The sequence below is a fragment of the Lissotriton vulgaris genome, chromosome 1_1, assembly GCF_964263255.1.
Source record: "Lissotriton vulgaris chromosome 1_1, aLisVul1.2, whole genome shotgun sequence".
NCBI lineage: Eukaryota > Metazoa > Chordata > Amphibia > Caudata > Salamandridae > Lissotriton > Lissotriton vulgaris.
Window position 1 is genome coordinate 1,668,320,009 of NC_141685.1, and position 830,482 is coordinate 1,669,150,490.

Genomic DNA, 830,482 nt, shown 5'->3' on the forward strand with positions numbered 1-830,482 from the left:
AAGCTTTCACAGACTATAGGATGGGCATGCATGTCTCAAAAGACTTATTACCCTCTTGGAAACACGCTTATCAGTCGGAGCAATGTCGACTCTGTGGGTATAAATACGAATCTCTAGCCCATCTTCTCTGTGTATGTCCGGCACTGATAGGTCAGAGACGACTATATTTGAAATCTATTTTTAAAGAGATGAACATTCGCTCATGCAGACATGCAGTCACAAGCTGGTTGGGAGGTTCCTCCTCAATTTTGATTTGCCGGGGAGTTAAATTTATGGCGGAGGCCAGCAAACGCTTAAGAGAATGTGAGCAGGGGGAACATCGTGACGAAGGTCTATCAGGGAAACCTTAACTCCAGGGTCTCATACTGGGAAAAGAAAAAGAGACCCGGAGACAGACTGATTAATGTCAGAGGAAGTTCCTTCTATTGCTTTTTAATTTCGTAGCTTTTTTAAGGTCAGTTTAAGCTTGTGAAGTAGCAAATTAAGAAATGTTAGCAACTAGGGGGCGTGGCTACGACGCCACGCAAGATGGCCGCGTTGTGCTGAACCTCCGCCTCACCGGACCTCTTCTTCATGGCTTCTGGTGTTTCCACGTCGTCTCCGTGAGCCTGCATGCATCGGAAAAGCTCCGGAATGTGAGCTGCCTCTAACGCGCCCACCTAATTGATTTTCTGACAGCGCGTTATTTATTGCCAGCCCTTTCCGACATTGGAGCTTCCTGTGGCGCCATTTCACGGTGTTATCTTCCCTCACAGAACGAGCGCTTCACTTCACTGCGCAGAAAGAGGTTTGCCTATGTTTTTCTTCCCTTGAAATGCAAACTTCAGCAGGGGACTGCTTTTACTTTAAGACCTGAATATTCCTGTGCCTCTTTTTTATCTGTGCAATTTCTATCAGGGAATTTGGAGGTCTGTCATCACAGCATTATTTATGGCAATACCTTTGCTCCCTCGTTTAACAATACCAGCATGTGAATTCTTGCTGCGTCATCCCTAGTAAACGAGTGGCAATTAACCCATGAATATTGGCAGACTGCTGTTGGTGTAATTTTTCATCTGACTTATGCCTTCTGTGAGAGCTCCAGACCAGCGTTTTTTCTCATGATTCTTCATACTGCAGAGCTCTAATGCCTATGAATTTCCTCTAATGCAGATTATTGCTTTAAAATAATATTCTGACTGTGCCTCATTTCCAACTGTGCAGTTCATTTCATGGAATATGGAGGACTGTCATATCACCATTGTTTATGGCTACATTACTGTGCCCTCCTACTGCACCGTTCCCAGTGAATGTAATCCCTGAATATTGGCAGACTGCTCTTGCTGTAATTTTCATCTGTTTTATGCATTCTGTTAGAGCGCCAGACCAGCGTTATTTCTCATGAATCTTCATACTGCAGAGCTCTAATACCTGTGAACTTCCTCTAATGCAGTTCATTGCTTCAAAATAATCTTCTGCCAACGCATTGTCAATTTGCTACCAATGATGACCATCTTTCAGCTTGTCATCTCAACCCTTTACTGAATGTCTTATCCTCACGGAAGCGAATATGTAACTCATTGTTTGGCACTGGCTTCTACCTTCTGATGCTCCAGGATTCTAACTTCTCTTACATCCTCAAAGTCAAGTGACTATTTTGCGACCACTATAGTCTAGTGCGCATGCTAAATGTCATTCTGAGATGTGTGTTCCTCTCCTCATCATCAGCAGCAATTCCTCTGTGTAAATTGCATTTACTACCCAACGGAGCTTTCTTCAAACGCTTTGCCACCTCAGCTCTACTCACTGACAGTGCACCAGTGCTGTTCTTCATAGTTTTTTACTGACTTTCTGTTTATTTCATTACGCCTCAGGTGCCTCATGATACGCTTTCCCTAACTGCCATGTTCAGCGCCCTCTCTCTTCAACATTGCCAGCGTATACTACATGTGCAAGTGAATTATCAAACTTAGCTTTGCCTGTCTGATGTACGTTTTTGGATGTCTAGTCTCAACCAGGAAATTCTCCACAGATATAGACTAGTTTACCTGCTGGCACAAGAATCATTTCTATGGTAAGGCTACGTAAGCCTCAATTTGTCTTCACACCCTCTGTGAAAACTCTGGTGGGTTCTCCATCTGGTGCACCTAAGTCGAATTCCTCCGTCAAAATGTCGACTCAAAAATCATCCTTGGCTCACTCATCTGTTGGTAAGCCCTCTTCACCGGCTACACCAGGCAAGCGCCTCAAACAAAATTCTCCTACACCAGAGGATAACCCCCCTGCCTCGCCTATTGATCAGATTTTGGAGGAACTACGAGCAATGCGTCCCTTTATTGAGAAGACGAGTACAGATATGCAGCTTCTGAAAGATAAGTGGGAATCCATGGATGCCCGAATTTCTACTGTTGAGCTCCATATTCCTGAACTTCAATCCAACACGCAACGTATTGGGGCGTTGGAGAAGACTGTCCTCTCCCTACAAAAGCATACAGAAGATTTGGAAAATCGCAATAGGAGAAACAACCTCCGTATTTACAATTTGCCGGAAAATCTTGAGGGGGACAATCCAGTGACTTTCTTTACCACCTTCTTACCGAAACTCTTGGACTTGCCTCCTTCTACATCCATCAGTATACAGAGGGCCCATAGATTGGGTGCGAGAACTGACTCTTCTTCCAAACCTCGTGGAGTAATCATCCTCTTCTTGAAGTACACAGATCTCCTTTTGATTCTTTCAGCAGCAAGGAACAAAAAACAAGTGACTTGGCAAGGTCAACGAGTCTACTTATCTCAAGATGTCTCCAATGTTACTGCCTCCAGACGTAAAGAATTTCTGGCTATGCGTCCTTCTCTACGTTCTATGGGAGCAAGATATGGCCTTTTTCACCCTTGTACTCTCAGAGTCACCTATCGGAACAAGACTTGGTCATTTCAGGAACCTGGAGAACTACGGAACTTTCTCCTATTGCAAAATGAAGAAGGAATGGATGCCTCCTCCTCTGCTTCGACCAGTGGCTGAACTTTGGCTTTTGTTGTCTCCATGTCTTGTTCTCTAGTAATCTCTCTCTGATTTCATGTTCCTCTCCGCATCACTTCTCTTATCCCTAAATATTCTCATTTTCCCTATCTCCTCTTTTATTGTCTCTCTCTTGCACCTCTTCCATTTACTTATTGTTCCTCTCTATATTCTAGTTCTATCTTTATGTCAAATGTCCCGTATGTATGTCAATAATTTCTCTTTTTTCCCCAGATGGATATATGTCGGACGCTTCCTTCACGATTTTATCCCATCCTGTATTCCTTTTTGTCCGGTCTTGGCGTGGTCCTGCTCCTGACCCTGGTTCGTCCGTCTTGTAACGCATCACCACCTCCCCACCTTCCCCTTTGTGTACTTCCCCCTCCAGGTATGTTTAATACAGTCATCCTTTTGGATTTGTACTGTCTTCTATGCCTTCTCTCTTTTCTTCCTTCTCCTTCCTTTGCTGCTCTTCTCTCCCTTTTCCTATCCCTCTCCCTTTCTCCCTTTCTTTTTCTTTTTCATCTTCTACCTATCCTTCCTTCTACCTTTTTGATGATCTACATGGTTCTTATTTACCTACAGTTTGAATTACTAAATATACAGTATGTTATTGCATTTTTCACTTTTGATAAATTTAATACTCTTTCACCTTCAAAGTTGTTTCATGGAATGTGAAAGGATTTAATCACCCTATCAAAAGGCAAAGAGTACTCTCACACTTATCTTCTTACAATCCAGATATTGCTCTTATTCAAGAAACCCATCTCTCAGATATTGAATCCTTAAAACTAAAACGATTGTGGGTTGGAACTGTTTTATTTTCTCCTGCTTCTCAAAAAAAGAACGGGGTGGCTATTTTGATTCATAAACGCCTCCAGTGTAAAGTATTGTTAGAAGAAAAAGACGATGAGGGGCGTTGGATTTTGGCTAAACTACTCATTAATGCTATCCCAATTACTGTGTTCAATGTTTACGGTCCCACATGTTTTGACTCGTCCTTTTGGCCCTCCATTACAGTGAAATGTATTCAATATAAAGAAGATTCTTTCCTACTAGGTGGAGATTGTAACCAGATCATTGACCCCTTTTTAGACCGTAAATCTTCTGTTCGTTTTTCCCCTCACAAACCACATAAACAGTTCCTTGACACTATCACTCAGACGCATCTTGTAGATTCATGGAGACTCACTCACCCAGATGTTATGGATTTCTCCTTCTTCTCTCCTCCTCATGCTTCTTTCTCTCGTTTGGACTACATTTTTCTATCTTCATCTCTATCTCAACACCTTATCTCCTCTTCTATTGAACCTATTGTTATCTCTGACCATGCTCCTATTATTACTGTCTTTGACCTTCTTCCTCCTACTCCTAAATCTTCTCGTTGGCGTTTCAACCCTTCTCTTCTTACTGATCCTCTCTTTTCCTCCTCTTTTCGTTCTTTCACTTCTGAATTTTTTCAACTTAACTCTACACCTGATACCCCTCCTCATATCCTTTGGGATTCCTTCAAGGCCACAGCCCGGGGTTTTATTATTGATTTTGTCTCTAAGAAGAAGAAAAAATTCCTTCAAAAACGTAAAGTTACCCTTGCACACATTAAATCACTGGAACATCAATTCTATACTTCCTCTAATAAACATATGTCTCCTGAACTTCTTAAAGCTAAGATCGCTTTTAACAAGCTTACTACAGATTCAGCCTCATCTTTTCTCCTCAGGAGCAGCGCACGATACTATGGAGGCCGAAATAAATCTGGCAAACTATTAGCTAATTATCTTAAATCACGTAAGGAACGAACTAACATAGATTCTATCTACTCCCCCTCTAATGTGCTTTTACATACAAATGCAGAAATCCTGGAACAATTTCATTCTTTTTATGAATCTTTATATACACCTGAGAACCCTCCCACCCCAGACCTCCTTCAATCTTATTTTGATAACCTACCTCAACCAGATACCTCCCACCTTAATTTTTCGGCCATTGATACTGATCTCACTATTTCGGAGCTGTCCACTGCTTTATCCTCCCTCACTAAAGGCAAGACTCCAGGACCTGACGGCTTTCCAGTTGAATTTTACCTACATTTTTCGGATCTCCTTTTACCTAAACTTCTATTTCTTTTTCAATCTTTTTGCTCTACTGGGTCGGCCCAAGGCTCATTTCAGGACGCTACCATATGCCTTATCCCTAAAGACGGTAGGGACCCTAAGTTTTGTAAAAATCATCGACCTATATCTTTAGTTAATGTGGACTATAAGATTTTTGCAAAATTATTAGCTCTCCGCCTTGACCCGCTCTTACCACATCTCATAGGGAAAGAACAATGTGGATTTGTTAAAGGCCGCCTTACTTCAGATAATTCCAGACTCTTCCTTAATGTGTTAAGTAAAGCCCCCTCACTATCAATTCCCATTGCCGCCATCTCAGTCGATGCTGAGAAAGCCTTTGATCGGGTTGACTGGTCCTTTCTCATGGCTTCCTTAAAATGGCATGGCTTCCACCCTAAATTTATATCTTATATTTCTTTGCTATACTCTTCGCCCAAAGCCTCTGTTCTCGTTAATGGTCAACTCACTTCCCCATTCACGCTTCAACGTGGAGTCCGTCAAGGTTGTCCTTTGTCACCTCTTTTATTTATTCTGGCGCTTGAACCCTTCCTCACCTCTATACGTAACAATCCCTCCATTTCCGGATTCCCTTATGGTGCTCATCATCTTAAATTATCTGCATATGCTGACGATATCCTTTTATTTATTTCAGATCCGGCCACCTCTATTCCCTCTTTATTAAGTGAATTTCAGAAATTCTCTTTGGTCTCAGGTTATAAAATAAATTCTGACAAAACAGAAATTCTTCCGTTAACCAAATTTTGCCTTCCCCACTTCTTTACGGCTACCGGCTTTGCTTGGAATTCTAAGAAAATTAAATATCTTGGTGTTCTTTTTTCTAACTCTATTTCCTCTTCTATTCAACTTAACATGAATGCAGTCATCTCTAGAATAGAATCACTACTCGCTTCTTGGAATCCTCTGTTTCTCTCCTGGTGGGGTCGTCTTGACTCCATTAGGATGATGATTGCCCCAATTTTGATCTATTTATTATCCATGCTTCCAATTCGTATCCCTATTTCATATTTCCGCCGCATTGATTCGGTTTTGTCCAAATTTCTCTGGAAACAGAAAAAGGCTCGTATTTCTCTCTTACGCCTCCGCAAATCTAAACTCAATGGTGGAACCAACTTTCCAGACTTTCGCCTTTATCACAAGTCTTTCTCACTTCGACAAGCTTCCCGCTGGCTTTCTCAGGAAACCTCACCCTTTTCTCCCCTTTGGCTTTCTGCCGAACAGGAGTTATTACTTCCTTACTCTTTACAAGAGGTTATCCGCTTCACTTCTAAAGCCCCATGTCTTAACCCCCTTTTATTCAAACATACCTCTTCTCTTCTACGGCCTTTAGTCTCCTCTACTCCGGTCACTCAGGAATCCTTCCTACTATTACCTATATGGTATAACTCACTCATATTAATAAATAACAGACCTATCGCATGGCCCTCATGGAGAGCGAAAGGTATCATCTGGGTACGTCATCTGTTTGATGGCTCATCCCCCTGTTCGTTTCCTCAACTCCAATCTCAATTCCGCTGCCCTTCTTCTTTTGCAAAGAAATTCCTCATCCTTATGGAAACCATTTTAGATCGTTATTATTCTCTTCCGTCTGAGAGCCTACCAGCCTCACCTCCCGCTCTACTTACCGTCCTCTCTACTGTTCCTAAAGCTTCCCTTATTTATCGCTATTTTTCAGCCCCTGACCCAGACCGTCTTAAATCGAAATTAGAATTGTCTTGGGAGGAGGATTTGGGTTCTTTATGGTCAACTTCTCTTTGGGACAAAATATGGGCCAGATCTTTGAAGATTTCCCGCACTGCCTCTCTTACTCAATCCCTATTTTTCTTCTATCACAGACTCTACCTTTCTCCTCTTTCTATATCTCGCTTTCACTCCAATTCTATTCCTACTTGCTGGACCTGTAATGCTCCCAATGCAGATCTTTTACATCTTTTCTTCCTCTGTCCATCAGTTCGCATTTTTTGGACTCAGATATTCTCTCGCCTTTCCCGTATTTTCACCATTTCTACTCATTTTTCCACTTCCATTGTGTTTCTGGGTAGCCTTTCAGATGATCTGGATCTCCCTCCACACTCTCACGGCCTTTTTGACCTTATGTTAGCCCTTGCATTACAACACATTGTCTCTAACTGGAAATCCTTGAACAATTTGTCTCTAAATTGTTGGTGGAATCTAGTATGTCAATCACATAGACTTGATGTTGCCTTTGCTTCTTCCTGCAAACCCTCCCGAAATGTTGAACTTTACTGGTTACCTCTCACTTTATATTTAGATCAATCTGCCAAAAAGACATATTCTCCAGTTTCCTCGGATAATTTCAAACCCCCTTGAACACATGTACTCTTGCCTGTAGTTTATGATATTTCAATTTCACTGTTGTGATTTTTCTTTTTAGTTTTATACTTGTTTCCTTTTCGCTAAAGGTTCTTATTTCAAATAGTCGCTAAATATTGTGTATTTTACTGTACTCTTTTGACTGACATTTATTGAATTCTCTAGTTTTTACTCATTCCTTTCCTATTACCATGTTTTTATTTACCTCCCCCTCCTCCCCCCCGTAAAATACTTCAAAATGCTTGGTTTTTTTTCACTGTGATATTGGTTACCTATGTTTATTTTATTCCAATCTTTAACTTTTTCTTATATTTTACTGATGTCACCTTATTGTAATATCTGATTTTACTCTAATAAAGCTTTCAAACTTAAAAAAAAAGAGAAATGTTAGCAACTTCCTTGTTATTTTATTATGCGAATTTGTAATAATTTTAATTAATTATGCAATAAAATTTTGACTTGACACTTACAATTTCTCGAGTTGGATGAGAACGCCTAATTGGAAGTGAGGGAGAGATGAGGTTGGCTACAAGCCAGAATTATGATCTGCTGCCCTAATCTCCACCCCCTTCCAATATGCCCCATCACTCTTGTGCCAGGGAATACACATATATGTCTTAAGCCCTGCCCCTGTTATTTCCTGACAACCAAGAAACTATTTCATTAGAACTTGAATATTGTGCACAGAGTGATGGTGGATCAGTCACTGTAGAGCAGGTGGCTTTTCCTCCACCCTTTTTGGTAGATATGCCTCCAACACCTTGGCAGAACTATTGGTGGACTAGGAGTAGTCTTACAGGGAAGATTCTCATCACAAAAAGGAACACTGAATAAGGCGGCACCACAGCAGAAGTTCAGGTAGGGAAATTTCTATAGGGAATTTTTGTGCATTTTCCATTAAATCAGAACTATGGGTTTAACTCGGAGTTTGCCAGATGTGTTACTCAGTCACAAAGGTAGCGGATGCCCTGTCTGCTTTATTGTAGGTGCATTATTTTCTGTGTCACCTTTAATAAGGTATGCGGGATATCCTTCACGTTGGTGATGCTGATTACCAAACAACACTCCATAGACTAATCCTGATTACTGCCACTCTTCAACTCTTGGCTGAGGGTAGTGGATCAAGGGAAGATCTTCTGGTGCACCATCAATTATAAAGCTGTTATTTTTTTACAGATGTTTTACAGAAATGGATTAATGCACAATTGCCCGTTATCGCAATGCCCGCATGTAGCAGAATATAAAATTCTCAGTAATTTGACCAATAAATGGAATATAAGGCAAAACCATGTTGACCTTTAGCATACAGCTTTGTGCCTCACCACCTCAGGCAGTACATGTTACTCAATGCTATGAGTGGAGTCCAGGGGTGCTCAGCTCTGCTGCCTTAAAACGGGGCTCTTATGCAAAAAGGCTCCACAGTGGCTCCGCTGGCTCAACACAGATCAGCACCTTACATTCCCTTCTCTTCCAGGATCAAAGGCTTGAGTCATGATCTTAGCATTAAGTTATTTTGGGTCCAAGATTAATGGCATCAGCTCAAAACCAGCCACGATATTGTGGATGGAATATTTGTGCAGAGCAATCATTTTGACCTTGATATTGTGACATAAAACCACCTGAGAAGGTAAGAAGTGCTGTAGGGGAGGTTTCTAGAATCAACTTATAGTACTTTTCTTGAGCAGACCCTGTCCTTTATAAGCATCTTCAGAGGTAGGCAGGGCAGACACTAGCAGAATTTAGCAATTGCCACCTAGATTGCTAAAATATTGTGCTGGACCCACAGGTGGAGGTTATTGGTTCTCGAGCCACTCTAGTCTGTGTCAAGGTCTAATCTTCAGCAACGTCTTTGGGTCCCTCACTTCTCTAAAAGCAGGATTGGTGGCAGAGCTTTTTCAGTGAGAACCGCAACCATGTGGAACTCCATGCCGGTTCACCTTCGGAAGACAGAGACTGAACAAGCATTTCAGAAAGCGCTGAAGACCTGGCTATTTGCCTGACCCTAATATGCAGCCCTTCTCTCTCCCCCACCTCTGCTGGATCCACATTAGCGCCGGGACACCTTGGTTGGAGGTAGCTGTGCGCTTTACAAATGCCCCTTAATTGAATGGTCTGTGGTTGCTCAAATTTTCACCAAGTGACTTTACACCTGCTCCTCACAGTGTTTCTGATCTTGCATGCCAGGGGGAGAGGTTTGGGGGGATGTTTCATCAGCTAAACTGGAAAGTTTCTGGAGGCCGGTCACAGTCTGTAATCTGCAGATAGCCTTGAAGTGCTCTTTGCACAAAAGCGTGTGGGAACGGACCAACTGGAGAGCAAGTCGCAGCTGCCTCCAAAGGCAAAGTTCCTGCGCACCTCCCTATAAGTACAGGTTGGCAGAGCGACAGGTTCTGTTACACCTGAATCCTGCCACCATGAAGGCCTTGCTTTTTTGGGCAGCCATCCTTGGGGCTGTCTTCTGCGAGGAGACTTTTGTTGGGTGAGAATTAACAAAATGCCTCTCCGATAAAAAAATATATATTTTGCAAATTTTTTGTTTTTGTTTCTGACATCAAAGTCCATAGGGACTGGGAGATGTAAAACATTGTAGCTAGTGAGATGTTGGAGGAACAGGCATGTCGAGTTATTTTCTGGAGACAAGCCTGTTGGTTTGTTTGGGGAGACTTCTTCAGAGTGAGCTGCAGCTGACTTGGAGTAGGTACCTGAAACTGTGACCTTCCCTTGATGAAATTAAGAAACAATGCATTTTAAGAGGGGTCTGAGTGTTTAAGTAAATGTCGGTTTTTGTGCTGCTGCACCAAGTTCTGTCCTGAATACTTTTGGACGCCTCTACAAATACCTTTATGTGTGATGGTGAACGGTGAGAAGGAAGCTCGTGGTTGGTCTTGTATATGCATAAGAAGGTGATGCTTGCTTAATGACTAGCCGAAAAAGTGAGCAATTATTCTGATTAATGTCAGCTCTTGAGAAGTAACCTATTACATATACAGTGAAATACATTTTCGATGCTTAATAATCCTATGAAATCACCAGTTGTTATATTTAGTTTTAGAACAGTCAGATGAAGTTTACACGAGTTTGATTCTACATTGGTAGTAACATCGGCACAGCCTCATGCTGATGCTAAGCGTGACTGCAAGTTTAATGCAGACAGGAAGTAACGTCAGAAGGCGGAAATAGGCTGTCAGAAAGATAAAGATTTTCCCTGACAGGCCAGTAGCTTTGAAAGGCTGGTGAATATCACTGAAGCAAAAATCCAAGCTCCTATTTTAATCTGTAAAATTTCAAATGCACAATCTTTAAACTCATCAAATAAACTCTGCCACTCTAAAAAAGCATAACATAATGCATGCAAAGCGTACACAATATCTCCGTGTCCAGCTGGAGTGGACTGGAAATCCCTCATGGACAGGAGCCAATCAGTGTTCAGCCCTAATCATGGACTGAATTGCTCCTGTGCAAGTCAGGGAAGAGCTCATGTCATCAATTGGAAGCTGTATCTTGATAATTTCAGATCTTTCTGCGTCTTTCAGTATGCAAGAATGTGATGTACATCTCAAATTGCATGCAGGATAAACTGGAAACTGAGTTCATCCTTAATCCTTAGGTTAAATCACTCCGAACAGCCCAATGCACGAGACTAGATATAAACTAAATGCATTTACAATACAATACAATCTCCAGTGTCAATAATGGATCCAAGCCCTGTTTTTGTCCTTGAGTTAGTTAGCTGATATCTCCTGGCATCATGCAGATCCCAGAGGCTAAGGAATATACTCTGCTAGAATAGCAGTAGGCTTAAGAAACTATAATGTTACAGATAAAAAAAAATCCATATCTTAAGTACAGAACAGACGTGGGAAGGCTTGATAAGGTGCAGTGTGTTATATGCAATGCTTGTCAGATTGACACATTTAGACAAAAAAAAAGGCTAATAATCAATGGAACCAAAAATGTAGACACAATCATCGATCACCTGTGCTCTCTATGACATAACTTTAATGTCTGCACCATTAGATGAGGCCCTCACTCTGATGACTCCTGACTTGAGCCACTTCCAATCCGCTTTCTTCTTAACCTCCAAGTTAACTAAGTAAATAAGCAAGTTAGCCAAAATTACGATTGGGAAGAAACTTGCCAACATTTTCTCCATATTCTACGAAACTACCTTAACCCCTTCGATGCTGATGACGAGCTCAGCTCGTCATCAGCCACGGTGAGCGTGTGCGGATGACGAGCTCAGCTCGTCATCTAACGCGGCTTTTCGAAAAAAGCCGCGTAGCGCAAAAATCGCCGCAGCAGCGATGCGGTTAATTAGGGTTATTGCCGTTCCCAGAGTTATAGATTAAGAAAATGCATCACACTGAAGTCTTCCCAAAATGGTATACCTGCATTTACAACAGTTAAAGTGGCTCCTCTGATTTTCCACATCCCTAGTCAGATCATACCAAGATACTTCAAACTTCATGAGGTTCTTGTGTTCCAACAAGAGATATGTCTTTTTCCACATACATTTTGCCACATAACAAGAATGAATGACGTTACAATGCAAACAATTACAACGCATGCCTTTACAACTCGGTTTTTACATCGCAACTACAATTACAACTCATGATTTTACAACGCATGCCATTACAATGCATTTTTAGAAACTACCATTACAATGCAAACTATTACAACGCATAATACTTGTGGGGCAACTCTGGGGTAAGTGTTGGATAGTGCATGCGTTGTAATGGTATGGGTTGTACTGGCATGCGTTGTAGTGACATGTGCTGTAATGGCGTGCGTTGTAGTGGCATGTGATGTAAAGGCAGTTGCGTTGTAACAGCTGCGTTGTAAAGGTAGTGTGTTGTAATGATGGCGTTGTAATGGTTGTTGCCCCATAACAAAGGAGACCTTGAAGAAACTGAAATAGAAGTTACTCTCTCTTACACCAAAGCACCCTATATGGAACCCCCTGGGTTTCTGAACTTAACTGCACCACAACCGCAAAAGGTTCATTAAAGTGTAAACATCTGTTAGCATAGCTTTGTTAGCACAAAACTGTGGACCTGGGTATTTCTTGGCCTGCAATTATTAAGTCTTGCTCAGCCAATTCTATGGTCTTCTATGGGGTCGTTGAATGTTAAGAGCTTTCTGGCTTGATGTTTTAAGGTGCACAATACTCCTGGCTAAAATGCCTTCAATAATATCTTCTTGTTTATTCCAAGAGATATGGGCAAAACTTCTGTTAGATTTTTGAACTCTTCATCTCCTTAGTGCTCATACTAAAGGTTTGGTGATTTTAGTGTGCAACCCTTGTGGAGAGCAGATGGGATGATCTAGGGGTAACTGGATCATGAACTCTGAGTGTCTACTACTATAGTCCAGAAAGGGATTGTTGTGCACCAACAAACATTAATCAAGTATACTAAATTTAACATAGTGCCAGGACAGGAAAAAGCAATGAAAAGTTTACATGCGCCTTCTAATCACTGTAAAGACATATACAGTAACTATGAAGTCTGGTCTGTTGTTTTTCATCATATAGTGTCAGTCAGTCAGCAACTGGGCCAGAAAGAAACTATGCCTGCTCCTTTAAGAGTCAACAGTTTTGCTAAAAATATCTGGTCCAGTGGAGTACTTTCTTTTGGTTAATTACTAACTGCTACCTCATTGGGTAAATATCCAGTTCCTAGTCTACACTACATCTGTGTAATGTCTCACACACCTAGTCACAGACCCATACCGCTACTCACACATTCACTGACCTATACAGCCACTCAAACACACACTCTCAAAGGTTACCGATTACAATTAGTAAATAAAATTGTTTAAAAACCTTTGAAATTCACTGAAAAAAACAAAGGTTACAGGGATGTTATAGTTAGTAAACAGAAGAAAAAAACCTTAGAAATTCACTAGAAAAACCAAATGTTACAGGGACGTTATAGTTAGGCTCAGATTTCACTCGTACAAAACCATAGAAATTCAGCAGTGATAGTTACCTGAGCTAACTATAATTTACGCCCCCCCTCAATGCACTGCTTATGACCTCACATATTACATCACTCATGACATGGTCAGTGACATCACTGATGACATCTCAAATTACATTACTGATGACATCACCAGTGAGTAAAAGTGTTTTGTAAATGTTTGTGAGACTTAACAATATATATCTCACATAACTATAACTGCCAAATTTCTATAGTTCTGTATGAGTGAAATCTGAGCCTAACTATAACGTCCCTGTAACCTTTGGATTCTTCAGTGAATATATATATACATACATACAGAAGCATGGGCAGACAGACATCAGCTCTGCCCCATAAGTGTTTTGCTGGTGGATTAAGGAGGCACCGCCACTAGTATGTTTTGTGATGAGGATGCTTTCCAGGTCTCTGGATCAGGAAAGGCCATGCTGGAATGCACAGCAGCCCCCTCATGGTGACTGAAAAGGAAAGCTATGGCTGCCAGTGTTGATGGTGCAAAACGAAAATTATATTTCTTTCTAGGTACTCATCTAGGTATCGCATAATATTTCCAGGCTTGTAGTGAGCATATGATTTAATGTCACGTAGACCTCACTCTTCCAGGTGCAGACTCCATTTAACAGCTCACTGAGCTAGACACGTTTTAGTCTTGGTATTCCTAAGCTGAAGCAAATAGAACTACAGATATGATAACATTAGTTTGTAAAAGGTAATTCCAGGATTGTGATTGTGTTTTCAAATAGTCAAGGCCCCCTACGACAACTTGAGCGAACAGAAACCAGACATCATCCCCTCCCATCAACCGACAATGAGCCAAACATCACAACTTGGCATCCGGCCACCGTTAAACAGAACACTGTGACCATGGAGAACACCCACTCAGGAGCCCTCATGGACCCCTGCCCACTGCACATCTACCACAGGGCTGCCACCGCCATTGCACCCGAACTAGGATGGACCATCAACGCCTCCTTCAAATCCGGCATCTTCCCAGATGACTCAAAGTGGGCGGAGGTTAAACCCCTCCTCAAGAAACCCACAGCCGACCCAATGGACCTGAAAAACTACTGGCCCATCTCGCTCCTCCCCTTCGCGTCCAAGGTCACCGAAAGACTCGTAAAAGCCCCGCTGACCGTATACATCGAAGAAAACTCCATTCTAAACTCCTCACTGTTCAGATTCCGCAGCAACCACATCACCGAGACTGCCCTCCTCGGGCCACTGATGACATCCATATGCTACTCGACCAGGGCCACACCGCGGCCCTCATCCTACTTCAACACCGTCTCACACCGCACTCACGCAACCAGACTTCACAACGCTGGGATACGAGGAACCACCCTCAACTGGGTCTAATCCTTTTTTCTGGCAGAACCCAGATGATCAGACTCCCTCCCTTTCTCTCAGAGCCCACAGAGATCATCTGGGGAGTATCCCAGGGATCATCGTTCAGCCCCACGCTATTCAACATCTACATGGCCCCCCTCGCCACCATCGTCAGGGAGCATGGGCTCAGCATAGTATCATATGCCAACGATACCCAGCTCATCCTTTTCCTCACGAAGAACCCCAAAAACACCAGACTCTGCTTCCAGGAAGGAATGAAGGACGTCGCAGCCTGGATGAAAAGTAGCTGCCTGAAGTTCAACTCGGACAAGACTGAAGTCCTCATCCTCAGACCCTTCCCCTCCGCCTGGGACAGCACCTGGTGGCCCTCGGCCCTCGGGAGCCCACCTAACACAACAGACCACGCACGGAACCTCTGCATCATCCTCAACTCCTCCCTCACAGACCGGCCAGATCAACTCCGTCGCCTCCATCAGTTTCAACTGCCTCCGCATCCTCCGCAAGACCTTCAAATGGATACCTCCCGAATGCCGAAAGACCGTCACCCATGCACTCATAACCTTGCAGACTGGACTACGGCAACGCCCTCTACGCCGGTATCAACATAACTCTCCCTCACAAGCTCCACACCATCCAGAAATCCGCAGCTAGACTCATCCTCGTGATTCCACGGCACGAACACATGGCCCAACACCTATGAGTTCTCCACCGGCTGCCTGTCGAGAAGAGAGTATCCTTCAAACTACTCACCCACGCCTACAAATCCCTCCACAACATCAGACCCAAATACCTCAACGGGAGAGTCTCCTTCCAAGTACCCAAAAGGAACCTCCGCTCCGCCGACCTTGCCAAGGCAGAGACCCTCAGCATACGCAGAAACAGAGGAGGCAGAAGAGCCTTCTCCTACATCGCAGCCAAGACCTTGAACGAGCTCCCAGTCAACATCAGACGCTACCCTACCCTGGACACCTTCAGGAAAAACCTCAAGACCTGGCTCGGAACCTCTGTAGTGTTCACTGTAAGATTTTGTTTATGTTATATATATATATCGCCCACTAGAGGGCAGTACAGAAGGTATACAAAACATGTATAACAATGGCAGGCATATCAGCGACCAGCCCACCGGAGGGCGGCGACCTAATTATAATTACAATTTTAATTTAATTTGATTGCATTTAATTCCATTTTGAAAATGACAAATTGCATTATAATTTAGGACAACTGCACACCTCTTAAATTGATCAAGTCAATTGTATAAATCATTGTACTTGTTGGTGTTAAAAAACTATGATGTTTAAGAAACTACTGGTCCCAGAATGCTCAGCAAATGTGGGAGGGCCCAGGTAAACATGGAGGTGTAGCTAGGCATGGGCGGAAAATCCGTTCCGCTCGCGGATTTTGCGGATTTTCGGGAAATCCGCAATCCGCGAGATTTGCGAATTTCCCGCAAAATCCGCAAATCCGCGAGCAGCGGATTTTGCTCGCACTGCTCGCACTGTTCGCGTGAGTTCGCGCCCCGCGAATAAGTGCAAAATTGCAGAAATACGATCTTAGCAAAACTGAAAGTAACTACTTACCAGGTTCAAAAGTTCAGGCTCATCATTAGTAGCCATTTCCTGGAGTGCTTCCTGAGGGGCCCCTCCAGAGTTCAGTTGCCAGTTGAAACTATTATGTGACCCTGCTCTGAACCTCAGAATAGTTACACATATGCCACAAAGGTCCTGAATTACAGCTAAGGGAGACAAGCAGGAGCCAGGCTGGAAGTTAAAATCCATTAATCAGCCCCTAATTCATTATTGTCAGTTGGGGCAGGGCAGGTGTTGTAACTAATTTTGCAACAATGAAAGCACTTAGCAAGTGCAAAAGATCACTAATCAGGGCGCACTAAGGAAGCAGGTGCCAGCTAAAAAAATATTCTGTGACACATGAATCAGCCCCAAATTAATTCAGGTCACTTGAGGCAGGGAAGGTGTGCTTTGCTTTGCCGAAAATAATGTACACTGGACAACCAGAGGGTGTGGTGATGAAACAGAGGGTGGCATGGGTGGGCCAGAGGGTGGCATGAGTAGTCAGAGAGTGGCAGTGGTGACAGAGAGTGGCAGTGATGAAGAAGAGTGTCCCAAACAGGCTGGACACGTAGAAACAACAAGTTCGCGAAACTTGCGACCCGACAGGTAAGTTCGCAATTTGCGAAAGTGTACAAAACCCTCGCGAACTGGCAGAAACACGGGCGAACACAAAAAAAAAAAAAATCCGCAAATTCGCGGGAATTCGCGGATTTTGCGGATTGCGAATCCGCAAATCCGCAAAATTCGCGAACGCGAGATCCGCAAAATTCGCTCATGCTTAGGTGTAGCCCAAATTTTGTTTTGTCCTTTTAAACTTGTGAGCTCCATTCACTAAACTGACCGTGACCAAGACAGCGGACGCTGTCGAAACGCGTTGGTTGTTTTTTGTTTGACCCCCCAATGGATTTGTGAAATAAACACGAAAATTAACTGAAACAAGCGATTGATCACCGTTTTTGTCTGCGACTCCACCCATCCCCGGGACCGGGGAAACCTGTTGTAAATATACCTACCTCGGATGACGACGCCAGCAGCACCTGGGAAGCAAGCTCAGTCATTTTGGACCTAGGGGAAGAAGTGGATTTTTTATCCCTAGAAAGACTTCAGTCACTGAGGCCCCGGAACAAACAACAGACAAAGGTGCAGCAACAGCAGCAAAGCGCGCCAGGAACAACAGAAGACGGGGCCAGCGCCGGAAAAAGCACAAAAGCGCCCAAAAAACCAAAGCGGCAGTATTGGCGCAAAAACAAGTAAGTGACAACACGATAGTCAATTTGTCTTCCATTGACCTAACCTTGGCTGAAAAACAACTTTTAAGTCTTGGACTTTCATACTGTCCAACAACTGACTTTAACTATGCCAAGACTCGTATAGACGTATACATGTACATCAGGAAACTTAAGCTCAAAAAATTCTTTGATATTAAGGAGGGTCTTAGTAACAAGACACCACAAGGAATTGGAGCTACCATAAACATTCTTCCCAATGTGCCCACACTTCCGGCCAGTGACACCAGAACGGTATTAACAGTTCTGAATCTTTTGGCGAATGATGCACCAACTTATGACCTTGCATCCACACAGGATGAATTAAGAGCAGCAGGCATTCCCCAAATAGGAGCATATTACAGTCCTTTCAAACAAGCGTCCAAATTCAATCCTACCATGCCTAGAGACTCTATAGATGTCTTCCAGGACGTGGTAGTGGAAGACCTAAAGCATTTGCATCATCGGATTAAACACAAAAAGCGATACAGGAGCAAACAGGAAATTGATTACTATTCTTTGGTCAAAAAACTGGGCAATGATCACAATATTATTGTAACAACGGCTGACAAGGGGGGCAATGTGGTCATCTGGCCCCAGGATGACTACATTAAGGAAGCCAAGAGACAGCTAAGTGATAATACATGCTACTCTATTACCAACATGAGACATTTTGAAACCTCCAAGGATGCGCTTAAGAAATTACTTTTTAAGTACAAAAGGGAGGGCATGATTTCCTTACAGGAGTTTGAGTTCCTCCATGTTGAATTTCCTGTCTTGCCCAAACTTTATTTACTCCCTAAAATTCACAAGCTGACTAGACCGGTACCTGGCCGACCGATCATTTCGGCTATTGCAGGTGTGGCAGAACATGTCACAGAGTACATAGATTATTTCCTGCAAGGCCTTGTCCAGGACCTGCCAACATATGTGAGAGACACAGGCGATTTTCTTGCCAAAATTCAGAATACCCAGTGGAATGATGGAATGCTCATGATTACTTTAGACATTGAATCGCTCTACACGAGCATAGAGCATATGTCGGGCTTAAAAGCATTAGAATTCTTTCTTGGTAAAAGGTCTATGAACTGTTACCATCATAACAAAGTATTAATTGAGCTAACATCATGGTGTCTTAATAACAATTTCTTTCTTTTTGGGAGTGATTTGTATCTGCAAAAGCGTGGGGTCGCGATGGGGGCCTGTTTCTCTCCCAGCTACGCGTGCTTGCACGTGGGCTGGTGGGAGAAGCAGGTCCTCAGGCGGCAACACGCCCAAGTTTTTTCCAGACATGTTTTGCTTTGGCTTCGTTATATTGATGACGTTTTTTTGTTATGGCAAGGTGATAGGAACAGTGCACAAATGTTTATTGACTCCATTAATAACAACAATGAAAACCTGAAATTCACGAGTTCCATCAGTGATTGTGAGGCTGACTTTTTAGATGTAAAAATCCTTATCCGCAACGGCCAGCTAACAACTAAGCTACATCGGAAAAGCACTGCTGGCAACAGCATTCTTCACGCCAGTAGTGCACATCCGCGTCATGTAGTTGATAATATCCCTCTGGGTGAACTCTTAAGAATTAAGAGAATTTGCAGTACAGATTCTGATCTTGAATCATGTACCAACGAAGCCCTGGCCAGGTTTCGGGCAAGAGGTTACCGTGAATCGGTGTTAAAAACAGCAGTGGAAAAAACCAAGAGTAGATCCCGTGCCTCTCTATTAGAGACCAAAAACACTGCTGACACTTCAACTATGACCGATGACAACACCACTAATCCTAGGTTCATAACCTCTTACAGTAGACAGGCCAGACAAATAAGATCGATTCTGTCCAAAAGATGGCCGGTCCTTATAACGGATCCTGTACTGAAACCCCAACTCGCTGAAGCTCCCATTGTCACTTTTAGAAAAGGTCCCTCACTCAGGTCCCATATTTGCCATGACTTTCCTGAACTCAGAAAAAAGCAGGAATGGATGAAAACTAGGTCAGGTTTTATACGCTGTACCTCTTGCAGGGCCTGCAAATTTGGCAAAAGTACCCGGCAGTACCACACGCCTTTCAGTCCTGACCCAATTCAGATCAAGGGTCAATACAATTGTAAAACTGAATTTGCCATTTATGTTTTAACTTGCACATGTGCATTAAGGTATGTCGGCAGCACACGACAGCCTGTGCATGTTAGGATCCTCCAGCATTTACGAGCCATTGTCAACAATGACCCAGCCTATCCGGTGGCCAGGCACTTCAAGGCGGTACATAACAACAACTTGGAGTGCCTATCCTATTTTGTTATCTCTGCAATTGACAAGCCTAGAAGAGGCGGAGATAGGGTCAAGATGCTCAGAAGAATGGAGTCCCATTTTATCCTTGAGCTGGACAGTAGATCCCCCAATGGCCTTAACAACACGGAGGACCTACATGTGTTTCTGTAATCTAGTTTTGCACAGGCCCCCCTTTCTGTATTGCTTTGGTTATGTGAGTCCTGGTAGGCTGCCGCCCTCCCCCATGTGATTAATATAATATCTCCTTGTTGGGTTTATGCACGCAAATCTTTCAATTTTCTTTTATAAATGTTTCACGGTGATTCACAATTTAAGTTCACGTATTAATTTTTTTTTGGTTAACACCTATCTTTTGAGGACATAGACAATAGGCATTCTCTGTTTTTTCCTGATGAGTATGCTTTTCTAACAATCGGATATGTGACAATGACATTCCTGTGGTATTTATATCAAATAGTCCTTGCCCTACAAACATGCTGCTACAGTCGTATGTTTACATATTGCGCTGATTTGCACAGAAATATGTATAGATGCAACATTACTATGTTTACAATATGCTTATTTTGCACAAATAATTAGTATTACTAATTTTTTATTGCATCTATTCTGACATTCATTTTTAATGATGCACTTTGCACTTTTCTACGCATTTTTGCACTATTAATATGTTGTGTATGCGAGGGCTTTGATTACCAATGTTTGGTATTACATTTATAGGCATTCTATGCATTTTATGTCTTTTGTACTACTTTTCTATATATCACATGTTTTAATATTGTCACAATAATGTGTGGATTCTAACCAGAAATTCAATTCTATTTCCGATCGTTTTTAAATTGAAATGTTTGGAAAACAGACTACTCCATGCAGTACCAGTAGTTTGTCCTCTCTTTCCATTACCACGTGGTGTATGACAAAAAAATGAAAAAAATGTACTTTTCACTGTCAAGCATTTGGTATTTAAACGCAAGCATTTCCAACTCTGATTGTCTGTGAGCAAGGGCGGATGCCCGAAACGCGTCAGATTGCTTGTTTCAGCTTTTAATAAAATCTGTGCTTGAAGTAAGTCACTGGATCTGCGTGATTTCCTGGGTCGCTGTGGTCGGAGCCTGAGAGGTTACACTTGCTTGATATATATATATATATATATATATGTGTATATATATATATTTTTTTGTTGTTTTTTTTGTTGATGGGACACCATTTTGAATACATTAAATATAAGTCGTGCTTAGCTTGGATGATATACATAAAAGAGACATGTGGTCACCTGTTTCTGACGGATATAAAAGCATGGAATTTACAATATATTTAAGGGAACGACCACAATTGTAAATAAGTATTTAAAACATTTGAATAGATATTTTAAATAAATATTCCAAATAGATTTATATCCGGCGATGCTATTCAATAAAATCTTTTTCTCAACTAATAAAAACACCCCACTGAAGTGCTTTTCTTGGGAACCATAACTCATTGTTTCCCTATACACACAAATGCATTGATAAATAAAAGCACATTAAATACACTTTAGGATCAACTCTGCACTCACGAGCATAGTTTATTTTTGGTTATTAAAACAATTATCAGGCACTTTGCTTTTTACTTAACTCACTTTATCGACTACTTAATAATAGACCTATGTAGTCCATTGTGTTGTGCTGAAATTGCTCCCCAGTGGGCTAGCACTACACAAACATTTAAAAGATATAAATATCCAATTCATCTATCTAAATTTGCTACCTTATAGCCAATATTCTAGATATATATATACCTCGTAGGTCGTTTTTGTCTCCATTTGCGCTAATTGCACTTTGCAAGCTACAAATCTGTTGTGAGACCGCTGATTCAAGTCTGCCTTTCTGTGTCCTTCGATGATATTGGTGGGATGACTTTGAACTCGTCGTGAAAAGGGACAGCACCTCCCCTCCCTTCCAACTCTCTGATTCGTTTGGTCATCACTTGAATCCTTCTCTGTGACCTCAGACTCAGAGGTTTCCACCTGTTGCTCCGGTGTTTGTTGCATTCTCCGATGCAATTCTTTCTTGGGGGCATTGAACTTCCTGGCAAACGTTAGAACCTGCCCCTGCAGGTAATCGTTTTCATCACGGATATATTTTTCTTGTTTTCTGACTTTAATCTTCTGCTCATACTTAGATAGCCTTATTTTCATTAGCCCTCTGAGTTCCTTCACTCGGCTTGTGTCTTCCTCTTTGCTCAGGTCCTCATCTAAAACCTTGATTTCAGCCAATGCCTTGTCCCGATCACTCCAGGCATATTTAACAAGGATTTTGAAGGTGCCTTCACAATAGTGAGCCATGTGCTCCGCCCAATCAGTCAGGAGTTGGGGGTCAGGATTTTCATATGAGGGCACAGTATATACCCTCAACCCCCTTGGGATGCGTTGTTCCTCTATGTATTTCTGCAAGCTGGTGGCCTCTCACTACTTGCGAATCTCGCGTTCATGGAGTCTTTCCAATTTTGTTAGAATATCATTTAATCTATTGCCCTGATGTTGTGTGACTGGTGCTGCAGATGATGCTGTCGCACGCTGCCTTTTAAACATATCTTTATTAACATGTCGTCTTCGAGGTGTCATGAACACCGAAGAAGGCTCAACGCCGAAACGCGTTTGTTCTGAAGCCAAAAATAAAGAAGTTTGCAAACGCCCCCCCGTGAGTGCGGTAATTCTTTTAAAATATGAAGGATTGGAGCGTGTGTGTATGTATGTATATATATATATATATATATATATATATATATATATATATATATATATATATATATATATATATATATATATATATATATATCCTCTACAAGTGAGTCCCTTCCTCACTACAACGAGAGCACCCGCCTGGAGTTCGAAAAGTCTGCCACAAAGGAACTTGGAGCGTTAAAACTACACAGACGCTGAACCGTCTCTTCATGGAAGGGCCCGTGACCATATGTCAAGAATTATCCTAATTCAAGGTACAACTTTAATTATTGTTGCCTGCGGTCCCGACCTGTCACAAGAGGCCTGGCGAGGAAAAGTGCACACACCGTTTGGGGAATTGACTTTTGAAGCGGACATATCGCAAACGCCACACACAGCAAATAAACATCATCCAAGTGTGCTGTGAATTAACAAACTTTATTTAAACCTGCAAACATTACCTTCAAGCACGGCGTAGCCCAGCTTCAACTGCCACACCCTGAGATCCAACCAATCAAGAGAGATGTGCTTCTCTTTAAAAAACGGAACGCCTGTGTGCGAGTGACTGACACCCTGACACCCTGAACACCTTGCGCACTGATGAAAGCTCACTGCTGAATGCGTCTGCGAAAATAAAGGTGTTTTTAAAACTTTCCGGAGTGCCCGTGTGTGCGGTACCTTGCATACGTTGGAGCCTATATATATATGTATATATAGATATCAACCACACAAATCCAGCTCCCACAAAAACTTCATGGGAGAAGGCACGGACTCGAGGTGTTAAAATTCAGCATAGATTTATTGAGAAAGGTTGCCCTCAATCCCAAAGGTAAAAGATACGCGTTTCGGCTTTCAGGAAGCCTTCGTCAGTATATATATATATATATATATATATATATATATATATATATATATTATATATATATATATATATATATATATATATATATATATATATATATATATATATATATATATATATATATATATATATATATACGTCATTTGGAGGTAGTCAGGGGTCGCAGCGGTGACCTCTAGCTTGCTCACTGCTACTCCTGGCACTTCCTTTGCGACCCCCCATCCTCAGAAGGGGCAAAACATTTGCCTCCTCTGAGTCCAGAGGTAGACAAAGGAAGTGCCAGGATTAGCAGGGAGCAAGCTAGAGGTCACAGCTGCGACCTCTGACTACTTCCATATTACGTCCATGATATTATGTGTTATTAACCAATAGACATTTGCCTGGCAACAGATGTGAATTAAAAAATATATATATTAATTCTGCCACAATGTTTCTATAGAGTCTAGAACTAAAAATCATGGTATGTTTACAGAAAAAGCAGTCGCAAAACATTTTCCCAAGCAGTAACTAGAACCATTTACCAGCCGCTGCCAAGGGCCAAGGGAATCAACTCATCATTCAGTTTATGACCAAACAAGCCACCTATACATTAGGGATCGTTTCCATTTGCTGCATGGGCCTATGTACCCTTCTTTTTATACTCCCCCTGCCACAATTTGCTTGTGTTGGCTCACAGCTTGAAGTGGTCTAGCCTGAGACCAAAAACTGAAGAACTAGTAGTCTTTTTTGAATTGTGCATGCTGCTGTTTATTGGTCTGATAGTTAGTAGTAAGTTTGTCATTTTATTTATTACAGTTGTAAATTATGTAACCAACGTGTTCCTTATTAAACATGTCATATATGATAACTTTGAAGAGCTTTACAGATGTGCACAGATAAATCAAACAAATATAGGAAAGGAGTTTAGAGCAGTGGGTAAGCCTAAAACACTGAGCATTTTGAGAAATCATTATTTAAGGCTCCACTGGAAATGTGAGGATTGATTCTGTATTTTCTCTTGTGACTTGATCTACAAGAAAGATGCTATGGCTATGTTATGGCACACATATACCATTGTTTTGTTGGTGTCCACAAGAGTTGCTTGAATGCATGGGTCTATGGCCCTGGGTGACAACTGATATACATGCAAACATAACTGTACACAGGTGAGGCAATTTGGAGGTTTGGAGATTTTAGGGCTCTAAACTACCAAAGGCATGCCTTAAAAATAACAGGAAGGTGATCCTTCATGCTCCTCATTGATGTCACAATATTTTTATAGAGTTGTGTGAGAGACCTAACAAATATGCCTAACAAATAGAAGCACAAATACCTTGTTCCAACTTCAGTAGTTTTATGGATTCTATGGGAGGCCTATTTACGTGTTCTTATGGTAGTCCACCAATGCGCCAGCAATGTTTACTTCGCCTTTACTAGATGTGTCGTTTACTTGCTATCGGAAAGTACGGATTCCTGTAGTAAATAGAATTATTATTTGGGGTGAGTGACTGCTGAATTCAAGGAATAATCACAACATTTGTCAGGGTCAACCCATCAAGTCACTAAATTCACCTGAGTGCAACCCCTTGGTAGCTATGACACAGAGCTTAACTTACAACAATGTTTAAAGTGGTTATGCAGTACTGAAACAGTAATAAAGTAAAAATGCTTAACAATAAAAATACCAAACTGAATCAGAAAACTAGAGTAAGATTTAATAAACAAAATATTGGAAAACAAAAGGAATGCTTGGTGGTGCCACATATATGCCTCACACCAGGTATTAAGTGGGGATGACTCCTTGGCACTCCTTAACCAATGGAGTCAAAGTTCACCGGAGCCAACCATACCCATTTTTTCAAAAGTTCCTGTTTGCCTTACTGCAAACAGTACTATAATGCAATGTGCTGGTCATTTTCAAGATGGTGAAAGTCTTCAGCCACAATGAATTTGGACTCTGAGGGCTGGGTGTATAGTGTCATTGCAATATCATCAGTGTTGTCACAAATCGAACTCTAAAATACAGTTTGAGGCAAAAACTACCCATCACAAACTCAGTGACAGATGTCTGGTAGGGCAAAAGCAAGATCCTTAAGCAACAAGACAGTGAATCTACAAGATATGCCTCGTTATCCAGTTCCCTTTCTTGCAAGTGTCACACCATACCTGTCAAGCAGGATTTGACAGTGTGGTGTCAGAGGATACCCAGAGCCCCTAGACTGAATATTCTGTGGAGTTCAGAGGCGTAATCTCTGCCCATTAACTTCAGCCTATTGTTTGCTCCAATGAGGCATTTTACACATCTTTCACATCTATTCAAGGCTGAGCACAGGCTGAGAGAAGTTGGCGAGCTGATTCAAATTAGTCTCCAGGAACGTAAGGCGGCAAAAAGGTAACATCTGTCAAAGTTACTTCTTCTTAATAGTTATTACAAATCCCACTTCACCATTGAATTGGATTTTAATAACTATCAAAATAGTAATTTAATTATTTTTCCAGCTGGTCCCATTCCCAAGTTAGCATTGTTAGTATTTTAATTTGCAGTCTTGTTTTCATCATAACACAGCTAGGCCTGCCACAGTGACAATAGCTTTTTGACCTTGTCACTGTAGGGAGGTCTTTGGATGTTAAAAAGGATTATTTAATAGGCTACACTGCCGGTATTAAATTGCAACAGAAAGTCCACACAGGCTATGCCTGTAGCCAGATTTGCTCTGCCTGCAGTGGATGGCACAATAGGTGCTGTAGTCCACATATGGCATGTAACTTCCAGGCTGTGGGTGCACTTTCTACAACATACACTAAGGACTTTCAGGCACTTGAACTTCAAAGTAGTGAGGCGGAACAGTTTAAGGTTTACAAGGAGACGCAGTGGGCTAGAGACTCAGGATTTAGGAATGTAACAAATAACATGTATTAGAAGATCGGAATGTTGAGATTTCCATTGAAGACAATGGATTAGCTTGTGGCTTATAATGGCTGGTCTAAGCCAGGAGCTCCAACATTCCAATGTTTGTCTTCATGTTTTTCCTTATTTATTTTACAACATTCTAGCCTTGGAATGTTCTATTAGACTTATAGCCCTTCTGCGCCAGGCTATACCACTTGTAAATGCCCTCTCCTTCGTTGTATGTCTTCGCCTGCGGCTCAGGCCTGTAACTTGGGTTCAGGTCCTTCAACAACTGGTATAGTCCTCCACAGTGGGCTATACAACTATGATAAATGAATGTCCAGCCAGTACTTTTTCTTTTTTAAATGACAAGTACTTTATTACATACAGCAAATGTAGATTTTTACAGGCCCAGTTGTCAGAAAATCTAATATTATTGCAGTCTCCTTTAATGCCACCACACCGCAACTCCTTTAAGAACAAGAACATAGAACACAGACAATTCCAACACTATAAAACAGTAGAACTTCCAATCCTCATCCTTTTTTTTGCAATCTGAATTCACCAACTAATAAATCAGTCTATTTAATCAAAACAATAAGTCCACCATAATAAAATCTTGGATGTATGACGGTACAACGCGTGCTTTAACAACGCGTTCCGCTACGACGCAAGTTTTACAACGCAAGTCGTTCCAACGACTTGCGTTGGGGGGCGCTGGATAGTGAATAGTTTAATTTACTATTCCAACTCCAGTCCCCATGGATAGTAGGGAAGGTGTTGGAAAGTAAATTAAACTATTACCTATCCTAGAGCGCCCTCCAGCGAAAGTCGTTGTAATGACTTTCGTTGTTAAACCTGCAACGTAACGGTACTTCGTTGTAAAAGTTCCATTGTAAAGGACGTTCCCCTAAAATCTTCAAAGTCGTTTAATTCCAAGAAATCCTCCTGGATAATCATAGTGCATCTTCAACAAAAACAACACCTTTGAAGCTACTCATCTTCTTTCTGCTGAGCTCGAGCTGTAACATAAAGAACACCATTAAGTCTGGGCTGGGACCCAGAAAGGGATAATATTAGCCTCTGTGTCTTTAATAAAATCCAGATTTTTTTACCACCATGGTTGATGAAAATCTACATTTTACGCAAGAACGGAGGCTAATATTATTGCAAGTTCAAAGCTTCCTGAATCTGAATAAACAAGAAGTTGCAGTTTCCACAGGTTTAAAAGAACATTTCCTGTAAAACTGCATCCTTCGACCAATCTGCACACCGTAAAATGCCTTGTAAAGCACACCCAAGCATAAAAGCTTTTGAAGCAGATGCACCTCTCACAGAATGAGCCCCAAACACGCTTACATACTCACCAGACTTCTTCAACACTTCTTTCACACAACGCGCACGGGTGGGGAAAGTCACTGCTTTATTAGGATTTTTAAAAGAAATAAGCAACTGTTTCTCAGAACCCACTCTCAAAAGAGCCCTCCTATTCTTTAAGTACAAATTACACAGGATGTCCTGCGAGTTTCTGTAGGATGTTGCTAGGAGATTGAATATCCCCTTCAGATGTGGGGGATGGTGTATCCATACTGGGATTCTTGGACTGGTTTCCCACAAAGAACACTGCATACAGTTATAGTTGATAAGTGGAACTTGATTGGGGGTTGGGTTTTTCATGAAATCCTGTAATTGGGATTATGTTGCAGCTCCTTCTGTGAATTATCCTTTGTGATTAATGGTGAGGGCTGGTTTGACTACTGAAAGTCGACAGAGATCCTCATAACTATAGCTGTAAAATGTGGAACATTATCCTGATATAAATATATTAGTGGCTTTGCTTTTCCAACAAAAAACATTTCTCACTGAACTCCAGTGTCATTGCCTTTTTATCTGGTGGAGGTGTCTACTGTGTTAACAGTGTTACATCCTGTACTTCATAATCCATCTCAACCAATCCAAGGGTATTTTATTAAGTGCTATAGCTATATACTTCTGTGGGCCAGGTTTTGGGAGAAAGCTAAAGGAATATTCCTGCATTTCCCTTGATCCTTGAATGTATGTGGGTAGCTGCTATTGGCCAAGGGAAGAAAAAGTATATAGGCTAGCACAGCACGCCATCCACAGTTCATATGTATACAAGTTCGCCTGGAAGCTTTATCAAATCATGTGTCCGACAAGTGTTGTGTCAACATCTCTTTTGTGTGTTGTCAGTGACCAAGTCCTGAGGATCCGAGCCAGCAACGATGAGCAGATCCAGCAATTGCTGTCCTTAGAATCGCTGACGTCCCTCCAGGTATGTTCTGTTCCTTTCCTTGGCAATAGCAACACATCCCTGTATCCATATGACCAGTCTGGTACAAAACTACAAATGCATGGAATTTGCAGAGCAGAGTAGGGCACTGGTCTAGAGCTGCTGCCAGTCGCCAAGAAGAGACTATACTCAGTAAAAGGGCACACGAAAGGTGTGACAGTGTGGACACATACAACATACAAAGCCTGATTGTGGTTCGTGGAGGCAGAGGTGATTTTATATATATATATATATATATATATATATATATATATATATATATATATATATATATATATATATATATATATATATATATATATATATATATATATATATATATATATATATATATATATATATATATATATTTGGGGACATATGTGGGAGCAATGGCCCACCATCATAGAAAAGAGAGGTACGCAGCACACACGGATTCGAGTTTAGGGCTAGAGTTTGATAGTATACAAAAGAGAATACTCTATATAGTGTAACTATAGAACCCCTATAACTTATTTAAATTAAAGGTTGGGGTTAGATATTGACTTAAGGTAATAGGAGTTTAGATTATGGTTGAGGGCGGATGCTAAGGGTTAACCATTGAGGTCGGGGCTATATTTATTGTTAGGAAGAATATGGTTAATGTTAGAATTAGAGCTCATTACAATGATACTTACTAATCTTCAGAAATCGTGTAAACGTTTGAGAGGGGACTACTACTGGCAGAAGGAAGGCTCTTATAGACACAGCTGCGAAGGACTACCTGGCAGGCTTGAAACCAGTTGCTAAGATGATGGACGGGAGATGCCCAGGACCAGAGAAATAGACCTGGATCAATGCAGGACTCAGAGTTGTGGGGTCCTGAGGCTATATGATCCTCACACAACACTTGGGCCCTGATACTAAAATGAGACCGAGGAGGGGCCACAAAGTAGTCAGGTTGACGGAGATCGCGACCAACTGGAATCTACAGTTAAAGGGTGAAGGGAAGGCCAGGATCCTCTACAGTGTACTTAATTGAACACACCGGACACTAGTGAGGCATGATATGCTAGATAGTATTGTTTGCGATAGATGCTGGAGCAGGCATACAGAAGAAGGCTCCTATCAGTAGTTGAGATGGCATTAAAGTATGGGACCAGACTGTAACTTCTTATTCCAGCTTGCAAGTGAAGTACTGAGGGTGAGTCTGTGTTAGGCCGCCGGGACCAGCAGGGCTAGGACTTCCTTTTTTTATTTTTTTTTTGTCAAAAGGGAGTACATCAAGATATTCTAATCCACAATAACCGAAATAACTGATTAGGACTTTCCACGAGGTTGATAGGAATGATTGCTTTTCAAGTGGTGGGCTGTGCGTGGGATGAGGAAAGCACAAGGGCCTCCTAGAGATCCTAACACCTATTGCACTGGTTGAGGAGGCGATAGCAGCAGCGAAGCGGGTGACACCACCGTCCCTGGAGAAAGTGGAAGTAGCCGAGCTACCTATGCTTTGGGATTCCAGTAGAGCTGTAATGGCAGATGCAATGGAACATGTGAGTATCAGGTCCTACATCAAAACATGTCTGCGTGGGAAGAACACAACGCTGTTGAGCTGTGCGATTGCATACAGTACAACTGTAACACCCTAGGGTTGAGAAGACACTATTCGTGTGAGGGGGCGCGGGGTTGTAGCATAACGTTTAGGGCATGGTGGAGAGGGTTATTGCAAAGCTTACAGTCAGAAAGATTTCTTTCCACAGTTGCCCAAGAAGATGAATTGGTGGAAGAAAACTTAAGCCTCGCTCTGATGGTTGTTTCATTTTATTGTTCATTGATCTTTTAATATCACAGAATAATTCTCAAGCTCTGAATATGTATACATCACATGCGTTAGACATAAGACCTAAACACAGCTTCCTATAAAGGATTTAACATATACGTTTTAAGGACAAACTTTACAGAAAATTATCATAAAGAACTTTAAGAAATACAGTGACACTGAATTACATTTAATAATGAGATATGCATGGTCAATAGAGTTTCAAGTCCAAGATTGAAAGTAAAATGAAAGAGAAGATAAATGTATCTCGTTTGCTTATATAAACTTCCGGAGATGCCTCAAAGCTCCTATCAAATGTTAATGTCAATAAAGCAATTCACAACAGCCACCAGAAATGGAAACACACCAAACCGTTTAAAAATATATAGGTCTGAGAAAATAACATGCTAATCACACTAACGACCACCTGGAAACCTGAATGAAAAAGAAAGTTGGTTTAAATACCAGTTTACTAGTTGCAAAATATTCGTACTGCTTCAAATTTAACTATGTGGGGTTTTTGGACATCAGGCAATGCATGCCTAATGAAAAAGGGAACATTCTACTGATTAAATAAACATATCGACCTGTATTAAATCAGTACCCATTTGCTGCAGGCAACCGCAATGAACTAGAATTTTCTCCATTGCAACTCACAGAATATACAAACCATATCCCCCAGCGGGATCAGTAGAACTGTAGAAGCCATATTTATAATTGGTATCTCCTGCAGGCTGCCGGTCATTTTTAAAGTAAAAGTTGAAGTTCGTGCCTCCTGTCTCTAGAATGATGTGTGTGTTCACATGTAACGTCGGCTGATGAGAGTTTGGTTTGAAAGTCTTGGTATTGGTTTCGACTGCTCTTCATAAGACCTTTCTCTGTTCCTCCTTCCATAAAGGTTGACTTCTGGAAAGCCCCGAGAAGCGTGGAGTCGCCGGTGGACATCCGGGTGCCCTTCCCGCATGTGCAGAATGTCAAAGCCTTCTTGGAACACCATGGCATCGACTATGAAATCATGATTGACGACCTGCAGGTATGTGAGCCGAGGACGGTCCTCGAGGTATCCTCCCTGGTCTGACCAAGCAGGAGGACACTTGTCCATCTGCGATAATCAGCAGTGACCATCAATGGCAGACAGTCCTGTAGAGGAGCCGGGTATTCTCTAGAGCCACCTTCTTACCTCCTGCCACCCAACCCAACACTCGCATTCTCCCATCCTTACATCTATTTACTCTCCTACCCACCTGCACACTGGACCATTCATGTCTATCCTTGCAGTCCTTCATAAAGCGGCTCACGGGCTCACTCATCCATTCATCTTTATCGAGGCCATCCCTCTTGCTTTATGAAAAAAACTCTTGAAATACCTTCTTTGATGCCCACCAGCACCTTCCCCCATTCTGGAAAAGGAGAGTCGAGGAGATTCACTTTGCAGTCATATACTATAGGTGTCTCATTTATTTATTCATTGACTCTACCATCCGTACTTAAGGCCGATTTCATTCTTGGCGTAAGGATAATCCATTGACGGAGAATCGGATCACCCACCCCATTTAGAAGCGGGCAGACCTTCGTGCTAATGATTGCATAGACTACTCTGTCTCTGCCGTGATTAACACCCTCCGAGGGCCCTAGGGAGCCAGGGCTGCCAGAGAAATTACTACATGTTCGCCCACCTAATTTTTATGGGTGGACATGTTGTCATTTTTTATTTTATCTCCCATGTTGAGGGCAGTATTATTTTTTTTCTTTACAAAAACAAAATCCAGTTTCGGGATTTTCTTTTTTATTATGAAAAAAAAGATTACTGTTTGTTACAGGGCTGCATCCTTCCCAGGTAGGCCTGTAACAAATAGTAAAATGCATTGAAATGACCTACTACTGTGATGGCGGTTCCTGCCAATGCCTTTATAAATGACCACTTGCTATGCAACAACCACCAGCGCACCTGCCTAAAGCGACAACTTATCTTATCAGTCCACTTTGCACACCTGTAGCAATAAAACTTGCCCGAAAATAAAAAAAGAAACTGTTACGCCAAGACATAAGACCCAGGAAAAGGGACTGGATGGTGGAGGAAAAACTGCCCTGCCAGTCACCGTGACACCCAACAAAATGGTGGCGGGCATACAAAATGCCCGGTTTTATACACTTGGGCTACAAAAGTAGATTTGGTCTACTTTTGTTTGATGTGTAGGTGTATGATTAGCCCTCTTTTCCTCTCAAGGCTGAGGTGCTGTGATGCTGTGCTGATGCTGAGGATTCGGAGGTGCGGTGAGTAAAGAGGGCTCATCATGGCCAGACTGTCTCTGCTCCCACTCACTGTAACCGCCTGGGAGGTGAGAAGGATATCACATATCGCCTCTGTAAAGTCGACTAGTGCTCACTGCTTGACATCATTTGTATCTGCAATGGGTTGGTGGCCTGAAGTGGAAACTCTTTAAGGCAATCCTTTCTGCGATTGCTGAAGCAGTGAAAGCAAGCAGTCACAGCATGCAGTCACAACATGCAGTGACATCATGCAGTGAAAGCAAGCAGTGAAAGCTTACAGTGACAGCTTGCCTCAGAGGGACTGATCCCCGATTACCTGGTAGCTTTTTTAAATTTGTGGACGTAGTTTTAAACATGGTTAGTTTATCTAAGTTTCCTAAACCTCATAATATTTGTTTTTAATAAGGAACTGTTGGTTTGTATCTCAAATATGTAATGATTTTATTGACAGGGTTTCTTCGAGACTGGTGGATGAGCCTATGGGTTTTTAGACATTGAGCAATATATGCATGCAGCGAAGAAAGTCAAACTCTACAGTAAAATACTGAGACTGTGCAGAATGGTTGTATTGCTAGTGGAGGTGGCAAAAGTTCAGTTTCAGAGAGATGCAATGTTTGTAGGCTGTACACAACTTAACGGAGATTGGGAGGGGGGGTGGGTGAGTTTCCCACAAAAAAGGATTTGCCCTCCGAAACCTTTATTTTGATGAATTTTTATGATAAAACTTGTTCTAGGAGAGATCATTCTACCTCTGAATCCACTTCTCAGAGTGGGTGTAAATGAACTTCTCCAGTTTCCTAAATTGTGTAAAAATACCAATTAGTTTCCTGACCCAAAAGTAATGATCTAGAATGTTCTCCAAGCAGGTGATGAAATGTGTAGAAGGCCATTTTCCACCGGGGCTGGAACAGAACGAGAGGTTTCTCACAGGTCTGTCACTCTTTTCATTTTTAGACTTTGTTGGATGAAGAAAAGGAAGAGATGACTTTCACCCAAACACTGGAAAGCCGTTCAGGGACCTTCAACTTTGGGACATACCACACCCTGGATAATGTAAGTACATTAACCTTCAGATACATTCACAGGAAGACTGGCTGGCAGGGAGGATGGGATATTTCTTGAATACTGGTTCTTTGAAAAAACCTGTAGGGCTGCAGTAGCAACATTTGTGTTTTAGATGGACATAGATTATTCTGAGCCTATAAAAAATTGATATAAATTCGAAGATTATGTTAGACTTCCATTGAAACCAAATTCTGGCCCCTGGTGTGATCAAGCAAAGGAACATTATATCCTTTCTGTATCTATAGCTCTCTGTGTTTGCACAAGCATTTTGCTTTCGAGCTCACTACATGGCTATGGTGATTCGAATGTTGGGATCATCTTTGATAAGTAGCACATACAAAACAGAATTTTTGGTGGGTGATATTCTGAAGTATGGACAAACCAGTGTTAATCAATTCAGGAATGAATCTGATCCTCAGTTAAATGTGATAGTTTTTTTTTTAAAATCCTAGCAACATTAATTAGTAGTCACCTCTCATCCATACGTATGGAACCTCCACGTAAAAACTGTCAAGAAGACCAATATGTATCAGTATTTTCTGCGTGCTAATTTTGGCAATGATAAAGATAGATTTAGATATTGCTAAGAAATCAAAAAAATTATTTAAAATCATGAATAACTATGACGATGTGACTCCCTTTAAGTAACTAAATAATGTATTTTCTATGGCTATAAGTCCAATATTGGGGCCCCCTCCCATGGATTCAGCTTTATCCCCTTCATTTCAGTGCTGCATAAAAATACAACTAAAATGTAAAACGTGTGAAGCAAGTAACATTCTGTGTCTTTTTCCAACACTTAGATATACAAAGCCATCGAAGGGCTGACAGCAGCTTACTCTGGCTTGATCACCACACAGCAGATTGGAACTTCATACGAAGGCCGTCCCCTCATCGTGGTGAAGGTTGGTTTAATGTTTCTTCAAGACGGTGTGGTTTTAGGAACTAATCCATGTGAGGGTTGTAGGTGCTCCTCTGGCGGAAGCAGGGGCAGAGAATATTGCTGAAACGCTTCACGCTTTATGCATCATCACACCTCCTTAGATCATTAGAAGGCACCTTTGTTCCAAATTTAGTCTAATTTCGTCCCATCTTTTTCATTAACTACTCTCTTCTGCTTTGAATGTTATGTATTTGTGATATGCATCGCTACCTCATCTTATTAATTGCTTATGTTATATGCTGGTGCTCAGCGTACGCTATGATTCTATCCTTTGCTTATGCCTTGCCTGTGAGTGGGAACACAGATATCCTGTCCCTCATGGGCCAACCCCTATGCATCTTCCTGTGCCCTTCTTATATCAAGACCGTTTACTTTGCTGATCTCCTCTTTGGGCCTCGTTTATGCCAGTCACTCCATCTATGGCCAATATTTACTTTTCAAGTAAAGAACTAGACTTCGCAATTCTTTGGTCACACTGTTGCCAGTTATGGTGCTTCAGCTGCTATTTGTTGTCCCTACCCCCTCTTTCAGAGGCTGTTTTTTAACCCCTGTCTTGTAAGTGCAGGGAAGCTGAGCCCGAGATAAAAGAAGGTCAGTCACAAAGAGCCGGCTCTGAAGCTTCACCGGCATCCCTTGAAGGTGATGGAGTCCACTCCCTCTTAAGGCTTCGCCCTTTTGCTATGTGAGCAGATACCAATGCTTTTGTTTGGGGTACAAATGCTCCTTTTGAAGCAGGCAAGAAACAGTGCACCCCTTCTGGAGTACTTCGTTTTACTGTTTTCTCATCACCCAACCCAGTCTTTCCACTACTTCTGTTTCCTCTTCCTTTGATTTGGTGCTGTGGTCCTGGGTTAGTCATGTTAGTTTAGGTTTGGGAAGCAAGCCCCCTTCCTGCAAACAAACCATAGAGTTCAGATACAGAAGAGGATCTGGCCAGAGCGGAGCCTTCTCTATGTTCTGATTGGATGGGTGTGTCAATAACAGAATCAGTCCGTCACTGAGCTTTTCAAAAAGAAAATATATTTGTTAGTGTTGGTGATGTCGATCAAAACCTTCTTCTGAAAGTCATTTGGTATAAGGAAGCAGTTAGTAAATTAATAGAATTCCTTCCCATGGGAAAAGGGATGGGGTGAACGGAAGGGAGAGGATAGCGGGTTGCTCCGCTTCTTATACAGTTTGAATCCATAAAGTTTGAGATGGAAGAAAAAGGTACTCCCTAATTGGCACATTTTCCCAAGCCCTGCTTCCTGATTTAAATCCAACCGACACAGACAAACAATCCTCAGTTCTCCTGTAGGAATCATCCATTTAACCTCCGGGGGCTCTGGAGCTCGCCAAGTCTAGTTCCAGAATCAAAAGCATATGTAACTCCTGAAACGACTTCAACGCATTAAGAACGCCTCTGCACACCTGATCCTCGACATCCCACACTGCAGCCTCATCACACCCCACCTGAGAGACCTGCACTGGCTCCCTGTCAACAAGAGGATAACCTTCAAGCTCCAAACCCACTCACACAAGGCACTCCACAACACCGGACCAGCATACCTCAACAGACGTACCTCAACAGACGACTCAGCTTCTACACCCCGACCCGGCAGCTTCGCTCCGCTGACCTTGCCCTCGCCACAGTCCCCCACATCCGAAGAGCGACCTCCGGCAGCAGATCGTTCAGATATATCAAATGGCACTGGCCTACTGAGGGAACCTAGGTGGTACTGTGTACTTTCACTTACAGCCAATGCAATTATTTCAAGACAGGAGTCATGTGCAACCTTCTTGAGGTGGCGGTGATATGATTTGCAGCCCTTGTGTAGGCGATGTACCAATCCCTAACCATGCATAAACACAAGATATAACAGTAATTATGCTTAGCCCCAACAAAAGCTGGCGCAATCATATACAGCTGGGTAGAATATGGAAATAGGTCCACTCTACCAAATAGTTTGCAATATTTTAGGGAGCTGATGACAGCACATGCCTGGGATGTTGGGGCTAACGTGGAATAATCAAAAAAAGTATTTACTTTGGATATAGTAGGGATTCCATATCCCTCATATGACTCAAAGGAAATCGAATACAGGCGGGTTCCAAGTTGGAGGATGTCACACAGAGTAGGAACTTTATCTGTGTATCTTTGAGGTTGAGGCAGTTTGGTTCCATGCAAGCCTGAAAATCATTCTAGAATACCTGAAGCTGGCCGATGTTAAATTTGACTTAACATGTAAGTTTCATCGCCACTTGTATACCTCCAATTTAGTTATGACTGTGGAACTAGGTGTAACAACAGCTTTATAAAGGGGTACAGATGACCATTGGACATCATAAATGACAAGCATCATCCTTGAGGTTCACCAAAGGTGAGTGGGCATATCTCAGATTTTGTACATAAATCTGATCCAACCCCATACACCTGCCATGCTAGCAGTGTTTAATTTGAGCTGGGGCTTTCCGGTGCTAAAAACCGGCACTTAATTGGTTTCCTTTTTTCAAACTCCTTTTTCATTATTTTATTCCTCGTGTACAATGAGAATAACCGACAAAGAGGATCCGACTCTGGACCCCCAGACGCAACTACCAAGCATTTTTGGGGGAGTCACTTCCTTCTCCCCCTTCCCGAAGCTACGCCCCTGTGCATTTATTTCATTTCGTCTGTAAGAGCTTGCAGAGTGGGAATTGCTGCTGTGATCCCTCTGTGCCTGCCCCAGTTGTAAAACCAGACGTTGAACCTATTTACCACTGACCCTTGACTGTGTCAGGGAGACCCTAACATTTCACATATAGACGCCTTTTGCAGGCTTACACAAAGGGCGCGGACTTAGAGTAAGTCTATTAGGTGATACTACCTCGCCAAGGATGCAATACACCAGTCCTGTGCTTTGTTCTGGTGTTTTAATGCAATTGGATCAACTGAAGGAACCCAGGACAACAATCCCCAGAATGCACTGGGCTGTGAAACGAAAGTCCAGGGTTAAGGGCATGAAATTCTTGATGAACCGGAGTCCTCTAAAAACCGTAACTAAGAGAGGCCTAGTAAGGAGTGTGGCCTCCTTCTACCACCCACCACTATAGTGGAGTATGTTATGTTAGGTGAGATTTGTAAAGCGCGCTGACACCATGGGTTTCCTGTACCAGGAGTTAATGATTCCACCAAGCAGAGCAGTGCTGTGCGGTATTTTCCTTAATCCTGCATAGTCCTGAAGGCTCTTCCCCACCACGGGGGATTATTTCTAAATACAAAACATATCCCGGGTGAGTCACCCTAGCATGCGTTTTCACCAGAATGCTCTTACTTTTTGGTCTCATATAACACCCTTGGTAAAAATGATCTGTCAGTGCAGTTGGCAACTATGAATGAATGAATATTGAATTTATAAAGTGCTAACTTAGCCCAAGGGCATCAAGGCGCTACATAGAACTGGTGTACTAAATAGAACTAAATAGAACGTAGGCTGGTGGAGGCGGGGCCTCTGCTACCTCAGCCGGCCCACCTCCCACACTACGTCTATGTGTATCCTGTTGCCAACCTCGCCCGCCCCGAATGCTAAATGCTGTGATGCTATGCAGGACATGGTGTTGTGTGGTGTTAGTTCACGTGAGGTTGCAATGCTCTGCAAACTATGTGACTTTGGTTCCATTTGTGCATAGAAGAATATCTAATATGTGTTGTTGGCAGTGGCGTAGCAAGGTCAGGTGGTACCCGGTGCGGAAAATTTCTTGTCAACCCACCCCAGATTGAAATTATTAAAGAAAGTAAGAAAAATAAGATACTTAGCGTTGCAAGTGTAATTTTTTTATTTTAAAAACACATATTTTTGCTATATTGTCACCCCCCTCACTGATGACATCCGGGGCGGTCCGCACCCACAGCACCCCCCTCCCTACGCCGCTGGCTGTTGGGTGTCAAATGAATTATAGATATGATCGGTCGGTAGTGAATAGGCGGAATTGTTGCTAAGTGACAGGTTGTGTTTCGAGTCCCTAATCATGGCGTTCCCCCATAACTCGCAGTATAACACTGTCTACGTCTGTTTTCCAGTTCAGCACAGGGGGTAGCAACCGCCCTGCCATCTGGCTAGATGCTGGCATCCACTCCCGGGAGTGGGTCACCCAGGCCACAGCTCTCTGGACCGTCAACCAGGTAATGTCACATGATGCAGGGGTGCCACATGATACTGATGATATGGGGGTGAACCTTGTGATATGTAAAAATCAATGCTTGTGATGTGAAGCTTGGAAATGGGAGATGTGAATCGAATGATACAGGGGAGTGACGCTGGGAATGGAGAGCCGTGAGGCAGGATGTGGAGGAGAGGAGAGGAGTGGAGCTTTCCATGGGGAGAAGTGTAACTGGTGATGCAGTGAAGCAACACATGCAGAGGAGTGAAGGGGAGTCATCTGACTATCGAACAGAAGGAATCTGTCGATAGAGTAGGGTGAAGACAAGATGGCTGGTACTGGAGCCTGGAAGTGGAGGCAGGCGGGTGTTGGTGGAGTGGTGTTGGTACTGCAGTTTGGTGTAGATGGGAGAGAGAATGGTAATAGAGTTTGTGAGGCTGGTAGTAGGGTGAAGTGAGGCTGCCGATGGAGTATGGTGGTGCTGGTGGTAGAGTGGTGTGAGGCTGGTGATGGAGTGTGGAAGTGCTGGTGGTAGATTGGTGTGAGGCTGGTGATGGAGTGTGGAGGTGCTGGTGGTAGATTGGTGTGAGATTGGTAGTAGAGGAGTGAGGCTGGTCGTAGAGTGGAGTGAGACTGATGATGGAGTGTGGTGGTGCTGGTGGTAGAGTGCTGTGAGGCTAGTAGGAGAGGAGTGAGGCTGGTGATGGACTGCGGTGGTGTTGGTGGTAGAGTGGTGTGAGTCTTGTGGAGTGCAGTGGTGCTGGTAGTTGAGAGGAGTGAGGCTGGTGATGGAGTGCAGTGGTGCTGGTGGTAGAGCAGTGTGAGGCTGGTGAATGAGTGCAGTGGTGCTGGTGATAGAGTAGGGAGATGCTGGTGATTGAGTGTGGTGGTGCTGGTGGTAGAGTGGGGTGAGGCTAGTGATGGAGTGTGGTGGTGCTGGTGGTAGAGTGGTATGAGACTGGTGAATGAGTGCGGGGTTCTGGTGATAGAGTAGGGAGATGCTGGTGATTGAGTGTGGTGGTGCTGGTGGTAGAGTGGGGTGAGGCTGGTGATGGAGTGTGGTGGTGCTGGTGGTAGAGTGGGGTGAGGCTGGTGATGGAGTGTGGAGGTGCTGGTGGTAGATTGGTGTGAGCGTGGTAGTAGAGGAGTGAGGCTGATAGTAGAATGGAGTGAGATTGATGATGGAGTGTGTTGGTGCTGGTGGTAGAGTGATGTGAGGCTAGTAGTAGAGGAGTGAGGCTGGTGATGGACTGCGGTGGTGTTGGTGGTAGAGTGGTGTGAGTCTTGTGGAGTGCAGTGGTGCTGGTAGTAGAGAGGAGTGAGGCTAGTGATGGAGTGCAGTGGTGCTGGTGGTAGAGTGGTGTGAGGCTGGTGAATGAGTGCGGTGGTGCTGGTGATAGAGTAGGGAGATGCTGGTGATTGAGTGTGGTGGTGCTGGTGGTAGAGTGGGGTGAGGCTGGTGATGGAGTGTGGTGGTGCTGGTGGTAGAGTGGGGTGAGGCTGGTGATGGAGTGTGGGGGTGCTATTGGAGTTAAGCTGGTCATATCACCATAGAAGCTGGTGATGTGGGGAAGAAGTGATGCTTGTGAGGTGGGAAGGAAGTGACACTAGAGTTGTGTAGAGGGTTCCTTATACTATATCGCAGACTTCTGTGTAAACGAGACTGTTTTTGTGCTGGAAGGTAACAAGCTGCTCAAACCTCACTGCTCTTGTTCCCTTGTTGCCTGTGCAGCTCGCCGCTCAGTACAAAAGAGATGCGTCCGTCACTGCGCTACTGGACCAAATGGATGTCTACATTCTGATCGTCACCAATCCTGACGGCTACGTCTACACTCATCAGTCTGTAAGTACTGCCAGAGTTCTAACTTTAGATGTTCCCTTGTATGTTTAGGAATCCCTGGAGCTGCTGTATTCCCATGCCCCCCCCCCCCCACACACACACAAGCGGATGAGAGGCTCAGAAGTACTCCAATATTTGGGAACAGAATAATTTAATAGTCACAAACCATCATTTCAGCTCGACAAAGCTTTAACTGCACAAAATCTTAAGAATAATTTCTCTTACAAATTAATTAAATATACATATATCGCTTATTTTTCAAAACTCATCTCCACAACCTTCCAATTAAATGAACTGCACAGTGCCACTTAATTTGCTCCACAGCAATATAGCCTGTTTCTCTTCCTCAGGGCTTCACTGGAGTGAAATGGGCAAACAAAGTAACAAACACCAGCAAAGCTTTCCACTCTAGAATCCGGGACCTTTATTTAATTGGCCCCAGTGATCTCTTTAAGCAAATCAATTAGTTTACAACCAATCAACAAACGATATACAACCTTTCTCTTTCATCGACCAATCTGTGTTCCTAATCTGGCATTTCAAATCAAATGATCAATTAAAACCGTTAGAACATATCTGTAAAAGTTTTACAAAGAGCACAGCAAAAGAGCATTTTAGCCTAATTTTCACCATCTTACAGTTCCTGTATGGAACTTGGTAATGTAATACCGATAGGCTCTGATCTCTAGTGAAACTTGTGGTTGCATCCTTTTCAGAGCAATATAGGATTTGTCTGAGAGCATGTTCCGTGCCACCAAAGCGAATGTCCCAAGGTTTATATTTAAGTGCTATGGATGTTATTTCCAAAACATCACCATTGTGATGAGAATAGATATGGGCACGAACTTCGTATTTGAAGTCTCGAGTTTCAATGGCTCTAAAATATTCCGTTATTTGGGTTTTCAATTGATAAATCACTACCGACAAGTCTGGAGGAAGTACTGACTGATATTACATAAACCAAGTTAAGTAACAGTTACATAAAAAGTTAAGAAATGATTGAATTAAAAAATCTCTTAACGTGACCATTATCAAACCAGTTAAGAGTTTTAAATACATATTCACAATATTTGGAACGTCCACAGGTAAAAAAGCCTCTCGGCAGTGATACTTTTTTCATTTTCCTCCAGTGAAACCTAGAGGAATGGAGATGGTTTCTCCCAAAACACACTTTGTTTGGGTAAACCAAATTCTGTAGCACTGAGCATCTCAAAGAACTGGAATGGCGAGGAGGTCTATTTGTAAACTTTCATTATTTGGCGAGCAATGTTTTTACAGTGTTAGTTTTGGCCAACGGGAATATTGGCGCGTGACAGCTACATTTTGCGAGGCCTCCATTACAATGCCTTTCACCCGCACAGCATTTTGACTATGAAGACGCTGATGGCTGCCGCGTGGCTTCTTAGTAGCACAGATTTTCTTTTTTATTTTGTTTTTATTTTATTTTATGCGTTTTTATATAGCGCGGACTTTACCCGAAGGTGGCAGAGTGCGTCACATAGGAACAGTAGCGTTACATGAGGAGAAATTTACAAATGGGCATGTTACAACAGCCAATGTTACGGTACATGAGGTAAAAGTGACAATTGTGCATGAATGAAAAGCAAACAAAATACAAGAAGAGGTAGCAAACGATACGTTACAAGAGGAAAAATTGACATGTGTGCAAGTTACATAGACATACAAGATACAAGTAAAGGAATAATTCTGCAATCAATGAAAGACACTCAAAACATAAGAACACACTGGAAAGGCACTTCAAAAGGCATGGAGTACAGAATTTCCTATAGTGGAAGAACTTCCTTCAGGGAATAGAGAAGGCATGAATTAGATTTGGAAGTGGCTTTGAAGGAGGAGAACTTTGAGGTCAGTTTTTGAAGGACCGGGAAGAGGTGGTGGTCCGGAGCTGAGGCGGAAGTGAGTTCCAGATTCTCACTGCGTTGCCTGAAAAGGATTGGGTCATTGATCTTTCCTTTTTGAAAGTGGGAGGTTCAAACAATACATTTTCTGTATTACGTGATGGTCTAGAGTCTCCAGAGAGTTTCAGTTTATTCACCAGGTAGCGAGGAGAGGAGGAGTGCAAGGCTTTGTGGGTGATACAGACAGTCTTGTAGATAGATCTTGCCACGATGGGAAGCCAACGAAGGGTGGATAAAATGGGTGTGATGTGGTCGGTTCTTTTGGCCTCATATATGAAACGTGCTGCTGAATGGAGAACAGATTTAAGGGGGGACAGGTGGGATTTGGGGAGACCAGTAAGAAGAGAATTGCAGTAGTCTAATCTAGAGAGAACCAGCGATTGGACCAGGGTTTTAAGGCCTTGCTCCGGGAAGAAGCGACTAATCCCCCAAAGAAGGCGCAGTTGGTATTGAGCAGACTTTGCAATGGAATTGATGTGGGAGAGTAGATTGAGTTTTTTGTCGAGTATGACACCAAGGGATTTTGCGCTGTCGACAATGATGGGTTTATTGTTAAGTAGATTCATCTGATCCATCCATGATTGAACCGGCTGAGGAAAAAGTGAGGAGGAGAGGAGGAGGAATTCAGTTTTGGAGGGATTCAGAATCAGTTGATGAGTTAACATCCAGTTTTGAATGGAGTCAAGAGTAGAGTTTAGGATGGAGAGATCATGAGAGGAGGCCATCTTAAGGTAGATTTGAGTGTTGTCCGCATAGAGATGATAGCGGATCCGGATTTACTTAGGAGATTTCCCAATGGTTCCAAATAGAGGTTGAACACAGCGGGTGCAAGTATAGAGCCTTGAGGAACACCTTTACCTACCGCCAAAGGAGAATAGAGAAGGCATGAATTAGATTTGGAAGTGGCTTTGAAGGAGGAGAACTTTGAGGTCAGTTTTGAAGGACCGGGAAGAGGTGGTGGTCCGGAGCTGAGGCGGAAGTGAGTTCCAGATTCTCACTGCGTTGCCTGAAAAGGATTGGGTCATTGATCTTTCCTTTTTGAAAGTGGGAGGTTCAAACAATACATTTTCTGTATTACGTGATGGTCTAGAGTCTCCAGAGAGTTTCAGTTTATTCACCAGGTAGCGAGGAGAGGAGGAGTGCAAGGCTTTGTGGGTGATACAGGCAGTCTTGTAGATAGATCTTGCCACGATGGGAAGCCAACGAAGGGTGGATAAAATGGGTGTGATGTGGTCGGTTCTTTTGGCCTCATATATGAAACGTGCTGCTGAATGGAGAACAGATTTAAGGGGGGACAGGTGGGATTTGGGGAGACCAGTAAGAAGAGAATTGCAGTAGTCTAATCTAGAGAGAACCAGCGATTGGACCAGGGTTTTAAGGCCTTGCTCCGGGAAGAAGCGACTAATCCCCCAAAGAAGGCGCAGTTGGTATTGAGCAGACTTTGCAATGGAATTGATGTGGGAGAGTAGATTGAGTTTTTTGTCGAGTATGACACCAAGGGATTTTGCGCTGTCGACAATGATAGGTTTATTGTTAAGTAGATTCATCTGATCCATCCATGATTGAACCGGCTGAGGAAAAAGTGAGGAGGAGAGGAGGAGGAATTCAGTTTTGGAGGGATTCAGAATCAGTTGATGAGTTAACATCCAGTTTTGAATGGAGTCAAGAGTAGAGTTTAGGATGGAGAGATCATGAGAGGAGGCCACCTTAAGGTAGATTTGAGTGTTGTCCGCATAGAGATGATAGCGGATCCGGATTTACTTAGGAGATTTCCCAATGGTTCCAAATAGAGGTTGAACACAGCGGGTGCAAGTATAGAGCCTTGAGGAACACCTTTACCTACCGCCAAAGGAGATGAAAGACTGTTCGCTATTTTGATCATTTGGGATCTATCAGAGAGGAAGGAAGCAAACCATTTAAGCACAGTGCCCCCCAAGCCCATTCTCGGTTGAAGTGTTAAGGAGAGTGTTGTGGTTGACAGTGTTAAAGGCTGCAGAAAGGTGAAGGAGAATTAGAAGACAAGACTGCCCCGAATCGAGTATCCGCAGCGCGTCATCAATCACTTGCAGCAGGGCTATTTCATGCTGCAGTTTTGAATGAAGCCAGACTGGAAATTGTCAAGAAGATCATTGACCAGATTGATGGACCAGACTTTTTGTGTTGTTTTGTTTTTTGTTGCATATTTATATAGCACAAACTCGACTTGAAGGTATAGGAGCCCTTTACATGAGCACCGGTTACGTTACACTTTCAGGCACCGAGAAATTAAGCGATTTGCCCAGAATCACAGGATGTGGACGCGACCCGAGGCTCGAACCCTGATTACGAGCACCAAAGTCGGCAGTGTAGCTGACGGACCACATCTTCTCCCCCTTTAATGTTCTAATAACAGGCTTCGAATATCTGGGTAAAGTGTATTTTCGAGACTCCCTGCCAGAGCCAAGGGCTCCCGAAATATACTTTCCCCAAATACTCTTGTTCACATGCCCATGTTAGAGCATGCACGACCCCTGTGTCCGCGCGCTTGGCGTAGGTTACGTGGGACTCAAAGACGAGTTTGAAATATGGACCACCGGCGGTCAGCCGAGTATTTGTGTCCCGATTAGAGAGGAATGGCAGAATTCTCTGTGGGAAAGGAATGTGTCAGTGACTCGTCAGCTGAAAGTTGTCCCCTACCCGGGTCATTGCCTCTATCTTCTGTCTTTCAGAACCGCATGTGGCGCAAGACCCGCTCTAAGAAGTCCGGCAGTCTGTGTGTCGGCGCAGACCCCAATCGGAACTGGGATGCCGGATTCGGAGGTAGAAGCTGGTGCCGTCTTTTTTGATGTGGTCATTTTACATATAGTGTTACTTTGGGGCATAACCCCATAAACAAACAATTACTTGGACCTCATTAACTGCGCCCCTCCATTGGTCTTCCAACATCTCTTCATTCATTCCTAAGCCCCACCCCATCCTTTCTGTCGTTCTTTCTTTCTTCCCTTCTTCTTTATCCCTGTCCCACATCATTGCTTTCTTACTTCCCCTTTACTTTCTTTAGTTCCCAATGCCTCTCCACTGCCTTTGCTCCATTTACCCTGCTTCCTTCCTCTCCTACATCGCTTCCATCCTCCTTCTGCCTCCATCCTGCAATACTCACCACCCTTCCTTTCTTCCCTGCTCTCTCTTAACTCCCTTGCTTTCTTCCTCCCACAATCCTACTCATACCTCCTGCCTTACTTTCCTTAATGGCTTACTGTCATTATGTAATGTAATGTAATAGCACATTTATCGAGCACAACTGTCAATCTGAGGAGCACCATGGCGCTAAACGGAACCCAGAGATGGAAGCAAAAGGCCTGGTTAACTACTGAACGGTAAGAAACAGGGAATCAGATCAGAGTTTTGCAGAGTGTCCGATGCACTGAAGATCCAGGTTTTTAGGGCCTTTCTTCCTTCCACTTTCTCTTGCTACTTGCATTGCTCTCTCCCTTCCTCCCTTCATTTCTTTCTTCCTGTCACCCCCTTCCTTTTTCACTCTCTCGCTCTGCCGTTCTTTCCTTCAACCCATCCTTACTTCGTGCCTTAATTTCTTTCTCGCTTTCATTTTTCCTTACTTCTTCTTCCCCCCTTTCCTTTCTTCCTTAATCCGTGGATCCCTCCCTCTGCCCCTTCTTTTCTTCTTCCCTTCCTCTGCTGCTCCTTCTTCCTTCCTTCCATTTTCTTTTCTTTTTCTCTTACTCCTCCATCTTTCCTTCTACTCTGTTTCCCTCGCTTCCATTGTTCCTTCTTCATTCATCCTTCCTTCCTTACTCATGCTCCTCCTACTTCAGTCTTTTTATACTTCTTTCTTTCCTTCTTTCTTTACATAGATCCTCCTCCTTTTCCTACCTCTCTTCCTATGATAATATCACTTCTTTCCCTGTCACTAGGGCCCGGCACCAGTGCGGAACCTTGCTCGGACACATACCACGGGCCCAGTGCTGAGTCTGAAGTCGAGGTGAAGTCTGTCGCAAACTTCATAAGGAGTCACGGAAACTTCAAGGCCTTCCTCACCATCCACAGCTACTCCCAGCTCCTCATGTACCCCTTTGGATACAAATGCACCAACCCAGCAGACAAGTCCGAGCTGGTGAGTGACCCCCAATCCTGTTATTGTTGTTTCACCTACTGTTAGACCTGTTTGTTATTCTCTGTTTGGTTGGCTTTACAGAGGGTTATGTATTGAGAACACGCCAGAGGGTCTTTATTCTGAAACTCTTCGACCTCTCCAGTCAATCAGACCCCATTTTTGTATTTCCTTTCAGGCAGCTGCATTATTGGAGTTTAAAGCAATAGACTGGTTACAGCTGTGCAAGATGACAATTTTGTAGGTTTCATGCTGGTCTGGTCTCCCAAGGCCAGCCTCTGGGAGGCATGTTGTATTACGGACCAGGGCTACATTGTGCCCCAAGTCTCCCAGGAATAGGCCCTTGAATTAGTGTCTGGAGGCCAATGTATGCTGCAGCCTTCCACAATGTGAATCTCAACTATTTTGTTCAGAATATTGGACTTTCATCTGTTTTTTTCCCTGTTAATTTTCAAGATGTTATTGATTTGCTTTCTAGAAATATACTGTCTTTTTTCAACTCAGGTTTAGGTGTCTGGATGTTTAGAACTCTTTCTTAAAAACATACATTGAATTAAATCACCCTGAGTAGTCGCCATCTTTCTGTTCTGCTGCTGTACAATATTAACAGCTGGTAGATGCGGGCTAGATGCCACTGTCTCACTGCTGTGCTCATTTTACACCATTATTTTTTAATAACTTTATTTCGCTAGAATCTCCTATTTTTAGCTTGAACTCAAAATAAAGAAGAACTTCAGATGGACAGTTTTCTCCAACAATCCCCTCTTCACCCTCTCGGTTCACTCTTCCCCCGAAGGGTGGATACTCCAGCAACTGACTGCCCATCCCCCCAAAGCGCCTCTCAATTGCTACAACCTGTTCTATCATGGCAGAAAGTGTTACTATCATGAAGGTTATATCAAAGAAAAAGATAGAAAATGATCTAGGGTGGGTTGGTGGGCCTAACAATGCACTGCCCTACCGCTCCCTTACTTATTAGCTACCTCAACAAGGCTTCCCCTAATACACAGCAAAATCTAATATATACTTATCACTGCGCCCTGCCTCCACCTCCCTCCTAACCTATCCATGACTACTATTGCATGAACTGATTACTTGAAGTCACCTGGGGGGACAGGCTGCAGCTTTTGCTCCCCCCCCCAAAGACCCGTATTTTGAAGCAGGCTGTTCTTTAGGGAACACCACCATTCCTCTTAACCGCCATTAAGACTGACTTGAGGGGGTTCACCATATTTATGGTGGTCATTTCTGATGTCATTTCCATCAGTGTTTTTTATGCTGATGGGAATGTTCAAATTCCGTCCATGCATTGAGAGAAAGGTCCCAGCGCTTCAGGGACATTGCTTTTGTCCATGAAAATGAAAAGTCTGACGGGTCCACCAGACATCCATCACATAATGGGTCGATCTGCAATCTATTTTGATGAAAGTGCCCCCGTTGTGGTCAAAAGAAGCATTTTTGGCATCGGTCGCTCAGCAGGCAAGAAGCCTCTGGATTTTACAGTGAGAAAGACTTTACTCTGAAGAAAGCAGAGTAGATTTCAATTGCAAGTCCTTTTTGTAAGATTTGAACATTGGCAACAATTAAATTTCCATCCAAAATGGCGATGGTGAACATTCACTCCAATCTCTTCCATTAATGTAATTATAGAGGTCTTTGCAATACTGTAGAGGGAGAGGCAAAAATGGAGAAAGCACATGCACTGTATAAAACAGAATCTTAGTCAATAACAGAGGTAGTCTCAGCTGAAGCTGAGCAGATTACTGTCTAGTTAAGTACAGATTGTCCTTTTGTATGAAGACTTTCCCATTTTTATCTAGCCGGTGTCCAGGATAGAACCCAAATGTTACTCCTCCTCATTGTCAATGTATTAGGCAACATTTATCTCAAAGAATGGGGGACCTGCACATATGTTTTAATAAATCTGCAGTATAACACACGCTATGTACGTAGGTGGGGTAAGAAGGAATGGACACAGTAAAATGGAGCACTGCGCTGTTAGGACGAGAACCCTCACTCACCCGAAGGTGACATGCTTCATCATTGGGTTCCCTCCTCACACTGCGAACGCAGAGAACCCAGTGTGGGCTACAGCTCCCAAGGGGAGGAGCGGAGGTGTTTTGTTATAAGGATGAGCAATGTCAATGTATAGGAGTGAGGGGCAGAGTGCAAGAGTAGGGAAAGAAGTGTAATCTAAAACTTTCTCATGGTCTGTGAAAATTGTCCTTTATTCTGGTGCCCCCGTTGGATAGAGTTAAAAATGAGTGGATAGGGGTTATTATAATCGCCCTATCTTATGTGGTCAACATGTTTCTACTAAGGAAGACTTGAAAAAGTTCAAAAGGCATTCCACATGTCAGAGGTATATATTTCACTCTACTCTTGTGTTAAAAAAATTATAAATACTAGACATACAGTCGACTTGGTGGCTATTCTTGTGGACTCGTCACAGCAGTAGGGTCCACTTAAAAATACTGACAAACAAGCAGTCACTTGTGCAACAGCTTAAACTCTAGTGTCAAAAAAACAATAGGAGGGAGGTAGAGTACAGGGGTAGGATTCTTACTCCACGGGCACTGTTACATAAACAAAAGGAATCCTACTTACAGTGGAAAGGGAAATGTGTCTACCATAAGTGTGGGGACACACAGTGTTTTGTAAAATACCCCTCACACACCAACAGGCCCCTTGGTGTCATGCTTCATCATAGGGGTCTTCGCACCCCTCTAACGGGATGCTGCGTGCTGCGACCTACGACTACGTGGGAGCACTGAAAGTTAGACTATGTGTGGTGTGTGTGATGCAAGTGGTAGGGGTACTTAAATGTGAGTGGTGGGATATAGTGAAGGTTTAAAAAGTACCTGGCTCGTGGGTGTACAGAAAAAAACTTTATTCATAACCCCGGGCTGGTACTGTTAAAAGAAGTGCAGTGTGAGGTAATTAGCTGTCGTGACTATGGACAGTACCTCTGGTGTGCGTCGACATGTTTCGGAGCATGTGCTCCTTCTTCAGGACGGGGGCACAACTTCCCCACCTTACTCACGTATTTCTATGATTCGTGTAAATAACCAAAAGTGCAGGACTATTTACAGTGTCTTAATACTAAATAAAGGCTATAATGTGCCTACAGGGGTATTCAGACCATGCATTTGCATGACTCATTGTATAAAGATGGCTTGCTTCATGAGCATTCAAGTACGTCTGGGGTTGATTGCTAACTTTGCAATAGACTCAGGACAAGTTTGCCTCCGTGCTACCCCACACGCTGCTCCGCGGAGCAGCGTGTGGGGTAGCACGGAGGCAAATCGACAAATCGACAAATTTCCTAATAGAGCATTCTGCAGCATTTCTCTGCCCGTTTCTATCACAACTATAAATATGGTACACATTTGTGTTTATTTACAAATCTAGTAGTTGTGCCTTTTTACATTTGTTACAAAGTTTACAGAGACAACACAGAGGGAGATTTATTGAAGAGTTTGTGCCAGCACAACTTCTAATTTTGTGAATCACGCAAAGTTATTGTGCCCTGTAGACAATGAAGGCACGACTATCAAGATAATGAGACGTATTGGGCTGCATAGTGAGTTTGCTATGCACACCGTAAGCCCTTGAGCAGCTGGTTTATCTGGAGTGGGTGCCTGGCCCATGTCTAGAATAAGGTCCTGCTCTTTGATGAGCTTTGACAAGAGCGAAACATGTGCCAGGATTTGATCTATTCCACCATTTTGTACTGGACAAAATACTTATTTTCTGGCTAGTTAAGGCTCACATTATATTTATTGATGTGTGACTCATCCAGAAAAAAAGGCATTTTAAGAGGTAATTAAGAGTGTCTAGAAGGATTATTGTTTTTTTTTACTCAATCTGAAGTGAAGATATCCCAGAGCCTTTATGCAGCATAATTTATTTTACACCCTAAGCTTGTGAGGAGTAGGTTTGACATAAGATGCTCTATTGGTACCGAACCCAATCTGGTCAGCCCTTCCCAATGAGAAAGGGGTCTATGTTTGCCACATCACAAATGCTCCATTCTGTCCATGCCAAATAGTCAGGTCCTAGACAAGACCACTGACGTCACTCTTGCATGCTTGCCCACAGCCTCACTTTCAAATTGTGTTTGCTGTTCTATCAAGAACAGGAGTCAAGCCCCTGGCTACGCTTCAAGACTCCATCCTTAGAGACACCATCCCGAACACAAAACTTGCCTCTTTGTTTATCACTTAGACTGGAACAATAGATCAGGCCCTGGGCCAAATTCAATGGTGCAGCACACCATTGTGTTTATTTTGATGATGTTGTCCCCACAGCACACCCATGCCTGCTTTGTGAAATGGCCTGAATTGTACACTTTGGAGGATTAACTATACCACCGTCTTCTTGAGCTGTTGCCGAGTAGATCTTGGTAAGTAAAGGGTTTGACTTCTGGCATTTTCTTCATAATTCGAGGTCATGCTCATCCAGGTGAAATGATGTAGATAGTTCAGTGGGTTAATGTGCTCTTTTCTGATGTTTCTGTGTGAGCTGAAGGCCACAAGTTAAAAGCCCTACCATGAGTTTACCATTTGCTTTGAACACACTCAAAAACTGCAAGACCCAGTGCCAACAAGTTACAACTATTATTTCCGCAGGATGCTGTGGCAAGATCTGCTGCCAATGCCATTACTTCCCTGTACGGCACCAGGTACAAAGTGGGAACCATCTGCTCGACCATCTGTGAGTGATTTACTTTTACATCAGTAGTCTGTTTATTCGCTTTGATTTTGTATGAAGCAACCTCGCTCCATTTGGGATATGATTATTTTATGGTAAATGTTGATGTCCTGTTGAGGGTGCATCAGTAGAACACAAAGTGGTGTAGCACGCTAGTGTTGGGTACCCATTTTCCTAGCAAAATATTGCATTCTTTATAGAACAAGCATTTACAATGCAACGGTCTCGCCTTTGCAAAAGTTAGCGCTTTTGGCATTGTAAATGACAAATGTTTTATTTATGTGTTGGTTTTGGAAACAGATAAATAAATGGCATTGTCATGAGCAGTAGAGAGTGAGTAGTAGAGAGTGAGTAGTAGAGAGAGTAGTAGAGTGAGTAGTAGTGAGTAGTATAGAGTGAGTAGAGAGTAGTAAGTGAGTAGTAGAGTGTGTAGTAGAGAGTAGTGAGTGTGTAGTAGAGAGTAGTGAGTGTGTAGTAGAGAGTAGTGAGTGTGTAGTAGAGTAGTGAGTGTGTAGTAGTGAGTGTAGTAGAGAGTAGTGACTGTAGTAGAGAGTGAGTAGTAGAGAGTGAGTAGAGAGAGTAGTGAGTAGTAGAGTGTGTAGTAGAGTAGTGAGTGTGTACTAGAGTGTGTACTAGAGTGTGTACTAGAGAGTGTGTAGTAGAGAGTGTGTAGTAGAGAGTGTGTAGTAGAGAGTGTGTAGTAGAGAGTGTGTAGTAGAGAGTGAGCAGTAGAGACTAGTGAGTGTGTAGTAGAGTGGTGAGTGTGTAGTAGAGTGTGTAGTAGAGTGTGTAGGAGAATGTGTAGTAGGGAGTGTAGTAGAGTGTGTAGTAGAGAGTGTGTAGTAGAGAGTAGTGAGTGTGTAGTAGAGAGTGTGTAATACAGAATGTGAAGTAGAGAGATTGAAGTAGAGAGATTGAGGTAGAGAGATTGAGATAGAGAGATTGAGGTAGAGAGATTGAAGTAGAGAGTGTGGAGTAGAGAGTGGAGAGTCTGTAGTAGAGTGTAGTACAAAGTAGTGAGTGTGTAGTAGAGTAGTAGAGAATGTGTAGTAGAGTAGTAGAGAGTATTAGAGGGTGTGTAGTAGAGTGTGTAGTAGAGCGTGTGTGTAGCAGAGTGTGTAGTAGAGTGTAGTAGAGTGTGTAGTGTAGAGTGTGTAGTGTAGAGTGTGTAGTAGAGAGTGTGTAATGTAGAGTGTGTAATGTAGAGTGTGTAATGTAGAGTGTGTAATGTAGAGTGTGTAGTAGAGTGTGTAGTAGAGTGTGTAGTAGAGTGTGTAGTAGAGAGTGTAGTAAGTAGTGACTGTAGTAGATAGTGTGTAGTAGAGAGTGTCTAGTATAGAGTGTGTCGAAGAGAGTAGTGGCTGTAGTAGTGAGTGTGTAGTGAGTGTGTAGTAGAGTGTGTAGTAGAGAGTAGTGACTGTAGTAGAGAGTGTGTAGTAGTGTGTAGTAGAGAGTAGTGACTGTAGTAGAGTGTGTAGTACAGTGTGTAGTAGAGAGTAGTGACTGTAGTAGATAGTGTGTAGTAGAGAGTGTCTAGTATAGAGTGTGTCGAAGAGAGTAGTGGCTGTAGTAGTGAGTGTGTAGTGAGTGTGTAGTAGAGAGTAGTGACTGTAGTAGAGAGTGTGTAGTAGTGTGTAGTAGAGAGTAGTGACTGTAGTAGAGTGTGTAGTACAGTGTGTAGTAGAGAGTAGCGACTGTAGTAGAGAGTGTGTAGTAGAGTGTGTAGTAGAGAGTGTGTAGTAGAGTGTGTAGTAGAGTGTGTAGTAGAGTGTGTAGTAGAGAGTAGAGCGCGTAGCAGAGAGTAGTGACTGTAGTAGAGAGTGTGTAGTAGAGTGTGTAGTAGAGAGTGTGTAGTAGAGTGTGTAGTAGAGAGTAGAGTGCGTAGCAGAGAGTAGTGACTGTAGTAGAGAGTGTGTAGCAGAATGTGTAGTAGAGAGTAGTGACTGTAGTAGGGAGTGTGTAGTAGAGAGTAGTGACTGTAGTAGAGAGTGTGTAGTAGAGAGTGTGCAGTGATTTGAGTTTTACATCAAATTAAAAACGGGAACGGAACAAACTCATCCTATACATTATTGTGGTAGGTGCCCACGCATATAGGGTTAAATGATGCGTTAGATGCCACAGGTCCCACCAACACGCTTCCTTTATGATAGGAGAATGCCCAACATCGCGGAGATTTGCTCTCTGCTCTTCCCGGATATTTGTATTTTCAAATGTATAATGTTATCCTGCTAAACGAAGACGATGCTCAAACTATAAAAGAAGAGGGTTTCACAGATATGTTAGTCCTTCCGGGCAAACGAAATGACCCAAAGAAAGATCAAGTGACAGTTTAGAGCTCCAAGTGAGTCTTAATAAAATCAGTGTCTGGAACGCATAGCATCAAAAAACGAGCGGGGCATCAAACTGCAGTGTCATTCAATCAAAGCTTCAAGGCTTCTGAGCGCTAGCCGAGAATTATTTTTTGTGAAGCACTAATCACTGTGGAAGGTGCCCCTGCTATCCCAGATGTGAGAAGTCAGTCTGATATGAAAATAAGCAGTATTTGGAATGAATGTATTTGGCAGGGGGAAGGTGGGGCGGCGCAAGACCGTACTGACGAGTGAACAGGAGCCATTTTGTACCGAGTGATTCTGCCTGTGTGCATGTAGACAAACCAGGCAGCAGCATGAGCATGTGATTCGGTAAAATAAAAACGGGGCTTGATGTTAGGAGGGGGGAGCTGGAAGCTGCAGGTCCCCGGAACAGAAGGAGGAAGGGTAGCTGCATCCCCTGTGTGACAACAGGAGCCAGGCATTACCGGGGGTACAGGATAAAAAAATTGAAGAACCACACCTCTTAGTCCAGAAGTTGTGATATACCACTTCATGTGATTTCATTTGGGGCAGTGGGCGCCTTACATCATATCTGCCACGCCAATCATTTGCTTAAAATTATACCACATGTAACAGGAGGAAATAAACGGTCAGACTCCAAAAATCGGCCCTAATCACAATAGTATTATTTCACCTGCGTGAATATAAGTCTTTGAAATTCTGGCCAGTGGTAATACACACAAGTAATATAAAATTGTTGTTCCAAAGAGCATTAAATGGAAATAAAACAAGTACCAGACCCATTGACGCCTGCACCTTAAAAGTGAAACTGACTGAAGCAAGCGCCCGGGCCACGTTGAAAAAAAAAGCCACACACATTAGATGCAGTCAAGGCGCGCTCACGAGGTCAGAAGGCACTCCACATGAACAACTACCAGACACATTGACGCCTGCACTTTCAAAGTGAAATGAAACAAAGTGAAACTGACTAAAGGAAGCGCACGGCCCATTAGATGCAGTCAAGGCGCGCTCACGAGGTCAAATCTCCAAAGGAGAAGCTCGTGACAGCCTGACTACAGCAGAAAAAGCTCGTAACAGTCTGATGTCCACACCATTCCCAGAAAAGTGGCAACATAAGTTGTCTCGCATAGACAGCAAAAGCTTCGCTTTTGCTTTCGTCTAGGCGAGACCTAATAAATGGGACGATTAGTATGTTGGCAGAAAGGATACTCCATCGCAATGGCAAAAGAGTTTTTCTGCCAACATAATAGTCTGCCTGGTTTAACGACATTGGATACTACTCAGTCTCCACTGTGCTTGCACCCCTCCTATGGCCTGATGAAGTGAGGGCCATCAGAGGTTGACTTTTATGACTGCCCAACTAATTTAGATGGGGGGACATACAGATCAGTTTTTACTGCCTGTCACTACCAGGAAAACCCGGGTGGCAAGGGGCAGTGAAACCTGCAAAATGCTTCCCTCGCCATGGGAATTAACTTCGAAGATGAAGGAGGCACTGTTTCTTTGATTTTCAAAAACAAAACCCCGCTATGGGGTTTTCTTTTGAAAATAAAAAAGAAATTGTTACTTGCTGTATGGTTCCGTCATGTTTGACTGACCTGTAGAGCAAAGTTACAACAGATTGGAAAGAACTGCCTTGATGGCAGTTCCTGTCAAGGCTTGAAATGTCCGTCGGCCTGACAGACAATGCAAAAATTGGTTGTCGGGACCTCCACCAGGGCAACAGAGTCATTTATTCCATTGCCCTGGTGGGGTAGGACCTACTGCCAACTTTAAATCATGCCCAAAATACTGAACATGACAGTGTGATGAATGAGTGTATTTCCAGTTGTAAAAAAGACTCTCATGCATTCCATTAGAGGCACCCCCTAGTGGGAGGAATGATATGCCAAACAGCATGAGGTGACAGAGTAGTGCTCCTCTAGCTGGAGCCAAAGATTACTCTACATACACTTTAAAAAACTGGTAACAATACTTCTGGCTGTGACTTGTGCTGTCAGCCCAGACCTAAAAAACATCTGTTGATCTGTAAAAAATATTAATAGTAAATAAAACTGCTTCACTTTAAAGTCCGCTGAAAAGACAACAGCCAATAAGTGGAATGAGTATTGTTTAAAGTAAAAAGGCGGTTATTTTGCAAAAATAGAGAAATATATGGAAACTTTGGTTTATAAATACCTTTTAACAAACTTTACTCCGTGTGGAGGAATAGGCTAATATCCGTAAGAGTGATCCTCTGCTCGAGAGGTAACACCTGTCCGTGCTACGGAATATCATATTTATTCAGCTCTTCATAGATGTAATAGATGTCGAAAATGTCGTCCGCGTTGATCCTTCAGTTTGGCCCATAATGGAAGAACAAGGATTACACAGAATATTAGGATTTGTGTCCACACAGGTCCAGTCGTCACATCCATGTCATCTGGAAAGGCAGTAGTCTACTCGATACCATAGTTGCGTTTTCATAGTTGGGCTCATAACCAGTATCAATCACAAAACAAAACAGAAAGTGGCTGGGTAACTTTTGCGCAACAATAACTAATTTAGTATTCTCCTAATAAGATGGCTCAAGGGAACAGGGGAAAGCGGCCACCTGCGTCCCCAAAAAGACTCCTCTGTAAACGGAGAATTCAATGACAAAAGATAGATTGTCCCCGAGCACATATATGCAACTTCTTATATTGTCTCAAGAGAAAAGATAACCACGGTCAAATCAATGTTCTTTCAAAGTCCATTGAGTCAAATTCCTTTAATTTCCATTTCTTTTCTCTTCATACATCAGAATATTCTTCATAGTCTTCATCAAGTTCATACAGAATGTAGCCAATAGATCAAAAAAGACCAATGCCAACACGTGTTTCGTCAAAGGGTACAATCACCCAAAAGACTTCTTCAGGGCAGAAAATTCAATCCGTTACGAAATCATACGGGCCAATTCCAGAAGACAGTTATTCCTCAATTATTAATTAGAAATCAATCCATTTTCCTATGAAGAGAAAAGAAATGGAAATTATAGGATTTTGACTCAATGGACTTTGAAAGAACATTGATTTGACTGTGGTTATCTTTTCTCTTGAGACAATATAAGAAGTTGCATATATGTGCTCGGGGACAATCTATCTTTTGTCAGTATCAATCACATCCTGCAGAATTATTTCTTGAACCAACACTACGCGAATAACTAGCTTGTTATCCATATATTGATATTGGTCATGAGTTCATTCAAAGTTATCCTGGTACCAAGACTAATCAAATCACCTTTAAGGCCTCATTTAAAAATAAAAAAAACATTTTCTGTGCAGTCTGCAATCGTAGCGCAAATACAAGCCTATTCGTTCTATCCCTACCATTTGTTCCCAAAGCAGGTCATTTCACTCTCAGGCAACTAAAAAGATCATGTTGTTTTTCAGTTTCTGAATTTTCCGAAGTCAGGACTTTCTTGTATTTGGGAGGTTAAAATACTTTAATACATAACAATTGCAATATTTTGTAAAGTCAGGAAATAAAATACCCTCGATTGCGTCCACCCTGACCATGCAAAGCCTCTACATCAAAATTTTGAAACATAGGTTCACATTGGATTGGATCCAACCCTATAACCATGGATGCAATGTACATACTTGTACGTTTGTCTTTCTGTGTTTAAAGAATTTTGAAGTTTATGCAGCCTGACAACCAAAAAAAATGAATTTTCACTATTTGCGAGCAAGCAGGAATGAGCTGGGGGAGTAGTTATTTGGAATGAATTACTAGAGGTTGTTTGATGAGGTGAGGTAGAAACACAGATAATGTTTAATTTGGACTTTGACTCAAGGACTCTCTACGACAGAGGCCTGTTTGCGTTGGACTTGATTGGGTGGAGTGGCAGAGCTCACTCCCTGATGAGTAGCTTCATCTTTCTTACGCCCTATCCCCTTGACGTTGCATGGGGTGAATAAGTGCCATGCAAGCGACCGTCTATGTTTCTTAATATCACCCTGAGTCTGTCAGTGAGCATCATTGGTCATTGTCAACTCCCTGTGCGCTCTTGTAACAGCAGCTAGGTCAGTTTACAACTTATTCCAAATATCCACAAAGAAAGACATTTGTTTGGCATTTTTGACCCTGAGAAACAAATGACTGATTTGACTTTCACCAAAGAGAGATAACGTTTCACACTGTCTAGCATGTTAGTCATGGGAGAGAACCTCTGCAAATCTATAGGTTACAAAATCCGGCTTCACTATTAACACAGAGGTTTCTCTTAATCCACAAAGCTAAATTTCTAGGTGATGTTTGTCTTATTCCAGTTGAAATAGTTCTTCAAACTGCCTCTTTCATTTAGAAGCTGTCACTAATCCTTGTTGAACCCGCAGCAAAAATTTCTCCTTCAAGTAAATTGCTTCTGTGTTGCTTTGCTTTCATTCTGAGAATGGCTGTCCGCTTGTTTTTGCCAGAGCTTCTTCCCTTGACGTGTTGATGGTTGATGGAGCTTTTGTCTATTAGGCACCTAGGTTGGGCAAAGACCATACGACAGTTCAGAGCTCTGATGCTCTCTTCTTCTTCCTCAGATCAAGCCAGCGGAGGCAGCATCGACTGGTCCTATGATTACGGCATCAAGTACTCCTTCGCCTTCGAGCTGAGGGACACCGGGCGCTATGGATTCGTGCTGCCCGCCTCACAAATCATCCCAACGGCTGAGGAAACCTGGCTGGGCTTGAAGAAGATTTTTGAACATGTGCGTGACAACCCTTATTAGAAGAAGATGGCCACAACATCGAAAAAATTGATAATTCATTTGCAATGCATGATGTCTTGCCCAAATATGTGCCTGTGTAGGTGACTGGCTTTGCACAGTCATTTTGTTGGGGTCGCACATACATTAACATTATCCAGTGTTGTGTTGGCCCCTAGTGGAAATTAAAGCAAAGAGATACTTGTAAATCACCATCATGTCTGCTTCTGTTTCTACTTTTGGGATCTCATTAGGTGTCAACCCTGGAAAGAGCAAAGCTGGAGTAAGTGTATTTCAATGCTAAACTTTAAAAATTGGCTGCTTTCTTTTTTACAGTAAACCTGGTTCACTTCATGGGGTAATATGCCTAAGTGTGGGGGAATGGCAATCTGGTGAACAGCAATACATCCATGGTCAAGGATGAAGGCGCGACTTCCTTTACAAATCTTGCTCTTACCATCAGCTATTCAGACAGCAGCATTCCCCAGGCACAGCCTTCATCATGTTAGGTCGACTATTGGCAGCTGAAGTGCCACTGTGGTGCCTGCAATTTGTAGGAAAAGCTGCATTGATTTGAATGATCCATCTTAACTGCAGATGGGTCCTTCAAGGGGTCACAAAACGTAGTTAATAATTGTTTTTTAAATTTCTGATATTAAATACAAACAAGCAGACCACCATTAATATGAAGACCACCATTAATACGCCATCCAATTTGGTAAAAGTGTACACTACCTGCACTTCGTATTGTAGGATCTAACTAAGTGGCGCGCCAGCAAGGCCCGAGGCCTGAAACCTGAAGGTGATTTGGGCATAATGATGGATTTTTCTAATCTTATACGCCCGGTGTGGTCTCTTTCTCAGCTTAGCTCAGTAATCTAAAGATCTACTCCAGAACTGCTCTGCATGGTATCCTTACCAAACTGGTAAGAAGCCTGTTCTTAAAGCAGCCATGTGCATGGCCACATTGCCACACGAACTGAGAGAAGCAGTTTTCCTCAGCAGCAAATCTACAGATTACACCTGCAGAGATGCTCCTCTTACAGGCAGTGCCCTTTGTGCTGCATGTAGACATTTGAACAACATGATCCTGTATCTTATGTTAAAGTGAATTAGTCAAAACACTTCCTAACCAGGATTTCATTAACAAGTCCTGACTTTGTGACCTGAGCTTTTCTCCCATTTCATATCAGGGGACTGCTGCTGTCCCGGTTTACATGCCTGTATATATCTGTTATTAGGACCCAGCTTAGAACATGACAACCAGGGGCAGTATTACACATGACTGCGTTGTCGCTAGTTGTCGATGTGCGCCAGAGTATGCACCCGATCGCATTACAGAGGATCGGTTTGTAATGTGCCATGATATTGGCGCAGATTTTGAGCTCTGTATTTACATGGTCGGTGACTGGCTGCCGCCCCCTCCCTATGACCACACCAACCCCCGGACACATGAACATGAACATGGTTATCTTTGGAAGGCGGAAGGTCGCAAGACCCCCCGGCCGTATTTATTAAGATATAAAACAATAAATTTTTAATATCACGATAATCAGTTTATACAAAAATCAGCAGGACATTAGATACAATATTGTCAACAGGTGTGAGAGACTATCCTTAACAAAACTCTAATACAGATTGTTTCCTAACCGAATGAAACATCCTCATCTGCATTTTTGTATACTAACATTTCTGGCCATATGGCAAGGTCGCTAACCGGTGTCCGGTCCTACTAGCTGCGCCTCACATAAAGATGTGCGCATGCGCAGCCGGGTCCGGTAATTACCCGGTCCACACCGTAAACTTCATTTACCCACTAAAGGAAGGCCCTTACTCTGCGCCATTCGCTGACGTCATGAGTATGCGCGCGCGGGGTGGCTACCAGCCTAAGGAAAGCGTGACTACTCCCCAACCCGCGCCCCTTTGAAGCACCAGTTACCTTGCCCCTGAAGTTCTAGGAGGGGCGAATGGCCCCTCCCTCTGGGCGGGAACCTCCATAGGATGATGCCCGCCCCCTCAGACCTTAAAATAGCTGCTCACCGGTCATGACCTTACCGCATGCCCCATTTCTAATAAATACGACGACCTATGGGAAAAAATTCTAAAAGGACAACTACACTGACTAAGTCATACATCACGCGTAATACCATAGAGCTACAAAGGGAGAAAAGGCCTAAACACAGTAGCAACACCAATAACATATTACAGTACCAGTCCCTAAAAGGGGAGAAAAATTGTAAGAGAAAGCATCATCAGCAAAATACACAAACCAAATACAGTTTCTTATGAATGGAAAATTAAGCTAACAGACATCCTAGCAAATTACACACTACATCGGACAGTAAAGCATCAACCGCGTTGTTCTAGGGATGGTGGGTGGGAAAACAAGAAGCCCCTGAGCGCGGGGCACGACCGGTGTGGGGGAGCGTCCAGGCAACAAGGGGGTCACCTGGGCGCTCCCCGCTTCTTTATCCTCGAGGGGCCGGGGGGGGGGGTTACACCCCACCCAGCCCCTCCTGCAGCCCGCCCCCCTGGCCTGGATGTCATTTAATCCCATCCGGGTCAGGGAGGGCGCCAACCAATCGGTGGTAGGGCGCACCCCAGAGGACACGCCCCACCACCGAGAGGCACAGGGGAGGGGGCGGTCGCCGCACCGCCATGCGTGCGGGGGGGCCAAAAGCCCCCCCTTTTCACATGGTCAGTGACTGGCTGCCGCCCCCTCCCTATGACCACACCAAGCCCCGGACACATGAACATGGTTATCTTTGGAAGGCGGGAGGTCGCAAGACCCCCCGGCCGTATTTATTAAGATATAAAACAATAAATGTTTAATTGCACGATAATCAGTTTATACAAAAATCAGCAGGACATTAGATACAATATTGTCAACAGGTGTGAGAGACTATCCTTAACAAAACTCTAATACAGATTGTTTCCTAACCGAATCTAACATCCTCATCTGCATTTTTGTATACTAACATTTCTGGCCATATGGCAAGGTCGCTAACCGGTGTCAGGTCCTACTAGCTGCGCCTCACCTAAAGATGTGCGCATGCGCAGCCAGGCCCGGTAATTACCCGGTCCACGCCGTGAACTTCATTTACCCACTAAAGGAGGACCCTTACTCTGCGCTATTCGCTGACGTCATGAGTATGCGCGCGCGGGGTGGCTACCAGCCTAAGGAAAGCGTGACTACTCCCCAACCCGCGCCCCTTTGAAGCACCAGTTACCTTGCCCCTGAAGTTCTAGGAGGGGCCAATGGCCCCTCCCCCTGGGCGGGAACCTCCATAGGAAGATGCCCGCCCCCTCAGACCTTAAAATAGCTGCTCACCGGTCATGACCTTACCGCCACAGGCCAGCATTGTTAACCGACGATCTGGCCCCCCCCAACCTAGACCTAAACCAGGAGTGCGCTTACTTTGCAAATCCCTCCAACCAGGCCCAGAGATTATTAGACCACAGGACGTTCCCTGCCTCAGTCAAGTGTACCCCGTCCCCCAGGTAGAATTGCTTGCCCCAGATACACCCATATGGAATCGTCTGCAACCGAACCGGGGGGCTCGAAATAGTTTGTCCAACTGTGTGTTGATCCTCTTTACCGAGTGATTCAACGCCCTGACCGAGTCCCCTCCTCGCCACTGCCTCCGAGGGATAAGTTGCGACCATACTACTGTGCAACCCGGGCAAGTCCTGGCCACCCACCCCGCAGTGGAGATGATCTCCTCGATAAGGATGCGCCTCCCCAGTTTGGCCAAGTCATTCTCCCCCAGGTGAAGTATCACCACTGACGGGGAGGCGGGCTGCTGACCTAAGAGTCCCTGGAAGAAGTTCCTAAACTGGCAGAGGCATAAGCCCCCTCTCCAAAGAATGAGATATCCAACCCCTTTTGCGCCGCCCTTTCCTTACGGTCTCCTGAAAGAAAAACATGTTTAGCACGCCTCACATAAGAGTGACCCACAATCCAAGTCACCAGTGTCCTTTGTTCTTCCTGTCGCTTGTGCTGTGATGGTGTAGACCGTTGACGCCCGGTGGCGAGTTCCTCCCCTGCGTCACAGGTTTGAGAAACTGCATAAAAACAGAAACATACCAGGCGTGAGCACTATCTTGTCACAACATGTCAATTCGTACATATCGTTTGTAACACTCTGACGACCATCTCCCAATTTCCTTCACGTTCTCAACTGGGAGACCCCTTAATGCTGCTTCAGTTGCTGCCCCAATCCTAAAGGAGTGAGTGCCGAATTCCTTGGGATCAAAGCCTGCCTGTCTGACCGTCATCTACAAGACCCGCCTAAACTGGTACCTGGTCAATGGTGTACCATCGGCGTGACACAACAGTACACCCCCCCGCCGTGCCCCTTTCGCTGCCTGTGGAAGACCTCCATGTGAGAAACCGGGCAGCAAGGGTTGGCCCGGGCCCGGTGGAGCACTGTGGTGTGACCCCGAGATTCCTGGTCAGTTTTTGATCGCTGAATTGTCACCCACATAGTATCCTCTCTGATCTTAATACAGGTCCACTGTAGGCCGCCCAACTTATCTCCTTTTGACCCTGCCACCACCTCACCAATTCGCAGAGCCCCATAGAAAGCCAGGGAAATGCAGCCTTGAACAGAAGTACCTCCCACTCTGAGCTACAGATATTGTGAAGTGCCCCCAGTAAGGCTGTCAGCCGTGCTAGCCCTATGGGCCTTCTTGTATCCGCAGAGTGACCCTGTAAGCGGCACCAACCCCTCAAAGCCTTGCGCACCACAAAGGTGTTAGTGGGGTCTCGCATGCCCTTAGCCTGCGCAAAGAAGGAGACCGCCGCCCTATGCCTGCTCGCAGTTGCCACTGAGCGCCCCTCCTTGTGCATCAATTCTAGGTAGGCCGCAAAGCTGTTCTCCTGCGCCCACCTAACCTCCCATTCCTGCCCCAAGAAAGCACGGTAAGACAAAAACGCCCCTTCGTAAGCTGTCTTGGTCCTGGGGGCTAAGCTAGCAACCACGAGGTCCTGTAATCTGGGGCACCAATCTGCCAAAGTACTGCCGGGAAGTGCGCTGGCGAGGGGTCTGCTGCAGGAAGATGTTCCCTGAAAACCTGCATTTTAAAGCGGGAAAGGGAGTCAGCTGCATTGTTGGGAATGCCTGGGACATGCTTGGCTCTGAAAACCACATTCCATTTTAAGCACTGCAACACAATCTCCTTCATCAGGCGCAATATGAACGGACAGCGTGCCCCATGCTGGTTTATACATTCCACAACTGTCATGTTATCCGACCAGAACACCACTGATTGATTACATAGGTGTTCCGGCCAGACCTTCAATGCCACCCATATTGGGAAGATTTCCAGAAAGCCAATGTTGGTGGTCAGACCCCATGTTCTCCATTCTTCCAGCCACCGCTGGGCGACCCACTTAGTCCCTAGGATGGCGCCAAAGCCCACACTACCAGCAGCATCTGTCCATAAACCCAACTCTGCTGATGTGGCGGGGGAACCGGGCCACACTACCCTGCCATTAAAGTCCTCCAGAAATGCCATCCATATATGCACATCCTGGCGAACCTCAGATGACAGACTAGTGTGGTGATGTTTCTCTCGTAGTCCTTTCATAGCTTGTGCAATAGAGCGTGAGAATGGGTGCGCCATTGGAATGACCCGCAGTGCGAAGTTCAGTTGCCCCACCACTTCCTGCAGCTGCTGCAAGGAAACCTTGTCTTTGCGTAGGCATTGACGTAGAGCTGACCTAAATCAAGACACTTTGTCCTTGGGCAACCTGAAGCATCCCTCCACTGAGTCAATCTCGAAACCAAGGAATTCCAGGCAAGTGGACGGGCCGACCGTCTTCCCTGGCGCCAGCGGGACCCCAAAAGCCCGCATGAGCACGCAAAATTCCTGCAATGCCCAAGCACACTCATGAGAGCCCGCAGCACCTAAGAAAAGGAAATCATCCAGATAGCTGGTTGCGAGAGTGCTCTTTTTAACATCTCAGTGAATCCCCATTTCACCTTCACGGGACTTCTAATCTATAGACCACCTGGGCCTGACGCCGCTTTTCGTCAAAGCCTTCCGGAGGTGATCTCCTCCTTGGCTTTAAAAACTGCCAACTTCACGATTATCGGCGACCTCAACCTGCATATGGACGCTCCTCTTTCAAACTCGATCCATAGCTTGCTGGCTGATTTAGAGGCGTTCCAACTGACCCAAATGGTACAATTTTCAACTAACACAGGCGGCCATCTACTAGATCCCGTTTTGATGAATCTTTCTACGAATATTTCCGTGCTCCATCCCAGACCCATGGCATGGACTGACCACCATCTCATTGAATTTCGTATCACAACCTCCTTTTCCCTTCCAAAGAATAATTCTTCTGCTAGTCTTAGACGCCCCTGGAGAAACTTAAATTTAGAGCATTTCCATCAGCTCCTGTTGAAATTTCATCCCTCACCCCCTACTGAAGTTTCCAGCGGCTACGACAGTTTCTGTGAGTGGCTAAATCACTCATTAGATTTACTTATTCCGGCTAAGTGGAGCAAGACTAGATCTAGTCCTTCCAACCCCTGGTACAACGATTCCCTTAAAACACTCAAAATCTCCTGTAAAAAGGCAGAACGCGCGTGGCGCAAAACTTACGATACTGACCTCAAGGCAGCCTATAGGGCTTGCACTAGAGTTTATCATCGGGCTATATGCACGGCCAGGGCTGCGTTTTACTCCCTGGAGATAAAGAACAGCACCAACCCCACCAAGGTCATCTTCAGGGTGTGTAAGGACCTTACTAGTAAAAGGACTGATACTGCTGCTCTTCAACCTTCTATGACACACTGTGAGGACGTAGCCTCATTTTTTGCCGAAAAGGTGGAGGCTATCTACAAGTCATTCGCTCAGCTTCCTATTGCGGAGACTAGCCCTACGTCACTGGTTCATAAACCATTATTGATTATTCCTAGCCCGACCTTGGATGAATTCATTGCCCTGACGACTAAAGTTAAATCCGGCTCCCCGGACGACCCCATGAGACCCAATCAATTTCGGGAATTTGCTGAAGGCTGCTATCCTGCTCTGCATGGCCTTATTAATTTGTCCTTCAGCACGGGTAGTGTTCCTAAAGCTTGGAAACAGGCGACGGTTATTCCAATTCTTAAAAAACCCGCCCTCGACCCTGCCAAGCCTGAACACTACCGACCTATATCTCTTCTTCCTTGGCCAGCTAAACTGGCAGAAGCTCATGCTAATGCTATTTTATCTTCTCATCTGCAGGAAGCAAATATATTGGATAATTCCCAAAATGGGTTTCGTGCAGGCCACAGCACAGAAACTGCCCTTCTGGCTGTGGTGGAACACATCAGGCATTTGTTAGATCTGGGTCAGACGGCGGCACTGATCCTTCTGGATCTTAGTGCCGCATTCGATACTGTGTCTCACCAGATTCTGCTACATCGCCTGATGGAAGCGGGAGTCGGAGAGGTGGCACTCGAGTGGTTTCGCTCCTTTCTTAAGGATCGTGCCTTTAAGGTTTCCACTCCCCCTTTTGTTTCTGCTTCTCGCCCCATACTCCAGGGTGTCCCCCAAGGGTCGGCCCTAAGCCCTACCTTGTTTAATTTATATGTTCAGCCATTAGCGGAGGTAGTCCACAGTTTTGGTCTCTCCTTAGTGTCATACGCCGATGACACGCAGCTGGCGGTGGCACTTAATGGCGACTCCAACATGGATGCCCCCACCTTTCAGTCAGCTCTAGAAGCTGTGGCAGGCTGGATGGCGAACAATCGGCTCCAACTTAATGCCTCTAAGACCGAGGTCATTATTTTTGGTAGGGAAAGTGAATTATGGGGAGATCAGTGGTGGCCTTCTGATCTTGGCCCTGTCCCCTCCCCTGTGACAGAGGTTAGAAACCTCGGGGTGTAGTTTGACAATAAGCTTTCTTTCACTTCCCACACAAAACGTGTGGCCGGCACTTGTTTTGGTACTCTGCAGTGTCTCCGACCAATCTTTAAGTTCTTCGATGCGGAGACCAGACAGATTATTGTTCAAGCCCTGGTTCTTACCAGACTGGATTATGCTAGCTCCCTGTTTCTGGGCCTAAACCAGGCTGAGCTATCTCGCCTTCAGAGGGTTCAGAATGCGGCGGCTAGGATGCTTGTTGGCCTTTCAAAGTTTGTCTCGGCCCGTTGGACCATTCAGGATCTCCATTGGCTGCCGGTGGGGCAGAGAATTAAGTTTAAAGCTCTGTGCTTAACTTTTAAAATTCTCAAAGCAGCCTCCCCTCCTATCCTTGCACAGACTATCCAGCACTATGTCCCTGCCAGAGCTCTTCGCTCTGCCGGATCTAATTTGGCTATTGTGCCACGTTTTAAAAAATCTAGGATGGGCGGTCGCTCCTTTTCAGTGTTGGCAGCATCCCTTTGGAACTCTCTGCCTGCTTCATTGCGCTCCATTCCTGAGTTGCTTCCTTTTAGGAAGGCACCTAAAACCTTCCTTTTTGCCACAATGTAGGCCCATTTTTTCTCCACTGTTTATCCTTACCTTTTTTCTGTTGTGTTGTGTTATTATTCTCCAAAGCGCCGGGACGCCACTTTGCTGCGGCATCCGTGCGCTATACAAAAACCATATAACATAACATAACATAACATAGTGCATGACCTGCTGGTGGCCCGTCGCCTGTCTCATGACCCATTCTAGAAATGAGCTAAACGTCTCAAAGTAAGCACATGATATGGAACAGCCCATGGGCATGCTTTTATCCATGTAAAACTTGCCTTCGAAAGTGAAACCTAGGAGGTGGTGATCCAAGGAATGGACTGGGAGGAGCCGGAACGCAGATTCAATATCTGATTTCGCCATCAGTGCCCCTGGCCCCAGAGCACGCAATAGGTCAACAGCCTGGTCAAATGAGGCATACTTTACACTACAAATCCCCTCATCAATTGAATTGTTCAAGGACGCTCCTCTTGGGGCCGACAGGTTGTGGATCAGTCTAAACTTGCCTTTCTCTTTCTTGGGAACTACTCCTAGCGGTGAACACACAAAATTGGGGACAGGCACATTCTGGAAAGGGCCAGCTATCCTGCCCAGAGACAGTTCCTTGCTAATCTTAGCAGCCACCACTGCAGGATTATGTTTTACTGACAATTGGTTCCTACAATGTGCGCTACCTGTGTATCCCTCCGCCGGGATCCTAAAACCCTGTGAGAAACCTTCCTGAAGTAAAGTGGCCACTGTGTGGTCAGGGTATCTGTTCAACCATGGGATCATTGCCAAGACGTCTATTGGTGTGGGACCACCCAACTTATGCCCACTACTCTGGCTTCCCCCTCCCCCTCTGGCCGTGATTTCCGTTCTTGGACCTGCAAGTTGACTCAGGGTGAGAGGGGTGACCACAGAATGTACAGGCATGTCGAAATCTGCAGGTGCCAGGCGCCCTTGTGCAGGAGCGCTTATTGAAGTCCCAGCATACCCTTTTCCTCTTGGGCCCCCCACCCTATTCTTCCCCGGGACCTCATTCCCCTGAGCTGGCCGAAAGGGCTGTTGGGGTCTGGACGAAAACACCTTGACTGCGCTGGTGGACTGGGAAGGGGCTGTGTTCCCTGAGAACTGCTTGTGCCAAGACATAGAGTCAACCCTGTCCCATGTCAGTGATGTGTCAAACTCCTTGGCTTTCCTGAAATTGACATCATACTCCTTCCATGCATCCCCAGAGTACTGTTCACTCCATCCTACAATCCTGCTCTGGTAACAAGCCATTGATGCCTGCACATTAGGGGGGCGTTCGGCCGTGATAGCCGAAAGGACGGAAAAGGCCCTGACCCAATTATTTAACGTCTCCTCTACCCTGAACTTGGAGCACTGTGCCCTCCATTCACTCGGATGCATCCATTCCTTCTATATCTTGGCATGCTCCATTTCCCTATTGTCCAGTAACAACGAAAAAATGTAGACATACTTTCCCGCCCAAATCAGCTCCTTCACTGCCTGGGACACATGTTGTGCTAAATTTTCACTCCTGGATGGCACTCAGCCGTCCCCCAAGAGAGGTATCGCTACCTCCTTACCATTTCCGGGCACCTGGGCCGATATACCAGCATCTCCGATCGGTTGGGCGGGACTGGGACCTGTAAGTGAAGAAGATGAGGGCACTGCGGCACTGTCAGCCGCCGTTGCAGCTTTAATCTTTTCTACCAACGTTGCCGCTTCTGCAGCATGATCTGATGAGCAGGCAACACACCCCCCTTTTGTAGCCAAGGCACTAAGGCCGCTATCTGCGATAACAATTCGACAGGGACCGGGTCCAGGTTATCTGCTGGGACCACAGGCACCCCCGGGGGCCCAGGAGGCACTGGTGTGGTAGGCAAGGGGGCGGCCGGCGGCGGCAGACCGGGAACCGGTATCGGTAGCACGGGTGGGGGGGGCAGTCCCCGCTGGAGGGGGCGCCGCCGGCATGGGAGGCGCCGGTGCAGCAGGCGCCGGAACTACTGGGACAGGTGTAAGAGGGGCCGGGACCGCAGGTACTGGTGTAAGAGGGACCGGGACTACCGGTACAGGGGCTGGGGCACTGTACCTGGGCTTGTTGGCCTTAGACCTCTTCGGCGGGGTAACGAAATCCCCCCTTGGCAAGGGTGCCGTCCTCTTCCGGGTGGGCTTACCTGATGGGCCTGGTGGGTCCCCAAACCTCTCATTCATGCGGACCTCAAATTCATCAAATTTCCCCAACCTCTTATTAATGTCGCTCATCTCACGCATCATGGCCTGCATCATAACCTCCATCCTGGACCCCCCTTTACCACCCTTTGGCCCCGGCATGTTAGCGGACCACTGCCCTACACTCCTAGTGTTACAACTCAGGTGACCGTGTGCTTTGTACCTTTACCAGATGGAGGATGTACAGGGGGCTATGAGCACCATGCAACCGCAACCGCAACGTCCCGGCTTCTCCGGTTTGCCAGGAGTGAGTAAACTCTAACGTAGACCCACCCGGCGGCTACCAGAAGCAATGAAATGCAAGCCCCCCGCTCTCCTCTTACCGATCAATCCTGCGCCTTTCCACAGCCGGTATCGGGTTTGTGACAACATCTGCCGTTCACCACTGGGCTCACCGTGCGCGATATGCTGAAACACTGTACTGTATTGCCTGCAATAGAAAAATTATTAATGACTGGGAGTTTACAGGTTCAAGCAGCTCCACAAAATTGGAACTAAAATTCCCCTTGATAATGCGCTGAAGGAAAAAACACAGTCACAGATGCCGTAGATGATTGGCAAAAAGGCAAAACACAATGTTATTTATTGAAAATCTCCCCTCTACAAATCCCCTCAGCCTCCCAGGCCCCATGCAGAACCAACCGGAAATTCCCCAGCTGCTAAACCCAGCACAACTTGCAATTAAAACAATTGCTAACACAATGGATTCCAAGTCAGGTCTCCCATCCAAGCCCTGCCCTGTCAACCCTGCTTTGCCCCCACCAAAACACTGATCCCAAGTGCTGCCTGAACCGTTTACAGCAGCGGGTCCTTAATTATTCATGCCGACCCTGTCGACTGGCTGAAACTCGGGCGGCAGCAGCACGCAAACCAAGTAGTGCTGTTCGTCACCGCCCGTACCCGCCCCGACAAATACCTTGTTTAGGAACCTCCACCCGCCGGGAAGCGCACGCTTGCGACGCTTTAAGAACTCCCTTCTCCTTTGAGAGTTAGGCGAAGATCACCGATAGGGTCCGGATACAGCAACAGCACACCGACTTGCTCCGCGCCCGCTCCAGAACCGCACCTGCAAAATAAAGAAAAACAGTGAATAAAACAAGAAGCCCCCAAGCACGGGGCACGACCGGTGTGGGGGAGCGTCCAGGCAACAAGGGGGTCACCTGGGCGCTTCCCGCTTCTTTATCCTCGAGGGGCCTGGGGGGGGGGGTGGCTACGCCCCCCCACCCAGCCCCTCCTGCAGCCCGCCCCCCTGACCCGGATGTCATTTAATCCCATCCAGGTCAGGGAGGGCGCCAACCAATCGGTGGTAGGGCGCGCCCCAGAGGACACACCCCACCACCGAGAGGCACAGGGGAGGGGGCGGTCGCCGCACCGCCATGCGGGCGGGGGGCCAAAAGCCCCCCCTTTTCAGTTGTGTTTGTGTCTGTGCACATATTGTATTAGCGCACAGACGAAAGCGAAAAAAACAGAAACATACTCTGGTGCACATCGACAACTAGCGCCGGCACAGTCATGTGTAACTCGGCCCCAGGAGGAGCACTATTTGCGTTTGACGTATCTGGAAAAGTGACTTGGAGAGACTCCAAAACATCTCAACAGACCATCTCAGAACACTTTGAGGTATCACAACGAAAAGCTGGGTTAAGTTCAGCAACAAAGCCCATTCCAAGTTGCCAGACAAATGAAGCCATTTTGTGGTCAGGGAACTTTTACAGATGTTCTGGAGACTTTAGCTCTTGGCTTTTCGCTGTGTGTCCTTGATCCGGTGCCAGCTCACGTTCTGCTATCAGACCACCCTGCCTCATGCTGAGACTATAGATTCAGAGTCGGGGGTGAGGCATCTGCACAGGGGACTCATTTGGGCAACATGTAGAGAACTGATCGAGGATCTTCAAAAATCTACAATATGTATGTTTGCTGGCCTGAAAAGTGAGCCATTGTGATGAGTACCTCCACACCATTTTACTGTTTGACGCTCTCTCACATACCCTTAGTGTGGAACCTCTTTCCTAAGCCAGACCTCAGCTCTTCCTCCTAGAGGTATAATGTGCCCAAGAGAACCAAGTGGGGGTTGCATAGAGGGGGATGCTGAGCACAGGGAGAGAGCATAGCCTGTTGTGCTCTGAACATTGAAAACCCTGAGAAAGGAATACAATTGGAAAAGCTGACAGCAATTCGGGTAAGGAGGCCATGGGCAAGTGGGTATGCAGACTATGCCCAGTGTTAATTATGCTTTATATGGAAAACAGCGGTTCCAGTGGGGTGATATAATTACTTGGTCTAGTAAAAATAAAGCATAATAGCAAAATGTACTAAAAGGGTTATACAGGATGTCAGAGAGAGAAAGGCTACTCACAGCGAAGGATTTTTGACAATGCAATTGTATTTGAAAACACAGATCAAAATATGTATATTTACAAAATTCTGTACAGTGCATAGGTGTCCCCAATGTGTTGTGAAGAATCAAAAAAAACAATTGAGTGATTACTGGTGACAGTATTTACAAGGTTTCTAAGCAATAGTTTTTTCAAGGAAAACGACCATTATTAGTTAAGAGCAAGAGAGATACATAGACACTCTGATGTCTGCAAGGTTCGTTTCCTTTAATCGTCGACGGCGTTAATTATGCAGCCCGACATTTCCCCGCCTTCGTTGCAGCACTTAATTAAACATCGCTGCAGTTATAAGTAGAACAATGTCAATGGGCTGAGTAAGGAGAGCAGCGCGTAAGTGCATAATTTGCAAAACAGTAAGTGCCAGGGCCCTCGTAAGGAGGCCACTTTTCTTATGCCACCCAGGCCCCTGCCAGTGCGGTGAATGACAGGACTAAAACAACCACTAACCATTGCACTCCTACAAGTGTGATAATTCAGACTATTCCAGGCCCTCAAAGCTATAGGAATGGTTTGCGTGGCAGGTATGAGCCATTTCTAATGAATATTGATTTAATAAACTGTTGATGTATTTATATCTAAATTAAACAAACAGCACCACCATGTGTCATAAGGGCAAGTGTTGATAATTAAGTGCCGGTGCCAAGCACCAGAAACCACAGGTTCATAGTAAGCCCTTGCATGGGTATGGGAGGTACAGAGGGTGGGTTCCTGTAAAATAAAACAGCAATTGCCGCGGGGCAAACACCAGCATCCAGAGTATGTCAGAGTTTCGCCTACTGTGAAATGTCTGTAAATTGCAAGAGGGAATTCCCTTCAGTGATGCCCAAGGTTGAGTCCAAGATGTGTGCACCCCCGAAGAGCCCAATGTCCATGCCTAGAGCCGTAGTAACCAAGGCTCATAAACATATTCAGACGATTTTCTTGAAGGGGAGTTTATTAACAATATTACTAATTCTAATAATATCAACACTTTATTTTTATATAACACTTAGGGCCTTCTTACAACTTTGGCGGTGTGGCAACGGGCCACCACGCCAGCGCCCCGGCACCAATGGCAGGTCAACTGTTATCTCATCCCTTCTTTCTTCCCCTTCTCAATCAAAGTTCATTAAGGCTCCTCTATAGACTGGTGTTTCTCATGGTCTTGAGCTATATGGTTTTTAAGTGGGATTTTGCCATCCCTTTTGGCCCATCCAATGCACAGACCTCCAAGATGGGACCTCTTGTGTCCTCCTTCATTCTGCACAACCAGTTAACCAATTTATTTGGTAATACTCTAATCACCTCAATAAAGTTCTCAGTCCATAAGTGTAAGAAATGTTTTGAGCACATCAGGAAAAATGGTACTTCCACAAATCTTCATTCATTCTCCTTGAGAAACTGCCATGTGCTTTGAGGTCCGCAAAGACATTTTCAAAACCTATTAAGAAGCCATAGGTGGAAACAAAGAGGTATGTGTTCCAAAAGGAAGTTGGCGTTATTAAGACACAACCTAGGATATTAAGTGAGAAAGGTGCTGAGACAATTGCCTATTCCAGAAAGAGAATATGATTATATCAGATTTGGTAGAAGATTGTGATGATGAGTGTGAGAGAGAAATGTGCGCACTTGAGGATGGTTACAAAGGTAAAGTTAATGTAATAGTAGAAAGGCACACGTTCATTTCAAGAGAGCAATTGCCTGGTGAAAACATCGGCCAATGTGTGAATGTTCTACGGTCCTTAGCTGTGACCTGGATGTTCAGAGACCTCCATGAGGAGACAATAAGGGATCAAATGATAAATAGGAGAAGTTATTAAGCATCTTAATCCGTCACAAGATAAAGCTAAATAGATAACTAAGAGAATTGAAAATATGTTTTAAGTATGTATGTGAGCTGGATCACAAGGATAAATTAAGAATGAATGGTGAAGTGCCAAATACTAGCGTTGTGAGTGTGGTGAAGGGTGCGTGAAGAACAGAAGAACTGAACAAGCGCTTAAGAAGGGTAGTGAGAATGGCACAAGGTATGATGATAAAGTGAAATGATACAAGTGTGGTACCATGAGACACATTGCTACTTCAGACAGTTGTCCTGCGATGAAAGTTTGTTGCTATAAGTGCGAAAATATACAGCACTTTTCAATAGTTTGCAAGGCTGTTTCTGGCAGAAGAAAAGTGAGGAAAGTACTTTCGAAAGGAGGGTAAGTGTGAAGTTATGTAGTACAAGAGTTAGTGCAGAAGGGTAGTGCGGAGTGAAGTTGCCAATGCTGAGCTGTTTTGAAACCAAGTTAACATTTAAGGTGAGAAAGCCGAAGGTGCAGTATATGTAGGGAAAAAAGGGAGAGGCTTGTTGGTCTCGAGGGAGCAACGAAATTAAGGATGAATCCATTCCAAACAAGTTTTGGGAACAAATGAAGATGATATTAAATAATGAACGAATTCATTTTCTGAATTCTTTAGGAAGAATTTCAGTTACCTGAAAGGATTGTCTCATTGAGTGGTGTTGAGTGAAGGAGCTATACCTTACGTGCATAACATGTGGATCCGGCGTATGGCATTGAGGAGTGCATTGAGGAGGAGCTGAAGAAATCGCGTGAGAGTGGTATAATATAAGCTGCTGAAATGTTGCATATAAGCAAGCTGTTGGCCACAGGGAATGATGCTAAACTGTTCACCACATTAGTTTTATCTAAGAGGTATCACCTAGTCAGATTGCATCATCAGCCAAAACATCTTACATCTTTTATCACTTGAGATGGTGCATACCTACGTTTTAAGATGCCTTTTGATCTGGTTTCTGCTTCAGCAGTTTTAGGCACATACCACAAAGATTGTTCGAAATAATGTCACATGTTAAGTACTTCCATAATGAAAGTTTGGTATGGTGAAAGGCGTGTGAGGTGGTTTTGAGAAAGGTTCTAAATATCTTTCAGAGAGCAGGTTTAACGGTAAGTTTGTAATAGTACAAATGGATGCGATGGAATATCTAGGTCACTACTGGTGAATGCTCCTGATAGCACCCCAAGCTCAGGTAACAAGGAACAGCTATATTAGTTTTTTGAAATTGGTGTAATATCATGCCAGGTTTGTGGATCATGTTTCGAATAAGACCTGGGAGATGTGCGAGCTACTGAAGAAGAATGCCAATTCTGTCCGGACAGAGATATAAAGAAGAATTAAAAAAGATAAAAAGTTGTTCATGACAAATGTTGGTTCCCAAACCCTCCAAATCAAAGGACACGCCTGTAATAGTTATGGAACAAGTGTGCATGGTCTGGGACCTGTGTTGATGCAGAAGAATGAGGAAACGTAAAGAGTGGTGGTGTTTGCGTCCTGCGCAAGAGTATTGTGAGTTCATATTCTGTAATAGAAAAGGAAGCTCTTGTCTGTTTATATGGGGAACGACATTTGAAATGTGAAAAGACCATAAACTCCTAGACGAAATATTCTCTACTGAAGGGGGTAGTAAATCTACCCCCAGAGTTGCAAAGTAATTTTACTATTTGCATGATTTCTTTTTAGCTGAACTGCATTCAAGGAGGCCATTATGTCATTATGTTACTGTGGATCGCTTGTTCTGTTTGCCAGTCAAGAGCCAGGATACTGTGGAAAATGAGGAGGGTTGGCTGGTGGCAGCCACCACTGCTTCCAGGCAACCCTAAATCACACATTGTCTTTCTTTTCATCGAGGTCATGCCCTGCCCACATGACCCTCATATATAAGGAAACATATATATATATATGTCTCATACTGCGTCCAACAGCAGAAAACGACAGCCTCCCTGCCGCAAAGACACCTCGCACACGGACCATCCAGTTAGTGCAATTTTATTCAATTGTTGCAGATATATGCCGCATGACGTTTCGGCTCGGTGGAGCCTTGCTCACATGACAACGCCAATCTTGAAAGCGCTCATTTTTAAAGTGATAGTGCCAATTTGAATTACACCACGTGACAATAGCATTAATAGATATAGAAGAAAGGTTACACTTTAACATCACAACACGATTGAAATGTGTGTTTAGTTGTTTGACAATCCATCACATTTCTGGGTATTTCTGGGTATTTGTCTACAATGAATGGAGGAGAATTATCTGTCCCAAAACATTAATGATCATGTTTTGTACATATTATAAAGTAGTTACAGTAAAATACAAATTAATACTTCTGCAGCTGGTTCAAAATGACACAATATGATCCTTGGCATATTGATTATTGTAGCAACTGATATACAAGATTGGCCTTGGCAGCATTGTTGACATACAAAAGGCTTGTGACATTTAATTGTGTATGTCACTCGAAGTACTAGCCCCAATATATTAATACAAGAGCCTATGTGGTATGTTTGTAAAATACTGAACGCAAGCCTAAAATAATCCAAAGTGCATTTATATAAAAATTCAATTGAGACATATCAGCACGGTATGCATAACAACAAATATCCGTTAAAATAGCACCAAGTGCATATTTTTTATATTTCAATGAGTTTCATATAAAGTGCAAAAAGTGCAATAAAGTGCAAATTCGCAATGTAATCATGACATCTCAATAACCTTGATATTAATAAGTAAATGATATACAGGCATAATGCTTTACTTGATTCAGCTCATGTAGATATCCTCCTACCTAGGTATATTGGATTGGATATCAGTTATGTTATATGGATATTTATTGCGCGCACAACTACTCAAGAGTATCCTGGCGCGAAGCATAACCACAGAGAGGTCGAGAACTGAACAGTAGAACCAAGCAGCTTTAATAGGCTATGTTAAAAAGATGGGTCTTAAGGAGCTTCTTAAAGCATCCGAGGTCTCTGGTGTCCCTGAGAGTGAATGGGAGGGAGTTCCAGAGGGTGGCGGCTTTGACCGAAAAAGATTGCCCGCCCAATCTGGTTCGCCGGAAGCGGGGAACTACCATCCTTCGTTGGGAGGCTGACCTTAGGTGGCGACTAGGAACATGGAAAGTCACTCTTTTCCTGAGATAGACAGGACCTGTATCATGAAGGGCTCGATGCGTAAGTACCAGAGCTTTGAATTGGACTCTTTGGGCCACCGGCAGCCAGTGAAGAGTAGCCAATTGATGTCTTATGCTGTTTCGTCTGGAGATGCCCAGCAGGAGTCTTGCGGCAGCATTCTGGATAAGCTGAAGTTTATTAACCAGAAAGGAAGGGGAACCCAGATACAAAGCGTTGGCATAATCCAGGCGGGATAGTATGAGGGCCCTAGCGACCGTTTCTTTAGCTGGCTGGGGTAAGAGAGGAAAGAATCTGCTCAGAGATCTGAGGGTCCCGAAGCAGGCACCCGTCAGTCGCTTGATCTGCTCTGCGAACCTCAGATCTTCGTTGAACCATATGCCTAGGTTCTTGGCTGGGCCACCTTCAGTGAGGGGACGGGGAAAATCAGGGGGCCAAATTAATTCAGTGAATTGGCTTGGAAATTGACCGTATAGTAAAATCTCTGATTTTCCCTCATTGCATTTGAGTTTGGCATGAGCTAACCAGGTGAAAACGGCTGCCAGGCATTTTTGTGCTACATCAGTTTCAACTGTCGAGTTGCTCCATGTGAACGGGAGCTGGGTGTCATCGGCGTAGGCCATAATTTTTGCACCCAGCTCCTCGGCCAGGTAGATCAGCGGGGTCATGTAGATGTTAAAAAGAAGTGGGCTCAATGTAGAGCCCTGTGGGACCCCGGTCTGAACGAGCCTGGCCGAAGAAGAGTACGGCGGCATCCAGACTTGCTGATAGCGGGAGTCCAGAAAAGATTCCAGCCAGGACCACACAGCCCCGGTGATGCCAATCTCAGAGAGGCGAGCCAGGAGGAGCTGGTGAGGAACCGTATCAAAGGCGGCAGAGAGGTCCAATAAAATTAGCGCCGCTCTGCCACCCTTGTCCGTGCACTCCCTAATGGCTTCCACCACCTCCACCAGAGCTGTCTCAGTACTGAAGGAAGATCTAAAGCCCGACTGGGCTGGATGTAGCGCACCAGACTCCTCCACGAAGGCATTCAGCTGCCGAAAGGCAACCTTTTCGCAGACTTTCGCCAGTGCCGGGAGCAGGGAGATGGGGCGGTAGTTGGCTGCCGTAGTGGGGTCTGCTGAGGGTTTCTTCAGGAGAGGCAAGAGTTTGGCTTGCTTCCACTGTTTAGGTACCACTGCCGATTGTAGAGACCAATTAATCAGAGTAGTGACCTCCGAGCCTACACAGTCTGCTACTCCCGCCAGAACTCTTGCCGGGCAAGGATCCGAGGGGGAACCTGATTTTAAGGATTTTAAAAGTGTTAGAATGTCCAATTGTTCCACCATAGTGAATTTGGAAAGGCAGCTGCTAGCGGGGGCGCTATGTGCCGGCTCCGGGGGGTGTGAGGCAGCAGTACTCATAACTAATCCCTCTTCAATAAGCCTGATTTTATTGATAAAGAAGGAGGAGAGCTCCTCACACCATTCTGCGGAAACCGGGATCTTTTTATGCTCCGCTATAGGTGAAAGAAAGCTTTGGACTATAGCAAAGATTTCCTTATCATTGTTATCTGCTTTTAGGATCCTAGCCGTAAAGTAAGCACCTTTCGCAGTCTTGACTGCTGTGTAATACTCTCTTTGGGCTGCACTGAGGTCTGCTTTAGTTTGCGGGGAGTATGCAACCCTCCAAAGCCGCTCAAATTTTTTGCAGGACCTTTTTAGTTCTTTTAATGCTGGCGTATACCAGGGTTGGGAAGGTAGCACGCGTTGGGAAATGTTCCGAGCCGGTTTGGAAGCAGTCTCGACCCCCCGACTGACCCAGCTATTAAAAAGATCCACTTGGCTTTCTAAGTTGGTGGACTGGTCGATTTGTGAGTGCATGAGGGCTTCCACCAAACCAGGAACATTAATTTTTCGTGCTAAGGGGCCTGACTGGGTGGGAGGGTGGTGGGATGACGGTGTCACATACCAGGAGAAAATAATCACAGCATGGTCGGACCAGGTAACTGGCTGGGGATCTTTAAGGACCAAGGCAAAGTTGGAGCAAACCAAATCCAACACGTGTCCTAGTGAGTGCGTCGGTTTAGAGACCCACTGGGTTAGGTGCGTTATAGCCAAAAGGTCTAGAAGACCCAATGTGTCCGAGGAGCTAGAGGAATCCAAGTGAATGTTAAAATCTCCTACAAGGAGAAACTTTGGGAACCGTAGTGCACGGTCCGTCAAAGTGTCACCCAAGGAGTTCAGGAAGGAGCCAATCGGCCCCGGCGGTCTGTAAATCAAGGTCCCTCCCAGGGTAAAGTGGGGAGAGAGTGTGAGGGCAAAGTCAAGGGCTTCACCATCCAGCACACTTGGTGATTTATCGCAGGAAAAGGCCCATGTTTCTCTGAATATAACAGCAGTGCCGCCCCCTCTGCCTGAGGAGCGATCGGCTCTGACCAGGCGATATCCACGTGGGACTGCTAGTGCAACCACTGGGGCACATGAATCGCTTAGCCACGTTTCTGTGATGAACAGAATGTCTAAATTATTGTCTATAATGAGCTCGAATACATTCTCTGCATGTTTCACCATAGAACGGGTATTTATGAGAGCTGCCTTGATAGGATGCTCTCTCTGGTTTTTGGGAGATGAATGAGATAGGCCAGAGGGGATCTGAAAGTTACAGACCTTACAGTCCCATAAGGTTTCGGCGCTCAGCGAGCACCTTTGCAGGTTCACATGAGAACCAGGGTTCAGGGAGATCAAGGTGTCACGACTGTAGGACAGGGGACTCAAGATGTCTAAGGGAGAAGGGGCAGCCGGACCAGCACTAGGCACGGTCCAGGCGCGGACGGGCGCAGACGGGCTTGACTTTTGCGCGACTTCGGCGCGCATTCGGCGCGCCCGCTGCGCCCGCCCGCTGTGCCCCCACCAGCACATGCTGATAAATAGAGAAAATAAGGGTAGCGGGAGGCGCGGTCACCTGTCTCCGCCCTCCGGCTAGCTGTAATGTCCCTGATTGGTCCGCCTACCTCCCCATGAGCTCTCCACTCAATCAGCACCCAGCCGTGGTGGAACGGAGCTCGGGATTCGGCGACCAAAGTGAGAGATGAATCAGAGGATCAGCCTCACTCGCTGACTTCCTCGTGAATGTGAGCCAGTAAGCAGCGCGGGAGACAAGAAAACAATATTAGTCTAAAAGTAGGAGGAGCAGCCTAACTCGCTGTCGTCCTCTGTGCAAAAGATACAATTGTGCAAACAAGCAAGGGCAGGTTAAAAATCTTGTCACGCTACTAACGTACACATCATGTTTTAAAATTAGCCTCGATAAGCATGCGCTCGCACAGTGGCAGCAGCGACTTCTAGGTGGTAGGCAGCGCACTTAGTGAAGTTGGCTTGAAATAGCGGGAGGCGCGGTCACCTGTCTCCGCCCTCCGGCTAGCTGTAATGTCCCTGATTGGTCCGCCTACCTCCCCATGAGCTCTCCACTCAATCGGCACCCAGCCGTGGTGGAACGGAGCTCGGGATTCGGCGACCAAAGTGAGAGATGAATCAGAGGATCAGCCTCACTCGCTGACTTCCTCGTGAATGTGAGCCAGTAAGCAGCGCGGGAGACAAGAAAACAATATTAGTCTAAAAGTAGGAGGAGCAGCCTAACTCGCTGTCGTCCTCTGTGCAAAAGATACAATTGTGCAAACAAGCAATGGCAGGTTAAAAATCTTGTCACGCTACTAACGTACACAGCAGGTTTTAAAATTAGCCTCGATAAGCATGCGCTCGCACAGTGGCAGCAGCGACTTCTAGGTGGTAGGTCATCAGGTTATCAGTCATAAATATAAACTCAATAAGCTGCCAATTCATTTGCAAAAATGCAAATTAGTGCAAATTATCAAAGAATGTACGTATATATTGTTCAGATTTCATACTTGCTCCTTGTTGCAAACAATTTCAGAGTACCCTAAGATGGAGAAAATGCCAAGGATTCCAAAATCAATACACCAATGATTCATATATTTTTCATCTCAACATCTGACATGACATGTAATTCCAATTGTTAATAGGGTGCCCCTTTGAGAGTAGCAGCATGGATTAATTCCATATATAATAAGTACGGGTGAATTTTGCGAATCAGCGGTTCGCGAATTCGCGCGAAATCGCAAAAAAATCAGTTTTCCCGAATTTCCCCGCAAAATCGCTGATTTTTTTGCGATTTTGCACTATACTTAACTGGAGTACTTCCTACTGGCTAATCAGTAAGTGCTACCTCGTTGGGTAAATGTATAGTGCTTTTCCTGCACTACAGCGGCGTAGGGCCAGAAGAGTTGCCTCCAGTGACCATGTGTGTGTAACTTTGCCATCGCACCAAAGGGCGCCGGGGTCCCTCGAGTGAGCTGTCCATCATAGTGTGTAAAGGGTAGGAAGACGGTGCACACCGCTAGTGTTTGTGGGGGGGCGAACGGGGGGGGCTTCTTTGCGAGTTCACATGCCTCGTGTGTGTATAAAAGGGCAGGCACAGATCAGAGCAGCAAATGAGGAGAAAGAAGCTACTGGTTACAGGAACTGCACGGGGATTGCACTCGTGAAAGTCAAGGATGCAAAGGCCTCCATCAAGCATCATAGCTAATTTGCGACTGTAGATATGGGGAGAAAGCACACCTGCCCAGCCTCAACAAAGCACACAATTTTTTGGGGCTGATTAACTTTGCCATCGCGCCGAAGGGCGCCGGGGTCCCTCGAGTGAGCTGTCCATCATAGTGGGTAAAGGGCGGGAAGACGGTGCACACCGCTAGTGTGTGAGGGGGGCTTCTTTGCGAGTTCACATGCCTCTTGTGTGTATAAAAGGTCAGGCACCGATCAGAGCAGCAGATGGGGAGAAAGAAGCTACTGGTTACAGGAACTGCACGGGGATTGCACTCGTGAAAGTCAAGGATGCAAAGGCCTCCATCAAGCATCATAGCTAATTTTCGACTGTAGATATGGGGAGAAAGCACACCTGCCCAGCCTCGACAAAGCACACAATTTTTTGGGGCTGATTAAGGAGTTACTGAATTTGACCTTCAACTCGGGCACCTGCTTTATCTATATCTGTAAGTGCTTCCTGTTCACGGAGCCTTGTTGTCTACTTGTAACTATTCTCTGACCCTGCTTCGAGGGTCAGAGCAGGGTCAGATAATAGTTGCAAGTAGGCAACGGGGCGCCGCTCAGGAAGCACTTACAGGGTTACAGCAGGTGCCCAAGTTGAAGTTATTTTCTTTGTAACCATTTTGTAAACGGTTACAAAGAAATTAGCTTCAACTTGGGCACCTGCTGTAACCCTGTAAGTGCTTCCTGAGCAAAATTCGTCCGCTCGTGAATTTGCGGATTTTTCCGCGATTTTGCGCGATTCGCGAAATCGCGGAAAATCCGCAAATTCCACGAGCGGAATGAATTTTCCACCCATACTTAATATATAATAGGCTTGTGTAGAGTGCATATGTGCCTCCAGTTCTACAGCTACTGTAAGAATGGACATGATGTAAACTTCAACTAATGTCATGTTACAGTTATGTAAAAATGATCATCATTTAAAGTGCTCAACACCGGTGTGAGAATATATACATGAGATTAAAACACATCCCACCTGGTATACTCAAGAATTAATGAAAAACAAGGAGGAAACTAATATGCTTAAAATTGTAAAATCTCATCACATAGCAGCAACAGTAATTGAATCCTACATTTGAGAGGTTTTCTAGAATAATTTCGGTTTCAATTTATCAACGTGTGCAAACATGTCAAGGGATCCACTGTCTCCTGCTGTTATCACTGTACTAGATCATAGGGGAACTCATTTCAGATGATGATACCCCCCAGCCGGGGATACCAATCACTAGCAAGAGGATGGACTGGAAATTAACTCATAGGTAGCTCAGACTACATTATTTAAAACTCTAAATAAAGATCACTAAGGACAGGCCGTCCGGCCGCCTTACTAAACCTAAAAATCAGATAATGTCCAACACCTACCAGAGGATACTGTGATCTAGGGTAAACAAGTGTACATGTCTTCAGTAACATTGAGACCTCCCGGAGACTTTGTATCAAGTTGTAATATATATCTGGTCTCCAACCTGCGAAGTTTAGCCTCCCTGTCTAAATATGTATATATATATATATATATACATATATATATATATATATATATATGTATATATATATATATACATATATATATATATGTATATATATATATATATATATATATATATATATATGTATATATGCCTGGAGGAAGCCCAAGGGTAGAAGAGACTTCAAGGACACCGTGGGGGTACAGAAGGGATTTCTTTATTCTTTATAAGTTGCTCAGCGTAATGCATTTCGGCTTCTCTGCCTTCATCGGACGCTTGCTCACAACAGAATGGTGCCGTTTCCCTCCATGAAGATACTCCGGTGCTCCTAGTGGTAGGAGATCAGCTGACCCCGCCTGATTTGGAACAGCTGTAGTAGATTTCGAGACTGCAGTTCCCAGAATGCAACAACTTGGTAAGTTTCAGCGTGGGGTTTGATGGCTTGTATACCGAGTCACGGGGGGGCCGTGTAGTGGCAGGCAGCATTCTCAATTAAAAAGTCAGAAGTCCCTTGGGTCCCCAACGCCCCAACCACGTTTGCAGGGAGAACAGAGGCAGAGCTGTGGAGAGCGCTTGGTTAACCCTATCCTCTGTGTAGTTCACAGACTGCAGCCTGGCAGCAGCCCCATCTCTGACCTGTTCCCGTGGCGGCCCTGGGTGATTCGATACCTCGAACAGGAGAAGCAGCAAAGCTGATTGCCAGTAGCTCCCAGGGCTCTTTGTAGGGCGGGTCCTTGTGCCGCGTTTCTGGCTTTACGCGGAAAATATGCCTGGAGGAAGCCCAAGGGTAGAAGAGACTTCAAGGACACCGTGGGGGTACAGAAGGGATTTCTTTATTCTTTATAAGTTGCTCAGCGTAATGCATTTCGGCTTCTCTGCCTTCATCGGACGCTTGCTCACAACAGAATGGTGCCGTTTCCCTCCATGAAGATACTCCGGTGCTCCTAGTGGTAGGAGATCAGCTGACCCCGCCTGATTTGGAACAGCTGTAGTAGATTTCGAGACTGCAGTTCCCAGAATGCAACAACTTGGTAAGTTTCAGCGCGGGGTTTGATGGCTTGTATACCGAGTCATGGGGGGGCCGTGTAGTGGCAGGCAGCATTCTCAATTAAAAAGTCAGAAGTCCCTTGGGTCCCCAACGCCCCAACCACGTTTGCAGGGAGAACAGAGGCAGAGCTGTGGAGAGCGCTTGGTTAACCCTATCCTCTGTGTAGTTCACAGACTGCAGCCTGGCAGCAGCCCCATCTCTGACCTGTTCCCGTGGCGGCCCTGGGTGATTCGATACCTCGAACAGGAGAAGCAGCAAAGCTGATTGCCAGTAGCTCCCAGGGCTCTTTGTAGGGCGGGTCCTTGTGCCGCGTTTCTGGCTTTACGCGGAAAATATGCCTGGAGGAAGCCCAAGGGTAGAAGAGACTTCAAGGACACTGTGGGGGTACAGAAGGGATTTCTTTATTCTTTATAAGTTGCTCAGCGTAATGCATTTCGGCTTCTCTGCCTTCATCGGACGCTTGCTCACAACAGAATGGTGCCGTTTCCCTCCATGAAGATACTCCGGTGCTCCTAGTGGTAGGAGATCAGCTGACCCCGCCTGATTTGGAACAGCTGTAGTAGATTTCGAGACTGCAGTTCCCAGAATGCAACAACTTGGTAAGTTTCAGCGCGGGGTTTGATGGCTTGTATACCGAGTCACGGGGGGGCCGTGTAGTGGCAGGCAGCATTCTCAATTAATATATATATATATATATATACACTTATTAAATTAGGAAAAGAAGTAGAAGAAATAGACACTTACCTTCCTGCACTCTTGTTTTATTCATCTCAGCTCTGACTCCATCCAGGGACCCTCAACAACTCCACTAGCCAATCCTGGTGCTGCTCTCATGCTGTTAACCAGCTTGAGAGAAGTGCCAGGATTGGAAGGAGTGACCCCTCTCAGCACTCTCAAGAGCACTGAAGGCCTGTGCTTTCTCTAACCCAGATGTCTAACACAGCTGAGTTAGAGAGGTTTAAAATGTGCATGACTGTCTGGCCGAGGCAAGGCAGCCAGCCAAAGAGAGATGCACACTTTAAACTCTCTGCTGCCCCACCCCCTCTTGACACTCAGTTTGGAATGGGTTGATGAAAAATAAAATGGTAATAAATTAGCTTTATTACTATTTTATTTTTCATCTCTAGGGGTTTTCTGGGTGCATTTTTAGTGGGGCGAAGCTCCTCCGTTATAATGGAGCGGCTGTTCCAGCTTGAAGAGGAATAGGTATACAGATTGAGACATACATTATCAATTGTATGCCTTGCTCTCTGAGTGATAGATCACACGCATTTTGGGAATCTCATGTGGTGCAACGTGAATTCCCAAACAAGGCATGGCAGAAGAATGACATGGACATTTGCGTGCTGTTTGTGGGGAAAGGGTTATCAGGATGATATGCTATAGTAATGGCTGATCTTTACTCAAAGTAGCCAGAGGTAAAGATGGCGAGGAGTACTCAGTACTGTGGTAGTGAAGGAGTTTTTGTTAGAGGTCTTTTTGAGAGAAGGAATCCTGAATGCTGTGTGACAGACAGTGGCCCCTCAGTTTGTGTCAGAGCAGATTGAGAATTTCCTAGAAATGTATAGGACAGCCCTAAATCACCTTAGGATGAATAGAGTTGTAGAACGCTTTAATTTGTTTAGGATGAGAGTGTGCTGTTGACTGTTAGATATAACCTAGAATAAATGATTGAGGTGAGAGGCTTGTAATAGAGTTCTAGAATGACAACACAATCACAACAGCGCAATCTACTTTTGCCATATTAAGAGGGAGGATCACTCACCCTATGGCTTGTCCAGGTTGGATGAAAAGTTTTTTTTTATGAAAGGACTGAGTTAAAAAGGGTATTAGACTATTGTGTGGAAAATAAGAGAAGATACAAATAAGGCATGAGGCAAGATCGGAGCACAAATCCAAGAGTTTTAAGGAGAATCAGAGAGTGTATTTGAAATTGGGAACTGCAGGAACATCTAAATATTCAAATATGTATATCTAAAGAGAGTAATTAAACCTTATAAGCCTTCTATGGTATTAGCATGTGGGGAGAAACAGAACATGAGAAGGCTGTCCCGCTGTAATCACTTGAAGGCCATGAGGGACCCACCACCTAGAACTGATGTGGAGAGGTCATCTAGAACTGTTACAAAGAGAATTTCTACTGATGCATCACCAAAAGATTTCAAGGAGGTGAAATGTTAGACCAAGTAAATCAACCGCCAAATATCACAGTGTACTTCTCTGTGTCCGCAGAAATCTAATGCTTGAGTTGTATAGACAGTATTGTAAATATTATGGTGGGTGTCTCAGGATCTATGGAAATGTCAAAACAATTAGCTCTATTGACTGGATTGTAAAGATGTTATGTTAGTGTTTTTTTATAAGAAAGGGGGATATGCTGGACTGTGTCTGGAAATGGTAATGTGGATTCAGGTGTGATGTGAAATTTAGAAAGGCACGTGAGGATTGAAGGAATGTTCCAACAGTTGGCAGTTGCTACCCGACATAGGAACTGAACTGTGCCATGCCTGTTGAACTGGTGTCTGCAATAAATTGAACCTTAAAATGCAGTAAGGACCAGCCTCTTCAGGTAATATATCTATATTGAAATTTGAAGAGCAGTATATGAGACATAAGGTGTTCCGTGAACAGCCTTTGACAAAACTGTCCCTCTAAAAGCATCAAAATGCACAAAAAAGGAAAAGAAAGTCCCTTGAATGGATGAAGACTTAAAAAAGATAAAAAATACACACCTGGCAGAAATCAAGGGAACGCTCTTGGCAAAATGCACCTACACAGACACAACAAATATATTTGTCAAGGATTGTAAATAGGAAAACCTCACCAACATCAATCATTCATGAAAGAGGACCCTGTGGAGTGCTGATAAGGATAAAACTAAGAACAAAATGGTGGCCACACTTTTGAATCAGCATTCTAATTTTCAAGTGCCAATGAGCGAGAGAGCAGTATCTTGCAACGGAGCACGCATCTTTCATTTGTAATGGAAGATGCAAATGCTAATTTTTGCTGTTATATAAAAACATTCTCTGCTACGAAGTAACACTTTGCATCTGCTTCTTTTGAGTCTGAAGCTCCAGTCATGGTCAGTTCCAGTATCACTTCAAAGTTCTGCCTGATAGATGCTAGTATTCTGCTTGTACTGTCTCTTCCTCCTGCCTCTACACTGCTGTCAATTGCAGTCAGTTCTTATTCCTGCCCTTTTCTCTGTTGGGTGTTAGTTGTCACTTTCACTCTTTCAATTGGCTGCCCCAGCCTTCAATAGAATTCAAAATTCCACAAAATCTTTACAGTTGGTGTCACCTGTTTTCTGAATGTAGTAACCAATCCTTCTGCAGTCAGTCAGACCAGCCAAACTCGGTTCCTGGATTAATTTCCGATTCTTCAGTTAGTTAATTTGCGACTCTAGACACTGGTTCTGTGCAGCACTGTGTTAGATATATATTTCCACAGACTAGCACTGAATTGCGACCTAAGATTTGCCATTCACATCTGTCGTGTTTCTGACAGTAATAAGCAAAAATCATAAAGGGCAAGAAAATACACTGCGTAACCAGGATCTACAATGCCAAATTCCCAGCCAAGGAACTCCATCAGAATACCAAAATCCATAAAGTACTGAAACCTTTCTTGTCAAACGCTTAGAAAGAGCAGCATTTCTACAGATCTCCTAATTCCAAGTACATAAACACTTACTTTTAGACTACCAAACATGTTTTCACCCAAGAAGAGGCACATAATCTGCTATAATAGACATTTGGGGTGATTGATTGAGCAAACACAGTTGCACTACTTCGTCTGGATCGCTGTGACTTTCAACAAGGAGTGGGCAATAAATTCCGCTCCGCAGGCGGAAATGGTGGAGTTTTGGCCACTCTGCCTTACGCAAGTTCCGCTAACCGTTGTGTGGTGGAGTTTTTTCTCAAGTGCAACCCACCAACAGTAGGGGGGGCAAGCGAGATTTGGCATCCTCTAACATGATTTTTGGTCGTTAGGAGGGCACTTGGCGAGATTTCCCTAACACGAGTTAGTCACAGGCGGTCACATTAGTGTGTGGACAGAAAGCCGCCACTCGGGGTGGTAGCAAAATGAATTCAAGAAGAAACAGCACTCTCTGGCACGCTGCGTGGTGTCGTTCAGGCAGATGTTTCAGCGCAGAACCAGCTCCTGGCACTACAAATCAGCGTGGACAGCAAGACATGCCTAAATCCACCTGTTTGCGAACCCTGCAGAATCTTGTGGAGTTTTCATGTAACTCTGCGGAATTCAGTGGAGTGAAACTTCATGAGTTCTGCCCACCCCTACTTTCAACAAAGGGCACCATCAAACCTCAATTCTCAGACTGCAACAAATTGGTACTGATCATGCTTGAATTTCTTTCCTAAGGAATAGGTTCTTCAAGGATCCATGATCTCTCCTTTCCTCTTTAACGCATTTTGGAATCCATTAATACTCTGGCTGGACAATGTAGAACCACTACCAAAAGTAACTAAAAGGAGTAAAATACCTTGTCATTGTCATGGACCCTGCACTCTCACTGAATGCCTAAATGGATAAACTAAACAAGTCGGCCTTCTACACTCTGAATACCTCTGCCACATTTTCCCAATCTTGGATTTCAACAAAAGGTTCAAGCAACAACATTTCATCCTCTCATATGTTGATAACACAAATGGTTTGTATCATGGTATTCCTCACTCAACCATGAGAATGTTCAAAATAGTTCAGAACGCAGCTTCAAGATTTCTTTTATTTTTATTGACATGCACACACATTCCTGTGCCTCGAAGGCTCTCCTCTTTTTGCTGAGTGTAATAAGATTCTTATTCAAACTATTACATATTATTCCTCACAATGTAATACACAATAAAGATCACTAATTCCTTCAGATGAAAAGTAACAAATGCTCCCAATTTGGGAATTCGCTATCAACACTAGCATCATGATTAATCATCCTACATTACACAATAAAACAAACAGCAGCACTTCTTTCTTCATACATGCTGCCAAATTATGGCATTCTCTCCCAGTAAAAATGAGATCCAAGGCTAATCATTTTTAATTTAGAATAGAATAGTTAAAAGGGCCTACAAAACGGGACCTACAACAAGATTAAAACCTGTTCTGGGACCTAAAACCAGATTAAAACCTGTTCTGGGACCTACAACAAGATTAAAACCTGTTCTGTCCACACAGAAGCTCTGACCAATTAATCAAGATTTTATGCAAGAACTCAATCAATCTTACCTGCCGACGGATCTTATTTTCACCAAGTCTTGTGTAATTAAATTCAAGATAAGAATACTAATAAAAACAAAAATAAAGAATATTGTTTCTACTATGACCTGGTGAAGATTGAATGAACTCTGACAAACTTCCTCCCACAATATTACATAATCTCTGAACAAAACAAAATGTATTTTGATTGATGACCATCAAATACCTACCCTCCTTTCCATGGCTTGCCCCCATTGTGCGACTCCCATTCAAAGTTAAATGCCCCATGTGACTCCTACACATAACTGTATGCCCCTGCCCCTGCTTACTCTGCTACATGTATTTGTCAGAATTGCTCATGTCTTGACCCCGAGCTCAAACCCTTACCTGCAATCTATCAATCCTCTAAGCTTTCTCTCCACCCTCTAGCCACACCACTAATCATTGCCACAAACTAACATACCCCAACTCATTGCTAGACTTGACATCTAACTCTCTTGTGGGGGCTTCCTGTACCCTACCTCTTGACCCCACCGGTCATTTGCAGGAACTGACACACCTGTCTACTCGCTAATGATGACATGTAACTCCCTCTGATTCCGTCACAGACAAACTTTTGTAACACATGTAGGTGTTTCTTCTGAGAATTCAAGTCTAAACTCACTAACCAAAAGCAACTAAATTATCCACTAACCTTGGGTTCCGGGTGGCATGCTGTGGTATCCTTAGAAGCCTTGGCTAAGGTTTTGGCACTCAGGCTTGGATGGATGCTATCATTCAGACTGTGTGAGGGAGTTAAAGAGGGAAGACCCCCTGTGAAGGGTGAAAATGAGGTTGTTCTACTGATCCTGACTCAAGCTTTTGATACGGTTCTTAAGTTGGACTCATCTTCTGGGCTTATTACACGTGCTACCTACCATAAAGGGCTTCAACACCTCATCAAGGATAATAAGCGCTATATAAATGCAATGAAAATACAATACATCTTTACTCCCTGACTTTACATCTGTTTTATAAGCCCATCTGTGCAACATCGAGGAACAACATTGATAACAACTAACACCCTCAAACCTATTGCACATGCAGCCTCCAGTCACTTAGGCTGCTCCTCCGCCCGTTGTGTGAATATATAATATATGGCATGTGCTCTATCCAAGTAATATTTCCATTTCATTTCCTTTAATATCTATCATCACCCACACGTACCTCCAAATCTATCCACTCAGCCTACCATTTGTAGTTGGTACAATGTCCTTGATCATGAAGGCGCGTCTGTTTGAAATGTTTATGAACCCTGTAATAAATTAGAAATGTCAAAGATTTCAGAAATATTACACTGACTCACAATATCAGTTATCTTCCTAAGATTACTTTCACTACCACATTGAATATTGCAAAATGTTCCATGCAAGCAAATAAGATGAAAATCTAACTAGCTTCTTTATTTCACATTTTATGGCAAGCCTAAAAGTTCTTCAGATATAGAAAATGAAATTCAGATGCAAATTGCGAAGTACCAACATTTCATCAACATTCTCCATCTTTCTAAAGCGGGGAGGGTAATTTACCATTAAGTACAAACCTGCTTATTCTGTGTTTCTAGTAAACTGAGAGGGAGAGGCAGTCAACAAATCCAGAGCCTAGTTCTCTGAAATTTAACTCTTCTTTGGGGCTCACAGTAAAGTATTTAAATTCCCATTTAATACTGTCACAGAATACAGTGCTTAATGGCACAATAAATACGATCAAACACTTTGAAAATGATCCTGAATACAATAAAGACTATATTGCATGATCAGAAGCTGAATTTGAGTACATTTTCCATATGATGACGCTCGGGAGTAACGATTAATAGATTTTCACATCATAAAAAATATTTCATTTAATATTTTCAATTTCAATAAAGATTTATTCTATAATCAACCTTAGTAGACAAAAACTTAGGCTTTCTAAATTGGATGAACACTTGACCTGTGAAATTCAAGTTTTATCTTTCCGCAAGTTTTGAAACATGTTGCAAATTTTACCATTTAACCCCTTTTGGAATTTTTATTTGAAGAAGAGATATTTCTTTCTTCCAGCATCTCTTTCAGACAAACAATAATTCAAAATGTATCATATGTAAAACTAAATATGAAAATATAGTGAGCCGTCATATAAAGAAGGGGTAAATATTAAATTTCACAAAGATACTAATCTTACAAAAAATTGCCATACTATACCCTAAAGCTTTACAATGAAAAGAAGGAAGGAAAGAGGTGGAAGCGATATGGTAATTGAGTAACTATTCACAACAAATGTATCCTTAGATAACTATTAATCCAAATATTACTGTTGAACAAACATATTAAAAGTTGTTCAAAACAGGTGTTATGTTAAGGCAAATTATAGAGCGAAATTATTTAACCTCTGACGGTATCCAGGTTCTTGAGCAGGTGAGTTGGCATATGTTCCCCGTGGAGGTATTCGAAATTCCATATCTTCAGCTTCTTGCAGAATTGAAGAAGTGAGGAGGAGGCTCTAATGTGCTAGGCGAGGTTGACATGTTTTGGGTGCAATGTAGGAGAACAAGCGACCTCCTGCTCTGTTTTTGTGAATGTGGGGTGTATGCGAACAGAGTGGGGTAGAGCACAGTTGTCGAGTCAGCTGGTGAATGTGTATGATTCTGTCGAGGTATGTTGGTCCAATGTTGTGTAGGGCTTTGTATGTGTGAGTGAGGAGTTTGAATTGGCTGCATTTGTGAATGGAGAGCCAGTAGAGAGCCTTGATGTGCAGTGAAATGTGGATGCGGTGTGGGAGGGCTTGTATGAGTCGGGCAGTGACATTCTGGATGGTTTAAAGTCTTTGTAGGAGTTGCTTGGAGCTTCCGGCGTACAGTGCATTGCAGTGCTTGAGTGATAATCTCTCTGGTGGTCTGTGGCAGCCACTTGAAGATCTTGCATAGCATGCGTAGGATGTGAAAGCAGGAGGTGCTCACTGCATTGACTTGTGCCATCATGGAGTTTGTCATCTAAGATGAGGCCTAGATTTTATGTGTGGTCGGTGGGTGTTGGTCCTAGCACAGTCCAAATATTATGACAGTGAGATGAATTACTTTTGCCAGTTATTTATGGTGAGTTCCTCTTTAGGAGTTTGTTTCTGAAAACCAAAAAGAGTTAAAGGTTTGGTGAACTGCCATCAAAACTAACGGTGGCCGTCCACTAAACGTTTCATACATTGAAGAGAACCACTATGATGGTGGTTCCTTTCAAGGTACTGAGATGACCGCTTGGCCAGCAGTCATCTCTAAATTTGATAGATGGAGTACCATCAGGATGGCCGACTTAATGTCCTACTTCATCCCAATTGATGGTACTCTGTCTGTCAAACCATAAATCAGATCCTAAATCTCAAAAATAGTTCATATTTATGCAGCTGTCTATAAAGTGTATTCTAGGCTAAGTTCAAAGTGAGCGGAGACTAGTTGGAACTGAGTTCCACTAAGTTTATTTTTATTGTGAAATAATTCCACTATAATTTACATTTATTTTGACTATTCTGTTACACAAAATATGCAAAGAGTTGAGGACTCATTTTTTAAGTCCATTATCTTCCCTCTAGGACGTCAAACTACTTAGCTCATGCGGAACTGGGTATGTAATTTATTGCCAACAGATTTAAGATAGCCCCTATAATGCTCCGGCACTCAATCTGGTCTCATGAGGACACGGGCCTGAATAAATTGATACTTAGTGACGCCACAAACCTAAATTACATGCTGAAAATTCCATGGCTGGGATATATTAAATCCACATTCGAGCTGATCGGTCTAACACAACTCTATCTCAGCCCTGAAACCAGCAAATTGATCGAGAAAGATCAGCTGAAACAACGTTTTCAGTATAAGTTAATAGAAAAGAGAGAACTGGTAGAAGAAATAAAACCATCTATGTTGATTTATAAAATTCTGATTCCCCAAGAAGGCTTGAAATCCTATTTAACAGTGATTTGTAACAATCAGCAGAGATTCTTTTTAACACGATTTAGGGTAAATAAGCTCCTGTTGATGATGGGCATTCCTGATAATTATCATTCTGTATCCGAGCTATCTTTATGCCGATGTGATAATATGTCCTCAATAACTAATTTGCACATTATATTCTTTTGTAACCTTTATATAATACCAAGGAAGAGATATATTTTATCGATTTTTAAAACTCTAAATTTTAGACAATGTAGGCCAGCTCTTTTATTCTTATTACAATTACACACCCCGCTTGTAAGCTGTGCAATATCTTCCAATTTGTGGCAAGTTTTGAAGATCAGGAAAAGTATGTGGGGCGTTACAATTTCTGAAAATTCACTGTAGAGATTAAATCTGGGAGATATAATCTGTTTTTTATATTTATATATATGAACTGTGTTTTAGAAGGTCTATGTTTAGAAGGTGTTGTAGAAGGTCTCCCTGTACCCGTATTCCCCAGCCATGTGAATCATGTCACCTGCTTTGAATACGTCTGTGGCACGCCTCACGTATGAGTGGCCGACGACCCACACCACTCTTCCCTCAGCCGGTGATCTTTGACCGCTGGTCCCCAGGTGTCGGGTCAACTGCACAGTCCGCCCCGCAAAGCCTGCTCGCGAAACTGAAAACCAAACAGAAAACAAGAAGCGTGAGTGCATGACATTAGCTTCACAACATGTGCAACCGCACATACTTCTTATAACAATTCGAGGACCAACGCCCCAACTGTTTCACTTTATCCACACTCAAACCCCTGGCTGTAGCCTCTGTAGCAGCACCTATCCGGAATGAGTGGGTCCCAAAATCGCCCGGGTTCAAGCCCGCTGCCGCGATTGCCATTGTTAACACCCGCTGAAACTGAAACCTGGTCAGTGGGGTGGCGTCGGTATGTCTCAGCAAGCTCCCCCCCCATGATGCCGCCCTCTGCGCTAAATACTCCTCTACGCATTTCACTGGGCACATGTGGGACCCTAGCATGCGCTGAACAACCACACTGTCTCCGATCGCTCCCTGATCGGTTTTGGACTTGGCTATAGTGACTACCATCGTGTCACCTTTAATCTGGATGTGTTCTCGACACAGACCTCCCCCCGTATCCTGCTTGTTCCTTGCTACCAGTTCGCTTATCCGCATAGCCCCATGGAACGCTAATGCAAAGGCGGCCCGGAACAGCACTGTCTCCGACTGAGATGAACATGTCGCAGGGAGTACGGACATTAACTGGGACAACCTTGCTAGCCCTATCGGGCGCCTCTCGTCCCCTCTACGACCCTCAAGGCGTTGCCACCCGCGCAACGCCTTCTTTACTAGAAAGGACGCTGTGGGGTCCTGAATGCCATGAGCCTGCGCCATGAATGCAATGGCGGCTCGGTGTCTATTGGCTGTTGCCACTGATCGGCCTGCCTGATGCAATGAAACTAGAAATTTCAGGACATACTCTTCCTGCCCCCAATGCTCCCCCCTAGCTGGACCCAAAAATGCCCAATAGGAACGGAACGCCCCTTCATATGCCTTCCTTGTCCTGGGGGCTAGACTCTCTCCCACAAGGTTTTGTAATCCGGGGCACCGAGAGACCAGAGAACTTCGGGAAATGGTGCCGCCACCAAGTCCGCAGAGGGCAGATGGCCCCGGAAGGCCTGCATGTGGGAACGAGAGAGTGCATCAGCCGCCTGGTTCAGTACCCCAGGCACATATTTTGCTCTAAAGTGGACGTTTAATTTCATACATAGCAGGACAATTTCTTTCATCAGTCTCAAGATCAATTTGCAGCGTGCTGCCTGATTATTGACACATTCTACCACGGTCATATTATCCGACCAGAACACCACAGTGCGATCACGAAACCCCTCCGGCCATGTCTTCAAGGCCACTAGAATAGGGAACAGTTCAAGAAACCCAATGTTACCTGTGAGCCCACTCTCGTGCCACCATGCCGGCCATGTTTGTGCCGACCAATGGTTACCGAAGATGGCGCCAAAACCCACACTCCCTGCCGAGTCGGTCCACAAACCCAGCTCCTCGGAGGAAACCGCTGGTTTGTTCCACAGGACACGACCGTTGAAATCCGCCAGGAATGCCAACCATATGCGCATGTCCTGGCGAACCTCTGCCGAGAGTCTTGTGCGGTGATGCCCTTCCCTAAGGCCAACCATGGCTTGAGCAATAGAGCGAGAAAAGGGGTGAGCCATTGGTATCACTCTAAGGGCAAAATTAAGCTGACCCACAGCCTGCTGCAACTGATGCAATGTTACTTTCGTCTCGTTAATACATGCCTCGAGTGAGGCCATAAATTTCAATACCTTCTCCTTAGGCAAACGGAAGCACCCCTCTTCAGAATCGAGCTCAATTCCTAGAAACTCGAGTGAAGTAGACGGCCCCACTGTTTTGCCCGGTGCTAGTGGCACGCCAAATATTGTCATGAGATCACAAAATTTACTCAAAGCCTGCGCACATTCCGTGTCCCCAGCTGCCCCCAGAAACAGAAAATCATCCATGTAATGCATAACCTGCGTAAAGCCTGTGGCTCTGGTGAACGCCCATTGTAAAAAACTACTGAATTTTTCAAAATACGCACAAGAGATGGAGCAACCCATTGGCATACATTTATCCATGTAATAGCGTCCCTGGAACACAAAACCTAGCAGACGCTGATTCTGTGGGTGTACCGGGAGCAACCGGAACGCTGACTCGATATCCGATTTTGCCATCAGCGCTCCGGGCCCCAGGCGATTCAACATGGCGACAGCCTCATCAAATGAAGCATACCGCACCGAACAAACTCCCGGGTCAATCGCATAATTCACGGAAAGACCCTTAGGAGCGGACAGATTATGTATTAACCGAAACTCACCTGGGTCCTTCTTGGGGACTACTCCCAACGGTGAACAAACAAAATTATGAACAAGCGGGTTCGCATATGGACCCGCAACCCGACCTCGGGCCACCTCCTTTGCAATCTTTGCCTGTACTACAACCGCATTCTGTTGAACCGACAGTTGGTTTTTACACAGTGCTTCCCCCCGAAAATCCCCCGCCGGGATGCGGAAACCACATGAGAAACCGTCCCTCAACACCCCAGCGGAGACATGATCAGGGTATTCGTTCAGCCAGGGGATCATTGATGTCGATGGGAGTAGGTAGCAGCGCCCCTCGGCCGTCATTAGACCTGTTTGGCGCCGCCTCTGCCCCCTGTATCGCCATTCTTGGCTCTGCATGAACTCTCGGGGTGTGAAGACTGTCCGCACCCTGCACACTCATGCCTGAACTTGCACGTCCCCTGTGGTCTAGTGCACTTGCCCCTGTTGAAGCTCCAACAGACCTCTTTCTTGCCAGAGTTCCCATTACTCCTTGCGTGCTGGTCACTACCGGCGCCCGCTCGAAAGGGGACCGCCGGGAAATGGCGGGAAGGCTCTGCCCCATTCCCGCTAAACGAAGACGGCTTTGTCGAGTTTGACCTGACCTGTTTCTGCCAGGAAATGGAGTCGAAACAATCCCACGTCAGGGATGAGTCGTGCTCCTTGGCCTTACGAAATTTGTTATCATAACCCAACCATTGATCACCATCGTACGATTCATAAAACTCCATTATTCGTGTCTGGTAACAAGCCAACTCAGTCAATACCTCAGGCCTACGTTCCCCCATGATTGCAGTGAACATCCCAAAAGCCCTGGCCCAATTAGCGATTGTCTCATCAACTCTGAAACCCGCCATTTTTGCTCGCCATACACTTGGATGCAACAATTCCTTCTGATTTTTAACGTGTTCTATTTCATAATGATCAGTCAATAGCGAAAATATGTTCACGTATTTATCCGCCCATATCATTTCCTTTGTGGCCAACGGTATATGTTGTACCACCTTTTCCCTTCTTGAGGGTACCGACCCCTCCCCAGCCATTGGCAACGGCTTCTTACCCGAATCAGTAGCTGAACTTGCTGCTGCCGCTGTTCCAACGCCTGAAGACGGTTGTTCCGCGGGAACCTGAGGGGGAACAAAAGGACAAGGTGCCTTCGCAGCATCTCGCGACTGCCGCAACTGCTTCATTATTAGTTTGGCCTCTTCGGCCGTATCCCCTGGAGCTATGGCACCCTCACTATTCTTGCCCAACCACGCCGCCAACTGGGCGGCCAACTCGGGTGGCATATCCCCCTCGTTCACCGGTGTAACTACGACAGGGATCGGCTGTCCTGCATCCGGAATCGGAACTGGGGCCTCCACTGGCCTGACCGGGCTCGCCGGAGGTGACTCTGGAACCGGAGCCTCACCCCCTGCCGCCCTGTTCCTGGCCCTTTTACCTCTCCCGGCAGGGACTATCCCCGGCAATGCTGGTCCGATGACTTTCTTAGGCCGGCCCGTACCATTCATGGCCGCCATCTGCTTCTTCATATTCGCCATGTCCTTCACCAGCATACGAAGCATTTGGTCGGTGCTAACCTTCTTTCCGACCCTTTTGCCCGGCATTTTCTTATGATAGTCGACCGAAAGATCTTGGAACCAAAGTTCGGAGCGCTAGAAGAGAAAACACAAGGATTACAAATTCTCAAAATTGGCTCCTTGTTCCGTCTCGAGCTCACGTGCAACGGAGAGGTGCAGCTTCTGAGCACAGGAACAAGAGGATGCTTCCTTGGATTGTCGCTCCTCTTATCCTCCTTCGGGCGGGCGTGGACCCTCCTCCAATCCGCCTACAGGGCGTGGCCAACGGTGTAGGTGTCTAGGACAACCCCTCTTTGGGCGGGAAAAGGCGCGCCCCGGCTACGCCGCTTCGGGCATACCAGCCGAGACTCGCCTCCCGCCCAAAAATGGCTTCCCGGGGGGATCGGGGTACTCCACCATACGTTCGGGGGGACCGAGCGGTCGCCCCTTTCCATTTCTTTTTGTGTTAAAACAGAGAGTTTCTTGAAAGTAAGAGGGCAGGCAGCCAAGAAAGTTCAGATAGCATAATGGTTAGTGGCAAGAGTGCTTGTGTGTATAAAATTCACATCCTCTACAATGTCTGAAGTAATCAGTGTATTTCTGTTTCCTTATGTAATCAACCCTTGACTAAAGTGAACTACTGGATACGATATCTCTTCCCATCCCTTTTTCCCGCAGCCTTCTTTACTGAAGTCTTGCATTGGGTGGGAGTCTCAGAGGGACGAGGAGTGAAATATTCCAGTCATCCATGATCTCCCTGCGGTGGAGCTCAGGTATTTGTTTGGATTTGTGACAGGTTATCTCACATTTGTGTACTATCAATCGTAATGAACACATCCCCGATGAGCTCACACAAAAGCCACAGAGTCTTCTGAGAAAGGTGGTCTGGCACATCATAGCAGCAAGTTCACCAATCAGGTGAGAAGAAATGTCTACTACCAAGACTGCCACCCTCAGGGTCAGAAATATGTCCACTGAGAAAAAAACCTGAGAAGGATGAACCTTCTGAGCCTGAAGAGCCAGGGGCAAATCTCAGTGAGGAGCAAGAGGAAGATGTTAGCGTCATCTGGCAAATTATTGCACCAAAGTGAGCATCTTCAGCAGGCTTTCCTGCTTTATAGTGGGGGTCATCTCATGAGTAATGACTGGGACATGGTCGAGATATATGGAGGCATGTAAGCAGCAATATATACATTACATGCACAGCTTTTCATCACTTAAATTCATTTATTAATTACCCTATTGACATTTACTCAAAGTAACACTTTTGTCCAATGAAGCTTGGCTATAATCTCTGCAAACCCACGTCTCTTCTGTAGCGTTAAAGAACTCTAAATTGTCTTAAAACACAGAAAGACCAAGCCTCAATCAATATCGTAGGCAAAGCTTTTGAGCTTTGACAGCTTGGAAAGTTTAGTTGACTTCTTTAGGGTGAGAAGTGACTATTTAGTATTCTAACTTCTGGATCACTGAAATAATATCGACCTCAAAAATATCGAGTTGCCAAAATATTGTTGACAAAATATCGATGGACAAAATATCGAATGGCTATCTTTAAACAGGTAAGTACAAAAATATCGACTCTAAAATATCGAGTTACTAAAATATAGACTGTAAAAAATATAGTTTTTTTAAAATGTCTTTAAATTAAGTTAATACTAATGTAGTAATAAATATATTTAGTCTAAACTTACTTTAAATTATTAAAATATTGTTATATTAATAAATATTTATTTTAAATTAAAAATAAATCTAAAAAAATAATACATATATATTTATATAATTTTTTTATATTAAATAAACATATATAATAATTTTACCGTAGCATAGCAAAATAGTTAACAATTATTGTAACAACTGTAGTGAATTCTACAATAGCTAAATCGTTGGATAGCGTAGGGGTAAAATTTACTATTCCCACTCTAGTGGGTGCAACAGTAGGGAAAGCGTTGGATAGCGTAGGGGTAAAATTTACTATTCCCACTCCAGTGGGTGCAACAGTAGGGAAAGCGCTGGATAGCGTAGGGGTAAAATTTACTATTCCCACTCCAGTGGGTGCAACAGTAGGGAAAGCGCTGGATAGCGTAGGGGTAAAAATTACTATTCCCACTCCAGTGGGTGCAACAGTAGGGAAAGCGTTGGATAGCCTAGGGGTTAAAATTACTATTCCCACTCTAGTGGGTGCTACAGTAGGGAAAGCGTTGGATAGCATAGGGGTTAAAATTACTATTCCCACTCCAGTGGGTGCAACAGTAGGGAAAGCGTTGGACAGCGTAGGGGTTAAAATTACTATTCCCTCTCCAGTGGGTGCAACAGTAGGGAAAGCGTTGGATAGCGTAGGGGTTAAAATTACTATTCCCACTCCAAAGTGTGCAACAGTAGGGAAAGCGTTGGATAGCGTAGGGGTTACAATTACTATTCCCACTCCAAAGAGTGCAAAAGTAGGGAAAGCGTTGGATAGCGTAGGGGTTAAAATTACTATTCCCACTCCAGTGGGTGCAACAGTAGGGAAAGCGTTGGATAGCGTAGGGGTTAAAATGACTATTCCCACTCCAAAGAGTGCAAAAGTAGGGAAAGCGTTGGATAGCGTAGGGGTTACAATTACTATTCCCACTCCAAAGAGTGCAACAGTAGGGAAAGTGTTGGATAGCGTAGGGGTTAAAATTACTATTCCCACTCTCGTGGGTGCAACAGTAGGGAAAGCGTTGGATAGCGTAGGGGTTAAAATTACTATTCCCACTCCAGTGGGTGCAACAGTAGGGAAAGCGTTGGATAGCGTAGGGGTTAAAATTACTATTCCCCCTCCAGTGGGTGCAACAGTAAGGAAAGCGTTGGAAAGCGTAGGGGTAAAAATTACAATTCACACTCCAGAGAATACAACATTAGGGAAAGTAAATCTTTCATATATAAATCAAAAATCTAACAAGAAATATCTAATAATAATTAATAAAAAGTAAATAAAAATGTTATGTAATAGAATAAATAATAATTGACATTTAATAATTAACAATAATTCTTTTAATTATTCACCTATTAATACAAATTAATTAAACATAAACAATTAATTATTTAATAATTAAAAATTATTTCACTATTATTTCCAAATAAATAACGTGTATTTTTTTATTTAATTAATTATTAATATATTACTTTCCACCCTATGCCCCTATAAACTCACAACCCGCTACAGAAATTAAATTAGTAAAATTCACATAATAACCAATTAATCAATTATTATAAAATAATTAACAATTATTATTAAATTAATTAACACATATAAATTAATTAACAAATAATTACTAATTACTATCAATTAATAAATTTACATATTTAATTAATTATAATTAAATTACTTCCCACCCTATTCCCCTATAAACCCACAACCCGCTACAGAATTACATTACGCAATAATTATAAAAACAAAAATCATTTATTAAAATATTTATAACATAAATACACACTTTTCACAAATATTATTACATAAAAATACACTATAAAATATTGTATATTATTAAAAAATCGATATTTTTGCTATCTATATTTTATACAGTCGATATTACTTCACTTACCTTAAAAACAATATTTTTGTAGTCTATATTCTGTCCGGTCGATATTTTGTCCAGTCTATATTATTTACTCGATATTATGTCCAAACGATATTTTGGACTCGATATTATGTCTGTGCACCCTAACTTCTACACCAAGCTGCCCAAAAGCTGTGGGTTAGCAATCCACACAACTCAAAATCACTTTAAATTCCGTTAATGAGAACCATTTAATCTTACTTTGTCTCGGATGAAGATTTTATTGCTCAATTAATTACATTTAGTGCATTTACATCAGTCAAACTTTAAAACTAATAAAAATGTAAAACTGAACCTTTGTAGCAATGATCAGGCTGATGACTCAGTGGCATCATCATTTATTTGTGATTTCTAATATGTCCAATTGTAACCTGCATAAAACTAGTCTACATAATTATCACATGATTTATTTATTATTTCTGCATGTGAATTACATGTTATTTTTTCATGCTGTTTTATGTTTAGATTTATTAAACATAATGAATCATATATTTTGATTCACTTTAGTTAGACCTTATGCAAAAAACGTTGACAGAAGTGGACGTAGGTGTCTTACTCAATTTTGAAGTAAATGGGTATGTCTGCTTGCTGTGCATAATACGTTTTCTGTTTCAGATACCAGCGTCCTTGTGCGCTCATTTGGAAATGTTATTATTTGTTAGCCTACAATTCGAAGGTCGCAGAGTAACAATTAGTTGGCTTCGACAGTATCAACACCTGCCTGGGATGAGAAACTGAGGAGGTGAATACTCCTTTGTGACATATCGTGAAGGTAGCAATGAGGCATTGTATTATCCGTAAGAAAAAAAACTGACAACAAATTCAAAGAGAACACTCAATTTTAATTGGTACCTGCCCACAGGGTGTCTGAAGAATGCATCATTTGGATTCCTGCCTCTTGAGACCAATATTACTTATTTTTCTGCTCATAGAGATACTCTCAAGGGCAAGTGCATTTCTCCTCATTCTAATTGCAACCTTTACCTGCTTCTTCTTTCGATTCCATGTTTGCAAACACCTGCAGCTTCCTAATTGTCTTAACCTTCCCACAACCATGGCTTAGTTTTAGGAAGTTTCTTTTGTGAAAACGAGTCTTTGTCTTGATTTACATGTGTTTCCTTTGTAACACAATAGTCGCTTTACCTACTGGACTACTTGAAATATATTCATGTATGATGTATTCAGGTGAATCTCGATTTCTGCCTAATTGATTTGACTGAGATTGTAACTTTACTAATTTGCTAATAAACATGTATTGTTTGGAATCTACTCCTATCTGTTGTTACTGTGGGGTAATGTCTGCTTCACTGTCAATGAAATGTTGATGAATTTGTGACTTCAGCCTCAGTTCGACATTAAGGTCCATCCTCGTGGGCATAGCAGAGGTCTGAGTGTGCGGCGAGTTAGGGTGGTGCAAATACCATCCTTGTCAAATCTGCTATCAAATATGGTAGCAGAGGAGGGTTCTCACTGCGGTGTAGGTTGTTAGAATTTGCCCCAAAATCCATCTGAATCTGCTAAAGGCTCATCCGCGTCCCTGAGTTTCCAATGGTCCATTTTGGAGAATTGATGTTTTCCAGCAGCCCTGAACTTTTGCAGAGTCATAAGATTATGTTAGCATAGAAAGGTTATGCACCTTTGAGAGTGTTGTTGAAAGTTGTGGTGTTTTTGGGCTTTGATGAGTTAGTATATTACATGGTGAAGCGTCCTTCTGAGTCCAGAAGGGTTCTGTTTTGTTGTTAGATCTGTGATGCTGGCTGTTGTATTTTGCTCATGAAGATAGATTTACTTGTTGCAGAATTGGAGTTTTTGTTATTGGATTTGTCGAAGTCTAAGATATTAAGGGGCAGATTTACAAACCCCTAGTGACACTTTGTGCTGCTGTTTCGTCACTTTTGTGACGCAGCAGCAGCTTAAAGAATGCGGCCCATTTACAACGTGACGCATCTAGCGAGATGCGTCACGTTGTAAAGCCCTGCGTCACATTTTTGCAGTTCCCATGCAGGAAAGCCTTGTAAAAGTGACGCAGTGAAATCTACAAGATTTCACTGTGCCGCTTCTAGGATGCCACTGCGTCAAAACCTTATGCCTGCTTGAAGCAGGCATGAGGAGTGACGCACTACAAGCCTAAACATGCATTGCTGGAGTTGCGTTGTGCTTGCAACATGACTCCATCAATGCGTGACTTTTGGGCCAACAGTTGCATCAGAATTTCTGACTCATCTATCAATCCTTGCGCCATGGTGCGCTGTATTGTGAATATGGCGCATCCATGGTGGTGCAAGGGTATTGCAGGCTGGCGCAGGAAAACTGACGCATCTCTACAGATGTGTCGGTTTCTTGTAAATTTGTCCCTAAGTATATTATATTGTTACTTATCTGTTAAGGTTTGTGGTGTTCGGCAGTGAAGCGCTACTGGCCGAACAATAAGGATAGGGACTGAATTTCTATTATGAGAATGTACTAATAGAGATTAGTGTTTGGTTAGTTCTTTTGCTCAGAGAAAAAGACAGCACTAGTCAGGGCGATTTCCAGCAGTTCGAGGTTTCACTTCGTGTTCAAGGTCTACCAGGCTTTTTCCCTGTGAGTCTACATAATATGGTGATTTTCCACATGGAATGGGAAGTTTAATTGAGTGTATGCTGTTAGGGTAAAGTAAATGTAAAGAATGTCCCTTCAGAATGCCACCTGACCCGTTTGGGCACCCGGATGCGTGAAACTTGTAGCCTGGGTTAGAGGGACCACGAAACAACTAAGGTTCTGCTGGTCCTCTTCTTCGTGTTTTTAATCTTGGCATGGATCCCCACCTAATAAAGCAAATTCATGGGAATGTCCGAGTCAATTTTAAAATTCACTATTTATTCACCTTTACACATAATCACCCACCAAATGACTAATACACCGTTCACAGACATGGGCGGTGTAAAAATCTCCCATTGAAAGTGCCCCCCTTTGTTTGGGGTGAGGGGCCCGCTTGGCATTGCAGTGCCCGCCTAGCGTGGAGCTGAACCCAATGATGAAGCATGCCATCTAGGTGTTTGAGGGTTCAAAATCCTAATTATTGGATACCCCTAATTAAATAAAAATGGTACACATCAGGACACCTCTTACATGAACCTCACCAGATTTTTAAGCTGTGAGTAATGCTATGGAACATCACTTTTTTTTATTTCTTTTATTATTGAGAGGAGGGATGTGTTGGATCAATCTAAAATCTCCCCAACCTCTTTTGTTATTTAAGATATGGAGAAGTACTTTCAAGTGATTACATTTTTGAAAACTAAGGTCTTCCAGAAAGAGGATGATTAATTGAAAATCTTGACGATCACCCAGGAGTCTAAAGAGTCAGTGCATGCTCACTATGAAAATCTCATGCAGGTTTTCAGCCAGCATAATGGTGTCAAAAATCCTGAATGGGGGGAGGGATCTTGAAAATGTTGTGTCCCTTTTCGTTCTTGGTTTGTGCCCAGAGATTTGTTCATATATCAAGTAGAATGTGATTAGCTGGAAATCCAAGGTGTTAGATGAAATCCTGCAATAGGCAAAATATTGTAGTGATGATTTGAAATCCAGACAAAAGAAAATTAAGGAGAAATTGATATAGGCTCAGAAACAATTTGTCCAGAAAGGATTTCAGAATGGTTCGTATCCGGCAAATTCTGGCTATCTTGCTAGTGGTGGAAATTGAGTGCAGGAAGTTGGATACAAAGAGAGGCACACACCCAAGGCCATCCTGTCAAGGGAGGAGACTCCCTACCTGCTCCCATGGCCCTTTGTCCACTCTCTGGGAGCAATAAACTTCTCACCTCTGGGGAGTCACAGAGCTGCACACCCAGCCTGCATAGCCAGGCCTGCAGAAATATTTTATAGTCCTACTTTAGTTAGTGGTATAACGATTGCTCACTACTAGTACTCAATCTACAGATTCTGGCACATTTAGTACCATATGCAAGGGACTTATAGGTCAATTAAATATGTCATTAGGTATATGCCAATCTTTACCTTATTTAAAAGAGAGAACACAAGCACATTACCATTGGTTAGCAGGAGTACAGTGTGAAGAGTCCTGTGGTCAACAAAAACAGGCTCTGCAAAAGAAAGCAAACAAATATGGGGTAATGCCCTCGAAATATGAGTGTTTCCTAATCAACTGAATATAATCAACATTAGCCCCTTAGCCTACCAAGCTAGAGGCAAAAAGTGAAGGTAGAGTGTACCCCGCAAGCCCCCAAGGGCTGTTGATTGTATTATTGTATTGACTTGTAGATAGAATTATTATCCCTGGGGTTCTTCTACATAATATTTGACGCCTGCATACGGTTCAGAGTTGAGACTGGCTAAGAGATGGAAGCAGCTGCAGAAGAACATCACTAAAATGTAGGTAGCAGTGCAGGAAATGCGAGGATCCAGTTGGACCCAAAATCTGGCAGATATTATTGTGCCGTCGCTGGGATCCAGGCTGGACCAAGTGAAATATGCTGAATTTGTCCCTGTGTAAGTTGCCAACTTCAGGACACATTCAGCAGAACCCGCAAGTTGCCTCCTTTCCATTCTGAGCAGCAGCGTGCAGGCTATGAAGGGACTTTCTTACTTTCAATTCCAACTGATCACAAAACAAATACCGAATGTAAGGGCCATCAATCCTCTGTTTGTTTGAGTATGATCCCGGCTGGGAGCTATCTGGAGCCTAACACCTGGATACCAATGCAACTGTGAGAGATAAGGGCACATAGCTTGTTATCACTTCAGAAGTACTTAAGAGAAATATTGGAGGCAGGTTTTTTACTTTGTTCAACCCCAGTATATAAGCGATGTGCGTGCACTGAAAGAATGTCAAATGTATTGGTCAGTCTGAGTAATTATGCAAATAATTTAAATAATATTTACAAACCGATTTTTTTATTCAATGCTTCAATAACGCTACTCATCCTGATGTAGGGTGTTCGAATGCTTACATGAGACATAAACATTATACACTGACATGAAAGTAAACGTGTGCAAATCAATGTACAAGATGTGTTGTTACAGAGGACAATGAGGGACACAAGGTCTAGGAGTCACATATTGTCTTCATTGGTAGCATTATATGGTAAGAGTACATGGCCTGGAAAAACATAAACTCAGCATTTAAAATGTAACCCAGTGGCTGGGGTGTCTGCAGAAATAAGACTTTATGACTGGCTAAAGGAACCCTTTTTATAGTAACAACAGATTGACACAAAACAAATAGTAAGTTTCTACACCCATGCTTTGCAGTTTGCCTGCAGCTCCTTGATGCTGGTTCATAGCTCACTGTGCTACATTAGAAGGAGTGCAATTTCTGAACTTCATGTAACAAAAGAATCTCTGTGTCAAAAGCAATGACACTTTTACTATTGAAATATGCGATCTGCATGTTACACAATGTTCTGGGCAGAAGACATATTAACCCTCTATGCTACTTTATGAGTCAAAACTGTGATTGGATAAAACACAGATTTCTCCAGCAACCGCATTAACCATCAGAGTTCTCTTATCAATATTATTATCCACTGAGATTTGCTGACCACATAAAGCTCTCCGCAGCAGGTGCCTTAACACCATGAGATATTTTAGAATACAGCCTTTGTAATCAGGTGAGGCACAAAAGATTTACTATCATGGTTGTTCTTGTTGCTATTTTCTTTGCAGTGGAGTTAAAAAAATATATATACGTTGACTGTGAGACTCCCCCGTCATGACTCCACCTCTCGTGACTCCACCCCCTTTCCATCGCCACACCCCGATCCCTAATTTATGAGCTCCCAGAGTATTTTGCTTTTCTATTCCAGCACGGATTGGCTGAATCAAAGTAAGTGGACAAAGATTTAAACCAAATTCTTGAAAGGGTAGTGATTTAGACAGTTGCAGCTAAATGAATGGCAGGATGGAGAGCAGCAGGGCGTCTGGAGCAAGACAAACTTGCAAATGCCAGAAACTCTGCCCCTCATTTAGTTAACACAGAAAAGCGATGGCTGCGCACACACTAAAATGCCAGGAGAGACTGACACATGTCTGGGCGGTCAAATAATAGCAGATGCCCATTCTAATGGGATAGCAGCAAGTGCAGACCTTCTGGGTCCCACCTCCAATGGCTTCATATGTGACACAGGGGAGTAAGGCAGGCCCATGCAGCCCTTCGGCAAACCTCCAGGGGACCCCAAACCCTTCACAACTTGCCCTTTCAGGCCAAGGTCAATGAATATCTGTCAGATATGGGAGACTCAGAGACCTCTAATCACATTCTGCTGGGGCCCCCCATCGTTTTGATGTACGCCACTGATGTGAAAGTGCTTTAAGTTGCAAGACAGAAGGAGAGGTTAGAATGGGAGAGACCCTTGTTTTTGGAAATAGGATTAAAAATTACACTCTTTAGATTCTCTCATTCCCACATGTATAATCCAGAAGGCACTAAATAAAGCCCTGAGATGTTTTCAGGTACCACAAGCACAGAAAAATGTTACTCAAGGACCACCGACCATTCGGGCATCATGGCACAGACCAATGCCCACAAGAACTGTACCAAAAACAGGCATCCCTGAGTTTCCAGGGAGTTCTCCCCTGGTTCTTTGACCCCAGTCAATATAGTGCCTGCGAGCTAACCTACACTCCTGAGCAACAGGCCACCAAACAACATCGTAAAGAAACTGCAAAGTAAATGGATAACACAAGCGGAGAAAAGAAACGCCTTCCGAGTGCCCCCAAGCCTCTAGTGCAACACAGGCACAGTTAATGCCTAAAAGAGTGCCTATACTCCGAATCAATACAAGCACCAAACAGAACATATATCTAGGAGAAATATGGGCCTCACACCACCACTGGAGCCAGGCACAAACGAATTAATTGACTGAAGGTAATGCCATCACCACTCAATGTCCTAGAGAGGCTCTAGTCCGTGGGCATCAACCGCACCAAACAGTGTCCCCAAGAGATCATACACCCTTGGAAATACAGGCAGTAGATGTGCAACGCAGGCTCCAACACACAAAACCCTGGGAGACCACGTTGGCTCAAGTGTCCCTAAATAACAAATGCAACACAGGCACTGTACAAAAATCCCTCTGAGACCACGTTGGCTCAAGAGTCCCTAAGTAACAGGTGCAACACAGGCACTGTACAAAAAACCCTCTGAGACCACGTTGGCTCAAGAGTCCCTAAGTAACAAGTGCAACACAGGCACTGTACAAAAAACCCTCTGAGACCACGTTGGCTCAAGAGTCCCTAAGTAACAAGTTCGATCCAGGCACCAAACAAAAACCCTGAGAGACTTTGTTGGCTCAAGTGTCCCAAAATAACAAGTGCAACAAAGGCACCGTAGAAAAAAACCCTGGGAGACCATCTTGGCTCAAGAGTTCCTAAGTAACAAAGAGACTGATTTGCCACCAAGAAACTCCAGAAATCAAGTGTGCTACAGGCACCAAACAGCAACCTCATGGACCATAGACTGCTGGCGCAAGACAGCTAAAGTGCAACATCCCCCACAGGACTATAGTCCCTCCATGATGATGCAACATGAGCACAGAACATTAGCCCAGAGAGGTCGTAAACTACCCTTGAAACAAAGACACAATGTTCCCACAAACCGGGACATGAAAGGGACAGAACAGAAGCACATCAGACACGCCAAATTATAAGGTGGTTGAAAAGCCAATTCGTTATTTGTTTAAACTTTGACCGGTTTTTCTAGGGTGCCAACTCCTTCACTCCGACAGGAGCAGCCTTTAGTTGTATAAGAAGGTTCTTCGTTAATGAGTGAACGAGCAAGTCCTACTTGGTGGTCACACAAGCAAGAACATGAGTAATGAGTCTGATAAGGTCGTCCTTGATGAAACCAAGCTATAAGTATGGAGTACGCCTGAGTTCGCCCACGCACTCTTCAACATGAGGGCTCTGGTGGTATTCGCTGCTCTTCTGATGGGGGCCTTTGGCCAAAAGCTCTTCATGGGGTGAGTAATCTACGGATTGTGTCCAGAACATTTATAAAATGTCATATCCATTGACAATAACATTGTAGATTTTGCATTGAGTAGTATAATAGGATTGAAAGAGCAGTACATATATTACGCTTGTGCTGCAAATATCTGGCGGGTGGCCTTGGATTGGGTGGACCATTCACTCACATTTGACTGTTTGTGTATCACAGAGCCATGAGAGAATCTGGTAGTGGCGCCTTCTGGCCCTAATTAAAAATCAATAACTTTCTTTGAGTGATCGCGCCAGTCTGACGCACATGTAACTCGCCAGCAATCCACAACACGCCTTGAGACAAACAGGCTTGGCTGAAAATCAATGTGCCCCAGTCTGGGACATGGGTGAGAGATACAAGGCTTGATCTCAATGAAAGGTTGCTCTGGGACTCTAAAAGGCTATAACACAACAGAAAAAGAAACCAAAATAGTCTTCCGTGCACCCTGTTGGGGTTTCATATGGTTGAGTTATTGGGAAAGGTAGGGGTAATGTGGAGTGAATATTTAGAAGAAGGGTTCTTCAGGGAGAACAAGCAATGGGCATCTCCACACAAGCTTTGACGGTCATCTCCTGTGTGACTGAATGAGTTCCCCTCTGTCGGTGTATCCTGTTGTCTGATGGGTTGCTGGCTCGAACAGGGTGTGTGTGTGTGTTGGTTTATGTCAAAGGAAGAAGATGGCAGCTTGTTGCTTTTATCTTCGCCCACCACTAGTACATTCACCCACATCAGACCTTTGATGGCCTGAGTTTCCATGGAGCTTTTGAAGACCTCTAGTTGGCTTCGAATCGAGAAGCCCCGGTCCTTTCCAGGGACCCACCCGTGTGTGTGGCAGCATCGAGATGTGCAGCACTGTCTGTGCTACACTGGAGGCACTGGAGCGGAATGCACATCAAAGGAGAAAGCACAAATAAAAATGGGAAACAGATTATCATTGTTCTGAAACGACATTTAGGAACTTCAGGTAACAGATCACATTCTGTGTTGCACATAATATTTAGGTGAAAATGTGCGAAAATACCTGCTCTCTGATAGCAGCACAACGTTCAGTCAATATCCGAAGTAGAAGCCTTTAAACGAGAATAGAATCCAGATAAGGGGAGGGGATGGGGGGCTGAGAAGAGGTTAATGATTAATCCTTTCTTTTAGCCGTTCTCATTGTAATGATAAATTAATAGATTCAATCACCCAGCAGCGTGTAAAAGCTGCATTGTGGGAGAAGTAAATGGGCGGAAGTAAGCAATGTAAGTGAAAGCTGCACAATTACAAACATACATTCAGACATTCATAATTTACATGCAATTTATAACGCAATCCGAGGCCTGTGTGCTCATAGAAGTATTGATGGGAGAAAACCCATGCAGACATGTTTTACTGGGCGCTCCTACAGGGTTAAGGATGGAGTGGAGCTGTGGCTAATACCGACTCTGTCAAAGCAATATTATAATGCAGTAAATGTTGAAGGCGGAAGATATCACAGACACTCATAAAGAGACCGTACTTAATTGATGATCGAATAACTGTTTTCCAAGCTTTTGTTTAATAAAAAGAATTCGAAAAGATAAATAAATTGGCCCATAGATGCATGGATATTTGAGGCAGGACTGCAAGGTCGACTACCAGTCTCCCATCCTGTGGCCACGCCAATGACTCTAAATAGCCCTTGATTGCCATGCACGACAAGTACCAGTTGCGATAAAGTCCTCAACCCTGCTATTTTCCCCAGGTAGACAGTAGCTGGTCAACCCTGCCAATATTCACAAGACGAAAATGGTTAAAAAAAAATACAGACATGCAGAAAAAACTAAAATTCGAATATTATATTTCATTTTGGATGTCTCTGCTTGTACTAAGCGATAATCACCTAACCTGTGGCAGGGGCACTCATAATCAAGGTTTAAGATGACAACCCTGTGCCTCCCCTCAGAGTTATGTTCGTTAATGACATTTGGTGACACTGTCTACTCCACAGAGATCAGGTTCTTCGCATAAGAGCCGATGATGAGCAGCAGCTCGCCAAGATCAAGGAGTTGGAAGATCTGGAGAACCTTCAGGTGATAATCCACATCCCACTCACTTTTATCTCAGTTTTTTCTATCGCTGAAGAGCATTGTTTACTTGTGGAATGACCAGTCTAAGTCGAAGAGGGCAGATTTATGCCAGATTTTCATGAAGTTTACATAAGATAATTTTACATCCAATTAATCTAAATTAAATTAATTGAGATTTCACTTGTTGTCCTGATGTGTTGTTGAGGATCCACCTGTTCTGGTCCTTACTCTGACACACCTGGTGTAGATCAATCTGACAAGATCCTTTGCTTTTGTTCAATTAGATCGACTTCTGGCGTGAGCCGGCTAAACCCAGTCTTCCTGTGGACATTCGGGTCCCATTCCGCAGCCTCCAGGCCGTCAAAGTCTTCCTAGAATCCAACAACATTGCGTACACCATCATGATCGAAGACGTGCAGGTAGCATTGGCTTTTCATGGATCTTATAAAACAGGGATTGTCAGGTTGGACAACTACAAGATATCAAGTGTTGAGATTACTTTAAATTAGTTTGGGACCTTCTGCTTGATTCTTCACTGTCTGCACCGTGTCTGTTTGAAATTGTCCTTCCAGTCTCCGTCAAGGAAATTCTGCTGTAGAATAGTGTTGTTATTAAACATCCCAAGATTTAATTTCAAAGGAGGTCACTACATCTCTGTGCTTGATCCAAGTTGGTGGATTTCCCTACCCCTTGGTATAAAGTGCTCTTCATCTCTGCTGGACTACACAAAGAAACTTAAATCTTGGTTGTTTGTTTAGTGCTCTTTAAGATCAGCGCCAAAAGATCCCTTGGGATAGTGGGCACAATACAACTATCAATCAGTGGACCACATGCCAGGCATTCAAGTGCATCTGGCCTGATCACTGTTTTTTTAGAAAGGGTATTTTTAGTTGCACAGAAGGAGACTGGAGTGTGGGCAAAGAAGAAGATATTGTGACATGTCTATAACACCGGCAAGGATTGCTGTTGAGTCGTCCACATGTTAGGTGCAGGCCGGGTATGATGTTCCCAGATTTCCATACAGGTCTCTCTACCTTCTGTATTGTGAACTATCTATTATCTACATTTGAGACAATAAAAAAAAGTTTTTTTTATCAGCAAGGTATATGCCTATTTATGTATGGGAGGAAGTACCCCCGCTGTATAAAAGAGTTCCTTGACCAATAGAAAAACAACCTACAAGGCTAAGTTCCTTTTTAAGATCATAAAACTCTGAGATAACTTGGAATTTCCTAATGCATGTAAATCCTTCCCACAAACTACTTAAATGCTTGATGTCTTGCTGTTTCCTGTAGAAGAAATGTTTGCAGACATGAAGAATAGAAGTAGAATCTATTGTGTGAAATATAACGCACCAACAAACAGTTAGTAATTCATTACAAACAATAATATCATCTTTTTAATGTATGTCAGGTTTAAAAAAAAATCTAGTTCAGAATGTATACAACCATGCAGAGCAGGTAACACAAAACGACCGGGCAGCCCTGCAGAATGTTACAAGGATACCCAGAGTCTCCCACATCTCACAGATATTCATTTACTTAGGGCTGAATGGAGCTCCCTTGAAGGGTTTGGGGCCCCCTGGAGGGTGGGTGCCCCTTACATCAAGTGGCTGTAGGGGCATATATTATTTCTTTTCTATAATGACGACAGCATGCAATAATAAATATGTTTATAAATATCTACTTTCTATGGACAATTGCCCATTAAAAAAGACACAGATTAGAAGAAAGAAAAGCAGGTTCTCCTTTTCCTGGTTTAAACAGCAGCTGTAATGACCATCTACGATGATACCAGCACTGCGTACCTGTAATGATGTATTACAAATGAGCAGCTGCCTCATTTCATTATTGCAGGTGACTAGAGACATCACAACTCAACTAGAAAAAGGAAATTAGAGATGGGCTTTTATAATGGGATTGCAGGCTGCCATGCATTATAGCGTCTAATTAAACAAGAAAACTTTTACCTTACCTCCTTCTCAGGCACTGGTGGATCAGGAGCAAGAAGAAATGAAGATTTCAGACAAGTACGAGCAAAGCACCAAGAACTTTGACTTTGCCTCTTACCACACCCTCGACGAGGTAAAACTCCGGTATTCTGCATGAGAAATGCACCCCCTTTTCCCTCGGGTTCCCTCGGGTTCCCCCGTTTCCTCTTCATTCCTTCACCTTTCCTTTCTTCCTTTCTTCTTGTCTTAGCTTCTTTATCACCAATTACTTTCAATTCTTCCTCCATATTTCGTGTTGGAATTTGAAAAGAAATTGTTACAGGCTGAGCCAAAGATCATACCATAGCACCAATTTGCAAGGTTTGGTGTGTACTTTTATGTTGAAATTCAAATTCTGTTGATTGCTGCAAACCCTACTCAGTGTGTTCGACACTTAAGTAGGAAAGATTTAGGCTTTGAACTTCTGGGGGCTGAAGGCGTGCAGTGGCTAAGGTTTTGAAGTTCATATTGTGTGACAGGGCTCGTAGGTGGTGGGCCGCAGCACTCCTTTTTGGGGGCTGGAGCTTATTTTCCATCAGCAGACTTTGAGCCAGAGCAAGAGAGAGAATGAAGAAAGAGAGAGAAAATGAAGAAGAGAAAGAGGGGGAAATACTGAGAAAGAGGGGAAATATTGACAAAGAGAGAACGCAGAGATATAGAAGAACCTCCAATTGTGGGACTCAGTCACAGCTTTGGAAGAAAGTTAATGATGCGACATTCAGATTTTTTCTTATTAACAAACTAAAAGTTATTTTCGATAAATGATCGAACTAGAAAATATTTACTCTGGCAACCCATATAAAATAAGGATAAAAGGGTGGGGCAGAAAGGGGTGGAGTAGTGAAAGGGAAGTCATCAGTCATGTGAAGAGTAGGTTTCATGTAAGCTAATTCATACATTCCTTTGTGACTGCCCCTAGAGAAATTGGCAGCAAGGACAAAAGTGATTGAAGATCTGTGCGGGCCTACTGAATCGGGCACCAACAACCTCCATTTAAGATATCTTCCAGGGTAAGGCAGGGCCTTAAAAAGATCTTTGAGCATCAGCAGGATTCAGACTATAACATTGACAAGATAACCCTGAGGGCAAATGCAATTACTGGAGCGGGAATGTGTGCAATCCGGTCACAGGTTTGACATCATAAAACGGCACAGATTTTGATAAATTTGCCATTATTGGTTTTTGCAATTAAAATAAACCACTTACATCATTGCAGACTAATCACAACATCAATCTCTACAGATTCTGGTTAATAAAGCATTGGACACAAAAATCAAAAACGAGTTTCAGTGAAACAATAACACCAACAGAACACAAACTCAATCCCAGTCAATAGGAAAGCCCCATGCCCCTATTCCCTATCAGCCACCGAATGCACTTCATTTTAATCACAAAAATACTGTGCTAACTCAATTCAATCTATTTAATCAAAAAGCAAATAGCTAACCAGTCAATGTGTTTTCTGTGCTTTAGGCCAAACCACACCTTGCCCTAAAATGAACTGCGGTCCACATGATCCACAGTGTTATTCATCAATACCCTATTTGAATCTTCCCGTCCCTAATTTCCAAATTGCACACATGGTTAATTTGCCTGCATGCTGCACAGTAGTGCATGTTACATGCCGGTCACACATTGTTAAGTTATGTAAGATAGCGGAGTAGGTTAATGCTTTTGCTTTAGAGATCCCTGTGCCACCTGCAAGTCAAAAGTTATAATCTCTGTAATATTACTCACTGAGCTGTGCACCCACATTAATGCGGTGTAACCTGCAAGAAATAATAGTAGAACTTTGCATATTTCTTTCTTTCATTTTTAGGTCTCGCCTAGCGATGCAGCGCATGCGCTGATCGCCTTGGTAAGATCTATTGGTGTCGGTTTTGCTAGCGAAGGGGTACAGGAGATGTGCACACGCCCGGACTGGCGATGTGCACATCTCCTCGTGTACGGCTCGCTGATTTCAGAACGCTTGCGCGTATGGCACGCGTCTCCTGTTCGCATCCTGTTAATATTTCACAGGGGAGCGCGGCTGGCTGTGATGTCAGGCTGTGCATGTGTTTTATCCCGTGCAGTCATTTCGGTGCTGTTTCCTTTAGGAATATGCCTTCTCTCACCCCTAGTCAGTGTGCGGTTTCCCACTGTCCCTGATTTATGGCAGGGAGTCTGTCACTGCCAGGCTGCCATTGTTGTGTGTTTGTGAGGGTGTTGTGTTGTTTATGCAACAGTTTAGTTTTTCTATGCCTGATAGTTTCAAATGTTGGTGTCACGTATCTGCTGAGGCATCAAGATGTAAGCATACACTTCAGTTTCTTATGCAGCAAGGGTAGTGGCGCTTCCCAGTTATTCTAAGTACTCTTGACTTGGCAGTTTGTGTGTGCACACAGTACCAGCTTGCAGATATTGTGTTGGATGGCTTAGCATTGCTTTTACTGGGTGACTGACGTATACTGTTTGACATAAAGGGCACGGAGTGCTCGACAAAGTGCTTTCCTTGCCAGTTTAAAGATGCAATATGCACTTAATTTGATATTGGGTGCTATTTTGTCCTCGACCTGTATTCTACTTTATTTTGAACTTTCTCCTTTTTTTCTGGAAGAACGTTATTTTAAAGAACTTCCAGGGTTCATATTTGACTGTAAACTTACAGGAAATTTACATTTTGCTGAAGACCTTCTATTATGGCAGCTACACTAACTGCATCATCTTGTTACAAGAAGTACTTTATTTAAAAACTTTTCAGTCTGGTGCACAGTACTTGAGCTTTGACCGCATCAACAAAGTGGTTCACCTCTGTTCGATTTGCATTTTTACACAGAGCACTCCACTTGTCATGTCCGTGATGAGCGTGACAATGTGAAGTTCTTTCGCCTGATTTCAGCATCCTCTCCAAACCTACTTTATGCACCTTCAGCTCACCTTTAGTTATTCCCATGCAATTACTTCTCTCCATGCCACCAACTAACCTCATTTCGCCCTGTTCTTCACCCTCAATAACACTATGTCCCTCTGTATTTCTCACACCCTTCTTTGTAAGCCCTGTTGCCTTCCATCACTTTACCAGAAACCAAGAGGGGTGCCCTTAAACATCAAAACTCCCATTGGGCCCCTTTCTCAGACCTTTTTGCCCAACATGGCCCGATTCCTGCTCCTCCTTTTTGGATCATTCCTTCCTAATATACTCTGCATGCATCTACCTGTAACCTATCTCCTTGTTTTCTTTCAGCAATCCCAGAAATGCACTCCTTTTCATGTAAGAATCCTGTCCAAACACTCATCCATTTACCGCTCACTAAAAAGCAGTCTGATTGGTTGTTCTTCACTCAGGCATGATTGGCAGATATCCGTTCCGTGTTTCCCAGAAAGTATTTCTTCCAACTCACTAAGAGCTGGAAGTGTAACCAAGGTGCACAAAAACACCTTTAATTATTTCCCCACTATTGATTGACTCCCTCCTTGCCTAGAGCAACTCGCTCCATCTATTCACATTCTGCTCTCCTGGCATTCAGATCTCCTTTGCTGAAACTTGCAATTCCACTACAAACCCTTGCTTAGAAGTCTGCCAGACTGTCATTGTTGGCTTCTTCTTTGACAGGCCTTATATCACTTGATTAAATCCTTAATCTATACTTTTGAACTGCAGCAGCTTTATTTGCGCGTCATTGGTTCAAAGCATTCAGGAACATGACATTTTTTACAGATTACATGATAATAGATATTTTAAAGCCTTCACTAGTTTTTGGAGTGTCCACGTTGCTATCTTGGTCTTCATTGCTACCTCAGCCTTGACCAAACACACCCTATTAGAGTCCTGATAAGACTCCACCACATCACTGAGGGACACCACCACATCACTCAGGGGCACCACCACATCACTCGGGGACACCACCACATCACTGAGGGACACCACCACATCACTCAGGAACACCACCACATCCCTCAGTGACACCACCACATCACTCAGGAACACCACCACATCACTCAGGAACACCACCACATCACTCAGGGGCACCACCACATCACTCGGGGACACCACCACATCACTCAGGGACACCACCACATCATTCAGGGACACCACCACATCACTCAGGAACACCATCACATCACTCAGGGACACCACCACAACACTCAGGGACACCACCACATCAATCAGGAACACTACCACATCACTCAAGGACACCACCGCATCCCCCAGGGACACCACTACATCACTCAGGGACACCGCCACATCACTCAGGGACACCGCCACATCACTCGGGGACACCACCACATCTCTCAGGAACACCACCACATCACTCAGAGACACCACAACATCAGTCAGGGGCACCACCACATAACTCTGAGACACCACCACATCACTCTGGGACACCACCACATCACTCTAATACACCACCACATTACTCTAATACACCACCACATTACTCTAATACACCACCACATCACTCAGCCCAACCACATCATCACTCAGCACCACAACAGCACTGTCCTTGCTTGCTACCAATAAGCATTTCCATAGCCAATAGGACTCGCATTAGGAAAGTGTAAGCTATTGGCTTTGTGAATAACAATGCTATTAATTTATATATTTTCCAAAGCCAACACATATTTTAAAAAATTGTCATTTACAATACCAATAGCTCACACTTTCCTAATGCGAGACCTATTGCATTGCAAATGCTTGTTATATCTAGAAATTGACAAAATGTTATAAGGTGGTGAAAATGTCATGCAGTTTTCAATGAGTGTTATTGGGTCGGGATATAGACGCAACAACCAAAAAATGATACGAAGATTTGTATGTCGCACTTTTTGGCTGAAAAACATCATCTGTTCCTACTGGTGTCTGTATTTTATTTGTGTCTTACCTCTCCTGTTCTTTCTATCAGATTTATGCCTGGATGGACACACTGGTAGCTAAACACCCATCTCTAATCACCAAACGTTTACTCGGGCACAGCTTCGAAGGTCGTCCTCTGTATGTGCTACAGGTAGGTGTAAGACAGTGATGTTTCTGTTTTCACTGCTTAATCATGGAAGGTCAAAGGTGAGGCTAAATAACCAGCTCGTCTGCTATAAATTGGAGGAACCTGAATTAATAATTGAAAGATAAAAGCTGGACATAATAAAACCTTGCGGAGAATACCTTGTGGGTTCAATGTTACATTGTCCTATCCTGTCATTTACTGGAGGGCAGGGGCTGCCTGAAGCAAGATTCAATCATATATTGTAGTCTCCATGTAACAGATTTGTGATGATGGGCTAGAAACCCATGCGAAGCCCCCAAGCAATATTACATACGGCTTCTACCTAATGATAATAGTAAAAGACAGGATGTCCAAGCAATATGACATAGTATTTTGAAGAAAAAGTGTCTAGAAACTATAAGAAATGTTGCAGAGCATCTTTAAACAAAACTATTGAGGCACTCCAGTTAATGTGATTTAGAATCTTAAGGTCCTACTGAGGTGACCTGTGTCCACAAAAGAGCACAGTGCTGCAGGTCAAGTGGAACAGTGCAACAGTTGCTGGTGGCCATGAAGATCTGATCTATGAAGTGCTTCATGGATCCGCCGTGGTTAGAAAACAAAAATTAAAAGACATGTCTCGCTTCGTGGAACTACAGCTACGCCCATATAAAGCTCCTGTGAAGTTCCTGAGGTAAAGATATCTGTAGTCGAGAAAGGAGACCTATACATGCCCCCTATGCTCTGGAAGCCTTGTTGAGATGAAAAAATCCATCATTTCCAGTTCAGAACAAACCTCAGGGAGGAATTTGACCCACTTGTATTGACCTCCCCGATTCTTTCTTCTTCTTTCTGTGGCTGTCTTCCTACCTCTGTCCTTTAACTTCATGATTTTAGCATGCCAAGACGATCATCTCCTGCCCATATGCAATTCTCGTCTAAGGCCTGTAAAGTGAAGACTGCCTTTGTTTCTGATCCTCACAAACCCCTGAACATATCTCTGCTCTGCGCGGTATCTAGCTTAGGAATCTACACATAGAGGTTTGTTGGGTCAGAGATCTGTGGTACCCATTTTGTAGAGCCCTTTCCTTTCTACAACGAAGCCTGTAGGAAGTGCTATCAAGTTGGAGGGTCTGTACAGTGCTCCAGGAGATATTAACTCGTTCAATGACACCAAGGAAGGCTGCATAGACCTTCGGAGACCTGGCTTCATGGGTGGACACATTTCCTTTCAGTGTGATGCTGATCATGGCTTTCTCTTTTGATGTTTCTTGCAGTTCAGCCGAGATGGATCTGTCAAACGCCCTGCAATTTGGCTGGACATGGGCATCCATGCCCGAGAGTGGATCACGCACGCGACTGGTATCTGGACCGCCAACAAGGTATATGAGCTTAAATGAATCAAGTGAGTGAGTTGTCTGGGTCGTGAGCCCACCATGAATTGAATTGTTTTTCAGCCTTTCATAGAAGTTAAAGTGTGGCATCAGTCACATGATGTATTCAGCTGGAACCATACATTTACCTTGCTTAGGTAACTATCAAACCCAGCCTAGAACAGGGCCATCTGTCGAAAGCTTTGCCCATATGAGGTACTAGTGCTTAGTTTGTGAAATAATGCCGGTGCTCCAAGCTGTGCTCAGAAGATGGTGGTGGTGCAATTAAAAGTTGGTGAGCTGAAACCAAAGCCATTTGTCTTAAATCCACCTCGTGCCTCTTTATTTCACTGCCAGACAGTCCTTGTCCCTTTTTCTCGCACCTGCAGGGTCCTGCTTTCTCCTTTTGTGATGGTTTCGCTGTCTTTTTCTTCCTCCATCTTTCCGATCTGTGTGTTTTTCCCTCTCTTGCTATGTGTAAATAAGTGCTGTTCCCCTAAAATAAGTGCATGTGACCCCCCCATCGGCACCCACCGGCTCAAATTAAGTACTGGTTCCGGAGCCACGGACTCTGTAGCATACACTAGAACTGTGGCGCAATATTACAAACCCACCCCCACATGCAATTGCTAAATATGAGTACTTCTTTATTTTGTCACCTCTACCACTAGAGTGCTGGTAATTATTGCAGTCACACCACATGTCTGGGCCCCATTCTTTGGAGAGACCGGGTCCCTCTGAGGGACTTATTTTGAAACCCTTTTTTGAGACCCCTTGCTATAATTAGGACCACTGGAACTATGTGATACTACAGCTGCAGAGTTTTTCATGCACTGAAATTGTATTTTTATGGCGCTTCCTACCCCTTACGAGATGTTGAAGCACTTTACTTTGCTCTACTACCACATCATTTGCACATTTAAACCCAAAATGATTTCCAGTTCCCACAGATCAAAACTTGCTAAAAACGCTGCCTCGTGGTTTGCCGCACAGTGTCAGGCCTTTTGCAAAGATTATCTGGTCACTTTGCAGTTGCTGGTCGCCGTAGTTAGGCGTTAAACTGATACTAATGAGGTGAAACCTTTGCCCAGAATGTATTAACTTGTCAAAAGAACAAAATAATGAAGTAATAACTGCCACAAAAGGTGCTGCATTATGTTGAATAATTTTCCATATCTTCTCAAACAAATTTTTTTTGGCCAAATAATTTAGTCAACTCTGATTCATAATGTTGTCCTTCCCTGCTGTCTAATTACAGTGGCCCTGCCTATAGCTCAAGCAAGGGCGTTCCATAAAGGCTCTGTGTACCAACAAGTCCCCAGATTCATCCTTGGCAATATTCCCCATAAATGGTAATTCCAGCAAGCCCTGGCTCACATGCTTCATCATTAGGTTCCCACCCTGGTCGCCGAATGCTCCCGGGGTGTGCTGCGACGCCTGATTACAGGGAAGCAGTTTTTTTTTCTTTTGGGAGGGAAGAACAGTGATGGTGAGTTAATTAGTGAAAAGTGCTGTTTTAGAATTGTCTCAAGATTTCCAGTCAATTAGACATACATTTTAATGAGGGAAGTCTTGGTCAATGTTAAAAAATAGTGGAGGATATATGTGGGATATAAAATTGATCCAACTTTGTCACGTCGCCTCGCCTGACCTTCGAGACAGGACAGGCGAGCAGGAAAGAGGAAAAGGAAGTGAGGACACAGGAAGCAGCACTCCTAGTCTGTAAGGCAGTCTGAGGCTGCCAGGGAATAAAGTAAGACGTAGAACGTAGCCTCTGCCTCGGTGTATTCATTTATCCAAGGGTGAATTAGACAATGGCGACGAGGATGGGATATCCCTAACACCCACAACCCTAACATCACCCAGCCGAATGAAGCGGCCGACCACCGAGCTCAGCAGCCTGCCTGCCGGTAGCGCGGAGAGCGCGAAAATCTAAACTGACGCCGGCGCTGCCAACATCCACATAACGCCAGAGGCGCGGATCTGAACACCCGCCGAGTGGCCCAAGCGATCCCTGCCTGCTGCAGTGAAAGCGGAATATCACCCACGGAGGAAAGGGAGCGCGTATGCCAGAGCGCTACCCACGTGGTCTCGATTCGAGCACCAGCCGACTCGACTTACCCAAAGATCCTGACGCGAGGGAGAAGCTGCCTACATTCAGAGCGGAGGGTGAGTCCCGACCAGCAGCCCCAGCGACCAGCAATCTCAGCGACGCTAAGCTTGAAAGAAGATAAAACCCTCAGCACAAGTAAGACGCGAGACGTCCCGCGTGGCGGCCATTTTGAAGTCAGGCGCCAGCGCTCTACATGGCACACGCTCAAGCAATGGCGGCCATCTTGAGGTCAGGCGCCATTTAAGAATTACACATTCCTAGCCAAAAGAGCGCGAAAACACACTTATACAAGCCTAAATGCTCTCAAAGCCTACAAGTGACAGGCAACACGTGCAGACAGCAATACGAAGTGCACACAGAGCCACAGAGGACCCTGGAAATTCTTTAGAAAGACTGAAATCACTGCGCATCCAGGCCAATTCATTCATCCTTCCGAAGGGACAATACAGATGTCCGACATACATCCTGATAGCTCATCCAGTAGCACGAGCCCAATACAAGCAGCCACAGCGGCTCTACAACCGAACCCAGGGCAAGCAGCCACAGCGGCTCTACAACCAAACCCAGGGGGTTCTTCGTCCACCCCACCTACTCCAGGCGACGCACCAACCATGGCCAACAATCCCATTGGAGCGTCTTTCATGCGCCAACCGCTGCCCCTACCTCTAACACCAGGCAACAGCATGGGCCCCGCGTGGAAACGGTGGAGTGAAGACTTCGAGGACTACATGATTGGGTCCCGAGTAGAAGATTCAAAACAGAAAATAGTAGCCCTAAGAAACCTCGTCGGTCCGGACATTGCACAAATCATCAAAGAACTACCAAATATAGCAACCGCCACCTATGATGAAGTAAAACTTGCTCTTGACAGACGATTCCTTCACAAACGCAATGTGGACTACGAACGGCACACCTTTCATCTAGCCGCACAAGACAAAGACGAATGCATGAGTGACTTCATCATGCGCATCAGGAGGCTAGCCCAATACTGCGACTTCGACAACTTCAAAACTGAGGATGCCCTGAGACTCCGCATCATCAGTGGATGCTACTCCGAAACCCTCCGCCGACGACTGCTCAAGAAACCGCATTCGCTGGAGGAAATTGAAGAGCTAACCAGGATAAACGATCAAGCAGAAGACTATGCCAAGCGAATGGGCACGCAGAAATCCGACCACAAAGACCATCACGCACTACGCGTTCAGTCACACCGAACATCCAAATCATCCAGGACCACGTCGAGCTCTCACAAATCCCATTCTTCCCGAAAAGCACCATCCAAAGGAAGCTCGCACCACTCCACTTCGGCCAAGTCTGCGCCCACCTGTTACCGATGCGGTCAGGACTACCCACACTCAGGGCAGTGCCCAGCAATTGGCCAGCGGTGTCATCGCTGCGGGCGTGACAATCATTTCGAAGTGGCGTGCCAAGCCAAGCGGTCACCCCACGCATCATCGACCAGAGGCCGTGACACTCGCCATCGTGACACCCGCCATCATGCCAGGGCCATCAAGGGAAGAGACAGCCGATCCTCCAGCTCATCAAATTCCAGCGCCCGGTCTGCCTACTCTGGCCAGTCCAGAAGCCGCTCCGAGAGCCTCCATCGAACCAGGCATCACACATCTGAATCCTATCGATCACGTAGAGACACATCCAGCGGGTCTTCCTCATCACGCACCCCGACATCTCAAGAAAGCGATGAATACATTTGCATGGTATCTGACCCAGACCGTCTAAAACGATACCCGAAACTGGACATCCTCATTGGCAACCATCCGGCGAAATTTGTTCTGGACTCAGGAGCATCATTAAATTACATCTGCGCCCTGGAATACCATAACATGAAACAAAAGCCCAAGTTGTCTCCTGCTGCTGTCCGCATCTTCACCTGGATGTCGCGCAAGCCCCTGCCGTGTCTAGGTCGATTCCACACCACCCTCACATTCAAAGACCGGACAGTTGACGCATATATCCATGTGGTAGAGGGTCCGGATGTGGCGGATTGCCTCCTCAGCCTACCAACGGCAGAAAGACTCAAACTAGTAGAGCTCCTCTACATGACAGAAGATGCTCCAGACATCACAGCAAAATTCCCAAACCTCTTTAAAGGCCTTGGAAGACTAAACCACTTCAAAGTAAAGCTCCACATCAATGAGAAGGTGACGCCCATCGCTCAACACCATAGAAAGGTACCGTTCCACCTCCAACAAGCCGTGGACGATGAGTTACAGGATCTACTCCAGACTGACATTATCGAACGCACGTCAGGACCCACACCATGGGTGTCCCCGGTTGTGGTAGTCCCCAAGAAAGGACAAGACAACAAAGTCCGCCTGTGTGTTGACATGCGTGCACCCAACACCGCCATCGAGCGGGAGCGTCATCCTGGGCCACACATCAGTGACATGATTACGAAGCTAAATGGAGCCACTGTCTTCTCAAAACTTGACCTTAACAAAGGCTATCACCAACTGGAGCTCCATGAAAAATCAAGATATATCACCACATTCACTACGCACCAAGGCCTGTTCCGATACAAACGGCTGAACTTCGGCATCTCTTCGGCTGCCGAGATCTTCCAAGAAGCCATCAGACGGGTCATTCAAGGCATCCCCAATGCTTTTAATTACAGCGATGACCTACTGGTATTCGGAAAAGATCAAACCGAACATGACACAGCGCTGGACAGAGTCTGTCACGCTCTGCTGACTGCAAACCTGACTCTCAACACCAGCAAATGTGAATTTCACAGAGACACCCTGAAATTTTACGGACATATCTTCTCCAAGGAGGGGATGCGACCTGATCCAGAGAAGGTAGTAGCACTTGCAGACACTCCGACACCTCGAGACGTAAGTGACCTTCGTTCCTTTTTAGGCATGGCGAGCTACTGTGCGCGATATATTCGCGACTACGCCACGATCAGCTACCCCCTACGTGAACTTACTCGCCAGGGTCAATCCTTTGACTGGACTGAACCATGCCAACTAGCCTTCAACACCATCAAGCAAGCAGTAGGATCTGCCACAAACCTGGCGTACTTTGACACCAAGAAAAAGACGGAAATCACAGTCGACGCCAGCCCAGTAGGCCTGGGCGCCATCTTGGCCCAATACCGGGATGATTCAGACCAACGCCACATCATCGCGTATGCGAGCCGCAGCCTCACGGACACTGAAAAAGCCTACTCTCAACCAGAGAAAGAAAGCCTCGCTGTAGTGTGGGCCTGTGAACATTTCCATTTGTTTGTGTACGGCAAGCACTTCACAATCATCACAGACCACCAAGCTCTCATCACCATCTTCGGCAATCCCAACGCCAAGATGCCTCCTCGTATCGAACGGTGGGGCCTACGCTTGCAAGACTACATATTCACAATCATACATAAACCCGGCAAAGCTGAGAACCCAGCAGATTTCATGTCGCGCCACCCTGTGGCCGGAGCCCGGAACGCCCTGTCTGTAGCTGATGAATATCTCCACTTCGTCATTGACGCGGCCTGTCCACCCACAGTCCCCATCGCCGCCATTCAGGAAGCATCCACGTCTGACCCGCTCATTCAAGCTGTCATGGCTCGCATTCGCACGAACTCCTGGAGAGATGTGAAACACTCGCCACAGGACTCCGACTCCACGCGGCAGGATCTGGCTGCATTTCAGCGAGTGCGTGACGAACTTTCCATCAGTGACAACGGCCTTCTTTTGAGGGGGGGAAGGATTGTGATTCCCCTCAACCTGCGCCAAGGAGTTGTCAACTTGGCACACGAAGGACACCGAGGCATCAACGCAACCAAGAAAGCCTTAAGAGAACGCGTGTGGTTCCCCACACTTGACCACATGGTAGAAACAACCCTGAAAGACTGTATGACCTGCCAAGTAGTCAGTCGGGAAGAACCCCCAGCACCACTACTAATGTCGGACCTACCAGAAGGAGTATGGCAGCAAGTAGCAGTTGACTTTTTCGGACCACTGCAATCAGGACAATACATCATTGTCATCATGGATGAGTACTCCCGGTTCCCCTTTGCACAGCTAATACCATCAACTCGAGCAACGACAGTAATCCCAGTGCTGGATGAAACCTTCGCTGCATGGGGCATTCCACTTCGAGTAAAAACAGACAACGGACCACCTTTTAATGGACATGAGTTCGCAAACTTTGCTGCACATCTTAACTTCAAACACAAGAAGATCACTCCACTATGGCCACAAGCAAATGGCATGGTGGAGCGGTTCATGGCGACACTCAAAAGGGCGATTCAACAGACTGAATTAACTCACAGAGATGTCCAACAGACATTAAATGAAGTATTACGAGCATATCGGAACACTCCTCACAGCACCACCAATCAATGCCCAGCCACTGTGATGTTAGGCAGGACACCACGGACTCGACTTCCCATGGCAGATCCCGCGCTCCAACAGCGGCCTGTCACCGTCGACCACAACACGCTAGTCGAGATAGATCACAGGAATAAGCACCGAATGAAGACCTACGCTGACCAACGAAGACATGCCAAAGACACTAACATCCAAGAAGGAGACTGGGTGATTGTCCGGAGTGATCGGCGCGCCAAGGCAGACAGCCGGTACCTCGACATCCCCCTCCAAGTCGTCAAAAGAAAAGGGACCATGATTACAGCCAAATCGGATCACAAACAAATAACGAGAAACATCTCGCACTTCAAGAAATGCAACCAAAACTCCCGACGAGGGACCTCGTCGAGCCAAACCTCAAGTGAGTCTCACAACCACAGTGACAGCAGCGACCAAAACACTCACAGCCCGGCCAGAACTGTGGAAGTCACGAGACGTCAGAGCTCACCACGGGAACAAGAGAGACGCCCCCACCGCCTCATCAGGAAACCTCGGCGGTTAGTAGAGGAGATGTAGCAGAAGCAAGACTTTGTGAAACCGGGGAGATGTCACGTCGCCTCGCCTGACCTTCGAGACAGGACAGGCGAGCAGGAAAGAGGAAAAGGAAGTGAGGACACAGGAAGCAGCACTCCTAGTCTGTAAGGCAGTCTGAGGCTGCCAGGGAATAAAGTAAGACGTAGAACGTAGCCTCTGCCTCGGTGTATTCATTTATCCAAGGGTGAATTAGACAAACTTAACTGCAATGTGGTCTACATGTTTCAGCCATCTTCTAATGGTACCTCTCAGGGTCAGAATTGCTTTCGTCAGGATCAAAAAAGGGACTAGCAATCACGCTATGGCATGCAGGGGTGGTGTGTGTGGATTATACTCACAACCCACCGACTTGTCAGGAAAACCACTTTATGTTTTTCCTTTTTGTGGTGGTAGCCTCTTGCCTAAAAAAACATGAAAAGTGGTTATAGGCACAGTAGCTAATGAAATAGGGGATGCGTTCTCATTTTGTCATGATATTCATTATTGGGAAAGACAAACGGGGTATGGCTTTTGCTTCCCACTCTCCTTTTGGTGTTTAGACATTCCAACAAGCCCCTCATTACATAACCCATAGGCCACGTACTTATCTAAAAGTAAACCTGGAGGTTTTTGTAGAGGCCGCCCCCATAGAGGGCATTGAGGGCCAGTGCCATAACAGGCTCCGTGGACCTATAAGGAAAGGTTTAACCAGTTTAGGTGGCTGCCTGGAAGCCTCATCAAAGGGGAAGTGTCCCTGCTTGCTCCCGGGCTAGGACACAAAGCCCACTCGGTTTGGCGTGAATGGTTTGAACCCCCCAATGGCGGGAGTGGCTTTTCCCCTCACAAGGACGTAAGAGGGAGCTAAAAGGTGCGCTACTCTTCACACACTGAGGAACTAGAGACCAAAAGGGATTGGGGGCAAGAAGAGATTACTCTACCCTGAACTCTTTTACAGATGGACACCCAAACAAACAAGCCCACTGCAGGTACCCCGTCATTCATCAAAAGTGTATAAGTATCAGTTATACCCAACTCAGTGCTTGTTATTTCACTGTTCCTTGGAGGATGAGAGCTGACATGGCCCTGCAGCGGTGAACTACAAGTTACCCAAATATTCATTCCTGCCTACAGAAGGAAATCTCGTCTGTCTAAAGATGTTGGGCCTGGTGAGTCACAGATGCTTCAAAAGGAGACCGGCCTAGCAGGGAATATAGAGGTTCCCTCACTAGACCTGTGCCTCTGATAGGCCAGTAAGGCAGGGTCAGTGTCCACCACATCCCAGGCCTTCAGACACACTAGTCTGTTAGTATATCTTGAAATGTTCCTATAGGCTAGTCCACCTGTGATATCTTTACTAGTCTGGGCAAGGCAAGCCAAAATCTAAATAGAAGGATTGTTGAGACAATTTATAGGACCAATATTCAGCATATTCGTAATAATGGAAGGTCCATGTTGTTACTTTTGAGTAGTGTTGCTAAGCAGTGTCTTCACACTTATACACCCTCGCCTCTTTTTCTGTGCAGATTGCTGAAGATAACACCAAGGACCAGAGCCTGAAAACCATCCTGGACAAACTGGACATCTTTGTGCTGCTTGTCACCAACCCCGATGGGTATGTGTACACCCACACCACGGTGAGTTCACTCCATGGGTGTAGTCAGGGCTTTAGGTGGGATGAAAATGAGGGGGCCTCTCAAAAGGGGCGTGTCCAATGTTATTAAGGGCATGGCTGAAAACGTGTCAGCTAAAAATATGTGCTGAGCATAGTGTGCCACTGTCATTGCATCCAGATACATAACACAACAAGTAACATTGCACCTACAACAACCCAGCACTATGGGCTTTGCCAATGATTGTTAGTTGCATAAGATAAATAAGCAACAACTATGGCTCCGTTGTGTATAATATTGAAAATGCTTCTGTTCTGAAATGATGAGACTGAAAGAACTATATAACGAGTCTCTTTGAAGTCACGCCATAGGCAGTGAGGGGTGGTATTACTGCAGAGTTAAGATTTGTTTGTTCAACCTGATGGTGAGGGCAAAAACAGAGAGCCAGATAGGCACCCATCTCAGCACCTGCTTTTTAGAACTGCTGGTGCTGAGCAGGACCCGGCCCACTTAAAGCCCTGGGTGTAGTGATCTTGGCCTCTGAGCACACTCCGCTTTAGGGACTGAGGCAAGTGGGCATAGCTGCCAGACTGCTCTGTGGGATACCTGTGGTCCACCTTCACTTTCTTACAGATATTTCTAGATCCTGAGACACCAGGTCCTTTTATAAATTGAAGGGGCAGAGGTTGGTGGCATGATCACATCCCAGCCCCCGTCTGACCCCTGAAGCAGCACAGGGCAGGGGGGCAGGCTCTAGCCTGCTGTGTCCTCCAGATCCCCCAGACCACTGCCCCCCACGCTGACATTTCCCCCTGGTTACAGCAGGTGAAAATGTCAAGGTCTTTTCCTTGTAATCAGGGACAACCACGCGGAAAAGGATCCAGTATTTCTGAGTCCACGTGCTTATTGTTAATCCTGGTGAGAAAGCTCATACAGGCTGGTGTTTGGTGATGGGAACCTGCTGTAGTGTCCTGCTGGACACGGTCTAGGGTTGAGGAGTGTGAGGTAATACACTGTACACCCAACCATCACAGGCGTCGCCGGTCAGGTGACCCTGCTAATAAAAGGGGTCGAACACACGTGCCCTGGCCAGTTATAAGTGACTCTGCTACCATGTCTGTGTGCATTATTTGACAAGCATGTGGGCCTAGCCCCCAATACTTTACACCTGCCAGAATTAGGTATTACGGTGGTATCCCTGCACCTAAAACTGATGACCTTATAATCAGGGCTTACAATATTTATTAACACTTTATTGACAAAAGGGTCATTGTTGGATCATTAGCCTTAAAACATTCTTTGGGATTTATGTCAGAGGAACACATTATACAAGGAAGGTAAATGCTTCCCTTCATCCACTTCTGGACATGTGTAAAGTGCTTTGTGATTCCTCTGAGGCAGGAGAAAAAGCACCCAGTTCACACACAATACCCCAAAGCCCGACGTGTCCGTTCCCCGCTGTATGTCTCGGGTCACCCAACTATGAAGGCGGTGGATTTAAACCCTGGATGGTGCTCTCAGGTGAAGTGATGCGTTTAATGATCCACAGGATTTACTACTGCTAAATGTAGGAGTGTGAGTGACCAAGAGAAAAGTATGGGCATATTTTCTAAAGGTTCACACATTGTAGGGCAGCAGGCAAATCTCCTGCACTGCGTTGCGTGATCGGGAGGGAGCTGAACCCCCCATACCTACTAAGATGTGCTGCTCTTCAGCTACCTACCTGTGCTGGCACACTTGAGACTGACTAGTCCCAACACCAGGTGCGTAACACAGGCCCCTGCAGCCCCCGCAGTGCGGGTTGGCCCTCACCCTCCAGGGGGCCCCGTCAGCTCCGCATTTCTGCTGGAGAGCTCTAGATTGAGTCCGGAGGGGGCCCCTTCACGTACCCTGCAGGGGGCCCCCTCAAGGTTCGTTACACCACTGACCAACACTGACACCCTTGCACCCTAGTGCCATGCTGCAATGGTGCCTGCATTTCATTGGATTGTTTTTGTGCAGGAAGGGGGAAAGTTAGAGCAGGTGCGTGTACACTAGGGACAAGTAAAAAGGCAGAGCATGTGAGTGGATGAAAGGCGGAGAGAAAGAGAAAGGTGTGTACTTGCCTTTCAATTTTGTTACAACATTTCACATTTGGACTTCTGAAAATGGCAGTCCGTACAGGCCTTAATTACTCCACATTATGCAGACTGGAGGAGACCGTGAGTTAAAGTTGGGTACCATGTACACATTGGTGTTCTGAGCTGGTCGTTCACTCTCCCAGGCCTCCCAGCGGCCCCTGAAAGAGCAAAGACGATAATATTGACCCTTGAGGCACTGCACAGTGCACCGGGAGCTGGTCCAGTGCACAATTACTGACTTTGGTGAATGTGCAAGGAAGGTTCCTTGCATCATCACACAGGGGCTGCAATTGGATGATTATAGACCTGTACTGAAGTTGGGTATGCATCCCTGATTCAAGCATATGGACCAAAAGGCACGCAAGTGTTACTTTATAATGGGAGGCAGTGCCAAGTAAACTTTACTCACCAGAGTAGAAGCTGGAATATGAGGGAAAACCTTACTCATACAAATGATGAATACACTGTATGCTTTGGCTCATGGATGTCAAACAGGACTTGGGATATTGCTAGCCCTCAATTAAATTAAATCTTATCAAGAAAAGGAATTGCAAGAACATAGAAAACTGCTAAATCGTGTAAATGCTTATGGAAGATATACCAAACTAACTGTCAGACATGCTGGTGTTACATGTTAGTTTACACACTTTGGTCCCATCGCATTTGAGTTGCTTTTAATGCTAAATTGAGGTGCTGGAGACACAGGTAGACTGTATCTGTGACCCGCGTGTACAAGGATCATGAGAGTGGCCTGTAATGTTTGATTCCAGATACAGTTGAACAGAAGTGTTTATTTGAAACCATGTTGCAGTTGATATTAAAATTTACTCTAGTATGTAACTCTTCTGTTCTGCTTATCCTTCGTGGCATTTTCTTCTGTTTTGCAAGAAGGGTTCAGGATACAGGAGTGGGCTAGAATAAGAGATACTAATATAATTATGTGTCTTTTTATAGTAATGTTTGGTGATTTTGTATTATTATAGACTTCAAGTGTCAGACGGATGCCAATGTTTTGCTACTTGTGAGGGTGGGTTTGTGGGGAACAAAGCAGCACAATTTGTAACCTGTGGGTCTCCTGTGTGTTTTTGCAGAACCGCATGTGGCGCAAGACCCGATCTGTCCGCAAGGGGACGTCCTGCATTGGAGCCGACCCCAACAGGAACTGGAACGCTGGTTGGGGAGGTAAAAGTGTCCATTCATAGTGGCCCTTAAATACGGGTGCGGGCAGAAGCCCATATGGTATCATATAAGTCACATGGTCACTGTAGACCAGAGGTGTCCAGCAGAGGTCTAGAAGGGCCGGATTGATGGCAGCTTTTCATGATAATCACTGGCTTTTTAAATTAATTCCTCTTAGACTAGACTCTTATTTGGTTATCATGAAACTCTGGCATGGATGTGGTCCTCCTCATACTCCTTTGGATATCCCTGCTGTAGGGTTAAAACCCCCCAAGGGCGTAGAGCAAGAGTTATCATACTCCACTAGCAACTACTTTCAACCCTAAGCAGAATGTTTCTCTTGGCTCAAAGCATGGGCGATCCTTATTTATACCAATACCTATGGGACAATTGTTAGCCCCCGAACCTCGCCCTACACCCGAGGTATAGCCGGACATATGACACTGTGCCCCAGTCTGAAGATCCTGTTGAACCACTGACCAATAGGGATAGGTCTGTGTTTCCCTCTACGCCACCTTGGCTTCTGCCTTGTACTGAAATAGATCAAGAACCTTTCTCATCCATGGCTATCTTAAAAATCTGAATGTCACCATTCCCTATTTGGGAAGCCAACTTGGACACGACAACTGCCCGTTGAAAAAGTAAAAACTCGTCTTTGCCCAGCTTTCCCTTCCCCTCGCCAAAAGGAGGAATTCTTCCACTGGGAATCCATGCTTCATAGACACACACCAAGTCCTCCTTCTTTGTAGAAACGTCTGTGGGCCTGGGCCGCTTGCAATCCATTCGCCATTGCCTGCAGGAAGTGGCCATCCTTGTCCCACCTGTAGCAACCCTTGAAGGGCCATTAAAGAAGGTCACTGCTCTGCCCTCTGATTTCACCTTGGTTAATTTGCTTCTTTGCTTTCAATCAGGCTCGGGGTCCAGCAGCAATCCGTGCTCGGAGACATACCACGGCGTGGAGCCGCACTCGGAGCCTGAGATCAAGGCACTGGTGGACTTCATCTCCAACCACGGTATGGTGAAGACCATGCTGACCATCCACAGCTACTCGCAGATGCTGCTGTTCCCCTACGGCTACAAGAGTGCACAGTGCCCAGACCACAATGAACTGGTGAGCTCCAACCAGCGGCCTGCTGGGGCATTCATGCCACATTTTGGGAGGGGTGCTAGAATGTTGAAGGAAAGGAAAGCTGCTATGCATGCAGTATACCTTCAGGCAAACCTGAGGCTTTAGTCAACTGTACTTTCAGTGCCAGGGTTTGTAGAAACATACTTAGCACGAAAAAAATATGTGACATTTTCCAGAATACAAAGTTTAGCTGAAAAAAATACCAAAACGTGTTTTACGGCATAATACATGACGCGGGATCACTTTGCTACCAAGCTTGTAATAACAGTACCAGGAAGAAGTAATTAGGGTTAGCTCTGTTGATTTTTGTATCGCGCTGAATAGGAAAACAGAGTAACAGAGTGCTTAACAGTAAGTAGTACATTGTTATAGACAAGTCATGGGGTACATATTTTGCTTCCTAGCTAAATGTAATAACTTAAACTTAGAGTAAAACAAATATATAACATAATGAAAATGAAGCTGTGGTTGTAGTGAGTGTGAGAACATTATTTGTGAGGTTATTTTGAAGATGGGAATTGAGAGAACATTCACAGTTGTCCAGAACTAGCTTGAACCCTGACAGAGCCTATACTGTCATTAATTCAGAAGGAATGAAAGGGTGCATTAATGAATTAATGTGGGAGCACAGTATAGGCTCTGTCAGGGATCTAGCTAGTTCGGGACAACTGTCAGGGAACCTAGCTGGTTTCAGGACTAGGCAGCGCAATGGGGGTTCTTGCTCTACGCTGGGACAAAGGATTTCCAGAGAAGGAACTTAATACAAACAAGGGAATATCGTCAGGACTGGAGGGAAACACAGGGCCGAGGCAGAGAGGAACAGGAAGTCTGCAGGGTAAACTATCAAGATAATACAGGTGCAAATAGGCAGGCAAAACAGGGAAATGATAGACAAACTATCATAAATGATAGTTTGTCTACTACTTAGAAGTGATCTCTCTGTGAGGTGGAAAAAACAGGTTCAAGAAATCAGGGAACCACCAAAGAAGAAAAGGCAGAACTGAGATTTGGAAAGGGGAAGACCAAGGAAAGCAGCAGACACACGAAAAGGCAGAAACAGAGTTCGGGTCAGAGCAAAAAGAGGGAAGTCCAAAATACAAATATAAAGAGGTCAGAAAGGCCATGGGATCCAGGAATCAATGTAGAGAACAAAATAGCACCACCATGGCGTGATTGGGCAGGGTTTGTTGGCAAAGAGAATGACAAGGACCAAAATGCATCATGGGAGTGGGACAAAAACATGCACGGGGAGGTGAGGAGAAACTAAGGGCCTCATTTACAACCCTCTTGTGGCGCCACTGCCTGAAATTTTTTTTATGCAGCAGCGTCGCAATCAGTGCACCACACTGCACCATATCTACAAACTCAGGCATTGGGTTCAATGCGTCAATTTGCAGAGCCCTGCATCACATTATACCTGCACCAGATGTAACGTATGCAGGGTAGGTGTTCCCGCACAAAAAAAGCCACGTAAAACTGGTGCAGTGAAATGTACATCATTTTGCTGCACCACTCTGGGACTCGCCTATGTGTACTGACGCATTGCTGGAGTCGCGTCAGTTTTACGACCAACTCCAGCAATGCAGCACTTTTGCGTCAACAGATGTATCAGAATTTCTGACGCATCTGTTAAATCCTTGCACCATGTCGCCATGTATTGTAAATACAGCGCATCCATAGCGTTGCAAGGACATTTGGCGTAGGAGCAAGGAAACTGACGCCTCAATGCTGATACGTCAGTTTCTTGTAAATGAAGCCCTAAGTGTGCTAGGGGAAAATGTGAATTCTTTCCTATACTGATGTAGGCCAGATTCTCAAGGGGCCCTTGTGAGTGACCTCTAGTGGCTGGATGGCAGAATCGTGACTGGCTCTTATTCTAAAATGGAGGGCCAGCACTGCTACTTCTGAATCATCTATATATGAACATGTATAGCAACAGTAAGTCAATTCAGAAGCGTTTTGGGCGCTTATGCTGCATTATACCCTGAACAGCATGGCGGTGCGGACTACATGAAGGAATCCATCTTGTTCAGCAATCAGATCACACCTCCTATAGGTTTGGCTTAATTAATTTGACCCAGAGCAAGAGAAGGGTAGAAGAGGGAGAAACAATAAGAATCGAAAGATAGGAAAACCGTGAAAGAGAGACATTCGGCAGCAGCAGACTCCTGAGAAAAAACGTTGTCCCTTGCAGTTCTCTTATTTTTCAAATTAAGTTGTAACCCTCATCTTTTTAACTCGAATTTCAGGTGTGATTGGCAGCTGCATGGGTTAGTTACAGCTCAAAGGAGAAGTGTTTGTTGGGCTTGTCACCGAAGAGCAGATCAGCGCTTGTGGTTCTGTCTGGTTTTGTACTGCTATTGCCCTGGGATAAATCCGGCAGAAGATGATCAGGAATGGAGTTCTAGCCCCAAGTCACCCCCTGACTGCAATTCTGCAGCATTAGGACCAGCTTAGCATGCCTGTTCTCAAACATAAGTACTTTCTGCTGATGACGTAGGCAAAGAGTTCAATTTGATATAGTTGAGTGTGCTAGTATGATCCCTTACCGAGAGCACAACGAGAGGGAGGTATGGATTTACTATTCTTAAATTCACACCTTTGTACCTAGAAGAGAGATATATCACCAAGGTACATATATGTGGAGTTAGGTATAGAAAATGAATACAAACATACCTTTCTATATGTTGTCCCTCGATAAGGTGGTCACGATATTGTGACCTGTCGATATTTAAGATTTCATAAGCCCAGCCTACACCATAGTTTTTGTGAATCCATGCCAATTTAGAGATTCAAGCAAATCGTGGATGGACATCTATGACAAAAAAATTACAGGGAACCTTTGTGAGTTGGACTTAGGGAGATATCTAATATATGTCTTCTGGAGATCAAGTATTCACATTTGAAGAGCTGGCTCTTGTATTGTACATTCCATTTAGCCATGCAATAGTGCATGCATGAAATAGGGTAGCCATAACTAATGTCCGGCATGCATATTTTTTACCCTCTGAAAATATGCCTTGCTGGACACTCAAAAGTTATGTTTTTTAAACAAGGTGATTTGACAGAACTTCCAGAGAGAACTACCTTACTAGAGATGGTAACATGACAGGGGCTGCTGTTCTGGATATTACAGCTTGCATGGGAGCACTACAGATAAAACTGTGAACTTCAGCTGCCAGGGGTATCCAGCCACCTCATGAGGTACCTTTTATTTTTCAGAACAGTCTTGCTAAAGTGGCAGCGGATGCTCTGGCCCAACTCCATAACACCAAGTACACTTATGGGACCACCATCGACACCATCTGTAAGTACATCTGCTCTGTTTCCAAGACATTTACATTGTAGCAGCTGAAGAGTCTGCAAAGCCCTTACTACCTGCTGGTAATTTAATTTACTCCTAACCTTACTCTCCTTTGTCCAGGGCATTACTAATTGATGTGGACTCCACCTCAATGAAAGAAAAAATGCTTCTCCAAGACAACCTCTCAATGGAGGAAGGAGAGACTTGGGACCTGGTTCACAAAGGGCCTTCACACTCGCTGCAGCAGCCCCGCAGTCCAGGCGGGAGGACCCCACTCGGGCGGGGGCCACAAACACTTGTGGCAAGATCTCTGCACTGCAGTTACTTATTGTGTAGGTCCCACCTCGAGTATGGGTCCCCCGCCATGACTGTGGGGCCTTTGCCGCGAGTGAGGGAGCCCCTTGTGAATCGGCCCTCGGTCTGTAAAATAAAACTATAACTGGGAATGGGGGTTTGATCAGTCAAACTTCAAATCCTCTGAACTATGTACTCAGCCCCTGCATGTTCACTTAACAAATCACTCCATTTGGGGAGAGTAATCTTGGTTCATCATGCTCACGGTGGTCTAAAGCAGCAGGTTATAATAATCTGGAAAAGGAAAGCCCAAACGTGTATGCTCCTGAGAGCACAAAAGCAATAGACCCAGTAGATAGAAGGAGTGTCAGAAGCAGCTGATCTCTTTTCATCTGGTCTGTTACAAGGCACATGTCCAGACATTGATTGACCACTTGTTTGCTGCGCCTCGAGACCTAGGCTGCGCCTCAACAGCAAAGCTCGGTACCTTTGGATGCTTCTTGCCTCATCCAAAGCTGGTTTACACGCTGAGAAACAGGAGATTCTGGCTCGCCTCGTAGATAGGAGATGAGGTCTGATACCCTTCGGTTGCCGGTGATTTAATCACGGGCTCTTAAGAAATCTGGGCAAATACTGGAGTGCCAAATATAGGAGTTCGTCCTGACTTGTGTGATACGTGGGAACCATTTTTTCCACATTGGACGACCCTATCCTTATGCTTTCTGTTATTTGGATAATAACATTCGGATTATTTAAATATATTTTGTTGCCCTTTGTCCTGATGAGGCCTTAAAATAATTGAAAGGCCGAAACGCGTCGACAGTTATTATTAATTTCGGCACCTGATTTTGATTTGGAAACTGAATGGATAGATTTCCCAGGAGCATCATTGATTGTTGAAGCCGAAAAATCAATTGGGCTTCCTTTGCTTCGTGTTAATTTGGTGTCAGAAAAAGGAAATATGGCCGAAGAAAAGACAATGCCATGTTTTCCTTGTAAATAAACCATCGGGCTTCTTACATAAACTTTGGATCAAGGGTCCACAACATTAAGACATTTGGACCTCCTGGATTTAGATTACTAACTTTGTTTTTTGGAATTTCACACGTCAATCCTTACAAGATTAAATATTGTTTGAACGACTGATTTATATTTAGAATGTAAAAGAAAGAAAAAGGATCTTTAAAATAATTCACAAACTATATTACTGTTTTGTTGTGTGTTTTTGTTTTTATTTATTTGTATTTGGAGTTTGGTAATAACCATTGGATGAACGTCTTAACAAATGAGAGATATATATAAAAAAAAACTTAGGTAGTGACGAGACAAATAATTGACCGTTTTTGTTCTCATAATTAACTTTTTTGTAGTAAATACCTTGGCATCACCTTTTTTGTAATTCATTATTTTCACCCAGATGCCTTTTGGTTTACCGGGTACCCCCTGTTTTTGAGAATCATCCAAAGGTAGTGCAGCTTGGCATTCTTTCCCGTTCTGGGGTAATGTTGAATTGACACCAAAATAGCTGCCCAGTTCTGGAATCAAAAGGTCAAATGAGAAATCATACATTACTTCTCAGGGGGCTCAAATGTAAAGGCCCTAGTGGTTTAGAAGAGCTGGCTGATGCATTTCCAACAGGTGTTGGTGATGGTTTTGGACTACGGACATGGGAAAGGGGAGGTTCCGGCCTGGATATTTCGATGGGTAGTGATGGTGCCTTTGGCTGGCCTAGGAGGTTAGAACAGTCCCTAAACTTTGAGGATTTAGGGCCATATGTATCAAAGGGTTTTACCCATTCTGTGTCTATGGGAAAATGTGTTCATACATATGGCCCTTATTTAGGGCTGGATCTAATAATCACTTTAACGGTTGCAACCCCTCCAATTTGGCATTTGTGGCCATTAAAATGCTCTTACTAATGTAATAATTCCTTTTTAGGAATTAGACACGTTTTTCCGTCTTCTAAATTGGGATTTTGAATGGATAATGATTTGATATCTTGAAGGGGAGTGTTGTTGCCGTCCATTCCAAATACCGAATCGGTATCTTGTGTATCAATGTTTTGTGACTGAAATCTTGACTCAAAACAATGATATTTTACCAACACATCAAAAAAGGGTGGCAATCCATTCGCAAAAGGAAAGGGACTGACCTTGGGACCATTCCTCTTTGAGAATGTAAAAAAAAAAAGGTTGTTTAGAAGTTGGCTGGGACCACCGCCAACTCTTGAAATATACAAAAATAGCTTTTCTTTTTAAACACAATCCCATTTCCTTTAAGGAAAATAGGCTGCATTTAAAAAATAAAATGTTTGCTCTACTGACCCCAGAAGGCCACTGTCCCTGTGATAGGCTTTATTACTGATGCAAAAATAGTGGTCGCAAATTGCTTTTGTGGCCAGTAAACAATACATCTGGCCCTCAGTGTATCACAGTTTAGAGCCGCTTTGGGGATTCCACTGGATGTGACCGTATGACCCAGATTTTTATTAGCAATTTCAAGCACACTTAATTGATTTTGATTGCAAGGAGTACAAGCACTGGCAAAGCCAACAGATCTCACAATTGGCCCTGGTGGCTTTGCCAATGCTTTTCGCCCGATGCTGTAGAGAGCAACAATAATCTGTGCAGTATGGCCAAAAGTACAATTTTAAAAAGTGAAACAAGGCATGATGATGAGGCTCAGCAGCCACGTTATTTTTATAGGTGCAACAAAGCGTAATGACCTTTATGCGCACATGCATCCTTATGGTTGCACATCTACAAAATTCAGCTGTGCCATTCTTTTTTTTGTTTACTGAACCAAGATGGAACGGTAATTTATTTATTTATTTTTTTAAATGAAAGCGCGAAAGCGTTTTTTTTCAGGTGGATGGGTTGGCAGCAATTCGATGCCTGGTCCTACTCCCCCCAAAAAATAAATGGCATTTAAAAAAAAAAAAGATTTTGAGCAATGAAGGAGGGAGGGGGTGGGAAGGAAGCAACTAGGAGCGGCAGAGGGAGGGTAAAAGCAACACACTCTAGTAGCCCAGGGACTTTGAAGTCAGTGTCTCGACCATTACATTCAAATTGCTGGGCTATCTATCCTCTACCTCCTCAAAGTTCTGCTGCCCTATTCTGCTAATGAATCTGACAAAGAACATGTCGCATATTTGACGAATAATGCACTGTCCTATGCAAATGTACTTAAAGCACTTTTTAGGTCTACAGGGCAAAGGCACTTTATCCATTTATTAACTATATATACGATGAAAATCCCCCGCACTATCATATGGCGTAGAAATTTTAAAAGTTGAGCATTATGCATAGAGCATAAGGGAAGATTTTGCGTACAATCTGTAATTTAAATACGATACCAATCGAGGCATTATGCAATGAAATGGGTCTGATAAACACCTTTATAAGGGGATTGGCAGACATAATACGTTCGGGTGATCGTCCTTTTCAATCCAAGAACACCTTGAGAAAGCTTATAAATGCCGAATATTTTAATTCTGCAAGGGGTGATCATATACTAACGACTCATCTTTTACATGCACTTGAGCATTTTAGATTTAAATTGGTACATATGCAAGAAATGAGTTATTATACTATTACAGGTTATTTGAAATCTTTTATGAAACATAGCTCCATGGAACATGACATCCGCCTCTGTGCGAGATTAAAGAGACTGGGAGAATTAATACAGACTGAATTTGTCTCAGCCTCACAACCCTATTTAAGCTGGAACCTAGAGAATAGTGTTCGCCCCTGTATGTTATTGTTTAGGATTAACTGTTTCCCCCTAAATTGTGTTACAGATGCTTGGCTACGAATACGTTGGGCTGATAGAATGGGTAATATATGTAAGGCTGCAGTACAAATGGTTGAATACGTCTTATTTGGTTTCCTAGCTTTAAAATCCCCCAGATGCTGTTACTTAAAACACTTTTTTGTGAAATATGGTATTAAATCAGCTAGAGTCGCCTCCGAGATGTTATGCAGCCCAGCTAATGAAATGATGTACTATAGAATTTTTACATCTTTTAAAAGTTAAAAAAATATATATTAAGTTCTGTATTATGTAGATAAATTCATTGAAAAATTGTTAGAAACATAACTGTTTTTATGTATAATGCCTTGAATCTTGTCATGCTATATTACTGCTGATTTATTTGTCGATCACATACTTTTTTTTTTTTAAGTTCAAGTTTATTGAAACCAAAAACATAGCATAAATACAAAATGTAATACAGTCAATCAATGAGAGGCATAAGAGATATACAAATGAAATTTAAGGAGGTATAATAAAACAGAATCAATAAACACCTATAGCTAAATCATGAAAAAGAAATAGCAAGGAAGGGAAAAAGAAAACAAAATAAAAGGGGGAATGGAGCATGACAATTCATAAAACGTAACATTGTATGCAAATAATGAATGTAAATAAAACAATGTGTGATAGACAGCAAGCAATAAATAAGCACATAACTTGTAAATCGAAATAAAAAGAGAAATAAGCAAAATCATGGTGGTTTGTGAACATCATCAGATGGATTTTGGTAATTAACAATAACAGTTTGAGGAGAGGGAGAGGTTTTGGAAAGGTAGGTAGTGAGAGGGATCCATAACATATCTCGTTTAACAGCCAATGAAACGGGGGTAACATAGTTGGTATCAAGTCTATGATGGAAACAAATAGCATTCCACCAAGCAGAATAACTAACTTTAGTGGAATCTTTCCAATTGGAGGTAATGAGATGAAATGCAATGGCTAAAAACAGGTCAAGCAACTTAAAGTGAGAAGGAGAAAGTGGTAAATCAGGGGATAGGGAACCCAAAAGGACATTGGGAAGGGAGAAAGGAAGTGTAAAACCAAAAATCTTATGTAAACGAGACCAGACCATTTTCCAAAAGGAAGCAATGTTCGGGCAATGAAACAGCATGTGAAGTAAATCTGCATGTGGACAGGAGCAGGACCAACATTTAGGCGAGAGGTCTTGGGAAAAGGTGGCTAATTTTTGTGGAGTGAAAAGTAAACGATTATATAAAAAGTAAAGAGTCTGAGTGGTATTAGCAGCTCTGGACGTTTTGTGTATTTTTAACCACAGCTTATCCCATAAAGAGATAGGCCAGGATATTGATAAATCCCGTTCCCAGGCCAATTCAGTCTTTGATTTGAGTCGATGAGGCGAAGTCATAACTCATTTGTATAAAAGAGAAGCGGGCGGGGAAGAATCCAAAAGTGGGCGAATAGTAGAATAAGAGGAAGGTATCTCAGAGGAAGAAGGAAGAGATTGAAGATACTGAAGAAGAGCAGGAAGTAACAGGTCGTATTGTTTCCTAAAGGAAGCGGGGAGGAAAAAGTGAGTTTGAAGGTCTGTAAAAGAGAGAGGAGCGTTATGGGATAGAAGTTGGGAGATCCAAGATAGACCTTTGGATTGCCAAGATTTCCAATAAAAGGAACGATTCTTGATGCGCAGTAATTTATTATGCCAAATGGACTGATGAGATAAAGAAGTAAGAGAGGGATAGGAAGAGGGTAGAAGGGGGGTTAAGAGATGACGGGTATGAGCAATGACAGGGGATTTCAAGAGAGAAACATTGGCAGAAAAGGCGAGAATCTCCAAAAAAGTAAACGGTGAAATGAGAGATTCTTCCAGAGTGAGCCAAACAGGAGAGTAAGTGGGAGTATCAGTGGAAAGCCAGCGAGAGGCTTGTTTAAGGATGAAAGAATAATGGTAAGCCTTAAAATCTGGAAATTTAAGACCTCCAGATTGTTTATCTTTTTTAAGAGAGGATAAGGCGATCCGAGGGGGTTTATTTTTCCAAAGAAAGTTCACCAAGAGTGAATCTAGTCGCTTAAAATAGTAACAGGGTATGCGAACGGGAATCATGGATAGGAAATATAAAACTATAGGAGCTAGCATCATTTTGATGGAGTCCAAACGACCCCACCATGAAAGAAAGAGGGGATGCCATCTAGTAATAGAGTCACTCAATTTCTTTGTAATATAATCAAAATTAGCCTTCAAAGTGTCTGATATGGAAGGGGAAAACCATAATCCTAAATATTTTACCTTAGTTGACTGCCAAGAGAAACCAGTATGATCGAAATAATGACGTTGACATAAAACATTAAGGGGTAAAACTTCACATTTGTCACGGTTAAGACGATATCCCGAAACCTGTGAGAAGGCGTCAACTTGGAGTGAAAAGGCAGGAAGAGTGGACTCAGGGTTAGAGCAATAAAAAAGAATGTCGTCTGCATAAACCGACAATTTAACTTGATGGGGACCAGGGTTAAAACCGGTAATTTGGGCATCTAGTCGGAGCTTAGTAAGAAAAGGTTCCAATGCTACAATAAACAATAAGGGAGATAAGGGACAACCTTGCCGGACACCTCTGGAGAGGGAGAAATAATCAGAAATGTTTCCATAAGCAAAAATAGAAGCTCTAGGGCCGGAGTACAAAAGGGAGATGAGGGAGATTAATTTAGGTGAGAAGCCAATCCAAGTGAGGGCACGAAACATAAAGTCCCAACTGATCCTGTCAAAGGCCTTTTCGGCATCTAATGTGATGGCCGCAAGTGGGTAGGAAAGGGAAGAAGCTTTACTAAGGACATTAAAGAAAACTCGAATTATCAGAGGACAAACGTCCTTTTACAAAACCTGATTGTTCGGGACCTATAAGTTCGGGTAAAATGGGATCAATACGCAGGGCAAGTAATTTGGCAAAAATCTTATAATCCGTATTAACAAGGGAAATGGGGCGGTCATTTTTACAAAAAGAAGGATCTTTGTTGTCTTTGGGGATAAGGCAGATCATAGCATCTTGAAAGGTACCTTGGGAAGAGCCATTTGCAGTAAATGAGTTAAATAAAGCGAGCATGTGCGGAAGAAGAAGTTTCGAAAAATGATCATAGAATTCAATAGAGAAGCCATCAGGGCCGGGGGCTTTACCACGTTTTAAAACTGATACTGCATGGGATATTTCTTGGAGGGATATATACGCTTCAAGTGAAGCAAAATCAACATGGGAAGAAGACGGAGGAGGGATGGAATAAAAGTAAGAGGATAAATCATAGGTATGGGCGGAAAATCCGTTCCGCTCGCGGATTTTGCGGATTTTCGGGAAATCCGCAATCCGCGAGATTCGCGAATCTCCCGCAAAATCCGCAAATCCGCGAGCAGCGGATTTTGCTCGCACTGCTCGCACTGTTCGCGTGAGTTCGCGGCTTCCCAGTACAATTTCGCGCCCCGCGAATAAGTGCTAAATTGCAGAAATACGATCTTAGCAAAACTGAAACTACTTGCCAGGTTCAAAAGTTCAGGCTCATCATTAGTAGCCATTTCCTGTAGTGCTTCCTGAGGGGCCCCTCCAGAGTTCAGTTGCCAGTTGCAACTATTATGTGACCCTGCTCTGAACCTCAGAATAGTTACACATATGCCACAAAGGTCCTGAATTACAGCTAAGGGAGACAAGCAGGAGCCAGGCTGGAAGTTAAAATCCATTAATCAGCCCCTAATTCATTATTGTCAGTTGGGGCAGGGCAGGTGTTGTAACTAATTTTGCAACAATGAAAGCACTTAGCAAGTGCAAAAGATCACTAATCAGGGCGCACTAAGGAAGCAGGTGCCAGCTAAAAAATATTCTGTGACACATTAATCAGCCCCAAATTAATTCTGGTCACTTGAGGCAGGGAAGGTGTGCTTTGCTTTGCCGAAAATAATGTACACTGGACAACCAGAGGGTGTGGTGATGAAACAGAGGGTGGCATGGGTGGGCCAGAGGGTGGCATGAGTAGTCAGAGAGTGGCAGTGGTGACAGAGAGTGGCAGTGATGAAGAAGAGTGTCCCAAACAGGCTGGGCACGTAGAAACAACAAGTTCGCAAAACTTGCGACCCGACAGGTAAGTTCGCAAATTGCGAAATTGTAAAAACCCTCGCGAACTGGCAGAAACACGGGCGAACACAAAAAAAAAAAATCCGCAAATTCGCGGGAATTCGCGGATTTTGCGGATTGCGAGTTCGCAAATCCGCAAAATTCGCGAACGCGAGATCCGCAAAATTCGCCCATGCTTAATAAATCAGAGGGAAGCGGAGAGGACTCAGGGGTGTAGAGATCTTTGTGGAAAGAGACAAACTCCTGCAAGATGTCATCATCCTTAAAGTGAGAAATACCAGAAGGATCAATTATGGAGGAAATCCGAGTTCTGTCGCGGCGAATTTTCAAATGGTTAGCTAAAAGCTTACCTATTTTATTTTGACCTCCATAATATCGAGCACTACTTTTTAAAAGATAAGAAGCAGCAGCGTCAGTAGATATTTTATTGAAGGCAATCTTAGCAGTAATGAGTTCTTTTAAGGAGGCATCCGAGTAGGAATGAAAACATGCGTGTTCTAATTGTTTAATTTGAGTCAAAAGTTGGGAAGACTTTCTCGAATTTCTTTTTCTTCTGGGAGACATAATTAATGATAAAACCTCTAGTGGTTGCTTTAAAAGAGTCCCAAATCATGGTTGGAGAAGAGTCCGGGTGGAATTGACAGTAAAAAAGTCAGCAGTAAAAGAACTGAATTGACCAGAGAATTTAGGGTCTGCAAGAACGGAATTATTAAAACGCCATCTGCCAGAGGGAGGAGAGAAAGGGACTAGATCAAAGTCAACAAAAACTGGGGCATGGTCAGAGATAAGAATAGAGCCTATTTCTGAAGCAAGTGTGCACTGTGTTAAGGATTTACTGAGAAAAAGATAATCAATACGGGATTGTGTCTTGTGGGGAGGGGAAAAGTAACTAAATTCTTGGAGATCAGGATGGCAAAGTCTCCATATATCAACTAAGGGTTTACGACGGGTGGCCGAGGTAAATTGATTATGCATTTTAGAATGAACAAATTTAACAGGAGATTTTCTATCAAGAATGGGATCATGGATTGGATTACAATCACCACCGAAAATAATATAATCATCATCAAGGGAAACCAACTTATCAGAAATAAATGGCCAAAAAGTGTTGTCAACATTTACAGGGGCATAAACATTAAAAATAACCAAAGGTACATTATCGATTAATAATTTGCTAAGTATCCAACGACCATCAGAGTCTGATTCTTGATGGATAACAGAAACTGTGAATTTTTTATGAACTAAGATAACCACCCCATTCTTTTTTCCTAGAGCTGGGGAAAAGAAAACATTACCAACCCAGAGTCTCGTCAATTTAGAAGTTTCAACATCAGAAAGATGAGACTCTTGTAACATAGCAATATCTGTCTTTAGCTTAGACAGGTGAGATAACACTCGCTGTCTTTTAATAGGATTATTTAAACCTTTAACATTCCACGAGGTAACTCTGAATGCAACAAGATAAAACAGTACAATAACATGTAAAGCATACAATACAACAGAACATCCATAGAAACAAATAACAGATCAGGTAAAAAATAGTAAAGAAATAAAGTAAAAAGGTAGAGGAAGAAGTAAAGCAAAAAGAGAGAGAGCAAGGAGAAAAGTGTAGAAAGGGCAAGAAAAGAAAAAAGAAGAGAGGAAGGACCATTGAAGAAAACAAGATAGAACACAAAAAGGACAGACAAAGAAAGAAGTAAAAACTTACATAAACTGTAGGTCAAACGGAGGGAGGGAGGGTGGGAGGCCATATGAGGGAATGACGCTCATCCGAACTCACGGAGGAGAAGCGAGGCGAGGAGGGAAACAGCACTAACGAGCCACTAATGAACATAGGAGAGGAAGGAGTAGTGGGTAGACAACCTGTGAAAAGAACAAACATGTTAATCATATGAAAGAAAACAAGTAACTAGAAAAAGTATAATTGGAAAGCACAGAGAGAAGGAAAATCCCAGGGAGAGGAGATGAAGAAATAGAAAACAGAAGAGGAAGAGGGAGCCAAGAAGATTAAAACTGCAAGAACAATAAAGAGATAAGGAAGAAATAAAAATGCACATCTTAGAACAAAGCGAAGAACACATATGCAGATGTCAAAAGTGTAACAAAGGCTAAGATATATTATGGAGCAGCAGATGAAGAAGCAGTATCCATGGAGTCAGCATTGAAGGAGTAAAGAAAGCTCTTGAGTTTCAGTGGATCTTCATAAGAAGTAGTTTTATCGTTGACAGTAACTCTAAAGAGGCATGGATGATATAGGCCATATCTGGCACCGATGGAGCGTAACTGGGGTCTCAGTGCCAAAAACTCCTTACGACGATCTGCAATTGATTTAGCATAGTCTTGAACAAAAAATAAAGTATTTCCAGACCAAGTAATCTTCTTCAGTGCCCTAGCGGCTGCCAGGACTTTTAATAAGTCTGTGTATTCAAGGAAGTAAAGAATCATCCCTCTGGGCTTACTCATTGAAGGAGCAGATGTATGATGTGGCAAAGAACCCAGTCGATGCGCTCTCTGGAAGTTCAGTGGAGGACTTTCTGGAAGCTTCAAAAGTTTAGGCAAGAAGGACTTAAAGAAAGAAATTGGATCCGATCCCTCTGAATTTTCCACTAGGCCATAAATGCGAAGGTTGTTGCGACGATTTCTATTTTCCAAATTTTCAATTTGTTTGTGCAGGCTGGAGACTTGAGAGTAGAGGGAGTCCACCTTGGAGGCGGAGGCATTTAAGGAGTCCACATTTTTTTCCAACGTTGTGACACGACCTTCCACAGTCAACCATTTGTTAGAAAGTTCTTGAAGAATAGAAGTGGTTTAAAGGAGAGTGGTAGTAGTTTCTTCAACAAAGGGGCGTAGAGCCCTGATTTCCTCAAGGAGTAAATCCATGGTGACTGAAGAGGTTGATGAAGGAGGAGGAGAAGGTGGGTCCTTCTTTAGTCTCTTGGAGGAAGCTTTACCACTAAGAGTAGTGGGCGTGTTTGCTGGTGAAGAGGTCTTCGTAGGAGAAGCGGATTGAGAAGAGGAGGTATTTGACTCAGCCATGGATAAACACTGATATTGTGAGCCTGTGTGGATCAGGAACTTACGGGCAGTGGTTTTAGCATGAGAAGACTCCTTGAGCAATTTACCCATAAGTGAGACCCAATATAGGGGAATAATAAGAAGCAGTGTTGTGCAGAAGGTATCAGCTGAGTAAAATAGAGCAAAGAAGCAAGTACCAGAGCATCAATGAAATCAGGCTCCTTACAAGGAGTGAATGGAAAAACAGGCGACCATTTCAATGACACAGGAACAAGGTTGCAGAAATGCCCATCCAAAACCTGTTAGTACAAGCGCATGAAAGTAATGTCCAAAATCATTTTTCTATATGACTTCTATTGTGAAACATACTGAAGAGATGCAGATAATTCCACAAACATATTTTAGCAACATAGAAATATGGTTACAGAAATGCCCATCCAAAATCTTGTAATATAAGCGCATGGAAGTAATGACCAAAAACACTTTCCTACATGACTATTTAGTATGAAACATCCAAAGTCAGTAAACCTGAGTCATTAAATGAATAAAACAATTCTGCTGTTGAAGAAATTCAGCAGAAACTCTTCTCAGTAAGTGAAAGTCAATAAATGATTGAAACAATGCTACTTTAAAAAGACGCAATGTTCATTGAAAATAAATCTCCTCAGCATGCAGGTTACTGTTGTGGGTTAATATGCAGTTAGAATTCACTTTGTGCCCTAGACCTGATTTCCGACCTTTGCTTGGTGAGTTTCCCATCATAAATACTTCATTGCAGGCTTTATAGAAACATCGCGTTATGGAAGTGAATTTCCTCACACTGCCAGCTGTAAAATGAAATGTTTTTGTTGAGCTGGTTCAGAGTGAAATGAGGAGCAGAAATGGGGCACTGCCCCGTAAAACACAGCCAGGACTTAAATCAATTAGTTAGCCTTCATGTGACAGGCTTTGTTGCTGAATTTTCACGTTTGCCGGTGAAGGAATTAAAACCTTAAGGGCAAAGACGAACAGCGCTGTGAAAGCCGTTTCCGCCTCCTCACACGTGACAAGCACTTAGGTGACGGTGACGATTACCAGAGCAGCAGGGAAGGCGTGATGAAGAAAAATAAGACTTTTCACGCCTGAACAGATTTTAAAAGCTATCACCTTGTAGCGCCAGTGTTCCGGTTGTCAGTTCTTCATTTAGTGGTGAATCGAAATTTGCCTAGCTTACGTAACGGTAAGTTTCAATTCTATTAAGGACACGGAGGCGAGGATTATGCTATATCTTCCTTCGCTTTATTAACATAAAGAAACCACAGCAGCTCAGGAAAAGATATAATGAGAACACAAGATGCTTTAAACATAAAGCATTGACGTAACGTTCAACAAAAAATCAACAACTCCCAAGAGTCTCTTTACTTATAATCATAGTCCACAGTCCTTTGTCTCTGTCCATCGTCCCTATATAACCGGACTTCCCATCATCTTCCTCCTCTTTCTTCGCGCAGATCACGCTTAAGCCTCATTGGTCCTGTTTAGCACCGTCGTTGCCTGCCAAAAAAGGGACAGCATCAGCGAGGTGGCCCAGGAAATGCGACAACAAGGCGAGGAGCATGCAGAGAACAACACAGTACTGACAACGTAAAGGAAAACGCTTTACTTACTGCCATACGGGTGGGTAGAGACACCACCGTAGTCCGGGTGGGATAATCCTCGCCTCCGTGTCCTTAATAGAATTGAAACTTACCGTTACGTAAGCTAGGCAAATTTCGATTCTATGTCAGGACCGGAGGCTTCAGATTATGCTAGTTTAAAGCTTACTTACCACCAACTGAGCCAAATCCACCACCGGCTTAAAATAAAACCTCTTGAAGGTGGAATCCGAGGACCAGTCCGCAGCTCGCATAAGGTCCTCCAGACGAGCACCCACCGAGAATGCCTTAGAGGCCATGGCTCCCCTGGCGGAGTGTGCTCCAAAGAGAGAAGTATTGATGCCCGCTTCCTGCATGACCCAACGCACCCACCGAGCAATAGTGGGGGAAGAGACAGCTTTGTGTGGCTTCCGCAGGGCAATCAACAACTGACGCTCGCCCGCAGGGCGCAGATCCAAGGTCAGGTCCTCATAAGCTTTGAGGCATTGCACAACACACAACTTAGGAGTGTCAGTAAAGGCTGGATAAGAAATGGAACGCGACGACGTCTTAGTGCGTCGGCCCACCGTAAAGGTAACCCCATCCGGGGAAAAAATGCGTGCAGAAACATCCAGCGCGCGCACGTCCGAGACGCGCCTACAAGAGACCAGACATAACAACATGGCTAACTTCGCCGACAGCTCTTTAAGAGACAGATAGGAATTGGCCGGCCACGACAGGAATAAATTCAGAACCAAATTGACGTCCCAAAGGACGGAGTACCTGGGCTCTGGCGGCAGCGCGAGGCGAACAGCGCGCAGAAGCCGGCACACAAAAGGATGTTCCCCTACCGGATGGCCATCGATGTTATCATGGCCAGCAGAAATCGCCGATCGAATAGCATTGATCGTCCTATACGCTAGACCTTTGTCGGCCAAATGCGCTAGAAAATTCAGCACGGGAACGAGGCCTGCGACCACGGGATCCAAATCCCTTCGTAAACACCAACGCATCCACTTAAGCCAAGCGGATCTGTAACGCTTCGTCGTACTATCGGCCCATGCTTTGGAGAGCAAGTGCTCAGCGGCCCGGGAGCGTCCAGCGTCTCCTGAGAGCCTCCACGCCACGAGGCGGAGAGTGTTCTGCACGACGAGAGGGTGAGGTTCCCGATCCGGGCTCGTCAGGAGCAGAGGAAACAGGGGGAGTAGGATTGGAAAATCCCAGGAAAGTTCCAGAAGAACCGGAAACCATACTTGAGACCTCCACAGCGGTGTAACCAACACCAGGTCCGCACCCTGGCGGCGTATTTGAGCCGCCGTTCGCATGATCATGGAGAACGGGGGAAACGCAAACGGTTGTTCCCGACTCCAATCCTGTAAGAACGCGTCCGTGGCCTCCGCCAGAGGGTCCGGCCTCCAGCTGTAGAACCGCGGCAGCTGGTGGTCGAGACGGGACGCGAAGAGGTCCACCGAGAAGGGGCTCCAAAGGGAAAGTAGCCACCGGAAGACTCCCGGATCCAGTTTCCACTGGCTGGCATCCCTGAGATGTCGAGAGTGCCAATCCGCTACTTGATTGGACTGGCCTGGCAGATACTCTGCCGTCACCGCAATGTGACGAGACAGGCAATAATCCCAGAAGTCCTTCGCTAGATCCGCCAAAGCGCGGGACCGAGGACCTCCCAGGTGGTTCACATATCGGACCGCCGAAATATTGTCCATCCGTAGCAGGACACAAGCCTTGACCGAATCTTTGGTCCAACAGCGAACCGCGAAGGAGCCCGCAAGGAGCTCCAAACAATTGATATGCAATTGTTGTTCTGCTGACGACCAGGCGCCGCCGGTGGAAAAATCCCCGCACCGGGCGCCCCAGCCCGACCTGCTTGCGTCGGACTCTATGATCAAGTCCGGAGCCGACCCGAAGATCGCTCGCCCATTCCATGCCTCCATGTGAGACAGCCACCATGACATCTCCTCCTTCACTTCGTCCGTGAGGGGAACCCACTGGTCGTAACACATCCCACGGCGCAAATGCTGCGCCTTCAGGCGCTGAAGAGCCCTGTAGTGCAGCGGGCCTGGGAAAATCGCCTGGATGGAGGACGATAGAAGACCCACCACCTTGGCGACATGGCGCAGTGACGTGCGATCCCTCGCGATCGTCTGCCGAAGCAGGTGTCGTATCTTTGCGACCTTCCGACCCGGTAGGCTCAAGACCGCCTGTACCGAGTCCACCACGAAACCTAAAAAGGTGATCTGCTGAGTGGGAACCAAGACCGACTTTGAGCCGTTGACAACGAACCCCAGTCTCTGAAGCAGGCCGACAGCTTGACGCAGCTGTCCTGCCAGCACCTCTGGGCACTGTCCCATGAGGAGGATGTCGTCTAGGTATACTATCATACGGACCCCCTGGCTTCTGAGAAACTCCACCACCGGGTGAAGGACCTTCGTGAAGCACCACGGGGCCGAAGAAAGACCGAACGGCAGGGCGGTGAATTCGAACACCCTGCCGTCCCACAGGAATTGTAGGAAACGACGATGAGGGGGGTGGATGGGAACGACCAAGTAGGCATCCTTGAGATCCAGTCGCACCATCCAATCCCGAGGGAGGAGCACGTCCCGAAGGAGGTGGATCCCCTCCATCTTGAAGTGACGGTAGACCAACCACCCATTGAATTCCTTGAGATTGATCACAGGCCTCTTGCCCCCATCCGTCTTGTCTACCAGGAAGACGTTGCTGAGGAACCCATGTGGGTGGCGCGTTGATAGACGGATGGCTCCCTTGCGCAGCAAGTCCGAGACCTCCCCGTCTATCAATCGCGCGTCGGAGTCTGAGAAAACCATCGGGCGCGGGGGCCTCACCTGAGTTGGTTGGTCGTGAAACTCTATATGGAAACCTCTCACAGTTTGCAAAACCCAAGCATCGGCAGTGAGCAATTCCCACTCCCCGTAAAAGCTTGCCAGCCGCCCCCCAATCGGAACCTGATCCAAGCAAAGTACACTCACCGGGGGCATTTCCTTGTCCGGAGTTCTTCTTGAATCCTCTGCCACCATAGCGCTGTCCCCTCGTGGGGTAGAAATTGGTGTAGTTGGCCGAGGTCTGGTACGGACCTCTTCCGGAGCCTTGTCCACGGTTGTTGGTCTGCTGACCACGGCCGATCGCGCGGCCCCTGCCGCGACCGGCCCCTCCAGAAAAACGCTGGTGGAACACCCTCTTGATGCTGGACTGGGCCTTGTCCAGCGACGTGAACGTGTTCACGAACTTTCCAAGCTCGCGGATAAAAGGCTCACCGAAGAGGCCACCCTGGGCCACGGCACCTGCCTCCGACGAGGCCAGGTCCCCCAGCTTCGGGTCCAGCTTGATAAGGAGCGACCGCCGCCGCTCCGTGGACAGAGCACAGTTGGCGTTGCCCAAGAATACGATCACCCTCTGGGCCCAGTTGGAGAGCACCTCCGGTGAAATGGCGGTGCCATTCGCTCGAGCCTCCTCCGCCATATCGAGGATCTTCGTGGCGGGCCCGACCGCATCCAACAGCTTGTCCTGGCAGGCCCGCCAGGACCGGTCGATCCCCTTCTTGGGTCCTTCATGAATTTCGCCAGGAAGGTGGCCATCTTGGGGTCCAATTCTGGTGTCATGGCCACTTTCCCCTCCAAAGTAGGCCGAGGGCATTCCCCGCGCAGGCAACCCCTCGCCTCCTTCTCCAGGGGCTTGCGCAACCTGCCCGCGACAAACTTCGCCACCGTCTCCCCCGGGGCCCAGGCCGCGGATCGGGGGTGGACGATCTCGTCCGGGTCCAGCATGCCCGACTCATCTCGGGGCATCTCCTTCCCTGAAGGCACCGGGAGCCAAGAACGGGTCGACTCCCCGTCGTCATCCGTGTCCGGAGAGTCGTAGATCGGGGAGGCGGGCGCCGTCGACAGGCCGCCCGAAGTGCCAGGTTCCACCAAGGGCGTCGGAGGCACCGCCGTCGCCTTGGCCAGGAAGGCGTCACGAAGACGCTCGAAAGCGCCCTTATCCACGCCTCGGGCCTCCGATGAAGGCCCTTCACCTCGGGGTCTCTTCGGAGCGGGCGGCAGCCCGCCGGATGTCCCCGGGAGTTTGGGGGACGGCGGCACCTGCGCCGCTGCCAGCTTCGCACACTCCTCCACGATGCGGGCCGAAAGGCGGTCCTCCATGGGCCCTACCACCTCCGTCACACAACGATAGAAGGAGCTGTCCACCGCTTGGTAAAACTCATCATCCTGCAGATAGGGGCAGGCCTCCTCCTCGTACTCCCCTTCCATCTCGGAACCAAGGGGCAAATGCGGGGCACCCAAGAGGGCGGCAACCGAGAAAGTTCTCGAATGTGGGCAGGCCCAGCGGCTGCGATCACGTTTTGGGCCAGCTGACGTGGCAGGTGGGCTGCACCAACCCCCAAGCGCGCAGACCCTCCTCGCCGGGACCGGGTCTACGTACCCCTCAAGCGCGCTAGGCCACACACTGTTAAAGAGGTGCACAGATCTCGCCCGAAGGCGATTCACGCGGTCAAAACCGCTATACAGACCCCAGAGGGCGTCAAAATTGTGAAAGTACAGACCCGGATCACCAGGTGTCAGAGGGGTACGCGAGGGTCGGCCCCTGCGCAAGCAGACCCCACGGCGCGGCTCCTCGTACTGCGGAGGCGCGCCGGAGGGTCGGCGAGGCGACAGGCCGCCCCCTTGCGGTCTATGTACACACCGCACACAAGTGGGAATAAAGTCGCGTAGGAACGACAGAACGTTCCCGCAACCAGGGACTCTGAAAGGGAATAAACCATGCAAGGAGTCCCCAAAGACCGCAAGACAGTCAATCACAATAAAAGAAGACAAATAGAAAAGCACTTATCTGGCTGCGGGAGCAGCGAAGAAAGAGGGGGAAGATGATGGGAAGTCCGGTTATATAGGGACGATGGACAGAGACAAAGGACTGTGGACTATGATTATAAGCAAAGAGACTCTTGGGAGTTGTTGTTGATTTTTTGTTGAACGTTACGTCAATGCTTTATGTTTAAAGCATCTTGTGTTCTCATTATATCTTTTCCTGAGCTGCTGTGGTTTCTTTATGTTAATAAAGCGAAGGAAGATATAGCATAATCTGAAGCCTCCGGTCCTGACATAGAATTATGAGACGGCTGACGCAGGAAATCCCTCAGACTGCCTCGCCTCCCCAGGCAAGCTACGGAAAAGCCGCCATCTTCCTCGGGCGCTAGCCACGCCCCCCCCCCCCCCCCCCCCCTCGATCACATACTTTAATAAAAATCTTGACATCTTATGCCCTATAAACTTACCAGGATAATATCAGCTACTTTAAACAGACTTTTCATCCATTTGGCAAGTTCCTAATGTTTTAGTGGTAAACACAATTTATTTAAAAGGCTTCGCCCAAAGGAATTCCCCACCTACCTCTCCATCTGAAATCGGATCTGTTGGATCCCGCACAGACTGGATTTGAACCCAGCATGGCCCAGAAACTGTTCTAATTTCCATATTGAGTGTAGACAAGGGCCTCATGGTTGGTCTTTCGTTGCTGGACCCTCAGACACATTTAACACAATCGGCCACTCTATCTTGGTCAATCAGTTGGCGGATGTCATTCTGAGGGGTGCTGCACTCAACTTGTTCTCCTAATTTTTTTAAGGGTCACTGCCATGTTCTCACACTGGGCTCTTTTATATCAAAAAGGGGGCAGGTCATTCACTGGGTGCCTCAGGGGTCTTTGTTGTCCCCTATCTTATTCAATATTTATGTACACACTCTTATTTCTCTGATTTGGTTCTTTAGATTGGATAAACGTCATACTCCGACGACACCAACCAGTTTTTCAGATTTAACTATCACTTAGAAGCCCAGGACTCCCTTAGGCATTGTCTCTTAGACATTCAGTCATGGATCAGCCAAAATAAGCTCTAACTTAATTCAAAGAAAAATTAGCTTTTGATTTGTGGCCCCACATCTCCCTGGGCTGTTTCCCTTTGGCCTGCTAGCATGGGCTCGCAACCCAAGCCATCAGAAGTAGTTAAGCACGTAGGCTTAGAGCTAGACAAGGAGCTATTTTTACAAGCACAGATAAATTCAGCAGTTTCTTCATGCTCTTACCAACTCAAACACTTGAGGAAAAGCTTGAAATGTATTTCACCAATACCCAGACAAATGGTGGTCGCTGTATCAATCCTTTCTAGGATTGACTATGCAAACACCTGCTACCGGTATTACCCTCAAAGCTACTGAGTATTGCTAATTATTCAGACCACAGCTGTCAGACTAGCTTGGGGAATGCATAAGTTCAACCATTCCACTGAAGACAGACTCAAGTTACTCTGACTTCCAGTTAGCCATAGAATATAGCTTAAAGCATTTTGTCTGGCCCACACCCCTGTTTCTGTTGAAGTGGCTCCTGCCCTCAGTTCCCACATCAAGAAATACATACCTACTCAATCTTTCTATTCTGCTGCTAAGATCCTTCCCATGGTCCCATGTTTCAGAACAGCCCATTGCGCGGAGCGGGCCTTTCCTGTGCTTGTTGCAAAATCTTGGAATCGTTTTCGACAACCTTGAAATTATCACGGATAATAATCTTCCATAATAATCTAAAAAAAAACTCTATTTTCCTAATCTCTCCTGAGGTCCCTTTGAACACTGCCTCTATGTATTTGTGGCCCATGTACGTTGTCCTAGCACCAAGATGGCATTTTGGTCGACCTTTGCACTTTATAGCTACCCTTTTCGTTCATTCATTTATTCATGCATCATGTGAAGTTCTTAAAAGTCCTGCTGAGGCAGGCATCTTGAGGGTTATCGCAGTTGCTAACTGTTCCTTGCATTGACCTGCTTTTCCAATTCCTTCTCGATTAACCCTAATAGCAGTGCCTTGAAGCTTGCGACTGGAGGCAGAATCACTACATAAAATGTATTCATAAACGTCCAGAGCTTCACAAGTGCAAAGCTTACAAAGTTTGAGGGAAATAAAAACAAAAAGGGGTAGCTTTAAAGATCTTCTGCAGAAGTAGGACATGTTCCAGCATCCACAGAGGACCACAACAGGAAACAGATGGGCCCTGACTCTCTCAACAGAGCACTCGATTCCCAGGAGGGGCTCCCTTCTCCCACAAAGTTCTAAGTCGAACAATACATTATTGTACTTGCTACAGAACACTTACTATTGCATTTCAGGCAAATTATTTGGTAGAATAGACAAAGAAATTTATACCCTATTATGGAAAAAGGGGTATCCCAGAATAGCTCTCAAGACATAGTTCAGGACCCCATTCAGTGGTGGCATTGCTCTCTCAATATTGGGGCCAACTACTGGGTGGCACATTTTATTATCATAAACTCCACAAGATCACCCAACATTCAAGTTGGAGCGAGAAACCCTCCAGGAGCGCTATCAATTTCACTACATATAAGTGGGGAACAGGGAAACAACAGTTGCTGCCCACAGACCAGGAAGGCGATAGAAGCATGGTGGAGGGAGACAAAAGCCATAGGATGGGACAAAAAACTCACCCAAGACACCATTATGGGAAGGGGCGATGTTGCTAGAAGTGGGGAAACTGAAAAGGTTCGAAACCTGGGATACTATCAGTATAAAATAAGTTGGCGACATAATAAAAGAGGGGGATATTATGATGTTTCAATCCCTGTAACGTTAATACCGATTAGGCCCCATGCAATATTAAAGAACGCACAATTACAACACGCCTGGCAGGCTGAGGTTCTGGAGGTATTGGGAATCCCGGCGTACACACCACTAGAAGGTAGAATATTTATGGAAAGACTGGGATGGGGGGGGGGCGTATCTGCAGGATATAAGACACCAAACAACAACCTGCCAGATAACTGACAGAAGCTGAGGGGGAAATGGGTGAGAGACGGGGGAAATGGAGTACAAAGTCTGGGAAGCGCCCCCGATGCACCCATGAGACGTAGCTCCAAAAATGAGGCTGCGTCTGATACCACTCAAGATACTGCATAGGGTGTACTTTGACAGAGACAGACTCTTCAAAATGGGAAGGGCACAGAGCGCAAATTGCATAAGATGGGAAATTGACAGGGGGGGGGGGGCATTCCTGCACACCTTGTGGAGCTGCCCCCAAAGTCAGGTACACTGGGCAGAAATAGTACAACAGTTGAGCAATGCGCTGAAGGCGGAAATACCCCGTAAGCCTCAATATATCCTCCTGGGTTTCCCGAATGATGTAGATATATCAAGAGCCAAGCTTCCCTTTTGTGGGTTTGTGGTAATAGTCGTGGCAAGACGAAGGGGGGCACAAGAGAATCCCACACTGAATGAATGGAAAAATTGCATGGAAATGGAGGCAGAGATGGATACCTACAAGAGTAGGGGGTGCTCATGTAAATTCCATAAAGTATGGAGCAGCTGGTTAAAATATTACAATCTGGAACCAGTAGGGGAAGAAGACGAAACTTAAGGACCTATGGACATGAGCTGATGCTTTTACTGGACTTTGGCTGTATGCGCATACTACAGGTGGGCCGGGGGCGGGGTACAACGAATGTTGACTTGACTAAATGATACTCAAGTGGTAATTTGCCCCATGTTGGTATTGTATGTGTTAACACTGTTAAATAACAGAAAACTAATAAATTACATTTGAAAAAAGCCCCATGGATCCGTACCTTTGCTATCTATCAGAGTTTTTACATCTTGTTTCCACATTCTTTCCTTTTCAGACAAGGCTGATGGGACCACCACTGACTGGGCCTACGATGCAGGCATCAAGTACTCCTACACGTTTGAACTGCGTGATACTGGAAGGTATGGCTTCCTCTTGCCACCCAATCAGATCCTTCCAACGGCTCACGAGACCTGGCAGGCTCTCATGAAGATGATGGAACACACTAGAGACAACTCTTAATCGAACGTATATGTATTTTGACATGTAGAAAAGGCATTTTAATCAGGATAAACCCTGAAATCTGATCAACACCAGCACAATAAAACATACCTGCTATTTTCAGGATAACCCCTGACCTGAAATGTGTGACAGCTGCCGTTTTAGCATATTTTGCAATTTGGTTCCACTGTTGTATTTGTATGCATTAAAACAAGAACTAATAAATTAATTAAATGTTTTATACCTCCCTTCATGGCAAATCATTTTTTATAAAAGTCCAGTTTTTGCTAAGAGCACCTCTAGTAAAATGAAGGTATTTCTATATTTCATAAAGTACATGGAAGTATAAACTAGCAATACGAACTGCAGGCTTGTTTTTGTAAACTGCAGCTTGGGTGACTGGAGTGGGGGTCAACAGAGCTACTGGCATTCACTATGTGTCTATTTCTGTCATTATAATTATGGCTTTAAGAATTCTGATTTTCTGATTTGTACACATACATTCAAAGAGAAGTAGTCATTTCCCATCAATTTAATTTTAATATCAGATATTTCAGAAAGGACATTTACTTTTGAGTGTCCTAAATCTTGATGGACAGGCCAACAGCTGTACATACTGACGCCATATAATATTAAAACAGATGATATATCGTAGTGAAGTTTATACAGCGGTAATGCCTCACGGGCTAGTACTACAAAGCTAAGGTTTGCAGGTGCATGTATTACTTTATTGTAAATGGCTATTTAGCACACTAACCCCCACATGCATCAAGGTAGGCTTTTGCGATTCCTTAATTGCGATTATTAAGGAATCGCAAATATGGAATTGCAAAAGCCTATGTATGTAGCAATCGCTAAAAAATAGTGATTCCTACACATTCCTTAATTCAGACTCGCAAATTGAGGTACTCGCAAATTGCTCATGCAATTTCAAGGGTGCAAGGGGGCAAAAAGGACCCCCTGTTGCACCCCTGAAATTGTAATGTGAATCTATGTTGCGCACACACATGTCCCAAGGGCATGTGTGTGTTACATGTAACTTTGAAAAATGCACTTTAGTGCATTTTTCAAAGTTTTTGCAAATTACCGTCCAGTTTCATTTGATGGTAATTTGCGACCCCTAATAGCGAAATCGCTATTTCAATTTACATCATGCATTGCATTTAAGGAATCACAATTTGCCATTCCTGAAATGCAATCGCAATTTAAGAAATCGCAAATTCTGCGATTCCTAAAATTGCGATTTTTGCATTGGGGATGATGCATCCCAAATGCAAAAATACGAGTTGAAAAGGGGTAGATTCTGAGAATCTGCCCATTAGCGAACGGTTTTTAGTTTGATGCATGGGCCCCTACGACTTTACAGACATGAAATTGAGAATGTACATTTACCAATTAAATTCCAGCTCAAAAATAAATATGGATGAATACCAATATTGTGCCGAAAAAAATATAGGTAAAAAAAAGACATGAATAGCATAAGAGAAATACTATAAAAGTAGAAGCCCTACTTATTTGGTGTACCATGCAGTACTTAATTTGAGACTGTGGTTTCCGGTGCTCCGGTGTTAATGTCAACACTGGCACTTGTGACAGTCTGCCACAAGGTGGTGCTGTCTGGCTAATTTTGAGATGACCACAATAACAGATGATTAATTCACTATACATTAAAATTGACTATTATTCTGCCCAAGCCATTCTTATAGCTGTGCAGGTCGAAAATAGTCCGAATGGCCACACTCCTGAAGAGAGCCTGGCACGTATTTATTTCTTTTACAAATTAAGCACTGGTACCGTGTCTGTATGTATTAAGGGATGGCATGTTAGCTTAGCACAAATCTCTATGTCAACTGGCTTCTGCTACTGGCAGTACAACGTCTGGTCTGTTTCAAAATATCATAAAAAAATATTGCTGACGTATCCATCAGAGAACTGGGGCGCAGAGGGTCTGGAAATTTCTCAAAGCAGCCCGCACACAGCTCACGGGGTTGGACGTTGATCGGGCCGAATACGCAGCCCTCCGCCTCAAACATGCTTTTTATGTGGGGGCGGGGGGGGGGGGGCGATCGAAGCGGGCGCCTTCTTGTGAATCCACTTTGCGCGCAAAGACAGGCACACAGGGTCACCGAGATATGGGATCCGCGGGGGTGTTGAGACGATCCAGGGATTGTGGAGGCTTTCAGGCGATTCTACGAAACATTATATATGGCCCAAACCTTGCCAGAGGATGAACCGGCCCAATACCTCAGGGACGTGGCCACAGCCAAATTACTCCCAAACCAAGCAGCTGATTTAGAGGCCCCTATCCGACTGGAGGAGGTTTTCTCGGCGATCTACCGTCTGAGACTCAACAAGTCACGGGCACAGATGGGGTCACATTGGTTTTTTATAAAATGTTTTGCACGACGCTGGCCCCGCTTCTGATGCGCGTTTTTAATTCAATAGGTTCGACCCCCAACTTCCTCCTTTCCATCCTCTATGCTGGAGGCCTTAATCACAGTGATCCCTTAGCCAGGCAAGGACAAGCGCCTCTGTAGCTCTAACCGCCCCATATCCCTCCTTAACATAGACCTAAAGCTCTTCACTGGGATTCTGGCAGTCAGACTCTCTAGCCATCTTCCTGGACTGATAGACCCGGATCAGTCCGGCTTTGTCCCTGGACGTCAGTGCTCTGACAATACCAAATGACTTTTTCACCTTGTAGACTGCTCGGAACTCTTTCCAGCTGAACGTATGGTTCTCTCGGTCGATGCCAAAAAAGCGTTCAACAGGGTCCACTGGCCATACCTGCGGGCGATGTTGGTCCATTTTGGTTTACCAGACCGTTTTATCGATTGGATCTTCCAGAGCTACGTAAATCCCGCAGCTACCGTGCGGGTGAAAGGTATGGCTTCAGCGACCCTCTCTATTTGTAGGGGGACTAGACAGGGGTGCCCGCTGTCACCGCTCCTATTCGCTCTTTATATGGACCCCTTGGCTCAAAGAGTCTGTGATGACCCTGCTATCAAGGGAGCGCGCTTCGGGGACTCGGGGCACAAACTCTGCCTATACGCAGATGGCGTGGTGGCGACTTTGGAATGCCCCATGGACTCACTGTCAGCTTTTTTAGATGAACTAGACTGCTTTGCACTCGCCTCAGCCTTCCAGATTAACGTGCATAAGTCACGAGTCCTCAACCTATCATTAGAACCCGAGACGCTGGAATTTCTCTGGCGCAATTTTCGGATTCAGTGGGCCCATGACTCTATCTCCTGTTTGGGGCCGCGGGTGGCCCCTACTATCACTGCCGCTAGACACTCGAACTACAGGGCACTTCTGAAGCAGGTCAGGGACTCCCTTCGGGAGTGGAGACCCCACTCTCTCTCTTGGCTGGGCCGGATAGCGGCGGTGAAAATGATGTTATTGCCCCAGATACTTTATTTATTCCATACCCTCCCGTTGGCGCCACCGTCCGGGATCATATGGGCTTTACAGTGGGTTATTGAGAGATTCATTTGGTGAGACCAAAGGTCTCGGATGCGCCTTGAACTCCCCTACTGCGATCCGATGGAGGGGGGACTCGGTGTTCCCGACCTACTGGCTTACTGGTGGGCTGCTCAGATGAGGGTGCTGGTGGAGTGGGCGCGCCCTGAATCTGAGAAACACTGGCTGTTCATGGACATGTCCCTCGCCTGCCAGACATTATGGGGAGCTCCCTTCCTATCGCGTACGGGACTCCCTCGCAACTTGTACCTCTCGGAAGTCACCCGACCTCTACTGTCGGCATGGGATAAGACTGCAACCACTAGGGGACTCACGACATTCCCATCCCCTCTCACGCCTATTGCTCAGAACCCCGACTTTACTCCTGGACTTGACCACCGGGAATTCCACCATTGGATGACTGAGGCTTGCCGCTCCACAGGTCACTTCTTTGATCTTTCGGGGTTGCGCCCCTTCACTGAGTTCCCCACTAAGCATATAATTCCTGAGATGGAACGCTACCGATACTTACAGATAAGGTACTGGGTATTCCAAAGGGATATAAGGGAGGGTGCGGGGAGGCTCCTCACATCATTCGAGAAATGGCTACTAACACGACACGACGACGCACGACGGACATATGACCTGTACAAATTCACTCGAGGCACTTCAGATAATGGGAAATCCCCAGGACAACTGCGTTTGGAAAGGGGAGTTGGGCAGGGAACTCTCACGAAAGGAATGGAAGGATATCTATCACCAGGCCCGTCGCACTGCACGCAACGTAGCCTCCATCGAGACGGCCACTAAACTGGCCAACTATTGGTATTTAACTCCGATGAGGCTTCATAGGGGTAATCCTTCATGTAGCCCGTTGTGCTGGTAACCCTGCGGTTCCCTGGGTACTCTTACCCACCTACTTTGGGAGTGCCCAGACCTGGGGCCTATTGGCAACAAGTTCTAGATGAGGTGGATTTACATTTCGATACCCAGATTCCCAGATTTCCTGCTTACGTCCTTCTGGACCTCCCTAACGCTATCACGTTCCCTCTTAAATCCAGGAGGGGCAAACAGAAGGCGCTTGCCTTGGGTGCGGCGGTCCAGAACGTCCTGACGCACTGGGGTACTAAGACCGTCCCTACACGACTAGGCTGGCTCCATAGTTTAAGGACTATTCTAGGGATGGAGAAGATTTCCCTTTCCTTGACCAACCCAGGGGCTTCCTTTCATGACTTGTGGGCGCCCTTCCTAGCACCGTTGACATCTGAATTCACTGAGCTTACCTGCCCCAAATACCTCAGGCTCCTGAGACTTGCGGATCCTCCTTTACCACCTAGTCCAGCTGTGCCCACTACCTAGCATACTCTGGGGGGTTTCCTTCTGGAGCGCAGTTTCTTTCTTTGTTTTCTTGGGGTGGTTGTTTTTTAATTTTGAGGAGGAGGCGGGGGGAGGGTGGAGGGTTGTTTTTCCTTTTCCTTTATTGTTTCATGCCTATTATATGCCATAGCAAAAACCCGGGTTGTAACCTGATGATTGTTGAGCACACTGGCTCGTTCGTACTTGCCTTTTGCAAAATTAATAAAAGAAATTTAAACCATAAAAAAATATTGCTGTACATAAATATTGAGACCTAAATATTGTTTACAAACATATTGCTTAATTGGTAGTAGATTTTCTCTTATGAACTATTGCGGTGATATTTTTGTAAATGATATTTAGGACAAGATATTTTTATCAGACGCGGTGTAGGCCATGATATTCTGGTGTCAATAGCCAGTGTCTAACCAGGGCTGAATTTGTGATTGCTTGGGTGCCGGAGCGCAAAGCTCTGCTCTGAAGCCAGTGGCTGGTGCAATAAAATGTCGGCATGCCAAATACCAAGGCTGCGTATTCCTGAACCCAACTCATGTGTCTTTAATTCACTACCAGACAGACCCCTTTGCCTCTCTAATTCAGGTTTCTGCTTATTCGATTTATGATGGGTTTTCAGTCATTTTCTTCCATTAATTTTCCACTTTGTTTGTTTTTCTGCCCCTTGCTATGACAAATGTCTGATGCGGAAATAAAAGTGCCTCTACCGAAAAAGGATCGCCGGTGGCCCTCACCGACAACCGCAGGCTCAAGTTAAGCACTGTGTCTACCTCATTTGAAGAGCTAAATTACTACACGGAATATCAAAATTGTACAATTTTAAGTCCAGATTATGTGTTGTCATAAAAGTGTGCATGGTTGAATGGGAGATGGTGTGGCTAGCTCAGTAGAGACAAGTCACTGAAGAGGGGGGTGTGGGCTAATGGTGATGAGGGGCCACCCAAGGACATGTTTGCTAGAAATGCGGCTGCACACTATACATAATAAAGCCCTTGAATATATTTTCTGCCAGGCAGTGACTGCTGTACATTATGCACTGTTTGCACCCGGCATCTATCTTTTCAAGAAGCAGTTTACTCACAAGGGCTCTTCTCGTAAAGTATGGTTTATGTTCACTATTAAAATACATTGCACAAGGTAGACATATGTAGGTGTTGCATATATACATAGGCAGGAACAGTAAACAAGCACAGGCTAAGGAAAAGCTTCTGGCATGTATTAATTTGATGCTGCATGAACTCTGTGTCTGCCCACTAGAAAGGCATGGGTGCCTTTAATACTATCGGCTCAGGGTGGCACCATTATTCCATGCATATGAAAATGTGAAATAGAAAATGACTATGTAGGGTCTACATTTCCAGCGAAATAATGGCATAATCTAAAGGCAATGGCTTAGCTAACCCGTCTGCGATATGCTGTGGCCCTCTAATCATCTAATTTGTACTCACAACAGACTAATAAATATGTCTTGAGTCAGACAATAAAAATATAGCCAGATACTCCTCTTCATCACAAACTTCTTCACACCATCCCCACAACCACATGGTCTCTGTAAACGCTAGCTTCTTCAAAGTATACCTTCTACTTCTCCCAGCTTTGAAAGAACTGGTCTTTAACTATACAAACTATACAAACGCGTACACCATATCCTATTATAAACGTTATTCCCCCCAAATAAGTATGTTGTCATGCATGGAAGCTCTTGCATTGGGAGGGCTCGCTTCTGGAATTTTGGATGAGGTTTGTACTATCGTGAGTTCTCTATGGAACCCATTGTCATTTTCCCCATGTTAGCCAAACCGTGCAAGTTGTAGGCCGCTTTTGCTTTGCACACATTACAAAATATCACACCTGTTTTCGTGCCACATTATATTTTTCAAAAAAACTACACAAGTTTTCGTATTTTGTTTTGCTCCTCGGATTAAACCAGAACATCTCATGCAAGGTCAAACAACACTGCTCCTTGTTATTCTTAGCCGCTTGACTAATAGAAAAATCCAGCTGCTATTTTTGAACACACAAGTTTTATCATATAACCCTGGACTTGTCATGTTGAAAGCACACATAGCGGGGACTTTCACACAAATTAAAGATCCTGAGACGAGAGGGCTGTGCCAGCTAAGATATAAAACAGCTATCTATGTATGCCAAGGTATGGGGTTCGCCACTAGTCCTAGAGATCTATAGCACTTTGCTTTAGTAGTGAGGGTGGGCTTAGGCAGATCTGTCCGTAATAAGACAGGGCTCAGTGTTTTAATTATGCTAATCACATTGTTGACCTGTATATGTTTTCTAATTGTAGCACAGTTATTGCATACTAGAGCACAATAGTTTCAATAAATATTGTAAGCCTCCCTCGTGTCTCTTTTTAATTTATTGTAGACATGTACAAGTGAGAGAACGAAAGGTGATGACCTGATACTGCGCTCCCTGAGAGGGTCTAGAGTGTTGTGTTCTAGGGAGCCAAATCACTTGTCTCGCTGGAAAGGTTAGGAGGGCAAGTGAGGCACTATAAGCTAGTCGGATTCGAGCCCATGGATACTGATGTGGTATGGTGACCCAGTCCCTACATAATGATGTTCTATGGTCCCAGGCATAGTTCTGTTTCTGAGCAGAATCCCTGAACAGGGGGTCAGCAACAAGTTATATTTTTGAATTGTGATTTGTCTGAGAACAATATTCAATGCAATTAAGTACATATAATTGCTTGTAGAGGATTTTTTTGCTAAATTTATAAATATTTTAGGACTCTGGTGGGGGAAAGCTGTCATTGTTAATGAGAATCTCCTGTGCAGAATCCCGAGCTTGAGCCTGATTTAACACTAGCTCACCTGGGATTTCATGTAGGTTTGAAGGAGTGGCTCAGCCCTACATAAAAACTTGTGCTGATGGTTAAGGAAAAGCTGTCAAGCTACTTAGCCATCCTACTCTTTATTGTTGGTGCTTGTGATGTTGATGAACAACAATCTGCCTTAGCTCCCTGCTTCCATACCCAGCCAAAGTGATAGAGAAGTCAATCAACCAATAACTCACCAACCACCTGGAATACCACAACATACTCAACCATGCACAGTCTAATTTTCAAAACAACCATAGCATGGAAACAGCACTCCTCACAGGTGAGATCTGCACCTTACTGAACCAAGGAGAACTGCTGTGCTCATAATGCTGGACCTCTCCAATAACTTTGATATAATCTCTCACTTCAGCCTCAACAAATGACTACTAAAAAAGTCATCCATGGACCAGCCCTCAAATGTATATGCTCCAACACTACAGGAAGAACACAGAGTCAGACTCCCGCCCTACGCATCAGAGCCCAAGGACTTGATCTGCAGAGTTCCCCAAAGGTTCATCACTCAGCCCAACCCTGTTCAACATTTACATGACACCACTCGTCGATGTCATCAGAGCACTTGGCATCTCCATGGTTTCCTATGCCAATGACACCCAGATCATCCTATCAGTGTCTGGCAAATCCACACGACCAGAGCCAACTTCACCAAATGCATGATCCGTGTAGCAGAGTGGATGAAAACCATCTGCCTAAAACTTAACTCAGACAAGACGGAAGTGCTAACCTACAGGTACAGGAATTCCAACTGGGGCTCCACTTAGTGGCCGTCAGAGCTTGACCCCACACCAACGCCCACCAACCACGCATAAACCCTGCAAATCATCTTATATGACAAACTCAATTTGGCAAAAGACACACAACTGATGAAGCTGTACAGGAAAACATTGGCTATTCAGAGGGTTCCCTATGTGGAGCCGCCCAGGAAGGCAACAGCTCTTCAAAGGACTGCTGACCTCCTGGGTAGGTGCACATATGAGGCTTTTTGAGGAGCTGCTGACCTGTGTAGCTGCACAAATGAGTTCCTCTGAAAGGCTGATATCCATCTGTACATATGCACGCATCTCTAATGAGCTGCTGAACTCCTGTGTAGCTGGACATGTGCTCTGAACAGGTGCTGACCCACGGAGCAGCTGCACATGTAAGCTCCTGTGAATAGCTGATATCTTCCTTTGCACATAGGAGGCTTTTAGAAGAGCTGCTGACCTGTGTAGCTGCACATATGGGTTCCTCTGAAAAGCTACTGACCTACTGTGTTGCTGCACATATGAGGTATTTTGAAGAGCTGCTGACCTCATCTGTAGCTGCACATATGATGCTCAGGTGAACAATAATCTACATAATGCTAAAGATAACAGAAAGAAAACAGAAGCACACCATTGTTTGGCTGCAGTAGCAGGTAGTCAGTTTGAAGGTCTCCAACAGGATGCGGAGAACGATTTAAGATATAGCATCCTATTCCAGATTCAAGAATTTAGCCAAGTAAGACTGAAGTGGTCAGTTCTAATAAAGCCAGAAAATGAGGAAGTGGGAAGGAACCACCATCCATTCAGCAAAATGTGGTGAGTGCATTCACAGCCACCAACTGGGAGACGAGCAGACGCAGGGCAAACGTCCCTGTCAGTCTCCCTGGACCTCTGCACATATGAGGAGCTCAGGAGAACCAATCTCCTTCTCACCGGCTCCTCATATGATGTCTTCTGAAGAGCTGCGGACCTTCTGTGTGGTGCAGAGATGATACCCTCTGGACTGCTGATGTCCTTTAGCACAAAAGAGACCCTCTCAGGGGCGATTCTCCTCTTATTAGGCGTCCCTGAAGGTTGATGTCCTCTCTGGTGCAGCAGTCAAGTGCACCATCCCTCTTAGACTTCCAGTTGCCGAGGGAGGGACTGCAGGCATTGCCTCCTTTATACTGTGCTGTAGAAACAAGCTCTCCCTGAATACTTAGCATAAGGAGGACACAACAGAGGTACCAGTAATGTCTTTTAGCATTACAGTAATGTATCTACATGTTTATATATTCATTAAACCTTACAGAAAGACCCTGCAGTATTAGGTTATGTTAACTGGATGTTTGGAGCGCGGCTTATCACCTGATAGCGAGGTATCCAGGCGCTGAAGTAGAGGAATAGGTGCGAGAATTGTGCAGAGGCGAGTTGAAGAGCCAGGTCTTCAGCCTATTGCAGAATTCAAGAAGTGAGGAGAAGGACCTAATATGTAGAGGGAGGGCGTTCCATTTTTTGGGTACGATGTTGGAGAAGGCTAGGCCTCCTGTTCTGCTTTTGAGGATATGAGGGGCGAGAGGGTGGGAGAGAAAGTGAGGCTGAGTGCAGGTGTCTGTTGGGTTGGTAGAAGTGAAGGCAGCTGTGCTGGTCCTAAGTTGTGCAGTTCCCTTTATGCAAGCGTGAGGGGTTCGAATTGGCAGCGTTTGTGTATTGGCAGCCAGTGGCATTCTCTGAAGTGTGGCGTCATGTTGGAACAATGTTGGAGGTCTAGGATCCATTCTGGATGGTCTGTGGCAGCTAGAGGATGTGGTTGGAGATTCCGGAATAGAGTGTGTTACAGTAGTCTAGTCTGCTTGGGATGAGGGCTTGAGTGACAGTATATCTGGTGTTCCTGGGAATCCATTGAAATTTTTCTGAAGATGCATAGAAATAGAATGTGGAAGCAGGAGTAGTGGACTGTGTTTACCTGTGCTGCCATGTTGAGTTTGCAAAAGACACACAATTGATGGATGGAATGCAGAACAAATCAAAACATTCACCCCCAGTCAAGAGATCTGGGTTAAATTCATCATTCTTTAGCTCACTTTGCCACCCGAGTTTAGACCTGGCCATATGCAAATCAGTATTGAACCTGTGCCTCATGGAACAGTCCAGACCGAACTACGAAGCCAGTTCCTCTGGACCGGAAACAAGCATCCTACGACCAGTTTCGGGGTGTTAGCCCTCATCAGCCAGGATAGCTTACATCCAGTGGCATAATGAGCCCGGGACCCACTTCTGGGCATACCTGGCGCACTTAGGTCAAGGACGCAAAAGTTACACAATTGATGGATGGAATGACATTGTTCTGCATTCTGTCCATCCGTTATTCTTTTTGCATTTGTCACCCCGAGTGGGACAGGAAAGCCCAGACGTGGGTCCCATGTTCTCCATGCCGCTGGAGTCAGGCTATCCTGGCTGATGAGGGGGTGAAACCCCGAAATCGGTCTACTCCTAGGATGCTTGTTTCCAGTCCAGGGAGGACCTGGCCTGGCAGTTTGGGCTGGACAGTTCCCATTGGGCGCAGGGTCAAGATTGATTTGCATATGGCTGGGTTCAAACTGGAATGGCATGGGGAGCAAAACAACTTTGGATTTAGGCCCAGATCTCTGTTCTGGGGTGAATGTATGACATTGTTCTGCATTCTGTCCATCAATTGTTTTTACTGCTCTCTATTCTTCACCACTCTAGACTAGACCACTCTACTGCACTCTGCACCACTAGACTCTACTCTGCATCACTTCACTCCATTCCACTGCACTCTATGGCACTCTACTCTGCAGCACTCCACTCTACGCCACTGCACTCTTTGCCCCTCTACTCTACTCTGCACCACAGCACTCTATGCTACTGCACTCTATCCCCCTCTAATATGCACCACGCTATGCCACTGCACTCTATGACACTGCACTCTATGCCACTCTACTGTGCACCACTCTATGCCACTGCACTCTATGTCACTCTACTCTATTCTTCACCATTGCACTCTACGCCACTGTACTCTACACCACTGCACTCTATGCCACTCTACTCTGCACCACTGTACTCTGTGCCACTGCACTCTAAGTCACTCTAGTCTACTCTGCACCACTCTAATTTATGCCGCTGCATTCTTCGACTCTACAACAATCCACTCTATTACACTCCACCCTATGCCATACCATTCTATGCCACTCTACGCTACTGTACTCTACTCTGTACCACTGCCCTCTACACCACTTCACTCTAAAACACTCCACTCTATAACACTCCACTCTGTGTTACTGTACTTTACTCTGTACCACTCAACTCTATTCTGTAACAGAGCACTCTATGTCACTGTACCCTATGCAAATGTATTCTACACTGTTACAATCTCCACTAATACACTGTACTTGGGACCACTTCACTCTACATCACTGCACTCTACATCAATCTACTCTGTGCCACTCTAATCTACTCTGCACAACTGCACTCAACCCTACTGCCCTCTACACCACTCTACTTTACCCCACTGCACTCTACCCTACTTTACTATACACCACTGCACTCTACCCTGCACCACTCCACTCTACGCCACTTCACTCTACTCTGTAACACTCTGCTACTGCACTTGATACCACTGCACTCTTTGCTGCTCTACTCCACTCTGCGTCACTCCACTCTATGCCACTGCCATCTACTCTGTGCCACTACACACCATTCTACGCGGAAACACTGCATTCTAAGTACTGCACTCTACTCTGTACTACTCTACTCTACTCCAATCCACTCTATGACACTCTAATCTACTCTGCACCACTCTATGCCACTCTACTCTATCCACTCTACCCAGCATCTCTCCCCTCTATCCTGCACCGCTCCACTCTACACCATGTAGCTCTACTCTGAAACAATCTACTCTGCACAACTCTACTCTATGCAACTCCACTCTTTCCACTCTACCCAGCACCTCTTCCCTCTACCCTGCACCACTCCACTTGACACCACTTAACTTACTCTGAAACAATCTACTTACACCGCTGCACTCTATGCCACTATACTCCACTCTGCGCCACTCCTCTCTGCTCCACACTACCACACTCTACACTGCATCATTCCACTCTTCTCTACTCTGCACCACTCTGCTCTGTGGCATTCTACTCTAAACCACTGCACTCTACACCAATGTACTCTACACCACTCTACTCAAAACTAATGCACTCTACGCCAATTTACTTTTCATCACTGCACTCTACACCACTATACTCTAATCCGCAACACTCTACTCCGCGCAACTACACTTTACGGCAATGCACCCTATGCCACACTACACTACAAGAATGCACTGTACGATGCTCTACTCTGCAACACTGCGCTCTGTGCCACTGTACTCTATGTCACTGCACTCTACCTGGCACCACTCTAGTCTGTGCCACTCTACTGCACTCTATACCAATGCAATCTATGCCCCTCTACTCTGCACCACTCTAGGCAACTCTACTCTGCACTACTCTACGCCACTGCACACTATGCTTCTCTACTCTATTTTACACCATTGCACTCTACGCCACAACACTCTGCACCACTGCACTCTATGCTACTCTACACCAATCTACTCTACACCACTCTAGTTTACACTGTGTCACTGCACTCTAGGCCACTCTAGTCTACCTCTGCACCACTCAAATCTATGCCACTGCATTCTGCGATGCAGCGACACTCCACTCTATGACACACCAGTCTCTAAATGACATGCCACACCATGCCACTCTCCTCTGTGCCAAACTTTTAGCCTTGCTGAATAGCAGCCATGCCGGTGTTCAACATGGTTAAAACACATTTGTAAAGCCAATAGCTCTTGCATAGGCAAAACCTTTTGACTTTGCAAATGCTTGTAATGGGTCTGTGGCCTCCCATAAGCAGTACATTGAATCAGAAGGCACCCTCATGCATGTTTTTACTTGAATTCACCATCACATAAATATTGTATATTTTAGGTAAGACAATGTGGCAATGCATGCAATAAGTGTTCACTGTTGAGAGATAGATAGGAAGGAGGAACCCTCCCTCCTTTAAGCACAGCTCAACTCAAGATCATTGCCAAAACAAACATTAACAGCTGCTGGTTGTTCACCTCATGTGCCCTGGTAGACAAGATGCTGTGCACGGATGGGCAAGAGATGTAGAAGCAGATTGAGTGCTGACCTGTGCTAACCAGAGGGCGATACAGGCAAAGTACACCAGGGGGAGGAAGTGACAGTCAGCGAGGAAGCGTTTACGGCTACCTCTCTACAGCAATGTTTTCCAAACCATGACCCACTGTTTTAGAACAACAAACCTTTACAACCCACCTAGCTTTCATTGAACATAATGAAGGGTGATTCTTTAATGTAACTAAAACATTGTGTGATAGCACATTGTCTTTTACAGACAGCACATTTTCTATTGACATTTGCACAGACACTGAAGAACCGGGTTTTAGAACCCAGCAGCGCCAGGGATAACGCTTGATGTCTTCGGATTCCCCTGCCTCGGCAAACAGAAACACGGGACACTTCTTGATGACGTCAAAGACCAAAGTTTATTGGCTGCAACCAGGAACAGAGGTCTACGAAGCACAACATGGGTGGTTCGCTAGAGACTGTACAAATTCAATGAGCAGAGCATGGTCTTTTATGCCAAAAATCACATTCCAGGCTAGCATCGATTACATACAAACTGACCAATCAGAACGTGACATTTCAAAAGTAGCGCATGACGACAATCCCCCTTTCCGTTGTCCAGCCCACCAGAAATGACCAAGCACATTCCAATATCCTGTTTGATCAGGCCGGACAAACCCATCATAAAACCTCAACCCAAATCAGTGATTAAGCCATAAAGGAAGGAACAGAAACAGATGAGAAGCAAGATAGAAGGATGGGTGCAGTGTACCATAAACTCAGCAATGTCCTGCTCTTTGATCTTTATCTGACCAGCTGCTTAACAAGGAACTGGCTCAGCGAGGTCAGCCTCGGGCAAGGGAGTCAGTTCGGCCAGGTCAAACAAGAGTCAGCTAAGGTGTACGTGTCCCAAGGACTCATTCGGCCGCAGTCATCGGCATATGTGAGGGCAACCACACAAAATGGCTGCCGTACACAAAATGGAACCCAAGGGTTCAAACGAAATCCCTGAATACGTAGTGTTCTCATTGATCGATTAAGACGAAAACACTCGTACACACCGCACTCGTGCTTTGCGGTCCGCTGATACCAAAATCGTCTATACCCGACGACCTTTATTGCATGGGTTCAGAATCTACGAACCACGGACCCACGAACTACAGAACCACAGACCCTCCTTTTGCCCTTACATAGGCAATAAACCCAAACCCATGTCAGTCTGAATCTAGGTCTATATTTATCAGATCATCGATATGTTGCTGTAGCATCATCCTAGTACTTAGTACCTCTCTCTGGACAGGTCTCCTAGCACCCGAAGTAGCACAGAGGCCACAAATAGCAAGAGCACACTGTACACAGAGACAGAACAGGAAAAGGATAGCTAAGATCATTCTAATGACCATCAGAATCTTCCATCCCCACGTGGATATCAATCCCCCAAACCATCCCATCAACGACCAATCTCCCTCGTCTATATGTACAGAGTCGGAGATCTTATGTAGTCTGAAAATGGCCTGGTAGACTGTCGGAGCGTTGTCTGGAATGAAAACGCAGCAGCTCGATTGACACACTCCACCTCTATCTGCAAGTATGACATAGAGAGCAACTCTATTCTGAAGTGTCATAAGTCGATCCGACTGGAGCTCAGCAGTCAGGTTACTAAGGGCACCGGCAGTTTCGACTATGGTGGACTCAACCACTCTCGTCAACTGGCGAATGTTCCTGCTGTTAGCCATCGGTCCCCAGAACGGCAGAAAGCCCTTAAAGAAATCTCCCAACTCTTGCCCTGCGGTATCTTCCTTACTGAAGACACCTCTAGCAACTCTCATCTTATGGTAATCTGCCGCAGCTGAAAAAGTGGGAGGCAACAGGAAAGAAACAAAACATGTGCCCGAAAAGTCAGGGGGCAACCATGTATACGCTTTGTCGTAGCAGATGAAATAGGTACCCTTAGCTGCTAAGAACGCTGGGGAAGTCTGAGACGCAAATACATATGTCTCAGTGCAGACACTCTTCCCTAACTGAGCTTTCGGATTCTTGCCATTACCTTGCAGACAATAGCGACCCTGATGGGGCACTATCCAAATCGGTGGAGAACTTTTCGCTCGCTGGTTAACACTCAGACTAACTCCATATCCAGTAACATTCCAACCAATGTATGGTTGTCTCCCATCTTTCGGAATAGTCTCAAACGAATTAGTTCCTTTAACCATATCGACTATACCCTTGGCAAGAGCACTATTCTTCGGATTATCTTTCGGTGAACGTTGGGGATAGACACTATGAGCATAAATGAACATCGTTCTATATGCCCAAATAGAACCATTAAGGCTGAAAGGCAAAACCAAGTATGGAATACCTTTATCTGTCGTATGGGGCATTAGGCCACAAATCCAACAATTTGTCGTGTTCATAACAAGCTGGTGTTGGTGCAAAAGTTGAATAAAGGAATTGTTAGCGAATTCCAATCTTCTGACTATTTCATGTTCGGGCAGAGGGTGAAAAGAATGAGAAGAAATAGAAGGAGGAGGTATAGGTTGCATAGTGGGCACAAACGTCACTTTAAAAGAGAATGTCACATAACCAATTAAAAATATCATTAAGCTCAGCAACATGAATAAACACATTATTAAAAATCGTTTTCGAGTCATCAGTTTGCAAATCTTGCTCTTAAAGCTTATTGTCTCAACAGGTCTCTCCATCTCGAAGAACTCCATCCTCACTAATATGCTGCTCGCAGTGGTAGGGTGTTCTATGCTAAGGAATGCCTCTGTCAGCCCAGGGCAACTCCCTTAGGCCAACCAGAACCATCAACCTAGTGTCTCAGGCTTGCACTCCAAAGACTTGTCAACCGCGACCCTACAGCTGAACCCGGATGGCGGTTCGAAAAACAAAAAGTAGTTCCTCAGAGGAGAGTTAACCTGCAAACAGAAAAATCATAAAAAAATAATTTATCTTTTTATTAGTCCCACGACTCTCGGTCGCAAATTATAACGGTCTTTGCCAGGCAATGTCTGTTCTCGGAACAAGAGATCAGGTTCAGTAGTGTTCAAACTGTCCAATGGAGGCACAGCTTCTTGAAGAGTATTGTCACTTTCTTTCTCAGTGTTCGTTCCAATCAAACGGGCATCGCTGAATGGCAGAAAACGAGGCACGGTCTCAGTCTCAGAGTCTGGAAGTCCCTTCTGGACCCACCGGTCGTACCGCAAGGGCAAAGGAGCCCTTTTGCAGTGTACGCCGTGTATCCAATTCTTTTTACCGTGCACTCGTACTGCGGAACGGGTAGATAACAACACAAGGAAGGGTCCTGTCCAGCGGGGCTGCTCGTTCTTGGTCCGCTGGAAATTCTCTATAAGGACCCAGCTCCCAGGTTCGATGGCGTGACCTGGATCTTCAGAAGGCTGTGGCAAACTGTCATGAACCTGTTGGTATAAAACACGCAATTTAGCCGTCAATTCATACAGGTAATCGAGCAACACAGGATGTTCAATCTCACTGAATTTAGTCGGCCTTGGCACACCCCAAATATTCGCCGGGCGGCCAAAGACAACTTCATACGGACTCAAACCCATTCGCGTATGCACAGTCATTCTAGTGGATAAAAGAGCTAGAGGCAAAGCATCTGGCCATTGCAAACTAGAGCTCGCTTGGATTTTGGCCAATTTTAATTTAAGAGTGCCGTTATAGCACTCAACTAAACCAGCTGATTGGGGGTGATTTGCAGCGTGGAACTTCTGCCTTATTCCTAATCTCTCACACACTCTCTTCATCACTTGACCCACAAATTCACTCCCATTGTCACTCCAGATCATTCTCGGCAAACCATACCTAGGGAAGAACTCTTTGATAAGGGCTTTCGCTGTGGACAAGGCAGTATTGTCCTTCGAAGGGTAAGCCTCCACCCATCTAGAAAAAAAGCAAACAACCACTAACACATACTTCAGGTTGTTGCACCTCTCCATGTGGATGAAATCTAGCTGCAAAGCCTCAAGCGGATAAGTTGGAGGAGCAAAATGACCAGCTGGAGCTGGAATTCCCTTACCAGGATTATACATCAAACACACCATACAGTTCTTAACCAGATTCTCTACACATTTAGGAATTCCAGCATTCTGCCAAACCGGGGCCAACAACTTGCAAATCCCTTTCACGCTGATATGTGCCATCCCATGAGCCATCGTAACCACTGGAAGCACATACGCATCAGGTAACAACCATCTTTGATGCTCTGACAAATCAGTCCAACAACCATTCGAATTCAATCTACCCTTACTCTCTCTCCATTCATTCAACTCTTTCTCTGTAGCTTCAGCTTGGATGGATTTCACACTCTCAATCGTATCTTCACACATGCTTCTATCCGGAACCCATCTCGCCGGACCTGCAACATACATTCGGCTCATCACATTTCTCGCAGTTTCTTTTGCGACCTCATCTGCAAACGCATTTCCGCGACCCACATCATCCGTAACTTTCCTATGCGGACTGCATTTCACAATCGCTACTTGCAATGTCAAAGTAAGTGATTCAAGGAGTTCATTCACCAACTGTCCATGCTGAATTTTCGTCCCATGCAAAGTCAGGAACCCACGCTCTCTCCACAAACGTCCAAAACTATGAGCCACACCAAATGCATACTGGCTGTCAAGGTACACATTCACTCATTTTCCTTTCGCCAACACACACGCTCTTGTCAATGCAATCAACTCTGCTGCTTGCGCTGAATTATGTGGGATACGTGCAGCTTCAACAATCGTATGTAAAGTCGTAACAGCATATGCCGCAGTCGTATCACCATTTGGAAGCTTGAAGCATGAACCATCAATCCACAAAGTACCATCACACTCTGGAAGAGGAGTATCCCTAAGGTCTATCCTCCCTTTCGTTTCTTCCTCAGTTCTAAGGAAACAATCATGCTGTTCTATGTCATCTGACTCAATTGAAATCGGCAACAACGTGGCTGGATTCAATGTTTGCATCTCTTAATATGCACATGACTCGCTAACAAGGTCAATTCGTAACCCGACAACCGAGCACTAGTTAAGTGCTGTGTCTTGGTACGATTCAACAAGGTATCCACTGCATGTGGAACCATCACAATCAGTGTATTGTCCATCACTAAACCAGCAGACTGTCGAATCGAAACAGCCGCTGCTGCTGTAGCTCTCAAACAACTCGGCAACGCTCTAGCTACCGGATCCAAGGTCGACAAAAAATAAGCCCATGGACGCTGCTTATCGCCAAACTGTTGAGTCAAGACTGACAATGCACATCCCTCTCTCTCGTGGACATACAATGTGAAAGGCTTACTGTAGTCGGGGGTACCCAACACAGGAGTCGAACACAACGCATTACGTAATTCTGAAAAGCTCTTCCGACATTCGTCAGTCAAAGGAATAGGATTTGGAGTATCCTTAACAGTAAGAGCTATCAAAGGTTTCGCTAACAATGAGAAATTAGGGATCCACTGTCTACAGTACGACGTAATACCCAAAAACGCACGTACTTCTCTCTGTGTCGTAGGCACACTCATTTTCGCAATGGCTTGAATTCTTTCTGGGGTCAGTTTCCTTCCCTCCTTCGATAAGAGGTGACCTAAGTAGGTAACTTCTTGTCGACAATATTGCAACTTCGAAAGAGAAACTTTGTGATGGAAATCAGACAAGTGGCGTAACAATGACAAAGTAGCCTCTCTACAAATCTCTTCATTGTCAGCAGCAACTAACAAATCGTCAACGTACTGTACTGTATAATAGCAGCACCATCAGGTAAAACCAACAAATCAAGTTGCGTCTTCAAAGCTTGGCTATAGATCGATGGACTCTCGCAATAGCCTTGAGGAGCGCACTTAAAGCGGAAGCTTCGTCCTCCTAAAGAGAATCCAAAGATATCTCTACTCTCCACGGCAATCGGGATGCTGAAGAAAGCATTCTTCAAGTCAATCACCGAAAACCACGTGGCTGTAGCCGGGATCAAAGTCAACAAAGCGGTGATATCAGGTACAACAGGAAATTGCGGAACAACTATCTTATTCACCTCGCGGAGATCGATCACAAACCTATATACAGGAGGCTGTGAAGAATCAGTTCTCTTCAGAACAGGCAAAACAGGACTATTGCACACCTTACCTCTCGTTATCTCAATCACACCCTTTTCAATCAGATCATAAATGATCGCCAAAAGTGCTCGCTCACCATCGCTCGAGATACGGTATTGTGGAATATGTGGTAACCTAGCATTCGCTTTCAACGTCACAACATATGGCGGAATCTCTAAAAGGCCTACATCGTTCGGACCAGTAGCCCAAAGAGAATCAGGGAGAGAAGACAATTCAGGTGGAAGTCGATCTTTAGATATATACATCGGAGAGATCACTCTCTTACCCAATGTAAGATGTACTCCTGAAGGAGAACAATATAGCGTTGCATACAATCTCTTTAACAAGTCCAATCCCAACAAGTTCTCACCACAACCGGTCGTCAGAATGAGGAGTGCTTCAAATCTACAAGGTCCACCAGAAAGAGGCAATGGACTAGAAATCGGATTTGTAACCGGGGCGCCAGAAAAACCTACTGAAACATTCCTTAAGCCAGACAAAGGTGCGCCAGGGAGTTTAGAGTGCATGATAGAACTCTTCGCAGCACCAGTATCCAACAGAAAAGGCTCTGACACATCTGATGCAATCACTTCAACATAGGGTCCACTCTGATCTACTGGAACTGAAACAACTCCCTCTCTTTGTCTATGGCTGTCCAAGCAATCATTACCATTCACTTCCTCGCCTTCAACATAGTAATCGTCCGTATAGTACTGTGCCGTCCTACCAGACGCACCATTCTGCTGATCAAAGCTATTCATAGAGTTCTGTGGAGGCAAGGAACGCGTATTCTGACCACGACCTCTACCTCTAGGCTCTTGTTGAGCACCTCAGCCTCTCACACCAGAAGCACCATTCGTGCGCTGTAACAGAACCGGACAACTACTCTTGAAATGGCCCTCTGCAATATGCACACTGATTAGGACCAACAGGAAAACATGGTTGAGAAGACTCGTACCTTTGCGAGTTTCTTGAATATTGCTCATTCTGCTGATAATCACGCTGATTATTACGGGGCGGATAAGCTTGTTGTAGAAGAACTTTAGTCTTCAATTCCTTAGTCTTCCTATCCGCTTTCTCTATCTCATCCTTGTTCCTATTTTCATAGTACTGGGCAGTAGCCAAAATCTGTGCAGACGTGGAAACGGCCCAAGCACTCTCGGAATCCTTCAACCTATTGCACAACTCTGGAAGCAAATTATGAACGAATTTGTCGACGAACAATCTCTGACCACCTTCGGTACTCATGTCCTGGCCACTGTGGTCTACAAAGGTCTCTTCGAACCGCGTGAAAAGTCAGACACAGTTTCGTCTTTCTTCTGCTTGCACGCAGACAACTTGTCCCAATTAACACGCACTTCGGGCATCAAAGTCTTCATATAAGTAATAATTCTACCAGGAAGGTCAGCAATCAAATCCTCATGCTTAGCGCCACCTATTTGTCTATTATCTGCATCTCTAAGATTAATCCATGTCTCACCTAATTCCTCCGCATGATCCGTATGACGAATCTTACTCCAGATAGGCTGTGGAACAACATTCCCAAACAACATATCTATATCTGCCACATTCATGATACATGAACCCACAGTCTGAGTCAGCTCCTTATAGTACCCTGCTGAATTTTTGCGCGGATCAGGCAAAGTCTGCTTAAGTGCTTAGACTTCAGGACTCTTCCAAGGAACGTGTACCCAGACACGCTGAAAGTGTGCAGCAATAGGCGGATTAACAGTTGCATCAGCAGGTCTCCAAACTGGAGGAACCTCACGCATCGGATATTGACGCGCCTTTCTCCTAACTGCCGAATCAGGCTCAGAAGGAGATGCATTCCGTAATGACAACAACGTCCCAACTGCTTTCTCAATTCCGAGACCCACAACAGTTCCTTTCGCAAACTCGGAACGTATACGGTACAACTCAGGCGGAGTTTGACCTACCTCGCTATCTTCCCATTGTTCACTAATGAAAGAACACATCATGTCGAAAACGTACCGTTGTTTTGGTGCTTCCCATTGATGGAAAACATCCATAACACCCTCAAGATCATATTGCGTAGGATACGTAACCCATTTACGCGCCATGTGATCCAACACTGTTCTTTCATCAATATTAGGCAATTGACTACGCGATTGTCTACGCTCGACAACAGGAGACATACCCAATGAACCCATCAGAGGAGAAAAGAGACTAGCTACCGCATCAGTCATTCTCTGTCGAGCAGAAGGAGATGGTGACAAAAGAAGAGGAGATGGAACAATATGAGAGGAAGCCAAAGTCGGAACAGGAGAAGTACACAGGACAGGCGTAGGAGTAGCAGACGAAGAAGGTAGCAAAGTTGGCAGCCCTTGAGAAGACTGCACCAAAGGAATAGTAGCCAACGGAAGAGGAGCTGGCTGTTGAGGAATCGCAGGTGCAACTACAACTGGTGGCGGTGGTGCCGTAGCATCTTGTGCATAAGGGGGTGGCGAATTCAATAGATGCGACATTAAAGGATCTTTCACAAGATCTTTCATCTCTTCTTGCTGTTTAGGTGGCAAAGCTGGGTAGCACTTATCTACCGCTAACTTACGGATCCTAAGCATCTGTTCGCTCTCTTGTTCTTCCTCATTATCCCTAAACTGTATAGCCGCTTGCACCATTGACATACCTCATTCACGTTTATTTTTCTTCGCTAACTTAATTTCTTTCTGTTTGGCTTCTTTTCGCCATAAGCGGAAAGAGTCAAACATCGCCTGCCGGGCTTTCTTTTTGAACAGTTTAACTTCGAGATTGTCTAAAATCTCTGTTTCAAAGCTACCATAACGGGGCCACTGTAGGACACCGTCTTTTCTCGTGTATTTTACCCATATGTCATTATACGCGATGGGGCCCACTCCATGTTTCACGTAGAGTTCATAGGTCGGAGATCCTATCGGAGGAACCGGACACGAATCCTTCAATCGGGAATCCCTAGTACAACCAAAACCAAATATCTTTCCAAGTCTGCTAAGACCAGGCATCTTCGCTCACTAATCTAGCTTCAAACTTCAAGGGAAATCTGAAAATGATAACCTCGTGAAAACACAAGTCCCTCGGCTTTGGGGCCTGCAGGTACCAAATCAAAGCGATCCCGAAGGATACCCAAACAAAACTAAGAACTGGGAGACGCTCCACTCATACTTAACTGAAATGTCGATGGCGTCACCAGAAGACCCGTCTATCGTCTCACTCTACAAATCCTCTAATGGCTCCAAGACAGGGCGACAGTCAGGGCAGCAGTCCTTCGTATCCGTCGGAAGGCGGGGAACCTCGCAGCAAAGACTTTCGGACCACGACGACATACAGGGGTCGATGAAGTGGCAGGCCTTCCTCCAGAATTTCCACATGAAGCTCCTCACGATCTTCGGCTTGGACCGGTACCGCTGAAGTCGCCCCACATTGGGCGCCAACTGAAGAACCGGGTTTTAGAACCCAGCAGCGCCAGGGATAACGCTTGATGTCTTCGGATTCCCCTGCCTCGGCAAACAGAGACACAGGACACTTCTTGATGACGTCAAAGACCAAGGTTTATTGGCTGCAACCAGGAACAGAGGTCTACGAAGCACATCACGGGTGGTTCGCTAAAGACTGTACAAATTCAATGAGCGGAGCATGGTCTTTTATGCCAAAAATCACATTCCAGGCTAGCATCGATTACATACAAACTGACCAATCAGAACATGACATTTCAAAAGTAGCGCATGACGAAAATCCCCATTTCCGTTGTCCAGCCCACCAGAAATGACCAAGCACATTCCAATATCCTTTTTGATCAGGCCGGACAAACCCATCATAAAACCTCAACCCAAATCAGTGATTAAGCCATAAAGGAAGGAACAGAATTAGATGAGAAGCAAGATAGAAGGGTGGGTGCAGTGTACCATAAACTCAGCAATGTCCTGCTCTTTGATCTTTATCTGACCAGCTGCTTAACAAGGAACTGGCTTAGCGAGGTCAGCCTCGGGCAAGGGAGTCAGATCGGCCAGGTCAAACAAGAGTCAGCTAAGGTGTACGTGTCCCAAGGACTTATTTGGCCGCAGTCATCGGCCTATGTGAGGGCAACCACACAAAATGGCTGCCGTACACAAAATGGAACCCAAGGGTTCAAACGAAATCCCTGAATTCGTAGTGTTCTCATTGATCGATTAAGACGAAAACACTCGTACACACCGCACTCGTGATTTGCGGTCCGCTGATACCAAAATTGTCTATATCCGACGACCTTTATTGCACGGGTTCAGAATCTACGAACCACGGACCCACGAACTACGGAACCACAACATTCAGTTTTACTGATAAAACTGTATTGCACACAAATGATAATGTGTGGAAATTGGGTTTCAGTAAATATTTGTTATCTGTGCATCACCAAGCAAAGTGGCTTGATTTATTTTGATCCTATTAAAACCTTTACTTCTTTCACACTTCAGAATTACAAAACATTTGCTACATTTTTGCTTTCATGACTGCTGAATGTGTCGGGTTCATTTTCATGTATCTACATTATTGCATGTTACAAAAATTACATCCAACAGCCTGTTCACACTCTTTGTACCTCAGCAAGATTGTCATATAATTCATTTTACTTTTCTTTCTCTGACTGTAAAGTGAGAGAAGTTTGTAAACACCAATTCACATGTTAAAATAATAAGCAGCAAGTTGTCAAAAGACTTAATATGAAATTAGACCTTACATATTTGAAGCACAGTAAATGTGAATAGTTAAAAATCTGAGTTTATTGTTGTCATTGCTGATCATGACCTGATGATTGTTGGTCTCCATGGTCCATCTGTGCTTCAAAATGCTTGTATTCATGTCAGTAGTGGACAGATATTGTTGTGTGGTTTAGTTTGTTTAAAAATCCAATAAAAAGGTATGTAAAACAAAGTTTGGGAAACACTGCTCTACAGTCATGAAGGATTGGTCGCCTTAGCCCTGAAATTCAAGGGTGGGATATGAGAACTGCACAGCCTTTGAAAATGCTTGTAAAACAATTAATCAAGCATTGGCAAATGAAAAATTAAATTGTGCAGAAGCAAGATAGCAGAACAGAAATGAGCGACTCTGGGAGGAAGGGGTGGGCCAATAGGTAACAATGAGCTCGGCATGAGGAGGCCAATTGAGAAGGTGGGGTGTGTTGGGAGGAGGTGGCAGGAAGAAGGTGATTTAACAAATGAGACTAATTAAAGTCCCGGATAACCTGTCTGTAAGCATTATCTTGAAAAAAGAGTGACCATACGGGTAGTAGAACAATGGAGGAATAGGTGAGGTGGAAGCAATGCACAGTGGGAGGAGGGATAAAAAATAAGATGGGTGGGGGAGGAGAGGAAACACAATACACAAGGGAGAGAGAAACACACTTGAGTAGAAGGAGAAACACATGAGGGAGTAGAAGGAGAAACACATGAGGCAGCAGTATGGAGCATGGGGAGGTTTGGCGGAGGGAGAACATGAGAGATAGAAGCAAACAAGGGAGAAAGCAACACAGAGCAAAGGGTGAGAAGCACACAAGTGTGAATGCTGGAAACTATATTCACTTTCATGGAGTGCTTAACAAAAATGAAACAAGTAAGTCCCTACATGAGTCAGTGGGTGTATAGTAGACTGCCTATCAAAAGGATGGTGAAGAGACTATGCTTGAGGGGAGCGACAAGCACAAGAAGAAGAAGGCAAGCCATCGATGAAGAAGCAAGTGAATGAGAGTGACAATAAAGTAATCCAAGAGTAAGCAGTGGATGGCCTCTAAGCTACTTTAAGTAAGTTCTTGGAAAGCACCCCAAAAACATTTCGCAAACAAACAGCTTGTGCTATCTGGTATGCAAGCTCTATAACGCACACTCAGGATTTTATTCTCACTGATTGGGACACACAAGATGTTTATGATTTCAAAGAGATGAATGCCCCAACTACAAATGTAGGGGTCTGTTCATGTTTCCAATCAATTAGCACCTCATGGCATTTTTCATCTACATCAAGGCTGTCAGCATTTGACCAGGAAGGTCAGATCTGTGACAGATTTTCAGGATCATTTCCTTTCATAATGCAATATATAGAAATTAATCTTATATGAATAGTCTAACACGTTTCTGGCCCCTCAAGACCTCCATCGGATGCCACTTCTCTATAGAGTAAATTTAATTAGAGAAATCCTTCCCACTGATTTCTTTCTTCTCTCTCCTTTCAAATAAATAGTTTGAAAAATTCATTATTAGCCATGCATTTCCCTTCTGAAAGGTAATCTGGTTAGTATTATCCCGGCGTTGCGTGAACATATATCTTTTTGGCAAACGCTGCTGCTTTTGGTGGCGGGAAGGTTGGCTCTATCGCAGATAGTGGTCCTGCCAAGACTTTTTTACTATTTTGCCAATCTTCCTCCTTTTTTACACCATCCCCTTTTTTCGCTCCTTGGAATGTATGATAGGTGATCTTGTTTGGCATAACACGTGTCACCGGATTGCACTGAACAAATGTTATCTTTTGACAGACAGTGGTGGGTTTATTGTTCCTAACCTTGAACATTATTACTTGGCCTCCCAACTTCAGTGGGTGTCTCGCTGGTTTGCAGGTGGCAACTTAGCAGATACAGCAACACTCTTCCCTCTTTGGGTCTTAGAGAGGCTACTTACTGCTTTCCACCTCCCCGCCAGGGCTGTGCTAACATGTGCGCCTCTTTTCCGGGTCGCTTATCGATGCTTTCGTAGGGCCCTACTTATCACCCGACAGACCGGCTCCTATGCTCCAGCATTATCACTCCTCGGTATGCTGCGGGACATATTTATACTTCCCATCGAGAACCGGTGCCATGGCATGCTGCAGGCTTACCCAGCATAGGCAACTTACATTGCGATGGAACCCTCCATGCCACAGAGGACTTACTAGCTGACTCTGAACTTCCGCAGGGACAGTTTTTATGAGATGCTTCCTTTTAGTGGTGTACTGGCCAGTCATGGGGAGAGATACATCTGGGACCAGGCCCGGTTCTAGAGGGTGGGCCGGGTGAGCCAGGCCCACCCAAACATGAGTCTGGCCCACCCAAACACGAATCTTGGCCTTTGCAGCGACGTCAAGAAGGCAACAGAAAATTTGCACTATAATTTAAAACGTTCCTCTGAACGTAATTTATCATCTCCTTCTAGGAGTTGCGTGATTGGGCCTTGGCGCTCTCTCAGGCACCCCCAATCACGCATCTCCTTTGGAAAGGTGAGTTGTGTCCCCGCCCACTTGTGGTAGAATAGGGACATGGTGAAGGGGACAAATCCCTTCTTTGGCACCAGGTGACCTTTGCGTGCTGCATGGATATTTCCTTCTTTTCAGCGCTGGAGAAAAGGAGTTTGTTTATCCTGATTCACCTTTCCTGACCCCCTTCAGCTGCTTATCAGATCGGGCTGTGAGACAGATTTCCAACCCAGCGGGTAAGAGAATGTGTGGCTATTTCGTTTTTAAAAAAACCTGCAAAGGCCCAACAAGATACATACTTCATGTATGCTCCGAGAATGTGTGGCTATTTTCATATTTTTAAAATCTGTGAGGGCCCAGCAAGACACATACTTTGTGTATGCCGTGTATATTTCACTTAAATTACTTGTATGATTTTCATGACTGGCTCTGCCACAAATGCAAGACAACAGAACACATGTCCATATAACTCTGGTGATTAATGGTCCTGCTGGATAGAAATCTTTTGTCTGTTTGTAGTTTTGGGATGCAGATAAACTGTAGTTTATGTGGATAGCTCAGTGGGTTACTGCCTTTGTCAAAGAGATCCTTTTGTTACTTGCAATTCAGAAGTTACAGATCTAACATAGGACTGTGACATATGAACTGTATTCTAAGAGCTGCATACAAACCTGAATGATATAATCAGAAAGTTTTTTGTGTATTGCGATAAAGTTAGAATTTCCCCACTCTTTCATTATTCTAATGTTGCTATAAAGAGTTTGTTTGGGCAGATGTACATTTTTTATCAGTAAAGACAAACCCTAACCACTGGGGTATGCTTTAAATCCTGAGTTTGTGCTTCTCCAGACCTATCCCTCTTAACACATACTGCCCACCAGTATGGCTGACATGTGAATCCTACACCTGGTAATCCTCATTGGCTTATGTGACATTCCCTATAGGCTGATTTACATATTTGTATGATTCATTGTCTCTGCATAATGTGTGAATTATATGAAGTAGGGGGCGTGGCTAGCAGCCGATCATGGCGGCAGCATAAGGGACGAGCTCCGCGGCTGAAGCGGCCTCTTCGTCGATCCGACACAAAATCCGTCACTTTTGCAAGCCCCACAGGCGGGTACCGGATCCCAGGACCGGGCGGAGTAAGCAGCGACAAGCAGCGACAAACTCCGACATACGCTGCCAGAGATACGTCGAAGCCTCGTCCCGGCCTACTCACACCTCCAGAGCCGGGACCTCCCCTGGTTGTTAACCTAACAGGAAGTGCATCCTGATCGGAGAACCTGGACCGGAAGTGCCTGTGTGGCGGTGGACTCAACAGATCGACTGCAATTCGGAGGGTCGGAGACAGCGATCCACGCGGATCAAGGAAGTGGTGCTTGACGGAGGGGTCGCCGGAGTCCAGAAAGTCTCGAAGGCCATCACCAGCTGCGCCGAAAGCCTGGGCATCGACAACGGAGTGGGCGACCGCCATCTTTTGATCGTAACAGTCGCTACGCACTTGGCGACAACCGACGCACCTCCCACCCTGGAGAAAGTCGCTGGACCTGATCCTTACTGAACCCGACTGGCCGGGGGGTCCACACCGATCCTCACATCCTGGAGCGTAGAGGCACGAGGAGCACGACACTTGGCGGCATGGCGGGGAAAGGCCCTAAGGGAGGCGTCACACAGACTCGAATAGACCGCTTTACCTCCGACAAACCCACCGGGTCACCGGCAGGAAGGGAGCAGGGTGGCAAAACGGCCGACTCCCCAGGGGGGAAAAAGGCCACACTGGACGACGTCATGCTCGCACTGGCCCAGCTGCAAACGACCGTTGGCGGAATCTCCACGGACGTCACCCTACTTAGAGCGGACCTCCACAAAATGTCGGAGAAGGTAAAGAACATGGAGGTGGTCACGAAATCTCTGGTGGAGGACGTCGCAGAACTCCAACGTGAGATGGGAAAGATGGCGAACATTCTTCGAAGTGAAAAAAGAGCTAAGGTCCAGAGAACTGCCGTACTCAATGCTATTCCCCGCAAGATTACGGGTGGTAGCGGAGAACAAGACCTGGTTCTTCGACAACCCGGAGAACGTACAGGAGTGGCTCGAGGGATGGAGACCGGGTCAGAACCACAGACGGACACATCGCTCCATGAAAGATCGGACAGCAGGCCAACGCCGGGACTCCCAGGCCTCGGGAGGGGGACCGGACAACAGTGACTCTTTGGGAGCTGAAGGCGGCAGAGAAGAACTCGAGGAACAATGACCACTTGGAAAACATTCATATTCGCTTTGGTAATGAGACTTTAACGCTGCGAAGCGCTTCCCGCCATTGGACACTGGGTGAAGGGCCTCCGGGGGTGTGAATGAGAGACTGCCGGCTGCGGAGAGTCCCTCACCCCAACGCGCAAGTACACTGTTTGGGGGATGGGGTATGCACTCTGCTAAGTTGGGGGGGCGGGCAGTTTTGAGTCCGTGTAGCAGGGGGGCAGGGAGGGGGGGGAGGGGGGGGGGAGTTGGGTAAGTTTGCACTATGGGACTTTTCGGTCCTACTGGTTTTTGTTATAAGCACACTTTTGTATCTGGGCATGTCCTATGTAACTGAGAACTTCTGGTCCACTCGGGGCACGGGGAGGTCTGACTGGGAGTATCAACCATGCCTGCCCTACGCCTGCCACTGTGTGCAGCATCGCCTGGGGCGAGGGGGCTTCCTGGCGACTCACTGGCTTTTCTATGGCTGCAACGGATAGTCAAACCACGACGACCCCACTGGTTGTCATGTCCTGGAACGTGATGGGCCTAGGGGATAAGATTAAGCGAGGGCTGGTGCTGCAGGGGATAAGGAGACGGGGGCCGGCTCTCATTCTCCTACAGGAGACGCACTTGGCGGGAGCGGCCACGAAGGCCCTAGATAGGAGAGGCTATCACATGATAGTGCATGCTGAGTTCACCTCGGGGTCCTGTGGCACGGGCATCCTCCAGAAAAAATCGTCCAAATTTATTGTCAAATCTACTGCAACGGATGACCATGGCAGATTTGCGGCAGTACATGGCCAGTGGGAGGGGAGGCTTTTAAACATAGTTTCTGTTTACATACCACCAGCCCTACACTCTGAGGCCTTGCCGGATCTGGGCAAATTCCTGCTGACCCTCCCTGATGGAGAACTGCTCATAGGTGGGGACTTCAACATGACACTCACGACCACCATAGACCGTTTTCCCCCACGTACACACGTAGAAGGACCCAACAGGCTCCAGACATTTCTGAATGCACAGGGGTTGGTGGACATATGGCGCGCTCTACACCCTACTCAGCAGCACTACACGTACTACTCGGCCACACACAACAGTCTTTCTAGAATAGATTACTTTTTTGCTTTGATCAATGGTCATCTTACTGTAGCGGAGACGGATATACAGCCACGGGGGGTCTCAGATCACTCGCCACTCACTTTGACACTCACCACTACGGCCATGAAATGACACAGGTTATTCCCGATCTTCCCTGGCTATCTTAAAGTGCCTCAGATCCACAAGGACCTGAAGAGGGCAACACGGCTCTACTTCGAGGAAAACCGGTCCTCGGTGGACTCCCCCTCTATATTATGGGAGGCGTACAAGACAGTATTCAGGGGCCAGGCCATAGCCGTGATCGCGAATCACAAGAAGGCGCACAGACAAGAGGCCCTAGATATGGAGTTGGGCCTCGAGAGGGCCAACACAGCCCATATGGCTAATCCCTCGGAAGACACGCTCCATGAGCTCCAAGTCCACCAGCGCCGCCTTACAGATCACATGCGCAAGATCACGGCGTCGGACATTGCGGCTACACAGCATAGGGTGTATGACATTGGGGACAAGGCCAGTAAGTTGTTGGCATGGTTAGACAGGAGACAGGGGGGGGGGGGAAGAATATCCTACAACTTACGGACCCACATGGCAACAACCACACTCGCCCCGACGAGATAGTGGAAGTCCTCGCCGATTATTTTGCCGAAGTATATAACCCAGAGACAGTGGTGAGTGAGGGTGAGGTCCGGACGGCTCTTGCACACGTTCCCTTATCAGAACTGACAACTGAGGTATCCAAGGACATAGACGCACCTCTTACGGTGGAGGAGATTCAGCTGGCTATCGGCGCCCTCCATCCGGGTAAGGCGATGGGCCCCAACGGGATCCCCATTGAATGGCTGAAAATTATGACCGAATCCCTAAGCACACCCCTACTCAATATGTACGAGGAATCTAGATTGAAGGGTACGCTGCCGCCAGATCAACGGATGGCAACTATTGTGGCGATACCGAAACCTGGTAAGCCCCCCAACGAATGCTCGTCTTACAGACGAATCTCCCTTTTGAACCCGGAGGCCAAAATTATTGCTAAGGTGTTGGCGAGCAGGATCCTGCCGTGTCTGTCCCACCTGATCCACCCGGACCAGTCCGGCTTCATGCCACATCGTAGCACTGCTTTAAATCTCCGCAGGGTGCATGGAGTGCTGGCGCGAGTTCCACTACTGCAGGAACCGGCTGCCATTCTTTCCCTGGACGCCAAGATGGCGTTCGATATGGTGGAGTGGAGCTATCTTTTTGCTGTGCTTGAGCGTATGGGTTTTGGCCCGGTGTTCCTTTCATGGATACGCATGCTGTACAGAGACCCCGTAGCCAAGGTGACGGCCAACGGCCACATTTCGAGGACCATCTCCCTAGGCCGAGGTACACGACAGGGATGCCCGCTCTCGCCCCTTCTCTTCGCTTTAGTTTTAGAACCACTAGCGGTTACGATACGTACCACCCAACTCCTGAAAGGAATACAATGGACCCCGTTATGGGAGGACAGAGTATCCCTCTACGCAGACGACATGCTAATTTATCTCACGGACCTAGAAGAGAGTCTCCCTAACCTCCTGGCTCTCTGTACGGCTCATGGGCGAATCTCGGGTTACACCATCAACTGGGCCAAATCCATCATTTTTGAACTGCGGGGGCCGCTTCCGCCCCTCCCAGACTCCTGTCCATTAGAAAGGGCGCATTCGTCCTTCAAATATCTGGGGATTCATATCACCCGAGACGAGGCGGACTTCGCACGACTGAACTTGCAGCCCCCCTTGGTACGTCTTCGTGGGGATGTACGCCATTGGAAGGACCTCCCCCTGACGCTACTAGGTCGGGCAGCGCTATTTAAAATGATGGCTCTGCCACGTTTCTTATATGTTCTGGAAAACGCTCTGCATTTGGTGCCGGATAGCTTCCTCCAGAAAATAACAGCACAGATCACAGGCCTGTTGTGGGGCAGTCAGCCAGCCCGAATTTCCCACGCCAAATTAAACAGGGGTGGTACGACGGGGGAATTGCACTCCCAAACATACAGCTGTACTACTGGGCGGCTCAGCTCAAAATCCTTAACCAGTGGATACATGCCCCGCAGGATGACCCAGCGTTCAAGGCAGACAGGGCACAACTGGGTACGAACAGTTTACTGGCCCCTCTATACCACCGTGGAGTGGCGGCAAAACTCACCGGGCCTACGAAACACACAGTTCGCATATGGTACAAGGCACAGGCAAGGTTGAAGTGGGATGGCATCATCACGAAACTTACACCTCTATGGGACGCGAAGGCGCTGGGCCATTTGCGGCGCTCCAAGGGCTTCACACAGTGGGACAACATCGGCATATCCACGGTGGGGGACATGTGGACGAGGGGAGGAGTGATCTCCTTTGCTACTCTGCAAGAACAATACGAGTTAGGTAACACAGAGCTCTACAGATACATTCAGGTCCGACACGCGCTACAGGCAGCGATCCCACCCGACACCTCCCCACCCGAATCCTCCCCTCTGGAGGACCGTCTACTTACTGACTACCTGCAGGAAGGGGCGACATCGCTAACATACCGTAAATTGGTTAACAATATGCCTGATCCACTGGGGAAACTGAAGGACAAATGGATGTTGGAGGTGGGTGATCTAGATGAAACTGAGTGGAACGCAGCCATGGCGTCCCCACGTGAAGCAGGCATATCCTCCAAATTTCGCCTAGTGCAGCTAAAAATCCTACACAGAATCTACTACACCCGCACAATGCTTCATAAACTGCACAGGGCTGATCATCCGTACTGCCTTAGAGGCTGCGGAACAGAAGGAACCTTCATACACACGGTGTGGGAATGTCCACTGATTGTCAGTTACTGGCAACGGGTAGTACGCACAATGGCCCAGGCACTTCACACCACCCTTACTCTAGACTCACGGCTCTGCCTGCTAAACATCTGGGAGCCGACTGACCTCACCTTTTACGCAAGGACCTGGGTTACAGTAGGGATGGTAACAGCGAAACGGGACATAGCTCAGAAGTGGGGGTCGGCAGATCTCCCCACACTGGCCCAATGGATCCGCAACATGGACATGCTTATGTTGACTGAAAGGGCGGTGTACAAACTGAGAGGTAATCCACGTAAATGGAATGGGGTGTGGAAACCCTGGAACTCCTATAGAGGGGATATCTGTGAACCACTGGAGGAGGACGACCTCGAAGGATCTGAGAGTGACGATGAACCTTGATTGGGTGTGTGCATGCATGTAGGGTGTGTGATACGGATTTGGGCGGGACCTACTTTCGGAAGGTGGTAGGGGGGGGTGTAGGAGATGGGGGGCTTAAATGCAACTGACTGCTCCTTTTACAGATGGACTGTGCTACGAGTTCCGAAAGATATTACTTCAAGTACGTGCCGGACTAAGTGTGCTAATTTTACTGTTTCATGTTTATTGCAAGACAAAAAAGGCAAAACTCGGAAGAATGATTATCAACAAAACACAAAATTGCAAACTGTATTTCTACGACACATGTACATTCCTATTCATCACGTCGCCGATGAGGCCAGTAGCGCATTGGAGCTAATGTGGGTGGTCTACGTTCTATCATTTTCTGTATATTATATGACCTCATTCACCCAGTAATCATATATGACTACGTGACTGATGATGATGTAAATGCTATCTTTGTTTTGCACCAAAAATAAAAATTAAAAAAAAAAAAATTATATGAAGTACTGTGAAACCCTACACTATGAGTAGCGATATACCACAAATGAAAAGCATATGAGAGTGGCTACGGAGAGATGATGGGAACTGTTGGAGGGTGGCAATAAGGGCATCCTAGGAGGAAGTGAATATGGGGAGAGTCTATGTAGAGATGAGGGCACTGTTGGAGGGTAGCAGTGAGCTAATCAGAGCAGGAGGTCATGGAGGGCTACGCAGAGATGAGGAGCACTTTTGGCGGGTGGTAGTGAGGGAGTCTGAGGAGGGAATCATGAGAGGGAGAGGCTACAGAGAGATGAGGGGCACTGTTGGAGGGTGGTAATGAGGACATCTGGTAAGGAGGTCAATAGGGGAGAGTCTAGGAAGAGAGGAGGGGCACTGGTAGAGGGTGGTAGTGTGAGAGTCTGAGGAGGAGGTCATGAGGGAGAAAGGCTACGGAGAGATGATGGGCACTGTTGGAGGGTGGTAGTAAAGAGAAAGAGGTCAATGGGGGGGCACCAATAAAGACTTCCACACCAGCGCTAAAGCCAACCCTGTCATGGCCTTTCTGTTTTTGTTTATTAAATTAGCAGTCGGGTCATTAGGGCCACTGAGGAACATATTTTAAAGCGTGTGCTAATTATATTTACTGGTATATTTATTGTTTTAAGTTTGAGGGGGATTTTACTCATTTTATTTTTATCAGGAATAATGAAAAAGGATCCGGATGGTGGCTGATATGGGGCTGGGGCCCAAGGTCAGCTGTGAGATAAGGTGCACAAGAGATGGATGGTAGAAAATGGATAATCAGGGCTTGAAGGGAGTGTGCTGCAGAGTTCGGGGTTAGGTGGCGTTAGTAATGAAGAGAGATTCTCTCTGAAGGCTGGCAACGAGGGAGGCTGAGTAGTGTTACTTGCCTGATACTCCCACCTCAGAAACCTCCTTTTCACATCAAAGGGACCTTACATGGGATGCATTTTAAAAAAGAAAAATGAAATGTCTGTTTAATTTTTTTTAAGAGCAGGCAGCAGTCCGTGGGACCACTGCTTGCTCTTCAAAAATATTTTCACATCCTTTCACAGAGGGGAAGGGCTCCCCTGGTGACCTCTTTCAAGTGGATTACTACCTATTTGGAATAGGAGGTAAACTGCAAGTGTTTAATTGTGGTCGCAAAACAATGATGCATACAAATGCGGCTCGCTATTAGGAAGGGACGACCCTTGTTAATACCGTCTTGCACAATAGCGTTTGTACATGCGAGCAGGGCAGGGCCACATAGGCCCCTGGCTGGGTGGCATACTGACCAATCACAGCGCTGCTTAGAGCATTGTGATTGGCTTGTGGGAGGAAGCCTGGCTGCCTGCTTCCTGTTTTTTTTAATGAATATTATTAAATTGAACCCCTCCCCACCAGACCTCTGCGCGCGACCCCCCGCCAACCCACTATTCCTCTCCCCCCACTCCCTCTTGCGAGTCGTGACTGCCGCAGTGGCCCACCTGAATGCACTCTTGGCCCACCCAAATAAAAATTCCAGGAGCCGGGCCTGTCTTTGACCCTTGCTACATCTTTCCATCCAATTCCTGCATGTTTTAGGAACGGTAGCCATCAGACTCGATGTTTGTCCAGTGCCTTACCCATGCACACAGCTGTCCCTTTCAGAACACAGCGCAGGCATTGGGATATAGACCGTGGCCGTATTTGCACTGACAGTGAATGGCAGACTATCTAAAGCTACCCTTCTTTAGTGTTTCAAAACGCTTGTTCTTAGTTAATGACAAACTGCACAGGAGCGGCTATGGTCCACACTTGGGAGGTGTGCATTCTGGGACTCTAATGTCAGACCAGGACATACAGGGCTGCAACACAATTCGCGGACCTAACCCTTCTGTTGGCGAAATGACTGATCACCCACAAATGGAAAGCGGTGAAACCCCTGGCCGCCTTGGCGTGGGTTCTGTCCATGCTGGCATGGGCCCAGGCAGATAGACTACAGCGACATAGAGAACAGGTAAAGGGTCTCCGTAAACTCCCCATATCTGAAACATGGGATGCGCCCCTGGGGAAGCTCATCAATTACTCACCATCCCTCCTGATGGCCTCTATGGTCCACATCCTCTCCCTTTCCCTACCTTACTCCCATTGCACCATTGATACGTGTGGGCACCTGATTCCTTTTTGGTGGTTGATATCACCCTCTGTGGTCCCTGTGGTGTCCTCTGGATCAACCATCTCTTAACTGACATTTTACTCCATCTCCTAAGCAAGTACAGGCCTTCTTTATTTATTCTTGTTCTTAATTATTCTTCTCCCCCTTTTTAACTAGTTTTTTTAATTGTTTGCAACCGTATTCTGTGGCATTTCCGTCATACAACTGATATTCCTAGTGTATTTTGCAATACCATGTATTATTTAGGCTTCCGCCACTACAGTGGCCCCACCTGTCATAAGCAGACAGGCATCGGCCTTCATGAATAATGTTGTAACACGTCGGTGTAATGCATTTGCATGCTCCTTTGGAAACACGAACATTATGCGCAGCTAATTGCAGGTGCTAATGTTGGTTGTACTGGAAAAAGTAAAAATTCCAAATAAAACTATAAAAAAATAGCCATGCATTTCCCAGCTGATGATAAATGTTACCTCTCACCTTAAAATAAATCCTTATCAAGAGATCAGCTCATTCATCATTTGAGCCTGGTTCCTTAATCCTTGAAAAGAACAGTAGTTAGTCATTGAAGAAGGGGTCCCTCGACTGGAGAGACACTGAAAATGAACTGTCAGTTTTAGTTCAAGGTACCCATCCTTCTGGTTTCAAGTCAAGTCAAGTCAATAATAACTTTATTCGTTTTTTTACAACCATAAAAGTATACACAAAGCAGCATCTCAAACAATAAAATGAGCAATTAGAACCATAAAATATACAGTACATTTCTTAAGCTTATCGTTCATATATTCTTAAAATAAAAAATAAATATCTTTAAAAAATGTTACTTTTAAAACAAGCTGTCTGTGAGGAGGAGCAGGACGGGACCTGTTGTGTGGACCAGGAAGGCACTTCCGCCTTGCCGTCATATGGGAACCCGGAACAAGCCAGTGCTCTAGTCTCTGACAGACTGGAGGGGGCGAAGCCGAGTCTGTCTACGGAAGTGCGGGGGATAAGAGGACTAGGAGTAGACCGGACAGGGTGCAGCGTTGGAGGCAGGAGAGCCGAGCACCTGGAGGACAGAGAGGAGAACCAACGGGGAGGACGTAACACGGAAGGAGAAGGAGTGACGGATATTGGAGCAGCGGAGGAGAGACCCAGGAGCCGCGTCGGAGCAGCGGAGGAGAGACCCAGAAGCCGCGTCGGAGTAGCGGAGGAGAGTGCAGGGAGCCGCGTCGGAGCAGCGGAGGAGAGAGCAGATAGTCGAGCCGTGGACAAGGCGAGTGAACATCCGAGCCTGGAGAATGTCTTATGCACCACGAGTAAACCCGGTGGGCCGACAGGAGCAGGAGGAGACGCCCCGGGTCCAGGCGCCGCGGTCCAAGGGACGGGCCGTGGCTACAGGCAAGTGCCATCGCAAGGGGCATTTTGGTGGGGTGTTCGGGGAGGCGGGAGGTAGAGCACTTGTTTGGGGAGGCGGGAGGTAGAGCACCCGATTGGGATTGGATTTTGTGTAAACGCTCCCCACAGCCCTCATCCCCACTGATTGGTGAAGGTAGCACACTTATTTAGGAAAGGCGGAATAGTTTGATTGACCCCGTTTCTTGCACCCTTTTCTCTTCCCTTCTGAGGCCCAAAGACCCGGGATCCCAGAGAACCTCGAGCCCAAGGAGAAGCCCAGCCATCCTGACCCGTTCTGTGCAAGCAGGAAACAGTCAACCAGTGTCCCGAGACCCTGAGGATCCTACCTTTTCATGGTGTTATTACTAACTGTGAAAACCTTGAATAAAGCAAACAATAACTTAAAGCCTGTGGTACCACCTGTGGTTTGGGGTTTCTACATCCCCTGGGTCCCCAGATCCTCACACTTGGTGTCAGAAGTGGGATGTCTAGTATGACGACATGTCACAGCCCGTGCCTATCCCGGTGGAAAATGTCATCACCCAATTGGCAGAAGGCCAAAGACATCTCCAGATCGTATTTGAGCAACAGATGCAAACTGCGAAAACAGAGAGGGAAGCGTTACAGGATGCGCTAAAAGAGCAGGCCTCTCTCCTAACATCAAACCAGCAAGTACAAGACACCGCCATCCTGCGTCTTACGGATCTCATAGCCAATACCAGAATTCACCCTAATGTGCCTAGCTCTGTCCTACAAAAGTTCCAAGAGGGAGATGATCCTGACTATTTTTTTACTAACTTCGAACGTGTTGCCACCTCAGCGGCATGGCCCTGAGAAAGGTGGAGCCAATATATTGCACCCTTGCTGTCTGGTGAACTACAGGCAGCCTATCAGGCTGCTAATTCAGCCGGCAGAACACCTTATGATGAGGTAAAGAGAGCCATCTCTGAGAGACTTGGGTGCGACCAGGAATATTACAGGGCCAAATTCCGAAAGGAGAAGTGGAACCCTGGGGACAACCCCAGGGCCCTATACTAACAAATACAGGACCTAGGGACACGTTGGCTTACTCCTCAAGAATCCACCCTGGATGAACTGACCGCCAAAGTGTACCTGGAACAGTTTCTGGATGCCTTGCCAACCTCCACTCGTTCATGGGTTAAACAGCATCCCCATCTTACGCCCGGTACAGCCATAGACCTAGCCTGTGCATATCACAGGGCCCCAGAGTTCCGAACAGGCAATACCCGACCTCTTACCTCCCTTCCAAGACCGACTAACCCGAGACTACCAGGCCGACCTGAACCTCCAACCACTTTTACCCCACGAATCCCCTTCAGGCCTATAAGCCCGTCCCGGGTCCCAGTGCACAAGGGCCCCAATGTTATCATTGTTCAGAGTGGGGCCATGTAGCCCGACAGTTCCCTCACAGAAACCCACCTGCCGAGCCAATGGATATCGGCTATTCCAAGGGAAGGATTTACCTGACTGGTAGGGGCCATTGTAGTGTAGTTCCCATATTCCCAATAGGCTCTGCGCATTGGAATAACACAAACAGCAGTGTAGACATAGGACTGAGGTCATCTAGGTCTCTACTGACTATGTTAGACTTAATTAGTTTTGCCACCTAGCTCAGAGGTCACTAGAAACTTTCTTGAATGTTCAGGAAAGGGTTAACCGTCCTGATTTAGACAAGAAGGGATTAGTTTTTGACAACCGTATAAACATGACAACTTTGCTCCCCCAGAATAAAGAGTGTATCTCTAGAGTTGTGTGAAAACAATAGACAGCTATTTCACTCAGTCAATCGTGCATGCTTAGCTCCACCAGAATGCAGAGAAATAGAGAGACGGGCGTTTTCAATAAAAAAAGGTGTCATTTTATTGAGCAGTCTTCTTTCTCATGCAAGAGAAATGAATTGCCACAATTGCAATACTTCCTATAAAGTAAAGTGCGTACAGTAAAAGTAGTATTATGAAATAATACTGTAATAGCATTGATATGGTTTCTTAGCCATACGATACTTAAAATGGACAAAATATATACATACATAAAAACATTGACTAACGAACTCAACTGGTGCTTCTAAATACGCCTACCCGGGTGTACCTGACCTAAGCCTAATACGTGGGAAGGAGTAAGTAAGTTTGCAGTTTTTAAGTTAAGTTAAGTTATTTGCCAAGTATCGGAATCAAGAATTCTCTCTAAGGTTTTAATCAGCTCCGTACCTTGGTTATAGAATGAAGGAGGTCTTGTATCTCGTTTCTCAGGACTCGATCTCCCAGCAACCCGCGAGGGTGACTTGGAAACACCGGAGCTGGATTTTCTCGGCTGGAGAAAAAGACAGCGTCTCTCTCAGTGCGTCAAGGGGAGGGGCGGTTTCCGTCGGTTCTCATAACAGCTGGGCTCCCGGGCAAGTAGAACGTCGCTCTGCTCCCAACCATTGTGTGTTTGCTTAAGGCAACGTTGGTATATTTATACCTGAAAGGTGCCGGGTTTGACGTAAGTTTGGACATAAGACGTCACTAAGAACTAACAGTTCTTTCTGGACACCAGGAGTTCTTGTGCAAATCAAAACAAAAGCAGGGGGTTTTCCCGGGCTGCTGGAGGCTTGGTTTGTTTAAAGAACGCGTTGTACTTTCTAGGAGTCTATGGGAGTAGCCTTGCCGTGTTTTGGACTGCATGGGCTATTACTAAATATGGATATGATTCCTTTGCCTTTATAAGGATATTATTAGTTATATCCACATAAGGGCATGAATCGGGAATATCGAATTAGGGTCCTAGATAGAAATACAACACCCACTCCACGTATTAATGTCCATCATTACTAAATAATAAGCAATATAAACATATAACGATGCATGTGTGTTTTCCAACCCACCCCAAAATACATAAATTGCATTTGAAATGGTGTATGGTTTATACACGAAAATGAGTTTTGGTACTGTACGCTTTTCAAGCAGGGTTATCATTCAGTTAAATGCATATATATATCAGCTGAATGAATTGCGAAAATTACACATGAAATGGCTCTGTATACAGAAAAGAAGGACAAGACCATTTTATCACATATTTATACGATATTGTACATGTGCTAGAGGCTGAGGTAAATATTGTCTCTAACGTCTCTAAAAATAGAAGCTCTGTTCTCTAAGAATAGTTCTACTTTAAGCAAAGTACCATGTGCCAGAAAAAATTGTAAATATTTTTTAATTTGAAGGAAAAATAATTTCGCTTTCAGGGGGAAAAAATAGTTCCAAATGTTTTCAGTTGCTTTGTTTAACAGAACTGAAGGCCAAATTCAGAGTTCAGGGAACGCTGTGTGCTTGTTGTTTTTAAAAGTTATTCTCCTTGTTCAGGGGAGAACATCATATCAGACAGGCTTGCAAAAAATTGGTCTACAACATCAGGTGAAAGTTCGACCAAGTTTGAAAATACTGAAACTGTGCAGTTCTGTGCGTGATTGCTATCATCGATATTTGGATCAGCAATGCTCACAGAAGGTTGTTCCTGTTTGGTGCTGCTTTCCTCTCGTACTTCACCGCTCCCTACTCGTAATGGTGACGTCTCAACGAATGCCGTCATCAGAATAGGTAGCCGCTGGGGACAACATGTTGCATGAGTCGTTACTGGACAAAGCAAAGCGTTGTTATCCATTGGTACTGCTGATGGTAGTGTAAGACAGACGTCCAACACGCATTCTTCTCCGCATAGCAGACATCGAAGCACAGGTAAGATGCAATCTTGCCAGATTGGTCTGAATGAAAGAAACCAAGTTGTACTCAGATCTCTTAGCCGGGCCAATCTGAGGACCTTAGTGATACGGTCTTGGTATCGTATTGCTAGGATCGTTTCTTCCATCGTGGCTGTAGTCTTGTCTGTGGATTGGCTTGCCATATCAGAGCAGAAGGAACAAAAATAAAATTCCTGCCACGAGTCCCAAAATTAAAGGTAGGCCGCCAAAGACAGAATGGAAAAAATTCGGGAAGATGCCCAGAACTGTTTCAAAGGGTGCTAACAGTCCCGAAAAAACTGTCTTAAATACATGTGCGATGCCACTGGTATCAGACATGTTTAAGATTTGACTAAACATTTCTACGAAATGCACGGGCAATTTTTTGATGAAAGGGTATGTATCTCTGATGTCGTCCTTGCAACTTGCAGATCATACGTTTCTTTGGACGACGTCAGTGGCACAGTAGTCTGTAAAAGAATAACTTCATTCTGCTTAAAGTATCAATTCGAATAGAAGAGATATTCACATAAGGCCATATTGCTGCCTCCATGTCTGGACTGCTGTTTGGATACAATACTTGCATACAGTAAACGACCCTGGAAGTAACGGTTACGAGATAGCATTCTCCTGGCACCATTCCACAACAGCTGTGGTCATTTATTAAAACGTAGCTTTCGTTGGAAAGCTGTCTGAAGAATGGCTCTATCTGTTTTGCAGGAGTGCCTTGCAGGTGACATGAAAGGTTATTTGAAGACCCTTCGCAAGCTCCATGCAAGTTATTAATACCTTGACACAGAAGTGTACCGCTTAGTGTTTTTTTACAATTATTGCCACTAAGGAATACCTCCTTTTTCCCTTCACTATAACATTTATGTATGTAAGGTAAATCTCAGGCATATTTGATGTATCCTTTACCCAACCTTTCATACTGGCCTGCTGGTATATATTTTTGTCAATATTTAAACTGGAAAGTTGTTATCGGAATTATAATTGTTCTGTGTATTATCATTCAATGACAGGTCTCTCTAACATTGTCAATGGTAATCTCTCAAGTTTTTCAATACTCAGAATCGTATAGTCTGCTCCTTTTTGTGCCAAACTGATTTGTTTATCAGTAAGGTTAAAGATAGAAAATAATGACGTTATGTTGATTAGATGCCATGGCACGTAGCCTGAACGTAGGTTTTGCAACGTCCAGCCAAGCTGTACAATAGAACGCAATTGGGACTGACCATGTTGTAACATTAGCAAGTCTTGCTCTATTATATCAAAGGCAGATGATACAATGCTGTCCAGTGAATATATTCTGGAGGACAGAGTCGTTAACCCATTGTCCACTACAGAAAGTGATTTTTCCAAATTTATACGATCAATTTCTCATATTTTGTCCGCTGTTTCAATTTGAATTACTTTCCAAGCTTCGTTGTATGCAGTGTATATACCGGCCGCTATGAAACGTTTTGACGCTGTTGCGAGGTCCCATTATGAAATCTCGCAAGTCAGCACCTTCTTTAAGTAAAGTCAGGTGTTGCTTAATTTCAGCCAGTGTGGATTTCTGTAGCCACTCAAGGCATAATTTCCCTACACTGTATGTTGTAACTATCCCTGGATGTTGTCTCTGGGAGTATTTTGGGTCTGGCCTGGTCAGTTTGAACCCCTGTTTTTTGTTCAGGAATCTATCTTGACAGTTATTAGTGTCTGTGGGCCAGATCAACCATTTTTCAAATCAGGAATTGTTCTGTTTTGGTGAAAAATATGGGATACGTCCATTTCCACATCAGTAGTGCTATTTCTATCAGGTATGGGCTTCGAAATAGACGGTTTATTTAAGTCTTTTATCTTAGCTAAACCAAGACAAGTCGTCTGTTGAATGGTATCATTCAGGAATTTTATTTGTTCTGGGATCATCCAGGCTCTAAACAATGATTTTAGACCTTGTACCTGCTAGTCTTTTGTACCCCAGATGGTTTTTGTTTCAATGTTATTTTTCCAGAACTCAAAACCAAATGTAGACATTTTGTCATAACATTTTTCTGAATAAATCAATTTAGTATTTGTCAACATTGTTGTCATCCTGTTTTGTTTAACATTTTAAAATAAAACATTTCTGGATCACTATTGTTAAACCCTGAGAAGTATGGAAATTTCTCATAGAATGTCTTCGAGCTGCCTTTTGGCGGAGTTGGACAATGTTCCCATTGATTATAATTAAAAACATATCTAGGTTGTTCAGATTTATGCAAATAGTGATGACCATAGTGATTGTAACAGTATAATTCTTCATAATTTGATGAACCCTGTAAATAATCATGTTCTGTGAATTTAGCTGACATTACTAAATCTGACATCATATTATTAATATTTTCAAAATCCCAATCATCAGAGAAGGAACTTAGTATCACAAAGTCACTTAAGGAAACCTTAAACTGGTGTAGATACTTTAAGAGCTCAATCGGGCCATAAATATCATAGTCAGTTTTGTCCCATGCTATACCACCAGGTATTCGGTTGGCTGTGATGTTTACTGATGATAGTTCTCTTTTCTTGATGTGAGAGGATCTGTGAGACTTTAGGACCAAGTTGATGTTCTGACTTGCTGTGTCCATTGTACTATATTTTCCATCAATGAATCTACCCAAGTATAAAACCATGATGAGTCAAAGCAGGAGGAAAAGTACACCTAACACAGTCCAAAATTCAATCCACTGTGAAATCAGATATGTTTCTTTTAGTTGGTGAAAAAGTTCAGTTATTTTTTCTTTGAAAGTTTTTGTTTCTGGCTTGTCTCCATGTTCACTTGGATCATCGGAAAAGTCATCAGAGTTGATAAAATAGCCAGATGCTGTTATGTCAATTGGTGGGATTGCTTCCAGATTTCCATTGATCTTTGCATTTTCTTTTGCTGCATTTGTACATTCTGATGCTACATCGTTGTAGATTGGTGTATCTTCACAAACTGTTGCAATTTGGGTTTCAAGAGGCACAAGTTCCATGGCTTTGTTGCATAGTCCCTTGTTATTTACTGCAGGTTTATTGAATGTGATTAGTCTCTCAGTTTGAACCTCTTGGATTGTAGCAAAGTTTGGTCTTCTGCTATTACTTTATAGTGCACTGGGCCTGCTATTTATTATCGGCCACATGTTTGTGGTTTCACCAGATCGATGGAAACAATTCTGTTTTCCTTTTTACCAGCAAGTGGCGGTAGTAATACTGATATTGTTCCGCTGACAGCTAAGACAGGTACTGCTTTTCTGTAAGAAGGCCCGAATTCCTTCTTTACTGCGATCTTTTCTCTGACCAGATCCCCAATCTTCGGAATCCAGACAGGTCTTGCTGGGACAGGTGGTTCTTCAGTGGTTGTTAGCTTAAACTTTATGTTACTTAGACTCTTTCTTGTTTCATTCAAGTCCTGTGAAACAGCCAAACGATCTTTGATATCAAAGGTTTTTTCTTCCACCACTGAAGTTTGACGATCCAGATCCTGGATAATCATTCTAGTACCAAACAAAAGTTCATACGGACTGATGCCTCCTAGAGAATTTCTTGGCATGTTATTAAGACTACGTTGGACACTTATTAAATGTTTGACCCACCCATCACCCGAACCTAATACCCTCGCCGTTATAGATTGCTTTATGTCACGGTTTTTTCTTTCCACTACTGCATTTCCCTCAGGATGGAAGGGAGAAGAGTACCGCAATGCAATGCCCATGCTGGTCATGGCCTCTTTGTAAGCTCGAGAGCTAAACGCAAAACCCTGGTCAGAGTGTAGCATGCCAATTGCGTATGTGCCGATAAAGACTCGCAAATCTTTTATAACAGTTCTGGCGTCAGCCGAGCGCTGGGGCCACATCCAAATGAATCTCGTACAGGAATCCACTGCGACCATGATATATTTATAGTTGCCATCCCTTTGTAAGGGACCACAGTGGTCCAGGTAAACACATGCTAATGGTTTATCTGAGATTAGAAGGGGCGTCTGTGCTGGTCGTTTTACTGTTGATACTTTCATTCTTTGGCATATTTCACATTCTAGAACATAGTTCTTAGTTTGTTTTCTCCTGCCCGGCAACCAATATCTCTGTTTTAATAACGATGTTGTGGTGGAAATACCAGCATGTGCAGAAGCTAGCCCTTCGTGTGCCGCTAAAATAAGTCCTAATCTGTGTTCCATGTTTGGAATTGCCCTATTCCCCACTCCAGGGATTCGAGCAAATGGAACATTATTCGCATCAGTTATGTATGAGTACTTTACTGGAAAGCCTTTCGGGAGTGTTTTTCTATCATCTTTTACTGAAGCACTGACAGCTTGCATTATATCGCTGTCTATTTTTGTTTTTGACCGGGTGATAGCAGCTACGGAAGCCGTTTGGACAGCTTCCTTCGCGGCTTCATCAGCCAATGAATTCCCCGCAACAAGAACGCCATCACGTTGATGACTCAGTGTATGTATCACGTGAGTCTTTTGTAGTTCTTTCTGTAAAAGAACTACTTGTTCCCAAAGCGTTTTATGCTTGATTGTGCCACCTTTTGCATCTTTGAAGCCGTTTTGAACCCAGTTCTACAAGTATTCATTGTAAGATTGAACGCAGTAATATGAATCACACACTATTAGTGTGGGGAATTCGTGATCTGTATTTTCAAGCGCCATCTTAAATGCCAGAAGTTCAGCTCGTTGAGCTGTCCAATCTCCTACAGAATGAGTTTTAGTGACCAGTGGTCTAAATTTTCCTTCATGCCAATGACCTTTAACAATCGCGCACGCAGCACTATATTCTTGCTTACCCCCGACTGTGAGGTAATGCTGATCTGTCTGTATATATTATACAGCCGTAATATTCTAGAGGCAGGATTTCGGTCGGCAGAGGACATTCGTATTCATATTGGAGAAATTCTTGTGTCTTTAAATTAGGATCAAATTCATATACTACGTCTGTTGCAGCAAGGGAATTAACCCATTATATCCATCTTGGATGTAGAGCTTTAGCATTCGGAATGCTTGCCCTGGCTACTGCTTCTAGGGCAGGTACTGGTGTAACGATTATTATTCGTTTACCTTGTGCCAGGGCTCTTTCTTTTGCTACAGCAGTTTGAACCGCTGTCAGAATTTTTTCTGTAGAACTGAATTTCATTTCAGCTTGAGTGTCCAAGTATGATTTGTAAGCTATAGGTACCGTTTCCCCCTCATTAGAGGTCAGGTATGTGAATCTGCATCTTCCTGGGATGACTCGGATTACAAGGTTGCGTACGTTGTCGCGAGTTTGCAATTTTATTTTAGTTGACATGTCTGTTTGTAGTGATCTTAAAATTTCTGTGTGTTTCTGAGTCCAATTTATTGGTTTGAAATCAGGTTTTATTAATTCATAGAGAGGTTTAACCCTTTCTGCATAATTTAGAATGTATGTTCTACCGAAATTCAGGAAGCCTAGTATTGATTGTAAATTTTTCAGCGTTTTTGGTGCTTGGAGTACTGCACACTTCTGTAGGAAGTTGTCTGCCAGGCTTTTGCCTTCACTTGATAATTCATATCCTAAAAATAGGACTGTTAGATGGGCAATTCTTGACTTTTTAAAGTTGAATTTGTAACCCTCTGATGCGAACCCAAGTTTTATGGTGTTCACTCTTTTTAAGTGAGTCTCCAGGTAATCGTCTGTAAGATAGATGTCATCTACATATGATAATGCCTCATCATCATATATTTGTAGTAACTCTGTTACCCTTGCTGAGAATAATCCTGGGCTATTCTTGAATCCCTGTGGGGGTTGGCAAAATTGTTTTTGCGACCCCATTATTGAGAAAGCGGTCAAATACCTGCTTTCAGGTGCAATGTTTTGACAGAAGAATCCATTAGAGATATCTAATGTTGTTTTATATTTTTTGCGCACGATGTTGTTCATTAGTGCTGCACTGTGTGAGTTTTGTACTGCAAAAGTTCTGCAGCAGGAGTTTAAGGGGTCCATTAGGATATCAGGAGTATTGCCTCCGCCAGGGTGGCAGTGGCCACCGCCACCCTGGCGGAGGCAATCCGCCCGACAACCACTCTCGTTTTCCCCTCTGCCAGATTAGGATGGCAGAGGGGACAGCGGCGGACGGAAAGACTGTCCGCCGCTTTACCGCCGCGGTCGCCTTGCGACCGCGGCGGTAATAGATTAATATGGTGACGGTGTCCAATGGACACCGCCAGCCATATTACGATGGCAAAATGTGTGGGCCTTTCCGCGGCGGCAATGCCGCCATGGAAAGGCATGCGGAGATTGCTGCGGGGGCCCCCTGCAGGGCCCCCAGGTTGGCGCAACTGTCGGGGGGCACATGGGGGGTACCTATGGTACCCCCCCACATGTACATATGCTAAGCGGCAGGCACCACGCGGTGCCTGCCGCTTTGCATGTGTGAATGCGTCAACTTATGTTTTACATTGTGGCGGGAGGTGCAGAGAGCACCGCCCGCCACAATGTAAAACATATAGGATGTGCCCGCCACTGTGGCGGGCACATCCTAATACCCACAACGGGACCCCCGCCCTATGGCGGGCGGTCCCAATCTCCGTTAGGGTGGCGGGCGGACAAAGTCCGCCCGCCATCCTAATGGACCCCTAAATGTCTGTAGTCCAAAACTAGGCGATATGAATCGTCTGGCTTGGAGACAGGAAACAAAGGATTGTTCATTTGTGAGGTGCATGTTTCAATCAACCCTTGATATTCAAGTTGATCTAAGATCTCCCTGACTTGCTTTTTAGCTTCTTGTTTAACTGGGTACTGCCTTTGTGCAGTGGGTTGACTTTTTAACTGGATTTTGTGTGGAGGAGACTCCTCACCCCATCCTACATGATTCTTATATAAAGCAGGAGCTTGGGCCACTGCCCATTTTCTTGCAAATGTGTATTTTTTATGAATTGGAATATGATTTGAGAAGGCAGGCATAATCATTTCTTCGCCATGAGGGCACTCCCTGACAAACTCTGGTGGCCAGTCTTTTTCAGCTAACAGGATGTCATAGCCTTTAGAAAGTTTCTCCCAAAAGAGACCTTTTATTTTCCTAGTTTTATCTCCCTCTATACGTAATGTTATTTCATATAGTTTATGGGGCACACTAACTCGTGTGTCTGTAGTTTCCACCTGAATGTATTCATTCGTGTCCACTGTCTCCAGAAGATTCATCAGGATCTTGCGAGCTATGGTCACTTCTGCTGCGCTGTCTAGCATTGTCTTGGCCCACTCTCACTATTTCAGTTGTGTCCTCAGAATCCTCGGCATGTTTAATTTTAATACTTGCTACCTTCTTTCTGGGAAATTGGGATTTATTACTTTGATGAGCAGGTTCTTTGTCTTTGGACTTGACGTGCTCTTCCTTGTGTTCTGACCGTCCTCTTCTTTCCGATTTATGTGAGGAAGTCTGAAAAGATTGAGAGGGACGTGTATCAATATCTTGAAATCTATCAGGTTTTCTTAATTTATCCCTATCTCTAAGGCTGTATCTTTTCTCAGAGGGTTCCCTTTGGGGAGACTTGCCTCCTCGGCCAGGAGATCTTTCTCTCCGTTGAGGAGACCTTCCTCTGGACTGGAAACGTTTTTCCTTGGGAGTGGATTGTTTATTACCCTCCCAACCCTTCTTTGGAGTATTTAGATTATTTTTAATAAATGTTTTTTAAGGATTTTCAGTTAGTTGGGGTTTTATTGGTTTCCCACCCAAACTATCTCTTCCTAGTTCTTCATAGGATTTTTCTATGATTCTGGCGAGTTCAAATGGTTGGTCTGTTATATCTGTCTCCTTCAATTTCTGCAGGTACTTTATATCGTCCCTTGCCAATTGAACTAATTCTCTATATGCCTTTTTTAATTCTTTTAGTTTAACTAGGAGTTCTTCGCTTGACATTGTTTCAATGTCTGGGTGTGTTGTGTAGCTGGCTAGAACTGGCCACGTGGCTCCTGGTCTACCTAGTGGACCGTGCCTGGTGATGTGATTTTGATGTTTTAGGGCGCCATTAAACCAGAGCAGGTGCTCTTAGTAAGTTAGTGGGATTTCAACGTCCTCGAAAGGAGTGTATATATCCGGAGGTTCCTCTATTTTGTAATAGTCGAAATCTTTTGTCACAGCGTGTGCTGCTGGAAAATGTATCCATGTGTAGAACACCTCTGTTTGCCGATACTCATGTGCCTCTATCACGAATATGACCGTACCACCTCTTGGTGATAGTCCATTTTCTATAAGTTTAAGAGTTATAGTTCTTCTTATCTTGACCGGAATGAGTATAGCATTCGGATCATTTTCTTGGATGTTTGTGTCATCCGCTATGAGTTGAGCTGTTATTCTAGCTTGCTCCCTTTCGTCTTCACTTTCTCCCATTTTACTGACAGAAAGTTTTGTTGCAGATCAAGCTTCAAGGAAACAAAGATTAGGTGCATATTTTGGAACACTGTATCCTTCAACGTTGACTAAACCAAGAACTAATACATAGGATTCTCATATGGCCGAGATACCCGCCACCCCCTCTCAACACAATCCCCAAGGATGGGAAACCGGAAACAGTTCTGAACTTTTGGAAGACGGGAGGGAGTGACCCTCCCGGCCGTATTTATTAAAATATGAAACAAAATTAAAACATTAAAATAACAGTTTCATATTATGTACAATTTCATTACCACATTGCGATGTTTGGCTAACCTTAACATATTCTCTAATACAAAGGTTCTCCTAGCCGAACTAACATCCTACAAAAACATCTAACTTGAAATTTTGAAATTGTACATCCTAACGTTTAAGGGCCAACGGCAAGGTCGTAACCGGTGTCAAGATCCCTAACCAGAAATATCCCCCTCACTTGTGAGGGGCGACCGCACAGAGGCGTACCTCGAGTGCAACTACCAATTTCCCTTGACTTGACGGGGGCCCCAATAAACTCGACGCCACTTAAAGGTCGACCGAGGACTCGTGTGAGGAATCTAGAAGGTAGCGTAGACCCCCCCCCCCAAACCCCACACATCTTACCACATCTGCCGTCGCAGATGTCTTGGCCCCGGGAAATTCTCCGGGAGGGGGCTGTAGCCCCCCCTACCCAGGAAGGGGCCTTGACCGCCTTTCCTTTCCTTTCGGCGTCCCATCCTTAGAAGGGACCGCCTTCCCCGTTGAGGGGCCAATGGCCACCTCCTTCGAGCGCTCCCATCCGTAATGGGTGACGCCCACTCATAGGGATCTTCCAATTAGTGCTCACCGATCATGACCTTACCGCCCGACCAAAATAAATACGACAGTTCTAAGCTAAATGAATTCTAAACTAAATGACTAAATTACTTAAAAGACAGTTAAAAGCAACAATTTATTAAAACATGCTACTGATCAACACTAGAGCAAGATCGCTTTATTTGCAAAACATACCATAAATTGACCATTTCTTTATTGCATATTCAAGGTTATCACGATAATAATCCGACCTGCAATAAAAAGAGTTACCACATCAAACTTTATTCAAACAACTCGCTGTCTTCAGGGGCTGGTGGGTGGGTCAAAATTGGCTCTTCGTTCCGTCTCGAGCTCACGTGCAGCGAGGTGGTGCAGCTTCAGAGCACAGGAACAAGAGGATGCTTCCTTGGCTTGTTGCTCCTTTTATCCGTCTTCAGGGCGGGCGTAAACCCGCCCCGGCCTGCCCCTAGGGCGTGGCCCGGCCGCGTCAGTGTCTAGGCCAGCCCACTCCAGGGCGGGAAAAGGCGCGCCCCGGCTACGCCGCTTCGGGCATACCAGCCGAGACTCGCCTCCCGCCCAAGATGGCTTCCCGGGGGGATCGTGGTACTCGGCCATACGTTCGGGGGACCGACTGGTCGCCCCTTTCCATATGGCCGAGATACCCGCCACCCCCTCTCAACACAATCCCCAAGGATGGGAAACCGGAAACAGTTCTGAACTTTTGGAAGACGGGAGGGAGTGACCCTCCCGGCCGTATTTATTAAAATATGAAACAAAATTAAAACATTAAAATAACAGTTTCATATTATGTACAATTTCATTACCACATTGCGATGTTTGGCTAACCTTAACATATTCTCTAATACAAAGGTTCTCCTAGCCGAACTAACATCCTACAAAAACATCTAACTTGAAATTTTGAAATTGTACATCCTAACGTTTAAGGGCCAACGGCAAGGTCGTAACCGGTGTCAAGATCCCTAACCAGAAATATCCCCCTCACTTGTGAGGGGCGACCGCACAGAGGCGTACCTCGAGTGCAACTACCAATTTCCCTTGACTTGACGGGGGCCCCAATAAACTCGACGCCACTTAAAGGTCGTCCGAGGACTCGTGTGAGGAATCTAGAAGGTAGCGTAGACCCCCCCCCAAACCCCACACATCTTACCACATCTGCCGTCGCAGATGTCTTGGCCCCGGGAAATTCTCCGGGAGGGGGCTGTAGCCCCCCCTACCCAGGAAGGGGCCTTGACCGCCTTTCCTTTCCTTTCGGCGTCCCATCCTTAGAAGGGACCGCCTTCCCCGTTGAGGGGCCAATGGCCACCTCCTTCGAGCGCTCCCATCCGTAATGGGTGACGCCCACTCATAGGGATCTTCCAATTAGTGCTCACCGATCATGACCTTACCGCCACAGGCCGGATAGTTGACCGGCTATCCGGACCCCCCACAACACTCCTACCTAAAGGTCATGACTTAAAGTCTTTAGCCAAGCTATACAGTCTCCTATGAGTAACTCGTTCCCCACCCGGGACAAATGAACACCATCCCCCAAATACATACTGTCACCAGTAATACAACCATGCGAAATAGAATGCAGTGTCTTGGAACGGAATAATCTACTCACTTTGTTATTAATTTTCCTTACTGAATGGTTTAAAGCAGAAACAGAAACAGCCCCCCGCCATACTTTTCGCGGGATCATATGGGACCATGCAATCGTGCACCCTGGAACTCTCCTCGCCAACCAACTTACAGTGGAAAGCATCGCCTCAAGAAGAAGTCGTCTACCAGTGGTGACCAAATCATTGCCCCCAAGATGTACTATGACTATAGACGGCGATGACCTCGTCCGCCCTAGCAAACCCTCAAAAAATGATTGAAACTGGTCAATACAGAGTCCGCCCTTTCCGTAGAAGGACACACTGTACCCGTATTCCCCAGCCACGTGATACATGTCACCTGCTTTGAATACGTCCGCGGCTCGCCTCACGTATGAGTGGCCCACGACCCACACCTCCTTTTTCACAGCCGGTGAAGTATGACCGCTGGCCCGGTGTTGGGTCGACTGCATAGTCCGCCCCGCCTCGTAAGCTTGCGCAACTGAAACCAAACAAAAACAAGAAGCGTGAGTACATCGTTACAGCTTCACAACATGTGCAACCGCACATACCTCTTATAACAATTGGAGGACCAACGCCCCACACGTTTAATTTGTTCAACATTCAGACCCCTGGCCGTAGCCTCTGTAGCGGCCCCTATCCGAAAGGAATGGGTCCCAAACTCGCTCGGGTTCAAGCCCGCAGCCGTAATCGACATCGCAAGCACCCGCTGAAACTGAAACCTCGTCAGTGGGGTGGCGTCAGCGTGTCTCAACAATGTCCCCCCCCATGATGCCACCCTCTGTGCTAAATACCCCTCTACACAACTCACCGGGCACATGGATGACCCGGGGATCCTTCGTATCATTATGCAGTCCCCCATTGAACCCTGATCGGTTTTGGACTTGACAAATGAGACAGTCATTGTCTCCCCCCTGATTCGGACATGCTCTCGGCACAGTCCCCCCCTGGTATACAGCTTGTTCCTTGCCACTAATTCGCTTACTCGCATAGCCCCATGGAATGCTAGCACAAAAGCGGCTCGGAATAACACTGCTTCATACTGGGATGAACATGTTGCAGGAAGTACAGATAACAACAAAGCCAACCTATCCAGACCTATCGGGCGCCTATCATCTACTCTGCGACCCTCAAGGCGTTGCCACCCACGTAGCGCTTTTTGCACAACGAAAGACGCTGTCGGGTCCTGGATCCCATGAGCCCTAGCCACGAAGGAAATGGCGGCCCGATGCCTCTGGGCCGTAGCCACTGATTTGCCTGCATGACGTAAAGATAGCAGGAATTTCACTACCAACTCCTCCTGGCCCCAAAGCTCCCCCCTAGCTGCCCCCAAAAAGGCCCAATAGGAACGGAACGCCCCTTCATATGCCTTCCTCGTCCTGGGCGCTAAACTCTCTCCCACGAGGTTCTGTAGTTCGGGGCACCGAGAGACCAGAGAGCTTCGGGAAAGGGTGCTGCCACCGGGTCCGCTGTGGGCAGAAAACCCCAGAAGGCCTGCATACGAAAACGAGAAAGCGCATCAGCCGCCTGGTTCATCACCCCCGGGACATGTCTTGCCTTAAATACTACATTCAACTGCATACATAATAACACAATTTCCTTGAGTAATCTCAGGATCCACTTGCAGCGTGCTGCCTGGCTATTGATACACTCAACAACGGTCATGTTATCAGACCAGAATACCACAGAGTGATCTCTGAACCCCTCTGGCCAAGTTCTCAGGGCCACCAGAATGGGAAAAAGTTCAAGGAAAGCAATGTTACTTGTCAGATCACTCTCATGCCACCATGACGGCCATTTTTGTGCTGACCACTGAGTGCCGAATATGGCGCCAAAACCAATGCTCCCTGCTGAATCCGTCCACAGCCCCAGCTCCTCGGAGGACACGGCCGGTTTGTTCCAGACAATTCGGCCATTGAAATCCGCCAGAAATGCCAACCAAATGCGCATGTCCTGGCGAACCTCTGCCGAGAGCCGTGTGCGATGATGACCCTCCTTCAGGCCGACCATGGCTTGAGCGATCGAGCGAGAAAAGGGGCGGGCCATCGGTATAACTCTTAGGGCAAAATTCAACTGTCCCACCAATTGCTGTAATTGATGTAGCCTAACCTTAGACTCACTTAAACACATTTGCAGGGATGCCCTGAATTTTAACACTTTGTCCCCTGGTAAACGAAAACAACCTTCCTCGGAATCCAGCTCGATCCCCAGAAACTCGAGGCAAGTCGAGGGACCCACAGTCTTACCTGGTGCCAATGGCACGCCAAAATGATTCATCAGACCACAAAATGCAGTCAAGGCCTGTCCACATTCGGGATCCCCGGCTGCCCCCAGAAACAAAAAATCATTGAGATAATGCATCACATTCTGAAACCCCGTTTTCCTCATGAAGACCCATTGCAGGAAGCAACTGAACTTTTCAAAGTAGGCACAAGATATAGAGCACCCCATCGGCATACACCTATCCATGTAATAATGACCCTGAAACGTGAAACCAAGGAGACGCTGATCGTCTGGATGTACCGGGAGCAACCGGAACGCTGACTCAATATCAGATTTTGCCATCAGCGCACCGGGCCCCAGGCGATTTAAAATGGCTACGGCCTCATCGAAGGATGCGTACCGCACCGAACACACTTCCGGGTCTATTGCATCGTTCACTGAAAGACCACGTGGAGCTGATAAATTATGTATCAGCCGAAACTCACCCGGGTCCTTCTTGGGGACCACCCCTAAAGGGGAACAAACAAAGTTAGCAACTGGTGGCACATTAAATGGACCGGCGACTCGACCTCGAGCCACCTCCTTCCTGATCTTTTCCTGTACCACGGTCGTATGCTGTAAGACCGATATCTGATTTTTACATCGCGGCATACCCTGAAACTCTCCCACTGGGATGCGGAAACCATATGAAAATCCGTTGCGCAACACCCCAGCGGAAGCGTGATCCGGGTATTCGCTGAGCCAGGGAGTCATTGCCATGGTATCAATCGGGGTAGGTAAAGGCGCCCCTCGGACTATGTCAGACCTGTTTGGCGCCTCCTCTACCCCCGTTATCACCCGTTTTGGCTCTGCACATGGACTCAGGATGGGAAGATTGCCCACACCCCCCACATTCGTGCCTAAATTTACATGACCCCTGAGGCCTAGTACATTTCCCCCTGTTAAAGTTCCAACAAACTCCCCTTTTATTTGCGTTGCCGGCTGGCCTCGAGTGATTGTCGTTACTTGTACCTGATCGAAAAGGCGTCCCCGCATATTGGCGGGAGGATTCACCAACGTTACTTCCTATCAATGGCACCTTCAACATACCGGAGTCCTCCATTTTGGACCAAGACACAGAATCATAACAATCCCAAGTTAAGTTTTTATCATGCTCTTTCGCTTTTCTGAAAACATTGTCGTAACAAAACCAATGATTGCCCTCGTGAGATACGGAGTAGCCCATGATCCGTGACTGATAAATCGGCAATTCGGGCAGCAATTCGGGCCTACGTTCACCCAAGATGGATGTAAAAACCCCCCATGCCTTGCCCCAATTACCAATGTTTTCATTTACCTTAAAGGCGGCCATCTTTGCGCGCCAAACACTTGGATGCATGAGCTCTTTCTGGCTCTTAACATGCTCCATTTCATAATGATCGGTAAGCAACGAGAAGATGTTTATATATTCCCCTGCCCATATCTTCTCTTTAATCGCCAGAGAGACATGTTGACCCAATTTTTCCCGCCGAGAGGGTGCTGACTCATCCCTCGCAATCGGCAATGGCCGCTTACCTGAACCGGAAGCTGTATCTGCGACTGGAACTGATGGTGATGGTGCCGTCGTCGCTTCCCTTGTTTCCCGCAGCTGCCTCATCAATACCTGCGCGTCGTGAGGCGTGGCGCCCTTGCTACCTTTTCCCAACCACGCTGCTAATTGAGCTGCCAGCTCGGGCGGCATATCTTCCCCGGACACAGGGGTGACCACTACGGGAATTGGATTCCCTTCCTCCGGCACAGGAGTGGGTGCTTCGAGTGGGGTACGGGGAACTGGGTTGTCCCCCCCAGCTGCTCCCCTTCTGGGCCTCTTGCCTTTTCCTCCTGGAGCTGCTCCTGCCAGAGGACGTTTCGGCCCCCCTTCCTCGTCTTTCTCCGCCATTCGTTTCTTTAAGTCGGTCACCTCCTTCATGAGAACACGCAGCATCTGGTCGGTAGTCATTCGCTTTCCCACCTTCTTAGGCATTCTCACGATAGTGTATCTGAAAAACAAACAAGAAAGATTACAACGCTCAAAATTGGCTCTTCGTTCCGTCTCGAGCTCACGTGCAGCGAGGTGGTGCAGCTTCAGAGCACAGGAACAAGAGGATGCTTCCTTGGCTTGTTGCTCCTTTTATCCGTCTTCAGGGCGGGCGTAAACCCGCCCCGGCCTGCCCCGAGGGCGTGGCCCGGCCGCGTCAGTGTCTAGGCCAGCCCACTCCAGGGCGGGAAAAGGCGCGCCCCGGCTACGCCGCTTCGGGCATACCAGCCGAGACTCGCCTCCCGCCCAAGATGGCTTCCCGGGGGGATCGTGGTACTCGGCCATACGTTCGGGGGGACCGACTGGTCGCCCCTTTCCATCCTACTAAGTTTACGCCGGATATTAACCTTTCACCCACTCCAGACGTCTATTGGAGTTTTTACGGGAGAAAGGGGTTTGTGTGAAAAGCACGACTGAGTTACTCTAGTGTCTTGCTTTAGTTTTATCGCCTTACCAAACGTTGGGCGCCATGTAGTGTAGTTCCTATATTCCCAATAGGCTCTGCGCATTGGAATAACATAAACAGCAGTGTAGACGTAGGACTGAGGTCATCTAGGTCTCTACTGACTATGTTAGACTCATTAGTTTTGCCAGCTAGCTCAGAGGTCACTAGAAACTTTCTTGAATGTTCAGGAAAGGGTTAACCGTCCTGATTTAGACAATAAGGGATTAGTTTCTGACAACCGCATAAACATGACAACTTTGCTCCCCCAGAATAAAGAGTGTATCTCTAGAGTCGTGTGAAAACAATAGACAGCTATTTCACTCAGTCAATCGTGCATGCTTAGTTCCACCAGAATGCAGAGAAATAGAGAGACGGGCGTTTTCAATAAAAAAGGTGTCATTTTATTGAGCAGTCTTCTTTCTCATGCAAGAGAAATGAATTGCCACAATTGCAATACGTATTATAAAGTAAAGTGCGTACAGTAAAAGTAGTATTATGAAATAATACTGTAAAAGCATTGATATGGTTTCTTAGCCATATGATACTTAAAATAGATAAAATATATACATACATAAAAACATTGACTAACAAACTCAACTGGTGCTTCTAAATACGCCTACCCTGGTGTACCTGACCTAAGCTTAATACGTGGGAAGGAGTAAGTAAGTTTGCAGTTTTTAAGTTAAGTTAAGTTATTTGCCAAGTGTCTGAATCAAGAATTCTCTCTACGGTTTTAATCAGCTCCGTACCTTGGTTATAGAATGAAGGAGGTCTTGTATCTTGTTTCTCAGGACTCGATCTCCCAGCAACCCGCGAGGGTGACTTGGGAACACCGGAGCTGGATTTTCTCGGCTGGAGAAAAAGACAGCGTCTCTCTCAGTGCGTCAAGGGAAGGGGCGGTTTCCGTCGGCTCTCATAACAGCTGGGCTCCCGGGCAAGTAGAACGTCGCTCTGCTCCCAACCACTGTGTGTTTGCTTAAGGCAACGTTGGTATATTTATACCTGAAAGGTGCCAGGTTTGACGTAAGGTTGGACATAAGACGTCACTAAGAACTAACAGTTCTTTCTGGACTCCAGGAGTTCTTGTGCAAATCAAAACAAAAGCAGGGGGTTTTCCCGGGCTGCTGGAGGCTTGGTTTGTTTAAAGAACGCGTTGTGCTTTCTAGGAGTCTATGGGAGTAGCCTTGCCGTGTTTTGGACTGCATGGGCTATTACTAAATATGGATATGATTCTTATGCCTTTATAAGGATATTATTAGTTATAACCACATAAGGGCATGAATCGGGAATATCGAATTAGGGTCCTAGATAGAAATACAACACCCTCATCAATATAATAGGGAGGTCTTGCTAAACGGAAAGAAGCAACAGGCCCTACTAGACACTGGGTGTCGAATGTCAGTCATAGATAAAGCCTTAGTACATCCACAACAACTACGAAACCACGAAAAGGTCCATGTCACCTGTGTCCACGGTGATACCGTGGAATACTCCGTCGCAGAAGTGCTGTTGGATGTCTCTAATGATCCCCATTTGCGCAAAGTAGGTGTGATACCCTCCTTACCAGAGGCAATTATAATCGGGACAGACCATCCCCGGTTCGACCAGTACATAGATGAGACAAAGAACAGTACAGTGTCTTGGTTGGGTGATGCTCCTTTTAATAAAAGCGAAGTGGAGGGAGAAGTGGGAAATATCCGGAAGCGCAAAAGTGAGAGACGAAAAGCTAGAACCATGTACACCCAATTACACCGACACTCACACGTTTTTCCTGTGACCCTTACAGACGTGGTGGAACCCTCCCCTAGCAGCTTTCGGGTAGCCCAGAGGGACGACAACACCCTTCAGCATGCCTGGGAACAAGTGCAAGAACCAGAGCCCGATAAGGTAGGACCTTATTTTTTTGAAAAACATTGGGCTATTGTATAGAGCCATAAAAAAAGGAGATATTGTCTCAAACCAGCTTCTGGTTCCCCTACCCTTTCGTGATCATGTGCTACAGTTGGCCCATAACCACACCGGGGAAGGTCATTATGGGAAGGAACAGACACTTACATATTTGTTAGGAAGGTTCTATTGGCCTGGTGTCTATGGAGATGTGGCAAGGTATTGTGCCGCGTGTACGAGATGTCAATTATCCAACCCGGCGGGAACAAGAAAAGCCCATTGTTTCCTCTACCCATAATAGATGTACCATTCAAACGCATTGGAATGGACTTAGTGGGACCACTCACTCCCTCAGCCCGAGGCCATAAGTATATATTGGTAGTGGTAGACTATGCCAGTCGATACCCCGAAGCGTTCCCGCAGAAAACCATGACTACGCCTACCATAGCCAGAGCCCTGGTCACCTTGTTCACCCGGGTGGGGTTCCCCGAGGAGGTTCTCACGGACCAGGGGACCCCATTCATGTCACGTTTGATGGCTCAGGTGTGCGAGATCCTGGGTATCCGACGAATAAGGACCTCGGTTTAACACTCCCAGATGGATGGTCTTGTGGAGCGTTATAATAAAACCATCAAGAATATGCTCTGCAAGGTCATCTCTGATACAGGCAGAGACTGGGACCACAAATTACCTCTCGTTATGTTTGCCATTCGCACGCATGAACAGAGGTCCACGGGCTACTCCCCGTTCGAGATCCTCTTTGGTAGAAGACCAAGGACCCTATTAGACATGACTGCAGAGCAGTGGGAAGAGGAAGAAGAGGAGGGGAAACCCCTTCAACAGTACTTAAAAGCCGCCATCTCCCACATATGGGCTCTGGTACATGATCACTTAGAGACCGCTCAAACCTCACAGAAACGATTATATGACAGTGGTTGCCAGATGAGGACTCTCCAACCAGGCGATAAAGTGCTCCTACTCCTCCCAACCACTGACAACAAATTATTGTCCAAATGGCAGGGTCCCTATGTCATAGAAAAACAAATCACCCCTGTTACCTATAACGTTCTCCAACCACTCCACCCAGGGGGGAAACAAATCTATCACATCAACCATTTAAAAAAATGGGTTGAACCCCCTGAGACCAGGGGAGAGGGCCGGTCGGCCCTTTTGGTAAACATGCAGAAACCACTAAACATCCCCACAGCACCCACCACCCCTGCACAGACAGAGGAAGCCCCGATAGGTAACATCATCACTCCCACCCAGCGAACTCAGTTAAAAGCAACCCTCGCTCAATATTCTGGTCTTTTTTCCTCTGACCCCGGTTTGACTACGTTGGTACAGCAAGACATCGTGGTCTTGAACAATACCATAGTCAAACAGAAACCATACCGAATTCCTGAGGCCAGAAGAGAGGCAGTGGAAAAAGAAGTATCTGCTATGCTTCAGGCCCACATAATTGAACCATCTACGAGCAATTGGTGCTCCCCAATAGTGCTGGTGCCAAAACCTGATGGGAGCCTACGCTTTTGCATAGACTTCCGCCAAGTGAATAACGTGACCAACTTTGACTCGTACCCGATGCCACGGGTCGATGAGATGCTAGAAAGACTAGGAAACGCCACCTATATGACTACCCTGGACCTAACGAAAGGGTATTGGCAGATCCCCCTTTCCCCACAAGCAAAAGAGAAGACGGCCTTTTCCACTCCGTCGGGGCTCTACCACTTCTGCGTCCTTCCTTTTGGATTGCACGGAGCCCCGGCAACATTTCAAAGGCTAATGGACCGTCTCTTGCAACCCCATAGGGATTACGTGGCTGCATACTTAGACGATATTGTAGTATTCAGCCCTACCTGGGAAACCCATTTACATCATCGGTTTCAGGTGTTCACAGCGATCCAAAAAGCAGGGCTCAAGATAAATCCAAAGAAGTCACTATTGGCCACAGACTCAGTACACTATCTGGGATACACCGTTCAGGGAGGACATATCAAACCACAGATTAGCAAGTTAGAGGCAGTGAAATCAATCCCTACCCCTAGGAACAAAAAAGATGTCAGTTCCTTTTTAGGGTTCATAGGCTACTATAGGCGCTTTATGCCGCACTTTTCCACCCTAGCCAGGCCTCTAACAGACCTCCTGGCCAACAACCAACCCAGATCACTACTTGGGGACCTCGACAAGCTGACAGCTTTCAGGCCCTCAAAACAGCCATATGTAAGGCGCCCATCCTGCAATGCCCTGACTTCCGAAGGACTTTTGTCCTACAGACCGATGCCTCTGGTGTTGGTCTGAGGGCAGTATTACAACAGCCAAATGCAGATGGTGAACTGGTACCCCTATTGTTTATAATTCGGAAGCTGTTCCCTAGGGAGGTGCATTATTCAGCCATCGAAAAAGAGTGCCTGGCGATCAAGTGGTCGATTGAAGCCTTGCAGTATTACCTCCTGGGTCGCTCTTTTTTCTTGTTGACTGATCACGCCCCTTTGACCTGGCTGGCACGGAACAAAGACACTAACCAACGCATCCTCCGGTGGTGTATGTCCATGCAACCTTTCTCTTTTCAGACACTGCACGTTCCTGGGTCCAGACAGATCTGTGCGGACTATCTGTCTCGGCACCCTTGTCCTGATTGGCCACCCCGTCCGTTCTTACGGGGGAGATATGTGAGGAGGGACAGGACGGGATCCGTTGTGTGGACCAGTAAGGCACTTCCACCTTGCCGTCATGTGGGAACCCGGAACAAGCCAGCGCTCTAGTCTCTGACAGACTGGAGGGGGCGGAGCCGAGTCTGTCTACGGAAGTGCGGGGGATAAGAGGACTGGGAGTAGACCGGACGGGGTGCAGCGTTGGAGGCAGGAGAGCCGAGCACCTGGAGGACAGAGAGGAGAACCAACGGGGAGGACGTAACACGGAAGGAGAAGGAGCGACGGATATCGGAGCAGCAGAGGAGAGACCCAGGAGCCGCGTCGGAGCAGCGGAGGAGAGACCCAGGAGCCGCGTCTGAGCAGCGGAGGAGAGTGCAGGGAGCCGCGTCGGAGCAGCGGAGGAGAGAGCAGAGAGTCGAGCGATGGACAAGGCGAGCAAACATCAGAGCCTGGAGAATGTCTTATACACCACGAATAAACCCGGTGGGCCGACAGGAGGAGGAGACGCCCCGGGCCCAGGCGCCGCGGTCCAAGGGACGGGCCGTGGCTACAGGCAAGTGCCATTGCAAGGGGCATTTTGGTGGGGTGTTTGGGGAGGCGGGAGGTAGAGCACTTGTTTGGGGAGGCGGGAGGTAGAGCACTTGATTGGGATTGGATTTTGTGTAAACGCTCCTCACAGCCCTCATCCCCACTGATTGGTGAAGGTAGCACACGTATTTAGGAAAGGCGGAATAGCTTGATTGACCCCGTTTCTTGCACCCTTTTCTCTTCCCTTCTGAGGCCCAAAGACCCGGGATCCCAGAGAACCTCGAGCCCAAGGAGAAGCCCAGCCATCCTGACCCGTTCTGTGCAAGCAGGAAACAGGCAACCAGTGTCCCGAGACCCTGAGGATCCTACCTTTTCATGGTGTTATTACCAACTGTGAAAACCTTGAATAAAGCAAACAATAACTTAAAGCCTGTGGTACCGCCTGTGGTTTGGGGTTTCTACATCCCCTGGGTCCCCAGATCCTTACACTGTCCTTTCTTGGGTCACATCGACCTTCAAGTATGTTTTACACCATACTCTTATTCATAAATACCTCATACTCCCTATCACCTAAAAAATCTCTATTTCCTCAATACTCTTTACAATTAAGGAACTCTTTAACCTTAATAAGATATTTACCAATGGCACAGGATATATCTAAATTCACCCTGCATCCTATTTTTAATATCATATTTTTAAAACATCGGGCCTAAAATCTCTCTTCATATATCTAATGTCCTCCAGCAATCCAACAATATGTGTAAGATATCACAGGTAGTGCCTAAAGTGCAGGTGCAAGTGCATCCTTCTGGTTCTTATTGACTGAGGGACGAATATTCCAGAGCAGATCGAGAGTTCAGTGGACAGGGTGGTGAAGGACATTACTTTTGCAAACCCTGATTGAGTACTGTCCACCAAATTTATGGATCACCGCTCGCCCACCAGCTGATCTGTGAACCTTGAAAGGTACTGCCCTCAAGCTACAAAAGCTTTGGTGTACAACTGCTGTTGGTTGTGCTGGCCGTCCACCAAACTTCAACAAACTTCTTGTTCAGATACAAACTCCCAAAGTATTGAAAAACAAAAAATGTATTACCCAACACCTGGGTGTGGGAGGTCAATATTTTGTCTTCTGTCCCTCACCAACAGATGTTACCTGGCACGAGGTTCAGAAAAAAGGACATCCCCTATCCACTTTAATTAGAGTGAGAGGTATAATATCCTACGTTCAACTGGGCCTACTTGATTGGGCTATCGGAGAAAGAGCTCCATCAATAGAGCCAACTTAGGCTCTATTGACAGGCTCTATCAATATGAATGATTCTATTAACCCTGATGTAATGATCATGATTAATTAGTATGTTGTGCCATGAATGAATCAGAACGTTTTGAGCAGGCAATCCCTGACATTTAATTAGGAGCACAGTAATGCGGTTATTCGGCATAAGTGTTTGTATGTATGGTAGCTTGTGCTCATAGCAATGAGTGGGTTTAAGCAGCAACAGTTCTTGAGAACCTTGCATTCTGAATGGAATGATGTGCCATTAGTACCATTTCTTAGCCCCTGTGTGAAAGACTGTGACTTGTGAAATGTAACATCTGACTCTCTGTTAGTTTGTATCTAACATTATCTGCGAGCTCGGTTCTGTTCTGTGATATTTTAATTGGACAAATAACACAACGATGGTGGAGGGCTAAAGGGATATTTAAAGACCAGCCTAAGTTGTATCCCCAAAAGAACAGCATATATAACAAACAAACTTAGGGGTCTAAACTAGAAACCCTGTTGGGATCTCTTTCTAACTACCTTAACGTCTTACAAAGTACACAAGGAAGTGACTATCAAATTAAACTAACAGAACAAATCACCAAAGCATGGGCCACCTGTGATTGTCAGTCAACCTCATTGAGGATTCCCATCAATGTCTTGTATAGATCAATGTTCTCATCTGGTAATCCTGCCAGGGTATTGTGTCTCTTGATCATTGAGACATCCAACATACCCCCATGGTCGGCTTGGGGTAACGACCCACAATCACTTTACTGAACCATATGATGTTGATCTGATGGGAAAGTGCAGTGCAACAAATTATAATAGTGGTGATTAAAAAAGGATAGGGAACTTATCAACGAGTTATTTATTGAGCATAAGCCCCTTCCTGTTTAAAAACAAGAACAGTGCAAAACATTAATCGCAGTTTAAACAAATAGCTGCGAGAGGGCCAACATGTTTCAGCCTATCATGGGAAAGGACCATAGGCTTTCATCAGGGCCTCTGTTCTACGTGAATGCTACTGCCTAATTGTGAAGAATGTGTGAAAAATAATTAGAAATACAAAAAACACACACAAGTGAATCAACAACAGTAAAGGATATAATTCTCCTTCATCTGCCTGAATTCCTCCTTGGCACCTGGTGTATTAACAACATCTGTTGAAAACAAACAAAAGAGGTGGACCCAAATAAGCTAACAAGGTCTGTTAGGTACTAAAATCTTAGAGATCTTTTTGAATGTTAAGTACTCACCCAGTGTGCCCGGGGAAAGGACCTCACCTCTTCCTGGACCTGGCTCAGGAACTGTGTTTTCAAATTGCACACAGACAGGCATGGGCTAAATGATGACATCCCATGGTTCAATTTACAATGAATACACCACTTATTGACCCTTGAAGCTTCTGCAGTTCACGCACATTATCCTTAAAAGTATGCTGTTGCATCAGTGGAGGAGGGAGGTGTTTCCCTCCTTCACTGCATGCCTCACTTGACCATCTGTGAATAGGCATTGTGCGGAGAATGAGACCGCAAAACGGATTTGACGTCATACCATTAATTTATGCTGAACATGACAATAGGGATCCTACTGACTCTCATGAGCTTCTGCTATCTTAGAATGTGAGTTCATAGATATTTATCCCGTTATTTCCTTCTCCTTTACACTAAACTGTACTAACTAAGCAGCGTTCCGTAAACTGCACCTAAATCAAATAGAATTTGTTTGTCTGGTCCTGAATATAAACAACCATGCGGCAATACTCGCATTGAAAGAACACCCAGTGTGTGAAACGTTCTTTGAACTACACACACCGGATGAATGACGTCATCTGGTAGTTCAATATACTCTCTCGCGAGATTACGCGAGGAAACAGCGTCTCGTTACCAACTACCTCGGCTGACAACATCAGGGCTAGAGTGTGGCGATAGATGTAAAAAGAAGATCATCTACTGCGTGAGTCGGTTTATAAATTATATACTTTGGTCTAATGACATCGTCCAGTAGTTCTATGCATCCTCGCGATACTATGCGAGTGAAAGTGTGTCTCGGCGAAGACAATTTCGGATGCCTGTACTTGAGCAAAGGTTTGGCGTTTTTGTCTTAGCTCACCTACTGAAATACAATAACTTAATGGGGACAAGTCTTTGGAATGCAAATAAGCCTCGATCGTCTATCGGGAGGCTTTAGTCTTCATTGTGTTGCACACTGATTGGTTGTTGCAGAAACAACACAACCAGTTAAATTGCAGCTCCTGCAACAACCCAGTGCCTCCCCCTGACTCAGTCACAGACCGAGACAACGACGGACAGGTAGGCACAGGGTCTAAGAGGGCTATATCTTACTTCTCCTTCTCCCTCTCTGATCCACTTTTTATAATAATTGAGGAGAGGAAGACAATGACCTTATTGAACACTGTGTAAACCTATGTGTTCAGATAAAACTGTGGTCACATTTCTATACTGGACCACCTAAGACTCAATAGATAGAATGATTCTTTGTTGCAAGCAGTAGCACTGGGTGTGGCTGTGAGGTGAAGTCTTCACTTTGGGATAGGTTAATACTAGCAGGTTTTGCTCTGCGTGCAGATTATTATTGAACCCCAGGCACAATTACAGGACAGAGCAGGTCAAAGTAAGCTCTCTCTGCCTTTGTTAAGTGTGGGGTTGTTTTGTTCTTGCAGAGCGGGGTCTCACAGTTCCTGAGCCAGGTCCAGGAAGAGGTGAGGTCCTTTCCCCGGGCACACTGGGTGAGTACTTGACATTCAAAAAGATCTCTAAGATTTTAGTACCTAACATACCTTGTTAGCTTATTTGGGTCCGCCTTTTTTGTTTGTTTTCAACAGGTGCCAAGGAGGAATTCAGGCAGATGAAGGAGAATTATATCCTTTACTGTTGTTGATTCACTTGTGTGTTTTTTTGTATTTCTAATTATTTTTCACACATTCTTCACAATTAGGCAGTAGCATTCACGTAGAACAGAGGCCCTGATGAAAGCCTATGGTCCTTTCCCATGATAGGCTGAAACATGTTGGCCCTCTCGCAGCTATTTGTTTAAACTGCGATTAATGTTTTGCACTGTTCTTGTTTTTAAACAGGAAGGGGCTTATGCTCAATAAATACCTCGTTGATAAGTTCCCTATCCTTTTTTAATCACCACTATTATAATTTGTTGCACTGCACTTTCCCATCAGATCAACATCATATGGTTCAGTAAAGTGATTGTGGGTCGTTACCCCAAGCCGACCACGGGGGTATGTTGGATGTCTCAATGATCAAGAGACACAATACCCTGGCAGGATTACCAGATGAGAATATTGATCTATACAAGACATTGATGGGAATCCTCAATGAGGTTGACTGACAATCACAGGTGGTCCATGTTTTGGTGATTTGTTCTGTTAGTTTAATTTGATAGTCACTTCCTTGTGTACTTTGTAAGACGTTAAGGTAGTTAGAAAGAGATCCCAACAGGGTTTCTAGTTTAGACCCCTCAGTTTGTTTGTTATATATATTTTAATTGGATGCTGCATGATTAATATTGATGCACTGCCTGGCATTACCAATAGAGGCAATATTTACTGTTTCCTTCTGATCTCTTTGATTTCATTGCATTTTGTACAGCCCCGAGGAAGCGGGTCTTGCTCCCATGAAAAACCTTTTGGCTGGCTGTAATCCTAAACATGGAAAGAGAAGACATACACTATTGAAACAAAATGAGTTATGCCCTAGGATTGCTGGACCTTTGTTTTTAGATCACTCTGGACACAAGTCACAAATACTGTTTCAAATAACTGAGGGAAGAAACCAAACAAAAGGTGTAAGGCATGGGTACTCACAAACATTTTCCTGGGGGCCACAAAGTTTGGTCTTTGGTGTGACCGAGGGCCACACTGATGCCAGCAGGGGAGGGGGGGTAAAGTGGGTGAAGGGAAAGCGAAGCATGCCCATCTACTGGTTGAACTCCACTGTGCACGGTGAAACCAGAAAACCTGGGATGAATCCCGGGCTTCCCACTTGAGCAAATTGTGTGACCCTAGGTAATATGGTCTGGTACCGCCTAGGCCCCTCCCATAAAAGCAGATGGTCCCAAAAAAGGAGTGGGTCCCCCCCCCCCCCCCATTTCCCTCAAGGCAGACAAGTCAGACCACACAACTGCTTTGTATCAGGGGTCGTAGACCCCAGGCCGTATTTTATTACCAACTTAAACATTCAGATATTGAGGTATACATTATATACAATGCGCAGAAAGTCCAAATACAGATAGGCACGGTTGTTCAAAGACTAACCTAAACATTTCTCTAATACATCTGGATTCCTATCATATTCTAAATTAATATGATTTCCTTTCTGCACAACCCTTTAGAGCCTACGGCAAGGTCAATGACTGGAAGCCCAGATCCCTATCCTCTTGTCTCCATAAAAATGGGGCCCTTAAACCGTATGCGCCCTTGAGCGCATGCGCGTGCGGGGTGGCCCATGGCCTACTGGAAGCGTGGCTCCCAGAGCCCCCCGCACCCCTTCCACCTACTGACTGGAACTGCCCCTTGGAGTTCTATGAGAGACCCTCTGTCTCCCCCTCGGGCGTCCCCTTTAATAAAGGTGATGGCCTCAAAGGACCGCAAACTATGCTCACCACCCATGACCTTACCGCCAGACCTGGGAAAACGCACCAAACACGACAAAATTACTTTCCTGCAAATTAAACATACTTTGCAAGTACGAAAATACATTTTCTGCAACACAAAGAGAAACTACGCACATCCAATACATTTACCTGTATTACTTTAGCATGTAGTTATTCCTGCTGGGAAGGCAAGAACATACTTCACACCACATATTAACTTGACAATATCTGCCCCAGGGGATGGTGGGCGAGTAGAATTAAAAGTGAACCGGGCCTCCTCCCGGCCCGATCCAAAACAGCAGAACTTCCCAGGCAGGGGGGCAGGCACAAAGAGAATGCCTCCTCACCTGGGACAGGACTAAATAGTGGAATGCGGAGGGGCAGAACCACTTCCAGCTGGCCTGCCCCTCCATCCCAACCAGGCCACCCGAACCGGAAGCACTACTAAACGCTTCAGGTACAGAGGCCGCCCAGGTCTAAACCTGACCCCTTGTGAAGGCGGGGTGCTGCGTCAATTCTGCACGTGGCACCCCCGCCCCCATTTTGCTACCGGGGCCAGCACGACTGCCATAATGGCGGCTGGGTCTATGCTGAGCCAGCCTTTCAATTGTTTTATTTCAATATCCCTCCTTTTTCTTCATTGTCACATATAAGAGGACCCTAAAATACATGACCTCAGGATGCGTGCTGTACACAAACATCTCCTGTGCTCCGATGTAATCACTAATGGCATTGTTGTCAGGCTGGGGTTGTGTGGGAGGTAGTGGGTGGGATTCATGAACGTTTCTAAATTCATGTTTTAAAAACATCACTTATAAAAATACTTCTGAATACACTACTATAATTTGATTTACTAAGGTGAAATGGTTCTACAAGTCAATGAAATACACTTTTTGAATTTTGAAAAGACTATCGTATTTTTACATGTTTGCTATCTTTAAAAATGAACGTGTTCCTAAAGTGAAGGGCCTAGTTACTACCTTTTGTTTACCTGAAATTAACCTTTAAATAAGTGCTTGCTGTATATTTAACATTTTTTTAAATGTTTGTGCTGAGTCGAGTAAACAGCAGCCCAGTGCTGCTGCTGCTCAGGAGCCACATGTAAAGGTCAGGAGAGCTGCACGCGCCCCCCGGGGCCGTACTTTGAGTATCACTGGTGTAAGGAAATATATCACTAATGGAAAAAGAGGATCCCAATCTGTGGGACTATATTACTATACACCTAAGTATACCTTGACTTTCTGTCATTAACCAGACTTTAGGAAATTGACAATGTATTGTTTCTGTGTGCAATTTAACAAACAATGTTAAAAGATATTCCTTATACCTTTGCTTAATTTGAGCTGATGGTTTCCGGTGCTCAGCACAGGCATTCAATTGTCAAGACCAGAACTTATGAAAGTTTGACACATGGTGGCGATGTTTGTCTAATTGAGAGGCCAGCACAACAACAGTTGTTTATTAATTCAATATACATTAAAAATGATTAATACCTGCAGGCAAAATAATTCTTATAGCTTTGGGAGCCTGAAATAGTCTGAATTGTTACACTTGTAGCAGTGTGATGGTTAATAGTTGTTTTGCTACTGTAATTGGCAGTGCTGGCAGCTGTAAAGGGCTGTGCAAGTGGAAGTGGCTTCCTGACGAGGGCCCTGGAATTTATATTGTTTAAAAATTAAGCACTGCATTAGCCTATTTGAACATATCCCTGTTTTTACATTAACAAAATGGCCTGCTAATCGGGCATCTGTGCTGATAGCTTGAAGGCTGCAAACCCCTCATTGGCCCCAACAAAGATGGCAGTAGGTAAGGCATACATTGCACACTGAACTAGTGGATGATTAAGCTGTAGTCTTCATTTTAAACAACCAGATGTAATGTGCTAATGCAAGGTGAGTTAGCACACTAGGGAAATACACACAGGAGGGAGCCAGCAGGAGCAGAAAGCTTGAGCTGTAATTGTGAAGAAGGTCCTTATGCAAAACAATGCAAGAGCTCAAGTGCAGGTAAAAGGAAACACCCAAACAGTCAATCCCATTAGTTGAAATGTTATTCCAATCGACTGAGTCCAGATGTGATTGACAAACTCTCAAGCCAATGACTCAAAGAAGGTAGTCAAGGAAAACCAATGATGGTATGGTGCAGACCCAAAGGCCACTTTATATATATTATAACTTAAGCAATAGGTGTGTTAGACAGCTACACTTTCAAAACCCAGATATGAAATCTAGTGTAAAAGCATTGATTTTGGATAAACTAATGTTATTATTATATTGGTAACAAACAACACAGTCTGTCGCAAGTGAAATATCATTAGGCACTTAATCTGCATCTCCCTGCACAACAGCCCATCACCCCATACTCTCCACACAATAATGTGACCACCAACCACTCCAAATCTAGGTGTGCCTCTGCGGCACCCCCTAGCCTAGTATATTGGTTGTTCCATTTTGGCACACTAGTCTACCCGTACTCACCATTCCGCTAGGATGGAGGTTTGAGCAATTGCATTTAAGAGCAATTTAAGAGCAATGTCCCGCTTGGCCACCAAGGTAGTCACTCCCACCAGTGTCTTCTCATAGCGGGATCTGTCAATGCCCTCCATAATACCATAATACCAAGAAGTCCCACTGTCTGGGTGAGTACCACTGGTCTGCCCAGAACTCAGGTCAAAGTTCTCTCAACCCCCCGCCAGAAGCCCACTATCCGAGGACAGACCCACACCATGTGGAAAAAGTCTGCATATATTTGGAGGCATCGAAAGCAGGTCGGCTGTGCGAGTTTTCAGACCCTCCACAAGCACCTGGGTGCAAAGTTCGCAGCATTAAGGTAATATCATTGAATCAGTTGCAATCTAGATGAAAAGGCTAATTTGTAGGGGGCCATCAGAGCGTCCCGCCAGTCCTCATCCTCTAGTGGACCTATCCATCCCTCCCATTTCTGCCGAAGATATAAAAGGATCCTGCGCATTATTCACCAGTGTGCGATACACGATGGACACTACGCCTTTACCGAGGCGACCCATCAGCAGTTTAGCCTCGAGAGGGCTGTATTCTTGTAGCTCTGTCGGGGATCCAACGTGATATGATAGGATATGGTAGCGTTGTAGAAATTTATGTAACTGTGCAGGGGATAATGAGAATTGTTGTTGTAAGCCCTGGAAGGAGTGTAAGTGGTCCCCCTGCCAAACATCTCCCAATGTGGAAATCCTGATTCTGTCCCATTGCCTAATGCCTTCAAGTTGGACAGTGTGGTGTTGCCATCTTCCCAACCACAGTGGGATCATTTACGTCAGTCTTCCATCTCATCCTGTCCAGTGCAGGCCTGCGCGCCAGATCTTAACCACCATCACGGTCAGGTCTGTGAGACTATTAGAGAAGCATTGCTTTTTGATTCAGGTTTCTTTGCGATATTCTACCTATATGCTCTGGATCAAAGTCTAATGAACAAAAATTAAGTTTGGGTCCTCAATCATGAGTGCTGGTCCCCACCACCTGCAAGCAGCAGCACGCTGGTCTCCCTCTTGTTGTCATCCTGCTTGGCACTCCACAACTGCACGGCACTATAGAAAGACTAATTTCCAAACTTTCTTGTAATTTTGCTCCACCCAGTGATGACTACATAAGGCCCCTTCCTTACCTTGCCGGAAGCGTTGGCCTTCACCTAGGACATGCTAGTCAACCATTGTATGAAGGAAGCAAGGTTATTTTATTCTGTTCCACTCTAGTTTGCTAGGAGGACAGGCTGGGAACCAAAAGCAGCCTCAGCAAATACATTTCTCTCTCTCTCTCTATCTCTCTCTTTTTTGTTGATGTACATGGACAGAACTCTTGCTTCACTTCACGAAACCATCAACATCAATTGGGGTAATAATGGTCGCTGCTTGCTACCCTTGATTTGCCCTTTGTAGCCCTAATACTTTCCAACCCTCAGTGATCACAAAGGAAGCAGAATGTGAATCAATCAAACAGTGCTCTAACAGCCAAATAATCCTTCGTACTTTTCTCCGTTTGCCCTTACTCTAGCCTCTCGTCAGTAAATAGGAAGCTGTTGTGGGGTTACGGGTGGTACAATCGGTGAACCCTGTGATATAATTGTGGTTAACGCTTATGTGATGTCACTTCCATTATGCCTGTATTTTGGTGAGTAGAGATCCATGAGCAAAGACTCTACCTGCTACTTACTTCGCCACATGTAGAGATTTTTGGCATCCGTTTGTGTCAGCATTTTCATTTTTATGGTCCGCGAGAGCATGCGCTAATGCATGCATCTTGCTTAAAAGACACTCTTGTATGCAGAGCTCTCTTCTTTATAGCCTTGTAGTTCACCAAGGTGGGCCTAACATAATTTCCGCTTCTCTCTGTGGAGCAGGGACCAAGAACTGATTGATTCATCTACAGGCCACTTATGGCCTAGTTACGACAGAACTGTTCCGCTACATGCAGGTTAGACATGCATTACAGTCCCTGTTACCACCAGATGCGAGTCCTGAAGAATCCTATCTGTTGGAGGATAGGCTCCTGACGGATCACCTCCAAAAAAGGCAATCTCGCTGACCTACAGGAAAAAAATAATCGACTAGACCCCACAGTGACCTTGAAGGCCGCGTGGGGGCGCGAGTTGGGAGACATTGATGAGGCGGATTGGCAGGAGGCGCAAGGGTCCCCTAGAGAAGATGCAATTCCATCAAGACTTAGACTAGTGCAATTAAAAAACTAGGACACTCCTGCATAAGATACGTTGTGCAGACACACCGCTCTGTCTTAGACAATGCGAAGAGACAGGTACGTTCTACCTTACTATATGGCTATGCCCTAAAATTGTAGGTTACTGGATGGTGGTGATGAGGACACTCTCCCAGGTCACACAGGTTACCATACACCCAGACCCGAGATGCTGCCTACTCAATATATGGGGACCAACAGATTTAAATACGATTGCTCAGAACTGGGTAACCTTAGGCATGACAGTAGCAAAACGAAACATTGCACAGCCCTGGGGATCTGGTGTTAGCCCCACTCTCAATCAGTGGAGCAAGGACATGGATATGGCGATGGTGGCAGAAAAGTCAGTATATATCCATTGAGGCTGTCCGAAAAAATGGGAGAAGGTGTGGGGAGGATGGAACACCTACCGGGGCAATATATGTGAACCCCCTCCACTGGAGGACTCGGACTCTGATACTAGTACATGAACAATTTATGCTGAACAATCTCTTGGTTTGCGTATCTTTGGAAGGTGCAGGGATACAGGGAATGGACTTATGGGATGTGTTCTATGACACATGCAAGAATGACTATATGAATACTGTAGATCTGTGTCCACATGCCATGCAAAATGTACTGTCATTGAAATGCTAATCAAAATGTTCAATAAAAATTGTTTAAAAAAAAAAAAAGAACTGGTTGATTCAACGTAATCAGTGCAGGTCCGCTGCTTCCGACATGACTGAGGTACTATTTTGCCCTGAAAACAGAAGGCATGTGTGCCTAGCACAACAAACAAAATTGCAAAGATGTATTTCCTGTATTTAACTTTCTTTTATTTTGCTATGTCTACTTTTTTTAATCTGCTCTCATGTTTTCTATTCTTTTTTGAGCGTAGGTGCTGCTGTCAAAATATGAGGATTATGTTATTACAAAGACACATTTTTTCTTTCTTATGTGTAATTTCTAAAAAGATACTTTAAACACGTAATCATGCAGTATACCCCAATCCACCCCACTCCAATCCACATCAATCCACCACACTCAATCCAATCCACCCCAGACCATTCCAATCCCAAACACTAACCTCAATCCACCCCAATCCACTCCAGTCCACAACACTCCACTTCTTCCAACCTATCCCAATCCAATCTGCCCCACTGTAATTCACCCAACTACAATCCAAAACAATCAGCTCCACTACAATCCATAACAATTTGCCCCACTTCAAACCAAAACAATATGCCCCACTCTAATCTTCCATACTGTCATCTGCCCCACTCCAATCCAAAACAATATGCCCCACTCCAATCTGCCCCACGTAAATCCAAAACAATCTGCCCCACTCCAATCCAGAACAGTCTGCCCCACTCCAATCCAAACCAATCGGTCCCTCTCCAATCTGCCCCACTCCATGCCAAAACCCTGTGCCCCACTCCAACAAGCCCCACTGTGACCCAAAACAATCTGCATCACTCCATTTCAAAACAATCTGTCCCACTCCATTTCAAAACAATCTGCCTCACTCTAATTCAATCCACGGCAAACCAATCCAATCCATCACACCCAAATAAAATCCAATCCACCCCACTCCAATCCAATACAACCAAATTCTATCTACCCCACTCCAGTCCCCCCACCCCACTCCAATCCACCCCACCCCAATTTAATTCACCTCAATCCAATCCACCTCAACCCAATCCATTACATCCCATCCCGATCCACCTCAATCCAATCCACCCCACTACAATCCAATGTAGCCCACTCCAATCCACCCCACGCCAGTCCAGCCTACCACATTCCATTCCACCCCCCACTCCCTTCCATCCCACTCCAGTCCACCCCACTCCAGTCCACCCCCTCTCCCCACCCCATTCCAATCTGCCCTACTCCACTCATACCCACTCCAATCCATCTCACTCCAGCCCACCCCACCCCAATTCATTCCTCCCCATCCGCCCCATTTCAGTCCACCCTACTCCAATCTAATCCATCCCATCCAGGACATCCCACTCCAATCCACCCTCCCCACTCTTCTCCAATTCATCCCACTCTAACCCATTCCAATCCACCCCACACCAGTTCAGCCCACCCCACTCAATCCAATCCATCCAGCCCACCCCACTCCAATCCAGTCTCCCCACTCCAGTCCAATCCAATCCACTCCAATCCAATCAACCCCACTTCAATCCAGTCCAGCCTCTCCAATCCACCCCCTCCACTCCACTCCAATTCATCCCACTCCAAACCACACTACTCTAATCCAATCCTGTCCACCCCAATCCAATCCATCCCACCTCAAACCAATCTAAACCACTGCACTCAAACCCACCTCACCCCATTTCAATTCATTCCACTCCAATCCAACCCACCCCATCTAGTCCACCCACTCCAATCCACCCCCACTCCACTCAATCCAACCAACTCTAGCCCAATCCAAAAAACCCCCATCTCCTCCTGTACAATCCATCCCACTACCTCAATTCACTCCAACCCACTCCACCCTATTCCACCCACTCTCCTCCACACTACACGACTCCACTCTATACCACTCCAATCTATGGCCAAGTTGTGCCGCTTTTGTTGCTGGGGGGCGATATTGCAACTATGGTGTAAAACCAGCCCTTGGTAACAAAAAAGGCCCTCCAAGAGTCTAAAACTGGCCCACACCCTGGTGACCCACCGGGGGAACGCCCGGTGCCCGCTACTGCCAGTCCGGTCCTGTCTACGCCTCTGCACTCTATGACACTGCACTTTACAACAATCTGCCACTGAACCACTGAACTCCACTCCCCTCTACTCAACCCTATGATACTTTACTCCCCCTACTCCACTCTACGTCACTCTGCTCCAACAAATCCTGTCTACGACACCCTATTCCCCCACTCCACTCAAAGACACTCTATGCCACTAACTTTTAGCCATGCTAAACAGCAGCCACACTGGTGTACAAATGGCAAAACCATATTGCTAACTCCAATTGCCCTTGTATAGGCGAGACCTATTGGCTTTGTCACTGCGTGTTTAAACAAGCTAACCATTCCTAATGTGCTAGTCATGATGCACAGGCGTTTTGCAGGTCACAAGAGTCTCTTTCAGGTTCTGACATGGCACGTGATCTCACTGTTGCCACAATCACCCTAGCTGTTGGTTTCCCACCGTCAGCCTTGACTAATGGAAAACAGGGCTCCGATGTGAGATACAGGCAGCTGTTCCCCTACACATTGCTATTCAAACAAAACATCTTGGTTGATGAAACAAAAAAATTACCAGAACTCAGAAAGGGCGATCAGTATCTGTTTTAAACATGATTCATTGCTACTCATTCAGAATTGTAAAGCACCATTATTCATTATTTACATTGTGGCCATTTCACAACATTGGTTCATTAAGTGTGCTACATTTGCGGCTGAAGGAAAACACCAATGACTGTGCTATAGAAGTGTCTTGGGGTGCAACAGGTGTTTGCACTTGCTTTTTGCACTCCTGGGCACTTTAGTATTACAGAAGGGCCATAGACACTTGTGCAATCCTTCTGTAAAACAGATTGTACCAGCACTTAAAGTGTGCTGGTACAATATCAAGGAAGCAAACCCTCATTTAAGGGAAACCTTTTTGGCCATTTGTATTACAGACTTGGGTGCAGAGGCAAGGAGGCCGTTAGGAGGTACATTCACTGTGTGCCACTTCAAGTGATACACGTCAGTGTGTTCGCCAACCATATCCCTTGAAAGGACAGAAAGGGGTGTCAGGGATCCCCCAGGCCTCTCTTTAAAGGTGGGGTCAGTCACTCACTGCCCCTATCTGCAAGGATATCCTGTCCCCCACCCCCTTTGAAATGTAGGCCGAGTTGCTGCCTCGAGTGAAAGCCATACGTTGGGTTCGAACAACCAGCCCGCAAGAGTTAGATTGGACCATGTGGGAATAAAGAGATTTCATGACAGGCAGATGCCTTTTCTAATATGTGATGGACTCTCCCCAAACCCTGTAAATCTGTCAGTCACACATCCTAATCCATCTTGCCTTCAGGATACCCTCACTCCAGGCAGCCTCCTAGAAGACATTTGGTTATCTCATCACTATATTGTGTTGTGTACCTGGCACACTATTTTCTCCCTCTAACCAGATTATGTACCTCATAAAAAGGGAGTGCACTGTATTATGTGATTTTGCAGGCACAGCCTTTTCTGGATAATTATCGAATCATGCATTTGCCACACAAACCACACTCTGCTGCATAAGTAGCATATTTCAACAAAAATGTTTTTCTAGCTCAAATGGATGAAAAGTTACTGAATATCTGCACAAGTGGTGCTGTTTAGTGGTAGGCGATGGTCCTGGGAGGAGGGGCCCCTCCTTGTACTTTGCAAGGCTGGGGCTCAAGTTTCGTTACACCACTGATACACAACCTGTGTAAACTTAAAGTGATCGCCTTCCAGTTTCTCTCTTCAGGTGTTAGTTTGTTACTAATGAGATAAATATGTTGCCCTGAACGTATTAAAGTGAGCTTAAATGTCAAAATAGTGAAATATTACTGCCACAAGCTATGCAGATTCACGCTGCATCACTTCCCTCGGCTGCTCACATGATTTGGTCAACCCTGATTGGTGGTTCTCCATTGCTGCATAACTTCAGTGACCCTGCTAATAAACTTGCAAATGTTGGGGTGGGGGTGGACAGTGGCGTAACAAGGTCAGGGGGAACCCGGTGTGGAAAGTTTTTTGTCACCCCTTTTTTGCCATTTTGTCACCCCCTAAGTGATGACACCCGGGGCGGCCCGCACCCACCGCACCCTCCCTTCCTACGCCACTGGGGCTGGAGAGTTCTCTAGACACCATCCAAACCGTTATCCAGCCTCCTGGTGCATTTGATTCCATTCTAGGACGCTTTCAGCTCTGTACCCTCCTCACCTTGCTTTATTCCAAGTTCCGTTTGTGAGATAAATGTAAATTGTAAATGTAAATTGATACTTGTATAGCGCACTACTCACCCGCAAGGGTCTCAAGGGGCTTGTACGAATACCGCTGTGGAACCCATCCTGGCTTTCCCTGTGAGGCGTCCACTCCTGGGCACCCCCAAGGTGGAGGCCAGGCATCCTTAGCGTTGTGGGGGCCATTGTGGAGATTAAGCAAGCTATTGCCCAGAGTTGCAGAGTGGGACTCCATGATTGGAATAGGCACCGAGGCGAGAATTATCAGGTCCGTGGAATTGAACCCTGGTCCCGGGCTAGACCTCTGCATCAGGGTCTGCCGCTCTAACCATTGAGCCACACTTCTCCAGAACTGAACCCCAGCAACAATGGTGGGAAAAATCTCTTTCCTGACATGTTTACCTCACCCTGTGAGTTCCAGTATCCTACCGGCTCTCCTTTGTGACCCTAGGACGAGCGTGCATTGTCACAATAAACCAGGGTGTTCATTCAGGTTTACTTTCCAGGTGATCTATAATGTAAACGTTCAGTGAGACTGCACCGCTACACATAGATCATGTTTAACTCTACTCATGTGACTTGTATTGACACACTCAATAATCAATTCTCTGGAGGTGATTGACCAAGTGTAGAAGGAGAAGATGGGGTGCGTAGTATTTCTGGATGAGGTGAGCACCAGGGCTTTCCTCCATCAGAGGAGGCTCGCCAGGGATCTGATGTGCTGCTGAAGCTGGTTCTTCAAAGCACAGGCCTTGGCAACAGAGTTTCGAGGATTCATAAGATGGTGGAGATCGGAGGTTGTTTGGTGACATCGGACTGGCCATTTGGATGTGCAAGGCAGCACAGTTTACAGGACTATGGGGATTGCACAGGCTAGACATTCCTAAGGGAGGCATATAAACTAGAATTGCTTTCTTGGTGGATGCAGGCATGTCCAATGTTTGCCAAGCCCTGCCTGACCTCAGGAGATCCACATGAAATCAGTTTACACAAAATTAATCCACATGGGAATCAGCACATGGGAATCATTTTCCTAGCCAATGGTCATCCTGAAAATTGTTCCATGATCTTGCACTTTATGCCCAGCACTGGACGCCCCTTGGCCAGGCCGAGCAGGGGTGGCCACAGGAAGCAGAGTGCTGGATGTTTGAATGAACCAGCAGGGTCTACAGAAGCATCAGGAAGAGCGGGGGCTGTGAAGGGGGGGGGGGGTCTTTGAGGTTGTCCCAGGTGAAAGAATTCATCTCGTCTTCCACTCATGGCTGTGCCACTACAATAGCCTGAGTGGCGTAAACAAGACGCTGGCAAGAGGGCCTGTCCTGCACCGGCCCTTAACCCGATAAGGTTCAGGGCTGATGAAACATGGAGCAGCTGGTCGGTTCCCTCGGCTCACCAGAGCCCTGAGATCCGGCGCCGGTGGTTCGTCCCCGATGGGAAACAGACCAGATGGAGGCCTCGCCCCTCCAGTCCTGCCCCTCAGCCCCCTTTGCGGACGGGGCCGGGAGCCCGACGCAGCGAGGAGAGATAAGATGAATGGCGGTATTTAAGCGGCGGCCAGCGTCGGAAAGTCCAGTTCGCTTCGTTGTCGGCTGAAAATGAAGGGGCTGTTGGTTTTTTGCGCGTTGCTGGTTGCCGCGCTCGGCAAGGAAAATTTCGTTGGGTAAGTATTTACAACCACTCAAACCAGGGGTAGGATATCTTTACGACGCCGGCCGCTGATCGGGCACTTCTGGGTCTTCACAATAGTTACAAATATATGCAGCAGCAGCTGACGCCTAGTTCACGGAGTCAAGTCATTTGGCTTGTGGCATCGATGCCAGAGTTATCGAAGGCTGGTTGGAAGCGGAAGAGCAAACAATACACGGAGCGATGCAGGAGTTACAGGAAGTGAAGCATGATGGTGTTGGAGTTCTCAGAAGAGAAGCCTCGTTTCGGTGTGGAGGGAGGGCTGTCACATGAGATAACTGGAAGTGGGCCTGGGGAGAGGTTACCATGCCTCCGCCACCAAGCTGCGCCATCAACGTTTTACCTCATGTAAGAGTTTTAAGATGACGCCACAGCCCCGTGGCGGCCTGTGATGGTAATGACTTGTGAAGTGCCATGCAAGGTAGCAAAGTGCTGTAAACAAAAGATATTCTTACGACCCAATTAAATGGTAACTTATAGAGCTCTCTGGGATTCCGCTTTCAGGGTGACCACGGATCTCTGCAGCAGGTGCAACAATCCACAGAGCTACATTTAATGGCTGACAAATACATACATGATTAATCCTCTGCAACGTTGTACATCTCGTCTGTAAACCATGTTGCTGAGGACATTTTAGCGGGCGTTGCCTTTTGACATAGACAGCCATCAGTGGAACATCTGAAGGCAGTTTCTAGACCCGATAACCAATCGCTGAAGACTGCTGGAACCCCGTCCTGTAGGGATGCTGAATTCATTGCCAGTAGCTTCTTTACTGCCAATTACTCCACATCTTTACTGCAAAATCTCTTAACTACAGCGACAATGCCCAAGCAATATCCTTTCACAGTGATATTTAAAGGGCCCTGTTGGAGCCGGGACTTCCGGCCCACTTAGGGTAGCATGGCGCAGAGTAGGAGGACTAAATCCAGGAGGCAAGTGTGATGTATTTGCGCAACACTCACTACAACACCCCAGTGCAAACCCACCAAAAATTACACCACACCGTCTTGGTTGAATAGAAAATAGAGTGGCTTTATCTCTTTGTATTGTAAAAGGAGGAATGAGGGTTCCAATGTTTAATAAATTAGGACTTTGGACATTTCATTTCGGGGATTAATTTCATTAACTAGAGAGTACGTTGTATTTTCTCACAGTAGTCAAAGCACCAGATTTCTAAATACATTCAGCAGGTAAGTATATCACACATAGACCAATTGAAACAGGTTGTCGTCTAAACCAGTCAGGTAAGTACATTGAATATTACTACAGTAGATATGAGTAACCGTTTGGAGCAAGCATGTACATAAATGAAACTCTGTTTTAGCAGGTTTTTGCATTAATTTGAATTAAGCTGGAAAAGGCATTTGGACTAGAGTCACACCGGTTTCTTATTCAGAGTGCGCTGTCTCTTTCTCACTGCTGCGCAAGAAAAATGCTTAGGGAGGCTTTACTTCCGAAGGGGGATTGAAGTCTGGAACCCACTCTTTTAATTAAGGTTGGTCACGTTGTTATCAGGGAGTGAAATATCTTGACTATAAGGGATCGGGGTGCCACCACCCCGCTGCGTGGTCCTCAGATACCTCTGCCCCACCCTCCGCTGCGTGGTCCTCAGATACCTCTGCGCCCGTCCGGCGCCTTTGTTACACCGTCCTGGGAGCAAGTCTGCGGCCCGATCTTCCCCCTTTCTCCCGCTCAGGACTTGGCACTTCGCCTGAGGCGGGGCAGGGGCCGCAGCCGAGCCGCGATGTGAACTCCCCAGAGGCCTTGCAGCATAGGGGCCTCCTTGCGCACTCTCTCCGGACCCACCAGGGAGTCAACTGCGGGTCAACTTGGCCTTTTGAAGGGCTGCGGCAGCTTCCGCTCCAGCGAGTAGCTCCTGCTCGATGGAGAGAGGTAACGCGCTAGGCGGGAGTCTGGTTGCTAAGCGGCCCCGCCAGCGTCTCTCTCCGAGCTGGCATCGCTCCCCTTCTCCTCACGCCTGGCGCAGGAACCGCTCGGCCTGTCTCAGCACCCAGGCCAGCGGCGCAGAGTCCCCTGGCAGCCTCGGCACCACAGCTCCTCAGAGAGGGCGCAAAGGGAGAGGGGAGGGCTCCCCCAGATGCAACACTGGGAGAACTAGGCAGCATACATCGCAGGCAAGCTCAGCGCTCTTCAATAAGGCCAAACAGCAAGCAAGGGCCAAGATTAAGACCCCGCTTCACCTCAGGGGCCGTGGTCAATGTCCCTTATTCTGAGTTGCCTTATTAGCCCACAGCACCACCCTCCAAGGTTTCTGGGGCTAGGGCAAGGTCACTCTCACCAGCTGTTGAAATAAAGTAGTCCTCTTGATGGGTGGCCACACTGGGACTTGGTACTCGCAATCTTCTCACACGCAGGGCCAGATCAACAGGAAGGAGGGCAGCACCCACAACTAACTTGCAGCCCCTAGGAGCAGTCAGATTAGCCTGAGACACAATCCCCCTGACACTGTAGTCTGCACTCCAGCCAGCCCAGTAATGGCAAAATGGCCGCCCAGTGTCCTCCTTTATATAGCCTAGGCCCAGGTCACTAGAGTGGACCGGAAGGTTCTAGAACCCCCTAATGCTATCCTATGGGCCAGAGCTCTGAGGTAATTTCTAGCAGGCGTCCATATTAGGAACCTCTTCCACCCCACCAGTTTAGGAAGGCGCACCTGTGCCTCAGCACTGATTAGCAGCGGTGAGGCACTCGGAGACCTAAGGCCACATAAAAAGAATTGGTGGAAAAGAAATGTGAGGCAAAAAGAGAAAAAAATAGGGGAAATCACCCAGAAGCTGACATGTCTAACAGGCCCATCAAGGGCAGAGGGAAGGGCAGATGTCTGTCTTTGCCCAGGTCGACTTCGCTAATAATCAGCGGTTCGAGAATGCTCTTCGTTTGAGGAGGTCTGCTTGGGTTTGAGAACCATGGTTCTCATCACCTGGTATAGGTTCTGCAAAACAGACACTCAAAGACCGCTGACAGTTAATCAACATCAGATGGAATTTTTTAATTTCTTGCTTACAGTTTTCTTTATTTTTAAGAATGAAGCTTGCGGTCACAGCTACGATCAGCTACAAGTCAAATAATGCACTTAAACAGGCTGATGTTGCAGAACTGTTTGAAGCGGTACCGATTGTTTCACTTGTTGCTGTTTTATGGTTTCAACTCCATTCTGATATGCAATGTCCATTGGTCATATACTGTAAGCTGATAATTTGTATGTTCTGTAAAATCAATAAACAGACTTTAAAAAAAATAATAATGCACTTAAACAATGCACAATGTCTGGTCTACTCCCGCACATGAACTTAACATTGTTAAGCTTCTCTCAATAATGAATTCTGTTTATTATATAATATGTTTTACTGTGATAAAAGATTGTTATGGTTTTAATTAACTAAACAATGCATTTTTCTACTACTGGGTACCGGTTCACAGTGGGACTGGGGGGCGTGGGTGAAGGTTGGGCACATGCTGGGCTTTCCCCCTCTCCATCAAGACAAAGATATCTGACAGAGCCTCTCTCCTCTTGCAGACACCAGGTCCTTCGAATCTTCCCTGCTGATGAAGCTCAAGGAGCCCTGGTCAGGGGCCTGGAGGAAGAGGAACATCTTCAGGTACGATCCCGGGTCAGAGGGCGAATGGAGGCCCAGCTCATAAGCACCCGGGAGGGATGGGTTTAAACCCCACTATCACTACAGGGCGCAGTGTTTGCAAAGGACAATGACTGATGTATTGCACTGGGTTTATGTCAACTTTGTGAAGCAAATCTGGTGCAAAGAGCTAGGGTGGAATTTGTTATCCAAAACATCAGTATTTGCGCTGGACGGTATCCCAAAGTAATGCAAAGTTGCGCTGTGTGCTGCTTTGCGTTACTTTGCATCAAGGGGGAGTTCCATAAATGGTGCTTGGGGGTTCCCATGCAACGACCTATGGGTTCTGACTCAAATCTCTATCTACAAACATTTGTATGCAGGGATTTGCGCCAAAATCATTTTTCCAACTTTGCACGTGTGTGTATTGTACATCACACATACCAGGGGGGTAACACAGGCCCCCACATCCCCCGCGGTGCGTGGGAGCCCCAGCTGTAGGGGCCCCCTCAGCACAGAAGTCAGAGCGCTCCGGATTAAATCTGGAGCAGGCCCTCTGTTTACATTACAGTGGGGCCCCTTAAACTTTCCTTATGCCGCTGATTGTAAACAGGCTTTGAGGAAAAGCAAAGAAGAAGTGTAGTTAGGCATTTGGAAATTTAGTTAATGGCAATAAGCTGTAGCTACGCATCTAAGAGTGAACCACTTTTGTAAGATTTATACCTGTCAAACTGTTTGACTGAGAACGCCAAACCACCCTTGCACAACTTCCCTATTGGTAATGTATTTTCTTTAGAGGAGGTGATAGAGGTCATTAATAACAGCCCCAGTTATGAATGAGAATCCATGGACTTCCATTATGTTAACTTAGAAACGTGGGTGCTGTTACTTTCTAATTATTTACACATTGCTTGCATGTTTAGTCTCCCTCGAACCTGGCACTTTATTGTCCCGGATTTAAAGAAGAGAACTGTGCGAGCCCCAGTTGTAACCACCGAATTCCACTTTTAGATTCTAAATTGTGGGCAAGATGTTTCTGGATAGGTAGACAACATGGATGGATGTCTTACCATGTTAACTAAAGGGTGCAGTATGGCTTTAGGGCTGGCTTAGGTGCGATGGAACACTGCCTAAACTTAAATCTCCTGGTTAGCAACTATAGTTGCAGGTGAGGGTGGAGCACTGATGCTAAACATAGTTCCATGTACCTAGCCTTTATGGATCTTTCTATATTTTTGAAATTCAACAAAATGAAGTTGCATTAGCCGGGGGTTGTCAGACTTCAATAAATGTTTCTCCTCATCGGTGTTCGGCAAAGTGCTCAGCTAAGAGACACCCCTTGAGGTTTATGCAGACTGTTACAAAGAGACATTTAGATGTGCCCCAGTACAGTGATCTCTAGGTGAGATGACATCTGTTCTCTAGCTTTCCATATGGACCTTTGTATTGGATACAGAGGAGGTTCATTCACTAATTGATGGAAACACCAATAGACAGGAGTCTATGAAAAGGGCAGTAGGGCCCGGGCAGGGTCAGTCAGTGACTTGCCAAACTCACAAGGGGTGAATGGACAGACAGCTCCAAGTTCTTTGTGGTGTTAGAAGCTTCCCTGAGTGCTCAGACATATACTTGTTTTTTTTTCCATTATGCCTCAATCCTCTTGACCTGAACTGACCTGGACAGTATGCAGTACGTCTATCCTTGATAACTACACAATCTCAGACTCAGACAGAATATTGTAAAATACATATGAGAAATATACAAGATATTTTTCGGTGAGCCCTTCTTAGAGCATAGGCGGGGGACACATTTGAAACATTCAATAATCCTTCCGGTTCCCCATTGACTCCTGTCTCCATATTTCATGATAGTTACTGTGTCTTATGTGCAAATTTACTGATGTATTTCTTTTCTTATGCTTTTATTTGCTCCTTTGTAGCTGGACTTCTGGAGGTCCCTCAGGCAGCCAGGAAGTCCTGTGGATATCCGAGTTCCCTTCCGCAGTCTCCAAGCCGTCAAAGTCTTCCTGGAGTCCAACAGCATCCAGTATGACATCATGATCGAAGACCTCCAGGTCGGTGAACATGGGGCAGAAACAGGGGCACATCAGACCCACTTTGGATGGGGATAACCATGGGCCTACTGGTCGAATCAAAGGGGGAGCAGAGCGGCTGCTGAAGGACTGTTTTTCTGGCTGAATCACGAAAGGCAGCGAGCAGATATACCAAAGCTAGCTTTCAGAGTTTGCCCTTTCATTACTGTTCTGGGTTGCGCTTAGACAGTGCTCTACAATAGGGATTCAGGCTGCACCAAATGTATCTCTTAGAAGCTGCTGTTTGATGGGCCTTCTGTTTGAATCAATAGCATAATTAGCTTGATCTTCGACATGGTGACTGGAGACGCTCTCAGAAACATACGGATCCAGCTACCATAAGCTACCTTATAAAACCTGGAAATCACTGTGGTGTGGAAATTATTTTTCTGTTAACCCATACTTGTGGAGAGGGTGGCTAGTGAGCCAAAATGGCAGGTGCTTAAATCAGCCTCTCTGTATTGCCATTCATTAAGATACTGCATTAATCCACCCTCCCCAAAAAAGGCCTTTAAGTGTACACATTGTGTTATAGGGAGGAGGAGCACCCATCACCCCCAAAAGTAAGTGTGCAGAGTACAGAGTGGCAGCGATCAAAAACTGCTGTGTCGCAGCATGGCGACAGCTGTGACTGAGCACGATATAGAAGACTCCCATTGTACTTTTGGGAGGCATTTGATGGTGGCACCTGCACTGGCGAAGATTTATCCTACCCTTCCCATTCTCCTCACTAACGTATAAGTAGTGACAACAGAGCACCAGGCACGGAAGCCCTGAGGACTGCATGAAGCTATGTGGGGGGAGGTTCCAATGGCTGCGAAGGCACTAGTGTACCAAGTAAGACTTCTTTTTAGAAGATGTAGGTACACAAGTGTGTTCCATTCAGGTTTCACACCGGGTTCTAAAGGGATTGCTGTCCTGCTGCTGAAGACGCTCCCCTTTACCCTATGAGCCACACACATTGACCAGTTGGGATGATTCATCATAATGAGAGGGTGGGTGGACTCTTGCTCGCATATATGTCCCCACTGGCCTACAAGAGGATACACTTAAACATACCTCCAATTCACTACTAAATACACCCCTAGGGATGACAATCTCGTAGGTGGACATTTCAACTCAGTAGTCAACACCGCACTGGATGTCAACGGCGCAGTCTCTGAGAGTAGATCATGGACCCTTAGCAGGTGGGCGGGCTGTTTGAGTTTTACAGACATGTGGCGCCCCTGGCATGGGACAGATCAGCAATTTTACGTATTATTCAAAGGCACATCACATTTCAGTCCCACCACTATCACTCAGGTGTGTATCTTCCCAAGGGGATTCTCGGATCACTTACCAATGAAGTTGTGTGTCCAAGAAGCGAATAGTGGTCCAAGAGGATTATAGTGGTTGAACCCCTGGCAGGGACAGGACCAGCACCAAGGTCTCCTGTTCAGAGATACAAATATAGGGTATTTTGAGTACAACAAGGGCTCAGTACCTTCGTAAGCATCCCTCTGGGAAGCATTTAAAGTGGTTGTAAGAGGGCGTGGTATGTCTTACTTACAAGGAAAAGATAGGTGCAAGGGTGCCTGTGTTGGCGCATGGGAGCCTATTGTGTGCCAGCACAGAGGAAAGCACAGGGATGCATCGTATTATTGTAAGTGGGATGCATCCCTGCACTTTCCTACTGCACCTCAATTCTTTAAATACTTGCAACTTCACCATGCGTTAGAAACCTACAAAGAGAAACTACGGGTAGTACCTCAATTTAATCACTTAGAAAGTAAATTGATGATGGAGCAACTGAGTAAAAAGGTAAATCCAGGGTCTATAAACGTCTTCTGTTCAATGCGCCAGATACTCTTCTATGATTGGGGGAAAAATGGGAACAAGAGCTTGGACAGCTTGAAGATGATGAATGGGTAGAGACATAAATGGCCTTTTGCACTTTAGCCATCGCCTTCCTCCTGCAACTCATACAATTTAAATATTTCCACAGAGTGTACTATCAACCGACCAGGCTATGGCAGATGTTGTCCACATTGCACAAACGTGTATGGTACATTCTTACACGTTATTTGTGCGTGCCCGGAAAATGTGAAATATTGGCAACAAATCCAGAGGGACCTGGCAGCAGTGGTAGGCCACCATGTGCAGATAGATCCCTAGATATAACCATTCTGGGGATTATGGATGGCTGGGTTGGTACAGCAAGTCTGAAGATTCTAGCAGGAATTGGACTCCGGTAGCCAAGCAGGAGGTAGTACAGAAATGGAGGTAGGTCGATCTCCCCTCATAGGGGAGAGGCATAGGTGTATGGATTAATGAGCATCTGCAGAATAGGCTGTTTACAAGATCCGTGGATGTACAAGGAAACTCCTGAGAATCTAGTGTTCGTAGAGGCCGAGAGAAAGCCTAACTGGACAGAGTTGGAGAACATATACTCCTTGCACATGTATCAACCACCAAGCATTCAATGTCCAGGAAGTGACAGGAGATGAACACCATTTCACTTTTCACTGTTGGTCTCGTTGTAAGCACTATACCTATATTGTTCATAGAAAAAAAATTAGATATTAAAAAAACATATTTGTGATCTTTTTGGTGTGCAATTCTGGGTTTCTAAACTCACCTCTCATATGTCTCTTGCTTGCTCCCCCAGCATGAGTTTACAGCTGTTGTCTAAAGTTGGATCTGTGTTTCTGATCAAGCATTTTTGTATTTGTTTTCATTATCCCTGTGCTTCTATACTCAGTCCTGATCCTGACACGCTCACAGACTTAATTGTGTTTTTCCAGACACTATTGGATGAGGAAGAAGTTGATATGGTCCAATCACGTTGGCTGGGCCGCTCTACAAATTCCTTCAACTACGCTGCTTACCATAGCATATCTGAGGTAAGAAGTCTCTACTCGCGGAGGCCATGCCATTGGTAAGTGGTGGCGGAAGGAAGGGAGAGAACTTGTTCCAGGGTAGGGAGGGTGTGGTGGGTCAACCCTGAGAAACATCAGAACAATCCGGGAAGCAGAAAGGACTCGGATTTAGATCCTGTTCAGTTTAAACATCAAGCAGAAGTGGCCTGGGTCTCTATATGGTTATGAGAGGCCCTGGGATGGCCACACTCAGATATGAGAGACAGCTCCTTCTGGGCTTCTGCCTTCTACTGCAAGTGGTTGAACATCTCTGTGCCCCATTGGTAAACCACACACTTTTCTCCTATACCATGCTCAATATATCCCCTGATAAACACATGAAATAGCATCCATTATGCCTAAATCCGAAAGTCAAAGATCGTTCAAAATTTGGCAGACGTCTTTCAATTATTTTTTTAAGTGTGTGGCTGAGCATAAACAGGTCACTTTGGCAACCTGAGTAGCATTGCTGCTGTGAGGTGGTCGAATCTTGTCAGTTTGGCGTTCTTCTACTCATTCAATACTATCTCTGTTGCTGTCTGTGTTTCTGGGCCTTCTGTGGTTACCCCCTCTTTTTTGGAGTGCTCCACATACTAAACATCCGGCTTCCTTTGCGGCCAGGCTGGTGCTGTGTAGCTGCCTATATGTTTTGCCGTTATTGCAAGTATAAGTCGGTTGTCTGCCTCTCACATTCTCAGCCAGCACGCTACCAGGCACCGCACCCTATAACACGATAACCGCATTTCGGTCGTCATCATTCACAGCACTGAACCACTTCCCACATTAGCTCAAAAAAAATTAACATCTTTCCAACCACACATCCTACATGATGTAGTGTGCTGGTTAAACACTTCAACACCTCACAACGGGGTAGGTAAGCGCTATACAATACCTTTTGGTGTACAGTTAGGACCCAACAGTTACCTCTCCAATAGGTTAGTAGTTACTGTTGAGTTGAATGTTGAAAGGTATATGCTGGTAGTTGGTCTATTGTGTAGCTGTGGTGGGAGACCCTTGTAGAAGTAGTTTGGTTTTGGCAATGGTTGTGATCTGATGAGGTTTGTGTTGTATTCTGAGCTCGGTGATGGTCTACCATTCTATTCAAGCTAAGATGCAGGGACAATTGAATGAGTGATGCTGTTGGGCAAAACAGAATTCCCAAATCATGAATTTCAGAATTTCTTTACTTACCCTTTTCCACCAATTACCAGCACAACAAGCAGGCACCCACTGAAACATGATTAATTCTACTTCATCAAAATGCTACTTTTGGATCAGTAAAGTTGTAAAGTTGACTCAGTTGCCTCAATCATCAGGACAGGCTTCCAGTTGGAGGATATGGGCAACATCCATCGACATTTGAACACTTTGAATGGTCTGGCAGTGGTCAGCAAGTTGGCCCAGAGGATGTTTGTGGATGCTGACAATCGGAGGCAATTGAGTGCATTTTGACAGCTCTGTAACTTGTCAAATAGTGAACTGTGACAGTCTGTCCTCTGAGGTGAGTTGGATTGAGTCCATCAGACAATAGACTACTCGTCTTTTTCCATCAATTGTGACCACTGTGCCCTCTTTCCTGAGGCTGAGGGAAGTTATGGGTGCATACTTATTCCTGTAAATGTTTAGTTACCGCTTGTGCCAGGATATTGTTCAGGCAGAGAAGAGAGATGATGAGTTGAATACCTCCTTGGTGCTTGCGTTAACTTGATGTCATGTTCTACCTTACTGGGAACCCAGCCAAACCGAAGAGAGTTTTTTAAGCAAGACTTTGAGATTCATGCTAGTGGCATAACTAACTCTTTGAAAGAAGCTACAGAGCACAGTCCAGTAGGAAAGTTGAAGGATTCAATCTTGGTTGTCATTTTATGGATTTTGTCAGAGTTAGACCAAGCAGGTAAATCATTGTCAGGAAGCTCTTCATCGTGGTTTCTGTCAATGCTTTTTGAAGTTTGGTGCACGGCTCTGTCAGCATGATAGAGCATACATAAAACTGTTTTCTTTTTTTATTTTCAAAAAGAAAATCCTGAAGCGGGATTTTCTTTATTAAAATAAAAAATAAAATGCTCCCCTCTCCATGATAGTCATCTCCCATGGCAAGGAGCATTTAGCAGTTTTAACTACCCCTTACCACCAGGATTTTCCTGCGGTGACGGGCAGTGAAAAACCAATGTGTAATTCTGCCTATATAAATGAGAGGTCTGCCTCCGACAGTCTTTACTCCATAGGGCTGTAGGAGTGGTTTAATCACAACACAGACAGTAGAGAGTAGTCTCTGATGTGGGTAAACCTAAAGTCTGCTGCTTTTAAATTGGGACGGCGGACCACAGTCTTGGTGGTATGTTTATACTGTCACCTTTGTGATGGAGAACACATACCAGCAAGATTTAAAAAAGGCCCTAAGTAACAAGTATTATCTTTATCCAACTTGTGTTATTGACTACAAGTGGATGAAAAGGAGAGTCGACCCCACTGGGAATACAACCTGTACCTTGTGGCCTACATAAATGTTTTGTTATTAACACAGACCATACTGAGAATGTTTTACCAGCATGGCAAAAAGGTACATTTTCAAATGATTACCCTTGTGCTATTGCGACTGAAATATAATATGTACCCCAACATAATAGTCCAAGTGAGGAGAGATGCCAGACCCAATTAACGCTTGGCCTCCTCTCTATGCCCAGATTTACGCATTCATGGATGCGCTGGTGGCTGAGAACCCAGGACTGGTCAGTAAGATCCAGATCGGCAAGAGTTACGAGGGCCGCCCACTCTATGTCTTGAAGGTAAGTGGAACTCAAAGATGTAACTCATTCTGCATGCAATGCAAGGGAGCCTGTCCTAATGCAACTTGCATATAATCATTGTCCATGGATATCTGGTTAAGATGCAGATCTTCAGTGCTCTGTTTATTAAGGGACCTTGCAACCAAGAATGGTGCCAATGATAATGAAAAACATATTCTGGGTTGAAAATCCTGTGGGCATTGTTTAGAGTAGTGATTTAAAATATGGCAATTCTCAGTACTAAAATGCACTTTGTTTTATCAGATGCTTCAATAAACACCTCCTTGGGATGGAGAGGTACATAGCTTTGGACCCTTAGCTCTAAAGGGAAGCAGTCCCCTTCCGTTGAGACTGTGTTGCGATATGCCATTGCCCCAGTATTATCCTAGGGGACTAAGAGGATTTTTAATTTCAAGTGCTTCAGCACCAAAATGTGAAGTAATATTGTAGAATTCACATATCTCCAGATAACAATGTCCCTAAATACATTCAAATAATTGTAGCCAGCCCTAAAAAGATCAGATCCTCGCTAGTGCCACCATATCTTTACAAAAAATACTCTAGAGATGCAGGCTGCCATATACAAGTGAAAGGAGAGGTTCAGGGGTATATTAAGAATAATACATTCCTTTCAGTGGCATCGACAGATACTAAAAACACAGTCAATTAGTTAAAAAGGGACTGAAATAAATACAGATCAGGAAAAGCTGTGAAAGACCCAGGGGAAAGCTGCATATTAAGTGGGGTTTGAGAGTAATGAGGAGGCCTGAAGGCACCAAAGTGTATATTTTAATAATTTCAACCCTCTAAACCGTAACACATTGAAATACTCCCCGATGGAGTGCAGTACTTCAGTTTAGAGTTGTCTCCAGAGCAGCTCAGGCTACGTTTTGTCTGCTTTGGTATTACTTTTCAACAAGGAAAACCTCTGGGTGATCTATAGTTCCTATATGAGACATACTATCCTTTTTCTTTACAGTTCAGCACTGGCCCCAACCGCCCAGCCTTCTGGATCGATACTGGCATTCACTCCCGGGAATGGGTCACCCAAGCCAGCGGAGTGTGGTTTGCCAAGAAGGTACAGTATGATTGACCGCAGTTTACTGGGTGGACGCTGTTTGACCGGAGGGATGGCTATGCTGTGCCACACCCAGTGGCAACGAGTGTAGTAAATCTTAAAGGAAGACAAAATTGATTGTGTGAACTGGTCTCAGTGTAAAAGAGGGAATCGTGTGTTTGGTGGAGTTGGAATGATGAAGACTTCAGAATGGTGGACCCGGGTTTTCGATAGTGGCCTGCTACTCTGCATTCTCAGATTGGTGGGGGTCAGGGGAAACATTTTGGGATCCTCCAACTCTATCTTGGAGAAGCCACTTGGTGTCAAGCACCAAAGATATTAGAAATATGTATAAATTTGAACATAACCTGGCAGGTGACCCACTCTTGGCAAATCAATACCTAGTTTAGAAAAAAATTGAATGTATGTTTGCTTCTATTGGTGAAACTTCATTGACTGTAGAGAGGGCAACCTCATCCTTTGTGTAGATTCCTAATTTTGCAACAAGACAAGCTTGTCTTGTCTGCTGGAGCCTGAAATGTATCTGCTTTGATGTCCCGCCTTCCCAACCATGGCCATTAGAAGGCACTTCTACTACAGGGGTATTTGTACAATTAGCAACATCTCTGTTGCAAACTTTAGTTATTGCCAGATCATCATTATATCTAAACTAAAAAAAAGGGCAGTGTATATGTAAAAAAAAATATGCAATTAGTTATTTGTATATATGTAAAAACAATTGAATAAAATATACATTTGGGCACATATGAGGCACACAACATGCATAAGAGAGAAATTCCTAGCTGCGTTTCTTGTTGCGCCACTCCAGTCTTGGACCACGAGCTGGCGCCCAGAGATGTCATGGCTTAGACTGCCTTCATTCACTAGTGATGCTCTGTTGTTCTCCTTTCAGATTGTTGATGACCATGCTAACAACCCCAGCCTCTTGAACAGCATGGACATCCTCCTGGAAATTGTCACCAACCCAGATGGTTATGCATACACCCACTCATCGGTACGTTACGTCAGTGACTTCTTTTTGTGATATGAAATACCAAGCCAAAGTAACGCTTTCTGGTGCAGCTCATTTGAAACAAAGACAACAGTGTTGTGTCATTGACATTTCCACCTGCATGATTCTAGATTGCAGTTTTCTGTCAATTGTAGATTGTAGATTGCAGTTTTCTGTCAATAGGGTACTGTAGGAATGAGACAGCACACACCCACACACACACTTGTCTCACTGGCACTGATCCCCTTATCTAGTAACTCATCTGGATCATTAGAGACATCAACATTATATGTTTTCCTCAAGAGCCATCATGTATGTATGGCAACAGCAATTGTTACGACTCCCCACAGATGCTCAGTTTGTACGCAGCTTCTCGTTCCATCACCTTTGTTGGGTTTTGCCCTTCCCTCTGTAGTTCCCTTCTTGGATTTGTCATATTCCATATCTAGTGCTCCTGGTTACCCGTTTCACTCCCATTGGCTTCATCCTTCCCAGTGTACCAGTGCTCGCAAAGCGTTGAATGGCTCTCAGGCAGTATTTCAGTTATGCCCCTCGGGCAGCTGCTGCCCTCGGGCCAAAATATTGTGACCTAAATATCGAGGTCCAAAATATTATGAAAGTAAGTGCATATAAGTGAATCTTTGTTTACAAATCTTAACTCCACATTTACGTACTTTGAAGCTGGTTATGAAAAGTCAAGGTACATATTTGTGGAGGTACGTATAGTGAACCTATACTTAAGTTCACAATATTTCTTACCTTAATATTTAGTTCCCCAGGATATTTTATGGTTAATATTCTGATGGAATATCATCACAGTTTATCAGCAATATGCACTCTTTGGGCAGACACTAGTGCAGAGACATTTCTTCTGCATGAGAATGAACCTGTTTGAGGCCACTGAAAGATTCTCACCCACTGGACCAGATTAACATCCTGCTCCAAATACCCTTAATGTGTTAGAATGGTCACATGCACTCACAGATGGGCTGGTTCCTCAGCTTTAAACGCAAGTCTCAGAAATAGGGGTCAGTTAATATGAGCCCATGGGCAATACTGTAGACCTTATGGGCCCGATTGACAGAACTAACTTAAGACAAATTCCTAAACTTACTACTTTTGGTATTCACAGACGTTAGGATTTTATCTTAAGTTTGTCTTAAGACAAACTTAAGATAGACTTAAGACAAAATCCTAACTTAAGTCTGTCTTAAGTCTGTCTTAAGACAAACTTAAGACAAAATCCTAACTTCTGTGATTACCAAAAGTAGTAAGTTTAGGATTTTGTCTTAAGTTAGTTCTGTGAATCGGGTCCTATGTTTCCAAACATTAGCCGCCTTATTACAGGGCTCTGTACGCTTTGAGCCCATGCAGTTTAGCTATTCTTAGATTAGCGAACCAGCACAAGAGTATCTCAACTGCAGTCAGGAAAGGATATAAATTGCTGACAAGAGGATTAACCCAAGTAAACACAAAGACTGGTTTGGTACAAATTTAGAGAGCCGTTCACCTCACTGTTGAGGGCAGATTGTCTAAAAGAGCCAAGGATAAGACGATCAAAGACATCACCATAAGGCAACTCGTTCAGTGGCCAACGTTGAAATGAGTTTGTGATTCCTTGCTATTCCCCGTGGGAATGTGTTCACATCATTATAAACCACAATCACCATTGTGGTTTTGCCTGCACTTACCACCACATATACACAGACATGGCCCTGATTTTGAATTGGGTGGTAAAAGAAAATCCACAAACCTCTGGAATAAACTCTATAATTGTAGGAAAATCAATTGCTGACATTTCTTCCACCACAGGATTCCCCTCCTATCAAAGCATTTTTGCCACAAATTTCAGGATTTTCCATTACCACTCATCTGAAAATTAGCCTGGCAATCACTTTTGGACACTTTTGACTTGGTTCTGTGGAAAGTGACTATTGGAGAGCACAGTGATGACACATCTGACCATTGCTTGTGTGCGCGCACTGGGACAATGAACACCAAAATAATGTCAAATTGGGGCATCGTGTTACATCGCAGTTAGCTGCTGCATTGCACAATGTAGACACCTACTGCTAGTAAGGTTCTGCGCCTTACCAGCACCTGTCTGATACACGTGTGGAGAAAGGAGCCATGGGGTGACAGAATGCTTGTTATTATAAATGGAACATTACTAACACAGAACCTCTCCTCTATGATCAATTACAGAACCGCATGTGGCGTAAAACCCGATCCATCAATGCCGGCTCCTCTTGTGTTGGCGTGGATCCCAACAGAAACTGGGATGCAGGCTTTGGAGGTAAGGTGCACTTGTATATTTTACATCCTTCGTCTTCAAGTCAGTTCTGTTAAGTTGGGAAATACTGAAAGGGCACGCGAAGCACATATATTTAAGGAAATTTGGAATAAAGTTCATTAGTAAGGATGCCGAATAGTAATGTGCTGCAGGAGTTCATAATATCATGAAAAAGTCAGCGAAGTGCTGCGTCCACGGTGAGTGAGACAGCCTTCCAGTAAGTAGTAATGTCTCCCCCCTGAGTGGCGCTGCCTTCCAAAGAGTAAGGCAACTGTGCCATCCAGCGAGTGACACTTCTTTTCAAGAGTTAACCAACTACTGCAATGAGTAGTCCTGATTCGAATGAGTGATACTTCCTTCCCGGGACTACGCTGGTGTGCTTTCCAAAGAGTAGCACCGTTGTCCGCTGATTGGCTCTGCTGTTAAAAGAGTGAGGCAACCTCCCGGAAGTCAAGTGGTAGCACTGTCCAAAAAATGTGGAAACCTTGGAATAGGCAGCACTGCTTTAACATTGTGGCTCAGCATTCCATTAAGTCAGGTGACCTCACAGTTAATATCACTGTCTTCCGGTGAGCGACACCACATTTTGGACTGGTGCATGTGTGCTGAGGATGCAGTCTACAGGGCCCGAGGTTGTCCACAGAAGAACACCAACTTCATTCGATGAGTGACCCCAGGTTCCAAGTACAAATATTTTCAAATAAGTGGCACTGCCTTCTAGTGAGAGCCAGTGCCTTCCATTGAGTAGCATTTCATTTAACTGCATTCCAATGCACTCCAGTGTCGGTCACAATCACCCAGTGCATGAAAGAGTTCTCCAGAGAGTTACATTACCAGCCAATGAGTTGTCAGTCTTGGATCCGAAAGAAACAGAGCCTTCGGGAACCCACCTAGCAAGGGGAATCCATGCATTTGCAAAGCATCCAGAGAACAATGCTCTTTTTCCTCCACAGGTGCTGGCGCAAGCTCAAACCCCTGCAGTGAGACCTACAGAGGACCAAGAGCCAACTCCGAGGCAGAGGTGAAGGCCATTGTGGACTTTGTCAAGTCTCACGGCAACATCAAGGGCTTTGTCTCCATCCACAGCTACTCCCAGTTGCTGCTGTACCCCTACGGATACACTACTGCCCGCCCTGCTGATTACCAGGAGCTGGTAAGGCCTGCATGTGTGTTTAGTGTGTTATCTAGTTTTCATCTAGAGCCTCTTAGGCATCATTACTGCTTTTGAGTTTTAGGAAATGGGCACAGCTAAAGATCCCCCTGGAAGGAGAATAGGGAAGTCAGTTTGCAAGAGGGCGACACGAAATTAAAGAGACTGGTGTCATATTTCTTAGATAGTTCTATTAAAATACAACGATTCTTAGCATTTGCGAACAGCAGGTTCCTTAAGGGATCACACCCCTTCCCGCCCTTGAGCAATACTCCTGCCGCCAAAAGCAAATGTCAAAATCTAGTTCCACTATGGTGTCGCCATTAAACGTTCTCAGGGTTTGGGGCAGGAAGGAGGGCTACCAGAGGGGAAGCCGAGAGTTGCCGCGTGGGCGTGCACCTCCCTGCTTTCCATACCATGGCATCTCTAGACATGATTATAAAGGGGATGGGCAGCGGGGCACACGAGGTGCTACAGGTAAAACTGGTGCACATGCACACACAGACAAACACGCATACATATTACACACTAGGATATGTAGTTTCAAAGTAAAGTTAGCATTACAGTAAGGGGCGTACAAGTCCCAGCATGCAAACACCGGAAGGCTCGGTTGGCTTCTGTGTCCTTGTGTAAACATGGATTCATCATTTTCTAGATATGAGCAAAATTTGCTGAATACCATGGTGTCTCAGTTAAAACTTTAGTCATGTACTTGCCTAAAATGTATATGATTTTTAATTAACCAAGCTTAACTGGCACGCCCCTTATTATTAAGGTGACTGGATGACTCCATGCGACCAACAACGCAAAGCTCTAGTCCTGGGTTTTCATTTCACTACTATGAATTACCACAATTAGTCCACACCACCGACTGCAAGTGTTTGTCAAAGGAAAGCCCTGGACTGCACCATTAGGTATTTTTGACATGGGATCCTCTGGGAGTTTTAGGGAGGGAGTTATATTGTAGGGACAACTTGAAAGCTTCTAGTCAAACATGAAATCATTACAAAATGTCAAAACCTCATTCACCGAAATCTGATGTAGGCGTAATGCCAAAAGTCCTTGGCAATCTCCTCCAAACGTCGTGACTTCGTCCCACCTAAGTGGTTTGTGTAACATACCACTGATACATTGTCCATCCACAATAGGATACAACAACTCGTGTGGGGACAATGTGTTAATCACAAAGGACCCCGCCAGTAATTACAGGCAGTTGATGTGGAGCGAGAGTTCCTGCACGGGCCACCTACTTCCAGTCTCTACCGAGCCACAATGGGCTCGCCAGCCCCAGTGGCTGGCCTCCGATTCTGTTGTCACTTATGGGGTTGAAGCAAAGATGGCTCTGCTGTTCCAGGCATTCATGTGTTCCAGCCACCAGGACATTTCCGTCCTGAACTCCTCCGTCAAGGAAATCTGTTCAGAGAAAGACAGACCCTTGCGAAGATTGGGAATTTTCAGACACTGGAAGAAGCCAGTAATCCCACTAGGCGAGCCAGGGTTCACAAGGATATAGTCGGAGAGACAAGGGCTCTCCTCAACTCTTTCTTGATGGACAACCTTTTCCGTAATGGTAGGAGAAGTTGGGCCCGGACAGAGTCCACTTGGAAACCCAGATAATCCATAGCTGAGATGGCACCATGACTGACTTCTCCTTGTTGAGGACAACCCCAGATCCTGAAGGCGACGTCCCGCCCAAGATAAATGACAGGGAACTGTTTCTCTGTCTTGTCTCTTGAGGAGAATATCATCCAAGTAAATGATCAATCACACCCATCTCTCTCAAAGGCACTGTACTACTGGCCGAAGGAGCGACCGAAGGGAATGGCGGTGAACTTGTACGACCAATGTTGCCATTGGAACTGCAGAAATCTTCGATGTGAGGCGAAGATGGGTACCTCCAAATACGCATAGATTTAAACAAACCAGCCAGTCGCCGTTTTGCATGAGATCTCGTAATAAATGTACGCCCTCCATCTTGAAGTGGTGATACACAATCCAAAAGTTGAAGTCTTTCAGGTTGAGTACCAAGCAAAAGCCCTGATATTCTTGGAAACCAAGAAGATCGAACTGACAATCCCCTGGGATGTAAGATTGTCTCTGTCGCTGCCCCTTTGGTTATGAGGGATTGAACCTCTTCGTCTATGAAAGACCTCTCGGTTTGGGAAAAATGGAGCGGTGGTGGGAGCTTTACTTGATGAGGAGCAGAGTGAAATTCTAGTTGAAACCCATGTACGGTCTGTAACATCCACGGGTCTTGCAAAATCGTCAACCAATTGTGATAAAACAACTGAATCAGTTCCACCTCTGTAACCTCTGATTGAGGAAGAAGGCTCACCTGCAAAAGAGGCATCTGTGATGTTATCTCCTCTACAGTAACCCCCACGCTGGACACGATCTTGTCTGCCTCGATTTCGTGTGAGTAGAAGTTTGAGTAACATTGAGGGGCGCCCCCTCCTCTGGGTGCATATCCACATGTGGCCTGTTGGAAGCCACGGCCTGGCGCTCGGCCACAGTAGCGTCCAGCCCTAACAAAAAGGCCCCTGTTAAAGACCTTCTTCAAAAAATGTTTGCTCCTTTTCTGAGGCCGAAAAGTTTGATACATACTTTCCCAAATCTTTGACAAACTTGTCACCGAATAGCAACCTGTTGACCAATGTGCCAGCCTCAGTGGAGGCCAACTTTGTGAGTCGAGGTTCGATGCACATAAGAATTGACTCGCGCTGCTTGGAGTACAAGGCACAATTGGTGTTACTTAAAAGACACAAAGCCCTCGGCGCCCACTCCAGTACCTCGCCAGGATCCAATTGGGCCAGATTATCCTTAGCCTGACCTACCAGATCAAGTATTTTAGTGATGGAGCGGTAGATGTTGAGCAGTTTGCCTTGGCAGCCCCACCAGGCTCTATCCAGTCCGTTCTTGGGGTCTTTGGAGAATTTCGTAAGGAACTTGGCCATGTTGGACTCGAGCTCTGGTGTAGCCACCACTTTCCCCAGCAAATATGGGTGCGGGCACTCGGAACACAAAGGTATTGCGTGCCTCCCTCTCAAAGCCCTGGCGCAGATTGTGCGTAATGTGCCACCTCCATACAGGGGACCCATTCTGTGGAACGAAAGTGTACAGTCTCTCTTAGGTCAAACAACAGGTGGTATATCAGGTCTCACATGCCGCACTTTGCACTTGCGTTTGTTGGGTGGTTCAGAATCCTCCTGAATAGTCCCCCTATCTCAATGGGAATCAAAGGAAGAAGTGGAGGGATGCGCCATGAAGGTGGAGCTCTTAGTGTTTTCCGTCGCTTCGGGTGCTCACTGGGACCTGTAAAAGGGCTGAGAACCTCCTCACGTGCAGCGAACACAGTCAGCGAGAGAGGACAGGGCGTAAAGCACGTCTCGCATTGCTCTGAAGGGGTCTGTGCTTTACTTTAGTGCATACATTAAGCAACTAAATATCTCCCACCTAGTGAATGGGATGCAGACCGCAGAGCCTAGACACACAGGGAAGTAACTGCACCATCATGGTTCTGAGCTCTGCTGTCAGAATCACATTAACTAACTAGGAGTTTATGACTAAGCTTTAAGTGGAAGGAGAAAATGTGCGAGGGGTCTCTAAAAGGGTTGTAGCTAGTGTAATGAAGAGCATGGCTTAACCATGTAAACTGAATTTCTATGAATGTCACAGTGTGCCACCTAGCATATATTTGTCTTCCTGTTAAAACTTTCTGTCAGAGCTTCCATATATACATAACACAGCAACTGACCTACACCTAAAACAGCCAGGACTACAGGCCTTGTCAAAGGTTATGATCTAATAGATGGGTATGAATGAATTACGGTTGTTTTTCACCGAGGGGTTCTGCGTGATGTCAAATAGACGAGTGAAGCTCGACTTGTCTATGATGTCACTCAGAACCCCGAGTTGAAAAACATCCCTGTAATAACTTTTTACCCATCTTTCATTTTAGGTTATGTATGGCCCCCAAAATTAATCTGCCCCTGCCTTTAGCTACTGCACAGGGGCAGAGGATAATGAGAGAGCTATACGTAACATGTCCTCTCCTCCCTGACGCAAATGTGCAAAATAAATATCTTACCCACTATTCTTAACCAAAATCCTCTCCCTCGCCGGTCTTCCTTCACCCCACTGCAACTGTGCTTTCTGCTCTCAGTCAAAGCAGACAAGCAGAGCTGCGTTGACAGGCTCTCCGAGAGCCCTGTCAGCCTGGTCTGGAAGCCTTTTATGGCATCACAACAGTGGGTAACGAGTTTTGTTATCAACTGTTGCGATATCAACAATTTTGTTGCCTATAATTATTAAAAATAGTTCAGCTCTGACATTTGGAAACGTAAATTAGGAGTTCCTGAGGTCCGTGGAAGGGGCATTGGTCTTTGGAGTGAAATGAAATGAAATGAAAATTGCACTTGTATAGCGCATAGCTACCCGGAGGCCTCGCAGCGCTTGTGAATGATGACTTAGTGCGGGCTTGGGGTAGATTAGCAGGTGTTAGCAAACAGGTGCGTTTTCAGGGCCTTCCTGAAGGACATGTGATTGTTGTGTTCCCGAAGAGAGAGCGGGAGAGAGTTCCAAAGTCTCGCCGCCGTATGAGAGAAAGAGCGGCCTCCCCAGCGAGCTTTCTTGATTTTGACGGAGGTTGCCAGCTGGAGGGTGCAAGAGCGAAGGGAACGGGACGGAACATATGGCGTGACCATAGGGTGTAGAATTACAGGACCCGTTCGATGGAACGATTTGTGTAAAATACACATGGCTTTAAATTGCACTCTTGCCGCCACAGGGAGCCAATGGAGCTCCCTCAGGGCGTTCTTAGCTGACTGCCAGCGGGGGATGTTGTAGAGTAGGCGCGCCGCACTGTTTTGTGTGATTTGGAGCTTCTGAGTAACGGAGATGGGGACTCCCATATAAAGAGCATTCCCATAGTCCAGGCGGGAGAGTATCAGGGCCTGGACCATAACCCTCCTCGCCTGGAATGGGAGCAAAGGGAGCACCTTCCGCAGCATCCTCATTAGCCCAAAACAGGTGGCGGCCGTCTTGGTAGCCTGGACCGAAAAATCGAGTGCTCTATCGAGCCAAATCCCAAGGCTCTTTATCTGGGACTTGGGGACGGGGAAGGAGCCTAAACATGGAGGCCAGATGGATGCAAGGGCAGAGGGAGAAGGGTTGCCCAGTAAGATGATGTCTGTCTTCTCCCCATTAAGCTTTAAGCAGGAAGATTGCATCCATCTGGCGACAGCCTCTAGACAGGGGCCTAAGGTGGGGGACGATCCCTCAGAGTGGTCTAGAGAGACCACCAATTGGGTATCGTCTGCGTAGGTGACGATACGCACACCAAAGGGATGGACTATCCTGTCTAGAGGTTCCATGTAGGCATTAAAAAGGGTAGGACTTAGGGAAGAGCCCTGTGGAACCCCGCACCTAAGTGGGTGTTTGAGAGACACCACTTCACCCTCAAAGACTTGAAAAAAACGCTCATCCAGGAAGGATGTCAGCCACTCTAGGGCCGCGCCCGACACGCCCATGCCCGCCAAACGATGTAATAACGTGGCATGGTTAACCGTGTCGAACGCGGCGCTGAGGTCTAGTAGAATGATGGCGACTTTTCCTCCCCGATCCAGCACGGCTCTCGCTTCTTCCGTTACCGCAAGGAGGGCGGTTTCGGTTCCGTGCTGAGGACAGAAGCCTGTCTGAGAGGCACGCAATAGACTATTGGACTCTAAATAGTCCATTAGGATGTTATTCACGTGCCTCTCAAGCAATTTACTCAGCCACGGAAGAAGAGAGATGGGGTGATAGTTTGCCCAGTTGCTCTGGTCGAGGTTGGTTTTTTTTAACAAAGCCTTCACCATCGCACATTTCCAAGATGGTGGAACAGATTTGGAAGAAATGGACGCGTTAAGAACGTCTAAGATGACTGGACGAACGACGTCCAAGACCTTGATGAGGGTCTGAGGAGGTGCTGGGTCATTGGGAGAGCCAGAAGTGATCTTAGGGATCAGTTTGTCTAGTCCAGGGGTGTCGAGAAGTGGGATTTCCTCCAGCTTACAAGGAACAGAGGAATCAGAGGTGATGAGGAATTTTGGATCGTCCGTAGTGTTGTTAAATGAGGAGTATATGGCCTGAATTTTTTTAGAAAAAAAGACGGCCAGATCATTACAACGGTTTTGGGCGCCTTCAGCAGAGGGACGCTCAGCCGGAGGCGAAATAAGGGATTTAGCGATTTTTAAAATTTCCCTGGGGGCATTCGCCGCCGCATTGATTTTCCCTTCATAAAAAAGAATTTGTGCTGTTTTCATCTCCATTTTGTAGATTTTTATGGCAGCCCTATACTCAGCTTTTTTAGGTTGAGAATAGTCCTGCCTCCAGGCTCTCTCAAGTTTTCGGCAGGCTAATTTCCTGAGTCTAAGGGCAGGTGTATACCATGGGGCAACTTTGGGTCTTCTTATAGTATTGCAAGCATGTTCGGGAAGGACCTGGTCGAGGGTACTGGAAATCCAATGGTTAAAATTATTAGTTGCCTTACTAGGATTGGTTGCCCTTGTAGGAGGATTTTTGGCGAGGGCCACTTCCCAGTCAGGCAAGGGAAGAGAGGGCCATTTCCTGCTTCGATGCTTGGTAGTGTTCTGAGAGGAGGGGGAGGGGTTAGTACACCAAGTGAAGGGAATTAAAAAATGGTCGGTCCAGGGTAGAGGAATCGGAGTCTCCACCAAGAGGTTATCTATGTTGCTGTAAATGTGGTCAAGAAGATGACCTTTGTTGTGCGTAGCATGAAAGCCCTTCTGGCATAAATCCATGGCTTGCAGGTTGGAACAGAGATTGTTAGCCGATGAATTATAGGGGTCGTCTAAATGTAGATTAATATCACCAAGCAGAGTGAGATTGGAAGAGGTCAGGACGACGCTTGCGACAAGATCTACTATCTTGGTAATAAAATTATTGAGGGGACCAGGTTGGCGGTATGCTAGGATGCCCGAAAAAGTAGTAGTGGGAGAAAGTTCTAGCGAGAAGTGGAGACTCTCACAAACAGGTGTGGTGGTAGGAGTGACACGGCACTTGTAACCGTCTCTGTATATAATAGCCAGTCCACCACCTCTCCCAGTCTGGCGGTCTGATCGTTTTAGTGTATACCCTTGGGGAGTGACCCATACAGCCGTAGGGTCTTTATCTAGCTGGAGCCAGGTTTCTGTTAGAAACAGGGCATCAGGGTTAAGTTCTTCAATTAACATGTACAGCTCGGTGAAGTGTTTCGGTAAAGACCGACAATTAAGGAGAAACATTCTCCATTTATGTCCAAAGGACGGATGACTGCGGAGTAAAGGAGTGGGGCGCCAGTAACAGACCTTACAATGGAAATCAGTGTTAGTAGGAAGAAATGAGTGTCTCAATCCTGTTATGTTCATTCTATGTTAGACATGTGCACCCTGTTCACTCAACTCCTCATCCATCTGTATGTCTTAAATCTCATCTCTTTACTCTTCAGCACCCTCTTTTCACTCTCTCCTGAATTTACGTCCTCGCATCTTCTCACTTCATCACCCAACACACAATGCGCCCACTCACCTGTGAGCACTACATTTTCTTTTACTTTTGCCTTGTCAATATTGTGACAACTGTGTACCTCCTTTACACACATTTGCAAAGAATCACAATTGCAACTGGAATACATGACCATTGCTCTGTGCGCTCTGCAGAGAGAAAAAAAGATTGGAGGACCATTTATTCTAAACACCTTGTGACAAGGACTATGAAAAATTCACACGGCCTTCAGCCTCAGCTGCAGAGCTGTCAGTCCTGGCAGTTATAAACACCTGATAGCGACTCAGTTGAAAGTATGTACTATGAAAGAGTAATAATGTGCTGCAGATACACAGCATGCTGTAAATAGAAAACACTCTTAGTGAATGCAAGATTAAGTAAAACGTGCAAAATATAAACAGGAACTAAATGGCGGACATGGATTACATGAACATTTTTTCATTGATTGTTCAGAAATCCATCCGTATTTTTGCCATTACTGTTAAGGACACAAATATAGCACCCAATATGGACACATTTAAATATCTCGTTTTAATTTCTGATTGGTCTGAGACCCTGAGGTACTGGGCCCACTTAAAGACCTGCATTGTGAGTTAATGTACATACTGTAGATGGGAAAAAAAGAAATACACTGACCCTCCTGTGTCAGCACTGCACAAATAACGGTATAATAATAAGGCCCCCTTTATTTCACCAGGTGGGCCCCATCCATTTGAAATATATAGCCATATTAGACCCCTAGAAGGCTTAATTGATAGTACAATGCCACACTAGCGGCTCTAGACATTTGAATACGTAAAACTCACACTTACATTATTGGGTATGTATCATGATCTTGTTTTCGCACTGCGCCACGCCACCGCAAAGGGGTTTGTGAATTCATGTTTTGCATCTTCAGTGCATAATTAACTTGAAAAATCTCCAAGTTAGTCCACCGGATGCAGAGAGCAGAGCTCGGAAACACATCAGAAATTGTCTCTTTGGGTTTCCAAGCTTTGCTGTCAGCAAAACATGCAAGCTAGGGAATTTTTCGAGTTAGTATATGCTCTGAAGACACGAAAAATAAACCCACAGACCCCTTCAGCATCGGCATAGAACAGAACACGGAATCGTGATATGGCTCTTCATGGGTATGAGCTGTAGAGTGTCTTCAAATTGGATCTTGTTAACTCAATTCCTTCAAGACGATAATAACTTCTCCAGTTAAGCGCTTTAAAGGAGGCATCTGTTGCTCTGAGAAATCAAAACTTCAACCACACACGAACAGTGATCTCCAGAACACGAACTGTGCCAGTTGTTTTTCCAAAGCATTAAGAGTTTCACTCAATACATCAACATTTCATGCTGCAAAGTGAGATCCAATTTCATGACTAGTAGATGGGAATAAAGGTAATCAGGCTCATTCCCTGAGCTGATTCTTCGGGCCCACCAAGTAACTTCTGTTTTCTGGTTCTTCCCCTAGGATCAACTGGCTAAGAATGCCGTCTCTGCTCTGTCGTCCAAATACGGGACTAGGTACCAGTATGGAACCATCATCACCACCATCTGTAAGTCATCTTGAGTTTTAGAGTTTGCTCACTGGTTTGTCCCTATTATTGTGTAGATACCAAGGTACCGTGAAGGAGCATGTTTCCCACTACCTTCTTTTCAGAGGAAGTAGATGTCCAAGGAAGTCAGAAACACAGTTTGAGGTTTTTTGTTGTCTGCATATTTGTCTATTACCACGGCCATCAGTTTTGCTATGATCTCTAGTCTGTACCGTAGTAAAGTGCCCTCATCACTAGTCCATCTTACTAATTTGGTAGATATGTTCTGGCCTCTTACAGGCAAAAAATAATAATCCCTGGACCGGTAGACCCAATTTAAGGATAAGGAAAGGGTGCATTGTCAACCCTATGCTGTGGGGTAGTGTAACACGATACTCCTAAAATGTGGGCTCCTTGGTCGATTAACATCACTACTTTTGTTTCAAACATAGATCAAGCAAGTGGAGGAACGATTGACTGGACCTACAACCAGGGGATCAAGTACTCATACACCTTCGAGCTGCGCGACACCGGCCGCTATGGATTCGTACTGCCAGCCAATCAGATCATCCCCACCGCAGTGGAGACCTGGGAAGCTCTTCTTAAGATCATCGAGCACACTAGGCAGAACCCATACTAAATAAGAAAGCACAATCAAAAGGGAGAGGTGAAATAAAGAATAGTAATACGGATAACGCTCAAAAGCCCCAAAGACTGAGTTGATCCTGCTCGGTAAAACTAGGACTGGACAGATCACAGCAGCCTATAGAAACTACAATGGAAGCGACTGATGCTCAAAATCACTTTTTCTATTGCAGCAATTAAACATCACAACCTATACCCTGATTTCATGTTGTCTTGGTTTTCATTTCCTAATTTAATCAAACATGTGACATAGGGTCCGCTGCTCCAAAATTGAAAGCAGCACAACCAATGAAATAAACTTTGATAAATGTCGGCAATTAAACAAAAAAGAATTGAACAGCATTTTGATTTTATAACATATTTATATATGAGGCATACATGATTAACAATATAGCGAGTTTCATACCCGTGCATTACAGCATTTGCTACTGCGGGTCAACCAGATAAGAAAAAGATGACTTCCTATAATCTGGTCTCCCTGTCGCCCAACTCCTTTTCCTTTATCCACTCCTGCTCCAATCTGTAAACTTTATATTGGGTCAGATTACATTCAATTTGCACTTTTTCCAAAAATGGAGCTCATGCTTTTTTACGTCATGTTTGCTATTAACATTATAGGGAATGGAGCAAAAATGCTCTTCACCAGTCAGTCCATCATTCTTGCACAAGGGCAAACCTATCCTGGCAAACAGCAGTGGAGAATGCCAGACATGGGGGATAAAACAAACATGGGCAAATACAATAGGTATAACGATAGAAATGCATGAGTGGAAAATAAGGTTGTTGCCAGTGTTTAAGAGTATCGGCCAAAGCAGGAAAAAATAAAAATAAAATGGCCAGTTTCATTAGTAATAGGAAACGGCGCAAATTGATTTTGCCTGGAATGTAAGTTCTAAGTACATAAATATGTACTGTGCAGGACAACAGTGCACTAACACACCAATGCAGAAACTTTATTTCTTCAAACCAATCTGTGCAAAAAGTGTTGTTGCTTTTGTTCAAAAGTGATCCAGTATTTGTTGCCAGAGAAACTTACTAAGCTCAAACCCCAATGAGCATCAGTGCACTGACCAGGCAGAAAGAACTACAATTAAAATAGGGACGTTTTTATTTCCTTCCTAACTATCGAATTCAGCACACGCCACAAAAAAAGCTGCAGAGAAGCTGGAGGTTCTTTGAAATGCCAACCGAGCACAAAAAAACCCTGCAGGGTTCTAGAAATCTCTTAGGGTCCGATTACGACTTTGGCGGTGTAGCGCGGGGTCTGCTCAACCGCCAAAGCCACGATCGGACCGTCCACCAGATTAGGAGTTTCCTCTTGTTTGGCGGGCATTTTTTGAAGTTCCCACAGCGGTGCCTCTAAAAACGGGCACCGCAATGGGAACACCAAAAACAGTTCCTGCAAGGCATGTACTAAAAAGTCCATGCCGTGCAGAAACTAGTGTTGGACAGGCTTGATTCCAACTGGTTTTTGTTATCAGTTACATCCAGAACAACTTTAAAAAAAATGTGTTTTTTGATTTTTTTAGGATTCTTTTCCTTTACCTTTACTTAATACACATGAGCACCCCTTTCACGCACCTTTCCCTGAAGCAACCTTTTTCTTTAACTATGAATAGGGTAGAGTGAGTCTCTACCAACTGTTGAAATGAAATTGTGACTGAATAAACATACATTTTCATATTAAAATCAGGAAATGCCAAGTTTGTTGTAAGGTTTGATGCACATGAGAGTATTTTGTTTAAATTCAATGATTTTTCCTTTCTGATTATATGCATGCATTAAATTATTTAAAATTATCACTTGTGTCATTAATTGTTTGGAAAGAAAGGTCCAAAGGTAAAGGAACAAATTATGTACAATAAAAGGAAAAAACTTAGCATAGATGAAAAAAAGAAAGGAGAAACAAATCCAAAGGGCGATGTTTTTATTCACAAAGCATTTGTATCAACCTTTTCAATGGTTATACGATATGTATCAAAGACAAATTTTTATACTTTATCAAAATATTTCGTGCCCACAAAGGAAAGGGAGGAGGGAAGTGCTGTGAGGGAGTTCAGTGAAAATAGGTGAAGATTAACACAGTATTCATTTGTTATGCACCATTGGTCAATATTTATATATACAATCCTGAGATGGTTCCCCCTAATTCGGAGCCACACGAAAAGATCGGCACATGTCACTACAATTTTTTATATAACCAAACTCCTAAAAAGCTGTATAAATCCTGCTGGCGATAAGAGTTGGTAAGGTAGGCGAGAGTAGTCTACGTTTCGACCCTATGAACATGTAGGGTTAGTTGTCCTTACAGCGTGGGTCTTCTTCAGGACTGGGGGGCGGTGGGCTGACCTCCTAGGGTTAAAAGAGTAGGGAAAACTAATCAGGGTCAAGGGTCTACAAAGGATCCCTAGTAAGCCATAGCAGGGTGCACCCACTTGGCTAAGTCATTAAAAACACATACACAGGGCGAGGACTATTAAACCATGACATTGGAGTGCAAAATTAGCTAAATTGGGAGTAACCAAAACCATGATAAGATGTTAGTTACTATACAGGCAAATACCTTTACAGAAGAACATGTTGGCGGGCGTCTGGTCTGATCCACCCGACCTCGTAATGATCTGGGGACCGAACGGAATAAGGTTAGGTTGAATTCTGTTATGTTATAAAGAAAGGAGAAGAGAACACATCACGAGTCAAGGCACCATCAGCGATTTACCTCGTGGTTTGGGAATCGATGTCCAAAAAGGTTAATGATTTCGGATGTCCGTATCTAAGAGTAAAAAGGGGAAAGACTAATGAGTAATAAGTCCAGTACCTATCAGATTTCTACAAATGGAAGGGTCTACGAGTAAACCGGTATAAGCTTACCTATCCAACTTGTTTGAAGCACCAGGCGTAGCATTGCGAAGTCTCGAGGCAGTTAATGCTCGCGTCTCCCGTAACCAGGAAGTCGGGAGGGGAAGGGGCGTGGTTACATTTTTATTGCGTGGGATAAAGTAAAGAAAGACTATGTAGGTCTAAGACCTTACGCTCAATGGGTTGCTAAGTAACCTGAAAGGACAGTGAGATTGCAAGTACATAGTCACCTTTTCTTCAGGGTTACCAGGAGAGAACATATTTGGATCCTGAACCAAGTGCCAATTAGGCAATAACGATCAGTATATGCATATACCTGCCTGGTGGTGGAATACAAGACATATGATTGTGTGTGTGTGTGACAGTGTTGGCAGGTAAATAGATTAAACATTTTGAGGATCAGTCAATTGAACACAAGTGCGTGTACCTGCCCAACATGGTGGTAAAACACACAACATTTGAAATTCAGGGTATAGCAATAGTGGCAGGTGCTTAACAGTAATTGAAAAAATATATATAGGTGGTTATGCCAGACTAAATATCAAAGTAGTTAAAACCAAGTCAAATACAGTCAGAGAATGGTGATTGGTTCAACTTACGTGTATGTACCTACCCGACACGGTGGTAAAACACACAGCATTTTTACATATAGTAGTATTGTTGGCAGGGGCCAGAGAATAATCAAAGGAAAAGTTTACAGAATAGCCAGTTGAGCAAAATTACTCTCAGAGTCATTTAGACCATTTTGCACGGAATCAAAGAAGTCTATCCATTTGAGTTCTCTGACATTAAGGATGGGAACTATATTACCTCCCCTGGGACCAAGTTTCACTTGTTCAAGCACAATCCACTTGAGGGTTTCAGGTAGATGGTTTTCTTTTATACAGCGCTCGACCATCGGAGCCCCAATTACTTTGCACCTGACGCGGTTGCAATGTTGTAGAAAACGCATCTTTGCACGCTGTTGCGTTTGACCGACATAGATTAAATCACACAGGCAGATTATGCAATACTCCACGTCCGTGATGCTTGAAAAGAAATTCCTTTGTTTGAATAGTCGATGGACAGGCTTTACAGTTGCCACATTTGTAGTGGCCCACAATTGGTGGAAGGTTATGTTATGTTATGTTATGTTATTCTCTCTTTTATAGCGCACGAATCACCGGGGGGCATCTCGGCGCTTTACTCTGGGTCACCTCATTGGCGGAGTTGTCGGGAAGCAGGAGCTTGTTAAAACAGAAATGCTTTTAGGTGTTTCCGGAAACTAAGATATGAAGGGATTTCTCGTAGCGATTGGGGGAGACTGTTCCAGTATTTAGGGGCAATGTACGAAAATGCCATGCCTCCTGATCGCTGTCGTCTAATACGGGGCACCTGAAGTAGCTGCAATGAGCCAGATCTTAACAGGCGAGATGGAGTGTATCTTGCTAGTCTGTCCTGGAGATACTGAGGCCCTTGACCCTGAAGCGCGCCGAAAGTGAGGCAACAGATCTTGAAAAACGCCCTTTGTTTAATCGGCAGCCAATGCAGCTGACGTAGCAGTGGTCGAGAGGGGGTGCCTGCCGGCATATTCAGGACCAGCTTTGCTGCCGTGTTCTGAATGACCTGCAGTTTTTGCAGGGCTGTGGTTCCCACATCAGCCAGCAAAGCATTGCCATAATCCTTACGGCTCATGACTAAGGCTTGAGTTATGATTCTCCGATGTTCCGTGGGGATAAAAGGCAGGATCGTTCGCAGTAGCCTCAATCTGTAGTTACATGCCTCTGATATTGCGGCCACCTGGTCATGCATGGACAGGGACTGATTAAGTTTTATGCCCAGATTGTTTACACATGGCTTTGGAATGGGAGGGGGGCCACCACTCATTGGTCCAGACCGCTTCTGCCTTCCCGAAAAGCATGACTTCCGTCTTGCTAGGGTTAAGTTGTAAACAGTTGGAAGTCATCCACTGGGCGATTGCCAAGATCCCTTTAGCAAAGTGAATATTAGGCGTTGGTCATCATTTTTGGTTCGTTCATTTGTTTGTAGCAAAGCTTCTCGTGGATTGAACCACGCTCTCTTCCTTGCCTTTTTTGTCAAACTCTTAGGGTAGCCACGTTCAATGATGCGGTCCATAAGGTTCTCCGATTGCTCCATGTAATCCTCCTTCTTGCTGCAATTACGGCGGATCCTCAAAAATTGTCCGAAGGGCAAATTGTCCCCAAGGCCCCTCGGGTGGTGACTGGAGTATTGAAGTAATGAGTTCCGTTCTGCCGGTTTTCTAAAGAGAGTCGTATGCAATACTTCATCTTCAGCGATGATGGAGAGATCCAGGAAGTTTATTTTGGTCTTGTCAAATTGGATGGTAAATTGAATATCCTGAGATTTCATATTCAGCCAGGTGAAGAAATCCATAATTTCAGTTTCTGTGCCAGCCCAAACAATGAGGATATCGTTGATATAACGCATCCATCGACCTGAAAGGATTGGAGTCATTGAGGATGAGGGTATTTTCAAATGTTGACATGAAGATTATCGCCAAATCCGGGGCGTAGGCAGCCCCCATCGCTACTCCCTTCGTCTGTAAATAAAAACAGTTCTGAAATATGACAAAGTTTCTCATCATCGCGATTTTGAGAAGCAAAATGATGAATGTGGTAGGAACACGTACCGGTGCTTCACGTCTGTCCAACGCCAGAGCAGCCACCACCAGTGCTTCTTCCTGGGGGATACTGGTGTAAAGCGACACAATATCGCATGTTGCCAGAAGTTCTTCATTAGAATTAAAAGGTCGTCCGTCCATTATGTTGATGGTATGCGTGGTATAGCGTAGATATGTTTCAGTTTGTTCAGCCAGTCGTTTCAAGAAAAAATCAATATAACGGCATAGAGGTTCGAGTATTGAGCCGCACCCAGATACTATTGGTCGGCCCGGAGGGTTCTGCAAGTCCTTGTGCACTTTTGGAAGTGTATATATAGTTGGAATGCGGGAATTCTTTCGGTTCAGATACTGGTATTCTTGTTCAGACAAAAAACCTTGGTCCAAAGCATCTTTGGTAACTCTTTGGATCTCAGCTGCAAGCTCTTTGGACGGATCATCGGTCAATTTCTTATAGCTAATCCCATCGCTAAGCTGTCTCATAATCTCTTCTTTGTATTTGTCCACATCTTGGACAATGATAGCATCCCCCTTATCAGCAGGTTTGACTATGACGTCCTTGTTGTCTTTCAGAGATGACAAAGCCAACTTCTCTGCTTTACTGATATTATATCTTGTGTATTTTTTCTCATTGAGAATCTTTTTCACATCACGTAGGACTAAGCTCTCATATGCCAGAATCCTTTGGGTCATTGCGTAGGTGGGAGGGACAAAAGTCGATGGTATATATTCGGAGGCCAGTGGTAGATAAGTTCATCTGTGATGGTTTATTCTTGAAGAAATATCGGAGTCTGATTTTCCTAAAGATACTGTGCAGTTCAGCTACAGTTGTGAAATCATTAGGTGGGGCTGTTGGTACATATGATAGACCTCGACTGAGCACTTTGACTTCCTCATCCTTCAGAGTATACAATGAAATATTTATCACAGGGGTATTGACCGGTTTCACCACCTGTAATTATTGCGACGGGTTGACCTCTCCCCATGTTCCTCTTGGGGGAAGTGAACTTGTTTCACACCTCTTCCTCTCCCAGTGTCCCATTCCACTCCCACGTTCTGTTGGCCCCTGCCAGTGCCTCTGTTCCAGTTGTTGCCCCTGCCTTGTGGGGGTCTCCATCCACCTTGTCCTAAAAAAGGGTTTGGTGGGTAGGTTGGACCGTATGAGTCTTGGTATCCGTAGGATCCACTTGGACCTGCCTGTTCAGAGTCTTCTCCGGAGCTGTAGGATGAGTCAGAGAATGTCGTGAAGTTCCGTCTCCCCCTGAATCCTCCGCGACCCCGGCTAGTGAAACGACCTTGTGGGTCTTGACGATAGTATTCCTCTTGCAAGTAGGGGTAGGTTTTTTTCTTATCGTAGGTCGCGTGCAAGCTTCTCTAGTTTCTTCTTAATGGTGGCAGTTTCGAAATCTTGGAGTGTCGCAACCAATTTGGTCAAAGCTTCTTTTGAGTTGGTGAGTGTTGTATCTCCAGCAATTTCTGCTTTCAAATCGGCTATCTGTGTGGTCAGAACTTGGTAAAACACAAACAATTGAAGAAGGGTCTGAGGGAAATTTAAAGACCTGCCCAGTTCATATCCCCCTAACTGTAATCCTAACAACAAAAGAACCAGGGGTCTATAACGGAGCTTCAAGTACTCCGAGCTGCTGCAAAACTCCTACATAAGTGAGTTAGGCGCTAATAGAGCTATATAAGTCTCTATGTCAGAATGTGTGCCAGGACAAACCTGTCGAAGGACCTACTGAGATTGTTGGTAAGACCCGTACAGAGATGTGTTGGATTCCCATCAAATAGGTATGTAGATCAAGTGTTCTCATTTGGTCATCCAAAAATGGGGTGGTATGTCTCTTGATCAATGAGACCCATCCATTGCCCTTACTCAATTGGGTCGCACCATCAATCGCTAAGGTACCCATGAACAAATGATAAAGATGGGATCGAGTGCAGTGCAAAAATCAAAAGATGTGTGAGTTAAAAACAAGGGGTAAAAGGATCAATAGGCGAAAAACTCTAATGTAATTTGTCCTTTTCCTCAAACAAACAAGAACAATGCAGAGGAAGCAGTCTAAACATATAACTGCATTTACAAGGCCAACATGTTTCAGTCGGTAGGGACAAGACCCCATGGCTTTCTTCAGGGCCAGAGTTCTAAGCATTAGCTACTGCATACATAAAGTGAACGTAACAATCTGTAAAGGATATACATAAATAGTCCAAAATCGTGTTCCTCTGTACCAAACGGTGTCTCTTACATCTGTTAACAAGAAACAAGAAATAAATTGTAGTAAGTCCTATCAAAACAGGAAAGACCTGGCACTGGCTTCTACTAATTAAGCCAATTTATTTTACTAATGTTACTCACCTGAATAGTACAGGGAGTGTACCTCACCTCTCCTGGAACCCAGCTCAGGAAAAAGGAGGCCCCGCTCTGTGAAGGCAAGGAAGGGGTAATGAACGGAAGGGTGGACAGTACTACTCTATCTCTCCCTCCAATACATAATATAGCCCCTATAACAGTCAAGCTTCACAGAGCCACAAAAAATCCTAAGGGTGGAATAAGTCACAGAGCCCATAAAAGTCCCAGGTTCCCAAGATCCATCACTTAATGTAAAAAGCTTTCCTCTAAATATGAGTGTCCTCAATAGGATGGAGCTAAACTGTAGCAGGTTTAGATCTGGGCTAGAAACATAGGTGAACCAGTCTATGCCACCCCTAAAGAAAAAAAGGCCAAAAATAAATCCTAATGAGCCACTAACCTGTCCGGCGTTGTCTCATTGCAGGACCCGAGCTTCGTGGGAGGCAAAAATGGCTGCCCACAGGAAGCTTATAAAGGAGATAGGGGCGGAGTATCACGTACTCTCGCGGGATTCGATTGAACTACAGAGTGATGTCACAATCCACTGTGTTGTAGTTCACCCAAGAACTACAAGATGACATCATTACGGCCATCTTTGTAGTTTGAACTAGTTCAAAAATAAAGGTGCTTTATTTAACCATAGCGCAAGTGTTTGCAAGCGCGAAGTAGTCGACTGAGCTGATGTCTATTTATAAAGATCCATCAAAGTGGTCTCTGATAATGATCCCCAAATGAACCCAAAGAAAGGTAGCCAATGGTGGGAAGGGGGGAGGAGGAGGAGGGGGGCTGAATCATCTGCACCTCACTTCAAAAACTGAAGTGGTAGAGGGCTGTCAAAACAGTACAATATCGTGCTGTGCCTGCCATATCAGAATAATGATGTTGCTTGTTAGTTCAAACTCACATATAGGGAAACAGTGTGCCAAGGGTACATCTGTAGAGAGCCCTAAAGGACCAAAGTGAAGTGGGTGACCCTAGACTCAAAGGAAACTGAACCTAATACCTCCCCAGAAGATTCAGTGGTGCAGACTAGAGCACACAGTGTCCCTAGCGAAATAACTACCTCCATAAAGTGTAGTCTAAGAGAAAGACCCGCAGCTGGCAGCTGCTCTAAACAGTAAAACACAAACAATTGAAGAAGGGTCTGAGGGAAATTTAAAGACCTGCCCAGTTCATATCCCCCTAACTGTAATCCTAACAACAAAAGAACCGGGGGTGAGTAACATTAGTAAAATAAATTGGCTTAATTAGTAGAAGCCAGTGCCAGGTCTTTCCTGTTTTGATAGGACTTACTACAATTTATTTCTTGTTTCTTGTTAACAGATGTAAGAGACACCGTTTGGTACAGAGGAACACGATTTTGGACTATTTATGTATATCCTTTACAGATTGTTACGTTCACTTTATGTATGCAGTAGCTAATGCTTAGAACTCTGGCCCTGAAGAAAGCCATGGGGTCTTGTCCCTACCGACTGAAAAATGTTGGCCTTGTAAATGCAGTTATATGTTTAGACTGCTTCCTCTGCATTGTTCTTGTTTGTTTGAGGAAAAGGACAAATTACATTAGAGTTTTTCGCCTATTGATCCTTTTACCCCTTGTTTTTAACTCACACATCTTTTGATTTTTGCACTGCACTCGATCCCATCTTTATCATTTGTTCATGGGTACCTTAGCGATTGATGGTGCGACCCAATTGAGTAAGGGCGATGGATGGGTCTCATTGATCAAGAGACATACCACCCCATTTTTGGATGACCAAATGAGAACACTTGATCTACATACCTATTTGATGGGAATCCAACACATCTCTGTACGGGTCTTACCAACAATCTCAGTAGGCCCTTCGACAGGTTTGTCCTGGCACACATTCTGACATAGAGACTTATATAGCTCTATTAGCGCCTAACTCACTTATGTAGGAGTTTTGCAGCAGCTCGGAGTACTTGATGGTCAGAACTTGGACCTGCTCCGCCGCCGTCTCAATTCCCAACACCATCCAGTGTCTGGAACAATTGTTAGCGACGAAGCTAAATCCTTCCCTGAACTTCGGAATATCCACAAATATCGCCGGTTCTACCTTAACTTGCAATCCAACTGGTATGATGTTAGATTGTAGGCATTGTGCAAGAAAATGGCCATGAAATTTTGTCCTAATCAATTTTTTCGCAAGGCACTCCAATTTGTTAATCTTATCATTAAGTGTAAAATCAATGGCCGGTGTGTTAGGAGATAAAAAATTGTTTGCCGGGTCATGAAGAAGTTGTTGTATATAGTCCTCAGTGTATGTGAGAATGTCTTTATCTACCATTCTGTGGACTCTATTGGGTCACCCCATTTCCTTATAATGTGCACACAAGGGGGGGGGCACATATTGGGCACATATTGTGCCCCCCTTGTGAAAAGCCTGGTGGAAAGGAAACTCCTAATATGCTTGGCAGAACCGTGTCAGGACTGCGGCAGTCCTGCCGAGCATATGGATGCCTCTACACTGCAAGCGAACAGCGATTCCCTGGCAGCTGTGGCAGGGCTGAGGCAGTCCCACCACCGTTCTCGTAATAGGGCGATGGGGAGACCACCACAGGCATGCCCCCACGAGTCTGGTGGTCTGTAGACCGCCAGACTCATAATCGGACCTAAATGTCAAGCTTGCCTCATAAACTGGTCCATGTATTATTGTGAGTGCACTTCATTCTTGAGAGGACTGGGAACCAAGGAAACTCATTCAGCTGATAGGATGTGAAGGGTGCAGAGGAACATCAAATCAGCCAAAATCTGAACATGAAGTTCATGTACATTATTCTTTGGAGTGCAATCAACTGAGCATTTCACCATCAAGTCTGGAACACACAATTGCCCTAGCATTGGAGGCTCTGTAAGGCACGACGAAAAAAAGGGATAATGTAATAATGTGCTGATTATATAATGTCAATTACATGGCTGATTAGAGGGATGTCAGCATCAAGGCTATAAGCACACATTTTCACTTGTTTTCTATTGAGATAATTTCATCACCAGAATATTATCGCACTACCATCTTGGGAGGCAAGCGTTATGCTACTCTATTATGTTATGTGCGCAAAAGCCTATTTTTATTAGAAGCAAGCTGGAAATTCTACCTCCTTCAGCCGAGCCACACATGCTAAAATACCCTAATCAACTTTTCTAACAATTTGGTACTAACCCAACCCTCCACCCATAACAAAATCCTCTCCAACATTTCCATCCTCCATTCACCTAAACAATGGTGGCAACTTCAGTATGTCTTAAGAACCTCATGTGTCTTCTTTTCTGACAATCTATTTCAATATTTGATCGACCTTCCCTCCATTGGGCGAGACCATACCTTACTGGTTCCTATTTCTTCCTTTCTCTTCCCATATTTCCTCTGTTCCACCTTACTCCCGATTTACCATCTCTCCATCTTTTTCCCTTTAAACTGCCTCCCAAAAAACCCTTCTGGAGGGGTAATTCCCCCCTCGGATCTCCAGCCTCATTCATCCACTCTTCCACTGACACCATATGCGCCTCCAAATAGAACTTGTTTCCAAGGATGGAAAGGTGTATGCCATGACAACACCTGGCATTCAGGCACTATCTCATCGTGCCTGATAACCATAGTCCCTTTGGTCCTGCAAAACACTGAAGTTTTCCTGTTGATCTCTTTGCATGCCCTTCTAACTGCTGCTGGTTCCGACCCTCTTTCCAGACTCTCCAGGGTAACAACTATGTCCATCCGAATTTAGTCCTAGCCTACCTTTCCTTTAGGCTTCCAATGTCCCGCATTATCATCATAATCAGCTAAAGCTCAATTTTATGTTATATATTGTTGTTATATATCGATTTGTATAGCGCACTAATAACCCGAGACAGTATCCAGGCACTTGGGCAGGTAAGTAGGTGTGTGTGGTCCCCAAGGTGATTATACGAAGAGCCAGGTCTTCAGCTTCAGCTGTCTTGAGTGCGATGTAGGTAGAACAAGTGGCTTCCAGTTTAGCTGTCTGGTGGGTTGATGGAAGTGTATGCAGCTGTTTAGGTTTTCTGGTCCTGTGTTGTGTAGGGTTTTGTATGTGTGCGTGAGAAGTGTGAATTGGCTACGCTTGTGAATGGGAGCCCAGTGAAGCTTCTTGAGATGTGGTGTGATGAGCGTGCAGTGTGGAAGGTCGAGTAGGAGTTTTGTATCTCTTAGAAATGGAAATTCCATAATGGGCTCAAGTTACTGGTGCCATGATGATGAAAGCTATCCCATACCACCACCATGGATAGTGAATATCCAGCAAGATTTTCGGGTAGAAAATCATATACCTCTTTCTTGTACCTGAGCTACCTACATGGGGCAGTGAGGTGCCTTTGCTTGGCTATTGCTCTTGTTCACAGTCATTGATATGTTGAAGCTTCCTATCAAGATACAGATTTAGCTGCCCAAAGTGATCTAAAGAAGTGGGTTAAGCATTAAGGATCTATCCCTGTTCTTTTAAGATTTTTGTAAAACAGAATCAGATGTACAACATTGTGGCTTCAGAAGCAAGGGTAGGAATTGGGCAACTAAATTCAGGGACATACAGGAGCATGGCCATCAGCTGCCTCAATCTCATCCTGCCGCAGTGTCACCTTGTTATAGTCCAAACCCACCTGATGGCTAAACAGTTGTTGTCTGACCCACTTTAAAAGGGCTAGGGAAATCCAAACTTTCTTCTTTCTACCTTTCTCCTCCTTCACATCTTCGAGATTAAAACACAACCTATTAGGTCTGCCTTAAAACCCTACATCTCCCTGCCTCACATATCCCCACACGCAATCACTCCGCCACCTCACCAGGCTTTTCAGCCTGTTGATATTCATCTCCAAGCCGCTGCTTCTGTTGCCGCACCTATACAGAATTAATGCCTCCCAAATTCCTACTCATTACACCCCGCCCATCTCAGGCTGTGTCTCATAATTCCCAGTACGTGCTTGTCCAAAATCCTTTGCCCATTCTCCTGTCTGAATACGGACTCCTGTCCCATGCCCTGCATGCTTAAAAACCAACCCAGCCAGGACACTGGGTACACCCCATGCTCCTCTAACCTTCTCTGTGACACTACAAGTCTGATTTATCTTACTTCTCTTCAAACCAGGGACCAACATTTGTGCATTCCTCGTGATATCGCCCATCTGCAAGCCATGGTCATATCCCATTCCTACCAGTTCCAAAACTCTAAATGCCCTGAACAAATTATTGTGAAAGTGCCTGAAACAATAGACTCTCCCAGGTGGATGCACCTGCGCATCTCACCCCGTCCATCAGGCTCCTTAACATCGTTATCATCACCGATATCCTCAAAACTCACTGCCCTACTCCTTTCTCTTGACCACTCTTCCAAAATACTCCTTCCCAACTGACCCCTGCAAGAATCATATTCCCACAGCACCTCTCAACAGAACGTGGTGTCTGACATCTTCACGCCAATCATCACAGGCACCAAACCCCTCTCAATCAGTTCCAATTCGACACTGAACTGTCATGTTTCTCTCTTCCAGACCCTCCTGCCCTCTATTCTGCCTTCCTAACACTCATGACTGCAAAAACCTGCCCAGCCCCTGTATGTCATACTCATCAATTCCACCAATGAGTGTTTCACAAGATGCGTTGCTCTAACATTCTGATCTACAACTCCTCTGGAACTCTTGGGCTTCTACTGTCCCCTCCAGATTGGATTTGGCAGTAGTAACCCCACTGGAGGCCCCTGCATATCCTTGGGGATCAAAGGCACGTTAGAGGAGACAGAATAGTGCCAAAAAAGGCCAGCACAGCCTCAAAAAGGTTAGTTGAGGAATCACCTCCGCGATCAGGATTGAGATCAGATGGCACCTTGATGCCCTACCGAATTCTATGTGGAGAACAAGTGGCAGGATGAGATGAGTACTGTTTTGACTTCTTATGCTGCTTCTTAGACTTCTATTTGCACTTACCAGACGACTCCAAGCACAAAGAGGAACCGTCAAGGGAGCGGCATTGAGAGTGGAATGAGTCTGCATCCTTGATTTGGAGCGGAAAGTACACAAGGTCACTGACTTATTTCACTGTGCGGCGACATAGAGCTTCGCTTCAAGATGCCAAATCGCCTTTCGATGCATGAAGGCACATTCTGTGCATCACCTGGAGTCATGCCACGAGCCCAAACATCAGAGGCACGACTCGTGCGACACAGACATCTGTTGCCGGCAGTCATGGCACAATTTGAACCATGTAGCCCTTTGTTGCAAACTGGAAAAGATTTTTGGATGGAATTCATCAACAGAAGAAACTGGAGCAGAGCTCTGCATCGGAATTCGAACGGGCAGAAAGACAGGGAATGACCAGCATGCAATGTGGCTCTGCTCAATCACTTCCTGGACAGAGCCAGGTTAACACGGAGCCGCAGGTCACCAAGCGGCACAGGGGAGCACAGCTGTAAAAACATCCAGATCAAGTCAGGCACCTTGGGGACACTATAAAGGTGAGGAATCTGTGGTTAGAAGTATATAACAGAGGGTGGGTTTCCTAGGACTCACCCGAAAACCTAGATGACTACATGGGGAGGGCTAGCATGGGAAACAGCTCCCAGGAACAAGGTATTGACACTAAGCAGTTATGGGAATTGAGGAAGGATTCTTCTCTAATACATCCACCAAAGATCTTACCTGATTGGAAACTGGATAGCCTTCTTCTGGAGGTTTAGGATATACTTTAGCAAGCAATTCATAGTGGACGGTACCCTTTCTGAAGAAGAGTTCCTGCCAAATCCAGGACATGAATTGCTCCAACGACGTTTATCCTTCTTTATGCATAGGAGAAGAATTTAGGAAGTTCAGAATGAATCCAATGTCAAAAAGCATCTAGTTAACTACATACAACAGCGATACTACAGTGAGGCCAATACGCAAATATTGTATTGGCAATCGTGGTTTCCTGCAGGAAACCAAAATCATTTTCTGTAATCACAAACAGCCATATGAAGATGTAGATCCCGCAAAGCTCATTGTTCTGAACTTCTGCAAAGCAGAACAAACTTCTTTTTATTACAAAGCAGAGAAAGTAGCAGCCCTCATTCTTAAAGGTTGGCCGGGGTGAGTGTGTGGTGGAGATGAACATGATAAACTCTGTGGTGCTACAATCAGATTGTAACCTCTTCCTCTGGAGGTCCCTGGCACACTTACTAATTCAGAAGTGAGCTTGATGGCGGCAGGTGTAGAAGTTCGCGAGCAGCTGTCCACCTTAGTTTCAGTGGGGTCGGATAATTTCCAGTTTTTAGGCATATTCACATAAGACAAATGTACATATGATTAATCTAAATGGAACTTATTCACATCATAAGTGGCTATCCTGAAAATCTGGTATGGATCTCGCAGTTCTTCATCAACGGCGAGCACCCCTGTTCTAGAGTACAGACACTTCTTACCACCAAAAGTGCCCAGAAGTCATTTGCTATTTAGCTGGGGTGAGAACTGTGGAGGGTAAAGTCCCCTCATTGGCCTCCAACTATAGTTCTTGTATCCCTTGAAGGGGCAGCAGAAGCAGCATGGATTTCTGGTCAACATTAGGACTGCTTGACATTAGTTGATGTCTGGCTTAGTTCCCCCACTAAAGCATGCCTTTTTGGGTTGTGACGTCCAGGCAGGGAAAGAAGATAGGCTGACCGGAGGTTCTGGGAGAAAAATGTCCCTTGCCTTGAAAAACTGAAAATCCTTGACCTACTAAAGGGAGAATCGAGACTTGTTGGTATTGTTTAGACAGCATGAAGTTATTTGGCAGAACCCACATTTGGCCTACAGCAACCATTAATGAGTGATATAATTGATTATTTCTTTCAAATGGCAAGCCAATACCCTTGTCCAAAGATTTCAACCATGCTTGTCACCCCATGTAAAGACCGGTGTTCATGTACTATTAAACAATTTCAAGGAGGTCCCTAAACATCAGTAGGTCTTGCCTCCCATTTCCTATCTGTGAGAAGTTGGCTCTGGTATATGATGATCACTATTCTAGTGAGCACCTTGCACCAGTCCAAACGACCCTTATGGTGATTGGTTGTAAGTCAACCTTATAGACCAGCTATCCTAATGGTAGCATGGACAAAAGCAGTCTTAGGCTAAACTCAAGAGGGCATGTGAAGCCAGCTGTTTTACCATATGCAATCCTTTTAATATCAAATGAAAGGACACCACACAAGTTATATATTATACAATATATGTATTTATTACTAGAATTATCCCCTATACTCTTTATGAGCACAGAAGCACAAGCGTTAAACAAAGAACTTCATATAACATACAAAAGCTGCACAATTATGGATAGGCCGGGTGGCCACTCAAACCATATATTAAAATAGTGGTATAAGAACCACGTCACGAACAATGGTAAGGCCTAGGGCCTTGAGAATCGCTGGGGCTACACTGGACTAATGAAGGTTAGGTCGGGGGAGGGCCACAGGATACAGGTGCAGTGTCTATAGGCAACCGTTGCACCAATAGAAGTCAATGGTGCGTAAAAGTTAGGAAGTTACTGTTTTAGGAGACTTCCGACTGGACTAGAACTTAGCCACTTAAAACTAGGACACTAGAGGTGTAAACAACTACAGGAGCACCGGAGTACTCTCGTTACCTCACCCACAGGAAGCGGGTGCATAGGTGTCAAAGTGCGTTGGGTTTCGTCGTCGAGTTCTATGGAGCCTGGAGGAAAAGATGCTGCAGGCGACCAGGGGAGAAGAGTCCGGTTGGATCTAAGGGTGGATCAAAGATGTAGAGTACCGGAAAGCAGAGGGGACAGAGTCTAGGTCACTAGCCAGTGACCAGGATGGAACCAGGCAATGTCGGGTTGCAATCAGGTGCTGTCGAGTAGTTTGTCTCCGCTGCCACGTGGACCAGGAAGTATCGATGACAACCAGGAGTTGAACACGAGCAGTCCCACGAAGGCTCTTGCTGTCGGCGGTGTCAGTTCTTGAATCAGAGTCAACAGGCTTTGGCAAATGCAACTCACACAGGAATCAAAGATGGCTTCTGGATCGGACCAGCAAGGTCAGATCGGTGGCTTCTTTTCAGGGGAGCTAGGGCCAGTCTGGAGAAACCAGACCAGCAGTGTAAATTTGAAGGATCTTTGTCACAAAGGCCACTAACCAACGGGCAAGTGACCGGACAACGTGTCAAGCAGGAAAAATGCAAAAGGGCCCCACGCAGCCCTCGATGAGTGTGGAGAGGTGATCTTTGGTGCAAGAGCTGCTCGGGGCTGGGGCTTCTCAATCCCCAATGCACAGCTTTGTGGTACTGAAAATTCTAGACTCTGCTATTCTGCGGTACCGAAGATCTGCACTCGTGTCATAAATATCATCGTATCATGACGAATTTGGTACTAGCAGACCGGTAATGACTTAAATACTGTACATAAGCATTTCCGAGTGACGAAATCACCCTTAAATCAAAGTTTTCATCTTGAACCCTCGGGTTCCATTTTGTGAGCGGCAGACATTTTGTGATTGCCCTCACATAGCCAAATGACTAAGGCCGAAATCGATCCAAAGGACACGTACACCTTTGCTGACTCCTCTATGACCTGGGCGAGCTGACTCCACTGCCTCAAGCCAAACCTGTTCGGGCAGTTCCTATCCCAGTGGCCGAATGAGATTAGTATCAAAGCACAACATGTCATAAACCGTTCATCGCACACAAACCTCACTAATCTCACACACACCTGTCCCTGCTTCTTCTTTATGACCTTTTTTTGCGAGGAGGAGGTGCCCGTTTTTATTAGGGGTCCGTCGATATCTGATGAAAGTTCTGGGCCTTGCCGGGTAATCTATCCTGGACTGGACAAACTGAAATGTGGGCTTGTCATCATGACTCTGCTTTTTCTTTGTAGTAAAAATATGTGTATGGTCAACTGTAAAATAAGGAATGTTTGCCTGAAGCTTATTATTTTGTATAAAAAGAGAAGGCTGGCTTAGTAAATTCGAGCAGTCTCCTGAGAACATACATGCTGTTGTACTTCTAGGATACCTGTTACTGGTTGCAGCCAATAAATATGATCTTTGACTTTGAGAGAGCGCAATTTGAATGAAACGTATGTATAGGCCATATGTACAAGCACGTTGCGTAAAGTTAGCTAAAGTAACCAGAGAAATGAGAAATGTATCCGTATTTACTCACTAGTGTTTTATTAGAGATAGAGAGCACCTATAGAGTGTGGACTAATATAGAAATGTGTGGAAATGCTTAGAAATGTTAAATGTGTTAATCAGGTTCCATGTTATGTAGTTGCTAAAAGAAGAAGGATGTAAAGTGTAAAATGAAGAAACGTGCAGACCACATGGCACTGTGTAAGAACAAAATGTACCATCACATCTTTCAAGTAGCATGGATTCAATATTATTCAATGATTTTGCTTACATATATGTTAAAGGCAATATTTTATAGAAGTGTTTTGTATAACTTTAGTGTGGTATGTTAGCATATTATTTTAAGCTAAAGAAATAAGGGTTCACAGAGTGCAGACTATTGCACATAATTTAGTGGGCCAGGAGAGATAGAGGGTAGTCTTTGATCTGCACGTGTGAGCTAAAAGTCAAGCCTCGTTAAAATAAATTGCCAATGCTGGTCGAAGTTTTACGGCCTAGTCCAATAAGGGGAGCCTGGAATTTGGGGCCCTGTTTCGAAGTGTCTGTTTGCAGGTGCGAGGGGGGTACCAATCAAAAGCTTGATGAATAGAGCTCTGTTTGAGGAGATAGGCTCGGGTCCGGAGGAGTCAACCGGAATGTCATGGGGGTACCGGCACGCTGGAGACGGCGCCTGGGAAGCAAGGTAAACTTAACAGACGATCCAAAGAAACAAAACTATGGAAAAACCCAGAAGCGAGACCACGTGAATTGTGTACGTGGTGGGCGTCTCAAGGGGGCGTTCCACCCATACTGTGATTTTGTACTAGGGACAGCACCCTGGGGAGGAGGTAGAGCAGATGGCCTGAGGATCCTTAGAGAGCGGATGGGTAGGCAGGAAGGGTACTGCTACACGACATAGGTTTCCATCTGAGACTAAGAGAGAGGTTGAACTTTTTTGGAAGTCCAACGGCGGACACCTTTTTAGGTAAAGAACTCGCTAAGTAGGGATGTCATCTAGCCTAGTGTAGGGTCAGTCTAACCTGATTTATTTACTTTCTGTAAATGACGTTTAAGATTCACCTTGTGTCAATGATATTCAACCTACTGATTTTTGAATTGGTTTTAGTAGTTTTCTTCTGTCGATTGAGATCTCTTAGAGAGTTCATGTTCATCTTATTACCTGTGTATCTTTTGAACCTTATATTGAGGTGTCTGTACTTGCAACTGATTTTGGCTTTATAATAAATACTTAAAACTTTTCTGTAGTAAGTGGTTCTTTAGAGTTGCGTTTGTTCTTGGGCTGATTTAACCTATGCAGGGTTTGCCTTTTACTCAATGACAGTCAATAATCGATCCAAAAGGGACTCAAGTGAGATAAGAATTAGGGTGATCAGATAATCGATCAAAATCTCACGTCCGCAGTTGGTAGCAGAGAAAGATGGTTGGCTTCTTGAGGAAGGCAACCTAGGTTAGGTTAAGATTACCCCAAGGCCCCTAGTGATCGACGACCAGAAGAAGAGCCACCTGCCGAAGAAGGTACTGACGGTGCGAGAGAGAAAAGCAGCAGAGTCGGTCGAGAGTGAGTATAAGGGTCATGCGTTGTCAGATTGCGGTGTTTTGTGTTGTAATGTCAAGCAGAGTTGAATGCCTGTAGAGTGATTGTGAGACGGTTGTGAGCGCGCGCAACCGGTGAAAATCTTAAGTCCAGGAAGGGCTTAAGTGGTTCGGGTGTATCGGACATCCAGAGTAATTGTCTACCATTGTGAAGGGGGTCATGAGGTACCATTGATCGCCCGTAGGACCGTGATAGGGGGAACGTAAGAGTGAGTGTATGAGTAACGGACGCTGGTCGGACGTTTACTGTGTGTAAGAAACCTATCAGACAAGGCGATCGTCTGAAAGTAAATGGAAGACGTTTCGTCAGTTGAGGTGACAATTACAGTTAGACTGTGGACGTACAGTCAAGAAAAGTGATCGCTTGGTCGGAAGTAGTCATTTTTCGGTGTATGAATGAGACGCATGCAAGACCGGGAGACGAGCTGAGAAAGGAGGGGAACTGCTGCAAAGGGGACGAGTGACGTCAGCGAGAGCCGCGCTGGGATAGGCTGGTTGGTGTAGAGCCGCGCTGGGATAGGCTGGTCAGCGAGAGCCGCGCTGGGATAGGCTGGTCAGCGAGAGCCGCGCAGGGATTGGTGGTTCACCATCGAGAAGTAAACAAGGAAGAGAATTAAGGAAAATCGTAGATTCTCGAAAATGAAGTGTTTTAAATGTCTAAGGGCGATCTTTAAGAGAGACAGAGGGAACTCGTATGCTGGGGAAGAGACCCCGCCGGAGGGTACACCAGCTCATTATATGGCTGTGAATGTTGGGTTACATACTATACTGTGGATCTCTGAGTGGAGCAAGACAACAGAGGGAAATGAGGAACTGACGTTCCCGAGATACGGAACGTTTAGGTTAGAAGCATTGAACCAGCTGAAAGCAGTAATGCTCGCAACGAGACCTCTACCCAGGCCAACACAGTTTGAAGCCCTCAATGCATGGTTCAGGGCGGCGTACGACCGGAGCCTGAACAGGCGCCAAGAAAGAGTGAAACGATCGGTAAGAGCAGTGCAGGATGCCAAATGGGATGATGAAGCTAAAAAGTGGAGAGTGCAGAGAATAGAAGCAGATAAACTGTACCCAGTGATGGAAGTCACAGGAGAAAAGAAGCCTCCAGAGGAGGATGATGAGAGCGAGACAGATGACAGCCTGATAAATAGGTTATTATTGGACAGACCACCTCCGTACAATAGAGAGGCCGAACGTCCCGAGCTCCAGCAGGGGGACGGGGCCGGAAAAGGGGAATATAGACCGCTCCCCATATCAGATTGGGAACCCAATAAAGGCGAGGAAATACCTCAACCTAGTCCAGTACAGAGAGTGGTCGGAAGGTTTGTGGTACAAAAGGTGCCAGAAACAGAGTGTGCAAGGTCGTACCAACTGCTGGACGCTCTACAAGTACCTGTTACCATAGGTCCTGTAGTGTCGATCTACAACCCAGAGAGTGTACGAGAGGAGGAACAGGCACGATTTGACAGGGAAAGAGCAGAGATGGAAAGCAGGAACAATATGATTAATTCACAAAGGCAGTTGCTAGGACCAAGGGGTCGGAGTACCCCATTGGATTCAGTAACGGATCCCTTAATAGAGCAGGGGGGTCAGAGAGGGCTGAGGGATCTGAGGGGACCACGACCGAAATCCTTTAGGGAGTTAAGGGAGTACTTGAAAGAATGGGATGCTGCCGTAGAGACTCAGAATAAAAGAATAGAAACGGAAGCCGAATGGAGAGGTCAAGATAACAGAATCCTCTCTCACTGCGGAGCTGGCGAAAGTAGTCCAGAGTGGGACGGAAAAAGTCAGGAAAGCAAAGGAGATACCCACCACACCACTGGTGGCAATAGACAAATGCATGAAGACAGGAGTACAGGATGTGGGGGGGTGCCTCGTCCCATTCTCAGTGAAGGAGATCGAAGGACACAGGAGTATAGAGACAGTTACAGGTGCACTCACCACACACCGGGCGAAAATGTGCAGCATTGGAGTCGCGGGAGTATGGAGAGTCGCGAGGGGTCTCACCATGCATCCAGTGATCACGGACGGGATCGCGGGAACATGGAGAGCTGTGAGGGACCTTATCACTTACTGAGTGACACTAGACAGCAAGGGAATTGCGAAGGCGTAGAAAACAGTGGGGGATCCTATCATGTGTCTAGAGAAGTAGAACCGAAGAGACAGAATGGGGTGGTGGGGAATAGAGCATTGTTCCACCATACACCTAGGGAAGATGGAAGAGCATGGGATTTAGAAAGATGGAAACAAGGGAGGACTCCTCATAGCTCACCTGAGCCTAGGCGTAGGACTCGGAGTTGGGACGGGAGGAATATAAACGGACCATCTAAGAATGAGATACTGAGAACTGAGGTAAAGGCAAAGAGACTCGATGTAACCAGTTTGAAATCGGATCTAGATGAGATAATAGACGGCACATTGCCAATGGAGAGAATTGACCTGTATGAACAAGATGAGGTACTGTTTATGGCAAAAGATGTTACTCGGAAGGCAAGGTCAGTACATGAAAGACTATCTGAATTGGCAAACAGGTACATGATAGACTTATCAAGAACTAAAGCATTACAGGGTAACCATAGGCTGCATTGCACGGATCAGGACTTAGACGAAAGGAGGACGATTGGGTTGAAAATACACATAAAAGAACTGATCTTGGGTATAAGAACGGGGAGGGATTTGGATAAATGGGAGGAAAGATGGTCCAAGAGAGGGACCGTCAGAAGGAGCACAATTGGGATGTCCCCAGAGGGAGGGCCACCGCGAATGGAAGCTTTCCCTTTGCGAGAAATTGCGAATGGAAGCTATGTACATGTGCCCTGGAGCAGGGGGGACTTAGCGGCATTTACCAATTCTTTTCCTAAGCTGAGGGAGAACCCCGTGGAGTGGTATAAGCAGGTAGAGAGGTTCGTAAAGATATCCAAAGTACTGTGGGTTGACTTGAACACCATGTTTGACATTGTAGTACCAGGGGATTTGTGGACGGCATGCAAGCTTAGCGTTGAATGGCCAACTTCTGAACCGGATAGGGACGCCCAGACAAACGGGCCATCAGAGAAAGTCATGGAGAAGTACGAGAGGGTAATGGCATGGCTGAAAGATAAAGTGCCGTTGCAGGACATAGACTGGGTTAAGATAGATCGAACCACCCAAGAACCTAAAGAGACTGTCCATGAGTATTATGAGAGATTGCTGAAAGCGTTCAAACAGTACAGTGGGCTGGATGTAATGGATCCTAAAGATATAGGACAGTTTGTGTCAAAGTTTGTTCTGGGATTGAGACCTGACATCAGTTTAATGATCCAGCAGCATTTAATTTTTGGCAAAACAAACCATTAGATGAAATTTTGAGATATGCAAGGTACTGCAGTGATGAAATAGACTCCAAAGCAAAGAAACTTAAGGAAAAACTGATGTTGGTACAGATGCAGTCAGCTGGAAAGGGTGGACAACGGTAACAGGGAACAGGAACCCTAGGAAAGAAGCAGAATAATCAGAGTAAAGACGATGAGGAAAAACAGAGACCTAGGGTAGATATTGCGACACTGAAAAAGACGACTAAGTGCCACCAGTGTAACGAGGTGGGACATTGGAAACGCGAGTGCCCCTATAATATCGAGACTGGAGAATTAGAACCAGAGGAGGACGATGTCCAGAGCAGTCTGGTGAAGGGAACGACGATACAAAAGGGAAAGTTTATCAAAGGGGGGACCCCGACTCCTCGAGCCAGTTCCCTCAACCACCCCGATTAGCGACCGGGGGAAAAACTTATAGACAACTGCCACTGTTCGTAGGAGGAGAGGAATGCTACTATGTTGATCCCCTTACGGGACAGCGAGTGAATAGAGAAGAAGATTGCACCCTCGGGGCGGCCCTAGAGGTAGACCAGAGGGGACCATACGTGGAGGCTGAAGTGGCAGGGTGTCCTACAACCTTTTTGGTGGACACGGGGGCCACTCGATCCACTCTGAGATCAGTAGTGGTCGCAGGTCTGCCAATGTCAGGAGAAACGATCCAAGTAGTAGGAGTCGCAAATAGGAGAATGACGAATCCTCTGACAGAACCAGTGTCGGTGAAAATAGGGAAGTACAGTGATGAGCACCAGTTTGTAGTTTGCGATTCCAGTCCTGTGTGTCTGCTAGGAAGGGACTTGTTATGCAAACTAAACTGTACGATATATTGCACACCTCAAGGAGTAGAAGTGCAGACTAACGATGATGACGCCGATTTTAAGGTTGCAAACTCACAAGTGTGCGTGGAGCTATATCCTACCTTGACGGTGGAGGAGCTTCCATGGGACTTGAGAGGTGCGGTGTCATCTGAGGTGTGGGATTTCACTGGAGAAGAAATAGGACTAATAAAAGGGGTAGAGCCAGTGAAGATCATGCTAAAACCAAATGCTGAGTATCCAAGAACTCCCCAATACAAGTTGACCCCGGAGACGATTGCAGGAATCAAGCCTGTGATCGAATCCATGATTAAGCAGGGAATACTGAAGGAAATCGTGGGAAGCCCATGTAACTCCCCGATTATGGGTTTGCAGAAGCCTAGTGGGAAATACAGAATAGTGCAGGACCTTCGAAAGATTAATAATATAGTTGTTTCATGTTGTCCAGTGGTACCGAATCCATCAGTGATATTGTTTCAGATACCATTCCAAGCAGAATGGTTCACAGTGATAGACCTTTGCCAGGCTTTCTTTTCAATCCCCTTAGATGAGGATAGCCAGTATCTTTTCGCTTTTAAGCTGGAAAATCGCGTTTTAACATGGTGTCGTATCCCACAGGGGTATACAGAGAGCCCATCGATTTTTAACCAGCTGTTGAAGAAAAATCTTGAAAGTCTAGTACTGCCACAGAACTCGGTTCTGGTCCAGTACATTGACGACCTACTTGTGGCGTCAGAAACTGAGGAAGCTTGCAAAATAGACACCATCACCTTACTAAATCACTTGGCTGAGAACGGACACAAGGTGTCCCCGAGCAAATTGCAGTACTGTTTGACAGAAGTACAGTACTTGGGCCACAGGATCGAAAAGGGAAAACGGAAGGTGTCACCAGACAGAATAGAGGCGATCATGAAAATGAATTCGCCCACAACACAAAGAGAAGTCAGGATGTTTCTAGGAATGGTTGGTTATTGCCGGCAGTGGATAGCCAACTTTTCACTGAAGGCAAAACCTTTGCAAAAGCTGACGCACAAGGGGGTAAGTGATCCGGTACCATGGGAAAAGGATTGTCTGATGGCGTTCTTGCAGCTGAGGGAGGACTTGTGTCGTGCCCCGGCTCTAGGAATGCCAGACTATGAGAAACCATTTTTACTTTACTGTTGTGAAAGGGAAGGTTGTGCTTTGTCAGTTTTGGCCCAGATACACGGAAATGCCCGTAGACCAGTTGCATACTTTTCGGCTACCTTAGATCCAGTAGCCGCAGCGTTGCCCGGATGTCTCAAATCCGTTGCTGCAACAGGTGTCAGCATTGAGAGGTGTGAGAATATAGTTATGGGACACCAGTTAGTGGTGTATGTACCGCATTCTGTTGAACTGTTGATGACCAGGACCAAGACACAGCATCTGACAAATAGCAGGCTCACGCGATATGAGCAAGTCATTTTGGCTGCCGAGAACGTGACCCTCAAGAGATGCTCTGTTTTGAATCCTGCCACCTTGATGCCACTTCCAAATGACATTGATGATGATGTATGTACAGATCATGACTGCCTTGATGTGACTGAACTATGCACCAAACCAAGACCAGATATCGTAGATGAGCCATTGACCGACCCCGATGAAATATTCTTTGTTGATGGCTCATGCGTAAGAGACGATATTGGTCAGCTGAGAGCAGCTTATGCCGTTTGTACCATTACCGGAGTTGTGGAAGCCGCCTGCTTGGATGGAGTACACTCCGCTCAGGTAGCTGAAATCATTGCATTGACACGCGCCTGTTTAGCAGGTAACAAAATTCGAGTCACCATTTACACCAATAGCCAGTATGGTTTCGGGGTAGTTCATGACTATGGGCAGTTATGGTCTCAAAGGGGTTACATGACCTCTTCAGGTTCCCCTATTCGAAATGGAGAATTTGTTCGATTATTGTTGGAAGCACTACAAGGTCCAACAGCTATTGCCGTTGTGAAATGCACAGCTCACACTAGAAATACCGATTTTGTGTCACAGGGCAATAGATATGCCGACGAAGTTGCACGCTATTGTGCAGAACAAGGATATTCCTTTACAGAGGTAGAAGTGAGTGGGATTCAGGAAAGGACCGAGTTAACCATGTTGTTGGAAACTGTAGACACTTGGGATGAGTTGAAATGTATACAAGAGAATGCACCTGATTTTGAGAAAAAGGCATGGGAAACAGCGGGTTGCACAAAGAGTGAGATGGACTTTTGGATCTCTGCAGATGGGAGGGCAGTGTTACCAAACGAACTAGTCAGTCCAATGGCAAGGAGAATACATGGACCAACACACATAGGTAGAGACGCTATGGTGAGAGTATTCAGACAAACCTGGTACAATCCAAAATTTAGAGTAGCGGCAGAAGCAGAATGTCAACATTGTGTGATCTGCCAACAGCTGAATGTAGGAAAGAGAACACCAGTCACATTGAGTCACATAGGGAGGTCGAGGGGGCCATTCAATAGAATGCAGTTAGATTTTATTGAAATGCCGAAGTGCAATCGCCTCAGATACGTCCTAGTGATTGTCTGCATTTTTTCCAGATGGGTTGAGGCTTACCTCACACGCAGGTGTGACACACTCACAGTAGCCAAGTTATTGCTTAGAGAACTGATACCGCGCTTCGGGGTGCCGGCCTCTTTGGAATCAGATAGAGGAACACATTTCAACAGCGAAATTGTGAAGATGCTGTGTTCAGCCCTAAGTATAGATCAGAAGCTGCACTGTAGCTATCGACCAGAAGCTTCAGGGATCGTGGAACAAATCAACAGCACTATTAAGTCCCAACTTGCCAAAGTTTGTTCGTCGACATCCTTGAGCTGGCCTGATGCACTGCCACTGGTCCTTATGAGCATACATAGCACACCAGACAGAAGGACAGGTCTCTCCCCACATGAGGTGTTAATGGGGAGGGCTATGAGACTGCCATCAGTTCCAACTACAGCATTGTTGAACATCACAGATGATTTAATCCTGGACTATTGCAAGGGACTCTCTGACGCCATTCATTCTGTGTCCCTTCAGGTGCAGGCTGCTGAAGTTCCATCGTCTCAAGATTTGTGCCACGACCTGTGCCCTGGGGACTGGGTCGTGGTGAAGAAGCACGTACGGAAGAACTGCCTAGACGTGCGCTGGCGTGGACCTTTCCAAGTCATATTGATCACGAACACTGCAGTGAAGTGTGGAGGCTTGCCCAACTGGATCCACGCATCACACACTCGAAGAGTTCCAGCACCTCTGGAAGAAACAGCTCCTCTCTCGGATGAAAATCCAGCTGAAAGCGGAGAAGCCACAGAGGGGACAAGTCAAGCTGTAGAGGTGCCAGAAGAGACTGAGAGCGTGTCTGACCAGGCTGAGGACGGTCAATACACCAGTGAGACTGAAGTCGCCTCAGAGGGAGAAAGTAGCTGGGAGTTCGAGTCAGACACTGACCAAGCTGCAAGTGGTGAAGAGTCAAGTGCAAGAACAAGGAGCAGGAGGACAAGGAGTGGAGAAGCTAGCTGGCCGGAAAGAATGAGAAGGCCAAGCCTGAGAGCAAATCCAGAGAGAACTCTTGTCCCGATTTCTGAAGACTCAGACCTAGACGAAGGTGCAGCGGACTCAGACTCTGAGGGTCCAAGAAGATCAAGGAGGGTACGTGTGCCCTGCAGAAGATACGCCACTCGTGAGTGGACCTACTTTGCGGCAGATGTCTTGGGGACAGAGATCCGGGAGGGTGAGGGAAGTGCAGGTGACCAACCTCGATCCAATTGTAACGGTGGAAGTACGGCTGTTGACACCTGGAATCGAAACTGAAGGGTTGCTAACGTTCACACTCCCCGTCCCTCTGTATTTAAGCCGCATCAAAGACTTGGTACTGAATAGATTAGAATTTCCAACCTTGGGTCATCCAGTACCAGCACACGAGGAAACCATCCTTCGTTTAGAATTGTTGGAATAGGCCATTAGAGCTGCTGGCACCAGAATCATTGTAGATACCTAAAGACTTTGTAAAATAAACCAGAGAGAGAGAAGATATCCTAGCGCCTAGTGGAATAAGAAGAAAAATTAGGGACCTTTCATTTAGTGGACGGAGAAGGGCTAGGGTTGTCTGTTGGTGATTTCGAAGAGACTGAATTATAAAGAGACTTTGTTATCTTCCAAGTGTGGTTCGCAGACTGAGGAGGCAAATGAAAGCCGAGTGAAGAAATCACAAGAGACTCTTTCAGAAAGAAGCTACACTGTTTGATAACATGGAGACCGGCGGTTCGAATCGTAAGGCAAAATACATAGTAGGCACACTTATAGCAGTAGTGATTTCCCTTATAATCATAGTAGTCACTGTATCATACATAGTGGGACATGCAAGTGTAACCGAGATAACAGATGTAAAGCCTGTAACGACTTTGAAACCTGCTCTTGCTGGAAAGAAGGAGGAGAACAATGTAATACAGGAAAAAGCGTTACTGGCAGCTGAGGCCCGTAGGTTACACGTAGAGGAGTCGCAGGGAAATTTCAGGACCAACGCTTATGCCAAACTATTATATGAGTACATTGACGCCATGGAGGCCAAGGATTGCTATGTCTGCATGCAATTGCCGGCTTCCGTAGATGAAGGCATTCGATACCATCATCTTCCATTGACATATGGGATTACATGTAGTTTATTGCTTAGTATATTTTATGGACGGGATGGGTTTGAGTACTATTTTTCGAATTATGATTCAGTGTTACCAGAAGTCCCGAACTATAAACAAATGAATAAGTGGGACTACTACAAGAAGGAAGATAGATTGGCGAAATTCTTCCTTCCCTGGGATCCTTTAGATACTTCATATGCACGCCGAAATAATCTGACCTGCAAGGTGTCAGAGATTGAGAAAAAGTTTATTGGACAAGTTGATGATCGTTACAGAAGGCAAAATATTTTGAAAATGTCAGGACAGTGGAAAACAGATTGGACCGAGGAGAAAAAGACACACAAAAAGAAGGGTAGTAATGGTCCAATAGCTTTAGATCGAACACAGAAAGGAAAGTTATGTCTAACCAGAAGCAAAACTTATTATGAGAGTGTATTTGTAGGTGAAGTTAGTTGTGAACATGCTTTTCGATTAGAATATTATACAAAAGATTTCTTAAAGGGAATGCAGGCGATCCCTAATGTATATTTTGTATGTGGAAGAAATGCCTACGTGAAACTGCCTGACAATTGGTACGGTTCATGCTATTTGGCAATTGTCTTCCCCAAAATATATCATGCAAAGGATTTAGAGATCATAGAGGGAAAAGCTTCAGCAAGAGGGAAAAGGGATGTAGGTGATGCTGAAGTAGTTGGAGACGTATTTGGAGCTATGTTTCCTCTTTTAGGACTGATACTTAATGATGTCAAGATTAGGAGACTGGCTACAGTTGTAGATAGATTGTCTGCCAGTACTGCAAGATCACTAATGCTGGTAGAAGGGGAGATGCAATCGATAAGGGCAATGGTCCTTCAGAACCGTCTTGCTTTAGACGTTCTGCTAGCAAAGGAGGGCGGAGTCTGTAAGGCTTTGAAGGTCCAGGAATGCTGCACTTACATTCCAGACAATTCAAAACCTCTTGAGAAGGCTATACAGAATATTACTAAGATACACCAAGAGATTGAAGACCTAACGAGAGTAAATGTCTGGGAAAAAGTAGGTCATGAAATGGGTAAAGTTGGAGGTTGGTTTGCCAATCTCGGGAAGAGCTTTGTCTGGTATATTCTGAAGCCTATCTTCATAATTGTAATTTGCATAATCATATTGTGGGGTTTAGTGAGACTGTACAAATGGTATAGGTCAAACAGATTGCAGAGGTCTATGAGAGAACAGGAGCGGAGATTAGCTGCTATGCAAGATCATCAGTATAGGAGTCTGAGAGCTCTAGAAACGATAAAAAGAGGGAGCCTTGCAACAAGTTCTGTGTGACACATTCAAATTGATGTACTAGTGATGACCCCTAGAGGTCATCAAAGGGGGGAACTGAGAGAGCGCAATTTGAATGAAACGTATGTATAGGCCATATGTACAAGCACGTTGCGTAAAGTTAGCTAAAGTAACCAGAGAAATGAGAAATGTATCCATATTTACTCACAAGTGTTTTATAAGAGATAGAGAGCACCTATAGAGTGTGGACTAATATAGAAATGTGTGGAAATGCTTAGAAATGTTAAATGTGTTAATCAGGTTCCATGTTATGTAGTTGCTAAAAGAAGAAGGATGTAAAGTGTAAAATGAAGAAACGTGCAGACCACATGGCACTGTGTAAGAACGAAATGTACCATCACATCTTTCAAGTAGCATGGATTCAATATTATTCAATGATTTTGCTTACATATATGTTAAAGGCAATATTTTATAGAAGTGTTTTGTATAACTTTAGTGTGGTATGTTAGCATATTATTTTAAGCTAAAGAAATAAGGGTTCACAGAGTGCAGACTATTGCACATAATTTAGTGGGCCAGGAGAGATAGAGGGTAGTCTTTGATCTGCACGTGTGAGCTAAAAGTCAAGCCTCGTTAAAATAAATTGCCAATGCTGGTCGAAGTTTTACGGCCTAGTCCGATAAGGGGAGCCTGGAATTTGGGGCCCTGTTTCGAAGTGTTTGTTTGCAGGTGCGAGGGGGGTACCAATCAAAAGCTTGATGAATAGAGCTCTGTTTGAGGAGATAGGCTCGGGTCCGGAGGAGTCAACCGGAATGTCATGGGGTACCGGCACGCTGGAGACGGCGCCTGGGAAGCAAGGTCAACTTAACAGACGATCCAAAGAAACGAAACTATGGAAAAAACCAGAAGCGAGACCACGTGAATTGTGTACGTGGTGGGTGTCTCAAGGGGGCGTTCCACCCATACTGTGATTTTGTATTAGGGACAGCACCCTGGGGAGGAGGTAGAGCAGATGGCCTGAGGATCCTTAGAGAGCGGATGGGTAGGCAGGAAGGGTACTGCTACACGACATAGGTTTCCATCTGAGACTAAGAGAGAGGTTGAACTTCTTTGGAAGTCCAACGGCTGACACCTTTTTAGGTAAAGAACTCGCTAAGTAGGGATGTCATCTAGCCTAGTGTAGGGTCAGTCTAACCTGATTTATTTACTTTCTGTAAATGACGTTTAAGATTCACCTTTTGTCAATGATATTCAACCTACTGATTTTTTAATTGGTTTTAGTAGTTTTCTTCTGTCGATTGAGATCTCTTAGAGAGTTCATGTTCATCTTATTACCTGTGTATCTTTTGAACCTTATATTGAGGTGTCTGTACTTGCAACTGATTTTGGCTTTATAATAAATACTTAAAACTTTTCTGTAGTAAGTGGTTCTTTAGAGTTGCGTTTGTTCTTGGGCTGATTTAACCTATGCAGGGTTTGCCTTTTACTCAATGACAGTCAATAATCGATCCAAAAGGGACTCAAGTGAGATAAGAATTAGGGTGATCAGATAATCGATCAAAATCTCACGTCCGCAACTTCACCTAGAAGACTCTGTGTTTCTGTGGTCTGAAACAGGAAGGACTCAAGGTCTCTGGGTGTACTCCCTGGCACCGCCGGGTCCATAAAAACCCGGTACCTCAGCTTCGAGGGAGCCTCGGGAGCTGCATAGGAAGCACTTTGCTGGCTTTCCAAGATGGCCGGTCCCACGTCTCACGTCGCCTCCACGGGTCTCAGCTTTGCTAGGACTGTGGATCGGGCTGTTGGAAGTCAGGGAGTCCAGGTCTTGTTGGTATCTGTTGTTCGAGCTCCGGCGGGAGCACCGGCAAAGAAAACCTTTGAGCGCTGATGGTGCCTGCTTGCACAGGGTGGCCACTCCTTGACCACAAAGGAGATTCTTCAGTCTTCTACATCGAGTAGGATGTCGAAGGGTCCAGAATTTCGTATCAAAGTTTCAGTCAGGATGATCTAATGTTTCATGGTACAGCTCATACCTTTATTCCAAATCAAGGGGCTGGATCTCCTGCTAGGTCCCTCCTATGAGTGGAGAAGTGTGGCTCAATGATTAGAGCGGCAGACCCTGATGCAGAGGTCTAGCCCGGGACCAGGGTTCAATTCCCCACCTCGGCGGGTCTTGGGCTCAAAATTCCACGGACCTGATAATTCTCACCTCGGTGCCTATTCCAATCATGGAGTCCCACTCTGCAACTCTGGGCAATAGCTTGCTTAATCTCCACAACGGCCCCCACAATGCTAAGGATGCCTGGCCTCCACCTTGGGGGTGCCCAGGAGTTGACGCCTCACAGGGAAAAGCCAGGATGGGTTCCACAGCGGTATTCGTACAAGCGCCTTGAGACCCTTGCGGGTGAGTAGTGAGCTATACAAGTATCAATTTACAATTTTTACATGGGTGGGACCCAGGAAGGGGGTGGTTACACCCCTTTCCCTTTGTCCAGTTTCGCGCCAGAGCTGGGGCTGGAGTGCACCAGCACCGGTTTGAAATGGGCTTTGCATGGGACACCTTGTGTGCCACAGGCAGTGTCTAGTTTCATTCAGCCCTCCCTGCCCCAATCCACTATCTCCTGTCTGGGGTGGTGTAACACCTCCTTGTGACAGGAAAAGTTTTGTCCAGGCCTCCCCTTCCGGAGTTTCGGTCAGCAGCAGGAGACCAGGCTTGTGTCTGTGGCAGCAGCATCCATTTTGTGATGCTGAGGCTCTGGTTAGATTTAACCGCGTTTAAGGAAAGTAACATGTCTTCTCCCTCTAGAAGGGTGGAATGCTACCCTCGTTGCCAGGACTGTTGAGGGGGTAGTATTTCAAAGCGTATGACACCTTACACGACATGTTTTGATAAAGCCAAACCAAAGTTAGCAAGTAACCGCAAGGATTATAATGCACTTAAGAGTAAATGGTATGGCAATATCCCAGAACAGCTTTAAGGACATGGCTCTGAAAGCTGCAGACAGGCTCAGCTCATGCTAGAGCACCATCTCACATAAAATCAAGCACCCTGCCTCCAGGAATGTTAAGGCCTGCCATAGGAGTGACTTATAGGTGCATATTGTAATGTTGTGTTTTCTTAAATATGCACTTTTCCTTTAAGATTCTTGCATCCCTTCTCGGGGACACTTCTTAGAACAAGAATGTTATATAGTTCTTAGAACATGAATACAAGTAAAATCACATATTAAAGAAGAATTTTTGAAGGAGACCCAATTTAAAGATTTAGAAAGAAAAAGAACACAGTCTGCATTCTAATTCAAAGATTAATTTATTTAATTTTATTTTTCAAAAAAAAAGAGAGAAAAATGCAAAATGTAACCCAGCCTGCGTTTTTTTTGATAAGTCCTGGTGAACCAAACGTAAAATGGCAGAAATGGAAGAAAATTTTTGCAAATTATGCAAGAGTATGTGGCACAAATTTAAGTGCAGAAAGAAAACACTCATTATTATTGCACTGCCTAGGAGGAGAAGATCAGGATGTACTAGAACACCTACCAGAACTCACAGCAGCGGAACAGAGGAACTTAAATGAGTATGAAATAGCCATAGAACAGTTAGATCGTCATTACCTCCCAAGGTTGAGCACGATAATGGAAAGATACCATTTTGGACTAAGAGGTCAAAAGAGGGATGAGTCAGTTGAGGACTGTGTATCTGCTCTAAGAAAATTGGCTTCGTCATGTAAGTTTGGTCAAACGCTGCAGGAAAGAATCAGAGATCAGTTCGTATTGAAATGTGCTCATGACAGTATTCGTAAGAAACTATGGCTGAAAGATGAACCACCTTTGGAAGAAGTACTTGTAATTGCAAAGCAAGTAGAGCACATGACGAAATGTGTGGATGAATTAAAAGGAGAAAAAGAGAAGTTGGTTGAACCAGAGAAGAAAACTGAATCAAAGGTTGAGGAAGTTGTTTGTCAGGTCAAAAAAGAAGAAAAGGGGGACAGTGGAAAAAATGACAATGGGACAAATAGATTTAATTCAAATTTTAATATGTCTAACAAATTTTCCTGTTTCAGATGTGGTAACACTGGTCATTTAGCTAATGCTCCAAATTGTCCTGCTTTGAAATCCATTTGCAATGACTGTGGGAGAAGGGGTCATTTTTCTAAATGTTGTAGAACAAAGGGAAACAAAAGAGATAATACTGCTAAGAGATGGTCTCAGCCACAAGTGAAAACGGTGACTTTCCAGATTAGTAGTGGTCCATTTGAGCATCCCACACATTTAGTTAAAGTTGATGATGCCATGATAGAGTTCAAATTTGATTCATGTTCTCAAATCACCATGATTGATGTAGATTTGCTACATAAAACATTTGGTAAAGATGTAAAATTATTCAAAAGTGACATTTTACCATTAGGTTATGGCAGTAAACCGATATATATTTTGGGATATTTCATGGCCACTATGGAATTGGGATGCAGAATCATTCCAGGGAAGATTTATGTCACAAATTTTGGGGATGCATTAATTAGCTGGAGAGACCAACGTGATCTAGGGGTTACACTTAATCCGAATGCCTCACCTCAGGTACAAATACTAGAAGTAGAAAATCTGTCTGATATGTTTGCAGAAAAGTTTCCATCCGTATTTAAAGATGAGTTAGGTTGTCTGAAAGGCTACAAACATTGCATAAAACTTAAAAAAGAGGCTATTCCAATAGTAGCAAAGGTAAGAAGAATTCCACTTGCTGAACAAGGAAAAGTTCAAAAGAAATAGAAAAGTTAATTGCAAACAACATAATTGAACCTGTAGAAGCTACGGAATGGTTGGCTCTGATTGTAGTAGCAAAGAAGCCAACTGGAGAAATTCGTTTATGTATTGATTTAAGAGCTCTAAATAAGGAGGTGGTGGTAGACAGATTTCCATTACCAAGTATAGACGAGATTGTAGGTACGCTGGAGGGTGCAAGGTACTTTACTACTCTAGATCTAGCGTCTGCCTACCACCAGGTAGAATTAGATACCTCTTGCCAAGATTTAACTGCTTTTATAACACCCATGGGCACTTTTTAAATTCAAAAGAATGCCTTTTGGATTAATATCAGCGGCCTCTGTATTCCAGAGAATCATGACACATATACTTAAAGGACTCAAAGGGGTAAAATGTTATCAAGATGATCTCTTGATATTTGGGTCCGATATGAAAGAACACAATGAGCGTGTGTGTGATGTATTAAAAAGGTTGTCTGACTCTGGTTTATCTCTCAAAAAGGAGAAATGTAAATTTGGTTTGGAGGAGGTGAATTATCTTGGTCACTGCATTAGGAGTGAAGGAGTTTTTCCAAAATCGGATTTAGTTGCTTCTATCGATAACATGGCTGAACCAGTTAGTAGGGATGAATTGTTATCTTTTCTTGGAATGGTTGAATTTTATGGGAAATTCATTGTACATTTTGCCGATAAGACAAAAAACATGAGAAGGCTCACTGCCAAAAGTGTTACGTTTGACTGGTCGGATGAGTGTAAAAAAGAATTTGAGGGAATAAAAGAAGAATTAAAGAAGGCTCCATGCTTGCAAGCATTTGTCCCTGGCTTACCTACATGTGTATTCACTGATGCAAGTGATAAGGGATTGGGAGCAGTTCTAGTTCAAAACAAACTTGGCCATGATTCTTTAATTGCCTGTGCATCCAGATGTCTTCGTGGTCCGGAATTAAACTATTCCGTTATTGAAAAGGAATCTTTGGCTATATTTTGGGCACTTAAAAAATTCAGGAATTTGGTTTGGGGAACTAAATTCATTGTCAAGTCTGATCACAAACCATTAAAAGAAGTTTTTTGTAAAAAGGGATTAGATTCTATCTCTTCTAGGATTAGAAGGTGGATAATATCTTTACAGGAGTTTGACTTTGAAGTACAATATTTACCTGGTGTGTCAAACAAGGCTGCAGATTGTTTCTCAAGGTTGGTGAGAGGTGATAATTTATGTTGTGATGAGGAATACATTGATGAGGATGACTTTCCTAATGTTTGTGAGGTTACAGAGGGTGTAGTAAGAAAAGATGAGTGGAAGGAAGAATTGTTAAAAGATGAAGAGCTTGTTAGAGTATTAGACTTATTAAAGGAGAATAAACGTCTAGACAAACCTTGGTCTCTGGTCTCCCAGGAGTTGTCCATTTCTGATGGTATGTTGACTCGTGGTTTGAGGCTTGTGCCTCCTTCTTCTTTGAGAAAAAGGTTATTGTTGCATGCACACTCTGGTCATTTGGGCATAGTAAAAACCAAGGAGATGATACGCACTCAATTTTGGTGGCCAGGTATGGATTTAGAAATAGAACGCATGGTCCGAGATTGTGTTGAGTGCTGCGCAAGTGATAACATTTTAAAAGTCAGACAAATGCCAATGGTTTGTAGAGATTTACCCAATCATCCCTGGGATGAATTAGCAATAGACATTTTGGGTCCTCTCTCTGGAGTATCTGATACTCCTTATCTGATTGTTTTAATTGATCTATATTCCCGTTGGATAGAAGTTTGTGCTGTCAATGACATAACATCAAGTTCTATTATCAAATTTTTATCTGATATATTTATGAGGGAGAGTTTTCCTAATAGCATACTATCGGATAATGGTCCACAATTTTGTTCTACCATGTTTGATGATTATCTTAGCAAATGTGGCATAGTACATAAACGTTCATCTTTATACCATCCGGAAACAAATGGTGCTGTTGAGAGGGTCAACCGTACGATAAAGGAATGTATTCAGTTAGCTAGAGCTAGCGGTTTGAATTGGAAAGAGGCTTTAAAGGAAAGAATTGATGCATATCGTTGCTCCCCTCACTTAACCACTGGAAAATCCTCATTTGAACTATTCAAGGGTAGAGTTCCAAATACAATGTGGTGTCCAGGTTGGATGAATCTGAAAAAGGGGTTTGTTGATAATCGTGTTGGTGCTTGGAGAGAGAGAGAGATAGAAAGGCAAACTTGTAGGAAAACATATTTCGATAAGGTTAAACATGTCAAGTTTCATGACGTTAAGGTAGGTGACCTGGTAAAAATAAAGGCACCTGTTGGGAGAAGGCCTTGGTCGAAATATAGTAATGTCAGGCCTGTCATTAAAGTTTTTGGTAATGCAATCAAAACACAAGATGGGAGGATTTGGAATAAAAGTCGTGTTGTAGTTGTTAAGTCAAAGGACATTGCTCATACTGTCTGTGATTCTGACTCAAATCTTCTTGGCACTATCAATCATTCTCCATCCTGTTCCAACCTTTCACCTAATAATCGTGGGAGGCGTCAGAGATTACGTAGTGCTCCTATGTACATGAAAGATTATGTGTAGACTATGTTCATTCTTTACTGCATTCATTAATTCTTTTTATTTCTCTTTTAATTCAAGTTTTTGGTGTTATAAGTTATTGTAAAGAAGGGAGATGTGTAATGTTGTGTTTTCTTAAATATGCACTTTTCCTTTAAGATTCTTGCATCCCTTCTCGGGGACACTTCTTAGAACAAGAATGTTATATAGTTCTTAGAACATGAATGTTACTAGATTCTAGGTCAGTTATGATCTGGAGCTGTTGGTGGATGAGGCGATTAAACCATACTGGAGAACTTCACTTCGTTTCTGTTTAACTTATTTGAGAAAACACCACACATATGTGTCCAGATATAGGTTTAGACATAGGTATACTATATCTAAGCAAGGGGTGATTACACCACCTTGCCCCAGATGAGTGATCAGCCATTTGTGTCAGTTTGGATGGCCAGCCAGGGGTGGCAAAAGATATGCTGCAGCCCCTAGTAGGCCTTGGATGCACCTATGCCCTGGGTACCTATAGTACACTGTACAGGGGCTGATAAGGTGACCCAATACCCAATTGGAGATGTACCTAGAGTACATGGAGTCCATTTTACAGAGAGAGCAGATAGCCTGGGGCCCTGATTAGCAGGATCCCAGGCAAACTAAGTCGAAAACCAGCTAAACACTAGGCAAAAAATCTGGGGTAACCATAGTCAGGTATCCACCTTCCTACACTATCCAAGGTAGAGGATAAGTGTAAAACCATCATGGAAGTGTTTGGGAATCAGTGACATAGAGCAACGTAAATGATGCAGTAGCTTGTCATGAGCATATTGACTTTTGCTTGTCTGAGTAAGAGTCTGCTGGACTGGTAGACCTTCTTCCAATGGTACTTGAGACTCTTATCCATGCAGAAGGGCAAGGCTTTCCCCTTATGGAGGCCAGCATCATCACCATAGTCTGAGCCTAACGATTCTCAGTCACAAAGATAATGACATCCTGGTGAGTCATGAACAGACTTTCAAGAAAAAGTAGAACTGGACTCAGATATTGGTTTCTTCAGAGTTACTGCAGCTGCTTGAAGACTGGAAATACGTAGCAGCTGGGTGCTTAGTGGAGAAACTTGAGGCTCTTATTCTCAGAAGGGAGCAGTTATCTCCAAAAACAGTGCCCAAAGATTTTAGGAAGGTGCAAGTACACGGGCTCCTCTGTACCAGCATCATTGGTTTCTTGGCCCGTTTCTGGCTCACCACCATCCGCTGTCTGCACTGTGGGAGACTGGAAAATGAGTTGGCTAGGCCAGTTACTATGCTTGAAAGTCCTGTCAAAGATACCAGGGTTGAAGCCAGGACAGATTTGGGCAATGGTGCCACACGCCCACCACAGTTTCCTTAGTGGGACAATTTTTATCGGTGCTTGTGAAGGTATCAAGGACAAATCTGGCGTTCAGCATGGTTTTCAAGGCACCCACGAAGGGCTAGGCTACCAGAAAGCACCAAAGCAAGTCGTCACAACCATCATTTTCTTCACTGAAAATCATAAGTGATTTTACTTTTCTAATACTTTTGAGACAGCAAGTCTCCGCCCTTCATTTATTTGTCACTTGCTCACTTTCAAAGTGTTAGGCACAAATTACGTCCATAAACACGACATGGTGCAGTGATGGGAAACGGGCAAGGCATGCAATGGTCACGCATTCACTTCTGCTTTTCGAGTTGTGCTGTCACTAAACATGTAGAGACCTTTTATGACAGAATAGAAATCAGCTCAGATAATAAACAGGCTGATAAACATCTCTATGTACAATCGTCATAGCCTTAAAGAGAATTCTGCTTTTTACTGGCAACTAATGCAGATGCAGCAAGAGGGTGAGATAGATACTCCTTTCTTAGTTTGTGTTACTAGTCTTGCTGCTGGGTTCTGAACACAGCTTGTGTAATAGTGTTCAGAGACGCCAAATGTATGGCATGTTCATAATCCAGCCTAGACTACACTAACGCATTTACAATTGTGAAGTGGTGGTCCTGGAGGTACTGATCTCAACAACTTTAACTGCCAGAAAGACGTCATTTGCAACACTAGTCACTAGCTATTCATGACAATTTTGCCTCAACCAGTAGGCCGACTCTCAGCTGGTCTAGGGGAGCTTCCCATGACGACTGGCCAGGGTGACAAGATGGAGACAAATGGACTGTTTGATATCAGGAGAATTTCTGTCTCTCATGATTTAGATCTCGCTGATAAATATAAATCCCATAAGCTATAATGGGATTTATATTTCAGCATACAGGATATCCATCACCATTGTGACGGAGTAACCCCTCTGCCGCGATCCAAATCAGGCCCTTAGCTGTGTTTTTTTTGTTTTTTGGGCTGGCCTCGGGGAGGAAGGCAGGTTCAGGAATCGACTTCTCAATTAGCACTCCGATTTTCAGAAACGTATTCTCAAAGAAGCAAGACTTTCATAGAATTCAACTGACAGAAGACAGGCCAATAGTGGGCCCTTGCAATTCAGTTAAAACCCTAAAGAGCTCCTAGACAGATAGTGCCTCGGAACAATGTAGAGACTTTGCTGTTTTTGTCTCGGCTTGATACATTTACATTTTTATTTATTTCATTTATTTGGTGTTTTATACAGCGCAAACATGACCCTAATAGGGTATCAGAGCGCTTTACATTTCCATAACTTACCACTTAGAACACAAACACCATACAGTTTCAGTATATCTAATCAGTATACAGTAACTTACTAGCAATAGTCATGCTACAAAGTCATAAATTAGTTGTACATTGAATTATGAGAAACATTTGTGCATGACATTCAAATTTACAATACCACTATGACGTTAGTGGTCGATGAGTGGTAACATGTTTATTAAACAAGAAGGGCCTCTGATAATGTCAAGAATGCTGGAGTTATAGCAGGAATTTGCTGATACAAAAAGGTTTTGGCTGCGTTTTTAAAAGCCGCAATGGACAAGATTTTTCTAATGTTAGGGGGGAAGAGTATTCCAAATTCTTGGTGCTGCACCAGACATAGCTCAGTCATAAGTTCTCCTGTGCAGGCTTTCTACAGGAGTGGGCGGAGTCGTGACGAGCTCAGCTCTTCATGTGCACAGCTTCACTGTGCAGCATGACGAGCTGAGGTCATCATAAACACCGCGCTGCCGTGCGCGACACCCCTCCCCCTGCACCACGGGGAATTAGCCCCACGTGGAAGGGGTTAAGGTCTGAGTTATTTATGAAAGGTTTCCGTTTTCTGAGGTAGCTCAAATGGAAGCAGGTGTTTTTTGCCATCGTGTTGATATGTGCAAGCATGTTCAGGTTTTTGTCTAGCATAATACCCTGGGATTTAGTTGAATCCACAATCCTCGGAACAGGGTTTAGCGCCGTGATTAGTTTGGTCCACTCCACAATATTCGTAGCGCTTTTCTGGGGGAAATAAAAAGGAATTCCGTTTTCTATGGGTTAAGCTTCAGGTGATTACTAGTTAGCCAACGGACAGGTTTCTTTAATGCCTGGTTCATGATACCGATCTCTTCTATCGATGTGATCTTGATTTAAAGCGGTGTATCGTCAGCGTACATGTGGAAGGAGATGTTTGCTTGCTGTAAGATTTCTGTGAGTGGCTCTACGTACAAATTGAATAGAGCTGGGGATAGTGTTGAGTCCTGTGCTACTCCAATAACATTTCCGGATGAAGTAGATAAAGTTTCTTTCACTATGAATTTTTGTGATGTTTTCTAAGAACAAACTAAACCACTTTAGGACTGTACTATCTAGGCCCATCCTTTTTTCAGGCGATCTAGTCTTTAGGTATGGTTTACAGTGTCAAATGCCGCTGAAAGGTCAAGCAGGATGAGAAGACAGGTTTCCATGTGGTCAAGGGCAAGTAGAGCATCATCTACGATGTGCAGAATTGCTATTTCAGTGCTATGGTTCGGTCTAAATCCTGATTGGAAGTCATTCAGCAGTTTGAACTCCGAGATGTGTTGGCTCAGTTGTTGTTGTACTCATTTTACAGGACTTTGGCTAGCATGGGAATGTATGTTACTGGTCTGAAGTTGTTTAGGTCTGCGGGGTTCTCTGTTGTTTTTTTAAAGATTGGAGTGACTTGCTCTGTTTTTAGGCAGTCCAGTAGTGAGCCTTGCGTTAATAATCTTTGTCCATGAGGGATGAGCAGGGGGTTTATTGCAGACCATCAATTTGCAGGTAGAGGATTGTTGAAGTTATTGGTTTTATGGGCGAGATAATCTTTGCGATATCTGTGTCAGAGACAGTCATGAATTCTGACCATAAAGCATTATTTTTAGGCCATTCCAGCACTGATTGAGATTGAGGCTTGGCTAGGGTGTTCTTATTGATCGAAGGGCAATCCGCTGCCTTTTTTAGCTGCACCTCCATCGATATGGCTTTGGCTGTAAAGAAGGAGGAGAATTCTTCCCTGCTTATGTTTGAATTTGTAGCTGTTGGTGCAGATTTGGCCGTTTTGTTGTATTGTTCTTTTAGTATTTCCAAGTTTCCTCGGTCTGTATTTTTGCATTATCCAGTTCTTTTCTAAAGAAGTCTTTTTTTTAGTCTAGAATGCTTTTATTGTAGACCGTTCTGGCCTGTTTTAGTTGGATTAAGTGTGGTGAGGAAGTGTGATGTCGCAATTTCCACTCTGTGAGTCAGAGTGATCGTCTTCCTTCGTTGAGGGATCCATTAAACCAAGGGTTTTTGTCTTTGTCAGGCACCCTTTTAAGTTTTAATGGAGCTATGACCTCTATTATGCTCGTCATCATATTATTGTAGTAATCCGTGAGTTCATTGATGTCTTCTAGGTTATTGGGAGGTTTCAGATCTTTCTCACAGCGTGCTGCGAGAATTTCCATATTGAGCCCGCTGGTGTCGCAAATCCATTTTATGGGTTTTATTGATTGTGAGGAGGTGTTCATTTTTATGTGGGGGTATTTGGAAGGTAATGATGTGATGATCGGACCAGTCGCTGGGGGTGATCTCGATTTTATCGACAGCTTTTTCTTTAGAGATGATCCAATCTTAGGAAGAGTCTTTCAAATGAGTTGGTAGATGGCATTCTTGAACCAGCAATTGACCTACAAGGAAGGTTTTGAGTAGATTGATCTGATTGTCAATATGATCCTTCCAATGAAGATTGAAGTCTCCTGGGAAAATATCATTAGAACGGGGAGTAGTGTTTGCTGTGATGATTTCTATCCGCTGGTCTATGAACATGGTGTTTTTACCGGGAGGGTGGTAAAATGCGTGATGTTTGCAAGTTTGATTATCTAAGGATCTTAATGACAGACCAAGATATTTACAAGGCTCTAAAGGGTCTGATTGTACTTTCGTAATGGCTATGTAAGATCTATGTATACAGGCTATTCCTCTGCCCTTTTGGTTTGGTCTGTCAAGTCTTACAATACAATAGTTCGGGGGGACTAATAGATCTAGGCATGGGGAGGATGAATCAAAGAGCCATGATTCTGTTAGGATAGTTATGTCCATTTCCTGGTTTAGGATGAGGTCGGATATGTCAGCGGCATGTTTCTTTGCTGACCGACAGTTGAGTAGTAGACACAATATGGGTTTCTGTGGTATGACTGATGATTCTTGCTTTCGGGAATTAGGATTACATTTTTTAGGTTATTGAAGTTTGGCATTCTAAGGCTAGTCTTTGCAATTCTGCTTGTGTTAATTGGACTGACTGAATGAGCTATTCGTCTAACTTAGTGGGAAGATTGGGGGAAGGTTCATATGATTGCACAAGGGTTTGTAACTCAATGTCTGTCAGATATCTGAGTTGATTGCGAGAGCGGTATAGTCAGTTTGTCACTGCTTTTGGGATGGACTTTAAATTAGTATTGGTATTGTGATCGGATTTCTGTAGGCGCTCCAGTTTTGAAAGACATTTTTCTGAAAAGAGTAGTAGGTTCTTCATGCTCCTGATTTTTATGGCTTTGTAAGTTTTGCTCGATTGGTAACTGAGATTATCATACTCCGAACTGGGATGAGGAGAGCTGAGATTATCAAACTCCATGCCAGGTTGCGGAGAGACCGGAGGTCGTATGGGTGAGTCAAGTGGTATGTTAGGATAGGTTGTCTCATGAGGGTTTGGCCTAATGTTGGGTTTTTCTATGAATAATTTCTTATGTCTTGTTGCTGTTTCGTAGTTCTTAGAGCCTATCCTATGAGTACATTTCCAATTCCCCTGGTCAGTGCTTGCTGACTCCTTCCTAATGACTTTTTCCAACAAAGGGTTAGGACCTGTGTTAGGGCCTTCTTCAGTGCTATGGGCGCTTTGGTTAATAGGGGATATAGTGGATTTGGATACATGTGGGCTGTTGCTCTTAGCAATTGAGTTAAGAAATATAAAATCAATACTATATAATGCTGTCTTAATGTATCCAATATAAATTTTCTATTTTGATAGAAACCTCTTGTAAATACACTTGACCCATGTATAACCAAATATTTAGGCCTGAACCGAACAAACGGCATCCTGGTTTCATTTCCCTGGGCCTCTTTCTTAGTAAGGAAAACACGTGACATACTGCTGAGCGGAGAGTCTGAAAGGTTGGCCCGGGCTATGAACAGAGCACTGATTCTAACTTAGGGAACTTAAGGTCACATCTGTCTTTCTTCTAGGATGAGCACATTCTTGCAGGCGCCATGCCTGTACTCCCATGCACCAGAACCAAAGGGAGGCACCTTTGCTGACCTACCCCCGGAATAGCTTGAGCCAAGTTTTGAATCAATCTATTGTGCCTTATATGGGTCTTCCTGTTGGTTTCTCAGTTACTGGTACTTTTCCATGTACGGGGCTTCAACGAGGTATGCAGAAAGTATATATGCACTGTTTTGAATGTGATATAGCAGTCTCCTCTGCACACCTTTGAGAGCTGTGGCGAGAGGGAGACTCCCCTATATAGGGCGCTTTTACAAAAAAAAAGATTGAACCTTTTCCATTGCCGACTAACTTATGTATGGTAAATAAGGTATATGGTCTATTGGTAAGTATAGCTCTATGGTATATTTTTGTAGTACTTCAGTTGGCGACTCCGCCGGGACTCCGCGATAGGGTTGTCCCCTCCTGTAAACAGGAGAAGAGGGACGCGGAGGGGTTCTGATCGAGGGGGTGGACTGAAAAAGGATCCTAATTGAGAAACCATTTTGTGGTAGAAAAGGAAAATTCCACTCTTTGACCCAGTGACCTTCCCAGCTGCTAAATAACCCTTTGCCGGGGTCCTTCGGGCTTAACCCGGGAACAGCTGACCGTGTTGGTCTATAAAGGAAGTTGGCGGTGGTGAACGCTCAATCAGACCTGAGTGCACCAGGTGAGTGAATTGTATTGTATGGAATGAGCACTTTTTGAGAAGTGGCTAAGAAGAACAGTTAACTGAGTATGGAATATAGGGGTTAGTGAACCACAGGGAATCTGGGGGTCTGACGTGGCAGATGGGTGACTGCATGGGCATATGCCCCACAGACTTGTTTGGTGATTAGTTGAGACAACGTTGGATGCCTCGGTGTTGCAAGGTGGGTGCTCACACGACCGGATCCTCTTCAGAAAAGCCCCCAGGAGCAACTGGGTAAGCGCAGGGTCTGGGGTGGCGCCCATAACGCCTGGCTCAACCAGCACAGGACTGGGGGATAGTCTGTAAGAGGGTCCGTGGTACGCCTGCCTGATGATCCCAGGGCAGTCTCTGGACTGTCTCTTTTGTGAATTCTTTTGGTGGTCTGGAATCCAGAGTGATCGATTCCCCGAACAGGATTCGACGGGCTCTGTTTGCATATGAGACATGTTGTATGGAATTGTAAAGTCATGACCGGAGTACTTTTATCGATCGAAATTTATGCACTTTAAGTATAGTATGTACAATTGACTTGTTGTGGGCTGAAAAAGTGAAAGTGTGTGTGGTGAGTAGCCGCGTCTATGAGTGTAACTGCAGTTAGAATTATATGATTTGTTGAATACATAAAAATGTCTTGTTTTAGTAAATTATGATTTGGGTGCTGCTGTCGGAAAAGTAGGCGGCTGGAAGAAAGACAGCCCACTCCTTCGGAAGGCAGTCCTAGTTTGACATGTACGTTAAACATGGTATTTCTCCCATTTTGTTTAATACACTGTGGCCCTCGGACGCTGCTGGTTTCCTGGGGGGAGACTTGTTGATGCTGCTGTGCCCGCTCCTGTTCCCTCGCGGCCGGGCTTGGCTCCACCCCTTTTTCCACCGGAACGGACGGCCGGGCTTTGCTCCGCCGTCCAGTGAGTGACCACAGCCCCCAGGATCCTTTGGGGCAAATGCCCACGCAATCACCAGGCGCGCCAGGAGGCGCATAAAGCCGCATCAGGGGCCGAGTCCTCTGGTGCCCTCGGACGCTGCTGGTTTGCTGGGGGGGAGACTTGTTGACGCTGCTGTGCCCGCTCCTGTTCCCTCGCGGCCGGGCTTGGCTCCGCCCCTTTTCCCACCAGAACGGACGGACGGGCTTTGCTCCGCCGTCCAGTGAGTGACCACAGCCACCAGGATCCTTTGGGGCAAACGCCCACGCAATCACCAGGCGCGCCAGGAGGCGCATAAAGCCGCGTCAGGTGCCGAGTCCTCTGGTGCCATCGGACGCTGCTGGTTTCCTGGGGGGAGACTTGTTAACGCTGCTGTGCCCGCTCCTGTTCCCTCCCGGCCGGGCTTGGCTTCACCCCTTTTTCCACCGGAACGGACGGCCGGGCTTTTCTCCACCGTCCAGTGAGTGACCACAGCCCCCAGGATCCTTTGGGGCAAACGCCCACGCAACCACCAGGCGCGCCAGGAGGCGCATAAAGTCGCGTCAGGTCCCGTCGCGCTCGGGACGCGCCGGGCTACGCCCGGGCAAAGGCGGGCCCTCTGTGGCCCTCAGAGGCCCAAGGAGACTGGGCTGGGCCACGGATTTTGGCTCTGCTGTTAGAGTCATCATTGATAAGTAAGACTTAAACTTTTTACCGATAAGACTTGGCTGCTTTGTCAAAGTGTCCTGTAGTTGCTCATTTTCGTGACTGTTTGAGTTTTATAATTTCTTTTAGAGGTTTTGTTTTTTAAGCAGACGTGATGTCTAGAGGCAAAGTAGATAAACCTACCTCTGGGCTGGGTGCAATGGATAATTTCCTAGTTAAAAAGGTCAATCAGATTAACAACGAGAGAAGGGCTTCTTTAGGATTGGGAAGTGCTCCGTCATTACAGGATGAGGTACCTCTCGTGGCAATTGATACACCTATACTTGATAATCCTAATACCCTTGCTATTAGTAATAAGGATTCCATAATAACTGTAGCGCAGGTACATGTAGAGACGCAGGAAGACCCCCCTGATACCTCCATTGAGGAAATAGAACCGGTAAAGTCAGTGTCTAGACCTGTGAGAAATTGTAGAAAATCTCAGCCTAAACAGGGGGGTAAGCATAATAAAAAGCGAGGTGAAACAGCTGTATCAATCAGTAATGGCCCACTTTTAGGACCTTGTCCCCCGGAGGGAAATAATGAGGATGGTATTAAAACATATTTTGAACACTCACCTTCCTGATAAGCAATCTTGAAGGAAAATTGGTGGCAAAAATGGAACAGTTGCTCAGTTCCCTGTCTATCAAGCTAGACAACTTAGCATTAGAGGTAGACCGACTAGGGGGTCTATTGTCTACACACCAGTCATAGGCCCCTACTGTTAAACCTAAGACTGTGGAAACAGGGCAGGGTCCCTTGAGGGAGCAGGCTCAGAAGATCTGCCGGCAAGCCACTGTGGCAGATAACACCTTACCTAAGCCCCCACAAAAAACGGTCCTGACTGCACCGACATCAGCAGATCAGGATGGCAGGCCTGAGTTCAGACCAAAAAGAAGAAGCCGTTACATTAATCTACCACCTGACTTCGCACCTTGCGTGGCTGTCTTGACAAATGTTCCAACTACAGAATATCATCTTGTCCAGTCACAAGGGGAATCCCATGATTTACTAAAAAATAAAGCAGTAGCCTGGCTGAACTCCAATTGTGGATTTCCAACTGCATATTCTAATGAGATATTAACAGTGAGAAGGGTAAACTGGATTGGCCCATCTAGAAAGACAAACAGTGGGGATTGTATTATTGTCAACTTTAGACACCCCCAACATGTGGTAACAGTTTTACTAAGAGCAACATCATTATTGGCTGATGCAAATAGCATATGTGTCCGCCCACTTGGATACTTTTATTCTCACCTTCTTAAAGCCCCGCATAGACATAGGAACTTCAGGCCTCTGTTTCAATCTCAGCCCATGGTCCCAGCACCATCATACCCGTATAATGTTGTCAATCAAAATAGGAATGGGTTTATGGTGAAAACACATTATAGATTTGATTTGCTCTTAGGCCTTGAGGCATGTGATTGACGGGAGGCGTCTATGGGCCAAGGAAATGTAAACTCTGGGGAAGCGGCTCTCAAGGAGATCACGCAGGTGAAACCACATGGAAATAAGGTAATCTCCTGGAATATTGCCGGACTGGGCACTAAGATGTTAGATTGTAATTGGGTCAGCTACATTAAGCAGTTTCAGATCATCTGTCTCCAGGAGACCTGGCTAGTGAACTGTGACTGTTTTCTTGAGGAGTATAAAGCTTTTTATGTCCCTGCGGTAGCATCTAGCAGAGGTAGACCTAAGGGGGGCATGGTAACGTTTATTTCGGTGGCACTCTCCTGTAAAATACATAGAGTTTTAACAGATAACTCTGGTATAATTGGTTTAGTACTAAGTAGAGATAACTGTCAGGTTGGTCTGGCAAATTTTTATAATGCAGTTAATTCTGGTCTAGCTCCTAGTTCTATATCGGCACTGAATGTGTTTATTAGTACTTCACTGAAGGAATGTCTCCATAACCTTATGATATTGGGTGATTTCAATGTTCACCCATGTGGGGATCCCTTGTTTAAAGATTTATCAGATTTGCACTGTGAACGTACAGAGGGATTGCATCTGGAACATACATCGGAGGGGGAAGCCTTCAATGACCTGCTGACCAATCTGGACTTATTACCGACAATGGCTCTGAGGGATCCTTCAAAGTGCTTTGAGATTCCCACTTTTAAGGGCCATGGGAAGGGTACCTTCATTGACTATGTCCTGCTTTCAGTATCAATGCAGACCTTCGTGGACTCTTTTATTATTGAACACAGTGACTTCAGTGATCACAATCCATGGACTGTACTTTTGAGGGGCCCCTGGGTGGCTAAAGAGGGACGGAACTTTACCACTGGTAGGCTGAGCACTACTGACGGGAGAAGGCGCCTGAAATGGTCCATGATCTCACCAGACCGTTTGTATAAAGATATCAAGGAACATTGTTCTGAGGAAATTGTAAAATGTACTCAAGATGGGTCGGAACCTTGTCAGGTCCTATGTGCTTTCCAAAGTATTTCTGATAAGGTGTCTCAGTTGATGTCAGCTCCAGTAAAGCCCACAGAGACCAGGGGACCAAGATGGTTTAATCGGGATTGTTCTAGGGCCTCACGTAACTTAAGGGCAGCACTGACAACAAAACCTAGAATAAAAGAGAATATCCAACAGTGCAGAAAAGAATATAAGTCCGTAATTAATAGACGTAAGGAGTCTTTAAGGGAAGAGGCATGGAATGAGATTCTCGAACCCTCTACTCTGAAGTGTAGTTCTAGATTCTGGGCGTTAGTAAAAAGACCTTTTTTGACCCAGGATCCAGGGGATGGACTAGAATGTTGTATAACAAAGGAGGAATGGGTCACACATTTTACCCAACTGTATGGTGGCACGTTGAGTGTTAATCCCAATCCTTTCTCCCCTAATAGTAGTGATCTTATTAGGTTTGACAGAGGTGAGGTTATTGAGGGAATAATGGGACTCACAGCCGGGAAAGCTCCAGGTCCTGATGGGATCCCTCCAGACTTATAGAAGTCTGACCCCAGCTTTTGGACCCCAATATTAGAATCGGTCTTTAACGCCGCGGCCAAAATGGGCTGCCCAAAGTCATGGGGGGTGTCAACGATTGTCCCAGTCTTTAAGAAGGGGGACAAGGGTAGCCCTCTTTGTTATAAACCCATCTCATTAATTGATTCTATGGTCAAAATAGTGGGAAGAATCCTACTGAGGAGGCTCTCTGACTGGGCGCTGGAAAACAGCATCATGTCCATCTCGCAGTATGGCTTCTGCAGTGGACGTTCTACCATTACACAGTGCCTTAACCTCTTTCTAATCTTAAGTAAGTACACTGTTGCCCAAAAGGGCACTGTCCACCTTGCCTTCATGGATCTGTCCTCAGCTTTCGACTGTGTCAACAGGGGAAAGCTGTGGCAGTCCATGAGAGATAAGGGTGTTGACAGTAGGATTGTTAATTTCCTTGTTGATTTACACAACAATACCAGTGCTAATGTTAGGTACTCTCAAGAGTTATGTGTAACTGAAAATTTTAACATCGGGAAGGGTGTACGTCAAGGTTGCATCCTTGCCCCTTTTCTTTTTAATTTTTATATCAATGAACTAGACAGCGTATTGCAGGATGTAAAGGCCGACTGTCCTACAGTAGGCAGGCGTGGTATTCCCATCCTTTTATACGCTGATGATGCAGTCTTAATCTCTAGAACAGAGAGAGGTCTCCAAGCTTTATTAAATGCTTTTAATAATTTTATGATGGATAGGGACCTCCTGGTCAACAACTCTAAATCTTTTATTATGCAAGTTGGCCAACAACCAAGAAGGAACTTCTCATTTAAAATAAATAATGTAGCAATTCCTATCTCGAAGACATTCACTTATCTTGAATCAAAACTTAGCTGGGGCCCACACCTTGACAAAAAGAAAAAGGAATTGGTAAGGATGAACGCTACTATTTTTAACTTTGCATCCAAACTAGGGAAAAAACCCAACAAAGCCATGCTGAAACTCTACAACGCAAAATCAGTGGCATCTGCCGTCTATGGCAGTGAAATATGGGGTTATGTGGCCGGTGAGCAACTACAGATTGTAGAAAATTATTTTGTGAAACACCTCTTGTGTGTCCCAGTAGGCCCATCCAATTTTGTGGTGCACGAAGAGCTAGGGGCGCAATATCTCTGTGATATTTTTTCATTACGCCCATTGACTAAAACTGTGGTTGAATCAAGATATTCCACTGACCCACCTGATTATGAGAGATTATTTGTCACAGGATAAGGCAATGGGTACACCCTGGTTAAGGTACTTGAAATCGAACTTTTCTAGGCTTGGCCGCCTAGATTTGTTCGAACACCCGAGTGGGATTGTGAAGGGTGATGTGGATGCAGTTAAGCGAGCCTGCTTTTTGGACAGAAAGCTTAAAAGGGAAGGTAATGAGCTCCTGAAACCAAGTGTAAGAAGATTTGCTATGTTTAAAACATGTGATATGATGGAGCCTTATTTGATGGGTTCGCTGTCTTCTCATGAGAAGTTCCTGCTAACGAGGTTTAGATTTAATATTTTCCACCATTTGCTGTTCAGACCTAAAAATGCTGCTTTTTAGGTCTCGCCTACGACGAACGCGCTGAAAGCGCGTTCTCGCAAGCGAGAACTATAGTCGTCATCTCAGCAGTCTGAGACCGACGAAGGGAGACAAGACCTGGTCGCGCGCAGCGTTTCCCCATAGGATAACTTTGTGCACGCGGCCAGGTCTTGTCTCCACAGCATGCCAATGCAGACCGGATCGCGTCGCGCGCCTCTCTGGAATGCAGGGGGAGTCTGCAGAGGGCCGCGCGGCGCTGTTCACAAGGCTCACGAGATAAACAGGGTGGCTTACATCAGTTCTCGTAGTCATGAGCACGCACGCACACTGACGCTTTCATCGTGTTATCTGAGAGAACGGTACACATTCTGAGTCTGCTTGCTGCCAGCCAGTAAATGTGTATTTAAGGCAGCACATCCCTCCTTCGGATTTACAGCAAAAAGAACAAGAGGCGCTGGCCATGTGTTAGGGGATGTTTAGAAATTGCGAAAGCATTTGAGGAAAAGTCTGATTTTCGGGGTGCAGGTTTAACGTGACAATTAACGTGAGGACGTTTGTGTTCCTTTAATTTTTGTTCTCCTAGCTATAGGGAAATCGGATTCATCTTGTCTCTCACTGTGATGGGCACTGTGAAAAACTCACTGCATTCAGCCTCAACGCCAGTGCTCTTAATTGTCCTTGTTAAAAACGCGGGGAAGCAACTCAGTTCAAAGCATGCACTTTACAAGAGTTATATGCTACAGGAAGAAGAAAAAACACCCTGAAAATACTTAACACACTTAGATAATGCAAGATTAAGTAAAACGTGCACTATAAACAAGAAGTAAATTGCTGGCATGGATTATTTTAATGCGTTTTACATTTGTGTTTCAGAAATCTATCAGTTGTTTTGCCATTAATGTTAAAGGCATAGAATTAGAGCCCTATATCAACCCGTTTCAATGTCCACCTTTATTTACTACCGGATCTGAGACCGGGACAGACCCAGCCCACTTGAAAGCCCTGGTTTAAATTATCCTATATAATAGAAACACAAGTCTTCTAAAAAAAACAAAGAGGGTGAGCTCTAATTTTATAATGCTTAGATGCAATGCACGAACACACAAATGTTGGTTACACTGGTGTTGCGTGTCATGGTCGTGCAGCAGCCGACTCATCAGGTTGGGCATGTATGATGACGTTTGTTTGGCAATTAAGTTCGATGCTTGCAGGATGATCTTAATTTTTCATTAATTCCTATGCTCAGCTCATTGTGTTCAGTGTACAGAGAGCATCCGTGCTAGTGTTCGTCTGTATAATCATGGCGCCCCTGCCTGCATAGTGATATGCTTCTCCTTTTTATTGTCATTTAACCAAATGACGTATCTGAAAGGTGGGAGCAGACGAGGCAAACAAGTGCAGTTTGATGTTCGATCCCTCCTACTTTGAAAATGGAGCTTCAAATACATACCTGCTCACTTGAGGTTAAATTTCACTTTGGGGGGCGTGGCTTCGCGGGCGGTGATGGCGGTTGCAGCTTGCTAGAGCTCCCGCCGGCCCGACATCAATCCGGCAGATTATCCTGGCCCCCGAGCCCGAACTCCACAGCCCTTGTAGGGCAAGTATCGCTGAGGGTGTCGGGGATCCTCCGGTGAAGTCGGTGGGGCTCCCGAACTGTCGGGCGGGGCTGGGCAGCGGTGAGGAGAGTGCGGCCTGGTGTGCGGCGGAGAGACCGGGGCCTCGATTTTGGCGCCTCCCGGCCGGGGGGTGTCTGTGACAGCCGGCTGGCCCGCCGATCGCCCTGAGCTCGGACTGCCCTGAGGGCCAAGGAGTGGCTAGCGTTCCCCCGGGAGCCCCGCTGGGGGGGTGCAGAGATCCTTGGTGCCGGGGGCTCAGTCAGCCGGAGGTTGCGGCCTTATGGACCCGGTGCAGCCGGGGCATCGATCTTCATGGCTCCCGCTCGCGGGGAACACCATTGGCTTTTGTCGCAGCTGGAACTTGGCGGAACCTGGAGAGCCACGATCACTTGGTGGGGGTCCCGGCCCGGAGAACTGGACCTCTACTGCTACGCCGTAGTGTGGCTGGTTGGAACTCTGTGGGCCGGGCCGGTGCAGGTACTGCCCTGCGCCTAACCACGAACTGTGAGTATCTCCCCCGGGGTCCCTGACAGTTGACGGAGAAGAGGGCCAGTTCCTGGGAGTGGGGGACAGGCGCTACTGGGCCCGCAGCACACGGCAGAACGGCGCAGGTTGACTAACAGAGTGTGGGGCGCGCAGACCGCCGAAGACCGGGGTGTGGATCCCGGGGCCAGCCTCTGCCTGGCCGGGGAGCAGTGCCGGATCAGGGGGTGAAAGCGGCTGAACCCACAGTGGGGAGAGATCTGCTGAGTGGGTCCCTGTTGGATATTGCAGTCGAGATCAACGACCCTGCCCTGCCGCATTTGCCTACATTATTAGTGGCCCACGAGCGGTCTACAGCCATGACCAGAGGAGGCGGCGGCCTCACCAAACAGGCTACCATCGATAAATTCACAGGGCCCAGTGAGGGCCCCGGACCTTCGGGAGGAGGACAAGGAGGGGGGCCGGATAACGCGGCGCTTATGGCAGCCATCACCCAGTCCAGGGACATGCTGGACGCCAAAATAGGTGCGGTGGGCGCAGATGTCACCTTGTTGCGCCAAGATTTGCGGAATGCAGTGGCGCGGATTACGGAGGCGGAATCTAGAGTTTCGGTGGTAGAAGACGACGTGGGCTCCCTAAAGAAGAAAATGGCGGCAATGGAAACTGCGCAAAGGGGCCTGGCGCTCCGGGTGGAGGATGCCGAGGGACGCGCGCGACGGAACAACCTCCGCTTCATTGGCTTTCCGGAACGATGCGAGAAGGGGAACATGGAACAGTTTCTCACACAGTGGCTAGAGAGCTGGCTGCCCCCGGGGGTTCTATCCAACTGCTTTGTCATTGAACGCGCACATCGAGCCCTGACACAGAGGCCGCCGGAGGGTGAACGGCCCAGGGCAGTGATAGCTAGACTCTTGAATTATCACGATCGAGATGCCATTTTGAAGGAAGCGAGAACCAGGGAAGCTATTCTTTTCGAAAACCGTAAGATCATGATCTTTCCTGACTATACTAAGCTCGTACAGCAGCAGCGCCACTCCTTCATGGCCGCCAAGGCGAAGTTGCGAGGCCTGAAACTCCAATACTCTCTGCTGTACCCGGCTCGTCTGAGGGTGATTTTCCAGTCGCAAACGCTATTCTTTGACACTCCGGAGGACCTATTTAAATGGACCGACGAAACAGTGAAAATCAGGCCAAATGCCCAGCCGGGACTGAACCCAGGCTCTTCGAGGGGGTCGTCACAGGAACGAGGGGAACAGACGGCCAAGAGCAGGAGAAATCGGAGGTCCAAATCACGAAAGCGGTCACTCTCCGTCAATGGGACGCAAGATAGCGGTAGAACTGAGGACTCGGACCAATCTGGGAAGGATCACTGAAGGCCTTGGGAACTTTGTGCTCTTCATTTGGTGAGGTAGTTCACTGTTATTGAGGACGGTGCGCTTGAGGTCCCGTAGACTGGGTACATAATCACTGCCTCAGCGTCAGTTCGAGACTGACTTATTGAACATGGTTGGGGTTGTGGAGTGGGGTTCGGGGACTGCCTATTAGGGGCTGCCATTCTCCTACTAATGTGGGAGTTGATAGGGGTGGGGAGATGAGTTCAATGGTTACCGGGGAGTTGGGATCCATTGGCATGGTTGGTCCTGGGTCCTCCGTTCTGGACTCGGGGCTGCCCATGCCGCGACAGGCACTTCAGAGTTCCGTGAAGTATAGGGGGGGTGTGGGGTGCAGGTAGCCAGAGAGGGGATGGTTGTGTTGGGGATGGGGGGGGCCAAAGACTGTGTGGGTAAGGGGACTGTTGTTGTTGGGGGGGTGGGGGGAGTGGGCATTGCTCTTCTTGTTGTTTTGGGGTCCTGGGGTAGGTGGGGGGGAATGCACGTGCTGTTTACAAAGGCGCTGAAGAAGGTGCGGAGTTGGTGGAATTGGCGCAGAGGGCCTTCTTGGTGGGTCCCACTTGATTATGGCTGAAATGATTCGTAGACTCCCTGAGGAGTCCTTGCGGGTGATCACATGGAATGTCAGGGGGATGCTTGACAAGATTAAACGTGGGGCAGTTTTGCGCTGGGGAAAGAGAGAGGTTGCAGATATGCTCTTGCTCCAAGAAACTCACATGATGGGATCGAAGGTGCTCAGTCTGCAGAGGTTTGGCTATCAGCAGGTTTTTCACGCTGGGTTTTCCAGGGGGTCCAGAGGGGTGGCTATCTTGATTCATCGCAGGGTGGCCTACGTCCATGAGAAGCAGTGGATGGACCCGCAGGGTCGCTATCTCTTTGTTAAAGGAATGGTGGGCACCGATGCCTGTGGTATTTGGGAGTGTCTATGCCCCCCCCTGCAGTGGGCCTTGGCCGAGAAGCTGTTCACGGTGTGGGAGGACATCTCGGAGTCCTTAGCGGTGGTTGGGGGCGATTGGAATGAAGTGATGGACGTATGTATGGACCGTCAGAGGCGGCAGGAGATGCATGGCCCCCCCCTACCAGGTTACATGCCATGATTGAAGGAATGGGCTGGGTGGATGCGTGGCGACATATGCACCCTACAGTGCGCGAGTACACGTATGTCTCTGCTGTGCATAGCTCCTTCTCAAGACTGGATTATGTGTTTGTGCCCAGAGTATGCCTGTGCAGGGTGAGAGAGGCAGAGATCTTACCAAGGGGGCTGTCCGATCATTCCCCAGTGTCTGTCAGGGTGGAACTCCTTAGAAAACGGCAACCATTCAGATGGAGGATGTCCTCGTGGCATCTCCAGCAGCCTGGCTATGTCCAGCATCTGCGGAAGGCGATAGAAAACTATTGGCGGGAAAACCTGGTAGACGACGTTGACGCAGTGGTGGTGTGGGAGGCCAAGAAGCCCACTATACGGGGGGTGGACATCGCGTGGTGTACTGCGGCCCGACGAAGGCGTCGGGAGACGATCACTGCAGCAGCCGCGATGGTGGAAACCTTAGAACAGCAGAGCCGGGGAGGAGGAGATGAGGTTGTGATACGGTTACTTCTCCAGGCACAGCAATCCTATGCGTCTGTCTTAATGGACGAGGCCAAGCAGGCGTGGCTGGCCACGCGGAGTAGAATATACCAGTGGGGGGATAAGTCATGTACAATGCTCCATAGACTTTGTCAACACAACCTTCAACCTCTTACGCTGCCAGGCCTTACTGCCGAAAACGGGGTGGTAATTACTGATCCGACCGAGTTAGCAGCGAGCTTTGCTAGCTACTTCACGACACAATATGCCCCGTGCGACCGCCTATCAGCAGGCGAAGTGGCAAAATTCATAGATGATTTGCCACCTAAAGCGGTGTCGGATGAGACCAGGAAGGCACTCTATGTTCCCCTTACAGCAGATGAACTGGGGGAGGCTCTGGGGCAACTCAATGCAGGGAAGGCCCCCGGGCAGAGCGGCTACCCATGTGAGTTCTATAGGAAATTCCATCTACAACTGGGGTCCCATTACCGATGTGCACTTGAGAAGGCGTGTATGCAGGGCAAGTTACCTCCTGACTGGCGCAATGCTGAAGTAGTGGTTTTTCAGAAACCAGGTAGACCCCCTGACAGACATGACTCATATCGCCCCATCTCCTTGCTCAATATAGAAGCCAAAATACTGGCAAAGGCTCTGGCGAACCAGTTACTTCCATATGTAACGGACCAGATTCATCCAGACCAAGCCGGCTTCATGCCTCGCAGAGCAACGCGACATAATATCCGGCGCGCACAGGCCGCGGTTGATGCCATGGGAGCCACCGGAGAACAGGCGGCCTTGTTGTTAGCTGATATAAACAAAGCCTTTGACTCGGTTAGCTGGACATACCTTTTTGCGCTCCTGCCCAGTCTCAATCTGGGCCCGGTCTTTCTGTCATATGTCAAACTACTGTACACAGACATCACAGCTTCGGTGCGGGTCGCAGGGGCGATATCAGAGACGTTTCCCATTGGACGGGGGACCCGACAAGGGTGTCCACTGTCCCCCTACCTATTTGCCTTAGCCATGGAGCCTCTAGCCGCTTGGGTGCGCATAGATGCCCAGATGCGAGGCTTCGTGTGGACCGAAAACCTCTCGGATAGAATCGCATTATACGCGGACGATGTCCTCTTCTTCCTTACCGATCTGCAACGCTCTGTGCCAAGGGTGCTGGACATTATGCAAATCTTTGGGGAAGTTTCGGGCCTCTACCTGAAACTACGCAAGTTCACCCTGTGGGTACTGGGGAGTGGAGCCGTGACAGATCCCTGGACATCGGGACTACAGGTGGCTACCGGAGGTTTGAAATACTTGGGAGTGTTCCTATCGGAATCGGTGAGCACTACCTGGGAACGCAACATAGTGCCTGTCTGGGAGCGGGTTCAAGCAGATGTGAAAACGTGGTCTCGGATGCCCCTCACTATCTTTGGCAGGTCCGCGATTTTGAAAATGGTGGCGCTCCCGTGCCTCTTATATCAACTGCAGAGTTATCCCCACCGCCTTGCACGCCAGTGGTTTCGGCAGGTCATCTCTGTCTTGGGCCGCTTCCTATGGGCTGGGGGGGCTGCCAGGGTGGCGCTGCGTACATGCTTCTTATCCACATATTGTGGGGGCCTGGCCACCTCGGACCTACTGTCCTATTATCAAGCCTCCCAACTGCTCATCCTGAATGAATGGTGGTACGGTGACAATGGTGATCCGGCCTATGCCCTGGAGCGCGCATTGATGGGGGACAATACGTTGCATACGATCCTCTACTCGGCCCGGCTGCGGCGGACGTTGCCAAGTGTCACAAGAGTTGTCTTTGCTGTGTGGCGACAGGCGTTACGGCGCATGGGCTGGTGGGGTAGACTGACTGCAGAAACGCCGCTGTGGCGTAATGGAGGACTCCCCGAACTCACCACGCTGTCAGGATTTGACGGCTCGGACACAATCGGGATCTCATTGTTGGGACATGTAATGTCTGGGGTTACGCTCAAATTGTTCCAAGAGCTCAGTACAGTGTTCCGTATGCCCCAGACCCAGTTCTTTCGTTATCTGCAATTTAGACATGCACTGGCACCCAGCATTGCCGACCTAGACTCGCTCCCTGAATTTAGTCCCGTTGAGGCGAAGGTCTTCATGGGTGACCTCGGGGATAAGAAGGTCTCGCGTATATACCAAACAATGGTCACTCACTGCTCCTCCACCCTGCTTCCCCTGAGGGCAGCTTGGGAGGCAGACATTGGTCCCCTAGATGAGAATGATTGGAGGGAAGCCCTGAAATCCCCGCGGGGGACTGCCATCGCAATGCGATTTAGGTTAATTCAATTCAAATTTCTCCATAGGGCCTATTACACCCGTGAGCGGCTGTGGAAGGCGGGACTGATTGGGTCACCGGAATGTCTGCGCTGTGGGGCTGCAGTGGGCACGCTGCTGCATACGGTTTGGTCGTGCCCTAGACTGATTGGTTTCTGGAGGGGTGTATGGAGCTGCCTGTCTGAAGTACTGGGATGGGACCTCCCGCGCACTCATCGCCTGGGACTGCTCCATATCCTTGAGGGAGTCGGTGGGAACATATATAAAAGACATTTGCTGTTGTTGGGGCTAGTGGTTGCCAAAAGGGATCTGGCCCGAGCATGGAAGGATGAGAGGGCCCCCCCCTGAGTGCGTGGAGGGCCGGACTGGACTTTTGTATGGGCCTAGAACGACCAGTATTTGAAGCACGAGGATGCCCCCGTAAGCACTTCAAGATATGGAAGAGGTGGGCAGATTATAGGGGGTTGACATTAGATCCCCCAGCAGAACCTGAGGAAGATCTCTAGACACACGATATCAAGCGGGCCTGTGAACTGCGTCATGCCTGCCATATCACGACCGAGCACTGAAGCTCCATATACACACGTGCACAGGGTTAGGGAGGGATAATGGGGGGGTAGTAGGGAAGTTGGGCAATGGGAGGTGTGGGGGTAGGGGAGGGGGTGGGAGTTCTTTTCATTTGTGTTCTCTATCACTCTTGATTGGACACTGGTCATGTGATGTAAACTGTACCATGATGCTTGGTGGCGTTCTCCTGACTGTGGGGAGCCACATCTATCACTCTGCCTGCTTCAATCAATAAAATTTGTTGTGAAAAAATTTTTTTTCACTTTGCACTGCAAGTGGGAAAGAAACTTCTTTCCCATTCGGTACTACAAAACAAAAGAAGCATTTGCAATGCAATAGGTCTCGTAGTAATCAGAGTTTAAGCTAATGGCATTGTAAATGACAATGCTTTTTATTTATGTTTTAAAAACAAAAATAAAAGGCATTGTTATTTGCAATGTCAATAGCTCAAACTCACATAAATGCGAGACCTATTGCATTGCAAATGCTTGTTTTAAACCTGCAGCTCCCTGTGGCTACCACGGTGTGTCTCCACAGGATATGCTGCATTTTATATTCTTATGTAAATTTTATGAATACCCCCGCAAACGCTATTTGGTAGATCTTTTAAAGAAACTTAATTTTAATCGTATCAGAACAGCTTTATTGTATCTGCAACTTTTGCACAGTGACAGTATCCTTTAAGTAATTGAATTTTTAAAACGGTCTATCAGGATGAGAAATTGTTTGGACCAATGATGGAATCTTTGTTAATTTGATTACACCTACTAATGAATTTGTTTTGTATGAACATTTGCTGTACCCTGCACTTTGCACTTTCTGCTCAGGTTTTATAATTGTGTGTTTCAATGTTTTAAATTGTCTATAATGTTAATGCACTTTTATGGTTTGAATCAAAACCGAATAAAGTCTTTTTGACTTGACTTGACTTGTTGTGGGCTGAAAAAGTGAAAGAGTGTGTGGTGAGTAGACGCGTCTATGAGTGTAACTGCAGTTGGAATTATATGATTTGTTGAATACATAAAAATGTCTTGTTTTAGTATATTATGATTTGGGTGCTGCTGTCGGAAAAGTAGGCGGCTGGAAGAAAGACAGCCCGCTCCTCCGGAAGGCAGTCCTAGTTTGACATGTACGTTAAACATGGTATTTCTCCAATTTTGTTTAATACACTGTGGAACAAATATACTAAAGATTATGCAGAATTACAGTGGCCCTTAACAGGGCCTTTTGATAAAAGGAAAATTAATTACTTACAGAATACATTATTTTTGAGAAAGAGCCGTCAGACTATGTTTGACTCCTTAACCTTATGGTTAAAGGAGGCAAAACGACGGCGAATACGAGGAGAGAAATTGGGAAAGATTAAAGCAGGACAGACTGTAACCCAAAAGGCAGTGGCGTATGAGAAAGAAAAAGTAGAGAATAATATCGAGCAATTAGATAGACAGTTTAGATTGCAGACTGATAAAAGTTATGTGACCCGAACCGAAGCAGAAGACGAAATAGAGGAACTATTAGAGGCTCGCCCTCCGCCACCATATGCACCCCAAGGTTTGTACCCAGCGGTCCCTGTGGACCGGACAGGAAGGACGGGAGCAGCGGTCGCTACCGCCCCAGTAGCTGTGCACCCTTCTGCTCCGATGTCTGCCCCTCCTACCCTCCGTCCCACTACCTCAGATTTAATTACTTTGCTAACTGGGACGGTGGCTGCCTCCCCTTTGTCCCCAGTATTTTTAACACCCCCGGCTAGAGGATTGACGGTTACCCCTAAAGGGATGACCGCTGCCTCTTCAGATGATACACCACAACGTCCTATGGGAGGGATGGACGGTCGACGAGTTTTTACTCGATCATCCTTAGGAGATGAAGAAAGACGGGCTGTAGTGATTCAGCTGTCCCAATGGATGCGGAATCCAATTTATACTCTAGAGGACATACGGAGTACTATGAAAGATTTCAAACCAGTTACACAACAACTAGCATTAGAACATATGGCAATAAGACTGATTTCTTTATGGGAACAATGTTTTCAAGAAGGGCTGGCCCCTCAGATATTGTGCGACATCAAAGATCGAGCTTTTAAATTCGAATTACAGGTCGACGAGGTGTTTCAGAATGTTGGAACTTTGATAAACTAACAGGACCGAATGAATAGGAGATGCCCAGATGTAGGAACACAGTTCCCTATGAGAGAAGTGCATCCTCTTTTCCATCCTGAGGTTCCCAAAGTATTGGACGGAGGAGGCCAGGTCATTAGAGCATGTGTAGAGGCACATTTTCAAGACCAATGGGTTTATACCCCTTGGAAGCGGAGTGAAGTTCTTACCTTAAAAGCTCAACTTCCTGACCCTTGAAAGAATCCTACGGCTTATTATAAAGAATTAACTGAAGCCGCGAATTTGGCCGTTATGACTTTAGCTGATATCGAGTTATTTTTCGGTGTTCTAGTCTCAGTAGATATATGGAGACAGGTGCATGATTCAGATCATGCCGCCGAACTTGGAGGGACCTGGGATCAAATTAAGGCATGGGACAAAGATCGGAAACCTGGCAATAAACCTAAAGACGAGATTAGCTATACCTGCTCGAATTATTACATATATTCAAACCCTTATTCCCCCACGAAAGGTGGATTGAGATAAGCCAACAGCCTGCAACCAAAAGAAGGATGAAAATGTATCTGACTTCTTTACCCGGTTTGAGAAAGTATTTATTGACTTCAGTGGACAGGATTTGTCCACAGAAGGTGGCATACGGCTATTTGTAAATAGATTTGTCACTAATTTGTTAGCGGAAATAAAAACCCGTTTACAAGCTGCCGAAAGTACTTGGACCACTTCAACCCCCTCAGTTATCCTTAGCATAGCTCAGTATTATGAGCATCGAGAACATGAGAGTAAGGATAAGTCGGATAAAAAGGTTAAGGAGTTGAAAACCCGGGTGCTGCTGCAGCAAGTCAGCAGAGGACAAAATGGTAGAAGGGGAGGAAGGGGCTTTTCCTAAGGGGCGCAGTGATGAGAGGGGGTGGAGGTCAGGGACCCCCTGTAAGAATTGATCAATGCTCGAATTGCAGACAGGAGGGACACTGGCGAGCCCAGTGTCCATTACTATACGGACGGGGGGGTTTCAATAGAGGACGAGGAAGAGGAGGTACCGATCGAAGTAGTATGAGACGTGGGGACAGGTCCGGCGATGAGTCAGGGAAAAATTATTTTGATGATTTTCAAGGAAGGCAGTACTATAATGAGTATTATCGAGAAGACAGGTATGGTGGAAACAATTATGCATGAGACAGCCACGGACAGAGCAGGGGCAATATATCAGTACCAGTTGACCAGCAGGGTCCTTACGTCCAGGGGCAATTGATGGGGACATCTGAGAAGTTTTTGGTGGATACTGGAGCTATGAATAGTTCTGCTGCTCATACATTGGATCCAGGGGCTGCTCTGTCTGGGCAAAATAACGTATCAGTGGGATATTCAGGAATCCCCCTGGTAAGCCCAGTTTCAAAACCACTTCCCTTTAATATTGGACCTGTCCTTGTGGATTCACCATTTTTGCTTACTTCTAGTTGCGGCGAAAATTTGCTAGGCTTGGATATATTGAAAAAGTTGCATGCTCGTATTTATTGTTCTCCTGATGGTGTGTATCTAACATTTCAGCCTCCCATTGAACGTATATCTCAATGTTCAGTCAAAAATGCACCTCTCCCTCCTGAGTTTGCAGATATACCCCCCACTCTTTGGGCAAAAGGGGACACGGATGTCGGATTGTTGAAAATAACCCCCTGTATCCATAACCTTAAAACCAAATGCGCATCTACCACGTATTCCCCAATATCGAATTTCGCCTGAAGGTGAACAGGCTTTATTGCATGTCATTTGTGAGTTAATTAAGAAAGGAGTTGTAGAAGAAACAGCAGCAACTATTTATAATAGTCCTATTTTACCGATCTTGAAAAAAAAACCTTTAGATGGTGATCCTGATTATAAAGATACTTATCTTTTTGTAATTGACCTTAGAGAGTTTAATAAAATAGTGATTCCTCAATATCCTGTGGTCCCAGATATCACTGCCATCTTGACTATGGTTCCCCCACCTCACAGTATTTTTTCAGTGATCAATTTAAGAAACGCTTTCTTTAGTATTCCCATACATCCAGACAGCCGTCATATTTTTGGATTCTCATTATCTGGCCGCAGTTTTAGATTTTGTCGTGCACCTCAAGGCTATACTGAAAGTCCTAGTATTTATAGTCGGGCTCTAAAAGCAGTATTGGATGAATTGGTTCGCCCTCCAGGTAATGTTCTCGTCCAATATGTGGATGATATTCTGGTGGCATCTGATACAGCAGATGGTTGTAAGGAAGCCACTGTTAAACTGTTGCACCACTTGGCTGCTAATGGTAATAAAGTGTCTTTGTCCAAATTTCAGTATTGTCGACAGTAAGTGACCTATCTTGGTCATTTATTGTCGAAAGCGGGGAGACGATTAACTCCTGAACGAATAACTGTTATTACTAACATGTCTGTGCCTCGTACTCAGCGTGATGTTCATGCTTTTCTGGGCATAACCTCTTACTGTCGCTAATGGATTCCTAATTTTTCCCTTCTGGCTAAACACTTGTTGCATTTGGTTACCAAAGATGTGCATGAACCCTTGCCCTGGACGGATAAATGTCAAGATGCTTTTAATTCTTTAAAGACTGCTCTTTGTTCTGCACTTGTCTTGGGTACTCTGGACTACCGGAAACCTTTTGTACTCTATGTGCATGAGGTGGACGGTTGTTCTCTTTCAGTGTTAATCCAGGGTTTTGGCGGAAAACAACGACCCTGTGCTTATTTTTCGGTAGTATTGGATAATGTTCCCAGAGCCCTTCCTAGCTGTCTAAGGGCTACTGCTGCTGTGGCGGTGGCCATTCGACAGTCGGAGGGGATTGTTTTGAATACTGACCTCAAAGTGATGGTACCGCACGCTGTGGACATATTATTGAATCGAACAAAAACTCAGCACCTCACGAGTGCACGATTGACTGGTTATGAATTAACTTTATTTGCACCCCACATTAAAATTAAACGATGTGCCACTCTGAATCCAGCCACATTACTACCCCTCCCTTCGAGTGACCAAAAGGACAATGTCCATGATTGTATATTTCGGAGTGAAGAAGAAACGAAGGGACGTGTAGACCTCACTGACTCCCCTTTATCGGACCCACAAGGGGAGTTGTATGTGGATGGTTCTTGTTTCAATTTACCAGATGGCACGACAACAGCTGCTTATGCTATAACTACCCTTAGAACAGTAGTAGAGACCGCTCGGGTTTCTCAGCAATCGGCGCAAGCAGCTGAACTAATAGCATTATTAAGAGCATGTGAACTGAGTGAAGGGTTAAGAGTAAATATTTTTACCGACAGCCAATACGCCTTTGGTGTGGCCCATAGTTTCGGGCGGCTGTAGAGGGAACGAGGATTTCTTACCTCCCATGGTCAAAGAATACAACATGGCCCGTTGATTGAACGATTGTTATATGCTTTAACTTTACCAGAGAAGGTAGCTATCATTAAGTGTAGTGCCCATAAGAAAATCATTGATACTACAGAAGAGGGAAATGCCTTTGCCGATCAAGTATGGTATGATAACAAAGCAGGACTACAACTACCTCATGTAATGTGAAGCGCTCTGATACCCAAGGGTCTTGTTCGCGCTATACAAAACTCTTAATAAATAAATAAATAAATAAATAAGTAGTGAAGGAAACAGCACAAACTAAAACGTCCACAATGTTCCCCAGTGTAGCAACTCAATGGGTGGCGGAGACTACAGTATTTGATAATACTATTGAATGTGTTAGAGAATCGCAGAAAGAAGCCACGCCTGATGAATTATTAAAATGGGAACAAGAAATAGGGCGGTTAGATAAGAATGATTGCTGGATTGATTTGACTGACAGACAGAGATGGCTATTGCCTAATGCACGCGGTAGTAGTGATGGCCCATGGCACTGCCCACATTGGAGCAAAAGGTATTTGTTCATTATTGGACCCAGTGTGGAATAACTCGAATATCCCCAAAACTGCTGCCCATGTGGTCAAATACTGCATGGTCTGTTTAGAGCATAATCCTGGAGGAAGGGAGACAGTCCTTAGTGGAAATTTTGCGCCCCCTTCTTTGCCATTTGAAGTGTTACAGATAGATTATATTCAATTCGACAGAGTAAACAATCTCAAGCATGTGTTGGTGGTGGTTTGTGCGTTTAGCAAATGGGTTGAAGCATACCCCGCCAAAGAGAATACTGCCCTAGCTACTGCAAAAGCCCTAATTAAGGAATTTGTACCCCGATTTGGGGCCTCATTCGGATGGTGGCCACCCCCGAGGGGGAGGGACCGTCCGCAGGGGCAGCGGCGGTTTCTCCGGTGCAATTAGGATGTGACCGCCAGGGTGGCTCTTTAAACTTGCGGCGGGTGCTGCTTGAAGCAGCACCCGCCGCAAGGTTAAAAAAGCATGTTTTACATTTACATGCACAATGTGCATGTAAATGCAGGGGGGTACCATGGGAACCCCCCATGTGCACCCCCCCTTCAACCTGGGGGCCCGCAACGGGCCCCCAAAGAAAAGACTGTATGCCTTTTCGTGGCGGCATTGCCGCTGCGGAAAGGCATGTCCCAATGCAAATCCTAATATGGCTGGTGGTGTCTGATAGACACCGCCACCATATTAGAGCTTTTCCGCCGCGGTCGGAAGGCGACTGCGGTGGAAAAGCGGCGGACAGTCTTCCCGTCCGCCGATGACCCCCCAGCCATCCTAATCTGGTGGGAGGTCTTTAGAATCACTGCAGCGGTGAATCCGCATCCTCTGGGCCGGCGGTGGCTTCCGCCGGCCGGGAGGATGCGGATTCACCGCAATCCTTATCCTCTTGGTTTGCCCCGAATCATATGGACAGACAATGGGGTACATTTTAATGCAGAACTCGTTAAATGTTTGTACAGGATTGCAAATAAAACAGAAATTTCATGCAGCACAACACCCACAATCTGCAGGACTGGTTGAGAAATATAATGGCATATTGAAATTGAAGATGGCAAAGATACAGGAGAGTACGGGTCTGAGCAGGCCTGATGCGCTGCCCCTAGCATTCATGTCAATACGAGTAACCCCCCATTCTCGGGCTGGGCTGCCACCTTATGAGGTTGTTTTTGGTCGACAAGCCAATGTGTGGGGTGTTCCAAGGCCTAGATCCTTCCATGATCTTGATTACCCTATGAGGACAGATTATCTGTACGCTTTAACTAAAGACCTGCGTTCTATTCATTCACAGGTGTCAGCAATACTGCAGCCGCTGCCGGAGGGTCCCGGACATCGCTTGGAACCAGGACAGAGGGTCCTCGTGCAAAATTATCAACGGAAATCGAGTCTGGAACCCAGGTGGAGCCGTCCCTACCAGATCCTCCTGGCCACTCGAACAGCAGTGAAAGTAGATGGGAAAAAGCACTGGATACATGTGCACATGTAAAGAAGCTACCCTTACCGCTTCTTTCTGATCAGCAGAACCAAAACGGAGTTCTGACACAAGAGGGAGAACGAAGGTTGAGGTTTGTGCCTTTCTCGGATGCCATTGAAATCGGGCGAGAGGAAGGATTGTTGATACCGCAAGGAGACAAATCGGCCCCAGTTTCTGAAACTTGTGATAAGGCTGATCCCTATGAGGCTTCTGAAAAACGTGTTACACCAAATGTCCCTGCTGATGTGTTGTTCCATGACCAGGAGCAACCTGGTCATCTTTGATACAATTCACGGCTCCGAAAAACACGCGATACCCTAGTTTCGGATTGTAGGAGACAGGGAAAGACTTGAATTGTAGGGTTGAAGATAAGCTTTTCTGGGGTATTGAGCGAGACACTGGACTGAACACGTTGAGAGCTTGGAATTGAGATTCAGAAAGAAAGACTGTGCAATCTAAAGGGCCTAAAATTGCAACGGTGAAATTACAGTGAAGATCGTTTTTGTGGATGGATAGCAAGAGCCTGCCTGTGAAGCTCTAAACGGACACAGGGAGAATAAACCCTCTGGCAGTTGACTTGCACCTTTTCCCAGAGTTTAGTTTGGACTTTTAGTTAGGATGTATCCCTTTGCCCGATTTACTTTTGAAGATGAGAGACCTCTTGCTCCCAGACCTTTTCTCGAGAATGTCCCCATGTTTTCCAGTTGGGCTACCAGAGTGAAGATAGCCTTTGTAATAATTATTGCAGTAATCATGGTAATATTAATGAGTGTGTTTATGTATTTGGAATTCCAATACCCAATGCATAATGATTTAGGTACCACCACAGCCCCACCTGAGCATTTCTTTTATACCTTTCCTCCCCACAAAGAGCGACATCTAGAAACCTATGTTAAAAATGCGTTCATAGAATTGTTGCATGAGGCTCATAGCACTACGAATAAGACCAACTGCTGGGTATGTGGCCTTTTGCCATCTGTAATGCATCGTCATGATTTGTTCATTTCTTTGCCATTATCACACTTAGCAAGCTGTGAAGCCTGGTTTCAGTTACCATCTCATGTATTTGCATTATGTAGCTGATCCCAAAAGATACACTGAAAAGGACTATGAAGCTGTTCTAAAGTATATAGAACAACACCAGGGATTTGATGCCCAGGGGAACCAAGGGGAGGGATCTTTAGATCCGGATGCCTGTATGAACATGTACACCATTTATGAAAATGCTACGTGGTTAAAGGAAGAAATGTTGGGTTTTGAGCAATTTATTTCCACGCAATATTTTCAGCACTTCCAGGATCGAAATGTCACTGATGATAAGGCAATGCCAGTTCCTATTCTGAATAGTACTGCTTTGCTTCCTTTTGCATACAAGGGAAAGGTCATGTTAATGTAGGGAATAGCAGATGTAACTATACTTACATTTTGCATACTACCAGCACCCCACCTCTGATAACTCCTCCAAATGTGTATTTTGTTTGTGGTGAGAACGCCTACACTTGGCTCCCTAGAGGGTGAGCAGGGAAATGTTACCTGTCCTTCTTGTATCCTACGGTATATATAGCTCCTTCAAATTATCACAAGACACACCAGCTGACTAAACGAAGTTTAGATTCTTATCGAGTTAGCAGGAGTATTAGTACTGAAGGCACTGATCAGACTGATACTGCTTCTCAGCAGTTAATGGATATAGCAAAGGGTCTATTTCCAATATGGGGTCCCATTTTCACTAATAGAGATGTTAGACGTCTCTCTAGATTAGTGGAAAATGTAGTTCAAACCACTGCTGGGATCTTAACTAACCTCACTGTAGAGCTTCAGGCTACGAGGCTTGTATCGCTTCAAAATCAGATGGTGCTTGACGTCATCCTGGCTGATCGAGGAGGAGCATGTCGCATGATCGGCAGCTCCTGCTGTGTATATATTCCAGATTCTGCTCCCTCTATACATTTAGCTATTCAGAAATTACATCGCTTAGCAGCGGGAGTCCATGCTGATACAGGTACTTGGTCTTTTACCGGGTGGTTCTGGGATCTCCTCTCCACCTTGGGTTGGAAAATTTTCATGATTCTGGCTGGAGCACTGGGAGTGGTATTTGTTTGTTGCCTGTGCCTTCATTGTGGCCCGACATGCTGCTCCTATTGTGCCGCCAAACGTACTTCCTCATTGACAGTTTCCCGACAGACTAAAACTGAGAAGCAGTTAGTGCAAAAGGAGGTGGCTGACCTCAAGCAGATAGATGAGGGTGTGTTCTTAGATTAGGAGACCGGCCTTTATATATTGGCTACATCAAGCCAAAAGGGCGGTCTGAAGAAATATAAAATCGATACTATATAATGTTGTCCTAATGTATCCAATATATATTTGCTATTTTGATAGAACTCTCTTGTAAATACACTCGACCCATGTATAACCAAATATTTAGGCCTGAACCGAACAAACGGCATCCTGGTTTCATTTCCCTGGGCCTCGTTCTTAGTACGGAAAACACGTGACATACTGCTGAGCGGAGAGTCTGAAAGGTTGGCCCGGGCTATGAACAGAGCACTGATTCTAACTTAGGGAACTCAAGGTCACATCTGTCTTTCTATTAGGATAAGCACATTCTTGCAGGCGCCATGCCTGTACTCCCATGCACCAGGGCCAAAGGGAGGCATCTTTACTGACCTTCCCCCGGAATAGCTTGAGGTAAGTTTCAAATCAATCTATTGTGCCTTATATGGGTCTTCCTGTTGGTTTCTCTGTTACTGGCACTTTTCCATGTACGGGGCTTCAATGAGGTATGCTGAAAGTATATATGCATTGTTTTGAATGTGATCCAGCAGTCTCCTCTGCACACCTTTTGAGAGCTGTGGCGAGAGGGAGGCTCCCCTATATAGGCGCTTTTGCAAAATAAACGATTGAACCTTTTCCATTGCCGACTGACTTATGTATGGTAAATAAGGTATATGGGCTATTGGTAAGTATAACTCTATGGTATATTTTTGTAGTACTTCAGGAGCTTCTGGATTCCATTTTCGAATGTTGGGGCTCTGTAGCGGTTTAATGATTCTGCTTTAAATTTAGAACCTTAATTCGTATGCCACTTCTGCTCATGATGTCTTATTTTTAAGCATGAATTCACGTAATTTATAGCATACCAGGAAATTTTATTTTTACGTACAAATTAAAGTCTCCATGCATACTCACAACTTTCTTAAATGCAACAGTTACACCACTCTCGATGTAGCCTCTGCAGTCCAGATAACAAAGTGTCACCTTTTGAGACAAGAATAGTCACTTGTTGATGTCAGCTCTTGAGTGGGGCACCAGACTACCTTGCCGTTCAGGTCACCGAAACAGCAGGCTAGAGCCTACTATTCACTCACCAAGGCACTTGGAAATCGAAACCAATCCAATGCTACTCTCAGCCAAAAATACCAAAAGGGAGTGTTCTGGCCGGTAAAATACATATGCATCGTTACGATGTCGGTCCGTAAGCCTTCGTCCGCTCGTCAGAGGCTAACCGACTGACACCTTAGGTTTACAGACCGACCATTGAATTTCAATGTCAGCGGTCGGAGTGTAAACCGGCCGGTCATTCAAACTCACCAGTCAGATACCCATCATAATCCATTACGGACTGTGTTTCCGCCATCAGGATTATGATGTCTGTTTAACAGCCTTTCCATGTTGGGCTCTCCGACACGGAAAGGCTGTTTGGGAAGTGACTTTGGGGGCTCCTAGCAGGGTCCCCATCCCTCCATGGCCTGTGACTGTGGGCCTGGGGGGCACCTATGGTGCCCCCCTAAAAATCCCTGCACTGTGTGGCAGGCACCATGAGGTGCCTGACACACTGTTTAAGGATTTACACAAATGCCAATTTCTCTATGGGTCCCAGTTGAAACAATGTTAAGAGCACAGAATCACAGTTCACATGAAAAATATAAAGAACTTTCTGGAAAAATTACTCTGAGAAATGTTATTTAATACACATCCTCAATTGCAGATCAGTTGCCAGTACATTTAACAAACAAAGTGATAAACGTATTCTTATTGCCCAAAGGAGGAGGGGCGTGGGAAAGAAGGACAGGTGAGGGAAGGGAGTGTGATCAGGGTAGTGCAGAAATTAGATCAGTTTCAAAATAAATTACAAGTGGTCTCATGTACATTTAGAATTAAGTACCACACTGACTTATATACATTGCCATTCAAGTATTTCATACAATTGAATATTCCTATCCCATTACAAGCGTCCTCCGTGATTGAAGCTCGGAATCGGCAGGGAATATCACCGCCACGTTTGCGGTGAGTCATGCTTAGACTATTAGTGTGCTCTAACAAAGACAGCATTCAAGTCTCAGGGCCATTAAATTAATAATAAATCCCCCGTATTTTCTTCCTATTTAGGCCGTTAACTATAACTGAAATACACCACGGAAAGGATTGTTCGTAAATTTCGACATATGAAGTTCTGCTTTAGCCTGTGAACTTTGGGTAATTATAAATTTGTGTATTATAAGTCGTCGTATTTGCTGGCCTTACTGTTGAAGCAAGTCATGAGGTGGACCTTACTCTCGGCATCAAGCTGATACCCCACCCTCTTTCTGATTTTTGAGTATAAATGACAGAGATCTTACAGTAGTGTAGATCATAAATATGGCATGACGATTTGGGTTTATCTTCATGTGTTTTGGTTGGTTCATCCTCTATTGTATGATGACTTCCCTGTTTTTAACCCAGCTGGGTAATCTTCGATGTTTTCCAATTAAAGCACGTTTTGACAAAAAGTGAATTTTGCTCATGTGGGACTTACTTTATGACTGCCCACAACTCTGATCCAAGCCTAATTCTTTTAGGTTCACGCTCTCTCTCACATCTGGAGCCTCCTGGCCCACTACGTGTTCAAGACGGTGCCACGCGACCCGGTGTGGCTTTTTAGGTAATATGGTGCGACTGTTACAGCCTTTTTAAGTAATAGTATGTAATATCCCCCATACTGAACAGTATGTTTTGACTCATAGGTGCCCTCCTTCACTACCTTGGCATCCTACCCCCACATGTCCTGATGAAGACCCCGCAGTAGGGCATGAATCAGCCTACGCCTCTGCGGTCGAAACGTCGACACGCCCTCTTCCGTTCCTACCCATCAACAACAGATAATTTTTGGCTGTGTTAGCTTGTAATGGGATAGGAATATTCAATTGTATGAAATACTTGAATGGCAATGTATATATGTCAGTGTGGTACTTAATTCTAAATGTACATGAGACCACTTGTAATTTATTTTGAAACTGATCTAATTTCTGCACTACCCTGATCACACTCCCTTCCCTCACCTGTCCTTCTTTCCCACGCCCCTCCTCCTTTGGGCAATAAGAATAAGTTTATTACTTTGTTTGTTAAATGTACTGGCAACTGATCTGCAATTGAGGATGTGTATTAAATAACATTTCTCAGAGTAATTTTTCCAGAAAGTTCTTTATATTTTTCATGTGAACTGTGATTCTGTGCTCTTAACATTGTTTCAACTGGGACCCCTTTATATGTAACATTGACTACCCAGGTCCCAGTACCGTTGGGTCAACCCTTATTCCATAACAATTTCTCTATGGGAGCTTGTGCAGCGGGCGGTTTCCGCCTGCCAACAAGCTCCCATAGAGAAATGGGAGGTTGCGACCACAACATGTGCGTTGCATTGTAATCGGGTGCTCAGAACCTCTGACCTATGGTCAGATAGTTCCCACACCGAGACTGTGTTGTTGAATGAAACTCCAACCGACATCGTAATAGGGCACATAATATCATGCTAAACTTTGGTCGTAGACAGAAAAACACCTAAACCAAATCGCTGACCCAAAGGAAAGTAGCAGGACAAGCTAACTGTGGTGGTCTCTCTTGGAGGCTTCCATCATAACTTGTTCCTCCATTGACAAAAATGTTGTTCTTTATATTTCATATCTCATTTAGCATTGTAAAGTGCTCTGATACCCGCAAGGGTTATGTTCACGCTATATAAAACCGTCTAACTAAATAAATAAATAAATAAATAACTGGCAGCTTTTAAGACCTTGAACACCTTACAGAATGTTGCTGGCTAATGAATGTTTCTTCCTTTATCCACAAACATCAGCAACATAACTCAAATGAGCATTTACACAAACTTTAGACCACGCATTGGTGTTAAATTCAGAAGAAGTTCAATGTTTTCAATTTATTTAATACATATTATTACAAAATACAATAACAGTGAAAGTTTCACATTATGGAATTTCTTAAGTGAGGTAAGGAATGATGTACTGATTCCCATTTAGACTTGTTGTCCTTAATCAGACAAACTAATCACTACTCGAGAAGTACTAATCCCCTCAGAGTAGAAGGAATATCAAGATCACATTAACATGAGGAGGAAAGATGAGGACAGTGCTAGCCATAGCTCATCGAGGGTTCATGCTTTTGGAAATTAATGGCAATACTGTGTGTTGCCTATTTATTGTGCATGTACGTTTTCTGAAAGAGCTCAAGAGTCCAGAAAGGGAAGCAACTATACTGCCCAACTCCATCAGCAGTACTTTCAATTATTATAAAAGGGTCCTAATAGGACAGCGGCATTTCCTCAGATATGGAATCTTTGAAATCAGGGTTGTACCTCCAGCATCCATTCTTCAGAAATTGCCGATAATTAAGTGATGTATGGTAAGAAATAGTAAAGCAAACTTTGCAAGTGCCAGGCGAGAGCATGTTTGTACCCATATTTACAGTCTTTTATACAACAGCTAGTGAAGCACCGCAAGAAGGTGGCTCTGGCTGAATGATACAGCTTATCCAGAAAGGAGTGTTAGACGTGCACAAAACACATCGAAGGTATCAATCAACTTAATGCAAAAGAAGAAGGAGAAGGTCCCATAAAGAAACTTTATGCGTATCACCTTTCTTCGAGTTGGATGCCTCATTTTTTTTAATTAACTCAAAACTACAAAACTTTCTATTTACAATTGGTTCCAACACCTCACAATTATAATACTATGTTCATAAAGTGGTCCATCAAGGTGCACCTCCTCTCATATGGAGCTCGTGGAATAAAAGTTGCTTTCTAAACTCCACAAATTTTTCTAAATAAAACAAAATACAATGAAGTATTCTCAGGCACAATTCATCACAATGAACAAAAATATGGTCTGAAAAGGAAGCTAGGGTAAAACAGTATTCTGTGTAAAAATATTCTCATCCCCAATGGACAAGTTCTGGTAAGGGCTGGTGGCCCAGACCTGTTAGTGCGATAGGCACATTATTACATCTGATGCCTAGGTCTCTACAGGTAACTGAATTTTTTGCCCTTGATCTCAAATGGAAAAAAGAGTGGCTGATAAAAATATAAAATAAATTAGATATGTTGTCAGTGTAGTGAAAATACTAACATCTTGGTTCACGGATTAGAAATGTTCCGAACTATTAAAATGCTTTGCATTTCATACAGTACCTACAACCCTCCACCCTACCAGGGGTGGACCTTCATCTTAAATGAAAAACAGTTTTGTTGGTTAGTCAATGTGGTTTTCCAGAGACACGAATTTATTCTGGAGATAAAGACACTCCTTCTATTTCCATGGTTTGCCAGAGAGGCCGGTGCTGACAAGAGAGCGAGCGCTCATGGAGCTGGCGGAAGCGGGGGTTTGGGTTGTCCACGAGTTGGCAGTCTTGGAATCCTGTCTTCCTGATGAAAGTCGACTAAGGCGGCCTGAAAATAAAGAAGAAATCAATAAACAGATCACTTGTGAAATAAATACATTTTCTTTATATGATGAGGATACATCAGAGCTCACAACTCACGTTGGTACTATATGAAACACTGCAATTAAATAAAATGCCATTTCACTTCCTGCTCAACATTGTTTTTCCTTAGACCTGGTATTTTTTTCCCAAGATTAACAAGATGGTTTTTAATGTTGAATTTACATCACCATAGTCTCTGAGCAGCATCTGCCCTTTTGGAACTCTCATTCGTGTCATCATGGAATCCGAAAAGAAAGGGGAATCTTTAGTTTGTACTGTTTTTAAAGACAGCAGTCAGCAGCTCTGGCTCTATACACTGTTACTTGTTTTCATATGGTTTACAAAATCCTGAAAGAACCACTGATTCCTCAGAGATATCCCATTAATAGGACTGTTTTTTATATTTGTTTTACTTGAGAGGTATGGTCTACTACATGGTAAGACTTCATAAATCTGCCTCCTCCGACCCTCTGAAAAATACTAGTCCAATTTCTTAATCCTGACAGTAACCTTCGTGCTGGTCAAATAGCTACCAGGTTTTTTGTTCTTGTCTATTGGTCGTTTCATTTCTGCTGCATCTTCTCTACGCTCAGAAGCCTAGTACTGGATTTTGAGGTTGTAAGATAAACATCTAACTCTCTTACAGTGACAAGCCATATTCTATCAGGCCGAAGTTGTATCTTTTCCAACAGAGAAAGGGAGTGTCCTGTAACATTGTGTGGTCACAGTTCTGGAGCACAAAACTGAAATAACTCAAGCTGTAGAAATGAGCTTGCTCATGCTCCTATGGTCGCCAAGGCAGTTATTAGTATAGGATAGGATAGAATAGGGTAGGATAGGATGAAGATTTATAAAGCGCACTAATACCCGTAGGTGCCAAGGCGATTGGGGATAGAGAAGAAGAGAGGAGAGTGCAGAGCTGCTGATTAAACTGAAAAAAGCCAAGTCTTCAGCAGCTTTTTGAACACCGGAAGCAACTCTACCTAGGAAATCGAGAAAGGTAAGGTATTCCAAAGTTTTGTGGCCACCACCGAGAAAAAACGGTCGCCCCATCTGGCTTTGCGGACTCTAGGGGAGATCAATTTTCTCTTGGAGTAAGATCTCAAAGCCCTCCCAGGCATATACCATTTAAATATGGTTTTCAGCTGCTGCAAGCCTTTACTATGCAAGGCCCTGTGAACCGTGCATAGGGCTTTGAAAGAGATTTGCTTCCTAATAGGGAGCCAGTGCAAAGTACGAAGCCCCTCCTTTGCGGAGTGCAGTTTCAGGATATTAAGGATCAGCCTGGCAGCCACGTTTTGTACAACCTGAATTCTGTTAAGAAACAGCTAATCTTAAATGATGCTTTTCTAGTGGAGCTATAACGCTGAATCTCTGAAGAAAACATACAAGCCAACAGCCAATTAATGCCTTTTCTGATTAAAGCAGGGCTGTGACAGAAACAAAAAAGTTATTTCATTTTGTTCTGTCCCTTTAAAAAAACATAACAAGACTCACAGAATTGCATTTCATCAGCGTTCCTGCTGCAGTTCCATCACCAGACATTTTGTCTGCCAGATGACTATGGCTCCAAAAGTCCCAGCTACTTTCTTTTAACAAGAAATCTATAGAACAACCAAAATCTGTCCCCCTTGGCGGAACCACAACTTCTCAAAGTAATTTTTTTTTTGAGAAGCTGTAACTTTTACATGCGAATGGAGGAGGTCATGGAGTGACTTTACTTGACTTCAACTTCACATGATCAGAATTGTCATAGAAAAAACAGGTGTGCATACGTAGCATTTTTAAAAGTTCAGAAAACCTAAAATTATATAAAAAATCTTGGCATTTCCTAACTTCACCTGCCCTACCCCAGCGAAAAACATCACCCGTAAACTGACTTGTTCTAATATTTTGTCCTGTTTTTAACTATAGTTCAGGTATATGCACCCTAACTGCAGCAAGAAGGCACCACCTGCCAAGCAAAAGGTGGTATGAGGGTGTGATGCCACTTTACCGCCACTGACTTAGACAAGGGTTCTCCAAAGTCGGTCCTAGAGGGCCTGATCCATGCCAGATTTTTAGCATATCCACATTTAGATAAATGTAGTAATCTTTAAAATCTGGCATGGATCAGGCCCTCCAGGACAGACTTTGGAAAACCCAGACTTTGACAACTAATCTTGCTGCTCCACAGTGTACCTGTTTCCTCATCTCGATCACCACCTTAAGCCATAGGGCCATCACTTGAAATAAGCACAAAAGGAGTATGGATCAGCACAAAGGTGGGACTGTGGCACAGTGGTGCTAGTTGTCAGCCCTCAACAACAGACTGTCTATATTACTTGATATCCCTTTTTGGTATCACCACATCTTTAATTTTGTGACTTTTTCTTTTTGGTTGCGATCAGTGTTTTTCCTGTAAGTGTTCATAAATAATAGGTTCGCCGTAGTCTGGAGGTGGGAGAGGACTGGCTATGGTGAGCTTGCCTTCAACAGCTAGTCGTCGAGATAGGGGAAGACTGCCAGCCCTTATCTGCGCAGATGAGCTGCGACCACCGCCATCACCTTGGTGAACACCCGAGGGGTCCTGGTAAGCCCAAAGGGGAGCACTGTGTACTGAAAGGGCTCATGGCCTACCAGGTATTTTGGCCAACCTACTTGTGCCTTATGTACCTACACACCAACTTCATACTATGGAGCAGCACCTGCTGATTGCTCCCCGGGTCAGGGAGATGCGTGCTGGGGAGTGTTCTTTTCGCACCCTAACAGCAAAAATCTGAAACTCCTTTCCTTTACAGATTCACAGCCTGAATAACTACTGGGCCTTCCGGAAGGCAATCAAAACTCATGTCTTCCCTCTGTTGTAGGCCCTAGCTCCACCTGTGGTCCTTCTCCTCTGCTGTCAGCGCCGGGAAGCCTCTTTGCTGGGGCAGCTGCTCGCTATACAAGATTATATAACATAATATGAACTGCAGGTAGCGCTAATGGGCAGACAGGACAGGAATGTCAAAATATGCGTCCTACAAGTCCAACGCTACTATTGAGTAACACGGGGCCAGGGCAGGGCAGACAAGAGCTGAGCCAATGTGAGCATCTCAAATTTCTACTTTTTCAGGAAGACCGTAGTTCTAGGATGGGAAGAAGTCCTGTGTCCTTTTTCTGGAACAGAAAGTAACGGGAATAGCAACTACAACCTACTTCTGGTGCTAGGCCCCTCTCTACGGCTCCCTAGGCCAAGAGAGCCATGACTTCCTCCGGGAGCTGATGTTCCGCCAGACGGTCGAAGGATAGAGGCATGGAGGGAGGGATGGTCTTGAAGGGGAGGGAGTACCCCCTTGGGATAATCTAGAGAACCCACGTATCAGAAGTAAGGCTTTGCCAGTGGTGATGGTGAATCCTGCCACCAACTGGACACCTATGTTCTTGAAGGGCAAGACTAGGAGGGTTTGGAGGTTCAAGCTGCCAGGGGGTGGGTGGCTTGGCCAGACCTCTGGACTCCCTACCTATGCGGTTGGAGTGAACCGTGCCCTTGTCTGTGCATGGGTTTTTGGAAGGTGCACAGCTTGGTGACTGGGGTAGGGCGGATGCAGTTTAAAGTCCCTTCCATTGCCACGAAAGGAGCAAAAGGCAGACTGGGGACGGGAGGCAGCTGAGAGACGTTGTGTCTGCCTTGTCTGCAAAGAGATGAGTGCCATCAAATGTCATGTCCAAGAGCGAAGCGTGGACATCCCAGAAAAGGCAGATGGTCTCAGCCAGGTATGGCGTCTAACAGCCACCATCATAGAAATCTATATTCCCAGAGAGTCGGTTGTGTCTAAGCCAAATCGAATGGCAAACATTGCTGCATCTCTCATATCTGTTAAGGCTTGGGAGATGATGCCCCTGGCCTCCTCCAGGACCTGTGGCAGCATTTGCACAACCATTTTCCACAGAATGTGGGAATAACGGGCCAATAAGCATGTGATATTCATCAACTGCAATGCAAGGCTGGCGGGAGAAAAAAAAGTTCTTGTCCCAACTGTCAAGCCTCTTGGATTCCCTTTCCGGGGGGGCAGCAGGGAACGTGCTATGGGAGGTGGAGGCTTGGAATACTAAGCTCTCTGGGGTAGGGTGGGTAGTGCGGACGTTTGGTCTGCCCGAGGCTTGGCGGTTGCAGCAGATGATCATCCAGTTCACAGGAGCTCCTGTTGTGGGTTTGGACCATAGTCTCAGAAGTCTGTGAGGGTTTCATTAAATGGAGTAAGGGTCCTGAGGAAGAAGCTCCTGGCTGAAGCACCTCAGTCAAGATGTTAGTCTTGATTGCCACTGATGGTAGCTGGAAGTCAAGAACCTCCGCCGCCTTAAGCACCACCTTTGCGTTAAGATGTACCTTCCTCAGTAGCAATGGTGTGGGGGTGGGAGGAGGAGAAAGCAAGTAAGTATCTGGAGAGGTATCCAGTATGTTGGTTTCACCCAATTCCTCATACCAGTCCATATCCTCTTCATGAGGCTAGTCTTCTAAAGGTTCCTGTGACCCCTCCCATTCTTCTTCCAATGCTAGCCCTCCAGAATAAGGCACAGGAAACGAAGCAGTACTGGCTCCATGTCCAATCAGAATAGGGGTGGTGCCAGCGGCATTGGGAAAAGGTCATAGTGGTACGACCGGCGCTGGTCCGGATCCTTCTCTGAATGTAGGGGAGCCCCCCTGACCTAGTGCCCCTGATGGAGCGCTGGAGGGGTTAGGCCACACAACAAAAATGAGGTGCATGGCCTCATAGAATTCCTTAATTTAAGGATAGGCCACTCTGGCTCCCAGAAAAGCGTGGAGGCGTGGAGTCAGCCCAGATGCAGGTTCCGGAGAATGAGGCCTTGAACGCAGAGGCTCCTCCATCACTTTGACTGACGGACGAGGAAAAGTTGAAGCGTGCTACGACTTCTTGTGTTTTTTGTGCCTCTTACCTGAGTGCCCCGACAATCTTGAGTGGGACGAAGTTGACTTGGGACTCTCGGAGCAGTGCCGGAACCTTCCTCTCGACCGGGAACATGATCTCTGAGGAGTTGGGTATGGAGTTTCCTGCTGGGCCGCGAGCAGCTTTAAAGATCGCTCCCTCAAAGCCTTCAGTGTCATGGCCTGGCAGTTGGAGCATGACTTTGAGTCGTGGTCGCGCTCCAGATTCCATAGGAAGACCAAGTAGGGGTCATTGCACCGCGTGGCTTGAATCCCAAAGTCTTACTACAGGACATCCTACACACCAAAAAGGGGTCGACAAAAAGTAAAATAAATCCTGTCACAAAGTGACCGGGGATAGCTTTCGCAAGGATCAGTGCTTGTCTTGTGGGAAAAGAAAAGAAAGGGACGTTATCGTGCCAACGTGGCGCCTAATTTTGTGAAGTGGACGTCACATCTGGAGCAGATGACGCCAACCACGTTATCAAGAGGCGACCGACACCACCCAGTCTGATGCCTGGGAAATTCAAAGGTAAGGAATCTGCAGCTAGATGTCTCTATCAGATATATACAATAAAAGGAACAATTAGTGACACTCAGAAAAGTTAAACAGGGCCAAAGAGAATTGCAAGAAATGCTATCACAATAATACTAAAAAATCTAAAAGGCAATGTAATGTCTCCTGGTGTTGAGAAAAAACAAAACAACTAAGAATAGCAGATTAAACCATAATACGGCATCTGTACAAGGGGAATTCTACAGGAGAAATATAAATGCAGGTGATAACTACTTTTGTATTTATTGTCAGACATTTCCCAGTTATCAACTTAACCAATAACTTGCCTTGCCTCAAGTATCGGGGTCACCTGGGACACACACATTGCCAGCAGGCTCCATATCTTACCCATCCATTCCTTTCCTCAATGATGTGTCATGTAGTGCCCTAAAGGGAATTCTTAAGATGGTTGGGGGAGATGTTCCAAATCAGAACCTTTCAGGACTATTCTGGTTGATTTAAATCAGCCACCAAAAGGCAGCAGATGTGATGCCTGGTGTACATGGTTTGTCTCAACCTAGTTAGAAATAAATAATCAATGCCCCAATTTGGGAGCTGTAATCATTCCCACCCAGCTGACTCTGGTTTGTGCTAAAGAAGCATATTTTTTTAGCTTACAAGCTCTGTAAACGAGAAGAACTTACTGCCACTATCTGAACTTACTGCCACTATCTGAAGGCATTAGCATCTGCTCGAGGTAAAGCTCAATCTTCTGCAGATCGTCTGAAGAAAACCTCCACTTGTTCTCAGCAGGCAGCACTGGTGGTCTGGGAGAAGGCCGCTTTCGAGCAGATGTTACTTGGACTGGTGGCGGGAGGCATGATGGAGGGAAGGACCCAGTGTTCAGACCTTCTGGAAACTTCTGTGCAATGACCTTTAGACCTACCAACAATTTAAAAAAACATTGCATGACCAATGTAGTCTGTTAAAAGATATACTGATTGAATCCTTCAGAAATGACCAAAGACATCTTTGGATCCACTGTGATAGCCTACTACTATCAGTCTGCAAAAAAGGCTGGACTTAACAGCCAAGAAAAAAGGTGAGCAAACTCGGTATTCCATGTTACATGGAAGTAACATGTCTGAAGCAAAGTGACTGTATGAATGTAAGATCAAACTTAGAGGCTGAGCAGACTCTACATATGCACCTAGCAGAACTATCCCATCCCTGAAAGAAAAGGATTCAGCAAGATTGTGCTGAACCATCACATGGCTGGAACCATCCAGGCCACAACTGCGCAGAGACGAATAAAGTTGAGGTGTGGATATCAATCTTGAATGATTTGCTGAGATACAACTTGGTGTCATTAGCACAGTGTTAAAATGAGAAATGAGGCACCACACTTGGTCAGCAGGTCTCTGAGCGAGTCAATACAGAGATTAAACACAGGATGGATCTCTAGGGCATCACACTGGTTACAGAAAAGTGGACAACCCTGGAATAAGGAACTAGAGGTCCAACAGAACACCACGATGGAAGGAGGAAAGCTATTCCAAGATCTTACTCCATTGACCATGAAAAGCTAGGATGAAAATAGTGCTCCATGGTAAATAGTGTCAAAAGCTGAAGAGACATCAATAGGGAAAACCACTGGTTTGAAGGTTGGTCTGCATTTTAATAAAGCACCATGGTCAAAAAGTTGACTGATGGGGGCTGTTACCTTATATTCACCCTCTAATTTCTTTTCCAGTCAACTAGTAGGAAATAGATATTGCAGCAGCTTCACAGTAAAAATACATTGGAAAATAGCTCACAATATTTAAAAGTAGACCCATCCACATCCAACCAAAAATAATATCGTAGAGAACACTTATTAACTACAGATCTTGAATACTTTGGTGTAAATATAAATTAATAACCCAACTACTCCTTGTCAATGGACTATCTTCCAAACAGCTAAGTTAATGAGGTGCTATTTTTTATTAGGCTAATTTCAGTAAGCTAATGGTTCACACTAAGAATAGTCATCATTACCACCAAGAATCTGAACGCGAATCCACTTCAATTAAAAAAGAAAACAGCCTCACCTCCGGACAGCATGAATACGTTCTCGAACCCTCGCTCACACATGGTTGAGGCAGCCTGGCTGGCTATCCTTTCGTCTTCGTCGTACAGGATTATTATCTTGCCATGGGCATTTTTCTAAGGATGGATGTGTTAAGGATTCCCAATAAGTTCTGTTTTCTTGTCTGAGCTAACTGAGCCCCAGGTTGTTTCTACTTGTGTTGAGGGTTGCAACAAACAGGTTAATTCAGTGCCTAACCTTTCTGGCTCGTAGCAATCAGTTAATAATCTTAATGCATATAGGTCCTCTTTACATTGTACACTTTATTCTCAATACAAATCCACAATTATGTTTACATTTCTTTAATTATGCCAATACATAAAAAATTCCCATGACCTATTAAATACAAAAAATACTCTTAACAAACATCACTATCAGGAAACTAGCAAATTTAAATTTGCCCAACTTTTTCCACACTTCCTAAAACACGAGCCTTATAATCTCTAATATTTCTCCCATTTTTCAGAACGAATAGTTATAATCCAGTTTTGTAACAAATTATCATATTAAATCATTTGAACTTAAGTGCATATCGAAGAGGTTTGAAGTGACAAAATGAAGAAATAAAACAAGGTAAATAAATAAAAAACAAATATTTCTGAAATTAACACATTACCTGAGTCAAGATTTACTCAGGGAATAAATAGATGTGTGGCTCTTGTGACCACACTCCATTTGGTCCAACAACAGAATGCAAGAATATTTTTTTTAGTTTTACCTTATTTTGGTAATATACCAATGTGGTGTTTGCCCACCAACTCAAGATTATATAAAATCGAAGATATCCATCCTCAGTGCCTCATACTCTTTTTCTTATTAATCTCAGCCCGGTCAAATTGCCTAAACCTGTGAATTCAATTGCCACTATAAAATTCATCTTTGGGGTAGAAGGCTGCTCTGTACGATTGCTTGTATTTACTTGTGCGTGTGCGTTATGTACAGAGAAGTATTACAAAGACTGCAAAGACAAACATCAATCTGAAGTTTGCCTGGAGAGAGTGGGTCGCAGTTTTCGAACCAAGGGCATTGCTGCTGGAGGGTATCAAAGAGTTAACTCTTGAGCACACCATATATAAGAAAACTCAGGCGAAGGATACAAATTCCAAAATTTCGTTTGTGTAAGGGTTCATCGTCCTGGACAACATTGCGATGGGGTAACTGTAAGCTACAAAAACAAGACAAAAAGCACGTTTATATTCAGATCTACCAAATAGTGCTGATATGTTACCATTTCCTCTGTACTTTCTTTCATCCCTTTCCTACCTCCAATCACATGGCACTGCTCGTAGGCATCACGGTCTCGCACATCCAGCAACAGGAATGGGCAGTCAGCGTAGGGTTTGTCTAGCGTTCTGGGGCTCTGGTTTGCTTCAGAATCAGTTTTGCCCTTTGTGCCTTTCCCAACGTCCAGCTCTCCCACACCACTGATGACACTGTTGGAAATCAGGTACATCGGTCACAGCCCTAAACTGAGCTTTACCAGTAAATGAAATCTAAACTTGCTTCTCCATACTATCCTACATCTTCAGAATGTGAAACATTATAACTACATAACAACCTTCAACTACATCACCCTCATTTACTTCATCTTCCTTTATATTATCGTCGAGATCTGTACCAGCACAACTAGCATTTGTTCAGAGGGACCTCTTTTATTCATAGTTGCATTATTTAACATCATTAATGGAAGAGCTTCCGTTATACATGGATATGAATGCCGGTGAAAGGTGCTCTTATTCATAGCATGGGGCATAAAAGTCAGTTTTTTCCACTTAGATACCAGGGGCCGCTGAGCATCTGCAACACAAACATACCAACTACCTCAAGGCTCTGAAGGGAGGGGGGGGGGAGTGGAGGCTGTTTGTCTTAAGGTGGGGGGGAGAAGGACCTTAAGGATTCAGTGACCATCCTGTCTTCTTCATCTAGACTGGAAGCCTTTTGGACACTGGTACAAGAATGCCAATTTCACATATCTTACTAAATAGATGTGATATAATGAGACACAATCTGAGAAGTCGATAGCCTGAAAGAATATGTACAATTTCCGAGCCATCCAGACTCTAATTGCTTGCATGATTGACAGTAATAAAAATCTTTCATGGTCCTGTAGAAAGATTAAGTAAAATGACCTGCCATCCTTCAATTGTTCTTCAATAACTATTGGGGAGAGGATGTAGCATTATGGCTAGAGAGGTCGACCTCAAAGCTGGGGAACCGGGTTCGAGTCCTGGCAACGATGCTCAACATCCTGTGATTCTGAGCATATCACTCAATCTCCCCGTACCTGACAAAATTGAATGGGCTCATCTGTAACGCAATTGGTGGTGATGTAAAGCGCTCTGATACCAGATGTCCTTGGGTCTAGTTTGCGCTATATAAAACTCTTTTAAAAAAAGGCATTGTTATTTACAATACCAAAAGCAACACCATTGCATTGCCTGGTGTCCGTGAAGACGGCGCACGCTTATTACAGTTGCAAAAACAAAACAAAGAGTGTGATGGGGGCAGAGCCCTGTGGTGCTTTGAGTGCTGCGCCCAGCTCGGCAGTGGCAATGCCGCCCGATAGGGGCTCCCCGCACTTTATCCGGGGCTAATCCTATCATTTCTATAAGGCATTTGCGATCGCTTGTGTTTACAAATTAAGCACTGTCATGATCCCGATTGCTGTGTGGGTGTAGAGTGGCAGACCTGCTGGAGAGTGTAGGCGCCTGTCTCCTGCTAGAGACACATTAAAGGTCTAACCCACAGGATTTAATCTCCTACATCTAACGTTATTTTCACGCCTTTAAAAGGAGTGGAAAGTATTTTTAACGCAGTTCTCATGCTGCTCAGTGGAAGAAATACCCACAGCAACCAAAATAACTCCTTCCGTCTGCTTTCACTAGAACCATGTAAATGCATCCATATGGCACTGAATCCATTTATGAACCAGAGAAGTGCGGCAACCAACACTCTTTACACCTTATTATAGTTATATTATAGTTATCCTTTTCTCTCCTGCCTTTATCCTTCTTTGTGCCCAATATTCAGGATCACTAGTTCTGTGGCTGTGGGTTTTCCACAAAGTCCTTATCACGCTTGCCATACACTGCAACATAATGTGTCACAAAATAAATTACAAGTACACACTGTGTTATTATTTTATGAAAAAATATAATACTTTTTATTAAGGTAACATGCCCAGAAATCTTAAGAACATACATAATCAACAACATTACTTTTTTACGCTAATACTACATTTTTCCTTACATACTCCCACTATCCCTACTCTTTATCCTCCCCATTTATCGTTTCGGTCTTAACATTTTCTGCACACAATTTTCTTTTTCTTCCATATACTTTTTATCTTCGTGCAACATTTTCTCTTTCATTCGTGTTAAATGGTTTGCGCATCCATTGCTACATAATTACAAGGTTCTTACTGCACTAGACGTGTAATTGCATGCACCTTGCTCAGGCAAGATTTGCAGATTGCTGCTATTGGCTACCGGTCGCTTTCCAGTCTTCTGGCAGGGGGCGCGCATCCTCCTGCCACAAAAGAGAGGGCTAAACACCTTGGAGCCTCTGATGCGGAACGTCCCCGGTTCACCATCCCCGGTGCATGTGCACTGCTTATGTCACGCTTGGCCGCAGGCAACCCATAATATTGTTTTACAGGAAGGTGGCCCCTGCTCCTCTGCGCCGGGCCATTCCCTGTCCAGCCCGTCCGTTGACCGCGCTGCCTAATCCTTTCTGAGAGGCCCGTGTGTATCCACTGGAAGAACCTTCTCTTTAAGGGGTCTCGCCGCCACCGGTGATGGGCCGTTCATGTGACAGCAGTGGCTCTAGCTCTGAGTGATGGCGAAGGAGAGCGACAGGTGCTGATGAAAAGGAGGGACAAAGAAGAAAGGAAGGCAGGAGAGAAGAGGAGATGACAAGACATGTGAGATGGGGAAATAAGGCACGGAGAACACAGCATGAGGAAGGCATAGATATACAAATACAAAGAACTATACTGAAGGCATGTGATAGGAAGAAACTATTACTGAAAAAAACAAGCGATGAGCTAATTAGAAACAGATGGCCCTCTAAAGATAAGAAATTGCTTCACGACAGCCGTGAAGAAGACGATCCAGTCCGGATGCGCCAGACGAAAAGGGGAAAGGGCAGCAATAAAAAAGGCTCCGTTCGAATCCGAGGCCAGCGTTTTACACGATGACTTCAGCCAATGGAAATGAGGGGCGGGGTTTCAAGTCCCCTTCTGAAACCCCTCATCCACAATATATCTTGCAGAAGGAGAAGCGTATGCGCGCTGCAACGTTAGGCGAGACCTAAAAAAGGTTGTTTGTGGGGAGGAGCCAAGATGGCGGTCGGAGTGGACGCGTAGGCTCCCGGCTCTGCAAGCCTCCGAGCCCCGCATTGCGATCCTGCTCATGATCCTGTGATCGCGCTATAGCGGGGGCCGGTGAATGCGCACAGGCATCACTCGCGTGATCCCGATGTCTCTGCCTGCCTTTTAACCGGAGAAATCCTCGAAGGTAGCTGGCGGCCTCACCAACCCTGGAGCCGGGACCTCTGCCGCGAAATACGGCCGGGTATCAGCTGATCAACAGCGGCCAGCTGAGCCTGGCGGAGCTGGTCCTCCGGGACGAAATCACTACCGAGGGGAAAACAAAAGTAACGCTTCTTCTGCAGGAGCGCTGCTTGTCACGCTACGCGATCGGAGTACTTCCTCGAGATGGGGCTCACTGGGCATACTATTTAATTGCTCGAAGTTGGAGGTGAGCTGTATTGTTTCCATTTTCGAACTTACCCGGTTTTCGCGGGCCGCTCCCGAATTTGCTGCTAACCCTGAGTCGGAGAGGGGATGACCATTACCGGAGACCGCTCCTTAGACGTGTGCTTTGGAGGCCCTGGAGATTCGGATTGCGGCCCGCCCGAGCTGGCCTCGCCCCTGCTTCACCTCCATTCTTCCTACAAGGTGGAAACGCCTGATGGCTGCCTGAATAAGATGGAGTGCATTAACATGCCTATTGAAGTGCTATGTGATGGGAAGCGCAAATCACCGCGTCAAGATATGGTGTTGGGAATACAGCCTGCACTGTCCTGTAGCGACGTTCTTGCTGCCCTTGGTGACTTACAGTCCGTGTGGGAGGATGGTTCCCGAGAGTTGGGAAGAAAGCTGGACGATATCGCGCTCACACTGGGGCGACTACGGTCAGATGGCTCCCAGATGTGTGAGGATCTGCCTCTGCATGTCTTTGAGGTGGATACTATGGTTCCACATTGGTGCGGAGGGGAATGGATGATCCCGAACTGCGTTGGTGCCTGCGGACAGCTGTCCGTCTGCTTCTACTATACTGAAGGATTTTTCTCACAGCTGAGGACTGTGGCTTCGTCCTTTGTTCCGCCACTACTGGCCCAGACACTGTTCTCGCAACTGTTGGCTCCAGTGACTACCTCCTCCTTCCTCTCCCTTGTTCCCTTGCTGTGGAATTCGTGTCATCGGATGGAACTGGGGGTGATGGTCGCCAGTGCAGATGGATCTATTGGTGATCGGCAACGTCCATTTTGTATTTGCATGCCGCTCTTCCGCCTTGCGAGGACATTTTGTTCTTTTGTGTTGGCTGGGACGGGCTTCACTCGGCGGGCATACCTTGAGGGACTCACTCGAACAGGCCAGGGCTAAGAGGTTCTCCTTCACGGTTGATGTTTAATTGGCTGGCGGGGGATCGGATCGGAGTGTTCCTATGACACACTTATTTGCGCAGTATGTGATACCTCTCCCCATTTTCTACCGTATTGATTGCCTACTGTTGTTGACTGTTGCTCTTGGGGTGGAGGATACATTTATGACCTTTTTCTTTTCTTTCTTTCTCTTTTCTATATCTATATTTCGGGTACTCTTTTCCTGGGCGACAGACACACTGCTAGGGTGGAGGTAGGCCGTAGCCTCTGCATGAGTGTAGGGTGGGAGTTGGGGGGGGGGGGTTGTTTTGTGCGTTTTAAGTTCCTATGGGCCTTTATTTCTTCTCTTCCTTTCCTTAGTTCTCTTCATCTTTTCTTTCCCTTCTTCTGGATCAGCTGGGAGGCTCGGTAGGGGGTGGGTAATGACTGGTACGAAACATGAATATGTGCTCTTTTTCCTGATATGCGTATCAATGTGCCGCTCTTCCGACTGTGTTTTACGCTCTTTTGATATCCTGTGGTATGCATTGCCCACTCTGTGCCTTGGCGGATTGTATGGCTTCTGATCCTTCTTCTTTTCTAAACTCTAAAATTCACCTTAAAATTTAAAAAACGAACCTTAATTCCTCCTGTGTCTCAGCAGTCCGATATGCCTTCAATGTAATTTGGAATGCTCGCTATTTTGTGTTGAGGTACTACTGAGTCACCGTATAATTTGCGTATGTGCTTCAATTGACGCCGAGGCCGGCCGGATGGTTGTAGGCCCGTAATTGTCTGCGGATATTGCACAATAAAGGTTTTACAATTTTTTTTAAAATAAATTAAAAAAAAGGTTGTAAATCCTATACTTTTTTTATTCTTTATTTTCATTTCAGTGTCAGGAGTTTACATACATTATTAAACAACAATCATCTCCATTATTAACGAGTCAATGTTGTACACACTTCAGCATATATAGACCAAAAGTTATCAGTACATTTTAGGTACGCATCATAGACAACATTCCCATAGAACACCCCTCCCTACCCTCCATGCATGATCGGTGCAAATGTGACAGTGGGTCTCTCTGAACGTTATGGACGGTCTTCAGGGGTAGAGGATGTATCTGGCGGTTCACAGATGTTCCCTCGGTATTCATTCCGTTTCCCCCATATTCTGGACCACTTTTTGGGGCATCCCCGGTGCGTATAGACTGCTTTCTCAGCTACCATCGCTGCATCAATATCATTCTCCCATTGTGCTTGCGTGGGCACCTCCCCGGATCCCCAGTTCCTGGCTATATTCCTCTTTGCCGTCGCCAACCCAAGTGTAGCCCAAGTTCGTAGTCCCAGATTTAGGTCTGTTGGTCGCCATAAAATGTAATAGGCAGCACCTAGGATCTTGTTGGTCCTCCACCCCTTTTGCCTCCGAAATCGCGTTTAGGACGTGTTCCCAGTAAAGTTGTATTTTTGGAAAGTCCCATATTATATGGAAATATGTTCCTATCTGACCTCATCCCCTAAGGCAGAGTGGGTCGGCCGTCTGCCCGAGCTTGTGTATCGTGGTGCGGGGGTAGTATATACGATGCAGCACTTTAAGTTGCACTAGCTTTAAGCGAGATGGGATTGCTGCCTCCCTGGCTGATGCTAGCGCGTTCATCCAATCCGAGTCCTCTATGTCTCCCAACTCCACCTCCCATTTGCTACGTAAAACGACAATCGTTTGTGATGTGGCTTTTTTATCCATGTGGTCTGTAAGGATTCAGTCTTTGAGGGGCAAGGATTCGACTAGTGTAGTGCTTAGGGGGATGGCGCTTTGAAGGGCGTGTTTAATTTGGGCGTAGCGGTAGGCCTCAGTGTTTGCTAGCCTGTATTTCTCTTGAAAGAGCTGCGAATGTAACAATTTCTCCCTTCACCCACAGATCGCCAATTTTTGTAATACCGATTAGGTCCCATTGCCTGAATCCCTTAGTGTTCGCTAGGGTGCCTAAGCTGCGTGTTTCCCATAGCGGAGTGGCCAGTGTTAGTACTCCCTCCCATCCCAGGACCCTCCGTGCAGTTTGCCAAATTTTTACTGTGTGAGCCGTGGGGCCTGTTAATGCGTGCCGTCGTTTGTTTGTATAACATATATAAATCATCACACGCTCCACCAGTAGCACACTCCGGTCCAGTCTATAGGCCGGTTGGTCTTGAGGAGCCATTGATTAATGATCTCCATGTGTGCCGACCAGTAATATAATCAAACACTGGGCAAGGCTATCCCCCGTCATACCAGCTACGTATCAATTTAGATTGTGCTATGCGTGCAGGTTTTCCGTGGTAAACAGCCTTTACAACGAAACTTTTACAACGTACTACCATTACGATGCAACCATTACAACGCAAACCATTACAACGCATTGCGCTGGGGGGCGCTTTAGGATAGGGAATAGATTTAATTTACTATCCAACACCTTCCCTACTATCCACGGGGACTGGAGTTAGTATAGTAAATTAAACTATTCACTATCCAGCACCCCAAAGCGCTCTGCGTTGTAATGGTATGCGTTGTAAAAACTGCGTTGTAACGGCATGCGTGGTAAAAGCATGCGTTGTAACATCATACATCCGTTTTCCGTCCCATAGCAAGGAGGTAATTTCCGCTTCGATGGCCTTAAAATAGGAAGTAGGTACCGGGAAAGGGGTATTCTGGAGCGTATAGAGGAACCTAGGAAGCGCCAGCATTTTAAAGAGGGCTGCTCTTCCCAGACGTGTCAATGGGAGGGCTCTCCTGTGTGTAACATCAGATTTTAGTCGCTTTAGGGGTTGTAGCAGCTTTTCGTCCATAAATACGTTAGCTTGTGGGGTAATGTAGATTCCTAAGTATTTAAACTCCCTGGTCACTATTTGTAAGGATCAACAAAAAATGGAGGGAGAAGGAGGTTAGACCAAACCAGGTCGGCCTCCCGTCAGTATATGCAATACAGGAACCCAATGTGAAGGGTCCAGAGACCTGGTTGGTATTGTGTGGTTACTGCTTACTAAGTCAGTGTGTACCAAATTATGTAAGAAAGAAAAATTTCTTTCTAGAGTCCCCTCACTCACCGGGGTTGCCCCACAGTGATATGCTTCATCATTGGGGCCATCCCAGTTCTCTACGAAAAGGGGCGTGCTGCGACAAGGCGACTACGCTGGAGCACTGGTTTTGTGAGATGACTATGTGTGGTGTAAGTGTGGTGATGGTGGAGTGGGTGTGAAATTAAAAATACCGTGCTAAATACCGGTCGGGTGAGGAGCCATCAGGTAGTACCGAGCGGGTTTGCCGATAGGAACAATGTTTCCACGAGGCGTTCCTGCCCTTGCCTAAGACCATGGGGTGTAATCAAACACTCGTTTACCATTTCAAGTAAATTACAAACCGTATGTACAAAAACACGCATGTTTTATTATTAACAGCGTATAATATAAATAATTTGTATTTATTTTTACAACACTTTTCATTTGAATACAGGAGTGGCAATACAGGGCTGGACCCTGTATGGTCCTGATGAAAAGCTTGGGGGAGCTTGAAACATGTTGACCATAACACTGATCTAGCTCAATTAAAGTTAGAATACAGTGTTACCCCTTTTTAATTTTTACACCACACTAGGAGCAAAATAAATTGTTGAGGCCCACTAGCACGGTATTTTTAATTTCACACCCACTCCACCATCACCACACTTACACCACACATAGTCATCTCACAAAACCAGTGCTCCAGCGTAGTCGCCTTGTCGCAGCACGCCCCTTTTCGTAGAGAACTGGGACGGCCCCAATGATGAAGCATGTCACCGTGGGGCAACCCCGGTGAGTGAGGGGACTCTAGAAAGACATTTTTCTTTCTTACATAATTTGGTACACACTGACTTAGTAAGCAGTAACCACACAATACCACTATTTGTAAGGGACAGTCAGGGGGGAGCGTAGGCACTAGGCTGTGCAGCAAATACAGCAACAACTTTGCCCAATTTATGGTGTACCCGGACAGCTTACCATATGTCGTGATAGCAGTCCCATCAGGAACTCTGTCGGGGACGTTAGATATATCAGCACGTCATCCGCATAAAGGGAGATCCTGTCCTCCCAATCTGCTTCCCATGTTATCCCTCGGAGTAACAGCGACGTGCGTATCCACGTCGCCAGGGGTTCTAATATTAACGCAAAGAGGAGCGGGGAGAGCGGGCATCCCTGCTGTGTTCCCCGTCCCAATGTGATTTCTCTTGAGATATGACCATTTGCCACTACGTGTGCCAGAGGCGCCGTGCACAGTAATTTGACCCACCCACAAAATTTGGGGCCAAAACCCATCCTGCGAAGTACTGCGAAGAGGAACGGCCATTCCACTAAGTCGAACGCCATCGTGGCATCTAAGGAGAAGATGGCTGCATCTTCCTGGAGCAAATGAGTACAGGCTAATACCCCGTTAAGGCGTCGTAGGTTAAGGGAGGTGTTCCGTCCAGGCATGAAGCCTGACTGGTTGGGGTGGACCAATGTCGCAAGGTGCGACTGTAGTCTGAGCGCCAGTGCTTTCGCCAATATCTTTGCTTCAGCGTTCATTAGGGATATCGGTCGATAGGATGAGGATTGCTCCAGAGGTTTACCTGGCTTGTGGATCGCCACAATTGTGGCCAATCGTCGGTCTTTAGGTAGCATACCTTGCGCTAAACAGTCAGTGTACATATTAAGTAAGTGGGGGGTGATCTTATTTGCTACCTTTTTGTAAAGCTCCACCGGTAAGCCATTAGGCCCCATCGCCGCTATCGCTTTCCCGACCTCCTCCGATGTCAGGTCCTCCTCAAGTGTATGTATGTCCTCTAGGGAGATTGTGGTCAGTGGTATATCGTGTAAGAATCCCATGCATCCCTCTACCGTTGCTGTAACTCGTGGCATATATACCCTTTCATAATAGGTGGCCAATTCCTCCACTATCAGACGGGGATCTGTGGTATGTGTATCATCTCCCAATGTTAGTTGGGCGATCCACCTTTCTGCCCTTTCCTTCCTTTCTAACCACGCAAACATTTTCCCTGTCCTGTCCCCCGCTCGTATATCTTGTGCAGAGTGTCTGTGTGCCGAGTCTTTGCCATGTCCTCCTTATATGCACGATATTCCTGAGCTGTTAGTGTCATCGTTCGCGCTGTGGTAGGGTCGGGAGTCATTGTGTGTGTTGTTTCCGCCTGCTGTGCTGCCGCTTCTAGGGAGTCAAGGGCCTACCTGTGTTCCCGCTTATGTTGGGTAATAGTCGATGTGGCCTGTCCCCTAATTACAGATTTATATGCCTCCCAGAGAATGGACGGTGAGTCTACTGTCGATACATTTTTGGCAAAATAGTGTTCCGTAGTGGTTACTAACGTCTTGGCAATCTTACAGTTCTTTAGGTAGCCAGGGTGCAGTGGGAAGATTCTCGGTCTTCGGGGAAGCTGTGTAGTGTAGGTAAATTGAATCGGGGAGTGGTCTGAGATCCCCTGTGGTAGGTGTTCAATCACCGTGACCTGCTCTGGAGCCACCGCTAATGTCAATATATAGTCTATCCTGGATAGACTGTTATGAGCCCCCGAGTGGAAGGTGTACTGGCACTCAGTCGGGTGCTAGCCTCCACATGTCGGTCAGTCCCATGGAATCTATGAATTCCCTAAGGGTCTGATTGGATCTGGCATCACCTCGGGGTGGCTTACGGTAAAGTGTTGCGTCGACCACTGTATTAAGATCTTCCCCTATGATTAGTTCCCCCTCAAGTAAGTCGAGCAACAGTTTCCCAAGGTCATGGAAGGCTGTCTGGTGAAGCGTCGCGGGGATATATGCACTGATCATATTGTATACACGCCCCTCCCATTGGCAAGTGATTGCTGCGAATCGTCCCTGGTCATCCGTCCAAGTTTTCTTGATCACCAGTGGAGAGCTCCTCTGTATCAGCACACCCACCCCCCCGGAGCATCCAGTGGTGAACTCCGCATGCACGGCCATTTTAAACCCCCAGCGGTTTAGTGCTTTGCAGGCCATTCCAGTCAGGTGCGTTTCTTGTAGTAGAACCACTGTGGGGGCCTTCCTCTTCAAGTATTGCAGGACTAGACCCATTTTAATCTTGTGGCCCAACCCGTTCACGTTCCAGGAAATGACATTCAAGGAGGGGGAGACCATTTGCTGTGTATGACCGTCAGTGTCTTGCACCTCGCTACCTAGCATTGCTTGTGTGGTGTGGTGTGAATCGTTCGACTGTGGTTCCCTCCCAAACCAGTATCAGGGCACAACCTGCGCAGGCGGGCCCCCCACTGCTATGCAACATCGCTCGTAATTGGACATCCATTGCCCGTACAGTTTGAACACCATCCTAAGGAGAGATTGTGAAACTTTAACATTCAAACACAACCAAATAAACAGTGTGATGCTGTAATCCCGTACCCCACACCCTGCCTCCCTGCCCGGTGGATCTGAAACCGTCCACCTCCCCAACTGAGCAGAGCGCTTACTATCCCTCGTAACTTGCATAACTTGTGAGGGCGAGTCATTAGCGACCATTTTGATCCCTCCCCTCGAAGATTGTCACGATAGCGCTGCATAGGTTCGATATCTCCTACCTGTTGGGAGTCCTCAGTTTCTTGTCGGCAGTGTCAACCGTCTGCTACGGTAGACCCCATTTTCAACTGTGCGTCCTGCCACCCCCGGCAACCCCACCGCATGGTTCCCTTCGAAATCGTCTGTCGGACCCTTCATTCCGCAGCCTAGCCTGGGATCATCCGTGAAGTAAAGTCAGGAAAGTCAGTTATCTGTGTGTCGCCCCTCTCCTCCCGGATTGTTGTGCGGTGAACCTCGGTTCCTTGGTCCACGAGCCGGACGCCATCCCTCCAGCCAGTCTCGTGCTTTCCCTGGGGACTCGAAAAACCACGTCTCGCCTTCAGATTCCACGCGCAGTCTGGCAGGAAAAATCATAGAGTACTTTATTTCTCAGGTGCGGAGCTCCTTCTTCACCTCCGTGAAGCTTCGTCGCCATTGTGCCACCGCCGCCGTGTAGTCAGGGTAGAAGGCAATCTCTGAATTCTCAATTTTGATTGGTGGGGCAATGCGTGCGGCCTGCAAAATGGCGTCGCTGAAGTTACAAATGCGCGCCAGGACTGGTCGTGGTGGATTCCCTAGGCGCGGCTTGCCACCAGGTACGTGGTGGGCGCGCTCCACCGAAAAATATTTGGAAAGTCCTCTTGTTTGGAGTTGATTTTGACACATCGTAGCCCAGAGGCGAAAGGTAAAAAATGAAACGCATAAGCAACAACCAATTCGAGGTCAAACCAGAGTATCATGAGAAGTGCAGGGACAAAAGTCACACCGTTCTTTAGCCCACTCTGCCACCCCAGTTCAGACATGGCCATATGCAAATCAGTCTGACCCTGTGCCTCATGGAAACAGTCCAGCCCGAACTGCCAAGCCATGCCTTCCCAGGACCGGAAACAAGCTTTCGAGGACCGGTTTCTGGCATTTCAGCAGTCTTCAGCCCGGCTTGCTTGAATCCAGTGGCAAGTGAGCAAGAGACTCACGTCTGAGCATACCCTGCCAATTTATGGCGAACAAATCGGTACAAAAGAGGGTGGTGCAGATCAGTCTGACCCTGTGCCTCATGGGAACAGTCCAGCCCGAACTGCCACGCCATGCCTTCCCTGGACCGGAAATAACTGGGGTGGCAGAGTGGGCTAAAGAACGGTGATGGAATAAACCCAGATCTCTAGACTGGGTGTGAGTGTTTGATTGGTACAGATGCCCCGTCCATCACCACCCCCTTTTGTACCGCTTTGTTCGCCATAAGTTGGCAGGGTATGCTCAGACGTGAGCCAATGAATGGCAGTGCATACAAGCACAACAAGGATTTGGGTCAGTAAGAAATGTCTTACCGGAGACGCAATGTAATCATAACCAAGAGAGGGAAACAGACCACCATCCTCCAAAGGAAAAGAGGGGTAAAAAGAAGAAACAATTTCTCCAAGCAGACGGAATTCACAAAAGATTAGAAATTGTATAATGGACCTTTGAGAAATAAAATCCTCATCACATCCTTTGAGGGAAAAATCCTTCAGAAAAAGGATAGTAAGGGCCACCTCAGAAAACAATCTTTTAAAAGATAGAACTATACCATCCAAGGGACTAACGTTCTAGAAGGAAATACCTGGATGAACATTTTGGCCACAACACTGACAAAAATGAGGAGTTAGATTACGACATCTGAATAACAACCAAACGGTAAAATGCCAAAATTGGCAAATAAACAATGCTTATAGGAAGAAAGGGAAATAAACTATTCCAGATAAGACAAGAAATTATATCCTCTCAGGAATGAAACAGAGAAAAAATAGAAAGGACAGTGGCACAGGACCAAAGTCACCTTGCGGCAGTCGTGGGATCTGAACATTGCCTTAGGTGGGTCTTGATAACCAATGCCCACTGAGTCATAGCTTAAGAAAGAACTCAAGATAGCAGTGGCAGGAAACCTTCCTGCCAATGCAAAGTAAAAGACAAACAGCAAGAACTTCCAATGCACTAGAAAAGGCCTTAGGCCCTAGCTAAAATTCTGCATAGGTCAAAGATTATGCCCCGCCCCCCTTTCCATTACTACCTAAATGGAAAGAAAGATAACAATAAATGAAAACATGCCCCCTGGCTATAAAAGATATTCATGATGACTGCGTGGGGCTTAATATCGTAATGGGTTGCTGAAGAAATAACAAACACTTCATGATTGTTAGAACCGGCTGTCTCTAGTTGGCAGAGGTATGCACTTCTGACAAATAGGGACACTCCTTCTCTAGTCAGGGCAAGGGGATCACACCCTTCGATAACCCCTGCTCACCCCCTCGGTAGCTTGGCAGAGCAGAACAGGCTTATCTCAGAGGCTGTGTGTTAAGCAATTACGACCACATACAGTAATAAAGTGAATACACTACAAATGGACACGACACAGTAGTATTATAAAAATAAGTATTTTTATATAAGGCTTAGCACAAGACCAAAATAACGGCAAAACTGTACACAATCGGAATAAATACGTTTGGGAAGGAAAAAGGATAGTTCAAAGGTAGTTTCTTTTGTAGCACGAAAAAGTCTTTTAGTATCAAGCAAATCTTCTTCTTGGAAACACAGTTCTTAGCAACAGGGTAACTCACACGGGAGCTACACAACGCCGGGGCAAAGATAATCCACAGGTTCGGCGTCGACCGCGAGGAGCGCTACGTCGGGCCTGGAGTCACACGGACCCCCAACAACACAGTACCTTAGGAAAATGAAGCACTCGATGATCAGCGGCGTCGAGCAATCCGGCGTCGCGTCTTCGGTGTCGATCAGGCCTCAGCAGGCGTTGTCGATGGTGCAGTTGCACAGAGTGAGCAGTGCTCACGGCGTCGAAGGGCACACGGTTGATGCGATCAGCAGCGGGGCAGACACGAGGTCCTCTGGAGTTAGAGCCGTACTCCCACTCACTGGCGTTGCTGCTGGCGTCGGTCGGGCCCAGCGTCCGATCGTCGTGATTGCTGGTCCTTTCAGAGGTGCTGGATTCACACTTCCAGCAAATAGCACTTTTAGCAGGTGAAGTCCTTTAGCCCTGTGACTTCAGCAGGAGACTGGCACTCTTCCAGTCCTTGGAGATTTTCTTAGCAAGCGTGAGAGTACACACACAGTTCCTCTCTCCTGGTTCCTTGGCAAAATAAAGAAGCACTGCAGGATTCCCCCAACAACAGCACACTGGCAGAAGGGGTAGGCAGTCCTTTAGATCAGCAGGCTTCTTGTCCTTGGTTACAGGGTTCCTTGTCAGAAGTGATCTGATTTGCTAGTTCAGGGGTCCTTCTCTTATACCCCTTTTCGTCTTTGATCCCTTTGTCTATGCCGGGGGTTTCCCAACACCCTGGGTCTGCGGTGGGTGGAGCTAGGCAGTAGCACCTGGCCTATTCATTGAGCCGGGCCGGGTCCTCAGACGCCCCGCAGGAGGTGGAGCCAGCATTGATACTGGCAGGAGCAGAGCTATCGCCCTCCTGGCAGGAGGTGGGGCTAGGATCGTCCATGGCAGGCACAGAGCCATCAGTCGCTTGGCAGGAGGTGGAGCCAGCATTGTATCAGGCAAGGCAGGCTATCAGCAACTACTCTCCCCCTACTCTCAACGTAAATGTCCCACTCATCCCACACTGACTCATCCAGACCTCTTGGAGCCACCCAGCTCCTGTCACACACACGTAAGACCAGCAGAGACCAGATATGGTTAGACAAGAAAATAGACACTTTCTAAAAGTACTACTTTCGAACCCAGAGTCCAAAAACCATCCACACCAACGGATGCGTAATTAAACCCCGAGTTCAGGGATAGCAAACTCGACATTGCACCGTACTCTCCGAGCCAGCTAGGATCATAGCGTTAACAATCCCGGCGGCCCATTCTATCCAACGGAGAGCAGGCTACCTCGCAATAGTGAAGCACGAAGATGGCGGCACTTCACAATCAGGACATGCCAACTTGGTCAGGCTTGTCCTACCTTACACTTACAATGCACCCTGCCCACAGGCCTACCATAGGGGTGACTAACATGAAGTTAAGGGAAGGTTGGAGGGGCTGGCAAGTAGGTATACCTGCGCAGCCGGCGTGACAGTGCAAGACTGCACGGGGGTCTCGCAATGACCGACCCGTAGACATTCTTTTACGAGGCCGCTCCTGTGGGTGGCACAACACGTGCTGCAAGCCCACGAGCGGCATTTGTATTTACAAGCCCCGGCACTCCTGGTGCACTAGACTAGGGACTGACAGTAAACCAAATAAGCCAAACATGGATACAATAGATACATCATTTTAACATAGGGAGCACTTGCGCTATGGCACTGATCAGCAGTGACACGGCGCCCAAAGCATATACCAGCAAAACATCGTAAAACAGTAGAGGCAAACAGAAAAATGGAGGAGAGACTCAAGCCAATGATGTCAGGTCTAACACGTGTCCCCTCCAGCTGAAATGTGGGGAGAACTACCCTTAACCTAGGGAGTCTTCATCACTAAGGCGGAAAAATCTGGACAGACCATCAGCATTGGCGTGATCTGTACCAGGGCGGTGTTCCACCGTAAAGTCCATCCCCTGTAGAGCAATGGACCACCTCAACAGTTTTGGATTCTCACCCCTCATTTGCATCAACCATCTGAGGGGCCTGTGGTCTGTCTGAACCCGGAAGTGAGTCCCAAACAGGTAGGGTCTTAGCTTCTTCAGCGCCCAGACCACAGCAAATGCTTCTCTCTCTATCGCACTCCACCTCGTTTCCCTGGGAAGTAACCTCCTACTGATGAAGGCTACAGGCAAGTCTCGGCCCTCTTCATTCACCTGAGCTAGAACAGCCCCCACGCCATGCTCTGAAGCGTCCGTCTGAACAATGAATTCTTTCGAAAAGTCGGGTGCCTGGAGTATAGGTGCTGTGCACATTGCAGTTTTCAGGGTGTCAAAGGCCGTTTGACAGGCATCAGTCCAGATCACGTTTCGTGGCTGCTTCCTGGAAGTCAGCGAAGTCAAGGGGTGCACAATGTTGCCGTAATCCTTGACAAACCTCCTGTAATAACCCGTGAGTCCTAAGAAGGCTCTCACCTGCATTTGGGTTTTGGGCGGGGCCCAAGCCAGGATGGTATCAATCTTGGGTTGCAGGGGGGTCACCTTACCGCTCCCTACTTGGTGCCCCAAGTACACCACAGAACCCTGCCCAATCTGGCACTTACTGGCTTTGATTGTGAGGCCTGCTCCGCGCAGGGCCAACAACACTTCCTGGAGGTGGCGCAAGTGTTCCTCCCAGCTGGCGCTGAACACTGCGATGTCGTCCAGGTAGGCGGCACTGAATTCCTCCAGTCCAGCCAAGACCTGGTTGACCAACCTCTGGAAGGTGGCAGGGGCATTCTTCATCCCAAAGGGCATCACCCGGAACTGGTATAGCCCATCTGGTGTGGAGAATGCTGACCTCTCTTTTGCCCCATCAGTCAAGGCGATCTGCCAGTACCCAGACGTTAAATCGAACGTACTAAGATACCGGGCAGCCCCCAACCGATCGATGAGCTCATCAGCTCTGGGGATGGGGTGCGCGTCAGTCTTCGTGACTGAATTGAGCCCTCGGTAGTCCACGCAGAACCGGAGTTCCGGTGAAGCACCAGGCGCTGCAGCCTTCGGGACCAAGACCACTGGGCTGGCCCAAGGACTGCTAGAGGACTCAATCACCCCTAACGCGAACATTTTGGAGACCTCCTCCTTAATGTACGCTCGGACCTTGTCAGTCACCCTGTAAGCCTTGTGCTTCACAGGAGGGCTGTCTCCGGTGTCAACGTCATGGACACACCAATGCGTGACACCCGGAACCAAGGAAAACAGATCCGGGAATTGCCCCAACAGTTGGTGACAATCCTGTCTCTGCTCAAGGATCAGTGTGTCAGAGAGGACCACACCATCCACTGACCCGTCTTGCTCTTTAGCATACAGGAGGTCAGGAAGAGGCTCACTCTCCTCCTCCATCCCATCATCTGTAGCTAGGAGCATGCCCACTTCGGACCTTTCTAAGTGGGGCTTCAAACGGTTGATATGCAGGACCCGCAAGGGGTTCCTGGGAGATTTCAAGCCCACCAGGTAGGTGACATCGCTCTTCTTCTCCACAACCTTAAACGGTCCAGTCCACCTGTCCTTGAGCGCACAAGGTTCCACAGGGGACATGACCCACACTTCCTGACCAGGCTGAAGCTCTACCAGAGTGGCATTCCGGTCGTACCATCGCTTCATCTCCTCCTGGCTGGCCTCCAGATTTGCCTGAGCAAGTTCTCTGAAGCGCCGAGTCTGGTTCCGAAAGGCAGCATGTATGTAGCTGTATACCGTATAAGAGCTCAAAGGGGCTGAACCCTAGAGCCTTCTGCGGCACCTCACGGTAAGCAAACAACAGGCATGGCAAGAGGACGTCCCATTTCCGCCTCATTGGTTCTTCAAGACCCATAATCATGCCTTTCAGGGTCCGGTTGAATCTCTCAACCAGCCCATTTCCTTGAGGGTGGTAAGGAGTGGTGAACTTGTAGGTTACCCCACACTCCTTCCACAGAGACTTCATATAGTTCGAAATGAAGTTGGTGCCTCGGTCGGACACCACCTCTCTGGGGAACCCCATCCGGGAGAAAACACCAATCAGTGCCCGTCCCACCACGGGGGCCGTCACTGTCCTGAGAGGGATAGCTTCCGGGTACCTCGTGGCATGGTCCACCAAGACCAGGATGAACCTGTTGCCCAGGGCTGTCTTGGGGTCCAGGGGCCCAACAATGTCAACACCCACCCGGTCAAAGGGGGTGCTGACCACCGGAAAAGGTTGGAGGGGAGCCTTCTGCTTCCTTCCGCTTTTCCCACTTGCCTGGCAAGTGCGACAAGTCTTGCAATGAATGTCTACATCCCTACGCATTTGAGGCCAATAAAAATGGGTGACAAGCCTGTCATAGGTCTTGTCCTGCCCCAGATGTCCAGCTAACGGTACGTCATGAGCCAAACCCAGTAGGAAGGCTCTGAAGCGCTGGGGTACCACCAGCACACGGGCTGACCCAGGCTCAGCAGCCTTAGGCTCGCTATACAGGAGGTCGTTCTCCCAGTACACAAAATGTGACCCTGACTGATCACCTGAGGATTGGGCTGAGGCCTGCTGCCTCATGCCCACAAGAGAAGGGCACACCTTCTGTTCCGCACAGAATTCCTCCCTGGAGGGACCATCATCCTGCTGCCAGTGGGTCAGCTCGGGCAGATCTCCCAGTTCGGCAATTTGTTCCCCTGTGGGCTCCAGGGCATCCCCCTCAGGGTCTACCTCCTCCTGGACCACGGGAACAACGGGGGCCGGTTTCCCGCGCCTCCTGCCTCTTCTCTTCACAGCTGGGTCCTGGGCCGTACTTTCAGGCTCCGGGACCCCATCAACACCCTTACTCGCTGTCATGGATCGAGTGGTTGCACACACCCACTCTGGCACACCCAACATTTTCAAGTGCGCCGCTCGCTCCACCTTAGCCCAAGGGGAGTCTTCCAAATCATTGCCCAGGAGACAATCGACAGGCATGGCGGGCCTCACAGCAACCTGAAGAGTACCTGAAACTCCCCCCCATTCAAAGGAAACCTGAGCCACCTCACACTCTTTCTGGGAGTTATCGGCAGCTATCACGGGGTAGAATGCGTGGGGAACCACCTGCTCTCTGGACACCAAGTGACACTTGACAGCTGTCACACTCGCTCCGGTGTCTCTGAGAGCTTCCACTCTATGGCCATTAATGGTCACCCACTGCCTATATTTACTAGTGTTACTAGGCAGAGGGGGTGGAGGGACCATTTGCATGTCTCCTAGCGAGACCAGGGACATTTCTGCGGGACCCCTCCCACCATGGACAACCATCTCCTCCCCTCCCAAGGCTACACTTGCCAACTGACGAGGGGGTGCACGCGGCCGTGCATTCGAATCCTTTTTGGGACACTGGGGGTCATAAAACCGGTGTCCCACCTGCCCACAACCGTAGCAGGTTAGGGGGCCCCTATGAACAGGTTTACCTGTCGGGGCCCCTGGCTTCTTCTCAGGGGGAGGCTGGGAACCTTTCCCTTGGTTCCCTTGGGGATTACTTTGGGGCCCTTTCTGAGACTCCTTCTGTTTACCCTTGTCCCCCCCACTCTTCTGCTGGGGACCCTGCCCACCTTTGGCTGAGTCTCCCACTGGACCCTTGTGGACCCTGGTACTGACCCAGCGGTCCGCCTCCTCAGCAAGTTTTCTAGGGTTAGATATCTTGCTATCAATCAGGTGCTGGCGCAGCTCTGGAAAACAGTTATTAGACAAGTGCTCCCACGCAAACAAATCATAAAGAGCTTCATAACTTTCCACTTTGCTGCCCTTTACCCAACCATCCATGGCTCTGCAAAAATAAGACACATATTCAACCCACGTCGTACCAGGCAACTTCTTACATTCTCTAAAAGCTTGTCTGTACTGCTCGGGGGTTAAACCATATCGCAACATTAAAGCATCTTTCATATGAGCATACGACATCCTATCCGCAACAGGCATGTCTAACAGGGTATCTCTTCCCTCATTCACAAAGCGACCCCACAACCCCGCTCCCCAATTCTTCTCAGGGACCTGGTGGGCCAACAATGCTAACTCATATGCTTTAAACCATTGACCAATATCTTCATTCTTATTGTAATCTTTGATCACATCTTTCGGGAAGTAAAACTTACTTTCTGCAGGCTCGGATGGAATGCTGCCACCAGAGGGATTCAACTCTAACTTTTTAGCTTGGATATCCAGTTCCCTCAACCTGGCTTCACGCTCCAAAGCTAACTTCTCTCGTTCAAACTCCAACTTTTTGATCTCTAAATCAGCTTCCCTTCTACCTCTTGCATTTTCTAACTCCAACTGCCCATTTATCTTTAGCCTTGCCATCTCCATGTTGTAAGCTCGCTCTTTCGCCCTTTCTTCTCTCTCTTCAGGGGAAAGACCTTTGGAGGAAACACTGCTTCCGGGAGAGGGCACAGGTCCATTCACTGGCACCTCCTCATCCCCTTCCTCTGTGGGTACCACCACCACATCAGAGGGATTTCTGGACTCCCACCAGGCCTGCAATGCTTTATAAAAATCATCTTTTCTCGAGAGGCCGGTGGTAGGAACTTCAAACTGGTTGCAAAAGTGTTTCAGTTCATCTTTCTTGTATTTCTTTAGCTTACTCCTCTCGAACTCTTCCACAACAACGATAGCAGGGGCAGTGACTCCGTTGTCACTCATGGTTAAAACTGGCAGTGTTCAGAAAATCAAGTTTCAGGAAAGCGGAGAACAAAAATAGGATCCTTCCGAATCAGATTGTGACTGCGTTATGGTCTGCTTTCACTACGTAGCGCACACTAATCACTGTACATGGGTCATAAATGCAAGGTCCAAATCCTCACCGCTGCATCCAATGTTAGAACCGGCTGTCTCTAGTTGGCAGAGGTATGCACTTCTGACAAATAGGGACACTCCTTCTCTAGTCAGGGCAAGGGGATCACACCCTTCGATAACCCCTGCTCACCCCCTCGGTAGCTTGGCAGAGCAGAACAGGCTTATCTCAGAGGCTGTGTGTTAAGCAATTACGACCACATACACTAATAAAGTGAATACACTACAAATGGACACGACACAGTAGTATTATAAAAATAAGTATTTTTATATAAGGCTTAGCACAAGACCAAAATAACGGCAAAACTGTACACAATCGGAATAAATACGTTTGGGAAGGAAAAAGGATAGTTCAAAGGTAGTTTCTTTTGTAGCACGAAAAAGTCTTTTAGTATCAAGCAAATCTTCTTCTTGGAAACACAGTTCTTAGCAACAGGGTAACTCACACGGGAGCTACACAACGCCGGGGCAAAGATAATCCACAGGTTCGGCGTCGACCGCGAGGAGCGCTACGTCGGGCCTGGAGTCACACGGACCCCCAACAACACAGTACCTTAGGAAAATGAAGCACTCGATGATCAGCGGCGTCGAGCAATCCGGCGTCGCGTCTTCGGTGTCGATCAGGCCTCAGCAGGCGTTGTCGATGGTGCAGTTGCACAGAGTGAGCAGTGCTCACGGCGTCGAAGGGCACACGGTTGATGTGATCAGCAGCGGGGCAGACACGAGGTCCTCTGGAGTTAGAGCCGTACTCCCACTCACTGGCGTTGCTGCTGGCGTCGGTCGGGCCCAGCGTCCGATCGTCGTGATTGCTGGTCCTTTCAGAGGTGCTGGATTCACACTTCCAGCAAATAGCACTTTTAGCAGGTGAAGTCCTTTAGCCCTGTGACTTCAGCAGGAGACTGGCACTCTTCCAGTCCTTGGAGATTTTCTTAGCAAGCGTGAGAGTACACACACAGTTCCTCTCTCCTGGTTCCTTGGCAAAATAAAGAAGCACTGCAGGATTCCCCCAACAACAGCACACTGGCAGAAGGGGTAGGCAGTCCTTTAGATCAGCAGGCTCCTTGTCCTTGGTTACAGGGTTCCTTGTCAGAAGTGATCTGATTTCCTAGTTCAGGGGTCCTTCTCTTATACCCCTTTTCGTCTTTGATCCCTTTGTCTATGCCGGGGGTTTCCCAACACCCTGGGTCTGCGGTGGGTGGAGCTAGGCAGTAGCACCTGGCCTATTCATTGAGCCGGGCCGGGTCCTCAGACGCCCCGCAGGAGGTGGAGCCAGCATTGATACTGGCAGGAGCAGAGCTATCGCCCTCCTGGCAGGAGGTGGGGCTAGGATCGTCCATGGCAGGCACAGAGCCATCAGTCGCTTGGCAGGAGGTGGAGCCAGCATTGTATCAGGCAAGGCAGGCTATCAGCAACTACTCTCCCCCTACTCTCAACGTAAATGTCCCACTCATCCCACACTGACTCATCCAGACCTCTTGGAGCCACCCAGCTCCTGTCACACACACGTAAGACCAGCAGAGACCAGATATGGTTAGACAAGAAAATAGACACTTTCTAAAAGTACTACTTTCGAACCCAGAGTCCAAAAACCATCCACACCAACGGATGCGTAATTAAACCCCGAGTTCAGGGATACCAAACTCGACATTGCACCGTACTCTCCGAGCCAGCTAGGATCATAGCGTTAACAATCCCGGCGGCCCATTCTATCCAACGGAGAGCAGGCTACCTCGCAATAGTGAAGCACGAAGATGGCGGCACTTCACTATCAGGACATGCCAACTTGGTCAGGCTTGTCCTACCTTACACTTACAATGCACCCTGCCCACAGGCCTACCATAGGGGTGACTAACATGAAGTTAAGGGAAGGTTGGAGGGGCTGGCAAGTAGGTATACCTGCGCAGCCGGCGTGACAGTGCAAGACTGCACGGGGGTCTCGCAATGACCGACCCGTAGACATTCTTTTACGAGGCCGCTCCTGTGGGTGGCACAACACGTGCTGCAAGCCCACGAGCGGCATTTGTATTTACAAGCCCCGGCACTCCTGGTGCACTAGACTAGGGACTGACAGTAAACCAAATAAGCCAAACATGGATACAATCGATACATCAATTTAACATCGGGAGCACTTGCGCTGTGGCACTGATCAGCAGTGACACGGCGCCCAAAGCATATACCAGCAAAACATCGTAAAACAGTGGAGGCAAACAGAAAAATGGAGGAGAGACTCAAGCCAATGATGTCAGGTCTAACAATGATCAACACAGGTAAACTGAAGGCTCTATAAGGGATATTAAACAATAGGAGTATATCTTAAAAGGACCACAATGCACACAGAGGATGGTCCCTGGAGAACGGGGAACAAGGCAACAAAGCATCTGCACAAGGCAAACAAAGTACCCACAATAGAATAAGTACTTTAGCAGAAACAGTGGCAAGAAACGCATAAGAAAAGGTGTACGTCATGTTACAAAATAACATACGCCCCAGATAAAGGGAAACTCAACCTGTCACTGACAGAATAAAAAGAATAAAAGTACTTGCAGCAATCAGGAATACCCTACCGGGTATCACGCTGAAAAGGGACGTTTGAAAAGAAAAGTCGAAGGGCACTAGTATGTGAATGGCTCACCTTTAAATATAAAAGTGAGCTTACCTTGAACAAACCTTCCATAAGAGTACTATAGAAGCAGGCATAGCTAAGAAGGAGTAGTTTCTGTCCTGTAACTCCAGTTCTGTATTAGGGGTATCTCTGGTATAGTCATAATCTAGTGAATAGTCCCGCCCATGTGCGTGGACCCCGGCAATCAAAAATAATCTCTTAAGTTGTCAAATCATGCCGAAACTGCAAAGACACTTAAGAGAGAATTTAAGGACAAATAATGCAGCCTATATCCACAGGCTACATTGTCCAGTACTTCAACTAGAAATTCCACCAAACAACACCACACACAACACAGCCTGCCCAGTTTCTACCATAGAGAAACTTGCCTCCACCAGTAAAAGACTCTGGAATGATAGAGAGGAAGGCATGGACAGACAAGCCCCATAGGCTGCCATTATGTGGCTTAAATAGGATACTGTGCCTTTAAGAGAACTTTCCAGAACTTTCTCGAAGTATCCCAGAATGCATAGCAGGTCCCTCTTACTTTCAGTTCTTTTTGAAGGCGTAGCACGCCAGACCTGTAGCATTCCTTACATGAAGAATTATCTCCACAGGGGAGGGCGGGCGCTTATGACTATAACAGAGATATCCCTACTACAGAACTGGAGTTACAGGACAGAAACTACTCCTTCTGTAGTAGGGGATCTCTGTGTATAGTCAGAATCTAGTGAATAGAATGGAAAGCCCATCCCCACACCAAAGCGGCGGTGGAGAAAGAAATTAACACCACTATTGTGCGAACAAATTCCGCAGCGAAGCCTGTCCAACTGGAGCATCTGCCCTGGCATCAGTGTCCAGACAGTAAGGCTTAGCAAAGGTATGAACCGACTTCCAAGTGGCTGCTTTGCAGATTTCAGCAATCGGCACGTTACGGAGCAAGGCTGTCGTGGCAGCTTTGCCCCTGGTGGAATGAGCCTTAGGCTTACCTCCTAAGGTCTTATTAGCTTTTTGGTAACACAATTGTATGCAGGACACAATCCACCTAGAAATGGACTGCTTAGAGGTAGCAAGACCCGTCCTGACTGATCCATAATTGATAAACAACTGGTCAGACCTACGAATATCTTTGGTTTTATCCAGATAAAATTTCAACACCCAGGGAATGGAGAGACCTTTCCGCTGGAGATGAAGGATTCTGAAAAAACTTAGGCAAAGTTATGGTCTGGTTGACATGAAAATCAAAAATAACCTTGGGAAGAAATTTAGGGTGAGTATGCATAACAATCTTAGCAGCATGAAATACAGTATAAGGTTCTTGGCAACACACGCCTGAATTTCACTCACCCTGCGGGCCCATGTAATGGCCACGAGGAACGCCGCCTTCCAGGACAGGTGCTGCAACGAAGCCTTATGAATAGGTTCAAAAGGCTCCTTCATCAACCTGGACAGCACCACATTCAGTTCCCATGAAGGCGAAGGAAGCCTGACAGGAGGGAATACTTTCTTCAAGCCTTCCAGAAAATCTTTGATCACAGGGATCTGGAAGAAGGAAGTCTGTGAAGGGCATTTCCTGTAGGCAGTCAATGCAGCGAGATGAACCTTAATGGAATGAACATTAAGTCCAGACTGCGCCAAATGTAGAAGGTAAGGAAGGATGACATCTTCCTTGCACGTCGTCGGGTCATGGTTCTTAGACAGGCACCAGCTACAGAACCTCTTCCACTTGTAAGCATAGGAAGTCCGAGTGGAAGGTCTCTTAGACTCCTTCAGTATGTCCATGCAATCTTCGGGCAGATTCAGATGGCCATATTGCACTATCTCAGGAGCCATGCCGCCAAACTCAAAGACGAGAGGTTGGGGTGTAACATCTGTCCCCCGAACTTTGTGAGAAGGTCCAGCCTGCACGGCAGCCGAATGTGAGGAAGGAGAGACTGGTGAAGCAGGTCCGTGAACCACCACTGTCTGGGCCATTCCGGGGCAATGGGTATCATCCGAGCCCTGGACCGGGCCAGCTTGATGAGTACCCCCGGAATCAGGGGAATGGGTGGAAAAGCGTACAGAAAGCTGTTCGACCAGTTGATCCATAACACATTCCCCAGCGTTCCCTGCTGGTAGTACCTGGAGGCGAAGTCTCGGCTCTTGCTGTTTTCGGCGGTGGCAAACAGATCTACATCTGGAGTTCCCCAATTTGCGAAGACTTCTCCTAGTACTTCGTCGTTTATGACCCATTGGTGGTTTTCCTGAACCAGTCTGCTCAGTGCGTCTGCCTGAACATTCTGCACACCTGGCAGATGGGTAGCCGTTATCGTCAGTCCTCTGGCTAGGAGGCAGTGCCAGATCGTCTGCGCCTCCTGCGACAGAGTGCGTGATCTCGAGCCCCCCTGCTTGTTGAGGTAATACATCGTGGTGGTATTGTCCGTCTGTACAAGCAGAGAGTTGGTCTGAAAGGACGGAAGAAAAACCTTCAGTGCCAAGTGAACAGCTCTGAGTTCCAGGAAATTGATGTGATACGTGGCCTCCATCGGGGACCACGTTCCTTGAATCTGTAGGTTTCCGGAGTGCGCTCCCCACCCCAGGAGAGAAGCATCCGTCACGACAGTCTGCGTGGGAATGTTCTTGTGGAAGGGAACCCCTCTGAGGAGATTCTCCGCTGAACACCACCACTTCAGAGACTGAAGAGCATGCAGAGACAGTCGTATCTTGTCGTCCCAAGATCCTTTCCTCTGATCCCACTGGTCTTCCAAGCACTCCTGCAGCGGTCTCATGTGCAGTCGTGCGTGTGGCGTCAGGAAGATACAAGAGGCCATCGATCCCAGTAGAGAAGACACCGTCCTCACTGTTGTAGATGGAGTTGTCATAAGAGCCTGAGCCTTCCGAAGGAGTGATAATCGTCGCTCTTCCGAAGGAGACACACTTGCTGACAGCATATTGATAGAGGCTCCCAAGTACTGTATGCATTGGACCGGAGTCGGGACAGACTTGGACATGTTGATGAGCAACCCAAGCTTGTTCAAGAGAACGCACGTCTTCTGGAAGTGTGCTCCCGCTTCCGAGAAGGAGGATGCCTTGATCAACCAATCGTCCAGGTACGGGTAGACAAACACCTTGTTCTTCCGTAGGTGTGCTGCTACCACCGCCATGCACTTCGAGAATGTTCTCGGCGCAGACTTTAGTCCGAATGGGAGTACTGTGTATTGATAATGATTGGCGCCAACTTGGAACCGCAGGAACTTCCTGTGTTTGTGTGCAATGGGCACATGGAAGTACGCATCCTGTAGGTCTATAGCACATAGCCAGTCTCCCTGTTGCAACTGAGGATAAATCTGATGCAACGACAGCATGCGAAACTTTTCCCTGCGAATCCATCTGTTTGCCTGTCGCAAGTCCAGAATGGGCCTGAACTCGTTCTTGTCCTTCTTGCGAACCAGGAAGAACCGGGAGTACAGACCTCTTCCTCTCTGAGACAGAGGTACGTCTTCTATTGCCCTTTTCCTTAACAGGATATCTGCCTCGCCTGAAGCTCGCGCAGCTGAAACTGCGAGCTGACCGGTGGAATTGCTGGAGGCGGGCTGGTGAACCGAAGACTGTATCCATTGCAAACAATATTCAGCACCCACTTTTCCTGAGTAATTTTTCTCCACTCTGCCAGAAAAAATTGAATGCTTCCCCCTACCGGAGTGGGTAACAGATCCGGGGGAAGTAAGTGCTCAGGGCCTAGACCCGGCCGGGCCTTTGGTCGCTGGAGCCGACTGTTGGCCTCCTCTGCCCTTCTGGCATTTCTGGAACGGCTTACGGAACTGTTGATGTTGCTGTGACTGTCTTGAAGGTTGTCCACGTCGTCTGCCCTGCCCACCGAACCGCCGTTGGAATGGGCGGTACGATTTCTTCGCTTCTTTGGGCTTTTCCAGGCCCACAGCCGTGAGTGTTTCGGCCTCCGCCTTCATGCGGGCCATTTCGTCATCCGCATGTTTCCCAAAAAGGGTCTCGCCAGAGAATGGAAGGTTGGCTACCCTTTGCTGTGCGTCCGGTTTTAGTGACGAAGGCGGAGCCAAGCGTGACGTCGCTGGTTAACTCCATGGCAAAAACCATGTGCCGCTAATAGGGATGAGTCTGCTGCAGCGCTGATAATCTGATTCGCTACCAGCATCCCTTCATTCAGCACTTCCTGGAAGTCTTCCCGCTTGTCGCGAGGCTAGTGTTCCGCAAACTGCTGGAAGGAGTCCCAGAGGGCGCGGTCGTAGCGTCCCAACAAAGCCGTGGCACTCGCAGCCTTCATAGAGGTCGCCGATGTTCCACATACTTTCCTTCCAGCTGAATCCATCTATCTAGGCTCTTTATCCGGGGGAACCGTGGATGACGGGGTGGTGGCATGTTGTTTGTGGCCCGCCGTCACAATTACAGAATCCGGAGGAGGTTCCGCCCTTAGAAAGGCCGGGTCCGAATCGGGAGCCCGGTATTTTTTCAGCAATCTCGATGGAGCCGCCTTCGTCACCGCAGGGGTGAGGAAAAGGTCCATGGCCGGTTCCTCCAGGCCCGGCACCAGAGGCAGCAGCGGATGAGACAGGTGTTTCTGGTGTAGTGTCTCGAAAATGACTGATGTTTTAGGCGTGGGCACCGTCAAAGATATGCCCAATTTTGCAGCGCCTCTCAAAAGAACATCATGGAACGCCACCAGGTCATCAATCGGAGACACCCTCGTGTCCGGTGATCCCGACAAGGTCGGAGAGTAGTCCTAGGTCCCTGAGGACCTCGTGCGAGAGCGAGATCTGTGTCTCCTATGGCGGTGTCTCGACCGCGTGGACGACCTTTGGCGCGATCGCTCCTTCTTCCTAGAGCGAGAGCGTGATCTGCCAGCCCGTGGACGCTCCACAGGTTTCCGTGGGGGCGTCTTCCTCGGTTCCTCCTGGGGTCTAGGTTTCGGGGTCCCCTTAGGAGGTGTCGGCAGAGGAGGTAATGGCGTGGACCTCGGCGGAGGGACCGGAGGTATCACCGACCGAGGGGCAGGCCCATGCGGTGGAAGCGGTGGTAGAGGTCGGCCTGGCGGAAGTGGAGGGTTGGTGGGAGGGTCCTCCTTAGGTACAGGCGGAGGGGGCGACCTAGGCCGAGTTGGCGTGTATACCACCGAGTACACCGAGCCCGGTGACTCCTTCGGCGAAGGGAGCTGAGACCCAGCCCCTTCAGCAGGCGATCGCTTCCTCTTGCATCCTCCACTAGATCCAGCCTGACTTCTGGCGCCAGAACTCCTCTTGCGCCGCTTAGGAGAGGTGGAGCGACTCCTAGACGCCGATCTCTTCCTTCTCGACGCTGAGCGTCGCTTTTCCGGCGTTGAACGTCACCTCCACGACATCGATCTCTTCCTCCACGACATTGAACGCCGCCTCCGCGACGTCGACCTCTTCTTTCTTGACGCCGAACGCCGCCTCCGCGACGCCGACCGTTCCATTCTCGACGACGAGCGTCGATTCCTCCTTCTCGAGGTCTTCGACATCGAGGAGCCCCTCGACGCCGACCGTTGTCTCGACGGCGATCGGCGGTGTCGCCTCGACGGCGAGCGCCGATGTTTGTCGCTCCGTCTTCGAAGTCGATAGGTCGACTCCGACGTCGACGATGACGAGGAAGATGCAGTCGACGGTGGTTTCGACGGCGCCCTATCCAGGCCCTTCGACGTCGAATCTTCACGCCGTCTCGACCCGGAGCCCCGGGGAGATGGGGAACACACCGTCGTCATCCCTCTCGATTTCGTCGTCGATGCAATCGACGCCGACGGAGACCGGGACCGTTTGCTGGCCTTCCTGCCTCTGGGGAGCCCCCCAGAGGCCTCAGCAGAGGCAGAGGGAACCTTCCCAAACTGCTCAGACCCACCTGCAGCCTGCAGTCGTCTCCCTTAAAGGCCTTGAAGCCTAATCTTCAGCCTGTCCCTCAAGGTCCTTGCTGAAAATTGCTGGCAGATGTCACAGTCTTCAGGGACATGTGTGTCAGGGAGACAGACAATGCAGACGTCGTGTGGATCACTCTTGGCCTTCTTCCTTCCACATGCTGGGCATTTGTCGAAAAGACCAGGCCTTTTAGAGCAATAAAAAGCCTGAACCAACACACAGGAGAGAAGAGTAGCACCAAGAAAGATATACTCAAACACTTTTATACAAAAAAGTGACAAAAATCCAATAAACCCTTGAAACAAGGGAGAGCTCAATGCCAGGGTCCTGTTAGCAGGAGCCGGAAAAAAGAACTGAAAGTAAGAGGGACCTGCTATGCATTCTGGGATACTGGGAGAAAGTTCTGGAAAGTTCTCTTAAAGGCACAGTATCCTATTTAAGCCACATAATGGCAGCCTATGGGGCTTGTCTGTCCATGCCTTCCTCTCTATCATTCCAGAGTCTTTTACTGGTGGAGGCAAGTTTCTCTATGGTAGAAACTGGGCAGGCTGTGTTGTGTGTGGTGTTATTTGGTGGAATTTCTAGTTGAAGTACTGGACAGTGTAGCCTGTGGATATAGGCTGCATTATTTGTCTTTAAATTCTCTCTTAAGTGTCTTTGCAGTTTCTGCATGATTTGACAATTTAAGAGATTATTTTTGATTGCCGGGGTCCACGCACATGGGCGGGATTATTCACTAGATTATGACTATACACAGAGATCCCCTACTACAGAATCTGCTCCCCCCCAAACTATCTCTGAACCTCTGCAGAGCATGCACGTAAATAGACAGCCGACATCAAAAGGTATAATCAATCAAGGTAGCCTGAAGCAAAACATGCCGATGTAGTGCTAATGAAGAGGCAATAGAACCTACAGAATCAGTAGTGTACATATCACAGCTAATAATCAGCATAGCCGCTTATTTCATATATTGTACCAGCAGGACAAGAGTGTTCCAGATCTATTCCGGAAGGGAGGGCAGCAGGCGCCCCTAAGAGTCCCATAATGCATGGGAGAAGTGTCCAAGGACACAAGAAGTATTGAGAGATTGTAGTGCCAAACTGGTGGAGATGAAAATATGCCTGCCACAGGTATCTAATTTTCTGGCCTCTCTTTCTGGGGGAATAGCAAGGAACAACTCAATATTTTGGGCGGCCAGGGCAGCCTGAACGACAAAAATATGATGAGTTGAATGCCTAAGGAGACATGTGCCTGTGAGAAAATTGAATGATCCACAGGGGCCCCTGTTTCGGGCTTACCCCAATCTCCCAACAGAACATCAAAAAGAGCCTCACTATAAGGAAACACTGGCTCTACCCCTGATTGACCTCAATACAGAATGCCAGTTAATGGATCTGTCATCATTTTCACAGAGGGAAATATTACCCCCAAAACGGCAGAAACTCGCTTGAGCATATCCTCAAAAGATGAGCTCGGCTCTGAAGCCAAACCAGGAGGTGATAGGAGGCCAAAGGCTGGGGAAGTCTTCTCCTAATTCAATCAACCAGCTAGACTCTATAGGAGGTTGAGAAATGGGAAGGAAAAACTCCAAACCTTCTCCATTACCTCCATTCTCATGACCATCAGCACCTAAGCCAGGAGGGAGGACTTCAGAAACGGATGGCTCCATTGACACCGAATCTGACCAGCGCCAAGGAGGCAATGTCTCGGCATCAGGGGGGAAAGAAGGTGGAGCATCCAGCGGCACTGACGGCGCCGTCATCGAAGACAGCAGGCCTGACCATGGCGCTGTTGTGGGTGGACCACTCCCAAATGCCAAAGGTGGTAACCCTGAAAGGATGTGCACCGACGTCGATACAGATGCAGAATCTGGCGACCGGACTGTTGCCGAGGGTGAACCCGCCGGCGTGGACACAGTTACTGCTTCGTGCACCTCCTTGGGGTCAAAGGGTTCTCCAGGGGAAGCGAAGACCAAAAGGCGTTATGGAGAGAATTTTAATATTCTCTCATCTGGGGCATAGTTGCCCTGGCTCCAGGATAGGCTGGAAGGCGTGGGGTAGACTAATGCTCAGAGTCTTCAGCCGAAGACAGGTGGCAGTCCTCATGAGGCCAAGGTGGTTGACGCCGTGACTTTGACCTCCTGGGTAGAGACTTACACTTTAGACATCAAAGGAGAGTGACACATACGGGAACGGCTCATGGATCGGACCCATGATCAGTCCTTGGAGTACAAAGGGGACTAAGGGCGATGGGAAATCTTGGAAGACTGCAACAACCGCACCACTGGAAGCTTCATACGACGTTCCTTCATTGCCTTTGGTCAAAGTCGTTGATATATGTCACACTCCTCTGAGTCATGGTGCTCGCCTAGGCACCACATGCAAATAGAGGGAGTGCTCGTGGGCGACATTTGTCGCCAGAGAGGACCCACAAAGGTGGTACCCCGAGGACATATGAAAGAAAACACTGTTTCATTCAATGAAATCAACGAGGTAGGCAAAAAAAAGGTCTGAGGAACCACTGATTGAAATCCACGTTATAAACATGGAAAAGAAGTAACTGACGTCAGTGCATCAGGAGAGGGCTTATATGAACTCTGTCTACATCACATACGGAGGATGACATCACTATGGAGTCGTTTGACACCATCTACCAACGTTCTGAGGTACTGCTTTAAATTTCAAGGAGCAAGTCTGGCCCCCGGGATTATACTAAGATAAGGAATCTGCAGCTAGATGTCTGTATCAGATCTCATGACTTACTTGAAAACACTAAATATCAAGGACAGACTGCTCTTTCTGTAACTCATCTACACATTCCGATTAGCTTTGCTAGTGAGGCGAACACCACAGAACAAAACTGTAAAACAAATCAATGTGTCTAATTCATTGAAAGCATGCCTATTTTCTGGATATCATAAGGTCTTAGCATCATCTAGAAGACTAAAAGTTCTGTAGAAAAAATGACAATCCTTACAGAATAATGCTCATGAATTATGCAGAAAAACAATGCATGAATGGAGGTAATTAACACAAACATTTCATTTGATTTGTATGAGAACACTTGCTTGGTGGCTTACCTCTGAAGGGTTGATCTTGATGTGTTGATGGACTCGCCGGCACCCAAGCTGTTGTCAATGAACTGAATCGGACTGGAGGGAGGTTCTGCAGGACTCCCCTTGCCATTAGTCCGGACTGAGAAAAGCTCTGGATCTCTGTCAGACACGACGGAATTACTGTCTAGAGAAGGGACAAGATCGATTTGAAGAGATCCCTGAAGTTCAATGCGGATACAATACTTGTCTTACTGGTGTATTTACATGGACACAGTACAACACACTTCCTACTCAGGCTTTTTGGGACTACTGCAGTGCTGTGTGTGATCAATATAAACAAGAACTTAAGACTTCAACATCTTCAGCCTTTTGCATCAATAAGATCAGACTCATAACCAGTGGAAAGAACTGCCACCAACAAAGTTCATCACACAGATTCAACTGAAAAGGTAATTACATGGCTCAGTAGGGTATTGCCACAGCCCACGGATGTGAGTAAGAAATGGGATGATTAACCACATCGCTGCGTGCAGGATTCCCCTCCTGTGCTGGACCACAATTAAAACGGGTGTGGTCATGACGAGCTCAGCTCGTCATGAGCACACGAGCACTGTGCTGCATGAAGTGCTGAGCTTGTCATGAGCATGGAAGGGGTTAATGAGAAGAGTAGGGCTTGCAACAGCAAATATTGCTAGCAAGGAAAAGGGTTAATACTCCTCAGTCCACATTATTACCTTAGGTGGGAAATACCCATGCATTAAAAAGCAGCCTTCAGACTGAATCATTACACCACAGAGAACCACTGAACCTCCAATCAAGCAGCAAAATCCTGCAACATGTGCATCTATGCATACATATCACTACCTCTAAACAATATATTTAACAATCATACATTTTTCTTCATTGACAAACACACAAAGTCGAGAAAGCCATGGCTCAGTTAACAAGAAATCCCAAGTGGAGTAGGTGCCTAGGCCTCAAACACAGTATATGGAAATACAAAATGTAGAGGCTTGCTAAACAATGTTATTAGAACAAGACCAAATTTCCACCCATCATCACGCTACATTCCTGTGCCTCTTGTAGACTTGCCCTTTATTTATTATTAAAGGGTTTGGGCGGGAGTGAGGTAAAGATGAGCCTCAGCTTAGGTGACGACTGATCTCTGGGGATCCTACTATTAAAACCACACCGTCAAATTTCACTGGTCCTTGTGTTTGCGCAACCATGACTTAACTAACACAACACGATCTTTTGCAGTAGATTTTTTCAAATTACAGAGACTGCAGAACTATGCAGCATGTACCACCCTAGTATTAAGTCATTCTGATCATATTGATTCCTTCAAGTCCTTGCACTAACTTCCAATAAGATATCTCACTCCACAACATTTTGTGTTGTCCAGAAGGTGCTACATGAATACGTTAGTAGACATTCTTAGTGACATAAATTAGTCATGCCTTGCCACCTCCACAATACTATGGGGCAGGTGTGTAGGGTGACCATTCAGTTGAAAGAGCTGCTATTTCAGTGCAACTCATCCCTCTCAGATGTCCGTAGACACGGAGGTCACTTTTGAGGCCCCTCGCCATAATGTCAACTTAATAAAATGCTAATAAATTAAAATGTTTCTAAATCTGAGGCCCTTTTTATGTCGAGCATTCAAGACCGCTTATATATACTTTGGTATATACTTATATGTGTATGTACTTTGTGGGCTCTGGAGATCAGCCTTAGGACTTGTCTGCTTCCGCTTAGGGACTTTTTTTTCTGTTCAACTGCCTCTATTTAACTGTCTTGATACAAAACAACAAGCTGAGGTCAGTAAAATACCAGAATTGTTTTCTGCTAAGGGACTTTCTTTTTTCTATTTTTCTGGCAACTGCCTCTATTTAACTTCATTGATAGAAAACGACCAGCAGAGGTCAGTAAAATCCCAGAATCCATTTAGCCTTCTCAAGATTGCAGTCCATAGAAATGGTCTTCCATGAGTACCCTTAGACAATAATATTTTTTTCAAATCTTGTATTTTCAGTGATATGACCACCGAAGGCCCTGATTTTATATGAAAAAACAGAGCTTTGGACTATACTATTTCTCGCTGAAAGGCAATATTTCCCTCCATGTGTTCCCATACCTGGTGTGTCACACAGTTGGGTGCTTACTTTTCCTCCATGTTAAAGAACAGTAGATGTTTTAGCGCCTAGGCTAATGTGCAGCATAGCTAAATACATAAAAGGTCCCAAAGGCGAGACCGATTGCATTGCAAATGCTTGTTGAACTTGTGGCCCACCACAAATATCCCCCTGATGTACCCTTTAAGCGACCCAGAATGTGCCTGTTATGGTAGTGCAATGTGGCCTTCCTGGCATTGGTTAGAACAGTGTGACACTGCAAAGACAAGGATCAGTAGTAAAATGTGAGCATCACAGAATGATGAATCTCAGAGTGACAGGGTTTTACATTACAGTCTGACCTCTCCTTGTAGAACTACATCCCTATTACACAGTTTAGTAGAGCAGTTTCAGTCTGATAGGTGTCAGCAGGCACAGCAACTAGTATGTACTTTGACCTTCATAGTTACGCGGTTAATAGAGCAGATCAACATTTCAGGAGATAAAAGCTGGCAGTGAGCACTTCCGTACCTTCCATCCTTTGGAGCTCCTCACTGTTCATATGCAGGAGTTCATCTGATACAGAGGCAACTTGCAGAGCCTATTAAAAAATACACAAGCCTTTTTATCTACCAATGCTAAATAGAACAAAATCTAGTCCTTATATTTTCAGAGAATCTCCAAATCCTTGTGTGGAAGGATAACATATTTCAAGCTGTTAAAGAACACCACATTAGAAAATGGCTTCTACTCACTTGTTGAGCAGTGAAGAAAGCCCCTCAGACACATCTTTCTGTACCACAACTCTCTCCCAATCCTTAACAATTATTCTACCTTTCTTCTTCAAGTTAGAATTGAGCAACATTTGAGCATTACTCAAGTCTCAAAATAAAGATCTTCATATTATGTGACTTCATTTTGCTAGGAAGACCATAATTGTTCTTTTAGTGGCACAATGGATTCCTATGTGGATTAGTTTGTTCGCTGCTATCAATTCTTTAGGTCATCTATGTGAACAGAGACTGTGGAGGCCACTCATGTTACATTACCTATGTTTAGATGGGCTTAGTGTCTAACATTGAATCTATATCAGGGTCCACTCTTTTGGGAAGTTCTCCCATCCAAGACAACTCTGAGTCCTCAACAGTGCTCTTTTGAGATGGAAGGCAGGAGTGGGGAGGCCTGTCTCATTAGAGATCTTCTGCCTCATTTGTTGGAGAGAGCCTGAACTAATGCCACTCTTGGATGCTTTCTTTATGTTTGGAAACAGGGTTCCCTGCACGGTTTGCTGTACTTTGCAAAACAATAAAGCAGCCTAATAATGCAGTTATAGTATGCCTATTAGCTGTCTTAAACTGTTATGCCCATCACTGTCTTTTTTCTCTTTCAATTTACACCTCTCTAACCCTGCATCCTACTAAGTTTACAGGGATGCCGTCACTTTATGAAACTGCCATGTGTCTTGTTCTGCGCCACCTCATTTAAAGATGACGGTATTCTCATGAGCCCCTAGCTTGGGTGTGCAGCACAAGTCTTCCAGCAGCTCCCTTGCCCGTAAAAGGTGTGAATACTTCGCCACCATTTCGCAAACTCAAAACGGTCACCTTTGTTATAAACCCAAACTGGATGCTGGGACCTGTGTGGGATGCCCTCGTAAAGACGCCACTAGTTAATTTTGCTCAATTATGCTCCCCACCTCCCCCCTCAAGAAAGTACAGTTTGTGCGTCAACTCATTCTTAAATGAGTAAAAAATAATGAATTCAGTAAAGATAATTCTTAAATCTGGGGCCGCAATACAAAAGCGGAGCATTTTCCTTCATTGTGCCGGGCGCACCTTTAAAAAGGTTGCGCCAGGCGTAATGAAGGAAAATGCGCCGCATTATGGGAAATGTGCTGACCTCATGGTAGCTGTGAACTCATGCTGCCTTGGGGGCACGCATTCACAGTAAATATGAGGCGGCTGCTTTACAGCTGCTCCGTTTCACTTTGCAGGCGGCAGGCTCCTGCGCTTTTAAAGGGGAATAGAGAACCCCTTGCAGGCGGGTGCAGTCAGTGACTGCACCCGCCTGCAAGGGGATGTCTGGGCAGTCCACAGTACACCCTTTACCTCCTGCAGAGGGCTGCTCTCAGGAGGCACACTGACAGTGCGCCACCTTGTAGGTGGCACACTATCAGAGCGCCTCCTGAGGGCTTCTTTGCCTATCTACTTAAAGCTCAATACACAGAACAATTGTAAACAAGTTGAACAGAGTTCGTATGGTACACCGGTTTGTTGAAGAATCTGCCCAAGTGACGGTTCGGAGATTGCTGGTCAATGAACCACATTCTGAGGTAAGAAAGTGGCTTGTGCTCTGTCCACAGTTCTTTTATATATTGATAAGAGATACAGGTGCCAATGAAACAAATATATTTTAATACGTTGATACACAGGATGCGATTGAAGAAAAAAAACAGGTGTGATTTAAAGAAGGTGGTGCAAGCGCACTCTAGACTCTCAAATGGTTTTATGATCTCAACAGCAATATTACATACTTGAGGCACACAAATAATTAGGAGCAGCACATGAAGGAAGATGAGGCTTTGAGAGTCATTGTTAGACTTGGCATCCTTAGGGTGGTCTTACCCCAGATGTTTTGCCTGCTTACCTCCTTGTTTTGCTGATTCTTTTTGTTGGCCTTGGGACTCTGAGCACTTTTCCACTGCCAAACAGTGCTAAAGTGCATGTGCTTCTCCCCCAAAACATGGTGTTACTGATATATCCACAATTGGAACATTTAGTTCACCTGTAAGTTCCTAGTACAGAGCACTACATGTGCCCAGGGTCTGCAACACTGATTGTGCCACCCACACAAGTAGTAGCACTTTATACATGTCTCAGGCCTGCCATTGCAGAGCATGTGTGTGCAGTCTACACCGCCACTTCGACTTGGCATTTAAAACTCCTTACGAGACCTTAAACTCCCCATGTATTACATATAAGCCAACCCTAAGGTAGGCCATAGGTAGCCTATAGAGCATGGTGCTATGTAACTTAAAGGAAGGACATGTACTTTTAAGTACTGCATATCCTGGCAGTGAAAAACGCCCAAACTCGTTTTTCACTACTGAGAGGCCTACCTCTTTTATGGGTGAAAATTGGGAATTCGTTATTACAATTAATAAGCTGTAATGCCTAATTGAGAGAAGCGTATCCTTCTGAAATTGTCACTTGTAGAAGGTTGGACATTTTCCTGGTCTTCTCTCTTTGGTGTCTGCTACTTGTCTCTGATCACTGGCTGGGCTGGGTGTCCGTTCACTTGGTGTATTCCCCCTGGACAATCCCACACAAAGGAAGGGCTGCTTGTGACTTCATACGTCTTCCTGGGAGGATGCAGGGGAGGGGCTGGGCACAGCCTCACAATTACACTTGAATAGGCTGAGCTCTAACCACACACAAAGATCTGCATACCCCCCTGTAGTGAGTATGGAGCCAGGGCAGTATGAAGAGACCCTTCTGTGAAGTCAGACCCACTTCAAATGCACAACTGGGTATAGGTACTGGACCTCTGACATTACCAACTCTGTATATTTCAGGACTTGAAACCACTTTTGACAAGAAAAGCACTGCTGTGCTGAGGATTACTGCTTGCTGGACTGCTGCCCTGCAAGACTGCTGCCTTGCTGTGCTCTCTGCTGCCTGCTTACTCCCTCTGACTGTCCCAGAGCGTCTTCAAAGGCTAGCTGACTGGCCTCCTGTTCTTCAATGACTCAGAGACATCAAAGTCTTTAATCCTGCTCCGGTCATTGGGCGTGACTCCAGATGTTTACTCGTACTAAACAATAAAACAGTTTGAGAGAGGCCCCTCGCACCAAAGGGACAGGGCTCTTTAGGAACTGTAAACAATAACTCCCTCTGGGTTTAGTTAACCCCTTCCATGCTGGTGACGAACCCCAGCCGTCACGCTCTGCGGCGCTCGTGTGCCGATGACGGCTGGGGTTCGTCACGGCCCCGCCCTGTTCTTTTGTTTACCGCACAGCGGCGGAAACGGCCCAGCATGGAAGGGGTTAAATTCAACACTTTCACACATGTACACAAAATCTCAGCCCAAAGTGATATGTAAACCAAAAACCCTGGTTTCACTTATGGCACCACAACACAATGTATACTATGAAATCATTTTTATTATAAAAATATTGCCAGAACTATACAATTACATAAAATACTTTATATTAAAAACCTATTATTTAAAAAAATATTTTCCAAAGCTAAAATCAGTACAGCAATACAATAATAAAACGGCACTTCTAGGACCAAAAGCAATAAATCCTCAGTGGATCTTTTTTTGATCACTATAACAGAACCAATCCTTAAAGGAGAAAGGAAAGGATAGAAAAGAGAAGGAATAAGAAAACATACGACAACACACAAGCACTTCTTGTTCGTTGACTAATTGTTTGGGAAGCTTATCATTGGCGCCCGTTAAACCAATCCTAATATGTTTCTCTCAGGCACGCCAGAGTTTCCACCAGATTTTGTTAAAGCAATACGTCAATGCATTTCGGTAGTGTTAAAGCCATATGAACCACCTTTATCGAAACCAAACTTGCTCCTCTCTTTTAAATACAAAACCGAGCAGTGGACACCTCTAAGTCCCTAAGAATAGTCTCATGGATCTAATGGGTTACAGTTTATATAATAATCCATGTCTGCCTTTTATCTGATCCTCTTGTACTCTTCTTTTATGTATTTTACATAAGCTCAGTGATAGAGGAATAGTGATCAAACTAGTTGATAAATATGGGGCAATAGTCAAGAAAAATCTGCCATGTGGTCAACTTTTACGATTCATTAGAGACATAGGCATGTAAATGATCTTCCAACAGGAACTTTCTGGTGATTTGTAGATAACAGCAAATCAAACACTCATGCCATATTAAAGTAAGTCCACAGAAGATGGACGCCACACCTCTTTAAATGTCTACAATAAATGTTGTATTGCTGCACTGATTTTAGCTTTGGCAAGTATTTTTTAAAATAAAAGGTTTTTAATATAAAGGATTTTTTTGTATTTGTATAATTCTGGCCATATTTTTTTATAATAAAACTGATTTCACAGTATACATTGTGTTGTGGTACCATAAGTGAAACAGGGTTTTGGGTTTACATATTACTTCGGGCTGAGATTTTGTGTACATGTGTGAGAGCGCTGAATTTAACTAAAGCCAGAGGGAGTTATTGTTTACAGTTCCAGGTGTTTGCACCAGAAAAATTGAGGCATCCTTAGCTGCGACAAGCAGAATCAATGCATTGCTTTTTAAGCAGGAGCGTAATCAGCGCATCGCACTTGGGACCAGAGCATTGTCATTGGAACCACCGCATTGACCACTGCATCGCCACCACCACCACCACTGAAAGATGGTCTACGCATTCCTTTGACAAGCGTGGAGAAATCCAGCACATCAGCTACAGATGCAGCAGAGAAACCACCGTATTACCACCACCACTGAAGGGCAATTGACGCATCCCTTCAACAAGCATTGAGAAACCTGGCACATCGGGTACGGAATGAATGCATCGCAGAACCGACGCCGGTCTTCGGAAACAGGCGCCTATCCATCAAAGCATGGAAAAAATCAACGCACCTCTTCAACTGCAGGACTGACACTGACACATCATTTGACGCATCCCGCATCTAGTGTCTGTGGTCAAGGATTAAGGTACTTTTGCTCAGAGGGCCCTGCGTGAGTCCTGAGGCCTGCCTGTGCTCCATCATGGGTGGCCTGAACTCTTGACTTTGTCTTGGTCCAGCGTGACCAGATTACCCCTTAAAGCACTATTTGATTCTAAGCGCTAGAACAGCATTTAACCCTTAAAAATTCAGATCTCAACTTCTACTTTTTGAATTTTTGTTGTTTTGGTCGTGTTTCATTTGTAAAACCATGATCCATTTTAGTAAACCTGTGTGGAGTCTTTTTGTGGTGTTTTCATTGTTTTACTGTTGATGTATTGTACAAATACTTAACACATTGTCTCTTAAGCTCAGCCTGACTGTTCTGTGCCAAGCTACCAGAGGGTGAGCACAGGTTCATTTACAGTGTGCATCTGACTTACCCTAACTAGGATTGTGATTTCTGCTTAAACAGGGTGCATACTCTGCCAACCAGAACCCCAATTTCTAAAAGTCACAAAATTCTAGAGAGGAGTCACAGGATTTTTTAACTTATCACTTTAGGTGAACTCAAAGGTGTTAAACAATTTGAAAAGGCACGAGGAGAGCAAACATGATGTGGAAACTTACTGGAGATATAACTAGCAGAAAAGGGAAGAACGTTACCACGCACATATTATTAGCGAGTCCTCAATTGAAGCACTGTTTCAACATCTGAAGAACTCATCAGCAAAGAGCACTGTGCTCATGTCTGAAAACCCTATCTTCAGTAGGGTTAAGACAGATGAGGGACAGTTCAGAGCTGGATGGCTGAAATGGAGCACTTTGTATACCAGACGTCCTATGAGGAGTGGTGCTGGAACTTGTTTCTGCAAGTGCTGTGACATAGAAGCCAATAACTAAAAGGAACGAGCTTCGAGATGTATTGTCCCCCAGAAGCGTACAAATGAAAGTAGAGAGGATGAAAAGGCCGGAGAAAAGTAGAGTCTAAGGAATAACATTTTATCATGAAAAGGCAACTGAATGCATGAAACAAACTCCAATCAAAAGCAGTCAATGAATTCAAAAAGACTTGGAACAAACATAGATGCAATCAAGCAGACTGAGCATGCCTGCATTCCATATCTGCTATGACATTATTGGCTTAACTGTGGGGAAACCGCATAAATAAAGTATATTTCCCACCGGCAAGTGGACAAAGGCTACAGATCGTCCTCTTGGTCACAACGGGTGCCACACAACGTTAACTCCTGGTGAATACATATGCAACAAAGAAACATTTTGTGCAAAAGGTACCTTAGTTAGGACCTACCAGCTGGGCAAAGGTTGTAACTTTAAGTCTTTTGAAGAGTTCATCTTTTTTGTACCTGTAATCTAAAAAGAAATGGAAATGTTTGCTACATTTTAATTATTGATCTAACAATACATTGGCAGAATTCGCAATACTCACACCAAATTATTGCAGCCTATACTTCTTTTACCTAACAAATTAAAAAACTTGTAAATATACCAGAATGCATTAATAACAATCACCTTCCTCGTCTCCCATCTGGCTTATGCCATATCGCTCATAGAGCATAAACACATAGGCGACCACGTTTTTACCCCTATTTAAATCAACTCTTGCATTGTGTTTTGTACCAATGGCGAACTCATCATTTAGAGCGCACCGTGTGCATCAGAATCCTCCAGAAACAAACTCAGTTCTCCTGTGAGATTGTTTCAGCTTCTACTGTATGTGGGTCTCTTTAAAGGCAGTAAAATAACCTTGGCTGCACGAGACTATAACTGACACTATCCAATCCGGAGCCAGGACATGTCCCTTCATCGCAAGTACAACGTCAAAACAATGGTTAAAACCGCCTGGTGTTCCATGTTGGCATTACCATTAAACCCAATTTTTCGTAAATAATTCCAAGATTCACATCATCTTCTGCTAGGGGTGCCATGAAATATGTCCCCATCACAAATATGTAGTTGCCAAGTATTTATCATCACTGAATGTACTATTCTTATCCCAGAGAATGGGGACAAAAGGCTAAATCTACCAGAGAGTGTGAGAGGGCAAAACGGTGTAACTTCCTTTGCAACTGGTGGTGGTTAGAGAGGGCTGTAATTGTTATTTCCTAAACTTTAATAGTACTTTCTCACAAAGCCTGAATACATATATCAAACTAATACTGGCAGTGGAATGTGCCAATATTAAAAAATATTCTTGTGGTTATGTCCTACCTAATCTTTCAGCATGCATAAAAAAATAATAGTGCAAATTTGTGAACTGCGGTGTCAATTTCTCATGCATGTGTGTAAAACTTCACTACTTTCAGTTTGGCGCATCTTTTTTTAAAGCAAAATGGAAACTATAAACAGCATCATTAACTAAGAAGGCTCTGGAATCGAGCATTGTGTTTTAGTAGTTGAAAACTCTGAAATCTATGCAAGTGCCTACGAGAAGTAACCCACCCTTGGAGCAGGCTCATTCTGTCGATTGACGGATGAAAATAGCTACTGCCAGAGCAAAACAAGCCTTCCTCTTGACCTGGTGTTAAACATCTGCAAAAGACTTTCCTTTTGGAATTTCATATCATACTCCTGTATTATGCCTGCTCCTCGTAAACAAGCTTTATACCAATACACATACTTTTGAGGTGATTGGCAAGAAGATACGAAAACATCTGAAACTGGACTAGAATTGGAGGCAGGAAAAACATCTGAAACGACTAGAATTGGAGGCAAGAAAAACATCTGAAACTGGACTAGAATTGGAGGCAGGACAAACATCTGAAACTGGACTGAATTGGAGGCAAGAAAAACACCTGAAACTGGACTAGAATTGGAGGCAAGAAAAACATCTGAAACTGGACTAGAATTGGAGGCAGGACAAACATCTGAAACTGGACTGAATTGGAGGCAAGAAAAACATCTGAAACTGGACTAGAATTGGAGGCAAGAAAAACATCTGAAACTGGACTAGAATTGGAGGCAGGAAAAACATCTGAAACTGGACTGAATTGGAGGCAAGAAAAACATCTGAAACTGGACTAGAATTGGAGGCAAGAAAAACATCTGAAACTGGACTAGAATTGGAGGCAGGAAAACGGTTGATTGAAATGAAACATCTCGTGTTTGGCCATTAGATGGCACTATTGTACTTACAATACTTCTTGCGTGAACCACTCGTTAGTATGCTTTGACAACGCATACCATTAGCTTTTTTTTTTTATTTATCCTTTTTTGTGGGGGGAGACCCCCCACAACCCCCCTAATGTTCCCTTAATTCTGAGGAGGGACGTTATACAGGATACGTTATACTTCGTTATTCAGCCTTTCGTAGTTCCGGCCGACGTTGTTCAGCAGTCTTCGTTATTTTCTCCTCGTTGTTCAGGTGAGTCGTTGTTCAAAGTTCAATCATCGTGGTTTAGGATGTTTCCCAGGAAAAACATCTTAAACTGGACTAGAATTGGAGGCAGGAAAAACACCTGAAACTGCACTAGAATTGGGGGCAGGAAAAACACCTGAAACTGCACTAGAATTGGGGGCAGGAAAAACGTCTGAAACTGCACTCGAATTGGAGGCAGGAAAAACACCTGAAACTGCACTAGAATTGGAGGCAGGAAAAACATCTGAAACTGGTCTAGAATTGGAGGCAGGACAAACATCTGAAACTGCACTCGAATTGGAGGCAGGAAAAACATCTGAAACTGGACTAGAATTGGAGGCAGGACAAACATCTGAAACTGCACTCGAATTGGAGGCAGGAAAAACATCTGAAACTGGACTAGAATTGGAGGCAGGAAAAACATCTGAAACTGGACTAGAATTGGAGGCAGGATAAACGGTTGATTGAAATGAAACATTTCGTGTTTGGCCGTTAGATGGCACTATTGTACTTACAATACTTCTTGCGTGAACCACTCGTTAGTATGCTTTGACAACGCATACCATTAGCTTTTTTTTTTTAATTTATCCTTTTTTGTGGGGTGAGACCCCCCACAACCCCCCTAATGTTCCCTTAATTCTGAGGAGGGACGTTATACAGGATACGTTATACTTCGTTGTTCAGCCTTTCGTAGTTCCGGCCGACGTTGTTCAGCAGTCTTCGTTATTTTCTCCTCGTTGTTCAGGTGAGTCGTTGTTCAAAGTTCAATATCGTGGTTTAGGATGTTTCCCAGGAAAAACATCTGAAACTGGACTAGATTGGAGGCAGGAAAAAGACCTGAAACTGCACTAGAATTGGGGGCAGGAAAAACTCCTGAAACTGCACTAGAATTGGGGGCAGGAAAAACGTCTGAAACTGCACTCGAATTGGAGGCAGGAAAAACATCTGAAACTGGACTAGAATTGGAGGCAGGACAAACATCTGAAACTGCACTCGAATTGGAGGCAGGAAAAACATCTGAAACTGGACTAGAATTGGAGGCAGGACAAACATCTGAAACTGCACTCGAATTGGAGGCAGGAAAAACATCTGAAACTGGACTAGAATTGGAGGCAGGCAGATTTTATCCTAGTTTTTTTTAACACGATATCAACGCCTATATGCTAGATACATTTAAAATGTGAAGAGGCGGCGCCGAGAACCCTGCCCGACGGGCATAAGCATATCATTGTAAAGACAGAAAGTAGCTTTCTGCACTCCGTACCAGCGGGAGTCACTGTCTACTTGGTGTCGACACTGCATCACAAGCATCTCGACCCAGGTGCCAGTTTTAAGGTGGAAGTATGCACTGCAAATGAGGTATGCTGCAAAGAGGGGCATATACAAGCAATGATGTCATCCTGAAGTGCAATATAGACGTCGTGATCAGCCACTAAAGCTTAGTTTTGTAGGGCATTATTCTTTTTAGATGAGATGGTCTTTTGTCATAAGAAATGCCACAGCCTCCTTTCTCAGAAAGTCAGTATCTGGAGACATCAATGTCCCCTACCAGCTTGTCTGGTCGCAGTAGTGACCACTTGTAACTTTTCTCACACCCAACAGTACCACCTAGAGCATGTATCACCTCTGTGCCAAATACTCTTCCTTGTGACATCAGGGCTCCTCCATCATGTCTCATAACATCAGTCCTGAGTTCTCGCTGTTCTTGTGACATCTGTGGCGACCTATAGTCTACCCTGTAACATCCGAGCGCCCCAACATGTCGTGCAACATCAATGCCTCTTAGAACATGTGCCCTGACATTACTGTCCATTTGACCAACTGTGCGATGTAGAAGACCCTACACTATGTTTACATTCATACCCCGTTAAAATCTGCAAAATATTCCGATTTCAAGCAGGAAAACATTAAAAAAGCATCAAATATTTGAACATACATCAAAAACTGGCACCAGACATCACAACGTACCTGGCTCAGCTTGACAACTCGCTTCCTGCTGGCTCTGGGACATGTTGAGCAAAAAGGGATCAAACGTTGAATGAAAATTACATTTACAAAATAATTATTTTCCAAAGATCAGCTGTCTGCTCTGTGTTCTGCTGAGCTCGGTCAATGTTAGGAGTGAACTGAATCCCACAGAACAGTGTTGAATCCCGCCTCGCTCGGCATAAACATCAGCACAGCCTGGTTTATCAGATCAGTATTGGCTCAAAGGATGTTACACACAATTTAATGTTCAAGTTACAGACAGACAGAGCAGTGCCTGTCTGGAGCTACCTGGGACGTCCTCAATCCAAGAGAAATCAAAGAGGAGGGCTCTGTGGTTTGCCAAAGGATACACAGCGCCCATTTTCAAAGGTACAGCAAGGTGCTCCTTCCCAACCAAACCAGAGGACAAAAGACCTTCTGTGCTTCAGCAAAATCAAGAAACAGAAGTGTGAAAACAAAAGGAAACTTAATGCCCTTCCGAGACTTCACATCCAGAGCATCAACAGAGCGGCAATTGAGATATTTCTGGATAAGTAAGTGGCTGTTAATGACTCCCTCACTAAACACATTTATACAGTTTCAAATCTGTACAATAAAATTCGACATTTTTAACTGGTTCAGCAGGCCAGTGTGGTGTGTGGCAAGGCCACAGAAACCTGGCAAGCTTGTTTGGTTTATCATATTAGGAACATGTCTCTTCCAGTGACCAAAATGTTAGGTTAAATGCCACTGACAGCATTGTGAAGGCAAACTACTTGATCTCTTAGTGCCAGTCCAATCAGGAGCGCTTATAAGCAAGATCAGCTGCAACAAGGGGCTTAATCAGCTTCAGAGCCTTATGCCAAATTCAACAACAAAAGTAAAATGCTATTTTGGCTGCACTGCAATAGATCACGTGGAATCATATTTTAAATGTATAAGAATGTGAATTGCTGGTGTCAGGTCAATTACATTAGAGATACATTTTACGCAGCACCAGAAAATTCATTGGTATTTTTCCGAGGCAAACCAAGAAGGTATCACAGTCTTTCAGTGTCTACAAAGGCCTATACTTGGGTAAAGGTGCGATCTGATTCAGAAGAGATTCATTCACGAGAGTGCTGCCTGAGGCCCTGTTACAATTACAGCCAAACCAGGCCTAGAGACAGAACTATTTCCACGAAAGGTATAGGAAAGTGTCAGAATTCATCCTCAGGGGAGCACCACAAAGGCAGGTGATGGGTGTCAGGAAGTAGTAGCATGCCTGGGTAGGAGCTTACTATTAAATACATTTTGACCAATGGCTGAAACACAAGAAAGGTTTCCAGGCATACCAGGGGATTATCATAACACAGCTGTCAATCACACAAAAGCGACTAACCAATCTTCCCTAGAAGCTGGATGAACGTCAAGTTCACCTGAGTTCCAGTAAGATGTAAAGTTGAATTTTGCATGGAGCCTGCCATAAAGGTAAATAACAATATTTTTTAGGTTTTGCCTACACTGCGCTTGTGCTGTGCTTGTGAAATGTATTGTTTTTAATATAAATTTAAAAGGGGCTTTCATCCATAATCTCTTTCCTGACTTTTCCATTAGTTAATGTGCCTGCCACTTTCTGTTCCTCCATTTCTATTGCCTGTAGCAGATTTTCCTGCTTTTACCAATGCTTGTTCCTCATCTACTTCTCTTATCAGTTTCCCATAGCCGAAATACGGTCAACATCACTTTGGTGGAGCTATTTTTAATTAACGTTTTACCTCTTTTTGCATTTATGGTTGCAGCGGATTTATATAGCAAGTTATTGAGAGATTAAGTGATTTGCCCAGAATCACAGAATGTTGTGCCGCCAAGACTCGGATCGGGATCCCCAGCTCTCTAGTCAGCAGCTCTGGCCGCTGCACCACATCCTCTCCACTCCCGTGTTGCTCGTCATTATTCTTCACAAGCGAAATCGATGCATTACCAATGCTTGTATTTGTATGGGTTACATGGCAAGGGCGTAGGAAGGGGGGTGCGGGCCACCCCGGGTGTCATCACTGAGGGGGGTGACAAAATAGCAAAAATATGTGTTTTAAACACATCTTTTTTGCAATTTTGTCAAGCCGGGGTTGACAAGAAATTTTACGCACCGGGTACCACCTGACTTTGCTACCCTACTGTTCCTTAGAAGACCCTGTACCCCGCTGAGGATCCCCTTCTGCCATCAAACTAGCAGACAACGCCAAAGAGTGGCCTCTCATCACGGAGAATACTAATAGAGGTTGGTCAGAACTGCCGAGGCTTCCGGCTCCCTTTCCAATTTGCTCAGCACTGCAACCCATTTTTTCCAAACACCGTCGATTGTTCACTGTCTACCTGTTTGCATAGCCCCTCTCCCTTCTCTTGGGAAGCCAGAAACAATTTAGCATGGCGCCGAGACTCGAGCCGGGATCCCCAGTTCTCGAGTCAGCAGCTCTGGCCTCTGCGTCACATCCACTCCACTCCTGTGTTGCTTGTCATCATTCTTCACAGGCGAAACTAATACAGTACCAATGCTTGTTTCCCTTGTCATCACTGGAGAACAAAGCAAACAAGAATGTGTATCTTTTAATTTAAAAAAATTGTCTAGTATATTAAAATAAAGGCGAGAACAGATGATTATAACAACCTCAGTGCCCCACATGGTACTAACTGATGGTCAGCCCAACATCACCTGGCCCATTTTTAGGTCATGCTTAGAGACAGCTTTTATTCGAAAGGCCTATTCTTGACAATGACAATACTTACAGTGGGCTTTGGGTCAGCACACTGCATATCATTAGATTGCTTCTTGTGGATCTCATTTGCTAGCTTCCTTTTTTTGATGACTTTTTGCCATCTTATTGTGTTTCTCATTCCGCTGGAGCATAGTTTTGGTCACATTCTGTTAATTGAATGACATTTATCTTTCGAAGCTCACATTCATGTTCTTATTCTTTATGCCTTTAGCACTCATTTGGAATGAATATGTTTTCTTGCTTTCGTCCTGTTTGCTTACCGCTCAGTTTTTTTTTTTTTAATTAACCCTTCCCCCATCTGTCACTCCCCTGACCCTTCTTGCTTACTGCCACCAATTGACGGTGTCTTTTAGATGCCCCCACTCCTCTGTGACTCCCCTGATCCTCCCTACAGCGCATGGCACTTTATTAAATATTTATTAAATTTATTAAATATTGACTCCCTATCCACTGTGACCCATTTGCATTGTATTTACTCCCTTCCCCACTACTCCTCTCTCGCTCCATGCTGGCCAGACTTTTGGCTTTGGAAATGCCACATATTTTTATAATGCAAAGACATTAGAAATGCCAAAAACAGTGACTGACCATGCTGAAAATATAGAAAATGTGAAAACATTTTTCTCTGTTCTTTCAAGATGGCCACTAGCTAGCGGAAATCACAGGTGAAGTTTTTACAGGATCCTTTCCAATCACCTTACATGTCCACCAGCGCAATAGCTTAGATGAAACCAGTGGATGGTGTTTTCATTCTTGAAGAAATTAACATGAGGCTCAAGCTCTTGCAGATTCACTCTTTTGTGAGTGCGATATCCAAGGCCTTATCCTCAAAGGCTTATAAAGAGTGGATTATGGATCGCCACGTCTTTGTTTTGTCAAAGAACCAACCATTTTTATGTTATGTTAAAAATATTTATAAAGCACACGTTCACCGATCGGTTTCTTGGCACTGAGAATAGGAGCAGAGATGCCGCACTAAATGTTATTTGTATGCTTGTGTAAAGAGCCATGTCTTCAAAAGTGGTCTGAATCTGAGATAAGCAAGTCATTCTGATGTTGGGTGGAAGAGAATTCCAGAACCGAGGGGCCAATACAGAAAATCTAAAACCTTCTAGTCTCTTTTTCTTAAAAGGGGGGAGCCAGAAGGGTAAGATGAGATGACCTCAAGTCACGGGAGGGAAAGTACTTTTGAATTTGGAAAGAAATAAACTCAGGGCAATTACCATTGATGGATTTAAAAATGATACATCTAGTCTTAAAGGCCATGCGCTGTTTCACCAGCAACCAATATAGTTTCCTCATCAGGGGGTAATGTGGCACCTCCTAGACGGTCTGTAGATCAGCCTGGGGCTTCAAGGGTGATAAATCTACCAATGTTCCTAATCATCCTGAACTGGAGAAAACAGGATGACACTACTGCCTCTACTTGAGGCTTCATAGAAAGTTTTTGTCAACAAGGATTCCAAGACTTTTAACTGAGTTCTTTGGCTGGGGAGGCGTACCCATTTCAGTTGGCCAAAAATTGGAATTCCGTAGGTTTAGTGTCCCTCTAGCCAGGACAATCTCCATCTTATTGGAGTTTAGTTTAAGTTGATTGCTATTCACCCAGTCATGGATGAATAGCATTGAATTTTGGACATGTATAATGGTAGCCTACAATCTCGTAATGAAATAGCAATTCTCCAAATTAAATTCCAAGAGAATCTGAATTTCATTAAAGACACAGAGGCTAACATTAACCCACCCTCCCGACCCAGAATGATGGAATATACCCTTTTCCAGAATAGTAAAAGATATATTGGAAAATGTTAAAAAAAAAGAAAGATAAATGCCATAGTTATAGATGGAAATGTATTTATAGATTGCCCTGTTGACCTCTTGTTCTTCAAGCTTGCAGAAATTGGAGTCTTAACGTTTTGTTTTCCTTCAGATAATATCCAATAGTTTGCTTCCAATAAGGAGCTTAGTCCCTCTAATGATGTTTGTTTCCAGTGGATTCAATCTTCGTTCGTCCATAAAGGAGGGAGTACGTTTTACATTTCAAAGAGGCAGATTTTCTGCACATGGACTTATTATATGTTATGAACGTTCGATTCTAGGCTGTTTGTTTTATGATGTAAAGTTCTTTCAAGTGCTGCGTGGAGTGGAATTAACCACATGACTGCTAAGGCAATTCCCCTCCTGTGCTGGAGATCCTTGAAATACATTATTTCATGACGAGCTCAGCTCGTCATAAGCACACGACCAGTGTACTGTGAGCAGCGAAGGGGTTAAAGATATACCGCAGAATGTTAGCCTCCATGACTTCTGATTCTCTAGGCAGTTACTTTGGAAAATCGCTATTTCCCTCCATGAGTTAAAAAGATCTAGCACCTTAAAGTGTACTGTAAACTCTGTGGGATAGAGCTCACCGAACCCAGGGATATAACTCTTATTATTGCAGTACTCTCTTCAGCAAAAAAACCTACTTACTTCTCTTGATCTCTTCAAGTTTTTCCATGTACTTGGTCATGCTGTTACCTACAAAGAAAAGGGCAATATTACTAACCATACAAGGTCACTGAAGGAAACTGTCTCAATACAACGACAATGGAGAACAATTGTTATAAGTAGTTTGGGGAAGAGATGGGGCAGAGACATATCTGTATGCTTTTATTCTGTTCTGAGGATGATCCCTGAAGACCCAGAAAATGTACTGAACACAAACCAACCTATTTCTTATGGACTGCTATACCCTTCGCTGTGTTCCTAGAGATGACACTGTTTATCAGAGATAAGTATCACTAGTCAATGCCCACAAGAGTTCCACTGCCCAGATAAAACCCACATAACAATATGCATTTGATGTTGTGTAAGCTTCACTCATAATATGAGTGCGCACAGGTTTGGAGTGAGCTCCCGCCACATCTTCCCTGAATGAAGTTCTATTTCGCTAGCGGTTTGCAGATCGAGCAGTGACACACACTCCCCCGCCTCCCTGACCCACCTGCATAGAGGTCTATTTGAACTAAAATAAATGCAGGGAAATTAAAAACAAGAAACAAATTGGCATCTCCTCCATATAAAAAATGACAAATCTTTTACTGAATGTTTTTTACCTGGGGGTAGAAAACCATTTTAGCATCTTCCTCACAAAGGCACTTCTTGTCCTCGACATCTCCTCCCGCCATCCCCACTTCTCCTGACACATTCACTCATTTCTCTCCCATCAAAATTTATCTTAACATTTTTCAACAAAATACACCCACCCTGCAAGGTTCTAACAGAATAAGGACAAGATGCACTGCTGCATCGGCACTTGAGCTCATACCCTGCCAAGAAATATTATCTTCCACCACAAACAACCTTCTCTGCTCCTCACCACCTTTCTTCCCAACAAAATACTACTCCCTTCCCTTCTCTAGTGCTCCCCTGCCCAGTCATTTTTCTCTTCATTCACTTACAACCCCCACAACAGCTACCATGAACCAATGCTAACTTCCACCGAATTGTCTCTGGGACATATTTAACACCTAAAGAAAAGCTGAGTTTCCGAGTTAGATATATTTTTAGGACCACCTGCTTTCCATATAAATACTACATCACTAGGTTGCTGCTATGTAAGCAACACACCTATAAGGTAGATTAACGTAGTCCCTGAATCTGGCAGCCCAAACAGACATCCTCTTCTCGAAGACTGTTTTGCTAACACTCAACAGGTTTTTAATCATAAATCAATCAAACCCATTTGGATACATATTGCTGATGTTTACCAACAAATAATACTAGTTTGATCTCCGAGCCTGCTAACAGCTGAAATTGTAATTTTTCATTCTATCTTCCACATAGTGTATCATCATTGCCATTGAAAAGATGTTTTTGGGTGCCCCCATGCGGTAACTTCTGCCTCTTTCATTGAGAATTAGCAGGGATAGCACTACACTATAGTTCACATCCTCTCCACCTAGCCTTGCCTCTTCTGAGGTTCATGAGAGGTCTATCATCCATCTAAGCTATCATTGCTTAGGATGGAGGAAAGGCATAAAGGGTTGTATTCACTGCCAAGGTGTTTGTAACTTGTGAAGGGATCCTCACTAAACCTTGGACATTTTTAAAGCGATCTGGTGCGGGTTTGCAGGCATGGGGTGAGATGGTAGACCCATCTCACAAATGCCCTTGCTTTAAAAAGACAGCAGTACCTTCTTTTCAACCATCCCGTTAAACGAGCACTATTATCAGTTGGACTTCCAGCACCAAACATATGAAGTGTGCCCTTTGTGTTTTTATGTTTATACTTTTTATGATTTTTTTAATGATCTGCTCCATAAGATCCCTGATGCTATCAGTATGCAAGCTGTGGCGTTTAATAAGTACAAACAAAGTTTCCAACACTTTCTTTTCCCATAAAAGCATTTGTCTCCAAAATACGACGTACATATTTATTATCCAACTCAGCACCCGCGAGATTTCTTGCATCGCAGGGGACTTGACACCAACTATAGAAAACAAAATCTCCAATTGGGCAATTTAATCCTAATCAGCCAACATTATAATGAACTATTAACTTTGCTGGGGAAGGCTGTTGAGCCATAATCCGACAGTGATTGGTTACCTGTGTCAAGCCTTGTCCTGACGTGCTGATACTTTGGGTTGTTTGGAATCCTCTTCTTTAAATACTGTGAAAAAAGAAACACAGACTAATCAATATTAAAGTAACCTTTCACAATGGAATTCATCATTTGACCAAGACTACAGGTCCTGATTCTACAATGGAGAGATTTCCTGAGATGGGATGCCAGTGTAACACTTGCACACTGTGTAACTCTGTCACGTATCGGAAAATGGTCTGTTTCAATGTTTCCTTACCACCCTGCCTGCCTCTGAATCCAGTCTACATGTTTTACTTCTTGGCAGTAAATTCATTACTATTGCCCACTGCAATGAACCGTTGCGAAGGGGCACGCTTTTTTTTTTAAAGAGTTGCATTTTTCCCTAATACTGCATTAAGTGTTACCTTGGCCAATAGTGTTAATTCAAATTAAGGGTGAATTGTGATTCGTTCAACTGCACTCTTTCTCGTTCAAATATGTTCAAGAACGTCTCCTTTCTTTTACACATTGGATTAACAATCCCTTAAAAACACTGGAGATGGATGTTTTGAAAATAATTGATGAAATATTGGATTATTCTGAAAAACATCATTTAAAACAGGAAAGTCACGAAATAGGAGATGCCATATTTTCTTACAAACCAGAAAACAGCTTTTGTATGTAATGACTTGAAATGTTGGTTATCTGTCTGAAACGTAACCCATTTGAAGCTAAAAAGAAAAAGTTACTTACCTTTGGTAACGATCTTTCTAGTGGATACTCTTTCTAACTGCATATTCCTCACCTGAATGTCTCAGATGTTGGACTGAATCCAGAAATATTTCAATACCTCTCCAGACAGTTCTGTTGGCTCCATTTTGGCATCAGAAGCAATGTTGTTGTGATGTCACTGGAGTTGTAGAGCGCCCCCACCGGTACGCTGATTTCAGTTTCCCATTAAAGTTTTACAAGTCTTTGAGGGTAACGAGCCAAGAACGACATTCGCTGAGTAAGGTGCAGTACTATTTCTAGGATTGTGATCTTATACAAATGTTCGATCTACTAACCCAGTCATGGAAATTGGGAGGAGGGCGGCTCGGTGAGTAATCTGCAAGTAGTTAGAGTATCCACCACAAAGATCCTTACCGAAGGCAAGTAACTTTTTCTTCTAATGGATATTTCTACCTGCATATTCCTCACCTTTTGAAAAGATGCCCCATATAGTACCCAACCAGGAGGAGGGTGAATGGCTGGTTAAACTAAACTGCCCGAAGGAGAGAGCATGCAAAGGGACCTACCCTCCGCACCACTGTGTGCAAGCAGTAATACTTTGCAAAAGTGTGGCAGGAAACACAAGCTGCCACTCTGTAGGTGCTGAAACGTGGAGCATATTAAAACCTTGAGAAACAGATTGAGGTCCCATTTTGGCATTTGGAAGGAAGCGTTGTCCAACCTCAAGTATCAGATACAGGAGCTGTGCAGGGTCATCACAGTCCCTGCAAAGTGTTTAAAGCCTGAACGTTTGGTGGGGTAACATCCTGTTCTGCACATAAAATTTTGTTTTGAATTTGACAAAATGTTGAAGAATTCTCGGAGGAAAGTTGAAGCTCCAGATACAGGTTGATGGCTAGGAAAAGAATGAAACTGACATCAGGGAATGTGTGGCAGCGCTTTATGGCTCCATTGACATTACAATGATGTCAAAATAGGTGTACCCAAATGCTTTAATTAGTGGGGCACCTTTGGCTGTTAATCTTTCCAACTACACCCAGACCACTAAGATAAGTCCTTGGGACGCTCCTCCAAAAGTGTTCCAATAACTGGGCAGGATGCAGGACCCAATGATGAAGCATGCTATGCATTTTGTGTGGGTTAGAGTCCTTTATTTATTTATTTTTTTAAAGGACAATTTTTCCTGGTTGGAGATAGGTACTGAAGTAATATATTCCTACTGATAGGACTCTTCAGATAAGAATTAATTACTAATTGAAATTAAATGTAGTAATAATCTGTAGTGGAGAGTGGAATTTCGTTAGAAGTCTGCAGTGCTAGACAAAATAAAATGATGTTCCGGAGATCTACTCATGTACATTTGATTTCCTCAAACTCTCCCTCAATTCTGTAATTACTAAGACTTGCACATGAAACTAAATAAATAACTAACTTCTTCTTTTGGGGTGCATGAAATATCTGGATGTTTTTAATTAATGTATACCGGTTACTTTTTTTCGGTTCTCGTCTGCCTGAGATATAATGAAGGAACACTTACTGAACCTCTCTCTTCTACCAACTAGCTTTGCTGTGTTTTTTAATCAGTAGCAGATAATTACTCACTTTTGTCTTCCAGCATATGAGTGCTTTTTGAGCTTTTAATGCCATTTACTTCAACTGGTTATAATTGGTTCACTCAAGTCACAGCACATTTGAAGATAAAAAAGTAATATTGACAAGGAAAACCTACAATATTTGTATATTTTTGGTACTTTATTTGCAGTATGTTTACTATATTCTGCAAGAGTAAGGGGCCAATATGCTGAATGATCTAACAGTAGTTCTCAAAACCCCAGCTAACGTCAAACAAAGCAATATTCTAGAATACTAATTTGGAGGATTGTTAGAGAAGCAATACCGGAAGAAGAGGATTGTTTTTTCTCTGTACTGGATGACCCTGTTAAGATGGGTATCTAGGAAGGCTTGTGAACCTCAACCAAGAGCCAAAGTTGTCATGTATTAGAGTAAATTAAAACACTTCGGAGCAACAATCTCTCATATTGAAATGGCATATATTTTAACAAAGGAGCTCAATAGAATTACACTAAGGTATACAATAAAAACAAGCTTTTATTGTAATGTTAGTCAAAAAAATGCATTTGTTGCAGGTATCAGTAAAAGGATCATGAAGTCAGTTTTGTCCATTCATGATCGTATATTCCGTTCCAACCAGGTGCTTGCAGATTTAGTGAAAACATTTGGGTACAATCAAAAATAATACTTCCTCTGTCACCTTCAATGCAAATATACTTGTCATAACTTCAAAAATAACCATTTTTTTCTATCTCTACCAAACCTCCTTCAGGTATAATGCACATTTAGACTCTAGCCACCCCAATAGGAAACATAAATAACATACCAACTTAATTCATAAATAATAACTGCAATCAAAGACTCAGGATCACAGTGCTCAAAACAAAATTGAGGTGTCTAACACGTAGATCACCCAATCACACATAGAACAACCAGTCTACCAGAGTGAACCTAAGCATGAAATATGCAATGGAAATTATTCATTTACAAATAAGAGAAGGCCCCAAACTCTCTTAAATACAACATTTGTAAATAACATATATCCAAAATGGGACTGTTATCAAACCTACTGCCACTCCAAGCCTTTTATAGCTGCCTTGTAACAAAGATATACCTACTGGCAATGGTAACACAAAGTCCAGCTATCATATGCTATACCGCACAATGCTCCAGCCGAGGCTCTTATTCACTAGAAACAGCACTCACTGGCACCTTTCAGTCACAAGCAAGGAGCAAAATAAGATTCTGATGAGATACTTTTTTTTTAATTTCATGGCAAAGCCAGCTTGGTCTCGATTCTTCTAATAAGATTACATTTCATGCACAGTTTGTCAATTTACTGTCGAGATATGGTGGTTTAAGATCACTTTTTATATGAAACTACAGTGGTGTGCAATGATTTGCAGCCCGGCAAATCTCTACATGTTCAACAAAAGGCCAATGACAGCTGCTATCTGCAGAAAATGGGTCCAAACACTATGTTTAATCTGGTCTTTCTTTAAAGCTCGGGCATTCTGGATTATGACAGTGTCTTGTCCCTTCATTCCCTGGCATCGCTGTGGGAAAACCAATCTTGCTGGACTTCCAATTAATGCACTTGCTGTCAGTGCTTAATTTGTTCCCATGGTTGTCAATGAGGTCCTCCGGCACTCATTTTTGGGGACGGGCATTTATGTTTCTCAACAGATATTTCTCAAGAGCAAGAAAGGGACAAACACACAATGTGGAAAGAAAGAGCAAGAGAAAGACGCTAACACAATCACACAGGAAGAAAGCGAAAATCCACCAGAGGACGATAAAGGGGCAGGTAGTGTCTGGTAATAACATAACATAAGTATTCGTAAAGCCACCAACGGGGTATCTTGGAGCTGAATAACAGATGTTTATTGTTACCCAACTCAATGGTACTCATTTTATCGACCTCAGATGGATGAAAGACTGAGTTGATCCGACAGGATTTGAACCTGTGACCATGAGGTCGAACACAGGCCCCAGCAGTGGATGCATTAATCCACTGAGCCACCAGACTGGTAGTGGATTAAAGACTGGTGTGAACTGAAGGCACCAGCCTTAATATTTGACAAGCCAACATCTAATAGTGCTGGCCGCAGGCTTCTTGGTACAGGCACTAATTCCTTTAAAAAGTAAGCTCTTCCTACTGCCTAGCCTCCATATCTCTGATCTGGCTTATTTACAGTTCTATGACAATAGTGCAAATCAAATTCCTATACTTTTTAGTACAAGCTTATCTGCCTTCTTCAGACTAATCACACATAGCCACTAGCCATAGCTACTTTGCCTAGATCCTTTCTAAGAAACCACTCTGCTTCTTTAGAAGGTGAAAAAGTAAATTAGGATCTTTTCAAAAAACACATCACATTCCCCAGTTTCTGGCCCCACCAAAGTTTACATCACACTTCTCGATTCCAAATGACCATGACTGCAACTCACCACTGTGTCAGGAAGAAGATGAAAGGACGATTGAAATCCATGCCAAACGTTGGCCATGGTCTTAGGTGAGACTTAATACCGTCCGCTTAGAGAGTGTAAAATCGGCTGCAGGACAGAAGGCTTGCTTCAGACACTGTGAAGGAAGCTCGGATACCTTGCGTAAAACATGTAGTTACTGCACTGGCCTTACCTCCGTCTTCTAAATTATTGCACAGTTCGGTCACATGCTTCTGTGCAATGGGCGATGGAACAAATCAACTTAAGTATAATGAGAATTTTGTAGATAAAATCAAGAGGGATTAGCTAGGAATTGACTTGGGATCAAAAAGATAACAATGTAATGGTAAGTTCCTCGAATTTTGAAAAGGAACTGGTCATCGTGTTGTTGTCAAGGGTGCACACGTATTTAGTGAGCTGGAAGACATCAAACTGACTGACTACTTTTTCAGTGATGATATCTCATAGGAGCTAGTGAAACTAAGGTTGAGGCAATATTGGTTGTTATGCACTGAGAATCAATCCTTTCACTGTAAACAGTTCTGGTGAGTCCCTTAAAATGCTCACTGGAATAATAAAGGTTTCGAGCTATAGTAGTTTCTGCGTATACATTACAGGAAAGCGGTTATGCAATCTGTATTAAAACAAGGACTCAGGAAGACCACCCAAGATCACACGATGTATTGAAATCCTCGAGGGCTTTACGCACAATGTTAAAAGAAGCTATTCCAACCATACATAAGGCATTACGAGAGGATGGTTTTTTTTGGGGGGGAGGGATCCGGGGGGGGGGGTTAAAAACTCAAGATATGTTACTAGAATGAATGCGATTCCGGAGAGCATACGGCTGCAAGTGCTTCTAATTCGTCAAATACATATGGTGACATTACTAATGCGTTTAAGTACACTACTTTAGGAAATTGAGGAACCAGGTAAGGAGAAAAGGAAAACATGGAACGCCAGGCGACTGTGGGTGTGTTATTTTATTTCAGATTGTTCTTTGGTGGAAAAGAGAATGGAAGTGTTAACGCATAATTTGGGGATCTGGCTGCATTGGTAAGTGGATGCATGAAAGACAGGCATTAGTAATGGTTCTGGTTAATAACTGAATGTACCCTTTCAATCATTGATAGGTTTAGGCACTCAATAAGTAATTACACGTACACTCTGTCACTCATCCTTGTACTCATGCATCTATTCACCCACCCACTCGTTCTTAGTCATCCACTTACATAACCACAGTGAATATACATCAGTTCAACAACATGTGCAAATTTAAAATAAAAGTAGATAGAGAATACATGCTGCTGCCTAAACATGGCGGGCATAAGCTTGTCATAACAAATAAAAATAACTACACATTGAGAATGGGCAGGTAGAGACTCAGCTATCAGATGCGAACTGAGTGGCACTTGTGGGTCAGTTTAAGCATTCATTCAGCTACAGGTAGCAAATATGTCAAAGTTCTTCAAAGTGTAGTATCCCTCAAGTTTGACATTGTTCCACTCCAGTGCGCTGACTACAGTTTTTTCGTAAACGGAGCTCGCTTTGTGTGTCTCTCTGAAATGTTACGTCAAATACATTTTTCAGTGAGCAAGGGATGTCACCCCCAAAAATAAAATGTTTCAAACACTGAAAGGACTGTCGCAAACAAATGTCTGTGACGGATTCCCATCAGGTGTGCCTGTGGTGCCCGAGGCCGAGCCTATCTGTGACGGATTCCCATCAGGTGTACCTGTGGTGCCCGAGGCCGAGCCTAGCTCCAAGGCCTGCTGCGACTTCAGTTAGTTGAGCTATCATTTTCTACTTACATTTTTGAGTGTTGATTTGAGACTCACCCATTTCAACTAAATGAAGAAGCAAATAAGCCATACGCACAGATGGCATAAGCCTATAAAATACCGACCTTGCTGCCAGATAATTGAGTGCAATTCATTATTTAAAAAGTTTAGAAAAAATGACTTAAAGCTAATTTAGACTGAAAATTAGATCCAATATCACTCTGTATCAACAACTTTCACGAGTAGGCTTTTCACGGACATCACCTGAATATATCTAAGCAACGAATGAAAGCTCTCTTCATTTTGGCCAGAGCCGAGCCCAACCAATCATTTACATTTTTTCTTTCATAATATTGGCCAAAAAATAATAGATGTAAAAGTGATTTCACTGTACTGGTGCCAACATCCACCTGGTCTGTCAAAGAGAGCTGACAATTTTATAAGCTGTAAATGCTTACATTCTAACCTGCCTCATTGTTTTGGAATTTCTGTCTAAAACTCTATTAATTATCAAATAAAGAGCATTGAAAATCATCCCCAATTCTTGAAATCATTAAAGGCATGGTTCTTTCCCATCTTTACAATAAAAAGATATGTAAAGTATGATCTGCACAAACTGGCATATGGGTATCTGCTTCTGTGCTATCTGCCATACTTTCGACAACTCTTCACGCACATGCAATAAGCCGGTCACTGCACCATGCTCCAAGCGCTGCCTTATTCGAACATCATGTACCTCAACCAAGAACTACCACATAGGGCATATACCACATACATCACATTTCAATGACCCTCTTTTAAAAGTGAACCCAGGAGGCAATAAAATAAATCATGGCGGTTTGCAGCTTTGTCACGGGTACGAAGGGCTAGATAAATGTCCTATGACACAGTGAAAATCAATAGCTTCTCACAAGCACAGGATAAAAAAAGTTACTGTTCATTTCTTTTCTAAAAAAAAAAAAATATATTATTACTTTTTAACCTGGACATAAAGTGCATTGCTAATAAACGTTCAGTTTACAACCTTTAAAAAAAAAATTCAGCTAAAATTGTTATCGTTTGTTAGACATAACCTGATAAAACCATATTCCTTGTAAACGTGACTTATCCAAGGCCAGATCTAAAATGGATTATTCCAATTTACCATGGTGCTTGGTGATTCTTTGTAAATTGGGGTAATTTTAAAGGGACAATATCTAGCAGAAACAGTGGTTCTGCCAGTATTTATTGGTGAAGAATTTGTACTAGCTTTTTGCTCGTGCCAATGAACGAGTTTTCAAATACAGCAGTGTGGTACTAAAATACATTTATGAAAGCAATACCCCTTAAAGAAAATAGGAAGAAAGTTTTAAATGTGAGGTGATGTGATCATTAAACATGATTCGGCTCCTCTCCAAATAAGGCACTATGCTCCTTATGTATCACAAAGCACTTCCTCTCAGACACAGAAGGGGTAAAACCCTATCATAAATCAGACCCTATAAGTAGATGCTATCAATGCTAGCAATGCTATAACAAATGCTCTAGGTACAGGAACCGTTAGTGTTCATATTTTAAGAAACATTTCCACTTCGCTAGAGGCAGCAAGAAATCAGTTTAAACATTTGTCCCTAGCACTTAACTCTCCTGTTCCTCACACAGTTTTGCCATGAAAAGAACACGAGGCATTAATTCATTTTGTAAAGAAAATTTAAACAAATAAATAAATACCACTGTGATAGTATCTGATAAAAACTTTCAGTTCAAACCACATCAAATGAAATTGAAAACAAATTTGTAAAGTGCACAAATATCAAGTGGCGTCACAGCGCTATAGGCAATAGATCTAACTATGCAAAGGACCAGGATGACACCCTAGACGACCAGGGTGAAACAGAATCACTCTGTTAGCCAGGTTTTAAGGGCCTTTCTAAAGGCTACGTGATTCTCCAGGCCAGTTAGGTGGTGCGGAAGGGTGTTCCACAGCTTAGCTGTGGCCACTGAAAAGGATCTACCTCGCATTCTGCAATTTCTGAATCACCACTAAATTATGCTTGGCAGAGTGAAGTGACCTGGTCAGCAAATACCAATGAAATTTGGCTCGAATAGCCTGAGGTTCTGACCTATACAGGGCTTTATGCACAATACATAAGGCGTTAAAGATTATACGCTTACTGATTAGAAGCCAGTGCAGATTGACTAGCTCGGCTGAGACTGATTGGTACTTAGGAATGCCTTACACTTGCATTCTGAATAGTTTTGTGTTGAAGAGAATATTTGTTAATATTCAAATAAAGGTCCTTACAGTAATCAATCCCCGAGGAGATCAATTCCAGAACTACTGTTTAATGAGCTGTTTGTGGGATGCAGGGAACAGCTTTCCGTAATATTCTATTTGAGGGATGTAGGGAAAACTTTCTGCAATATTTTAACAGTATTAAAACATGAAGATACTGTCAGGCTCACCGTAGATCAAAGGATAATGGATGATCAACAATGACCCCAAGATCTTTTGTAGATTTCACCAGAGAAGGCAGGATTCCCAATGCATCTGGCCACCAGTTATTGTTCCAGACCGAGGGCTGACCTCCAAAAATAATTACCTCAGTTTTATATGCATTTAATTTAAGGCAGTTATCCCTCATCCAAAAGGAAATTGCTTTCATGCAGTTGTTAAAATGCTTATTAAGTGCATCTAAAATAGATATAATGATATGTGTATCACCAGGGTAACCAAAAGCCTAAAAACAAATGGATCGAATTAGCTCAGCTGAGGGGGATACATAGAAGGCTTAGTGAGGAACCCGGAGTTACCCCACAAGGGAAAAAGGTCTAAGTGTAACCTCACCACAAGTAACTGTATTCTTTCTGTTAAAAATGACCTTAGAAGATTCAATGCATGTCTTTAAATTCCAACTGAGCTAAGCAAGAATTAAGAAACACCTGGGAGACCGAATCGAGCTATCTACCACTGAAACCAGGGTAGTTCCTTTACTATGGGCGCTAAGAAAGTCAAACTGTGAGGGGTCCAATCATTCATTGTGCTCCATGAATGACATAAGCTGGGGGGCGGAGCTAGCCGGCGTCAATGGCGGACGCGTAAGAGCGGAGCTCCGAGCCAGCGCCACCACCTATCCGGCATTAATCCTTTATTAGCAGTGCCACACACGAATAACCAGCGGACGTCGTCCCCCCTATCCCTAACGGATCTCCGGCTGCAATTTTGGCGGAAATCGGCCTAGGGAAACCCTACTTTGCCCGACTACCCTACTGACGCCGGACCAGGCCCGAATCCCCGGCCTTTCCTGCCCGGCGAGGCCGAGCGACGTCACCCGACGTGCGGCAGAGGCGAGCGGACGGCTGGGGGTCTGACGATACCTTGCGGTGGCTGGCCCTCCGACTGCCCCACGCTGTGGAACCGCGCACCGGAGGTGCTGACACACACCTGAGAGCCGGCGGGGGCAGCGAGGGAGACACCGGTGCGACCGCAGGGCCGGTTGCGGACCACGTGGCGACCGCGGATCACCCCGAAGGTAGGCTCGGCCCGGGCCCCAGCCTGGCATGCATCCCCACAGCTGAGGAGCGCTGGGCTTTGATCAGGGAGCGGGCAGCCTCCGGGGGGCAGAGGTCTCCCCCCACGAGAACGGACTTCTTTTGCTGCCCTGGGCCACATTGGGGATACTGGAGGGCGACCTTCCGGCCATTCCGGAGGATAATCACGGGCATAAGTGGCGACACCGGGCCCCAGCAGGCCGCGCTCCCCACGCAGCCCAGCTTACAGCACCACTGCAGCCACTCACTGCCAGCGAGGGTGCAAACACGTAGCTCCGGCATACAGTGAGTCCCCCGTCGGGGAGAGCCACTGCCTCCCCGAATCTTCACAATGGGCAAGGGAGACCGGACGCAAACGAAGCTGACGTTCGAGCAGCGAAGGCAGAAGGAACCGGAACAACCGGCTGCCCAGTCTCCGAACACGGCTGGTGACCAGAGTCCCTCACTGTGCGCCGAGATAAAAGAGATGCTTACCACTATGGAGAAAGGGCTGCAGGAGGGTATGTCGGCCATTGGAAGCAAGATTGATGCACTGGCCTATCGGATGGACCGGATGACAGAAAGAGTGGACAAGCACGCGGAGAGGCTGGACATGGCAGAACGCAGACTCACTGAGGCGGAGGAGGCGCAAACCGAGTGGGACTCTGACCGTAAACAATTTGGTAGATTACTTCAGGTCATCCAGGAGAAGTCGGAGGACTTGGAGGCGCGTTCCCGGCGCTCCAACATCCGCGTCACGGGCGTGGCTGAGTCGACCCAAACGGGCAAAATGGAACTGTTTATTGAAAAGCTCCTGAAGACGATGCTGGGGGACGACACCTTCTCGCCAATGTTCATAGTGGAACGCGCCCATCGCACCCTCGGCCCGAGGCCCCCCCCGGGCGCCAACCCTAGGCCGATTATAGCGAAATTGTTAAATTACAGGGATAGAGACGCTGCCCTCAGAGCGGCCCGTGAAAAGGGCAAACTACAGTACGAGGGAATGGACATATCGCTATACCCGGACTTCACTTCGAAGGTACAGGAGGAGAGACGGAGATTTGTTCCATACAAACAGCAACTCAGAGACCTGGGCCTGGACTACGCCATGTTATACCCAGCGAGACTACGCATCAACAGGCAGGGGCACTCGCATTTCTTCACGGATCCCAAAGAACTGCAAAAATCCTTGAAGGTTTGGATGAAAGATGCCCGGGGGAGCCCGAGCCCACACACGGCGGAACGGAACTGTAATGGGGACCTCGAGGAACAGGACTGAGTAACGGAGGGCGGTAAGCAGTGCACTCCGTTTAACTGATCGCTCCAGCACCCCTGATTCCCCTCGTTGGACTAATGGAGATAGCCGCTCGGAGCGCACTGCCACAGGCCCTGGACTGGTACACGTTGACCTGTGGGTGAGATTTGTGTGTTATGTACTGGGACCACTGGGGGGCTGCGCTTGCGCTACTGGAACTGCCCTAGGCGGGACTTGGCTCCCAAATGCGAGACACAGGAGGGTACTGGAGAATCTGGGTGTGGGGGGACGGAGGGGTGAGCACTCGCACACATTGGTGAACTGTGGAGCTTAGCAGACACTGCTAAATCTTGTTAACGGGGCGCTGGCGAAGGGGCAAGCTGAAGGACACTGTTTGATAGTCCCAGTGGGGAAGAGGACGACAAAAGGACTACACAGGCTACCTCTGCCCCGGCGCATACTGCGATTACGGCTCGGATCGAGCTGGTATGGGGAATTGTTGCATGGGTCTGAATGTGGGGGGGGGAGGGGCACTGGAACTTCGGTCACACCAGGTTGGGGGTTGGGTGACTGTGGGAGGCGGGGGGACGCGAGAGTTGGAGGACTCGGTCACACCAGGTTGGGGTTGGTGGACTGTGGGTGGGGGGGGAGTTGGGGGTTATGGGTTCAGAACTGTTATGGGGGGGGGTCCAAACTGTGCTTTGAACTGTGGTGCTCCTCGGAGGGCGTAGGCGGATGCTATGGACGGAGGGGGGTGGTGAATGGCAGGGCCTTGACATTAATGTGCTTCTTTAGGGACTATGGTTGATGCATCACATGATGACCTCCTGAGTGACACAGAGACTCTCAAGGCTGTTACATGGAACGTTAGGGGGCTAAATGATTACCGAAAACTCCGCAAGGTGCTGCAGTACCTACTCCGACACCACATAGACCTGGCGCTTTTGCAGGAAACTCACTTGCCCGACACCAGCAACATGCTCACGCATAGGGGGCTTCAGGGAAACGCCACTTACGCGGGCTTCACCACACACGCAAGGGGGGTTCTTACATGGGTCAACCCGAAATCCAAGCTGTCTCTCACACTACTGAAAGCGGACCCGGAAGGAAGGTTTGTGTTGAGCAGGTGCGTGGGCAAGGGTCACGACGTACTGGTCATGAACATCTACGGTCCGAACTACGATTCCCCTGACTTCTATGCGGCAGTGGCGGCCCACTGCGCTGACTGCCCCGCTGATAGAATGCTTTGGGGGGGGGGGGACTTCAACTTCACATTTAATGCAGAGCTGGATAGGTCGGCGGGCCCCCCCCGGCGCCCGGCGGCGGCCGCTCTGCAGATGCAGGCTGAAATGTTGCGGCTAGGGCTGGTAGACGTTTGGAGAGATAGGCACATCGACAAGGGGGGATACACACACTACTCCGCGTACCATAACATCCATACCAGGATAGATTACTGGCTGTCCACACACACACTGCTTCCCATGGTCCAGGGCTGCAGGGTGCTCCCCCGCACCCTGTCGGACCACTCCCCGGTAGTGCTAGTACTGACCACTCCCAAGCAGAGGATCCCTCCGTTCACGTGGCGCTTCCCGCCATACTCACTACTAGATGAGGCGTTTAGGGCTGACCTGGGGGAGGACATAGATACCTACTTCGCCACTAACGTAGGCTCAGTGGACAAGTTTGGGACAGTCTGGGAGGCATTCAAAGTTTACGTCAGGGGGGTAGTCATGGCAAAACACTCCAGTGTCCTCAAGGCTATTAGGAACAGGCTTAAGTATCTTGAGGGGCAGATCGCGGACTGTGAACGCCGCCAGCTACTGGACCCGGCGCCACTCGGGGATGAGTCCTTGCAGGGCCTACTGAAAGAGTTTCAGGAGGAGGCGGATAGAGAGGTTAGACACCTAGGAAAGTACGCGACAGCGCGCTCTTATGGAGAAGGAGAACGGCCTGGAGCACTGCTAGCTAGGATAATGAAGGGCACTAGGCGCAGGCAGACAATCCCGGAACTGCAAACTCCGGGGGGGGGAGAGAGTCACTACGGAGGATGACATTCTGGCGGAATTTCGGAGATTCTATGAGGACCTATATACTACCAAGATCACTGGGGTAGAAGACCAAATCGACAACTATTTAGGCTATATTAAGATGCCGTTCCTCGAGAACTGGCAGAGGGAATTCCTGATGTCCCCTATACTCCGTGAGGAAATATCGGACGCGCTAGACACCATGAGGTCCGAAAGTGCGCCCGGGATAGACGGACTGACGGTGGCATTCTATAAGGCATACAAGGACAAGTTGTTGCCTTACCTCTCCACCCTCTTTGATGAGATATGCGAGTACGGAGCTATGCCGCCCTCGATGAGAGAGGCGCTCATCGTCACAATATTGAAGCCGGGCAAGCCCCCTGATCTTCCAGGTTCATACCGCCCCCTTTCCCTTTTGAATGTGGACGCTAAGCTCTATGCTAAGGTCCTGGCGACCAGACTGGCACTGGTAGCCCCGGAGTTGGTAGCCCCGGAGCAGGCAGGGTTTATCCCTGCAAGGAACCTCACTTATAACATCCGCACTGTCATGGGGGCCATGCAGCACACTAGGCATGATACTAAGGCCGTGGCGGTGTTCCTCGATATGGAGAAGGCCTTTGACTCTGTGGAGTGGCCCTTCATGCGTAGGGTACTGAAGAGGCTGGGACTGGGGGAGCTATTCCTCCAACTCCTGGGCGCGCTTTACCATATGCCCACGGCGAGGATCAGGCTAGGGGACGTAGTCTCGGAACCGATTGCCATTAGCAGAGGCACGAGACAGGGGTGCCCCCTCTCCCCCCTACTATATGCACTGGTGGCGGAGCCACTGGCGTGCGCGATGCGGGAATACCACTCCTATGAAGCCATCAACTACCCTACTTACAAGATTGGCATATCCACGTACGCGGATGACACTCTGCTGTACATCAGAGACCCGGCCAATAACTTGTCTTCGGTCTTGAGGGAAGTGGTGAGGTTTGGCGCACTCTCGGGACTAAAGGTCAACTGGCCAAAATCAGTGGCCTTCCCGCTGACCCCTATCACCGAGCCTTTCGAGATGGATTACCCGCTCCAATGGTCCACGGAACCGGTGAGGTATTTGGGCATCATGCTCCACACAGACCCTGATGTGATGCTAAGGGAGAACTACGGGGTAGCCTACAGTAAACTTGTAGACGACGTGGAGATTTGGATTAAGCTTCCGCTGTCACTGATGGGCAGAATAGCTATGATGAAAATGGTAATTCTCCCGAGATTCCTGTTTCTCTTCAATAACCTCCCGATGGTCCTTTCGAAGGCTTTCTTTGCGACCATGAACAAATTACTGGTGAGATTGGCGTGGGCTGGTAAACAACCTAGAGTGCAATGGAAGGTGCTACAATTACCGTACGAGCAGGGAGGTCTGGCTGCTCCAGACCTGGAGCGTTACTACAGGATTGCACAGGCCTCCCATCTCCACACCTGGATTCATGGTGACCGGGACATCCCGCATGTGATCCTGGAGCGGCTGTTCGCGGATCCCACCCCACTTCCAGCAACCATATGCGGACCCAAGGACCGCAGAGTGGGAGTGCTGGACTCCCTCCTGTCCACTAACCATGCCTGGCATTCTATATTGCAGCGCCAAGACAAAGTACTGATGTACGCATCCAACATGCCGATACAATGGGCGCTATGGCTCCCAACATTGGCGGAGCCTGGTGTGTACAAGGCCCTCAACGAATTAGGCGCACGCACCATGGGTGACCTCTTTGTGCAAGGGAAGGTGAAGACGTGGGATCAACTCGCGCACGGGGGGGAGCGTGCCTCAGTGCTTCAACGCTTCCAGTATCATAGAGTGAGGAGTGCGCTGCTGGATCTATTGGGCCCGACCTGGAAGAACCCCCTGAAGTCCCGGAACTAGTATACATCATAGATACTGAGAACCCGAAGAAACTGATCTCTAGGCTTTATAGGATAGGCCATGAGCACACGGCACTACACTACACTAGGGCGCGATTAGCCTGGCAGACTGACCTAGGGACTCCAATTGATGACGGCATGTGGGGGTACTGCTGCGCGGCCTCCAGGCGCATTTCCCTGAACGGGCGGCACCGTTTGATCCACTTTAAATTCTTGCAGCGGGTGTATCACACGCCGGAACGGTTGCACAGGTACGGCCTACGGGACACGCCACGCTGTGAGAGATGTCATGCGCCAGTGGCGGACTTCCTGCATTTAGCCTGGTGGTGCCCAGGAGTTCAGAAGTACTGGGCCTGCGTATTTGCAGAACTTAGCAATATAGTGGAGCTGGACTTGACCCTTAGCCCGGCCCTCGCACTGATGGGATACACAAAGGAGATACCCGTCACGGTGAGGAAGCTGGTGAGCATGGGCATGCTCCTTGCGAAAAGGGTGGTGGCACTGTGCTGGATGAGGGGTCCCCTTCCTACACTGAAGAGGTGGTCTAGCGACATGAAATACTGCAACACTCAAGCAGACGCATACAGTGAGCTCCTCCCGCCCCGAAGCCGCCCCAAAAACTTCTGGGGGCTATACCAGACTTACCTAACCTCCAGAATAGACGGGGATGCATCCACAGAGGGGGAGGGGGAAGACCAAGACAGTGACCTACGCATGGAGCCCGGATAGGGCTGTACACTACACTATAGTATATCACTGGATGGGAGAGGCTATTACACCCCTGCCTGTGTGCGACATTGGGAGGCTCCTGCTGGGATGCTGGGAGGTTGAGAGTGGCACGAGCCATAACACGCCACCGGGACGCACACTACCACACACGAGAAGCACTCACATGGGACCAGTTGTGGGGGGGGGGGGCTCATGGGATGGGATTTTGGTTGGGAGAAAATGATAAAAATGTACAGTGTTGTTTATATACACGCAATGCACATCGCAACGCAGACAGGATTAGCGGGCGGGGGTAGCCCTGCTTGATCCGTATTGCTACCGAGACCTAAACCTTGATCTATAGGTCCTTCTGCTTGCTACATGTAAGTGTCATGATTGTGGCGAGGCAGTCCACTGCCGGCCCGTGAAGGGTTGTAGGCGAAGGGCTCCTCGTACATTGTAATGTGCTGTTATTCTTGCATGATAAACAAATAAAAAAAAAAAAATAAAAAAAAAGAATGACATAAGCTGCCCATTCAGATGTTTCTCCTGAATTTGTGCAGGAATCAGAAGCAGGGCTACAGACCAATAGTTTTTCAAATCCTTTGGGGGAAATGTAATTTGTTTTAAGAGAGGTCAACCTGCTTGCTCTCCCCATGACTTAGGAAAGCATCCAGTAGAGATGGTTTTGTTTATAATAGAGGTCAGAGGTACTGCAATTGATTGAACAGCCAGACAGATACATTTTGGCAGGCAACATTTAAAAGGGGAGCCTGACCTTATGTTCCTCTGTGATGGGCTGAAAAGAAGAAAATATAGGTGCATTTACAAGCTCATCTTCCTTATGTTTGGTATCTACGATCTCCTGAGGGACTTATCCTACGGAGGTATATGTTTCCTCTTGACCACTAGTTTCCACAAATAAAGAATGAATAGTCAGGATTTTCGACTTGAAAAAAGTGCCAGGTTATCCCAAAACTCCTGAGTAAAATGTGAATTGTGTGAATGCTTTGGGGGGGGGGGGGAGGGGGGGATATTGAATTTATGATCTTAAACTACTCTCTAGAGGAAGTTAGGGCATTAACAATTTCTCTGTGCAAAATTACGATCTTTCCATGGCACACTTGTAGTCCCTGATTAAGACTCTATATTTGATTGTTTCCAGAGAATCCTATTCCCTCTGCCAAACTCGTACTTGCCTATGGCCGATTTGCCTCCGAGATTTAAGTTGCTCTGAGAACGAAGGAGCGGAGGGCAATTCCCAATTGCAATGTTTGATCTTAAATGGGCAACCAAGTCCAAAGTCGAGCTGAGCCCACCTGAAAATTCTTTGGCGGCTATCTTGACATAATCAAGGTCGCTTACATTTTACTGTTGAGGGTGCTTAAGAATGAAGCCTCTGTCGTACCCTTCCAATCATGGCTTACGAATTTCTTGAACAGTTTTCTACAGGCCCTGTGAGAGGACGTCAACATAAGTTAAAAGCTGACTGCAAAATGATCCGATCAACTTAACAGAGCGCCTCCTAAAACCTCAACAGTAGATTATTAGAAAAAATTCCATCCAATGTGCACAGTCAAGTCAAGTCAAGTCATAAAATTTGTATAGCGCACTACATACCCAGAGGGTTTCAAGGCGCTTAGGAAGAGGAGGAGGATTATTTGTCAAATATCCACGTTTTAAGCTGCTTTCTGAACGCTAGGTGGTTCTGGGTGAGGCGGAGGTAAGCGGGGAGTGAGTTCCATGTTTTAGCAGCCAGGTATGAAAAGGATCTGCCTCCCATGGTGGTCTTGTTGATGCGAGGTACAGTGGCGAGGGCTTGGTCGGAAGAACGTAGTTGGCGGGAGGGGGTGTAGAAGGACAGTCGAGAGTTGAGGCAGTCTGGTCCGATGTCGTAAAGTGATTTGTGTGCGTGGGTGAGCAGTCGGAAAGTGATCCTCTTATTGACGGGTAGCCAGTGGAGGTCTTTAAGGTGACCAGAGATGTGTTCGTTGCGTGGGATGTCTAATATGAGCCTGGCTGAGGCGTTTTGGATTCGTTGGAGTTTCTTCTGGAGTTTAGCGGTGGTACCTGCGTAGAGGGTGTTTCCGTAGTCCAGTCGGCTCGTGACCAGAGCGTGGGTGACTGTTTTCCTTGTTTCGGAGGGGTCCAGCGAAATGTTTTTCTGATCATGCGAAGAATGTTGAAGCAGGAAGAGGATACGGCGCTGACTTGTTTGTTCATTGAGAGTGAAGAATCCAGGATGACGCCAAGGTTCCGTGCGTGGTCTGTCGGGATGGGTGCTTTTCCGAGGGCTTCCGGCCACCAGGAGTCGTCCCAAGCAGAGGGGGATGTGCCTAGGATGAGGACTTCTGTTTTGTCTGAGTTCAGTTTCAGACGGCTTTGTTTCATCCATTCGGCGACTTCTTTCATTCCTTCGTGCAGGTTAGTTTTGGCGGTGCCGGGGTCATTGGTGAGAGAAAGGATCAGTTGAGTGTCGTCCGCGTAAGAGATGATGTTGAGGTTGTGTTGGCATGCGATGGCCGCGAGGGGGCTCATGTATACGTTGAAGAGGGTGGGACTGAGTGAGGATCCTTGAGGTACGCCGCAGATGACTTCAGAGGCCTCGGACTTGAATGGAGGAAGGCGGACTCTCTGGGTTCTTCCGGTGAGGAACGAGGTGATCCATTCCAGTGCTTTTCCTTGGATTCCGATGTTATTGAGGCGTTGTAGAAGGGTGCTGTGGCAGACTGTATCGAATGCTGCAGAGAGGTCGAGGAGGATGAGGGCGACTGTGTCTCCATTGTCCAGTAGAGTTCGAATGTCATCTGTTGCTGCGATGAGGGCGGTCTCAGTACTATGTTTTGCTCGGAAGCCAGATTGTGAGGGGTGCGTAGGAACAGTGACTCACTTGGTAGGACCAAAACTAGACAAGCTGTCAACAAGATAGTTTGAGTCTTTACATGTTAAGCCCCCCAGATAAGAGTTAAATAGTAAAGATTTGCTTCCCTAAGAAGGGTTCAATCCGTTGTCCTATTTCAAGGGTGAAAATAGACCTAGTTCCAAGAGGAAGATAGACCAGAATTCCAGAAAAATTCATTGAATGATGAATTTTAAGGTTAAACAGCACTGCCTCACAATGAACAGTACACTTAGCTTCTATCGAACGGTGGAAATAACTTTTATAAACAACTAGCAGCCCGTCCCGACGTTGTCCGGGAGCAATTAGGCTTCAGGCCCCCCGCCCGCCCCAACGTTGTCCTTGGGTCCCCCTGAGCCTTCCTCCATATATTGCAGTATTATAACTCTATGTTTACTTTGTACGCTTTTGAAACCTGCACACGTAACTTTTTCCTCCTGTAATGCACCGTTTGGCTCACTTTTGTAATGCTCCGTTTGCTTCCTCTTGCTCATGATGTATGCTTTTGTAACCTGCACACGTAACTTTTTCCTCCTGTAATGCACCGTTTGGCTCACTTTTGTAATGCTCCGTTTGCTTCCTCTTGCTCACGATTTTCATTTTTTCTTCATTTTCCCGCCGCTCACCGCACCGAAATAAATAAATAAATAACCTACCTCATCCGCCGCTCACCGCTCCTCCCCGCCTGTCCGCCGCTCCTCACCGCCTGTCCGGCGCTCCTCACTGCCTGTCCGCCACTCCTCACCGCGCTATGTTAGCCGGTCCTCCTCGAGCTCCTGGACACCGCTCCTCCCAGCGCTCCTCACATCGGGCACGCACGTCGCGGCCGGTGCTTCTTCCAAGGGACTACTTTTTTATTTCGGTAAATTTTTTAAATAACGTATATTTATTTCGTTTATATAGCCTATGTCCATCTGCACACCCTGACGATTACAACGATGTATCGGGTGCATGGATCGGTGCTGTGGTTCCCGAGTTTACCCGCCTCAAAGGTTCAAAGTTCTTCCTTTATAATAGTAGTATAGATGGCAAAACCACTTCCTAGCCTCACTTCACTATCTTGTCTGAGGATCGAGTATTCAGGGGGAATTGTATCTACCAAGTCAGGGCCAGAGAATTCCTGATGCCATTTGTCAGTTTTAAGAATACATTCAGGGTTTTGGACAAATATATTGAGCAAGCTCAATCCTACTCTTAATTAAGGAGTGAACATTAATCAAATATCCCCTGATTTTCTCTTCTGTCAATTTACCGCCCCACTTTACCTCCGTGCCCTGAGCAATAGCGACCTCCCTATCCCGCCCCATCCTGGAGGGAAGAGCCTTTTCCTTGAAACCACATATGGTACAAGTCAGCCTTCATTCTTTTTTTTTAAACTTTATTTTGATTATACAACGTGTATAGAACATTCCCCCCTTCAATTGGCATCAATAAAAAAGACGTGCATACAGTTCGATGATCTCATTATGGCACTGGTGGGTACAGGCATCACAGGTCAGGCTGAGTCCATTAGGAATGAGAGAATCGTGATATAAACATGAGATGAACATGAGGAAGCAGCCGAGCACTACACAATAAACAGACCTAGCAGTCCCTCTCCCCATCAGACCCCGACCTCTCTGGCGAGAACAATTCATCACTTGTCCCATCCGAATCACTCAGAGACAACCCCGCAGTACACATGTCTCGCCAAGCGAGTAAATCATCCTGCAGTTTCTCGTCCCTGCGTGTACGCTGCATATTTGTCTCCTCGGCTAGGGACCATTCCCTGACATCTCTAAGCCAGACAGGCACCTCAGGAGCCTTCCGCCCCATCCAGGTAATCGCTACCCTACATCTCGCCAGTACCAACATTAGTTGCAGTAGTTTGTAAGAAAGGTTCCTTTTCTTAGGCTTAGGGACCAAAGCTAGCAGGCAGTGAAGCGGGTTTAGGTCGATCCGAAGGCCGGTGGCGGTAGTTATACGTTCCACCACCTCCGTCCAGAAGCTCCTGACTAATGTGCAGTCCCAGGTCAAATGTAGGAACCCCGCATCCTCCATACCACATCTGGGGCAGTTGTCCCCTCTATCCCCTGAAATACGCTTCAGGGAAATCGGAGTCAGATAGGTGCGATGCATAAAGTTGAAGTGTGTTAGTTTGAACCGCGCATTGCATGATACCTTACGTGTAAGGCTCCCTATGCGCTTGCGCTGCCCCCGGTCCAGGGTGGCACCAAGGTCTGCCTCCCAAGCCCCCCAGTAAGGCAGGACTGGAGGGGTTGAATCTTGTCGCATGGCTGAATACAGCAATGAAATCAATCTACGCCCTCTACCACAGGAAAGAAGGATGTTCAGGGTATGGGACAGAAGCGTGCAGCCGGCAGTAGACGTAGAGGGAACCAATACTCACGTCACTGGGGCAAGACTTAGGCGCCTCTGGTGAGACACAGCGCGTTTGAAAATAAAGTGCTGTGCATCGAGAAAGTTTGGCATTACATTACGTTCTGAGTAACAACGCCTCTCTAGAGCACGACCGTATTACCACTGTACCTTGGTCCTTCACACTTCAGAGGAACCTATGTACACTACGACAGAAATTTACTCTTTGTCTTGATAAAGGTGGATAGAAGTTCAACAAACCACCGAAACGCGTCGACGCCCTAGTACAGTGTGATTCGCGGCTCAAACACCGTTGTTGACATAATAATATCCCAATGTGCATAACACCGGTGTTTTAAAAGAATAACTGTTGTTTCTGTCTATTTTCAGCAATATTGCTGGTCAATATTGAATGTGGATTGTTATTTTACTGTTTTTTACAACCTCTTTTAATCTGTGCCAAGCAGCCAACTATGTTCTCTGCTTTTTTAATTTTACTGTATACAATAAATTCTGCCAGTTTTTTACTCATAATTTAGTTGTTATAGTTATTGCTTTTTTCTTATTCATGATGTTTATGTAAATGACCTTCTTCAAGGGAATTGCTCTTTTATATTGGTTGGTGAACCCCATTTCCCTTGACTTCAGTTAAGGGGTACCTCTCCTATTTTTACCTAGGACTTGGAAACACCCATGCCCTGGGTACCTAGGGTACACTGTTACAGGGGCCAATAAGGTGAACCAGTTCCAATTCGTAATGCACCTAGGGTGCATTGGCTGTAATTTAGAGAGAGAACAGCAGGCTTTGGGTCTGATTAGCAGGCCCACAGCCACATTAAGTCATAAACCAGTGAAGCAAAAAGCAAACATTTGGGGTGACCATAGGATAGCAGACCCTACTCTCCTACACAACCCCTCCCCCCCCCCAAACGCAGGGACATTAGACTAACCTTGACCAGTTGTGTCTTCATGTTCTAAGTGGAAGTACCTGGAGAGACCATCTGCGTTGCCATGGTCAGTCCCTGGGCGGTGCTCCACTGTAAAGTCCATCCCCTGTAGGGAAATGGACCACCTGAGTAGTTTGGGGTTTTCACCCTTCATCTGATTAAGCCATAAGAGGGGCTTATGGTCGGTCTGAATCTTGAAGTGAGTGCCAAACAAGTATGGTCTCAACTTCTTCAGGGCCCACACCACAGCAAAGGCCTCCCTCTCAATGGCTGACCAACGTTCTTCTCTGGGGGTCAGCCTTCTGCTAATAAAAGCAATGGGCTGGTCCTGGCCATCTACATTGAGCTGTGAAAGCACTGCTCCCACTCCCAACTCAGAAGCATCTGTTTGGACAATGAACTCTCTTGAGTAGTCAGGACTCTTCAGGATAGGTGCAGAGCACATGGCCTTCTTCAGGTCATCAAATGCCTTTTGACAGTTTACTGTCCACTGAACCTTTTTGGGCATTTTCTTGGATGTCAGATCATTAAGAGGAGTCACAATGGACCCATAGTTCTTAACAAACTTCCTGTAGTACCCAGTCAGGCCCAAGAAAGCTCTGACCTGAGTCTGGGTAGTTGGAGGGGACCAGTCCTTGATGGTCTGGATCTTACTCTCCAGTGGTTGAACTTGGCCTCCACCTACAAGGTGGCCCAGGTATACAACCTTACTCTGCCCTATCTGGCACTTTGTTGCCTTGATAGTGAGGCCTGCCTTCTGCAGAGCCTCAAGCACTTCCTTCAGGTGGACCAGGTGATCCTCCCAGGTGGAGCTAAAGACAGCAATATCATCCAGATATGCTGCGCAAAAGTCATCCAACCCAGTAAGGACTTGATTCACCAACCTTTGGAAGGTGGCAGGTGCATTTTTCAAACCAAAGGGCATCACCACAAATTGATAATGCCCACTAGGGGTAGAAAATGCTGTCTTGGCTTTAGACTCCTCAGCTAACCTGATTTGCCAATAGCCAGCTGTCAAGTCAAATGTGCTCAAATATTTGGCAGAAGCCAACTTGTCAATGAGCTCATCTGCCCTTGGAATAGGGTGTGCATCTGCCCTGGTGACAGCATTGAGTCCTCTGTAATCCACACAGAACCTCATCTCTCTCTTGCCATCTTTGGTGTGAGGTTTGGGGACCAGAACCACTGGGCTAGCCCAGGGGCTCTCTGAAGGCTCAATGACACCTAATTCCAGCATCTTTTGCACCTCAGTCTTTATACCGTCCCTGACATGATCAGGTTGCCTGTAAATCTTGCTCTTTACAGGAAGACTGTCACCACTGTCCACCACATGGGTACACCAGTTAGTCTGACTGGGTGTCAATGAGAACATATGCCTGTATGCCTGCAGAACTTGTCTACAGTCATTTTGCTGATGTTCAGTGAGGCTGCCATCTAAGGCCACACCATCAACTGAGCCATCCTCAGGGTTCCGAGTGAGCAGGTCTGGGAGAGGGTCACTCTTCCTCCTGTCCCTCATCTGTAGCCATGAGCAAGCCCATGTCTTCCCTGTTGACATATGCCTTTAGTCTGTTGACATGGAGCACCCTGTGGGGGCTCCTGGGAGTTCCTAGGTCCACCAAGTAGGTAACCTCGCCCTTCTTCTCCAGAATTGTATGGGATCCAGACCATTTGTCTTGGAGTGCTGCTGGGGCCACTGGCTCCAACACCCATACCTTCTGTCATGGCTGAAACTCAACCAAGACAGCCTTTTGGTCATGCCAAGCTTTCTGTAATTCTTGGCTAGCCTCAAGGTTTTTGGATGCCTTTTCCATGTACTCAGCCATCCTGGAGCGGAGACCAAGTACATAGTCCACTATGTCCTGTTTAGGCTTTTTGAGAGGTAACTCCCATCCTTCCTTCACTAGACATAAGGGTCCTCTTACAGGGTGCCCAAACAACAATTCAAAGGGGCTGAAGCCAACCCCCTTTTGAGGGACCTCTCTGTAAGCAAACAAAAGGCAGGGTAGAAGGATGTCCCATCTCCGCCTGAGCTTTTCTGGTAATCCTTTAATCATACCCTTTAGGGTCTTGTTAAACCTTTCAACAAGCCCATTACACTGTGGATGGTAAGGAGTGGTGAACTTGTAGTTGACACTACATTCCTTCCACATAGCTGTCAAATATCCTGACATGAAGTTGGCACCTCTGTCAGATATTACCTCCTTAGGAAACCCCACTCTGGAGAAAACTCCAAGTAAGGCCCTGGCCACAACAGGAGCTGTTGTGGTCCTAAGTGGAATTGCCTCTGGGTACCTGGTGGCATGGTCCACCACCACCAGTATGAATCTGTGCCCAGATGCTGTAGGGGGATCCATTGGACCTACAATATCAATCCCCACTCTTTTAAAGGGAACCCCCCACCACAGGTAGTGGTATCAGGGGGCCTTTGTGGTGCTACCTGCTTTACCACTGGCTTGGCAGGTTACACAGGAGCGACAAAACTCCTTGGTGTCTTCAGACATGTGAGGCCAGTGAAAGTGAGGGACAAGCCTGTCCCAAGTCTTATTCTGGCCTATGTGTCCTGCTAAAGGAATATCATGGGCCAAGGTGAGAAGGAAACCCCTAAATTGCAGAGGTATAACCAACCTCCTGGTTGCACCAGGCTTGGGGTCTCTACCCTCTGTGTAAAGGAGTCCATCATCCCAATAAACTTTATGGGCACCTTGAGCATTCCCAGCAGCCTCAGCAGCAGCCTGCAGTCTGAGGGGTTCAAGAGAAGGACAGGTTAACTGAGCCTGCCCCAAGTCTGCCCTTGAAGGTCCCCCTGTCCCCAGAAACTCAACCTGGTCAGGTTCAAGTTCTTCAGAGACAGTTCCTTCAGGGGTCTCAAAACCAGCTTCCTGTGAAGCTTGATCCTCACTTGTAGGCAGTTGGGAAGGCACAGCCTTAACCCTCCTGTTCTTCTTCTTGGAAGGTGCTTGGTCCATTGTTCCAGGATCCAAGACCTGAGGTTCAGAGAGGCACTTTTTGGCCTGTGACCTGGTCACAGCAAGGACATGTGATGAAATCCCTAACATCTCTGCATGAGTCCTGTACTCAACTTCTGCCCATAGAGAGCTCTCCAGGTCATTGCCCAACAAACATTCAACTGGGAGATCAGCACTAACCACAACTCTTTTTAAGCCAGTTACCCCTCCCCAGGAAAAGTTAACAATTGCCACACTATGGGTAGTGGTGACATTGCTGGCATTGGTCACCAGGTAATTATCACCTGGCATGTATTGTCCAGGGTCCACAAAGTTAGGTGTCACCATAGTGACACTGGCACATGTGTCCCTGTAAGCTTGAGCCACTTTGTTATTAATCAAAGGTGCCTGTCTGTATTTGCCCAGATTACTGGGGCTTATGGTAGGGGTCAAATCTATGTCCCCCTCACAGATCAGAACAGCCTGTGTAAGGGTTCTGACTAGGTCAGAATCTCCTTCAGTTCCCAAAGTGATACCCACTACCCCCTTGGTTTGTGGACCAGCACTGCTAGCTGTACTAGTGGGTGCAGGTGCCTTAGGGGCTGCAGTGCTGGGGGCTCCACCCTTTTTACACTCACTTGTCCAGTGAGAGGTGTTTTTACAATTACTACACCAGGGTTTTCTTGGACCTTCTTTCTTCTTCTTAGAAGTTTGAGACCCACCCTCTGCATTAGTTTGGGGCCCTGTTGAAGACTTCTGGTCTTTAGTTTTCTGCTCCCCACCCTTCTGGTCTGTTTTCTTATGGTCACCACCTTGGTTCTGGTCCTGGTTCTTTTGCTTAACTCTGGTTCTAACCCATTTATCTGCCCTCTTTCCCAATTCTTGGGGAGAGGTCAAATCTGAGTCAACCAAATGTTGATGCAACTGCTGGTTCTGACAATTATTTAAAATTTGTTCTCTCATCAGCAAATTATACAATCCTTCATAGTCTGTAACCTTGCTTCCCAGCAACCATCCCTCCAGAGCCTTAGTGGCACACTCAACAAATTCAGACCAGTCCTGAGTCTGTGTCTTCTGGGTGTCTCTGAACATTAACCTGTACTGTTCAGTGGTTAAGCCTAACCCATCAATCAGAGCACTCTTCAGGACCAGGTAGTTTCTAGAATCCCCATCACTAACTGTGAGGAGTCTGTCTCGGCCTCTACCTTCAAAGGAGAGCCACAAGATTGCTGCCCACTGCTCCTGAGGGATCTGCTGTACCTTGCAGGCTCTCTCAAGTGCAGTCATCCATTTGTGGATATCATCCCCAGCTTTGTAGGGGGGCACAATCTTACTCAGGTTTCTGTTATCAAAAGACCTGTCTTTATCCTTGTGGATATTGCTGCCACCAGTGGGTTCTATTACCCCACTCTCTCTAGGCTGTCTTGCTCTAGCAAGCTTCTCTTGGGCCAGGGCAACTTCTAATTCTTGTCTCTGGATCCTAAGTTCAGCCTCTCTCATTTTGGCCTCATGTTCCCTTCTCTGAGGGCTAGTCATCTCCCTTCTGGAGTGACCATGAGAACCTCTAGAAGCCTGGGAGGTATTGGATTCACCTGAGTGATTCCTCCTCCTCCTATGCCCCTGGTTAAGTCCACTTGAGTGCCTGGGCAAGGTCATCCTTGTTTCAGTCCCAAATATACTTAAGTTAGCCTGGTTAAGCTTACTGACTAGCACCTGGCTTTGTCTTCCATCATCAGAATCACTGCTCCCCCCTTCTGTCTCTTCTTCCTCTTCCTCCTCTGGATCTACCTGAGGAGCTCCAGCGATGGGGACTTCCTCATCTACTAGGACTATAGGGACAGTGGCATCTGCATTGTAATCTTCAGTGGGAGAGCCTCCTTCAGCATTCCCAATGGGGTTCTGCTTTAGAGGTCTTTAGAGTCTCAGACTGGTCTAAGATCTCTCTAAGGTGGTCTGTAGTAGGGGAAGGCCCTGTCTTCAGACCCCTTAAGGCACAAAGCTGCCTTAATTCCTTAAAGGAAAAGATAGCAAATTTGGATGGTGCCCTTGGAGGGTCACTCTCAACAGAGACATTCCCAGTGGAACCCTCTGCTCCAGACATTGCTCTAGTGTGGGTGGATATGTTGCAATCTACCTACACTGGTGTTTACCTACTAAACCTATCTAGTAGTTGTAGTCAGGGTGTGCTACTCCCTATCCTCTACAACAACTAAGTTCAGTAGAACTTATGTATACTAGTCTTGTTTTATATGTACCTAGCAGGTACCTGTATGATCTTTCAAATGATAATCTCAAAGATTGTAATGGTAAAACAACAGCAAGCTCAGATCCCACCGCTGCCACCAATGTGAGAAGTCGGCCTGGTATATGATGCTCACTAGTTCTAGTGATCACCTTGTACCATGCCAAGCAACCCTTATGATGATTGGTTGTAAGTCAACCTTATAGACCAGTTATCCTAGTGGTAACATGGACAAAGCAGTCTTAGGCTAAACTCTGAAAGGCATGTGAAGCCAGCTGTATTACCATACACAACCCCCTTGAATACCAAATGAAAGGACACCACACAGATATATATTGAATATATATATATATATATATATATATATATATATATATATATATATATATATATATATATATTAACTACAAATATCCCCTGAACTCTTTATGAGCGCAGAAGCACAAGCGTTAAACAAAACACAGTTTAAAATACACAAAAGTTGCACAATATGGATGAGCCCTAGGGGCCACCTAAACCATATACTAAGAAAGTGGTATAAGAGATACCAATCGAAAAGGAAATCGGCCTAGGGCCTTGGGAATCGCTGGAGCTGATCGGGACTAGCAGTGACTGAGTCGGGAAAGGCCTGCGGGACTCGGGTGCAGTGTTTAAAGTGCACGCACTCACCAATGCAAAGTCTATGGTGCGTAAAAGTTAGAAAGTTAGTTAGTTCGGAACCTTCTGAGTGACCTAGAAAGCTGAAACTTAAGACACAGGCCCTAGAGGTGTGTACCAGTGTGGGAACACCGGCGGAGCTGAGTTACCTCACCCACAGGAAGCGGGTGCATAGGGTCGAAGTAGTGTCAGGTTTCGTCACGCTGGTCGATGGTGCTTGGAGCTGAAGATGCTGCAGGCGGCTCGATGTGAAGAGTTCCTGTGGATCCAAGGGTGGATCTGAAGATGTGAAGACCTGAAAGCAGAGGGGACAATGTTCAAAGTCACTAGCCAGTGACTACCGTGGAACCAGATTGGAACCAGGCGATGTCGGGTGCAAACAGGCGTTGAGGTGTAGCTTCTCTCTGCAGCCACGTGGACACCGGGGGGTCGAGGACGTCCAGGAGTCGGTCACGAGCTGTCACACGCAGGCTTCTCGCTGTTGGCGGTGTCGGCAACTTGATTGGAGCAAAGAGGCCTTGGCTAATGCAAGCCACGCAGGAATCGAAAAAGGCTTACCACTCGGACCAGCAAGGTCAGAGCGGGGGCTCCCTTTTACAGGAGCGAGGGCAAGTCTGGAGCAACCAGACCCGCCGTGTAGTTCGTCGGTTTCGTCGCCAAGATGGCCGCTGACCACGTGGCTAGTGGCCGGGATGGAGCGTCGAGTGGCACAATGCAAAAGGGCCCCACGCAGATCGTGGAGATGCTGGGGGGCTGATCTTCGGTGCAAGGGCTGCTCGGTGGTGGGGGTTCTCAGTCCCCAAAGCACAACGTCGAGGATGCCTCTGATGCTGCGCAGTCAGCTTTTCGAGTGTCTTCCAAGAGGTCCGGTCCCACGTCTCTCGGTGCCTCCACGGGTCCCTTCTTTGCAGGGACTGTGGATCGGGCTGTGAGAAGTCTGCGAGTCTGGGTCTTGTCAGGCTCTGGGCTCCGGCTCCGGCGGGAGGCGGCGGCAAAGCAGATGTCGAGTTGCTGGTTGGTGCCTGTGTTCACAGGGTGGCCACTCCTAGGCCACAAGGGAGATTCTCTTCAGTCTTCTGTGCAGCAGAATGTCGAAGTCCAGTCGTCTTCTTCATTTAAAGTTGATTTCAGGATGATCTGAGGTGCTCTGGCACTGCTCCCACTCTTATTCCCAATATGAGGGGTGGATCACCTGCTAGGTCCCTCCTCTGGGTGGGACCAGGAAGGGGGGCGGTTACACCCCCTTTCCTTTGTGCAGCTCCTCGCCAGGCCTGGGTCTGGAAAGTCCCAGGACCGCTTGGGACTGGCTTATGCACGAGGACACCTTGTGTGCCCTGGGCATGTCTTAATCTATTCAGCCCTGTCCTACCCAATACACAAAATCCTGTCTGGGGTGGTGCTCGCACCTCCCAAGGCAGGAAACCCTTTGTCCAAGCCTCCCCCGCTGGAAGGACTCCCAGCAGCAGGAGGTCAGACTTGTGTCTGTGGTGGCAGCGTCCATTTTGTGATGCTGAGGCTCTGGTTAACTTTAACCGGGGTTAAGGCTACACACATGTCGTGTCCCTCTAGAAGGGTGGAATGCTATCCCCGTCGACAGAACTGTCGAGGGGATAGTATTCCAAATCGTATGACACCTTACTCGACATGTTTTGATAAAGCCAAACCAAAGTTAGCATACAACCGCGAGGATTATAATGCACTTAAGAGTATATGGTATGGCAATATCCCGGAACAGCTAAGGGAGTGGTTCCCGACAGCTGCAGACAGGCTCAGCTCATGCTAGAGCACCATCTCACATATTTCCAAGCACTCTGCCGCCAGGATTGAAGAGGCCTTCCATAGGAGTGGCTGATAGGAACATATGTGTCCAGTTTAGGGTTAGATATAGGGATACTATATCTAAGTAAGAGGTGATTACACCAACTTACCCCAGCTGAGTGATCAGCCAGTTGTGTCAAATATGGAGGCCAGGCCAGGGGTGGCACAATACGTGTTGCAGCCCCTGGTAGGCCTTGGAAACACCTATGCCCTGGGTACCTAGGGTACACTGTTACAGGGGCCAATAAGGTGAACCAGTTCCAATTCGTAATGCACCTAGGGTGCATTGGCTGTAATTTAGAGAGAGAACAGCAGGCTGTGGGTCTGATTAGCAGGCCCACAGCCACATTAAGTCATAAACCAGTGAAGCAAAAAGCAAAAATTTGGGGTGACCATAGGATAGCAGACCCTACTCTCCTACACACAGGGTCAGACTGATTTGCATATGGCCAGGTCTGAACTGGGGTGGCTGAGTGAGCTAAAGAATGGTGATGGATTAAACCCAGATCAGTTGACTGGGGTGAGTGTTTGATTTGCTCAAACGCTCCGTCCATCATCCCCTTTTGTATCGCCTTCTAATATACCCCATTGCGCCATTTCTGTTCGGACACGAACTGCCAAAGGCTCTATTGCCAGGGCAAAGAGGAGCGGTGAGAGGGGACACCCCTGCCGCGTGCCTCGTCCCAACTGCCATTCCTCTGATTGTGCCGCACCTAGTCTCACCCTGGCGCAGGAGGCCCTATACAGTATGCGGACCCATACAGAAGTTGGGGCCCAACCCCATCACACAGAGGACCTCTAGCAGGTACCCCCAGTCAACAGTGTCGAACGCTTTAGCAAGATCAATCGACACTAGGACCATCTGATCCTCCCTGTCGCGTACCTCGTGTATAATGTGATTCAACCGCCGTAGGTTCATGGCAGTGTTGCCCCCCGGGATGATTCCACATTGGTTCGGGTGGACCAGGTGGGCCATATGTGGCGCCAGTCGGGCGGCTAAGAGTTTGGTCAAAATCTTTACATCTGTGTTTATCATGATGATAGGGCGGAACACCGCAGGGTCGCACCCATCTCCCCCCGGCTTCAGGATCATACAAATTTCGCCCTGGTTCATACTTGGCGGAAGAGTCTCACATTCAAACGCCTCAAGATACACCTGTAAGAGGAGGCGGGCAAGGGTATCCCAAAATGTCTGATAGAATTCAGGGGGAAGCCATCACTCCCCGGGGATTCAGTCCTCGGCAGGTAGGCCATCGCCACTCGCACTTCACGCAGCGTCAATGTTTCATCCAATTCTTCCATAACTGCTCTCGGAAGGGACTGGAGGGTCAATCCCTGCAGATAAGGGAGGTACGAGGTCTTGTGACAGTGGGATCATCGGCATATACTATTTGCAGGTGGGATTAGAGGACTCAGAGAATGCCCACTTCTGGAGTGTACCACTCCTCCCGCAGGTCCCCGCAGAGCCACGATCCTCTCCGGGGTGGATCCAGGCCAACAGTTGGCCCAATTTGTCACCTTCTCTGTGAAGAAATTGCCTGTATTGGCCAAGGGTATATTTGTCTAGACGGTCTAAGATGTCATGCACACAAGTCCGGACTTCCTGTTCCATCTCTTGATGCAAGTCGTCAGGCTCCGGCATTGCTTGCTGGCAGAAAAGATTATCCTCTGCCTCCTGTAGGTCTCGGAGAAATTGCTTCCGGACCCCATAGGTGAGGCCCATACATTCGCCCCGTACCACCGCCTTCAGGGCGCCCCACCTAGTAGAGTAGGTGAGGTCTCCCCCCTCCCAATTCAGATCTAAATAGTTGGTGATGGTGGTCTCCACATGGTCCCTCCCCACTTGGTGCTGTAGGAGATCTACTGGCATCCTCCAAGTCCGGGGGCTGGAGGGCTGTCTCTGCCAACTCAAAACGCATGCCACTGGAGAGTGGTCAGACAAAAAACGGGCCTGATGTGTAATCGACAGGGAAATAGCTTCGCCTATGTTCGCAGCCAAAACTCTGTCCAATCGGCTTTGTGTGTTATGAGTGGGGGGAAAACATGTGTACAGTTTCTGTGTAGGGTTGCTCAGATGCCACACATCGCTAGCCCCTAAATTCTCCATTACCTCCCGAAGCTGCGCTGTCATGCGCAGCTTTGTGCCCACGCGGGGTGGGAGCCTGTCTAGTACAGGGTCCAGGACACAGTTAAAGTCTCCGAGCCAGAGCAGGGGGGCCTCCAGGTCAGGAAGAACTCAGGGTTGTCTATATTGGGTGCATATGAATTCAATATTGAGAGGTCTCTCCCACCCAGCATCGCCCGTAGGAGCAGGTACTTGCCGTTTACATCCCCCTTCACGTACTGGAAGGCAAATGGGACCCCGGGAACCACCCATATCAGGACCCCCCTAGCGTATGTAGAAAAGGATGAGTGAAACATCTGGCCCGCCACTTTTTTCCTAATTTTTGGGCACCCTCATCATCAAGGTTGGTCTCCTGCAGGCATGCAATTGAAACTCCGTGTCTTCGGAGGAAGGACAGGACCCTATGCCTCTTGGTGCATGTGCCAAGCCCCCTCACATTCCAACTTAAGAACTTATATCCCATGGCTGATGACGTGACCCACCCGGGCCTACAGCTCTACTCCCTGTGACCCGCCAACCCCGTGCCCGAACTGTGATACACATGATGCCTGCAACAATTCCCCCCAACATTCCCTCCCAGAACCCCAACCAACCCCCTCCCACGAGCACTATTCCTGCAACAACCAAACATGCAAATATGCCCTTCCCCTGATGGTGACAGGACTTACACAGCTTTCCCATGTACTCAAATGAGCGAAACCACCCCAACAATTTAAGAAAAGAAACCCCTCCCGTCAGCCTTCATTCTTGACATACACTGCAGACATTTAAAAAGAAACACCCCTGAAGCTTACCATTAGCCTTTAATTCCCAGTTGTTCCAGTAGATATGAAATATATCAACCCCCTTCAGGCCCAAAACGGCCAGGGGATCTGGCACACAGCACAGTCCAGCCACAAACGAGTGCAGACAGGCTTGTCTTTGGTGTGCCGTCGGAGTCCAGCAGCACAGACGAGCTCCTGCTCCCTTGATAAAGGCCGGCATGAATTGGAATGTGTGGCTAAAAGTATGACGCGTCATGTCAGCACAAAATGAAAGGGGGCAACCATAAAATCAGAACTAGGATCCAGCAACAAAATTCACTAAACGAACAGTGGGAAAACACAAAACATAAACTTAAAATAACGCTACAGTCTCCTTTCTAAAATGGCGCCTATCTAAAATTGGAGCCAGGCACCTCCAAAAGCGTGCACCATAGTGCGATACAAGGAAATTTAATCTACAGCATTTTGAAGCACTTGGGATCCGTATTCCAAAGCACTCCTAGGTATGGTGTCACTAACATCAAGCTGCTTTCACAAATGAAACGAAAGCAGGTCTAACACGATTTTCCATTTAGCAATTTTAACGGTCAGTTGGCCTGAAATTGTACTCAAGCTTTGCGCCGCTCCTCAGAAATACAAGGAAAATTAAAATATCACTCACAAACAAAGGCTCACCAGATTGAAACCTTGGATTGCTGTAGAACTCCAGCAAGGAAAAACGTTTCGAGGTGTCTTGGGACTTCCATGCAGCACCTTTGCCCACCAGATTTACTTCAGCCGCACTAACCCTTTCTGCCAGCCTTGAAAAGTGGGAGGACAGCATTCACAATGCATGATGACATCACAGTATGATGACAGTGCCTTAAACTGAAGCTCCTCAATATCCCTCTGAAACATTGCATCCTTAGATTACGAAACTTTTCAAGTTAGTGGTGTTCTGTCAAGTGCAGGGATTCTTCAGACTGACTGCTCGGGTTCTTTTTACTGCTATAGATTGTAATGTAGTTTTATTATAACATATGGGATTAAAAGCTCAACCTCGGTCTTCATAAAACAAAAACAAGCATGTAATGGTGCCAGAAAAAGAAATGAAATAAGGATTTAGAAGCTACCACCAGATTCTCATACCATTAGGAAATGAGAAGACATCATCACGCTCCATACCCAGCAGCAGAAAACGAGATCTGACATAGAGTTCGTCCTGATCATGGATTGACCTGCATAGTGCAGAGCCCATTTCTTTTTTACTCGGGGCAGAGGACATGCAGGGCATACACAACTTCACAGTGAATAGAGGAGGTGTTTGTGATGAAAACAAGTCAGTTAAGAAAACAGCCTAGGTTTTGTCTGAACGAAAAGTTGCTTTTGCAACAGATAAAAAAAGAGTGATAAAACAAAATATGACTGTTAATGTGCAGTCAGGAACGTAAATGTACAGATAGAACTCAGGCAAGAAGGGCGATTAAGAAGAGGAGTGGGTTTAATCATAATTAGAGTGAAACTGCAGTTTGTGGTACATTATATACAACTTAAGGACATTTAGGGTGGTGGAAAGCCATCAAGACAAATAGTCCCTGAAAAATCATCTCATTAGGGAAAGTGTGTTTTTCTTTCTTTTTTTGAAATGTTGACCAAACATGAGGTGCTAAAAAAGCATCTCATTCAAATGAAGGTATTACACTAAGAAAAGTCCAATAATCTGTAAACCAAACGATCTGGAATCTACTTATAATTAAAACACAGTTAAACTACATAAATGGTATAAACTTTTCTTAATGACGAGAGAGAACAAAGTACAACCAAACAGTAAATACGCTTGCACACATATATGTTTAAGTAAATGGTTCAATAAACACTGACTATCACATTTAAAAAAATCAGTTTTTATACAAAAACTTTCATATTTGGCAAGTGTTAATATTTTTCAAATGTAATCCTCACTCATCAGACTTAAAGCTCTTCACACCCTCAGAATCCGTTTCATTACAATCACAAAGGAGCGCTTGGAACCTAGGTTTCTATGTGAAGTACATTGTTAAAACCATAGGATTCTTTAATATTATGATGAAATACTGCCGGAGAGGTTGCCGTTCCAGATTACTAACCATTAGTCATTCTATCCAATGGTTGGTCATTTTTATGCAAATCCACAAGATCAAATATAGCAACAACGGTACATAGCGATTTTCTTATAGAAATGATTTAGGTCTCTGCAAGTTACAAAAGGCACGCTACGCATTTTTTATGCATACAGAGCATAACAACTAAGGTGTCTGCCGTCTGCCGAAAGACCATGGAATAATTAGCAATTAAGGTTTCATGGCATAATGTCAAAAAAAACATGAATGCAATCAGTTGTAATACTTTTCACCTTAAGAAAAGAGGTGTGGCTGGACAAAACATAAATAAGACTCCTTGACTACAAACAAGACAGCCAGGTAAGGAGTCCAAAAAAGAAGAATGGTAGGGGAAGGAGAGAGTATACTTCGCACAATTTAAAAAGCAATGGCAAAGCCAATCGGTCTTGCTTTTGTAATGAGCGAAGGACTAGTTTGTAAAACACTATTGTAAAAAAGTAAATAGAAAAAACATTTCGAAATACTGCAGGAAAATCAACAACGTATAGCTTGAGGTACCCGAGAACTGCAAACTGAATTGAATATTTTCAAGCTTTATAAATCGCATGGTTAATTTTTCAAATAATTTCGACTAAGGAAGCTCGGAACAAAATGTAAAAAAGAGTAAGGACGTTTAAAGGAAAACGTTTGCCAGTGCCCAAATTATTTTCCATAGGGCTCATAACGTAAACATGCTCCAGCCATTTGTTCCTCTGCTGTAACCCGTGATATATGGGCTTCACTGCCATTTGTGCTAGGGACATATATATGCCTTACTGACATTATCTTAAATGTTTTATTCTTACATAAATGTGTTATTTTAAACTTTTTCATAGTTTTATCGTATTAATGTAATGTGACTGATTTTACTGTTAAAATGTATGTATGCAACGGTTTTAATTAACTATGCATAATAATAAAAACTTGAAACTTGCTGTAACCCGGGGATATATGGGTTTCCAGGAGAAGGGACAATCTCCTGTGCAGTCATGCTTATTACACATTTTGCCCCAAAATACAGCTGCGTGATTGCCGCAGCTAGGCCCTAGTCATACCGTGGAAGAATATAACAGTTGATGTGCTTTTACAGACAAGATGGCAAAGGTGGGGCCCAACACAGAAGGTGAGGGCAGATATTTGTTAGTGGGTGAGGGAAAGCATCATATGATGAAGAAAGCAAGGAAACAACACATGCATACTCATGGTGTGCTCAATAAAAAAGAAAAGAAATGTTCTCTAAATGTGAGCTGCGGATGGAAAAAACCTCAGCCAATCAAAATGATGATAAAGAGGCTATGCTCCAGGGAAGCAACAAACACAATAAGAGAGAGATAAGTCATCAAATCAGAAGCATGCTAATGAGAGTGACAAAAAAGCCAACCAATGTTAAATAATGGACAGACCCTAAGCCCACTCTAAGTTTTTGTTATGGTCCACAATAGCCTTTTGCCTACACACAGATAAAAGCTGGTATTCGTGCCAAAAAACTATATTTGTGTAGTGCTATCAAGGCTTCCAGAGTCAATATCTATCTTCTTAAGTTTGGATATGATATGTCAGTATATTTTTCCCAACAAAGGAATTTAGGCTGTCTGAAAACTAAAGTTGAAAACTAACAAAAACTTAAATAGCTAATGTGTTAAAACTGCTGTCATCTGATGAACGTAAATAGAAGCTTTGAATGGAGTTGAAATACCTAAAGGCAACAAAGCAGCAAAAACCTCGTGCAGGCTTAAATGTGGGTGCTAATGTAGACGCAATGGCTTGAAAGCATACAACAGAGTATGAATCAAAGATTATCTGTGCAAGTGGCTCTCCCAAACTTAATTGAACAACTCCCCCCTCCTCCAGTTCCAACGCCATTTCCAAAGCCAAGACACATTACGAATATGACGTCCACCTAGGATGGACTCAAGGACTCACTATAATTAATCACTTGATGAGTGTGAACTGTGGTTGGAAACTGGTAGGATGGAACAACTCTAATCACTCTCAGGTTATCAGGACAAGTGGTTCTCAGGACTCATCAGCTAAAAATTGCAGAATGAGACGCCAAACTGTTTCGGAGGATTTCGATTTTTTTTAAAGGTGCGTCAGTTTCTCCACTGCTTTAACGTCCTATATCCTAGGTAGCTACTCTGTGGGCGAAGGTAGTAAGTCTCTACACCAGTGCTCAGCAATAGTGAGTTTTACTGCAAGTAGGGCTATGGCTAAGAGCTTAGTTGACAAAGAATGCAAAGGTGGTGTATTTGTGATAGGAATTGCCAGTAATACTGCCTGTGGGGTCCAGTGCAGAGTGATGCCATAAATCTTGTCTATCATGGTACGTGTATCCTCCCAAAAGTGCCATGGCTTTGACAATTGACATAACAGGTGTATCAAAGTACCATCCGCCCAACACAATCCAGTAACTACCATTCTAATGCTTGACCCATGCATGTATCCCCACCAACATGCAATACCAGTAGACCATGAATTTAAAAATTGGTTCTCTGCTTTGGGAAGATATGATCATTGAATGCGTCTGAAGAAAAATCAATCCTGATACTACATAGTTCAATCGCTGTCCAAGTTTTTTGCCCAATCACTTTGTCCGGTGGGTGTTAAACGTCTAGTAAAACTTAACTAAAACTCCTAGAATGCAAACTGCCAAATGGAAAACAAGGGATCAGTAGCCCAAGGTATCAAATGTGACACAGGGCCACTTGGCCATATTTGAATGTCTTTAAGGTGAGAAACCTGGCTTTACGAACAATAACCATCTCAAACAGTTACCCCCCTTCTGTCCTTATTTCTAGCTGTGTCTAGGCGCCGGGAAACCCTTTTTGGGTAGCTGTTGCGCCCTATAAATTGATAAAATAAATAAATAAATAAGAAACTTCGGATTTATTTAAAATGTATGTGCGGAAAAAGCTTAACAAGAGTTCTTCCAGTGACTGCATTTAGCAGCTTTCCATCTCTTTGAGTTAGGGGGATGTGATGTGTAATTTACAAAATGGTATGGAGTAATTATGGCATATCAAGTGGATACCCTTGAGAAGTTACCTGGAGGCAGTAAAGGAAATCACAATGAACTTCATTATTATGTCTATGTGCAAACAAGATGGATTTCATACTGTGTGTCAGAAACTCCTTCAGAGGCCCACAGAGCAAGCAGGAGCTTCTAGGCCCAACCATTGGGGGTTGTGACCTTTTATTCCTGATATGCCAGGGTCCAACCTACTATATGTCCTGAGAAACAGTCTCCAAAAGGCCAGCACTCTAGCATTGTCTGGGTATGTCCCTCAGTGCCCCTCCCTTATCCAAGGATGTTGGTTTTCTCCCATTCACAAGCAATGACCATTCATGTTAGACTGCGCTAGAAAATACAAGTCTTAGAAGTTCCACAATGATTTCTTTAAAAAGTCAGTGTGTCCCAGCGCAGTAGTGCTTGTTGTCAGAGCAAGTTCCCCAGGGCTCGATGTGCCAACAATCAATCTTTCTCTCATATGGAGATGTCAGAGGCCCACCAGTAAACATTAGTCTTGATGCTGCTGCAAGGCAGAAGACATCCACGGTGCGTCTCAACTCATGCGGTAAGTCTTCCTGAGTCCAGCGTCTGGTCTTAGGAGCCTCTGTATTTTACTGATGAAATCTGTGCTCTTCTCCTGCGGGTCACAACCACTGTGGTGCTCTAGCATACACTGCCCCACTCTTGACAACAGGGGTCATGAACAAACCCTTTCATGCAACTGATCACTCGGGTCACAACACTGCATATGGGGGCGACAACCCTCTTTCTTGTCACAGTGCTGTACAAGGACAACGGCCCTTATCTTCACCATTGGACAGACTGGGCAAAGGGGTCCATGAATGGCAGCAATCAGGCAGATGGCCCATCAGTGATGCTATCTACAACATGGATCCAGAACCTCACACTCTGCTTCAGTGATCCACTCAACAGGATCCCCATTGGGCCTTGCTCCCTCCAGGCATTCTCCTTTTCCTCCTCACAGGGTTCTGTGGTCTTGGCAGGCAGGCAGATGCTGGTGCTCTGGGCTCTGGGGAGAGTGATCTTGATTCTCATGGGCGATGTCCCTTACCCAGCGTTGAAACTGGCAGACATCAGTCCCCAATTCTTGCCACAAACGTCAGCAATGAGCTTCTCCACCCTGATGTAGAGCTCCAGTTTGACAATTTTGGGAGGCAAAAGCTACTCTTTTCACAATCCATTTTCAGACACACGTGATTTAGTGTGTGAGAATTTGACGTTTGTGATAAGAGGGTTGCCACCCCTCAAGTGCCCACTCCTCTGAATGTTTCTCGGTCCAGGAAGCAGTCAGTCAAAGCAGAAGTGACTCCAAACTTGATCACTGGACACACACAGGCCATGATGGTAACTAGAGGATCGCACCTGGGTGTTAGCCTTCCTGATACATGCCTATAAAAAGATTACAAAGGCTCCAGCCCTGTTCTTTATGGTTCCCTTTTAAACCCCTTCTCCTTCCTGAGATGTCACTGGTTTGTGGATCTGGTCTGTGGATCTGGGCACCTTTTCAGAATCAAAGAAGCCTTTTGAGGAGCACAAGATAACCTTGCTCCCTCTTCCTCCAGAAGGCATCTCACCCAGCTCTCTGATCTATGTTTACCCTTGATGGAACAAAATTGGTACCAAGAATCCAGATATCGCTACAACTGGAGAACTCAGGGCAGGGGTGCACGTCCTTTACCTTGCAGGGAATTTTTCAATGCTGTATTACAGCCTGCCGATCGGTCTATACCCTATCTAAAAGTCCCCCTAGCTGACTTAAGTCTGAGCCACAGGCATGGTCTATATTGAGAGAGAGGGCCATTACTGACTGGTCTAGTCACAGGAAGAATGGCTGTGCTTAGAATATTTGACCTACTCGGGTACAAATTTATAATTTAAACAGGTAGAAACTGAAGATAAGCACTTGAATGTTGGAACAGAAGGCATACGCCAGCACAATTATTAGCTCTACAACTCAATTTTCTTCGCTGGAGCTTATAACATTCCATTGTTCTGATAAAGCACTAGAGCCCGCTGTTGGGAATCATACTAATTGCTAAAGGTCCAGAGCGATTAACTAACCACTGAGGATAAAACATTTGAATGGTGGGGCATTGTAATGGCGGACTCCGCTCGCGTTGCCGTCTTCTCGTGGGTTTGGCTCGTGGGTTCGATCCCTGTCCACCTCACGAGCCAAAGCCCGAGCCTAGTGTGTTTACTTTTAAGTAGATGTATACACGAGCCACGGCCGTGTATACTCCTGTTGTATTTTGAATTACTTCCCTCGCGCATGGACGGCTGAGTCTTTCCGTTTGCCATTGTAACCACCGGCTTCACGGAGACCAGACGTCCATGACGGGTGGAGTCATCTTTATGAAGAATAAATCCTCTTACCTAAATCTTCTGCTTCATCCACTTTATTACATATTTTGGCGACGATCGGGAGACTCCACCCCACCCACGCTGACCTTTTCTTTCGGATTCAGCACTTCGTCAATTTTCGTGTGATGTCATTGGTCGAATGAAACTACCAATCAACGGAGTCGCCTTTCCTAATTTCGTCTATAAGCGACTCCTATTGGATTACAATCACGAACCTCATTGGATGTTCCTAAAACAACAACTTTATTGAGGTATCGGCGAGAAAACTGAAGACACGACAAGGTACTGTGTTGGCTGAAAGTTGTTATTTATTGAGCGCAACCCTAACGATACGCTCGTTGTCATCGAAAACATTGCGTGTCACTACAGCGACACGCACGCTTTCGACATTCAACGATTTTAACATTTAATTACTCAAACAGTTAATCTTCGCGTATCTCACCCAACGACACGCACGTTATTGATGGAATTAAATATTTTCATTGCGTGTCGTCTTCAACGATACGCACGTTGTTTGTTACTCATTTAACTATTGTGTCTTACAACAACGACACATACGCTCTCAGCATTTAATCACACAGTTGTGCACCGCGTACCACAGCGATACGCACGCTTTTTCATCTCAGAAATCGCATAACTACAGCAAAGCATTCATGTTTAAAGTTGCATATTTACAACAAAACGTTCGTGTTTAAGGTTTTAATCTTCTTTGCTAAGCTTTAGTATTACTTAAATACCTATATTTCTGTCAGAGTTGTTAACCTTTTCACTTTATCATAAGCAACCAACATGGCTAACAATCAGTGGCACCAGATTACTCAACCCCCACCGTTCTTAGACAAACCTGGCACTCCAGACATAATTTGGTCTGAGTGGTTTGGGTTATTTGAGAACCATTTAGTGGCTATAGATGCTGCTGATTATTCTGATAAAAGAAAGTTCGCTATTCTTTTTGGTTGTCTAGGGCAAGCTGGTCAACGAATATTTAAAAGTATCGTTCCTATTGCACCACCCATTTCCCTAGATGAAAGTGGGGATAATCTTTGGAACGTTTACATTGAAGCTATTGCAAGGTTAAAAAAACAATTTTGTGATGAACCTAACATTATGTTAGAGAGACACAACTTCTATGCCAGGAAACAAAAGGATGATGAGAAGGTGGAAGAGTACATCGCTGCACTCAGAGTTTTAGCAATTACTTGCAATTTCGAACCTTCTCCTGATAAATTTATTAGAGACCAGTTTGTTTTTAATTGTGCATCAAGAAAGATTAAACAAAGAATTTTGGGATGCAAGAATCCTTCTTTAAGTGAAGTCATAGACCTGGCCCTTAGCATTGAACGGTCAACATTAACCAGCAAAGTCGTTATGGAACAACCTAAACAAGGCATTAATGCTATAGACTGCTATGACTCTGATGAAGGTGAAACACTCTGCGCCATTGCTAATAAAGGCAGAGTTCAACCTAATAAATTTAACCAAAGAAAAAAAAAAACTTACTTTTGTTATAGGTGCGGTTCAAAGGATCACATTGGGAACGCCCCAAATTGCCCTGCTCTCAAAAAGCGGTGTTCTATTTGTAAAAAAATTGGACATTTTCAGGGGGTTTGCAGATTCGCGAAGAAACCCTCCAATGTTAATATGGTGGACTTTGATACATGTACTGAATCTTTTAAAAACATTATTGTAACTCTTGATGCTAATGGTGACATTGATTCTATTAAGGGTCCACTATGTGCAGCTATTATTGATAATGTACACCTTCAAGTCATGGCGGATTCAGGCTCCCCATACACTATCCTTAGAGATTCAACTTTTTACGATAAATGGGACAAAAGAGTCGAATTGATTGAATCTGATGTTAATCCACTAGCATTTGGGGAAAAGAATATTAACATGCTAGGATATTTTGAAGGATTAGTCCAATGCTTGGGGAGGGAAACCGTCACTAAAATTTATGTAGCAGAAAAAGGCAAAGACATCGTGGGCTGGAAAGACTTAGCTTTGATGGGTCTTTATTTAGTTCCAGGTGATGAGAACCCCATTAAAGTTGGAAAGTTACCTACTTTTAAAACTAATTCACCTGTTGCTGTAATTGATGATCATAACACAAAGATTCAGGAAATTTTGGCAGAATTTAAACCAGTGTTCATAGAAACGGTAGGGAGTGTCAAGGGATTTGAGCATAAGATCAGACTGTTACCCGGGGCACAACCAGTTAGTCATAAAGTTAGAGCTGTCCCACTGAGTGTCAGATCTGAATTAAAAATAATGTTGGATGGTTTGTGTAAACAAGGTATCATTTCCCCCATCAATTCTTCACAATGGGTCGCACCAGTTGTAGTCGCACGCAAAAAGACTGGGGAAATTAGATTATGTGCGGACTTACGCTCATTAAATAAGAACATTATTGTGGACTGCCACCCACTGCCAAGAATCCATGAGCTTCTGGCTAACATAGGCGACGCTAAATGGTTCTCCTTGATCGATCTGAGGTCAGCGTACCATCAGGTGTCTTTAGCGAAGGAATCTCAAGAACTTACCTCTTTTATTACTCCTTTCGGAGCTTTTAAATTCCTTCGCCTCCCCTTTGGGTTAGCGTCTGCTGGAAGTGTTTTCCAGAAACTGATGGATGTGATGTTTCAAGGCATAGCGGGTGTGCAGGCATACCTTGATGACATCCTGATTTTTGCCAAATCATTAAACGAACACGATGTTATTCTTAGGAATGTACTTTCAATTTTAATGTCAAGAAACATGACTGTTCGCGCAGATAAATGTAAGTTTGCTGTTAACAAGATTGATTATCTAGGGCATACAGTATCGGACCAAGGTATCACTCCCAAATTTTCAGTCGTTAGAGCCATAGAAGACGCAAAGCCTCCTCCTGATAAGGATGCTTTGCGATCCTTCCTAGGACTTGCAGAATATTATGCAAGGTTTGTCCAGTCGTATTCCCAAATAGTGGAACCTTTGAGAAAACTTTTGAGGAAAGGGTCTAGTTTCATTTGGACGCAAGAGTTGGACAAGGTTTTTTGTGAGATCAAGAAGATGATTGTTTCTGCTAAAGCCATACATGCCTTCAGAGAAGATGCCATTTCAGTTATCACGGTAGATGCGAGTGTCTCTGGTCTAGGGGCAGTCCTTACACAAAAGGTGAATGGTCAGGAACAAACTGTGGCGTTTGCGTCTAGAGCACTTAAAGAGTTCGAACAGAGGTACAGCACTATTGAAAGGGAAGCCTTAGCTTGCGCTTGGGCGGTCCACAAGTTTAAAATGTACATTTGGGGGAGGAAATTTGAATTGGTCACTGATCACAAGCCACTAATTTACATTTTTGACAAACCCAGTTCAGCGTCTATGTCAGCTCGTCTGATGAGGTTAGTCTCTAAATTACAAGAGTTCAATTTTTCTGTTAAGCATATAGTTGGTGGCAAGAATTTTCGGGCTGATTGCCTATCTAGAATGGCTATGGAGAAGGACGATGAGGAGGATTTTCTTGTAGAGGACGTCGAATGTGTTACCTTTGTGGATGCTGTAGATGAGATTAGTGACGTGATTTCTGAAGGCGATTGGAAGGAAGCCACTGCTTCAGATAATGTGTTGTTAAAGGTGATAGAATTTACTACACGGTGTTGGCCTGAACCAAGAAGTCTGAATGGCGATCTACGCAGTTTTGCTCAAATTTCTGAGGAACTATCCGTTGAGAACAATGTAGTACGAAGAGGTGAGAAATTTGTCCCTCCTTTTAAACTGAGGGAGTCTATTATTAATAAGGCTCATCAAGGACATCTGGGGTCAACTAAAACCTCTATGCGCATTAAGCAACACTATTGGTGGCCCTCAATTGATGTCCAAGTTAAAAATTTGATTGACTCGTGCCCGGAGTGTTTATTATCCGATAAACATTGGCGCACACTGAAAGTTCCCCTACACCCCACGGATTTTCCTAGCTCTCCCTGGGAAAAAGTCGGGGTAGACTTTTCGGGACCTTATTCCATTCTCCAGCAGGAGAATAAGTACATTATCCTTTTGGTGGACTATTTTTCAAAGTGGATGTACTTTGATTTCGTTAAGACCCCTGATACAGATTCCACAATAACCTTTCTCAAGAAGGTGTTTGATTTGGAAGGTTCTCCCAAGTTCGTTGTCACAGACAACGGAACTCATTTCGTTTCGGATAAAATGTCCAAGTTTTTGAAACAATTGGACATCAAACAACTCAAAGTATCCCTTTATTCACCAGCTTCGAATGGTCTTGTCGAGAGGGGGAATAAAGTGATCAAAGAAGGTGTTCAGACAGCGATCTCTTGTGGTTACAATGTGGTTGAATTTTTAAAACAAAAAGTATGGCACTATAATACTTCCCCTCATTGCGTGACTGGGGTCTCCCCGTTTTCCTTACTGAGAGGTAGAGAGAATCGTTCAGTCCTATTTCCTTCCTGGCTGCATCAGGACTCCGCTGGTAAATCCATTGATTTGGATTCTGTTAGAAAATCTGTTCTGGAAAAACAGAGCCAAATGAAATTACAGTTTGATGGTACCTCAGATGGTAAATTGGTGGACCTGCTAGTTGGTGATTGGGTTTTAATCAAGAATCCAGGTAGGGTGGTCAAAGGACGCTCAAAATATTTTGCACCCATCCAGGTAATTAAAGTGAGTAAGGGGGCAGCCTTTTTGGGGAAAAAGGGTTGGTGGAACAAACGCCAGCTTGTGAAAGTCTCTGATCACCAAGCAGAGATTATCAAAGGAAAGAAACATGATGGCAACTCCGGTAATTTGGATTGGAGTTTTTGGATGAGTACCCCTCCTGTTTCTGGCGTTCCTAGCCATTCCTTCCAACAAGCCCCTCAGTCTTCAGAGCAGTCTTCAGGGGTGACTTCTCGGGATCCTCCAAACGTTGTTGTTACTCAGGATGTCCCTACTCACACAAAAGTTTCTTCTTTCGGCAGACACATCAGGGTCCCTGAGAGATATAACGAGTTCATTAAATTTTAAGCATTTGTATTACCTGTATTTAGATCCATTTTTCTGCACATGTTTCCTCTTTCCATTGTTTTTGGCTGTTGTAAGGGGGAAGGTGGTGTAATGGCGGACTCCGCTCGCGTTGCCGTCTTCTCGTGGGTTTGGCTCGTGGGTTCGATCCCTGTCCACCTCACGAGCCAAAGCCCGAGCCTAGTGTGTTTACTTTTAAGTAGATGTATACACGAGCCACGGCCGTGTATACTCCTGTTGTATTTTGAATTACTTCCCTCGCGCATGGACGGCTGAGTCTTTCCGTTTGCCATTGTAACCACCGGCTTCACGGAGACCAGACGTCCATGACGGGTGGAGTCATCTTTATGAAGAATAAATCCTCTTACCTAAATCTTCTGCTTCATCCACTTTATTACAGGCATACGACTTATACCAGCCATTATTAGCCTTGAGCCACTCCAATATTTTCAGTGGAGCTCCTAACATTCTAATATTGTTTCCATCATCCTCAGACATCTGTCTTTGTGTTTGAAAGGTGACAGGCTAGTGGTAAAAGGCAAGGTGTTCACGAAGTGCCTCATCATTGATTCCACATCGCACAAACTGAATCCAGACAGTAAACAGCAAAAGGCAGCTTAAGAACCCTGTAGTCACCTCCGATTCGAACAACCAGTCTACCCAATCAAGGCCTCCACCATAATTAACGCATGAGATGGGGTCAAAAATACAACTGAATGGTGATACATATACAGTACTTATTTTCAAACAGTAAAAGTTGGAGCTAAAGTCCATAAACCTAATCTAGGTCATCACCTAAAAACCTAACCAAGGCTTGAATTTACTGTGTAACTACGCTAGTGTGCCCACCTCACTACAGTTATCGCAGCTGGTCAAATACCATCCTTTATGCTACAACTTTGAAGTGTTGCTCTCCACAATTCATTAAACAATTCAAAAGGAAATACAGAAGATAGCTGTGTGTTTTTATTTTAATAAATATGTTTATTACATGTGTTTAAGTTAGAAAAACTAGGCCACACATTCAAATTACTGGGCCTCAGCCTACTTGTACTGACATCAATTCTAAAGTTGCAGAAGAAAATGTGGCTTTTAAAAATGCATGATCAAGTGTACTATGTGCATGTTTCTCTTTTCATAAAATAAACGAAATGTGATTCATTTAATGGAGTTGTTTTCTTGTAATATATAAAATGTTTTAATTTCTGTTTCTCGAGAAGGCAGCCACATACTGGGAGATGTGCCATTAAAGTAGAAGTTGTTCAAGGCCTGCTGATTTCCAGGCCACAACTGTACTCATTGCATTGCTAAATGGCTTGTTTGGTTGGTTTCAATAGTGCAAAGTATTTCCATTTCTTTGTAGTGTAAAGGGTGTCCAAAATGTACTCATGATGTAGGTGTTTTCTAAAATACCTCATTTTATGTAGCACAGTGTATACAATGTTGATTGCTTCATCCGACTTCACACCATGTCGAGTATGTGATTGTTCACTTTTTTGAAACTATAAAATGTGCCCTTTCTGGGTGGTTTGTTAGACTTTTCTTTGCCTTGCAACTGAGCAGTCACTATGTCACACTTATCTGAATTCATCTTTAGATTTTCTTTTCCTATCATACCAAGCAGTTTCTATGTCAGACCTGTTCTCTGATTTATACGTAGGCTTTCCCTTGACCTACGAATTGAGTCGATTTATGCTAATTGGTTGCTGTACTATATTTTGGTTCTGGCTAATTCCCTTATATTATGACCTCTTGCGATTGACTTTATTTTGATGCATTCTTTTTGCCAATTCTAATCTGACCTACTAATTGTTTGCTTTCTGTAATGATCCCTTTGAATAAAGCTTTACGATATTAATTTTGAATTTTTTCCAGCAAAGAATTTCTTTATTTCCACAATGGTCCCCGTCCTATGGGACTTGCATGGTCCTGATCAGCTCTCTACATTTATTAGTGTTAAACGCCCACACCACATTAGCTTGTAGTTTTACTCATAACAAGGTAAAGATCTGGGCCACCGTGCAGCAGACCAAGTCAAGGCAGGATGATGACATGTTTGACGTGGTAATCCCCTACCCCCCAACCTGGAAGCCCTTTTTGGTCCACCCTGCACCACAGCCGCAAGCTATGCTCTAACGTGACATGAGCTCTGATGAGGCTACGGTGACGTGCTGCACCTCGCCTGCTTGGTTCAGACCTGTGCGCCACCAGTGCTGCCATATAGTGTAGTATTGGACTGCTTTGGAAGGAGCAGAGCTCCAAGTTAAGGGGCCCACATATCCATGCCCCACCTTCAACTATCTTCCCGAGAAATCAACCTTCCGGAAGCCGACGGGCTTTGTGACACCTCCCGCTTTCCCTGTGGCTGAGGACTTTGTACTTTTCTTGCTTGACTTGCTCCAAGTTTGAGATATTCTTGTGCTCCTTCTTTCATTATATCCTGAAGAGGCCTATAAGCTAAAGGCCGAAACGTGTTTACACCTCATTTTTGAAGTCTTTGGAAGGCCTGCACTATTGAATGTATTAAATATACTGTGTGTTGCGTTACCATTTATGATCTTTTTGCTGCATAGCGTCCCACAAGTAGATGTGTGGAAGATAGGAGTCTTCTTTATATAGGACCATATTTGGCGTTGTATTGAGTTTTGTACCATTGTGTTTAATTTCTGTAAATAGTAGAATTTGTATGTTTTATGTACTACAATTTGCAGCAACTCTATTCCTATCTGAATAAAATATGAATACTTGGCGAGATCCAATAAAAGAAAGATCTTGCAATGTTCGAGCTGTGTCTATGATTAATTGATGTAATCATTAGAATTCATAACAGCTGTATCTTTTCCCGCTTCTCAGTTTTTTTCTGTTTTTCAGCGCATCAGACCGCCGGCATCCAACTCCGCACATTCAGTTCTATCCTATTGATATTTAGAATGTGTATGGAACTCGAATGTTAAGGACGATGAATGCTTGGACATACCGAGGTGGAGCATCCCAAATAGGTATAGGTATGCCACCTTCTGTTCCCTATGGCCTCCCACAATCTAAGTCACCATCTATCACATACAATTTGCTGTCGCAAGCCCCTTCTAGCGCAAGTAACTTTGTGGCCCTAGGACTTAACTATCCTTTTCTAACGCCATTCGTCCCCTGAACTACGGAACAACCCATGCCCTGGTTACTTACCGGTAGTCTTCAGTACTCTGAGTCCTGGTCTTTCTGGATGCAGTCCTGAGTCCCATCCTCCCACCCGGGCATGGCGGTTGACTATTTCCTGTTTTTCGTGTGTCATTTGGCGCGGTATGTTACAGGAAGTGATTTGTTTGTTCCTCTCTTTTCGGGTGACTCATGGGTAACAGGAGCTATCTTGGGGGAACTTTTTTGAGTTTTCAGCTAGAGAATTGGTTCTGCCAGAAGGGAGAAGTATCATGCGTAAGGACTGCATCCAGGAAGGCGGACAAGGAGGTAATGGCTGTCAAGTGGCGTGTGCAACCTTTATTTAGTCCTGCCGTTTGAACCAAAGACACGCTGCATTCTGCACCTTGTAGTTACAATCTAAGCATTGTAAGAAAATGCTAAAAATCTCATTAGTTAAAGTGCTGTTGCTATTAAATGAGAAATGGCTAAAAATTAGACACATAATTTGAAACGGCGGTACCAGATCTTTCAAATGACCCTCTGATTTTAAAGTAACTTCATTACCTGCACCCCTCTTGCCTGAAAGCACTCCTATCAGCGGATCTAGCGCTGAGAGGGAGAGCTTGTGGGCTTCCTACCAGCCGTCATCGCCCACGCTGAAACGAGGGACACGCCCACCTCGAGGCCACGCCCCCTTCAGCTGAGTCAAAAGCGCGCTGATCTGCGAGCGCGTTAGAATACTCGAACCCTCCTGAGGCACAGCCCGGAGCTAGAATTGCGATATTTGCACATTTTGTCACCTTTTAAAAACTTGTGTTCTGATTTTAAAGTAAAGTAACTTCATTTCCTGCACCCCTCTTGCCTGAAAGCACTCCTATCAGTGGATCTAGCGCTGAGAGGGAGAGCTCGTGGGCTTCCTACCAGCCGCCATCGCCCACGCTGAAACGAGGGACACGCCCACCTCGAGGCCACACCCCCTCCCTGCCCCATAACAATGTGCATGTACCGGAGGCGCAGCGGACGAGCGCAGCGGGCGCGACGATTGCGCGACGATTGCGCGCCGAAGGCGCGCATAAGGCAAGCTCGTCTGCGCTCTTCCGCGCCGAGTCCGGGCCTAGGGCCAGTCCCCCTGCAACTCGGCCCTCAGATCCCATACACTACAGCGCTGAAACCCTCCATAGCCTCAGGCCATCTACCAGCATCTGTAGTCGACACAGTTATCAAGCTGACACCCTGCCACAAGTCTGCCCCAAATGCTATCACCCCCTCAAACCCAAAATAACTACTGAACCTCTGCACGACTTCCGCATGTTCTTACTGAACTGCCGTTCTCTACCTAAACACAGGGCTGAAATTGCGCTTTTAATAGGAGGAACACACGCCAGACATACTGTTTTTAACAGAAACCTGGCTTTCCTCTGACGCCGACCCAGCGGTCATAGGCGATCTTCCACCAGGCTTTCAAATTTCTCGGCAAGACCGACTTAAAGGGAGAGGAGGAGGCCTGGCGATCATTCATAAAGAACAGCTTCACTGCCGAGTTGTCCCTGAAACTATCCCGGACTGTGAGAGCCTCGCCTTTAACATTGAACTCTCACCTAACAGCTGCTTCTCAGGCACTCTTATCTACCGCCCCCAAGGCCCCCCGAAGCAGTTCCACGTTAGTTTACCCTTAAGCGTGGCTGAACGAGTCAGTACTACATCCAATTTCACCCTGCTAGGCGATTTTAACCTTCATTTCGACTCCTCTTTAGACCACACAGCCTCGACCTTAGCAGATGATCTAGCAGCTCTGCAACTTACCCAACGTGTAACTACTCCCACCCACGTGAAGGGCCATTTGCTGGACCCTGTTTTCAGCAACTGCTCTGATCTTCTAACAAGTTCACCTATTCCCCTGCCCTGGACGGACCACTTCTTGGTCCCCACCAGCTGGACTGCGCTTAAACCCTCACCGCCCGTACCTATTACGAGATTCATGCAAGCCTGGTCCCGCCTAGCAGTCGATAACTGGTCTAGCAAACTGGCTAGTAATCCACCCCTTATCAACGATGACCCCTGCCTAGCCAACCAGGCATATGTTAACTGGATTACTCAAACTCTAGATGACACACTCCCCAAAAAGAAAATTACGCTCAAGCGCTCCCATAAAACTGCACTGTGGTACACGGAGGCTCTCAGGGACAAGAAACGCCTATGCAGGAAATCGGAAAGACGTTGGTGTTCTGATTACTCCGCAGACAATAAAACCCCCTACCGAGAATCCATCAGTGAATATAAAACTCTAGTAAAAGCGGCCCAGGCCACATATTTTTCCGAGAGAATTCTGCTTGCAAAGTCAAAACCTAAGGACATTTTTCAAATCGTTAAAAAATTAACGAAACCTTCCCCCAGCCTACAGGCGGAAAAGTCCACCACCCACTGTAATAATGTTGCTGAATTCTTTCACCAGAAAGTAAACACTATCTACTCAGCCTTTCCCCCCAAAAACCTCACCCCCTTAGCCCCTCCTCTGGATCCCATAATCTCCCCCTCCGGTCAACACCTACCCACTCTGACTCACTTCCCTCCTTTGGATCTCGCTACCCTCGAATCCTTAGCACGGAAAGTAAAAACCGGATCCCCTGACGACCCAGCCCCGCCAGACATAATACTCCACAATCAGGGAGGTTTTAAACGCTTCCATCTCCTCTGGCACTGTTCCGACGGTTTGGAAGCAGGCCATGGTCAGATCATTATTGAAAAAGCCTAATTTAGACCCTACTGACCTGAGTAACTATCGACCCATCTCCCTGCTCCCATGGGCGAGCAAGATCCTGGAAAAATATATTAATCAACAGCTGGTAAACTTCTTAGAAGACCACCACTTACTGGATCCCACCCAGACGGGCTTCAGACCGAAACACGGGACTGAGACCGCCCTCCTCATGGTTACCGAGGAAGCCAGAAAAATCCTGGATCAGGGAGGATCAGTGGCAGTGATCCTCCTTGATCTCAGCGCGGCTTTTGACACGGTCAGCCACGACACCTTGCTGTGCCGTATGTCCCGGGTCGGGATCAAGGACAAAGCCTGGTCATGGTTTAAGTCCTTCTTAGAGGACAGATCCTTCCGAGTGTTCGAGGGCGAGTCTGTGTCCACAAGCAGACCGCTGAAATGCGGAGTGCCCCAGGGCTCCTCTCTAAGCCCTGCACTTTTTAACCTGTACATGAGGCCACTGGCTGATGTCGTCCGCCCATTTGGGGTTAAGATCATCTCTTATGCGGACGACACGCAGCTGGTGGTCTCACTGGCGCAGGAAGTCAACCTGCCTGCACCAGGCAGGCTTAGAGAGTGCCTAGAGGAGGTGAAGACCTGGATGTCCTTATCGTCCCTAAAATTGAATGGGGACAAAACCGAGCTGATGCTCCTCGGCCCCCCAGATCTCAGCCTTCCCGCCTCTCTGTGGCCGCCTTGTCTGGGTTCCCCTCCAACTCCAAACAACAATATTAAGAGTCTCGGAGTCTGGTTGGACAGATCTCTGTCCTTTAACGTACAAGCCACAAAACTCTCAGCCACCTGTTTTGGCATCATGAGGATGTTAAAGAAAATTCTCCCCCTTCTCCCCATGAAAGCCAAACAGGTGGCCATACAGGGGTTAATACAGTCACGCCTTGACTTCAATAATGTGCTCTACCTTGTCGCCCCAGAATACACTCTGAGAAGGCTCCAGATAGTGCAGAACTGCGCTGCACGCATCTTGCTCGATCTCCCCCGCAGACAATCAGTGAGGGCCGGGCTGGTAAGCCTCCACTGGCTACCGGTGAGCCAGAGAGTTATGTTCAAGGCAATGTGTATAGCACACCAGGCCTTCTGGAGCACTGGCCCCAGGATTACTCGTGACCTAATCACCCACTATACTTCCTAGCCTCCGCTCCAGTCAGACCTTCCTCGCAATAGCCCTCAGAATAAAAAGGTCCAGATCTGGAGGCAGGACGTTTTCCTATAATGCAGCAAGGTCCTGGAACGCCCTTCCACTGCATCTCAGAGCCAACCCTAATCTTTCTGCGTTTCGCAAACAGCTGAAAACCTTCCTATTCATCCTGCCCAACTAACTCTAACCTAGCCTCCCTTCTAGGCTCTCTTGCGGGTTCCTGGTCCTCTTAGCGCTTGGACGCCTCCGGGCAGCAATTCGCGCTGTATAAATTCACATCCTATCCTATCCTATCCTATATCCTTCCTTCTCTGCTACTATTACCCCCAAGAAATACACCCCTTTTCCACTCTACTACAACATTGAACTGAACACCCGTTAGTTCAGATTCCTTCTCTGCTACAACTCAAACCGGTACACGACTATCTGCCATTGCCAAATTCATCCCGATCTCGCCTCTGAACTTGAGACTTCCCCCACACCTCGCCTTCTGCCCACATTCTAGACGTCCCCGTAGTTCCCAGCAGGGTCCTACTTCGCGTGCTGTTTCTAGCTCTCCGTCTTGTCTCACCTCTGGGTCTCCGATGTTTCTCTTGCCAGACATGGTGATTTTTTGACCCCACTCTGCTCAGTCTGGTCTCTCCTCTGCATACAACTTACAGTAAACCCCGACGCGATTGGCCAGGTGTGCCGGCTCAGCCAGTCCTGGCGGCTGGTACTCAGGACTGCTGCGAGACTCTGCGCGCCCCTGACAGTTCGAGAGCCGTTGCCAGGCGACGGTCGATGCCATAGTGTTTGATTCGCTCCGGCGCTCTTCTTCTATCTATGCGCGCGCTGCGGTGGGATTCTGAAGTTCTGAGGCGACGCCGGACCTAAACAGATAATTCATTAAACATGTATTTTGCTGTAGTTCATTATATGTATATTTACTCTTTCTCAAATTAGGCTCATTAGATATCTTTACATGAGAATTGATTTAATAGCCGAAGAAAAGAAACTACTAAAACTATTCGAAACATTCTCTGCGTTTTTAAAACATTTCCTGAGACTGTCCATTATTTGAGACCAAAATCAGGTAACTTTATTTACAGGCACTTTTTTCATGCACGCATAAATACGGTAATTCCATTCCCTCGAAGCGAGTGTTCTTGTGCCACAACTAATGCAGTATTCGGAATATATGCATAACTATATTCTATTCGCCGTGGAAAAGACGGAGGCGCTTTATGATTGGCTAAGGGTGTTGTTGATATGCTCATTGGCTGAAGGTTTCGGTTGTTAGCCTCTGAGCATGTATAGAGGTTTAGGATTGGATACGAGGCCTCTATCGGTTAGTTTTCTTATTTTGAGCACCCGTAAAGTGCACTGTTGCCCATTGCTTGGGATTGGTTGAGGGATTTCTTGTCTAACAGATTTGAGTAACCCTGTTCCACGTGAAAATAAATTGTCACGCAGGACTGAAAACAGTTAGGGACACCGGTGTTTCATTCAAAGGAGGCTTAATCCGTTTTGTGAGTAGAAACGGACACTGTTTCCCAACATCCTTTGCAGGGCCACCCGGGCCGTTACCGAGTCATGATTTCGTCGTCAATTCCTTTTCTATTTACTGCTTCCTGTCTCTGCTGCTTCTTCGGCTGTCCACATGCAAGTATTTGACAACTTGATACGCATGTCATTGACTCTAGAAGGATGGAAGGCTGAGATGGCCATGCTGGGATCTGAACCACTGGATTGCCGATCACGGATTATTTGAGCAGTGAGTGTTTAAACACCATAACTCATATTAAAATAATATACAGAGCAACTCAAAAGAAACGTGGATATGCACTTGCTTCAATGTATGTGATTAATTCACTGCTCACCAGGTGAATACGTATACCACAAAATAGGGGCATTCCTATTAAAACGTAGTTTAGCTTTGGGAAATTACTTACTATGGTTTGTGGGCTACGTTTTATATAGCGCTAGCTAGACCCATGGGTATCAGAGCGCTTTACATACACAAAGGAAAAGGAAAAGTTGCACTACGTCACAGGACATGAAGATGCATAAATATATAAGCAAGACATCACACACGTATACAATGAAGGAGAGAAAAACGCATGTGGTTGAAACAGTCAGATAACCCCAATCCTTGAAAGTCAGATTGAGAGGGGAGTCCATTAGGCTATTGATGCCTGGGTTGGTTGACATGGTCAGAAAAGTATTGGTTGAGGAGCAGGAGTTTAAGGTCCTTTATGAAGCAAGAAAAGGAGGGGTTGCATCTGAGGGCAATAGGTAGTGTGTTCCACATCCTGGTAACATTACCAAACAAGGATCGGCATTGGGCTGTTTTCCCGGGGCCGGTTCTAGGATTTGCGAGGCCCTGTGCCAAAAGGGATGTGCGAGGCCCCTCTAATTTAAATAAGTGACCCCTTGAAAGGAGGCCTTTCAGAGACACTGCGGTTGACCCATTGTCCAGCATTTTAGCGCCCCACAGTTTTAACTTTCAACACAAAAGCAATTCTCACATCCTCAGGCTGATAGGTGGGAGAATTGCTTGTGGTCTAAAAGTTAAAACTGTGGGGGCGGTAATATTCTGGACAATGGGCATCCCGCAGTGTCTCTGAATGAGTCTACTTGCAATTGGGACATGAGGAAACGTCTCCCTCCCCTAGGCCTCCAGACACCATCCCTGAGAGGCCCAGGGAGGGTGGGCCCTCCCTGGACCCCCCACCCCTGGACCCTAATTGCAAGGAGACACCATTCTTCCAAATTGATTGCTAGGGAAACAACAGGACACACCACCGGTACGGGTCCCATACTGGTAGACTGAGTGCAAGGCCCTGGGCATCTGCCCACATTGCCCATGCCTAGCACCGGCCCTACGTTTTCCATTTCAGTTTCGAGGGGATGAGAAGAGGTGAGTTGGTGCTTCTCGGAGTTCTTCATTTTCCTGCTTTTACCACTTTGCTGTTTAGGTAGTTGGGGGATTGGGCGTGAAGGTCCTAGTGTTTGATTCAGGCCAGTTTGTAAATACATCTGCCTTCCATGGGAAGCCAGTTGAGTTAGTTGAGGGTAGGTGTGATGTGTTCAAATCTTTTTACACCAGTTATGAGTCGTGCTGCCATGTTAAGGACTGACCTTAGAGGGGCTAGGTGAGCTTTTGGTGAACCTTTTAGGATGGCGTTCGCGTAGACCAGTTTAGAAAGGACTAGGGATTGTACAATTGTCTTGAGATCATCCTGGGGACTCAACGCTGACAACACGGGTAGAACTCTCCATCCGAATGGGATATATTGCATAATTCAATCTGTAGGGAACTGGTTATGCTACCTCTCCATCACAGGTGTATGCCCACTTTGTTCCACTCAATTAAATCGTTTGCCCTACTTCGTCCGCCACTTCTTGAAAAATCCAACGGGCTTCCCTACTGGCCAGTCTAGTCCCAAATTGTGTCCATCCCCCATCATTCTCTCTAGGATCGTCCACCTCACATCCCTGAAGTTATGTTGTTGCTTTGAAAGTGGCGTACCAAATGGGTAGTTAGCTTTCCTGCCTTGAGTGTGCTTACATGCTCTTGGATCCTGACTTTGACTTTATGAGATGTTAACCCAATGTAGTGCAGGCCAGAAGCACAGGTAAGCCTATATATTACATTAGAGGTGTTACAATTGCTGAATTTGTTCAAGTGCCATATTGTACCCCCCCATTTCCCATCTTCACCACAAGCGTTGAAAGACAGCGTCCCGCAAGGTTCGGCTGTAAGTCGCATTCTTTTTAACATATATGTTAGACCGCTTGCAGATGTGGTGAAGTCCTTTGGGATTTGCCTGATTTAGTATGCTGATGATATGCAACTTATCTCTTTATCAGCTGATTTGGCGGAGGGTGCCGTTAACTTTCAAAACTGTACGACAGCTGTCTCAGGGTGGATGCATTTTAACTGTTTGAAGTTGAAATCTAATAAAACTAATATCCTGCTGTTGGGGAAGCCTACCCAAGCATGGGGAGATCATTTGTGGTCGAAGATGTTAGTCTCCAAAGCCTAAATTGGCTGGAAAGACCTGTGTGTGGTTCAATGACACACTTTCTTTTGAGACATGAGCTAGGGTATTAGCAAGCATGTGTCTTGGGATCCTGAGAAGCCTTAAATCGATTATTGGATTGACACCCCCCCCCCCCCCCCCCCCCCAAGTATGGCAAATAATTGTACAGTCTTTAATAATAGTGCGACTGGGCTAATGCAAAATCCTCGACTACAGTGCCAAGAGATCCGTTATAAAACGGCTGCAGATTGTCCAGAACGTGGTCGCTAGACTACTTTTCCATCTCCTAAATTCTGTTCAGTCTCAAGACTCTATTCTAAGCCGGGTGCATGGCCTACCTAATCATGAATAAGCAAGGAGCAGCTAGTATTGCTATTCTGATGCAACCATATAGGCCTACTAGGGCCCTCCGATGGGTTAATATAATCAGACTTTTATACTGCGCACCAAAAGAACGAGATCAAGAAAGCGCTCCTTCCGAGCATTGGTACCGGTCCTATGGAATAATATGCCTCTACAGTTAAGGAAGCTACATAACTACTGGCGTTTCAGAACGCATTTCAAGAAATGGCTGTTTTCAGTCTAGGTTTCCCTTTGTGCTAATCTTTTCGGTGCTATGTGGTATTTTCTATGCAGTGCTGATGTAATAATAGGTTAGCGCTGGGAAGCCTCGTTTTGGGGAAGGCCTGTTTTGGGGCAACTAGGTGCTTTAGAAATTAACATAACATAACATTTACATCCACTGTTTGTTGGGTTTTCTGTCACCCACATTTCATGCGCTATTAAACCTGTTGTACTCTGTTGTAGTGAGGTTGTGGATCAAATAAGGATGGAGATCCAGGCAGAAAGGTTGATAAGGTGGTTTATTCAGGCAGAGTAAATCAACCCACGACCAGTAAAGTAGAATACCAGGTTTGCAATGGTCAAAGCATACAGTATAACATTCTAAGAACATGGAATAGGAATACTAAAGAAGGCATTCCTTAAAGAGCTAGTATAATAATAATAAAGTACATACTACACATCCTTCCCCTAATAGATAAAAAAGAAACAGCAGATAAAAGAAAACACAGTAAAGAAACCAAATGCGTACATGGAAAAAAACAACAAGATTAACCTAAAACATAATCATGGAGTCTCACAGGAACAGATCTGATTCTGCGACTGAGATCCCTACCATCCCCTGCGCCACTGGAATTGGAAACAGGTTGTAAAGTAGCAGAAGGTGTGAGATCGTTTGAATCACCATGTGCCAACAGGGAAGCATCAAGGCCAGGACGATTGACAGGAGCAGAAGGAACAGACGGAGAGATAGAGGATTCACCAACACCAAACGAAAGTCCAGGGACATTCCACTGTCTCCTGAAATCTTCCATGCCGTCAGAATTAGAAGGCCCTGCTCTATCAGAGGATGTGTATGACCTTCTGGATCTAGAAGGATTTCCGCGAAGGGAGGAATTAAAATTGGGAAATCTATGCTCATTTCCAGGATGATGGGAAACCATGCTTGGGATCTCCAGAGAGGGGTTATCACTACCATGCTCTGACTGTAACGTCGAGCATGGAGAAGGAGACGAGGGAGCATTGAAAAAGGGGGGAAGGCATAAGGTGCTAGGTTTGTCCAATCTTGTAGGAAGGCATCTACTTTCATGGCTTGAGGGTCCGGCCTCCAACTGAAGAATTGTTTCAGTTGGGTGTTTATACGGTCTGCAAATAGATCTGTTTTGAAAGGACCCCACTTCGATTGAATAGACAGAAATACATCTCTGTTCAATTTCCAGTTGCTGGAATCCTTGAAATTCCTGGAACACCAATCTGCAACTTCGTTTTTCAGCCCGGGAATGTGTTCCGCTACAACTGAAATACCTTTGTTCAAACAGTAGTTCCATAGGCCTTTCGCCAAGTCTGTCAGGTCTTTGGAGTGAGGGCCGCCCAGTTTGCTGACATAGCGAACTGCAGACACGTTGTCCATTCGTAAAGTTACGCAGCATTTCATTGAATCTTGAGTAAAACAGCGAATTGCAAACGAGCCTGCTAGTAACTCTAAGCAATTGATATGCAATTCTTTTTCTTGTTGGGTCCAGCGACCCCCAGTGGATAAGTTCCCGCATCTTGCACCCCAGCCTTCTAAACTCGCATCGGATTCTATTATTAGATCTGGCAGATCTCCGAAAATGGCTCTGCCATTCCAAGCTTCTAAATTTTTGAGCCACCAGAGTAGCTCGGTTTTGGATTCTTGATCTAGTGAAATTAGTTGGGAGTACGAGCCGTTGGCTCTCAGATGTCTCGTTTTCAGTCTCTGTAGAGCCCGATAATGGAGGGGACCTGGGAATATAGCTTGAATTGTGGAGGAAAGAAGGCCCAGGATTTTGGCTAGATATCTCAGGGGAAAGACTTTCATAAGAAGTGTTTTCCTCAGTTCTTTTCTGACTTTCCTCACTTTGTCGCTGGGGAGACGGAGTTCTGTCTTTACAGTATCTACCAAGAACCCTAGGAATTGGGTCTGTTGAGAAGGAATTATACAGGACTTTTTTAGGTTTATGATAAACCCTAGGTGTTGTAGAAGACGTATCGTGAGGTCTGTATGAGAGGAAACAGTCTCTCTTGACTGTGCCATTATAAGGATATCGTCGAGGTAAATGATCATCCTGATTCCCCTTTGTCTCAACCAGGATGCGATGGGTCGAAGTACTTTGGTGAAGCACCAAGGGGAGGACGAGAGGCCGAAAGGTAGGCTGCAAAATTGATATAGGTGGCCTTGCCATGTGAATTGTAGAAACTTTTGATGAGGTTCCCAAATAGGTATCGTTAGGTAGGCGTCTTTCAGGTCGAGTCTTGTCAACCAGTCTCCTTTCCTTAACACGTCCCTTAGGAGGTGAATTCCCTCCATTTTGAAGTGTTGGTAAATCACCCATTGATTTAGTTCCTTCAGATTTATCACTGGTCTTTGCTCTTTGTTTTTCTTTTCGACCAGAAATATATTGCTGAGGAATCCTGGGGAAAAGGATTCGACTATTGCGCCTTTTTTTAGGAGTTCTTGGACTTCTTGAGAGACTAACATTTGGTCCTTGGCCGAGAACGTTATTTCTCTGGGGGTTCTTTTTTGACGGGGAGTGGCTATAAAGTCTATTTTGTAGCCCTTTACTGTGTTGAGTACCCACGGGTCTTTTGTTACCAATTCCCAGTTTCCAGCGAATTGGAGTAGTCTCCCTCCCACCTTTGGAGGGGTATCTGAAGGGTCTGGTAAGGTTCTTACCTGTGGAAAAGGAGCGTTGTCTCCTCTCGCCTCTGAAGTTTCTACCACGAGGTCTTTGCCTTTGGGGATAAAATTGTCCAAAGTTGTTGGAATTGTTGAAGTTGAATCTGCCACCACCACGAGACATGAAGGGTCTTGAGTTTGAGTTTCCTCGGCCGGGAAAACGACCCCGCATTCTCCCGGCCCGGGTAAAAACCCGATCTTGGAATACTCTTTTGATGTCTTTTTGGGATTTTTGGATGGAGTTAAAGGCTCCTACATATCTAGCCATATCTTTGATGAATTCCTCCCCAAAGAGGAAACCTTGAGTAGCTTGACCTCCATCGTTCTTAGCTAGTTCGATTAATTTGGGGTCGATTTTAAACAGGACTCCCTTTTTTCTCTCAATGGATAAGGCGGTATTGGCATTTCCAATTAAACATATAGCCCTTTGAACCCATTCCCTCAGTTCTTTAGGGTCGACCTGTCGGTCCTCGAGATAGGCTGTTTCTGCCATCTCAAAAATCTTTGTTATAGGACCAATAGAATCTAGTAGGCGATCCTGGCAAGATCTAAGGCCCTTATCTAGTCCTTTTCTAGGGTCTCTGGATGTTTTAGAGATAAAGGCCACCACTTTGGGATCAAGTTCGGGGGTAGTGGTTACTTTATTGGGTAGGGAGGGTCTAGGGCATTCAGATCGAAGTCTTGCCCTGACTTCCTGTGGAATCTCCCTCCGAAGCCAAAAGGTTAAGTAGTCGGCGACGTGTTGGGAGGGGGTCCACTCGGGTGACAAGGGGTGTTTAATTAGGAGTGGGTCGAACATAGGGTCTCCAAAGGGGTCTAGTAGGGCTATGTTTTTCTCCGGGACCTTAAGTGTCCCCTCTGAGCTCCCCGTTCTTCTTCTTTGTTGCTGCTGCTCAGAAAGATAAGTAGCTCTTCCTTATTCTCTCGCTTACTTGGTGATTTTGTAACTAGAGGCTTATTCCTCCTGTTGTACTATTAATAGCGATATTTATTATAATAGCCTTGTACAGTTTACGACATGTTTGCACCTCTTCTTTTGAACATGGCTCCTTCAACTTTTCAATTGTTTCAACAAGATCCTTCTTTGGACAAATGCCCTTCCTTGAAATGTGGTGGCCCAAATAATCCAGCTCATTTACTCCAAACTTGCACTTGCTCTGACGCAGAGTTAATCCAACATCCATCAGGTTGATAAGGTGGTTTATTCAGGCAGAGTAAATCAACCCACGACCAGTAAAGTAGAATACCAGGTTTGCAATGGTCAAAGCATACAGTATAACATTCTAAGAACATGGAATAGGAATACTAAAGAAGGCATTCCTTAAAGAGCTAGTATAATAATAATAAAGTACATACTACATCTGTGGTGCCAACTTATCTGTAATAACTCTGTTGTCATTTTGCCATTCACTAGCTAATTTCATCCCCATCTTTTTTCCTCTTGAGAGTTCTTTTCAGTCTCTCAAACACTCCATTTGCCGCATTATGAAATTATGTTGCTAATTTATGCTTAGTTTCATATTTTGCCAGTTAGTCCTTAATTTCGTTCAACATCTTCTATACAGCATTGTCTGTTTAAAATCTCCTTGTGGACCCTTTCCCTTTGAATCACTTTCTTCAGATATATCACTACACTTGCTGTAGTCACACCCATCACCGCTGTACACTAAAGCCCTTAACAAAATGGTCATCTAATACTACCACAAATTGTGGATTCCCTACTTTACCTTAGAAGCGCCAGTAGCATCCAACCAATATTCTTTCCAGGGACTTTTTGGTAGCTTTTGCATTGTTGCTTTTGAGCTCTTGGACACACACTTTTGTTACTACCTGTACAGTTCAGTTCATAAGTCTTTATTCCGATTATAATAATCATAAAAGACAAAACAGTCAGTAAAAAATTAAAACAGATAAAAAATGCACAGTTAAAAAAGATCGAGTCAAGACAGAGATGGCATTAATGTAAGGGGACCACAATAAAGGTGTATGGATTTGGATAATAATACAACAGAACAGCATTCTGCCATACACTGTAAAAGATCATAAGTTTAAAAAGATGTGATAAAAAGTATATATGAACCCAGCAATGATTTGTTGACAGAACAATGTTATAATGCCAGTACACCTATGGCAGTAGTTTAGACATACCCCGGTCTTTAGTGAGATCACTAAGCCCTGCAACAAGACTTGGCAAGATGGCAGAGCCAGCATCCCATGCCTCCCTTAGAGTTGGTGAAAAAAATGGGTTAAAACAAATCCATGAACCCTTAGTTTGTTAGCCCGAATGGCCCATGCCCAACTCAAAAAATTTGCCACAGCAACAACAATGGATTCCTGGGTGCATGACTGCAGGATCCTAAGGGCCTCCATGGCTGATCTTGGACCCAGACTGGTGCAAGTGGGCTTGAGCCATTTCATCCTAGGTGACCTGTAAACCGGGCAAATAAATAAGATGTGGGCGATTCATTCAATCTGTGCTAAACACAAAGGGCATATTTCTGTCGTAGGCGGATGCCATCGGCTAGTAAAAGCTTTAATCGGAAGGGAGCCGGTCATAAAACTGGTGGTATAACTTTCTATCAAACTGTTTTAAAATGAAATCCCAATATGGTTCGAACCCTGGCTCATGTTTGATTATCAAAAAATTCCTGGACAAGGTGGGCCTTGTGATAGAGGAAAAACGCTTCATCTACACCTTATCCAAGTAAACTATCTTGAACTCCTTTTTTGATGGAAATGGGTTGACTTCTGGATTCTCACACAGAGTGCTCAGCCCCATTTCAATCAAGGTGTTTTTTTATGTACTGAAGCCATTTGATCTTACCTAGGCACCCTGCCCCCTGTAACCCAAGAGAGCTTTGGCATACAGAGAGAGCTCAGGAGTAACCTAAGCTTTCTCCGAAACGCTATATGCCTAAATAGAGTCAAATCCTCAATACAAAGGCTACCCAGGTCCAAAAACAAAGGCAGCAAGGGAGTGGATTACGGCTAACACGTTAGTGCCCTTATGAATTTGTTTTGGGCAATAACCAGGGGAGTAATGTCTTCATGGCCCCAGAGTTGAGCGCCATATAGGATTGCACTAACTACTTTAGATTTATATATCTTGAGGGCGGGAGCTATATGCTTGGTAAATGAAAGCCGGTGCTCTTTTATAAGAGCTCCAGCTAGCTGCGCATGTTTAAGGTTATCCCCAGGTAGGTGAACACTTCAGTCTGATCTAAAAGAACATTATTCATAGACACTTTACCCTTGATGGCTTTGTGCTTGTGAAGAACCATAAACTTAGTCTTGTCCACATTGACCACCAACTCATTGTTGCAGCAAAACTCCTCGAACCGGGACAGGGCTACCTGTAGCCCAGTTTTGGTCTTAGATAGGATCAGGGTGTCGTCCGTGATCATGAGTAAGGGAATCTTCAAGCCCACCAAGGTTGGAGCATCAGTGGAGCATGTGGAATAGTACTAGACAACCCTGTCAATGAACAAAGAAAACCGGGTAGGAGCGAGGACGCATCCTTGGCGCACACCCTTTAAAACAGGAAATATATCTGTAACTTCACCATGTGTGCCCCAACGAACATGTGCGTAGTTGGAGTCGTGTAATTTGACTAACATTGCTAGTAACTCCAACGGCATCCCCACATCCATTAAGGCTCTCCACATTTTATTAAGAGGGACCAAGTCAAAAGCGGACCTAAGATCGATAAAAGCAGCATATAGGATGGCCCCTCCTAAAATAACAACACGCCCATATATCATCACAAACCTGAGCACCTGGTCTATGGTGCTGGTAGGGGAGCGAAAACCTGCTTGCAGTGGTGATAGGATCTCAGACTCCTCTATCCACAGCTGGATTCGGCACAATACCAACCTGGCAACCATTGTCTGAATGGAATCTATTAGGCTAATAGGCCTATAGTTGCCAGGGAGTGCGCTGTCCCCCTTTTTAGGTCTCGCGTACCGATGCAGCGCCATGCGTTGCTCGCTTAAGCGAGACTTATTGTTGCCGGGTAGCTTAGAGAAGTGGGACAGGAGAGGTGCATGAGCATGGAAACACATTGGAGACATGCGCTGTGAACGCGCACTTTTGGAGACATGAGCTGTGAGCGTGTTCGGCGGCGCTAGCAGCATCTGTTCTCGCTCTCCCCCACGCTTTCACTTTCGCTCACGCCGATGTGCACGCTCAAGGCTTGCTTTATTCAGCCGGGGCCCTCAGCTTGTGATCCGGTAGGTGCTGAGTGGGTCCACGGGTTGATTCTGCTGGCTGCTCACCACTTCACCCGACAGCAAGCTCGCCCTCTGCTGCTGCTCTAATCCAGCTCCCCGACCGCAGCCCAGGAGTCTCGTACCAGTTGGCGTACTCCTGCCCCCACCGCAGCTTATTTTTCAACAGGTACCGAAGATCGTCAAATAGTCTATTGTTTCTGATCTTCTACGGCTTTCAGTCCCGAGAGGTAAGTCTGGGCATTAAAAGCAGTACTTTTAAAACATTAGAAACTGCTTGTTTACAATCGAAGCTGTAAATGAGCATGACATCAAAACCTTCGCCCGTCATAGACCCTCCATTACTGTAGAATATTGGCACATAAGGAGAATTCATCTGCAAGAGATTAACATCTTTGAAGAGTTAAACGTAAATGTCGTGGGCATCCAACAGCCCTTCAGATACTTCTAAAGGCACCAATACCGCTACAAGAGCATTTCCTGTCCTTGCACGCGCTTGGCGCCTTGCCCACCGCCTCTGCTGTGCCACCCACGCTTTCACTTCCGCCCCTTTAACTCTGTATTTGGACACACATCAGCTTTCTACTAAGTGGTTTCAGCCTCGCTTCTATCCACCTGAGGACTGATCATAACAGAACTTCATTTAATATAGAGGTGCCTAATGTACATATTGACCTCTCAAGCAACTGATGACACTTAATATTAACAATGTACCAAAAAAATCGCCCAGCTTCAGAGTAATTTAGAATACAATCCAGTGTGGGACTGAAATATACCTGGTAGCAATGATCTTCCAAGAAACCAAAAACACGAACACATTTTGAAGAAAAATAAGGTTGTCACTCATAAGGAAATATTTTAGCGTATGCAGTAGAAGCATTTGTAGGGTTGAAGCACTGTTCGAGGTGCATCACACAAAATGACCAGAATGTGCAAATCTGAGTGGTGAAAAACTGCTTTAAATGAGTTACTAATCCTATAAAAATAATACAAAGCTTTAGGACTGGTTTCTTTTTTAATACTTGAAGAGTCGTAAAGCATATTTGGCTTTTATTTTAACGTATGAGTTCCGTTTTGTGGGAGCCTGCCGTTTCATTTGCTGTGCATGTAACATCTACATTTCTTCTGCAGTAGTTAATGGGCAGGCCTGCTTTTTTTCGCAGCATACTTTTGGGACTTGATGTCACTTTCACCTGACCCTGGTCATTCCTGATGTGCAGCTGCTTGCTTCGATGTTCTGCTGAAACCAGAAAATGTACCTCTGCTTTCTTTAAAGTCCCAGTCTAGGGTGTCAACCTGCTGGGCAACGCAACAACACTTTGCCTGATCCGGTCCACGCAGAGTCAGGTGAAAGCTACATCAAGTCCAGAACAAGTATTTGCAATGCAATCGGTCTCGCAGTTACGAGAGTTTCAGCTATTGGCATTGTAAAATAACAATGCCTTTTATTTATGTTTTTAAAACAAAAACAGAAAAAAGGCATTGTTATTTGCAATGTCAATATCTCAAACTCGCGTAAATGCGTGACCTACTGCATTGCAAATGCTTGTTATATACTGGTATTATGACTGCTCCGGACCAGGTGTCAGGAATGCACGCACCACTAGCGATAGCATTGGCAAGATAAGTGATGTAAACAACCCAGCTCTCCTTATCATAAGCAAACAGGTCCGCCGGTACACAATCGAGACCCGGTGCCCTTCCTCTCGGAATTAATGAGAGGACTGTCTCGACCTCGGAGTTGTTAAATGAAAGGGTAGGTATCGAGTCGGGAATGTGAAAATCTACCGAGTTGTTAATGGGGGCAGAGATCTGGGCCTTGTAATACGTGGCCCACTGTTCGGGCGGAACATAGTTAATAGGTGTATGGGGTGTTCCGCCACTCCCCCACTTGACTAACTGCCAGAATTTTACCATATCTTTCTCGTTGCTGGCTGTAATAAATCAAGCCAGCGGTTATCATCCCACTCCTTTTTGGCTTTTAATTGTATTGCTTTATACCTTGCCGTGGCAAGTTTAACCACCCCCATCTCTTTAGAACTACTAGCCCTTAACAAAAATCGATATGCCTCTCTACAAGTTTTGTTGTACCAGGTAGCTGTTGTTGGCCCTTTCTTTACCATCTTTTAGCTGGTCTTAATAACATGTTTTTAGATTTGAAAACAGGTCTCTATGAACCTGGGGGGCAGTGATGTTGATGTCCTCTTGGGCATTACAGCTTTGGAGAAAAGATATCGAATGAGCAACCCTAGCCTTCATCTTGCCCAGGTCCCCTTCGTTCCCAATGAGCCTAGACCATCTTACTCTCCTTGTATCATTTGAGAGCAACACTTCTGGTGGAATATTCTCTGCAATCTTTTTGGGGATGTTTAGTAAGCCCGGGCCTTAATTGTCAGAATTAGCGGGTGGTGGTTGCTTTCTGTGCGTTCCTGAACCAACATGTCAAGGAGGGAGGTCCAAAATTCTACATTGAGGAGAATAAAGTCAATGCGGCTACTTCTTGTACCATTATTGAAGGTGTGCACGCCCTTCCGGTCCGATTGGGACCTCCCATTTACCGCTTGCACTCCCCTTTCCAGGCACAGCCCCTTGAGTTGCAGGGCAGCTTCTGTCCATTTTTTAATTGGGCTCAGATCTAGGGACGTGATGTGCCACTGTTAAAAAGGGTTCCAAAGACAACCGGTAACCAAAGACCCTTTTTATGTTGCCCGGCGGTATCGCCTCTATGACCCACCAATATTAATCAATGAAGAAGCAGGCGCTGGAGACTGGAAGGCGGGAAACGAGGATTTTATTCTCTCCGGAGGAGAACACATCAATTCAGACAGCAAGTATCATCACGAGGTGCTCTAACCACATCTCTGAGGCCGGGCCTCTTATACTAGAGTTTACGACCTTTATTACACATAACACATTCTCGTAATATTTTAATACTTGAAAGAACATCCTCGGAATCTCCCCTCCAGACCCGTTCCCACATACATTTACAGTTGGATTCCCCACCCCGGTCACAACAGGTGATGGTGGTCGCACAGCAGGGCATTCCGCCGATTCACGGAATGCGTGGGGTTGATCGGATCTCATGGGGTGGGGGCTTTGATCGGTTCGGGGGTCTTTTGATGGGGAGGGGAAGCTTCCTACTGTACGGGGTAATAAACAGTATCCGCAGGGTCAGGTGGCAGCCTGGGAACGAGGAAGACAAACGGGGACACAGGAAAAGGGGGTTTGCATCAAAAGGGTTTGAGGCCATGAAAGGAATGAAGGGAGGTGTCGCGCTGGGAACAGGATGGGGTTCCGTGGTGAAGCTGCGCTGGAGAGGGGTTTATGACCCAAGGCATGAGAGAGCGGGGGGGTTGTCAGCGTGCGGGGGAATGCTTGCGAGGTTAAGAGAGAGAGAGACGCGCTGGCTATTAGTGAGGGGCAGGGAGGCCATGGTGCTCAAAATGGCTGCCGCTTACGCGCACGAATGGGCCTGGAAAGGGGCAAGATGGCGCCGATAATGTTCACCAAGTTTGTATTTATTTTTCACAGTCCTCCCTTTAACATTTCCAAGACATCTTGCTGGCCTATTTCCTATCTACCCCTATATGCAGTGATCATAAGTAAGGGAGAGGGGACTTGGGTGAAAGAACTGTACGTAAACATCACATTATAAACATCATATAAAAAAATCTCATCAGTCAGTAGGCGGGTTCATTGTTAAGTTGGTTGCAGGAAAAAGTCATCGTAATGCAATATCAGACTAGAATCACGTAGCGAGGGCGTTGGGTACAGATCATAGAATAAGAACTGGTAAATTATCATATAAATAAGTCCTTTTTGTATACGGTGGGTGCATAGTCAGTCCAATGGTGATTGGGAGAGAAAGGAGATACAGTAAAAATATCAGAGTTCTTCGTTGTCCTTTTGTCGTCTTCTGTCGGCACTGTTGAACACCTGGATTACCTATCAACAGAAATGTTCATGTGGATCGAGTCGTTGGGGGTAATTGTAAGATCAGTTCGTTTCTTGAGTCTCTGTGGTGGGCATTTCCTGTTGCTTCCATCATCTCCAAGGTGCTTGGTAGCGGGCAGAACCACAGACTTTGTTTATCTTTTCTTCGGGGGCGACCCTTGGTGGAGTTCTAGGTCACCGTTCTGGGATTTAACACAGTTCGTGGTCTACTTAGTCGGAGCTCCCTCCCTTCTGACGTAGGGAGTACTCTTCTCTGGGTAGCTCAGTAGGATTTGGAGGAACTTGGGAGTTCGGGTGGAAAGGTGCGGGTGTGAACAGTCCTTATGGTAGGTCGGAGGAAGAGGGGATGGAGCAAGGCCAAGTCGGGAACAGATCAGGGGGGGGGGCGGAGAGTTTTGCGTCAGGCGAGTCCGAGACCATGTTCAGAGAGCGGGGGCTTTTTGGCACACGTTGATCATAGAGCAGGGGCTTCAGGTCAGCCCTTTCCTTAGCTTTGTTTGAAACAGTGCCCCGTCCTGCGACTCCTTACTGCCGTGGTCTCGCCTTGGCCTCCGTTGCTGACGTTCCACAATCCGCAGTCAGGCCGCGTGCTCCCACATCCGGTCTCTTTCTCCTCCGACAGCGATATCCTTAAATGAGTGTTGAAAAGACAGTCTTTAGAGATTTTGCAGAAAAAGGTAATTACATGAATCTATTTTCTTTCCCAACCCCAAGCGACTAGCGTAAGCACTCGCTACATTTGAGATTTTTGCGGCTTACGTATAAACAATTGATGATGGGTTTGCTGGATTCCTTGCAACTTCCTTTTGTTGGCTAATTCTTTGACGCTTTGATGATTATTACGTTCATTTGTCATATGTCTATTATAGTAGATGTCAGTTCTTCTGGCAGAGACCCATTTCCCTAGTACGAGTCTTGCAAGGCTAGGCTAGTCTTCAGGGCCTTGTATTTTACAAAAAGTGCAACGTGCTATTCACCATAGTCTGATAAGCATCCTTCTGAGGGATGAACATAGGCTAAACGAGTCTGCATTACATAAAAACATCTTATTTTCAACCATGCCTACTGCAACAAGTTCTTTCGTTTTTCAATCTAATTTTCAACTTTGCACACATCCTTCTAACTTTCTATATAAATCCTCGCAACCTGGTTACTACAAAAACTCGGGAGGGGTGGTTTGCAATAATTATTAAACTTATCCTCGGGGAAGGAGGGATCTGATGGATACCAAACTGGGGGCATTTTGGGTAGATGGGGGTGTCTCGATCATTTCTTACAGCTTGGGGTACGGAGACAATTTTCAATGGGGATGGTCGCATCACCACAGACACATTTTTACCATAGGAGCCACTGACAAAGAGTTCCCTGAGAGTGGGTCAAATTTAGGGAACCTTAGTCGTCTTACCTGTCCCTTTCCTATTGGCCAATTTAAATTTCATCCATATTTTAGTGGAAAAGGAGAGGTAGTAACGTGGTATCGATACAATTTTATTTAGGACAGATTTGCACAAATACTTGTGGTATTTGGGGCCAATCAGGAGGTGCACCAGGTTCGCCAATTAGGTGCCAGTTGCTAGGAAGAGGGAAAGTGTGGAGGGGTGGAAGAGTGAGTGAGAGAAGAGAGAGAGAGAGAGAGAGAGAGAGAGAGAGAGACAATAGGCCGAACAGTACACGTGTGACATAGAGAATGACCGTGTATTGTTTGGGCTATTCAGTGCGTTACCCAACGTTAGACGTTTCGGGTCTGTGTTAGGAGGTGGGAAGCATGCAGTTTTGGGACAGAAAAGCGTTAGATTTGGTAAAAAGGTCGTGAGAGCGTCCTTGTTGTGCCATTTTGTAGCGCTAGTCCGTCTTCATGCATCGGGCGTGACGTGGTTCCAGATCCCTTATGATACTCTAATCGGGATTCTAATGTAACCTGCAGAGGGAAAAAGGGGAAGAAAAAGGGGAGGTAGGGGGACAACATTCGAACACATCAAATGTAAGGGCACGAAAATCCTTTACTTACCACATACTCGTACTTGTCTCTTCGGGATATAATCCCTTAGGGTTCTGGTTTCTTAAAGTCATGGGGGCAGGCAATGTGATAGGTGGTTCATGGGGAGGTTCGAGGATGGCGTTAAGGATCGTGTGTAGTGAAAAACGCTAAAAAGAGGAATCAGAGGTGCCTAGCGCGAGGTACCCGGTTTCGTAGATGTATCCGGTCATCGGGGTCCCAAAATCATTCCCAAAGCTGTGATGTTCTTAAGGCATACCAGTTCTTCGTTCAACCCTGTACCTTAGTACCTTCGACCACCATATCCTTATAGCAATTTATCAATCACACCATTTTACTTTACCCATTCTCTGAAGTCGAGGTCCTTCTTCATAAGCAGCGTATCATACCTTCGTTTTGACCATCAACCCAGGGCCGAACAACCATTTCTCGGATAACCTTAAAAAGAGAGCAGAACAGTTGCGCACAGAAAAACCCTCCCACCGATACCCGTATTTACAAAAGTACGCGGAGCCTATCCATAGCTTCTAAGACTTTTATTTGTAGAGTTATTCAGTACGTAAAAGGTGAGAGCGCAATTCATATTTTGGCCTGACATGTCGTCGATGGAAGCACATACAGTAGGGGGTTATTTTGTAGTACAAGAACATGTAAAAAGGTCTAATTAATTATTTGTAAGTAACCAAAAACATTTCATTGCGTGACGAAGGAATCAGGGGCATTTCAGTTCATAGATGGAAACACAGTCAAGCTCATCGTAATCACATTTCCTAAATGCAAACCGCGGGCGTGCATCATGAGCGACGTTATGTATCAGTTACAACAAATATCAAAAATAAATTGTTCATTGAAATCAACATTTTTACAGAACCTCTTCTTAAATGTTTGCCAAGTGCACCCTCCTCCCTTTAACATTGAGTGCGCAATGGTTCATATATATATACATATATATCTTAGTACATCAAGTTTCATTAGCTAAGGAACACCATGAGGCACCCGTAAGTTCCATTGATACCAGCGCCATTTTGGGCGAGGCCGGTTTAGTCCGGAAGTAGCATCAGGGGCAAAATATCCCCGACAATTGGCGGTTGGACCAGAGTCCCTTTCGGTAGTCCAAAAGAAAACTGTGCTAACAAAAGGGGCTGGTGGTGTGGACCGTCAATCAAGAGAGGGAGGGGGTAAAGTCTCTCTTACCGGATCATGTTGATGTTCAGCCGGAACTTGCTCGAGTTCGTTAGCCCATAATGTTCCTGGGTGGTTCAGACGGAAGCTGATGCAGACACGAGAGCACCGCCATCTTGTTGCTGTGCCGTGGTTATTTCATTTGAGATTAATGCAGCTTTTCCTCACCGGAAGCCTGAAGGGGCCGAGGGCTCTTGGGACTTTGGTAGAATCTTCAAAGTCGAGGGGATGTTTTGTCGATGGTGGGGGCTTGCGCCCAGGTGGGCAAGCGCCCGAGTTGCAATTTCGGACAAAGTTACTCCAGCGGCCTAGACCCGCCTTTCAAGGGCCCAGACGCCATTTTGAGGCCCTGCAGCAACCTTTGCCGTACCCATCAGGAGTGGAGGAAAACTTCTTGTGATGGCGAAAAACAGAGCCTCATGCGGTTGGAGCAGGACATTTTGGTTCGGGGCGCCAGGGTGCAGCAGTGGAGCCTTCATCTGGGGAGGTGAGGGAGGCTCACCGTGCCGTCTTCCTCTCCCGGTGCATCCTACGCCGTCTCTTGGAATCAGGGGCGCACATGATGACCACCCTACACCCCTGATTCCGACTCTTGGGGGACCACTGTACATCCGGTACTCCGGAAATATGCCCGTCGGACATTGTATGTCCTGTACTACGGAAATATACCAGCCGGACATTATATTTCCTGTGCAGCGTAGGTATATGGCCGTCGCCCGGCTGGAGGACATCGGCGTCGGGCCAGGGCAGGGAAGCCTCCTACCTGTGGAGGTGGAAGAGGCTCGTCCGCGTCGCCTCTTCCTCCCTGCCCACCCTGCATCCGTTCGATGGAGGAATTCGTGATGGCCGGACCAGGAGATATGAGGGAGGGGGTCATTTTCATCCGCCCCCTCCCTACTCGCGGCCCGGGGGACGCCATCCCTGGAAGGGCAGTATGGGAAGACCATTTCATTGCCTGCTTGGTGGAGTCTCCAGTACCTTCTCGCCAGCGATCTCTTTTTGGCCCATGGTTGCTGGCAGGCCCCGCCCCACACGTGCTATGTGTTTCGGATGGGCGGGACCATCGAAAGGGCCATTACGTTTCGAGGACTTCCGGAGTGAGCATAACATGTTTTGTATTTTTCCTATTAGTCAAGTTTGCTTTTTAGAGAGTTCTACTAGTTATTCTATTTACTGTTGGTTGTGTGTTTTACCGTAATTAAATCCTAAGTTATATAATAGACGCTTGGCTTTCTTGAATCTTTTCTCTAACGGGGGGGGTTGTTTACACTGACCTGCAGTTGTGTTTGTTTTTCAGAGTGGGGGAGCAACAGAGAGCAATCAGTCCCAGAATTCCAACATGTCGTTAAAATTTGTCTGACGAAATCTGTGCCACCGAGCATAATCGAACGGGGTGGTCCTGTCTGTTCTGTCTGCACTAGTCTGATTGGTTTTTATCTCACGTCTTTTTCCTTTCTGTCGGTCCGTCCTTTCTGTCACCCCTTCATTCTTACCTATGCTTTGCAGAGTCGGGCATTGGGCTTTCCAGTGTCCAAGATATTTACAGAAAGCACATTGGTTTTGTTTTAAATCTGTCCGTCCTGTGCGTAATGTCGGGGGATTACCTTCAGGTCGTTGTGTTCCGGGGTTGGCTTGTCGGCACATCCCCTTACACCATTCGCTTTTCATGTCTACTCCTCGGGGCTGTGCCATCGCTGGCCCTTCCCTTTGCCTACTAGACGTTTGGAGGTTTGTCCGTCGTGTCCCTTCACCTTTTCTAAATTCGTCGCTCTCCCTTCGTTGCGTGGCTTCTTTGCGCCACATACCGAGACTATCGAGCATAATAGGTGTTGTTTCATTCCTACGAAGGGCTATTTCTACTGTTTCTATTTTGTCGAGATCAAAGGATCCTCTCAGTGGCCACTGTCTTTCTCGATCCTTTTTCGTATATTTATGCCACAGCTCACTATAGGCTATAGCAATTAATCCATGCTTCATGAACATGTCCTTATTAGGGGTGCCTTCCAGCGGAGCCGGATGGTTCATCTCTAATAAGCGGTCCGGGTAAAACAGGCTACTGACCAGTGGGGAGAAGACAGGCATGACGGATCACAATGGGATAATAGTCAGCACTACCTATCTTATCACTGCGCGCAAAGACTAGACAGAATATTTCTATTCTACGTTGTTTGCACGTAGTGAATACCTCATGAACCAATTCTTGAGCAATCGATCAACGTTAGGTCAAAAATAAAAAATCAATATGGTCAATGGGGAGAATAAGTAGGCTCGCAAAGGTTCGCGTCACCTACCCTTTCACTATCTGCAAAGAGGGGACCTAATCTTCCCTGTTTTCAGACAGAGAATCTCCAGAAAACAATCTATAACAGTTAATCAATGTTAGGTCAAAAATAAAAAATCAATATGGTCAATGGGGAGAATAAGTAGGCTCGCGAAGGTTCGCGTCACCTACCCTTTCACTATCTGCAAAGAGGGGACCTAATCTTCCCTGTTTGTAGACAGAGAATCTCCAGAAAACGATCTATAACAATTAATCAATGGGGGGGGGGGCAATTGTTCAATGGGGAGGGGGAAAATAGGTCCGACGGGTGCGTACCTATCCTTCGCTGTTTATAAAGGGAGAGCCTGTTGTTTCTCCGTTTGCAGACAGCGAATCTCCAATAAATTAACAAAGAGTAATACTAGTATTTTCACAACAATTATCAATTACTTCCAATTATCTATCACTATCGCAATTTCGTCGTGTTTACACGACCTTACCCGGACCGCATGGACAGTTTCTCGTCTTCCGAATCCAGCGCCCGATCGTCCTCTTCTCTTCGTACTTCTCGTGGCACTCCTGATGGTTCCCAGTCAGGACCGCAGATCACTCGAGAGAGGTCTGTTCGGAACCAGTGAAGTTCGGATGATCGGCTGTCAGACAAGGGTCTATCGGACAGGGTACCTTCCGATCGTTGCAGTCGTTCACTCTGTCGTCAGGACCTCTCCCACTGGATCCACGAGTCGCTGATGGGCCCCACGTTTGGGACGCCAATTGTTAAAAAGGGTTCCAAAGACAACCGGTAACCAAAGACCCTTTTTATGTTGCCCGGCGGTATCGCCTCTATGACCCACCAATATTAATCAATGAAGAAGCAGGCGCTGGAGACTGGAAGGCGGGAAACGAGGATTTTATTCTCTCCGGAGGAGAACACATCAATTCAGACAGCAAGTATCATCACGAGGTGCTCTAACCACATCTCTGAGGCCGGGCCTCTTATACTAGAGTTTACGACCTTTATTGCACATAACACATTCTCGTAATATTTTAATACTTGAAAGAACATCCTCGGAATCTCCCCTCCAGACCCGTTCCCACATACATTTACAGTTGGATTCCCCACCCCGGTCACAACAGGTGATGGTGGTCGCACAGCAGGGCATTCCGCCGATTCACGGAATGCGTGGGGTTGATCGGATCTCATGGGGTGGGGGCTTTGATCGGTTCGGGGGTCTTTTGATGGGGAGGGGAAGCTTCCTACTGTACGGGGTAATAAACAGTATCCGCAGGGTCAGGTGGCAGCCTGGGAACGAGGAAGACAAACGGGGACACAGGAAAAGGGGGTTTGCATCAAAAGGGTTTGAGGCCATGAAAGGAATGAAGGGAGGTGTCGCGCTGGGAACAGGATGGGGTTCCGTGGTGAAGCTGCGCTGGAGAGGGGTTTATGACCCAAGGCATGAGAGAGCGGGGGGGTTGTCAGCGTGCGGGGGAATGCTTGCGAGGTTAAGAGAGAGAGAGACGCGCTGGCTATTAGTGAGGGGCAGGGAGGCCATGGTGCTCAAAATGGCTGCCGCTTACGCGCACGAATGGGCCTGGAAAGGGGCAAGATGGCGCCGATAATGTTCACCAAGTTTGTATTTATTTTTCACACCACTGTAAATTCTCGTCCATACTTAAATTACCATCTTCCAAATCAAGCAGTTCAAAGGTGCAGTTGAAATCTCCCATAATTATCAAATTGCACCCATCTCTCTGGCTGTCCAGGAAACTATCAAGGAGAGCTACTGTCTCATAACACCTCCTGCCCAGCTGCCCTCTTGCATAAATGTTAATTATCAAAGTATCTCGTCCTTGAGCCAGCCGGAGCCGTAGGGCCACAATATCCGGACTGTCGATAGAGACCACCTCAACCCTAAAGCCCATTTGCTGTCTCACCCAAGAAGTGAGGCCCCCAATGGGTCTACCTTTCCGTCCCCCTTGGGCAGGTTTAGAGAAATTTAAAAACCTGGGGTGATATACCGGATCAATAGACCAAGTCTCCTGGAATGCCCAGAGGTCAAACTGTTCGATTAGCGCTGTCCAATCGCTAGATGCGATTTTGGGCAAAAGCCCTGCAATATCCTAGAAGCCCACTGTCAAGGCAGACTTTAAGTGCCCTTGGGATGGACTTGCAGGGGATTTATAGGGGAGAGGTACGTTTACAGCCATCTGCGCATCCAAACCACGGGAGCAGTCCAGTGGATTGAGTCCTACTTAGAGAACATTAACCATGCCTTTCGGCCTCTCCACTATGTTCAGTTCCAGCTTAGTTGTATTAAATACCCCCAGGATAGCCAGGGTTATTACCTAATGCAACCTGCTCTGTTGGGATATCCCGGTTTTTAAAGGAATCAGGTAGGTCACAGGTTGGGGGACCGTTACCATAGCCCGCGTGGCCCCTTGGTACACCTGTACTTGGTAAGACTGGGCGGTCAAGTGGTTCAAGTCAATCGATGTCTTCAAATGAGGATTAACATCGAAACGGTTGTTGAGAGGGACAGAATAGTTATATTGGCCAAGTGATTGGGAATTCCCTCTCCGTTCAGCAGATCTGATGAAAACTGTGGGTCGATAGAAGTGTACCCCAAGGGTGGAACAGAAATATCCTCCCTGGCGTCAAGGTCCCCTGCCCTCTCCAGGATCGGCTGAACCAAACCAGGAGACCTAAAACTTAAGACCACACAGTCTCCCCTAAGGGACATTTGGGACTTCCCTTCCCCATGGTACTCTGCGTACCATTTTAAATTCAGTGAACAGTTGGTTTTTGATCCCAGTCCTTGAGCTCAGCAAAAGTAAAACCTTGTTTCTCAGGGTTGACCAGTCCTCCTCTGCCTGTGGTACTAACCCAAGGACGTTACGTGGGACTACGGTATAGGGGGTGGCTTCCGGGGGTAGATGTAAGAAATTAAAAGCATTCTGAGCATTTACAGGACATTGGGGGGGGGGGGAGGGAGGAGGGGGGTCGTGTACGAGTTTCTCTCAGGACGTGCTGCGAACCCGGTTCACTAGTACCTCCCCGTGGCAAGGGGACATGATGACTATCAACAAAGGCTAGTTCAATGGGATTCCGTGTGTTGAATACAGACCCTCTGTTATGCAACCCCACCCCACCCACCTGCAAAGAAATGCCCCCACCACCCGTCTGTTCTCTGGAATTGCTCCTAGTATTATGGGATGAGTCCTGCTCCATTTTGTTAAGTCTATCTTCTATCAGACACAGTTTATGCAATAAGGTGTCAATTAAGTTTGAGATTCCCTGCACTATCCGTGTGTAGAGTGTTTCCTCGTTAAAAGTAGGTGGACTACTTATGGCACGGCCGGTAGGCTATTGCCAGTAGTAGCCAATTAGGTTTGGCCGCACCCGCCATGCCCCCTTGAGGCTACCTTCCGTTAGACACCGCCCGATTGATGGATGGGGGATGGCCTTTGATGGACCCCAGCCTTTCCTCTTCTTCGAGGGTGGATCCCCTTTTTCAGTCTGCATTGCTGTCTTGCCGCTTGTTATAACCATTGTTGTGCGCGAGTTGGAATCTGAGCTAGATGGAATAGCAGATGATGGGGCTTTAGGACCTGGGGTAAACTGACTTAAAGACGAGGAAGGAATGACAGAGGGTGTATTGATTTGTGTTGGAACGGTGGGGGGAGCCATGCTACCAAAAGTTAGGGTCATTTGAGGATCTAAAGATAACTTGCTCTCCATTAGTTGGATCTGGTGGATCAGCGCAGATTCTGCCCTAGTCAAAAAGGCGTCAAGGGTTCCCCCCCACTCCTGCCTTGCATTTGCTCAATGGACCGGCCCCCACAGAGAAGACATGGCTTGGCAGTTAGGGCTGGACTGTTCCCATGAGGCACGGGGTCAAGGCTGATTTGCATATGGCCATGTCTGAACTGGGGTGGTGTGGAGTGCAACAAAACGATGGATTTAGGCCCAGATCTCTGTCCTGGGGTGAATGTATGACATTGTTTGGCATTCTATCCATCAACTGTTATTTTTGCATTTGTCACCCCGAGTGGGACGGGTATGCTCAGACGTGAGTCCCGTGCTCTCCATACCACTGGAATCAAGCTATCCTGGCTGATGACAGCTGATAAGCCAGAAACCGGTCCTAGGATGCTTGATTCCGGTCCAGAGAAGACTAGGCTTGGCAGTTCGGGCTGGACTGTTCCCATGTGGCACAGGGTCAAGGCTGATTTGCATATTGCCATGTCTGACCTGGGGTGGTTTGGAGTGCAATAAAACAATAGATTTATGCCCAGATCTCTGTACTGGGGTGAATGAATGTATGACCATTTTCTGCATTCTGTCCATCAACTGTTGTTTTTGTATTTGTCACCCAGAGTGGGACGGGTATTCTCAGACGTGAGTACTGTGCTCTCCACACCACTGGAGTCAAGCTGTCCTGGCTGATGATGGCTGATAGCCAGAAACCGGTCCTAGGATGCTTGATTCCGGTCCAGAGAAGACATGGTTTGGCAGTTTGTGCTGGATGCTTGATTCCGGTCCAGAGAAGACATGGTTTGGCAGTTCGTGCTGGACTCTTCCCATGAGGCAAAGGGTCAAGGCTGATTTGCATATGCCATGTCTGAACTGGGGTGGTGTGGAGTGCAAAAAAACGGTGGATTAAGGCCCAGATCTCTGTACTGGCGTGAATATATGACATTGTTCTGCATTCTGTCCATCAACTGATGTTTTTGCATTTGTCACCCCGAGTGGGACAGGTATGCTCAGACGTGAGTCCTGTGCTCTCCACACCACTGGAGTCAAGCTATCCTGGCTGATGACGGCTGATAGCCAGAAACTGTTCCTAGGATGTTTGATTCCCGTCCAGAGAAGACATGACCTGGCATTTCGGACCGGACTGTTCCCAGGTGGCACAGGGCCAAGGCTGATTTGCATATGGCCATGTCCGGACTGGGGTGGTGTGGAGTGCCAAAAAACGATGGATTTTGGCCCAGATCTCTGTACTGGGGCGAATGTATGACATTGTTATGCATTCTGTCCATCAACTGTTGTTTTTGCATTTGTCACCCACAGGAGGCATAGCAGCAGAGCAGAGAGGCTAAACAGTACCTTGCAATAAAACAGTCAGATGTACATAAGGTGGCCCAGCCCAGCCTCTTCCTGTCTCAGACGGGCCCGCTCTTGGTCTGGGTTTGGTCCGGGCTGCGTCCCGCGCTACGGGGTAGAGGCAGCGCTTAAATGCATGTGTTCACTTCAGCGCCTACCCCTTGTTGTCAGCAGCGGGACGGGGCGCTGTGCACCCTGGGCGATGAAGTCCTTTAGGCGGTGACACACGAGAAACAATCCCTGAGACCACGATCCCACCAGGGAGATTCAGGAGCACAGGTGAGCCGCGAAGGGAGCAAAAGTGCAGGAAACACACCCCTTTACAATTTTGATAATTTCTCGCCACTCGTTCCACTTCCATATGTACCCCAGGTAGCTGCGCCACTTGACCGTTTTCTACCGGCACCACCAATATTTTAATGCCTCAACTCGTACAAAAATAACCAAAATCACCAACGCCGGTATTTTTTGCCCATATCTGTACATAATTCAAATAGCACCTATAAATAGAAAGCACTGTTGTATGTATTCTAAAGCTGCGTTAACTACCCTTATTAATAATGAAAGTAAACAAAGGCAGAAAGTCATGTTACAACTATATACATGTGATTTTCTTTAAAGTCCTATTCAGTGTCATGACTCATGCCCGGTCCTTTGCAGACACTTTAAACAACAAATAGCTGGTATCTTTCTCATGGAAAGGTGGGAACCCTTACCCCAGGCCTCCAGTAATACTCCCTAATGTGTTTTTCGATTCTTCTAATTCCTGAATGCCAATTGCTTTCCTAATCAATGCGATGATTCCACACACGCTGTTTCGGTGGAATATGCTTCTCTGACATATGGCAAAAAAATCATGAAACACGTGCCAGACAAAATTTCCAGTGCTGACTGAGAAAGTCCTTGAATGCTGACGTAATTCAAATGTAGATACATTGAACTTCAGCTACCATAATGCTAAGTGGGAGGACCAGCACTTTAAGCATTTAAGAGTGACAACCACAACTGTGAAATAACTGTACAGTCTGCCGTGAGCCTTGTGAAGGTACATCAAAGTTGGTCACAAATACAGTTGCTCACTGAATTTTACATTTTTACCCATGTTCTTATTTTTCTCCAAACGTAGCAGTTTAATAAAGCTTTGTTAGGCTTAGATGACTTTACAGATGAATTACAAGCAGCTTTTGGTTTGAACATTTTTAAATGTTCAACATTTTCAATCGGTATAATCAAAAGCGCTATTACTCATTGTATGAAAAGTACGGGACAATAAAAATTACATTTTCCAGTAAAACCTCTGTCCCGCCTATAAAAGATGCTACTCTGCAACTCATTTGTGTGTAACAAGTAAAAACAACATTTTAAATGGTGAAACGTTTTCCTAAAGACAGCCACTCAAATGGGCTTTTGCAGCAGATTCTAGTGTCCGCTGTAAAAGGACTTTCTTAAATAAAACAAGTAAAATATGCTTTTTGTGATTGCACTATTGAGGAGGCAGAAGTCACAGGATGATTAGAAATGGTGGAATATAATCAGCATGTTTAAGGCATATTCCTGGCATTTGTCTGATATCGTAGGGCTGTTAGATGACGGTGGGTGTCTTTCTAGGTGGATCTGGGCTTTTCACTCTTTAGAATAACAGTACTGAAACATTGTGGCTTTTCTTTGTATTTAGAGATTTTTCTTTTTGATTGCCTCGGGTTGCCCCTTTGTTGTCCTATTATGTCTGAGTTTGCATGAAGTCTTTGCAGTGTGTTTTGTGCTTGAATGCGTGAGTAGGGCATTGTTGTTTCTCTCATCCATGACCGTTTCTCTCATCCCACATTTGTTCAGTGAGTCGTGTTGGCTTGTGGTGTTAGGGGGCTTTTCGTTTACCAACTATATGTTTCAGGGTCCGTGTTGTGCACGCCATGGTGAGGGAAGGGAACGTCTCTATTATTTTCCTTTTTCTTTCGAAATGAGTTGTAGTTCTGGGTAACATCACTTTGACAACAATATGGCTTTGAGACATATTGGTTGGAGATTATTAAAACCTGCACCATTGATTTGAAGAGCCCTACCATTTCACAAAGATGTTTGGACAGTCGCAGACCGACTTGGGTCCGAGATATCCAACAATCAAGAATATAATCTCTCAATCATGTTTTACTATCGCATACCATTATCTTTAAACAACGTTCAGTAATCCCAAGGATGCTTGTTTATTACCAGACATGGCCATTATCCGTTATAAGTAGCCAGTCTTATGTATTTGACCCTAAGGATGCAAGTGAGCAGGAAAGTAAAGTGATGATAGCTCAGCGAGTCAATGCTTTTGTTGCAGAGATCCTTGTGTTACCCACAGACGATATGTATACTCCCCTTATTATTGCTCAGCAAGATCTGCATCATGCAGTTGCCTGTAATCTGCAAGGGATATGCTAAAACTTGTCTCACTTGTCATTATCTAAGGTTGTTTAAATGATTTCATTTGAGTAGCTATACATTCTAAGCTCCGAATAGACGATTCTTAAAATATTAACACAGAAGGATGCATTTTATTCTTTCATGGCATGTAGATGGGTGTGTCTGAGTTTAACATAAGGGTGCTGGTTTCCAACTATGATCCTTTGTAACATTCATCTGCTCCTAGCCTGCCTGACAAAGGGAGCTGCTGCCATTTGTAGAGGTTTCCTTCGACCTCTACAGGCACCTCAGCATGTGGCTCGGTGTTCACAGACTACTCCGGAGTATAGAAAGATTCATAGTACTATAGGAATCTTGTTCTTTATATGATCTATCAAAATGAGATACATTGTGAAAGGAGTCCAGGGATTCCATTATAAGTGGACAGGCCTTGCTATAGCAATTCCAAGGTGCTCTTCTAAGGGGTAGTGTGGTCAAGCAGTCTTGGGCTTATCACAGAGGAGTGTAAGACATCTGAAAATACACACACTTGTCTATAAATGAGACACACAACTCCATAAGAAGATCCACACCAATTTTTAAAAATAACACGTATCTTTATATATGTTTAGGCACCAGAAGCAATTCGTTCAAATAAGTACGTTTTTAAATTGGAATTCTTTTCAGTTCTTAAAAAGTTTACTTAGTGCAATTTTCATTTTTTTCCCTTTTTTTATTTGTTCAGTTCAAAGCCACTTACAAAATAATAAAAAAACATTATGCCATAGCAGGACATCATATATACAAACAAACTTATGGTGCAAATACACACTCAAAAACAAGAGAAGTAAAAGAAAAAAAAACGAAAAGAATACAAATCAAGAAACAGTACCATCATATACAGTCAAAGTCAAGAAAAAAGTCATTCTAGCGGGCCTAAATGATCTATCATTGCCTGCCAAATTTTAAACCCCTTTTGCATTTTCCTAAGTGATTTGATACGATAAAGGTTAAATTCTAAATAAAAAACATTATAGAACTTTGCCCGCCACATTTCATATACAGGTGCTTCTGGTTTCAGCCACATTGAAGATATACATAAGCGAGCTACAGCCATAGCCATAAATAAAACATATCTGTTTTCATGATACCCTGGAAAAGGATCAGTGTCATTAGATAGACCAAAGATAATCATCTCTCTTGAGATAACTACATCACATTTTGTAATATGAGCCAAAAAAAATTCAATAGATATAAAAAAGGGTTTTAACACTGAGTAATCAGAAAAGATATGCACAATATCTGCCTGGTCAGATTGACACCTATAGAATTTCCCATTATAAGCATTACCCCATTTCAACATTTTAAACGGTGTATAATAAAGATTAAATAAAGTTTTATAATGCTGTGAGTATAAATTGGCAGACAAAATAATTTTAGCAGCTGTATAAATTGAATCTTGAAAGGGTACTGCAGATGTACCCAATCTAATACACCATTTAGACTCCTGTGGCCCCATGTCGTCCTGCTGTATATTCAGCAAATAGTTATATAAAGTCCCTATTCGCGATGGCTTTTTAAGTATTTCAATAAAGTCATTTGGACATAGCAGTAGAGCATTTGGATGTTTAAGAATAAAGTAACGTATTTGTAGGTACTTAAAAAAATCATGTTGGGAGAGAGTATATATCTTTTAGCTCCTGAAATGAAGCGATTGTACCATCTTTAACCATAGTGCCAAGAGATGTCATGCCTTTTTCCCCCCATGTACACACAGTACGATCCCAAAAAATTGGAGGAAACAATTCTGTAGAATTGCATGGAGTATTAAAAATTAATGCGTCCTAAAGAAATAAGCTTCCAAATTGATCGCCATCCTTTAAATGCAGACAATACTAATTTGACTCTAGTTCTTTTATAATAACTAGGTTCTAAAAAGCGAAGCAATTTTCATAAGCTGCAATATTATCCTACGGGAGGAAAGTCAATGCAGCATTCAGATACAGTACAGAGACTTACGGGACCAATCTCCAGGAAATAAGTGAGTGGTGGGTAAAGTCCATGGCAGCACCAGCAGAACCCTCTATAGCGCCCGTTTTTGTTGCTGGCCTGAGAACCCGCTTCTTATAAGTGAATCCCTTATCCCACTGCAACATTTAGAGATTTATACTCCACTTCGGGTGCCACCTGCACTCCTTTTAATACTAAATCATCCTTCAGGTCTGGTCCTGCTTTAGTTCCAATATGGCACCCACTATTGGCCATATTTTCTTCCTTCACACTGTGCCTGTCACATTTTGTTTTACTTAACTTCTTGATCGTGTAATCTCTGGCATTTTATCTCTCCAGAGGCTGTATTTAATGTTGTTTCTAATGATACATGTCATTATTATTTTTTGTTTTAGGTCTGTCTGATAACAAGGTACCTCAATGTTAGGGGGCTTGTTTGCTTGGTTTACACTGTATACTAACAATGGAACCAACCACTGTGTAGCTAGTCATTTCTAACTTTTGGTCCTGAAGATTTGCCACATGATAATTCTGACACCCAAGGCAAGAAACACGTTGACCTATGCATTGTTGTCACCACTGTACATTATGTCAGTGGTTACACACGTTTCATTTGTAACTGGGACCAGTGGACTCGCTGATAAAAATTAATTTGGAGCACCACTGCTTCTCATTTTATATTCCCCTTCACAGTTCCCTCACATTTCCTACACACATCTACACTACGAGGCCCAATACTCACACTGTACCTTTCGGCTTGGGAATAAAATATCTCAGATAAAGAGACCCTCATAGGGTGTCAGTCAGGCATGGCATCGCCGCCCTGATGAGGAGCATGCCCTATGATGAAGCATGACACCCAGCCAGGTGTGTGAGGGCCCTAATTTTCAAGTGGGAGACACCCTGTTTTCAATCTTGGGATATTCTGATATACCGACCAGGCCTCTACCTCTATTTGTTCTAAAGGAACTGCATACTAAGGGTGATATATTGATCTCTCTGTGGTGTGTATGCTGGACCTATAAGCACCCCATGTCCCTTCTTTTTTTGATGTAGCACCAGCAGAACACCATCTGGAACACCAGAGCGGCCAGGTGCAGAGGTGCAAAACAGCGTCTGGTGCCCAATGTTACTCTATGGGAATCGGTCTTCATGTAAAGAGGCTGCAGGCTCGGACTGGGAGGCCAGTCGTCCTGAACCAACTGGGGGCTCGGGCCTCATGATACTTGCGGGTATAGCGACACCTTTGGTCCCCTTCCCCACAGTCCAGGGACGACGGGTGCTATGGTGCCTTTAAGGTGTCGAAGTTTTCTTACTGGGAGCAGTAGTGGTAGAGGGGTCCTCCGTGCAGAGGCTGGAGGCAACTTCAAAGTTCACTGGGGGCGAAACCATGGTAAACTTGGTCTCTGGAGGGCATGGGAACCTTGATGACACCGTTGGTCCACTTCAACTTGGATTTCTATGGTCAAGAAGTCCTCACAGGAGGGGGAGACGTAGAGTGGCACTCAAAACATTGATGAAGCCCAGAGCGGAAGGCGGCCTAGCAGTGTGTTGGACAGGCCACGTGAAGGGCTTGCTCCCTCCCCGCACGACCAGGCCCGAACCTGGCTCTTCAGGTGTTACACGCAACAACCACCCGTTCCCCGTCTCATATGGGACCCCTACCCCTGGACATCTCCCCATCATGGGCCGATTCCCCACCGGCCCTCTCGCCCGGCCTGGGCGCCATCTTGGACACAGCACCACGAGGCCGCGTGGCCTCCGATCGACCCTAACCCTGGGCCTGGCCAGGCCCCGACATCCCGGCACCACCATCCACCCAGGAGGTGAGCGGACTACTTGGCAGGTCAATGGGAGAAAGAGGTGTCGATGGCTCTCCCCCGCCAGGTGCCGATCACCCCAGCTCCCCGAGGCGCTGGCTCCACCCCCCTGCTGGGTGTCTGGACTCCCTCATCCTGGACCTCCCGACCTCCGAGTGCGAGGGTCCGGACATCAAAGGGCGCCAGACCTATAACTGGGGCAGCTCCAGAGCAGGAAGGCAGTTGTATCTTGGAGTCGAGAGACGCAGTGAAGAACTCATCCTTGACGGACTACTGGCGCTGCCGTAGCCCTGCCTTGTGAACTATCGACCTGCCTGCTGGCGCTGCCGCAACCTTCTGAAACCTTCATCGTCGTCGGGACCTGCTGGCGTGGCCGCGGACCGTTTGTAACCACCACCTTCATCGGGACCTGCTGGCTCCGCCGCGGACCGTCGCTACCTTCAACCATCCCGGGACCTGCTGGCTCCGCCGCGGCCCGATCATCTAGAACGCCGAGCTCGAGGATTGTGAGCTATTTCATCTACCAGATTGGTAACGAGACTGTCCCGCTACCCTTTTCCCAACCAAGAGACTAGCCTAGAGGGGACCCCGGAGTCCAGACCTCCTTGTACCATTTCACCGTACTTGAAGAATTGCTTATAAAGTAACGTTGAACCTTATCCTTGTGTGGTGTACATCTGTGGGGGGGGAGTTACTTGTCTGTACGATCGCTGGAAGACGGCTCTCCCCGGAGACCTCTCCCCTTGTCCTCGGCCGACCCTCCCGGTCCGTCTAACATTGGTGGCAGCGGCGGGATCCGAATCGACGCGTAATCGTACAGAGAGTAGCTCACCCCAAGACAAAACCACAATGCCAACCAAAGAAAGCGGATCCACCGAGAAATTCCAGATGGAGAAATTGGAAGAATACAACCATCGTGAGTTGAAACAATTCTGCATTGAACTAGGTATCGCTACCACCGGTCTGAGTACTAAAGACGATTTCAAGCACGCCATTGAGTCATGGGCAGAAACCGGGGCCGTCAGACCCCCAGACCAAAATGTCGCAGCAGCAGAGAAAAACACCACGGCTCCCGAGGAGCAAAGAACGGGTCTCTCGCAAGATGAGATCCAAGAACGAGAAAGAAACCGACTACACGAGCTAGAAATGGCCCGGCTCAAAATGGATGGCAAACTCAAATTAGCCGAACAAAAACTGAACCTGGAACACCTGCGGCTCCGGGAAGAACGGGAAGAGAAACAGAGACAAAGAGAGCTCGAAGAGAAGAGACTGGCGTATGAACACGAGCGCAAACTAGCTGAAATAGACGTACGCAAGCAGAACAAAGAATTAGGGGTGCCCGAGCAACCGCGCACCCCGGGGGCAACAGAAAAGAAGGTACACATCCCCAAGGATGTCGTTCGAGAATATTTCCGAGAGGACGACATACAGCAGTGGTTCAAGGCCTATGAGATCGCTATGACCTCCCACCGGATCGATCGCAGCGACTGGGGAGCCGGTCTATGGGGGAGGTTCGTCAATGAGGGCCGCGATGCCCTGCTGCAGCTTCCCGACCATCTGATGACCTCCTATGACCACATGAAAGCTACCCTCCTCACCCGCTATGGGCTCACACCCGAAATGTACCGCCAGAGGTTCCGAGACTGCACCCGGATCCCGGGTACAACTTGGGTGGAATACGTGAACTATTTCAGCCGAGCCTTCGAGGGTTGGATCAAGGGAAGCAACGTAACGACCTACGAGCAACTATTCAATCTCATGGTATGGGAGCATCTATCAAACAACTGCTTCGTCGAGCTCAGGCAGCACCTCCTCGACAGTAAATTGACTGATCCGCGGCAGCTCGCCGCCGAGGCTGACCGGTGGGAAATTACCCGAGTGGGCCTAAATGGGTCACATGAACAGATCCGGAACAACCACGGTCAGCACCGTCCCCGAGGAGGAGGAGGGGGCCAGGGACGAGGAAGAGACAACGCCCCGGCCGCTCCCGCTACCAGCACCCCACCCCCGGCCAACCGGGGCAACACCCCGGCGCGGCCGGGATACAGAGCCAATGTCACATGTCACCGATGCCAGCGAGTCGGCCACTACGCAAACGACCCAAATTGTCCACAGAGCCAGACTCCGAGACCCCGCCAGATGGCTGCCGCCGCCCTGGGGGAAGAACAAATCTCCGAAGAACACGAGGAATGTGAGCAAGAACACCAAGAATGGGAACCCGCCGCCATGGTTCTAGCGTGCCTAGGGGGAAAAGACATGGTCCCGCGGGTCCCCCTACCCGCCAACACCCGGAAGTACAGTCAGTGGGTGAACATTAATGGACGCCGGGCCGAAGCCCTACGTGACACCGGGGCCAGTGTAACGGCCGTCCGCTGTCACCTGGTGACCCCAGAACAGATCCTGCCGAACGTTCTCTGCCCTGTCCGGTCAGCCGACAATTCGGAGAGTCTATGTCGGATGGCCTGCGTCCCCTTCGAGTGGGGAGGAGTCTCCGGCATGTTGAAAGTGACGGTCCGAGATGATGCCCCCGTAGACTGCCTCCTGGGAAATGACCTTGAGAGTTCCCCGTGGGCCGCCGTCGAGAGGAGAGAGCACCTGGGGATGTTGGGCATCCCGGACTGGGCGTGCGTAACCACCCGGTCCATGGCTGCCCGTACCACCCCCCGACCCGAAGAACCTGAATGGCCGGCACCTCCTCCCCCGGTCGCTCCAGTAGAAGACACCGACCGTGCCGTCCCCCCAGAGCAAACTCCAGAGGGGCTCGTTCAGCCTCAGGACCTTCCCGGCCTGGCTCAGTGGCGTCAGGAGGGGGGGCCCACCCAGGAACAGTTTCGCCACGAGCAGAAGACCTGTCCCTCCCTCGAGGGACTCCGCCAACAAGCCCTCGCCCAGAGTGCAGGGGATACCTCCGGAACCCATTGGGTCTATTGGGACAATGACCTGTTGTACAGCGAACAGAGAATCGCAGAGTTAGGGGCCAGCCGAGTGCTAGTGGTGCCCCTACGCTTTAGAGACTTCTTGCTAAACCTGGCCCACGATGTCCCCCTGGCTGGCCACCTGGGTCAGGACAAAACCTACAGCAGCCTGGTGACCCACTTTTTCTGGCCCAAGATGAGGAACGACGTACTCCAGCACTGCCGGTCTTGCCCCACGTGCCAGGCCAGCGGGAAGAGCGGCCGCAAGCTTAAAGCACCTCTGCAACCTTTCCCGGTGGTCACCACCCCGTTCGAGAGGGTGGGGATAGACATTGTGGGGCCCCTGGACCCCCGTACAGCACAAGGGCATCGGTTCATCCTGGTACTGGTGGACCACGCCACTCGCTACCCCGAGGCTGTTCCCCTACGAACTGTGACCGCCCCGGTAGTCGGCCGGGCCTTGATGGGGATCTTCTCCCGGGTGGGCTTCCCCCGAGAAGTCGTCAGCGACCGGGGCACAAACTTTATTTCAAAATACATGAAGTCCCTCTGGCAACAGTGTGGGGTCACCTACAGATTCACGACCCCCTATCACCCTCAAGGAAACGGACTGGTTGAGCGGTTCAACCGCACGCTCAAAGGGATGATTGGGGGGTTGGAAGAGCCCCTCCGTCGCCAGTGGGATGTGCTACTGCCGTGCCTCCTCTTTGCCTACCGAGAAGTCCCCCAGAAATCCCTCGGCTTCAGCCCTTTCGAACTCTTGTATGGACACCCGGTGCGCGGGCCGCTCAGCCTAGTCAAAGAAGGCTGGGAAATGCCCCCTCTAAAGAACCCTCCAGATGTTTTCAAGTACCTCCTAACCCTCCGCAACCAGACCAGACGGTTCCAAAAGATGGCAAAAGCAAACTTGGAGGCCAGTCAGGAAGACATGAAACGGTGGTACGATCAAAATGCCTCCTCCATCGAATTTGAACCCGGCCAACAAGTGTGGGTAATGTCTCCCACCGAACCATGCGCCCTGCAAGACAAATGGACAGGGCCCTTCAAAGTAGTCGAGCGCAAGAGCCCTGTCACCTATCTCATCGATATGGAATCTTCACGGAACCCTCTCCGGGTCCTCCACGCCAATAGACTGAAACCCCACTTTGTGCGCTCAGAGCTCAGCCTCCTGATGGCAACAGACAGCGGAGCCGAGGAGGACTCCGAACCCCTCCCTGACCTCCTACGGACTCGAGAGAAGGACGGCTCCGTGGACGGGGTCCGACTCTCGGAGGCCCTCACCCCGGAACAGCGCCAAGACTGCCGAGACCTCCTGCTGCAGTTCGCCACCCTGTTTTCCCTCACCCCAGGGGTCACCCCCTGGTGCTTACACGACGTGGACACTGGAGAGAGTCCCCCTGTCCGCCACCGGGCCTACCGCGTACCAGATCGGGTACGGGCCTGCATCCAAGAGGAGGTGGGCAAGATGCTCACGCTCGGAGTCATCGAGCCCTCAGACAGCCCCTGGGCCAGCCCAGTGGTACTGGTCCCCAAAGCGGCCGCCCCCGGCACCACGCCTGAGCTCCGGTTCTGCGTCGACTACCGGGGCTTGAATGCGGTCACCAGAACAGACGCACACCCCATTCCCCGAGCAGATGAACTAATCGACCGCCTGGGAGCTGCCCGCTACCTCAGCATCTTCGACCTGACAGCGGGCTACTGGCAGATCGGTCTCACACCCCGGGCCCAAGAACGATCTGCCTTCTCCACCCCTGATGGCCACTACCACTTCAAGGTCATGCCCTTCGGCATGAAGAATGCCCCAGCAACATTTCAGCGGCTAGTAAACCAGGTCCTGGCGGGACTCGAAGAATTCAGCGCCGCCTACCTGGACGACATCGCTGTGTACAGCCGCCACTGGTCCGACCACCTCCACCACCTCCGAGAGGTGCTACAGGCCCTCCAACGAGCTGGCCTCACGATCAAGACCAGCAAATGCCAAATTGGCCAGGGGTCCGTGACCTATCTCGGGCACCAGGTGGGAAGCGGTCTGGTGGCCCCTCTGCAACTCAAGATCGCTGCCATCCAGGCTTGGCAGCCCCCCATCACCCAGACCGAGGTCCGCGCCTTCTTGGGACTCACAGGTTACTACCGGCGGTTCGTGAGGGACTATGGCAGCATTGTGGGGCCCCTCACGGAACTCACCTCCAAAAACCAACCAAAGGAGGTCAACTGGACCCCCGACTGTCAAGCGGCCTTCGAGAAGCTGAAGGCCGCCATGTGCTCCGCCCCTGTGCTCCAGGCCCCCGACTACAGTCAGGAATTTATCGTCCAAACGGACACCTCCGACCATGGCATTGGGGCAGTCCTTTCCCAGCTGAACCCCGAAGGACTTGACCAGCCGGTGGCTTTCATCAGCAGACAGCTCCTGGCCCGAGAACAACGCTGGAGCACCATCGAGAGGGAGGCCTTCGCCGTGGTGTGGGCCCTCAAAAAGCTCCGGCCTTATCTCTTCGGCACCCACTTCCGGGTACAGACCGATCATCGGCCCCTGCAGTGGCTAATGCAAATGCGGGGGGAAAACCCGAAACTCTTGCGTTGGTCCATCTCCCTGCAGGGGATGGACTTCACTGTGGAACATCGACCCGGGCAAGACCACGCCAACGCAGATGGCCTGTCCCGCTTTTTCCGCCTCGACGAAGAGAGTCCCCAAGAGGATGGGTGACTCTCCCCGCCTTCAGCTGGGGGGGACGCATGTTGGACAGGCCACGTGAAGGGCTTGCTCCCTCCCCGCACGACCAGGCCCGAACCTGGCTCTTCAGGTGTTACACGCAACAACCACCCGTTCCCCGTCTCATATGGGACCCCTGCCCCTGGACATCTCCCCATCATGGGCCGATTCCCCACCGGCCCTCTCGCCCGGCCTGGGCGCCATCTTGGACACAGCACCACGAGGCCGCGTGGCCTCCGATCGACCCTAACCCTGGGCCTGGCCAGGCCCCGACATCCCGGCACCACCATCCACCCAGGAGGTGAGCGGACTACTTGGCAGGTCAATGGGAGAAAGAGGTGTCGATGGCTCTCCCCCGCCAGGTGCCGATCACCCCAGCTCCCCGAGGCGCTGGCTCCACCCCCCTGCTGGGTGTCTGGACTCCCTCATCCTGGACCTCATGACCTCCGAGTGCGAGGGTCCGGACATCAAAGGGCGCCAGACCTATAACTGGGGCAGCTCCAGAGCAGGAAGGCAGTTGTATCCTGGAGTCGAGAGACGCAGTGAAGAACTCATCCTTGACGGACTACTGGCGCTGCCGTAGCCCTGCCTTGTGAACTATCGACCTGCCTGCTGGCGCTGCCGCAACCTTCTGAAACCTTCATCGTCGTCGGGACCTGCTGGCGTGGCCGCGGACCGTTTGTAACCACCACCTTCATCGGGACCTGCTGGCTCCGCCGCGGACCGTCGCTACCTTCAACCATCCCGGGACCTGCTGGCTCCGCCGCGGCCCGATCATCTAGAACGCCGAGCTCGAGGATTGTGAGCTATTTCATCTACCAGATTGGTAACGAGACTGTCCCGCTACCCTTTTCCCAACCAAGAGACTAGCCTAGAGGGGACCCCGGAGTCAAGACCTCCTTGTACCATTTCACCGTACTTGAAGAATTGCTTATAAAGTAACGTTGAACCTTATCCTTGTGTGGTGTACATCTGTGGGGGGGAAGTTACTTGTCTGTACGATCGCTGGAGACGGCTCTCCCCGGAGACCTCTCCCCTTGTCCTCGGCCGACCCTCCCGGTCCGTCTAACACAGTGCCTGATTTTTAATTATATTATATAGCAGCGCAACTACAGGTCTTTACTCAGGCGGTGGCCTTGGAGTTTAGGGGCCCGGACTCTGCCAGAGGGGAGGCATCCCGACACCTATCCTGTCTTTTATAGCACTGCAGCAGATGTTGGATCTCAGAGACCTTACATTGGAAGAAAAAACACTCGGGTTATGTTGGAACAGGTTCCAGAGGAGGGTGGGAGTACAACACCCTTACGCGCCGGAGATGCCTTTGGGGATGCCACATGGAGGGGACTGGTCCTCACTGAGGGACTGGGAACAGGCAGGGCTCCAGGTTTTGGGTGACTTATATGAGGATGGGGAGTTGTTGTCCTACCAGGTGCTGCAGGAGAGGTTTGATCTTCCTGGGGGTGCTTTCCTGATACATGCAGCCTTAGTGCGTGCAATACAGAGACATTGGAAAGAGGGACTAGCCGAACCTAAAACTATAATTCCGTGTCCGTATGCGATGATGGCGGCTGGAACTTTTAAAGCAGTTACATGCTTATATTCAAGGATGCTGAATGAGGGTTTGGTCCCATTGGACGGACTGCGCCTTAAATGGGAAGGGAGCATGGGAAAACCCATACCAGAGGCCACATGGGGGCACATACAGCGTAGGGCGTGGAAGGGAACTAGGAATGCCCTATTCCGGCTGGTCCATTTCTTTATTCTACATAGAGTCTATTTGACATCGGGGAAGATCATGGAGTATTATAATGCTAGCAGCGTGATGTGTCCTCGATTCGCCGCAGTGGGGGCGGACCTGGACCACATGGTGTGGAGTTGCCCAACTCTGGGGGCTTACTGGAGCGAGGTGGGGGATCTCCTAAACCTGATCACAGAACGCCAACTGGTTTTTGACATGGCCACTTTCATATTACACTGGTTTCCTCATACCACCAAGATGAAGATGACTAGTAAGTTTGTGGATATGGGCCTCATATTGACAAAACGGGAAATTACAATGCGCTGGAAATCAAAAGAAGGGCCCAGTGGCAGGAGGTAGATGGGGGGGAACTGCTTAAGTGGGCTGGTAGTGAGGGAGCGGTTCGATAACAGAATAATGAAAAGGCAATAGAAGTGGCGAGAGATTGGGAAGAGATGGTTCAGGCCCTGATCACCCATAAAACTGAGCAGGGGATGGAACAGGAGGATGGGGAGCACAGGGGTAGTTGTCGACCCAAGAGGAAATTCCCTGATTCATTCATATCAAGACCTCATCTTTACATTTGCCTAACTTAGCAGACACACATGTGACTGGGAGGGAGGAGGGGAGAATAGGGAGTTTTTTTTTAAATTGTTTCGTTGGTTTAGTATAACGTAAATAGTGACGGTTGAATCCAGACTAAAGAAGGGTTAGTTGTGTTCAGATGTTAGTAGTGGACTCCAAGAGGGATCCGATCGGGACAATCCAGTAACAGGACTGTATTGCAGTTTTGGAGCCGTATGTTGTAAATGGGGGGAAGAGGCAAGTATTATTATGTACCTATGCTTCCAGGCTGCTGAAAAGAAAATCAATAACGTTTGTTTACAAAAAAAGAAGTCCTCATAGGAGTCTTTGGATGCCTGCAGGTTGCAGGGAAGCAGGTCTGCTACTTCTCGGGAGGTCTTGGTTCCTAGGTGAAATGCTGAGAGGTCTCTCATGCTTTGGGGAAACAGCAGCTGCAGGGCAAGACAACTTTTAGTGTAATTGCTTAAGTCAACGGGCAGGCCGACAGGTTTGGTGCCAGGTCAGTTACTGGGTCTTCATTTCTTGCAGATTTCTTCATCTTTCAGGTCAGCAGGATCTGATTTCTTGGTGCCAGGGGCTCTTCTAAATACTGAATTTGTGGGCGTTAGGTGGGTGTAGAGTGGTAGCCAGTGGACTACTAAGCCTTGTATTCAGTACGTCTCTATATGACCAGGTAGCTCCAGAGAAAGGGGGGGGGGCCTGCCTCCTCTCCTGTGAGGGGAGCCAGATTCACATTTCAAAGGCGGGAGCTTCTTTGAAGCTTGCTGACCCAGGAGTGCTAATCAGTAGGTTATCCTGACGGAGGGGAGTGAACACTCTCTTCCCCTGCAGGCTTTGTTTCTGATGAGGCTCTCACCCTGGGAGGTCAGAAATCTGTCCTGTGAGGCAGGCTGGTAGAGACCACCAGAGGCTGGTAGGTGTTCAGGGGGCACCTCTAAGGTGCCCTCCTTGTTCATGTATTCACAAATCCACCAACGGAATCAGGGACTTTTAGAGGTTGCTAAAAGTATGGCCAATTGTACAGTTGGGGGAAACAACACTGGTATTGGGGGACCTGGTTAGGAGGCACCCAGTGCACTTCAGTCAAAGTTGCATCAAATACCAGGCAAAAAAGTGTGAGAAGGGGTACGGCAACAAAAACCCAGTTCCCTATAAGCACTCTAAGATTCATTGGCCTCATTTTAGATCTCAGATCCAGCTCAATAAAAATTGCAGGATCTGATATCCTGTGGTGTCCACCCACCTATATCTCACTGGTAGCGAAGGTAGAAAAAGTGAGAAGTGTTGTACATTTTGCCAGGGAATAAAGTTTCTAAATGGTCTGGTTGTTCTGTTCATCATGCTGCTGTTTTAAATGCGAATCATGTCTAATCTTATTGATGCTTAATATATGTGTCCTATTTTCCTAATCTCTTCCCTTAAACCCACTATGACAGGTAGAGTATGACGAGATTAAAAGTATTTAAATGTATGTTAATCTGCTAACGGGATATTGTCTACGCAGGCTGCAAACGAAGAAGCCATATTGAAGTCTGCCTGCCACAATAGGGCACCAAACCCGCTTGAGAAGACCAGGTAAGGCTATAACAATGTCTTTCTTGTTGTCTCCCAGGCTTAGGTTACCTTCCAGGTATATTGTTGTATTTTCATGATTCCGGGATAAACCCTACAAAGATTAACTAAAAGCCTTTGCTAGTTCTTCAGTGGCACCTCTACTCCCTTACATCTCCCCCTCACTGTCCTATTATCTAGTAGAGCCTGGAGAGTTTATAACTAGACAGAGCAGTAAAAGTAGACAGGCCACAAAATAAGAAGTTTTAATATCCAGCATGTTGACTTGTGTGTTAATTTTATACAAAATATTTAATATGTGTTGCTAGTATTTGTATCAAACATAAACGTGTTTAGAAGACTTGCCTGTTTCCTTTTTAATCAACTTGGACCATATTTAAACATAACCTGAGTATGTCACAGCAAACTAAGTGTCCTCTTCTGTGGTCTATAACAATTCAAGCAGTGGCCTAAAAGAAGCAGGTGCTTCAGGTATCTAGACCCTTTAAGAATTTTTATTTACATTGTACTTTGGCGGGAGCATTTTTTTTTTAAATGACAGATGTGTAAGGACTATGAAATGTGTACTACTTAGCTAGCTGAAAGGGAATCTAGTTTCATGTCCTGTAAAATTGCATGCATGGTCGTTAGGTAAGCTTTCTGAACTATTAGCTTGATGAGATACAACACTGAAAACCAAATTGCAAGGGGATGCGTGTGATATGCCATTTTGCAGGCTTTTTTCTAAAGAACATAATGTCAGATTCTGAGAAATTCCTACTAGGATACCTAGCTTTCACCATAATGTATGGAAAAGTAATCCTGACATCCTGAAATTGGGGAGATCGCTCTTGCTGTCGCATGCCAAAAATGGTGTAGTGTACCAGTTAATTTGTGCTGCGCTCGTATCATGTGCTGTTTCTAAGATTACTAAACACATTTACTGAGTTGATGCTTGTTTTTTGGGCTTTCACTGGGAGGTGATCAATTATAGGGTAAATGTTAGAACCAGCGGTTTCTGGCTGGCTGGGACTCCTCGAAGCCAGACAGAATCCACAGTCTTAGATCGAATGAGTATGATACACTTGTCCGATAACCTGTGCTCACCCTTGGGTAGCTTGGTACAGAGCAGTCTGGCTTATCTTCAGGGTCCATGTGTGAAGTATTGGCACAACTCGCAGTATGCTGAGTACACTACAAAAAGACTCCATACCATATCTATTAAACACTGGTCTTTGTATTACACACACATTGAAATCACACACATTGGATATATGCTTTAAAGTTATATGCAATTGTGGAACTCTTCCCATTAACAGCAGAACAACATGAACATATATGTACTAGTCCTAGATATTCACTTTCCCCATTATCCAATTAGCCTCGTAAGCAACATAAACCCATGTGCGTATTTCCCAGAGTTGTTAACAATTCAAGCAAACCATCCCACATCAAAAGTGACAGAAACATATATGCAGGATGTTAAGAGGTATTCTACTTTCCAACTATCACATTAGCATAAAACAATGCATTCCCAATATCGCATACCCTGTACAGTGGTAATTGTCAAGAAATCACAGGTTTTGACTAAGACCCATGACCCACCTCCTCAGCCACTCAAACTACGCCATCCAATGATACACGTTACACCCACTGGTGACACTTTGATTAGATTGTCAGGACCACCTAAAGCAGAAGGAAACAGTTACTTGGTTTCATCCCTCCAGATTAGGCCTTCAGGCGTCCACGGCAGCTTCATGAGTGTGGGATCACTATCCCCATACCTCCCCCCGTAGGCAAAAGACTGTGACACCGGATGCTGATGTGCTTCCAAATTGGAGTAATGCTTTCCCTCTGGTGGAGGTGTGAGCTGCAGTTGCTCCCGACAGCCAACTGTGGGTGCACACAAGGCACAACAAGACCCCTCAGGTTCAGTCACGATATTCTCAGTGACAAATTACTTTGTGGCATGGGTCCGGGGGGAGGGAGCCGGCAACCTTGGATGGAGGCCATAATGTGGGGCACTGTCGTCCTCCCGATCTGGTAGTCGGAGACAGTCTAGGCTTCCAACTCGGGTCCTGCAGACTCTGCAAACGTCTCGCAACAGCCCTTGGGCACCACACGCAACAGAGTGCGAGCTAGCACAGGTTTCCAGTTGGCAACATGGGTACCTTGGACTCCGCAAACTCCAGCACTCCTTGAACTCGTCACATTCCGGCATCCCAGGTGGGCGGCTGACCTTTACGAGCACACTCCTCTGCACAGAGTGATTATGGCATACGTCATGACGGTCTTTGTCCCAACAAACGATCACTTCCACTAGTTTCCGCTGCACCCTGCGCGGTCCTTACGATCTTGTGGAAACCAGGAGATCCTTTATGTCCCTGGGATCTCGTGGACAGGAGGCCAGCCAACCTGCCCTTGGAAAGTGCTTAGGGATCCGGGCCATGACAGTTTGCAATTAGCTTCAGGCCAGCAACATCCAAGTGATAGTCCCCTTCCTGGAACACGAAAAGCCCCAGGCCAGCACAAGTCTGCAATAATCCAGTTGCAGTCCCTCCTGCCCCAGTAGTTCCTCTGTTCGGTGTCTCTGCGTCGAACCAGCACAGTATGTTTCCAATCCCAAAAGCATCTCTAACTCCTGAAGGTAGAGCCCCGGTAGTTATACCCACAATGACTTTTGAAGATGAGATCAGTTTAAAAGATCACCTTTGAAATGCACAGGCCATCTCTAAATGTTGTGCTGTCTGCTATACTACCCTGGGAGGCTTGATCAGTTTCTTTAGTGGGGCCAGGCCCCTGCTCCTTGGAATGCTGGTGCCAATTCCGCCCTCTCGGAATATCGAAGTCACTCCCACTACTGGCGAGGATTTGCCTTTACTAACGCCTTGATATCGATCACTATACAGCTACTCTTCTGCACGTAGGAAATGCTGCTCAATAGCCTTTCCACTAATCCCCCATGTTAATCAATGGAAGCTGGTCCCACGGTACCAAACAAGCCATCCGGTCTCATTCACTACCAATGCAATTAGCGCACATGCACCCTGCTGAAGATGACCTGCACATGTTTATCTGGTGCCCGAAGATCTCCTCTTTCTAGGAGGCCATGAGTACCTGTTTGTCGGGCGCCCTAGGGTTGCAGATCAAGGTAAGCCCTGAGTTGGTTATATCTGGAATGCTCGATGTGCAAGGTAAGGGCACAGATGACAATGCAAGCTCATTTTTTATGCTGCATTTCTGGCGCGAAGAGAAATATGTAAACTATGGGTCTCTCCGTTCTCGCCAACAGAGGTTGACTGATTACGTTCTATGACATTTATTGCAAAACTGGAGATTTCGGATCAGACCAGGAAAAGATATACATTTTGGTCTCCTTTTCTGGCACATTTTGGGTGAGGGTAGGGTGAGATGCTGTGCAATAAACACAAGTCCAATGATTAAGCCTTCGCTCTCTTGGCTATGACGGAACACCTGCGGACCCCTCTTGACCATGGTCAAACGGCGGCACTGATCCTGCTGGATCTCAGTGCTGCCTTTGACACGGTTTGTCACAAGATTCTGCTCTACCGTCTTGAGGAGGAAGGGATCACGGACCTGGCTCTTGCTTGGTTCAGGTCCTTTTTGACAGAAAGGACCATCCGCGTCTCTACTCCTTTTTCATCCAAGACGCACCTTATTGAGCAGGGCGTCCCCCAGGGCTTGCCACTGAGCCCCACATTGTTTAATCTTTACGTCCAACCACTAGCTGCAGTCGCCAGGCAATGGGACCTCACTATCGTCTCATATGCGGACGACACGCAGCTAGTGGTTGCACTAACGGAGGGATCGACCCCGAATGTCTCCAGGTTTAAAAGCTGCCATACAGCCGTGGCAGACTGGATGACATCTAACTGTCTGCAGTTAAACGCAAACAAGACCGAAGTGCTGCTGGTCGGTAAGAGGGCTGACTTATGGGGCGATCACTGGTGGCCCAAGGCTTTGGGTAAAGCCCCTGAGCCAAAAAGAGAAGTCTAGAACCTAAGGGTGTGGTTGGATTCCTCTCTTAGTTTCTGCCTCCACAAGTCGCTGCCACATGCTTTGGCATCTTCCGAGGTCTCAAACCTATTTTAAAGTTCTTTGACGCATCTACCAGATAGCTAATAGTCCAATCCACTGTTCTGTCACGATTGGACTATGCTAGCTCCTTCCTCCTGAGTGCCAATCAAGCCGAGATTATGCAGATGCAGCGCATTCAAAACGCGTCTGCGAGAACCTTGGTTGCCTACATTGGCTCCCGATGGCCCAGCGAATTCAGTTCAAATCATTATGTCTTTCTTTTAAAATTCAAAAACTTACCACTCCCAAAATGCTCTGTAACCTCTTGACCCCGTATGTCCCAACCTGTGCACTACGCTCAGCGGAACTACACTTGGTCAGTGTACCTCGGGTCAAACGCTGCCGAGCGGGAGGACATTCCTTCCGCTATGTGGCAGCAAAGCTGTGGAACACACTCCCAGCACACATACGAGAACTCGAAGATCTGCTGTTTTTGAGGAAGGCAATTAAGACCCACCTCTTTCCCCTAAACGTAGCTTTTCCGGACATTGTCTTGCTGAGCTTCATCGAAGTCAGTTGTCTGTGAGCTGCCAGAAGCGCCGGGACGGCCCTTTGCTGGGGCAGCTGAGCGCTATATAAGTCACTATAACATAACATAATATCCCTCGGCTAGTGGAAATCTTTCTGGTTTCTGGGAAGATTTGGGGCAAGGACTGATGCGCTGTGGATGGAGCTCCCCGCCCTCTTTCATCAAGGGTGTTCCCCGGTGGGGAGACTCTATCCTAAGGGCAGTTGGTCTACCCCCAAAAGTCCCCCCCCCCCTCCAATAACCAACCCCCCCCCCCACACACACACACCCCCGTTTACCAGTAAATGAGGTTGAAAGCCCAGGGTGGTTTAGTTGAGCATTGGGCGGCGAAAAGGCAAATGAGGATAAAAAAAAACCAGCACCCTGCCCCAAGGGAGTACTGAGATGTACTAAGAGACTTGCAGAACCTTGGCAATTTCCTTTTTAAATGTCAAGCAGAATAACAGTAACCTGCACACACAAGCCCTAAACCTGTGGCATATTCGGATTTCTACCTCCATGGGTGGCACAAACAGTGCTGCAGACCTATGGAGGAACATTTGAGTTACATGGTATATGGTATATGTCTTACCCCTAGACAAGGGACTTGTAGCTAACTCAAATCAGCCAATCGTGTATACAGTAAGATCCTTTACGTATATGAAGAGCACAGCGCTTTGGCTCTGAGTGGCTGTGTTGAAAGCGTTCGAAGTTCTATGGCCAGCACATAGATAAGCGGAAAACCAGGAGGGAACAAAGCAAAAAACCAAGGGAAAGCACCCTAATAAGGGCCATATTCAACACCAATTGATATGCTTTTACAAAATGTTTCCTCAAACTTATTTGTGAGATAACCAAAAGCTTTAATACATGTGTTACTCCTGGTTCTTTATTCTAATACATACAATGTTATTTAGGAACCCGAATACATGTATTCCTATGCTAATATTGATTAATTTATTTAATGAGAAAGCAGGGGCAGCAGTGGTATTCAATCTCTCCAACTTATGCTCTGCTATTGAATATTTGGCAGCGCATGGTTCTGGTTGGGATAAGCTTATACTAGTGGGTGACTTGAATTGCCATTTGTGTGCCTGCCCCTTAGATCTGGATAACACCAAGCCCATTTGTATTTTGGTAGAAGGGCTCCATATGGCTCACACAAAGGAGGGTACGGAGGTAAATACGTTTCTAAACACTCACAATCTCAACTTCATTCTGGAGACGTTAAAAAACTCAGCTAAGCCACACATTTTGCCCACATTTAAAGGGAGGGGATGTGCGACCATTATAAACTTTATTTTTGTCTCAGCCCTAATGTTTTTGCTTATTTTTAATTTTAATATGGTGCACAACCCATATAGTTCACAGCCCTTTCAGTGACCACAATCCTTTCGTTAGCTATTGGTGAAGTAAGGGGTGATATTAGGCCATTGGCAGAGATGCACAGTGGGCCCACTCTTTCTGTCCAAGGTAGAAGACTTGGATGGTGTTGGGTATACCCGCCGTGAAGGTCCTTGGGAGGGCACTCCTAAACAGGCTGCGGGCAGACCCGAATGGTATATTCTCTGTGGTCCAGTATGGCTTTAGGCCAGGCAAGTTGACAACAGATCAATGTTTAAATCTATGTTTAATCATAAACCAGTATACCATTGCCTGGTCAGAATCACTTCACCTAGCATTCATGGCTCTCAGGTCTGCCTTAGACAAATTCAATCACTGGAAGCTAGGGGACCTGCTTCTTGCAATTGGGGTGGATCTGGACATAGTGCTCTTTTTATCGAACTTGCATGCGAACACCTCTGCTTTGGTGAGTTATTCACAGGAGAGTGGATCACACCCAGCATTCTGTTTATCCTTTGTATCAATGGGCTTGAACAGGCTCTTCTCTCAGTGCGTGCTGATTTCCCAAGGGTGGGAGCTAGATTGCTCCTGGTTTTATTGTACGCTGATGATGCGGTCCTCATGGTGAGTACTGCGGTGGAATTGCATCAAATACTGGACAAGTTTGTTTCTTTTATGGGCAGGTTGGCACTTGCGGTAACCTTTATGAAATCATATATTATGGCAGTTGGTTCCCAGTCCACTAGTTCTAAAACTTTCAAGATGGGAAATCGCACATTGGCCAAAGTTTCAGCTTTTTCTGACCTTGGTGTGCTATTTGAAGTGAATAAGTATTGGAAGCCCTTGATTGAGGGATGGAGATGTGGGCTTGTCAAAGCCATAGGGACAGTTGCTAGTTTTGCTCCGAGGTTGAGCTCTTGGTCTCTGAGCACCTTTGTCAATCCTAGTGCGTCACCAAAGTTCTATATGGCTGTGAGGTATGGGGGTACAATATGGTTAATAAGATCCAGTTTGCAGAAAATATGTTCGTGAGGGGACACCAAATAGGACACGTCACTGGCCTGTACGTTACAAGGAAAGTCACGTACCTGCAGGAACTAGGACCCGATATCGATCTCCATGAGGTTAAACCCACTGCTCTGTACTCTGCCCACACAGGAACTGGTCTCGCGTGACGTCACTGTAGGAGGAGGGAGTTACCCCGAAAGGAATTACACTGGGGAGGAGAAAAGGAGCCAATCAACTACCAGCAAGCGCAAAGAAGCCGGAGTGAAGAGGGAGACGCCGGAAGAGACGGAGAAACTAGAGGACGCGGAGCTGAAGGAAATCGAGGAACCCAGAGGAAACAAAGAAGAAGACGGGAAGAAGACGAGACGTGGTGTGGTGTGAGGATTTGTGGACCCCACAGGAGGAGGCTGGAGAGCAGCCGCAACTCTGGAGAGTTGTGGCAGAGCAGGTGAGTCTCTCGAGTCGGGAGGGAGAGGGGTGATTAGGGAGGGGGGTGGTGAGGAGGCATAGGGGACAGCACGGGCACAAGTGTTTCTTTTTTTCCCCTTGTTTGCACGACCCACTGCATTACCCACAATTGAAACGTGATCTCCGTTTTGTGTATATATATATATATATATATATATATATCTCTGCCTTATGGCTCCCTCCTTTCCCTGGTAGGCGCTGCTATGTGTGGTCGCGTCACTCCCGCAGTTGAGCCCAACTGCTTAATTATTCCAACAATTTTCTCCCCCTCAAGGAAAGAAAGACGGAGTCGCACTTCAAAACAAAGCCCAGCACCACGCTGCAAGTTGATTTCTTCAAGTGATTTATTAATCCATGGGGTCAAAAGCAAATAAACCAACGCGTTTCGACAGCGTCCGCTGTCTTGATCATGGTCAGTTTGCGTGTATGTACTCACATATTTTAAAACATTTCCTGAAACCAATGTTCACGCCCACTGTGGGTGTGTCATAAATGGCATTGTGGGATTTGTAGTGTTTAAAGGCATTTTGACAATCAAGGCATTTTTCAACATTTCATAGTGGTTAGCCTTTTCAAAATAATTCTTAAACAACCAATTATCAAACTTCAGCCAATGAGGTTATTCAGGATAATTAAAGCATATTCCGTTTCATCATTAATCTGAGGCAAAACAATTTAAACAAAATACTGCCCTCTGGTGGGCTAATCACCATGTTTGAACATGTTTCTTGTGTGAGCACTGAGTCCAAAGGGTGAGGGAAGGTGAAGTGCAGGGATAGTTAAAAATTAATGATGTAATAAGTGTGGAAATTAGAATTAAAATTGAAATTAAAATCTGGATAAGAGAGATGCCAAAAACAGTTATAGCATTATTTTCCTGTGCATTTCAGTCCCCTACAAGTGAATATAAAGTTCTTCCGACTGGTTAAGGCCCAGTGGGGTCATTGTTCTGAAAGACAAAATATGTCTGGATTCTTTGCGTCTTAAGAGTTTTTCAGTATGGCCTCCCCTGTCCGAGAGGGCCATCGTTTCCAGACCCCAGAAACGCAATTGTTTCCAGGTCTCCGTTATGGTGGGCCTCCATGTGCTTGGCAACAGCATTGCTCCTGTCCTTGTGGATTGTTGCCCGCACATGCTCCAAGATTCGTTTTTTTAATTCACAGATGGTGCTGCTAATGTATCTCATGTTGCAAGGGCATTCAATCCTGTATATTGTATACCTGCTGTTGCAGGTTATGCATTCTTTGATTTTCCAATTTTTTTTGTTTGGCATTGTTAATTCAGTTGTAGGTTTTGCAATCTCGCATACCTTGCAATTATAACACTTGATGAAGCCCCTGGTTTGCAACCAATTTTTCTTTTTGTTTGAAATTTGGAAATGGCTGTGGACTAGTTGGTCCTGTAGATTTTTTGCCCTCCTGTATGTGATCACTGGATGGTTGCCCGTTTTGTTACTAATTGTTTGATCAAGTTGTAAAATTTTCCAATTCTTTCTCAGTATCTGACTTATTTGTTTGGCCTCCAAACTGTAATCCAAGATTAGCCTGAGCGGTTCTTCCTCCGTGATAGGTTTATTTTGTTTCTTTTTTAAACAATCTGTTCTTGTTGATTGGTTGGCTTTCTCCCAACATCTTTGTACAATCTTTTTGTTATATTTTCTCCTCTGGAAGCGGTTTATACAGTTGGTGCTCTGATTCAAGCATTCCGTGTTTTCACTACAGATTCTTCTCAATCGGAGAAATTCCCCGTACGGGATACTTGAAATCAATGATTGCTGGTGGAAGCTAGTTGCTTCAAGTGTTGCGTTAGTTGCTGTACTTTTGCGATGGAGTGTGGTTTGCAACTGATTGTTGTTTATATACACTTCCGTGTCAAGAAAAACAGCTCGGTTGTGGTTTATAGTGTAGGTGAATTTTATACATGACGTACTGTTGTTTAGAATGGTGAAATATTCCAGGAATTTTTCCTCTCCTCCATCCCATACTATGAACAGGTCGTCAATAAACCTTTTCCAAGTGATGATATGCTTGGTGAATGTCTCATGCTTTTCTTCCCATGCTGTTTTCTCCTCCCACCACCCCATGGCTGTACAGGCATAATTTGGACTGAAAGAAAAGCCCATTGCGGCTCCATTTTTTTGTCGATACAGTTGGTCCCCAAACATGAATATGTTGTTGTCAGTACGCTTCTTATCATGGTTAGGAGCATCTCATTGTGCTTTTGATAATGAATGTTCCGTTCCCTGGATTACAGTTTGGAGGCCAAACAAATAAGTCAGATACTGAGAAAGAATTGGAAAATTTTACAACTTGATCAAACAATTGGTAACAAAATGGGCAACCATCCAGTGATCACATACAGGAGGGCAAAAAATCTACAGGACCAACTAGTCCACAGCCATTTCCAAATTTCAAACAAAAAGAAAAATTGGTTGCAAACAAGGGGCTTCATCAAGTGTTATAATTGCAAGGTATGCGAGATTGCAAAACCTACAACTGAATTAACAATGCCAAACACAAAAAAATTTGGAAAATCAAAGAATGCATAACCTGCAACAGCAGGTATACAATATACATGATTGAATGCCCTTGCAACATGAGATACATTGGCAGCACCATCTGTGAATTAAAAAAACGAATCTTGGAGCATGTGCGGGCAACAATCCACAAGGACAGGAGCAATGCTGTTGCCAAGCACATGGAGGCCCCCCATAACGGAGACTGGAAACAATTGCGTTTCTGGGGTCTGGAAACGATGGCCCTCTCGGACAGGGGAGGCCATACTGAAAAACTCTTAAGACGCAAAGAATCAAGACATATTTTGTCTTTCAGAACAATGACCCCACTGGGCCTTAACCAGTCGGAAGAACTTTATATTCACTTGTAGGGGACTGAAATGCACAGGAAAATAATGCTATAACTGTTTTTGGCATCTCTCTTATCCAGATTTTAATTTCAATTTTAATTCTAATTTCCACACTTATTACATCATTAATTTTTAATTATCCCTGCACTTCACCTTCCCTCACCCTTTGGACTCAGTGCTCACACAAGAAACATGTTCAAACATGGTGATTAGCCCACCGGAGGGCAGTATTTTGTTTAAATTGTTTTGCCTCAGATTAATGATGAAACGGAATATGCTTTAATTATCCTGAATAACCTCATTGGCTGAAGTTTGATAATTGGTTGTTTTAAGAATTATTTTGAAAAGGCTAACCACTATGAAATGTTGAAAAATGCCTTGATTGTCAAAATGCCTTTAAACACTACAAATCCCACAATGCCATTTATGACACACCCACAGTGGGCGTGAACATTGGTTTCAGGAAATGTTTTAAAATATGTGAGTACATACACGCAAACTGACCGTGATCAAGACAGCGGACGCTGTTGAAACGCGTTGGTTTATTTGCTTTTGACCCCATGGATTAATAAATCACTTGAAGAAATCAACTTGCAGCGTGGTGCTGGGCTTTGTTTTGAAGTGCGACTCCGTCTTTCTTTCCTTGAGGGGGAGAAAATTGTTGGAAGAAAAAAAAAAAAAAAAAAAAATATATATATATATATATATATATATATATATATATATATATATATATATATATATATATATATATATATATATATATATATATATATATATATATATATATATATATATATATATATATATATATATATATATATATATATATATATATATATATATATATATTCGACCTAGTCCCAGTGTAAAGCCTGCCTCTACCCCTACCACCTGTTTCTTTAGCCACAGTAAAAAAAACTTTTCCCCACGAATATCGCATTCAACTCCTAGCAGCGTGTTTCACAACGGTGTATGGTGACTGGTTAGCCCTAGTATATGGGCATGTGATGGTAGAAAGGACTGACGGCTCCTTCTTTCCTTTACTCTCATGAGCCTCCGTGGGAGAAGCCCTAACCAAGTAGAAGACTGTACTGACGAGGAGTCCACGGAAGACAACGTCTCCCAGAGAGAGAGCCAAGACCTGAGGATACTGAGGAATCCTGGAAACACACTAGCTCTATACCTAAGACTATCATCTCAAAAACTGCCAATAAACGCCCTCAACTGGCACACTTTAAACAGCCTCCTCATCTATTTATCCGGCCTGCACTCCCACAATGGACATATCCTGCAAGTACTGAAAAGTACCTCAGCCTTCTCTGTTCATGATGAGCTTGGTGTAAAATATATAGGAGATATTGTTGTTCTTAGGCCTTTGCTTTGTTGGATTAAGTCCTGGACTGGGGCGGAAGCCCAGCTGAACAGACAGATCCTCTGCGATTGTCCATTGACCATGTGCATTAAAATAACTTGAATTGCCTACGAAATGGCATCACCATCACTCCTTGAGTCCACTGGAGCTCAAATGCGTTAGGAAACTGTCTTTAGAATGTGTAGTATTACAACGAGAACGTACAGAAATTGTGAAACCCATGCTACGGGGGCATTTGTATAAACTGGTCATTGTTTGGAGCCTTATTTATCCCTTCTAACTAAAGAGAGGGACACATTTTTTCTGGCTAAGTTCAGGTTTAAACTGTTGCATCATCTTTTGGCATCCTCAGTAGACGGAGTTCTAAATATTTTAGTATGCCCAGGAAGTTGTTTATTTTCCCTTTACTGAAATCCCTGAATTTCACTCCAGTTCGTCTGGCACTTATGTACTTGCAGCTCCTACCGAATGAACATGTTTTATATGCTGTATCATGCTTTCTATGGGCAGCTAGAGATCCAACCTGACTAATCTTGTTGTTGCTCATGGGGAATTTTTAAAGTAATGAATTATCAACACTGTTTTTCCATCTTTCATCACTTTTATGATTTTATCACATCTGTGTGTTTATTTTTACAGTTTTATGAAATACATGTATTATGATTTTATACTCTTTTATGGTTATATTCCCATCAGGGAATCAGTATATTATAGTCAGATTACCTTAAATCCTTAACCATGCTTAAGAAAAAGGATATGTGATGCTACCTGTATTCCTACAGATTGTGGAGGCCACCACTCCCAAGTAATAGCTAAGGGAAATTACATAGAGAAATTTGCAAAGGTTTGGCCTTCTGGTAAACTGTACAGAGCAGTTCGCGCATGGGAGAAGTGGTATTTTACATTGTACTCCCGCAGTCATCTGTCGAAGCCCAGCCCCTCCCCGCCCGAGGGAAAACAATGCATGGGTTGGGGGAATGGTCAGTGGTGGTCCACTGTATGTTCTTGCATCTACCATCACATGCACCTTGTGTTCCTAAGAAAAGGGTAAAAGATAATGAGAGGGCATGAAAACTGAAGCAAACTTATAGGTAAGCTAGTTTTTTGTAGTGATGAAGCTCAATAAAGCACATTATATAAGGGGTAAAGCACTCCCTGTCCTACATTATAAGGTCACAGAGGAGTTCCTTCTTAAGGCTATGGAACTCAAAGGCGACTTGTAATATCATTATCCTGTATGACAGGGGGTACTTTATCCCATATAATACATGGTCACACCATCAACTTTCCCACAAATCACTTAACCTCATAAGTGCTGCGCCCAGTCCAACAGCCGACGGCACCACTACCTCAGAAGTGCTGCCGTCGGCCGTTGGACGTTCCAACTGCACCTGCGCAATGGAACGTTCAGCACTGGAGCTGGACGTTCCATAGCAGCTAAGGTGTTAAATCCTTAATGCATAGCTCTCTCGTATGAGAGAGCGTGTTTGCAAACACAAAGAATAAATATGGAACCTCTAGTGCAAAATTATGCAGGTAAAATGTCTGACATCTTACAACACTGAGCTGGCCTGTTGAGCCTGTTCTGAGCCTTTTTTTTCCGACTCTCCTCCAATGACTGCTGCACGCCCCCTGCCCGCCCGGTCTGGACATCATTGCTGCATAACTTTCACCCTCTCCTGATGCACGGACCCTGGTGCAATCGGCATCCCTGGCGCTCCTTCTGCTTTTTCCTGAGATTTCTCCCCTTGGAGGGCCTGCGCTCTTATACACGCTCCTCTGCAGATACTGCCATCACGGAAGTAGTCCCTGGATGATGGGCTGAAGGGATACTGGTCTATTCTTTACATCTCCATTTCCTTACCTCGGGACACCTGGTGTCAGCTCCCTAGTGTGAAGCCCGGTTTCCCTGTGGTTCGTTATTACTGAAACCGTCCAGCTTCCTTACTATTACTTGACGGTGACCCCCCTGAACTCACCCCACAAAATGGTGCACGCAGCAGCTTTGACCTGAAGGCCCACTGTGTATCTCCCTGAATTTTCATGGACTTTGACGGTGGAGACCTAGCTTTTTTGACCGATCCCGGTGGAGCTACCTGATACCTAAAGAGGAGATGGGTTGTGGACTTCACCCTCGGCCGTCACCTACCAAGCCGGACTTTGGGCAGACTTTCCTTCGCCTCTCAGTCGCATTCTCCCTCCTACCCGTTTAACCTACCCCCTTTCCTCCCGTATGCTCCATTTATCTTGTCCCCTACGCTCTCTAAATGTTTTCCCGTTGAGACCTAGCAATTTGACTGATGACCGGTAGAGCTACCTGATAGCTATAGAGCAGATGGGCCGTAGACTTCACCCTCGGCCGTCACCTACCCAGCCGGACTTTGGGCAGACTCTCCTTCGTCTCTTCATCCTATTTCCTTCCTACCCCTTTACACTACACCCTTTCCCTCCTAAGCTCCACTTCTCTCGTCTTCTACGTTCTTGAAATGTTTTTCTAGTAACTGGTGTAATTTGTAACTTATGTAATTTTCTAACTTTGTGCAACCTCATGTGAAGCGCTCGGATACCTCCGGGTCTAGCCAGCGCTATATAAAACTGAAATAAATAAAATGAAACAAGTTAGATATTTGTTGCAAAAAAGATATTAGAAAAAGTTCGTCTTTAATGAAAAAAAAGAAAGAAGCTGCAGTCGTTCAGAATGCGTAGAAACATGCAGAACGATTCTAACTTTTCTATAATTATCTAAGGAGTGCAAAACGATATTATTTCTGCTCTTCGCTGTAAGCAGAAACATAGAGCAGAAGAAAGAAAGAAAAACAATGTTTTGTTTTCATAGCTTTAAACAGCTGTTTCACTTATACTCCGTGACCTGACTTGCCTTTCTCCTTGGTTGCTGGCAGCAGGCATTAGAACTTAACTGCAATAACTTATCCCAGTCAAGTTCTGATATCTTTTGCTTATAGTCGGTGATTCGGTGCTTCACAAGTCGTCAATTATATAATGGATAAAGTATGCCAGGCTTCGAAAAATCTACTCGCCCACTCGCAATGGCGTGTCAGGTTTGATCAGATCAAGCGATTTTTAGCACCTACTGATTCATTCTGGAAAGGAACAGGTTTTCTGTTCATTCCGAAAGTGAATAAGCATTAAAGATGGCTTTAAATCTTGTTTCTATCGTGACACAGTTGCTGTCTGTACAAGAAAAGAGGTCAAATGTCAGTTTGTCTTTTTACTAATTGCTGCTTGGAAAATTGAATTTATTTTGCTTTCTCTTACTACAGTTAGAGGTTTTTGTCAAGTGAGCTGTCTGACAATCATTGTGAAATAAAAGGCTGCAAGATGTCAGTTTTTTTCTAACTCATACCATTTAACCCCGTGCATGTGCGGGCGTTTTTAAAAGTGGGCAGGATTCGGATGGCCCCCGGCCGTCCTCCGCACTTTCCCACCGATGCTCATGATGGCCGGGGGCCGTCATGAGCATGCAAGGGGTTAAATAGCATATGAATGAATAGTACAAATATTTTTAAATATATTGGGAATTACAAAAGCACACTTTTTAAAAAATTGAGATTTGTGATGCTAACAAAGATTTAAATAGGAGCAAAACGAATCAGAACACTTTACTTGGAGATGTTAAATGATAAATATTTACCGAAACTCAATTTCCAAACATTGTTTGTACACTATATAGTTTTTTCTGTAAAACTGCACGTCAGGGGAAATTTTGGGGCTAATTTAATGTAAAATCTGCTGATTGCAATTGACAGTGTGCTACCACTTCATGCTTTAGTTATGTATTTATTAAAAGTGAAAGGTTTTTAACATGATTTGAGAAACATGCCTGTCCCGACCTGATGATAATGCTGTTAATGAACTAAGAGTTAAATCAGGGGTCATGTGTATACTATATATGGCTAGATTTGTATTCTACATGGAGCAATGGTTTAGTCTGTTAAGACAAACAAAGTTGTTTTTTGTACAGCAGACATGCGGAAATGGCAAATTTGAAGGTGCTCTTATAAGTGATAATGTAGAAAATGGCGGGTCAGTGAATTAAAATGTTCGCCCAAGATCACATCATGTAAAACCATTTTGTGGGTCAAGAGCATTACAATTAGTTTGTGTAGATTGTTTAAGTCACTAGACCTGCAGGTCTAGTAAATGTTTTGATTTTTTTTTTAGGCCTGATTTGTAATTTTCATAAATTTCCTGAAATGTTGTGTAATTACCCGAAGTCAAATTACATGAATTTCCCACACTATAAAATACCTGCCACAGGCTTTAGTACTGTGTAATGACCCACCCCAAAAATTCTATTGCCTAACTCATTTGTTTCTCAATAATTATGTCATACCTGCTTGCTTTGTTGTGACTTTTCATTATAGATTAATCCTAAGGAATCTGGCATAACTTTTCCTAGTGGACCGGTAAGGTCAATAGCCTTTACTTGTGGTTTGACGCTGTAGCTAGAACAGGCGTACTGAAGTGCGCATAAACTGGCATCCATCATGCATACTGTTATAAAATCACAAATATGTACAGTAATACAGTTGGCAAAAAAATAGATTACCTCTTTCAATAGGGCCTATCAGGAAACATCATACTGAAAATCTTTTACTTCCAGTCTTGTCAGTAGGTGACCAATACCAAAACACTAGCTTACTAAGGAAATCTGTAATATTACAAGTAACCAAATACCTTCTACAGTCTGTAACATAGTGTGATGATAATCCACTCTAGTGGCTTAAGCAAATGTTGTTCTCAATAAATAAGCCACGCCTGCTGCCTTCGTCCTAACATTTCACAACAAACTGGCAAGACCTATAAAACACAATGTTTCCCTGCACACCTCTCTGGGTTAGTATGGCTTGTCACCGTAACCAATTCAGGCCTCCTTCCCCCAAGGCAAATATCAGGCATACAGTCATAAAATTATAATTGCACACTAAAATCCAGTTGACAAAACAAATATCTCTCCTTAACAGGCTTAAAAGCGATTCTCAAGGTCCAAAACTTCTATACCCACGGTTTGTTAAAGGGGGTAATCCCCACCAAAGACCTTGCCTACTCTAATAATCAGCAAGAATCCATGTGACAAAATACCTATTTTCAGGTAATAACAATCAGCTAACATCTGCTTTTCACTATAAATACATCAGGCCTACTACGTTTTTTGTCACATTTCATAATAAACATATCAAGCCTCTAGCCATGAGTTTTGGCATGCCACCATAAACGACTTAGTCCTGCTGTACTGAGTATAAGCTTTGCCACAAGTAAAAAAAAATGCAATACAAGCCCCCTTTTTAGTGGAAGCACTCAACATGGGCCTATTTAAATCCTCTGTTTAGTGAAACGAACATGTGGGTTACTTTCAAAGCTATTTTTAGTTGCTCATATGGTTTAGTGACAGCTGCACCGTCAATAATGACCTAAAAATAAATGTGAATTACAGTAGCCCAGGAAACATCAGAATGCTGTCAAACACACAAATGCTCTCTAATGTCCAATGTTAATTTTGGAAATAGAAGAGAATCTGTGCTGCTACTATACAAAAACAAAACAAACACTATAAATGTCCTACTTTTCCAAGACCCGTTACCAGTGTCATGTGAATGCCCCATAAAGTTCAACCTCTATTCCATTGTAAGCTTGATATTTAATGCATGTTATTGAGCCGTCTCCAGGTAGCCATACTGCTGCCTGCTCATGCAGCTGGATTACCAAACAAAATAGCACAGCTGCATGGAGGGGAAGCGCTTATTCTGTGAAAGCACACAACTTTTAATCAAAACATGTATTCATGTGCGCCATGATGTTGGCGGAGCCAAAGCTCCTCTCTCTAATTCTCCTGTAAGCTCTTTTTTTAGATTGATCACATAAGGTCAGGTGACAGCTGTGCTGTCACGCCTGATGTAAAAATGCAGGTGAAGTCAGGTGTTTAATAGGGTAATCCCATTAAGGTGAATGGGGAATGAACACGAAAAAAAAATCAGAAGACACCCATCAAATGCCGTTGAGTTCTCCGGTATGGATGTATATACATGTATGGCATTTTCTAACAGGACGGCTTTCCCTAATTTCCCGATAGCCAGTTCTGGGCAGGTTTTTGATTTTTAGGCCTCCGCACACATGAGAATTGTGCATATACACATTGTGACATGGAGTGAGACATGGAGCTGGACTCTGGTTGTCTGTATGAAGGCTCCATGTTCACCCGCTGTTACGGAGTATGACTGTTATCAGAACACAGCTGAGGAGGACTGACAGTGCTTGCAGCATATTGGAATTAATAGCATAACAGGCCATTTTTTACATGTCACCTGCATGGGGTGTCTGGTCTATTGGCCTCTCCTGTTTAAACTGCTCTGTCTTTCCCTGCGCACCAAGTCCTTTGCTACATACGTATGGGATTTGAATATTGCATGCTTGTTTGTCACATGCAGACGTGGCAGAGTATGCATGGAGTGCCTGTGGCAACCAGTAATCAGTGGCGTAGCTAGACTTTTTGCTGCCCGTGGCTGCTCCTGTGTTTGCCACCCCGCGGCAGCTGCATGTAAGGGGGGTGCTGCCGATTCCTGCATTCACCGCCCGTGACAACTGCACCCCCTCTTGCTATGCCACTGCAAGGAATCCACTTTTAATTGCCTGTGCAAGAATGGTACACAACACGACAGCAATGTAGATAGCAGGATTCCTCCAAAGCTTTCCTGTAGTCCTTTGAAATGGACTATACACTAGGGTGTGGAGGATAGAAAACAGTCTTGTTGCAGTGCATGGCCTGCCGTTTGCCTTTTTCTGCTCCATTGTAATCTTAGAGTTGTTACCCTCAACAAGTTGAGTGGCAGTTGTTTGGAGAAGCCTCTTTTGTGCCTTTGGTTTGTCTTACAGGGAACTTTTGGCACTGTCCGACAAAGGCTGTTGCTGGACAGCATGTGAGGAACACTCAGAAACCAGGATCTGCCTGAAACTGGCCCTAGAGCTACACCAGGGCCACTGGAATCCACAAACGCTGTCTCTGAGCTGGGTATTAAAATTGGGCTAAAAACCCCAGTCATTTCGCTAGAATTTGTTATCAGCCAAGTTCAGGGGTACCACACCAGTAAAGAACGGGAAGGACCTTTTGAGCACTTGGGCTGAGGTCACTGATTGCCAACTCCCCTTGCCAGGTTCAGGACGAGAAACCAGTGAAAGGCTGCCTCTTGATTAAAAAAACAAAGCTGCAACCATCTTGAGGGGAGGAGCCTGCTGACTGCTGGTGAGGGTGCTGGAGATGCCCCTTCATGAAAGGAAGGCTACTAAGCAAAGGTGTCCTTAAGCTTTAACTTGCTAGCAAGGAAGCACGGGAGGTTGACTCACTGTGATCTAGGGAAAAATTGGCGTTGCCATACCTTGTGGTGAAGCCTTGTTTCACGGATTCCTCAACAGCATGTTTGGAGTGGAATATTGTACTTCTCAAGAAAGTTGAGCTCCTGTGACAAGGTGGCACGATAAAGAAAGCTAACTGCAGTTGCTGGATTTATCAAGACATTCTCAAGGTGCCTGGATGACTTGGCATTGAGATATTTTGCTACCACACTCTGTGTTGCAATCAGACATATCTAAAGTGTCTCGCCAAACGGGTTCTAAAAAAGGCTTGTGACTGCGGTTGGCGCCCATTATGAAGATTAACTAGTGCCTCTAACAGGGCCTTCAAACTCGGCCCGTATCACCGCTGTAACCTGGGGAGGGCTTTCTGCATAGTTTGGGTGGAAGGTGTGAGATTGGGTCTGAGGAAACACCCCTGAGGGAAGACCCACCTTCTCAGATCACCGGGAGCAAAACGCAATCACTCTTTATCCAAGACGGGCCACCCCACCACTCCCATCTGGGGAAGCACACACATGCATGATTTGACTAGAGCTGGAAGACGGAAGTCATGTCAGCTGGGCTGTGGTAAAGTCACTACGACCTCTCCCAGCAGCTGACATAGGCGGGAAGTAGCAGTGACTTCCCAGCCTTTGCTGGTGAGATAGGTCCAGGCCACAGATCTTTAAAAACAAATTGTGAACATGGTAAAGAACAAGGAAAGGACTACCTGAACACACCATACTTGGGGACATGGCATGATATCTACCCAAACAAGCACTGTCAAAGCCAATCTGTGTCTCTGAGAGCTATTAGTTTTGCCACAGTGTTTTAGCCATGATGTACACCAGCGTGCAGGGCTATAGCTTGGTCAGTAAGAGTGTGTGTGTGTGTGGGGGGGGGGTTATCTTCGGATTTTGGCAACAATCACATTATGTTAAATTACATTATATGAAAGCATGGCAGGAGGGAGGTTTCAGGGGCAGGGGAAAGGTAGAGGAGTAGGGATTGTTAGGGGTACTTAAAATGTATTTTTTTTTTAAATAATCAACACTTTTAAGATCTTCAAAACAGACTTGTGTGTAAATATACACTTCTGTTTGTGTGCATATGTGTAAATTCCAGGTGAAATCCGACCAATAACTCACCATATTCGGCTGAAAGCACCTGTACGCAACCATTTATTAGGGGGGTGTAACACCCCAAACACCTCCCCTGAAACTGTGCCCCATGCCAGCGTGGCTGCTCTTCAGCTTTGCTAAAAGTTAGTGGCTTAGAGGAGAGTGAAGTAAAGTGGAGTGGCAAAGAGTGGAGTGGTGTAGAATGTTGTGGATTGTGGAAGGGTGGAGTGGCATAAAGTGTCGTGGAATTTCGCAGAGTGTTATGACTGGAATGTAGTAGAGTGTGGTAGACTGGTATAGAGTAGAGTAGAGTGGCGTGGAGTGTCGTAGAGTGGAGTATAAGGTACACAGTAGTGTTGTGGAGTAAAGTATTGTAGAATTGAGTGGCATAAAGTATTGTGGAGTGGCGCCGCTTGGAGTAAAGTGGCGTGGACTAGAGTGTTGTGGAGTGCATAGAGAGGAGTGTTGTGGAGTAGTGTAGAGTACAGTAGAGTGTCTTAGAATGGAGTCAAATGGCATGGAGTGGTGTAGAGTGTAGTTGCATAGAGTGCTGTAGAGTGGAGGAAAGTGGCATTATGTGAAGTGGAGGGATTCATGTGATATGTGCGGGCTCAAAGCTGGATGGGTGAGTGTGTGTGTGGGGGGGGGGGGTGAGGGGTGCGGGGTTGTGTGTAAAATCTAAAGTATGAAACCAAAATCCTGAAGAAGTGGAGGAGGCTTGTGTGTGTTTGTCCTTCTATGTAGTCTAAGTGAAACCAAAAGCCATCTGGAGCAAGACAAGCCAGCAAAATGAAACCAGCCCAGCTGCCGCTGACCAATGAAGACAAAAGAAGTGAGAGTGAGAAAGACTTCTACCAAAGGTAAATAATGTGTGGGCTCTGGGCCCTTTTTCGTTTTTAGGTCTCGCGTGGCGTACTGCGCACATGCGCAGTCGAGCTCGCGAGATTTTATGTTTTAGAGTATACTTCACTAGAGAGGGTTAGGCCCCGCCCCTCTTCTCCATTGACTGGCATCCTAAACTGTGGCCAGCCATTGGAGAAGAGGTCCTAGTGACGTTCTTCTTTCTTTGTAAGCCCCGTCCTTTTCAGACGGGGTCCTTGATTTACTGCTGGCGTAAAAGGTTTCTTATCTTCTTTATGGGTCCAGATGGCCCCATAAAGAAGATAAGGAACCTTTTATGCCAGCAGGAAGTCAGGCGCTGGTTACTCAATAGATCTACAAAAGCAGCCATGATGGGGATGTTCTACAGGTCTCTTGAGCATGCTTGACGAAAAAAATATCCTCCCTACTCAAGAATACATGCTTGCGGTCACTGATGCGGTACTTGGCTACTTGTTTTATTAAACAGAATGAGAAATCTTGAGTTAGAGAAGATGGTATAAAGTACAGATGTATTGCACAAACACTTGTAGTCATGTAACAAACTAAAGTGCTATTGTAACTTGAAATTGGGTTGCGAGATTTCCTCGATCAGGGGTGGGGTGTTTGGCCTGCGCACTACCTGAACCATTAGGTCCGATGATGCAGTTGAAGCGTTTGAAGGGTCCGATCAACTGGCGGTCCCGCCATGACTTGAAATCCTGCAGCACCAACTGCTTCAGGTAGCCCATGGAGGCGGCTGCAAATCTGATGAATAATTAATAAAAATACACCGACAGGTCAAGATAGTTATTGCGCCCTACAAGAGATCTTCGACGCATCAAAGTTCAACCTCCGCGCGAAAGACTTATCCAGTAGCGTGCCTGAGAACTGCGTGTCTTTCTGGCCACCCCGTACGTTGGGGCGTCATCGTGATGCAGACAATCTTTGCAAATGTTATCGGGCTGTTCACAAGCTGGTGAAAAAACATACTCAAAAGAAGATCTTTCGGACATTCACAATAGCCTTACATTTAGAAATCGTTTTAATGGAACAGAAGTAATGGATTACATTTAGAGCCATGTTCTTGTTTTGATAAATGCAGCACATAGTCCGTGAAATAGGCTGCTGGGGTGTTTCTGTTCGCGACCACTGACCGTTTTATTCCGTGTACTACTCATTGCAGACATGAAACCGCAGTGTTTCTGAAATCTCAATCTTCTGTGTTTTAAGGGTAGAAGTGGTTGCTAGGTAACAGTTGCGTTGACACCGCTATTAAACAGGATGATGTACCTGCACAGATCCTGCCTCCCGCAGTAGTGCCTCTATCAGGGATTACGAGACTGCTCTCGCCGTTCATTTCGACATGTACAAATTGGATCTGCCTGTGGACTTGAAGGAAGCTTCTGTGCGGGAGAGACGGAAAAATGCTGAGCTGCAGAGGCAAAACAGGGTCTTCGACAGCAAAGTTCGCATCATCGGGGTGAGTAGCAACTAAGTTCCAGTTAAAGAGGAAATTTCTGCCCTCGGAGAACATAATGCTGTCTGTATTATTGCACTTTAGATGAGGTTTTATGCTTAATCCCAGTTTAAAATGTTTCCCATACTTGCGTATACATAACTATTCTTCCTCGGATAATTTAATTGGCATTGGGCAAATTTACATTTCCAAAGGCGCCAAAAGTGCAAGTACATCTAATGTTAAGAAAGAAGACTTACACCGCGTCCATTTGTAGCGCTTAAGCCCCCAAAAAACGACAAGGGGACAATCTGACTAGAGATTTCCCAATACAGGCTTATATGTTAAAGCATGTTTCTAATTAAATATTCAAACACCCGTTTTTTTTTAAATTTCAGATTATTTTACTTTTCACATCAACTAGTGTACATTTTAAAATTGTCTAGGTACTTTATTTAAAGGTTGAAACTTTCAAAAATTATGAATAATCTACACATAAAATAAAGCATAGCTATGTCAAAATGTTTTATATTATAAAAAAGGCTCCCGGTTTTATGGATTTTTAAAAACATTTCTGTCACTATTTATCCATAACTATTTTTGGTTAATTTTATCTCTATTAATCCATATTTATTTTGAGTTTTGTGAAAAAATTAAGAGAAAACTAGTATATTTTCACATAATTTAACCGATAGATGTCTAACTGTACAATATTATCAGTGATTACTATTGAGAGAATGAGTGTTGTGTGAAGCTATTGGCGATGTAAATAACAATGCCATTTATTTACCTGTTATCAACACATAAATAAAAAGTTTAACATTTACAATGCCAATAGCTCTACTTTTGCAAAGGCGAGACCGTTGCATTGTAAATGCGTGTTTTTAAAGGTACAATAGATCTCTGAGACGCGCATGTGAGCTGCCTCAGGCAAAACCTAAAAAGAGAAGGAAGGACCTGAGAGTGCTTTCTTAGCTACCCAGTCCCTAAGGTCAACTTACCGTGCATGAACTGTCTAGTGCCCAGACGGACTGCTGAGGCCAAACTGACAGGATCTCCAAAACAGTGATTACTCTCCAGCCATGACTGTGTGTATTCTTATGTTCCGCTGAACTTTTTAGGAACAGTATATTGAGTTGCGTGTTACTTTTACTTTTTCTTTAACAGAAAAAAACTGTCTGGAAAATGATTTACTGGCTGAGGATATTCGTTCTACTAAGTTCTTCTAGGTGAATAACTCATACTACCTCCCTGAGTCAGCTTTAAACTGTTCTACTTCGCTACTCTAAGGTTAGGTCAAACTCTGAAGTAGTCCACTTGGTGCTCAATTTAAGGCTCCAAAATAAGGTCAAGCCCCAGTGGTAAAATGTTCTGTTTATAGCAATTTAACCCCAATCGAACCTGCTTTCCACAGGACAAACCAAAAGTACCAAAATCTTGCAAATTCGTTTTATAATTGATGTCATTATTATTCATGTTACTGTCTATTATTAGAAAATGATCATGGGCAGTAGAAATTCAGCAAACCTTTTGTTGCCTTTTCTCACCTCTTAACGCCCCTTATGCTAACTCAAACGGGCTTCACCGACGAGAACAGCTTTGTCTGTAATGCATTGAGGGACCGGGTGGCTTGGCTATCTTGCTGCAGACAGGGTGCTGCACCCTAGACACCTGACTCAGTAGGGGTCCTAGCAATACATTGAGCTTGCTGCGGCTTTCCTTGGCATTGCATCTGTCGCCAGCAGTGAATGTTGAAGTGGAAGTCTACACTGTCCTCACTTACCTTGTGGGCTGCTGCCAATATTGAGTTTGTGTGATGGTGTATCCCAACAATAGTCTTCTACTAAATATTAATGTAGATCACTTAAAAGTGCACAGTGCCTCCAGGTGATTTTTTATTTTTTCATAACTTTGGTTACTATAGAAAAGATGTTCAGTAAATAGAATACATTTTATCACTGAGTACTAAATTGTGCAGTCTATTTTCTTCCTGTCTTCATAGTTAAATATGTTATAGTGACTGCTCTCTCTTTTGGTGATATATAAAACTGCACCAAGCACCTGTATTTCATATGGAGGTAGGAAGTCAGTCGGTGCTGAATGCCTCGCCAAATAAGTAGATTATTGCTGGATAAGAACAAGTCCAATAACATTGTCTTATGAATATTAATGTTAAAGAGCCTACAGATGTTAACGTGAAAACGTTGACAGTGGGAAAATTATGCATGACGAGCATTTGACAAATGATTTTGCTCTACCACCCTAGCCCCCCCTCTCCCTCCATAGTATGACTGCCTACCCACGCACTGCATCTTGGTTTCCACTTAGCTGTAGACATTCTACGTTTTCTGAAGTATATTTATGTTACCTGCCCTTTGGCCTGGAGCTCTCTGGATCATGCTGCTGCTCCAATCACTGGCACCTCAGTTCATAGGAATGCTATGAACACTACCACGACGCCTTTCCGTCGCTTGACCCCACCTAAACGAAAAGCCCGATCAAAATGAACCGCGCTAGTCTCATCTTAAATCTACAGTGACCGTATTTGCATGGGCTGGGAAGGGCAATTGGAGTTGCAATTAGACAAACATACAATTTCTAGAACGCTTACCAGCTCCTGTAAGTGGTATTTATGACTACACGTTGCAAATGTTTTGCCTACTGATACTGATGAGGCAGTAACATCTTAGATACCACACTCGCATACATAGGCAAGGAAGAGCAGGTACGGTCTGTGTGGCCAACGTATACATTCGGTGTTTTCTCCGTATTTGCATATGGAGCCTTTGCCGTTATCTGGAAAGTTAAACATGTTTCCAGTGACAGTTGTACTTGGGTTATTAAAGCTTTTGCTTTTCGAGGTGATGTTCTCCGAGCAGGTTAAAGGCAAATTATGCTGCCAATTTCTTGTACATGCGTGCTGTTTCGGTAATTTCTTGTCGCGTGCACGATGAATGATTTCATTAAAAGAATGTCAAGTAAGTGTAAGGTATAAAAACCGTATAATGTTGTCATACTGCTGAATACAAGACGAGCGTGGTTCCTGCAGCTCCGATGACGCAGGTGTTAAAGGAGGGTGGTGCGATGTTTGGCCCTTTGAGTTCCACTCCGAACTAAGGTCCACAGACATGCAGCATGTGTGTGGACTTTGTGCTGCCGGGTCACCTCGGTGAGAGTGGCACCACTCACCTTCAATCATCGGGATCTCGACGAGTTCTCTCCAAACTTACTCCAGCCGCTGTCTCGTGCAGCAGAGAGCCATCGAGGGAACCCTACTTAAGCAAGCAGGGAAGAGTTCTCTGGCCAGCGGGGAAAGTCACTTGAGAAGTAAGCAGGATTCCTAATTTTTTTGCAGTATTTTAAAATGCGCGCTATTGACTGTGAAAATTGCAAAGGTAAACAGAGAGAGGAATAGAAGAGGAAATCGTATTTTCCGTAACCTTTATTAAGTATATGCATGACTTCAAACAGACTTTCTTCGCGCACAATTACAAAGCTTTTTTTAATATGTGATAAATCCAAAGTGTACAAGATACTGATTTAAATTATGAAAAAAACACTTGATGCGCCGTGGTTAACATAAATGACCTCGGTCAAGTATCTTTGATATTACCTGAAGGTAAACAATTCGTTTTGGTTTTCTAGTCCTAATTCTGTTTCCCAAGAAAGTGCTCATGCCATTTTATAAAATTGCCTTTAACCCGGAATAACATTTACATATTGATGATTGATGGCTATAGGTGTGTCTTCCATAAACTTCTTTACTTGAATAAGCCTCCCATGGGCAACCCCTTTTTATTGTGATTTATGTACTGTTTTGAAAACCCTGTAGTGTCATGATTACCCCATCTCCACTTTAATGCATCTGTGATAATTACAAAAAAATGAACATATCCCAGTCACCACCTTATTTCACCCGTGAATGAACTAGAGTGGGAGAGGGTTGCTTTTACAGTCTGAAAGGTGCAACCTTGCAACACCTTTTTCTACCCACCACAGCAAGGTTGAGGCGCACCGACTGGCTCCATCTGTTAGCTTGTTTTACTGCCAAGGACTTCAGTCTCCAGGGCCCTTAAACAGTATCGCTTAGGAGCACAATCCTGACTACACACACCCCTGGAGTTCAGGGGACAGAGTTCACAGCCCTTGTCACCTGAAAGCAACTAGCAAGATGTAGCAAACATGATAAATAATCAAAACCGCTTCATAATAGGTGATTTATTAAGGTCCAGGAGTTACACCTCAACCACCGCTCATTCGCTGCATCTCTTTCCCTTCACTCCAATTCAAATCATCGCAACATCAACATTCTTGGCTGTGGCTCATTTACAGTCTAAATATCACATATCTAAGACCACACATCTGACTATACATCCAATCAGCATGGATATATGCCCATAGACTAAAGAAGAAAAGATAATTAACAAGGTGGATTTAAGGAACAAACAGTATGTGTGTGAGTGTGTGTGTATATGTATGTTTATGTGTTTATATGTATGTGTGTATATATATATATATATATCTATATTCCTCTCTGCTTCCATTCACCTTCGTGATTGGTATCCAGGAAAAAACGGCAGACCAGGTAAGTCCAGCACATGAAAATTTTATTGTGCGCTTAACAAATAAAGACGACGCGTTTCGGTGTTATGCCTTTATCAAGTAGCCCCATTTTGAATTTACAAGTTTTTAAGTCCTTCCTCTGTTAACAGACATAAAGAAAATACTACAATGTCTTGCTCGTATCTTTTTCCATGTATACAATTTACATCATTGCATTTCAATTTATAAACATCATTGGTAAGGACTTACTTTTTAGGTCTCGCCTTTTCCATTCCGAAGGAATGGAAAATGGAGAGAATTCAAGTGCTCAAAATACTCGTCAAACTAAGGGTTTTTTGGTGCAGTTTTCTTCGAGTTCACGTGGCCACAGGCACGCGCTTTTGGGCCATAAACTTTCACCGCCATCTGTTCCCCAGCTCCAGCACCTCCCCTCTCTCTCCCCGCACACAGCCTTACTTGGATTTCTCCTCCCCCTCCCCAGCCAGTTTTCCCCCAGGCCGTGTTCCCTCCCACCTTTCCTCCTCTCTGTCCCTTCTTTCATTCACAACTTGTTTTTTATTATTTTACTTCTTAAACAATACTTACAGATAAACATTGGTAAGGCCAACTGCTCGCCACTCACATTGGATAGGAAAGACCAATTTGCTTTATTTATATTTATTTATAAATTAATTACATTACCCTCTTCTCGTCTATATCTGAGTGGTTCTAAGATAAATGCACTATGTCATGTGCCACGGGAATTCTTTTGTAATGCTGTTTTTACTCAGTGCCAACATGTCATGTTTACAGCTTCATGTCGAATTCCGTTGTGAGTGTTCTCGTAAGGATAACAAAATCGTATTTTTTATTTTTTGGGCGAAATCTCCAATTGTCATCTCCCTTTCTTCACCTTCTATTTCTTTCCGTCTTAGCCTCCTCTTCCTCTCTTTTCCCTGTACCCGTCCTGGTGGTACACGTGCCCTTTCGTGCAAAGCATGCAGCACTGGCGAATACTGTCACGCATAGCAGCGCACTCCCCCGTCTACCCTCTCCTCAGCTCACCTCAACATCCCGCTCGAGATAGGCCCCTAGGGTACAGCGGCTCGTGCCCCTCCCCCGTGCTGTGGTTTATGCCATCATGTGATTTTCCCACCCTCTGCGCACAGACGGGAAATTCAAATTGCGTACTTGGTGGGAGTGATGGGAAGAAGGGCTCTTGGTACCTTTAACGTCAGTGCCCCCATCCCCCTCCTCGCTTGTGTCATTCCCCCACCTCGCTTCGATAAGGGAGCAGGACGCGTCAGCGGTCCTCCTCCCCCAGATAAATAAATCACCTGTTGTCCACCTTTCATTCCTTCCAGGAAGAGGTGACCCAAGCTCGGCTGCCTTTCCCCTCTGTCGCCGGCGCTGCAGCTTCTTTTTAGTGCCATTGCTTGAACACTGCTGCCCTCTACCTATGCACAGCGGCATGACACCCAGGGCAGCCAGTCTTCCTATTATGTTTCAGAGTAGGTGCGATTGGAAAGTACAAACCAAGCCTTGTATTAATACATACCAACGTTTTAAAACAGGCTAGTGGGAGATGGAAAAAAACAGTAAGGAGAATGTATTTTCCCTGTTAACTTATTTTGAAATAAAAGACAATCTGCCTGCACCGGGTCTATTGGCACTTCATTTTTGGCAGTTTAATAACACACAACCAAAAACAGAATTCTAATCTCTGTTTTTGTATGCTCTTCGTGAAAATGTTAAAAATAAAATGTCGATGCCTGTCACAAGCAGTAATCTCCCCCTCCAAGGAGCGTGTGTGACTGGCATCAACATTTTAATTTTGGCTTGTTTCCAGCAGATCATGATGCGGTTTCTGAATCGGAAATCCGCGTGCAGCAATCGGAAAGTGGGAGCCTAGCCTTGAAATCGATAGCATCCCGCCTGAATTGGGACGGGTGGCATGTATGCTATAGTGCTACTTATCCCAATATAGACTGTCGGAGCAGCTTACATCACAAGCATAGCATACAGAGTCATTGAGTCATACAAGTGTGCAGGGCTTTAAGTGGGCCGGGTCCTGCCAGTGCTCAGCACCAGCAGTTCTAAAAGGCAGGGTAGTTGCTGAGAGGGGTCCCTATCGGGCTCTCTATTTTTGCCCTCAACCTCAGGATTCTTATTTATTTTATTTATTTATTTTTAGAGTTTTCTATAGCGCGAACTTGAACCGATAAGGTTATCAGAGCGCTTTACATAGCACCAGTTCCGTTGCATGTTGTCACAGCAGTTTACATAGAATCAGTTACGTTGCACATTTCAGGATCTTGAACCGATTAGGTTATCAGAGCGCTTTACATAAGACAGCATTCGATGTCCAGTGCCCTCCTCCGCCGTGTAGCGGGGGACCTCATCCAGCCCTCCGAAAGTCGTCGAGCTGTCGGGACTAGGCTCCTGGAATTTCAGCTGACTTAGGATTACACGCGTTACAAAAAGGTGCAAATAGAAAAGAAAAAAATTGCAAATGTACAAGAGATAGAATCACACGAGGAGGAGATACACATTCTTATTATATAAAGCTGACAGTGACCGTCTGAAGGTCTGTCTGCTGCCTCCCGGTATCAACATGAACAGAGAGAACAGGCAGCACTCCAAAATACGTGTTGCTATAGTTACGAGAGGTTTATTTCAGTTGCAATTACTGGGAACTAATTTGTGTAAATCGGGAAATGACTGGGGTATAAATATAAATGTAGAGCGCATTTGTGTAATTATACACATTTCAATGACATAAAAATGAAGTTTTTATAAAGAAGCAACATGATTTCTTCAAGTTGAACTAGAAAAAATAATTCCCTATGAAATAGTTTCTGCTTGTGGAAATACTGAAACTAACATTGCATGTGGTTAAAGAAGGGAAGAGAACAAGGATCTGTGCACGCATGCGTGGTACGATTTAATAAAGTGACTACTAATAACGGACTGAGAAATATAACTGTAAACTGTGGCTTTTCATTGGTCAAAAGGCTTAGTAGTGCCTCTTTAGTACTGCCTTGTTTTACCTGTCGCCTGCCTAAGATCAGGAAGCATGCATACAGAACCGGCACCTCCTCACCACTTCTTGTCAGCCAATAGCAACCCCCATGCCCAGCATACACAGAGAACTACACTGCTATGGCACAGTACTACCAACTGCCTGCCTTCCTGCCCCTACACTGTTACCCCGCGGTGCAGCCACAGGACAGTGGCTACATTGCCCGTGTCTGCCCCGCAATATGTTGTTCCTGCCATGGAGGTTTTCCCACAGCCGGGTGCAGTTAATAAGTACAGGGACCCAGAGATATGTGCCATCGCGGAATAAGAACGAACGTGGTACAGGTAGGCTTTTGTAATTTTTTTATTTTTTTTTCATTTTTATCTAGCGCAAACTTTACCCGCAGGTATCAGAGCGCTTTAAATCAGCATGCTTATAGCAAGCAAGACTAGCACTCTATATTCTGGCAACAGCTAACCATTCACAAACTTTGTTTATATACCAATTGAAAATAAAAAATTAATGCAAAGCATTGTTATTTACAATGCCAGTAACTCAAACTTTAATGCTGCGAGACCTATTGCATTGTAAATGCTTGTTTACACATATTACTGTGTTCGCTGACCTTCGCAAGTGCTTTACATTCACTCGCGAGTTTCACAACCCAGTCTGCATTGACATAATGGTTTATGGGTAATGTAGTTTCCGCATATTTGACGCGTGTATCTACCCTAGTTTTGGTATATCTTGTTGTAGCCGAATTCTGCATAATTACATGCTATCATATACCTAAAAGCTGATCGGGTGCTCCCGTTATTGTCAGACTGGTGGATAATGCGATTAAGGTGTGCTGGATGCGTTTTACTACATTAATATAAATATTTTTGAATACAGCATAATTCCGCACATTCATTCTTGACCACATATATTGGTAAGTATCCGAATATTTTTACCGCGTGCTCCCGTTATTAGCAATTCATGGGTCATTCATGTCATTGGTAGTCAGCAAGGTCTATAGGGGGCAAGCCTAGTGTTTATGTGCATATCGTGATGGATGAGGGAATGGTGCAAGGGAAGTAAAGTGAGTGTCTATCTAACTAATGTACTGAATTTTAGTTAAGTGATATTTGCCTACAAAAAGGATTTGAGGTTACCCAAAGACACATGAGATGTCCAATGGGGCAAGCCTGCTCCCAAACTGGCACCACAATTGTGGTTACTTATCACCCCCTACCTTGGGTTGTGATATCTCAAATTACTTGTGAATCATTGCTACACTCATTAAAATGTGTGGGTGGTTAAAAACTGGCAATTGCCTAACTGTCTTACTCATCATTTCACAAGGATGCCGGGCTAAGTTACCAACTGCTTAGATACCAATATGTGTTGATAGTTCCTCCCCACAATTCAACCCCCTGGGGATTTTGCTGTCTAGGTCCATGATGTATTTAGACTCAAGAACCCTTAATCTAGTTTCTCGATCTCCGCCCTGTATGTGTTTGGGGATCCTATCTATGCCACAGAATTTTAGACTTCCATTGTTGCTATTGTGATTCTCAGCATAATGCCGTGCCATGGGATGCCACAAGGGCACGCCAGTACGTAGACTGTGAATTCCCTGTTGCAGTTGATGATTTGTTTGATTGGTCTTTTTTGTCCCGTACCTATTTGATATTCCTTACAGTTTTTTCCATTGCGGTCCGTTTTGCACATCCCGCAGGTTGTGAAACCATTAGATTTGAGTCAGTTTGTCCGTCTGACATCACTTGGATAACTGTGCACCAATTTGTCCCTTAGGGATCTCGCCTTGCGGTAAGTTATCTGTGGCCTCGATCCTACTCGCGCCCCTTTAATGGGATCTGCTATAAGTAGGTTCTAGTGTGTCCTCATGATCTTGTCCAGTGCCCATGCCCCTCTACTGAAGTTGGTTATCATACGTGGAGCATTAGGCTTATTGGTTTTACTCAAGGCCTTCTTTCTCATGGCACTGGATGATATTTTAAATAGTGCATTCTCATGTGACAGGCCTTTCACTTTAAGTTGCGCTATCTCAAGTGTTTTATCTGAGTACCCTCTTTGTTTGAACCGTTTCAGCATGGTTTCTTTCTCTTTTTCAAAATCAGTATCGGTACTGCAATTGCGGCAAGCCCTTAATAGCTCGCCGTATGGTATGCTGTTTATGAGCGGTATGGGATGTTGGCTCGCTGAATGCAGTACTGCATTACCTGCCGTTGCTTTGCGGAAACAGCCGGGTTGTGATATTATTGTCTTTGATCTCAACTGCTATATCTAAGAACTCACAATAGCTGTCACTAATGGTGTAGGTGAAACGTAGATTTAGATCGTTGACCCCCCAAATGTTCAATGTATTCTATGGCTAATAATTTGGAACCATTCCAAATTATGAATACATCGTCAATGTACCTGACCCACATTATAATGTGGTCAGTGTACATTTCGGATTCCTGTGACCAGACTTGTTGTTCTTCCCACCAGCCTAGGAACAAGTTCGATAGGCTGGGGGCAAAACAAGTTCCCATTGCGGTCCCTGACCGCTGACGGTATACAGATTTCTCAAAGAGAAAACTGTTCTCCTGTAAACAATAAAGCATCATGGTTTCTAACATTTTGTTGTGGTTCCTGTGGTCAATATGCCTGCTCCTTAAATAGTACATACAAGCCTCTACACCCTTCTCCTGGTCAATGCATGTATATAAAACACATATGTCCATACTGATCATCAAGTACCTTTCCTCCCATCGCATGTCATGTAGCCTTTTCAAGAAGTCTGTATTGTCTTTGCAATACGAGTTCAGATTGCAAACATATTCTGCAAGATACAAATCCAAAAAAAGGAAGTAATTTCTAATAGTCCCCCATTTGATGATACTATAGGACGTCCTGGTGGTGTAGTGGGGTCCTTATGGAGCTTCGGGAGGAAATAGATGCAGGGAATGCGTGGTTTCTCCTTTCTAAGAAATTTGTACTCATCTGTATCTAACAATTCAATATGGTACCATCCCCCTAGAAGTATATGATAGTCCTTGAGGGTTTTCCTATATACTTCCCAATTTATTAGCTCATAGCATTTTATGTCTGTTAACTGCCTCATTGCCTCCTGCTTGTAGTCCTCATAGTTCATTATGACGACGTTGCCCCCCCTTATCGGAGGGCTTGATTACAATTGAACTATCATCTTCCAAGGTTTTCAGCGCTATTCTTTGTTCGCTGTAAAGAATCGCCTTTTTCGAATTCTTGAATTTGTTTCTTGTCCTCTTAATGTCAGAAATAACCGCCATGTTGTATGCTTCAATATTGTCATAAGGCACATTGGGGTTGTACTTGGTTATTAGCTTTAGACCACTGTGTTTGACCTGTTTGTTCATGACGCCACATGTTCTCAAAACAACATGGTCACTTCTTTCATTGGTATCTCCAATTTCCAATTCATACATGTCTTTTAATAGTTCCATATCATTGACTTGAAGATTCACATCCCCAGTATCCATGGTTCTAATGTTGGACGATTTTGGTTTGGAGCGAATTTCATACATCTTCATCAGTTTGAGTTTGCGGACAAACAAAAATAAATAAATCCTTGTATCTGTATAGTTCAATACTGTGCTTGGGCAAAAGGATAGCCCCATCTGTAATATGGAGATTTCTATCTCTGATAAATTACGTCTGGAGAGATTGACGACAGTTTTATTCTCCTCTGTTTCACTTCTAGAGAAATTTCCCATATCGATTTTTTTATGTTGTCTTTTTAATCGTCTTCTTCTTCCACTGTCCCGCGACCTCTTCCTCTTCCTTTTTTGGCTCCTTTGCCTCTTGTTTGTCCCCAGGTTTGAGGTCTGTTCGGCGGGGCCTGTTCCTTGTTCTGCTTCAGTATCTGAAATTCGTGATAGAAGGTCAATGGTCGTGACCCTAAAGGGATCCCTGCTCCACGTTCTTCAGTCAGTGCTGGCATCAGAGCTTGATCCTGTGGATACTGTTGTTGCTCTTTTATCAGGCCAATTTGCTCTTAGATTTTTTTGCGCCCAATCGTACCTTTTGGCATATGTCAATATGCGTCCTTCTGCGTAGTCACGCTTGTCCCTGAGAGATTTTCGCAGCTTTTTCTGTTTGATAGTATCCTCGTAGTCTTGTAATTTCTTTGTTAGTGCTTTCATAAAATCCTCCAAGTTTTTATCTGTTTTAAATTTCTCAAGTTCAATGCTCAATGCAGCCAAATAACTTCTTGTTTTCTCTAAATATATTTGGGCATATTTCACTAGCATCTCGAGCATCCCTTTGCAGGTCTTTGCCATATATTGCGCCCATTCCGCTAGTAGATCTTTATTTGGATTGTCGTAAGTGGGAACTATGCTTATTCTTAATCCTCTGGGGACTCTTCCGATTTCTACGTAAGCAACTAGCAAGATGTAGCAAACATGATAAATAATCAAAACAGTTTCATAATAGGTGATTTATTAAGGTCCAGGAGTTACACCTCAACCACCGCTCATTCGCTGCATCTCTTTCCCTTCACTCCAATTCAAATAATCATCGCCACATCCACATTCTTTGCTGTGGCTCATGTACAGTCTAAATATCACATATCTAAGACCACACATCTGACTATACATCCAAACAGCATGGATATATGCCCATAGACTAAAGAAGAAAAGATAATTAACAAGGTGGATTTAAGGAACAAACAGTATGTGTGTGTGTGTATATGTATATATATATATATATGTATATATATATATATATATATATATATATATATATATATATATATATTAGTAATAATACCATACATACTAAGTTACATAGGAAAGTAACTGCTGGAAATTCGATCCTCCGTGCTAGCAGCACCCACCCCAGACACTGATCAAGAGTATACCCTATGGGGAGTTCTTAAGAATCAAAAGAATTTGCAGCAATGAAAAGGATTTAACTTTGTGCCTGAATGAGTCTGTACAGAGATTCACTACAAGAGGCTTCAATATGACTGATTTAAGAACAGTCTTAACCAAAATACATAGCCCACCTGATGTAGTAACAACTCAAATTGAGGAAGATCTTATTCCCTTAAATGTATGCAGTGAACCTAAGAGTGAAAAACCACCGGTTAGATTAATAACTATGTACAGCTGTCATCACAAACAGGTCAGACGAATTATCACCAAGAACTGACCAATTTTGAAATCTGACATCTCTCTATCTTCAGTAATAGAAGATTCACCATCTATCACATTCAGACGGGCTCCCTCAATGTGGGATGCCCTGGTAAAATCTAGCCCAGTAGTACAAGAAAAAAGAAACTGGTTATCAAACAGGACAGGATTCTACAAATGTAGCTCCTGTAGGGCTTGTAAATTTGGTGTAAACAAAACTGAACAGTTAGATGCTTTTTGCCCAAGTCCATGTAAAATCAAAGGGCCGTTTACATGTAAAACTGACTTTGCAGTTTATGTCTTAGAGTGCACTTGTCAGGTAAAACATATAGGCAGTACAAAACTTCAAGTGTTAATCGCATTCTCCAGCACTTACGTGCAATTGTTAACTCTGATTCCAGTTATCCCATGGCGCGGCTCTTTAAATTAGTACATCAAAATAATTTAAATGATCTCAAATATTTTATAATTGATGCCGTGCCGAGCTCCATCAGAGGGGGCAACAGAGAAAAGAAAATGCATTTGAAAGAGACACGTTAGTGATAGATTCCTTACCTTAGAATATCCCCAGGCGTAAGACTGGATCCGGAAACTTTTGCGTAGCAATACCCCTGCGCGTCGGTAGGCGTCGTCCACAGCTACACGCCCGTCGTCGGCGTCGTTAGCGCCGGAATAACGTCGACGGAGTACTTAGACGCCGCCCTCGCGCGCTGACGTCAGTTCTTTTTTTTTCCGCGCTAACTAGCGCAGATCAGGAGAAGCTCTACCCCTTAGTCTCTTTTTGACTAAACTTTTTTGATCTTTTGATCTGGTTTTTCTCAAGTCGTTCGACTCCTACGGTGCCGGGTTCAAACTCTGCTCCAAGTGCAGCCGACTGATGTCGCTTACCGACCCCCTTCGCCGGTGCCTCCAGTGTCTAGGCCTCGACCATGACGACCGAACCTGCTCTAACTGCCGGACCCTGACGTCTAAGGCTAGGTGGGAGCGGTCCTGTAAGCGACTTAAGCTCCGGCAGTCGGCCCCACGCCGTTCAAGGTCCCGGTCCCACAGGAGGTCGAGGGACCGGTCACGGGGTCGAAGCCCTCGTAGCTCCAAGAGTCGGCATCGGTCTTCGGGATCAAGATCCTCAGGTAAGAGGCATGAGAGGTCGGAAAGGCGTCATCCCTATTCCGACCCACCCAGACGCTCGCGCAACGTGGCCGGGGGGCGAGTGACACCACCCACGCGGCTCCGAAGGAGTCGCGGGCGCCACAACCTGCCCAACACTTTCCGGTCCCTTCGGAACGATGAGACGCCTGAGGAGGTCGAGCGGTACCTCATGGCCATGAGGTCTCTCCCTCCTCCGCCGGGCTCCGTGGCGCCTTCGGGCCCAGCGGTCCCGGCTGGGGGGCCTAGCGGGTTGGGTGCTTCGGCTCCAACGCCGCCGGGTGCTCCGGCCCCGGCACCGCCAGCGACTGCGGTCCTGGCGCCGCAGGCCTCCACTGGATCCGCTTCCGGATCCGGGTCGTCATCGGTCGACCTCACGACCTCACCAACGCCGGCCCCTAGAGTGTCACCCCTGGCGCCGCCTACTAGCGACGCCGTCCCCGATCCTGCCCTCGATTTGGTTTTGGCACCAGAGCGGCGCCGTTGGACGCCGCTCGACGTTGTATGGAGACTTTTATTTCCACAAACCGGCCCCATCCTTTGAACCTGAATTTCAGGTGATGAGTGACGAGGGAGATTGGGTGGGGTCTGTGGACCCTGTGACACAGGAGTGCCAGTCTCAGCAGGACTGGACATGTGAGCTTGGGGATGCCAGTGGACTGGACACTTCGCCAGACACCGGTTTTGTCTCCCCTCCAACCGTGGCTACGGAGGAGGGGGCTACCTACAGTGTAGTGTTGACGCGGGTGGCCAAGGCCTTGGGCCTGGAGCTCCCCGTCGCGGCCGTGAGGACTAACCTCCTCACTGAGGTCCTTAAACCACAGGCAAGCTCGGCTGAGCCTCTGCTGCCGTTCCCTGAGCTGGGATGGTGCAGTGAGATAAATAACGGTGATGGATCAAGCCCTGATCTTTGGACTGGGTAAGAGTGGTCTGCTTAATTCAGACACTCTGTTCATCACCACCCCCTTTTCTGAATCGTTTTTTGACCACAATAGGTGTGGCAGGGTATACTCAGACATGAGTCCCTTTCTCACTGCACCATCAGGATTCAAGCAAGCCGGGCCGAAGACGGCTGAAATGCCAGAAACCGGTCCCCGGTAGATTGTCTCCTTTCTGGTGAAGAATTGGCTTGGTAGTTTGGTCTGCCCTGTTCCCATGATGCACTGGGCCAGGGACAGACTGATTTGCATATAGCCAGGTTCTGAGCTGGGATGGTGCAGTGAGATAAATAACGGTGATGGATCAAGCCCTGATCTTTGGACTGGGTAAGAGTGGTCTGCTTAATTCAGACACTCTGTTCATCACCACCCCCTTTTCTGAATCGTTTTTTGGCCACTATAGGTGTGGCAGGGTATACTCAGACATGAGTCCCTTTCTCACTGCACCATCAGGATTCAAGCAAGCCGGGCCGAAGACGGCTGAAATGCCAGAAACCGGTCCCCAGTAGCTTGTCTCCTTTCTGGTGAAGAATTGGCTTGGTAGTTTAGTCTGCCCTGTTCCCATGATGCACTGGGCCAGGGACAGACTGATTTGCATATAGCCAGGTTCTGAGCTGGGATGGTGCAGTGAGATAAATAGCGGTGATGGATCAAGCCCTGATCTTTGGACTGGGTAAGAGTGGTCTGCTTAATTCAGACACTCTGTTCATCACCACCCCCTTTTCTGAGCCGTTTAATGAAGCCTTGAGTGACGTTCTTTTGGGCACTTGGTCCAAGCCCGCTACAGGTCAGCCTGTAGATAGGAACGTGGCCAGACGCTACCGCCTGGCTCCGGGCAAACCCTGTTTTTTGTCCACCCACCCCAACCCGAGAGCCTGGTTATCCAGGCCTCTACTTCCCAGAACGCATTCCCGATGGCTCCGCCCGATCGGGAATCCAAGAGGTATGAACAATTCGGTAAGAAGGTGTTCTCGTCCCTAAGTTTGGGACTGGGTTCAGTCAATACCGCATGCCTCTTGGGCCGCTACACCCACACTCTGTGGGACACGGTCGCGGACGTGCTGCCACAATGTCCGAAGGTGTCCCGGACTAAACTCACCCAAGCCCTTGCGGACGGTCAAGATGCGGCACGCTATTCCATCCGGTGTGGGCTGGATACCACGGACTCACTGGGCAAAGCGATGGCAACAACGGTGGTAGTTCGGCGCATTCCTGGTTGAGGACCGCCAACTTTTTGGCTGATGTCCATGCCACCCTTCTGGACCATGCGCTTGAGCGTTTTAAGGAATCCAGGGCTACGGCCAAGTCCTTGGGCCTCTCGGCCCCACACCAGCAAACGGGTGCCTTTTGCTCCTATCGTGGCCAAGGAAGGGGTGCTCCCACACGTGCTGCCAGCCACACACCGCAGACTAATACACAGCGTGGTGGCGGCCGTGGAAACCGCCGTGGTGGTGGTCGGGGACAACGGGGAGGCCAGTCCACACCTTCCCCTTGCACATTCGCCTCAAAACCCTCCTAGTCCGTGCTTTCAGGCCCATGTGACGCCAGTGGTGGGCAGGGTTCGCCATCACCACTTCCACTGGTGCACTGTCACGTCGGACATGTGGATGCTGCAAATCGTCCGAAGGGGCTACTTCCTCCCCTTCGAGAAGACCCCTCCAGCCATGCCACCGCAATACCACCGCGTGTCGGGGCATCACTTGCAACGTCTGCAAGTTACGGCCCTCTTGGCCAAGGGGGCCATCGAGCGCGTTCCTGGGCCAAAAGTAGGGTGTGGTTGTTACTCCCACTACTTCCTGGTACCCAAGAATGGCAAAGGGGGCCTGCGCCCTATCTTGGACTTACGGAACGTCAACGGCTTCCTCCGGAAGGAGAAGTTCGAAATGCTGAAATTGGCTCAGGTCTTAGCTGCCCTGGACCCAGGAGACTGGATGGTAGCGTTAGACTTGCAGGACGCTTATTTCCACATCCCCGTCCTGCCGACCCACCAGTGCTACCTGCGGTTCACGGTAGGCCACTACCACTTTCAGTTTATCGTGCTCCCCTTCGGCCTTACCAGTGCCCCATGGGTGTTCACAAAAGTGATGGCGGTGGTGGCAGCTCATCTGCGCAGGTTAGGGGTTTCAGTATTCCCCTACCTAGACGACTGGTTGTTGAAGGCGGGCTCGCCCCAGACAGTCGTCAGCCACCTCCAGACAACGGCGGACCTCCTGCACCAACTGGGGTTTTCCATCAATGTGCCGAAGTCACACCTCTCAGAAGCTCCTCTTCATCGGAGCGGTCCTCGACTTGGCGCAGTTTCGAGTTTATCCTCCCGAACAGCGGGTCTGGGATATTCAGGCTCTGATCCCAATCTGTCAGCCTTTATCCCGGGTCTCGGTCAGGTTGACGCTGCGGCTTCTGAGGCTAATGGCCTCCTGCATCCTTCTGGTGCATCACGCCAGGTGGCGGATGAGGGCTCTGCAGTGGGACCCGAAGTTTCAGTGGGCCCAGCATCAGGGCAACCTGTCCGACCATGTCATGATCTCGGAGGGCACTGCGAGACAGCTGCAGTGTTGGCTCACGGACCGCGATTGGGTCAGCGGCAGATCCCTCTCCTTTCCCCAACCGGAGCACGTAGTTGTGACGGACGCGTCCCTCCAGGGCTGATGAGGCCACATGGGAGAGGCAGAGATCGGAGGCCTCTGGTCTCCGGCGGAGTCCCGGCTCCATATCAACCTGGAGCTGCGGGCGATTCGTCTAGCACTGAAGGCATTCCTCCCCTCTATCCGTGGGAGTGTAGTGCACATGTTCATGGATAACACCACCCCCATGTGGTACTGCAACAAACAGGGCGGGGTGGGGTCGTGGACTCTCTGCCAGGAGGCTCTGCGCCTCTGGCAGTGGCTGGAACATCAGGGCGTGAACCTGGTGGTTCAACACCTGGCAGGTTCTCTGAACGCCAGGGTGGACGAGCTCAGCCGAAGGTGCATGATGGATCACGAATGGCGTCTGAACTCGGACGTGGCGCAAGGCCTCTTTCTGCAGTAGGGAGAGCCTTGGTTAGATCTATTCGCCACGCGCAATGTCATCAGTTCTGCGCGTTGGAATTTCCAAGGCGGCACTCGCTCGAGGACGCTTTCGTTGCGAGTGGAGTTGCGGTCTGTTGTACGCCTTTCCGCCTATACCACTTCTGCCCAGAGTGCTTAAGAAAATCAGGCGCGACCGGGCCCAAGTCATCCTTGTGGCTCCAGACTGGTACTGGTATCCCGAGATACTCAGTATGTCAGTCGATCCCCCGGTTCGTCTGCCTCTTCAGGAGGACCTTCTGTCGCAGCAACAGGGGACGGTCCTCCACCCGATCCTGTCCAGTCTCCACCTCCATGCTTGGAGATTGAGCGGCGACAGTTGAAACCATTTGACTTGCCTCCTGAAGTCTGTAATGTCATTCTGGCAGCTAGGCGTCCCTCCACAAAGTCGGTATACGCCTGCAGGTGGAACAGATTTGTGGCATGGTGCACAGCAAAGGCTGTGGATCCTCTCAATGCCCCTCTTTCTGAGGTTCTCCTCTTCCTTCTTTCTCTTGCCTAGCAGGGCTCTGCTCTGGGCACTATCAAGGGCTACCTTTCTGCCCTTTCAGCCTTCCTAAGGCTACCTGATCAGCCTTCTTTGTTCAAGTCCCCCATTGTAAACAGATTCTTAAAGGGCATCATTCATATGTTCCCTCCTGTTTCTTTCGTGATGCCCCAGTGGGACTTGAACCTGGTTCTAACTTTCTTGATGTGCGCTCCCTTTGAGCCGCTTCATAACTGTCCTCTCCGTCTTCTTACACTTAAGACTGCTTTCCTGGTTGCCATCACCTCTGCCAGGAGAGTGAGTGAGCTCCAGGCTCCTTCCTCTAAACCTCATTTCTGTCCATCCAGACAAGGTTGTGTTGCGGACAAAACCCTCTTTCCTGCCCAAGGTAGTCACAGCCTTCCACATCGGGCAGTCCATCACCTTGCCCACCTTCTTTCCTTCGAAAGAGGAAGAGAGGCTCCACCGTCTGGACCCAAAACGTGTGCTCTCTTACTATCTGGATCGCACACGCCAGTTCCGGGTGGATGACCAACTCTTTGTTGGTTACGTGGGTGCTAAGAAAGGACAGGCGGTGCACAAGCGGACCATCTCTCGGTGGATCGTGTTGCGCATCCAAGCGTATTACTCTTTGGCTAAGAAGGAACCTCCTGTTGGGCTGAGGGTCCACTCCACTCGGGCCATGGCGACTACTACTGCCCTGGGCCGAGGAGTCCCCTTGCAGGACATTTGTCAGGCGGCTATGTGGGCCTCGCTGCACACGTTCACAAGACACTACTGCCTGGACAGCCAAGTCCGGAGGGATGGCTTCTTTGGCCGTTCCGTCCTCCAGGACTTTCTGGTGTGATTATTGGTTCGCAGACCCACCACCGGGGTTGGTATTGCTGGGGTATCTATTCTAAGGTAAGGAATCTATCACTAACGTGTCTCTTTTAGATGCACAAGTTACTACTTGTGTAACGATATATCTGTAAGAGACATTAGTTAGTGATAGATTCCTTACCGACCCACCCATCCTCCCTGTTCTGCACCCCGATATCTAGGGTTAAGGTCATCCCCTTTCAGGGCCCTAGTTTCATGGCACCAGTGTCGGTTCTATCATGGCTCTGCGTATCTGGTGCGAAAAAGCTGTGTATAAAAACTGACGTCAGCGCGCGAGGGCGGCGTCTAAGTACTCCGGCGACGACATTCCGGCGTTAACAACGCCGACGACTGACGCGGAGCCGCGGACGACGCCTACCAATGCGCAGGGGTATTGCTACGCAAAAGTTTCCGGATCCAGTCTGATGCCTGGGGATATTCTAAGGTAAGGAATCTTTCACTAACTAATGTCTCTTACAGATATATCGTTACACAAGTAGTAACTTGTGCGTCAACTGCAAAGCCAATACATTATACAATTCGATACAAAAATGCCGAACAGTTTAAGCACTGGGGAAGACTTGTATAACTTTTTATGAATAATGAATCTCTGGATAAGCTGTTATACTCTTGATCTATACTAAGAAGGTGATTTTAGGACTAATGTTTTAATTATGTGTAGATGGTTTTTATGCAGGTTTTATCTTCATTTTATCGGAATTAACTAGTTTTACTGGCAAGCTAGTTTTACTGGTTTTTAGGTTTCGACCTACAGCATTGCTTGTTTTGTCGAGATTATAGTAAGGCTCTCAAAAGTCTACCCAAACTGCTGCGGATCGCGTACAGTTCATGTGAGCCAGGCGCGTGCACATCGCACACCCACACCATTTCCAGCCACATCATTTGTCTGAGCCTCGGCATCAGACTTCAAAGGAATCTGCTCCCAAGCCGCTCCCCTGCCCCCGCCACCCAATGCCGCTCTCCCACCCCCACCACGCAATGCTGAGAGCTTGTTATCTCCTTTCTTTAGTAAACAAACTAAGTCCGCCCCTGAATGCACTAACCCATTTCAGAAATGTATCCAGCGTGACTTTTAACCCCTTCCTTCCTTAGAGTTGTTCTGACTGCAGGAGGCTTCCAGTCCACAAAGGCTTCCAGTCCAGTAGGGCTCGCGCAAAGTCAGTCATAAGCACCGTCTACAACCGGCCTCTGATTAGAGAAATGCAACAACTGATCATGCGAGCCAGCAGGCCCTGTTTCTAAGACACTTCCAGACCTGAAACTGCCTTATAGTTCACTAGTGAACATGTGTGTGCTCCGTTTACTAATAAATTCAGGATGCCATCAGTTTTTATTCCAGGCAGTTATCCTTCCGCACGTCTTAGTGCACTTCCTGTGTTTATTTCACAAGAGTCAGTTTTTAAATTGCACGCTCACGTCAGTACTTGAAACAATGCTAAATTAGTGACATTGAAACTATGCTAAGTATGTGATATTGTGCATAATGTGAGGTGTCCTTGAAACAAACAATGCTGCATATGTCAGTGCTTAGTTTGTAAAAAATGAAGTGCCAGGACCCTCATCAAGAGGTCACTGCAGCCTGCACCACACATTGCCCCATCTCCTTTATTTAGTAAACAAACTGAGTCTGCCGCTGAATGCACTAACCTGGCTCAGAAATGCCTTTGTGTTGTTGTCCTCCCCCTCCCTGTCTGGGCCTCATAGCCCCCTCCATCTCTCGGTATCGCTGCCCTTTCCCCTCCTGCTCTGTTTTGTGCTCCTGATGTGTCTGAGCCGCTCCCCACCCCCTCCGCCTGTTTCTCTTTCCAGCCAGCCACTCTGCATGTCCCAGGCGTACAGTCTCTCCCCTCCCAATCCCACAAACAAAAACAACCTTCCCTAATCGATCCCATAACCCCTCTCCTAAAATACTTTACACCATTTCTATCAAGTCCAAATGATCATGTTTTTTATCCCAAAAAGACAAATGCACTCCGTCTGAGTGATACATCACAAACTCCACAACAATGTGTGTGTGTGCCAACACCCCAAAACTGCTCTCTACAAAATACTTCATCTCTCCATTTAACTTCTTTCTGGCTCTGTCCATGGTCCAGTGCTTCAAAGCCTCTCTTCACACTCTTTTAGGCATATATTATGTCCAGATAATGAACGTGTAAGCCCACAGCTGTTTCAAACACAGGAAATCCACAGTAATCTTAAACAGTGCCAGACCCAACAGCTGCACTATATAATTATACGCTAAATGTATAATTAACTCACCAAAACAATCTCTGCCCATGAAGAGTTTTGGCAAATAACGGCGGCAGTTGAACTCCGCATGTCGCTACGTTCCCACCTAGCGACAACATCTTGGCTACTGTTTTATCGAAGAACTCTTCCAATTAGATGACTATTGGCCGTTTTTGCCACTTATTTTATAAATGAATGCCCTCCAATCCACAGTACACCTTTGCTGGCATACAGCTTCGAAAACGTTGTACAAGAAAACAAACCACAAAATAATGAAACAAACCTAACCTCCTACTGCAACTCCTTAGATGGACTAATATATCGCTTGCAGCAAACAGAGTTCCATTCACACATATGCCTAAAATCCTCCGTAGTAAAGTCTAATCTATCCACCTGTGTTGCCGCACCAATCTTAAATAAATGAGTTTCATGTTGCTCTGCCTGCAAACCTAAAGCCTTTAACACCTTCCTGAAACCCCCAGCATTTTTGACACCATCAGCCTCCTATCATCCACATGGCAGAAAACTTCCTCAAATGAACCAATCTGAATTCTCTGGAAACTGTTTTCACATTTCAAGCAAACAAATTTCACATCTATTCACCCCATTCAGAAACACCAAATGCCCTTTTTAGGTCTTGCGCCTAGCGTTGTACTGCGTAGCAGCGCGAGGCATTTTGTAATCGAAAAACGGGGTTTCAGCAGTCACTTTTGACTCTAAGACGCTCGTGCGTGTGCTTTTTTCTTTAGTGTTACTTCATTTGCCTTTGCGTTCTTTGGATAATGAGAAACTGCAGAATATTGGCTTTTGGTGCGAGCATTGCTCCTCCCATGGCCTATTGGTGTCTATTACGCGCATGAAGCTCGTAACAGACACCAATAGGCCGTGGGAGGAGCAACACAGTAACGGGCATGCTAATGGAAATGACACGCCTTGCTGTGGCGCGTGCGCGTCTTTTTACCAACTACGGGCTTTTTTTTTTCAGAACGCAGTGTTTTAAGCAACAGTAAAGGAATGCCATCTCCCCCTCCGAATTCGGCTGTAGTTGCTTGTTTTCTTTGGATCAATTTCACAGGGAAGCAACCCGCAGGAGCCGGCTCCCGAGGCAGCCTCTTCAGCAAGGCGCAGAAATAGATCGAGGTGAGTGTCTGGCTGAGAGGGCCTGCCCTGGTTCATTATGTCGGAATCCTAGTTCACATTTGGAGCTTTCTATTTTTAACTGGAGTCCTCTAAAACATCCATCTTGTGCGATGAAGTTCAATAAATATCACAGCACCCATCTCACCAGACAAGCCAGAAGGCACGTTCTGTGAATGCAGGAACACAAATATTGACAGCCTGTAAGCACAAATACCCAGACACATTCTGTGTAGAGTGACGCACAGGCTAGCACAGAGAGACACTCACAGATGCACCGAGACGGCCGCGCGTGCACTCTTTTGTGCAAACTGTGTAGACTAGCACAGAAAAACCGAGAAAGGTGGGTAGGACTATAATAACAGTCGGAAGAGTACACTCTCATCCAGGGGCGAGGCTGCTCTGTGTGACGCAGAGACAAAATATGGAGACTTCAACGATCCGGATGTAACCCTGAAAGTTGTAATTTGAGCGGATCGGGCCAGGTCCGTTCTGGACACCACTCCATTGGACCTACGCTGCTAATAGGGAAGACCTGCCCCGCTGAGCAGAGAGCTTATACAGCTGTGCTTGATTCTAGCTTTAACAAAATGTCGTAGTCGTGGGTGTGAAGCGTCCAGTTGTCACAAGAGTCGACCTTGGAGCATGAAACTCCACAACAGAGAGAGTTGGGGAGCAATCGCCAGAAGCAAGCACGCCGGAGGCTTCCGGACAGTCTCGGCTGCCTGCTCCTTCCTGTGCTCTGCCCGGGCAGGGCTTCCTGCACAGCACCGGAGGATAGGAACAGTGTGTACTCCAGGGTCCTGCAGTCCGAGAGCGAAAGACACAGCCGCTAAATATAAAATGCACCCCTTCTCTAAATAGCCAGCTTAAACATTTAAAGATTCGTCTCTTTTAAAGAGTGGGCATCAACAATGCAATACCACTCAAATAAAAAGACGGCTTCAAACAGAAATGTAAAGCAGGACCCTGTCATGCAGAAGTCCCCCCTCCCCCCCCCACCTCTTCAAGGTGACTCCAATCCGAATAAAGCCTACAAATACTGGAGTTAACCATCCTCAGGGGAACACGAATAACCAGTGGCATAATGCAAAATGCATCGCGACTCCCTTTATCTGGTAAAAGAAGTCGTCTTTGAACTTAAAGTAATTTCTTTTTACTGCCATCTTTGCCAGGTCAAGGATGAACTCTGTTGGTACCTGCATGGGTCTCTCTCTGGTGTTCAAAAATATTCTTAAAACTTCTAGGCCTTCATCCTGTGGTATTTGCGTATAGAGCGAGACCACACCCATACTGACTAGAAAGTCTTTGCCTTCAATAAATGGAAGATCATTCAATTTATTAATAAAATCCATTGTATCCTGCAAAAATGATTGCACTTTTGTCATGAATGGTTTCAAGAAATAGTCAACGAATTTAGAGACTGGTTCGAATAAAGATTCACAACCAGAAACTATTGGTCTTCCAGGGGGTTGTTTTTCATCCTTATGTATTTTAGGAAGCACGTAGAACAAAGGTGTTCTTGGGTGTTTATTTTGTAGAATATCCAGTTCTTTTTTGCCTAAGATGCCTTGCTCAAAACCTTGGTTCAGTGTTGAAAATAGTTAATTTTGTAGTTCAGGGGTGGGATCTTTAGCTATCTTTCTGTAGCACTCTTTATCCTGTAATGGTTTGTTCACTTCTACGGTGTATTGTAAAGTTCCCCATACCAATATTGAACCGTTCATGTGTTGCACTTAGGCAGGCTTTAAACTCTGCACTGAAGGCCACGTGTTTTAAAGCGGGTGCACAAGGGAAGGAGTGATACTACTGACGTTTTCCGGTTATATGAAATGTTGGTTTATGTTATCTGGGCTTTTTATAGCGCTGTATTGCCATTAGTATGGCATCACAGCGCTGTCTGCCAGGGGTGCAGCTATCAAAAGTGTAGTGTCACTAGTGTCTAGACCAGGGGAAGGGCCCACAGGTGATCTGATGAGCCAAGTGAGTTGACAATGAGTGTGCAGTAGATCTGCAAAATCCTGCTGCGACCCAGGTGCCCCATAAGTAACTTGGCTTCTAAGGGATTGAATTCAGGAAGGGCCTCAGCAGGGAGAGTGGGTGAGGAGGGCGTGCCTGAGTTGTAGGTACTTATAGAATTGAGTGTGCGAGAGTCTATACACAGGTTGGAAGTCCTAGAAGGAACGCATGTGTATCCCTGACCATACTTCACCCAGCCTCGTAATACCGATGAAGTACCCGGAGTGAAAACCAACAGAGTCCAGCCACCTTACCCAGCCAAGTACCATGCCAAAGCTGCATCTGTGGGTAAGCCTACCATCCTTTTGAACATGACGGAGGGCTGCCTCCTACGGAAGGAACCCTACCCGGGTTAACAGCGACATCGAGAGGGGGGTCCTGGGCCTGGAGATGGAGAAAGTCAGTTCCAGCCGGTGGGTGGGATCGGACTATCTCCCGTTGAACTATGCGTGGAGGACCAGAAGGTGTGAAGACAGATAATAGAGATAGAGGTTGGACATGCCCAGATCGCCATCGCAAAGCTGGCAGTGGGCAAATGCTACGCGCTGCTGGGATCCTTGCCAGAGGAGTGCTTTAGCTACGCCGTCTAGCACTGAGAACCATGTCTGGGGCAAGTGAAGTGGTACATTTTAGAAGACATATAGAAATCGAGGAAGAATCATTATTTTGTAAAGGGTTATACATCCTAGGACATTGAGGGGGAGGGTGCCCCACCAAATGATAGCTGACTGAGCTTTTCAAGTTAGGGGCCGAAGATTAAGGGCCCAGGTGAGTTTGGGGTGTAGAGCAACCCACATGCCTAGATATTTAAAACTGAGTTGGCGGTTTGCCAGTCGAAGCAGTCCCTGGAGGGTACCAGTACCAATTTGGAGGGGTTCCTCTGGATGCATGATGCGCGCCAAACTGCGCGAGCAGCAAAAGACATCTGGGCCCACTCACTGCTGGGTGGCTGAGATAAAGCTGTACATCGTCTGTATAGAAAACGATGTGGTCCTCGTGCCCCCAGCCAAAGTAGTGGGGGTCTGCCCAGACGAGCTCGGCCAGAGGCTCCATTGCCAAAGTAAAGAGTAGGGGAGACAGAGGACAGCCCTGTCTTGTACCAGACTCTATGGGGAGTGTATCTGAGAGGATCTCATTCACTCGAACCCGGAGCAGTGGGGTTGGAGTAGAGAATACAGACCATGCGCCAGAAGAGTCAACACTGTGTGGAAGTAGTCCCAGTCCACTATTTCGAATGCCTTCTCAAAGTAGATAAGTAAAGCTAAATCTGAAGGCAGTCGATGACGGTGGGCCAGAGCTATGTGTAGCAGGCGGATACAGTGCTGCGTGCTACGAGTCAGCATAATGCTACACTGATCGGGATTTACAAGGATCGTTGCAAAAATGTTGACTTCACGGTTGAGGAGCGATATTGGGATGTAATCCGCACAGAATGCGGAGGGAGGTTGTGTCTTGGGTATTATAACTATGGTGGCGGAGTCTAATTCTTACAGGAAGGACCCATCCTGACAGGCCTCCTGGTACAGCGCTAAGAGGTGAGTGAGAAGAGGCTCCTGGAATGTGGTGTAATACTCCATGGGGAAGCGGGCTGGTCCTGGGGTTTTACTCTGTGCCATTCCGGACAGGGCCATGCTAATCTCGTCTACCAAATGAAGTTCGCCCAGCGCGTCGGCCTCATGAGGAAGCAGCTTGGGGAGGGGAATGGATTCCAGGAAGTCCAGGGGTGCTAGCCCATCCCCAGCCATGCGCTTGGCGTATAGTGTTTGGTAATATTGGGTGAAGGGCTGGGCTATTGCAGGAAAAGAACTGCTGAGACTGACCAGCTTCGTCAAATATCCTGGGGAAGATCCTATCTGCTTGTTGTTGGGAAACCAGCCAGTAGTGTAGTTTCCTGTTTTTATCACCCCAGCCGGAGATCCTAGCTGTTGTAGCCCCCCAAAGGTGTTTGGCTGCTTCTCAGGAAAGTAGACTAATATCGTCCAGGATGAGGTTCAGCTGTGGAGGGATTTCAGACCGAGGGTCAGACCCCAACTGCTGCTCCAGTGCGAGCCTCCAGCTGGGCAATCAGTGCTCCACATTCGCACTTCTGGGCCCTAATATAGCTCTTTGCTGAGTCTCGCAATATTGCGTTGCCCGTGGCATTTAGGGTTCCTACACGGTTAACAGAGCTTACATTTTCTTCAAAATAAATTTGCAGCACTGTCCCTAGAGAATCAGGGAATTTCCCGCCTTGAAAGTACCAGGCGTTTAAGTGCCCCATCGGGCGCTGACCCTTGTGAGGGTGTCTAAGGTGTAGGAGCAAGATGCCACGGGGTAGAATCAGTGTCTGAGTCAAACATTGGCAGTCGGAGGCGGGTAAGAAGCCGAGGTCTATTCGAGAGTGAGTGTGATGAGTCGCTGAGGTGTGTGTGAATTGCTGACTGCAAGTGTGCCAGAATATCCTCGAATCACAAAGTCCCAGGGTTGTGGCCCAATCGATGAGGCGGCGTGCACCACCTGCCCGAGGGGCTGCCTGAGCAGTCTAATTCAGGATCAGGCGCCGCATTAAATTCTCCCCCTAAAATTGTGTACCCGTGCGGGAGACGAGTAAGAAGGTGGGAGAGATCATTATGACCAGAGGGCTGCTTAGCATGCTGTACATAGGCACACACTAGTAGGATCATCTGTCCCTCTAAAGAGCCCTCCAGTGTGAGAAAGAATCCTGTGGATCACGGGTTACGCATTTGACCACAAGAGGAAAGGAAAGTAAAGACCACGGCTCTCTTAACTCAGTCCAACAGATCATTAACATTCCATGACTAGATCCTGAAATCCATGTGTGCGTGAGGCAGGGAGTAATAATGGGCACGTCAGGGACACGTCGTGAAAGGATGCCATTCGTGAGACTGCATGCAGAAGTGAAGAAAGTGTGCATGTGCCAACCTAGGGAACAAAAGGTAACAAAAGCTCTCAACATCAATAAAGAAATAAAGCCCCACCCCTCCCCACACTTCTACCCTAGAAGCATCTGTCGCCCTGTAACAAAAGTGTGTTTAAAACATCAGTAAACATAATAAATTGTACATCTTAAGGGGGGGTCTGAAACTCCCACCTTATTGTCAGAGAACACTAAGACTAGCCAACAACCGCCCACAACAGTTTGAGAACTCCCAGCGGTCGGGTAAGTTCAGGGTACAAGGCGGAGAATAAGTGTGCAACATGGTGAATGAGCAAGGGAAGCAACGCTCGATGTCAGAAAAAGTTCTGCCAGTAGAGCCGGTCCCTCCCCATTGCTACGCTCCAGGGTGCAACACTCGGACCATTTAATGTAGAGCACAGGGAAAGGACATGCTCCTTTCAGGTATAGTTCTGTCCCTTCTGGATGACCAATCCAAGACTAATGTAGGTCTCCACGTCCGAAGGTGATAGTTGCCCCCATGTGGTCCCTCGAGTGTCCCTGGATCACAGCTGAAAGGCCGACGGGTAAGGCTAGTGCCTGGAAGTTACACAGCCGATGTAGATCTGTGCAGTTCAAATAATGGGACTAGTCAGAGTGGTTGGTGGTCAGGTCTTCGTAGTGCTGCCTGCCCAGCAGCAGCGCCCCCTTCTTCCTCACCCCAGTCAAAGCTTGCTGCTGAGAAGAGCAGGAGGCTCTCTGGTAGACTGTGCAGGTGAGAGTGACCGGCTGACCCTAAACTCCTTCCTGAATCTGGTTCGCTGTCTACAAACGTTAGGCAGTGCTTGGGGTCTCAGAGTCCCGGGTGTCTCCCGTCTTTGAGGGGGGAGCCAACAGAGTCGTGCAACGGGCGTTCCTCCGTGAGCCATTGCCAGGCCGAGTTGGGTGTGTCAAAGAAAAACGACTTGTTGAGGTGGATCACCCAGAGACATGCCGGGAAAAGCAACCAATACTGTTGTTCTATGGCTCTCAACTTCTGCTTGACGTCTGCATATGAGCGCCTCTGTATCTGGACCTCCCGGGTGTAATCTGGAAAAAGGAGTACTTTTACTTTAGCATCACCGTACCGGAGGTCTGGGCGCTGTCGGGCTTCTCTTAGGATGGTGTCCCTGTCTCGATAGTTAAGGACGCGAGCTATGATTGGACGAGGCAGGGCTCCAGGTGGAGGCCTAGGGGCCAAGGTGCGATGCACTCACTCGATGACAAACCACAGGGACAAACAAGCAGTGGGCATCCAGGATTTCATCCATTGTTCCAACTGGTCCACCACCTGTTGGAGGTCATCCCCCTCCGGGAACCCTATCAAGCGGACCTTGTTCCGTCGGCGCGCTTGGGAATCTCGGCGGTTCGGGTGAGCAGTGTGGAGACCTACTTTAGAGTGGCTACGTCATCTTCTGTCGAGGATATTCGGGACTCTGCTTCAGTCAGCTGTGCCGTGGCATTATGTAGTTCTTGGTGCAGCAAGGCCACATCCAAGCGAACCTCTCCTATCTTTTTCTCCACCGCTGCCTGGGAGGTCTGGATCGTTTGTAGTATCACAGTGAGGTCGGCCGCGGCAGAAGGGCCACATCCCCAGCCGGCGGGCCAGCGGGATCCACCAGAAGAGCCAGTTGTATACTAGTCTATTTTGGTTTGCATCAGTGGTGTGTGGAAGACCTTATTTTTTCCCATCGGTCTGGGTGATAAGTGGCAGGTTTAGTTACAAGTTGTGCTGCATTGGGAACAGAAACAGGTAGAACAAAAGGGGGAGCCGGAGTGCTCGGGCTTCAGGAAAGTCTTTCGAGTCCCCATCTCGAGGGCAAGGTAAAGTGCCACGGGAGGCCCCAGGTGTGACCTGCGGTGGCAAGTCTCTAGTGGAAGTGGGAATCTGGGACAACAATCTCCCCCACAGAAGAGGATAGGGGCCTTGATGACCCAGCTCTTCCCTTCTGGGTCAGCCCCCAGTCCAGAGAGATCCGGATGGTACGAGTGTTCCAGTCGCTCAGCATGGGCCATGCCATCAGCCCCCGACCCCACTGAAGCCGCCAACTCTTAGGGGCCCCTTCGCACCACCACGTCCATAGGGGAGGCTGGCTGGTACCTGGGGATTACACTGTGGGCAGGCGACCCCACTGGGGCAGAAGACGTAGGAACATTGCGGTGGCTCACCTCACGAGCCTCCACTAGCCCCTCGGCCTTACCCCTCTACCTCCAGCCCTTGGGAAGGACTGGCCAACAGTAGCGTTGTCATCCGTCGACAGCAGGGCCCCACTCCAGGACCACGATCCTCCACTAGGCCTCTTGTCCACCGGGCCCGGTTGCAGCACACAAGCAAAAAGGGGTGGGGGCCCAGCCCCAGGAGGCAGGGCCGCGTCTGGGCGATCTCCTCCCCGTGGAAGCAGCCTGATCTAGGAGGTTGCCACCCAGCAGGGCCGGCACGCAGCTCACGCAGGAGCCCAGGGCTGTCTGTCCAGGGAAGACTAGTAGGTGTCAGGGCCCCACAGTAGCACTTAGTCATAAAACAGGGGGTGGGGGGCTTGAGCCTGAGGGACTCGGTCAGTATCGTGGCCACCCCACCCCCTCACAGCCACAAGGCATCCCCAGGTAGTAGTCACGCAGTGGTTCGCCCTTGGCCATTCAGAGGACCCTACCACCCTTCCTGGGAGGCAGGCCGATGGGCTGCAAGACCTCAGCCGGGGAGTTGGGTCAAAGTGGAAGGTTACTCCCCACCAGTCCGTAGGTCCACAAGGGCCTTCGGCCACTCTCGCTGAGGCTCCGGTGGTTGTCAGCAGTGCACACCAGTTCAGCCCAGATCCTAAAGGTTGGTATTGGGAGCGCACCTGGCAGTCCCACCGCCAGCATTACCCAGGTGGCTCATCTTTTCATCAGTGCACCTCCTACGGTTTCCAACCCCAGCGGATCTGCTACAGACTGTTGTGGGGCGCCACAGGGGGAAAAATCTCTGGTATCGCATCGCCTAACCTCACATCCACGACTGCAGGTCTGGATAAAGAGACAGGATCCTCATCATAGGTGTCAAGCCGCGGTAACTGGCGCTGTTTCTAACAACATGGATATTCATGGTGTTAGCGTCATCAGGGTTTCTGTAGAGTCGCGTTGCAGTGTGACCGCCATGTTGGCAGCCTTGATCACGTCCCCTCAATCAGCTGAAAATTACGGCCAACTTAGTGATACAGTAGTGTGCTTACATTGCCTGGTCTGTGTTTCTCCCAGCTGCCCTAATTGTGGTTGTTTTGTTGAATGTCTGGTCATTGTTGTGGTCTGAGTGGCTGTATAGTACCGGGGCATCAACACGGCAGTGGTGTATGAATTAAAACATATTTCTAAAGATAGCTAACTAGATGGGTGAATAATGTATTTTTGCTTCAGATTCTACTCCCTACAACCTAGATAGAGAAAGAAAGCAATGTATGTAAGGTCACACAATGAATCCTTGCAGTGCTTGGTACCAAAATCTCCCAAACTCGGCAATAATAAGCCATAAGAACTGCAGAAGTACTCAATACAAAAAAAGTACCTGAATCCAAGCAAGAACAGCAGGATACTAATAAGGACATTAATCAGCACTTGGCCGTTGCTCCTTCAAAGAGACAAATGCACAAATCGAGAGTAAGTGAAACTGGTACACTTTGACCTATGAGAAGCAGGGAAATGAGAGTGACGATGAAGCCAACCAATGGTAAGTATTGGCCGGGCTCTAAGTCCTTTTTAGTTACATTTTTAAGTATGGAAATATCTTGCAAGCGAAAAACGGATTCTGTGTTGGCCGTCCATCAGGCTTGGTGCAATATGCAGCCTTCGTAGGTAGTTTGAAACCTAGTGGCATGCCTCCTTTGCTCTCCAACATGAAAGAAAGCCTAAAAATAAGTACTGGAAAAACACTGATAGTAAAATAGCAAAAATATGCTTTGGCTGTTGGAGAAAATGGTGTTGATCATTTTTGGGGCTTGTAATTCCTCCACCTGATGTGCAGGTATTTGCATATTAGTCCTGACATTTACCATTTACATAGCATAAGCCATGAAGTAAGTTGTATGTCGATGTCCTAAAAATTATGCGTGGTATTAAAAACCCAATAAATTTGATAATAAAAAAAAACACAAGTTCATTGGCAGCAGATCATTCATCACTGGTAAAACAAGGCATTGTGTACAGTCGACAAGGCAAAGGCAGCCCAGCTGAACTGGGTACGGCATTCCAGATAACCATTACAGATATACAAGATTAGACTGGTCATTACATTGGTAGCAGATTCAACCATTTACCCCACACTTTGCCGAATAAATCGGGGCAGCCCCGGGCTTCGAAGAGAGATTCTTCCTGTATTCCACACCAATCGACCCCTCTCCTCCATCTCTGCACATTTGGTGCCTTAGCCTGGGACCAAAGCGCAGCTATATCTCTTTTTGCCACCGCCACGGCCGTCCACAGGAAGCGCTTGTCTGCTCTAGAGCCATCCATGCCGTCAAACACTCCCAGCAGCAAGCGTCTCTGATCATGGAGAACCTGCCATCCCAGGGCCTGCGTGAGTTCAAGTTCAACTCCTCACCAGAACGGCGCTAAAGCAGAGCATTGCCATACCATGTGATAGAAATTGTCTGGGGTAGATTCACGGTGCGTGCATGCTGGGGAAGATCTCATATGGGCCCGGAATAGGCGCGCCGGAGTGAGGTATGCTGCATGAAGGTAATAAAGTTGGACCAGTTGTGCCTAAAGGGAGTGAAGAAGGGCGTGATGTGGTTGCAGATCAGCAAAGGATCGAATGTGGTCTCCACCCACACGTCTCCGAGCAGCGAGATTCCAATGGGAACCCTTGCAGGGACGAGACCTCTTAACCAGGCCCCATTCCAGAGCGGTGTTTGCCGGGTGAGCTTCCGGTCCAACCGCACATGGCGAAGGGCTGTGCGCCAGGCCATGAGCACCGTCCTAGTGACAGGAGGTAGAGCCTGCGGCACCGGGTGGCCATATAAAAACGCCTGGATCTGCGTAAAGTCCGTTGTATTGAGTTCCACCCGGTATGCTGGTCGGACCAGCCGCCCGCAAACCAATCGTGGATCACGATAAGTCTTGTTGCCAGATAATAGAGGTGGAGATTAATCACTCCCATGCCTCAGTCGAAGGGGGGGATACGACAGTGCGCCAGGGATAAACGTGGTCTCCCTCCTTCCCATAGAAACCGGGTAAGAACGCAGTCTAGTTTCCGAAACCAACTACCCGGGCGGTAGATGGTGATGTTTTGAAAAATGTAAAGAAAATGGGGGAGGATCATCATTTTGAAGAGCGCATTTCTGCCCAGGGGGGTTAAGGGGGAGGGTCTGCCATTTCTTGAGGTCTGTTTTCATCCTGGCGACCAAAGGCGCGACATTCAGAGGCCATTCGAGCTCCAGCAGGAGGGTAACCCATACGCCCAGATATTTGAATGATTGCCTCCAGAGGGGGATATTTGTCTGCCAGTCAATGCAAGCCCGGGAGGGTTGTAAAGGGACCAGGGTTGATTTTGCCGGGTTGAGACGGAGTCCAGAGACCCGCTCGAAAGCGGAGAGGACCTTCAGACATCTGGGGCCAGAACGGTCCGGGTCCGCCAGGTAGAGCAGGACGTGGTCCGCGTAGAGGGCTATCTTATCAACCTGACTCAGGTCCCAGGCCCAACCCCAGATGAGTGGGTCCTGCCGTATGAGCGCCGCCAGGGCGAATAAGAGTGGCGAGAGTGGGCACCCCTGACGCGTGCCCCTCCGGATTGGAAATGTCTCGGAAAGCTCTCCGTTAATGAAAAAACGGGCTCTGAGGTTAGTATAGAGGACTTTGATCAGGAGGCGGAAGGGGAGACCAAATCCCATCCCATCCTCTCCAGCACATCCTCAAGGTAGCTCCAGTCCACCGTATCAAAGGCTTTTTCAAAGTCGATAAAAAGCAACACCAGATACGGGGTTAGGTGACGACGGTGGGCCAGAGCCAGGTGGAGGCGACAAATGCAGTGACGAGTGCCTATGGCTGGCATGAACCCGCATTGGTCGAGATGGACCAAGTCCTGCAGAAGGGGTCGGAGTCTCTGGGCTATCACGGTAGCAAAGAGCTCAATCTCTGTGTTAATCAGCAAGATCGGGCGGTAGTTCGCACAGTCGAGGGAGGACGGTTGCGTCTTTGGGATGACCATTACAGTGGCCACGTCAGATTCAGGTGGGAAGGATCCTGTCTCCGCCACGTGATTGAATAGCTCCACTAAATGGGGAACCACAACATCCCGGAAGGCCGCGTAATACTCTTGGGGATATCCATCAGGTCCAGGCATTTTACTGGGATGTAATAGTGAAATCGCCCTGTGAATTTCCTCTGGGGTAAAGGGGTGATCCAGGGCATCCGCGGGCTCCCGGGGGAGACATGGCAGCTGAGTATCGGTCTCCCCCAGCTGGTCTGTCAGAGGAAGCCCCAGGAGGGCGAACGGCATATAAGGTTGCGTAGTAGTCAGCAAAAGTTTGCGCTATGGCTGAGGATGTCACCTGGCGGACCCCGGTGCCCGAGCAGATTTCGAGAATATTGCGGTTTACTTTGGTATAGGACACTAGGTTGTGGAGGAGCTTGCCATTTTCATCACCCCACCCATAAATACGTGCCACCGAAGAATGCCATAGCATTTTTGCAGATTCTAACGAGATCCGACGAATTTTCTCGCTGGCCACTGCCAATTGTCAAGAGGAGTCTCTGCGACCGGTGCTAGCCGGGCTCTTTCCAGCTGTGCTGCCTGAGATTCCAGCTGCACAAGTCGGGCTGTCTGCTCCACCTGCTTCGCGTGGACCAGTCCTCTGGCCACCCCCAGAACGACAGCCTTGCCGGCCTCCCACAGCGTCCCTGGTGAGGGAACCGAGCCCGTATTAGTGGAAAAATATTGATGGAGTTCCTGCCCGAGATATTTCACCAGGGCAGAGTCCTGCAGGAACCAGGTGTTTAGCCGCCAGGTCGCCCGTGGACCCGCAGAGGAGGCTCCAAGACGAAGGGAGATGGGACAATGTTCAGAGATCCCCCCTGGGCAATATCATTGCCCCAGATCCCAGTTGTCAGTCTGTGGCAGGCATCAGGAGGAGGTCTATACGGGAGTGAGTATGGCGCGCCGCCGATTGTTCTTTGCGGGGGTTCCATACCCTCCACACATCACAAAGGCCCAGGGCCAAAGACCAACCCGAGAGGGTCCTCGCGGAGGCGAGACGGCGTTCCAATGGGGTCCCTGTCGCGTCATGCGGGGCTGCAGGACAGGGTTGAAATCCCCCCGACTACTGTGAGGCCCTGTGGAAAGGAGGAGAGCACCAGCGTGAGGTGTCGAAGGGTGGATCTCATGAGTGCAGAGGGAGTGTAAGTGCATAGGAGCTTCATAGGGCGCCCTTCAATCGTTCCCGAGATGGCCACATACCGGCCCTGTGCATCAGTCTCGGTGTTAGCCAGGGTAAAGGGAAGTCCCTTTCTGAATAAGATGGCCACTCCTCAGGAACCCTGTGCAAAACCAGAGTGCCAGACCCTGTCAAACCAATATCGGGGTAGGAAGTTGCATTGTGTGCCCAGGAGGTGCGTCTCTTGGAGGAACAGGATAGCCGGCGTGTGGTGGTGAGCAGCACGGAGGACGGCAGTGCGTTTGATTCGGTCAAGTAGGCCATTAACATTCCAGGAGAGGATGTGGATAGGCCTATTAAGGGTGTAGGTCATCTAGAGGAGTGATATGCGAAGGGACGGATGAAGGCGTGGGGCCGTGTCCAGCCCGGGAGAGCACCCACCCAGACCTGGGGCCTTAGGATGGGGGTACGGGAAGTGGTGATCTGCTTGTCAACTGTGGAAACATCTAGGGAATCACGGCTGCCAGTGAGAACAACAAACAGCGGCCAGTAGGCGGCTAAAAATAACAAACTGTCGGGAGACAACAGTCTCCCCCTCCCCTCGCCTCCCAACTCCCCCACCCTACACTTCTGAAGTGGAAGCATCTGTCGCCCCAAAATTCCCAACCACTAACTACACCACAAGGAGGTGTTTCACTAATCTAAAACGGTTAGCAACAAAAAATCAAGATCATGGCAGAGCTGGACCCCCCTCCATGTATATGGATGAATGCCAACAGCTGAAAACATGAAGTGCTATAAGTAAGACTAGTAGGATGAGTCAGACCCAGGACTGCAATGGAAGGGCAGGCCCCGACCGGGCCGTACAGTGGAGCCAGGTAGGCCCCCGCTCATGGGGTCAGGAGCAGTCCTGTTGCAGAGAGTCCTGAAGGGTGAATTGTGAGTTACGCAGTCTGTAGCGCTGGTCACACCCCCTCCTCCCCACCAGAGCCATGGATCACAGGGCTCCCAAACAGGTCCGAGTCCGATATGGCCCTCCGCAGACTGACATCTGGCCCGGGGACGCTGCCCATATCGATATGAGATGAGGCGGTGAGGTGGTGGAGGTGGCGCTCTGGTTCGGAGTCTGAGTCGGCGAGCGTTGGGACTGCGCTCCCGGTGAGTGGGAACTCCCTCCTTGGCGGTTGCCCCTTCTTCGAGATACAGTCCGGCGCCGCTGGGACTTGGGCACATCCTGGTTTGGCTGCGTCGGTGTTCTTCGGGTGGGGGAGAGGGCCGCACCAGGCAGGAGTGGCCGTTCCTCCGTGAGCCAGGTCCATGCCGCCTGGGGGGGTGTCAAAGAAGAAGGCCTTTTCCTGGAAGATCACCTTAAGTCGAGCTGGGAAGAGGAGACCATAGCGGAGACCCATAGCCCTGAGTTTTTGTTTAACTTCGTCATAGGACCGGCGTTGAGTCTGCACCTCTCTGGAGTAATCTGGAAAGACCATAATTCTCGAATTCTGGAAGTGTAGCGGTTCCAGCTCCCTGGCCGCCCCAGAATAGCATCTCTGTCCCGGAAGTTGAAGATTCGGAGGATGATGGGACGAGCGGGAGCTCCGGGCGGGGGTCTAAGAGCGAGCGAGCGGTGAGCCCGGTCCGGAGAGTTTCTCTTTGGGCATCCAGGAGCGGACCCAGGTCTCAATGAAGGTATCGGTGCGGCCGTTCTCCACTCCCTCCGGAAAACCCAGGAGGCGCAGGTTGTTTCTTCGTGCCCTATTTTCGGCATTCAGCACTGCGGTGTAACTCCGAAGTCTGTGTCTGAAGGCGGGCCACCTGGGATTTGAGAGTGCCCATGTCGTCCTCCACCGTGGAGAGACGTGACTCTGCTTCCGTGATACGCGCCGTGGCATTACAGAGGTCCTGTCGAATTAGGGCCACGTCCACCCTCACCTCTCCAATCCTGCTCTCCACTGAGGCCTGTGACGTACTTATTGCCTGTAGGATGGTGGAGAGATCTACCCCGGCGGTCCCAGGCACAGTCGGGGATCCGCCACCCGGGTCTCGGTCCGACTTAGTAAAATGGTCCATTTTTGTTTCGGTTGGGGGAATGGGGGTCTTGGTGGTGCGGGTTCTGCCCATGCCCCGAAGAATCAGCTTAGGGTGGTTGGAGAGGGGGGGCACACACCAGCTTCCCGCTCACAGACCCCTCCACCCGGTGTAGTGACCGATCCCTCTCCCACTCACGACGTTGAAGGGAGGAGGTCGCCCTCCAGGAGAGCCCACCTACTGATAGCAGTGGCGGTCCCCTAGGCAGAACCGATGACCTCAAGACCTCGGGCCCTTCCAGCAGGCCCCAGTAGCATGGCCTCACGTGTCCAGGGGGAGAAGGTGGGGCCGGGCGGGGGCATCACCCAACACGGTGGCCGATACGCCCCCACACCGGACCACAACGCACCACTTGGCCACACGAACGGTTGAAAGAAGCGAGACCTCACAGCAGTGGACCCGGGGCAGGTCGGAAAGCCCCCAGGGCCTCGGAGGACGGGGCACCCTGCATCTCCGGTGCCCTCCAGTCAGTGTAGGCTCCACACCGCGCAGAGGTCCAAGCAGCCCGCCACCAGAAACTGCAGAAAGGTCCCAGGCCAACTGCCCCGCTCACCCAATGGATCCAGCAGCACCACGCGCCCCCGCACTGCGATTCCAAGATGGCGGAGGGCGCTAAAGGCAGCAGCAGACAAAAGGAAAACCCGTTACTCAGAGGGACTTCCGCACAACTTTGGTGGATGCACGCAGGTTTCCGCGGCAGACCACACAGTGGCCTCCGGCCCTGGGGGGCAGTCCACCCGTCAAGGCGCCATTACAGATCTCAGTGTCCCTGTCCGCACGGGGGGCACCCCTGCGCCACTCCGGCAGTCCAGCAGCAGGTCCCGGTGGGGGCGACACAGTGCTGGGCCCCTGGCCCCCTCACCTCCCCAGAGAAGCAGTCCAGGTGTCGCTCAGAGTCCCGCTCTCCTCCACCACGCTGGGCCGGCGCCTGGCACTCTCGCACCAAAGCAGGCCAGCCGCGCCACCCAGGCTCCGTCGCCACTCACCGCACTCGCGCCTGCTAGCAGGGCCGGGACAGCGGCGCGGCCTGGTTCAGCAGTCCCCCGCCGTCTCTCCTCCAGCTGAGGTGCAGTTCTTGGGTGTCACAATGCCCGGCGTAGGTCTAAGGACCGGCTCCGCAACCTTCTGCGGCCTCCACCACCTCGGGGGGGGGGTCAAGGGCGCCTCTCAGCGCTCCAGGGCAGCTCCACCGCGCCCGAGGCCGCTCCCCTTCGATCCAGCAAGCAAGGGGCGGAGCCCGCACCTCAACCCCAGGCTCCGCGGCGAGACAGCCAGCCGTCCGCCCAGTCCTCCGCCACTAGGTGAGTCGCGGCAGACAATGCGGGGAAAGAGAGCCCTGGACTGTCCGGCCCGAGGTTTCAGGCCCAAGGACGGGACGGCGAGGGGGCCGCCATCTTTAGTGTTCAGGGCCTTAAGGAGGAGGGGGCCCGCGAGGGCAGCACGGGCACTGGGCAGCCCTCAAAAAGAATCGGGGCGATGCAGGCGGGATGGGGAAGCCGCAGCTGGTAACGTGGAGTTCCGATGGCAGCTGAAAGTGGGTGATGCGAGGCGTATGACGGAGGGGGTCCGGAGCACTCTTAGAGTGCGACCGCCATCTTGACGCCTCAAGCCACGCCCCACAAAAATGATGGATTTACTACTCCACTTAATACTGCTTGGTTTATGGCCCTAACAGGATTCGAACCCATGACATTCAAATCACATAAAGAACTCTGCAGTGTTATATGGCCGTTAGGGTAATTATCGACATTACTAAGTTAGCATGAACTCTGCTGCCATGATGCTGCTTTTGCGCTCTTTGCTACATGACTTTATTTTGCAAGACTCTGTGCCTTTCACATGAGAACTGTCTGCCTTCTGCGTTCTCTGCTTGTTCCTGAAGTTTAGTGTGAACACGATGTGCAAGGTCGATAAACATGCCCCTTGTTATTCGGTTCTGGTCAGTCCCTAGCACCTAGACAAAACATGCTAAACACAGCTGCACTGCTGGAAACTCGTGCTTGGATATTACGGGGATGCATGTTGTTCACACACACTTGGAAGGAAACCTTTCCTTGGAGAAGAGCTATGCTTTTCCTATGAAGTAAAACTTCCATCTGGGCTCTAAGGTATGAAGTCTACTGACAAAGCCCAGAGACCTTCCTTTATAAAAAAAAAACTTCAACTTTCCAAGGGGAGGGTGGCTGGGCTTTATAGTCCACTGTCTGTATATGATGGTATCCCCCTTTATATTCTATGGTATTGTAACAATGCTAACTGTTTTAGGTTTATGCATTTTGCTGTTGGTAGTGGCTAGTATACTGCATTATAAAGCACAATAGTTAAAATAAACATTTCGAACTGTAACTGTGACTCTGACAATTCTTATTGTGGACAAGTATGAGTGAGTGAGCGAAAGGGTATGTCTTGCTACCACGGTTCCTAAGGCAGTCGGAAGGGTTGTGTTCTGGGTTGTCTAATCATTTGTAGCTTCGTGATTATGTAGGTGAACAAATGAGACACTATAGCTAGTCGGTTTGGGGATTTTGGGTATTAAGGTGGTAGGAAGTACAACCCCTAAAGACCAAGGTCCTGTTTTCCTGCGCATAGTTTTGTGTATGTGCAGAATCCCCACAACAGTAGCTAGGCCTGAATGCACTGATCTTTTTTTCCCTGTTGCATGTGGGACAATTTATTGTGCTGCACTTAGTGTAATATTATATAAAAAATATTTTTTTTTAACTTACTTTCCATTTCAGGCATTTGATCGGCTGGAGGGGTGAGCCATAGTTGCAAAACAATGCGTCTTTCAAGTTTATCGTTTTGATTTTTTACCATTCATGAACAAGAAGGTGTTTTGTGATATCGAGTGCCCATGGTAACATGTGGTGTTGTATAAAACCTCCTTAATAAACACTTCTAGTAGGGGCCCTCCTGTATCAGTGGCCTTCTAAAAATCTATGTCTAGAGCTCTGCTTTGACCTGTCTGACTAGCACCCATCCAATGCTTGTGAACTCATGTGTTAAGAGACATTTTAAAGCTTGGGCAAAGTGGGCAATTGTCCAGGGCCCTCACCTTCCAAGGATCCCCCCCTCCCCCGGTAAAGTGAGTGGAAAAGACAAAACTTTGGCCATATTAACATTGCTCATCAAATAAAGTTATTTTTCTAATTTAATTTATGACCATGTTTATTATTACCACAAACCTGAATTAACATTCAGCTCCGTAGTGTTGTCCTCCTCTAGGATTGCTCCTCTGTTTCGGTCTAATCTGTTTTGTATTTGAAGAGGTTAAATGTCTTGAAAGAGTTCTAAAATGAATCGTTTTCCTGACAAAGGTCAGCCCACGGTCAGGATTGGCCAAGTATTGTTATGTTAGGGGGTTCTTCTATAGCGCTCGACTCACCCAGTGGGCATCTCGGCGCTTTCTCTGAGCAAAACCATGAATTCGGAAGGGGAGGAGAAGGATTGGGAAGGTCTGTTAGAATAAAAAAGTTTTCAGATGTTTCCTAAAGTCCAGATAGGAGGTGCTTTTGCGTAGGCCACTGAGAGCTGGTTCCAGTACTTTGGGGCAACATATGAAAAACCTCTACCCCCGGTGCGCACAAGACGAATACGGGGATCTCTAACTAAGCTATGGAGTTAGACCTAAGATTGCAATCCGAAGACAAGCTTCTTTTGCATGTATACGGGCCCCTTGCCTTGAAAGGCCTTAAATGTGAGACAGCAAATCTTAAAGAAGAATCACTTTTTTACTGGCAACCAGTGAAGTTCCCTTAGAAGTGGAAGAGAAAGGGAGCCAGGGGGACGATTTAATGTCATCCTTGCTGCAGTGTTTTGAATAACTTGCAGTTTGGCTAATAGTGTCTCACCTACATCCGCCAGCAAGGCGTTACAGTAGTCCAGCCGGCTAATAACCAATGCTTGGACCATGGTTATACAATGGTTCTCCGGCAGAAAAGGTATTATCCTGCGCAGAAGACGAAGGCTGTAGTAGCAGGAGCTCACCGTAGCTGCTATGTGGTCCTTCATAGTAAGAGATTGGTCCAAATGTAATCCCAGGTTTTTTACCAAGGGATGGGAGCCAATCCCAAGTGGTCAGGCCACCAGTCATCCGCCCAAAAGACCGCTGCTTTGCTCAAGAGCATTCGGTTTTTCCGGGGTTTAATTAAAGGCAGTTTTCCGTCATCCATTTTGAAATGGCCTGCATGCTACTGAGAATCGTATTTTTTCATCTTCAGGATTCAGACCAATTGGGAACATAAGTATTGGTTGGCTTGAGATTATCCCTTGACCTAACGTCTGTCTTCAACCTTAGGAATAGTGTATTGGGTGAAGCTGTAATGGGGTGAGGTCATTGGGAGGCAGTGACATATGACGCCAGATTTCTGTCTATCTTATGTGGTGTGGAGTTGTGCTTGTGTTGGAAGATATTTTTAAGGCTTTGATGGTTGGCGTGCTCCATTTTGTTAACTCAATGATCATCTGTTTTTTGCAGGATGAAAGAGTGGTGGGTCCAAGTTGGGCTTCTGATGGTGCCCTTAATTGCAGTGTACCTTCACATCCCTCCTCCAAACCTGTCTCCAGCCCTCCATACCTGGAGGTCATCTGGGGCATTCTTCACTTTTAAAAACCAACGTATTTTCTACCAAGGTAAGCCACGCCTCGTTTTTTCATTAATGATCCCATATCACTATAATTCTTGTATAAAATGTCTTTTACACAATACTTTCATTAGTCAACAATTTAATTGTCTTCAAATGGGGTTTTGCTCTGATTTCTGTAAACATAATTTTTTGTTCTTAATTTGCTTAGCGCTCACAAAGTAATATCACAACCGAACTCGTAACGCCGTTCAGCCGCTAGTGACACTTTTTTGCATTTTTCCCTCTCGTAATCATATTCACGGTCCCATAAAGCACACACATGGTATTGCTCCTTCTTAGTGGAAGTGCGCACCTGGATTGGTGTTTTCCCACATGGATTGGTGTTTGCCATGTGCTGCTCACCTGCAGACATTCTACATGAGACTGTTGGTTGTGGCTCTCTGTATAGCCCCTTTGCGATGCTGTGGTTCGTTACATCCCAAGCAAGTGAAGAACTGGCCTAGTTGCAGTGATACTGAAATAATACCCTGTGTCCAAGCTAGTGAATACAACTGGTGACATATTGAGTACTTTCTCAATCTTTTTACATATTGTGGCCTATGTCATTGCATGGCTCACGGATGCACGTGTCACCACGGTCTGTGTTTCATTGACTATGGGAGATCTTGATCATCTAGTCTTGCAGGTATGGATGTGTGATGGAGTTTACAGCCTTGAAGTTACCACATCAGATTCTGAAATAAATTGTAGATGAATGCTACCACACCACGCGTAACATACATATCTTCCCTTCAAAAATACTGACAGATTCATGACTATACTTCTGTTGTCAACAAACAAATGTAAAACAAAAGTTGTTTTCAGCTTCACTAATGCCATTAATGATGTTAACGATAAGGATGATGTAATATGGCACTTTAACAGTGATTGTATTGATTATAACATTTGTGACATTATGGGTGAGGTCATGAACAGTGCATCACTTGTTAGCGTAACGTAATTCGCCAAATGGGCAAATTTCACTCTTTAGGTTTTAACAGCCATTTAGCTGAAGTTCTTTTTACAGGTATAAATTAGTGGAGAATCATAACTTAACAAAGGTTTTAGGTTTCATCAGTTAATTATTTGGCTTTTGTACGTTCATATTGTAAATGCTTCTAAAATGCATATACACCTACCTTCAGTGCCGACTTGGTGTGGACGTCCGCTCCAAAGACCCCACCCCTGCCCCCCTCACTCAGAATCAGCAAACTATAGTTCCACTGTTCATAAAAAGATGTGGAAAAACCCTTGCTTATGTATGGTTTTTCTGTGCTTTTAAAATTATGGAAGGGTAGATCCTCACAGAGCACTTTTAGACCTTTGATGATGCACAGTGCTTGCTACAGTTGTGAGCTCCTTCGGTCCTCTCCCTCTGATTTGCTGAAGAAGATAATCTGACTCTTCTACTGCCCTCCGGGATCCCATTTAGCTTAGAATCACCAGCAGATTAAGCAAATCAAGACAGCTGTCAGGAGCCCCAGTCCTTTATTGCAGAAGGAGGGGGTTTAAGTTGAGTGTTGTGAAGGGGTGGGGGTGGGAGTGGTATGACGCTGCTCCCCAGCCCTTGGTGATACTTGGACACTGACAAGGGGCTGTAGGATGGGGGAGCTCATAGCTTAGCCATCTGCTACATAGGCCTTGTTTCAGACTTGCGAGTAGGTCAACAAACACTATTGAGTCCCTGACATTCCAGCAAGGCCATGCAACTTTTCAACCATCCCTCCCATCATAACAGGGCAGGTAACCGATGGGGACAATTGCCACATGGGGGTTTGGGTACCCAGTGCCTGGTACAGACCAGAGGTGCAAGTAAACTTTCTCAATATTGTATTGCAATGTTTATATAGGTGTACTAGCCCTAGGTGGAGGGCAGAAGCGCTTGTCTGCATGGGTAACATGCTACACCATGTAGAATATGGTTGGAACTTAATGTGTTGTCTTTGTTTTGATTCTAATTGGGAAGTGTTTCTATGTCTTGCGCTTATCGTGTTATGGGACTCGGCGCATAACAATGTGATGGATGAAAAAGTATAACAGTGAGGCACACAGTTGATGGTTTTCTGTAATGTGGCAGCTTTTAGCGGTTTTGCAGGTCCCTGCATGGTATATTTTATGATTATAGTCTACTTAGCTGGTTGCTGCTCTGAGATATCCATTTTTATCATCAGGTGAAGCAAACATATTGGAGGGAGACATGGTAGACAGATGTGCCAAGGCGGACTTTGGTAATATCACCCAATATCTGATTGTCCTTGTGAGATGCCAAGAAGCTATCACAATATGTTGCTTGTTGGGACCTGCAGTGGTGGACCAAATTAAAGATCTCTGTTGACCAGCAGCATGTGGCAGATCTCTTCAATTATTCCATGCCTGTTAAGTTGATGATGGGTGGTTTATTGCTGTTGACTGATACAGTACTTTGTGATGGACAAAACCCAATAGACATTTTGTCCTATGTGAGTGTCCAGCACTATCCAAGAACTATGCATCCTGCATTAACTAGAGTCAGTTGCCTGACCACTGAGCATTAGGGTATTAGTACTAGTTTGAGCCATGAGGGTTATATATTGTATTATATTGTAATTGTGTGTTTGTGGCATACGTAGCTGTAGATACACATGCTATGCATACTCTTGCCATCGAGTGTTGGGCCTGGACATGTACAACATGCTTTTGTTCGTAGAAAGTCTTTTGAATCACAAGGTGTAGTGACTCCTCCATTAGACAGTATTGCGCATCAACATCAGTTCCATCTTCAGATTTTTTTTTTCTGCCATCGGATTTGGATGTGCTTTGTTGAGACTTTAGTCGACACAGCATGGCAACATTTGTTGTGGCCTCTCAAGTTTCTTTGCTTCTGGTGAAGAACAATCGCCACACCTGTTTCTTCCAGCGTTGCAGCGCAGTCCAGCCTTTTTCAGTGTCGCTCATCTTAGAGCAGTGATAATCAAAGTAGGGCCCTGGGACCGCTTGGGGCCCTCTTGACTTTACTTGCCCCCACCCCTGGTGAACAGTAGCACAAGCTGCTGTTTAGTGGCTGAGCAATAATATTTTCTTAAAAATGTTAACTAAACGAGCAAGCATTTATTAACCTGCAAATAATGTTTGCTGCTTATTTAACATGTTTTTTCACCTCCTTACACAATCCTTGACCCAACCGGACCCTCTACCTCCACTATGCTGTCATTAGTGCGGCTCTCGGTCACACCACAGACTTGACTTTGCGGCCCGTGGCATATGTTTGGGCGCACACATGTCATGGAGAACGGTTGCAGCGTGATGGAAAAACACCCTTCTGATACTGTCCACAGTGCCACTCATGGACAGATCAACACACAGTCTGTAACCTTTGTCTTTCCCCTGAACACAAGGCATCCTGCTCTGCTTGCCTCTCCTAGAGGTCCAAAAAGATCACCCGAAACCATCAGGATCGGCGCATTGCAAGGCACACAATGCAGCAGCAAAGGGACAAGGAGATCCCCGATATCTTCAGGCAAGATGCTGAGAAGGAGGAAGTCGAGGAGGAGATAGACCTCAAGCAGACAGTAGTGTACAGCCCAGAACCAGAGTTGCAGTTGGAGTCAGAAGAAGTACATTTTAGCTGGCTTCAACATAAAGATATTGCACCCATGTAGGCAATACGGCCCCAAATCATAGCACTCACCGTCCCTCTAAGGCTAGGGCTTCGAGCCCTCATACCCTGTCAACTGGACGGCCACTGCTCTCCAGCCATGGCCTGCACCGATAGAAAGCTTCGGAATCGACTTCGGGCTGACTCCGACACGGAGTCAGCACTCCAAGGCAAAATAGTCAACAGAATCAGCAGGCATATTAACGCCAAAAGACACTTTGGAGCTGAAACATCTATTTGTGCCGAAAGCCGTGTTGTACGCCAAATCTCCTTCAGACCGAAAGCCAGATCAGCATTTAAAATAAGCTTGACTCTAAAGCCAGCATCAGAGTTGAGGCAACCGTTGATGGGCAAGTGCACTTAAAAGCCTAAACAAGACTCTGGCTCCGAGACAGATTTGTAGCCGAGACATACAGGAAAGCACAGTTGTGCCTCGACAGCAGACTTGGAGGTGTAGTGGCCTATCCTGGAATGGCTTTGACAAGGACCTGGGTTCTCAACAACGATGCCTGGGAATTAATCCACATACAGTGAAAATCATTACCAAACCTCTACTTCAGGTCCAGCAGACTCCTCCTTGAAAAAGACAACTCACTTTTGAGGAACAACTAGCAATGGAAACACCACCAACCAAGCAGAAGAAGAGACAGTACCGGGGTATAAGCTTCCATCACAACTATCTGCTTTCCCTCCTCTTCCTTCTACACCTCCTCTGCCACCACCTCAATCACCACAGGGTTCGTACCATTCATATTACAGAAAGGATAGCCCACCCCTTTTAGATTATGAGGATGTCTCCTATCCACAAGATACTATAGAGGACCCATGGGAGGAGTATGAGATTGTACCTCTGGGACCTGATGACCTGAATTGATACTCTGCAAAACCTTCTCCTCCTAACAAAACCACCTCCCATCACAAGGTTATTCAAAAGGCCAGTGCAATTCCATAAAGTAGACCTGCGCTCAACCAAAGAGTAGGTTGATTTCTTATTGAAACCCTTTCGCACAGAAAGACTCCCACTTCCTGCCCAGGTATACTAAAACCAACACAAGAAGTATTTGAAGGCTAGGGTTATTTCACCAAGGGTGGATAAAAAATACAAAACCTCGCCTACCTATCATACTTTACTGGCCAGCATCCCCTGACTCGCTAGTCGTACATTCTGCACATAAAATGGAAAATGCCCAGGAGACTGGAGATGCTCAGCCCCCAGAAAAATAAAGCAAAAAATATGATGCAGCAGGATAGAGGGTTGCAGCACAATTGGCAACCCATTGGCATATTGCCAATTCGATGGGACTCCTAGCATGTTAGGATCGTGCTCAATGGGATGAGATGTGGGAGCTCATACAGCAGTTACTGGAGCAAAATAAGCAGAGGGCGTAAGAATTAGTTTCAGAGGGCCAGGCAATTTCAAATACATCGATTTGTTGTGCCCTTAACACGACGGACACTGCCACAAGAGGATTTGATAATAGCCTCCTCATTAGAAGGTGTTTCAGGGATTCTGCACGTACACAGAACTGTGCGCAGGAAACCAGGACCTATTCTGTATTGGTGTACCAGAAAACCCACCTCAGTACACAGAACTCCAATCTGACTAGCTATAGTGCCTCATTCATTCTCCGTACTGCAGCGAAGCTACCAATGATTAGACATCCTAGAACATGTCACTCCGTCCCTCTCAGGAATCGCGGGAAGAACAACACTCTTTTGTTCAAACACTCATACTCATACCTCAATGTGAGTAAACAGAGACACAATATAGTTTAAAATGTTTGTTTTAACTAACATGCTCTACAATGCAGTAGACTAGCCAACACTAGCAGCGAAATGCATAAGAACAATATATTCAGCATGGTTACAACTCCATAAAGCTTAAACGGGGCAATCATTTTATAATGATAGTTGAAACAGGGCTACAGCGCCATACCACCCTCCCGGTGCTACAAGCTAGTTTATTATAATTATAGAAGACCTCTAGGCTTTGTCAGGGGGACCCCATACCTCTAAGTTTAGATGCAAGGAATCACATCGCAGGACAAGCACAGCTCTTCTTCGTTGGAATGAATCTCTCCACATGCCTTTTCATGCATGAAATGCCATATTAAAAGCACTCGACTTTCAATAGTGCAGCTGTGCTCTATGTTGTGTCTATGGGCGCGGGACTGACCAAAGTGAATCAACAGCATATATTGTTTTTCGACCTTGAACACGCTGTGCAGACTAGGAGTTCGGTGTACCTCTAAATGTGTGAAGCGCAGACAGTTCTCATGCACAAGAGCATCAGCAGTTTATCCACGAGAATATAGGCATGTAATAACGTGCGCAAAAGCGGCAAGATGGCTGCCAACCATAAATGAACTAATGCTAATTTAGCAATGTCTGCAGTTAATTCTATGACCTCACTACAAAGGCATACTTGGCTTAAAATCTCAGAATTTAAGCCAGAGGTTCAACAGCACTTATTCAACTTGCCATTTGATGGAGACCATCTTTTCGGACCGCAAGTTGATCAAATGCTGCAAAAAAATCAAAAAAGACACTGATAAAGCCAAGGCAATGGGAGCATTACAATCTCCACCACCTCGAACACATTGTCCTCGCCCACAGTTTCGTAGGGGCTTTCACCACCACATCCCCATATGCGCACACCTCTTATCAGAGGCAGCTGCAGCAGGCCCAGCCTACTAGAGGGTACATGAGGGGATCATATAGAGGGAGTAATAACAGAGGCAAATGTAGGGGACTAATGGCTAAGTCAACCACCCCTGCCAAACATTGACTCCCTTTCCCTTCCCACTGACCATTCAACACCTGTCTGGGAAATACTGCAGGGGTTCTTACCACAATAGCGCAACATCTCATTGGGCCAATGGATTTTAGATATTGTGGAGCCACATGGCTGTTGCCCGGAGCTCACTGTAACACCACCAAACATACCACCATGACAACACTGCCTTTCCTCATATCATCTGCAACTTCTCAACGAGGAAGTAAAAGCTCTACTTCGTAAATGAGCCATAGAGCCAGGGCCACACACCACAAAAACCCAGGGCTCTGTATTTTCTAATCTCCAAAAAGGATTTTTCGTTCAGGCCCATACTAGACCTGCGGCCTCAACAAATACATACGTTCAGAGCATTTCCAAATGGTCACACTCCATGATGTCACACTGATCCTAAAACAAGGCAACTTCACCACTTCCCCGAATTTAAAGGACGCCTGCTTCCACATACCAATGCACCCAGCACATAACCATTACCTCAGGCTCGTGGTAAGTGGCCAACATTATCAATTCAGAGTTCTGTCCTTCAGGGTCATTACAGCACCCAGGGTATCCACAAAATGTTTGGCAGTGGTTGCAGCTCACTTGAGAAGGAGCGGCTTCCACCTCTTCTTGAATATGGACCATTGGCTGATAAAGTGAGCCAGCAAAATACACTGTATATGAGGTTCACCTTAAATTTGGGCAAATCCCATCCATTGGACAAGAATCCAGAGCACACTTCGTGTATCAAATTGAATTTCAAACTTTAAACGGTCAAATGGTTAAAGCGATGGGATAGATCATACACGCATAAGTATTTCAAAACGAATTTTATTGTTCAACAGTGTTCTTTCCTCAGAATCACTGTGTGTATCACTCTAGCCTACACGTGTTTCATCACAGCATGTGGCTGTGAATCTTCAGGGCTAAAAAGGATGTATAAAAGAAAAAACATAAGAAACAAAAGGAAAAAAATCAAAAGTACAAATAATATGTGTGGAGGGTGGGGACACCAGTGAAGTGGAAACCAAAAAAGACGGGGATGGGAAAAAAAGGAGACAGAAGGTGACTTATGGTAAGAAAACTCACGAGCAGTTATTTCTAACGGGTCTATATTATTGGCGCGTGTGATAGGTTGTGTGTAGTGACATACGGCCTTAAGAGAGGTTGCTATATCTTATGATAGGTGATAGATTCATAAGTTAATCATATGCATATAAATTGTGGCGTGCGGTGACTTTTCACGGTTAAGTATTGTCCATTTGGTGGTCTAAACCTTAAACTTTCCTTCATTTGAACTGTTCCAAGCCTCAAATGGGCATACAATTAAATCAAGTATCAACTGAGTATTTCAAAAAATGGGTTCAACATTTCAAATCATTAAATGACAACGGAAAAACATTAGGTATACGACTGTGTACAGTTGCGAGAAATATATCTGAATAAGTCACTGTTATAGAATACGAATCTAGTACCCTCTTGCCTTGACATAACCAACTTTTGTACATTAATGGGACAAGTGTCCATGCATAAGTAAGTGTATACAATTAAAACAATCAAGAAAAAACGTCTATCCTTACTCAAAATCTACACAGTAATCAAACTAATCATGCTATTCGTCCAGGCATATTCTCTGTTTTACAGCGAGTACTTTGCGTAATGGCTACTGTCAAAACTCAACACCCACAGTATTCACACCAAACATGCTAATTGTGCAGACATATTCTCTTGTTTTAAAACGGGTACATAGCGTGTTAGCTTTCACCAAGAATGAAAAAATGCCTTAATGCTATTCTTAATCATACTCGTATCCACCTAAATGCTTCATGAAAATGGACAAAAATTGAAATATTCACTTATAATTAGTTTGAACACTTGCTACGACAGAACCCTGTAGAGTTCTAGGGCATATGTGATTCCCCTAATCAGTGTTAGACGGTCTAGATAGAAATTAGTGACTACAGATTCTGGTCCAATTTAGCACGCACTCAATTTATTGAGAAGGCATGGGCTAAAAGTACTACGTTATGAGATTAAACGAGAAATCCGGAAAAAATAGTATACAAGTTGGAGAAGGGGGGGATTGGGAAATTACCTGATCTGAATAATCAAGGCGCGTTATCTGTTGAAGGAGGACAAAAATAGTAATCAGCATAGATATAGAAGGCCGGTGTCAGATAAAACTTCAAAAGACTACGAAGGAGAAGTCAGGATTTAAAGAGGGAAAGAAACTCACCGGGAGACCGGTGATAATTCCGTCCCGGTCCTAATCGGGATGTTTACGTGTAGTAGGAGAACGGTACCGTGAGTAATCGGTTGCCGTTTCGTCAAACAATATGGATCGTGTGTAACAGTTCACACAGCGTCGGTGCTATTCGGGCTACACAACAAAAAGAAGGGAAAAATTAATAAGGTAAAAATAGTTCGGTAAAGAAATGTAGCGCGAAGCGAAAATCTTCCTAAAGAGGCCGTTTCCGTGGCTTACCTGTTAGCCCGTGGGTTGAGCCGAATGCAGCTCCTGTTTCCGAATGCGGGAACAAACACCACGCGGTTCACGCCCCTAAAATAGGGTAGTTGCAAAAAAGACTAGACCGCGCAGGTTGATTGATAGTGGGCAAATAATAGAAGAGTTACTACTTGAAAAATCAGAATCAACCACAATTTGCACAAAGTGCCTGTGTACCGGTAGGGGCCGCGAAAATAAGTGAAAAAAGGACCGGGTGAATTCTAAAGCTAATAATAAATGCCCCAAGAAAAATTGACCAAGGGGATGAGATTTTTATTTAGAAACCGAGTGTACGAAATGAAAGGTATAATTCACAGTTTACTAAGGACCCAACTATAGTCCCATGAGTACAATATTGATACAGCGTATTGTCAATATTGTGCCTGTTTAACAGTTTCACTACAATATTTTGATAGTCCCTACCCTCTTTCACGTGGTGAGACACTCGAGCCATAAACGTATTATGGATTGTTTTGAGGAAGGTAAAACGGAGTGAAAACGGCTCTCCTTCGCAGCTAGCATAGAACAAGCTCCATAGGAAGGATGATCCTTTACGGAGATGTTTTTGGAGTTTATTAAAAAAGACCCGAGAAATACAATGGAGATATGAACCATTCCCCTATTTTATAGGATTTTAACAATCTTATCCTTGTGATTGGCAGAAAAAAGTGGAAAGCAACTCCCAACCGGGAGGAGAAGGAAAACATTACACTTAATGTCTTGGGCAAACTAATGGCTAAATCCCTAGCGGGTGTAATTGGTGACATTATTTCTGGCAATTCAATCCACATTTTTGTAAACATAGTTATTCATAAAATTCAATTAGAAAAATTTTCATAAAGACTGTATAAATTCTTCGTGAATTTGAATGTACATAATACTTGTATATTACTCCTTGTTACATTTACCACTGCATATTGTCCTCACATACAGTAGTGATACCTTATAACAGTTTGCAATAGCATTTTAATGATCCTAGCCTAGGAAGAAATGTAGTTCATCATCTGTGTTTTGGCCTCTGTTGGTAGAGTCCAAACGCATGATCCATAGTGCTTCCAGCCTTCTAAGACGAAGTTCCCTGTTTCCCCCTCTTACAGAGGGCTGTATCACATCAATGCCGTAGAACGTGAATGACTTATTCTCACCTTGTGCAGGACAAGAGGCCATATGTATGGCCATGGGATATCGTGGGTCTTTAGTGGCATAAGCTCTAGCATGTTCTCTGATGCGTTCCTTGAGTGCCCTGATCGTACTTCCCACATATCTGCTTTTACAAGCGCATTCAATGATATATACAGTGAATTTTGTGTTACAGTTAATGTTGGTGTTGATTGTGTACTGTTTTGATCTGTGATCCTGAAATGTCTTAGTTCCATGTTTGGCCCACCTGCACATCGGACACATGCCGCATTTAAAGAAACCTTTGGACTTTTGAGTTAGCCAGTCACAAGTTCTCGTAGCTTTGGGCACCGTAGGACTTAGTCTAATCTTCAGATTTCTCCCTTTACGAAAAGTAATTTGAGGATGATTGCCTATAGCCTCAGTCAATGTTCTGTCAGCACTAAGGATGCCCCAATGTTTCTGGAAACTTTTTCGTATTACAGGACTCAGTTCATTAAAGTCTGTCACAAGTCTCACTGGTTGTTTTCTGATATCAGTTTTTGGGCGTCTGGCTACCAATGTTGATTCTCTGCTGGTTTTTATGATCTTTTGGCCAGCTTTGGAAATGATTTGAGGATGATAGCTTCTATTGAAGAACCTAGACTGCATGTCTTGTAAGCAAGTTTCAAATTCCTGATCTTCACTACAGTTCCGCCTTGCTCGTATGAATTCTCCATAAGGGATTCCGTTTTTTTGATGATTAGGATGACAACTTTTGTTGTGAAGTATTGAGTTGCATGCTGTTTCCTTGCGGAATAATCTACTTTGTAGGGTACCATCCTTGATGTATAATTCTAGATCCAAGAAAGAAACACATGTAGAGCTAATGTGTGTGGTGAAGCGCATGTTCATCTCATTGTCATTTAAGTACATGCAGAATTCTTCAAGTGTAGTGTCAGATCCTGACCAGATTAAGAGGCAATCGTCTATGTAGCGACCCCAATAAACAATATTATCAATCCATTTACTGCCCTTAATGCTCCAGATCAAGTCAGCCTCCAGAGCACCCATGTATATGTTGGCAAAAGAAGGAGAAAACCTTGAGCCCATGGCTACTCCTCTAGTTTGTCTATACCATTTTTTGTCAAAAACAAAGAAATTCTGATTTAAAATGATATCCATCATCGTTATCAGCATTTTAGTGTGTTCAAGCAGAGTAATTGGTCTGGTGTTCAATGCTCTCGTAACCGCCTGTAATCCAAGTTCTGGTTCAATGGAAGTATAGAGCGAAACCACATCAAGGGTTGCCATAATCAGTCCAGGTTGCCATGTGATGTCCGTTAAGATACTTAAGATATGTTTCGAATCTTGAATATAGGAAGGCAGGTTTTTTACCAGTGGACTCAGGAATTTGTCCACATACTGGGAAAGCCTCTCAGTTGGACCCCCAATCCCAGATACAATTGGTCTACCAGGGGGAAAGGGTGCGGTTTTGTGAACCTTTGGCAGGGTATAAAGCCATGGATAAGAAGGACGTGTAACTTTTAGAAACATGTATTCTGCATCATTGATCAGACATGCCTCTTTCCATTCTCTTAGATGGTTATTGATCAATATTGTAACCGGGCCCATGGGATTATTAGGAATGGCTTCATAACAGGAATTGTCTGAGAGTTGAGAGAGGATTTCTGTGTTGTAGTCTACTTTGTTCATGACCACTACGTTACCTCCTTTATCAGCTTCACGAATGATAATGTCCTGGTTGTCACTTAGAGTTATTAGTGCTATTCTCTCTTCCCTAGTTAGATTGTCATTAATCATAGGACCACGTTTAGAGATTTTATTTTCGTACTTGTTAATGTCATCCAATACGAGTTTGTAGAAGGTGTCAATGGTGTTGCCGCTAGGAAGTGTTGGTGTCCATTTGGATTTATTTTTTAGGCCACTGTCTATTGTGTCATCAGTCTTCAGTTCTAAGTCTGTTAATAGGTCATTAAATGAATTTGGGGGATCATCAAAATCCGTGATTGACAATAAGAGGTGTGATGCTAGAACCTCTTGTATACTGATAGGGTTAGTAGTAGTCTCTTCTAGGTCATCATCAGAAATTGTATGTTCAGTTGGGGTGCCCCAGAAATATTTTTTAAGTTTGAGTCCTCTGATATACTTGAACAAATCAATCTTCATCCTGCATGGATCGCCTTGGTCCATAGGATTAAAACTGAGACCCTTGCTTAATAATGAGATCATGTCCCTGTCCAGGTTCATGGATGAAAGGTTAATCACCTGTACATCCTGACCAAGTGAATTCTTCACTTCTTTGTGCCCGACCTCAGTTTCTCTCTGTAGTCGTCTCTGTCCTCCTCTCTGGCCTCTGCGGGTTTTACGTGTGTTGGGTTTACTCTTGTTCGGTTGATAATTTTCATTGTCCTGACTTCCCGAGAAAAAGCACTGCTGGTTCCAGAGGTTGTTGGAATCATTCTCGGATCTTGATTGGCGGTTGCGTTGTCTTCAGGTTCGCTCTCAGTTTCCGGAACACTGCTAAGGGAGGTGTTACTTGAGGATATATTTGATGCTCCAGTTTTGGCAGCTTGTTGGTTGTTAGTTGCTTGTTGGTTGTTAGTAGGTTTGCGTATTTGTTGGTCATATTTCTTGGCAAAGGTAAACACTCTTCCCTCACGGTAGTCCGCTTCATCTCTTCGTATTTGTCTTGCCTTACGGTCTTTGAGATCATTTTGATGTTTGGTCAAGATGTCTTCCAGAATTTTATAGTTTTTCTCAGTCGCATCCTTGAGATTAAGGGCTTCTATCTCCTTCTCTAGTTCCACAATTTCTGCCTGTAATTTGGTTACTTTTCGGTCTGCATTTTCTATTAAAATTCTCATTAAGTTTGTTGAGTTCATAGTTACTGAATCCTCCCATTTATTCAGGAGGTCGTCGTCGAGGTCATCAAAGGTCGGGAAGGTCTGTGATCGAAGACCTCTCGGGATTCTTTGCACCCTTAGATATTGTTTCAAAGTTGCGCCGTCCCACCAGCGCGAATTTTCCGTTTTTTTAAGTCGTTCTAGTTTAAGAAATTTTTGTTTCAAGCTGGTTCCCGTTTGCTGATTTCCACTTGTCCTAGTGGTGGTTGGATGTGTACCTTTGGAGAGATTTTCAAACATCTCGGAGGCGATCTTATCCCTATCCATTGTGAATCTGGTAGTAGCTGGGTTGAAAACCGTAGTGGCTGCCTTCCTGAGTCAAGAATTTATATAAAGTCAGCGATCAGGTTTTTAAGTGTTCAGGAATATGGCGCTCAGCTTCTCACGGTAAGTATTAGAGTCTCGTGGTATAGAATTAGGTGCTTCTTGGCAGAGGAAAACCTTAACCTCTGTGAGAGAAGAGGTTCTGAAACCTCTCTCTAATGTAATTGGACAAGAATCCAGAGCACACTTCGTGTATCAAATTGAATTTCAAACTTTAAACGGTCAAATGGTTAAAGCGATGGGATAGATCATACACGCATAAGTATTTCAAAACGAATTTTATTGTTCAACAGTGTTCTTTCCTCAGAATCACTGTGTGTATCACTCTAGCCTACACGTGTTTCATCACAGCATGTGGCTGTGAATCTTCAGGGCTAAAAAGGATGTATAAAAGAAAAAACATAAGAAACAAAAGGAAAAAAATCAAAACTACAAATAATATGTGTGGAGGGTGGGGACACCAGTGAAGTGGAAACCAAAAAAGACGGGGATGGGAAAAAAAGGAGACAGAAGGTGACTTATGGTAAGAAAACTCACGAGCAGTTATTTCTAACGGGTCTATATTATTGGCGCGTGTGATAGGTTGTGTGTAGTGACATACGGCCTTAAGAGAGGTTGCTATATCTTATGATAGGTGATAGATTCATAAGTTAATCATATGCATATAAATTGTGGCGTGCAGTGACTTTTCACGGTTAAGTATTGTCCATTTGGTGGTCTAAACCTTAAACTTTCCTTCATTTGAACTGTTCCAAGCCTCAAATGGGCATACAATTAAATCAAGTATCAACTGAGTATTTCAAAAAATGGGTTCAACATTTCAAATCATTAAATGACAACGGAAAAACATTAGGTATACGACTGTGTACAGTTGCGAGAAATATATCTGAATAAGTCACTGTTATAGAATACGAATCTAGTACCCTCTTGCCTTGACATAACCAACTTTTGTACATTAATGGGACAAGTGTCCATGCATAAGTAAGTGTATACAATTTAAAACAATCAAGAAAAAACGTCTATCCTTACTCAAAATCTACACAGTAATCAAACTAATCATGCTATTCGTCCAGGCATATTCTCTGTTTTACAGCGAGTACTTTGCGTAATGGCTACTGTCAAAACTCAACACCCACAGTATTCACACCAAACATGCTAATTGTGCAGACATATTCTCTTGTTTTAAAACGGGTACATAGCGTGTTAGCTTTCACCAAGAATGAAAAAATGCCTTAATGCTATTCTTAATCATACTCGTATCCACCTAAATGCTTCATGAAAATGGACAAAAATTGAAATATTCACTTATAATTAGTTTGAACACTTGCTACGACAGAACCCTGTAGAGTTCTAGGGCATATGTGATTCCCCTAATCAGTGTTAGACGGTCTAGATAGAAATTAGTGACTACAGATTCTGGTCCAATTTAGCACGCACTCAATTTATTGAGAAGGCATGGGCTAAAAGTACTACGTTATGAGATTAAACGAGAAATCCGGAAAAAATAGTATACAAGTTGGAGAAGGGGGGGATTGGGAAATTACCTGATCTGAATGATCAAGGCGCGTTATCTGTTGAAGGAGGACAAAAATAGTAATCAGCATAGATATAGAAGGCCGGTGTCAGATAAAACTTCAAAAGACTACGAAGGAGAAGTCAGGATTTAAAGAGGGAAAGAAACTCACCGGGAGACCGGTGATAATTCCGTCCCGGTCCTAATCGGGATGTTTACGTGTAGTAGGAGAACGGTACCGTGAGTAATCGGTTGCCGTTTCGTCAAACAATATGGATCGTGTGTAACAGTTCACACAGCGTCGGTGCTATTCGGGCTACACAACAAAAAGAAGGGAAAAATTAATAAGGTAAAAATAGTTCGGTAAAGAAATGTAGCGCGAAGCGAAAATCTTCCTAAAGAGGCCGTTTCCGTGGCTTACCTGTTAGCCCGTGGGTTGAGCCGAATGCAGCTCCTGTTTCCGAATGCGGGAACAAACACCACGCGGTTCACGCCCCTAAAATAGGGTAGTTGCAAAAAAGACTAGACCGCGCAGGTTGATTGATAGTGGGCAAATAATAGAAGAGTTACTACTTGAAAAATCAGAATCAACCACAATTTGCACAAAGTGCCTGTGTACCGGTAGGGGCCGCGAAAATAAGTGAAAAAAGGACCGGGTGAATTCTAAAGCTAATAATAAATGCCCCAAGAAAAATTGACCAAGGGGATGAGATTTTTATTTAGAAACCGAGTGTACGAAATGAAAGGTATAATTCACAGTTTACTAAGGACCCAACTATAGTCCCATGAGTACAATATTGATACAGCGTATTGTCAATATTGTGCCTGTTTAACAGTTTCACTACAATATTTTGATAGTCCCTACCCTCTTTCACGTGGTGAGACACTCGAGCCATAAACGTATTATGGATTGTTTTGAGGAAGGTAAAACGGAGTGAAAACGGCTCTCCTTCGCAGCTAGCATAGAACAAGCTCCATAGGAAGGATGATCCTTTACGGAGATGTTTTTGGAGTTTATTAAAAAAGACCCGAGAAATACAATGGAGATATGAACCATTCCCCTATTTTATAGGATTTTAACAATCTTATCCTTGTGATTGGCAGAAAAAAGTGGAAAGCAACTCCCAACCGGGAGGAGAAGGAAAACATTACACTTAATGTCTTGGGCAAACTAATGGCTAAATCCTTAGCGGGTGTAATTGGTGACATTATTTCTGGCAATTCAATCCACATTTTTGTAAACATAGTTATTCATAAAATTCAATTAGAAAAATTTTCATAAAGACTGTATAAATTCTTCGTGAATTTGAATGTACATAATACTTGTATATTACTCCTTGTTACATTTACCACTGCATATTGTCCTCACATACAGTAGTGATACCTTATAACAGTTTGCAATAGCATTTTAATGATCCTAGCCTAGGAAGAAATGTAGTTCATCATCTGTGTTTTGGCCTCTGTTGGTAGAGTCCAAACGCATGATCCATAGTGCTTCCAGCCTTCTAAGACGAAGTTCCCTGTTTCCCCCTCTTACAGAGGGCTGTATCACATCAATGCCGTAGAACGTGAATGACTTATTCTCACCTTGTGCAGGACAAGAGGCCATATGTATGGCCATGGGATATCGTGGGTCTTTAGTGGCATAAGCTCTAGCATGTTCTCTGATGCGTTCCTTGAGTGCCCTGATCGTACTTCCCACATATCTGCTTTTACAAGCGCATTCAATGATATATACAGTGAATTTTGTGTTACAGTTAATGTTGGTGTTGATTGTGTACTGTTTTGATCTGTGATCCTGAAATGTCTTAGTTCCATGTTTGGCCCACCTGCACATCGGACACATGCCGCATTTAAAGAAACCTTTGGACTTTTGAGTTAGCCAGTCACAAGTTCTCGTAGCTTTGGGCACCGTAGGACTTAGTCTAATCTTCAGATTTCTCCCTTTACGAAAAGTAATTTGAGGATGATTGCCTATAGCCTCAGTCAATGTTCTGTCAGCACTAAGGATGCCCCAATGTTTCTGGAAACTTTTTCGTATTACAGGACTCAGTTCATTAAAGTCTGTCACAAGTCTCACTGGTTGTTTTCTGATATCAGTTTTTGGTCGTCTGGCTACCAATGTTGATTCTCTGCTGGTTTTTATGATCTTTTGGCCAGCTTTGGAAATGATTTGAGGATTATAGCCTCTATTGAAGAACCTAGACTGCATGTCTTGTAAGCAAGTTTCAAATTCCTGATCTTCACTACAGTTCCGCCTTGCTCGTATGAATTCTCCATAAGGGATTCCGTTTTTTTGATGATTAGGATGACAACTTTTGTTGTGAAGTATTGAGTTGCATGCTGTTTCCTTGCGGAATAATCTACTTTGTAGGGTACCATCCTTGATGTATAATTCTAGATCCAAGAAAGAAACACATGTAGAGCTAATGTGTGTGGTGAAGCGCATGTTCATCTCATTGTCATTTAAGTACATGCAGAATTCTTCAAGTGTAGTGTCAGATCCTGACCAGATTAAGAGGCAATCGTCTATGTAGCGACCCCAATAAACAATATTATCAATCCATTTACTGCCCTTAATGCTCCAGATCAAGTCAGCCTCCAGAGCACCCATGTATATGTTGGCAAAAGAAGGAGAAAACCTTGAGCCCATGGCTACTCCTCTAGTTTGTCTATACCATTTTTTGTCAAAAACAAAGAAATTCTGATTTAAAATGATATCCATCATCGTTATCAGCATTTTAGTGTGTTCAAGCAGAGTAATTTCCAGTGCAACTCCAGCCCTTTCTAGGGGCACTACTAAATTCAGTTACAGCGAAAGCTATCCCAGCGCCGCTCAAATCAAAAGTTTTCAGGCTCCATTACCTCTTTTTTCAGCCATGTCGTCAAATAATAGTTTGCACTGTCTTGCGTCTGCATGGAAATATGGCATCCTGTATCACCATTGTTCCACACACCAGGCTTCACATGTGTCCACTTCAAGAGTACCTGGCACAGCAGTAGTCACAAGCAGAGGGTCAATGGGAAGATCTAGAGTTGTTAAAGGCCAGTAATCATCTCTCTCTAAATTGGTGGAAAACTAAACATTTACAGCTGGACAGGCCTTTTCTGTCCCAGTTCCGCAAGTGACCAATTACCATGAGTGCATCCCTTGCAAACAAGGAAGCACACATATAGAACCTAAATCTTCAAGGTTTACGGACTCCCCTGCTGCAAGCATTTCACATAAACTACCTCGAGTTGTTAGTTATTCACTTAGCACTCAATGCATTTTTCTGTCACATTCATCAGAAAACAGTCCCTAGTCAAGATGGACAAAATGACTGCAATGTACTACCTTCAGAAATAAGGGGTGCACGCTCAGCCCAACTGTCCATATAAGCACAGAGAATTTGACGATGGGCTCTACGTCACGAAGTACACTTTTTGGTGAAGTATATACCAACAATGAACAATGACTTTGCAGACCTACTCAGCAGGATGTAGCAACAAGTCCACAAGTGGGAACTCCCCCACAAATCCTACTTTCTTACTTCTAACATTGGGGGTTCGCACTCAATGAAAACTCAAAATGCCCAAACTTCCCCACCAGATTTCCACACCCAGAGTCCAAAGGGAATGTGCAATGGATGAACTGGTCAGGGATATTTGTCTACTCTTTTCCACCTCTTCCACTACTTCCGTATGTGGTCAGGAAACTATGGCAAACTTCCCTCACCTTAATTAAAATAGCTCCCACATGGGCAAGACATCCCTATTTCACAACCCATAGAGATTTCTTTAGTACCTCATCAGTAGTTCCCCAACTACCCTGACCTTCTCACACAACATTGGGATACTCTAAGACATGGGTACTCACAAACTTTCTCTTGGGGGCCAAATTTACAGTGTGGTTTGTGTCCGAGGGCCGCACCGGTGGGGGCAGGGTCAGTGGGGAAGGGGCGGGGCTAGAGCAACAAAAAAAACTGTGACCATAAGGTTGATCATAGGTCCCTGCAGCGGACGCCTTCGTCCACTGAGCCACCAGACCCGGCATAGACACACATCTCTCTCCCTCTCCCTCTCTCTCTCTCCCTCTCTCCCCCTCTCTCCCCCTCTCTCCCTCCCTCTCCCTCCTTTTCCCTTTCCCTCGCCCTCTCCCTCTCTCTGTCTCTCTGTCTCCCTCTGACTCTCCATCTCTCGCCATCTCTCCATCTCTCCCTCTGTCTCTCTCACTCCCTCTCTTCCTCTGTCTCACTCACTCTCTCTGTCTCCCTCTCTCCCTCTCCCTCTCACTCTCTCCCCCTCTCCCTCTCTCTCTCCCCCCTCTCCCTCTCACTCTCCCTCCCCTTTCCCTCTCCCTCTCCCTCTCTCTGTCTCCCTCTGACTCTGTCTCCCTCTGACTCTCTCTCTCTCTCCATCTCTCTCCATCTCTCCCTCTGTCTCACTCACTCTGACTCTCTCACTCCCTCCCTCCCTCTGTCTCCCTCCCTCTCTGTCTCCCTCACTCCCTCTGTTTCCCTCACTCCCTCTGTTTCCCTCACTCCCTCTGTCTCCCTCCCTCTGTCTCCCTCCCTCCCTCTCCCTCCGTCTGCCCCCCTTTCCCTCCCTCGCTTTCCATCCCTCCCTCGCTCCCTTTCCCTCCCTCGCTCTCCCTCACTCACTCTCCCTCCCTCCCTCCCTCCCTCCCCATCCCTTCCCCTCCCTCTCCCTTGCTCTCCCTCCCTTTCCCTCCCTCACTTTCCCTCTCCCTCTCTTTCCTTCCCTCTAGCTCTCCCTCCCTCTGTCTCCCTCTCCCGATTCAGAAGGGAGACTCCTGATTTTTAAAGCCAAAAAGTGCTTTATTTTGGCTGGCTCCCGCCTGAAATGTGGAAACGGTAATATCAAATTACAATACACCAGATATTGATGCAGCCCACTGCTACTATAACATACTGCATGGAACCCAAACCATCAGTACATCAAAACTGCTCTGCTTACATGTACATTTTGCACGAGGCCAAATGCCAAAAGAAATTAACAGCAATTGAGGTACTGCTGCTATACATACTTACAAGTGTCAGTTCCAGTGTGTCCCTTATGCTGGTGGTTTAACGGTGTTTGGGAGTAGACAGCCAAGAAGACACTCTCTTTGAGCACTGCAGCACTGCTGTAAATCCGTCGACCTGGACCCGGACCTTCGTATCATTTTCAAAGGGCCTGGCCCCGAGAAGGGAGGGGTCAATCTGCGTGACTCTCCGAGGGTCTGAGAGGAGCTGTGCTGCTCTCCAGGTGCTGAAATTGCCTTCCTCGGTGCAATTGTGTGTCCCCTTGGCCCCCACATGGAAGGCAGGTGAATATTACAGCTCTATCTGGCGCGGGTGCCTGAGTCACGTAATCCGCCAGGGAGGGAAAGGCTGCTGAGAGGCAGGCGATCGGTGCAGGGCCTGCAGGAATTTCCAAAACTAAGTGAGAGTGAGTGTGACCTGTAGGGCCACATACCATGGACCAAAATACGGGCCCACTTCTGTCTGTTTCCAGATGGAAGGTAGTCTGTAGTAGTGTAGATTGACACACACACACACCAAGTTTCCTGCTAGCATTGCTCAAAGGGGCTCCTCCGTATAAAACTGTCAACCCGTGCTCAGGCGCAATGCCTTTCCAGGGCATGCATATTGGAAGTCATGCAGCAGATCTTCTCATTGCTACAAGCCACAATGAGCACCGAAGCGCACTTCCTACCTTTGTTCAGCCGGGAGTCTGTGCGCTACGCAGGAGTCGGATATTGCGCTAATCGGGCGTGATCTGTAATTAAACGGCGGCCGTAACTCCTGAAGTGACGTCTCGTGTGATGTTGTAGTGCCTGAACCAAGGGGACATTGTATTCTTTGTTTCGTGCATGAATGTGCAAGCCCTCTAAAACGCATTGCGCAAAATATGTTTTCCTGGAAGTGTTTTGATAAACGTGGGATATGGTTGGTTGGTTCGTTAGGACTATCTGTTACGTTCTATCTGGGGATGGCCTGACAGCATGAAGAAAGCTGTAGTACCGGCCCTGAAAAATAAGTGCCGGTGCTGAGCACCGGAAAGCTCAGGCACAAATTAAGCCCATGTAGCACTATTCCCCCCCCTCGCTTTCCCCCCCCTCGCTTTCCCCCCCTCGCTTTCCCTCCCTCCCTCCCTATGTCTCCCTCATTTTTAATTAGGTTTCGCCTGGGGCCGGAGCTCCTAGCTCCGCCCAGGAGAAATCTTATGTCCCTACAGCAGAGGTCTTCAAACTTTTGTCGGCTGAGCCCCCCCATCGAAACCTTTGTACATGTCGAGCCCCCCCTACCACCACCACCTAACAAAAAAGTTCTGGAAGCTGGTACTCTGCATCATTGATGGCCATTCCTTCCTGCAGTGTCCCCAAAAATTACATTGGTGCTTTATTTTTCACTTAAAACACAACATTTAGGATAGATTAGTGAAAACATTCCCAAAACACAGGTGTGGGGTGTGCCTGTTTTTCTCCACAGAGACAGTCAATGTGTGGATGGATTCTTGCTTCTGCCATCCTTAGGTTGTGCTCCACTTCCAGTCTTGAGCAGTACCCGGAAACGGGAGTGCTCACAAAAGTTTGTAATATATTTTTTGCTGTTTTATATAGTGTGAACATGACCCAAAGGTATTGGAGCGCCTTACAGGAGCATCTTTTACATTACACAAGCCCACATTAATTTTTTGTAAGCACAGGGATATTAAGTGATTTTGCCCAGGATCACATGATATTGAGCCGATGCCAGGACTCGAACCTGGGTCCCCAGAACCAAAATCAGCACCTTTGGCATTATCTCCAAATCTGCTCCTCCTTGAAGCCTCCAACGTTCCCACTAGTAGTGGGACGAAGGGGAAGGGAGCAAAGCTTTAAAAAACATTAAACAAAAAGCTCTTCACTCTTACCTGCCAAAGAATGAAATCTTCAGGAAAGATACAACCGTTGTAAATTCCTTGCAGTAAAATGCATTAGCTGCCAGGGTACAAACCAGAATAACCTTGAGGGGGAAGGATTCAAGAGTGCTGCGAATGGCAGCAACCAGATGTCAAATTCAGCAACCATGAGGCAAAAAGCAACAGTGAAGAAGTGCTGTTTCTTTAGCAAAGTTAAGTATTTTGCATCTTTATGTATACAAAATGTGCGCCACTCCCTGGCATCTCTCCTGCTGTCCCGTTCATTGGTGGAACGTCAGTGCTGACGTCAAAGCAGTGCTCTGCTGCAGGAACTACATGCTGATTAGCAGTTTTGACTGACTACTCCAATCAGAGAGCCCTAACTTGAGAGGGGGGTATGAAAAACAGGCAATAAAAAGTACTTCTGACGTGGAAAGAAACCAGGGGTGCAACTAGACCCGAACTTTGGGGGAGGGGGGTCTAAGACTCCCAGCCAGGGCTGACCCTAACACTGGTCGCCCATGGTGCAACAGTCTTTTTGAGCGCCCCTTTCCCATTTCCTCATTCTCCATGAATTGCCTCACTACTACTCTTCAGCAATGCACCTCATCTCTCTATAGCTCCTTTCTGACCAACATTTCACTTTTTTGTAGGGCTACCATAGTTCACTAGCACTCAGTTCTTTGATCTACATGGTACACGTTCTTTGTAGCAGGCACACTAGCCCTCTGCGCTTTGTGGGTGACAGGAGTGCCCATGTGAGTGCAGGGTGAATGATGCGACAGTGTGAGAGTAGGGTGAGAGGAGTGACTGCAGGATGAGTGAGGTGACCAAATGAATTTGGGTGCAGATGTAAGTGCAGAGTGGGCCTGATGAATGTATTGTTAGTGATGGGCTTGTTTGAGTGAGATTAGAGTGAGCAGTGAGGGGGACAGGTGAGTGAAGTGTCACATGAGCAGAGTGAGTAGTGTACTCATGTGACTGCAGGGTGAGGTACAGGGTGAACAGTGCAAGAGCATTGTGAGTGCAGATTGATCACTGTGAGTGCAGAGTGAGCGGTGTGTTCATGCGACCGCAGGGTAAGTGGAGGGAGAACGATGTAAGTTCATGGTCAGTGGCATAACTGCAGTGTGGTCACTGAGTGCAGGGCGAGTGGGTGGTGTGAGTGCATGGTGATCAGTGTGAGTGCATTGGGATCGCTGTGAGTGCAGGGTGAGTGTGAAAGTGAAGGGCGAGAATGAGGAGTGAGTTGTCTGAATGCAGGTTGCATTCCCAGTCACAGCTGAAGTTAATCAGCATGTTATTGAGGGCTGGCGTAGGGTTTCAGATACAAGTTACACTATTGCTTTTATGGCATTATTCAATGTCCAGTGATCAAGGGTGGAGGAAATAAATATTGAGCTCATCCTGAAACAAACTTCCAGTCTTTTGAGCACATTATATTGATGTCCCAGTCTGTACAAAAATAAGCAGTCCAATAAAGCCTATTTTCAGCACTTATCTGTGCATGCTTTCAACAGTAAGCATTTTAATTGTTTTCTAGGGCTGCCTGAATGATCCATGACTGATAATTAAAGAAAACAAAGATTGAAAAATCACATTGCAAATGTATACATACTATTTTATTTATAACCCTATTTAGTGTCAAGACAAGGCATTGGCAGGCTCTTTAAGCAACATATGGCTGGCATTTTTCGTTTTGTAACCCTACTTTATATATTTCTTTTAATGAAATACATTTTCACTCTAAGGTAGTAAAAAGTAAAATCCAAATGGGAGAAATAGACAGAGTGGGGGCTCATGGGGTACTCGAATCAGGAAACAAACAGCCTCTGTAACCAGTTTGCAAAGGTATGTAAATATTGTAATTGCATTTATATAGCGCTTACTACCCCATACGAGGTGTAGAAGCACTTTTTGGGAATGCAATATATAATCCCGTTATAAAAACATCTGCACTCTTCTCCAAATGAAATTATATTATTGCAAAGTTACAGTTGTCTTGTTATTAAACGCTGCTGACTTTCGTTTAACATGAACTTGTTAATTTGAAAGCTATAAACAGGGAGACTGGAAATATGCCACAGGGGAGGCCCACGATATACATGTGTTGCACATGGTCTTTAATGACCTGTGAAAAACTCGGGCGTGCCGGAGATAAGACTCCAGGCACTGCCCAGACGAGCCTCCAGCCGCTCGAGCTGCAGCAGCAGCCCGGACTTCGACACGAAGCCTAATTAATGGGCCTGGAAGGAACAATGCAAAGTTAAGTGGTGGGGTGAAGTGCACGTCCCCCCTGAGGGGATGCAGCGCCCCCCCAGGGGGGCGCGCCCCACAGTTTGAAGACCCATGCCCTACAGTGTGTGGCTTAGTCCCGCCCTCTGTTCCATTGGCTAGCTCCATAAATGGAGGCTAGCCATTGGAACAGAGATCTGTCCATCATGGCCGGACCAGATTTGTGGGCGTTCCTGCATTTTTTTCCCTCTCCACCCTTTTTGCATCGTCATCGGGCGGTGGGCGGAGTTTTTTTTTTTTTTGTTGTTGGTGTTTGTTTTCGTCATTATGCCGACCACGGCCGCCGGAAGAAGTCCAGGTGAGTGCCCGTTCCCGCCCCCTCCCGCTGTCCGTATCCGCCCCCCTCCCGCTGTCCGTCCCCCCTCCCGCTGTCCGTAGGTGTTTGTTTTTTGGTTATGCTCATTTCTTTAGAGAGGTAGGGGAGGCGCCCAATCTGTGCTTTCCGAGATCTTCCGACGGGCCTGTTTTAAACACATACGCGAGGGAAAGCTGCTCTGCACCGTCCGTAATTGCTCTTTATCCACTTCCCTGGTTCACGCGCTGATGGCGGGGTGGGGTCGGGACAGGAAAACCAACCCGTAGATCATAGCACAGGCCGCCTGCTTCCCCGATCCGATGTCTGCGTCCAGAACCTCCTGTGTAGCCGCCCACCCCCACTCCCGCTGTCCGTGTAGCCGCCCGCCCCCCCCTCCCGCTGTCCGTGTAGCCGCCCGCCCCCCCTCCTCCCTCTGTCCGTGTAGCCGCCCGCCCCCCCTCCCGCTGTCTTATTCGCAGGATATAGAAGGTATTGGTTGTCTTTGAAGCTGTAACACTGGTTGGACATTGAGTTTATTCTATTGTATTTACGGGCCGTCAGTTTCTTGCCCTCCTTGGTCGGGTGACCAGATATTTAAAAAACACACAAAACCCGTAACATTTCATTAAAATAGAAGGTCTTCAATTTCGCATCATCCAAGGGGTACAGAATGACAGCGCATATCAACCAACAAAAACACACGAGGCACTGAGGACATAACTAATGTGCAATTTTCAAACCCACTATCACACCTGTTAATTACATTGTTTCCTGCTAACTGCTGCTAACTAGTCCTGTAAAAATGCGCCTCCCTGTGTTTTCCGCCGACCCTCTCTGGAAGCCGGGACGTGAGCCAAATGTGCTGAAATCTGCGGGAACAGCTGCTGAAACCCCGGGAATGTCCTGGCAAATCCGGGACGCCGGTCACCCTGCCCTAGGGCAAGCCCGGTCTGCGCGACTTCATTCATTCGGGCATCTGGTCGTCCCGGGGGTTGTCCAGCTGGAGCGCAGATGTACTCACAGGCAGCCCTGACACACGTGGAGAACAAGGAAACCCACGCATGACCCCGCCCAGGACCGTCCGACCGCCTCAGCACCCCCAGAGCAGGCCCAGCAGGGAGGGTGTGGTGACGGGGGCCTGGGCCGCTGCCAGAGGCCAGGGCAATAATCAAGAGGTGCAGGGAGGCCACCAGGAGGTGCTGTTTGACCGAACTAGGTGCTTTCTCTAAGCCAGGGGTGCGAGAGAAGAGGGAGTGCAGAGTCCCTGGGCCATGGCTTGCTCGGAGAGGTGCTGTATGAAAGAGAAGGCTGGATGCTGTGAGGTTGAGCGAGGGGTGCTGAGTGACAGCGCGGCTGTTGTATTACAGTGCGCAGAGAGACATGAGGGTTCCGAGTGGCAGCGCGGGGTGAACGCATTCCCGCGCCGCTCCCTCCAGCCCCCTGCACTTCAGGCCATTCTCGGCTCCGTAGGTATTTAAAACATCCCTTTGAAAGAAGGGCTCCGGCAGCTCAGGGTCATCTCTGCCGCTGCCATGGCAACAGCATCAAACACTACCATGTCAACAGGGCCGTCCGCGCAGAGCTGGAAACCTGGCCGAGGCCCCCCCTGGGTTCCGCCGGCACCGGCGTGTGGGAAAGAAAAGAGCAGCGTTTAATTAAAACTGGACCTGGACAGCCCCATGCAACCCCGATGGCGTGGGGGCTGGGGTCGGGCGCAGCATCTTGTGTTATGCCACTGGAACTGGAAGCCAGACTCTGCCCCCTGGGGCCTTCTGGTGTGGCGGGGTCTACAGACAAGACGCGGGACCGCCGCATGTTTCAGCGGCGAGTGCTTCAACATACTACATTAATGCCTGCCAGCACAGAGAGGCTGCCATTGGCTGCCCAGGCGAGGGCACACTGTACACCTGCTGAGGATGAGTACACGGGCCGGCCCTGCTTTCAGAGCGGGTGTGCACACGTTAGAGCAGGGTGGCTGGCTCCACCGACCAGCTCATGGTACCGTGGCGGTCGTACACAGAAAAGCTCGGGGTATCATGGCGGTGGTACACAGACCAGCTTGGGTACTGTGGCGGTGGTGCACAGACCAACTTGGGTACCGTGGGGCGGTACACCGGCCAGCTTGTGGTACCGTGAGGTGGTACACAGACCGGCTTGTGGTACTGTGAGGTGGTACACAGACCAGCTTGTGGTACCGTGAGGTGGTACACAGACCAGCCTGTGGTACCGTGAGGTGGTACACAGACCAGCCCGTGGTACCATGAGGTAGTACACAGACCAGCTTGTGGTACCGTGGGGCGGTACACATACCAGCTTGTGGTACCGTGGGGCGGTACACATACCAGCTCGTGGTACCGTGGGGCGGTACACATACCAGCTCGTGGTACCGTGGGGCGGTACACAGACCAGCCCGTGGTACCGTGGGGCGATGTGAGAGACTGCCTACCCGATCCCCACAACTACGGTATCCAGACTCCTCTCATCTGTCTTCGCAGGGATGCGAACGGGAACACAACCCGGAAGTCCCACCTTCGAGCACCGGAAGCAGTCACCCAGGACCAATAAGAAAGGAGTGGAACGACCGTTACAGGGAGAAGGTCGGTGGAACGAGTGCAGCGTGGAAGGAAGACGCGGGACCCGGTTTCAAGCAGGAAGACGCGGGACCCGGTTTCAAGCAGGAAGACGCGGGACCCGGTTTCAAGCAGGAAGACGCGGGACCCGGTTTCAAGCAGGAAGACGCGGGACCCGGTTTCAAGCAGGAAGACGCGGGACCCGGTTTCAAGCAGGAAGACGCGGGTACCGGTTACAAGCAGGAAGACGTCGAACCCGGTCTGCGGAAAGAAGACGCGGGACCCGACCAAGAGAAGATCTGGACATCAGGAAATAACGAGGACGAAGACGAAACGTGGTCCGAAGATTGGTGGTGTCCGGAGGTGGCTGGAGAGCGGCCGTGACTCAGGAGAGTTACGGCGGAGCCAGGTTAGTGATTGGGAACTGGGAATAGACGGGAGAGGGTGGAAAAGAGTGGGTGGGGGTAGCGTTCAACAAAGGGTCTATACGTATCTCTGAATCCCTTGTGACTGAAAACGCCGCCTTAGTTTTAAACCACTGTTGTCCGTACAAACGAACGTGCTCAAGCACCCTTTCTTTTTCCAGTCGTGCGCTAGACGAACTTATGAACAAGCAATACGTATAAAGTTTTGGTTACTCTTAAAAAGCCTGATCTTTCCTCTTTTCACCTTTACTTTGGTTGTGGGACTGTTCTCAAAACACTTCAACAAACCTAGTGCACCGAGGTGTAAAAACGGTATGACATTTTGAAACAGTAATATATTATTCTGACGGCTCCTTCCATTTCTTTGTTCTTCTATGAGCCACCGGGGAGAACACCACATTCAAGGACAAACCGAAGACCGGACTTCTTCATCCTCTTCAGACTCAGATGAAGCTGTAAAACAACCAATACCAATAACCCAACAACCTACCACTTCTATACCTTTTGTTAATAAACCTTCCTTTAAACCTATACTTCAGCCTCCTCGCCTGTTTATCAAGCCTGCCCTCCCACAGGCGGTACACAAACCCACTCGTGGTACTGCGGGGTGGTACACAGACCAGCTCGTGGTGCAGAGGAGTGGTAGACAGACCAGCTTGTGGTACCGAGGGGTGGTACACAGACCTGCTTGTGGTACCGAGGGGTAGTACACAACCATCTGATGGTACCGTGTGGAGGTATACAGACCAGCTCGTGTTACCGTAGCGATGATACACAGACCGGCTCCTGGTACCGTGGCTCACACACCAGCTCGTGGTACCGTGGTGGTAGTACACAGACCAGCTCGAGGTACTGTGGCTGGGTACACAGATCAGTCATGGTACCGTGGCAGTGGGACGCAGACTGGAGCGGGTTCTGCAGGCAGCTGCGGTTGACTGCCTAGTTCACCACTCAGTTCTAGGAACACCAGCAGGCGATGTGTACATAAACTAGTAGTGTATACAGAGTAGAGGGGTACACGTGCCGGTGGTGAGTACGGATGCGTTAGCACGGTAGGCAGGTTGGATCGAGTTGAGCAGTCACAAAGTTAAAATGTTAGAGATTTGACTTTACTCGCTAGCTCCCTTCCACCCAATCTTTCGTTGTTAGCATTAATGTCATTTACAGCGCCAATAGCTCTAACTGACAAAATGGGAGACCTATTGCATTGCAAATGCTTGTTTCTAATGGAATCTGATTTTGTGAATTGCTCTATGTGCTATTAGATCAGATCGCGAAATCACCATTTGCAGGGGATTACAGAACCACTTGCCTAATTAATATTCATTAGGCAGGTCATACTATTCAACCCCACTGTGATGGACTGCAAACACAGCGTTGGTGGTCGGCATACAGCAGACCCCAACCCCTGTGTTTGCATTCCCAAGCGAGAATTTTTGTTTTTGAAGCAGCACAAGTTCCTTAAAGCTTTAAAAAAATAAGTTTCCCATTTGGAAGTACTTTAGAAGAGGCGGATAGTGGTCCCTTGTATCACGGTGTATTCTCCGAGGCTGTCAGCTGGGTTCATAGAGGGAACAGGGTCCTAAACTTCCTTTGAGGAATCAGTAACAAGTCAGTGGTTTGCAGCCAGAATTGCAGTCGGAAACCACTGATACATAAGTTAATGAAAAACAGTTTTTGAAATTTTGGCAGATTTGATTTGCCAAAATTTTATCAGTAGAAAAATGCAAGGGTGCTGTGTTTACCGGAAGTCTTGGAATTCTGATCCCTGCACAAACAGGAGTTTGTCTCGGAAACAGAATTCCCCCTCTCCCGACTCTCTCCCCCCTTATCGATAATTAGGCCTGTAGGCTGTAGTATATAAAAAGCAACTTTGGTCTCTTGAGGTAATCAAGGTCCAAGAAACTCCATAGCCTCACCTCCCTTAGCGTGATAGGCAAAGCTGCGAGGATCTGGCACCAGAGCAGCATGAACTGTGCTGCATTCATCGATTTTGCTCCCGTTCTGTCCCAGTTGAGGAGCACTGTACTAAGTGCCCGCGCATTGCTTCGCGTGCGATATCGTACGTAGTGAAAACACCAGGACCAGTATTGACCCGCTAAATGGTTTTCTTTGGTTGTTGTAGTTTACAGGGGTACTTGTCTGCGGTACCGAGGTGCGATGCCTCATGGAACCCCTTTTAAAATACAGGAGGCACATCTGATGGCAAAAAGTGTCTCACCATGACGGGCGCATTGATTACTGTATGTGACAGTGGAAACGGGAAGGACTTGTTTAAATCCTGTCGAGGTTACTTCTATTAGTTTTGAGCTCTATTAAAAACGTGTGGAGTTTATCGCTATCATTTCACCTTTGGAGGGCACACATAGCTGCACTGCACCCAGAAGATGGCTGGCCCGCCCACACAATTATCACCGTGGGCAGTGTCGAGCACCTAGCATAGCGCTGCCTCCGTTATTCACGACGACAGGAGCTCTTCAGCTTTACCCTGCCTGTCTGGAGTCACGACTCACAAGAGGTTATTTATATCAATTTCTAAAGCGTTTTGAACTAAAGAAGGATTGAGGCGGATAGAAGAGAAGACAAAGACATAATAAGAATTACAAAAAAAAATACATTTATAAAAATATTATAAGTTCAGAATCCAAATTCTTAACTTTTTACAGGTTAGATGGAGTCCAAAACAAGAGAGCCGCACAGGTTGTTATAGCTAAAGATCAGTTGCTTTGTTGTACTCAATGTTGTTTGTTTGTGGGTAAGAGATATATCCTTCCACGCACTGGTTATCTCAGACTCAACATTCATCCGTCCTGTCTGTGATTATAAACGTGTTGCATTTGCTAGATAGCCCAGTCCTTGGTTTCTCGGCTTCACTTTCACATGTGGGGGCTTTGTCTATGCTCTGCTTTCTAAGCACCTGGTATCCAGGCCAACAGCGGGTGCATGAAGAACACTTGAGATCGTGCAGGGCTTCCTATTTGCTGCGAGAATCTGTGAGGAAGCCTCACATCACTCTGAGTCCTTCCTAAGTGCATAGACTCATCAGACATCTCTACAGATGAGATCCTGCTAAATCTGCACACATAACAGGGCGTAGAAGCAGAATCCGCTTTTCTATAGGTATCTAATGCAGTGGCCTGTGTGGGCTGTGAGAGCTGTGTGGGCTGTGAGAGCTGTGTGGGCTGTGAGAGCTGTGTGGGCTGTGAGAGCTGTGTGGGCTGTGAGAGCTGTGTGGGCTGTGAGAGCTGTGTGGGCTGTCTGCAACCAGAGCTGACTCAGACACTCTGCTGCCTGTGGGGGCCGGGTGATTGCCGCCGTAGTCAGAGTGGGGCTGCAGGGGCGCTGAGAGGTGAAAATAGCCTCATTAACATGCTAATGGTCAGACTATTAGCATGTAAATGAGGCTATTTTCACCTCTCAGCGCCCCTGCAGCCCCACTCTGACTATGGCGGCAATCACCCGGCCCCCACAGGCAGCAGAGTCTCTGAGTCGAGCTCTGGTTGCAGACAGCCTTTAAAAAAAAAAAAAAACTCGGATAGATGTCTGAAAGGTCCGCGGGCCGCCAGAGAAGGCTTGCCGGGCCGCCTGCGGGCCGTACTATGAGTACCCCTGCTCTAAGACATCCAAAGCAATTCAACCTAGTGATTTGGCTCCTGAAATCCTAGAGTTGGGTATCTAAATGTACCCCCTGAGTGTATGGATATCCTCAGGTAAGCGAGTCACCCCACCACTGAGGCTTGTTATGCAGCAACATGGAAAAGGTACATTACTGCATTCCTAAACATATCAAGCATCTACAACCACATGTATAAGACATTGTAACCTTTTCCATTTGCAATGCTTAGACCTGCATGACACATCAATTTGTGTGCATGTAGCTGCAGTGGCAGCATATCTACTAAACAGGGAACAGTCCTCATTGGTCAGAATCCCTGTAATTAAAGCCTTCATTTAGGGACTTATAAGAGTCATCCCTCCAAGGCTACTTCCAATCCCATCCTGGAATCTTAATATAGTTCTCAAAAGGTTAATGGGGCCCTTTCAAACCCTTTTGTTCTTGTCATTTGCAATTTCTGTCCTGGAAAGTGGATTTCCTGGTCGCTATTACGTCACTTAAACAAGTTAATGACATCTAGGCATTAACCCTAAAATAACCTTTATTCAAAGTGCATTCTTCTAAAATAGTTCTTCGGACTAATTCAAAGTACCTACCTAATGATCGCTTCTTTTCACCTCAGCCAAACCATAAAACTACCAGTGTTCTTCCCACATCGAACCACAGTAGCAGACCGTGCACTTTATACACTAGATGTTAAAGCAGCCTTATTATACTATATACATAGGACACAAACATTTAGAAGAATTCGATAGTTGTTTGTGGCCTTCTCAAAACCTGTAGAGGAACCGCCATCTCAAAACAAAAATAGCTCTCTGGCTGGTCAAATGCTTACAAACAACCTATGCAAAAGCCAGCTTATAACTCCTCCAAGGCCACATCCTACTAGAAAAAAAACTGCTACCATGGCTTTTTTACAGAACATTACAATTGTGTACAATTGTAAGGCTGCTACTTGATCTGCACCACAGACTTTTACTAAATACTACTGTGTGGACGTTCTAGCAAAACAGGCCCAGGTTGGGAAAGCTGTCTTACGTACACTTTTCCAATGTTCTGAAACATCCCTTTGCTCACCATAACCTTACTGGGGAAACTGCTTTCTAGTCTGTGCAATACTTGTGTGTAAACAGCTTCATATCGGTTTGTGGCACGTAGTGCTGTAGTTCACACATCCCACCCACCTCCCCGGAAGCCCTTGGTAGTTGCAGATAAAACACCTATTATATACTTTTCCTATTACATGAACATCTCTGTGCTGCGCTTTACTTTTGATCCTACTCCCGCTAGATGATAAAAACAATCTGAGGATGGAGCCGATGTTCATGCTCAATACTGCCAAAAGGAGGAGTCACTACACCTTGTGACTCAAAAGACTTTCTTCAAATAAAAACAAATTGTACACTTCCGAGTTTAAAACTAGATGGCAGAAGCATGCATAGCATGTGAATCTACAGCACTACTTGCAGCAAGTGCATAAGTAGCACCTTCCTTATATGGTGCTCACTACAACTGATGTGGCATTGAAACGGTTTATTCCGGGGAGCAATATGCTCCAGAACCCTAGGATAGAGGATTTTCAGGGGTATTTTGGGTTATTTAGATTAGTCTTGTGCTTGTGAAATGATCCTATGCCTTTACTACAGTTTCTATGTGGTAGAATTTTTTATGAGGAGTTGTGTGGTCACTTTTAGTTGGGTTGAGTATGTGAAATCATGCATATCAGTGGTGGTATTAATAGATGAGTTACAAGAGAGTTGGGTATTGTTAAGTTGTGGGGTATGACTTTTAAAGGAGAGGTTCCTACCTTTGAGATGAAGTGTGGGCGAAGAGAGAATTGCAATAATAAGGATTAAGGCCAAAATGCGTGCGGCGCAGCATAGGCTGTGCTCAGAGAGAGGAGGCATGCAGAGGATGGAAAGTACGGGGCAGTTCATATAAAGGAAAAAAAAGAGGCAGCAATTTAAAGTTTTAAGTCCAGAACAAACTTGCATGAGAATTTAGAGAATGCTTGTTTGAAATTGCATGCAATCTTAGATTGCAAAACTCTAGCAAGAAACATTATTTGCATATGAGAAAGTGCTATATTAGTTACTTTGGATGGACACTAGAATCACGACAGACTATCCCCTGAAAAGCCTCTGCTAGACCACCACTTCCGCAAGCATAGCTGATCAGCGAAATGGCTGCAAGCAACAAGTAATGGCTGGACGCATATATACGGAAAGAAGAAGAGGTTTAGACTGCGCTCAGAGGCAGCAGTAACCTCATTATCATAGCACGGTGAGAACAGTATATAGGGTAAATAATGCAGACCTCAAAAAATGATACTCTGCAGATGCTCGAGTGGATCTCTTACTGTGTCACTCCTAAAGCTTGGCTCGCAGTATTGATTACGAAAGCGAAGGGGAATCTATTTGAGATTCCCATGGCTGTGGCATGGGTAGCTGCTCAGACAGTAGGAGTGAAGAGCGTGTACTCCTGTGACTGGAGAGTAGAGACACAGACAATAAAGTGAGGAGGATGTAGACATGGCTACATTTAGTAATTCCATGAACTTTATTAGCAAGGGGCTGCTGATTAGTTCTTGGTAAGCACTGCTGTTTGGTAAATTGTAGGGATCTTGTTCAAGGTCTGGAAGGATCTGCAGGCAGCCTGGTAACCTGGATGGGTCTCTGCAACACTGTAATAGCCAATCACCAAAGAAAGCTTGAACAAGGCCAGCTGGAGTGTATAAGAAGAGATTTGTTTAAACACTATGCTAACAGCATTTTGGACACACTGCAGACCAGGTTTGACAAGGCAAAGTTCTCCCTCAAAGTGGTTTCCGACACCAAGGAAGATTGAGCCCTCACGATATATAGATGGCAGCATTATGAGAGAGTTTTGGAGGCGGGGAGCTTTGAACAGGTCGTTGGCATTATATCTCCAGCTGAGAGAGGCACACATAGCGAAGGGATGGAAGTATGGCCGTTTACTGGCTCACACCGTAGATATTATAGAAACATTTGATACATACCATGAGTATCTCAATAACCCAGACATTGCCCACCATCAGTAAGCAGGGCATTTAACACAGGCTACAGATGCGTACATTTTCACCAGAGCGCAGATCCCGCTTGTGGGTGAAAGCACAACTGATGAGAATAAGTTGCTCTTATTTAGTGTTGTACAACTGCAAATTTTTGGCATAGCGTAGTAAACGTAGCCTCATTTCGAGAATTAGTGCCACAAGCCATGAATTTTAGAAGGTAGTGGAGTCAGCGCTTCTTTGTACCTTCTGTTTATAATATTTTGGGTCTTCTCACATTTTTTCTCATGGAAAGATCCTGCCATCTGTTCATTATTTAGTTTCATTTAATAACAGTATCGACTGCATGCTCTCATTTCAATTCACTTGCATTGAGAAAAGACTGCATAAAAGTATGCTCAGAATTCGTGAATTTTAGCTTGATATGCTCCAATAAAAGTAAGTTTCCGTGCGCGAAAAAAACCCATTTAGGAAATAGATAAAAAGTGGACCAAAACAGTATAGTTGAGCCAAAGGAGTTGGGTCGTAATTAGTCTCTTTATAATGCACTATATTGGCCAGCAATTTCTCTTTGTGGTTGGCATTTTATGGTTACTTGTCTGCATCTGTCACAGTGCTAAGAGGATACGAGACATTTTGCAAGGAAAGAAATGGGAAATCTTACCCTGCAGTTGCCCTTCCCTTCTAATAGGCTCGGTGAGGGGACCGCGCTCCCCTTCTCTTTATTAATTATTCAACCCTGGGGATTGGGGTCCCTGGCCTAATAAGACTCGGAGGACTAAGACCTCGTGCCCCCACCCGCTTTAAAATAAATTACGGCCCTAGGTCTGTGGCCCCCGGGGCCTAATAAGTTTTGGGGAGGGAGGCTGCGTGGCTGCCCCTCCTCTTTTTTTAGGTTTGACCCTTGGGGACAGGGTATCTGGGGCCCAAGAAGGTTTGAGAAGGGGAGCACATGCCCCCTTCTGTTTAATTATTTTGACCCCTGGAGATGGTGTCTCCAGGGCCCAATGACCAATTCTAGACTGTGTGGTTAAGGCTCAATGCCTTAACCACTCCTCCCCCGCCGCGGATGGCCGAATGCCGTGTGTAGTATGAGATTAGCTGCCTGCAGTGGGGGGGTTGGCCTCAGGCCATGCTCTGTGGCCAACCCTCTGCCACACATGGCTGAAGGTCCTGCGCAGCATGGAGTTGGCTGCATGCGGAGGGTTGGCCACAAGGCCTGGTCACAGGCCTGGGGAATCCACTGAAAAAACAAGGGTTAAAGTGATATTATAGTGAGGTGAAATGTTCAGTAACAACATAGCATTTTGAACTCTAAAACTCATAGAAATTCACCAGATCTAGTTCTAGTTATCTCAAATAATTATAACACGCGCCCTAAAGTAATTAAAATTCTTACCCTCGCCATGCACTGCTAGTTACCCCTGACATTACATCACTAATGACATCATTCATAATATCACTGCAACATTTGCATTGACATTTTTGATGCAAGTCATTACTTGAGATAACTATAAGGATTAGTTACGTACCTGTAATCCTTGTTCTCTTCCAGGGGTATCCTCCTCAAAGTCATAAGCATTAGAATATTCCCGCCCATGCGCTAGACCCCGGTAACACTATAATTATATGTGCCCCACATATATATATATATCCATATATATTACCTACTGGCGGTCGCCAGTAGGTAGTTATAGTTAGGACCTAGTTTCCATAGGAAATCCGCAACATTCTATTGGGAATAACTTTGGCGCCGGTTGATGAATCTTCGCGAATTTCTCAAAGAAGATGGCCCGCTCCTTCCCTGAAAGTTTTGGGGGGATTCGTCAAGTGGGGGCTGTGAAAAAAGGGGGCCCCCAAAACGTATTTTCCATAGGACGATTAGACACGGCTACAGCCCGAACGAATTTGGCAAAATGGTAGATTCTGATTTGCAGATCACGCTTTTCTTAAATGGTGTAAATCCCTCCAGTAGTTCCTGAGAAAATTAAAAGAAAAAAATATATATATCTATAAGCGCGCACCCGTGCGCGCATCGGCTGTGCACGAGCGGAATTCTGATTTGCTGTTTGATGTCTGACAACATTCCAATCGGTCGAAATCAGGAAGTGTTGGCCGCCATTTTGTGTCCGAGGCAGAAGAGAGCCAAAAACAAAAGTGGAAAACGTGAAAAGGGGGCAGGGTAGAGACTTCCTGACCCCCTAGGCCTTCTCAGGGGGTCCCTATAGGACCCCGAAGGGCAAAAAACCCCATTTAAAATTTTTTTTTTTAAATTGCGAGGTGCGCGCACGTTGCACGCACCCTCGAGGCAGAAGTGAGTTAAAAACAAAAGTGGAGAAAGTGAAAATGGGGCAGGGTAGAGACTCCCTGACCCCCTAGGCCTTCTCAGGGGGTCCCTGAAGGACTCGGAAGGGCAAAAATATATATATATTTTTTTAAATCGCGAGGTGCGAACACCATGCGCGCATGCGTGCGAACACCTTAAAAAAAAAAAAAGGCCCGTAATTATAAAAAAAATAAAAAATTAGTACATAATAATACATAAATCAAAATTAAAATTTTTATATTGTTAAAAATATAGAACATTTGTATAATAACATAAAAAAGACAATAATTGATACCTTTTAAAATTAGCATTTAAAAAACCTTTGAAATTCACTGAAAAAAACCATAGGTTTCACACACGTTATAGTTAGGAATTAGCATTTAAAAAACCTTAGAAATTCACTGAAAAAAACATAGGTTTCACACACGTTATAGTTAGGAATTAACATTTAAAAAAACCTTAGAAATTCACTGAAAAAAACATAGGTTTCTCACACGTTATAGTTAGGAATTAGCATTTAAAAAACCTTTAAAATTCACTGAAAAAAACACAGGTTTCACACACGTTATAGTTAGGAATTAGCATTTAAAAAACCTTAGAAATTCACTGAAAAAACCATAGGTTTCACACACGTTATAGTTAGGAATTAGCATTTAAAAAACCTTAGAAATTCACTGAAAAACCATAGGTTTCACTCACGTTATAGTTAGGAATTAGCATTTAAGGGGCGAAGCTAGGAGGAACATGGCGGCAGGCTGAACGCCGGTCGCAGAGGCTCTGAGAGACGGCTTGGCTGAATATGCGGAGGATCATGACGGGAAACCAGGCGGCATGAGCTTGCAATTATTGCGGTAAGAGTACAATGGTGCTGCATTGAGATCACAAGCAGACGTTGTTGTTTTAATCCGCTCGACTTTTGCTTTCTGCTTTCTCGAGGCTCCGGATCTGACTCCGGCTTCGACTACATTTCCTGTGCTTTTCGGTGGCAGCGTGGTGGCGTTAGGACCCGGGAGCCGAGAGGCGCATATGGTTTTCGAGGGGGCGATGAAGGAAGGGCGGCCTGGAGAACGCCGGACGAGCTTGTGGACTCGTACCCGCTCGGTCCTGGGGCAACTCCAGCTTCGGGCCAGTTTCTAAGGCTATTTGTTACGCCCCTCACTATTGCTGTATACCAACTCAGCTATCGGCGGTAAGGTGCTTCAAGGCTGGGGTGGTGAAGCAGCGCGATTGTATGGATCTGGAGTTTGCAGAGTTGTTCCAGTTAACCCCACAAGTGGTGGGGGGGGGGTGGCGCAGCGCCGAGAGCAGGGGGAGTGGCAGAGGCAGGCTGATAAATCTGCTCTTTCTCCGGACACGGTCCCTGATCATTGTTCTGCTCCTATCCCTATCCCTCCCCCTTGTATTGGTTCTGGTATTAATAAATCTACGAGGGGCCAGGGAGAGTTGTTAGCTGCATCATTATCCCCACCAAGAAGACACAGGAATAGATACCAGCTTAGATCACAGCAGGAGCTAAGATCGAAGGGAGTGTTAGATTTAGTCGAAAGGGAGCGACCAACGCCATTAACCCCCTGTAAAGGGAAAAAAAGGCAGGAAGCATTAAAAAAGTAAAGGGGTTGAAAGTAGTCCAACTGCCCCCAAAAAACACTCCTTCACTTAAGACTTATTTCAAAATAACGGGGCAGGTTGTGGGTTCTGAAGCACAGCTGGATATAGCTATGGCTGCTCATGAGACCAAGGGCCACCGCTTCCCTTGGAAAATCGCTTTGCGCTCTTGGAGGGCTTACCGGATGCTGGAAGTGTGGGGATTGAGTCGGTCGAAATTCTAACCATCGAGCCCCAGGTCGGGCAGTCGGCTATAGTCAGTTCCCCTTCTCCTTCCTCTCAAGGTATGCGAGCTTCAGAAGCCCTTCAGGATCCTCAGGTTCCTCTGACGGTATCGGTTTCACGCCTCAATTATCTGGAGCGGAGGATAGTGTTCATAGTCATTTTAAGGCTTCAACTCAGTTAAACGTTCAGGTTCAGGTGGGTCGGAGGCGGTCTGAGAATTCGGACAGAGACAGGTTGGGCTCCCTTTTTCAATCACTAAGGGGGGACCTAATGACTAAATTTGAAATTTCAGAGGGTAATCAAAAAGCTATCCACGATAGGTTTGATCTACTTGAGTCCAAATTAGACGATGTTATCACTCGGACTGGAGATCTGGAGTTTGAAGTTACCGCCTTGTCTGAATCCGTCCAGGGAAACTCCAAGGATATTGACACCCTAAAACTTCAGAACAGATCCCTTGCCATGGAATTGGAGAGATTAGAAGCGCAAGCCTGTAGGAATAACCTTAGAGTTTTGAAGATACCAGAAGGGGAAGAGCAGGATGACATCAAGGGGTTTGTCTGTAACCGATTTAGGGATGGAGTTTTAAAAGACCGGCTTGATATCGACTTGAAGGCAGAAATACAAAGGGTGCATAGGGACCCTTTAAGTTACATACGGACAGGAAAGTTCCCAGGAAAATTCTAGTGAACCTTCAGTCTTATAGCATCAATGAGTTAATTTTAGGAAGATGTCTATCCCAGTCTGTCCTTCATCACCAGGCAAACCCATATTTAATTTGATCAGATATTGTTGGGAAAACAGCCCAGAGGCAGTGGGAACTGGGTTCCAGAATGCCCGGACTGAGATCGCACGGAGCTCAAGTCCAAATGAAATTTCCTGCCTTATTAAAGATCATGTGGCGGAATAAAATGTACAATTGTAGTCAGCCGGAGGATGTGGATGATCTCCTTACTCAAATGAGACAGAAATAAAATCATAACGAGAAAGTCGAACGGGGAGATGAATCAATGATGAAAGAAAAAAGAGCGAAATATTAGGGACAGAACGAGGGGGGATGTTATAATAATGTGATAACGACATATTTAGGAAAAAAATAAATAAATAAAATGATATAAAATAAAAGGAAACAAAGAGATAAAAAGATTATAAAAAATACATGTTCTATCTAGGCACCATCATCTTACAAACTAAAAGTTATAGAATCATCATGCCGCATTAGGTTTTAGTGGAGGATAACTCAGCCACAGGCAGTCTTCTTGGGGCCCCTAAAGGCGGTCTCATCGTCAGGTATAAAGGGAGGGTTTCTCGGGGGTGGGTTAGGGAGGGCTCACTGGGTTGTAGGGAAAAGGGAAAAAATGTCCTCAAACGTAATGAAGCTATCATACTCACTTAAAGCTCTGGATGCGTGGAAAGTAGGAGTCGGGCCATGAGTAGGTCAACAAGCATAAAAAACCTCTCCTGGAATGTGAATGGTTTAGGAGTAGGGAGGGTCTGCGAATATTAAAAAAAACTCAGATGCTCATATTATTTTATTACAAGAAAACCACCTAGTCAAATGCTTGTAAAAATGTATTCGGTAGAGTGGGGTGGGTTCAGGAAATATTGTGTTTAAGGCAGAAAGGGGTAACTAGGGGGGGTTGCAATAATCATTAGGGCAAATAGGGGGATAAGGCTGCTGAAATGGGATAACGATCAGTCAGGGAGGTGGCTTGTGGCAACCCTCTCGATTTGCGGCACTCTCTACACCTGTGCCGTTTATTATGGCCCGAATGATGATAATCCTGGTCCCTTTTTGAAATTGGGGGCAGGGCTACTTGAGACATCGGCTCCTGTAATTCTTGGGGGGATTTTAATTTGGTTTTTGATCAGGCTCTAGACCGGACCTCCAGGGTAAAGTATCACGCTCCCACCAAATCTATCTCAAACATTATGAAAGATTTTAATTTGCTGGATGTGTAGAGATCCAAATATGGCACTACGAGAGGATACTCATTCTATACAAAAATACAAACAGTATTCTAGAATAGATTACTTTTTAACGGACCAACGTTTGCTTGTAGATATTTCGGTTTGCCATACCCCAGTGGGGATCTCCGATCACTCAGCAGTTGAATTAGTTTTCACATTGAGTTCTAGACCCATGGATATTAGGTGGACACTAGATAGGACGCTCCTTTTGGATGATAGAGTAAAGGTAGAGGTAAAAGAAAAAGCCATTGAATTTTTCATCTTCAATATTGGCTCCTATACTGATCAAATAGTATGGGAGTCCTTTAAGGCCTTTCTTCGCGGATTGTTGAGTTCATTAATGACTCATAAGAGGAAAACTATTAAGAAAAAAGAGTTGACGACCTGAAATCAATAAAAGAAAAAGATCTTGAGTTACAGTCGGCCGCTGTTTCAGATAGGGGGAGGATCCCGGAGTTTGAGAAGGAGCTGCTAGGTCTACAAACATTGTTCAAAGCTGCTGAAGATAAGATCATTAAGGATGGGTGGGAGGTCAGCAAATTGAAACATTTTGAGTATGGAGAGAAATGTGGGGCCCTTTTGGCTTGGAAATATAGAACAGAGAGATCCAGGAATAACATTAAATTGTTAATTCAGAGGGAGTCAGGCCTTTCAATCTTGGAGGATGGGGCTATCAGGGAGGAAGCCAGGGGGTGTATGCAGGGCTTATATCAGGAAGATATGAGCATAGGGCCAGAGGAGGTCCGGGCATAGTTGAGCCAGAGAGATCTACCCCAAATGTCAGTAATGAAAAGGGAACTATCTGGCGAGTGAGATCACGGAGGGGGAAATAAGAAAACAACTTAAGAAAATGAGTCGTGGTAAAGCTGCCGGCTCAGATGGGTTGTCATTCGAGGTATATTTAGAATGCTCTGAGACAGTGGTTCCTGTGCTTACCACACTCTTTAACAGCTTTTTTATACATGGCCATAGTATCCCCCCTATCTGAATCATAGTATCCCCCCCTTCATGGTCTGAAGCTACGATAACTCTTATTGCGAAGCCCAACAAGGACCCCAAAAAGATAGAATCGTATAGACCTATCTCTCTGTTAAACTCGGACTTGAAGATTTATTCCGGGATATTGGCTACTAGACTTGCCAAAATTATAAAATCAATTATTCATCCTGATCAAAGAGGGTTTATTCCAGGGAGGCAGTTAAACGAGTTAACATTCCAGGTGATAAGAGCAATCGACTTCGCTGAAGAGAGGGGGTTGCCACTAGCCATAATAGCGATTGATGTGGCCAAAGCTTTTGATCAGGTAAACTGGTCGTACCTTTGGGCCGCTATGGCTAATTTTGGGTTCCCTTACATCTTTATAGAGGGAATTAAATCCCTTTACCAGAGTCCACGAGCAAAAAAGTTTTGGTAAACGGAGGTCTGTCAGATTGGTTTAATATCTCCCGTGGCACCAGGCAGGGACGTCCCCTGTCCCCCCTTTTGTTTGACATTTATATCGAGCCTTTTGTTTGCGCAATCAGAGCTGATCAGGTAGTTTTACCCTTTAAAATAGCAGACCTAGAGCTTTAAACAGCTTTGTATGCGGATGACCTCCTCTTATATACCTCCAATCATGTTGAGGCAATTCCTAGGTTATTTCAACTAGCCGAGGAATTTGGAAGGTTTTCTGTGTACCAAATCAATAAGGGGAAAACATAAATAATGGGGTGGAACAATTTTACAGTCATTCAGGGGGCTAAGCACAAAATTAGGTATTTGGGAATCCATCTTACTCAAAAATTTAATGATATCCCTAAATTCAGTTGGCAGATAGTTGTGAAGGAGATCACTAAAATGCTAACAAGATGGGGCAATCTCCCACTGAACCTGTACGGGCGAGTTAATCTTGTGAAAATGACTATACTTCCCAAAATAACCTTTCTCTTTAATACCATCCCATTACCCTTTGCCCCGAAAGATATTATGAGCCTACAAGGGAAGATTGGATCCTTTATATGGGCTTCTAAATCACTCAGGATAGCCTGGAAGAAACTAAGGAGGGGGTTGAAGATAGGTGGTCTGGCCCTACCAGATTTATTTTTATATTGCCATGCCTTTCACTTCAAAAATGTTAAATTACTGGCCAATAAATTGGACTCTTCTTCACAGGGCCGCCTCTTTCAGGCGGCCCACAGGGTCAGGAATTTTTCCATTTTAAATTTGGCGACCAGAAATTCTATAAAAAAGTCCGACTTAAGATTCTGCAGACAGCGCTTAGAAACTGATCATTTGTCCGGAGAGCCTTGGGGATTCCCTAATATAATACACATGCCCCAATTTGGGACTCCCTGGGCACTCCGGAATGTCTCCAAGACCAATTGTCCCAGCCATTAAAAGCAGCAGGTTTGAGTAGATGGGGGGATCTCTGTTTTAATTCAGGCCTTATGGGCTGGGAGTCTCTAGCGTTCTTGACCAACGGGTCTTTAACAAGATTCAAATGTTACCAACTTTCTGCCTGGTGGTCAAGGCAGGCGCTGGAGTTTGAAGATGAAACAGGGATCCTGGATTCTGTCTGCAGGGGTGGAGTTTGGAAACGAGAGGTCTCGTTTTGGTATAGGTCGTTAATGGGGGTAAAAGGAACATTAAATCTAGAGCTGGCAAGCCTTTGGGGTAATATGTTATCAGATAGCCCTGAGGAAACTCAAAAGATTTGGACAGACTCATTTTCCATGTCCCAGAGCCTAATAAAACTGGCTAATCTGAGAAGAAATCATTTGTTTACCGCGTATAGGGTCTATTGGACCCTAGCTAAACTATCTAAGGTTGCCCTAGATGCAAACTTCCGGCAGCAGACGACCGACATATGTTTATAGAATGCCCAGAGATTTCTGCATATTAGGAGGCTGTCCTTGGCTTTCTGGAAAAGGTGTTATCTGTCCCCATTATATCCTCTCCCAGATTGGTCCTTTTTGGTCTGCCACTGGGATATAACATCAATAGCTTTGCCTTACAATTTATATTCTATGTGATGGTTCTAGCTAGGAGGGAAATTTGTAGAGAGGCCCCTCCTAGGTTTGCTGACTGTTTAAAAAACATAATGACGGTCAGAAACTTGGTAAAAAGGCAAACAACTCCGTGTGTGGATTCACTAACTTGAGAAGAAATGGATGAAGTTAAATGTTGAAACTAATGGTTAACAAAGATTAAAATGGATAAAAGAGGAGAAGTATAAAATATAGCCTAAGTGATGGCTCGACACTGTGCGTTTGGAGGCGGGCAAAGATGATGTCCCCATTTCGTAGTTTATGGTCCAATGATTATGCCAGATGTGTGTGGGTCCTGTCCTCCCTGGTTTCCGAGGTGGTCCATCGAAGGGAAAGGGAGTTGGACAAGGAAACATCCTACCTCTGGGAGATTCCTGTTCGCCGCACACTGAGTCCAGGGCGGTAACTAAGATAGACAGTGTGAAAGGCATGGGGAGATCCCATCTAGAGTATTCATCATCTGGTGGCATGTATGAGGACAAAAAAAAAGGGAATTAGAATTTAAAAAATCTTAGAAATTCACTGAAAAAACCATAGGTTTCACCCATGTTATAGTTAGCTGGACATTTCTCTCATACAAAACCTTTGAAATTCCCCCGTTATAGTTAGTTCAGCTAACTATAACTCGCGTGCCCGCAATGCACTGCTGATAACGTCACATATTACATCACTCATGACATGGACAGTGACATCACTCACATCTCAAATGACATCCCTGATGACATCACTGATCACTGATTTAAACCTATGTTTTTTTTCAGTGAATTTCTAAGGTTTTTTAAATGCTAATTCCGAACTATAACCTGTGTATAACCTATGGTTTTTTCAGTGAATTTCTAATGTTTTGTAAATGCTAATTTCTAACTATAACATGTGAGAAACCTATGGTTTTTTCAGTGAATATATATATATATATATATATATATATATATATATATATATATATATATATATATATATATATATATTATTTATTACCTACTGGCGGTAGCCAGTAGGTATATATAGTTAGGACCTAGTTTCCATAGGAAATCCCCAACATTCTATTGGGAATAACTTTGGCGCTGGTTGATGAATCTTCGCAAATTTCTCAGAGAAGATGGCTCGCTCCTCTCCTTCCCTGAAAGTTTGGGGAGGATTAGTCAAGTGGGGGCTGAGAGAAAAGGGGGGGTCCCAAAACGTGTTTTCCTCATGTTATTTTCCATAGGACCTTTAGACACGGCTACAGCCCGAACGGCTGAACGGAATTATTTGAAATTTGGTTAAATGGAAGAGACTGGTTCGCAGATTACGCTTTTCTTTAAATGGTGTAAATCCGTCCAGTATTTGCTGAGAAAATTGCATTTAAAATCAATTATATATCTATATGCGCGCACCCGTGCGCGCACTGTCCCCGCCTGCCTGCCTGAAATTGGGCCACCGCGCTGCCCGCAGCGACCCGGAAGTGCTGCGCGGCCGGCTGGAAATGCCCGCCCCCGCCGCGAGGGGGAAGAAGGATGATGGCGGCTGACTCTGCAGGGCTCCCGTGATGGGAGGGAGCCCTGCCACCTGCAAAAGAAGCGGCTAAGTGTCAGAGCTCCAAGCATTACCTGATATGTATATTCTTGACTCTCACTTGCGCAGGAGCAGAGATGATTTCAGGCTCGGAAACTAGATGCTAATACCCAAATCCCAAGAGACGATGTCGGCAGGTCTAGTAGAACCTCCCTACATCATCCTCCGGGAAGGGGGTGTGGATAAAATAATAAACAGAGAAGAGACTGGTCCGGAAAGTTTCTTCAGACAACTTCCTTCTGGGTGTCTGCGAGTTAGAAACCTGAAATAGGAGCACACCATTAGTTTTCCCTACTCTCCTATCCTGACTCTGGTATTCACGGGTTCTTATGTTAACTCACTTTACTAGTTCTGGACCTTGCTTCTCTTCTTAAGGATTATTGTGCTTTTCTCGTCTAGTCAGTTGTTACTGCATAGGAAGACAGGAACGAATGGGTTAGATACCTACTAGTACTACTCTATTGTTAAACTAGGACTATATCTTCTCGAGCATACTTACTTCACTAACTAATCGATGTCGCTGTATTGGGGTTCTGTAAGGTTGCTGTTATTAGAATGTCTCTCGACCAAGTCTATTCCTATCGATAGTCTTTATCTTATTTCTTCAGACGATAGATTCAAGGTTATGCAAAGTTCATGTAATCGTTTCTTTCTTTGTTCACTCAAAAAATGTTCAAGAAATAAGTCTTTCCTCATTCGACATACTAGTTCAATTACTGTAGGTAATCTTCAGTTTGGCCAAACACTGGTAATTGTTACTTAGCTTTCAGTTCGCTGATGGACTCTCTTTTTCCTTGGAGTTTTTCTCCTCAGGGAATCACGAATTGTTCGCTTCTCTCTTCGTCGACACTTCGGGGGTTTTCTTCACCGCTGGATTCTCGAACTTGGAATGGGGAAAGAATTGTTACGCGTTTGAATTAATACGCCGTAACAACATTTCCTCGACACTCGCGCTAAACGCAAATGGAGTACTAAAACCAGGATAGTTTAGAACTAAGGATTCAAGGAATTCACCAGAGCTACGCACACAGGTTCGTCTTCGCTAACGGTTCAGGTGAAGTGCGTAGTTTCCAGAGCTCGCGCTCCGTTCGTACTCTCCGCATCAAAACGAGGTTAAACGACTAGAGCGTCAACCTCACAGCACCATGGCACTGTGGCAGCCATTTTGTCTCTCCAGACTCGGACCCTATCAGACCATGACGAGTATGCAGGAATTCTGGCATCATTTTGGGCTGATATTGAACCACATATCTGCGAGTCTAAATGACGGGTTCTGACACTAAGTGCCCATCTCGTTTTTGTCCCCGCCTGCCTGCCTGAAATCGGGCTGCCGCGCTGCCCGCGGCGACCCGGAAGTGCTGGGGCCGGCTGGCCGGCCAATCCCAGCGCGGCCGGCCGGGAATGCCCGCCCCCGCCGCGAGGGGGAAGAAGGAAGATGGCGGCTGACTCTGCAGGGCTCCCGTGATGGGAGGGAGCCCTGCCACCTGGAACAGAAGCGTCGTCTGCGGCTGGGGCTCCCGTGTGCTGAGGGAGCCCCGAGGAGAGAAGGAAGCCGCTGGCACCAGGACGAAGAGGAGGCGGGACGGAGAGGTGCGGGGCTCCCCTGTGCCGAGGGAGCCCCGGAGACCAAGAGGGAGGCTGGAGCAGTGGCGGAGGGGGCGCGGGGCACATTGTCGGTGCCCGCCCCCGCCGCAGTCCAGCCGCCGCCCGGGTGACTGAGAGGTACTTCATAGCGCTTACTATTCTCCACTCACATCTACGCACACTGCTATTCTCCATTCACTTCTACGCACACTCCTGTTCTCCAGTCACATCTTCCCTTCTACGCACACTCCTGTTCTCCACTCACATCTTCACTTCTACGCGCACCCCTGTTCTCCACTCCCATCTACGCACACTACTATTCTCCACTCACATTTACGCACACGCTATTCTCCATTCACTTCTACGCACACTCCTGTTCTCCACTCACATCAACACACTCTACTATTCTCCACTCACATCTACGCACACTCCTGTTCTCCACTCACATCTACGCACACTACTATTCTCCTTTCACGTCTACGTACACTGCTATTCTCCATTCACTTCTACGCGCACTCCTATTCTTTGTTGGGCTTAGCTATCTAAATTGGGTGTCTCAAAGCCCAATAGTATTTAATTCCAGTGTTGGGCTTTTCGTCTCTTGTGTATATTTTTTCTCTTCCCGGTTTAAAGCAATGCTGCCAGGCTTAGCAAATTTGTTCTTGTCCTTGTGCTATTTTTAGTTGGGGTGTGGGTTAGGTGCCCTGAGGTGCTCTGCTATGCTTCCTTTAGCTACTACTAAAGCCAAATCTATAAACATGTTACTAGTATTCTTGAGTTTCTGTATGGGACATAAACCGAGCTTGATTTAGGAGTTAGCAAAGCCCTTCCAAAATAATGTTTATTCTATAATGTGTAGATAATCAAACGCCTCATCTAGGGCAGTCTCATACAGGGCATTTTTTTTATCTATTGTTCCTAATTTCTGATTGATTCTCTTGGGCATTATGGGTGTGTTACGCAAATAGTTACATTGAATATATTTTAATTTTAGATTTCTGGTTGCTTGTGTACTCTAGGGGCCTTTCCCACTCCATACCATTAAATCATCTCTCTACATTAATATGAGCGTCTGCAAGCCTATTTGGATATTTCCATAGAATCTGGCCAACTGCTTGCGTCCATTTCCTGTTGTAAATAACAGATCTACGACTTCCTCTGTTTCAGGTTTTGAGGTGGTGGTTCCACATTTACAACTGATGGTCTTCGTTATTGCCCCATATAGCAGGAACTTATAAGCTAGAAATCCAAATCTTATATTAGATTTGCTAGAGGCATAGTTTTTCGGTCTTGTTAGAGGCTCCCCTCTGTAATTAATCAACCTTCTATCCAAGGCAGCATGCTGGAGGCCCTGAAGTAACTCTAGCCATTTGGGAACCCCGTTGGTGGTACAGAAGGTGCCTACAGCGGCCTGTGTGCTGTCTTTTTTCACACATTAAATGCATGAAGAGCCATTGTAATTATACTGACATTTCCTTTGTTTTGCCTTTGTTTACTTAAAAGTAATAGTTGTCCTGAAGAAGGTGACAATAATTCAATTTTTAACAGAAACGCTGCATCGACATACAATATTTTTTGGGGCATAGACAGCTCTAAGGAATATGTTTTAGCATATTATGACACATGGTATTGTAATGCTATTAAAGTGTGTTACACCTGTGTGCCCGAGGGCACCCTTATGTGTCCATGGGTTCCCAGCGTCGTTTGTATCTGAGGGCAGAATGCCTCTGTAACTGATCTGTCACACCGCCCTCTCTTGTGTTGTGTGTTGGCCACACTTGTAGTCCAAGACAAGATGTTGTAGGCCGAATGCCTGTGGTTTGATCATCCCGAACTTGAGAACATGTGCTGCCTTCTATTGCTTTAATGGGCACCAGTCGGGAGTTTCTCTCAACAAGATCTGAACCCAAGGGTAGGGGGGGAAGGGGGGGGGGGGGGGGGGGTTAGTCCAGGAACTCGCAGACCACCGCCTGATTCTAGAAACAGGCATTTGCCAATTTTATAGTCTCGTAAAAGCAAGTGCCCTGCGCTGTTTATTTTGTAACACGATTAGCCTTTGTCTGGCCTTTGATAGCAGACAAGTGCATAAATATTGCAAGGCTATTACATGATACCGGTTCATGTTAGCCTGTTCCACAGAGATAGCAGCCGCTTTTTATTTTGTCTATTGAAAATGCTGATGTTTCATTGTGTTTTGCTTTCGGGGTCAGACCGCAGTTCAACGGAAAGCTTAACAGAGTCACACGAAGCCATATGAAATGAGATGCCACAGGTAGAGCCACGTTAACAACCTTCATGTGGGTCACGCTGACTAATGCTCACCAAAATGGCAAGGCGTGGCAAATGCTGAACGTAATCATCGAGCCTTTGCTTAATTTTTAGGAATAGCTTTGATTGTTTTGCCAGGCTCAATCAATCAAAAATTCATGAATAAATATAAAAACCTATAAAGATGAGTTTTTAATCAGTTCTTTTCATCAACTGCTGTGTTTAACTGTCAGCTCACTTCAACCACTGGCTCTGTTGCACTGTGAGTAACTGATTTGACTTAAGCACATGTGCACATTCACCTAAAAAGAAGTGCACTTCAGTGTCAGTGGTAGCTGCAATTCTGTAATGTGGCTTTTGTCCCCTAGCCTGTATCCCTTCTTATTGTTTTTAATCATTCTTATGTTTTTAAACTATGTCTTTAGGTTACAGTTAGTGAAAGTCCGTAGCACCCTTGCTTTACACCATTTAAAATCAATTGTTCTGTGATGTGTTTTAAAACTAAGAAGGGTTTCCATAGCTGTTTTAAATGCAGCAGTGCTCTAAGAAGCAACAGTACTCTGATATTAAAATGATATGAGATATATATATATATATATATATATATATATATATATTAGCTTTTAAAAAACCAATGAAATTCACTGAAAAACCATAGGTTATAGACTATATATAGTTAGGAATTAGCCTTTAAAAAAACCTTGGAAATTCACTGAAAAAACCATAGGTTTTAGGCCTTATATAGTTAGGAATTAACATATAAAAAAACATTGAAATTCCTCCTATATAGTTAGCTGGACATTTTATTGATATAAAACCAATGAAATTCCACATATAGTTAGTTGCACTAACTATATATTTCGCGCATCCGCCATCCAATGCTGATGATGTCACATATTACATCATTCATGACATGGTCAGTGACATCACTTATATGATTAAAATGTCCAGCTAACTATATAGGAGGAATTTCAATGGTTTTTTATATGTTAATTCCTACCTAATAAGGCCTAAAACCTATGTTTTTTTCAGTGAATATATATATATATATATATATATATATATATATATATATATATATATATATATATATATAATATCCGTAGATCAGCGCTCTGTCTCCATAGGTTAGGGGTCCCCCACACACCATAGATCGACGCAGACACGGTCCAGATTCGTGCAAAATGAGTATTTAATTAGTGCAAGCCCATCGCATGACGTTTCGGCTCCGAGGAGCCTTGTTCACATGACAGTGTCCAACATAATGAGCCGTACTTTTAAAGGGACAGCTTCAGTTGTGAGTTCACATGCTTGTATTAAAAATGGACATAGAAGAAATACTTTTACTTTCTGGACGGTTATCCAATCATGCATAGTTCATTTTTAAAGGCATAGCATTTTAAAATGTTTATCTTTCACATAATATTGTAGAGATCATATATATATATATATATATATATATATATATATATATATATATATATATATATATATATATTGCAGCCTAACAAACACCAGAGCTGAATCATGCTGTAAAGAATTTCCACCATACATGAATAACATGCATTAGAAACATGAGAAATAACAAAGTTTGTTTTAGAACTGTTTTAATGCTCAGAAAGCAGTAGAAATTCTTATAAAACACTGAAAGCATAGGAAGCTCCGAGGCTGCATTGCAAACACACAGTCTAAAAAGACTGAAAAGCTAACCTGGCACTTCTGACCCCCAGCTTCCAGTCATGCCTCAGGGGTGACAGTTAGGTCAGTTGTTCTTTGCGGAGACCATGAAACAATTAGGTTAACAATATCTCCAACTTAAAAAAGTCCTTTGCCCGGGGAGGCGGGAGGGTTGCTTATGACTTTGATGAGGATACCCCTGGAAGAGAACTAGGATTACAGGTAAGTAACTAATCCTTCTCTTCCAGGGGATCCTCATCAATAGTCATAAGCATTAGAATAGAATAGCGAGCCTCACCTCATCTCCCTGCGGGCAAAGGAAAACTTAATCAGTAAGCTAAGTGAAAAACTAAGCTAGGATAGAGGAAAAACACCATCCGAACAGATTCCTCAAGGAGGCCTGGCCTACTTGAGCATCAGCCCTGGAATCAGACTCTAGGCAGTAGTGCCTCGTAAAAGTATGAATTGATTTCCAGGTTGCGGCCTTGCAAATTTCTGACATAGGGACGTCATGCAAGAATGCAACAGTGGCCGCTTTCCCCCTGGTGGAATGAGCCTTGGGAGGTAAAGGCAAGGGCCTTTTTTTCCAGCTGGTAAGCTAAGGTAATGCATGAAACAATCCATCTTGAAATGGATCTCTTAGCGGCTGGGAAGCCAGTTCTCATGGCGCCATAATTTTACAAAACAATTGAACTGTCTTCCTTATTTCTTTTTGTACTCTGTAAGTAGAACTTAAGTACCCTTTTAAGGTCTAAGGAATGAAGCGACCGCTCAGCTGGGGTCGCCGGATCAGGGAAGAAAGATGGCAGGGAAATGGACTGATTGATGTGAAAATCAGACACCACCTTAGGGAGAAAAGAAGGATGTGCCCTTAAGACTACTCTGTTATGGTGGAAAACAGTGTAAGGCTCATTGGTACACAGTGCTTGGATCTCGCTTACTCTGCGCGCTGATGTAATCGCTGCCAGAAAAGTGGCCTTCCAAGATAAATGCTGCAAGGAAGCTCTGTGGATGGGCTTAAAGGGAGGGCCCATCAACCTAGATAACACCAGGTTCAACTCCCACGGAGGAGAAGGGTTTCGAACAGGGGGGTACACTTTCTTTAACCCCTGTAAGAAGTCCTTGACCACCTGCGTTTGGAAAAAGGATGGCTGACTAGGCGACTTCCTATAAGCTGTAATGACAGATAAATGCTCTCTGATAGAAGCATACTTAAGACCAGATCTTGCTAGATATAGAAGACAAGGGAGAATGACATCCTCCTGCCCCTTCGTAGGATCAAAGTGATGCTGTCCGCACCAAAGGAAAAAACCTTTTCCACTTAAACGCGTATGACGTTCTTGTGGAGGGTCTTTTAGCTTCTTTTAAAATATGCATACAATCAGGCGGCAGATTTAAATGTCTGTATTGCAGGGCTTCAGGAGCCATGCTGTCAAGTTCAGTGAAGGAAGGTTGGGATGAAGAATCCTCCCTCTCATCTTGGTCATCCGGTCCGGCCTGCATGGTAGTCTCCTGTGTGGAAGTACCGACAGATGTAGAAGGTCCGGGTACCACCACTGCCGTGGCCAGTCTGGAGCTATCAGAATCATGGTCATGCTGGATCTGAGTAGCTTGGACACCACCTTCGGGATCAGGGGCAGAGGAGGAAAGGCGTAGGCAAATGTCCCTGACCAATCCATCAAAAGAGCATTCCCCCTTGTCCCTGGACGGTGGAATCTGGACGCGAAGGCGTGGCATTTTGTGTTTTCGTCATCCGCGAATAGATCTATTTCCGGACGACCCCAATGATGGAACAGACAATCCACCACCTCGTCGTGTAGCACCCAGTCTGGCTGATCTTCGAAGTGCCTGCTGAGTGCGTCTGCCTTGACATTTAGCTCTCCTGAAAGATGCACCGCCACTACCGAGAGGTTCCGGGCAAGCAGCCAGTGCCAGATCGCCTGAGACTCCAGGGAGAGAGGACGTGACCGAGTTCCACCTTGCTTGTTCAGGTAGAACATGTTCGTCGTGTTGTCTGTCTGGACCAGGACTAAATCGGACTCGATTGCAAGTAGAAAAGCTTTCAGAACTAGATGGACTGCTCGTAGCTCCAGCATGTTGATGTGGTAGGTCTGTTCTTTTGCCGACAACCGTCCTTGAATCTGAAGGCATCCCATGTGTGCCCCCCAGACTTGCAGAGAGGAGTCTTGTCACCACCGTTTGCACTGGTAGTGGTTGGTGATAAGGGACTCCCACCATCAGATTCCGCTGCTGGGTCCACCATGAGAGGGAGGATCTGGCCGGCTGAGAGAGAGAGGTCTGATCCTCCCAGCGACCTGTCGACTGATCCACTGGTCCTCCAGAGTCTGTTGCAAAGGACGCATCCTCAGCCTGGCGTTGGGAATTAGAAAGATGCAGGACGCCATGGATCCTTGCAGGGATGCCACCTGCCTGACTGTCGGATTCTGCACCTGGAGCAGAAGCCTGCATCTCTGCCTCATGGAAGACAGTCTCTCCTCCGAAGGATACGCTCTTCCTACGCTTGTGTCTAGAACAGCCGAGGTAGTGGATGGTCTGGTGGGCTGCTGCACTGACTTGTCCATGTTGACATGCAGCCCGAGGTCGTGCAACTGCTGCAGACAGAACTGTAAGTCTTGACTCACTTGCAGTGGAGACGGACCTTTTAGCAGCCAGTCGTCCAAGTATGGATAGACGAAGAGACCTTTTCTGTGAAGAAAAGCTGCCACCACTGCCATGCATTTGGTGAAGACACGCGGAGCCGACTTCAGTCCAAAGGGCCGGACCTTGTACTGATAATGTTTGTGGCCGACCACAAACCGCAGGTACTTCCGATGTCGTTTTGTGATGGAGATGTGGAAGTACGCATCTTGGAGGTCCACCGAACACATCCAATCCCCTACTTGCAGATGTGGACATATTTGGTGAAGGGCCAACATGCAAAACTTGTCCTTCACTATGACCTTGTTCAGCAGACGAAGGTCCAGAATTGGTCGAAACTTGTCCTCCTGATCTTTTTTGGGGACAAAAAAGTATCTGGAGTAAACTCCTTTTCCTCTTTGAGAGGGTGGAACCTTCTCTATCGCCTGCTTTTGGAGAAGAGATCTCACCTCTTTTCAAAGCAGCTGTAACTGATGTGGACAAGTCTTTTTCGGTGGTATGTTCTTCGGATGCACTCGGAAACGTAGTGCATATCCATTGCGCAGTATATTCAGCACCCAATGATCTTTTGTGATGCTGACCCACTCTGCCAGATGTTGAGAAGCACTTCCTCCCACTGGAGTGGGCAACGGTGGCCGAGGAAGCCACTGCTCAGGACTTCTCGCCTCTCTTAATGGCAGAGGACTGGTGTTAGTGACCAACTCTACCTCTGTTGGACTTTCCTCGAAACTGGGTCTTCCCCTGGTTCTTGTTTTGGGACCACTGAGGGGTTTGAACCCTCTGTTGAGGCCCCTTGCATTGGTTGGATTTGAAACGGCGTTTAAACTCCTTCTTCTTCTCCAACCCAACAGCCTTGACCGTGCCAACTCTGTTTTCATCCTGCTCATCTCTTCATCAGCGTGAGTGCCGAAGAGTGAAGAGCCAGAGAATGGGAGGTTCATGATTCTTTGCTGAGCATCTGGCTTCAGTCCTGTTAGTTGTAACCAGGATGACCTTCTGGCGCATATTCCATGCGCGTAAGAGTGCGCTGATAGCAAAGCGCCATCCGCCGCTGTGCTTATGAGCCACCAGAGATCCCTCTGTGACTATTTCATCTTGGTCCTCCTTAGGGAGCTTGGTCTTGAAACGCTCCAAGGAGTCCCAAAGAGCCCTGTCATACCTGCCAAGCAAGGCAGCCGCGATGGAGACTTTAAGGGATGCAGAAGTGCAGGCCCTGCGACCCCAGGAGTCCTGGAACCTACTCTCTTAACTTGTGGACAGATGAAGTGGCCGAAACCGCATGCGTTTTCTTTGCTACCGCCACAATGACAGAGTCCACAGGCGGATCCGTCTTGACAAAGACCGGATCCGAGGCAGCCAGCTTGTATTTTTTCAAGAGACTAGCTGGCACCGCCTTAATGGTTGCTGGAATCAACAAGGTGTCCATGACAGGGTCCAGGATCCCAGGAACCAATGGCCGCAAAGGTCGAGATGCTGCCTTCTGATGGAGAGTCTCGAAAATCACTGTTGTCGTGATTTGCGGGACAGACATCTTAATATTGAGTTTCTGCGCTCCTCTCTGCATAACCTCATGATAGGTGTTAATATCATCTAAGGGAGAGACTCTGGGAATGGGGCTGTCCGATAGAGTGGGGGAGTAATCCCTCCTGGAGGATCTGGTAGAGGAAGTCGAGGAAGTAGATGGTGTTCTCCTACTTCTTCGGTGTGCAGTACTCCTCCTTTCTCTCGATCTCACAGTGCGTTCTTCGCGTCTTGGAGAACGTGACCTGTCATGTCTTCTCTCTGGAGACCTCTCATGCCTGTGTCTCGGAGGGCTTGCTCTGTCCGCTTTATTCAGCAGTCTCTGAAGAGGATACCTATGCACCGAGCTGGCATACTCCTGCATCCGCCTCAATGCTCCAGAGTCCTTCCAATGACTTGTAGGCAGATACCACTGGACTGCAGCAGGAGTCTCCTTTGATCTTGAAGGAGACTTACGGACGCAAGCAGCAAGTTCCGGAGTGGGCGACCTCGAAGAAGCCCTCCTGGAAGAGTGAGATGAAGAATGGCGTGAGGCTGACTCCGTCACCAGGACCACCGATCCATCTCCAGACCTCACCGAGGCCTGTCTCGACGTCGAACGTGCTCTCGACGTCGAACCTGGACGCCCTCCAGACGTCGATCTAGGTTCCTGCAGTCTTCTCGACGTCGAACGCCATCTCGACGGCGACCGATGCCGATGATATGCAGGTGAGTGCTGCCTCGATGTCGAGCGGCGATGAGAAGCCAACGACGGAGGACGTCTCTCACTCGAAGCTGTAACCAGTCTCGACGTCGAAGGCCTGCGAGACGACGGCGGAGACCGCATCCTCGACGCCGATCGTCGCCCAGTTGACGACGGCGGAGGGGTCCTTGTCCTCGATGCCGATCGCTGATGGGACTGCGATGACAGAAGAGAACCTGCCCTCGACCTCGAACGTCTTGCCGACTCCGATGGAGGGTCTTTGCACCTCGACGCTGATCGTCGCCGAGTTGACGATGGCGGAGGGGTGACCCTCCTCGACGCCGATCGTTGTCGAGATGACGACGGCGGAGGGTCTCTGCTCCTCTACGGCGATCGTCGCCGGGTTGACGACGGCGGAGGGTCTCTGCTCCTCGACACCGATCGTCGCCGGGTTGACAACGGCGGAGGGTCTCTGCTCCTCGACGCCGATCGTCGCCGGGATGACAACGGCGGAGGACTCTTGTCTCTCGACGCCGATCGCCGGCGGGTTGACGACGGCTGAGGAACTTGTATCGTCGACGTCGACGACGTACCTTTTCTCGACAGCGAGCCCGCCGTCGAGGGTCTTTTCTTCGAAAAATTACCCACTGGAAGATCTTCTTTCAGCGCCGAGCCCGACGCTGAAGCTGAAGGACGAGAAGACTTACTTCTAGACGATGTTCTAGCCCTCTTGGAGCCTTTCCTGATTGGTGACCTTCCTCTAGACTTCTCTGCCAGGCCATACATGCAAATTCTTTCCCTGTCCTTCAAAGTTATTTTGGACAGGTTCTGGCAGTGAGGGCAGGCCTTCTGGTCATGATCTTCAGGTAGACACAGAATACAGGCTTCATGAGAGTCTGTTTTGGCCGCCTTTTTACCACAAGAAGGGCAAGAGTCAAAAAGAGATGGCATTTTAAGGTGTTAAAAATGCCTAAACCTGTCAAAAAAAGACAGCCTCTTACTTCTACAGGTGAAAAACGTCGAAGTAAGGAATAAAAGTTGTCAAAAAGTGAAAAGATTTTCTGAAGAAATCAGAAAAGAGTGGTCCTGTGTTGTGTCCTCCCTGAAGGAGCCGGAAAGAACAACTGACCTGTCACCTCTGAGGCATGATGGAAAGCTGGGGGTCAGGAGTGCCTTAAAGGCACGGTGTCAGTTAATTGCATGCAGCTACAGGTTAGCTTTTCAGTCTTTTTAGACTGTGTGTTTGCAATGCAGCCTGGGAGCTTCCTATGCTTTCAGTGTTTTATAAGAATTTCTACTGCTTTCTGAGCACTAAAACAGTTCTAAAACCAACTTTGTTGTTGTTTCTCATGTTTCTAATGCATGCTATTCATGTATGTTGGACATTCTTTACAGCATGATTCAACTCTGGTGTTTATTAGGCTGCAATTGCTTGTTTTTATATATATTTATATATATATATATGGATATATATATATGTTGGGCACATATAATATAGTGTTTCCGGGGTCCCGCGCATGGGCGGGAATATTCTAATGTTCATGACTATTGATGAGGATCCCCTGGAAGAGAACTGGTGAATTTCAGTGGTTTTTAGAGTTTAAGAGTTGTTTTTACTGAACATAAAGGATACAATGGTGTACACTTGCATGCACAAGATGACAGATTGAGTTATCAGTTGTAGTTTCGCTGAAAGAAAAGCCTACATAATGATCCTTTTTAGGTCGAGCCTAGACGAAAGCGAAGCTTTGCTCTCTAGGGCTCGACAACTTATGTAATCACTTTTGGGGGAATGTGGACAGCAGACTGTCACGCGCTTCTCCTGCCGGAGATTTGACCTCGTGAATGCGCACGCTTTCGCGTCGGTGAACAGGCACGTGCTCACATGCACGCAGGCACACACACACACACACAGGCAGGCAGGCAGGCACGCACACACACACACACACGGAGTCCCCCGTCAGACGCCGCCCCGCAGGCCGGAACACAGCACTAGGAGCCCGGGGCTTCCGTGCCACATTACCTCGTTCTAGGAAAGGTGGCAACCCAACCCTACTTTTTCAATTCACATCCTCGAAGCACATTCCAAGTTTCCTCCAGTTTATGTCGCTTGGCAGCAGATAGTCATGTCTCTCACTCCGTTCATCCTTTATGTTGATGTCCGTTCTCTTCCCGGTGAAGCAAGAGCGTGAGTTCCAAGCCTCGATGTGACAATTTTAACTGCGTAGTAAGAAACGGATCTTTGATTGGACGAGAGCAAGAAGGGGCTGGGCTTAGGTATCAGCTGGTTCGGTTCAACGTACCCGGGATCCGGAGAAGAGCAGGATGGCAGAGTGGGGTAGAGGTAAGGAAAATAGTTCGCGAAATCGGGGAAAAACTTTTCTATGGTGCGTTTTAAAGTACAAAGAAAGGAGAGGGAATATCTGTGGGAGAGTGCGGTGTTCGAGGCATGAAAGGAATGGAGGAGGAGGAAATCATTAGAGGGCTGAGGTTTGTTTGCTGAAGTGCCGGGTCAGTTTCATCGCCTAATAGGCAATATAAAAACACCCCAAATCCCAGTCACTAAAGGTTGATACGAGTCGGACTAGGAAACCTTCACGCATTATATAGGTTGGCGATTAAAGAACCTGCCTTTATTATTTCACTGTGTGATGATAAATAAAATAGTGGTGTCTGTTTGGGTCGGAAGGGGTTAGTTGCAGAAGGTGGGCACTCTGTGTGGGGCTGCCACCGCATAAAGTGGGCTGCATTGTCTGTGTCTGAGGGATTGACATCCAGTGGCCACTATATAGTGCAGTTGCCTTGGAAGGGTACTCTCTTGGTCTGCCACCCCTGTTGTGGTTTAGTTGGAAATTGTAACTTGGTGACAAGTTTTTTTAACCCCAGCATTCTCATTTGGCCAAATAGTGTGCATTGTGGATTATTGTGTGGTTAAAATAACGGATTTGGTTTTATGTGGCGAGGAAGGGCAGTGCCCATCCTCATAGCCTAGTCACTAAAATGTAACATGATAGTAAAGGGATCGCCTTTGGAGCGAGAAGTGCTGTGCCTCTTATTTTAAACTGTTCATTCTAGTCAAACTCTCCTTTTACCTCTGTTCACTAATCATATGTGAAGTGTAGACAGATGTGACAGTGAAGAGATGCAAAGACCGTGGATAGATGGGATAGTGATTAAATGCTGGGCTATGATGAAATAGGAGAGTGAACAAATGCATGTTTTTTTCATGAGATGTGACCGTGATAATTTGCAAGGGAGCGGAGAAATTATGAGGAGTCTGACCAATGCTAGGGCAGTAGAGAAAAGTGATTCAGATCTAGCCCTGATCTCTTGACTGGGTGAGAGTTTTCTACTTAATTCAGAGACTCTGTCCATCACCACCCCTTGTTGTTAAATATTTTGTCCACCCTAAGCGTGGAAGGGTATACTCAGATGTGAGTCCCTTGCTCATTGCACCATCAGGATTCAAGCAAGCCGGGCCGACGACGGCTGAAATGCCAGAAACCGGTCCCCGGAAGCTTGTTTCCTTCCCAGTGTAAGAATTGGCTTGGTAGTTTGGTTTGCCCTGTTCCCATCATGCACTGGGACAGGAGCAGACTAATTTGCATATAGCCAGGTTCTAAGCTGGGATGGCGCAGTGAGCTAAAAAACAGTGTTGGATCTAGCCCTGATCTCTTGACTGGGTGAGAGTATTCTGCTTAATTCAGAGACTCTGTCCATCACCACCCCTTGTTGTTAAATATTTTGTCCACCCTAAGCGTGGAAGGGTATACTCAGATGTGCGTCCCTTGCTCATTGCACCATCAGGATTCAAGCAAGCCGGGCCGACGACAGCTGGAATGCCAGAAACCCGTCCCCGGAAGCTTGTTTCCTTCCCACTGTAAGAATTGGCTTGGTAGTTTGGTTTGCCCTGTTCCCATCATGCACTGGGACAGGAACAGACTAATTTGCATATAGCCAGGTTCTAAGCTGGGATGGTGCAGTGAGCTAAAAAACGGTGTTGGATCTAGCCCTGATCTCTTGACTGGGTGAGAGTATTCTGCTTAATTCAGAGACTCTGTCCATCACCACCCCTTGTTGTTAAATATTTTGTCCACCCTAAGCGTGGAAGAGTATACTCAGATGTGAGTCCCTTGCTCATTGCACCATCAGGATTCAAGCAAGCCGGGCCGACGACGGCTGAAATGCCAGAAACCGGTCCCCGGAAGCTTGTTTCCTTCCCAGTGTAAGAATTGGCTTGGTAGTTTGGTTTGCCCTGTTCCCATCATGCACTGAGACAGGAACAGACTAATTTGCATATAGCCAGGTTCTAAGCTGGGATGGTGCAGTGAGCTAAAAAACGGTGTTGGATCTAGCCCTGATCTCTTGACTGGGTGAGAGTATTCTGCTTAATTCAGAGACTCTGTCCATCACCACCCCTTGTTGTTAAATAGTAGAGAAAAGTGGCAGTTAAGGGTTGCAGGGACTGGGTAGTGGTGGGATAGTGAATAGTTGCAGAGGATGTAGCAAGATGTAACATAAGGGTGTTTTGGAGAGGAAGTAAATAAGAGATTCTGGATTTTTACAGTGATGGTGAAGTAAAGGGAGACTCTACCGTACTTCATAATTGCTGTGGCGTTTTGTGCAATAGTCAAGTCAAGTCAAGTCAGAAGATTTGTATAGCGCGCTACATACCCAGAGGGTCTCAAGGCGCTTGAAGAAGGGTGGGGAGTTGCTTGTCGAATATCCACGTTTTGAGTTGCTTTCTGAATGCTAGGTGGTTCTGAGTAAGGCGAAGGTGAGTGGGAAGTGAGTTCCAAGTTTTAGCTGCTAGGTAGGAGAAGGATCTACCTCCCATGGTGGTTTTGTTGATGCGAGGTACAGTGGCAAGGGCTTGGTTGGAGGATCGTAGCTGGCGGGAGGGGGTGTAGAAGGATAGTCGTGTGTTGAGGCATTCGGGTCCGATTTCATAGAGTGCTTTGTGTGCGTGGGTAAGGAGCCGGAAAGTGATCCTCTTATTGACGGGGAGCCAGTGGAGGTTTTTCAGGTGATCAGAGATGTGTTCTTTACGCGGGATGTCTAATATGAGCCTGGCTGAGGCGTTCTGGATGCGTTGTAGTTTTTTCTGGAGTTTTGCGGTGGTGCCGGCGTAGAGGGTGTTTCCGTAGTCCAGTCGGCTCGTGACCAGAGCGTGGGTGACTGTTTTTCTAGTTTCGGTAGGGATCCAGCGGAATGTTTTTTTGAGCATGAGAAGAATGTTGAAGCAAGATGAGGTTTTGACACTTTGTGATGTTTTCATGATTGACTTCAAGCAATTCATACTCAACTCACATTATCACTACCCCTAATCCCCTCCCCCCCCCCCCCAACCAAAAACATTTTCCTTACATTACATTACCAAAGGACCTCATGTCACAAAAGATACAATTGTCTAATCGGGAGCTTTCCTTTTATAAATATTTTTAATCCGGTAGTATTGTCCAGTTGTGGGCATTCATGGGAATCAAAACCAAAAGTATCACAATGCATTATGTTGTAAAATAAAAACCCAGGACTGGAGCATTGTGCCCTTGGTGCAAAGAGTCATCTGGTCACCTCTACATGTGCCAGCATGTAAACTGCTGTGTGTACATACACATATATATTTCTGTGTGTAGAAATATCTGTGTTTGTTTGTATAAACTCACAAAATTCATGATTCAGATTCAATTTGTTCGTTGCCCTACCAAATGTATCTGTGGCCCATTGTGTGCCATATAAAAATCAGGACTAAAGGTGCCACTGGTGATGCATTCATGTTGTATATATGATGTCTGATTAAAAAGGAAATGCTGTAAATAACCAAGCTTTGGTAACATTGTTAATAAGTATATGATTAGGCTTGCTAATGTGGCGTGTATTTGTTGACTGTTGGCAGTAGAATTATATCTATTCTATTCGATGATCTGCATTTGTTTTTAGGCCTCTTGTACTGTCTCTTCGAGACATGGTGTATTCCGGTATGGACTATAAGCTCCGCCCATTTTCTGCCCATCTTTTCAATTTCAAGTTATTGTCCTTTGCAAATGGTGGCTTTTGATTCGTCAATAGGCTTAGTAGTACTTTCTTAGTACCTCCTTTTCGCCTGTTGTAACCTCCCATGAGGTCTGCCCCGTTACATGTGTTGTTACTCTGGATGTTTTAATTACAGTCTATGAGTACTATTTTCTTATGACTTCATCCTGCCTGCTGTTGCAGGCAGGTCACACCCTCCCACAACTGCTTTGTTTAACCAGCGTGGCAGGCCTGTGAAATTTGTGCACAACTGACAAAACAATTCAGTTATTTCAGTAATTACTCCAATGCACCACTTAGCCTGAAGATTCAATAAATTAAAATAATGGAGTTGGACTCTACTTCGATGTTTAGTAAAAACCACTGTGGCGATATGACCATCCCTGTCATTATGCAGAAGAGGGGTAACTTTCAGGCCCTTTTCTACAGGCAAATCTCGCCACTCCAAAATGAGACCTGGAATAGCTGCTGCAGAGTTGAAGGTCTGTTTTCTCTAAATTAGTCATTTGACAGTAAAATTACAGCTTTCGGTACAGGTTTAAAGATTATTTGCATATATGTAAACCTCTCATGTCCTGCATTAATATTTCATCCTACAACAGCGTAGTTCAACGTGCTCAAGGAAATCAAGTTAGTGCTTATTTGGAAATATGGGCAGTGCGGGAGGCAGGCTAGTAAGCACCTTTTGACATTTACCTCTCATTTACAGTAAAAAGGTACTGTCTGGTGCTCCCTCTTGTTAGGTCGAGCATTCGAGACCTCTTGTATATACTTTAGCATATACTTACTTGAATGTGGACACGAGTCGGACGCGCGCTTTTTCAGTGTCAGATTTGTCCTTGTGAGCGCGCTTTTGCTGCTGGCTGTTTGCTGTGAATGTGTGCGAGCGCTTTCGCTTTCGGTTATGTCCTTTCCCTCACCCGTAGCTGTTAATACACTCTGCCCCTGGCCCACATCAACCACATTGTTTTAGTAATCGCTGATGTTGCTCCAGACGTACTTCAAAGACCCTCTTCTGTATTTGGGCATTCTTCCCCGTGGTTACCGACTCTTGTTCCCCTCGCCCATTATTATTAACGCCTCCCAGCCTACTGCTACCTCCTTCGCTTCACTGTGCGCCCCCAGTCCTTTTGTCCTCGGACCCCCCTCATACTGTTGCCACCTGACAATCAGGCAGTATGATAAGTCCCGCCGGCTCTACCCCTTCGCTTTCAGACCATGGTCGCTTACCTCCCCCGCAGGCTGAGCTCTGGCTTTCCGGTTCCGAGAGCTGCTCCTCGGCCCCAAGTCCCGGTGAGTCGCGGCCCCTTTAGGGCTGGGCCACCGCGGCCTGGAACAATATTGCTTTCCTTTCCAAATATTTTGTGATACAAAGGTAAAGTGCCAGGCAGTATATTTTTTAACTTGTTTTTCTCGCTGTACGTTCGTTTCCTTTTGTGTCTATCCTGCTTTCATGATGCAGCACTCGAAAGTCCCTTAGGGTATATTCACGCTACACAAAATGAATAAGCTAATAAAATAGAATCATGTTCTATTATTGTGACCAAAAAAACATGACGCTTCAGTATATTCGTAAATCATGTAAGGAAGAAGCTGTCTGCACGCCACTGCAGACTTCCTACTTAGCAAAATTCTTAGCTATGTACGAAGTTTAAATCAGCAACTACAACACATCAGATACAAATAGCAATAAACCGATCACGAGGGGTAGCAACTTTCTTTCACGCCTTTAATATCTTGCATTTACAACGTGGAAGTAACGCCACCTTGTGGAAAGTACTAAAATGTGTAGAAAGGAGACAACAGAAGAATGGATGTGTAGAAAGGAGACAACAGAAGAATGGACTTCTTGGGGGTGTTTGTCCGGCAAAATGTTGACCTCTGGTCAGTGAGAAACCGTTGACGAGTTCCCCACTGCATGTGCCTTTCCCTGAAACACGAAAACTGTTTTTTGCTGAAGGCTTGGTATATTTGACATCTGTATAAGTCCGCTTGTATGTGCTTATAAATGGTGCAGGCTGTTTAAATGGTGACTATCGTCCGTGTATTTATTTGGGAAGTCTGTCCCTCACATTTGGAGGTAACCCAGCAACATGACGTTAAGGACTGTCATGCAGTTGGAGTCAGATTTAATTTTCATTATTCATGTTTCAAATGTGACTTTCATGACTTGCCATGTTTTCTTTCTTTTTCGTAATTGGCCTGTGCTGGTGGCCTTCGCTGTTCCTTGTTTTTTATAGTCATTAATTCGTGGTAGCAGGACAAAGACACCCCATGCCATGGCTTACATCCACAAATAGATGTATTTCGCCCCCATCCTTCCCACACAAACCTTGTCTTGCTTGATTCACGTGGCTCTTCTTTATAGGACTAGAAGTCTAACAGGAACTATCAGCACTGTATTAAAACGGCCTGCGTGGCATCAAGGTGTCTTCTCACAGTACCAGTACTCAGCGAAACACACTTTGATAACCGAGGAAAGATGTTATTCCTTTATCTCATCAGGCTTGTGAAACAGCCCTCCTCCCTCCCGGGGTTCTGTTCTGAATTAAGACACGCACTCTGTTGTCAGACATTCCTTTCAGGTTAGAGGCGTTATTCGGGATAAGAATCTCGACCTACCCAAATCTATCACCCTTACTCTATCTATCTATCACCCTCACTCTATCTATCGCCCCCCCCCTCACTCTATCGCCCCCCTCACTCTATCTATCGCCCTCACTCTATCACCCTCACTCTATCTCCCTCACTCTATCTATCGACCTCACTATATCCATCACATCACCACAGCATAACTCAGCACCACCACAGCATCACTCAGGAGCACATTATGTGCTACAAAAGCATCACTGAATGCCACAGCATCACTCGTCGCCACCACAACATTACTCCGTGCCACCACAGCATCAATCTGTACAACCATTCAACAACAACTAGTTCAAATATGTTCTCTCAATGTTTCAAGCTTTATTACAAATGTCACAAAAAGATGTTAATATTTCACTTCTGTTCTTGGATTTTTGTCACAATAAAATACACTGAACATAATCTTCACAAAAGTTATTTACAAAAGTTTAAGCTATTGCCATTATAAATTACAATAACTTTTATTTAAGTATTAATTATAAAAAAAATTAAAAGCCATTGTTATTTGTAATATCAATACATCTAAGTCACGTAAATAGAACACATATTGCATTACAAATGCTATAGGTGTCACATTTGCGAAAGTTAAAACTATTGGCATTTTAAATAACAAAGCTATTAATTTCGCTATTTTCAAAACCAACACATAAATAAATAATTTGTCATTTACAATACCAATAGCTCAAACTGTCCTAATGCGAGACCTATTGCATTGCAAATGCTTGTTTACAGTGATGTTGAAATATCTGTTGCGCTCCCAGATACCTACTTTCAAAGATAACCCTTTGTTGCGAGACCTTTAGAGAACACACACACGTCGTTTGGTCTCTAGGTGACCTTTCCACTCTTCTGAAGGTGGATGACTAAGGAGTGTCCTGCAAGGATGCTAGCTCATATGGATTTAGTCACAGCCTAGAGTGTGCTGTGTGAATGCTACCTTATAAATTGGCATAGTTCCCACCCTCAATAGACATACATAGAGTGACCACAAGATGAGGAATGGGGTTACTTTTACGAGGCTCTAGTTGAACAAGCTTCACTTGGAGCAGTCAATTGATTATGCTCTGAGCAGTTGTTCTTTCAGTTTCATGCGTTCACCATATAAAAGAAACTAAAAGACAGAGACATTTCTAAAGTTAAATACTACATTACGATATAGCGTAGGTGCGCACAATTCAGCGATGCAGTTGTGCCACCAAAAGAGAACGCCACACATGTACCAGATTCTGCAAATGGTATGTCCTCAAACTTTCTGTTCTTTTCCAGATTCCTGGGGTGCAGTTGGCAGCTCGGATGTCCTTGTTCTGCTGCATGGCTTCCCTACCTCCAGCTATGACTGGTACAAGGTGAGGTGACAAAGCTTTCAGGTTGTTTCTTGTTTTTGTTCTGGTGTTTTTTACAGCACTGACGTTATGTTAGCCCACCTGTTGTAGCACAAGGAACTTACTTTGTGAGTTATTGGGCTTCTTTCGTTAAATGATGCACTTTTGGTTCGCTGTTCCCTCAAATGTAGAGCCTTTTCACGTTTGCAATTATTGCATCAGGAACGGAGCCAGGCTGCCAAGGATATTCAATTCCCAAGTGGGCGAAAGCTGCCTCTCCAGCCTCTCCCCTGTTCGCAGTTGATGAGTTGTGAGGACAGAGGTTGCAAGCAGGCTGCATCATGCCATGCAAACATGGCTGACTAGGCCTGTACCCCTCCGAGCTAGGGCACAGTCCATGCACCCTTCACCCCCATGTCTGTTCTCCTAAACAGGTTAGCAGCTATTTCGGGGAAACAAGGTGCCAACATTGGAAACTACTCCCTCCTTCCTCCTCCTTTCCCATCGTCTCTCCGCTTATAGATGATTCACCAATCTGTAAATACGGACATGCATATGGAGTGTTAGGATGATGATTGCACCGATTTTAAGTAATGAAGATTACCGGTAAGTAACTGGGGCCTCATCTTCCTCTCTCATCCCATTGTTTACTAAAGGATAATTTACCAAGCAGTCACTCATAAGGTACTGCCCATCCACCTACACAAGCATTAACAAAAGCAATCTTTGGTCTTTGCATAGTTAAAAGTGGTCATAAACCTCCTTAAGGCACACAATGCAGGAGCAGCACTGGCGGCAGCAGTGCAAGACACACACGCACACAAGATAGCTATTGCTAACATTGTATCCTAGTACCGTCATCACAGGATGTTCACCTGAGGCAGGGAATCCTGCCTGGTTCCCCAAGTCCAAAGTCGGCATCTCCAGCCACTAGGCACATCTCCTTGCCACTTTGCCATATATTTAAAAACAGAATAAAATATTCTGTCATTAAACAAAACATACATGCAGCTCTGTCGGCAGCGGCCCGTCCATAAAGTCAAAGGGTCCTTGCCCCCACAACTTTTGGCCATAAAGAGTGTTTGTCAGGCTGAATAAAGGTCGGCCTGACCCACACTCTTTAGTGTCAAGTCAGGCAACCAGGAGCTACACATGCGGTGAATATGCTGCCTCCTGGCTGGCTGAGCTGAACTTTGCTGGGCTGAGAATGTCACAACTTCCGTGCGCGTTACACCCTCAGCTCAACAAAGCACCTCTAGGGCCTCTTCCTGATGACGAGGGGGAGCGTCACTGATTGCCTAGGACCTGGGCACCTCAGGTCTAAGCCCTGAAGTGTCCAGGGCTGAGTGTCAATCACGAAAACCTCTTCACAGAGTGGGGTGGGGGTCAGCAACTTTCACTGACCCCATCCTACTCTGTGACAAGGTAGGGACTTGCGCCTGCCCTCATCATGTGGCTTAAGATCAGTCAATGAGGGGAGGTACCAGTTCCAATCCTCATGGCACCTCCAAGGCTTCCCTCCCCTGAGAGCCGCAGCAGGTAAGAGCAGTGCTTTAATTGGCTGATTAGTGTGCGTGTGTGTGTGTATGCGCTGGGCTGCCTGTGAATGCATGTGTCCAAGTGAGTTTGCTAGTATGTGTGTGGGTCCCCCTCCCAAGCTGTACTTGCCGACGGTCTCAAAATCACATTAGGATCAGACAAAATAGATGAGCGGGAAAGAATGCCCCTTCTGTTTTTTTCTTCCCTGACAGCACAGCAGTCCTTTATCAGTGTCTGTTAGATAAACCACACTTCCCTACCTATATGTTACCCCTAGAATGCAGTCTTACTGCCTGTCCAGTGACTAGTACTGACCCAAACTATATTCGCAATGTGCCCCATGATTCTTCAGGCACAGACAACTCTATATTGCTGGAGTACCTGTGCTGGCAATGCCACTACTGAGGCCAGTCATGAAGTAATCACTTTGCCATGTACTTAGGAGAGAATATTTGTACTCTAGAAGTTGGGAGAAGTGTTCTGTAAAATTTCCCTTAAAAGCTGTTTTATTTTTGTAGCTTGTGACTTGTCAACTCTTGCTGCTTGGTGTGGTGAGGTGCCCTTTTCCACCTGTACTCTCAGGAGGGGAGAGCACCAGAGACACAGTACCTCTTAACCTGCAGTCATCCATTACTACAGTCACCCCCTAATTGTAGCCAGGCTGGCAAGAAGAACACTTAAAACAGCTGAAACTCAACTTTGTGGAAAAAAAAAAGGTTGCAGTACTATCTAAAGCAAATCTTGCGTTCTTTTTGAAAAATATATTAGCAGCTAGTTTGAAAAGAGAGAGTGGATGGTTTCCTATCCCTAAAGACTGTAGAGGAATACATTATGCTTATTTGGTTGTGCAGTAAAGAATGTGGGACCAACAGAAGTACCCCAAAATCCAGGAAACCCCCAAATTCAAATTACCCAAAATTTACCTTAAACTGTTCTCTCACATATTGAAATTTTCACAAAAAGGGCACCCTCCGAATCATCAGTTTAGCAGAGTAACAAATATAAGCATTGTGACCACTCACTAATTGAGTTCTACATTATAAGAAAGTTGAAGGGTTTTAATGCAAAATTTCAATTTTAAGCATTACAGATTACATACCATGAAGGCTTCAATGTAGAGAATAAGAAACGATTCCAAGTACTAACGAGAAATAAAAATCAAACAAAACTCAGGAACCATCCCTAGTAGAACAGGAAAGTCTTCCAAAAAAATCAGTCAAAAATGTTCTGGCTCATCCCCAAAATCAAGGGATTCTAATGCACATTTCTTCCATAATAAATCAGTAAAGAAGCAGACTCATCATGAAGTGAGCTAAAACATCAATTCTTTGGCAAATCAGAAAAATAAACATTAATAGCTTAACACATAAGCACTGTCCCATTATAAGGAACTATTCTTCACCCTCTATATTATTGTCATTCAAAGATGTTGGAACAAAATATGAAACATTTAATAATGAAGCTTCACACAAATAAATAAGACCAGTTTTCAAAGCGGAACTACAGCAGAGAGAGTAATAGTTTATTAGTCAACGAAAACCATAAACGTGATTCAAACATACAATTCAAAAAGTTTAACATGCATACAAGAAAGACTAAACATTTGTCATACATCTACTTCAGCCTTTGGACATCTTGTCACTTGTCCTTCAAATTTTTTTATACTTTCCTTCATAAATATATAAGTAAAGATGGCAAATGCAGATATTAAATGGATCAAAATGACTAATCAGGGACTGATCTTTTCCCTAATTCCCAATTCGGGCGGATGGAGTTCACATAGGTAAATTGCTATAGATAATTAAAGTGCTTATATGCAGAGCTAAAACGTGTATATGTACGATGCTAAATGGACTACGCGTCAATAAAATGGCAATGTGCGAGAAAGAGAGGCCAAGTTGTTAACTATGCTTAGCGGATAGGGAACAGCCAATTATAGCGGTCTCTAGCAGCCCTTCCTTGGAGTTTACCTACTCAGGTGAGGTTTACATTAAAAACTACGGATTTTTCACATCCTAATCTCGTCATTAGTCCATCAATACTGGACAAATGGATACAATGTGGAGCAGTATCTCATTCCCCTAATGGCATAAGCGGCAGGACCGATATTTACTTAAGCCAACCATCCTCCATTTCGGCATGAGGTCTAGTGTGGGTATCTTACCAAATCTTAGGGCCAAATATGACTGTTTGATCATCCAGTGTAAAGGTGCTGCCAACAGGGGTCATTCTTTTCAAATGGAATATGATTTCAGCACTAGCCACTCATGACGACGTCTAGACAGGGTTTTCTTATCTGAAGTCCAGCTATGCAGTCTGGTTTATTTATTTACTGATTTCTTAAAAGTTTGCCCAAAGATATTAGAGTTCCGCAGGTCACCCAGTTCGAGCATCCTAATGTTATTTTCAAGGTACTCATGTGAAGGCCATTTCCCCGTTGTAAGTTGATTTGGGTCCAGACTAAGGTAGCCAGAGTCTTTTCAGCTGCTGCACGCAGGTTATAACAAAGCTTTACAAACGCCGCCGGCCTAGCAAGTGTCTGTTTTGTAAGTAGAAATTCTAGCCGGAGCTGTGCAAGCGCGGCCGACCTGGGAGCCTAAAGGTTTCTTTATAGGCTCTTATCAGCAGTTTGTCTAATAGAGGAGGCTTGTCACCTAGCATTATCTCCTATCTGTACACACTAGTAGGCATCAATTTGGCTTTCATTACTGTTCCCATGAGTTTCAGATCGTGGCCTCGAATGCATCTGGCCAGTGACGAGAAGCCATAATTAATGGCCTGCTCTTTATCCCTTATCGCCTTCTTCTGGAAAACAAAGTAGCCGTTTGTGTCTATTTTCACTCCTAGTCATATTTCCCTTAAGAAGCCATTTTTAGGTCTCGCCCTGGCGAAGGCGCGCGAAGCGCTTTCTCACCGCAAGAACTATAGTCGTCGGCTCAGCCGACGAGTGGATACAAGAGATGGCCACGCGCAGCATTTTGCAATGGGATTAGGTCGCGCGTGTGAGCTTCTGCCGTAGGCAGCATGGTAGAAAGAATCGGATCATGATGCGCGCATCATGAACAGTTCACGTGACTGACTTTGGAATGCTCTAGGTTTCGGTTTTAGTCAGCGTGCGTGGGAAGGGCAGCGGGGAGCAGGGGGAGTCTGCAGAGGGGCGCGCGGCGCCGATAAACAGGCAGGCTTTGAAAATAGCTCGCAGCGAGAGGTACGGCGTATAAAGATTAGATGACATTTTCACACTTCACTGACCGCAGAGGGGGGCGCGGCGCCGATAAACAGGCAGGCTTTGAAAACCAGAACGCTTAAGAAGGACCAAGCTGCCAACACCAATTGCAACTAACAGCTTTAGCCCCTCTCTTTGTCGACAGGCGCACAACCCCCATTGCAACAAATAGCTTTAGCCCTCCCGTGTCGTTTTTCGCAGTTTACGTTAATAGAGCTCTAGGGCATGCACACGTAGTCAATTGACAACTTCATAGGTGTTTACAACATTATGTGCATGTTGAAGAGGCTTTTCTACAAGCTAATATGAAATGGCGTCTCGCTGGCGCCAGCAACTGACTTTTACTTCTACTAAAAATAAAAAAACAAACTTTGCAAATAATGTTACTTTATTTCACTCTTTTCAAACAGTTCCTGTGTGGCAGCCTACCCTTACACAGCTTCTGGCCACACATACGAAGAAATATGAAAACCGGCAATAAAACAATCCCTTTTGAAGGAAGTTCTTTGTAGCATATGACTGTACATGCTCGCAAACGTTGGCAAATAAATAATTCTAAATTACTAGAACAAAAAACTCTCTCGCAGCTCCTTATGTAATAATAACCAGTTGCATAAATCCCACCACGTAGGCCACCCGCTGCACACACGCAATCACAGCCTTCCCCCTCCACTGGTGACATCCCCATCCCCGCCGTTTTCCTTCCCTGCAAAAGCTCACACTTAGCTGTCGCCATTGACACTTTCTACCTGCTTCCCTCACCCCTATACACGTGGAAGAAATATGAAAACCGGCAATAAAACAATCCCTTTTGAAGGAAGTTCTTTGTAGCATATAAGTGTACATGCTCGCAAACATTGTCAAATAAATAATTCTAAATTACTAGAACAAAAAGCTCTTCTTGCTAAACAGGTCAGAAAAAGCTGCCGTATCGACATTTTCTCTTGCCTATCTCTCATAAAAACTTCATTGTATGGCTTCAATAACGTGCAAGAGGGTGGGGCTCACTGGAAAAATCGCAAAAAACTAATAGGTGCCAAGTGAACTTTACTTCTATAACAATTAACACGATGCACCCTGGATGAGTCGGTGTACAGGGCACAGCCTTAAAACCTTTGGGTTGCGACTAGCAGATAAACACTAGAAATCAGCCTTGCTACGTTTGACTCACTGAGCACACACCACGAATATGCTGCCAAAGGGAGTGCTACATTTTTATTTGCAAGATTAGGTAAAGCTGAGCAGTGGTGAATAAAGTCGGGCCAGTCATAATGAGAAAGAACTTTGTGCTAGATGTTTGATTACAGAAGAAATTCTCAAGTGTTAAAAAGAATTTAGAGCTCAGAAGAGCCACCTTAAAGTATATGATAGTTGCCCTTTTTAATGAAGGAAAACGTGGTCTATACACCGGGACAAATAAAATAAAACTGATATATGCAAATGTACAATTTATTCAATGTATTCAATTAGGATCTAGAACATAACAGTTCTGTTTGGTGTAAAATTGAATCCTTGCCAAAACTTCCATCTCCATTTGACCACCCATACTAATAGTATAGTATTCATGTATCCGACAACGAGTGGAGACAACAGATGGGTACGCGCAGGCATTGTACAGGGATTAGGTTGCACGTGTGAGCTTCTGCCGTAGCCAGCATGGCAGAAAGAATCGGATCACGACGCGCGCCTTGTGAACAGGTCACGTTAGTTTGTATCAGCTTTTAGGTTTCGGTTTCTTCTTTCTCATGAGTGTGCATCTGGCTTTCGAAGATTTACGGCGTGAGCTGCAATGAAGTGGCGCCTCGCTGTCGGCAGCAAGTTCTTTCTACTTATACCCCCCCTCCCCCCCAAAAAATAATCTTACTCAATGTCACTTGTTGTGAAACAGCGCATTTCTCATTTACATTAGACCGCGTGCTTTTCGAAATAGGAAACATGAGGGCAAATACAAGAAGCATGGAGAGACAGTCAGGAAGCGCGTTGTATATTTTATGTAATGTTATTTAATTTTGGTATTTTGGAAACAGCGCATTTCAGAATTACATTAGGCCGCGTGCTTTTACAAATAGGAGACATGAGGGCAAATACAAGAAGCATGCAGAGACAGTCAGGAAGCGCGTTTTATATTTTATTTAATGTTATTTAAAGCAGCAAGTTCTTTCTACTTATACCAAAAAAAAAATGTTATTTAATGTCGCTCGTGGGGAAACAGCGCATTTCAGATTTACATTAGGCCACGCGCTTTTAGAAGTAGGTAAAATGAGGGCAAATACAATAAGCATGGAGAGATAGTCACGAAGCACGTTTTATATTTTATGTTATGTTATTTAATTACACTCGTTTGGAAAAAGCTACAAGATATTGTTATACAATCATAATAAGTCAAATGTTTACATGTAGATAACTACTTCTTCAAAATACTACTTAACTATTGCTGTTTTTTTAACAAAGACGTTTTTTTTTAGCATATATAATGCCTTTAATAGTGTTTGCTTTCAAAAAGTTTTTTAAATAACATAGTCTTTAACAATAATAATTGTTTAGACATCGTTACATAACATAACTGTGTGCAATTTAGACTAAAATGTTTACTTAAACTGTGTGCAATTTAAAATGTTCTTATTTCCTTTTACTTAATATTTTATGCATATAGAATGATCCAATTACCAGTATGTGCAATTTGCAACTTAAATGTTTATTATGACTTAATAGTTTCACCATATAAAGTAAAAAATGCTATCTTTTTGAAAAATGCGATCTTAAACATTAAACTTTAACCAAACAAATATACAATCTTTACATATTTATCTACAAACAACAAAATAGGCACTTGCAAATCATCTTAATGCGCCAATACAGAGTTTGCAATACATTGTCATATACAATGACAATAACTCAAACTTTAATGCTGCGAGTCCTATTGCATTGCAAATGCTTGTTTATTATATCATCAGCATATAGGATGTGCGACATTAGTTGGCCTCCAACGCTCGGTGCAGGAGCAATCTGCTCGTCAAGCTTTGTAGAGAGATCAGCCAAAAACACATTAAAAAGGAAAGGGGCGAGGACGCTGCCCTGTTTTATGCCAGTAGTTGTTAGCACCTTCTTTGATACACACGAACCATCTCTGATTTTTATCTTGACCCAGCAGAAGGGCCTTGAATTTTGAAACCAGGCAGGAACAAGGAAAAGTTTGTTGAAATGTATGTATTCACAACAGTAGAAATAAATCATTACATCAGCTCGACTTCAATCTGCAGATCTTGTGGGGTATAGGATTTATGTGGGTCGAGTGGAACAATATCGAGCGACAGAAACAGCATCCCTCTTGTAGAAGATGGTGTTTTCACTAAAATGTGACTAACTAAAATACATTAGTATACATATTTCCATGCACCATAATAAACTTATTTTAACTGAAAATTATCTTAACTCAACATATACATTTTGGTTTTTGTGTGAAAAGGCATGATCACTCATGATTATTGCTGCATAAAAATAAAATCCTAAGAAACACTACAAAACAGGAGTGAGCAGTGTCGCAGGTGCAGTGTTTCTACAGTGCTCTTGGCAGCGACTTCTAGTTACCAGGACAATCCTTGCACAGTTGATCTCTGTGCAGGAGGAAGGATGAGGTGATGGGGTGCTTCACGTCAGCATTAGTAATAATTGTGAATGTTTGAAGCTGATTAGGTATGCTCCAGCAACCCCGTACCCAAATCCACTGACTATTGACATTCAGATAGGCTCATAGAATCTCTTCACTCTTTAAGCCTCATTTTCAGCTACACTTGCGCTGCACGAACCTCTACTACAGTATCCATACCTCTGAGCCCAGTTTCCACTCGGAGTACCAGCATCTCCTAGCAGAAGTTCTGGTACTGAATGGGAGAACACTGAAGTGCCGGTAGTCCGTACCGGTGAGCACCAGTCAATTTAAAGCGCAGGCTGCACAGCAGCGAGAACTGCTGTGCAACATGGCTTAAAGTAAAAAATAAATTTAAAAGTACTATGACGCGGCCAGCAAGGACTCTCTCATAGCACCCTTTTTCCTACTTTAAGCCATGTTGCACAGCAACCCATGCTGCAGTGCAATATCTAATAAAATGGCGCGGGTTGGAAGGGTGGGACAACAAGGAGGAGGGTGGGAAACAGAGAGCTGGAGAGCGGTGCGAGAAACAGGGAGTTAGAAACCACAGCAAAGCGGGACGGGTGGGTTTAGAAACAAAGGACAGCAGGAGGGTGCCAAATTAAAGGTGCTTTGGCATCAACTTAGCATGGTCTGCGCTATATAAACCCTTATACTAGGTAAGAAATAAATAAAAAGCAAATGCCCAGTATCAGTGTTAACAACTTCTAGTCTTCCCAGTTTCCTTCATTTAATGTCTATAGAAAAGCGTACAGTGCGTCTTATCAGCAGTAGTTCTCGTAGTAACATTCTGTACTCTTATCATCTTCCCCCATTGAGAAGCGGTCAAGGCACTAACGGTCTCAAGGGGACATTTTTCCTTCTCCACCAGGCAAAGTACTATACACAACAGACCCCATTAGTGGGACTACAGTGACAGGAAGCCTGCAGTACATCACATTGCCACAAGAACACTACTAGAAACTTCATAATAGAAAGAAAGGCACCCCCACTATGGAACGGGCAGCAAAATCAACAATTAAATTAAATTAGAAAGGGTCTGTTGCACTTCGCGCAACTACCGAAACACCACAAAGCAGTCAGGCTTGTTGCGGGACAGAAAAGTTAATAGCGAAACACAAAGCTAAGAGAGCAAAACTCATGCCTGGAAGATCTGCTTGGTTATTTGTTTAAAGTGATTTATATTGGCTTTCCTTTCTAAAAGATTCATCTGGAAGCAGCTAATGGTCAAAATTTCACTGAAGGCGTGTATAGCTTGGATCCTAAAACAAAGGTGAATGAACACAGGCGTGCTGGCCACAGAATATGCAAATCGATTTAATGCAGCTGCACGCAAGACCACAATATTGACATTTGACAAGAGTATACACTTATGAATTCTGTGAAACGTACATGTGCCCTTCCGTGTACTTCTCTTCTGAGAGCACCAGATATAGAAAAAGCTTCAAGCAGCTATTGCATTTCTTCAACAGGAAAGCGGATTTGGCTGGGGGGGAGGGGGGTTTGTTTTAGAAACAGAGGAAAGCAGGAGGAGGGGCAGTCGGTTTTAAAAGAAGAGCAAGCCGGTGGGTTTTAAAAATAATAGATGGGGAGGGGGTGAAAGGAGGGCCCAAAAAAAAGGGAGGGGGGGGGGTGCCTGCAGTTGACGTTCACTGGCCACCGGAAGCAGTATTTGGTCCAGGCTCCACTGCAGGACGAAGACTTGAAGGCCAGGAGGAAGACGGAGGTGAGGACAAATAGGAAGCAAGAAAAGGAGATGACAGGGAGGCAGCCAATGTTACTTAAAGGTAAGTAATGGGTGGGCTCAAAGCCCCTTTTAAGATTTTTATTTTGTAAATAGAAGAGATTGTGCGGGCACGGTGCAGGCAAAACCTAATAAGCCCCCCCCCTTTTTTTTAAATAAAATATTTCGCAAGCGTTGTGCAAGCGAAACCTAATAAGCCCTGTTAGGCATTTTTTTCTGTTTAAATACAAGAGATTTCACAAGCACAGCGCAAGCAAAACCAGAAAAAAGCACTTAAGAATTAGTATTGAAATTTGAATTATTGTTTTTTTTGTTTTGTTGTAAATCACATTTCTTTAGATGTGAAAACTTGGTATTTCATTAGAACATTGTTCAACTTTTATAAGCGAGTAGAGCATGTTAAAAAGTTGTGTGTGTTTGATCATTAGTTTACGCGTTTAAATCCCAGGAGGTCTTTCTTATCAAACTCAGTAAATTAAATTATCTTTAAATTGTTGAATAGTATATTCATTATCACTGAATTGAGGAATAGTACTTATACCTTGTCATTTAAAACAGTGAAATGGCAAACGTCTGCAGTAGTGTGAGTTCTATATATATAGAATTCACACTACTGATATATACTGAAATATAGAATATAGATCTAATCGCAGGGCTGATGCGCACAAATGGTTCTCTAGTGAACTAAGAGAACAGAAGCTATCACTCCGACAAAAAGAGAGAAAATGGAGACTAAACTACGCTCCTGAAGATAAGCTCCTCTACACAGAGGCGCAGAAAAATTATAATAAAGCCATCAATGCGGCAAAGGTAGCTCATTTTTCTACTAGGATTTTGAACTCCAGTAATAAATCGAAGGAGATCTTCTCGATTGTGAACGAGCTATCAAAGGCTGATAGAGTCTCGCTCAAACCTACTCCTACCCAGTAGCTTTGTGACAACTTGAACAACTTTTTTTTCAAGAAAATAGCCACAATTAAAGCTAGCATCTCATGCTCTCCTCCTAACGAACCCCTCCTGGCTATACCCATGAACACCTCACTGCTGGAACAGTTCCCTACAGTTAGTCCCCAGGCGTTTCCCCTCTTACTGTCGAAAGTAAAATCGGGCTCTCCGCTGGACTGTTGCCCGCCTTACATTCTGAGAGAAATTTTTTCCACCTTTCCACAACCTGCTCTGTCTCTCCTGAATGCATCACTGTCACAGGGCTGTGTCCCTAAACCAATCAAAGATGCAATAGTGGTCCCTCTGGTAAAAAAAAACCTGGAGCAGATCCATCTAATCCCTCCAATTACCGTCCAATATCTTTACTCCCCTACTTAGCTAAAATATTGGAGGCACACGTGGCTAAATGCCTACCAAATTTCATGGAACAATCTGGATATTTGGACCCCCACCAGGCGGGATTTCGCCCTGCCCACTCCACGGAGTCAGTCATATTGGCAGTTCTGGACGACTTACGTAGGAAGGCAGATTCAGGCACCCCTCAGGCCTTGGTGCTCCTGGATTTATCAGCCGTGTTTGACACGGTTGACCACAGGACCCTGTCAGCCAGGCTGGTATCCAGGGCCATGCCCTAGACTGGATCGAATCCTTTTTAGAGGGCCGCACTCAAGCAGTACGCCTGGCTACTTTCACAGCACCTAAGTTGACCACCACCTGTGGGGTTCCTCAGGGTTCTTCTCTATCCCCTCACCTGTTTAATCTGTACCTCCTTCCTTTAATTAAGTCTTTAAAAGATAGGAATGTGACAACATTCAACTATGCGGATGACCTACAGCTTACATTCACCAAAGACAATTCCTCTAATTCAATCATTAATTTTCAGGAAACTATGTTATACATCCGCCACTGGATGGATCACAATCATTTGAAACTTAATCCTTGTAAGACCGAGGTGCTACTGATAGGAGGAAGCCATGTCTTCTGGTGTCCTCACTATTGGCCAGCAGAGCTTGGGCATCCCCCTAAGCCCTCTACCTGTGTGAAAAGTCTTGGGGTGACCATAGACAGAGACCTATCTCTGAAGTCCCAAATAGGGACAGTGGTCTCAACTTGCTTCTTTCAATTGCGAAAGATCCATAAGATCCGTCATCTGCTTACCCATGCAGCACTGATACAGGTGGTGATAGGGTTGGTATTGTCCCATTTGGGCTATGCCAACTCAACCTACCTAGGGTTACCATCCTGCCTGACCAAGCAACTTCAGCTGGTGCAGAACCAGGCAGCAAGACGGATCCACCAGCAACCCAGGTGGCAATCTGCCAGACCTCTCATAAAAAAACGACACTGGCTCCCACTGCCTCAACGCTCTGCTTTTAAGACCGGCTGCTTGATCTTTAAATCTCTAAACTGTCACAGTCCCATATTCATTAACAATCTGCTATCTAGGTATATCCCTACCCGGGATCTTCGCTCCAAACATCTCTACCTGCTAGTCACTCCTAAATTCAACCGGAAACGATGTGGAGGTTGTTGTTTGCATATCTGGCCCCATAGCTGTGGAATTCGTTCCCCTTGGAGATACGCTCTTGTACAGAACTACTGCGGTTCAGGAAACTTCTCAAAACACGGTTATTCAAACAAGCACACGATTAATACTTGCCTCAGTCGCGACCAGTTTAGAATAGCGCCATGAAACCTTGGTGTACGTGCGCTTTATAAATTTGTTATAACATAAAACACTTTTACTAATATAATTATTTTTACTAATATAAGTATTATAAAGTAAACCGGTTTTAATTAAAATTTCTATCTCCTGCTTTTCAGATTTGGGAGGGGCTGACACAGAGATTTCACAGAGTGATAGCCCTAGATTTTCTGGGCTTCGGATTCAGCGATAAACCGGTAAATAGCTTGGAGCTTCTGTAATTTAAAGCAAAAGTGCCACTGCATCATTTTGGAAGTACATTGTGTTTTGCTCTCCATTCCTATGTGTGGTCAATACTATGACAAATTGGAATGAAATGCACTGGATTTGTATTTCTGAAGTCACCATAGGTTTGTGCAGCGTTTGGAGAAAATGTGCCTTCAAATCTTTTTGTGCAGTAGAAGTTCCAAAGTCTGACATAAACGATATTAATTGAATTGTTTCTATTATTCTATTCGCTCAGTTTCATAGGAGTATAATGTGAAACTCCATTTGTCAGAGTGTTCGGGAGCTTGAACCTTTCCTTGGCTTGTATTGGTATTCAGAGCAAATGCTCTTCCAATATCTATTATATCCAATATCTAAACATATCTAATATGGCGGTGTACTTTACTTAATTGCTTTCACCTGAGTTTTTACTGGAGGCAGAAACTGCTGTCTTTAATTGATTTAGTTGTGTTGCAAAATCCAGCTCTATTTTTCATTTACTTCACTGAGATGTATTCTCAGAATGACTTATGGCTGTTTCTCTGTGCATGTTTAACTCTTTTCTCATTATAGTGGGTTTGAAAGGTCTGCTTGGCATATTGACTTATGCTATGCAGGAGACATTTTATGTATTGTCTTTTTGGGGGGTTATTAGAGGTAATTAAAATGGATTTGGCACTAAATGGGGGAGTTCTCGGGAAAATGAACAGTTCAAGTGATTGGAGATACTCATGGAACAGCATCTTCGAGTGATATTGTAAATGCAAACGTAATGAATATACTAGTGAAAAGTATGGCGTTGGATGTTCTAGATTAAAAAAAAAATGAATTGCTTAGCAAAATCAAGAAGTTATACTATTTTACCTAGGGAATTTCACGTCTTAGGTTGAGGGTTGGACAGTGGTGGGATGCATCTGTAATATACATTTTACATATAGTGCCATGCATTTTAGTCCGGCCTCTCCTTTGCCACTTGTATTAAGCAAACATTGCTTGATACTGCTGTTATTACACCATGAAGCCTTCGCCGGGAAGCTGCTGATTGAGCGTTTGGATTCTTAAAATGTTGCAGCGTGATTCGCTGATCTCCTTAAATGTATCAAAAAGATGTTTGTTTTTATTTTTTATCTGACACGACCTATGTAATAAAGTGTATCAAGCCATTGTTGCAATTTTTATTAATGATTCACTTGTGTTGGTAAAAGTTTAAATGGCATGTAGGCTTCATAAGCTTTTTTATATTGTGTTGTTGGTAGTAGTAAAAATGTTTTTATAACTGTGCAACGGGTATAACAAAGCAAAAAAAACACTTAAGCCTTGCTGATTTTATGATCATGCCCTCGAAGAGAAATTGTAATTTAATTAATTCTGAACTTAATTGGTTGCTAGCTAGCAGCATGAGTTATTTAAAAAATATTTTGTTTGAGGGACTAGGCCTTTTTTATTATTATTCTTTTTTTACATACACTTTTGCTTTTCAGAGGCTCCATCGCTATTCGATTTTTGAACAGGCAAGCATTGTGGAAGCACTGCTGAACCACCTGGGCCTTCAGAACCAGAAAGTCAATCTTCTGTCCCATGACTACGGGGATACGGTTGCCCAGGAGCTTCTGTACAGGTTGTTACTGGAATCGAGAAGATTCCTGCAGGTCACGCCTCAGTACTATATCTTCCCTAAGGCTATTGTACACTCCTTCTCTAGAGTGCTAAGAATGGATAAAATATGGACATTAACTTATTTTGTTACAATGATATTGTGTAGCAGTAACATAAAGCATGCAGGACAGTAGGGTGAATTTAAATGTCTTAATGTGGGGGTGAGATGGGGGGGTGAATGTTGATTATCTGACTGGCCATCTGTTGTGGTGAGCATTAATACAGGTTTGGCAATTGACTGCAGAGCAATGACGGTAAATTCAACTAGAGGGTGTATGCATGCATTCTGCTGACGTTCCTGGGATATCAACTCTTGGTTCAACATTTAGGTTTGGGCTGTATAAATACTTAACCCAAATGGACTATACATCAAAATAGCACTATAATACCAGATCAGTTAAACAGTACTTTCTAGACCAATTTTTTGACCTATTTGTCTTACAAGATCAAGTTGTTTTGCTGGAATTTGACTCTGGCCCATTACTCAGGGGTGGGCAATTAATAGCCATTACTGGCCCAAGCAGAGAGAAGTATTGTGTAAATAAATATAGACGTGATTCACGCCTAGCGTTCCGTTGCATACATCAAGGAGTTGACTGCACTGCCATAATTGCTGAGCTACACAGTCATTTACAGGCCTGCATTATTGCCTGCAAAAGAAATAGGAAATTGGAGAACCCAGAAGGGTTGCCTAATGCCTATAGTCTGACCCAGTGCCTGCCTTAGCTATAGCTTTTTCGTAGTCCTTCACTTTAGGCGTCATCCATTTTTCGCCTCTCATTCGACTGTTGCATGTGTGGTGCTCTCTGGTGATACCTGCATTTCAGTTTTTCAGTAGGATTCATTAATAGGTTCGCATACAGTTCACACCCTCCCATCTAGTGCTGGGATAAAAACGTGTTATCTTTTGCAAAGTTTTGCATTTTTTCACTTTGACTGTGTGTGTGTGTGTGTGTTATGAGACACCTGTATGATGGTGACCCATGTCTCACCATGCTCCACTCAGAATAATTCTTTTCTTAGGTGGATGTAAAAACAATTGGGATGGAAGGCGCACTGGGAGAGAAACGTTTTTAACCGGGAAACACAGTAGACTTAGTGGCATGTTTAACAGCGTTTTTATAGAGTCTACATCATTTAAAGTCGTATGTTTGAAATGTTGGATACATTGGAGACTCTTACTAAATAGATTGATGTGTATGGAGCAAACCTTTGCCCTGGTTGCATCAGTTGGTTTCTATGAACTGGAAAACATCAAGATTGTAAAAGATAGTTTTTCATCAATGGAATTTCTTTCATAATCACAAACAGTAGAACATCTCACTGAATGTGCACGAACAATTTGAAAATATGTAGCTCCTCTTTTTGAAACTATTTTTGTAAAGAAAACTTTCATTGAAGGCAACATTTTTGGCCTTTTACTTTAAACACAGTCAATCAGACGACACCGTTCCCTATCAAAGTCCACTTAACTGAAAACACAACTTCAAAGTTTCACTTTAAACAAGAAAAGTCAAGGCAGAGATTGAGGCTTTAACGTGTGAAATGTTACATTGCTACATTTAAGATTTCCAGAAGGTGCACAGGATGAACAACAGAGTCAGCTAGGCTTCTATTAGAACTCAAACCAACCTTTGCTCCTGCTTCAGTGGGAGGAGGCATAAATGTGTATTAATGTAAAATACCCTCCAATTCCAACTATCAGGGAGCCGTAGGGCTTCCTTTTGCACCAGAGGGGACACTGATGCTTTAAACAACCCTGATCAGGGCTACAGCACTGTAGATGACAGCCAGGGCGGAAAAACGGGAGCACAGACTGTGGTAGGCATCAGATAAACCATGTGCGGATGTGTAGAAGTCAAGCAAAGAGGAAAACCCTGATGGGGCAAAATGTCTATTCCTTCTTTTATAAAAAAAAAAGTGACAACTGGATCTGAGCTCCTTAGTCAAATATTTATAACATTTCTTAGAAAGAAAAGTGAAAGAGGCAGTTGTCCCTTTTACAGGATGCTACTTTGTTTACTGATTTGTAGAAGACATTTTTTTTTACGGTAAAAGCTAGAAACATAATTTTGTGTAAATTCTGAAAATGTAAGAAAATTGCAATTGTGGGTGTTTCGGTGGTCCAGCCTAGTGGCTGAAGATTATTCTACAGGTTTGATTCTAGTGAGGATGCCTTTGCTAGAGAACTGGTGCTAAGTATGAACCTTTTCCTTACATGTCAAAAAGGTTTTGCACCTTTAGTAGTTATAAACTGACATACTTGAGATCTGGAAATAAGTGTGTCAACTGGGCTGGATCGCCCACTGACGTGGTAACCAATGTAATGAGCGTAAGATAGATTGAGGAACATTGATAACTATCTTTTGTTGGTGATGGAAAGGATGAATTCTAGAAGTGTTGAATGTCTTGCAACTTTAAGTATGATCAGTGATGTGATAGTGAGAGGTGACTGAGGATGTGGCAGGTTGCATCAAGGTCTCCCCTCTGAAGAGTGCAGTCTGCCTGGTTGGTCCAGAGGTGTTCTAGCAGGTGTCTGGTATAAGAGTGGCAGGGGGAACATGAATTAAGATAGAAACTGCAGGATTGGGGCATGGACCCTGGCGAGCAAACACAGGGACCCTCTTATTGAATCATTTCACTTCAATTAACAACACCATGCCCAGTGCTAAATAGACCCTGACAAACTGCCTACTTTTCTCTATCTACTACTGTTGTACGTTGATTGGGTTGACTTCGCAAAACATGGCTGTCTAGTGATAAAGTAGTGAAGATGTTTGCATCCATTTATGAAGCCTATATTGACCTGGCATATCTTCGGTGTGCTGAGAGTTTTTTTACTTTACATTTTAAGAATATCTAAACTAATGTATTGTTTATGAATTACGTTTCAGGCATAACTGTAGAATAAGCTGCCGGTTTAGGAAACTATTGCTTTATTGGCTTGTTTTGTAAATACACATTTCCAGTCGTGGATGTTCATTGATGGGAATAAACTGTGAATATTCACACAGTTGCACATGTTTCCAGATCCTTTTTACAGAAGAGCTGAGACGATACTGCTAGAAAAATGAGCACATATGGAAGAAGGCATTAACCTAGTTGTGAAGATTAATGCAAGAAGGTCTTAATAAAACTAACTGAATAATACTCCAACTTAAAATTCAATTTCACAGGGAGACAAATTTCCTAAAATAGTGGCCTTCCGCCTTTGGTTCCTACTGCAGCCTATTTCTATATCCTAAACCTCAGTTTCATCTTTGACCAAGACCTCTCATCTTCCTCTCAGATTGATGGCATGCCTCGAATTAATTTTTTAATCATCTTTGTCTACCAAGAAAGGATCTGTCTTTTCTACTGAAGAACATCACTACACTGTCTTTTGTTTAGCGAAAGGATCAAGGCTAGGATACATCAATGCCTTTTATGTAGGATGGTCTTTGTTTCTATATCAAAGGTTACAGCTAATCCAAAATATTGCTGTTTGCCTTTTACTTGGAATTTCCTGCCACACTTTAGTCTGCAGCCATCTGAATTGCTTCATTGACTGTCTGGGTAACTCGCCATTGCAAGGGACAGTCACTTGTGTCCAGAAGCAGAAGTTAATAACAGAGCTGGGACCACTTGGAAATACATAAGTATTTTTGCCTCCTATCAACATATCTGGAGCCCTATGCCCAATTTCTAACCCAACCTTCTCGAAGTACTACTTTTCACTTTGACAAGGTGACCTCCAATAATTTGCTTGAAGATGGCTCTGAAAGTAATGATATGACTTTTGTAGGATTCAATTGAAGATGACTTTTGCATCTTAAAAAACAACGGGGAGTTTGCTCTACATCAGCTAGGCTGAGCATTTAAACATAATAAACAAAAGATATGCCAGAACTGAGATATTGATTTGACCTGAAGGTTTTGTACATAAGTTAGAAAAACAGATTCCAACTCACGCTGTTGCTAGTTAATAGCAATTTATTCAATTATTTTCAAAGGAGGATTTTTAAACAATTTAGTACATTTTAAACAACACTACACCATATATATACAGTACTCATTCACCTAGTCATCCATATCACAAGCATACAAAATCAGGCATCCATATATACATAGAATTTCAGAATGATCACGGAGGAGAAATAACAACACAAAAAATTAAGAAAAAGGAAAAACAAAGACAACAAAGGCTGCTCATACAATATTCATCTGTGATATACCATAAATCTGTACATATATACAAAAATTAGAGATTAATCATAAACCACTCAGATAATGTTACACATTGTATAAACACATGTTCAGGGTGTCAAAATTCACAGTTGTTTGAGTTATCAATTTAGGGGGAGCAGCACTCTGCAAGGGGCCTACGCGTTTCGAGTCCTATACAATGAAGGGACTCTCATCAGGGCCGGGAAGTTTATCTAGAAAAAGAAAAATGGAATCTCTTCAGTATCAAGACCACTATTGGAAGAATGTAAGCAAAGAAACCTGTTCTCTCACTCAGCTTACCCTACTGGTCTACGAGGCCACTTCACAGGAGTAGAAGACTGGGATGCAGGCGGTCGCGCTCGCTGGGGAGTAGCGGAATTATACTGGGGGGTGAGAGGTGAAGGGCGACAATTAAGTCAAGCTGCAGAACAAGGGTCTTAAAATATGCTTGCAAAAGGGCAGGTTCTTACCTTATTTTATTTATTTCAACGGACCGAGAAGGTGTTTCTCATGGGTGAAGAGCCCTAAGTCGAGCCCAACGGGGTGTGATTACCTGGGGAAAAATGAAGGGCGAAAGATGAGGAATTTTGGCGTTCCTAGGGGGTATGGAGAGCCTGTCTGGGTATAAGTGAAGCGCCTACCTCTATCGGTGGAGCTGAGTGCTCAATCAGCACAGCGTCCCACTTGAGTTTAGGGCGGGTGCTGGTGTTTTATGGACCTCTGAAAGAGAGTTTAAAAAGGTATAAGTCAAGGTGCACAAGCACGATGATGTGACAAGCAGGGGGCTGCTCCTGAAAGCAGGGGAGAAGGAGTACATACCTGAGGGGACTGGTATCCGCGTGTCTGTTTGGCGTCTCCGGAGCGCTGATCCTTCGCGCATGCGCAGTGGATAGCGTTTCCGAAGGGGAGGCTGTTTATGTAGCGCAGTCCGGGAGCGGTGCTGCTCATTGGCGCATGAGCGCTAGACTGGCAAGAAGGCCGGGGACGTTACTCTCTGGCGCATGTGCGCTGCAGATGAAGAAATGAATTGGCGCAAGAGCGCTAGGCTGGCAAGAAGGCCGGGGACGCTACTCTCTGGCGCGTGTGCGCTGCAGATGGAGAATTGAAGAATGGAAGGGTGCAACCCAGTGTTAGAGACAGAGTACTAATGGAGGGCAACGATGTTAAAAATGTTAAAAACGGTCATGTAGGACAGGCAGGCAGGGGGCCTGGGGGGGGAACAGTGAATGGCCAGGGATATCAGAGTTTGTATATTTCCGATAATTCATTGAGGCCAGTGACGGCCGTGTTGAACTTCACAATTAAGAGTGCTTCCCTTTTGGAGAGTCTGGCATCCCAGTCACCTCCTCTGGGGTCGCGCTCAACTTTGGAAATTATAGTCCATTGCAGGTCCTTGATTTGGTGACCCTGTCTGTTCCAGTGATTAACCAATGGAGCTGTTTCGACCCGATTTTTTAATCTGGATTTGTGTTGAGAAATCCTTTGTCTAGCCTCTTGGTTGGTTTTGCCAATATACAGCAGTCCACAGGGACACAAGATCCCATAGACTACGTATTTCGATTTACAGTTGCTGTGGGTTTCGTGTTTCCATGAGACGCCTCTGTGCTGGAACAGAGCCCCCTCTATCGTGGACTCGCAACATACACAGGTGCCACATTTGTGGTGCCCTGTGATCGGATTGAGTCCCATCATTTGTCTGATAGTGGGGGGGGTTTGTTTGGGGGTTGCCGCTCTAACCACAAAATTGGCAATGCTTTTATCTTTTTTAAAGGCGAAGAGAGGGGGTTCCTTTAGGCATTCCTCTAGATTTTTTACAAGGTGCCAGTTCTGATTTATCACCTTCTTTAGCTGGTTGGCGTTGGGGCAGAACGTGGTAACACACACTTGGCGTTTAAGCTCAGGTTTAAAACGTCTCTCCAAGAGGGTCTCCCTCGGAGTCCACCTAGCTCTTTTCATACAGTTTGAAACCAGTTTTCTGGGATAACCACGATCACATAACTTGGTCACTAGGTTGTTAGCATGGTGTTTGTAGTCCTCATTACGGGCACAGTTCCTTCGGATCCGAAGGAACTGCCCCAAAGGTAGGTTCTCCCGTAGACTCCTTGGATGGTTGCTAGAGAAAAGGAGGGCTTTGTTCCTATCTGTTGGCTTCACGAAGAGCGAAGTGGATAATTTTCCTTCATTGGGAAAGACCTCAACGTCCAAAAAAGCTATTTTTTCTCTGGACGAAGATATGCTGAATTTTATGTCCCTTGTACGTGCGTTAAGCCAGTTGTAAAAGCTCTCAAGTTCTGTCTCAGTTCCCTTCCATACCATAAAAACATCGTCAATGAAGCGTAGCCACGCACCAATGAGATCCTTAAAGGGGTTGTTGTTATAAATGAAGGTGTCCTCGTAGAGGGCCATAAAAAGGATAGCCAATTCAGGGGCAAAAGGACATCCCATGGCCACACCTTTTATTTGGTAGTAGAAATCATTCCCAAAACAAAAATAGTTCTTTTTTAAGGCAAAGGATGCCAGATCGATCAGGAATTTGGTCGGAACCTGTACTGGTTGTGTTCTTAGCTCCAAGAAATGTGTCAAGACGGCTATGGCTTCATCCTGAGGTATCTGGGTGTAAAGAGCATTGACGTCCAGGGTGACAAGTATGTCCCTGCCCTTACAAAACTCTACAGGCTCAAGTTTATTAATAAAGTCCGTCGTGTCTTGTAGATACGATTTTACTAGGCTCATGAAGTCTTTCAGAAACACGTCGATATATTTTGCGACGGGCTCCAATAGTGAATCACAGCCTGCTACAATGGGTCTTCCCGGGGGTTTATTGGCATCCTTATGTATCTTTGGCAAGATGTAAAATAAGGGTGTCTTAGGGTGTTTTTTCTGCAAAAATTCCAGTTCTTTGGGGCCTACGAAGCCCTGGTCATAGCCTTCCTTGATGATCGAGAATAGATGGTTCTGTAATTCAGAAGTGGGATCTTTCTGAATTTTCTTGTAACATTCCTGGTCGTTCAGTTGCCTGAGGACTTCCTCATTATATTTGGCAGTCTCCCACACCACTATAGCTCCACCCTTATCGGCTTGCTTTATAGTGATAGTGGGATCATTCCTTAACTCTGTGAGGGCTTTCTTTTCTTCTAGTGAAGTGTTGAACTTAATGAACGATTTCTGTGATTCCATGGCCGAGATGGCAGATAATACAGTTTTTTCGAAGACTAGTATCTCCTTGGGAATTTTATGCCCTGGAGGGCAGAAACCTGATTTGTTACGCAGCCCCGTAATTTCAGGGATGGCGGTACTTGGGTTATCAGAAAAGAATGTGGCCAGTCTTAATTTGCGGCAAAACTCAATAAACTCAGTCTTCATTCGGGTAAAGTCAGTTCGCTTGGATGGTACAAAAGAGAGCCCCTTGGAAAGGATACTCTCTTCTGCTGCCGTGAGTATTTTAGGTGACAAGTTGAAAATGGGTGATACTAATTTTGATAGTGTTGGCGCCTGGTTCTCATCTCCCATTGGACTTTCGCTCTCGGGCGTGTTTGGCCTCTCCCTAAAAAAGGGTTCTGGACATTGGCCTGTTGTTGTTGGTTCCGATTCCATTTTCGGTTTCTGTTCTGGCCACTATTGCCACTATTCCCACTGTTGTCACTTTCTCCACCCGAAGATGAAGTGTCTGAGAAAGTTATAAACTGATTGCGCGATCTACCTCTGTTTCCTGATAAGAAGCGCCTGGAATCTGGTTTGGTGTAAAAATCAGTTTGTAAAAAAGGATAGATGTTTTCAAGGGAAAAGTTCTTTCTATCCTTTTCAAACTGATTGGTTTTCTGGGTCACACTATAGTCTTTGAAATCTTGTATTTCTTTGGTAACTTTCTCTATTAAAGCCTTAGCATCAGCTATCGCAGGATTGCCGAGAATCTCGGATTCGAGTTGGGCTATTTGTTCAAGTTCTTGTCTGGAAATTCTAGCAGCAGTCTCGACAGTGAGGACCATGAGGTCCCTACTGCATTTCGTTTCTATTTGACTGAAGCCTTTTTTAAATATGGGGTCTTCCGTAAAGATGACTGGAATATTTTTGATTTGGAGACCCCCCGGAATCGTCCCTTCCCTTAGATGTTGCAAGAGGAAATGACCGTGTAGGTCTGTTCTAATCTGTTTTTTTCTCAACCTTAGTAATTTATCTGTCTCGTTCTGCGAAGTGGCCGAGACGCTGAGGGTCACTGAGGAAAAAACCGGTGGGTTGCTTAGAAGGTCTTTTAAATGATCTTCAGAAAAGGCTAGGGTATCCTTTTCTGCCATGAAGGACTAGAAGGTACACACTAATAAATACAACACAAGGGGGTGAGGACTGGAACAAGGACAGTTAACTAGGCCTGGGATCAGATGATCTCAAGTCTAGAGGAGGAGGGCAGGCAATTACTTAGCCTGAGTCACAAAGGTTGTGACAAACAGAGAGAACTTCGCGAGAAGTATCCCGCTAGAAACTCAAAAAACAACGGGGAGTTTGCTCTACATCAGCTAGGCTGAGCATTTAAACATAATAAACAAAAGATATGCCAGAACTGAGATATTGATTTGACCTGAAGGTTTTGTACATAAGTTAGAAAAACAGATTCCAACTCAGTTTAGTACATTTTAAACAACACTACACCATATATATATATGGTGTAGTGTTGTTTAAAATGTACTAAATTGTTTAAAAATCCTCCTTTGAAAATAATTGAATAAATTGCTATTAACTAGCAACAGCGTGAGTTGGAATCTGTTTTTCTAACTTATGTACAAAACCTTCAGGTCAAATCAATATCTCAGTTCTGGCATATCTTTTGTTTATTATGTTTAAATGCTCAGCCTAGCTGATGTAGAGCAAACTCCCCGTTGTTTTTTGAGTTTCTAGCGGGATACTTCTCGCGAAGTTCTCTCTGTTTGTCACAACCTTTGTGACTCAGGCTAAGTAATTGCCTGCCCTCCTCCTCTAGACTTGAGATCATCTGATCCCAGGCCTAGTTAACTGTCCTTGTTCCAGTCCTCACCCCCTTGTGTTGTATTTATTAGTGTGTACCTTCTAGTCCTTCATGGCAGAAAAGGATACCCTAGCCTTTTCTGAAGATCATTTAAAAGACCTTCTAAGCAACCCACCGGTTTTTTCCTCAGTGACCCTCAGCGTCTCGGCCACTTCGCAGAACGAGACAGATAAATTACTAAGGTTGAGAAAAAAACAGATTAGAACAGACCTACACGGTCATTTCCTCTTGCAACATCTAAGGGAAGGGACGATTCCGGGGGGTCTCCAAATCAAAAATATTCCAGTCATCTTTACGGAAGACCCCATATTTAAAAAAGGCTTCAGTCAAATAGAAACGAAATGCAGTAGGGACCTCATGGTCCTCACTGTCGAGACTGCTGCTAGAATTTCCAGACAAGAACTTGAACAAATAGCCCAACTCGAATCCGAGATTCTCGGCAATCCTGCGATAGCTGATGCTAAGGCTTTAATAGAGAAAGTTACCAAAGAAATACAAGATTTCAAAGACTATAGTGTGACCCAGAAAACCAATCAGTTTGAAAAGGATAGAAAGAACTTTTCCCTTGAAAACATCTATCCTTTTTTACAAACTGATTTTTACACCAAACCAGATTCCAGGCGCTTCTTATCAGGAAACAGAGGTAGATCGCGCAATCAGTTTATAACTTTCTCAGACACTTCATCTTCGGGTGGAGAAAGTGACAACAGTGGGAATAGTGGCAATAGTGGCCAGAACAGAAACCGAAAATGGAATCGGAACCAACAACAACAGGCCAATGTCCAGAACCCTTTTTTAGGGAGAGGCCAAACACGCCCGAGAGCGAAAGTCCAATGGGAGATGAGAACCAGGCGCCAACACTATCAAAATTAGTATCACCCATTTTCAACTTGTCACCTAAAATACTCACGGCAGCAGAAGAGAGTATCCTTTCCAAGGGGCTCTCTTTTGTACCATCCAAGCGAACTGACTTTACCCGAATGAAGACTGAGTTTATTGAGTTTTGCCGCAAATTAAGACTGGCCACATTCTTTTCTGATAACCCAAGTACCGCCATCCCTGAAATTACGGGGCTGCGTAACAAATCAGGTTTCTGCCCTCCAGGGCATAAAATTCCCAAGGAGATACTAGTCTTCGAAAAAACTGTATTATCTGCCATCTCGGCCATGGAATCACAGAAATCGTTCATTAAGTTCAACACTTCACTAGAAGAAAAGAAAGCCCTCACAGAGTTAAGGAATGATCCCACTATCACTATAAAGCAAGCCGATAAGGGTGGAGCTATAGTGGTGTGGGAGACTGCCAAATATAATGAGGAAGTCCTCAGGCAACTGAACGACCAGGAATGTTACAAGAAAATTCAGAAAGATCCCACTTCTGAATTACAGAACCATCTATTCTCGATCATCAAGGAAGGCTATGACCAGGGCTTCGTAGGCCCCAAAGAACTGGAATTTTTGCAGAAAAAACACCCTAAGACACCCTTATTTTACATCTTGCCAAAGATACATAAGGATGCCAATAAACCCCCGGGAAGACCCATTGTAGCAGGCTGTGATTCACTATTGGAGCCCGTCGCAAAATATATCGACGTGTTTCTGAAAGACTTCATGAGCCTAGTAAAATCGTATCTACAAGACACGACGGACTTTATTAATAAACTTGAGCCTGTAGAGTTTTGTAAGGGCAGGGACATACTTGTCACCCTGGACGTCAATGCTCTTTACACCCAGATACCTCAGGATGAAGCCATAGCCGTCTTGACACATTTCTTGGAGCTAAGAACACAACCAGTACAGGTTCCGACCAAATTCCTGATCGATCTGGCATCCTTTGCCTTAAAAAAGAACTATTTTTGTTTTGGGAATGATTTCTACTACCAAATAAAAGGTGTGGCCATGGGATGTCCTTTTGCCCCTGAATTGGCTATCCTTTTTATGGCCCTCTACGAGGACACCTTCATTTATAACAACAACCCCTTTAAGGATCTCATTGGTGCGTGGCTACGCTTCATTGACGATGTTTTTATGGTATGGAAGGGAACTGAGACAGAACTTGAGAGCTTTTACAACTGGCTTAACGCACGTACAAGGGACATAAAATTCAGCATATCTTCGTCCAGAGAAAAAATAGCTTTTTTGGACGTTGAGGTCTTTCCCAATGAAGGAAAATTATCCACTTCGCTCTTCGTGAAGCCAACAGATAGGAACAAAGCCCTCCTTTTCTCTAGCAACCATCCAAGGAGTCTACGGGAGAACCTACCTTTGGGGCAGTTCCTTCGGATCCGAAGGAACTGTGCCCGTAATGAGGACTACAAACACCATGCTAACAACCTAGTGACCAAGTTATGTGATCGTGGTTATCCCAGAAAACTGGTTTCAAACTGTATGAAAAGAGCTAGGTGGACTCCGAGGGAGACCCTCTTGGAGAGACGTTTTAAACCTGAGCTTAAACGCCAAGTGTGTGTTACCACGTTCTGCCCCAACGCCAACCAGCTAAAGAAGGTGATAAATCAGAACTGGCACCTTGTAAAAAATCTAGAGGAATGCCTAAAGGAACCCCCTCTCTTCGCCTTTAAAAAAGATAAAAGCATTGCCAATTTTGTGGTTAGAGCGGCAACCCCCAAACAAACCCCCCCCACTATCAGACAAATGATGGGACTCAATCCGATCACAGGGCACCACAAATGTGGCACCTGTGTATGTTGCGAGTCCACGATAGAGGGGGCTCTGTTCCAGCACAGAGGCGTCTCATGGAAACACGAAACCCACAGCAACTGTAAATCGAAATACGTAGTCTATGGGATCTTGTGTCCCTGTGGACTGCTGTATATTGGCAAAACCAACCAAGAGGCTAGACAAAGGATTTCTCAACACAAATCCAGATTAAAAAATCGGGTCGAAACAGCTCCATTGGTTAATCACTGGAACAGACAGGGTCACCAAATCAAGGACCTGCAATGGACTATAATTTCCAAAGTTGAGCGCGACCCTAGAGGAGGTGACTGGGATGCCAGACTCTCCAAAAGGGAAGCACTCTTAATTGTGAAGTTCAACACGGCCGTCACTGGCCTCAATGAATTATCGGAAATATACAAACTCTGATATCCCTGGCCATTCACTGTTCCCCCCCCAGGCCCCCTGCCTGCCTGTCCTACATGACCGTTTTTAACATTTTTAACATCGTTGCCCTCCATTAGTACTCTGTCTCTAACACTGGGTTGCACCCTTCCATTCTTCAATTCTCCATCTGCAGCGCACACGCGCCAGAGAGTAGCGTCCCCGGCCTTCTTGCCAGTCTAGCGCTCATGCGCCAATGAGCAGCACCGCTCCCGGACTGCGCTACATAAACAGCCTCCCCTTCGGAAACGCTATCCACTGCGCATGCGCGAAGGATCAGCGCTCCGGAGACGCCAAACAGACACGCGGATACCAGTCCCCTCAGGTATGTACTCCTTCTCCCCTGCTTTCAGGAGCAGCCCCCTGCTTGTCACATCATCGTGCTTGTGCACCTTGACTTATACCTTTTTAAACTCTCTTTCAGAGGTCCATAAAACACCAGCACCCGCCCTAAACTCAAGTGGGACGCTGTGCTGATTGAGCACTCAGCTCCACCGATAGAGGTAGGCGCTTCACTTATACCCAGACAGGCTCTCCATACCCCCTAGGAACGCCAAAATTCCTCATCTTTCGCCCTTCATTTTTCCCCAGGTAATCACACCCCGTTGGGCTCGACTTAGGGCTCTTCACCCATGAGAAACACCTTCTCGGTCCGTTGAAATAAATAAAATAAGGTAAGAACCTGCCCTTTTGCAAGCATATTTTAAGACCCTTGTTCTGCAGCTTGACTTAATTGTCGCCCTTCACCTCTCACCCCCCAGTATAATTCCGCTACTCCCCAGCGAGCGCGACCGCCTGCATCCCAGTCTTCTACTCCTGTGAAGTGGCCTCGTAGACCAGTAGGGTAAGCTGAGTGAGAGAACAGGTTTCTTTGCTTACATTCTTCCAATAGTGGTCTTGATACTGAAGAGATTCCATTTTTCTTTTTCTAGATAAACTTCCCGGCCCTGATGAGAGTCCCTTCATTGTATAGGACTCGAAACGCGTAGGCCCCTTGCAGAGTGCTGCTCCCCCTAAATTGATAACTCAAACAACTGTGAATTTTGACACCCTGAACATGTGTTTATACAATGTGTAACATTATCTGAGTGGTTTATGATTAATCTCTAATTTTTGTATATATGTACAGATTTATGGTATATCACAGATGAATATTGTATGAGCAGCCTTTGTTGTCTTTGTTTTTCCTTTTTCTTAATTTTTTGTGTTGTTATTTCTCCTCCGTGATCATTCTGAAATTCTATGTATATATGGATGCCTGATTTTGTATGCTTGTGATATGGATGACTAGGTGAATGAGTACTGTATATATATGGTGTAGTGTTGTTTAAAATGTACTAAATTGTTTAAAAATCCTCCTTTGAAAATAATTGAATAAATTGCTATTAACTAGCAACAGCGTGAGTTGGAATCTGTTTTTCTAACTTATGTACAAAACCTTCAGGTCAAATCAATATCTCAGTTCTGGCATATCTTTTGTTTATTATGTTTTGCATCTTAAGGCACTGCTGTTATTCACAATAAGGAAATAAATGTTGTAATGGGTGACCGAAAAGAGAGGGGGAAGGGAGGAGCACTTTGATATAAACAAGTGTCAGTTCTTTTAAATGTCGTGGGAAACCTGGGAGGACAATTAAAACTGCCTACAGGTGATACCCCATTTTTTATTTAATCAAGAGTACCTTTGGAAGGTTAAAAACAAAGACAATGTACTGAATTTAAAGGAATGTTTGCTTGTTGATATCAAAGTGCTCCCTCCTTAAGTGGTATTGAGCCCACCGTGTGAATGTGGCCACACCGGGTTTGGACCCAATGATGAAACATGTCACATGGAATTGTGCAGGCTAAGGCCCGTGAAGGCAAGGAATGCATTCACTGGCCCTATGGATTGGAAATAGGTATATAGCAGTCCAGTTTTTGTAGTGGTAGGTATCCTTGTTCCTAAAATGGATAGCATAGACTGTGTGGAGGTGGGCCTGGTTGGGGACATTGCCGGAGTTTTCCCTAAGCCCAAAGGGTCAATTCAAGGACTCGTTCTGTGTCTCTCTTTAAATAATGAATGAGACATCATGACTTCCAGACTACCATCTTCTCCTGATTGGACTTGGGTTTTTCAGAGCTTAGGAGGTTTGGTTTGACTTGCAGGTAGTTGTCTGCCCTAAGAGTTGCACTCTGCACCTAATATGTCTGCTCTGGTTCCCGCAGATTGCCGAAATAGTCAGGGTCCAGTTCGCAAAGACGCTCCGCAGTCGTGCCAGAGGGTCCGCTGTGAAAAATTGCAATGTGGAGATCCCACCATGACTGCAGAGCCTCCTCCACGATTGCAGAGCCTCCGCCATGACTGCAGATGCTCTTTGGGAATCGGGCCCTCAGTGTTTGAATTCAACATATATTCTTCTGATGAAGAATTAACAATACACATAACTTTTATGAATAATTTAGATTCAGGCTGGGGTAAAGTAATTGTGTAAAGACTCAAATATTTCATTTCTGCTTTTCCAGTGTCTCGTCAATTTGTTAACATATTTATTATTTGTTTAGGTTTGAGTACAATAGGACAGGACACCTTGTTATCAACAGTCTCTGCTTATCTAATGGAGGTAACCATTTTTATAGTAACCATATTTAAACATTTTATATATTGTTGGTGAAAAATCTTATTGTGAGATAATATTTTGTCTCTAAACTGTAAAAGTCGATATGTGATTAAAGGAAATGCACTAATTGCTTCATTGGGATTCTTTAGTCATGGCATGAATTCATACTATGGTTCTTTTTTTGGTAAAAAAAACCTCACTTTCTCAACATTGCTCGCTTGCTTGAATACTTCAAAATCTTTGTTTAACCCTTGCAAGCATGAGGTAGAGATCAAGTAATGCTGACTAGACACACTTGATTAGCCTCGTGAAAATGACCTACACAAGATAAGTCCTGAGAGTTGGGAATGGGGAAAAAGAGATTCCTGATGAGGTTAATGACTACTATACATTAGAAAATTTAGAAAGGCCTCTCTGTAGATCAGCCTCTTCGTCCTGTGTCCTCATGCTTACGTTTGTAGTCGTTTTGGTGATTATTTACATATGCATTAACTGCCTTATATATTAAACAGTTTCTACAGCCAAGCTATTAAACGGTTCAATATACAGTACTGCATTTGTTTTTAAACCATGATCATAGACCAACTAACACATGTTGTAGAATGAGGTAAAGCCTCCTTTACCTGCTTGTGCTCAATTGCTTTGAAAGGAGACCAACCACTCCAACCTATGGAATTCTTTGGGGAAATTAGAGAATCTGGGAGATTTCAGCTAGAGAGACCTCACCTTTTCCTAAGATGCTAATGCTCTGTGGTGATAAGAAGTAACCCACATGAAGTAAGGAGCATGCTTTTTACAGCTGTGATATAAGCAGATGTCCTGGAGTAGAGCTGTGTCCATAGAGCACCTCCAAACCAATCGGTGTCTTCACTGTTTTTATCAATTTCATACCAAATGAAATCCACACCTCTTTCCACCTGATAAACTGGATTCTTTCCTTTCTCAGCATTCAAAGCAGAGAACTGGCAGGCTAGATTTCCCAATTAAGAGAGGTGGGATGAGATTACGTTTCGACCCTATAATCTGTGACAGGATGTTTACCACCTAATGTTGCTTTGTGAGAAAGTGTCTTTGACAAAGAGTTTTGGAATGGCACAACCTCTTTTATTCATCTAGATACCTACAGATCTAAATTGATATCTAGATAGATAGAAGGGGCTCACATAGAAACACAAGGTAGTAAACATCATGTGTGAAGAAGTGTGGAATGCATATATAAATATATGTGTAAGAGTTGCAGTAGCCACCAGGTATAGCAATTCCTCTGATCATTTTCTCGCTAATAACCTTTGCACCATGTGACGATGCTCCCTGAAACTTTCCAGGCATTTTCTACATAGGCTGATGATGGAAAGTTTCGGGTTGAATCGTTAAGGCGTTGGTAAGAAAAAACGGCAGTCCAGCAGTTCGTTTCCGTAGACTTTGTACTCACATGTAGAGGCCTAATGGGCTGTTGGAGTTTCTTAAAATTGACAGGATTACAGATTATGGTGTGCAAATGATCGTTTTTGGTAGTAAAGGTATTTTTAAAGTTATGAGGCATTTTAACTTAGTGATATCTGTCGCTGCTGTAGTTTTGCAAAATGCTGCAGTATTTCCCAAAAGTACTCCGAATGTAGCGATGGCAAGTTATTATGTGATTGACTGATGACTGCCTTTACAAAAAGTTAAATGCAGCCATGTTGTTTTAAGTAAATTTTGTGCTGTGCTCTGGGTTAGGGCCTTTTATAAAGGTAAGGGTTAGGTTTTATATTTCCAGTACCTATTACCACTTTATTAAAGTGGTACTAAGTAGGAACTATTATTTAATGTTACTATGTATTTAAAAAATTATGTACGGAGTACTGTGGTACTTCCAAGGACATACCGCAGTACTTTAAAATAACAAGCATTTACAATGCAATGGTCTCTGCATTATTAAAGGTGGAGCTATTGGCATTGCTCATGATATTTATTCTTTTATTTTTAAAATCATAAATAAATGGCATTGTCATTTACATTGCCAATAGCTTAATCAATTGCATATGCGAGACCTATTGCATTAGCACCCACACACAGAGTAAGTAGTAGAGTGAGTAGTTGATAGTGAGTAGGAGAGAGTTTTTAGTAAAGAGAGTATTAGAGAGCGAGTAGTAAAACGTGAAAGAGTGAGTATTATATAGTGAGAGAGTGAGTAGTAAAGAGTCCTAGAGACACACACATTTACATGCACAGCCACACCTTTACATATAAATAGTGTATTTTTATTTTTAGTAGTAAAGAGTGAGTAGTATTTGAGTAATGTTGAGTAGTAGAGAGTGTAGCAGAGTGTCTAGTACAGTATTACAGTAAGTACTATACATTAGATGCTATTTAGTACAGTGAGTAGTAGCGAGTAGTTGATATTGAGTATTACAGTGAGTAGAGAGTGTTATGGAGTCATATAGTAAGTATTCGAGTGAGTATTGATAATATTTGATAGTGAGTATTATAGAGTGACTATTTGAGTGAGTATTTGTGAGTAGTAGAGAGCGTAGTAAAGGGTGTGTAGTAGAGTGTTATAGTGAGTACTGTAGAGTATTTGTGTCTAAAGTGAGTAGGGCGTATTAGAGAGTTGTTGAGTAAGTACATTAGTAGTAGAGTGAGTAGTAGTGAGTAGTTGATATTGAGTAGTACAGTGAGTATAGCGTATTCGATATTTGTCGTGTAACTGGTACAGTGAGGAGTGAGAATATTAGAGAGTGAGTAGTAAAGAGAGAGTAGTAGTGTGTAGTAAGTTGTGTGTAGAAGACAGTTTTTTGTAGAGTATTAGAGTACCTTACAGCATTTTTTCTCATTAGTAAATCTATTAGGCAGTATTAGAGAGTTGTAGAGTAAGTAGTACAGTATTAGAGTGAGTAGTAGAGAGTTATTAGTAGAGAGTATTTGAGAGCGAGTAATCTAGAGTGTAATATTTAGTATTAGGGAGTGTAAGAGTGAGTAGTAAAGAGTCTTAGAGTTACACACATTTACATGCACAGCCATACTCTTACATATACAATTTGTGTTTTTTCTTTTAGTAGTAAAGAGTGAGTAGTATATAGTGACTAATTATGAGTGAGTAATGTTCAGTAGTAGAGAGTGTAGCAGAGTGTGTAGTACAGTCTTATAATAAGTACTATACATTCGATGCTATTTAGTAGAGTGCGTAGTAGCGAGTAGTTGATATTGAGTATTACAGTGAGTAGAGAGTGTTATGGAGTTGTATAGTAAGTATTCGAGTTAGTAGTGATAATATTTGAGAGTGAGTAGTATAGAGTGAGTATTTGAGTGAGTATTGTGAGTTGTAAAGAGACAGAGCCACAGACAGAGCCACACACAGACAGAGCCACACACACAGAGCCACACACAGAGCTAACCACACACACACAGAGCCACACACACACACACAGAGCCACCCCCACACAGGGAGCCACCCACACACACAGAGCCACCCACACACACACAGAGCCACCCACACACACACAGAGCCACCCAAACCCCACACACCCAGACCCACACACCCAGACCCACACACCCAGACCCACACACCCAGACCCACACACCCAGACCCACACACCCAGACCCCACACACCCAGACCCCACACACCCAGACCCCACACACCCAGACCCCACACACCCAGACCCCACACACCCAGAGCCCACACACCCAGAGCCCACACACCCAGACCCCACACACCCAGACCCCACACACCCAGACCCCACACACCCAGACCCCACACACCCAGACCCCACACACCCAGACCCCACACACCCAGACTCACACACCCAGACCCACACACCCAGACCCACACACCCACACAGACCCACACACACACACAGACCCAGCCACACACACAGACCCCGCCACACACACAGACCCCGCCACACACACAGACCCAGCCACACACACAGACCCAGCCACACACACAGACCCAGCCACACACACAGACCCAGCCACACACACAGACCCAGCCACACACACAGACCCAGCCACACACACAGACCCAGCCACACACACAGACCCAGCCACACACACAGACACACCCCCACACACACAGACAAAGCCCCACACACACACACACAGCCCCACAAACACACACACAGACACAGCCCCCCACACACACAGACACAGCCCCACACACACAGAGCCCCACACACACACACACACACACACAGCCACACACACACACACAGCCACACACACACACACAGCCACACACACACACACAGCCACACACACACACACAGCCACACACAGACACAGCCACACAGACACAGACACAGCCACAGCCACACACACAGAGCCACACACACACAGAGCCACACACACACAGAGCCACACACATTGAGCCACACTGTGAACGGGCCACGTCCCCTACCTCGCCAAAGCCGCTTCTTCCCTCAAGGTCCCGGATCTCGCCATCCGATCCTGTGGCGTCCTTAGCAACCCGGACTCCACCCTTCTCTCCTTCTTTGCAGGAACCAATCGCGACGAGCGGACACCCGGAAGGACTCCCCACTAACCCCGGAAGTCCCTCCCCCAGCCTGGAGGCGGAGTGCGGAAAAGCCGGAACCGAAGAGAGCAGTTTGTTCAAGGAGTTGGACTCGTGGCAGGAGACGGCTTGTGGTGAACCTGAGGAGAAGAGCGGTGAAGCGGAAGAAGACGAGGAAGTCTGGACCGAGGGCTGGTGGAGTCCGGTGGAGGAGGCTGGAGAGCGGCCGCAACTCGTGGGAAAGTTGCGGCGGGGCACGTGAGTATATTAAAAGTGTAAATAGTAGTATCATAAATAGTCACGCCCTCACCTTGCACCAGCACTGTATATAGTGTATAGTACCTGTTTTCAGTCACGCGCACAACTGCATATAATAACCCTGCACTTGCCCGTCACTCCGTCACCCTTCTGCCCTCCTAATCTTCCTCTTTCCCCCTCTTGACCCGTCCCCCTGCCTTCCTCACGCTCCGTTCAAATCCCACACCCCCTGGTGAAGGTATACGGCACCGATGCATCCTAGCTAGTCGGATTAACGGCCCTTTTTCTGTCTCCTTCTCATACCTCCGAGGGACCATCATCCTGGTGACCAGCCGACTAGACCCCGGTGGAAGAAGCCCCAACCCGACTTCCGGCCAAGAATCAACCCTTTCCGAGGAACCATCAACTCGACGTCTGGCCAAGCACCACTTCAAGACCCTTCTTCTCTGCATTACGACTGCTCTCCTCCCCCCCCCCCCCCCCCCCCTCCGAACTATTACTGAACCCTGTATATTGATAATAAAACCCGCTCAGAGATAGCCCACTATATACGGCCTCCACGCCTGTTATTCCGGTCCACGTACACCCCACGATTACACACACACACACACACACACACACACACACACACACCCACACCCACACACACACACCCACATACACACAGCCACACACAGCCACACACACACACACACAGAGCCACACACACAGGCAGAGCCACACACTACGATCATGCTTGAAAACCATCACTTCTTATTTTTCTCAATGTAGCGTAATATTCTGATGTACTAAGGTGAAACGCTTCTGTGTGTTAGGGAAACACATTTTTGGGGATACTAAGGAAACTATATTATTTTGCATGCTGTCTAGTGATTCCAACATCACTAGAACACCTATGGCATTTTGCACTTTCCAATAAAAATTCCTTGTTTCATAAAGGTGTCATGACGCATTTTTGTATGACTGAATGCATATTCTGCTGATTAAAGGTACGTGTGAACAATGCATGGCCTACACTGTAACGCACAGATGGGTCAACTGAGTATGTTGTCAATAATCGCATCAAAAGACCGCCGTTCAAATCATCGCTTTCCCATTTTTCCAAATTGTGTGATCCTAGGCATCAGCAAATCCTTTTATATTTCTTATGAATCACAAGCAGAGTTTTTTTAGAAAGATGTTCAAAACTGGACAGTGATGTTAAATGTGACAGGACAGACTTCAGAAATACTGCCTAGAATCAAATATTATTTTATATTGGTGACCTGTGAAGAGCTTTGGCCAAACTGAAGGACGCCTCAAAGTGTTTAGCAAGTTTGGATGCTGTGAGGAGGGCAGGAGCCCTCTCCCAACTCTTCAAAATATCGTTTAGACTTGCTATCCGGAGCTTTCTGGTTAGAGTCCAAGCGAGTTTCCGCACCGGGAGTCTGCTAGATGGAGGGAGTCAGGAAGTGAGAGGAGGGGACATGAGGTGAATAGCAAGCTCTGCGTGTACCGAAAGAAGGGGCACTCATAAGATGCGCCCCAGCGAACAGTAAAAAAAAATAACTAGCTGCTCAGAATATACATGTAAAGAACATGAATTCTTACCCGATTCAGGCTGGAGGCTTGCTGGTACCAAGTGGCCGGCAGCTGCGAGCTCCTCGCCCGATGCACCCTGGAAACAAACGGAAATTCAAAGGCTTCATTTGGTGAGACACCAAAATATTCTGCTCAAGGTTTCACAAGTACGATTAGAGAACATGGCAGTGCTTTCTAAGAGGAGGTTTTCATGCACTATTCAGGAATCCTGAAATCCTTGTAGTGAAACCTAAAACGGATAAATACTAGATGTGAGCTCTCCAGAGTCTGCGACGGATTGTACAGAAGGCAATCAGCTGAGCGTTCCTCGCGCTGACATAAAGAGAGCCCCGCGCGCCTGCAAACACCAATGCCCGACTCAGCCTCTGGGTCTTAAAAGCACACGCTTCGACGCGGTTCACTTTGCAGAGGAGGAACAAACACTTCTGTTTCAGACTCGTCACTTGCAAATAGACGTGTGGGCGAATCACGAAGCAAACCAGGCAGCAACTGGGCAAAGCAGGCAGCACGCCAGTCAAGAACTGGGAGCCAGCCTGTTCTTAAATGCATAAACACGGAGCCACAATCCTACACACGCCACCAAACCCACCAAAAACTTTCACACAGCTGCTGAGGAGTCATGCACACAGCAAAGGCGACATCCTGTTAAAAACGAGGAAGCGAGAAAGCAGGCAGCAACTGGGCAAACGCAGCACGCCAGGCAGCAACTGGGAGCCAGCCTGTTCTTACGTGAAGAAACACGGAGCCACAATCGTGCACGCACCAAGCCCACCAAAAACTTTAACACACCTGCCCAGGAGTCATGCACACAGCAAAGGCGACATCCTGATAACAAGGGAACAGACGGCAAAAAACTTACCTGCACAACGCCATGACACCACCATCTTTCTCCGAAGCGTGGCAGAAATGCCTCCGAGAAAGCATCGTCATTTTGGGATTCGGGGGCGTGGTTATCGTTCTCTCCTCTTCCCATTGGCTGGAAGGTAAAATTCCAGCCAATGGGAAGAGGAGAGAACGAAAACAAGAAAGAAGAGAAAAAACACGCCCCCGAATCTGGAAAAGACGGGCTTGAACCAAGTGACGCCCCTCTCCTCCAATGGCTGGCCTCCGTTTAGGAAGCCATCCAATGGAGAAGAGGGGCGGGTTCAAGCCCCCTACTAAGAGACATTAATTCTCGGCTGCGCGAGCACTGCTGCGCAGTGCAACGCTAGTCCGAGACTGTTGGACTTTGCCATTATGACAGGTTCACCCCTAATGTTTTTGCTTTTAATATATGATCTGTGTCGATGATTTTTGGTCTCTACGCACTTTTTCCCTGTGTCCCAGAGTAAAGTGCGTTCATGTAGTTAGGCTGGCCTGCTTTCCCATAGGAATGCATGGGGAATGTCTGTGTCCCTGGTAGTTCCTGATGCATGTGGAGTGCAGACTTGAATTTGGTATGTGCGAACTCGTGAGAATGAATGCTTCGCAATGATGTATGTGGCATGAGTGTGTCTTGTGTAGAAATGCCACTTCTAGGAGTTGGCATATTAGTGTAAAATATGCCTGGCGTGTGATTGGCTGGAGCTGGCTGGTGAGCCTGGCTCCAGGAAGGCTGGATGGGTCTGCCCGGTGGGGAGTGTGAGATTAGCATGTTGATGGCTGGGGAGGAGTGCCCCTGATGGGGCTGGACTTTCCCCACACAATGCTGGCTCCGCCCCTGTGGTGCGACTGATGACCCTAGCCCTGCTAGTGAATGAAATGGGTGGTTGAGCTATCAAGGGTGCTCCAAAACCAGCTGCGACTGGTTTCTCCCCCACCCTGCACCTACAGACAAAGGATTACTAGTATAATTAAGGGGCTGTGTCCCCTTACAATTTGTTCTCTTCCAGGATCTTGCCCAAGGGGGCTGCTGCTGTTGCTGGGGCCAGGAGGACCGCCACTTGGACTGTCTCCCTTCCTGGAGACCCAGTGAGCTGGCTCTGGCCCAGCCTTGCCCCCTGCCTGTCTCCAGACCTTTGCTGGGGCTATATTTTGCTTGGAGCGCCTGGAAGCGCTTTATTTGTCTTTAGCGCTTGAGAGCGCTTTATTTTTGGTCCTAGCACTGGGAGCGCTTTAGTTTCACTCGCACCTCTTTGTGTGCTCCCCAGCGCTGCAGTTCGCTTTCCTTTCACCCCTAGCGCTCTGTGCGCTGTACTTGGCTGATAACGCTCAGTGCGCTTTATTTTTGGAAGCCGGTGCCCACCCGGCGAGATTACCCCTATCGCCGCCGGCCCGCGACCAGGAAGTCAGGCAGGCCGGGGCAGGACATCCGGAACCGGAAGTAGGAGGGTGGGAGCCTACCCCGCCTCCCACCGAAGACTCGCGGCTGGTTTAAGCACCGGAGCAAGCAGGAGCCTACCCTGTGCACTCGCCTGGAGAAGGAGAGGGAGCATGTTGGTTCCCCCGCGGGGCTCCCCTGAGAAAGAGAGCCCTGCCCGCCGCCATTGCCAGCAACCGGTCCCCAGGAGCAGGACCGGGGGAGGAGGAGGACGCCGCCTGCACCGAGGAGCCTCCGCCTGAGAGCCCGGTGAGTGTGCACGGGCAGGGGGAGGCTCAGGGGGCATTTCCTTTCCGAGTACCAGGGAAGGACTCCACCAGCGGGGGCATTCTTCCTTGTAGAGTCCAGGAGAGGCTCCAGGGCCCCACAGTTATCTTAGAGCCTGCAAGGCTCTTGGGGCATTTATATCTATTTCTGAGTCCCCTGTGAGGGACTCCAACGACGCCCGCATATTGTATTGAGAGCCCGAGAGGCTCTGGGGGCATTTCCTTGATTTACGAGCCCAGAGAGGCTCGAGTGCCGGTTCATTGTTCTGTGAGCCCTGAGAGAGGCTCATCGCCCAGCCATATTGATTTATGAGCCCCAGAAATGCTCTTGGGGGGCAGTAGTTGGTTAGAGCCCCGTGGCTCCCACGCTGTGTTGCCCTCACCTGTGTTCTTGAGCCCACGAGGCTCCAACGTTGGCCATCTTTGATTTACAACTGTCCAGCACTTAGTGGACAGTTGCTACGTTTAGGCTTTGTGTTCTTGGCTGCCTGCGCAGCCTTCCCTGACATTTGGACTCAGGGCATTTCAGCCCTTGCGAGGGGGACAGTTCTAGTGTTGTGCTACATGCACCCTGCGCATTCATGGTTTACTTGCTTATTTGATTCCTGCGCAAATGTTCTACCTGAACCTCTGAATGTGTTTTTAATGCTCCATGCGGCCCTGTCCTGTACATAATCCCTTGTAAATTCTGCCCGTGCCTGTTGCCACATTGTAAAGTGTGTGTGTTATCTAATGTGTTTTTACTATAATACAAAGGCTATTTTTTATATACCCTTGTGTGGAGTTCCCTTTGTGGTGGGCCTTGGGTGTTGTTGCTGGGTGCGCGCGCAAACGCTTTACACATCGCCTCCGAAATTAGCCTTGCAGCTCGCGTCACGTTACCTAGAGGGTGAGCAGGGGTTATCTTGGTTTGTAACTCCCTTGCCCTGACCTTAGACATGGTGATCTCTGACTGACTTTGGCGCGAGCCTTGGCCAGCCGGGGTCCCGGGTCTAACAGAGACCTAAAAAAGAATATATAGAAAGATTAAAAAGCACTCCACTCTGCGACCACTCCACTCTACACCACTCCACTCTATACTAATTCACTGTGTGCCACTCAACTCTACGTCACTCTTCTCCAATCCACTGTACACTATTACACTCTCCAGTCCATCCACTCCACTGTACACCTCTCCACTCTACACCACTACACTGTATACCACTCCAGTCTACGGCACCTTACTCTAACTCTATGCCACTAAACTCTACCCCACTCCACAACACTCCACTCTGATATTTCACTCTGTGCCATTATACTCTACGGCACTCCAGTCTATACCCCGCCACTGTATGCCACTCCATTCTATGCTATTCCACTGTACACCACTCTGTTCTATGCCACTTGACTGTATGCACCTACGCTCTGCGCTACTCTATTTTGCTGTAACACTGTACGTGTCTCTACTCTTTCACTCTACACCTTTCCATTGTACGCCATTGTACTGTATGCTATTCCACTGTACACCCATACACTGTACCTCACTCCATGCCAATCCACTCAAAACCACTCTTTGCCACTGTATGCCACTTCATTCTATGCCACTCCCTCACTCTATTCCACTACGCGCCACTCCACGCTACACTATTCCACTGTACGCTACTCCATTGTACCACACTCTACTCCACTACACAACAGTCACCTCCACTTTATAATTTACGCAACACCATTAAATTACTATAACATTATGTTCGAGGCATATGGGCTGCAGATGGTACATTATGAATAGATCGCCATCTGGTGTTGGGCTCGGATGATTGCACTTTGTTTTTCTCTTGGAGAGTCTTTTGTATGTTGGTGACTCCTCCCTTAGTTGGTAGTGCGCATGGGCATCGGCTCCATCCTTAGATTGTTTTTTTCCGCCATCGGGTTCGGATGAAGATCGAGACGCTCCAGATCAACTTCAGAAGAAAGTGATTTTTCGGCGCGTATTCCCTTTCCAATTCGACGGTATTGTTAGCGAACGCGTTCTTTTCCATTCCGACGCGTTACAAATTCAAAATAGAAGAGAAAAACTTAGATCTACGTCGAAGAACAGGAGACCTTTCTCGACGCAGTCAAGCCCGGAGTCCATGGAAAGGACTCCATTCAAAAAATGTCCATCGTGTGGTGCTAAGTTCCCACACAAGGACCTACACGAGGTGTGCAACCTCTGTCTATCGCCTGAACACGAATCCAGGGACTGCGAAGCCTGCGCAGCATTCTCCTCCAAGCTAACGATTAGAAATCGTCGAGCCAGAAGACACGAGGCTTCCAGAATGCAGGCGGAGGCAATCCCGGAGCTGTTCGGAGACGAACAAATCGAGGAAGAAGAGGACCAGTCGGGGTCGGAAGGGGACCAGTCGGAGGTTGAAGAACTCTTCGAGCAACAAACCGTGAGTGACGACGTCCCCTTACCGAAAAACCGACCCCGTGCGGTAACGACCCCGCCCTCGGGCCCGGTCAAACCGCTGAAAAAAGTTTCCGACGCCCCGCCTTCGGGCCCGGCAACGAAACCGAAACTGAAACCGAAACACTCGGAATCCCACCACGTCGGATCCGAGAAAAGGGCGTCATCGACTTCGACACCGAGGCTGCATACAAAGGAGAGCTCGGTATCGAAACATTCCATGTCGAAAAAGAAATATGATGTATCGCCCAAAAGACACTCGATACCCAAAAAATCGGAATCGAGCAGACATTCGGTGTCGAAAACAGAAAGATCTGAAGATCGAAAACAAAAACAGCTCTCGGAACCAGGACCCTCGGTACCGATTCAAGAGCAACAAACAGATCCCAAACAAAAGATCTTGTTTATTGACCCACAGACTGGGAAAGTGGTCACGAAGAAGAGAAAGAGTGAACAGTCAGAAGATAAACCTCTTCCTTCAAAAAAGAGAACAATGGGGACGAACATAACTCCTCCTGCTTCTCCTCGTCCTAGAGACACACCCTCTTCTCCTATTCCTCACAATAGGCCACATATTCCTACACCCTCCACACCAAGACCAGCTACACCTCAAGCAGATGTAGACAGTGATATAGGGGAGGGAGAACCTCAAGGGGATGACGAATCTATCCAAGATGAGGAAGATCCATGGGAAAATTACGATGTAGGGTCAGATGAGGACAACGACCCAGAGCTATACCCCTCAAAGCCTTCACCACCTGATGATAACACAGGTTTTGTGCAGCTCATTAATAGGGCAGCAAAATATCACAAACTAGATATGCACACAGAACCTCAGATAGAGGATTTCTTGTTAGAGACTCTACCTAGTGCACAGAGAACATCAGGTACTCTTCCTATGCTAAAGGGTCTTCTCACTCACACAGAAGAAATATTCGAAAACCCAGTGAGAGCCAGGGTGTTAAACCCAAGAATCGATAAGAAATACAAAGCGGCTCCAAAGGACCCAATATTTATTAGAGGACATGTACCTCTAGACTCGCTGGTGGTCTCAAACGCTCGTAAAAGAGCAAACTCATTACCTACAGGAGAGGCTCCGCCACCAGATAAAGAGTCGAAGTTAATAGATGCATCAGGCAAAAGAGTAGCATCACAGGCAGCGAATAGCTGGCGTATAGCTAATACACAAGCACTACTCGCACGTTACGACAGGGCACATTATGATGAGTTAGAAAAACTTCTCATACATCTTCCAAAAGAACATCAGAAGAAGGCAGACCAATTAATACAGGAAGGTAAAATAATAACCAATACTTCCATTAAGTGTGCATTAGACGCAGCAGACACTGCAGCAAGGTCTATTAACACTAGTGTCATGCTAAGAAGGCACGCGTGGCTTAGAATTTCAGGATTCAAACAAGAAGTTCAAACAGCCCTACTGAACAGACCATTTGATCAGAAGACATTGTTTGGTTCAAGTACAGACGAGACATTAGAAAAGATGAAGAAAGATACGGAAACGGCTAAGTCAATGGGAGCATTGCAACAGCCAACGCACAGAGGTTCCTTTCGTAGATCCACCTATAGAGGGGGCTCAAAAAACACAGGAACAAATCAGCAATCCACATCTTTCACACCAACATCACCCAGAGGTAATTCAAGAGGTAATTACAGAGGTAACAACAATAAGGGTAGAGGCCGCGGAAATAATAACAACCGCAACGCCTCAACACCAAAACAGTGACTTCATAGATCTCCCCCCAGACCACATAACACCGGTCGGGGGACGTCTATCACAGTTCCTACCTGTCTGGGAAAACATCACGTCAGACAAGTGGGTGAGACAAATTATCCAACATGGTTATTGCCTAGAACTCACAGCTACCCCACCAAACATCCCCCCCAAACAGCGTCCAATGAGTCAGGATCATCTGACATTGTTAAGAGAAGAAGTGCTAGCACTCCTACAAAAGCATGCAATAGAGAAGGTCCCAAAGGATCAACAAGGAACAGGAGTATACTCTCTATACTTCCTGATCCCCAAAAAGGACGGGTCCCTACGACCAATATTAGACCTCAGACCTCTCAATGCTTACATAAATTCGGAACACTTCCACATGGTCACGCTCCAACAAGTACTCCCTTTACTGAAGAAAGGGGACTTTCTTTCTACACTGGATCTAAAAGACGCTTACTTTCATATCCCAATTCACAAAGCCCACAGAAAATACCTAAGGTTTGTGTTAGAAGGACAACACTACCAGTTCAAGGTCCTTCCGTTCGGTGTCACAACAGCACCGAGAGTTTTCACAAAATGCCTAGCTGTGGTGGCAGCACACCTAAGAAGACAACAAATACATGTCTTCCCATACTTGGACGATTGGCTAATAAAGGCCAAATCAAAGGAGGAATGTCTTCACAACACACAGAAGACAATTCAACTGCTGCACCACCTAGGGTTTACGGTGAACTACAAAAAATCACACCTGCAACCAAACCAGATCCAGCAATACCTGGGGGCTACAGTAGACACAGAAAAGGCAATAGCATACCCCAACCCAATCAGAGTACAGACAATGGTCGGGTTAATACAAAAATTTCAACCACAACACTCACTACCAGCACGAGTGTTTATGCAACTATTAGGCATGATGTCCTCTTGCATACTGCTAATACCACATGCCAGACTACAAATGCGCCCACTACAAGAGTGTCTAGCGACACAGTGGAATCAGGCTCAAGGTCAGATTACAGATCTGGTGTTGGTAAACGACCGGACGTATCGCTCTCTGAAGTGGTGGAACACAGAAAACATTTCCAAAGGACGGTCGTTCCTAGAGCCAATTCCACAAGTAATAATAACAGCGGACGCATCGCTCTCCGGATGGGGAGCGCATATGGACAAATACACAGTACAGGGGAAGTGGAGTGCGCAGCAAAAGAAACTGCACATCAACTACCTGGAACTATTAGCAATATTTCTAGCATTAAAAGCTTTCCAAATGCAAATAACAAACAAGGCAGTCCTGATCAGAACAGACAACATGACTGCAATGTATTATATTCAAAAACAGGGGGGGACACACTCTCTCCAACTGTCCAAACTAGCACAGGACATATGGAGATGGGCCATTCCTCAAAAAATCTACCTGTTAGCGGAACACCTACCAGGAATTCAAAATCAAATAGCAGACATCCTAAGCAGACAGTCAGAACAAGTTCACGAATGGGAACTGCACGACCAAATACTACAGCCATTCTTCCAAAAATGGGGGCAACCAGAGATAGATCTGTTTGCAAATCATCAGAACGCAAAATGCAAACAATTCGCATCCAGGTACCCACACCAAAGGTCCCAGGGCAATGCACTGTGGATAAATTGGTCCAACAAATTTGCTTACGCGTTCCCTCCTCTACCACTAATTCCATTACTGGTGAGGAAACTGCAGCAACACTCAATGACAATGATACTAGTGGCACCCACGTGGGCAAGACAGCCGTGGTTCACCACGCTGCTACAACTCTCACAAGTACCACATCAAAAGCTAAGGTTATTACCCATGCATCTTACACAGAACCATGGAGAAATAATGCACCCAGATCCCAAACAACTGAACCTAGCGATCTGGCTCCTGAGGTCATAGAGTTTGGGTATTTAGATTTACCACCAGAATGCATGGAAATCATTAAACAGGCAAGACGTCCTACCACCAGAGCATGCTATGCAGCAAAATGGAAGAGGTTTGCTATACACTGTAACAGTAAGCACATCAACCCTCTGGACGCATCCACTAAACAAATCATTTGCTATTTATTACACTTACAGCAATGTAATCTAGCATATACCTCTATTAGGGTTCATCTAGCAGCCATAGCGGCGTACCTACAAAACAGGCAACACCTGTCACTGTTTAAAGTACCAGCAATTAAAGCTTTCATGGAAGGACTTAAAAGAGTCATTCCACCAAGAAGACCACCTTCCCCAGTCTGGAATCTCAACATAGTGCTTACCAGACTAATGGGGCCACCCTTTGAACCTATGCATAGGTGTGAAATACAATTCCTCACATGGAAGGTGGCCTTCCTCATAGCTATCACGTCACTTAGAAGAGTAAGTGAACTGCAGGCTTTTACGATTCAAGAACCATTTATGCAGCTACACCAAAATAAAGTGGTTCTTAGAACAAACCCAAAATTCTTACCAAAGGTTATCTCAGCATTCCACATCAATCAGTCAGTGGAATTACCGGTTTTCTTTCCAAAACCACAAACAGTAGCGGAAAGAGCCCTACATACACTGGATGTTAGGAGGGCCATATTGTACTATATAGAGAGAACACAAACTTTCAGAAAGACAAAACAGCTATTTGTTGCGTTTTCTCCCACACATAAAGGCAATCCCATCTCCAAAGCGGGCATTGCCAGATGGATTGTAAAATGCATTCAGATATGCTACTTAAAGGCAAAGAGAACATTAACTGTTCCTCCTAGAGCTCACTCTACACGTAAACTAGGAGCATCTATGGCATTTCTGGGAAACATTCCACTAGATGACATATGCAAAGCGGCTACCTGGGTTACACCGCACACTTTCACAAAACACTATTGTGTTGATGTGCACGCAACACAACAAGCTAGAGTGGGACAAGCAGTATTAAAAACATTGTTTCAGACAGTTGCAACAGACACGGGCGACCACCGCTAGGGAGAGAACTGCTGTATAGTCTATTCATAATGTACCATCTGCAGCCCATATGCCTCGAACGGAATATGCTACTTACCAGTATGCATCTGTTCTTGGCATAGAGGGCTGCAGAGTGGTACATGCCCTCCCAGCCTCCCCGGAAACCTGTGTCTGTTCCAACATTATCTTATTTAGATACACTTACATGGGCACTCTTATCTGTATTCTACTACACTACTCCATCTAACCCTACTATGGCAAAACAATCTAAGGATGGAGCCGATGCCCATGCGCACTACCAACTAAGGGAGGAGTCACCAACATACAAAAGACTCTCCAAGAGAAAAACAAAGTGCAATCATCCGAGCCCAACACCAGATGGCGATCTATTCATAATGTACCACTCTGCAGCCCTCTATGCCAAGAACAGATGCATACTGGTAAGTAGCATATTCCTTAATCTTTATATGCAAACCAAACCTAAAATACACAAAATATTTTTGATTTACCAATAACTTTGAAACAGTGGCAACATATGATTGATTTGCATGACATTGTGCAGTGGTGTAGCAAGTTTAACCTCCTTTCAGTATTTTTTCATTCATGCAGATCCACTTAGGATGGGGCTAGTTACAAATCGGGGACAAAACATTGTTCCTTCAATAATAACATTGGCACTGTGTGAGGAATCTAGACAACGTTCGGAAGAACCTTCGAAGAATTGGTATTTTTTATTTTTGAAAATAATTTTTTTGTTCCGCAAAGAAAAAGGCACATTGGTAAAATATTACAAATAGGCATCATTACATTTAGTTGATTTGTTAGAGCCACAGGTAAGGATTTCTATTTACATTTGTACAGTAATAGTTATACAGTAAATCAGTGTGAGTTTATCACACTAAAAAGTTATTAACAATCTCTTTACAATACTTCTTGATCTTGGGGTATTGTTGGCAAGGTACATAGTCCTCCTCTATAGGTGTTCCACCCCTCCCATAGCTGTATCGACATTTTCGGGCAACTCCTGCATACATACACAGTCTTTTCCGCCACCATAGCCACATCCATATCTTTACACCACTCCATGAGTGTGGGGACGGCGACAGCTGCCCAATTCCTAGTGATTCTTTTTTTGGTTGTAAATATGTTTATTCATTTCAAAACAAACAATCTGACATATACAGAATGTAAACTTCCTCAGACATCTTCTTGGCATTAAGCAAGTCCAAAGTCTCTAATAAGTAGTACAATCGTGGGCCGGTTCAGTCAATCAAAACACAATGCCGCACACCCAGGGCGGTGTGATGAATGATCAGGAATAGCAGTCCAAATGCAATAAAGACCACAATAGTGACGTCTGAGGTACATATTTGAAAAGAAAACCAACCAAAATACCCCCCCCCACACACACACACACATATTCCTCCCCTCCCAGCGTGGCACACATGGCACACAAATCTAAGAACAGTAATTGGGTAGAGTGCACCATTCCACTATAGAGGTATCATACAGTACATTGGATAACCGTAAAGGCCTATAGTAAGACAATAAATGCCTGCGGGGTACATCTTGTTCCCCCATGTGTGTACTAAACAAGCAGGCATCAGTGCAGGTCGTTCAGATCAACAGTTGTGGAGTCCACATCTGAGTCCTTCTCTGACGTCTTCAACAATAACGTTAGTGCTTCCCAAGCCCATGCAGCCTCTTAGGCTTTTTCGCTATGCTCGTGGCTGGCTGTCTGTAGCCTAACAGCGCCCTCGCACTCTGCCCATCTGAGAAAGACGACCCTCCACCTCCGGAAACTCGGACCCCGCTTAGATTTCCAGTGTGCTGTAATCTCTCGCTTGGCTAACAGAAGGCTCAAATCTAAAAACTTGCTAGTGATCTTGGTTTTTTCGAGGTGTGGGGAAACCAGTGGAGTAAGCAGGGACCTGCAGCAAGTTCAAACTCCCTCTCTGTGATATCACATAACCGCTCCAACACTTCCCCCCAGTAAGTCGTCCGCTTAGGGCACTCCCAGAGCATGTGACAGAAATCGGCCCCCTCTGTGCTGCATCTCGGGCAGAGCCCGGTGGTTACGTTAAAATATTTATTAATCTTAGCTGGAGTCAGATACGCCCTATGCAAGATAAAAAATTGAACCAGCTGAAATCGAGCATTTCTAGTGCATGGTCGTTCGATCAATTCAGCCCACACATTCTCAGGGATCTCTCCGCCCAAGTCCTCCTCCCATTCCTGCTTCAGCTCCACCAGTGGAGTGAGTCTCTTGTGTGTCATCCGCCAATGTAAACACTTAACTGTCTTGATGCTTCCTGCCGCTAACACTACATATTGACAAACCATGGAGGTCTGTGGTTCGGAAAACCCCTCTCCCCAGTGCTATTGAATGGCCACTATTAGGGCCGAATGAAGCACATAGTCCCCACGAGGCAGATCGTGTCGATCCAGCAGAGTTTCGAACGGCAAAAGGGCATTATCGTCATACAGATCGTCATACAGATTGTCATATTGCTGTCAGGCCCAGGTCACTCCACTGGTTTGAGCGCTGACCAATTGTCCCCCGTGTGGTAGTATCATGCACATGGCTATAGGGATCTCAGGAGCATAAGGGCGCGCAATCTGCGCCCTTCTCTGTTCCAACACAGCCGAAATGTTTTAAATTCGGTGGGGACTGTTTTGAGTCGCAACAGCTGTTGTAGGATAATGCTGGACAATATTTGTCTAGGCTCTCGCCCATCTTCCCTCTCCCCCACTCCCCGGAATTCCAATGCCACCGCCTGAGTAAGCCATTGCAATTAGGCTGCCAGATAATAGGACTCAAATTCCGGTACCGCCAGACCTCCTTCCCCTCTCGGGCGCAATAGGGTGTTCGGGGCCAACCGCCGTCTGCCAGCTGGCCAAAGAAAACCTGTGATCATCGTTTGAAGTCGCTTACAAATCGTCGCCGGGGTCCAGATGGGAAAGGTCCTAAAATAATACAGGAGCCTAGGTAGTGCCACCATCTTAAACAGGGCCACTCGGCCTGCCACAGAAAGCGTCAGCGTCCTCCAAAACTCCATACTGTCCTGAAGTCCCCGGATAGCTCTTCCCACATTGCCCTCCAGCAAATCTGTCTGTGTATGATAAATAAGGGTCCCCAAGTATGTCAAACAATTATATTCCCAGAGCACACCATTAGTAATCAGAGGGCCCTCCCCCAACGGGCCAGCGGGTAACAGGCCCAACTTCATCCAATTCACCTTAAGGCCCGCCACCAGTTCGAGATCTTTAAGCAAACGTTTCGCCCTGAGGAGGGCGGCTCCCGTTTCTGCCAAAAACATGAGTAGGTTATCAACATAGAGCGCGATGTAGTGGGTGTGACCATGTTTACCAAGACCCTCATATCATCGCCCTGTCCTGGCCATAATTGTGGGGATAGTGGACAACCCTGTTGTGTCCCCCCGCTCACCACACATGCATCTGAGATCAAGCACCCCGTTTTAACGCGTGCCGTGGAGAACCTATATAACAATGCCGTCCAGCTCACTAAGTCTTCCCCTAGACCAAACGTGCGCATAACTTGAAATAAGTAAGGCCATTCTAAGCGGTCAAAAGCTTTTTCGATGTCAACCGAAAAAATGGTGGCGGACGCCTTCGAGTATGTATCAGCTTCCAAAATGGGGAGTAGTCGTCGCACATTAACAGCTGTATTCCGCTTCGGGATGAATCCCGCTTGCTCTTCATGGTACATGAGGGAGCAAGCGGGTCGCTAATATCAGACTCAGAATTTTATAGTCTGTATGAAGCATGGACAGCTGTCGGTACGCAGTTCTATCAGAGGGCGATTTCCCTGGTTTCAGTAATGGGATTATTATCGCTTCACGGGCAGTGACTGGGAGATGTCCCTTCTTCTTTGCCTCATTATAGAGTGTCACTAATTTGGGCGCTAACAGATCAATACAAGTTAGATAAAACTCAACCGGTAACCCATTTTCTCCAGGGGTCTTCTTATGTATATGTTTAATCGCTCCTCTCACTTCTCCCAGCGTGATGTCTTGGCCTAATAATTCAGCTATCAAGCTCTGGGAAGATCAGCCGCAGCAAGAAACTCTCCAAGAATATGGAACTCCCCAAGAATATGAAACTCCCCAAGAATATGGAACCGCCGCAAAAAACTCCCCAAGACATGGAACTGTTCATTAATTCCCTGTTGCGTGTGACAAAGTTCTCCCGTTGGGCTATATAGTTCTAAAATAGTTGTCCCCCGCCTCTTTTGGTTGGCCAGCCACGCAGCAACGTTCCAGATTTGTCACGCTCGGCATGAACACCAATTGTGGATTGCGGGGCACACCTGAGACCACTAAACCTGAACCAGCAGGGGGCTATGACCTGAAAGTGTCGTGGTGAGGTACTCGCTATGCGTGACCACTGTGTGTAGATCTGGGGAACAAAGTATAGCGTCCAACCGAACATTGAGTTTATGGAGCGCTGAGAAAAAGGAATAGTTGTGCTCAGTCGGGTGATGCGCCCGTCACGTGTCCACCAATCCCCAGTGTGCCTGCCAGTCCCTCCTGGCCCTAGAGATCTTAGTAGACACAGTAGAGGAATTAAAATCCCCACCTATGATTACAGCGCGAGTCAAGTAGGGCGCCAGCTTCCCAGATAGTTAGGCAAAGAAGGCCTGTTGATCAATCCCTGCCATTAAACCTGCCCATCTCCATCACATATCTACCCCCAGTGTCTGTGACCTGCTGCACAAGATAAAAAGGGACCCCGTTCCAAATTAATACTCCACGCGCAAAGGCAGAATAAGCAGTGTGACAGACCTGGCCTCTCCATCTGCACTGCAAAGCAATGCACTCCTGGCCTGTGATGTGTGTTTCTTGGAGGAAGGCTATTTGAATCCCCTTGCGCACTAAATAAGCGTGTACCTTATAACGACGGTCCATGGTATGCAGGCCCCTGACATTCCATAGTATGCATTTTAAGTCCAACAACGATCCCATGGTGTAATCTGTGCCCAATGATCATATAAAGTTCTAACAGTGCCACGCCCAGACCCCCGCAAATTAACCCCAAACTCCCCTTCCCAAGGACAGTAACTATCGAACGAGCTTCCATCCAAACTTTAGTAAACTAACACAAAACAAAACCTCTGACTAATTCGAAGGCAGTAGTGGACGCAGCTGTCTAGGGACATGTACCGAACTCGTAGGGCACCAGCCGCAGTGAAGCAAAGCTAGATCAGGGACCATATACATAGTGTGAGAGCAGTGTTATGTAGAGGAAGACAGCCGTCTTGATCTAATAATAGATTCATACGATATCCATGCTTTGGAGCGTTACCACTAGGAGTTTCTTACTGCTACCATTTGATGTGTTCGAGTCATTGTCTGCCGATTCTTTAGCAGATCCTGCATCATCGTCCGTTGGAGGTGGACTCCGACTCTGTGACAGGGACATCTTTGCTTGTAATGCTGCAGCCCGCTCCTTCGTAGTCCGCGTTGTGGAAGGCTTCACCTGGGCTCTCCTCCACGATCTTCGTGGCCCGCCGCCCCGGGAATCTTGTTCTTCAATCTTATCCCCTCATGGTTCGCAGCAATCGTCAGCCCACCCTGGTAGCCTTCTAGCCAGTCCCACGCTTCCGTAGGAGAGTCGAAGTAGTGAGTGGTGTTCTCAAGTGCAAGGCCCAGCCGGGCCGGGAACATTAGAGAGTACTGAAGCCCTTCATCCTTTAACACTTTCTTGACCTGCAGCTAGGAAGCTCGCTTTCTCTGAACCGCCAGGGTATAATCCGAAAACAGAGTGACTTTACTATTGTCCACCAGGAAGGGTCCCTCTGCTCTTGCTCTCTGCAGCAGTATATCCCTGTCTCGGAAATGAAGCAAGCGGACCACTACTGGTCTCGGTGGTCTTCCCGTAGCCAGGAGCCTAGCAGGCACCCTATGAGCTTGTTCCCGTGTGTAAAAGGAGGACAGCCCCTCGGGGGCACTAGAGATTTGAACCAGTGCTCAAGATAGGACACCATATCACCCCCTTCCGTTCCCTCCCACAATCCAACCACACCCCAGAACTGAGGGCCCCCGCACCCTGATCTCCTCCGCTGGTGCTCACCATGGTGACATGCACACTCCAGCGCCACCGATCACCTCTGGGCAAGGCGCCCCTGCAGCGTACTCAGTAGAAGTCTCAGGGGTCGTTCCATCAGCGAAGCAGTCGGCCTGCACACAGCTCTGCAGCCGGGGCGACGCATAGTGTCAGGGCCATCCCAGCCTTCCAGTGAAGCAGCCTCCTCTCCTCGAGGCTACGCCGGAAAGAGCTGCTCTCAAATCCCGGTGCTAGCAACTTCACCAATCCGCTTCTTGGTTCCCTACTTCTCCCCCAGGTGCTTAGGCAGTAGAGGCGATTCGACACTGCCCCGATCAGCTCATACAACAGGATAATTAGGCAGTTGGTGCGAAGCTCTGCGCTCATCGTCCCCAGGCAAGCCACGCCCCCTCCCCAATGCCTAGTGATATTGTTTTTAGCCAACATCATTCCTAGGGTTGCCCATGTTTGCCTTGTGAGGTTAAGGTCTGTGGCTTCCCATATGTTTAATAAGCAGCTTTTGGGCTCTGGCATGACTGGGCTTCCACTCAGTTGTGTGATCTTGTCCATTACTGATTTCCAGTATATTGTTTTCACGGGGCAGTCCCAGATAGTGTGGAAGAAAGTGCTGATCACCCCACATCCCCTCAAACAAAGTTGGTTATCAGTTTTCCCTATTTTGTAAAGCGTTAGTCTTGTGTAATAAACTCTATGCAAGATCTTAAGCTGTATCAGGCGGAGTCTGGATGGGGTTTCCACCTCCCTAGGTGAAGCTTGTGCGTCCTGCCAGTCCGTGTCCTCTACTTCTCCCAACTCCTCGCCCCATTTGCTGCGGAGCTTTTGCATGGGGTCAGGAGTATTTGTAATAATTTTTCGATACGTCAAAGAAATTGCCTTCTTATCCATTTGTTCCGTGAGTAGTCTGTCCTCTAGTGGTGAGGCCTCAGGCAGGTTAGTGTCAGGAGGGATTTGCTGCCTCAAGGCGTGCTTCATTTGGCAATACCGGAATTGTTCTGCCAGTGCTATCTCGTATTGGGACTGGAGTAGTGCAAATATAAGCATCTTCCTCCATACCCAGAGATCCCCGACTTTGGATATGCCTATAGCATCCGAGAGCTGAAAGCCCTTACTTTTGCCCAGACTGCCCAATCTATCTGTGACCCAAAGTGGCGTCCTTTGTGTGATTGTGTTGTGCCATCCCAGCTTCTTAAGCACTGCGTGCCATATCTGGAGCGTGTGGTTTGTCGGGCCCAACAGGGTCCGCGGTTTGTTTTATAGTGCACAGTACTGGACCCCGCCTCCCAGTTCCACCCTGTCTACCCTGTAAGCTGGGTCTGTGTGAGGGACGTGCAGCCAGTGATTAATTACTGTTAGTTGGGATGCCCAATAGTATGTCTGGACACTTGGGAGAGCTATTCCGCCGTCATCCCATGGTCGGTACAATTTTACCATCGCTATACGAGCTGGTTTGTTATTCCAGAGGAGCTTGGTAACCTCTGCCTCTATGACTCGAAAGTAGGACTGGGGAATCTGGAAAGGTGTATTTTAGAAGAATTGGTTTTTGATCGGTATGTCACGTTTTTTAACAATCCATCAGGGGAGGAATGCAATTAAAACAACAAATGCATGCTACAGCCTTCAGCACTCACTCTGGTAATCTAAAGACCTTGCTGACAATAAACAGTCCATCCACAGAAAGGAAATAAAATACATTTAAAACTGAGCTCTAGATGACCTCATTATACAGAATTCCTTCCAGACAACAGACTGACAGCTCGTATCAAAGCACTATATCAGCACCATCAGTGAAGCCACCAACAAAAGCAGAATGTTTTATAAAATAATCAAGCTAAGCGTCGACCACACCCCACCCGCACTGCTTGACCCACCTATCCCTCACTCTAAAGAAAAGTACAGTTCCATCACCCTGTTCTTCAGTGAACAAAATACAGAAGATTGTGCTGTAATACCGAGCCTGCTTCATCTCTAATGCCCACCCCTTTCTCTAGAATCCTTCAGAGCCCTGTCTCTTGCAGATCTCGCTGATATACTCCACTGCCTCAAAGCCACTTCTTTTGAAGATGCTGTCTTACCCTCGTCCTTCATCAAAGCTGTCTCTGGGTATGCTCTCTCATCCCTACTCACTATTGTCAATGCATCACTCATGCAGGGAATTTTCCCAGAAGCTCTTAAGACAGGCCGTATCAGATTGTCTCACTCTTAAAGAAACCTATACTAGACCTGGATGTCTAGTATACACATACACACATACCATTCATCTGCAAGATCATTTAAAAAGCAAGATTACATTAATGCTAACCAGCTTCTGCACAACTATCATTCTGTCTTCAGATCATGCTGCAGCATGGATTCAGCGACCATACACATCGTAGACAATGCCCTCCTAGCTACAGAGATGACTCTTGCCTCCTGATATTGCTGTACCCCTCGTGTGCTTTCAGTACAGGCGACTGTCCCACCCTCATAGGCATCCTATAATCTCAGATGTGATTCCCCAGCAATGTCCTTCATTGGTTCTCCTCCTATCTTTCCATCCAACACCAAATTGTTCGCATAGGCACTTCCAGGTCCTATCGTCTCCAGAGTCTTTCAAGGTTCCATACTGCCCCCTGTCATCTTCACCCTCTATATGGAGTTGTTTAGTACTCTATTCACAGATAACGGTTTCAAGAATCATTATAATACCAATGATACACAACTCTGTTTGAAATTCTCCTTTGCTTCATAGATCCAACTCCTCAAAAACTGCCTGTACATCTTCCAAACCTGGGTGTCCAACTCCTAGCGAAAGCTCAACTCAGCCAAAACAGAATCTAGTTATTTGCCAAGAACAGATAACAAGAAACAGAACAAATCTGGCTCACTTACATTAGCCTTGATGATCTTTAATCCCCAATATTCACTTAATGCCATGTCATTCTGATTCACCCTGGACACCAACCTCCTTTTCCTCCAGAAAGCGACTTCAGAACTGCTGTTCAACCCCTCATACTCTTGCATCTGAATGGTGGTAACTCGCTGCTCCAGGGTCTCCCAGCCTTCTCACTTGCACCCCTTAAGGACTTTCTACAATTTCAGCATATCTCCATTAGCAAAGTGAGCAAGGGACCCACGTCTGGGCATACCCTGCCAACTTAGGGCAAACAAAGCAACCACAAGGAGATGATGGACGTAGCGCTGAAACTTTTCAGACACTCAACCCCAGTCACAGATCTGGGTTGAATCCATCATCGTTCATTAGCTCACTTCAGACCCAGCTATATGCAAATCAGTCTTGACCTTGTGCTCATGGGAACAGTCCAGCCTGAACTGCCAAGCCATGTCTTTCCTGGACCGTAAACAAGCATCCAATATTGTCCGAAATTAAAGAGAAATATTAATACCCCATCTTATGCCAAGAACAAATAATCATGAGACAACAAAAGAATGCTTAAAGACATAACATTTACTGTAGCATCCTTTCCTTCTGTGTCTCTACTTTTTTTTTTTTTACAACCTCCTAATTTCCCAAACAATATTACCATTCCAAATTATTACTTATTAATTAAATCAATATTTTCTTTAATTAAAACCCCAATTTCACACTTGGGATAGGAGAGAGGGATAATGTTAGCCTCTGTGTCTTCAATGAAATTCAGATTCTCTTGGCATTTAATTTGGGGAATCGCTATTTCATTACAAGAATGGGAGGCTATCATTATGCATGTTGGTAATCCTGCAAAACCACATCCAATGTGCTCAATCGGCTTACATTTGTTTTTTGCAAAGGTAAATGAATTTGTTAATAATTACTGGCCCTAAGAATGACCACCAGTCTACCGCATTTCCAAAAGGACTGACTAGCCATAGCTCACTTAAGCGAGTGAGCTTGACATTTTTGAAGGTCATTGCAAGCTAACTGCATAGTCCACTTAACCCATTTTGCAATTGTTGCAGAGGTTACCATTCTAAAGGGTTTCACAAAGGAAATGAGAAGCTGCTCAGTACCTTGGAGAAAATGCCCTCTTTCTTGCATGGTATGCCCCCACTTTTTGCTGATTTGCTGATGTTCTTTGACTGAGTGTGCCCTAGGCTCCTGCTAATCGGGTACCCAAGGCCTATGTTCCTTTCCTAAAACTTCCTTGAAGCCTAAACCCAATTGTTATCTCTGGCCACCTGCCAGCCCCAGGTAAATGATACCACAGGTACCCAGGGCACTGTGAGCAGAGAAGGCCTCCCTCTAAGGCTGCTGCACTTATTGTGCCACCCTTAGAAGCCCTGTACCCTGACACTCACACACTGCCTTTGCATGCTGCGTGTCTTGGTGTAGAGCAAAGTGAAGAGTCGAAATGGCACACATACCTGTGTGTCATGCCCACAAACCACTTCCCTGGCATACATCAGTGACCCCTCTAGTTGGCTGCCCTGTGCCGGTGGTACAGGAGCATGAGCCCTGTACCCCTACAGTGCCCAAGTCCATTCCTGGGCACTGTAAGTGCAGTGCTGCCATTAAGAGTATATGGTGCTGGGAGTTTGTCGTTACGAACTTCACAACACCATAATGGCTACACTGAAGACTGGGAAGTTTGGTATCCACATTCTCAGCACATTAAACCCACACTGATGCCAGTTTGGGATTTAATGTAAAATGCACAGCAGAGGGCATCTTGGAGATGCCCCCTGAAACTCGACCAACTTCTAGTGACCTGACAGAGTGGCTGCTTAGGCTGCCTCCACCAGACATGTTTCTGGACCCTTGGATCGAGAGGTTCTGCTCTCGGGGGCCTGAAACAATGCACATCCTGGGACAAGGTGCCAAGCCGCCTCCTCCAGGATGGGCAGGGTTCACGAAGGAGAAGCTTCAGAGCATGCCGCCTTTGTGAGCCTCTCCAGACCATTTGCTGCTTTCAGCAACTGGTCCCCACTGGTTCTACCCCCCACAATGGGCGGGAGAACCGGCGGGAAAAACAAGTGAGGACGAGAGGTGTGCCCACTTATGCCAACCCCACCCCTCAGGTGGGGGAGGCGAGGTGAAGCACAACCTCGAGTTCCCACCATCTTGATGATGGGGGGACCCAGCCAACCAGGGACAGGCTCCTGCCCCCCTCCCACTGGAGAGTAGCAGAATAGGGGGTGTACCCACCCCAGGGAAGGGACCCATTGGTCACTGCCTTTACCTATCTGTAGCGCCCCTAAATCTAGTATTTAGAGGGCACCCTGAACCTTGCTTCCTCAGATCCAGCAACAACAAGAAAAGAAGATAAGAAGGACTGAAGAGACGTGCAGAGCTAACAAGAGGACAACGCCACTGACTTGGCCCAACCCTACAGGCCTGTCTCCCCTCGAACCTGCTCCTGCAAAATCCCAGTGTGTCCTGCAGCCAGCAACCTTAAAAACCCCGGAGGACCTTCCTGCCTTCACTTTAAAAACGGAATCTCCTGTGAACACCGGACCTGTTGAAACGGCAACCCCTGGCAGCAGCCAGGGACCGTGAATCCAGCCCACTCTACACCCGCCGAACCCGGCCCGAGCTCAAGTGGAAAAACACCATGAGGAGGTCACCCTGGCGATCCTGACCCGAAATCCAGCGACACCTGACCTGCCTCAAGTCTTCAGATGACACCTGCAACCTCAATCCAGAGGACCCCCCGTACAGCGACCAGAGCGGGTAAGAAAAGCAGATGTCCCAAGGCACCCCTGCGCACCCGACGCCCCACAGCCTTGTGTGCCCAAACCAATAGTGCCTAACCAACCCACGACATCCCAACTTACCCCTGGAAATGGTGGTCGCACCCAGAAGATCCTCATCCCTGAGCCTGCAGTGTTTTTTTTGTACCTGAGGTTCTCCATTGAAAACAACCGGGCATCCGACCTCAAAACAGCACCCTTCGCCCAGCCGCCCTAGTGCCGCTGAGGGTGCACCTTCGGTGCCATTTTGGTCCCCAACTTGCTCTGAGCTAAATCCTAGGAGCTTTGCTCCCAGAACCTTTTGGCCTGCTTGCCAGCAGCCACCAACCGGAGACCCCCTATCATCCATAGAATAACATTGGGCCTCAACACTCTATGCCACTGAGGTTGCATTCTCAGTGCATCACTGACCCCTGAGTCTAATCCCAGAACCTTAACTCCCACAGTTGAGTACTTGCTTGCAAACCGATAACCTGTTTTCCCTCCATAGGATAACATTGACAATTTTCCTTCCAAAAAACGACTGTGTGGAATTTTGAAAACTAAAGATATTCTTTAAAAATCGTACAAATAACCAAAACGTGTTTTCTCACCTGCTTGCAGGACATGTCCCTGTGCTGAATCTAGGCATCCCGCACTGAGTTAAGAAAAGTAACGCAAAAGTAACTTACCTGTAATTTGTTGAAAAAGACTATTAATTTCAATGTACAGCTCCAAAACGTTTCTAAGTGTGGAGTTTTGTCATCTGAAAATATTCTCTAAAAATCGCATGCATAACAAACGCATTTACTCACCTGTTTCCAGGAAATGTCTCAGTGCTGAATATAGGCATCCAGCACTGAGTTAGAAAAAGTAATGCAAAAGTAACTTACCTGTAATTTGTTGAAAAAGACTATTCATTTCAATGTGCAGCTCCAAAACGTTTCTAAGTGTGGAGTTTTGTCATCTGAAAATATTCTCTAAAAATCGCATGCATAACAAACGCATTTACTCACCTGTTTCCAGGAAATGTCTCAGTGCTGAATATAGGCATCCAGCACTGAGTTAGAAAAAGTAATGCAAAAGTAACTTACCTGTAATTTGTTGAAAAAGACTATTCATTTCAATGTGCAGCTCCAAAACGTTTCTAAGTGTGGAGTTTTGTCGTCTGAAAATATTCCCTAAAAATCGCATGAATAACACTCATTTACTCACCTGTTTCCAGGAAATGTCTCAGTGCTGAATCTAGGCATCCAGCACTGAGTTAGAAAAAGTAACGTAAAAGTAACTTAGCTGCAATTTGTTGAACAAGCCTATACATTTCAATGTACTGTGTTTGCTGGGTGTTGCAATCTACTACAGTTATTGAGTGTGTGAATTCATTTGCTGACTGACCGGGTACATCAAATGCTTAACACTGTCCTCTGATACTGCCTTATTGCTCGACCAAGCTACCACTATTAGAGAGTAAGGTTCTATCTAACTTTAACCTCTGCCTTCCTCTGGGGACACTTGGACTCTATAAACACTATACCTCATTTTGGTGTAGTATATGTAGAGCCAGTTTCTTACAGTACCATCAAAGATGATGCTCACTCATTTTGGAATCATTTTCCATCATGCAACTTACCACACACAACTTCTTGCAAGAACCAAATTTGGGATAAAATATGGTGTTGGACATTGTTTTAGATCTTCTCATGATTTCAACATTTATCCCAAAGGCATCATAAACTATATTACTTACCTCTAAAGCTCTAATATCCGACACACTTCGACAGGATATTAGACAAAGCAAGGAAGCTAACTTCATAGACAGTCTCTTCAAATCCAAGTATCTATTACTTGGCCGAGAAGAAAACAAATTGAAGATTCATTTTACATGCCAAAGGGTTTCATACTTCGGTCTAGGGGGTCTCCTTAACCTTATGCTCTTAAGTATTATGCAAACCAGCACATTTTTCCCAATGCTCCTGCTGTTCACTAAAGCATGTCCAGGTGAGACTGCAGATCTGTAGCAATTAAGCAATCTGTAACTAAGGCCCCTATTGAACTACTCCACTAAAATATTACCACTTCAACTATAGGGGCCTCCACGGGATCCTATTCTCTCTCCAAGCACCAATGTACCCACGATTTCCATATTCCATTGTATCTACTGCAGCTACCTGGATCCCAGGGCTCTTCAAGGAGCTCCTCAACTCTTCCCGAAAGGCCTAACATCTCTCTCGGTCTCTTGATACCTTCCAGGCAAGAAGGCTCATAGTCCCTGTAAGTACCAAAGGATGCTCCCTTCCTTCTACGTCCCTTCGGAGACCTTCCTCAGCAGGTAGAAACAAAGATATGTCGCAAGCCAGCTCTATGTTCATTGGAAATCATGCCTGGGATGGCCAAAAGGGAGCTACAAACACAAGTGAACATATCTCCTGTCACACCTTCTGAAGAACCCTCTGAATCATTGCGGATGAGGGAAAAGTGTATGCATGGGTCTCCCTCCAACTCTGCAGGAAAGCGTTAACATGTGGAGCACCCGGGTCGGGCATCCAGCTGAAGTTTGAATCTCTTCAGTTGAAATGTCAGCCTCCTCTCAAAAAGATCCAATTCCAATAGACACCATAATTGCCATCCACTTCTGGAGTAGGTTTCGTTCCAGTGGCTGTAATCCCTTAAAAACCTTGAGTTCCAGTCTGCAGACACATTTTCCTTCCCAGATAGGTACTCTGCTCTGAGGCTGACCCTGTGCTCTAGACAGAACATCCAAAGTCTCTTGTCCAAGCCCAATAGGTCTGAGGATTTTTTACCCCCTAAACGATTTATGCATGCCACTGCAGACACATTTTCCATCTTCAACATAACGTTTCTACCGCAGACAATGTTTTAAGGTAGTTAGAGCATAGAGACCTGCGGTCAACTCCAGACAATTTATATGATGGGACTTCTACATATGAGTCCATAGACCCCTGGTGTTCTGGGCACCCAGACTAGCACCCCAGCTATGAAGGCTTGCATCCGATTTCAGAATAAATTCTGGAGAGCGTCCAAAGATCGCCTGACCATCCCAGACGTCCAGGTTGTCCAGCCACCAAATCAACTCCAAATCTGACCTCTTGTTCCAAGTATACCCCGCCTCCATACCACATACCTGCTTGCAGTCCTTTTGCTTATACTCTCTGTAAAGCGCGATAGTGATATGCCCCCGGAAAAATAGATTGGCTGGAAGAGGAGGAGGCCCAGTAGCCTGGCAAGTTCTCTGAGTTAAGGACTCACGTCTCATTACAAACCTGATCTCCTTCACAATCTTGGCAATCTTCTTCAAGGGTAAAAGCAGAACCGCCTTCACTGTGTCTATATTGTAGCCCAATATCTCAAGAGACCGGGAGGAGAACAAGAATAGACTTCTTCCTGTTTATTATGAAACCCAAACTTTCCAGAGAAGTTATTACCATCTATACTACTATTATAAAGAGAGAACTTGCACCTTTTGGCAAGGTAAACTCGGGAACCACAGCGCCAATCCACACACCCAATACATTTTTGTAATCCTCAGGGTGTGTAGATGGACATAGGCTCCATAAAATAAAATTAAAACGTAAATTAAAATTTAAAAACAAAGTAGTCCCTTGCAACTAGCACCGGCCGCGACGTCTGCGTGAGGGGAGGAGCGGCCGGCGTTCACCAGAACCAGGAAGAGCAGCGCGACGTCTGAGTGAGGGGAGGAGCGGCGAGAAGCAGAACCAGGAAGAGCCAGAGGACAACAGCGCCGGTATGAGAGAACCGGAGGAGCCGGCGGGAAGCGGAGGAGCAGTGAGAGGTACGTTGCGGCTGCACCGCCGTGTTGCTGAAGTCTGGGCGGGAGGCGGGGGCGGGAGGGAGTCGGCAGGTGCACCGCCATGTTGCTGAAGTCTGGGCGGGAGGCGGGGGGCGGGAGGGAGTCGGCGGGTGCACCGCCGTGTTGCTGAAGTCCAAGGAGGGAGGCAGGAGGCGGGGGGCGAGAGGCGGGAGGGAGTTCTGCCCTGGGATAATGCAGCCCGCAGCCCCCTTCTGCCCCAGGCAACGCTGGGGCGGGCTGCTAGTATCTAGATAATTTAGAATCTGCATTTGATATTGGGACATTATGAGTATTTCGTCCAAGGAGATGATCATACGTCCTCCTCTTTCTCTGAGAAAGGAGGCCCCTGCTTTTATTATCTTGGTGAAACACCAAGGTGCAGAGGAAAGACCAAAGTGAAGTGCCTGGGACTGATAGAGCTGGCCTTGCCAGGGGAACTGGAGGTAACACTCGCACTCTCTGGCCACAGGAATTGTGAAGTAGTCATCCTTCAGATCCAACTTCACAAGCTAGTCCTTTTCTAATAACATATCTAGCAAAAGATGTATTCCCTCCATCTTGAAGTGGCTGTACACAAGGTATCTGTTCAGATCACTGAGGTTTATCACGAGTTTCTGCCCTTTTCCTTTTTTTTTCCCCCAAGGAAGAGTGTGCTCACAAAAACCCTGCGTTCCAAGGGTATTTCCACGATATGTGTTCTTCTATCACCCTCTGCTAGTTTACAGTCCAAAGGACTACCTCTAGGAACTCTATCCTGAAGCCCTGAATGGTTTCCAGAACCCATGGATCTTGTGTAATTGTTTCCCAAGCCCGGTAAAAAAACCTGAGACGGCCCCCACTTTTTCTGGAAATAAGTAATAGGAGAAATCATCATACTCACACTTAAAATTGGTTGAGCCTTGTTCACATGATCTGAATTCTCTTGCATGATAAGCGTGTCCTCATTGTGGATGGAACGATGCCCATACACTCGGCTGATAGCCTCTTTGTCTGGAGTGGGGCCTCTGGCAGGCTCAGCCAGCAGAAAGGCTCCTTCTTTTGGCTTGGTCCAAAACACCATGTCTGAAAACTCTCCTTATACTGATTTGGGCTATAAATGTAGCGACATGCTTCCCCAGAGTTTTAATCTTATCCTCCCCAAAGTGTAGGCCCCTGGGGTTCTCTGAAGGCTCCCTCCCTGGAAGGTCTCCCAACTTCGGGTTGATTTTTGTTAATATAACTCTACGCCATTTGGTGTTGATCCCAGCATTGGCAATCCCAAGGAGAACCAATGCCCTCTGGCTCCAACCCCTACGTAGCTTAACATCCACCGGGGTCTCATTGGCATGGGCCTCCTCCGCCATGTCAGTTATTCTTGTGTGGGGGCCTAAGATATTAAGGAGATTGTCCTGGCAGGCTTTAAGGGACCTCCCAAGCCATTTCCTAGTTTCCCAGCCAAATTTAAATAAAAAAGCAATGAGCTCCGGGTCCGGGTTGGGGGTCAAACCAACCTTCTCCTAGATCACGTGCCTTGAATTCCGCTCTCAAAATATTGCTGGCTTTTTTTCCCAGGGGATTTCTAATCTATCGCCTGATGAACCTTCCCACGTGATCCTCAAGCAACCATTCTGCACTCCTTGGATGTCTTATATTATGAGTGGAGAACATCTCTTTACCCAAGGGATCCTTGATTATCCCTTTGGAGGTATACAGCACCTTCTCCTCTGTAAGGAGGCCATGTACGCCCAGGTCAAAAATTTACTCCTCTAAAAGCTCTTCATTCTGACACTCTACTTCCTCCATGATATAGTCCTGTGTGCCGCTACGTGTGCCTAAGACAGGTGTGCCGCTTTGGACACCTTTCAGGTCTGTCCTGCGTAGGACACTCGGTACCTTCCAGATGCCTAGACCTCCTGTTCTCTTTGAGGTACTTAGACCTCCAGCATGTTTTCAGATGCATGGACTTCTTGTGTTGTTAATGGAAGAAGCACCCTCAAGGTATTAAGTTTTCTTTAATTCCTTGTCCCCTTTTTCGCCGCAATCAGAGTCTCCTTCTGAAACGGACCCATGGTCAATCTCCTCATCAGACGCCAAAGGCTTCTTGTTAGCCATGACCTGGTGCAAGGTCTTGCATATGCAAGTACGCATCTCTGCTGAATAAACCTTTTAATTAAATCCTCGTTTAAATTGGCATCAGGAACAGCACGGCTATCAATCTCCTGATCTAACATATTAATATATATATATATATGTGTGTGTGTGTGTGTGTGTATGTGTGTGTGTGTGTGTGTGTGTGTGAGGGGTACTTTGTTTTCAAATCAGTAAATCTGATATTGATGTAGGGATTCCTACAAATTAACCTACAAATATTTGGGGCCCAAAATGGTAAGGGATAGTATTTATTTTTTAATGGTAATAAAAGAGATGAGGAGTGCAGAAAAACCTTGTGTACATGTTGATAAAATAATAGGCTAGTTTCTGATGCTATGACAACTGGTGGCGGCCGCAAAGTAGGTCCTCCAAGTTTGCCGAGGTTCTCTTTCGGAATTGGCAGCTCCAATTTATAATGCTCCTTCCTAGATAAATTGGTGCTCTGACTGTGGCCAGAGTTTCTCCTGAATGTAGGTCCAGCCATTCAACAGGGCATGTAATAAAGTTACTATTTCTCATACTTTTTCCTTCACCTTCATCAGAGACTGAGTCCCAGCTGCAGCTTTTGGACGTAACAGGAGCAATACAGCTTTACCTGACTACCTTGGTTGCTTTTTTTCTCAAACGTATGTTTATTGGCATTTTGTTAGGAGACGTTTGCTTTACAACAACAGGGGTATCAGTATCACAAAGTACAATACATAATGTCACGAGAAAGAGCAAGGCTGAAGACTCAGTCTCGGACACTCTATGCCGCCCTGTAGAAAGAATAAGCATTTGCAATGCAATAGGTCTCGCATTAGAAAAGTTTGAGCTACTGGTATTGTAAATGACACATTTTTTATTTATGTGTTGGTTTTGATAATAGGGTAATTAATAGCTTTGTCATTTACAATGCCAATAGTTTTAACTTTCGTGAATGTGACACCTATAGCATTTGTAATGCAATATGTGTTTTATTTATGTGACTTAGATGTATTGATATTACAAATAACAATGGCTTTTTTAAAAATAATTAATGCTTAAATAAAAGCTATTGCAATTTATAATGGCAATAGCTTACACTTTTGGAAATAACTTTTGTGAAGATTATGTTCAGTGTATTTTATTGTGACGAAAAGCCAATAACAAATGTGAAATATTAACATCTTTTTGTGACATTTTTCATAAAGCTTGAAACATTGAGAGAACATATTTGAACCAGTTGTTGTTGAATGGTTGCACAGATTGATGCTGTGGTGGTGCTGAGTGATGTGGTGGCGAAGAGTGATGCTGTGGCGTTCAGCGATGCTGTGGCAGCGCATAGTGATGTTGTGGTGCACCTGTGTGATGCTGTGGTGATGCTGAGTGATGCCGTGGTGATGCGATAGATAGAGCGTGTGCGATAGATAGATAGAGGTAGGGCGATAGATAGATAGAGGTAGGGCGATAGATAGATAGAGGGAGGGCGATAGATAGATAGAGGGAGGGCGATAGATAGAGAGGGCGATAGATGGGTAGCATGAGGGCGATTGATAGATAGATAGAGTGATGGCGATAGAGTGAGGGCGACAGATAGAGTGAGGGCGACAGATAGAGTGAGGGCGACAGATAGAGTGAGGGCGACAGATAGAGTGAGGGCGACAGATAGAGTGAGGGCGACAGATAGAGTGAGGGCGACAGATAGAGTGAGGGCGACAGATAGAGTGAGGGCGACAGATAGAGTGAGGGCGACAGATAGAGTGAGGGCGACAGATAGAGTGAGGGCGACAGATAGAGTGAGGGCGACAGATAGAGTGAGGGCGACAGATAGAGTGAGGGCGACAGATAGAGTGAGGGCGACAGATAGAGTGAGGGCGACAGATAGAGTGAGGGCGACAGATAGAGTGAGGGCGACAGATAGAGTGAGGGCGACAGATAGAGTGAGGGCGACAGATAGAGTGAGGGCGACAGATAGAGTGAGGGCGACAGATAGAGTGAGGGCGACAGATAGAGTGAGGGCGACAGATAGAGTGAGGGTGACCAATAGATAGAGTGAGGGTGACCAATAGATAGAGTGAAGGCGATAGATAGAGTGAGGGTACAGATAGAGTGAGGGTACAGATAGAGTGAGGGTACAGATAGAGTGAGGGCGACAGATAGATATAGTGAAGGCGTCAGATAGATATAGTGAAGGCGACAGATAGATTGAGGGCGACAGATAGATTGAGGACGACAGATAGATTGAGGACGACAGATAGATAGAGTGAGTGCGACAGATAGATAGTAAGGGCGTTAGATAGATAGTAAGGGCGTTAGATAGATAGAGTGAGGTGGCCTCGTGGTGGATGTGGTGGTGGTGGATGTGGTGGTGGTGGACGTGGTGGTGGTGGACGTGGTGGTGGTGGACGTGGGTGTGGTGGTGGTTGTGGTGGACGTGGTGGTGGTGGAGAACGTAGTGGTGGTGGACATGGTGGTGGTGGAGGTAGTGGTGGTGGATGTGGTGGACGTGGTGGTGGTGGTGGAGGTGGTGATGGGTGTGGTAGTGGATGTGGTGGTGGGCATGGTGATGGTGGTGGTGGATGTGGTGGTGGACGTGGTGGTGGGCGTGGTGGTGGACGTGGTAGTGGTGAGCGTGGTGGTAGACGTGGTGGTGGACGTGGTGGTGGACGTGGTAGTAGTGGGCGTGGTGGTGGACTTGGTGGTGGATGAAGACGTGGTGGTGATGGCGGACGTGGTAGTGGCCTCGTGGTGGTGGTGGCTGTGGTGGTGGACATGGTGGTGGATGTGCTAGACATGGTGGTGGTGGATGTGGTGGACGTGGTGGTGGTGGATGTGGTGGACGTGGTGGTGGATGTGATGGACATGGTGGTGGTGGACGTGGTGGTGGTAGTGGTGGAAGTGGTGGTGGTAGGGTGTTGGTGGACACGGTGGTGGAAGAGGTGGGTGTGGTGGTGGTGGTGGTGGACGTGGTGGTGGTGGACGTGGTGGTGGTGGACGTGGTGGTGGTGGACGTGGTGGTGGTGGACGTGGTGGTGGTGGACGTGGTGGTGGTGGATGTGGTGGTGGTAGATGTGGTGGTGGTGGTAGTGGACATGAGGGTGGTGGTGGTGGTGGACGTGGTGGTGGTGGACATGGTGGTGGTGGTGGATGTGGATGTGGTGGAAGCAATCGGGCATTCCAAATGTTACCTTATAAAATTTGACTTAAGAACCACATAAGTACATAGACATACGTACCATCTTTTGAAAATAATTAAAGCAGAATCCCGTTTTCATAACCCATGTAAATCAAGATATTGAACCAGAATGAAGCAAGACATTGATGCAATATATACATAAACTTCTGGATTGTAGATACTAAGTGATTCCACTCTGTAATTCCAGAAAGTTATTCCTCATAGAGTTGTATTTATCAAGTTGCCTTTTCATACATTTGCTGCTGTTAGTAATAGAATAAACTAAAACCTTAGGTACCAGTGGGCAATAGCAGTTAAAGCTTGTCCCCGGCCTGTTAAAATAGACTTGGCTGTTTGTGGCATTGGTTTACATTGCAGACAACAGATTTCCTTGGTTCAGGGTAATGATGGGGTTTTAATGCGCGTGAACCTGCCTGCATTGTCAAGTACATCTTTTCAGTGAAAGGGCTGCAGAGTAAATCCCAGCTGTGTGAAATTGTACATGGAGTTCACATAAATACACAGCGCTGAAACAAAACTGAGGGCCATCGGACCTTCACTTTCACTTGCATGCTAGGAAAGGCGCTGTTGTAGTTCACACACTTGAAGTTGTAAGCTGTAAATAAACATCCACCAGAAAATTCCTTTTAACACGATGGGTAGAGTTTGAGATAACTTGATTTGAGTGAAATGTGAACATTTCGAGCGGATTGTTTGTAAATACCGGTGCCCAGTGCGAAGCCTCTTTTGGTGATTTCCTTTGAATGACATGTAGAGCTGGGTGCAGTTGTGCACCCTGAATAGCTTTGGTGAGGTCTGCTGGCCCTTCAGGTGTTACGTGTTTTTTTGGGGAATCTCCTTTTTCTGTTGAATAGTTTGCCATTGCATGAATTCAGTACTTGGGGTGAGGATTTGCATTTTGAATATTTGATTTAGGTTTAGAACCAAACTAATCGCTTTGTTTGCACAAATATGTTTGGGATTTGTAAAACACTGCATTTGCAGATCACCTGAAAGCATTACTTACTTGCACGTGAGTAAATACCACAGAAATATCTGCTTTACATGCGAGACCCACAAGGTAGATATGTTTTTCCGGCCACTTGGCGGATCTCGTTCTAAGAATAGTTTTTCTCAGGCATGTGATATTGGTGGGAACTTGTTCGGAAGGTTATGTCCCAGCCTGGGTAATGAAAGCCTGCATGGTGAGCACCACTGAGTGACTTCAGAATTTGCCACATTGTGCATTTTGTTTACTATAAAGGTCAATTCCCCGGATAGATTACCGTATGACCGAGACTTTACATTCCGCTTGAGTGAGTCATCAGTGAGGAATGCCGCGGTGTCGCACTTCCTGCTAGATTAGGCTTTGATACACGTTGGGAGTTCAGTGAACATTGGACCTCGTGAAAACCACATCTCCGCACTTACACGTTATCAACATGTATGGAATGTTTTGGGGAGTTCAGATAAAGACTTCTTGCAAACTGTATTTCCGTACGATTTTATCAGTTTCAGAAAGTGAATGCAAGTAAATTGCTAGTTTGACATGCATCTCCCAGCGCTGCTTTACTATGCCCATGTAGATGACAATGACATTGTACTGAGCATTAAAATTACATAGATAATACCGTTTTGTTTGGAAAGTAGAGAACCACATAGCAACCTATATAGTAAAAAAAAGCACCATTAAAAAAAAATCGGCTTTTTAGATTTCTTGACCGTGTGTAGTAATTTGCTGTTCATCACCATCGCACCTTTTCCCGCAACAGCTGCAGCAAGACATTTTAATTGCCCTTGCACCTCACGTGTAAAACAATCAATGTGAATTGATGGAATAACACCGCTGTCCATATAGAACAGTCGTCTGCAGCATCTCTTCCCTGACGTCCTTCAAGCCAAAGCATCTTCCTTTTTGGAGCAACAGCTCAAGATGTATGCAACTGCAACGGATTGCAGACCCAGAGCGAATCCTTGCCATTACTTACAGATGGTAATTGGTCAGTGGTGGCAGTTTTGGCACAGTGCTATACCATTCACTACAACACATGTCACCCTGATGAAGTAGCCTTGGGCTCGCATTCATGGCATTCCACATTTTGGGCCAGTATGTTGTACTTTCATCAGGTGCTGGCATAGAAAATAGACGTTTGGCACAGTATCCCTGCATGGAGATTGTCTGTGCCTTGACATAGAATGTGTTTTTTCTGCATGTTTGTATACTGAAGGCTCGACAGAACCATGTCTTCCCTGGCGTTACCTTAGATGTGCAAGGCCGAAATATCGGGTGAAAATCTCCTCCTTTAAGCGTAATGCAGCGTGTTTGTAACATGGGACGTTTCAGACCGATTGCCAGACTGCAGCATGGCCCCTTCACTACTTTACTTTGTGCAGTAAATGACATTGTACACTCCCATTGGACAGTAAGCGTTACAGATTCAAAACAAGACCTCAAGACTCGACACACTGAAGAACGAGGCCTGATACGCAAATCGTATTTCCGGCCGGGAGAAAGGAGAGGCGTGACACGCACTAAGGAAGGAAGGGGCGGAGAAACAACAGAGCGGACTGCCGAGTCTGGACACAGGGAGGAACAGGACGAGAGGAGTATAACAGACCCGGTGAGGGGGGGCGTCGGGGCACATTGACGGTGCCCGCCCCCGCCCCCCGTGATGGAAGCCCTGCGTGTGCCCGGTGAGTGGGGTTGGGAGGGTGTGTGTGTGCGCGTTTGTGTGTGATTGTAAGCCCTGCGTTTGTGTGTGATTGTAAGCCCTGCGTGTGGGGGTGGGTGCGGGGGTGGGGGCGGGGGCGGGGGGGTGAGTGTGTGCGCGTGGGAATGTGTGTGCGCATGCGTGACTTTGCCTGTGTGTGATTGCGAGAGCATGTGAATGGCAGGCAGGAGATGTGCACGGCGCCATGCGCGCCCTCGAGGAGGAATCTGAGACAGCAGAGGCGCGAGCCCGAACGCTGTCTCACATTCCTCCGAACACGCCGACAATAGGTCCTTCGCTACGCTCGACCTAAAAATCTATTGTGACCAGTACAGTTTCAGATAGTTTATCGGCATAGTATGTCCTTTTCTCCAAGATGTGAGCTCACAGTCCATTGCGTCGTGACAGGGTTACCCTCCAACCTTCCAACCGGGAAGGTACCTCAAAGAGGAAAGCAATTTCCAAAGCGATTAAAAACAAAAATCCTCCCTCCCCCTCCCAACAACAAGGTATGTGGTGGTGACCCTACATATCAAGGCTAAGTTAACAAATGAGCATAAGTGTAGTATGTTAGAATTGAAAGAGATGCATATCCCTAACTGACTTTGTTGCTTTTTGATAAAGTAATGGGCTGTATTAACAGCATTTCAGTGCTGTCAGAAAAAGAGTTACATTCTCTGAGCAGGAGGATCAAGTCTTTAATATCTGTAGCATCTGAGGAAGTGGAGATGATACTTTTAAGGGCTAACCTGGGAACATTACATAGTGGGACGGCAGCTTCTTGTACAGAGGGAGACTCCCTTGACTTTTGTCTCCATTAAATAGTCAATATGTAAGGACGTGTGATAAGATTTAGCAGGATTGTTCCCTGATATCATACTGGCATGAAGGGGTTTTATGGTAATGGTATGTCATTAAACTAAATGTGTCTGCAGCCTACTGGAGTCACAGTATTTTGTTTAGCCTGGAGAAAGCAGTTGGAGTATTTTTCTTTTGTATATCCTCGGTGTGTAAGTACTGGCATGAGCAGTAAATACACGAGTTACTGTCAGTTAATTGTCATTGTTTCTCTTCTTTCTTTATTGTCCCAGTACTTTCTACAAAGCATTTCCCGTCAAGACTTTTGGCTTTCTCGATCCTGGGTGGACTACTGAAAGAAAGCTAGCGGGATCCTTATTTGTGAGCTCTGCTAGAGCAGAGGTGGGACCAGAAGGGGAGAGTTGATAAGTATTGCTGAGCGAATTGTAGGAAAAATTAGATAGAACCAGAATAGTGAAGTAAATGACCTGAGCATTACATTGTTACAATCTCAAAGTTGCCTTAACCCTTGGTTTGATCCTAAGCAATCATGAATGGTTTACCCACTCAAGCACTCTTTGGCCAATCGATGAGTACATAGTGCACTGAAAATGGTGCCTATAGTTTGTAAGGAAGGGGGCATGAGAGGAGGAAAAAAAACTGTCATGTCTGCCATGCAGAAGTATGCCATCAAAGAAATGGGGCTAAAATCTGTATTTTTAGGTCTTGCAAAAGAACTTTTGTGGACTACACCAAAAACCTACTGTGAGCGTAGAGCTCGCCCTATGTTTGTTGGCTTTATTGCCTTTCTTATTTACTTGTGCCTTAGTCCTTCCTCTTCTTGTGTTCGCCCATCCCCTGGTGCATAATCTCTTTACCATCCTTTTGATTGGCTTGCTTGTATCCTTCTGTTACTCATATTTAGGTAACAGTTTTTTTATCTTTCAGCCCTCCTTCAGAGTGCACATGCTTTCTAGCTCTCTCCCTCCTGTGTGTGCTGGCCCTACCCCCAATACCATTTTCCCACACAGTGTGCTGCTTTCCCATTAGATGTCTGTCCTCCACACAAAGTGCTTCTTATGGTGCCACCCCAGCTTTATTATTTAATTTCCCCCACCACATATGGGTACATTACATGACCACTTCCCCCACCCACCCCATCGCTGCTCTCCCATTCCTTGCGGGCCTTCAAATTTATTTTTTACAACTTCTGTTTGGGTGCTTCGCAGCTCCTGTTTGCTGTTAAGCTACACCAGTTTAAGAAATGTTTTTTTTGCACAACTGAAAATGTTATTTAGCTCACCCAAAGTGGTGTCCACCTCTTGGATGGGTAAAATAAAAAAAATACAAATAATGGCCACTACTTCATTTAGTAGGCATATGTCATGATGCGTGTGCATGCCTTCTGCAAGACACAACAGCATGACATAGGCGAGACCTATTGGCTTTGTCAGGTCATGTTTCTCTTCCATGCAAGCTTTGTGTGCAACAAATATGTTTTCCTGGTTCCTTCAGTCTGTCAACCAGAAAATATTCCATCTATAATTGATCATTCATGTAAAAAAATACTATAAATGTATTCAAAACCGATACATCTCTGATTCGTTTTGTTTCATTACAGGTATCTTCCCAGAGACTCATCACCCCAGGTTCCTCCAGAAGGTTAGTTCATTTGCTGCATAGGGGTAATGCAATTTGTGTTTTCTAAACATTCTGCCATGATTTAGGATGTCACTACTAAACAAAGAGAGAGTAAGGGTAAAGCAGGTCACTCTCGTACCCCCAAGAATGATTACAAAAACAACTAGAGAGTGATAGAACAAACCACACTTAAAATGAAATTAAGGTGGGAAAAAAAGAGAAGAAGTAGACAGAAGGTGAAGGAAAACCAAAGAAAGGTTTTTTAAGAACCCTCACTCACCACCTAGTGGTGACATGCTTCATCACTGGGTTCCCACTGAAAAGACCTAGCGTCTTTCCAGTGTGCTACAACGCCTGTTTTGCAGCGGAGCTGGTTGTTTGTGAGTGTTGAGGGTGCAAACGAGAAAAACCAAAAAGTGCTATGTGAGTGCAGATTAAAAAGTGCGTAGTTGTGACAGTAAACTATTTTATTCAAGGTCCAACTAGCACTAGTAAAAACAAGGATAAGTGGAAACTCAGAGAAGGTATCTATAATTAAAGACACCTAGTCCACTGGGTGAAAAAATGGTCGACATGTTTCTGCTATTGGTGAGCCCAAGTCGCTCAGCTTTCGTCAGGACCAAAGGACAGTGATCCTCCGGTGGTATGCACACACTAAGGTGCACCCAGCCGTGAGGAATGTTATGTGAAAAAGGCTTAAAATTTCCGGAAAATTGTTCCAAAAATAATGACGGCTTAGAGCCGATTGTGACCCATGTAGCCAGTTGCTGGGGTCTGTACTTATGTAGGAAGAAAAACTCTCCTCATGGGCGAAACGCGGTGGAGGGAAAGCTTCACGTAGCGTTAGTTTCCGCTGACGACTCCCCACTCGGGACCTAAGTTTGTCAACACCGCGGCCCGGAAGAACCTTAGGATGTACCCGTTGTTTGTTGTGCATTGTGACTTCATATGAAACCTTTTTTCGCCTTGATAATCAAAGATTATAGCCTCTCAATTGTTTTAGTGTATCTAGCCATCAGGCACTAATTGAACATTTTGGCCATGTAGATATCTGATGCAAAATGCACATTTTGATTGGGCTAACTAAGGCATGTGTGCAGAAAGGTCTTATTGAGTCCTAACCTGTGAAGTAATTTCTCCATTTTCATAGTCATGATGATTAATTTGCTATTAGCAGCCTGACGTCCTGTACCCATCCCATGGTAACCATTCCTTCCTCATTCAGTGTGCTTTTCCTTAAATCTCTGATCTGATAAATACATCATCACTGTGCAGGATTACAAAACGCTTCTACAAATATGCTGTCACTGTAAAACTTGGCATGGAGACTCCATTTTCAAATCTCTTCTTTATCCACCAGCTCTGCCCCCTTACTGATTCATCAATAAGCGTCCTATCCAAGCTCATGTTTTTTGTGTGCTCCAACATGCTGAGTGATTTCTCCTTTTGCTTTTCCTATTTTTGTGAGATACCCTTCTCACACTCTGTTTTAGATGCGTTATGTTTTCAATTTCACCTCTTTGTAATTAGTTAGATAAAAAAAGAAATGATTGCTTCCCTTTTCGCATCATATGTGTTGGGTCTCAGGCAGTGTACACAGTGTGGATGCATTTCTTGCTGGCTGATCCTCGAAGGACCATGAAATTCGCCAAAAGATTCTAACTCTTGCATAATATTAAGAGGGATTTGTAACTGGGCAAAGTAGCAGACCCTGCGCATTTGATGGTTATGGTGTTAGGGGTCACCCCCTGCATTCTGGGGCCCTCAACTACCCATTCATACTCCAAGCATACACATTTGCGATTACTTCCTGTTGTTTAAGTACAAAACAATAAAGCTTTTCCTCTTGTGATATCGAAATATCTTTTGTCTCCCAACAATTCTGTGATGAAATCTCCGAGGGGTTATTCTGATTTGGTGTGTATGCTTATCACACTACAGGGTTTCTCAGGTTCCCAAGATCAAATCTCTGCGGTAAATCGTCTGTTGAGCCTAGCTTCCTCCAGGGTTCTTCTACAGTTAATTTGGTACCCTTGTTTTTTGGGTAGAATGTGGCTGCTGCAAGTATGCTGAAATGTTTCTTTCCATCCAGTATGAATAATGTGCCCTATCTGGTGGAAGGAGAAGTCTTCTACAACACATGACCATAAGAGAATAGAGCAGAGAAAAGAAAGTGAACATTGACCGGTGTCCCAAACGTTAGTGCTATTGGTGTCTATCCATAAAATTTCAGGGGTACCCTCCTGGCTCTAAAGTTTGCTTCCCAACCTTTGGTAGAAAATCAAACTGACACAACTGATCATTTAGATTCTGATTTAGCTTAGGAAACTATCATTAACAATGAAAGGCCCTTTCCGCTCAATGTGACCAGATAGTGAGCACAAAGCTGATGTGTGTTTTGTTCTCCTATTTCCCATCATGGCAACCTAATCCAAACCTTGTCCTTTCTCTCCAGTGGGCCAAGAGATTACTCCGCACCATCAGCCAGCGCCTATATTCCCATTCTTACTGATACATTATCTTTCTCCCGAGAGCCTTGTTGTGCAAGCTTTGATAAGCAATGTGAATCTTAATGCTCTCCCTACTGCTCCCTCCGATAGTGTCAAAACAATCTGAAAGAGACACGTTAGTGATAGATTCCTTACCTTAGAATATCCCCAGGCGTCAGACTGGATCCGGAAACTTTTGCGTAGCAGTACCCTTGCGCGTCGGTAGGCGTCGTCTGCAGCTCCGCGTCCGTCGTTGGCGCCGTGATGACGTCGTCAGAGTACTTAGACGCCGCCTCCGCGTGCTGACGTCAGTTCTTAGACACAGCTTTTCCGCGCCAGAAACGCAGAGCTATGCCAAAAACCAACACTGGTGCCATAAAACTAGGGCCCTGAAAGGGGATGACCTTAACCCTAGATATCGGTCGCAGAACGGGGAGGATGGGTGGGTTTTTCCGCGCCAGCCAGTGCAGATCTGGAAAAAGCAGTAACCCAGTCAATTTTTGACTAACTTTTTTTAGGTCATTTTTGATCCTTCTCGAAGTCTTGCGACTCCGATCGGTGCCGTAGGGATGCCTGGTTTCAAGCACTGTGAATATTGCGACCGCACTATGTCGGTCACGGATCCTCACCACCTGTGCCTAACTTGTTTAGGCATCGACCACGATGAAAAGGCCTGCTCCGACTGCCGGGCCCTCTCTTCGAAAGCCAGGAGGAAGCGGTCCCGCAGGCGACTCGAACTCCGCCAGTCGGCCCCGCGCCGCATGAGGTCCCGGTCTCGGTCCCACGGGAGGTCGAGGGACAGGTCGCGGGGACGGAGCCACCAAAACTCCGGGAGTCGGCACCACTCCTCCGGGTCGAAGTCGTCGTCAGGTAAGAAGCACAAGAAGTCGAAGAGGCGTCATCGCTCTTCTGACTCCCCCCCCCGACGCTCGCGCAACACGGAGTCGCGGGCGTCACGTCCCGCCCCACACCCTCCGGTCCCTGGGCGAGACGCGACGCCGGAGGAGATTGAGCGCTTCCTCATGGCCATGAGGTCCCTTTCTCCTCCGACGGGCTCCGCGGCGCCTTCGGGCCCAGCGGACCCGTCTGGGGCCCCTAGCGAGTCGGGGACTTCGGCCCGACGCTGTTGGGTGCTTCGGCCCCGACGCCGCCGGTGCCTTCGGGCCCGGTCCGCAGGTTTCCTCGGTCCCGACGCCGCCGGCGCCTTCGGGCCCGGTGCCGCCGGACACCGCTGGACCTTCCTCGGGCTCTGGATCGTTACCGGTGGACCTTACAACCGCCCCGGTGTCGGTCCGTCAGGTGTCGCCTCCGGCGCCGTCTGGAGATTTCCACTTCTACGAACCGGCCCCATTGATTGACAACCCAGAGTATTAGGAGATGGGTGATGAGGAGGATTGGGAGGGGTCTGAAGACCCTCTGACCAGGGAGTGTCAGTCTCAAGAGGACTGGGCAGGAGACCTTGGGGAGGCCAGTGGCCTGGACACCTCTCCAGACACTGGTTTTGTCTCTCCTCCTACCGTGGCTTCGGAGGAGGGGGCAACCTATAGTGTAGTGTTGACGAGAGCTGCCAAGGCCTTGGGCCTTGAGCTCCCCGTCGTGGCCGTGAGGACTAACCTCCTCACTGAGGTCCTTAAACCGCAGTCAAGCTCGACCGAGCCTCTGCTGCCCTTTTAATGAGGCCTTGACCGACGTTCTTTTGGGCACCTGGTCCAGGCCCGCTACGGGTTCGCCCGTAGATAGGAACGTGGCCAGACGCCACCGCCCGGCCCCGGGCGACCCATGTTTCCTGTCCACCCACCCCACCCCGAGAGTCTGGTCATCCAGGCCTCCAATTCCCAGACCGCATTCCCGTCGGCTCCGCCGGACAGGGAATCCAAGAGGCATGAGAATTATGAAAAGAAAATATTCTCCTCCCTTAGTTTGGGACTGCGGTCTTCCAACACCGCATGTCTCTTGGGCCGCTACACCCACTCTCTGTGGGAGACGGTGGCGGAAGTGCTGCCAGAGTGTCCGTAGGAGGTACGGGCCAAACTCGGCCAAGCCCTTGTGGAGGGCCGGGAAGCAGCCAAGTATTCTATCCGGTGTGGGCTGGATACCACCGACTCACTGGGCAGAGCAATGGCAATGACGGTGGCAGTGAGACGCCACGCCTGGCTGAGGTCCACCAATTTTTCGGCAGATGTCCAGAACACTCTGATGGACATGCCGTTCGATGGCCATCGCCTTTTTGGCGACAAGGCAGACCAGGGGCTTGAGCGCTTTAAGGACTCCAGGGCTACGGCCAAGTCCTTGGGCCTCCCGGCCCGCGCCAGCAAACGGCTGCCTTTCGCTCCTTTCGTGGCCAAGGAAGGGGCGTCCCCACACGTGCCGCCAGCCACTCGCCGCAGACTAACATCCAGCGCGGTGGCGGCCGTGGAAACCGCCGTGGAGGCAGTCGGGGACAACGGCGAGGTCAGTCCACACCTTCCCCCACAGCATTCGCCTCTAAACCCTCCTAGTCCGTGCTTTTCGGCCCATGTGATGCCAGTGGGGGGCAGGGTTCGCCATCACCACTCTCACTGGCGCACTGTCACTTCGGGCAGGTGGGTGCTGCAGATCGTCCGGAGGGGCTACTCCCGCCCCTTCGAGACGACTCCTCAAGCCATGCCACCGCAATACCACCGCGTATCGGGGGATCACTTGCGGCTTCTGCAGGAGGAAGTTTCGGCCCCCTTGGCCAAGGGGGCCATCAAGCGTGTTCCTGGGCCAGAAGTAGGACGTGGTTGCTACTCCCACTACTTTCTGGTACCCAAGAAGGGCAAAGGGGGCCTACACCCTATCTTGGACCTAAGCAACATCAACAGTTTCCTCCGGAAGGAGAAGTTCAAAATGCTGACTCTGGCTCAGGTCTTAGCTGCCCTGGACCCAGGAGACTGGATGGTAGCGTTGGACTTGCAGGACGTGTATTTCCACATCCCCGTCCTGCCGGCCCACAGGCGTTACCTGCAGTTCACGGTAGGCATGAGCACTTTCAGTTTACCGTGCTCCCCTTCGGCCTTACCAGCGCCCCACGGGTGTTCACGAAGGTGATGGCGGTGGTCGCAGCTCATCTGCGCTGGTTAGGGGTCTCAGTCTTCCCCTACCTCGACGGCTGATTGTTGAAGGCGGGCTCGCCCCAGACAGTCGTCAACCACTTCCAGATTACGGCAGACCTCTTGCACCAGCTGGGATTCTCCATCAATGTGCCGAAGTCACACCTGTGTCCCTCTCAGAAGCTCCTTTTCATCGGAGCGGTTCTCGACTCGGCGCAGTTTCGGGTTTACCCACCCGAACAGCGGGTTCGGGATATACAGGCTCTGATTCCAATCTTCCAGCCTTTATCCCGAGTTTCGGTCAGGTTGACGCTGCGGCTTCTGGGGCTGATGGCTTCCTGCATCCTTCTGGTGCATCACGCCCAGTGGCGGATGCGGGTTCTGCAGTGGGACCTGAAGTTTCAGTGGGCCCAGCATCAGGGCAACCTGTCCGACCATGTCCTGATCTCGGAGGGCACTGCGAGGCAGCTGCAGTGATGGCTCACGAACCGCGATTGGGTCAGCGGCAGATCCCTCTCCCTTCCCCAACCGGAGCACGTAGTTGTGACGGATGCGTCCCTCCAGGGCTGGGGAGGCCACATGGGAGAGGCAGAGATCAGAGGCCTCTGGTCTCCGGCGGAGTCCCGGCTCCATATCAACCTTTTGGAGCTGCCGGCGATTCATCTAGCACTGAAGGCATTCCTCCCCTCTGTCCGAGGGAGTGTAGTGCAGGTGTTCACGGACAACACCACCGCCATGTGGTACTGCAACAAACAGGGCGGGGTGGGGTCGTGGACCCTCTGCCAGGAGGCTCTGCGCCTCTGGCAATGGCTGGAACATCAGGACGTGACTCTGGTGGTTCAACACCTGGCCGGTTCTCTGAACGCCAGGGCGGACGAACTCAGCCACCGGTGCATGATGGATCACGAATGGCGTTTGAACTCGGACGTGGCGCAAGGTCTCTTTCTGCAGTGGGGAGAGCCTTGGTTAGATCTATTCGCCACCGAAGAGAACGCTCAATGTCATCAGTTCTGCGCTTTGGAATTTCCAAGGCGGCACTCGCTCGGAGACGCTTTTCGTCGCGAGTGGAGCTGCGGTCTGTTGTACGCCTTTCCGCCTATACCACTTCTGCCCAGAGTGCTGAAGAAGATCAGGCGCGACCGGGCACAAGTCATCCTTGTGGCTCCGGACTGGGCACGAAGGTACTGGTATCCCGAGCTACTCAGTATGTCAGTCGATCCCCCGGTTCGTCTGCCTCTTCAGGAGGACCTTCTGTCGCAGCAGCAGGGGACGGTCCTCCACCCGAACCTGTCCAGTCTCCACCTCCATGCTTGGAGATTGAGAGGCGACAGTTGAGGCCATTTGACTTGCCTCCTGAAGTTTGCAACATCATTCTGGTAGCCAGGCGTCCCTCCACAAAGTCGGTATACGCCTGCAGGTGGAACAGATTTGTGGCATGGTGCACAGCAAAGGCTGTGGATCCCCTTAATGCCCCTCTTTCTGAGGTTCTCCTCTTTCTTCTTTCTCTTGCCCAGCAGGGCTCTGCTCTGGGCACTATCAAGGGCTACCTTTCTGCTCTTTCAGCCTTTCTGAGGCTGCCTGATCAACCTTCTTTGTTCAAGTCTCCTATCGTTAATCGATTCCTGAAAGGCATCACACATGCGTTCCCTCCTGTTCCCTTTGTGATGCCTCAGTGGGACTTGAACCTGGTTCTTACATTTCTGATGTGCGCTCCCTTTGAGCCACTTCACAACTGCCCTCTTCGCCTTCTCACTTTGAAGACTGCCTTCCTGGTAGCCATCACCTCTGCCAGGAGAGTGAGTGAGCTCCAGGCTCTATCCTGTAAACCTCCTTTCCTTTCAGTCCATCCGGGCAAGGTTGTGTTGCGGACAAGGCCCTCCTTCTTGCCCAAGGAAGTCACGGCCTTCCACATTGGGCAATCTATCACCTTGCCCACCTTCTTTCCGCCTCCGCATCCCTCGAGAGAGGAAGAGAGGCTCCACCGTCTGGACCCAAAACGTGCGCTCTCGTTCTATCTGTACCGCACACGCCAGTTCCGGGTGGATGACCAACTCTTTGTTGGTTACGTGGGCGCTAAGAAGGGGAAAGCGTCGCACAAGCGGACCATCTCGCGGTGGATCATCTTGTGTATCCAGGTGTGTTACTCCTTGGCGAAGAAGGAACCACCTGTTGGGCTGAGGGCTCATTCCACTCGAGCCACAGCGACTACGACTGCCTTGGGCCGAGGTGTGCCCTTGCAGGACATTTGCCAGGCGGCTACGTGGGCCTCGCTGCACACGTTTGCAAGACATTATTGCCTGGACAGTCAAGACCGGAGGGATGGCTTCTTTGGTTGGCCGTTCCGTCCTCCAGGACTTTCTGGTGTAGTTATTGGTTCGCAGACCCACCACCTCGGGGTTGGTATTGCTGGGGTATCTATTCTAAGGTAAGGAATCTATCACTAAAGTGTCTCTTTCAGATGCACAAGTTACTACTTGTGTAACGATATATCTGTAAGAGACATTAGTTAGTGATAGATTCCTTACAGACCCACCCATCCTCCCCGTTCTGCGAACCGATATCTAGGGTTAAGGTCATCCCCTTTCAGGGCCCTAGTTTTATGGCACCAGTGTTGGTTTTTGGCATAGCTCTGCGTTTCTGGCGCGGAAAAGCTGTGTCTAAGAACTGACGTCAGCACACGGAGGCGGCGTCTAAGTACTCCGACGACGTCAGCACGGCGCCGACGACGGACGCGGAGCTGCAGACGACGCCTACCGACGCGCAAGGGTACTGCTACGCAAAAGTTTCCGGATCCAGTCTGATGCCTGGGGATATTCTAAGGTAAGGAATCTATCACTAACTAATGTCTCTAACAGATATATTGTTACACAAGTAGTAACTTGTGTATCAGTTCCGTAGGCAGGAGACTTTCCTGTCCTTGAATATTCTGTTGCTCCTTAGTCTTTTACATGCAGGTTCTTTAGGCTATGGCGAGCAAGATTTTGCCTTTGGCCAGACTGTGTATGGTGACCAGAACGTGGATAAAAGTACCCTGAATAGAGATTGGCCACAACAGATTGTGATTCCAAAGCCATAGCCTTCAGTATCATTTTATAGTGCCATGCTTGGATGGCCTGCTAGATTTTCAGTAGATGATCAACCATCCCTGATAGACATTCCTTTCGATGATGATAGGCCCTTTGGTGAAAAAGCATATTCAGGCCAATAATTATTTAAGGATACAAGAGCTACTGCTCACTCCTTGTGGCTACTGTCTCCCATTCGTCAGTTCCACCAGCAGTACCAGAAGTTCCAGGGTTACTCAAGAATTCAAGGGCCTTGCCAACCACCAGAGGCAGTCCTCGCAAACCTGTCCTGCCACCAGTCCTCCTTTTCCTCCCTGTCTGCTGCCCTCAAGCTGCTTTTGTTCCCTCTCCAGTGGGCATTTGGGACAGGTGAGCAGCAGAATTCGTTTCTATTTACCTGGCTGATAAACAAATACTTTGGACTAGGTGGTCTTTCAAGTGGTTCAGTTCAGACCTCTTTAGATATCGGCTTTGTCTACCCCTCCCCACATTCCTCTAGTTATTTTGCCACACATTGGCAGACTATGACGATATTCTCTTGAAAGAAGTTCAGACTCTGCTTGCCAAGGGTGCCTTGAGTTCGTGCCCAAGGCAGATATGTACGAGATGTACTACTGATACTTGAATGGGGGCTGAAGCCAATCTTAGACCTCAAGTTGCTGAAAGGATGTTAAGGAGGTGTACTTTCGTATGTGGAACTTACAGTCCAGTAGGACTTGTGATGTGGTCCTAACATTTCCAATTCACTGTCCTGACATTTGGCTTTACCCCGGCCCCCCAGGTGTACATAAAAGTAATATTAGGGGTTGTAGCCAGGAATACAGCTATTCCGGTATCTCGACGACTGGCTGCTGAGGAGCTCGCCTGAGCTAGTCTTGGGCCACTTACAGATACGTTTCATTGCTCTCCGACCTGGTATTCTTGATCAATGAACCAAAATGATACCATTGGCCTGTGGAGAAATTCTTTTTACAGGGGCGATCGTTACACAGTGGCTTTAAATGCCTGAAAAGAGTCCAAGATGTTGACATGATCCCATTGTTTTAGGCATGAGGCTTGTGCTGGCCTGGATGACGCTAAGGTGTCTTGTTCTCATAGCCTCGTGCATTTTGCTGGTACCTATGCCTGCTGGCACAGAGGGCCCTGAAGCGGAACTTTCGTTTTCAGTGGGCACAACTCTGGGAAAGCCATTCACAGTGTCTGCATATGGGACGAAGCAACTTGGTTCCTTAAGTGTTGGATGGTGGATTTTTACATGCTGCAGGCCATTTTCCTTGTCTCATGCAGAGCTTACTGTAGTGAGTGACGTGTTGTGTCTGGGATGGGGAGGTTACATGGACCTCAGGTTTCTGATAGAGCAGCATTAATGCATCAGCTTTTTAGAGCTGCACTCCATCCATCTGGCCCTCAATACATTTCTGCTCTCTGTCAAGGGCAGGCCTGTCTAAGTCCTGACTGACAACATGACTGGTACTGTAAGAAGTCATATGGCATGAGGTCCCATACCCTCTATGGTGGTGGCTAGTATTGTTGGCCAGTCACCTGACTGTTTACTGAATGGCAGAGTGTGATGATCTCAGCAGGCATCATGTTGCTAATCATGAGTGGCATCTGCTTCTTGAGGTGGGATTAGGCATCTTTGCCCATTGGGGTATACCCTTGCTAGATCCGTTTTTTTTTGCCTCTGAGAACATGCAGTCATGGTCTCTAGCAGATGGGTGCTGCTTTCAATGGGAATCTGGTCTTCTGTACACATTCCTGCATCTGCCCAGGATTTCTCAGGTCCTACAGAAGGTTGGGGACAAGATGCAGCTCATCCTGATAGCTCCACAATAGGTTCTGGAGGGGTCTTTTAATCTGACCTTCTGAATCTGAGCATATTCCTTCCACTTAATCTGCATCCTCGGGAGGACCTGCTATCCCAGCACCAGGGCACAGCTCTGCATCTGAGTTGCCATTATGTACACTTCTATGCATGGATATTGAGCGGGATCAGTTGACAGGCTTTGATCTTCCGTAACAGGTGATGGATGTTATTTTGGCTGCCCACTGCTTGTCCACAAAGTCCATCTATTCTGGCTCTTGATCTAAATTTATCAACTGGGGTGCGGAGCTCAAAGCTCTCTGAAGTTCATCTGTTTTATCTTTGGCTTAGTAAGTCTTTGCTATGGGCATTGTTAAAGGTTACCTGTCGGCCCTGTTAGCCTTTCTCCGTTTGCTAGATTAGCCCTCTTTATTCAAGGCACACTTTCCAATGTATTTCTTTAAAAGGCTTTCTTGTATGTTTCCATCGCCTCCATTTATTATGTCATAGTGGGATCCTAACTTGGTTCTTATGTCCTGATATGAGCTCCCTTTGAGCTTATGAGCAGTTGCACCCTGAGACTATTGACTCTCAAGACGGTGTTTTTTTATTGATATCACGCATGCACATCGTGTCAATGAGCTGCAAGTCTTGCCCATTCTTCCCCTGCATATCACCTTAGGAACCCAAGGTGGAACATCCACTTTTTGTTTGATTGCTGGTGTGAAAACGGCGAAGGTGGTCTAGAAGTTGACCTTATGGTCCATTACCCTTTGTATGAAACTCTGCTTTGCTTTGGCCAAGATAAAGCCTCCTGAAGCTCTTTGATCTCATTCCACCAGGGGAACTACAACAACATTACCTAGAGGCATTCCAGTGTTGAACCTCCGCTCAGCTGCTAAAGTGCATCTGTTCATACCTTCAACAGGCATTACTGTATCACCGCTCAGGTTTGCAGAGGGGGCTATGTTGCCCGCTCTGTAGTGTAGGGCTTCGTCCATTAAGTCCACTCCTCGGACTCACCATCTGCGTATAGGTACTGGTTTGATATCTGTTCAAAAGGGGAGAAATCTTCAGTTCGAATTATCCACCAGACAAATAAGTTAATTTTGTTTGTTAGCACTCTTTCTGATGTATACTTGACATAAATATATGAATGACCCTCACCTAAATCTGATATAAATGTAATTCTAACCATACTAATACTCAAGCCATTTGAACACAGGGCAGCGTTTGAAATGTATTTATGGAGTTGGAGGACCACCTTTCTTATTGATATAATTAGTGGCAGATGGATGAGAAAACGGCAAGCTGTTTTTCCAAAGATCCTAACATTTTCATCAAAAGGCGCAGGGTTCTCATTCGAATGGGCCATTTATTTATTTATTTTAAGGCCTTGACAGAATTATATTTGAATGTGGAAATTACCCTGCCGGTTTTCCAACCAAGGTTTCTTGAATTCTTGGCTAGACAAACATTACACCCTCTCGATTTACAAAGCCTTGCAATGCAACAAACGTCTTCAGAAACGCTAAACATTTGTTGATTGCAGTCATCAAAGCAGCAGAAACCACAATTTCTGGTTGAATTGTCTACATATTAGGACATTAGTGCAGTCTGGCCTCCTTACAGGCTTCATACACATCCTTATATCAGACCAAAGGTATCACTGGTAACTTCAAATGAACATGCTTTTTTAAGGCATAACCTGGCCGCTCTTCATGTTATTTCTAAACATTATTCTCAGGAGGTGTCATTTTCTACCGACCCTGCTTTCCCCCAGATGTTTGGCTCAATTTTTTGCTCAGAGCTTGGTGTCATGCTCCAATTTTGTGCGCCAGAAAAAACTCTGTAGAAATAGGGCTTATCTTTTTTTTTTTTAAGACCAATGGTCCCAAACTTTATTTAGTTTCACAGATAAGAAGGCAAGTATTCATACAATGACATAAAAAGGAAAAAATTACTACAAACGGTACCCAGCAAGTAGCACATTTTGACATGTCAATTATACATGAGTGAAAATAAACAGTAGCCAGGGGAGATGCATTAGTTCGTAAGTGGCAGTGCCAGGAAATGTCTCGGGTCGTAGTGCTCGTGGCCCGCAGCGCCGCAGTAGGACCAAGGTGGTCATGTAATCCAGCAACCAATTGTCTTGGGTCGCGTACCCTGGTTGGCACATTAGCAGTCAAAGGCAGGATCATATCCCACATGGCCATACGGGTCGCTGGGTTTCAGTCTCTTGCTCCCGGCAGTGACCAACAAGCATTGTGTGTAAAGTAAACGGGGAGGGGAAATCTAGTAACATCTTGAGTACAGCAGAAACATTCTCTTTGCCACCCAAGAAACATAACTGGGAATGAAAAGAAGGGGGTAAGGGAGAAACATTTCAACAACTGTTGGATTAGTGTATGCGTGTATAATAGTGTATCTGGGGTCCTAGCTGTGTATGACGCACCCTATGTGGGCTGTGTGGGACTGTGGACGGCTGAGGATGTAGTGTCGTTGCGGCTGCAGGTCGGGGAGGGGGGGAAAACAGGGGCGGGGGGGGCAACAGGGGACACCTTCCGTTGGGCAAGACCCCGTCTATCGGGGCTGTAGAAATAGGGCTTATATGGTTCTTGACACACCTGTATGAGTGAGGGCCTGCTTGATACCCAGGTACAGTAACATCCTTACTCTAGTGCAGGTAACTTCCTTTTAGTATTAAAGGAGGGCAAAGAAAGACACCCATCCACTGTTTAAAAGAGAATGTAAAAATCACCAGGGCCGTTTTTCCTTTTTTGGCGGGGTAAGGTGCCTTGGACCTGCAGCTGTGCATAGATTATATTTGCTTGTTAAACTCCCTTCGTTGGATGACTGTGGACTTAAAGTGCAATTGTAAAAGGACATGCTTGGACTGTATGTGTGCTTTGAGGGGAAAGCCAAATTTGTGGCCAATTCGTTAATGTGGGGTTTACACCTCTTCACACAAAATAACAGCCTTCTTTTGATCAAAGTCTGGCCAGCAGTTCTGAGGTCTGCTGCTAATAGCACTCAGATGCTTCATAAGATTCAAGATTGCTTTGAGTATTCAGGGCTACAATGTCTATGAAAGAATTCATTTTCCTGGCATTAATCTCTGTAAAAAAAAAATCTATTTTGCCATTTGTATTCTCTAAGTTGAGACTTGGCCTCCTATAAGGTTCAGTAATGTTTATCATGTTGTGGTTCCTCCACCCAACTTAGCGTAATATGTGGCAACTAGTTATCTGCGTCTAGCACAATTTCGTAACCTCTTGTATGAATTTTTCGTCAATAAATGCTGCTTAAACACAACTAATATCTGTTTACAGATGGCTTGTGATGTATCGTCTATTTAATAATTTCCTTTTTTTCCTTTTCTTATGCCAAGGTGTTGAAGGATGGAAGCATTCTATCTCCTCTTCTGACCAGGCTCATGAACTATTTCTTCTTTTCAAAAGGGTGAGTAACTCAACACAGTAATCGATTCTGTCTATTCACCTTTGTTCTAGAACTTGCAAAACAATACATCTGTACAGTCTTGTTCTCATTAAGATATCACAGAATCCCTTAATAACCTAGACTCCTCTATCCTCATCGTGTAATTCCATACATAATGGGTAGCCTGCAGTGCCAAGGTGGCAATTTTAACACAATGTGAATGGTGTAGTTTTAAATCTTACTACTTCCTGTCCCAAGTCGTCTCAATGGTACCATCTGGTGAGCGGTGCCAGAAAGTGTCCTTCCATACGAACAAAGAACAAAGATCCATGTACGACGGTCACATGCTCTTGTAGCTTGCATCCCATGTGACCTAAAAGCTGCCTTTCTTAAGTCACTTGTGCTTGCCTCACTCCTCTTCCTTCCATGTCGCACTCCACCTCAAATCCTCTTTTTCCAGTTAATTAAAACAAAGCGTGGGTCAATCCTATTTTCTATATTTTTATAGTTGTTTCTTTTTAAGGTTTTTAGCTTTGTTTTTGTACACCAGAGTCCATGTGCTTAACCAATATTAAGTATTTTCACATGGCAGAGATACTAGTTTGCAAGGTGAGCATCCTCAAGGAGTGGGATCTTTGTAAACTCTATACAGTTACTGGGGCACCTCAATCATGTTGTATTATCTTGCACTTCAATTGTACCTTGAACTGTATTGAGCACTTGAGAGACATTTTCAATCAACCGTATCCTTATGGGTATATTAAGTTGATCCATTAACAGAAATGTGAGTCAAGAACTTGGTTGAGTAACTGCTTTCGTACTAGCAAGAAGTTTCACTGTTTAAGTCTATCTTTCTATCCTTGCAAAACGCACCTCACCCTTGCTCACACATTCTGTTCATCCTCCTGCCTCCTCAACTAAAAGTCTCCAGGAAAAGTTCTGAGATTTGCATTACTTTAGAGGAGAAAATGGACATCCCTACCTAGAGGACACTATTCTTACACTCCTAATTCCATTGCTTATGTCAATTCATGACTTTGGTAATGAAAGGATCTGCCATAATATTACTAGAAAACAGTTCTATAATTCGATCCCAGTATGGAGAAATTCAAAAACATTACCTGATCCGTTCAGGAATCTGACAAGATCTAACTATGAAACGGATGAAAAAGAAGAGGAAGCACCAGAGAAACCCATATCTGAGCCCAATTTGGAAGCAATCTCTCACCCTTTGGAAGAAAAAATACGGAGTAGCCATGCATTACATTTTACCAGTTCACTGGGTAGGTTGACTTTACTTCTGATACTGTTTCAGGTATATACAACTGATATGGTATTGGAGTTTTACTGACACCTTGTCCATAAAAGACAATGAGAGCTTCCCTTAAGTGCTTTGTCCTTAGTATCTGGATTTATGAAACAGTTCCTGATTACTGAGGATTCAAGAATACATATTCTCTCTTACAACTGTTGCAGGTGAGGAAAGGCACAAAATAATAAGAATAACTGAACTGCTTGTGGCTGTGAAATTTTGTTTATACTGTAACAAATTAACTTGAATTACTATCCCCCATCCATAGCCTTATAACCAAACCACAGTTAAAAACCAGCCCTATGTTGGCCACCAGGGGGCTAGGGAAGGCACCCTCATCCCCACAGCTTTTATTCGATATTACGAAAATTAACCTTCGCCTGTCTTGAACATGCCCTATTTGTTTGGATTCCACTCAGTCCCAACGCTCTGCTTTTTTAGGTGTATTAGCGGCAGTCAGTAGTAGAAGTTTTAAGTATTTAGGGTATGTTAGTTCTCTAAATTCCTCTAATATGAATGTGCTTAACGGTGGCTAGATTTTGGCAAAACTGTTGTCATGCCTAGCACTGCCCACAGGCCATAGAGCTAAGAGCAATGTTTTTCGGTTTAGCTCTTTTCCTCATTGTACAACAATAACCTGCTTTGCTACACAAAGGTTTAGAGCTATTTGATTACCTCTTAAGGAGCAATATGCTTGTCTTATAGCCAGGAATCTAGGGATTTGTTTGTCAAAGATTGTCCTCCTACATTAAGAATCTCATTCCAATATCTGGTCACTTTAGGACACTGCCACAGGTGCAGGCATGTTTCTTTATCCCCACAGTTCCTCCAGCAGAGCACCAACTTATTGGGTGTCTAAGGAGTGCAATTTCTCTTTTGTGTAATACCACAGCAAGGAGATGTTCATGAGGAGTCCTTTGTTGTGCGTGCAGCAGCCAGACTGTTACGTTCTCTGGTATTTGTACCTCCACCCAGTTAGTGTGAATGATCTGCCCGTTTTTTTCTCGCACTTTGTTTGACTTGGGGATTTGCTCATCTCCTGTATATGCTGTAGCAGTTGATCTATCTCAGCTGGCAAACAGCTGTTACTATCCTTGACAAGTAGCTATTTTTCAAAATTTGTCAAATCTCTGTATGTGGTGGGTCTAATAGTCTCCAGAAGTATCCAATGTCTAAGTTTGTAGTGGTGAAATCTCCTTCAGCAGGATATTACATTTCTCCTAAGTTGGTCGAAGGCCCTGATCCTATTCTCATCAAGCATGTGGCCTATGCGTTTCTATCCCCACCACCTCCATACCCCGCCCGTGCTGGCGAAAGTGCTCGGTTTTTGCCAAAGGGCGATAAGGCTGAGTGGAAGGTAGCTTTAACATCCCACACTGGTAATGAGGTCCTAGTCACTGATGAGGAGTATAGACCCCATAACTGATGCTTTCTGGATAGGCTGGTCTTTAACCCCTTTGCTGCAGCGGCAATTCCGCTGCAGAGCTAAGGGGTTGGGGGGGGGGGGCGCGTGGCGCTCCCATGCTCGTGACTGAACCGCTCCGTCACGAGCCTCAGGTGCGCTGTGCTGATGACGGAGCGGTTCCGTCGCGGCCCCGCCCGCTAAACAGAACGTCCAGCGCAAGTGCGAAAACCGTGCCGAGCGGGCCGTGACGGAACCGCTCCGTCATCAGCACAGCGCGTCCGTGGCTGGTGACGGAGCGGTTCCGTCACCCGTAGGGGAGGGGTTAAAGCACCAGTGTTTCTTTGATTCCCTTCTGTGCCACTGAGCCATATTTAACAAAGGTGTGGGGCTTGATAGTGTTTGGTCAGTTAGTTATCCTCAATCTGCCTTTGTCCGTTTCTTTACAAGCATGTGATCTCACCATCAATGGGATTTTCCCAGCCCAAGTTAAATGATCTGTCATTCTTTGCCATGTCTGTACAGTAATAGGCGGGGGCTGCAGAGGCAGGGCCTGAAACACAAAAAGGATCTTGGGAATAACTGTCATTTTCACTGCTGTGACATGGCCTAGTCAGGAGAGCCCTGCGTTATGCCACAATTATGGTTTTAGAGCAACTCAAAGTATATATATCTTTTTTGACCACGGTTCTGCTGTGGGGGTTTTTGGTCAATGCCAAGGTAGGTAGCCTTGTTATGTTACTGAATGAGTTCCTGTTGAATTTGTGCGTGATTAATATTCAATATTATGGACTTTTGAAGGTTTAGGCTAAACCCAGTAGCCTCGCCAAACACTTCCATTTCCACAGTCAATGCAGGCCGTGACTTCAATGTGTCTGTCAAAGTAAAGAGCACATTGCCCACATACATGGTAAATGTATGCTTATCCAGTCTGATTAAGTTCTTTGAGATGAATGTCTTTCCCCTCACACTCTCAGCCATCGACTCCCTCTACAGTAAGAAAAGACGTGTGGGGGAAAGAAGGCCTCACTGTATTGTGCTCCTCTGGATAGATAGACACAGGGACCTTACACCATTGACTCTCACTATATCGGGCTGGGGAGCTGTGGCTTAAGGTAACCCAAGTTTGAAATCTGTGTCCTAATCCAGCCTTGGTCTGCACTTCAAGATAGGGCCAGTAGATCCTGTAAGGTAGGGTCAGTGGACCCTGTCAAATGACTTTTTAGCATCCATATTAGGCACTAAGGCCTTCTTTCGGGACCTTTGGATATTTTCAAGAATGTGGAGAACCTTTTCATATTTTTGTGGCAAATTATGCCAACAATGAAGCCCATATAGTTGGGGTCTATAATGTTCTACATGATGTGCTTAAATAGGTGTGCCAAGCAACCAGTGGAGATTTTTGCATCCACATCAATTAGCTATATAGGTCTACCCTTCTGCTATATCGGCCTTTTTCCCTGATCAGCCCTCTCTTTTCAAGTCCCCTGTCGTAAACAGATTTCTCAAAGGCATTAATCATCTTTTCCCTCCTATTCCTTTTGTAATGCCACAGTGGGACTTGAATCTGATTCTTACATATCTAATGTGCGCTCCCTTTGAGCCTCTGCACAATTGTCCTTTTCGTCTGCTGACCTTGAAGACTGCTGTCCTGGTTGCCCTCACCTCTGCTAGGAGAGTGAGCTCCCGGTTTTTTCTTGTAAGCCTCCTTTTCTCTGTCCATCCGGACAAGGTTTTGCTCAGGATACGTCCATCCTTTGTGCGCTCCCTTTGAGCCTCTGCACAATTGTCCTTTTCGTCTGCTGACCTTGAAGACTGCTGTCCTGGTTGCCCTCACCTCTGTTAGGAGAGTGAGTGAGCTCCAGGCTCTTTCTTGTAAGCCTCCTTTTCCATCTGTCCATCCGGACAAGGTTGTGCTCAGGACACGTCCATCCTTTCTGCCAAAGGTTGTCACTGCCTTTCACATCGGGCAGACCTGTCACTTTTCCCACCTTCTTTCCACCTCCGCATCCTTCTAGAGAGGAAGGGAGGCTCCACCGTCTGGGTCCAAAACGTGCGCTTTTCGTTTTATTTGAACCGCACACAACAGTTCCGGGTGGATGACCCGCTCTTTGTTGGATACCTTGGCGTCAAAAAGGTCGGGCAGTACACAAGCGGACTATCTCCCGATGGGTTGTCTTGTGTATTAAAGCCTGTTATTCTCTGGCTAAAAAGGAAGCTCCATTGGGGTTGCGCACCCATTCCACCAGGGCTATTGCTGCCACTACAGCATTGGGACGTGGTGTCCCCTTGCAAGACATCTGTCAGGCAGCTACGTGGGCCTCGCTGCACACTTTTACTAAGCACTACTGCCTGGACAGCCAAGTCCGGAGAGACGGCTTCTTTGGCCGTTCTGTTCTCCGAGACTTTCTGACCTGATCTTGGATCGCAGACCCACCACCGGGGTTGTTATTGCTGGGGTAGCTATTCTAAGGTAAGGAATCTATCACTATGTCTTTCTTTCAGATGAACAAGTTATCTACCTTTGGTAACGATATATCTGTAAGAAACATTAGTAGTGATAGATTCCTTACCGCCCCACCCATTCCCCGTTCTGCGAACTGATTTCTAGGGTTATGGTCATACCCTTTCAGGGTCCTAGTTTCAAGGCACCAATGGTCAGTATCTTGCATGGCTCTGCGTTTTCTGGCGTGGAAAGTCGTGTACAGAACTGACAGCGCGTGAGGGCGGTATTTAAGTAGCTGTCGCGACCTCATCTCGGCGACCACAATGCCAACGACGGACGCAGAGACGCACAACGCCACCTTCCGAGGCGCAGGGGTACTGCTGACGAAAACTTTCCGGATCCATTCTGACACCTGGGGTTAATTCTAAGTTAAGGAATCTATCACTACTAAAGCTTCTTACATATATATAGTTACTGAAGGTAAGTAACTTGTTCGTTGGGTCAGCACCATGTCTTCAACAAAGAGGTCAGTTGACGGGCCCTCCGTCCGTTCCGGCACTCCTAGGATGCGTGTATTATTGCGGCGAGACCGTCCATCGAAATCCTCCATTTTGGCCTCTAACATGCTTGGAGGTTTGTCACGGTTCTTGCACTTGGTCTTTAAATGTCTTTGTTTCCAGTTGTTGTCGTAAGTCTTTGGCCATCTTCACTTGAGCCCCCAAATTGCACAAGTCTGTATGCATCTGGATGACTTCCATCGTGACTGCATCTATCTTAATCTCCAAAGTCTCACGTAACCCCTGAATTGCTGCCGTGCCGTCTTTCAATGGTTGTACCCCTTCCACCACTGGTACCTGTTGCTGGCGTCCCTCACTACCTTGGGCAAACACTTTAGGTCTAGCCTTAGCCTACTTGTCCATCTTAGTTTGATTCACCTCACAGGATCACTTATTGCTGAACATCATAGTTCTATACTGTGTCCACTCAGTCTCAGCTGGATAGTGTACTTCGAACTCCTATGCTTCTATTCGGAGGGAGTAGAAATAGCGGTGGCGAGTCCAGTTTGGTGGTGGTGGTAGTGGTGGTGGGGTACCTTTGTTGAGCGTCCGCTGCCTACTGGAGAATTATCAGCTCCTCTCCGTGGCCTGTCAGAAACCCAGCGTGGGCTCTCACCTCAGGAAAGAGGCTCCCCCTTACGGTGATCACAGTTCTCCCCAAGCATGGGGAAGTAGCGACGCTTGGGCAGTTATTTTATGTATAAGGCATTTATAAATAGTTGTGGAATTAGGCCTTATTCTCTAACTCCTTCCTATTTGATACAGTTGCCCTCCAGCTCTCCTCGCCCTTGTCCTCGTACTAATAAAGTAAGCTTAGCCGTTTCCTCCCCATGAATCTTCCTTACGGGCACGCAAGCTGCCCCTCCATTACTTGCCTGCAGCCGCTGGGTCCCGCAACTTACTGCGTGTTGGTTTTAGCAATTGCCGGTCTCACTCTGTTACGGTAAATGCCCATGCCCAAAGCACGCCGAAGTAGGCTCGTCTGGACTTGAATGCCTGCTCCACTTCAGTGCCTTCGCTCAAGGCATGTCGGAGAGGAGATCACTCCAGACATGCCGTCTCTCACCGGGGCGAAGTATTAGGGCTCACCGCTTGCCACACCTCCTCAGTCGGACACCTCCAGCACCTCAGCCCGCGGTGTCAAACTCTGCTGCAGGCCCCTGTCGGCGATCATGTCCTCTGAACTCCGTTTCTTTTAAGAGGGGCACCGGCGGACGTCTCTCTGTGTTGCGCACCTCTCCCCACAGAGTTTCTATAACAGGGTCAGGATAATTAAGTGGATTGGCTGGGTTTTCTATGGCAGGCAGCCGTAGCTTCTTACATCGCAGCCATCTTGCTTGACTGCTGGCCACGCACCCCTACATAGACATTTTGAAACAAGACAAAAGGCCTGCAACTATATCATATTAAGCCCTCTAAATGGAAAAGGCAACGCATGTGATGCTGACAAAATAGCTACAATCCCATTTTATGAAACGGAAATGGTCCTGTTGTGCTTGCTCAATTCAGCAAAGTGTAAGCAGCATATTTTGTCTATTGAAGTGCACCTGTTAGCGATAACTGCTTACAGAAAAGTACCATATCAGCCATTCTTCTTCAATTTTCCAGTAGTTAAAGACTTTATAGAAGGCTTAAAGAAAGTTTATCCTCGAGTGAGGGCCTCTTGACGGCTGTAGAAGCTTAATCTTGTTGGACAGCTATCACTTCTGCTTCAAGAGTTAGTTAGACAGGCTCTGTTTGCAGTACAACCCTATACCTATTCCATCTCCAGTAGGGTGTAATGAGAACTCAACCATAACTCTTCTATTAAACCTTCCAAACTAAACAGCAATTGCACTCTTTCGATGTTAGGAATGTTGAAAAATGCAAATTTATTAGAAAGTCCAATCAGCTTCTCATTAACTGTGATTCAGTTGGTATAGTCGATCTCTTGTGATGGATTACCATATGTTACCCGTTGGCAAACAAAAAGCAGGCTCCAAAACTCAAATCTCATTCAATCATGCAGGAAGCAGCTCCAAGAGTTTGATTGTGGATTATTTTATTAGCTGCAATTTAAAGAGCAGCCACTTGGAAGTCTGTTTATACTTTTACAAGACACTACTCTGACTTGAGAGTTAAATCTAATGTGGGTCAAAACACACTAAAGAATATTTGTCTGACAATATTTAGAATATTAAATTACGTTTTTGTGTTGCATTTCCTCTAACACTTAACCCCTTTACCGCATTGAACATCAACGGGTCATCCACTGTACTGGAATATAACATTTTTCACGTGAAAACAACATAAACCTCATCTTTTCCTAAACCAAAGTCAGGAAATGAGGGAAGACCTGAGTTTGATTTTTGCTGTTACAAGTAGTGAGTACAGTGGACGGGCAGCACAGCAAAACAATAGTGAAATCAGAGCATATTAATGGCATGGTCTGCTTTCACCTCTGATTGGTATGAGTGGGGGGGGCATTGGAATGTCACTGTGCGCCAATCAACACAGGGGATGTACGGTTCACTAGTAAATCAATGTTTAGCTACCACACTGGGCATTCAACCTTTATCCAGGGATCCACCATTCTTGACATCAGGGATGTTTTCTTGTGGGGGGCATGGCCCCCCTGGGCAAGGGCCTGTGCCCGGACACATGACCAGATCAGTCTTTCTGCCACCTGGGGGTAGCTAGGAGGTGTTTAACCACAGTCTGTCTCCATGGGGAGCAGAAAGCCCATTATCCTCCAGGGAACTCCCCACTTCATTAGGGGGATGGAGGAAGGCAGCCTAGGCAAGGGTCTGTAGCCCCTTCACCCACAGACATATGTCTTTCTGCGCCTGGAGTTTGGATAGCGGTTGTTTACCACCAGTCTGCCCCTCTGGGGCGGAAAGACCACTAAGCACGAGTAAACTGCAGATTTTACTGTTTTGGGAAGCTTGGGTGTGGCTCCCTGAGCATGGTCCTGTGCTTGAGCTACCCCGGGCTCAATTTTGAGTTTTTTTTCCGTCAAGTGCATTGTGGACATTTATTCACATGGTGGACCTGAACAGAAAGGATGCCAGTGGGACTCTCATAGGTCTAAATGGATAATTTGGGCAGTCCTCCCAGTTTCTATTTCCGGTGTCGGCATCTCCCTCCCGTTAAGAACCCACTCACTCTGTAAGAGGCAAAGAAAGGTAAACAAAGGCAGTCACAACAACTGCATTTTTGTGAGAATTTCAAAATAAATGATTGTGATTGTGAAACTCTTTCCTCATTCCCTATAATACCCCCATTTGTGACCATTTGTACAGGTGGTGTTGTCATTGTTGCTTATTTCGGACGCGCACCATATCCTAAAAGAACCGAAACATGTTAATGATACTTATGGTGAATGACCAGTCAGTTGCTTTTCCTAACCAGGAAGCAGAGAGTTTCACATTGCAGATCCTTGCTAAAAAAAAAAGCATGGTCTGCTGTAAATCCTTCTTATTTACTTGAGCTATTTTACTCACTGCCGCTGCAATTGTAAGTATAAATCCCAGTGACTCTAAATAGTTATGGACATTGCGTTGATCTAACACTATAACATCACTGATTGAATTTTCAGAATTGGAGCAGTTTTTGGTCCATACACACAACCATCAGAAGCTGAATATTGGGACATGTGGACAGGCATCCGCACAAATGATGGGAACCTAGTCATTGATAGGTACTGTATGTTTTGTTTTCTGTTACTGCAGTACATATTTTTTGGTACTTCTGTGTATATATTGAGTGCTGCAGAAAGGTGCAGGGGTTTCAGCACTGGAAACAGAGGGTCTCCATGTGTGTGATTTTCTTGGTCACTACAGGTAGGATTTCTCAATGCATTGTCCAAAACAAGCTCTGGAAAATCAATGTTCAGCTGTGGCTTCTCTGAAATTGACCACCATAGGTATTATGCCTTTTTTGCAAAGCATTAAACGTTAGTATTATTCCTTGATTGACCATGTACCCTTCTGGCAGCCCTAAACAAGGGCATGCTCTCAAGGTATCACAAGCTTTAGCAAAGCCAGTAGGTCTGGCCTATGATTGAAATTGCCTCTTCATTGATGAGTTTGTGTGTGAAATTGTGGATGGGCAAGAGGATGAATAAAGGAATGAGTTAAAGGTTGAGTGAATGGGTGCACAAGAGCAAGAATGTATGAGCCAGTGCATAGATGATCAATGACTGACTGCAAGGATGGGTGGGTTAGTGAAAACAAAGAAGAGGTATTTTCATTTATAAGGCAGACCAATTGTTTTTTCTTATTAGCTTTGAAGGGAGCCACAAACACACCGCTGTAATTAACATGCAGGTTTCTGATCTGATTGTGTAGTTCCTTTAGCTGTCTGTTACACTAGAAGTTGCAGAGAACTTCAACCTCTTGAGAGAAAAGCAGTGTGGCACCTCCTTAAGATAATGTCCAGTTTCCCTTCACAATAAAAACAGCACATCAGTTTTGATAAAAACACGATATTGTATTGCTAATACAATGACATAGACAAATATGTCTATATTTCTGTGCGGAGCAGCAGAGCACTGAAAGGGTTGCATGGAGAAGTGGAACAAGGGGGTGCAGTGGAGCAGTATAGACCTCCAGCTATTGATCCGCAAAGTTTAAATATAGTGTTAACTATGGAGGAGAGACATTTATTTGTATGTTAAATGTGCATACAGTGGAAGATAGAACTCTGCATGTAGGAAGTCAAGCAGGGTGTGCGGTTTTGCATATGGATCCGCATACATTTTGTACCAAGGTAAACAACAAATTACCCTAGAGGATATTACATTATTTACTGCCTACCTTCTGGACTATTAACACAGTGAAGTGACTAAAAACCTAGATAATGACAAGGCTTAGATCTGATACCAAGATTCACAGTTTCCACATGGTCTTCAGTCAAATAATTTCTTAATGACGATTATCAGTATCAAGGCCAAGATTTAATATGAGTGGGTAGCAAACTTTAATTGCAGGTGGTTCATAGCAAGGCTTAAACCCTGTGAAACATCTTGTGCTGTTTCTACCTTAGTCTTCAATGAAAGGGCTTGATTTTCCCTTATTTGCTCCACTGCTCAGCACAAATGTGATATTGTCTAAGCTTTGCTGCATAGCACCAATATGCATGGCAATGGTACTCAATACAAGGTGACAATTTCTCTTTCTGGTCCTCAGTATTTTACAGTATCTCAATCAAAGGAAGAGACACCGAGATCGCTGGGTTGGAGCTTTAGAAGCTGCCTCTGTACCATGTGAGTATCTCAGCAAGTCTAAACATGTGTAGCTATGACATTGTTGTTATATAGCACTTACAATTTTAATTTGCCTATTTTCTCAATGTTCTGCATTTTAGCTGTATGAAAACAAATGTAAAAGAAAATAACTTGATTTTACAAGGGTAAAATAGTTTGATAAAGTAAAGAAGCTGAGATTAGAAGTCCGTGTTCTGGTTCCTTACAGACAGTTTAGATACCATCAAGACACAAGCTTGGACCTTAGCCTAGCTTGAACCGTAACCACCAAAGAGTGTCCCTTTTATAGGACGGTTTTCCTCACCCGCCATATGTGGTATGCTTTATCATTGGGAACCTTCTCGTATCGTGATACCTAGTCACGCTACAGGCTACATCCCCCTCTCTGAGAAGGATGAGCTCAGGGTTGTTTTTGTGCTAAGAGAGGTATGTTCTAAAAACCCAATTGTGGAGCTCGAAGAGGTGAAGGCAGCAGAGCAAGTGACAAAGTGATGATTAAAACTAACTTCAGGGTTCACAAAAAAAAACAACTCCATTAGAGTGACCCTGGACTACAATGAAAAACATTGTGGCACTACGAGAATTATTTTTTTTTGCGAACCATGGTGCAAGAGTGTGAAATGATTAACCATATCAATGACAGTTGACAAATCAAGTGAAATGAGGATGGCATAGGTGCCCTAGTCGTAATGAACCCTCATTTGTTGAGGACCGGTGCAATGCTGTTTCACTACCACAAGCTGGGAATAATCTTAAATGCAAAAGTCAAGACATTTACTGTCTTCGAGGTTCTTCGATAGTTGGTTAGAGACAACACACTCATTATGTTTTCCCAGGCAGGGAATAGCATGATAGACTTCTAGTTACTAATCTACCCAAGTTGTCCTTTTTTTAATAGGGGTGTAACTCCACCAGCCAGTATTCAACAGAACCTGTACTCATGATTGAAGGAAGCCACTAGACAACTACAGTCTGGAAAACTGATTCAATAGCATGGTGACTTCTAGATTTGTGGAAGCAAAACTGTCCCAGGACCAAGATGGAGGGAGGGTTGGAAAAGTATTTTATTTTATTTATTTAAAGAGTTTTATATAGCGCTGGCTAGACCCGAAGGTATCAGAGCACTTTACATGAGAATCAACAATGTAACAGAAAAAGATCAACAATTACATATTGCATCAAAAAATAGGCAATACATTTGAAGAGGAGAGAAAGGAGAGGGAAAAGTAGTGGAGGGGGCAGGGAAGGTGAGAAAGGGAGGATAAGGGAAGAGACAACAAGGAGAGATGAAAGGAAGTCTGTCTGAAGACCGACAGGGTAGGTGACGACCAAGGAGGGAATCCACGGTCCATCTCCCCTATAGTTAAACCAGGTAGCTCCATCGGGCATCAGACAAAATAGTTCAGTCTCAAGTGGCGAGGGAAGAAAGTCTCCCCCCCCAAAAGAAATCACAATTAGAGTCACAATTTGTTGTTTAAACTTGTGAGTATGGTATCAGAATATTCTTGGGGAACTCTATCATAAAGAATTGAGGAAGTTCTTCAGAGAAAGCTTGGGCTGACGGAACAGCAAGGCCAGCACAAGATTGATTGCAAAAAGAACGTAAGGTCTTGAATAAAATCTTGATTGTGTTGTTACAAAGAATAATGTTACTACAGAGAAATTCAGACTTGGCTTTGATGAGCTTTCGTATATAATCGAAGCTGCTGATTAGAAGTAATAAGATGTGCTAAATCATAGGAGTTTCTCCACCTACACTAAAATATTTTGAGAACCAAGCGATGATTCCTAAGTCTATCCCTACCATTATCTTGCTCCGCGACAGGCCTGCCATCTATCCCCGTGTTCCAGGGGACTACCAGACTCTGCTGCTCACATGGTGCTGATCCCTGCAGCTTAACACGGCCTGCATACCTGGAATGGCCACAGTCAACTGATCCATCCCTGTCCACTCGCCTTCCTCACATTGCTGCCCAGCTGCCAGGCCCTCCTTCTCACACACACAATCCACTGGGCTCATTTGCGTCACCCCTTGGTGGCTGGGGCAATGGACCTAAAGAAGGCTCAAATGGTCAAAGTATACTATAACCTAAACATTTTCTTTTACATCAGCTTTATACGATCTTCCCAAGCTTAAATATTACAAGCTGAAATTGCACCCTTTATACCGGACACATCAGCTTCTGATCATATGAACTTAAACTTAGGCTCAAACATTGTGGCCCATATTGACTTTTAGAAGTCCACCTGAACTGACTCCTCCCATTCAGTCGGTCTTTAATCTGTTTGCATAGACAAACCACCCAGAGAGCCTCAAGCAAAATGTTAGAGCAGATAGGCTGCAACTCCTTTAGATTTATATACACCTCTTACCTAACTAAAAATGCATCCAAGAGCCTTATACACAGATTCCTCAGATCTCACCCAGAAACTGTAATCTCTAACCGATATTTATGTGCACAAAAAGGAACCACTATAAGTGATCTTATTTTCTACACTAAAAGAAGAGCACAATGGACCAAGATGGTCAACTACTGGATATCGCAGATTGGATAAAACAACTAAAAGCTTTTAAATGCTTACCACACATCATAGATTCAACAAGATCAAAGGGAAATAACGCTCAACAAGAACGCGAACATGCAGCTCTATTACCAAAGGAGCGAACTTCAAAATGAACCTCTTAAGGAAAGTTAAATCCTTCCTTCCCCATGAGGACTTCAAGTCAGCTGTATAAGCCCCGGGGATTCCCAGGTTGGACTAAGGAAATACAACCCTTTGCGGTCTTCCCAGATGTAAACTCACTCCACTAAGGGCCTCTCTTAACTCTGCTGCTAGACTCCTCACACGTTCCCAAAAAAACTACATCACTCCCTATCCTGAATCTTTAAACTGGCTCCTATATGTGGCTAGGATTCACTTAAGAATCGCATGCATGACCCACAAAGTCTTACACTTCAACACCCTGCGATACCTAGCTCAAACATTGGAGCCGTCGGTGGATACAGAGCTCCTAGAGACAAAAGCACCCTACTCCTGAAACCACCAAAATACTATAAAAAGAAAACATATGACAGAGCATTCTCTGGTTTCGCACCAAGAATCTGGGATGCTTTACCACCTGAAATCAGTCTGAACCCCTCAACTGCTTCATTCAAGGTAGAGAATCCACGATTTCCATTCCTGATCACTATGAATCTGCTTATTCTTGCATGCATGTTTCTGTATTTTTGTATACTTTGGACCATGTGGCGGTCTCTCTTGGAGGCCTCCACCATAATTTGTCCCCCATTGATAACAATGTTCTTTATATTCCCTATTTCATGAAACACTGCAAAGCGCTCTGATACCCACAAGGGTCATGTTTGCGCTATATACATTTTTATAAATAAATACCATTGGTTATTGACCATGTGTGTGTGCCGTATTAATCTAATCAACTTAGTCTGTTTGCAGGTAGCAGGGTGGAAAAGTGAGAAGTTAAGTTGAATCAATAGGCAGCAGTGTTATCTCTTGGGTTAGATGGGTATCATGGTCTCAGAAACCAGAGCTGCGGCTCAGCTAAGAGATGTTTCTGTTTCATAAAGCAGGCAGGCTACACTAACTTTACAGTGTCTTGCCTTAAAGAGTAGTACTGATAACAATATCACAAATTATTTAACAATATTGATGATGAGGTGTCCCCACTTGTGTCGTGTCCTGTTCAATCTTCTGTCAAGTAAACAGCATTGTCAATACGCCACCAAGCATCAGCCAGCTTTTTATTCTGACTAAAATATAATTCTCAAATTAAAAGCTTGCTGGCTTTCAAAAATAAATAGGTCATCAAAACACACGCATTTTGTTTTTCAGAAATTCCACTAGTTTGGACCCCAAAAAACTATTTGTAACTTTCATTAAGTACTCAGAGATTCTAATGTCTCATATGCCCTGAATCTGCCTCATGTGACCTTATATCACAGTCCCCATCCAGAGATACACACTGTATTTGTTAGCGGTAGCTTGTAACCACCTTTTCTCAGGATGACCAAAAGAAGGCATGGGTGTCACATTTGCTAGGAATGTCCACTGCTGTGACTGGGATATCCACAGTAATGCCAAGGATGCTGATAGTATGCTAAGGATAGTGCACTTATGCCAGGGTTTCTCCACATGATGCCTAGGTGGCTCATGATTGGTTAACTCAGAATATCATATGCGACAGGCATCATCATTCCTAGAAAGCCCACAATATACCACTGTGGGCTGCCTCTAGCCAGTGCCAGCATAGATCATAATTGGCCACAATGTGGTAATAAGAGATATTTTATGCCAGAGCTGCCTTAATTGCTAGGGTGCGCTGTAATAAACACCTGCTGGAACAAGAGCTTCGTAGGACCTTTTCTCTTTGTCATCAGGGAGATTCCATTACTGTAGTCTTTCTGGTGCCTGTTTTTGTTTGTGATTCAAGAACGCCCTTGTAGTACTTTTAGTTACTCTTTTCTAGTAGCTTGTAAGACCTTGAAGTGCCTATCATGATGCGTTGATGTTGGTTATAGAGGTGCAAAGAAAACTGTGTAGTGCTCTTTTCATCAGATTCACTTGTGATAAAAGGATAATGATCTGGATTGGTGACGAGGAGGTGAACATGGGGCCACATGCAGGTTTTGTATGAGACGGGTGCCATCTGTGTAATGAACGCACAGTATTTCAGTGCTGCTTTATAGTCCGAAACTAGATCAGTAGCTTTGTAGGATTGATGTGATATTGTGGTGTTGTGGTTGAACACTTGATGATGAATTATGTTTTTTTAATAATTGTTGGCAGGCAAAGTGTTGGTAGCTAGCAGTCTTTGTGGTTGTGCTTGTTCAGTGGCAGGAGATATTTCCAGCTTGGTCTGTATTGGGAACAATGAACTGTGAAAAGGATGTAATGACTATGTTGATTGGTGCGAGTACTCTTCTGGAGAGGAGATTAATTATGTTATCTCGTCCGCAAATATGGTGAATTTGAGAGTGGTAAGATTGCTAACTTTTTTATGAGGAAGCAATTTTAAGGTGGTCCACCTCGGTATATTGACAAGAGTGATGGGCGAAACACCAGTAGCTTGCTTTCTGCAACTGGCTAGTGTTAGATCCGGTTTTGTTTTGTAATTGACTGATTGTTGGCATTGAAATTTCAAGTCAAAATGCATTATTGTCTGGGATCCAAATGAAACATTGACGAGTGGTTTTAATGATTACATTGATGGCTTTGAAGATGAAGCATAATTGTTTACTTGTTATAGGTGGTGGGAGAAGATGTTTTTGTGTGAAAAGCGGAGAGATTTAAGTCTCAAGGGTTTTTGTACTCTTTTCTTGTGTGGAAACCACTTCTCAGCGAGTTCTTGGGTGCCTTATCATGCAGCAAACTTTAACTTTATGGAACATACAATAAAAAAAATGTGAGTATTGCTATTGGCTTTGGGGGATAGGTTAAGTGCAGGAGGAAGCCCACATTGACTTTAGAGTGACATGCCATTGCCAGGTTGACAAGTTCTTGCATGAGATCTTTCAGGTGCAAGTGCGTGAAGATTTAGCACTGATTTATGGGTTTTGATGGACTGGTGGGCAGTTGATGACTGAGGTATTGTAGTCAGGATGTAGTGTTGTCTTACCACTGCGGTTTAATTTCTCAGACGGCATAGTTATGTAGAACCAGTTACTATCTTTCGGTAACAATGTTTGGGATAGATATTCTATCTAACGTCTGAATCCTCACCATTAGAATATCACCGGTGCCACAGTGGATCCAGAAGATTTTTCAACATCGCCCCATGTGCTAGTGGGTGTTGTTGTGCGACTCAGTGTCTGCTGTGCTCTACCCCGGAAGTGGCGTCTGGAGCCATATACAGGCGCCACCCAAGCACACAAATGTCAATTTCTTTCTGGACACTCTCCCTGTTGTCAGACATGGACCCCCACAATCTGTTGTACAAACTCGTGTCCAGATCTTTAAATTCAGACCTTTTTAGGTGGAAAAGAGTCCGTTCCACAGAACGGGAGGGCAGTGATGAATCTGTGGTTACAGTATTCATTAGAAAGAGCATTACCAAAGGTAATTAACTTTTTTTTTCTTTTATTCCTTTCTGACTGCTAATCCCTCACTTTTAGAATAGATAGATACCAAAGCAGTACCTCCCCCTGGTGGTGCTGTGTGGAATAATTCTGACCCAAAATCCTGCAGGACCGAATGGTCCAAATGCCCTTCCTGCCAGACTGGCTGTCAAGGCAATAGTGCTTTGTGATCAAGTGCACTGATGCCCACGCAGCAGACAACACATTTCCAGGACCGGCACTCAACGTTGTAGCTCAATTGAAGCAGCCTATTATCTGGTGAAGTGAGCCCTCAATCCCTCAGGGTGCTCAGGGTGCTGCTTCTTGGCCAGCGCGTAGCAGAATTTGATGCAGAGTATTAGCCACATGTATAAGGTCCTCTTCTTCTGTGCCTTGCCATTTTTTGCTTCAGAAAATCATAGAGCTGATAGTCCACCTGATAGTCTTTGGTGAATTTATGTAAAAGCTAAACATTCATTTGGGGGCCAAGCAATGATGTGTCTCCTCCTTTTTGAAAGGGAGAGGTGGGACAAAGATTATCAGAAGTGTGATGGATTATCCAACGTGAGAGGAAGTCACAACATTAGGTAGACCTCAGCACTAGTTTTTCCAGGAAGAAGGTGGTTTAGGGCGGCTGGACTGACAAATCAAAGTTGAAGCTCTCTCACAGCTAAGGTGATTGATTGCGATGGGAAAGACCATGTTCAGGGTCAGATGTAGGTAACAATTGTGTATGAGGTCAAACAAGATACACAGCAAGAAAGTAAGAACCAAATTAAGATCCTACTGCTGCATTATGGAAGGCTTCGGGCTTCAGAGGAAACATGGACCCAAACCTCTTAGAAAATGCAACACAAATGGTGATTTGGAATAATGGCTGGTCCAGTAAATAAAAAAATGCAGTAAGATCCAACATTTAACCCTTAACAATGCCCACTGCAAGTCCTTGCTGGGCCAAAAACAAAACAAGCAGCTACACATTCAACAGTTTGGACTGCAACAGGTCATTGTTATGGATGTCATACCAAGCCACAAACGTGTCTCATCGTCTGGCATAACCAGACTTTGTGGAAGGACACCTGGCTGCCAGGGTGACATTGATTTCTTCTGGAGGAAGATTGAATGGCGTCAACTGCTGCTGCTTAATCTCCACCCATAGAGGTGTAGATTCTGCAGAAGATCCTCCCAACGCTGCAGCTTGACTGGAGGATAGATGCTCATGACCTGAAGTTTTGGGTACCACACACCTAAAATGACTTGGGCCTGGTTGTTCCTGATCTTCTGAACTCGGGCCAGGAGAGACAGTGGTGAGAAGACATACTGGAATCTTGCGCTCCACTGTAGGCGGAATACGTCTCTAAGAAAGAACCCTCTTGGGAACTTCAACATGCCAAAGCGTAGACTATGTATGTTCACATTGGTAGCGAAGAGATTGAGCCAGGGTTTTCCTCATTGCTGTAAGATTCTCTGTGCCACCTCCGTTGTACCTGCCATTCGCGATCTGCTACACATCACAGACTGAACTTTTCCTCCCTGCCGTTTTGAGATCCTGCCAGGTGGCGTATAATCAGGGACAAGTCCTGATGATTCAGCCAGGTCCATAGGGTTTGTGCTTCCTGGCACAAAGCTCAGGATCTCGACCTTCTTGTTACAAAACCACATGGCGATGGTGTTGTCCTTGAGGACCTGAAGCAGTCTCCCCTTGATGGATGGTATGGAGGATTTAAATCCCAAACAAATGGCCCACAACTCCAGTAAGTCAATGTAAAGGTTGGTTTCTGCCAGAGGCCAGAAGTGTTTGATCTCCACCTCTTCCATATGACCTCCCCAACCCAGCAGTGATGTCGTAGGGAGTGTCCCAAACAAATGTCTGTTTCATATCCCCATAAGATGTCTCTCAGGTGTTTGAGTTTGGACCACCACCCCAATCGTGCTAGGAGTGTGCCCTGATGCACCCAAAGGCAATCCAGGAACCAAAGCCAAGCTGTATGTCAATGAGCACTACAGGAAGACTAGTAAGGCATGCTCCTACTCATAAAGTCGAGGACATGGACCCATTCCTGCTCACAGAGCTGGTCCCGCAAGAGGTCATCGTCACTCCGGGTTCAGGCAGCTGAAGTGTGCAGAGTGAAACAATTATACATGTATCACACAAGATTAAAATGAATAAAAACAAGTAAAAATACTGTGCTGTACAAGCTTTGAATTTACACTTTGTGTAGCAACTAGAAACTTTCTTCAGTCTTCCAGTTGTTCTTACATACTATGGCTGTGCTTCTTCTTAATGATTGCACAGTGCATACAGGAGGTAGTCTGTAATGGGAACACACATGGAGGACAAATTTACCCTCAGTTTCCTAGTGTGTCTACTCAAATTATATTTTGAAAGGTTTACTGATTGAAAAAAGGAGACTCCTCCAACCAGTGGTGTTGAAGCTTTTCGGCCCTTTATGATTCAGAGCAGCTTCAGAACAGTGGAAGAATGAACAACCAGAGTAAAACTGAGCTAGGCAGATGAAAAGACTCCTCCCCTGGCCCGTGGGCAGATCATGGGGGAATCGGCTTCCTGGGAATGATGACTGCTTGGATGCTGTATGGGTCCCAAGGTTGATGGAAGAAGTCGCAGTCCTTGTTGGCGCATCAGCAATGATGCGGGGAAACACACCAAGGAAGGTAGAGTGGTCAGTACTAGTGTGATGCTCACATGGATGAGATCCTTGAGCTTTTCATGAGATGGTCAAGTGTTGCTCATGGATGTAACTTTTTTACGGGTCTTTCCTTTTTGGTGAGAAGGCAGACACCACGCTTGAGTGCTTCAAATAAAGTGGAGCCCCTGTGCACTCCCTTGGTCTCTCCTCATCTGCAAAGCAATATCCCTAACAGTTTCACGGTTTTGCCTACAGACCACATGAAAACCCACCACCCAAAAACAGGCACCCCCTTTCGGGTTAGGTAACTCAACAGACAACGTTCAAGCCTCGGGGGCAGTGGACCTCCAGTCCCCAGCTCCTCCGGCAGCAATCTCCAAGCCAAGTTGGTTTGCCATTAACCGCACACAACGTCCGGATCAGTCATTTCTCCCTGGGTGGCAAGCCATAACATCAGACAGGTTGGTCCTGCAGACAGTCCAATTAGGCTATACCAAGCGATTCTTTTCTGTTAACTCAATCTTCCACCCTCTTCAAAGCAGAATTTCGGGCAAACCATTTGCCCATTTTGCTGCATGAATATCAAGCTCTTTTGGACAAAGGAGCCATAGAGAGAGTCCCAACCTCGGATATTCGAAATGGGTGCTACTCCCGTTACTTCCTTTTGTCGAAAAAGGTCAGAGACCTTCGTCCTAACTCAGATCTTTAGCTTATCAATTTCTTCCTGTGGAAGAAGACTGGTTGGTGGTGTTGGACATTTCTGCGGTTCAAGGAGGGCCATGAGCATTTTCAGTTTGACCTCACCAGTACCCCTCGGGTGCGCACAAAGGTGATGGTTTTGTTTGCAGTGTACCTCTGCAGGTAGGAGGTCCTAGTCTTATCCCCACTTTGACTGGCTGTTGAAACCAGGTGTGACACAGGCTGTCGTGGACCACCTCCAGATGATGGCGAACCTCTTTGCATTGGTGGGGTTCACGATCAGCGTGCCAAAATTCCCCCAACTCATTTGCATAGGGTCCTTTAATTTGTGCCCTCCTGAATATGGTGCATTTTCTGGCCTTCATTGCAGATCAATGCATCTTGGACATTCTGGCTATGATCCTGATGTTTCAGGCTCACTGGGTCTCAGTGAGGATGGCTCTGAGGCTTCTTGGCAGCCTCCTGCATCCTACTTGCCGATCATGCCAGATGGCACATGCAGGCTCTGCAGTGGGATCTGAACTCTCCATGAACTCAGCACCAAGGGAATATAGCCGATTCTATCCAGGGTTTGGAGGAAACTGCAAAAGATGTACTGTGGTTGCTTCTTGAATACAGTTGGACAACTGGCAAATATCTCCCACTTCCCCACCCTGATTTAAGCCAGAGGGGACATTGGTTACTGCTGAGTGACTTATCTGTCGAAGAAAGTTCAAAGCCAGCTCAGGATCTGTTTACAAAAGTGCTGAAAAGAAAGGAGCAGAGTAGATATGGAGTCTCACAATGCCACTAATTGGCACAAAGGGCTTATGCTAAAAAATATTCTGGATACTGTCTGGCGCTTTCAGATATTCTGATGCTGAAGAATCTGCTGTTAGAATTATCCATCTGAAAACCGGATGGAATGCTGACTTTCTGCTGAGTTGGTTCAGTGGGTTGTTTGATGTGTTGAGAAGGTCAAATAATACTTACTTCAAAATTCAGCTGGGGAATTATATGGAAGTTTGATGTCCAGAGCAATGCTATTTTTAAACTAGATGAGAGAAGTGGCTTGTGAGTAGTTATATAGAGTTCTCTTCCAGGGATCCTCATCAATAGTCATAAGCATTAGAATATTCCCGCCCATGCGCGGGACCCCGGAAACAATATATTATATGTGCCCCACATATATATATACATATATATATAAATATATATATATAAAAATAAGCAATTTCAGCCAAATAAAACAGTAGAGCTGGAATATGCTGTGAAGAATTTCCACCATACATGTGTATTAGCATTAGAAACATGAGAAACAACACCAATGCTTGTTTAGAAACTGTTTTAATGCTTAGAAAGCAGTAGAAATTCTTATAACACACTGTAAGCATATACAGCTCCCAGGCTGCATTGCAAATACCCAGTCTAAAAAGACTGAAAAGCTAACCTGTAGCTGCATGTACTAAAACTGACGCTGTGCCTTTAAGGCACCTCTGCCCCTAGCTTCCCATCATGCCTCAGGGGTTACAGTTAGGTCAGTTGTTCTTTCCGGCTCCTTCAGGAAGGACCCTGGATACACAGCTCCACACTTTTCTGCCTTTTTCAGTCAGAAAATCTTCTAAAAGAACAATTTTTTGATTTACTTTGACTTTTAACTTCAGGGTCAAGTAAATAACTGCTTAGCAGTCGATTTTTGGTGAGGTTTTCCTGTCAGGATGCCCTCATTATTCGATGATTGCCCTTCTTGTGGCCACAAGAAGGCAAAAACGGACTCTCATGAGGTCTGTATTTTATGCTTGCCAGAGGATCATGATCCTAAAGACTGTTCACATTGTAAAAATCTGTCTGAGAGGACTCTTAAAGACAGAGAGAGGAACAGGCTCTATGGTCTGGCCCAGAGATCCATGAGGGGAAGATCTACAGAGAGGAAGAGTTCAAAGAGACCCAGAACTCCCTCCAAAGGCAAGTCAGAGCGTCCATCAACCTCAGCACCGGGCTCGGCGCTGAAAAAACAGCATCTGATGGGCAGTTCGAGAGAAAAAGCTCCGTCGACGTCGGGACCGGCGTCGATGAGGAAATCGTCGTCGAAAAGAAGTTCAACGACGACGAAGAAAGCTCCACCGTCGTCAACTAGGCGACGATCGGCGTCGAGAGAAGCCACGAGATCACCGTCGACGAGAAGATCGACGTCAAGACATAAGTCACCTCCGCCGTCGTCAACCAGGCGGCGATCGGCGTCGAGGGACAGATCACACTCGCCGTCGTCTCGACGTCGACAGGCTTCCAAGAGTGTGACACCTCCGCCGACGTCTCCACGGAGGCGCTCGGCGTCGAGGAACAATAGCCCCCTCGGACGCTCGCCGTCGAGGAAGGGATCATCGTCGACGGCGCGTCGGCGCTCGGCGTCGAGGATGTCCGATCCTCCGCCAGGGCATCGAGGGCATCGTCGACGACAGGACAACGTCTCCATCGCCGACAGACCAAGGTCGGTCGACGTCGAGACCTCCGTCGACGGCAGGGCAACGCCGTTCGACGTCAAGACCTCGGTCGACGGCAAGGCAACGCCGTTCGACGTCGAGACCTCCGTCGAAGGCAGGACGACGCCGTTCGACGTCGAGGGAGAAGACTCCGTCGTCGCCTCATCATCGCCGAACGACGTCGAGGGACCACAGGTCACCGTCTAAGCATTCGACGTCGAGGGTTATCACGCCGCAGAGGCGTTCGAAGTCAAGGGAAAGACTGTTGAGACGTCCTCCAACACCGGTGAGACGGAGATCTCCTTCAGTGCCTTCGACAGTCCTAGTGACACAATCTGCTTCTCGCCATTCCTCCTTAAGTGCCTCTGGTTCATCGAGGTCCTCTTCTAGGAGTAGGAGTCCGGTGCAAAAGACACCCCAGCGAAGACTCTCGCCAAGATGGTATGGTCCGTTGAGTAAATGGAAGGATTCTGGAGCGACGGAGAGACTACGAAAGTACTTAAGTCCAGAACACAGGTCCCCTCTTCAGCAGCTGGCAGAAGAGGCAGACAGACAGAGTCCTACCAGTCACCGATCACGCTCACGAGAGAGGAGAGCGGACAGGTCGCATACCCCCAGGGTCTCCCGATCACCAAGGAGGGAGCAACCCAGATCTCGAACACCGAGAAGGGAGGTACGGACTGAGAGATCGAGATCTCCACGAAGGGAGCATCAGAGGGAATCACGTCCTCCTCGAAGGGAAGAACGACCTAGAAGATCACCTGTGAGGAAGGAGAAATCTCACCACAGGAGGAGGAGAACTCCATCATCCTCCTCTTCATCTTCATCTAGATCTTCTAAAGGGGATTACTCTCCAACGCTGGCAGACAGCCCTCGCTCCAGAGCTTCCCCGCTTGACGACGTCAACACGTGTTTGGACGTCTTACAAAGGGGTGCTCACAAACTTAATATAGAGATGGCCTCTGCTCCCATTGGTTCCAGGGATAATGGACCCAATCAAAGAAGTTTTCCTCATGCCAGCAACGATCAGGGCGGTACCGGCACGTATCCAAAAGAAATATAGGCCGGCCGACTCGGATCCTATCTTTGTGAAGGGAGAGCCTGCGGCGGACTCAGTTATAGTAGCCTCAGCTAAGAAGAATCACACAGTCGCTCCTTCTTCTTCAGTTCCTCCTGACAAAGACAGCAAGACGCAAGATTCTTGGGGACGCAGGGTATGCAGCACAGCAGCTTCATCCCTGAAAGTCTCTAGTGCATCAGCACTTCTCGGAAGGTACGATAGAGCGCTATGGGACTCCATGGAACGATTCAAAGAGAAATTGCCCAAGGAGGACCAGAAGGACTTTGAGGAAACAGTGACGGAGGGCTGTTTGGTGGCGAACCAAATGATTAGTTCATCTGCAGATAACGCCCTTCTAGCAGGACATGCCTACTCACATGGGGTATGTGCGAGGAGATCTTCTTGGCTGCGTTTAACTGGTCTCAAACCAGATGCCCAGCAGCGCATCCTCAATCTGCCCTTCTCAGGATCTTCACTCTTCGGGGAGCATGCCGATCAGGAAATGACCCGCATGAAAACAGAATTGGACACAGTGAAGGCGGTTGGTCTGGAGAAAAAGAAAGAGCCGTTCAAGCGACGCTTCAAGACCAACAAGAACCGGGGAGGCCAACAGAGGGTTCAAACCCCTCAATGGTCTCAAAACAAGCCACAAGGGAAGGCGCAATACAGAGGAGGAAAATCGGGCAGAGGCAGAGGCGGACATCATCAGTCCTCTACTACGCCTAGAGGAGGCAAGGCCTGAGCAGTGGCTTCCTCTGGCGCCGTTACCCACTCCAGTGGGAGGAAGTGCTTCGCAACACCTTGCAGAGTGGGTCAGCATCACAAAAGATCGGTGGGTGCTGAATATACTGCGCAATGGATATGCGCTTCGTTTTCCGGAAGAGACCACAACCGATTCCTCCAAAAAAGACTCGCTCGTACCATCTAAAACTCCTCAAAAGGGAGGTGAGCGTCCTCTTAAAGAAAAACGCAATCGAAGAGGTACCCCCTGTAGGAGAGTAGGGTCTGCAATCCTATGATCACCCAGATTTTTTGCTTTTGTTTCACTGGTTTACGACTTTCTCTGGCTGTGGGCCTGCTAATCAGACCCACAGCCTGGCTGTTCTCTTTCTAAATTACGATATGTACCCTAGGTGCATTTACCAATTGGTACTGGGCCACCTTATCAGACCCCGTAACGCAGGGCCTAGGTGTACCCAGGGCCGCCAGGGGCTGCAGCATGTATTATGCCACCCCTGGCTGGCCTCCTAAATTTGACACAACTGGCTGCATGACAGCTGGGGCGAAGTCGTGTAATCACACTTTGCTTTAGATATAGTAGCCCTATATCTAACCATACAATGGACACCCGAGTTCCTATCAGTCACTCCTATGGCAGGCCTTGACAATCCTGAAGGCAGAGTGCGTGGGCTCGTGTGAACTAGGTTCTGGCCCGAGCCGAGCCCGGTTGCAGCTTGCGGAATCAAGACCCAATGGCTGTTCCATGATAACGCGTACCACATCGGTAACTTCGGTGTCGCGTTATCAAGGCATGTCGAGTAAGGTGTCATACGAATCGGGATGCTGTCCTCTCACCAACTCTGGCGACGAGATTAGCATTCCGCCCTTCTAGAGGGACACGACATGTACGTAACTGTGAACCCCGGTTAAAGTTAACTAAGGCCTCAGCTCCACAAAATGGATGCTGCCACCACAGACACGAGTCTGACCTCCTGCTGCTGGGAGTCCTTCCAGCGAGGAGAGCTTGGACAAAGGGTTTCCTGTCGAGGGCGGTGTTCGCACCGTCCCAGACAGAGTTTGTGTATTCTGGGTAGGTAGGGCTTTTGCGAGAAGGTGACTGCGGAGTGGCACCCCGGTGCTCACTACGCATCTGCCGGTTAGAACCAGTTCCAGGGGCACCAGCCCTGGCCTGGGGAAAGTCCGGCAGGGGAGAGGGGTGTAACTACCCCCCTTCCTGGTCCCACCCTTAGGGCAGGACCTAGTCATGTACCCGCCCCTTTCTTTAGGATAAAGACCGGAGCGGGGACCCTTCCAAATTAGATCATCTTTGAATCAAGAATACTTTCTACGAAAGGACTTCGAGACTCTTCTCAAGATTTCTCCCTTGTGGCTAAGGAGTAGTCACCCTGCATCAGCGGGCACCATCTAAGAACTCTGCGGTTTGCTGTAAGTCCTTCCTCAAGGAATCCGACGGCCCAGCTCGACGAGAACCGGCTTCCCTGGCACCTCAGACCTCTACCCACGTCATCAGCTCAGCTGTGATCTGTGGGTGCGACGAGACCTCGAGGGACCGGCCATCATCAGAACCTGCACGCTCTTAACCAGCACGACCATCGAAGCAATTCTCTGGTGAGTGCTCTGGGGTCCGAGAAGCCCCGACCCTGAGCCGCTCCAGCACCGAAGTGCAGTCCCCCAGCATCTCCACAATCTGCGTGGGGCCCTTCTGCTCGCTGCTCAGCACGTTGTCTGGTCACTAGCCGCTGGCTTGTGCCCTTCTGTGACGACATCCGACAATCAACTCTGCTGGTCTGGTTGCTCCAGACTGGCCCTTGCTTCCATCTTTGCGAGAAGCACCCCGGGCCCTCCTGGTCCACTCAAGACGCCATCTTAGGCCCACCACGTGGCCCTGAGATCTGCCAAGGCTTGTTGCCCCATCCTGGGCCCAGCGACGCCGACAGCATCATCCTTCGTGGGACAGCTCGCACCTCCACAGTGGTCGCCGACAACGCCTCCTGGTCCGTGAGACTGCAGAGCCTAGCGTCGCCCACTCACCTGGACGAGGTGACGGCCAACCGGTGCCTTCCTGGTACCCTCTGACTACTGGCTAGTAGTACGAACTTGGTCCCCTCTGCTTTCAGGTATCATCAAACTCTGATCCAGGCTTGGATCTCTACGAACTATTCAGCACTGGTCGCCGGCCAGCAACTCCTTTCTTCCGGCTCCTGGCTCGTCAGCGAAGACCCCGACGCCTGTAAGACTTGTGCAGCCGCAGCCCTCGTGGCTAGGTAACTCGGCATTTCGGTGCCTGCATAGCCTCTTTACTCTAGGGTCCCGAGTCCCTCGCTTCCGACTTGCCTTATCAGGTCCGCCCGAGACCTTAAACTTTCCGTGTCCTCGGACACTTGTTTTAATTGTGCACTTGAAGTATTTTCCTAAGAGATTTGGTTTGTGCTTAGTACCCTGTCCTCATAAAGAGTCCAGGGCTGTTGTGAATCTTAATAAATATCCTGTTTATTTTCATAACACTTGTGTGGTGTCCTTTCACTGGGTGTTCAAGGGGTACATGTGTGGTAAACAGCTGGCTTAACGCGCCCTCTCGAGTCTTTAGCCTGAGACTGCTCGTATCCACGCTACTAGGATAGCTGGTCTATAGGTTGACTTACAACCAAACACCATAAGGGTCGTTGGAACGATACATAGCGGTCGCTAGAATAGCGAACGTTGCATATCGGGCCAACTTCTCACATTGGTGAGCAGCGGTTGGGATTTGAGCTTGCTGTTGTTTTACCACACGTATCCTAAGAACATCTTGTTGAAAGATCACATAAGTACTGTTAGTACATATAACTAAAGCTTAGAATACTCTGAGTTCTACTGAACCAGCTGTTGCAGCTCCTCAAGGCTTAGCACACCTTGGCTGCAACTCTTAGCAAGGGAACAGTAGGTAAACACATAGTGTAGGTAGGTGCATCACTTACACCACACTAGAAACAGTATGTCGGACAAAGGAGGAAACTCTGAGTCTCCCCTTGTGTCAGTTGACCCTCCACAGGTCATCCCTTCGAGATATACTGTGCTGAGCTTCAAGGAGTTAAGACAAGTGTGTCACTCCAGGAAGATCAAGCAGGGGTCTAACCCCACAACGTCCTTTCTGATTGGTCTCTTGGAGACTTATGATGCCAGAAAAGCTGAGACCCTTCCCAGCTCTTCTAATCCAGAAGGAGACATGCCTCCCCTCGAGGGAACCAGAGACGATCCTGACCTCATCCACCTCGCAACTGAGAACGAAGATGTGGAGGATGATGAGGATGAGGATCCCTCTGGGGATGAGGCAGATAAGGGACAGGTAGAAGTCGTAAGACTAAGCAGGTCCAACTTAAGCAGACATGACAGTGGTACTGGGGGACCCCTGGGGCCGCTATCAGGTCAGCTTAACATTGGGAATGGACGAGCCCGATCTCTGTCGAGAGACTCTGGCAGATCCCTTCGAACCAATGGCTCTCACAACTCTTCTCAAAGAGGGATGACGTCCCCTCAGAGGAGAGTGTACGAAGCTAAGGAAAGGGCAGCTAATCTGAGGATCGAAAGGGAAGAACTTGCCCTGGCCAAAGAAAGGCTTGCCTTTGCTAGAGAGCAACAGTTAAGTGGGGTAGTCCCCACTGGTGGCAGCAATGTACCTAGCAATAGGGAAAGGAGTTTTGATACGAAACACCTTGGTAAGATAGTGCCCCCCTTTAAACAAGGGGACGACATCCACAAATGGATAACTGCTTTGGAGAGGGCCTGCACTGTGCAGGGTGTTCCCCAGAGTCAGTGGGCAGCTATCTTGTGGCTCTCCTTTGAAGGTAAAGGAAGAGACAAGCTCCTCACCACAAGGGTGGAGGATGCGAACGATTACCAAGTCTTGAAAAATACACTCGTTGAAGGGTTCGGCCTAACCACTGAGCAGTACAGGGTGCTGTTCAGGGATACCCAGAAAACGCAGTCTCAAGATTGGGCTGACTTTGTCGATTGTGCCACTAAGGCTTTTGAGGGCTGGTTGCTGGGCAGTAAGGTTACTGATTACACAGGATTGTATAATTTGATGATGAGAGAACAAATTTTAAACAATTGTCAGAACCAGTTGTTGCATCAGCATCTTGTCGACTCGGATCTGACCTCTCCCCAAGAATTGGGAAAGAAGGCAGACAGATGGGTTCGTACAAGAGTTAAACAGAACCAGGGCCAGAATCAAGGTGGTCAGAAGAAAGCAGACCAGAAGGGTAAAGATTCTAAGGGGGAACAAAATGACCAGAAGTCTTCGACAGGTCCCCAACAACCCAAAGAGGGTGGGGGTCAGGCTCCCCAAAAGAAGAAAGAAGGCCAATCCAAAAGATGGTGCCAGTACTGTAAAAGTAAATCTCACTGGTTTAGTGAGTGCACCAAGAAAGGAGGAGGGCAGACTCCTGCCACTGCAGCCCCTAAGGCACCTGTGCCCCCTAGTACAGTCAGCAGTGGTAGTGCGCCTCCCAAGGGTTTAGTAGGGTTAACCCTGGGTTCTGAGGGGCGTGACAACTTAGTTGGCACACTCACTCAGGCTGTCCTTGTCAGTACAGGGGACGTGGACGTGTCCCCTGACATAAGTCCCAATACTTTGGGCAAATACCGACAGACGCCTTTCATAAATGGAAAGATGGCTCAGGCCTATAGGGACACTTGTGCCAGCGTCACCATGGTGACGCCTAACTTTGTGGACCCTGGACAGATCATGCCAGGTACAGACTTCCTGGTGACCAATGCAAGCAATGTCACTACCAATCACAGTATGGCGATTGTAGCTTTCTCCTGGGGAGGGGTAACTGGCCAAAAGAAGGTTGTAGTTAGTTCAGACCTCCCAGTGGATTGTTTGTTGGGCAATGATTTGGAGTCATCACAATGGTCAGAAGTGGAGCACCGGACTCACATGGAAATGTTAGGTTTGCCAGCACATGTGTTCGCTGTGACCAGGTCACAGGTCAGGAAATGCCCCACTGAACAGGTGCTGGATCCTGGAACAACGGACCAGACACCTCCCAAGAAAAAGAGCGGTAGGGTTAAGGCTGCGCCTTCCCCCTTGCCCCAGGTCGTGGATCAAGTCTCAGAGGAGGCTGACCTACAGGAATTGAGGGAAACTGAGCCTAGGGAATTCGAACTTGATCAAGTTGAATTCTTGGGTTCAGGGGGACCCTCAAGGGAAGACCTGGGGAAGGACCAGTTAGACTGCCCTTCTCTTGAACCCCTCAGACAGCAGGCTGCTGCTGAGGCTGCTGGGAACGCCACAGGTACCCACAAGGTATACTGGGAAGACGGACTCCTGTACACTGAGTCAAGAGACCCCAAGCCTGGCATGACCAGGAGGCTGGTTGTACCCTTGTCTCAGCGAGGTTTTCTACTTACCTTGGCCCACGAGATTCCCTTAGCAGGTCACTTAGGCCAGACGAAGACGTGGGACAGGCTTGTCTCGCACTTTCACTGGCCTCACATGAACGAAGATACCAAGGAGTTTTGCCGCTCCTGTGTCACTTGCCAAGCCAGTGGTAAGTCAGGTGGCACGACAAAGGCCCCCCTTATACCAATGCCTGTGGTGGGGGTGCCCTTTGAACGGGTGGGGATCGACATCGTCGGTCCCATGGAACCACCAACAGCATCAGGGCACAAGTTTATACTGGTGGTAGTGGATCATGCCACCAGGTATCCTGAAGCTATTCCCCTTAGGACCACTACAGCACCTGTTGTGGCAAGAGCCCTAGTTGGAGTCTTCTCCAGAGTGGGCTTCCCTAAGGAGGTCGTCTCCGACAGAGGTGCAAACTTTATGTCGAGCTACTTAACTGCTATGTGGAAGGAATGTGGTGTCAACTACAAGTTCACTACACCCTATCATCCACAATGCAATGGGCTTGTTGAAAGATTCAACAGGACCCTGAAAGGGATGATTCATGGACTACCGGAAAAGCTTCGGCGTAGGTGGGACGTCCTGATCCCCTGCCTCTTGTTCGCCTACAGAGAAGTCCCGCAGAAGGGGGTTGGCTACAGCCCTTTTGAACTTTTGTACGGACATCCTGTAAGGGGACCCCTGTGTTTGGTGAAGGAAGGATGGGAGAGACCTCTCAAAAAGCCTGCAGCCAACATAGTGGACTATGTGCTTGGCCTCCGCTCGCGGATGGCTGAATACATGGAGAAGGCATCTGAAAACCTTAAGGCCAGCCAAGAACTCCAAAAAGCTTGGCATGACCAAAAGGCTGTCTTGACTGTTTATCAGCCCGGACAGAAGGTGTGGGTGTTGGAGCCAGTGGCCCCAGCAGCACTCAAGGACAAATGGTCCGGGCCCTACACCATCCTGGAGAAAAAGGGAGAGGTCACCTACCTGGTCGACCTGGGAACTCCCCGGAGCCCCCACAGGGTGCTTCATGTCAACAGGCTCAAGGCATATGTCGACAGGAAGGACATGAGTTTGCTCATGGCCCTAGATGAGGGACAGGAAGAGGAGAGTGACCCTCTCCCCGACTTGCTCACTCAGAATCCTGACGATGGATCGGTAGATGGTGTTGTCTTTTGTGGCAGCCTCTCCGAACATCAACAGAGCGACTGTAAACAGGTTCTTCAGTCGTTCAGACATATGTTTTCTCTAACACCCAGTCAGACCAATTGGTGCACCCATGAGGTCGACACTGGTGACCGTTTGCCCGTTAAGAGTAAAATCTACCGGCAGCCTGATCACGTTAGAGACTGCATCAAGAGTGAAGTGCAGAAAATGTTGGAGCTGGGAGTCATTGAACCCTCGGATAGCCCTTGGGCTAGTCCCGTAGTTCTAGTGCCGAAACCTCACACCCCGGGCGGTAAGAAAGAGATGAGGTTCTGCGTAGACTACAGGGGTCTCAATGCAGTCACTAAGACTGACGCCCACCCAATACCGAGGGCAGACGAGCTTATCGATAGGTTGGCTTCGGCCAACTACTTAAGTACGTTTGACCTGACAGCTGGGTATTGGCAAATCAGGTTAGCTGAGGACGCCAAGCCTAAGACCGCATTTTCAACCCCTGGTGGGCATTATCAGTTCGTGGTGATGCCCTTTGGTCTGAAAAATGCACCTGCCACCTTCCAAAGGTTGGTGAATCAAGTCCTTACTGGGCTGGACGACTTCTGTGCGGCGTATCTTGACGATATTGCTGTCTTTAGCTCCACCTGGGAGGATCACCTGGTCCACCTGCGGAAAGCGTTAGAGGCCCTGCAAGCAGCAGGCCTCACTATCAAGGCCACCAAGTGCCAGATAGGGCAGACACAGGTTGTATACCTGGGCCACCTTGTAGGTGGAGGCCAGGTTCAGCCACTGGAGAGCAAGATACAGTCAATCAGGGACTGGGCTCCTCCAACCACCCAGACTCAGGTTCGAGCTTTCTTGGGCCTGACTGGATACTACCGGAAGTTTGTCAGGAACTATGGTTCCATCGTGACACCATTAAACGAACTGACAAGCAAGAAAATGCCAAAAAAGGTTCAGTGGACAGCGAGCTGTCAAAAAGCATTCGATGACCTAAAGCAGGCCATGTGCACGGCGCCTATCCTCAAGAGTCCGGACTACTCCAAACCATTCATTGTCCAAACAGATGCTTCTGAGTTGGGTGTGGGAGCTGTTCTTTCTCAACTGAATTTTGATGGTCAAGACCAGCCCATTGCTTTTATAAGCAGAAGGCTGACCCCTAGAGAGAAGAATTGGTCAGCTATTGAGAGGGAGGCCTTTGCTGTGGTTTGGGCCCTGAAGAAGCTGAGGCCATACTTGTTTGGCACTCACTTCAAGATTCAGACCGACCATAAGCCCCTCTTGTGGCTAAATCAGATGAAGGGTGAAAACCCCAAACTGCTTAGGTGGTCCATTTCCCTACAGGGGATGGACTTTACAGTGGAACATAGACCTGGTACTGATCATGGCAATGCCGATGGGCTCTCCAGATATTTCCACTTAGAACAAGAAGACTCACCTGGTCAAGGTTAGCTTATCGTTCCGACGTTTGGGGGGGGGGTCATGTAGGAGAGTAGGGTCTGCAATCCTATGATCACCCAGATTTTTTGCTTTTGTTTCACTGGTTTACGACTTTCTCTGGCTGTGGGCCTGCTAATCAGACCCACAGCCTGGCTGTTCTCTTTCTAAATTACGATATGTACCCTAGGTGCATTTACCAATTGGTACTGGGCCACCTTATCAGACCCCGTAACGCAGGGCCTAGGTGTACCCAGGGCCGCCAGGGGCTGCAGCATGTATTATGCCACCCCTGGCTGGCCTCCTAAATTTGACACAACTGGCTGCATGACAGCTGGGGCGAAGTCGTGTAATCACACTTTGCTTTAGATATAGTAGCCCTATATCTAACCATACAATGGACACCCAAGTTCCTATCAGTCACTCCTATGGCAGGCCTTGACAATCCTGAAGGCAGAGTGCGTGGGCTCGTGTGAACTAGGTTCTGGCCCGAGCCGAGCATGGTTGCAGCTTGCGGAATCAAGACCCAATGGCTGTTCCATGATAACGCGTACCACATCGGTAACTTCGGTGTCGCGTTATCAAGGCATGTCGAGTAAGGTGTCATACGAATCGGGATGTTGCCCTCTCACCAACTCTGGCGACGAGGTTAGCATTCCGCCCTTCTAGAGGGACACGACATGTACGTAACTGTGAACCCCGGTTAAAGTTAACTAAGGCCTCAGCTCCACAAAATGGATGCTGCCACCACAGACACGAGTCTGACCTCCTGCTGCTGGGAGTCCTTCCAGCGAGGAGAGCTTGGACAAAGGGTTTCCTGTCGAGGGCGGTGTTCGCACCGTCCCAGACAGGGTTTGTGTATTCTGGGTAGGTAGGGCTTTTGCGAGAAGGTGACTGCGGAGTGGCACCCCGGTGCTCACTACGCATCTGCCGGTTAGAACCAGTTCCAGGGGCACCAGCCCTGGCCTGGGGAAAGTCCGGCAGGGGAGAGGGGTGTAACTACCCCCCTTCCTGGTCCCACCCTTAGGGCAGGACCTAGTCATGTACCCGCCCCTTTCTTTAGGATAAAGACCGGAGCGGGGACCCTTCCAAATTAGATCATCTTTGAATCAAGAATACTTTCTACGAAAGGACTTCGAGACTCTTCTCAAGATTTCTCCCTTGTGGCTAAGGAGTAGTCACCCTGCATCAGCGGGCACCATCTAAGAACTCTGCGGTTTGCTGTAAGTCCTTCCTCAAGGAATCCGACGGCCCAGCTCGACGAGAACCGGCTTCCCTGGCACCTCAGACCTCTACCCACGTCATCAGCTCAGCTGTGATCTGTGGGTGCGACGAGACCTCGAGGGACCGGCCATCATCAGAACCTGCACGCTCTTAACCAGCACGACCATCGAAGCAATTCTCTGGTGAGTGCTCTGGGGTCCGAGAAGCCCCGACCCTGAGCCGCTCCAGCACCGAAGTGCAGTCCCCCAGCATCTCCACGATCTGCGTGGGGCCCTTCTGCTCGCTGCTCAGCACGTTGTCTGGTCACTAGCCGCTGGCTTGTGCCCTTCTGTGACGACATCCGACAATCAACTCTGCTGGTCTGGTTGCTCCAGACTGGCCCTTGCTTCCATCTTTGCGAGAAGCACCCCGGGCCCTCCTGGTCCACTCAAGACGCCATCTTAGGCCCACCACGTGGCCCTGAGATCTGCCAAGGCTTGTTGCCCCATCCTGGGCCCAGCGACGCCGACAGCATCATCCTTCGTGGGACAGCTCGCACCTCCACCGTGGTCGCCGACAACGCCTCCTGGTCCGTGAGACTGCAGAGCCTAGCGTCGCCCACTCACCTGGACGAGGTGACGGCCAACCGGTGCCTTCCTGGTACCCTCTGACTACTGGCTAGTAGTACGAACTTGGTCCCCTCTGCTTTCAGGTATCATCAAACTCTGATCCAGGCTTGGATCTCTACGAACTATTCAGCACTGGTCGCCGGCCAGCAACTCCTTTCTTCCGGCTCCTGGCTCGTCAGCGAAGACCCCGACGCCTGTAAGACTTGTGCAGCCGCAGCCCTCGTGGCTAGGTAACTCGGCATTTCGGTGCCTGCATAGCCTCTTTACTCTAGGGTCCCGAGTCCCTCGCTTCCGACTTGCCTTATCGGGTCCGCCCGAGACCTTAAACTTTCCGTGTCCTCGGACACTTGTTTTAATTGTGCACTTGAAGTATTTTCCTAAGAGATTTGGTTTGTGCTTAGTACCCTGTCCTCATAAAGAGTCCAGGGCTGTTGTGAATCTTAATAAATATCCTGTTTATTTTCATAACACTTGTGTGGTGTCCTTTCACTGGGTGTTCAAGGGGTACATGTGTGGTAAACAGCTGGCTTAACGCGCCCTCTCGAGTCTTTAGCCTGAGACTGCTCGTATCCACGCTACTAGGATAGCTGGTCTATAGGTTGACTTACAACCAAACACCATAAGGGTCGTTGGAACGATACATAGCGGTCGCTAGAATAGCGAACGTTGCATATCGGGCCAACTTCTCACACCCCCATCCCAAAGGGGGAGAGGAGTGTACTCAAGGTATTTTCTAGTCCCCAAAAGAGACCAAGAGGACAAGTTCAGACCGATTTTGGATCTTCGAACCCTCAACAAGGTGGTGGTCAAAGAGAAGTTTCGCATGCTGGCACTTCATCAGATATGTCCACATCTACAAATTGGAGATTGGATGTGTTCGGTGGATTTACAGGACGCGTACTTCCACATTCCTATAACACCAGGTCATCGGAAGTACTTGAGATTTCTGGTAGGGAACAAGCATTACCAGTACAAAGTGCTTCCCTTCGGACTAAAATCCGCACCAAGGGTATTCACCAAGTGCATGGCAGTGGTAGCGGCATGTCTGCACAAAAGAGGTCTCTTTGTGTACCCATATCTAGACGACTGGCTCCTCAAGAGCCCGTCCCCTCGTCAAGCCACCAAAGACTGCCACCTGTGTCTTCAACAACTACACAGGCTCGGCCTCCACGTGAACACAGAAAAATCGGTCCTGCAGCCCATGCAAGCTATCCACTATCTGGGAGCAGTTCTAGACACAAAGGTAGGAAGAGCGTTTCCTTCGCAGGAGAGACTATCTTCCATGGGGCAGAAATGCAGAAAGTTACTTCAGTTTCCTCGTCCAAAGGTGCGAGAAGTAGCGTCTCTATTGGGCTCCATGGCGTCCTGCATCTTCCTAATACCGAACGCCAGGTTGAGGATGCGACCTCTACAAGAGTCTGTGGAAGATCAGTGGGACCAAGCGACTGGAGATTGGGAGGATCGAATCATCCTATCTCAAGCAGCACTGACCTCAATACAGTGGTGGACTCGCCCTCGGAATGTCCTGCAGGGAGTCCCTTTTCAGCAACCTCTTCCTTCGCTGTCTGTGGTAACGGACGCATCTCTAGAAGGCTGGGGTGCTCACATGGGTCATCTTCAGATTCAGGGTCGCTGGTCGACCAACCTTCAAACATACCACATCAACATGCTGGAACTTCGAGCAGTTCATCTGGCGCTCTAAGCGTTCCTTCCAGCAATAACAACAGACAAAATCCTGGTTCAGACGGACAACACTACAACTATGTTCTATCTGAACAAGCAGGGAGGAACTCGATCTCGCCCTCTGTCTCTGGAGGCCCAGACAATCTTGCACTGGCTTCTGGCTCGGGGACTGTCGGTGGTGGCAGTACACCTTCCAGGCGAGCTAAACACAAAAGCGGACGCACTCAGCAGGCACTTCGAAGATCAGCCAGACTGGGTGCTAAACGACGAAGTCGTCGAAGAACTCTTCCGTTGCTGGGGTCGTCCAGACATAGACTTATTTGCGGACGACGAAAACGCCAAATGCCACGCCTTCGCGTCCAGGTTCCACCGGCCAGGGACGAAAGGGAACGCTCTCCTGCTGGAGTGGACAGGAATGTTCACCTATGCGTTTCCTCCTCTGGCACTGATTCCGAAGGTGGTGGCCAAGCTCATCAGATCGAGCATGCCACTTGCCGCTTTGTGCTCTGTGTTATTTAAATAAGCAGCTTTAGCTCTGTTTAGCTTTGGACTCTATCTGCCATTGTTTGTAATCTGTTTGCGCGTCTGTTTATCCCCCAGCGCTCCGCTGCCATTTTGATTGTTGTTGTGCTCACAGTGAACCCGCCCCGCCTCCCAGCTGAGCCGCCCTCCCACAAACTACTTCCAGCGCTCGTTCTCCTCTAAGCGCTGTGACTCGCTCTCAGCTCTCGAGCCGAGTGGTCGCTCCCCAGCGTGTGGTATCGCTGCTTGCATTCTGCCTTCTGCATTCACTTGCCGCTTTGTGCTCTGTGTTATTTAAATAAGCAGCTTTAGCTCTGTTTAGCTTTGGACTCTATCTGCCATTGTTTGTAATCTGTTTGCGCGTCTGTTTATCCCCCAGCGCTCCACTGCCATTTTGATTGTTGTTGTGCTCACAGTGAACCCGCCCCGCCTCCCAGCTGAGCCGCCCTCCCACAAACTACTTCCAGCGCTCGTTCTCCTCTAAGCGCTGTGACTCGCTCTCAGCTCTCGAGCCGAGTGGTCGCTCCCCAGCGTGTGGTATCGTTGCTTGCATTCTGCCTTCTGCATTCACTTGCCGCTTTGTGCTCTGTGTTATTTAAATAAGCAGCTTTAGCTCTGTTTAGCTTTGGACTCTATCTGCCATTGTTTGTAATCTGTTTGCGCGTCTGTTTATCCCCCAGCGCTCCGCTGCCATTTTGATTGTTGTTGTGCTCACAGTGAACCCGCCCCGCCTCCCAGCTGAGCCGCCCTCGCCCCTCCCCTCCCACCATCCATATATGACAGGAGTTCCCGCGTGCAGCGTTCACGCGCAGCGTCCGCGCCCAATCCGCGCCGAAGGTGCGCCAAAGGTAAGCCCGTCTACGCCCGTCCGCGCCTGGACCGCGCCCAGCGCCAGACCCCCTGGCCCCCGTCCCTCCCAGCCCCCCCGCATTACCTACGATGCCGCCACCCTCCTAGCCCTTAACCCCGGCCGCGCCCCCACCTGCGTCCAAGCCGCTCCTGGACACACCCATGGACCTTTCTCCTGTTACTCCTGCAAATTCAGCGGCACCGACAACATCCCCGCTACGACCACACCACAGATTCCCGACCCCAACCACCTACAATGCATCCTTCTCAACACCCGATCGGTCCACAGACACGCCATCGACCTATGGAATCTACTAGACACCATCTCTCCAGACGTCGCCTTCCTAACAGAAACATGGATGAACGCTTCCTCCGCCCCTGACATCACCATTGCCATCCCCGAAGACTATAAGATCACACGCAAGGACCGCACCGACCATACAGGAGGAGGAATCGCTATCGTCCATAAGAAATCCATCCGCATCTCAACCAGCTCTGACGCCAACCTCGCTAACTCCGAACACCTTCACTTCCAGATCCACATCGACCCCAAGACCACTCTCAGAGGCACCCTCCTCTACAGACCACCAGGACCCCGCACAAAATTCAGTGAAGACATCACGGACTTCATCACCCCACACGCGCTCCCCTCCAAAGACTACATCCTTCTGGGAGACCTCAACTTTCACCTTGAAAAGATCAACGACCGCAACACCGCCACCCTCTTAGACAACCTCGCCAACCTCGGACTTAATCAACTAGTTACTTCCCCCACCCACATCGCAGGTCACACACTCGACCCCATCTTCACCTCCAGCAATCATGTCTCCTTCAGCCACACTACGGATCTCCTCTGGACTGACCACAGCTGTGTTCACTTCACCTACAACAAGCCGAAACCCATCAACCACCCCCAACCAACTCTGCAAAGAAACTGGAACAAAATCACCACGGACCAGATCTCCGCATCGCTCCTTCTAAACACCCCAGCCCACTCGTCTAACGCAAACGAAGCCGCCGCCAACCTCACCCTATGGTTATCCAACACCGCCGACACCTTAGCACCACTGAAAAAACGTCAAAGCAAACCTGGCAGCAAGAAGGCCTCATGGTTCAACGATGATCTTAAGAAATCCAAGAAACTCTGCCGCTCCCTTGAGAAGGCCTGGAAAAAAGACCCAACCACCAGCACCAAGGACGCCTTCAAAAACGCCACCCGCATTCACCACCAACTAATCCGAAAGGCCAAGAAAACAGCATTCAAGGATCGACTTGACAACAACGCCCACAACAGCAAGGAACTTTTCAACATCGTCAAGGAATTTACCAATCCCTCAGCCAACTCCAACGACATCACCCCCTCTCAAGCCCTCTGCGACTCCTTAGCCTCATTCTTCCACAACAAGATTGCAGACATCCACAACAGCTTCGACAACCAACCCGGAGACCAACCCACCCGACCTTTTGCTGAACATTCTCCCCCCGTGAACACCCTTAACAACTGGAACCCAATCTCCACTGAGGACACAATCCGCCTGATGAATTCCATCCACTCAGGATCCCCCACTGACCCATGTCCTCACCACATCTTCAACAAAGCAGACTCCATCATAGCACCGCACCTCCGAGACGTCATCAACTGCTCCTTCAACTCCGCCACCTTCCCGGAAGATTGGAAACACGCTGAACTCACCGCCCTTCTGAAAAAACCCACAGCGGACCCCACCGAACTAAAAAATTACCGCCCCATCTCGCTCCTTCCATTCCCGGCCAAAGTCATCGAGAAAGCTGTCAACAACCAGCTCGCCGCCTTCCTCGAAGCCAACAAATCCCTCGACGACTCACAATCTGTCTTCCGAGCAAAACACAGCACTGAGACCGCCCTCATCGCAGCAACAGACGACATTCGAACTCTACTGGACAATGGAGACACAGTCGCCCTCATCCTCCTCGACCTCTCTGCAGCATTCGACACAGTCTGCCACAGCACCCTTTTACAACGCCTCAATAACATCGGAATCCAAGGAAAAGCACTTGAATGGATCACCTCGTTCCTCACCGGAAGAACCCAGAGAGTCCGCCTCCCACCATTCAAGTCCGAGGCCACTGAAGTCATCTGTGGCGTACCACAAGGATCCTCACTCAGCCCCACCCTCTTCAACGTATACATGAGCCCACTCGCGGCCATCGCCCGCCAACACAACCTCAACATCATCTCTTACGCGGATGACACTCAACTGATCCTATCACTCACCAAAGATCCCAGCACCGCCAAAACTAACCTTCACGAAGGAATGAAAGAAGTTGCAGAATGGATGAAACAAAGCCGTCTGAAACTGAACTCAGACAAAACAGAAGTCCTCATCTTAGGGACGTCCCCCTCCGCATGGGACGACTCCTGGTGGCCGGAAGCCCTCGGAAAAGCACCCATCCCGACAGACCACGCACGGAACCTAGGCGTCATCCTGGATTCTTCACTCTCAATGAACAGACAAGTCAGCGCCGTATCCTCTTCCTGCTTCAACATTCTACGCATGCTCAGAAAAACATTTCGCTGGATCCCCACCGAAAAAGTGGTATCGGATTTTCATATAAATCAAACGATTACCCTTCCTTCGTTCTTTCCTAACCCATCGACCCCAGCTGAGAGGTCGTTGCACTCGTTGGATCTTAAACGGGTGCTAAAGTTTTACCTAGAAAGAACGAAGGACACCAGAAAGACAGACCAACTTTTTGTCAATTATGGTTCTATGAGGACCGGGTTTGCAGCAGCCAAAAGATCCATCTCCAGATGGATTGTCTCATGTATCAAACTAGCATACCAGCTGGCTGGCAAACCTTTGTTACAATCACCCAAAGCTCATTCCACTAGAGGGAAAGCAGCCACAATAGCGTTTTTGCATGACATTCCTATGTCAGAAATATGCAAGGCTGCTACATGGAAATCAGTCCATACTTTTACAAGGCATTATTGCCTAAAGTCTGATTCCAGAGCGGATTCTCAAGTAGGGCAAGCCTCCTTGAGAAACCTATTTGGGTAGAATAAGGCCTACTTTTTGGGCCTACGGATATGAATGTTATCTGTTGATTCCTTTGCCCGCAGGGATTAGGTGAGGCTCGCTACTCTATTCTAATGCTTATGACTATTGATGAGGATCCCCTGGAAGAGAAGGATTAGTTACTTACCTGTAATCCTAGTTCTCTTCCAGGGGTATCCTCATCAAAGTCATAAGCAACCCTCCCGCCTCCCCGGGCAAAGGACTTTGTTTATTAAGTAGGAGATGTTTTAACCTGTTATTACCATGGTTTGGTTTTCAGTCTCCGAAAAGAACAACTGACCTAACTGTAACCCCTGAGGCATGATGGGAAGCTAGGGGCAGAGGTGCCTTAAAGGCACAGCGTCAGTTTTAGTACATGCAGCTACAGGTTAGCTTTTCAGTCTTTTTAGACTGGGTATTTGCAATGCAGCCTGGGAGCTGTATATGCTTACAGTGTGTTATAAGAATTTCTACTGCTTTCTAAGCATTAAAACAGTTTCTAAACAAGCATTGGTGTTGTTTCTCATGTTTCTAATGCTAATACACATGTATGGTGGAAATTCTTCACAGCATATTCCAGCTCTGTTTTATTTGGCTGCAATTGCTTATTTTTATATATATATATTTATATATATATATATGTATATATATATGTGGGGCACATATAATATATTGTTTCCGGGGTCCCGCGCATGGGCGGGAATATTCTAATGCTTATGACTTTGATGAGGATACCCCTGGAAGAGAACTAGGATTACAGGTAAGTAACTAATCCTTATTCATAATGAGTTTATGGCACACATATGCCTAACACAACTTGTGAACAGAGTTCATTTTTTAAACTAATTTCTGTCTAAATGTAACCAGAATGGGGCCCGAAATAAAGTTTGTGGCCAGAGCTCTCACAATCCTTAAGATTCCTCTGTTTTGTGCACAAAACTAGAATTAACACATTTTTATAAATGAATGACAGGAACAGTAAAAAATAATAAAGTTACTGTCTATCCCATGGCTAAGTTACATTCTGAACACTTTAGGAACTCTGGGCTTATCCGCCTGGTTCTCTGAACCTAACAGAATTCCTGAAGCTGCAAAGGCAGAGCATCAAACATGGAGCATAGTGAAGATCTAAGAACGAAAACTGAGTTGGTAAAAACTTCAATTTCTACTTACAACAGACCCTTATTACCAGGCCTTTCTCCTGTGTATCTGTCCTTAGACCTCACAAGATGGGAGAGATCTCTTATTTTCCGTCTCAGGACAGGATCAATTTATTATCCAGTATTGGGGTATATTTCATAAACGGTAAATACAAAAGTTGTGCCAAGAGTAAATAATAGTAGTAGGCTAAAAGAAAAAGCCTAAGGCCTAGTAGCCTATCTACAGCATTATAGTAAAAAGAACCAAAGATTGGTCCCAACCAATCAGCTGCTAGCACCCTCCAGAACCTTCCCAGCAGAGGCAGTTCTCCTCAGATTTTCACCGCACGTCGTGTGTGAAGGGAGTCTCCCTGAGCTTTGCTCAGTTTCTTCAGTTATTACTTTTTGGATCATCCTAGATCATACTTCATTTCTCTGACCCTATTAAGGCAGTAATATGGCAGAGTGGCAGAAAACAAGGTAATAGACTACAAATTATGTCTAACCTTTTCCTCAATAACTCTCATGTTCTGAGAGATGAGGCTTTTATTGGGACAACAGAGATATTTATCTGTCACTTCTGATGAGGACAACGAGGATTCCTTCACCTCATAGGAGAGGTCAAAGGGAGAGGTCGCGCCAGGAGCCTCCAGAGGGCGCACAAAAAAGCCATAAAGACTTGCCTTGAGTCTTGATAGGCACTTCTCACAGAGAGAGGCAATTGGGAAAAAACTTCCCATAAGGGAAATCCTCATAACCTGACATTAAGGAGTCTATAACAAAACTCCACTATTACTGCCTCACCAATATTGACCTCATCTACGATGGTCTAGTCTACGATGGCCTCCTTTGACTGTCCTCTACGATGGTAGTCTACTACAGCCTCATCTATGACTGTCGACGACGACTGCCTCATCTACGACGGTGGACGACGACTGCCTCATCTACGATAGTCGACGACGACTGCCTCATCTACGATGGTCGTCGACGACTGCCTCATCTACGATGGTCGTCGACGACTGCCTCATCTACAATGGTCGTCGACGACTGCCTCATCTACAATGGTCGTCGACGACTGCCTCATCTACGATGGTCGTCGACGACTGCTTCATCTACGATGGTTGTCGACGACGGTCCTCATCTACGACGGTCGTCGACGACTGCCTCATCTACGACGGTTGTCGACGACGGCCTCATCTACGGCGGTCATCGACGACCGCCTCATTTACGACGATTGTCGTTGACGGCCTCATCTACAACGGTCGTCGACGCCGGCCTCATCTACGACGGCCTCGTCTACGACGGCCTTGTCTACGACGGCCTCATCTACGACGGTCGTCGACGACGGCCTCATCATCTACGATGGACTCATCTGCAATGGCATTGCCTAGGACAGCCTAATCTCGAAGACCACTTCATCTACAATGGTCATCTACGACTGTCGTCAATGAGGCCTCCTCTACATATGGCCTCATCTACAAATGGCCCCATCTACGAATGGCCTCAACTACGAATGGCCTCAACTACGAATGGCCTCATCTACAAATGGCCCCATCAACGAATGGCCTCATCCACGGATGGCCGTCATACGATTGCCTAATCTATGATTGCCTCTTCTACGGATGGCCTCACCTATGATGGCCTCATCTTTGATGGTATCGTCTACGACAGCCTCATCTATGTATGGCCTCATGTACGAATTGCCTCATCCACGAATGGCCTCATCCATGAATGGCCCCGTCTACGGATGGCCTCATCCACAAATGGCCTCATGCACGGATGGCCATCATAGAACTGCCTCATCTACAAATGGCCTCATCTACGAATGGCCTCACCTATGATTGCCTCACCTATGATGGCATTGTCTATGATGGTTGTTTACGACAGCCTCATCTATGATGGTTGTTCATGACGGTCATCTATGACATCAGCATCGTCTGCAATAACCTCGCCCGCGTAACCATGTCTACGACAGCAAAGTCTACGATGAGATAGTCTACGAGGGCCTCATCTATGACTGCATCCTGTACATAATTTAATGCAGGGGGCAGCAGTTATATTTCAACTGCCAGTTACAGTCAAACAGACAGAATGTTTCCTTCATGATTTCAAGGAAGAGTCCAGGAAAATCACGAGAGTGGTACCTATAATAGACTACATCTATTCCAGCAGTGCTTCCGCACATAGAAAAGAAATACTGTGCACTTGCTAACAGCTCATCTGTCTGATAAGCCAGCCTCGGTCAGATTCAGTAATTTCACAGACTGCCCAACAGCGATCTAAAATACCGCAACGCCTATCAACACACCGCCTGACAAGTAAGGACATCGTCTGGACCTTTATAGGCAAAAAAAATTCTACCATGGCAGCGGCTTCTATTAGAGCTGCCAATCCTCTTGCCATAATTGACTGTTATGACCGTCGTCAAATATGGTCAGACATGGCGAGTCTCATTGACCTCATTCCTGAGGACCGAAGGCAGGAAGCAAGAAAGATTCTGTTGGAAGGAGAATGGGATGCATCGGAAACTATAGATTGCGCCGTGGACATCGTGAACACCAACTTCCATCAGCTAACCGGGGCTGCAGTACTTAGACACCAAGGATTGCTTAAAGCCACTAATTTCAGACCTGAGGGGCAAACAAAGATTCTAAACATGGCCTATGTTGGAGAGTTTTTGGTTTGGTAAACATATCGATGAGGCCCTATTAGCTATAAAAACTGTCACGGCTACTGCACGATCATTAGGCACCCTTCAATACGGGCACGGATCTTTCAGAGGAGTGGGAGGATGTAGTTTTTCATCAAGAGGAGGATAACAAAACCAACGGAATAGGCAGTATCAATCCCAGTACAGCCTTACAGCCAGACATCATAGTCTATGACTAGGTTATCCCGTCAGGGTGGTCGAAAGAGATCACAGTATCAAAGCTGAGACACTAACAGGAAGCAGTGATCTCCACAGGGCGCCAGCCATTTTACCCTCCTTACCTGTGGGCCCAAAGATTTCAGCTTTTGTTCACAAGTGGCAGGAAATTACATCAGACCAATGGGTTCTAAATCTAGTAACCAACGGCCTCACCCTGTAATTCAGCAAACAGCCACCTACTACTCCACCCATGGGTTCCCCTCCTCCTCGTCTTCACAAGGTTTTGAGTTGTTTAAACGAAGGAGATTTTATGCCTTCTCTGGATATGGAAGATTTTTACATACCTATCCACCCCAAAAATCGTAAATATCTTTGCTTTCAAGTGCCTGGTGCCTATTATCAGTTCAAAGTGCTCCCATTTCGGCTGAAATCGGCACCAAGAACCTTCACGAAGTGCTTGGCCCCAGTGGCAGCAGCATTGAGATCTCGAGGAATAAAAGTATTCCCTTATCTAGACAATTGGCTGCTCAAAGGTCCTTCAGAACACAAAACCAAGATTGCCACAGCAGAATGTATCCATCTCTTCTCTTCTCTGGGGCTGATTCTCAACGACAGCAGATCAGTTACATCCTCTCCAAATCATGTTTTTTCTCGGGGCAGGGTTAGACACGGTCCAGTGCAACGCATTCTTGTCACACAGCCGCCAGCTGCGTCTTCAAAAATTGGCAAGGTTAAATTTAAAAAGGTCAGTTTTAGTCCTAATATTTGCTTCTCTCCAGAGGATGTGCTCTTCAGCGATACATCTCATACCCTTGGCACGGCTCAAAATGAGACCTCTTCAGGAGGAACTGCAACTTCAATGGCAACAAGCCATGGGTTCGTTCGACGATACCATCAGGGTCACACTGCGCATGATAAATTCTCTACATTGGTGGTCGCAGACAGAGAATCTAACCCAGGGTCTCACGTTCCTACAGACCATTCCAGATTTCGTTTTAACGACTGATGCCTCCGTGGAGGGAGAAGGTCATCTGCAGGATTTGCAGATTCAAGGAAGATGGTCTCAAAGACCAGAACAGCAGATCAACAGGCTAAAGCTCTTCGCCATTTTTTCTGTCTCTCCATGCATTCCTCCCGGGGATTGCGGGTTCCTCTGTGCTAGTCCGGATCGACAATAGCATCAGCATGTATTATATCTGTAGGAGAGTAGGGTCTGCAATCCTATGATCACCCAGATTTTTTGCTTTTGTTTCACTGGTTTACGACTTTCTCTGGCTGTGGGCCTGCCAATCAGACCCACAGCCTGGCTGTTCTCTCTCTAAATTACAACATGTACCCTAGGTGCATTTACCAATTGGTACTGGGCCACCTTCTCAGACCCTGTAACTCGGGGCATAGGTGTACCCAGGGCCTACCAGGGGCTGAAGCATGTATTATGCCACCCCTGGCTGGCCTCCTAAATTTGACACAACTGGCTGCATGACAGCTGGGGCAAAGTCGTGTAATCACCCTTTGCTATAGATATAGTATACCTATATCTAACCCTAGAAATGGACACACAGATTCCTATCAGTCACTCCTATGGCAGGCCTTGACAATCCTGAAGGCAGAGTGCTTGGAATCGTGTGAGATGGTGCTCTGGCATGAGCTGAGCCTGTCTGCAGCTTGCGGAACCAAGTCCTAATAGCTGTTCCATGATAACGCATACCATATACTCTTAAGTGCATTATAATCCTCGCGGTTAAATGCTATCTTTGGTATTGCTTTATCAAAACATGTCGAGTAAGGTGTCATACGAATTGGAATACTAACCCCTCGCCAATTCTGGCGACGGGGTTAGCATTCCACCCTTCTAGAGGGACACGACATGTATGTAACTGTGAACCCCGGTTAAAGTTAAACGAAGCCTCAGCTCCACAAAATGGATGCTGCCACCACAGACACGAGTCTGACCTCCTGCTGCTGGGAGTCCTTCCAGCGAGGAGAGCTTGGACAAAGGGTTTCCTGTCCGGGGCGGTGCAAGCACCATCCCAGATAGGGTTTTGTGTATCCTGGGTAGGCAGGGCTTTACAGGAAGGTGACTGCTGAGTGGCACCCCGGTGCTCACTACGCATAGGCCGGTCAGAACCAGTTCCAGGGGCACACCAGCCCCTGGCCTGGGGAAAGTCCGGCATGGGAGAGGGGTGTAACCACCCCCCTCCTAGTCCCACCCATAGGCAGGACCTAGTCACCGGGTCAGCCCCCTTTTTTAGTATAAAAATAGGAGCGGGCCCCCTGTTCAAATTAGATCATCTTTGGAATCAAGACACGACTTTCTGCGAAAGGACATCAAGATTTCCTTCTTCAAGATTCTCCCTTGTGGCTAAGGAGTAGTCACCCTGCATCCGCAGGCACCATCCTAAGAACACTGCGGTCTGCTGCAAGTCCTTCCTCCGGAATCCGACGACACAGCTCGACGAGACCCGGCTTCCCTGGCACCTCTGACCTCTACTCACCTCTACAGCCAAGCTGAGAACCGTGAGTGCGACGAGACCTCGAGGGACCGACGATCGCCAAGACTGCACGACTTCTTTGCAACAAGCCCACCGAGTGTTCCACTGGTGAGTGCTTTGGGGTCCGAGAAGCCCCCACCCTGAGCAGCTCCAGCACCGAAGATCAGCCCTCCAGCATCTCCACGATCTGCGTGGGGCCCTTCTGCTTTTACCTGCTCACCGCGTTGTTTGGCTACTAGCCGGCTGGCTTGTGGCCTTCTTAACGACGCCCGACGACATCACTGCTGCTGGTCTGGTTGCTCCAGACTGGCCCTTGCTTCCTTCCACAAGAGAAGCACCCCGGACCCTCCTGGTCCACTCCAGACGCCATTTTGAGTCCACCGCGTGGGCTTGAATTTGCCAAGGCTTTGTTTCCCAATCCTGGGTCCAGCGACGCCGACAGCTTCATCCATCGTGGGACAGCTCGCTCCTCCATCCTGGTCGCCGACAACGCCTCCTGGTCCGTGAGATCTGCAGAGCACAGCGTCACCCACTCACCTAGTCGCGGTGACTACCATCCGGTGCCCTCCTGGTGCCACCTGACTACTGGCTAGTAGTCTCGAACTTGGTCCCCTCTGCTTTCAGGTGTCATCTCTCTTCAAGATCCAGGCTTGGATCACTTCGAACTCTCTTCACTGGTCGCCTGCCAGCATCTTTCTTCCAGGCTCCTGGTCCGTCTACGAGGATTCCCAACGTCTTTTGAGACATATGCAGCTGCAGCCCCTGGGCTAGGTAACTTCGGCATTTCGGTGCCCCAGCATAGCCTCACTATCCAAGGGTCAGAATCCACTTTCGTTTTCCTCCTACCAGGTCGGGTTCGCCCGAGAACACTAACTCTGTGAAATCTAGCTACCATAGACTTTGTCCCGCATCCCGCGTGAGAGTGCACACTCTGCACCCGAGTCCCCTAGGCCTCCTAGAAGTAATCTGAAGATTCTATAGTCAAGACCTAGCGATTCCAAAGCCTATTAGTACTGTACTTACCTGCTAGTAATTTCGCATTCCACTTTCAGAGTATATGGTTTTCCGTGCCCCTCGGGCATTTGTATATACTGTGCTAACTTAAGTATTTTCGTAAGAGTTTTGGTTTGTGCTTAGTACCCTGTCCTCATAAAGAGTACAGGGCTGTTGTGATCTTAATAAATACACTGTTTATTTTCATAACACTTGTGTGGTGTCCTTTCACTTGGTGTTCAAGGGGTATATGTGTGGTATAACAGCTGGCTTAACACGCCCTCTCGAGTCTTTAGCCTTAGACTGCTCGTATCCACGCTACTAGGATAGCTGGTCTATAAGGTTGACTTACAACCAATCATCAATAAGGGTTGCTGGACTGATACATAGTGTTCACTAGAATAGTGAGCACTGCATATCAGGCCACCTTCTCACAATATCTACAAACAAGGAAGAACAAAATCAGCCATGCTCTCGCAAGAGGCTCAGGAATTGTGGGAATGGGTCACAGTTCACAAGATGCCCTGAGAGCCGAATACTTCAGGGGTCTTCACAATACCCTGGCGGACACGCTGAGCAGGTCGGACTGTCACGAGTGGAAGCTGGAAAAGGAACAGGCGAACACAGTGTTCCAAGCTTGGGTCAAACCACCACTGGATCTATTCGCAACGAGAGAGAACAAGAAATGCCGATATTATGCCAGCAGGTTCCCTCAACGGGGCTCAAGAGGGAATGCCTTGTCCATGCGATGGTCAGGGATTTGTGCGTACACTTTTTCCCCAATACCATTGATTCCGAAGGTGCTCTGCAAGATGAAGCTGGAAGCTTGCCATCTAATTCAGATTGCACCCCGTTGGCCAAGACAAAATTGGTTCCAGGAACTTCTACTATTGTATCAAGACAAGCCCATCCGCATACTGCCTACGATGTTGGCAAGGGACAAAGGCCAAGTGGTTCATCCGGACCCACAGTCACTGCACTTGCCCGCACGGCTCCAGATTTCTTAGAGTTCAAGGACCTCAACATTTCACAAGACTGTCGTGAAATATTGGCCAAATCTCATGCCCAAAGCTCAATCAAGACTTAACGCTTCTTATGGAAGCGATTTTGCTGTTGGTGTGAGGTGAATAATATTCACTCAATTCAAGCTCATGCAGAACAAGTTCTCCATTATCTGCTTTCTCCCAAGCAAGTCTGGGCTTACTTTTTCATCGGTCAAAGTACATCTTGCTGCTCTTTGCAGATTCAGGAAATGCTCAAAATTCACTTTTCTCTGCTCTTCTTCACTTGTCATACAATTTATGAAAGGACTTTTCCGAGCCTTCCCCCCAGTGCGAGCACCCCTCCAGAGTGGGAACTCAACAGCGTGCTAGAGCAGTTAATGAAGCGTCCATTTGAGCCAATCCATAAAGCAGATCTCAAATTCCTCACTTGCAAGGTTGCCCATTTACTGGCTTTTACCTCAACAAGAAGGGTTAGTGAAATCCAAGTTTTCACTATAAAGGAACCCCTTTTTACATTTTGCTTGGGACTACATAACCCTTCGAACAAATACCAGGTTCATTCCTAAAGTACCAACACAATTTCACTTGAACAAACCGGTAAGATTAAAACATTCTTTCCGGATCCATCCACTCCAGCTGAAAGACCATTACATTCGCTGGATGTTAAACGCTGTTTCAAATTCTACCTACAGAAAACTAAGGATATCAGACGATCCAACCAGCTGTTCATGGCTTATGGTCAAGCAACTCCTGGAAAAGCTGTAACAAGGTCAACAATAGCCAGATGGCTAACATCTGCTATTCATTTCTGCCATGACAAGGCTAACAAACCTTTGCAGAGGAAAGTCAAAGCTCATTCGACAAGAACAGTGTCCACGTCGACAGCTTTGTTTGCTGGAGTAACTCCGGAAAATATATGTCGTGCTGCGACATGGAAAAATGTCCACATGTTCACGAAGCATTACTGTCTTCAATCTTGGCACCAAGAAGATGCAGCGGTTGTACGGGCTGTTCTACGCCATCTTTCATTAAGATCAGACTCAGATACTTTTGCCCTTTTATGTATTATTCCATTCTTTAATATTCATGCAAATGTACAGATTTGTATGTCTGCAAGATTTTAAATATTTGTCCATATATATATAATATAATACTTGGATATAACTTTGCTTTCCTTAAGACTACTCCTTTAAAAAAAAAAAAGATAACGTTGTTTTCAAACACCGAGGATGCTATTTGGGAGTTTATGAACCAGTGCCATCCGCAAACAGTATATGGGTATACTGCTTGCTACTCTGATTCAGGCATGTGAATCTATGAAAGATACCCCAATACTGGATAAGAAAACAAGTTACTTACCTGTAACTTCAGTTATCCAGTATTGGTATCTTTCATAGATTCACATGCACCCACCCTCCTCCCCAGCTAGTCAGTTCTCTATATCTGGGATACTTACTTCTCACTTGTGCTAGGAAAATCTGAGGAGAACTGCCTCTACTGAGAAGGTTCTAGAGGGTGCTAGCAGCTGATTGGCTGGGACCAATCTTTGGTTCTTTTTACTATAATGTAGATAGGCTACTAAGACTTAGGCCTTAGGCTTTTTCTTTTAGCCTACTACTATTATTTACTCTTGACACTACTTTGTATTTACTGTGGGACTCCCGCTTGGGCGACGGGGTATGATTCAGGTATGTGAATCTATGAAAGATACCAATACTGTATAACTGAAGTTACAGGTAAGTAACTTGTTTTTTTAGTTACTGTTTTTCAAAAATCTCCCCGATTCTGTTGATAACACAGATTTGATCTGCCCCAGTGATAATCAATCTGCACAATCGCCTTTGCACTTAGTGTTCTTTTGTAAATTGTACAGTTTAGCACGCAACCACTTTATCCAGCCTTTGCTAAGCAAATTAGGTTTTCAACAGTGTAGAGTAGCCCTGCTCCACTTAGAGTTTCAAAGCTCATATGAAACTTCCTTTAATGTGTGTGCCTTTCGTAAAGCAGCCATTGCTTGCGCTGAATCCGCCTTCTGTTAGATGGCATTAGATGGTGGTGTTTCTCTTTTAGCATTAGTTAGGAGCACATGGTGGACCCTATTTGAGGTTTTGTCCTCCTATCTTGCTTAATAATTGCATATTTGCGTCTGTGTTTCTGTTTGTGTCTGTATTTCGGTTTTTTAAGTTGGTTATACGATTAAATCGGAGACCTAAAATGCACTGACGCAATCACACTTTTAAATGTTTTTAAATTAATGTTTACTTGGATTCTTATTATTTTCACACTGTGAATTTGTATTTTGATATCATGTGCTTCTATGGTCTATTTTACTGCGCAGAATAAAGAATTTTGAATTAGAATTTGAACAAAGTTACATAAGGGTACAAAAGAGGTCATTTAATTCAGATAGTTGCAAGGTTAGGAAAATAGTTGGCAGATAGTTGGGAAATCTGGCATATGAGAGAAGGGGGTTGGGATGGTGGACAAATGAGATTGCATAAGTTTGCAGTAGATGGAAAATTTCCTAACATTCTGTTGTAATTAGTTCTCTCAGGGGCCCTGTGTGACCCTAATTTGGGATAAACTTCCCACAGTAGTTGGCTACTCAAAGGACATTGCGGCAGTCAATGCGACTTTGACTCGCATGGGGGGCGCATGGGGAGGGGTTTAATGTAATAATAAAAAAATGTAACTTATCTTCTTGCCGGCCGGGTCCCGTGTCGTCTCTGCTCCTCTCCAGCGCTTCTGCCTCTAGCAGGAATAGGAACCAGGCAGCCAGGCCCCCGCCCCCCAGCTAATCATAACACTACAAGCAGCGTTGTGATTGGCCAGGACACCCCACCAGGGGCTAATGGCTCGGCCAGGTTCTTTATGTAAACTGCATTGCAGGCCTACATGGAGAAGGGCAGAGTGCACATGACTGCTCTGCTCGCAGAGCAGCCCCGCCCGCAACCAAACCCTTCTACTTTCTCGAAGTGCGAGAAGCAGAAACATAAAATGGTAGTTATTATCCAAAAATAGACCTCTACCGCCAAATATTGACGGGACCATACTTAGTGTCAGAAGGGTGGGCTGGCTGGGACCTCTACGCAAGGACTTGGTAGGCGATCTGGTACTTGTTAAATTCAGGTCTAACTATGTGGTTCCTTATCTCCAATCCTGGCAGCCTCAAATAGGAGATGGTCCTATATCTATATGGAGCATATGTGACTTCTATCCTAGTTCATTATATGTCTAGTTGAAACGTAAAAATTCATAGCATGGTCGGTTTTTCTTTTTTTTTTCTTTAAAGAGTGTCTGTAGAAATATCGCTCTTTCTTTCTTATTTTGAACAACCAGAGAAAATACTATGTGTCATGCAATTATGTATTATGTTGGTTTTAATAATGTATTGTATGTTTTAAACTGAGTGTTTTATTTTGTGATGTCTTTTATGGTTAATTGCACCGAATAAAGACTTATGAACTGGAACTGGTAGTTATTATCATATTATATTTCTGCTTCTCGTACTGCGAGAAAGCAGTTGGGTGACGCTCCTCTGCCCTAGTGGAGGAGCCGCTGTCTCAGATATGTTCTGGAGTGGGCAGCTGTCTTTTGGTGGTCAACCCCAGATTATGAACTTTACAAAGAAACCAACCAGCATCTTGATAATTGTTTGGAGCACATCATCACCTGTACTACTTAAAAGCTATCTACAGTTGCACCAAAACTATGCACATATTCAAAATCTATTATGTTTCTGAACTCCAGATGAAACACTTGCGATTATGTCTAGCATGGGGAACCACATGGCTCCTCTGATGTTGGCTAGGTAGTTGTCTTCAGTCTGTGATATAGCTCTCTCCTTAATGACATTTGTTTTGGGCCCCATCTATCCTAACATGCCTGGCTTGTTTTGTTAAGCAACACCCAGGCAGTCAGACTTTGAATTGCTTGAATCACTTGGGCACTCTTGAACCAACACTGCTTGCAATGTATTCCTTAGTTCTGGGTCAGCTAGCATCTCTGCTACCCAGCCAACCTGATCATTAAACAAAATTAGAGACATGGAACCAAGGGTGGTGTGGCTTGCATGGATCCTAGCATAATTCCTTAACTAGAATGCTTAGCAATTATCAAAGTATGGGTAAAAAAACACACATTTCAACACATTTATTTGACATAACTCTTGGGCCCTTCAAGCCAGTGGCAAAAATTTTACCTTTCTGTATTCCCATGTCTCCTGGCTAAAACAGTACCCCAAATATGTAGGTGACCATGCAGGAAAGTACGCATTATCACTTACTGTAGGAAGCTGGCTCTGTATATCCTATAACAAAATGAGGTATATTGTGCACAGAGTCCAGTGGAACCCCAAAGGTAGGCAGAGGTAAAAGTAGGTAGCACAGTATTCTCTATTGGTGGTAGTATGGGCGAGCAGTAAGGCTTTATCAGAGGGTAGTGTTAAGCATTTGTTATACACACTCAGGCAGCAAATGATGTCACACATTCAGAGACAACTTAGACCAGTAAGTTTGTGTCACAAATATTATGATGTTATTTTATTTCTTAGAACCAAGCCAAGCCTGGTGAAGGTAAGTGAAATAAATGCTTAGCAAAATCTTGTGCAGTGTTTTACAATTGAAAGCAGGTTCAAATGCAGTTGATTGAAATACAGGTAAGTCAATGTTTCGAAATTACTTTTCAGATTACTATGTACATTACTTTTCAGATTACTTTTGCTAATCAGTGTGATATGCCTAGATATCACACTGATACATCTCCTAGACTAAAGGTAAGTAATTCCCTTTTAGCACAAAGACAGTTTTTCAATGTTCCATATAAACCAACTACACACTTAAAACAATTTTAAAGTAAAATCTGTCAACGAATTCCTATAAAGAAAAATTAAGTTAACAGTTTGCAGGTACGTACTGTTTTGTGAGAGTTGGTATTCTGGGGTAACAACTAGGGTTCCCCCAGGGTCAAGAATGCCCTCTTGAAACACCCTCAGCGACACTAGGGCGGCTGAGTGCAGAGTGCTGAGTCCCAATGTTATCCAATGTGGGATAGGGGGCCTCCGGTTGGTGGCTGCTCACGAGCAGGCCACAGAGTTGTGGGAGCAAAGCTCCTGGTGTTAGGCTCAAGGCAAATGGGAATCCGAATTAGCACCTGAAGTACACCCCCAGCGGCGCAGGAATGGCTGGATGCGGGGTGCTGTTTTGGCGTCTGGTGCCTTGTTGATTTCAATGGGGGTTCTCCCGTTGCAACAAAGACTGCAGGCTTGGGGACGAAGATCTTCTGGAGGTGACCACAGGTTGGAGAGGTACTTTGGGTTGCCTTGAGATGCTGGGACACTGTTGGATGGGCCTCCAAAGGCCGCGGGGCGTCTGGTGCAGGGGTGTCTTTAGGCGCCTGGTTTTCTTACCAGCTCAGGTCGCAGTCGGGTGGGGTGGATCCTCCAGAAAGAGGCTGCAGGCTTCGCTTGGAGATTCGAGGCAGGTCAGGATCACCTGGGAGACCTCCTTGCGTTGTTGGGCCACTTGAACTCAGGCGTGGGTGCAGAGTGGTGCATACTCCGTTTTGTCTGGAGTTTGAGTCTGTTGGTGAGAAAATCTCATGCTCACAAGAGACAAAGTCTTTGGTTTGGAAGTCAGAGCAGGTTCTTCGGGTTCTTGGGGCTGCTGCCTGCAGGAAACACCGGGATTTCGCTGGAGCAGGTTCGAAGTGCGGACAGGCCGGTAGGGCTGGGGCCAAGTCAGTGGGCGTCCTCTTAGTTCTAGCACGGATTCTTCGGTCCTTCTTTTCTTGTTGTTTCTTGTCTGAGAAGGCAAGGTTCATGGTTGCCCCTAAAGAACAAGTTACTTACCTTCAGTAACGCTTTTTCCGGTGGATACAGTATCTGCCTGTGGATTCCTCACCTTGTGAATATCCCCTGCGCCAGCAGCATTCGGAAATGTTTGTAGCTCTCCACGCCGACTAGGACGACGTCACAATAGAGTGGCTCCGCTCGCGGCTCCGCATGATGTCACCGGATCCATAAGAGAGCCTCGTCGGCTTGATGACGTCAGTTCCGCCCTTTTTGCTCCGTGCCTTCGAGACATACGGGCGGATCAACAACAAATATAAAGTATACACAGTACTTAAACCAATACACATAGTTTGAAATTAATGCAGGAAAGCAGATAAATTATCACTTCCTATGAAAGTAACAGATAGACATTATAACATTGTCACTTTTGAAAGTATACAAGGGTGGACAACGGGGAAGCGGGTGGGTCAGTGAGGAATCCACAGGCAGATACTGTATCCAATCCACCAGAAAAAGCATTACCAAAGGCAAGTAACTTGTTCTTCTGGTGGATCATTTGCCAGTGGATTCCTCACCTTGTGAATAGAGTCCCACAGCAGTCCCCACTCCCGGAGGAGGGTGTCCACCCTTTTATACCAAAAAGTCCTGCAGGACGGAGCGCGCAAAATGTCCGTCCCTCCTCACCTCGGAATCTAAGCAGTAATGCTTTGCGAAAGTGTGGAGGGAGGCCCAAGTTGCCACTCTACAAATGTCCTCCACAGGAACACCTCTGGACAAGGCAGAAGTAGAGGATTTCACTCTGGTAGAGTGAGCTCTAATACCCTCTGGGGGTTCCTTACCAGTCAAAGAGTAACAGATCTTTATATACATGATAATCCATCTGGAAAGAGTGCGCTTGTGCGCCGATCTGCTTTTCCTGCGACCTATGAAGCCCACGAAGAGCTGGTCATCCACATGAAAGTCTTTAGTCCTATCGAGGTAAAAACTCACCACCCTTTTAGGGTCCAGACGGTGAAGCCGCTCCTCCTCCTTGGAAGGGTAAGGGGAAGATAGAAGGTAGGGAGGTTAATGGACTGCCGTAGATGGAAGGGAGTTACCACCTTGGGCAGAAAAGCAGCCCTGGTCCTGAGTACCATCCTTTCAGCATGAATGGTCAAGAACGGGGGTTTCGAACTCAGAGCTTGAAGCTCACTTACCCTCCTTGCAGAGGTAATGGCTACAAGAAAAACTGTCTTAAAGGACAGCAGTCTCAAGGGACACTTGTGCAAGTGCTCAAAGGGAGAACCCATCAAGTAGGTTAAGACAAGATTTAAGTCCCATTGAGGCACAATAAAGGGAGTGGGCGGAAACTTGTTAGTAAGGCCTTTAATGAACCTTACTTAACACAATGGGAGATTTGAACAAGGATGGCTGATCCGGCAAGCAAATGAACGCTGACAAAGCCGATAAATAGCCCTTCACAGTAGCCACAGCAAAGCCCTGCTGGGCTAGAGAAAGAGCTAACTGAAGGATGTCGGATAAATGAGCCCTCAAAGGGTAAATAGACTTCTCTCCACACCATCCGACAAATTTGGATCACCTGTAGGAATAGATACACTTGGTGGAGTGTCGCCTGGAGAAAGAGTTCAGGTTACCCTGTTCAATCTCCAGGCATGAAGGTGCAAGCTCTGGAGGTGGGGGTGTAGAACCTGTACCTGCGACTGCGAGAGGAGGTCTGCCCTGAGAGGGAGACGGAGCAGAGAGTGCGACGAGAGGTGAAGTAGATCTGTGTAACACACCCTTCTTGGCCAATCCGGGGCGATCCATATGACTTGGGCCCGGTCTTGGCGAACCTTCCTCAGATCCCGAGGAATCAAGGGTATGGGAGGAAATACGTAAAGGAGTTGTAAGCCCCAACTCAACTGAAACGCGTCCCCCAAAGCTCCCTACAAAAGATACTGGAGACTGCAGAATGATGGGCAGTGAGCGTTCTCGTTGGTGGCACACAGGTCCACTCATGACTCACTGCATGAAGAAAAAAGACAGACGTATGCTGCTCGTTTTCCAAGTGATTGATTTAACCTCTACCTTCAAATTTCTTCACCGGCTGGTGTAGAAATTCACGGCATTTACTGGAGAAGATTCTGCCTTGACGGATTCACTGCTGAGGGTGTCGGCTGACGCTCTCCCTGCCCAGACGACTGTCAAAAAGCAGGAAAACCTTCAAACTCTCAGGTTGTCCCCTGTTTTCTGTCCTGATGAAGACCCGATACGGTTGCCAGAAAGTCTGCACCATTTACTAGGGTCGAAACGTCGACGTTGTGTTAAACCTATCTGTCCATACTAAGTTTCAACCAAAAAGCAATAATATACGTGGCCGTTGGAACAATTGATTTCAAATTATGGACTGATATATATCTGTATAATTGTATATGTTACTGTTTTACTACACCGTCATCACTTGTCACTATCACTCACTTGAGCACTTTATTGTAATTGTGATACCTATGTCATTGATGTTTTGGACAACCCTTGTTTAGTTTTGTCTATGATTATTTCATACCTGATTTTTGAAATAAGAAAACTTTTTTGCGAAAATCAAAACTTTGGTATGTATGTATTTTCCGAAAAGGTTATGTGGTTTTTCCCTTTCTAAAAATGTTTAAAAAATATTTCCAAGAATGATATTGTGAAATACATACAAAGCGCTGTATATGAATAACTGATTCTGACAAAGAGATTTGTGTATTCCCAACAGAACCATTGTTTTTAGGTCGAGCTCGACCTGCATTCAATGCGAAGCATTGATTGCTGTCTGCTCGGAACCTATTGTCAGCCGTTTCTAGGAATGAAGACACGAGTCAGACGCGCGCTTTTGCAGTCTCAGTTTTGACCGCGGGAGCGTGCCTCTGAGACGCGCTTGCGCAGACGCACACACAGCCCCTGCTTTTGCTTGGCTTGCATGCAAACACGGCGCACACACACACACACACACACAGCCAGCCCCCACCCCCTGCACACACACACACACAGGCGCGCGCACACATGCTGTCACCCCCCCTGCACACACACACACACACACACACACACACACACATACAGACATGCACACACACAGACACGCACGCATACACCCGCCACAGTCCCCTACCCCCCCCTGCACACACACAGACACACACCCCCGCCCCCCTTACAACTAAGCCCCACTCACCGCATCGCCGCCACTCCTGACTTCGGCAGCCACCGCGGGACTCTACCTCAGGCATGGGAGCCCCGCCCGCGTCACTAATGCTGCTCTCTGGCAGTCCGTGGATGCGGGCTTCACGCAGAAGGCGGAAGTCCCGCCCCACGACCGGCTTCACGCTGCCGAACTTCCGGCGAGGGGCGCGCTAATGAGTGGGGTGACTGTACGCGAGAGGCCCTGCTGCCGAGATTTTCGGAAGTAGTGCCCTCTGTCAAACCGCAATTCTGTTCCTATTCTTTTCCGCTTTTAATTTTCAATTGTAATATCCCGTTTCGGTGAGATAGCTTGGCGGCACCCTGCGCTGGCTGCAGGTATGTGAATTTAACCTGTAGACCACAGGATAGGACCTGGCTGGACTTTAATTTGTCTCTCTTGATTCTCAGGTCGATGCAAAGAATGTGTTTGAATTGTGCCTAAGTCTGCCCTTTTAGCAAGACCCTTATGTACCAATTCATTTCCCCCTAGTCACAGATTGGGTAAAAGTCAAAAGCACTGTGCGGTTGAAATAACAAGCACCGGCCCTGCTTCAGACAGGCATCAGGGTCGTCTCTACCTGGGACATATCTTTATTTACATCTTTTAAGTCCGCAGTCGGCACCCACGCCAGTCACGGACACACACTCAATGGATGACACCCCACACCACAAGGCGCACATCATCACTCATGGCACTCAGTTTCCAGGTCCACTGCACGCACACAGGCTTACACCACTGTATCAAAAACATGTCCCGCACTCTAAAACCTCCTCCCCCCGAATACCCAAACGCCACAAAAAAATCTAAGAATTGTGGCGCAAAGCACTGCTCCTGTCACTCAGTCTGCATGCTCATAGCAGCACACGGACACATACACTCCACGGATAACACCCCATTCCACAGAGCGCACAACAATGCTCCTTTTCCTTGGTCTGCACACCCACTCATACAGTGGTACACTGGTGAATCTCACCTGCTATTAGTAGGCATCTATGCTGTGGAGTAATGCCTCTGCTTCACAAGTGTTTGACCTAATGGTCAAAGGTTCAAATCCCGGTGGGCCACCGTGCCTTTCATCCTTCTGGGGTCAATACACATGCACTGTAGATAATAACAAACACGTCCTACTCAGCCATTAGGCACATATAAATGTGCGTGCATGTCACTAATTTTCCAGGTCCACTGCACGCACACAGGCACACACCACTGTATCAAAAACATGTCTTGCACACTAAAACCTCCTCGCCCTCGACCACCCAGACTTCACGAAAAACATCTAATAATTGTGGCGCACAGCACTGCTCCTGTCACTCAATCATTATAAATAACAATGCATTTTATTTATATTTGAAAGGACACCACCACATCACTCAGGGGCACTACCACATCACTCAGGGGCACCACCACATCACTCAGGGGCACCACCACATCACTCAGGGCCACCACCACATCACTCAGGAGCATCACCACATCACTCAGAGACACCACCACATCACTCGGGGACACCACCACATCACTCGAAGACACCACCACTCAGGGACACCACCACATCACTCGGGGACACCACCACATCACTCGAAGACACCACCACATCACTCGCGGACACCACCACATCACTCGCGGACACCACCACATCACTCGCGGACACCACCACCTCACTCGAGGACACCACCACCTCACTCGAGGACACCACCACCTCACTCGAGGACACCACCACCTCACTCGAGGACACCACCACCTCACTCGAGGACACCACCACATCACTCGGGGACACCACCACATCACTCGGGGACACCACCACATCACCCAAGGGCACCAGCACATCACCCAGGGGCACCACCACATCACCCAGGGGCACCACCACATCACTCAGGGGCACCACCACATCCCTCAGGGGCACCACCACATCACTCAGGGGCACCACCACATCACTCAGGGGCACCACCACATCACTCAGGGACACCACCACATCACTCAGGGGCATCACCACATCACTCAGAGACACCACCACATCACTCAGAGACACCACCACATCACTCGGGGACACCACCACATCACTCGAAGACACCACCACTCAGGGACACCACCACATCACTCGGGGACACCACCACATCACTCGAAGACACCACCACATCACTCGCGGACACCACCACATCACTCGCGGACACCACCACATCACTCGCGGACACCACCACCTCACTCGAGGACACCACCACCTCACTCGAGGACACCACCACCTCACTCGAGGACACCACCACCTCACTCGAGGACACCACCACCTCACTCGAGGACACCACCACCTCACTCGAGGACACCACCACCTCACTCGAGGACACCACCACATCACTCGGGGACACCACCACATCACCCAAGGGCACCAGCACATCACCCAGGGGCACCACCACATCACCCAGGGGCACCACCACATCACCCAGGGGCACCACCACATCACTCAGGGGCACCACCACATCCCTCAGGGGCACCACCACATCACTCAGGGGCACCACCACATCACTCAGGGACACCACCACATCACTCTGGGACACCACCACATCACTCTGGGACACCACCACATCACTCTGGGACACCACCACATCACTCTGGGACACCACCACATCACTCTGGGACACTACTACATCACTCAGGGACACCACCACATCACTCAGGGACCCCACCACATCACTCGGGCCACCACCACATCACTCACGGACATCACCACATCACTCACGGACACCACCACATCACTCACGGACACCACCACATCACTCACGAACACCACCACATCACTCAGCCCAACAACATCACTCAGGGACACCACCACATCACTCAGGAGCACCACCACATCACTCAGGAGCACCACCACATCACTCAGGAGCACCACCACATCACTCAGGAACACCATCACATCACTCGGGAACACCACCACATCACTCTGGGACACCACCACAACACTCAGGGGCACCACCACATCACTCAGGGGCACCACCACATCACTCAGGGACACCACCACATCACTCAGGGGCATCACCACATCACTCAGAGACACCACCACATCACTCAGAGACACCACCACATCACTCGGGGACACCACCACATCACTCGAAGACACCACCACTCAGGGACACCACCACATCACTCGGGGACACCACCACATCACTCGAAGACACCACCACATCACTCGCGGACACCACCACATCACTCGCGGACACCACCACCTCACTCGCGGACACCACCACCTCACTCGAGGACACCACCACCTCACTCGAGGACACCACCACCTCACTCGAGGACACCACCACCTCACTCGAGGACACCACCACCTCACTCGAGGACACCACCACCTCACTCGAGGACACCACCACATCACTCGGGGACACCACCACATCACCCAAGGGCACCAGCACATCACCCAGGGGCACCACCACATCACCCAGGGGCACCAGCACATCACCCAGGGGCACCACCACATCACCCAGGGGCACCACCACATCACTCAGGGGCACCACCACATCACTCAGGGGCACCACCACATCCCTCAGGGACACCACCACATCACTCTGGGACACCACCACATCACTCTGGGACACCACCACATCACTCTGGGACACCACCACATCACTCTGGGACACCACCACATCACTCTGGGACACTACTACATCACTCAGGGACACCACCACATCACTCAGGGACCCCACCACATCACTCGGGCCACCACCACATCACTCACGGACATCACCACATCACTCACGGACACCACCACATCACTCACGGACACCACCACATCACTCACGAACACCACCACATCACTCAGCCCAACAACATCACTCAGGGACACCACCACATCACTCAGGAGCACCACCACATCACTCAGGAGCACCACCACATCACTCAGGAGCACCACCACATCACTCAGGAACACCATCACATCACTCGGGAACACCACCACATCACTCTGGGACACCACCACAACACTCAGCTCAACCACATCATCACTCAGCACCACAACAGCACTGTCCTTGCTTGCTACCAACAAGCTTTGCCATAGCCAATGGGACTCGCATTAGGAAAGTGTAAGCTATTGGCTTGTGAATAACAATGCTATTAATTTAGATATTTTCAAAGCCAACACATATTAAAAAAATGTGTATTTTACAATACCAATAGCTCACACTTTCCTAATGCGAGACCTATTGCATTGCAAATGCTTGTTTTATATACCGTTCAATCTCCAGGCATGAAGGTGCAAGCTCTGGAGGTGGGGGTGTAGAACCTGCCCCTGCGACTACGAGAGGAGGTCTGCCCTGAGAGGGAGACGGAGCAGAGGGTGCGACGAGAGGTGAAGTAAATCTGTGTAACACACCCTTCTTGGCCAATCCAGGGCGATCAATATGACTTGGGCCCGGTCTTGGCGAACCTTCCTCAGAACCCGAGGAATCAAGGGTATGGGAGGGAATACGTAAAGGAGTTGTGAGCCCCAACTCAACTGAAACGCGTCCCCCAAAGCTCCCTGCATCGGATACTGGAGACTGCAGAATGATGGGCAGTGAGCATTCTCGTGGGTGGCACACAGGTCCACCCGAGGAGTTCCCCATGTCCGAAAGACGTGATGAACCACTACCGGATAAAGCCTCCACTCGTGGTCGGCGGAGAACTGCCGTCTGAGACTGTCTGCACACACGTTCAGAACTCCAGCAAGATGATTTGCCATCAGATAAACCTGGTGCTCCTGAACCCAGGACCAGAGACGCAGAGCCTCTCTGCAAAGCCAATGCAACCCTACTCCTCCCTGCTTGTTGACATACCACATCTCGGTAGTGTTGTCCCTCAGGACCTGAACTGACCAACCGCGAAGGGAAGGGAGGAAGGCCTTGACCGGCAAATGTATCGCCCGCAATTCGAGACGGTTGATGTGAAACAACCTTTACTTTGGAGACCAAAGACCCTTGATCTCCAGATCTCCCAGATGAGCACCCCACCCTAGGGTAGAGGCATCCGTTATCACTGTGACCACCAATGGAGGAAGATAAAAGGGCTTTCCTTGAGACAGATTGCCCTCCACGCTCCACCAAGACAGATCCGCTTTAGTGTCTCTGAAGATCTTGATTGACTCCCTGAGATCCCCATCGTGTTGAAACCACTGCCTGTGGAGGCACCACTGGAGTGCCCTCATGTGCCAAGGTGCCTGGTTGACCAGCAGAATGCAGGAAGCAAACAGACCGAGCAGGCGAAGGACCTTCAGGACTGGAACAACTCCATTGTAGAATAAAGGGATAATTTCCTGAATGTTGAGAATCCTTTGTGGAGGTGGGAATACTCGACACACGGTAGTGTCCAGTACCGCCCCTATGAACAGGTTGCGCTGAGAGCGCACCAGGTGAGATTTGGGCAAGTTTATTGAGAAACCCAATTTGAACAACAGCTGGGTTGTTACCTGCAGATGATGAAGCACCTTCTCTGGCGTCTCCGCTTTGAGCAGCCAGTCGTCCAGATAGGGGAAAAGTGGAATCCCCAATCTCCTGAGCTGGGCTGCCACCAATGCCATCACCTTGGTGAAGACTCTAGTCCAAACGGAAGAACCACAAACTGATAGTGTTGCGACCCTACCGTAAAACGGAGATACTTCCTGTGCGACTTCAGGATAGGGATGTGGAAATACGCATCCTGTAAGTCGATGGACACCATCCAGTCCTCTTGTTGCAGGGCTTGAAGAACCTGCGCAAGGGTGAGCATCTTGAACTTCTCCTGCTTCAGAAAAAGGTTCAAGATCCTGAGATCTAGGATTGGACGTAGCCTGCCACCCTTTTTGGGAATCAGGAAATACCGGGAGTAGCATCCCTGACCCCTCTCCCGCTCCGGAACCACCTCTATCGCGCCTTTCTTTAACAATGTAAGGACTTCCTCCTGCAGAAGTAGAAGATGGTCCTCCGAACATGCCCCTTGGCAAGGAGGGTAATTTGGAGGAAATTCCCGAAAGGGAAGGGCATACCCATTTTCCACATGATTTAGAACCCAAAGGTCCGTAGTGACCGATTCCCAATCTTGTAGAAAGGGAGTAAGCCAACCCCCCCACAGGACCCACATGATCCAGGATGGTGGATCATGGGCCGCTTTGCTGAATTGGCAATAGGGGGGGAGGAGGAGCAGGTGGAGGGCTGACGACCTCGTGGACGCCCTCTGTTCTTGCCTTTGTAGGTCTTATACAGAGGATTCTGCTGCTGCTGAGGCTGCCTGTAGGTCCGAAAAGACAACCTTCCAAAACCTCTGAATCTTCTGTAGCCGAAGCCCCTAGGCTGCACCTGCAGGCCCAAAGAGTTTGCGGTGGCCTTGCTGTCCTTGAACCTCTGCAAGGCTGAATCAGCCTTCTCACCAAAAAGCCTGGAGCCATCAAAAGGGAGGTCAAAAAGAGTCGCCTGCACATCAGGAGAGAACTCCGATGACTGGAACCAAGCACTTATCCTCATAGCAATAGAAGAGCCCCTGATTCTAGCAACTGAGTCCACAGTGTCCAGACCACTCTGTATAACTTGGCGTGCATCAACCTGAGTATCCGCCAAAACCTCATTAAAATTCAGTCTGTCCTCATCAGGCAATTTTGGAACAAGCTGCTTCACGGAGTCCATAAGAGCATGGATGTAACGACCCAAAAGACAAATGGCATTCATGGACTTTAGGGCCATACTTGCTTTTTAGCTGATTGTTCAAGCTTTTTAGAGTCTCTGTCCCCAGGGACTTGAGGAAAGGCCCCAGATGATTTTTTGGAACAAGCAGCCTGCACCACCAGGCTCCCAGGAGAAGGATGAGATGTAAGGAAATCCAGGTCTCCTGGGGCCGTCCTGTACCTCCTAGCGACAGACTTCGACACTGCTGGAGCTGAAAAGGGTTTATGCCAGACTTCCAACACTGGCTCAGTGATGGCATCATTAAAGTGCAATAATGGCCCTACCACAGTAGAAGGAGAATGCAGTACCTCAGTAAGAATGTTGGACTTAAATTCAGCTGTTGGAAGTTGGAGATCTAAAAACTCTGCTGCTTTCCTAATCACTGTGTGGTAAGGAGCCACATCCTTAGAAGGAGCATCTGTAGATGGAGAAAGTTCCCACTCCGGAGACGTATCCAATCCACTAGCCTCCTTCAACCCCTCAAATAAGTCTTCCGACTCCTCAAGCTCACCTTTCTCCATTTCCTTTTCCTCCTGGAAACGCTGTTCTTCCAAAATCCTCTGCGCCTCTCGCCTTGACCTCATCCTCTGGATAGGCGTGGGCGGTGCCAGACGCAACTCCGACGGATCCGGAGCCGGGGTCGACGGATCTGGAGCCGGGGTCGAATTTTGACCTGGAGGCACAGCCAAAGTCAAGCGAGGTCGAACTGACGGCGCCGGAGAGGAAGGGTACGACGTTGATTTCCTCGGCGCCACAAAATTCCAGGACGTAGTCGCAGGCAGGAACAGCATAAAGGGAGCCTGAGCATAAGCCTGAGGAACTCTAAGGTTAAAGGCCATTGGACCCAAAGGCGCTCCAGAGGTGTACGAGGCTCTAGCGAAGATTCCATACATCGCATTTAAGTAATGCGAGGGATCTGTACCCGGGCCAGGGAAAGGTGGGTATGCCCCCGAGACAGGGTCCGATTGAGGCATTTCCTGACAAGGGCCAACCGGCTCCGACGGTGGAGCCATTGGAGCAGCAGATTCTTCAGGAACTGGAGCTTCATTTACTGGGACAGGAGAGTGAACTGGAGAAACCCGAGTCGAGCTTGAAGGAGATGGAGACACCAAGTCCTTCCGATGTCAAGGAGCCGGCGAAGTCGACTTCGGAGCCGCATCCTTGTCAGAACGGTGCCGAGAGCCGTGTCTCCTTTTTTTCTTATGCTTCTTCGACATCGAAGCATGAGCAGACGACGACTTCAAACTCGACCTGGATCCTGATCTCGATCTCCTCCGACCCTTCTTCTCCTTTCTCATCTTCGCCATAAAGAGTTTGGGTTCTCTTTCTTTCAAAGCTTTGGGGTTCATCTTGCGACAGCAAGAGCAACCTTCGACATCATGGTCCGACGACAAACACCAGACACAGTCCTCGTGGGGGACAGTGAGCGGCATATGATCCCCACACTCTCTACAGGGCTTGAAACCCAACTTCATCAAAGACCTTTTTCAAAAAGGCAACAAGAAGATCAAGGCAAGAATACAATGTAACAACACAAGTACGGAGAGTCCCAGAAAACCGTTCGCGTTGACGGCGTGGGAAAAAGGGAACTGACGTCATCACGCCGACGAGGCTCAGTTATGGCTCCAGTGACGTCATGCGGAGCCGCGAGCGGAGCCATTCTTATTGTGACGTCGTCCTCGTTGGCGTGGAGATGCTGCTGGTGCAGGGGATATTCACAAGGTGAGGAATCCTCTGGCAGATGTTTCCATTTGAATACTAAATTTGGGGGTGTTGCAAGTAGGTAAAGGTTGGGACCAATGGGTCTCTTCCTTGGGGCTGGTACTCTCCCTATTATGCCACCCTCCAGTGGGAGGGATGCATATGCCTCCCTCCCACTTGGCTGGGTTCCCCCATCTCTAAGATGGCGGGGACTGAGAGTTGTGCTTCACCTCGCCTACCCCCACCTGAGGGGTGGGGCTGGCCAAGGTGGGCACACCTCCCTTCCTCACTTGGTTTTCCCACTGAATCTCCCGCGCAAAGTGGGGGTCAGCACCGGTGAGAGCCAGTTGCTGGAAGCAGCTAAGGACTGAGTTTGATCACAAAGGTGGCAAGCCTTTGAAGCTTCCCCTTCGTGGACCCTGCCCATCCTGGGGGAGGAGGCTTGGCACCTCGTCCCAGGATGTGCATTGTTTCAGACCCCTGAGAGCAGCAGGCTCTCGACCCAGGGGTCCAGAAACATGTCATGCTATCTACAGCTCTCTAGTCTTCCCTGGGTGTCTAGTTTTCAGAAATGTCAGGGCTTGGTAAGTTTGTGTAGGTGCTGCCCAACTCCATGCCCAAATACAGCAGCTGCCCGCATCCCCAGATTGATTATAATTCTAAAGAAAATCTTGAAATTGCCATGTTGCATTTTGGGTCCTTTTATGTTTTGGGTGATCGTCTCACGCCTCATAGATATCACCTGTTTATCAGAAGTGCGGATATGCTGGATGATAGGACTTTTTGTCTAGCTATGCAGATTCCACAAATTTCACCCATAGAACTGTGAGAAAAACCCATGATTTTGTCAATGTTTGATGTTTGTATGCCATTTTAGGTAAGAAAAAGTAGTGTAATCTAAGTAAGCTACACCACCCTGGACTCGTCTGGGTGTATAGGGCCAAATGTATCAACCAATTTTCCCTCCGCAAACTAGCCGATTTGCAGAATCTTGCCGTTTGCAAATGCAAAAAAGGCTATTTACATGTATCAAACCCTATTTTGCGATTCGGGAATCTGTTACGGAATCGCAAAATGGGTTTGTTATTCGTATTTGGAAGGGGCGTTTTTAGGGCAACCCTCCCAAATAGCAAATCGCAGCGGTATGTACAAAAAATTCTTAATTCACCCCCAACTTCAAGTTGGTGGTAACCCTTTCACAAATAGTAAGAGGTCCCCAGGGGACCACTGCCTGCTCTTAAAAAATTAAAAGAAAACTTTTCATTTTTGGTTTTTAATAGCAAGAATTTTTTTTATAAATGCAGCCCGTTTTCCTTATAGGAAAATGGGCTGCATTTAAAAAAAATGCTTGCTTTATTATTTACAAGCAATCACGGACATAGTTGTCTGCTGACCCTAGCAGGCCACCATCTCCGTGATTTTAATGATTCCTAGGTGGTCGCAAAGTGCAACCTACCTTGTTCTTATTGATGAGGTAGGTCAATTTGCGAGCCACTACGAATTGCTAAATGATAATCTCAATTAAGTGATTGCTATTCCAAATCTTCATACATGTGGCACATAAGGTTTAGAACTCACTAGGATCAGTAGGTTTTCCTGGGTTCTGGCTAACACTGGGTTTTGGTTATGGCCAAAAACCCACGTCCCCAGAATGACTGAATCCCAGAGGAAGAATTTTGATTATTCCATGTTGCGTTTTGGGGCTTTCCTGTTCGATAGGGGCTCCCACAGAAGTGAGCTACAGTTTTTTTAATCAAGTAGTTTGGGGTGTAGAATAGGAGGACATTTGCTATTACCTATTGAATTTTTCTACATTTTTGGCTTCCAAATGTAAGTCAGGGTGCACAGAAGAAAACATTTTGTAATTTCAACAAATTACCCGTCCCTTACTTCGGAATGTGTCTAATTTTCAGTTTCATGCCTCTTTCATGTACAAACTGAAAGTTGTTAACCACTAAATAGGAACTATTGACCTGCACTTAGAAACTTGTTTATGAAAGGTGGCCAGAGGGTTATCTTAACACAGCTTTTTGTGCATGCCTTTTTTTTAATACAAAAATCACATACTTTCTACTAAAGCACTTTTCCCAATTTGCCAATGAAAATATTTTTGATAATGTAGGCTCTTTGTTTGCTTGCCTGCAGGGGAATGCACAAACCCTGTGTACCTTCCCCAACATTTAGGGAAAAAGAATGAAAATTTGACCCAGCACTTCAGGGGATAAGAAAGTATTTACCAAATTGTATCAGATAAAGCTAAAAAGTCGCTCTTAACATTTCAATGACCTTTGGGAGATTATCCTCAGAAAATGGGTTGAAACAGGACCTAATATTTTAGTGTCTTGTGATTAGATTAGAGATTTTTGATGTTCTCGGTCAGCATTTATTATGGACATTCATGTTCAGTCTTGGTAGCGAAGACGTCAATGTATTTGTTGAATTTAAGTTGGTTTTTGGAGCGTTGGGAATTTGAGATCGGAGGTTCTTTGGGCAGCTTACAAAATTATTAATACTTGATTAAACATCAAGCAGATATCAGTTCATGCTTCTGTTTTCTCATAAATTATTTTAAAGCAGAAAGTGGTTTGGTATTTTTGAATGATCTCCTCTGTCTGTCCATTTTGCATAGCTCACGTCTCATTAAAAAATTTGTTTTAAAAACATGAGTTCCAAATGCTCTTCAGAAGATTTTTTTTATTGGTGACCGGTTCAATGTTGGCTGTATGACCATAAATGCTTTCGGAGGATTAATTAATCATTAATAATGATTCTGTTTTCAGTAATCTTGTTTAGCTGCAGTAAATCAGTCACGTCCAGAGACATGTTTAAACATTTTCATTAGGAAATTCTCAGCTGGGAAAGCCATGAGGCAATCTACCTTGTTCACATCATAAATGACAGGATCAAGTATATTTCCTTTTCTATGAAAGGAGAAGGTTGCGACTCTGTATAGACTCTGATGCATGAAGAGTCTTTTGAAGGCTGAAGCCTGTGTATCTAAATGGTTACCCCCAATTAAGCTTAAAGTCACCAAGGTGACATTTTGATCATTTAGCATTTGTTGTTTGGTTATATAGTTCGTTCATTCCTTGATGAAGGCTTTGTGAGACCTGGAAGGGTGAAGGCCTTGTGAGACCTGGGAGGGTGTTAGGTTATACGGAGGTATGGTATAGAGTTTGGAGAACAGGTAGTGTTGTTGCAAAAAATAAATGCCATTCCTTCACCCATATTTTTTCCCTATCTGAACTGATGATATAGCCAGCTGGGACCAGGATGTCTACTAGAGTCTGGGAGTGTTTTCTTAGCCAAGACTCTGTGAAGAAAAAGTATACATTTACGTCCAATATAGTATGAATGAATTAAGGAATTTACAAAGCACATGGCTACTCCAAGGAGTGCCCCAGTGCTATAGCTACAGTGTAAGGATATGTGAAAGGAGTGCTAATGCGGAGAAAAAAGGTGTGTTTATGGATTTTTGAAAGGATGTTTCATGGGAAATAGACCAGAGAGAAAGTGTTAACCAGTTCCATTAGCCACGTGACAAGACCCTGAAAGCCTGGCCATCCATTCTTGTCCGGCGAAACCTCAGGCTGTTGACCAGCAAAGCTGTGGCCGAAGAAAGGGACCAGGAAGGCTGATAGTGCCTAGTTCTCGTAATCAGGTAGTGAAGACCCTGCATTTAGAATGCCCGATGTATGATAATGAGGCCATTGAAGAGTACCCTCTTCTTGACATGTAGCCAGTGTAGCTCTCGAAGATGAGATATGTGCGCCCTATGAGGGATGACTAAGATAAAATGGACAACTGCATTTTATACCAGCTTGAGTTTCTTGGTTAAATTGACAGTAAGACCCAGATACAAACTGTTGACATAGTCAAACCGCGCAGTTATGAGAGCATATAACACTGTTTCGCAGCTCTTCAGCCGCAAGACTTACAAAAACTTACAAAAACAACCGGATGATTTGAGTTGAAAAAGATTGCTTGCCATCTATTTGTACACCCAGTTTTCTGTCTCCTGAAGATGGGCCAGGAAGGAGAGACATGTCTTTAAGCCAGAAGCTGTGCAACCATTGCTCTTTCACATTGCCAAACATGAGGATCTCCGTTTTATCAGCATTTTATAGCATGTTGGTCTCTCTTAACCAATTCAGAGTAGCACAGAGGCAAGTTTAAGGACCTAACCTGGATTGGAGGAAGAGGGAATGACTGTCGGAAGCAGCTGAATGTCGGAAACATAAGAGATAGTCTTAAAGCTGTGGGATTCTGTTACTTTTCCTTGGGGTGCCAAGGGATTGTTGAATAACTTGGAGCTCAGAGAAGAGCCCGGGGACACCTCAAAGACTGGTGTTTTCGCTGAAGACATGCATGTGGCAAGCCACACTTTTTTATCCCTCCCGTCTAGAAAAGAGTTTAACAGTCTCCAAGCTGTCCTGCCAATATCTACCTCAGAGAGAAGCCGTAGTAAAATGGGGTGCGAAACTACATCAAATTCTGCAAATAAATCTAGTAAAATAAGGGCGGCACTTTCCCCTTTTTGGGCAGTGTGGTTTTGATGGCCTCGATGTCCAGATGAGAAGTTTCAATGCTGGCGCGTTAACAGAAATTCGGCTGAGTGTAATGCAGGAGAAAGCTGTCTTTCAAACACAAGAATGCAGGGACATGGGACGGAAGTTGTACAAGACTCCAGGTTTGGGAGACAGCTTGTTTTAGAAGAGGGATCACTCTAACCCTTTTCCAGTTGGGTGGTGCTCTTTTTGAGTCCTGCGAACCGCTAAAAAGTTGCTGGAAAACCTCGCTAGCCAGGCTAAGAATAGATGTGGACACAGATCTCCGGGAGACCCTGACTTGCATTGTGGGAGGTCAAGAGGATTTGTTCCAAGGAGAAATGCCCATATTTAGAGGAAGAGCAGGAAAGTGCATTAGTTGGCCAGTCCTCAATGCCATTGATTTTAGGAAATGTAGTTGAGGGGGAGGGTGCAGACTGTATGGTATGGATTTATTTTATCTTTACCCCAAAGAATATTAAGAGGTTGTTTATCACATTGGGCAGAGGAGGCAGAAATTGTGGGACTGCAAGCTTTGGGATTCAAAAATTATTTCACAATTTTATAGGTGTCTCTTGATGAGTTGTTAGTCAACTCAATTCGTTCCACAAAGAATGCAATCTGAGCATCATTCACTGCCTATAGTAAAGCTTCAGTGCTGTTTTGTATGATTCTTTAGCCTTCATGTAATAGCCCGTCTGTCAGAGTTGTCTTCATTTTTTACAGCTTCTCTTCAGAGACATAAGGTCCACGGAGAACCATGGGCAGAATGGCCTCTATTTATTTGGGCGAGAAGATGTTGATGGATGCCAAGCAATTGGTGGCCTCATTAATCCAAGACTCAAAGCTCTAGTTCCATATTGCCTACCAGTAGAGGGGGAGAGGCAGCTAATGCTTCAGCGAGCTCTGAGGGCTTCATTTTATTCAATGTACGATGTTCATAACGGCCCCTGCCCCCTGTTTCAGAGGCTGCACAACTGCTGCCCCTGCAGATAGGGATCAGGAAATGATCTGACCAGCTGAGAGCTACCGGGGATTTAACCATGAATGTTAGGTTAGAAAATATTAGGTCTAATGTATGATCAGGGGTTGCAGATTGAGAGCCCTGCAAGATTTAACCTGCGCCCGCCCATCCCTATCCATCGCTACATCAACTTGCAAATTAAAATCACTCCACACATCACAAATCTGGTACCGAAGTGCCTTCGCAGAGGCAACAGCCTCCCATGATCCAAGGAAACCAACTGGGCTGCCAAGAGAATAATAGATAAATATACCAGGGAAGGAGGAGCGATGAATGCATTTCATGCATTGGCAATTGGAAAGACACCTCTTGAGTGTGTGGTCAAAGGTCATGTTGGCAAGATGATAGTTTGTGTCTTTAGCGATAGTCTGAATTTCCACCTCTCAGTTGTATATGGTGACTGTATTTGCTTACATGAATTAATACAATACACAGTTAATAATTATCAAAATAATTTTTATGTGAATGTCTATTAACCAACTGATTGAAAGTACCTTTTTTTTTTACAGTGCACATGATATATGGGCCGTTGGATCCTGTCAACCCTCACCCAGAATTCCTCGAACTCTACACGTACGTTTTTTGTAGGCTTGTCATAAATGTTACAGCAATAAAGTTTTGAGGCCTGATGACTGTTATTATGGTGAAATAAAAACGTAATTTCTGTTATCCAAAATAGATTAGTATGGGGAGTTGCCTGCAGATAACATCTGCGTGATACACAAATGCAACGCCGTTGTCATTATTTTTGAGTCCAAGGTATGGCTTGTGAAGGTTCAGACCCCATGCAGTGGTATAAAGGACTCTGATATACGTTACATCACAGAGCTTGCCAGTGTGAGGACCTACATGTAGCTTTGTGGCACAGAATTTCAAGATTGCTTAACAGACTGATTGCATCCCCCTCTGCCAGCCAGAGCAAAGAAAGCAAATGTCCTGATCATAGTCAATGTATAGGTCACCATACCTGACCCTCTTCCATGTCAATAGTTAAATTCTGTTGGTTGCGTTTAGAATAAAAAAAAGAATGACAATTTTTAGACTGGGTAAACGTAGCATTTTAAATCGTATCTATCTCTTTACCAGTTCTGGGGAGACCTTTCTCGTCATACCCCCTCATTTACTTTACCTGACCCAATCCTACCCTATACTACTTTCAGTTTTCTAAAGGAATGCTCTGATTGCCCACGTGATAAGTAGTCTGCACACTCTTCCTGGAATTGGGCTGTGGCTTCAGGTGCTAGTGATCTACTTTTTCTTCACCACCACCATAAAAGGGAAAGATGAGGAGCCTTCCAAACTAGACAGGTTCCTCAACTCGACCTAGAAAACTCTGAACCTTTCAACATCTAGGTGTGTCGCATTGTCAAATATCTTGCCATCTTGTTCCTTGACGTTTAGAACGTCCATTCAGACTGCTTCAACACTGACCAGGATAGAGAGTACTGATGACTGGAAACTGCTGTTTCTCTTCCAGGGATCCTCATTAATAGTCTTGAGCACTGAATATTCCCACCCACGTATAGGGACCACAAAGAGCATATTTAATATATATATATCTAATGAAGCCTATACTTAAGGCAATAAAATGCCCCATTTACATTGTGTTTTCATTTAATGTACCTCTTACTGAATGAAAAAACTGAAAGGAAATGCAATCGCATTGTTAGCCAATAGACTGTATTCAAAGCAGAACAAGAGAATACTGGCAAAGTGCCTTTAAGACCTCCAGGACTGCCTGTATCCCATCATGCCCCAACAGTTAGGTCAGCTCATTTTTCCCATCTCCTTCAGTGAGGAACCTAGAGCACTGAGCGCTCCTATTTTTTGGCTTTCTGTCCAAAAATTATTTACAAAAAATAATTTTCTTTGCTTCACTTGACATCTTTCTTCGTCTAGAGTGAAGAGCAACAGTTTCCTGACAGAAAGTTGAATTTTTTCCTGTCAAAAAGGCCTTCCCTTTTTGTCAAGTGCCCTGATTGTGGAAAAAAGATGCCACAGAATGACACTTATTCAGTCTGCATCGTATGTCTTATAGGTAATCAAGTGGTGGAATGGACACTTGTAACTGCTAGACCTTTTGGTTAGCATGGAACACCCTCATAAACGCAATGTTGTTCGAATGCGGTATATTACTGTACTCCGCCCCACATTAGCGTTGTGGCATTTATCATTGGATGTCCAATTACGTGCTGTATGTCAGCCTCACCCAGAGGCAACCTCAGATTCTGGCAGCAGTGTCCAGAGAAAAAAGATGTGAAAATATGAGGGGAAAGTGTTAAAAAACAAAACTTAACCTGAAAAGAACTTTATTGAAATAGGTTAAGAGTGTCCTTAAAAATAGTGGGTATAGGTGTAAGACCAAGTTATTGGATCTCACTATACTACTTTGTAAATAACGTCGACATGTTTCAGCTCCCTAGCGCCCAGCCGGGTCTATGGAGCCTTCGTCAGGACAAACACACATAGATTACTTACACTACTTGTGTAGTAATTGGCAGTGTCATAATGCGAACACTGGGATAATTGCTCTCAAATCTTTATTGAGAGTACGTTATTCCTCAACGGGGGTGAACTCTACCGTTATGGATTAGAGCCGCACGTGTAGGTAAACCGCTGCTTGTGCGAGTCAGCACAAGCAGCGGTTCGCATTATGTTCGCATTATGACACTGCCAATTACTACACAAGTAGTGTAAGTAATCTATGTGTGTTTGTCCTGACGAAGGCTCCATAGACCCGGCTGGGCGCTAGGGAGCTGAAACATGTCGACGTTATTTACAAAGTAGTATAGTGAGATCCAATAACTTGTTCTTACACCTATACCCACTATTTTTAAGGACACTCTTAACTTTTTTCAATAAAGTTCTTTTCAGGTTAAGTTTTGTTTTTTAACACTTTCCCCTCATATTTTATCATCTTTTTTTCTCTGGACATTGCTGCCAGAATCTGAGGTTGCCTCTGGGTGAGGCTGGCATACAGCACGTAATTGGACATCCAATGATAAATGCCACAACGCTAATGTGGGGCGGAGTACAGTAATATACCGCATTCGAACAACATTGCATTTATGAGGGTGTTCCATGCTAACCAAAAGGTCTAGCAGTTACAAGTGTCCATTCCACCACTTGATTACCTATATGTTATAAATGGGGAAATGAATGGACATCAATCAATTCCTCCTCCCCCCCAGTTGATTACTTTGCATCGTATGTCTACCTGATACATGCCATCATTGTAAGAAGCTATCCCATATTCCTTTAAGTAGACTTCCTCTCTTCCAAAACAATCTCCAGAGGCAGTTCTCCAGAAAGGCAACAAAAACTGCGCTCAAGATCCATATGTAGAGGTAGGAAAACACCTAGTCGAAAGTACCTTCATCGTCGAGGCGCATTTAGCCTTCAAGACCGCCATCGGCTACGACTCAAAGACCTTTTTACTTTTCAATACTTTGAAGCAGACCCACTAACGGATTGTTGGGTTACCAAGCTGTGCTTACAGTGATACACACTACATCAAATTTGTAATCTCAGGACTTAAGATATACCAAAACAAAGACTTTCATTGGAAATATAATTTTATACTATGGAGCCCTGAAGAAGTCATTTCGGGACTTAATGCGTCGGCTAATGGATTTCATCTGATCAACTTATCTTGACAACAAAAAGTCCAATAAAGAACGTTTTGAAAAAAAGAAACAGTGAATTGGAAGTTCTTCAATGTGCACATAAAGACTGTCCTCTACTTCGATTTTCATAAGATACATTGTTGAGTGCGGAACCTTTCTGTGTTTTACAGCTGATGTTTGAGAGACTCTGTGGTCTCGAGACATTGATGTGCACATCACTGAAGAATTCCATCGTCGGCTCACCACCACTTGACGTCGGGACACGCCTCGAAAGAGAAGTCTCCAATGATGGCGGTGCACCACCGGTCGACGTCAAGGCAGGACCTGACAAGGGACACTCCGTCAATGGCTACACATCACCGTTTGACATGGATCCATGCTTTGACTATGAAGACTCAGTCGACAGTACCACATCATTGTTCAGGGTCGAAGCAGGCATTGCCTAGAAGGACAAATGCAAAAACAACAGTTGATGGACAGAATGCTGAACAATGTCATACATTCACCCCAGTACAGAGATCTGGGCCTAAATCCATCGTTTTTTTGCACTCCACACCACCCCAGTTCAGACATGGCTATATGCAAATCAGCCTTGACCCTGCGCCTCATGAGAACAGTCTAGCCCGAACTGCCAAGCCATGTCTTTCCTGGACCGGAATCAAGCATCCTAGGACCGGTTTCTGGCTATCAGCCATCTTCAGCCAGGATAGCTTGACTCCAGTGGTGTGGAGAGCATGGAACTCACGTCTGAGCATACCCATCCCACTCGGGGTGACAAATGCAAAAACAACAGTTGATTGCCTAGAAGGACTCCATTGACTCCATTGACTGCGACACAACACCCGTCAACGTCGAGGCACGTGTTGTGGTGAACACTCCCTCCATGGTCTCGCACTGCCACCACACGCCGAGGCATACATCGCCTATAAGGCCTCTGTTGATGGCAGCACCGCACCGTCGAGGCAGGATTCACCCTCTGCGTCGTTGGCGTTGCTCTACCATTCAACACCACAGACCATACCAGTGTCAAAACACCTCTCAACTTCAATGAAAATTTCAGAAAGATGGACCTCATCTAGACGCACAACTTCAGGAGCTTTCTCTTGTTCCTTTTCCAGAAAGACAGATGCCTCCTCATCACCCAGAGGCTTCTGAGACCCCAATTAATCTGTCACCAAGCTTGCTGGAGAGCGTCTGAATGTGGCATGCAAAACATAGTGCAGACGCGCAGTATTCATGGACCTACTCTCCGTCACGGTCTGCCTTGCAGACACCATCTCCAAGACCAGCCTCGCAGCCTACCACTCCTCCAGCTGCGCCAATACAGAACGGTCCTCTTAGTCCACAAGTAGATCTAGGGTATCTAGGGAGAAACAGACCTCCGCACAGAACCAGATCACATACGAGGAGTAGGTCTTTCTGCAGGACCAGGACAAGATCCTCCACGCCACCTCAGAGGTCTCGATGTAATAGGTCCCGTCAGCACAGACATAGATCCCCGGACTTGTCTACGTCCACATGATCTTCAATTAGGGATTACTCACCCACGCTTACGGACACTCCACAAGCGAGAGTATCCCTAATAGATGACCTGAGCACTTTTTGTTTTTTAAAACAAGTTTTATTTGTCACGGTTCACATATGTTGCATAGCTCCGCAACCCAGAGACTACTGCACACATCAATTATACAACAAAAATTACGTTGACTTTTATAACGTGACTAAACCATAATAGAACAAACCCCTCCCGACCTCCTGATTGCACCCATGCCACAAAGAAAAAGGATTACATCTCTGGAACAATACACTAAGCCCATCCACCACCCTGCAAAGCCCAGCCTCCACACACCCATCAGTCCGGCAAGCAAGTGTCTCTCTCTGGCGGCGGATCTAGGTCCAAACCCTGGTAGTCTGCCCATCTTTTCCATATCTTATAATGCTTGCGGGGGCACCCCCTGGCAATGAAGACAGGCAGTTCAAGCCCCATACAAAAATCCATCCCATTCCTCCATGCCGCCAGTGGCGGAGCCCGGTTGCCTTCCAAGCCCTGGCAATGTCCCTCTTCGCCAACGTGAGACCTAACGACAAGAGGTGCCGCTTCTATCTATTGCCCCCAACTCCCTCCATGACATGTAACAGGGCCCAGTGTGGCGTATATGAAAGCTCCCATCCCAACACCTCCGAGAGGCAGGAGAACACCCCCCTCCAAAATCGATGTAACGCAAGGCAACTCCAGACTGTGTGCAGAAAGGCGTCCTCCTCTGGCCTACAGCGGAGACACTCAGGGGAGACAATAATTCCTGCACTCCACAAGAGCACTCTAGTGAAATACACTCAATGTAAGTATTTGAATTGTATCAGTCGCAAGCGCATGGCTATTGCTGCCCCCCGTGGGCTTGCCAGTGCCTCCGCCCTGTCCTCTTCCTCCAGTTCGCCCACATCCCCTTCCCATGCAGTCTTAAGCCGCTGCAAATCCATGGAACAGTGAATGACCAATGTCTGGTAAATGCAAGAGATCTTACGGTCAGGAAGTTCCCCCATAAAGACCTTCGCTTCAATTGGGCTGAAGTCTGGGAGAGACTCCAGGCCTTCCAGACTGGGTGCCAGCGCATGTCGAAACTGCAAGTATCTGAAAAACTGGGATCGTGGCATCCCATATTCGTCCCACAGATCTTGGAATGATTTAAGCGTCAGGTCTGTCATCACATTCCCTAGGGCCGAGATTCCTATAGAGTCCCAACCCTGAAAGCCCTGCAAAACTGCCAGTTGGGGCAGATGCCCGTTCCCCCAGAGGGGAGTCTCCCGGGTCAGGATGTTCCACCACCCCATCCTGCTCTGGGCCCGCCTCCAGACATGAAACACCACCTGCGTGACCGAGGGAAGAAGTTTCCGAAGCGGTGCAGAATATAGTAGTGTGTGTAGAGGTTTGTTACCCATTAGCTGCCGCTCAACCGCATAGGTCGGTTCCCCCCTGTCCCCGTATCACCACTCATTGAGGACCAGCGAATGTGCAGCCTGGTAATAGGAGAGGACATCGGAATTAGCAAGCCCACCGGTGTATGTGGATAGAAAACAAGTGCGTAGAGTTACCCTAACCGCGCCCCCCTCCCACAAGAACCCTCCCAACGCCGGGTTTACCTGCCGGAACCAGCGGGTGAAATCTGGTAGGGATGATTTTTTAATTGATAAAGGAGACGGGGAAGCGCTACCATCTTGAAGATGGCCGACCTTCCGTAGATCGCCAGGAGCATGCGGGACCACACCTTGAGGTCTTCCCGAGTCCGATCCACACCTGGACCAAATTACGGTCGCTGGATACTGCTGGTGTATCAGACAGAAAACTCCCCAAATACTTCATCCCCCCCAACGCCTATTGAAGGGCTGAGGCCTATTCCCCCACCCTCGCTCCATCCCCCAAAACCCATAACGTGGACTTGCTAGGATTCATGTACAGCCCAGAAGTCTCACCGAAAATCTGAAGGATACGCAGCAACCGTGGCCCGACCTATCCAAATCAGTGAGAAAGAACAGGACATCGTCCGCGTAAAGTGCTATCTTATCAGTGAGACCCCGCGCCCATCTAAATCCCCGAAGCTGGACATCGATACGCACCCAGGCCGCCAGCGGCTCCATGGCGAACGCAAAAAGGTAGGGGGAGAGGGGGCAGGCCTGACGCGTGCCCCGGTGGATCGAGAAGGAGCAAGAAATCGCCTCATCTACCCGCACCGACGCTGTAAGGTTAGTATATAACAGCTGCAGATAAGCCAGAAAGCGCGGGCCGAAATTAAGCTTCCACAGCAGAGCAAACAGGTACACCCAGCTCAAAGAATCAAAGGCCCTATCCATGTCAGCCAGCAGTAGCGCTGCCCGCTCCCGGGGCCGCCCACAGGCCGATACAGCAACGTGCGCGCGTCTAATAATATGGTGAGTCGCCTAAACCCGGCCTGATCTGGGTGTATCAATTCTGTGATGTGTGGCTTGAGCCAGTTGGCCAAAACCTTTGCTTCCTAGGTAAATGGGGCTGTATGATGTATGCTGCTCCGGAGGTCTGCCCAGGTTGAGGAACACTACCATTTCCGCGTGTCTCCAGTCTGGGGGAAGCAAGCTGCGCTTCCGCGCCTCCTCCACCACCGGCCAAAAGTGTGGGGTCAGCTGCACAAAAAACCGTTTAAAAAAACTCCCTAGGAAGCCATTCGGATCCGGAGCCCTCCCGGGATTGAACTCCCTAAGGGCCGTACCCAACTCATCGTCCGACAGGGGCCTATCCAATTGGTCCCGCTCCTCCTCCGAGACGGTCTTGGGCGAAAGGTCATCAATGAACTTCGTAATAACCTCTGCCGGGAGACATTCTTTTGGCGCGTACAGGTCCTCATAATATGCCGCAAAGCTCTCCGCAATTGCCGGAGGTTCAAGAATCGGCGCCCTTGCCGGGTCCAGGACCCGGGGCAGAGGCTGGGCATGCAGGGTACAGGCGGTGGAGCATCTTGCTTCACTTATCCCCCCCATTGATAGACCCTAGCCAAGCCTGGCGAGACTCATCCATCAGTATTGCTGTGTATTATTGCTGAGCCAGCACTAGCTGCCTTCTAGCCGGGCCTCCATCCGCCTCCTGACCCCTACGTTCCAGCACCTCTGTCTCCCGACGCACCAAGTCCTGCTGCCGCTCCCTCCGCGTGGCCACACACCAATAAATATCTACTCCTCGTAACGTGGGTTTCAATGCCTCCCAAAGTACCGCTGGAGATTCGACCGACCCCACATTAACTGCCAGGTAGTTATCTATCTCCCTAGCCAAATGCTCCCTGTATTCCTCCTTCTGCAGTTGCCACCCCGACATACGTCACCTAGGTGGCTGCCGTCCCAGGCCAATCGGAATGTGAGAGCAATGGGTGAGTGATCCGACAAGGCTCTGGGTATAATGGTCGCTGACAATACTCTGTGCGCTAGCCCCCTGGGAACAAAGATGTAGTCTAGCCTCGAAAAGGAGTTGTGTGCTGTGGAGAAGTAAGTGTATTTCCGGTGAGGGCCATGTAGTTGTCTCCATACATCCGTCCAGTCTAACCCGGTTACCAGGGAGTGCAGTTTAGTAGGGGATCCTCCCACCCTAACAGCATCCCCGCTCCTCCATCTATCTTGACCCAGCTCCATCACATCATTCCAGTCTCCTCCAACATCAGAGAATGTGTCCGGCATATCCCCCCACAGTGTTAGAAGTCGATCCACTAAGGACCACTGCTCTTCCATGTCCAGCTTCTTCTTTTGTTCTCCACTCACAACTTTCCACTCCTAGTTATGTGTCTGGCTGTTTAGACTAATCCCAAAGCTTCATGATTTGTCTGCCACCACACCCCAAGAACTGGAATCGTTAAATTAACACAAAGGTCAATAGCCAGTCCCTGGTATGCACATCTCTGATTACGATTGTGTAGGTTAAGACACTGCACTGTTTCAGATGAGTTTTTAACTTGGACGGGATATGGTCTGTTTTTAATCTTTGCAAGTGCTTAAATGCGCCCTGAATGTATCCCCTGATGAAACATTGGCACAATTCTAAACAGGATCACTAAGCAGCCCCAGCTAAAAAACATGTTGGTGGAAGCCAATCTTAGGCGATCCTTACAGCTGTAGCCACCAGAGAGTAAGAAGGTGGCACTATACCACATTTCTCCTTTGAAATACAGCAACATCTGTGCCCTTAGTCAGGTTTCTCAGTGACCGCACATGACAAGATTGCATTGGTGCTTCAGGCAGGGTTGCCAGTTGTAATCTCTAAGGTTTCAAGTTGAAATGCCTCTTGCTGCTAAGTTACTGCTGCTGCACCCCTCAGTAATAGTAACTGAACTCAATGCCGTAAGATGCACCTTCTTGCATGCTTTGAATATTTTGGCAATTCAACCTTTTTTGTACACTACAATATGAGTCCTGAAAATGTTAGTCTTGTACACTTCAATTTTGGTACACATATATTTTATTCTAGCAGGCTAAACTTAAATTTGGTTGGCTGGGCTGCACACAGAGAGCTACAGGTGGCTTGAGAGCTAGTAGCTCCCTTACTACTTTGTTGGATTTTGTGATTATGTAACCTTCATTTTTAGTTTGTGATGTTGTATTTGATTTCCACTGTTCCCTTATAACGTAACTGGCTCTATTGTACAGTGCTCTGACACCTTCGGGTAATGTACGCGCTTTATAAAAATGCACTAAATAAAATAAAGGATGACTCCATTTGGTCTGGGCCCACGCAGGCTTTCAAGACCGGCAATTTGTGGACCTACCGTGTGTAAAGAAAGGACCCATATCTACATAAATGTCTGTTAAGTTTCATCGTGTATTTTTCTATCTATCTAACTGTTTATCTATCTGTCTGTCTATCGCCCTCACTCTATCTATCGCCCTCACTCTATCTATCTATCGCCCTCACTCTATCTATCTATCGCCATTACTCTATCACCATCACTCTATCTATCGCCCTCACTCTATCTATCTATCGACCTCACCCTATCTATCGCCCTCACTCTATCTATCTATCGCCCTCACTCTATCTATCTATCGCCCTCACTCTATCTATCGCCCTCACTCTATCTATCTATCACCCTCACTCTATCTATCTATCGCCATCACTCTATCGCCATCACTCTATCTATCGCCCTCACTCTATCTATCTATCGACCTCACTCTATCTATCGCCCTCACTCTATCTATCTATCGCCCTCACTCTATCTATTTATCGCCATCACTCTATCTATCGCCATCACTCTATCTATCGCCCTCACTCTATCTATCGATCACCCTCACTCTATCTATCGCCCTCACTCTATCGCCCTCACTATCTATCGCCCTCACTCTATCTATCTCTCCATCCATCTATTTTTCTATCGCCCTCACTCTATCTATTGCCCTCACGCTATCGCCCTCACTCTATCTAGCTATCGCCCTCACTCTATCGCCCTCACTCTACCTATCGATCACCCTCACTCTACCTATCGCCCTCACTCTACCTATCGATCGCCCTCACTCTATCGCCCTCACGCTATCTATCGCCCTCACTCTATCACCCTCACCCTCACTCTATCTATCGCCTTCACTCTATCTATCGCCCTCACTCTATCTATCGCCCTCACTCTATCTATCGCCCTCACTCTTATCTATCGCCCTCACTCTTATCTATCGCCCTCACTCTTATCTATCGCCCTCACTCTTATCTATCGCCCTCACTCTTATCTATCGCCCTCACTCTTATCTATCGCCCTCACTCTTATCTATCGCCCTCACTCTATCGCACTCACTCTATCTATCGCCATCACTCTATCTATCTATCGCCATCACTCTATCTATCTATCGCCCTCACTCTATCTATCTTTTGCCCTCACTCTATCTATCACCCTCCCTCTATCCATCTATCTATCGCCCTCCCCCTGTCTATCTATCTATCGCCCTCACTCTATCTATCGCATTAACACAACATCACTCAGCACCACCACAGCATCCCTCAAGGGCACCACAACATCACTATGTGCTACCACAGCGTCACTGCACGCCACAGCATCACTCGTCGCCACCACAACATCACTCAGCGCCACCACAACATCACTCAGCGCCACCACAGCATCAGTCTGTGCAACCATTCAACAACAACTGGTTCAAATATGTTCTCTCAATGTTTCAAGCTTTATTACAAATGTCACAAAAAGATGTTAATATTTCACTTCTGTTCTTGGATTTTCGTCACAATAAAATACACTGAACATAATCTTCACAAAAGTTATTTACAAAAGTTTAAGCTATTGCCATTATAAATTACAATTTTTTTTTTATTGAAGTATTAATTATTTAAAAAAATTAAAACCATTGTTATTTGTAATATCAATACATCTAAGTCACGTAAATACAACACATATTGCATTACAAATGCTATAGGTGTCACATTTGCAAAAGTTAAAACTATTGGCATTGTAAATGACAAAGCTATTAATTTTGCTATTTTCAAAACCAACACATAAATAAAAAAATTGTCATTTAAAATACCATTAGCTCAAACTTTCCTAATGCGAGACCTATTGCATTGCAAATGCTTGTTGTTTGGCCTTGTCGAAGGATCGCCTGTGCTGTTGGACGGCCCAGGTATAGTTGGTGAAAACCATAATACGCGAGTCTTGGAAGTGGAAGTCGGGCTGTTCTCTGGCCTTCCAGAGAATGGTATCCTTGTCATGGTGATTAAGGATCCTGATGATTAGTGGGCGTCCTGGGGTCCCGGGTGAGGGACTATGGGCCAGAGACCTATGGCCTTCAAGCCACCAGCTCCTTTGCACCTTCCTGCGGCCCCTGGTCCTGTATTGCCCTATATGAAAGATGCTCGAGGGTGGTCTGAGGGAGTCAGTCTGTGCTAATGTGGTATATGGTAACTGATACTTGAGGAGGTCGGGAGCAATTCTAACTAATAATGATCACCATCTTAGCTACCTACGCCACGCACCCCTTTCTTGGGAGATTGTTTTATATCTCTACATTACGTTTTGAGGCCTTTCTTGTCTGGGGCAATAAGGCCCAGACACACAAGTGGGGTTAAAGGTGTTATCATGTGAAGTGTGGGAATATAGACTAGGAGAGCAGTTGCTATTATCAATTGAATTTCTCTTCATTCCTAGCTTCCAAATGTAAGCCAGTATTTAAAAAAAATAACACATTTTGCAAAATGCCATCTGATTTGTATGGGTAAACCCAAATTCAGAGTTGTACAAATAACCACTATTCCCCGACTCAGTATCGCGAGTGCATATCAAAAATGCATAGGTCTGCTTCACATCCATTTTCAATTTATTCAGTTTTACCATATGAATTGAAGCATAGTTGGTAGACAATGAAAAATCTAGAAGCTGCAGCTCAGTTGCTGGCTCAGTGAATCACATGCTTTTCGACAACTAACAAACACTATACATCCTGCAACCAGAAGAATCTAGTGGACATAGCTGTGTATTACCTTTGTAAATCAGCTAGAAGGCAAACAAATTACAGATGATAACTGTGTAACCTATTTCTTCTTTTTATTTTACATTATATATATATATATTTTTTTTTTACTGGTAAGATTAGTTTTGGTGGGAAAGCCATGAGCAATGTACACAAATCACCCCTTGCTGAATTCCAAATGTTGCCTACTTTTCATAAATGTACAGCTTTCCGGGTTCAGCCTCAGCATCTATGGGGTAAAGCTCTTTTCCTCTAGATCACATAAGGTTAATCGACCGCTACACTCTCAAGCCAGACCTAAACATCTGTTACTCAACTATGTTAACTTTTGTATATTTCGTCTCCATTTGGACCATGAATTGTTATGCACTTTAAGGAAGAAGTTAAAAAAATGTGTTTCTATAGAAGGTGCGAGCTGATCTACTTTCATTGGGTAGAGACATTTGTGGATCAAGTGCCCTTGAATAATACACACTGAAATACATCACCTTCTTGAAGATAGCAGCCGGATTCCATAGGTGTGAAAGTTTATCACAGTGCATCAAATGTTATCACTGTATATCAACTCGTGGGACGGTTTTGAAATCTGGTTCAATTCAATGATTTGCTTTATTGTTCTGATTGGAATTATTATTTGGTAGACATTAGAATTGTGCAAGAAGTACATAATGATGTGATGCCATCTAAAAGATGTATGTCTGGCATGTGGATTTTCAAGATGGTGCATCCTCAATAAAAGGACGTTTAATTTGGGAATCCGAAATTGCAGCAAATTAAAATGTTTAAAAAAAGTGTACAGTTATCAATTTTTTTCTCCAAAATATGTTCTATTTTTGTTTTCAGGTTGTAGTTTTCACCTGATATTTACTTGTTTCACAACAGGAAACTTCTCCCGAAGTCCACTGTCACAGTTCTGGATGATCACATCAGCCACTACCCCCAGCTGGAGGACCCCATGGGATTCTTGAACGCTTACCTGAACTTCATCAACTCTTTCTGAACCACGAAGTGAAAATTCCTTTGGAATGCGAATGCAGCACTGTATCATGTCATGCTTCCATTGTGTCTACAATTCATGGATAGCAAGGATTTCATATAACTGGAAGAGAAAGCACTCCTCCTTTCAACGTTTGCTATGGGGTTTATGCATAGGTTGACATCAAATTTCTACCAACAACCCAGAAAATATATTGTTTCCAGGAAGTTGAATGAACCCCAGCAGAAGCCCATGACCGAGGTGCTAAAATAAAGAGTCATAGTCTTAGTTAAGAGGCGTTGGCTCTCTCATCTACCTCCGACACATGCTGTAGATCAAGGACTTTAGAGCTTTGTATCCTCCAAAGGTGGCTTTGGAATCTTCTTTGTCACTAATTATAGTCTGAATTGGAAATTTTACTCTGGCTTACTACTGCACAAGAGACTTTGCAGAACTCTCAGAATTACATAATGCGTTCCACAACTCAGAGGAGTCCCTTGTCGGTAGTGCCCATCATTACCTGAACAACAGAGTTTCTTTTAATATCAACGTTAAAATGTGGGAAGCAATAGTTTCAGCAGAAAAATCACGTCTTGGTTAGAAGACCCATATTTTGACTTTTTTTGTATTCCAATTTCAGGCCACGAGCTTCCATTTTTTTCTAAAATGTTAAACCTTTTTATTAAGAAATTGCATAAGCCTTGCCAATTGTTGCGGCATAACATTTTCAGCGGATGCATCAAATATATTTTTATATACTGACAGTTAGGAATTAAAATTTCTAGCCTTCGGTAAGTAAAACAGTATTACAAAGGATATCTGAATATGCCAGAAAAGCTTTAAATCTTAACACAAATAAAAATACAAAAAATTGTGAATGCGATTGTTTAGGATAACCTGTCACCCAGGCAGCAGTGTGATAGTACGGGTTTGTGGAATCACTGAAAGACTGACTTTGAAAATGAATTAATGCAGCCTTACGAAGCATTAAATAAATACAGTGCAGTGAAAATTACATACAACACTGGAGAGGCTAGTTCCTCCTTAGGCATAAAGGGTCATGGCAGAGTCACTTAAGTCAGGAGCTTAACGTTGCTAACTCTGCCTTGGCCTCTGTGCCCTTTCACAGACATCTTTCTCTAAAGACTAGTCACCTTGGTCTGTCTCTCTCACACCCCACACACATCCCACACATCCCTGGCTCTGTGCGCTGCCATGTGGGCTATACATCCACACATTGAAAAGTTGCACAGGTTCATTGAGACACGCAGTGTAACTATTTACAACATGGAGTACACATCTTGAGGTTATGACCAGGAGTAAGCCAAATGCAGCATTGCATAATTATATCACAGCATGCTCAGCTGTACCGACATTTGAACTAAAGCAGTAGGAAAGGTCTTACAGGCCTTATATAAACTATTTGCACTTCAGAAAAAGCTTGTGCTGAAGGTTACTCAGCCAACATACTGTACTCCAAGTGTGTATTTTGTGCTTATATTTTGCATAATAAAAATCCTAAACTTGGCCAATAATAAAAATATCTCAAACACTGGTGCTTACTGTTCTGATACTCATCCATTGTGCTGTATGCTTCTCTTCCATTTTTGCTGCTCAACCATCTGGATCACTGAGCTTTCAAGCTGCCACGGTTTCATGCATCTGTAGTTCATCCAGCTCAGGTTTCTTTGCATTCTTGCAATTATAGAGCAAGGTTTATACTAGGATAAAACATTTCTACAAGTCCTTGAATGCAGAGCTGAAAATATAGATTATATGCTTGGATTTGGGAAACTTGACACCTCTGTGATCACTCTGACATGTGCCTCCAAAAATGTTAATGTATTGCCGAGGTTGATACCAATGTTTCTGTAGTAGGGGATCTCTGTGTATAGTCATAATCTAGTGAATAGTCCCGCCCATGTGCTTGGACCCCGGAGCAATCAAAATTAATCTCTTAAATTGTCAAAAAATGCAGAACTGCAAAGACACTTAAGTAAGAATTTCAAGACAGATAATGCAGCCTATATCCACAGGCTACACTATCCAGTACTTCAACTAGAAATTCCACCAAAATAACCACACAAACAGCACAGCTTGCCCAGTTTCCTTACAGAGAAAACTTGCCTCTACCAGCAATAGCCTCTGGAATGATAGAGAGGAAGGTATGGACAGACAAGCCCCATAGGCTGCCATTATGTGGCTTAAATAGGATACTGTGCCTTTAAGAAAACTTTCCAGAACTCTCTCAGTATCCCAGAATGCACAGCAGGCCCCTTTTACTTTCAGTTCTTTTTTCCGGCTCCTGCTAACAGGACCCTGTAGCATTGAGCTCTCCCTTTCAAGGGTTTATTTGGTGATTTTTCACTTTTTCTTGTGTGTAGTGCTTGTTGTTAAGTACTAAGCCCTTTTTCTTCACTATATTGTCAAAATGCCTGGCTTATTTGACAATTGCCCAGAGTGTGATAGAAAAAAGGCCAAATCCGACCCACATGGAGTGTGCATCGTCTGCCTCCCCTCTTCTCACCTCCCAGAGGAGTGTGAAATCTGCAAAACACTCTTTGCCAGGACCCTGAGAGAGAGGATGAAGATCAGGCTCCAAGGCCTCGAGGAAAGATGTCAGAAGGCACAAGGTGGGTCAGGGCATGCTTAATCTGCCCATGCTGAGGCCTCTGGGGGGCTCCCCAGGGGCAGGAAGTCCAGCAAGCGTCCCTATTTTCCGCCAGCGTTGATTGCGTCGACTGCGGCATCGAGGGGGATGACAACGGTCTGTTCCCCATCTCCCCGGGGCTCTGGGGAGAAGCGGCGTCAACGTTCGGCGTCGAGGGAGCTGAACAGACCACCGTCGACAGCATCGTCGTCGACTTCATCGTCGAGTCATCGACGTCATGAAACGGCCCGGCGTCGGCGTTCGCCCTTGAGGCGACACCACCGCTCGCCGTCGGCGAAGAGGAGAAGATCGGCGTTGAGGGGATCCTCGCCGTCGAGGAGGCGTTCGCTGTCGAAAAGGCGTTCGCCGTCAAGGAGGCGTTCGCCGTCGAGGAGGCGTCACCGGTCGACGTCGAGGAGGCGCCACCGGTCGACGTCGAGGAGGCGCTACCAGTCGACGTCGAGAAGACGTTCCTTGACGTCGAGAAGGCGTTCTTTGACACCAAGGAAGCGCAGGAGGAGTCCTGACGCTAGGAGGTCGCCGATTGGTTCGCCATTGTCGCCAAGGAAGAAGACACAGTCACCGGGCTCGGTGTACTCAGTGGTGTATACGCCTACTAAACCTAGGACGCCTACCACTCCTCCTTTGCCGAAGGGTCCGCCTCCGCGGAACCCCATCCCGCCTCCACCACCGCTGCAGCCTCGTGGGCCGGCTCCTCGTCAGTCACCGGCTCCTCAGCTGCCACCACCGCCTCTTCCCTCCGTTCCTCCACCTGTGCCTCCACCCAGGACGGCCTCGTTGCCACGCTATCCAACACCTCCTAAGGGGACACCTCGGCCGAGGGCCCCGGCCAGGCCGACATCGCCTGCTCCTGTGAGGCCTGCGGAACGGCCGAGAAGATCCCGCTCCGGCCGGAGAGGGAGATCGCGGAGCCGTGGCCGGTCGTCATCTCGATCTAGACGACGCCACAGGAGGCGCAGATCCAGATCCCACACAGGCTCTTCCACCAGGGATTATTCACCGTCGCTGTCGGAGTCTCCAGGGACGAGGGTGTCGCCCGTGGACGATATTGTCTCCTTCCAGGAAGTGCTGTTGAGGGGTGCGACTAAGCTAGGGATCACGGTGATGGTGCTAACAACTACGAAGTCCGTGATCTTCGAGACACTTCACAAAACGCATTTGTCTCGACCGCTGCTGCCGTTGGTACCCGGATTAGAGGAGCCCGCCAAGGAGTTGTTCCTCACTCCGGCGGTTACGAAGGCAGCCCCCTCCAGGCTCCTCAAGAAATACCGGGCTCCGGAATCTGACCCGGCTTTCCTTCGAATGGACCCAACACCAGACTCCATTATTGTGACAGCGGCTAAGAAGCAGCATGCCACCACTCCTTTGACAGTGCCGCCTGATAAGGACAGCCGGTGGCTGGATTCAGCGGGCAGAAAGGTCTGTGGGACGGCATCTACCACCATGAAGGCTGCAAGTGCCGGGGCTCTGCTGGGGCGATATGATCGTGCCCTATGGGAGTCCCTCAAACAGTACGTTGAGCTCCTCCCTCGTGACAAGAAAGAGGACTTTCTGGAGATATTAAACGAGGGGATGATGGTGTCTAACCAGATCATCAGCGTGGCTGCTGATGTATCTCTTTTGGCGGCACACGGATACTGCCACGGCATCAATCAACGGCGTCACGCTTGGCTTCGCCTCACTCAAACCGGAGGCGCAACAGCGGGTGGCCAACCTGCCTTTCTCGGGGGAAACCCTGTTCGGTAAACATGCGGACGATGAAATGGCCTGTATGAAAGCAGAAGTCGAAACCCTGACGGCTGTTGGGTTAGAGAAGCCTGAGAAGAAGAACTACCACCCGTTCCAGAGACGGTTCGGAAACTCAGGCAGAGGGCAGGGGCAGACTTCCGGACAGCAGCAACAACAGCATCAGTTCCGGTAGCCCTTCCAGAAACGCCAGAGGGGCAGAGGAAGCCAACAGTCCGCAACAGCGACCCAAGGCCTGGCCAAGTCTAGGCCCTGAGCGTTTACTTCCCCCACATCCGTTACCCACTCCGGTGGGGGGAAGCGTTCAATTTTTTCTGGCAGAGTGGAGAAAGATTAGTGACAAGTGGGTGCTGAATATTGTTTGCAATGGATACAGTCTTCGGTCCTCCAGCTATTCAGCCGGTGAGCTCACAGTTTCAGCTGCGTGAGCTCCAGGCAGAGGCCAACATCCTATTAAGGGAAAGGGCGATAGAAGACATACCTCGGCCTCAAAGGGGAAGAGGTCTGTACTCACGGTTCTTTCTTGTCCGCAAGAAGGACAAGAACGAGTTCAGGCCCATTCTGGACTTGCGGCAAGCAAACAAGTGGATTCGCAGAGAGAGATTTTGCATGCTGTCGTTGCAGCAGATTTACCCTCAGCTGCAGCAGGGAGACTGGCTTTGTGCTATAGACCTACAGGATGCGTACTTCCATGTGCCCATTGCACGGAAACACAGGAAGTTCCTGCGATTCCAAGTCGGCGCCAATCATTATCAATACACAGTACTGCCATTCGGGCTGAAGTCTGCGCCCAGGACGTTCTCGAAGTGCATGGCAGTGGTAGCGGCACACCGGCGGAAAAACAAGATGTTTGTCTACCCGTACCTGGACGACTGGTTGATCAAGGCCTCCTCCTTCTCGGAAGCTCAAGCACACTTCCAGAAGACGTGTGTTCTACTGAACAAGCTGGGGTTGCACATCAACATGTCCAAGTCTGTCCCGACTCCGGTCCAATGCATACAGTACTTGGGAGCCTCCATCAATACGCTGTCAGCAAGCGTGTCTCCTTCGGAGGAGCATCGGTTATCACTCCTTCGGAAGGCTCAGGCTCTTATGACCGCTCCATCTACAACAGTGAGGACGGTGTCTTCTCTACTGGGGTCGTTGGCCTCTTGTATCTTCCTCACGCCTCACGCACGGCTGCACATGAGACCACTGCAGGAGTGCTTGGAGGATCAGTGGGATCAGAGGACTGGTTCTTGGGACGACAGGATACGACTGTCTCTGCATGCTCTTCAGTCTCTGAAGTGGTGGTGTTCAGCGGAGAATCTCCTCAGAGGGGTTCCCTTCCACAAGGACATTCCCGCACAGACGATCGTGACAGATGCGTCTCTCCACGGCTGGGGAGCGCACTCCGGAGACGTACAGATTCAAGGGACGTGGTCTCCGTCGGAGTCCACGTACCACATCAATTTCCTGGAACTCAGCGCTGTTCACTTGGCACTGAAGGCCTTTCATCCGTCCTTTCAGACCAACTCTCTGCTTGTACAGCCGGACAATATGACCACGATGTATTACCTCAACGAGCAGGGGGGCTTTAGATCACGCACTCTGTCACAGGAGGCGCAGGCGATCTAGCACTGGCTTCTGGCCAGAGGACTGACGATAACGGCTACCCATCTGCCAGTGGCTAAAAGTGTTGCAAGGAGGTATAGAGTTGCACCTGGGAATCCTGAATTTTTATCCTTGCATCCTTTGCCTGGAAGTCTGGTTATTCAGGCAGCCTGTTCAAAAAAGACTGTGGGTGCATTCCCTCAAGTGCCTGGGGATAAGGAATCCAAGAAACAGGATCAGACTGCGAACAAGTCTTTCTCTTCAGCAAGTATGGCTTTAAAATCGACTAATGCCACTTGCCTTCTGGGGAGATATATACATGCCCTGATGGACTCAGTACGGCTGTTGGCTCCTAAAATTCATGAGGACAGCTGGAAGGATTTTAATGAGGTATTGGCCGATGCACAGGCGGCTGCTCGCCAAGAGATTCAGAGTGGGCTAGACACTGCTGATTCGGTTGGTCGTATCATGGGAACTGCTGTTGCCTCTAGAAGGGCTGCCTGGCTGAAGTCATCTGACTTTTCTGCGGATGTTCAGGCTGCGTTGTTGGATTTGCCTTTTGGTGGTGTTGGACTTTTTGGTAAAACAACTGATGCAGCTTTGGAAAGATTTAAGGACAGTAGGGCTACTGCCAAATCTTTGGGGCTGCAGACCAGAGGTTCATCAACTAAAAGGTATAGAGGTTTTGGACGTTCTTCTTTTCATCCCTACCGTCAAGTTCAACAGCAGCAGCAGCAACAGCAAAATCCGCTGTATAAGTCATACAGGGGTATGCAAAGAGCTCGTCCTCGGGGACGTCATGCCTCCTCCTCCACTTCTTCCAACCCCCAGCCACGGAAAAGCAGCCCTAGATCCGCCATTCTGGATCATGCGGGTCCTGTAGGGGGTCGGCTTACCTATTTTGTACTGGATTGGGAATCGGTTACACCAGATCTTTGGGTTCTCAATCTCATAGAAAATGGGTATGCTCTTCCCTTTCGGGAATTCCCCTTGAATTACCCTCCTTGCCAAGGTTTTTGCACGGAGGAACACTTGTTACACCTGCAGGAGGAAGTCCAGACACTGTTAAGAAAGGGTGCGATAGAGATGGTTGCAGAGCAGGAAAGGGGTCAGGGATACTACTCCCGGTATTTCCTGATACCCAAGAAGGATGGCAGACTTCGTCCAATCCTGGATCTCAGGATCTTGAACCTTTACCTAAAACAGGAAGTTCAAGATGCTCACCCTTGCACAGGTTCTTCAGGTGCTGATGGAAGAAGACTGGATGGTGTCAATAGACTTGCAGGATGCATATTTTCACATCCCTATCCTGCAGTTACATAGGAAGTATCTCAGTTTTACGGTAGGATTGCAACATTACCAGTTTGTGGTTCTACTGTTTGGTCTTACTACTGCGCCTCGAGTCTTCACCAAGGTGATGGCTGTGGTGGCGGCACATCTCAGAAGATCGGGGATACCTGTATTCCCGTATCTGGACGATTGGCTGATCAAAGCAGAATCTCTGGGGAAGGTGCTCCATCATCTGCAAGTGACAACTCAGTTGTTGTAACGGTTGGGTTTTTCGATAAATGTGCCCAAATCTCACCTTGTGCCCTCCCAGCGCAACCTGTTCATAGGTGCGGTACTGGATACAACTGTGTGTCGTGCATTCCCTCCTCCTCAAAGGATTCGCGACATACAGGAGTTGATTCCTTTATTTTTCAATGGAGCGGTCGTTCCAGTACTGAAGGTCCTTCGCCTGCTCGGTCTGATGGCTTCCTGCATTCTGTTGGACAACAATGCACGCTGGCACATGAGTGCACTCCAGTGGTGCCTCCGCAGGCAGTGGTATCAACACAACGGAGATCTCAGGGAGTCTGTGAGGATCTCCAGAGAAACTGAAGCGGATCTGACTTGGTGGGGAGTGGAAGGCAACCTGTCTCAAGGGAAGCCCTTTCAACTGCCTCCAGCTGTGGCCACGGTGATAACCGATGCATCCACTCTAGGGTGGGGTGCTCATCTGGGGTATCTGGAGGTCAAGGGTCTTTGGTCTCCAGAGGAAAGGTTGCTTCAAATCAACCTTCTGGAATTGCGGGCGATATGTTTGGCACTCAAGGCCTTCCTCCCTTCCCTTTGCGGTCGGTCGGTTCAAGTCCTGACGGACAACACCACCACGATGTGGTATGTCAACAAACAGGGAGGAGTAGGGTCGCAGTGCCTCTGCAGAGAGTCTCTGCGTCTCTGGTCCTGGGTTCAGGGCTGTGAGAATTGGCCTGATATATGATGCTCACTAGTTCTAGTGATCACCTTGTATCAGTCCAAACAAACCTTATGGTGATTGGTTGTAAGTCAACCTTATAGACCAGCTATCCTAATGGTAGCATGGACAAAGCAGTCTTAGGCTAAACTCTTTTGGCATGTGAAGCCAGCTGTTTTACCACATATAACCCCTTGAATACCAAATGAAAGGACACCACACAGGTAGTTATGAAAATAAATAAGATATTTATTAACTAACAAACACGTCTGAACTCTTTATGAGGTCAGATGGCTAAGCACATGACAAGACTCTTAAGAAAAATACGTTAAGTTGCACGAGTTACAATGTTGCCCTAGGGGCGCAACAAACCATATACTAAACAAGTAGTATAAGGAAGTCGATTTTAAGGAATGGAGCTGTCCAGAGGCTGAAGGATCGCTGGGACTACACTACCCTAACTTTAGGTAAGTAATAGGAGGCCCACGGAACGCGTGTGCAGAGTGTGAACTCGCATGCGAGATGCATAACAACGTCTATGGACAGTACAGTTCAAGAAAAAGGTGAGTACGGACAATCCTTTTTTTTTTTTATTATTATTTTTATTGTGATGGAAGTAAGTTACTCCGTACAGTGCCTCTTACGAGGGAACATATCGCCAAATGTCCAGAACCATGCAGCGCCCCACACAGCCGTTCAGCCCACATCCCGGGGGCCGGGCGGCAACATCCATTTCTATCATCCGACTACTGCTGCATGGGAGCATCGCCAGCAAACTGTACCTTACAATCAATGTGGAAATGATCATCACTTTTTTCCTTTAACTTTTGTTTCTTAAGAATATACACATTAGCATATTCCAACATTCAACAATAAAGTCATAAAAGGCAGCAGCAGTACTTCTGTACCCTTCTCCACCCACCCCAAAGTCCAAACGATCCATCACCACTTGGAGCCTCGCATATGCAGTGCCTCCGGCACCCGCTGTGAAGAACTTGGATCAACCCAGTCCCCTTCCTATCCCCGCCCCCCCAACAATTAGGTAGACCCGGCCCATACTTCCCTCCCTCACAGCCCCCCGTCTAGCCCATGGCAGTGTCGCCATTTCGCCCAGACTCTGCGGAATTTCTTAGGACATCCCCTTGCCTTGTACGTCACTCTTTCGGCTGCCATGTAGAGGTCTCACCCTCTCCTCCATTCCTCTATGTCCGGCGGCGCCGGTGCTCCCCAGTGTTTTGCAATGTCCCTTTTCGCTACCACCAATGCAAGTGCTAAGAAAGTGAGGAGTGGTCGCGGAAGGTCAACATCGTTCGTCATGCCCAACAGCGCCAACTTCGGACATAGTTGGAGTGAAACCCCCAGTACCTCTCCCAGTTCTACAAATATATGTGTCCAATAGGTTTGTATTGTGGCACAGGCCCAGAGAGTGTGATAGAAGTCCCCCTCTTGCTGTAGGCACCTAAGGCATCGGGAGTCCTCCACTCTCCCCATTCGGCGGAGACGTTTTCTATCATAGTATGTTATATGGAGCACATTGAATTGAATCAGGCGTAATCTCGATTTAATCTCCACCTCCCTGGGGTGCATCAGGACTATCTCCCAGTCTAGGTCTTCCATCTCTCCTACCTCTGCATCCCATACACCCCTGAGCTTTGCTAGGTCTCGCAGCATATTGTTGGTTAGCGTTTTGTAGGTGAGGGAAACAGCCTGTCTCACCATATGCTCTTGGAGGAGCCGCCCCTCTAGCAGTGCGTACTCCGGGATATCTGTCAGCAGGACCTTCTGAACCCACCATGCGCTACGGAACTGCAAGTATTTAAACAACTGTGATTTGTGAAGGCCGAAATCCCGCTGTAGAGCCCCAAAGGACTTTAGTTCCCCCTTAGCTATCACATCTCCTATCGTGGAGACGCCTATATCATCCCATCGGTGGAATCCACGCAGTGTATGAAGCTCCGTCAACCAGTGACAATGCCACAAAGGGGTCTGTCTTGTGGGCTTCTTTTCCCACCCCATACGTCTCCTGGCCTTAGTCCAGGCATTGAGTGTAAGGACAGTCGCCGGGAGGAGTGAAGCACGTCCCGCCCCGCTGTACAAATAAGACAGTAGGTTTTTAGGTGACAATTTTTGTCTTTCCAAGGCATAGGTCGGGTGGTCCGCCAGCGCATGAATCCAGGCATTGATCGGCGTCAAATGTTCCGCCCAATATTAGGCCTCCAAGTTAGGCAGTGAAATGCCTCCACTGTATTGGTGTCTCTGAAGCGTGGTCAGAGCCACCTGGGGTTGCTTACCCAGCCACAAAAAAGTTCGCAGGTCAGAGTGGATTCGAGCAATTACCGCATTAGGTAGCGGATAGTATTCATTTTGAAGAGCATACAGAAATTTGGGTAGGATAATCATCTTGTACATGGCTGCCCTGCCAAGGAGTGTAAGTGGGAGCAGTCTCCATCGGTCCATGTCCGCTACCGCATTTACTATAATACGCTCCAGATTCCTGTGGAACGATAAAGCCACATCCAAGGTAATGTAGATCCCGAGATACTGGAAACCTTCTGTGGTAGTCAACAGCTGCTCCGGTAGCCGTCCCCAGCTGTCTCTATGCCCCAGGTCGTAAAGGATGGATTTGTGCCAGTTTATGGTGTGCCCAGCCTGTCCGCCATATCGTGCCAGTTCCCGGAATAGCTCCGGGATGGTGGTCTCCGGTCTCGTTATGTAGAGGAGGACATCATCCGCATATAGCGAGATCTTTTCTTCTGCCTGATCGGCTCCCGGCCTCATAAAGCCGGAAATGTCCTCGTTCTGTCGGATCCTGGCTGCCAGTACCTCAATGGTAAGCGTAAAGAGGAGGGGAGACAGGGGGCACCCCTGACGGTTACCCCTCCAGATCTGAAATTCCCGGGACAGCCTGCCGTTCACCCGCACTCTAGCTCTAGGAGAGGTGTAAAGGAGGTGGATCCACTTTTGGAAACTCTGGCCAAAGCCAAACTTTTTGAGTACCGCCATGAGAAACGGCCAATGTACCGCGTCGAACGCTTTTTCAGCGTCAAGGGAGAGGAACCATTGAGGTTTCTCTCGCCCTTTCACCTCCTGTAAACAGTTGTGTGTCCGTCTGAGATTCAGCTTGGTCGCCCTGTCTGGTAGGAAACCGGATTGGTCTAAGTGTATAAGATTTGATATGACCTTTCTCAGGCGGTCTGCCAGGATGGTCGCTAGGATCTTCACTACTGTGTTGAGGAGGGAGATTGGGCGGTAGGACGCACAATCCTCCCGTGGCTTGCCCTATTTTTAGATCGGAACTATCGTGGCCAAGGAGAGGTCTGTGGGGAGCTCTCCTTCCTGATACGCGTCGGCGAAAAGGCCCCTGGGGTGGCGTGACAGGAGGTCCGTCGTGCGCTTAAAAAATTCAGAGGGGAAACCGTTAAGTCCCGGAGTCTTACCCGGTTTCAATTTTGCAATGGCTTCGGATATATCATCTATCGAAATGTCTGCCTCCAAACCCAAAAGGTCCTACGGGAACAACACCGGCAAGTCTATCTGAGACATGTAGGACAGCGCCTCTTCGCACGTCCCCAGGGCCCGCGGTGCATAGAAGCTTTCATAATGCGTGGCAAAAACATTAGTTATCTCCGTGTCCGCACAAACTAACTCCCCGTCAGTGTTTCTAATACTGTCTATCCATCTCGCCTTTCTCTCCTTCTTACTAAGCCACGCCACAAGTTTGCCAGACTTGTCTCCCACGTCATATAGACGGTGGAGGGTAGCCAGGGACTGTGTCTTTGCCTCATTTGTTACCATCTCTCTGTAACGCCGCTGGGCGTCCAACAGCCTTCTAAGTGACTCAATAGTCTTCGTGGTCTGGTGATCCCTATCCAGTTCCAGTATCGTTTGTTCCACGGCCGCAACGTCAGCCTGGACCCTACGCCTTTCCTCCCCTAGCCTGCTTTGTATCCTGTCTCTAAGGACCGGCTTTAGGGCTTCCCAGAAGGTGACCCCAGAGTCCACCGTACCCTCGTTTTCAGCCACGTAGACCCTAATGTCCGCTCTTAGGCCAAGGACTATCGCTGCGTTCTGCAGGTCCCTGGCCGCGAGGCGCCAGGAGGCACCCATGCCTCCCTGGTACCGGCTCATCCCCACGAGCAAGGTCGAGTGGTCAGGCACACCTCTGGCCTTATATTCTGCCGTGTCCTGCGCCCCCAAGTATTGTCTGGACATAAAAATATAGTCTAGCCTTGAGAATACCTTATGTGCCCCTGAGTAATAAGAGTACGCTCTTTGGGTGGGTTGTAGCCATCTCCACATATCTGTAAGTCCTAAGTTATGCATCTGGCGCGCTAGCGCGGTCTGGCTCCACCTGCCACCCCTGATCTGTCCAACTCTACCTCCATGACATCGTTGAAATCCCCTCCCACAACTTGAATCGTGTCAGCTGTGTCCAGCAGAATGTTGTCAAGGGCTGTAAGTGTACGTGCCTGCAGTTTGGGCGGTGCGTACACCAAAATTATCGTGTAGACTCTTCTATTCCATGTCCCCTGAACACCCACGTATGTTCTTAGTGGATCTACCCAGGTGCGTGTAATATTGAATGGTGAGGCCTTTTTTACAATGACCGCTATCCCTCTGGAGTCTGACGTATAGCCCGCATGAGCCAGCACTCTAAAGCGACCCCTGGCTATAAAAGCACAATGATTTCCTTTTAGCTGAGTTTCTTGCAAGAGGGTGATATCTGGGTCTACCCTTTTGATGTAGGCGTTCACAAGCCCTCTCTCAACCTTGGCACCCAGTCCATTGAAATTCCATGTCCGGATGCTAACTCCTCTATCTCCTAGGTGCGTAGTATCTTGAGTATGCATCATTGGGTCCAAGGTATTTGTTTGCGGGCATTCCCCTCCGTATCTGTGTCGTGCCCAGTCGCCGCCTGCCCAGCTGTATCCCTTCACTAGGATGCAATAGCTGCATATGGTTAGTCTCTGGCGTGTCCTTGCGGTGTGTAGGTTCAATGTGTACTGCTGCCTTGTCCCAATTGTTGCCCCCCCCCCAACTTCCCCCTCCTGTTCCCCAACCTGAGAGAATTCGAGAAAAAAAACAGCCCACCTCCCTCCCCATCCAGTCGCATCCTAATGTAGGATAGAACTATCCGCAGGAGTAGGCCTGTCGCCCGCCCACTCATTCCTCCCTTTAAAAACCAAAAAACAGTAAAACTTAAAGAACAAAGAAGGGTGTGTCAACTTGCGTGCTTCCCTGTGTCGAGCTGCCGTCCCCAATGTCCCGGTACACCATCGATCATGAGTGAGAGTATTGTGTGTCCATTGCGGGAGCACTGGTCTGCCCCGAAGATTCATGCTCCAAGTGCCGGATTTGCCTCTACCAGACGCACGGCTCTCCGACTCCGACTCCGACTCCTCCTCGTCGCCTTCCGAGCGGATTTCGTTCCGAAGACAGCTAAACCTGGATCCTGCCACGGATATGTCTCCCGATGATGCCGATCTTCCTCTCCACATGTCTCCTGCACCTTGACCCCGGTACGGTGTCGCCGGGGTTTGCTTCTTCACTCTACGCGACTTCGGCCGCTGCGGCTTCGGTATGTTCTGTCCATCTCTTCTCGCCCCACGGCCTCCCTGCTGTTCAGGATAGGGCGCTCTTCAAGCCACTGCCACGCATCATCCGGATGAGTGAAGAAGATGGACTTGTCCTTATACAATACCTTGAGCTTTGCGGGGAAAAGAAGCATGTATGAGATATTTAAGGTTCTTTGTTTCGCCTTCACTGCATCGAAAGAGCAGCGCTGCTTCTGGACTTCTTGGCTGTAATCCGGGAATATCATTATGGTCGCATTTTCAAATCGGATCTCCCACAGTTTCCTGGCCTCTCTCAGGATCAGGTCTCGATCTGCGAAGTTCAGGAAGCGTGCAATGACCGGTCTCGGTCTCGCACCTTCAGGAGGTTTAGCCAGGAGGGCCCATGCGCTCTCTCGATGATGAAGCAAGGGGAGAACTGTGCCACTGGGAAGGTCTTAGTCAGCCAGGCGTGGAGGAATGAAGTCATGCTCGTCCCTTCGATTCCTTCTCTAAAGCCCACGAAGCAATGGTTGTTGCGTCTCGCTCTATTTTCAGCATCATCCACCTTCCACAGCAGCTGTCGATGCGATGCTTGCAGCTCTGCCATGTCTCTTTTCAGGGTGGAGATCGAGTCTTAGTTTTCGCCGATCCTTGTTTCGGTCGCCGTCACCCTATCTGACAATTTTCGGAAATCTTGCCGGAGCAGTGTCACCTCGGATCCCACTTCCCCGATCTTAACCTCCAGTGCCGCTCGAGACTCTTGTATATCCTTCCTGGATATATATTTAACAAGAAATAGAGAGCAAAGGGATTTTATCCACTTGAGTGGACGGAAGGGTACTCCCAGTCCCCTGGTTCAATAGCTATATAACAAATAGAAGGAGTACCACCAAAGATGAGGCTAAACAGCCAGTATTGGTGGAATGAGAACCTGATTTGGAAGAAGAAGTCCTTCTTTGTTTTTTAAGGAACCCCTCACTCACCGACCTGGTCGGTGACATGCTTCATCATCGGGGCCACCTTGACAGCGAGTGCCGTCAAGGTGTGCTGCGACACCTGAAATACAGTGGAGCGGGTATGTGAGTGATGAATGTGAAAAAAAGGTCAGTGGGTTAAAAATTGTCCTGGTATGACTTATCCAAATATTATTTATTCTAAGGCTACTGGACAATGTTAAAATAGTGTGTGTAGATACAATGAAGGCTTTAATAGGACCTAGTGTATCTGAGGTATGTGATAGGTCTACATGTTTCAAACCATAGGTGGGAGTTACCGGTTTTTCTTCAGGACCATAAAAAATGAAAGAAGTTGGGTGGTCAGGGTACACTAACGCCCTGCCATACCTGCAACCCTCTCAAGACCCTAGATAGCGAGTTATGCTAAATGGGAAAAAGAATTGCAACCAGAATATGGTTACAATAAAAAATAGCAAAAACCTGTGAAAAAGATAAAGGATTATAAGTCACAAAGGGTTGTTTACATGCCTGTAATGTAGTGAAGTGACGTAGTCCGTTCTATCTCTGAGTCATTCCACAAACAGTATCAGCGAATTATCCAACGTGCGGTGTACCAGTATAATTCATAGATGGGAACAGAAAGTTTCCTAGGAAAGCACACCTATCAATGTTGGTGTGAACGTGCACATATAATTCTATGTTTAAACCAGTCATACACAGGCTACATTGTGCGTGCCTAACTCATGACTGTGTTTGATTAGTGTCAGGAAATTACCGACGTGATAATATGCCAACTTGATCCAAAGTCACAACAAACACAAGACAAAACAACACACAACACATATATTGCCAGAAGTTTAAGATTAAAAAATGCTCACTTCTCAGTGGAGAAATGCTTGCTGCACGGGGATTGAAGGGAGGCAGCAGAGCTCAAAAATGTATTCTGTGGAGTAAAGGGGTAGTATCAGAATACCGACTGTTCTCCTACTTACTTGGTGGAAACAGTCCGGAAACGGATGCGTTTCCATTAGCGAGGGTTCTACTTACAGTTTTTCAGCATTGCGAGCGACTTCTCACCTAATCCGCCCCTCCGCGCACCCGTGTTTAGCAGAGAAGCAGCACCGAAGTTAAAGGCGGCTGCCATTGCGGGCGCGGAGGGCGTGGCTGGCCGGCCGGCGTCGCGTGATGACGTCACGTGGTCACGTGAGCGTCACGTGCGCGCCGGGTTACTATGGGGACCAAGTGTAAACATCGACCTCCGTGAAACGGAGTGAGCCGCTTTTCGTAAAATGATGGGAGTATAGCGTGGGAAAAGGGGTGTATTTCAGCATACATATTCAGTGGTTATTTACACAAAAGAAGGAATACATTTAGCATAACTCGCTATCTAGGGTCTTGAGAGGGTTGCAGGTATGGCAGGGCGTTCGTGTACCCTGACCACCCAACTCCTTTCATTTTTTATGGTCCTGAAGAAAAACCGGTAACTCCCACCTATGGTTTGAAACATGTAGACCTATCACATACCTCAGATACACTAGGTCCTATTAAAGCCTTCATTGTATCTACACACACTATTTTAACATTGTCCAGTAGCCTTAGAATAAATAATATTTGGATAAGTCATACCAGGACAATTTTTAACCCACTGACCTTTTTTTCACATTCATCACTCACATACCCGCTCCACTGTATTTCAGGTGTCGCAGCACACCTTGACGGCACTCGGCTGTCAAGGTGGCCCCAATGATGAAGCATGTCACCGACCAGGTCGGTGAGTGAGAGGTTCCTTAAAAAACAAAGAAGGACTTCTTCTTCCAAATCAGGGTCTCATTCCACCAATACTGGCTGTTTAGCCTCATCTTTGGTGGTACTCCTTCTATTTGTTATATAGCTATCCTTCCTGGATGCCTGGATGGCCTCCATCAACAAGGCCGTGTCTGTCCGCACCCCAGAGGCCGCAGGCAGCGACTCCGGCAGGTGTCTTGGCGCCTCAAAATTGTCCATGGGTTCCTGTTTCTGCATTTTAGGGATCGTGTCTCTTTTCCCCATGGCAGTCCAGGTCTCCGGGGCTCACCCCCGTGTCCGCCCGTGATTCTAGGTCCCCTGGTGAGCAGATCCGCTCCTGTGGCGGAACAGGGGGGGGGTTAAAACCGTATGCTCTACCCCTGACGCTGGAATACTTTTCTCTGTGCACACCACAGCCCCCTTGATATCCCACGTCGAGCTGGCCCTCCTCCTATGGGCCGTTGACGAGGTCACCACGTCATGTAGTTGCCTGACTGCAGCCTCTCACCTCCACCGCCGTCCGGGCCCGCCCGTGGGTTCGCCCGGGGAGGGGAGGGGGCACACTGAGTGGAAGTGGTTCCCCAGCACAGGCCTCCAGGCCAAGGAGGATATCTCCTGAGGAGCAGGGCCTACCCTGTATGCTGCACGAGTGTCTGTCCCCGACCCGGAGTTCCTCACACCAAGCCCCAGATGACAAAGAGTGCTCAGGAGGTCAGAAGTCCGCCTCAGGGGGGGGGGGGGGGGGGGGGGGGGGGGGGGTTGTCAGGGTAGGGTTATTCCGCTCACCAGCCTCCAGGCCCACAGCAGGGTCAGTGGCCCGAACGAGCGTCCTTCAGGCGCTGTATCTCCGGCCGCCATGTTAGTGCAGTAATCCGGCTCCTCTCGGGGGGGGGGCGTCTCGATGTAGAAGTGTGTCCCGCCCCCCTATCCGTCACCGCACGTGCGGGGATCGCGTCGGATCTCTCTCGCTCCCCTCTCCTTGTAGCCAGTCACACCCGGAGAGGCACCGGGCACAGTTCACCGGCACTGCCCCACTCTGGCCGCCATCTTGGTAAAGGCGGCCGGTTTCCGATGTGTCGCGGTCCGAGTACGGACAATCCTGACTAGTTAAGACTAAAACGACTGTGAAACTGGACACTAGGAGAGTCAAGCTACCGTTGAGCCCCGAAATGCTCTTGTTACCTCACCCACGGGCTGCGGGTGCATAGGTGCGAAGTCGTGTCGGGTTTCTGCGTTGAAGTCTATGGAGCCTGAAAGAAAAGATGCTGCAGGCGACCAGGAGGAAGATGTCCGGTGTGATCCAAGGGTGGATCAGTGAAGCTGAAGACCTGAAAGCAGAGGGGACAATATTCAAAGTCACTAGCCAGTGACTGGAGTGGAACCAGGAAGGAACCAGAGGCTGTTGTCGCGATCAGGTGAACAGTGGACTCTTGACTCTGCAGCCACGTGGACCAGGTGGTGTCTTCGATGACCAGGATGGAGGCACGAGCTCTCCCACGCAGGCTCTCGCTGTCGGCGGTGTCGGATCCGGAGTCAACAGGCCTTGGCAAAGGCAACCCACGCTGTGAGTGGGAAAGACGTCTGGTGCGGACCAGGAGGGTCCGGGATGCCTCTCTTTTGGAAGGAAGCAAGGGCCAGTCTGGAGCAACCAGACCAGCGGTGTTGATGTCGTGGATCGTCGTCTAGGAGGCCACTAGCCAGCCGGCAAGTGACCAGACAATGCGTTGAGCAGCACACAGGCAGAAGGGCCCCACGCAGATCTCGTGGGTGCTGGAGGGCTGGTCTTCGGTGCAGCAGCTGCTCGGGGCTGGGGCTTCTCAGTCCCCAAAGCACTTCGTCGAGGTTACGTCAGAAGTCGTGCTGGAAGCGAAGTGCAGTTTCTCCAAGATGGCCGGTCCCACGTGTTTCGTCGCACCCACGGATCTCAGCTCCTTGATGGAATGGAACCTGCACCCTCCCCACCCCTAGCGCCTTGAGACCCTTACGGGTGAGTAGTTGCGCTTTAACAAACTCCTATTGATTGATTGAGCTGTGCTGCAGATGTAGGTAGAGGTCGGAGAGGTCGGAGAGGTCTGGGAATCTGGGTCTCGTCGGGCTCTGAAGTCTGGATCCTCGAGGGAAGACGACAAAGTGAAGCCGCTGGACGCTTGATGGTGCCTGCTTGTGCAGGGTGGACACTCCTTGCCCACAAGGGAGATTTCTTCAGTCTTCTGTAACAGAATGTCGAAGTCCAGAGTTTCTTCTTGCAGAATTTCAGTTCAGGATTAATCTAACTTGGAATGGGACCAGCTCCTACCTTTATTCTGCTAAAAGGGGCTGTACTATCACCAGGTCCCTCCTATGGGTGGGCCCAGGAAGGGGGGTGGTTGCACCCCCTATCCTTTGTCCAGTTTCGCACCAGAGCTAGGGCTGGAGTGCCCCAGCAACTGGTTTGAACTGGTGTATGCGCAGAGGCACCTTGTGTGCCCCAAGCATGTCTCATTCCTTTCAGTCCTGTCCTACCTAATACACAAAATCCTGTCTGGGGTGGTGCTAGCACCTCCCAAGGCAGGAAACCCTTTGTCCAAGCTTCCTTCGCTGGAAGGACTCCCAGCAGCAGGAGGTCAGACTTGTGTCTGGTGGCAGCATCCATTTTGTGATGCTGAGGCTCAGGTTTAACTTTAACCGGGGTTCACAGTTACATACATGTCGTGTCCCTCTAGAAGGGTGGAATGCTACCCCCGTCACCAGAATTGGCGAGGGGGTAGTATTCCAATTCGTATGACACCTTACTCGACATGCTTTGATAATGCTATGCCAAAGTTAGCAATAACCGCGAGGATTAAAATGCACTTAAGAGTATATGGTATAGCTTTATCATGGAAACAGCTAAAGGACTTGGTTCGGAAAGCTGTAGACAGGCTCAGCTCATGCCAGAGCACTTTCTCACATAATTCCAAGCACTCTGCCTCCAGGATTGTTAAGGCCTGCCATAGGAGTGACTTATAGGAGTATGTGTGTCTATTTTAGGGTTAGATATAGGTATACTATATCTAAAGCAAAGGGTGATTACACCACCTTGCCCCAGCTGATTGATCAGCCAGTTGTGTCAGATTTGGATGGCCAGCCAGGGGTGGCATAATACATGCTGCAGCCCCTGGTAGGCCTAGGGTGCACCTATGCCCTGGGTACCTAAGGTACACTGGACAGAGGCTGATAAGGTGACCCAGTATCCAATTAGATATGTACCTAGAGTACATGGAATCCATTTTACAGAGAGAGCAGTCCTGGGGTCCTGAAAAGCAGGGCCCCAGGTCAACTAAGTCGAAAAACCAGCTAAATACCAGGCAAAATGTTGGGGGTAACCATAGTCAGATATCCACCTTCCTACAAGGACCATTAGATTTGTCTGATTGCAAATCATCTGGCTGGAGTTCTGAACGTTCGTGCGGACAGTCTCAGTCAGCTGTTCTCAGCCGACCACGAGTGGAGACTCCATCCGGAGGTAGTTCGTCACATCTTTTGGACGTGGGGAACTCCTCAGGTGGACCTGTTCGCCACTCGCAAGAATGCTCACTGCCCGTCATTCTGCAGTCTCCAGTATCCGATGCAGGGAGCTTTGGGGGACGCGTTTCAGTTGAGTTGGGACTCAAGACTCCTTTACGAGTTTCCTCCCATTCCCTTGATTCCTCGGGTACTGAGGAAGATTCGCCAAGACCGGGCCCAAGTCATATTGGTCGCCCCGGATTGGCCAAGAAGGGTGTGGTACACAGATCTTCTCCACCTCTCCTCGTGCCCGCTGCTCCGTCTCCCTTTCAGGGCAGATCTCCTCTCTCAGATGGAATGGCAGGTTCTACAGCCCCACCTCCAGACCTTACACCTTCATGCCTGGAGATTGAACAGGGCAACCTGAATTCCTTTTCTCGCCCACCTGATGTGGTGGATGTCATTCTATTGGCCAGGCGTGACTCCACCAAATCTATCTATTCATACAGATGGTCTAAATTTGTCACTTGGTGTGGAGAGAAATCTGTTGACCTATTGAAGGCTCGTTTATCTGACATACTACAATTTGCCCTTTCTTTGGTGCAACAAGGGTTTGCTGTTGCCACTGTCAAGGGTTATCTTTCGGCTTTGTCAGCTTTTCTTTGTTTGCTGGCTCTTCCGTCATTGTTCAAATCTCCTGTGGTTTTAAGATTTTTGAAGGGCCTTACAAATACATTTCCTCCTACTCCCTTTATTGTGCCTCAATGGGACTTAAATCTGGTGCTTACTTTCCTGATGGGTTCTCCTTTCGAACCTTTGCACAAATGTCCCTTGAGACTTATGTCTTTTAAGACGGTCTTCCTAGTTGCTATTACCTCAGCAAGGAGGGTAAGTGAGCTTCAAGCTCTTAGTTTGAAGCCCCCATTCTTGACCATTCATGCTGAACGAATGGTTCTTAGGACCAGGGCTGCTTTTCTGCCTAAGGTGGTGACTCTCTTCCATCTAGGACAGTCTAACCCTTCCTACCTTCTATCCTCCCCCTCACCCTTCCAAGTATGAGGAGAGACTTCATCACCTGGATCCTAAGAGGGTGGTGAGCTTCTACCTGGACAGAACCAGAGAGTTCAGTGTGGATGACCGGCTCTTTGTTGGATTTGCTGGCTGAAGAAAGGAAAAGCTGTGCACAAGCGCACACTTTCAAGATGGATCATACTATGCATCAAGATCTGCTACTCCCTGGTGGATAAGGAACCTCCAGAGAGTATAAGGGCTCATTCTACTAAAGCAAAGTCTTCAATATCTGCTTTGTCTAGGGGTGTGCCTGTACAGGATATTTGTAGAGCGGCAACTTGGGCCTCCCTCCACACTTTCGCGAAGAATTACTGCTTTGATTCCGAGGCAAGGAGGGACGGCCACTTTGCGCGTTCTGTCCTCCAGGATTTTCTGCGATAGGAGAGTGGACACCCTCCTACGGGAGTGAGGACTGCTGTGGGACTCTATTCACAAGGTGAGGAATCCACTGGCAGATGTATCTATAAGAAGAACAAGTTACTTACCTTCGGTAACGCTTTTTCTGGTAGATACAGTATCTGCCTGTGGATTCCTCACATGCCCTCCCGCCTCTCCGTTGTCCACTCTTCTATACCTTAGATAATGGCAATGTTTTAATGTATATATGTTATTCTCAAAAGTAGTGTTTTATTCTACTTGAGACTCTATCTAGCTGCAGATTCCTTACCTTAGAATATTTCCTAGGTGTCAGACTGGATCTGGAAAATCTTGAGCAGTACCTTGTTGCACCCGTAGGTGGTGGCGCTCTGCGGCAGCCACAATGGAAGTGATGTCTGCTTTTCCTATATAGGCACCACCCCAGCTCACTGACCTCAGTTTGTTTTCATGAAGCATGGTCTTCTTGGTAAACATGTAGCAGATTTTGATGCACAGCACACATTACATCTAGAGATGGTCTGTTTCTGTACGGCTTTCCCTTTCTTTGTCCAGCAAACCCAACAAAGAGTTGATCATCTACACAGTGTTCTTTGGTGCAATCAGTGTAGAAGGACAACACTACGAGTCGACGCAATAGAATCTTTGGTCCTCTTTGGAAGGGTAGGGCAGAGCAAAGAAAGTTGGCAGTGTGATACTTTGACCAACGTGGAACGGCATCACCACCTTTGGTAGGAACGAGGCACTCGTGCGGAGAACCTGTTTGCCTGGAAAGAGTGCTTTTTTTTTTATAGAGTGCCTGAAACTCGCTAACCTTCCTGGCTAATGTAATGGCGGTTAAGAAGACTGTCTTGATTATCAAAAGACATAGAGGGCAACTATGCATGGGCTCGAATGGCAAGCATATAAAAATATGTATAAACCAAATTAAGGTCCCACTGGGGCATGATGAAGGGTTTTGGAGAAAGCATTCTGAAGTCCATGGGAAATGAGCCACAGCCTTGGCCAGTAACCACTCTGACATGACTTGAGCAGGGAGGGCGGATGTGTAATCCCAAATAAAGCCAATAAAGCCGAAAGATACCCTTCAACTGTGCCCAAAGCCTTTTCGGGCTAATGATAAAATGAACACAACTACCTTGGACAAAGGTGCAAAGAGTGGATCAACATGTTTGCCAGTGTACCAAGCCACAAATGTGTCCCATTGGGAGGCGTACATGGTCTTAGTTGAGGGACATCACTAGAATGAATTGGGCCTAGTCTGTTTTGATCTTGTGATTTCTGGACAGCAGTGGTATCGGCAGAAAGGCATATAGGAGTCCTGTATTCCATTCGGGGTGGAATGCGTCTCGGAGTGAGACCCGTCCTGGAAAGTCCAGTGCGTAGAAGTGCTGATATTGCATATTGTCGGCAGTGGCGATTCGGTCTAACCAAGGTTCTCCCCAGTCACAGAAGAAACCTTGCACCACCTCTGGATGGAGATGCCATTCATGAGCCACAAAGCATCAGCGGCTGAGTTTGTCTACCCTGGCATTCCAAGAGCACACCAGGTGTTGTATGACCAGAAGTATATCCTGCCATTCTAGCATGTCCAAAGACACATGGCCTTTTGACGGAGGGTCTACGACCCCACAACGCCCTGTTTTTTTGCAATGCCACATGGCGGTGCAGTTGTCCGTGAACACCTGAACCAACCTTTCCTTGATGGAAGGAAGACATTACTGCAAAGGATTCATGTGCATTCTGCCATGCAGTACTATTATGATACAAGAAGCCCTCATCCCCAACAATCTCATAACTGTTTGTACAGTCAGGTGACGTCCTGTCTAAAAAGAGGCAGCAGCTTTTGGAATGCCATCACCCTTTCCTGGTTGGGGTAGACCTTTTCCGTGACAGTGTTTAAGATTGACCACAAAATGGGCTGGATCAACTGGGGATGGAAATGAACCCTAATTTATGGAGCAAAGACGCTGCTGTCTGAGTATTTGCCAGTCATCGTTCTCTGCTGTTGCTCTTCAACAACTAGTCCTCTAAATATGGAAATACAAGAATGGTGTTTCTTTGCAGTTGCTCTGCCACCACCACTAAATACTTTGTAAGTACCTTTGGAGCCGCAGTGACCCTAAAAGGTAGTACTTTGCATGGGAGTATTGTCCACTTACCACAAATTGGAGATACCAATGATAGGCTGGATGTATGTGGATGTTAAGATAGGAATCCTTGTGATTTAGGGCTTTCGTGAAGTCCCCTTTTCAGAGCAATGTGATGACGTCTTTCAGGGAGGTCTTGTGGAAGTGCTTTGTGACAGTATGTAGTTTTTGCCTGAGGTTCAGGACTGGTTGTATAGTCCTGTCATTTTTGAGGATTAAAAAGTACAGGGAGTAAAATTTCCCACAGCGCTGGTGTGGAGGCACCAGCTTCATAGCACCTTTGGCGAGGATCGCCTGTACTTCTTCCTTTAGCAGATGGCCACAGCTGAGGAAAATGGTGGTGGTGTGGCACTTCAGGCAGCATCCCTGCTGCTCTACCTTTGCACACACTTATCAGAGGTTATCTCCTCCTACTGAGGAAGGCACGTCCTGGCCCCATATACATCCAGGCATGACTTGAATTTATTTCAAGGCAAGGAAGCTAACGTTCTAATGGAGCAGTAACAAAAGAAGGACTTTGCAGCGCTCAGTAATATTTTAAGAAATAATAAAACACTAGAATGTGCAGTTATATTCCTTCTTTTGTTGTTGCTGCTCTCAAGATAAGTCGTTCTTGAACTTAGCATGCTAGGATCAAGTTTGTTGGTGTCATCCTACTTTAGGCTTATTTTGGTTCAAGTGTTTTTTGATACTTTATTTCGGAGTGACTGTTTCAATTTGAAAGTTGTGGTAAAGGTGCCTAATTGATGGCGATTTCATAGTATTATAAGCATATTTGTTTTATTTTTGTGTAGCTGTTTGTTGTGCGAGCTGGTTTAGTGTTAGTTTACTGACTACTGCCAGCGCGAGTGATAAAGTTGGTGGATCAGCCCGAGAAGGAGCTCCTTCAGTTAATGCGTCATTTCAAAGAAAGGACCACATGGTTGTGGTGTGAGCTGGGTGAACATAGTTCTTTTTTTGCGCCACTAGCACGAGGAAGGGAGGTGTTGGAGTGGCCCGAGAAGCAGCTTGGCCGTTCAGTGCGTCTTTTGAATGACTGGGCAATGAGGTTTGTTTACCTATGATGTATGAGGCAGCCATTTTGGCATATCAGGATAAGCATATTGAAAGTATGGAAGGAACCATTTTGGGAGGTTGAGCATTTTGCTGATTTTAACATGATTTACTGTCAGGCCATTTATTTGCGGGGATGAATTTATGATACATGTAGGCTTGAACGTGGAAGGCAATATAAATATGGAAGTGGCTGAGAAAAGAATGAGCTACATCAGTTTGGTGGGGGAAACTTGTAGTGTCTATGATTCAATAGATAAATGTAAGAAAGTAAATTGATACTTGTGTAGCGCACTACTCGCCCGCAAGGGTCTCAAGGCGCTTGTACGAATACCGCTGTGGAACCCATTCTGGCTTTCCCTGTGAGGCGTCCACTCCTGGGCACCCCCAAGGTGTAGGCTAGGCATCCTTAGCGTTGTGGGGGCCGTTGTGGAAATTAGGTAAGCTATTGCCCAGAGTTGCAGAGTGGGACTCCTTGATTGGAATAGGCACCGAGGCGAGAATTATCAGGTCCGTGGAATTTTGAACCCTGGTCCCGGGCCAGACCTCTGCATCAGGGTCTGCCGCTCTAACCATTGATTCAGAAAAGGGGGTGGTGATGAACAGAGTGCCTGAATTAAGCAGACCACTCTTACCCAGTCCAAAGATCAGGGCTTGATCCATCACCGTTTTTTAGCTCACTGCACCATCCCAGCTCAGAACCTGGCTACATGCAAATTAGTCTGTCCCTGGCCCAGTGCATCATGGGAACAGGGCAGACCAGACTACCAAGCCAATTCTTAAACTGGGAAGGAAACAAGCTTCCCGGGGCCGGTTTCTGGCATTTCAGCCGTCTTCGGCCCGGCTTGCTTGAATCCTGATGGTGCAATTAGCAAGGGCCTCACATCTGAGTATACCCTTCCACGCTTATGATGGACAAAATGATTCAGAAAAGGGGGTGGTGATGAACAGAGTGCCTGAATTAAGCAGACCACTCTTACCCAGTCCAAAGATCAGGGCTTGATCCATCACCGTTTTTTAGCTCGCTGCACCATCCCAGCTCAGAACCTGGCTACATGCAAATTAGTCTGTCCCTGGCCCAGTGCATCATGGGAACAGGGCAGACCAGACTACCAAGCCAATTCTTAAACTGGGAAGGAAACAAGCTTCCCGGGGCCGGTTTCTGGCATTCCACAAACATGTCCCTACATCAATAGATTTCATGAATTATCACTAGAAGTTGAGGCACAGTTAGTTCAAGAGTGCTTTGGTTAGTTTCTGTTGTTATCAGATCAATTTTAGTTACATTTCTAAATTCAGATCAAGGGTGCTTTGATTTGTTTTCAATTGGTTGTCAGATTTATTTTTCCTACATCAGGTTTTAGGTGACATTTTCCTTAGTTGTCATTCATTTTAGGGAGTCTTTTGGTTTTTGGTTTTGTTGATAGATTATGTTGATGTTTGTTTATTTGTTTGTTGTTGACGGATGTTAGCAAGTTAAATTCAAGGGTGGAGTGTTGTGACCATATTTTTGGCTCTATTTCTGAGTGATGGTGACTTTAAGCTTGCTACCATCCTGAATCTCTATTCTTGCCTTGTGTTGGTCCTTTTCAGGCCTTTCCAGATCTAAAAGCATAAACTAGAGGATAGCTGCTTAATATTATTATTATTATTATTATTATTACAGATTTGTACCGCGCTGGGAATCGACTCCCGAAGGAGTATCTCCGCGCCTCTGGCGTCATCTTTGAACAGAGCAGGTCCTGCAAAGTAGGGATATTACAATATTACAATAAGGTATATAACTAATATTGGAAGAAAAAAGTTTTTAGTTTCTTCCTAAAAGGAAGATGATCCCTACATTGTCTGATCTCTCAGGGGAGAATGTTCCACAGCCTCGGGCCAGCCACTGACAAGGCCCTACCCCCTTGCCTTGCCTTCTTAATCCTAGGAACACATAGGAGTTCTTGATCTCACAATCTAAGAGATCGGGAGGGAACGTAGGCATTACATCTTTTTGTCAGGTATTCAGGGCCTTTCCCTGTAAGGCACTTATGGATGACACAACATGTCTTAAACAGTACTCTCTGTTTCACTCTAACCCATCTATTGCCTATTGGCTTTGACATAATTATGTGTCCTTTCATCATCCTACCTATAGTAGAGGGTGGCTCCTGTAGTCCTGACTTTATATGGTTTGTGTATGTACTCTGATAGAGCTAAGTGTTATTTCATCCTTCTCAGGCCTACAAGGCCCAGAGCTAGAGAGACTCCATTTTGCTTTCTGTCCCTGCAGACTGAGATGCTTGCAGGGTAAAGGTGATGTTTTAGTTATGAGGTGTTGTTCGCCCTTTGCGAACTGGAGAGAACAAGCCAGAGCTGAATCTAATCAGGAAGTGTCTCTGGGCTCAGGTCTCTAGACGAAACAAGCAGCTGGTCACTGTGGGAGCGTCTAACGCAAGGAGCCTGGTACATGGAATCGGTGGGAGGAGGCTGCTGGCTGGAACTTTCCATGAGGAGAGAGTATTCCATATTAGTGAAGTGCAGAGGCGGAGTCAATCAGAAGGAGTTGAGTTGGAGCAGAGGAGAGAAGAAGAGACAGTCGATGCTTGGAACAGAGAGAAGTCAGTTTGTCAGTGAGACAGTTGGAGCCAGAGAGAGAAGAAGATGCTTGGAACAGAGAGAAGACAGACAGACAGTCAGTGGGTTGGAACCAGAGAGAGAAGTCAGAAGCAGTTGTGAGCAGATGGTGTTTTGAACAGAGAGAAGTGAGATGATGTTTGGAACTGAAGGAAGCAGTCAGAAGCAGTTACTTATCAGAAGGAGTTGTGATAAGCTGGAGTCTGAAGTGATGCCTTTTGGAAGAGACTGAAGTTATATCGTGGATTAGTCTGTGGGAGCAGCTGGAGTGAATTGGACATTGGAGCTGAGATAATCAGACAGAATGAAGAAGCTAGTGGAGCGAACGGTTATCAGAGCGGCAGAAACTATTAGGCTGAAGCTGGGAGGTGGAGAGAGTTCGTGGGGGAGAGGAATCCAGTGCAGAGTGATCAGCGCAGATGCGTGTATCTGAGACGAGCTAAGGCACAGACGAGAGAGGAACCCAGATGACAGCTAGAGCAAGATTTCATACTAATCAGGTGATATTTGTCCTGTACATTTAAACATTAACCTTGTCCCTATTGTGTTGCTAATACTTTTCCTTTAAGCGGTGTGCAGTCTATTTACAGTCCCTGTTAGTTACATGTGGATGTGGTATAGTAATAAAGCTTTACAGAGACCCCGCAGATCTGTGTATGTGTCTATTCCCCTTTTACTTTGCAGGCTATATGTTATAGTATAGTGGTATATTGCTATTGTTGTTCTGATAAATAAAGGAACCCCAGTTCTTAGTGAACCAGTGTGCATGTGTTATTCTTAGGATAAAGCTAACCTTTCTTCTAGCCAGATGCTGTATAGTAACTGATGGATCAAAAGGTAGGAGGAGCGCTTAAATCAGGGAATAACTTTTGCATATAGTGTGTACCTCTTGTTTTTATACAGCAAAGGTAACCTTGTCTTCTAGTCAGGTGCTACTGTTTGAACAGACGCTTCCCCTGATCAGACAAGTAGTAACTAAATAATTAGGGAGAGAGGAGCCCTTGAACTGGAGGATAAGTTGTACATCATCTAATTTGGCTATCATTGTGCGATTCATAATATCGTAGTATTGTACCTCTAGTGAATAGTGAGAGAAACTTCCCAATATAGAGAGAGAGAGCTGAAGGTATTCATAGGAAAGTGATCGTCGTTGTGATGCGGTGTTATACCCACAGGATTGTGGCTTGTAATGTAAGTAAGTGAGCACCAGGGGGGATACTGGTGAAAATACCCACAAGATTGTGGCTTGTACGTAGATAAAAGAGAGTACTAGGGAGGATACTGGTATTTATACCCACAAGATTGTGGCTTGGAGATTATAGAGAGGGCATCAGGGGGGATTCTGATGCCTGTACCCACAGGATCGTGGCTTGAGCGAGAACTGGTTGCGGCCAGTGTGTAATGGTATATAATCAGAACTGCCCCAGGGTAGATTAGTCTAGGCCCATGTGGTCGCGAGACTATGAGGTATGAGTGTGGTGTAGGGCATGGACGTCCTTAGTAATCAGTGAGTATTCCTTGTAATCCCTATAGATTTAGTGGTGTTTCTGATGATATAAGCTTGTATATTGCTAATTCTCCATCCTCAGGTAGGTACCCAGGTGCCTGGATAGATGGGTCCTGAGGAGGGAGGTGGTTGCGTTTTGGCTGGGTTGGTGGTGCTCTGATGAGCTGATTCTATCTGGTCCGAAAATCCGGTCGTTACAAGGCTCCAACTAATACTCCAGGTTTTCAAGGCTCAAGCCTCAATATTAGTTGCTAGAGGCTTTCGCTAACTTTCAATTCCAAGAAGATCCTGCTTACCTCCCTTAACCTAAACGCCCTGCACTCTTAGATCTTGACTGAAATGAATTATGGTCAACTGCGGAAATAGGATGGATGGTTCTATGAGATTGGGTTAGAGTTCGGGAACCAGAGTGACTTGACCATGTATGTACTCCAAAAATAGAGTAAAATAATATTAGACCATGGTAAAACAGAATGCATTTAAAAAGTGAAAAAATATGGAGTGTCACCACAGAGGTTTCTAAATTCAAAAGTACACTGCTTCCCTCTTACAACTAGTAGCAGCCCTTCTCCTGCAGTGTAAGTGTTGATTCATTAAAACACCTACTGTATGTGGCTTAATACACATTTATTTGGGGGCTCAAAATGTTTTTGTTTTCCGCATGTCTGCTTCGAACCCAAAGCTTTCAACTAATCATGTATTTGACAGGAGTACCTCGTTCAGGTATGGGTTTTACTTTGCATTCTGGCACTTTGTAGTTTGTTTGTTTACTATAAATGAAGAACTACAAGTGCTCAAATCCAAAGGAAAACAAGCATTGGCAAAGCCAATAGGTCTCGCCTTTGGGACCTTATAAGTGTATATCAATGCAAAAGTTGATGTTGTTCACCAAGGATATTGTGCTGGATAACTAAACTCCTATAAAGACCCAAAGGCGAGACCTATTGGCTATGCCAAGGCTTGTTGAGATGGCAAGTTGGCCAGGGGGATTGTTACGTTTATAGGGCGCCAGGCCTAATGTGATTTATGTGCTAATGTGATGTGGTGCTAGGAAATGTAATGCATTTAGTATGTTTTACGCACCCTGTGTTATACCTCTCAATGTAGTTTTATGATTATGAGGTTATTCTGCATATTATGGTTTATGCTATTGAGATTATGTTTCACTCTGTGATTTATGCCCCTAATTTGAGTTATACTTAGGAGGTTAGGGTCTAATGTATTTAGACTTCTGTGATACTGTGCATAATGTAGTTTATGGCACAGGCTGATGCTAATTACAGTGATTACCAGTGTTTACTGGTTGTACGTTTTTGATCTGTTTTACCTTTACCAAGTTCGCTTTGTGATGGTTCTGGCAGTGGTCTATGTGGCCCTGTCATGTGTACACAATTCCCTTGTGAATATTGCCCATGCCAGTTGGCACAGTGTATATCATGTGTTTACTATTCTAATGTGTTTTGAGACTACAAAGGCTATTTTTGATATAACTTGTGTGGAGTTCCTTTTGTAGTGTGCCTGGGATGTTGTTGCTGTTGTGTGCGTGCACAAATGCTTTACACATGGCCTCCGGGATAAGCCTGACTGCTCGTGCCAAGCTACCACAGGGGTGAGCAGGGGTTATCTTTGGCGTGTAACTCCCCAGCCCTGACTAGAGTGGTGGTCTCTGCCTGGCTTTGGCGCAAGCCTTAGCCAACCAGAGATCCCATTTCTAACATTGGTGATCAGCGGTGGGATTAGGACTTGTGTTTGAGCAGTACCACAGCGACAACTGGCTGCATTACAAAACTCTGCATTTTAGATAGTCACATGGAAAGGGATTATTGTTTCTAAATGTCATTTTTTTGGAAATGTGTTTCTTGTGCACTATGAGTTGGGTGTCCTGCCAAGGACAGAAACCAGAGAATCTGGAGGAGAGACTGCCCTTAAGCCATTGTGCTGGTTCTTGGGTTGGCTTACAGTGGGTACTTGATTGGTATGGAGTCACTAGCTCGGGAGGGTAGATCATCCCTTAAGTGCAGTGTGATTTTTCTGGATTCACCAGTAAGGGTGGGATCCAGTGGTGGCAGCTAAAGTGTGTCCAGTGCATGAAGTCCCCATCCCGTTGCCAGAGTATGGTACCTGGTGCTCAGTAAGAGGGGTGCAGGTTGAGATTCAGAGGCAGCAGATACTGTCTCACCGGTCGGGGGAGGAGGAAGGGGTTGGATGAATGGTGTGTTGCACTGGACGGGTGAGTGTGAGTTCTCTGAAATAAGGAGCTTGCTGAATACTTGGGTGTGAGTTCTCTGAAATAAGGAGCTTGCATTGGAGCGTGATTCTAAAAGGAGTGGCTGATGTGTCTTCCAGCCCAGAATGGTGGAAAAGGTTCACAGTAGCCCAGCTAGGTCCCGGTGTAGGGGCTCACGTCCTGTCTCAGAGGAGAAGGAGTGGGTGGTACTGCGTGTCTCCCAGTGCCCGAAACCCTGTCTCAGGGCCTGGATGGTTTCTTTAGGGAACACCAGGTTGGGACCCTAGGCTGTACTGTTAGGCCATTTGAGGAGGACCTCCCAGTGTCTAGAGACCATAGAGCCTCTGTAAGCAGGGCTCCAGTAGTTCTGGTGTCTGGCGGTATCGCTCCAGTTGGGAGGTTCCAGAAGTCCAGGTGGAGGAGTGAGAGTGGGAAAGAGTCCCTAGTGGGAACCAGTGGGTCAGGGGCCAGCCAGAAGGGCTGAGGTGCCAATGATTGACCATGGTGACGCCATTTCTGTCCTGGGGGATCTGCACAGAGTCAGTTAGACAGGAGGTGGTGAGATCTGCGCCTGGCAGACTGTCACACGACACATTAGTTATGTCACCCTCATGAAGTCCTGGTTCGCCGTACATCTGACCAGAGGGTAGCGTCCCTAGGTTGGGAAGCCAGGTTTAGGTGTTTGCCTGTCCTGGATGGCAGGGCATCTGTAATCAGTGTCCTGGCTGGTTTGCCTTCTAGGGGTACCCCTGTGAACACAGGTGGGGCTCATCTTAAGTGAAGAGACCCTGTGTTTCCCAGAAGGGGTGGTGCAGGCCTAGCCAGGATCTTTAGGGTCCTTGGCTGAGTGTGGTAGTACTACCCTGAGAGCTGGTGGGGCCTATCTTAAGTGAAGGGACCCTGTTATACAGTGGGAGGGTGCAGAACTCTAGAAGGGGGTGCAGTGGGAGGGAGTGCTCGCCTCTGACCCTGGTGCATCCGGTGAATGTAGATCTAAGGCGGTAGACCAGTTGATGGAAAGCTGTCTTGAACTGGTGGGAGAGTTGTGTTCTGGAGGGTGCTCCCCTGGGAGGGTGTGGAATCCCAGAAGTAGAGGTAGGGTGGGGCACTCTTGCCCGTGACCTCTGGTCAGCCTGAGGGTGCAGACCCTAGGTTGAAGGATCAGTGGTAGTTTGGAACTACACTGAGAAGGAGAGTGGGGAATGGCTATTGTATGCCAGGGGTTACTACCCCCCACTCTGTGGATTGGCAAGGACCAGTGGTATCTGGGTGGCCTAGGGCCTGGTCCTAGCCGTGGACAACTAGAGAGTACCAGTGGGGTAGCCTAGTTGGGCCTGAGTTTTTTTTTTACATGGACCACGTGGCGTAGAACCGGAGGGTGTCCCTGCAGTGCCGGCCCACGTCCGTGTTCTATTGCCCCAAGCAGGGAAGCCCATCACAGTGGTGATTGGTCTGCCCTGCGTTTTGGCTGGAAGGGGGTTGTGTTGATCTTGGCCCTTTTGGCAGGTTCACCCCTGAACTTTTTGCCTTTTAATATGACCTGATACTAGTAGTTTTTTGGCCTTTGCACACTTTAGCACTGTGGCCTAGTGTAAAGTGCGTGCACTCTGAGTGCATGTGGTGATATTCGCCTGCCCTTCCATAGGAATGCATGGGGGATATATGTGTCCATGGTAATTCCTGGTGTGAGAGGAGTGCAGGGGCGAGTTTGTTATGTGGGAACTCCTGAGAATAAATGTAGCGCAATGGTGTGTGCAGATTTATTGTGACTAGTGGAGAAGTGCCATTTTTAGACGTTGGCATTTCTGTGTGCAGTGTGTCTGCCTGCCTAATATGAATTGCATGTAATGTCTCTAAAGGCTTTTTGGTCAGGGGGGGAAAAAAAGGAAAGGGTGCACTGCTAAAAGTGGACGCATACTTGTCTAGGAATCTTGGTTAGAAGAGTGGTGCATAAAAGGTGAAGGGATGAGCCCTATAACCCCTCAATATGTGTGTCAGCCAAGGCCAGCACACCATAGAATATCAACACATTACCCCTACACACAACAGTTGAAAATAACAAGAACAAGTGGTGTCTGTCTGGACAATAATAAACAATCAGAGCGAAAACAAAGCCTGTGAGTATTCAAAAAGTCTTTGTCATCAATTGGTCCTTGAAAAATAAAGTATTTTAATGTTCTTGAGAGTAATCCAGCCGACACGTATTTCGTCGCCTATGGGACAATCCTCCCGCGACTCCTCAGGGCTATGATGTACATAAATTTCACTGTGGAGGTTGCGATGCCGGTGATCATTCCAGTGGCAGTGGCCTGTATGTCAATGATCACAGCGTTCGAGTCTTTTGGCGGTTTTAATTATAAGCACCAGCCAGTCCCTGGTGCAGTGCCATGCTATCTACATCCAGTCACTTCTGAATGTGGGATCATCCAGAGAGATCCTAGGCGCGTTGGTAACAAGTAGTCCCCTTGGCGCGGTGTTGGTACGTAAGTATTGAGTTAAGATTACACCGTGTAGGATGGTGCGTAGTTTGGGCTATGGTCTGGGAGATGTTGATGTCCAGTGAGAAGGGAGGATCAGCTAGGAGCTCGCTGATCTCATTCTCAGAAAAGGTAACACTACACTTAGGCACAGGGCACTCGCTGGCAAGCCCACGCAAGGGACTGGCTGGTGCTTATAATTAAAACCGCCAAAAGACTCTCGGACGCTATGATCAGTGACATACAGGCCACTGAGTCACATTTCAAGACCTCCATTACTTCTTTTAAGAAGAAGTTGGAGGAATCCAACAAGGAATTGGCCGAATACAAAGAATACCTGACACAAGCCAAAATAGCCAAATTCGATAAGGATCTTAAAAAATTCAGCTACGCAAAAGTCGACCCCTTCTCGGTAGAGTACTACGTGGCCCTAACAAGACCGGATAGATCTTCTGACACCTCAGGGGACAACACCCCCTTATCAAGCGACTCTAGCTCAGGCTCCTCGAGACAACAAAGGAACAGAGGCCGGGGACGACGTTGGCAACAACTATGGGATGCACAACAACACAAAACCCAGAACTTTGGACCACCATCCTTCAGCCACCCTCCTCAGAACCCCTACTTTGGCTGGCCATCCATGTATCATCAGGTGCCACAGAATTTTTCGGACAACAATACAGACCGCCTTTTTTAGGCCAGGGCAGACGATCAAGAGGCCGCAGGAGGAACACAACACAGGTACACTGGGCAGAAGAGGACGGACCAGTAAGTGCCAACACCAGAAACAAAACCAAGGAAACACTCCCAGGAACCAGCGGGAACCACTAACCACCGAGCCACCCGTACCATCATTGGTCTTCAACCTTTCATCTTCCCTGCTAACGGCAATGGAAGAGAAAGTCCTTAACAAAGGCCTCTCCTTTGTCCCCACCAAACGCATGGACAAGTTTCACTCTACATGGAGGTTGGCTGATTTCTTTCGAAAGTTGAAACTAAAAGCTTTTTTCGAAAAACAACAAGACACTAGTGAAACAGGACAAGTAAATGAAACCGGCCTCCAACCAAAATCAACATTCATACCCCCACCGTCTAGTATCCTGGTCGAAATTTTAACGTTTGAACAAGCCATCTACAACGAAGTGGAAGGAATAACCCAACCAGAGATGTACAACAACCTTTCCAAGGATGAACGAGAGGCCCTACAATCTCTTCAAAACAATGACGATATCATCATCAAGCCCGCGGATAAAGGCGGAGGCATAGTTATCCAGGATAAACGAGCATACAGAGCAGAATGCTAAAGACTCCTGGACGACATCCGAAACTACGAACGCCTCAATGAGGACCCTACCAACAACCTACGGGTCACCATAACCAAACTGGTGAAAACGCCGCAGACCTGAACCAAATTTCAATCAAGAGGCAACTTTCCTCTGTAAAACAAACCCAAAAGTCCCGTATTTTTATACTGCGCCAAAAATCCATAAAGCGACACGACCACCCCGGGCCGCCTGTTAGAATCGGGGGTCTCTGGTTGGCACAGGTATGCACTTGTGACGTACAGGGACCCTCTCATCTAGGCAGGGTAAGGGAACTACTCCTTTAGAAATAACCCCTGCTCACCCTCTAGGTAGTGTTGTGCGAGCAGACAAGGCTAATCTTTGGGGCAATAGTTGAGTTAAGCATTTATGACCACAGACAGTAATATCACAGACCCACCACAAATGGACACCAGTCGTAAGTTTTGTATCAAAAATACGTAGGCTTTATGTAAAAATAGATTTCTTATGCAGGCTTATTCACAAGACCATATAACGTTGTTACAATGAGGCCACTTAGATTGGTTAAGGCAAACGTTCTTTAGTCTTTGGTTTCAAGGCGATGCGACCCGGTTCTACGTGTAGACCGGCAGGGAAAACAGACGTTGCGGACCCTGGATCCGATGCGAACTCTCGCTGGAGTTGGCGTGTCACAGTACCTTGTTGTAGTGATTGTTCGCGGTGTTCAGGTGCTATCAAGTGAGGGCGGTGTGCAGCTCATTGGGCGAGGCGTCCATCAGGCCAACGAGGCGTACTCCTTCCGTACGCTGATGGATGCGGGTGTATCTTCGGGTCGACGGGGCTGACTTGATTAAGCAGGGCAGGAGCGGCACAGGGCTCAGTACTCAGGGTACCGAGAGGCCTTTGAGCGTGCAGCGCGGCAAAGGTCAAGGCTACGGAGCGGGGCAGCGGCGTACAACTTCAAAGTACGCGCCGTCCGAGGCTCAGTGTAGCTCTCACAGGGAGTTCCGGCGGGAGGAGTGCGATGCGCCCAGCGCGCTCCGAGCTAGCTAGGTGAACGAGATGCAGGTGGCCCTGGACAGCGTAGAGAGAGCGACTCAGGTTGAGCAGGACTCTCAGTAGGCAAGGGCGGCTAAGCACGAGTCATTGACGGCTCGGGGAGGGGGCAAAGCACAATTGTAGGCACAGCTCCGGCAGAGGAGAACTCTCAGAGAGTTAGCCGTCAATAAGCCCAATGGTCCTGGGGCCCAGTTCAGGGGGCAAGCTCGAGATCAAGCCCTTGGAGATTGTTTCAGGCACGAGTCTTCAAAGTCCTTTCTGGTCTTTCCCTCTCCTTTCTCAGCAAGGCACCAACTGCAGGCCAGTTTCCCGAATCAGAGACAGTCTTTCCTCCTTCAGCTTCTCCTGGTCCTTCTAGTCGGGCAGAGGTTCTTTTTATACCCAGTTTCTTTTGTTCGTTCAGGCCAGGGGGGCCTGTGCATAGTCCATCTCAGGTCTTGAGCACTTTGTTTTGCAAAGTCTGGTTTTTCCTTACAGTGAGCGGGGCAGGCCCTGCATACGCTCCGCAGGAGGTGGAGCCAGCATTGTGATGACTAGTACAGTCCAGGGGTACTCTGTTGACGGTCTTCCCCTCTCTCCTTACAAGGTGTAGGGCAGAGTCGTCAGACGCTCCCCAGGGGGCGGAGCCGGCATTGAGGTGGCAGAGCACAGTCCTATTCAGAGTCAAGGGGCACTCCCCCCCACCCATCCTGGTGTAATCTTTCTATTCACCACCTGTCTTTCCTAGCCCTGTTACTCACAGAAACCAGACAGCAGATACACATCAGAGCAGAGGCGGGCTGAGATGGTTAGGCAAGCAAATGCTAACTTTCTAAAAGTAGCATTTGCAAACACAGGATATTAAAATAAACTTTACTAAAAGAAGTACTTTATTATTCTGAGTTCAGGCATACTAAACTTGACTTCCTACTATGTTCCCCGAGTCTACTGGGATTATAGAGAGTAATAATTCCAGCAGCCCATTCTGGCCTACAAAAACAGGTAGCCTTGCAATAGTGAAAAACGAGAATGGCTGTAATTCACTATTAGGACATGCCACACACATCAGGGCTTGTCCTACCTTATGCTTACAATGCACCCTGCCCTTGGGCCTACCATAGGGGTAACTCATATGAAGTAAAGGGAAGGGTTAGAGGCTGGCGAGTGTGTACACTTGCCCAGCCAGCATGACAGTACCAGACTGCACGCAGGTTCTGCAGTGGCAGACCTTAGACATATTTTATAAGGCGGCTTCTGTGGGTGGCGCAACCAGCGCTGCAGGCCCACTAGCCGTATCAGTATTTACAAGCCCTGGCACTCCGGGTGCACTTTACTGGTGACTGATAGTAAACCCAATAAGCCAACCGTGAATATCAATTACATGTATACACTTTACATTGGGAGCACTTGCACTGTGGCACTGATTGGCAGTGGCACAGTGCCCTGAGCAGCTAACACCAGCAAAACATCTGAGGCACATCCACAAAAAGTGGTAGGGAGACTCACGCCAAGGTGCCAGGTCTAACACCGCCCAATAGTGTCAGGCATGAACTCACTCCTTGAACCCCTGTCAAGGTTCTGTGATTTTTTCCTTAATCCCCTTGTACAAGCTGCATCTACCTATATTAAGGACACTAAACACCTCCTGTCTCTCATCTCAGAAATGGATTTTGATCCCACTGCCCAACTACTAGTCAGTCTGGACGTCGAGAGCCTGTACACTAGCTTACCCCAGGATGCCACACTCAAAGTACTTGAGGAAATGCTTACAAGATCCCAATGGGAGTACGCAACACCCAGAGAGTTCATTCTGGATTGCGCAAAATTCGCTCTCAAAGAGAACTATTTTGAATTGGAAGGTACATACTATCTACATACCAATGGCACCTCAATGGGCAGTGTTTTTGCCCCTAATGTGGCCGGACTCTATGTCTACACCCGGGAACTAACACACATCTTGTCACCCGCTAACCCGTTCAAAGGCTCAATGGCCTTTTGGCGCCGTTACATCAACGACGTCCTACTAATCTGGAACGACAGCGAGGAGGCACTGAGCCTCTTCCTTACCTGGCTGAACAAACAAGACCAGTTCCTGCGCTTCACCGCAACCGGCAGTCGCAAAGAATTACCATTCCTTGACTTATTGATTGAACCTAGAGATGGCAAACTTGCCACCACAACGTACTACAAACCGACGGCTAGGAACTCATTTCTCCAATTTGGAAGCTTTCACCCTCGCTCTCTCAGGGAAAACCTGCCCTTCGGGCAATTTTTACACATCAGGCGTAATTGCAGCACCAGACAGGACTACAACAAACAGGCCAGTGATCTAGCCAAGACATTACAACAACGTGGCTATCCAAAGAGAATAATAGAAAACACCAAAAAGCGTGCAAAAAAACAAAATTGAGAAGCTCTATTGGAGACACCAGATCGACCAAAGAATACCCCCCACTCACTTGTGTCACAACCTATAACAGCATTTCCACCCAAGTTGCCAAAATAATCAGAAAGAACTGGAAGATGCTAAACACCGGGAACCGCAAATGGGAACAACCTCTTTTTGCCTACAAGAAATCCAGCAGTGTAAGGGATCAACTAGTGGCCACACGACCTAAGAAAAGCGAACCTACCACAACCCCTACAATACACACCACATGGGGGCTACTCAGTCACAGGTCATTACCCCTGAGGTGACTGCAGCGTCTGTCACCTCACTCAGCACAGCAAGACCCTAGATCTGGAGCAAGGGAAAACATGGCACCAATAGAAACATACTAATTGCAAGTCTGCAAACCTTATATACCTAATTGTATGTCCATGCCAACTGAGATACGTGGGAATGACCACAAGGAAAGTGCAAACACATATCACGGAACACCGAAGCACAATCCGATGTAAAAAAACTAACAGCAAACACATGGACCATTTCCTCCAAACAGGGCACACCCCTAATGACATACGGTGGACAGTTATTGAGCAAATCCCTGTCCAACCTATAGACAATGAAAAAATCTATTACTGAAGGAACAACGCTGGATATACAGATTATCCACCCACCATTAAGGCCTTAATGACTATATCCTGTGGAATAGCCTAAACAAGTAACCAGATGCCAAATGAAACTGAGACCTTGACCCTGTCGGCACCCCTTGGTACCACCGACACCCGGCTAGTACACGCTGAATCACTAGTACTTGGCCTTACGATAGCTTCACATCCCCTGCATGGGACATGACTAGTCCTAC

At 46.1% G+C, this 830,482-nt stretch overlaps 5 protein-coding genes, 2 long non-coding RNA genes and 1 pseudogene across 9 annotated transcripts; 6 read left to right on the forward strand and 2 right to left on the reverse strand.

Moving 5' to 3' along the window:
* The first annotated feature begins 9,758 nt into the window (after positions 1–9,758).
* On the forward strand, positions 9,759–58,665 carry CPA2 (carboxypeptidase A2). The gene is made up of 11 exons (XM_086918909.1): positions 9,759–9,943; positions 28,552–28,633; positions 31,327–31,461; positions 33,654–33,752; positions 34,568–34,669; positions 38,747–38,848; positions 40,559–40,669; positions 45,294–45,384; positions 46,497–46,696; positions 51,325–51,409; positions 58,290–58,665. Exons 1-11 carry the CDS (start codon positions 9,879–9,881, stop codon positions 58,475–58,477), a joined length of 1,260 nt encoding a protein of 419 aa, XP_086775035.1. The 5' UTR covers positions 9,759–9,878; the 3' UTR covers positions 58,478–58,665.
* Positions 58,666–108,593: 49,928 nt separating this feature from the next.
* LOC147751025 (carboxypeptidase A1-like) lies at positions 108,594–157,437 on the forward strand. Its single transcript, XM_086918910.1, has 11 exons — positions 108,594–108,781; positions 110,774–110,855; positions 111,137–111,271; positions 112,838–112,936; positions 117,726–117,827; positions 119,081–119,185; positions 127,702–127,812; positions 131,000–131,090; positions 131,999–132,198; positions 135,439–135,523; positions 157,031–157,437. Exons 1-11 carry the CDS (start codon positions 108,717–108,719, stop codon positions 157,213–157,215), a joined length of 1,260 nt encoding a protein of 419 aa, XP_086775036.1. The 5' UTR covers positions 108,594–108,716; the 3' UTR covers positions 157,216–157,437.
* Positions 115,877–132,328, reverse strand: LOC147751026 (uncharacterized). The gene is made up of 4 exons (XR_015295527.1): positions 129,968–132,328; positions 126,399–128,600; positions 116,800–120,803; positions 115,877–116,735 (listed from the first exon to the last, which is right to left on the reverse strand). It is a non-coding gene; the product is annotated as an uncharacterized LOC147751026 (long non-coding RNA).
* LOC147751027 (uncharacterized) lies at positions 141,040–145,383 on the forward strand. The gene is made up of 3 exons (XR_015295528.1): positions 141,040–142,879; positions 143,886–145,166; positions 145,240–145,383. It is a non-coding gene; the product is annotated as an uncharacterized LOC147751027 (long non-coding RNA).
* Positions 157,438–195,110: 37,673 nt separating the features above from the next.
* LOC147751028 (uncharacterized) lies at positions 195,111–196,022 on the forward strand (annotated as a pseudogene).
* A 39,722-nt stretch (positions 196,023–235,744) lies between these two features.
* On the forward strand, positions 235,745–262,949 carry LOC147751029 (carboxypeptidase A1-like). Its single transcript, XM_086918911.1, has 11 exons — positions 235,745–236,129; positions 239,691–239,772; positions 241,688–241,822; positions 244,624–244,722; positions 247,422–247,523; positions 248,503–248,601; positions 249,494–249,595; positions 251,798–251,888; positions 252,839–253,038; positions 262,040–262,124; positions 262,556–262,949. Exons 1-11 carry the CDS (start codon positions 236,065–236,067, stop codon positions 262,741–262,743), a joined length of 1,248 nt encoding a protein of 415 aa, XP_086775037.1. The 5' UTR covers positions 235,745–236,064; the 3' UTR covers positions 262,744–262,949.
* A 71,793-nt stretch (positions 262,950–334,742) lies between these two features.
* Positions 334,743–450,362, reverse strand: CEP41 (centrosomal protein 41). Its single transcript, XM_086918912.1, has 11 exons — positions 450,234–450,362; positions 397,443–397,506; positions 395,324–395,371; positions 386,061–386,122; positions 379,631–379,700; positions 377,010–377,169; positions 345,129–345,298; positions 344,963–345,030; positions 343,828–343,942; positions 342,461–342,679; positions 334,743–336,297 (listed from the first exon to the last, which is right to left on the reverse strand). The coding sequence occupies exons 1-11, from the start codon at positions 450,264–450,266 to the stop codon at positions 336,158–336,160; spliced, it is 1,149 nt and encodes a 382-aa protein (XP_086775038.1). The 5' UTR covers positions 450,267–450,362; the 3' UTR covers positions 334,743–336,157.
* A 354-nt stretch (positions 450,363–450,716) lies between these two features.
* On the forward strand, positions 450,717–792,982 carry MEST (mesoderm specific transcript). 3 transcript variants are annotated; one of them, XM_086918914.1, is made up of 13 exons: positions 450,717–450,737; positions 491,342–491,412; positions 555,294–555,448; positions 620,379–620,458; positions 633,362–633,439; positions 634,931–635,067; positions 649,989–650,047; positions 692,012–692,052; positions 705,852–705,922; positions 715,196–715,297; positions 716,787–716,863; positions 778,368–778,431; positions 791,334–792,982. In XM_086918914.1, the coding sequence occupies exons 3-13, from the start codon at positions 555,295–555,297 to the stop codon at positions 791,449–791,451; spliced, it is 981 nt and encodes a 326-aa protein (XP_086775040.1). In that variant the 5' UTR covers positions 450,717–450,737; positions 491,342–491,412; position 555,294; the 3' UTR covers positions 791,452–792,982. The 3 variants fall into 3 exon arrangements, with proteins under 3 accessions (XP_086775040.1, XP_086775039.1, XP_086775041.1); XM_086918913.1 differs by lacking the exon at positions 450,717–450,737 and adding an exon at positions 451,132–451,418; XM_086918915.1 differs by lacking the exons at positions 450,717–450,737; positions 491,342–491,412 and adding an exon at positions 517,097–517,166.
* Positions 792,983–830,482: the final 37,500 nt, after the last annotated feature.

Excerpts from the sequence above, each read along its gene's own strand:
- CPA2 (XM_086918909.1), top strand. The coding sequence starts at position 9,879 with ATGAAGGCCTTGCTTTTTTGGGCAGCCATCCTTGGGGCTGTCTTCTGC. Across the intron at positions 28,634-31,326 it reads AATCGCTGACGTCCCTCCAG|GTTGACTTCTGGAAAGCCCC; the intron begins GTATGTTCTGTT and ends CCTTCCATAAAG. Across the intron at positions 51,410-58,289 it reads AACCATCTGCTCGACCATCT|ATCAAGCCAGCGGAGGCAGC; the intron begins GTGAGTGATTTA and ends CTTCTTCCTCAG.
- LOC147751025 (XM_086918910.1), top strand. The coding sequence starts at position 108,717 with ATGAGGGCTCTGGTGGTATTCGCTGCTCTTCTGATGGGGGCCTTTGGC. Across the intron at positions 119,186-127,701 it reads GTATCTGGACCGCCAACAAG|ATTGCTGAAGATAACACCAA; the intron begins GTATATGAGCTT and ends TTTTCTGTGCAG. Across the intron at positions 132,199-135,438 it reads GCCCAGACCACAATGAACTG|AACAGTCTTGCTAAAGTGGC; the intron begins GTGAGCTCCAAC and ends TTTATTTTTCAG.
- LOC147751029 (XM_086918911.1), top strand. The coding sequence starts at position 236,065 with ATGAAGGGGCTGTTGGTTTTTTGCGCGTTGCTGGTTGCCGCGCTCGGC. Across the intron at positions 249,596-251,797 it reads ATGCATACACCCACTCATCG|AACCGCATGTGGCGTAAAAC; the intron begins GTACGTTACGTC and ends GATCAATTACAG. Across the intron at positions 251,889-252,838 it reads CTGGGATGCAGGCTTTGGAG|GTGCTGGCGCAAGCTCAAAC; the intron begins GTAAGGTGCACT and ends TTTCCTCCACAG.
- CEP41 (XM_086918912.1), bottom strand. The coding sequence starts at position 450,266 with ATGTCTGGCAAGAGAAACATCGGAGACCCAGAG. Across the intron at positions 397,507-450,233 it reads GAAACATCGGAGACCCAGAG|TATTTAAAGAAGAGGATTCC; the intron begins GTGAGACAAGAC and ends CTTTTTTCACAG. Across the intron at positions 342,680-343,827 it reads CGTATTCATGCTGTCCGGAG|GTCTAAAGGTCATTGCACAG; the intron begins GTGAGGCTGTTT and ends AATTGTTGGTAG.
- MEST (XM_086918914.1), top strand. The coding sequence starts at position 555,295 with ATGAAAGAGTGGTGGGTCCAAGTTGGGCTTCTGATGGTGCCCTTAATT. Across the intron at positions 555,449-620,378 it reads CCAACGTATTTTCTACCAAG|ATTCCTGGGGTGCAGTTGGC; the intron begins GTAAGCCACGCC and ends GTTCTTTTCCAG. Across the intron at positions 778,432-791,333 it reads GAATTCCTCGAACTCTACAC|GAAACTTCTCCCGAAGTCCA; the intron begins GTACGTTTTTTG and ends GTTTCACAACAG.